General features: G+C 40.6%; 8 protein-coding genes across 28 annotated transcripts in view; 6 read left to right on the forward strand and 2 right to left on the reverse strand.

Moving 5' to 3' along the window:
• Window positions 1-91,684, forward strand: part of LOC140482947 (synaptotagmin-14-like) — a 237,333-nt gene extending 145,649 nt beyond the window's left edge. The window contains exons 5-9 of one of the 2 annotated variants that reach the window (XM_072580721.1): window positions 1,659-1,936; window positions 28,865-29,314; window positions 74,286-74,475; window positions 82,400-82,456; window positions 89,337-91,684. In XM_072580721.1, the coding sequence (XP_072436822.1) occupies window positions 1,659-1,936; window positions 28,865-29,314; window positions 74,286-74,475; window positions 82,400-82,456; window positions 89,337-89,650 (1,289 nt within the window). In that variant the 3' untranslated portion in view covers window positions 89,651-91,684. The remainder of the gene's footprint in view (window positions 1-1,658; window positions 1,937-28,864; window positions 29,315-74,285; window positions 74,476-82,399; window positions 82,457-89,336) is intronic. The other variant, XM_072580722.1, reaches the window with a different exon arrangement.
• A 32,798-nt stretch (window positions 91,685-124,482) lies between these two features.
• Window positions 124,483-137,353, forward strand: sertad4 (SERTA domain containing 4). Of its 6 annotated transcripts, none has more exons than XM_072580726.1 (5): window positions 124,483-124,749; window positions 126,442-126,539; window positions 126,911-127,070; window positions 134,521-134,636; window positions 135,538-137,353. In XM_072580726.1, the coding sequence occupies exons 3-5, from the start codon at window positions 126,926-126,928 to the stop codon at window positions 136,327-136,329; spliced, it is 1,053 nt and encodes a 350-aa protein (XP_072436827.1). In that variant the 5' UTR covers window positions 124,483-124,749; window positions 126,442-126,539; window positions 126,911-126,925; the 3' UTR covers window positions 136,330-137,353. The 6 variants fall into 6 exon arrangements, with proteins under 6 accessions (XP_072436827.1, XP_072436829.1, XP_072436825.1 ...); XM_072580728.1 differs by having other exon boundaries at window positions 124,483-124,745; XM_072580724.1 differs by lacking the exon at window positions 124,483-124,749 and adding an exon at window positions 125,229-125,671 and having other exon boundaries at window positions 126,442-126,544.
• Window positions 137,354-278,698: 141,345 nt separating this feature from the next.
• hhat (hedgehog acyltransferase) lies at window positions 278,699-543,123 on the forward strand. 4 transcript variants are annotated; one of them, XM_072580732.1, is made up of 13 exons: window positions 278,699-278,793; window positions 278,914-279,020; window positions 295,943-296,010; window positions 297,155-297,268; window positions 299,711-299,905; window positions 312,766-312,981; window positions 317,619-317,790; window positions 327,350-327,500; window positions 344,649-344,679; window positions 399,531-399,628; window positions 417,706-417,907; window positions 436,002-436,146; window positions 495,207-499,235. In XM_072580732.1, the coding sequence occupies exons 2-13, from the start codon at window positions 278,918-278,920 to the stop codon at window positions 495,290-495,292; spliced, it is 1,581 nt and encodes a 526-aa protein (XP_072436833.1). In that variant the 5' UTR covers window positions 278,699-278,793; window positions 278,914-278,917; the 3' UTR covers window positions 495,293-499,235. The 4 variants fall into 4 exon arrangements, with proteins under 4 accessions (XP_072436833.1, XP_072436835.1, XP_072436834.1 ...); XM_072580734.1 differs by lacking the exons at window positions 399,531-399,628; window positions 495,207-499,235 and adding an exon at window positions 538,313-543,123 and having other exon boundaries at window positions 344,649-344,684; XM_072580733.1 differs by lacking the exons at window positions 399,531-399,628; window positions 495,207-499,235 and adding an exon at window positions 494,941-495,130 and having other exon boundaries at window positions 344,649-344,684.
• A 2,304-nt stretch (window positions 543,124-545,427) lies between these two features.
• Window positions 545,428-839,053, reverse strand: kcnh1a (potassium voltage-gated channel, subfamily H (eag-related), member 1a). 3 transcript variants are annotated; one of them, XM_072580729.1, is made up of 11 exons: window positions 838,866-839,053; window positions 820,551-820,674; window positions 801,810-801,916; window positions 795,644-795,772; window positions 787,530-787,648; window positions 779,120-779,512; window positions 773,376-773,805; window positions 745,846-746,045; window positions 733,206-733,458; window positions 664,089-664,285; window positions 545,428-547,242 (listed from the first exon to the last, which is right to left on the reverse strand). In XM_072580729.1, the coding sequence occupies exons 1-11, from the start codon at window positions 838,936-838,938 to the stop codon at window positions 546,397-546,399; spliced, it is 2,871 nt and encodes a 956-aa protein (XP_072436830.1). In that variant the 5' UTR covers window positions 838,939-839,053; the 3' UTR covers window positions 545,428-546,396. The 3 variants fall into 3 exon arrangements, with proteins under 3 accessions (XP_072436830.1, XP_072436831.1, XP_072436832.1); XM_072580731.1 differs by lacking the exon at window positions 545,428-547,242 and adding an exon at window positions 597,057-597,138; XM_072580730.1 differs by lacking the exons at window positions 733,206-733,458; window positions 745,846-746,045.
• Window positions 839,054-893,459: 54,406 nt separating this feature from the next.
• Window positions 893,460-958,868, forward strand: rcor3 (REST corepressor 3). 5 transcript variants are annotated; one of them, XM_072580738.1, is made up of 12 exons: window positions 893,460-893,827; window positions 893,996-894,052; window positions 899,551-899,628; window positions 907,322-907,374; window positions 908,966-909,127; window positions 924,531-924,655; window positions 925,884-925,962; window positions 932,294-932,458; window positions 938,637-938,714; window positions 950,393-950,450; window positions 955,182-955,426; window positions 956,704-958,868. In XM_072580738.1, exons 1-12 carry the CDS (start codon window positions 893,698-893,700, stop codon window positions 957,019-957,021), a joined length of 1,548 nt encoding a protein of 515 aa, XP_072436839.1. In that variant the 5' UTR covers window positions 893,460-893,697; the 3' UTR covers window positions 957,022-958,868. The 5 variants fall into 5 exon arrangements, with proteins under 5 accessions (XP_072436839.1, XP_072436841.1, XP_072436837.1 ...); XM_072580736.1 differs by having other exon boundaries at window positions 893,461-893,827; window positions 932,294-932,512; XM_072580737.1 differs by having other exon boundaries at window positions 893,464-893,824; window positions 932,294-932,512.
• A 15,038-nt stretch (window positions 958,869-973,906) lies between these two features.
• Window positions 973,907-1,045,995, forward strand: LOC140482954 (TNF receptor-associated factor 5-like). Of its 3 annotated transcripts, XM_072580743.1 has the most exons (12): window positions 973,907-974,218; window positions 1,005,796-1,005,860; window positions 1,010,278-1,010,528; window positions 1,017,870-1,017,927; window positions 1,021,388-1,021,489; window positions 1,026,059-1,026,220; window positions 1,027,142-1,027,219; window positions 1,033,735-1,033,809; window positions 1,033,890-1,033,982; window positions 1,040,122-1,040,262; window positions 1,043,294-1,043,462; window positions 1,045,264-1,045,995. In XM_072580743.1, the coding sequence occupies exons 3-12, from the start codon at window positions 1,010,299-1,010,301 to the stop codon at window positions 1,045,842-1,045,844; spliced, it is 1,689 nt and encodes a 562-aa protein (XP_072436844.1). In that variant the 5' UTR covers window positions 973,907-974,218; window positions 1,005,796-1,005,860; window positions 1,010,278-1,010,298; the 3' UTR covers window positions 1,045,845-1,045,995. The 3 variants fall into 3 exon arrangements, with proteins under 3 accessions (XP_072436844.1, XP_072436842.1, XP_072436843.1); XM_072580741.1 differs by lacking the exon at window positions 1,005,796-1,005,860; XM_072580742.1 differs by lacking the exons at window positions 973,907-974,218; window positions 1,005,796-1,005,860 and adding an exon at window positions 983,719-983,904.
• A 5,839-nt stretch (window positions 1,045,996-1,051,834) lies between these two features.
• Window positions 1,051,835-1,079,554, forward strand: LOC140482956 (creatine kinase M-type-like). 3 transcript variants are annotated; one of them, XM_072580744.1, is made up of 10 exons: window positions 1,051,835-1,052,064; window positions 1,054,218-1,054,264; window positions 1,059,265-1,059,463; window positions 1,064,465-1,064,619; window positions 1,067,053-1,067,185; window positions 1,070,148-1,070,267; window positions 1,073,440-1,073,611; window positions 1,074,637-1,074,760; window positions 1,076,506-1,076,695; window positions 1,079,052-1,079,554. In XM_072580744.1, the coding sequence occupies exons 1-10, from the start codon at window positions 1,052,049-1,052,051 to the stop codon at window positions 1,079,240-1,079,242; spliced, it is 1,347 nt and encodes a 448-aa protein (XP_072436845.1). In that variant the 5' UTR covers window positions 1,051,835-1,052,048; the 3' UTR covers window positions 1,079,243-1,079,554. The 3 variants fall into 3 exon arrangements, with proteins under 3 accessions (XP_072436845.1, XP_072436846.1, XP_072436847.1); XM_072580745.1 differs by having other exon boundaries at window positions 1,051,835-1,052,008; XM_072580746.1 differs by lacking the exon at window positions 1,070,148-1,070,267 and having other exon boundaries at window positions 1,051,842-1,052,064.
• Window positions 1,079,555-1,080,085: 531 nt separating this feature from the next.
• mrpl57 (mitochondrial ribosomal protein L57) lies at window positions 1,080,086-1,087,922 on the reverse strand. 2 transcript variants are annotated; one of them, XM_072580747.1, is made up of 2 exons: window positions 1,087,823-1,087,922; window positions 1,080,086-1,080,693 (listed from the first exon to the last, which is right to left on the reverse strand). In XM_072580747.1, the coding sequence occupies exon 2, from the start codon at window positions 1,080,675-1,080,677 to the stop codon at window positions 1,080,366-1,080,368; it is 312 nt and encodes a 103-aa protein (XP_072436848.1). In that variant the 5' UTR covers window positions 1,080,678-1,080,693; window positions 1,087,823-1,087,922; the 3' UTR covers window positions 1,080,086-1,080,365. The 2 variants fall into 2 exon arrangements, with proteins under 2 accessions (XP_072436848.1, XP_072436849.1); XM_072580748.1 differs by lacking the exon at window positions 1,087,823-1,087,922 and adding an exon at window positions 1,087,604-1,087,777.
• Between the last annotated feature and the right edge of the window lie 10,022 nt (window positions 1,087,923-1,097,944).

The following is a 1,097,944-nucleotide window of genomic DNA, read 5'->3' on the forward strand; positions in this document are numbered from 1 at the left end:
TGCAGGGATTTAGGGCCCTTGGAGTGGATAAGAAAACAGCAGTAGGGTAGGAAATAATTACACGTTGAGAGTTATGTCGGAGTGCGTAAACTACCAAGTTAGATGTCTCAGAGCTCAACATTGTAGGCTGCTGTTGTTCTTAATTTACATAAAGGTTATGGATTACTTTACACCATGAAATATAGCCAATTTTGCAAACTAAGAAGTTACTGCAATTGCACATAACAGCTTAGATAGTATGGAATGAATTGGACCAATGGGACAAAGTTTTGGATGCTGCCAAGTTTGGGAACAGTGGTGGCCAGGACCTGAAAATATAGGTGCTGACCAATGTGGTGGTTTCTTGATGATGCACATACCCAATTTAGGCTCATTGAAAGCCCTGTTAATGATTGTTAAAAAAGGCTGACTGGGATATTCTAACTACCTTCCAGTTTCTTAGCATAGTGGAACAGTTCAGCTGCCTTGTGCCAGCCTGAGCCTGTAGGCCTTCCTAGCCCACTTAGATATGTGTGCTGGCTGCCAAGTATAGGGATTCTCCCTCCACTAATGGTGGCCTGGCTGCTTTATCTATTCTTTTATTTAAAATCTGATTGGCCTTTCACTTTTACGAACCCACCTACAGTTGTTATTAGTTAGGAAACCTACCTTCATTCCAATTAAGTGGGTGCCCCAGCCAACTAATTATAGAATTGGCAAAAAATCCAATTTGTTCAAGTTTTACCATTGCTGAAATACAGAAGAATAGTTAGAGATTAACTATAACAGATTCAAAATGATTTTGCATTTAAAAAGTCACAAAATAAAATGTTCTGAAGCATTTAGAGTTTTAAGATGATTGAGCACATGGATTAAGGGTGGCGAGGACGAAATTGGGAAAATTATGAGCCACTTTCAATTATTGGCTTCCAGGCTTTCCAAAGGTGGGACAAGAAGCATGTAGGTAATCAATTCCCAGGAGGAAGATTAGCATTTTAAATATGTTAATAGGTCTCACAGCATCAAATTTAACCCGCTGTGCAGTTTAACCTTGGATGACCAGGTTTCACAGGCTTCAGGAAGCTTTACAGCTGGAGCAAGGAGTGGACAGCAACAGGAAGAAGGTGAGTGCCTTCACAGCTCTGCATGTGGGCCAGGAGGAATAGGAGCACTCTCTTTCTAGTTCCCCCCACCTCTCCAAGTTCCTGCCTATCAGATACACCACCCATACACATGCCTCCAGGACCAGAGTTGGTTATTGGACTGTTCATTCCCTCTGCGGTTATGTATGAGACTGTGCCCCTGGGATCTTCCTTAAATGTACTTTCCAACTGACTGGAAGCCAAGCAAACTCACTTTCAGGCAGGAAACCTGCCTGGGCCAGAGGACTCGTGCTTTAAGTTAAAACTCCATAGCATGCATGGAGACCTGAATGGCTGGGCTTCTTCTCTTAAACTCTGTCTCATAAACCCAATCCCCCTTCCCTATCCTGTGCTTCACCAACTCCTGTGCAACTGAAGTTGTTAGTATCCATATCAATATTTCTATAAATTATAATGGGTGTCAACTAATTACTTGGTTAGTAACATCCCATTCTATCAGTTATTATAGCAATGTAAAATATGTAACTTGTAACAGTATTTTTTTCTTATAAATTTATAATGTTATATTCTAACTAGAACACTGTATTCAGAGGATGAGGAGGACACCCCCACTTGATGAACTTCAACCACCCCCCTATCAGGATGACAACGGATCACCACATCTCTCCTACACACCATCAGAACTGGATGACAAGTGTGAACTCTCTCATTCCAGTGCAGATTGCAACAGTCCACGTTGTTCATACAGTAAGTGCCCTAGCGAGGGAAGTGTAGGCCATGAGACAGAGAGCTACCATCACAAAGGATATGAGGAAGATGTTCCCAGCGACAGCACTGCCATCCTTAGTCCAGAGGTAATATAAACGGAGGTATCCTCCTGATTTATTGAATAATGTTTTGCTTCAGGTACCCATCATAACTCCGGGAAATGCAATGATTTGCAAACAGATTTAAAGACCTCATACTGTTTTTTTGCATGTGTTCGTCCATCTTCAAATTAAGCAAATTTTTACATTTCATACCATCTGTAATGTCTTTCTGTCCATTTCTTTATAAATTTAATCTCCTCATGCATTTTCAATTTTTAAAGAGATTTAGCTCAGGTAGCAACCAATACCCTTCACCCACTGATTTAAATAACCAAGCAAGAATTTCACAGAAATGTTCAAAATTATCTTTCGATTGAAATTATGAACAAAATTTTTTTTGAAAATGCTTCTGCTCTGCCATGTTGTTCCACTGTAAATGCAACAGAAATACAAGACTGAATTTTACTGAGAATTGACTGTCAGTTTTGAAAATTTCATGGAAGGTGTCTCTCCATGAGCTGTCGTGGGTTTTATCTCTCAGTTTTCCATGATCACCTCATTGGGTAAACACCAAACTTCTATTGTTTGCTCACCAGTGGTGGACGTATTTGCCACTGCCAGTCTTTCTGGGATTTGTGATGCCAGTGCCATATTTAAAGCTCAGACGTGCACTAGGTCAATCACTGCCAATCACCTAAAAGCACATTGGGATATGAGTGACACTTCATTGGAAATAGAAGGTCACATTTGTAAATCTATTGTCTAACTATATATTACGTGCTCCCTGATCAATTCCCATTGTAGGTGCAGCCAAGAAAATGTAGCAGCAGAGGCTATCTGTCCTTAGCAACACACCATGTTGGAACCTGTCTGAAGGGCTATAGGGCCCAGCATAGCTTAACATCTTGCCATTGTACAATGTGGGAGCATCGCATGTGGTAAAGCCATCAAATCATTGTTAACATTAAATTATATTAAATAACAGGATAAGAGAAGGGGCAACAAACAAAAAAAAATGCATTTGTTACTGGGATTAAACAGGTACTGCTCACCTTTCAAAAACAACAAATTCACAATCAATAAATGATGATTTCACCCAAATCAGATTGGAATGAGGTATCTTTTAAGTCCTGCCTGGCTTGTTGTGTCTGAAAGTGCATATCTTTAACATGTTGTAGGCAATGTTCCTCCCTCTTAATGTCCTCATCTTTCTCCACAGAAGAATAATGTCGCTGTCCCAGCTTTTCAGGATCCATTATCCTGTTTGCCTGCTCTGGATGCGCAGAGCACAGTATTGAAAGATTATGTGGCACACTCGTCTAGAATGTACTGCCAGCCTGCCCTTTCACTCCAGATTCCAAAATGATCCAATCATCACAATCTGATCTTCATAAGAATGATGGTCCTTTCCAAAGGCTGTGGTGGAAGAATTGGCAGTATTGGATCTACACTCTGCCTCAGTCAGTAGGATGTATAACAGAGTTATCTGTCATAAGTTGCAGAGGATAGCTATAATGCTCCACCAGCCATCCTTCTAAAACATCTCGCCCGTTTAAATAAAACAGGAACCTGAGAGTTATCAAATATCTAAGTATCATGACAGATTCCAGGGTAACTGGGCAGGCCTCTAAGACGTGGAGTTGATGATTAAAGATGACTTGTACACTTACCAAGTGGAATCGTTTCCTATAGATGTGTTATGATGTGACATCCTCAGTGTGACTTGTGTACAGTTAAAATTGCTTGCACTTGAGGGAAGTCTATTGCTCAGTCTGTAGCAGTTGCGTCATCACTGGAAATGGGAAGTGGTGCGAGCTTGCACAGTTACATTGGTAACAACCTTGATCTATTTGTAGGTTGAGTACTGAGACACTTGCACAGGTTCTCAATAGATCTTTGGAAGCAGCCAGTTGCATTAAAAAAATGGTGCAGCTATCAACTGATGGCCATTGGGGTAGGATGGCCACCCACCCCTTCAGATCACATGTCCTGTTTCAGCAGATGACGCAGTTCTGTCATGGTGTCCCAGGACATTCTCAATCAGTGGTGGTACTGTACCTCACTCATTTGGAGGAAATACTGCACTATCTCAGCATTCTGTGGGGACTTTCATCTGCAACATTTTCATGTGCAGGCTGTTCAACAGCTGCTGGAGGTTGCTGCTTGTGCTGGGCTTGCTGAAGCATCTATTCTTTGTCTATTTCTTTTCATCTGATAATACCTGCTGTAGCAGTGTTCATTGGTCATCATTCCAGTGAAGCTGTGTGGGGAATATCAAAAACAAAATAGATTCTTAGTGATAGGAGCAATATGCATTCTCATCACACACAAATGACAGCACTTGATACAGTGGGACTTTGAAGTCTATGAATGGGGATGGCAATGGCATGCCTGTAAATGAATCTTTGACATAGTTCTTTTATTCACTCATGGGAATATGGGCCTCACTGGCTGGACAAACATTTGTTGTGTATCCCTACTTGCCCTTGAAAAAGCAGAGTTGAAATGTCTCTTGAGCCAGTGCAATCCACTTGCCATATGTATATCCACAATGCCATTAGGGAGGAAGTTACAAGATGTTGATCCAGCAGCACTGGAGGAATGGTGATATATTTCCAAATCAGAATGATGTGTGATTTGAAGAGAAACTTGCTAGTGATGGTGCTCCCATGTTACATTTGGGCATTGTCTACTTTAGTATCCGTGGAGTCTCAAATGATGCTGAACATTTTGCAGCAAACATCAGCAAACACCCCACTTCTGACCTCATGATAGAGGTAATTTATGAAGTAGCTGGAGGTGGTTGAGCCTCCTGAAGACTACCCTGAAGAACTCCTGCAGAGATGTCCTGGATTTGAGATGAATGACGTCCAACAACAATCATCTTCGTTTGTACCAGATATGAAGTTTGTCCCCTGATTCCCATTGACTCCAGATTTACTAAAGTTCCATGATGTCACACGTGGTCAAATGTGGCCTTGATACCAAGAAAAGTTATTGTCACTACACCTTTGGAATTCAGCTCTGTTGTCCATACTCTGACCAAGGCTGTAATGTGGTCTAGAGCTGAATGGCCCTGGCAATAGCCAAATTGAGCATCAATAAGCAGGTTATTGTGAAGCAAGAGCTGCTTGAAGACATGTTTGATGACACCTTCCATCACTTTACTGATGACCAAGAGTAGACTGATGGGGCAGTAATTGGCCAGATTAGATTTTTCCTACTCCTTCCTTACAGGACATACCTGGGCAATTTTCCACATGGTCAAGTCAATGCCAGGGGAAGTGATGGCCTGGTAGTATTATCTGGGGACCTGAGTTCAAATCCCACCATGGCAGACCTTGGAATTTGAATTGAATTTTTTAAAAATGAAATTTGGAGTCTAATGATGACCATTAATCCATTGTTGATTATTGGCAAATTCATCCGGTTCATTAATGTCCCTAAGGGAGGGAAACTGACATCCTTACCTGGTATGGTGTACATGGAACTGCAGGCTCACAGCAATGTGATTGACTTTTAACTGCCCTCTCAGCAATTAAGGATGGGCAGTAAATGCTGACCTAGCTAGTGACACCCTCATTCTGTGAATGAATCTTTTAAAAAGTGCCATGTTGAAGCTTTACTGGAACAGCTTGGCAAGGATTGTGCCATGTTCCAGAACACAAATCTTCAGTATATTGCCAGAATGTTGTTAGGATCCATAGTGTTTGCAGTATACAGTACCTTCAGCCATTTCTTGGTATCAAACAGAGTCAATCAAATTGGCTGAAGGCTGACCTTTGAAGGAAGCCTAAGTGAATCAAACACTCTGCATGAAGACTTACAAATACTTTAGTCCTATATTTTGCACTGTTGTGCTGGGCCTCCCCATTACTGAGGATGGCGATGTTTGTGGAGAAGCTGCTATAGTGAGTCATTTAATTATGTACCACCATTCAAACCTCGATGTGGCAGAACTGTAGAGCTTAAATCTGATTTGTTGGTATGGAGTCACTTAGATTTGTCTATCACTTACTACTTTTACTGTTTGGCAGCATGTAGACCTGTTTTCTAGTGTCACCAGATCAATACATTGTTTTTTAGATATGCCTGGTGCTACTGCTGGCATGTCCTTCTTCATTCTTCATTGAACTGGGGTTGATCCCCTCACACACTGAACTTGTCAATCGTGGTGACACCCTGGCCTTAATGTTTCTTTTGTCCTTGCAATCTCTGTTAAACGAATCAGATTTGAGTTTTCACACATTCCCTGTGAACTATTTCATGTGAGTCTTTATTTCCCCTCTCTACTTCCTGAACTCCAGATCTACATCATTGTTCTGCCAGCCATTATGATGCTCTACCCCTCCATTGAAGCCAGGCTGATAGTAATCATTGATGCTGTAATTCATAATGTCCAATTCTGTATTAGAATCATAGAGACGTACAGCATGGAAACAGACATTCGATTCAACCAGATATCCTAATTTAATCTATTCGCATTTACCAGCATTTGGCCCATATCCCTTAAATCCTTCCTATTCATATACCTATCTAGATACCCTTTAAATGTTGTAATTGTACAAGCCTCTATCACTTCCTCTAGCAGTTCATTCCATACACGCATCACCCTCTGTGTGAAAAAGATGGCACAAATGTACCTTTTAAATCTTTCCCCTCCCACCTTAAGCCTATGCTGACTAGTTCTGGATTCCCCCACCCCAGGAAAAAGATCTTGACTAGTCACCCTATCCATGCCCTTCATAATTTTATCAACTTGTATAAAATCACTCTTCAACCTCCGACATTCCAGAACAAATAGCCCAAGCCTATTCAGCTTCTCCCTTTAGCTCAAACCCTCCAACCCTGGTAGCAGCCTTTAAATCTTTTCTGAGCCCTTCCAAGTTTCAGAACATCTTTCCTATAGCAGAGAGACCAGAATTGTATACTTAAGAGAGAAATCAGGAGGGCAAAAAGGGACATGAGATAGTTTTGGCAAATAGAGTTAAGGAGATTCCAAAGGGTTTTTACGAATACATTAAGGACAAAAGGGTAATTAGGGAGAGAATAGGGCCCCTCAAAGATCAGCAGGGCGGCCTTTGTGTGGAGCTGCAGGAGATGGAGGACATACTAAACGAGTATTTTGCATCAGTAATTACTGCAGAAAATGACATGGAAGATATAGAATGTAGGGAGATAGATAGTGACATCTTGAAAAATGTCCATATTACAAAGGAGGAAGTGCTGGATGTCTTGAAACGCATAAAAGTGGATAAATCCCCAGGACCTGATCAGATAGTCAACATAGCTTTGTGCATGGGAAATCATGTCTCACAAAATTCATTGAGTTTTTTGAAGAAGTAATAAAGAGGATTGATGAGGGCAGAGTGGTAGATGTGATCTATATGGACTTCAGTAAGGCATACAACAAGGTTCCCCATGGGAGACTGGTTAGCAAGGTTAGATCTTATGGAATACAGGGAGAACTAGCCATTTGGAAACAGAACTGGCTCAAAGGATGGAGCTGGAGGGTTGTTTTTCAGACTGGAGGCCTGTGATCAGTGGAGTGCCACAAGGATTGGTGACTGAGAACTATTCCCTTTATACCTTGAGACATGATCATTTGGTTGAACCACATTCAATTTGTTTACCATGTAAGCTGCTGGCATGTACTACCAAGTTCAACATTCACATAGCATGGTGTCGTGCAGCAACACGGCCATCCCCTTAACCGATTACAACTCGGCAAGCTGCCTGGTTTTGTGTCTGCAGTAAAGGCAAGGTAAAACACAAGTACTGTAAGCCGGTAAGGTATAAAAGATGCAGCCTTGGGCAAAAAGGTAAGGCAAAGATGCTATGAGTGTCTAAGTAGGCATAACGTAAGTGAGAACAAGAGAGCAAACTAAAAGTGCTGTGATGCTCCAGCTGCTGTAATGGGCCAGATTTGTGAGGTAAAAACAATGACTGCAGATGCTGGAAACCAGATTCTGGATTAGTGGTGCTGGAAGAGCACAGCAGTTCAGGCAGCATCCAAGGAGCAGCGAAATCGACGTTTTGGGCAAAATCCCTTCATCAGGAATAAAGGCAGAGAACCTGAAGTGTGGAGAGATAAGCTAGAGAAGGGTGGGGGTGGGGAGAAAGTAGCATAGAGTACAATAGGTGAGTGGGGGAGGGGATGAAGGTGATAGGTCAGGGAGGAGAGGGTGGAGTGGATAGGTGGAAAAGGAGATAGGCAGGTAGGACAAGTCCAGACAAGTCGTGGGGACAGTGCTGAGCTGGAAGTTTGGAACTAGGGTGAGGTGGGGGGAAGGGGAAATGAGGAAACTGTTGAAGTCCACATTGATGCCCTGGGGTTGAAGTGTTCCGAGGCGGAGGGTGAGGCGTTCTTCCTCCAGGCGTCTGGTGGTGAGGGAGCGGCGGTGAAGGAGGCCCAGGACCTCCATGTCCTCGGCAGAGTGGGAGGGGGTGTTGAAATGTTGGGCCACGGGGCGGTGTGATTGATTGGTGTGGGTGTCCCGGAGATGTTCCCTAAAGCGCTCTGCTAGGAGGCGCCCAGTCTCCCCAACGTAGACAAGACCGCATCGGGAGCAATGGATACAATAAATGATATTAGTGGATGTGCAGGTAAAACTTTAATGGATGTGGAAGGCTCCTTTAGGGCCTTGGATAGAGGTGAGGGAGGAGGTGTGGGCGCAGGTTTTACAGTTCCTGCGGTGGCAGGGGAAGATGCCAGGATGGGAGGGTGGGTTGTAGGGGGGCGTGGACCTGACCAGGTAGTCACGGAGGGAACGGTCTTTGCGGAAGGTGGGAAGTGGTGGGGAGGGAAATATATCCCTGGGGTCTTTTTGGAGGTGGTGGAAATGTCGGCGGATGATTTGGTTTATGCAAAGGTTGGTAGGGTGGAAGGTGAGCACCAGGGGCGTTCTGTCCTTGTTACAGTTGGAGGGGTGGGGTCTGAGGGCGGAGGTGCGGGATGTGGACAAGATGCATTGGAGGGCATCTTTAACCACGTGGGAAGGGAAATTGCGGTCTCTAAAGAAGGAGGCCATCTGGTGTGTTCTGTGGTGGAACTGGTCCTTCTGGGAGCAGATATGGCGGAGGCGGAGGAATTGGGAATACGGGATGGCATTTTTGCAAGAGGTAGGGTGGGAAGAGGTGTAATCCAGGTAGCTGTGGGAGTCGGTGGGTTTGTAAAAAATGTCAGTGTTAAGTCGGTCGTCATTAATGGAGATGGAGAGGTCCAGGAAGGGGAGGGAGGTGTCAGAGATGGTCCAGGTAAATTTAAGGTCAGGGTGGAATGTGTTGGTGAAGTTGATGAATTGCTCAACCTCCTCGCGGGAGCACGAAGTGGCGCCAATGCAGTCATCAATGTAGCGGAGGAAGAAGTGGGGAGTGGTGCCGGTGTACGGAAGATTAACTGTTCTACGTAGCCAACAAAGAGACAGGCATAGCTGGGGTTTCAAGCCAGCGGATAAAGGGGGCGCAGTGGTAGTCTGGCGCACTGATCTCTACACCGCTGAAGCCAAACGCCAACTCGAGGACACCTCTTCCTCCTGCCCCCTCGACCATGACCCCACCCCCCATCACCAAACCATCATCTCCCAGACCATACAGAACCTCATCACCTCAGGAGATCTCCCACCCACAGCTTCCAACCTCATAGTCTGGGCACCCCGCACTGCCCGGTTCTACCTCCTTCCCAAGATCCACAAGCCTCACCACCCTGGCTGATTCATTGTCTCAGCATGCTCCTGCCCCACTGAACTCATCTCCACCTACCTCAACACTGTCCTATCCCCCCTAGTCCAGGAACTCCCCACATATGTTCGAGACACCACCTACGCCCTCCACCTCCTCCAAGACTTCCGTTTCCCCGGCCCCCAATGCCTCATCTTCACCATGGATATCCAATCCCTCTACACCTCCATCCGCCATGACCAGGGCCTCCAAGTCCTCCGTTTTTTTCCTCTGTCCCCAACAGTACCCTTCCACCGACACTCTCATTCGTTTGGCTGAATTGGTCCTTACCCTTAACAATTTCTCCTTTGAATCTTCCCACTTCCTCCAGACCAAAGGGGTAGCCATGGGCACACGTATGGGCCCCAGCTATGCCTGTCTCTTTGTTGGCTACATAGAACAGTTGATCTTCCTTAATTACATCGGCACCACTCCCCACCTCTTCCTCCGCTACATTGATGACTGCATTGGCACCACCTTGTGTTCCCGCGAGGTGGTTGAGCAATTCATCAACTTCACCAACACATTCCACCCTGACCTTAAATTTACCTGGACCATCTCTGACACCTCCCTCCCCTTCCTGGACCTCTCCATCTCCATTAATGACAACCGACTTGACACTGACGATTTTTACAAATTCACCGACTCCCACAGCTACCTGGATTACACCTCTTCCCACTCTACCTCTTGCAAAAATGCCATCCCGTATTCCCAATTCCTCCGCCTCCGCTGTATCTGCTCCCAGGAGGACCAGTTCCACCACAGAACACACCAGATGGCCTCCTTCTTTAGAGACCGCAATTTCCCTTCCCACGTGGTTAAAGATACCCTCCAAAGCATCTCGTCCACATCCCGCACCTCCGCCCTCAGACCCCACCCCTCCAACCTTAACAAAGACAGAATGCCCCTGGTGCTCACCTTCCACACTACCAACCTTTGCATAAAGCTGAAAATGTGTTGCTAGAAAAGTGCAGCAGGTCAGGCAGCATCCAAGGAACAGGAGAATCGACGTTTTGGGCATCAGGAAGAAGGGCTGATGTCCGAAACGTCGATTCTCCTGTTCCTTGGATGCTGCCTGACCTACTGCGCTTTTCCAGCAACACATTTTCAGCTCTGATCTCCAGCATCTGTAGTCCTCACTTTCTCCCCCAACCTTTGCATAAACCAAGTCATCCGCCGACATTTCCGCCACCTCCAAAAAGACCCCACCACCAGGAATATATTTCCCTCCCCACCCCTTTCCACCTTCCGCAAAGACCGTTCCCTCCGTGACTATCTGGTCAGGTCCACGCCCCCCTACAACCCACCCTCCCATCCTGGCACCATCCCCTGCCACCGCAGGAACTGTAAAACCTGCGCCCACACCTCCTCCCTCACCTCTATCCAAGGCCCTAAAGGAGCCTTCCACATCCATCAAAGTTTTACCTGCACATCCACTAATATCATTTATTGTATCCATTGCTCCCGATGCAGTCTCGTCTACGTTGGGGAGACTGGGAGCCTCCTAGCAGAGCGCTTTAGGGAACATCTCCGGGACACCCACACCAATCAATCACACCGCCCCGTGGCCCAACATTTCAACACCCCCTCCCACTCTGCCGAGGACATGGAGGTCCTGGGCCTCCTTCACCACCACTCCCTCACCACCAGACGCCTGGAGGAAGATCGCCTCATCCTCCGCCTCGGAACACTTCAACCCCAGGGCATCAATGTGGACTTCAAAAGTTTCCTCATTTCCCCTTCCCCCACCTCACCCTAGTTCCAAACTTCCAGCTCAGCACTGTCCCCATGACTTGTCCTACCTGCCTATCTCCTTTTCCACCTATCCACTCCACCCTCTCCTCCCTGACCTATCACCTTCATCCCCTCCCCCACTCACCTATTGTACTCTATGCTCCTTTCTCCCCACCCCCACCCTCCTATAGCTTATCTCTCCACGCTTCAAGCTCTCTGCTTTTATTCCTGATGAAGGGCTTTTGCCTGAAATGTTGATTTCGCTGCTCCTTGGATGCTGCCTGAACTGCTGTGCTCTTCCAGCACCACTAATCCAGAATGGGCCAGATTTGTGCCTGTCCCTGCATGCAAAGTGGCCTATCAGCATCTTTGCAATGAAAGTTACCATGAATTCCAAAGTGAATAATACGTGAATCAAATGTGTGCTATGATGGTTTTTGTGAAGTTGGTGCATGTCTGATGCCAACATTGGTGCATGGGTGTAAGAAGTTGCTGGCCATGAAGCATGCCCTGAGTTGATGAATAATGCTGACGAAGACTGACTCCACAAGGAGCAAGTCATGAGCTGCAACACCAGGTGTCCGCTCAGACTTTTATGTCAGGAATTGTAGCAGTCTAATTTCTGTACCCTGCCTGAGAAAGTAACATATTGTGCATAAGTAAGGTGAGATGACATAATATTGAGCTGTTAATACAAGCAAATAAATCTGTTGTTGCTCAATTGCTAGATTTTCATTTTCCTATTAAAACCTTAGGTGGAAGTACAACTTTTTTTTCCTCTGTATCAAGAAGCTTATTTTATTCTCACTGTATTTTATTAACTAACTCACCATTCATCCTACCATTCCAAAGCTGGGAAAATTCTGTGCCTTCGTTTTACAGGTGAATGGGTTTCTGCTGCACTTCCACAAAATTTTCAGGGGTGAAGTAAAAGTGTCTCTGAGGAGTTTTCCGTTCACATATTTATTGGTTGCTGAAGCAGTAAGTAGGGGTCATAAGGTTTGTTAAAATTTACTCTTAGGGCGTGGGGATCACTGGCTGGCCACTATTTGCTGCCTGTCTCTAGTTGTCCTTGAAAAGGTGGTGGTCAGCTATGTTCTTGAGCCACTGTGGTCCATGTGCATTAGGTGGATTCACTATGCCCTCCTAATTTGTGCTTTGCTGATGTTGGACATGCTTTGGGAGTGAGGAGTAAGTTATTCGCTGCAGTATTTCTCGCCTCTGACCTACTTTTATAACCACTATATTTATATGGTGAGCCAGGTAAGCTTCTGGTCAATGATAATCCCCAGAATGTTCATAGTGAGGGAGTCTGTGATGGTAGCACCATTGAATGTCAAGGGACATTTCTTAGATTGTCTTTTATTGGAGATGGCCATAGCCTAGCATTTGTGTGGCATGAATGTTACTTGTCATTTGTTAGCCCAAGCCTGGATATTATCCAGCATTATTGCATTTGAACGTGGACTGTTTCAGTATCTAGGAGTTGCAAACATTGTGCAATCATTGGCAAACATTCTCCCTGCAGAAATTACAATATATTTCCAAGTGAAGATGGTGTGTGCTTGGAGTGGAACTTGCTGATGGTGATGTTCCCATTTGTCTGCTGCCCTTGTCTTTCTAAATAGTACTGGTTATGTGTTTGGAAGGTGTTATCTAAAGAGAATTAGAGAATTTCTGCAGTGTATCTTGTCAATGGCACATGTGGTGGTGGAGGGAGTGAATGTTCATGAATGCAGTACCAGTCAAATGGGCTGGTTTGCCCTGGATGGTGTCAAGCTTTTTGCGGGTAGCTGGTGTTCCGTCTCACACACACCTGAATAGTATCTTGTAGATGATGGATAGAAAGCTTTAGGGAGTCAGGTAGTGAGTTATTAGTTTCAAGATTTCTAACCTCTGACCTGCTATAGTAGATACAGTACTTTAAGGCTAGTCCAGTTCAGTTTGCAATTGATGGCAATTGATAGTGGAGGATTCAGTGATTGCGATGTCACTGAGTGCCAAGGGATGATGGTTAGATTTTCTCTTTTTGGAGATGGTTGTTGCCTGGCACATGTGTGGCATGAATGTTACTCGCCACTTGTCAGTCCAAACTTGGATGTTGTCCAGATCTTGCAGCACTATCAATTATAATAAATGACACTTTTAATAATCTTCATCGAGACTGTGGTGCTGGAAAAGCACAGCAGGTCAGGCAGCATCTGAGGAGCAGGAAAATTGACGTTTCTGGCATAAGCCCTTCATCAGGAATGAGACTTGTGGGTTGGGGCTTAGAGATAAATGGGGGAGGTAGCTGGGAAAGTGATAGGTGGATGAAGGTGAGGGAGAAGGTGATAGGTCAGAGGGGGAAATCATGGAGGGGTCCGGAGGGCAGTGCCGGGTTGGAGGCTTGGGACTGGGGTAATGTGGGGGGAGGGGAAATGTGGAAGCTGTTGAAATCCACATTTACCCTGTGTGGTTTCAGGGTCCCAAGGCAGAATATGAGGCGTTCCTCCTCCAGGCATCAGGTGGTAACAGTTTGACGGAGGAGGATACCCAGGACCTGCATGTCCTTGACAGAGTAGGAGAGGGAGTTCGTGTTCAGCCATGGGGTGGTGGGGTTTGTGGGTGCGGATGTCCCAGAGATGTTCTCTGAAACGATCTACAAGAGGGCGTCCTGTCTCCCCAATGTAGAGGAGACTGCACCAGGTGCAACGGATGCAGTAGATGACATTTGTAGAGATACAGGTGAATTCTGATGGATGTGGAAGGATCTTTTAGGGCTGTGGATGGAGGTGAGGGAAGTGGTGTGGGTGCAGGTTTTGTACTTCCTGCGGTGGCAGGGAAAGGTGCCAGGAGTGTGGGGTGTGGAGGGGTGGTGTGGACCTGAAGAGGGAATTGTGGAGGGAATGGTCTTTTCGCAATGCTGATAGGGGTGGTGAGGGAAATATATGTCTGGTGGTGGGGTCCGTTTGGAAATGGCGGAAGTGGCAGAGGATGGTGCATTGTATGCGGAGATTGGTGGGGTGGAAGGTGAGGACCAGAGGGTTCTCCTTGTTGCGTTGGGAGGGCTGTGGCACGTGAAGTGGAGGATATGTGCTGGAAGGCATCATCAACCACGTGGGAAGGGAATTTGCGATCGTGAAAGCAGGAGGCCAACTGGAACTTTCTGAGGTGGAATTGGACACCCTGGGAACAGATGTGGCAGAGGCAGAGGAATTGGGAATAAAGGATGGCGTTTTTACAGGAGGTGGGGTGGGAGGAGGTGTAGTCTAGGTAGCTATGGGAGTCAGTAGGCTTGTGGTATATGTCTGTAGTTAGTCGGTCACCAGAGATAGTGATGGAGAGGTCCAGGAAGGGAAGGGATGTCACTGATGCTGTCCAGGTGAATTTGAGGTCGGGGTGGAAGACGTTGGTAAAGTTGATGAACTGCTCAACCTCCTTGTGGGAGCATGAGGCAGCCACGTGGAGGAACAGGTGGGGAGGTGCCAGTGTATCTGCGGAGAGTCATGGGCACCCGCTATGCCTGCCTGTTTTTCAGATACCCTCTCTCTCTTAATAAACTTCACTAAACTCATGAACTTGCACCTAACTGTCCTATTGCTTCCATCATATATTATATTATTACTGTATCTGGCATATGATCATGTGAGCCTCTATCCAAAGTTACTATTTTCATCATATGGCAGCAGTCTTTTGATTATTTCTGGATATAATTACAGTGAAGCTATTCTCACATCTGTGTTTAGATGTGTAAGGACATGGAAATGTAAAAGAGAGAAACAGAAGCATGCCATTTTGCACTCAGGTTTGCTATGCCACATGAAAAGTTGGTGGCTTGTCTGATTGTTGCCTCAATTCCACTTTTGTGCCCAACTCCCACACCCAATGACAGCCAAAGTCAGCCTAAACCTACCAGACCATAGGGCTCCTAACTGGTAGTGGTTTAACCTGAGGGTCACCACACCTCAGGCAAGGGGACAGGTTGAGAAGAAGTGTTCTTCATGGTAACCTCAGACGTGCAGGCAGTTAACCCACGCTATTGGTCTCACTCTGTGTCGCAAGCAGCTATCCAGCCAAATGAGCTAACGAAACCCTCACCCCAACACTTGACTCCCCTTTAAATCAAAAATCTGTCCAAATGACCTCAATCTCCAATTCTGTCTCTGAAATGAATTATAAAGATTTACAACCTTTGACAGAAGAAATTCCTCAGGTGGAATTCTTTGAAAGCAGGACATAGAACCAGTCATAAACTCATAGCACTTATAGAGTCATAGAGATGTACAGCACAGAAAAAGATCTCCCAAACTAGAAACTCCTCTCGCTGCCCATAATTTGAACTCTGAGTCCATCATCCCTAGTCGGAACCCTAGCATGCCAACTATAGGTGCAAGTGGCGAAGTCTTGGATAAACAACCCTCACTCTGACGTATCGCCTTCCATGCTTTGACTGTACTAATGACAGTGGGGTTCTGGCAATGGTCCATAACTGTCCTCATCTTATCCATGAACAACAGGTTAATAAGAGGGCACTTTGCCTGGAAGCTCTCGATATCCATCCATATTGAGTTTGGATTGTTACCTACCCATTCGCAGATAAAGGAGAGCAGGGAACTCAATTGATACCTCCTGATGTCTGGGAAATCAACTCCTCCCCCTCCATGAGGCAACTGCAATTTAGTAAGTTTGATGAGGGGCCGCCCACAATGCCAAACAAAGGAACCAAACCACCCCATAAGCTTCCACAGTGTTGACCAGGAAGACATTATAGGGAGCATATGCATGGGATAAAGCAAACGAAGAAGAACATTCATCTTAATGAGAGATATTCAGCCCAGCCATGAAATTGGAAAAGCTTCCCATCTCTGGAGATCTTGCCTAATATTGTTGAGCAAGTGAGCAAAGTTAGTCCGAAATAACAGATCAAACTTGGGGGTAATAAAAATGCCTAGGTATCGGAACCCTGCCCGTGACCACTTAAAAGGGAACTTCTGGCACATCCTTAAGGTTCCTCAAAAGCATAGCCTCCGATTTTGCAAAGTTAATCTTATATCCTGAAATAGCCCCAAATGAATTGATACATTGTACCAAATGAGGTACAGAGGTCATCGGGTTCGATAAAACAGAAGGACATCATCCGCATTCAGTGTAATCTTGTGTGCCCTCGAACCCACTTCCAGAGCGGTTATGTGGGCGTTCTGATGAATGGCTTCTGCCAGTGGCTCTATCACCAACGTAAACAACATCGGTGAGAGGGGGCAACCTTGCCAACTACCCCTACCAATCCTAAAATTCCCAGACTTCACCCCGTTGGTGACGACCACGACCAGAGAGTGGCGATATAAAACCTCTACCCACCTAGCAAAGACCCCACCCAACCCAAACTGTTCTAAGACATAAAAACGATACGGCCATTCCACCCAGTCAAATGCTTTCTCTGCATCTAAGGAAATCACCAACCCCTGAAGCGATCGCTGCTGACAACCTTGGGATCATATTCAGCAATCTTCTAATAATATTAGAGGACCGATGGCCCCTTATAAAGCCTGTCTGGTCCTCTTTAATAATATGGGGCAACACCCTTTCCAATCTCAGCGCCAGGATCTTGGACAGAATCTTGAAATCTGAATTTAATAGAGAGATGGGCCTGTATGAGGCACAATCCTCAGGAACCTTCCCCTTCTTAAGAATTAGGCAAATATTAGCTTCTCTCAAAGATGATGGTAGGTATTCATGCATATAGGAGTGATTGTACATCTTCAACATAGGCCCTGACAGAATCCCTATAAACTCCTCATAAAACTCACCTGGAAGACCATCAGGGCCAGATGCTTTCCCACTCTGAAGTTGCCTAGCTGCCTCCTGTATTTCCTGAACTATCAAAGGGGCATTAAGGAGAGAGGCCTGTTCCAAGGTTACCCCTGGGAGGTCCAGGTTCTTAAAAAAGGTCTCCATTTTAGCCCTCCTGTCCTCGCAACCTGCACACCAATACAATTCAGAGTAAAAGCTCTGAAAAGCCTCATTAATCATTTTAGCTTCGTATGTAAGGACCCCGGCGCTGTCTCTGATTGCAGCAATGGATTGGGGAGCACGCTTTTTCCTAGTCAGGTATGCTAAGTACTTCCCTGGCCTAACCCCATATTCGAACAGCCTTTGTCTAGCAAAAACAAATTCTTTCTTTGCGTTTTGTGTCAGTGTTGAATTTAAGGCAGCCCGGAGAGCTATGATCCGCTGTAGCTTAGTCACCGAAGACCATGCAAAATGTGCCGCCTCGGCAGCTTTCAACCGCATCTCAAGTAGATGCTTCTTGAGATGTTCCTCCTTCTGTCATTTCTGGCTAGCCGAATAGGAAATAGCTAATCCCCTAGCAGAGGCCTTAGCAGTCTCCCATAGCATAGATGGACTACTAGTCGTGCCTGAGTCGATAGTCAAGAATTCCTGAAACTCCTTCAAAAGGTATTCCACAAATTTGGAATCCTTAAGGAGAAAAGGGTCCAAACACCAGTGCCGCAAACCTAGTCCCTCACTCTTGGCCTTAGCCTCCAAATACACTGCTGCATGATCAGAGATAGCTATATTCCCAATTTTACAACCCATAATCGAATCCAGAAGGGCTGAGGGAGCCAGAAAGAGGTCAATCCTCGTGTGACATTTATGTGGGTTTGAAAAAAAGGTGAAGCCCCTGCTAGTAGGGTGAAGACATCTCCAAATATCCACCAGCCCCAACTCCTCGCATAAGTCAACCACCTGCTTGGCCTGCGAAGAAATAGTTGGGGACCCACAAGGCATCCTGTCCACTGTCGGATCCAAAAGACAATTAAAATCTCCCCCTATAATAATGTACTGTGTTCCGAGAGCACTTAACTTAGAGAAAGCACTAATCAAAAATTTGACGGGATGCGCCGGAAGACAGTAGACATTTAAAATGCCATATTCCCCCCCTATGTATTAGGGCTTTAAGTATCACAAACCGTCCCTGCTCATCTTTCACCTGCTCTAATAATGTGAACGGAAGATTTTTCTGGATAAGTACCACCACTCCCCTGCTTTTAGTAGTAAAGGATGAAAATAACCCCCCCGTTGTAATTTCATGTGCTCCCCATCATCAAGATGAGTTTCCTGCAACAAAGCGATATTAACCCTTTCCCTGTTAAGGCTAGAAAGCACTTTTTTCCTTTTAACAGGCGAATGACTTCCCTTAATGTTCCAGGTGCACCATTTAGTAAGACACTTAGCCCCTTTCAGAGACCCTTGAACCCCTGGGAGGGAGAACCCTGCTTACAAAGCACCGAGCATAAGTAAATAAAGACTCATAGAGTCAAAGAACTATACATACAAAAACTACTCTATCATAACTATAAACAACTATTGCTATCAAAAAACTACAAAAAAACCAACTATAAAACCTTGAATGGAAGACTCTTCCCCTGGCCCATAGGGGGCACTCACCCTACCCATCCCCCCCTTCACAGCTCCTTAAAACCCAGAGTGTGCCCCAGCCTTAAGCCAGAAAAAAAACGAGATGATCCTTAAATCAACAGAAAAAAGACCAAGTCAGGATGAGAACTCCACCCATCCCCGGCTTCATGTCACCCCTATTTGTGACTAAAAGAGAAACAGAAGAAACAAAGAAAAGGGGAGACACAACAAAGAACATCCACAAAATTTCCCATCAGAAAATTCAGTTATTAAAATAAAGGAACAACTTATTCCAAGGTCTTTTCCCCCCTTTCTAAAAAGGAAAGTATTAGGGAGAAAGAAAGGAATTTTTAAAAAAAGAAGGGAAAACCTGGGGAAAGATAGAAAAAAGAACAAACATTAACCATATTCTTCAGGCCAATCCATCTATTTTAAAGTGTCGACAAAGTTTTTAGCTTTATCTGCTGAGTCAGATTTATAAACTGAGTCCTCGTGGCTGAAACGAAGTACTGTGGGGTATCTCATGGAGTACTGGATGCCCAGGTTCCTCAGCCTCTTTTTAACTTCATCGAAGGACTTCCTCCTACAAATTAAAGCTGCAGAGAAATCCTGGAAAAACATGATTTTTGACCCCTTGCACAGCAGTGCCTGCGGATTTTTTCCCAGGGATCTGGAAGCTTCTATGACTTTTTTCTTGTCCTTACATGAATGGAAGTGCACTAGGACCGAGTGGGGGCACTGCACCAGCCCTGACCTGTGCAGTGTAACCCGATAAGCCCTTTCAATCTGTAGCCTGCTGGACTCGATGTGAAGGCCCAAAAACATCGGCAACCAGTTTTCAAAGAAGCTCACTGGCTGCTCACCTTCAGGGAACCCAACAATTCTGAGATTTATCCTCTGATCTTGATTTTCGAGGTCGTTGATATGGTCTCGCAAGGCCCATACCTCTCGCTCCACCACCTGGATCTGACTGGATGAGGACACCATTTCAGCTTCCGAGGCCTTAGTTCGACCCTCCACCTCCTCCAGCCTCTCCCCGAGGCCCTGGATCTCCTGCTCATGCTTCTGCAGCATGGATGCGATAGGTTGGACCTGGGCACGAATCTCCCCACAGATCTCCTCAATCACAGCCCCAGCTTTCAAGGTAAGTCTCTCCATCGCCGCAACCAATTCCTGTGAGTGTGTCAGGTCCTGGGTGGGGGGGAGGACAGGAGTGGTTGCTGCTGCGACAGTCTCTGGTGTTGTAGGTGCTGCAGGGGAGTGTCCTCCCTGCTGCTGTTTGCTTGTTTCTTTTCCCTTTGGCATCCTTCCCCCCCACTCCCAAAATTAACAAATGTGTTCTGTAAGGTTTTAAACTCATAATTCCGCCACATAAGTTGGCCAAGGATGGCAAAAAATCACCAGTATGCCTTGGCTGTTAGGCAGAGCTGTCGACAGCAGTTCTATAGAATTGCTGCCATCTTGCCGAGTCCCCAAATACCTTTTAAATGTTGTAATTGTACTAGCCTCCACAACTTCATCCAGCAGCTCATTCCACACGTGCACCACCCTCTGTGTGAAAAGGTTGCCCCTTAGGTCTCTTTTATATCTTTCCCCCCTCACCCTAAACCTATGCCCTCTAGATCTGAACTCCTCCACCCCAGGGAAAAGACCTTGTCTATTAACCCTATCCATGCCCTTCATGATTTTATAAACACCTATAAGGTCACCCCTCAGTCTCCGATGCTCCAGGGCAAACAGCCCTTCTTTAAAGAAAGACCAACTGCATGTTGTGCCTCTCAAGCCAGGCAGGCCTTCCCAATACAGGAAACATAATTAACACTATATAAAAATGCAGATGTCAATGAGAAAATGGCGTAGGAATGGAGAGGCAAGTTAATCTTATTCACCTCTCATTGTGACATCATCAAAAATGAGTGTTAGAAACAGAATCTTTTAAGAGAATGGAAGGATGGTATTTGTGGGGAACACTGTGAAGGATGGATATGACTTTGCAATAACATGAACGTGAGTGTCATGGGTGGTTGATCAGTTGTGTTGTGAGGAGGGGAATGCAAGGTTTGTGGTTTGAAGAGTGGTATTCAGAAGGCTGTGGAAGGCAAAGTAAGGGATTTTAATACCAATATCCCCTCTAATTTTTTATTTTGTTAAACGCTGCCTATTCATTGTGCATAGAATGTTTATAATTTGTTTGAAGGGCTGTGCATATGTTAACTAAAAGAGGCTAACTTGTGCTTGATCTATGTAAAGATTTCTGGGATCCTGTGCATTTACACAATTTAAGGGCAACATTGGTTTGTCCTTGAACATGCCATTCCACTTAACGTTTCTGTCATGATTAGGTTGTCAAACTTGCAACACCATATCCAGAAGCTATATGCCATGCTTTATGAAACATCTCTGTTCAGTTTGCAAAAATGACCCTGAGCTACCAAACGCTTCTCATTTGAATTCTCTGTTTTAGTCCCACTTTGATCTTTCTGACTTTGGCTTTCTGCATCGTTCTAATAAGCTTGATAGAAGTTCATGAAATAGCGCTTCATCTTGCATTAGCATTTTTTAACCTAACTACGTTTAGACCATAACCATTGCTCCCATTTTATTTAGAATACTTGTTGTTGGTAATGATTCTCTAGACCCATTTTTGTTTCTTTACTTATCCCATAGTTTTTTACTTTTGCCTTGCATCAACTTCCCTTTCTTATATAGATTTCTCTATCATCATCCTTTCACAGTGTCTGGTCTTGATTAAAACCTGCCATATATCTTTACAAATCCCCATTCTGATGAAACTCAAAACGTTAACCTTTGTTTGTCCATTGATGTGGCTTCACTTGCTGAGTATTTTCACTTTTAAATAATACAGCTCATGACCCTACTGTCACTTCACTCCTTCCTCCAGTTGTGCCTTCTTCTCCTCAAAGATCTCTGTGTCATGTATCAGCATTCTATAACAGAAATGATAGTTAGTTGACTTTGTCATGGTCCTTATTCAAAGTCCCAACTTGCCAGTCAGAAATGAGTAAGAGAGATAAATTTATTCTGCTTTCAATTATTCCCTTCCACTCTTTTATGAACTGCTACATCTTTACTCTGGCTATTTAAATGACCTTTGTTGATGAGAATATGACTTTTGGATATGTGAACACAAATCTGTATTCATCATCTTAGTGTAAAACTGTACCAAAGTACCACATGTCCACATCATTGACATTGTTACTCAGCAATGTTATCCCAACACTACTGCTATTTCTCAGGTTTAGGAATCAAGGAGGTATGTTATGACATATTTATATTCACTAAAAATGTAATCTTATAAGTGTGCCATTAGAAATTCTTCTTTTGATTTTATTAATAACAGTGTCAATAGCATATAATATAGATAAAATATTTCCAAACTAACCTGGTGATACAAAGTTCATTCCAACTTAAACTGGATTGAAAAAAAGCTGATTACTACATATTAGATTTTGTAGTTTTGGACCTGTCTATTTCTGACACTGAATTGGATGCAACAGCTTTTGCCAATGCTGTGGGACAACCATATTTTTGTTTTATTATTCATTCATGGGTCAAGGGCATCACTGGCTGGGGAACATTTTTTTTGCCCATCCCTAATTGCCCAGAGGGCAGTTAAGAGTCAATCACATTGCTGTGAGTCGGGAATTACATGCAGGTTAGACCAAGTTAGGATGGCAGTTTCCTTCCCTAAAGGACTTTAGTGAACCAGATGGGTTTTTCTGGCAATCGACAGTGGATTCATGGTCATCTGGTATCTATCCTAATAACAGATTTTCTCATCTGTTCTTCCTGATTCCTGCTTCTCCCCCACCCTGGCATAATTTTTATTTCACATTCTAATGAAAGGCAATCGACCCGACACATTAACAATGGCAGAATCTTCTAGAGGTCTGAGGGACATGGTCTATGGCAAGATCTGTGGTAGGATTGGACAAGAAGTGTGGTGAGCCCTGTCTCAATACCAGGAGCATCTCGTTGCATCTCTTATATTTTTAATGAGTGGCATCATATGTTTCTTGCTAGGCAGAGACAACTTGCTAGTTAAGGAGTATTATAACTTATTAAACCACTCATTAATGCCACATCTTATGTCATTAATATTTAGTTTCTTATTTTACCAAACACGCCAAACCAACTAGACATTGAGAAATCTCATCATTGAAACCAGTGTGGCTACCAGACAATTTCAGCTCGCTGCTGAGTGTGATGAGCTTTGATGTTGCTCAGCACCAAGCAGCATTAAAGTGCATGATTCATGAGCACCACTAACATACACTCTTTGTCCATTGACTATGGAGTCTGGAATTGGCCAACCCCACATGACCAACACAACACCTCTCTGATCAACTTGCCACGCTGTTGACAAAGCATAGTCTTGCATTACAAAATACAGTAACAACTAGATTTGAAAGGCTACTGCAAGGACACCATGTGCACATGCACACATATCCTGATGGATTAGACCAGTTTGTTTCCCAGGACTGCTTGCCTTCGCTCACTTCAAGCCTACCTGCATGCGAGCAGCATTAACGTCTTATCTTATCTTGTGCTAAATCATCCATCACACAACCAAGCAGCTTGCCTTGCTAGACATAGGTCCTCAGTCAAGGGGTGTACGTCTTGCTGTACTGCAGTTGCTACATCAATCTCAGATCAGCACCATGCGCCAGCAGCTTTGCAGGAAACATCCTGCAAATGTAGCTAGCAGGCACCCATGTCTCAAAGTCTTAGAGGAATAGTCCTCAATGAAGTCCATGGGGGAACGTCTCGGTGAGAGTGCCCTGGAACAGTAAGCCTGGGGAATTGGACATAGTCAAGCATCTGGTCAGGGTGTTCTCGGTCAGTTTCAGTAGTGGGTCATGATTCGTCCTGTGACAGTCTGGAGTAAGGCCAACACAGTTGGGGATGCGTACATCCACCAGTCAGGGGTCTGAGCATTTCAGGGTTGACTACTCAGGTCACTCAAGGGTGTGGGTCAGGGTCAGTCCAGTGGATCCAACCACAGAAACTAAGGTGAAAGGGTGGTAGGGGTATAAGGAGGACTACAGATGTGGAAAGAACAGTCAGGAACCTGTTTTCAGTTAGAAACCAAAAGAACTGCAGATGCTTTAAATCAGAAACAAAAACAGGAGTTGCTGGAAAGGCTCAGTAGGTCTGGCAGCATCTGTGAAGAGAAATCAGAGTTAATGTTTCTGGTCTGGTGAGGAAGGGTCTCCTGGACTCAAAACATGAACTATGATTTCACTTCACAGATACTGCCAGAGCTGCTGAGCCTTTCCACCAATGCTGTTTTTGTACCTATTTTTCAGTATTGGGGCCTCAGACTGCGGGGGGAAGGGGAAATGAAAATTGGGAAGGGGCAGCAAATCTATGTATTTGCAAAGATTATACATTAAAGCATGGATGGGAATGGGGTCACACAGGAGAATGATTTATTCATAGTTAGGAGCACTCGGGCTTCAAGAGGGATGAAATTATATGACCACGCTTGGCTTGGTCACTTCATATGCCAGGGGCTAGGAAGGAAATGTGGACAGGTAAATAGTTGTAAATGGTTGGGTGGGGACCTTGCGGGTTTCATGGGAAGGACCATCAAGAGGGGAATCTTGATCTGTTGCCCAATTCTGCAACATATTTCACCATTGCCCCCGTTGCTCAGATGCCTATAAGATTTGGCCAGATTTACTCAATGGGAGATCCAAGGAACATAGCTAAGTTTCAAACCTCAACCAGTTCAATTGCGTTGGTATAAAGATCCATGAGAGCAAAGTGCAGAATGCAAAGTCCAGACACCTTACAGGAGGCCAACTTCGGTTTATGGTCCAGACCGAACTATCATCTGTCTGGACATGCTACATTGAGTTTTGTTTTAAGACGGATTTTCGCCACAAGGCCCAGCACAATTTTTCATAGATATTCCAAAATGTGCCTCATTAAATACTTGCCTTGCTCCTGTGGTGTCCCTCGCATCCAATTCTTTCCCCATCTTACCACATACCTTTCCTGGAACAACTTGCTTCTTATCAGATGCTTATGGAAAGTGATCGAGTCTTTGAACTCCTTGAGGAGAATTACCTCATGAAACCTTTTGTAAGTGACCTCAATATTAATTGTCCAAACTCACTGGTCAAAAGCAAGCTACTTTAGCCAAATGCTAAAGTAGCATTTTAATGAGGCTATTTTCTGTGGGCAAGGATGCCTATGACACTAACTGATCTGTACTTAAAATAGACCTTTTGTTGACTCATAAGCAGTTACATTCTGCTCAAACAAGATGGAGTAAATTTAATGAGCTTTTCCTGTCTGCAACAACAGTTTCAATTGTTGGACTGGTAACTTTAACTGTTGTACCAACCATTTAAAGAGATAAAGAAGATGATACCTTCTTTATCAAATGTAGGGATTAATTGGACAAATTTGGATGTCTCAGCCTTTGGGTCTGAGTAAAGTGTGGTTTCTTCCACAGAGGTCCATTTAATGGGCACATTGAAATTCTTTCTTTCAGCTCAAACTGTTTCATAGAGTCGTACAATGATACAGTACGGAAACAAATCCTTTGGTCTAACTCATCCATGCTGACCAAGAGTCTCAAACTAAACCAGTCCCACTCGCTGGCATTTGGCCCATATCCCTCTAACTCCTTCTTATTTGTGTACCTATCCAAATGTCTTTTAAATGTTGTAACTGTACTTGCAAATACCACTTCCACTAGCAGTTCATTCCACACACAAACCAACCTCTGTATGAAAAAGGCAAAAGTGAGGACTGCAGATGCTGGGGATTAGAGTTGCGAGTGTGGTGCTGGAAAAGCACAGCAGGTCAGGCAGCATCCGAGGAGCCGGAAAATCAATGTTTCGGGCAAAGCCTTTCATCAGGAATGTTCCCAATTCCTCCGCCTCCACTGCATCTGCTCCCAGGAGGACCAATTCCACCACAGAACACACCAGATGGCCTCCTCCTTTTAAAGATTGCAATTTCCCCTCCCCTGTGGTTGATGATGCCCTCCAGTGCATCTCATCTACTTCCTGCACCTCCGCCCCCAACCCCCACCCCTCCAACCGCAACAAGAACAGACCCCCCCCCCCGATATTCACCTTCCATCCCACCAACCTCTGCATACATTACATCATTCTCCATCATTTCCACCACCTACAATCGGACCCCACCACCAGAGATATATTTCTGTCCCCACTCCTATCCACTTTCCGTAAAGACCGTTCCCTCCGTAACTACCTCGTCACATCCACACCCCCCAACAACTCACCCTCCCCTCCCAGCACCTTCCCCTGCCACCACAGGAATTGCAAAACCTGCACGCCCACTTCCCCCCTCACCTCCTCCGACCTAAAGGAGCCTTCCACATCTATCAAAGTTTCACCTATACTTCCACGCATGTCACTTACCGAATTCATCACTCCCGATGTGATCTCCTTGACATTGGGGAGACAGGATGCCTACTCGCAGAGTGCTTCAGAGAACATCTCCGGGACACCCACAACAACCAACCCCATCACCCTGTGGTTGAACACTTCAACTCTCCCTCCCACACCGCTGAGGACATGCAGGTCCTGGGCCTCCTTCATCGCCACTCCCTTACCACTGATACCTGGAGGAAGAACACCTCATCTTCTGCCTCAGAACCCTCCAACACCATGACAACAATGTGGATTTCACCAGTTTCCTCATTTCCCCCTTCCCTCACCTTATCCCAGTTCCAACCTTCCAGCTTAGCACCACCATCCTGACCTGGTCTACCTGTCCCTTCCCACCTATCCGCTTCAACCTCCCCTCTGACCTATCACCTTTACCCCCACCACCATACACCTATTGCACACTCAGCCACCTTCACCCCCAGCCCCAACCCCCACCCATTTATCTCTCCAACCTCGAGTGTCCCAACCTCATTCCTGATGAAGGACTTTTGCCCAACACGTCGATTTTCCTGCTCCTTGGATGCTGCCTGACCTGCTGTGCTTTTCCAGCACCACACTGTCAACTCTGCATGAAAACATTGCCTCTTAAGACCTTTGATATTCACTTTATCTATGCCCCCATGACCTTATAAACCTCTATAAGGTCACTCTTCAATGTCCTACACTCCAATGAAAAAAGTCCCAGCCTATCCGGCCTCTTCTTGTAACTCCAACTCTCCAGTCCCGGCAACATCCTGGTAAATCATTTCTGAACCCTCTTCAATTTAATAATATCCTTCCTTTAGCAGGGCAACCAAAACTGTACAGTGTACATCCTGTACAACCTCAACATGACATCATGTCCCCAATTCCTATATTCAGTGTTCTTAGCAATGAAGACTAGAATGCTAAACACCTTCTTAACCACCCTGGCTACTGATAATGCAACTTTCAAAGAACAATGCACCTGAACTCCTAGGTCTCTCTGTTCGACAACACTACCCAGAGCCTTACCATTAATTGTATAAGTCCTGCCCTTGTTTGTTTTACCAAAATGCAGTACCTCTCATTTATCCAAATTAAACTCCATCTGCCACTAAATGAAAACCAAAGAACTGTGGATGCTGTAAACCAGAAACAAAAATAAAAGTTGCTGGAAAAGCTCAGCCAGTCTGGCAGCATCTGTGAAGCGAAATCATTGTTAATGTTTTGAGTCTGGCAACCCTTCCTCAGAAATGCAATGTTAAAAAGAGATAGTGCCATATACAAAAGGAAGGTGAAAGGAATATATAGTTTGAAGTCCTTACAGTGGCTTTGAGAAATAAAATTTTAAATTGGGGCCAGTTGTTTAACTAATGTTTAGTATCCTTAACAGTAGCCAATATGTCTGTTTTCCTTGAGTTCTCTGTGTCCTGATGTTTCTTTTTGATCTATTCTGTCACTGGCCATGGAAGCCGAGAAATAGAGCTTTCTTCAGCTCTGGAGTCATAAATCCCTCTTCCCTGCTCTGCCAAAAGCCGTTCCCTGAAATGCAAGTTGGTTTGAGAAATTCCAAATCTGAATTCACTCTTTCAAGCTTGATAATTGCAGGTGATGTCTTTTTACCTTCAATATATGAAACTTAGGCAAATCTAAATAAGAATAGGAGATGAGGACCTTTCCATGCCTAAGTTGAGTAGTTTCAATGTGTTTTGATGAAATATTAATTTCCGTTCTGATGAGTTATTTATTCCATTTTGTTTTTGTGGAGCTTGATGGTCAGCTGATTGCTGTGAAGTCAGTATTTGTCTTTTTGTTTAAACCTTTTCCATCCATGGATGTCTCAGGCATTAAATTCAGATTATGAAATTTAATAATCAATTTATAATTATAATAATTATATTTTGTTATTGTTGTGATATATTGAAAATGAAAAAAGGTGTATGAAATCTTTTATAACATTGGTTATAACATAACTCTAATTGTCTATCTTGTATTAAGAAGTATTCAGTGATTGAAAATATAGTTATTTGCGTTCACAGACATCTTTAATGCATTACTTTTCTTTATAAAATCATAGCATTCCAACAGTGTGGAAGCATGCCATTTGGCACATTGAGTCCACATCAATCCTCCAAAGAACATCCCACCCAGACCAAGCCCCCTACACTGTCCCTGTAGCCCTGCATTTCCCATGGCTGATCCACCTAACCTGCACATTTTTAGTCTGTGGGAGAAAACCAGAGCACCCAGAGGAAGTCCACGCAAACACTGGGGCGTGTACAAATTCCACACAGATAGTTGCCCAAGGGTGGAATAAAACCTGGGTCCCTGGTGCTGTGAAGATGCAGTACCGCCCCGCACAGTGTAATGTACATTACAATGTTCTATCTAATTGTTCACACAAATGTAACTTACTTCACATAGGAAATAGTTCAAACTTAACTGAAGTATATTCTGAAAAGTCATAGTTCTCAGTATTGTTATCACCAAAAAGACTCACACCCACAGGGTTAAATTTTATGAACATTAAACTTTAACTGGAAAGCTGAGTATGGTTCTGTAGTTCACACACAACAGTATAGTATAGTGGTATTGTACTGGAGTAACAATGCTTTTTATTGGAGGGAATACTGGCAATATCTGTGTCAAAAGCAATATTGCTTCATTACAGTTGAAGTTATTTGCTTTTTTTTATGTTCCATAGGACATGTCAGCAAGAGGATCATCTGCACAGCTACCAAAAGCTTACGATCCAGAGCCTGTGTCAAAGTATGGCACATTGGATGTCACTTTTGATTTTGACTCACAAGCACAGAAACTTATGGTAACAGTAACAGCTGTTACAGACATTCCAACACATAACCGAACTGGCAACAGTTCATGGCAAGTACATCTTGTGCTACTTCCCACAAAGAAACAACGATCAAAAACAAGTGTCCAGCGGGGGCCTTGTCCTGTCTTCACAGAGGCGTTTAGGTTCAATCGCATAGAGTCTGAGATGATTGGTAATTATGCAGTGCGATTTAGGCTCTACAGTATACGACGCATGAAAAAGGAAAGGATTGTTGGTGAAAAGGTATTCTATCTTACCAAGCTAAATCTACAAGGCAAGATGTCCGTTCCAATTGTGCTGGAGCCTTGTGGCAGCCTCACTGTAAGTAATTCAAATTAAACTGAAGCAGTTGTAGTAAATGTATATTTACTGTGCTCTGCTATGTTGCTGGTTAATCATTGCAAGAAGGCAAATAGTGCTACTGGATAATAGTTGAGTGTGAAAACCATTGTGTGCTGCCTTCTTATATGTCAACAATAAACATGACATTTTGTTTTGATTTTCTGCAACATCTCCTCAACTTAGGACTTTCAAGGTGACAAGTAACAAACTAAAAAAAAATCCACAAAACTTCTTATGAGTGTTAAAGGATATATTTTTGTGAGTTAATTGCCTGACATAACATAGACGTTCATGAAACCACAAATAAATCTATAATTGATTTCAGTTTACAGTATGCAGTAATGCAGTAATCTCCTCATTTGAACACCCCATACTTGCCCAATCCCATGGAATTGAAAGATGGTTGATGCTGAAATTTAGGGATTCTCAAGTGAGTAGTAAGCTAACTCTACACAGGACAATTAGAAGCTTTTTGTTGCTTATAAGTGAGGATTTATCCTATCTCTTGTGCAATTGGTTTGCAAAGTTAACTGAAATTGGATGAATTCCAGTGTTAATTGCAGGTTTACTCGTCTAGATCTTAGTGAAATAATGTTGACTCAAAGAAATACATAAATGAAGCTGGATTAAGTCACAAGATTTTTTCCATTACCCAGCAATTTTATATTACATATTATGTTTATTCCTCTTTTGCTCATTTCTCATGTCCTGAAGATAAAACCTCACATTGTAATACATTTCTAAAACTGACAGAACCTTCCAGAATTTTACAGCACAAAGATGATTGCCATCATCAATAATCACTCGCTAAAGTCCACCTAGGAAATTCCATGTAACTGCTTATGGGTTCTGTGTGTCCTTGCGGATAAGTTCGATCCTAGAACTGCATCTCCATTCACACATTTGTCAGGTGTTTCCAGAAGGTGGAAATGGCCTTTGGTCTTGAGATCATTGACATTCCTTTCTCTGGTTTATTTTCCATACTTGCTCTTGTCATTGGGTGTTCTCAAAGAATTGTAACCCTTCAAATAGAAGTTTCCTCCAAGTTGATTTCTTCTGAATGTGGATCTTCCATGTGTTGAAATTGATGTTGCACTTCTTGAGGGAAATTTTCAGAGAGTGTTTGAAGTGCTTTCTTTGTTGTCCTATCATTGGTTTGCCTTCCTTGAGCTGGGCTTTGACAGAAAGAACTCAGGCATCCTAAGCATATGGCCAGCCCAACAAATCTGTTTCAGCTGATCATGGCCTTAATCCTGGTGCTGTTAGCTGCTTCAAGGACGCAGATGTTAATATGACTGTCCTCCCAGCTGATGCAGAGAATCCATCTCAAACAGCATCGGCACTTCTGAAGGGTCTTGAGCTGGCATCAATATGAAGTCCAAGTTTGGGAGCCATATAGAAGCGTTGAAAGAATGATTGCCTTGTACACAAGGATCTTGGTATGATCATGGATGTCACAGTCATCGAAGACTCTCTTCCTTATGCGTCTGAAAGTGGTGCTCTCAGAATGGCTGTGATGTTGAATCTCCTCATTGATCTCAGTCTTACCTGAGAGGTAGCTTCTTGGGTAAGGGAAATGCTCCATGTTTGGGAGGATTTCTCTATTTATCTTAATGGAGGGATGGACTGGAACTTGACCTGGGATGGTTTGGTAAAGATTTTGAGTCTTCTTGGGGTTGAGTCTAAGATAATTCTTCAGTATGCTTCTGCAAAGACATTAAACGAGGCTTGAAGATTTTCTTTTGATGAGCGGAGATGAAATTGTCATCCTTATACTGAAGTTCCACAAGTGATATCAGTGTCAGTTTCTTCTTGGATTTCAACCAGTTGAAGTTGAAATGTATTATTCAGTTTACACCTTGTGATCAAGTGTCCAATAATTCATTGGAGGCTCAATTTGGCTGTAAAAGGCTCTTTTCAGGCCTCTTTCAGGCCTCTCAGTATTCTGTAAGTTTCAATCAGATCCTCCCTCATCCTTCTAAACTCAATTGAATACTGACCCAGACAATTTGTCACCTGCATCTGGTAAGAGCATTAGACCATCAGATATAGGAGCAGAATTGAGCCATTTGACCTATTGAGTCTGCTCCGCCATTCAATCATGGCTGGTATGTTTCTCATCCTCATTCTTCTGCCTTATTCCCGTAACCCTTGATCCCCATACTAATCAAGAACCTATGTATCTCTGTTTTAAATACACTCAATGACTTGGCCTCCACAGGCCTCTGTGGCAATGGATTTCACAGATTAAACACCCTCAGGCTGAAGAGATTCTTCCGCAACTCAGTTTTCAAGGTTGTCCCTTCATTCTGAGGCTGTGTCCTCAAGACCTATTCTCTATGACTCGTGGAAACATCTTCTCCTCATCCACTCTTTTCTGCACTCTCAGTATTCTGTAAGTTTCAATGAGATCCTCCATCACCCTTCTAAACTCCATCGAGTACAGACCAAGAGTTCTCAGCTGCTCTTCAAATGACAAGCCCTTCATTTAGAATCATAGAATCATAGAGATGTACAGCACAGAAACAGACCCTTTGGTCCAATCCGTCCATGCCGACCAGATATCCCAACCCAATCTAGTCCCACCTGCCAGCATGCAGCCTAAATCCCTCCAAACCCTTCCTATTCATATACCCATCCAAATGTTGCAATTGTACCAGCCTCCACCACATCCTCTGGCAGCTCATTCCATACATGTACCACCCTCTGTGTGAAAAAGTTGCCCTGTAGGTCTCTTTTATATCTTTTCCCTCTCATCCTAAACCTATGCCCTCTAGTTCTGGATTCCCCCCACCCCAGGGAAAAGACTTTGTCTATTTATCCTATCCATGCCTCTCATAATTTTGTAAACCTCTAAAAGGTCGCCCCTCAGCCTCCGATGCTCCAGAGAAAATAGCCCCAGCCTGTTCAGCCTCTCCCTATAGCTCAAAACCTCCAAACCTGGCAACGTCCTTGTCAATCTTTTCTGAACCCTTTCAAGTTTCACAACATCTTTCCGACAGGAAGGAGACCAGAATTGTACACAATATTCCAACAGTGGCCTAACCAATGTCCTGTACAGCTGCAACATAACCTCCCAACTCCTGTACTCAATACTCTGACCAATAAAGGAATGCATACAAAACGCTTCTTCACTATCCTATCTTCCTGTGACTCCACTTTCAAGGAGCTATGAACTTGCACTTTTTGGTCAGCAACACTCCCCACGACCTTACCATTAAGCGTATAAGTCCTGCTAAGATTTGCTTTCCTCTGGGATCATTCTTGTGAACTTCCTCTGGCCTCCAAGCCAGCACATCCATCCTTCGATATGGGACCCAAAACTGTTCACAGTTTTCCAAATGCAGTGTGACCAGAATCTTATACAGCCTCAGCAGTATGTCACTGCTCTTGTATTCTAGTCCCTTTTGAAATACAGTTATTTCTGATAAAACCCGATTGTTTGTTTCTCGTGGGATCTCGAGTTATAAGAAAATCGCACAATAGCCACGCCTTTTAATATCATGGGGTCGGAATCACATTATAGCCAATACAGGCAAGGAAAGTTCATGTTCTGCAAATAACAGTCTAAATTCTTCAATCACATTAAAGCCAATACGTGTTGAAATGACACACATTATAATAGAACTGACTTTATATTCTAACATTGTATTTGCCTCCCAACTGCCAATTGAATCTGCATGTTAATTTTAAGAAAAACCTGAACTAGGCTGCCAGGTCCCTTTGTGCTACAGATTTCAGAAGCCTTTCCCATTTAGAAAATAGTCTATGCCTCTATTCTTCCTACCAAAATGCATAACCTCACACTTTCCCACATTGTATTCCATCTGCCACTTCCTTGCCCACTCTCCTGGCCTGTCCAAGTGCTTAGCATGTTTCTTTTTCTTTGGAATGAATTTCAGCTTGCCTCCCAAATTACCTCCAAAAACTCCTGCCATTGCTACTCCACCATGTTCCTTGCTTGGCTTCTCCTTCTCTGGCCAGGTCCTGCCTCATGTCTTTGTAGTTACCTTTACTCAGTTACAGTGCCATTACATCTAATTCCAGCCCCTCCCTCTCAAACTGTAGAGTGAATTCAATAGTATTATGGTCACTGCCCTCTAGGGGTCCCTTCACCTTATGCTCCTGATGAAGGGCTTTTGCCCGAAACATCGATTTCGCTGCTCGTTGGATGCTGCCTGAACTGCTGTGCTCTTCCAGCACCACTAATCCAGTATTTGGTTTTCAGCATCTGCAGTCATTGTTTTTACATTGTTTTTACCTCTGTAATCAAGTCTGCCTCACCACTATACACCAAATCCAGAATTAACTGTTCCAGAGAGGGCTCTACCACAAGCTGCTTCAAAATAAAACTATCTCATAGACATTCCACAAAGTCCCTTACATGAGATCCACCACCAACCTGATTTTTTCCAGTCCACCTACTTATTGAAGATCCCCATGATTATTGTAATTATGCCTTTCTTACATGCCTTTTCTGTCTGCTGATTTATTTTCTTACCCATACCCTGACTACTGCTCGGAGGCCTGTACACAAATCCAATCAGGGTCTTTTTTCTTTTGCTGTACCTCAACTCTACCTGCACAGATTCTATAACTTCCAACTCTATCACTTAATGCTTTGATTTAATTTAATTTCTTAGTAACAAGGCAACTCCCACCCCCTCTACCTATCCTTTCAATAGAGGGCTTATGGATATTTCATTTCCAGCCCTTATCCCCTTGCAGCCATGTCTCTGTGATGCCCACAATGTTATACCTGCCAATTTCAATTTGTGCTCCAAGCTCATTTTCCTTTTTTCATATGCCACATGCAGTCAAGTACAATACCCTCAGTCCTATGTTGTCTGCCCCACTTGTTATAGTTGTCCCCTTATCTGCTATGCCTGAAGTTAGATTCCTGACACTTTCTATACTCTCTATCCTTTTAATTACTTTAGAAACTTTAATAATCTATAATAAAAATGGTTGAAATACAATTATTTTTCTATGACTTTGTACTAAAACTGTGAATCCGAATCCCATTGTGGCATTTTGAACATTTTTATTTTGTTTTTAAAAGGTCTGAAAAATAAACAAGTTTGATCTCAATAAAAGGGCCCATAAAACTGAAATGGAATGTAGCAAAAATGCAACTGATTCATTCCTGTCATTTACAGATGGAAACATGCCATGCTTACTTAGTTTGTGACTCCTGTCCCATATCAATGTGGTTGATTCTTAACTGTTCTCTGGAGTGGCAAGCAAGTCACTTAGTTATACTAACTGCTAGAATTCAAGAATCCAGACGACTAAGGGTGGGAAATAACTCATGATCTCACCATTCACATCCTGAACGTGAACTAAAGTGAGAGAATGGCAAAATATTCATGCCATTTAAACAGCAATATGAACAAAATTAATGAGAATATCTTAGGTCGCATATTGAAATATCAATCAAGATCATAATTAATTCCTGTAATGACTTACTGATAGCACAGTTCATTGCCTCAGCATTTATTATAAACTCATCTAATGGGATTCTTTGTCAAGGGAAATTCAGAAAATGTATTAATCGTTTAAATTTATCAAAATACAAAGTTTATAAGAATTTTGGTACAGTCAGTGATGGGCTTAATATCATGGCAGTATTGTACACCATCTTTCAGTGTAGTAGTGATTTCTGTGGTTCATGATAACATGCAGACTATGTGTCCACAACAATATTTTGCAACATCAAGCTTTGACTGAATATAATGTGAGATTCCTATTTGGTTAGTTCAATGATTAAAATATTGCTTTAGCTTGCTACTGAAAGCCCTATTTTTCATATGTCTTTTGCTGTAGCTATGTGGAAGTTATTCAGAAGTGTCATGAAACATGGTTACACTGTGCAGCCCGTAACTGCAATAAGAGTTAAATCTGTTTTGTTGTTTCAAAATCTTACCAGAAATTATTACTTAAAGATTCTGCTTCTAAATGTTATGCCTAGTTCTTAATACTGCCTATGCAGAATGTCTTTCTTGTCCTATCTATGTCGTTGGTATCTACATAGCCAACTGGATTCTCCCCTCCCAAATTCTTTTCCAATCCTTAGCAGAACAAATCCTGACACTGGGCACTTGACACAGCTTCCTGGACTCTCATGTTTTGCTGCAGAGAACAATTTCAATTCCTATTATTCTACAGTCACCTATATCAGTTCGCATTTTTTGGCACCCCTCAACTTGAAGGACTTCTTGTACCATGGTACCTAGGTCAATTAGCTCATTCACCTGCAGCCGTTACTCTCATCCAAACAAGCTGAAAGAACTGCAGACTTGTTGGACAATTGCAAAAGCTGCAGCTCTTGCCCTTTTCATTCCCTTAGCTGTTTCCTTCCAGTCACACTGTCTTGTCCATGATCGCTGACTGAATCAGAGGACACTATGATAAAGGTTTTGATTGCTTCCTGGTATAAATCATTCAGGTAACTATCCCCATGCTGAAGTTTTGCATTATCTGCAGCTCAGCCTCCAATTCCTAAACTCAAAGCTGAAACACCTCGAGCTGTGAATACTTTACTGCAGGTGTATTTGCCCTGGATCACACTAGCATCACGAGTTCCCACATACTGCAGGCATGACATATCATCTGTCCTGACAACCTTAATTTGTTTTAATTAGCTACATAATTGTTTTAATTTAGTTATTTTTCTTATATGTATTATTAACCTTACCATCAATTTCTATACAATTTAAACCTTAAGAATAGTACTTAATTACTTAGAGCAGATACTCACCAAATAGCTTCCTCAATTGTAATGGAATAAGACCCAATTTCGAGAAAAAGCAAAACCAAAGGAGCCTCTCCTTTGCTCCTGATTTCACTAATCAGTGATCACCCAACACTCTATTTAGAGCTCCAGTCAGTGCTAAATTACATTGAGTTGCCTGTTTTTATGTGCTTCTGAAACAAAAGAGATAGTTCATCCCAGTTACAGGAAAAATAGTTTCAACTGCTTTCCTTAATTATCTAACTTCATCTGTTTTTCTTGTAAAACCTTGCTGTAGGCTAGGAAATTTAGAATTGAAACAGTAAATTTCAGTTAAATATGAAAAACAAACAAAATTATATTCTTACAAAAGATTAAAATTCTCTATTCACCATCTGCCAGTGTCTGGATAAAGTATTGGAAGGTCACAGGGTGACTCTCAGCAGTTTCCCCAAAATTTCTGTCCCAATACTGGGCCTCTCAGTCATGCATTGAGTGCATTTTATTGAGAGGCACCCCTACCCCCGCCTGGGCTCTGCTTAGGTTTGCTTGTTGTGCTCCCTGCATGGCAAGCCTCCTGCTCACCACTGGGTCAATACTAAGGACCTTTTCACCATGGACCTTGTTGAGGTGGAAGATAAAGGTGGTCCACATCACCACACACTATCCTCCTCCCTGATTAATTGTCTAACCCCTCTGCCCAAAGAAACTCCTCATGAGGAGGGGACACTAATTTTCACCTCATAAGTGGAATTAAGAAATAGAAAGAGAGAAAGATCTAAGACTATAGTTGGAGTCTCGTGGCAATTGTGGTGTGGGATAATGTAGCAAAGCCAGAGTTTTAATATAAAGTTGCCATAGCCCATGTGGACTATAGGGCTGTTGTCTCATCAGAGAGTGAGAGAGACAATTGGTGTGGTTTAAGTTGATTGGAAGATTTTTAACTTTTTTGTAGAGTAAAATGAACAGATTAGAAATATGATGAGTTTTTTGAGTTTGTCCAGAGTAAATTTTTTTGCAACAATGTATCTTAGAACCAATAGGGGGAACACACGAGATTTATTAACACGTAAATTAATTAACATGTAAAGAGCCAGATTTAGATTAGATTAGATTACTTACAGTGTGGAAACAGGCCCTTCGGCCCAACAAGTCCACACCGACTTGCCGAAGCGCAACCCACCCAGACCCATTCCCCTACATTTACCCCTTCACCTAACACTACGGGCAATTTAGCATGGCCAATTCACCTAACCTGCACATTTTTGGGTAGTGGGAGGAAACCAGAACACCCAGAGGAAAACCACGTAGACACAGAGAGAATGTGCAAACTCCACACAGTCAGTCGCCTGAGGCTGTTAGTTTACAGCCTAACAGTGTATGAGCACCTATCTGATAGTTATCATGATGTGTTTGAGTTCAACATAGTGAAACAACTATGAAGATTCAAGATTTAGATAAAGTTAACATCAATGCAATGGCACAGAGAAAGTCTTCAGTAAACTGGGCAAGTTTACTAATAAGTGAGAAGATAGAAGATCAATAAAAAGTAATTTAACATGAAAGAGAGGCAGTTTACACCCCTAAAGAGTAAGAACTTGCATTTCTAAAAAAAATGAGGTAAGGGGCAACGTAAATTACTAAGAATTACACTAACAATCAATTTTAGATTATCAGTTGGGCTTGCATTGAAGCTCACTTTTTGATGCTGGAAACTACATTCATGTGGAAGGCCTTGTCCTTTGCAAACCAAAAGAACATGAGCCATTTTTGAATAAACAGAAACTTGGAGGGCAACCAATCACTGGCACATTTCGCAAGGTAAAACTTTGATCAATTATACCACACTTGCATGGTTTGAATTTAAATCAAAAGCTTGTCAGTTAAATGCTCTCTGGTGTATTCTCCATGCCATCTACTAGAGTCCATGTGTCAAGCAATCAGCAGTCTCTCCTCATGCAGTATTAACTGTTGTTTCCTTTAAGATTTCGTATTCTTGTGATTCTGTCCTGACTAGTGCAAGACAAAAAGCTTTCACATGATGTCCCTTTCACCCAGCAATACTCAAGTTCTGTACTTTCAAGTGTTCTTGTTTTAATAAGTTGAGTTTAGTGACTACCTGCCCTAGTTTAGACTAAATCTACTTGGGATATCTGGCATATTCCTCTGCTGTTTACGTACTCGAGGTAATTATAGTCATAGAATCATAGAGATGTACAGCATGGAAACAGACCCTTCGGTCCAACCTGTCCACGGCGACCAGATATCCCAACCCAATCTAGTCCCACCTGCCAGCACCCAGCCCATATCCCTCCAAACCCTTCCTATTCATATACCCGTCCAAATGTCTCTTAAATTTTGCAATTGTACCAGCCTCCACCACTTCCTCTGGCAGCTCATTCCATACACGTACCACCCTCTGCATGAAAAAGTTGCCACTTAGGTCTCTTTTATATCTTTCCCCTCTCACCCTAAACCTATGCCGTCTAGTTCTGGACTCCCCGATCTCAGGGAAAAGACTTTATCTATTTATCCTATCCATGCCCCTCATAATTTTGTAAACCTCTATAACCCCTCAGCCTCTGACGCTCCAGAGAAAACAGTCCCAGCCTGTTCAACCTCTCCCTATAGGTGAAATCCTCCAACCCTGGCAACATCCTTGTAAATCTTTTCTGAACCCTTTCAGGTTTCACAACATCTTTCCGATAGGAAGGAGACCAGAATTGCATGCAGTATTCCAACAGTGGCCTAACCAATGTCCTGTACAGCCACAACATGACCTCCCACTTCCTGTACTCAATACTCTGACCAATAAAGGAAAGCATACAAACGCCTTCTTCCCTATCCTATCTTCCTGCGACTCCACTTTCAAGGAGCTATGAACCTGCACTCCAAGGTCTCTTTGTTCACCAACACTCCCTCGGACCTTACCATTAAGTGTATAAGTCCTGCTAAGGTTTGCTTTCCCAAAATGCAGTACCTCACATTTATCTTAATTAAACTCCATCTGCCACTTCTCAGCCCATTGGCCCATCTGGTCCAGTTCCTGTTGTTATCTGAGGTAACTCTCTTCGCTGTCCACTACACCTCCAATTTTGGTGTCGTCTGCAAACTTACTAACTGTACCTCTTATGTTCGCATCCAAATCTTGTTTGTTCTTCAGCAAACAAATGTTTTTCAGGGGTATTCAGCAAAAAGTTTCCTTTCCATCTTTGACTTCATGCTTATAAACATGAAGACTAGAGTTATTGTTGAGGACTCAGGCCCACTCCCTCTCCCAACTGTTTACCACTGTTTCACCATATCTGGTGAGTTTGTCTAGCTGGTGAGACAGGATATTGAGTCATAGAGATGTACAGCATGGAAACAGACCCTTCGGTCCAACCCATCCATGCGGACCAGATATCCCAACCCAATCTAGTCCCACCTGCCAGCACCTGGCCCATATCCCTCCAAACCCTTCCTATTCGTAAACCCATTCAAATGCCTCTTAAATGTTGCAATTGTACCAGCCTCCACCACTTCCTCTGGCAGCTCATTCTATACATGTACATCCTCTGTGTGAAAACGTTGCCCTTTAGGTCTCTTTAATATCTCACACTAAATCTATGCCCTCTAGTTCTGAACTGGCTCAAAGGTAGAAGACAGAGGGTGGTGGTGGAGGGTTGTTTTTAGGACTGGAGGCCTGTGACCAGTGGAGTGCCACATGGATCAGTGCTGGGTCCTCTACTTTTTGTCATTTACATAAATGATTTGGATGCAAGCATAAAAGCTAGAGTTATTAAGTTTGCAGATGACACCAAAATTGGAGGTGTAGGGGACAGTGAAGAAGGTTACCTCAGATTACAACAGGATCTTGACCAGATGGGCCAATGGGCTGAGAGAAGTGGTAGATGAATTTTAATTCAGATAAATGCGATGTGCTGCAATTTGAGAAAGCAAATATTAGCAGGACTTATACACTTAACGGTAAGGTCCTCAGGAGTGTTGCTGAACAAAGAGACCTTGGAGTGCAGGTTCATAGCTCCTTGACAGTGGAGTCGCAGGTAGATAGGATAGTGAAGAAGGCTTTGGTATGCTTTCTTTTAGTGGTCAGAATATTGAGTACAGGAGTTGGGAGGTCATATTACGGCTGTACAGGACATTGGCTAGGCCACTGTTGGAATATTGCATGCAGTTCTGATCTCCTTCCTATCAGAAAGATGTTGTGAAACTTGAAAGGGCTCAGAAAAGATTTGCAAGGATGTTGCCAGGGTTGGAAGATTTGAGCTATAGAGAGAGGCTGAGTAAGCTGGGGCTGTTTTCCCTGGAGCATCAGAGGCTGAGGGGTGACCTTATAGAGGTTTACAAAATTATGAGGGGCATGGGTAGGGTAAATACATAAAGTCTTTTACCTGGGGCAGGGGAGTCCAGAGCTAGAGGACATTGCTTTAGTTGACATTGACAAAGAGCTATAGTTCTGTGACAGTGACTATGTCAGGTTATTGCTTGATTAATCTGTGGGTTAAAGGACTTTGCAGGGTTGATTGAGTGTGACTTTGCTTTGTGAGGTACTGTGGTATATGGGAAGTATTTTTTATTCATTCACAGGATAAGGGCATCACTGGCTATACAGCATTCATTGCCCCTCCACTAGTTGCACAGAGGGCAGTTAAGAGTCAACCACATTACTGTGGATCTGGAGTCACAAGTAGGTCAGACCAGGAAAGGGTAGCAGTTTCCTTCCCTAAAGGATGTTAGTGAACCAGATGACAATCGACGATGGTTTCATAGTCATCATTAGATTCTTATTTAAATTCAATAAATATCTAGAATTTCTACCATCTGCCATGGCAGGATTCAAACCCAAGTCCCCGGAATATTATCTAAGTCTCTGTATAAACAGTCCAGCGATAATACAACTAGGCCATCGCTTCCCCAAAGTGGCCCATTTGAAAAAGTCTGATAGGAACAAAATTACAGCTGTTTGTTTAAACGAATGGCTTCAATTGGGAATATGGGGATGGATTTGATGATGAAGTCATCCTTTTTGGAAATTAAAGGATAAGAGAGGATACTTCTAAAATAGTGAAAAACTGGAAATATTGGAAGTCTAAAGAAATCTAAGGGTCCAGCTCCATGGAATGTAAGCCATATAATGAGAACTCAGGTCAAATGAACAAACGCTTGTTCAAAGTAGTATATTTAAATAAATATTCAAGAGGAAGAAAGCGAGATAGAAAGGTGGAGGGAGGAATTCTAGAGCTTTCCACCGAGGCAACAGCAACCAATACTGGAACAGCTGCAATTGGGAATGCACAAGAGGCCAGAATTAGAGGAACGTAGCAATCTCAGAGTGTTGTGGGGTTAAAGGAAATTATTGAAATCGAGGAGTGCAATATCATGGAGGGTTTTCAAAACAATGATAAGAATTGCCACTTATGTGGGAGTCAGAGCAGCATCAGGCCTGTGATCGAGCAACTTGGAACAGGCAAGTCTAAACAGCAGCTGAGGTTCAAGGCCTACACCATTTACCTGGGAGTTGGAATGGGATCAAACCTGCATGGGAGCAACTCATAGCGAGAGGGTATAAATTGCAGCTGAGACTTAAGACCTGCACCTCTTTACCCTGGGAGTTGGAGTGGGATCAAACCTATGAAAGAGCAACTTGGAATAGGAAAATATAAATCATGGCTGAGGCTTGAGGCCTATATTGTACCTGGGAGTTAGAGCAGAATAATTCCAAACAGCTGAGTTTCACAACAGAAAATCAATAAATTCATTAGTTGGAAAGAAATTGTATCAGGGTCTATGTAAATTAGAAATTTTTTTTAAGAAGTAGTTTAACTAAGAAATACCAGAAATAAATGAAAGTCAGGTAAAAGTAAACTAGAGTAGAGTAAGGGAAGTAAAGTTAATGTAAAGGAAGGAAGTTGGCACGACAGGTCGGTTGAGTGAAATGTGTGACCTGTAATATGTGCTGAGTCATGGACCCTTCCAGGGTCCTAGATGACCACCGGCACACAAAATGTTTTCATGTGTCGAAGCTTAGTCTTCGGTTTTTAGATCTTGAGCAGTGGCTGAAACACTGTGGTATATTCTGCAAAGCTGAGAGTTATGTGGATAACACGCGTAGAGAGGTGTTCACACTGCAGCTTATGGCCCGGAGGCAGGAAGGGAATGGATAACTATCAGGCAATAGAAGAAAATTAGGTCGGAGTCTCTTGGGGTCCTATTTACATATTGGTTTTCAGTATTGGAAGCTGATAAAGGTGCTACCGGTCCTTCAAGGGAGTGGAGTCAAAGCTACATTTGTGGCTGCACAAAAGCAGGAAGAAGAAAGTGGAGCGGTAGTGATAGAGAAATTCCTTAAGGGAACAGACAGGTCTTTCTATCCCAAAGACATGACTTCCAAAATGGTATATTGCCTCCCTGATACCAGGGTCAAGGATGTCACAGAGCAGATATTCTTTAGGGAGATGGTGAGCAGCCAGAGGTTATGGTCCACTGCCCTCAGAAGAAAGAGGAATATGGTCCTGCAATCAGAATTTAGGTAGCTACATATAAAATTAGCAATTAGCAATGTATTAGTCCCCACGTTACTCCAGCGCCAAGTGCAAATAAGTACAGAAATAGGACACTCTGGAAGATAAAAATGTGACTGGAAAGATGGAGCAAGAAGGAGGGTTTTATTTCCTGGGACACTGGGACTGACTGTTGCCAAGTTGGCACCTGTACAAGTTTGACAGTTAGCACCTGAACAGAGCTGGGACTGAGTGCCTTGTGGGTCTTTTTGCTAGGCCTTTGGGAGAGCTTTAACTAGTTTGGTAGGGGTTAGTAGAGAGAAATATCAGAATATAATAGGTGAAGTCAGAGTCAGGCAGAAAGAAATAAAGTGTACAAGTGGGTTACTGTGCATATATATGAATGCACAGAATGTAATAAATAAGATTGGAAAGTTACAACTGCAGATTGTCATGTGGAAATATGATGTTGTGGCAATAACAGAGACATGGCTTGAGGAAGGGTACAAAATGGCTGTTAAATATTCCTGGATACAAGGTATTCAGAAAAGATAGAAAAGGGAGGATAGGAAGTGCGGTGGCAATATTGGTTAAGGAAAACATGGTTGTGCAGGAGAAAAGGGATGCCTCAGAGTGTTCAAGAACAGAATTAATTAGGCTAGAGCTAAGGAACAACAAGGATGCAGTTACATTGCTAGGTATAGTCTGGAAACCACCAATTAATGGGAAGGATGTGGAGGAACAAATCTGTGGGGAAATTACAGAGACACGCCAACATTATATAGTAGTTATCATGAGGGTCTTCAATTATCCTAATACAGATTGGGATACTGGTAGTGTAAGGAACAGGAAGGATTGAATTCAGAAGAGTTTCCTACACTAGCATATGTCCAGTCCAACAAAAAAGGATGCAACTAGTTCACAGAAATGAGTGGGCCCAAGTGGACCAAATGTCAGTGAGGGAACATCTCGGAAATAGTGATCATTGTATTATAAAGTTCGGGTTGATGATGGGGAATGACATTAGACAGTCTAGAGTAAGAAAAATCAATTAGCAACTTAAATAGGGCAAAATCAGCGCTGGGCAGGATAGCATGGAATGAGAAGTTCACGAGTAAAAATGCAACTGAACAATGGATTACCTTCAAAGGGGGAATGGATCGGATACACTCAAGGAACATTCCCTCAAATGGCAAAAGTAAAAATGCAACTGAACAATGGATTACCTTCAAAGGGGGAATGGATCGGATACACTCAAGGAACATTCCCTCAAATGGCAAAAGTAAGAGAAACAATTCTAGAGCTCCCTGGATGACAAAGGAAATAGAAATTAAGACAAAGGAGAAGTGTGCTAATGACAGATATCAGGTAGATAGTACAGCTGAGAACAAAGAAGAATACAGAAGGTTTAGAGGGCAGGTGAAAAGGAAAATTAGAGAAGCAAGAAACAATTATGAGAAAAGACTCTCAGCCAATGTAAGTGAGTGTCCAAAGTCTTCCATAGGCATATAAATAGTACAAGAGTGGTAAAACAAGGAGTTGGGCCAATTAGAGGCCAAAGGATATCTTGACATATAGGCAGGGGCTGAGGTTTTAAATGAATACTTTGCATCTGTCTTTGGCAAAACAGGAGGTGCTACCCAGGCCATTGTGACAAAGGAGGGAAACTCTATCACTAGAAGAATTCAAAATTTATAATGCAGAAGTGTTGAATAGACTGTTGGTTCTGAAATTTGATAAGACACCAGGACCAGATGAGATGATCCAAAGGTATTGAAGGAAGTGATGGTGGAAATTGCAAGGGCACCGACCATAACCTTTAAGTCTTCCCTAGACTCAAGGGAGGTGTCAGAAGACTGAAACATTGCAAACGGTACAGTCTTGTTCAAGAAAGGTTGTAAGGATAAGTCCAAGAATTATAAAACAGCCAGTTTAATTTCAGTAATGGGGAAGCTTCTAGAAACAATTATTCAGAATAGAATTATTCATCATATGGAAAAGCGTGGGTTGAATAGGAAGAGTCAGCATGGATTTGTGAAGGAGAAATCATGCTTAACCAACTTGCTGGAATGTTTTGAGGTGGTAACAAAAAGACTTGAGAGTAATGCTGTTAATGTAGTGTATGTGGACTTCCAGAAGACGTTGGGTACAGTGTCACACAACAGACTTATGAGGCAAGTTATAGGCCATGGAATAATAGAGTCAATAGCAACTTTGATCACAATTGACTGAGTCTAAGGAAACAGAATAATGGTCTATGGAGGAATGCTTCTAGTGGAGTTCCCCAGGGCATGATATTAGGACCCTGGATTTTCTTAATATATGTTCATAATCTATTCAATTTCAAAGTTTTCAGATGACTAGAAACTTGGAAGAATAGCAAACTGTGAGGAGGTTTATTGAGTATAGAAGTTGGGAGGCCATGTTGCAAGCTGCACAGGAGATTGGTTAGGCCACTTTTGGAATGCTACATTCAATTCTGGTCTCCCTGCTGGAGACAAGATATTGTTAAACTTGAAAGGGTTTGAAAAAGATTTACAAGGGTATTGCCAAGGTTGGAGGTTTTGAGCTTATATGAAGAGGCTGAATAGGCTATTTTCAGAGGCAGAGGGGTGACCTTATAGAAGTTTATAAAATCGTGAGGGGCATTGATATGGTGAATAGTCAAGGTCTTTTCCCTAGAGTAGGAGAGTCCAAAATCACAGGGCATAGATCTAAGGTGAGAGAGCAAAGATTTAAAAAGGACCTAACTTCTTCCTGCAGAAGGTGGTGCATGTATGTAAGAGTTGCCAGAGGAAGTTCATAAGATATAGGGGCAGAATTAGACCATTCGACCCATCGAGTCTGCTTCACCATTCGATCACGGCTGTTATGCTCCTCACCTGCATTTTCCTGTCTTCTCCCTTCAACCCATTATTAATTAAAAATCTGTCTAACTCCTCCTTAAATTTACTGACTCAGTGGTAGAGGCTGGTACAATTACTACATTTAAAAGGTATCTGGATGGGTTTATAAATAGGAAGGGTTTAAAAAGATTTGGACCAAGTGCTGGCAAATGGGACTAGATTAATTTAGAGTATCTGGTCAGCATGGACAAATGGTCTGTTTCTGTGCTGTGTGTCTCAATGACTCTCTGACAGTGTTGAACTCCAAAATGACAAAGACAAGTGGTTGAAACAGGTGGCAGCTGAGGTTCAATACAGAGAAGTATGAGATGATGCATTTTGATAGGCAGGAAATTGAAAGACAATGTAAAATAAGGGGTTCAAGTCTAAAGGAGCTACAGAAGCAGAGACACCTAGGTGCGTATGTGCACTGATCATCAAAAGTGTCAGGAGGACAGAGCAGTTAATAAAGCAGATGATATCCTCAGTTTTATTAATTGGGGCAAGGAGTTGAACTTGTATAAACCACCTGCTATATCCCAGTTGAAATATTGTGTACAGTTTTAGATGTCTCATTATAGAAAGAATTTGAATGCATTAGAGTGCAGGAGAAATTTACAACAATTGTTCCTGGTATAAGGAACTTCAGTTATGAGGATCAATTGAAGAAGTTGAGACTGTTTTCTTTGGAGAGAAGAAGGCTAAGAGTAGATTTGATAGAGTTTTTCAAAATCATGAGTGGGCTGGATAAAGTAGATTGGGAGAAATGTTCCCACTAATAACAGGATCATGGATGAGAGAGCATGGATTTAAAATGTTTGCAGAAGGAGCAAATGTGAGGTGAGAAAAACTTTTAGGCAGGTAGTTTGGTATGGAATGCACTGTTTGGAAGTGTGGTGGAGGCAGGTTCAGTTGAGACATTCAAGGGGGCATTGGACAGATGTTTGAATGGAAACAATGTGTAAGGATATAGGAAAAATTTCAATGGAGATTGACACTAGGTAATGATGCTCATTTAAAGTGCTGGTATAGACATGATGGGCCAAATAGCCGCCTCTGTGCCATAACACTTCTGTAACTCTGCGACTTATAACATCAAATGTTGCTTGACTGCAAGTCAGTCTACCTCAACAAGCACGGTGGAGGTGGTTGATAGGGAAGTGGGACTGGGACAAGTTACAACATGGTGAGCAGAATTTTGGATACCCTGATTTTTATAGAGGAGAGAGTGTGTGAGACCAACCAGACATGTATTGGAATAGTCAAAATGAGCAAATCAAGGCATGAGGATTTCAGCAGCACATGAGCTGAGACAGGAGCATAATCAAAGTGTTATGGAAGTGGGTTTAGATGATTGGGATTGCATAGGTATGTCATTGGAATCTTATCTCAGAAGCCAAGGAAAAAGTAGAGTACAAGAGAAAGTCAAAAAATAAAAACTGATGAGAAAAATTTCTTTGGATATTTAAAAATAAAAGTAATTTTCCAAAGTAACTATTGGTTTGATAGAAGAAAACTGAAAGGACTGTGAATGCTGGAAATCTGAAACAAAAACAGAAATCACTAGAAAACAGGTCTGATGACATCTGTGGAGAGAAATCAGCATTTATGTCTTGGGTCTGGTGACTTTCTTCAGAGTGTCACTGGACACAGGACATTAACTCTGATTTGCCTCCACAGATGCTGCCAGACCTGCTGAGATTTTCCAGCAAGTTCTGTTTCCATTGGTCCTATAGAAAATGAGTATGGGGAATTAGTAATGGGGACAAAGAGATGGCAGGCAAGTTAGACAGATATTTTGCATTGTCTTCAATAGAAAGGATACAAGTACCTGTAGTATCCTGGAAATAGCTGTCGGAAAATTACAATTACCAGGGAAGTAATACTGAATAACTAGCTGAAACTGCGAGTTGGGAGGTCCTCAGGTCCTGATGGATTACATCCTCAAATCTTAAAAGGATTAGTCAGTGGGATAGTTGATGCATTAGTTTTGATTTTCCAAATCACATTAGATTCAGAGAATCTTTAAATTGGAAAATAGCTAATATAACTCCTTTATTCAAAAAGGGAAGGAAACAGAAAGCAGAGTGCTACAGTCAAGATAACTTACCATCTATCATAGGAAAAATGTTTGAAACTATTATTAAAGATGTTATTGCAGGGCATTTGGAAAAGTTCAGGTTAATCAGGCAGAGCCAACATAGTTTTGTCAAAGGCAAATCATGTTTAACTAAGTTATGGGAGTTCTCTGAAGAAGTAACTTGTTCTGCAGATAAAGGGGAACTAGGAAATATATTGTATTTAGATTTCCAGAAGGCATTTGATGAGGTGCCACATCAAAGATTATTGCGAGAAATAAAAGTTCATGGTGTAGGGGAGTAATATATTGGCATGGATAGAAGATTGGCTGCTGGCTAAAGAGGCAGAGAGTAGGAATAAATGGGTTTTATCAAGCTGGCAGGATGTCACAAGTGATCTACCATAGGGGTCGTGCTGGGGCTGCAACAGTTCACAATTTACATGAATAATTTCGATGAATAGACCGAAGGCATGGTAGCTACACTTGCTGATGACCCAAAGAGAGAGAGGAAAGTGAGTTGTGAATAAGATAAGGGGCCTACAAAGGGATATAGATAGATTAAGTGAATTGGCAAACATTTGGTATAATGTGGGAAAGTGTGAAATTGTCCATGTTGACAGAAAGAATAAAAAAGAAGCATATTATCTAAATGAGGAGAGATTGCAAAGCTCTGAGTTGCAGTGAGATCTTGATATCCTAGAGCATTAAATGCAGAAGGTTAGTATGCAGGTACAGCAATAAATTAGAAAAGCTAAGAGAGTTCATTCTATTGCATGGGGAATTGATTGCAAAAGTAGAGAGGTTCAGTTTCAATAATACAGGACATTGGTGAGACCACATCTGGAGTACTGTGTACAGTACTGGTCACTGTACTTGTGGAAGGATGCTAATGCATTAGCAGCAGTTCAAAGAAGGTTTATGAGATGAATACCTGGGATGGGTGGATTGCCTTACGAGGAATGGCTAAATAGGCTTAGCCTCGATCCTCTGGAATTTAGAAGAGTCAGAGTGACTTAATTGAAATATGTAAGATCCTGAGGGGATTTGACTGGGTGAATGTTGAAAGGATGTTTCTTCTTCTTGGAGAATCTAGAACTAGGGGTCTCATTTGACCTTGATTTGTAGGACTGTTATATGAAGAGACTGGATAGGTTAGGACCATTTTAGACCATAAAAAATATGAACAGGAGTAAGCTGTTCAGCCTCTTGAATCTGCTCCGCCTTTCAATAGGATCATGACTGATCCGACATTCCCGACGTCCACTTTCTTACAGTTTCCTCATAACCCATGTTCTCTTACTGATCAAGAATCTACTTATCGCATCCTTAAATATATGCAAGGACTTTGTTCGCACTGCTGTCTGTGGCATGGAGTTCTAAAGATTCAGAATTCTCTCAGAGAAGATATTCCTTCTCATCTCAGTCATAAATTGATTCTGAGATTATGCCCTCTAGTCCTAGACTCTGTCATGAGAGAAAACAATCTCTCAGCATTTATCCTGTTGAGAATCCTATATTGCAATATACACTGGAATTTAGAAGAATAAAATGGGATCTCAGAAACATGTAAAATTCTAACAGAGCAAATGCAGGGATGATATTTCAGATGGCTGGGGAATCCAGAACCAGGGTCACAGTGTTAAGATATGGAGTAGGCCTTTTAAAACTGAGCTGAGGAGAAATTTATTTACCCAGAGGGTAGTGAGCCTGTGGAATTCTTTGCCACAGAAAGCATTTGAGGCCAAAAAGCTTGATTGCTTTCAAGAAAGAGATAGATATAGTTCTTAGGAATAAAGGGATCAAAGGGTGTGGGAAAAAAGCAGGAAAAGATTTCTGAATTGGATGATCAGCTATGTTGAATGATGGAGCAGGCTTGAAGGGCTGAATGGCCTACTCCTGCTGTTATTTTCTATGTTTCTACATTTCAAAATAAGGGAATGCCCATTTAAGACAGAGATGAGGAAAAAAATTCTCTGAGTTGACAGTCTTTGGAATTTCTTTCCTCAAAAGGCAGCATATACAGAATCCTTAAGTATTTTTAGGATAGAGGTAGATAATTTTTGATCTATCAGGGGTATGCAAGAATGTAAAGTTGAAGTTAAAGCCAGATTAGCCACAGTCTTATTGAGTGATGGAGCAAGCTCGAAGAGCCCAGTGGCCTACTCTTGTTCCTTGTTCATATGAGCATAATGTGACATCAAGGTTGTGAACATTCTGGCTTAGTGCCAGGATGCTGTTAGGGACAGAGATGGGATTGGTAGCTAGGAATTGTATTTTGGAACAGAAACCAAAATTAATGGCTTCAGTCTTCTCAATATTTAATTATTTGATCAGTCAAACATCAGAAAGGTATAGAAAATAATCAAAATGCTAACGAAATGCTGATTTTAATATCTTAAGGACTCGGTTACAGAAAGGGAAAAATTCTACTTCTTTTGTAAAGGAAGTACCTGGCTAGATCTCTAGCTGGACTAAGTGAACAGTTTTGATCGCATTTTTAAAAAGGATATAATGTCATAAATCCATCATTTTATAGAGATAGAGGAAATTACTAACAAGGATAACTGGATTTCTACATATAATTGCAATGTGTGCTCCAGGTATTGCTGTCACTTCCACAGAGTAATGACATCAAACACAGTTGCATAGTCATTACAACTGAAAAGTTCAGACCAAAATCTCTCTCGCAACACTGCAAATAAGCTGGGGAACTTAATTCTGTCTCTAATTCCACCCATATATTATCAGGAATACATTTCTATATTCCAAAGACAGAATGATGTTGCCTTTAATGCACTGTGTGACGATACCACCTGATGCTTTAAGTTATTATTTTAATCCTGTGGGGATTCTGGGCCTGAAGGACCACAGCCTACTGAAAATGTCTTGCGCAGGTACAACCTCCTTGGCCTGTTGGAAATGGGGTGAAGTGAAGCTGCTGGGCTGCTCTAAGGGTGGTTGAGACAGAAATCCTCATAACATTTAAATAGTATTTAGATGTATACTTGCAATGCAAAAGCATATAAGGCTATGGACCAAGTGTAAATTTCCTGGTCGCTCACCACATGTGATTTACCAACTAACTTGTGTAATATCTCTCTTGCATAGTTAATGAGCTGAGATGCACGTAATTATCAGAGTTAACTCACCCTGAGCATTAACAGTAATGATACCGTCTAGTCTCTTGTCACCATATTTAATTCTAAAATGGAAAATTTTGGTCAGTGTTATTGCATGGCTTTCACTCTCATAGTTCTAGTTTCAATGTAAGCAAAATAGTGAACATTAAGCTTAATTAGGATAGGAAGTATAGCAAACAGTACAACAATGTGTTTCTACATGAATGTACAGAATGTGGTATGCCTGTAATTGATAAAAAAATCTATTTATAATATGAAATCTTTGAATTTTTATTCCAATACTGCGTTGCAGAAATAGTCAAGCATGAACTTAATGCATGGAAACAATTATAGTCTAAAGTATGCAGAGGTTTGGCTCAGTTAAAATTGTAACAAAATGCTAAAGGCAAAGCAGAGAAGACTAAGATATGATTTAGTTTAGAATTTTAAATTTCTGAAAGATTTTGCTGGTGATCAGAGAAAGACTTGTATCAATTGGGAATTTACAACTTAAAATCGTTACTAAAGAAGTTGAGGAGGGAATTAAAAGTAAAATTTGTCATTGTTGGAGCATGGAATGCTTTGCCACAAAGAATATTGGAGGCAGAGCCCAATATAACTTTGAAGGAAAAATTAGATAAATATTTGACACAGAAGAAGATTAAGATCTATGGGGAGAGAGCTGAACAATGAAAAACAGTATAGACATGATGAACTTTTTTCAATAAACTCCAAGGGGTTGAATTTCCCATGGGCATCAGTTTGGAAAATTGTCTTTTGAAGCCTTGGTAAAGTTCAAGGACTGTAATGGAAAGATAATTGATCTCAGATTAGATTGATTGCATTCCTTATTCTGTGACTACGTTTCATAAGTATTTGGATGGATGTAAAACATTTTGGGATGTCTAGAGGTCATTAAAGGTTTTCTGTTAAATAAGTCTTGCTTCCTTTATTTCTGTAAAATTGTCAAAGCAGTCACAGAATTTAGAATATATATACAATACAATACAGCACAGGAGCAAACTCTGTGTCTCACCAATTCGTATTCCTTATTTAGACTCGCTACTTATACCTATACCCAGGTTCCATTCCTCTGTTTACCTTACATTCATGTATCTATCAAGATATGCTTAAAATGTTGTTAACGTGCCTGCTTCCACCACCTTCACTGGCAATGGTTCCAGGCACCCACTACAATGCTCCTAAGGGTTCTGCCATTTATTGTATAATTTTCACCTGAATTTGATCTTACAAAATGCATTCCCTCAGGATTGTCAGAAAGGTTTGTTTTCATAATCGATTTGTTAAAAGAATTTAATCAGTGGAAGTAAAATACTGACATCATCACAGTTACATAACTATTTCATTTAGCTTGGTTCTGAGATTTGCCCACAGTAGATACTGTTATGGACCAGGCCAGACCCCCTCAAAGCATTTCAAAAAAGTGGCCTCGACCATAATTTTGCCAGTTGTTTTGAGTAGGTGTAAAGTTATATTCCAGGAATGATGCAGCTGGCCCAACCACTTACTTTCAAACAATTTGCAAGAATTTATTTGCAAGATTACTGAATAAAACACAAATATAAGAGAACAGGTTAAAGAAGAACTTAACCTATCCGAAAACCCAGCAGATTATTCCAACTTAATGATGCTGCTCCAAATACTTGCAACAATCCCCATAACCATTCCTTAGCAAAACCGGAAAAATCAAACACAGGGTCTTGCAGGAGAGATGTCAGAGAGAAAGATGGCAGAAAGATTCATCATGGAACACCTTCTTCCATGTAGCTATTTCTTTGACCAGCAGCCTCAAAAATGACTGACTACATTCTCTGAACAGCCAGACTGCTTAAAAAAACCCAGACCAAACCAAACCAGAGAAAAGATGAGCTGGGAGAGCTGACCACTCCTCTTTCATTGTACAATTTTTTTTAACTTAAGTTTCTTCATATTGATAAAGCCATACATTTCGGAACCTCTGTCTTGTAAAACACTTTTGAATAAAACCAAGGACAACACAACCTTGTTAAAGGAGCAGCAGCATCACACCCCCCCCACCCCCCCTTTAAAAAAATGAACCATCAATGTCCAAAGATGGCTTCATTTTAAAACCCCTTAATCTTAAATTGTTCGTACATTACTATACCCCATGTATATTGTATTGACAATAATCATGCAAACATGTGTTACTACATTCTGTTTCAGTCTGTTTTACTCCTACTACTGAACGCCTCTGCTTCTCATTCAAGTCTCGACAATGCATTGGCAATCACATTTCCTCGTCCTGCCACATGCACAATTTTCAGATTGAATGTCTGTACCAACAAGGTCCATCTCAACAGGCTGGAATTTTTGTCCTTCAATTGCTCCACAAATTTCAATGGTTTATCTCAGGTTGTCTCAGGTACATAAACGTTGAAACCAACACCAAGCTCAAAGTCTCCTTCTCAACTGTCAAATATTTCTGTTGATGAATGTTCAATTTCCTGGAGAAATACCTGATAGATCTTTCTATCTTCTCGTCGTCCTCCTGCAAGAGCACACCACCAACATCCATGTCACTCACATCGATAGCCACCGATATGTAATTACGCTTTGCGTAATTAGGTGTGGCTAATACTGAGGCAGTGATCAACACAGCTTTCAGGCTATCACATGTCTTCTGACAGTCCACTGTCCACTGAAACTTCTTGCCTTTCTTTAGCAATTCAGTGAGTAGAGCAGCCACACTGCTAAAATTTGGTACAAATTTTCAATAAAATCCACTCAATCCCAAGAATCGTAGGACTGCTCTTTTGTAGATAGTATGGGGAATTCTCCAATTACCTTTGTTTTTTGCATTCCATGGAGCCATTTGTACATGTCCAACAACATGACCTGGGAAGGTGACTTGGGCTTTTGAAAATTCACTTTTGGCCTGGTTTATCATGAAGCCTGCCTCCTGAAGTTGATCAAAAAATTCTGATAAATGATGCAAATATTCCTTACATGTATGACTAAAAGTCACCAGGCCATCGATATAAACTACACAATTGGGTAATCCAGCAATGACCATATTGGTTAGTCTCTGAAATATAGCTGCCGCATTTTTCATACGAAATGGCATGACCTTAAATTGATACAGCCCATTTGGCGTTACGAAAGCCGAAATTGTCTTTGAGCCAATCTAGCTTATCAATACAAGTTGCTTGTCCCATCTTTTCAACACAGTCTTCATAACATGAAATCAGATATGCATCAGTCTTTGTAACCGCATTGATTTTGTGATAGTTCACACATAACCATTGAGTACTAATTGGTTTTGGCTGCATTACTATGGGTGAGCTCCAGTCACTGTAACTCACTTCAATTATGCCATCTTGGTGGATACATTCGATCTCCTTTTGAACCTGTGCCAACTTTAGAGGATTATGCCAATAAGGATATTGCTTAATCGGAACAGCAGCTCCTATATCTACATCCTGCATAATTAGGTTGGTCCTTCCCAACTTATTTCCACATATCTCCCCATGCGATAGTAGTAACTCTTTCAGGTAATTTTGATTTTCCTCTGGGAGGTAACTCAATTATTATCCCAATTTTTGACAACTTCCTCATTGTCCAATTTTAATTTGAGGAATGACTAATTCAGAATACTCTGAATTTGGTTCTTCATTGTGTGTTGTAACTAATAACAATGTCCTTTGGCTTTCCTTCCCTATCAAAATATCTTTTGAGCATATTCACATGACACACACTCTTGAGATTTCTTTCTGTTTGGAGTCCTTATGAAATAGTTCACCTCACTCAATCTTCTTTCAACTTGATTAGTTCCACTAAACCCAGCTTTTAAGCATTCTCATAACACTGGAAATAACACTAACACTTTATCCCCGATACCTAAATTGCGAGTTTTTGATTTCTTGTCTACTTTGTGTTTCATTGTATGCTGTGATACTTTTAAATGCTGTCTAGCTGACTCCCCCAGTCCATTTAATCATTCCCTCGAACTGTTCATATCTCTGTGAGTAGTGCGTATCTAGTGAAAAATTTGAGTAAACTCCTCTACAATCCAATAGCTTCTGGAAATCTAGTGGACACATTCATTATTGTTAACAAATTCTGATTTCCACATTTTGTTTTAGGGAGGGGTCGTACACAATTAATTAAGACTCTTGTAAAAGGTTCCTCAAATGCAACAGCAAGTATTAAAGATGCAAGTTTTATTACTGCCTGTGGTTTTCTAGTTACCTGACGTGTATGACATGTCTACCAGACTTCAACTACATCCTTGTTCAGTCCAGGCCAGTAAAAGTGGTTTTGTATTTTAGTTTGAGTTTTTCTCACCCCTAATTGACCCCCAACTGGTAGTTCATGCACCACCTGCAACGCACCTTTCTATAACCCACTGGCAATACGACTTCATGAACTTCTGCCGATTTCTCATCTGCCTGAATATGTGATGGTCTCCATTTCCTCATTAAAACATCATTTCTAAGATAATACCATTCAGGATGCATTCAGATTCTTTTTCCGTGGATGCCTTTTGATACAATTTGTTTCATTTTTCATCTTTCTGGTGTAATTCAATTAATTTCTCTGAACTAAAGATGTCTGTATTGTCATCTATCTGCTCCTGGTTTGTCTCAACAATTTGATCAAACAGGGTCTCTACTAATTCCACTTTAGTTTTCTCATCTATACTCTTTGATCTCATCTGTTTCAACTGGTGACTTTGTGTCCTGCAATAGTTAAATTGCCTGAGTTTCAATGGCTTTTCACCCACAGTAGGCAGCAGTCTGATCTGTGAACCAGCTATATCATTAGGAAGGATAAATTGTACTGCTGGAGCTGAGAGTTTGTCCAGTACTCCTACCAATACTTCTACACTCTTCACTGGACACTCTAACCTCACTCTGCATTATTGAGCGCTCGTGGCTCACCATGAATTCCCTTTACTAGCACATTTTCTGGCAATAGTCCTTCAGATGTACATATCTCCTCATCTTTCAACATCAAAGATTGAGGGGATCCTGTGTCTCTTAACATTGTAGCCTCTTTATCTGTTGCTCCTGGCTTATACGAATAAACTTTACCTTTGCAGGTATATGGTTTAAGAAAATCTGGCACTTTCTCCTTAACCAACCTCCGACCAGGTTGTACATTCTGGTACAGCTTTTTAGCCACCACTGTGCTTTCCATTACCATTCCAACAAAATTCACTGGTGTATCCTGTTTTCCTGCAACTGGCTTCTCAGTGCTTTCCCTAACCCACCAACACTGTGATTACAGGTGGCCTATTTTATCTCAGTGAAAACACCCGAGCTTTATAAATTCTCTTTCCCCTTCAAAGGTTTCCTTTTTACCCTGTAGGAAGTTATCCTTATGTTCTTCACTGAGATCTACCTTTCACTTTCCACATGAGGATTTCTCTTTTCCCCAATTTCTATTCCTCATGGATTGAAACTGATGTGTAGAAGGCAGACTTAAATTTATAGACCAACTAATAATCATCAGCCACTTCAGCTGCTTATCTTGCTGTTTTAACTGTCTGCTCTTCCACATAAGTTCTCACTACTTCAGGAAGTGAATTTTTGAACTTCTTCAAAATAATCATCTCTCTAAGAGCAGGATAGTTTTGCTCTATTTTTAATGCCCTTATCTAACTATCAAAATTACTTTGTTTGATCCTTTCAAACTCAATTTAGGTTTGACCAAGGCCCCTCCTTAGATTCCTGAAGCATTGTCTATAGGCTTCTGGCACAAGCTCATGTACACTTAAGATGGCTTTTGCCACCTCATCATAAGCCCCAAATACCTCCTGTGGTTATGCAAATACCTCACTAGCTCTACCTACAAGTTTTGTTTGGATCAACAAAACCCACATAGTCACTAGCTACTGCATCTGTTTAGCCACTGTCTTGAAGGAGACAAAAAGGCTTCCACATCCTTCTCATCAAATGCATGAATATATTTGAACAGATCCTCACCAGGCCATTGGCTACCAGGGGTTTGCTCATCTTCACTTTCTTCCTCACTCAGCTTACTTTCAGCCTTTATCTCCATCCTTTTAAAATTATTTTCCTGTTTAAGTGCCAATTTCTGAAGTTCAAACTCCCTCTTTCTCTCTCTTTTCCTTTTTGTACTGCTGAAGCAATTCATTCTTTTTCTTTTTCCTCTGCTTTTAATCATAATTCAAACAGTTTCACTTCTGTTGCCCTTTCCTTGTCTTTTGCCTCGAACTCAAGCTGTTTCATTTTCAATTAAATGTTGGCCACCTTTAAAGATTCCGATGGTGTTTCCAGCAAATTTAAATGGTGAGCTATTGCTGTAATTATTTCTTCTTTTCTCATGGAAGGAGGCAACTCCATCTTCAGATTGTCTGCTAATTCCAGCAGTTTGGCCTTAATCATCTCTTCCAACACCACCAAAGTCTCTTCTTCCATCCCCAGAAAACTCTTGGTGACTGAAAGAGCCATAACTACACCGAGCACTGTCTAAACCAACCAAATTCAACAGCTGGAACAAAAGACACTTACCATTTGCTGCCTTCGAGTCTGGCAACCCTAATCCCAATTTGGAACTATAGAACAAATCCTGCAAAGAGCCCCCAATCTGTTATGGAACAGGCCACTCTGCTTTCATTGTGCAAGTGTTATTTTAAAAAAACTTAAAAGCTTCTTCAAGTAAATCGAGCCAGACATTTCGGAACCTGTTCTCATAAAACACTTTTGAAAAAAAACCAAGGACAACATAACCTTGTTAAAGGAGCAGCATCATCACAATAGTCAGAGTTGGCATGGAATGGGAGAGGTGTTGGTGTGCATGGGTTGGAATGAGTTGGCATTAAGATGACAGAGAACGAATAAGGGTGGTGGGTACAGCTGCACAGATGAGTATATGGAATGTAAAGTCCCAAATTGGTGGGTAAGGTTCATTGGTTGGCTTAGGGTTAGATGGGCCATTGAGAGTTGGTAGAGAAAAGGGTGGCATGGAGATTGAAGTGGTATGTGTTGACATGGGTGGACATAGGATGAGCATGGAGGGGAGGACTGTGGGGGCTGAAGGGACTTTTTTATGCTATCAAGAGCCAGTGCAAGGAGGCAGGCCTGGCATTCACAGCCTGGACCCAAAGGAACCCTGCCACTAAAGTGAAAATTGAACCTTCTGGACCACTTTTTCCCAAGGTTTGGCTTGGAGAGCCATGAAACAAACCATCTCTGTCTCCCTGAACCAGGAACAATAATTGGAGCTAGCCTGATTTTTTTCAAAAAGATTTTTAGCTAACAACTGTCAAGAATAGACAGGTGACAAGTTTTCTTGTAAGTTTAAAAAAAAATTTATTACTCAACACTCAATCATACATACAACTACAACCAGTCTCTCACTCATACGCGCACACAAGAAAAGATTGTAGTTTTGAAGTAAATGCTCTTCTTATTACTTAAGATTTCAAGAATACTTTGTTGCATGTGTCTTTCCTTTGGTTGAAGATTCCGCAGGCCAATAATCGTTTTCTTCTTGGTCTTCAATGGAAACAGCCAGGAGACTTAGGAAAATTAGATTAGATTAGATTAGATTAGATTACTTACAGTGTGGAAACAGGCCCTTCGGCCCAACAAGTCCACACCGCCCCGCCGAAGCGCAACCCACCCATACCCCTACATCTACCCCTTACCTAACACTACGGGCAATTTAGCATGGCCAATTCACCTGACCTGCACATCTTTGGACTGTGGGAGGAAACCGGAGCACCCGGAGGAAACCCACACAGACACGGGGAGAATGTGCAAACTCCACACAGTCAGTCGCCTGAGGCGGGAATTGAACCCGGGTCTCTGGCGCTGTGAGGCAGCAGTGCTAACCACTGTGCCACCGTGCCGCCCATAATGTATTCACCATTTTATGTTTGCTGCAATAGATTCTTTTATTTGCCCACTCCAATTCAGTTGCAATAGAGAAACCTTATTGCAAAGTCCCAGAACAGTTCCTCAGGTAGGGAGGTCAAGATCAACCCAATCCCAGTCTATTGTTTTTTCCTTTGGCAGGGTGCTTTTGCTTTGCAGTTTCATATGTTTCTGACCTATATGCTCCAATAATGCAATTATTAAATCTTAAATTATTAAATAGAGAAAGCTTGGTTTGATCATGTGACCAGAACATTTCTGTCCATTGTCTTCCTAAATAGTTGGAAACTGGATATTTCCCATCCATATGCCATCTTGCAAAAATAGTGCTTTCCACAATCGTTTGCTAGATTTCCAATTTGAAATCTAAGGCCTGAATTTTTGCTTCTGGATTGGAAGTGCAGAGTCTGAACAACTTCCAGCTTTATAATCCCAACCAAGATAGAAGTTGCCCCAGAATTTGGGAAGTTCATCATGGGTAGTGGAGTTGTCCAGAAAGTCAGGATGACTACCTGGAAGAAATGCAAAGACTGGTGGGCATAGAAGTAAGCTAGGTGGAAAGTCTGCCTTGGTGCTTCTGCACTTTATCCAAGATTTTTAAAAACACAATGAAATATGTAACAGTCCCATGGCCTTCAGCCCTAACCCTTATTCACAACATATACCTCGTCCATGCTATCTCATGCCCCCCACACACCTCTGCCAAGCCATTTGTAGCTTCTATGTTAATAGTGCCAAGCCATGTCCACCCCCACCTACCAACATAACATCTCCATGTACCCACTGTGAGCACAAGATAAACTCAGATTAAAAACATAAAATTCTATGTATTTTAGACTTCATTAAAAAACATTTTCTTTCAAAATAACCCATTCACCCCTTTTACAGTCCTTCATCTACATTATCCCCTATAACAGCAAACATTCATTTTAGTCCTTGTAAAACCAAACATTTCATTCCTGGGCTTAATCCCTGATAGAACAGTGAATTGGAATTCATATTATCACTTCAAACTGTCCATATCCACTTGGAGCTGCCAATCAAACTGATAATTAGCAAGAGTCTCGTGATCATGGAAGGCTATAAAATCTGCCAAGCATCTCTAATTCAGTAACAGCAGCCCTCAGGCTATTGTCAAAATCAAAGAGAAACAACAAGGAATTTTTAATTGAAAATCTAAATTGTTTTCTTTTCTAATATTTAAAGGGCAGGAGTTTTGAATATTTTCATAGCTTGGCAGTACTTTTGACTGTTAGTTTTGACAATTTTAACAAATGATCTTTATAGTTCCTTTTGACAGTTGTTTTTAACGTGTGCTTTTTACAGTTCCTTTTGACAATTGTTTGTGGTGCTTTTGACAGTCCTGCTAGCAATTCCAATGAGATTGACAGTTATAGTTGATGCACTTTTTATGCATTTACATGCTACCCTTAATAATCCTCTACCAAAGGTATCCAAGTCAGTTGTATCAAACAGAGAGTGCCTTAGAGCTTTTCAAACTCCACTCTCTCAGCTGTACTGAAGTATTAATCATTTCAGTTCTTACCAGGCCCATTATGGCCTTCCTCCAACACAATGTCAGTGGCCTTTCCACTTATTCAGCTCTCCTAGGAAAACATCTTGAGTCCTGACTCCAACACTTAGCAATCTGATCATTCCTAGAACTTCTTCCTGTGTTCTAGCAGCACAAAGCTATTCAGCTGTCCTTGGCTTCTTAATGAGACCCGAACTACATAGAACCTTTGTAGTTCAACTGCCTTTCTAGCATTACAATTAACTACTATGCTCCGAACATGGAGTCTGCTTCTGTCTCCCTCTTGCATTCGCAATGCCTACAAACTTTGAACTCTGCTTCTATGAGCCCTGAGACTATCCTGAGTGACCAATCAAAACTTTACAATTAACCTCTCCCATATTGCTGGGCTGAATTTAATGTTACCTCCTAGCATGTCTTGGAACCGAGTCTACACTGAAGGTTATATTCTCACAAAATGCTGAACAGCGATTTGAAACACAACTTTTAAACCCAAGAGAAAATGAATTAAATGAAAACAAACCATTTTTAGAATTTCAAGGTCTGGTTTTCATTTAAGTTTTTTTTTAATGTTTGTAAACTTCAGGCTTTCTTCTATGTTATCTTGTGTTTACAGTAAAAAGGTAATTTCTATCAACTGACCAATTTTCATACAGACTGAAACTTTTTCATGCAATGTCTGAAATAATGTGCTCAGGCTTAACAAATCGCTTTTGATTGTGATGCTTCCCTTTGCAGATTTTGTAGTATTCCTGATAAATATTTCCGCTGTCTCCAAATGAAATCATTCATTTAAAGCATTGGAGTAAAACTAAAACCAAAACAAGAATGATAGAAGGCATAGCAAATTATTTGAAATATACAATGTAAAATAATAAAGTTAGAAACAATTTTCGAGTGATAAATATTGTTGTTTTTAGACCATACCTCCAACATAATCAGATAAGCAACAATAAATGAAATAGAAATTTAGATGAAATAGAAACCTAATATTGAACATATTAGGCAAATTTTCAATGTATTTTGTCAACAGGAATATATTAAAAGGCTACAAATGAAATTATATCATTAAATATTTTAGGATGCACATTGCAAGTTTAAATTTAGGTATTTGTGTTTACAACCTCCTGCAGCCATTTATAGGGCTGAGATGGAAATTTTGCTCTTCACAATCAAGAAGCCCTGCCTATGAGTCTCACTGATCATTCAGAGCCTGGTAGCTCTCGAACAGTTTGGAATAAGAGACTTGTGGTGTAGCATCTGTATTTAGGTAAGTAGGTGACTTGTTCAGTACCGAGCTTCATAACAGGGGCAAAAGAGGTAGAGAGGTGTGGAATATGTGAGGCCATGAAGGAGAGTGTGTGGAATATGAGGCCATGATGGAGAGGAAACCCTGGCATTAACATCTGAGAGAGAGGCCTCCAATAGGCTCAAGGGACCCATAAAGCTATGACAGCTCCCTGAACATCACCATTCAAAACATTCTCTTGCCAACGGTTGAATCATAGAGGTGGTGGGATGCAGTCCTTGTGGCATTAATTGCCCAGTTAAGTGACTTATATTATGGACCAGGCCAGGCTCTTTCAAAACATTTCAAGGAGGTAGCCCAGACCATAACTTTTCCAGTTATTTTGAGCAGATGTAGAGTGGATATTCCAGAAGTGATGCAGTTGGTCTAAACCCCTCAGTTTTAAGCAAAACTGAATTTATTTGCAGACTACTGAATGAAACACAAACAAAAGAGAACAGAATGCAGAATAACAACCTATCCGAAAACCCAACAGACTATCCAGACTTAATGATGCTGTTCCAAATTCCTGCAACAATCCCCATAAACACCCCTTACAAAAAAGGTTAAATCAAACGCAGGTTCTTTCAGGAGAGAGAGATGGCAGAGAGATTCAGCATGAAACACCTTCTTCCATATAGCTGTTTCTTTGACCAGCTTAAACTGACTAGCAGCTTTAAAAAGCCAGACTGCTAAAACCCAAATCAAACAAGCTGGGTGAACTTGCCATTCCCCTCTCAATGTATAAGTGCTGTTTTTCAAAAGCTTCTTCAAGTAGACAAACACAGACGAAACGGAACCTCTGTTTTTACAATCCCTCCGAAATAAACAAGGACAATCTGACCTTGTTCCAGGAATAACAGTATCACACTGAGTTTGTCCACTACCAGATAGGCTTCCTGATGCAAGCCTTCACAGCCAATATAATTGTGGTGAGGGCAGGCAATGGGCATGGAGGTGGTCAATAGGATGTCCACTGACTTAATGAGTGTCCCAGTTTCAGTCCCATCAAGTAGAGAGTGTAAAGTCCAAACCAGTTGTTCAAGTTGTTGGGAAGTTGCTGGAATCAGTAACCAAAATAAGGTAACTGAGCACCTTGCAAACTTCCAGCTGGGCAGAGAGCTGTACTTTTTTTTCCATTAGACACAAATATACCAATCATAGGGGAAGAATTGATAAAATGATAATGGGGACTCTTTATCAGATGATAAGCCTATATAAACATAATATTCAGTAGAAGTCTATGAGGCACATCACATTTTGAGTGTTGCTGCTTTAAATTGAGAACACATCATGGGGTTACAATATTATATCCTCTCTCTGATTGATTTTAGTTTAAGATACACAAACTTAAAGATATGTACATCATATCACAACATCTCTCTTTTTAATCTCAAAATGTGCCCTTAAATAATCAAAATATTTACATGACAGCAAAAAAAAAGTGTTGGGCTGAATCTTACATTGTTTTTATCTCACTAAACTCACCTCACTTTCTCCTCACCTCATTAACTACCTACATTCCATGGTGTCTATTATGTCCAATTCCAGACCCAACTTACCTCACATTGTTCCCTGAACAACTTGCCATTCAGTAGATATCCACTGAAGAACCAGCAGCCCTTGAGTGCACTCCATCTTTAAAAGACCACTATGGACCTGGACATGCACTGCCATTCCAAAGCAGCTCTATGTGATCATGGACTAGAAGATTTGGAGAAAGGAAAAATGACTCTGATTTTTCCAACAGGGACTTGGAAGGCCTGGTCAAGAGGCTGGTTTGAAGGAGAGGAATCCTCTTCCTGGAAGACCAGCAGAGGAGGCCACGCCACCAGGCCCTGAAAGTACCCTGGTCTGTGGTTGCCACCCAGATCCCTTGCAGGAGAAGACCACGACCACACCTGCAGGGGTGCTGAAACATTGATATTCAACTAATGAATAAGTACATCTTCATTCTGCTGGAAATCGCACAGCAACTCTGCTGTCATTGTTATTCATTGCACACCATTTCTAATGTCCAGGCCTTCTCTCTCTTATGTCTTGCAGATCTATCAGCATATCCAATACCTCTATGGCAAAATGGCTGGCTCCTGCAGTAGCCAGCCCTTTAACCTCTGAGGGTGTGTACCTAGGCCTGACAGTAAGCATCAGCAAGGTTGTCTCATGCTGCCTCCACCAATTCAGATTCTGATACCTCGGTGGAAATGTTAGGCTTAAACAGTGTGGGCACTGTGCTGCAATAGTTCTGCAGCTTGCTGAGGAAAGAATTCCCCAGGCTGCTGGCACTTGGTGGACTGCTGGAAACCTGGCACTTGCACAGCCGTGGGCAGGAGAGAACCCTATAATGTCTATAATCACAGACTTCATCCTTGTGCACAGGGAGGAATTGGAACAGCAAACAGGAATATGGGATGCAGTGGGCTTTATTGACCAGAAGCTGTAGTAGTGCAGTGAGTCATGTGACCATCTGGCTGCCTCCATGGCAGCTTTTGACTGCCATGGAGAGCCAGGTCCAACACCCTCAAGGTGTGCTAGAGAGGCCTACAGACATACGTTCCAGAGCCCCAGACATTGGTACTGAACATCAAAGGCATGACAACAGGGAGACAGAGTATTACCTCAAGGTAACTAACCAGACAGCCTTTCATGCCAAGAAGATCCACTTCAATCTGGCAAGAAGGCCTTAAGCGTGTATGTTTCATGCAGGCGTGTGTCTCAAAGGACTGGCCAACCAGGCATCCAGGGCCAATGGGCTCCACTGCCGAATAGGCTCCATTCACCCTAGTTAGCTGTGGAAACTGAGACTGCATTAAGACATGGTGAAAGAGAGAGAAAGAAGAAGAAAACTTCTCGAAGATACTTTGGTGGCATGAGTGACAATGCACTGTACATTACCTAGCACCTTTTTATAAATTACACTGCTTTGACCTTTCATCTGGTTGTTTGTCTGTCTTTGTAACCCTGAATGTAACTGTTGCAGCATAAGGCACACATTCATGACTACACAAGATGTACCATGGATCAATATCTGTGGTGAGAACCTGCTGCATCATGTGGAGCAAGAGAAGCAAGATACATCAATGTCAATGAATCCTGCTGACACCATTAGCCTTCACCCTATAGCACCCCTACTCTTTCCTGGTCTCTCTGTCCAAAATTGTTGTTGTGAAGGAGTTGGTCAGGGATGTCTGTGGCAGGGAGTTGTGCAGCAAACAAGGAGGGTGAGGAGCAATGCATTAGAAAGACTAGGGATGAGCGATCCCTCATGTTGGTGCCTTATGCAATGCATGGATGTGTGTGTAATGTTCTTTCCTTTTATATGCACACACATTGGTAGGTCCTGCAGCCTCCCCTTTTCACTGACCAAGGCGTTTACCCTGCCCACCCTGACTGTGCTCTTCCCTATTTTTGTCCTCATGAGAACTGCCAATTTCCAGCATGAAGAAAGGCCACACTGGCTACCAGTTTCTGCCTCTGATAGCCCTTCCCAGGGAACATCACAGCCTTTGTATCTCCCCAGGTCCCCACCCATTCATCTACATGAGCCTGCACCACCCCCTTGCAATAATGACGCCATCCATGCCTTACCATATTCGCCTTGCAGCTCCTGTTTTCTACCCCCACCCATTGTCACCCCCTTCACCCAGCCTGCTGTTCCAGTCCTGAAGAATAACTTGGCGAGTCTCCTTCCCTTGGCAGTGGCCTTCTTGCCACTGTCCACGCCCCCCCCACTCTTCTTAGTTTCTGTAGACAGTCAACATGGACTGACTTTGGACCACCCTCCTTAGCGACAACTGAATAGCCCTGAACTGACTGTAATGGAGCTTCTGGATTGACCCCACTATGGACGGCAGAGGCATAGCTCCCCCCCCCCCCAACTGATTAGACATCTGACCATGGCCAAGTTGTGAGATTGACGTAGCACAATACAATGTTTTGATTCTTGACTGAAATGGTGACTTCTAAATTGCCAATTTGTATGACTTGCGTGCTGCTAGGCACTTATTGTGTGAGCACGAAAAGTGCAAGTGAGCAGCCCTGAGATGCAGCTTGGTCCATCCTGTGAACTAAGTCCCTGTCCATTTGTATAAACTTTACCTGTTGCAGCCTTCCAATACTAGTCCATCCTGCAATCTAAGTCTGTGCTTCATGAGCAACCTGCAAGTGTATTGAACAACTACCATAATAGTCACAAAGGGTCGCAAATGCCAGATGCCAGTGTCCGTGGAAGAGGGGTGCGAGCAGCTGCTGACTTTGAATTCTTTGTGATGCTGTTTGATCCCTATAGATTATGGAAGAACTTTGGAATAGCAGTGAGCTAAAGTTTCTAGGTATCCACTCAGTTTTCCCTTGGCAATGAGCTTGTTGAATCCATTTTGTAAGATGGAAAGCTGAATATTAATGAGATGAGTTGGTCTTATAACATTTTGAACAAATAATAATTTAACAGGCAATAGACCACTGCCTAGTAAGAACCTCATCACACTGCTGGTCAAAAACATAAAAGATGGAGCAAGATGCTCCCACATTGAGATAAGCCTCGCCAGACTTCTCACTTGATTCGGCCATAAATCTCATCATAACCCACCTTGCTCAAACCCCTATATAATACTGCTCATAGTGTCTGAATAATCAGTAATACTGAGCAATAAATTTACAAACTTCTGAAATGTATCAGAGGTTTGCTTATCTGTCCAGTTTTAATTATGATGATCTTGGTGGGAGCCTGTTGTGTGTTTTCTAAAGGCTAGACATGCATACTGTGTTTGTGTTGTATCTTAGATCATGTTCAATTCACAATAAGGATAGTCAGTGTTCCTGGTTGTGGTATTGTTTTGATTTGGCATCTGTCTCCTTGTGTTGTAATGTCAGTTGGGTTTGTTCTTTATACAATCTTTATTCTGGACATATGCTGACAATTTCTGTTGGATTCCTTGTGTGGTCATATGAGCGTTGAACTTGAACATTTTATCCATTGTTCATGTTGGTAATTTGTTGCCAACTTGAAGGCTGTGAGCAACTTCCACTGTATTTCAACAAATGTACTTTGTAATTTTGAAGTATTGACAAATGATGACTGGGAGGTCTGCTTGCACTAGTCTGTTGAATAATAATTCTACAATGGTTCCATAGTTCAATTATGCAAGTTTGGAATGGGAATACTTGTTCAGTTCCAACTGTGCGAAACAGAGTGTCGGTTGATGATCTGCGTTGCATAGTGAGGTGGCCTTTTCCTATTGTAAGCATGGAATTCCCAATTCTGCTCCTTGATAGTTTGTTGTCTTTGTCACTGTGCACTAACATTATCCTTTGATGTTGACAGTGCTGAATGACTTCTAATTTTTTTATATTAATAATGTGGTTATCCTTATTATCTGATCACATGTCTTGACTAGTCATGATATGATTCTTGTTTTAGTATGGGCAATTGGTTGTGTAGAATCCAGTATCCAAAGGCTTCTCATTATATCGCATGTTCTTACAAAGCTTCATTGCCAAGTAGCAACCCAAAAGCTTGCATGCAAGTTGAGCACAAGTTGGCCCCCTCAGGACATCGTGTGCACTCAAAACAAAATTAAGAACCCTTGCACTCAAAGAAAATAATCTGAGCTACAAAACAAAATTATGTGGTACATTGTAATTGTTGAAATTTAGAAGATTAATGGGTTATTTGAGTTAAGTTTTCAAGATATTGAGAAGGACATATAAGGTAAATGAAGAAAAATTAATTCTATTCAGTTGGATATGGTGTAAAAATTAGAAGCAGCTCTCTCAGGAGTGAAAGTTGAAAATAACACTACACACAAAGTTTAGAAGTGCGGAACTGCGCTGGAAATAGTAATTGATGCAAACTAACATTAATTTTAAATCTGCGATTTATATATTGTTTTATTTATTCATGGGATGTAGGCCTCACTGGCCAGGATTTATTGCTCATCCCAGTTGCTGTTGAGAAGGTGGTGGTGGTGCTGCCTTCAGTCCATGTGTTGTAAGTAAACCCACAATGCTTCTAGGGACAGAATTCCAGCATTATGACCCAATGACACTGAAGGAACAGTGATATATATCCACGTCAGGATGGTGAGTGGCTTGGAGAGGTCCTTGCAAATGGTGCTGTTCCCATATATCTGCTATCTTTACTCTTCCAGACTGTAGTAGTCATGACTTTGGAAGTTGCTGGCTAAGCTGAGCTGCACTCACTCAGGCAAATGAGGAGTATTCCATTACACTCTTGATTTCTGCCATGTAGATGGAGAACAGATTCAGGGGAGTCAGATAGTGACTTATTACAATATTTCTAGCCTCTGACCTGCTCTTGTAGCCAGTGATAATCCTTCCACTAATGGCACTGGACCTAACATCCACAACATCCTGCAGCTGGACCCAATACCCCACGCCTCCTTACGACAATACCCAACTTCCGCCCCATACCCCACGACCACTACCACTCAGTTGGGACCAATACCCTTCGTGGACCCAACAAAGCCCATCCCTAGTGGACGCACCAACCCTCACTTACCCTTATTTCTCCACTGCTAGCCTGGTTCAGTTCACACATGCCTGGTACCCTGCCCTCCTGGTACACTAACTTTACACTTACCTTATGTACTTACCTTTCATACAAGCAGTCCAAATGGCTGTCTGTGATGCTAGACATTTAAGTGCTATTGTAGCAAAGGTGGTGTGGTTTGACTTCTCCTGACTATCCTTCACTCTTGGGGCCCATCAGATGTAAGGTACACTCTGCATTTCTGAAGGTGCCCTGATAAGAATCTTCTGGCAGAAATGCAGAATTATTTCTTAATGTAAAAATGCAGACTGTGATTAGCACTCCTCAGAAGGTCTGGCCCAGAATTAATTGACTCTTGGTATATTTAGTCCTGACATCGCCACAGTTGTTTATTCCCTCTCGGTAATAACCATAAGTGGACTGGATCATGCTGCGGAGTTTCCAACATGACAGCATTTTCAGCAATTTAGGTCCTCTGCCACCCACTTTCTTACTTAAAATTCTACACAGAGTGCAGTAAAATGTGGACCTTGAAAATGTTTACAAGTTCTGAAAAACTCTCTAGTTCAACAATTCAGACTAACCAAATCACACGAATGTGACTGTGCATTCAATTTCTCAGTCAATTAATTGCAGGACATTTGTGTTGAGCTACTAGAATATTGTTCAATATGGAACATTATGACTTATGGCTGAAGTGAATAAATAATTAATTAAAATGTATGTTTGGAAATCAATTTAATTGCATAAATTATCCTTTATATTTTAGACTGACATGAGACAATTCAATTTCTACCTGTATTTTCAGTTTTTCAAAGTATTGTATTGAAGGGAGATTTACAAAGTGTAGAATCCACTGATAGTGCTAAAATATGCACCAGCAGGATGTTGGGACAGATACAAATCTGACTCAGAAGGAAGTTTTAAGGAAGTGGGCATAATTTCTCTGGCAAAATAAAAGTTTCCTGTTCGATCTGGTTCCAAAGTTACATTGGCTTGTAACATACATGGCTGATTTCCAACAGTCTCCTGTTGAAAATAGAATACTTTGTTTAGTGTACTAAACAGATTTCAATTCATATGCAAATTTGGATAATCTAACTTTAATTTCTACAGTAAAGCCTGGAGAATGCCACATGTTCCTGGCTCTGATTTACGTTCAATATCTTCTCCAGTTTAATGTGATTGAAGAAAGCATGTATCATAACTTCATACTCAAACCTTGAGGTACAAGCATCATATCAATCATTATTGCAATTCTCTAAACAGGTGTACACTGATTCTTTTCATATCTGCCACTGCCAACTGAAGAAAGCTCATATTTATAATTCCTTTGGTAATGATGGTTGTGAGTGGAAAGATATTCTACCTATTCTTTGCTTATTTTTGGCATCTTTATAATTGAGTGAGGAGGGTTCATCCTTCTCAAATGTCGCTGGGAGTGTGATGCTGGAAAAGCACAGCAGGTCAGGCAGCATCCAAGAAGCAGGAGAATCGATGTTTTGGGCATAAGCCCTTCCTGAGGAATCCTGATGAAGGGCTTATGCCCAAAACATTGATTCTCCTGCTCCTCGGATGCTGCCTGACCTGCTGTGCTTTTCCCACACTACACTCTCTACTCTGATCTCCAGCATCTGCAGTCCTCACTTTCTCCTCATCCATCTCAATACCTTGCTTCTGTGTTTTTGTCTTGTATTTTTCTCACACCCTTGTTTCCTGTCGCTACTTATGTCCTCTAAAATTTCTGTGTCTCATTTCTCATTTACTTCTGTATTGTTCTTTTCTTTACCATTTTTTTACTTAGATTCATAGATTTACAGCATGGAAACAGACCCTTCGGTCCAACCTGTCCATGCCAACCGGCTATCCCAACACAATCTAGTTCTACCAGCCAGCACCTGGCCCATATCCCTCCAAACCTTTCCTATTCATATACCCATCCAGATGCCTTTTAAATGTTGCAATTGTACTAGCTTCCACCACTTCCTCTGGTAGCTCATTCCATACATGTACCACCCTCTGAGTGAAAAAGCTGCCCCTTAAGTGTCTTTTATATCTTTCTCCTCTCACCCAAAACCTATGCCCTCTAGTTCTGGACTTCCCCACCCCAGGGAAAAGACTTTGTCTATTTATCCTATCCATGCCCCTCATGATTTTATAAACCTCTATAAGGTCACCCCTCAGCCTCCAACGCTCCAGGGAAAACAGTGCTAGCCTATTCACCCTCTGCCTACAGCTCAAATCCTCCAACCTTGGCAACATCCTTGTAAATCTTTTCTGAACCCTTTCAAGTTCACAACATTTTTCTGATAGGAATGGGACCAGAATTGCACGCAATATTCCAACAGTGGCCTAACCAATGTCCTGTACAGCCGCAACATGACCTTCCCAACTCCTGTACTCCATATTCTGACCAATAAAGGAAAGCATACCAAACATCTTCTTCACTATCCTATCTACCTGCGACTCCACTTTCAAGGATTTATGAACCTGCACTCCAAGATCTCTTTGTTCAGCAACACTCCCTAGGACCTTATCATTAAGTGTATGAGTCCTGCTATGATTTGCTTTCCCAAAATGCAGCATTTCACATTTATCTAAATTAAACTCCATCTGCCACTTCTCAGCCCATTGGCCCATCTGATCAAGATCCCTTTGTAGTCTGAGGTAACCTTCTTCGCTGTCCACTACACCTCCAATTTTGGTGTCATCAGCAAACTTACTAACTATACCTCTTAGGCTCAGATCCAAATCATTTATATAAAGTAGTGGACCCAGCACCGATCCTTGTGGCATTCCACTGGTCACAGGCCTCCAGTCTGAAAACAACCCTCCACCACCATCCTCTGTCTTCTACCTTTGAGCCAGTTCTGCATTCATATGGTGAGTTCTCCCTGTATTCCATGAGATCTAACCTTGCTAACCAGTTTCCCATGGGGAACCTTGTTGAACCCCTTACTGAAGTCCATACAGATCACGTCAATCTCTCTGCCCTCATCAATCCTCTTTGTTACTTCTTTAAAAAACTCAATCAAGTTTGTGAGAATTTTGGGTAGATAGATGATACTGTACAGGAGAACAACACAACTATAGAAGTGAGCATATCCTACACCATAAATGGAATGAATGCACAAATGAAGAAAGTCAACAATCGCACGACACCAAGTTATAGTCCAACAGGTTTATTTCAAACTGCAAACCTTCAGAGTCTCTGCTGTGCTCCTTCCTCCGGCAGCTAGTGTGAGAGAATACATTGGACAGAATTTATAGGAAAAGATCAAAGGGTCATACAACTTATGCAAATGCAAAAACAAGAAAATAACAGACTGCTAAGAAATGGAACCTCTTTTCTTTAGTACAGATTGAAGTACAAAAGAGGGTGATATTTAACGAAGGGCAGATTGCAAATTAATAATTTTTTTTTAAAAATCATAAACTTAACGAATACATTGGTTGAAAGAAATTGAAATATTCCAAATTGTGACAAGTATAGCATCTGAATGATGTAATTTAAATAAGTGACGAAAAGAATCCTTACTGTTTGTGAGGTTTTTTTGTAAAATGAATGAATAAGAAGATCACACTCACCTCACTGTGGAAGGTTTAAGTGAAATTTATGCTCAGCAAGGATGAGATTCTGTTTTTTGTAGGAAAACAAAGTACATGGTATCACATTGGCCATACATTCCACTTGACTTTAGTTTCCTTTGATTTCACTGGAAAGGGAAACCTGGCTGTGTATGATGAGCATTGTTGTCTGTTCTGCAGCCTTGCTGAATGTGAAATTCATATCCAGCATCACTCAACGGACATACAATAAATGATATGAAAGTCCAGACTATACAGCACACACTGGCTTTGGCTTGAATAATTTATCTAAGGTTTGAAAAATATGCTAATAATCCAATCATCCATGATTTTATTAAATAGTGAAGCAGGCCTGAAGTGCCAAATGCTTACTCCTGCTCCTAAAAACTATGTTTCTATCTTTAATGTCAAACTGAGTTGAGTTTTGGACAATTGGTTTGCCAAATGCCTAGCTTATCTTTGCCTACTACCAATTGATGTTCTGTTCTGATGTATTCCCTGCAAGGTTAATGTGAATCAGAATAACTTTTGCTGATGTCTTTGACCTAAATGGAGTGAAAATCACACATGAATTTCTATGTCTTGCAAAATTAATTTCTCATTGACTCAAAATATTATTTTCTGAAAGAATATTAGGGAAAATTTTGATGTTTGGTGATATTGATTCAAATCCATAGATCTTCCTGGAAGATGAGTGGCTTAATCAGTATCCTGCGCTTTACATTTTCTCACTCAAAACCAATGCGATCCCATTGTGTGGCAAAGACATCCATGCCACTATTGTAGCCATTATAATTATTAGTTTTATTCTATTTAGTTTCAAAATGAAAAGGCCTAAAGTAAAGGATACACATTTTTTAATGTAATTTGGTATGAAAGAACTATAGCTTTTCCTCTTCTGTTTTAGATTATATTATGATGAAGATGCTTCTAATCTGCAGAATCTGTTAAGAGATACAGGTCACATTTAATTTGCTGTGAGTTATTTTACCAGTGACCAATATTTCATGCAACATAGCAAAATTGTTACCTCCTAGATTCCAGGAATGTCTTAAAAAGCATTTTAGCAGCCATAGCTTCAGAAATCATTAGGTGAGGCACGTCTTGTTACTGAAAGACAAATGCTGTGTAATCAGCTCATGCTGATTTGTATCTATAAAACTACCTGTTTATATATGCTACGTTCACATCATATAAATTGTTTTTAGCACAATTATTGTGTAATGTAAGTATACCATGACAACAATGACATTTTATTACAGTGCAAGATCACTTGTTTTACTGGAGATGAAAAATCAAAATTCCATCAGTGTTGTTGATGCATTGCACAATATTCATCTCAACAACAAAGGAAGAGTTTACCTATGCTTTTAATAACCATAGTACGGGTTTATATTTCCTGAACCAGTTAACAGAATTACATTGCATTTGTATGAGTTACTCTGAAAAATATACATATTGTATAATTGTTTTTTGATGCCAATTTTATTGCATCAAAAAAACCTGTTGAATCTTGTACATTGTTATTTAGAAGGAAAATAGTAATTAAAGATGAGCAGAAAAAAAAACAGACATAAATGCTATAAAATTGAAAGAACTATGGATGATGTAAATCAGAAACAAAAACAGAAGTAGCTAGAAAAGCTCAGCAGGTCTAGCTGCATCTGTGAAGAGAAATCAAAGTTAACGTTTCTGGTGTGGTGACCTTTTCTCAGAACTGATGGTAATATATTTGGTTGGTTTCTCTGCAGCAGATAAGGTGGGGGAGGGGATTAGGAGTAAATGTTAGGTAGGCATAGAGCCCAAAGAGAGAGAAGAAAAGCTGGAAAGACAAAGGAGTCCATAACAATCTGGCTGGGAGGGTGAATAGCTGTTAATGGAGACTGTTAGTGGCTAACAATGGGTAGTATGTAATGGCAGACTTCGTGATAACAAAGCTTGGTGTGTGTGGTAGGGGACTGGGACATGGTGGAGTTCAGGCCCTAAAATTATTGAACTCGATATTGAATCCAGAGGGCTGCAGGATCCCCAAGTAGAAAATGAGATGTTTTTTACTTCCAGCTTATGCTGAACTTCGCCGAAACACTGCAGCAAGCCTTAGACAGAGATGTTGGCCAGGGAACCGGGTGGTGTGTTAAAGTAGCAGGCATTGGAAGCTTGGGGTCTTTTTTAAGGGTAGAACGTAGAAGTTCTGTGAAGTGGTCACCCAGTCTATGCTTTGCTTCCTCAGTGTAGAGGAGATCACAATGTGAGCAGCGAATGCAGTAGACTGGATTGTGAGAAGTGCAAGTAAAGTGCTGCTTCACCTGGAAGGTATGTTTGGGCCCTTGAATACTAAGGAGGGAGGAGGCAAATGGGCAGGTGTTACACCTTCAGCAGTTGCAGGGGAAGGTGCCATGTGGCTGTGGGGTTGGTGTTGGAAATGAAGGAAGACTGGACCATGGCATCCCAGAGGGAACGGCCTCTGCAAAAGGCGGACAAGGGAAGGGATAGGTATATGTGTCTGGACATAAACATTAATTGTTCTTGTTTGCCAGAATTCCTCTTGCTTCAGTTTGTAACATTTTTATAAATTTGAGATCGCTGACAGAAATATAAAAAATCTAATAAAAGACAAGCAGAAAATGATGCAGACACAATAATTTTAGTCAGCATCTAATGAGGAAGATAGGCCCAGGTCTTGTAAAAAAAATATATTTTTCAGAAATTATCTATGGGAAGAGTTGAATTCTGGTTAGTTAGTAATGTGAAACAATGAATATTTCAGTGTGTATGCTTGGTGCATATAGATTAAATAATAATATTTTCATACTTTGCTCCTAGGGCTGTGACTCCCAGATGAGCATGTCTGAGATGTCCTGCAGTGAAAGCACTTCTTCCTGCCAGTCTCTGGCACATGGCTCGACACCAGAAATCCTAGTTGGCCTGCTATATAATGCCACCACTGGCAGACTGTCAGTAGAAGTCATAAAAGGAAGCCACTTCAAAAACTTGGCAGTGAACAGACCACCTAGTGAGTACAAGGCTTGACAAGGATCGAAAAACAATGAATGAGTCTTGTGTAGACTAAAAATATATACATTTAAATCTAAAAGAAACTCATTGTAATACTGTGCGTGCTTAGTTGGTCAACAAATGAAGATATTTCATCTCTGTTATTAATTAGAAAGAAATATATAATGTTCTTTGGAAATTGGGTGTTGCTGTAGAGGAATCCTGACTTTTTCATCTACAATAATGCCAATTTAGTAAACCTTAGAAAACATGCACAGGAATAAAGTCAGTGGTCAGACCTTCTCATTTGTACCCAGAAACAATTTGGATCTATGTATCGATTAAATATTATTTGGCGTTCTCATCAATTGCTTTTATTATCTGTAATAATTTTTAAATTATTTCAATTTTTTACCAGTGCCAGAACTGCATACAAAAAGTATTTGTGAAAGGGAGAAACCACTTCATCACTTTTTGAAAATGTCAATTTCAGGATAATATTTTGTTCCACATTCTAACTAATGAGTAGTTGTTTGAGTCATTTTTGAACTTCACCATAGTCAGACCCATAAAATATTAAAATAAGTTTCAGATTACTTGTTGAATTATATTTGATTCATATAAATGTGCCTGGCATAGAATGAATTTATTAACTGTCTTTTTTTTAAAACGGCCCTCTTTTGCTTTTAAGACTTAAGTTTACAATTTAGACTGATGGGATGAAAATTCCTGCTTTATGCTGCATGTTAGTAATCCTAAAATAAACAATTTGCTTAATATGATTTGCAGTTAAATGCAAATCACTGACACACACCATTAGTGACACATCACTAATTGGTATTTTTAGTCCATTAGAATGGTCCAATAGTGGATGCTCTTATGTATTTGCGCTGAAGGTACAATATGGGGGCTGAGTGGAAGGAATATATCTGTAACAAATTGTCTTGTATCTGACCTGTTTGCAGATCTATCTAAAGTGGAGATATATTCCTATATTTAATTTAGCTAATAAAGTAAAAAGTTAAATACTCAATTACATTTGTATATACATACAAATCATCTTTAGGTTGCTACTGGATTTATAATGACACTTTGTGCTTGTGAAGATCTTAATGCAAAATCCATTTGTAAATTAGAACTGGATTTTCTGCAGAATGACAATGATAACCAGGTTGCTATTCCACCCAACTTCTTTTATGTGAAGAAAGGGCTGTGTGTTCTGAATAGTTGATTCCAATCAGGGCTCCTGCAGAAATGTAGAGTAACCTTAAATCGAACTGTGTCCTTGTAGATTAGGCTGCCAGGTAGGTAAGGTGCAAGGTGTGAAGTTGTGATTAAGTGTTCAGGGTGGGTGGAAGTGGTATTAGATTCAGTAGGAATGGGGAATGTCATGTCCTGTAAAGTAGAGGCTGCTGGGTCCTTAATGTGACAGAGAGGAGAAGGGTTGTCGAGTGCAGCAGCAGGGAAGTGGGGAGCTATGAGTTCCAGCAGCAGGGGAGTGTGCAGTATCAGGTTCTGGTGGGGATGGATGGGGAGAAGTAGGGAGAGCTGTCAGATCTGGGCGTGAGTGTTGGGTGTAGCACTGGGAGAGGTCTACAGATGCAGCATCAGTTTTGAGAGGTTCACCATAGTGTTAGGTCCTGGGGAGGGGTGATGTTGAGTCCCACCTATCAGGAGGGTTGCTGTGTCCCAGTGGAGTGGGGAGGAGGTGGTTTCAGAGGATGGAGTCAGGTCCTAGGAGGAATGGGAAGGTGTCAGGTCCATAAATTGTGGGTAAGTATAAGGAGTCAGGGTGAGGTGCAGTTGGGGTATGTGTGGTGGATTATGGTTTCAGTTTAATAGTTACTCAAGGACTTGACTAAGTTTTAAATTTTCTAATTTTTCCTGTGTAACCATTAGCTGCAATGGAATTCTCCAAATTCTCCAGTGCAACTGGATTCTTTCAGAGGGTTCCAGGTGTAGAGAATTGCCCATCAGAATCTTCAATTTCCTGAGCTACTCCCTCAGAGTCTGCCAAGTTGGGGTGTCCACAGGGTCTTGACATACAACTCCTATTAACACTGCAGAAACAACAATCTGGCTGCCAAAAACTCTGGGCTCTAACATTCAGGCTTGTGAAAAATATCCTTTATAGACTAGAAACTACCACTGATGTTACCTAACTTTAAATGACCTATGTTCTATTAAAAGAATGTACAATAGACGTAACACACATCATACTGCATGCATAATGTCATGGACGGCACCATCACCATCCCTAGATATCACCTGACCCACCAGTTGGACAGATGTGGTGGCACAGTGGTGTATTACCAGGAGAGAGTTGCCCTCAGAGTCCTAGTATTAAGTGTAAACTCCATGAAGTCTGATGGCATTAGCTCAATCATGGGCAAGGGACTCCTGTTGATTACTGCGTACTGCCTCCTTTGGCTGATAAACCAGTAACCCTCCATGTTGAATACCACTTGGAGAAAGCACTGAGAATACTTAAGGGTGCAGATTGTATTCTGGGAGGAGAACTTTAATGTCCATCAGCAAGAGTGACGGCAGCATCACAACTGACCTAGTTACTATACTGCATCTGTAGAAGATGTTGAGGCAAAACCATACTTGACCATATCCTTACCCATTTGCCTGCAACAGGTATGTCTGTCCATGATAGTATCAGTAGGAGTCAATCATGCTAAATGGGATCAACTTCAAACATATCTAGCAACTCAAGACTAGGCACCCTTGAAGCAGTGTGGGTCATCAGCAGCAGCATGATTCTACTCAAACATAATCTGCAACTTTATGACCTGGCATACCTTGCATTTCATAATTAACATCAAGCCAGAGTATCAACCCTGATTCAATGGAGAGTGAAAGAGGGCATACCAGGAGCAACAGCAGGCATACCTAAGAATGAGGTAGCCACCTGGTGAAGCTACAAAACAGATTTCTTGCACACCAAACAGCATGCTGCAAGTGATACTCAGTACTAAGCAATTTCACAACCAATAGACCATATCTACACTCTGCAGTCCAGCCACATCCACTCATGAATGATGGACAATTAAACAACTTACTGAAGGAGGAGGTTCCAGAAATATCCCCCTCTTCAATGTTGAAGGAGTCCAACAAATTAATTCAAAAGATAAGTCTGAAGCACTTGCAACAATCTTCATCTAGAAGTACCAAGTAGATGATCCATCTTGGCCTCCTTCAGAGTTCCCTAGCATTATAGATGCCAGTCTTCAACTATTTAATTTACTCCATGTAGTATCCAGAAGGAGCTAGAGCCACTGGATATTGCAAAGGCTATGGGGCCCAACCAGCATTCTCTCTTAATTTCCTTTTTGACTGCCTGGGCCTCCACAGTCCATATGTGCAGTGAATTCCACAGTTGGTGTTCGGTTGATGTGCTGCTCACCATGAGCGGAATCCTGAGCAGCGGCATTTTTGTTCCTGACAGCATTGCAGCAATAATGCTGTAGTTGTATGGTCCAGAACTTCCCATGCCCCTAGTGAAGATTTTCCAGTACAATTACAACATAAGTATCTACTCAGAAATGTGTAAAATTGCCCAGATATATCATGTTCACAAAAACCAGAATAAATTCAACCCAACCATATACCACCCCATAAGTCTACTCTGAATCATCAGTAAAACAATGGAATGTGCCATCAACAGTGTGATCAAGCAGCACTTGCTTAGCAATGACCTGCTTACTGATGGTCAGTTTGGATTCTGCCAGTGCACCCAGCTTTGACAGCCTTGGTTCAAACATGGACATTAATTCCAGAGGTTAGATGAGGGTGATTTCTCTTAAGATCATACCTACATTTGACCAGACACAGCTTCAAGGAGCTTAAGCAAACTTGAGAATCAGGAAAATCTCCACTGGTTGGAGTCATACCTGACAGAAAGGAAGATAGTAGTGGTTGGCGAAGGTCAGTCATTTTAGTTCCAGGATGCTGTACTGGAATTCCTCAGTGTGTGTTCTGGGCCAAACTACCTTCAGCTGCTTTATCAATTATCTCCCCTCCACCTTAAGGTCAGAAGTGGGTACATTCACTAATAATTGCACAATGTTCAGCACCATTTATGACTCTTCATGATTGAAGCAGTGTCCAAAAGCAGCTAGACCTGGACAGTATTTAGGTTTGGGCTGACAAGTGGCAAGTAACATTCACGCCACAATGATCATCTCCAATATTAGAGTATCTAACCATCATCCCTTGACATTCAATAACATTACCATCATGGAATCTCTTACTATCTATATTCTGTGAGTTATCATTGACCAGAAATTAAACTGGACTAATCATATAAATCCTGTGGCTATAACAGCAGGTTAGAGGCTAGGAATCTTATAGCGAGTAGCTCACCCTTCGATTCCCCAGATCCTATCTACCATCTATAAGGTACAAATTGGAAGTGTGATTGAATATTGCCCACTTGCCTGGTTGGGTGCAGCGCCAACAACACCAGAAGCTTAACATCATCTAGGACACAACAGCATATTCTACAAACATTCACTCCCTCCACCACTGATGTTCAGTAGCTTCAATGTGTACCATGTACAAAATGCACCATGGAAATTCACCAAGACTCCTGAGACAACACTTCCAAATGTATGACAGCTGCAAGCTGGAAGGACAAGGGCGACAGATGCATGGGAACACCTCCACCTGCAAGTTCCCCTCCTAGCTGCAAACCATCCTGACTTAGAAATGCATTGCCATATCTTCAGTGTTTCTGGGTCAAAATCCTGAAATTCCTTCCCATGGGCATTTTGGGTCTTTTTAAAGAAAAGGAAAGGGAGCAGCATACCTTGGCCTTCTCAAAGGCAACAGAAATGGGCCATAAATGCTGTCCCAGCCAACAAAACTAACATCTGATGAATGAACAAAATAAAACATATTTAAACATATAAAAACAAAATAAAAATAGATCATCCACTATTGATTCCAACAATAAATTCTAATCTTGTGTGTCAAACAGACTTTGTAGTCCTTATTCATACTACAAACATTACCTGTAGTTATACTTTGATAAAGTTGAACATTATGACCAAATAAACAAAGTAAAATTAAAGGCAAATCTTGGAAAAATATAATTTATGGTCCAAACTTACATTTCTTTCAATAGCATACCAAGCAGTTTACAGTTCAATAGGGTCATACAGTCATACAGCAGGGGAATAGACTCTTCAGTTCAACCAGTCCATGCTGAACATAATCCCAAACTAGGTTAAAAACAATGACTGCAGATGCTGGAAACCAGATTCTGGATTAGTGGTGCTGGAAGAGCACAGCAGTTCAGGCAGCATAATCCCAAACTAAACTAGTCCTGCCTGCTCCTGACCATTATCTCTCCAAACCTTTCCTATTCATGTGCTTATCCAAATGTCTTTCAAACATTGTAATTGCATCCACACCCACCACTTCATCAGGAAGTTCATTCCATGTGCAAGCCACTCTTCGTGTAAAAGATTTGCCCCTTTTAAAATCCCTCTCCTCTCACCTTAAAAATGTGCCCACTAGTCTTGAAATCCCCCATCCTAGGGAAAAGACAAATACTATTAACTCTATCTATGTCTGTCATTATTTTATAGACTTCTATGAGGTCACATCTGAACCTTGTACTAATATTGTATAATTCAGCACAATTTCCGTACTCCCCCCCGACCCCCCCCCCCCCCCCCCCCCTTCCTCCCGATCCCCGGTCAGAGTAGTTTGCCTAAAAGTTGTGTATTTTCATCACTTTCATAACCCACATTATTAAACAGTTCTGGAGAATTTCAATTAAGACTGTTTATACTAAATTACTATTTTTCTTTCAATTCTGTTGCATAATTATTAAAACTAAATTAACTTTGTACAATTTTATTTAGTTGCATAAGCCTTCAAATGCAATTGTTCTTATGATCAACCTACATAGCATTTTTGGATCCTTCACATGCTTTTCAATCTTACATTTAAACATGTGACCTAAACACTTCCACTCAAAACATACTGCAAGCATTTTCTATCAAATTATAAAATATATTATGAAATTTTAAATTCCAAACACAATCACTTGTTTTTGTTTTTCAATAGCTTTGCATTAAATGGAAAACAAAATTGTTTTCCTTTTTGTGCAAATATTTTTCAAGCACTCAAATACTATGGCTGTTGCCACAGTGAAACCTAGTCATTCTTAAACATTCATTGTATCCCTACAGTGTGGAAACATGCCCTTCGGCCCAACAACTCCACACCGACCCTCTGAAGAGCAACCCATCCAGACCCAGTCCCCTACTATTTCTACAGTTACCCCTGACTAATGTACCTAACCTACACTTCCCAGAACACTGTCAGCAATTTGGCATAGCCAATTCACCTAACCTGCAAATCTTTGGATTGTGGGAGGAAACTGGAGCGCCCGGAGGAAACCCACGCAGACGAACTGGAATCGACTGTGGGTCCCTGGTGATCTGAGGCAGCAGTGCTAACCACTGAACCATTTTACCATTATTTTTACCAAAGCTTCATGAAGGTTTGCTGGTAATTATTTGCACTGGTAAATTGGAGCTAATAAAAATGATGGGTGCCCAAATCAATAAAGTGCATGTTTGGCTTGAACTTGAAAAATCAGGCGCACAATCCTGAGGCTACAATAGCATTGTTCACTGTGATTGATTACAAAGTTAGGGCTAGAATCTTGATCACAGTGTTATTTTTAAGCTTATTAAAACACCCAATTTCCATATGACCGAAACATTAATCGCAAAATGTGCTTTGAGTCGCTGAGCAATACCATTTCGGTGACTTGGTATTTGATCTGTATTATTACATCTGTTGATTTTTCATTAATCTTTGCTCTGATCATATAAAAATGGTTTTTGTATCTATAAATTGCCATTTCTTTTGTATGTGATTGGATTTTTCTGCAACAATTCCAGAAATATCAAACAAATTTAAAAATAATAGAGTTTTGGTAAATCAACAGAAGTTTTGAAACTGTTTGCCTTTCACAATAACATTGATTTCACATGGTACTCAGATGAAAAACTGCAAGAATTTGTAATTCTACAGTTACGTGCACTAGACTTTAGGTAATTTTTAAAATCAATTATCACATTTAAAATAGTGGAAGTGCAACAATGTTCTTGCTAATTATGTAACATTTCTCTACAATTGCACATTTGACTTAAATTCGATCAAAATCTGTTACTGCAACAGTTTTATTAGTCATGCGTTTTAAATAACTTTTCTTGAAATCTATTTTGTTGGATTGGTTGTTTTTTTTTAACAGTTTATATTTCATGACCAGAGGTGAAAAAGAAACAAAAATTAGTAATATTTTCTTACTGCTTGTGAGATTTGTAGTTGTTGCACAATTACTTTGACTATAAACAAACTACACTTGGCAAGAAATTCATTCTGAAAATGTATATCTCTTAAAAGGACTTGTTAACCTACTTCAAGTGGCATTTGAAGTCCTACCTTACCTTTTTACAGATAAGATTTTGCTTGCATGTTATATTTTGTTGTATTGCAATTCACAAATTTAGTTGATTTTGTGACAAACTTAATAAATTCCAGACACAGTGGTCAATAAAGTGGGCAATGCAATGTCACTATGCAGTACAAGGGAAACAAGGACCTTTGATTTTCTTGTTCATGAAGAGGGAAGGAATAGTAATATGCTGAAATTGCAAAGTGATTAGTTTTTTAAAAGGATTGTAAATGTGCACTTTTGTGGCATAATAATGAGAAATTGAGTTATTGCATCAGAGACCTAATAATCCTCTCTATTGAGCCTTTTCTTGTTACTAACCTGTTAAAGCTCTTGTACTTTTACCACTGTAATAAACAGTGTTCCTCGTTTTAACTTTTGACCTATGACCCTTTCTCACCCAACTATTGACATCTGGCCATTATTTCTTTTACTGCTTTCCACCCCCTGTTGTCAGATGGACTGTTCTGTTGTCTAAAACACTTGATAGGTGGGCAGGTTTATATAATCCGAGGTGAGTTGCAGTACAGGATTGCTATTAGTGGCTCTTGTCTCTTTCATGTGAAAGAAACTTGCCAGCAGTGAAGCTGTCCACCATTTGTGCTGGCTTTAAGAGACTTTTATCTAATGTTATTTTCTGTGATCAGGATAAATTATACTGCTGGAACTAACCATCTCTCCTTATATGGAACAGGGCTATGGTAAAGATCATTCAGAATAGGTATAACATTCTATCTGTCATTACTGTATGTGGATACTGGAAGTGTTTTATATGAGATGTGAGGTATTGTGAAATTAAAAACAAAAGAGCTACCGAATTCTGATATCTGCTTTACCAAACAATTCAATACTTTGATCGGGGTTTTAATGAATATATGATAAAGATAGTTGACATTTATTCCCTAATTATTACTCAACAAATAATTTAACACTTTAATAGTTGTTCAAACAAAATAGGAATAATTAATGCTGTTACACATATAATCAATACTATTTGAATAATGTACTGCTCATTGTGGGTGATGTTTGACAGTTACAGTCATAGATATATACAACATGGAAACAACTTGGGTCCAACTCATCCATGCCGACTAGATATCCTAACCTAGTCTAGTCCCATTTGCCAGCACTTGGCCCATATCCCTCTAAACCCTTCCTCTTCATATACTCATCCAGATGCCTTTTAAATGTTGTAATTGTACCAGCCTCCACCACTTCCTGTGGCAGCTCATTCCATACACACATCACACTCTGCGTGAAAAAGGTACCCCTTAGGTCCCTTTTAAATTTTTCCCCTGTCACCCTAAACTTATGTCCTCTAGTTTTCTGGACTCCTCCACCCCAGGGAAAAGATCTTGTCTATTTATCCTATCCATGCCCTTCATGATTTTATAAACCTTTGACAGGTCACCCCTCAGCCTCCGACACTCCAGGGAAAACAGCCTATCCCAATAGCTCAAATCCTCCAACCCTAGCAACATCCTTGTAAATCTTTTCTGAACCCTTTCAAATTTCACAACATCCATCCAATAGGAAGGAGACTGAATTGCACGCAATATTCCAACAGCAGCCTAACCAATGTCCTGTACAGCCGCAACATAACAACATGACCTCTCAACTCCTGTACTCAATTGTATGTCCAATAAAGGAAAGCACACCAAACACCTTCTTCACTATCCAATCCAATCTTATTTCATGCTTTGAAAATTCAGAATCAGAAATGTCTCAGGTTTAGATGCAGATTTTGTACTTAAGTATTGGATTCAATTTTACAGTCATTATGATGGCAACATTATCATGTTCACCACAATTATTTTTCTGATAATCTCAGTAATTTCTGGAGTCAGCACAAGCACAGTTAAACACAAAAATCCAGAAGTTACTGGCAGTGAAATTATGATTTTTCATAGGATGTGCTGTTGAAGCATCACAGACTTCAATTAATTAGAGATCACGGAATTGAAGACGACTTGCCTTTTTATGTTTTCAATCTTCCTGCAAAATGTTTGAAAGGATGCATCTGGTGGAATAAGGTGTAACTTTCATTTGATGATATACTAAATTCCTGCTGAAAATGTCTCTGGCTCCGAAAATATTGATTTTACATTTAAGGAATGTCACATTTTGCCATAATGATAAAATGTTCCACATAATAGAAAACATGTAGTTTAAAATTTAATTAAATATTATAGAAAGCATAATAAAGTATTGGAACATACACAAGGGGTTAAGATAGAAAACAAAACATCTGTAAAAACATCTTTTTAACATGTATTTTATAGACCAGGCCAGACCCCCTCAAAACATTTCAAGCAAGTAGCCCAGACCTTAACTTGGCTGGTTATTTTAAGCAGGTGTAATGCAGAGACTTTCAGGAGTGATGCAGCTTGTCAAACCATTTAGTTTGAAACAAAACTGAATTTATTTATAAGATTTCCAAATGAAACACAAAGAAAAGAGAACAGAATACCGAATAACTTAACCTATTTGAAAAACCTACAGATTATCCCAATTTAATGATGCTGTTCCAAATACTTGCAACAGTCCCCATAAACACCGCTCGGCACAAAGGGTAAAATCAAACATAAAGTCTTACAGGAGAGAAGTCAGAGAGAGAGGTTCAGCATGGACCTGCTTCTTTGGGCTCAGCAACTTCACAGCTACCTGACTGCTTTCCGTGATATCCAGACCAAACCAAACCAGAGGAAAGCTGAGCTGGGAGAAGTGGCCACTCCCCTTTCATTGTACAAGTGTTTTTTTTTCAAACTTGAAAACCTTTTCCATGAGGCAGTATCTGTTGACTATCATCAAATTGGTCCTAAAACCCATCCAAGGCCAAACTCTTTGGAAACAGTATTTTTACAACCTTCTGAAACAAAAAACTAGGAGACTATAACCAACTTAAAGGAGCAGCATCATCACATCAATGATAATCATTGTATTTTACTTTTGGTTTGTTGTCTGTAACATTACTTTAATTTGATTGGCTTTTTAACTTTCTGATGACAGCACTTAAATTTGATTGACTACTTACCTTGCTTGATGACAATACTGTTACAGGTTCACTTCACTTGGCATCATATTCACACTTACCTTGACCAAGGGGTAGGTTGTAGATCATGGTGGATTGCTTTCTTTGAGTTAGCTGAACAGTGTGACTTCCTCATTAACTGCAAAATCTGGGCTTAGATCAAGGTTTCATAGAAATAAAGTGATCTGGTTTGTTGTATTTTATGCTTGAATCATGTGGGGTAAATATGATTAACAAATTACCTTTAGTAACAAGTGATATTGCAAATATAAAATTTGGAACTTTAAACAAAATTATCAAAAAATTGGATGAATCAGTTATCACAAAAATTGACAGCAATGGATAATGTTAATGTAATTCACCAGGTGGGAAATATACAGGATCAGTTAGAATTTTGATTTGTATCTACCAGCTCCCCCCACCTAATCTGTGGCTGTGTCAAATGAACACTGCCCACTTTCTGAAAATCAACTTAAGAAGATAGCAAACTCCTTCAAGTCAGACAAACAAAAAGGTTTTCTCTATCAATATAACTGTTGAACTCTCCTGACTTGCAGTAAAACAAATCAACGTAATGTATATATATTGAGAGAAGAAACCTACTTTTTAATTTAGTTGTTATTTATCTTCTAAAAGGTACAGATGAGGATCTATTAAAATTATGAAGAGTTGGGACAATGTAAATATTCATAGTAATTTTGGCATAATACTATGCTTGAGTACTAAAGAAAAAATAAATGTTATTTTTTAAGCAACACACTCGTGTGCATCTTATATTAGCATATCATCTTTTTAATTCTGGGAGTTGTTTTTAAATCCAGTATAGGTTCATTGCTATTAATAGTTCTGCATGAAGTCAATTAAACAGTTTTAGTGTCCTAGTGTTGTAGTGTCCTTCAACGTTCCTTATGCCCGAAACGTCAATTCTCCTGCTCCTCGGATGCTGCGCTTTCCCAGCAACACACTTTCAATGCTGATCTCCAGCATCTGCAGTCCTCACTTTTTCCCGTAATGTATTAGGGCCAACCATCTTCAGTTGTTTCATCAATGATTTTCCCTCGATCATAAGGTCAGAAATGAGGATGTTTGCTGATGATTGCATAATGTTTTTCACCATTTGCGACTCGTCAGATACTGAAACAATCCATGTTCAAATGCAACAAGATCTGAACAATACCCAGGCTTGGTGTGACAAGTGGCAAGTAATATTTAAGCCACAAAAATGCCAGGCAATCTGACCACCACCCCATTTAATGATGTTACCATCACTGGACCCCCCACTGTCAACATTCTGGAGGTTACCCTTGGACAGGGTACCCTTGACAGACTCCCCAAAGCCTATCCAACATCTACAAGGCACAAAAGTGTGATGGAATTTGCCTGGAGGGTGCAGCTCCAACAACATTCAAAGCTTGACATCATCAGGAAAAGCAGCTCACTTGATTGGTATCATATCCACTAACATTCATTCCCTCCACCACCAACACTCAGTAGCAGTAGTGTGTACTATCTTCAAGATGCACTGCAGAAATTCATCAAAGATCTTTAGACAGCACCTTCCAAATCCGCAACTGCTTCCATCTAGAAGGACAAGGGCACCACACCTGCGAGTTCCCCTCCAAGCCACTCACCATCCTGCCTTGGAAATATTTTGCTGTTCCTTCACTAACACTGGGTCAAAATCTTGAGTTCCCTCCCTAACAACATTGTGAGTCAACCTAGAGCACAGGACTGCAGCAGTTAATGAAGGCAGCTCATTAGCACCTCCTGAAGGGCAACTAGGAGCTGGTAATAGATGCTGGCCAGCTAGTGGCTCCCATATCCCATGAATGAATTTTTAAAAAATACAGCATTGGTAATGGACCAGAGCAAATACATGATTTGAAAATCAAGAATGATTGAAGCAATACTGGTTATCTCACTCAGGAATATCTCATAGCTACATCATTATCCATGAATGTGAATTTAGATTTTGCATTTAGACCCTTTTAGTTTGTACATAGGTGGACAGGCAGGTAGTTCTGAGGAGGTGGGGAGGCTGCAGAAAGATTTAGACAGTTTAGGAGAGTGGTCCAAGAAATGGCTGATGAAATTCAACCTGAGCAAATGTGAGGTCTTGAAAAAAGAATACAGGCATGGAATTTTTTCTAAACAGTGAGAAAATTCATAAAGCCAAAGTACGAAGGGATCTGGGAGTGCTAGTTCAGGATTCTCTAAAGGTTGACTTACAGATTGAGTCCGTGGTTAAGACAGCAAATGTAATGTTGTCATGTAAAAGCAGTGATGTGCTACTGAGACTTTATGAAGCTGTAGACTTTATTAAGGTTTATAAATCTATAGTTAGGCCCCAGTTTTAGAATACTGTGTCCAATTTTGGGCCCCACACCTCAGAAAGGACATACTGGCACTGGAACGTGTCCTACATAGATTCACATGGATGATCCCTGGAATGGTAGGCCTAACATACCATAATCGGCTGAGGATCCTGGGATTGTATTCATTAGAGTTTAGAAGGTTGAGGGGAGATTTAATAGAAACTTAAAAGATAATGCATGGCTTAGAAAGGGTGGACGCTGGGAATTTGTTTCCATTAGACGGGGATACTAGGATCTGTGGGCTCAGCCTTAGGATTAGAGGGGGTCAATTTAGAATGGAAATGAGGAGACATTTCTTCAGCCAGAGAATGGTGGGCCTGTGGAATTCATTACCATGGAGGCGCAGGGATTTGTCTTCAAGGCAGAGATTGATAACTTCTTGATCTTGCAAGGAATTAAGGGCTATGGGGAGAGTGCGGGTAAATGGCGTTGAAATGCCCATCAGCCATGATTGAATGGTGGCGTGGACTCCATAGGCCGAATGGGCTTACTTCCATTCCTATGTCTTATGGTCTAATAGTGCAGCTTTAGCCTTAAACAAGATCAAAGGTTAGATTATTACACAACTATTCATGAAAGTTACTAACAAAAATACAGCTTTTAGATAGAATACAAACACAACAATTAAAAGTAGATATGGATGAGAATAAGATCCCTCTGTTATTGTTGTAGACCTTGAAGATTTCTCTTCCCAACGTGAAAGGTTTGAAAACTTGAATTCAGAACTCAACAGCTATTGTGGGAACTGTAGTTGAATATGGATAGAGTTTGTTCACAGAGATGAGTTTAGTAGAGAAAACAGACTTTGAGAGAAAGAAGGCTTTCTGATCCTCACTACTTCCATGGATACAATATTTGAAAATTGCCAGGACTTTTTTCAGCAAAACTATTGTTGATTTATGAAAACCTGTTCCTTGGAAGTCTGTTTGGTTGAACATCTCACTCTGATGGTTTTCTGTTTATGTTCTCCTTGGTGTTCTTTTGTTCTCAGATCTTCTCCAAATCAAAACTTAGGATGTCTACAGTGTTAACTTTGATGAAGCTCTTTCCACAATATAGAGTTAAATATGTTCCTTATAGGGGTCTTCCAGTTTCCTGTTTGTCTCAGAAGCTTTAAATTCTCAGACCTTTAAAGACCCATTGTGTTGTCTGAGGTTAGTCAAGTTCTAAATATCTTCCTTTGAAATTAGTGTTGAGGTATCATACCAGTTTTTCTGCTTTTTGGCTGACAATTAAGTAACAAAGACAGTCATGTGACTTCTGGGCAATATACTCAAAATTATTTTTAAAAGGTCAGATTTGTCTTCTTTTATGAAACATAACATAATAATTACCTGCTCATGAGAAAAGCCATCATAAATGAAAGTTCCACATGATTCTTCTGAAGTTTGGGCTGACCAATATGTTGTTGGACCAGGAAAAGAGAGTTATGTACAGAATAATATAACCTGTGAATAACTAATGATTTACGACTTTTGACCAAAAAAAATTAATAAATCTGAACACTGTCAAACTTCACCTTGGTTAGTACAGAATGAAAAAAATGAAAACAAATTACTGAAAGGAAGGGTTATGGCCCTCACTAAGATTCAAGATTCAAACAGATATTTTCATATAACAAATTCATTTTCTGCATTACTGTTGCTAGTTACTTCAGAATTTAAACAAAAACCAAAATAAAATGGAGAGATTGTTATTCCAGCTGTTGCTATACTTAATGTCCATCCCATTTCAAATTGTTTTGATGGCATTCTTTGTGCTCCCTGTTGATCCTTGTTCCTTATTCATTTCATCACCTCTGCTATCTTTTAGGCATACCTTTTCATTTCTTCTATGTATTGTATACTCTGTTACAGAGATTAGTATGCTTACAAAGTGTTGTGGCTAGTGGAAGCTTGCTAAGTGTTTGACATTGATAGCAAATAGTGATTACAAAAAGAGTATTTTCTAACTTCTGATGCCTCTTTTAAATCATATTGCTTTTCCAGACACATATGTCAAGTTAACACTGCTGAATTCTATGGGTCAGGAGATGTCCAAATGTAAGACGTCCATTCGTCGAGGCCAACCAAATCCTGTGTACAAAGAAACATTCATTTTTCAGGTAGCACTATTTCAACTCTCCGATGTGACACTCATACTGTCTGTGTATAACAAACGGAGCATGAAACGCAAGGAAATGATTGGCTGGATTTCACTTGGCCTCAACAGCTCAGGCGAGGAAGAGCTGAATCATTGGACTGAAATGAAGGAATCGAAAGGACAGCAAGTTTGTCGGTGGCATTCATTATTAGAATCCTAATGAATACGTCGTATATTGCAGTGGGCTTTGGCTCAGGGTTCAAAACAATGTCTTTCAGACTTTCTTAACCAAACTAGTGGTTGCAGAATACGACAATTGCCTCATTTTTGGCTCAGTTCATGATAATGCTGGAAAGTAATGACTTTATGGAAAATGTGAGGGAACACAATTTCCTGTATAATGTGTATCATTTACTATCAGTGCAACACATAAGGTGAGGCATAACAGTTTTTAGAGAATTAGAGAAAAATTATATTGTTTGAAAAGCCCAAACAATATGGTCTGTAATATTTAAGTCATTAGTTGAGGAAATGCAGAAAGATAGTGATTAATAGTCAAAAACCATATTATAACAAATTATTTTGGTGAGGCATGAGCTTGGCAATTTTACTGTTAAAGGGTGTGGTAGTGAATTTCCAAAGTAAGGAATTCTGCTGTTCACTCTTTATTTGTTGAGCCACCACTGTTGGAATCTGTTTTTATATGTTGAAATGAGTTGCTCTTTGATTTCTTGTAGCTGCCTCTTGCATACTTTGTGATAGGAAGCTATTGCATTCAAATCATTACAGCAAACTCCAATCTCACAAGAAGCAAGCACAGGAACAATGTCAAAAGCTCCATGTAAGCCAACTGGCCACAATTATTAATTATAGTGATATAGATTTCTCTATTATTTATTTGATGAATTTAAACAATGCAAAGTAACAACTCACCAGAATAATTAGGTATATGGAGGTGCCTTTAGTACTCACTGGATTGAAAGCTAAAAGATTCTTAGCTGTGCCCTATGGCTGGTGTCTTGATCAGCCTCTTAACTCACGTCTATATAATAGCATTATATTTGGTCACCAAAGCATATAAATTTCTATTTGAGTGCAGGATGGTACATTACTGATGGGGAGCATGAGTATTAATTTCTTCAATATCTCTGATCAGTTTGGCAGATGTGTAAACAGTATGCACTTTCTGTATTAATGATATACAGCTTCTTTATGATACATGAGTACTTACTAATGTCAGCTTTTCCCACAATGTCTATTGACTACTGACCTATAGCTACGCCATTCTGTACATGAACTGGGAGTAGCATAGACTGCCATTACATGACATTGGAGGAAACTAACTTTCCCATCACCAGCATTATTAATTCTATGAGCACAAAGCAATTCATAACACCATATTTCAATGTATATAATTTTAGACATGGGAGGGGGGTTTGAATTCAGATTTAGTTAGATATTTCTGAGAAATTGTTGATTAGGTACCTTTTTTAATATTAGAATTGTAGAAAAATATCAAATAATATTAGTTTTACTCAGCACAGCTGAATTTATTCTTCAATAAGCTGCATTAAAATATGACTCCGATTTTTTATACAGGGTTAATACAATTATCATATCTTACAACCGACATACTTCAATATTTCATATTTCAATAAGATAAGCAGTTACTATCTAACAGCTGTTCTTTTAAAGCACATTGGATAGAGCAACAAAATAATTGCTTAAGATCTAAGTAAATAAGTTTTTGTTTTAGTAAACTGCACCAAAAATGGAGAGAAATATTAAATCAGCACCCACTATTAGGTATCTGGCCAATTATTGACTTATATTGATAGCAACACTGGGAAAGTAGATGCTAGGTATGTGCAAATGATCTGGGTAAAGTATCCTCAATTTGTATTAGTCCTTTCTAAACTAGGAATGACTGCAATATTACATTGTCAGACAATGTTAGAAACGGTTTCTATTATGGACTTATAGAGTTCTAATAGTTTTAGAACATAGAACTGCACTTAGTATTTTGGATTTTTAAAAAAATATTAATTATCCTCACGGTGTATAAGCTGTTTAGGTTTTAGATTCGGCCTTTGAAAACAAAACACCTTTTAGTTGAAAGCAAATCCAGGCACTTTCAGACTGTTGGCCAGTCAATCTAAACCTAACTGAGTAAAGATTTGGAGATGCCGGTGTTGGACTGGTGTGTACAAAGTTTAAAAATCACACAACACCAAGTTATAGTCCAACAGGTTTAATTGGAAGCACTAGCTTTTGGAGCGCTGCTCCTTCATCAGGTGGTTGATGATAAAGGAGCGGTGCTCCGAAAACTAGTGTTTCCAATTAAACCTGTTGGACTATAACCTGGCGTTATGTGATTTTTAACTTGGTTAAATTAGTAAGATATTAAAATCTGTAACCTGCCATCTTATTTTTCATTTTCATCAAATGCCTGATAATCTCCACAACAGGTCATTAGTTTACCATAATGGATAAATATTTAATATTTTGTTGGCTCAACATATATCCATATTGTGATATCTAATCACAGCTAAATTAAATCCCAGTATGGACCCAACTAAAAGCAAAGTGCTCATATAGAAGAAGGTATCATCACTCATCTCAATTGACATCTTCTAATATTTAGTAGCATTGATGCTCATAGGGCACCATGGATAGAGAAAACTGAACAACCTGTCTCATTGTCCTCTCAAGCAGCTAATAGTGAAGGGCATTAGGGCAAAAATTGAAAAATACTGCATGAAAAATTGTAAGATGACCATGTTCACATTATATAGTCTTATATTACTCAGAAATGCTCCTTCAACAAAAAAAAATTAAGGGTAATTATTGCCAATTTGAATCAGCAATAATGATCAGATCTATTTATAATGCAGCTAAAGTTATTTTGAGTATTTTTATAATTGACTACTTTTAAATGTAAATGAATTACAACTTACATTCAGTATCAATTAATAGCATAGATCAATTGTATGATACTGGCTGTCAGTAATTGAAGTACAGCCAACCAATACAATCATGTTACTAGCTAACTTTGCATAGTTTGATCATCCTTTCTCAATTATATTAAATAACCTATAATTCTATATTATGTATTTGAGGTCAGTGAACTACACAATAAAAGAATGTCTAAACATTCTAATGTGGCACTTCATTGGAATGTAATGCAAATAAAGTTAGGAAAAATGTGTTCCAATGTTGTCAAACTGAAGAGAACAACCTCAAACTGAAAAATCTTGTCAATAGTCTGTACACTGGTTTTCAGTCAATTTGCAATGACAGTATCAAATTGGGCCTCACCCTCTGCTCTTTTTATCTAAGTGCCCTCTTCCAAAAATTGCTCTCTTTTCAGCAGTAGCCCAATTTTTGGATTAGCTGTCTAGCTGCAGTTCCTATTTATGCCCCTTTTGTTTTACAATAGAGGTTAGTTAGTTTGAAAAATAAATGGTAAACCTGTATGTGTACCCAATGCTCACAGCTGGGTAGTATGTATATAGATGCAAGAGGAAAAGCAACAATATCAGCATGTTAAGCAGGTACTTAAGAAATAAACAAGGTTGCCTGTTTCATGAAAACACTGATAATGTGATTCCAATATGACATAACAAAATATGAGAAATTATGTTTTCATCCTAGAAGCCAGCAGACCATGGGTTAAAAAGACTGTCAGGTAGCAGCCTAAGACCTAATTTAAAGGGCATTAATTAATCACAGCATTAAGAAATAGTTGTTGGAGGTTACTAGTGATGAAGATAAAACAGTCTAGAAGAAATGCTTATCAGTGGAAATAAATCATGGAAGATTCCAAAAGTAAGAAAAAAAGTTGAATAGAAATGCAATAAAAATGCTAATAGAAAATAAGTTTAAGTAACTGTTAAGGAATAAACAAGGATAAAGGAACAATGTAACATTCTAAAAAGTACAAACAATAAGAGTAACAAACCCAGAGGTAAGAAAGGTAAAGGCAGAGGTTATAGAAATAAAAATGTAGATGAAGTAAATAAAGTGACTGTAATGCAGATGTGTGGAATTACTCTGCCCTCCTTCCAATAAACTAATTGATTATGGGAGTTTGCTGTATATTTCACACACCAGCAGCAACATATTGAATATGAAATAATATAAAACTTCTGAAATTCCTGGAGTTAGAGAGAGCAGAAAGTAAAAATTACTCTCAAGTAGCATCAGGATTTTCAATTTAGAATCATGTTGGGTAGAATTTTATGCCCTCCTCCAAAACCAAGTTGGAGCAGAGTGTAGTATTTACTTGGATGGAAAGATACCAGATTGAAGCCCGGACTTCCTTTACACTGCTACCTTAATTAAGTCCAATGAATACCAATTTAGAGCCTCATCTTGCTGCAACTGATATTCATCTAGCAGTGGACAGGGCAGATGCCTTGCAGGGAGCTTGAGAAACAAATCCTGGTGTGTTTTCATGTTAGCTCCTGGTGGGAGTTGGGGCATTTGAGATTGCTTCATTGTCAGGCACTTGGCGCCTGATTGAGGAACCAAACATTGAGAAGAGAGTAAGTTACTGAAAGTTACCGTCCAACCTTTCTTCCCACAACTGCCCACCCAAGCCTGTGATCCTTCCCCTGTAACTGCATCTCTCCCTCATTCACCTGTGGGCTGGGCCCTTTATTGATCTAGGCTTTGGTAGCTGCATTGCAGGCAGCAGCCACCACCTCAAAGTGGTGATGTCATTGAGTTACACAGCATCCTTCAAACCAACTCATCCATGCCAACCAGATTATCTAGACTGAATTAGTTACATTTGTCAGCATTTGGCCCATATCTCTCTAAACTTTTCCTATCAGTGTACCTGTCCAATGTCTTTTGAACGTTGTAATTATACCTGCCTCTACTACTTCATCTGGCAGCTCGTTCTATATACGCACCACCTTCTGTGTGAAAAAGTTGCTGCACAGATCCCTTCTAAATTTTTCCCCTCTCATATTAAACCTCTGCTGTCTAATTTTGGATTCCCTTACCCTGAGCAAAAGACCTTGGCTGTTTACCCTACCTATGCCCCATATTTTTTTATAAACTTCTATAAGGTCACCCCTCAGCCTCTGATGCTGCAAGGAAAAAGAAGTCCTAGCCTATCCAGCTTCTCCTTGTAACACAAATCTTCCGGTCTCAGTTACATTCTTGTAAATCATGTCACCAATGAGGAGCTGCCAATTTCTGATTAGCTGCTAGCCTTCAGGTGAGAAGTGGGGGATTTCCCTCCTCATGTCTTTTTCCCCAGGGAGGGTCATCCTTGGTTGCTTACATGCCCAACTGAAATGTAATACACCTCTTCCCCAAAAGCGTTTTTGCCAGCTTTCTGCTCAGTGAACATGACCCAATCACCTTGATTAAGTTCCACCCATTCTATCGGGGTTCTATCTCACTTACACTGCTTCTTTAAATTCACCTGGGGGGATGGGTTTGGTTTATTGTAATCCTGGAAATTTGATTCAGTAATTTTTCACACATATAACACCACCCAGGTAAAACTTAATCACATAATATTTGAACATGTGATATTTCCCACAGTCCACAGTAAGTGATAGAATAATAAACCAAATCTAAGTCAATTCACATAAGTTTCAGTGACAATCACACTTCAGACCTGAATTACAGCTTCAGGAAGGTAAGACCCATTCCTCAAAGAAGCACCAGTGCTGGCCCGACTCCTGTCATAAAACATGTTGCACATATAACATATAGGCCATTTAGGCCAACAGATATATCTCCATGTTGCAAGTTTGAACCATTAATGTCTGGTTGAAGCATAGATGGCTCTTACATAATTACTGTTAAATGAACCTCAATATGAATAAAGTTAAAAATCACACAACACCAGGTTATAGTCCAACAGGTTTATTTGGAAGTACTAGCTTTTGGAGTGCCGCTCCTTCACCCAAAACCGCCAGGCAATTTTCATTGACTCGATCCATTATCCTCACAACTAGTGAATTCTAACAAAGAGACAACAAGACACAGATAACTGAGTTTTTTTGCAAGTCATGACAGCTACATTACTTTGAATATGTGCATCACTTATATAGCAGGTTCTCATGAGTTGCCAACAACAGTGGTTCAGAAACCAATTGTCCATTCCAGAAAATTTCCACTGAAAACAGGAGGGGTGGGAACTCTACTTGGGCAGAAGTTAGTCATACTAAACCCCAATCAATTTCCTCAGGTATTTTGCCCGTTAAGTCCATTGTAGTCCAGAAATGAGAATGCAGAAGAGAGAACAGAAAAAGAGAACGAAAAAGACTGGAACAGAAGTAATGATTTCATAATTATTTCTACCTATAATTTCTTTTTCTGAAGAAAGACATACTAGCACAAGCAAGTCTAGAGAAGGTTCACTACGTTGATTCCAGGTATGGAGGGATTTTGTAATGAGGAGAGTTTGAGTAGGTTGCGCTTGTCCTCATTGAAGCTTAAGAATGAGATAACTTTATTAAAACATACAAGATTCTCAGGGCACTGGACATGATCGATGCAGAGAGGCTGCTTCCCAATGTGGGAGATTCCAGGAGGAGAGAGCATAACCTCAAAGTAAGGAGCCACCCATTTAAGACAGATGTAAGGAGGAATTTCTTTTCTCAGAGGGTGGTGAATCTATATAATTCTTTACCACAAATAGCTGTCAAGGCTGTGTTGTGAAGTACATTCAAGGCTAGATAGATAAATCTTTAATCAGTAAGGGGATCAAGAGTTATGGGCACAAAATAGGACAGTGGACTTTATTATAAGACCATAAGAGGTCAGAACAAGAGTAAGCTGTTCAGCTTCTCACGTCTGCTCCACCATTCTCTTTCCCAACTTTTCCCATAACCTTTGATTCCTCTCCTGATCAAGATCCTGTCCATCTCAGACTTAACTATATGCAAGGCCTGTGCTACCACAGTTCTCTGTGGCAAGAAGTTCCAAAGATTCACAACCCTCTGAGAGAAGAAATTCCTCTGCATCTCAGTCTTAAATTGGACTCCCCTCATTCTGAAACCATGTCCGCTAGTCCGAGGCTCTCCCATAGGGAAAACATCCGCTCAGCCTTTAGCCTGTCAGGCCCCTAAAGAATTCTGTATGCTGCAATGGGATTGCCTTTTGTTCTTCTAAACTCCAGTAAATAAACTCCCAACCTGTTTAGCCTTTCCTCATAAAACCATCCCTCCAGTGGTCATCTTAGTGAATCTTTTCTGAACTGCCTCCAATGAAATGATAGCTTTCCTTAAACAAGGGCATGAAACTGCTCACAGTACTCCAGATGCGGTCTCACCAGCACCTTGTACAATTGCAGTAACACTTCCCAACTCTTATACTCCAATCCCCTTGAAATAAGACCCAACATTTCATGAGCCTTCCTGACTACCTGCTGCACCTGTGTGTTAGCTTTTCTGTGTTTCATGCACAATTACCCCCAAGCCTCTTTGTGTTGTGATTTTCTGCAGTTTTTCTCCATTTAAATAACACTGTTCTTTTGTTCTTTCTTTCAAAATGAACAACTTTACATTTTTGCACATGATTTTGTACATTTTTCAACATTTTTTCCCACTGATTTAACATCAATATCTCTCTGTGTGTATCCCTCTCATAACTTGCCTCTCCACGTATTTTTGTGCCGTTTGCAAGTTTGGCTACAGTACTTTCACTTCTTTCCTCCAAGTCACGATTATCAGAACAGTCATGATCTCAGATTTGAGCCAAATGGACCGCTGCTGTTCATACACCTTAAAGTCTTATGGGCCTCTGCAGCACTTACACAAGTTAAGAACAGGCACTATTCTTGCTGAAACCTTTAGAAAGAACCCAAACCTTTACTTCATATGGAATTGTTCCCATTGCTTATACTCAACAAACTTACTCTGAAATTTCTTCCTTAAATCTTGTTGGTCATCCCTGCCACCTTTAAAATCTATATATTTAGACATGTCTTTGCTTATTTCATAAACCTTTCCTGATTCCTCCTTGGTCTTTGGCCACTGAAGCAGTGTAGTATTTCGTTATGTGAGTAGCTTTTAGAAGTATAACTTCTTGTTGACTGAGATGAGAATGTGGAAGAGAGAACAGAACAGGAGGATGAAAAGTGAGTTGAACAGAAGTAACTATTTCATAATTACTTTATCCATAATATTGCATCCATAAGTATATTTAATAACTTTACTGTAGATACTTTAGTAGTATTATCATGTTGATATGTAATATTACATGATTTTTAAGCCTGATAGATATGAATTTTTAAAATGGCAAGCTGAGTGAATACAGATGTCTGTGCAAGTGCAACATTATATACGTTAGGAAATGAAAGATGGGAAAACATATAATAAAAGCAAAAACAGGAGGGGGAAGGTAATAAAATAAAAGGGAAGGAAACATAAAAATAATTTGGAGAATATGAAAGCAAATAAAGAAATGATAGTAGGATAAGAAGCTGAATATCCCAAAACGAGTAAGACACTACAGTAAGGTAACAATGTAAACATGGGTTTTTCTAGGAATGTACTACATTTCTGTGTTATGAATTCGAAACAACTAAGGGAAATTGAAATATAGGGCTCAGGTTTACAGTCCCTATCTATGTAAAAGACAGAGAGAGCTTGTAAAATAAAGTGGGTAATATTCTGTCACTTATTCCCTCATCTCAAACCTTATGATAGGTGGGGAATATATCAGGAAGCCTGTCTGCCCTTAGGCCTGTTGGGGCACTTATGTGGCCAATTAATGGTCATTTAAGACTTTCATTCAACCTCTTCCATTATCTTATGTATGGCAAGGCAAGGTGGAAGCAAGATGGGTAGACCAACAGCTTTCACTGAATAGGCAAAAAGGGGCTTACTTCCTTTAGGGGTTCCCCATGCCCATTGGAAACAACCTACCCAAAAATCAGACCGTACCTTTAACCATCCCCATGACATCTCTAATCCATCAGTCTCATTGCTGAGATCTCCCAGCCAGGCCAACAAAAATACAGGACTTTCCTTTAATCCCGGGGTCCATAACTGTGCCTTCCTCAAGAACACATTGTAGCGGTCACTGATCAATCATGGTGCTGCTGGGACTTTAGATGAGCTACCAGCTCAGTAAGGTAAGCTTCCTTCTGGATTGTAGGGTGGAGAGGGGGGCAAAAGGTCACACTCTGAATCAATTAAGACTGCTTCCAGTATATCATCACTGGGCAAATCAACTTCTGAGTTAACAGGCTCAAGGCAAGCTTCTCCACTGGGGAGAGAACAGGAAGTACATGTTCAGGAAAAAATGGAATCAATCGATACCTGAAGAAATGGGAACAAAAAGGCAATAAACAAAAGAATAGAAGAAAGAACAGAAATGAGTAAAAGTCTTAGAAAACTTCACGCTATACAGGGAAGCCAAGTGAAAATGGGCAAAAAGATCCTTGAAGTTTCAATAGCAGTCCACATCTATGACGTGGTCCAAAATCAGTTCATATTGATGGAATTAAAGTTTTGCCAACCTGGAGGTATAAATATCACACAAAAAATTTACTTTGGTTAGATTCAATCCAGCACCTCATGAGAAAGGGGCCCCAGTACAAAACTGCCATAGTTTTCACTGAATTAGCAATCTCATGTCAAGTCACAGAAAAGTCTGTAATAAATGTTTTTAGCAAATTTAGCAGTATCTTTGGAGAGAGAAACAGAGTTACCATTTCAGGTCGGTGACCAAACCATTAACTTGGAACACTGAGTAAAATTATACACTCCTGGGGTATGGGGTGGCGTAGCAGACAGGAAATGAAACTTGGACTTAATGCTAAAGGTTTCTTTCCTGGCACATATCCATCTATCCCTTCCAACTGCAGTTTTATGGTGGCTGTGGGCAATTAATGCCTGCAAAAGCATCTTCCCACCCTACTACAATTTGTTCCCATGGGTCAGAAGAGTGCCGTAATGAGTGAGAAGCCCTGTAGCTATCACTGTTCAGTCTGCTGACAGGCAAAGATGGAGTAGGAGGGAGACATCTCTGTTACGGGCCCCATGTCTCATTGCAATAATTCTGCCCTGGTTTCCCCTCCCCTATTCTCTGCTTGTTCACCCTTGACTCCAACTTCTTGAAAGGATCTGCTAGCCAGATGTTTGACTGTCTGACCGTGCTCATAAGCAGAAGTATTTTGCTTTTGCTACATGTAAGGTTCTTGTATAAACTACAAAATGATAAAATGATGCATCAGGGATAGTACATTTCTCATATTGAAGCATGTCATTAAGAAATTAATGAGAACTTTAATGTGCACTTATTATTCTGTCTTTGTAAGTATTTGATACTAATAGTGAATTTCAAAATAGGCAGTTTTAATTCTTAGTCTTAATAACAGTCATGTTGGTCAGCAAGAATGTTCACAAAGTCCACAAAAATGTGGGAAAGAAAATAAATAGATTGGAAAAGAACAGCAAAAGAAGCTGCATATAAACTGAAATATACAAGTCAAACTATACGAATAATAATGAAACTGGAACCAAAGACAGAAAAAAAGGGTAATAGCATAATAATCTTCAAGGGAGACAAGAATTTGATGGAAAGAAATAAACGATACTTTGGTGCTAACTGACTTTCCAACTGGTGTACAATGAACTGTATAGTTGCTAATGTCTGACTTTGTATCATTGTGCCTTCTCATTCAAATATGAATCTTTCTGTAATGTGTATATTGATAACTTTGACATTCATAGTTCAAGGACAATAACATTTTTAACATCCAGAAAATATATATACGCTCAACATATTTACATCATATTGGTCCTCTTGTCAGTTAGAATCATATGGGTGCATTGAATAAGATGACATCATACATTATTTGACAAAATGTCAAATAATTAAGCTAAATCCTACTGGTAACATATAAAAATAGCATCTAGGGTTAGGGTTCGAGATTAATTTTAATATTTTGATGTCAGGTTTACTTGTAGTGCCTTTATGCAAACAGCCTGAAAGAGTCTGGATGAATGATGTATTTTAAATCAAAAACAACATGACTTTAACAACCATATTGAAGTAGGAGTTTATCCATAGCCATTATTAACATATAGTGAAATGTAAATTGTACCATGTTGCAGATTCTGATCTTAGTTGATAATTCCAAATTCATTACCTAATGTTCAAATATAGATGCTGATATAGTAAGTAGAATTAAAACAATTTATAATCTCTAGATTAATTTGCTTATTACACAAAAGGTAATCAGAACTGAAATTATAATGCATTAACAAGAAATTCTTAATAGGGAGTAGTTGAGCACAGGGAAAACTTTTATGCCTATCAACCCAGGCTGAAACCAAGAGGATGGACAGTTAAAACCAAGCAGATTAGTTACTTGCTCAAAAGACCCCTCTTATGCCACATACAAATTGAAACTGCAAGGATCAACAGGCACCTTAAGCAGGAAGTGACTTCATGTAGGTATTATTTTAATAGGACACCAATTTATTTATAACCATGACTTTCGATAGGAAGCCAATATGGTTTTCCCGCTAGATAAAAAGGAGCTTGGCAACTGTCAAGATGGACAAAAGACCTTTCAAGGAAAATAAAAGGTTTTCCTGTGAATGGTCAGGAAGAGAAGACCTCACAAAGATGGATGCAGCCTTTTCACTCTTTTCACGCTGAAAATCCTTCCTGCCTTTTTGCCAACAAACACGTGTTTGGTAGCTAAACACTCACCAGCCAATTGCTGCTTTTTGTCTATTATGTGTGGGCAGCTGACCAATAGCATGTAAGTGTGGCCTGGAAATTAAAATATCCCAAGCCTCAAACTTAGTTCAGAGAGTGCATGTTGCTTTCGCAAAATCCCCATGACTGTTTAAAGTTAGCTCTCCAAATTTTAGTAACTCACAAAAGTATTGTGTCAAGTTGTACTCAGGTTCCTACTCCCTATTGAGAAGCTGGTTTAATGTAAATAAATGTAAAATAATGACTGTTTTAAACGAACTTTTTAAAAAATTCCTTATTTTTAAAGATAACTTTTTCCACATCGTATAGAGTGCTGTGCAGTAATGTGCTTTTGGCTTTGCTGTTTGTCCTGCAAGCACATGTTTTAAATAGCTTCAGTAAAAATGGTTGTATATCATATTTTTATAACTTCACCTCTTTTTAGAACTATTGCCACACGCCTTCTACATATGTTATGCTTAATTACCAATTTTGACTCGTGAATGCAATAACTAGGTGACATTGTGACTTGTTGTGGTATCAATGTCAGAAGCACATTTCATGGCACAGTAACACACATGGATAAAATGCTATGTCTGAATTTTATACTGAAGTACAAAGTCACATTATATAATGCCTGTGTTCTCTCACATTTTAATACCCATAAAACACCGATATGATCGGTGCCTTATTTTTATCATAGTGTTAAATAAAACTTTACAAAGGTGTGTGTTAGAAATGTAAATCTAAAGACGTATCTATTTGTAATAGTGTCTTCAGCTCTTAAATTTATTTAATATAAATTTATATAGATTTATTGTAGAATCCAGATGTTTCTAATGGTTACAATTTAATAGGGAAGGATTTGGCATTCTAAACCACATGCATGTTATGTTATGTTCAGTTTACATTGCGAATATTATTTTCAGCTTATACCTGGTTAATTTACAGTTTGCTTCTGAAAAAAATGTGTTGACACTGGTGATGAAGAACAACAGATATATTAAGTTTATCTTCCATTATTCCATCCTTTTGATTGGGCTATTTTGACTGAACAGTGATGTGAACACTGTCTTGTGCAGTTGTGATTGTGTTAATATAGTAAATTTCACTGCGCTTGAAAAATTGATTGTCCAAAAATGATCCAAATGCCATAAGCAACATAACTGCAGATTTTTTTATGAGCGCAGTTGTGAATGTGTTATCGTTGTAAATTTCACCGTACTGCAAAAATTGAGTGTCTAAATAATGATCAAATAGCATAATTGGCTGCATTTGGCAGACGGGATAATTGAATGAAATTATTGCAACACGTTTCTGATGCCAAGACTATTGCTCCCTCATTGGATGAAGAACATTTCTGGACAGGCAACCTCTTGTCAATTGGTTTCTACCAATCTGGTAGGAGGATATTGTCATTGTCAACAGTAAATGTTAGTTATACTCATTTATTCTTCAAAAAATAAACTAAATGTTACATTAAGGGAATTTAAAACAAAAAAATAACCTTTTTACAGAAAATATTGGAAATAATCCTACAGGTCTGGCTGTATTCTGTGGAGAGAGAAACATAAAAGCAGAATTTTATCAGCCCTTTTTTTGAGAAGATTTGTAGCTCGGTTGAGGTTCTGGATGCAGGTTTGCTCACTGAGCTGGAAGGTTCAGTTTCAGACATTTCGTCACCATACTAGGTAACATCTTCAGTGAACCTCCAGATGAAGCACTAGTGGTATGGCCCACTTTTTTATTTATGTGTTTAGGCTTCCTTGGGTTGCTGACATCATTTCCTGTGGTGATGTTGTTTCCTTTTTCTTTCTCAGGAGGTGGTAAATGGGATAAAGTCAGTGTGTTTGTTGATATAGTTCCGGTTGGAATGCCATGCTTCTAGGAATTCTCATGCATGTCTCTGTTTGGCTTGTCCTAGGATGGATGTGTTGTCCCAGTTGAAGTGGCACAGAGGAACTATGAAGAGCAGAGGAAAATCACCTATACAGTGTATTCAAAAAGAATGGGTACCCAATGAACAGTCCATTGATTTCTCAGCAACAAACCCAAACAAGCAGACAAAACACATCCAGAAATCCTAGCCACCCTCCCCTACATCAAAGACATCTCAGAAATGACTGCCAGACTACTCAGGCCTCTTAGCCTACAAACTTACCAACACATTAAAACAGCAGTTAATGACCTCATACAGACAACAAGCAGAACTAATGTAATTTACAAAGTACCTTGCAAGAACTATAACAACTCTACGTTGGACAAGCAGGCAGCAAACTAGCCACCAGTATACATGAACATCAACTAGCCACAAAAAGACATGACCCACTCTCACTAGTATCCTTAAATACAGATGAGGAAGGACACCACTTTGACTGGGACAACACATCCATCCTAAGACAAGCAAAACAGAGACATGCGCGAGAATTCTTCGATTCCATTTACCACCCCCGGGAAAAAGATCAGGAAATGACATCACCACAGGAAATGACATCACCATGGGAAATGACATCACCAACTCAAGGAAACCTAAACATATAAATAAGAAGTAGGCCATACAACCAGTGCTTCATCCAGAGGCTCACAGATAATGTTACCTAGCATGATGACAAAATGTCTGAAACCAAACCGTCCAGCTCAGCGATCAAACCTTTATCAGCCCTATTAAGATGCTCTGGGAGGCTGGAGGCTGCTAAAATAGCAGGTGAAAGCAGTGGGAGGGGAGTCCAACATATAGTTGTCAGCACAGCATGCCAGTAAAGGACACCTTGGATATAATATTGCCTGTTAAGTGGCCAATTGTGCCACCTCTCATTATCTGCGAACAATTTTAAATGGTCATCCCATGAAGTGAACCATGGCAGCACCCAGCAGGTTCTTGGAGTGAGATATCTGCTTTATGGTCATTTCATGGTTCAAACAGGCATTTAAGTGTATCTTTAAAGCGGTGGTCTTGCTTTATCAGCCAGCAACCTATGTCCCAAGTTGTCTAAAGAATTCCTGAGAGGTGGAAAAGCAACCAAGGGATTGGAAAATCGACATTTCGGGCAAAAGCCCTTCATCAGGAACTTCATCATTCCTAATGAAGGGCTTTTGCCTGAAACGTCAATCTTCCTGCTCCTTGGATGCTGCCTGACTTGCTGTGCTTTTCCAGCACCACTCTAATCTAGACTCTGATTTCCAGCACCTGCAGTCCTCACTTTTGCCTAAAGAATTTCTGAATTCACTACTGTCCAGAAGAAGGAATTTTTTTTGCACCTCAGTGTTAAGTGAGTGACTCCTAGTTTGAGTCTCCCTGACTAGTGGAAACATCTTCTCAAAATGTACCCCATCAAGCCCCCTCAGAATCTTAAACAAAAACGGAAATTATTGGAGGAACTCCGCAATTTGCAGCATCTGTGGAGAGTTAATACTGAGTTAATGTTTCAGATCCAATGACTTTTCTTCAGCTGAAGAAGGGTCATTGCACTTGAAACATTAATTCTGCTTTCTCTCCACAGATACTGGTAGACCTGCTGAGCTTCTCCAGCAAATTTGGTTCTTCTTACAAATTCCCAGTATCCACAGTTCTTTGTTTTATTTCTCCTCAGACTCTTGCATCTATCAATATGATCATCTCATTCAATTAAATTCTAATGAATAAAGACCCAATCTATCCAGCTGTTCTTGATAAAGTCAACACCTTCATCACAGAAACCAGCCTACTGAATCTCATTTGAACAGTCTCTAATGCCATAATATCCCTTATGAGATACGGGGACAAAGACTTCACGAATACTTATACAATTGCGACAAACCTTCTCTGCCTTTTAAACCCCCTCCATCAGTAAAGGCCAAAATTCCATTTGTCTTCTCAAATACTTGCTGCACCTGAATACTAACTTTTTGTGTTTCATGCACAGGATTATCCAGATCCCTCTGTACTGTGTTTTTTTTGGAGTTTGTTTCCATTTAAATAATAATCTGCCTTTTGATTCTTCAAACCAATGTGAATGACCTCACATTTTTCTGCATTAAGCTCCATCTGCTAGGTTTTTCACACTCTCATAGTATCTATTTCCCTTTGCCAATTCCTTATGTTAGTCATTTCAACATGCCCTCCCACATATTTTTGAATCATCAGCAAACATTTCACTCTGCCCCTTTCTCCAAATCATTACTATAGACAGTAAGTCTAATGGCACTCCACAAGTTAGATCTTTCCAATATGAAGAAATCCCATTCGTCCTGACTCTCTGTTGCCTGTGTTAACCAATCCTCAATCCTGTTTTGGTGGGAGCTAAGAGTTGAAAATTCCACATAATGTTTCAGGACATGTTTTTCATCAAAATGTCAGAGTTAATTCTGTTCCACTCTCCACTGTTTCTTCCACACCAAATGAGTCTTTCCAGCATTTTCTGTTTTTATTTCAGAACTCCAACTTCTGTGGTAATTTTTCAATGGCTATTTTGGATAATTGTTTCATTGTCTCATTTACATTAAATCATCTTCCATTATATGTATCCTTTTGTGCAAAGCAACAATGTTATGTTTCCTGAGAGGAAAGGATTAAATGCTGATCTGTTCATCCAAGGCCATGATTAATAACGGTAAAATAATAGAACAAAATATAACCGTATAAGAGTAAACAAAACATAAGTGTTAGGTAGCAGATATTTTTATAACTTTGAAATGCACCATTTGTTGCTCTTGTTGCCCAACCAAAAGGAATAAAAGGAAATTGTTCACTTGGTGTTAATAGGAATGAAAAATAGATGGAACTACCGTACAAATAGATTTTTTTTCTCTATTATTGTGACTCGTTTCAGTTTGCTCTCAGTAAAATGTAAGAAGACTGATGAAAGGATAAGAGAAAAACACTTTTTCAGGTTTTGTTACTGAGTATTATGCGTTGGTAAAGATCCATGTTTAAAATATGTTGCTTCTTTGAGCATGGTGTAGTTAAGCGAAAGTTTAGAATTCACATTCAGAACTTAGATTAGTGATATGAAAGGATAAGACTTGCATGTACCATTTCCAAACATGAATTGTATGGAAGATTTTTTCAGTCTAACAGAATAGTTTTATTATGGCAAGAATTGGAGAAATTGACTCTGAGGTGTAGAGTATGAGTGGCTGAGGCAAATGAGGGGCACTGGAACGGGAAAATGCTGTTTGAGGGATAGTATCTGGTCCACAAAGATTTACTTACATATTGAATTATTAATGAATTAATTTAGCATTACTAAACGTCAACTCCACACGCAATCCTTATGCCATAGAATCATTTTCAAGGGACATAACAAGACTAAATAGGTTGCTAAAATTCAATTCCTTCATACACACATTTTAGGAGAAAGCTTGAGGGTAAGAGGCAGTGAGCATTTCTCAATGTGAGTGGTTTTCCCTTGACCCGAAAAGATAACTGATGTAAACATTATATAGAAGAACCATGTTTTCCACTGAAGAAATATTTGGGGTGCTGAAGCAATGCTTCAGATTTTTTGAATTACAATACTCAAAATCTTAGAAAGCCAGAAAATGAAACGAGCATACTGCATGCCATCTAATATTGTGATAAACACAAACTGTGAATTTCATTAAGAAGCAGCAGCAAGCGTTGAAGTCTAGAAAGACAATGTAATACAGAAGTCACCAGTTTCAGACCAGATTTTAGACAGTAAGTTGAGTGTATGGAAAAGTTTCTTTACTCAGTTCTTTCTTCAATTTTAGTAGGGCTACATTTGGTATAATCACAGTGAAACTGACCTTCAGTAAAAGCACCAACCAAATTGTGAACTGGCAATCTGTTATAAACCATTACTGATAGATTTTTCACAAAGAAATAGTGCAAAACAAATTGCTGTGTACTGTGTTGTACTTTCACTGAGGACCAATTTCAATCCCTTTTACTTACAAGTAGTTATATTTCAATGACAAGGTTGCTACTTATCTTTCTTGTATAGTTTTTGCTAAGATCTAAGTATCCTTTGTTTTGCCATTTGACAGTGGACTCTTTGCTGTGCAAAAAAGTGACACTGCATTAAATCTTAAATGTAATAGAATTTTGTCTTTCAATGCATGTGATGTCTAACTACATGTCCTATTTAGGTGCATGTGCTCTAGGGGTTCAGCATATTTTTCTCTGCATTTATTGTTTTTGAATCATATACTGTTTTGTGCCAGTTTTGTTGGTGTTTTATCCTATATGCTTCTAAAACTGATGGAGAAGTAATAGATTTTCCCTGAAACAATTGGCCAGCTGTATGTCATTTGCAACACCTACTGAATTGCTGCAACTTGTTTGGAATGTGCTTATGTGTTTGGAATATGGGCTTAGTGACTCCGGATATGTATTTACTTGCCATTCCTTGTACAGAGTGACATAATTGCCTCAAACTATGACTGACACATGAGCCAACTGGCTGCTCCTGTGCTTCTGCACGCAACCCACTGCTGTTTGGGAGATTTCCCTCAAATAGCCTCTGCCTTGTGCTCTTAGTGAGCATGAATCCTATGAACCCCACCACCCCTCTCATTGTTTCTGTGCATTTCCCAAGTGAGCTAAAGCTGGCTGTGATTGCTTGGGGTAAACTATCCATTTCACTTTTCTCTGGTATGATTTACTGATTGTGTATAGGGACAAGTGACTTTTCAATTATGTGTGTGCTTTAGCATTCTATATGTAGCAGGAGGCCACACAATGTCTAGATATGTGATAATTAAAGAAAGTGAGGCAGCCTGTAAGGCACTTTGCCCTTTGCTCACTTGCCTCTCATCATCTCATAATTCTTCTGTCCCTTCATATTTAGTATTCTTGCTGTTTTTCCTGAACATTGTAACCACCTAAATATCACAAGGTGTTTGGTAAAGGCTATTTGCTAACAGTTGTTGCTGGTCTGACTGTTTGGTGCCGTCAAATGCTGCAAACCACTATTCCATAGCTCTTCAAGGAGAGCAGAGGGAACATTGTGAATGTAAACAAAGTTGTCTATTTGCATCCAGCATTGTCCCTGTCTGAACTGTTAAGCATTAGTGCACAACAATGTTACTGGCACATTGATACAACCTAAGTAGAAAAATCATAGAATATTTGATTATTACAGTGCACAGTTGATCCACAGCCGTCTCAAACTGCAAAGGGCCAGAAGCTTTTAAGAACCTATTTTTCTGTGGATGTTCAATAGCTTTTCTGGGAAGTTCTAATAGACTTTGCAGATTTTTGCCTTCCTTTTGTGTACAACTCTTGCCGTAATAAAGGTGGGAAGTGAGACATGGCAAATTGACAAGTTGAAATTCATTAATTTCTCAGCCAGTTTCAATGGGTTTGTTTTGGGTAGCTAAAAGTCTGAAACAGGAATCCAACCCTCCTCAAACCTCCCTACTTCCAGTTTTAACAGAGGCAGGCCAAGGTAAGGGTGATCAATCTACTTACAGGAGGCCGGTTGATCTTTTAAACATTTTAATGAGTATGCACGCTTTCATTTTAACTGTAAATTTATACTTAATCACATTTGGGGTTCCCTGATCTAGGGAATATGGCAGTGATAGGAGGCAAGAAGGACTGGATCCACAAAGTAAGTGCCTTTATGGCACTGTTTAAGGATCAGGACAGTAGAAATGTTTCCTCCAGGTCCAAGAAACTACACAGTAAACCTCGCTTCAATCTATCTGCCCCCATTCATGATTAGAATTCTGACATTTGGACCCCTTCCACCAATTCAAGGTCACCCCATGATCAGAATCTAAATACAACCTACATTCACAACTTCATCCCAGTCCTGCCTCATCCCCTGCACTCCCAATTAAGCCTACCTATTCTCAGCACATCTCTGCTATAACTTTGTGCCGTAGAATTACCCACTTGACAAGCAGCCAACCTATCAATCAGGCTGGCTGTTGGCTGGTAACCCGCAAGAAACATTTTTATCCTGATCTCAATAAAAGTTTCTGCTCCTACTTCCTCTCTACATTCCACTGAGTCAATTCCATATTTACTGCAGCCTATTGCATCCATCTCAGTGGAGATTATTTGGAATGTACAAATACATTGACCCAGATTGTGTGGTGATAATGACTGGCAGCAACTTTTGGAGTCCATATATATTATTTTCAACACAGAAATTAGAAGTTGCTCTTAGTGATTGCACACATCTCCAGGTCATGCACTGTGGAAGGTCAACCAGATTGTAATCAATTATAAGTAATTGAACAGTTGAAAACCTTCCCTTTTTTGCCATTAACCTCACTATAAAAGGTTACACCTTGTTTGAATAAAGTGTAACTAGGTTTCTAATGGCATACTATGTTCATATTGAAGAACGATTTTATTGTTCTTGCAAAACAAATTTTATATTTGTGGAATGTCTAATTTCTTAATTATGATAACAATAATTCATTACATTTAATGATATCTGATATTGTGCTTCTACCTTAGGTCCATGTGTATGACCCTATAATTAATTTACTTCTCTTTAAAATGTTTAAAAATATGAAAAATTGAGGGCATTTAGCTTCCTCATTTGCTGTCTGTGAGAATGTTTTAATATGATTGGCTGCTTGCTCTGCTTGGTGACATCAGTGTTTCTGGACTGCTGAAGAATCCCTTGATTTGGAATAAGATTCACACTAATGGCAGGAAAGCAGGAATCCATGCCATAGAGGTTGCTAAGTGTCTATGGGCTTTTTTTTCAAGGTCAGTGGTGAGTGCCATCACTTTTCCACTGACCACAAAATTTGGGCCATTAGTATTGCAAAATTAATCAAAAATACAAAGTTTTGCACTAATCTATCCATCAAATCCAAGCATTTCTTTCAATGACATTATATCGTTAAATTATAACCTACATTGAGTTTACTTTCCAGGACACTTTTCTGGAATTTAGTTTACACATTCTGCCTGATTCAGCCAATTTTGACTGTTTAAATTGAACAGATTTGGGATGTATTGCTGTGGTTTTTTTTTATTGTGCAGTGATTAACTGCTGTGCAGCACTAGGACATTTCTTTGTTCTCCAAGAATGGCATTGACCATTGTTTGCATGCCCATTCAGTAAATTAGGCTTTTAAACTTTGATGACTAGTCGTGATGTCAAAGATTTGCCATGTAACGCACATTCTGCAAATGGCTAAATGAAACTTTTAACATTTGTACTAATTAATATGGAGTAAACACTTTCAGCATCCCTGGGGATATTCAAGTATCCTGCCATTGCCCACTGTCAAATCATATTGAATGAATTTGATGACAGGAGAATCCCCATTTTAGTGTGTTTAAATTTAGATAAAACTGACTTTTTTTAACTTAACAAAATATACCCCTAAGGATTTAACTTTGCTTTAATTACAAGAAGTATTTTGCTTTGACCTTTGCAACTTAAAGGGCTGGAAAGCAGTGGATAAGATTAATCTTGTAATACTTACTATTGTAATGGATATGTTTCATGTCCGAGATGTTCTTACCTACTGTAAATGCTGTTTGAAATAAACAGAACAAACTGTTTCAAATTGTTCACTTCCCTTGGTTCTTTTTATCATTAAAGATATAGATACAATTAAACTTTGTAATCAAAGTAACATACTGGAGAAACTGAACAGGTCTGGCAGCTGTGAGAGAAAAACAGTGAAAGTGTTGATTACAGTACGTCTCTTCTGTTGAATTTCTCTAGCTGTTTCTCTTGTTTCTGTTCATAGGAACATAGCAGCCACATTCCCCATGATATAAAAAGGAATATACATTGATTTTAAGGTGCTTTGGGATTACCAATTGTTTGTGAAAGGATGTTACATGAATTCAAGTCCTTTAAAATAAATATTCTACTCTGTAAGTAGGGTCACATGATAAGCCTGGAAACTCTGGGCAAATAAGATTGAATTATATGTTATATAGGGTAAACTCATCAGTCTGTCTTGTCTACATATAAAAATTTTACATCTGGTATTAATCCATCAGACTGAAGATATCACATGCCAAATATTATCCAGCACTATCTATATCACAGGACACATTTTGTTCAACATTACTCTTAAAAGAGACAAAGTTAGTCTTCGACTTCGCTCTTGAAAGTTACAAATGGACTTCATTACTGATGTGAAGATGCAGTCAACTGGATTTTCCTATTTAGAGAAATGGACTTGAAAAAGCAAGTCAAGTTTAAAGGTAAACATTACAACGATGTGCCATACTACAGACTAGCCAAAAATAGTGGGTTAGATTTTAGGTCTGAAATTGGGCACACTGTCTCAGCACTTATGTAAAATTTACCATGATTTCATTTGATTGGCAACTTGATGTCATCACACAAACTTCCAACAATATGGAAGGTGCATTGATGCTGAAATTGTAAGATCTTTTAAAAAAAATTAATTAACTGCAATTGTGCTTGTAAACCGGACAATCGATAGTGAGTTTACCTTGCTCACCCCTTCTTCATTAGGCACACATCAAAAATATTGCAAGTGGGTGAATAAAAAATGAGGAGAGATTGAGACGGAAGTAAGCCTACAGATAGGGATATAATAAACTTTGAGAATTCCACCATACATTCCTCACAGTCTCCATGAGGATTATGCACTGTGAAGAAGGATGTGCCAGTGAGGAGGAGACTTGAGCCTATGCAGTGTCTCAATTTCCTCCTTTTTCTCCTTGTAAAGACAAGTGCAAAATACGCATGTGGTACCTCAGCCCCGCCTTCTTTTTTGGAGTGTTGTCAGCCATTTTGATGTTTTAACACTAAATCCCAATGTCAGAAAGTTCTTGTCAGACAATAATTTTATTGGCAAAAAAGGAAATCATTGATTTTACATTCAAACTAACAAGGTTTATTGGCCAACAAAAATTAACAGTTAACATTCCACTAGTCGAGGCATGGTGTGATACACCGGCTCAATAGAGTTGGTCCCCATAGAAATTTACCTCCATGATTAATGAAAATGTTTTGAAGTGGGAAACCTACTACAATTTTTGCTTTGGGATTTAGGTATAATCCATAGTCACCTCTGGATTTCTGACAGCAGCTTCCCTCAAAACCAATGACATTTACCCATTCACTGACAATATCCCTCCTAAATGCGAACTTCCTATCAAGTCCTCTATTCCTGACTCCCGACTTTCCCTTTGGAAAAGATCTCCCTTAGCAAGTGTTCTCTTAGAAAATATGTCCCCCAACAAGGGCCCTTCAGTTTTCCTGTTTTTATACTCTTTGTAAACATCTTTTGCAACATTCTGTTCAAGATTGTCAATATAACTATAACTTTTACCCAAACATTTGCAATTCTTGTCCAATGGAATGAGTGTTCATAGTTTCCCTGCAATCTTGATTTGTACCCTATTTTTGCAAGCCAAACCCGAGTAATTATTCTAGCTAGCTAGTATCCTAATGTAGGCTTCTGTTAACTGCCAATAGATTCATTGGAGCCCAAAGATAAAATGTAAACTGACTTTAATCTCAATTAGCTTCTTCTTCCCCCCCCCCCCCCACCCCATAAAACGTTATTACAGTATTTGACTGTATTTGTAGAGAAATTTCAACTTAAAGACTTTTTAACATTATCCCAATAAATGTACAATTAAGGCTTTTCATTGACAAAATTAACTACAGTGCAATTTGAAAATTTAAGTCTTATTAAATATAAACATTTCAACAGGGTGAAATCCAAAGCCTAACTCTACTTTTTGTGATGTAAATTGTGTGAGTTATATCTAATTTGATGTCATTTATTTTAGTGTTTTGATTTCGAATTAGTGGCATGTGGGCTTTGGTTGCACATGTTAAGTGTTTAATAATTAACTTGTTAGTATTCCTGGAGCAATGAAACCATTATGAGTAAGACCATAAGATATAGGAGCATCATTAGGAGATTTGGCCCATCCACCATTCGATTATGGTTAATATGTTGCTCAACCCCCATTCTCCTGCCTGTAATGCTCGATCTCGTTACTAATCAAGAACCTATCTATCTCTGTCTTAAATGCACTCGATGACTTGGCCTCCACAACCTGCTGTGGCAATTTGTTCCACAGATTCACCACCCTCTGGCTGAAGAAATTCCTCTTTGTCTCAGTTTTTAAAGGGTCATCCTTTCACTCTGAGGCTGTCCTCTTGGGTTTTAGTCTCTCATAATAATAGATCCATCATCTCCATGTCTGCCCTATCCAGGCTTCTAAGTGTTCTTTAAGTTTAAATGAGAGACCCATTGCCTATCGACTACAAAACCAGAGTCCTCAACTCCTCCTCATATCAAGTCATGGAGGTATACAACATGGAAGAGCCTTTCGTCCCTGGGATCATTCTTGTAACCCTCCTCCAGACTCATTTCAATGCCAGCATCTTTGCTTAGATACAGGGCCCAAAACTGCTTACAATATTCCAAATGTGGTCTGACCAGAGCCTTGTACAGCCTCAGCAATACATCTTTGCTCTTGATTTCTAGCCAACTTGAAATGAATGCTATCATTGCAGAGAGGGTCCCTGAAATAATAATGTGAATTTACATTGTGATTGTTTTACAATTGGACAGAGTAAACTTGAAAAGCATTAGGCTTAGTTTAGCTTTCAAAGAATGAATCATTTGTTTTTTGCTTAGGGGACAGATGGTATGCTTGGAAAGCTTTTTGTTTCAGTTTGCAGAAATGTGCAATTAGAAACATGCCGGTAAAGAAGGATAGAGTCATAGAGATGTATAGCATGGAAACAGACCCTTCGGTCCAACCCGTCCATGCCGACCAGATATCCCAACCCAATCTAGTCCCACCTGCCAGCAGCCAGCCCATATCCCTCCAAACCCTTCCTATTCATATACACATCCAAATGCCTCTTAAATGTTGCAATTGTACCAGCCTCCAACACATCCTTTGGCAGCTCATGCCATACACATACCACCCTCTGCGTGAAAACATTGCCCCTTAGCTCTCTTTTATATCTTTCCCCTCTCATCCTAAACCTATGCCCTCTAGTTCTGGACTCCCCGACCACAGGGAAATGACTTTGTCTATTTATCCTATCCATGCCCCTCATAATTTTGTAAACCTCTGTAAGGTCACCTCTCAGCCTCCGACATTCCAGGGAAAACAGCCCCAGCCTGTTCAGCCTCTCCCTGTAGCTCAAATCCTCCAACCCTGGCAACATCCTTGTAAATCTTTTCTGAACCCTTTCAAGTTTCACAACATCTTTCCGATAGGAAGGAAATCAGAATTGCACGCAATATTCCAACAGTGGCCTAACCAATGTCCTGTTCAGTCGCAACATGACTTCCTAACTCCTGTACTCAATACTCTGACCAATAAAGGAAAGCATACCAAATGGCCTTCTTCACTATCCTATCTACCTGCGACTCCACTTTCAAGCAGCTATGAACCTGCACTCCAAGGTCTCTTTGTTCAGCAACACTCACTAGGACCTTAACATTAAGTGTATAAGTCCTGCTAAGATTTGCTTTCCCAAAATACAGCACCTCACATTTATCTGAATTAAACTCCATCTGCCACCTTTCAACCCATTAGCTCATCTGGTCCAGATCCTGTTGTAATCTGAGGTAACCCTCTTCTCTGTCCACTACACCTCCAAATTTGGTGTCATCTGCAAACTTACTAACCGTACCTCTTATGCTCACATCCAAACCATTTATGTAAATGACAAAAAGTAGAGGACCCAGCACCGATCCTTGTGGTAGTCCACTGGTCACAGGCCTCCAGTTTGAAAAACAATCCTCCACTACCACTCTCTGCTTCTAGCTTTGAGCCAGTTCTGTATCCAAATGGCTAGTTCTCCGTGTATTCCATGAGATCTAACCTTGCTAATCAGTCTCCAATGAGGAAACTTGTCAGACGCCTTACTGAAGTCCATATAGATCACATCTACTGCTCTGCCCTCATCAATCTTCTTTGTTACTTCTTCAAAAAACTCAATCAAGTTTGTGAGACATGATTTCCCACACACAAAGCCATGTTGACTATCCCAAATCAGTCCTTGCCTTTCCAAATATATGTACATCCTGTCCCTCAGGATTCCCTCCAACAACTTGCCCACTACTGAGGTCAGGCTCACCGGTCTATAGTTCCCTGGCTTGCCTTTACCACGCTTCTTACACAGTGGGACCACGTTTGCCAACCTCCAGTCTTCTGGCACCTAACCTGTGACTATCGATGATACAAATATCTCAGCAAGAGGCCCAGCAATCACTTCTCTAGTTTCCCACAGAGTTCTTGGGTACACCTGATCAGGTCCATAAGACCATAAGACATAGGAGTGGAAGTAAGGCCATTCGGCCCATCGAGTCCACTCCGCCATTCAATCATGGCTGATGCGCATTTCAGCTCCACTTGCCAGCGTTCTCCCCGTAGCCCTTAATTCCTCTAGACAACAAGAACCTATCAATCTCGGCCTTGAAGACATTTAGCGTCCCGGCTTCCACTGCACTCCGTGGCAATGAATTCCACAGGCCCACCACTCTCTGGCTGAAGAAATGTCTCCGCATTTCCGTTCTGAAATGACCCCCTCTAATTCTAAGGCTGTGTCCACGGGTCCTAGTCTCCTCGCCTAACAGAAACAATTTTCTAGCATCCACCTTTTCAAAGCCATGTAGTATTTTGTACGTCTCTATTAGATCTCCCCTTAATCTTCTAAACTCCAACGAATACAATCCCAGTATCCTCAGCCGTTCCTCATATGCTAGACCTGTCATTCCAGGGATCATCCGTGTGAATCTCCGCTGGACACGTTCCAGTGCCAGTATGTCCTTCCTGAGGTGTGGGGACCAAAACTGGACACAGTACTCCAAATGGGGCCTAACCAGAGCTTTATAAAGTCTTAGTAGTACATCTCTGCTTTTATATTCCAACCCTCTTGAGATAAGAGACAACATTGCATTCGCTTTCTTAATCACAGACTCAACCTGCATGTTTACCTTTAGAGAATCCTCGACTAGCACTCCCAGATCCCTTTGTGCTTTGGCTTTATTAAGTTTCTCACCATTTAGAAAGTAGTCCATTCCTATATTCTTTTTGCCAAAGTGCAAGACCTCGCACTTGCTCACGTTAAATTCCATCAGCCATTTCCTGGACCACTCTCCCAACCTGTCTAGATCCTTCTGTAGCCTCCCCACTTCCTCAGTACTACCTGCCTGTCTACCTAACTTTGTATCATCGGCAAACTTCGCTAGAATGCCCCCGGTTCCCTCATCCAAATCATTAATATATAATGCGAACAGCTGTGGCCCCAGCACCGAACCCTGCGGGACACCGCTCGTCACCGGCTGCCATTCTGAAAAAGAACCTTTTATCCCAACTCTCTGCCTTCTGTTAGATAGCCAATCCTCAATCCATCCCAGCAGCTCACCTCGAACACCATGGGCCCTCACCTTGCTCAGCAGCCTCCCGTGTGGCACCTTATCAAAGGCCTTTTGAAAGTCCAGATAGACCACATCCACTGGGTTCCCCTGGTCTAACCTACTTGTTACCTCTTCAAAAAATTCCAACAGGTTTGTCAGGCATGACCTCCCTTTACTAAATCCATGTTGACTTGTTCTAATCAGACTCTGCTCTTCCAAGAATTTAGAAACCTCATCCTTAATGATGGATTCTAGAATTTTACCAACAACCGAGGTTAAGCTGATTGGCCTATAATTTTCCATCTTTTGCCTTGATCCTTTCTTGAACAAGGGGGTTACTACAGCCATCTTCCAATCGTCCGGGACCTTTCCTGACTCCAGTGACTCTTGAAAGATCTCAACCAATGCCTCTGCTATTTCCTCAGCAACCTCTCTCAGAACTCTAGGGTGTATCGCATCGGGGCCAGGAGATTTATCAATTTTAAGACTTTTTAACTTTTCTAGCACTATCTCTTTCGTAATGGCAACCATACTCAACTCAGCCCCGTGACACCCTTTAATTTTTGGGATATTACTCCTGTCTTCCACTGTGAAAACTGACGCAAAGTACTTGTTAAGTTCTCCTGCTATTTCCTTATCTCCCATCACTAGGCTCCCTGCATCAGTTTGAAGTGGCCCAATGTCTACTTTTGCCTGTCGTTTGTTTCTTATGTACTGAAAGAAACTTTTACTATTACTTCTAATATTACTGGCTAGCCTACCTTCATATTTGATCCTCTCATTTCTTATTACACTCTTTGTTATCCTCTGTTTGCTTTTGTATCCTTCCCAATCTTCTGATTTCCCACTGTTCTTAGCCACTTTATAGGATCTCTCTTTTTCTTTAATACATTTCCTGACTTCCCCTGAGGTCCTGGGGATTTATCCACCTTTAACCATTTCAAGACATCCAGCACTTCCTCCTCTGTAATCTGAACATTTTGCAAGATGTCACCATCTATTTCCCTACAGTCTATATCTTCCATAACCTTTTCCACAGTAAATACTGATGCAAAATATTCATTTAGTATCTCCCCCATTTTCTGTGGCTCCACTCCCTTGTCAGGTCCACACCCCCCACCAACCCAATCTCCACTCCCGGCACCTTCCCCTGCAACCACAAGAAATACAAAACTTGCGCCCACACCTCCCCCCTTACTTCCCTCCAAGGCCCCAAGGGATCCTTCCATATCTGCCACAAATTCACCTGCACCTCCACACACATCATTTACTGCATCTGCTGCACCCGATGTGGCCTCCTCTATATTGGGGAGACAGGCCGCCTACTTGTGGAACGTTTCAGAGAACACCTCTGGGACACCCGGACCAACCAACCCAACCACCCCATGGCTCAACACTTCAACTCCCCCTCCCACTCCACCAAGGACATGCAGGTCCTTGGACTCCTCCATCGCCAGACCACAGCAACATGACAGCTGGAGGAAGAGCGCCTCACCTTCCGCCTAGGAATCCTCCAAGCACAAGGGATGAACTCAGATTTCTCCAGTTTCCTCATTTCCTCTCCCCCCACCTTGTCTCAGTCCCAACCCTCGAACTCAGCACCACCTTCCTAACCTGCAATCTTCTTCCTGACCTCTCCACCCCCACCCCCACCCCCACTCACCTTAACCTCCTTCCACCTATCGCATTTCCAACGCCCCTCCCCCAAGTCCCTCCTCCCTACCTTTTATCTTAGCCTGCTTGGCACACCCTCCTCATTCCTGAAGAAGGCCTTATGCCCGAAACGTCGATTCTTGGATGCTGCCTGACCTGCTGTGCTTTTCGAGCAACACATTTTCAGCTCAGGCCCTATTCTCGCGCTAGTTACCCTTTTGTCTTTAATATATTTGTAAAAACCCTTTGGATTCTCCTTAATTCTATTTGCCAAAGCTATCTCATGTCCCCTTTTTGCCTTCCTGATTTCCCTCTTAAGTATACTCCTACTTCCTTTATACTCTTTTAAGGAGTCACTCGATCTATCCTGTCTATAACTGACATATGCTTCTTTCTTTTTCTTAACCAAAACCTCAATTTCTTTAGTCATCCAGCATTCTGTATGCCTTTCACTCTGACAGGAATATACTTTCTCTGGATTCTTGCTATCTCATTTCTGAAGGCTTCCCATTTTCCAGCCGTCCCTTTACCTGCAAACATCTGCCTCCAATCAGCTTTCGAAAGTTATTGCCTAATACCGTCAAAATTGGCCTTTCTCCAATTTTGAACTTCAACTTTTAGATCTGATCTATCCTTTTCCATCAATATTTTAAAACAAATAGAATTATGGTCACTGGCCCCAAAGTGCTCCACCACTGACACCTCAGTCACCTGCCCTGCCTTATTTCCCAAGAGTAGGTCAAGTTTTGCACCTTGTCCAGTAGGTACATCCACATACTGAATCAGAAAATTGTCTTGTGCACACTTAAGAAATTCCTCTCCATCTAAACCTTTAACACTATGGCAGTCCCAGTCGATGTTTGAAAAGTTAAAGTGCCCTACCATAACTACCCTATTATTCTTAAAGATAGCTGAGATCTCCTTACAAGTTTGTTTCTCAATTTCCCTGACGATTGGGGGGGGTCTATAATACAATCCCAAGAAGGTGATCATCCCTTTTTTATTTCTTAGTTCTACCCAAATAACGTCCCTGGATGTATTTCCAGGAATGTCCTCCCTCAGCACAGCTGTAATGCTATCCCTTATCAAAAATGCCACTCCCCCTTCTCTCTTGCCTTCCTTTCTATCCTTCCTACAACTTCTGGAACTTCATTGATCTTATTGGTATTATTAGATTTACCTTAGGCTATTTCCCCTGGAGCATCTAAGGCTGAGGGGTGACCTTATCGAAGCTCATAAAATCATTTGGAACGCGGATAGGGTGAAGTGCCCAGGTCTTTTCCCCAGGATAGGGGAGACCAAAACTAGAAGGTATAGATTTAAGGTGAGAGAGGAAAGATGTAAAAGGGACCTACGCAGCAACTTTTTCATGCAGAGGGTGCTGCGTGTATGGAATGAGCTGCCAGAGGAAGTAGTGGAGACTGGTATAATTACAATATTTAAAAGGTATCTGGATGGGTATTTGAATAGGAAGGATTTAGAGGGATATGGGCTAAATGCTGGCAAATGGAACTTGATTAATTTAGGATATTTGGTTGGTATGGATGAGTTGTACCAAAATATCTGTTTCTGTGCTGTACATCTCTATGATTCTTGTACAAGTTGCATCATGAAGATGCAATTCCAGCACCCTGTGCTAATTGTAAACCTTGAGATGCACTCACATAACACTGCTTTCTCTCAAACCAGCAACAGGGACCAGATCTCTTCGAGGTTAATACACATGAGACTAAAGGGAAAAGTCAGGCTACCCATCCAACGGAACAACCTGCAGCAGCTTCTTCTGAAGTATGTTGCTGTGAAAAGAAGGTGTAAGAGCTTCCTAGTCACATAAATCATCCAGCCATCTCACTTACAGTTGCCACTGAAGTAGCACCAAAGGAGAGTGAGACTGGATTGTTTGATCTTTATGAAACATCATAATTTTGGTCCATTTATTTCACTAGAATGAAAATCAGATGGATGGCTCAACGAATGGACAAGTGGCTGTCAGATTAGGGTCTAGGTGTGAGGATAAATTTCTACCCCTGCAATTCACACTCTGGTAATAGTTTCCTCAGCGGGTAGGTGTCATTTGTCTTCAGTGGAGACTTTTCAGACTGGCGCCTCTCCATTTCTCTACCAATTAATTCCAGGAAGCGACAGAATCCCAAGTGTGATACCTATTTTTCACCCTCCATGAAGGCAGCACCACTTTGATGAAAAGCAGATGGTAACTTAGTTGACAGAAGTTAAAAAAGCAAAAGGAAAACTAAAACTGATGAAAAAAAGATCCTGCAAAGTTAAAATTTCTAATTTTGACTGCAGAAGAATTTATACATTTCCCTATGTGCTTACAATTCACAATGACCGGTATGGAGACAGGTAATCACTGATAAATGCACATAAGCGTTCTCTGCTGTGAGAATAGAAAAAGAACTTTTGATGCCACTATTTCATTACTACCTGGCTGAAGCACATATACTTTTTAGGAAAGCTGTTAAAATATCAGCTCTAGACACATATCCTCTCTTACTTACCGCTGATATTAGATTACATTCCCTACAGTATGGAAACAGGCCCTTCGACCCAACAACTCTGAAGAGAACCCACCCAGACCAATTCCCCTACGTTAACCCCTGACTAATGTACCTAGCACTATGGGCAATTTAGCATGTCCAATTCACCTGACCTGCACATCTTTGGAATGTGGGAAGAAACCCACACAGACACAGGGAGAATGTGCAAACTCCACACAGACAGTTGCCTGAGGCGGGAATTGAACCTGGGTCTCTGGTGCTGTGAGGCAGCAGTGTTAACCACTGAGCTACCATGTTTCTTTACTTAATTCATAATTTATGTGCTGATATCAGATAGTTAAGACCTTTGCCTCATTTTCCAGCTCACTCAACTGTCTGGAGTTATAGGAAAATCAGTTGCTTGGGTGTGTTCGTTGGCTCATGGTTCACAAGATGCAGAGAAAGTTAGGTTGTTAGATAAACTTGCATTTATCATTTAAAAATCAGAACTTTGGAGTAGCAAAGTTCATATTTCCACCCACATTACATATTTCTTTTAGAAACTGATCTCAAAGACCTAAAATTGGTATTGATGTAGAAACAGGTTTGGCCTGCCTTGCAGCATCTCTTAAAGTAGGTTTGATGGTAGTCCCTTTCAAAATTTGAATGCTTCAAAAAAACATTCAATGGTCGAATGCGTCTAGTGCTAGTGGAGTAACATTCCTCGGTGCAATTAACCAAGTTTCAGTGGTGTCAGTTACAGTATTCATGGGAAAAGATAATTCTATATTTGTACCCTCTGTGATTTGAATGCCCTCCTGCACCCCAACTTTTTATAAACATTCTTTATCAGCTGTTGCATGTTGCTAAAGGCAGATTCAAAAATATTGCGTAAAGCCTTTTGCTCCTATTTTAAGTTTCATCTGAAAGTGATCCAATTAGCTACCAATGTTTGGATTCCAAATATATTTATTTAATTGACTAGGTCAAAGATAGCAAATGTCACCAATGTTAGGTTAGTTTATTAAATACATTTTTAACAAATTCCTGAATGAATTGTATCTTTAATATGCTGACTTATGCTACATTGTCTAAATCTGAAAACGTTTAGCAATAACCATGTAAAATAGCCTTTAATCTAACAAATTAAGTGTAAAATATGTTTTGGTGAGCCTTGAACTCTTTTGAACCTGCTGACAATTAATTACTTGTATAGATTATGCGAAAACATCTTCTAAACTTTGGTGAGTAAGCATTTTCACAAACTGCCCTCACTTTGGTAACATTTTAACCAAGCATTATTAACTGGCTACTCAACAGCTGAAACCACAGTTACCACTCTCCGACCAGTTCCTGTAGTCCAAATGATTTATAACTATGCCACAAAAGCCAGTTATTTTATTACATAAAATAAAATGGTTTATGGGAGTGTTTGGAATGTACTTACTTTGCTCAATAATCTCAGTGATTTTTTTTTTCTCTAGTGCATATCCTAATAGCTTAGAGACATTGTGACAAGGCTTCCAAATAAAACATGTCAGCAGCTAATGGATAGCCTATTAAAATGGGCATACTGATCGCAATGTGTGATCAACCTGTCCCTAACACTGCCAATGTAGGTAGTATTGTAACTTTGTAAAAACAATGACTGCGGATGCTGAAAACCAAATACTGGATTAGTGGTGCTGGAAGAGCACAGCAGTTCAGGCAGCATCCAACGAGCAGCGAAATCGACGTTTCGGGCAAAAGCCCTTCATCCTGATGAAGGGCTGTACTGAAGAGGGGAATAGGCTGAAGGTGCATTTTAGACTTTCAAGCTTAATTGCAGCTTGTAACTTAGGAGAGTTCATGGAATAGGGGAAAGCAGGATATGAGAAGATGGGTTAGATGGAAACAGACTTGTCCTGTATAGTTTCAGCGCATTGATGCTCAGGATGAAGGGCTTTTGCCCGAAACGTCGATTTCGCTGCTCGTTGGATGCTGCCTGAACTGCTGTGCTCTTCCAGCACCACTAATCCAGTATTATAACTTTGGAGAGCTCAGGTTTATGGAAAACTAGCACCATTTAAAGATAGCCTACATTGCTTAAAGCCTTCATTGCAGCTCTTTAAGACAAGGCGTATTCTAGCTGAGGAAGATGCAGGATACCTTCATGGAAGCAGGAAATAAACTGAACTCTGCTGCAAGAGGGGAGATAGTATGTGTCAAGGTTCTTTGATGATGCATTGGACATGTTAGTTGCAGAGGAGAGAGGTGATCTATCTATAGCCAAAATGTAAGAATACAATGGGATCAGATGGGAATGATGGTCAATTTCACGAGTCAAGGCCTGTAACCCAGGATTCAGGGCCCCTGGAGGTTCAGTGATCTCATGCAAATAGTCAGACATTGACAATGTTGTCGAATGTTACACTCCACCAATTACATCACTGCGTCATATTGTATAATGCACTGCGCCCATCTCTCATCTACTAGTACTCTCTATACGAATCATAACTGATAGCTAACATTCATAACTTCACCAGACCCTCACACATTGCTGTAAGCCTCTCATCCATAACTCACAAACTGGCACTCTGCCAGCTATTCAACCTTGATTCATCATTCAAACATATTGCACCACAATCAGTGGCACACATCCCTTTCTATTGGAGGACAAATTGCTGCATAACTGGAGATAGCAGGAATCAACAAGTAGAGAAGAGACATAGGTTACCTATTTTCAATGAAGTGGAAGAAATGGTGATCACCATTATTGAAGCTACTATCGTTTAGGCACTGAGCATCAATGCGCTGAAACTATACAGGACAAGTCTGTTTCCATCTAACCCATCTTCTCATATCCTGCTTTCCCCTATTCCATGAACTCTCCTAAGTTACAAGCTGCAATTAAGCTTGAAAGTCTAAAATGCACCTTCAGCCTATTCCCCTCTTCAGTACAGCCCGACACTTGTGCCTTGCTCCTTTCTGACAACTAAGAGCTGTCATCTAGCCAAGCAATGGTGAAAGAGCAAGGGGTAGCAAAACATGAAGACAGTGACGAATAAGAAACACCAGCATTCCCTGTTATACTTGCAACTTCATGGATGTGCCTCCTCTAGTTGGGCAGGCCACATTTCTGATACAAGGTTCCCAAACAAGCTCACTAGTGTCAGCTCTGTGACCACAAGCCATAACAAGAAATAACACTTCAAGGATGTTTGTTAAGCTTCTCTGAATAATGAAGGATCCCTACTGACTCGTGGGAATCTCTTGCCCAAACTGGAAAAGGAGCAACCATGAAGATTCCAACCATCCTGCGCCTCTCTCACAAGTGGAAGTCAAGCACAAACAGTGGGAGAACCCAAACATGCCACCAACGTGCCCACCTCTTCAAAGACCACCTGCCCCAGCTGTGGTAGGATGCACAGATCCAGCATCAGACTGTTTAGACACCTCAGAACATACAACACTGGAGTGGAAGAAAATTATTCTTCATCTGCCTAATAAGAGAGAAGGCTAGTGGGGAGTAGGACCATTGACTCTTGCAAAGTTAATAGTTATTGAGCCACCCAGTTACACTGCTGGCATCAATAGTGCTGTACGCCAGCCAAGAGTTAACCTGCCCTGCATATTTACTTTATTTATCCCACCAACATGAAGTCCCACACCATTTGCCCATCAGCCACGTATGCTATGACAGGGGGTATCCAGTGGCACTCATCATACCCCCAAACTGACACAAATTATGTACCAGTTTTCCAGTCAGACTTTTTTTTAATCTACTGAGGTCGTTTGGGGTATCCTGGGTGAAGTTGGGTTCCAAATCTGAAATTTATGTTTTTTTTTTAAAACGGAAATATTCCCGCAGGGCGGATTGTTATACTTGTCGACAGAGAAAGCAGTGATTGTTTCAAGGTCGGGTGACCCTTCCGTCAGAACTTGCCTTTCCAGAGAGAAGAGGGAAAAAAAAACACCTCCCGAAGGCGCTGGAGAGACAAACTGGCCGCCCTCATCCGACTACTTGCCGGAGCATGTGTGGGAGAAACAGAGGGCGAGGTGCGCTCTGTCAGGCTGTTAATTGAACAGGACATTTTTTGGATGTGAAGCAGCGATAAAAGCCCGCTGCACTTCAGGGCTGAAGGAAAGCGGGCGACCATCAGTATTTTTATATCGACACCCGAGGGCGGCCAGGTCGGTGAGTATAGACGGGCGGGCGCTCACTGAAACATGTGCAGCTTCCAGGGCTCATTTCCAGATGTGAGTGAGCCAGTGGATTGTGTGCACACGGGGATCCAGCGTGTGATCCAGCCGGCCAGACCCCCAGCAACAAGGTGTTGGAAACCCGGTGCTGACACACACACAAAAAGCCTCTGCTTTGCCATGTTTCCCTCTCTCCCCGCCCCGCCCCAGAGGGAAGGGGTTTATTTGGCGGGCTCCTTGCGCTCAGGTCTATTGTTAATGTGCATTTGGCCGCGTCAGGATGCAAATCGTGCAGGAATAACCGAATGCAATTTCTCTCTAATTTTTTTTTCGGATTGCGAGACAGAGAGAATCCGGGCAGGGCTAAAAGAAATGAGAAGTTAAAGCTGAGAGGCTTGGAACGGGGGGGAAGTGTTCACACCCACCCTGAGGCTGTGACCAGGGCTGGATCCCTGTCTGTTTAATTTATCCATGTCTGGGGGGCGGGGGGAGTCATACATCCGGAAATCAGATCCCTTAGAAAACAGCAAGGAAGTTTTTTCAAAAAAATTTTAAAAAAAAACTCTGTTGCCACGTCTGGCCGCGTGGTCACAGACGGGTCTGAAAAAAAAATGCTCTATAAAAGGAATCCGAGAGTTTCCTCTCTTGGAGCCCGTTCCAGTGGTTTTGACAATGAAGGGTTTTGGTGCACGGCTCGACTTCTTGGGGGGAGCCAATCCTCGGAGCGGCCACGCCCCATTCCTTGCACAAATACTGGGAGCATTCATTCGTCGGCGTCTCGGCAGTTTTCCTTCTATGGGAAATGGATACTGTAGGTAGGATTCCTGGGGATATGACTGTACGCACTCAGAAATGTTGCAATTAGCTTCCCTGCGTCCCAGACCAGTATCTACCAGCCGAACTGCTGACACAATTAGGTATGTCTTTGGGATTTTTAAATGAATACCTACACGTTCGAAGTAGCCTTGGACACAGAGGGAGAGAGAAAGCTGGCAGATGTTGAACTATTAGGGCGCTGGTTTTGCCCCCGTCTGCTTTTGAGAAGGTGACTTATTTGTGTTCGTTTGCAGTAGAACCGCAGCACAGAAAATAAAGTTTGTTCGCAATTCGTTGACCATTAATGGTTCACCAGCCCTGCGAGGCAGCCCCTCGGTGTGAGCTCGAGAAATATGCACCAGCTTCTTTAAGATCTAATTTAAAAGTTGTTGTTTCTTCCCCTTTATCTCTTGTCAAGCTAAACTCAGAGCAAAATGGATTTACCTTTGTGCCTGTGGTTTGCAATTCCAAACGCATCCTGCAAAAATATTCCGCGCCAGAACGAACCGGATTCCAAAGTACTATTTGGCACCAGTGATTCTTACGGAATGCAAGATGTAATATGTTTTCTGTATAGAATCTGTGTGAAAGTGGCAGCGGAATATGACAAAATAGGGTATCACTGGGGGGGTGGGGGGGGGATATAAAGCAGATTATTTACCATTTTACAGAACGTTTCTGAAAAAAGGACACGGGTGATTCGGTGTGTAATGTTTATCTTCGATTCTAAGGGCTTTTTCCCCCCCAAATACCAATGCTTGTTTAATCTGCATGCTTTTGACGTTGTGCTTGGCTCCTCGGGGACTCGACACACACACACACACACACACACAAAACGAATTCTGAACCAATTCTCCTGTCCCATTCTCAGTGTTGTGAATCCAGGAGTCCGGGATTTGCTGTCGCCTCACGTCCATCGATTTCTCACAAGTTTTATGAACTGCAGCCGAAGTCGACTCTGAATGACAGGTCAGGTGTGAGAGATGCTGTTCTTTGTTTACGTGTTGTTTGGGGAGGGGGTGCGGGGTCCAGAAAAAGGTGACGAGCTGTGTTTTCCATCATCGGCCAGATGCAAAAGAAAACCCTGGAATGCAATTGTGATCTTTCCAAAGCCACACAATCGAATGGTTTTTGGTTGAAAGTTGGTGGAGGGTTTGAAGAGGGTACAGGGAACCGACCGCCGACGTCTTATTGAATCGGAGCTTCAAATGAATTTGGGATCCTTGGAAGGGGGAAGGGAGCTAAAATAATCTGAGACGTTGCAGCAAATTAAGTGCAGATATCCCTGTATATTTCCCCCTTCTCTGAATCAAACCGATTGCCGTTGTTTGTTTCTGCAGTACCTCGGTTGAGAAATGACCTTGGTGATTTCGATGAGCAGATTATGCGATCTTCCTATTGAAGAACCCTCAGATATCCCGCAATACGTCCCCAGCTGGGAAGAATCTTTCAGCAAAACCACAGTGATCTCAGACCAGACTAAATACGGAGAGCCCACAGGTCAGTCTGCAGCAGCTACCAGACAGCTGACTCGGTGATGTTTTTCTTTCGGGTTAAGATCGTATGTATGTGGGTGCGGGTTTATTTACACTCCTAGCTGTGAATTTGCGCCAGTCAACCACAGTTTATAACAGAGGTGAGTGAGAGGGGCGAAATGGGCACAGAATGTGATTTTCAAAAGAGAAAACAGAGTTAGCTTTCTCTGGCATCTTACAATTGCCTATTTAACATTGATGACTTATTATACATGTGAAAGGGTTTTAGCTTCTGAAGTATTAGTCTTCACAAACCTGTGCGCATATTAAAACAAAACGACGACTGGACAACTACCCAATTTCTATTGCATGTTTCTCACTTACAGCACACCAACCTACAAGAATCAATTGCAAATTATTTCTGAATAAAATGGCAGATGTAATGCCTCAATCATTAATATTTCATTTCAAACAGCACCATGCACCAAAAGCAAAAAGGGCAGTAGAAGTTTGTACTGACACTGCCGACCAATCTCATTACAAATGTGATGTGTGAAAAATAAAGTTCACAATAAATGTGTGAAAAAAAGCATCCCCAGTGGGGGCTTTTGATTATTAATATAGTGATGGGATTCAGATCACCTTATGTTTATTAGAAATTTCTGCTGGCATAAAGCATTTTGCACCAGTGCCCACTGGAAAAAAGGGCAATAGTGTTGTTATGGTTGTTTTTTTTCTTGAGCTAGTGAAATCTACTGGAGGGAGAAATCCTATTCAGAATACTATTGTACTCACTTAGTTCGATCGAATAGTTAACTGGTCAGATTGATAACTGAAGACCCATCACAGCACATCACTGTCAGAAAATACCACTAGTGTGAAGTGTTCAACACATCCACATGGAACAGATGCAAAGTTACAGGAAGCAAGGGTAATTTGGATCAGTATCTTTCCCACATTCCAGCTGTCTGGTTACAGATGTGGCTACATTCAGTGCTTTAGCAGTACTCAGTTTGGCATAGTTGAACCTACAAGAACAAAGAGAGGCAGCTTGTGGTACCAAGTAGCAAATGTTGTCGACTGTCAAGATCTACCATTATATAACACCTAAGCCATATCAAACTGTGATTTCCAAAACAGTAATGACAATGGGCTGTAAAGTTTTAGCTTCAGAGGTACACTGTGGCAAAACATGTAAGATCACCATGGCGCTAGAGGCCAGCAAATTCAACTTGGCTCTTTGTTTTTAAGTACTTTGCTCAAACAACTTCCAAATAGTACTGGGAAATTTGCAGTGTTGGCCAATTGGCAAACCTAAAATGCCTCCAGAAAAACATGTTTGCTTTATTCAGTAAATCAGTATGTTTGCTGCTGTTGTTCATTGGCAAAAGTGACAATGTGAGAGGGCAACACTGTTCTGTCAAGCCTTTGGTTTTCTTAGTGTGTTAGGATTAGTGACTGCTGCCTTTTGCCATTCAAGCTCCTGCATATTATACTGTGCATTGTATGACATTCCTAAAGGGACTTCTTTTTGTACTGTATTTCATTGAGAAAATCATATACTGTAGATAACACAGAGTCATTCAGGAAAATGCATGACATGCTCAGGATCCTTTTGTTTCAGTACTACCACTGTCCAGCCCATATTTGACACTAGATGTAGGTTGGCATCAATAAACTCCAACTACATTATACAGTTGTTGCTTATGACACTCATGCACTTAGCCAGATGTGGAAGCAGAAGCTAATGCATAATTATCAAAATGGCTGTTGTTACCTTAAAGCAGATTTTCCTAATTTATTACAAGGCCTTAGTTTACACATCGAAAGCCAAAATGGCAAAACTATAACACATACTCGTGTGAAAACACCTGTGTGAATTTAGTAGCATTATTAGCAATGTCGTCAAAAACACTGACTCACACCTATTTCACAGCTATGACATTTATTAAAGAGGTTAACAATATCCATGAGGAAAAGATCTTTTCAAACATAGTTCTTCAAATTCTATTTGCTTTCACCTTGTGTTATAAGAAATTACATACATTTTCAGCACAATATTCACGTTAATTACAAGTCGTGATTTTTCTCAATTGCATATAAGATGAATGTTGACAGGCTGACTAAACAAGGTGCTGTTTCTTTTAACCGTGTGACACCTACTCTATTTTCCCTCTTAAGTGAATCGTTGTGGAAAAAGGACATTTATTGGCAGTTTGTAAGATTTCAGTGGTTTCCTGTTGGCCTCAACTTCCCTCAATTATATACTTTGAATGCTGTGCATGTGAGTCACCTACATTGGTACTGTGTTGACTCACTCGTGTTCCAAGCTTCAAGTGCACTGGAAAATTCTTCAGTGAACGTCTGTGCTAACTTTCGTTATTTTGCCATCACAGAAGGCAAACAGTCAGGAACTTTAACTTTTAATTACAACTTACAGCTGATTTAGTGATACCTCCTTGACTGATCCACTTTATGGAAGAGACTAATGTAAATTGAAAAGTAATAATATTGTGTGTAAAGCAAAAGGAGTAAATTTTCATCCAAACTTCTAGTAACCTACAGTTCTCCCAAGATTAGACCCAACAATTTCCAGGTAAAAGAATTTATTTTTTGTAATTAAGTCAAAGTATTTATTATTGTGCATTTCAGGCGCTCCCAAATGCCTAAAAATGAAAACAAAATATGATTCACAATATAGTGTTCCAGGAGCTGTTGGAAATCCACGTAAACTTACAATTAGAGTTTTGTGACAATGTAATAGATTGACACCTGAAATTTCTATCGAGTGCTCCAGACTGAGATTGTTAAAAGCCCCAGAGAATAGATATATATGGCTTAAAACAGCTACTTACTCTGCATCTTGGATTTCTCTCCATCTCCTATCATTATTATGATGGGGAAATTGGGGATGTTGAGGACTTGAAAGGCTTGCGAATGCAGGTCAGTTTCATGCATTAGTTCATTCATATGAAAATCCACAACAATTCATTTATTATAAATTTCAAAATTCTTAATAGATAAGCCATTACCTACTTTAATTAGTGGGATATTGTTTAAAATATACATATATATTCTGCATTAAATGAAAATTCTAAATTTGTAAATTGTGTTCTTGCAGTAGATTGTGGGTTTCTGTGTTTTGACTTGGAATGGAAGACTTCTATTGTTATACCCTATATGGACATTACAAACTCACGTTTCATTCCACTCCCTATATAAACTTATCACCAACCCTGCAGCAAGAAGTACAGTGTATACAGAATACACTGAAATATATGATGGTCAGGAGAGAATTAAAGATTTGTGTGATATGCTTCATTCTATGCTATGGTGTCAGCTACACACAAGGTTTGACTAGTCAGAAGATGCGAACTGTGGCAAATGGAATTTAATCCAGAAAAATGTGAATTGATGCACTTTGGGAGGACTAATCAGACAAGGAGGTTGAATGATAAGATTCTGTGCAGTACAAAGAATAAGAGGGCCCTGTTTGCATCTTCACAGATCCATGAAGACAAAAGACAGTTAGATTAGGTGATTAAGAAAGCAGATGGGATATTTGCCTTTCTTAGACAAGACATTGAATATAAATGCAAGGAAGTTATGATGGAGCTGTATATAAAATATTATAGCTTGGACTGGAGTAATTCAGCAATGAAGAGAAACTAGAAAGACTGGAGTTGTTTCCCTCAGAGCAAAGAAAGCTGAAGAGGGGGGTTTGCAGTGTACAGAGGAGCATAGAAGGGCATCGCCTTCATTGAGGGATCAACAACAAGAGGTCACAGAAGTTTACATGATGATGCGCATCTAGAACTCACTATCTAAAACATTGGTAGAGGCAGGAACCATACAACATTTAAGAAATATTTAGATTAGTACTTGAAATGCCATAGCATAGAAGGCTACAGGCTAAGTGCTGGAAAAGAATAGATTTATGCTTCATGATGAGTGTGGACATGATGGGCTGAAGGGCCTCTTCCTGTGCAGTTATAACTCTATGACTTTGAGATCTCAGCAGTTTGCAGTATACCCTGACCATCTACAAATAGCACATATGATTATCTTTGAGAATATTAATAACTCTGCATGATACCACAGAGCCATTACTCCATCAGATTCTCTATCATGTAGCAACTTGAAATAGCATTGACACGAAATGATTAATATAATTTACTATAGACAAACTCACTAACCTGCCTACTCTCAGTGAAGCTAAGGAAGCAATTTCTGTATCCAGAATTTTTAAAACATGTGATAAAATATGCAATCATAAATGCTATTGGCAATAATAAAAACTGTTTGGAATGCAAAGGAAGTCATTTATCTTCTGAAAAAGTTCTACAGACTAATTTTTCAGGTTTATCCAGTTTTGATGTAATATCTCACCTGAATGTTAACTTATTTTATCCATCAGCTTTCACTGAGCTGCTGCGCATTTTCAGAATTTTCTGTTTTTATGAGTAACATAAAGCTGCTTAATCTTTTCTTCTATAGTTTACAAAATGTCCTGAATGCCTTAGTTGGAATTTATAGTTTAATAAGAGGTATCCTTTGTTTTATCATATAATTTCCATTGTCTTTTGTGAGCTTTACTGATGTGTTCAACCATAATACTGTTAATGACTCAAAGTAATGAAACAAAATTAAAATTTCCACGTGTACAAGGCACAATACATTCCACTGTTAAGTGTAGAAATTTATTTACCATGGAATGAAAATATAACTCAACAACAACATAAAATCTTAAAATTTTTGCAAACTAGTACAGTTCAGGACATCGGGATGTATTGAGGAGCAAACAGATCATATGGAACAGTGAGAAATCAAATGCAAACTGCAAAGTTAGCATTTAACAGATATGCAATAATTAGTCGTGTGCTGTTGAGATAGTAAGCTGAACTATCAAACTGTTCTCTGTTATCTTGTGACTTGTGCAAGAGAAGGCACACATCAGTTTGACGTCATAACAAGACTCAGCAATTGCTGCCTTCCAATGTCCAAAGTCAAGAATCGCCCACTGACAATGGGGATGTCATAGTTATGAAGCATGGCTAATTGATGTGGTACTGTTCAAATACGAATCAACAACTTCAGGAAATCAGAAGAAAAGTAGGGAACAGAATTGTGCTTTTTGACTAACAGAGTAGGCTGTTAAACAAATGAGTGGAAATTTTAGTTTTTTAAAGGATGTGCATTGAAGCAAAATGTACAGTGATTTTGATATGCATTCCCCATTTTTGCATTTGGAATCTCCGAATCACCAATACAAATAAACAAGGCCTGCAATTGAAAGATTTGCTCCCAGGATAGAATTGTTACAGGGACTGCTCAAAATAAGTAAAAACTATCAAAACGTGAAGCTCTAATTTTTTTTGTTTTTTTTTAATCGCTGAAAACCTGGGACCACTATGAATCAGGCTAACTGACTGTGAAGCTTAATTTTCTGATCTGTGATCTTGCCAAATAAAATTCTGTGCCAAAAGAGATTTTTATATTATTGGTGTATTAAAATTAATATTGACCAATCACACTAGAGAAACAAGAATGAAGCATTAACTATTCAGTCCTTGCATTCCTTACATCATTCATTTTATGTGTAAAGGGGAATTTTCTGCTATCCATTCTACATTTGCAATTTACTCATTTGAATCTGTGTCTCCTTGTTTTTCTTTTGCATTTTACATAAAACGTTGTGTTTATTGTTCTTTAATTTGTATGAGATGTTAGAATAGGAATTATCATCCTTTTACATGATTGTAATAGGCCCTATGGCATTATGAGAAGAAGAGCAGGGATGTTCTACCTGTGTCCTGGCTGACATATATACCTTAACCAACACCTAGGAAGATGATCTTGGTTTTTATTTTATTGCTCTGTGTGGGAGCGTTCTGTGTGGAAATTGACTACCAGGATATCCCATATCAATTACAATAATGAGTACGCTTCAAAGGTATTTAATCGGTTATGCAGTGTTTTGAAATGTTCTGCAATTATGAAAAGGGCTATATAATTTCAAGTTTTTGCTTTGTTTCTTTAACAAGTATTGAGTGCAGGAGTTGGGAGGTCATGTTGCGGCTGTACAGGACATTGGTTAGGCCACTGTTGGAATATTGCGTGCAATTCTGGTCTCCTTCCTATCGGAAAGATGTTGTGAAACTTGAAAGGGTTCAGAATGTTGCCAGGGTTGGAGGATTTGAGCTACAGGGAGAGGCTGAACAGGCTAGGGCTGTTTTCCCTGGAGTGTCGGAGGCTGAGGGGTGACCTTATAGAGGTTCAAAAAATTATGAGGGGCATGGATGGGGTAAATAGGCGAAGTTTTTTCCCTGGGGTGAGCGAGTCCAGAACTAGAGGGTATAGGTTTAGGGTGAGAGGGGAAAGATATAAAAGAGCCCTAAGGGGCAACTTTTTCACACAGAGGGTGGTACGTGTATGGAATGAGCTGCCAGAGGATGTGGTGGAGGCTAGTACAATTGCAACATTTAAGAGGCATTTGGATGGGTATATGAATAGGAAGGGTTTGGAGGGATATGGACCGGGTGCTGGCAGGTGGGACTAGATTGGGTTGAGATATCTGGTCAGTTTGGACGGGTTAGACCGAAGGGTCTCTGTGACTCTATAAATGCATTCTAAGATACAGAAAGACAGGAGCAAAGTACTGCTTTCTAGTATTTGTATTAACAAATACTATTTCTAACCCTCACTTAACAATTTCAGTGAGTTGAAGGCAATTTTGTCTCCTTTGAATCTTTGATACTTGAATAAGAATAACCAGAAAAGCCTGTCACTAATGCTTTATACGATCCTAGTGATGTTAGTAATGAAAATAAGGATCTCTGTGTCATCTGAAATGCCACTGCCTCTATTAACAAGCATCTCACCGTATGATATATAAAAACAGATCAGAGTTTAACAATATTGGATTCACCCCACGGGCATTAGTAAATAATCTTAAATTGCCCTCACTGACAATAGACATAATCATCAAAGAACTTAGAAATAAAGTGCCTGTGTTTTGTCCCGTCTTAGTCTATGAAACAAAATAATTCAGTAGTGGTTGCGACTTCACATATTCTTTGGAATAATGTTAAACCAAAATATTAAAATTAAAAAGACGATTGCTATTGTTAGCAAGTGGAATGCCTAATAATTACATTTGTACCGAAATGTCACCCTGTTATTTGGCTTTTAAAATGCCAGAAATAATTATGTTTGTTTTTAGCTCTGTAAACATATCACTACTGAAATTTTACATGTAATTTTTCTCTCTAACTGGTATATTAATAGAACATGCAAGTGAAAAATATTCTATAGATATCTGAACTTAATCAGCTGTCTTGGAATGAATCCAAGGAAATATGGGATTAACAGCATTAATTACCAAGTCTTTTTGGATGGAGAGAAATTAAAACTTTTTAATAGATGAGGAAGTATTTAAAACATATGTAATTGCTATATTTGATTTGTTTCTACAGAATCACCTTGCAAAGGAATCTCAAATTTTCTAACAACGTCCAAGATAGCATACTTCAAACGGAAATATGTGGAAGATGAAGATCTTCATCCACCTGCCCACACCTGCTGCCAAAGAGTAAGTTACACAAATTTGTTAGAATTGCCTTTTAACTTAATTTCTGACGGTATTAGTTTAGATCTACCTTCAATTTTCCCTTATTTCCTTCCAACAATGCCCGCTGGAATTTGAGTCTGGACATATGTTGCATTATGCTAAAATATCACACAGTTATCTGCTTTAAAAATAATCAGAGTACATGTGTTTGTTCTTATTATGTATATATCAATATTGAAATTTCATGTGTGCTTTTGTCCCTTCAATCAAGATGTAAGTGGTAAAAAAATCATTGTCATCTGAACATTTCAACATTCTTGGAATTACCCAAGGAAACAGGACATATTTGAGTCCAAATATAATCTATTCAATTTAGCAATTGTCTTCACCACTTCCCTTAGCTCTCCATTTTTTCGGGAAGCCAATCATGTGAGAATAGACCATGATGTGAGAATATACCATTTATTGAAGGAGAGTTTACATGGTTGCTTTCTGTTATGCTTCTTTCTAATGTTCTAAAACCTGATCAGACCCCATTTAGGTCCTCTCAAATGGAAACAGTACTTGAGGTGGGCACAATGATTGCCAAAAGGACGTTGTTTTGGGAAGTGGAGGGATGATTCGGGCCTGATAACCTACCTTATGCTGAAAGCCTATTCACAGAAGCAAAACCAAATGTAACCTTTAACTATATTTTGCAATCTTCCTTTCTACCCACTGTCGTACAAAGATGTTGTATTGTAATTTATTTAGATATCCATAATTGGTTGATGCTGAATTCATGTTTGAATCCAATTAGTGACATAAACTCATCTAATAAGGAAAGACATAGAAGTTAGAATAAACTCAGCCGATTCAGCGCTGATGCATAAGAGAGAAAAATACTTGCAATATTTTTTGCCTAATTTCTTTCTTTGTTTAGGCACGGACCTTGGCTGTTCCTGAGGATCGCGCCCACATACTTCGTTTATCACTGGAAAAGTTAAGGTTTATTGAAGATCCTGAAGTATTTCTGCGGCGTTCCGTGCTGATCAACAATTTACTGAAACGGATTCGAGGGGAAATGCAGAATGACTGGTATTTGTCTGCCTGTTCATTCGGGGAAACACCACCTCATGATTGGTTTGGATCACAGGAATCAACCTATAGGAAGCGACTGCGGATTGCCAAAGAGTATGACAGCAGCCTGCATGATTGTTGTTTTTACCAAGACTGTGGTAATCAATATTCAATGATACCTTTCTCTGTTTATAATGGAGAGGGAGCACCCTCTTCCCTGCCTAGCTGTTCTCGTCAGAGTATGGACTGTTCTGAAGTGTATGGAGCCCATAATGCACATCCCCGGATTGAGGTGGCAACCAGTGCAGTATCTGATGTATATGAGAACATTGGAAAGTTGTATGATAAGGAAATAAATGAGGAAGATCAACAGCAAAAAGAAAGTAGCACAGTGAAACATACTTCCAGTGAAAGGGCTATCCCCCTTGTGTGCAGTGATAAGGTGGTTGATTGTAATGCAACTGGCTTGAAAATTGATGGGATGGTTCCAGCTGAATCTCCATTAGATTCTGACATATTAAAGCAACATGTAGATGATCATAAACTACGTTGTGTAAAGGAAACAAAATTGGAATCATCTTGTTTTGTGATGGCAGGGTCCAACAATTTAACGAGTATAGCAAAAAGCACATGCCGGGTTAGTGACACGTATTAGCATAAGTGCCCATGACAGAAGCTGCAGTTCAATCTTTATCATCATGCTGATGCACTTTATGCTATTATTGAGACAAGATCCTGAAGAAAAAAATAATCGCAGAAGAAAATAAACTTACATATTTTGGGTTTGTTTACTCAGATTGTCTATGACATCATGTTGAGAGTTTATGTAATAGGCTGTTGTCTATACTAAAATTAAGAAAAATATGATCTAAGGTGCCTTAAATTTGTTATGACAGTGTTAAAAAGTTTGCAGGACAATACAAGTCATCTGTTGGGGTAAGCCGTATGGAGTTTTATACTATTTTCTTACATTTTAGCTTGCCACAGAATGTAAAATCCAATCCATTCAAAGCAAACATTTTTGACTTTATTTTAAAATTCACACTTTGATAAATGTTATGTATAATTTAAATCTATTCTGTGGATAATATTCTCCTGTAGTCCAACAATGGAGTGATCGTTCCCAGTAGCAAGCTGCTTGAGTATTTCCATAGCAACAGATAGACTTGCAGAGAATGAATTTTGTAAGGTCTGAGAATTGTTGGCTGACTTTGTTTCAACTACATTCCTTTTAATTGTGATACTCTAGTCAACTTCTGAACTCAGAAATTAATATTTTTTAAAGCTAGTTTCCTGCTATTTGCTGAAAATCCCAATCCATTATAATGACGTAGCCATCAATGACGACAGTAGCATGATGTCTTGGTTGTAGAGATCTTCAGTTGTAACTGGATATTAAAACTGTGGGAGCAATACCTAGTACATCAGAGGAATGGAAAATGCTCTCCATAAAACACTTGCATTCAGAATGATCGTATCCTTCATTTTAAGGCATTTAAGCTTTTTTATTGTGACAGTGGGCAACATTTATGTTTCCAATGCAAATTGTACATGCTTTTTTTAACAATCAAAAAAAAGGGGGTCCTTTTCCACGTGGTATGATAAATTGGTACATATTAGTGTTTTACAGTAAAGTGTGATTTACGTGTAAAATATTTATTAAACATTAGAACATCTTACACAGGCTGATTAGTTTGAAATGAATTGTTCTTGGGGAAAAATGGAATACTAAGTTGGTAGCATACAAGAAAGAATGGAAAATTATTAAGACAATCAGGTTTGCTGTTGGCCAAGTTTATGCATTAAGAAAGAGCACGATTGTTTCTTGGTAACAAATATACTTGAACAAAAGAGGAAGTACTTGCATTTATTCCTGACATAAACATTTTTTAAAAAAATCCCAAAACAACATTCTGGGTGAAAACAATTCAGTAGGACCTGTGACTCTGGGTGGAATCTTACAGGGCCCGGTGAAATTTGTGGCAGAATTGCATAAGACATCCAGCAAGGCCTATCTCAACGTCAACAGCAGCTTGCTGCATCTAATATGAATTTGTTGAGGAGCAAGGCAAATTTCTCACAAGGCAGTGGTGAGTTGCCTATTAAAGGTGATTATAGCTTTTTAAATGCCTCAGTAATGTCTCAACTCACATCATTAATGTTCAAATTCCTATCTTACGAAACAGCTGAACAGTGACAATTCTTAACAGAAATGTCAGAGCAGGTATTTGGCGAATTCAGGTTGCCACTGGCTGTGAGGAACCTCCATGCACCAAGCTGCATCTCCGGGTTCTATCCATGAACACTGACCAGACACACTGCATGTCCAACATTTGCCAGTCCTTCATAGTCCTCAATTCACTTCTTTGTTCCACTTGCAGAATGTTTCGCAAGCACACACCCCAATTGCTTTGAAAGGCTACTGCAAGGACATTAGGACATTGCCTGCAGGGACAAGAACCCAGCTCACTGATTGAACCAGGCAGCACTTGCAGGACTGTTCATTCGCCCTGTGAGCACTCATTCTCTTAGAGTATACTCGCTTGCAGTAGCTGTGCCTTGTCTTGCCTTGCCGTGGCATGCCATTCCTGTTTGGCATTTTTACTCAGACACACAAAGTCTGCTTGTCAGTAGGGAATTGTCCTGGAGGAGTCTTTCTATAAGACACATGGAGATGCCAATATTATAGCTGCAGTGTGTGCCAGCTGCCTGCACACTTATTCAACCAAATGGCTGTGTCAGAAATTTGGAAAGTGGCTGGGGACTAGTCCTCAGTGTACTAAAGGAGAGGGGAGATGTTCTCTGTTAGGCGAACCCAGTACCATCAGTCATGTCCACACAAAGTTCAGGGACGGTCATCCACTCAGGCTGCTCACAGTCAGTGGCACTGTTCAGCTACAGTCTGGGGAATGGACGGTGGTCAGTTCTGTAGGACCATCAGAAATGGGAAATGCGCATTGTCCTTCAGGGAGCTGCAAACACAGGGGCTCGATCAGTTACGTCTTGGAGCTGCTCATCAAACATGTCTGGGGTGGATACAGTCCTGAGGTTTTGGAAGGTTAACAAGGGCAGCCTGTAGAGACAATGCAGGGGGGTGGTCACTGTCAAAGGGGGTGGATAAATCAAGGCTTTGGTTGGGAGAAAATTAGCAGTGGGGACAAGGATGGGGTTGGGGGGCTTTATTGGAGAGACCAGCACAGTGGCCTTCACAGGGAGAGTGTAGAAGAAGTGTTATTAAGTTGTAATATTGGGGTTCAGGGGACATGAAGGATTAATTGGAGGTGAAGGTTAATGTGGGTTTCCACATGAGATTGGGGTGTCTGTGGACAGTCAGGCTAGAGTGAGGTAAAAGGGGACATGAAGGTTCTAGGAGATACCTAATGATAAATGGAGCCTGGTGCTGACAGTGTCCACCATGAACCATGTTTCCTGCCATTATTTACCATTCTTCACTGAAATGTAACTGAAAAGTGGTTGAGACAATGCTCAGGATGGAGAAGTCAGTGTCCCTTTGGACAAATGTACAAGATCTACGTCTGTAAAACTAGAATACTGAGGGGACATATACTTGAGGCATGTATTTGCATATTCCAGCTACACTTCATTTGCAATTATTCTTTCCATTTTCAATGCAGGCAGAGTGAACATGCTTAGGCTTCCAATGCTGGACAGAGGTAGTGGAACCATACCTTCGGTGCTTGCAAATCTCACATTGTCATCTCAGTGGTGCAGAGGTTAGTGGTGACGACTTGAAAGGAAGTGAATGCTGGTGAAAAGTGTCGCATCAGTTGTAAGGTTTTCCAGGATTCAATGAGAGGAGAGGAAGGTTTCTACATCGCCTGCTATCTCAGTGTAACAATGAACTCTATTGAATTGAGTGAGATTCAATGGTTGATGTGGGTCTAGGATGAGAATGGAGTCGGAGCATTGCAGGCACATCCTTGTGGATATAATATGGTGGTTACTCAATTGGCATTACAGCTTAGAGCTTCTGAGATGTGGGTGTTTAAACAGAATGGTGTGGTGGTTAAACAGACACGACGGTGAGAGAATGGGATTTACGTGCAAAGGTGTGAGGCCATGCTAGGTATGTGCTGTGAGTAGCCTGGCTTTGTGGCTGCTGTGCCATTATGCAGCTAGTGATGGGCAATGCCAGATTGTCAAGTTATCTGGGTGCACGGCAGCCTTTCAAAAATGGTGTGAGCACAAAGGATGTTGAACTAGTCTGGGAGAACCCTCCAGTATAGGCTGGATACAGTGTGTTACATGATCCTAGTGTGTTGTGCTGTTGACAATTGGAATAGGCAACAAGGCATGTGCTAGATGCTGAGGAGCTAGGGAAATGGGAGCTGTATTCAGAGGAGGAAGACAAAGACCCTGGGGAGGAGGAAGCTTTCCTTTTACATGAAAGGGCTCAGCTATATTGGGTACCACAAGCCAAAGAGGATCCGATTGACACTCAATTCCAGTAGATGTGAGCTGGTGCAGAAGACCATCATGGACTGTCAAATAGCTGTTGATCATTATGTCATCACATAGTTAGTAGCGTGGAGTAGAACTACAGCTTTTTTCAGTTTCTTTGTGTTTGCTTTTGTTGGCTGTAAGTAAAAGCCCATGCTTGTGGTTGACTGATCGCTTTCCTGGATGTGATGTTTCCCTAGTAGACAATGACAAGTTGTGGGTATCTATTGGGCATTGCAGACAGACTGGAAGTGACTTCAAGAGGGTGTTTAAACAGAATGCAGCTGAGGACAAGAAGACTGTGGTGTGGTGGTTAAACAGACACGACGGTGAGAGAATGGGATTTACGTGCAAAGGTGTGAGGCCATGCTAGGTATGTGCTGTGAGTAGCCTGGCTTTGTGGCTGCTGTGCCATTATGCAGCTAGTGATGGGCAATGCCAGATTGTCAAGTTATCTGGGTGCACGGCAGCCTTTCAAAAATGGTGTGAGCACAAAGGATGTTGATCTTTTGGTGTATAGACACTGGATGGCGAGTTGTTCTGAGAATGGCATATGATGAGATGGAGAAAGTGAGGACTGCAAATGCTGTAGAGTCAGAGTCAAAAGGTGTGGTGCTACAAAAGCACAGCAGGTCAGGCAGCATCCAAGGAGCAGGAGCGTCAACATTTTGAGCATAAGGTCTTCATCAGGAATGGGGGGAGGTAGCTGGGAAGGTGATAGGTGGATACAAGTGGGGGTAATAGCGACAGATCAATGGGGAGGGTGGAGAGGATAGGTGGGAAGGAAGATGGACAGGTAGGACTGTTTGAGAGGGCGGTACTGAGTTGGAAGGTTGGAGCTGGGATGAGGTGGGGCAAGGGGAGATAAGGAAACGGGTGAAGCCAATGTTGGTTTAAGGGTCCCAAGGCAGAAGATGAGGTGTTCATCCTCCAGTTGTTGGGTGATATGGATTTGGCAGTGGAGGAGGCCCAGGACTTGTATGTCCTTGCCAGAGTGGGAGGGAGAGTTGAAGTGGTCAGCCACAGGGCGGTGCAATTGTTTGGTGCATGTGTCCCAGAGATGTTCCCCGAAATGCCCCGCAAGCATCAGACAAAAGAGATGCCATGTCGGCCTGGGAGGTTGTTAACGAGGTGTGTTTCATAAGATACAATGAGAAATTTTGCTAGGCCTTATGGTGAAAAAGCCTCCAAATAATTCAACGCAACTCTTGCTTAGCCAAGAACCGCAAGATACTGCCTCTTGCATAAACACTAATAGGGTGTGCCAGATACAGTGTGGATTTAATTCCAATCATTTTGTCCAGAGAAAAGCAATTTCCAGTGCAGGTCCAGTCTTCTATGAACTTCATACATGCTGTACCTGAGTCATAGGGGTCTATAGTACAGAAAAAGACCCTTTGGGCCATTAAGCGTGCAACAGTTAACTGAGAAACTATGTGCAGCTTGAAATGCTACTCTTATTATTGTGACCAACAAATAAAGAAAACAAGACACCTTCATGAAGTGCGCACTATAATCTCTCCTAGTTTGGAAAGGTGAAAACGTCACAACTTCAAAGTAGACTACATAGGCTAATCACAATTCAGATTTCTTCACAAATAAAATATACAGAATGTACAACATGACAGAATTTTTCAAGGTGAAGTTTACTGCATGAAGCCTTGCAGGGCAGGGGCTTCTTTCAGAGATTGTTTACTTAAAATATGTGACTGAGTCTCCAAACCACATTCCTATCCAGAAAATTATCTTGTAAAATCTATCAAACCTAGAAAGTTACATATTTCCTACTTAATAAGTGAAAGGGCAGTACCTTTTCAATGCAAAATTGTACAAAATTGGTGTGAATAATTTGTTCTTGGAACTTCATGTATTGGCAAAGAAATATGGCTTTGCAGTTGACAAGCAGCCTGATAACACAACAGAATTCAGACACTGGAAGAGGTGCCATATTACTTACTGTCTTTTTTCAAAGTATTTGGTCATCTACCAGAATAGCTAAATTTATCTTTTACCAGACTGTTAACCACCTATTTTAACACTGGAAACAACCAGTTTGAATAATTTATGTGACAATTAATAATCAAGCTATAAATAAAATGTTATTTGTTAATATTATCTTTGAACTGTGGGAGGAAAGTGGAGCACCCAGAGGAAACCCACACAGACAAAGTGCAAACTCCACACAGACAGTTACCAAGGCAGGAATTGAACCCAGGGCCCTAGAGCAGTGAGGTAGTAGTGCTAACCAGTGAGCCACCGTGCTGCACTAAAGGGGAAGCAATCTTGGGTGTAGATAGGGTTAAATCCTAGAAAGTGACATTATGTCAGAAACACAACATGATCCATGCTGCCTCTGAGTTTGCTTCTAGTGGGTTTGCAAGTGATCAGGGAGTCAATGTTTGGTCAATATGCACCCCCTCCCCCCTCCCCACTTCAATGAGAAGATATCCTTTTAAGTGATCTGGTGAGCCATCCTGTTTGTCATCTTTAATTGTCCAGTAAAATCAGAAGCAGCATGCTAGTGACAGTTCTGAGTTGAAGTGTCACAGCGAAACTTCAATGAATTGCAAACGATTCTCCAACCTGCCACCAACATCTCCACTGTGTGAGGATCTATTAGGTTGATGTTCCGATCACCATGTTTCCATTGGAAATCCTAATGGTGTTTCAGGTCATGCTGATATCATCTAAAGATACAGAAAAATATTTTTAAAAACTTGCACTCTTGTATAACTTTTCTCATAGCAGATCCTAAAGCATTTCATAGCTAATTAATTCTTTTTAAAGTGTATTCACTGTAGCTTTGCAGGTAAGCAACATGTTCACCAAGAAGATGCAACAAATAGCAATGAGATGCATAACCAAGTAAGTCTATGTTGGTTCAGGATAAATGTGAGCAAATCTTTCACTGCAGTTTTTCTTTCTCAATTTCTTCCTGAGCAGGCTGATAGGGCCCTTGTTCAATATTTCATCTGACAACGGCACCTCCGATAATACACCTTTGCATTGAAGTGTCACCTTTGATTTGATTATGCGCCAAAGTCCTGGAATGGAGATTATACTGATATTTACGACTGAGTCAAACATGCAGCTACAGATATCTTGTATTTTGACATAACAGCCAGAAAAAAAGGAAGTAGCATCACTGAATCTAACTATGTTTAAAACATCTTGATTTCAGTGATGCAGTTGCATTTAATAATCATGCAAATACTATTTAATGTTGGTTCACCTTTCACAGAAACAGATCGAAATATTTGGATGCTAACGTTTCAGCAATGTCGACATGCATGAAGTATCCAAGACTCAGTTGAGGAAATCTGTCTAGTTCTGATATTTAATTTTACTCGGTGCATCCTCACTCTTTCAAACATAATTTTCACATGTAAGGGAAAGAGTAAAATCTTGCAATTTCCATCTCTTGCTCCTGATTTTCAAAATTCTTGCTGGCATTCAATGTAACAATAGAGCTTGGTATCTTTTACAATTATTCGTTTCCTTCGTGGAAACAACTTGAACTCCTAATTTACATTAGTGTTGATCACTTCTTTGTGCTCTTCATTAAATGTTGTATTCTGGAGGGTTGGTTAGCACAGTGACAGATATACTGTGAATTGGATATTGTAACAGTAGTGGAGAAGCACAGAGCATGCTAATCTGCACACCTCCATCAAAACATGCACTCATATTTCACTGTTACTGTCTTTAGATTAGATTTCCTACAGTGTGAAAACAGGCCCTTCGGCCCAACCAGTCCACACCGACCCTCTGAAGAGTAACCCACCCAGACCCATCTCCCTCATGCACCAGGCAATTTAGCATAGCTAATTCACCTAACCTGTACATCTTTGGACTGTGGGAGGAAACCCACACAGATACGGGGAGGATGTTGAAACTCCACACAGACTGGTACCCAAGGTTGGGAATCAAACCTGGGACCCTGGTACTGTGAGGCTGCAGTGCTAACCACTGAGCCACCATGCTGCCACTGAAGTTTCACTGTTAAAACTATAAGTTCTGTATTTCTGTTCAAACATTTGATCTAGTAAATGGTGCAATTTATAGCTAGATTGCGACATTAATTGTGGAAGAGAGCTTGGCAAGTTTTGGAGAATTTTAAAGGGTCATTACTGCGGTTACTTCATGATTTACTGCAGATACATCTATGTCTGAGAATGGCAAAAGTAAACTCAAGCTGTGAAGTTATTTAAATCTCCAACCCTTTAAAATATTTTTAAAGAGCTGCCTCGGTCAGTGAGAGTTCAAAAAGATCTGTTTTACCAGTCACCTTGGCATTTCCCCAAGAGCTATTGGTATGGCATTAATAATGGTTGAATGCATTCCAGAAGATATCATTATCTCAGTAGGCCATAAGTACACAGTTCAATGGGCATCCCAAAGAGGTTATCAAATGATTAGTTGTCTTTGATGTGGAATCATGAATATGCGTCTGTTTCTATATTATTAAATACTTTAGGGGATTTCAATGTTTTGAAATGCTTTAATGAAATAGGAGTCTTTTCGAACTTGAAATTATTTAATTTCAGCATACCTCCTGAAGCCCACCCACAAAGAATACTATCTGAGTTGGTATAGATGGTGTACAAATAAAAGTTGGTGAATGTGTTCACATGGGGGCTATAAGAAGGCATCAGACTGGGTGCAGAGCAGGTTTGACATAAGATGGCATGGATGAGGGGTAGTTGTAGGGGGAATGAGATGTGGAGAATGAGTTACAAAAGGTTTATTATTTAACAAATTGACTGGGGCAAAATCCTAGAGACCTAAACATTTTTAAAGGCAGACCACAGTCATCAGCAGATCCTGCAGGCACTTCCAATCTGTCCATAGGCAGTGGTCCCAATTCTACCCCTGCCATGGACAAAGGATTTGCGTAAATTGCTCACACGATGGCCACTGTGAGATTTCCTGACTTGTCCAAGTCAGAGATGAATTCTGGGGCATGAGTAAAAAATTGCTTACCTTCCACTTGTATTCAAAATAAAAATATCAGTTCCCTCCTGACATACAAATGCAAAACCATGAGGTCTTTAACCTTTACAAAAGAAAATTACTGAAAGAATTTGAGTCATTTCTCTCTTTTTAAAACAATGAGAAAAATTTATAAATGTGGAAATTCTGTAAAATTTATTTTAAAGGTTATCTTAGGCTAACATAAAATATAGAGAAAAACAATCCAAAAGGTGACTTGATAGACATGTATTACAAATAAGATCTTTTTTACTGATTGTTTATAGCAAAATAATTTTAGAACAAGCCTGGTACTTTTTTACAATTTCCAGTGAAAGTTAAAATATTGCTCACAATATGTATATAAATTGTCAACTCCTAGGAATATTTTTATTATTCTGTTTGCCAAAATTTCAAATTAAATAGTGATTGCTAGTTAATTTTAATTTTTCTATTTGAACTAGAAAATAATCATTGTGAAAACTACTTGTTAGTTCTGATTTAAATTCATATTTTGATTATCATCTGGTCATTTTAAAGTAGATCTTAGTGCTTTTTTTCTAATAAATGTGTAAGAAATTTCATAGAAGTTGAAATCATTTGAAAAAGAGAACATTAATTCTAATTCCTCCATTTGACAGTCGACCTATTAGGACAGCAAGGCAATATAGCTATTAATTGCACTAAATTTCTAAAATTACTTTGTAATAATTAAAAAAAGATCTGGTGTAAGATGGCAGAGCATCTGAATATCAAAAGAAATTATGGGTTCTTTAACCAATAAACTAGCTTGATCACAAGGGATAAAATTTAATTGTTGCAATGATGGGCCAATCTACCAGCTGGAAAACTGATGAAACCGTTCCATTAAACCTCTGCAGCCATTTCCAGGAATCCACATGGGATTAAATCCCAATCAGGCAGTGCGCTGGCTGCCTGTATGGGTCCTAGGTCTTGCACGTGGTATTTTTCTTATCCCAGAGTCAATCAGATGCTCAAGCTCTCCAGCTCCTGCAGCAGGTCTAGATGAAGTAGCCACTGTTGGTACTGCGGAAAGTGTGTTTGCAGAAAATAATACTTTGTGTACTGGCTGGCTTGCTGTAGTCATGTGACCGTTACTTTGTTAATGGTGTAGTGGCATTGTCACTGGACTAGTAATCCAGAGCTCCAGGCTAATGCTCTGTGGACGTGGATTTGAATCTCATTATTGCAAGTAGTGAAATTTGAATTCAACAAAATCTACAGTCAAAGAAAAAGATAATCTAATAATGACCATAGGACCATTTTCAGTCATCATCAAAAAAAACTTTGGTCACAAATGTTTTATAATGAAGGAAATCTGCTGTCCTTACCTGGTCTAGCCTACATGTGATTCTGGCCCACAGAAATGTTCTTGACACTTAACTGCCTTCTAAAATACCAAAAATAGCCAATCAGATCAAGGGCAATGAGGGATGTGCAAAAACTTCCAGCCTTGCTCATGACATTCACATGCTGTATAAGAATAAGGGAAGTGCAGTGGTTATCACATTCACTTTATACACAAAAGAACCCTCGTTCAAAATGAGGCAGAAACATTTGCATCTAAAAAGAATAAAGGAAGTGCAGTCTGAGGCAACCATTGAACACATATCACTTGAAACATTGGCCTGAATTTTCCAATGGGCACATGGTCATTATTACAGCATAGATGGGGGTTGTGCATGGGAATTCTGAGGATTCCATCGTAGCAAACTCCAAAAGAATTGCCAAAGGAATTCAATTTTCTGTTGGGCAATATCTCTACACTTCAAATCTTCTGAATGTATCCATTTAATTCAGAGACTTAAGAAGATTCTGATGAAATTAAATAAAATATTGACTTAGAAAACATTGGATATCGTTTAATACCTCAGTAACTATTAAGCTGACCCCATACTTACCCCATACTGCCCCAGATGCATACAAGCCCCCAGACCCTGACCTGATACAAAACACCCATATCAAAGCTATCTTGATCCAACCCCCTCCCCCCTGCATCTGATCCAACTGCCCACTCCATCCTGCCAGATCTGCCTAAACCGAACCCCCCCAGACCTCATCTGTACCCCACGCTACCCCATTCCCAACCCTCTCCCCCCACTAACTCTGGAGATGACTCAAATTCCGTACCCTTCCCCCTCCCCTCCACCTCATTCCCAGAAGAACTGACTGGCATCACCCTCCACCACTGGACAAGATCCAACTCTTGCTGCTGGTCCTGACCAGTCACCTCCTCCCCTCTGCAGCTAGATCCAAACTGACATGAACTGACCCACCCCACTGCTGTGACTAACTCAATTCCCACCCATCCTCCCACTCTACTAGAGCTGTTCCTAGCCCCTAAGCCCTCACCTACCACTGGACCTGAACCCCATACACCACATCCCAAAACCCAACCTCCATACCCACCGCCAGATCCAATTTTTCCCCACCCCGCCCCAACCCAACCTAAACACTGGCAGCCTGGCAGCTTACCCACTTGGAAGCCCACCTTCATTTCTATGTTACATCCTACCCACCTGGATCCTGAACCCCTACCCACCTGGATCTTGAACCCCTACTCATCTGGATCCCTAACCCCTACCCACCTGGATCCCTAACCCCTACCCAGCTGGCACCCTAGTTAATTGGGACCCTATCCCCTACACATCTGGTGTGCTATCCCTTTCCAGTAGGTCTGCTATTGAACTGTTACCCTACTTACCATGGCAGCCTACCCTCTACCATCTTGTAACCAACCTCTAGCATCCTATCCCCTCCCCTGTTGGTACCCCTTCCCACCTGGAAATCTATTCCCCCCACTACCCTCCCAGTCCTCTTTCAACCACTTACCTTATATGCTCACTGTTTGGCAACAGTTGTCAAAATGGCTGTCAGAACCTTCGAATTTCTGATGTGAAAAGGGAGTACACTTTGCCTTCCTCTGACAGCTCCATGCCACAAAACAACCATCAGAATGGAAGTACGGCTTTGTATTTCCAAGGGAATCCTGAGTGGAATCTCCTGTCAGAAATGCAGATTCCTCCTTCTTTCGTAAAAATCATTGGCCAGAGTCGACTCTCACAAATCTCTCAAAACATCCAACCCGATGCTGTTAGGAATGCTGTAGCTAAAAGAAAGTGGATTTTCAGAGTTGTAAGAGGGCTAGCTACCGAACAAAATAGCAAGCAAGGGTAAAAGAAGCAATCAGCAATTTTGTTTTGGTAGCAGCCTAGTGGCCCAGTGGTTAGCACTGCTGCCTCACAGTGCCAGGGACCCAAGTTTGATCCCACTCTCGGGCAACTGCCTGTGAGGAGTTTGCACATTCTCCTAGTGTCTGTGTGGGTTTTCTCCAGATGCTCCAATTTCCTCCCACAATCCAAAAATGTACAGATTAGGTGGATTAGCCATGCTAAATTGCCCATAGTGTCCAGGAATGTGTGGGCTAAGTGGATTAGTCATGGGAGATGCAGGATTACAGGTATAGGATGGGTAATGGGGGATGGTCTGGGTGGGATGTTCTTCGGAGGGTGAGTGTGGGCTGGATGGTCTGCTTCCACACTGGAGGGATTCTATAGGTGTGTAAAATGGCTGTGTATATTCCATTCCCTACTGCTGTCAATGAAGGGAGAATGAGAGAGAATCGCAGTGATTTTCCCCTCTCAGTGGCAAAATGATTAAAAAGCAACAGAGTTAATTTTGAAAAACCTTAACATTTAAGAGTTGTAACCCTGTCGCAGTGGTGGGGAAAGGTGTTGCAAGCTGTACTACAGCCAATATCCATTGAGGAGCAGAAAAGCTAGACAGGATTTTGAAAGCTTTGAACACACTATGTGAACCTGCTGATATGAATGGTATGTGTTCAACACCAGACACTGGTTGAGAGGGAATCTAGTAGTCATTCTGTAATGCATTGATGCATCACACTGATTCCAATGTGTTTGAACAAATGAAAAATGATTTCATCTGACAAGGGTTTATCTTAGGCATAAGAGATCCTGCCATGAGAATACAAGAGAGGAGACACTTGCTCTCAATATAGTGACTCAGAAAATAGAGCCCTTGGAGGTTGAGGCAATACTCATCCCAAGAGACCAAAGGAAGCTTAGAGCCTGGTGTAATGAGAAGAATGAAGACCTAGAGATCTAGATTGTTTACATTAAGCAAGATATGCTTGTTGTGGTGGTTTAACAGCAATTTTTAATTTGGGTTTAGCATTTACAGTCTTCATTTTACATACATATGCTTTCTGACACACTTGTAGTGTCCACGAAGGTCTGAAGCAAAGTCAGCACGACAGTGTATAGTCTTAATTCTCACATCTTATTATAATGTTTTTTGCAGTTAACTTATCATTGACTACCTTCACACTGACATCATATATTGTTATCAATAAACAGGGCTCTGCACCATGCCTGCTCAATACATGTACCTTTCAGTTTCTCCTTATTCTGTGAAGCATCATTATCACTGTGGGTCTAGGATTCCCTAGGCGTACCATTTTTCTGGTAAAGCTATACGCCTGTTTTGTTAAACACATATAATTCTTCATTTTTTTTTAAAAGCTGGAAAGAAGGGAGCCTGTTGATGATTTTGATCCTCTGGGGGATTGAGGCCTGGAGCCTGCTGAGAGTCCCTTACTTGGACACAAATACCTACTCCTTGGCCTGAGCTGCTTCTGCACTCGGGTTGTTGTGAGAGGAGAGGAGGAGGGGTAGGGCATCTCTGGAGTGAATTGATATGAAGCTCCCTGATTGTTGATCCTTCTCCCTTTGGATACCTCCTGGCACCACCTTGATTCATTGAGGGAAAGGGCATCTAGAGTGAGGTTGAGGTGTTAAATATCTTCTCACCTTGTCATTAATGTCATGCACCCCTGGATACACTGATGGGGTACAGGTCTGACCGTGGGCAGCTGGCAGGTGGCTGCCACTCCTTCCATGGAGGAGTCAATTGCTTGTGTACCAAAGTCATAAGTACAGTCAGTTGTTGGATAGACTCCTCCATCTTACCCTCCAGTCTTTTGAGGACCTTGGTCGATACTGCCTGATATAGTCTGTTTCTACGAGCTGTCCATTCCACTTATGGCTGACTGCAGGGGTATGTCTTCTGCATGTGGATCAGTTGATGTCTTGTTTCTGACAATCCTCTGAGTTTCAGAGGCCTCAGGCACTGCTTTGTCCATTGGCTATGGAGATACATGCGTGCTCATCAGATTTTGGTTTAGAATCCAATCTTTATAGTGTGTCCACTGAGGAAACTGATTCAGAGCTGGTGGAGGGTGCTGCTGAAAGCCTTGCTGGTGCCACCTCTCAGGATTCATAGGCTTCCCCCTCAGAGGGGGTGCTATTGCTGGAAGGCCTTGTATACTTCCTCCTCTCTGTTAGCCCCCAGTACATGTAGAAGGAAGAGAAACAATTAGTTAATGAAGATGCCGATCTCTTTTGTAGATGAATGTGTGAGACGGCTTGTACCTCTGGAAGAGAAGACTGCAATGTTCCTCACTTGCTTCTTGGGACATTGCTATCTCCCTAATGGTGGACCTGACCTGTCAGCTCCAAAGCCTGCTCTTTGAAAGCTGTGATTTTTAAATATTTATTCATTGGATGTAGGTGCACTGACAAAGCTGGCATTTATTGGTCATCTGTATTTGCCCAGAGGACATTTAAGACACAGTCACATTGCTGTATATCTGTAATCACATATTGCTCGACCCAAGTGAGGATGACAGAGGTCCTCCTCTAAAACCACATGGATATTTGCGATATTTGACAGTGGTTACATGCAAGTTACACAGTTACATGGACAGCACTAACTGTTAGGCTAGCTTTTTAAATTTCACATTTTCATTGCATTCAAATTTCTGGTGGGATTCAAACCCATGTCCCCAGACATTAGCGTAAGGTTCTAGCTTTATTTCAGTGATATCAACACTACTCTACCTTGTCCAGAGTAATCAGCTCACCCTCCAATTGTGGGTGATCTTGTCCTGAAGGAAGAGAGTAGAGAAAGATTGAGCGTGATTGCAATTGTGCATGAGCATCTTTTGTGCATGCATTGCTAGGTCGTGACCTCTAAGTTTGAACTTGCTGGAGAAGATGGTGCCATTTACCCTTGCACAGTTCAAGTGATCATTCAGCCTATTTCCGCCCCGGACTCAGCTTTCTTTGTGAGGGCCAATGACATTGACTTGTGCTGGAGACCTCACTCCAGACCATCTAGCTCCAATGGGAGGCCTTCCTGCTGCCTCCCTTTGGGAAGAGGACCACTCTACTCTCCTGTACAGGCTACAGCAGAGCCTCTAGAGGGGCATCGTTAATCTGTAGGGCCAGTTGCTACTCACCCAATGTGGTGTCTGGCATGGGTGGGGGTGTCCAGCACAGGCTCCTCTGATGCTGCTGGCTTGCAGTGAAAACTGACCTATCCAGGTGTCTTTTAGATAGTCAGTCAGATCTGATTATCCCAGAAAGTCCCTGTAGGGGTATGGGGGAGATGAGCTCCCTGTTTGCCCACCCCATATGATCTACTGTCTAACTCACACAACAACTCACTACAATGTATAATGAGCTGAAAGATGATTGATCACATGAGAAAACTCATCCAGCGCAATGGCAGAAGTGACAACTTTTTGCACAGTATATTTTGACTCCAAAGTGGAAAACCCAGCTTATGTTGTGGCACAGTGGTAGTGACCCTATTTCTGAGCTAAGAGGTTCAAGTCCACTTGTCCCAGTGGTGCGTAATAGCATTTCTGAACAGGTTGATGAGGAAAATATCTATGTTTTAGACCATTTAGCATGTAATCGTGCATAAACACTCTACTAAACAGAATTGTTAATATGTTACGCTACAGCAGTGCAGTGTATGCATATATAAAGAATGAGTGAGCAATAAGAATAAAAATAAGTTAATGAGTGAGTTATTTAGAGAGATAAAGAGTAAAAGAAACAGTGAAGATTAATAGGCACTTCGTTCCCCATCCTCTCAACTGACTTGAAGTCCAGGATCTGGTGTATCCTTTCCTCATGAATATTCAGAGATCTTTGCTGAGAAAGTTTCTTTCCTGTAATTACCTTTATGTGTGTGGCCTTTTCATTCAAGAGTGTATGAAATGACAAGTAGGAAGGTTAAAAGGAAATAAATAAAATTCAGATATTTAGCTCATTAAACCTCTATGTAGTATAAAGATAGTTTATGTTAGAAGCATATCTGATATTTCTACCTTGCAAGATATAAGCATATTTATATAGCAAAATTGTAATGTTCCACACAGAAACATGTGCATGCCAGTACCAATCAGAATAATCAGGATACTTGCTGCTGCAAGACTGAGTAGTTTTGTGTGAAGGTGCACCAACCCTACAATGTGTTTGCACATTTACATTGACAATGATTTGGAGACCATTAAATTAGTTGCTCACCTACTTCCACAATTATTGAGCCTCCTTCAGCAAAATCTCTAAAGTTATAGCTATCTGCACAGCTGTCCTTTCATTTTGAGGTGTCATTTTGTTTCTCATATATAATAGAACAGCATTAAAAGTATCCATTAGCCCTTAAAACACCACTGGGTCTGGATGTCCCCCCTCTTGACTCACATGCAACTTCCCACTGCGCTACAAGATATGTATAGAAAAAAAAAATCATAGTTATTGGCCTGACCTCATGCTATGATGCATTGATAATAGAAAAGTAAACTGAACAACTGGATTGTAAGATCGACCAGAAAATTGACTGTAGTATTAGCTCAATCGTAAATTATACCATGGATGAATGTGTATTTGTTTAGACTGTCAGTTTGAAATTTCTTTTTCTTAATCCACTTCTGGGACATGGGTGTTGCTGGCTGCCAAATAGTTATTGTCCATCCCAGGTTGCCCTTGGGAAGGTGCTGGTAAGTTACTTTCTTGAATCACAGCAGTCCACTGTATGTAGACCCACAATGCCATTGGTGAAGGAATTCCAGCATTCTGACTCAACGACAGTGAAAAAATGCAATATATTTCCTGGGCAGGATGGAGAGTGATTTGGAAGGAACTTGCAAGTGGTGATGCTGATGTTTCCATGTATCTGTTGCCCTTATCCTTCTAGATGGAAGTGGTATGGTTTTGAAAGGTGCCACCTAAGGGTTTTGGTAAATGTCTGCAGCGCATCTCATAGATTGTACGCATTGCTGCTACTGAGTGTCAGTAATGGAATGAATGGATATTTGTGGATGTGATACCTATCAAGACGTCTGCTTTATCCTGGCTGGTAGTCAAACTTCTTGAATGTTATTAGAGCTGCAGTCATTCAGGCAAGTGGGGAATACTCCATCACACTCCTGATTTGTGCCTGGTATATGGTGGACAGGCTTTGGGGAGACAGGAGGTGAGTCACTCACTGCAGTATTCCTAGCTTCTGACCTGCTACTTTCCCAAAGAACTTAATGAATATATCTTTAGAATGTCAATGCCTCTAATAAAATAAAGGAGAGTTAACCTTTAGGCAAACACATGAGCATTTTAAAATTAATATGCTGGACTGTCATGAATTATTGTACTACTGACAATTATTTGTTATATTGATCTTAAAAGGAGTCAGAAAACCTTGACCATTACAAATTTCTGCCAATTCAGCACTGAATGATTAATGAATAACAACTTGAGTTGTTACAATGGTTTAATGTTTGCTTACAACTTCCATTTTGCAGACTGAACTATTTCTCCAGTCTAGTTTGAACTAGTTGTCCTTAATTGCAATATTGGAAAAACACCTATCAATGCTCATACTCAAATTAAAACATTTATTTCTGTTAAGGCAACAGCTACAAGTTTTCATATCCAAAATAAAATATTACATCAATTAATATTTACTCTGAAATGTTTAATTCACCTGACCATTCTTACTTTGGTTCCATTCAATCTGTCTTCCTTTTTCTGTGCTTTTCCTGTCTCTCTCTCTCTCTCTCTCTGTCTGGCCCCACATGATTTGGAGCCCTGAGGCATGGTACATTGGTGAGACCAAGCAGATGCTATGGCAACGGATGAATGAACACCACACAACAATCAGATAGGAGTGTTCCCTCCCAGTCAGGGAACACTTCAGCGGTCCGGGACATTCAACTTCAGACCTTCGGATGACCATCCTTCAAGGTGGACTTCGGGACAGGCGACAATGAAAAGTGGCCAAGCAGAGGCTAATAGCCACACTTGGTACCCATGGGGATGCCTCAACTGGGACATTGGTTCATGTCACACTACAGGTGACCCCACTGCACTATACACACATAGACACACATAAACAGACACTCCGACATGCACACACACACACTCTTACACACACATGTGCACACACACTCCTACAGACCCATACACTCATGCAGACCCTCTCTCATACACTCATATACTCCCACACTCACACATGCACTCTCTCACAGACTTATACCCCTTTACTCTCATACTCACACACAAACACACACTGTCTCATAGAACTCATAATCCCCTACACACACACACACACACACACACACACACACACACACATAAATTTGTGAGGTGAATTTGTACTAACAGAATTACATTTTATTTTGCTCAAAAAATGCATGGATCCATGTAAGATTCTGTCAATCTGTTTTTTAGATTAGAATCGATCCGAACATTGTGGCACAGATGGTCTCACACAGGACAGTTCACACCTTCAATGCACTATCTGGGTTGACATGACACCAATTGTTAAAGTTCACTTGAGAATGTAACTTTTAAAAAAGTTCTGCAATTTACATATGAAAGAACTGAAACCAACATGTTCATTCTAAAAGATCAGAGACTTAACAAACAATTCATGTTTTTTTCAATATATAATTTCAATTACATCACACAGTAAACGTACGCTATAAATTCTGTGTCTTACAACTTTATACTCCACAACCACCTGATGAAGGAGCAGCACTCCGAAAGCTAGTGCTTCCAAGTAAAGCTGTTGGACTATAACCTGGTGTTGTGTGATTTTTAACTTTGTGGCCCTACATGGCAATCTTTATAAATATGTGCATTTATTTCTGACTTCCTGTCATTTGTATCGGTCTATACAGTATTTTCTATTATCAGTATCTTAAAAAACTCCTTCCAGTAATGTGGCTGCAATCTGATCTTTCTTTATCTGTACTCACATGAAATTATTTTTGGAAAAATGTCCCAGATTGTGGAAACAATGCTAGAAGCCAAGAGACAATAGTCTGTCATGAACGTACGATTACATCTTGTGTGTAAAACATTATTTCATAAAATGCCCCAAAGCTACAAAATATGTATAAATAGAATATTCTTCCTAGGAACACATGGATATGATTTTGTTAATGATAACATTTTTCTACATAATCTATCCTTCAGATTATTGTTTGTAGCTTATGAAATAAAATGAGTTATTGAATATTTTCTCTTTTTTTTTCCTTTTATAGAAGCTTTTTAGTTCAGTGATTATCACACATTCAGGAAAATTTCACAGCTACTAAAACTGATGGTACAGAAATAAAACAGGTCCTAAAGATTCAAGAAATTTGATTCTGTTCCATACCAATATTTGTAGCATATTAATTCCAAGTAGGTTTTACTTGCAAGCCTTTTGGCCAGTTAACGCAATTTCACCAAAATGAAGCCAACACTTCAACTTAAGCAAATAAAGCATTTAGATGAGACCGACTCTGAGTCTTTGCCTTTGGGATTTCATTGGACTTCCCCTTTTCCTATCAACACACAACCAACTGAAGCTGAATGAACAAAAGTGCTCCTCAGACTGAACCTGCATTACATCTGCATTGTTAATGAAAACCAGTTTCACAGGCAGTTATTAAAAACACAATTTGCAATTACATAGACTTACAAATCCTCAAGGCATTACAATCTGCTCCATAGTCTAAGGATTGTTATTGAAATATTGTGCTATTGTTTGACTGGCAAACCCACCAGTCAAATTCTACACAATAATATTCCCAAAGATTGTAAACTTGGGTTATCTAAATCTCTGCTTTCCATGTCCTAGCTCACAATGTTGTGAGCAAGTGCTCACTGACTGACAATGACTTCTGGTTAAGCAATGCCTTGATTTTAAAATTCACATTTTTGTTTTCAAATCCTTCCCTGCCTCGACCTTCCCTACCTTTGTAGTCTCACCTTCCAAGACAACAGCACTCCTCCAGTTCTGGACTCATGAGCATTCCCCAATTTAATCTCTCCATCATTGGTGTCCAAGCTTTCAAGTACTCGGTGGGTGGCACAGTGGTTAGCACTGCTGCCTCACAGCGCCGGAGACCCGGGTTCAATTCCCGCCTCAGGCGACTGACTGTGTGGAGTTTGCACGTTCTCCCCGTGTCTGCGTGGGTTTCCTCCGGGTGCTCCGGTTTCCTCCCACAGTCCAAAGATGTGCAGGTCAGGTGAATTGGCCATGCTAAATTGCCTGTAGTGTTAGGTAAGGGGTATGGGTGGGTTACGCTTTGGCAGGGTGGTGTGGACTTGTTGGGCCGAAGGGCCTGTTTCCACACTGTAGGTAATCTACTCAGGCCTAAATCTCTAGAATTCCCTTTTTCAATTTAATATGTTGCTTAAAACCCAACTGATTGTCAAAGCTTTTAAATCATTTACCCTGATCTCTCTTTATGTGACTTGGTGTCAACTTTGTTTGAGAATGTTCCTGAGAAACACTTTGGGACAGTTTACTGTATCAAAGGTGCAATAGAAATATGTGTTGTAAATGATCAGTAAATCTGTTTTGGTGATCTTGATTGAAAGTTACACACTAGGCAGGCCTTCCAGAAAACAGTCTTCTTTCCGTAATAAGCTTTTTTATTCACTCATGGGGCATGGATTTCGCTGGTTGAGCTAACATTTATTGCTCGTCCCAGTTGACCTTGGAAAGGTAGTAGTGAGTTGACTTTTTGAACTGCTGCAGTCCACATGCTGTGAGTAGACCCACAATGCCCTTAGGGAGGGAATTCTAGGATTTTGACCCAGCGACGCTGAAGAACCACAATACACTTCCAAATCAGGATTGCAAGTGGCTTGGATGGGAACTTGCAGGTGGTGGTGGTACCATGTGCCGTAAGATTTTTCACACCACTTGAAAAGATAGACAGGACCTCAATTTGGTAGCTCATCTGTAGCACCCCATCAGTGAATTATGTCGTGTCATCCCAGATTTAGTGCCCAATGGAGGGTGAGAGTGTGCTTTCCCATGGAATTATATTAGCAGCATGTCATAGCTCTACAGTATTATCCATTAAAGGCACAGGAATATACAGCTACTTGTCAAATCCACAAAATTCAACACAATCCTGAGCTCAAATTGGCAAGTGAGAGATACAGAAGATAGTAATTGATATACCCAAAGTCAAAGAGAGTGAGCAGAAACAACGAGGAGAAAGATATAAGATTCTGGCAAAAGAAATACAAACCTGTTAAGAAGGGCTTGCTTTCTAAGCACATTGGCAGTTGACCACCTGCAGTGGCAGGGGGCTTGAGAGCCATTGGAATTAGTTGTGAGGGTGAGGCAGGGTGCTGTGGCTGTCTAACTGGGGCATATCATTCATGTTCCCATCCCCATGTCAATGATTTAAAGGGTCACTGGAAAGGGTCAGAAGAGTTGTTGCTTGCATCAGCTCTTTTGATTTCAGGGAAAAGAAAAGGTAAAAGCAATACATAGGCAGGCTGTTGTCTTCCATTTCTGACTCTTCCCTTGAGAGAATGCTGGATGGTGTGAATGTTGTTTCCGGTGCATAAGAAGAAGTGCCCAACTGTTTAAAGCAAGCAGGTGGAGCTGGAAGTACCAGAAACAGTGAGTGACAGGAATGTGAATCCTAAGACCTGGATCTGGATACAAGAGTTTTGATAAATGTATGTGAATCAGGAAAGGTGTCTCACTTGTGCTGTCAGCCCCCACGTCCTCAACATTGTCCTGCACAGCAATCCTTAGACAAACAGAACTTGTAGTTCTATTCAGTCTTTTCCCGTGAGCCACATCGTCACATCCTTATCACTGACATTCACCATCATTTTCATACTATCTCAGACCCATTCCTTGTGGTCATCTTCCACAAAATTTGTTTTTTCATACTCTTCTGCATTCCACAGTCCTTTGCCTTTGTCTCCTAATGGGAGGACAGCACACAACTTCAGCAAGAGATTGTGACCCAGGAGTGTCCCTCTAGTCATAGCTTTGCTGACTATTGAGAAGGAGGAGGACGGGGGGAGGGGACAGAACTATGGTTGCCATTATTGGAGGTTAATCATCTGAGCCCCAGGATGTCTCTGCAGGAGTTCCCTAGGGGAGTGTCCTGGGACCAACCATCTTCAGCTACTTCATCAATAATCTTCCATATTAGATTACCTACGGTGTGGAAACAGGCCCTTTGGCCCAACCAGTCCACACCGACTCTCCGAAGAGTAACCCACCTAGACCCATTTCCCTCTGACTAATGCACTTAGCACTATGGGCAATTTAGCTTGGCCAATTCACCTAACCTGCACATCTTTGGACTATGGGACGAAACTGGAGCAGCCGGAGGAAACCCACGCAGACACTGGGAGAATGTGAAAACTCCACACAGACAGTTGCCCGAGGCTGGAATTGAACCTGGGATCCTGGTGCTGTGAGGCAGCAGTGCTAACCACTGACTCACCATCCCTTCATTGACAGGCACGAATGTATGCTTATAGTTACAGAACATTCAGCACCATTTGTGACTTTTGAGATACTGAAGCAGAGTGTGTCCATATACAGCAAGATATGGACAATATCAAGCCTTGGATGGATAAATGGCCAGTGACATTTGTCCCTAAGATGTGCCAAATAATGACTATCTCCAATGGTTAAACAATTGTCCCTTAATATTTAATAGTATTGCCACCATTGAATTCCCCCACTATCAACATCCTTGGGCTTATGAGTGTCCAGAAAGTGAACTGGAACATCCACTTAAATACTATTGCTACAAGAGCAGGTCAAAGGCTAGAAATTCTCAGGTGAGTAACTCACCTCCTGACTCCCCAAAGCCTGTCCCACCCCCTGCAAGAAACAACTCAGTGATGGAATATTCTCCACTTTCCTGCATAAATGAGATCCACTTCACCATTGATACACTTTGGCAGTGATGTGGGTACCATCAACAAGGTGCACTGCAATGACTCACCAAGGTTTCTTCAACAGTTAAGAGTGGGGTGCTGGAAAAGCACAGCAGGTCAGGCAGCATCTGAGGAACAGGAGAATCAACATTTCAGGCAAGAGCCCTTCATCAGGAATGAGGTTTGTGAGCTGAGGGGGTGGAGAGATAAATGAGGGAGGAAGGGGTGGTAGCAACTGGGGCTGGGGTGAAGGATCAGAGCAGCACGGTGGCTCAGTGGTTGGCACTGCTGCTTCACAATGCCAGGGACCCAGGTTTGATTCCAGCCTCGGGCAACTGTGTGGAGTTTGCATATTCTCCCAGTATCTGCATGGGTTTCCTCTGGTTTCATCCCACAGTCCAAAGATGTGCAGATTAGATGAATTGGCATGCTAAATTGCCCACAGTGTTTAGGGGTGTGTAAGTTAGGTGCATTAGTCAGTGGTAAATGTAAAATAATAGAGTAGGGGAATGGGTCTGGGTGGGATAGTCTTCGGAGGGTCGGTGTGGACTGGTTGGGTCAAATGGCCTGTTTTCTACACTGTAGGGATTCTATGATTCTATGAAAGCACCTTCCAAATTCACAACCTCTAGCACCTGGAAGGGCAGCAGATGCTGGGAACACCACCACCTGCAAATTTCCCTCCAAGTCTCACCCCATCCTATATTGCTATTCTGCCATTGACTATTGGAAACAAGGAACAAAGGAGTTCTGAAATTGCTACTTGGCCAGTCCACAAGCTGAACCTTGAAGGTCAGCGACACAAAGAAAACTCCTGGAGTAGCATTAGGAAGTGTGTAAGTTACAACCGGTATTTCTGGAGGCCCACTACATGCTTGGAGAGAGATTGGAGAAGCCTGTCTCTATTATGGGTGCCAAGATGTCTCTGGCACTTCTGCTGCTTTCTGCCTTCATGGAAAGAAGTGCATCAGGTATCAGATACAGTAAGCAACTCAATGTATGCCGACCTGGTCAGTAGTGTGCACACTCAGTCTGTCATTGCAAGCAAGATAAGGAAAAGCCTGCCCTTTACCACTCACTGAGCAAGGTGCAGTAAAGTGCCCTCCAGCACTTGGCTAGCAGGGACGCCCAGGTGGAATATGATATTGAAGATGGGAAAGGACAGTTGAAAATGGGGACTCTTCTCAAAGTGCTGTCACTTCTCATCCCTAGTGCTATCACTTATACAGAAACAGCCCCGAATGCTACTTGTTGCCCCAATCATGACAGCCCACAGGTGGTTGAGTCTTTGGTGGGCAAATGGTGTCTACCACTGCTGTCCATGGTCTTCTCAGCAGTGAAGGCAAGGAAATGAGCAGACTGCCTGTTGGTAGCCATGGGACAGCATCACATGCTAGAATTAAAAAGTGGAAAAGGAAGACTCCTTGGTGGATCAAAACATTAAATGTATGAATATTTCAATGAACCAAGCATTTCATTTGAAGTGTCTGTTATCATGCAATCTCCATTGTTGGCTCCTGAATTCCAAATGGATATTAGCTGACTGGGGTATGGTATGACTGAAGAGGAGCAAAGAACTGGACTGTGTTAGAGTAATTTTTGTTTGTGCAAATGATATGCATGATGGTAGGATGGGGGCTGGGGTGGGAGTGGGTTTAGTAATTGGCAGGTCGGGGTGGGCGGTGCCATATGGCTTCACATACTCAGGTTGTCTGAAGTATACCTGTCTGGCAGCCAGGTGATCAGCTGCAGACAAAATGGCCAAATCTTCCTCCTTCCCTACAGCATCTTCAATCTTTCACAGCTCCATTTTTTTTTTCTGCAGTGCAACAATGCGCAAGACACAACAAAGCACGAGAATTCTTTGGTGCTGGTGCATGCTGAAGGGTGCCCCTAGATCTGTCCAGATATTCCTTGTGCTGATTGGCTCCTCTCTCACTTTCCCTTGGCATTAGTGATTGGGGTTTAGAAAGACAAGAGGCCTCATTAGGACATAAAACATTCTGAAAGGACTTGATAGAGTAGGCGCTGACCGATTAGATTCCCTGATCAGGGGAAACAAACATAGGATCACTCTTAAGGAGAGGGGCCACTTGATGAGAACTGGGTGAGGATCAATTACTGAAAGGGTTGTGAAAATATGGAATCCACTGTTCCAGAGAATTGTGAATGCTTCATCATTGAATATATTCAAGGCTGGGATAAATAGATTTTTGATCTTTCAGGGAATCAGTGGAACTGGGGAATGTGACAAAAAGATGGAATTAAAGACCAAGATTAGACACAATCACATTAAATGGCAAAGCAGCCTCGATATGACAGTTTACTTCTGCTCCTATTTCTTGCATTCTTTGAGTCTCCTTGGGCACTGAAATGCCAGCAGTTTTAATGCATTTAACTGTCACCATCTTCACATACTTCTCGGCAGTTAAAGTCTTGCCCAGTCTGTAGATGAACTCCTTCAGTAAAGTGCTCTGAGCTTCTGTATCAATAATTTGCCTTGTTATGTTTCAAAACCAAACTGAGATCTACTATTTTGTTAATAAAACCAATCCTTCCTGCTTAATTCCATTATTTACGTTAACTTAGCAACTGAGACAGAAATATAAATCTGATATAAATGCTGCACATTTAATCACTTTTCCCTCAATGCTGGTGATATCAAACAGCATTTAGTTGTTGATGTGCTACCTTGAATAGTTGTGGCAAGTTTTATTTTTCTTTCAAGAGCGCCAGTGTTTGATCTACAACTCAACATGCCTTGAGGCACCATTTTTAATTCTGTGTGGAAATGTGCATGGACACATCCAGTATTTCATCAAATGAATCAACAATTCTCAGCTGTGTATTACCCAGCATTTCCTTATGCAGATGTGTTCATTCCAACCAACCGCCTTCAGATAATTGTGAGGATTAAATGATCTAAGGAAACCAAATCCTAAATGCTGAGAACCTGAGATAGGGATTGTTGAAATATAACTACATCTTTGTCTACACCAGGCAAAATTCCAACTCTCTATGACAATCGCATTACGTACTTAAACACAAACTCTTTCTTTTTATTGTATCTCTCTCTCTCCGTAGACACCAGCTCATATGTTTTCATTGATAACAACCACTTTATTCAGTCTAAGTAGTAACAGTTCATTGAAAGAATGAATGTCACAAGATTGCCTGTGGGACAATCGAGTTCAATTCTGATCTTACTTGATATGCAGACATGCATTTTCCAGTGTTTAGTTAATGATAGTAATCAGGAGCAGAAATGTTAGCATATTTTCCCCTTCTAAGTTGAGGCACTGAGACCAGTTTTACCCTTTTGTTGTTCCAGATGACTTTGAATAATTCAACAGACAGAGAACAAGACTTTGACCTTGGTTTTGGTGTCTTAGTTGCATAGCTGAGCTATACTGTTCACGATGCTTTACTGAATTGTGTTGATTTTAAATAGAAATTCCAAAAATCTATTTAAACCTCCTGCAATGTAAAACCTTAGCAGTCATTCAATTCTTCATCCAAAAATAACATAAAAATTTAAATTCTTAATATTTTGCCTCAGGCCAATGTTGCATATGTTTGTCATGGTGGTCCACTAATAGTATGGAATTCATCCAAAGTTAATCTTCACTTTCAGCAACATCTTGTTTCCTGACAGAATACAGTTCAAAGAATCAGATATAAAACAAAGAATCATAGAAATAGCAACGCTAGTGTGTCATAAGTGCCAGAATGTGGAGAAGTCTAATAGCATACAGGTAAAATCTCAAATTTGCAATAGTCTCTTTCAACAGAACTGACAGTATACTTTATGTATTCAACAGAAATATACCTCTCATTAGACAGTATCATTGTCCAGATTATCTTGTAATCAAAACAAATATTTTGTGAATGATGGTTTTATGGTTTAGTAAGTTACAATAATCACCGATTGAAGGGACATTCTTTGGCCAGACAACAGACAACGGTTACCTCTGTTTCTTTCTATCTAAATTAAGCAACAGCCTGATCGATTACAACAGGCACTGGACTGAATGATAAACTAGTGCAACAAACCATGAAAATCACAAACACTGAAAATATATGATTCGGAGATGCCAGGGTTGGACTGGGGTGTACAAAGTTAAAAATCACACAACACCAGGTTATAGTCCAACAGGTTTAATTGGAAGCACACTAGCTTTCGGAGCGACGCTCCTTCATCAGGTGATTGTGGAGGGCTCGATCGCAACATAGAATTTATAGCAAAAATTTGCAGTGTGATGTAACTGAAATTATACATTGAAGAATTGATTGTCTGTTAAGCCTTTCATCTGTTAGAATACAGTGATAGTTTCACTTCTTTCATGTGTAAATCACAAAACCCGTTTTTTTAAAAAGTTGCATTCTCGGGTTAGCTGTTAACAATGGTGATAACTAGACAATATGTTGAAGGTGTTAGCCCCCTGTGTTCTCTGTCTATGACCTGATGTTTAGATTGATTCCAATCTAAAAAGTGAGATAACAGAGTTTTACATAAATTCATGCAGTTTTTGAGCTCAGAGTTCTACATTAATGTACATAGTTTTTGAGCAAAGTGCAATGTAACTCTGCAAGTACAAAAAAATTCACCACACAAAATATATGTGTGCATGTGGGTTTTTGTCTGTCTGTGTGTGTGTCTGTCTGGGGTGGGGGTTGTGAGTGTGAGAAAGTGTGTGTGTGCGTGTGTAGTGAGTGCAGAGTGTCTTAAGTCAGTGAGGGGGTGCATGTGTGGGAGTGTGTGTGTCTATAAGGGTGTGTGTGGGTGTCTGTGTGCGCGTTTGTGTGTACCTGTGTCCGTGTGTATGTGAGAGTGTGTGTGTATAGGAATATCTGTGTGTGTGTGTGTGTGTAGTGCAATGGTGATCACGTGTAATGTGACATGAACCCAAGGTCCCGGTTGAGGCCCTCCCTATGGGTACCGAACGTAGCTATCAGCCTCTGCTCGGCCACTTTCCTCTGCTGCCTGTCCCGAAGTCCACCTTGGAGAATGGTCACCCAAAGGTCCAAGGCTGAATGTCCTGGACCACTGAAGTGTTCCCCAACTGGGAGGGAACCCTCCTGTCTGTTGATTGTTGTGCGGTGCCCATTCATCCGTTGTCATAGCCTTTGCTCGGTTTCCCCAATGTACCATGCCTCTGGGCATCCTTGCCTGCAACGTATAAGATAGACAATGTTGGCTGAGTCACATGAGTACCTGCCATGTACAAGGTGGGAGGTGTTCCCACGTGTAATGGTGGTATCTATGTCCACAATCTGACACGTCTTGCAGCGTCCACCGTGACAGGGTTGTATGGAGTTGTCCTGAGAGCCGGGCAGTTTGCTACAAACAATGATCTGTTTGAGGTTTGGCGGTTGTCTAAAGGCAAGTAGTGGAGGTATGGGGAAGGTCTTGGTGAGGTGCTCATCCTCATTGATAAAGTGTTGCAGGTCACGAAGAACATGGCGTAATTTTTCAGCCCCTGGGAAGTACTGAACAACGAAGGGTACCCTGTCAGTTGCAGCACGTGTCTGTCTCCTGAGGAGGTCATTACGGTTCCTTGTTGTGGCACGTCGGAACTGGCCATCGATGAGTTGAGCATCGCTCCCCGTTCTTGTGAGGGCATCCTTGAGTACTTCCAGGTGTCTGTCACGTTCCTCCTCATCTGAGCAGATCCGGTGTATGCGTAGGGCTTGTCCACAGGGAATGGCTGTTTTAATATGTTTTGGGTGGAAGCTGGAGAAGTGTAGCATTGTGAGGTTGTCTGTGGGTTTGCGGTAGAGTGTGGTGCTGAGGTGTCTGCCCTTGATGGAGACGCATATGCCCAAGAATGAGACAGACAGTCGAGAGTAGTCCATGGTGAGTTTGATGGTGGGATGAAACTTGTTGATGTCACTGTGTAGTTTTATCAGTGAATCCTCGCCATGGGTCCAGAGGAAGAAAATGTCATCAATGTACCTGGTGTACAACTTCGGTTAGAGATCCTGCATAGAGAAGAAATCTCGTTTGAACCTGTGCATAAAAGTGTTGGCATATTGGGGTGCAAATTTGGTCCCCATGGCTGTTCCACACAGACACCCACACACACCCTTATAGACACACACACTCCCACACATGCACCCCTCACTGACTTAAGACACTCTGCACTCACTACACACACACACACACTTTCTCACACTCACAACCCCTACCCCAGACAGACACACACACAGACAGACAAAGACCCACATGCACACATATATTTTGTATGGTGAATTTTTTTGTACTTGCAGAGTTACATTGCACTTTGCTCAAAAACTATGTACATTCATGTAGAACTCTGAGCTCAAAAACTGCATGAATTTATGTAAAACTCTGTTATCTCACTTTTTAGATTAGAATCAATCTAAACATCAGGTCATAGACAGAGAACACAGGGGGCTAACACCTTCAACATATTGTCTAGTTATCACCATTGTTAACAGCTAACCCGAGAATGCAACTTTTTAAAAAAACGGGTTTTGTGATTTACACATGAAAGAAGTGAAACTATCACTGTATTCTAACAGATGAAAGGCTTAACAGACAATCAATTCTTCAATGTATAATTTCAGTTACATCACACTGCAAATTTTTGCTATAAATTCTATGTTACGATCGAGCCCTCCACAATCACCTGATGAAGGAGCGTCGCTCCGAAAGCTAGTGTGCTTCCAATTAAACCTGTTGGACTATAACCTGGTGTTGTGTGACTTTTAACTGAAAATATAAGCTTTTCTGTTGAGGCAACACACATTTGACAATGGAACAGAGAAGCTGAAAGTGGTATTGTAATTGTTTGAATAGAAGATCTGCACATGAGATTTACAGAAGCAGGGATTACTTATTATTACAGCTGATTTGATGGACATGCAGCATTGACATGGTTTCACATGTAGTAAAGTTCTTTCATTGAAATCTATTGCATGGGACAAAACATGCAGAGCAAGATTATTCAGATCTTGTTCTAACTTACTTTTTGACATCTAAGAATAACAAAATTATGGCATAAAAATTTATGTTGAAATTAGGCTCTGTTTGGACACTTTTTCTTCTTCAGGTGCAGAAACAATGGATTTAGACACTTCTTTTGTAGCCTTAATTCTGAAAAAGAATATATGTTTTGTGAACTATAGTATTGTTATAAACTAAAAATACTGCTTAGAAATAATTGTATAGAATCAGGGAGATGAAAGGATCTTCAGCCAATTAGAATAGACATACAAAAGAAACAAAAAAAGAAAATTGTAAATCATAAACTTTTCACAGAAATTGAAGATGAAATGATGAAAGGGCAAACTAAAACTCAGAAGAGATGACTCACAGATGCAGGAAAGGGAAAACTACCTAACCAAGGGTGGTAGATAATAGGGCCTGAAAGCGTGGAAAACGTAGCAGGAATGGTGACTTAATTAGATGGGCAGTGAAATCCTGGTTTCCCAATCTCTCGATGTCTCGAGAGCTCCCATTTACTGGAAATCTTCTGCACTGATGCAGGGATATCCCCCTGAAGCTTTATCTATTGCAGGCAATGGGGTCAATGGTAAAGGGGATGAGGAGAGGCCACTCACCCTGGGAGCAACCTGACAGAAAGTCCAAGTTGATTGTCATGTGTTGGCCATTGCTGTCTGTGTGTTGGCACCTCCCTGTCTTTTGATGGGAAGGCATTCCAGAGGGAGATATAGGATCCTTTCTTCCTTATTTCTAGCCACTGCTGTGTGAACCTATGGCTGATGAAACAGGATCTAAGGCCAATCGCTTAGTTGATGCTAACCTGTACAGGAGGAAGCCATGGGCTCACGTGCCCGAGACTCAGAGGAACTTAGCTTGCATGAATTATATGGTCACCTTCAAAAAGTCATACAACCCCTCTGGTGTCTTCTCTACATATATTCCCCTAATTTTGTTCCAGCTTCAACAGCCTTCTTGTGGTCCAACCAGAAGCCCATTATCAGAAAGGGCTTAGTCCCCAGCAATCTCCCAAGAGTCAAGGATTTAGTTGTCACAACCTACATTGTTAAAAATCACAGAACACCAGGTTATAGTCCAACAAGTTTATTTGGAAGCACCAGCTTTTGGAGCACTGCTCCTTTATCATCAACCACCTGATGAGGGAGTGGCGTTCCAAAAGCTAGTGCTTCCAAATAAACTTGTTGGACTATAACCTGGTGTTCTGTGATTTTTAACTTTGTCCATGCTAGTCCAACACCAGCACCTCTAAATCATGATATCCTACATTAGCTGCCGGGAGGTATGTGTAATGTGCTTGCTAAATCGTGCTTCCGATTCCAAATGCAAAACCTCTGCAACCTGTATATGTGAAAATACACTAGTAGAGGGTATGGGTGAGACAGCTAGCAGTGCATCCTCTGGATCACTGGGATCATTATTACTGGAGGAATAGTCTCAAGCCCCTCCTATGGTTGTAGTCAGGGCTTAAGATTGCAAAAAAAACAGTAGTGGAGAGAATAAAGAACCACATTAAAGTCCAGCGGCATAAGGCATCATCACATTTCCTAACATTTTCCTGTGTGTCCTTATGTTAGCACCAGGTTGGATACATTCCCACTCTTGTGCCAGCTGTGATTAGTCAGTTGGCCTTCTGTTCTGAATCTGCATTGCCTCTTCCTTTTCAGAGTGAGTAGCTTCATTTTTGGTACTCCACACCAGTCCTTGACTTTGTGGTAGACGAGTGTTCATTGCAATAGAAAAATCCTTCAGTTTATTTTTTAAATTTCAAACAAACATAAAAATCATGTACAATTAAGGGAAACATGTTGTCCATTTAAATATTGGTATAGTCATCTAGAAACCATTCACCTTTTAGTAGCGTTTAGTGCACTTAATTCCTCTCCAACTAATTAGTTTACACTTAAAGATTGCTGTAACACAGGATATGTAAGTTTGAGAAGCAGAACTTACATTGCACATGTGACTTAATAAAGGTTTATGATATATTATACGTTTTGGAAATTTGGATTCTAAAGTAGAGGTAAATAGAGTTTGTTTTTAGTTCTGTGAAGGTGATTTTATTTTTAAAAGATCAGAATGATAATTTTTGAATCTTTAAGAAAACCTGTGACTTAAGCTAAATGGTTACAAAAACCGTCTAGGGAGTTAATTGCTGAATGTTTGTTAAGCTAAGTTCAACGACCTAATTGAAACCAATGTTTGAGACCACTAACAGATACCAACAAAAGAACATTTTTTACAGTTTTATTGAGTTCCATTTTACTTTAGTTTTAATAGAAAGCTTCAGGCTGGAAAGGACACTTTAATTTAAAGAGACATACAAGGAAAGACATTGAGTTTCTCTGAAGGTTCAGGGAGAAAAGGTTAACCTCTAATTTTGTCCCTGGAGGAGACAGAGAACTGTATCTGGTAAATGTGCAGAAAGTCCAAAAGGAAAAGCTTGTAACATTTTTAGTTAAGCAAAAACTTAAAGCATTAAGATGAGTGATACTTCACTGATGGGAAAAAGGATTGAATTTTTATTTTTGCAGTTTAAGAAATGATTTTTCAAATTGTCTTACATACATAGTACTGTGGGTTTTTTTCTTTTCTTTGGTGTAACAAACTTACATTCCTTCACAATAGGTAAAATGGCAGCCTTATGTGAATATGTTTAGTTTTTGACTACCACAGTTACCAAATTGCAAAAAGGATATTTATGATCTATTAAAATAACTTTCACTCTGGAATCTGACTTATTCAGTATTACTATTAGCTGGGCTCATATCAGGGTAATAATTTTAAGAATTAAAATAATCCTCCTCATTCTCCTTGTATGGTGCATATTGCAAATGTCTTGTTATATGTTTACAATTCTTTGCCCCTGACATCTTTGTCCCTGTATTACTTTAACATGTTTATTGTATGTATGTGCAGTGCATGCCTGTCTTAATAGATAAAACGTTTGGCTCCAGTGAACTGTGTTAGAATTTGAGCAAATTGCAGAAAAAAAGTGATGGTTTTTCAGAGTAATTATTCATAAGATCCAGAACTATTTATGTATAAAATCCAAAATAATGAAGTGTTCAAGTTTCTTTACAGAATACTGGGCTACACATGCTTAGAACTTTTCTTTAATCATCATTTGCATTAACCACTTACCATCTTACAAAGAAGAGATTAAAAAATGTTAACCATTTCTTCTCTTTCTTCCCCAAAGTTAGCCTAAAATCAGCTAAATGGCTGTTTAAGCAGTCACATACAAGGTATGAAAATGAGACAGTGAAACTCTTGATTGTGTGTTCCTTTAAATTTTGTTAGAAAAAATAAAGAAGCCACAAGCTACTGGATAATAAGACTCTAAAAAGACGAGAGCAATAAAAGAACCTGAGGTATAGAGACAAAATAGCAGTGGCACATATTAATAAGCCCATTAAAAATACTAGTGTTCAATTCTGGAGGGAAAGAAAGTTATGTTGAGTTCATATAGAAACTTAGTTGGATCACACTTTTAAGTATTGTATAGTTCTAGTCTCCAAGGTTCAAAATGATTACAGAGGCAGTGGAGATAGTGCAAAAATGATCCACAAAGTTGATACCAAACCTAAGGGAATATTCTCTCACTAAAAGATGAATGTGCTGCAGTTCATTTTAATAGATGGAGGTATTTAATATTATGGAAAGGTTTAATAGTCAGGATTTTATTGGGGAGGTGGTGTGCCTGACAATGGATCTAAAAGTCAGGACTAAGCTCACCTTAAATGTTTTAGGGAGCCCTGGCCATAGTTTATCTCTACCAAACCTGCACAGTTGACATCATTTTGTATTGCAAACCAGCTGTCCAGCCAACTGAGCTAATCACGTCAGCTAAGGTTACCATGAAGGTCTAGTGTTTCCAACCTTGCCCCTCACCAGAGATGTGATGATCCTCAGGTTAAAGTCACCACCAGTGCCTCTCTCAGTTGAGAGAGCATCCCTGTAGTCCTCTGGAACTATAGCAAATTTATCTTTATGTTCATCAAGCAGCTCATGAAGCATCTTTGATCCTTATGTCCCAGTAAGGGACAATCTCCAGCCTCTAAGAGCTGCTGGTCAATTGGAGTGTTACTCACTGTCTTTCACTGACAAAATTGTGGTACGAAATTGGCACATATGTCACACAATGCCCGCCCTCCCAAATTTTCATTGCTTTTTCTTCTGTCCCATTCCTGTCAGCCCTGTAAAGCCCAAGCAGAAGTTTCCACTGAATGGTCTCAAAAACCAGCAGTACATTTGGAAGCTAGTTATTAATAAACCTAAAAAGGAATTCAGGAGATAATTCTTCACTGAATTGTTCACTCTGTTAAGAATGTGGAATCAACTACAGCAAGGAAGTAGTAGAGGTGAATATCATAGGTGCGGTTTGGGGGAAGATAGATAAAGGGACAGAGAAAGGAATGGAAGGTTCTGCTGATGGGATTTGATGCAGAAAGGTGGAAAGAGATTTGTGTGCCAGAAATGTCAATGTTAATGGGCTAAATAGTCTGTTTTCTCTTCACCTTCAGCCCTCTGTCTGAAACGCAGGTCTGATCTACAGGACCACAAGCTCGAATATGGGTAGGATAAGGAGGCAGGGTCCTGAATTCATCATGGACTGAACAAGTTGTGAACCCCTGCAGTGTTGGCACAAATTTGAACTACACAGGAATATCAATCAACTGAGCCACTCAGGACTCCCCATAAAGTCTGGGTTGCTGTGGCAACATGCCAGTTTTACATACCTTGTGGTCCTGGAGCTATGGATAATGATGGTAGAGGCTCCAATTTCTTTCCACCACATGCCCACTATTGGTGTATGTTGGAAAGGTTATGAACTCCTTGGCCTCAAGTTCTGGAATGGGACTTGAAACCAGAACTTCTGGATCAGAGGCAGGGATGATACCCACTCTGCCATGACATCACCTGTGGACTCAATGACCCTAATAGTTATTGCATGGGAAAGAAGTTATGGTCAATGCTGCAGAGCTTTACCTTAAGTGGACAAGTGGTGGTAATGCCATTGGATTAGTAAACTAGAACCCCAAACTAAAGCTCTAGAGACATGGTTTCAACTCTCTCCATGGCAACTGATGGAATTTAAACACAATTAAAACAATCTGGGATGGAAAGCCAGTCTCAGTAATGGTGACCCAAGAATGGGGGTTGTTGTAAAATATTATCTGTTTCACTAATGGACTTTAAGGAAAGAAATCTGGTTGATTCTTAAGTGATCCAGCAAGTCATTTAGTTCAAAGATGATGAGGGATTGGCAACAAATAATGGCGTTGCCACTAACTTGCATTTGATGAAAGAATATTTTAAAATGTATACATGTTTTCTTTGTAAACTGTTTCTCCACACAGAAACCAGCCTGACGATCACAGGGATATGACAGAGATTGAGGGAGATTCTTTATAAGAGGCTGTAACTAAGGATGAGGTAAACCTTTGTTGGTCTTGGGGATAGAGATTGCCAAAGTGTGAGTATGGGAAGATATTGTGGTGAAGGGGATGACTGTGAGATTATCAGAAGTAGGAAAGTGAGAGTAGCTGGTCAGAAGGGCTTTGGAAGGAGGTGTATGATCATGGAGGAGACTGGAAGTGAAAAATGGAGGTGAGTATCTCTAGTCATGGAGGGAGTTGATCTTTGGAGGGTTGTTAATGGGTAAAGTATTGATGAATTGTGGACTGGGGACATTACCTCAGATTGCTTTGCCAGGTCTGGTGGAACCACTTCATACCAAAACTGTCCACAGTATTTCAGATGTAGTCTCCTCAGCACCTTCTACAATTGCAGTAAGACTTTCCTACTCCCTTGAAATTAGTGCACCTATTACTCATCCTTTATCGCCTGGAGATGGTGCTTATGAACCTGTTCCTTAGTGCACTTATGGTATGTATATTGCTGCTAGGTAGGAAATTCCAAGGTATTAATGCTACAACAATGAAGGTATTAAGATAAGAATCCAAGTTAGGATGGTGCATGACTTAGACAAGAAGTTGGAGATGATGGTGTTCCCTACATCTTGCAGCTTGATCTTTCCCTGCACCTTCTCTTGCTATAACACTATATTCTGCATTCTGTTCTATTACCCTGATGGCTTTGAGATGTCAGAGGATGAGCCACATGTCACATAATACTAACCCTACATCCCAAAAGGCTACTGAATGGCTAGTCCAGTTCAACCTATCAATGGTGAGCCCAGGATACTTTATTTTTAGATGATTTTTACCTGGCACTTATGTGATGTAAATATTACTAGTTACTTGTCAGTCAAATCTAAATGTTTCCAAGTGATGCTTGGCTTGTTATCTATTCAGTTATGAATGCAGGTGAACACTTAGATCATTGTGGTGATAATTCCTCCTCTTGTACTCCAAACCTGTCTTCAAGTCATTGTGTGGGTGTAGGAAACTGAAAGATGAAAGATACATGATTAACTGTTGACTGATCATGGCCATGTATTAGTATCTGTATATCTATATCAGAGTGGAAACACAATAAAAATAAAAACTTATCATGGGTTATATAGCTATTCCTTGAAGTGGAATTCACCTTACAAACAGATATATGTTAACTGAACTGAAATCTTGTTCTTGGAAGCTCAATTTACAATTCAAATTCTTTTCCTGAAAAAATAAGTACAGCAATTTAAAAGAGGAAATCATCTTTTTACTCATTCAGGAGAATGCAAGCTTCACTGGCTGAGCCAGCATTTATTACCCATCCTAGCTGCCCTGTAGAAAGAGATGTTGAGCTGCCATCTTGAATTGTAACAGTCTTTGGAGAGTGAATAGGTATACCCACAGTGCTGTTCGAGAAGGATTTTGATCCAGAGATAATGAAGGAACCAAATCAGGATGATGAGTGGCTTGGGGATGAACCTGCAGGGACTTGTTCTTCCATGTATCTGCTGCTTTTGTCCTTCTAGATGGGAGTGTTCATGGGTTTTGAAGGTGCTTCATATAAGGCGCCTAGATTAACCTTTGGGGTACAAATTGTAGATGGCACACATTGTTGCTATTATGTGTTGATGGGGAAATGAGTAAATGTTATAGATTTGGTGCTGATCAATTGGGCCGCTTTGTCAAGCTTTTTGAATATTATTGGAACTACACCCATCCAACCAAATAATGAATATTCCTTCACACTCCCGATATACATTATAGATGGGGACAGGCTTTGACTCGAGTGAGTTACTCCAGCAATACTATACACCCATTAACAAACCTGGAATAGACTCCAGCCTTCAACACCAATCAAATGACAAAAATGCTTCAAATGTAAAACTGCATTATCCCTCTAAACTAAAATAATATACTGTTGCAGCAAACTAATCAAAATGTTCATAAAATATAAAATGGAATAAAATATTTACATAACCAATTAATAGTGAGGGAGACAACTGTAGAGGGCAGGGCATTAGTATAACATGTAAGACAGGAAATAAGATAGTGATGGTGTACAGATGATGCAGATCAGATGGAGGACAGAGATACAGTTTTTGGAATGTCATTAAAATCCTTTAAAGGAATCATTAGGAAAATGAGTTGAGCATTGCCACCTTATAGAAAGAAGAGTCATAGTCATGCAGCATAGAAACTGACCCTTCGATCCAAGCAGTCCACGCGGACCATGTTCCCAAACTGAGCTAGTCCCACCTACCTGCTGTTGGCCGATATCCCTCCAAACCTTTCCTAGTCATGAACTTATCCAAATGTCTATTAAACATTGTAACAGTACTTATCCACCACTTTCTCCAGTAGTTCATTCCTCACGAACCATACTCTGTAATGGGAAACATAAAAACATAGCACCAGATGGATTTATTTTTAACATGACCATTGGTATCAAAGACAAAAAGCAAATGTCAACAAATGATTATATCATGTCAAGACTTGCCATAGTCCAACAGAGATTTAACATAAACAAATCATGCCATAATGTAAAGTCACTGGCATCTGTTATAAAGAAAGTAATTCAAAATTATTAAACAAGAGTGAAACTAATAAATCTGACTCAATGTGGTTTTAGTGAAGACAGATCCAATTCTTTGGGGATTTTTTTGATGACGCAGCAGAATTGTACATGATGGTACAGTAATGATGGGAAAATTGTGTTATGCTTTAATTTTCAGAAGATATTTGGCAGATTATCTCACAGATTTATGCCTAATATCAAAATCTCTAGGGATCAAGAAGGGAAAAGTAAATTGGACATTATCGTAAGAACCACATAAAACTGAGAAACATTGGATCAAAACAACAATAGGAATACTAAATATAGAACAACTATGGACAATATTTTATCTATGATTCAGAAAATAAGATTTGATTTTTATGTCCAGCTGGGGCTGCTTTCAGGGTCACCTGACACCACTAAAATAGCTGCACCAGCCTGCCTGCCTGGTCTCCATTCCTGCCATTCCCACATCATTTTGTGGAGGGATGAGGTGACAGCAGAACTACTTATCTACACTTGGAAGGTAGCCATGGAAGACTTAGAATTGGGGGTCTACAGTTAACTACAGTAGGCAGCCAACTATTCATAAGTAATGTCAAATTTAATTTTAAGTAGCTTAAGTATTTTAAGAAGCAAGCGTTTAGATAAAATATGTAAGTAAAATAGTTAGGGAAAGTACACAGCCTGAGACAGTTGAGGGCTTTGCTCTGAAGTCAGATGGGGCATAGAATATGTTGACCTCAATAGAATGTGAAGGGGCATTCTTCTGTCCAACTCGAATGTTACGGACTCTTCCCGAGGCTTCTTCCACCTTGTCTGATCCAGATTCCAATCAAAGATGGCAGCTTCCTGATGAGCACTGGCTCCTAACAGACCGCCCTGATGACAACTTGTTGATGCACTTGAATTCTAGTTTGCATTACATCAATCAGCTATTTGAACCTCTCTAATTAATCAAGACAGGTCAGATCACAAGATATTAGATGGTCCATTCCCTCCTCCAATTCAAGGTCAGCTTTTCCAAATATGTCATACTTACTAAACACTTGGATAGATAAATGGAGACACAGAGTGGGGCCATCCTACCAAATTGGCAATGTCAAAGTGGGGGTCTAAACCAAGAGACCCTGACGTATCCAAGGTTTGTTTGTATACATCTAGAGTCAGAAAGAAATGCCATTATGCTAGACAGGTAATTTTTAAAAAGTATTCTATCCTTATTTCAAAAAGTGTCATTTCATAAAGGTCCAATTTTTTTAGTATGTAATAAATGACAATTAACGTCATTTATTACATACTAAGCTCCATTAAAAGGAACTGACTGGCAACAACCACCCCCATTGCAGCAGCAGTTGTAATCTGCACTTCAGAGGGATCAATCAAGCTCCTCACTGTTCCTTTTCATTCTGCTCCTATTCACATCAGAAATGGTCTCATAATAACATGGACCAGGGACAAAACTGGGTGAGGCATTTGTGCTCTGACTCTCGCAGATGAGGAGACCCTGGTATTGACTGTCCTCTCAGGATGTCTTCAATTGCTGTTGGTGAGACAGGACTGTCAACTCAAGAGATTAATTTTAAAGGGCAGAGGCACAAGGGTGCATCACATGAAGTACTGGACACTTGGAAGTGCACTCCAGACCTGGCAGGGATGGAGAGATATGAAGCCCTAAACCTTGAATGGCTGTGTTCACTCATGCAGGTTTTGGCTTTCCCAAAGAAAATGGCTATAGAGACCAGGAGCCATATGTTTACCTTGAAGGACCAGGAAAGCTCAGCGTGTTCAACTACATCATTCCTCTGCATCATCTGCCAGCCCAGATTCTCTCACATCAGTGGGTACACACTCATAGAGTCATAGATTCACTGAGATGTACAGCACGGAAACAGCTGTGATCCAACTGATCCAGATACTCTAAACTAATTGAGTCCCATTTTCTAGCACTTGGCCCATGTCCTCTTAACCCTTTCTAGTCATATACCCATCTAGATGCACTTTAAATGTTGTAATTGTACCAGCTTCCATCACTTCCTCTGGCAGCTCATTCCATACACGCACACCCTCTGCGTGAAAAGTTGCCCCTTAGGTTCCCCCTTAAAAGTTTTTCCCCTTACACCCTAAACCTTTGCCCTCTAGTTCTGGACTCCCCCACCCCAGGGAAAATGCCCTGCCTATTTATCCTATTCATGCCCCTCATGGTTTTATAAACCTCTATAAGGTCACCCCTCAGCCTCCAATATTCCAGGGAAAACAGCCCCTGCCTGTTCAGCCTCACCCTATAGCTCAAACCTGGCAACATTTTTGTAAATTTTTTCTGAACCCTTTCAAGTTTCACAACATCCTTCTTATAGGAGGGAGATCACAAATGCACGGAATATTCCAAAAGTGACTTAACCGATGTCCTGTACACCCACAACATAACCTCCCAATTCCTATACTCAATGATCTGACCAATAAAGGAAAGCATACCCAACGCTTTCTTCACTATCCTACCTACCTGCGACTCCACTTTCAAGGAACTGTGAACCTGACTCCAAGATCTCTTTGTTCAGCAACACTTCCCAGGACCTTACCATTAAGTGTATAAGCTCTACCCTGATTTGCCTTTCCAAAATGCAGCATCTCACATTTATCTAAAATAAACTCCATCTGCCACCAAAACTAAACTCACCATGGTTAGATTCAGAGTCACGGGTTGGAGGGTGTGACAGGCAAAGTCACTAACTGTGGGAAGCCAGAATCACATTGAGTTCTAGACTGATGACTGGCCTCTACAAACATGACACCTTTTACAGTTTGCTGAATACTTGGGGGGGAATTACTAGATACTATGTACATCCGGGCAATGGTAGATCAGTCAGGCTTCAGTGCTGCCATAACTCTAGCTTGTGCACCTTTTGTTTGCTTCTTGGAAAGGTTGGTAAATATAATGAATCAAATCCAACAGAGCACTCAATGTTTGTTGGATGATGTGCAGACCTGCATGAGCCAGTGATAATACAAGAAGGAAATGAGACACCTGGAGTCTCCACCAGGTCTACTCAGTTATGCCTGAAGAGGGAAGAAGAATGGCTGGTTTCTGCCTTTGGGTCTCTCTGTAGGTCACTTTTAGTGTGGTCAGTGGCACCCCAACCCCTCTGCCAGCAGTGCAGGAGCTTGCTCAGCATATGCTGGTGCTCTCCAGGCCTCAAGCATCCAGGGGGCAGTTGCCAAGGCTGCCATCCTAACAGCCACAGGGCAGCCCAATCAGCAGCCTACCTTCGAGTTAACTGTTCATACAGGGCCAATACCTAGAAGGAGCATCCGCAAACTTTGTTAAGCAGCACACCTCGATGCACTTGGAGTTTATGGATATTTAGACTATGCACATGTTGAAAGTTCATAATGTAGTGCCAAGAACTCAACTTTGATCGACAGCTGTTACGCTTCGATGCATTACTTGCTGACTTATCATGTTATTTAGAGCCTTATTACCCCAATGAGCTGCTGCTGTTGGGGACAGCTGTGTTTAGCCTGTTCCTTAACTTTATCAGAGTTCAGTGTGAACTTGGGTGTTGGACGATGAATTAGAAGATGAATCAGGTAACAACAGGTCTGCATTGAGAAGTTTTAAATCATGCCAACTGACCTCTCTGATAAGAGAGAATCTAACAATCTTCCTTTGACATTGTTATGGACCAGGCCAGACTCCCTCAAAATATTTCAAGAAAGTAGCCCAGGTCCTAACTTTGCTAATTGTTTTGAGCAGGTATAATGCAGATATTCCAGGAGGGATGCATTAGTCAAACTGTGTAGTTTTAAACAAGACAGAATGTATTACAGGATTACCAAACGAAACACAAACAAAAGAGAACAGAATACAAAATAACTTAACCTATCTGAAAACCCAACAGATTATACCCCCCTTAATGATGCTGTTCCCAATACTTGCAACAATCCCCATAAATACACCTTGGCACAACAGGTAAAATCAAACCCAGGGTCTTATAGGAGAGAAATCAGAGAGAGAAAGGACCGGCATGGACCTGCTTCTTTGGGTACAGCAGTTTCAAAATTACCGGATTGCTTTCAGTGAATAGCCAGATTGCCAAAACCAAATAAAGCCAGACGGAAGCTGAGCTGGGAGAACTGGCCACTCCCCTTTCATTGTACAAGTTTTCTTTAAACTTAAAAACCTTTTTCCTGAGGCAGTATCTGTTTACTATAATCAAACTGGCCCTAAAACCTTTCAAACCAAGACTTTTCAGAGTCTGTGTCTTTTAGGACCTCCTGAAAAGAAAACCCAAGAACACCATAACTTTGTTAAAGAAGCAGCATCATCACAGCACTCAATGGCATTATAATTGTTGAATCGTCCATTATCATCAACCTGGGATTAGCAAAGGCCAGAAACTGAACTGGACCAGCTAAATCAATGCGAAGGCTACACGAGCAGTTCAGAGGCTAGGTTTTTTTTACAGCAAGTAACTCACCTCCTTTGTCTACAGAGTCTCATTATAGAGCAAGTAAGGAGTGCAAAGCTCTCCACTTGCTGGATAGATGCAGCTCCTGCAAAATGTTTAGAAGCTCAATACCATCCAGTACAAAACAGCCCCTTGATCCATCACCTTCACACCCTTCATCATGGACACAAAGAGACTGCAGAAACTCACCAAGGCTCTTCTGACAGTATCTTCCAAACTCACCACCTAGAAAGACAAAGACAGTACAGATCCATCAAAACACCATCACCTGCAAGTTCTCCTCCAAGAGTCACATTATCCTGACTTGTAACAATATTGCTGTGTGTTCCCTATTGCTAGGTATTAATCCTGGAACTCCCTACCTAACAGCATTTTTGTTCTCCCTACACCCCAAGAAATACTATGGTTCAAGAACACAGCTTCCAACATCCCCTTGAGGCTAATTAGAGATAAAAATGTGTTGCTGGAAAAGCGCAGCAGGTCAGGCAGCATCCCAGGAACAGGATCCTGTTCCTGGGATGCTGCCTGACCTGCTGCGCTTTTCCAGCAACACATTTTCAGCTCTGATCTCCAGCATCTGCAGCCCTCACTTTCTCCTCGCTAATTAGAGATAGCCAATATTAGTAGCACCCACAGCCCTTGAACAATATGTTTTTAAAAAAATTAATATCTGAGTCAGAAGGTAATAATACAATTATCCTGAGCCTCCATTTTGTGTCTGTCATCTTCCCTTGCCTCTAGTGCAAGAGATTCCTCATGGTGTGCCACCTGCTTAGCTCCCTCCTTCATATCCTCCTTTTTGGATGAGGACTGAAGTCCAACATTATCCTCATTAATCAAGATCTCCCCTGTCCACTGTACTCAATTGTATAGAGTACAGAGCACAAATATGATCCACAAGAAGCCCTCTGGGTCATACTGAAATAATTCATCAGATTGGTCTAGTCACATACATCTCATCTGTTAGAGACTCAATTGCCTGCTTGTTAGTTGCTCAAGTCAACCTGCAATTGGAGACGTGGGGTGATTATTCCCTCTCTGCTGAGGTGTGGATCCTTCACAGGCATGAGGTTCGTCTTGAATGGCAACCCTTGTTCCCAGGAATCTATTCCTGAAGGTGTGCAGCAGATTGAAAATGTTGTGGCAGCTAAAGCTGTCAGCTTTGTATACATTGTGACTGCTCTCCAGGAACTTTGCACACTCCTGTAGTAATCACTTGTGGTGGTGGTAATCAGTTTGTACGTAGGTGGAATGCAAAATCTTCCTGCCAATGAAAACTTTGGCTGGTCCATAGGAACCTTGTGGCCAATATGCATTCAGTCATTGACCTCTTGAACCTGAGACAATCCTATCATGACCCTGAAGCCAAGGGACTGCACCACTTGACTATAAATGTCAGTGCAGTGGCGCACATCGTCACCAGCCCCCTTAGAAGGCCAGTTGTCACCTCCTTAAAGCCACAAATATTTGCTGCCTAGGAGATCCACGCATGTGAATCACTTGAAACTGCTAGAGGCATGGAGATTGAGATTTTCAGGGCCCATGGGTCTCAGTTTAAGTTGAAATATAGCACATCTGCTTAGATAATCCCAGCCTGCTTTGGCACTGCTGCTCAGGCTTCTGGAGATTATTAACATTTGTACTGGAGGCTGCTCATTGGTGTGCCCTTCTGTAACCATCCAGAGGCTGACCCTCCTACTGGTGCTACTGAGGGGTCCACCATTTGCCATCACTCCTCTATATCACCTCTTCTCCAAATTAATTATTTTTTAATGAATTCCAGTCTGTAGAATTTTTTTTGATCTGAAAAGAGCCTCACAAACCTCTGGCAGAGGAGCTATTAGTCACTTCACCTTTGATCAAAACTAATCTGGAGTTAAAATTGGGACTTCTGACTATTGTGTATTTCTGTTCTCTGTTTAGTAGTAATTTTCACTGCTGGCCGTTCTCTCACTTTCCTGTTTATTTCTCTTGCCAATACCCAGCCACCATTTCCCGCCACTTCTAACCAATCTGTGGGGCTATCTTTTACTTCTCCTAAGACAAACCCTCACATACCTGATCTTTCCTTCTTTCTAAATGCACTCTCAGCCCTGTCAGCTTTTGTTTAAGCTCCATCTCTCTTCAGCAGCTCAGAGCCTCATCTATTCCCATTTCCATTGATCACTGTTTCTTTCATTCATTCTGTCAATTTATCTGATTCTGAATGCTCAATCTCCTCTCCACTATCTGTTACTGTACAAAACACGGGCTGTGAGTTTACAAGACGATATTGTTCCAACTGCCTAATATTACATTGACTGTAAAATGCTTTTGGAAAATCTGAGGTTATGAAATGTGATACTTAATTGCAAGCTCTTCTGACTTCAGTTAGCCGAAGGGTATGTGCATTGGGCTCGGCTGCTGGCAGAAGCCTGTCATCAGTGAGGCCAGGCTGAAGCTAAGAGCTGGGGCCTGAGTGGGACTCTGCTAAGTAGAATCGAGCATGAAACATGTTCCTACCAGGAAATCAGCCAAGGGATGGTCCTGTGATTGTCATGTGAGAGTGGGGTCAGCAATGTAAAATGAGAAACCATAATCAACAGCACAACCTGAAAAGCAGGTTTGGGGAGCAGAGGCTGTGAACAAGGTGAGCGAGCATAAAGGTTACCTGCTCATGCTACCAAGAAGAGGTGTAAGTCCAATAACTGTAGCACAATAGGCTCTTCCCCATTATGAATATAAATTTAAAAGTCTTTAATACTTTTCCTCATTTACAATATTTACCTAGCAGTTGCCATGATAAAGCTTGGGATATTAAAAACATGACTCAAAAATCACAAAAATCAGAAGATTTATGAACAGGAAACATGCTCTGCTTGTATGACTTCCATATTATCTAGATAGAGAGGTCAAGAAAAGAGCATTCAGCTATCACTCCTTTTCATTAGTAGACTGTCTGAATGCATATCCCTCCTGAGGTAGGCTCTGTATAAATGAGGATGCTCATTCACCATCAATCTTCTGTGTTTGATCCTGGGATGCTGTCCTCCATCACTTTAGATGAAAATAACAGTTGCATCCAAAACTTTATTTGATTATCCTCATCGCTATCTGTTCCCACAACTTTCAAGTCTGTGTCAACAGGATTTAATGAGGTGGGGTTCTTTCAGAACTGCTTTTTTAATGGGTTGCATCAAAACCTTACCATTCTAAGCTGTTGAACTATTTAAGTCTCCGATCTTATTGTCTGAGCAATATATTTGTTCAGTGGCAAAAGTCACATCATCTGGTTTCTGTCAACCAGGTGGGACAGTCACAACAAATGCCAGATTCCAATGTTTCTTCACGGCACTTACAGCTCCCAAGACAGCACTGAGAAAAGTATTTTGTTAATAATATTACAAAAGGAATAGTGTCATTAGAGGAAATATTACTTTTTACTAATCTTACTATGTAAACTCTAAAGAAATTTCTTCTATTTAGGAATTGTACATTATTGGAGACTGGTGTGGCACACAGCATCTTTTCACACAGTTGTCTTTTAATAGCCTATAAAACATACTGGACAAAGGACAATTTCTAAAGTTTCCAACAACCTAAATCTGTTTTGCTAGGTTTAGCTGCTTGTACTTCTTGCTCATCTGGTTTCCCTTCATGGACTTGTATCTTTTGTCATGACAGCTGAACTTTTGCAAAAAAGTTAATAAGGATAGTAGTGCAAGAGACATGAAAAATAATATGTGGTTGACAAAGGAAAATAAATATTTTCAGTGTAAAACGTTAAACTTCATTAAACTAATCACAGATGAGGTTTGTGGGACAAGGTTCATGTAACACACAATCAGTTCTAAGTTATAATAAACTGGTGGTGATGGTGGGTGAAGCTTTAGATAATTAGAAAAATACATTAAGGTGGAAAAGAGGAATTTACAACCTCCAATGTTGAGTAACACGGAGCTACAGCTTTGAGATTCAACCTTGACTCCTACCATTTGAGCTCCTGACTCTGCAACACCTTGTACCATGCTTGATAATTTCCATGCTTGATGGTATTGTAAAGACCATATTTTCTTATTTTACTTTACTTTTGTCTGTGAACTAAAAAGGGAAAAGTACATTTTTTAAAAAAATCAATGGCTGCACCTTAAAAAACATCAAGTTACTGGAACTCACGTGAGTTGTATTTACACAGTTTCTTTGCATGCCATGGAGGAGGAGACAAAAGATGCCACACCACTAAGAGGTGTGTTCAGAGTAAGATTTGTTCAGCAAACGATTGCTGATTGGTTTGTCCAAGTATGATCAGTTAGGAATGGCTGAAGTCATCAGCCTGACAACACATTTCCGTTTAGGTTTTACATCTTTCTGCAGTAAAAGTAACTGAAATCTAAAGACCACTACCCATTTTCTTCCACCAATTGCCATAAGCTGTTGCGTTTAACCATAATTAGTGTACCAATTTCTCTGTTCTCCTGCAAAGAAATGAAAGAAGCTGGAGAAGGAGATTGGAAAACAGAAAGTTGTGCAAAGCAAAAGGAACATCTCAGCAATCCTGTGGACTGTTGCTATTGAACTGTGTTTTCCTAGTTCATTTTCCCGCCATTCAGAACACAATGTTTTTGTGTTGACTGTGTCTGTCTGCTGTGGGTGCGTAGGGGCTTTTAAAAATGGGATTAAAGTTTCAACTAGTAGATTTGTATGTAATTAGGACCTATTTCAATTATTAAGCATCAGTTTTTGCTAAATAGTTTTCTGTCAACTTGATTCCATCAGACAGAACTCTAATCTAATCTAAGGTTAATTGGGGACTTTGTGTACTTTGATTAAATTATTCATTTTAAAATGACACTGGGAGTAGTGGCTATCAAGAACCAGTGCTCTTTCCTAGTGGGTTGTAAGAATGGTCATAACTTCCTTAAATACTAACTCATTATTACTGTTCTCTAGATGTGGATCTTGTACATTTGAATTAAGTCACCTCTGACTCTTCTAAGCTCCAAAGGATACAGGCCGAAGCTCTCTTGGCTTTCCTCATGAGACAATCAATTCATTCCAGGCATTAGTCAAGTAATCTTCACTGAATTGCTTCCAACACATGAATATCCTTCTGGAAGTATAGTGACCGACATTGTATGCAGTTCTTGAAATATGGTCTCACCATGTATAATTGCAGCATAGCCTTCCCACTCTTGCATTTGATTCCACTCATACTTAACCATAACACTCTATTAGCTTTCCTGTTTACTTGCTGTACCTCAACCTTCTGTGATGTTTAAGAAGGAAATTGGAGGGAAAGTTAGAACAAGGGAAGTCAAGAAAGACAACTGTATCAATGAGGCAGAAAACTCAGAAAGGGATCATGCTGTAAGGTTGAGTGAAATAGGAGTTGATCGGAAGGGTGAAGGCAGTAACAAATTAAAAATACTAAACATGAATGCACGAAGCATTAGAAATAATATGGATGAGCTTGAAGCTCTTTTGGAAATTGGCAGATACGATATTGTGGGGATAACTGAGATGTGGCTTCAAGTGGACAGGGCCTGGGAAATGAATATTCAAGGCTACACGTGCTATCGTAAGGACAGACTGACGGGCAGAGGGGGTGGGGTGGCCATGTTGGTAAGGGATGACATTCAGTCCCTTGCGCGGCGAGACCTAGAATCAGGGGATGTAGAGTCAGTGTGGATAGAGCTGAGAAATACTAAGGGTAAAAAGACTCTCTTAGGAGTTATCTACAGGCCCCCAAACAGTAGTCTGGATGTCGGATGTAAGTTAAATCAGGAGCTGAAATTGGCCTGTTGCAAAGATGTTACTACAGTTGTTATGGGGGATTTCAACATGCAGGTAGACTGGGAGAATCAGGATGGTATTGGACCTCAAGAAAGAGACTTTGTGGAGTGCCTCAGAGATGGATTCTTAGAATAGCTGGTGCTGGAGGCGACCAGGGAGAAGGCAATTCTGGATCTGGTATTGTGCAACGAACCAGAATTGGTCAGGGACCTCGAAGTGAAGGAGCATTAGGAGGTAGTGACCATAATACAATAAGCTTCAATCTGCAATTTGAGAGGGAGAGGGTACAATCGGAAGTGACAATTTTTCAGTTGAATAAAGGGAACTATGGAGCTATGAGGGAGGAGTTGGCCAAAGTTCAATGGTGCAATACCTTAGCAGGGATGACAGTGGAGGAACAATGGCAGATATTTCTGTGTATAATGCAGAAGATGCAGGATCAGTTCATTCCAAAAAGGAAGAAAGATCATAGGAGGAGGCATGGATGGCCGTGGCTGACGAGGGAAGTTAAGAAACATATAAAGTTAAAAGAGAAAAAGTATAACATAGCAAAGATAAGTGGGAAAACGGAGGACTGGGAAGCTTTTAAAGAACAACAGAGGATTACTAAGAAGGAAATACACAGAGAAAAAATGAGGTACAAAGGTAAACTGGCCAATAATATAAAGGAGATTAGTAAAAGTTTTTTTAGATATGTGAAAGGCAAAAAAAATGGTTAAGACTAAAATTGGGCCCTTGAAGACAGAAATAGGGGAATATATTATGGGGAACAAAGAAATGGCAGAAGAATTGAATTGGTACTTCAGATCTGTGTTCACTGGGGAAGACACAAGCAATCTCCCTGAGGTAACAGTGGCTGAAGGACCTGAACTGAAGGGAATTTATATTTGCCAGGAATTGTTGTTGGAGAGACTGTTAGGTCTGAAGGTTGATAAGTCCCTGGGGCCCGATGGTCTACATCCCAGGGTACTGAAGGAGGTGGCTCGAGAAATCGTGGATGCGTTGGTGATTATTTTCCAGAGTTCGATAGATTCGGGATCAGTTCCTGCGGATTGGAGGGTGGCTAATGTTATACCACTTTTTAAGAAAGGTGGGAGAGAGAAAGCAGGAAATTATAGACCAGTTAGTCTGACCTCAGTGGTGGGAAAGATGCTGGAGTCTATTATAAAGGATGAAATTACGACACATATGGATAGTAGTAACAGGATAGGTCAGAGTCAGTATGGATTTATGAAGGGGAAATCATGCTTGATTAATCTTCTGGAATTTTTTGAGGATGTAACTCTGAAGATGGATGAGGGAGATCCAGTAGATGTAGTGTACCTGGACTTTCAGAAAGCTTTTGATAAAGTCCCACATAGGAGGTTAGTGAGCAAAATTAGGGCGCATGGTATTGGGGGCAAAGTACTAACTTGGATTGAAAGTTGGTTGGTTGATAGGAAACAAAGAGTAGTGATAAATGGCTCCAGTGACCAGTGGGGTACCACAGGGATCAGTACTGGGACCGCAGCTTTTTACAATATATGTTAATGATTTGGAAGATGGTATTAGTAATAACATTAGCAAATTTGCTGATGATACTAAGCTGGGTGGCAGGGTGAAATGTGATGAGGATGTTAGGAGATTACAGGGTGACCTGGACAAGTTAGGTGAGTGGTCAGGTGCATGGCAGATGCAGTTTAATGTGGATAAATGTATGGTTATCCACTTTGGTGGCAAGAACAGGAGGGCAGATTACTACCTAAATAGAATCAATTTAGGTAAAGGGGCAGTACAGAGAGATCTGGGTGTTCTTCTACACCAGTCAATGAAGGTAAGCATGCAGGTACAGCAGGTAGTGAAGAAGGCTAATAGCATGCTGGCCTTCATAACAAGAGGGATTGAGCATAGAAGCAAAGAGATTCTTCTGCAGCTGTACAGGGCCCTGGTGAGACCACACCTGGAGTACTGTGTGCAGTTCCGGTCTCCAAATTTGAGGAAAGACATTCTGGCTATTGAGGGAGTGCAGCGTAGGTTCACCAGGTCAATTCCTGGAATGGCAGGATTACCTTACTTTGAAAGACTGGAGTGACTGGGCTTGTATACCCTTGAGTTTAGAAGACTGAGAGGGGATATGATTGAGACATATAAGATTATTAAAGGATTGGACACTCTGGAGGCAGGAAACATGTTTCCGCTGATGGGTGAGTGCCGAACCAGAGGACACAGCTTAAAATTATGGGGTAGACCATTTAAGACAGAGATGAGGAGAAACATCTTCACCCAGAGAGTGGTGGCTGTGTGGAATGCTCTGCCCCATAGGGCAGTGGAGGCCCAGTCTCTGGATTCATTTAAGAAAGAGTTGGATAGAGCTCTCAAGGATTGTGGAATCAAGGGTTATGGAGAGAAGGCAGGAACAGGATACTGATTAAGGATGATCAGCCATGATCATATTGAATGGTGGTGCAGGCTCGAAGGGCAGAATGGCCTACTCCTGCACCTATTGTCTATTGTGATTCATGCATTAGGAGACCCTGATCTCTCTGCACCTTGTAGCTTTACAACGTCTCACCATTTAGATATTTTTTAAAATGCTTTCTACCAAAACAGCTAATTTTACACTTCCTTACGTTGTACTCCATTTCCAGATCTTTGCCCACCCATCTAACCTCTGGATCTCTTTGTACGCTTCTTATGTCCTCTTTACAACTCACAACCCTCCTTATTTCCGTGTTATCAGTATATTTAATTAGCATACATTCAATCCTTTCATCTAAAATCATTTATATAAATTGCAGAATTCAGACATCAGCTCCAATCCTGTGGCACCCCACTTGTAATATCCTGTTAGCCTGAAAAAGACCTATTTATTCCTACTCTTTGCTTCCTGTTTGCTAGCCAATCTTCTATCCACGTCAATATGTTACTTTCTATACTGTGAATTGTCAGTTTCTTGCAACAAACTTTGATGTGGTATATTATCGAAAGCCTTTTGGAAATGTAAATACAATGCATCCACTGTTTCTCCTTTATTTACAGTCCAAATCCCTTTAAAGAGTTCTAATAAATTAGTTAAACATAATTTCCCATGTCAAAACTATGTTGACTCAGCCTGATTACCTTGAACTTACCCAAATGCCCTGTTATAACCCTTCCAACCTTCCAACATTCTCTCTGTATTAAGGGATTGGTCTATAGATTCTTGCATTCTGCCTCACTCCCCTTTTGAATAAAAGAGTTACATTAGCTATTTTTCCAATCTGAAGAAATCTTCCCTGAAAGTAATGAGTTTTGGAAAATTAAAACCAATTCATCAACTGTTTCACTGGTTATTTCTTTTTAGACCCTAGAATGAAATCCATCAAGATCTGAGAACTTATTAATTCACAGTTCCAACAATTTAGTCAGTACCACTTTCCTGGTAATTGTTCCTCTCTCCCTTTGAATTTCTGATTTATAGTTATTTCTGGGAAGTTACTTGTATCATCATTAGTGAAGAGCAAAAAAAATCTGTTCAATTCATCTACCATTTCTTTATCCTCTACTACTAATTTTCAGACTCATTTTTTGTACAAGCAACATTTACTTTGTTAATTATGTTATTTTTTAAATATCTAAATAAAGGTTTTTGTCTGTCTTTACAATTTTAGCTAACTTTCTCATATATTCTAATTTTTCCTTTCTTACTAATCTTTTAGTAACTACTTTTCTAAAAATATTCTGTCCAATCCTCTGACTTGCCAGAATATCTTTCCAGAATTATATGTCTTTTATTTGATGCTATCTATGACTTTTTTTTAACCACAGATAGCAGGCCCATCTCTTAGAACTTTCCTTATTTGTTGGAATGTATATATTCTGTGATTTCTGGAATATCCTCTTAAATGTTTGCCACTTGCATGTCTATTGACCGATCCCTTAACTTAAATTGCCAGATTCAAGAACAGAATTGACTTCCACATCAATATTGGTGACACCATTTGTATCTTTTCTAACAGCCCAGACTATCTTGCCACATTCTCAAAACATTGTTTACTATCAAAATCTAGATGAGCCAAAGCAGCTTGCAACTTAACATTAGTAAAACTGAAAGCCATCTTCTGTACATCCAACATTCACCTCCACAGTTCTGGCCCTGATCCAGTCACTCTCATGGGGTGCATCCAAAAGTAAACCAGAAATGATATAACCTTAGCCCATTGTTCAAATGTGAATTCAATATGTGTATTTCTAACATTTACTGCTTTTGCTGTCTTTAATTTCCCTCTGGTTACTCCATTTTAACCAAGTAAATTAAAAAATTTACAAAAGAAAAAGTGCAAGTCAGAAATGAATATTTTCAGTTTAAAGTTTTCACTGTAATATTGAAATTTCTTTGTCTTTTAAAAGGCATTTATAAAAATTCTATGTTCGACAGTTCATTATTAGTTATCTAGTAGGACACAATCATTTAGTATTTCTCTTAAAGTGACCCTGAACTGGTTTTCACTTGACTGTTCCATTCAATAGTGTTGTCAACTGAATAGCAGCAGAATAAAGAAAAGACCTCATGTAACCCGGGGACTGCACTGTTCAATTCTGTGAGAAAGGTAATAACGTTGTACAGATTTTAGACTTTCAAAGCTTCTGATGCAAAAAAAAGGCTGAATTTTATAATAAAGCTACAGGTCCCAGTGCTGGCAACAGGAACAAGTGACACTTCCTTTCAGGTATTCAACAGCTAGCTGCTGAAAATTACAGGGCATCTGGCCAATTACATTAGTGGAAGCGTTGGTTATGTTCAATTCAAAAACACAGAAAGGAAAGGAGGTTCTAATGGCAGCTTCTGCCCACTCAATATGAGCTGCTGGCCCTGTGTTTTCGGTTTATTGGCTTGAAGGAGTGATGGCTTGACTGACATGAAGAGCCCTTTGCCTACCTGATTGCAGCTGGTATCCAAGGAGCTTAATGGGAACCTGCACTGACCATGGCAGGAAGAAGGCCTCTGAACTCCACAATACAGCAATGACCAATAAATAGACAAAGTCTTTTCCCTATGGCGGGGGGGGGGGGGGGGGGGGTTCAGAAATAGAGGACATAGGTTTAGGGTGAGAAGGGAAAGATATAAAAGGGACCAAAGAGGCAACGACTTCACGCAGAGGGTGGTACGTGTATGGAATGAGCTGCCAGAGGAAGTGGTGGAGGCGAGTACAATTGCAACATTTAAAAGGCATCAGGATGGGTATATGAATCAGAAGGGTTTAGAGGGATATGGGCCAGGTGCTGGCAAATGGGAATGCTTAGGTTGGGATATCTGGTCAGCATGGATGGGTTGGACCGAAGGATCTGTTTCCATGCTGTACAGCTCTATGACTTTATGACTCTCTCTGTAATGCTCTACTCCAGGTTTCAAAGAAAGAGATTCTAGATTAGAGTGATGCTGGAAAAGCACAGCAGTTCAGGCAGCATCTGAGGAGCAGGAAAATCGATGTTTCGGGCAAAAGCCCTTCATCAGGAATAAAGGCAGAGTGCCTGAAGGGTGGAGAGATAAATGAGAGGAGGGTGGGGGTGGGGAGAAAGTAGCATAGAGTACAATAGGTGAGTGGGGGTGGGGGTGAAGGTGATAGGTCAGAGAGGAGGGTGGAGTGGATAGGTGGAAAGGAAGATAGGCAGGTAGGACAAGTCATGGGGACAGTGTTGAGCTGGAAGTTTGGAACTGGGGTGAGGTGGGGGAAGGGGAAATGAGGAAACTCGTGCAGTCCACATTGATGCCCTGGGGTTGAAGTGTTCCGAGGCGGAAGATAAGGCGCACTTCCTCCAGGTGTTGGGTGGTGAGGGAGCAGTGGTGAAGGAGGCCCAGGACCTCCATGTCCTTGGCTGAATGGGAGGGGGAGTTGAAATGTTGGGCCACAGGGCGGTGTGGTTGATTGGTGCGGGTGTCCCAGAGATGTTCCCTAAAGTGCTCTGCTAGGAGACGTCCAGTCTCCCCAATGTAGAGGAGACTGCATTGGGAGCAACGGATACAATAAATGATATTGGTGGATGTGCAGGTAAAACTTTGATGGATGTGGAAGGCTCCTTTGGGGCCTTGGATGGAGGTAAGGGAGGTGGTGTGGGTGCAGGTTTTGCAATTCCTGTGGTGGCAGGGGAAGGTGCCAGGACGGGAGGGTGGGTTAGAGAGGGGGGCGGGGGCGGAGTGGGGAGGGTTAGAGAGGGGGCCGGGGGGGCAGAGTGGGGAGGGTTAGAGAGGGGGGGCGGGGGCGGGGAGGCGGAGTGGGGAGGGTTAGAGAGGGGGCGGGGGCGGGGTGGCGGAGTGGGGAGGGTTAGAGAGGGGGGCGGGGGCGGGGGGCAGAGTGGGGAGGGTTAGAGAGGGGGGCGGGGGCGGAGTGGGGAGGGTTAGAGAGTGGGGCGGGGGCGGAGTGGGGAGGGTTAGAGAGGGGGGCGGGGGCAGAGTGGGGAGGGTGGAATGTGTTGGTGAAGTTGATGAATTGCTCAACCTCCTAGCGGGAGCATGAGGTGGCGCCAATGCAGTCATCAATGTAGTGGAGGAAGAGGTGGGGAGTGGTGCCGGTGTAATTATGGAAGATGGACTGTTCTATATAGCCAACAAAGAGACAGGCATAGCTGGGGCCCGTGGCTACCCCTTTTGTCTGGAGGAAGTGGGAGGATTTGAAGGAGAAATTGTTAAGGGTGAGGACCAGTTCATCCAAATGAATGAGGGTGCCGGTGGAAGGGTACTGTTGGGGACGCTGGGAGAGGAAGCAAAGGAGGGCTTGGAGGCCCTGGTCATGGCGGATGGAGGTGTACAGTGATTGGATATCCATGGTGAAGATGAGGCGTTGGGGGCCGGGGAAACAGAAGTCTTGGAGGAGGTGGAGGGCATGGGTGGTGTCTCGAAAGTATGTGGGGAGTTCCTGGACTAGGGGGGATAGGACAGTGTCAAGGTAGGTAGAGATGAGTTCAGTGGGGCAGGAGCATGCTGAGACAATGGGTTGGCCAGGGTGGTCAGGTTTGTGGATCTTGGGAAGGAGGTAGAACCGGGCAGTGCGGGGTTCCTGATCGATGAGGTTGGAAGCTATGGGTGGGAGATCTCCTGAGGTGATGAGGTTGTGTATGGTCTGGGAGATGATGGTTTGGTGATGGGAGGTGGGGTCATGGTCGAGGGAGCGGTAGGAGGAGGTGTCTTCGAGTTGGCGTCTGGCTTCAGCGGTGTAGAGGTCAGTGTGCCAGACTACCACTGTACCCCCTTTATCCGCTGGCTTGATGGTGAGGTCAGGATTGGAGCACAGGGAGTGGAGGGCAGTGCCTTGTGAGGGTGAGAGGTTGGAGTGGGGGGAGTGGGGTAGACAGGGTGAGGTGGTTAACGTCCTGGCGGAGTTGGAAATAGAGATTGAGGGCGGTAATAGACCAGCACAGGGTGTCCAGGTGGATGCAGTGTGTAGGAGGCAGGCGAAGGGGTCCTCAGAAGGTGGGCGGGAGTCCTGATTGTAAAAGTAAGCTTGGAAGCGGAAGCGGCAGAAGAAGTGCTCGACGTCACGGCGTGTATTAATTTCATTGATGCGTGGGCGGAGGGGGGTGAAGGTGAGTCCTTCGCTGAGGACTGATTGTTCGCCCTCAGTGAGAGGGAGGTCTGGAGGGATGGTGAAAACTCGGCAGGGCTGGGAGCTGGGGCCCCTGGTGCTCACCTTCCACCCTGCCAACGTTCGCATAAACCAAATCATTGGACGACATTTCTGCCACGTCCAAACAGACCCCACCACCAGGGATATATTTCCCTCCCCACCCCTTTCTGCCTTCCGCAAAGACCATTCCCTCCATGACTACCTGGTCAGATCCACGCCTCCCAACAGCCCACCCTCCCGTCCTGGCACTTTCCCCTGCCACTGCAGGAATTGCAAAACCTGCGCCCACACCTCCTCCCTCACCTCCATCCAAGGCCCCAAAGGAGCCTTCCACATCCATCAAAGTTTTACTTGCACATCCACTAATATCATTTATTGTATCCGTTGCTCCCGATGCGGTCTCCTCTATATTGGGGTGACTGGACGCATCCCAGCAGAGTGCTTTAGGGAACATCTCTGGGACACCCGCACCAATCAACCACACCGCCCTGTGGCCCAACATGTCAACTCTCCCTCCCACTCAGCCGAGGACATGGAGGTCCTGGGCTCCTTCATCACCACTCCCTCAACACCCAACGCCTGGAGGAAGAACGCCTCATCTTCCGCCTTGGAACACTTCAACCCCAGAGCATCAATGTGAACTTCACAAGTTTCCTCATTTCCCCTTCCCCCACCTCACCCCAGTTCCAAACTTCCAGCTCAACACTGTCCCCATGACTTGTCCTACCTGCCTATCTTCCTTTCCACCTATCCACTCCACCCTCCTCTCTGACCTATCACCTTCATCCCACCCCTATTCACCTATTGTACTCTTTGCTACCTTCCCCCACCCTCCTCCCTGACCTATCACCTTCACCCCCACCCCCATTCACCTATTGTACTCTATGCTACTTTCTCCCCACCCCCACCCTCCTCTCATTTATCTCTCCACCCTTCAGGCACTCTGCCTTTATTCCTGATGAAGGGCTTTTGCCCGAAACATCAATTTTCCTGCTCCTCAGATGCTGCCTGAACTGCTGTGCTTTTCCAGCACCACTAATCCAGAATCTAGTTTCCAGCATCTGCAGTCATTGTTTTTAAACTTCAAAGAAATGGATGGCAGACCTCATCCAATGAGACAGAAAGTTGGACAACCCAGCTGACCAGGAAAGCCTCGATAGAGACTGTGGAGTATGTCCACTATCGTGGGCTCCTCCCTTAACTTGGGCTCAGTGACGAAAGAACACATCAGAGACCTCCTTTGTTTTGGTGATTCCTTCATTCCACCTTGTCTTCTAGAACTCACATCTGACAGCACAAGAAGGCAGGAAGGGAATGATCAACCAGTTGGTAGCAAGGGAGCTAGAAAACAGCAGATATCAAATGCACAGCTGCATCTCAGCAAAAGGTGCCCATCTGTCATTGGTGATTCCAACAAGATCCCTGAAGAATGCAGTCTAATGAAGGAGGCATTACTTTGACTCCAACCTCCCCGATCATACATTACCCTGAGTGTAGATGTGGTGCTGGACTTTGGTGAAAACTAATTGTGTTCCTCCTTGTACTTGTTGGGGAAGCAGATTTACAGCTACAGGGAAAGGACTGTAAATACAGTGAATAGGTTCAAGACCTAGTTAGTGAGAGTCTGCTGGAGGAGGAGGCATTGGAACTGGCTGGAATTTGAGATGACTGTATAATTGCTGGGAGTGGAACATGAATGTCATCTCATAAGAATGAGTATGGAGCAGGAGGACCTACTGGCATACATAGTACTCATGTGCCAATAGTTAGATGAGGAAATGGGTCACTCTAATCCCTCAATGGTTGTGTTCTTCCCTGCAGCTCAGCATCATCCAAGGAATGTGGAGCTCAACAGGGTCCAGCCAGCTATCTTTAAGTGGGGTGAGGGATCCTTGGAAGGGGTAATGCCACCTCATTCCCTTGCACTCTCCACAGCCACAGATACTCTTATGTTGATGGGTACGTGCTCAGAATTAGGTCCATAGTCACAAGCTGGTGAGCACATCATACATTTCCGCTAGCAGGGCAGCTGAAATCATTTACAGTTGGAGGATTGTGAAAGGCAAGGCCCACACTAAGCTGAAGGTCAGGACCATGTTGAACTCCTGTCCAGGCCCATACTGAGCTCCAGTACAGGTTCACGTTGAACTCCACTCCAGGCCCACATTGAATTCCAGTCCAGATCCATGTTAAACTCCAGTCCAGACCTATGTTAAACTCCAGTCCAGGCCCATGTTAAATTCTAGGTAAAAACAAGGACTGCAGATGCTGGAAGCCCGAGTCTGGATTAGAGTGGTGCTGGAAAAGCACAGCAGGTCAGGCAGCATCAAGGTTCAGGAAAATCGACGCTTTGGGCAAAGGCCCTTCATCAGCCCTAATCCATATTGAACTCCAGTCCAGACCCATGTTGAAGTTCAGTCCGGGCCCATACTGAGGTTCCAGTACAGGCCCATACTGAGCTCCTTGGTAAAAACAATGACTGCAGATGCTGGAAACCAGATTCTGGATTAATAGTGTTGGAAGAGCACAGCAGTTCAGGCAGCATCCAAGGAGCTTCGAAATCGACGTTTCGGGCAAAAGCCCTTCAAGGGCTTTTGTCCGAAACGTCAATTTCGAAGCTCCTTGGATCCATACTAAGCTCCTGTCTGGGCCCATTCTGAGCTCCAAAACACGTCCATGTTGAACTACAGTTCGGGCTCATGTTGAACTCCAGTCCGGCCCATGTTGATCCCCCATCTGGGCCCATGTTGAACTACAGGCCATGCCCATGTTGAACTACAGTCCGGGCCCATACTGAGCTCCAGTATAGGCCTATGCTGTGCTCAAGGCCAAACCCCATGCTGAATTCCAGTCCAGGCCCATGCTGAGTGTACCACTCCTCTTTAAATTAGACTTTACTCTTTCCGGCATTACATCGTATGTCTCATGTAGCACCATTGCATTTCCCTGGCATTTCCCAAGGAGACAGCTGTATGTACTCTCTTTGTGGATGGCATCCTGTGATAAAGGAGAAAGTGAGGACTGCAGATGTTGGAGATCAGAGTCGAAAAGTGTCACACTGGAAAAGCACAGCAGGTCAGGCAGCATCTGAGGAGCAGGAGTGTCGACGCTTCATCAAGAATGTTGGGGACGTAAGGGGGCTGAGAGATAAGTAGGAGGATGGGCTTGAGGCTGGGGGATAGGTAGCTAGGAAGACAATAGGTAGATTCAGGTGGGGGGTGATGGTGATAGGTTGGAGGGGAGGGTGGAGCAGATAGGTGGAAAGGAAGATGGACAGGCAGGAAAGTTCAAGAAGGTGGTGCCAAGTTAGAGGGTTGGATATGGGATATGGTGGGTGAAGGGGAGATGAAGAAACCAACGTTGGTGCTGTGTGGTTGGAGGGTCCCAAGGCAGAAGATGAGAAATTCTTCTTCCAGCCGTTGGGTGGCTTGGATTTAGTGGTGGTAGAGGCCCAGGATTGCGTGTCTTTAGTGGAGTGGGAGAGGGAGTTGAAGTGGTTAGTCACAGATGGTGGGGTTGTTTGGTGCGTGTGTCCCAGAGATGTACCCTGAAATGTTCCATGAGTTGACATCCTGTCTCCCCAATGTAGAGGAGTCCACATCGAGAGCAATGGACACAGTAGATGAGATGTTTGATTGTGCAGGAAAATCTCTGCTGGATGTGGAAGGATCCCTTGGGGCCTTGGACAGAAGTAAGGGGGGGAGCTGTGGGTACAGGTTTTACACCGCGAGTGGAGGCAAGGGATGGTGCTGGGAATGGAGGGTGGATTAGTGGGGGGTGTGGATCTAACGAGGGAGTTGTGGAGGGAATGGTCTCTGCAGAATGCTGTAGGGGTGGGGAGGGAAATATGTCTCTGGTAGTGTGGTCAGATTGTAGATGGCATAGTGGCAGGGGATATCCAGAGATTAGTGGGGTGGAAAGTGAGGAATGGGGATTCGAGCCTTGCTGCAGTTGGAAGGGTGGGGTTCAAGGGTGGAGGTGTGGGAAGTGGAGGAGATGCACTGGAGGGCATAGTTGACCACATGGGAAGAGAAATTGCTTTCCTTGAAATAGGGGGCCCTCTGGGATATCCTGGAATGGAATTGCTCTTCCTGGGAGCAGATACAGTGGAGGCAGAGGAATTGAAAGTAAGGGATAACATTTTTACAGGAGGGGTGCTGGGAGGAGGTGTAGTCTAGGTAGCTGTAGGAGTAAGTGGGTTTGAAGTAGATGCCCATGTTGAGTCAGTCACCAGAGATGAAGACAGAGAGGTCCAGGAAGGGGAGGGAGGTGTCTGAGATGGTCCAGGTGAACTTAGAGTCAGAGAGTCAGAGATGTACAGTACAGAAACAGACACTTCGGTCTAACTTGTCCATATCTCAACCCAATCTAGTCCCACCTGCCAGCACCTGGCCAATATCCCTCCAAACCCTTGCTATTCATATCCCCATCCAGATGCCTTTTAAATGTTGCAATTGTACCAGCCTCCATCATTTCCTCTGGCAGCTCATTCCATACACATACCACTCTCTGTGTGAAAAGGTTGCTGTTCGGTCTCTTTTATATCTTTCCCCTCTCACTCTAAACCTATATCCTCTAGTTCTTGACTCCCCCACCCCAGGGAAAAGACTTTGTCTATTTATCCTATCCATGCCCTTCATGATTTTATAAACCTCTGTAAGGTCACCCCTCAGCCTCCGACGCTCCAGAGAAAACAGCCCTAGCCTATTCAACCTCTCCCTGTAGTTCAAACCCTCCAAGCCTGGCAACATCCTTGTAAATCTTTTCTGAACCCTTTCAAGTTTCACAACATCTTTCTGATAGGAAGGAGACTAGAATTGCATGCAATATTCCAACAGTGACCTAACCAATGTCCTGTACAGCCGCAACATGACCTCCCAACTCCTGTACTCAACACTCTGACCAATAAAGGAAAGCATACAAACGCCTCCTTCACTATCCTATCTACCTGCGACCCTACTTTCAAGGAGCTATGAACCTACACTCCAAGGTCTCTTTGTTCAGCAACACACCCTAGGACCTTACTATTACAGATAACTGAGACCTCCTACAAATTTGTTTCTCAGTTTCCCTCTGACTATTAGGGGGTCTATAATACAATCCCAATAAGGTGATCATCCCATTCTTATTTCTCAGTTCCACCCAAATAACTTCCCTCGATATATTTACAGAAATATCTTCCCTCAGTACAGCTGTAATGCTATCCCTTATCAAAAATGGCACTCCCTCTCCTCTCTTGCCTCCCTTTCTATCCTTCCTGTAACATTTGTATCCTGGAACATTCAGCTGCCAGTCCTGTCCATTCATGAGCCATGTTTCTGTAATTGCTATGATATCCCAGTCCCATGATCCTAACCATGTCCTGATTTCATCTGCCTTCAATGTTAGGCCCTTTCCATTGAAATAAATGCAATTTAATTTAACACTCCTACCTTGTTCTCTGCTTTGTCCCTGTCTGCTCTGACTGTTTGACTCGCCTCTGTTCTCAACTATATCAGTCTCAGATGATACGTTGTTGCATTGTTTTGCAACTTTGGAGAAAAAAAAGTCAAAACCACAGCACTTTTAAAAGGGGGAGGAACAGACAAAGAAAGCACATGGTGAGGTCAATGCAGGAGAGAGAGCGAGAGAGAAAGAAAGAAACCCACATTGCTAACTGACACAGCAGTGAATCTGTATAGTTATTGCCTTTGCTGTTTGAATTCATGTATCGCTGGACATCGGAGTGCATCTGGGAAAATTAACATACAGTAAAATTCACAACTGGTCTTGGAGGAACCTGTTTGGGAGAGGTCACAGCACAGAAACAGATAAGTGAATATTTTAAGTGTGGCCTTACAGTAAGTCTGTAGTAGTGAGAAGAGTGAGATCTTTCTTGATTATATGTTTTAATGAGATATGTTTCTTGATTAAACTTAAAATATAAGCCATCAGTATTAATTTAACCAGGAGCAGTGCTTTGTAGAAGAATAAGACAGTGCTATTTTCTGGGTCTGTAGATTGAAAGAAGCAAAAATGGCCTTTAGTAGAGCGATATGCTCTTCTTGTCGGATGTGGGGGTTGAAGGAGAGTTTACAGATTACTGAGGAATATATCTGCACTAAATGCCATTGGTTGCGAATCCTATCAGATTGAATGGATCGGGTGGAGAGACAGTTAGAGGCAATGAATATGCTGTTTTGGAAAATGTAGGGGGTGATGGATTCTCAGGGGAACCTAGCACTAACAGCCAAGTTTCTGGTATTGAGACTGGCTCTAGTGCAATGATGGGGATGTCAGGTTCCAAGAGATTGATTGTATTAGGGGACTCTCTAGTCTGAGGTACAGACAGACGTTTCTGTGGCCAGCAGCGAAAAATCAGAATGGTGTCTTGCTTCCCTGGTGCCAGGATCAAGGATGTCTCAGAGAGGGTGCAGAATGTTCTCAAGGAGGAGAGGGGCCAGGAGGAGGTCATTGTACACATTGAAAACAACGACATTGGAAGGGAAAAGGTTGAGATTGTGAAGGTAGTTTAAAGAGAGTTAGGCAGGCATTGAAAATGGAGGTCCTCGAGAGTAGTACTATCTGGATTACTCTCTGTGCTATGAGCTGGTGAGGGCAGGAATAGTAGGATAGAGCAGAGGAATGCATGGCTGAGGAACTGATGTATGGGAGAAGGATTCACATTTCTGGATCATTGGAAGATCTGTTGGGGTAGAAGTGACCTGTACAAATGGATGGATTGCACCTAAATTGGAAGGGGACTAATATACTGGCAGGGAGATTTGCTAGAGCTGCTCAGGAGGATTTAAACTAGTAAGGTGGGGGGGGGGGGGAACCCAGCGAGATAGTGAGGAAAGAGATCAATTGAGGTCAGGGTAGAAAGTGTTCATGAAGTTGATAAACTGTTCAACCTTCTTGTGGGAGCACAAGGTGACACCCGATACAGTCATCAAAGTAGCGGACAAAAAGGTGGAGTATGGTGCCAATGTACCTGTGGAAGATGGACTGTTCCATGTACCCAACAAAGAGGCAGGCATAGCTGTAGCCTATTTGGGTCCCCTTTGGTCTGAAAGAAGTGGGAGGATTTGTCAGATAAGTTGTGGAGGGTGAGAATCAGTTCTGCCAATCAAATGAGTGTGTCAGTGGAGAGGTACTGGTTGGTTTGGCAGGACAGGAACAAACAGAGGGCTTGGAGGCCTTCACCATGGCAGATACAAGGACCAAATGTCCATGCCGTAAGAGGTGTAAAACCTGTGCCCACACTTTCCCCCCTCACCTCTGTCAAAGGCGCTAAAAGATCCTTCCACATCTGGCAGAATCTTTCCTGCACATCCAAATTCCTCATCTACTGTGTCCGTTGTTCTCAATGTAGTCTCCTCTACATTGGGGAGACAGGATGCCAACTTCCAGAATTTTTCAGGGAATGTTTCTGGGACACATTCAACCCAGACAACCCATCAGTCTGTGGCGTGACTTCAACTCCCCCTCCCACTCCACCAAGGACATGCAAGTCCTGGGCCTCCTCCAAATCCAAGCCACTCAACCCTGGAGGAAGAACGCCTCATTTTCTACCTTAGGACCCTCCAACCACACGGCATCAACGTTGATTTTACCATTTCCTCATCTCCTCACCCCCACCTTATCCCAGATCCAACCCTCCAACTCGGCACCACCCTCTTGAACTGTCCTACCTGTTCATCTTCCTTCCAACCTATTCACTCCACCCTATCATCATCTCCCCCTAGCTGTATCCACCTATTGCCTTCCCAGCTGCCTTAACCCCAGCCCCACCCCCAACTTCCTATTTATCTCTCAGACTCCTTCTACCCCCACAATCCTGAAGGGCTGATGCATGAAGCGTCAACTCTCCTACTCCTCAGAATCTGCCTGACCTGCTGTCCTTTCCAAGCCTGTGATAAAGCCAACCTGACCTATGATAATGATTTATGCTCATTTTGAGGTTGGAACAATGGATAGAAGTTCAACCTGATTCTACTGCAGTGGTGAATTTGCCCAGAGGGACAACCTGCTATTGTCAATAAGGAATTATACTTTGCCCTTCTTTCTTTTCCATTAAAATTGAATGATTTGCTCACAATGCAAAATTTTCTGGCAGCTAAATCAAATGAAATGCTTCTATGTTTGGAGAAGAATATTTTATATCTCTGTCCATTGTGTACAATCTTCTTTCTGGTGGCTTGCTTACTAAAGGTCAAGTTTAGATATAACTAAGGATTTTTCTCATTGTAGCACTCTGACACATTGGAAAAGGTTCCATTCATTTTCTACAAGCTATAGAAATACCATGTGCCAACCTAAAATTAATTGATTGACATCAAAACATGAATAGAACCTGTCTCTCAGCTTTATTTAGGTGGCGTTTAAATATTTACCGTCAGCATTATGAATCAACATTGGAATCTAACAATTTGTAAAGACGAGAATGTTCCAACATAATCTGGAGGCTGAAACCTTACTCAGCACAGAATTCCAAATCACATTAACCTAGTAACTTTTTTTTAAAAGAGTAACTGTGTCTTTCTCTATTGAAGATATTCCAATCAGTCTGTCTTTCATTCCATTGCAAAGGGATTCCCTAGAATTAGTTTGTGTTTTATCACCTCATGCTTATTCATGCAAACAATGAAATGTCATTTATCATCTCATTTCTGTGCACCTTGCTCTCATGTTGTCTCTGCATATCTTGTATTTCTTGACATGTCTGGCCTCACATGCTCCTATCAACTTTGGCAGAGCACTTGATACATTTAGCTTTTGTCAAACTTTTGAAAGCAATTTTTTGGCAAACAATCCTTTGCAGGAAAAGTCCCCTCAAACATAGCAGAATAGATTGAATGTATCTGTTTTTTATTACATCTTCTAAACTTTCTACATCAGATCAAATTTCCCAGTAGAATTCGCCTCATCTGGGATACATTATCCAGAATAGAGCATGAAAAGCAAGGGGCAGAGGAAAGTTTGCAATCAAGTCTGCTGAAAAATGTTTCCCACCTAACAATCTTAAACTAGGAAACATAAACCTGAAGTATTATGCCAATTCACCACCTGGGAGGCGAGAAGGGTGAATCTCTATAAACTATTGCATACAATTGAATATGTTGGATAAAGACGTTAATTGATGAATGTAGGTTGAAATATACTGGTCCCTAAAGCAGCATTTCTATTTTAGCGATACCGTCAGAGAAAACCTTAACTCCAACAGCACTGCTATAATCTAAACAAGGTGGCACAAATACTTTGGCTGCAACAAACGCACGCTCATAAGATTGCTTCTCCTCATGTGGCTAGACAACTGTCAACACCAGCAGAATTAAATAGTTTTCTCAGGCTGACATTTTGATTTGGCAATGGAAAACACTACAGTGCTGGCTAATAATCCAGACCTTGCATTGCTGAGCTAATCTAGTCTGGGTCTTCTCCAACATTGGAACAGGCTAATGAGCAGAAATCAATATATAATCTGATTCTTATGGAATTTTTTTGGTGTTATTACCAGTATTTGCATGTGTGACTGATATAAATTTAGTAAATTTAAGTCTGCGAACACCAGATTATGAAACTATTTCTATAGTGTAAAATTGATATCAGTAAAGTTGCTCCTCAAGGTCATACTTAACTCACATATCTGCCCATTCCCAAATACATATTATAATGTGTGCAACACAATTAAACTTGCCATAGCTCTGTGCATGACTAATGCAAGTCCACAGTTAGATATATTTGATAGTTATCTACGCAGGATCGTGGACTAGAAATCAGCTCTTCCTTTGTGCCTGTGCCACTCTATTTAATAGAACCAGATGTGTGAAAATGGCTCTAGGCCAGCGGTAAAATAGTAATGCTGAGAAATTAACCCAACTTCACAGAGATCGCCATCTCGATACTGAAAGCATGAAAGCTGGCATATGTCCATTTCACTAACTACTTATATCATCAATAACTGTAGAAAGGCAGGTATTTAATATCATAATAATGGATTTGGTTTGGCTACAACACACTTGTTTAATTCTGTGTTAAATCGCACTATTTTAATATGACTATTATTCTTAAAATGTTACAGCCTGGAGAAAATGGCTGTCCAGGCTCTGGTTCAATGCCAGTTTATAAATTCTGGCATAGATTTAACACTTGTAAATTTCTAGTGGCAGTCACCAGAAAACACAAACTAAATTAACACAAGTTGCAAACTGAGCTGTGGAATTTTCTGCACTGTATGTGCTGTGTAGTTATTGGGTGCTGACTGATGTTAGAAATAAAACAAAGAACAAGCCTAAACCTACACTGGTGAAATCAGTAGAATGGAAGCCAACAGTCATGTATATTAATATTTAATGTCAGTCTGGGGAAAGATTTAAAAGGGACCTGGGGACAACTTTTACACACAGAGGGTGGTGCCTGTTTTGAATGAGCAGGAAGTGGTAGAGGCTGATACACTTAAGCATTTAAAAGGCATCTAGATGGGTATATGAATAGGAAGAGTTTTGAGGGATATGGGATGAGATTAATGTAGAATATCTGGTTGGCATGGACGAGTTGGAGTGAAGGGTTTGTTTACGTGCTGCACATCTCTGTGGCTCAATGAAGAAGAAGCATTATATGTCAATAATGAGAACAAGACTTGGGGAGCATTTCCTCATTCAAAACATAGTGGAAATATGGAATTTTCTTGTGGCTAGGGTAACTAGCCATAGTTTACCAAAGACTTTAGAAATCTGAACACATTAGAGGCTTACAAAAGATTAATAGCTTGAATGGCACCACTCCACATGTGTGGGATCAGGTGAGGATAGAGACCTCCACAACACAGGTAGTATGGCGATTTAAATCACATATTTGGTGTAATTTTACATTACATTCTCGCCATCTAACCAACTGAACAAATTCATCACCCCACCTCTCACATATGGTGGATATAGTGTCGTTTGAAACTTTCAAGACTGAGATTTATAGATTTTTTTACATCAAGGGATATGGAACTCCAGCAAGTAAATCCAGCAGAACATCAAGAATGTTCTGACTGAACGGTGATGTAAGCATGAAAGGCTGACTAGTTTGCATTAGACGTATGTTCCTCAGTCACCTATGGTAGTTTATTTGGTACCAATTGTTTTATCTTAATGTCAAGGACTTTAACTTGTAAGAGGTGTATGATGAGGTTAATTCCTTCTCCAGATATTGAGTGACAAGAAGCTGCAATTACTGAAGTGCACTTTTATCATTTCAAATGAGCTTTCCTTGGCACATTTTATATAACGTAAATTGATTAAATTAATTTCAGAAAATGTTGATAACATGGGGAATAATAATAAAAGGATTTATATGCCAAGATTTCACTTATCTATTAGAAATTCACTTAAATTTGTTTCATTGTCCTTATTGAGTTTGTTGTGTTGCGAAATGACTTGCAGGTCTTTCAGCTCTGTCAATAGAATATCCAGTGTATACATTGACCCAACATAAGCTGTAATATACATGTTTTATCAGTTGACTAGCATCCATGCATCTCCCAAATATACGTACTGGATAAATAACCAATCAACCTGCTCAACTTACCATTTAATATATGTGCTGTACAAATAAGATTAACCTGTTCGAAAGTATGGATTTGGCACATAATTCTGCTCCTAATTGTTGATTGATTTAATTTGGATTTGCCTGGAGGTGCTAAATCAGAACCTGTAGGTTATTCTTCAAATGTTAAAATCACATGACACTAGGTTATAGGCCAACATTTTTGAATTGTAGAAGTATATCCTTGGCACATATTTTCCCTGAGGGTATGGAATAATTACATTGGATATTGGCACCTCATTCACACTGATGTTCTTTAAAACAGCTTACACCAACATTAAAGTTCCTAGTGTACTGATGCCATTACAGTGTCTCCTTTGTGCTTACTGTTGCTTAAGGGTGGGGGGTGGGGGGTCACCTCAGTTAGCTGGATAGCTGGTGCCAACGGTGTGGGCTTAATTCCTGCACTGACTGAGATTACCATGAAGGATTCTCCTTCTCAACCTCTCCCCTCACCTGAGGCATAGTGAACCACAGGTTAAACCACCTCCAGACATCTCTCTGTCTACTGAGAGAATAGGACTATCATGACTTTTAAACATCATAACATTTCTTAACATTGCACATATTTTTCAACTTTCAATGTATTTTTAGTGGCTGTTTATTTTTCAAGATCCCTAATTTATTTTTGGACATTATATTCTCACTGATTACTCAGAGAGGTTTGAAGCTTCTTGATAGATATCAGATCGCTGCTCGTTGGATGCTGCCTGAACTGCTGTGCTCTTCCAGCACCATTAATCCAGTACTCACACCTGTTGGTTCAACCTCTCTCAACTAGGTTTCATGAATTAAAGTCCCAGCGGGGAAACAAAACAACCAGTCTTCAAAAACTGTGAAAATCATACATCATAGTCATTAGAGTTAAAATTCTTTATAGCAAAACTGCTAACATGGTAATGAATTCATGTTCTCTGCACTCAGAAGACAAGTGATTATGGCATGATAGATTAAATAAGGGTAAGTAATGGAAGTAAAGATTTATGAAGTGGATAATGATAAGCTTGATATACATACCTTTTACAAAATTAAGGCATGCTCTGTTATCTAAAATTAGGTTAGTTATATTAGTTTTCACACTGGAGCAGAAGAATCAAGTTTTCAATGCAGAAGAGAGTTTCACTCTAACCAAAGGAATTAGCTTGTGAAGTCTCCAAGCTATGAAAGTGTGTTTAGAAGTTTTAAAAGTTGTCAGACTGAAAAGACATTTAGGTCATCAGAATTGAAAAAGGTTCAGTTCAGCTTACTTGGGAAAAAAAATCTTTTAAAACTGTCACTGCAGCCAAAGAAAAAGAACTGCTGTAAATCTACAATAGTGAATAGAGGGGGGTTCTTTATTGATTATATGTTTTATTGAGATATGTCTTTGAAGTCATAAGCATTAACTTAGCCCGGAGCAGTGTTTTGTAGAGGAATAAGAGGGTGCTATTTTCTGAGTCTGTAGATTGGAAGAAGCAAAAATAGCCTTTAGTAGAGTGATATGCTCTTCTTGTTGGATGTGGGAGTTAAGGGAGAGTTCACGTGTTACTAAGGATGATATCTGCAATGAATGCTGTTGGTTGCAAAATCTATCAGATCGAATGGATCGGTTGGAGAGACAGTTAGAGACAATGAAGAATTCACAAGAGCAAGAGGGAGTGATAGATGGCAAATATAGAAAGGGAGAAAAGCCGCAGATACAATTAAATAGATGTGTTAACTCCAGGGAAGGTAAGAGAGGTAGGCAGGCAGTGCAGGAGTCATCTGTGGCTATCCCCATTTCAAACAAGTATGCTGTTTTGGAAAATGTAGAGGGTGATGGATTCTCAGGGGAATGTAGCATGAACAACCAAATTTCTGGTATCAAGCCAGGAGTCTAAGGTAATGAGGGGGTCATTGGGTTCCAAGTGTTAGGGGACTTTCTAGTCAGAGGCACAGACAGATGTTTCTGTGGTCAGCATTGAAAAATCAGAATGGTGTATTTCCTCCCTGGTGCCAGGATCAATGATGTCTCAGAGAGGGTGCAGAATGTTCTCAAAGGGGAATGGGACCAGTAGGAGGTCATTATACACATTGGAACCAATGACATATGAAGGGAAAAGGATGAGATTCAGAAGGGAGAATGTGGAAAGTTAGGCAGGAATTTAAAAAGGAGGTCCTTAAGGGTAGTAATATCTGGATTAGTCCCAGTGCTACAAGCTAATGAGAGTATGAATGGGAGGATGGAACAGATGAGTAAGTTGCTGAGGAGCTGCTTTATGGGAGAAGGATTCACAGTTTTGGATCATTGGAATCTTTCTGGGTAGAAATGACCTGTACAAGAAGGAAGAATTGCACCTGAATTGGAAGGGGACTAATATGCTGGCAGGGAAATCTGTGAGAGCTACTCGGGAGGATTTAAACAAGTTAGATGGGGAGGTGGGACCCAGGGAGATAGTGAGGAAAGACATCAATCTGAAACTGGTATAGTTGAGAAAAGAAGCGAGTCAAGCAGTCAGGGCAGGCAGGGATAAAGCAGAGAACAAGGTAGGACTGATGAATTAAACTGCATTTATTTCAATGCAAGAGGCCTAACAGGGAAGGCAGATGAACTCAGGGCATGGTTAGGGACATTGGACTGGGATATCATAGCAATAATGGAAATGTGGCTTAGGAATGGACAGGACTGACAGCATAATGCTCCAGGATACAAATGCGACAGGAAGGATCGAAAGGGAGGAAAGAGAGGAGGGGAAGTGGCATTTTTGATAAAGGATAGCATTACAGCTGTATTAGGGAGGATATTCCCAGAAATACATCCCGGGAAGTTATTTGGGTGGAACTGAGAAATAAGAAAGGGATGTCACCTTATTGAGGTTGTATTATAGATCCTCTAATAGTCAGAGGGAAATTGAGAAACAAATTTGTAAGGAGATCTCAGTTATCTGTAAGAATAATAGGGTGGTTATGGTAGGGGATTTTAACTTTACAAACATAGACTGAGACTGCCATAGTATTAAGGGTTTAGATGGAGAGAAATTTGTTAAATGTGTACAAGAAAATTTTCTGATTCAGTATGTGGATGTACCTACAAAACTTGACCCACTCTTGGGAAATAAAGCAAGGCAGGTGACTGAGGAGTCAGTGTGGGAGCACTTTGGGGCCAGCGACTATAATTCTATTAGTTTTAAAATAGTGATGGAAAAGAACAGACTAGATCTAAAAGTTGAATTTCTAAACTGGAGGAAGGCTAATTTTGATGTTATTAGGCAAGAACTATCGAAAGCTGATTGGAGGCAGATGTTCGCAGGTAAAGTGACAGCTGGAAAATGGGAAGCTTTCAGTAATGAGATAACGAGAGTCGAGAGAAAGTATATTCCTGTTAGGTGAAAGGAAAGGTTAGTAGGTTTAGGGAATGCTGGATGAGGAACGAAATTGAGGGTTTGGTTTAGAAAAAGGAATCATATGTCAGGTATAGATAGATCGATTGAAAGCTTAGAAGAGTATAAAAGCAGTAGGTGAATATTTAAGAAGGAAATCAGGAGGGCAAAAAGGGAACGTGAGATAGCTTTGGCAAATAGGGTTAGGGAGAATCCAAAGTGTTTCTACAAATACACTTGTAATTAGAGAATAGTGCCCCTCAAAGATCAGCAAGACAGCCTTTGTGTGGAGCCACAGGAGATGGGGGAGATACTAATCAAGTAATTTTTATCAGTGTTTACTGTGGAGAAGGACATGGAAGATATAGAATGTGGGGAAGATAGATGGTGACATCTTGAAAAATGTACATACTACAGAGGAGGAAGTGCTGGATGTCTTGAAATGCGTAAAGGTGGATAAATCTCCATTACCTGATCAGGTGTGGGAAGTCAGGGAAGTAATTACTGGGCCCCTTGCTGAGATATTTGTATCATTGATAGTCACAGGTGAGGTGCCGGAAGATAGATAGAACATGGTACCATTACTTAAGAAAGATATTAAGGACAAGCCATGGAACTATAGACTGGTGAGCTTGACGTGGTGGTGGGTAGGTTGTTGAAAGGAATCCTCAGGGACAGGATTTACACATATTTGGAAAGACAAGGACTGATTAGGGATACTGGATTAGTGGTGCTGGAAGAGCACAGCAGTTCAGACAGCATCCAACGAGCAGCGAAATCGATGTTTCGGGCAAAAGCCCTTCATCAGGAATGGCCCATCTGGTCCAGATCCTGTTGTAATCTGAGGTAACCCTCTTACTTACTAACTGTATCTCTTATGCTCGCATCCAAATCATTTATGTAAATGACAAAAAGTAGTGGAACCAGCACCAATCCTTGTGGCACTCCACTGGTCACAGGCCTCCAGTCTGAAAAACAATCTTCCACCACCACCCTTTATCATCTAGCTTTGAGCCAGTTCTGTATCCAAATGGCTAGTTCTCCCTATATTCCATGAGATCTAACCTTGCTAATCAGTCTCCCATGGGGAACCTTGTCGAACGCCTTACTGAAGTCCATATAGATCACATCTACTGCTCTGCCCTCATCAATCTTCTTTGTTACTTCTTCAAAAAACTCAATCAAGTTTGTGAGACATGATTTCCCACGCACAAAGCCATGTTGACTATCCCTAATCAGTTCTTGCCTTTCCAAATACATGTACATCCTGTCCCTCAGGATTCCCTCCAACAACTTGCCCACCACTGAGGTCAGGCTCACCGGTCTATAGTTCCCTGGCTTGTCTTTACCGCCCTTCTTAAATAGTGGCACCACGTTTGCCAACCTCCAGTCTTCTGGCACCTCACTTGTGACTATCTATGATACAAATATCTCAGCAAGAGGCCCAGCAATCACTTCTCTAGCTTCCCACAGAGTTCTTGGGTACACCTTATCAGGTCCTGGGGATTTATCCACCTTTAACCATTTCAAGACATCCAGCACTTCCTCCTCTGTAATCTGGACATTTTGCAAGATGTCACCATCTATTTCCCTACAGCCTATATCTTCCATATCCTTTTCTACAGTAAATACTGATGCAAAATATGTATTTAGTATCTCCCCCATTTTCTGCAGCTCCACACAGAGGCCGCCTTGATGATCTTTGAGGGGCCCTATTCTCTCCCTAGTTACCCTTTTGTCCTTAATATATTTGTAAAATTCCTTTGGATTCTCCTTAGCCAACGCTATCTTATGTCCCCTTTTTGCCGTCCTGATTTGCCTCTTAAGTATACTCTTACTTCCTTTATATGCTTCACTCGATCTATCCTTGATTCACTCGATCTATCCTGTCTATACCTGACATTCTCCTTCTTTTTCTTAACCAAACCCTCAATTTCTTTAGTCAAAAGCATTCCCTATACCTACCAGCCCTTCCTTTCACCCTGACAGGAATATATTTTCACTGGATTCTTGCTATCTCATTTCTGAAGGCTTCCCATTTTCCAGTCGTCCCATTACCTGCGAACATCTGCCTCCAATCAGCTTTCGAAAGCTCTTGCCTAAAACCGTCAAAATTGGCCTTTCTCCAATTTAGAACTTCAACTTTTAGATCTGGTCTATCCTTTTCCATCACTATTTTAAAATGAATAGAATTATGGCTGCTGGCCCCAAAGTGCTCCCCCAGTGACACATCAGTCACCTGCCCTGTCTTATTTCCCAAGAGTAGGTCAAGTTTTGCACCTTCTCTAGTAGGTACATCCACATACTGAATCAGAAAATTGTCTTGTACGTACTTAAGAAATTCCTCTCCATCTAAACCTTTAACACTATGGCAGTCCCAGCCGATATTTGGCAAGTTAAAATCCCCTACCATAACTACCTTATTATTCTTACAGATAGCTGAGATCTCCTTACAAGTTTGTTTCTCAATTTCCCTCTGACTATTGAGGGATCTATAATACAATCCCAATAAGGTGATCAGCCCTTTCTTATTTCTCAGTTCCACCCAAATAACTTCTCTGGATGTATTTCCGGGAATATCCTCCCTCAGCACAGCTGTAATGCTATCCCTTATCAAAAATGCCACTCTGGCTCCTCTCTTGCCTCCTTTTCTATCCTTCCTGTAGCATTTGTATCCTGGAACATTAAGCTGCCAGTCCTGCCCATCCCTGAGCCATGTTTCTGCAATTGCCATGATAGCCCAGTCCTATGTTCCTAACCATGCTCTGAGTTAATCTCTTAGGCCCCTTGCATTGAAATAAATGCAGTTTAATTTATTAGTCCTACCTTGTCCCTGCCTGCTCTGACTGTTTGACTCACTTCTGTTCTCAACTGTACCCGTCTCAGATTGATCTCTTTCCTCACTATCTCCCTGGGTCCCCCCTGCACCTCACTAGTTCAAATCCTCCCAAGCAGTTATAGCAAATTTCCCTGCCAGCATATTAGTCCCCTTCCAATTTAGGTGCAATCCATCCTTCTTGTACAGGTCACTTCTACCCCAAAAGAGATTCCAATGAACAAAAAATGTGAATCCTTCTCCCATACACCAGCTCCTCAGCCAAGCATTCATCTGCTCTATCCTCCTATTCCTGCCCTCACAATTCCACAATTCTATTTCCCTGTTCCTCTTCCTTCCCAGTTAATTGGTCTCAGTTTATGGGGATTATAGATCTGTGATCCATGAAGCCATGAGACTTTCTTTTTGTTTTCACAGTTTCTGAAATTTAAAATGATTTCAATAAAGCACTTACTTTGCTTCAATCAAAATAAATAGATGTGCCAAGCATTTTAACTTTCAAAAGAAAGTTTGCACATCCTGTGGATCATTGTGCGTCTTTCACTTATAGACATTAGACAAGAGGTGCAGGAGTAGGCCATCCTCCCTTCGAGCCAGCACCACCATTCATTATGATCATGGCTGATCATCCACAATCAGTATCCTGTTCCTGCCTTATCCCCATAACCCTTGATTCCACTATCCTTAAGAGCTCTATCCAACTCTTTCTTGAAAGACTTGGCCTCCACAGCCTTCTGGGGCAGAGCATTCCATACACCCACCTCTCTGGGTGAAGAAGTTTCTCCTCAACTCTGTTCTAAGTCGCCCTACCCCTTACTTTTAAACTGTGTCCTCTGGTTCGGGACTCACCCAACAGCGGAAACATGCTTCCTGTTTCCAGAGTGTCCAATCCTTTAATAATCTTATACGTCTCAATCAGATCCCCTCTCATCCTTCTAAACTCAAGTGTACACCAACCCAGTCGCTCCAATCTTTCAGCGTAAGATAGACCCGCCATTCTGGGAATTGACCTTGTGAAACCTACGCTGCACTCCCTCAAAAGCCAGAATGTCTTTCCTCAAATTTGGAGACCAAACTGTGCACAATATTCCAGGTGCGGTCTCACCAGGGCCCTGTACAGCTGCAGAAGGACCTCTTTGTTTCTATACTCATTCCTCTTGTTATGAAGGCCAGCATGCTATTAGTTTTCTTCACTGCCTGCTGTACCTGCATGCTTGCTTTCATTGACTGATGTACAAGAACACCTAGATCTCGTTGTACTGTCCCTTTACCAAACTTGACTCCATTTAGGTAGTAATCTGCCTTCCTGTTCTTGCCACCAAAGTGGATAACCACACATTTATCCACATTAAACTGCCATGCATCCATCCACTCAACTAGCTTGTCCAGGTCACCCTGTATTCTCCTAACATCCTCCTCACATTTCACCCTGCCATCCAGCTTTGTGTCATCAGCAAATTTGCTAATATTACTTTTAACACCTTCATCTATATCATTAATATACATTGTAAAAAGCTGCGGTCCCAGCACTGATCCCTGCGGCACACCACTGGTCACTGCCTGCCATTCCGAAAGGGTGCCGTTTATCACTACTCTTTGTTTCCTGGCAGCCAACCAATTTTCAATCCATGTCAGCATTTTGCCCCTAATACTATGTGCCCTAAGTTTGCTCACTAACCTCCTATGTGGGACTTTATCAAAGGCTTTCAGGAAGTCCAGGTATACTACATCCACTGGATCTCCCTCGTCCATCTTCAGAGTTACATCCTCAAAAAATTCCAGAAGATTAGTCAAGCATAATTTCCCCTTCATAAATCCATGCTGACTCTGACCTATCCTGTTACTGCTATCCAGGTGTGTCATAATTTCGTCCTTTATAATTAAGTTCAGCATTTGTCCCATCACTGAGGTCAGACTAACTGGTCTATAATTCTCTGTTTTCTCTCTCCCTCCTTTTTTAAAAAGTGGGACAACATTAGCCACCTTCCAATCCACAGGAACTGATCCTGAATCTATAGAACATTGGAAAATGATCACCAATGCATCCACAATTTCTAAAGCCACCTCCTTCAGTACCCTGTGATACAGACCATCAGGTCCCAGGGACTTATCAGCCTTCAGACCTAACAGTCTCTCCAACACCATTTCCTGCCTAATATAAATTCCCCTCAGTTCAGGTCCTTCAGCCACTATTACATCTGGGAGATTGCTTGTGTCTTCCCTAGTGAAGACAGATCTAAAGTACCAATTCAACTCTTATGCCATTTCTTTGTTCCCCTTAATAAATTCAATCGTTTCTGTCTTCAAGGGCCCAATTTTAGTCTTAACCATTTTTTTCTTTTCACATACCTAAAAAAGCCTTTACTATCCTCCTTTATATTTTTGGCCAGTTTACCTTTGTACCTTATTTTTTCTTTGCGTATTTCCTTTTTAGTTATCCTCTGTTGTTCTTTAAAAGCTTCCCAGTCCTCCGATTTCCCTCTCATCTTTGCTATGTTATACTTTTTCCCTTTTGTCTTTATATGGTCCTTAACTTCCCTGATTGGCCACAGCCACCCATGCCTCCCTTTAGGATCTTTCTTCCTCTTTGGAATGAACTGATCCTGCACCTTCAGCATTATACCCAGAAACACCTGCTATTGTTGTTCCACTGCCATCCCTGCTGGGGTATTGAACCATTGAACTTTGGCCAGCTCCTCCCTTATAGCTCCATAGTTCCCTTATTCGACTGAAATATTGTCACTTCCGATTCTGCCCTCTCCCTTTCAAACTGCAGATTAAAGCTTATTGTATTGTGGTCACTACCTCCTAATGGCTCCTCTACTTCGAGGTCCCTGATCAAATCCGGTTCTTTGCACAACACCAGATCCAGAATTGCTTTCTCCCTGGTATGCTGCAGCACAAGCTGTTCTAAGAATCCATCTCGGAGGCACTCCACAAACTCCCTTTCTTGGGGTCCAGGACCATCCTGATTTTCCCTGTCTACCTGCATGTTGAAATCCCCCATAATAACTGTAGTAATATCTTTGCGACAGGCCAATTTCAGCTCCTTATTCAACTTACACATTACATCCAGGCTACTGTTTGGGGGCCTGTAGATAACTCCCATTAGGGTCTTTCTACCCTTAGAATTTCTCAGCTCTATCCATACTGACGAACATTATATATGATTTGATCTGTAATGTATTTATGTTTCTTCACGAGAATATCAAACAGGAAATGTATGCCTTTGCTGAGTTTGGTAAACTGTTTTTGAGAGCTAAAGTATTCCATTAAATAACTTGTATCCCAACTTCAGTGACTATAATAATTGATTTTAAACAAAGGAATTTTAATCAGAAATATGAACAGATTTGGGTCAGTTTGTGGTGGATGGGATGAAAGTCTTAAAGTCAGAACCCCAAACCAAAATTGCCTCAAATGTGCTTTAACTGAGTTAGGGAAGTCAGAATCCTACAGTAAATGATGAAATTTGAGTTCAGCATAAAGCAGGAATAAAAATCTAGCCTAATGGTGATCATGTAGACATGTTGCCATAAAAACCCATCTTGTTCACTTTTGTCCCTTAGGGAAGGAAATCTTCCATCTGTACCTGGTCAAACATAGATGTGACTCCAGACCAACAACAACATGGTTCACTTGTCACAGCCTTCTGGATAATCAAGGAAGGGCAATAAATGCTGACCTAGCCAACGATACCCACATCCCATGAACAAATGGAAAGGAAGGATGCACTCCAAGGAGATGGGTTGCTATTTTAAATATGAGCCTCCTTGATATTCAGCTTTTTAACTTTGACTGTGGTTGACTAGACTCCTAATGCTCAGCAAACCCTGAGTGAGAACTTTTGGATCCATGGGTTGACTGGATATCTACATGCAGAACCCAGAATGCCTGCTGAAGGCTCTACTACCTTCTGTCCTTCCACATAAAATCTCCAAGACCCTGCTTCTTCCTTCAAACTAGGCCTCCAATTCTGGTTGCAACCCTCTGATCTCCTTCTCCACCTCCAAACCTACCTCTCTTGTGTTTTGAATCTGCATTCCACTGCAGCTAGGCCTCCAGTATCCACCTTAGGCCTCTTGCTTTCTATGGAAGCACCCCAGAATCAAGAGAACTCCCTCCTCCCCATAGTCACCAGCCTCTTCCCTGCTGTTATTGATCTACTTCCCAATGCATCAATCCCCCACTACCTCGAGAGAGAGAAAGAGAGAGAGAGAGAGATATCAACCTCCCATCCTCTAGAATTGAATCCCTGCATCCCTTGGAGATCACAATTTACATCCTGTCTGTCCAGTTGCTTCCATAGTCCTGCTGTCTATCCAACTGAAAACTAAGCGTGTCAATCAGGATGGCTTCTACATAGCCAACAGATCAATGACATTGCATGCAGCATGTGGAGTTTAAACCTCACTGTGCACAAAGAAATCCTTAAAGTCATGTTATTTGCAGCTTTCTGTTACCATTCCTGTCTTTGCCTATATAGGAAGAGGTCAACGTGTATAGACACCTTGGGGAAGTAGAGTGGGGTGACACTTACACGGATGAAAAGTACTGGTTAGACTGAATGGACTGCCTCTTGTGTTGTAAATCCTAAGTTGCAAAAGATCGAATTTGGTTTTGCTTTTGGAAATTTTATCCTATTTATTCTATCCATGCCCCTCATGATTTTATAAACCTCTATAAGGTCACCTCTCAGCCTCCAACCCTCAAGGGAAAACAGCCCTAGCCTATTCAACCTCTCCCTATAGCTCAAACCCTCCAACCCTGGCAACATCCTTGTAAATCTTTTCTGAACCCTTTCAAGTTTCACAACATCTTTCCGATAGGAAGGAGACCAGAATTGCATGCAATATTCCAACAGTGGCCTAACCAATGTCCTGATCAGCCACAACATGACCTCGTAAACTCCTGTACTCAATACTCTGACCAATAAAGAAAAGCATACCAAATGCCTACTTCACTATCCTATCTACCTGCGACAATACTTTCAAGGAGCTATGAACCTGCACTCCAAGGTCTCTTTGTTCAACAACACTCCGTCGGACCTTAACGTTAAGTGTATAAGTCCTGCTAAGATTTGCTTTCTCAAAAATGTAGCACCTCACACTTACCTAAATTAAACTCCATTTTTCCACTTCTCAGCCCATTGGCCTATCTGATCAAGATCCCTTTGTAATCTGAGGTAACCTTCTTTGCTGTACACTACACCTCCAATTTGGATGTTATCTGCAATCTTACTAACTATACCTCTTATGCTCGCATCCACATCATTTATGTAAATGATGAAAAGTAGTGGACCAATACTTACGGCAATCCACTGGTCACACACTTCCAGTTTGAAAAACAACCATCCACCACCTATTGTATTCTACCTTCGAGCCAGTTCTGTATCCAAATGGCTAGTTCTCCCTATATTCCATGAGATCTAACCTTGCTAACCAGTCTTCCATGGGGAGCCTTGTCGAATGACTTACTAAAGTCCATATAGATCACATCTACCACTCTGCCCTCATCAATCCTCTTTGTTATTTCTTCAAAAAACTCAATCAAATTTGTGAGAGATGATTTCCCATGCACAAAGCTATGTTGACTATCCCTAATCAGTCCTTGCCTTTCTAAATACATGTACATCCTGTCCCTCAGGATTCCCTCCAACAACTTGCCCACCACTGAATGTCAGTATCACTGGTCTATAGTTCCCTGGCTTGTCCTTACCACCTTTCTTAAACATTGGCACCACATTAGCCAACCTCCAGTCTTCCGGCACCTCACCTGTGACTATCAATGATACAAATATCTCAGTAAGAGGTCCAGCAGAGTTCTAGGGTACACCTGATCAAGTCTTGAGGATTTATCCACCTTTATGAGTTTCAACACATCCAGCACTTCCTCCTCCATAATATGGATATTTTTTAAGATGTCACCATCTATTTCCCTACATTCTATATCTTCCATATCATTTTCCACAGTAAATACTGATGCAAAATACTCATTTAGTATCTCCCCCATCTCCTGCGGCTCCACACAAAGGCCATCTTGCTGATCTTTGAGGGACACTATTCTCTCCCGAGATACCCTTTTGCCCTTAATGTATTTGTAAAAATTCTTTGGATTCTCCTTAACCCTATTTGCCAAAGCTATCTAATGTCCCTTTTTGCCCTCCTGATTTCCCTCTTAAGTATACTCCTGCTGCCTTTATACGCTCCTAAGGATTCACTCGATCTATCCTGTCTATACCTGACATATGCTTCCTTCCTGTTCTTAACCAAACCCTCAATGTCTTTAGTCATCCAGCATTCCCTATACCGACCAGCCTTCCCTTTCACCCAAACAGGAATATAATGTCTCTGGATTCTTGTTCTCATTTCTGAAGGCTTCTCATTTTCTACCATTCCTTTACCTGAGAACATCTGCCCCCATCAGCTTTTGAAAGTTCTTGCCTAAAACCATCAAAATTGGCCTTTCTCCAATTTAGAACTTCAACTTTTAGATCTGGTCTATCCTTTTCCATCACTATTTTAAAATGAATAGAATTATGGTCGCTGGTGCCAAAGTGCTCCCCCACTGACATCTCATTCACCTGCCCTGCCTTATTTCCCAAGAGTAGGTCAAGTTTTGCACCTTCTCTAGTAGGTACATCCACATACTGAATCAGAAAACTTTCTTGTACACACTTAACAAATTCCTCTCCATCTAAACCCTTAACACTATGGTAGTCCCAGTCTATTTTTGTAAAGTTAAAATCCTCTACCATAACTACCCTATTATTCTTACAGATTACTAAGATCTCCTTACAAATACATTTCTTAATTTCCCTCTGACTATTAGGGGGTCTATAGTATAATTTCTGGGAATATCCTCCCTAATACAGCTGTAATGCTATCCCTTATCAAAAACGTCACTCCCCTTCCTCTCTTGCCTCCTTTCTGTCCTTCCTGTTGCATTTGTATCCTGGAACATTAAGCTCCAATCCTGCCCATCCCTGAGCCATGTTTCCATAATTGCTATGATATCCCAGTCCCATGTTCCTAACCATGCCCTGAGTTCATCTGCCTTCCCTGTTAGGCCTCTTGCATTGAAATAAATGCAGTTTAATTTATCAGTCCTAGTTTGTTCTCTGCTTTGTTCCTGCCTGCTTTGACTGACTCGCCTTTGTTCTCAACTGTATCAGTCTCAGATTGATCTCTTTCCTGCGTGGCTCCACCACCCCCGCCACTAACCTTACTAGTTTAAATCCTCCCGAGCAGCTCTAGCAAATCTCACTGCCAGTATATTAGTCCCCTGCCAATTTAGGTGCGATCCGTTCTTCTTGTACACGTCACTTCTACCCAAAAGAGCTTCTCCCATACACCACCCCCTTAGCCATGCATTAATCTGCTCTATCCTCCTATTCCTGCCCTCACTAGCTTGTAGCACTGGGAGTAATCCAGGATATTACTACTCTCGAGGACTTCTTTTTTAAATTCCTGCCTCTCTGTAATCTCCCTTCACAATATCAACCTTTTCTCTTCCTATGTCATTTGTTCCAATGTGGACAATGAACTCCTACTGCCCCCTTCCCCTCTTGAGAACATTCTGCACCCTCTCTGAGACATCCTTGATCCTGGCACCAGGGAAGCAACACACCATTCTGATTTTTCACTGCTGGCCACAGAAACGTCTGTCTGTACCTCGGACTAGAGAGTCCCCTTACACAATCAATCTCTTGGAACCCGACATCCCCCTCATTGCATTAGAGTCAGTCTCAATACCAGAAACTTGCCTGTTCGTGCTACATTCCCCTGAGAATCCACATTTTCCAAAACAGCATACTTGTTTGAAATGGGGATAGCCTCAGAAGACTCCTGTACTACCTGCCTACCTCTCTTACCTTTTCTGGAGTTAACCCATCTATATGACTGTATCTGCGACTTTTCCCCCTTCCTATGACTGCCACTCAACACATCCCATTGCTCTTGTGAATTTCTCATTGCATCTAACTGTCTCTCCAACCTATCCATTTGATCTGATAGGATTTGCAACCAATGGCACTTATTGCAGATATAATCCTCAGTAGCCAGTAAACTCTCTGTAAACTCCCACATCTGACAAGAAGAGCATATCGCTCTACTAATGGCCATTTTTGCTTCTCTCAATTTACAGACCCAGAAAATAGCACTGCTGGAGTATTTTATTACATATTTCAGGGAAACACAATACATAATACCACTGATCAGACACTTAGTGCAAAAACTCTTTTCTAATTACTCAAATGAGCTGATTTCATGAAAGAACATGAGATGACTCTCCATGCTATTCAATACTCTGCAGGAACGGTGTGATTGCACTGAAGATTTGCAGAGAAGATTCACCTGGGTATTGCCCTGAATGGAGCATTTCACCTATGAAGAGAGGCTAGATAAGCTTGGGTTGTTTTCTTTGGAGTCGAATAGGTTAAGGGAGACCTGACAGAGGTGTATAGGATTATGAAGGGCATGGAAATGGTGGAGGGCCAAGACAAAGAAGTCACACTTTTAAAAGTGAAAGGCAAGACTTTTAGATCAGGTTTGAAGAAAACTGCTTTCACTCAGAGGGTGGGGTGGGGACTGGAATTAACTGCCTAAGAGGGTTAGTTGAAGCAGTTAACCTCATAAACTCTGAAAAGTATTTGGATGAACACTTGAACTGTTATAACATTCCAAACAATGGGCCTAGTACAGGAAAGTGGAACTTGTGGAGGTAATAGTATATTTTTGGCAATACAGACTCGATGGCCCAAAGAGCCCCTTCCATACTATATGGTTCTATGATTGTATTAATTTATGATAATGCTAATTCCACAGCTAAGATATAGTAGCTATTTGAAGGTTTTGTTGATAGAAGTCCAGGGTGACTGCAAAGAGGGACAGTAGTAAAATTATCCCTGCTTCTGGAAGTTTATTCAAGGAAGTGGTATGAAGGAGAGTTGACTGTTTTCAGGTGGAGGCAACATGCAATTAGGGGCACCTTTCAATTTACATGGGAAGATGTTAAATAAACCCATTCAATCTTCTCTGCGCATGGATTGTAAAAGCAAATGAAAAAGTGATTTTCTGGTGATACAGGTTGTGAAAGTCACAACTCATTGTTTGTTTATTTTTAACTTTTATTTTTGATTTAGTAGTCTCTGAGCGATCTTGGTCTTCTTTCATAATTCTCGACAATTTTTATTCCATAAGACAGCTTCATCAACTCACAGTTGCTGTGAAATTTTGCTGGATTCTTGTTTGATTTGACCCACTCAAGAGTGTGTGAACACATTGTGTTGCTGACCATGATGTAACCATTCTGATGATTATCAAGGACTCTTGTCTCATGGTGCATTTGCTCTGAGACACCTTCTTCAGAATGCAATCTTCTTTCTTCCAGTTTTTCATTAACATCAAATTCCTTTGCCACAGCAGTTATTTGATCAGTTGGCAAACATTATGACTTTTAGCTTGAGCCAGCTTCTCAGTTCATTTTGTTTCATTCACAGGATGTCAGTTTCACTGGCTGGACCAATAATTATTGTCAAACTATAATTACAGTTGAGAAGGTGAAGGATCCATTTCTGTTCATTCTTTGTCACATGTATTCTGTTCTGGGTGGGTGTGTCCTAACCTCTCATCTTCTTGGCAATACAACCCACCGACTTTACCCATGAAATGAGGAGGCCAACTCTTAATGCGAGTATTGCATCTCTTTGCAGACAAGAAGTGTCAGCTTAGATACCAAATAAAGACTGAAAAATGACTATTGGCACAGAAAACATAGGTCATCTATTTATGCCACAATCTACAGTACTTAGACTTTTGTGTTAGAATTTTACTATCATTTTTGAAGTTCTATTATAGTGAAATTAAAGGCACAGAATTGCAATGGTGTAATGATACAACAGCCCTAAACTCATAAAATGCCAGCTGAATCACTTCCAAGAAAATAGACCTTGCTTATGACCATTGTCAGGGTGAGGTTCCCCTATTTGTTCAGCTCCAGATAGAATGCACCAAACCATGAAGCACCTTGGTTAGGTGAGGGGGGGGGATTGGGGTGAACTGTTTCCCCTTGGTTTATGCAACACCCCTTCGGTTGGTCACAACAAGGTTCGTTTGAAAAAGATCCCTTTCTCCCAGACCTAAATGAATTTCTATTACAAAAGGAGCCAATTTATCTAGGTTTTGAATGAGAAAAGAGAATGATTTTATTAATTAGTGAATGTGAGAAGAAATAGTAGCACAACACACAACACAGATTAGAAATAAGAGATGAGTTCAATAATGTAAAAGTAAAGAGAAAAGACATATGGATCAGTCTCAGCCTTATTTATGACACGTGGATAATTGAACATTGTGGCCATGGCGGTGAATGTTACCGATATCTTTGATGTTAATAGTTGAGCAGTCAATTTCAAAATTTTTATGATTATTGAAATTCATTTGTTCTGGTTCCTTTCAAAGTTTGGGCTAAAGACTTGGTTGCAGTACGCAGAATTGTTCAACTACCTCACCTGAGGCCAATGTCAACGAATGGATCTTCAAATGACGTATTGTACCTGTTGTTCCACCAGCACCTCATGCTACTCAATGCACCACACCCTGAAACAAAAGGCCTAAGGGCTTACTCCTGCATGCATTACTTATGTTCTTATGTATGACCAAGGTTTGGTTTTTAATCCACCTTTCTTCCTCACCAATTCTCCCCTTCTGTTTTTCTCCTTTCAGGCATCCAAAATTGGCCACTTGGTCAATCAATGGAGCCTTGACTTGAAGGGTAAACTTCTAATAAAGAACCATTATTTGATCTAACACTCATGGCTGCTAGCTCAGAATGATGCTCGGTGTAAGTTGAAGGGTAGTACAGACCAAATGTTGGGAGTTAACTGGCCACCTTCTATTCTGTTCTCAGAGTGTCTCGAGGGTTCCCTATGGAAACATGTTATCATTCCTCCTTTGCCTTTCATCGATAAGACCTCTAGCCCTGCATCTGAAAACCAAAGAATCCTGTCAATGCTCTATACACTATCCTATACTTTGCACCCACTGCTTCTCTCAAACTTGTAGCAGTTGTTGTATCTGAGTGTACCTCTCTATGAGAGGGCAGGTTAACTTTAAGAGGTCCAGGCTGGATGTGTGCTTTGATAATCATGAATAGACTTGGATGCCATGCTGAGCCTTTACTCAGGTAGTAACATTCATGCAGGACCAAGTGGCTGAATGGGCACCACAAGATTTATATCCTTTCTGCCTCTATTTACCACACAGGGTGATCTTACAGTACATTCCCCTGTCTTCAAATTGAGCCGAATCCAATTTTCCTCTTAAAATATTCTACATAATGGCTTATTTAGCCTTTAACTTTAACAATTACAAATGCAATGATTTACTGCATCAATTTGCAGAAGTAGTGCAACACTTATAGACAATCTAATTCAAGTTGCTGATTTATGCTTTATTTAAAGTCAACATGGATGTTTCTATTCCTTGCAAAATAGCTTCTGTTTCTACAGACTTTCCACAAATCTTTGTTAAGTGTTACTCCTTCAATATTCATTCATGTAAAAGACTAAAAATGGAAGCGCAGTAATAAGTTACAGTGTTAAGTAATCCCAGCTGGATGTAGGCATAGGTCAGTGCAACCTTGGCCTTAAAAGGAGAAGACGTTACTCAGATTAGTTTTAAAAACCGGCTATGGAGTTTTCCTGTTTGCTTTACTGTCACTTTTATGTTTATTTTTTAAATGCTCTTTTCTCTGTGAATGCTTGTAGTTTGGGAAATGTTCATGTGCTGAGCCCAAGGTGTTGCTGAGCTAACATCTGCAGACAAACATAACTTTATTCTTTGATATGAAATGAAGCAACAGATTTATCACCAATTGGCAAATTATCAAGGCTGCGTGTAATTTTCACCAGTCCACTAAAATTATTGACTAACATTATGTAGTTTACAACAATCTTCCCATAAACAGCAAAATATCGCATGGGAAAATGTGGACAGAGCAATTGATTCTAAAACACTGCAGAATAATATCTTCAATGAGAATTTTCATTTGCATCATTAGGTAGCAATGCAGATTTTTCCAATATCTGACAGAATACTTGTATGTGGGAGTTATATGAATAAAAACATCTGGAACATATATGGTACAGTAATACAAATCAGATTCCTTTGGCAAAAATTAGTTTAAAAAAATGTGCACTTGTTATAATTTTATAACATCCATGAGGGATTTCTCTGCTGTTGTTAAAATGTCTTTATATGATGTAGAACTGCAAGACATAAGCCAAGCTTTCAAATAGCTGGGAACTCTGAACAAATGTACTTCATTTGATAAATTGCTGAAAAAAAGATTATGGGAAATTCCTCCTCTCCCCAGCCCATCAATTTATTTTAATTCATCTCTGTCATTTACTACTTGGGTTTCAGACAAAATAAAAAAAAATGTAACTATTTTGAATCAAAAGAAGCATAGACAGCTCTTGCTTGTTGCTAAGAAACAAAACATACAGTGGATAGTGTTGAGCTTTTGTGTTCTTTGTTTTGGGCTCAGGTCTAAATGGAAGGAATGTCAATTTGAAATCCTGTCTCACTACAGAAAGTGACACTCTTCAGTGGTCAAGAATGATGTTGTAGTTTATAAGGTTAAAGCGGGGGCTATTTTAATTGAAATATAAAAACCTCTATTCAAATATTATTTTAAATTAATATCTTGAAGATTTCATTAAAACACAAAAGGAAAATGAATTTGTTATTCATGTGAAATTCCTGTCAAAGGGATAAGTAGGATAAGATTTAATTTTGTCCAAAAGTTACTGACCTACTAATCAAATTTCAAAGTTGGAAGTTGATTGTTTGAAAACTGTTCAACCACACAACTTGGTTACTGTATCATCAGTTATGAAGTAGAACAGGTATTATTTTTTGTAAATGTAACAATTTTATACCATGGGTTATTGTGAAACATAAAGATATATCCTGATCTACTGCAGTTCACGTGTTACAACTCATCTGTCTGCACTGCATCTTCCGAGCTATAATTACCAATTGCTGCTGGATGAACCTAAAAGGATAGGCATAACACTCATAATCTTGTGGCAGAATGTAAAATACAGGCATGAACTTGTGGTATTAGCAAGTCTGAAATTGCAATACATTCAGATGTGCCAAAGCACCCTACATGAAATCTGTCCATACTTATTCAAGCACACAAACCTTTTGTCTGATGGGTGACAGATTATAACAACAGAACCTAAATCTACAAAAATGGATGCTACTTCTGAACAGTCTTTTGAACTAAGTACTGGTGAAATACTTACATGACAAACACAATTGTTTTAATTAACAATTTTACATTCACGACTAATTTCTTCTCCCCTTTGGAAATAAAAGTTTATAAGACTATACTATTCTTACTAACTGTTGCCCAAAGGATACGTCTGGTAAAAATCAAAATAGGCTGAAGTTCCTTTTTCAACCAAAACAATTGTACAAAGTTCATGATCTCCCAACGAGTCTGTTTATAGACAACCAGAAATCCAGAATGACTTACATTCTTAACCAACAGCTGTTCAAATGAAGTCAAGACACTGGCCTTGGGGTTCAGTGGATACAGATACATTAACATAGTCTGGTTGTAGCTATGAAACTATTTGAAAGTGTAAGATCACAGCATCATCCCTAAAAATGCAATGTCCAACCAAAGCTATGTGTCGGAGCACTAAGGGCAACAAATTTGTTACATACTTATTACATTCATTGTTAATTGTGTTGTTACATTTGAATTTTGTATAACAATTTGTATTAAATAGCACCTTTAATGTAGTAAAGTGTTCTAAACGCTTCACAGCAGTGCTGGCAGATGAAATTTGATACAGAGTGATAAAAAATTGGCAGATGACCAAAAGATTGGTCAAGCAGGTAGGCTTTTAGGAGTCTGTTAAGGAAGGAAAGAGAGGTAGAAAGGCAGAGAGGTTTACGGAAGGAACTTGGGTGATTGGCAGCTGAATCCAAGGATGAGGCAGCTCATTTTGTGGTAATGTTGGTTTAGAAGGAACTATTCCTCATTCTGTTGCTCCATGGATAGATAGATTCAATGCCAGAGTAAATTCATCAGCATCAATATGAAATATATCCAAAATCATAGGAATAGATTATACAATTTTAGATGTACAATCCTTTCTGCCTGACCAACCCCCACCAACCCACCAAGAACCTTCTTAATATGCACGAATGTCATACACCAACAGCAAAATCTTGGCCAGTAGTTTGTTCTAAACTATAATTTTGTTATCTCTTATCATGCTCTGATTATGAATAGTTTTACATTTTAAACTTCAGCCGTCACAAAATCAATAAGACACAGGATAAAAACGAAGTAGCAATTTTCTAAATGGCACAAGAATCCATCATTACCAAAGCCTAAGTAAAGCCTAATCATGCCAGAGATGCATAACAGAAACAACTCCTCTAAACCATATGATGTGGAGGTGGATGTTCATCTGTAAGTTTTGTTCAGATGTCCTCACTAAGGAGGGTGACATAATCAGCACATTGATGGCATATTCAGCCAAGTTGGCTCTCTTGGGAAAGCCAAAGGACAGGATGTACTTTAAAAGGAAATACACAAGTTGCTATCATTGGACCTGTTTCCAGATAAACAAATAATACTTCAGTACTTGATGTATTGGAAACCGCCTTTCTTAAAGATTAGGCCAATCTTTTGAATCTTTCATCTGGGTTAGAATATGTTTACTCTAATTTTAAAGTGTAAATATAACTGGGGGGGGGGGATGTTCATGTTTTCCCGCTTAACAATGAAAATATGACTCTCAACATATAGGTGGAATCTTATAGGGGTCTGAGTGATATAAGCTATGGCTGGATATGTGACAGAATTGGATGACAAATGCAGTGCAGCCTGTTTTGACGTTCATTAGCCTCACTCTCCCCACCCTTTATACTTCACATAAGCATGTGGCAGGTTTCTCAAACAGCAGTGCTGAGTTGTTAATTGATGGTCAGTTTTGATTGCTAAATGCCTTGTTAACAGCCCAGTTTGACTCAATAATATTCAGCCTCCCATCTTACCAAAGTCCTAAACAAGCTAGACATCAGGAAACACTCAGTTCTGAAGAAGGGCCACTGAACTTAAAACATTGAGCCGGTTTTCTCTTCACAGATGCTGCCAGACCTGCTGAGTTTCTCCCGCATTTTCTGGATTGTTTGTTTCAGACATCAGGAAAACTGGAGAAAGAAACTAGAACATGTAGCTGGTGGATTCAGCTCACTGCTTGCTTTGAACAACCTCCATGTTGCACAGTGGGCACTGAAATCTCACAGCATGCTCCTAGGTACCAGTGACTATCATTGCAATGTTGTGGAAAGGACACTGTGCACATAGGGACAAAAACCCACCTCATGGATTGGACCAGGCTGCACTTCTAGGCTCTCCACTTGCCTTTCAGTGTTCACTCACTCTGAGTCTATTTGGATGTTCACAGAATCCTGCCATGCCTTTTTTGGAGTTTGCCCCCTCTACGAGGCTCATTTTACTTATATCTTGCCTTGCTGTTTAGTGCAGCCACATAACCAGGAATAATTGTTAGCAGACCTCCATCAAGTCAAAGGTGACAGGTTTCGCTCAGCACAGTAAGTCAAAGGCAGCAGCTGAGATTAGTTCAGATCCTGCTCAAGGTGGTCAGAGTCAGGATCCTTTTCACATAAGCGGTAATGAACCACGTGTTGGGCAGCCCATCATGACTCTTTCTGCTTTGTTGTGGACTGTTTTCCTCAGAAATTGAGAGCAAGGCCTGAACACAGAGAGATGAAAGTGGGTGTCACAGCTGGTATGCTTGGCGTTGCTGGTGAGGTGTCCCAGGTTGAGTGAGTAATCAGACAGTGTGGAGAGACATCCAGGGTTAGTGCTGTCGGTGGTTGGGACGGATAGAAGTGACTAAGGGAAGATGTTGCATATATTACTGAGAGTGGCAGACAATGAGCTTTGGTGGGAGGTGGCTACAGTCGCAGAGATGGAGTGAGTGTGAAGTAGTGGAGAGACGATGGTGGCAGAGTGGAGATGAACTTTGACCATCTTCCTGCAGTGCTGGGCACTTCTCCAGATGGCACAGACTACTTTAACCCAGGCAGCAACCTCAGACCAGGCTGGCATGGCCTAGTGCCATTACCTCCAATGCAGGTCCTGAGGAAACAGAAAAGCTTGAATCGACACCACCCTATTCATCAGGACCTTCAGGGCCCTGCCTGCAAACCAGAGCACAGATTTGCCTTGTCTGCCATGCTGCTCTGGACTATTAGTGCTTGTCCGGGTGCAGAGCAGCTTTTCAAAGATGGCACAGCTGCAAGGGATGCCGATCTTTTGGCAGATATTTACTGAGTGACAAATTGTTCCAGGAACTATACAGGCTAAAATAAGGTGGAAATTAGAGAGGCCATAGGGGTGTGGCAGGCAATTTAAGAGGTCAGTTTGGTACTATAGGGTGAGAGAAGTCATTAGGTCTTGTGTGAAAAATGCTCCAAAGAACGTGACACAACGTGGACTTTGTCAAAAAAAGTCAGATTCAACCCAGTGTCAACTTATCGTATGAAGATTGGGAATGTGCCAATGTGTGTGGCCTACTGAACAGATAGGTCATTGAAGGTCTTCCTGCATCACTGCTAAGTCTATGATGTTAGATTTCTGGAATCCATGTATATTTCTGACCATTGCTTATTCAATTCTTATGTAACTAGATTGGGGAGTTAATGAAGTTGGGCGTGTGAGGGCTTCAGCGAATACTATGATCCTGTGGGTGGGAAAAATATCTTCTTCTTCCCAGTCATCTCATCCATCAAGATCCCAATGACACTGTCTGAGAAACACAGGACTCCTGCAAAGCATGTTGTAAATGGTGACTTGCTTGTAACAGCAGGTCACCAATTACAAGATGCATTTCCTCTTTACGTGATGAGGTAAACTTTTAAATTATTGAAGCTTTCAAAGATTTTGCACATCCCCAGCCCCACCCTGACCCCCAGCTGGCAAGTTGCCAATTATAAACCCATGCTGACAGATCACTCCATTTATAGAAATAAGCCACGTACCTAAAGATGGTATGTGCCTTGAGTCATCGGGTTCAGGTAGGTGCCCCACCCACTTCATAATCTTTCGGCTGCAACTTTGAAAACATTTAATAATAAACAATTCTCTCAAATTGGGTTTGATGGACAAGCTGATGTTACTGACTATTCCAACCGTCATTGTAATGGTTAGAATTAAGTGTCTGGCTAGGCAACTTCAAAAGATAGTAAAGAGTCAACCACGTTGGTATAAGACTGAAATCAGACCAAATAATGATGATAGCTTTTCTTTCTTCTTGTATAGTAGTAAAGCACTTGGGTATTTTTTAATAATACAAAGCCTTATGATTACTTTTATTACTATTAGCTTTTCATTTTAAGATTGCCAGTCTGTCAGCATAACCGCCAACTTGCCATCAACTAATCCTTTTTTGGGGATATGCAAGCGCTCTTATGACAGGCTACGAATAAAGTCTTGAATTTCAATGAAACTTGGAATTGAAGATCCCTTAGGAATAGGAAGAAATTTCCAATTCCCAAGATATAGCTATGAAATCTGAGATTTTCCAATTATAGTGACTTTCGGTAACATGACATGAACTGCATATAATTACAACTGTATGTTCACTCCAGGATGAATGTACAAGGCATAGATCTGGCAAGTCCAAATCCCTTTTTACTGTGAGTAAATATGCTACTGCAATAGAATAGCTAATGTCAAATAAAATAAAAATACTAACTACTTTAAGAAATACTTTAGAGTGATATTTATCTTTAAATTCTGAAAAAGTATAGTATTCAAATCCATACACTTTTGCTTCACCTTACTAGAAAACATTTGAAAAAAAATTATCAATGCACAATGCCATTAAAGTCTGAACCGTGATCAAACACCCCACTCCCTCCAAGCAAGATTTCTTTTAATATGAGCAGATGTGACATTTACATAAACACTCCACCTTCTTGTATATTTGGCGGCAGTTCCTAAACAAAAGAGTTACTGTGTAGAGCAAACCGCAGACACACCCCGTGAGGGTTAGTCAGACAGCCAAGCCAGTACCAAAGACACATTCTTTAAAAAAATGCCATAAAGGAAATGCATGGCTTGAAGAAAAAAGCTCCTTTCTGTTTTTACTGGAACTTTTCATCAGCACTGTAATCCCCGAGTGGTTTGGAGTTCTGTGCCAAGCAGTTACTTCACCCCCTGCACTGTTGGTCCTTTTTCCAACCTTTCAGTCAATGTCTGAACTTATAATAAACAAAGGACTGCTGAAAGTTAGTCCACTGTGGGAAAATGGGAGGATACGACAAGATTTGGCCACTATTGTTACTTTGTAACTTAATACCCAGTATTTTATTTCCAAAAAAAGTCTTAGAATTTGTAGTATTTCTTGTATGCCTGTGGGGATCATGCAATGACTTCCAGCAGGATTTTCCAATAAGAAAGGGAAAGTCACTCAAGGCAGAAATAATAGGAGTTACTCTGATAAAAAATTAACTAGAAAGTTTTGCGATTGTAATGAATATAATTTTTATTCTGCAGCATGTAGGCACATTTACTAACAGGTAATGGCCAAAAGATACACTTAATGAATAAAAGATTTGCTGGCATACTGTAAGAATTGTGAAAACTGCAATAAATTAAAAAGACACACAATCATATAATCATAGAGATGTATAGTATGGAAACAGTTCTGGACTCCCCACCCCAGGGAAAAGACCATGTATACTCACCCTATCTGTAAAGCTGATTTCTTCCTTTCTCTCTCTGGATGGTCAGAAGGTCTCTGCCTCTTGCTATGCCAATCTCTTTTTTTTAAATTTCAAAAATATACTTTATTCATAAAATATTTTGATGGTTTGTACAGTTGGTCATGCCATACACACAAACATTCCATTTCTTTGCATTCAGAGATCAGAATTTATCCTTTGTATATCAATCATATACCCATATATTTAGCTGAGGTGTCAGCAGAGCCCAAATGACTGCGTGGGCCTCCTGTTCTTCTTAGGAAGGGAGATGTTACACGGTGGTCTTTCCCCACCACGCCTTGGCAGCAGCTGCCCCAAGCTTCAGCGTGTCCCTCAACACGTAGTCCTAGACCTTGGAATGTGCCAGTCTGCAACACTCAGTCAGGGTCAACTCCTTCAGCTGGAAGATCAACAGGTTTTGGACCGGTACCAGAGAGCGTCCTTCACCGAGTTGATGATCCTCCAGGCACAGTTGATGCTCGTCTTGGTTTGCGTCCCAAGGAACAGACCATAAAGCACGGAGTCCATGTCATAGCGCTGCTCGGGACGAACCTCGACAAACACCACTGCATTCCTCTCCAGACTTCTTCTGCATAGGCACATTCCAGAAGGAGGTGTGTGACAGTCTCGCACCCCCCCCCCCCCCCCCCCCGCCCCGCTCTCAGCAGTGCAGCTGATAGTCCGGGCGTGCATAAAGGATCTCACAGGCAGCAACCCTTCTCACCACCAGCCAAGCCATATCTTGGTGTTTGTTGGAAAGTTCTGGCGATGAGGCATTCTGCCAAATGACTTTGACAGTCTGCTCAGGGAACCACTCGATAGGATACACCCTCTCCTTTTCCCGAAGGGTCTCAAGGACACTACATGCTGACCACTTCCTGATGGACTTGTGGTCAAAGGTGTTTTTCTTCATAAACTTCTCCATGAAGGACAGGTGATATGGAACAGTCCAACTACTCAGAGCGTTCCGCGGTAGCGAGGCCAGGCCCATCCTTCGCAACACCGGGGACAGGTAGAACCTCCGTACGTAGTGACACTTGGTGTTTGCGTACCGGGAATCCATGCACAGCTTGATGCAGCCATACACAAAGGTGGCCATCAGGGTGAGGGTGTCATTGGGTGTGTTTTTTCCCCTGTTGCCCAGATCTTTATACATCGAGTCCCTTCGGACCCGGTCCATTTTTGATCTCCATATAAATTGGAAGATGACCCGGGTGACTGCAGCGGCACAGGTTCTGGGAATAGGCCAGACCTGTGCCACATATAATAGCAATGACAGTGCCTCACACCTGATGACCAGGTTTTTTCCTGCGATGGAGAGCGACCGTTGCTTCCATCTGCCCAGTTTCTGCCTCACTTTGCTGATACGCTGCTCCCAAGACTTGGTGCATGCCCCAGCCCCCCCGAACCAAATACCCAGCACCTTCAGGTGGTCGGTCCTGACGGTGAAGGGGATCAAGGATTGGTCAGCCCAGTTCCCGAAGAGCATAGCCTCGCTCTTGCCTCGGTTTACTTTGGCCCCCGAGGCCTGTTCGAACTGGTCACATATGCAAATGAGTCTGTGCACAGACAGCAGATCTGAGTAGAAAACGGCGGCATCATCCATGTACAGGGAGGCCTTAACCTGCAGGCCCCCGCTGCCAGGAATAGTCACCCCTCTCAGGCTCGCATCCTTCCTGATGGACTCGGCAAATGGCTCTATGCAGCACACAAACAAGGCAGGAGAGAGAGGGCAGCCCTGCCTGACTCCAGATCTGACTGGGAAGCTATCTGATTCCCACCCATTGATTGAGACTGCACTGACAATGTTGGTGTAGAGCAGTCTGATCCAATTGCAGATTCCCTCCCCAAAGCCCATTTTGGAGAGAACATCTCTCATATACGTGTGTGATATCCTGTCAAAGGCTTTCTGCTGGTCCAGGCTGATCAGGCAGGTGTCCAACCCTCTGTCCTGCATGTAGGTGATGGTATCCCTGAGGAGTGCGAGACTCTCAGCGATCTTCCTGCCCGGTACAGCACATGTTTGGTCAGGGTGAATCACCGACCCCAGAGCAGACCTGACCCGGTTGGCGATAACCTTTGACAGAATTTTGTAATCCGCATTCAATAGTGAGATTGGTCTCCAATTTCTGAGTTCCTCCCTCTCCCCCTTCCCCTTCCACTTGTAGATGAGGGTGATGATGCCTTTTCTCATGAATTCACTCATGGCACCTGCCCGAAGCATACTGACATACACCTCCAGCAGGTCCTGGCCAATCAAGTCCCACAGAGCAGAATAGAGCTCGACCGGTAAGCAGTCGCTTCCGGGAGTTTTATTCTTTTCGAAAGACTCGAGGGCCTTGGTCAGCTCATCCAGAGATAGCGGCTGGTCCAACCTCTCCCGTGTTCTGTTGTCTAAGACCTCCGTGATAGAGGACAGGAACGACTGGGAGGTCGTGCTGTTGGTCGGCTTCGCGTCTTACAGACTGGCATAGAAGGATTTGCTGATCCTCATGACGTCAGCCTGAGATGATGTTATTGAGCCATCTTCTTCCTTCAGGCTGCTGAGCACAGAACTCTCTTTGTGCACCTTCTGGAAGAAGAAACGTGAGCACGTCTCGTCCTGCTCCACCAAGCAGACCCAAACCAGAAGATTATCTTGGAGGCCTCCAAGGCAAAGAGCGAGGCTTGCTGGCCCTTCACCTCCTTGAGGTCCTCCATGACATCGACCCCGATCGTCTGCAGCAGGAGCAGGTTCTGCATACTTTCCTAGAGCTGGGACAGTTTTCCCCACCTCTCTCTCGCCTCCTGAACACCTTTGAGGATGAAGAACCTCTTGATGTTCCCTTTTACTGTTTCCCACCAGTCCGCTGGAGACTCAAAGAGGGGCTTCATGGTTCTCCAACCTGCGTAATCCCTCTTGAGCTCTGCAATGTTTCCCGGGGTCAACAGCTTTGTGGTCAGCTTCCACGTTCCCTTACCAGCCCGCTGCTCGTCCTATAGGTGACAGTTGGCCAGCAGGACACAGTGGTCAGAGAAGAACACCGGCTTGACGTCGGTGGATCTGACCAAGAGCGTTCAGGACACAAACAGGTAATCTATCCTTGAGCGGATAGACCTGTCTGGCCGTGACCAGGTGTATCTACGCTGCGTTCTGTCTGCAGGGGTGCTGAAGACGTCGTGCAGCTTGGCATCTTTTACTGTTTCCATCAGGGCTCTGGATGTTGCGTCCAGTTTACTGTCCCCCTGCATCAATGATAAAGTTGAAGTCTCCGGCCAGAATGACCGGCCTGGATACAGCCAGCAACAGTAGAAGCTGCTGCAGGACGGCCAACCGTTCACTCTTACCCACTGGGGAGTACACATTAATCAGTGTCAGGGGAGCATTCCTGTACATGACGTCGGTGATGAGGAGGCGCCTGCCCACCACCTCCTTAACCTCGGAGATGGTGAAGTTGCCTCCTCGCAACAGGATACCCAGGCTGGAGGCACGGCTATCCTGACCAAACTGACGGCCCATGGGCCCACAAGCTCGACCATCTCCTGTAGCTGCTGAGGTGCGGTATCCCACACTCCTGCAAAAACAGGACGTCGGCTTTAACGTTGGCCAGGAAGGCCATCGTAGAAACACATCGCATAGCCGATTTGATGCTACACACATCGATGCTGGCAATTCTTATCCCCATTTTAACAGTTTACTAGGTTACCAGTGTCCATTTGTTGCTGGTCTTGCCTCTCTGGGGTAACTGTGGGCATGCCCGTGGTGACAGCACGGATCCTCCCAGGGCTGAGGTAGCTGTCCGGCTCCACGTTGGGGCCATTTCCCCGCTCTGGTGTCTTCGGGTTGGACCCAGGGTCTGCATAGTCCAGTTCTCTGTCCGACAGTGGAGCTGTCACAGGACCGCTGCGCCCAGTTACCTGGAGCTGTGGGGCTGTGGGTACCTCGTGGTTCTCCCTGGGTGGGGGGAGGTCTTTACCCGTCCCCTCAGAAGGATCATCTTTTCCTGTTTGGGCAGTGCTGCCCTCCTCTTTCCCTATGGCGCTCTATATCTTTCTCTGGCGACGATCCTCCTTGCGCCCGTCCTCACCAGCGGAAGAGCTGCCTGTATCCTCATCGTGTAGGTGTCATTTCCCTCTTTGCTGGGTGGCTTTGGGGGCCTGGTGAGGTTTCCTCTTCCTGCTTTTGACAGTAATCCAATCCTCTGCCTCCTTTGTTCCCTCCTTTTCCATTTCCTCCGTCTGTCTTGAAGGAGCTTGGATTGACTGCTGCACCTCCCCGCTGTCTGCCGTCTGATCTGCTCCAGCCTGCCCTTCCTTCTGGGTACCACCAGACACCGTTTCCATGCTGTTTTGTGGTACCTTGCTGGTCTTATGTGGTTCACGGCTCATGTTGCCACCTCCGGCCATCTGTGCCTAGGTGGCGGCCCCTTGTCTTGGGCAGGCCTTGTATATGTGGCCCGCCTCTCCACACAGATTACAGTTCTTGGCCTGTTTACATTCCTTGGTCAGGTGGCCTTCCTGTTTGCAGTTTTGACAGATGGTCACCTTACAATCCGCCGCCACGTGGCCTGACCTCCCGCAGGTTCGGCACACTTTCGGCTGCACTGCGTATGTCAGATAACCTCTGCTTCCTCCGATTGCAAAGCTGGAGGGTGGGTGGAGGATGTTCCCACTGGCATCTACCCTCAGGGTTACCCTGACCTGCTGCTTGCTGGTCCAGATCCTGAAAGAATCAACCACATCAGTGCTTTCTCCCTGGACTTGGACTTATATTCCCAGAAAGGTCAGGACATTCGCTGCTGGGACGTGGGGGTTGTACATATGGATTGTAACAACTCAACTCCTCTGCGCAGGAAGCACACACAACGGGACCGCCGACAAGATGGAGAACAGAGGTTCTCCTTCCTTCTCCTTGAAGACCTTCAGGAGCTGTTCGCAGTTCTTCATGCTCCTGAAGGTCACGTCAAAATAGCCTGCCCCAGGGAAATCCTGCAGTCAGTACACGTCCGCTGCTTCGAACCCGCAGCACTCCAGCAAGATCTTCTAGACAAACACCGTCCGATCGACCGGTGTCCAATCGACCAGTGTCCGCTCTTCCATCTTCTTCACAGTCACACTGATTGTGTTGCGAATGCCCTGGCCTGGGCTCTGAGGTTGGCTGGTACCTGAATTGGCGTTAGGCCGAAGCCAGCATAAAGATCCACCGAGCAGGTCAGCACAACCAAACAAACCTCCAACATCCTATCACGATCCAGCGATGATCTCCAGCAGCTCCGATGACTCGCAACACGACCCCTGTGGTATCTCCTCTGCCAGTACACATCCACTGCGTTGAACCTGCAGCACCCAAGCAGAATCTCTTCCTATCTCCTCAGAAGGCTACAGACGAGTCCAAGAGCAGTTCCAAGAGGAGGGTCTGCAGGTGAACTCTGTTTTTATACCTTTTAGATAGTTTTCTGGAACTTTCTATCTGGCCAATCAGGAGATACATTTAATAGTTTCAATCATGAGTCAATCATTTAGATGGCATGTTACAGACAGTTTCTTTGTATAGCAGGACCCGGTGCCTTCTTGTCTGGGCTCTCCTTTGTTTAGTGGATAAGGTGTTGGGAGTGAGTGTGCAGAATAAATGTTGCATTTTACATTATGCTAATGTTATTAGCACCTGGAACTGTCTATCTACCCCTGCCTGAGATCTCAAAGCCTGTAGCAGTAAAAGCTGAGAAGGGTGCACCTACATCTTCCAATCCAATAGGGTTGACTATGGCATAGACTTCCTCAACCCCAGCTGGTGAAGTTGGGTATGCACTTAGACATAGTGGAAGAACAAGGAAGACGAAAACTAGGGTGGAGGTGATTACTTAATGGTATTATCACTAGATTTTCATTCCAAAAACTCAGCTAATGCTTGGTTGGCACGGTGGTTAGCACTGTTGCCTCACAGCTCCAGGGACATGAGTTCAGTCCTAACCTTGGACAACTGTTGGTGTGGAGTTTGCATGTCCTTCACGTGTCTATGTGGGTTTTCTCTGGGTGCTCCAGTTTCCCCACCCCACAGTCCAAAGATGGGCAAGTAATGTGGATTGGCCATGTTCAATTAGCCCACAGTGTCCAAGGATGTGCAAGTTAGCTGGATTAGTCACAGTAAGTATGGTGTGTGGTGTCTGTGTGATATGTTCTTCAGAAAATTGGTGCAGATTTGATGGGCAAAGTGGCCTCTATCTGCACTGTAGTGATTCTAAACTGAGTGTACATCTGTGTCTGGTATGCCAAGTCATTATAAACTTTTGTAAATATGTTTTATATACTGTTAAAATGGCTTCGGAGGTATAAACTTTGGATGAAAATACAGTGTAATAGCTGAGCATTGCTCAATTCTCACAAGGAACCAATGTTTGACTGCAAATAGCCACAGATATCAAGAATCCTTGACTTGTGACCTGGAAGACCACAGCCAAGGTATTGCATCTTAATATGGACATCAGAGGCAAAACACAATCAGAAAGGAATGTCTTGGCCTGCACACATTATTCCACACTTACACCCAGACTAAGTCAGAGCATGGGATCAGTGATGATTACATACATCTAGCAAAGAAATATTCATTCTATGTATTAGCTTTCAAAGGAGTGCAATGGGTCAAGATCGGGAGATGTACAAAGGGCAGTCACATGTCCAATCTCCCTATTGGTGCAATAGTCTGCCAAGGAAAGCTGCTCAAAATGCTTTCCATTGCAATGTCTTAGCGAATGCTTGAGCTTTGCAAGGCAGTTTAGCAAATTATGCACACTGAATAATAAAAGGTTACCAATGATGGAAAGATCTGAAGGAGATTCTTCAGGATTCCTATCAATTATGTGGCTATAATATTCAATTTCCCTGTGCAACTTTCAGCTAGTCTTTTCTGACATGTCGTAAAAGCGACCTAACCTTAGATTACTAACATCCCATGATGCTAATTCACTGACTGCTGCTTTATCTATAATGATCATGTAGACTATGCCATTGCAGACATTTTTAAGTATGATTGGCCAAAGATATCAAACACAACCATTTCGATAATGAGACATTTATTTGGCCTCAAAATGTCAAGGACTGCAAAAATAACAAGGTGTCCTCTGCACTGAGCAGAGACTGCTGCTAGATTAGGAACAAAATATTAGATAATTAAATGAAGTTCACACCCAGCTGGGAGGGGTGGTTGTTATGTTCACCCTGGTCTTAGGCTCTGCGGTGAATTGCTCCATAATACGGTCATGGATGGCCCTCCTGGTCAATGTCCTGGTTCTCATCCTCAGAAGATTGCTATTGATCTCCTACTTGTCTGCATTCAGGACAGTTCCTATTTTTCAGCTCCTGATATGAAGGGTACAGTTTGATTAATGTGAGACACTTTGTGGGTTATATGTTTAATTGTCATTCTGCACCAGTTTGAGGGTTTCTTGAAGGTGTCATGAGCTGTGTTAGGAGGGGGTAGATCTTGTCCCTCAGAAGTCATATCCAAGGATCTTCGAAGGAGGCAGGAACCTGTGAGTTCTCTAGTATGGCAAAAGTGAGGACTGCAGATTAGAGTGGTGCTGGAAAGCACTCCAGATCAGGCAACATCTGAGGAGCAGGAAAATCGACATTTCAGGCATTCCTGATGAAGGGCTTTTGCCTGAAATGTCAATTCTCCTGCTCCTTGGATGCTGCCTGACCTGCTGTGCTTTTCCAACAACACTCTAAGCTAGTTCTCCAGTATGCAAGAGTCATAGAAGCCCCCTGGATAACTGGTGCAAACTTTCTGAATTTGCCATCAGTGGTCACATATAAACTTTCTGTTAATACACTAGTTTGGTGATAGGAAGCAATATAGGCCCAATGGATTGTGCCTTGTACCTGTGGAAAGCTGGCAATGGTGGATAATCCCATTAACCATGGGCCAAGGAGTAGCAGATGGAGTTTAATTTAGATACACATGAGGTGCTGCATCTTGGAAAAGCAAATCAGGGCAGGACTTAGCTGTTTATTGGTAAGGTCCTGGGGAGTGTTGCTGAACAAAAAGACTCTAGAGTGCAGGGTCAGTTGTGACCTTGCCAGCCCCAAGATAGGATTGCCACCCAGTTCTTCTGAGTGCAAGTCCTCCTCCAGCAGATCCCAATGTTCAGTGATTATTGGGCAGGACAAACCTAACTAGTACCTGCACCGTCTTCCAGAAAGTTGAAGAAAATAACAGCAAGGTCCATAGATCCACTATTTCATTGTTCACTTCCTCAGTGGTTCTTCATCTGCTCCTCATCCTTCTGGACAATGGATAGCAGCCACTGAAGTTGCTATTCTTGCTGCTGATATTCTCACCATTTCTGCACTGCTTTGAGATGCACCAATACCACAATGACTCCAGTGACAAGGTTCTCCATATGAATATGTAATCTATGGGAAATGTCAGAAAGTTAATGTAATTTTAAAGGAACTATTGAGTCTTTCCATCACAATGAAGCCTCATGTTATGCCCTTACATAGTATGGCATCAAGGTTTCCAAACATAGTCATTGTCATACCTCCAAATTGGGATACATGATTAAATTAGATTGGCCCTTCAACCCAACAAGTCCACACCGACTGTCCAAAGAGGAACACACCTAGATTCATTTCCCTCTGACTAATGCGCCTAATACTATAGGCAATTTAGCACAGCCAATTTACCTAACTTGCATATCTTTTGTATTGTGGGAGGAAATTGGAGCACCCGGAGGAAACCCACGCAGACACAGGGAGAATGTGCAAACTCCACACAGACAGATAGTCACCCAACACTGCAATCAAACCTGGGTCCATGGCACTGTGAGGCAACAGTGCTAACCATTGAGTCAACGTGCCACCCCATGATCCGATCCAATTGTATGTTGCAAAAACCAAAGTTTACAGGCTACAAAGGAACTAAATTCTGCATTAAGCTACAATGATAACATCTCTGAAGTAAAGACAAAATCACTTCTTACTTGCATTTGGTAGAAGAATCTGGCAGCTACAATATGTTCTCTTCCAGTAATTGTTATTGAATATGATTGTGAAATAGAAACTTCAGGGCCTGCTTGAATGTGTCTTTGATTTCATTTGCTTAGCTGATATAACAAGCAAGTAATTGATATGCATAACATAATGGTCAAGATTTGCACGAGGCAATGATTTTAATTCTGCATACTTAGACAATTAATCCTGCTGATTAAGTGTAAATTGAAGACAGATGGATGGCATTGCTAAATCAGTGAAGGCATGATTTGTGCAATTGCTAGAAGGGGCAATTAATTCATCCCTAAAGAGAATAAAAAAGCAGTAATACATTCCATGTGCTTTGCACATAATGGCACCTGTTTTGTGAGGGTTTTATGCAGATAACTTTCAGTCTGGCTTGGTGAGATTCCCAATTTGCGTTTGCATGAGTTACTTGCACAGATTTCCCATCATCCATCATATTTCCTTTAGTGTTGCTATTCGCTTGCTTCTGATGATCTTTTAGCACCTCCCTCCCTCATTTCAGTTGAGCCCCTTTACTCACAATATTAACATGCCCACTTTACCCTGAGAGCTGTGGCTTTGGAAATTCCCATGTTCTTGTTGGTCCAACACCTTCACCATGTTGAGCCCAGAGTTACCATAACCTGTATGAATACCATCCCCACTTCCAAGTCTCCCAATTCCTACCACCTCCCATATTCACCATGAGATCCCACTTTACTAACTATAATTGTCTCCCATGGACAGCTCTCCTTCAGAGACTCAGTGTATTTAAGACCATGCCCAGACTTAAGTTGCTCACTTTCACAGGCCTCCATGGACTACCCAATAAACTCCCTGACATTATTGAACAAGCTCCCACCACAGTCCATGACTCCCCCAAGATTGACTTGACAGGACAGACCTGACTGACCACAGCCCACCATGGGACTGATGTCTCAACAGCAATGTGACAGACCTATCTATAAACCCTGAACTGCTTGCACTTGACTGCAGCACTGTAGATCACAAATTCTAGACTCAAGTCGGACAAAGTGCCTGACTGACAGAGGCCAATTACCGGTGAGTTGGAAAAGGATACTAAGACCAACTCCATGTTTGAAGTTCTGCAGTTAGCTGCACTATTGGGTAGGAAGCCAAACAACACGGATTCTGTGTAGGAAACTCATTGAGGACAGCTCTGTGCTATCAGAAATCAGGAAAAGAATTCCTATGAATTAGTGGGCAGCTATATGCTAAGATCAGTGCTGAGAAGAAGTCTTGGGATGTTGGGTAATTGCAACTGTCACCGGCTCTGTGTTAGGGGAGGCTGTAAGGGGCTTAAACGAAGAATGCGAGCATTAAGCCTTCAGTACAGTTGAGGAAGTAAAGGCCAAAACATTCACAGGTAGATTTACTTGATACAACTGAGAAAGATTGGAGATCTTGAAAAAAACCTTAGAACAGGACTGGCTTGGTAAAGAGAGCTGTTGGTGAAAAGCTGGAACTATGCATGTGTAATTGTGCTGGAATGCAGTTTTGCAGTCCAAGGGAGCATAGATCCAGGAAAGGAGAGAGAAAGACCAGGACAGGAGCAGTCACTGGAACAGACCCACACAGAATGCTGTGATCCCAGTTGGCGGCAATACTGAACAGGACAGATGTTGGAATGAAATCTGACTTGAGAAATCGTATTCTTTCTTCTTACAGTTGGTTAGCCATTGACCTACATGAGACTGCAGATGTTCTTTTTCATAAGTTCCACAAAAGAAGAATAAAAACACCTTTACACATATCATGGTTGGAAAGTTCTTAACACAAACATTAAAACCAAGTTTGAACCTGTTTCCTAATACTATCTTTCCTCAGTTTCTTTTCCTTGAACAGCAGAGACAGTTTCACAATTCCTTTCCTCGTCCATGGGCAGAAACATCTCTCAATTTTGATGGCCTAAGCTTTGCTAGTTTTAACAACTTGGAGACTTATGTACAAGCTTTCTGGACTTGGATACACCAAAAACTGGAAACCACTTCTGCTGAACTGATTTGATTTTCCTGTATGGAGTCATTGCTCTAACTTAACTGAATTCCAGATTCTTCTGAACTAAAAGTTTGAACTTTCTGTTCTGCAGTTTGAATACTAGACTACTTGCCTTAATATGTTTACTCTATCTGTCATAAGCACAACAGTATAAACATCTCATGCATTAACATTACTGAGGTCCCTCAGGCAGTTGATTGAATACATATGCTTATGAGAAGTACTTTTTAAAACAATTACCTTCACAGAACTGACTAAAACTCAAGCTTCAATTAAAAAAAAATCCAAATTCTAACTATGATAATATACAATATATCTTTATCACAGGAGCAAATCTTGAGAGGGAATTTCAAGTTCAAACTGGCAAAAGTAAAGAATTGTGATCTCTTATGAAGATTAATGTGATTTGATGACCTGCTCTTTCATAAACATCTGGAGGGAATTATTGAGAAATCCATGGTTTTCCATCTTGATTGCATTTCTTATTTGATGTGTGCTATGGGGTGTTCGGTCACAGTCTATTATCGATTAACCACGTATTGATTCTGGATGTTACCAATAAATTGTACATGTATTATGGATTTTATTCCTGTTTTAACATTGTGTAGTAAAGTTTATTGTTGTTTATTCAAAACCTTGGAGTCTTGTGGTTTAATTCTTTACTAAGTCTCATGGATCACATATTTTCTCTGCTTTAAAAAAACAAGTTACTGCGCCCAGCCATATTGCAACATATTTTGGCAGTCTGGGGCGAGATCATAACAGCTGTTGAGATGATATAATCAATTTTACACAATTGTATAAAGTCAAAGTCTCTCCCAAAAAGCTCCAACATTATAGGAATGGCTATATCAGGTGTTGCATCTTATAAAAGGCTTTTGCTCACACATCAAAGCGAAGGACCATTGTAAGCCTTATTTCTTTCTTTTTGATCTGAGGTGCTCCCAGTCCAGGCATAAGAAAGGAGGACTGATCACCATTTAGCTGTACAACTGCTTGCAATTCAAGGGACGAGGTGACCAAAAGAATATTTGGTGTCTTCCAGAAGTAAATATGCAAGAGGCTACAGGAAGATTGCCAATTTTGGAATATTCTGCATTTGTCTAAATAAAGTATATGCAATAGTATGCATGATGCATGAAGTTCACTGTCAACCTGGTGTACATTTACCGAGGCAACATGTGAAAGCATTTGAGCAACCTTTTAGTTCTTTCACACTCATGGATGCATTTCATGTAGGGCCGGTTAAGCTTTCCAGATGGCATTGAACTAAATACCTTCTCTCACCAAACAAAAAAACAAATGTTTCAAGCTATACCCACAATGCATGTTTCTAAGAAAACATATGCTGTATGTTTGTTGACTCACACACAAATTGAAACATAGGGTGGATTTTATTGCCTCCTGGGGGAGGGTGTCAGGAGGCCCAACGGCTATGTGCCAATAGAAACTCTTCAGTTTTAAAATAATGGTATTGCTGGGACAAGAGAAATGTCAATTATATGATTGGCTGGCAGCTCTCGGATACAAGGACTTCATTACAAAACCAGGATGGATGGGATTTTGGGGATGGGTAGTGTGGGGGCTGGGCTAGTGAGGGTAGAAACATGAATAGAGTTTCTTATTAAACAATTATGGACTGAGCTGGCCAAGCAGGGGCAGGCTCAACCCTGACATTTACACTAGGGCATGTCTACCCAAAGCTGAACAACAAAAAATCTAACCCACATTATGGGGTATCACTTCATCTTCGCTTCAAATTCCAGTGCCTATTTCCTTTGCGTTTTCTTACAGGGGAAAGTCATACATAATGAGTGTGCCCATAGATGCACCACAAATTTCCCAGCACCCTGTCTGCAAATTACATAAAAGCAATCACATTAGAAATTCTGGTTTGCAGTCCATTGAGATAGCATAGTAGGGTTCGTAGCAGACGTCTTCCCCATTTGAGCTAATACATCCTTTAATTTTTATTCTTTCTGAATCCACTTACTCTGACTGTCATCATGCACCGTCTGCATGAAGAAGTATTTTGCTGCCAGCATTCTAACATATGTTCTTTCTGTTTACATAGGCAGCCAGGAAGGCCCAGAAGCAGATGGTAGTGATGAGACCAACACCTCTCATCATCCTGCGTTACTCATTCCAACTGCTACAACTATCAGCACATGTACATGCAATCTGCGAGATTTAGTCATGGATTTTCAGGATGAACACCAGGTAAAGCATTGACCATGAGTAAGTAGAAGCAAGTAGATTGTAATTAGCTGGATGGACAGAATACAAACTCGTTCCGTAACAAGTGAGATGTTTAAGAACTTGTCTTCTCTCTCTTGATCCTCTCTTCAGAATTGGGGAAATTTAACTGAGACAAAACTATGCAACCGATCAATCCTGATCCCATTGTAAATGACCTGATCCTCACTCCAATAAACCTATGGCCAATTCTTATTTGTCCTTTCTCAGAAATGCCAATCCTCTTATAGTTTTTATTGTTAGTCTACCTGATATCAGGTTATACATACCGGGAATAAAAGCTACAAACTTATTAGTTTGTATTGTTCAATATTTTACTAAGTCACTGCAGAACATACATCATACACAAAAAGACATTGTTGATTGTTGTAACGATTCTTTACCTTTTCAGAACAAATACAGCAATGAGCTCCCCCCCACACACAAGGGTCAAATCTGTTTGTCATTGTAGTAGTGTTGGAGAAAAAAGAATGTACATAGTAGACAATAATTTGTCATGGCAGGCCATCTAATGATGTCTGTTGTTAATTAGTCATGCCCGTGTACATTTAAGTTTTTAAATTTTTTACAACGTATGTTGTTAAAATGCAAAATTGTAATGTCACAGCAAGGCAAATTGGGCATCAAGAACTTGAGCCAAGAAGACAAACAACTACATATTTCAATCATTCAGATTGAAGGATTGTGAAATTAATTGCATTTTAGACTCAAAACACTAACTCTGTTTCTCCCTCTGCAGATGTTACCAGACCTGCTGAGTTTCTTTGGCACTTTCTGTTTTTAAATTCAAAGCCATTTGAGATTCAGAAAGAGAATTATAAACAGTGTTGGGAAGGTGGACTAAGTGAGAGACGAGGAGGCAAAAAAGATAGGTTGAAAAGATATGGAATGCAAAATTTTACATTTTAAGAATAACTATCACTTAAAGGCCAAAGGAATGAGACTTCACACTTTTAACAGTTTATTTTCAGTGACATTGAGATTGATTGCCAGTAATTATCATTTATCATTCTATTGAAGGTGACTTGAACTTGAAATGATTAGGCTTAATTTTCTTAGGTACTTATAAATAATTTCTACAGTGTAAATGTTGTAATTTTATGTCATTCTACATTTTTAAATGATAAGGTAGATAGATATGTTGTTTTCACAAAGATAGACTTTGAGTGGTTCAACTCAAGAAAGCAGATTTTAGATATTTGTGTTTAGCTACACATCACCACCTCACCTGAAGTTGCTGTGCCAATTACTCATAAAGGGTAAGAAAAATCCTTCTACATTGGTTTTATCACAGCAGCATTTACTGTAAAAACTATCTTGACATCTGAGTGAAACTGTAGTTTCTTTCTACATGAACTAAGATCTTAAAATCGTGCATCTTCAGAGAGTGAGGCAGGTTTCGTGTGGTCAATGATAGAGAGACATAGAGATGTGTAGCACGGAAACAGACCCTTCAGTCTAACTTGTCCATGTCAACCAGATATCCCAACCTAATCTAGTCTCACTTGCCAGCACCCAGGCCATATCTCCCCAAACCCTTCCTATTCATAAACCCATCCAGATGCCTTTTAAATTGTACCAGCCTCCACCACTTTCTCTGGCAGCTCATTCCATACACGCACCACCCTCTGTGTGAAACCGTTGCCCCTTAGCTCTCTTTTATATCTTTCCACTCTCACCTTAAACCTATGCCCTCTAGTTCTGGATTCCCCCACCCCAGGGAAAAGATCTTGTTTATTTACCCTATCCATGCCCTTCATGATTTTATAAACCTCTATAAGGTCACCCCTCAGCCTCCAATGCTCCAGGGAAAACAGCCCTAGCCTAATCAACCTCTCCCTACAGCTCAAGTCCCCCAACTTTGGCAACACCCTTGTAAATCTTTTCTGAACCCTTTCAAGTTTCACAACATCTTTCCGATAGGAAGTAGAACAGAATTGCACGCAATATTCCAACAGTGGCCTAACCAATGTCCTGATCAGCCACAACATGAGCTCCCAAATCCTATACTCAATACTCTGACCAATGAAAGAAAGCATGACAAACACCTGCTTCACTATGCAAAAGTGAGGACTGCAGATGCTGGAGATCAGAGTCAAGATTAGAGTGGTGCTGGAAAGGCACAGCAGGACAGGCAGTATCCGAGGAGCAGGAAAATCGACGTTTAGGCAAAGACCCTTCATCAAGAATGAGGCAGGGCGCTTCCGAGGTGGAGAGATAAATGGGAAGGGGGTGGGGATGGGGAGAAGGTTGCTAAGAGTACAATAGGTGGATGGAGGTGGGCATACTTAGCTACCTTCTTCCCAGCCACAGCCCCCTTCCATTTATCTCTCCACCCCGGAGGCTCCTTGCCTCATTCCTGATAAGGTCTTTTGCCCGAATCGTCAATTTTCCTGCATCCTCGGATGCTGCCTCACCTACTTCACTATCCGATCTACTGTGGCTCTACTTTCAAGGAGTTATGAACCTGCACTACAAGGTCACTTTGTTCAGCAACACTCACTAGGACCTCACCATTAAGTGTGTAAGTCCTGCTAAGATTTACTTTCCCAAATGCAATACCTCGCATTTATCTAAATTAAAGTTCATATGTCACTCCTCAGCCTATTGGCCCATCTGATCAAGATCCCATTGTAATATGAGGAAACCTTCTGCACAATCCACTACACATCCAATTTTGGTGTCATCTGCAAACTTACTAACTATACCTCCTTGGTTCACATCTGAATCATTTAGATAAATGACGAAAGGTAGTGGACCCAGCACCGATCCTTGAGGCACTCCACTGGTCACAGGCCTCCAGTCTAAAAAACAACCCTCCACCACTCTCTGTCTTCCACCTTCAAGCCAGTTCTGTATCCAAATGGCTAGTTCTCCCTGTATTCCGTGAGATCTAACCTTGCTAACCAGTCTCCCATGGGGAACCTTGTCCAACGCCTTACTGATGTCCACTTAGGTCACGTCCACTACTCTGCCCTCATCAATCCTCTTTGTTCTTCTTCAAAAAACTCAATCAGGTTTGTGAGACATGATTTCCCACGCACAAAGCCATGTTGACTATCCCTAATCAGTTCTTGCCTTTCTAAATACATGTAAATCATGTCCCTCAGGATCCCCTCCAACAACTTGCCCAACACCAGTGTCAGGCTCACCGATCTATTGTTCCCTGGCTTTTCCTTACCACCTTTCTTAAATAGTGGTACCACATTAGCTAACCTCCAGACTTTCGACAGCTCACCTGTGACTATTGATGATGCAAGTATCTCAGCAAGAGGTCGAGCAATCACTTCCCTAGCTTCTATATTTTCCATGTCCTTCTCCACAATAGACATTGATGCAAAATACTCGTTTAGTATCTCCCCCATCTCCTGCACCTCCACACAAAGGCTGCCTTGTTGATCTTTGAGGGGCCCTATTCTCTTTCTAGTTACCCTTTTGTCCTTAATGTACTTATAAAAAATACTTTTGAATTCTTCTTAACCCTATTTGCCAAAGCTATCTCCGATGTCCAGCGATGCATGAAGTCACACAGCAAAGGCAGTAACTGCGCAGGTGCACTGCTGTATCGGTTAGCAGTGTGGGTCTGTCTATCTGTCTGACTATCTATCTGTCTATCTATCTATCTCTGTCCTGCACTGACCATGTGCTACCTTTATCTGTCATTCTCCCTTTTAAAAGTGCTGTAGTTTTGACATTTTTTTCTCAAAAGTTCCAAAACAATGCAACAGCATATAAAACAGTAATTGGTGCTCCCGGAATTTGAGGAAATCACCTCCAAAACCTAAAATAGCTCAAAAAAGGAACAGCCTGTTACAGCGAGAAATTTTTCCTGTCCTCCATCTTGGATTACCAAGCTAAATAGAGTTAATCGAAAGAGAAAGAAGCTTTTAGATGGGACAGGTATAAGGAATCTCAAAGTTCTAAATTAAGTAATGTGTCATTTCCTCTACGATAGATTTTTCAATTAATTCAAATCACTATACCTAGTCACACACACTTCTGTTAGGCTTTGTGAAGTAATCTCATCACACATTTCACAGAATTCACAGTTCATTGTAATTAGTGGCATTCAAACATTTCAAATTTACACAAATACCATCAAGTGAACCTGATACTTGTATACGCTTATGCTTCTCCCAAATTAACTCTATGGAATATATGTATATTTTCAACTGGAGGGGAAGTGTGAAATTGCCATCAGTTTCAGCATTTTCAAGTTGTCAATCATAAAAAGCATAGAAGCTTACTGACCATTATCATCAGTCCAACAACTAATGACCAAAGTGTTTTTGTGTAGACTCATTATTAGTCTCAATTGTGTAATAATATAGAAAGTAATAATTCCAAAAGGGTTAATGTTGGAGAATGCATTAAGCTTCACCCAGTCTGGTTAGGGGGATCATCATCTCCTAATTATATTAATTATAATTCTGAACTAGCTGATACAATCTGTACCTATTGCTATAATGCAAATAAGCTGCACCATGTTAAGACAAGAAGCTCATCTCATTAGGATACACCAGTGGTTCATCTTCTGTCACCGTTAACCAAACAGGTCCTTAAACACAGTATGGTGAGGAGATGCCTCTCATAATGGCCAAATGGTTAGGAGGATGGCTTTGAAATCCATAGTATTCTGCCCTCATAGCTTCAAATCCTGCCGATTACAGTTATGAGAACCCTTGTGTCCTATCTGGGTTCAAGTTTTGCTTGCTCCAGAGGTTCGGGTAATAATTTCCCTGAATAGGTTGATTATGGGAATATTTAGAAAGGAAGATTGGTGGCAGCAACCTATCCCAACCATTAGGTGATAATGCTTGGTTTGGCAGCACAGAAAACATAAAATCCCTACAGTATGGATGCAGGCCATTTGGCCTATCGAGTCCACCCTGCCCCTCTGAAGAGAATCCCACCCAGACCCACCCACTACCCTATAACCCCAAATTTATGATGGGTAATCTACCCATCCCTGGACAGGTCAATCTACTGAACCTGCACATCTTTGGACAGTAGGAGGATACTGGAGCACCTGGAGGACACCCATGCAGATATGGGGAGAATGTGAAAAGTCTGCACAGGCAGTTGCCCGAGGCTAGAATCAAACCCAGATCCCTGGTCCCGTGAGGCAGCAGCACTGAGCCACTTGTACCACTCCATGTCACATAGTGAACAGTGACATGTATCATTGCTTAAATACCACAATGTAACAATGATATAAAAAAAAATCCACCACATATTGAGGAAACATTTTCAAATGACAGATGAGTTTGCCACTTTAAATATTTTACCACTTTAAGAATATTTACATAATAAGTCAGCAGCTGCACATACTTTAAGAAACATGCAATTTACAGAATGTGTTAAACGAACAAAAGATAGAAAACAGCATTCCAGGTTAAAAGCTTCACTTCAAAGTTAGTAAAGACTTAAAAAAAACTTGTCATATTTTGGGAGTTACAGTATCCTTACAGAAGAAGGGTCTGTAGGGACAGTCCTCATTTGAAGTCTAGCGGGGAAGGGATCATTTTGGTTATAGGGGAGTAAAATTGAAAATCTGTTAGGCAAGGGGAAAAGCTTTAAGTTAGCAGCGCTAAGGATCAGGCTGGGAAAGGTAGGGCAATAAAGCAGTATTTATTGTTCACAATGAGTGTTGCTGCTGTAGCAATCCCACAGAGGAACAGCTACAGCACTGAAGTCAAGGGCCATAGATTTAATTTATGTTGAGGTCAAGGACATTATGGAGTGGTCTTAATGTGACAAAAAAGTAATATAAAAGATAAAGAAGACTGAATCTAACATTCGAGTTTAGTTAGACTCTTAAGACTGTTAGAAATTAGAGGGTTAGAGATAAGAAATGTCAACCATAGTCCTGTGTGGGTGTCTGTGTGCGCGTCTGTGTATATGTGTGTATAGGAGTGCCTGTGTGTGTGTGTAGGAGTATCTGTGTATGTGTGTATAGTGCAATGGTGGTCACCTGTAATTTGACATGTGATATGTGTGATCTTCTTGGACACACATATACACAGACGCGCACACAGACACCCACACACACCCTTACAGACACACACACTCACACATGCACCCCCTCACAGACATAAGACACTCTGCACTCACTGCACACACACACATACACTTTCTCACACTTAAAACCTCCAACCCAGACAGACACACACACACAGACAGATGAACCCACATGCACACATATATTTTGTGGGGTGAACTTGTACTTGCAGGATTACATTGTACTTTGCTCAAAAACTGCATGCATTCATGTAGAACTCTGAGCTCAAAAACTGCATGAATTTATGTAAAACTCCGTTATCTCACTTTTTAGATTAGACTTAATCTAAACATCATGGCATAGACAGAGAACACAGGGGACCAACACCTTCAACATATTGTCTAGCTATCGCCATTGTTAACAGCTAACCTGAGAATCCAACTTTTTAAAAAAAAAAGGTTTTGTGATTTACACATGAAGAAATGAAACTATCACTGTATTCTAACAGATGAAAGGCTTAACAGACAATCAATTTTTCAATGTATAATTTAAATTTTTGCTATAAATTCTGTGTGTTAGGATTGAGCCCTCCACTACCACCTGATGAAGGAGTGTCGCTCCGAAAGCTAGTGTGCTTCCAATTAAACCTGTTGGACTATAACCTGGTGTTGTGTGATTTTTAACTTTGTACACCCCAGTCCAACACCGGCATCTCCAAATCATAGTTCTGGAGGGAAGATTTGTAAAGGTTATAGCCATAAAATGTTATTGGGAAAGCTGTGGAGGGGCATTTTAGCCAGTGAAAGGTGAGAAAATGGTCTATTTAAATGTGGAAAACTCAAATCTTAGCTGCAAAAGAAAGGGAAACTTTCATTTTATTTGAAAGAGATGAGAATTCCTAGTAAGCAGTACAGAGATACAACATTCTTATTTTATAGAATTTGAAACTTTATTAGAAGAAAATATTATAGTACTTCTATGTTGCAAAGCTTAAAAATTTATATAATGAAGAGAATAAACAGAATTTTTTTCTTTTTCTTTTGCAAGCAAATATCTTCTAAATAAGAGATTATACCAGCATTTATTGACTGGAGGATTAAATATTTTAAAGTCAATAATATAGCAGCATTTAAATAGATAGAATTTAAAACTGTTTTGAAAGAAGAAAAAGAATAATTGCACCCAGGAGACATAATATGAGAAACAATAACACCACAGAGATTAAATGAGATTGACCAAATAAACACAGGACTAGACATCTTAAAGAAAACAGTCCTTAAGATACAGAATTGCTTCAAACGTAAATACTAATTCACAAGCTGAATAAAAATCCTGAGGGGAGAAGGATAAACTTAATTCAGGAGAGCAAAGGATCCATTTTATAAGTTATAATCTCTCTGAAGACCTGCTTGACTAGCCAATATAAACTGTAAACAAATAGCAGATACTATGAGTCAATGCTAGCATGTTGGACAAAAATGCTTGCAATCACAGATTTACAGTGATCAGATAGGATACAATAAAGTTACATCAGTAAATCTATATACCACTTTCAGGAGATCAGCAGAACTAAGGTACAGTTTGAGACCAGTAGAAAACAAATATGTATACAGAGCCGTTAATGTGGTAGAAGCACATCTAATAAGACATTTTGGACATTGCTAGGGGAAATTGGTGATCCAATCAACTTGAGTTTGACAGAATGTCGATGGATAACACATTAATTTTATATTTAATCAAGAAGTTAGTGTTGATCAAATATCATTGTTACATAAACAGAAACTACAGCTAACAGAAAGACATGAAACTACATGGTTCAGATGGAATAACTCTCAACATTGAAGGTATGCTACAAGTAACACTACAACATAAATGGTGTCAAATTTAAGAGGTTACGTAATTTACAACCAACACTTCTCCCTTTCAGGCCTTTTGACTTTTAATATTGAATGGTATTACCATCATTGATTTGCTTATTATCAATATTCTGGGTGGGGTGGGGGGAGGTGGGCGGGAGGGATGTGGGTTTATCTGGCCGAAACTGAACTAGTCTAGCCAATATAAATACAAAGGCTATAAAAGCAGGTCAGAGGCTAGGAATTCTGCTGTGAATGGCTGACCTCTTGACTCCAAAAAGCATGTTCCAAGGGTAAAATAGTAAAGTTGTCAATCAACTGGTTAAAAGGCAACTGTAAGTTGTTGTATTAGGCCTTGTAGACTTATGACAGAATCTAAAATAGAGAATGCATTGAGATTACCTATGATGATGTAAAGTTTTATATGGCTGAGAATAATTAATGGCTAGCAAGTCAAAAGTAGCTCAAACAACTTTGACAAGAATTTGGACAGGTACATGAAAAAGAAATACTTAGAGGGCTTTGGGCCAAACAAGAGCAAGTGGGACTAGTTTAGTTTGGGGAAACTTGGTCAGCATGAAAGAGTTGGACCAAAAAGCAATTAAGAACTTGGGAACATGAAAAGTTGCAAGGAATGTTTGCATATGCAAATCCCAGGCAAACAGCATCACTAATAAGAGACAATCTAACCACTGACCCTTGGCATTAAATGGCATTACCATCATTGATTCCCCCACTATCAGTATTTTGGGTGGAGAGGGGGTGGGTTTATCATTGGCCTGAAACTGAACTGATCGAGCCATATAAATACAATGGCTACAAAAGCAGGTTAAAGGCTAGGTATGCTGCTGTGAATGGCTTACCTCTTGACTCCAAAGAGCCTGTTCATCATCACAAGGCACAAGTCAGATGTGCAGTGGAACATTCCCCTCCCCACTTGCCTGGATGAGTGCAGCTCCACTCAAGAAGCTTGACATCATCCAGGACAAAGCAGCCCACTTTATTGACATTGTATCCACAAACATCCACCACTTCTACCACCAGTGATCAACAGCAGTACTATATACTTCTATAAGATACACTGCAAAAATTTTCCAAAGCTTCTAAGACAGAACCTTCCAAACTCATGGCCACTTCCATCTAGAAACACAAGGGCAGCAGAAACATGAGAACCACTTACGTATTCCCTTTCAAATCACCTACCATCTTGATTTAGAAATATATTGCCATTCTTTTAATATCAGTGAGTCAAAATCCTGGAACTCCTTCCTTAACAGCATAGTAGGTCTATCTACAATATGTGGACAGCAATGGTTCAAGAAGGCAGCTCACCATAACCAGCCAATAAATGCTGACCCAGCCGGTGATGCCTACAACCAATCAATGAATTAAAATAAAGTTCACCAGGAAGACATTGACAAAGGTTAAAGGAAGACATTGCAACTACTTAAAAAATGAGGGTAAAGCACTTTTAAGAATTTTAACCCAGATTTATCAGCTGAATAAGAATGAAGATTTTCTTGCACAGAATGAAGATGATCAATATACCCTTCCATGGAAGCCAGGCCAGCATCTATTGATTCAGAACATAGTTCTGAAGAAATTGAACAGCTCAAAACTCCAGGATACTTAAAATTTTAAAAATGGAAGAATTACTTCTATAGAACAGCCATCTTCTATGGTGGGCATTCATGAGATTAAAGATTCCCCTATGATGTTATGGGGTAGCTACCTGAATCAGCAGGGAAGAGCTCCTCTGTAAAGGAAATTCTTGAAATTCAGGGTTCTTCTGATAGACAATTGACAAATTACTAAGTTTAGTAGGAACAATACCCTCTGTGAATTACATTCAAGGAGAGAAAGCACCCCTCCTGCAATAAAATGATTTCCAGACTGATCGAGGTTAAGATTAGAATCATGGTCAAAGACTTACTAATCTTCCAAATTTTCAAGAGGACATTTTTGGGAAGAATTGTGAAACCTCCAGAGTGCTTGAATTGGTGAAATCGGAGACTTTGGGGAAGATGGATTAGTTGTGAATGCAATTGTGGCCTGAATGTATAAGTGTACGCATTGCTAACATGCAATAAACTATATCTTGTGAAGACAAATGCTTATTCTTATTAAGATGTACTCATTAAGCCTCTACCACTGTGAACTTAACAGGTCCTTAGACTCAATATATTAAGGAAAATTTGTGTCTTGTGATACAGTGTTAGATTCTCTGCCTTTGGGCCAGTTAGGGCAGGTTTGAGTCTCACTCTGACTGAACAGGTTAATCTAAACAGTTAGAAAGGAAGATGCTCTGCTTAGATTCTTTAATAAAACGGCTTTTAAATTTTTAGTTGCATTTCAGCCCTACTTTCTTAATCTATTGGCACACCATATGGAAGGGCACAGGGAGGTTGAAGCACCTCCTCATTGATCTGTTCCTGAGTATGGCTAAAGTGACCGTAAACAAGACCAGGCAGTGGGCTATGGATGGAGTTGTCACACCTGACTATTTGCCCTTCTGTGGTAACATTCACGGTCAGATTGTCCATAGGCAGAGGGCACATGGAGTCCACCAGCAAAATAAATACCTTTAGAGACCATGAGGTCCCATAGGGATTGGCATTTTTCATTACCCTGGGAATGATATTTTGCTTTAGATTTGATAAGTTTGTTTTGGTCTTCTAACTTCATGTAAACAATGCTCCAATAGAGGTTATTTAAAAGTAGAAAGGTGAATTCTCCAGTCAGATTTTTTATTAAAGCTGCTTTTAAATCTTTGATTGCATTTGATCTTCACACTCCTGAGCCCGGGCAAGGTGGTCAGCAACAGTTTCACATGGTGGACCATGGTGGGGATCATAGCTGCCCATCTTCCATGGTCATGACAGCACTTGAGTGTCCATGCAGCAGAAGCACATGGAAGTGGAAATGATACCTTTAGGGACTGGTGAACAGGAGATGGGTGCATTGTTACTCTTTACAATGATATTTCAATTGAATGTTGGTAAGTTTCCTTTGTACATTTCCCTTGATGTTTGATCTTTCGTTCCCCTCCAAGGGCTGTCAAATGTGTTCAATGTTTATATAAAAGCACAGAGAGAAAAATAGCTGACAGCACTCTACCCCATAATGGCCTGGATTGATACTTTCTTTTTTACATCTCAAAATCATCATTTGGATGATATATCAATGATCCAACCTGGAACTACCTCTCAGCTTAGTATGAGTTGTTGTCTATTAGAACAGTGAGCTAAACTGAAAAGAGGAGTATTGAAAGAAAAAAACTTCAAAACTTATGATTGAAAGGTTGAAGCACTACGCCTAGCTCGGATACCAGGTTCTCTAGTAGAATGCATCTGAAAAATCTTCTTTGATGTTACAAAGCCTGCTTCAATCATTTACTTGTCTGTTGTCTCTTCAAGTCAATTATTGATGAAAATGTTCTTTCAAAAATGCCTGCTATGTTTAAGACAATTTTATTTACTGAATGACATTCTGCATCTGAACTGTGGCTCTTCTATTATTATTATTTATTAGCATTTTTATTATTGAGAAATCAAATGAGGGTCTATGCCAGCAAAGCACTACAAGACTAGGAAATGAGGAAATAGTAATACCAAACTCAAAACAACTAGAATGCTTAACAGACTCACGATATTATCTGTTTGGGCCTACTCTTCCCTTCATGGCTGGGTAGATAAGTTTTTTTTAAATTAGTAAATAGCACCTTCTAAATAATGTTTTAGTTGGATAAGTCAAATAAGGACAACACTTTTGTCATTCTAAAGTATAAAACGTATGTGGTTTTCCTTGAAGTTTTTTTTTCCATTTACTTCAATGGTTATGTGCACAGTTTACAATAAATAGTAAATTATAGCTTCCCTGTTGTCTCAGTGGGAAAACACATTTAATGATGCAATGTTGAACTACACACACCAGGTTCAATCTAGGGTCTGTGCTATGTTAGCTATTTTCAATCAGTCCTATAGTGGGATACTACAAATATCTATAGTATATATTTATAGTATAGCGTACCCAGGCTAATGAGTGAGGAAGAGAGATTGATCAAAATTTTCTCCCTTGCTAATTTCACGAAGATCTTTGTAGGATCATGTGCATGGACATTGAGGACAGGTCTGTGCTGCCTCCCACTGTCAAAATGATGTTTGAAACTTGTGACTCACAATCATGGACTCATGAGAAGCCTTTCCCATAGGTGGTTCATTATCATAAATTAGGAATCATGCTCTGGTTAATATTTGAAAAAGTTATGAGTAATGTGCACATGAATTTTTGCTTATGTTGCCAATGGACAATGCTCAGGCATGAGCCAGGGCAATAGAAATGAGATGAATGTATTTATCAGCTTTCATGACATCAGAATTTCTTACAGCTCCTAAACTTGGGAAGTGTATTCTTAACTGTAATGTAGGAAGTGCAGCAGTCTGATCCCCCAATCGGCAATTTGATAACCACCACAAAATGTTGACATAATGCAAATTTCAAAGGAATAATGAGAAAGTTTATGTGAAGTATTGATTTGAAAACTACAGTTCTGGCAGTTTTAAAGTCAAGCCTGGCGAATAGCATTTATTTTAAAATACATCTTTTCTAGACTTCTGGCATTCTTGAGAAGTTATGAATTTTGACTTCAACTGAATTTTATTATCTTCTTTGCCACTTGATTGAGACAATGGGTTCAACTTTACCAGAAATAGCTAAGTGTTAATGTCAGTGGGTTCCCCTTCTTGAGCCCTAATGGGTTTTCTCATGCCAGCTTCCCAAACTTGACTCATTATCTATGCTCTGTGCCCTTTTGGTGTGTCATAGTCTCCCACTTGCCATGAAGTGAAGTACTGGGCATCTCTGGGACATCCTGGGATTTTAGGCAGCGGTGCCATATCTAAACTACAGTTACATACCAGATCAAATGCTCAGTCTGGAGCTGCCTTGCCCAGTTCATAACATTTGCTGTAAATGAAGATTGACATCCATCTCCATGGGCAGGAACCTGGGGATCTTGTTGGACATAGAGGTGCAGAGGAGAGCTGTCCTCTTACCCCAAAACTGACAGAAGGGACCACACCCCCAGACTCTGCCAACTTCGTCCAATGATGCCACCAGATCAGTTCTATTTCAATGGTACAGAGGAAAGTCGAGCAGTGCTGCAAGAAGATCAGCAACATTTTCAATTCCATTAGGTTAAGTGCCACCATCTTCTATCTGCTGCATCATAGTGATTCTATCTCTACTCCTCTTCTTACCTCCCACCAGAACTCATGGTCTATAACAACATCTTCACTCATTTTCTCTTACCCACCTAATCTACTTAGACTGCCAATGCTTCATGACCCCTGTGCTGCCTGCTCACTCACTTGGGACATCTCACCACCTTTACATCACTTGCGCCAATACTACCAATGGTGCCACGTATTTTCATCTCAGTTAATCCCGCCCTTTGTCTCATTCTGTGAGAAAATAGTACAATGTAGTGGAAAGAGCCAGGAAGGATGTTGGGGTATCTGACATTTGACCCCTCATCCGCTACAGGGAGAGATCCTGGCCTTGGCTGGTGAGGACTATAACTGTTTTGAAAAGTGATCCTATAATCTCCATGTGCCAGCAACCCAGTAAGAAATATTGTCCATTGCCATGCTACTCTCCCATTACCACCACTGTGAATGTACTCTTAACATGCCTAAACTTCTATTCCTTTCCTTGTGACGCATTCTCTCTTTTGTTTCCTGAAAGCACTTCTGCACGATTTCTGCATTATCTTGGCAACCAAATTAAAGGCCCCCAAAATCATCCCCTCTTCCACGTCTGAGGAAGGAGCCACAGATGACTTAGAGGATACAACAAGACTGCCTCCTGCACCCTCCACTAGCTCAGATACAGATAATACACTGGTTATTTTATCAAGATTAGAGTCAGGAATAGCTGCTGGTGAACACATCACTGCAATGTCTCTGCATCACTCAAGGTGGAAATGCCCCAGGTTGCTGGTACTCAGGAACCTGCTCGACCCCAGGCAAGAGAGGACCCTATGGTGTTGGCAATTCAGAAGTTCATTACAATGTACAAGCTGATACAGGTTGTCATCAATTGGAGGACTCCACAAATGCTGTTTGCACTATGCAGCCTCTGACATGTGAGGGACTTACTGTATCCTTTGACAAGTTGGTGACTATTGTTGAGAGCCAGATTCAACACCACTCGTTGTTTATTTGTTGTACGCATGGTCCTGCACTTCATCACTTTAGCCTTTGGTGCTCAGCACCAATGGCAAGGCAACAAGGGGTTCTTGAAGGATCTTGAGCTCACTTCAGGTACCCATTCCTCACCAGGAGAGACAGCTATGCCAGTTGGCATCCAGCTAGAGGAGGAACCTCTCAGGGCACTCCAGAGTTGGCTATTTCTTCACTCCATTCTTTTCATTCCTCATCCCTGTGGAAGTTCAAGCTGAGAAGGGTGCACCGGTCTCTGGACAGGACAGACTCAGCATGTCTGAACCCTTTAGCCATATTTGCCCTGAGTTGCCTATCTAAAACACCAAGGCTAGAAGTCTCCATGTAGAGTAGGCTCACTCCATCTAATCTATGTGCCCTGGCACTGTACTGAGATGCAATGGTAGTGAAGGGAAAAAAACCTTCTGAGGGCACATAGGTGGTAATGGTCTCACTCCATTGCAAATATTTTCTCACATTTGTAAATATATGTTAATGTTTCATCTTCTGCAATGTGACTGGAATATTTGTCTAGCAGCAGCTACAAGATTGAATGTACAGAGCTAACCATCCTTAGTGCAACATGAGGTTATATGGTCCAACATGTGAAGCGAGGAGTTCCTGCACCACATGCAAACTATGGGAACTTGGGAACTTCTGCGTGAAAGGATCAAGAGAGCTTGGGGCAAGGATTTGCAGGTTAATGCCTAAGGTTCACATACAGCATGGAGTGCTCACAGGTTTCTTACACCTGCACTGAATGGGTGTCAGTGTGTCATGCTGTTGACCTTTGAATGGCCTCATATTGCCTGAAAGTGAAGCCTCCTTCTTCACACGGCGAAACGCTCGCCCATCCAATATTAATCCCTGTGTGGCCATGTGGGTGTGCAGCCACTGGGAGGTTATGACACGCCAATCCATGTGCTGACACAGTGGCTTCCACCTGGGGAAGCTGTAGCTACGCGCACACCTTGGAGGTTCAGCAGACAAAAATATTACAGGGAACGTCACTGTCCTCTCCAGCTGTGATAGCAGCCATTTTCAGATCTATTGCACAATTGCTGTTTGCATCTTGATGGAAGGAAATAGCAATTATACTTCGTGCAGTGAATCTTATTCTCAGTCTGTTACCCTGGCGAACCCTCAAATGTACACATTCCCTTCTTCGTAGAGCTCATTGTCAGCCCCTTGGCTGTGAAGTTCCTTATATACTCAAAAAACTGCCTTTCCATTGGGATTCATTTCCCCATTTTACCCCAAGCCTAAGGAATATTGAGTCACCATGCTCGACATAGTTGTACATTGTCCATGGTAGAGCTGGCTGTTGTCCCTTTCTCTCCTATATTTTATTGACTTCCCCAGCCCCTGTTTTTGTTAAGTTCCCTTCCTTCCTTCCTGTGGCAGTAGCCCCGATAGCCCCCTTTACTCTTTAGTGGATGGACCAAGAGAATGGCCTCCTTGACCAACTTGGACTGACAATCCTGGCTGATCTCTGTGCATCTCGAATCACCAACATTCCACAATTCCTCAGACTGTTGGCCCTGGATCCACAGTAGAGATATAGATCCCTGACCCTGACCAGCCAAATGACTGTGTCCAAGCCTCCAAGCAATATCAGAGGCTGTCCTCGACTAAATGTGCTGAGACCCCTTAGCTGAAGAGTTCTTCCTTGTCTTGAATGAGGACTACTCCCATCAGAATTTCAGACATGACTATTTCGTTGAAGAACATGCAATGTGTTTGTCATGTACATGGCAGGCATATGTTGCAGGTTGAGGTTGATTGTGGTGCTGTATAGCAACATGCCCACCCCCTCTATTTAATCATGCTGGCTACCATGACAAGCTGTCTAGCTTTGTGTCGGCACTACAAAGCATGGCAAGACAAAAGTACTGTGAGCCTGTAAGCTCTGGCTGAGCTGGCAAAGTGCAAAAAGGCAAGGTGAGGCAGGAATATTGTGCTCATCCAAATAGGTCAAACAAACTGCTAAAAGCGGCAGCAAGGATCCCTGAGTCAGACCCTGGCGCAATCCATGGGATAGTCTGTCCTGCGAGCAGAGTGGCCTTTCAAGAGTGTTGTAGTAAATGCCGACATGCTCCAAAGTGCAGAATGGAAGAGCAAAACTCTCTTGGCAAATAGATAAAAGATGTGCCTTGAAGATGCCAATGCTATTCAAGGGAGTCAGGAAGTGAATTTGTGTGCATCGCTGGCCACAGAGTGTGTCCTGAGATGTTGATGACTGGTGTCCAAGTTGGGGGTCTTAAGCAGTAAGCAATATGCTGAAGTCACCAGGTAGCTGCTTGAACTTTCATGTTGCCATTTAACTCTTACTTGGTGGGAGGGAGAATGTAAAACTGCATGTCGACACGAGTACTTATGCTACAGTTGTTAGCATAATTCATTTTCACTTATTGAGCTTTCACCTTTAAAAGTGTAAATTAACTTCAGATGATACATGACCTAAGAGCACAATCCAGGAACTGAAAGACAAGCGTATTAACCGCTAAATTATAAAATGACTTGAACCCACTAACTTGTGACCAAAAAGCAGGAGTCCAAGCATTAAGCCAGGGCTAAATTTAAATGCATTTACCTAGAACCCAGAAGGGAAGGTTGCAGCTCAGCAAGCCACAACAGGACTTAAATCCACAAACTTGTGATCCAAAGATAAGAGAGCTGCCTGCAAAATGACAGTGCTGTGCACTGAAATTAGCAGCTTTCCCCACTTCCCATTAAAGTAAAGCTTTTACCATTCGGAAAATTGTGTAGAGTACCTCAGTAACTGAATTCTTAAAGAGTGAGTTAAATTCAATGTTCCTTCATTTCCACAAGCGTTGTTTGTTTGCAAGGGTTGCAGATCAGTGAAGATTATAACCCTATCTTAGACATATTCTTAAAAGGGTGGGCAAGAGTTCTGAATATTTCTTATTGCCCCAATGTCTCTAAATTTTGATGAGCCTGTTTATCAGATTCCAAACTCCATCCATTCCACTACATTCAGATGTAAAATGTGTGTTATATAATCACAATTGTAAAGAACTAAATATTTGATGATCTGATGTATCTAGCCTTACATAAATTCCATAGACCCTGGATCTTCTAATGGCATATTAAATCCTTTGGGTGTGTAGATAAAACTGAATTTTGAATTTCAAGCTCTAGCATGCTCATGTTTTATATTTCGTTAATTTTTGTGAGTGCATAATATCCCTCGATTTTTCTCAGCAGGCCGTACACCTCCTACGACTCTGCAACCTGCTCTTATCTCTTCCAGTGCTCTGCGGTGGTTGCTAAGAGGCTCAGATTATTGTGCCTGCCCGGCGTCCCTGTGAGGACTCTCTAGACACTATTTGGCAGTTCTTCAAACAATCTTGTTGAAATAAAAAATAGAAATGAAATATTATTCATTTGAAACAATGCTCAATAGCTTGATTATTTGTACTTTGTGTAATTTCATTGAATGTTAGATGTAGTGTTAAAAGCCTCAGTGTGGCCTCTTAGCACCCATAAAAAGAAAAATGTTTTCTTACAATTTCCGCTTGGGAATGTCTCCTTTGGGTGTGGATAGTGTGCTGTCTGACAGGAATGCAACAAGTTGGACACAAAGAAGTGAAAATATTATGCAAGCATATACCTAAAATGCCCATCTCTTCCAAAGCCCTTCCATCTATCAGCTTTCAGTATTCTTGGCCACTAGCAACTGTCTCCCAGTTGTCAATGTTAATATTCATCTCTTCATACTCCATTTTCAATATCCTTGTAGTGGAGAAATGGATACCTAGGAGTTTGAGACTTAGTGATCATTTCACTGGATAGAGGTCTTGTCATCCATCTGGCAAATGTGACCAAGACAATGCAAACTTCCTTGGCTGAGCAATAAGTGTATGGTGATTGAATTAGAATGGAGCTCTGAGTGGGTAACCTTGAGCAGATAAGATACAATGAGGAAGTCTGAGACAGTGAAAGGGAGGAATTAACAGTCTTTTGTCCTGCCTAGTATATGTTGTCCAGGTCTTGCCATTGTAACGGAGTTTTTGGAGAACATGGGCTTGGTAGACCTGTAGTTTAGTTTAGGTTGCTCTTGTTCCACCCTCTCTTACTCAGTGTGAATGTAACTAGTGCAGCTTTTGTGATGTATGTGTTGAGTTTGGCAACAAGTAACAGATTGTTTGTAATTATGAAGCCCAGATATGTGAAGCTATGTCACATTGAAAAATGCTGATCAATCATGGGTGGAAACATCCTGACTATGATGTTTTTCTTCCTTACAGTTACAGTAAACTCTTTGTAAACTCTTTGTAAGTATAGGAGAATCTGTATATTTGCAGCTGAAGACATTTTTTGATACGGAATGATGATGTGGCATCATCAGTGTAGATCAACTTTCTGGGGACTTGGCAGGTCTTTGTCTTGTCTTTCAGATGACCAAGGCTTAACAGCTTTCCATCAGGCGGAAGTGAGGACTGTAGATTTCAGTCGAGAGTGTGGTGCTGGAAAAGAACAGCAGGTCAGGCAGCATCTGAGGAGCAGGAAGATCAACATTTTGGGCAAAAGCCCTTCATCGGGAATGAGGCTGGGAGCCTTTCCACTGCCGAGGCTCCCAGCGTCATTCTTGATTATGGGCTTTTGCCCGAAACGTCGATTTTCCTGCTCCTCAGATGCTGCCTGACCTGCTGTGCTTTTCCATTCCCACACTCTTGACAGCCTTTCATCAGTTCTTTTGCATAAATAGACACCTCAGTAGATGATCTAAAGTGCTGGAAGTATAACAACCTACACTTCATACAATATCTTCTAATGAAGGAATAACTTCTAATGTGCTTCACTAGACAAAGGAAGAAACAGAATCTGGACATATTCATGGGGAGGTTAGCAAAGAATTGAAGGTGGAACAGAAGTCGACATTTGGATCCCTCAAACAAAGAATATGAATATTCTTCATAGTTTAAGACATAAAATGAGAAAAGATAAAGTTTTTTTTAAAATCTCCAGCATTTATAAAATGTAATTATTAACTGAAATACAGATATATCAGAGTGTTAGGTAAAGTTATGACCCCCAGAATTAGTAGTCTTTTGATGACTGCAACAGTATAAAAAGACAAAGGTTGTGTTACTGTGTCAAGGTTTTCCTGTTTCATTTTTCAATAAAACCTGATTCATTTAATGAAGGTGTTTGGCACCTAAATGTTGGATTGAATAAGAAAGCAAATAAGAATTTTCCCGTGTGACAAAAATTAAATACTTCTTATTCATTTTAGTTTGATTTCTTTTGCATATGGGGTTAGTAAACAAAATTAACAATTTATGTGCTATTTTAGCTGCTTATTGAAATTCGAGAATATGTACTATAACCTGCTAAAGGAAAGCAAAACACTCCAAATGCTGAAAATCTTAAAGAACAGAAAATGCCGGCAGCTAGAAGAGCAGCATTTGTGGAGATATGAAACAGGGTCAATGGGAAGAATTTTCAATCTCTGGAGGAGGCAGGAATGAAAGCAGAGTCTAGATTAGAGTGGTGCTGGAAAAGCACAGCAGGTCAGGCAGCATCCGAGGAGCAGGAAAATCGACGTTTCGGGCAAAAGCCCTTCATCAGGAATAGAGGCAGGGTACCTGCAGAGTGGAGAGATAAATGAGAGGGGGGTGGGGGTGGGGAGAAAGTAGCATAGAGTACAATAGGTGAATGGGGGTGGGGATGGAGGTGATAGATCAGAGAGGAGGGTGGGGGAAGGTAGCAAAGAGTACAATGGGTGAATGGGGGTGGGAATGGAGGTGATAGGTCAGAGAGGAGGGTGGGGGAAGGTAGCAAAGAGTACAATGGGTGAATGGGGGTGGGGATGAAGGTGATAGGTCAGAGAGGAGGGTGGAGTGGATAGGTGGAAAGGAAGATAGGCAGGTAGGACAGATCATGGGATGGTGCTGAGCTGGAAGGTTGGAACTGGGGTGAGGTGTGGGAAGGGGAAATGAGGAAACTGGTGAAGTGCCCATTGATGCCCTGGGGTTGAATTGTTCCGAGGCAGAAGATGAGGTGTTCTTCCACCAGGCGTTGGGTGGTGAGGGAGCCCCGGTGGAGGAGGCCGAGGACCTGCATGTCCTCGGCAGAGTGGGAGGGGAAGTTGAAATGTTGGGCCACACGGCAGTGGGGTTGATTGGTGCGGGTGTCCCAGAGATGTTCTCTAAAGCGCTCTGCTAGGAGGTGTCCAGTCTCCCCAATGTAGAGGAGACCGCATCGGGAGCAACGGATATAATAAATGACATTGGTGGATGTGCAGGTAAAACTTTGGATGTGGAAGGCTCCTTAGGGGCCATGGATGGTGGTGAGGGAGGAGGTGTGGGCGCAGGTTTTGCAATTCCTGCGGTGGCAAGGGAGGGTGCCAGGAAGGGAGGGTGGGTTGTTGGGGGGGTGTGGACCTGACCAGGGTAGTCACAGAGGGAATGGTCTTTGCAAAAAGCGGAAATGGGTGGGGAAGGAAATATATCCCTGGTGGTGGCGTCTGTTTGGAGGTGGCAGAAATGTCGTCAGATGATGTGGTTTACGTGAAGGTTGGTAGGGTGGAAGGTCAGCACCAGGGGTGTTCTGTCCTTGTTACGGTTGGAGGGGTGGAGGTTGGAGGGGTGGAGTTTGAGGGTGGAGGTGCGGGATGTGGACGAGATGTGTTGGAGGGCATCTTTAACCACGTGGGAATGGAAATTGCGGTCTCTAAAGAAAGAGGCAATCTGGTGTGTCGAGGAATGAAAGCAGGCATACCCATAAATTTCTGACACTATCAGCATGCTAGTTTGCCAGTATGTTTTGTACCACTACAGAACATGACATTTTTAACATTAGGCTATGGTTACTGACCAACAAGTGGCATTTAGCAAATTAACCATATTAACGGGCCTATTAAAGACATTATCCACAACTGACTGGAACTTTCCATTACACAGATAAAGTCAACACCTTCCACCTCACCGTCCTCCCCAACCCCTGCCTGCCCCCCTGTGGTGATGGGAAGCTAACAGGGAGGTAGCCTCCATCTGGTAGGGCTACTGCCCTCTCAGTGCTGGAAGACCTTCTAGATATTTTCTAAACCACTTCTTCAAAGATGTTATTCCACAACTTGAACCCAGGCGTCCTAGTGCGCCACAAGCTAAAATGCTCAGTAAGACCCTCAGTCATCTAGTTTTAGATATTTTCGAAACAATCTGTTCAGATGTGCTGTCACATCTGCTGGAGCAGGTGGGACTGAAACCTGGGTCTCCTGGCTCAGGGGTAGGGATATTACCACTGCACCACAAGAGCCTTCTGGCATGCTGTCTATGAGTTTTCCTGCCTTAGGGCTCACCTAACCTCCTTCTTCACTGCACCTGAAACATTAACTCTATTTTTCACTCAGCAAAACCTACCAGCCAGACCTGCTGTGTTTTTGCATCACTCTCTATTTTTTGTTTCAGATTTATAGCATCTGCAGTTCTTAATGCTTATTAATTGGTTGGGACTCTGAAATACATCTGATGTCCGGCTGCTCAGCATGGAAAAGAATTCTGCCCAACAGTTCATGCTGTTAGCATTTTGTCATGTGTGCTAGAACTTTGATTATATTCATTGAAGAGATGAATAATTTGTTAATATTGAATAAATTTAGAATCAGTGCTATCAATCTATTGAGATTTGGATTATTACAATAGCAATTCAGGTTAAGGATCAGTGTGCTATGCATTTTTAAAAAATGTTTGAATAGTTAAACATAGATCACTTTGTTCTGCTATGTCTTCAAAAGATCTTGAAACAGTCAAGTTGTCTGGCATCGATCAAGGAATCAGTAAATGCAAAAGTGGTGAGTTTGATTGACCCAGACATTAGAGAGCTAAGTGAATGATGTCTGCAGCTCTGAGGTCAAGGATTTCCAATTGACAAATGGCTGAGTTTGAAATAAATTTCCAGGCAAGCAATCTGGAGCTAACAAAAATCAGAGTTAATTGGACCCCAAGTGAATTTCACTGTCAAAGAACTCAACAACTGATTTCAGAGGAATGACTATGTTGAAAGATAGCCAGGTTTTAGTTTTTTATATAATTTGAAAGGTTTGTTAATTATTATGAACACATTGGACAGATTTTTCACACTCCCTGTCGTGGCATGGGCAATCTCCTGCCTAGGGTTGTGCAGTCCTGTGTACCAGAGACCTTGTGTGTAAATCAATGTACACAAGAGAGACCGAAACCCTAGTCACTTTGAGATTGCTCACCAGCCCGTTTTTTAGTGTTATTGGTATCAGCCCATAGATTGGATGATTTGTCCAACTTTATACCATTCCATTTCTTGAGAGTGAGGTTTGGCACATTTGTTTTATAATAATCTAATCTTGAAAAAGGGAATACAAAATTGTTACACCCAGACCTCAGGTGAGCGATATCTGGAAGCTTAATGAATTGAGGTAAGGAGGGATGTACTGTCTCATTTTCTTTATTTGGTTGCCCTCTTGTTTGGCTATAACAAGGGTAATTTTAAAATTGATCTCTTCCATTGTGGATACAAGGCATCTCACAGGAGGCTGCTGAGTAAGGAGAGGGCGCATAGTGTTTGAGGTGAGCTACTGGCATGGATTGGGGATTGGCTGTCTGACAGAAGGCAGAGAGTTGGAATAAAAAATTCTTTATCAGAATGGGAGCTGGTGACAAGTGGGGTGCTGCAGGGTTCACTGTTGGGGCAACAGCTGTTCACTTTATACATTAATGATCTGGATGAAGGGGTGGGGGATTCTGGCAAAGTTCGCCGATGATACAAAGTTAGGTGGCCAGCAGGTAGTATTGAGGAGGTGGGGAGGCTGAAGAAAGATTTAGACAGTTTAGGAGAGTGGTCCAGGAAATGGCTGATGAAATTCAACATGAGCAAGTGCAAGGTCTTGCACTTTGGAAAGAAGAATACAGGCATGACTATTTTTAAATGGTGAGAAACTTCATAAAGCCCAAGTACAAAGGGATCTGGGAGTGCTACTCTAGGATTCTCTAAAGGTTGATTTGCAGGTTGAGTCCATGATTAAGAAAGCAAATGTAATGCTGTCATTTATCTCAAGACGGTTGGAATATAAAAGCAGCGATGTGCTTCTAAGACTTTATAAAGCTCTAGTTAGGCCCCAATTAGAATACTATGTCCAGCTTTGGGCTCCACACCTCAGGAAGGACATACTGGCACTGGAGCGTGTCCAGCGGAGATTCACATGGATGATCCCTGGAATGGTAGGCCTAACATACGATGATCGGCTGAGGATCCTGGAATTGTATTCATTAGGGTTTAGAAGGTTGAGGGGATATCTAATAGAAACTTAGAAATGGCTTAGAAATGGTGGATGCTGGGAAGTTGTTTCTGTTAGTTGAGGAGAATAGGACCCATGGGCATAGCCTTAAAATCAGAAGGTGTCAATTTAGAATGAAAATGAGGAGCCAGAGAGTGGTGGGCCTTTGGAATTCATTGTCATGGAGCGCAGTGGAGGCCAGGACGTTGGGTGCCTTCAAGGCAGAGATCGATAAATTCTTGATCTCACAAGGAATTAAGGGCTATGGGGAGGGTGCGGGTACGTGGAATTGAAAAGTCCATCAGCCATGATTGAATGGCGGAGTGGACTCAATGGGCTGAATGGCTTTGCTTCCACTTCTAGGACTTAAGGTCTTATGCTCTGATGATACTTTCTCCAAGACACAAATGATCTTAAAAGGACCCATTTAAACAGGCTTTCTTGAATTAACAAAGTGTGAGTTTATTAATTGCTGAGAAAGTTTTTCATACAACAAACATACACATAGGAATAAAAGTTGAGTCTAAAATGATGAAAGAAAACAGATACATGGATCAATTTCTGAATTATTTGTGAAGAGTGGAGAATTACATTTTGTGGTCATAACTATGGAAATTATTGGTAGTACTGATATTGTTAGTTGAACAGTGAGTGAATGTCCTTTTTTGTCCTATTTCCCTTTGTTTGGCTCACTACCTAGCTGGCTGTGAGCATGCAGAGACCCATTACCTCCAAAATGGGATGCCCAGGAGACAGTTTATCGACTGTGGCCTTTACAGAGAAGTGACACTTGAATTCAGGCTAGTGCACACGGGTATCTTAGCATACTATCACACACAAGAGCATTTGGTACACAAGTACACTCTAGTAGTGTTAAAACTGGCTTCATAACACTTCAAACAGCAGAACACAACATGCATCCAGAGTTTGGCATGTAATCCACGAGGAGGAGAATGACTTGCTGCTGAGCAGGGAATTGGCAGCCATTTATTATATTCATAATCACTAGAAATCATTCCCCAGTCTGTTTTGTATTCCCTCTAACTCCTTTGAAAAGTTGTTGTTTGAAGTTCCCTTTGCATCTTTAGGTATGACATTCCGGGGTCTCTCTATTGAGACAGCCACTTACTTTACTTACACAGCAATTTTTGGCTGCATCAGCCCTCTTTTAAAGAACACATTTTGATATTAGAACTTAAAAATGCTTGGAGTACTTTGTAGTTATGACCCATGGTCATGGCAAAGTAGATGAATAAGCGGTTGATTTAAAGAAGAATATTTTGCATGCATATTCTTTTAGGTACCAACTGGGAAAATGGCTGTACAGTGAATTAGAATACTATCCTTTTAATTAGAGCTCTTCGGTTTCAATCCAGCCAGACAGATGGAAGTCTCTTCGCTCTGACAGCTGTTAAGAATTCTAAGTGAAATTAGTTTTGGCAGCCTGAAACTAGTTCCCAGTGAGCAGGAAGCCACAAAACAAAACTGACAATAATTCTGTACTAATTGGTTAATCTTGTCTAAAATAGACCCAAGGATAACTAATGTGTGAAATAGAAATGTCATGGGATTTTTTCCAGTGTTGAGGGAAATATGAATAGGACCCAGGCCAGATAATGACATAATGGATATAGGCATCTTCCTTTGGTTTTGGATTTAGATATAACTGATAACAAAAATAGCCATGATGTGCTTACATTTTTTTGGCACCAAGTGGCACCTACAAGTCAAAGTTGAAAAGCCATCTGTTGTTTTGGTTCTTTACAATTTTGGTTGGATTTAGTGAAAATCAATGTTCAAGTTGCCTTAAGAACATGGTTAAATTTAGTATTATGAAGCTGAGCCTAGTCAGTTTTGAAGCTCAAATCTTCAGAGTTCAACACTGAATAAATTTTGAGTTACGAGGAAACAAGTTGGTAGAGCCACAGTATTTTTTCTAAGTATATTTAGCATGTTTTGCTAGTATGAGATAGTATTATCCAAGCGTTCCAGGAAAGAAAATAATGGATTGCATTGTAATTGAGTGCCTGTGGATCAGTAGTATAGGTGAGTAGATGACAAATGATGTTGCTAACATTGAGATATCGGTTATAAGAGAACGGTGCTATGCTAAATAGTAGCATGAAAACCCCAACATATCATCAATATTGCAGGCAATGTTGCGAATTGGGAGCCTAGGGAATTGGGTCTTGATCTGACAGTGTTTGGTTGAGGTTTGAATTCCAACTGATGTGGGAGAGTGGGTTTTCCTGATGGTTAATAACATTGAGACGAGAAGAGGTGCCTTCATGTGTAGAGCATAAAGGAGGTATCAGGATCCATCAGCATTAGGAGGTAATTCTGAGAACAGCTTTGTGAACAAATGGAAAGGATCTTGGGACCTGGGAACTGAAAATGTCCTAGATTACAGCTGGATTAGGGAGGAGATTTTAGAAGACAAAGTTTAACTGGTTTGCAGGAGAAAGAGACCAGTTTCTAAGTGCAATGGAGTAAAGTATTGCATTTTGAATATTTAATTTGATCCCTCAATAACCCGTCATCATTCTTTTTTACCACTGTAACATATTGACATCAGTTTTTTTGCAAAAGCATGTACATGAAAAAACATGAGAAATAAATTCTCGCCTCTCTTGAACCATCTCGCCCAAACCCATACGATACGTCTGCTCATTAGCCTGCTCCCTGTCCTATAGCATATGTAGACAGCCTAACTTTTCTATTAGGCAAAAGTGAGGACCGTAGATACCGGAAATCAGAGTCTAGATTAGAGTGGCGCTGGAAAAGCACAGCAGGTCAGGCAGCGTCCGAGGAGCAGGAAAATCAACATTTTGGGCAAAAGCTTCCGAAGGACTCTTGTCCGAAACATCGATTTTCCTGCTCCTTGGATGTTGCCTGACCTGCTGTTCTTTTCCAGCACCACTCTAACCTAACTTTCCTATTGTCAATCAGTTTCTGTTTTTATCTAGCTGTCTTAAAACACATAAGCCTGTATTTTGTGCTTCTTTAACCTAATGAATGTTAAATCACATCCTTTAATTTCCTAATATAAGATCTTCACATTCTCAGTACAACAGCAGAAAACATATCTTTTTGGGCACTGTAGTTGGTTCTCTGTCATGCACAACTTTTGATAAATATGTATTTCCATAAATAAAAGAAAATTACCACAAATGTTCAAAAATTGTTTATGCAGTTCCCCGGTTTATATGGTTAAAACACCCCTAAGTCACAAAAATTTTCAGAAAAGACAGACTGTTAGCAAAATAGTCAAAATGGAAAGGCCAATAATGAACATGGAAACTAATTGGTTTTCTTCATTCTCAACCAACAAAGCAAACATAATCTGCTGACTACAATCTTACAGTACTCTTATTGAGCATAATAGAAAGCAACATTTGTTACTAGACTTAAAACGCCAGACATCTATTTAAAAAACTTCAAGAACTCAACCTTGACTTTTTTTTTCAAAGCATTATGTAATGAATAAAGAATCTCTCAAATCCTCATGGATATTTTGACGAATGGAGACACATTTATACTCTTCAACATCACGTAATTCCCAGATTACAATCTGGGAAATTCTGTAAAATGAATTTGAAAATTCTTCAATATTTGTTATGAAGTAAAATGTCAAACAAACGCTAAGTTCGTTGTAGAGGCTGGGGTATGAAAATGTATAATTCAATGGGTAAATGCAGTAGTTTTATTTTGTATAATTGTTTCCATTTTGTTAAAAACCTTTCACTGAAAGAAATCATTTTGAGTGTTTAATTTGGACCTGCAATATGACAAGTTACATTTTTTTTCTTAGTTTTTTTAACATGTTGTTTACATATTTTTTTTCCATCATAAAGGTATAGCACATGAAGTGACATTAATATGAACATGAAATGTATACCATATGCAAGATTTTTGACCTCATATTATTAGCCAGCCTGTGATGTTGTCCATGATCAGTTAATAAATATAAGCTTATTTTCTGGAAAACAGAAATAGCAGAGAGTCTTCAAAAATTTCCACCGGGCAACATAATGGCCAGAGATTGTAACCCATGGATGTAGCAATATTGAATGGGGAATATTCCCATAGATCCATAGTTTCACAATTTTACTGTCAGAAAAATTTGACAACAGAACCAGTCCAGTTTGTAGGCTCTGTGTGCACATTATACGTGGTTTTTATTGATTTTTGTTTTGTTAGTGATTTGGTCTGAATTCCTTACCCTCTGGTTTGTTGCATTATAAATAATACTTGGGTGGTACCTCTGAACCATTCCACATTTAATGAATTAAGCTCGTGCAGTGTACCTTAATTATGTAAACGAAGCACCAAACCTACCAATGGCCTTCAACCCTAGCATTGCTGCTCTTACAAATAATTTCTAAAAAAAACTATTGTAGTATATGCTTCTATTCCTAAATGTTTTGAATCTTCAAAAATGTTACTATGTCTACACACACATATATGTCATCTTTTAAATATAAATACAAATACAAATACTGCATTTAGCAAGATTTGGCAAAACTCAGTAACAGGCTGACCAGTTTTTCCAATTTAATTGATCTGCTTTGATAGTGCACACTGCATGTGCAGTTTGATGAAGAATGTGTCTGGCCTGTTTTTTCTAATACTGTATTTATATAAAGCTCAAAAACATTTTTTCATTCTATGAAAAATAGCCATGGCAAATCTTGCTTGTAATTTAAAAGCTGGGACAAAACAGATGGAACCACTGGCAAGGATGCAGATTACTGTAACATTTGCTAATGCAGCAGGGAAAATTGAATTACATGGCCAAAAATGCAGTCCTTGAACACATTTTAAACTTGATCATGAAAAGTGGATTATGCTGCATTCTTAATGTCCTTCTTAGATTCCTTGGGAACATGAGTCTTCACCTTGAACTACTATAACCCCACTACTGATGATGATCTCACAAAGACATTAGGGAATCGCAAGTATTTGATCTATCAGCAATAAAATAAAGTTCAAGCCAGGATGGTGGTGTGTGTGTGTTGCTGGTGTACTTACTGAGTTACTACAGTGCATCTTGTGATCATTACAGCCAGAGTAGGCGGTGGAATTTTCTCATCCCTGGTGTGGCGTGGGCAATGGTGAAGGAGCGGGGGTAAAAACAACCAGAATGAAAAACATTGGAACCTTGAAGTTAAAAAATTTTCCCTTAGGATTTAAACAGTGACTTCAGAGTCTGGCTTACCTTATGGTGGTGTCTACCTTATTTCATGCATTTGCATCTCATTATTTGCAGAACTCACACTATTTCTATGTGATTTCCAATTCTCCTCTCCCTCACACAGAAATTAGACGATGCCAGTTCCCAACATGAAAATCAAAGAGTGGTTACCTGGCGACTGCATCTCTTCAGCACTTGTCTGGGTTTTCAGCTAACTCTGTTTCCACCATAATATTCTAGTGTGCTCCATGTACTGCCCTCCTCTACCCGTTGCCGATTCTGACCTGCATGGACAATGACCAACCTAAGCAGATCATGAGGTCCAACTCACACACGGCTTCAGTCCTTCACAAGTCAAAACTTTGGAGCTCAGGGACATCTATAACTTGCATGCTTCTGCCAGGTTGCCTTTTGCGCAGTGACATATGTGCATTCCATACATCTAAAGAGGATGCATTTTATGGTTCTTTTCATTTCTTAGTGCTCACTCACTTTGTGGTTACTTGGAGGATGAAAGGCTCGACAGCACACCTTGCTTTTTAGTGCAGAGGGAAAGGCAGGCAGCACTGAACAGACAGGGGAGGTGACATATCACTGTATGGCACCATGTTACATCAATGGCAAACCTACTGCATGTCCCAGCAGCTTACTGAGTCACCATTTCCTTCAAACAAATGGCCATGTATTAAAGTTGTAGGTGAGCAGTTCTTACTGGGGTCAAAGAGGACTATAGCCAGTTAGGAGGTGTTGCCACATCAGTCAAGAAGCTAGCTCGATTGAAGTACAGAGGATTGGCCATGGTCAGACAGGTGCTTAGACCAACTAGAACCTGTGGAACTGTGTCCTTGCAGTTCAAGAATTAGGTCTGGGTCAGTTCTGAAGGTGTTGAGCCTCTTGGATAATGTTGCACGTGTACACAGATGAAATGTCATGAGCTACATCACTTGATGCAGAGCACCTAGCTTTTACACTTGTGGTTAACTTTTTGAAACAGCTGGTCAGGTAAATTTTGTGCAGTTGTAATTTCACAAAGTCTTCATGCAAGAGCGTAAATAGATCCTTTGCTTTGATGTTCCAGCTTTAGGAGGATCTACTTTCATGTGCTGTTTACACTTCTGTTTAAGGAAATAAATTATTTGGTCTCTGTGGACACCTGGTGGACAGTTACTGATAAAGAAACAATTAAAGGGTAGAAATGTAAACTAGAGATGCTATTCTCAGTATAAAGTATTGGACAACGAAGGGTGCATCTAGGTTTGTTCAATATATAATTTCAGCTGCATGACACTGTAATCTTTTGCTATAAATCATGTATTTGATGGACCTGTTTCACAACCACCTGATCAAGAAGCAGCGCTTTGAAAGCTAGTGTTTTCAAAGAAAACTGTTGGACTATACCCTGGTGTTGTGAGATTTTTAACTCTGTCCATCCCAGTCCAACACCGGCTCCTCCAAATCATTCCCAGTATAAACATAATGCATAATGCTTGAGCTTTCAAACTGGGAAAGGATGGATGAATTTTTAATTGCATATTTTATTACAGTAACTTAACATAATAAGGACAATACATAATTGCCAACTTGAAATATTTAATAACCAATTTCATATTGTATTATCCACTTACCAACCTCTGACAAGGAGTGTGTGTGTAATCTAATCTTACCTTAGTTTAGCAGAAATGATATGTGCGATTTGTCTAACATTTTTGGGTTCCTTGTAAGTTGTGCCTGTCTTCCACTTGGGCACTGTCTGATTAGGAACAAAATTATTTGCATATATCTGTGAAAAAATGTACCAAGTGCTACTCAGGAGTTATCAAATATTGATATTGAACCACATGAAGAGATATGATGGAGGTTTCAAAAGCATGTTCAATCAGGTAAGTTTTAAAGAGGACAGACAGAGTTACAAAGAGGATAAGAGACGGAATTTCAGAGCTAAGGATCCAAACTGCTGAAGACATGGCTGCAATGATGGAGCAGATTTTTATTGCAGGAACCTTGACAGCATTAGTTGCGACAATCAATGCAACTCCCAGGGACTTCAAATCAGCAAGAGATCAGACCAGAAATCTGCCTTCAGTGACAGAGGGTAGAATAAGAGAGGAGAGCTGGGGATTGGAAGTCATAGGAAAGGGCAGGACATGGCTCATAAGAGATTCCCTCTCCTTAATGTCAAGGACCTTGTCTGTGTGCAGAGGTACTCAACCTTTTATGACATCACAATTAAAATGGAATTTCATACAAGGAGAACTAGGTTGGCTTATCTGTCATCAACAGCTAGTTTTCCTTACTTAACAAGGTCTTTGTTGTCTTATTAACAGTGAAGGCTTTAATTTTATGGCTGATTTAGTTTTTGTGCTAATTAAAAAGTATGCCCTGATTTTCCTTTGCACAATAACTTATTTTTCACCAACTGTTGAAATAATTGAAGCTCTCTGCTATAAATAAATATCCAATGACCTCATCCTGGAACTGATCATTTCTGCAGTTTCATTCTTGGCCCAATAGCCCAGTGGTAGATTAAGTTGCCTGATACTTGCCTGATTAACATAGGAAGACTAACAGTTAACATTATTACAGTAATACAAAGTGACATCAGTAGGAGCACAAATCAGAAGACTTCAAGATGCGATTCTCCTTCTGTGGTATTTTATCAGTATATTGTATCAGCTTTTCCCCCACTCTTCTTGAAATGCAAATAGGGTATTCCCAATAGAATGTCCATTATGATCTTTAAAAACTGGGTAAAAGTTGCAGAGAACACATGAAAGGAAATGTTGAAGCAATTGTCATTCTGAATAAACAAAACCAAATTAAGAAGTGAACACTTTTTCGCTGTACCTGCTGTGGCCCTTCGATAGTTAGTGACCAATGCTAAATAGCAGCTCTCTACCTCTATCTCTCTATCTTGTCCTGATTAATTTTTTACATTTGTAATCAACCTGTTCAGGCATGTTATGACATGTTTGAGGCAGATAGGACTTGAGTCAAGAGAGTGGTGCTGGAAAAGCACAGCAGGTCAGGCAGCACCCGGGGAGCAGTAGAACTGATGTTTTGGGCAAAAGCCCTTTATCAGGGCTTTTCTGATGAAGAGGTTTTACCCAAAATGTCAATTTTCTTGCTCCTTGGATGCTGCCTTACCTGCTGTGCTTTTCCAACACCATAGAGTCATAGAGATATACAGCACGGAAACAGACCCTTTGGTCCAACCCGTCCATGCTGACAACCCAATCTAGTCCCACCTGCCAGCACCCGGCCCATATCCCTCCAAACCCTTCCTATTCATATACCCATCCAAATGCCTTTTAAATGTTGCAGTTGTACTAGCCTCCACCATTTCCTCTGGCATCTCATTCCATACACGTACCATCCTCTGTGTGAAAGCGTTGCCCCTTAAGTCTCTTTAAAATCTTTCCCCTCTCACCCTAAACCTATGCCCTCTAGTTCTGGTCTCTCCCACTCCAGGGAAAAGACTTTGTCTATTTATCCTATCTATGACGCTCATAATTTTGTAAACCTCTATGAGGTCACCCCTTAGCCTCTGATGTCCCAGGGAAAACAGCCTCAACCTGTTCAGCCTCTCCCTATAGCTCAAATGCTCCGACCCTGGCAACATCCGTGTAAATCTTTTCTGAACCCTTTCAAGTTTCACTACACTCTTGACTCTAGCCTCCAGCATCTGTAGTACTCACTTTTGCCAAGATGGGACTTGAACCAGGACCTTCTAGCACTGAGCCACAATAGTCCCCTGCTTAATTATAGGTTTGATCTTTTGGTCTACCTGCTAACTATCTGTTGTATAATGGCTAAGGTTCCAGATCAGACAAGCCTACATCTTTAATAAAGTTACACAACAACACAATATGTGACATTCCATTACAAAGGCATTCGTTTCATCTTTAGTCACTCTCTTTATGTCATGGAATCATAATAGTGTATTCAGTAAATCAGCTATGTATATGCAATGTACAGTAATATTAGTTTGCACAGAGTCCAGATTATACATATAAGGCTGTGATATTGTGGCAGTGTAAATATTTAATATTGTAAATAAACTTCAACATCTGTCTCAACAAGAAGTTGTGGTATATTTTACTCAGATGGCAGCAATGGTGACAGTACGTGGGCACTAAAAGCTAATTGTGACATCTAGTCAGTGGCAGTAAGTGGATGCTAAAAGCTAAAAAGGTGGTGGCAGTGTTGCAGTTGTGAAAAGTTTTATTCCTAATAGTTATCCATTAAATCTAACCAGATTCAGAACTATAGTGCAGCTATAGCCAAAGCTAATGGCTATGAATCTGTACTGAAGCACTTAGTACTTTACTTGCGCTCTCTATTCCAAAAAGCAGCAATATGCATCACGCTCAGTGCAACTGCAATTTTTTTAAAAAGTGGCCGATTAAAAGGAAATTGCATGGACAGTTCATAGCTACAGAAACCATTTCTGGAACACAAAACAGGAGAAAAAAAACTGAAAATGCAGTATCCTACATTAGAAATGCTTACCTGTTCACAATTGTTAGTTGATTCTGTCATCTTGCCTCTTGGATAAAGTGTGGAAATAAATCTGTTATCACCACTTTTATGGTGTGACTGCCATCTACAGACAAAAACCTATTATTACAGGCCTGAAATTTTAAAAGTGCAGCAAGAAAGAAATAAACCATCTGCTATTTTTAAAACTGGAGCAACAAATAGAAAAATACTTTTAAAGCCAGCAATAGGACATTTAAAAATGCTACACTTCTTTCATTCTGATACTTGAAAGATTTTGTTAGAACCCACACTAATTTTTCTCTATTTTTAATTTATTCTTTTATCAACCTGGTTTCGAGCTGTGAACCGTGAACTACGTTCTAAGTATTACTGCCTTTATCTGAATAAATTTCAAAGGTGACCCTATTTGGTATCTTCAGAAAATTAACCAATAAAGCAGCCTCTATGATTGTGGAACAATGCATTGTGTAAACCATTTAATAATCTGGCCAGCTTTGTTACTTTCTTTTATTCATCCCTTAACTGTGTTTGTTGGTCTATTTGTCTGTCTTGCGTATGAATGAGGCTGAAAACAGAAGTTATAGACCAATTAGATTACTTTGTTGTTTAATTTTACTCTGCTAAAGTTATGATATTGTTAATAATAGCTAGGTCCTTTGTTTAAGACACAAACTGGTGTCTGGAATTGATTATTTGCAAAACCTGGGAATTGGTGATTCAAAAGTCTAGTTAGGAACCATTGGTGTCAATTTAATGAGAGTTCTATAAAGGCTCTTATATCCTTTATAGTAGGCTCTAATATTTTCCCAATGACAGATATTAAGCTAATGAGTAAGTTTTATTTGCCTTCCTCCCTTTTTGAGTAATGATGTTCAATTGACATTGTTTACAATCTTGAAATGTTCCACAGTCTAAGGATGTTTGGAAGATTACTGCCACTCCCTCCACTATCTTTGTAGTTATTTCCTTTAATATCCTGGTATGCAACCCATTAGATCTGGGGGACTTTCTGTACGTAAAATACAGTAACATTTATAAGCACAGAACCTAGACTATGTAAGTCTATGATATTGTAGCCGTTGAAAGCGTTAGCATTGTAAATTAATTTCAAGATATTTATCTGAAAAATTACTTGAGTTGAAATAATTCCACATAGGCTGGTACTCTGTCACCATGTCACCCTTTACTTACACATGCATTGTATTGGACACTGATCCAGCTTCCTCAGAACCAGCTCTCAAAGTGACCAGAATCTCTGACATTCCTGTCTATATCTGTCAGCCAGGACTCCCTCGTAGGACCAGGTTAAAAGCCCCAATCAGGGAACTCATATTCAATAATGGTCACCTAGCTGACCTTGTAATAATCACTACATCCCTCCCACTCTAAGTCTGGGGATGCAGTCCTGTTCTTTTTCTTGTTGCCTCTCCTGGAGCGTTTTCACACCGGGTCCAGTTCCACCAACTCAGCCTTGAACACAGGTGGTGTATATATAGCATCTTAGTGTACGTTTTGCACCCGGAGTCGTTCGGAAGAGAGTAATCCTTCACTTTAGGAGGTACAGGTGTCAAATCTGCGACATCTGTCATGCCCAACTCAGGCTCCGATTTTTCTTCAACACTTTATGGAGTGGAAGGATCCATGTGTTCTGACAGCCTTTTCGGCTGTTCTCAGGGGCCGGGTATGTTTTGATCCTGCCCCGTTTGTGAATTTGCAGCTTTCATCTGGCTCATGTGCTGTCTCACCTATCCCAAATATTATATGTTATGGGTCCTTACCTTGCATCAGCCATGCCTCTTAACAAGGTAAAAACAATGACTGCAGATGCTGAAAACCAAATACTGGATTAGTGGTGCTGGAAGAGCACAGCAGTTCAGGCAGCATCCAACGAGCATCCATTTTTGTGATTTCGGCACCAAACTTCGTCCTCTAAAGTAAACAGTTTTTTTTGCTTAGAGGATTTCTGTGTCCGGCATTGGCGTTCCTGATGTTATTTCACCTTCCCCTCAAGGTTCGTGAAGATGAGAGTTAATCTGTGTCTATTTTGATTGGTTCTGATTTGGATGTTGCTAAACAATTTAACTATTCCAAGCCAGCTGTGGGTGGGCTTTCCAGGGTGTGCAGTTTCTAGAATACCAGCCTATGAGTTCTCTTATTTAATTTCAACCTAGTGGCACTCTTTTGCTGCCTCAAGTCTGCAAACCACCAGCAACTATAATGGCTTGCAGGTCCGGATACTGAAGAAAATGTTAACCGATTGGTCAATGCTTGGCTTTGTTTTGGAGGTTTGTTGTAGGCTGATCTGGAGTCCTTCTGTTCAGAATGTGTCTTGAGAGAGGTTATGCAATTGCCTTTACTCAAGTGATGTTCTCCAAGCTCAGTTGGACTGGTGAGAGTGTTCGCTACCATTGGATTACCCTGCAACTCACATGCTCCACGTATCGCATTTTTTAATGGCAAAGCAGTTGTAGAGCCTGTTTGAAGTCCAGTTGGGCTTCAATTAGGTGCCTTTGCATGGTTACCTCATTAATCCCACATACCAAATGGTCTCACAGAATTTCATTAAGATGACTTAAACCAAAGTCACATGCCACTGCCAGGCATCTTAACATTGTCCAAAATCCCAACACAGATTCCCCTGGTTCTCGAACTGCCAAGTAGAACAGATATCAGGTCATATTATTCAGGTCATATTATTCCTTAACTAAATCCATCAACTCTTAAAGGTTTTAGTACCCACTGCCTCGGGAAACATTATCTCTTAACAACGAAAAAGCTGTGGGCCCACAAGCTGATAGGAGAATTACTCATTGTCTTTCATCTTCCCCAATGTCATTTGCATGGATAGAAGTAACATATTCTTTCCACATAATGGGCCCAGTCTTCAACGGTAAGATCGACTGAGTCAAGCTTCCCAAATAACAGCATGATGCCAGAAATGTTTACCTCAACTCAAAGACGATTGTTGCGAGTGAATTTCTTAAGGAACACTTTTTTTTCTCTCTAATCACCACTAAAGTAACTCCACAGAGGCCTGTATCCTGTCGCCAAGATACCCTTGATTCACATGTACATACTGTACACTATTCTGGCTTTCTCAGAGCCAGCTCTCAGAGTGAACTGAACCTCTGACACTCCTGTTTCTATCTGTCAGCCAGGGCTCCCAGCTTGGACCAAGTTAGCAGCTCCAATCAGGGCACTCATACTGCATGTGGTAAATTTGGCTGACTTGGTTACAATCACTACATTAGCCTCAGTTACACCTGTCACACAAAGTGACATTTAGAAAACCACAAACCACATTACCATTCGTCTGGGAATTCGTAAACTAGTCTTTAAATAATTAGAGTGAACGCCAGGGCCATTCATGCTGCTCCCTGTCTTAGTTGAGAGTGTAGGAAAATTGAAGATTTTCGTCTCTTCAGACAGGACTACAAAGTGGCAAATTTAAAATGTCAGCTTCAACTGGTAATTAAATCATTCTTTGACCCTTTGAAACTTCTTCGTGTCATGTTGTACTTTGCACATTCTTATTAACACCTTTCTGTGACCATGTAATAAAACTCCTGACCATTATGTGGAGTTAGAAAATTTGGGAATGGTGAAGCCCCCCCAGTCCAACCTTGCCTGATCTTTTCTTTCCATCCAGACACTCCTTACATTTAGCTGGAATGTCAAAACTCTTGTCTTTATTTTTTAAAAAAAACCATCCGATTTTATCCTTCAGATGTAGGAGTGTTGAACTCCTACAACTACAGGACACCACCCGAACATTTAACAAAGCTGCGGGTTAACAAACGAGACCTTTCCAGGGGCCGCGACCCAGTTTCCCTCCGGTACTCATTCACCGCCGCAACCACCGGCTTGTGACGGTGCAGCCACGATCGGCTTTCGGAGGGGAAACATCATCCGCCGGGAGCAGCGCGAGTGCTCGGCGGCTCGGGCGGGTCACGGGTTAGTGCGGCTGCTGCAGCTCGGTACCAAACGCTCATGTTTAATGTTGTTGTTGTTGTTGATGCTGCTGTGCACCTCTGTGTTTTTGCAGCTGACTTTTTCCCCCCTGTGTGTTTACAGAGTGATGCCGAGCGCCTGTCTGCCCTCCTGGGAGCTCAGTTTCTACCTCGCCATCACAGTTGGATTTCACTTTTACTCCTTCTATGAAGTGTACCAACTCTCCAGAAGTAAGAGCGCTTCCTTCCCCTGTCCCCCTGCAACACTGGGAGAACCCCTCCCTGCACCTTCTGCGCTGCCGAGAAGTTACTTTTGTTTTTACAATAAATCTTTTTTTTAAAAAAAACATAAAGGTTAAATTCAAAACTAATATCTCAGAGAGTTGCCTGGAAAAGTGGACAGTTTCTGCCTTTTAAGCAGATGCACAGTCTGTAGGATCTAAACATTTTTGAGAGGGAGGGTGATTCATCAGTTATTTGAATGAAAGAGACACTCTATGGCTCTGGTGGTATCGGTGGAGAGAAGCAGAGTCTGAATTGCAATAGTCAGCCTGCTCGATGGTGACCCGTCCACTTAAAAGCTGGCTACCCCGCAGATAGACTATCCAGTAACCCCCCCATCTCTTGAAAATGGCAGGCAGGTTATGGTAGATGGTGAGCTGGACACTCAGATCTTCCAACTCATATCTTTCTGCCAACAACTGCTTCTCCCTCCCACGTTTTCAAACTCTCAACCCGGGAATGTAACACATTGCCAAATATTTCAGGTTGGTGACTTCTGTCACCTAATGCTTCTGAAAGGATTAATGTTGGAGATTGCATTAGGCTGTAACCAGTCTGACTGTGTCACACAATTTTGGCAGTGAATTGAGGAGTTCAACTGTAGATCTTTCAAACATGAATTATCAGTACTGCTAAGTAAGCAGCAGTCCATGTACTGTGACTAAGGATGTGAAAATATCCATTTCAATGTGAAGACAGCCATAAAGGCTGAATGAAGACCTTCAGCCTACTTAAACAATTGAAATAAAGACTTGTTGGGCCTAATGGCCTGTTTCTACACTGTAGGGATTCTGTGTTTTTAAAAAAAATTATATTCAGGCTGACATTTTACCTGGCAGTGGAGAAAAACTAGAAGGTAACATTTCCTGACATTCTCCTGGTGGCTATAACTTGCAGCTGGCACCTCCATGTTGGTTTACACCTTGGCACATGCCATGTGCAGTGACTTGCATCTTTAGTCTAAGGAGGTTGACAACAGAAATGGACCAGTTGCACCATATCATCATGACACGTTTATGGTTCACTTAGAAAATAGCTCAATTTGTCACTTTGGAATTTACCAGACACCTGTTTCATTCATTGGAACATAGTACATCTCAGGCTTTTTGCTTGCTGTCTTTGTGTTCACTCACTTTACACTCACTTGTCGACAAATATTGTGAATAATTGAAATCCAAAGCAAGAGCAAAATTGGCTGGAATAACTCAGTGAATCAGCCAGCATCTGTGGAGAGCAACAGAAAAACTGGCTCAGTTTGTCTGATGAGCAACTATACGACAAGTATATTTGTTGGAGAAATTTCATTTCAATCACGACTGACTGTAGTGGTTATAAGAAAGACCTTTCTGAATTCCTTTGGATGGCTGCTTAAGGGTGTGATATTTTGGCTATATTGTAACAATATATCTGTTTGCTTGAAACTATGTGGAGTAAGATCACAAATCACTGTTCACAGCAGTGTGCATCTTGTCTTTTGTGCATTGCTGCATCATTCAGAGCTTGCAGCCACACTGTACTTCTATTTTGCTTTGCAGTTTTGTGCAGTTACAAAGCCAGATAGCCTATCATGTTTGCCACCAGTGATCAGTCAAGGAGTGGACATGTTGCTGTATGGCACCATATGATGCCAGTGTCACACTTGCAGCATATGCCACAACAAACACACTGCATGTGCTTTAACCAAGTGACCATGTATGAACATCTAAGGGGAATAGCCCCTCAGTAGGGCCTAGGGTACAACACAGTATTCGATATGTGGTCTCACCAATGCTCCATATAACTGAAGCATTTTCAGTTCCTCTTGTAATACATGATGCGTTTCATTAGTCTTCTTAATTACTTGTATTTGCACACTAGCATGTACATGTACTCTTGAACACCAAGATCAGGGATTTCTCAAAGTGGGGTTTGGGACCCAGGTGGGGTTGCATGCCAAAATTGTAGGGTCATGAAATCTAAGGTAGTAATGCAATGGTAGATTGGACCAATTACAGCAGCTGTACCCTGCTCTAACAGACCCTCACTCTAACTGCGCTCATTGATGGGGTCATGATAATTTTCAACTTTCAAAAGTCTGAATAGGAAATGTTTGAGAAGCACCACCCTAGATTCCCACGTACCTTGGAATTTTACAGTTGTTTTCTGTTGTTGTCATCAGCGTTAGCGTTAAGGCTGTCCGGTCCTTGAGTGATTTAATGTGCTCCATAACATTGAGTAACTAAACAGTGTAATTGTGTCAAGTACATGTCCCTGTTGGCGATTTTGAAAACGTTGACGCCCCCCCCCCCCATTCACTCAGGGGTTTCAACACGGTTAAGTGAGCTTCTTGGAAAGCCGGCAAGCCATTTCTTTCACTTGTCGACAAATATTGTGAATAATTGAAATCCAAAGCAAGAGCAAAATTGGCTGGAATAACTCAGTGAATCAGCCAGCATCTGTGGAGAGCAACAGAAAAACTGGCTCGTTTGTCTGATGAGCAACTATACGACAAGTATATTTGTTGGAGAAATTTCATTTCAATCACGACTGACTGTAGTGGTTATAAGAAAGACCTTTCTGAATTCCTTTATTTGGCTGCTTAAGGGTGTGATATTTTGGCTATATTGTAACAATATATCTGTTTGCTTGAAACTATGTGGAGTAAGATTACAAATTAATTAATGGGTTCTGTAGTAACATGATTCAACTCTCAGTTTACCACCTGTCGATTTTATAATCAAGTTAACATATTTAGATTAGATTCCCTACAGTGTGGAAAAAGGCCTTTCAGCCCAACAAGTCCACACTGACCCTCCGAAGGAGTAACCCATTTCTCTCTGACTAATGCACCTAACACTATGGACAATTTAGCGTGGTCGATTCACCTGACCTGCACATCTTTGGATTGTAGGAGGAAACCAGAGCACCCGGAGGAAACCCATGCAGACATTCTTATGTTAAGAAGAGCAATGATGTTTGTATAGGTTGCTAAGAATATTTCTCACGTCGTAATATTTATTTATCAATTTATTGTTTTAAAAAAGTATTAAATTTGTAGACTGAGTCAGAGTGCACATTTTAACACCCTCCAAAGTTGAAATGCTGAAGTACAGTGGCAAGCTTCAGGCATTTGTTACATTTTCTTTGCTTTCAGCAGGTTTGTACACTGGTTTGTAAGGAAGTGACATTCGCTTTTAGGAGCAGTCTGTAAACAAAAGGAGAATATCTAATGTAAAAATACCACCTCTAAGACATTTGGCAATTCCCATCTGAGATAAAGATCTTAGTAATATGTGGATGGACATAGTTTCAGCTGAGGTGCTATGTGCAGGTAAATTGTATTGTATTACATTCTTACTAGTCAGAGTGGTTTGGTACCTGGGTGCATGACAAACATTGACTGAAGAAACTGAACAAGTAATTAATATTTATTAATTGTGTGATCATAATTGTATAACAATCCTGCAGAATGGGTATCAAGTTAAACAAGTCAATATTTTAAACAATATAAAATGAAAGATACATGAGAGCCTATCTTTCTTAAATTCTGTTTTTCCCTCGTATTACACTAGGCACGGTTTTTTAAAAAAATAATTTGGGTTAGGTTTTCTTGTAACAGCGAATGCAAAATAGACAATTTCACATGTACTGCTAAATGTAGAATTCTGGAATTTGAATCAGAGTTGGCATAGTCTTCCACAAATTACATGATGCTAGTGTCTCTCCAAAATACCTGATATTGAAATTTGGAACATTGTGAGATTGGAATTTATTGTTACTTCCCTTGGAAATCGCAATACAAAGTTAAATTGTACTCATCCCAGTGTAAGTATAATCTCAATGATGTTAGAAGTTCTGAGTATTGTAGTATTACCCATCTGAATTGAAAATTAACATAGAGTTTTATTTCTCAGATTTTAATTAATGCTGAAATTTTTAAATAAAGGATCTGCCTCTTTTTACTTTCTCTTAATCCATACTTTCTTCCTTCCCTTATTTTGCACTGCTCATTGAGCATTCTTCAGTTTGTTTGGTTTATTATTTGCCCTGGAGAAAGTGAGGACTGCAGATGCTGGAGATCAGAGCTGAAAATGTGTTGCTGGAAAAGCGCAGCAGGTCAGGCAGCATCCAAGGAACAGGAGAATCGACGTTTCGGGCACCAACCCTTCTTCAGGAATGAGGAAAGTGTGTCCAGCTTTTATCTTAGCCTGCTGGACACACTTTCCTCATTCCTGAAGAAGGGCTGATGCCCGAAACGTCGATTCTCCTGTTCCCTGGATGCTGCCTGACCTGCTGCGCTTTTCCAGCAACACATTTTCAGCGCTTATTATTTGCCCTGTTCACAATGGTTTGTAAACAAGTGCAAAGGGAATGAATGTCTGCAAAATCTATCCTGTTCTGATCTGTTTTGATATTGGGGAAGTCAATTATTTTGTCAGGATAAAGGTGTTACTTGGTAGTTGTTACTTGCAAAATGTTGAGTGAATACTTGATAAAACTCGCCATAATACAGGCATTTGAGCTCATTTAATTCAGACGGATTGAAAGTGCTGCATGTAGTTTCAAACCATTTTTAAATTTAATCTCCTTTAGCGAATTCATACAGATTACATTCTACTAATTTATATCTCTTGGTGTACGAAAGAACATTCTTTTGCTAAATTTTATTTTTAGATCCAACTCCATTTTCTCCATTACCCATATTTTACCTACTGGAAAGTTTTCCTTCATTTCGGGGCTAATCAGTAATAATTGTGAGTGATTTTAACTTTTATGACTGAGCAAAAGAGTAAGATGAATTCTTACCCCTATGATCTGTACTCCTTTTGGACATTTGATTTATTTATCAGCAGAATGGTTTTCTCTAGAATAAAATCTGTCTTTGACAGTAATAAATCTGAACAGTCATCAGCAACTCCAATCTCACACTTATGCATTCTGACTTTAATTTCCAGTGGTTACCTTTTTTTCCCACCAAACTGTGGAGATCAATAATGAAGCTATCTAGAAATTTCCCCCCGGTGCTAAACTCTTCCACAAACTCTTGTTTTTTCAGAAATGTTATTTGTTTTGGGTTGAAGTAAATGTCATAGACTTTCAGAACTTAATTGAAAGTATCAGTTGTTTCTTCTACACTTTGGAGAGCAATTACATGATCAGCTAAATTCCCAACTGTATATGAAAGTGCATTCACTTGTCTCATTTCTAATTTAATATCTAATCTGGAAACGATTCTATATCTTAAAAATTGTTTTCTAGAGGATGTTTAGTTCTATGTTCTATTTGATCCTTTCCAGAAATTAAAACTTCCTGGCTGTGTAATTTCAGCAATCAGGTCTTCCTATTGTGATTTCCTTGCTTCACAAATTTTGAATTTAGTAGTATGGCAGAGCTTTACCATGATCTTTTCCCACATTTTTGTAGCTAAAATGGGAGGATTCCTGCTTTTTTTTTTTTTTGCAGCTTCTCTGGATGAATCCTACAAGTCATGGCCTTAATGTATTGTAGGCAAAAGTGAGGACTGCAGATGCTGGAGATTTAGAGTCGAGAGTGTGGTGCTGAAAAAGCACAGCAGGTCAGGCAGCATCGAGGAGCAGGAGAGTCGATGTCAAAAAGCCCTTCATCAGGAATGGAGGGCTTTTGCCTGAAACCTGAATATATTATTTCCTGTTTCCTTAATAGCTTTACCGAATGAATACTGACATTTGCTGCTTTCGTAACAATATCTGTTTCTTTTAACTGTTTATCTGAATGCATCGTTCTCTGATGCCTTTAAAAAAGGAAACATTTTCTTTAATGGATTTTCCTCGATGATCCTTACTGTCATTGGCTGTAAGTAATAATCCCTTATGTTTTCACTGCTTTTACCTGAATGAATCCTGGTGCATGTTGGTTTAAGTAAATGCGTACCACCTTTTCTGCAACCTCAGTAATCTAACTTTTTCTGTTAAACTTTGTCTGTCTGTGCTCTTAAATTGCCCCTTTATTGCTTTGTTTTATTTTGCTTCTGTGGCCCTTGATTTCTTTGACTGTAGCTGTGCCTCCTATTGCATGTTGCTAAGGTGGCAAAGCTTGACCAGAGTTGCAAGTATGTTGCTTACTTCCAGCTTTCTCTGCCTGTAAATTGTGCCACTTAAAGTTTTCCCCTTACCCACTAGGATTTCAAATTTACTTATGGGACCTCTGCCATTTGCTCTGTGCTGAAGCTCAGCTCAGGACCACTCCTCTAGATCACTGTCATTTGATGGAGTATGTTATTGCTTTGATGGAGTTCCTAGCTCACCTTTGTTGCTGTGTATTTCATAACGCCTGAAATGCTTTTACTATTGTGTGTAGATTCTGCCTTGTTGAATCATGCCATGCGGTTCTCTTCTGAAAGGCTTGTGAATATTTTAACTCTTCTAATATGCTGACTATCTGCAAGAATTCTTAAGACTGCCAGCGTGTTAAAAGAAACGAAACAATTATCAGACCGGCCTATAAGGCTGCTCTCTCTTTAGAGTGAGCTGACTGGTGGTTTAACCTGAGGGTCACTACACCTCAGGTGAGGGGAGATGTTGAGATCAAGTGTTCTGCCCAAGATGTGGGAATTGAACCTGTGCTGTTGGCATCACAGTGCTTTGCAGACCAGCTATCCAGCCAAACAGTTAACCAGTTCCTTGCTAGTATGTGTATAGGACTCTGCTAAATGAAATTCACACCACTTGCCACCATGTTGTAAGATGAATCCTTACCAGTGCTCATTATTATAGAACTAACTGGTAGATTTTCTGCTGCCTTCCCCTTTCCTGTTGGCGATCTACGGGGCCTTCTTGGTCTTGTACTGGAGAGGTAACCACTCATTAGTTTAACAAGAACAAGCTGTTTTCTTAAATATGATATAAGTTATTGTACGATAGCAACTATGTATGCATTACATTAATATTATAGTAGTATAACAAGGTATATGAGCAAGATCCCGATGGTTGATTGAACTCCTTTTGTAACCTGAAGCTCTTCACTTTCTTAAGCCCATCATCATAATGTCATTGTTATGACATCATCATAATGGGTGGTACTTAAGGCAGTCTGCAATATAAATCATTTCAGACTCTCAAGTCCATATAAGGTAGTAGTCAACTCATTACCTCTACTAATTTTAACTTCTAATACTAGGAATATTTGCTGCAAAATATTATGCCATTTTTTGTTCTTGCCTGCTACATTTAGTTTTATTCAGAATGGGTTCAGCTTAGATAATTGACAATATTTTAGTATCAGGATTTAGTGTAAGAACCATTGATAGCACTTCAAGATTTTTAGGAAGTCAACATAATAAGAGTGTACTGTACTTTTGGAAGTTCCTGATTCCCTATAAGGTTTAGGGACTTTTACTGGCCTGGGTTTTACGGGGGGGGGGGGTGGAAGGGGGGGGATATTGAGCGTGGCCTTTCACCATTTGAACTCCCTTTATTTATTATTTCATGGCATGAAGGCATTGCTGGCAAGGCCAGAATTTGTTGCCTGTCCTGAATTGCCCTTGACCTGAGTGGCTTACTGGCCATTTCAGAAGGCAGTTAAAAGTTAAACCACATTCTTGTGGGCCTGAGGTCATGTGTAGACAAGACTGGGCAAGGACGGTAGACTTCCTTCCCTAAAGGGTATTAGTGAACCAGATGGGTCTTTACAACAATTGCTGATAATTGTCATGCTCACCATTACTGAGACTAGCTATTATTTCCAGATTTATTAACAGAATTCAAATTCCAATAGCTGCTCAGGTAGGATTTAGACTATTGTCTTGTGAACATTTTCATGGGCCTCTATATTACTAGACTAATGACAATATCGCAATGTCACCATCTCCCCTAATGGTATATCACTCACAATGTTGCCAGAGATTCTGCTGTTGATCTCCATTAATCAGCAATCATTGAAATCATTTGATCAGTTGAAAACATTCCCTCTCTACAGTCTGATGCCATTAAAAAGTAGCCTCCTTCAGTCAGTTGGAACTGGGGTTTGATATTGTAAGCTGAGTAACTGTTGCTGAACAAAAAATGTCGTAATATGTTGGCTCTTTGGACAGCTTGACATCACTGCAATGCCAATCTGGAAATCCTCCTGGGAAGGCACTACAATCCATTGCATGGTGAGAGAAAGTAAAGTACTTGCCAAGGAGATGACTGGATCACTCTCAAAGGATTTTTCAATGTCAGAGACAAATGTCTTTGCTCTGTTGCTAATCATACTTTGACATTTAAACATTGATTTATGCAATATAACAACAAAGTTATGGAAGAACGCAGCACTTAAAAATCTGTGACAATCAAGTTTTGGTTAAATTATATTGTCCTTCTAAAGGTTTGGTTGACTGTGAGAGTCAGAATTATTTTTTTGACTGAGCAATTAAATGTTTTTAAAAAACAGAGTAATTCACTGAAGGTCATATCTTTATGTAATAGGGGTGTTCCATCTCTAACAAGATCGTTTCTAAATATACTTACCTGCGTATATCATACACTTATCCCAGAATATTTATTGTAAAACTTTACTTTATTTGGAGTGATTCAAGCTAATGGAAACATCTGTGTTTTCTCCAGAACAACCTATATTGGTGTTCTTTTAATGTCTCTTAATTTGGTTAGAAGTCACCTGGTCAGGTGTGGAATTCTATGCTTTGATTTGACAACATATTTGTCCTGTCGACTTCAAGAGCCTGGTGATTAACTGCAATGGCTCAGTAGTTTTGGGTCTACTCTGTCCTTGCTTCATCCTTAACATTTTAAAGAACAAACATTTTAGACCTTTGAACATTTCCAATTCTCTCAAGTGAATATGAAAAGTCCTATGGCCCTGTTTTGAAGAATAAGAGAGGCATGGCTAACAGATGTTCCTCAGCCAACAGCAATACAAAAGTTACCAGGTCATTTGCACATTGCTATTTGTGCTACTATTCTGGGTTCAGTTCCATTCCAAGAATAATTGCACTTCAACATCACTTAGTTACTCGTTTACCCTTTGGGACTTTCTAGGGTAATGAAAGCTGTTTCACCAATGCCTGTTTTATTTTTTTCCTTCTTTATTTTCACTACTGTTATTGGTCTTACTATCAAACTATCTACAAAATAAATCAAATGGAGCCCCAATATGTTGTGCCACAAAATGTTGAAACATATATTTGTGCCTGTGACTTTTACAGAGTGGAGGTAAAAAGCATTTTCCCAGAAAATTGAAGAAAAATTGGATATTAGTCCTTTTTTTATTGTTCAAAATTTGATTTTAAACATACATTGTAATCATTCCTTTTTTAGTTTTAGTCATAGTCGATAGTCAACCTTTCCTGTTTGTTAATTTCAGAAATTAAGGGTTCATTTGCCTTGCATTGCATATGTTAATCCATTAAACTTCAAAAATACAAACCTTTACATTTTTTTTGCATAATAAATCTATAAAGCCTTGCAGAGCTCTGTGCCTACAAATTGTTTGTTAACTATTTGAATGGCAGAAACCTGGTGCTTTACTTGGAGCTTGTGAGGTTTGTATTAGATGATTTACAAAAACAGGAATTACAGTATAAAAATTACATCCCAATTATAACACATCATTACAATGCACAGGAGCATTTAGGAAGATTAGATTTTATGGTTATATGATGTTTTACAGAGCTGTTAGTCTGCTTTTAATTTCTACATTTGTCCAGTGTTTTGCCTTTGCTTGCCAACCAAGCTGTATTTTGCTCGCTATGTTTATTGATATATCTATTACAATGTGTTAATATTTATAATAAATCACCTGCAGACCAACTGTATAATCCTGATTTACATGATAACTAAATCTATTTTCTCTCCACTTTAAAAGCTGTTTTGCAGTTAATCTATTTGCTCAAATGAATTATATTTTTCACAGCAGTTGCATGTTTAAAACCTAAACTATTTAGAAGTAAGCTTGGGAAGAATTGGTTAGGAATTACTGCTCTCTTATTGTACTTCTAGTGCCTTTTCTGCTTAAATGTTACATTGAGGGCTCGCAGAATTCACAGAGGCCAAAAATGAAACATATTCTGGTTCTTGACTTCAGCTGTATGCTCTAAATGTTTTGTTTCCTGAATAAAAAATTAAGGATTTGAAATCAATAGGCTGAATGTGGCTATGGTGAGATGAATGATACAATCAGGCCTAATGTTCTGTTAGCCGCATTTTAAGTTTTTCTCAGGCAGGATACCATCATCACTATTGCTAGGCAGCAGCGTGTTCACAGTTGACATTCAGTATTGCTTGTTAAAACACTTTGCGAGCAGTCCGAATCCCCACAAGTGGTGATCTTACCAAACTCACCATACAAACTAATCATTGAGAAAACTTGATATGAAACCAGAGGGGGTTCTTGGCAGGTTCAACTTGCCACTTGTTTCAAAAGAACTCCATGAGCACCAATGTTTTAGGCATTCTCCATTGGCAGCAGTCACACATCATCTATGGACATTAGCATCTGACATGTGCCAGCCTCTATCTCCTCTCATCCCACATCTCTGGTCCACTTACAAGATGCCTCCTAATTTCAGTGTTGCACCTCTGCCTGCACAGGCAACAATCATTGTAATGCCATTTATGCTCAGGGACATACTGTCAGCTCACAGTCTGCATCAGGCTGCATCTCTGGCTGTTCACTTGCTGTTACAGTACTCACTCACTCTACGCAGCATACCTACCTTTGGTTCTGTGGTACTGTCGAAATTATAACTTAGATTAAAGTTATGACTCCAAACAATTTTGCCTAGCCGTGCCATTGTAATAAAAGGACTTGTCCTGGTGACCATACTTCAGAAAAGGGTTAAATTAGCTCACTTGGTTGGACTGCCAGTTTGCAGTACAGAATGCGTGAGTTCAGTTCCCATACCAGCTGAGTTTACTATGAAGGACTCTCCTTATCAATCTCTCCCCTGACCTGAGCTGAGGTGACCTTGGGTTAAACCACCACAAATTGTCTCTGTCAATGATGGAATGACTGTACGTCACCAGAGAATACATGGAGGATAGACACTGCAAATAGATCCTGACCGAAGGAATGATTGCACAACTGTGCGAAGACTTCTTGAACCGCTGCAGTCCACCTGCTGTGGGTTGGCCCACAATGCCATTGGAGATTTTAAACCAGCAACAGTGAAGGAATAGTGATACATTTCCGAATAAGGATAGTGAGTGGCTTAGAGGGGAACCTAATGGTGGTGGTGTTCCCATGGATCTGCTGCGCTTGTCCTTCTAGATGTAGGGCAGCGCAATGGCTCAGTGGTTAGCACTGCTGCCTCAAGGTTAGCCTTGGGTGACTGTCTTTGTAGAGTTTGCACACAGTTTCTGTGTGGGTTTCATCTGGGTGCTCTGGTTTACTTCCACATTTCCAAAGATGTGCAGGTTAGGTGAATTGGATGTGCTAAATTGCCCATAGTGTTCAGGGATGTGTAGGTTAGGTGCATTTGTTAGGGTAAATATAGGGTAGAGGAATGGGTCTGGGTAGGTTACTCTTCGGAAAGTCATTGTCAACTTGAAGGGCCTGTTTCCACACTGTAGGGATTGTATGATTCTGTGAATGAGAGAGCAGCCAATGGTCTGGTAAGATTATGCTGGATTTACCATGTACTGCAAAAAGCACTTCATTTGACGATAGAGAATTTTGCACACCCATAGTTGTGCTTTGTAAATGAAAGTGTGTTCTTTTAGTTTTTTACTCCAGATTTGCATTTTCTAGACTTGCATTTTTATACATTGCTCTCTCAGCCAGAGATAACAGGCTCATGTTGCTACTGCCTTCCTGCACCATTTAGCACATGCATAAAGCCACAAAACTTGCCACGGTTGTCAGCAGGCCTAAGTCCATTTAAGAGATGTAGCCTTTGCTAAGGGAATTCTGGCCCAGCAAGTTGAGGGCAGCCTTCTTTTCCAGTCCAGGCCCTACTTGGGTGGTCATAGTTAGGACCCCCTCCGCATAAGAGATGAAGAGACAAATGACGGGCAGCGTACTACCTGTCTTGACACTTTTTGCCTTTATTGGGCTGTTTTGCTCCTGGAGTGAGAGAGAAAGATAATACATTCGATGAAAGTGAGTGGCACAGATATTTCTTTTGGTGCAGTTGGGGACATTTCTCAAGCAAATGAGGTAGGATGTGAAAAGGGTGTGTAGCATTAGTGGTGTCACAGGTAAGGATGGGTGAGAGCAAATGGAGAAGCATGTGTTAGTGAGAGTTGTTGAGCATGAGTCTGGATAGGAGGTGGATACAGTAGCATTGAGTGAGTGAGAATTATCAGAGAGAAAATAATGGTATTTATGCTGGCAGAATGGAGAAGGACAAGGATGTCTTCCTGCAGAGCTGGGCATTCTTTTCGATTGCGTGAACAGGGTAGCAACCTCTGAGAAGGTGGGCATGGTCTGTTTGTCCTAGGGGAAGGTGAAATTCCACCCATGCTGTACCCTGTCCAGCAGGACTTCCAGGGCCATGTTTACAAAAGGGACACTGATTTCCTGTCAGCTATGCTTGTGGCAAATGCCAGGGAACCATTCAGGGCAGCTCCAAGCAAACAGTGCTTGTCTGGTTTCACAGAGGCTTTTTACATATGGTGCAGCACCAAAGTTGAGGGTCCATTTCAGGATCTTTGGCGAGTGGTAAATTGCTGTGGGAAAAGTACGTGGTAAGATGGGGCCAAAAATTGGACAAGGAATTTGCCATAACAGCTGAAATGTCCAATTAATGTAACAAGTTTGGAAAAATACGGCAAGAAAACTTGCTTGGCTTTGCAGTGAGGATCACTTCATGAAACTTGATGTGACTTAATCAAAAACCAGAAGGTTCAGCCCAACTTTAGTTGGGTGACTTCAGTGGAGAAGACTGAAATTTAAAAAGCAGTGGTAAATGAGATTTACCAGACTTGCTTACCATTTATTCATTGAACGGTGTGTGGAAAATAGTTTTGAAAATACTGATGAATTTAAGGTAGAAAGAATTGATTGGAAAGTTTGATCTAAATATTGCCTTTACTGTTAATATTTATGTGATTGTCAAAATATTTAACCAGATTCTTTCAGAGCAACAGCAGTGACCAGGAATAGCTGTCTGGCAAACAGCCTGCTGTGTAATTAAGATCCACAAAATTGCACCATCTTCTGTAAAGGTGGTATATAAATGTAAGTTGCTATATTAGTTGGAATCACAGTTCTTGTGAAATTTTAGCATTTGAACTTTGACTTTATTATATGGATAGTTCAGTGGATTTCCTATATTGTTATTAAGTTGTATATTTTGAAACATGTTGTGATAAAACTGATGTGGCATATTATGGAAACCATGGTAATTTTTCTTCAAAGTGTTTTTCTTAATTTGTTTTGAGTTGTCTTTTTGCATATTTCAGTTTACAATGTCAAAAATGACATCATCTTAATTATGGAATAGCTACTATATACTTTACAATTCACATGTGGCTAAATTTGAATCAATCCAATGGCTTAAACTTGGGGTAATTGGCCACATGTGTCCCATTAGACATTGCAGAAAAAGGTTGGGCTGTTACATTTACAAGTAAAATTTTTTCATGCTATAATTGGTTACATCAAACAACCTCTTTGTTCCTTGAATTTAAGTTTGAGTGTGAATTCTCATTCTTTCAGGTTATCTTGGGAAGTTGATTTCTCTGCCTTTTTTTTTCCCTCCTTTTTCTCTTTATCCGTTTTAAAAAAATTCATTCAGGGAATCTGGGCTTTCCTGGTTGGGCTGGCATTTATTACCCATGTATTATTTCCCTAAAGAAGGCACCTCTAACTTCTCCAGGGCAATAATGGAAAGGCAATAATACTAGCCCATCCAGGAAAGCCCATGTTCCTGAATGAATCTTTTTTAAAAAAAGAGACTGCAAAGTGTTTTCTTTTTATGAGTGCACTAAACCACAATGTCTAGAATGGAATACTGCAGAGAGCTGGTGAATAAACAAATATTGCCTGAGCATGCTCACAATACCACAACATTGCGTTGTGCTGACAGCTGTGAATGATGTTCTCAGTGAACTGATGTTACTGTGCTAATCCTTGCAGAGAAGCTGTTTGATGACAATTGAAGGTCAATAAACTGAATATTCACTCAGTAGCGAGGTGAATGTATTTATTGGAGTGATGAAGTTAAGAAGGTCCTGATTGCTCTCGATAGTGATGTAAGCCTTTCATTTATTCAACTGCTGCGTGAGCACCTGGAAAGCAAATTTCCAAAAGATAAATTACGAGAATGGCATGCATTTGATTAGGCTGTAAATATCAAGACAACCAATTATGAATTTGGAAAAGATAGTCTTGTATTCCACTTTTATACTCAGCTATGACAAAAGTTAAGCCACAAAGATACGCTCACACTTGGACTTCAAATTTATGGTTGTAGAAAAAATCAAGATGCGTTCCATTCAGACCTTGTGATTCGGTGGACTGTGCTGTAAAAGATGACCAGTTTCTGGAAATGTCCATTCTTCTGGACATTTGAGCAACATTTCAGCTATTAGGTGCATTTGTGAGCATGGACTTAGCCTCATGAACTTAGAGTCATAGAGATGTACAGCACAAAACCAGGCCCTTAGGTCCAACTTGTTCTTGCTGACTAGATATCCTAAATTAATCTAGTCCCATTTGCCAGCACTTGGCCATGTCGCTGTAAGCCCTTCCTGTTCGTATACTCATCTAGATGCCTTTTAAACGTTACCAGCTTCCACAACTTCCTTTGACAGCTCACTCCATACATTCACCACCTTCTGCGTGAAAACATGGTCCCTTTGAAATTTTTCCTCCTCACCCTAAACTTATGCCATCTAGTTCTGGACACCCCCACCCCAGGGAAGGGACCTTGTCTGTTTATACGTTCCATGCCCCTCATGATTTTATTAACCTCTATAAAGTCACCCCTCAGTCTCCAATCCTCCAGGGAAAACAGTTCCAGCCTATTCAGCTTCTTTCCATAGCTCAAACTCTTCAACCCTGGTAACATCATTGTAAATCTTTTCTGAACCCTTTGATTAAGTGCAGAATCCAGAAAGAGATTAGAAAAACATTACTTGGGCAATTGATGCAAATTAAGTTGTACATTTCATCTGGATAGAATTTCAACTCGAATGCAGCATATAATCATTGAGCAGGAAATAAAGATAGACAAGCTGGCAACAAAGGAGTGAATAATTACATGTGTCCTTTTTTGGACATGTAGTGCATGTGGTTTACATAGCACCAGCATTAAATTGCTCCCCAGACTTCTGAGCCGAGCAAACAATTTTGATTATTTAGCAAGTAGAATGTCTGTAGTTATAAAATAATAATATATTTGCACATTATTTTCACAATTTGATTATTAGCTATTAAAAGTTGCGAAATTATTTCCGCTCAGTGGATGCAAGATGTGCTCAGACTACACTGGGTTCTGCACCAGTGCCAGAAAAATTAGAGGGAACATTGTGGTGGTGATCTGCCTTCTTGAACTACTCAGTACATTTGGTGTAGTTATACACACAATACTGCTAGGGAAGGGTTCCAGGATTTTTAACCCAGTGACAGTGTAAGAATAATGATATATTTCCAAGTCAGGGTAGTGAGTGTCTTTGAGAAGAACTTGCAGATGGAGGTGTTAATATCTATCTGCTAGTCTTGTCCTCTGAGGTGGTGATGGTCATGAAATTGAAAGATGTTGTGTAAGAAACTGTACTGAATTTCTACAGTGCGTCTTCGAATGGTATGTGTTGCTGCAACTGTGTGTTGGTGTAGGGAGTGAATGTTTGTGGATGTGCCGATTGACTGGGCTGCTTTGTTTTGCATGTTGGCAAATTTCTTGAGTATTGTGCATAACAGATGATGGACAGGCTTTGGCAAGTCAGATGGTTAGTTTTCACTGAAGGATCCCTAGCCTCTGACTGTTTCTTGGAGCCACAGTATTTATGTGGCTAGTCCAGTTTAGTTTCTGGTCAGTGGTAACCCCTGTGATGTTGATTTTGAAATATTCAGCAATGGTAATGCCATTGAATGTCTCTTTCACCTTTTTCTTTATTTTGCTTTTGATCCGTGATTTAGATGCAATTCATATTTCCTTCTCTTAGTTCCTGGTTAGACTCTGCAGGCCCAGTTTTAATCTGTTTAAAACCAATGCCTCACTGAGGATTGTTCAATCTGGTTGACCAGCCTTGCTCCTTCTTGCCCTGTTAACACATGCCATGTGTATATTGTAGAGGATGCTGAACTGAAACTATTGCTGGATTAGAACAAGTCTTTACTTAAAAAGCCTGAAAAAAAATGTTGTTTTATGGCTATCAGCAAGTTGAACAGAGAATTCATTCACTGCTGACTGCAAAATGTCTTTGACTTGACTAAACTGACCAAAAGTGAAAATATCTATTAATCTTTGTGCTTCAAACTGAACTTTGCAAATTGAGTGGATATTGAGATTATAAAATATGCATATGAAGGAATATGTGAAATTTTAGTTCTTAAAATATACATTCTTAGAATTTACAGCACAATGGAATGACAGTAGGTTCTGCAGATTTGCACTGGAGATTAGTATTTCTTCAACTGGAGCACCTTAAGCATCTCTTAAATGATCCTTCACCTTCCAAGTGTGCTACATTTGAGGTCACCCCATTGATCTGTTTGTTAATCAGAATTAGATCGAGTACTGTACCCTTAATGATCTAATACTTTATGGGTGAAGTGATATTCTTAATTATTTGATTTTTTGCATTTTAGCAATTCTGACTGTATTGCAATGCCAAACAATGCAGCAGAGCTCTAATCCCAATTTGTTTTTGATTTCAGATTATTAATTGAAATCCCAGTTTAAAAAAAATCAGTTTTTCACAGTTGATCTGAAGTATGTTGCTATATTCTCTGCTTTTCATCTCTGACAGATTATGAAGAAGAACTTGATGCTGAATTTGGATTTGAAAAAGGATTCTTTATTTGGGGTTTTAAGAAGGTAATTTAGTCTTCAGTGATTAATTATGTTGGTTTAATTTTGTAAGTAATACCGAATGCATGATGTAGGTATTATTTTAAGCACTTACTATGATTTTCAATATTCTCATTGCAAAATCTAGAGATTTTTCAAATCCAAATGTTTGGATTTGTTCTTGGTGCTGTGGAAGTGATAGCTTATATTAAAGTTATAATTCCAAACAGATTTTGCCAATCATACCATTCCAAAACAAAAAGAGACTTGCAGTGGTGACTATACTTCAAAAAGATGGTAGGTTGGCTCTCTTGGCTGGAGAGCTGGCTTGCAGTGCTGAGTGTGAGTTCAATTCCTGTACCAGCTCAGATTACCATGAAAAACTCTCCCACCATTTCCCCTTGTCTGAGGAGCTGTGGTAGCCTTAGGTTAAACCACTACCAGGTGTCACTCTCTAATGAGAGAACAGCCCTATGCTCTGGCAGGACTTTGGTAGCTTTACCTTGTACTACAAAAGCACTTCATTGACTATCTAGAGTTTTGACCACTCATAGGTTGTTAATCTTGCTTTGTAAATGAAAGTCTGTTCTTTTAGTTTGTTGCATTTTGGCTTCACTTCAGCTTTGACTCTCCCACCCTTGCCCTCCTCACCTTTCTGATCTAAAGGACTTAGCTAATTTGTCCTATAAGCATGTTAACTTGCATGTGCATGGTGTGGTCCTAGACAGAATGGACTCATGCCAGAGGTAGGACCTCTATTATGAATTTAAATGTTTCAAAATGTTTCTTTTTACTGTGGATAAAGCCTGCATAGGCGTGCAATAGAATAGAACAGGATCTTTAAAAATCACAGATGGCAGATATATAATTGAACAGAGTGCGAACAAAAAACACAGCTTCCGGTGTACAATGTGCAGGTGTATAATTGGTCAGTTGCTCCCTGGCCTGGGAGGTGAAGAAAACAATTGGCTACTTTTTTCATTGTTGGTTTCCTGGAATTCTTGCTGGAAAGTGTATATTTAAATTTGTAAGTTGGATGTGGACAGAATCTGGCTTTGCTTTGATATTAATCCTAATCTATTTGGAATTCCATAGAAGCAAACAGTTCCTTTGGACAGCATTTTATGTTTTGAGTTATTTTTGGATAACTAACCCTTGCAACACTTTTCAGGACCCAACAGACTTTGAATGGAGCTTTTGGACAGAGTGGACAAAGAACTTGCTGGTGTGGACTCTGCTTGGTCATATAATTGTATCACAAGTGACCATAGCCTTTTTTCCAAAGGTTTGTACTTTCTGTTAAAACTATAATCAAAATATATACATTTATTTTACAGAATATCTATGTGGAAGAGGAGGGTCATATTACAAATAACAGAACTTTTTATCCTTTGAAACATAAATCTAATATCTGTTATGTAAATAAGTATAAAACCTTTGTTTCTATTGCTAAATATTTAGTGAATTACAGGTGTGTTTTTCCATGTGGAATATTCTCTGGACAAATGGAAACTAAAAGAGTTTGAACATTGGACTGTCTATGTGGAATTTGCACATTCTCCCCGTCTGCGTGGGTTTCTTCCAGGTGTTCCGATTTGCTCCCAAAGATGTGATGGTTAGGTTGATTGCTCATGCTAAATTGTCCTGGAGGGTGTGGGCTTGGTAAGTTGGCCATGGGAAATGCAGGCACAAGGTAGGGGGATAGATCTTGGTGGGGTGGTCTTCAGAGGGACAGTGTGGACTTGATGAGCTGAATGGTCTGCTTCCTGCACTGTAAGGATTCTATGAAAGGTTTAGGCTAAACAGAAATGAGATCTGTAATGAAAAATGCTCATTAGTAGGGATGGGCATATACTATAAAACATAACAAAAGGGTATGTCACATATTTGCATAGTCGTACCAACATTACCCAATATGATGGTTATGCTATGCTTTTGCATTAAGTTATGCTTTAAATGTGTTCTATGTAATGAGAGGAAATAATGTATTCGAGTGGATGCAGGCACATGCAGAGCATTTCTAGATAGTGCCTGTACAATAGGTAGTATTTGGACGGTGTAGATTAGTGTCATACTGGAAAAGCACAGCAGGTCAGGCAGCATCCAAGGAGCAGGAAGATCGACATTTCGGGCAAAAGCTCTTCATCAGGAATGAAGGCAGGGAGCTTCTGGAGTGGAGAGATAAATGGGAGGGGGGTGGGACTGGGGAGAAAGTAACCAAGAGTACTTTGGAGGTTGATGGAGGTGGGGATGAAGGTGATAGGTCAGAGGGGAGGGTGGAGCGGATAGGTGGGAAGGAAGATTGGCAGGTAGGACAGGTCATGAGGGTGGTGCTGAGCTGGAAGGGTGGAACTGGGCTAAGGTGGAGGGAGGGGAAATGAGGAAACTGGTGAAGTCCAATGATGCCGGTGGCATCATTTTCTCTACGTGCTTTTCTTTCTTCATCTTTGAGAACAATGTCGACAGGGCAGTGGTTGCAGCGTTGGCGGCATGGACCAGGACTCGTGGCAGCGATGGTGGTGCCTGAAAACTGGACTCCTGGTGGCGGTATGCTGGGATCTTGGACTACCATTGCTGGTGGGCTGGGACCTTGGACTCCTGGCGGCTGTAGGCTCAGAGCCTGGACTCTTGGCAGCAGTAGCCCATAGCCTGGACTCTTGACATTGTCGGCAAAATGGTGGCAGCAGCAGAGCCGAGGTCTCCTGAGGCATCAGCATTGTCATCTCTGTTCACGGAGCGGGACTCCTTGAGGACCAGAACACCTTGCAATAGGCCCTAAGCTGTGCTTGAGACCAATTTGAACAGAAGATAAACTCTTATTTAAGTTTTTTTTTATTGTACCTCAAAATGACACCAGATTGTGGCGACAAAACACTTTCCATTGTATCTTTAAGATATATTTGACAATAAATAAATCATTCACTATTCTTTTATTCATTAGCACTTGCTAAACGTATTAGGATGAATGGTCTTTTTGTGTAGATTATGTGGTATTCAGTGTAAAACTGAAAACAATTGCAGAAGAGATTTAGTTCTATGTTGAAAGACTCATTGATAATAACCACATTATAGATCTATCCATGAGAGAACTGTGTTAGAAAACTTAAAACCAGGGAGCACATTGCATCTAGACTATATCCCAATGTGTATCAATTCTTATGAATTTCAAAATGGGTCACATTACATTGAGTAATAACTTAGTGAAATATTTGCAAAAGTGAAGTGGAATGAAACCCTCAAGTTCTTTTTTTATATTCTAGTCTGTTTATTATCCTAAAATTCCAACTAACCTCCTTGTATAATTCAAAAGTAAACTTACCATGCATGCTAAAAATCTAAAACAGAAAATGCTAGCAAGGAGATAATGATTCAGGTCAATTGACCTTTCATTGTAATAGTACTGAGAACAAGTATTTGACTTGGAATGTTAACTTTTCACAGATGCTGATAATTTGGTCATGCTGATGCTCAGCTGACCTAGTGAGCTTTTCCAGTATTTTCTGTTTTTGTTTCTTAAGTAATTCATCATGTTTTACTTTTTTTACTTATTCAGTTCATGCTGTTATATTCAAATAAATCTGAGTATGATAATATCAATGCTAGCCTTCTTTTAGCTGTACGAGAATGAATCTTGTTTGTACCGAGGAACAGATGATCTGCAATACAGAAAATTTAAACTTCATTTTGTTTCTGTTTCACATGGTGACATAAGGATTTTTTTCTTTAGTTTAGGATGTGGTTGCTGATGATGTATGGGATGTTGGCCTGCTTCCTTACAATGGGCTTCAAAGGCCTGCTAGTAATATTATTGCATGTGTTCATCTCCTATGTGGTGGCCCAGCTGCAAGTGCCTGTATTATCCTGGCTATGTTCAATATTACTACTATACAGCTTACAAATGGACTCTCTTGGAAAAATTGAGGTAAGAATGTAATTCCCAAGGTATAGAAGAACTCCAGCCACGACTTTTATAATGATTTCAGAAATGTGCTATAACTTAGAAATCAAGGATAACATGGGAATAATTATTAAAGTACTAATTGAACCTTGTTCTGATAAGCTATATTACTTGTATGAATATGTATAAAATAAATTGTAAAAGCAGCAGACAAACCTGTGAGAGTTGTAGGTTAGCACAAAAAAAAGTGAAATCATACCATATGGTAGAAAACAATTGAATGAATTGGGGTGATTAGTAGGTTGAATACCTGGTTAATTGAATATACTCAGTCCTATCAGTAATAGGTATTCATAATGACATTGAATTATGCTTAAAATATTTATTTTGCAGCCCAGAAAATAGGTATCATTCTTCAAACAAAAAAAAACACAAAAAGTGTGGAATTACGTCTAGTAATGAGATTTGAGTATTGCTGAAAAAAATACATTTTGTCCAAGCTCTTTACAGTGCTTATATTAGGACAATGTGCAAGAAATAGTAAAGGAAAAGACAGCTTTTGTACTGTATGAGTGGAGACTACCGCTTGGTTGCTATATGGAGATCTGACTAGTAGAAACATTGCCATGGAGAATGCAGCAGTTCCATCAACTGACAGTTAATATCAAAAATTTGTTTAAATTTTAAACAAGACAGATTGACTTTGATTGGTTAAGGCATTGTCCTGAGAAGTGAACCAGAGAATGGCTGTCAAGAATTATGAGTTGAAACAGGTGTACTGTGCATATATTTTTATTTTTGTTTTCTAATTATGCGTGAATCATTGACTTTTTTTCCTGAAAATATTAATCACTTTGCCTGTTAGATAAATAATGCAGTGGTTTCTCTTGTTCAGAAAACTAATAGTTATTCATCTATTTGTTACGTTAATACTTGATAAACCTATTGTGTCAAATGAGTTGTTCCTGTGTTATAGGTTATATGACATTCTAAAAGTTGAAAAGAATCTAAGAAATGATCACTGCCGATGTTGAAGGGCTGCCATTTGATAATATCTAGAGTATAGACTGTCTTGCTCATGAGGGAATTGCAACTGTTAAGTGATCCCATTGTTTTCCGTCCCCATTCGGAAGTCATTTTCCCAGCTACTGATTTCATCCCACTCTGCAGTAACAGTCTGAGATTAATTTAATCTGTCTGCAAGCTCTGTGTCACATTTGAGCCTGAGCTGACGTTGTAATTGCATTGATAATAAGACCATTCATTTCACTTCCTTAACATCACTCAGTTTTACCCCTGACTCCTCTCATTTGCTGCTAAAACCCCTAAACCTGCCTATGTTGCCAATGGATCCAATTATTCCAACAGACTGCTGGCTGGTTTCCCACATTCTATCCTTTGTAAACTTGAGGTGATCCACAATTTGCTTGCCTATATCTCAATGCGCAGCAAGTACTGTTACCCCATTGTCCTTGTGCTTGCTGACCTATTTTGGCACCTGGTGAAATACCATCTTGATTTAAAACTCCCATCCTTTTCTCCTCCTCCAAGGTTTTTTCACTGCTCTAATTTTGACCTCTTGTGTAATTTCTATTGTAATTGCTTTAGGAAGGTCCTGGTGCTATTATCATTGGGATATTAATCCAAAGACCCTGGCTAATTTTCTGTGGACATGAATTCAAATCCCACTAGACAGATGGTAAAATTTGAATTCACTAAACGTCTGGAATTAACAGCTAGCCTAAAGTGATCATGTAACCACTATCAATTGTTGCAAAGAAACCTATTTGATTCATTAATGTCTCTTAGAGACGGCAATCTACTATTCTTATTACATGTGATTCCAGATAATGTGATTGGCTCTTTACTGTCCTCTGGGCAATTAGAGATGGGCAATAAATACTAGCCTAGTCAGTGATGCTTACATCTTCTGAATGAATAAAAATAAACAATGTTGACTACCTTCACTGTCCAGGCCCAAAGGTCCGGAGTTCCCCAATCTGATATTCCTCCTCTAAGGCATTTATTAAAACATATCCGGTTAACTACGGTTTAGGTCATCTGACCTAATATTTCCTTATGTAACTCAGTGTCATACTTTGATTTATAATGATCCTGTAGATCTCCCGAGACATTTCATTGCGTTAAAGGTGTTAAATAGAAACATTGTTATTGTATTTGGCTGTATATACTATAAATTTGGACTGCACTGTTGCCAGCCAATATGTTTTGATGTTCTAGATTTTGTGATGGAAACCTTCTCATTTAACTTAGGCAACTAACAATCTATGGACCAACCAGGGAAATGATGGCCTAGTGGTATTATCACTAGACTGTTAATCCAGAGGCCCAGAAAATGTTTTGGGGATCCATGTTTAAATTCTGCGAATGGTATCCAGAAGAATTTGAATTCAGTATAAATCTAGAATTCAGAGTCTAATGCTGACTATGAAACCATAGTTACTTGTTGGAAAAAAAAATCATCTGGTTCACTAATGTCCCTTAGGGATGGAAACTTTTATACTTACCTGGTCTAGCCTATATGTGACTTCAGATCCACAGCAATGTGGTTGACTCTTAATGCCCTTTAGGCAATTAAGACAGGGCAATAAAATGCCAGTGAAGCCTACATCCCATGAATGAATATAAAAAAATGAGTTTCTTGTTTGTTGTCTTCATTGGGTCCACAGCTCATATTTAGCACTTTACATGGTGCCATTTTAAATGCTTGCACCAATTAAGAACAAAAGATCATATTGGCAGTATAGATAAAAGTGTAAGTTGGCAAATACATGATGAAAGATGGAACAGAAAAAGCAAAAAAAAAGAAACATCCTGTGATGAACAGGACATTCACTTGAGCATCTGACATGTAAAATTGGCAAGCAACCAACTTTAGATGGTCTACCATCTATGGTTGAGGGCTGTCAATTCCTGACAAAGGGCTACTTTGTGCAAAGCAAATTAATTGAAATTTATTGACCGCCTCTTCATATCAAAAATGAGCTGTTTGGAAATTGGGGCATATGTAACCCCATTTCCTTTGCCTGTAACAGCTGCTGACAGAGCCTTGGAAATATAATTGAGTCCATGAGTTTGTAGCAATAACTTTCTTCAAAATATCTTCTCTGTCTGTGTTGCAAATTGAAATTCGGTGATATTGAAGGCATTTGACAGGTTTTGCCAATTCTTGTTTATACCAGTAGGTGGAGATAGATCTCTTTCAGGAGTGAACGAATGCACTGAGAAGGAATTGTTCCTCTTGTTTATTGTGTTGTTCAAAACTGGAAAAAAGACATATGGTAACAAAGCTGCAATGATTGGGATTATGAGAAAAGCTTGTGATAATTCAATAGTTTTCATTTGACTTATTATGCAATGAATTTTTGCTTCTTAAACTAAGAAACATACAAAATAGGCAATTTGACTCCTCGCTTGTTCTGCCATTCCATGTGTTTGTGACTGATCCCACCCTCCCTCCTTATTCCTTGATCACTTTAGCCACAGGAGCTTAATCTACCTCCTCCTTGAAAACGCATTGTTTTGGCTTTAGCCACTTTCTGTGGTAGTGAATTCCACAGGGTCTCTGTGTGAAGAAAGGTTATAAAAGCTTTACCCCTTATCCTTAAAATATGACCCCTGGTTCTGGACTATCTCACCATTGAGACTACCCTTCCTATGTCTAAACTGTCTAGTCCTGTTGGAATTTTAGATCCACTCCTCATTCTAAACTCCAGTGAATACAATTCTAACTGACCCTTAGTCTCTCCTCATACTAAGTCCTGTCATCCAGGAATCAGTTTGACATCTTTCACTGCACTCCCTCTATAGCAAGAACATTCTTCCTCAGATAAGGAAATATAGAAGACTGGAGGATAGCAAATGTTGTCCCCTTGTTCAAGAAGAGGAGTAGAGACAACCCTGGTAATTATAGATCAATGAGCCTTACTTTGGTTGTGGGTAAAGTGTTGGAAAAGGTTATAAGAGATAGGATTTATAATCATCTAGAGAGGAATAAGTTGATTAGGGATAGTCAACACGGTTCTGTGAAGGGTAAATTGTGCTTCACAAACCTTATTGAGTTCTTTGAGATGGTGACCAAACAGATGGATGAGGGTAAAGCAGTTGATGTGGTGTATATGAATTCAAGTGGCGTTGATAAGGTTCCCCATGGTAGAAAATTGCACAAAAAAATGGAGACATGGGATTGAGGGTGATTTAGCAGTTTGGATCAGAAATTGATTAGCTGAAAGAAGGTGGTTGATGGGAAATGTTCATCTTGGAGTTCAATTACTATTGGTGTACTGTAAGGATCTGTTTTGGACAAACTGCTGTTTGTCATTTTTATAAATGTCCTAGATGAGGGCATAGGAAGATGGGTTTGTAAATTTGTGGATGACAGTCCGGTCAGTGAATTTGTGGATAATGCTGAAGGATGTTGCAGGTTATAGAGGGACATGGATAAGCTGCAGTGCTGGGCTGAGAAGTGGCAAATGGAGTTTAATGCAGAAAAGTGTGAGGTGATTCACTTTGGAAGGAGAAACAAGAATAAAGAATAGTGGGCTAATAGTAAGACTTTTGGTAGTGTAGATGAGCAGAGAGATCTTTGTGTTCATGTACATAGATCTCTAAATGTTGTCACCCAGGTAGATAGGGTTATTAAGAAGGTATTTGATATGCTGGCTTTTATTGATAGAGGGGTTGAGTTTTGCAGCCATGAGGTCATGCTGTAGCCGCATTTCGGTGTATTGCAAACAGTTCTGGTCACCACATTATAGGTAGGCTGTAGAAACTTTGGAAAGGATTCAAAGGAGATTTATTAGGATGTTGCCTGGAATGGAGGGAAGGTCTTATGAGGAAAGGCTGAGGGACTTAAGGCTGTTTTGTTAGAAGAAGTTTGAGAGGTGATTTAGATTAGATTAGATTAGATTACTTACAGTGTGGAAACAGGCCCTTCGGCCCAACAAGTCCACACCGCCCCGCCGAAGCGTAACCCACCCATACCCCTACATCTACATCTACCCCTTACCTAACACTAGGGGCAATTTAGCATAGCCAATTCACCTGACCTGCACATTTTTGGACTGTGGGAGGAAACCGGAGCACCCGGAGGAAACCCACGCAGACACGGGGAGAACGTGCAAACTCCACACAGTCAGTCGCCTGAGGCGGGAATTGAACCCGGGTCTCCGGCGCTGTGAGGCAGCAGTGCTAACCACTGTGCCACCGTGCCGCCCTTAATTTAATTTAATTAAGACATATAATATAATCAGAGGGTGAGATAGGGTGGGCAGTGAGAGCCTTTTTCCTTGGATGGTATTGGCTAGCACGAGGGGACATAGCTTTAAACTGAGGGGTGATAGATACAGGATAGATGTCAGAGGTAACTTCTTTACGCAGAGTAATAGAGGTGTGGAACGCACTCCCTGCAACAGTTGTAGACTCACCAACTTTAAGGGCAATTAAATGGTCATTGGATAAACATATGGATGAGTAATATCCCAAAAATTAAAGGGTGTCACGGGGCTGAGTTGAGTATGGTTGCCATTACGAAAGAGATAGTGCTAGAAAAGTTAAAAAGTCTTAAAATTGATAAATCTCCTGGCCCCGATGGGATACATCCTAGAGTTCTGAGAGAGGTTGCTGAGGAAATAGCAGAGGCATTGGTTGAGATCTTTCAAGAGTCACTGGAGTCAGGAAAGGTCCCGGATGATTGGAAGATGGCTGTAGTAACCCCCTTGTTCAAGAAAGGATCAAGGCAAAAGATGGAAAATTATAGGCCAATCAGCTTAACCTCGGTTGTTGGTAAAATTCTAGAATCCATCATTAAGGATGAGGTTTCTAAATTCTTGGAAGAGCAGAGTCTGATTAGAACAAGTCAACATGGATTTAGTAAAGGGAGGTCATGCCTGACAAACCTGTTGGAATTTTTTGAAGAGGTAACAAGTAGGTTAGACCAGGGGAACCCAGTGGATGTGGTCTATCTGGACTTTCAAAAGGCCTTTGATAAGGTGCCACACGGGAGACTGCTGAGCAAGGTGAGGGCCCATGGTGTTCGAGGTGAGCTGCTGGGATGGATTGAGGATTGGCTATCTAACAGAAGGCAGAGAGTTGGGATAAAAGGTTCTTTTTCAGAATGGCAGCCGGTGACGAGCAGTGTCCCGCAGGGTTCGGTGCTGGGGCCACAGCTGTTCGCATTATATATTAATGATTTGGATGAGGGAACCGGGGGCATTCTAGCGAAGTTTGCCGATGATACAAAGTTAGGTAGACAGGCAGGTAGTACTGAGGAAGTGGGGAGGCTACAGAAGGATCTAGACAGGTTGGGAGAGTGGTCCAGGAAATGGCTGATGGAATTTAACGTGAGCAAGTGCGAGGTCTTGCACTTTGGCAAAAAGAATATAGGAATGGACTACTTTCTAAATGGTGAGAAACTTAATAAAGCCAAAGCACAAAGGGATCTGGGAGTGCTAGTCGAGGATTCTCTAAAGGTAAACATGCAGGTTGAGTCTGTGATTAAGAAAGCGAATGCAATGTTGTCTCTTATCTCAAGAGGGTTGGAATATAAAAGCAGAGATGTACTACTAAGACTTTATAAAGCTCTGGTTAGGCCCCATTTGGAGTACTGTGTCCAGTTTTGGTCCCCACACCTCAGGAAGGACATACTGGCACTGGAACATGTCCAGCGGAGATTCACACGGATGATCCCTGGAATGACAGGTCTAGCATATGAGGAACGGCTGAGGATACTGGGATTGTATTCGTTGGAGTTTAGAAGATTAAGGGGAGATCTAATAGAGACGTACAAAATACTACATGGCTTTGAAAAGGTGGATGCTAGAAAATTGTTTCTGTTAGGCGAGGAGACTAGGACCCGTGGACACAGCCTTAGAATTAGAGGGGGTCATTTCAGAACGGAAATGCGGAGACATTTCTTCAGCCAGAGAGTGGTGGGCCTGTGGAATTCATTGCCACGGAGTGCAGTGGAAGCCGGGACGCTAAATGTCTTCAAGGCCGAGATTGATAGGTTCTTGTTGTCTAGAGGAATTAAGGGCTACGGGGAGAACGCTGGCAAGTGGAGCTGAAATGCGCATCAGCCATGATTGAATGGCGGAGTGGACTCGATGGGCCGAATGGCCTTACTTCCACTCCTATGTCTTATGGTCTTATGGTCTTATGGATGAAAATGAAATAGTGTCGGATAGATAGGCTTCAGTTTGGTTCCACAGGTTGGTGCAACATCAAGGGCCTGTACTGTGTTGTAATGTTCTATGTTCTGTGAAGCCAAAACTGAACACAGCATTTCAGATATAGGCTCACCAATGCCCAGTATAATTGCAGAAAGACATCCTTGTTTTGTACCTGAATCCTCTTGCTCTGAAGGCCAACGTGTAGTGCTGCATCTGAGTGCATAATTTCAGAGACTTGTGCACAAGGGCACCCAAGTCTCAGTGAAAGTTCCCCTATCTCAATTTATTACCATTAGAAATAATAATCTCTCTTCCTATTTTTGTTACCAAAGTGGATAAACTCTTATTTGCCCACATTATACAGTATTACATCTGCCATGCATTTGCTCACTCACTCAGCCTGTCCAAATCACACTACAACATTTCTGCATTCTCCTCATAGTCACCCTCCCACCCACCTTTGTGTCATCTGCAAATTTGAGATATTACATTTAGTTTCCTCATCTAAATCATTAACATACATTGTGAATAGCTGGGGTCCTAGTACCCATCTGTGCCCTACCCCAGTAGTCACTGTAGGACTTTGTCGAAAGCCTTCTAAAAGTCCAAATAAATCACATCCAGTGGCTTCCTGGTCAACTCTACTAGTTACACCCTTGAAGAATTCCTATAGGTTTGTCAAGCATGATTTAAGTGTTCTGTTTTCCATGATAATGGACACTAGCATCTTTCCCACTACCAATGTTAGCTCACTCATCTATAATTCCCTGTTTTCTGTCTGCCTCCCTTTTTTAAATGGTAAGGTTTCATTACCTATCCTCCAATCTGCAGGAACTATTTCAGAATCTAAAGAATCTTGGATGATGACCACCAATGTCTCCACTATTTCTAGAGCCATTTTCTTAAGTACTCTGGGACATAAATCCCCAGGGCCTGTTAATCTACCAATCTTCAATCCCATCAATTTCTCCAACACCATTTCTCCCCTAATATAGATTCCTCTACCAATACGGAAATCCCGTGTTCCCCATTATTTCTCTTATGTTGTTCATGTCCTCCTTTTGTGAAGGCAGAAGCCAAGCAAACATTTAGTTCATCTGCCATTTCTTAGAAATAGTAAGGCATCTAGATAGAAATTGTCCCAATGGCCAGATGCAGCATGTGTTCATGAAGGGCAGGTCATGTTTAAGTAACCATTTGGAATTCTGTGAAGACATTACGAGCATGGTGGACAACGGGGACCCAGTAGATGTGGTGTACCTGGATTTCCAAAAGGCGTTTAACGAGGTGCTGCACAAGAAGCTGTTACATAAGATAAGGATGCATAGCATTTGGGGTAAAGTATTAGCATGGATAAAGGATTGGTTGACTAACAGGAAGCAAAGAGTGGGGATAAATGAGTGCCATCCAAAATAGCAATCAATAACTAGTGCTGTGGTTTAGGGATCAGTGTTAGGACTGCAAATATTCACAATTTACATAGATGATTTGGAGTTGGGGACGACGTGTAATGTGTCAAAATTCGCAGATGACACTAAGATGAGTAGCAGACCGAAGTGTGCAGAAGACTGTGAAACTTTGCAGAGGAACATAGATACATTAAGTGAGTGGGCAAAGGTCTGGCAGATGGAATACACTGTTAATAAATGTAAAGTATCCATTTTAGTAGGAGTAACGGTAAAAAGGATTACTACTTGAATGGTAAAAAGTTGCAGAATGCTGTTACATAGAGGGACTTGGGTGTCCTTATGCATGAGTGACAGAAGGTTGGTCTTTAGGTACAACAGGTAATTAGGAAGGCAAATGGAATTTTGTCCTTCATTGCTAAAGGGATTGAGTTTAAAAACAGGGTGCTGGTGAGGCCATATTTGAAGTACTGCATGCAGTTTTTGGTCTCCTTCCTTGAGAAAAATGTACTGGAGTGGGTACACTAGGTTGGTTCCAGAATTGAGGGGGTTGGTTTACGAGGAGAGACTGAGTAGACTGTGATGAGAGGTGGGAGGTTAAAGGATCAAAACTGGTATTGAGATTTCCTGTGTATACACGCACACACACACACTCTCCCTTCCTTCCTCTCTGACTGACTCTCTCTGTTGTTCCCTCCCTCTTCCGGTCTGAATCTCTCTCTAACTATCTCTCTCACTCCCTCTCTCTCCCTCTGTCTGACTGACCCTCCTGGAGAGCTCCATACCTGGGGAGTTGTGCTCCAGGTAGAGAAAACTAGGAGCTGACTGGATGAGTTGGGATTTGGGCGGAGATGGGCTTTTGAGTGACAGACTTGAAGATGGCCTATTATTGAGGGGGCTGGCTTATGAGGAGAGACTGACTAGACTAGGATTATATTCATTGGAATTTGAGGGGGGATCTTATAGAAATTTATGAAGGGAATGGATAAGATAGACATAGAGAGGATGTTTCCATTGCAGGTGAAACTAGAATAAGAGGGCATAGCCTCAAAATTAAGGGGAGCAGATTTAGAACTGAATTGAGTAGGAATATCTTCACCCAGAGGGTTGTGAATCTGGAATTCCTTCCCTAGTGAAATTGTTGATGCTACTTAAGTAAATGTTTTTGAAGCTAAGATAGATTTATATTTTGAACAATGAAGCAATTGAGGGTTATTGTGAGAGGGTGGGTAAGTGGAGCTGAGGCCATGAAAAGATCAGCCATGATTTTATTGAATGGCAGAGAAGGCTTGAAGGGCCAGATGGCATACTTCTGCTTCTAGTTCTTCTGTTCTTTGTTTCCCATTATAAATTCCCTTGTTTCTGACCATAAGGGATGTACATTACTTTTCACCAATCATTTTCTCTTTATGTTCCTATAGAAACTTTTACAGTCAGATCTTAAGTTCCAGTAAGCTTATTCTTATGCTCTGTTTTCCTGATTCTTAATCAATCCCTTGGTTCTCCTTTCCTGACTTCAAAACTGTTCCCAATCTTAGGTCTATTGTTTTATTCTTGCCAGTTTGCATACTTTTTTTGCATCTAATTCTGCCTTTAACTTCCTTTATAAGCCATGGTTTGGCCACTGTTTCTTTCCACTCTTGCAATAAACAATTTTTGGGGTTTACCCATTCACTCTTTGAATGTTTGCCATTACCCATCTGCTATCATTCCTTTCACTGCTTTTCCCAATCCATCCTAGCTAACTCACACCTCAAACCAATATAGTTTCCCTTATGAAAATTCAGGGCCCTAGTCTCAGAATCAGTTACCCCACTTTCTATCTTGATGGAGAGTTCAATCATATTATGGATCTAAAACTGTATATGTTTTCTGAACTTTCTCTGAATCCAGGGAAGATCTAGTGATGCCATTTGGTGTTTAGTTTGAAATGTGTGACAAACGTGTATTCAGTTGTGTTGATTTGTGGCTTTCCAATTTGGTTGGTTAATTACTTTACTATAAATGTTATTTAATTAGTACCTAAAACTTTGTAAAGTCAACAGGAGTAAATGATTCTTCCATATGTTTAAAAATCACATCTTTCTTTCCAAATATTACAAACCATTTCAATTTGGAAATTATAATATTGTTGGAAAATTCAACTCGTCCACCGCCTGCATGTTCCACTCAATGCAATTGTAATGAACTTGACATTTACAAAACACATTTCAATTTGGAATGACAAAAATTGCGCTAAATATATTGTTCCCTATGCACCACCTTGCTTGAATCAATCTGGGGATCCATCCAGTATTGTCTAGATAGTGTGGCATACCATTCTATCATGCTATTGAAGAAGGCAATAAGGTGAGGTGCTGGATGCTGAAGAACTGGGAGAGGGGGAGCAGTCTTCCAAGGAGGAGGAAGTCATTGGGAAGGTTGAAATTGTCCTTGTACAAGACAGACAGGACCAGTTTGACACCTGGTTCCAGATGAGAACTGGCTGCAACCAGTTATGGAATGTAAAGTAACAGTTGGTCAAGATGCCAGCATTTGGTTTATATTGTGTGGGTAATCTGCAGCCTCTGTTCCTTTTGTTTGTGTTTATTTTTGCTGGCTGCAAATAATAACTGAATTGTCCAATTGCTTGCCTGTTTGTGATGTTTCTGTTCTGGACAGAGACTAGATATGGATCTACAATGGGCACTGGGGACAAAGTACCAGTGACTTAGTGAGAGTGTATAGATGGAGCATAGCTAAGGATGTGGTGTTTTTAGCAGCAGCTTGGTTGAAGGACTGTTTGGCAGGCCAGCTATGCACTGTGAGTAGGTGTGGCTTCATGGCTGCTGCACCATTATGGTACTGGTGAGGGACAATGCTAGATTTCCAATGTTCATTTGGGTGTACAACAGTCTTTGCTGAATAGGCACATAGGATGCAAGTCATTTGGCTGATATTGGTGATTGATGTGTTGCTCTGAGAACAGAGTGTGGTAGAATAGGTCTAGAGTCAAATGTGAGGTACACCCTGAGGTGAGTATCCAGTTGACGAGGTGAATTTGATAACATACTGTGAGAAATCTTGCTTGGTCTCACATCAAAAACCTCTGCAGAAACCTTGATGCAACTCACAATTAGCCAAAAAAAAGCCGAAGATTCAGCCTTGTTCTTCTGATATTTGTGTAGACAAGTTGGATCCAATTGCCACTTCCCTCCCTAAATCCTATTTTGGAGAGCATATCCATTTTGGAAGTACATAAATTAAATATTTTTTTTTAATAGTGATTTTATGCTAATACCAGTTTTAATACAAAATTTATCTTTCATATCTCACATTGCTGTAATCCTGTCAGCTTGATGATTCTGCCTTACGTTGTTTTTTTGACAGTTTATTAATATTTTGTATGCTTTCTTTTTTTTTTGCTGAATTATATACTTCATAATCAATGGGAAAGCAGAAAGACAAACTATCTCAGTAATGGCATTATATAAATAGAGTCGCCATAGACCCACTGGACCAAAGGGCTGGTATTTCATTAGAGAGAGATGACTGGTGGTAGTTTAACTTGAAGGTCTGCATGCCTCAGGCAAGGGGAGAGGATGGAAAGGATAGTCCTTCATGTTGACTCCAGCTGATGTGGAAATTAAACCCATGCTGTTGGTATCACTGTGCATTGTAAATTAACCATCTGGCTAATTGAGTAAGCATTTATTGTCTGTCCATAATTGGCTTTGAGGAAATGGTGGCAAACTGCCCCAATCTATGTAGTTTGGGTTACATGCACAGGCTTTCTTTCTGTAGTGACTTAATACAACTGAATGGCTTGCTATGCCATTTCACGGGGCATTGAACAGTCTACCACATTAGTATGGTTTTGGAGTCATGTGTAGGCCAATCTAGGTGAAGATGGCAGATTTCCTCCAATGAAAGATGTTTGTAGACTAGTTGGGTCTATAGAACAATCTGGTAGTTTTACAATCCATTTTAATGAGAGTAACATTCCAGATTTATTAATTATATTTAGATCCTCATCCCCAGCCCTTGCTGTTATCATGGGAGTTTGAACTCATGCCTCCAGGATGGTAGCCTGTGACTCTGGATTATTAATGCAATAACTTTACTGTTATACTGCCAACCCTTTGGTGATATTCATTAAAAAATAACATGAAAGTATTTAATGTCAGAATGATTGGTTGAATTCTTTCTTTGTATATTTGTGGAACCTATTTCAGTTCAATCTTAATTTTTAAGACTACATATTTATTTCTTCTCTTGATGTCAAGGTAATACTTCTTATTTATTTTAGAAAAGCTGGTATGAGACAGAGAATGAATACTTCCTGCTTTTATTCTGCTTGGCTCTTTGCAATCTGCGATACACAAGTTTCAGTTTAGAGTACTGCTGGTACTATGATGGACCTCAAAGGCTTGGTGTATCCTTCTGCTGGCTGTTGGCATATATATTCTATTATCCTGTATTTCACAATGGACCCATCATATGCTACGATGACTTCATTAATCAGGTAAATTAATAGATTCACTTTTATTTGAACATACAATATTCCCTTTATAACTTAAACCTGATTTCTAATGACGACACTTTTTTTGTGTTTTGGACTTTATCCTGTAAGTTATTGAATATTTATATTTTAGTGACTAACATGGTAACATTTCAATAATTATTTTGTTCAGAGTTTTATATAAGCAATTTTCAAAGCTTACACCTTTAAAAGTGATGTATTTGGAATTTTTGATGAAACACTGATTTTGTATGATCAATCTGCTCTCTGTCACACTGTTAACATGATTCTGGTTTCTGTAGTTTTCACACAAACTGTTATGGGTCATTTAGCTCATTTATGCTGGGTCTTGCTATATTCATCCTGGCTATTGTGTTACACCAATAGCAAGTTATTGAAACTAAAATGCTTTTAACAAAGGTAATTTTTACAACAGTGGGACTAAAAGAGATATGGCAATATAAAAAACTCTTGACATAGCTGAAGATTTGATGTTGTTTCTACCATTTTAGATATTTTGTTTCTCTTTGGTTGTCTTTAATTTCAAGCCCCTCTGGCCCTTTTAAATGGCTGCTGCCTTTGAACTGCTACACCAAAACGGCATTCCATTCCCTCCAAGGGAATAAAAATGTAGCTCGATCTGGCCCTGTGTATCAAGTTAAATGCCTTCTAGAAAAATGCAGAGATTCTCTGTCAGTGACCCTATCATTCTTCCAGAAGAAGGAAGAAAGGAAAGTCCAACCCCATACTGTCCATTGCTGCCTTCTCACAGCAACATAATTTTCATGTTTACCTGTCATGGATCCCATCATAAAAAGTTCTAACCTGCTCAGTTATGACTGGAGTGAGGAAAGTTCCCTTTTTTTGTAAAATAGAAAGTGAGCAAGTTGAAAATAAAGTGCAATTAATACAAGGTGATTTTTATAAAAATGTCTTCACTTTTCCAAGTGGAAGACTAACTTCAAAAAGATTGAACATTTGTAGAATGTTATTTTTTTTTTATTTGCTAGTTTGATTAAAATAAAACCAAACCAGTTGTAGAGGGGCTAATGATGTGAGGCTTTGATTTAATGGATGAATGATAAACAGCAAGTTATGTTTTTAAGGTACCTACTAACCTAAACCACAACTTTGTTTACACCTTTAAGTATAAAAGATGACTTTCACTTACAGAGGAAATCATCAAATTAATAGAATGGTACTTGTCAGTAAAACCAAAAGGCACACTGGAACTTGAGGATACAGCTTAAAAGTAAGGGGGTTCCCACCGCAGATGGAGGTGACAAGAATGTTTTTCTCAGTGGGTCATTTGTCTGTGGACAAGTACAGAAGTTGCTGGAGACTATTGGATGCTGTTCAACAGCATTGCATGATGCTCGCTCAGGGTTGCACCACTCTGCTGTTCTACTTCATCCTCGGGCTCATTTGCAATGCTAACAAAAAACTTTTTCTTTTCCTTTCAGGCATCAACGCACACAAGATGCAACAACTCGGAGATAGCTGCTGAAAATGTGTTGCTGGAAATGCTCAGCAGGTTAAGCAGCATCCATGGAGCGGGAGAATCGACGTTTTGGGCATGAGCCCTTCTTCAGCCCTTCCTGAAGAAGGGCTCATGCCCGAAATGTCGATTCTCCCGCTCCTTGGATGCTGCCAGATCTGCTGCGCTTTTCCAGCAACACATTTTCAGCTCTGATCTCCAGCATCTGCAGTCCTCACTTTCTCCTACAACTCAGAGATACCCATGGCATTCTGGGACCTTCCATTCCTCTTCCTTCTGACTCCATCCCCTCCCACAACCCCACCTCCTGATGGGTATTCACCAATCCTCCTAATCTTTAGCTCTCCAATGCTGAATGTTTTGCGCTCAGCAAATGTCTCCATTTTATCCCTTTGCATCCCCACCTTATTGAACTTCAGGCATGACATGACGTAGAACTCCTTTTCTGTCATCTTCACCTCCATGCCCATTTCTTTGGACAAGAGTCCTCTCCTCATCCCACAGATTCCTTCGCCCAACTCTCTCCACCTGGACCCCTCCCTCTGGCCTGGTACCTGCACTCGATCTATTCATTGAGAATTGGTTGCCTCAATTTCTCTGATCCCCTTCATCCAAATCAACCTGTCTTCCTCAGAACTGACTGCACTCCATGCGCTCAGATCCAACCCTGACTTTGTTATTAAGCCTGTCGATAAGGTTGGAGCTGCTGTACTGTGGTGGATCGACCTCTGCATTATAAAGGCTGAGCGCCAGCTCTCAGATTCCTACTCCTATATTCCCCTGGACCATGACTCCAGCGTGGAACATCAGGCCATTGTATCAACGACAGTCACTGACCTCATTTAATCTTGTGACCTCCCCCTCCTATTACCTCCAAGCTGAGAGTCATGCAAAAATCCACAAGCAAGCAAGGTTGTCTGAGCAGACCCATTGTTTCTGCCTGCTGCTGCCCCACAGAACTCACCTCTTCCTATCTTGACTTGGTCTTTTCTCCTCTGGTCCTGTTCCTGCCCACTTACATCCATGTTTCCTCTGATGCTTTATGCCAGTTTCAGAATTTCCACTTTGCAGGCTCCAGCCACCACCTCTTTATCATGGATGTACAATCCCTTTACACGTTCATCCCCCACCAGGATGGTCTCAGTGCTCTTTGCTACTTCCTGAAGCAAAAGTCTGAACCGACACCACCACCACCATCCTCCTCTGCCTGGCTGAGGTCATCCTTACCTTATACAACTTCTCTCTTAACTCCTCTCTTTTCTTCAGGTCAGAGAGGTGGCCATGGCCATGGGCATGTGCATTGGGCCACAGTTAAGCCTGTCTCTTCGTGGGATACGTGGAACATTCCTTTTTCCAGTCCTAATCTGGCCCCCATCCACAAATGAACCAAGGATTCCCCAGCACCATTGTCAGCAGGGCCCTCAGCTGAGTCTGACTTATCTCCCACGCTTTCCTCCCACAACAGTGATAGGATTCCCCTTGTCCTCACCTACCATCCTACCAGCATCCATATCCAGAGGATCATCAGTCACCGTTTCCACCACCTCCAACAAGATGCCACCACGGGACACATATTCCCCTCTCCTCCCTTGTTCACCTTCCACAGGGACTGTTACCGCTGGGACATACTGGTTCACTCTTCCTTCACTCCCAGCACCACCACCACAGCCCCAGGGCATCTTCCCCTGCAACCTTCGAAGGTGTAGCACCTACCTCCTACCTTTTCAGTATTATAGGGCCCAACCATATCTCCTGGGTGAAGAAACACTTTACCTGCACTACACACAATCCAGGCAAAAGTGGGTACTGCAGAATGCTGGAGATTAGAGTCAAGATTAGAATAGTGTTGGAAAAGCACAGCAAGTCAGGCAGCATCAAAGCAGCAGGAAAATCAATGTTTCGGACAAAAGCCCTTCAGGCTTCATCAGCCCTCATTCCTGATGAAGGGCTTTTGCTCGAAACATTGATTTTCCTGCTTCTCAGATGCTGCCTGACCTGCTGTGCTTTTCCAGCACTACTCTAATCTTGACTCTACACACAATCTAGTCTACTGCATTCACTGCTTTACATTGTGGTCTCCTCTATACTGGGGAGATAAAGCATAGACTGTGGACTTCTTTGCAAAATATCTACGTCCTGCCTGCAAAAAAAGACCCTGAGCTTCCAATGCCTGTCACTTTAACACACCACCCAGTTCCCTGGCCAACATCTCTGTCTCAGGCTTGCTGCAGTGCTCCAGTGAAGCTCAGTGCAAGCTCATTTTCCACTTGGGGCTCTGCAGCCCTCTGGATTCAGTATTGAGTTCAATAGTTTTAGCGCCTGTACTCCCCCATGTCCTAGCCCCAACCCACACACAGTCCTTGTTATCACATAGTCTGCCATTGCACACTGTTTATTGTTGTCCATTAACAGTCTCCAAAACAGCTAATCGCTCTCCTAGCCTGATTGTTATCCACTTCTTTGTCTGTCCAACTCTTCTCTCTCTTTGGGCTCCAACCCCACCTATTGTTACTCCTTACCTCTCCCCACATCCTATCTTCTGCAGATAAACCAACATTTTTCTAGCTACCATCAGTTCTGAGGAAGGGTCAACGGACCCGAAACATTTATTCTGATTTCTCTTCATGGATGCTGCCAGACGTGCTGAGCTTTTCCAGCAACTTCTGTTTTTGTTTCTGATTTACAGCATCTGCAGTTCTTTAGTTTTTCATTAGTCTGTGGAACTTTTTTCCCTAGAGTAGTGGAAATAGGATCAGTCAATAATTTTAAGACTGACTTCTTGACTGACAAGGGAGTCAAATGGTTTAGGGAATAGACACGGAAGTAGACAGCCTGATCATAATTAGATTACCCATGATCATGTTAAAAGTGGCGTAGACTCATGGGACCAGAAGGCCAACTCCTGCTCCTGATTGTTATATTAATATGCATACTATATGTTGACTTTATATCAGAGAAAAACAATTGGGGATTTAATAAATCTTGTTTGAAACTGGAATAGAATTTCCTTGATTGTCATGATTTTATAATGAATTTTGTTGGTGATTGTAGTAAAAACAAATAAAATGAGACAAGTAAGTACTTCTGTACTTCAAACTAGATTTACTTGCTATTGTTTTCTTTTTACTTCCAAATGAAACAGATGAGAAAACCAAAGGCGTCGGTGCCCAAAAAAGACCTTGCATGTTTGTTGCTGAGTGGAGTGCGCGTTTTGTTCTGGTGGTGTCTGACAGAGTGCATGCTTCAACTCATGTATATTCATGCAATTCAGCAGCAAGAAACAATATTGGAATCTGCCTCTTACTGGACTTTAGGTTTGTGCGATATCTGTCACTTTATAATAAAAGGTACAAATGATCTTGTATTGAAGAATATATTACGAGTTGATAGAATAATAAGATTGGATAGCAGTTCTTTGCTTTCACATGAGTGCCACAAGACACAAATGCACACATAGGCTATTCAGCCCATCGAGTCTGCTCTGCCATTTGATGAGATCATGGATGATCTTAATAGTCGTCATCTGTCTTTCCTCATAAACCTAGAATCCCTTAATGATTAAAGATTTGTGTGTCTCAGTGTTGAATAGACATAATGAGCCTGTCTTTACAGCCTGCTATGTAAAGAATTCCACAGACTACAACCCTGTAAGAGAAGAGAGTCCTCTTCAACTCTGTCTTAAATGGGTGATGCCTTATTCTGAGATAATGCCCTCTGGTTCTAGACTCTCTCAAAAGATGAAACAACCTCTCAGTAGCTACACTGTCGAGTTCCTAAGAAACCTATGTGTTTCAATAAGGTTTCACTCTTCTAGATTCTAGTGATGCCAACCTACTCAACTTCCCATAAGACATTCCCACCATACCTAGGATCAACCTAATGAACCTTCTTTGCACTACCCCCAATGCAATTAAATATTTCCTTCGTTAGGGATCCCAAAGCTGTTAACTGTTCACTTTTCCGACTGTTCTCTGTATCGTTTTAGTGTTACCTCCCTGATTTGATACTCCATTCCCTTTAAAATTAAGGACAACATTTCATTTGCCTTCTTTATTACCAGCTGAACTTTTATGTGAGCATTTTGTGACTTTAGCAAGAGGATTCCTAGATTCTTCTGTGCTGTAGTTTTCTACAGTCCTCTCCATTTAAATTGTATTGAGCTCCTCTATTCTTCTTGCCAAAGTGTTTAGCCTCACAATTTCCCACATAATCCATCTGTCAATTTTTTGCTCACTTGCTTAATATCCCTCTGCAAACTCTTTGTGTCATCCACATCACTTGCCTTCCAGCTATTTTTGTGTTATCTGCAAATTTGGCTATAGTTTATTTACTTTCCTCATCCAATCAGTAATAAATGTTGGAAATAATTGTGGCCCTAGCACTGAACCCTGTTCCACTTCACTAGTTATCATCCTGAAAATGCCCCCCTTTTCATAACTCTCTGTCTTCTGTGAGTCAACTATCTATCCTAGCCAATATACTACCTCTGAATCCTTGAGCTTTTATGCTAAGTAGCCTAAATTATTGTACCTTCTCAACTGTCTTCTTAAAATCCAAATATATTACATGCACTGCTTCCGCTTTATCCATCCTGCTGATGAGCTCTTCAAAGAATTCTAATAAATTTGTTCAGTGTGATTGAATCCCTTACAGGTATTTAAACACATACTTATGCTTAATTCTTAATTAGTTCAAAAATTCTGTAAGCATCGTGGTACTTTTGGCACATAGTTGGGAGTTCATTCAGTTTAGACAACGGACTGAAGCGACTGAAATCAGCAGCACTCCATCACTGATTAAATTCAAATCAACTTGCATACTTAATTTTCTTCTTCTTTCTTGAAGGTCATATGTCTTCTGTATGGAGCTCATATATTACATGGGCCTCACTGTGAGCTAACAAAACGTTATAATTGCTCTTTTCCATTGGCGTGGCAATACCATAGAACAAAGGTAGCCTGTTTGTTTTGAACTGAATCTGTAAGTTGTTTTGAACTGAAAGTTTCTACAGTTTAAGTTGATGAAAGAAAGTACTTGCATGTAAACAGTAGCTGTCACAAACTCAAAATATCCCGAAGTGTTCCACAGCCAGTTAGGTACTTTATGATATATATTTGCAGTGGTTATGTCAGGAAAATTGACAATCAGTGTGCACACAGTGAAACCCTCTGAATGCTGTGAATTAAATGGAGAATCAATATGTAGTGATGCTGGTTGAATGGTAATTATTGGGTTTGGACATATAAAAGCTATGTAAATTATTAGTATGGTCTATTTTACAGTTCTGTTATAGCTTGATAGTTGTAAACAGTGAACAGAATCACAACACCAATCTTGTTTATCAAATGGAAATTCACTTATTTTGATGAGGGAACCACGATTCACCCTTCCTTCCCATGTGCTTTAACTTTATCCCCCTCTCGTCCATCACCTCATTATATTCCAGTTACCCAACTCTCTTACCCACTTCCTTCAGCCTCCCCTTTAGTTTCATTATTCTTCTCTATATAGGACAACAAGCAGTGTCTTATTAAATTTGGTACGTATTGCCATTTTCTGTTGAAAGTTATAAGTCATTATTTTCCTACCTTATATATGACTTAGAATCATAGAGTTCGACAGCATGGAAACAGACCCTTCAGACCAACTTGTGCATGCTGACCAGATATCCTAAACCGACATAACCCCATTTGCCAGCATTTGGCCCATATCCCTCTAAACTCTTCCTATACATGTAATTGTACCAGCCTTCACTTTTAAATCTTTTCTCTCTCACCCTACATCTGTGCCCTCTAGTTTTGGACTTCCCTATCCTGGGAAAAGGATCTTGGCTATTCACCCTATCAATGCCCCTCATGATTTTGTAAATCTCCATTCAGTCATCCCTCAGTCTCTGATGCTCCAGGGAAAACAGCCCTGGTCTCTTCAGCCTCTCCCCATAGCTCAAACTCTCCAGCCTCAGCAACATGCTTGTAAACCTTTTCTGAACTCCTCCAAATTTCACAACATCCTTTCTGTAGCAGGGAGACCAGAATTGAATGCAATTTTCCAAAAGTGGTCTAACCAATATCCTGTACAGCTGCAACATGGCCCTCCCAACTCCTGTACTCAATGCACTGACCAATAAAGGCAAGTGTACTGTCACTATCCTATCTACCTGTGACTCCACTTTCAAGGAACTATGAGCTTGCACCTCAAGATCTCTTTCTTCGGCAACACTCCCCAGGACCCTACTACTAAGTGTATAAGTCCTGCCCTGATTTGCCTCACCAAAATGCAACACCTCACACTCAGCTAGATTAATTACCATCTGCCACTCCTCAGTCCATCAGCCCACCTGACCACGGTCCCATTGTACTCTGAGATAATCTTCTTAGTTGTCCCCTATAACCATCTATTTTGGTGTTATCTGCAAACTTACTAACCATTCCTTCTAAATTCACATTCCAATCACTTTCCAATGTCTTGCTGCAAATGCATATTCTGATGAAATAGAACTGTTGAACAATAACTGTTTACATTTGTATAGTACCCAAAGCTGTTTTTAGCCTGATAAAACTGCTACAAGTGGATCTTGAGTCAAAAATGGAGATGTTGTGAGGGGCAAGCAACAGAATGTTCAAAGAGGTGGATGTCTTTTCACCTGGTCTGAGCTTTCTTTGTATTAAAAGAGGTGAAACCTGTATTTTGATTTTGAATTAATTTTGACAGGGAAAACAAAGTAATGGTTTTATTCAACGGTTTCTTGTATCTACAGCTGCAGCACATGAAGTGTATAGTACGATTATTTATGCAACTGTGGTATATGAGGGTTTGTAGAGATAAAGAAAACCACCAGGGTTATGTTTCAGTGAGGGAAGGAAGAATTGTGTGCTTATAACCTACAGTTGCAGCCGGAAGAGATTGTGGTTTCGGGAGGAGGATTGGGTATGAGGATACTGTCATATTTGATTAATTCATTCCTGCAGTTAACCATAGCCTTTGGATTGATTGCTCCTGTGATGGTGATCACCATCTCCAACCTCAGTGTGAAGGCCTACAGCTGTGCCCATCTCCTGACTCTTAGATACTCTTGTTTCTGGTTCTGCAACACTTTGTCCTGCAAGAGAGAAGGTAGCATGTCAGTGAGTGTGATGCAACATGTTTGGATGATGTGGCTGCCATAATGCACACTGTGAAGCTTGTAGCACTGCTAAGTTTGAGAGGGTGAAGCTGTGAATTTCAGGTAAAATCACGATTGATAGAGATTGTTACTGGTGAAGGATGGTATATAGAGCAGTAAGTGCGATTAGTGACATATTTTGTGAGATATAACATTTGAAGATACTCCCTCCTGCACCAGATGTCTGTCATAACATTGCTGAATAGTTTGATTGGATGCTCCCAGAGTTGCAATGGGCCTCACCGGACACGTTGTTCAGTCCTGCCGTAAATCTCACCACAGCCCTTGTAGCTCAGACCCCTATAAGATTCTGATCATTATATTATCCACATATTCTTTCAGTGTTCTGGGTAATTATGTTTGGGGATTACAAAAGATTGGATTGAGATTTAGATTAACATATATATCCTAGAGTATTTGTGTATCCACCATGCTATTTGTAAAGTGAGCCTGACAATATAGTCATCTAAATGGTAATGAAATCTTGACAAAACAAGTTACAAAATACAGTATTGCATCTAACAATATCAGAAGAAAACTCCTTACTTTGAAGGTTAGTAATAAGTTTAAAAATCAAAGATTTGTTGAATAAAAGATCCATACTTGAGAAAGCAATCATTTTTAAATTGGACTCAATAGTTTTCCTTTAAAAGAAAGGAGACTGAGTGCACAGTACCAGTTTTTTTTTTAGTATTCTAAAATTTAGAGTATAAGACACACTTTAATGCAGTTTTGACACTTCTGAGTAAAAGTGCTGTGCTGTGCTGTGTTGGATGCTAGTTGAGTTGAATGCTGACAACTGAAGAGAAAACTGCTATAATTTAAAAAAATTAAAAGGTGAACTGAAATGTGCAATATCGTGACCAATAGGTGCAATGTACTCACTGCCTGCAAGGAAGTGGAGAAAGTCAGCAGTGAGGAAAGCCACAATACAAACAAACGTACCTGGTTCAGAAGCCTATGCAGAGTGGGAAAGAGCAGAATAGGAATATGTGTAAATAGGTACACTAATTAGAGGAAAGGTCACTGGACGCAAAACATTAACTTTGATTTCTCTTCATGGATGCTGCCAGATTGCTGAGCTTTTCCAGCAACCTCTGTTTTGTCTCTAATTAGAGGGAATGGGAGGATGGATAGTTTGTTGCCTACCTGGGAGTAAGATATATTTTGGGGCAGCTGGAGAGGAACTCGGAAAGAGAAAGCGATAATTGAGTTGTCATTGTACATGTTGGACTCAATACCCTACCTATGAACAGGCAAGCAGGATTGCTGAAAGAGTAGCAAGAGTAAGGCTCTAATTTAAATGCAAGACACTGAAGGTATTTAATTTTCAGATTTGGTTTCTAAGGCTTGAGCAAATTGGCATGGAGCAGATAGATCAAGAGCTACGAGGCCAGAGGGTTGGTGTGGGGGAGAAAAGGGTTCCTCTTTATTTTTGAGATATTGGCTCCTGTTCTAAGATTGGTAAGAATAATTCTGATGTGGCATGCTGAAGAAATGATCAATAGGAAGTGGTAAAGGCTTTAAAATAGTAAGGAGTGTTTTCTCTGGGGATAATACTGACAGAACAGAGCAGGAGGACTTAGGGGCAAAAGGAAGTAAGAGAGGATATTGATGACAAGACAATAAATAGTTATAGAACAAGGGTCTTAAAAAGTTGATTTAAACATAAAGAGAGCACTATTTAAACAAATGGAAGTGTCTGTACAGCAGTAAGCACAGTCAAATAAAACAGAGGAGTTGGAGGCAGTCAAGCACTGGGAGCAATAGGCATTACAGAGATATTAGTCGAGCGTGTGGTGCTGCAAAAGAACAGCAGGGCAGGCAGCATCTGAGGAGCAGAAATCAATGTTTCAGGCAAAAGCCCTTCATCAGGAATGAGGCTGGGAGCCCTCGGGGTGAAGAGATAAATGGGAGGGGAGTGGGGCTGGGGGGAAGGTAGCTGAGAGTGCAATAGGTGGATGGAGATGGTGTAATGGATGTGGATGGGTGGGAAGGAAGATGGACAGGTCATGAGGGCAGTGCTGAACTGGAAGGTTGGAACTGGGGCAAGGTGGGAGGAGGGGAAATGAGGAAACTGGTGAAGTCCACATTGATGCCCTGGGGTTGGAGGGTCCTGAGGCAGAAGATGAGGCATTCTTCCTCCAGGCATCCGGTAGTTGAGGAATGGCGATGGAGGAGGCCTAGGACCTGCATGTCCTCAGTGGAGTGGGAAGGGGAGTTGAAGTGTTCAGCCATGGGGCAGTGGGGTTCAGGGGTGTGGATGTCCCAGAGATGTTCTCTGAAGCACTCTGCAAGTAGGCGTCCTGCCTACCCAATGTAGAAGAGACTGCATCGGGAGCAACAGATACAGTACATGACGTGTGGAAGTGCAGATGAAACTTTGACGGATGTGGAAGGCTCCTTTGGGGCCTTGGACAGAGGTGAAGGGGGAGGTGTGGGCATAGGTTTTGCAGTTCCTTCAGTGACGTGGAAGGTGCCGGGAAGGGAGGGTGGGTTGTTTGGTTGGGGGGGGGGAAGCTGTGTGGACCTGACAAGGTAGTCGTGAAGGAAATGGTCTTTACGGAAAGTGGATAGGAGTGGTGAGGGAAATATACCTCTGGTGGTGGGGTCCATTTGTAGGTGGTGGAAATGGTGGAGGATGATGCAATGTATACGGAGGTTCGTAGGGTGGAAGGATTTGGGGGGGGGTTCTGTCGTTGCGGTTGGAGGGGTGGGGTTCAAGGGTGGAGGTGCAGGAAGTGGATGAGATGCGTTGGAGGGCATCATTAACCATGTGGGAGGGGAAATTGCAGCCTTTAAAGAAGGAGGCCAGCTGGTGTGTTCTGTGGTGGAAATGGTCTTGCTGGGAGCAGATGCGGCGGAGGCGGAGGAATTGGGAATAAGGATAGCATTTTTAGAAAAGGCAGGGTGGGAGGAGTTGTAATCCAGGTAGCTGTGGGAGTCAGGTTTGTAGAAAGTGTCAGTGTTAAATCGGTCACCGTTAATGGAGATGGAGATGGAGAGGTCCAGGAAGGGGAGGGAGGTGTCTGAGATAGTCCAGGTGAATTTAAGGTCTGGGTGGAATGTATTGGTGAAGTTGATGAACTGTTCAACGTCCTCATGGGAGCACAAGGTGGCGCCAATGCAGTCATCAATGTAGCGGAGGAAGAGATGGGGAGTGATGCCGGTATAACTGCGGAAGATGGACTGTTCCACATAGCCGACAAAGAGACAGGCATAGCTGGGGCCCATACGGATGCCTATGGCTACCCCTTTTGTCTGGAGGAAATGGCAGGATTTGAAGGAGAAATTATTGAGGGTGAGGACCAGTTCAGCCAAAAGAATTAGTGTCAATGGAAAGGTATGGTGGGGACGTCTGGAGAAGAAACAACGGAGGGCTTGGAGGCCCTGGTCATGGCGGATGGAGGTATATAGGGATTGGATGTCCATGGTGAAGATTAGGCGTTGTGGACCAGGGAAACGCCTATTGTGGAGGGCATGGCTAAGAAAGATCAGGACTGGGAACAAAACACTGTAGGGTATAGTACATAATAGATGAAAAGATAAAGGGAGAAATTGGAGAGGTGAAGTAGCTGACAATAGAAAAAATAAAGAGTATTGGCGAGTCTAAAATAAAAGCCATATAAATGGAGATAAAAGATGATAAAATATCCATTATACTATTGATGTAATCCACAGATCATCTAATAGATAGAAGAGAAATGGAGGAAGAAATATACAAATGTTCTTCAGAATTAATAAATGTAAGGATAACCATGGTGAATTTCAAAAGCCCTGATGTACATTGGACAGAAACAGTACATAAAGGAGATACAGGAATTGAGTTCTTGTGGTGTTCACAGGACATTTTAAAATAAAATATGTAAAAGCACAACAGCTAAAGGTTCTGGATTTGGTAATAGGGAATGAACCAGAGCAGAAACGTGAAGTAAAAGTTGGGGAATATCTAGGTAATAATGTCAATAATATTTATATTCTTTCAAGTGCAAGTGTGACAAATAAACAAATTAATAGATTGGAGAAAAGGTGATTTTGAGTGGCTGAGAATGAAACTTGCAGGAAACAAAATTGGCAAAATATGTTGGCAAACAGCAATGTAGAATTACAATGGGAAGCACTCATTTAAAAAAAAGTGTTCAACAGAGTGCAGCAAAAATATGTTTCATTAAAAAGAAAGAGCAAATTAAACACATGAGACTCCACGGATGAATAAAAACTTAAGGAAGCAGTTGAGAGATAGCAAGAGGTGTGCAATAATTATATACACCCTGCAGAGGAATGCATAATTAAAGAAGTTTTTAAAGAGATTAGGCAAGAAGTCAGAAGTACAATTGGGGAGGCAAAAAGGAACTATGCAATTAATGTTTTTAAGAACATAAGCGAAAATAGTAAGATATTTTACATACAGGCCAATAAAGAGGGAAGGTTGTGATTAGAATTAAGAGGAAATACCACAGCACATGCTGGAGAGATGGCAGAAATGTAAAGTTGTTATTTTATTTTGTTATTTGCCAGGAAATAGCAAATGTAAAGATGACACTTAATGGTAACTTGAATAATGAGATAAGTACAAATGCCATGCATAAATAATGTTGTACCAATGTGTCTGATCTGAGAAAATTCCAGGCTTAGACAGGCTCGGCCCAGCCAGTCCATACAAATATTTCAGCTTCACTTGAAAGACACCTATTCAATTTGCTTCAACCACTCCCTGTGGTAGTGAATTCTACATTCTCACAACTCTTTCGATAAATAAGCTTTGTTTCAATTTTCTAATATATTTATTGCTGATTTGCAGTGATGGTCTAAAAAATTGCTTTCCTCTCTTCCTCCTCTCCCTCAAATAAGTGAAAAGATTGTTTCTATATTCACTCTTTCAAAACCTTTCATTATTTTCAAATACATTTATTAGGTCACCCCTCAGCTTTCTCTTTTTGATATCTTTTCCAAGAACACTACCCATTTCTTATATCATCCTTTATAAATCTTCTCAGCATCAGCTCCAGTCCTGCAATATCATTTTTGCAATAGCAATCTGAACTGCATGCAGTACTCAGATGGGGACTGAACTAAGGCTTGATACAAGTTTAGCATAACTTCCCTCTTTTTTTCAATTGCAGACAACTGCTTGGTTTGTTTTAGTAAAGGCCTTGTGAACCTGTGGCAGAACTTTGTAGAGTTATATTTATTTCTTTTCCAACAATCCTTTGTTCCCTTACCCCACCTAAATTTACACTTTCCATGTAATGTCACTCTTCTATTCTGTACACATATTTGTGTTGAAATTCATTTGCCAATTATTTATTTCCTTTGTAATTTGTTGCAGTCCTCTTCAGTGTTGACTATCCCTCTCAATTTGATGATCAGCTCCAGAGGTAGAACTTGTGTCCACATCATTAAAACAAATCAGGAACAGTCTTGTCCCAGCAGTAATCAGTGTGAAACATCACTCCCCACCTATTGCTGTTCTGAATAATTACTCTTTAATCTCAAATTGTATTGACCATTACATATAAAATACCGAGTAATAGTTACGTAGTTTATGAGACCATATCTCCTCTATGTTTAACAGATCATGCAAAATATATTATTATTCTATTCATACCACAAGAGGGCACTATTGTTACATCCATAAGTTAAACTAATGTACAGAGAGGTTTTGGGAAGTGAACAGTTCCAATGTAGATGATCATATCTTTCTCTCCTAGGTGGCCTTGGTTTTGCTCATACTTTATTTTTCTATATGAAATATCTGTTGTTTTATGGCATTCCATCAATTATCATGCATTTGGATGGAATTGAACCACCAAGATTGCCAAGGTGTACCAGTAGTTTGTACAGTTTTACAGGAACATGGAGGTAAGTCTTACAGTGTGTATTTTGAAAGTCAAGGTTAAGAACAGAATGAGATCTTGCAAATTCAGCTATACTAATTTCTGACTCATTTACAATAATGTGATTATTATTTCCTCAGTATATTTTGCCTCAGAAATAATTTTACAAGATCGTTTTATACATTTCTTCTGAAGTAGTCACATTGGACTCAATGTTGTTTGCTTTCTCCCAAGACGTTGCCAGACCTATTCAGTTTCTTTAGATTAGATTAGATTACAGTGTGGAAACAGGCCCTTCGGCCCAACAAGTCCACGCCGACCTGCCAAAGTGCAACCCCTACATTTGCCCCTTACCTAACACTACGGTAAATTTAGCATAGCCAATTCACCTGACCTGCACATCTTTGGACTGTGGGAGGAAACCACAGCACCCGGAGGAAACCCATGCAGACTCAGGGAGAACGTGCAAATTCCACACAGTCAGTCGCCTGAGGCGGGAATTGAACCCGGGTCTCTGGCGCTGTAAGGCAGCAGTGCTAACCACTGTGCCACCGTGCCGCCCTTCTCTAGTATTTTCCCTTTTTATTTCATTAATTCAAAGTTTGTGCTTTAAAATAAAGCTGTTTGGGGTCACTTTAAGTTGATGAAACATGATGTTGTGTTGACTAAGCAGATGTGGCCAATGTATTCTTGGCGAAGTGCAGCAAGACCCAGGCCTGTGGCAGTATAAGAGTGGCTCAGCTGTGTAGGAGGACAGGAAGAAGAATGGAAGGACAATACTGATAGGGGACTGTTTATTTAGGGGTCAGGCATTTCTGTGACTGCCAACATGACTCTAGGACAGTTTGTTGCCTCCCTGGTGGTAGGATGAAAAGAATGGCTACGGGACATTTTTCTGGGGCAGGGCAAGCAACCAGAGGTCACGGTTCACATTGGTATCAGTGACCCTGCATGAATGTGAATGCACAGAATGTAGTTAATAAGATTGGGGAGTTACAGGCACAGATTGCCTGATTTGTTTATAATGTTGTGGTTATAATAAGCCCTCACTTAAGGAAGGCTTATCTGGATGTTAAATGTTCCCAGTTACAAGGTGCTCAGAAAATATAGGGAATGGAAAACACAGAGTAGGTAACATTTTTGGTTTAAGGATAGCATAGCAATAATGGAGGAAGAGAATGTTTCAGAGGGTTAAATTAATACTGTTGCTGTGGCTAAAATGAAGGGATAAGGATGCTCAGAATAACATACAGGCCATTAGCTAATGGGTGGGAGGCAGAGAAACAAATCTGCAAGGAAATTACAGAGAGGTGAAAACATCATAGAGTGGTTGTAAAGGGGGAACTTTCATTACCTGTATGTGAATGGGGTTAGTGGTCATGTTAAAGGGCGGTGAGGGAATGAGCATTCATAGATTGTATTCAGGAAAATTTTCTACTGTAGAATGTGTCCAATTCAAAAAGAAAGGAGACCCTGCAAGACCTTGGTCTTAGGAATTGGGTGGCCTAAGTAGATCAAGTATTAGTGAGGGAAAATTTAGTGGACAGTGATCATTTTGTCATCAGGCTTAGGGTGATGGCGGAAAGTGACGTTTGTCAATCCAGAGTAAGAATGATCAAAGCATGGCGAGCAGATTTCAATGGGGCAAGAACTGAATTGGGCCAGACAGACTGGAACTAAAGGTTGGTGGGTAAGTAATAGCTGGATAGTGGGCTACCTTCAAAAACGAAATTGTTTAGTCATAGTCAAAATATATTCCTTTGAATGGGAAATGTAGGACAACAAATCCAGAGCTCCCTGATTAACAAAGGAGACAGAAATTAAGACGACAAATGTGATTATGACAGATGTCATAAGGCAGATAAGAAGCAAAGAGGAAATTAAAAACACAAGCTGACAGCTAACATAAAAGGAAATTCTCTGAAAGCATATCAGTAGTAAAAGATGGTGGAAGGAGTAGTGGGGGGCAGGTTAGAGATCAAAAAGGGGTTTTACAAGCCTAGAGAAATGGTTGAGGTATTGATTAAAAGCCTTACATTTGTGTTTACCTCTGAGGCAGAGGCTGCTCAGATAGTGGTGATAGAGGAGGAAACCCAGTTATGAGAAGAGTTTAAAATTGAGCACAGCCTTGTGAAGAAAGTTATAGATCATGAACAATCTAGAACTTCGAAAGGCATTGCCACATTGGTCAAGTGAGCAGAAAGGTACCAGATGGAGCTCAGTGTGAAAAATTGTGAGGTGACATATTTTGCCAGAAAGAACATGGGGAGACTGTGTGAAATAAAAGATACTATTCTGAAGGGCATACAAGTGCAAAGAGACCTAGGTGTATATGTACGCCAGTTACTAAAGGTGGCATGGCAGTTTAATAAAGCATGCAGCATTCTTGGTTTCATAAATAGGGACATATAAAATACAAGCAGGGAGATTATGATTAATTTACATACGACACTGGTTAGCCCTCAGCAGGAGTACTGTGCACAGTTCAGGACCCCATACTATAGGGGAGAAAGTGAATACATTGATTAAAGTATAGAACAGGTATGTAAGAGTGGTTCCAGATATAAGACATTTCAGTTATCAGGAAAGATTGGAGAAGTTGGGACTGTTTTCCTTTGAGAGAAGAAGGCTGAGAAGAAATTAAAAAGTTTTCAAAACCATGTGGAGTTAGCTAAAAAGGTGAAATTGTTCTCGCTCATAAGCAGATCAAGAGCTTAGGCACAGTTTTGAAGTGCTTCGCAAAAGGAGCAAATGTGAGGTGAGAAAATAAAGTTTATTACAGAGGAATATCAATTATCTGAATATCGGATTATCCAAAGGAGATCTCGAGGTCCCTATAGAAACATTACTTCAAAGGCATGTTTCCAGCGCTGATCATGTCTTTTGTTTACTGTGATTAAAAGTGAACTTGGCTTACTGAAATGCTGCTGAGAACAGTCCTGGACATCGATGGGAGCACAGGCACGGTCTCCAAATGACTGACCTCCCGCCTTCTCTCTCCCTCCCCACACTTTCCCTGGAGTTCTATACATGTGTGTACCCTGAACCTCCCTCCCCCAGATAATCTCTCCAACGTTGTCCTGTACAGGGCAAAGGAGGAACCTGTCCAAGTGTCCTGCAGTAATCTTGTTGGTGTTCAGTCTGGCTGCCCCAGAGAGGGGTTGGTGGTGGACTGGGGGGGGTTGCACAGGTGGTGGGCGGGGGACAGTGTTGGACAGGTTTGGGGAGGCGGGTAGGCGTACAGGTGGGGGCGAGTGGGGATGAACGTGGACAGCGGTTGGCATTGGATGGTTTGGGGCGGGCGTGGGGGCGGTGTTGGACAGAGTTAGGGCCTGGGCAAGGGGGGTGGATGCAGGCGGGGGTGGGGGGGGTGTGTTGTTGGATAGATATGGGGGTGGTATTGGATGGGGTTGGGGGCTGGGTGGGGAGGGCGTGGTGTTGAACAGTGTTGAGGACGGGGTTGAGTGGATGGGGCGGGAGGGGGGCAATGTTGGATGGAATTAGGGGGCAAGTGTGGGGTCAGTGTTGGATGGGGTGTGGGCGGGGTTGGACAGCATTTGGGAGTGTGGGGGCAGTGTTGGATGTGGTTGGGGTGGGGGTGGCGGGAGGTGTTGGACTTGGTTGTGGGGCGCGAGCGGGGGCAGGCGGAGGGGGCGGGGTTGGGGGAGACAGGTGGGGGCGGTTGGGGGCTGGCAGGGTTCGGTATTGGACGGGATTGGGGATGGGGGGATGGGGGGGTGGTGTTGGACGGGGGGGGGGATGAGGAAGGGGCAGGGACGCACGGGATGTAGGGGAGGAGGAGGGGATTGGGGGCTTGCGCGCAGTGTGTTGCTGCCTAGTCTCGTGAACGGGGAACAGACTTCACAGAAAACTCTGAGCCCCAGAGGAAAGGCATTGAATCAATTAACTGAATAATCAATTATCTGAACGTAACAGTGCCCGTCCATCTCGTTCAGATAATCGAGATTCCTCTGTACATAGTGAATAATTAGGATATGGACTGCAATGTCTGGAAGTGTGCTGGAGGGAAGTTCAATTGAGGCATTCAATTGAACTTCCTGAGAGAGATTGGATAATTGTTTTTATTTAAATAATGTGCAGGGCTACAGGGAAAAGATAGGAGAATGATGCTGAGATAACATAATTAGAGACCCCATGCAGGCGCAATACACCAAATGGGCCTTCTACTGCACTGTTCTATTAAAGAATCTGAGTCCAAGTTTGTTTAGAAAATAAACCGATCAACTTGAGGGGAAAAAACCATGCTGATTCATATTTAAATGTTGCAGAGGGGTTGGTGCAAGGTGAATAGGAGCTAAAGTGCTACTGTGCACTGAGTTTTGTTATATATTGTTAGTATGTAGTCTGTAAATGATGTGCTTTTACAAACACGGTAATTGTGTTAAACCAATTTAAGGCACTTTTAAAAAATGTTGCATATGTGAAAAATCTAAAATGAAAACAGAAAACACTTAAGTAAACAGTTCGCCCATCAAGCACTTGCAAAGAGAAGAGACTTTTCATGTATATGTTGTGTTCCTGAAGCAGAAACTCAGGGTACATGAGAATAAAATCAAAGCTCTTGATTATCATTTTTAATTTTCTAGAACTGGCTATTATATCACAGTGTAACTGAGGATTTTCTTTTGACAAAACAGCTTAAATAATTTAACATCTACTCAAATATGGTGGTTTGACATTTTTCAGCTGTTAAAGAAACTCCAAGTTATTTTTTTTTAAATAGTAAGGAATATCCTGAACAGAAATAGTTTAAAAAAAAACTCTCTAAAACAGTTCCCCATTGCAGAGATTCCTGTCAGAAATCTTTTTGTGATGATGCACAAATTAGTTTAAGCAGAAGTTCAATCTGGATTGTTGTTGGCACCCAAAAGAGGTACTCAGCCTGGATCGCTAAATGTTCTGAAGAAGCTGCTTTATGGAATGAACTATCACCTGATGTAGTTGTAGACAAGTAATCTGTTAAATATATAAAAGATCCATTTCAGTGGAGTAACGATCAGGCATTCAGTTTGATGTTAATTGAAATACTGCAAATGCATTTGATGCAATTTGTATTTGCATATTGATTACAGCCAGAGTTTCTCTCACAAACAAACTATATAAACTAAAAGGAGGAATTTGAAAGTTATGACAATCTTGCTTCAGAACTTGAAACTTCTTGTCAAAAAAACCATTGAATACAGAAATGTGCTAACATAAAGAGACAATCTAATCATTGTCAAATGCAGGCAAATATTGGTCTAAATATACAATAGAGAAATAGAAACTCACTAACAATTAAGTAATGCAAAACAGCAATTTGAAGGTCAGGAATGAAAAAGAACTTTGCTTGCAAAGTGCAAGTTTGTCATTGGCTCTTATGCTGATTGAGAAGAACACCCAGTCTACTAATGTGGTGAGCATTTTCCCAGTGAAGTCATTCATTATCAAGGGAACCAGTGTATTTTATTAAGAATGTATGTCACTGAATTAATTACAGACAGTAAGATATATAACAAATGACACCTTTTGATATTTGCAAGCGTGTGTATGTGTGTGTGCACTTATACATTGTGATAGAAAGTATATGATTAAATGTAATTTTGACAGTTTCGATATCAAAATGGTGGCATATTGATGTTGGTTACTTTTGTGAGGGGTCTAAAAACAAAGTCAGAGAGCTGGTAACTACAAGTTTCCTGGAGTGTTAATGGAGTATTGTTTGTTTATACTGTGAGGTTTACAAGCAGTAAGCACTGAAAGGCATTTGCTTGTTTTTTGCTTTAAGGTAATCAGAGATTGGTTTCATCTTAGAAAAACTCAGATTGAATAATTTTAGAAGAGACATGATTCGGGTCAGAAACAAGTATAGTTTTTCTCCTAGGAAAAAGTAAAGGACAGTTCAGGGAAAACACAGTTACCTAATGTAAACATTTACTTTGCAAAACTTCCAGACCAAGACAGTTCAGTTAGAAATCTCCAGATTATCATAAGACTGTGAAAGGCTAAGTTTTCAGTTTCATAAGTATTCATGTGAGATTACTTTACAGTTCACAGTATAACTGGGCAGTCACAGTTAAGTCAAACCGAAAGGTTTGATGCCGAATGATAATTTCTCTTGATTTGAAATGTTATAAAGTAATGGTTTTGTAAAAAGATGAGATTTTATAATGTGTTTTGGGTTTTAAGATCTTTCAAACTGTTTCTTCAAATTTAGATAGCTTAGTTTGTTTTTTTTTCAGTTTGTGTTATGAACTTCAGTTTCATTGTCAAAATCTGAAACCTATATGTTTGTTTTATTGAATGGCCACCTTGTTAATGCATAAGAAGACTGTCGAGCCAGTTTTCATTCTGGGATCTGACATGTCCAGTACTAACATCAGCTGGGATCATAACAATTAGACTTTCACTAGATTTGAGCTCATTGAACTTAAGAGGAATTCTATGTCACTTTTAAAGAAACGGGGTGAATGGAGGCTCTGAAGAAAATGCAGGAGTATTGCTGTGAAGATTAGATTTAAAGATGGCTTTGAGTATTGTAAGAGTTTTCTGTGAATGGATGACATTACATTGAATCAATTGAAATCTTTGCAAACGGCTAGGCTAAGAGAATTAAAAGATAAGTTGAAAGTTAAGTAAAAGCGCAACTTCATAAGGAGCATATGCTTTAAGTGTTTATCCAACATTTAGAATTAGAAAAGTGGAAACCTGAAATTGAGATGCCAAAGCTACAGTTGGCTAAGATATGGTTAGAAATGAAGGGAAAAAAAGGAAAAGGAGATGAAAATAGGAATGGAAAGGAAGTAAGACTAGGAAATAAGAAAGATTGAAATGAAAAGGGAGGAAAGAAAAAACACTAATAGAAAAAGAGATGGAATTAAAGCATGAACTTAAGAGATCAGGCAACTAGCCAACAGGAATTGGCCAGACAATAGCTTAAAGTAAAGAAGTAAAGTAAAGGTAGTATTTGAGAGGATAATTCTGATTCCAGTGAGGGATTTGATTTAACTAAAAATCTGTTTTAGATTTTAAATCTAAATTTACTGAGACTGGAGTCTAAAGATATTGCACCTCATTTGAAAAGGTAGTTGGACAGATGTTTGGACCTCAATGTTAAAGAGTGCTTTGACTTCTACAGCTGTGACCATATGTGCAAGAACAATCAGCAGATTGTGAAACTGGAAAAAAGCAATACTATGAACTTGTCCCCATAGTTCCCGAAATGTCGATTTCGAAGCTACTTGGATGCTGCCTGAACTGCTGTGCTCTTCCAGCACCACTAATCCAGATTCTGGTTTCCAGCATCTGCAGTCATTGCTTTTACCCCATAGTTTAACAATTAGCATTTAGAACGACAAGAAAAAATACACAGTCAGAAATTTGCAGAGTTTGCAAGAGAAAAGAAAATGTTGTAGGATCACTGGTTTCAGTTACTCGAGCTAAAGAAGTGTTTTAAAAATCTAAGGGAAATTATGATTATGGAAAAATTCATCAATAGCATTCTTGAAATCCTAAAAATGCATGTAGATGAGCTCAAGTATCAAAATTCTGAGAAGCAACAGTTCTGGCATGAAATCTAACAGAGATTTTTGTATCAATATGGAAATTAGAGGATTAGAATATCTGAAGGTGGAAGAAGTACTAGTCCTAGAGACCAAATAGGAAGATGCCACAGTATTAAAGGAGAAGAGCTAGAACCAAAAACTAAAGGAACGTAGCAAAAATAACATGCCTCTGTTGTAGTAAAACCAAAGTGCTTGAAGTTAAGTGGGAGCCCAGTTATGGTAGCAGAAAAGTCAAAGGAATCTTTAGAAAAGGGGGTATCAGGAAAGAAAATGGACATTAAAACTGTAGCAGTGGTAGAAATTGAATATGTTCACTTTAAATGGGAGAGAAAAGAAATGATTTCTAGCAGTCAGGAAAATTCTTCATCGAATATTAATAGAGAATCAGACCACAATAGATTCTGAATACTTAATTAAAATGAGAGGTATTTCCTTACTGAGGATTGGTGCTGAGTCAACTGCTTTTAGTCATTTATATAAATGATTTTGATGTGAATATAAGAGGGATGGTTAGTAAGTTTGCAGATGACACTAAAATTGGAGTTGTAGTGGACAGTGAAGAAGATTGCTTCGGAGTACAACAGAATTTTGATCAGATGGGGCAATGGGCCATGGAGTGGCAGATGGAGTTTAATTAATTCAGATAAATGTGAGGTGCTGTGTTTTGGAAAGACAAATTAGGGCAGGACTTATACACTTAATGGTAAGGTCCTGGAGAGTGTTGCTGAACAAAGAGACCTTGGAGTGCAGGTTCATAGCTCTTTGAAAGTGGAATCACAGGTAGATAGGATAGTGAAGAAGGCGTTTGGAATGCTTTCCTTTATTAGTCATGCGTTGAGTATAGGAGTTGAGAAGTCATGTTGTGGCTGTACAGGACATTAGTTAGGCCACTTTTGGAATATTGCATGCATTTCTGGTCTCCCTGCTACAGGAAGGATGTTGTGAAACTTGAAAGAATTCAGAAAAGACTTACAAGGATGGAGGGATCTGAGCTATAGGGAGAGGCTGAGTAGGCTGTAGCTATTTTCTCTGGAGCTGAGGGGTGATCTTACAGAGGTTTATAAGATCATGATGGGTGTGGATAGGATAAATAGACAAGGTCTTTTCCCCAGAGTGGGGAGTCCAAAACTAGAGGGCATAGGTTTAAGGTGAGGGGAAAGGTTTAAAAGAGACCTAAGGAGCATGAATATGAAAGGTTTGGAGGGATATGAGTCAAGTGCTGGCAAATGGGACTACATTTATGTAGGATATTTGGTTAGCATGGTCTAGTTGCACAGAAGGATCTGTCTGTGTGCTGTACATCTATATGACTGTATGATCATGAGATGTGCAATAAACAGTTCCCAAATTAAGTGTTATGTGAATAGCCAACTCAGGAATTAATTCAGAGTCAATACCTGAGTGTGATTACTTTAAATAAGTAGGAAGTGAAACAAAAATATCAGAATAATTGGAATAAACTATAAGAGTAAGGATGTTTTATGTCAATCATTCAGGGCATTGGTGACATCACATCTCAAATACACTGTGCAGTTTTTGTTTCCTAATTTAAGAAAGGACATAAATGCATTTTAGATGGTTCGGAGGAGATTGATACCTAGAATGAGAAGGTTGTCTTATGAAGATAGGCTGGGCTTGGTTTCACTGGAATTTAGGAGAGTGAGGGATAATTTCATTGAGTGTATAAGATCCTAAATAGTTTTGACAAGATGGACGTGGAAAGGATGATTCGTCTTAGTTGAGTCATGAACTAGGGTGCACTACTTTAAAATTAGTAGTGGTTCTTTTAGGACAGACAAGAGAAGGAATTGTTCCCCCTGAGGCTTGTGATTTTCGATCACTTTGCCTTAAAAAGTGATGGAGGCTGGGTCACTGAATATTTTCAAGACAGTTCTGGATAAATTCTTGTTAATCGGGTGTTTTGGACTAGGCCAGACCTCTGAAAACAATTTTAAACAGGTAGCCCAGACTGTAATTTTGCTATTTGTTTAGCTAGATGTATAGTAGATATTCCCATTGTAAATTAGCTGGGTCGACTGCCAAGTTTTAAAAAACAAAATTTATTTATAAGATTCCAGAATGAAACACAAAGAGCAGAAAATTAGAATACCCAATAACTTATCCTGTCCAAACCTGACTTAATGATGTTGTTCCAAAAACACACACAGCCCTTAGCACAAACAGTAAAGAATGGCAGAGGCTTACAGTTTGCAAGGAGAGAGAGCAGTCCAGCAACATGTTTCACACAACCCCTGCCGTAACTAAACTGAAGTTCTGAACTGAACTGCCCAGCTAAAGAGATGGCCACACCCCCTTAACTATATTGTTTCTTTAAGACATGAAAGGCTTAGGCTTGAGGTATCATCTGTTTAGGGGGTAAACAAAAAGGGCCCCAATAAACCATTCATCTCTGCACCAACTCAGCCATTTTGGAGCGTAGGCAGTTTTACAGTCCCACTGGAAAAAAACCAAGGATGCAGTACCTTTTGAGAAAAAGGAACAGCTTTGAGAAAAGGACTAGCTTTGTGTCACGGGGGAACCAAAGCCTAATGGGATAGATGGGATTGTGGAATTCAAACCAAAAAAAATCAATCATGATCTTTTTGAATGGTAGAGCAGGCTTAAGGGACCAAATGGTCGACTTCTGGTTCTATTTAGTATGTTCACATGTTCCAGCAATTAACCAATCAAATCATTGAGGCATATTGTATTCAGCCCACCTGAGAAGAACATTTACAGCAATTTACTAGATTGTTTCATCATTTTAAATATGCATAGAAATTAAAAGGAAAATTAAGGCAGGGTTTAGGAAACCACTGAAAAGAAAAGGGTTATTTCTGAAAAGGTGTGTCTCTGGAAAGAAAGGATTAAGGAAAGTGATGAGAAGGCAATTGGATTGTTTTATTGAGCTTATACATTCTTAATGTTCTTTTTAGGTTACATATTTCGCGCATTCTGCTTAAAGTTGGATTATACATAGCTCGAGCTATCTCTTAGTTTACAAAGAGTACTCATTCACATTTGTGCTCATGTGCGGACAAGTTTCATATCTGGCTGATTTATTCTTGATAATAAGCTAGAAAGCCAGAGACCACCCATTTTAAGTATTTCCTGGACCAATAGCCTCATTTTTAGGGATCAGTTAACTGATTGGATATTTTTGGGATTGCTGTCCATTTAAAGATGTTTCCACTGAAACGCTGTTGTTAGATTAAAGGGCCAGAAATTCATCAGTGCCACTGAACGTGGTGGTTACTGGGGACTGAACCTGGAAGGATTGGCCCTAAGGGTGGATGGATGTTACTGCTGGGAACCCACCTTTATGCAAAGTATGAAAGTTGCACTCACCCACCTCCCCACAAGCCTGCTGAGATGCCAGCAGATTAACCAGGCTGTGCATGTGCTTTCTCAGATAGCGGAGGACCCAATCAGTGCTAAACTGCCTCTGTTCATGGGAACAGACCCTTAACTGGCTCAGTTGATTTCCTGGCAGGAGGATCATCTTGTGCTTTCCGCATCATTGCTTGAATGAAATGGTGGCGGGAAGATGATGAGCTATGCAGCCACCACCCCCCCCCTCATCATTTTTTAGCTGCTCTGCTTACCAGCTTGTCATCTTAACTGTGTAACATCAAAGAACAAATAGAACTAAAACAAAATGAAATACTGCTCTTTCAGAATTACACAGTGTGACTTTTTGAAATGAAAATGAAGTAATCCTGCTTTATTCCAACAGAAATGGAATGCAACTGTAAGAAACTCAGGTATTTTTTTTAGCTTGTTCCAACTAGGAGGAGGTAGTGGTGTAATGATCATGTCACTGAATCTATAAGTCAAAGGCCCAGGCTAATGCTCTAGGGAGTTGGGTTCAAATCCCACCTCAGCAGTTAAAAAATTAAATTAGAAGCATTAAACCACTGTTGTTTGGGTGAAAGCTCACCTAATTCATTAATATCCTTTAGCAAAAGAGATCTCCCAATCCCTACCTGATCTGGCTTATGTGCAAATCCAGACCCAAAGCGATGTGGTCACTTTGAACTGATCTAGAAAAGCACTCTGCATCAAGCCACAACAAAATCTTAAAAGAGGGATGGGTGAGCCTTCAAGAAGGGGGCACACCACCCTTTCTCATGGTTAATTAGTGATGGGCAATAAATGTTAGCTCATCCAGCAACACCCTCCACTTGGGTCCGAGTATACAACAAGTAGCAGGTATTGGGAGAACTTGGGGTACTGAAAATGTGTGACCACAATCGAAACCTTAACATTGTAGTTCTAAACTGAATATGGAGTTTTTCAAGCTGATTGTTAACCATCAATCCATATATCGTCATTAATTTCTTGTTTGCCACTGGACTCCGTACTGAACAAGCAAACTGACAGGCTTGTGGAAACGGTGTTCATACACTTAGATCAAAACTGGCATCTTGATCCGTGTAGTCACTGAGTGTGATGTCAGTAAATTAAAATAGAAATGTGTTACACTTGGTTTACTTTTATTCCATATTTGTTCAACAACATGTTTGTGTTGCATCTTTATGAATACGAAATACTTCACTGTAAATCGGTTGCTTTCAGAAATCATTATATTCCCTCTAATGTGTTACCAGTGCTTACATAACAATAAAGATCCAATTTGTTCAACATAGTTTTTAATGGATTTGCCAATGAGAAAAGGCAGAAATCATTATAGTTGTTCAACTTCATCTTGGAAATTGGCTGAAAGATTTTACATATTTTCATAGGACAAATAGATATTGAATTACATGTATTTTCTACTGTGATATTGATATGGAACACTGAGTTAAGTATTTATTTCAGAGTGGTAAAATAAACAAAGCTGTACTGAGAAAATCAAATATAGTTCTGTAAATTATTAATTTTTCTATGCTTTTTCCCTTCTTCAATCCTGAAAGTGCTAATCTTGCCAAGAAACCCATAACACTCACTCCATTGTTGCCAAATGTCATTTGAAGACAATGCAAAAATGGCACTGTGACAATAAAAACTTCGTAATTCAAAGAAAAAGGTCCTCTATTTTAAGAATGGCAGCGTGTTGGATTAGTACCCACAATATGATGACTTATCAGAAATTTCTTATGAAAAATACTTTAAGACCATATTTACAGCTTGAAACAGTGGAATCTGTTCATCAGAAGAAGTCTAATGACTACAATCACAAACATTTCTACCATGCTCACAAGTACAAAGGAGTCTATTTAAGGTATTTAAATAATGCAGAAATTCAGAGGGATAGAGACCATGGTCTGCACTAAATCAATAATGTGGTGGAAAGATTTTTTTGAAAGCATGTATACATGTTCAGGAACAAATCTAATACCCATGATAAGGTAGCTGAGAGAGTGCTACAAGTTGTAGTACAGAGAGCAGTGAAAAAGTAAGATGGTAGTGAATGACTGAAAAGTACTTTATATAAGATATATTTGGAATCCATAAAATAGGGTGTGCAAGACTGAAATAGGAGTCTGATGAACAGAGATGTGGCAAAATAGATTGTAGTTTGCATGAGAAAATGTTTTGTAGCATTACACTTGATCTGCTATTCAGCAGTAGAAAGTCAGCAATGATAGATAGGTAAAGTCATGATGTATTAAAAGGCAAGACAGACATTGGTGGATGATATAGAAATCAAAGAGTGTCTTGGTGACAGATCAGGTACGAGGGAAGAACTGTAAGTTTAGCATCAACTTTCTAAGGTTTGTTGTACCAGCTGTGACCTTGGTGTCAGTCGGGAAAACATACAGATTATCACCAACAATCTGTTCTGGTCCACCCAAATCGATGTGACAATCAAGAAAACACGTCAATGTCTCTACTTCCTCAGGAGGTTAAGGAAGTTTGAAATGTCTACAAGGACTCTTACCAATTTTATAGATGCACCATAGAAAGCCTCCTATGTGAATACATCACAGTGTGGTATGGCAACTGATCTTCCCAAGACCGAAAGAAACTGCAGAGTCGTGAACACAGACCAGTCCATCATGCAAACCAGCCTTCTATCCATTTGCTTGCATCTGTACTTTGTGCTGTCTCGGGAAAGTAACCAACATAATTAAAACTCCTCTCACTCCAGTTATACTTTTTTTTCCCTCCCTCTTCCGTCAGCTAGAAGATACAGAAGTTTGCATACGTGTACAAATAGATGCAAGAACAGCTTCTCTGCTGTTATCAGACTTTTGAACAGACCTGTTAAATGTTAATTCTGATCTCTCTCTCTCTGCACCTTCTCTGCGACTATAACACTGTATTCTGCTCTCTGTTCTGCTACCCTGGTGCGCTTTGTATGGTATGATCTGCCTGTATGGCATACAAAATAACACTTTTCACTATCTCAGTACATAGGACAACAATCAGTCAATCAATTGATCAGAGATATGTTGATGTTTGCAGAAGCCAGAGAAGATGTAATTTCCAACATTAAAGAGCTTTTGCTCATTTAATTCTTAATATCATGTAGGCTGTTGGAGACTATGGCATCAGCTGGGGAAGAAAGTGGAGAAAAAAAAAGACTGATCATCATTGGATGTGCATGAACCTTCTCCTGGATAACATTGGTGAGGAAAAGTATGTTAATGACAGAAATGAGAAGGAATTCCAAGGAATAGATTGTTTCAGGTTTATTCTTGATTTGGCTATCAGAATTGTGTTGCTGCATTGGTTCGACTGCTGCAGTTTGAATTACATAGACTACTCATTATGTCTTATGAAATGTTTAGCATAGTACTTTAATTTGAAGATTTCAGTTTAGTTACAGGGGTCTATTGAATTTATTTTTTTCATTTCAGCTATTTAGGGAAATGTCTACTAATATGAAAGAGTTAAACATGCATTAAACTCTCTGGTTGTTTATAAAGAAACCAGACAGCACTGTTAGTTGTTAGGTGGCCTGTGGACTCCTTTGATCTTGTTATTGAAACTCCTGTCCTTTCTTGTCTGCTTTGCATTTGTGTACCAACTCGCATCATTAGCTTTGACTGTCAATGGAGAGGGTGAATAGGCAACTGGTTCCTTGACTGCAAAGTGCTGCTCTGTGCTAGCAAGATTAAAAACTCAGGATGTGGAAGATCAATATCTCAAACTGTCCTGTTTGATTGCAAACAGTAGTATAATGCCTTTTCTATCACCCAGCATTTACTTGCCTTTATAGTTTATTTTAGTATTTGGTGAAACACTGAATCCAAATTATATTATTTTCACTATTGCAATTATTTTCAATTAAGCTTGTAGTTTGCAGTTTTTTAAATGTCATGTGTAAACTAACTGAATAGTTGGCTTTTATGAAGCCAACTATTTATGTAGTCTGTAGTTCCTGATAAACCACTTCTGCATCCATCATTTAGATAATCAACTAAATGTAATATCTCCAAGTATGCAGATTATGCAAAGTTGGGGGAGAGATTAAACTATGTTGCAGAGATGCTTCAGTGTGATCTGCTCTAGGCATTAAGGCTGCAGTTCACTGGATGTGGTGTCAAGGAGTTCTGTCAAAACTAGAGTCAATATGAATCACTGGAAAGCTCGCTTGTAGTGGGAGCCATATCTAGCATAAAGGAAGATGGTTGTGGTTGTTGGACGTCAGTCATCTCAGCTGCAGGACATCCTTGCAAGAATTCCTTTGGTGGTCTCCTTGTTCCTATCATCTTCAACTGCTTCATCAATGACCTTCCCTCTATTATAAGCTCAGAAGTGTGCATGTTTGCCAGTGATTGCACAATGTTCAGCACCTTTCGCAACTCCTCAGATAATGAAGCAGTCCATGTCCCAAATGCAGCATGATCTGGATAATATCTAGTCTTGCGGTGACAAGTGGCAAATACATTGCCTGACACTTGTGTGGCATGAATGACCATCTCCAGCAAGAGAAAATCTAACCATTGGCCTTTAGCATTCAATGGTGGTACTGTTACCGAATCCCTACTGTCATCAACCTCAGGGTCATCAACCAGAAGCTGAAGTGAATTAGCCATATAAATACTATAGCTACAAGAGAAAATAAGAGGCCAACAATACTCAAGCAGTTTGCTACCTTCGGACAAAGCAGTTCACTTGATTGGCACCACTTCCATAAACATTTACTTCCTCCATAACCATTCACTCCTTCCACAACCATATCTGAGTGGCACGGTGGTTCAGTGGTTAGCACTGCTGCCTCTCAGTGCCAGGGACCCATGTGCAATTCCCGCCTCAGGCGATTGTCTGTGTGGAGTTTGCACATTCTCCCCGTGTCTGTGCGGGTGCTCCGGTTTCTTCCCACAATCCAAAGATGTGCCGGTTAGGTGAATTGGCCAAGCTAATTTGTCCATAATGTTATGTGTATTAGTCTTTGAGGGAGTGGTGAGGGGAATGGTCTGGGTGGGTTACCCTTCGGAGGGTCAGTGTGGACTTGTTGGACTGAAGGGCCTGTTTCCATACTGTAAGAAGTTTTTAAAAAAATCTACACTGTGTACTGCAGTCATTCAGCAAGTCTCCTTATACAGCATCTTCCCATCTCTAAGGATAAGGGCAGCAAATACATGAGAACACCACCATGTGCCAGTTTCCTCCAGGTCATTCACCATTCTCACTTGTTGCGGATCAAAATCCTTGAAATCCCTCTCCAACGACATTGTGGAGAGTCTATACCAAATGGACTGCAGCTCACCACACCTTCTCAAGGGCAACTGATGGTGGGCAATAAATGTTGGCCCAGCCAGCAATGTAAATGAATAAAAATAATTCCTTTCTCCATCTGAGAGTCTGGATTATGAATTTCTACTGAGTATATCATATTTGAGATTGATTGGTAATATTGGTAGATGATGATTTGGCTTTTAATTGTTCAGAAGGAGGGTTATAGACCTGAAATGTTAACTTTTCTTTCTGTCCACAGATGTTGCCAGACCTGCTGAGCGTTTCCAGCAATTTGTTTCTTTTTCTGATTTCCAGCATCCACAATTCATTGTTTCTTTTTTGGCATTTAATTGTGTTGGAAGACCTGCAATGGCTGTATCATTATAGCTCTAAATCTTCAGCTGTGACTGTTAAGTCTAACCCACAGTGTTTGTGCTAGGTTACAAGAACTTTACTATGTTGAATATATTGACACACAATGTCACAAAATGTCTTTTTTTTTCAAAGAATTAATTCATATTTTGCTGTGAATGTAAAGAGCATTAAACTTGAAATTTTCATTTAGTTGTATTCTGTGGGTTGGGAATTTTGTGTAAAAGGGGAAATTATTTAGTACCTGTGTTTGGATTAAGTTTTTTTTTAAATTGCTGGTAATGAAGACATTGTTCAAAAAGTACAACTTGTGGATTGTTTTAAATAATATTTGTCTAATTTAATTTAATTCCAACAATCAATAATGTCAACATCTTAATTGACTCATTTTGAAAAATAGTCATATTTAGTATCACGAATTCTGATATTTTAATTATTTCAGTGCAAAAATAGCAGGATAAACAGAATTTCACTTTATGAAAAAATATTCCCATGTTTATAATTAATTGTGATTAGCCATTTTACTGTTTACAGTTAGACACTTGAAACTCATGCCCTAGTCTAGACTTTGTTTTAATTAAAACTCTTATTTCCCTCTACTCTAGGGAGTTTGATGTTGGATTGCACCGTTGGTTGGTAAGGTAAAGTTCAGCATTTTAAAATTTATAATTTCCAAGTTGTTAAACCAGGTTTCTGTAACTGCACTTTTTCTTTAGATCCAGAGAATTCTGAATCACTCAGAATTCATTTAAATTTTATCTGACCCTCTATGATGCTGAAGCAACATTGAATATTTGACAGTAATAAATTAGTTCAAAGTTTTCTATCAGTTTGCATGCTAAGTAGCAGATTTGAACCTTTGGGGCATGGTATTGGATGCAATTCTTTACTAAATTAAATGATTATATGCATTAAATGCAGTTTCAGTATTTCTATGATTTTTATGTTTTGAAATGAATATGTATTTTTAAAATTGCAAATTCGGCTTTTCAGGACTTTTTCTCAGTACATGCTTTTAGGTCAGATCAGTGACCATAATTCACACTACACCTCACTTGGATTAAATTGACTTGAGTCCATTGGTTTATGCTGACCTGTTTTGACAGCACATTCCTGCGGGGTTGCATGTTGATACTTTGGCCTGCATTTCAGTACTGATGTTGTCTTTTCCTCTTGAAGTATTTGTCAGCTTATTTCCTGTAATTCCAAAAGATGGGTTTTATTTGAAGTCCTAAATTTGTCCTTGTATGTTGAAGGAACGCAAGGTTTGCAACATTAGAGTTACAATAGTTACGTAAGAAATTCATGTGGAAAAACAAATTATCTTAGCCAGAGTATAGGATTTGAGTATGCAATCTAAAAATATTGACAAGCTTGTACATTATTGAAAATTACATTTGAAGTGTTAGACATTTATTACTTCTCGTGCCAAACTGAATGTTGATGGATCATTTTACTAATATTTTTGAATATATAACTTCTCATGTTAAGATGTTTTCTGCCCCTTCTCCCCATTTCTGTCATGGATTGCATATGCTTTGTGCCTAAGAAGGGAAGTGGGTGAGTGACTGTCAAGTCACTAACAACAATACACTTGAAGAAGCTCCAGGAGGAATTCAAGACTGGCTCCCTGAAGGCTCTTTATCCAGCTTTCTATCATAAATGGAGAATGATAGTGGGAATCCAGCAAAGAGTGCATTTTAGAAACAAATTCAATAGGTGACCATCATATTAAGTTATTTGTGTTGAGCTAAATGAGGTGAGGTGGTGGCTAAATGAGGTGAGCAGTGTTACACAAATTAAAGGAAGTGAAGCTGTTTCATATCATCAAGATCTGATTCATCCTTGAGTTAATAGTTGGAAAGGTTATGAAACCAACTGGAAGAGAGTGCAGTTCAAAATAAGGAAAGAAAAATTAGAGCTTGGAACTCTGCAGTGTATATCTCCTTTGCTGCCCTCTCAATGCCTGCCCACCATCTGCAAGGCACAAGTCAGGAGTGTATTGGAATATTGGGGGAAGTGATTGTATTATTGCTAGATTATTAATCTAGTAATTTGGCTAATAATCTGGGAACCCAGGTTCAAATCAGATGGTGGAATTTGAATTCAATTTTAAAAAAAAGTTTGGAATTAAGCATCACTGACCATGAAACCATTGCTGATTGTCAGAAAAATCAATCTGGTTCATTAATATCCTTCAGGGAAGGAAATGTGCTATCCTCACCTGGTCTGGCCTGCATATGACTCCAGAGCCACAGAAATATGATTCTCTGAAATGACCTAGCAAGCACTCTGTTCAAAGGCAGCTGGGGACAGACAATAAATGCTGGGCAACCAGCGATGTCCACATCCCACCAGTGAATATAAAACCCTTTTTTTTTAATTGAATGCAGCTCCAATGTCACTCAGAAAAATCAACATTTTCCAAGAGAAAACAGCCTACTAAATTGACACCATGCAACACCTTAGACGTTCACTCCCACCATACACTCACTGTAGCATTTGTATGTATCATATATAAGATGCACTGATGCCTTTTTGACAGCGCCTTCTGAACCTGCAGTTCCTACTACCTAGAAGGATAATGGCAACTAATGTATGGAAACACTACTTGTTAGTTCTTCCCAACCATGCAACATCCTCACTTGGAACTATATCACAATTCCTTCACTGTATCAAAATCCTGGGATTCCCTTCCTGACAGCATTGTGAACATAGCAAAACCCTGTGGAGTTCAGCAATTCAAGAAGGCAGCTCATCACCATTTCTCAAGGAACTTGGGGATGATTAGCAAATGCTGGCCTAGCCAGTATTGCTCACATTCTGAGAAAGAATGTTTTGAAACTCCTTGGTAAGTATTGGGGCACAGGGAAACAAATTACTATGCAGAAATGCTGACTTCTTGAAAGAGACCAAGCTGTTTTGGTTACATTACACTGCTCTCTAAAGCGAACAGGTGGCAAAAGAATCTACCTCAGAGTTGTGGGCACATAATCTAGATTGATATTTCGGTGCAGTAATATGAGGATGTGCTGCACTATCAGAAGTTTCAGCATTTGCTGAGGTGTTAAACCAATCCTGCTGACTTTCGCAAGTCAATTTTTGGGCAATATTTTTTAAGATAAGAACACGTTTTGCAGTGTTGTGGCCAAGTTTTATCTCTCAACCCCAGTCATTAAAATAAAGGAAAACACCTTTTTTTAATACTTTGTGCAAATTGGCTACTGTATTTCTTAAATTTAAAACATACTTTTTGTTGACTGTAGTGCACTTTGCAAAGTCTTGAGTCATGAAAGGTACTATATAAATAAAACTATTTTTGGGTATGAGAAAAGAAAACAGTGAGCAATAAGGTTGTTATTACACCCTTGTCATTTTATTTTAAGGAATAAAATAAGTATGTGATGTATCCAACTTGGGTTAACAATTGTTGTCTGGATTAGTGGTGCTGGAAAAGCACAGCAGTTCAGGCAGCATCCGAGGAGCAATAAAATCGACGTTTCGGGCAAAAGCCCTTCATCAGGAGTACAGGCAGCGTGCCTGAAGGGTGGAGAGATAAATGAGAGGAGGGTTGGGGTGGGGAGGAAGTAGCATAGAGTACAATAAGTGAGTGGGGGAGGGGATGAAGATGATAGGTCAGGGAGGAGGGTGGAGCGGATAGGTGGAAAAGAAGATAGGCAGGTAACAATCCTTAACAATCTTTGTACCAGTTTAAAAAAAAATCTACTTCCAGCCCACTGGTGCAATTATCTTTCAGTGTAAATGGTGTCAGAATTTAAAATTTAGGGGAATAGAGCAAACTATTAATCACAAAGTTGGAAAGAACAATGGAAACTTACTTTCGACTATTACTGATGGTGGGCAGTAATGAATAGTACAAGAGTTACAATGGCACTAGTGATAGCACAACAGCCTTTACTCTATAATTTCCTTTTTTCTTTCATGCTGTATAATGATGCACACTTTTTTGAAGATCTGGACAAATTGCATAAATTTTCTTAGTTCACTTTACACTGTGTTGACCTTCCTAAAGTTAAGATCTGCATCGGGCTTTCCTGCAGTTTGTGTTTGTCAACAGTGAAACACTCAATAAATGTAAAACAAGCAAAATGCTTCGCCATCACATAAGTGGGCTGCTGTCTCCCTACATTGAACTTTTTGCCTCTGCTGTGCCTCCTCTTTCATTCTTTACAAAATGAAAGAAATCTTAGCTGCTTCGTCTTTTTGAACATGTTGGGAGGATGTTGGAGAGAACACTGGAATAGATCAAGTGTTATGGAGGCTCTCAGCACTAAGTGAGGTAGAGCATAAAACTGGAATAAAGTATGTGCAAATTTTCTTCCAAAATAAAGCACACAACACAGTCATACCAAGTAGTTGCAGGAAATTTTGGATCATATTTTATTTTTTTAAGCAGTAGCAAGAGTTACTCAACAATCAGTGCATGCATTGTTCAAAACATAGTTCTAAAAATTATTTTTTTAAGTAGTTGATATCATTCATTATTAATGTGCAATTGTTAATGTATTTGCTCTTCTGTGTGGTGACAAACTAAAAATAAATCAGAGAGCAATTATCAAACTTGATTTGAGTTAAAATTACTTCTTAACTTACTTAGTGTAGTGTAGAAGTATGATTTCCTTAAATATCTTCCTTGTAAAGGAATTTAATATTCCTGTTGTATGCAAAGATAAATCAGTCTCACTAATGTACAATTTTATTTATCAAATTTTTCATAACATAATGTTAATGACTGAAGTAAATTAAATGTGTATTTCACTGTTATAAACAGATTTATATTTAATTTCCTCAATCATTTTTGCTGTAATGATCTCCAAAATCCTCTGCCATTTATTTACATAGCTCTACAGCCATGCAAGTTTTGTTTATTTATGACTGTGAAATACTGGCTTATAGCATTATACTCAAATACTTAATGTACAACATTTTCCGAAGTCAACTGATATCAGCATCACAGAAATTTATGGATTTTTTTGTGTAAATAGTGATTTTATTTAGTAGAAAAGTCATGTGGCCATGACTGCCAATGGAAATATTATTTGTGTAATATAGGTGGTCATGATTGAATAATGCATACTATAATGTTAGATGTCTTGATTTTTTTTCTGATGTTTTGAAGAGAAGGTTTATGCAGCATCATACTCTTGAAATTTCTATTAGTGACTCAGTTGACATTGTCCTACTGAACTACAGAGCTGCTCTCTCGCTAGACAGAAATGATCAGTAGTGGTTTAATCTGAAGGTCGCCATGCCTCAGGCGAGTGAAGAGGTGGAGAATGAGTATCTTTCATGGTCCTTCCTTCATAATCAATCTGTGCAAGAATTGAACACACACTGTTGGCATCACTCTGCATTGCAAACTAGTTATTCAGCCAACTGAGAAAACTGACCACCTTACCTTCTGGTAACAAATTTGTTTGGCATCCTACCATCTGGCTGAATTCTAACTGACTGAATTGAAGGATTGTGTAAAATTTCAAAAAGGTATTGACAAGTTGGTGGAGTAGGCAGATAGATGGCAGATTAAGTTCAGTGTGGAGAATGAGAGGTGATATATAATGAAACAGTATAACATAAAGAATGGTTTTCTATAGGGTGTATAGAAGTAGCAAGACCTCAGTGTAAATGTGCACAAGTCATTAAAGATGATCGAATAGGTAGAGAGCTTTTGGGGGGATATAAATGCTTTGGGGAAAGTGCAAAAGAGGTTTATGAGAATGGTTGCAGGGATTAGATCATAGAATCCCTACAGTGTGGAAACAGGTCTTTTGGCCTAGCAAATCCACACCAACACTCTGAAGAATATTCCACCCGGACCCATTCCCCTATTACTCTACATTTACCCCTGACTAATATACCTAATCTACACATCCCTGAACACTATTGGCAATTTAACATGGCCAATTTACCAAACCTGCACATATTTGGACTGAAAAGGGAAAGCGGAGCACCCGAAGGAAACCCATGCAGACATGGGGAGAATGTGCAAACTCCATATAGATAGTTGCCCGAGGCTGGAATTGAACCCGGATCTCTGGCACATAGATACCTCAGTTTTGCGGGTACGTTTGATAGGTTGGAACTGTTTTCCTAGGAAAGGAAAAGGCTGTAGGGAGATTTGTTAAAGTTATTCAAAATTATGAAGGGTTTAAACAGATTTATTTTATTCATTTGTGGGATGTGGGCGTTGCTGGCTGGCCAACATTTAGTGCCTGTCCCTAGTTGCCCTTGAGAAGGTGGTAGTGAGGTGCCTTTTGAACTGCTGCAGTTCACCTGCTGTGGGTTGTCCCACAATGCCATTAGAGAGGGAATTCCAGGATTTTGGCCCAGTGACAGTGAAGGAATGCCAAAATATTTCCAAGTCAGGATGGTGAATGACTCTGATTGGAACTTGAAGGTGATGGTGTTCCCATATATCTGCTACCCTTGTCTTTCTAGGTGCAAGTGATTATGGATTTGGAAGATGCTGTCTGAGGATCTTTGGTGAATTTCTGCAATGCATCTTGTAGATTGTACACACTGCTGTTATTGAGCGTCAGTGGTAGAGGCAATGGATGATTGTGGATGTCGTGCCAATCAAGAGGGCTGCTTTGTCCTGAATGGTGCCAAGCTTCTTGAACGTTATTGGGGCCTGCACTCTTCCAAACAAGTGGGGAGTATTCCATCACACTCCTGACTTGTGCCTTTTTGCTGGTGGACAGGCTTTGAGGAGTCAGGAGGTGAGTTACTCACCACAGTATTCCTAGCTTCTGCCTTGCTCTTGTAGCCACTGTGTTCATGTGGTGAGTGCACATTCGATTAGAGTCTTGATTTGTTAGGGAGAAACTGATGCAGCTTGTGAAAGGATCAAAGACCAGAGGGTGTAGTTTAAAAGCGTTTTGCAAAAAAATTAAATGTAAGGTGAGAAAAGTTCTCATAGAGAATGGTCAAGTTTAAAATGCTGAGCCGATGGAATAACTTTTGGGATTTTATTACTAAGACAATGCCAGCTGCCTTTCTTTATCAGCTACATTCCATAAACACTTATCATTCTTGTTTTTGTGGTATGGTTTAGGGAAGCAAAATTAATCAGGTTAAAAAGAATTTTCTACTATTCAAATAATGATATGAAATCTTAAATATACAGCGAAATAGCAAATATAAGTTAATTTTAGAAGCCCAAATTGTCTCATCTCTGGATCATTAAATACTGGACATATTACCTCAGGCACGTAGCTTTCTGCAGAGGTCCTGAATGCACTAATCTCCGTGGGAATTGTCCAGGAAGTTTAATTTTCTTTGGACAATTCCCTAGTTGCCCAGGATTCTCACAAAAATCTCTGACGCAAAGCTAGACTTGGAGACTTTGGACAGTTCCATTGGACTTATCAGAATAATTACACAGGAGTTGTTTGAGAAAATCTGAAATAAAAACAGAAGTTGCTGGAGAAACTCAGCAGTCTGGAGAGAAAGCAGTGTTAGTGTTTTGGTTTCAATGACCCTTCCAAATCTGCAGACATTTTCCAGCAATTTCTGTTTTGGTTTCTGATTTCCAGCATGCACAGTTCTTTGGGTTTTTTTTGTTCATAGAAAATCTGTTTTAACTTCTGTAGAAGTCCCCGCTGATCAATCACACTGAGCCACCCATCCCACCAGTCTATCTGACCCTAGCCACTGACCCAACCCAACTTCTCCCTCCACCACCTTATGACCCTTCTAATCCCTACCCCGACCTGATACGACTGCCCATGCTAACCTTCATTTACCCACCATCCCCTATTGAATACACCCCTGACCTGACTTCCACCCTGACCCCAACCCCCTCCTACTCACTCTATCCATTTGCCTCCCTCGCCCTCAAGAATGACACTTAACTTTGCAACACTGTCCTGGAACTCTCAGGTTGGTACTGCATTCCACATTTCTGGAGAACCCAGAAGTCCTCTACACAAGACTCCCCAAGAAATGGAGAGGAGTGTCAATGTAAGGAAAGGTTCAAGCAAAGTGATCGTTCTGTGGATGATCTAGGCCACTATTATTTGAAGAAAAATAATTCTGGAAATATACACTAAATGCAGTGTATATTAATTTATTCAATGTAAACCTAAATTTATATGGCTTCTTTAATAGTGCAAAGTCCCCGTTCATCTTATAGGAGAATTGCCAAATGACATTTGACAGTTATTGAAGAGATGCTGGAGAATGATGAAAAGTTAATCAAAAAGATTAATTTAAAAGACCATAGTTTTAAAAAAAATAATGTGCTTAGGAATAAATCCCAGAGCTTTGGATCATGTAGCTGAATGCAAATGATTAAAATTCAGGATGCGGAAGAGGCGAGCCATAATTGAGGGAAACACTGATGTCTTGTAGGGTCTTAAAATTAGAAAGTGTTACAGAGATGGCAAGGAGGTCAGGGTAGTGGGAGACCTGGGACCGATTTGAAAACAGGGATGTAAAAGTGAGATCTGCTTTACCTGGACCCAATATGGAGCCTTGAGCACAGACGTCGTATGGAGTGATGTTGTTGAGGTGGCAATTGGCAGTTTGAGTGATGGCACAGATGTAATTGAAAGCTCATCAAATCAAATGTGGCACCAATATTGCAATCCGGCTGATTGGGATTCACGATTAATGCTCTCAATTCTGGTGTGTAACTAGAATCCACTCCTTCTGATATTCAACCTGTATAATTGGTTACTTAAGTTGAGAATTGCACTAACGTAGCCAAGGAAACGGTTAATTTTACTACAATCCCCATTTGTGGACAATGATTAAAAATGACTAATATGTGAAAACTGCATCTGACAATTTGAGAGCAATAAGTATGTCTATTTCAAGGTAATCTAGAATTTGTCTGTGACTGAATTTTTGTTTGTTCTATTTGCAAATACTATATTGCTGAAATTGCAAAATATATTACTTTGAATGTTATTTAAACCATATATTACTGCCTCAAGAAATGTAAAGGAAATTTTAAATATAAGTACATGCATATTGTATGTAATGGCACAGCATTCCAGTACAGAGAATCATCTTCTATTCAGCTAAAAATAGAAAAAAATGTTGGCCTTGGCAGGATATTGATGTATGCTGCTGATTTAAGCATAAAGGTTTCCCTTGTTCATCTAGTTTGATGATCAGCACAATGTATCGGTTCATTTGCCCTGTTTCTCCAGTAGCGTAGATTCTTATCTTGAAAAGTTATGTGACAGAGTATATTCAGAATTCCAATAAATATGTCAAACAGGATTTCCATTTCATAAATTCATGTTAATTTGTTCAAATCATGTTTTGTTTTTCTAAGTGCATTGTTAAGACTTCAATTAAATATAGATTTCAGCACTTTTCTGATGACTGATGTCAGGCTGACTAGCCTGTGCTTGGCTGGTTTCTCTCTCTCTCTCTCTCTCTTTCTCTCTGTCCTTTTTGAACAGAGGTATTGTGTTTCCTAACATCCAATCTGCTAGCATTCTAGGATCTAGGGAATTTTTGAAAATAATAACCAGTGTAGCTATCCATTTTAGAATACTAGAATGTTGGCTATAATGTCCTGTGGTTTGTTGGATTTTAGTGCCTTGAGTTTTTCCTTTACTATAAAAAGGAAGAGAGAAGCTAAAGTAAGTATTACTCCTTCAGAAGCGCCAGCAGAAAAAGTTATTGTGGAGAATGAGAAATCGCAGAGATGACAAATAGGTCTTCATAGTAGAAGAGTGAGGACATTAATGCAACTCAAATGAACAGAGAAAAAGTACTTGAGAATCTGAAGGGACTAAAATCTGACCCAACTTGGTGTGGTGCCCCTCAGGTAATGTAATGCCCCTCAAATTAATGGAGAGAAATGTCTATGGTCCTTTGTGGATTATGGCTTATTACCTTACAAAATTACCATATTTTTTGCTCATTTAGAGGAACAAAATCCTACAACTGCAAAGCTGCCGTCTCTGACCAGCAACTCCTGAGGGTAGAATTTCTACCCACAGGGTTCTTAATCAGATCGGGTTCGATGCTGTACAGGTATATGCTTGATTACCTGATAATTGCATTGCGCCTCCTGTAGAGAAGAAACACTTGAGTTTGCGCTGGTTCCCCAACTGGCGAGTAAGATACAGCACTCATTAAATTCTGTCCATTGTTACGAAAGGCAAGATTCCTGCATACAAGAATGAATATTAAAAAGTAATTTTTATTTGAATGTAGAGAAATGACAGACAACAAATAAAATCAATGCAAACATTGTCAACTGGTAATAATTGGTAGAATCCAGAAATTTGAGTTTGTGGTTTGTCAGATAATTAATTAATTTATTAATTAAAATATAAAAGTGCTCAAAACACAGACATTTGCACACTATAGCACTCCACTGCTATAGTAGCAACATCTGTGCAATTGAAAATTGTATTGCACTGATGTACTCATTTTCTTAAATATTAAATCCTTAAATGCCTATTAAATGCCTAAATAAAGGCTTTCTGAATCCATTCCAGTCAATTCAGTCTCTGTGTAATGTGCACTATTATCATATTATTCTATGCTATTATATAATATTCTATTACATGGTGTTTTCAAAGTCACTGTGTTAAATATTGCCTATGCTACCACTTTCATTTGCAGTCAAGCTGATAAAATCTCAGCTTTGTCTAATTGTATTGATGGGATATTGCTAAAGACAAAGTACACAGTGGAGAAACATCCTCTGAACTGAAGAAAATAGCATTGCAGGAATCCTTGTCAACTTCTGTTTTTGTCTTGTCTAGTGAATAGAAAATATGGATTAATCCCTTATGCTTTAGCATCTGTTTTCCTCTTGGGGAGTGTGCTAGTTTGCTTGGTTTATCTGTACTTCAGATTACCTTAATACTCATTTCAATGTTGCTAAATATCCACATTTAAGCTGAGATCATAGTTATCTGATATAGGAAACTGTTCTTTATGAATATATTGTCTACATTTTTCATCCACTGATCTTTTATTTCTCCTTTTTATATTAATGAAAATATAGCCTCAAAAGTGTACTCAATGGAAATAAGGGTTGACTGCATAACAGTGACTTTTTGCTGGATGTTGTCCGGGCAAAGATAGGATCTGGATATTGTGTGACTAGAAACTCTCATTCGTGCACATAAAATCGCAGCCCAGGCATTTTTCTCCTGGGATTGCACGTCCATGATGATCACTCTTGTGTTGAGGCAGAAGTCTCATTAGGCATGCATGTAGCATATTAATGAAGCTTGCGAGAAGCCCTATTCTTGTTTCTGATGGCTGAACATAGGTTTTAATTGGCAATATTCTGTCCAACTTAATTATACGTTGGTAAAAGTACTTAGTCTAAATTTGGAAAGACATGTTAGGGTGGAGAGAGGATATTAAGTTCATTTATTGGGTTTATGTTTTCATTTTCAAAGTCATACTATAACTAAAGCTCATCGCTCTTTCTGTTGACTAACATGGCTAGCCAATATCACTGCTCTGATGTATTTTCCTTTAGTTCATTTATGAGAATGAGCATGTCTGTGACTGTGCCTTACTAATTGCACTCGGTGCTAAGGTTGCAGCATTGAAGATATTTCTGGAGGTTTGATCTTATTATTACCCAAGGATACCTGACTATGTATCTGGAAGTATTTTTGCATTTACCATTTAAATTTTACATTCCTGTATTTGAGTATATTTGCCTGTGGAAGATATCACTGTAGATTATTTGAAACCCCGAACTGAAGTTAAATTGAGCGAATTATCAAATAAATTGAAGGCAGTGGTTGTTACAGTTATGATTGGAGAGGTGTACTGTCACTCTAGTCCCACTACTTTGAAGGTTGCAACATTAAATAAACATACTTAATCTAATTAGATTAGATTCTCTACAGTGTAGAAACAGGCCCTTCAGCCTAACAAGTACACATTGACCCTCCAAAGAGTAACCCACCCAGACCCATTTACCTCTGACAAATGCACCTAACACTATGGGCAATTTAGCATGGCCGATCCACCTGATCTGCACACCTTTGGACAGTGGGAGGAAACCAGAGCACCCGGAGGGAACCCACGCAGACACTGGGAGAATGTGTAAACTCCATACAGACAGTTTGCCCGAGGCTGGAATTGAACCTGGGTCCCTGGTGCTGTGAGACAGCTGTGCTAACCACTGAGCCACCATGCCGCCCAGTGATGACCAATTAATTACCTGATTTTTATCAAGTTTTGTACAAATAGATTTTAAGCGATTAGGTTTCTTTCTAAAAACCATTATAATTTTATTATGAAAGTAAAACTTATCAGTTTAGATGCAGTAATTAGTGAACATATGTAGTAATATAAAATTATAAATGTTTATTCTTCTAAATACGCTCAAAACCATATACAAACACCCAACCTTCAGGAAAAGAGATGAAAAATTAGTTTTCTCTTCAGTGATTTATTTTCTGAAAATAAGCACTTTGGCCAATAGGTTGTTTCTGAAGGCAAAATGATAAAGCTGGTTACATTTGGGAGTCTGTTGCTTTCATTTTCTAGCATGTGATCAAGTCACTAGTCATGCACGATTGTCTCACAGGCACAGCTTACTTAGGAAATATAATCTTGAGATGTTCTTTCAACCATTCTTTCAAAAGAAGAAATAGGTATCACCCTAAGCTGTTGTAGAGGGTTTTCTTTTCAGAAATGGAAAAAAAATCAGTTGGGCAACTTGTTCACAGCTTTCTTCCATCTCAGTTTGTTCCTAGCAAGCTTTCCTCCAACTGAACCAGATAAAACAAGAACTTCTCCCAGCCAGCCATTGTTTAAAAGCAGTCCCAGCAGTATCTACAGCAAAGTAAGCAGTTATCACTGGTCCTGTGATTTCTAGCAAACCTTGTTAAATAAAAATCTTCAATGTCCACAATGAACTTTCAGTGACCCATTTAAAGAAACCTCAAATATGTGCACAAAACATTTCTACAATCCTTCAAAACATAGGTCCTCCAAGCAATGTAAATATAAAGAGTCTTCATAATACCTCTACTCCTGAAAAAAAAATGCACAGTTTTAAATGTATTTCATTGGTAAAGTGTGGAAATGATAAAATATGAAAAATATTTAGACACAATTTCATTAGGTCTTCATTGTTTAAATTGTATAAACTACACAATTAACTCTGCCTACAGAATACATTGTAAAACATTCAAAAAAGGCTATATTCTTGACAAAGCAGTGGTCACAAGGAAAAGCAATATTTAAAAGTTCAGGCAGTGTTTTTTTTAACAAAGACTAGGGGTTTAAGACCACATATACCAATATGTCTTGAGAAAAGTTGCTTGTGCCTTTGAAAATGCACTACTGGCAAAGCTTATTACCAAGTGTAATTTCTTAAACAAAGCTTCATGGTATTCTAAATAATCCTTTAAAGTGTCACTGTATACCTGTACATCATCAAGGCAGACTACACAAAAACAAACCGTGGCAACAATATACTTAGTTCATCAGTCTCTGGAAAGATACTGGAGCATTTTTTTTTGCCCAAATGGTATTGCTTTCTATTGCAAAAGGCTAGGAGAAAGTGAGGACTGCAGATGCTGGAGATCAGATTCGAGAGTGTGGTGCTGGAAAAACACAGCAGGTCAGGCAGCATCTGAGGAGCAGGAGAATCAATGTTTCAGGCAAAAGCCTGTTGAAGGCCCAAAACATCGATTCTCCTGCTCCTTGGATACTGCCTGACCTATTGAAAAAGGCTGCCTGGTGTGATGAAGAGTTGAAAGTGAGGAAAATTAGGTTGGAAAAACTGTGTTAAATTGAAAAAAGGTAATTGCATTGGGATGAAAGCTGAAATGGCTGAAATATGCTGGGAAAAGGAGCTAAGCAAAAAAGAAGGTTGATGAACAATGGCAGACACTGTGGAGCATCTACAAAGCTGAGAGAATTGTGGTTAGCATTATAGGGAGGTAGTTTCACCACAGGCCAAAACCTGACGCTGAAAGACAATCTGTGACTACCAGGCAGGGTAAGAACGTTAAGCACATAGTGCAGGAGTCTTCTGTGACCATTTCCCCGAGAAAACAGATATTCTGTTTTGAATACTGTTGAGGGGAATGGTCTTTCAGGGAACAAAATGGCAACAGCCAAATTTGTAGCAGTTGGCTCTGCTAAATAAGGGAGGAGCATGCAGTCATCATCGTGGATTCCATTGTAAGGAAAATAGGCGTTTCTGTGGCAGCAAATGACACTCTAGGATGGTGTGTTGCTTTTCTGATGATAGGATCAAGGTTGTGTGAGTGACTGCAGGACACTTTGAAGGGAGAGGGTGAACAGCCAGTTGTTGTGGTATGCACTTCCTGCACACATGTTGGTCCTGGTCACTGAAAGTGTGCCTGGCTTCCCACATACCACTTGAGGAGCAAACCATGACTTTGAACTTTCCTGCCAAGACTCACTCCTTTAGATTAAACCTTCAAAAGGTTGCTTAATATCAAATAGTATCAACTTATTTAGGGCCATTGTTTCTATAAAATATAGCATTAGAAACTTTTAACCAAACATCAATAGTATAGCTAAATAAAAAATATGCGGTCCTATTAGAATACAAAGAGATAAGAAGCAAGCTGAAAAGTAGGACCACGAAGGGTAGTGATCTCATGATTACTGCAATTGCAACATGCTAGTCAGAATAGAAATAGCAGGATATATTAAATGAACATGTAGCTAAAGAGATGGTGTGAGAGGGCAGGTTCAGATTCTTGGGACATTGGGACCAGTTCTGAGGGAAGTGGGACCAGGATGAACTCACTGGGTTATAGCTGGACCAGACTATGACTGAAGCCCTGTTTGCTAAGACGGTTAGGGACGGCTTAAACTAAATTGGCAGGGGAGTTGGAACCTATGCACAGAGCCAGAGGCAGAGGAATCGAGGACAACAAGAAAAGGCGGAAAGAGGAATAAGAGAAGTAAGAGGCAAAGGAATCAAAGTCTGGATTCAAACAAGGCCATGGTTTTAAAAAAAAGTGCGAATGGGGGCAACATAAAAATATAAGCCTTAAGGTTTTGTGCCTTAGTGCACAGAGCTTTTGAAACAGAATAGATGTAAACAGATATGATATAGTTAGGATTACAGCAACATGGCTGCAGAATGACCAAGGATGGGAATTGAACATGGATATTCAGTATTTAGGAAGAAGAGACAAAAGGGAAAAGGCGGTGGAGTTGCATTACTGGTTTAGGAGGATATAGTATATAATCTTAACGAAAGATATTAGTTCCGTCAATGTATAATCTGTGTGGGTAGAATTGAGAATTACCAAGGGGCAGAATACATTAGTTAGTTGGTCTCTAGACCACCAAGCTGTAGTGGTGATGTTGGGAATAATATTAAACAGGAAGTCAGAAATGTATGCAGGAGGGAAACATCTGTAATTTATGGTGGCTTTAAACTGCACATAGATAGGATGAATCAAATTTGTCACAACAACATAGAGGAGGATTTCCTAGAGTGTATATGAAATGATTTTCAGGACCAATATATTGAGGAACTGGAGAACAGGTCACCTTAGAGTGGTGTTATGCACTGAGAAAGAAATAACTTGTCACACAGTTGTGAGAGACTCCATGAGGGTGAATGACCATAATATTAGAGTTCTTCATCAAGATGGAGAGTGAGGCAGTTGATTCTGAGATGAGCGAAACTACTGTGGTATGAGACATGAGTTTGCTATGGTGAATTGGGAAATGTTTCTGAAAGGAATGACAGAGGATTGGTAATCGTAAGCATCCAAAGAATGAATGGGTGAACTACAAAAATTGTTTTTTACTGTTTGCAAAGAGAGCAGTGACCAATCCATGGCTTATGAGACAAGTTAGAGATCGTATTAGGTGCAGAAAAGAGACACCCAAATTGGCAAGAATGAACAATAAGACATGAGGATTGGGAACATTTTAGAAATCAGCAAATTATTACTACGGGATTGATTAAGAAGAGCAAATTAGAGCACGCGAGTTTGCTTGCAGGAAACATAAGAACTGACTGTAAGAGTTTTGATAGGTATGTAAAGAGAAGATTTGGATACTTGTCAGCTTTAAATACAGCCAACTTATCCATCCAGCTATCCAACCTTCTCATCAACTTTAAAACCTTCTAGAGACTCAATTTTCTCTTTCACCATGGCTTGGGTAGGATCTTTTTCCTGGATAAAGACAGATGTAAAGAATTTGTCAATACCTCAGCCAGTTCTCTACCTCCAAGGGTAAATTCCCTTCTTGGTTAATTGTTCCTATTCCTACCTTCGCCACTGCTTCTTATTATTTATATGTCTGTAGAAGACTTTGTGATTCAATTGTTTTTATTTGTTCGTGGGACGTGGCTGTCACTGGCTGCTAGCGTTGCTGATCTCTGACTGCCCAAAGGCAATTAACAGTCACCCCATAAGTTTGGGGTCACAAATTGGCCAGATCAGGTAAGGATGGCAAATTTCCTTCCCTAAAGGACATCAATGAACCAGGTTTTTATGACAGTCAAAGTTTTTGTGTCAATTGTGTTAGCTATGCAGTCTCTTCAAAATCCCTCTTTGCTTTACTTATTTGCTTTTTAACTATCTCTCTCAATCTTCTTTTGCAGGTTCTTCTTAGCCAGGTTCTCATTACATTTTCTACTTAACATAAGCATACTTTTTCTTTGTTGCAATTTCTACTTCCTTTGCCATCTAGAGAGGCCTGGATTTCTTTTCCCTACCCTTCCCTTTCAAGGGAATAAACTATCTGTGCATGGACCATCTCTTCTTCAAGAGTAGCCCACCATTCAGCTCTTCCTGCCAGTCTTTAACTCCTACTTATTTGTCTGAGATACATTAATAGCCCATTGAAGTTGGCTATCCCAATTAATTATTCTTGATCTATGTCACTTATTACTCTTTTCTACAGTTACTCTAAATGGCAGGCAATGCAATTGTACTTTTCTTGTTTTGACTTTAAAAACATTACCAAGAATTTAATGGAAATACTGCTCATCATTATTTGTTGTCTTCCAGGCCCAAAACAGTTTAACCAAAGTCTCTCTTGATTGCCATATCCTTTTATGTTTTTTCACCACTACCTTTTCTGGCAGCCCATATCTGAATCGGTGCTTATTGTGCTTAGCTTAATTTTGAAGTAAAAGTTGTGTTTCTAAATGTTAAGTATCACTGTAAGTCATGAGAAACTGAAGTTGCTTTAGGCATATTGAATTTTACTTAAAGATTTATTCTGCATATCTGCAAATAACAACCAAAAATAATGGAAGTTTAAGCTGTTTAATTGATCTGGCAATTTTAAGCCCACCCATTGCAGCAACCAGTTCAGTTGGAAGGTGCTGGTATCTTGTGGGAAAAGGGCCAGGAGCTGAGAAGCTGGAGTATAAAATCAATCACAATAATCTACATTCTCCACAAACAGCTACATTCTGACATTTACAAATTAGATTTGTTAAAAGACTGCTAAATTATTTACTGTCCATGAGCTATAGAACTTGACAGGCCTAAGGCAGCTAAGAAATAGAAGAACCTAAACTGTATTAATTTTAAAACTGCTAAGTCAAAAATTTTCCAGAATTTTTACATTGCCTACGTACAAAGCATCAGTGCTGGTTATCAAATAATTAATTTTACAGAATGTTTTTAGAAACTTTTCATGTATGCAGTAAGTGTACCCTGGAGCTGCTACTACTTAAAGTGCTACTGTTCAATGAAGGTAAGGGGAGGAAAATGGCAGAGCGCAGCAATGTTCAGACTTGTCCATCTGTTGATTTGATTTTACTAATATTGGCATTTACTCTGCTATTTACAACTTTCAGTTCATTAGATTTGAAGAAAGTACAATAAATGTCAAGGTCAATCATTAAAATACCTCACGTCTGAAAGTAGTTACTCCTTTGCTGTTTGTGTAAACTAGCATTAAATTTGTATGGCCATCAGCATTCGATTATACATGTGTTATTAATATAATGATGGATGTTGTTGGTTGAGAGCTTCAAATTATACTCTCAGCAACGTTTTTCTGAATTTTCTGTAAGAAGAATGTCCTTAAAATTCATTTTCTTTTGTCAAAGACAGAAGTGGGAAGTTGAGTGTGGACCCTGTGGAGATCGGAGAGGTGCTAAACGAACATTTCTCATCGGTTTTCACTCAGGAAAAGGAGAATATTGTAGAGGAGAAGAACGAGGTACGAGATATTAGACTAGAAAGGATTGAGGTTAGTTATGAACAGGTGTTATCAATTCTAGAAGGAATGAAAGTAGACAAGTCCCCTGGTCGGATGGGATTTATCCGAGGCTTCTCTGGGAAGCTATGGAGGAGATAGCAAAGCCTTTGGCTTTGATATTTGAGTTGTCATTGTCTACAGGTTTGGTACCAGAGGACTGGAGGATTGCAAATGCTGTGCCCTCGTTCAAAAAGGGCAGTAGAGATGACCCAGGTAATTATAGACCAGTGAGCCTTACTTCTGCTGTAGGAAAGGTTTTGGAAAGGATTATAAGAGATAAGATTTATATTCATCTAGCAAGCAACAATTTGATTGCAATAGTCATGGTTTCGTCAAGAGCAGGTCGTGTCTCACAAACCTCACTGAGTTTTTTTAGAAGGTGACCAAGCATGTAGATGAGGGTAGGGCAGTTGACGTGGTATAAATGGACTTCAGTAAAGGTTCCACATGGTAGACTGTTGGAGAAAATGCAGAGGCATGGAATTGAGGGAGATTTAGCAGTTTGGATTAGAAACTGGCTTTCTGAAAGAAGGCAGCGAGTGGTGGTTGACGGAAAACATTCATCCTGGAGTCCGGTTACTAGTGGTCTGTCACAAGGGTCTGCTGTTCGTCATTTTTATAAATTACTTAGACGCAGGCATAGGTGGATGGATTAGTAAATTTGCAGATGACACTAAAGTCGGTGGAGTCGTGGACAGTGTGGAAGAATATTCCAGGTTGCAGGGGGACTTGGATAAACTGCAGAGTTGGGCTGAGAGGTGGCAAATAGAGTTCAATGCAGCTAAATGTGAGGTGATGCACTTTGGGAAGAATAACAGGAAGGCAGAGTACTGGATAAGTGGAAAGATTCTTGATAGTGTGGATGTACAGAGGGATCTTGGAGTCCATGTACATGTTGCCTGGGTGGCAACTTTCAGATCCCTCAAAGTTGCCACCCAGGTGGATAGTGCCGTTAAGAAGGCATACGGTGTGTTAGGTTTCATTCGTAGAGGGATTGAGTTCCGGAGCCACAATATCATGTTGCAACTATACAAAATGATGGTGCGGCCACACTTGGAATATTGTGTACAGTTCTGGTCCCCATACTTCGGGAAGGATGTGGAAGCATTGGAAAAGGTGCAGAGGAGATTTACCAGGATGTTGTCTGGCCTGGAGGGAAGGTCTTATGAAGAAAGGCTGAGAGACTTGAACCTGTTCTCATTGGCAAGGAGAAGGCTAAGTGCGGATTTTATAGAGAAATACAAGATGATCAGAGGATTAGGTAGGATAGGCAGTGAAAGTCTTTTTCCTAGGATGCTGACGTCAGCATGTACGAGGGGGCATAACTACAAATTGAGGGGTGATAGATTTAAGACAGATGTCAGAGGCAAATTCTTTACGTAAGGGCGCGGAATGTCCTACCTGCTAATGTAGTCAACTCAGCCACATTAGGGAGATTTAAACAATCCTTAGATAAGCACATGGAGGATTTTGGGATAGTGTAGAGTGACGAGCTGAGAATAGTTCACAGGTCGGCGCAACACCGAGGGCCGAAGGGCCTGTTCTGCACTGTATTGTTCTATGTTGTATGTTAAAATTGGGATGCCACGTAAACATGATACACTTTTTATTAATGTTTATTCATTTCTCATGTTTGAAACTGTATATAATTTTTTTAAAACTGGCATAACTTCAAGCAAACGTTGAAACCTGAATAGGAGCTATTAATATTTATACTATAGAAGAGGCAATTTGGCACATCATGTCTGTTTGCTTGAGAAAACCAGAAATAATTCCACTACCCTGCAGTTTTTTCCCCCATAGGTTTGTATATTTCTTTGCTTCAGAAATCTATTCATTTTTGTCAGAAATTATATAATGGTCTCTGCCTCAACCAACATTTGTGACAAAGCTGTTCATGCTCGGACAAAGCAACTATGGAATGTTTCTGCCCGTTCCTTTATGACAATTTTAAAACAATAACTTCTGTTGACGGACTCTCCAGCCGGGTGATATAATCTTATCATATTCATTCTACTGAATCCATTCATAATTTAAAAAAAACTCCTAATTTTTTTTTCCTTCTCCAGTCCAGTGATAACAATGCCAGCATCTAGAATTTATCGTTGTTATGATTCAACATCCTGCTGAATTCACATTTTATGCTTTATATGCTTTGATTTTCATATACTTTTAAACTAAATCATTTAATTTGTCATGAACCACTTTGGTCTTGTGTTTTGTGTTCCTACAATACAAAGCACAACACTGTTGTCATGTTTTTTGGGCTTTACCTGCGTATTGACATACTTTGCATGCTATGTATTTGAATGCCAAGGTCCATCTGTTTGTCTACATTCTTCACAAGCCAAATAAACTCTAACAGTATCTGTGGCAGTTGATTTCAACTAATTAAATTTATAAGATCAATAGTAGATTAATATATGGATGATCACATTCCATCGAATGTATACTTCAGTTTCTGGATTTTCCTCCTAAATTGTAAATTCCTTGACTAAAATTGCAAAATATAAAATTATTGTGTTCATCAGTTCTAAAGAAAAATCATATTTGACCAGATGGGCCAGCATTTATTGTCAGTAATTGCTCTCAGAGTGGTGGTGAGCTGGTTTCTTGAATGACTGAATTCCATGTGTATAGGTACAGCCATAGTGTTGATGCCTAGGCCAATCCAGAAATGGTGATGAAGAAAAACCAATACATTCTAAGTCAGGATGGTCTGTGACTTGAAGGAGAGCTTGCAAGTGGTGGGTTGCCACACCTGCTGCTTTTGTTCTCCGAGGTGATAGAGATTTCAGATTTGGAAGAGCATGTCAATATCACCCTGACAAATTATTGCAATACATCGGAACTAAATGAATTGCCATTTTGATAAATATGGGTAAATTAGAGAAAGCCAGCACAGGTTGTTAGACCATAGGATACGGGAGCAGAATTAGGCTGTATGTCCCATCGAGTCTACTCCACCAGGTTGAGGTAAACCCATGTTCAATGATCTTGTTCATTGACTTTAGTCAAGTAGATTCTGTCCTTGATCCCACGGGGACATCTATCTCCCCGGCACTGCAGTGTTCTTCGTCAGTGCTGCATCTATCTCTTTCTTTCTTGAATATAGTGTATTAGGGAATAATTATTACTCAATTCTGCCCTTCCATAAGGCAAGTCTCGGCTATAGCCACAACATCATATTTCCATGTGGCAATCTGCATCTGTAATTCATCAAGTTTAGGTACCATACTCTGCACATTTACATGCATGCAGAGTAACTCTAATTTATAGTTTATTACTTTCCCCCTCACTCTTAATGCACTTAGTAACATACTGTTTCCTCTTCTATTGCTATTCCAGAATTATTTGTATTTTGGTATTCTTTTCTGATGTTCCCTTCTGGTTCCCACACCCTAATCAACTTAGTTCAAACCGTCGTCAGAAGTACTAACAAATCACTCCACAAGGAGATCGAAACTGGCTCTGTTTAGGTACAACCTGTCTGACTTGTATCTTCTCTTCTATACTTCTGGACCCAATATGGGGCGGCACGGTGGCTCAGTGGTTAGCACTGCTGCTGCACAGTGCCAAGGACCCAGGTTTGATTCCAGCCTCAGGTTGTGTGGAGTTTGCACATTCTCCCCGTGTCATGTGGGTTTTTTCCAGGTGCTCCGGTTTCCTCCCACAGTCCAAAGATGTGCAGGTCAGGTGAATTGGCCATGCTAAGTTGCCCATAGTGTTAGGTGCATTAGTCAGAAATGGGTCTGGGTGGGTTAATCTTTAGAGGGTCGGTGTGGACTTGTTGGGCGGAAGGGCCTGTTTCCACACTGTAGGGAATCTAATCTTAAAAAAAAAATTAGTGCTCCCTCCTGCACTATCTTTCCAGGCAACTGGTTTATCCTCCTATTTCTGGGATGGTTTCTTTGATGGATCAAGTTACAAAGGAAGGCTGAGGGGTATACACACTCAAATGGATGATGCATTGAGTTTTCCAGAAAGCCTGCATTCAATATTAAAAAGTATGAAGCAGTATGGAACCATTTTGGTACAGGCCTTTGTACAGAGCCTGGGTGCTATTCTTACTAATTTAGAATGTGTGACTAGTTCCAACAGCACATCTGCATTAGCAGCATCTCATACAGCTTCTCATGGTTGATGCCTCAGCTTCCAATGGAATACTAGCAGCAGTGATGCAATGTCTTGTCTGCTGTAGTGGCTGCCATGTGGTCTCAGGTTGACGGCATGACGCTGGAAACCAGTATTCAAAGGGGCTTCCAGGAGATCACAGCTCTCCAAAGATTGTTTAAATGTCCCAGAGCAGTGGCTTCATGGACGATAATCTGCTGTCATTTCTTCAGGTGATGATGTTTCTGCTCCATCCCTATCTGCCAACTAGTTCAGACTGCCGCGACTGACACCAACATAGTGCAATTTGAATAAGGCAGAGGCCATCTATAGCCTTCTATCAGGTGTGCTAAAGTATTATAAAAATTCTACATGGTTTGAGTGATTGTAATGAGGTCAACCAGGTGGACTTTATAGAATATGAGTTCCCTGATTGTGGCTGTTTATCTGGTCCAATCAGGGAGCCCTGGCTACAGATAAGAACAGGAGTGTCCTTTCAGGGCGCAGGGCGGTCATCGTCCTGCTGCCGAAGAAGGGGGACCTTCGTTCTTTGAAGAACTGGCGTCCGGTCTCCCTCCTCAGCACGGACTACAAAATCTTCGCCAGGGTGTTGTCTTCTCGCCTGGCTTCCGTGCTGGCCCACATGATTCACCCGGACCAGTCCTACACGGTCCCGGGCCGGAGGATACACGACAACGTCCACCTGGTCCGGGACCTGATCCATTTCTGTCGACGGGCTGGTCTGCCGAGCGCCTTCCTGTCCCTCGACCAGGAGAAGGCGTTCGACAGGGTCGATCACGAGTACCTGCTCGGGACTCTGCGGGCGTTCGGGTTCGGGACGCGGTTCGTCGCCCGGATCCGACTTTTGTACGCCGCCGCAGAGTGTCTGGTTAAAGTTAACGGGTCCCTGACGGCGCCCCTTCGCTTCGGGAGAGGAGTGCGTCAAGGCTGCCCCCTGTCCGGCCAGCTGTATTCCCTGTGCGTGGAGCCTTTCCTGCGCCTCTTGCGGAGGAGGTTGTCGGGGCTGGTTCTGCGCGGCGCGGGCACGGGGGTGGTCCTCTCGGCCTACGCCGACGACGTGCTCCTCACTTTCACCGACCCGGCTGACCTGGGGAGGATGCGCGAGTGCCAGGCCGTGTACTCTGCGGCGTCTTCCGCCAGGATCAACTGGGCCAAGTGTTCCGGACTACTGGTCGGCCCGTGGCGGGTGGACTCTCTGCCGGAGGAGTTACGGGGGTTCAGCTGGAGTACCACCCATCTCCTCTACCTGGGGGTCTACCTCAGCCCGGCTGAGGAATCCTGGCCGGCCAACTGGCAGGAGCTGGAGGCCAAAGTCTCGGCTCGCCTAGGCCGCTGGACAGGACTGCTCCGAGTGCTATCTTACAGGAGTCGAGTGCTGGTCATAAACCAGCTGGTGGCCGCCATGCTGTGGTACCGGCTGGTCACTTTGGTCCCTCCTCCTGGCTTTGTCGCTGACATCCAGAGAACGTTGGTCGACTTCTTCTGGGACAAAAAGATGCACTGGGTCGCCGCGCAGGTTCTGAGTCTCCCTATCGAGGAGGGCGGTCAGTCGCTGGTGTGCGTCCGCACCCAGGTCGCGACGTTCCGCCTTCAGACCTTGCGGCGATACCTTTACGTCGAGCCTCCTCCTAGGTGGTGCGCCCTGGCGACGTATTTTTTCCGCCAGGTGCGTAACCTCAACTACGACACGCAGCTCCTGTTCGTCGACCGTGACGGTTTGGAGGTCGCCCTCAAGGTGCTGCCTGTCTTTTACCAGGACCTGATCACTGTCTGGAACATGGTCGAATCGCGTCGCGCCTACCCTCCGGCTGGAGTAGCGGCTGTCGTCAGGGAGCCGTTGCTCAGGAATCCGCACCTCCGTACTCGCGGGTTCGAGTGGCTGTCGGAGGGGAGGGCCGTGGCGGCGAGGGCGACCAGGGTCGGGGACGTGCTGGGTGCCGGGGGCCTGGGCTGGACGCTGCCGCAGGACATAGCGAGCAGGGCAGCGGTAGACGTCCGGTACGTGGCCACCGCCATCCGACGCCTTAAAACGGCGGTGCTCGGACCCGACGTAGTGCACCGGTTGGAGGACGCTCAGGTGTGCGGTGGGATCCCGTCCGCGCTCACCCCGGCCCGGACGGAATTTCACATTGGCCCCAAGGTCCCGTACTTCCCGCGGGAGCCTGTGCCCCACAACCTGAGCCGCCTCCGGAATTTTAATTTTGTCCCTTTCAGGGATATAAAAAGGAAGGCCCTGTATCGACTGCTGCTGCACACCGTCCACCTCTTCTCCCTCATCCACCGTCCGGACACGCCTTGGCGTGCCCATTTGCCACCGGGCGGTGGGGATCCCCAGTGGAGGGCTCTCTACGCGGGAGTCCTCCCCCTTTCTCTCGGGGATCTGGGGTGGAGGGTGCTGCACGCAGCAGTCCCCTGCAACCGCAGGTTGCGGTGGTTCACGGACTCCCAGCCCAACTGCTTGTTCTGTGGCACTGTGGAGTCCGTGGACCATGTATATATTGGGTGTGGGCGCTTGCACTCCCTTTTTGATTTTCTTAAGAACCTTCTCCTCTGTTTCTGGCTGCACTTCAGTCCCACGCTCCTGATCTTCGGGCACCCGGTACGGAGGAGGGAGGGCAGGTCCGAGGACATCCTCGTGGGTCTGCTCCTGGGCCTGGCCAAACTGGCCATCAACAGGTCCAGGCAGCGGGCCGTGGAGGGGGTCGTTAGGGCCGACTGCCTGCCCCTCTTCCGGGGTTACGTTAGAGCCCGGGTGTCCTTGGAGAAGGAGCACGCGGTGTCCACCGACACCCTGGAGTCGTTCAGGGAGAGGTGGGCGCCGCAGGGAGTGGAGTGCATCATTTCTCCCTCCAACTCTATTTTGATTTGATCCCTACCCTCCCCTTCACTGTTTTGCTCACACAGCATTGCCCTGTGGTTTGAAGGGCAGTGCTTGTCACTGGCCACTCGGGTGTCTTTCCTATCTTCCTGGTGGTGGAAATTGAATAAAGATTCGTGCACTTTGTGTCTTTTCACTGTGTCTCACACCTGCACACACACACCATGGGTGCTGGGGAATAAAAATAAGCACTACCGCACTTAGGCGGTAGTGTGGAAAAGAAAAAAAAAAAAAAAAAAAGAACAGGAGTGTCCTTTCTTGGCGCAGGGCGGTCATCGTCCTGCTGCCGAAGAAGGGGGACCTTCGTTCTTTGAAGAACTGGCGTCCGGTCTCCCTCCTCAGCACGGATTACAAAATCTTCGCCAGGGTGTTGTCTTCTCGCCTGGCTTCTGTGCTGGCCCACGTGATTCACCCGGACCAGTCCTACACGGTCCCGGGCCGGAGGATACACGACAACGTCCACCTGGTCCGGGACCTGATCCATTTCTGTCGACGGGCTGGTCTGCCGAGCGCCTTCCTGTCTCTCGACCAGGAGAAGGCGTTCGACAGGGTCGATCACGAGTACCTGCTCGGGACTCTGCGGGCGTTCGGGTTCGGGACGCGGTTCGTCGCCCGGATCCGACTTTTGTACGCCGCCGCAGAGTGTCTGGTTAAAGTTAACGGGTCCCTGACGGCGCCCCTTCGCTTCGGGAGAGGAGTGCGTCAAGGCTGCCCCCTGTCCGGCCAGCTGTATTCCCTGTGCGTGGAGCCTTTCCTGCGCCTCTTGCGGAGGAGGTTGTCGGGGCTGGTTCTGCGCGGCGCGGGCACGGGGGTGGTCCTCTCGGCCTACGCCGACGACGTGCTCCTCACTTTCACCGACCCGGCTGACCTGGGGAGGATGCGCGAGTGCCAGGCCGTGTACTCTGCGGCGTCTTCCGCCAGGATCAACTGGGCCAAGTGTTCCGGACTACTGGTCGGCCCGTGGCGGGTGGACTCTCTGCCGGAGGAGTTACGGGGGTTCAGCTGGAGTACCACCCATCTCCTCTACCTGGGGGTCTACCTCAGCCCGGCTGAGGAATCCTGGCCGGCCAACTGGCAGGAGCTGGAGGCCAAAGTCTCGGCTCGCCTAGGCCGCTGGACAGGACTGCTCCGAGTGCTATCTTACAGGAGTCGAGTGCTGGTCATAAACCAGCTGGTGGCCGCCATGCTGTGGTACCGGCTGGTCACTTTGGTCCCTCCTCCTGGCTTTGTCGCTGACATCCAGAGAACGTTGGTCGACTTCTTCTGGGACAAAAAGATGCACTGGGTCGCCGCGCAGGTTCTGAGTCTCCCTATCGAGGAGGGCGGTCAGTCGCTGGTGTGCGTCCGCACCCAGGTCGCGACGTTCCGCCTTCAGACCTTGCGGCGATACCTTTACGTCGAGCCTCCTCCTAGGTGGTGCGCCCTGGCGACGTATTTTTTCCGCCAGGTGCGAAACCTCAACTACGACACGCAGCTCCTGTTCGTCGACCGCGACGGTTTGGAGGTCGCCCTCAAGGTGCTGCCTGTCTTTTACCAGGACCTGATCACTGTCTGGAACATGGTCGAATCGCGTCGCGCCTACCCTCCGGCTGGAGTAGCGGCTGTCGTCAGGGAGCCGTTGCTCAGGAATCCGCACCTCCGTACTCGCGGGTTCGAGTGGCTGTCGGAGGGGAGGGCCGTGGCGGCGAGGGCGACCAGGGTCGGGGACGTGCTGGGTGCCGGGGGCCTGGGCTGGACGCTGCCGCAGGACATAGCTAGCAGGGCAGCGGTAGACGTCCGGTACGTGGCCACCGCCATCCGACGCCTTAAAACGGCGGTGCTCGGACCCGACGTAGTGCACCAGTTGGAGGACGCTCAGGTGTGCGGTGGGATCCCGTCCGCGCTCACCCCGGCCCGGACGGAATTTCACATTGGCCCCAAGGTCCCGTACTTCCCGCGGGAGCCTGTGCCCCACAACCTGAGCCGCCTCCGGAATTTTAATTTTGTTGCTTTTAGGGACATAAAAAGGAGGGCCCTGTATCGACTGCTGCTGCACACCGTCCACCTCTTCTCCCTCATCCACCGTCCGGACACGCCTTGGCGTGCCCATTTGCCACCGGGCGGTGGGGATCCCCAGTGGAGGGCTCTCTACGCGGGAGTCCTCCCCCTTTCCCTCGGGGATCTGGGGTGGAGGGTGCTGCACGCAGCAGTCCCCTGCAACCGCAGATTGCGGTGGTTCACGGACTCCCCGCCCAACTGCTTGTTCTGTGGCGCTGTGGAGTCCGTGGACCATGTATATATTGGGTGTGGGCGCTTGCACTCCCTTTTTGATTTTCTTAAGAACCTTCTCCTCTGTTTCTGGCTGCACTTCAGTCCCACGCTCCTGATCTTCGGGCACCCGGTACGGAGGAGGGAGGGCAGGTCCGAGGACCTCCTCGTGGGTCTGCTCCTGGGCCTGGCCAAACTGGCCATCAACAGGTCCAGGCAGCGGGCCGTGGAGGGGGTCGTTAGGGCCGACTGCCTGCCCCTCTTCCGGGGTTACGTTAGAGCCCGGGTGTCCTTGGAGAAGGAGCACGCGGTGTCCACCGACACCCTGGAGTCGTTCAGGGAGAGGTGGGCGCCGCAGGGAGTGGAGTGCATCATTTCCCCCTCCAACTCTATTTTGATTTGATCCCTACCCTCCCCTTCACTGTTTTGATCACACAGCATTGCCCTGTGGTTTGAAGGGCAGTGCTTGTCACTGGCCACTCGGGTGTTTTTCCTATCTTCCTGGTGGTGGAAATTGAATAAAGATTCGTGCACTTTGTGTCTTTTCACTGTGTCTCACACCTGCGCACACACACCATGGGTGCTGGGGAATAAAAATAAGCACTACCGCACTTAGGCGGTAGTGTGGGGGTTAAATATATTTAAAAAAAGAAAAATAAACAGGAGTGTTCCCCGGGTGTCCTTGGAGAAGGAGCACGCGGGTGTCCACTGACACCCTGGAGTTGTGACGAAAAAAAAAAAAAGAAGAAAAAAAAAAAAAAGAAAAAAGAACAGGAGTGTCCTTTCTTGGCGCAGGGCGGTCATCGTCCTGCTGCCGAAGAAGGGGGACCTTCGTTCTTTGAAGAACTGGCGTCCGGTCTCCCTCCTCAGCACGGACTACAAAATCTTCGCCAGGGTGTTGTCTTCTCGCCTGGCTTCCGTGCTGGCCCACGTGATTCACCCGGACCAGTCCTACACGGTCCCGGGCCGGAGGATACACGACAACGTCCACCTGGTCCGGGACCTGATCCATTTCTGTCGACGGGCTGGTCTGCCGAGCGCCTTCCTGTCCCTCGACCAGGAGAAGGCGTTCGACAGGGTCGATCACGAGTACCTGCTCGGGACTCTGCGGGCGTTCGGGTTCGGGACGCGGTTCGTCGCCCGGATCCGACTTTTGTACGCCGCCGCAGAGTGTCTGGTTAAAGTTAACGGGTCCCTGACGGCGCCCCTTCGCTTCGGGAGAGGAGTGCGTCAAGGCTGCCCCCTGTCCGGCCAGCTGTATTCCCTGTGCGTGGAGCCTTTCCTGCGCCTCTTGCGGAGGAGGTTGTCGGGGCTGGTTCTGCGCGGCGCGGGCACGGGGGTGGTCGTCTCGGCCTACGCCGACGACGTGCTCCTCACTTTCACCGACCCGGCTGACCTGGGGAGGATGCGCGAGTGCCAGGCCGTGTACTCTGCGGCGTCTTCCGCCAGGATCAACTGGGCCAAGTGTTCCGGACTACTGGTCGGCCCGTGGCGGGTGGACTCTCTGCCGGAGGAGTTACGGGGGTTCAGCTGGAGTACCACCCATCTCCTCTACCTGGGGGTCTACCTCAGCCCGGCTGAGGAATCCTGGCCGGCCAACTGGCAGGAGCTGGAGGCCAAAGTCTCGGCTCGCCTAGGCCGCTGGACAGGACTGCTCCGAGTGCTATCTTACAGGAGTCGAGTGCTGGTCATAAACCAGCTGGTGGCCGCCATGCTGTGGTACCGGCTGGTCACTTTGGTCCCTCCTCCTGGCTTTGTCGCTGACATCCAGAGAACGTTGGTCGACTTCTTCTGGGACAAAAAGATGCACTGGGTCGCCGCGCAGGTTCTGAGTCTCCCTATCGAGGAGGGCGGTCAGTCGCTGGTGTGCGTCCGCACCCAGGTCGCGACGTTCCGCCTTCAGACCTTGCGGCGATACCTTTACGTCGAGCCTCCTCCTAGGTGGTGCGCCCTGGCGACGTATTTTTTCCGCCAGGTGCGTAGCCTCAACTACGACACGCAGCTCCTGTTCGTCGACCGTGACGGTTTGGAGGTCGCCCTCAAGGTGCTGCCTGTCTTTTACCAGGACCTGATCACTGTCTGGAACATGGTCGAATCGCGCCGCGCCTACCCTCCGGCTGGAGTAGCGGCTGTCGTCAGGGAGCCGTTGCTCAGGAATCCGCACCTCCGTACTCGCGGGTTCGAGTGGCTGTCGGAGGGGAGGGCGGTGGCGGCGAGGGCGACCAGGGTCGGGGACGTGCTGGGTGCCGGGGGCCTGGGCTGGACGCTGCCGCAGGACATAGCTAGCAGGGCAGCGGTAGACGTCCGGTACGTGGCCACCGCCATCCGACGCCTTAAAACGGCGGTGCTCGGACCCGACGTAGTGCACCAGTTGGAGGACGCTCAGGTGTGCGGTGGGATCCCGTCCGCGCTCACCCCGGCCCGGACGGAATTTCACATTGGCCCCAAGGTCCCGTACTTCCCGCGGGAGCCTGTGCCCCACAACCTGAGCCGCCTCCGGAATTTTAATTTTGTTGCTTTTAGGGACATAAAAAGGAGGGCCCTGTATCGACTGCTGCTGCACACCGTCCACCTCTTCTCCCTCATCCACCGTCCGGACACGCCTTGGCGTGCCCATTTGCCACCGGGCGGCGGAGATCCCCAGTGGAGGGCTCTCTACGCGGGAGTCCTCCCCCTTTCTCTCTGGGATCTGGGGTGGAGGGTGCTGCACGCAGCAGTCCCCTGCAACCGCAGATTGCGGTGGTTCACGGACTCCCAGCCCAACTGCTTGTTCTGTGGCGCTGTGGAGTCCGTGGACCATGTATATATTGGGTGTGGGCGTTTGCACTCCCTTTTTGATTTTCTTAAGAACCTTCTCCTCTGTTTCTGGCTGCACTTCAGTCCCACGCTCCTGATCTTCGGGCACCCGGTACGGAGGAGGGAGGGCAGGTCTGAGGACCTCCTCGTGGGTCTGCTCCTGGGCCTGGCCAAACTGGCCATCAACAGGTCCAGGCAGCGGGCCGTAGAGGGGGTCGTTAGGGCCGACTGCCTGCCCCTCTTCCGGGGTTACGTTAGGGCCCGGGTGTCCTTGGAGAAGGAGCACGCGGTGTCCACCGACACCCTGGAGTCGTTCAGGGAGAGGTGGGCGCCGCAGGGAGTGGAGTGCATCATTTCTCCCTCCAACTCTATTTTGATTTAGTCCCTACCCTCCCCTTCACTGTTTTGCTCACACAGCATTGCCCTGTGGTTTGAAGGGCAGTGCTTGTCACTGGCCACTCGGGTGTCTTTCCTATCTTCCTGGTGGTGGAAATTGAATAAAGATTCGTGCACTTTGTGTCTTTTCACTGTGTCTCACACCTGCACACACACACCATGGGTGCTGGGGAATACAAATAAGCACTACCGCACTTAGGCGGTAGTGTGGGGGTTAAAAAGAAAAAAAAAAAACAGGAGATTGGAAAAAGAAAAAAAAAAAGAACAGGAGTGTCCTTTCTTGGCGCAGGGCGGTCATCGTCCTGCTGCCGAAGAAGGGGGACCTTCGTTCTTTGAAGAACTGGCGTCCGGTCTCCCTCCTCAGCACGGACTACAAAATCTTCGCCAGGGTGTTGTCTTCTCGCCTGGCTTCCGTGCTGGCCCACGTGATTCACCCGGACCAGTCCTACACGGTCCCGGGCCGGAGGATACACGACAACGTCCACCTGGTCCGGGACCTGATCCATTTCTGTCGACGGGCTGGTCTGCCGAGCGCCTTCCTGTCTCACGACCAGGAGAAGGCGTTCGACAGGGTCGATCACGAGTACCTGCTCGGGACTCTGCGGGCGTTCGGGTTCGGGACGCGGTTCGTCGCCCGGATCCGACTTTTGTACGCCGCCGCAGAGTGTCTGGTTAAAGTTAACGGGTCCCTGACGGCGCCCCTTCGCTTCGGGAGAGGAGTGCGTCAAGGCTGCCCCCTGTCCGGCCAGCTGTATTCCCTGTGCGTGGAGCCTTTCCTGCGCCTCTTGCGGAGGAGGTTGTCGGGGCTGGTTCTGCGCGGCGCGGGCACGGGGGTGGTCGTCTCGGCCTACGCCGACGACGTGCTCCTCACTTTCACCGACCCGGCTGACCTGGGGAGGATGCGCGAGTGCCAGGCCGTGTACTCTGCGGCGTCTTCCGCCAGGATCAACTGGGCCAAGTGTTCCGGACTACTGGTCGGCCCGTGGCGGGTGGACTCTCTGCCGGAGGAGTTACGGGGGTTCAGCTGGAGTACCACCCATCTCCTCTACCTGGGGGTCTACCTCAGCCCGGCTGAGGAATCCTGGCCGGCCAACTGGCAGGAGCTGGAGGCCAAAGTCTCGGCTCGCCTGGGCCGCTGGACAGGACTGCTCCGAGTGCTATCTTACAGGAGTCGAGTGCTGGTCATAAACCAGCTGGTGGCCGCCATGCTGTGGTACCGGCTGGTCACTTTGGTCCCTCCTCCTGGCTTTGTCGCTGACATCCAGAGAACGTTGGTCGACTTCTTCTGGGACAAGAAGATGCACTGGGTCGCCGCGCAGGTTCTGAGTCTCCCTATCGAGGAGGGCGGTCAGTCGCTGGTGTGCGTCCGCACCCAGGTCGCGACGTTCCGCCTTCAGACCTTGCGGCGATACCTTTACGTCGAGCCTCCTCCTAGGTGGTGCGCCCTGGCGACGTATTTTTTCCGCCAGGTGCGTAACCTCAACTACGACACGCAGCTCCTGTTCGTCGACCGTGACGGTTTGGAGATCGCCCTCAAGGTGCTGCCTGTCTTTTACCAGGACCTGATCACTGTCTGGAACATGGTCGAATCGCGTCGCGCCTACCCTCCGGCTGGAGTAGCGGCTGTCGTCAGGGAGCCGTTGCTCAGGAATCCGCACCTCCGTACTCGCGGGTTCGAGTGGCTGTCGGAGGGGAGGGCCGTGGCGGCGAGGGCGACCAGGGTCGGGGACGTGCTGGGTGCCGGGGGCCTGGGCTGGACGCTGCCGCAGGACATAGCTAGCAGGGCAGCGGTAGACGTCCGGTACGTGGCCACCGCCATCCGACGCCTTAAAACGGCGGTGCTCGGACCCGACGTAGTGCACCGGTTGGAGGACGCTCAGGTGTGCGGTGGGATCCCGTCCGCGCTCACCCCGGCCCGGACGGAATTTCACATTGGCCCCAAGGTCCCGTACTTCCCGCGGGAGCCTGTGCCCCACAACCTGAGCCGCCTCCGGAATTTTAATTTTGTTGCTTTTAGGGACATAAAAAGGAGGGCCCTGTATCGACTGCTGCTGCACACCGTCCACCTCTTCTCCCTCATCCACCGTCCGGACACGCCTTGGCGTGCCCATTTGCCACCGGGCGGCGGAGATCCCCAGTGGAGGGCTCTCTACGCGGGAGTCCTCCCCCTTTCTCTCGGGGATCTGGGGTGGAGGGTGCTGCACGCAGCAGTCCCCTGCAACCGCAGATTGCGGTGGTTCACGGACTCCCAGCCCAACTGCTTGTTCTGTGGCGCTGTGGAGTCCGTGGACCATGTATATATTGGTTGTGGGCGTTTGCACTCCCTTTTTGATTTTCTTAAAAAGCTTCTCCTCTGTTTCTGGCTGCACTTCAGTCCCACGCTCCTGATCTTCGGGCACCCGGTACGGAGGAGGGAGGGCAGGTCCGAGGACCTCCTCGTGGGTCTGCTCCTGGGCCTGGCCAAACTGGCCATCAACAGGTCCAGGCAGCGGGCCGTGGAGGGGGTCATTAGGGCCGACTGCCTGCCCCTCTTCCGGGGTTACGTTAGAGCCCGGGTGTCCTTGGAGAAGGAGCACGCGGTGTCCACCGACACCCTGGAGTCGTTCAGGGAGAGGTGGGCGCCGCAGGGAGTGGAGTGCATCATTTCTCCCTCCAACTCTATTTTGATTTGATCCCTACCCTCCCCTTCACTGTTTTGCTCACACAGCATTGCCCTGTGGTTTGAAGGGCAGTGCTTGTCACTGGCCACTCGGGTGTTTTTCCTATCTTCCTGGTGGTGGAAACTGAATAAAGATTCGTGCACTTCGTGTCTTTCACTGTGTCTCACACCTGCACGCACACACCATGGGTGCTGGGGAAAAAATAAGCACTACCGCAGTTAGGCGGTAGTGTGGGGGTTAAAAAAAAGAACAAAAAAAATATAAAAAAAAGAACAAAAAAAACCAAAAAAAAAAGATATAAATATACATGGTTTTGTTCACACAGCAAAAAAAAAATAAAAAAAAAAGAACTGTTCACTCTGAGAGCTGGCTCTGTGGGAATTAGATCAGTGTCAAAGACTCTCCACATGTAAATAAAGGGTGACTTGATGATGGGATACTGGTCTCTGTGGATTTATTTCAATAGGAGCCCTAAGACTGCACGCAGGCAGTCTAGATGAGGCATAATAGAATGCATAAGGGGTTATTTATTTTTATGTGGACGATGGCATGATTTATTTTTAAATCTGGATTTCAATGTGTATTTTATATTGGCTTTTGTATTTGCATCATGAGTAAGAGGCCCAAATGATTGTCAGAAACAGGAAATGTAAGGAATGTAGACTTGTTGAATCGTGATTGGAATTAAGGGTATTGTATTGTTCATTATTTATTGTACGGTTAGGCAGGCCTTTTCTATCTGAGATCTGTGTTGCAGCCTCCCTTCCTCTTTGTCCTCTTCTACCTCCACCTCCTCATGCTCCTTTGCTTCTTGCCTTTGATGTTAAGGGTGAGTTCCTCATGATGGCAAAGTTCAGCAGCATACAGCACACAACATACTGCAACAAATCTCAAGATCTGTTCAGCCATAAACTGCAGAGCTCTTACAGATTAGTCCAAGCAATGGAATTGCTGATTCTGAACACTTTGTTACTACAGCATGGCTTTCTGCAGAAAAAATGAGACATGTTACCAGCAGATAGCTTTTTATTTGCTGTGTTGAAATATAGCTGACATAGAGGGTTACTGCAGAGTTATAATTGCTACGAGAATATCAACCATTGACTTGTGCTATCAATGTTCACACATTTGTTATCCAGGGAAGGAGAAAATTTCCTCTTCAGTACACTGTAGAGTTGACATAAAGTGAGTTGAAACAATATCCATGCAGTTAATGTCAATGAGCTCCATAAGAAAAGTTACTGCCTTTGCAAGCATCTTTACTTTCTCTATCATTTCTCTCTGGAGTAAGGCAGGTGATGAAGTTGTCTCTCCTGGGGTGGAGAGCCTCATTGATCTTTTTGCAGTTATAGCTAATGCTGGAGAAATAAGTGTCATAGAGTTATACAGCTTGGAAATAGAACTCTGTCCAAATCACTCGTGCTGACCAGATATACTAAGCTGATAAGTCCCATTTGCTAGCATTTGGCTCATATTCCTCTAAACCCTTCCTATTCTGAACAGCCATTATCTTTTTGAATGGCAGAGCAGGCTCAAAGAGCCAGATGGCCTACTCCTCTTCCTAGTTCTTATGTTCTAATGTATTCATATATCCATCCAGATGTATTTTTAAGTGCTGTAATGAAACCTGCCTCTACCACATCCTGTGGCAGCTTGTTCCATACATGCACTATCCTTTGTGTGAAAAAGTTCCCCCTCAGGCCCCTTTTTTTAATAAATATTTTTAATGAAAAGAAAAAGGGTTTTGGGTTTTTCTTTTACAAAATTACAAAACTAATACAAAATAGTGTAACCACTTTACAATATAATAACAGCATCAATATAAATTAAGAAAGCTAACTACTAGTCTACTCTACAGACTACCAAAACACAAATAAAATATAAGAAGACTCTATATTATTAAAAGAATTGACAGTATATACATAACTAGCAACAAAAAAGAAAAAATGTAAATAAATAAAAAATAAGCATTCAAAATAAAATTATATCAAGTCGTAACAAGACCTGTGTTTATACGGGATTCTTCCTCCCAGGGGCCCCCAAACCGACAAATATCATCCTCACGGCTAAGCAAAGGCCCTAAACAGTATGGCCGATTACATCTGCATTGGTGTAATTCAAGAAGGGCTGCCATGTTCTATAAAACAATTCTGTTTTTTGATGCACCATATTCGTAAGGATTTCCAGGGGCATATGTCCCATAACTATCCTATGCCAATTCAAAAGTCTTGGGGGACTTTCTGATACCCAGCTTGCTAAAATGTTTTTCCTTGCACAAAAGGATAGGATAGTAAACAGTTTCTTCCCATATGTATCTCGAGAGGGAAGATTTGGCAAGCCCAAAAGAAGAGACACTGGGTCCAACCCACTCTCTGTTTCCTGAATCTTTGCCAAGGCATTCGCTACACTGTCCCAGTATCTATGAATCTTATGGCATGTCCACAAACAATGAGTGAGAGTACCATTTTACATTTAGGGCACATTGGGGATGCTCCTGCCTTAAACTTTGCAAGCTGCTCTGGTGCTATCTGAGCCTTATGAAGTATCTTCAATTGAATAGTTTGAGTCCTATTTCAGATAACTTCCTGGCATTTTCCCAGATATCCTCCACATCTCTAAGGAGATTTCCATCCCTAATTCTTGAGTCCAGTTTTATATAGCTGTTCCATGTCCTTTGATACCGTATTACCTAGCGAGTGATGGAGAGTACTGACCGAGGGTGCACCCATCGACCACAGCACTCTCCTTTCCATGTCTGATTTGTAAGGATTAGTCATCAATATTTTTTGTACAAAGTCCCATACTTGAAAATATCGAAATAGATCCTTGCTAGGCAACCCGAACTTCTGATGCAACTGTTCAAAGGACATCATGATCTCCCCATTAAACAGATCTCCCAAGTAGGGGATTCCTCTGGACTCCCAAATTTTAAATCCAGCGTCAGTCAAGTCTGGCTGAAATCCCATATTATTCTCCAAGCTTTAATTGTATTTAGTACAATTGGGTTTTTACAATGATCCATAATAATTCTCATCTTATCCATAAATAATAGATTGATGAGGGGGCATTTTGCTTGGGAAGCCTCAATTGATTGTGGATCACAAGAGACCCAATCAGCCACATAGGATAGCAGGGAACTCAGGGAAAATCCAGAAAATCTAGACCTCCACTTACTTATGGGATCTGCCACTTATCTAATTTAATAAGGGGCCGTCAATAAATCCAAATAAAAGAACCAAGCCAACCATAATGCTTACGCAGTGCAGCAACATCAAAGGAAGCATTCACATGGGGTATAATAGGCGAGGGAGAATATTCATCTTGACCAAAGCTATTCTTCCCAACCAGGATATTGGGAGATCTTCCCAGCGTTGGAAGTCCTACCTTATTTTCTCTAATAAATGCATATAATTAGCTTTATATGGCTGACCAAATACTGGGGTAATAAAAATACCTAAATAGAGAAAACCTCCCAGTGACCACCGAAAAGGGAAGCGGGATCCATCTGCAAAATTGGATACGCTGGTAAGACCTCCTAGCTGCATGGCCTCTGATTTGGTAAAATTAATTTTGTACCCTGAAAACATACCAAATAAATTAACCACTTGAATTAAGCAGGGCACAGATATCAATGGGTCATTTAAGAAAAGAAGGACATCATCTGCATAAAGAGTAATTTTATGCCTGCCCGATCCTACCTCGGGAGCTGTTATATTGGGTCAGTTCGGATAGCATCTACCAGCGGTTCAGTCACTAGTGTAAATAGTAGTGGCGAGAGAGGGCATCCATGAAGACAACCCCTGCCAATAGTAAAACTATCTGATCTTATGTCATTGGTAATCACTGCTGCTTTCAGGTCGTTATATAACACTGCGACCCATTTGGTAAAAACCTCTCCAATGCCAAACCATTCATAGTATAAAAAAGGTATGGCCATTCCACCCGTTGAATGCTCCCTCTGCATCAAGGGAGACGTAATCCCGGTATCGCTGTTTGCTGGCAGACTTGTACCATATTTAACACTCTTCTAATGTTATTAATAGAACTGTGACCCTTAATAAACCCCATCTGATTCTCTTTTATAATAAATGGTAAAACCCTCTCCAGTCTTAATGCCAGCATTTTTGAGAAAATTTTAAAGTCCACATTCAATAAAGATGTAGGTCAGTATGAAGTACATCTGGGGCTTTCTTTTTCTTAAGAATGAGAGAGATATTTACTTCTCTCAGAGAGGGCGGGAGACGACTATATGAATAGTTATACATATCTGTAAGTGGTCCAGCCAATTCGTCTACAAATTCTTTATGGAACTCAATCTGAAATCCATCTGGCCCAGGTGCTTTACTGCTCTGGAGCAGCCTCACTGCCTCCTGTACTTGCTGAGCTGTCATGGGGACGTTCAAAAGAGACACCTGCCTGGGGTTGGTTATGCCTGAAAAGACCAGATTTTTTTAAAAAATGACTCCATCTTCCTCACTCTGTCCTCACAGCCCTCCGACTGATACAGCTCAAAATAGAACTTTCTAAAAGCTGCATTGATCTTTTTAGGGTAACAAGTCAAGGTACCAGCACCCTCTCTAATAGACGTAATGGATTGTGGAGCCTTTTTCTTTCTGGCAAGGTATGCTATATACCTGCCTGGCTTATTGCCATGCTCAAAAAGTCCTGGCTTCACAAATAGTATCTCCCGCTTTGAATACCACACTTACTCAAACAGCAAAGTAGCCCTGAGGGCTGTAATCCACTGTAATTTAGTAATGGACAGGCTATCAACATATGATGACTCAGTTGCCTTTAGGTGAGCCTCAAACAGATACTGTTGTTCTCCCTTTTATCTTTTCTGAGTCGCAGAATATGAGATAATCACGCCACATGCATATGCCTTAGCAGTCTCCCATATCACCTGAGTTAACGTCCCAGAAAGCTTTAAATTCCTGTAAGAAGTATTCTATGAACTTACTATCCTTCAATAGGAAAGGGTTCATACGCCAATGCCGGAAGCCCAAATTGTCACCACTAGTCTTGACCTCCATATACACTTTGCGTGGTCAGAAATAGCTATATTCCCTGTTTCGCAAGATATTATCTAATTCAGAAAGGTTGAAGGGACAAAAAAAACTATTGATTCTGGTATGACCCTTGTGTGGGTTAGAATAAAAAGTAAAATCTCTACTCTTAGGGCGAAGACACCTCCACACATCTGCCAGTCCCAACTCCCTATTCGGATCGGCCAACTGCCTAGATCTCAGACTTATACCCACAGGGCTCCTAGGTCTTCTGTCCACCTTGGGATCGATAATACAATTAAAATCTCCCTGAGGGGGTGCAATATACGTTCAAAATCCCATACTCCTCTCCATATATTAGAGCTTTAAGTAATATATACCATCCGGACTCCTCTTTTATCTGGCTTAACGTTTGGAATGGAAGATTCTTCTGGATAAGAATGGCCATTCCCCTATTTTTCAGATTGAAAGATGAAAACAACACCTGACCAAATCCTCCCTGCTGCAGCTTCAAAGAGTCATAGAATCATAGAGATGTACAGCATGAAAACAGACCTTTCGGCCCAACCTGTCCATGCTGACCAGATATCCCAACCCAATCTAGTCCCACCTGTCAGCACCCGGCCCATATCCCTCCAAACCCTTCCTATTCCTATACCCATCCAAATGCCTCTTAAATATTGCAATTGTACCAGCCTCCAACACATCTTCTGGTAGCTCATTCCATAGACGTACCACCCTCTGCGTGAAAAAGTTGCCCCTTAGGTCTCTTTTATATCTTTCCCCTCTCACCCTAAACCTATGCTCTCTAGTTCTGGACTCACCCATTCCAGGGAAATGACGTTGTCTATTTATCCTATCCATGCCCCTCATAATTTTGTAAACCTCTATAAGGTCACCCCTCAGCCTCTGACGGTCCAGGGAAAACAGCCCCAGCCTGTTCAGCCTCTCCCTGTAGCTCAGATCCTCCAACTCTGGCAACATCCTTGTAAATCTTTTCTGAACCCTTTCAAGTTTCACAACATCTTTCCGATAGGAAGGAGACCAGAATTGCATGCAATATTCCAACAGTAGCCTAACCAATGTCCTGTACAGCCGCAACATAAACTCCCAACTCCTGCACTCCATACTCTGACCAATAAAGGAAAGCATACCAAATGCCTACTTCACTATCCTATCTACCTGCAATTCCACTTTCAAGGAGCTATGAACCTGCACTCCAAGGTCTCTTTGTTCAGCAACACTCCCTAGGACCTTACCATTAAGTGTATAAGTCCTGCTAAGATTTGCTTTCCCAAAATGCAGCACCTCGCATTTATCTGAATTAAACTCCATCTGCCACTTCTCAGCCTATTGGCCCATCTGGTCCAGATCCTGTTGTAATCTGAGGTAACTCTCTTCGCTGTCCACTACACCTCCAATTTTGGTATCATCTGCAAACTTACTAACTGTACCTCTTATGCTCGCATCCAAATCATTTATGTAAATAACAAAAAAATAGAGGACCCAGCACCGGTCCTTGTGGCACTCCACTGGTCACAGGCCTCCAGTCTGAAAAACAACCCTCCACCACCACCCTCTGTCTTCTACCTTTGGGTCAGTTCTGTATCTAAATGGCTAGTTCTCCCTGTACTCCATGAGATCTAACCTTGCTAGTCAGTCTCCCATGGGGAACCTTGTCGAACACCTTACTGAAGTCCATATAGATCCCATCTACTGCTCTGCCCTCATCAATCTTCTTTGTTACGTCAAAAAACTCAATCAAGTTTGTGAGACATGATTTCCCATGCATAAAGCCATGTTGACTATCCCTAATCAGTCCTTGCCTTTCCAAATACTTGTACATCCTGTCCCTCAAGATTCCCTCCAACAACTTGCCCACCACTGAGGTCAGGTTCACAGGTCTATAGTTCCCTGACTTGTCTTTACCGCCCTTCTTAAACAGTGGCACCACGTTTGCTAACTCCCAGTCTTCCGGTACCTCACTTGTGACCATCGATGATACAAATATCTCAGCAAGAGGCCCAGCAATCACTTCTCTAGCTTCCCACAGAGTTCTCGGGTACACCTGATCAGGTCCTGGGGATTTATCCACCTTTAACCATTTCAAGACATCCAGCACTTCCTCCTCTGTAATCTGGACAGTTTGCAAGATGTCACTATCTATTTCCCTACAGTCTATATCTTCCATATCCTTTTCCACAGTAAATATTGATGCAAAATATTCATTTATTATCTCCCCCGTTTTCTGTGGCTCCACATAAAGGCCGCCTTGCTGATCTTTGAGGGGCCCTATTCTCTCCCTAGTTACCCTTTTGTCCTTAATATATTTGTAAAATCCCTTTGGATTCTCCTTAATTCTATTTGCCAAAGCTATTTGCAAAGGCTCCTCATCAATTAGACATGTCTCCTGCAAAAGGGCTATATCAGCTTTTTTTTTAAAGACTTGATAGTATCTTTTTCCTTTTACTTGGCAAGTGGCTCCCTTTAACATTCTAGGTGCACCATTTAAACAAATGGCTAGCCACGATCATTCAAGAAAGTCCGAGAGCCCCCAGGAGGAAGAACACCACTTAAAAAGCATTGAGTAGAAACCAAAAACAATTTACGTAAATTTAAAAATACAACCTTTGAAACAGCTAAATCAAAACTACTAAGAACTACTCCTAAGAAATGATAATATAAGACATAACTAAAAGGACACTTTCCCCCTTATTTCCAGGGGGCACTCCTACCATCCAATAATCCCACCATTAGTCCTTCCTGCTAGAGCCATGCCCACGGCCCAGACATCACAAAGTAAGATAAACAAATACCAATGTCTTAATACAGAAATTAAAAGTGGGCAACCAACCCTCCATATTATTACCCTGGACATTCTTAACGAAGCAGCAACATGAAATAAAATATATAAAATTACAATCCCAGCAAATATTAAGGGAAAACTCAAAAACATCCCCCTACAACCAGATAAGCCAAGCAAGTTATAAATAAGAGTTAAAAGGAAGACCCCCCCACCCCCCAAGGAAGGATGAAAAAGAGTTTGGGGGGAAAGAGGAGGAAAATAGGAGTAAAATAAAGTAATTATCTATATTGTTCAAGTCCTTCAGTCTATTTGAGAGCATCCAAAAACTCTTTTGCTTTTTCTGGCGATCCAAAGTTATACACAGACCCTCCGTAACTGAAGCTCAGCGTTGCCAGATATCTCATGGAATACTGAATATTTAAATCCCTTAGACGCTTCTTTACTTCATCAACACCTTCCTCTTGCATACCACAACCGGAGAGAGGTCCTGGAACAGCATTATTTTGGATCCCTTGTATACCATAGCTTGGGGATCCTTCCCCAAAACTCTGGAGGTCGCCAGCAACATTTGCTTTGCTGGAGTCGTACTAGGAACGGGCGGGGCGTTCGTCTGACCCGGGCCCGTGAACAGCAACTTGGCGGGTCCACTTGACCCGCACCCGGCCTAACTCAGACTCTGGTTTCAGCAGTTATGGGAGCCATTGCTCCAAAATGTCAACAAGCTGGTCTTCCTCCTCCCGTTCGGGAAGCCCAGCAATTGAATATTCTTCTGACTACCTACCTGTTGTGAACTCTGTGATCCTTTACCTTTAGTCATTTTAGAATGTACCAAACTGCTAAAGTTTGGTGCAAAATGACTATAGCAACTGGGAAAAAAAGCTATTTTTAATAGTTTAAAACTGAGGGGTGGGTAGGTACCCCACTTTGTGACCAGGCAGAGCTCAGCAGACTCAGACCTATTGTGTCGCCGCCATCTTGAATCCTCTCCCCTCAGGTCCCTTTTAAGTCTTTTCCCTCTCACCTTAAACCTATACCCTCTAGTTTTGGATTCCTCTACCCTGGGAAAAAGACCTTGGCTATCCATGTCTTCATGATTTTATAAACCTCTATAAGATCACTCCTCAGCTTTTGATGCTTCAGTAAGAATAGTTCCAGCCTCTTCCTTTAGCTCAAACCCTCTAACCCCAGCAACATTTTGTAAATCTTTTCTGAAACCTTTTCAAGTTTACCAACATCTTTCCTGCAACAGGGAGACCAGAATTGAATGTAGTATTCTAAAAGTGGCCTAACCAATGTGCTGTACAGCTGCAACATGACATCCCACTTCTACACTCAATATACTGACCAATCAAATGCCTCCTTCACCACCCTGCCTACCTGCCACTTTCAAGGAACTATGCACCTGCAGTCCTAGATCTCTTTTTTTCAGCAACACTCCGCAGGGCCCTACCATTAAATGTATAAGTCCTGCCCTGATTTGCCTTTTCAAAATGCAGCACCTCATGTTTATCTAAATTTAACTCCATCTGCCACTTCTTGGCCTATTGACCCATCTGATCAAGGTTCCAATGTATTCTGAGATAACCTTAACCAATCATTTATACAAATAATGAAAAATAGTGGACCCAGCAGCTCTTAAAAGAAGTCAGGTCCTTAGCAGTTAAGAGCTGCAATCACTTGGCGATGTAGTTGGTGCCAAGATGTGAGCTTGGAGTCATGGCTGCAGCAATTGGCAGATTGTGAACAGTTTTTGGTGAAGCATAGATGTCGTAAGGGAATATCATCATTGAATTTTGGGTAGAAAATTTCCTCCTTCGATACTCTGTGTGGAAGTGGACAGCTATGTAGTGACCTTCAGCTCCTGCTCTTCCTTCCATTTATTGCAGCTTATCTTGCTCTGCATGGGCTTTCTTCATTCTCTCAGCGATGCTTATCCCCAGGAAGAAATCTAATGAGCACAGACTCTGTTTGGAGCAATTCGTCCAAACAGAAATCTTTTTAAATCCGTTCCTTGCCGCACAGTTTCCAGCACATCATTAAAACTTGTAACGACACGGAAAAGATTCAGCCCGTGCTGTAATCTGTTACAATTCGAGAGGCAAAGAGCTATCCTAGAGATCACTATTTAAAGTAAAAATTAACAACTTTATTCTTTAAGTCCAACAGAGAATAGTAAAACCAGCAACTATTTACAACTCCTTTCTCTTACCCCTATATTTTACCTCCCACTCTACAATACTAATCTGATAAAGAAAAATCCCAATTAAGATTTACATAATAATTCAACTTTCCAAAACCGTCAGCTGTTGAATCTTCTCTTTGTATCTTCCTCTGCAGATTTTCCTTTGTCGTCTTTTTGATGTTCTGCTGTGCCTTTGAGAAAGCTGTTCTGCCAAGCCACCAACAAGTACAGACTGCCAGTAGTTCTCCCCCTAACTGTATTCAAAATGTCTGATTTTTATACCCCAAAACATCAGATTGCTTCACTGATTTTAATATTATCAAAATACTAAAATCAAGTTTGATTGGATTTTGGCATCTTAAGGCATAATTTAAACTGATTGGCTGAATTTGAAGCCATCTGCTGCTATTTGTTTCAACCAAGCGTTACATTGTTACCTTATTCAGAACTCTCTGAGCCTCTCTAAGGCTGTGCCAGCTTGTAGTGTACTCTTCTATAACTTCATAACAAATTGTAAGCAATCTTGAAAAGCACCGAAATTCGTAGAAGTACAATGCTGTTCAGAAATAAAAGATCAACCAACTTATAGGTAGTTGATCGCTTTAATTTGCATTATTGGGGAATCTAAATGCTGCTCATCATAGTGTTCATTTGTATGAGTGTAAGAATGGGTTGGAATATGCAGCATTGTCATCAAATCAGATTGCACACAAGTGTCATGATCATCTCAACTAGCTCCTGGGATGTTAGACATGAGTATATGCTTTAGCCCCATTCTCAAATATATTGATGGGTGTCTTTCTGTTTGAAATCAAATGTATATTGCTGATTCCATTTTGGTTGCTTGAGCAACCTCATACTGTCCAAAAATGGGCACTAAGGTGCCTTCCTTTGGCTTTCCCTAAAAATTCTGTCAAAAATTGTTATTGGTCAGCAAGTAGCAAACATTTTCAAAGAGGGATGGGAGCTTCTTTCACAGTATTGCACACAATTGAGAACTTGCAGATGTTCAAGTCCATAATCAAAATAAATGTAAACATAACTTGACGACAAACAATCCTGCATTTATTTGTGTTACTTATTTAACACCAGTATTCTACTGTACTTTGAGATGGGAAAATTAGAAAGTGATGATCGCTGATGAATAAAAAGAACTGCAGATGGCGATGAAGCCACATTGCTGTGATCTTTCATGAGCTCAAATGGTCCATAATTGGTGAATATTAAGTGTTTTACCTTCAGTGAATAAAAGAACATTAGAAAATTCCTTTCACCTGAACCTGTGTTATTTAAATTCTCTGATCACTCTATTCTAGGTTTTGAAATCCAAGTATAAAATTTTGCAGCAGTTGCAGAGTTCAGCTGTGCTGTTATGAATGTTTGGAAGGAACTGGAGAGAAACAATATTTCAGTCTTTTAAATTTCAAGCTTGCATAAATTCTGCAGCTTTGTGGGAAACAAAATCTGTGCAGACACCTCACTAACATGATTTAGGTGTTATTTTGTGTGTCTGTCCATGTAGCACCTTCTCTAGGAGTGCAGTTTCCAGAAAAGTGGAAAGACTTTTTTTTATCCCTATAATTGCATCCCAATTTGCAATGGAACTAAGTTGTTTTAAAGCACACATTAATCAGTTTTTAAAAAAAAAAATTACACATAATGCGTGTATGTGTATGGTACACATTGCTGTCACTGTGCATTTCTGGTGAAAGGAGTGACTGTTAAAGGTGCTGGATGGGATCCCAATCAAGCAGGATAGTTTGTCTTTGTTGGTTGTTGGAGCTGCACCATCCAGGCAAACTGAGAGAACTCCATCACATTCATGAGTTGTGCCTTGTGGACAGGCTTTGCGGGGTCAGGAGGACAGTTATTTACCACAAGAGTTCCCAACTTCTGATCTCCTGTAGGATTTACATGGTTGGTTCAATTTCATTTGTTGAAGATGGTCATTGCCTGGCCGTAATTAGCAGAGGTGATGGCCTACTGGTATTATCATTGGACTGTTAATCCAGAGACCCAGATAATATTCTGGGGACAACTGTTCAAATCCCTCCATGGCAGATGGTAGAATTTGAATTCAATAAAAAATCTGGTTTTAAGAATCTAATAGTGACCATGATTGTTGGAAAAGCTCATTTGGTTCACTAATATCCTGCAGGGAAGGAAACTGCCCTCCTTACTTTGTCTGGCATACATGTGACTTCAGACCCTCAGTTGTTGACTCTAAATTCCTAATTGCATAGAGGGTAATTGGCAATAGATTCTGGCCCAGATGATGATGCCCTCATCCTGTGAACGAATTTTAAAAAACTTTCATGCCAGGAATGTTACTTAATACTTATAGGCCTGATCCTGAATGTTGCTCAGGTTTTGCTGCTTATGCATATGGAATGCCCAGTTTGTGAGGAGTCACAGATGGTGGTGAACGCTGTGTGACTAACTGCAAGCAGTTCAAAATCTGATCTTATGATAGAGGGAAGGTCATTGATAAAGCACCCTAAGACACGCTCCTGAGGAACTCCTGCAGTGATGTAGGGAGTGAGTATGATTGGCTTCCAACCACAATATCATCTTCCACATGCTAAGTATGGCTGCAACCAGTGGAGACTCCCACCTGCTGCCCCCTCCATCCCCCAGCCCCATTGTCATTGCTGTCAATTTTAACAAAGGCTCTTTGATGCTGCGTTCATTCAAATGCTGCTTTGATGTCAAGGGCAGTCATTTTGGTCTCATCTCTGAAGATTAACTCTTTTGTACAAGTTGAACTAAAGCTGTAATGAGGTCAGGAGTAGGGAGGCCCAAGTAAAACTCCAACTGAGCATCAGTGAGCAGGATATTTCTCTGAAAGTGCCACTTGATAACACTGTTGATGATACTTCCCATCACTTTGCTATTGTTGAAAGCTGACTGTTGGGGCTAGTAATTGGCTGGGATGGATTTGTCCTGCTTTTGCTGAACAGGGCATAACTGGGCAATAAGAGTGGTTGATGCCAGTATTGTAGCTATAATAGAATTGCTTAGATGGGCACAGCTGGTCGTGGAGCTGAATTTTTCAGTACTACTGCTGGAATGGTGTCATCAGCAGCAGCAGCAGATTAGCATTCAACCACAATGTGTAGTAGTCTTTGCAATATCCAGTGCCTTCGTTCTTTTTGTGGTAACACATAGAGTGAATTGGATTGGCTAGAAATGGGCATTAGTGATGTTGGGAACATCAGGGAGAGGGTAAGCTGGACCAGTACTCTCATTGAGAGCTGCAGCTGAAAATGTTTGTAAATGCTACAGCAATGACTTTTGCAGTGACGTGCTGGGCACCCCAGTTATTGAGTTGTTTGTGCAGTCTTTTCCTGTCATTACTTGTTTAATTATGCACCATCATTCATGACTGGATGTGACAGGTCTACAGAGTTTTGATCTCATTTGTTGTTTACGTGATTGTATGGCTTTGTGACTTGAACGTTGCGTTCTTTGCTTAGCAGTAAGTGTGTTTATGCCCTCACTTGGTTGACACCTTATTTTTAGATATACCTAGTGCTACTTCTGCACTCTGTATTGAACCCAGAGTTGTTCCCATGGTTTGATGGGGATGGTGGTGTGAAAGATAAGCCAAGCTGTGAGGTTACACATTGTGATTGAATACTATTCTGCTGCTGCTGATGGTCCACAGCATCTCATAACTGCCAAGTTTTGAGTTGATAGATCCATTTGAAATCTGTACAGCTTAGCATTGGAGAACGCCGTGAATGATTTCCCTCATATGAATGCAGGACTTTGACTCTGCATAACTTTGTCAGGTTTTTCCCCCTTGTTGATTTTCTCACACCTACCACAGATCCAATTTGTGTCCTTTAGGGTTTGGTCAGAAATGACATTACAGTTTTAGTAATGGACATTGAAGTCCCCTAGCCAGAATGTGTTCTGTGTGTTCTTCACTCGCTGCATTCTAGTGGTCATCAACTTAGACAAGTACTGAATTCACTTTGTATGCCTAGTTCTGTTCAATTACCCTATGCTTTGTATGCCAAAGATACTTTAGTACATGAGACAAGAATAAATCAAATCTACTGAAGGAGAGCAGTATTTGATAAACAGGAGGTTTTCTTGCTCATGTTTGACTTGATGCTGACGACTTCATGGAATTTGGATTCAACGTTGAGGATTCAAAAGGCAACTCCTTCTGAACTGCAGAGCACTGTGCTACCAGCTGTGATGGGTATGTTCTGCTGATTGTGGAGTTGGGACTTTGCCTACATCACTATTTCTGGCTGCTGCTTAAAAAGTCTGTTCAACAGCTCTCCCAATTTTGGCACAAGAAGATGGATGTTAGTCGGGACAACTTTGCGGGTCAAGAGTGTACTGATGTCATTTCCAATGCCCTTGTGCCGGGTGGTCTATATAGCTTCCTTCCTTTTTGACAAAGTAGTGTAAATAGAATGGAAAGAAAAATGGGTAAACACAGACTCATAAATGCTCATTTGTTTACCAATAATATTGTCTTCAAAATAACGAATTAAAATGGTATTAATGCAACCCTGTAATTTAATACTTAAGGTTTATATTTTAATTGTCCAAAGGAAGAAAGATAAGTGTAAGCATGCTAATTTATTGCTCTGTGATGCTCTTGTTTTCCATTGCTATGTATATTTGCAAGTTCAAAGTACACTTTCTCAATGAATTAAATGTTTGAATAGCTAAGTAAGGATATTGGAAACAGCTGGGAGATAATTAATACATATTTGCATGTTAATATGTCATTAATTAACAATTGCTTTTGATATGCATATTTTTCCTGATCTTGTTAGAAAATTCTTCACAAGAACTCATCCACTCACACCTTTTGCATCCCCTCAGTGCCTTCGCAGGTGCCCGCGTAGAGCTGCTGCACAATGCCACCCCGGTGGTCGCAGCGTGGCTGTCCAACCTGGGTCCTCCATGTGTGACCTCACATTCCAAAGACCCAACACCCACTCAGTCCTTGTCCCCCCTCCCCTGTCTACAGGCTACTCGTGCCTCAACATCTCACCACTTGCAGGTCGCTTCTCTGTGAGAGTGTGGCGGTGATTATTTGCCCTCTTCACTGTCACGCTATTACTTGGCCAAGGTAGTAGCTCTTGGATATCTGCAAACATAAAGGGGTGCTGTGGTGAGGGCAGGCAGGAGGATAATAGTGCATACTTAGACCATGTTCATTGTATAAACCAGAAGAGATTGTGGGATGAGATGAAGGTGAGATGTGGGCAGATGCATTACACTCTTACAAAGACATTTTATATTTAACACTACTTGGAGGAATTAAGTTTTGAAGAATTGTGGAAAACTGATTTATTGCAGAATTGATGGAAATACCTGGAGTGATTTTTTTTTAAGGAAGCAGTCTGCACAAGTTCACTGTGGACGTTAGAGTTTCATTTTTAGCAAGGTTTTCTGTGAATCACATGGCTGGTGATAACTGTATGGTTTGGTGTAGACCCCTACTGGGGCTTTTTTTTTATGAACAATGACTGGTTTGGAGAGGTTCTTGCTTTATCTGGTCCATTTGGAGGAAAGCCTTCTAAGAACAAACTATCTACCTGATCTCTTTCCCATTTCTGAAAAGAAAACCCTCTTGATAAAGGCAAATCTTATTTGATATTGGAACGAGTGATTGAAGAAACATCTCAAGATTGAGGTACATAAAATTGAAAGGCCTAGACAGAGTAGATCATCAGAATAGTTTCCCTGTGGCAGAGACCAGAGGGCATACGTTTAAGATGAGGAGTAAGTGGTTTAGAGGAAATCTGAGGAAAAAATATTTCACCCGGAAGGTGATAGAAATATGGAAGAGGGTGATGGAGGCAGATACCCTTGCAACATTTAAGAAATATCGGATGAGCACTTAAAATGCCAGGGCATTGTACGCTATGAACCAAGTGCAGGTAATTGAGATTAAGAATGGCTTGGTGTTTGTTGGGCAGCGTAGTAGTGGTGTGTTGAAGGATCTGTTCACATGCTGTATGACTCTAAGTGTTTCCTTTACCAAATTAAATATAAATAAGGGTGGTGTTTGCTGCATTAAAAGTACGAAAGTAGCACACATTGTTTCAAACCAAGACTTTTGCTGAACAGGCATAGTGTACAGCAGATATTGTGAGTTTCCTGATGAAGGGCTTTTGCCCAAAAAGTCGATTTTCCTGCTCCTCAGATGCTGCCTGACCTCCTGTGCTTTTCCTGCACCACTCTAATTTTGATTCTAATCTCCAGCATCTGCAGTACCCATTTCCGCCTAGCAGCTATTGTGGTCCATCTGGATCTAATAGCGTTCTGTAAGGTACCTATAAAGGTTTACTGTGTTCCAGAGACTCAGCAAAGGGGAAAATCCACATCGCAACTGTATAATTTGGAATAATACTGTTGCAGAAATAAAGCATAATTCATGTGCTTTGAATGTAAATTTCAGTTTCAGGAATATAATGTTTAGATTGGGAATTAAAGTTTTATCAGTTTGGGATCTTTGGGCAGGATTTTGGGTTGGCTAAGGTTCAGACAATAAGCTATAACAATGAACTTCTATTGTACTTGGTAAGAAATAGAATGATTATGTCAATTGTAAAAAATTTTCTGGAGGGGTAAGATTTCCTTCTGACTGATTTGCAGCCAGAGTTCAGTCAATAGAATTAGCAAGAAAATTGAAGTTGGAGTTAATTGCAATTAAAAAGTAACCTATATTTATCTCAAAGCCTGAGTTAAAAGTGCAAAACAATGGACAATCCATTTCAGGTCTGTCTCTCATTAGCTCAATAAAAGGAGCTAAAAGCTACCAGTTTTGATAAGAAAAGCTATTTGATGCATCTGTGCGTCTTTGCTGATAGAAGGCCAGTGAGATATAGGAGCAGAATTAGGTCATTTAGCCCATTGAATCTGCTCCACCATTCGATCATGTCTGATATGTTTCTCAATCCCATTCTCCTGACTTCTCCCTTTTAACCTTGATCCCCTTATTAATCAAGAACCTATCTTTCTCTGTCTTAAATACACCTAATGATTTGGCCTCCAGAGCCTTTTGTGGCAGTGAGTTCCACGGAGTCACCACCATCTGGCTAAATAAATTCCTCCTCCTCTCAGTTCAAAAGGGTTGTCCCTTCACTGTGAGGCTGTGTCCTGAATGTCTACTACCAGTAGAAACATATTCTCCACTTCCACATTCTCACTATTCTGTAAGGCTCAGTTGTGGACTTGGTAAAAGAAAAAGTGGAGGGTCATGTAGTCAACTTTAGTAGAAGATCTTCAATAGGATTTCTGTCTCAGAAGAACATTAATTCTATGGAGAATTGATATGAGTATATATGTAGTCATGTATATAGGAGCCGCACTATGGTGTATCTATGGGTTAGTTGCAGAAAAAGTAAATGAGCTTTCAAAAGTTTTTTAGATTAGGAAAGTCTTAAGAGGTGAGTAAAAGTAGGAATAAGTATTTATAAGCTTTTGTTTTAAACTAATAGCCTTTCTTTTATTTAATGTCAGTTTATGTACAATGATGTTTGTTTCACTTAAATAAAATGAAATCTTGAGTCTGTGAATTGAGCAGTATTTGCATTTCTTCTTTAAAGGTCAGTGGTCCCGAACAGAGCTGCAATAGTAGGAAGCAGTAATTGCTCACTTAGTGCTGTTCACACCATCAGTGGTATTAACGCAAAGTCAAGCAGGGAGCTCACCAGGCAGGAAGAATGATAAGATAATACATCCTTGGTTGCTTACAGGTTCCTGGGAGGAAGGAAGGAGTTGTACCTTGTACAAAGGCACTCAGTGCCTGATCAAAGGACCTGGCATCAGATGCAAGGGGCATGCTGAGAGTAACCCCAAGTCCTTGCTGCTGACTTTTTTTTGCCCTGCACCCCTTCTGCACCACCATTTCTCATGTGTGGCATGGGTTCCAGAAAGATGCTGGGCTTTTGAGTTAGTGTAGTACCAACAGCAGCAACTGTCTTCCTGGTGGTACAGTCATTCACTCAAGTTGGCGGCCTCTTGATCAGAGGGAAGGCCCGTCACTGTCAGTGAGGTGTCCACTTGACACTGAAAACCGTGAGCCTTCCCAAAAAGAGGTGACATTTGGCTCTCATTGGCTGTCCTGCTGGTGTCTGAGACCTCGGCATTTCCATTTAATACTGTTCATAGACTTTCTAGATCAGTCCTTTAAATAATGGATGTAAATATCTTGAAACCTTTCCAACCTATTTTAATGTGCTTGAATTTTCTCATCTAACTTCACTATCTCCCTGACAATGACACAGAATAAACAGAATCACAGACTTGTTGTGATGCAGAAGGTCGTCTTCCGGACCATCATGTCTGTTCCTCTCCAAATGAGCATTATGAGCTAATGTTGTTAGCCTCGCCTTTTCCACATAACCCATGTTATTTCTATTGAAGTAGTCATCTAATTCCCTCTTGAAAATTCCCTGTTGATTCAATCTGCCTCCATCTTTCCTCTTTCCAGATCCCTCGTGATTTGGGAAATTTTTAGCAGCTCTCCTCTTGACCTTCACCTCTCCAGGAGTTATCCAACCTGACATTCCAACTAAAGCTTCTCATTTCTGGAACCATCCTGTGAATCTCATCTATGTCCCTGCAATGCATTTATGTCCCTCCTGAAGTGTGTTGCCTCAAACTATTCACAATACTCCAGCTAAGATCTAAGTGTCTTATACAAGTTCAACATAACCTCCTTGCTCTTGTCCTGTTAATAAAAGTTTAGCATATGCTTTATTGTACTCTCTCAACCTGCTCTGTCACTTTTAATCACGTATGGTCATACATATCATGGTCACTTTGCTTTTGCGCACCCTTTAGAAAAGTATCTTTTAATTTATATTGCCTGTTCATGTTCTTGCTACCAAAATATATCACCATCTACTTCCCTGTCTTGAAGTTCTATCAGCCACTTACCTATCTACTCACACCACTACTCAATGTCCCTTTGAAGTTCTACGTTATCCACCTCAACGCTTACAAGTTTTAGATCATTTGCAGACTTTGCAATTTTCAACTGTATAGTTGAAATTAATTAATGATTAAGAATTAGGATCATTAATATATTTCTGAAAAAGGTTCCAGTACCTACCCCTGGGGATCTCAACTGCAAACCTTTCTCCAGATCTAAAAATATCTATACACCAAAATTCTCTGTTTCTAATCACTCAACCAGTTTTATGTGCACCTTCCAGTATCCCTTTTATTTCATAAGGTCTAACTTTGCTTACAGTTAGGTTTTCTGGTACAAAACAGCTTCTGGAAGTCCAAAAATGCCACATCAGCTGCAATACCTTGTTAAATGTTCAAAAAAATTCCAAGTTAGTTAAACATGATTTTCCTTTAAGAAGTCCATGATAGCTTTCCTTAATTAATGCACATGTTTATGTGATTTGGATATAAACAAACAATCATTGTTTGTTTATAAGAGTTGCCTCGCCACTAACGTTAAACTGACTGGTCTAATTGCTGGTCTTATCCTTATACCATTTTTTGAACAAGAGCATAATATTTTCAAATTTGAAGTCCTTGAGTCTAAGGAAGACTGAAGAGATATGGACAGTGTCTCCACAAATTCGACTCTGACTTCCTTCAGTAGCGCATCCAATCCCAAAGCCTTGTGAACTTTTAAGTACTGACAGTCAATCTAACACTTCCATGTCATCAATTTTAAAACCCTTCGAGTTACTGAATAGTCTCTCCTGTCACAATGGTAAAGATAGCATCCACCTCCTTGTCCAAGGCAGCTGCAGAGTTTTGCATGAATACCATGCCACTGGGTTTTCATGTATCAATCCACTTGGTCCCTAATTGACCCTACTGATTTTTATAACCATTTTACTATTTACAGAGTCATAGAGATGTACAGCATGGAAACAGACCCTTCCATCCAACCTGTCCATAGACCAGATATCGCAACCCATTCTAGTCCCACCTGTCAGCACCCAGCCCATATCCCTCCAAACCCTTCCTATTCATATACCCATCCAGATGCCTTTTTAAATGTTACAATTGTACTAGCTGCCACTAGTTTCTCTGACAGCTTATTCCATACACATACCACCCTCTGCATGAAAAGGTTGTCCCTTAGGTCTCTTTTATATGTTTCCCCTCTCAGCCTGAACCTATGGCCTCTAGTTCTCCCACTCCAGGGAAAATACTTTGTTTATTTATCCTATCCATGCCCCTCATGAATTTATAAACCTCTATACGGTCACCCCTCAGCCTCTGACGCTCCAGGGAAAACAGCCCTCGCATATTCAACCTCTCCCTCAAATCCTCCAACCCTGGCAACATCCTTGTAAATCTTTTCTGAACTCTTTCAAGTTTCACAATATCCTTCCGATAGGAAGGAGACCAGAATTGCAGACAATATTCCTAACCAATGTCCTATACAGCTTCAACATGACCTCCCAACTCCTGTACCCAATACTCTGACCAATAAAGGAAAGCATACCAAACGCCTTCTTCACTATCCTATCTACCTGCGACTCCACTTTCAAGAAGCTATTAACCTGCACTCCAAGGTCTCTTTGTTCAGCAACACTCCCTAGGACCTTACCATTAAGTGTATATGTCCTGCTAAGATTTCCTTTCCCAAAATGCAGCAATTTATCTAAATAAACATTTAGATTTATCACATTTATCTAAATTAAATTCCATCTGTCACTTCTCAGTCCATTGGCCTCTCTGATCAAGGTCACGTTGTAACCTGAGGTAACCTTCTTTGCAGACTAGAACAAGAGTTCATGGGTATAGAGTGGAGAGGAGGTGGGTTCAAAAATGAGATGAAGAGAAACTACTCTGAGGGTTACGAGTCTGAGGGACTCACTGCCCCAGAGTGCAGTGGAGAATGAATCAATCAGCAGATTCAAGAAAGAAGTAGATATGTTTCTCATGAAAAGTGGGATAAAGGTCTATGAGGAGCAGGCAGGAAGTGGAGTTGAAACCATAGCAAGATCAGCCAGGTGGAGTTAGCCCGAAGAACTGAATTGCCTACTGCCACTCCTGATTCCTATGCTTCTATGAGCTCTTTCCTTTCTACATCCCAAGAAGACTTTAAGGTGAATTTCACTGAATTGACTTTACATCAATCCTGCAGATGATATATTGGCTGAAACATAAAGAAATAACTGTGTGAAATATGCAACATATCTTATTTATGGCCTAACAAACTCAAATGTGGCTGCAGAAGATACAATAGGAAGTGAATAGCCTTCACTAATTCCATTACTGTTACCAAATCATGTTTCATAAAATATGTAAATTTGTACATTGTTTTCCTGTATGGAAGAGTAGAGCTCCCATGATAGTTTAATATTTTAATATGATAATCTTGTTTAATAGTACATTAAACTCAGTAACAGCCAGCCTTGGATGCCAGTGGTGACACTCTTGCCTCTGATTCAGAAGGTGTGTCCCAATGCAGGGGCTCGAGCATATAATGTATGCTGTAAATTCAGTGCTGTAGCAAGAGAGTGCACGGATACTTTCTTTAAAATGAGAAATTAAATAAAGGTACCTATCTAACCTAAAGTAAATGGACAAGATCCAGTTGCAATATTCAGAGAAGAGCAGGGAGTTCTCCTCAATGTCCTGCCCAATACTTATTCCTGAAGAAAGGTCATTAAAATACATTATCTGGTCATTATCTGATTGTTATTAGTAGAGTTTTGCTGTGTGCAAATTTCCACACCTTTATCTTGCTGCGTGACTACTCTGCAGAAGTACTTTATTGACAACACAACACTGGAATTGTCATGGTTCTGCAAAGCTGTATAGAAATATAAAGTATTTCTTTTAGCTACTAGTCTCGTTATAAAATTTCATTGTATTCCAAGTAGTTTTTTCAACACCTACACACACTACTGAGAAATTTCAATTGGGAAAACATACAGCCAAATTGAGGTTGTAAGTGTTCTTCCTATTCCCTACTGTAACTTCCATGATGCTCATTAAAAATCTTGGTGAAATAGCAAAAATGTTATTTATAAAATTTCTCCAGCATTTCCATTGATCATCTGTTGGACAATGGGAGAAATTACATCACTGTATTTCATTCCAGCTTCTTACAAGGCAGCAAAAAGAACCTTACATGAAAATCAAAAAAGCACTTGAGGTATTTTTAAATGAGAACAGCTAATGGTAATTTGCCTATCTAACGAGCTTTTCTGAATTATAGGGTATCACTTTTCTAGGATACAACCGAGATTATTCTTCTTCTGTACGTCTCAGCAGGTTGCGACATTATGTCAGAATGAAGCCAGCAATCTTGAAGAGGTTGGAGCTCAATTTAGTCTTAAATTGTCATCTATTGTAACTGATTCTTTTAGAATGTCTACAAGCCATTGAGATTCATTGCTTTCAATTATGCATTTTACGTAAATTAAATCGAATAAGGTAGAAAATTCACAGCAGTTATATAAATGTTCTGATTTGAGAGACAGACTAACATTCATCAGACTTCGGTGCTACACCCAATATGTGAAAATTCCTTTGTCTAGAGCTCTATGACTTTTCAATATTTATTTTATTTTTATTTATGAATTATGGGTTTTGATTTCTTACTTTTAGTCTTATAAATGTCATCTCAGGTTTTTGTATAATTCATGATTGTTTGGCTTGATTTGAGTTTACACAAAGTAAGCTTTATATTTTCTTAATTTCATGTGGGTATGTGTGGTAAAATATAGTAACAGGAACATCATTAATTGATTATTAATACACATCATCTTTTAAAAAATTGTGATATTACTTTTTGAGCTGTTAGGGTGACTATGAAAAGATTTTGTTGCGCAATGGTAGTATTCCTACCTGTGGGCCAGAAGCTTATTTCTCTAGTCAGATTGGTTATCATCCTGTAAATACTTACAATTTACCTGATGACAGTCAGCAGGTGCAGTCTCCTGGTCAGTCAGTCTGCAGAAAGCAGTGGCAAACTATAGCATTGCCCAAATCTTGGAAACGTAAATGGAAGCAAAAACAGGGTGACCATGTTCGTAAATATGCAAAGCACTATAACCATATGTACAAACTAAAATCATTACCAAATAGAGTCTATTGTTGCCTCAGAAAGCAAGGCTTATTGAATTTACATCTAAATGTTTTCACATTCTTCTACTTAATATGTTAATTAATTGAACTCATTGTTAAAATGTAAACTTTCAGATTTGATTGACTTCCACTTCTGCTTACTTGACAGTGGGACCCTGATGTTTAGTTGGAATAAATCTGAATGGAGCAGATTATCTTGCGACTGTAAATGTTTACCTGCATCTTTCTGCTCCTTTATGTTTTTACTCTAAAGTACAAGCTGATAACAGCATGGCAAGAATAATGAAACATCTGAGAGCTTGGTAAACAATGGGACTAACAGACAGTCTGTTAACCAGTGGAATTACAGGAGTGAGAAAGAATCAAAGCAATAGCAGAGGTGAATTAGAATAGGCAAATTGAAGTGAAATCAAGAACAGAAATTTTAAAAAAGAATTGTGACAGTGAATAAGGAAGTTAAAAGCTTCTTTAAAACTTCAAAAAAAAACCTGGTTATAGCCTGTTGTTGTGTGATTTTTTGCGAAAGTGAGGACTGCAGAAGCTGGAGATTAGAGTCAAGAGTGTGGTGCTGGGAAAGCACAGCAGGTCAGGCAGCATCCGAGGAGCAGGAAAAGCCCTTTGTGCTTTTGCCTGAAATGTTGGTTCTCCTGCTCCTTGGATGCTGCCTGATCTGCTGTGCTTTTCAAGCACCACACTCTTGATTTTTAACTTTGTCCACCTCAGTCCAACACCGGCACCTCCACATCAGGAATAAAGAAGGAGGACAGAAAAGAAAGAAAATACATATTTAGCTATCATCTGTTGTTTGTGGGTTTTGTGTACAAATTAGATGCTACATTTCTTATATTAGAATAGTTATATTTAGTAAACACTTCATTGGTTGTAGATTGGGTGTCCCCAAATCTCAAACAATTAAATAAATACTTGTTACATTTTTTTGATCTTTTTTCTTTTGATTATTTTGTTTGGTTACAATACCCTAATTGACATCTTCTCCAGTTTTCCTTTTTGTTGCTCTGATTTTTTTTAACGCTTGAAGATTTTTAAAATGCCAGACTTGAAATATTCAATTAAAAATGAAGGGTGAGACTCTACAATTCAACAGAATCTGCAATTGGTTTAAGCCACACCACTGTTTGGTCTCCACATTATTTTTGAGAAATTGCACAATTAACTTGCCTCAAAGCTTGACATGGTAATTGATATTGTAAGCATAGTTTTAATGATGTGATAATATAGTCCATATTGATATGTCTAATCCAGAAACTGAGCTATTTAAACTGTGGAGTATCACTTCAGGCAGTGAACTGCTTTTAAACTTTACCTTGTCTTAAAGGTAGCCTGCCCCTCTTGGAAGTTGTACAGAATTTCAGGTGGCCACAACTGAATAGTATTGCAGCAATTAGGGGGAGAAGATGTCATAAATGTAATGTCATTAGGCTCGTAGTCAGGAGGCCAAGGATAATGCTCTGGAGGTATTGGTTTAAATCCATTGTATTGGGATTTAAATTCAATTAATAAATCTGAAACTGAAAGCTAGTCTCAGTAACAGTAACATGAAATTGTTAGTGATTGTTATCACAACCCACATTTTATACTATATTTAATTCTAGACTTAGTTATGTGATTGACTCTTAACTGCCCTCTGAAATGGCGTAGCAAACCACTCACTTGGGTGACATGTTATTCTTGCCAATGAAGCGCATGTCCCATTAATGGATAATGTATAGAAGAGGAATTGAGCACCAGGCAGAAAGTGGGGTCCAGGTTGGTGAATGCAGTGGTGAATAGAAGAAGAGAAACCATGATTAAAGAATCATGTTTCCAACACAGAAGGAGGCTATTCAACCCAATCTGTGCACATCAGTCGATAAAATTCTGACCTCACTAATTTTATTTTCCACCTTTTGGCTTATAGCCCTGAGGGCTATGACAACATGGGTGAACATCTAAATTTTGCTTAAGTATTACGAGAGTTTCTGACTTAAGTCACCCTTTCATCTAGGTTCCAGACTTCCAGCACCCTCTGCGTGAAAAACAACTTCTCCTCAACTCCCCTCTGAGCCTTTCTATCTGCACTATTTTTCCCCCTCACAATCTTATGCACCTCTGTCAGGGCCCCTCTCAACCTTCATTGCTCCAAGAAAACAATCTCAGGTTATACAGACTTTCGTAATAGCACAGACCCTCCAATCAGAGTAAGTCTTCGCTGCACCCTCTCTAGTGCAATTACTTAAGTCCTATAATGTGAGCAGACTGCATGTAGTGTTCCAGTTGTGGCCTAACCAATATTTTATATAGTTCCAACATAATTTCACAGCACCTGTATTATGTATCTCAGCTAGAAAAGGGAAGTTTTCCATTTGCCATCTTATCCACCTTCTCAATTGCCTGGCTTCCTTTAGGGATCTGTAGATATACACGCCAAAGTTTCTCTGATCTTCAGTACTTTCCAGGGGTCCGATCATTCATAGTGAATCGCTTTTGTTGTTAGTCCTCCCCAAGTGTGTTAGCTCACATTTTTCAGTGTTGAATTCCATTTACCACTGCTTTGACCATCTCACCAGACCATTGATATCATCCTGTAATTTATGGGTATCGTCTTCACTATATTCTGTTGTACCCATTTTTGTATCATCCATGAATTTCTTAATTGTACCCTTTAAAATCATAGAATCCCTACAATGTGTAAGCAGGCCATTGAGGATGTGGTACTACACTTAGATTTTCATTGCAGTGCTGGAAGACCAGAAGTTAACCAAAAAAGCTGTTCCTGTAGATTGAGACCTTTTCAGGAACATAACAGTGTTATTTGTTCATTTTCAACCATTCTGCTCCCTTATCTTATTTCTGGCATCTGTATTGATTCTAAGAATTCCTTTCTTCAAATGCTGTCAGAGGTCAAAAAAAAACTCTTTGAAGTTCCGGGATATTTCCTGCAAATTGTCAATTTTTGGATCATTCCAAGGGATCTTTGTGACAAAAAAGACTGCCCCTGCTATATTTAATTAATTTCTGTCTGTGTGTGGATGTCTAACCCAGGAAACCTAAGGTATCTGAAAAAATTGCTCTCTTTATGATCAGCTCTTCTTGAAATCCATCCTGAAAGTGTTCTTCTGGTTTCGTTTGTAAAGAAATGTGGCAGCTGAATCCAGAAATATTCTCGTGTCATAGTTTACACATGGACGTTCTATAGTTTACATCTATACAAAAAACGTGAACAATGAGATGGAAGAAGACAGATTGCAATTGTTCTGATTTACGACCACAGCTATTAATAATGTGAATTTTTAAAGAACAAATTAAATTGTATTTTCTGTCTTAAGAACTGACAAACGCCTTTCAAAATGTTTAATTACTGTTAGTGTAAAATAAATTTTTTTAGCTGAAACAAACAGAATAAAATTATCTGCTAGACACTCATTTAAAATTATAAACTGAAAGCTTGTTTTCTGAGCAATAAAATTGCTGGACAGGGATGTTCATTTAACAAGCCGGAGAATATGTATGTGAGATTTGGTGTGCATTTTTAAGAGGATGATTTTCCATGGACCTTGTCCCACTGTGCCACTATAACTTTGTTATAAATTCCATGTACATGAACATGAGCTATAACTCTCAGAAGTACCAGCAGCAGTGCAGAAGAATCTTAAAATTTGTTTATTTTTAAGCCATGTAATTGTGGGTCAATGAGTTAGATATTAATAGAATGTTATCTTGATCTTATTTTTATAAGCTGCATGCAAATAAGTGATATGACAGCCATGATTTTCTATTCCCTGGAGAAGCAAGAATAATGGCAAGTGAGATGAGTTACTTGAGTGAAAATCAAAAAATCAGATTCTCACTGTTATATTTAAGTCTTTCTTCTCTGGATGACAAGATAATGTCTTCACCAGCAAGTCGCAAGAATTTTATCTCCACGCATGTGCTTCTCATTAATCACATGACTCACTAGAACTTACTTCACCTTTCTGATTAACCGCTGCCAAATTAAGATACTTGATGCTTCAGAAACCTGACTGCATAAATCCAGTTCATACCAGGTAACTTTGGTCGTCTGCTCCAATCCGGGTGAGTACATAGCTTTCACTATGTTTACTGATACCTTCACAAGACTGTTTCTCTTCACTTTTGTTGGGAATGTTACAAATGTAACCGATACCTCCTGTTAATTAAAGCAGGGTGTGTTCCTGGACCTTCGCTATGTCCCGTGGGCAATGATAATGCACCAATCTCACTGTCTCAGTTAGTGTTTAACCAATAGGGTCAACCAGCTTTTGTTCTTATTCCAAGGTCCCATCAGCACTTTCATGAACCATTTTACGGAGGTCAAGATTATTAAATTGCATGAGAAGGAGTATTATAATCTTGAAATAATCTTGCAGTAGTAGATGCGTCCAACAATCTTATTGCTTGTGTCCTTCACCAGGTGTGACACAGCCCTCTTTAGCTGTATAACTTGGAGCCTTATAGACAAAGATGTTAGGGGTAAAGGGTCCCATTTAGTCAAGTTGCGTACTTTGTCTTGGTGTTCTCATAGACCTGCGGCAAGTTGAGGAAGCTTAGCAGAAGTCAATTTAGCAGTTCCTCTTGTGCAAAGCAACTATCGCTGCAAAACAACTGCTGCAGAAGATGTGAGAGACAACTCCATCTGCCGCAGGCTGCTGCACTGAGGCTGTATGACAAAGCTGTCTTGGAGGTCAACAGCACTTGTGCAGAACAGGAGCTGTAGGCTTATCTGCAAATGGCTGAGAGCCAGTGCAAAAAATGCACTTACACCCTCACAATGCATGCAGTGCTTTAGCTTGAAATGAGCCCTTGCACTATCTAATGATTTTCACTGATACCGCTTCTACTGATATGGACCAAGAACAGAGCCCAGGACTGTGGGATACATCATGCCTAGGAACTGGAACCCCAGGTCCTTCTCAGCCTGCTGTACCTGGTTGGAAGACAGCTCAGGTTGACTTTGAAGACATTGTGGTCATCCCCTAGACAGCTAGACTATGTGCCTAGAAGGTGCTGAGAGTGTTCTGCACAGACTCACCATCCTCTGCCTAAGCTGTTGGAGGTAATGGTAATGGAGTCACTGCCATGAGAATGGTGGAGGGGCAAGATGCATGTGGAACGTGCTGAGAGGAAGTGCCCAGTGTACCTTTCTGATGCTGCTTCTCCCTGTGGATGCTTTTGACACCATCCTGTTTCCTTAAGAAGTTGGAACATCCAAATTGAGTTTGACATACATTGCCTCTCTCTCAACTTTCCTTTGGCCAAGCATCCATGGCACAGAGAGTTTTTGCCAACCTGGGTCAGCAAAGTAGCTTCTCCCCTTTTCTTGGAGACAGCCAAATGCTCATGCTTTGGAGCCATCACAGCGGGTGAGAATGTGGACAGACTCCATCATTCATTTCAGCATACAGAGAGCCTGTACTGCATCCAGCCTTTCCCTGCCAATCAAGTATTTCAATTATGACCAAGACAGGGGCATGTCTTTCCTGGGGCTGAGCAGGTGCCTAATCTCCAGCAGTCTTCTTTGTGTCAGAGACTTCTGTCTTTCCTTCCTTCATTAGCTGCAGCCAAATGTCAGTAATGTGCTTATCAGGCTGTATCCCTGAATCTACTCTAGCTAAGGTACTAAGGTGACACTGGTGGAAGGTATATGCGAACTACTTGTTTTCACAGTTTTCCTCCGCAGAGGTAGTGCTGATGCAAAGCACCTCATGCTGTGGCCTCTTTCACTGCACAGTGTCCTTGGTGGCGCTACTACCTTCAGAAGAGAAGAGAAAATAATTACTTGCTAAACATACAGATTATGTTATGCAGAACAATGTTTGTCTTCCTGCACCTTTGAGAAGTGGAGAGCGCAATGTGGCCTTTTGTTATCTCCCATCACCACGGGAATAGTTCTGGTCTTCCACAGCTAGCTCAGCAGACCTTTCCTCCAAGGGGGAAGAAGATCTTGATATCTAGCATCCCTCCTCATTGGTCTTGGCCCACTCTACCTGTTTGTGGACCAATTATTCCTGTAGTGAGACAAAGAGAAGGGTTGAACATGATAGAAATGCATGCAGCAGCACTGTGTAAAAATGCATAACAATGCAAAGTGGTCAGGTAGGTAAGTCTGAAGTCCCAGTAGGCAGGACGGGCTAGGGGTTTGAGAGGATAATGGGGTGTGAGCTTTTGACCACATATTACAGATGTGATGCTAAGATTTGCAAGCCTTGAGCTTTTGTGAGATGCCTCTGCAATGACAGAGTTAAACTGAGTCTCCTCGTGAATGTGAGGTAGAGGAGAGAAATGGAGCTACTTGCCATTGCAGGGAGCAGAAGATCATTGGCTTTCCAGTCCTGACCAGTACTGCAATCTCAGCACAGGCTGGTTGGATTTGATGAGATGGCCTCCTGGTGTGGTCACCCTGGAAGAAAATGGACCTTCTCTTGGTGACACAGTAGTGCCTGAAAGATTGTGTTAGCAAACCTGAAAGACAGCTTCAATTTGTTAAAAGGTATTTCTGGTTTCTGAGAGCAGTCACCACAGGCTGAAGGGAAATTCTTGGCTTGTAATGACTGAAATTGTGTTTTGTTGACCTTTAAATATGTTTTTCTTTATGTATTCATTTTGTGGGATGTGGGCGTCGCTGGCTGGGCCAGCATTTATTACAAGTCCCTAGTTCCCCATGAGAAGGTGGTGGTGAGCTGCTTTCTTGAACCGCTGCAGTACATCTCTGTGGTTTGACCCACAATGCCATTTGGGAGGGAATTCCAGGACTTAAACCCAGCAACAGTGAAGGAGCAGCCATATATTTCCAAGTCAGGATGGTGAGTGGCTTGGAGGGGAACTTGCAGGTGGAACTATTCCCATGTAACTGCTGCCCTTATCCTGGCTCATGGGTTTGGAAGGTGCTGTCTGAGGATCTTTGGTGAATTCTGCAGTGCATCTTATAGATAGTGCACACTACTGCTACTGAGCGTTGGTTGTGGAGGGAGTGGATGATTGTGGATGTAGTGCCAGTTAAGTGGGCTGTTTTGTCCTGGATGTTGTCAAGCTTCTTGAGTGTTGTTGGAGCTTCACTCATCCAGGCAAGTGGGGAGTATTTCATCACACTCCTGACTTGTGCCTTTTAGATAGTGGGCAGGCTATGAGGAATCAGGAGGTGAGTTACTCACAACAGTATTCCTGGCCTCTGACCTACCGTTGTAGCTACTGCATTTATGTGGTGAGTCCAGTTGAGTTTCTGATCAATGATAACCCCTGGGATGTTGATAGTGGGGGATTCAGTGATGGTAACACCATTGAATGTCAAGAGACAGTGGTTAGATTGTTTCTTATTGTTAATGGTCATAGCCTGGCATTTGTGTGGTGTGAATGTTACTTGCTACTTGTCAGCCCAAGCCTGGATATTGTCCACATTTGGACATGGACTGCTTCAGTTTCTGAGGAGTCGTGAATGGTGTTGAACATCGTGCAATCATTGGTGAACATTCCCACTTCTGACCTTATGATGGAGGGAAGGTCATTGAAGCAGCAGCTGAAGATGGTTGGGCCTAGGATACTAGCCTGAGGAACTCCTGCAGAGATATCCTGGAACTGAGACGACTGACCTCCAACAACCAAGATCATCTTCCTATGTGTCAGATATGACTCCAACCACTGGAGAGTTTGACCCCGATACTCATTGATTCCAGTTTAACTAGAGCTCCTTGATGCCACACTCAGTCAAGTATAATATTGATCAAAGTTTGTGAGAAGATTTGTAGCTCGGGTGCTCGTTGTTGTGGTTCTGTTCGCTGAGTTGGGAATTTGTGTTGCAGACATTTCGTCCCCTGTCTAGGTGACATCCTCAGTGCTTGGGAACCTCCTGTGAAGAGCTTCTGTGATGTTTCTTCCGGCATTTATAGTGGTTTGTCTCTGCCGCTTCCGGTTGTCAGTTCCAGCTGTCCGCTGCAGTGGCCGGTATATTGGGTCCAGGTCGATGTGTTTGTTGACAGAATCTGTGGATGAGTGCCATGCCTCTAGGAATTCCCTGGCTGTTCTCTGTTTGGCTTGTCCTATAATAGTAGTGTTGTCCCAGTCGAACTCATGTTGCTTGTCATCTGCGTGTGTGCCTACTCAGGATAGCTGGTCGTGTTGTTTCATGGCTAGTTGATGTTCATGGATACGGATCGTTAGCTGTCTTCCTTTGTTTGTCCAATGTAGTGTTTTGTGCAGTCCTTGCATGGGATTTTGTACATTACGTTGGTTTCGCTCATGCTGGGTATCGGGTCCTATGTCCTGGTGAGTTGTTGTCTGAGAGTGGCTGTTGGTTTGTGTGCTGTTATGAGTCCTAGTGGTCGTAGTAGTCTGGCTGTCAGTTCAGAAATGTTCTTGATGTATGGTAACGTGGCTAGTCCTTTGGGTTGTGGCATGTCCTCATTCCGTTGTCTTTCCCTTAGGCATCTGTTGATGAAATTGCAGGGGTATCCATTTTTGGCGAATACATTGTAGAGGTGTTCTTCTTCCTCTTTTTGCAGTTCTGGTGTGCTGCAGTGTGTTGTGGCCCTTTTGAATAGTGTCTTGATGCAACTTCTTTTGTGTGTGTTGGGGTGGTTGCTTATGTAATTCAGGACTTGGTCTGTGTGTGTGGCTTTCCTGTAAACCTTTGTGGTGAATTCTCCGTTCGGTGTTCTCTGTACCATCACGTCTAGGAATGGGAGTTGGTTGTCCTTTTCTTCCTCTCTAGTGAATCGGATTCCTGTGAGTGTGGTGTCGAAGATCCCGTGTGTGTTCTCTATTTCTGTGTTTTTAATTATTACAAAGGTGTCATCAACATATCTGACCCAGAGTTTGGGTTGAATTTGTGGTAAGACTGTAAGTTCTAGTCTTTGCATTATAGCTTCTGTTCTGAGTCCAGGGATGGGTGAGCCCATGGGTGTGCCGTTGATTTGTTCATATATTTGGTTGTTGAATGTGAAGTGTGTTGTGAGGCACAGGCCCAGTAGTTTGAGTATGCCGTCTTTGTTGATAGGTTCCCCGTCCTGTTGTCTGTTCTGTATGTCCAGCAGGTTGGCTATTGTTTCTCTGGCTAGGTTTTTGTCGATAGAGGTGAACAGTGCCATTACATCGAATGAGACCATAGTTTCTTCCTTGTCTATGTGTATATTTCTGATGATGTCCAAGAATTCCTGTGTTGACTGTATCAAGTGTCTGGATCCGATGATCAGGTGTTTCAGTTTCTGTTGTAGTTCTTTAGCCAGTTTGTGTGATGGTGTCCCTGGTCGCGATAAGATGGGTCTGAGTGGGATGTCTGGTTTGCGCACTTTAGGTAGTCCGTAGAATCTGGGGGTGGTGTTGCTTTCAGATTTCATTCTCTGTAGGTCAAACCTGTTTATCTGTCCGTTTTTTTGCAGGTTCCTCAGTGTGTTGTTTATCCTATTGGTGAGCTGTGGGGTGGGGTCAAACTCCCTCTTTTGGTAGGTGTTGGTATCTGCCAGTAGTTGTTGCGCTTTCTAGATGTACTCTGCTTTGTCCAGGATGACCGTCATTCTACCTTTGTCTGCTGGTAGTATGATTATGTTCTTATCATTTCTTAGTGTTTTTAGTGCTTCCCTCTCCTTGGTGTTGAGACTGTGTGTTTGTCTTTTCCTTGTTATAAGGGGTACGATACTTTGTCTCACTGTTTGATGTGTCTCTTCTGTCAGTCCATTGTTTCTGCGTGTGCATTCTAGGGCTGCTAGGAAGTCTGCTGTCTTGGCGTCCCTGTGGTTATAGTTGAGTCCCTTGGCCAGTATTGTTCTTTCTGTGTCTGTGGGAGAGGTTTCTAACCCAGGTATGTGTTGTGGCATGTGTAGAGGCATGGCACTCATCCACAGCTTCTATCAACAAACACATCGACCTGGACCCAATATACCGGCCACTGCAGCGGACAGCTGGAACTGACAACCAGAAGCGGCAGATACAAATCACTATAAATGCCGGAGGAAACAACACAGAAGCGCTTCACAGGAGGCTCCCAAACACTGAGGGTGTCACCTAGACAGGGGAAGAAATGTCTGCAACACAACTTCCCAATTCGGCGAACAGAACCACAATAATATTGATGTCAAGGGCTGTCACTCTCACCTCACCTCTAGAATTCAGCTCTTTGTCCATATTTGAACCAACGATGTAATGAGGTCAGGCGCTGAGTTGCCCTGCGAAACCCAAGCTGGATGTCACTGAGCAGGGTTTTGCTGAGCAGGTACTGCTTGATAGCACTGTTGATGACATCTTCTATCACTTTACTGATAATTGAAACTAGACTGATGGGGTAGTAATTGGCCATGTTGGACTTGTCCTGCTTTTTATGTACAGTACATACTTGGACAATTTTCCACATTGTTGAGGGTAAATGTCAGTGATGTAACTGTACTGGAAGAGCTTGGCTAGGGGCGCAGCAAGTTCTGGAGCACAAGTCTTCAGCACTATTGCCAGAAAGTTGCCAGGGCTCATAGCCTTTGAAGTACCTAGTGCCTCCAAGCATTTCTTGATATCACGTGGAGTGAATTGAATTGACTGAAGACTGGTATTTGTAATGCTGGGAACCAGTGGAGGAAGTGGAGATGGATCATCCACTCAAAACTTCTCGTTGAAGATTGCTGTGAAAGTTTCAGCTTTATCTTTTGCACTGAAGTGCTGGACTCTTCCATCATTGAGGGTGGGGCCTCCTCTAGTGAGTTGTTTAATTATCCAACACCAGTCCTGACTGGATGTGGCTGGACTTCAGGGATTAGATCTCTTCCATTGGTTGTGGGGTTGCTTAGCTCTATCACTTGCTGCTTATGCTGTTGGGCATGCAAGTAGTCCTGTTTGGTGGCTTCATTAGGTTAGCGTCTTATCTTAATGTATATTTAGTGCTGCTCCAGGCGTGCCCTTCTGCACTCTCCATTGAACCGAGTTTGATTGCCTGGCTTGATGGTCATGGTTGAGTTGGAAATATGCCAGGCCATGAGGTTATAGATTGTGCTGGAGTACAATTCTGCTGCCTTTGATGGCCCACAATGCCTCATGGATGCCTAGTCTTGAGCCTGATGGCGTCCTCCAGACCCAAAAAGCTAATGCAGTCAAGTCATTCCATCTTTAGATCTATTCTGCTTTAACTGATCCCCCAATCATGATCTAGAACTTCAATACTTTCACTGCTAATACAACCTCTCTTATGTTTTGATGGCACCTATCTGCTATTGTACCTTGGATTTGTGAAACAGATTTCTCACTCAAAGGCCTATAAAGGAACTCCTGCTCCTGCCTGTGGATAGTTTTACCAACAGAGCTGCTGTTCTTTCTCTTTAAATGTGCTGTATGTTACATTCATCTATCTTCGTGCCACCTTCGCACATTAACTTTAGATGCTGTTAAATTCAGAATGATTTGGAGATGCCGGTGTTGGACTGGGGTGTACACAGTTAAAAATCACACAACACCAGGTTATAGTCCAACAGGTTTAATTGGAAGCACACTAGCTTTCGGAGCGACGCTCCTTCATCACTATCACCTGATGAAGGAGCGTCGCTCCGAAAGCTAGTGTGCTTCCAATTAAAACTGTTGGACTATGACCTGGTGTTGTGTGATTTTTAAATTCAGAATGAGGGGACATAGTTTAAGATTAAGAGGTTTCTTTTGAAAGATGGACATCAGGAGAAATTATTTCTTTGAGGAGAAGCTTTTTTTTATGTTGTGACTCTATGGAAATCACTTCAACAGACAGCAGGAGAGGAGGGTTATTAAATATGTTGATGGCCGAAGTGGATAGATTCTTGATTAACAAAGGAGTGAGGAGTAGGTACGAAAGTGGATTTGAGGACACAGTTGATCAGCAGACATAACCTTATTGAATAGGGGACTAGGCCTGAGGGGTCAAATGGCCTAATCCTAATTAATTTGAAATGTTATATTATAATATTTGGGAAATCAATTCTTTTGATCACATGATGAAGAGTCTTCATCCCTCCAAACCACAAAAGGATTTGGTTAAAATCCAGGTCCACCAGTCAGCCTTGAAGTAATTCACTTACTCCATCCCTTACAGTGATACAGGAGTCAAAAGTAACTTGGCAGGGTTATTTCTTAACATTTTTATCCTAAAAAAAATGGAAAATGCACCAAATAAACCAAATTCTGTATGCATATTTAATGTCTGTTTAGAAAATATTTCTTTCACTTTTATCTAGTAAGTACTGCATCTTCTGAAGTATCTTTGTTTCTGTTTACTCCTGCCGATGAAAGTTGTCTCACGTATTTCAGTATAGTGATTTGTTTTCAAATGGTGTGGTCTTTATTTGAAATGCCAGGTTTTTTGGAGATCTGCAACTTATTTTCTGAAACTTTTCATTATCTTTTCCTTTCTTATAAAATAGGAAAATAGGTGGCAATTTTCTGATCGCAAACTTCTGTTGAGAATCCTGCCTCCCGGGGGCACATATGGTAAAAATTAAAAAAAAAACTTCACAGGCAGAGTTCCTTTGATCTTGCACTATATGCTTCCACAGGGAAGGACCGAACATTCAGAAAATTAGCTCCATTGTCAGCTGTTGAAGAGTCCTCTTTTCCACTGTGAGCTTTTCCATGGTGATAACCCTCTCTAAAGGTCTGCATAGCTCATTGTAATGGTAACTACTTGGCTCTGACAAATAAATCATTTGTAGGAGTCCTTGATCTGGAAAATTATATTTTTGTATTTATCTCCCAAAATCCTTTTGTTTTAATTGAAGAGGGTTGATTTCTTTTCAAGTATTTCCAGATCAGGTATGCCAGATGGAAAGTAAAGTTCCCTCTATTTTGCCTGATGATGTGACTTTGATCCTTTTCCAAGACAGAAGTTTTTTTTATGCATTGGTGTAAATTTTCCCATATCTCTTGCCAATCTTTTTCATGGCTTCCCTAATAGCTCTTATAAAATTGACATTGATATCAAGCATATCATTGAAGGCTTTTTAGTCCGCTATGTTTAGTTAGCCAATGTTACTGAAAGCACCACAATCCTGTTTGGGATGGAATTCTGCTTATTGGCCCTGAAACGAAAGGACTTTTTGCTACCAGTGTGGATGCTGTGCATGAGGACTGACTTTTAAAAAATTACAGAAATTGTATACTTGCTTAAAATTAAGCTCATTTTGCTGCTACATTAAATTGTTTGCTCTAAGTATGTATTGAAATAACATCGAGTTTTTTGGTACGAAGGGAACAGGCATAGAATTGGAAACTGCATTCACTGGAAATTATTCATTAGTACAAATGGATTTTAATTGAATAAGATTACCAAAATGTTAACTAAAAACAGATAAAGTGCCACAAAATGTCAACACTAACTATAGACCAGTGAGTCTGACGTCGGTGGTGGTCAAGTTGTTGGAAGGAATCATGAGGTACAGTATTTACATGTATTTGGAAAGGCAAGGAATGATTATGGATAGTCAATATAGCTTTGTGCGTGGGAAATCATGTCTCACAAACTTCGTTACTTCGTTAAAAATGTAATCAAGAGGATTGATGAGGGCAGAATGGTGGAGGTGATCTATATGGACTTTAGTAAGGCATTTGACAAGGTTCCTCATGGTAGCAAGGTTAGATCACGTGGAATACAGGGAGAACAAGCCGTTTGGATACTAAACTAGCTGGAAGGTAGAAGACAGAGGGTGGTGATGGAGGATTGCTTTTCAGACAGGGAGCCTGTGACCAGTGGAGTACCACAAGGTTTGGTGCTTTAGACACTACCTTTTGTCATTTATATAAATGATTTGGATGTGAGTGTAGGAGGTTTAGTTGGTAAGTTTGCAGATGGCACCAAAATTGGAGGTGTAGTGGACAGCGAAGAAGGTTACCTCAGAGTACAATGGGATCTTGATCAGATGGGCCAATGGGTCAAGGATTGGCAGATGGAGTTTAACTTAGATAAATGTTAGGCGCTGTATTTTGGAAATGCAAATCTTGCAGGACTTATACACTTAATTGTAAAGTCCTAGGGAGCGTTGCTGAAGAAAGAGACCTTGGAGGCAAGTTCATAGTTTCATGAAAGTGGCGTTACAGGTAGATAGGAAAGTGAAGAAGATGTTTAGTGTGCTTTCCTTTATTGGTCAGTGCATTGAGTATAGGAGTTGGGGGGCCATGTTGCAGTTGTCCAGGATGTTGCTTAGGCCACTTTTGGAATATTGTGTGCCATTCTGGTCTCCCTCCTATAGGAAGGATGTTGTGAAACTTGAAAGGGTTCAGAGAAGATTTACAAAGATGTTGCCAGGGTTGGAGGATTTGAGCTGTAGGGAGAGGCTGAACAGGCTGGGGCTGTTTTCGCTGGAGCGTAGGAAGCTGAGAGGTGACCTTATAGAGGTTTACAAAATCATGAGGAGCACAGATAGGGTGAATAGACAAGGTGTTTCCCTGGGTTGGGGGAGTCCAGAAATAGTGGGCATGGGTTAAGGTGAGAGGAGAAAGATTTAAAAGGGACCAAAGGGGCAAAGTGTGGTGTGTGTATGGTATGAGCTGCAAAGGAAGTGGTGGAGGCTGGTACAATTACAACATTTAAAAGACATCTGGATGAGTACATGAATAGGAAAGGTTTAGAGGGAAATGGGGCAAGTGCTGTCAAAGGGACTAGATTAAGCTAGGATATCTGGTCCGCATAGATGAGTTAGACTAAAGGGACTGTTTCCGTGATGCACATCTGTATGACTATAAATCTACATGCACCTGTGGAGTGGAAAAAAGCATTCAAATTTCTGCTGGATGACTGTTCCTGAGTATTTTTATATTTCCTGTTTTTTATTCTGAATCTCTACCATCTTCAGTGTTTTGTTTGGTGGTAGTGTGTAATTTACTGCTGCTTCTCTTTCTGAATGCGCACCTTGAAGTTCTCTTCTGTCTGGAGTGATTTCTGTTTCTCACTTTTACATTGTTTACTTTCATTATTTGAACTTTCCCTTCAAGTGTTTGACCAGGTAGTCACTAATACTCCCTTTCACAGCTGTATCTTCCTCAGCAAGTTGAAGGTAGTGGACTGGGTATCAATCAGACAGGCTGATTTGTCCTGGTGAATGTTAAACTTCTCGAGTTTTACTGGTGGTGCGCTAGACCAAAGGAGATTATTCCATCACACACCATGCTTGTGCTTTGCAGATGATCGTCAGGCTTTGTGATTGGAGTCGAAATGAGAGTAAGCAGAGTTCACAGCTGCTGATATCTTATAACCACAATTTTATAGGGCTGATCCAGTTCACTTTTTGGTCACGGTAATCTGCAGAATGTTGATAGTGGGCAATTCAGTAATGCAAATGCCATTGAATGTCAAGTGGTAATGGTTAGATTCTCTCTTGTTGGAAATGATCATGGCCTGACATGAATGTTACTTGCTACTTATCAGCCCACTGCTGGATATTTTCCAGGTCTTGTGTGTAGACATCATCTGCTTCACTATTTGAGGAGCTGTAAAAGGTGCTGAACATCATGCAATCATCAGCAAACATCCCCACCTCTGACCTTATAATAAAGGGAAAGTTTTTGATGAAACAGCTAAAATGCTTAGGCTGAGGATTCTTACACTGAAATCCTGGGACTAACCTGATTGACTGCCAGCAACCACTATCACCTTTCTTTATGTTGGGTATGACTCCAACTAATGGAGAGCTTTCCTGATTCCCATTGACTTGGCTCTTTGATGCTGCATTCAGTCAAATGTGATCTTGGTGTCCAGGCATGTTACTCTTACCTCACCTCTGGAGTTCAGCTGTTCTGTCCATATTTGAACTAACCATAATGACGTGAGGCATCCTGGTGGAACTCAAACTGAGCAAAAATGAGAAATTGCTGCTCTTCCATTACTTTGCCAGTGATCAAGGGGAGACTGATAAAGCAGTTGTTTTTTTTTAATTCATTCATGTGATCTGGCTGTCACAGTCTGGACAAGAATTTATTGCCCATTTCTGTTGCCTTTGAGAAGATGATAGTGAGCTATCTTCTTGAACTACTGCAGTCGATTGGTGTAGGCACATACTCAATGTCATGGGAAATCAGATTACAGGACTTTGACCCAAATTCTGCTCAATAAGCAAAGTATCAGGAAGATATTCCTTCAATATTCCTCTCTCAGTCTTGATATTTCTCCATCTGAAGAAGACCACAGCCTAATGAGAACTGTTCTTGCCTTTGCACACCCACTAGTATACACTATTCCTCGGGGTTGGTTGTTTACCCTATGTTAATCACTTGTTTAAATCGCTTTAACTAATGATCACAAGGCAAATAGCTAAAGTGTCACCACTCTCCCAACCATCACTTTATCATAAGGTCACCTTTTCATTGACCTCATGCTGTGAGCCATTTGTTAGTCTGCATGAGACATTTGTATAAATAATAGGTTGCAAGATGCCATGCTGTTAACTTAGGAATATCAATATTGCAACCTGAACCAGGAGATCACAATATTTCTAGTGAGTGTTTGTGCTTTTCCAGAGAAAAGAGCAAATTCCTCTGCTAAGTGACTTTATCCTATGACAAAATTCCATAGGAATTCTGTAATTCCAAAAACTACCATTCCAGATGTGTAAACTGCTAACAAGACTGAATCTAGTCTTCTGTGTTGATTTTAAACACAAGTTGACAAAATCAAAAATGGATAAATTCCTTTACATAATATAACCTTTTCCCAGTAGAAGCTGTGGTCTCTATATAAAAAAAAAGCAATTTGGATGTTTATTTGTGAAGTTATCTATTTTCAGAGTTAATTAGGATACATATAAGAAATCTTCTTAATTAGTCCCTAATCACTTAAGTACTTTTCCATTTATGTAAAAGGGTATTGCACTATGGAGCATTCATTTATTTAGAATGTTTTGAATATCTATGTGTGCAGTGAAAATCACACTGCAGAACTTTAATTTTGTAGACTGATAGTAACCTATGATGGGACTGTGGCACACTGGCTGAGGGTTGGGAAAATGGTGGTGTTGGTGATGGAGGAGGGAGCGGTTGTGAGGTCCAGTGTGGGTCAAGACCATTTACCTCCCAAATTTCATTTAAATTAGCGACGCAAGTTCGAAGGGCGAAAATGGTGGAAGCTCAAAGGGGGTCAGGCATATAGCAGTTAGCAGCTGACTATCTATTAATTACCCAGTTTTGCTATTCACAGAAGGCAGGCAGGATTAAAAGTGGAATTGCTTCTCAGATATCAGCAAGGGTGGGGTTTCATTCAGTTTTGTTCCTATGCATGTACTTCCACAGTATTAAATCGAAGAGATATGTTTCAATCTAACCTCCTAATGTTGTGTTCATTATTTTTTGATTTCTTATTTCTGCAGGTATATTTATGTTCCTTTGGGAGGTTCACGGCATGGCATACTACGGATCATGTTCTCTTCTGCCGTGGCCTTTAGCTTTGTCTGCTACTGGCATGGTGGCCATAGCTTCATGCTAAATTGGGCAGCTTTGAATTGGGCTGGAGTAATGGTAGAAAGCATACTGAAGATGATCTGTTCCATTTCACCTGTTCAGGAGATTATTGTAAGTGCCAGTTTTATATATCCTGTTGGAAACCTTTACAGTACTTTGTTTCTCATTGTCAATGAATGCTGAGAGTGGAGGATTGTAGTAGATTACAAAACCAACATCCTTATGTTGCTGGTTCAATTCCATCTTAAAGGACTCTGAATCGTTTACCATCTTGTGTCACAGTGATAGAGTCCCAAGCTCTGGGCTTGACAATTTGTCTTCAAGTTCCACCTGTCCCAGAGGTCTGTCCACATGTCTGAACAGGTTGGATAAAAATTATCATCTTTAAATTATAAATTAAATTGTGAAATGTTTTGAAAGTCCCACATAGGTGCTTCAAGTCCACATCAATATGGAAAAAGATAGCTAATTAATCAATCTTTTTCCATATTAATGGTTTATAAAATGTAATTTATGAAAAGATAATTGTAAGCCACATTGCAAACTGATGATTATTGCTCCTTGCTGTTCAAGCCTGATGCTCATTAAATGAAAGTGGAAGATTTTCTTAGTCTTCAGCTGAGCACTTGAAATTTTAATTTCAAATTTATATATGCAATGAAAATTTAATTTAGCTGAAGTGTATACCTAGTAGGTTTAATTAGTATAACTTGTGAATAGAAATTAAAGAATGATGGGAAACAGATAATGATTTTGTATTTGCATGTACTTTTCTTTTTGTTCTATAAAATATCCTAAGCTAGAGTTGTGCTGTCAAGGTGCCGGTGTTGAAGTGGGGTGGGCAAAGTTAAAAATCACACAACACTAGGATCCTGTTCCGCAGCCACCTGATGAAGGAGCAGTGCTCTGAAAGCTCGTACTTCCAAATAAACCTCTTGGACTATAACCTGGTGTTGTGTGATTTTTAACTAAGCTAGAGCCTACATGTTCCTCTCATTATTAACTGAAAATAACCAAAGCAGTATTGTTTGTTTGGCACATCCTTACTTCGTTACTTTCAAAACAATTCTTTATCATTAAATTCCTAGTTGAAGAGAAAAAAAAGTTGTATTCTGAAGTAATATTTTGAGTTTTTGAGTTCATCCAGGACAAATATATAAAATCTATAAATAAAATGATTGTATATTTATTACCCTAAATCCTGTATCTTCAGATCAAACAAGAAAAGACTTTTTAAAAGGATTTAAAAAAAATAATTTAGGTTTCAATGATTTACTCAAATTCATAGGGTGGAAGTTATAGTATTCAATATTTAAACAGGAAATTGACTTGACTAATTGACTCAGATATGCAGTATTGTTCATTGGAATTTCCTTCCATTGATAAAAATGTAACTGATTAAGTACTTGTCCTTTTAAAATGTACTGCATGGGCTACCACTGATTGTGTATATTTTTCCTATAGTTTGGCTTCACTTGGGAAATTCCAGTACCCTGTCAACATTTGGTACTTTTTTTTTCCAGAATCTCGGTGACTGCTCTTAAATTCTTTGTTTGATTGTATGATTTTCCCTTTTTAATATCATAATTTATATAGCAAACTGGATGTTTAGTTTCTAACCACCATTTATCACCTTTCCAAATTGGCATAAATTACACAATGATCAGCATGCATTTGCTCTAATCCTTCTCAGTGACTCATCAGTTAAAATAGTTAACCCATTTATTTTTTTGTTGTTAAAACATTTACGAATTTTATAAGTGAAACACAATACCAGTCAGTAAATAATACAACTTGAGAGCCACCTGCATGTAACATATTCATAATTTGATCATCTATATGTAATTGATTCAGTTCACTCATTTTAAAAATAAAATGAAAGAAAAATGTATGTGCTATATCCCTACATTTTACATTAGAGATTCAAGTATCCAGTTGTTTCCTATTGTGGGAAAAAGGAAACATAGTTATGACAGTACATTATAAGTGTGCAATTGCCTGTGTTAAATAAACCTGCTGTGGGAACAGGCAGAGGGATACCATTAAATTAAAATAGAACTATGTCAATATTGCTGGAGACAAAAGTTAGTCCTTCTGAGATTTCTTTGGTACTTAATGCAGTATATGAAATAAATTTAATTACCTGTTCATGAATAATATATCTACTGTACTTTTTGATCATTTACCCCGAAAATGCAAGCTTTCATCAGTCAATTTCCAGATTGTCCACTATAACTATTCATTATTCTTGTAATTTGTTTTGTTACTTGGCAGTCTGAATTTCCACGAACAATATAAAGTGACTAACCTGTTTCATAGAATATAGTTTTTATCTGAACGTGTCTCATGAAGTAATGAAAATGCCAGATTTTTGAAAGCAGCTATAGTAATACACTACTGATTCAAATAAAACTGCATACAAACTAGTTCTATCATGTAAACCATACATTGCAGGGCAATAACAACAATTTTTAAATCAAACAGTTGACGTTTATTGTAGTTCTGGGAATTTCAGAAAATCTGATGTGAAATGCAAATTCAACAGGACCAATACTCAATGCAAAGTATCCTCAAACCTGGAGGTTTTGATTTGCCTTTGTCAGGCTGCTTTCATGTCTGTTTTCAGTTGCCATTATGTTCCTTGAATAATAAATTAATTACTGTTGGGCAAGCTAAAGAAATACATATTTCAAAACATCTTCACAATGCTACACAGTGACCCAAAAAAAATCAGAACTGTTTCACAAATGAGTGACCTGGTCTGCTATGCTGTTTTGATCTTGAGGTATTTAATAAGTGGAATGTATAGTTTGCCTTTGTAACATTTTTATAATGTACTGTCACCATCACTTTAGCAATTAATTAAGAAATAGTATTACTTAATGTAATAGGTTTTTTAAAAATTGCAGAGAATACATTAATTGAAGTTTTATTCATTTTATTTTTTATTATATTTTTCACTGATGTCACTGACAAATACCTTCGAAAAAATGAGCATTGTATTCCCTACTCCTGAGGAATCAAGATAAATTTGCAGCAGTGCTGCACACGTAGCCGTGTCCTCCATAATACTGAATCAGGTTTTTGAGTAAACTGGAAAAATAAATACTAGTCTTCTATCAAAATGAAGAATTTGCAGTCTAATTTATAGCAGGAGCCTCCATATATTAGTTTAGCCAATAAGATAGAACATAGAACATAGAAGAATACAGCGCAGTACAGGCCCTTCGGCCCTCGATGTTGCGCCAATCAAAGCCCACCTAACCTACACTAACCCACTATCCTCCATATGCCTATCCAATGCCCGTTTAAATGCCCATAAAGAGGGAGAGTCCACCACTGCTACAGGCAGGGCATTCCATGAACTTACGACTCGCTGAGTGAAGAACCTACCCCTAACATCAGTCCTATATCTACCCCACCTTAATTTAAAGCTATGCCCCCTTGTAATAGCTGACTCCATACGTGGAAAAAGGTTCTCACTGTCAACCCTATCTAACCCCCTAATCATCTTGTACACCTCTATCAAGTCACCCCTAAACCTTCTTTTCTCCAATGAAAACAACCCCAAGTGCCTCAGCCTTTCCTCATAGGATCTTCCTACCATACCAGGCAAACTTCCTGGTAAACCTCCTCTGCACCCGTTCCAGTGCCTCCACATCCTTCCTATAGTATGGCGACCAAAACTGCACACAATATTCCAGATGCGGCCGCACCAGAGTCTTATACAACTGCAGCATGACCTCAGGACTCCGGAACTCAATTCCTCTACCAATAAAAGCCAGTTCGCCATATGCCTTCTTCACTGCACTATTTACCTGGGTGGCAACTTTCAGAGATCTGTGTACATGGACACCAAGATCCCTCTGCTCTTCCACACTACCAAGTATCCGACCATTAGCCCAGTACCCCATCTTTTTGTTACTCTTACCAAAGTGAATCACCTCACACTTAGTTACATTGAACTCCATTTGCCACCTTTCTGCCCAGCTCTGCAGCTTCTCTATATCCCGCTGTAACCTGCCACATCCTTCCTCACTGTCTACAACAACTCCGACTTTCGTATCATCCGCAAACTTGCTCACCCAACCTCTAACCCTTCCTCCAGGTCATTTATAAAAATGACAAACAGCAATGGTCCCAAAACAGATCCTTGCGGAACACCGCTAGTGACGGCACTCCAAGATGAACCTTTGCCATCAACTACTACCCTCTGTCTTCTTCCAGCCAGCCAATTCCTAATCCAAACCTCCAACTCACCCTCAATGCCATATCTCTGTATTTTCTGCAGTAGCCTACCATGGGGGACCTTATCAAACGCCTTACTAAAATCCATATATACCACATCTACCGCTTTCCCCTCATCTACCTCCTTAGTCACCTTCTCAAAGAATTCAATAAGGTTTGTGAGGCACGACCTGCCCTTCAAAAAACCATGCTGACTATCCTTGATCACATTATTCTTATCCAGATGTGCATAAATCCTATCCCTTACAATTCTCTCTAAGACTTTGCCCACAACAGAAGTGAGACTCACTGGCCTATAGTTACTAGGATTATCCCTACGCCCCTTCTTGAACAAGGGAACCACGTTTGCTAGCCTCCAGTCCTCTGGCACTACTCCTGTAGACAAAGAGGACACAAAAATCAAGGCCAACGGCTCTCAATCTCCTCCCTTGCTTCCCAGAGAATCCTAGGATAAATGCCATCAGGCCCAGGGGACTTATCTATTTTCACCCTTGCCAGAATTTCCAACACCTCTTCTCTACATATCTCAAAGCCATCCATTCTACTTATTCGTGCCTCAGTATTCATATCGACAACAATGTCCTGTTCCTGAGTGAATACTGACGAAAAGTATTCATTCAGTGCCTCCCCAATCTCTTCAGCCTCCACGCGCAACTTCCCATTACTATCCTTGATTGGACCTATTCCTACCCTAGTCATTCTTTTATTCCTAACATACCTATAGAAAGCCTTAGGGTTTTCCCTAATCCTACCAACTAAGGACCTTTCGTGTCCCCTCCTTGCTGCTCTTAGCTCTCTCTTCAGGTCCTTCCGGGCTACCTTATAACTCTCAATCGCCCTATTGAACCTTCACGCCTCATCTTTACAAAGGCCGTCCTCTTCCATTTAACAAGGGATTCCAATTCCTTATTAAACCACGGCTCCCTCACACGACCCTTTCCTCCCTGCCTGATAGGTACGTACTTATCAAGGACACTCAATAGTTGCTCCTTGAACAAGTTCCACATATCAATTACGCTCTTGCCTTGGAATCTACTTTTCCAATCCACACATCCTAAGTCATGCCTCACCGCATCATAATTTCCCTGCCCCCAGCTATATCTCTTGCCCTGTAGTACACACTTATCCCTCTCCATCACTAGAGTAAAAATCACTGAATTGTGGTCACTGTCCCCAAAGTGCTCACCTACCTCTAGTTCTAATACCTGGCCTGGTTCGTTACCCAGAACCAAATCCAGTGTGGCCTCACCTCTTGTTGGCTTATCCACATATTGTGTCAGGAAACTCTCTTGCACACATTGGACAAACACTGACCCATCTAACGAACTTGAGCTATAGCTTTCCCAATCAATATCAGGAAAGTTAAAGTCCCCCATAACAACCACCCTATTACTGTCACTCTTCTCCTGAATCATCTTCGCAATCCTTTCTTCAACGATTCTAGGACTATTAGGAGGCCTGTAAAAGACCCCTAACAGGGTGATCTCACCTCTCCTATTCCTAACTTCAACCCAAACTACCTCAGATGGCAAATCTTCGTCCATCTTCCTTTCCACCGCTGTAATACTATCTTTGACAAGCAAAGCCACACCCCCCCCCCTCTTTTACCCCCACCTCTGACCCTACTAAAACATTTAAACCCTGGAACCTGCAACAGCCAATCCTGTCCCTGATCTAGCCATGTCTCCGTAATATCCACAACATCGAAGTCCCAGGTACCAACCCACGCTGCAAGTTCACCTACCTTATTTCGTATACTTCTGGCATTAAAGTATACACACTTCAAGCCACTCTTCTGTTTACAGGCACCCTCCTTTAAGATTGATGCCATATTCTTAACCTCCCTACACTCCAGGTCCTGCACCCTAAAGCTACAGTCTGGGTTCCCATGCCCCTGCAGAGTTAGTTTAAACCCCCCCCAAGTGCACTAGCAAACCTCCCCCCAAGGATACTGGTGCCCCTCAGGTTCAGGTGCAGACCATCCTGTTTATAGAGGTCCCACCTTCCCCAGAAAGAACCCCAGTTATCCAAGTACCGAAATCCCTCCCTCCTGCACCATCCCTGTAGCCACGCATTTAACTGTTCTCTCTCCCTATTCCTCGACTCTCTATCACGTGGCATGGGTAACAAACCAGAGACAACAACTCTGTTCGTTCTAACTCTGAGCTTCCAACCTAGCTCCCTAAAAGCCTGTCTAACATCCTCAGCAATCCTCCTACCTATGTCATTGGTGCCAATATGGACCACAACTTCAGGCTGCTCCCCCTCCCCCTTAAGGACCCGGAAAACACGATCAGAGACATCACGTACCTTTGCACCTGGGAGGCAACATACCAAACGTGAGTCTCTCTCGTTCCCACAAAACCGCCTATCTGTGCCCCGAACTATCGAGTCCCCAATTATTATTGCTCTGCTTTTCTCCACCCTTCCCTTCTGAGTAGTGGGGACAGGCTCCGTGCCAGAGGCCTGAGCCCCGTCACTTACCCCTGGTAAGTCCCCCCCCCCCCCCCCCCCCCCCCACAAGTATCCAAAACGGTATACTTGTTCTTGAGGGGAACGGCCGCAGGGGGTCCCTGCACTGGCTGCTTCCTCCCAGTCCCCCTCACTGTCACCCATCTATCTGCCATCTTTGGAGTTACTACTTCCCTATAGCTCCGATCTATGACCCCCTCTGCCTCCCGAATGATCCGAAGTTCATCCAACTCCAGCTCCAGTTCCCTAACACGGTCTTGGAGGAGCTGGAGATGGGTGCACTTCCTGCAAGTGTAATCAGCAGGGACGTCCATGGCATCCCTCACCTCATACATGTTGCAGGAGGAGGAGGCCTCTCACTGCTGACTAGTGAGAATCTTGTCTAAACATGTGGGACTTAGTTTTAAATTGCAACTTTTTGGTCTGGACATCAAGAAGGACTTTGCTCGACATTTTCCCAAATTCCCTGATTTTCCCAAATTTCTCACCATAGCCCACAATGTTCTGGGTCTACAAATTTCTTTTGAAGGATTTAAATTGCATTAATTTTTTTCCAAATACTGCATGATCATTTTGCAACTTACAATTTATTTCTGTTATATAAGTAGAAAAACATCTACAATGATAGGATCATATAATATAAACTTTCATGTTGTCGCTACATCTGACCAGTGGCTATGTGATGTAGTGGCATATTTTTACTGAATGCTGATCTGTAAACAGCAACTAATGAACTTGAAAGACCCTATACAGGCAACAAACAAAACTAATGTCATTTACAAAATACAGTGCAAGAATTGTTAACAAATACTACATTGGACAAACAGGCAGAAAACTAGACACCAGGATACATGAACATCAACATAAAACGACATGACCCTCTCTCATTAGTATCCTCACATACAGATAAGGAAGGACACCACTTCGACTGGGTCAACACAGCCATCCTAGAACAAGCCAAACAGAGACATGCACGAGAATTCCTAGAAGCATAGCATTCTAACCGGAACTCTATCAACAAACACATCAAGTTAGACCCTGCCTACCACTCCCTGAGAAAAAGGACAGCAAGTGACATCACCACGGGAAATGACATCACCGGAGGCCCACTGAAGATATTACCTAGTAGGGTGATGAAACATCTGGAAATGAACCTTCCAGTTCAGCGAGCAAACCTACATCCTAAACTTCAGATCCAATTTAGTTCTAGCATTTCACATCAATTTATGGGTGTCCAAGCATTCATAAAATCTATTTCAGTGAGTAAGTACTGACATAATCCTGTACAGAGTGTACAAAATTGAAATATAGTATTTTGGGAAAATCTACTAGTTAAGTACAAAGGGTTAAATTGCTTTTCAGTTTTTGGAAAGCGTAAAATTAACCTTTCCTCTTTTTCATCCTTGCTGTCTGTTGTTACTCAGGCAAATATTAAGAAAGTAACATCTATTTAGCATCAATTAATATTCCAATCACTATGTAGCACACTATTCTCTGATTCAAAAACATTGTCACACAAATATCATTCATGATTACAAAATAAACATTGATTAAACATGGGTTACGATCTTATTTTTCTATTTAATGTCATGGCATTATTTATAGAACAGATGCATCTAGTTAGTGTTATTTTAGTGAACAGGTCAATAAAGGCTTTATAAGGAGCATGTGATTGGAATGTTTATTACTGTTTCTTCAACTTTTTTTAGTGAATTACAATTTTATTTTGTCTGCTGCACTTATCTACTTTAAAACATTTTCTCTTCACCCAGAACCAAGTCAGGATATAGTTCCAGGGTGCTGGGCATCCTTTCATGCCTTCTCATCAGGATATTTGACCGCAGGATAGAAAAACATTATCAAAATTTAGTCTGTCCTTATTTCATATATACAAATATACTACATCAGCATCACTGGATAGTGACTAGCAACACTGTTCAATTTTCCTTTTGCATTTTGAACAGTCTGAGACCTAACTGCAGCTCATAAACACTGCTCAGACACCCTGAGACCAACTAAAGTTCATATATATTGTCAAGAGAATCAGGAACATGAGGACACTAAACTAGCTAAAGTAGCTTGTGATAGGGAATTAAAACCGTTGTCCAAGGATATGGGACAAGTGCAGGAAATTGGGATTCGTGCACTTTTACTGGTAGTTATGCCAGTACAGATTCGATGGGCCGAAGGCCCTTTTCTGTGCTGTATGAATCTATGAACATGGCAGTATCATCCCAAACAACCTATTTATCAACTAAGCCATCAAGGGAACCCTCCTGACTAGCATTTCCATGCAATAAGCAAAATGTAATCCTTTCAGAATTATTTCCTCTGAATGAAGTTCAAGTTTCTAATGAACTAAAAAATAAATATATGAAGCATTAATTATTCTTTACTGCATTTACAACATTTACAAAGAACACATCGTTGCAAGGAAAGACATCTTTGCTTGTGTGGCTTTGGCTTTGCTTGTCAAAGATAGTATTACAGCGGTGGAAAGGACGATGGACAATGATTTGCCATCTGAGGTAGTTTGGGTTGAGGTTAGGAATAGGAGAGGTGAGGTCACCCTGTTAGGAGTCTTTTACAGGCCTCCTAATAGTCCTAGAATCATTGAAGAAAGGATTGCGAAGATGATTCAGGAGAAGAGTGACAGTAATAGGGTGGTTGTTATGGGGGACTTTAACTTTCCTGATATTGATTGGGAAAGCTATAGCTCAAGTTCGTTAGATGGGTCAGTGTTTGTCCAATGTGTGCAGGAGAGTTTCCTGACACAATATGTGGATAAGCCAACAAGAGGTGAGGCCACACTGGATTTGGTTCTGGGTAACGAACCAGGCCAGGTATTAGAACTAGAGGTAGGTGAGCACTTTGGGGACAGTGACCACAATTCAGTGATTTTTACTCTAGTGATGGAGAGGGATAAGTGTGTACTACAGGGCAAGAGTTATAGCTGGGGGCAGGGAAATTATGATGCGGTGAGGCATGACTTAGGATGTGTGGATTGGAAAAGTAGATTCCAAGGCAAGAGCGTAATTGATATGTGGAACTTGTTCAAGGAGCAACTATTGAGTGTCCTTGATAAGTACGTACCTATCAGGCAGGGAGGAAAGGGTCGTGTGAGGGAGCCGTGGTTTAATAAGGAATTGGAATCCCTTGTTAAATGGAAGAGGACGGCCTTTGTAAAGATGAGGCGTGAAGGTTCAATAGGGCGATTGAGAGTTATAAGGTAGCCCGGAAGGACCTGAAGAGAGAGCTAAGAGCAGCAAGGAGGGGACATGAAAGATCCTTAGTTGGTAGGATTAGGGAAAACCCTAAGGCTTTCTATAGGTATGTTAGGAATAAAAGAATGACTAGGGTAGGAATAGGTCCAATCAAGGATAGTAATGGGAAGTTGCGTGTGGAGGCTGAAGAGATTGGGGAGTCACTGAATGAATACTTTTCGTCAGTATTCACTCAGGAACAGGACATTGTTGTCGATATGAATACTGAGGCACGAATAAGTAGAATGGATGGCTTTGAGATATGTAGAGAAGAGGTGTTGGAAATTCTGGCAAGGGTGAAAATAGATAAGTCCCCTGGGCCTGATGGCATTTATCCTAGGATTCTCTGGGAAGCAAGGGAGGAGATTGCAGAGCCGTTGGCCTTGATTTTTGTGTCCTCTTTGTCTACAGGAGTAGTGCCAGAGGACTGGAGGCTAGCAAACGTGGTTCCCTTGTTCAAGAAGGGGTGTAGGGATAATCCTAGTAACTATAGGCCAGTGAGTCTCACTTCTATTGTGGGCAAAGTCTTAGAGAGAATTGTAAGGGATAGGATTTATGCACATCTGGATAAGAATAATGTGATCAAGGATAGTCAGCATGGTTTTTTGAAGGGCAGGTCGTGCCTCACAAACCTTATTGAATTCTTTGAGAAGGTGACTAAGGAGGTAGATGAGGGGAAAGCGGTAGATGTGGTATATATGGATTTTAGTAAGGCGTTTGATAAGGTCCCCCATGGTAGGCTACTGTAGAAAATACAGAGATATGGCATTGAGGGTGAGTTGGAGGTTTGGATTAGGAATTGGCTGGCTGGAAGAAGACAGAGGGTAGTAGTTGATGGCAAAGGTTCATCTTGGAGTGCCGTCACTAGCGGTGTTCCGCAAGGATCTGTTTTGGGACCATTGCTGTTTGTCATTTTTATAAATGACCTGGAGGAAGGGTTAGAAGGTTGGGTGAGCAAGTTTGCGGATGATACGAAAGTCGGAGGAGTTGTAGACAGTGAGGAAGGATGTGGCAGGTTACAGCGGGATATAGAGAAGCTGCAGAGCTGGGCAGAAAGGTGGCAAATGGAGTTCAATGTAACTAAGTGTGAGGTGATTCACTTTGGTAAGAGTAACAAAAAGATGGGGTACTGGGCTAATGGTCGGATACTTGGTAGTGTGGAAGAGCAGAGGGATCTTGGTGTCCATGTACACAGATCTCTGAAAGTTGCCACCCAGGTAAATAGTGCAGTGAAGAAGGCATATGGCGAACTGGCTTTTATTGGTAGAGGAATTGAGTTCCGGAGTCCTGAGGTCATGCTGCAGTTGTATAAGACTCTGGTGCGGCCGCATCTGGAATATTGTGTGCAGTTTTGGTCGCCATACTATAGGAAGGATGTGGAGGCACTGGAACGGGTGCAGAGGAGGTTTACCAGGATGTTGCCTGGTATGGTAGGAAGATCCTATGAGGAAAGGCTGAGGCACTTGGGGTTGTTTTCATTGGAGAAAAGAAGGTTTAGGGGTGACTTGATAGAGGTGTACAAGATGATTAGGGGGTTAGATAGGGTTGACAGTGAGAACCTTTTTCCACGTATGGAGTCAGCTATTACAAGGGGGCATAGCTTTAAATTAAGGGGGGGTAGATATAGGACTGATGTTAGGGGTAGGTTCTTCACTCAGCGAGTCGTAAGTTCATGGAATGCCCTGCCAGTAGCAGTGATGGACTCTCCCTCTTTATGGGTATTTAAGCGGGCATTGGATAGGTATATGGAGGATAGTGGGTTAGTGTAGGTTAGGTGGGCTTTGATCGGCGCAACATCGAGGGCCGAAGGGCCTGTACTGCGCTGTATTCTTCTATGTTCTATGTTCTATAAAAGGGATTATCACTCATCATCACCCTCATTACTACCTCATCTCACCTAATTAATATACAGACTCCCATTCTCCCATCCACTGGATGGAAACTAGATGCGGAGAATTCTCGACATGAAAGTCTTAAGTGGGTACTTAGCAATTCCAGCTCACTTCCTCTGGACTTCATCTTGGACCCCATCGCTAATATTTTAAGGCTCATTCCATTGACATCAGCTGCGCACACACCACGTCCAAAGACATTTTTTTTCCAACAATACCAGCCTCATTGCTTCATCATAGTGAATCTACATTCCAGTATGCTGCAATCTGTACCTTGGAGTGTCCTGGAGTTTTCATTGAAATGCTTCTGCAAGGACGTTTTGCACTCGGAAAAAGGAACACAGCTCACAGCCCTAAGGAGCATCTCAGGGCTGATCGATCACTCTCCTAGCACTCATTTATTTTTCCCATACCTGGATGCTTACAGAGTCCATGTCTTGCTGTGCTTTACTTCCTCAACCAGAGCTTAAAGGCTCACAGTATATGTGTCTTTGCTGTCTATTCCGCATAGACAGAAAGCCAAGCAGCTTGCCATGATTATCAGCAGTCATCAGTCAGTGGGATAGATAGTTTGCTGTATGACACCATTTTATTTCAATGCCACATTATAGCATTTGCTAGCAGCCCTTTGTGGCAAGCACATTGCACATGCTTTAACCAAATGGCCATGTCTCAAGGTTGAAGGAGAGTGATCTATTGTCAATTCAACTGAGGAGCTTCTGTCAGTCAGGGATCCCAGTACAGTTGGTCAAGGGCTTCCGCCAATATTGTCCAGGCATGTGGGCACAGTGAGTTGGATGCTTAGGATGGTCATGCTCATGATCTTGTACTTGTAAGGGGTGAGGAGACAAATATTGGGCACCCCAACATCCATCTTGGTTCTTTGTCTAATTCCAGGGGAAACTACCAAAGGAGGGATTGAGAGATGAAAGTGGCTAGCACAGTCGTTAGAGCAAGTACAGTTGAAGGTAGAATTAGTGAGTGAGTAGGAACATAACCCTTAGTGGGCGATGAGTGCAGGAGCAGTGATAGAGTGAATGTGAGGTAGTAGAGAGAAGATGGCACCAGAGTAACAGGCTAGCATCAGACGAGAGGGGTGCATTAGGGATGTGGCACCTAGTGAAAGAAGAGAAGTTTGGTTGGTAGCATGAGGAAACTCATTAGGCCTCGAGGAGAGGAACTCCCATGAATCTTGACAAAAATGGCAATTTTCTCATTTCTGGTATGATTCAACCCATAGTACATATAATCTGTCCTGGCATGTTATGACACATCTCTGCAGCAGGTGGGATTAAGTCACTTGTCACTCCCTGCCACACTGAAAAGGACCAGTTTTTTCAATTCTCTGCTTCCTGTCTGCTGATCAGTTCTCTATCCATCATTTCCGTCTGATACCATAAGCTTTAATTTTCCTTACTAATCTCTTAACATTAGTAAGGAAAATTAAAGCTAATGGTATCGGAGTTAATGTATTGATATGGATAGAAAACTGGTTAGCAGATAGGAAGCAGAGAGTTGGAATAAATGGGTCTTTTTCAGAGTGGCAAGTAGTGACGAGTGGGGTACTACAGGGATCATTGCTGGGACCCCATCTGTTCGCAGTATACATTACCAATTTCAATGAAAGAGTTGAATGCAATATCTCCAAATTTGCAGACGACACTAAGCTGGGTGGCAGTGTGTGCTGTGAGGAGATTGCTAAGAGGCTGTCGCATGACTTGGACAAACTGGTTAAGTGAGCAAATACTTGGCAAATGTAACATGTGAATAAATGTGAGGTTATCCACTTTGGTCACAAAAACAGGAAGGCAGATTGTTATCTGAATAGTGGCAGTTTAGGAAAAGGTAAGGTGCAATGAGATCTGGGTTTCATGGTGGAAAGGTCATTGAAGGTTAGCATGCAAGTGCAGCAGCAAGTGAGGAAAGTTAATTGCATGCTGGCCTTCATAGCGAGGGGTAAGTCATTCAGGACTGAAATAAGGAAGAATGTCTTCATCCACAGCTGTGAACCTGTGGAATTCACTCCCACAGAAAGCTATTGGGGCCAGTTCATTAGATATATTCAAGACGGAGCTTGTGGTGAAAGTGATCAAGAGGTATGGAGCGAAAGCAGGAATGGAGTACAGAAATTGCATGATCAGCTATGATCGTATTGAATGGTGGTGCAGGCTTGAAGTGCTGAATGGCCTACTGTTGCACCTATTTGCAATGTTTTCCATATTTCTGTGAACCTGGGCCTTCAAACCCAGAGATAGGGACCCAAAAGCCCTTTCAGCAAGTACATCAAATCCGTGTTGGATTTGTATCAGCTTCTGCTCAAATAATGCAAAATATTCACTAAAATAGTGTTAGCCATGTACTGTTCTCTATAAATAATGCAGGATTGAAGGACATTAGTGCCCTAAACCCTTATTTTAGCTATTTATCTCTATTTTGAAAATATTTGTGCATTACCTGAGACAGCATTCAGAATGACCTGGAACATACACTGTTGTATAATGACAAAGACATTAAATGGTGCAAAGTGCATTTTTATCGTGAATCTGCTGTACATGCTTTCACAGGTTAAGGTGAAGAGGTCTCCCTTTTGAGGCCTAGATGAGAATTCTTTTCTCTGATGGTTTTTGGTTTGTAGAATTCTTTTACCCAGAAAATGGCAGAGGCTTCTATTGAATTTATTCGGGGTTGAGATTTAAGACTTTTGAGAGAGTTACGTGGGACGGATAGGCAAGTGGAATTGAGGCCCCAACAACGTCAGCCTTGTTCCTGTTGAATGGTGGAACAGATTTGAAGGGCTAAATGGCCTGGTACTGCTTCTAAATCTTATGTTCTTACGCATTGCTCACAAATTTATACAAATTGTTTCTTAATTGTAAAACATAGGTAGGTACATTTTAAAAGTTTCACATGCCAATAAGTGTAAAGGACCACAAGTGTAAAATCATTTAGTAAAAAGAACAAAAATGAGAGAGCTGAGCTGGATAAGGAAGATGTTGGCTTTAAAAGGGTAAATAATGATTGAATAGGAAATACTCATTCAGAATGCATGTGGAATTGCTAGAGAGGACAATGGATGTGACAATTAAGTTGAAGAGAATAAAACAAAAATGTATTATTCAAAGGTGAAATAATTAAAAATATAGTCTGAGATGTGTACAGAGTTAGATGACTAAGCATTTTGTATCCTTAGTTGGTTTATTATATATTCATCATTCTGTAATTTAAAGATATGGCAGTGGATTTAAGTTTGGAAATGCTATGGGTGGAGAATAGTTGTGCTACTCGCCTAAATCCCTACAGTGAGGGTTCTTGCAGTTCAGTGGTAGCGTTTCTATATCTGGGTCAGAAGACCCACCTGCTCCAGGGGTGTATCATAAAATTCTGGGCAAGTAGATTTTAAAAAGAAACACTGAGAAATCTTAAGGATAGGGCCTCATATCTGTTAGCCCAGCAAATGGCAAGTAACATTCATGATGTACAAGTGCTGGAAGATGACCATGTCCAACAAAAGAGAATCTAACCATCTTCCCTTGAAATCCATTGGCATTGCCATCACTGAATGCTTCATCATCAACACCCTGGGGATTACCATTAAACAGAAACTGGACCAGTCACATTGTGGCAACGAAAGCAGATCCAAGGTTAAAAGTTCTGCAGAAAATAACTCTGTCTTTTCAAAGCCTGTCCACCGTCTACAAAGCTCAAGTCAGAATTGTAATGGAATAATTGCCACTGCCTGAATTAGTGCAGCTACAACAACAGTTAAGAAGCTTGACACCATCTAGGAAAAAGCAGCCACTTGTTTGGCATTTCTTCTGCCACTGACATACAGTGGCAGCAATATATCCTATCAACAATCCACTTCAGCCAGATTTTTTCATCAGCATTTTGCAAACCCCATCAGCTCTACAATCTAAAAGGACAATGGTAGTGGATACAAGTGAGCTTGCAGATGGTGGTGTTTCCCTCCAAGCCACACACCATCCTCACTTGGAACTATGTTATTGTTACTTCACTGACGTAGGTTCGAATTTCTGGATCTCACTTCCTAACAACAATGCAGCTGTACCAGATGGACAGTTGCAGTTCAAGAAGGTGGGTCACCACCACCTTGTCAAGGGCATTTAGGACAATCCATGCTGGCCTTGCCAGCGAAGCGCACATCCCATGAAAAAATAAATTACAAAAATGTTGATCCAACAAGCAGCTTGCTGATTTGGTATATAACATCATGCACTACCACCAAGAATGGGTACATTGCCCAGCTGAAACTTCCAAGGACACCATATGTTCTATGTAGATAAGTACAACGTAATCGGTTATACAGAATTGCAAACCACAATTGCAAATTTAAATTTGATGAAATCTGAAATATTCCTTTGTTTTGACTAGTTATCGTAATTAAGTCCTTCAGATAAATATTCATTTAGTTGTTGACCAAAATGGAAAAAAATGCTGGAGAGCATTGATTGAATACAAATATAGTACTAGTGAAATGAAACTAAGAATTGTGGATGCTAGAAATCTGAAAGAGAAACATAAATTACTTGACAACCTCAGCAGATCTGGCAGCATCTTAGGAGAGTAGGCAGAGTTAATATTTTGAGTCCAGTAATCACTCTCCATAACTGATGACAATGGAGGGGGGGAGGCATCCATTGGAGGTGATGGAAGTGGTGACTTATGATCTTTTAGATGTAGATGTTGTGGGGTATTGTGGGAGGGGAGAGTAGTGGTGAGTGCAGATGTGCCCTCTTTGGAAATTTTCACCCTGCTGTCACCTTAATTTGGTTCATCTCTGACTCCCTGCTTTTCTTCCTTGACGTTTACCTGCATCCTCATACCCTCCATTACATTTTCCCAGTTTCTCCATCTCTGTCACATCTGTTCTGAGGATGCCAACTTCCACGGGGTGGGGCCGCAGAAATGTCCACTTTTTCCTCAACTGAGGATTCCCTGCCACCATGTTGACAGGGCCCTTAGCTGTGTTCAGCTCTCCCACACTTCTGCCCTCTCCTCTTCTCTCCTCTTCCAAAATACAAATAGCGTCCCCTGGTCCTTAACCTTTCACCTCATCAATAACCATGTCCAAGGATTATTAGTCACCATTTCCACTACCTCCAATAAAATGCCACCACTAGATACCTAGCCTCATCCCTCCCTTGTCAGCATTTCACAAGGATTGTTCCCACTAGGACGCCCTGGTCCACTCCTCCTGCACTCCCAACACCTCCCCACATCCCCATGGCATCTTCCCGTGCAATTCCAGGAGGCGTAACACCTGCCCATTTATTTCCTCCCTCCTTCCTCACTATCCAAGGCCCCAGACATAACTTATAGGTGAGACAGCAATTTCCCTGCACTTCAGTCAGTCTTGTTTACTGTAATTGCTGCTCTCGATATGGTCCCCACGACACTAAGGAAATGAAATGGAGTGGCCGATAGCTTTGTGGAACACCTATAGTCAGTCTATAAAAATGACCCTGATCTCCCAGTTGCATGTTACTTCAACACTTCACTATGTTCCCTGGACTTGGCCTTGCTACAATGCTCCAGTGAGGCTTAGTGCTAGCTGAAAGAACAGCATCTCATTTTTTGCTTGGAGACCTTGCAGTCTTTAGGCTCAATATCATGTTAAAAAATAATTAGAACGTAAGCACTTACTTCATGTCCTTAACCTTTAACATCACCCCGAACCCATCACCACCACCACCCAGGCCTTGTCATAACATGGCTGCTTTAAGCATGGCCAACCCATTTTCACCTACTATTGATCCCTACTATCAGAGTTTGTTTCTCTGAGGAATACAAATATCCATCCCTTTGTCTGTCTCGCTGTCTTTGTCTCTCTCTGCCTATCCTTTCACTCTCCACCTTCACACACATTCCCCAGTCTTCAGTTCTGAAAAAGGATCACTGGGACTCAAAATATTAAGTCTGCTTACTCTCCATGGATGCTGCCAGACCAGCTAAGTGTCTCCAGCAATTTCAGTTTTTATATCCTGTTAATGACGTGATTTGCTAGAGCAGTGCTGGAATACCAAGGTTTGGATTCCCTCTTCTTCATGCAAAGATGTTCATTTTGATCCAACAGGCCTTTGGTCACAGGATCAAACTGAAACAAGAAAGGGAAGGTTTTAGGGATCCATTGAGAATGCTATCCCCTAGAAGTTGGTTATGAAACAGTGTCAGCCAAATATTTTAAGTATACAGTTTATATAAAATATATGTGATTTGGGGGAAGCAAATGAAGAAAATAAGCATTAAATGTTTTTTTAAAAGTCACTGATTATTACCCTGTGCATTATATCTCCTTTTCTTCATTTCCAGGAACAGTCCTTGTCGGTCAGAATGCAGCGTCGGGCTCATGCTGCTTTAGCGAGTGTTGCCACAACTCTGCTCATTTTATCCAACCTGGTGTTTCTCTGTGGGAATCGAGTAGGATACATCTATTGGAACAGAATGATTTTACAAGGTAGTGTTTCCCCTTTACTTTGGTATTCAGGTAAATGTTCTGGTGAGTGTAAGACAAAAAGCTTAAAGAAAAGTGTCTTTTCTCATCAATACTGAACTATGATTAGTGGATTTTAAAACACATCAATATCAAGCAATGCACACTGAAACTCCAACCAGGCAAGCAGGAATGGACATGACCAACAAGTCAGCAACAGAATGATTCCTCCAATCTAGAAACAGTGCACCAACCTCAGAAAGACACGCTAGTTGAGTAATATAACACTTTCAGATGTCAAGCCTGTTATTCTGACTTTCCAAGCTATCTCCTGCACCCCCCTCTCCCCCTCTCCTCCTCTCCCCATCTGCCCCCCTCTCCCTCTGCCCCTCCCTCCCTCTCTGTCAGTATCCCACGACTCCATCTGAACAGCCAATGTGCACACTCACTCATTCATGTTTCACAATCACCTTTCACAACTTCTGCCATTCTCTTCTCTTCCTATAAACTAAGCATTCACCTCTCCTCTTTCTTAACAAGCAAAAGAAAGCACATAACTAGTCAGGAGGCAGACATTAAGATGGTAGTCTTACCAGTGACAGGTAGTTTGTCTGCTCCTGTAGTTATTGACCCCTCTGTTAATGGAAATTAGTCCTCTGTTTACACAGTATCTAGGTCATAATCTTCTATACCTCAATTGAATCTCCTATTTTCCCCCCTCTGTTCTAAAACTAATCCAATTTTCCCTCATGTCTAATTCTTAATTCCTAACTAAGTCCTTTGTGCCCAACATAATGTGATTACATCATTCCTAAATGCAGTGACCCAAATTTTATACGGATCTCTAGCTATGGTCTCACGAGCATTTTATACCCAGAGTGATGTCTTCTACCTCCACACACACAATTACCTTTTTGCTCTAATTAGCTGTTTTCTTTCTTCAGTTATCTTCTTGTTGTTCTTATATTTATAAAGTATCTGAGTTTCCTTAATTGCTTGCCAGTATTTTTCTATCTACTCTACTTTCCTAATTTGATGCAAATACTGTGTGAAAAGGCACCCCATGTCATTTTGAAATGACAGAAACGCAGCGAGTCTCCAAAAATGGCACTGCTGAAAGCCTGTCAGAAATTCTGTGAGATCCAGGACTCAGTGGCCTGAATCATATCTCTTACTTAGTGTGATTAAAGGGGCTCAGATAATGAGGCCTTGGAAGAAGGCTGCAGTAGTGAAGGCCTGAGCTTCAGCATTGTGTAATGGCCTCCCATGCGCCATCAGGACCCTGGCTGAGGAGGTGGCAAACAGGAGCAACAGGTTGAGGGATGGAATGTGGAGCAACAGGTCTAACTGTGTAGCCTGGCTCCTAGACTCAGCCTTCTGGCTCGAGGAAGGTCTCCTCCTTGGGCAATGCAGCAGCTGGAGAGGGCTGGGAGGCTACAGTTACAACATTTCTAAAGCATTCGGACCAGTACATGAATAGGAAAGATTTAGAGGGATATGGGCCAAAGGCAGGCAAATGGGACTAGTTTAGTTTGGGAAACCTGGTTGGTGTGGACGGAATGGACCAAAGGGTCTGTGCTGTATGAATGTAAGAGAGGGCTGGACAGCACAGTGCAGGAGGCGGTGATGACCTTTGCACATGCACAAATGCTTCCTTTGGCCTGTCATGCACAGCTGATGTCATAAACCATGATTACACATGCCTGGGGCCATTTTGGCATAATGGATAATCAGTCCATTCCTAATATTGTTTTTAATTTCATCTTTGAACTTTTCATATTCTTCTAGGCTTTCTGCTTTTTTGATATCTAACAAAGTTTACATTTTTGTTTTTTCCAACTCTCTGTACTTTCTGACATCTGGTATGGCTTGGAGCAGTTTTCCTATTAACCCTCTTCAGCTTCTCCTTGATGTTGATTTACCTTCAAATAGCTGCTTCCAATCTATTTTTCTAAACCACAACTCAGCTTCATAAAATTGACTTTCTCCTAAATTTGAAATGTCGCTGTTGGACCTTCTTTATCCTTCTCCAAAACTATTTGAAATCTAGATGCATTAGGATTATGACTAAGTTGTTCTCCCACTGATACCCTTTCCACCTGCTAAGTTTCACTCCTGAAATCTAAGTTCAAAATGGTCCTATCTCATGTTGAGCTTGCAATGTTGTTGGCTCTTAAGTTATTTGCAGATTTCAGTGCCTTCTGTACCTTTTACACTGAATTTATCATAGCTAATATTAGGGTAGTTGAAATTCCCTCCGCTATTTTATCTATTTCAGTAACATTTTTACTGCGTACCTCCATAAATGAATGGCAATTCGTTAATAAAGTTCATCTGAGCTCAAGAGATAAGCATCTTTCATCTTATCAAAAGCCTTCTCCACAAGAATTTCGTGATTAAGTATGATGAGCACCTCACACATCAATGACAATTCCAGTTATTCGATGATGTTCTGTATGCTGGGACAGTTTAATTAGTTGGCTAATGTATTTGTTTCAGGGAGAAAATCTGCATGTTCTGCAACAGGCTGCTTTCAGAAATGGACAGAGTAACTATTTCAATGAGGTGTTCAAATGATTTGAAGCAAATGAGAAGTTAATCTGAATATTTAGGGAATTTTAAGCACTTAACCATGTTTTAAAATGATTACGATGTCATATTTTGGGGATCTTGTGAAAGTTGAACAAATCAAGCAGCCAATGAATTGAGTCCAAGGTATTTTAGTTATTTTAGTTAACTTAATTGGATATGTTATGACACACATGCAGTTCAGTTGAGACTTGAACCTGGACTCCAGGCTCAGAGGAAGAGACACTACCACTGCACCACAAAAGCCTTTTCAAAAGTATTCTGTTCAAATCGGATGATATTGAAATCAGCTGCTTTATTGCTTTTTTAAAATCCTGATACCATTTTCAAGTTTGGACATGTCAAGCAATCTAATAAACCCAGGTCAGATCATACTAAAGGAAAATGGTTCAATTTTTTGGTCCTTGTATCACTATGGTTAGAATTTTCTCTAGTTCCAGGTGAAGCTAGTGAACAACTTCAATCTGCTGTAACAACTGTCGTGTTCACTTTAATGGAGTCATTGGTGAGCTTGCATGTGGTCCTTCAAGCTTTTCTGCTGCTGAGAGTCATTTCAATTCATTGAATCAGCTACTGTCAAGTTTTATGTCGTTCATCTGCTGTTGCAGTAATGAGTTTGCAACCTGTTGTTGATGTATCGACTGGAAAAGAGTTTGCCTGGGAGATTTCTATTTAATTTTCATGCAGCTGACTCAGTTAGCTCTGAGATACAGCTTGTATCCATCCATGTGGCATGTTCTTTCAATAACCTCTTACCAATTTCACAAAGTGATTATAGCTCTCAGGTATTGCAGTTATAATTTTAATGGCATCTTTGAGGGGTAGAAAGTTTTCCCAGCCACCAGGTTCAGAAGTCTCTATTATATCAGGGGACAATATCCCAACTCTGATTTACCTGAATTGATCAATTAATGGCCATGGGTGAGATTGCCATCCAGTTATGAACACAATCAGCTTTCAAAGTTGGAAGGCCAGTGGGAAATTCAGGAACACAGGTAAAGCAGCAGAATGCTCTTCTACATACATGCCCCAAGGTGGAAGCACCCGGCCTCTACAATTTTCCAGGTGTTACGAGGTTCTTGCAGATGAGAATGGGCACTGAAGGGAGGATGAGTAAACCAACTAAGGCATCTTAGTACAGGGAACCATCAAGTGAGGAAAGGAAATAGGACTGTAGTTGTGGTAAGGGACAATATATTTAGGGGGATAGATACTATTCTTAGCAGCCATGAGCGACGGTCCCGAACATTGTGTTATCTGCCTAGTGCTGGATTAAAGGACACCTCTTTGAGGCTGGAGAAGAATACAGAAAGGAAGGGGAGAGATCCTATAGTCCTTATCCACATTGGCACCAATGACATTGGTAGAAGAGAAAATATAGGGAGAGAGAGGAAATGTAGGCTTACAAAACAAGAGGGTATGGCAGAATTACAGCATAGCTACTTGAATAATGATACCCAGAGTGGGATGGGAATGGACAGAGTATATAAACATAGAAAAGCAGCAATGAATAGGATCAAACAGGCAAAATAATGGTTAAAAAGGCAAAATTAATGACTCCTCATTTGAATACATGTGGTATTTGGAACAAAATTAATGAATTAACAACACTAATATAGAAGATGGATATGATCTTGCAGCCATTACAGTGACACGACTACATGGAGATAAAAACTGGAAACTAAAGCAATATCAAACTTGACAACAAAAGTCTATTTAAACGTAAAAAGGAAGAGAGAAGCCAATGTACAGGTAGGCCCCTTTGAGAATGATGTGGGGATGCCAGTGTTAGACTGAGGTGGACAAAGTCAGAAGTCACACGACACCAGGTTATAGTCCACCAGGTTTATTTGAAATCACATGCTTTCAGAGCACTGTTTCTTCATCAGGTGACTTCACCTAATGAAGGAGGAATGCTGTGAAAGCTTGTGATTTCAAATAAACCTGTTGGACTATAACCTGCTGTTGTATGACTTGCCCTTTTGGGAACAATGCTGGAGCAATAATAATGGGGAAATAAGAAATGGCAATGGAGTATAGCATCCTAAAGTATCCCAAAATTGCTAAGTGTATAAGGGACAAAAGGAGGTGAGGAAATAAATACCCACTAGAAAAGTGCTAGGAAAACTAATGGAGCTAAAGACCAATAAATCTTCTGGACCTGATGGATGTATCCTCTGGTGTTAGTCAAAGTAGCTACAGAGATAAAGGAGGCACTGATAATAATCTTGCAGGAATCCTTAGTTTCTGTACAAGACCCAGAGGATTGGAAAACTGCCAATTCGACACCTTTATTTGAAAAGGGAAAGTTACAAAAAAAACTACTAACTGTAGGCCAGTTAGCTTAACTTCTATTATTGAGAAAATGGTAGTCTGGTATAAAGGATGTAATATCACAATATTTAGAAATGCAGAGTCAGCATGGCTCCATGAAGGGGACATCATGTCTGACAAATGTGCTAGAATTCTTTGAGGAAGTGACAATCTGGATAGCTTAAATGAGAAGCATTGGATGTAATATATTTCCACTTTTGGAAAATGTTTGATATTGTATCAACTGTTAGGCTGCTTAATAAGGTAAGAGTCTATGGTGTTGAAGATAGTATATTAGTATGGATAGAGGATTGGCTAACTAATAGAAGAGAGTGAATTGGGATGAGGGGACATTTTCAGGATGCAATCTTAACTCATGTTATTCCACAGGGATCAGTACTGGAGGATATATGTATATAGATGAGGAAAGTGAATATACTATAACCATGTTTGTAGATGACAGGAAAATATATGGGAAGGCAATTGGTGAGGATGACATAGATTCTACAAAAGGATAAAGACAAGTTAAAGCAGTGGACAAAAACTTGACAGATGAAGATGAAGGGCATTTGCCCGAAACATTGATTCTCCTGCTCTTCAGATGCTGCTTGATCTGCTGTGCTTTTCCAGCACCACACTCTCGATGAAATACTGGCACCATTCCCCACCTTATCTCTGCTACATCGATGATTGTATCGGTGCCACCTCGCGCTCCCATGAGGAGGCTGAACAGTTCATCAACTTCACCAACACCTTCCATCCTAACCTCAAGTTCACCTGGACCATCTTGAACACCTCCCTCCCCTTCCTGGACCTCTCCATCTCCATTTCTGATGACCGACTCAACACTGACATCTACTACAAACCCACCAACTCCCACAGCTACCTGAACTACACCTCCTCCTCTTGTAGAAATGCTATCCCTTATTACCAATTCCTCCGCCTCTGCTGTGTCTGCTCCCATGAGGACCAGTTCCACCATAGGACATCCCAGGTGGCCTCCTCCTTCAAAGACCGCAATTTCCCCTCCCGCATAGTTGACAATGCCGTCCAGTGCAGCTCCTCTACTTCCCGTACCTTTGCCCTTGAGCGCCACCTCTCCAATCGCAACAAGGCCAGAACCCTCCTGGTCCTTACATTCCACCCCACCAATCTCCGGATACATCGCATCATTCTCCACCTTTCTGCCACCAATAAACATGCCCCCATCACCAGGGATATATTTCCCTCCCCACCTCTATCTGTGTTCCGGAGAGACCATTCCATCTGTGACTCCCTTTTATGTCCCCATTACCCATCAAACCACTCTCCACACCCGGCACCATCCTTTGCCGCCGCAAGAAGTGCAAAACCTGCGCCCATACCTCCCACCTTACCTGTGTCCAAGGCCTCAAAGGATCCTTCCACATCTGACAGAGATTTACCTGTACTTCCACACACGTCATGTACTATGTCCATTGCTCCCGATGTGGTCTCCTTTACATTGGGGAGACAGAACACCAACTTGCAGAATGTTTCAGAGAACATCTGTGGGACACACCTACTAAACAACCCCACCGCGTGGTGGCCAAGCACATTAACTCCCCCTTCCACTCAGTCAAGGAGTACAGCACGGAAACAGGCCATTCTCTCCAACTGTCCACGCTGACCGGATATCCTAACCTAATCTAGTCCCACTTGCCAGCACCTGCCCCATATCCCTCTAAACCCTTTCTATTCACATACACATCCAGATGCCTTTTAAATGTTATAATTGTACCAGCTTCCACCACTTCCTCTGGCAGCTCATTCCATACACGGACCACCCTCTGGGTGAAAATGTTGCCCCTTAGGTCAGTTTTAAATTTTTCCCCTCTCACCCTAAACCTATGCTCTGTAGTTCTGGACTCCCCTACCCCAGGGAAAAGACCTTGTCTATTTACCCTATTCATTCCCCTTATGATTTTATAGACCTCTATAAGATCACCCCTCTGCCTCCGCCTCTCCAACTTATTCAGCCTCTCCTTATAGCTCAAATCCTCCAACCCTGGCAACATCCTTTTAAGTCTTTTCTGAATCCTTTCAAGTTTCACAACATCCTTCCAATAGGAGGGAGACCAGAATTACACGCAATATTCCAAAAGTGGTCTAACCAAGGTCTTGTACAGCTACAACATGACTCCCAATTCCTATACTCAGTGCTCTGACCAATGAAGCAAACGCTTTCTTCACGATCCTATCTACCTGAGAGTCCCCTTTCAAGGAGCTAGGAGCCTGCATTCAATCGACTAGCCTTTCACCATCACTTCCTGCCTCTGAAAAATTACCTCAGAGCAGGATGGTGACAGGAAACATACTGGTGGCATCATTTTATATGCACACTAGCCTTCCTACCAACTTCTATCCCTACCCAAAGTTTCTGCCCTATGTGATTGAGAAGTCTTCCCAAAATTATATAAAACAGAGTAGTCAGCACCTTAACCTTCATTCCAGTATATTGTGTTATACAAAGTCACATGGATAGCAATTCTCTTACATTCTTGTTATGGTAATGCAAACGTTGGCAACTAGAGGTTGAATTCTCATGTCTAGTGACCACAATGAATGTACCGTAGTCCCCCACACCCCAGGGGATACATTCCAGGAAAGACAGAAAACTGAACCGCTCATAGGAGCGAACCCATGCATTTACAGAACAACCTTGATTATCCAAACGAGACGGGCGGGGAGTATTTTGTTCGGATAATCCCAGCATTAAACAAGGTCCCGAACAGCTTCTACAATCACAAGAGCATTTGGCAGTTTCCGCTGAACTCTGTCGCGATAGAAAAACAGAAGCACATGTGACAACTGACTTACTTCTATCACTAGCTTCAACAACTTCATTTGTCTTCGGGGGAATTAAATCTTTATATCAACTGGATAAATCTGATTGGCAAATGTAGCTTGTAGCTGATGAAGTGCATCTGAGTGTTTCATAGGACAATTTTATGGAAGCAAGCAGGGATATGTTATTTTAGATCGTGTTCTGATGGGATTAATTAAAGAATTGTTAATAGGGCACTTAGAAAGTCATAGAATTATAATGACTGTACTAAATTACATGGGGACAATTGTGTTTGAGGCTAATATCAGCAAAAAGGATTGATGAAGTGAACCTACCCAAGGTTTCCCAGATGTTTCCAGTAGAAACCAACATCTACACTACACTGGCAGATCTGACATACAACACAGGAGTCAATAAAGTGAGAGCGAATGCTGACTGTTTGATGAGACTATGTGGAGGTACCTGGAGGCAGGGAAATAAGTGGAACTGTTATGTGTGTTGATCTGAGCATTGTTGTGTAAGAGGATGCTAAGAAAGTCAAACTGTGGTGGATGGTACTTGAGAGTAGGATGCTACTAACCTTTTCAGCTCTTGGAGCATTGCCTCGAGATCTGGAAAACCATACACCTCAACCACTTCCATCTGTGTCTGCTTGGTTTGACAGGCTGGCTGTTTCCTCCTGAATACAGAAAACACCACTCTATTCAGGCAGAGGATTTGAAGGATTGAAGTAGAATATAAGATGAGGGGATAGGCTAGATGGATGGCTAGCATTCCCACATTTCCTTTCCATTGTTTGAAGCTTCAGCAATCAGAATAATGTGGAATTCAGTGACTCTGACCATAACTGGGATCTCCAAGTAGAAATCCTTATCTGTCAGAGTCTGAACTGTCAACAGATCAGGAAGAATGCTGATCATCTGGCTCAGTTAAAGAGCCGTGGCAGTGCCTGCTGTGTTTCTAAAAAAAAAGAGGTCAGTGAGCAACCCTCTCACCTCCCAGCCCTGAATGCTTTTGAGAAGATAGTGCTGAACTGCCTTTTGTGGTGTAGGTACCAAGATTTTGGCCCAGCGACAATGAGGGAACAGCAGCCTAATTCCAAGTTACATTGATGAGTTTCATTTGGATGAAGACCTGCAACTGAGAGTACTCCTGTGTACCAGCTGATTTGTTCTAAGTGGTAGAGGTTGTGGGTTTGGAAATTTCAGTTTAAGGCATCTTAGTGAGTTACTGCACTGCATCTTTCAGATCTTACACATGGATCTCATTGAGTTGGTGGGGCTGCTACTGAATTGGTGGTGGGAGTTAAATGTTTAAGGCAGCGATTGGAGTGCCAGAAAAGTGGGCGGCTTTCTCCTAGGTTATGTTGAGCTTTATCAGTGTTGTTGCAGTTGTGCTCATCCAGGTAAGTGGGGGAGGGGTGGTCTTTCATGCTCCTGACTTTTTCCTTGTTGATGATGGGCAAGCTTCAAGGAGCCAGGAAATCAGCTATTGTCTGTAAAATTCAAGCCTTTGGTTATTATAGATACAGTATTTATATGGTTTGCCGAGTTCAATTTTTTGGTAATGGTAAACCACAGAATGCTGATGGTAGGGGATTCAGAGATACTAATGCCGTTGAATATACACTGCAGGTTCATGAAATTGATTCTTGGGACATTTCATGAGGAGCGATTGAATAGAGCGAGGCTTTTCTGGCTTGAGTTTCAAAGGATGGAAGATGACAACATTGAAAGATAAGAATCTGAGAGAGTTTGACAAAGTAGGAGCTGAGTAGTTGTTACTCCTTGTTGCGAAATCTAAAAATAGAAAACATGGTCTTGGGTTAAAGGCCACCCTTAGGGACTTTTATGATCTCAGCTGATAGTAATACTGGATAAATCAGAACCCAGAGTAAAACCTGACTTGATAACCCACATTTTTTATTTTTGCAAACTGTTTACAGTGGTGATTAACCATTGACCATATTCAGAAGAGGCTGCCAAAACCTTCAATGAAACTGCAATGCTTATTATACAAAAGAAAAAAAAAATCTATTTCACACTATATAGAGAATAATTTGAAAACAGTTACATAAAAATAAAGGTTCTGACCCCTTTACCATCAACAAACTTACAGATACTCAATTTTCAGGGAAGTCATTCTGTTTCCACCTTAAAGTTCCTCAATCAATGGTATGACTATATTTGACTTCTGTATGGCAAGCCTCTGCATTCATGACACCCGTAAACAAACTGCTGAGAGCTCATTTACTCTTTAACATACAAACTCACATCTTCAACAACTTTGTAGAACGTTTTCCTCTGACACTTTAAAGCCATCTGTTTCTGTAACTTTTCTCTTAGTAACTTCCAAGTCATTCAGGACATTTCTGTCTGACCTGTTTTGAAGACTGCTAAACTACACTGCTGATCCTACAGGCCTCTGTCTTTCCAAATAACTTTTATCTCTCCAAAACAAACTTGCAGTTACCTTCTGCATGGTTCAGTCTTTCTAAAAGGAAAGCTTGTTTCTGTCTCTGCCTCCCTCTGTCTTAGAAGACCTTTTTGTGAGAAAACAATCCAGCTTTTTCCTATGTGCACCTTTTCCAAAATTATTCACCTGGATTTTGTTTTGTTAGAAGACCTCATTTAAGTGCAAAGAAACTCCACACAACTTGTCACCACGATCAGAACTCAAAAATGAACTAAAAAGATGTTATCCTTCTTAACACCATATGTAAATATAACTCAAGCTTAAAGCTATGTGTTTTGTCCACCTTAGAATTCAAGTTTCCAATTAATAATAGATCATGAACAATCACAGGTCTGAGTTGAGAAGCTTCTTCACTTGATGTTGTCCATGTTTGTCCATGAAGAGAAATGGAGATGAGAAAGGGGAATCGAGGTCAAGCATCTTATTGAACAACAGAGCAGATTCTAGCAGCTCAATGTCATACACCTGCTCCAACTACTTATGTAGTCAATATCTTTGTTATAGTTCATGGCAGTTAAAGTGAGCAGTTATAATGTGAATTGTGTTCTTGAAGAGCTCAAGTTTGTAAACCAATTTGGTGTTAATTACTTTGATTGCTATTGCATTGAATTCCACAGAAAAAAAATGTTTTATTTCCTTCAATCACTAATGCTTCCTGAAGCCTAGTTCTTTACAGAATAGTGATGTGGTATTGATCATTTTTGTAGGAAGAATAGAAATGTAGTTTTTCTACTGCTAAAAGTCTCCGTCTCTATGGTTCCATTTGATGTGCTACTTGTTGATATTATTGCAAATGGGACATTACTTTGCTCTTTGGTGCAAACACAGCCAATTATATATTTCTGTGTAGTTGAGTCTTGACATCAGTAGAGATCATTATCAGCTAAGGGAGATCTAAATTGCTGACATTGAAGTCTTCCTCCATCTTGAGATTGCTCAGATATCTTCAATTGTGAGATTATTGTGAAATAACAGAGTAAATCTCAGACTGAAATTAGTCTGATACAGTTCTCAGTTTGAACACAATGGCCTCTTATCTCAAAGGTGAAAAGTCCCCATGGACCACCATGCATGCACTGCAATTCACCAGAAATGTTTCTTTAAAGAGATCTATATAGAAATCCATGCAATAAAGTGAACGTTGCAGAAAAGAATGAACTCTCGTAAATTAAATTTAGAATTGGTTGCTTACATTTACTTAAGGACTTCAAAAAAAGATAACTTAGAAACTAACTGGTGTGAGCATAAATCGTAGCAGTGATTTTATGTTTTAATAATTAGAATTAACAAAGTCTATTATTGCACATACAATGCAAAGTAAGTTGCAAATTCTGAAAATCAGAAACAAAAATATAAAAATATTGAAGAAGATAGAAACGTTGCCAAAGTTATGTCTTGTACTGATCAGTGCAAATGCAACAATGCCAATTTTAAGTGATCATAGTTTAGAAGACAGAAGAAAAATGTGCTGAATAGTTGGCAAGTTGATTATGGCCAAAGAACTGTTATGGAAAAAAGAAAATGAAACCATAGGTTGACTAAGGTCCAATCAGATTTTAAAAAAAGGCTATCTGTTGACATATTGATGTTCTGGTTATCTATGTGAAACAATAATTATGGACAGAATCTTCTGAGTTTAGCAGGTACCTGATTTGCTGCCTGCAAAAGCACTGAGACAAAAGTGCTCAATCTGAGAAGGAAGATCTACTGCCCAGCAAGCAATCAATGGACACCAGTGGACCTCCCTCCCAACTGAGCACCCCAGGAAATAACATCCTGGCCACCTAGAACTGTCAGTAAGTGGCTGATAATTCCAAAACTATGGAAGATTGTGTGGCTGCTGCTGATGCAGCACGCCTGAAGTCCCAGGAATGAGGAACAACTCCGGGTCAAAGGTCAGTATTGTTGGAAGGAGTCTTGTAGAATCAGGTTGTAGGAAAAGGAGCCATGCAGGTCAGCAGCAAGGACAATAGGTAGCTCTCTCAGTAGTCACCCATGTAGGAAAGGAATTTATGATGAATACTCTGGGAACCACCGAGAATCAGAGACACGTTAGTGTACATAGCGTACACTTAAGGTAGTGGGATAGGTAGGTAAAGTGGTTAAGAAGGCATATGGGATACTTGCCTTTACTACCCGAGACATAGAGTTTAAGAGTAGGGAATTGATGCTGGAACTGTATAAAACATTGGTTAGGCCTCAGCTAAAGAAATGTGTGCATTTGTGGAGTCTACATTTTTGGAGGGATGTGATTGCATTGGAGAGAGTGCAGAGGAGATTTAGCAAGATGTTGCCTGGTCTGGAGATTTTTAGCTATGAAGGAAGATTGGAAAAACTGATGTTGTTTTCCTCAAGCAGTCTGCAAATGGGGCCAGCTGTCTAAAGAGATGTTTAAAATTATGTGGGCTTGGACAAGGTAGATGGGTAGATTTATGGTAAGGGGCAAAAGGTTAGAGGGGATGTGAGGAAAGAAACCTTTCATTTAGAGGTTGGTGGGAATGTGGAACTCACTCCCTGTAAGGCTGGTAGAAGCAGAAACCCTCATAACATTTAATCAGTATTTAGATGAACACTAATGCCAAGGCATTAGAATAGCCCAGTGGTTGTTTTTGACTGAAATAGACTCAATGTGCCGAAGGGCCTTTTTCTGTGCTGTAAACCTTTGAATCTATGACCTGCTTCAGCCTCATGTCCATACCTTCAAACATGCACAAATTATTACAGATTCAAAATATGCTGGTAACACCAATAGTGTTTAATGGATATTAATGCAGACCTATGAGAATGCGAGTCTTTGGACTCTTTTTAAAAGTTTCTAAAAGCTCCTTAATGAGACAACAGTGCATTAGATCAATTTCTAAAAATTCTTTTGTTTAAATTTGTTACTTCCATATAAATCTCTGAGGTCTGTGTAGCTTTGACGCTTTTTTAAAATCTTAACTCCATCTCAGTTCTATTAATTGGTATTAGATTTTATCAACAAATTTCGAAATGATTGTTTATGTAGTTGAATAGCATTTATTAGGTCTCCTGATAGAGTAAAAGTCTTGGTTTTGGCATCATTATGGGTTTTTCTTTTCAGCATCAAGAGCAAGGAACTGAGAGACTCCTGCTGACTTAGATTCTCACCAGAATCTGTAGAGAACCCCACAGTGGGCTGTCTGTCTGTTGGAGCATGCATGCACAGGGAGGGATATTGAAAGCACCATTGCAGCTGTTTAAGGAGCTCTGGCAATGAGCCGACTGCTTTTTGTTCATGGCTGGCAGACTGCATTCACGATGCCTGTATTTACTCTTCGGAGAATGAAAAATAAAGAAATTCAAGGCAGTCAGTACAATTAAGGTAACCTTGAAATGTTAAATTCAAAGAAGAGTCGGGATTAAATGAAGAAGGTCGGAAGGAATGCCTGTGAAATACAAAAGTAGATATGCACCTGCTGGATTGAATGGCACGAGTCTGTGATGTGGATTGCTTGTGAAGTAAGGATTTGCAAGATTTCTTAACAATATAAAGTTCCAGAATGACTTATAAACCAAAAGAGAAAAGACAAACACGGAGTTCATTTTTTAAAAACCGAGCATTGTGAAAGAGATTGCTACACTTTTTAAAAGCAGGTTACTAATGCCTGTTATAATCGTTGTTTAAACTGTTGCTTGTTCAAGCAGTGGAAGCAGGTTACTGCAGACAGACTGGCAGTAGGGGGGTGTGCACAACATGAAATTCAGTTGGCAACAATAGCACATTTTTCTGTGGTGTTGTAACCAGCCGTTCACTCCATTCAGATAAAACAGTGTCCCCACTGCTTGAGCAAATACTCTTCATTCATGGACCTTGGCATCCAGCATTTGCCAACCCCAGGATTATCACTGCACCTCTCTGATCCACTTGCAGGTGGTTTCAGAGGTGCAGACTTGAACTGCGGAACACACTGGCAATGATCATTGGAATGCTGCTGCAAGGACACTCTGTACCAGGTGCAGGCACCCAGCTCATGGCTTGGTCCAGGCCAGCATCCTAGGGTTGCTTGCCTTCTTAACACTTGCTAACTGAATGTCTGCCTGTGGGCTTGCAGCATCATATGCCTAGCCTTGCCTGTTAGCAGGTTGGCACATTACCCAGAACCAAAAGTTATAAGTAGTGCTCTATTGACAGTACACACAGACTGGCTGTTTGCCTTGCTTGTCAGTAGTGATCTGCTGGTGGGGGGCAGGGATGATGTGGTCTTCTCTGTAAATGACACATCAAGAGTTCAGACTTACACTTGGCATATACCAACTGCCTGCACAATAAACTCCACATTTATTCAACCAAATTGCTATGTTGAAACCTTGTTGGGGCCAGTTCTCGATCCAGTCAAGGGGACTGCTGTCAGTCAGTCTCTGTATCATCAGTCATGGACACAGTCCATACACAGTCCAGGATTTTGACCACGGTGAGTCATCCACATAGGTTGCCGACAGATGGGGATCTGTCCGACTAGAGCCCAGGTTGTGGGCAACTGTCAGTCCTGTAGTGCTAGCTCAAGCAGTTCAAGGGAATCATATATCAACTGCAGAAAGACTGGCATCCCTTGGATCAGCATCATGGAATGGCATGTTGTAAGGTGCGGGTAGACTTTGTTGTGAGGCTGATTACTTGATCTGGTTAGGTAGTTAATGAAACAAGTTTGATAAGATAGGGCAAGAAATCTCCTTCAGCCTTGCAGCAGAAAATCCTCCAGAAAAGTTGATACAATTTGCACTTAAGCAGAAAAGGTAAGATTTAGCCAAAGGTGTCAGTGAGTAAGATCAATGTAATGAATTGGAGTAAAACAATAAAATTAAAGGCTCCTTATCTGAGTGCATGAAGGATTTGCAATAATATAGATAAGCTATTGACACTAATAGAGATAACTGGTTTAAATTATGAGCCATGGTGCCAAGGTGTAGAAATTAAATGTATTTTGGAAAGATAGGCAGAATGGCAAAGGAAGAAGAATAGCTCTGATATTAAAGGGCAGCATAAGGACGTTAGCAAGAAAGGATCAAAAACAGAACATGTTGGAGAGACTCAGCAGGTCTGGCAGCATCTGTGTAGAGAAAAACAGTTAACATTTTGAATCAAAGGAAGAGGGCTCACTTTACTTCAAATGTTAACTCTGTTTTTTTTCTGTACAGATGCTGCCAGTCCTGCTGAGTTTCTCCACCACTTTGTTTTATTTCAGATCTCTAATCTTTGAAGTTCTTCCTTTTGTAGTAAAAAAAAGATCTTGGCCCAGAAGATCAGGAAGTGAAACTATATTGGTGAAGATAAGGGACAGCAAAAGTCAGAAATCGTGTTGGATTTTGTTTATGAATCTAGCTAATTATACTGGCAGACAGAGCATTACGCAAGAAATTATTGGAGCATGAAACAAAGGCAATATTATAATTTATGTGGAGTTTAATCTTTGTGTAGGCTGGACAAATTAAGTTGACAGCGGTAGTTTGTAAAATACTTTCACAACAGCTTCCAGGAATGATGGATTGTAGAGGTAGTTAGAGTTTTAGCTCGTATAGATCTTGCATTGTATAAACAGCCAAGTTTAATCAATTACCTTATGTATGTGATCTGCTTGGCAAAAGTGATCATGTGTAACTGAATTCCATGTTAAGAACAATGTACTCCAGTTCCAAACACGAATATTAAATTCAAACAAAACTACTTATATAGGTTTGAGGAAAGAGCTGGCTAAAGTTGATTATGTATGTAATCAATTAGGAGACAGGAGTAATCAATTATACGTGATCACTTTTCCCAAGCAGATCTTATACAATGCAATGACAAATTCCACAGTATATAAGTGGACTACGATATGTTGGTAAACTGCAATAGAAAGACCTGTATTCTGTCAGGGAATTGTGGGAAGTGGGTGAGAAAATGGATATTGGTGGCTGGATGGTGTACTCTTCCGGAATTTCTTTTATTTTAAAAACAGATTCTAGTAGTGTGACAAATGAGAATTTCCGTGATGGGTGACTGAAAGCATATTTCCCAAGAAAAAGCTGTCAAAACTCCTGATGGAAGAAGGGATACTCATTTATATTTGTGCCACCTCTACTGGGATCCTCCTGCTGAACTCAAATGCATTTGCTGAAAGTCAAAAACACTAAGTTTCTTATACCATGCCAACTCAAGTGTGTCACCCTATTCCATGAATTAGCAATGATGGAATGTATAGTCATTATCAAAAGGCTTACATTAACCACAGTGTATCTGGAGCCAACTATAAATGTTTTAAGGATTGTATGACATTTGTGTGCGGTTTTAAATTAGATCTCCTGGGTTCTGTGGGATGTCTGTAGAAAACAAAGGTAAAACACGAATGTGAGCCAACTGTTCATCAGCTATCATTAACCTCTTCAATGCTGTTCTGTCTAAGAGTTACTTAGCAGGTTTAACCATATTGTCAAGCAAGGATTCTTTCCTATTCAGATCCTTTAACTAACTAAAGAAGCATCTGTTTGTTAATTGTGAAACAATAATAAACATTGAGCTGTATTTGGATTGGCTAAAAAGAACAGGTTTCACATGTTCCATTGTTTTCATCAGTAAAATTCAACAGATCTTAGCTTAACCACAAGTCAATTTCAATCTAAACAGCCCTATTTAAAACTAGAAACTAAAGACAGCAGAGCCAAGGTACAATGTGCTGGGTGGAATTTAATACACTTCCCAGAGGCATATTGGGAAGGAGGGTACAATGTGGGGCCACAGCTACCTTCCCATCTCTACCTCAATTAAATCTGGGCCAGAAATGCTGGTAATGAGACAATTGAAATCCACTTGAGGGCCTTATCCTGCCATTGCTGGTATGCTAGAATAAAAAGCAAGCCTAACTGCAACAATTTTACCACTGTTGATTATTGTAAAAACTCATCTTGTTCACTAATGTCCTTTTGGGAAAGAAATCTTTCATCCTTACCTCTTTTGGCCCAGAGGTTGCTCCAGACCCACAGTAACATGGTTGGCCGTCAACAGCCATCAGAGCAAGTAGGGATTGGCAATAAATGCAGGCCTAACTAATGGTGTCCACATCTCATGAATGAATAAAGAAAAATAAGTCACCACAAAGGAGGACCGGAAAACCAAACCCTGTTCTGTTTGCTTTCAGGCTCCTGTCAGTGGCAGGTAAGGGGAGGTCCTTGTTTACTGACACTTGTGTTTTATTAAGGTACCAGTATTAAGAACGCTGTGGGTGAAAGGGGTCACACTATGAGCCTCACCATTACCCTTGTTGGTTCACCCGTCCTGTTTCCCATATGTCCATGATACATTCACTCCTCTGGCGTGGCTTGCAGGAGCAGATTTTCTCATCTTGTTTCACTTTATTGTATTATAGTCTTATTTATAACAGAGATATATAGGTTCATGATTGGTAAGGGATCAAGGATCATGGGGAGAAGGCAAGAGAATGGGGTTGAGAAATCTATCAACCAAGATCGAATGGTGGAGCAGACTCTGAGCTGAAAGGCCTATTTCTGCTCCTATCGTTATAATGTCCACCAGCCCTTGAGGCCAGGATTTCTGCTCCAAGTCCTCAAAAGGCACTTTATTACCAGTGGATCTTTTCCATAGGGGGCAATGAGGGTCTCTCACTCGGTGAGACTACCTCCACCTGTATTAATTCCTCTTCTTGAATCGCTAATTTTCCAAGGATTATGAGTTTGTTATTTGTGCGCTAAGTTGTGCATGCAGGCAGTTTATAGACCAGAGCAGTGGAAAAGGATGTATGCTTATGAGGTAAAATGCTGGATGAATTTTAACCCCCTCACTCGGCAGAAACCAGGCTGCAAGCTGTTAAAGTTGACGAGGAATTTGTTTACTACTGATACTCTCCACTCCCCCATAGCCCTGTTTTCTCCTTTTCAAATATTCATTTATTTCCAATAGTCACTGCCTGATGTAAAGCATTGAATGCTGCACCACTGTTTGCATAAATGATATCAATGGAGTCAGATGAAATGTAAAATAATCAATCCAGTCCCCTCAGTTTCTTGCTGCAGGTTAGATTAAAATCACTTCTGGGGTTTTGGGCTGGCTTATTGGTAAACAGGATATGTTGTGACTAATGTTTCCAGCATGAATTAATAGACCGTGAGAGAACAATATACTGAGGTCTCTAGGACACCAAGAATTGTGTAGACCTTCACTTTCTTATGATTTGTCAGATGTTTGAATGAATCCTGTTGAGTTCCTCAGTACAGTCTTTTAAGAATGTCCAAAAATTATAATAGCTGTCAAAGTAATTTGTGGCATTGTTACAGAGAAAGGCTAATTACTTTCTGAAGCTGAAGAGAATGGTAATGAGGAAGATGGGAGTGTCCTTCATACCCACAGTAAAAGGTTGTAAACTAGGCAAGTGCAACAAAAAAAATCCATCAATATACTGGTATGTCAATAATAAAATACAGCTTTTCTTAAGAATTAGAAATCCTTCCTTCATTGTTTCTGCTGTCCCACACACTTGACTTCCTCATTAAAACTTATTCGTAAAGAATTCTGTACTTCAAAATCGAATTGTCATATTCTTGCATTTCAAATACTTATTTCATGAAGCTGCATACATCAAGGGAAATAAACTAGTCAAGCATTTTTAATACCTTTTTATACTTTTTAGTATGTTTCCCAAATTATTATAATAACAGTTTCAAGGATTAACTAAACTATATCTTGCAACCATATCTACCTTTCATGCTTTATATCTAACTAGATTTTGCTTCTACCCATCTCTCCTTTATCCTGTCTGTTTTGTGAAAGGTGGCTGAGATATTGTCTTATTGAGTTTTGAGGTGATTCACATTACATTTAAACTTCTGTTGTTGAAGGTACTGAATTTGCTATGCTTGCAAAAGGGTAGTGGCCCAGGTCTGAAGATCCCTGTTTCTTGCGTTGAAGGGGCCACTATTTAGAAAAGGATTTTGATCATTTTCACTTCATGATTGACCACTATATGTAACCTGCTTGTTTGGGCACAGGTTCAGAGGTGTTAGTGATCATTGTGAGAATGGCCAAAGTTGTATTTTTTTAGTCTTTGGAAGTATTGTAATTGTGCCATGTTAAAACTGACCTTGAAACTGTATTGGGGAGCTGCCAATCTTAGTGTTTTGTTATTACATATAACTGGACTGCTAATCACTTTAAGAGCTCCTGCCTCAAGTTACAGGTGTACGTAGTGGACTCACCCAATATTCTATTGTCTCATCTCTTATTCATCGAAAAGTACAAGATCAGAAAATTAAAAAGAGAGATGTTTGGAAACTAGGTGTCATGGTTGTAAACTGAACATAAGTACCCTGCAAAGACTGACCCAATTGTTTTTAATTCTTTCATGGAATGAGAGACCAACATTTTTGTCCATCACTAATCGTCCTTGAGACATTAGTAGTGAACCTTGTATTGAATTGTTGCAAACTGCATGGTGCACACACACACCGCTGTTAGGAAGGGATTTCCATGTTTTTGGCATTACTACACTGAAGGAATGATAAAATGGTTCCACACAAGGATGATATTGGGTTGAATTTGCAGATGGTGTTTTTGTCATATGCGTACTTGTTTTGTCTGTTTTGGTTGTAAAGAAAGCAGATTTGGAAGGTGAGGTGCTGCAATACACCAATATATGTTACACACTGTCGCTGGATGAAGAATTGAATGTTTAACATGGTGAAGCTTCTTAAATATTGTTGGAACTGCAATTAGCTAGCAAGAAATTAATATTCCATCAAACTCCTGACTTGTTCCTAGCTTGGTGAACAGGCTTTGAGAAGTCAGGAGATTAGTTACTAGATGAACCATTCCCAGCTCAGACAGACTGTTGTAGTTTCAGTATTTATATCATTCATCCAGTTACATTTCTGGTCAATGGTAACCCCCCCAGAACATTGAAATCGTGAAGGTCACCATAATCCCCAAAGACACAGGCTGCTCTCTCATTAGAGAGACGACTTGTGGTGAATTTAATCTGACAGTCACCATGTCCTCGGTGAGGGGTGCTGTTGAGAAGGGAGGTCCCTTATGGTTATCTCAGTTGAACCTGCACTATTGATGTCACTCTGCATTGCAAATCAACTGAGTTAACTGACCCCTCACCCAAGATGTTGATGATGAGGAGGTGGAATTCATAATGTTAGGTATTCAGTGATGATAATGTCATTGAATGCCAAGGGCAGATGGTTGGATCAGCATTTATTCTCCAAAGTATAGAAGAGACCCCATCCTGAGCAATGAATATAGTGACAAAAATTTAAAGAACTCAAAGTAAATTACAACTTCACATCAGAGGAGCTTTTGGGGTCTTTGCACAGTGTAAAAAGATTAGGGAAACAGATTGGTGTTATGTGAAAAGGTACATGTGCTATTGGAGATGATAGCAATGTTGTGGAGGGAACAATCCCTTTGCAGTGCAGATAGAGGAGGGAAGTGGAAAATATATTTGGTACTGTAAAAATGATGGAGGCTGAAATGTTAAATGTGTAGTCCCATAGAGTGTAAGGTGAGGGCAATGACGCCATTTTGAAGTTCTGGGAGGGGTGAAAGCAGAACTATATGGAATGGATCAGACATGGTTGACTGCTCTGACAAGCATGGTATAGCTGAGAGTGCATCCTCAGTTCAGGAGAAAGAAAGACAGATCAGAAGCCATCGCAATGAGCTTTTGTGTTGCAACTTGTGCTAATTGAACAGCTCCCAAACCAAAAGGGTGATTGGTTTGGGTTGACATGTGGATGTGAAAAGATGTGAACAGGTTTGCTGAGAGTTCAATTAGGTAAAAACAATGACTGCAGATGCTGAAAATCAAATACTGGATTAGTGGTGCTGGAAGAGCACAGCAGTTCAGGCAGCATCCAACGAGCAGCGAAATCAACGTTTCGGGCAAAAGCCCTTCATCAGGAATAAAGGCAGTGAGCCTGAAGCATGGAGAGATAAGCTTATGTCTCCATGCTTCAGGCTCACTGCCTTTATTCCTGATGAAGGGCTTTTGCCCGAAACGTTGATTTCGCTGCTCGTTGGATGCTGCCTGAACTGCTGTGCTCTTCCAGCACCACTAATCCAGTATGAGAGTTCAATTAGTCAGGCTGACATTGTCAAACTATAGCATCATTTGGTGCTATGGAAAACAGCCTGAAATTACCAAAATTAATTTTTAAATTGGACTGTTGTGGTTGGGGATCCCTATGTAATCCATTTGGGCTAGATTTAAAGCCAGGTCTCAGTAGTCAATGGGCAGTATTGTGATAAAATCCATTTTCTACATTAATTTGTTCTGTCTAATTTGGCTGAACAGATGCTTCACTGTCATGAGGGAAACTGTTGGAGAAAATTCTGAAGGATAAAATTGATCTGTGAGAGGCAAGGTTTGATGAGGGATGGTCAGCATGGCTTTGTCAGAGGAAGGTCATTCCAAACTAACTTGATCAAAGTTTTCAAGGTGATAATCAGTAGGGTAGTTTATATAGATTTGAGCAAAACTTTTGACAAGGTCCCAGATGGCAGACTGATAAAGAAGGTAAAAGTACATGGGATTCAGGGTAACTTGACAAGATGGATCCAAAATTAACTCAGTGGTAGGAGTCGAGGGTGGAAGTAAAAGCAGTTTGTGTGACTGGTGTACCACAGGACCATCAGTGGACCCTGGCTTATTATCCACATTTTGGGAGGTGCTGCACTCAAGACAAAAAAATGTCCCATGCTTTAAGGATGCCTCCCAATGGGTACTCGTGGAGGGTGTCCACAAAAAAAAATGCTGTTTCCCAGGAATGGCAAAAATAAATCATCCCGAGACACCAAGGTGGTCTGGCTGGAGGTGGCTGTGGTGGTCAGCGTCCATGGCAACCAGAGAGTAGACTAGATACAGTGCCATAAGATGGCCACTATCTTCCCAAAGCTTCATTTGAATGTGGGTTAACAGTGTGATCTTGTCACTGCACAAGACTGTTACAAAGAAAATTGGGTGTCAAGCATCTCCATCAGATGCCTCATGTGCAATCAGTGTCTCACCTCATTGCATCTATCCATGTTGTACCACTGGCAGCACAGTGCTTCTGCCTCTCTCCTATCTGCTAAAGTTCATGGCTGAAATTCAAGTTGAACTCCCTTCCATTCCTTTGTACCCAGAACACCTTTCTGTTGACCTTTTTTGTTGATGCCTCTTGTAGGTTGTGCCATTACTTAAACTAATACCCCGTTTTAGGTAGTCCCTGTTTTTCATTTAAGACACACATGCCTGCCCTGGTCAGGCTTGCTTCCTTAAGCAAGTGTAGCTGCCTCAGTTATATAGGATATTGGCCCTGTTCAGCATTCAATCCTAACTCTCTAAGTGTCTGAATGCATGAAACATGACCGCCTATGAATTTTACATCTCATGAGCTGCTGAAAAGTAAGGTTCTTCAACCCCAAACATGGGAAGCATTTGCTCAATGAAAGAACTTGTTACTGAAAAGTCAAGTAATGAATTTGTGCTTTCCTCACCAGAGCTTGGAGCAAGCCAGGTAGATGTCTTGTGTATATTTGGATTTGTGAACATATATGTTTCTGTTCTTGGGAGGAGGGGCAGCAAATTTGTATCCATGAAGATATTACAATGGACTGTATTAGTATTCATGGTGCTAATTATTGCAAAGCAGATTCTCGACAGAGAAGCTAAGTTAACGCATCCTTACCTGAAATGTATTGAGAAGTTAATGTCAAAAATTTAACCCACCATCAGGAATTGTGGATTTTGCCTAATTAAGTTCTCCAACCTGCTTTTCTGAAAGCTCTGGACGGGCCCTGAAAATTCAGCACGAGATACGAGAAAGTAGATAGCTCCACCGAAGCCATTATGGGCTGACTGCTTCTTCCTCTGGAGGGATTCTATAACAGTGTGGAAACAGGCCCTTCGGTCCAACAAGACCACACTGACCCTCTGAAGAGTAACCCACCCAAACCCAATCCCTACCCTATTATCCTATATTTACCCTGACTAATGCACCTAACCTACACATACCCGAACACTATGGGAATTTAGCATGGCCAATTCACCTGACCTGCACATCTTTGGACTGTGGGAGGAAGCTGGAGCACCCGGAGAAAACCCACACAGACACGGGGAGATTGTGCAACTTCCACACAGACAGTCACCCGAGGCTGGAATAGAACTTGGATCCCTGGTGCTGTGAGGCAGCAGTGCTAACCACCGTGCCACCATGCCACCCACTAATTTCTGAAATACTAACACCTACAAACTTTTATTTTAATTTAGCACATTCTTGTCTTAGAATTAATTTTTACATTCCAGTAATTGCAGTGTACAGTAATTACACATAATAGCAGCAATTTAAGTATTCTTTCCAAATACTTATATATTTTCATGAACCAATCATTGTTAACTCGGCAAAATGCAGGTGGCTTGTTTACACTCTCCTTGTATTACTTTAAGACAAAATCACCTGCATCTTAGAAAAAATAAGCCATGCTTGTGTCTGGACTACTGTGTATCAATTGGAAGGAAATAAATTGCTCTTGAAGTTTGTATGTTTAATTTTAATGCTGACAATACTACACAATATAGGAATTTCCGTATATCTATTTAGAAGTATATTTGAATTCCTTGCATTATATCATAAAATTCTACGTAAAGGGAGATAGTGCAGAAACCCAATTGAAGTAATTGCAGTCTGAACATGTTTGATCAAAGTTGAGATATTAAAACAGTTATACTCATGTATTTGCTTCAAGGAAGAAAGTATAATTATGGAAATTAAAAATAATTACAATGAGAATGTAACAAAACTCTGCTGATCGAGTATCATTTGATAAAGTTGATTTTATAAAATTTAATGAATACGTGGGCATGTGATTTTGTTGAGTTGAGGATTAGAAGTGTACAGTTACCAGGAGTCATCATCTAGCTGAGAAGCCAATCAAGGTATGTGTAATGCTAATAACAGAGTTAAAAAATCTCACAACACCACGTTATAATCCAACAGGTTTATTTGGAAGTGTTAGCTTTTGGAGCACTGCTCCTTTGTCAGGTAGCTCTGAAGGCTAGTGCTTCCAAATAAACCTGTTGGACTGTAACCTGGTGTTGTGTGATTTTTTAACTTTGTCCACCCCAGTCCAACACTGGCACCTCCTCATCATGACTAATAACAGAAAAAGCTGGAAGTACTCAGCTGTTTAGGCAGCATCTGAGGAGCGATAAGTAGTTATTAATTCAGGCTTGTGATGTTTCATCAGAACTGTGCTCGTACTTTCAAATTCCATAATACTGTACACCCTCAGTTGGTTTGTTGCTTTAGTTTGATTTTGAAGCTACAGATGCTTATGACTGCATTACGTTATATTAGAACGTTGGAGTGAGCCTGCTGCTCTATTGTTATTGCACAGCAGAAATTAGTTAATGCCTCTAGGCTTAAATTAGTCTGATGCCTAGAACTTGCATTCTGATTGCAGTTATTTTGCTGTATACAGATTTAATGATATTCATTAACAATAAAGAGGACTGAAATTTGTCCCAATAGGAAGCATTCAGTCCTGAGGACAAATTTATCAGCTGCCATTAAAACCTCTTGCACTTTGAGGAGTCATTACAACAACAGCTTGCTTTGTTGGCTAATTTTTCTCAATTGAGGTCAAATTATGTGCATTTTTAGAAAAATAATTTGGGCCCTTTGTCGTTATAGAGGTACTACTGTTTCATTCTTTCCGATGTTTGTTGTTTCTGCTCCTTGGTTAGCCTCGTGGGAATCAATACAGAAAGCTAGGGATACATTCTTTTACATATATATAGTTTTATAGTGTGCTTGAGTATATAGTAAACTTGAGCTTGAATTGTCACATATCAAAGACAGGCTACAAATATGGATGTGCTTAAACTGCAATTTTCATTTGGCATCTCTTTTATAAACAAGCAGACTGTTTTTTTTAACGTAAGCAGTTGATTGAACGTTTATTTCAAAAGCATATAATTAGTTGAATTATTTTTCACAATCCACAATATGTGTTTAGTTATGTCAGAATGTAACAGTTGATACTTTTTCTGATATAAAAATTTTTACTGATCTGTTAAACAACAGAAATCACAGCAATCATTTTTGACAGTAGTGAGGCAGGAAATTTATATACGCAATTTTCTTATCAAAGAATTATCACTTTCCAGCTTATACAACAGTTTTATTTATCATTTGTAAAAAGGGTTATCGATCAGAAGCCTTATTTCCTAAGGTTTTGCAGGTTTTTTTTCATTTTTATGAAGAAAAATGCAGTAAGAAAGTCCTGCATGTAGCTTTGTTTTATTATCATTGTTTCAAACAAACACTTAATGCTTAAGAGTATTTTAAATAGAGTTTAAATTAATCTTGTGCAATTGCTTTTTAATCAATAATTTGGTTTTTCACTTTGATAGAAATAGAAATTTCAGTGCTTATGTGTTAAATTCTAAATGTATTGCATATAATGAAGTTTACTTTTTTTATTACTCTTCATTACCATTCTCTGGGTAATTTCTTCATCTTTATGTACGTGGGATCTGTTAAAGTGGTTTTGTTTTTTGGAAGAGCATGAGAAGACAGAAGTGCAAGGCTCACTTGATAAGGATCGAAAAATGTGGCACTGGAAAAACACAGCAGATCAGGCAACATCTAAGGAGTAGGAGAGTAGACATTTTAGGCATAAGCCCTTCAACAGGAATGTAGTGGGGAAAGGGGACTGAGATAAATAGGAGGGTGGGGTGTGGGGGGAAGGTAGCTGGGAAGGCAATAGGTAGATGCAGGTGGAGTGTGATAGTGATAGTTCAGAGGGGAGAGTGGAGCAAGTAGGTGAAAAGGAAGATGGACAGGTAGGACAGGTCAAGAAGGCGGTGCCATGTTGGAGGGTTGGATCTGAGATGAGGTGGGTGGAGGGGAGATTGGGAAACTAGTGATATCGCTATCACCCCCCAGCTCCATCTACCTATTGCCTTCCCAGCTACCTACCCCCATCCCCACCCACACCCTCCTACTTATCTCTCAGCTCCCCCCCCCCCACCCCCCACCCTCTTTCTGATGAAGGGCTTATGCCCAAAACTTCAGCTGTCCTGCTTCTCAGATGCTGCCTGACCTGCTGTGCCTTTCCAGCGCCAAACGTTTTGACTCTGATTCTCTAGCATCTTCAGTCCTCACTTTCTCTCAATCGATAAGGGTTTAGGTGGTCTCACTATATTGACATCAAGTTACAATCAGACATCTTACTATTACCATAAGGATGGTTTGTGGATGACATTTCCATCTGGACAGCATTCAGGTTTGGACTGACCTACAGCAAATAATCCTGTCAGAATACAAGTACGAAGCAATGACCTCTCTGACAAGAGGAACTCCCATTACCTGCCCTCGATATTCAATCACATTAACATTGCTGAACCACGTACCACCAACATTCTTCGGCCACTGTCGATATGGAACTTAAATGAACTGGTCACACAAACTTTGTAGTCACAAGAAATTCACAGTGGCATATTCCCTGCAAAGAATAATCTGACATCCCACGCCTTTTCCACCCATGTATAAAACACAGTCAACATTATGTTATAATTGACACCGAGGATAATTCAATATACTTAATTGGCACCTCATCAACCTCAAATAATCAACCCTTGAATCACTGAGCACGCAGTACAACTATCTAAGGATATATGACAGACCCAGTCTTCACAACCTGAAAGGGCAGGGGCTAGCAGATACATGGAAATATCACCACCTGCAAATGCCTTTCTGATTTACACCTACCCTGACTTGAAAATATATCCTTGCATCTTCACTGTCACTGGGTCAAAGACCAGGACTCCCTTTCTAGCAGATTGCAGCGGTTTCAGAAAATGGCTTATAATTTTTTTTATCAAGGGCAGGTAGAGATGGGCAATAGATGTTGTCCCTGCTAGTGAAGTCTACATCATATAAGCAAGCAGATATTTAAAACAAAATCGCACTTGGCTCCTTTGGAATCTACTAGTGTTGTCACGAAATTTTGAAAAACAGAGAAGTGGCCTGATATACATCATTTTAATTGTATTTTGTGACAAAAGCTGGAGAAAGAACTTAAGTTTTTGTGGGCTTTTAGGCTGCACAACAAGTGTCTTCTCCCAAGTTATTTACTCTTGTGTTACACAAGAGTTGTGCCTTCATCCAGTATCCAATATGCTAACGCTGCAGTTTCTAGCAAAGTCAGTGATGCACTTCACCAGAAGACTAGTTAATGCCTTCTGTTTGCTATTACTGGAGGTAAATGATATTGTTAATTTTCAGGATTACCAAGATTATGTGCATTTATTAGAAGCAAAATGTTTGATAACTTGGGGAAACATGAAAGTTTGAAGAAATTTACCACAAAAATATTTTCATTTTCACAACACTCTGGCAGACCAAGTTACAATTTAACTTCTCTCTTTTGATATGAATTTCTGCTATCCATTGTTACAATAGAGAAAGAAATATCAATGATAACCTGAAACATTTCATGTAAAATTAAAAATAATCTTGGTTTTTATTGGACTATGAAATATTGTAGAGAACAAAAAAAGATTCAGTACCTATGGAATTTGCTTATGTTTAGTAATTTATAGTTACTGTTGCTGTGCAATATGTTTGTGATTTTCTTGTTGTCATTTGGATTTCTGGACCTTGGAGGGCCAGTATCAATTTTGAAAAGTCTTGACAGCCTCTTTAAAAAAAATTCCCTGGATACTACTCTATGTACATGGATGTCTGGAGATCTGATGCACCGTGCTAATACTTCAAGCATATGTTTGAAACCGAAAAGTATGGACATCTGTGCTCTTCTTCCCTTCAATTAATAATCGGACCAGTATCTGTTCAGAATTAAATGTGCTTTTTTTCATTCTTGCATGATTTAGTTAGTTAACTAATTACATTTATATGCATTTAGAAGAAGAAAATGCATAAGGTGTGACTATTTTCCTTCAAGTTATTCTCTACTTATATTTTTATAATATTGTAAAATCTTGTAGGCCTTGAACATATCCACTTAACAGGAAGTATTTCCTATTTTTAGAAATCCTGATTCGCAGTTGATGCTGACTCAAGTTTGATGTCAGGTTAGTAGGATTTTAACAGCTTTACTATCTGTTTTCTGCCAGATAGGTGGGGTTGACATACCCACTGTTACTATGGAAAGCTTTTCATAAGCAGTGGATATCAATTCCATTAGAAAATTGGCGTAATTTACATCAAACTTCTCTCAGCATCAATTTGTCCCCAAGCCTATCTTATCCTCATCATAATTCACGTTGCTATAATCTAGATTTCTAACTTTGCCTTAGTGTTGTGATATGAAAGGGACATCACGCAGTCAGATGATACGGTGCCCTTGAAGAGAGGTGAACTGGATTGTGGGAAGCCAGTATCAGGCAGGCAGGCCAAATCGGGCAATGTCATTGTTGTGGGTGTGACTGTTGCACCTGGGGAAGCCATGGAGCGGTCATCAAAAGAGCCCCCAGTGCAGAACCAGCTAGGAGACTATCACATGGCAGTGGGATTTTCTGCCACATGCAAAACGCCTGAAAGGTTGGGAAGTGGTCACTTGGTAGTCACTTAAATGTTGCACTAGCTGCTTAGTGAGTGGTGTGCTGCTAAGATTCCGGCCAATGGCATTATACTGTGACATTGGTTTTTTTTTATTATATTACTATCACTGCAGTTACCAAAGGACTAATCTCCGAGGGACTGTGGAAATTTATCCCCATCTGTAAATTCAGCAATCCTCTGCTTTTTGTGGTGACACACAAGGAAATGTTCCTAGTACTGCAGACCATTCAGAGAAGTGCCACAAGGCTGGAACTCAAATTTTGCAAAAATAAGACAAAGGAACATTTTTTAAAATATATATATATTTATCCCTTTTTAATGTTACACTTTCTAATCAACCTGTTCAGAGTTTCTATCACAGACCTCTGAAGCAGGTGGGACTTGAACCCAGGCCTTCTGGTCCAGAGAGAGGGATGTTACACCTATTGCAGGCCTAGTGTCAAACAATTAGATTAGATTCCCTACAGTGTGGCAACAGGGCCTTCGGCCCAACCAGTTCACACTGACCCTCCGAAGAGTAACTCATCCAGACCCATTTCCCTTTGACTAATTGACCTAACACTATGGGGCAATTTAGCATGGTCAATTCACCTGACCTGCTCATCTTTGAACTGTGGGAGGAAACCCACGTAGACACGGGGGAGAATGTGCAAACTCCACACAGACAGTCACCCGAGGCTGGAATCAAACCTGGGACTCTGGTGCTGTGAGGCAGCAGTGCTAACCACTGAGCCACTATAATTCTTCACAAGATAAAAGAATAATACAGCATAAGAATAATGTGCAGCAGTGAAGAAAGAAACCTAAATCCTATCAGAAAAATGCAGATGCTGAAAGGAAATGGAGATTGGTGTTTTGAACTAATTTTTTTTTTGTTCATTGATGGGATGTGGGTATATCTGGCTTGAGCAACATTTATTGTCCATCCCTAACTGAGTTTGAGAAGGTTGATAGTGAACTGCCTTCTTGAATATACCTAGACAGATTTCCATTGTTATGAGTAAATTAAGTTACCTTTAATTCGACCACTTATTAATAAATCTCTCAATTAAATACTGTAACAATTATTTAAACATTTTTGCATGTAGCAACCAAAATAAGACCCCTCAAACCAGCAAGCTAAGCCTCTCAACCCAACTTTAGCTATTACCCGATTAATGGTGGAACTTGGACAGAATTTCACAACAGTGTCTGCCTCTGAAAGTGTCCAGGGTTCAATTCTGGTGTCATGTTCTTTGAAGTTCTGTAAAAAGGAGAGTTCTGGTGTTCAATTGTTATACAGATTTTTGTCCTCTGAGTTTATGTGTGATATTTTGATGACTTTTTAAAAGTTGTTTCATCCAAATCACTGGAAGTCTGCAGCTTGCCTTTTTATCAGAACTAGCTTCTTTGTTCCTTGTCATATTTGCCCTTAACTGTCTGTTTGACGATGCAGCTTTTCTGTGATTAACTCCATCAATTCTTCTACAGGACAATCCTTGTCCTTTGTTGCAATTAAGCATCAGTTTATCAAACAGTGTTAAAGCAGTTCTGTTAATATAATCTCAACTCCCTCCTTTCCAAAACATGGTTAATTGCATTGAGTCTCTACGTAACAACCTGGCTTTGTTCCTTAACAGCTTACTCCAGACAGAGTCATTGCTGCTGCTTTCCACATGTAACAGTTTATCCTTGTTGATTCTATCAATCTATGAACAATTATTAAAGTTCTGAAGTTTTTGATATTACACCATGTTGCTGGGTAGAAGCCACTGTTATAGCTGCACTGATTGTCTATAGTGCAAGTGGTTTTGGAGCACAAGTTTTCATTATAATTGCTGGATCTATAGCTTTTGCAGAATCCAGTGCTTTCAACCATTTCTTGATATCATGGGGACCTCCAAGAAGAGACCGAGATGGATCATCCTTTCAACACTTCTGGGGGGAGATGCATTTTTATTTTTAACCACTCATGGGAGATTAGCATTGCTGGCTGGGCAATAATTTATTGCCTGTCCCTAGTGCCCTTAAAAAGGTGGCAGTGTCGTCTTAAACTGCTGCAGTCAATTTATTGTAGGTAGACGCACAATGCCTTTAAGGAGGAACGTCTAGGATTTGACCCAACTGTTGTTTATGCTTCAACTTTATCTGTTGCACGCTGCTGGGTCCACCATTTGTAAGGATAGAGATACTTGTGAATTCTGTTCTGCTTGGTTGTTTAATTGTCCACCATCATTCACGACTGGATGTGATAGGACTGCAGAGCTTAGATCTGATCCATTGGAATCACTTAACTCTATCGCAAGTTGTCTCTTCCGTTTGGCATACAAGCTATCCTGTATTGTAGCTTCACCAGGTTCCCACCTCATTTTTAGGTGTACCTGGTGCTGCTCTTGGTATGCCCTCCTGCATGCTTTGCTAAAGCTGGGTTAATTTCCTGACTTGGTGGTAATGATGCAGTGGGGTTTTGCTAAGAGATGAAGTTATGGCTGGCTGTCGTTATGTCGTTCAGCCCATTGAGTCCACATAACCCTCAGACCATCCCGCCCAGCCTCAACCCCATACCCTGAATTTCCTATGGCTAATCCACCTAACCTGCTCCTATTTGCCTGGCACCCTAACCTCCAACCATTCTGGCATCCTATCCTCCCAGCATTTTAACTTTGTCCTTACCCTATGTACTTAGCATTTGACCGAAGCTGACAAAGTAGCTGGCTGTGACTCTGGACCTTTAAATACAGCAGATGCCTGCTATAGAAAGGGGCTTTGGCTCGCCTTCCCCTGAACGTTCTGTGCTACAAGAGAACTGTCAAATGGAGGTTCTGTTTTACATTGCTGAAAGAGTGCCAATTGAAATTTCCTGTCCGAAATGTGGAGCTATCTCCTTTCATTAAAAAGAAGGGACAGAGTAGCACCCTGTGAGAGATTGCAGCTCCTTGGAAAATCAGGCTGTAATTTCATGTAAATACAGTTGCTGTTATTACATAGATTATTTATCATCAATCAGTACTTCTGATGTTTAATAGCTTAATAGAAAACAGAGCTGCAAAATTGCACGAGTGGAATATAGGCATATTTTTGAACATAATTTTCATTCCCAGCTCCCAATCCTACTGTCAGGATCAAATCTGGAAAATCCTGCAATGGGACCGTAGGGAACATATGGAGGAAGTACTCAATAAGGGTGATCTGCAGGATCCCTGGAGGCTCTGGGAACCCAGCAGCCCCATTGTAAGAGTTGAACACTGATATTGTAGGTGAAAGGAGAGGGCACCATAAGATGGGGGAGCTTTCAAAATTTCTGAAAGTTTGAAATAAAATGTGGCCCTGAGCGGCTGGGCCATCTTTATAAAAGGAGTGCCTCTGCAGAATGGTCTATGGCTGCAGCTATGCTCCTATGATACCGATATCCCACAGAAATGTGGAATTAAAGAAAGCATCGCCAGCTCCATCCATCTGTCTGGCCTCAGCCTCAGTGTCTCTGGATAGTTTGTGATGAGTTATCTTAATGGCTTCCTGCCTCTGGAAGACATCTCATGAGTAGTCTCAGTGGAAATGAGCTGGTGGTGAGAACATTGGTTACACAAAGATACAGGCATCACTGCCTGGTGCCTTTGCAAAATTAAAATCAAACACATTGAATTGCGTTAATCCTTGGGAAAATGTGAAGAAAAGTGGCAGTATTGTTGAAGGGGAGTTTGCATGCTGAAGAGATGACTGATATGCACAAAAAAGAAGTTCTGGCAGAGGCACTTGACAAAAGTTTAAGAGCAAGCTTTGTTACATTTATAGTTTTGCATGAAAGACCGCCTATTTGTAGGAGGGAAATTGAGCAGGAAGACTATACACGGAGGAGGCAAATGAGTAGGCATAACAAAATCATTGTTCTTGGAAATTTTAATTACACATTCATTGATTGGGTGGAGGAGTCAAAGAAGAAAAGGAATGGAATTGCAAAATTATGTGAGAGATTGTTTCATCATTGAACAATTTTTCATGTTTGTATGAGCAGTTTATTTGCCTATCAGAGCCTTGGGATATTTCATTATATCAAAGGTAAAAAATAACTACCTGTATGCATCTTTGCTCTTGTTGCAGTCTTCGAAGCTGAGAGGTTAGTGATTGAATAGAGACCATGTCATTGTTTAAGCATAAGTTTGATAGGCATTCTAGAGAAAGTTGAGTTCAAAGATATGTATCATCAGAGTTGACAGATAACAGTACATTTCATACATAGAATGAACACAACTTGTTGCTTGATTATCTTTTTTATCTTGTCTTTTTAATGCAAATCGTACTTTTCCCCTGGTCATTTTTCAGTTTCAGGGGTTTGTGTGATTAAAGGAAGTTGGAAGGAAGAATGGTGATTTTTCTGTTGATGAGGCTGTACCATCTCTGCAATGGGCAGGCTTGATGAACCAAATTATTTTTTCAAGTTATTATTTTTATAGGTAACACATTGTTGGAACTAACATGAAGGGGTCACCACTGAATGGTGTTACGTTCCTGTAATTTCATGCTGGCCACAGAAAGTTAGTCTTTATCTGTTTCAGTTGAAGTACCCTTTTAAAAGTGAGTTATTAACAAATTCTGAAAATGAACAATTGCAACTATGAAGTATCTTTTTTTAACATTTAATTGTTGAAGATTTAAACAATTAAAATTAATTTATTTTTAACTTTGTCTTTGTACTTTCTTAATTCAATCTTTTTCCTCTTGTTTTTCTTGCTGTAACTGATTTGACATTGTCTTTATCCATAGTTATTTGTACTTCAGTCTCAGTCCAAACACGATGAATTTCACAATATTTCAACCTGATTAGTTGAGATAATACACAGTAACATGCCCTACTAGTCATTACCAGGGTGCCATTTCAGCAATTTGCCATGCAAAAACTTCTTTAAAAAAGTAAACATGCAAGGAATTATATCTAATACAGATACTGTCAGATATAATCCCACAACAAATCATGGCCCGGTGTTAATATAAAGAGAGTGAAACATGAACAATTCAGTATATATTTTTCATAACTGTGCCAGCTTGCTCATGCTGCCAAAAAAGATTGGAGCTAAGCATAAAAAAAACTAACTACCCTTCCCTCTCTCCCTCCTTTTGCTATTTTAGCAGTGAGGTGAATTGAATGAATTCTGGTTGATTGTTCCTTCACTAACCCAAGGTGAAGACTTATTGTGACATTATTACTGATACCCTGGTGGTAATCAGTTAACGTCAAAGGAAGGAAAGATTAAATGTGAGACACACCTTGATGTATGGCTCAGCTAATCCTGCTGCAACCAACTCAGTCATTAGAGGAAAAGTTCTGCAAATGAAGCATAGTGGCAAGAGTGTGCATAATAAAATATGCATGTGTCCTATTTTCATCTGAATTGGCTTCAGTTTTAGATGTGAAGGTCCTTTGGTTGATTGTGGTTTAAAAAAGTCTGTGTTGTCCGACTGGTAGTCCATGCATTCTAAAATTATAAACACATTTCACTGCTTTACTTTAAATGATTTACCCTTCACTCCCTATGCTATAATGAATAATCACTGAAAGGTTGTCAATTGTGTTGCTTGTAGTAAACACTCTTTCTTTGCTAGGAATTGATTTAACTTTTAATGACCCTGTGATTAGTTAGAAATTCCCTGTCAAATAGCATTTTTACTCATGGCTACAGTTTTTGCATGCTGCAAAAGTACTTGTTCATTACATCACATTTGAATTGCAAGTGTCATGTAGAATAAGAGAACTCAAGCCAGTAGCTGCAATAATACTCTGATAGCTTTCCTATGTTACTTTGCATTATCCACCCAACTATATCCCTCAGTCTCTGGTTCACTTCACATGCTTCCTTCGATTCAGAGGGTCAGTCATTCCTTTAAGGCTGCAACTGTCGGCAGTGTTTCTAAAAGAACCGCATCAATTTTTCATCCCTTGTTAGGGGAATTTTCTACTGTCTCAAAATGTTCTACACAGTAACCCAGTTGAAAGTTAATTGCAGTTCAAGCATTTCAAGCCAACAAACTGCAGTATGTGCAGGTCCTGGTACTGACACTCGCATGTCTAAGTTCTCATGGGACCGTGCCTGCCAGTGCCCTAATGGATGTCTACTGCAGTTTCCTAATTTAGAGCAACATCAATATCAATAATTTCAGCTCCATTAGTCAAAATATTTAATTCGGATAAATTTCTGTTGTTTTGCAAATAGTATCAGAATTCAAAAGGATTAAGGGACTTTTTTGGGGTTTTACATATTCTTACAAAAGATTTGTGTTTAAACTCTTTTGCAACTCTTCAAAGGCTGATTTTTTTTTAAAGGTTCTGAGAGATTTCTGTTCCATTGTCATCTTGCATAGCATTGAAATGTTGTTACTATGGAAACAACTGCAGCTTTTTGAAGTTACTATCGTAATTCCACTTACTTTCCTCCTTCCATGAGACCATGTTCTGAGGTATCATGTGTAGTAGCCTGGCAGGTTTAGAAGGATCTAAATCATACCTATAAGTGCACAATGCTAAAGTCCAGATCTCAGTCTGATTGTTGTGAGGAGGTGGCATTCAATTCTGTATTGAAAATTAGAGGCTCAATCAAACCAGGTCATTTTCTTGTGTGAACATGGTTGAATGGTCTGTTTCAATCTTGTAATTTCTAGGTATTGCCGTCTATTAGATACTTTAAAACAGAGCTAGTAAAATTTCCATGCAAGTCTTTGGTCTGCAGGCTTTCTGGGAAAGAGTATAATGTAGAGAGATTTATTAAGTGGAAAGCAGGAAAATGAAGTCTGTTAATAAATGCATTTTTAAAATCAGCTCATAATTCAATCTTTCATGCAGGAAGAACAAAGAAATTATAATACCGAAATAGTCCAGTTTGTCCAACCAGTACACATTGGTATTTATTCTGTAAGCAAGTAATTAATTCTGTCTAATTCACCAACCATGTTCCCACATTTCTTTATTACCTTTTCATTCATCTATATGTCCAGTTTAATATTGAATATTTAGTTTCTGCCTTAGTTACTGATGCTCACAATGTATTCCACAGCGTTGTAAAAATATGTAGAAATTTTTACAACCTAAATTTTTCAGAGTTAAAAATCACACAACACCAGGTTATAGTCCAACAGGTTTAATTGGAAGCACACTAGCTTTCGGAGTGCCGCTCCTTCTTCAGGTGATTGTGGAGGGCTCGTTCGTAACACAGAATTTATAGCAAAAATTTACAGTGTGATGTAACTGAAATTATACATCGAAAAATACCTTGATTGTCTGTTGAGTCTTTCATCTGTTCGAACACCATGATAGTTCCATTTACACATGAAAAAAGTGAAACTATCATGGTGTTCGAACAGATGAAAGACTCAACAGACAATCAAGGTATTTTTCAATGTATAATTTCAGTTACATCACACTGTAAATTTTTGCTATAAATTCTGTGCCTTAGATTTGTGCCCTCCACAATCACCTGACGAAGGAGCGGTGTTCCGAAAGATTAGATTAGATTAGATTACTTACAGTGTGGAAACAGGCCCTTCGGCCCAACAAGTCCACACCGACCCGCCAAAGCGTAACCCACCCAGACCCATTTCCCCTACACCTAACACTACGGGCAATTTAATACGGCCAATTTGCCTAACCTGCACATTTTTGGATTGTGGGAGGAAACCGGAGCACCCGGAGGAAACCCACGCAGACATGGGGAGAATGTGCAAGCTCCACACAGTCAGTCGCCTGAGGCGGGAATTGAACCCGGGTCTCTGGCGCTGTGAGGCAACAGTGCTAACCACTGTGCCGCCCACAAAAAAAAAGCTAATGTGCTTCCAATTAAACCTGTTGGACTACAACCTGGTGTTGTGTGATTTTTAACTTTGTACACCCCAGACCAACACCAGCAGCTCCAAATCATAAATTTTTCAGAATTAACCTATTATTGGCCTATTGTTCTTAGACTGGGATTAGTCTACTTATAACTTTCATTTTCCCTTTCATAATTTAGAAAATATTTTCCCAAAAGCTGCATTGTGCCAATAAAATAAATTGTTTTCTTATTTGCGTTTCCTTGCAGAAGGCTATTGTCATATCTTATAACATCTCTGCAACTTCCTTGAGAAGAATTGATAATGCCTCCTGTTTTGGTATTATCTACATATTATGTCATCATTGTGTCCAAGGCCATATTCAGATTATTGACATACACAGTAAACAGAAGTGGTCCCAGAACTAAACCTTAAAGGAAAGCATGACGGACATCCAAAATTTGGAAAAAAGATCTCCCATTCAGTTTAGTCATAATTTGTTTTGTCCGCCCTCTGACTGCGCACTTCTTAGTCTTTTCAAGTAGTCTTCCATGAAGTATCATATCAAAGGCTTTCTTAAACCACTACATCCATAGAACTTCCCCTTTTTAACTTGTTCTTTTTGCACAGAATTTTGTGAGGCTTATCAAGCACAGTCATTCCTTTTGAAAGTTGTGTAGGCTGCTTCTGAAAACTTTATCTAGATCTGTATATAATTTTGAGGTTTTATCATCAAAGTAACCGTGTGGCTAATAGTGCTAAATGGCTAATGGCTAAATTCAAACGTTACTGTCTGAGCGTCACTGTTAAATTCATGGGAGTGGCTTTTGTTATTTGTCAACCTTGAAATGCATCAGTTATTGTTAAGTTATTGTACTTGCACAGCAGATACTAGCTGAAGTCACCACTGGAAGCTAAATCTTGTCACTATGAGATTTTAACAGTATCAGAGCTATTAATTACTGACAATCAATTTGAATTGCACAGTAAACAATACAAATTTTGTGTCTTCAGGGATTAATTATTGGTGGAGACTTTTATAATGACAACTATGAATTTTGAAAGTTTTTTTTCTTTCTCTTAATACAGCCTTCATTTATCTTGGAATGTTTCTTTTTGTAGTTGTAGGAGTTCCTGCCTTTTATGAAACTCCTACTTATATTTCTTTCAATTACAACAGAACAGATTGATTTGCCCGAAGGTTTGTTACACTTCATGGGGTAATTTTACTTGTACCCACAATTATCAGGTTTAACATGGGTACGGATTTGAAAAGGTAACAGGAAAATTGTCTTGGTTACAGATTAGTGTTACAGATTTAACAGTTCGAAACAAAAAGAAGAGAAAAGAAAGTAATACAGCCCCTGCTTTGTTGCTTTACTCCCAGCAAATCAACTTTTCGCTGATTTTCAGCACCTGAATACTCAAATATATTACTTCCAGAAAGTAAACCTATGTCCAACTCAAATATGCTATTAACTGTGGTCATACAATTACCAGTTAGTGGCTGGCACTTGTGATTGTAGATTATTGTTCTGATGATAAGTTGGACTCTGTCTGTCTGTCTGTCTGTCTGTCTCTCTCTCTCTCTCTCTCTTTCTCTCAATCTGCTTTTGCAAATTAGCAAGGTCTACTTCCTTTGACTGCAGTGCAGGTATCCAATGTGTTCAAAGGTTCAATAGGGTAGGGGAATATGTCTGGGTGGATTACTCTTCAGAGGGTCAGTGTGGACTTGTTGGGCCAAAGGGCCTGTTTCCACATTGTAGGGATTCTATTCTGTTCTATTCAAACCCTTTTTCAGGCAGTGGGGTTAGTTTATTACATTGGTGAGTCACACTGTCCTCTAGAGCTTTTTTTAAAGATACAAAGTCCAATTATATTCAATTGTTTTTGTTTAAGCCATTATTTGCAACCACATAGACATCTAAATTTCCTTTCCTTTCCCCAGAATCTTTCCATTATATGAAGCCCCTAAAAGTCAGTTTTCCAGATCAAGATATTTTTGCTTTGCTGGAACACTGCACTTCTATTGTGCATGACTCTTTGTTACTAAGGCATTGCTACTTTTGGATGGTTTCTTTCTTTGATAACATTTGATTTTGTCTTTGACTTGGCAAAGCTTACTTCAGACAGTTTATGTTTTCTTCTATTATTTTCCAAAAGGTTGATTATCCCTTTAAAATTCAGATAAGGTTCTTTTTGAGTACTTGTGATTTTAAACTGTGCTTTAATTGTGGAATCCTATGTGCTTTAATATCAGAGACAGAAGTGTTTGCAATTAGTTTAAAAGTAATTTCCAATTCTTTGATTCTCAAAAGATAACATAACAGGTGAGGTGCTGGAAGATTGGAGGTTGGCTAACATGGTGCCGCTATTTAAGAAAGGTGGTAAGGACAATCCAGGGAACTATAGACTGGTGAGTCTGACGTCAGTGGTGGGCACGTTGTTGGAGGGAATCCTGAGGGCCAGGATGTACATATGTTTGGAAAGGCAAGGATTGATAAGGAGTAGTCAACATGGCCATGTGCGTGGGAAATCATGTCTCACAAACTTGATTGAGTTTTGTGAAGAAGTAACGACGAGGATTGATGAGGGCAGAGCAGTAGATGTGATCTAAATGGACTTCAGTAAGGCATTCAACAAGGTTCCCCAGGGAGACTGGTTAGCAAGGTTAGATCTCATGGAATACAGGGAGAACTAGCCATTTGGATACAGAAGGCAGAGAGTGGTGGTGGAGGATTGTTTTGCAGATTGGAGGCCTATGACCAGTGGAGTGCCCACAAGGATTGGTGCTGGGTCCACTACTTTTCATCATTTATATAAATGATTTGGATGTGAGCATAAGAGGTATAGTTAGTAAATTTGCAGATTACACCAAAATTGGAGGTGTAGTGGACAGCTTAGAAGGTTGCCTCAGATTGCAACGGGATCTTGATCAGATGGGCCAATGGAGGAGGAGTGGCAGATGGAGTTTAATTTAGATAAATGTGAGGTGCCGCATTTTGGGGAAAACAAACCTTAGTAGGACTTATGCATTTAATGGTAAGGTCCCATGGCGTATTGGTGAGCAAAGAAACCTTGGAGTGCAGATTCATAGCTCCTTGAAAGTAGAGTCGCAGGTAGATAGGATAGTGAAGAAGGGTTTGGTATGCTTTCCTTTATTGGTCAGACTATTGAGTACAGGAGTTGGGAGGTCATGTTGCAGCTGGACAGGACATTGGTTAGGCCACTTTTAGACTATTGCGTGCAATTCTGGTATGCTTCCTATCGGAAGGATATTGTGAAACTTGAAAGGGTTCAGAAAAGATTTACAAGGATGTTGCCAGGGTTGGAGGATTTGAGCTAAAGGGAGAGGCTGTTTCCCTGGAGTGTCGGAGGCGGAGGGGTGACCTTATAGAGGTTTATAAAATATATGGTGCATGGATAGAACAAATAGACAAAGTCTTTTCCCTGGGGTGGGGGAGTCCAGAACTAGAGGGCATAGGTTTAGGATGAGAGGGGAAAGATATTAAAGAGACCTAAGGGGCAACTTTTTCTTGCAGAGGGTGGTACGTGTATGGAAAGGTCGGTCTGGATGATTTGGACCGAAGGGTCTGTTTCCATGCTGTACGTCTCTATAACTCTGTGACCTGAATGGAGAAGGCAAAGCCTTTAGCCCAAATTGTTTCCATGTCGTACTTTAATTCTCAAAAGAGTTAATAGCAGCAGAAACCGAAGTCAAGCTGTCTGAATAAAATCACAAGCAAGAGATGTCAAAATAGACAGCAGAAGCACTGAAAACTGATGACAAAAGAAAAAAAAAGCAGGTATTTGAAGCCAAATGGATTTTTAAGATGAACAGTGTGAGTTTTGACTTTTTTGGAGACATCTCTTGTGAAATAGTAATTTTTGCAGCATTTTCTAAAACAGTCCTGGATTTTTCTTCTTCACTTTTAACTCCCACAATTTCATGGGACTTGTCTAATGTCACTGGAGACAGAAATGCTTTATCTCCTGCAAGACCATTTCTTAGTGTAAAATCAGAATGAGTACACGACTTCAACACAATTTCCACAGCTGTAATATCAGAAATTAAATCATGTTTTAATTTCACTTTTTGTAATGGAATGATTAATTAGCCTTCATTAATGCCCATAATACATTCTTAACTAGTGTGCCATCTAGAAGAAGTTTCCTTTCACCTACTACTGCCAGCAATTCTTTTCACTCTGTATCTCGAAGAATTATTTTGTTTGCTTGCTCTCCTGACACAGTTGTTACAATTGTATGTGTTCTGGTCTTTTCCAAATGGGGCATCATTTTTACATTATTTCATTAGTATTACTTCTCTGAGATTTTCAAAATCTTGCACAATCTTCTATACTACCTATTAAATATTTCCTTTCACAAAAATCTAATTCTGTATAGCTATGTCTTTCATTTTTGCAATTTGTCCCTCAGTTAGAACTCAAATGTTCAAAGTCCATCTCTGCTGACTTGCATTTTAGTGCAGACACAAAACCAAGCAGCTGTCACGTTTATTATCAGTGATCAGTCAGTCAAGGGAGTGGACGTGTTGCTGTATGTCATTGCGCTTTATCAGTCTCACACCTGCACTATCCATCTCCCACTCATGCTTCACAGAGCCAGAGTTCCGGGTTTGAATCCAACTTTGGATAACTGTCTGTGTGGAATTTTGTACGTCCTACCTTTGTGTGGGTTTTTTCGGAGTGTTCTGGTTTCCTCCCACAGTCCAAAAATGTGCAGGCTAGGTAGATTGGCCCTGAAAAATTGTCTGGTATATGTAGGTAAGGATGTGCAGGCTATTTGGATTAGCCATGGTAAATTGGGGGGGAGGAGGCTAAGGGGATAGGTAGGGATCTGGGTCTCGATGGGGTGCTCTTTGGAGGGCCGGTACCGACCTGGTGGGACAAATGGCCTCTAGCTGCACTGTAGGGTTTCTATGACTGAGTGGTCATGTTTCAAAGTCTAATTGACATAGTCCTCTATCAAGTCAAGGAGAATTGTCATCTGTCAAGCGGTCACAAACACAGTATGTCAAAAACAGCCTTCCGTATCAATCCAGGGGCCTGGCCAGCCCGATGGGGGTGGGGGTGGGGGGGGTGGTCAGGGTTAGGGGTCAGTACTTCTGCAGTCCAGGGCATGGCCCATGGTCAGCCCTTTAGGTCCTGTGCAAAGTCTCAGGAGTCACAGGTGGTCAGTCAGGGGAATGGTCACTAATCATGTGGGGCTGTCTGCCCAAGTGGGTCAAGAGTGTAAGTCAATGTGTCCACTCAGTGTTATCAGGCCACTGCTGTCACAGGAAAGCTGGTGAACTCAATTGTGGCAATTGGAGTTACCTCGCAGGGATAATGAGAGGATAGCGATTCTGAAGGAATGCAACTCAGTATGATGTTGGGAGGTGTTGGAATACTGGAGGAAAAGGGTTGTGTGGGAGGAGTGGCTATTGATTGTCAGCAATACTCTAGCTTTGATGGGGCAGATGGTAAGCTACTGTATCCATCGTATTTGCTCAATGTTGGGGCTGGAGAAGGGTTAAAGTAGGGCGATTAAGATTTAGAATGGCAGAAATTTAGATTGAATGAATGGGAATGTAGGGGTATTCTATGCCCATTGGGTTAATGAGGAGGGCTGCAAAGAAGAGAATGTGTACATTTGGGGACTCATAAAAGGTAGGACACTGACCCTGAGACTCACTGTGTCGGGAGCAACCATTGTTTCCTTCCACTGTACTATAAATAACAAGTGCACAATGGGGCAACCAGTGAAATTGGCTGCAACTAGAGTGAGTATGATATATGTTTTGTTGTGTAAGGAGTTGTCGATGCACTTCACCTTTGAGTGATGTGAGGCCCTTCACAGGGCGATTATATTACATAGGCACCCATACAGTACAGGTGGAAGACACTTATTAGCTGTACATGCTATCTGAACCTTAGATACTAATTTACTGTGTGGACTAGAAATCCTGTCCCCAATCACTCTTGGCATGCAGCACCAGGAATCAGTGTTACCAGTGGTTACGATGATCAAGCTGTGCTTTGCAGCTTGGAAACCTTCACTCTATTTGGCAAAGTTGCAAGCACCTTCCAAGTTTCCATAACATACTCATGGTACAGGAGCTGCTCACTTGACAGTTTGGACCATAAGATAGTGTATAACACTAAGGATGGCTAGGTTCAGCACCTTCAATATTGTAGTTGCAGCTGGACAGACATTTGGGCTGGAAGTTCTGGGATTTACATATTAACCTATATGAAATCTGCAATCCATTCTAAAAGATGAAAGACTTAACAGCAATCAAGGTTTATTCAATATATTGTTTCCGTTGCATGACACTGTACTCTTTTGCTCTAAATTCTGTGTCTCATGATCCTGCTCCACAGCTAACTGATGAAGGACCAGCGTTCCGATAGCTAGTACTTCCAAATAAATGTGTTGGACTATAACCTGGTGTTGTGTGATTTTATAACTTTGTCCACCCCAGTCCAACACTGGCACCTCCACATCTTTGAAATTCAAGGTCAATTTTTCACTTCATTTTTTTTTCCCTCCTTTTCCTCTCTTTCTAATTCAAAGTTTTCCATTTCTTTCTTCTTCAAGTCTCTGCTTTTCGGATTCCGATGTTTCATTTGTAACTGAATTCTAGCTAACTCAACATATATTTTGTGTAGATTATACTTTTTGTCCCTGAAGTTTAGGTCTTGAGCCAATATCTCAACAGACGTTGCCTCCTACGTCTAAATCTATTCTAGTTTTTCCTCCACAATCTTCAAATCGACCTTTTGTTAATTGTTGCAAGTCATTCACAGCCAGGTCATCTGTTCTGAGAAACACTTGAGCAATAGAAGTAGTCATGTTAACCTTTCAATAAATATTTCAGAAATAACTGTGTAATCTTGTTCATTCAAACTCTGGTAAATTCCAGTGTGCTTACTTTCAGCCTTTGGATTCATATCCAGCAAGAGCCCACAGTTCAGTATGATCTGTCTAGGCATCAATAACTCTAATGATATATTTGAGCTTCTGAGGTTCTGTCATGCAATTTCTTTAAGACATTAACTGTAACAAGCAAAATGAAAACAACACCAACTAAACCTTACTTAGTAGACAACATACTCTAAACCACAAAGAACATAGCGCTTTTGAATGTCTGAATGCAATTGATAATCCCATGCTGCATGTATACTTTACAATATGTTTTCCACCGAATACAGTCATGTAGGAAATAATCTAGAATTAGATTTTATTGTCACACATACTGAAGTACAGGAGTACAGTGAAAAGTGTACAATGTCACCATTCCTGGTACTACCTTAGGAACAAAAGTACCTAGATACAAAATCTTAGGTACAAAGTTGAAAAATAAAGAAATAAAGTTAAACATTATAGTCCTTCTTTATTTTTCCACTTAATACTAAATAAAGTTAAAAGTTCAATAGTCTTTCTTAGGTGTTTAGTCATGCTGGGCTCGAACTCCTTATAAGGGTTTGGTCTCCTTCACTTTGGCCCACCCTCCAAGAGACCTCAAGCTGCCTGCTTTCGCCGCCACCAAAGATGCCGAGAGACCTCCCTCACTGCTGCATTGGACTCAATCAAAGCGCCGGTCCAAGCCCCCAGCCGCTGCCATGCATCAGACCTTGAGCCGATCAACAAGGTCATGATTCAGGTCCCCAGCCATTGCTACACTAATGACTGCAACAAGGTGCAGTGCTGCTGACCACCAAAGTCCCTGCTCTGGGCCCTGAGCTGCTGCCACACTCCAGACCTGACAAAGCTGTGATACCATTATCAAAGCTGCCTCCACAATTGAGCTCTCTCCAGAAGGTAAGTAAGTAGAAAAAAACATTTAAGAAAAGAAGAAAAAAAGGCAAAAAAAGAGAAGAAGCAGTGGATGGAGTGGATGAACCTACTCCGCTGCAACCATCTCAAGGCTAAAGTCTAAAATCACTCCAAGCTTCTAATGGATCACTGCTCATTGTTTCATTGAGTTAGAACATACAGCAGCCATTAAAGGCCTCAGACTACTTCATCTGTCTGAGTATTTCCAAAATAACTTTCTGCAGTAAGACCAACTTTGGTGATGTCATTTCTCCGCCTTACTCAGATATATTTTGCAGTGTCTTAAATTTTTGCAGGTTCCTTCTCTTTGACCAGTAGACAAGCCTCCCCTACACTTCTGTTAAGCAACTAAAAGAGATAAAAACCATTTCCTTCCTTCAGACAGCAAGAGCTGCTGTTCTGTATCTGCCAGTCTCTCGCTCTTTGTGTTCCTGTTTAAAATCCTGGGACTGGAAGTCTGCAATATCAAGGACATCTGCCTCTGTTACTGTTTCCAGATATTAAATCACAACTGTGCGTTTCAGTAACGTACAGCCTTGACCCATAATGGCCTCTAAGCCATGCAGGTAGGTTATTGTGCAGAACCTTGTAGGATATCCCATTTCTCTTCACTGCTATTTCTTCCAAAGTTGAAAAGGAAAAAAGAACATAACCATCTTCTAAAACCTTGTACTGTAGCAATGAGGCAAATGGCCTTACAGTACTACTTGTGGCTCAGTTTTGTCTTTCTTTCAAGGTGATAGAACTATGTGCATGATCTAGAGTGTCTGGTAGGGCTCCAGGGTTACGTCAAGACTGCCAAGGCTGATCTGTGCCCAACTGGAAAGATCAGGAACAGCGTCCCGACGCAAGAAGTTATTCTGCAAATCCTTATGCTTTGTTTGATTGATCTCCCATCTCTACGGTCTCTATCTCTGCAAACTCCCCCAGTAGGACCCCTGTGTGATCACATTGCACCATCCATCTTAATTCCCTTAACCATAAGCTCGACACCTCCAAATATTCACCGTTGCAATTCTTACATTCAATCCAACCCTGACTTCTTTCCTACACCGACAACCACGCTTTCCGCAGCCTCGATCCTGTTATCATGATTTCTCCCTAAATACATCTATTCTTCTGGTTTTTTTGGGTTGTAGCACCACCTGCAAGATGAAAAGCATGTGGGAACAACCTTTCTCACTTTATTGTAAGGCATATACCACAGGTTTAGGCTTTACTCCTTCCCTTCCTTACAAAAGTTCAATTATCCTCAGGTAAAATGAGAGGGCAGAGACCTGAAATTATGGATCACTGCTCTCATTCCGACCACCGCGCCTCCCCCCCCCCACCCCCAACTGCACCTGCAACCTAAACGTTTCCCAGAGACAACAAAGTTGAAATTCCATGCCATGTTGACTTTATGACCGTAATGATTTCACTGCACAATAAACTTATTTTACAGTCACCCTAAAGCCAACTGAAAGAAGTGCATTTATCTACATAACCAACCATTTCCCTGCTGAATGAACTGTGTTTAAGTAGTGGTTTTAAAAGCTTAATACAGTTAGCTATTTCTGTGACTTTATTTTATTTAGTTTTTGATTATTTAGTTTTATTCATAGAGTATTTTTAAAGTTTATTTTATAATCTTTAGTTTTGCCTATTCCTAACTGTATAATTAAAAAACATGGAATTTGGTGGAATAGAGTTTAACCATTTGCCTTGCCACTGTTTTAAACTTGTATTCTCAAACTTGAACCACAATATCATCCTTAAATCAGAAATACAGATTTTTGCAGTTCAACATCTTGGCCTCTTGTCTGAAGCAAAGTAAAATGAAAGATTAATTAGATTCCCTTTGGTCCAACAAGTCCACACCGACCCTCCAAAGGGTAACCTACCCAGACCCATTCCCCTACCCTATATTTACCCCTGACTTAACACTATGGGCAATTTAGCATGGCCAATTCACCTGGCCTGCACATCTTTGGATTGTGCAAGGAAACTGGAGCACCCAGAGGAAACCCACGCAGACTCAGGGAGAATGTGCAAAATCCTCACAGAAGTCACCCGAGGCTGGAATCGAACCCAGGTCCCTGGCACTGAGGTAGCAGCGCTAGCCACTGTGCCACCCAAGGATGTAATTATATGGTAGAGGATACAATTGAATTTTAAAAAACTAATAACAGATGTTGGGCAAAATAGGAGCTGCTGTGTAAGGATGAATATTAAGAGCATAATGATTGACCAGATGTACCATGTACATAACTTTGTACTGATGTTTAGGCAACTATAGTATATAAATTGAAGTATAGCCATTAATTTTGCATCCAGAAGCCTGTTCTGACACATCTACGAGACAAGCCACTAGTTTTAATATGAAATGTTGTCAAAAGTATTCAAACTCCTAGTATGCAAGCAACATGACCAGCCTGGAAGCATGGCTAGTAAATGCTTGTTGATCCCTTTATTGATGGTAATGAATTCTGAATTATTGGTGATGCAATTCAACTGTTCAGATTACCTTTATTTCCTCATCTTCAGAATGCGGTTAAAATGCATTCTTTGCTTCTGTGCAGGAGTGAGAAACTTTGAAGCAGAAGAGAGAATGATGGAAGAGAAGTTAGAGATAACAAAAGAGGCAGTAAGAGTGAAACAAACGAAGAGAGGAGAGGGCTGGCCTTGGGTTAATTCAGATTTGAACAGCTTCAACATCCAACTAAACTCTGAGCTTCCAAACTGACATACTCTCTATCACAAAAACTGTTTGCTTTCACTTCCATTACTTTGAATGACTTTGCTCCTGCTTTACTCCATTCATACATATGTCACTTTTAGACTCAACAGGCATAATTTTAATGTAAAACAGGAAGTGCTGGAGAAATTCAGCTGGTCTGCAAATGTCTAAAGAAAGAGAAATAGAGTTAACATTTCAGTTCTTTGGGCAGGAAATGTAATGGTTTTTCTGCTCATAAAGGAGGGGGAGGAGCGAATAGAACAGAGTAAAATGTAAAGTGAATGGTACTGGTAGTAGAGGAGAATTATAAATGAAGTATCTGTGTTAATGGTGGGTGTTAATATCAGAAAATAAGTCTGTTCCATTGTGAACAAATCCATGGAAACAAGGCATTATGGAGGGCAGTAGAAAATGGAGGACAGTTCTCATGCTGTGAACACCCTGAACGCAATGTTGAATCCTGAAGGCTTAATGTGCCTAAGTGGGAAATGAAGTGCTATTTCTTCAGCTTACATTGGGCTTCACTGCAACACAGTTAACAGACATAAGACAGAGCTGTTAATATGAGAGCCAACTGATGTATTGAAATGTCAAGTTACTGTAAGGTTGGGGTCATTCTTGCAGATAGAGTTGAGATGTTTCCAGCATCTCTAGTCAAGCCTCTCTAAACAGGACAATTAAAATCGAACTCAGATTGCATTGAAAGTCACTTTACTGCAGGTTCGATATTCTTTCAGTTTATTTGGTTCCAGTAGGAATTACAATGAAAGTATCAATTCAGTTATTAAATGTAATCCTTATAGTGTGACGAGTGTTCATAATATGTTGTTATTGTTTGGGAGCTTGGGTACTAAAGTGGAAGAACAATGAATAGCTTTAATTTGAAATTATATTTTTATTTGTTTATATTAAGAAGAGTTTTTAGTTTAATTTTAGATTTGCTCTGAGAGTCGTGTGGAGAGTCTGGAGCTTTGTTTTGTTCACGTGTTTCATTGAACTCTTTTAAACCACAGGGGTAAATAATCCAGTACATCACAAAAAAGGCAAAAGAGGAAAAAAAACTTACGTTGCCTTGCGAAAGGAGCCCAGTTAGACAGAAAGTCAGAGCCATACAGAAGAACCAGCATGCAACTGCATTCAGAGAGGAAAGGACTGTAACCATAGGTATGTTGTTAGTTTAACAGTCTTCAAAGCAGTTAGGGCAGAGGAAGTCCTGAGTGCCTTAGAAATCAGTAAGAGGAAAGGTCCAGAAGGTTTTTGTGATGTCAGAAAGGAAGGTTGTTGAAGACAAGAATGGCCGTTGAAGACAAGAATGGCCATTAAAGACATGTTTTTAAGGAAAACATGTTAGGAGTTAGCTTATTAAGGATCTTCAGAAGAGTTATTAATTAAAGAAAATAGCTTTGAATGATTGGAGAAATTTGCTGAACAAAAACTGATTTCTGTTATTATTCACTGGATGTGGATGTTGCTGGTCAACCACATTGCTTTGGAGCTGGAGTCACATGTAGGCCAGACCAGATAAGGATAGCCGTTTCTTTCCCTAAAGGACATAAGATAACCCCATCTGGTTCACTAAGTATCAATAACGGATTCATGTTCAATATTAGTCTCTTAATTCTAGATGTTTTTTCTATTGAATTCAATTTGCAACATCGGCCATGGTAAGATTCGAACACTGGTCCCCAGGACATTACCTGAGTCTTGGGATTGAGAGGTTAAGATCAACTAGGCAAAAGTGAGGAATGCAGATGCTGGAGATTTAGAGTTGAGAGTGTGGTGCTGGAAAAGCACAGCAGGTCAGGCAGCTTCGGAGGAGCAGGAAAATTGACATTTCGGGCAAAAGCCCTTCATCACGAATGAGGCTGGGAGCTTCAGGAGTGAAGAGATAAATGGGAGGGGGTTGGGGCTGGGGGAAGGTAGTTGAGAGTGCATTAGGTGGATGGAGGTGGGGATGGAGAGGATAGGTGGGAAGGAAGATGGACAGGTCAGAAGGGTGGTGCTAAGTTGGGAGGTTGGAACTGAGATATGATGGGGGAGGGGAACAGTTTCCTCGTTTCAGTCACGTTTCCAACTCGTTATTCTAAATTCTGATTTTTTTGTATTCCATTTGGTGATGTGTAAATAAATTGTTTTACTTGAAGCCAACTGTATCACTCCTGGGATATCACTCCTTACATCTGCCTAAAATAACTAGAAAAGTTACGGTTGGGGTTATCTTCCTAAAATATGTTGAGGGGGTTTGACCTGGTCCATAACACCCTCCACTGAGGTTTGAGTGTCTATAAAGTTGTTGTTGTTAGGGGTAAAAGAATTTAGTCTGGCTTTTTAATATTTTTATTGCATTTGTTTCAAATAGATTTTTTTAAAGGGCGGCAAGTTTGTGTTTTCTTTTTGTATAATTAACTTTTATATTTGTAGTGATTGGAACAAAGGCCTGGTAGATCTCATTGAATATAAGATCCTTAATTGGGTCTGTCACCCTGGGCCAATCAGGGAGCCCTGGCTGACGGATATAAACAGGAGACTTTACAGAATCATAAGAAACATTGCAATTCAAGTAACATCTGGAAGCTTAGAATTTGGGTTGAATATGAACACAAATAGACAAAAACAATGGTCATTTGAAGGTAGAAATGGATAGTGCTACAATATGTAGTTATGTTTTTAAATATTCAGGATAAATGATAACAGAAGATGGCAGCTGTGATGTCAATGTGAAGTGAACAATATTAGAGGTAGCCCAGAGTCAATTTTGTGAAGATGAAGAATGTGATAACAGCAATAAATCTCAAGATTGTAACAAGGGAAAAAAACAACTCTGTTCAGTTTAGGTGATAAAGAAACAGCTGAAGATTTTGGATACCTATGAAACTTGACAATATTTTGGCAGAAAACCTGATCTCCAATACTTGCCACCATGAACTAAATTGTTGCCTAGGTATGTCCTGTCCTCAAAAAGCAGGAAAAATCTAAACTAGTCAATTCCTGTCCTATCAATCGACTCCTGATTAGGAACAAAGTGATAGAAAGGGACATTGACAGTGCATTGAAGTGACATTTGTTCAGCAATAACCTAAGAACAACAGAGACTATCAGCCCAGTCACTAGCCACAATCACGTAGCTGTCTGGACAGTGCTGGAAAAAAGAAAGAAAAGAGAAAAAAAAATAAACAGTCATTTTAGGGACTGGCTTTGAGCTGCCTGGTCAGAGTCCATGTACCGTGTACGTGTAAATAAAGGGTGACTGGATATCGACTTCATTTCAACATTGTTTTATTAAGAGAATATTACCAACCCTGGGAAATGGTAGTTCCTTTGGTTTTTTTTGTCATTCTCCTTTGAGAATTAACAAAAAAAGGACTCTTTCACAATTTCAGACAGTTCACATTTCTGATGAATTCCTAATAACAAGCAATAATTTCTTAAATCATCAATTATCTTGTTACTCTTAAGATAACATTGACAGAAATCAATCATGTCATGTCCTGGCAAAAACAACATTTATGTTTAAAGTGTCCCACATCACCAATGTTTCAGAAGGTAGGATCAGCAGGTGGTAGGCCAGGTATATCAGGCCACTAAATTTGACAAGAGGAACCTGCCTGAAGGTCCAAATCATGTTCTGCATTCTTAAAGATGAATTTTAGGCTTAGCTTTTTACATGAAACACAATCTCCTTTCAAAGTTGCACTTCTGTGATGGTAAGTGGAATATAAATGTTGGTGTGGGTGGAGGAAACAAGCAGCCTCCCAGACTTAGTTACTTGTGCTGAACCTTCCAGCTTCTGCTAGATGATGGGCTTCCTCAATGTACCCTGATTAGCTGGACATCTGCCTTTGTCATGCTAATTGAGAGACTTCCCTCTCAGCTGTAAACTTTGGAAAATTCAATGGCACAGGTTCCAGGCAACACACCCAAGGTGCACTTATCCATGTTGATCAATGGATTTTAGATGCCACTTTAACAATGCTAGGCCTGCCCCTTTATTTAGAAGGAAATGGGCAGCCAAACTAATTCACTTTTTTTAAATCACTGAAGTGCAGTATCACCATGAACCTCATTGTTATAAATCTCTACAGGCTGTCGTTTAAAACCTTAAGCTGATTAAACTAAGCTCTATCCAGAAACACACATACAATCCCTATTGTTATTTAACATAGTAAAGTAATAAATTTAAACTTGAGAAGAAAAATGACCTCTTCACATTTTATATTGGAGATACAATAGAGGAAGTAGGTCAGAAAATGTGATTTGTTATTGATGCAAGGAATCTAGGATTCCTTCACTATCAAGGACAATTCTGCAGTAATAGGGGGATTTTGATGTGGAGGAGAGTCCAGACATTGCTCAAGTTAAGCTAATCAGATCTACTGGTAAACTCTCAGGCAAGTCATATGCTTAAGCATACAGTTCTTTGATCTAAGTTATACAACTATAAATTGGATAAGGGAAATGGTACAGATGGAGAAATAAGGGCACTGGAGGCAGGGTCAAGAAGCGGTTAATAGCAGCTGAGTGTCATCGAATTCACAAAGTGAGGAAGTTGTGAGTCTGATCACAAATTTCAACCCATCCCTCACTATTGGACAATTTCAGACTGAGATAGGAAAATATGTTAAGAGTTTAAAGCAATACTGCAAAGTGTCATGGAATAACAATACTGCAGTATGTTGTGCTGTATAGTATTAGGAATATGAAAGAAGCAATCAGACAAGGATTCAGGAATAAAAACTGGATGTCGCCCGCTCTCAGTATGCACAAAGTTTGAGAGTCTTGAGACTATTGGGTAACATGTTGGCTCAGTGGTTAGCACTGCTGCCTCACAGCGCCAGAGACCTGGATTTGATTCAAACCTCAAGTGACTGTGTGGAGTTTGCACATTCTCCCCGTGTTGGCATGGGTTTCCTGTGGATGTTCTGGTTTTCTCCCACAGTCCAAAAATGTGAATGTTAGGGTGATTGGTCATGCTAAATTGTCCAGAGATGTGCAGGCTCGTTGGATTGTGAATGCAGGTTGACAGGGTAGGAGATTGTGTCTGGGTGGGATGCTCTTCAAAAGGTTAGTGTGGACTGATGGGCTGAATGGCCTACTTTCACACTGTAGGGTTTCTATGATTTTCACCTGAAATTTGGATAATGAGGATTCTGTTTGTTTTCAATAGGAGATCATTGGTTATTTCACAACATCCAACAAAATGGCACTGATTCCAATAGGAATTGGGTCATAAGCACTGTGCTGTTATTTTGATGAGGCTACTGCCTGTTTCCACGCAAAGTGAGAGATGAAATTGCCCCGAAATGAGACAAATCTTCTAGCAAGAGCAAGGAAAGTTCATACACACATAGGAAATGCTCTGTCTTAATGCACAGTACATAGCATTGAATATAGAATCCCTACAGTATGGAAACGGACCACTCAGCCCATCCAGTCCACACCAATCCTATGAAGAGCATTCCACCCAGACCCACCACCCTATCCTATCCTTGTACGCTGCATTTACCATGGCTAATGCACCTAACCTACACATCCCTGAACACTGTGTGCAATTTATCATGGCCAATCCATCTCACTTGCACATTTTTGGACTGTGGGAGGAAACGAGCACCCAGCAGAAACCCATGCAGACATGGGGAGAAGGTACAAACACCACACAGTCAGCCAAGGATAGAATTGAACCCATGTCCCTGGCGCTGTGAGACAGCAGTGCTAACTACTGAGCCGCTATGCTGCCTGACAATAGTTCAAGATTACACATATCTACCCACATAACCAACAAGCAAACAAGTCATTAATATTGGCAAAGTCTAGTTTGGCTGAATTGTTTGAAGGGAAAGAGCAGATGGATGGCAGGCTTCTGGGAAGAAAGCTGCATACATTTCATGCATGCCAGCTGACACCTCTGGTTAATCTTTTCATTTAAATCCAGAAGAGAGATAATGATGCCTACACCTAAACAAGGATATTCATTAAACAGGATGAGCGAATGGTAATGTTTACCATTGATGGAAACATCCAAGCATGTCTTTTGTTTGGTATTTGTTTTAGTATTCCCTAAATGCTGTTTTTGAATATGTTTACCTATTGTGCTTAAGACCATGAATTATGATCTGTATCCTTTATGAAACAGCAGAAATAAAACACTATATAGTGTCTTTTATGTCAGTTGAACGCTTCAGAGTCTAAGTGAATGGATGGACTGTTGTGCTCCCAGAGGTGGTGAGATTGGAGGCAGTAAGGGTACTTAATTGGATGTGGATGGTGGCACATATAGCTCCTAACACCTTTCCACGTACACCAGTTCTGGGTGGTGAGGTCCATGGTTAACCTTGCAACCCCAGTGCCAACTGAGGGCCCAAGTGGCTAAGTAAAGGACCATGAAAGTCTCAGCCCACTGCTGCTGAGATTAACCCAGTGGTAAGTAGGCATGTTGCCCTGTGGCATGCCTGATAGGTCAATCTGTGCAAGTAGCCTGACACCACCTGTGATTACTGTGATCTCACAAACGAAGGCAATCACTGTCTGATTGAGGGAATGACCAACTGCAGGGAGGCAGCTGTTGGGAACCACTTCACTACCCTTGCTTCTGAGCCTCCTGCTTTCCTCTACCCATTATGAACCACCCTTGTTTCTCAATATTACTTGAGACCTTGCTGCACAGATACTGCATGCTGCTGAACATGACCTTAAAATAATGACTAACCTTCAAAATTACTATAGCTGTCAGGGTTTTGAGACATCTTTGGTTGTAAAAAGTTTTATATATTGCAAATTATTTATTTCTTAATGGAATTTTGGAAAATTATAAAGTCATAGAATCAGACTTATTATGGCGCCAAAAGAAGCCATTCAGCCCATCTAATTCATACAAGATGAGGACATGCCGAGAAATCTCACTGGGACTTGGAGTGAGATTCTCTCCAAAAACTGGTCAAAAAAACCCTAAGATTCAGCCCATTGTCATAATCAGGGTTGTAGAGAGTTCTAAGTGTTAGGCAGGGCTAATGTTCCTGTGCAGCTAAAAACAATTAATTTTTGAGTTCTTTATAGCTGGAATGTTCAGGTAATTCCTTAGAGCAGTTGAATAATCCTGTATAGCTGGGTTCAAAGAGCCAGAGAAGTAAAATCTATGCAGAAAAGAACTATCAAGTTTATGGTACCAAAACTTCAACAAAATTACAGAGTTTGTGAACCTGGGGACTCGTGTGTGAAGTCAGGAGCAGCTGGTTCTCTGTTATTAGAACTCGTGCCTCTAGAAAATCCTAGAAGCTGTTGGGGCTCAGAAGAAGCCATGTAACCATTAATAGTTCAGTGCAGCATTGAAGAGCAGTACTTGGCTTGTATAATTGAACAAAATTAGAGTTTCAAGAAAGATAATCATGGAAAAGTTAGATTTTATGAAACGTTGGAGTTGTGCTAATAATTAAGTGCTGAAATGCCACTTCCAAGAATCTGAGTGTGTAGACCCAGGAAAGGGAAATGGAGCATCAGAATGTGAGCAGTCATCAAGGAAGTCTATGACAGAGAAGCTCTTGAGGGAGTTTCAAGGCCACATCTCTAGAGTGAAGCTCTATAATCCCTTGCTGTATTTTAACTGGGATTGGGGGTCATTCTTTTATGTAATGTTCAATTATTTGTCTGACATTCATATTGTCCTCACGTTTAGTTTGGGATGTCACAAAATCAATCTTATACGTAGTTTAACCCTCTTCTTTTGTTAATGACTTTTTGTTAATAACCTTGGCATGTTTGTTTAATTCATTTTAGGAGCAAACCATTTATTTGTTGATGTTTATTCTGAACCTGACACAGTCTCAGACTTAGACAATGGCATTATTACCAACCAAATTAAAGAACTTGACTAATGGAGATTGGGACTAGAAAAGAATTGGTGTCCCTTAAACCTAAGTCATAACAAGACTCATCAATCAGGTTTTGTTTTTAAAATGGACAACAAAATTATTGTCTTACTATAACCAAGATTTAGTCAGCAAAGCTGTAAAGCTATGGTAGTTAACACATAGTTTGACAATGTAGATTAAAAAAGATTTTCTCAGCAATATTGACTTTGTAAAAAACAACTTAGTCAATGGCAGTTGGTTCTCAAACTAAAACAGATTAAAGAATGAAATGTTCAAGATGGCTTTCAGTTGGCATCCTGGCATATGTAGCTGGGTGTTGTCTTTGAAGACGCAGTTTGCTCAGGAATTGTTGAAAACTCTTTCAGATGCTTTTCAGGAAACCGATGAAGCAGCACTTTCAATCTCACAGTGAACTCACAACAAAGCTTTCTGAGGAAGTGGGAGGCTGAACTGAATAGCATCTCTCTCTCTCTCTCTCTCTCTCTCCGCAAACTGGGTCTCAAGTGAAACCAAACAATCTACAAACCAAAAATGGCCGTAAAGCCAGGCAGGTGGTTTCTAGCAAATTAACCCAAGCAATTAGCTTAAGTAATGAGATTTTGAAGACGTGTCTTTTTAAATAAGTGTCCCAATGTTTCTTAAGTGCCTTTTCAGTGACTACTTTTTTTAAACAGTCACACTTTCTCCACAAAAGTTCAAATGAACCATTGTCCATAATCCTTAAAATACAAATTCTCAATAGGATTTTAATAATGAAATATCTTCACAACTCTTCTCTGCTTTTGTCCTCAATATTTCTATTTATGAAGCCTAAGATCATATATGCTTTATTAATTTCTTTCTCAATATGTTTTGCTCTCCAAAGATCTGTGAACATGAATGCATAGGTGCCCCTCATCATTCCCCGGGACAAGTCAGATTCCCGAATGAAAACTGGTTTCCACTTCACTATCTCTCACACCTTATAGTATTCAACCTGGATCTTGCTTGAAAATTTCACCAGATATGCAAGATGCACTTTTTTAGCATTTCATCATATTCTGCCTCACTCTCATCATCAAATGAACCTTAGCTTTGGTTCTTCTACATTTTCCGCTTGCTTGAATGTACCTACTCTGCAAGCATCTCTTCCTCAAAGACTAAAGACAGTTCTGTTACAGAATTTTAGTCAGTCTTCTGTCCCATTTTAGATCCCTTCTCTTACCAATTTAAAAGTTACATGTTAGCGTGTTCCTTGTTCTTCTCCATCCAGCAATAATTAGAACCTTAGCATGAGTCTTCAAGCACTTAATTATGCAGTGCCTGCAAATTAATACATTTAAAAAGTGCAGCACTTGGGAGTGAGATTTATATTCATAAATACTAAATGGTACAATGTGATTCTGACTCATAGCAAGAATGTTCATCATAGTTCTACCAGCTTTGTCAGGGAAGCAAAATGCCTGAGCTAATCTCTTGTGGATTTAAACAATTAACCAGAAGAAAGAGCTTGCATTTTCTTGGAGACTTTTGTGCTTCTGAGTGAATTAAATACTTCTGAAATATCACTGTTATAATGTAGGTAAACTTGAGTGCCAGTCTACACACAGCACGGTCATAGAGTCATAGAGATGTACAGCATGGACACAGACCCTTCGGTCCAACCCGTCCATACTGACCAGATATCCCAACCCAATATAGTCCCACCTGTCAGCACCTGGCCCATATCCCTCCAAACCCTTCATATTCATATACCCATCCAAATCCCTCTTGAATGTTGCAATTATACCAGCCTCCACCACTTCCTCTGGCAGCTCATTTCATCCACGTACCACCCTCTGTGTGAAAAGTAGCCCCGTAGGTCTCTTCTATATCTTTCCCCCTCACCCTAAACCTGTGCCCTCTAGTTCTGGACTCCCCAACCCCAGGGAAAAGACTTTGCCTATTTATCCTATCCATGCCCCTCATAATTTTATAAACCTCTATAAGATCACCCCTCAGCCTCCGATGCTCCAGGGAAAACACCCTGGCCTGTAAAGAATGTTCAGGTTACTGACTTTTTCTGGGCTTTCCACAACTGTGCACCAACGTGACGACTCAGTGATAGAAACTTCACAAAAATATCCTCTCAGAATATGAAGGATAAACATTGACTAGGACATCAAAATAAATCACTCACTTTTCTTCATATGATGCCATAGTTTCTCTTATGCCTTTTAAGAGTGGTTTTAGTTTAATAACTCTTCTGAAAAATAACTCTAATGCACCACCTATGTTACACTGCATTGAATAATCAGCTCAAGTCTGTGAAATGGGGGAAAACCCACACCTTTTGATTCAGCGTTAATATTGGTAATATGAGTTAAGATTGATACTTCTGAAGCAACATACCTGTTATGTGACAAGTTTGTATCTGGTCCAACACAAACTAGAGCAGTTGCCCAATCTTTAGAGTGTGATTAGTTATGCTTATTTGGACCTAAACTGAATCGTATCCCTTTGGGGAAAAATATAAACAGAATTAGAAAACCTAATATGGAGAAATGGTTTCATGAAGAAATGCAAGCACACTCAAACACATTGAGCTGACAGACACACAATAAGAAAGCCAGGTAACTATTACAAAAGATGTTTCTTGGTGGAGAAACTCAAAGTGCACATGAATGCTTCAAAAACTTCAAAAGAAAGCAGAAGAAAACTGCGATTTTCTTTCTTCTTCTGACTTTCAGTGATGTTATGTTTGCCAAAAAAGATGCTTAACCCATGGTTTATATGAGCTGTAGAAGTTGACAGTCTTTTTTACAACATGAGCCATTTAATAATTCACAATAAGCACTGTGCACTGAGTAGGACTAAACAGCAAACATGGAACATGAAGGAAATATAGGTGACATTGACTTACTTTGCATATGACCCCAAAGAAAAATATTATTTTGAGAAAATATATAGTAAAAGTAAATTCTACAGAAAAAGATATTAACAACAATTTGCAATGTTTCTATGCCCCCTCAGTGTTTTGTAACCAAAAATAAATCGTAGTTTAACAGGAACTGTTATAATGCAAGCCCATTGTAAGTCATATCCCGAGTGAAATATAGCTAGGTAGACCATAAATTTTAATTTTAATATTTACCATGGTGGTCAGTCACTGAATATATTTTCAAGGTTGGTTTTTAAGGATAGCTATTCAGTATCTCTGCCTGGACGCAAAGTCCATGTGGGTATTGCCATGGTGATGTCTTGAGATGGAATAGATACAGAAGAAGCCATTACTGATATTAGATGACAGATTTTTCTCACCTATCACTGAATACTACAGACCAATTAGTCTGCTAGGGTTTAGGAAAGGAAGAGCAACTGTAGGCAACAAGACACTGCAGTTTACCCATTAGGATACATCTGGGAACTCGCTGTCAGATTTGAAATATCACATTCATGCAGAGTTAAAATGAGGCTTAAAGATTTGTCTAACTTTAGCTAAAGAGAGGAATCTCCAGGAAAACTTGAACTGTGAGAGACACTTCACAGTTAGAAATTATAAAATTGTGAAAGGAAAAGAATAAAAGTAAATTCTCCGGAACAAAGCATCATTTTGGACTGAGTTTGGGAGAATTGAATATCTATTTAAAGGACAGTGTAAAGTATACCTACAAAGTGTGTTTTTCCAGTTGTGTTAAAAATTCCCTTCTGCAGTTTATCACATTGGTTGCCTTCAAAAATAGTGATTATTCAATAGTTGCTTTAGTTTGTCCCAAAAACATCTTAAAACATGAAACGGTATGTCATGAACCTGGGACATTCGAATATAGTTTTAAAAAGTTATTGGTCTATATAGGGATCATGCCACTTGGCCCTAAAGTTTGGCATTTCTTTCCTAGATCTCTTGCTTCTCTTGTCCTTTAAACCTACTTCTTTGACCAAGGTTTTGGTCACCTGTTCTAGTATCTCGTTAAGTAGCTCGATATCGGGGGAGGGATCTAAGATGGCGGCGATCTGAGAAGATCACACTGCAGAGCTTCATATCGCAGCAGGAGCAGGACGGTTCTTTAACCCACCCAACCCAGGTCATCAGGATTTCTTGGGGCGTTGGAAAGATTGTGGAGCCCCAAGAAACATTTAAAAATTGACTTATCTGTATTTTCAGCTGTTCAGAAATGCCTAAAAAGGGAGGAGGAGCATCTGAGGCCGGGCCTGCAGCAGCCTCGGAGCCGATTACCCTCCAGGACCTAGTGAACCAGCTCTCGAAATCTCGTGAGATGTTGGGGAAACAGATTGAAGAGAAGCTGGCTCCAGTCTCTCTCATGTTGCAGAAGCATGAGCAGCAGCTGGGAGACCTAGAGAAGAGGACGAATGAGGTGGAGCACAGGGTCACAGTGGTAGAAGCTGATACCAGTTCATTCAAGGAAGAGATCCAAGCCCTGAACTCGCAGGTTCGTAATTTGTGTGACCAAGTGGATGATCTTGAAAACAGTGGCAGGAGAAAAAACATTCGGATCATCAGTCTGCCCGAGGGTAAGGAAGGTGAGCGGCCTGTGGAATTTGTTGAAGATTGGCTTCCGAAATTCCTTGACTTGGAGACTGACATGAGAGGATTGAAGATAGAGAGGGCTCACTGGGTCGCAGCATGGAGGTAAGGTCTGGGTCAACGCCCTCGTCCTTTCCTGGTGTGGTTCCATCATTACCAGGATAATGAGAGAGTCATGGAGGCTTCCAGACTCCAGGGGAAGGATCCAAAGGCCCTAATTTACAAGGGATCTAAGATCATGTTTTTTCTGGCGGTGATCCAGAAACGAAAATCGTATGATGGTGTCAAGAGAAGATTGAAGGAGCTTGGGATTCAGTACTCCCTGAGATATCCAGCAGTGCTTCGGATCACCTTAGATGGATCCATGCATCTCTTTGACACATCGGAGAACGCAAGAGACTCTGTGGACAAACTAACCTAAGTTAAACAATTGTAGTACGTATAAATATTGTTGCTCGGGTATGCATTTATCATTCTGTAAAAGAAATGGAGGAAATCCGGTTGGAGCTTTGTTTTTCCCCTTTTTTTTCCCTCTATTGGTAATAATTTGGTTCAAACTATGTCTGGCGGTGGTTAAGATGTACATTTTAAATTTCTAAGTTCGGACATACCAAAGGATGGGTGGTGTATTTATTCCCCCTTTTTTTAATGAAAGAATGTTTTTTTATTCATATTGATATTCTATGGGGTGTTTATTCTTTTTAGCTTGTGCTTGCGATGCGGCTGTAGCTGGGAGAAGTCAAGGTGGTTGAGATGCCTATTTATGGGCAGTTCGGGATGGGTAGTTGCCCGCTCTGGGCAGGGAATGAGTTCCCCTACTCAGTGCTATTGGCGCTTTATATGGTGGTTTGTTTTCTGGTTTTTGTTTTTTATTTTTAATAATTTTGTATGTTTGTTAAATGGAGTGGTTTTAGTTTATGTAGTTTTTATATTTGGTGGACCACGCAACACTAAGGCTCAGCAATTTGTGGTTCGGGTTCCTCCTCTCTGGAATTTAAATGTAATTGCAAAAGATTATGGCTAATGATTTGATTAAATGGTGTACCTAGAATATCAAGGGAAGTCGCTCACTAATTAAGAGGAAGAAGGTACTCTAAAGTCTCAGAAAGGAGAAGGTGGATATTGCTTTGTTACAGGAGACACATTTGGATGACAAGGAGCATCTGAAATTACAGCAGAATGGCTTTGACCGAGTTTATTTTTCATCATTTAGTACCAGAAGTAGAGGAGTGGCTATATTGGTAAGGAAAAATCTCTCAATTAAATTGTTGGAATGTGTTAAAAACACATACGGGAGGTTTGTAATTCTTAAAGCCTTGATAAATGGGGAAGAATATGGCATTTTAGATGTTTATTGAACCCCAGCTCATCCTCTTAAATTCTTGGTAGATGCTTTTTCTAAACTGATAAGTCTCAAGTCTCGGCACATTATTATAGGGGGAGATTTTAACTGCCTCATGGACCCCACAGTAGACAGATTGCCTAAAGGTCCCTCGATACGCTCTGCACAAACTAAACAGTTATTGGGTCTGCATGGGGAATTGGGGTTGGTGGACGTCTGGAGGTGTCTCCACCCTACAGGTAGGGATTTCACATTTTTCTCCAATCCGCATAGATGTCACTCGAGGATTGATTTTTTTTCTGACCCCTGCGGTAACCCTGGATCTGGTGGCATCCTGTACGATTGGTAATATTGCCATCTCTGATGATGCTCCAGTGTACCTCATTGTTAAAATTAAGGATGTTACAGTGGATTCAAGGTACTGGCGAATGGACCCCTTTATTCTCATGGACAGCAAGTTTGTGGAGTATTTCTCTACGGAATTTTGAGCATTCCTAACATCAACATAGGCTCGGTTGATAGCTCATCTGTTCTCTGGGAAACTGCTAAAGCTTATGCCAGAGGGTTAGTTATTTCATGTTCCACAAGTAGGAAGCGGCAGAAGGGTGAGCAGCAACGTCTCCTTGAAGCACGGTTGAAGGCAGCCAAGAAGGCCTATTTTGACAGACCCTCGTTGGTCAAACTACAGAGGATTACGGCACTGCGGCCTACATTAAATTCCGTGCTCACACAGACAGCAAAGAAGGAGCTGGCTTTTGCAAAACAAAGGTTATACGAGCATGGTGACAAGCCAGGCAAATACTTAGCATACCTTGCCAGAAAGAGAAGTGCCCCACAAACCATTACAGTGATTAGGAAAGGGTCTGGGAACCTAACGTGTGATTCTAAAAAAATTAATGTGGCGTTCCAGAGAATCTACTCTAAGTTATGTCAGTCTGAGAAATGTGAGGAGGGGCAGGCCAAAATGGAATCCTCTTTTAGAGAGCTGAAGCTCCCGGGTGTGACTCCCGAACAACGGTCCTTTCTCAATGCCCCATTATCAGAGCAAGAAGCGCAGGAAGCTGCGAGGCAGCTTCAGACTAGAAAGACGCCCGGTCCTGATGGACTTCCCAGTGAATTCTATAAGGAATTTATAAGTAGACTGTCAGGCTGGATGCTGAATATGTTTAATGATTCATACAGTCATATTTGTTTCCCATCATCTCTGAGCGAGGCCAATATTTCACTTATCCTTAAAAAAAGGGAAGGATCCGGAAGACTGTGCTTCGTACAGGCCCATCTCACTCTTAAATGTGGACTTTAAGATCCTTTCTAAGGCTCTTGCGTTAAGGCTGGGGACTGTGTTACCCTCTATTATTAAAGAGGATCAGACGGGCTTCATAAAAGGTCGCAGATCCTCCAATAATGTTAGGAGGCTGCTTAACGTAATTCAAGCATGCCGACAGCAGTCAATACAGGGATTGGTGATTTGTTTAGATGACAGAGTTGAGTGGCTGTACCTTTTCTATACTCTAGACCGTTTTGGTCTGGGCGAAGTTTTCATAAAATGGGGAAAGGTTCTCTACAGTGTACCTCTCCCTGCGGTCATTACCAACGGGGTACGATCAAGCAATTTTAATATTTCTAGGGGCAGCCGGCAGGGCTGTCCCCTTTCACCATTATTTTTTACGTTGGTGATTGAACCGTTGGCAGAGGCCATTTGTGGGGATCTCAATATATCAGCTCCAGAAATTAGGTGAAAATTACATAAGATCGTGCTGTATGCAGATGATGTTCTAATTTTCTTGACAAATCCAGCAGTCTCAGTGCCTTGCCTGATACAATACATTCACACGTTTGGCGCTTTTTCAGGGTATAAGATTAATTTTGCTAAATCAGAGGCTATGCCTATGGGTGGTCTTACGAAAGAGTTGACCCTTGAGAGTGACTATGGATTCCCATTTAGGTGGTCACAGGGGGGTTTTGTGTATTTGGGCATATTCATTACTCCAGCTCTGGATTGGCTGTTCAAAGCCAATTTTACTCAACTATTTGAAAAAATTAAACAAGATCTCCAAAGATGGGAGGCACTTCCAGTCTCATGGTTGGGTCGGATAGTGCTTATTAAGATGAATATCCTCCCTCGTTTGCGATAGCCTATACGGATGCTCCCCCCCGATTTTCAATAAACAAACACTCAGGAGACTGAACAGTTGGTTCAGCTCCTTTACCTGGCACCATAAACGGCCCCTCATTAAATTAGCCAAACTGCAGTTGCCTCACAGACTGGGGGGAGTAGACCTTCCGGACATTAAAAATGACGAATTAAGCTCGCTTTTGACCGACTTAAGTGATTGGGTTTGTGGGGACCCTCTTTCAATATGGATAGATATCGAAGTCTCCCAGACAAGGTGCCCCTTACCAGTTTGCTGTTATTGGACAAGGTGAGGACAGTTAGGGAATATTGCCATAACCCAATTGTCATCAATACTGTTAAAGCATGGAGGGCAATTCGGCAGAGGGAAGGTAATATTGGCAAAATATCTTTGTTTACACCTTTAGTGGGTATGCCGAGTTTTCAACCAGGTATGATAGATTCGGGATTTAAACGTTGGGCAGCTAAGGGTATATCTTGCATGGGTGATTTATTTGAGGAAGATATAATGATGTCCTTCGATCAGTTAGTACGGAAGTATGAGTTACCTAATAGAGACCTCTTTCGTTTTTTTTCAAGTTAGGGATTTTATTCAAAAAACGGCCACACCTTTGACTGGTCCCTACAAATCTCGCATAGAAAGAGGGGTACTAAGGGCTAAGAGTACACTCTCTGTCAGTACTCTATATCACCAATTGTGGGGTGCCACCTCAGATGAGTCTGATCGACTCTGCAAGATGTGGGAAAGAGAGCTGGGTGTTGAAGTTTCTTCAGAGGCATGGGAGGATATTTGGGAGAATGCAAGGAAGATATCAATTTGCAATAGGACCCATGCTTTACAGTTGAAGATTCTTCACAGGGTCCACTTAGCCCCAGACTGTTTGTCAAAATTTAAACCAGGGGTATCTTCAGCATGTCCTAAGTGCAAGGTCTGTACGGGTACTCTTACCTATTGTCTTTGGTCTTGTGACAGGCTTCAAACATATTGGGGCACTGTGGTGGGTGCAATGGAGAGGATTTTAGGTGTCGGGGTGGAGAAAGACCCTATTTCGCTCCTTTTAGGCCTACCCATTGTATTTCCTACAGACTCGCATAAGGAAAAACTTTTCAATATTCTTACATTCTGTGCAAGGAAGAATATCTTGCTAGGTTGGATATCACAAAACCCCCCAGGCCTGTCGGGTTGGCGGAAGATTGTTATGGAGCATATTCCCCTGGATTTTCTCACAAATATGGTACACCACAAAACTGAGAATTTTTACAAGACATGGCAACCCTTTTTTGAAATACCTGGACACAGATTTATCTGCCACACTAACAAGGGTTTTTATATAGCCGTAACAATTGTGTTTCATGAGTCCAATATCCAGGGAGGAGGAACTGTGAATGTATGAGTGTTTTGTGTTGGCTGGGCTGAGTTATTACTATTTATTTGTTTGTTGTTAGGTATTTATTTAGTTAGTTAAATAGCTTGTTTAGGTTTTTTAAAAATTTTATACTTCTCTATATATGTTTATACATTTGTATAGGAGGGTGGGTTGGGGAATTTTTTTTATTATTTGGGTTTAGTTTTGTACTGTTTTGAATTGCATTGTTTTGTATTTGTAATATTTAAAAATCTATTTTTTCTTAATAAAAATATATTATTTTTTAAAAAGTAGCTCGATGTCATATTTAATTTGATAATGCTCCTGTGAAGTGCCTTGGGATGTTTTACTGCATTAATTGTAATTGTTGTTCCCACACAACAAGCACTCAGTGGCATTTGACTGGCTTCTGGTCCCCTAGCTATGTATCTCTAAGTAAGATTAGATTACTTACAGTGTGGAAACAGGCCCTTCGGCCCAACAAGTCCACACCGACCTTCTGAAAAGCAACCCACCCAGACCCATTCCCCTACATTTACCCCTTCACCCAACACTATGGGCAATTTAGCATGGCCAGTTCACCTAACCTGCACACCTTTGGACTGTGGGAGGAAACCGGAGCACCCGGAGGAAACCCACGCAGATACAGGGAGAATGTGCAAACTCCACACAGACAGTTGCCTGAGGTGGGAATTGAACCCGGGTCTCTGGCGCTAACCACTGTGCTACCGTGCCACCCACAAACATAAGTTCCAACTGGGCGAACATATATGTATCATTTCTGTAGCTCTGATTTCGTATGTAAATGGTATTATTCAGTATTTGGTTTATATGTTTTTGATGACACCTCTACCTTGACTCTTATTGCATTGATGACTTATCCACTTACGTAATTTTGAAATTCTGATTTTTTTCTGCAATTATTCAGAGGATGTGGGCATCGTTAGCTCTACCAGTATTTATTGCCCATCCCTAGTTGCCCTGCAGGTGGTGGTGGTGAACTGCCCTCTTGAACTGCTGCAGCCTTTTCAGTGTAGGTGCACCCTCAGTGCTAACAGTGAGGGCAGTTGGAGGATGTTGATCGAGTGACAGTGAAGGAAAAGATAATATATTTCAAGTCAGGATGGTGAGTAGCTTGGCAGAGAACTTGCAGATGATGTTTCCATCTGTCTGCTGTCCTTGTCATAAATAGTGGTGGTCATGTATCTGAAAGGTGCTGTCTAACCGAGTCTAAATGAGTTTCTTCAATATACCTTGTAGGTACTGTGCATTAGTAGTAGAGGGAGTGAATGTTTATGAATTGGGGGGGGGCGGGGCGGGGGGAGAGGGGAGTGTGTGTGTGTCAGTCAAGAGGTTGCTTTGTCCTGGATGGTGTCAATCTTCAGATTGTATTATCAGAGTTCCACACACCCAGGCAAGTGGGGAATATTCCATCATACTCCTGATTTGTGCCTTATAGATAGTGGACAGAGTTTGGGAGTCAGGAAAATGACCTAGCTTCTGATCTATTCTTGTAGCCACTGTATTTATATGGCTAGTCCAGTACAGTTTCTAGGCAGTGGTAACCACTAGGCTGATGATAGTGGTGCATTCAGCAGTGGTGATGCCATTGAATGTCAAAGGATGATAGTTATATTTTCTATTTTGGAGATCGTCACTGCGTGGCACTGTGAAACAGAAATGTTACTTGTCAGCCCAAAACTGGATATTGTCCAGGTCATGCTACATTTGGACAGAGACTGCTTCAGTATCTTAAAACCAAAATAACTGCAGATGCTGCAAATCAGAAACAAAAGTGGATGTTGCTGGAAAAGCTCAGCAGGTCTGGCAGCACTTGTGAAGAGAAATCAAAGTTAACGTTTTGCATCCAGTGACCATTCCTCAGAAGACTTTATACTTAGTCAAATGCACTCTTGCTGTTCAGGGCCTTTCCTCTGGAATTCAGTTCTTTTGTTCATTTTTGGACTAAGGCTGTAATAAAGCCAGGAGCTGAGGGGCCTTGGCAAAATCCAAACTGGGCATTTATTGCTAAGCAAGTATTGTTTAATAGCACTCTGGATGACATTCCATCACTTTACTGAGGATTAAGATTAGCTGGTTGGGACTGTAGTTGGCTGTCGTGGATTTTCCTTTTCATTGTATAGGACATATCTAGGCAATTTTCCACACACTTGGGTAGGTGTTAATGCTGCCCTTGTACTGGAAGAGCTTTGCAAGGAGCGCAGCAGATTCTCAAGCACAAATCTTCAGTATTGTTGACAGAATACATCAGGGTCCATAGTCTTTCCAGTATTTATTGCCATCGGCCATTTTTTGTTATCATGTAAATTGAATCAAATTGGCTAAAGACTGGCATTTATGAGGCTGAAATGGATTGTCCACTTGACACATCTGACTTAAGTCTGTTGCAAAATGCTTAAGCCCAGTCTTTTGCATTGATGTGGTGGGCTCATTATCATGGAGGATGGGCATATTTGTGAAGTCTGCTCCTGTCTTGAGAGCGGTGCTTCGAAAGCTAGTGTGCTTCCAATTAAACCTGTTGGACTATAACCTGGTGTGTGATTTTTAACTTTGTCCTCCTGTCTTAATAGTTTAATTCTCCACCACCATTCACAATTGGACGTGGTAGGACTGCAGAGCTTAAATCTTATTTGTTGACATGAGATTGCATAGTCCTGTCTATCACATAATGCTTCCAATATTTGGCATGAAGTAGTCCTTTTTTTTTAGCTTTCCCTGGTGGCATGGTAGCTCAGTGGTTAGCACTGCTGCACCTCAGTGCTAGGGACCTGGGTTCAATTCCAGCCCGTGTCTGTGATGGTTTCTTCCAGGTGCTCTGGTTTCCTCCCACGGTCCAAAGATGTGCAGGTCAGGTGGATTGGTCATGCTAAACTGCTGATCTTAAATGCAGCTATTGTGCAGTGAAAATTGTTGAGATAAAGTAAATTTGTCATTGGATTAATTCGTGAATCTTAAAATAGCCCTATAGACGAACATATAAAGCTGAAGTGTGGCCATGAAATTATACCACTAAAGCTAGTTTGAATCAGCTTACAGTTTTAACATGGCAGACAAAGTACCTTGATGATAAGTGTTTGAAGTTAATTTTCCACTTTGTTACATAAATCTAGCTTATGATCTAATTAATAAATCTAATGAGCAACTCAATGTATGAGTACACCTAGCATATAAAGTACATGGTTCACAGTTGTGACACACAGTATGATTGGACTTATTTGGACTAATTAATTTAGAACAGATCAGTCCTTGTAGTAATTTCTCAGTTTTTAATCTGATTAGTTGAGTTCATTCTTTAAAAAAAACATTATTTATACTATTAAAAGTAAATGACCACATTCTGTACCCATCTCTGTAAAAATAAAATTCCTAATCAAATTTCAGAGTTTCCGCGCTAGAGTAAGAAATCCTGTCTCTAGGATTATGTATCTTGATAAATAAATACAACCATTGAACTGCTCCTAAAAGAGACCTTGTTTTCTCTTTAACACAGAAGTTCATGTAGAATTCAGAATTGATAAGTAACAAAGGATCATCGTTCATCCAGGTCTTCCAGATGCATCCTTATTTCTTGAATGCTGATTCACAGTCCCATTGTTGCATCGTTTTAAATTGAGCGTATATGTGCAAGCTTTTTTATCATAGTTGATTTTTTTTTAAAATTCACTCTTGGGGAATGGGTGTTGCCAGCTAGGCCAGCATTTATTAGCCAGATCTAATTGCCAAGAGAGTAGTTAAGCATCAAGCACATTACTTTGGGTTTGGAATCATAAGTAGGCTAGCTCAGGTGCAGATGGCAGATTTTCTTCCGTAAGGAACATGAGGGAACCAGATGGATTTTTCCTTATGGCAATCAGCAATGGTTACATGGTTGCCATGATGTTAAGTTTAATTTCAGATTTCTATTGAATTCAAATTTCACTATCTGCTTTGATGGCATTTGAGTCCAGGTCCTCAGAACACTAGTCTACGTTTCCTGACTACTAGTGCCATGACATTACCACTACACCACTGCCTCTATGTTTTATTGGTTCAGTACTGGTACTTCTGTAAGAATTGATCCAGGGTCATAGATCAGTAAAAGGAGTCAAGGAGTCACAAGCAATTTATTGAGGAATGATAAAGTAATAATTCACCTGAAAAATACCATCAGAATAAGTACATATATGACCTGTAGCAGCTGAGGACGATTTACCAGTCTCAGATTAGACAGATGAATGAGGCTTAGAAAGCAACATGACAAATGGGAGCATGCACAGACTAAATGAGCCACTGAGCCTGCTATGCCATTTGAACAACTGTGACTGATCTTCACAGCTTGATTTTCCCACCTTCTCTTTATCCCTTGAGCATCCAAGAGTCCATCTGTTTTATCTTAAATATATTCAGTATATTAAATATATTCAATGATGGAGCAGCCACAATTATCTGAGTTTGAAAATTCAAAGGTTCCACAGCACTTTGAGTAAAGAATTCTCTCCTCATCTCTCTCATAAATTGCTGGCTTTTTATCCTCAGACTGTGTCCCTGTAATCTAAATTCTTCAGCCAGGGGAAACAACATCTCTCTGTTCATCCTGTCAACTCACTTCAAAATCTTATGTAAATCAATGAGATCAGCTCTCATTCTTCTGAACTCCAGAAAGCATAGCCCAATTTAATCAGCCTCTCAACAGAGGACAACTACAGACTGATCTCTGTAGCTTGTGGTAACAATACTTTCTTCTTCAATTCCCTCTTGACCTAGATGGAGGTATTACACTGGAGGCAGCAAAGATTCACCTTTAAACTGACCAAGACATTTGACATGAATTGGTTCCAATGTGGCGGCAGGGTTGCATGCCAGCTTTTGTCCGGGGCTTGTCTGCTCTCATCTGCTTTCTTCCTTTTTTCTTTTTACTTCTGCTCTTTTTCCTCCTTTTTTCTTTCTTTTTTGTTTTCTTTGGCAGTTTAGTCAGCGAGAGTAGACCATGTACAGAGTCATGGCAGCCTACCGGTGGTCGTAAGCTTCAGTGGCACCTCCTGGCAGTTGGAGGCAGCGACAGCAAGGGTGTCCGCATTCAGGGGATTGTGGAGGGGAAATGACAGCAGTGACAAAGCTCCTTCAGTGATCGGCAGCGGAGAGTTCAAGATGGCAGAGTCAGCAAGGTTAACATCTCTGAGGAGGGCAGCTGGAGCATGACTTGGCATGGTTGTGGCCTGGCCTGGTAGTAGAGTCAAGAACGACTGGCAGAGGGGAGTCCTGGCATTGGCACAGCAGCAGCAGCGTGGCATGCCTGGAGTGGGTTTCCTGGTATCATTGCAGTGGCAGCAGAGCTACGGACCCCTGGTTGCAGTTGATGTAGGCCCAAAAGGGGACTACTGGTTATTGGTGAGTTGTTGGTGGTAGTCGAGCTGGGGATGTGTGGTTGCAGGGTGAATTGGGTTCGGATGGGACTCGGCGGCGAGGTGAGTCCAACAGCGAAGAGATGGCACCTAAAGAGTGGCGACTGTTACGTTGTTGTGTCCTGTGCAGGCAGTAGTGAGGCGGTGGGGGAAGGCTGGCAGCACAGGTGTCACTGGTGAGCAGGCTTAGAATGGAGACAGTGGAACAAAGATAGACTGTCTTTTAGTTATATCTTTTTACTCTTTTTTTTAAACTATTCAAAATGGCACCAGGCTGTGGCAACAGTTGAAGCTTCTCACTGGATTACTCACTATAACAATACAATGATCCAATGTGATCTTTTCCACCTCAGCTGCTTAGTCATAAAAGTCAACGGTAGACAAGCAGGAGGCTAGAAGAACACCCTTCTTCAGGGTTACACCCAAAATGTTGATTTCTCCACCACCTGTGTTCTTCCAGGCTTCTGCTTGTCTACCTTAGATTCCAGCATCTGCAGTTTTTTTGTCTCTAATCATAGAGGTCTACAGTATGGAAACAGGCCCTTTGACCCAACTTGTGCATGCCACCCTGTTTTCACAATTAAACTGGTCCCACATGCCTGCGTTAGGCCCATTTCCCTCCATGCCTATCCCATCCATGTACCTGTCTAAATGTTTCCTAATGACAAAATTGTACTTGCTTTCACCACTACCTCTGGTGGAAGCCCATTCCAGACACTCACCACCCTCTATGTGAAAAGATTGTCCCTTTGGACCCTTTGTATCTCTCCCCCCTCGCCTTAAACCTATGCTGTCTAGTTTTAGACTTCCCGACAATGAGAAAAAGGAGTTGGCTATCTGCCTTAACTATGCCTCTCATGCTTTGTTTGTATACTTTTCTTTAGGGGGTGGATATCTTAATATTCAATTACATCTTCAATTGCCTAGTCACCATGTTCAGGAAGCGAATGTGTACTGTTCCATTCCAGCTACTCGTAAACAGTGAAATTATCCCCTTGTTTAGCTCTTCTTTGAACATCTTGTTACCTCCATCTATAGTTTGTTGTAGACTGCACTTGTCTCATGTTGCACATGATTCCTTCTCAGGGTCAGAGTGCCTAAACAATACAAGTGCCTGGAATTAGTCCTTCACTGGATAATAGCTCGATGAAAAGATTTTATTCAATAGGTGATATGGGGGATAGTGGAAAAAGAACAAAAGAGCAGATCTGGGATTGGGCAGAAAGTGAGAGACTCTGCATGACAAAAGAGATGTTGGTACAGAGAGATAATGAGATAAGCAAAGAAACAAAAGACAGGCTCAGCTGATGTATGAATCACAGAATATCGAACAGCTGTCAAAAAGCAAAAAGTAGAGTAAAAGAAATGAACGAAGCATTGACACATGGGAAGTAAAGTAACTAATATGGGGGAGCAGAGATTGCAGTGTGAAATTATTGAATTCACTGTTGAGTCCAGAAGGCTGTAGAGGTACTCCTAATTGAAAGATAAAGTACTTCTCTTCAAGCTTGTTTTGAGCTTCATTGGAACATTGCAATGGATCAGAAAGCAGAGACGTCAATGGGAAAGAAGGATGAAGAATTAAAATGACAGGCCACCAGAAGCTTGCCATCATGCATGCAGATACAGCAAGACCAATTCCACAAAGCAGTCACCCAATCTGCATTTGGTCTCAAATGTGTTGCAAAGACTGTATTGTGAGCAGACAGTGCTGTATACTAAAATGTTTCCTTCTGCACAGATGCTGGGAATATTTCCAGTATTTTCCATTTTATTTCAAATTTCTAGCATCTGCAATATTTTGCTTTTGAATGAAAGCATAATCTTGTTTGTGGGAATGTTGGTTGAGAGAAAAATAGCGATGAGAACTCTTGTTCAATTTTGAATGGTATTTTGGGCTTGTATATAACAATAGAGGCAGATTGGCCCTCAGTTTTCCAATAAATAGCACCACAGCGACATTGCATTTCTTCAATACCACATGAATTATCAACTCAGATTATGTACTCAAAACTATTTTTTTCTGGAAACTACAACCTATGACTTAGGTGATATTTTCTTATAGGTCTATGGTCTCTCTCTTCTATTTTAGATTGCTTCCTGTATTTTGATGTGGAGGGACAGGTGTTGAATTGGGGTAGACAAAGTTAAAAATCACACAAAACCCGGTTATAGTCCAACAGGTATATTTGGGACTACTGGCTTTCAGAGCACTGCTCCTTCATCGGGTAGCTTTGGAACAGGATCATACGACGCAGAATTCATAGCAAAACATCACAGTGTCATGCAATGGTAACGATATATTGAACAAACCTAGATCGCTGTTAAGTCTTTTATCTTTTAGAATGGGTTGCAGGTTTCGGTTCATTAATATGTAAACCCCAGAACTTCTTTCAAGTCACGTTCTTGAGGTAACTTAAGTTACAACTTAAGAAATCTGCAATCCATTCTAAAAGATGAAAGATTTAACAATAATCTAGGTTTGTTCAATGTATCATTTCATTTGCATTACATTGTGATCTTTTGCTATAAATTCTGTGTCTTATGATCCTGCTCCATAGCTACCTGATAAAGGAGCAGTGCTCTGAAAGCTAGTACTCCCAGATAAACCTGTTGGACAATAACCTGGTGTTGTGTGATATTTTTAATCTTGTCCTACATTTTGGTAATGGAATTCTAAATTGAGTAGTTTCCTTATTAATAGTTATATATATTCTGCAATTCTAATATATCCTATTTTTTAAAAGCCCTGATTATTAGCTGTATGCTGCTATCACATCTGCCTCAGGCTTTCCCTCTGAGCTTCAGTCCACACCATAAACCTACATTCCCTAGACATTAACTCCATCCCACTTCCTAGCCACAGCCTAATGCTGAAACAGAATATCCACAATCTCACAGTCCTGTTTGGCCCTAAGATAAATCTTCAATCCCATCTCTTTTTCATCTATAATACTGCCTAGTTCCACCTCCATAATAACCATTACAGGTGGTTCTGGGATAACTTGTTTCGGCAGCATGATTTGGCTATAACATTGCTGAAGAATTTGGGAGTGGTATTTTTGAGAACACTGAAGATTCCAGCGGGTATTGGTTCACATGCTTTGTTCTGCGCATGCGCCGATATCGCCACATGGTTCTGCACATGCACCAATGTCCGTGCCATTTTGCCCATTCACAATGTCAGTGCTGGCCTTCTTACTGTTCTGTGCATATGCCAATGTCAGCTGCCAACAGAGCAGCTTTCTGTGAGAGGTGCTGTACAGAGAGCAACTTCTTTGCCTTTTTTAAATGTACCATGTTAAATTTACTTTTGTGTCATTAATAAATATGATTTCCACCTTCATTCCGGCTGTGCTGTATTTTGCATTGGACTTTTGAGCAATCGTGAATGATATTTTTTACTGGACTTCTCCAATTCTACTTTCCCAGAGGCCCAGTTATTTCTATTGAGCCATTTTCTATTCAGCAAGGTGTCGCTGGAACACAACTCTGGCATTATAGGAGAACTATCTGAATCTACTCCTGCCTCCACCCATTTGCTCTGCTCACTCAACTTTAAATAAATTCTGGTAAAAACAATGACTGCAGATGCTGAAAACCAAATACTGGATTAGTGGTGCTGGAAGAGCACAGCAGTTCAGGCAGCATCCAACAAGCAGCAAAATCTGCCTGGACTCCCATCTCTCATCGTTCATAAACTTCAGATTTTCTGAACTTGGGCTATCTTTTCTCACATAAACTCCTTTTCATCCGTCACCCTTGTAGTTTTTAAATCACATCGGCTCTCAGTCCACCACTTTGATTTTAAAATACTTATGCTTGCTTTCAAACCCTTTTCATGATTTAGCTCCATCCTGTGTCTGTAGCCTCCTCAAAATCTTGGTACACCCAAGCTGATATCTGTGTATCAAATTCCATCACCCTGTATTGGCAATTGCACCTTCAGTTGCCGCAGCTCTAAACTCTGAACTACTTCACCCATCACTCTTTAAGACACTCTTTAAATTTTACCTCTTAAAAAAGCTTTTTGGTCATTTATCCTAGTACTTTACTGTGCTGCTCAGTGGCAATTTCCTTTCTTATAACCTTCTCTAGTATGCCTTGGGATGTGCTGCTTTTATTAAAGGCTATAGACACACAATGTATTGTTTAAAGAAGAGTCCAGCACACATTTAGGAATTTAATTCCTTTTCTTCAGTTTATTTTCTTTCAGCCTGGAGCACAATGGAGGATTATAGTCTTTTATTTATATTGTTATACCTTATATATTATACCTTTCCTACTCCTTTATCTATGTTTAGATTCGGTTCCAGGTCCCTCTAACAATTAGGGAATCTGTAAGTCACACTTTTGATAGCAATCTGTTTTAAACATCATTGATCCCTAATGGGTTGTTAGCCTCTATTTTGTAAACTTATGACCTCTCTCCAGCAGTGGTTCTCAAACATTTTTAGTTGTTTTTCAAAATTGATTAGTAATTACTGACTCTCTAGTTAAATCTAATCTTGATGTGAAAAGCTGTATGTAATCAGTATATTAGTGAGGTATTATGTTCTAATATTTTTCTACAAAAGTATTTACTTACGGATACCAATGATATAAGTGTTCTTGCTTCTCATTCTCATGGAGAGTCTGTCTCTCCATGCATACCCCATTTCTAGGTGAACTAACCACCCCAATCTGCATTGCACACATGGCAGCTATTGTCATGTTCTGCCTCCCAGTTCACATTATTCCATGGTAAAACTGTGAACTCCAGTTTGAAAACTATTGCGCTGAGTGTAAAAACCATTCATTCATCTATTTGTCACACCTAGAAATCTGTGTTTTTGTTCATATGTGTTTTCCTGTATGGAACCAAGTCAAAATCCTCATCTGAGTCATCTGTGTCCTCACTGTAGCAAATGAATTATCTTTCCCTGTGGTGTTGTTGCAGCCCACCTGTATCTGGTGACTAATTGTGCACTGGTCCCACAATGTTAGTTGAACAAATGTCTTTCATTGATATCAACTGATGGACCTTCTTCCTCAGAAAATAATTGATGCTTATTCATTTTATTTGAAGATATATTTGCCAGCTAAATTTTGGATATCTGTAAACAAAAATGTAGAAAGGAAAGTTGTGATGAAGGAAGAGCAGTTGGACTGGAATGCACAAAGACAGGAAGCATTCTGTCATTTCTGAGTGTTTCAGCGCTGCCAGGTGCAATAACCTGAGAAACCCCACCCCTGTAATGCAGAACATGTCTCCATTGTATGTACAGGACATGCAATGGACACTCGAGCTTTTCAACACCTCGTATATGTTGCTTTCCTGGGTCAGTTGAATAACTCCACACAACCTACATAGAAGGGATGGCTCAGGGGGATGTGCATCATTTCTCCTGCCATTGATGCAGAAGTCCAGCACTTAATCATCTGTGCATGTTTGCCTCCTTTAAGCTATAGAAATGTCTTTGACAACAGGGACCTTGAGAAGTCACCAAAGTTTGTGTTAAATTAACCACTCATCACTATTGTTGTGAAACCTGCACCATCTACCAATATCATAACAAAGCCCTATTGCTGGAGAGCCATCTCTCCAATAGATAGGCCATTGGGTCCAGCTGCCCAAAAACTAATCCTTCAGCAGTTTCTTTAACCAATGCTGAAAACGGATATATATGGATATGATGAAGTCACCCTAAAGCATAGAGACATTGACACCACATTGACTGAAAGAAGAAAGTTTCCAGCTGCTCAGCACAGCACCTCATAATCCATCAAAGTGCAAGGTACTTCAAGGCTCACTGACTTGGCTGTGAAGTGGAATGGTGGTGGTAGAAGAAGGAGAAGAAAGACAACCTAGAGCTGTGAATTCCATTTCACTATCTAATAACATGCCGTCATTGTGGATTCCAAGTTGGGCTCCCTAGCTAGACTGACAAATGTCATCCTCAATTCCAAGGGACAGCTGATGACATACAGTACATTCACCATAATAAGCAGGCATATTTGCATCCCATATGCCAATGAGACCACGCACTGGAAAACCGTGCTTTTTCAACACAGGCACACATGCATGTGCGCGCACGCACACACACAGACCCCACCATAAGCCATCGTCTGGGATGAATGTGTACAACGCAAGTGGGTGGCATGACATATTAGGTCTGGTACATGTGGGGGAAAGGTGTTACGGTGTTCCAAGGAAGTGAGGAGATGGCACACATGGCATGAAGGGTAAGTAATGTTGGAAGCTGGGGGGTAATGAGAACAAGTGAGAAAAGGTTTCACCTGCAACAAAAGGTGACAGAACATGAGTTTGGCAATGGCTGGGTGCAGTGAGTTGGCAGAGAGTAGATTATTGCACTGACATTGGTGGAGCAGGGAAGGCCATTCACCTTTCTGCACTGCTGCACTTTTCCCCCCTCACCCTGAAGATGGTGCTGACCAGGGTGGCGATCTCTCAAGGTTGTTCAAGTCTGCTGGTGTTGAGGATCTAAAATTTGAATTTAGGCTGTTGTCAGAAGCAACAAGTATATGTAGATTTTTATTAATTACAAAATGACTTTTAAATTTAAAATAACACAACAAAATGGCTGCAAGTAATGATTTGACTGTGTGAACTTGAACTGATGCTTTGCTAAGTTGGTTGTATTTAGAGATAAGAGAGAACAATGGATTTTTCATAATATGAATCATAAGATAGTGATTTAGTATTCAAACTAACCTTGAACTGCTTGCATGGGATGGTGCTCCACGTAAATTAAGAACCCTTTCCTGGGGAATATCATTGGGTTAACCTGCTGTAAATTATGTCACCTTATTATATGTGATTGGTCTTTTCTTATAATTAAGGCTGTACTATCTCTTAAAAAACATATAAATAATGTGTAAATTTTTAATGTAATTGCGCCATTTCTGCATGGCACACAGAAGCTTTTAACCTCTATGTTGCTGGACAAATTTGTGCCAGGCTGCCTTATTTTAATTAAACTGGTAACCTTGCTTTAAACAGACTGTACTCCTAGTGATTCTTTTGACCGATCTCGAACCAAGAGGCCCCTTTGGAGGGGTCTAGATCTTCAGTGTGACCTCTTCTGGTCCTCCATGTATAGTGCTCCTTATCTCTCAACCATTCCATCCACAAGGACCTCTAGGTCCCTCCCTGAGAACTATTGTACCAGCCTCTGCTTCTCTGCCATCTCTCCTGATTCCTTCACGCCTGAACAGGGCAGCTGCCAGGTTTGCAGTAGGCTGTGAAAGATGGCAAGGGCGCTAGTCAGAGCGCATGTCCAGTCAGTGGTCAGTTGCTCTGAGAACAGTGTATAGTAAGATGAGACAGAAATCGAATTGATATTTGCCATAATGGTAATAATGCCAGTTAATGCGGTAAGTTTGATGAGATACGGTATGAAACCTTGCTTGGCCTCACAGTGAGAACCACTCCATCAAACTCAACGTGATGCGCACGTAATCAAAAGAACATAAAATTCAGCCCAAAATGGATGTGACAAGAACCAGTTGCATTACATTATCCGTCAGGATTCATTTTGGCTGAATGCACTAGAGAATGTAAGGAAGAGGCATTTGTGTAGAATAGAGAGAAGCAAATTTAGGCTGATTCTAAAGAATATTTTTCACAGAATAAGACTTGAAAGTACCTTAAGATTGGATGAAGGGAGGAAATACCATACATGGAAAGTACACTGCATTAATGGGAGGCAATGATCTGTTTTCCTACTTGGTTTGATCTAGTTTGATCATTGAATGCTTTCTTGCATTCCTTCCAGATGTGTAAGTTATGGAGGAAGCATTTTCACTCTTGATGACCTCCTCCCATTCCGTTGGACTGTCTTGTGAGCTTGTAGTTCTCTTCACAAAAGCTTAAAGTTTGTAATTTAATATAAAAACAGATATGCCTTCTTAGATTTCTACAAGACTTTAAATCCTGCAGCAGCAGTACTAGACTTTCTGCATGACAATGTGTTTGGAGCTCAGTTGTGTTAGGAATATGTATTTGTATTTATGGCCTATGTGAAAAATGGAAGATTCGAAACTGTTTTGACACTTTCTGGATTAAAAATTGTTTTTGTCATGTGATCTTTTGGAAAATGAGGGCAGCAGTTTACTAAATGCTGTAGCCTACCTGATGTCCGCAGAAAGCCAAATGCCTTTGGAGAAAAAGAGAAATGAAGATTTTTGGAGTTATGAAATCAGGCTTATGGCTCTTAATTGTTTGAAAAAAACCAGCTTCAATAAGGACTCTGGACTATCTGTGATTATAGTTGTGTCGTAACTCTGGATTTGATTTTCTTTTCGCAGACCAAGTGGTAAATAAGGAAAGAAACCTTATTAGTACAATTCTCTCCCTTCTTCTCTCAGTAAAAGATCTTGGAACTTTGGTCAACTTTCCAAATATCAGTATTTCTGACTATTGTACAAAAATGAAAAGCTGAACTGTGGCCACTTTCTAAAGACTCAGGTCCAGCTTCAATCCAGATCTTCCTTCAGTCTATGGCTGTCAGCAATCTGATTCATTGACAAGAAACCTGGCGACGTAATCATCAAATTCTATCCTGTGTTTTCAGACACTTGGTCAACAGGGGTCTGTTTGCTTTGCTTTTAAAAAAAAGTCTTTGCAGCATCTACTGTCCATTTATATTGTCTAAGTGTGTCTGTGTTTGGGATTAAGAGGATCTACTTCTAATTCTGGATTCTATTTTAAGAAGTTTTGTGTTACTTTTTTGAGTTTGTTGAAGAAGTCTGGTAAAAGTTTATTTTATTCTGGCAGTAATACAAAAAGGAATCAATTGACCTTTTTTGGACATTGAATCAAAACACTTATTCTACTGGTGCAACTGGTGGAATAGTAGGATTTGATTAACTGTGCATTCTACCCATCGCTTGTAATCTTGAAATTAGGATCTCTGGAACACTGTGGGTGAGTTAGGCATAATTTGGATTCTATCCCAATTCAGCTCAGCTCGTGCCCAAATGGAAAATCTCTGCAACTTTCTTCACATTTTCTGCAAAGATCAACAGGCAATGTATGAAAAATAAGATTGATAGCACTCTCAGTAGCCCCCTCACAGCTGGAGAAAGCTCTTTGATGCATAGACTAGATTCATCTTCACATTGTAAACTCATTTCCATGAGTTATGTTCTGTAAACAGTTTGCTGCAGACAGATTAGCTTAATTGCAGACACCACATGCACAGGAAGTATTAAAGACCATCCTTTGTTTTGCAGTGATTGAAATAAAACTGTCAAACTCCAAAGATAATTGAATTGGGAATTGTACTGTTACAGCTCTGTTTCTCAGAGTTTAAGCTTGTCTCTAAAAACAGCTGTATGTCATGTTCTTATAGATCTAATTCATTGTAAACATTTCAATAAAGTGTATCTAGAGAGTCATTGTGCTCCGGTTTCCTCCCACAATCTAAAGGTGTGCAGGTTAGGTGAATTGGCCATGCTAAATTGTCCGTAGTGTTAGGTGAAGGGGTAAATGTAGGGAATGGGTCTGGGTGGGTTGCCCTTTGGAGGGTCGGTGTGGATTTATTGGGCCGAAGGGCCTGTTTCCACACTGTAAGTAATCTAATCTAATCTAATCTAATCTAATCATCCTCACCTGTTACCTTTGGTTTTACCAATTAAAGGGTCAGTACCGTCACTATGGGAAATGGTTGTGTGACAAGTTTTATTTGTGGTAGATGTCTGTTCTGAAATTAGACTTGAGACAAACTTGCAGTGGCTTACACAGGATCCTCCTGCCTGACTCCACCAGGGTTTGTTGAGTTATTTGGAGACACCTATTCTGGAAGTAAAATATCTCACCTGTCCAATGTGGTCAGAACGTTAACTATCCAACACTGAGGAAGTGTCAACAAGCTGACGACTCCCAGATCCTCAATCCTATTTTTATAAAGGCTTAGAAAAGAAATTCATTCTTTTATTTAGCGATCCTATAAATTGATTCAGCAGCAGTGAGACATACTTTTGCCCATCTGGAGGAGAGTGCACCTCAAATCAATATTTTTAACTAATCCAGGTGTAAACTTGAGTCCTGACTGAGCCAGTCTACCAGGAAGTTCTGCTATAAAGAGTCCTCAACTCATTAGAAAAAAGGAGATTGAGATGGGACCTGATTGAGGTTTACAAAATCATGAAGGGTATATAAAGTTAAAATCACACAACACCAGGTTATATTCCAACAGGTTTAATTGGAAGCTCACTAGCTTTTGCTCCTTCGTCGGGTGCTTGTGGAGGGCACAATTGTCAGACACAGAATTTATAGTAAAAGTTTACAGTGTGATGTAACTGAAATTATACATTGAATAATACCTTAATTGTTTGTTGAGGCTTTCATCTGTTAGAATACTATGATCGTTTCACTTCTTTCATGTGTAAATCATAAAACCTTTTTTGTAAAGGTTGCGTCCTCAGGTTAACTGTAACAATTGGTGTTAGCTAGACAATATGTTGAAGGTGTTAGCCCCTGTGTTCTCTGTCTTTGCCATGATGTTTAGACTGATTGTAAACTAAAAAGTGAGATAACAGAGTCTTACACGAATTCATGCAGTTTTTTAGCAAAGTACAATACAACTCTGCAAGTCCAAATTCACCCCACAAACGTGTATATAATATATATATGTATATGTGTGCATGTGGGTCTGTGTGTGTGTCTGTCTGTCTGTGTTGGGGACAGACAGACAGACAGACACACACACACACACACACACACACACACACACACACACACACACACACACACATGCATACATATATATATATATACGTTTGTGGGGTGAATTTGGACTTGCAGAGTTACATTGTACTTTGCTCAAAAACTGCATGAATTCATGTAAGACTCTGTTATCTCACTTTTTAGTTTACAATCAGTCTAAACATCATGGCAAAGACAGAGAACACAGGGGCTAACACCTTCAACATATTATCTAGCTAACACCAATTGTTACAGTTAACCAGAGAATGCAACTTTTAAAGAAAAGGGTTTTGTGATTTACATATGAAAGAAGTGAAACTATCATGGTATTCTAACAGATGAAAGCCTCAACAAACAATTAAGGTATTATTCAATGTATAATTTCAGTTACATCACACTGTAAACTTTTGCTATAAATTCTGTGTCTGACAGTTGTGCCCTCTACAACCACCTGATGAAGGAGCGTCGTTCCGAAAGCTAGTGCTTCCAATTAAATCCATTGGACTGTAACCTGCTGTTGTGTGATTTTTAACTTTGCGCACCCCAGTCCAACACCGGCATCTCCAAATCATGAAGGATATAGACCGGTGAAGGATTCAATAACGAGAGGTCATGCTTTTAAGGTGAGAGGTGAAAAGTTTAAGGGGGATACACGCGGCAAGTACTTCACACAAAGGGTGGTGGGTGTCTGGAACGCGTTGCCAGCAGAGGTGGTAGCGGCAGGCACGGGAGATTCATTTAAGATGAGTCTGGACAGATGCATCAGTAGGTGGGGAGCAGAGGGATACAGATGCTTAGGAATTGACCGACAGGTTTAGACAGTACATTTGAATCAGTTCAGGCTTGAAGGGCCAAAGGGTCTGTTTGGGGGCTATAAATTTTCATTGTTCTTTGTTCTCCCTTCAGCAACTTCCAACCAGTGTGTTTCAAACTCTACTACTATTGAGGAAAGTTTTTCCTCAATTTGTATTTGTTTCTTTTGCAAAATCAATTTAAATCAGGATTTGGAGATGCCGGTGTTGGACTGGGGTGTACAAAGTTAAGAATCACACAACACCAGGTTATAGTCCAACAGGTTTAATTGGAAGCACACTTCCAATTAAACCTGTTGGACTATTACCTGGTGTTGTGTGATTTTTAAATTTAAATCAGTGTCTTCTAGTTCTCAATCATTTTACACGTGGGAGCTGTTTCAGACCTTAATGACTTGGAAAAGTTCTCTTAACCTTCTCCTGTCCAAGGAAAGCAGTCCCAACTTCTCCAGTTTTTCCTCATAACTGAAGTGTCTCATCCCTGAAACCATTTTCATAAAACATTCCTGCACTCTGTCCAGCTTATTCTCATCTTTTGTATATGGTATCCAGAACTGTACATAGTAGCCCAGCTGGGGTCTAACCAGTGCTCTATATAAGTTCATCAGAACTTCCTAGCTATTGTATTCAATGTCATTATTAATGAAGTCTAGAATACTCTCTGCATCATCTTTACCTGTCCTGACATTTTTAATCACTTATGTACATTATAGAATTAGGTCTGTCTGTTTCTGCCTGCTCTTTAGAAGAGTACCCTTTGTTTTATGTTTTCCCTCCAAGTTCGTTATACTGAACAATATCACTTCACACTTCTTCTTGAACTTCATTAACCACCTAACCAGCAACTTGTCAATGTACTTTTGAAGTTCTACACTATCCAACTCACCATTTGCAATTCTCCTAAGATTGATGTAATATGTAAACTTTGAAATTATCCTCTGAAAACCAGATATAGATCATGTGTATGTCTCATTAAAAAGCAAAGGTCAGAATATCCACCCCTGGGGAACCCTACTACAAACATTCCTCCACATTGATGTGGTCAAATGACCAAGGTCCCAAAATTGAACATTCTAAATTGACCACAACAGAAGTTAGCCTGACAGAAAATTCACCAAACTAAATCAAACAGCAACCAGCAGTTATCAGCTGTAGGGAACAGTGGAAACCACGATGAAAGAGGTTACAAAATGAGAAACCAGTTACAGACAACCTGAGGGTTGTGTATTGGAAAAGTATCAATCAGACATTCTGGCATCTTGACTGCCTGAATAAATGTGCTTTACACCTTCCAATGTGGCAATAGTGAAAGGTGTTGGCACGATCCCTGTTGAACCCAGCTCATGATCCCATTGGCCGAAGTGCATAGAACACTCTGGAAGGTTGGAGCTCCAAACTGAGCCAGGTGAAGTCTTTGCCAAGTTTTCACTGAGTCACTTTGACTACGAGAGAGAGTGTTTGTGAGAATCTGCCCTGATCTGCCAGATCCACCTTCAGTCTGAGACGTCAGCGAAGGCATTCTAATGACCAAACTCTCATATGTGGATCGTTGCGAGTAATGTACTTTCTCAGAAAGATAGACTTGGATAGAAAGTAAACACAATGGGAATTTGGGAAATGCTCATGTGATGTTTTTAATAAGGATTTTTTTAAAATATTGAATTGAACTGCAAACCAAATTCAGAGTCCCCTTGTCCACCTCACTGATGATGATTAAGTGCTTTTAATATATAAACTAGTTGAAGTATCTAAAGTGCGGACAACTGAACATATTAGCTATTACTCTGTTTCCAATCCCTCAGCTTCTCTTGCATCAGTGGTGCTATCAACATTCCTTGTAGTTTTTTCTTGCTCGTACATGGACCTTGGAGCGGAGTGTATGGAACTTACCAGCGCTTGCAAAATTTAAAGGGAGTGTTAGTTGCTACTGTCCCTTTTATTCCATGACCTATAATTTTCCTCAGAAGTCTGTTGTGTGGCACTGTATCAAACATGTTGTGGTAGTCCAATACACCACATCAACAGGAGAAAGTGAGGACTGCAGATGCAGGAGATCAGAGTTAAAAAATGATGAAGGGCTTATGCCCAAAACATTATTTCTCCTGCTCCTCAGATGCTGCCTGACCTGCTGTGCTTTTCCAGCACCACACATTTTGACACCACATCAACAGTTTTGCCCTCAACAATCTTCTTTGTAACCTCTTCAAAACAAAATCTCGAGCAAGGTTGATAGGATTTTCCCTTATGAAATCCACACTGAGTTTTTAGAATCATCCTACACTTTCCAATGTTGTACAATTTTGTTCAGTCACAATCACATTTAATGGTAGACACTGTATTGCAAACTTTGCAAATGCTGGCTGGTTGGCTCAATTTAGTACTTTGCTTGTTGTGAACACCCAAAGGAATATGTAGTATTGACACTCTCCACTCACATAGTATAGATTTTGGCTTGCACCCGGATTGGTATTCTTGGGTGATGACCTGATGAACATATGGTGAAAAATTTGGACATTTTTTTCATAAAGGTTCCAACTCTGTATAACCAAATGACAATTAGTAAAAAAAAACGTGGTACTGAGGAAATTAATGAGATTGTAAATGAATAAATCTTTGATCCTGATGATCAACAGAGTGTGAAAAAAGTGGTTGTAAACATTGTGGATGCATTGATGGTCATCTTCCAATATTCTATAGAATCTGGAATAGTTCCAATAGATTGAAAGGTAGTAAATATAATCCTACTATTTAAGTAGGAAAGAGAGGAAAAAAACAGGGAAAATAACCAGTAAAGAAAATACTTGAATATATTACAAATGATGAGAGAACTGAATACTTAACACAGGGATTTATGAAGGAAAAATCATGTTTAACCAAATCTATTAATTTTTTTTGTGGGTGTGACTTGCTGTAAATAAGGGGATATTAATGATGTAGTGTAAATGAATTTTCAGAAGGCTTTCGATAAGGTTCCGCACAAGAGACTAGTGAACAAAATTAGAACACACAGTATTGGGGTAATATATGACATTGGTTGAGAATTATTTACAAATGAAAGGTTCAGATCTGAAATGTGGACTCCCTTGCACTGATGCTTCTTGACCTGCTGTGCACCTTCCAGCTCCACACTTTATCGATTCTGACTTTCCAACATCTGCAGTCCTCACTTTCTCCAATTGTGTACAAATAGAAAACCAGAGTGTAGGAGTAAATGAATCATTCCTGGTTGGCTTGACTAGTAGGTTATCACAAGGACCTGGCTATTCATAATCTCTATTAATGGTTTAAATGTGGAAACCAAATGTTTCTAAGCTTGTTGATGACACAAAATTATGTAAGAATATGAGCAGTGAGGAAGCCTCAAGGGTGTTTTGATAGGCTAAATATGCAGGAAAGAACATGGCAATTGGAATATAATGTGGAAAAAATAAGTGAAATTATCCATCTTGATTGGAGAAACAGAAAGAAGAGTTTTTCTGATATAGTGAGAGATTGGGAAATGTTCGTATCCAAAATCACCTGGGTGTCTTTGTTTCGAATCATTGAAAGAAGGTGCAACAAGCCATTAGGAAGGCAAATCATATGTTGGCCTTTATTGCAAGAGGATTTGAGTACAGGAGCAATTGTTTAGAGCATTGGTGACATCCTACTGAGAGTATTGTGAATACTTGTCTCCTTGCCTAAGGTAGAACATTCTTGCTGTAGAAGAAGTTTACCAAAGCCTCACCAATTGATCACTGAGATGGCAGGAGTGTCTTTTGAGGAGAGATTGAAGAGACTGGGCATATCTTCTCCGGAAGTTAGAAGATTGAGAGGTATTCACATAGAAACATGCACAATCATTACAAGGCCTGACAGGGTCACTGCTGGAAAGATATTCCCCGTAGAACAACAATCTCAGAAAAGGGGAGACCATTTTGAACTGAGAGGAGGAATTTCTTCATTCAGATTGGGGAATGTTGAGAATTCTGTATCCCTGAGGGTTATGGCAGCTTTGTCATGAACATACAAAATAACTGATTCATTGGTTTCTAGATATTAAAAACGTCAAGGGATAAGGGGAAAATGATGTGAAAGTAGTAGATCAGTCATGATCAAGTTGAATATCCAAGCAGGCCTGAGAGGCTGAATGGCCTACTCCTACTCCTATTTCCTATTAAGCTATAAATTCCATCCCAAATAATTGTTTATAGAAATTTCCCCACCACCAAGTTAACTTGTCCAGTCTGTAATTATTGGATTGACCTTTACAGGGTTTTTGAAAGAAAACGGTAATGTTGGCACTTCTCCAATCCTCTAGCATGACTCTGAATCCAGGGAAGATTAAAAGATTATTGCTAATGCCTCAGTTTTCACACTCGCTTTCAATATATTTGCATCAGTTGTATCACCCTTTCATCTTTTACTTATAAGTTTTGTGTCCAATATATCCTCTCTCACTAGCACCTGAAGAAGGAGCGAGGTTCCAAAAGCTTTCTTTTCAAATAAACCTAATGGGCTATAATCCGTTGTCGTGTGATTTTTGACTTTATCCATCCCAGTTCAACACCAATACCTCCACATCATCTTCAATATCTCTGTATGCATATTATCCAGTCCCAGTCCAATGTCAACTTTAAGTACTGACAGCTTATCCACTGCCTCCTTTCTGGTGCTGCATTTCTTCCCCTGTCAATATGACTTGGGATTCAGGTGAATTTGTGCTGGAAGTCCCAAGAAATAGTTTGTAAAAATTAGACTCGGTCTGAATATGGCATCAAAGATACATTTGAAGTTGAACTGGTTTGATTATGCTTTAGGCTTTTACTTACACAAATATTGTGTAGGCATAAATGTACAATCTTCCACAAAGCAGTGCAACAGACTAAGAAATAGAATATAATTGTTTTTATTTCCATTAAATGAATTCCTTGACTTATTTAACCTAATGTACTATTATTACAGCTGCAGTGGGCTTATTATTAATACAGTTGCAGTAAGCTCATTAAAAATGCTTATTTTTTTCTTACAATGGTGTCTACTTGTTCAGTTGTCTGAATAACCTTACATAAAATTACTAAAAATGAATCTATGAATCTGTACCGAACCATGTAATAGTTTCTGAAGTGTGCGTCAGTTTCTTAATATATTGCATATTTTGGGCTGTATAAGGACATTTAAAATATGCAACTTGTGCACATGGATCTAAGAAAGTGAATGCAATTGGAAGAACCTTCCGGAAATATTGCAAAGGGCACAAGTAAAAGTATGAATGTTATGTGCACCTTTGAGTGTGAGATGGATTGCGAAACAGAGACTATTCATTAGCTATCTATATGACAGAGAATTGAAACTTCAGACTCCATGTTAAGAGAGGAATACTACCTTATATCATGGACATGGAACACATATTGACAGTAATCAGCCACATTGATAGTACTGCCATTATAAAACTGGATTAATGACCGGAAAAAATGTGAAACCTTATTTATTATAAATAATAACAGTTGGAAGGAATGATTTCAAGGCAACAGTTTAAGCTCTAAGCTTTGATGATCGTCAGAAATGATTGGTCTCCTTGCTCCCACTTACACTGACAGCTGAGTTCCTCAATTCCATTTTGAACTTATAATAACTCCAGGTATCTGACATACTGTATATCATTGCTGTGATCCTGCTCCTACTATCAATCCAATTACACAGGGTTCTCTCATTGGGTGTTTTAACGTTCTGAAGACCTGTATGGTGAGATGAAAAATCATGATGGTACAGTTGAAAAATTTCTGCTGATGAATGTTGTTTGCCTTTTAATCATGTTATCTCTGCCATATAAAATCTTGCCAATAATATTTTACAGGTGACATGATTGTTGTATTATTATGATTGAAATATTTGAAATGGAAAAACTGACATTTTCATTGCAATACAATTAGTTGTTCTTGTTGTGTAATGTTTATCATTATGAAATACAAGAGAATTTGTTTCAGTTGATCAAACTGGTGAATACTAACTGTTTAGAGCATAGATTTACTGTTGTTTCACAGTAAGTTGAAAAGCAATAAATGAACCCAAGGTGTGATATTATAAATTTTCTGAAGTTATTAATTAGACTGATTCCTGGAATGAGAATTGTCCTACAAGGAGAGATCATGTAGTCTTGGACCAAATAATGAAAGATTATCTCATTAAAGCACATAAAAATCTTAAGTGGCTTGTCAGCTAGATGCTCAGACTTTGATTCCTCTGGCTGGGAAATTAGGCATTGCAGTTTCAGAATAAGAAGTCAGCCAGTTAGGACTGGGATGTGAGAGAATTTCTTCACTCAGAGGCGTGAAGACAGCTGACGATGCTCAGTCTTGAATATACTAATTAAGGAGCATAAGGATGGTGAAGTTGATGTAGGCGATCAGCCTTGATCTTTTTGAACAGTGGAGCAGGCAGGAAGTGCCTATTTTCTTGTAAGGGGCATCCGTGGTAATAAACTTGTATCTATGGTAGATCTTCATTAAATAACAGATAAGCATTTCATAGGATCTAGGCCCCAATTTTAGTTAGCATTAGACTATTAATCTAGAAGCATAGCTAATGTTATGAGGACCTGGGTTCAATTCATGCCATGTCAGATTTAGGAATTTGAATCCTATAAAGAATCTTGAATTCAATGAGGACTCCAATTAAGGGTCATGATGATGACTAAATCTGTTGTCAGTTGTTGGAAAAACCCATCTGGTTCACTAATGTCCTTTAGGAAAGTAAACTGTCATCCTTACCTGGTCTGGCCTACGTATGACTCCACAGTAATGTGGTTGACCGTTAATTGCCCTCTGAGCAATGCTGGCCTAACCAGAGCCATGCGCATCCTGTCATTGAATAAAACACCATTTTTACCATGATGGAGAGTATTTCTGTGGCAGTGCTGGAAGAAGTCTGGGACTCCAATTGGGAGTCTGGGACTACTGTTTGTTTGGATCAGCAGCAAACTGGTTTGGGGAACTGGGGTGCCATGATATGGTCCGAGTTCTCAGGGGACGTGGAATGGGGTGTTGTGTAACCATTTGGAGCAAGGGGTTGCTTAGGTATTTTGAGACTGTGATGAAGATTGTTTGAATAAGATGCATAAACCCCTTGGAACCATCCTACATGTCAAGATGCATCTAGAAGTGTCAGCAAGCATCAACAAGTGTCAAACTGTTAAGAATTGTCAGCAAGTGTCAAAATGTATTTTTATGAATGATAGTGCCTTTCTCAATAGAGAATCTACAAACTGAACTTTAAGCAATATAGTTATATCTTTCTCCTATATAGTGGAGGATACTCACTGAGTTGGCAAGAAGCGGGAAAGAGAGCCATGAGAGGTGGTAGAGGGGCATATGGTATCATGGGAGATATGAGGGCCTGCATTGCACTGTATTGTTCTATGAGGGTTTCTGGATATGGGTAGAAGATAGGTTGCATGTGTTAGCATGAGTAGGACATAAGGAGTATATCAGGATGAAGGGGAGTGAATAGGAGGTGTGGAGGAGGTAAAGCAACCTTTGGGATTGTAAAAGGGCATGTTGTGCATAAAAAGTGCATAAACACAATAATATTGCCAAAGTTTTGAAGGAACTGCCTTAAAAGAAATATGTGAATTAAAATAACACCATGATAGGCATTTTAATGCCTGTCAGTATAGCTATTATAGGATTTGAGCTAATTTACTGATCTCCCAACATTTTCACAATAGGGCATCTGTTAAGTGAGAATTTTAATGGAAGCTCAATTATTGAATGGAAATGTTTGTTAACATAGGAGATTGCGTTCTTAAAAGTTAAGCACTTAAATTAAATGTTTGTTTTCATAAGGGGTTAGTTGAAGAATTTTATGCATCCAACCCGGGAATGAAAATCAAGGTTAGTGTTTAGCTATAGCTTATAAATGCAAGACATATGGAGGGTGAGGTAGATGGCCCAATCTTGCTCCTATTTCCTTTGTTCAAACAAAATAAACAAGTCTCTTTAGTCAGTCATATTTCAAAAGATCAGAAATCTCACATTTTAGAAACCATTAATGAATTTCTGAGAAAGTAGATTAAGTTGGAGTAGAATTTAATGACTTTTAATAATGGCTTTAATTGCCGTTTGACTCTGTCATCTAAAGTTATAATATAAACTGAATAAGCTCATCAGTAAAGGAAAAATGATTGCGAATCTTTGTTGCTTCTAGTTGATTAACTGATTAATTTATTTTCTGACTGCAGCCCAACAGCAGCGTGAATTGTTCACAATAGCAGTTCTATAATAGTTGTCTTTTAGATCCAAGTAATATGTAAATAAAAATTCTGAAACAGGCATATGCGGAAGTGAGTAAAATACATTTCTCTGAATGTTTTCATAGTTATGTAAATGATTCAAATTGAATATCATGTCAACAGCTTACATTTAGTGCCCAGAATAAAAACCTTGACATACTTTGTTGATAGTCTGAGGCTCTGAACCTGATGAGATGAGGTTATTGCCTTCTTCCACAGGAATGCTTTACTTAATAGACTGCTGGTAGGTTGTTGTGGATTTAAATTACCACTTAAAAGCACAAATGATGTGACTGCATGGATAAGAAGGTGAAGGTAGTGTCAAGTATGAAATGGGTATTGTGTTCATTCATATATAGACTTGCAGCAAATAACTTTACACTTTTGAAGCAGTGTTATTATAGTGCAGAAGAAAGCCATCGCCCAATCTGAAAGGATGCATATCTGTGATCATGGTAAGCTGCATGACCTGGTAATGCCTGGGGGCATTGGGATGCTCTTTGGAGGGTCGGTGCAGACCCGATGGGCTGAATGGCCTCCATCTGCACTATAGGGACTTTGTGACTGTGGTATACCTAATAATTTTTCAATCAAGACCGACATAAATAAAAGCTGGGAGGACAGCACCTCTATTCCAGGAGCATCATTTTGAGGAGTGACATGACACAGGAGGGTTTGACAGAAATAAAAAAAAGTATAGATCCAAATAATTTTATTAAGAAACATGACCAATGACTTAACTGATATTTACCATTACATTTCTCCCTGATCATCTCAAACGATCTCTCGTCTACATAGAACTGTGCATATCTCCATTTATAAAAATGTTTTCATAAGCATGTTTTCAAGAAAAAAATCTTTCTTGGGCTGTGGGCATCACTGTCATGGCCAGCTTTCTTGCTCATCCCTAATTGCCTTTGAGAAGTGTTGGTGAGCCACCTTCTTGCAGTCCATGTGATATAGATATAGGCTCTACAGGCAATAGAGTTTCAAATCAGGATGATGTGTGGCTCAGAGAGAATCTTGCAGTTGGAGTTGTTTCCATGTGCCTGCTGCCCTTGTGTTTCTAGGTGGCAGAGGTCACAGGGTTAGAAGTTGTTTTAAAAGGAACTTTGGCAAGTTGTTACAGAGAATCTTGAAGATGGTACACACTATTGTCATTGTGAACTGGACGTAGAGAAGGTGATTGTTTAAGGTGGTGGATAAAGTGCTGATTGATCAGGCTACATTTTCCTGTATTGTGTTGATTGTGTGTGGCTGGAGTCACACTCATCTGAGCAACTGAAGAGAATTCCATAACATTCTTGCTTTGTGCCTCTGGATCATGGACAAGTACCTGGAGAGTTAGAAGATAGATACATATAACAGAATTCCCAATCTCTAACCTGCTGCTATATTATTTATGTGGTTAGTCCAGATCAGTTCCTGGCCAATGGTGAACCTCCAAGACATTGATAGTAGGGAAGTCAGTGATGGTAATGTCATTGAATGTCAAGAGGAGGTATGAGATAGTTAAATTGCAACATTAGGAGCAACTCCCTGCATCATTCATGCATTTGCCAAAAGGCAAGGTGAGTTTCTAACTAGGCAGCAGCAAGTTGCCAATTAGCTTGTTAATTGCCTAATTAATGCTGTCTCTCACTTCATTAATATCTTACCAAATGTGCCAAACAAGCTAGGTGTTGAGAATTCTCAAAATGGAAATCAGAGTGGAAGGAGTTGAATAAATACTTTGCGTCAGTTTTCACACTAGAAGACACTAATAGCATTCCAAAAATTCTAATTAATCAGGTGCAAATGAAGAGGAAATAAGTGCATTAATTATCACGAGAGCAAAGGATTGAGTAAACTGAAAGAGAGTGACATGGCTGTGATTGCTGATGCTGGTAGCAGAGAAGTGATAAGGTGACCTGAGTGAGTAAGTAGGCAGTGCAGAGATGATACAGAGTTAATGGTGAAGGAGATAGGAGGGTTGAGAATAAATTTAGAGGGATGATGTTGAAGGCAATTGGTAAACGGCAGAACATGAGCCATGATGGACGGTGGGAGTGGCAGCAGAGATTGAGTGAGTATGGGATGGCAGAGAGAACATTACGGCACTTACCCTGGTGGAGCAGAAGAAGGTAATTGAGCTTCTTTATGGCACTCTAGCCATTCCTTCACACCATGAGAACATACTGACCCAATAAGCTACCTCAGACTGGACTGTCCGGGTCTGGTGGTGTGGCCTTTTCTGCCAGTTTTGCATAAAGAAGAGCCCCTCGTTTACATCACCCCAACAGCAGGACCTCCAGGTCCCTCTTGGGAAATCATGGTACAACTTGACACTTGTCAAGGTTCTGACACTGTCTTTGCACTGTCACAGTCACTGAGCAGGGCAGCTTCGGAATGCCAGTGCTCACCTGGGTGTACAGCAGTCTTTCAAAGATGGTGCAGGCAGCAAAGATGCTGGTTTTCCAATGGATATCTGCAGCATGGTGAGTTCTTCTAGGAATGATACATGATAAGATCAGGATGGAATCAGACATAAGCAATGTCATAGGAGTCGGGTAGGCAGCAAATGAAATGAATTTGGTGTGATAGGGCAATAAATCTTGTTAAGCCTCATGGCAAGAAACCATCCAAAAAACTCAATGCTGCTTGCACTTGGGCAACAGAATATAAAATGCAGCCTTATATAGTGGTGGCCTAGACCCATCACAATTGTGTGGATAAAAGATGTCCACTTCAACAGCTGTACCATAATGGTCTTTAGATATTGGTAACCTATTTACTAACATGCAACTCTAAGAACCAATTAAAATCTGCACCAGATCACTAGATTATTACAGTCTAAATGCCAGAACTGGGTCAGTCATCTCTCAGTTGAAAAGTGTGACATGGAAAGCACAGCAAGTCAGACAACATCCGAGTAACAGGAGAGTTGACGTTTTGGGCATAAGTACTTCATCATGAATGTGGGGGGGGGGGAGCGGGTGGAGTGGGGCAGGCTGAGACATAAATGGGGCTGGGGGGAATGTAGCTGGGAAGGCATTTAGTAGACAATTGTGGGTCAGTATGCACTTCAGTACTAATAAAGCCCACGAAAATTTGGTGTCACGACATTGAACATACAGCCAGAATTGCATCTGAGTTGTGCTAGTTACTATATCATCTCAGGGCACTTTTAATTTTCCAAGGAGCCAACTGTAAATAGGCATTAGACTCCTTAAATATGTAAATATTTCAAAATGAGTAAAATTCGGAAGCTAACTCCACTTATGCCTAGTTTTGAAAATATGTTGCTGGAAAAGCGCAGCAGATCAAGCAGCATCCAAGGAGCAGGAGAATCGATGTTTCGTTCATAATTTTGCCAGGTATTAAGCAATCTAGCCAGTAATCCTTAAAGACGAATAAAAGAGATTCGGCAAATGATTTAATCTCTGGGGCAGGAAGAATCAGGAGTAAATACAGATATCCAGAGAGAAAACAATTCTGTTTTTCAGTAAGGTAGGCTTGACAGTTATTTCTATTGTCACTATTCTTTTGTCCAAACTGCTGAAGCATTTACTATATCCTTATTTCATTTTGTTAGTTATTTCACCAGTAAACCTTTTACTTTCAAGTCAGATTATTGTAATAATATTTGGGCAGTAATCAAAGGATAATGGTAGCCCTTGGCATTAAAGTTGCATTGCTTTGCCTAAAATAAGTATATTATTAATGCTGGCATTAAATTAAACTTGGTGAACAAATGCTGGAATTATACAAACAAATCCATATACAACTGAAAATGAGTCATTTAATGTTTGCTAGTGACTCTGGGTCTACTAAGGCTGATATAAAAACAGATACAAAATGCCAGCACAGGGAAGCTAGAGCACCAGTTGTGACCAGCCAGATCTGGTGGGATGGGAATAGACTGGCAGCTATCTCGAGCTGAATGTTAGGCACAGCCTGGGAAAGAATGTGGTAAGTGAATGATTGTGAACAGGGCCTTCAAAAAGCTGGCAGTTCCCAAAGTCATATTGATGAACCTAAGAGGAACACTCCTTTTCCCTCTCACTTCACTAAAGTGCGATGGTTAGTTCCTGGGTATTGGTGGACAGCAGTTTCACTAATCTCTGTGAAGTGTTTTGCAGTGGCCTACTGTGAAGCCTTTGCTGTATTCAAGTCACCTTTATGATATGGAAGAGTAAACTTATGAACAATTACAACAGGGAATTACAAATTTTAACTATTTGTGAAAGAATTTAATGGCATTCAACAGGCATTACCAATTGTTCAATATCACAGATTGATAGCAAATTTGCATTGAGTGGCTTTTTGAAGAGCAATAACATGGTAGTTTTAAAACCAATACCTACACCAGTTTTGCAAAAGGTATAATTCTGTACAGCCTGGTGATCTGTTATTCTTTACTTAAATTATGGGTGTCAGTGAAGCTTACCATATTCCTCTATTCATTGTTGTGAGATCTTCCATTGACTGGTAGTTTGTTGTGAACCTTTTTCTACTCGCATTAGAGATCTCTGTGACTACCTGGTCAGGTCCACGCCCCCCAACAACCCACCCTCCCGCCCTGGCACCTTCCCCTGCCACCACAGGAATTGCAAAACCTGCGCCCACACCACCTCCCTCACCTCCATCCAAGGCCCCAAAGGAGCCTTCCACATCCATCAAAGCTTTACCTGCACATCCATCAATATCATTTATTGTATCCGTTGCTCCCGATACAGTCTCCTCTACATTGGGGAGACTGGACACCTCCTAGCAGAGCGCTTTAGGGAACATCTCTGGGACACCCGCACCAATCAACCACACCGCCCTGTGGCCCAACATTTCAACTTCCCCTCCCACTCAGCCAAGGACATGCATTTCCTGGGCCTCCTCCACCACCGCTCCCTCACCACCCAATGCCTGGAGGAAGAACGCCTCATCTTCCGCCTCGGAACACTTCAACCCCAGGGCATCAATGCGGACTTCACCAGTTTCCTCATTTCCCCTTCCCCCACCTCACCCCAGTTCCAAACTTCCAGCTCAACACTGTTCCCATGACCTGTCCTACCTGCCTATACTCCTTTCCACTTAACCACTCCACCCTCCTCTCTGACCTATCACCTTCATCTCACCCCCATTCACCCATTGTACCCTTTGCTACCTTCCCCCACCCTCCTCCCTGACAAATCACCTTCATCTCCACCCCCATTCACCTATTGTACTCTATGCTACTTTCTTCCCACCCCCACCCTACCCCCCTCTCATTTATCTCTCCACCCTTCAGGCACTCTGCCTGTATTCCTGATGAAGGGCTTTTGCCCGAAACATTGATTTTCCTGCTCCTTGGATGTTGCCTGACCTGCTGTGCTTTTCCAGCACCACTCTAATCTAGATTGTGAATTTGACTTAGCTTCATTATGTTAATTATTGATTCCTTTATTTTCAGCCTGTTTGGTGGACAAATGTCTTTCTAGTTACTGCTACTGATGGTCTTTGTTAGCTGGTTTGAAAAAGCATTATTCATATGTTTCTAAATTCCCTTGTTACAGCAGCAATTTAAATTCTTATAATTCCTTTAATGTAATACAACTTCACAACAGCATTATCAAGTGAACTATCATATTGAGCCTCCTAAAGAGATATCAGAGCAGACAACTCATAATGTAGTTGAAGATGGAAGTGTTAAGAAGCCTCTTAAAGTTGGATAGTGGGATATCTCTCTGTACTGCAGCATTCTGCTATGTTTCTCTCCATTTGTGCAGTATACTGCTTACTTTTCCTCTTGCAAAAAAACACAACCTCAAATTCCTCATCATCCTGGTACCAAAGAAAACACATGCAACGTGCTTCAATAACTACTGCCCTGTGGCTCTGACCTCCATAATCATGAAGTGCTTCGAGAGGCTAGTCATGTCCCACATTAACTCCAGCCTCCCATGATCCCTTGTTATTTGCCTAGCGGCAGAACAAGTCCATGGCTGATGCCATTGCTCTAGACCTACACTCATCCCTGGAACATCTAGATAATAAGAATACCTACGTCAGGCTTCTACTTATTGACTACAATACAGCCTCCAACACTATAATCCCTACCAAACTAATCTCCAAACTCCAAGACCTATGTCTCGGCTTTGCCCTCTGCAATTGGATCCTCAGCTTCCTAATTAACAGCAATCAGTGAAGAGAGACAACTGCACCTCCTCCACGATAATCCTCAACACTAGTACCCCGCAAGGAAGTGTACTCAGCCCCATTCTGTACTCCCTGATGACTGTGTGGCCAAATCTCGTCCAAACACCATCTATGAGTTTGCTGTCAAACAACAATAAGACCGAATACAGGAAGGAGATAGAGTCATGGTGCAACAATAACAATCTCTCCCTCAATGTCAGCAAAACTAAAGAGCTGATCATCGACTTCAGGAAGAAAGGAGGAGGACACGCCCCTATCTGCATCAATGAAGCCGAGGTGGAGAGGGCTGAGAGCATTTAGTTCCTGGGAGTAACTATGCTTAACAGTTTGTCCAGGACCACCCATTGTAGGTGTGATGGTCAAGACAGCACAATAATGTCTCCTCCTCTTCAGGAGACTAAGGGAACTTGGCATGTTCATTAAGACCCTCACCAACCTTTGCAGATGAACCATAGAAAGCATTCTAGCTGGATGCATCATGGCTTGGCACTGCAACTGTTCTGCCCAGGACAGTAAAAAAACTATGGAAAGTTGTGAACACAGCCCAGATTATCACGCAAGCCCACCTCCCATCCATTGACTCCATCTACACTTCTCATTGCTGCGGAAAAGCAGCCAACATCGTCAAAGACCCCTCCAACCCCAATTATAATCTCTTTCAACCTTTCCCATCAGGCAGAAGATACAAAAGCTTAAAGACATGAACCAATAGATTGAAGAACAGCTTCTTCCCCCCGTTATTAGACTGCTGAATAGACCTCTTTAATTTTGAGAGGTTTCTACATATCCTTCTATATTATGATCTTCCTGTACGACATGCAAAATAAAATTTTACTGTACTTAGGTACATATGACAACAATAAATCAAATCAAAACAAATTTGCCCACATGATCCTGCATCTGGCAATTTTTTTCCCATTCATGTAATCTGTCTGGTGTTTTTCAGACTCTTTGTATCCTCCTCACAACTTGCACTCTTGCCAGTCATTGTATTGATAGAAAATTTGGCTGCAGTACTGTCAGTCCTTTCATCTAAATCATTAATATAGATTGTAAACAGTGAGGAACAGCACCAAACTCTATGGCACTCCATTCAATTTGAAAATGATAGATGATAGGTTAAGTGACTTAAAATTTCCTGCTTTCTGTCTCCCTGCTTTCTTGCATAATGCAGGTAAATCTTGCAATTTTTCAGTTAACTATGACATTTCCAGAATCTAAGAAATTTTGAAATCTAACATCCAACTAATCCAGTATCTCTACAACTTTTTCTTTCCTGTGTTTGTGATGCAAATAATCAGGTCTTTCGTCTAATTTGCTCTATTTTTCTCTAGTGATAGGAATTGTTTTACTTTCCTCTTTCCCTTTTGGTTTTGATTTTCTTCCAGTCTTGGAATGTTTCTGGTGTTTTCTCCTTTGAAGATAGATTCAAAGTCTCTGCTATTTACTTGCTTCCCATTATTAAATCCACAGTCTCACCCTCCAAAGAACAAGTGCTCATTTTTGTTAGTTGTTTCCTATTTATGTACTTATAGATGAATTCACTGTTTGTATATTTCATGATGGATTTCTGTCATCCCATCTAACCTTCTTTTGTCATTCTTTCCTGGCCATCCATAACTTCCTTAGTTAGCCACAGATGTGCAATCTCCTTGTAGACTTCTTTCTCAATGAAACATATTGTTGATGACAATTAAGATATATCTCCTTAACTATTTGCCATTCCTTCCCTAACATCTTATTTTGTAACCCATTTTTACATTCCACTTTAGCCAACTCTGTCTTCTTAACCTTATGTTTGAGACTCTAGTACCAAACCCACATTTCTCACCATTAAACTGAAATTCTATCATGTGATCACTTTTGCCAGGTGAATCCTTTACTATGAGGTCATTAATTAAACCTGGCTAATTAATGTAAAAGCATGGTATCATTTTATTTTCTGAATTTTAGAGTGGGGTTAATATGGAAAAATTGAAGTTTTAAAATAAAGAAGTTTGTAAGGAATTTCTGAAATTACTGAAGTTCATTATGTGTGATATTTACACTGCTGCTTTGTTTAAACAATGTGAGACTTGGCTGGTAACATGTAGTTTATTGGTTTGTGCAATTTTGACCAGACATGAATACAAAGGTTATCAGCCTGCTTACAATTCTCTGATTGGTTCCTGGGCAGATGAACAGTTTTTTTTAGGTATGAGCAATTCAGTGAGAAGCCCTTGAACTGTTGGAAGGGCAGGTGATTTGACTGTTTCTCTCTCTGTAGTAGAACACCTGAAGCCTGAAAAAAGCCAGATTTTCTCCCACCAGTTGCTGTAAGCTGTTGGTTTAGCCAGAAACTAAGAGACTTTTTAGTTAGTATACCAATCACCCAGTGCCTCCTGCAAAAAAGTGAAAGAAGCCAGCAAAAGGAGATTGAAGAACAGAAAGTCTTGGCAACCAAAATTATTGTCCCAGTGAATTCTGTGGACTGGTGCTATTGAATTCTGCTTTCCAATTTTTTTCTGTCCACTCATAAATACTACTTTAATTGTTTGTGTTTTTATTTTTGGGATTTTGTTTTAAAAGAGACTTAGATTTGTTTAACAAGTAGAGCCATACATTGATCATTCATAGCTGTTTATTTATGATTAGAATTTACTTAATAGTAATTTCTGTTTGTTACAAATAAATACAGGAACCAGATCAGTGTTTTCTGTGAACTCGATTCAAGCGAACAGGTAAACTAGGGACTTCACATACTTTGATTAAATCCTTAATTTTTTAGCAACCCAGGAGTAGCAGGACTTGAGAATTAGTTCACTTTGCTGAACAGATCTTAACATTCTTTATTCTAGTCAAAAATAAGTTGTTGCTTGGTATATTGTTCTCAGAAGTTGTTCCAAATGTAATTTATGATTTCATCCTCTGGTCTGTGTTTTCCAATTTGATTCATCCAATTTATTTCAGATTAAAATTCCTCATAATTATTTCAATTCCTTTTTTACAAGCCCACGTTATTACTTTGTTTACACTCTATCCTGCAATATCGTTATTACACTGAGGACCTATAATGTACCTAGACAAGTGCTTTAATTCCTTTTCTTATCATTGGTTTTTATTTCTTATCTAAGCTGATTCTATATCTTGATCCTCTGAATGAAGATCATTTCACATTGCTCTACTGAATGTCCTTTATTAACTGAGCTTTCCCTCCCTTTTTCCCAGACATTTCAAAATGCCCAATACTGTTAAGGTTTTAGGTCTCAACCATGGTCATTTGCAGCCATGTCTCTGTGATGGCTATCATATCATCATCATTTACTTCTACTTGTGCAATCAACATTTCCAAATTGTAACAAAGACCATGTGCTTACAGATACAGAGCCTTAATTCTGTCGTCTTACAATATTTCCCTGTCCAGACCTCATTTTCTGAGGCATTGTTATGTTTGAATACTCTGTCCCTTCTTCTACCCTGCACTATTGTCTTGTCGTTTAACTTTCCAAATGTTCCCTTAATTTTTCCCCTTCCCCTCTCCACACAAAAAAGGGTTGCTTTAAAAAACAGTTCACTAGGACGCTGATCTCAGCATGGTTCACTGCAGGCCACCCCTATTGTATTAGTCCCTCTTTCTCAATACTCATGTCAGTGCCCCATGAATCAGACCTATTTCTCCCATACCAATGTTTTAAGACACTCATTCAACTTTCTGATATTGTCTACCCTATACCAGTTTGACTCAGGTAGTAATTCAAATATTATTACCTCTGTGGTTCTGATTTTATTTAAATTTAGCCCATAGTTGCTGATACTCCCTTAGTAGATCCTCTTTTTAGTCTTACCTGTGTCATTGGTACCCACATGACCATTACAACTGGATAGTTTGCCTCTCACTTCCACGTTCTCTCCAGCTCTGAGGTGATCTTTTACCTGGCAGCAGGCAGGCAACATAGCCTTTCACACTCAGCTCATGTTGCAGAGAACTGTATGTTTCCCAACCATGCTGTCCCCTATTATAACTATATTCCAACCACTTGACTCCACTGTGGTGTGTGGACAATTTACTCATCTTCTTTGCAATCCCTGCTGTCATCCAAACAAGCTGAAAGATCATCAAAGATGTTGGTCCATTGCAGTTATGGGGATCCTTCATTGTGAATTTCTGGATCCCCATAACTGCCTCTCTTACAGTTTCACCCATGTCCCTGAACACAAACCAAATCTGAAGAGCTAGCCAAAGGGGTATGATTATCTTCTGGAACAGGTTGCCCAGATAAGTTTACAATTATAGATTGGACTCCAGCTCATCAACTCTAGTCACAGGTTCCTGAAGCTGCAGACCCTGAGTTGTAAATGATTCAGTTCTGGAGTCTATTCACAAACTGAGTTGCAGCCAAGTCAGAATTCAATGCACAACAATGTAAAGCAACTCTTTGTAAGTACAGGAAATTTTCGTACATTGAGTCTTTAAAATTACACCCCTGTATGAGATTGCATTTGTAAGCATGAATGTTCATAAGTGGTAAGTGAGGGACCCCCTTTACTGAGATATGGTTGCCATGGATCACAGATTTCCACCAGTATCTGCATGCTGCAGCTGCACCACATTATCTGACCTGCTCTTAGTTTGTTTTATTCAACTAGCTAGATCTCATATTTACAAATATTATTCAACTGATATCCAAAGTTATGTGTTTATCTAGTTACATTATAAATCTAGTAGTGCTAAAGGGAATCAAAGCCATAATGCCCTTCAGCCAGTGAACTCTGAGCCTGCCTGTGGTGTGACAGTTTGGTTTCCTTCTCTTTTTTTTCAAACACTTGCACACCCAGTTTGCTTCTGCTTTCTATGAAATCGTCATTCATTCCCCAACTGTTTCTCTCTTTTATCTTCACTACTGCTGCAAATCCTTACCCTTCACTGTGCTCGCTCGCTCTCTCTACCCCCCTCACCCTGCCGCACCCCCCCCCCCCAAAAAACCCTCCAATCCCACCCCCTTAATTCTCCACTGCTGCTGCTGTCTCCAATCAAGTCCTTATTTTTTCTTCTCTGGTCTAGGTGCTGTTCCAACAGTGGCCAATACTCCTGATGGTGCTGCTTGGACTAAGGAATTACAAGCAAACTGATTGCACAGTAGCTCCTAGAAATTGGATATTTCCTTTATAAGGGAAGATGATCTGACTGCAGCTCACCAGTGACTTAATTGCCACATCTGGTCAGGGCTTGCGGAAGTGGCCACTGCAGTATTGTCCCAAAGTTTTCTGACTTGTTCAGGGCCTCCATGACCCCAATTGAATTTGGTTCTCTTATCACTGTGAAGGCAACAATATGCAAATGTCGTGTTCATGTCACAGAGTCATAGAGATGTACAGCAAGATGTACAGTCATAGAGAAACAGACCCTTTGGTCCAACCAAACGATGCCGACCAGATATCCCAACCCAATCTTGTCTCACCTGCCAGCACCTGGCCCATATCCCTCCAAACCTTTCCTATTCATATACCCATCCAAATGCCTTTTAAATGTTGCAATTGTATCAGCCTCCACCACATCCTCTGGTGCCCATTCTACACACTCACCACCCTCTGTGTGAAAATGTTGCCCCTTAGATATCTTTTATATCTTTCCCCTCTCACTCTAAACCTCTGCCCTCTAGTTCTGGACTCCCCCACCCCAGGGAAAAGACCTTGTCTATTTATCCTATCCATACCCATTATGATTTTATAAACCTCTATAAGGTCACCTCTCAGCCTCCAACGCTCCAGGGAAAGCAGCCCTAGCTAATTCAACCTCTCTGTATAGCTCAAATCTTCCAACCCTGGCAACATACTTGTAAATCTTTTCTTAACCATTTCAAATTTCACAACATCCTTCAGATAGGAAGAAGATCAGAATTTCACGCAATATTCCAAAAGTGGCCTAACCAATGTCCTGTACAGCCGTAACATGATCTCCCAACTCCTGTACTCAATACTCTGACCAATAAAGAAAAGCATACCAAACGCCTTCTTCACTATCCTATCTACTTGTGACTCCACTTTCAAGGATGAATGAACCTGCACTCCAAGATCTCTTTGTACAGCAACACTCCCTAGGACCTTACCATGAAGTGTAGAAGTCCTGCTAAGATTTGCTTTCCTAAAATGCAGCACCTCGCATTTACCTAGGGCTTAGCTCTTCAAAATAAAAACAGCTTCCCTAATGTTTCTCTGCTTTTGTTCAAGACAATGCCATGGCATCCTTTACATCTACTTAAGTGCAGACTATCTCATCTGAAAATCAGCATATCTGACAATGTAGCACTCCATTAACATTATACTTTGCGCTTATAGAATGGATCTTGGAGCCAAGACCTGCTGACTCAGAAGCAAAAGTGATTTTAGAGGCACAATGCAATTGGTGACTGAATTCAATATACAATCTAATTAAGCATGCCAAATAAAATTTATATTACCACAACTGTGAACAGTATCTAAGGATAGGAGATCCATGTATACCTTGTAATTAGCACTGCTTATTATTTTTGTTTTGCAGGTTGGCCATGGATACCTGTAACAGTCCTGGCATATTTCTACTGCTATGCCCAAGTAGGAATTGAATATGACCGAGTCAAAAATTAAATCTTCTGTTAACCGAGCTATATTTTACTACTCGTATAATATTGATCGTGTTTTAAAAAGAGGCATGCTGTCAAAGCTTTTCATCAACACTCAAGACAAAATTACAAGAATAACACCTCTCAAAGGCAACAGTTTATTACCTCAACCAATCAGTCCACTTGCCAGCAACTCTGCATCGCATGAGATATAAATTGTTGATCCATTTTATGGCATTAATCAAGTTCTGTACTGTCAAACAACGAATAATACTAAACTTGAAAAAAATCTTGTTATTGTTTTATATTTAAAATGCAAAACTTAATTTGGATACCTTTTGGCTGCATTTTCATCTTCAAATTTGCTGTACTATTTGGGTAAACTTAACATGTGCCTCTGCTATGCATAGTGTTTGGGGAGAGAACTGCACCAGAAGTGGAGCTGCATCGATTTCCTTGGGGGAAGGAGAGTTTGCAGTGCATACATCCGTGACGTTCTTTCATGATAATAAGAGAGAATGCTGTCAAGTTTGTGGCATTGCTTGCTTCCACACAATCAGGTAATCTGTGCAGCACTTTTGTGCAAATAAATGATTCCTTGGTGTGTGTGTAAGTTGTGTTAATATAAATACAGAGGAACCTCGATTATCTGAATATTGGATTGTCCAAAGATCTCTAGGTCCCGATAAAAACATTACATCAAAGAGGTGTTACCAACACTGATCGTGTCTTTTGTTTACAATGATTAAAAGTGAATTTGGCTTACAAATAACAGACGCCAAGAAAATCCTGGACATTGATCGGAGCCCAGGCACCATCACCAGATGACTGACCTCCTGTCCCCCTCTCTCCCCCCATAATTTCCCTGGAGTTCTACAGGGGGGTGTATCCTATACACACTTTCGCCAGATAATCTCTCCAACATTGTCTTGTACAGGGCAGAGTGTGAACTTGTCAAAAAGTTGTGTGTGTGGCTGTGTGCATGTGTGTGTGCTATTTTGAGACTCACCCCTGCCCCCCAAAGGCAGCAGCAGTCTTGCTGTTGTTGTCCAATCCGGCTGCTGTCTCTACTCTGTTACTTCATTTTGTTCTGGAGTCCCATTTGGGGAGAAGCGATAAGAGGCATCTGACTGCTTCATCCGCTGACTGGAACCGTGGAAAGTTGAAAGCACGCAGCAGGGTGGGGGTTTGTGTGGTGTGCTGCTGCCTAGTCTCCTGAACGGGGAGCAGACTCAGCAAGCGCTCGGTCTGGCAATCCCATTGAAGTGAAGCAGCGGCAGGGAGAGGCTTCAGCAATGCTGCTGGTCCCTTACACACAAGTGTGTATCTGCTCAGAAACAAACCCTGAGACAGAAAGAGGGAGCAAGGCAGGCACAGCGAGGAAAAAGGAAACTTAAGGAAACTCCGAGTCCCAGAGGAGAGGCATTGAATCGGTTTTCCGAATAATCAATCATCCAAACGAAATACTGCCTGCCAATCTCGTTTGGATAATCGAGATTCTTCTGTAGTGGGTTCGGTTAGCTCTGTTGGCTGGATGGTTGATTTGCAAGGCAGAGTAACACCAACAGTGTGGGTTCAATTGCCACGCCATCTGAGGTTACTATGAGGTCATCTTTCTCAGCCTCTCCCTTGCCTGTGGTGTGGTGACCCTCAGATTAAACCACTACCAGTTGTCTCTCTGTAGTAAAGCAGCCCTGTGATCCAGTAGGAGTATGGTGACTTTATTAGCACTTATTGACATAACTATTTTTCAAAAACACATTATATTACCTGTTATTTAAATTCTTATTTTGGTGTCAATTAGTGAAATTAATGCAAATATATGAAATTCCCCCTACCTAATATTTTGGTGAAATCTTGTAACCCTATTAAATTAGTGAACAAAAGGAAGGCAGACTTACACATATATAATCAAGTGTGATTCTAAACAAACAATTTGTTGTATTTGCTACATGTCACAGGCTAATTTACAGAATTCAGTTAGGATTCCGAGCCTGTTTTATTAAATGAGATTAATGCAGATTAGCTGATAAATTATATCTGGTTACCTAATCCCAAAGAAGATTTAAGGGGTCATATTCAATTAAAAAAACACTTTATCTGTAGGAATTAACCTGAACTAGATTGTGATGCAAAGCTTAAACATTGCATTATCAGTGATAGCAGGTCAAAGAGTGCATTGGCTAGACATTTGCCAGTAGTTTATCTTCTTCCATATCGGTGCTTACATTCGAGTGCTTATATTGAGTGCTTATGGGGTGGCACGATGGCTCAGTGCTTAGCACTGCTGCCTCACAGTGCCAGGGACCCAGGTTCAAATCTGGCGACTGTGTGGAGTTTGCATATTCTCCTAGGTCTGCGTGGGTTTCCTCTGGGTGCTCCGGCTTCCTCCCACAATCAGATGATGTGCAGGTTAGGTGAATTGGTCAAGCTAAATTGCCCATAGTGTTCAGGTATGTGTACGTTAGGTGCATTAGTCAGGGGTAAATATAGGGTAGTAGGACAGGGGAATGGGTCTGGGTGGGTTACTCTTTAGAGGGTCATTGTGCACTTGTTGGGCTGAAGGGCCTGTTTCCACATGGTGGGGGCTCTATGATTCTATGATCACATCAGAAAACTCATATATTCATATGAACCAAATTTAACTGAGTCATGGCAGGCTGTGCATTGCAATTGATTATATAAGAATAGTTTCTACCAAAAGGTAAATTTATATCAGCAAGAAAATAAGATCTTCATTGTACTTGCTTCTTCTTTGTTTCACTAACCTCTAGCTTTACATTCTCTGTTCCCTGCTCACTGAAGTTGCATATATGTAATCCACACATGGTCAAACATTAGACACATTTTTCTGTCTTGAGTGTGGGTAACCAAGTCCTTGTCATCCACACCATGGTCCTTCAGAGTATTTACTCCAGTCTTCAGCCTAGTGGGCTTGCCTTTACTTGATTTGACTCCTACTGAACTAAACGTAACCAAATCAAATTAGCATTGGAACATTCCACTGCACCTCACCATTAGATTTGGAGTCATCAAGGACCACACCCTTGAGGTCAACTTCCACTCATGACACCCAGCTCCATCTCCATCTCCACAATGCCTCCACTTTTTCTGTGTAGTTCTTGTCCAGCAACCCAGTCTTACACACAGTTTCCATCGACTAAATCTTGAAAAGGTTGAAGGCTTGTCCTCTGCCACTGCTACAGAATTATAACCATGACATTATTTTTTCTTAGGTTGAATCAGATTGCTCACAACCTTGTAGTCCTATTTCAACTTGCATTGGATGACCACCCCAAAGCTTTTCTGTGCCAAAGGACACCTATTTTTATTTCTAATACTGAGCAGGAATTTTCAGATGGTGTAATTTCCCACACTGCCATTCAGAGTCAGTGAGGAACGCAGCCAGAATTCAATCCTCTGAGGAGGTTCATTGACGAGAAGCAGGACTACATAGCTTACATAAGATGGATATGGTCCAGAGACAGCCCCACCAATAAACCTGCCAGCAGGGTCACTAATATTCTGCCCATTGTCCACCTCAAACCATTTGTTACTGGGACCCTTATCTTTGCCTTGAATCTCATAACAAAAGCACAGTGAGAAATGTAAACAAATTGATAATATTGCAGACAGGAAATGCAAAAAAAAAAGGAGGCATGCTGGGAATAAAATGAAGGAATTTACCAACTCATAACTGAGGGCAGACCAAGGAATAGGAAGGGGAATTGTCATCTGGAGAATGGTCTGGGAACATAGAATTTAAAAAAGCACAAAAGTCATAGTTAAATATATTTATGTTAAAGAGAACGTATGACTGACAAATATTATTCCTTGAAATCAGGTGCTCTGCATGTGTATTTCCTCTCTTGATCCCTCTACTTGTCTGTACTCTCTTTTAGCGTTGATTTCATCCAGAATTAAAGTTCTAAACAAATTTTGTCATTTTAATTTAACAATAAATGTAATAGTGTTTCTTATTGGTTGTTTAGAAATCTTTTTTTCAGCAGCGTTTTAGACTGCCTGAACAATTTCTGCACGAAAAAGTGTAAATCCTCTTTGTGCGTACAGAGTAAATATTGTTCTGCCAGTAATGATTACTAGTTTGCATTGGTCCATTGGATAGCTATGGCTTTAAATAATTCTGAATGTTATCCTTTTCATTATTCTTAGTCATTTCCCATATTCATTTGACTTTTTGTTGTATTCATACTTTTTTAAAAGAATATAGTTTTAATAGTCTAATTAAGGTTGAGCCATCATTAGATGCTGTAAGCTTTATTTTGCATATAACCTGTCACAATTTATCTTATCTCAAACATTAAAAAAACTCATTCATTTTCATTAAATTGTGACATTATAATTTTCTACATAGGTCCTATTATGATCATTCTCAGTTAGATCAGCTGATTTGTGCGGAACTTTCATTAGTTGTATTGTGTCCTTGCAACTGCCGAGAAATTGACTGTCAAACAATACTTGCTGTTGTAGATTTTTTAATTACTTCAGAATGATGTTTCTATCTTTTTAGTGAATAAGTGAGGTTCCCAAGGTGAATGGAATATTTTTATATGTCAGTGTTAACTAATGAATAACATGAAGATGATATTATGCAGCACATTGTTTCAAAAATTAAATTTTAAAATGAAAGGGCAGCATGTGACTGTTTAATAAGCCGACGATCACAGATCTCATTGATTTATACACAAATCCAAAAGCTTACGTATAAAATACTCTTTATTGTTATAAATAAAGTTTACATATCTTTACAAATCAAATAATTTGTGCTTCATGTTTCTTTTTTTGTTACTGTAATATATATGATGTGCATAAATTATATGTAATTGATTTTCAGTAAATGTTGCAAAACCGGTACATATGCCACTACTGGCAGCTTTTCTTGCTGACCACAAAAATAGTTCAGTACTTTTGCCATGCTCACAGGAGTATGTGCATAATTACACTAGTGATAAAATTAAAAGTAGTAGTCTTGAATCAATATCGTAGGTTATCTGGTGCTTCTTTGATTTGGGAAGAAAATAAGTGAAGCACATTCCTACAGGACCCTATTGAATGCAGTTTGCAGGTTCATGCAAAAAGCCCCTATAAATAAAGAAATTCAGAACGTTTTTCTTTAATATCAGAATTTTCACCAGTCATAACAATCTAATGAATCTGTTTTCATCTTTAAATTGGTATTTTCCCCGAAGTTTAGGAGGTTTCACTCTTTAAGGAGAAGATTTGTTCAGCAATCTAATTCACAACTTGTGACTACTGTACACAGTATTAATCAGCCTCTGAGAGGTTAACTCAAATACCCTATACATCAAATTTCTTTTAAGTACATCTGTCCATTGCAAGTTGCTAATCTGAATATACGTAGCATTTTTTGTTTAACTTGTGTCAGTATTCAGAATGGATTACCAGCAGCAAGGTTAATGCACAATTAGAAAAGTCTTATCAATTCATTTCACTGTCTAACTTGTTTTAAGAAATTAGTCATTTATTGTTCTTTGGAAATCACAGCTTTTATATGATTTCAGCTAGCTGAAGCAATTTGAACTGAATTGTAAAAAATACACATTAGAAATGATTTTAAACTTATTAAAAAATTAAAGCATTTCTTCTAAGTACCTCTTATGCAGACCACATATATTGCTTGGTAACATCAGCTAATTCATTCTAGATTAATTAACAAAGGCTACTGTAGAAAAAATACATGGAAATAATTGTCGATATTTGACAAAGACTTCAGAATTATTTCAGTTACTGGTTAATGACAATGAATTAAACCACTCATTTTAACTGAGCAATGTAAACATCATTCCCGGTTTAAAACTGAATTCTTACAGCCTGTCGAGTGTAGCCTTTCAGTATTCAACTTGTACAATATTATTAACTGTGGTTCCCCGGAAAGAATTATATTTTGGGCAAACAACTTTATATAACAGCACTAGTAGAAACTTTTACATCATTAAACCATTTACCCAAACTGAAACTGATATTTAAATTGTTGCTTATAACATTCAGAAAAGCTGACATTACAAATTTGTATTGTTCCCATCTGTTTTTAAAGTAAGCTTCCTCTGTGTTGAGATGCATTACAATGTTGTTTTTATTAAAATGTTGTCTTTATTAAAATGTTGTCTTTGAGCTGATAACTCAGCGGATGCTCTGTTGGTCTTGAACTGTTTAAGTCTCTTCTGCCTGCACATAATAAATCGGCACTGATTATGTTGCACTAGATCCTTTGGATTACAAAAGTCTGTCTATGCTACTACTGAATGAATTCTCCAAGTGTTTTTTTGCTGTAGAACAGCTACTGTTTACATTCACTTTTATAGTGGAATAAAATGCTTACCAATTCTATCCCATTTCACTTTTATCTTGTGTGACCAGTGGAATCATGCAGAGCGATCTTCAGAAAATACATAGATCCTCTGGCATATTTTAAATATATGTGCACGCAGCCACGTTTAAGCTGCTTTTATTACTGTCTATTAAGTTTGGATTCTAGGAAAGTGCGTCAATAAGTTGAGTACTGGCATTTGTACTGTTGGATAAAAACTAGTTGTGTCAGTGATGTCCAAATACCAAGAATGAATTGAAAATAAAAATCTGCCTCTTTTAGCTCAACAGTAGATTTCTGGATAAACAAGAAAAAAACACTGGCGACTTGAATGTGTCATTAGAAGAAGGGAGTCTGATTTAGTGACATGAATATAAAATTTGGCCTACAGGTGTAAGTCTTTCAGAATTCAGCTTGGAAATTGATTAAGTATTCCAAGCTGTTGTAGCACACCTACAACTAAATGGAAGAAATAATCCAGAAAGTCCACTTATGATCAATGACCGCAACGCAAAGGGCAAGATATAGGATGAAATGCAGAACGCATAGAGTCATACAGCATAGAAACAGAACCTTCGGTCCAACCCGTCCAAACCGACTATAATCTCAAACTCAAGTAGGCCCACCTGCCTGCACTTGGTCCATATCTCTCCGCCCCTCACTCCCCCCACCCTCCCCTCCCCCCCTCCCCGAAATCATCACCACCACCATCAAACATCTCTTATTCGTGTACTTATCTAAATGTCTTTTAAATGTTGTAACTGTACCCACATCCAACACTTTTTCTGGAAGTAGCACAATGACATGGCATAATTTTGTGCCTTTAGAAGTGGGAATGAGCAATTTTTTTAAAAAAACACAGCCAAGGTATGAGAAGACTGCAGGCAGAAACAACAGGAAAGGGAACATAAACAACTGACAACCCCTTCTATGTTCTAAAATTACAAATTATTTTTACTTTTTAAATTTCTGCCCATAAAACCTTTTTTTTTAAAAAAAGTGTACTGTTTGATTTGAATTGCTTCAACAAAGCAAAGGTTACTATCAACAAGAAGCAGATCCAAATCCAAAGCTGCAAAGCAGCAACATTGATGTTGGTCTTCAGCTGTAACTTTTAATAATAAATAATCAAAAATATATCGATGTCCTGGGAAAAAATAAAGCTACATGGAGCATAAAGAAGTGATATGTTTTGTGTATAATCTAGAAAAAAAGTGATAAATATTTAATCTGAAGAAACACAGTACAGATCTGTAAAATCTCCATAAGTTCCTTTGGTTATCCCAATTAAATAGAGGAGCTACGCGGACATTATGCTACAAAATAAGGAATCTTAAATTATCAATATTTTTTCAGCAAGTATTTCCATGAAATGTCATAATAAGCCGCATGCAAAGATATTTATAGAATAACTGTTCGTAATTTTATGTCCTTAAAATTAATCAAAATATGCAATGTAGAAAATCAGTAAAAACAAAAGTAGTTTTCTTCAGCTGTCATTCTGTCAATGAGGTGCACAAGTGTTTGTGCATTCCTCCCAGAAATCAGAAAACAAGCACAATAAAGTCCCATCATTTCAGCACTCTGGACAGCTCATCTTCAAACTGGATAATGTTTAGCAAATGACACCTGAATTTTCCCATGTTTGATTTTTGTCACTTAAAGGCTCTTCATCTAGAACTGTTGGTCTTCCTTATCAGATTCTGGGGTTGTTGGTCTTGATATTTCAAATATTTCTTGTGGTGAATTTGAGGATCTTGCATTTAATATTCTCAGTATTTCTGAAAGTTGTTTTTCAATATTGGTGATCTTGTTATTCAGGGACTTTATGTCCTGTTTCAGCTCACATTTTACTTCCAAAATGGTTGCTTGAAGGGTTTGTTCAGGAATTGGATAAAAAGTGTGCTTTGCCTCCGTCTGCACAGGGCTTCGGTCCTGGGGGCTCCTTGTTTCTCCTGCGTTGTCTAATCTCAGATCGCTCTTTGTGATACCACTATCACATGAATCTGTTTTTCTCAAAGACATCTCCTCATGTGTTTTAGTTCTTTCTGGTAAAGTCTCCATCGATTCTGCCTTTGACACTTTATTCCAGTCTTCTGCTTTAGAAGCAGAATCTTTAAATTTTGACCAGCCCTTTCGCTTACAGGATTCACCAGATTGTCTAGCAGCTGCAAATTGCTCAGATGTTGGGGCCTGCAGTTTATCCTGATCTGATGTCTCTGATGTCGAGGCTCTAACCACTTGTGAAGGGACTGGAGTTGCTGGACTTTCAGTTACTGTAACTACACTGGTTGTTGCTGCAGCATTTGCTACATGGCCATCTAACTGTGCAATGCCTTTCTCGATATCATTAGCATCCTTCAATCTTTCTGCTGCTAAACGAGCCTCCTTCTGTTGTCTAAACCTTTGAAAAAGTCTGCGTACAGGATGGTCGGGAGGCAGGTTTAATGGAGCCTCATTCTTTCTCCTCATTCTTTCTTCTTCTTCACGCTTCACATCACTGATCTTCCTGAACACAATCTACATGAATGAAAGAATTAAAAATTAGAGATTAATGATTCAGTCATGATATGTTACTTATGCACGTTTCTTCGACCACATGGTCAGTGGTTAAATCTGTATTAGTTCTGCCAAACAACTATAAAGGAAGTTAGGAGAAAATGAGGACTGCAGATGCTGGAGATCAGAGTCAAAAAGTGTAGTGGAAAAGCACAGCCGGTCAGGCAGTATCCGAGGAGTGACATAAGGTCATAGCACTATACATTACAATACTTCATTGTGATGTAATTATCACCCATGATTCTTGCTTATGCACCTATAAAACAGAACTTGACCTTCAATCGGAAACAGATAGAACTCAAAACTTTCCAAATAAAACCCTGCTTTATGTGTAAAAGGTTACTTCCTAATTCATATGCAATCAAAAATGTTGAACTGTGGTTCAAGGCCACAAAGTTATTTTGCTTAAGTATTTAAGAGCCTATATCTATTTTCAAAAGGTTATGTTTCAGTGTGAATAATTCTTTAAAAATTACTGTGCTAATTGTTAGATTAATAGTGTCTGATTTTAGACAAAAGTTCAAAAAGACAATCAGTACATTGAAAGTAACTTCTGGTTGTGCACTAAGATCAATCAAACAATTGGATGTTTTTTAAAAAAACTAAATGATTTTCTTTAAGGTTCTGGAGTCTCCTCATAATTAGCAAGAGTTTATTTGTTACTGCATATAATTTCTTAATAATTTTATAAGCTAAATGATACAAGCCTAAAGATGAGCAGGAAAAGAAAGGCCTGGGTTCTCATACATCTTTCGACAGTGGCTAGACAAAGTGATAACGCTGTTAAAAAGCTCACAGGTCCTATTGCTATTTCTGATATTCAGTCTGGATTTGGGGGTAAACCTATCAAAGTATTCACATACACAATACTATTTACAATAAATCAGCCTGGCATATATAAACAATTGCAGAGGCCAGGTGACTGTTGCATCACACACAAACTAAATAAATACATAAATGAGTTATTATACCTTTAACATGAATCCAAAACTATCAAATCAATTGTCTGATCATTGAACTATAAAATAAAATCGTACCATCCAACCATACAGGTACCATATACACAATCCACTGATTACTTAGGCCTCAGTCTTATGATCTTTTACAATATTTATTTTTATCAATCTGCCCTTCCTTACCGTGTCCATGTATCAAACATTCCTCTGTTGCAAGTAAAAATAGGCACTTCTCAGAGGCTGTAAATGCTATCATACAGTTCCTCAGGAAATAGTGACACTTTCCTTCTGGATTTAACACATCCCAAGATTCACTTCACTGCTACCGGCTGTGTGTCTAATTTTTATCTTTCTCTGGCTAGTGGGGTCCTATTAAATCATCCCTAATATAATTACCTAATACCATACACTTATCTTTATAGCTTAGCTTGACCCATTTTATATGTACCAACACCTTCAGGTTTATAAACAGGCACAGGGCAGAATCCTTTGTTCTCGGTCCTGGGCACTGACTCTGAAGAAATTTCTGCGGGAAATTGACAATGCCAGGGAGCACATTCATCATCCAATTAAGACGATTCAATAATAACTTTCAAAATATATTTGAATAAGGACTAAGTAGAAGAATCAGGAAATGAAACTAATTGGAGAGTTGCTTCAATGAGTCAGCACAGGCATGATAAACCAAACATCTTTATATTGAATCAACCAGCAGTTTTAAAGAAATTATATTGCAGTGTTCAGCTGAAGACAAACTTATTTTGATTTGTATTATGGGATAATAATTTGCTATGCTTCATTCAAATAATGATACTCAAAATGCTCAGTTAATGAAGTACCAACACCTTGAAATCAATTCATCAGGTTCCTTAGAACATCTGGCAAAAACTATTCATCTAGATAAGCTTCAGACATATTTATATCTGACTAAATTGCAATTTCAGTTGCAATTAAACATTTTCAATGCCTAGAGCTGACAGCAGACATTGATGAGGTACATATTTAACTCCCACTAGCTTCCTATGACTAATAAGGAATGAGAAAGTTTGACCCATGCAAACCTTCTTCTCTTCCTGTTAATTAAAGTACCTTGTAAAAACGACAAACATTTAAAATAAATACTTTCATTTTTATTATCAACGTATGAGGCTGAGGAAGTATATTTAGAGTAATACATTACAGCAACAAATATCCTGTGCTGTAGGACTGGATGAGGAAAGCCACACTTAAGCCACAGGCACATCAATCGACTGGAATTCCAAAACCCACATTAGAAATGGTAATGACGCCTACATACGATGAATGACAGTGCACGTTTTAAGCTAACAATGGGGACTTGGCTGAGTGGGCTTTATTACTTGGAATTTTACAATTCAGATAGAAGCATCAGTCATTTGAAAGACACCATAAATACAATCATCTTCCTCGCTTTATGTCCCAATCAAAATGCACCAAATTATATTCCCTAAGTAGAATACTTCTTAAACAAATATTTTATAGCAAAATAATATAAATTCAGTGCTCAAAAGTTAAACGGCAATATAAAAACAAAAATAGGTGCTTCCTTTTTTTTATATTGACTTGTCACAAAAGTAGAAATCGATCAAATATGATCATAAATAAGTGGAATGCAAATAAAGAGAGCTGAGAGTTACTTCTGATATATTTCAATATCAGGAGAACTTAATTACCAGATCCATAATTTTCACAGAGCCAGTCACTGAATTAATGCACACGAGGCTTTAAAACATATTTTAAGTTGCTCGGACAAAATATGCTCCTGGTCTTATTAAGTCAAGTCAACTTTTCTTTTAATTCTCTCATCTTAAATTGGAATCACTGGTGAGGCGAGCATTTGTTGCCTATTCCTAATTGCTTTGAACTGAGTAGCTTGTTGGCCACTTCAGAGGGCAGGTAGGAGTCTATGGCATTGCTGTGAATCATATACAAGACTGGGTCGAGATGGCAGACTTCCTTCTCTCAAGAGGATTGGTGAACCAGATGGTTTTTATTTACAATTGTTGACAATATGGAAACCATATCTAAGTCTAGTTTCAATTCCAGATTTTGCTAATTGAATTAAAATTCCACCAACTGTCAAGGCAGGATTTTAACTTCTGTCCCTAGTGTTTTAGTGAGGACTTCTGGATTACCTCAGTGACGTTATCACAACGCCACAATCTTCCCAGACAGTTGTTGTTCATATAAGCTAAATTCTACTTAATCTAGAATACTGTTCATTAATGTAATTATTTTATTCACTCATGAGACAAGGAATCACTGGCTAGGCCAGCAATTATTGCTTCTCCCCAGTTTCCCAGAGGGCACTTCAGAGTCAACTACATTCCTGATGATGGACTCACATGTTGGCCAGATCATTACATCTAATATAAATCAACAATTGCTTTATTGCAGTTCTGCTCTTGCAGGAGTGCAGTTCAGTTCAAATTCTGTATGAAAATAATTCAGATAGAGAGAGAGAGAGAGAGGCCTTTGTTACAGTTTCTGGATCAAGGTCTTGTTTTCACTTTAAGATCCATCAATGTGCACTTATGAAATAGTGATAATAGCATGACTTACTATCTCTCCTGACATTAACTCAATTTTCTACTCATGTTATTATAACCGATTTTGTACAGACCTTTCCTAATACACAGGAGAACTCTTTGCTGCTGTAAAGATACAACCTACAACGTGCCAGAGGGAAAGTGGGAGAAAGAGGCAGAAAAAGAACAAAAGAAAGAATAAGAAATAAAAGAGAAAAAATAAGAAAGTATAGTGAAAGGTTTATGTGGTGAAATAGAATCAAGTTAGGCCTTGTGCCTTAGGCTTCGCCGCATTACACTCACAATGCCCTGAAATTATACATAGTCGTGACAGCTTTGTTTGTTAATTGACTCTCCAAGTTTCTATTACAACAAATCTTGTTCCACATGCCAGCTGACTACAAAGAAAAATACTTAGCATTAAGGAGGCATTCTAAATTTTAAAAAAGCCCATTCAAACAGCACAATTCAAACAGGCAAAATATCTAAGTCATACATGCATATACTAAAGTCGAGAGTCTGGTGCTGGAAAAGCACAGCAGGTCAGGCAGCAGCCGAGGAGTAGGAGAATCGACATTTCGGGCATAAGTCCTTCATCAGGAATGGGTGATGAAGGGCTTATGCCCGAAACATCGATTCTACTGCTCAGATGCTGCCTGACCTGCTGTGCTTTTCCAGCACCGCACTCTTCAACCCTGATCTCCAACATCAGCAGCCCTCAGTTTCTCCTAACATATACTAAAGTATCTGGATTATGCTTTTTTCCACTCAACGTCATGTGAAAGCCCAGTGCCCACTCTTGATTTCCCTGGTGCCAGTTTTTGTTCCCAGATTGGGTACATGGAGTGGGAGAAATCACAGCTCCATTAACAAGCCTATAAAAATGGCTACCTACGCTCCCAATTTCAGCCTGCAGATAGAGTGGTTTGGAAGTTAAAACCAACAAAATGAGATGAGATTGCTGGTTACAAGGTAGGCCAGATGAAAAGCCTGCCTCAAGATTTCAATATTGTTCCAAAACTAAACTAAAAAAAATTCCATCAGACCTTAGACTTCATATGCACACCACTCCCCGCCACCCCCATATCCCATCCATGCCAATCATTCAACTAAAAGTCCTCTACCCATCTCCAATTGCTCTCCAAATACATTATGTCACCCTATGCCTCTCTACCCCTCTACTGACCCTCATGTCCATTTTCAATACTAAGCTCCCTACACCCTTGGCCTTCCATAGCCTTTATGCCAAATTATTGCCTATCTGCAAGTACCCTTGCACAAAAGAGAACAACATAATTATTAATACTTAAAAAATCTAAATTGCAGCCAACACTATTATGAAAAGCACCGTCATTCATGAAAGTACATTCTGACAGAGTTTTGACAGATTTTCATTCTTGAAAAGTCTTGACAGGTCTTCGAACTTCCTGACAGTTTGACACTTGAGACACTTCTTGACAGCTGACACACCTTGATATGACTTTTCATAATGTATCTGTTCTTGATACTTCTTGACACTTTACACACAATTATCTGCATAGTAAATAATTCTGAACAGCACATGACAGCACCCCCATATCCAAAGGATATACAAATCCTCTCTCCAAAAAGTTGCTGATTCCCACCCACAAGGGTTCAGAGATTGAAAAGTCTAAATTCTATGTCTTCCATAACTTTTGCCGCAACAAACAAACAGGCTCTCCATTGCAGCAAAATGCTGGGTTTTATCTCCATTGTATTTCCTTTGACGACTCTATTTTCCAGTCAGAACATCTAAAAGGTATTCCTGTTTCTTCACACTGCTAGAGTGGATATATAACTATGTTCACACTATTTATAGATTCATAGAGTCATGTAGCACGGAAATAGACCCTTCAGTCCATGCCGAACATAATCCCAAACTAGTCCCACCTGCCTGCTCCTGGCCCATATCCCGCTGACCTTTCCTATTCATGTACTGATCCAAATGACTTTTAAATGTTGTAATTGTACCCATATTCACCACTTCCTCAGGAAATTTCTTCCACATGCGAACCACCCTCTGTCGAAAACAATTGCTATTCATGTATTTTTTTGAAATCCCTCTCCTCTCACTTTAAACATGTCCCCCAAATGTTGAAATGCCCCATCCTAGGGAAAAGACAACTACCATTAACGATCTATGCCCCTCATTACTTTATAAATTTTTATCAGGTCGCTTCTCAAACTCCTATACTCCAGTGAAAAATATCCCAGCCTATCCAGCCTTTCTTTATAACTCAAATTTTCCACACCCAGCAACATCCTGGTAAATCTCTTCTGATCCCTCTCCAGCTTAATAATATCCTTCCTATAACTGGGTGACCAGAACTGGACACAGTACTCTAGAAGAGGCCTCATCAACGTTCCGGACAGTCTCAATATGACTTCCCAACTCCTATACTCAAAGGACTGAGCAATAAAGGCAAATGCCTTTTTAACCATCCTGTCTATATGTGACAGAAACTTCAAAGAAATATGCACCTGAACCCCTAGGTCCCTCTGTTCTACAACACCAAGGTCCTACCGTGAATTGTATAAGCCCTGCCCTTTTTGTTGGACCAAAATGCAATACCTTGCACTTACCCAGATTGAACTCCATGTGCTATTTTTCAGCCCATTGACCCATTTGACCAAGATCCCTTTGTAATCTTAGAAAACCTTTTTCACTGTCTACTCTGCCACCAACATTGGTGTCGTTCGCAAACTTACTAATCATATGTTCCATATTCTCATTCAAATCATTTATGTAAATGATGAACATAAGAGGACTCAGAACCAATCCCTGTGAAACACCACTGGTGACAGGCTTCCAGTCTGAAAAGCAACCCTCCACCACCACACTCTGTCTCCTGCAGGTAAGCCGATTATATATCCAATTGGCAAACTCACCCTGAATTCTATGTGACCTAGCTTTATTAATTAGTCTACCATGCAGTATCATGTTTATTATGTTTCTGCTATAATTTCCATTCATGGTGTCAGAATCACTCTCTACTCAATGTTCAGTCCTTCAGCCACTGTGCTCAATCAATCCACTGCCACTTACAATGATACATCAACATATTCACCTTTCTTTCCACCTCTTCTCTGCTGTCCCTCACGATCCATTTTTTCATTCTTCTGCTGATGCCTTTTGCAACTCCCTTTGCGGCAAAAGTAGCATCCATTCCTTTGACCCTTTCCCCATCATTATCCAAGGTCCCAAAAGTTACTTCCATGTGAAACAGTCATGTCACAGTACTATCTCTAACCAAGGAAACTTTTCACAACTACTTACAACTACTTACAGCTCAAATGTCCCCAAACTCAAAAGAGCAAATGTGGTTCAGGTGAGTACTTTACAAATGCTGTCCTGTATGCAACTGTGAACCTGATCCCTTTACAATTTTCTACCTCAACAGCCTTCCCATCCCCATTCTGATCTCTCCTAACTTTCACCTCCAACATCACTTACCAAGTAATAGTTAGCTTTTTTATTCATGGGAACACTATGCACTAAATGCTGACTTTAGTAAATTCAGCTATTTATCCCCATTTTATTTGCATTAAGGACTGAGGATGCATGAATCCCTCAGTGTTTAGGGGATACAGAAGAGGTGGTGTAACCAAAACTCCAATAGAGTTGCTTTTGTTTTTAACTGTTCCTAAGCAAATGCAAACTGTGATTATAATGAATCCTAATGGTCTTGTTATGTTTAATGCAAGACTGTCAACTGGCATTGTGTAATATTTGCATGAATCCTACTGAATGAAGAGAAGTAAGCCAATTTACACCCCGACCCTTAAACATTTTAGAATACCAACAAAGGTTTTTATTTTAATCTATAAAAAATACTGTTACTGGCTGCCAAGAAGTGAAGGAGCAGGATTGATTATATTTTCCAGAACTGCATCTAGTAGGAACACAACGTCTCTCTCCACCAAGGAATAATTATGATATTTTTAATATAGAACTCTATAATTCACAATGTGCGTAAGTAGAACATTGGCGTATTCTTCTCATAGGAATACGTGTGATTGCCTCTTAGCTCTTACAGAAAAGGATGAATAATTGAAACTATAAATAATGACCAATTTTAGCAATATTACATAGCTAAGTATAATCAAAATTAGAGCTTTCGTAAATTCTTGTTTCCAAATGAATTACACATTCATTTGTTACCTATTGGTTACTATAAATGAAGTTTATGTCTAATTCATTTTAAAGCCTATACTTATTGGTATTTTTGTTATCACAAAGAAGTCCCAACATCTCCTTTCTGACTACCGGTACTTCATTAATTGTTTCAAATATTTTTCATACAATTTGGTGGTCAGATTCCTCACACGAACATGCGTATCAGCAAGTTTTCAAGTGAGATTTCTGATAATATCAGTATGCACAACTGCAGAAAATATTCAAGTAACATATGAACAATTCTCTGCATGATGGTGCTTCTCTAAACATCCACTTCAACTCCAGAAGAGGGGAAGAATGTTTCAATGATTTTTTTTAAGATGACCTGTTTTGAACAGTTTAGTATCCTAAATAAACATAATAATTTGCATGTACAATAATGCCGGTCATGACATCAGGGTGTCACAAAGTGGTTAAAGGATCAGCTGCCATTTTCGTTTTCAGCACTATAGATTTAAGCTGACTTGCCCTTTCAGAAAATATTGAGGTTGCAACACAATAGAGTTGATCAGAGATCCTGCAACAAGTTTACAGTACATCTTCATTTCAATTACTCCCAGATTACAATTTGTTTATAATAGGGTTTTAAACTTTTTCTAATAATAATGGAACAGCCTTATAGAGAAATTAAACTGAAGGATGTAATTTAATGAACAAGGAATAGAACAATGAATTAAGTCAGAAATAACGTTTAGGTACTCAGTGTATGTTTTAAAAGATTAGAGATTATGCAGTGGATTTCCAGGAGGTCAGGGAAACTCTGTGGAAGTGTGAAAAGGGTGACCAGGATTCACAGATCCCGAACCCCATTCTCAGGATTTCACATTTTCACCAAGGCCTTTTAAGGGTATGGGCTAGATTGGGTCATGAGGTAGTATTCTGCAGATTCTGACCTGTTTGGCTCGATCGTGAGGATAAGATTTTCCTACTCCATTGTAATTTTCAGGGAGTTAGGCCACCTTTTAGAGAATTCATGGTTCATGGGATCTCAAATATAGAACCTTCTGAACGTTTCCCCATCCAGACTCTTTACCGTTGACCCCCCGCTGCCCCTGTAAACTATGGCACATCTGTGCCCATACTATATCAAACTATGACAATAAGCCTCAGAATGCATTTCTTGCAGAAATCCATTCGGGTGTTGAAATAGTTGTACCCCAGAAAACAAAACATTGTTTGCTTGATAGCACTCTGATCTGTGCTGTCAATTGTATAATGTTTCTTGAGACAGGTTTCAAGGGCTTCCAGGTTCTGCTAATTATATTTTAAAGATCTGGTCCAGAGTAAAAGAAGTTTTTTTTTGAAAATTATGAATGAATGATTCTTTAAAATTAAAAAAAAATGCTATTTTTACTCTCGCATCCATTGGTTCTATACATTGGATGAATGAACATGGATGTGCTGTGGCTAACAATGGAGTGCATCAGGCCATGGGGGGGGGGCATATGCCTTACGAGGGCACATGGGAGTTGGCTACATGGGCATGGCTTGGCATGAGGGTATGAGGAGCCACAGGTTGAACAGTGGGATATGTAGAGCATAAGAGGCCATGACAGATGGATGATAAAGTATGATTTGTATCTGCTAGGTAAAAGGCAATATGACAGTATGGAGGGAGAATGATGATTGTGTGGGTGGCAGGGGCTGTGAGGGGTAAGGGCTAGAGGGCCTTAATGTTGTTATTACAGCCTGGACTAAGTCCCAAAGCATTACGGAGGGGCATTTAAACAACCTGCCTCATCAGCCAGCCATATGACTGCCTCCAAATTCTTTCCTGGATGGACTGGCCCAATGACAGGCCACAGCCACAATGCTCTCCCTCCCAGTGACAATGAGAAGCACATCTCTGGAGAATTTGCTCATGCATATGGAATTGGGAATTGTCCAGACACCTATTTCCTATAGTACGTGGTGGGTCCATGTGACACACAGAGTCTGGCCATTACTGAGGCATGATGTTTAGCCAAACAATGGCATGCTAAAGAAGGGAAGTGGCCTGGGTTTTGATGGAGATGGGGGGACGGTGCAGTTGTAGAAGTGCCAGGCAGTTGTCCATAAGAAACGCCAATTTCCCTGTCTAAATATGTGTTTTTTTAACATATTGAACTCCTTCAGTTCAAGATCACCAAACTGACCTGGAATTCTAGGCGGATCCACTTCCATTAGCAATTTGGTTTACCTTGTCTCACCAGGCGTCATTGAACTTGCTCAGATAGTCATGAAATCCAGGGACACAGGAAGTCCACATTCCTCCCTCCATGAACTTCCGAAACTGCTGGCATTACATGAGAAAAGGCGGTGTTCCTTAAAACACTCTGCAGGATTTTTCATGCAAGGCCATGAACCAGTATATACTCCAACTCTAGTGCAGAAAGTCGGTCTGTATTTTCAATATTTATACTTTCCAGTACCCTTTGTTTAGTTTCATCCAAAATAGAATTTCATATAATTTACAGCAGAGGAACAGGCTATTCATTCCTACTTGTCTATGTTGGTTTCTAAATTCCACTGAGCTGCTCCTCAATCTATAAACACAATTTCACCTTATCAATACATCCTTTGATTTCTTTCTCCCACAGCTTATTCAGATTAAATATTGAAAGCACTTATCACAGTAAAACAGGTAAGTAATCTGTTGCCTTCAAGTTGAAGTAAATTGAAGCCATTAACTTTCTTGTTTATGGAAGTACAGTTGGCAATGTTTAATAGATGTTAGGTCTCTGACAATTACCTCCTATAAAAATATCGTGCACCAAATAAATCCTTCTCATTTGGTGGGATAACATGTTGATTGAGAAAGATCTACATTTGACCCTCAATTATTTGCTAAGAAGAGCAAGCAACTAATCCACTAAGATCAGGAAGGTCACAATTCTATGCCCAGGAGAAAGTGAGGACTGCAGATACTGGAGATCAGAGTCAAGAGTGTGGTGCTGGGAAAGCACAGCAGGTCAGGCAACATCCAAGGAGCAGGAGTACCGACAGTTCGGGCATAAGACCTTCATTCGGATTCTGCCTGACCTGCTGTGCTTTCCCAGCAACGCACTCTCGATTTACAATTCTATGCCCAGGTTGCAATGATCAGAGAGGATTCAGATTCAAAGAAAGTAAATGGCCAAGGTTGCAGTCTTAATTGCTATCCACTAACCCTTCTGAAAGTGGATAAGTGGTCGACTTTGGGTGAGGATGGGATGAACCGGGATGTGATGCCCCTCCAAGGTGAACAGCATTTTGCCGTTCCATAACCTGTCGAATTATGATTTGTCAAAGTACTGGAGGGTGACTGGCACTTAGCAAACAATGGAGTTGATTGTGCAGTCTTTTAAATCTTACCTATTTATATCAGTAAGGAGTCAATTACTTTAGAAGCGAGGGGAAGAGCAGATAATCAGCAAAAATCAGAAAGATTTAACTTACTAACTAAAGCATTGTAGTGATGTTTTGTGTAAATTTAAGTGCAGAACTGCAGTACTGTCCTATTTTCATAGAACCATAGAATACCTACAGTGTTGGAGCAGACTATTCGACCCTTCAAGTCCATACCAACCATCTGCTTTCCCTACATTGTTTGTATTATTGAGAAACCTGATTTTAATTATTAAAAGTACATTTAATGCAGTGATACTCCTAACAACACAATAGTTGTGCCATTTTCTCTCACTCAGGTTGGGCTTAAGTTTTTTAAATAATTAAAACATTGTTGCTAATTAATCACTTATTTACCTTTATAGTTAAAGTAAAAAGAGATCATGCATTTTCTCTATAATTAACATACTCCTCTGAACATTGTAAATTTTAAAATCAATGACACTTTTCCTTCTGTTTCTATACATAACTTCACTGTAAAGGCAATGTAAATTAGATAATAATTATATGATACAAGGAATTCTCCTGGATCAATTGTTGTTGAGATATCATAGTGACTGTCCTCATATTGCTCATTATCAAGTCAGTTCAAGTACCTCCAAGGATTCAGCTAATTTTATGAAATCGATTGCTTCACTGTTTTTCTGATATCGTTAATCCTGGCTATCAAAAGGAAACAGGAAAATCCTCACCATTAGGGAAACAATATGCAATTGAAACTGTGACTATAGATGCCAAGAGTCAAGGAAGCTAATGTTATTTTGTCCAATAAAGTGCTGTTTACCACATTTGTAATCAAATAGAGTCACAGAGCATGGAAACAAACCCTTCGGTCCAACTAGTTCATGCCGGGCATGTTCCCAAACTAAACTAGTCCCACCAGCCTGCACTTGGCCCATGTCCCTCCAAACCTTTCCTGTTCATGTACTTATCCAAATATCTTTTAAATGTTGTAACTGTACCTGCATCCACTACTCCTCTCGCAGTTCATTCCACACAGGACCCATCCCCTGTGTAAAAACGTTGCTCCTCGTCCTTTTCAAAACGTTCTCCTCTCACCTTAAAGATATGCCACTTCATTTTCAATTCCTGCGACCCTAAGGAAAAGATCCTTGCTATTCACTGTACCAATGCCCCTAATGATTTTATAAACCTCTATAAGGCCACTCCTCAACCTCCTATGCTCTGATGACAGAAGTCCCAGTCTATTCATCCTACTTGCTTTTATCTAAAACCCTCTATTCCCGGCAACAACCGATAAATCTTTTCTGAACCCTCTCCACTTTATCCTTCCTATAGTAGGGCAACCAGAACTGCACACAGCACTGCAGAAGAGGACTCACCAATGTTCTGTACAACCTCAACATGGCATCACAACTCCTATACTCAAAGCAATGAAGGCAAGCACGCTAATTGCCTCCTTACATATATTTATTAGCAAAAAAAACATTTTTTTGACATTACAAAAATATAAAGTTATAGAAAATATAACAAATACCAGTATAATTTTTAAAAATGCAAATTACAACTACCGTCTACCAACTACTAACCTATCCTATAAAACAAAACAAAACCAAACACTGTGCAAAACAACACCAATAAATAAGTGACTAAAAAGAACACACATGTCCCAGGGCTCAGCAAACCTAACCATCCTAGTTAAATGAATGTCCTGGTTAAGATAGCTGACAAAGCTGTATCCAAGTAACTCAAAGAGGGCTGCCATGTATTATTAAAAAATGGTCTGTTTGTGAAAAATCCAAGGGAATGTGCTCTATAATTAACTTTCACCATCCCAGCAAGCCTGTTGGGTTCTCAGACCCCAATTCACCAGAATATTCTTCCGTGCACAGTAAGAATATTGAACAGCTTCTTCTCAAAAGATGGTAAATTATTATCTAAAGATGATAAATTTGGTAGACCTAGAAAGAGAGGTGTCGGGTCTACTTTAATGTTGGTCCTTAATACCCTCCCTATCGCTGCCACCACATCACTCCAATAAACAGGGAGCCTGTGGCATGTCCAGAAGCAAAGAGTGAGAGTACTGACGTTTATTTTACATTTGAGGCACATTGGAGATGCCCCTTTTTTAAACTTTACCAGACGTTCCGGTGCCAAGTGACCCCTGTGCAGAACTTTTAACTGCATAGCCTACGTCCTATTACAGATTGAGATCTTTCGCCTATATGTCCTCCCATGTTTCCGAAGAGATCTCCACCTCTAGCTCTTGCTCCCAGACTTCACAGAGCCGGTTAATATCCTGCCAGGCCCTACCACCCAGTAGGTGATAGAGGGCACTAACCGAAAGGGTGCTTGTGGCACTTGGCAACAACCTCTCTGTATCGGGCTAAGAGGGTTTAGTGAGAAGCATAGTCTTCTTCTGGATGAAATCCCTAATCTGAAAGAAAAGGAAAAGATCTCTACTGGACAGCCCATATTTGCGGCTCAATTGCTCGGAAGACATCATAACCTCCCCCTCAAACAAGTCTCCCAAACTAGAAACTCCTCTCGCTGCCCATAGTTTAAACCCTGAGTCCATCATCCTTGGTCGGAACCCTGGCATGCCAAATATGGGGGTGAGGGGCGAAGTCTTGGATAAACAACCCTCACTCTGATGCATTGCCCTCCAGGCCTTGACTGGACTAATCACAATGGGGTTCCAGCAATGGTCCATAACTATTCTTATCTTATCCATGAACAACAGGTTAATAAGAGGGCACTTTGCCTTGGAGGCCTTTATATCCACCCATATTGAGCCTGGATCATTACCTACCCAATCACAGGCAAAGGACAGCAGGGAACTCAATTGATACCTCCTGATGTCTGGGAAATCAACTCCTCCTCCTCCTTGAGGCAATTGCAATTTAGTAAGTTTAGATTAGATTAGATTACTTACAGTGTGGAAACAGACCCTTCGGCCCAACAAGTCCACACCGCCCTGCCGAAGCGCAACCCACCCATACCCCTACATTTACCCCTTACCTAACACTACGGGCAATTTAGCATGGCCAATTCACCTGACCTGCACATCTATGGACTGTGGGAGGAAACCGGAGCACCCGGAGGAAACCCACGCAGACACGAGGAGAACGTGCAAACTCCACACAGTCAGTCGCCTGACGAGGAACCGCCCACAATGCCAAACGAAAGAATTAAACCAACCCACAAGCTTCTGCAATGTTGACCTGGGAAACATTATAGGGAGCATACACATGGGATAAAGCAAACGAGGAAGGACATTCATCTTAATAAGGGCTATTCGTCCCAAGCACAAAATTGGAAGAGCATCCCATCTCTGGAGAGCCCACCTAATATTGTCGAGCAGGTGAATGAAGTTAGTCCGAAATAACCAATCAAACATGGGTAATAAAAATATCTAGGTATTGGAAACCCATCCTTGACCACTCAAAGGGGAACCTAGGGTCACTTTCAACCTCTAGCACTTCCTTAAGGTCCCCCAAAGGCATAGCCTCTGACTTTGAAAATTCATCTTATATCCTGAAAAAGCTCCAAATTGTATCAGATGGGGTACAGAAGTCATCATGTCCAATAAAAACAGAAGGACATCATCGGCATATAGTGTATTCTGTGTACCCTCAATCCCACTTCTGGAGCAGTTATGTGGACATTCTGACGAATGGCTTCTGCCAGCGGCTCTATCACCAACGTAAACAACAGCAGTGAGAGGGGGCAACCTTGACGACTACCCCTGTCAATCCTAAAGTTCCCAGACTTCACCCCGTTGGTGATGACCACAGCCTGAGGTTGGCGACATAAAGCCTCCACCAAACTAGCAAAGACCCCACCCAACCCAAACCGATCAAAGACATAAAAGAGATAGGGCCATTCCACCTGGTCAAATGCTTTCTCTACATCTAAGGAAATCACTAACCTCTGAATCAATCATTGCTGACAAGATTGGACCATATTCAGCAACCTTCTAATATTATTAGAGGACCTATGGCCCCTTAAAAAACCGGTTTGGTCCTCTTTGACAATATTGGGCAACACCTTCTCCAAGCTCAGTGCCAAAATCTTAGACAGAATCTTAAAATCTGAACTTAATAGAGAGATGGGCCTGTATGAGGTACAATCCTCAGGAACCTTCCACTTCTTAAGAATTAAGAAAATATTAGCTTCTCTCAAAGACAGTGGTGGGCATTCATGCATATAGGAGTGATTGTACATTTCTAGCATTGACCCTGACAGAATCCCTATAAATTCCTTATAAAACTCACCCAGGAAACCATCAGGGTTAGGCGCTATCCCACTTTGAAGTTGCCTAACTGCCTCCTGTATTTGCTGAACTATCAGGGGAGCATTGAGGAGAGAGGCCTGTTCCAAGGTTATCCCCAGGAGGTCCCAGCCCTTAAAAAAGATTTCCATCTTGACCCATCCATCCTAGCAACCTTCAGACCAATACCATTCAGAGTAAAAACTCTGAAAAGCCTCATTAATCCTTTTGGCATTGCATGTAAGGACCCCTGGCGCTATCTCTAACTGCAGTAATGGATTGGGGAGAACGCTTTTTCCTTGTCAGATACACTAACTACTTCCCTGGCCTATCCTCACACTCAAACAACATTTGTCTAGCAAAAGCAAGTTCTTTCTTTGCGGTTTGTGTAAGTACTGAATTCAGAGCAGCCCGGAGGGCCGTGATCCTCTGTAGCTTGGTCACCGAAGGCCTCGCAAAATGTGCCGCCTCAGTGGCTGTCGAGTAGATGCTGCTGTTCCTCCTTCTGTCGTCTCCGGCTAGCCGAATAGGAAATAGCAAGGGCCTTAGCGGTCTCCCATAGCATAGACAGACTTCTAGATGTGCATGAGTTGATAGTCAACAGAAACTCCCTCAGAAAGTATTCCACATATTTGGAATCCTTGAGGAGAAAAGGATCCTAACCCTCACTCTTGGCCTTAACCTCTAAATAGACCACCGCATGATAGAGATAGCTATATTCCCAATTTTACAACCCAGTATCGAATCCAGAAGGGTCGAGGGAGCCAGAAAAAGATCAATCCTCGTGTGATATTTATGCAGCTTTGAAAAAAAGGTGAAGTCCCTGCCGGTAGGGTGAAGACACCTCCTAATGTCCACCAGCCCCAACTCCTCGCATAAGTCAGTCACCTGCTTGGCCTGCGAAGAAATAGTTGGGGGCCCACTAGGCATCCTGTCCACTGTCAGATCCAAAAGGCAAGTGAAATCCCCCCATCACAATGTGCCATATTCTAAACGCACTCAGCTTAGAGAAGGCACTAATCAAAAATTTGAGGGGATGTGCCGGGGGACAGTAGACATTTAAGATGCCTTCCCATGTATCAGGGCCTTAAGTATCACAAACTGCATTTGCTCATCTTTTACCTGCTCTAATAATGTAAATGGAAGATTTTTCTGGATCAGTATAGCCATTCTCCTACTTATCGGAGTAAAGGATGAAAAGAATATCTGGTCATAAGCCCCCCGTTGTAACTTCAGGTGTTTCCCATCATCAAAATAGGTTTCCTGCAACAGGGCGATATCAACTCCTTCCCTCTTAAGGTTACAAAGCACTTTTTGCCTTTTAACAGGTGAATGACTTCCCTCCATGTTCCAGGTGCACTGTTTAACAAGACACTTAGCCATATCCCCTTTCAGAGACTCTTGAACCCCCAGGAGGGAAAACCCTGCTTGCAATGCAAAGAGCATAAGGAAATGGAGACTCAGACTTGTACAATTGTGTATACAAAAACTACTCTAACATAACTACAAACAATTATTGCTACCAAAAAAACTACAAAGAAAACCAAATGTAAAACCTTGAACGGGACACTCTCCCCTCTGTTGATAGGGTGCACTCACCCTACCCATCTCCCCCTTCACAGCTCCCTTAAGCCCAGACTGTGCCCAAGACTTAGACAAAAATAAATAAATTAACAAGGAGATCATTCTTAAATCAACAAGAGAAGACAAAGTCAGGATAACCATTCTGCCCATCCCTGGCTAAATGTCAACCCCAAGTGTGACTAAAAGAGAAAAAGAACAAAACAAAAGAGGAGAACAGCAAAGGGCATCCCATAAAATTTCCCAGTTATAAAAATATAATAGGAACAACATATTCCTAGATTTTTTTTATGAAAAAGAAAATTATTAGGGAGAGGAAAAAGGGAAAAGGGAAAACACAGGAAAAGAAGGAAAAAGGACAAGCATTAACCATAGTCTTCAGACCAATCAGACTATTTTCAAGTGTCCACAAAGTCCTTGGCTTTATCCGCCAAGTCAAACGTATAAGCTGGATCCTCATGGCTGAAACGGAGCACTGTCAGGTACCTCATGGAGAACTGGATGCCGAGGTTCCTCAGCCACTGGTGAACTTCAGCGAAGGACTTCCTCTTTCGAATTACAGATGCCGAAAAAAATCCAAAAATACATAACTTTTGACCTCTTGTGCAGCAGTGCCTTTCCCCAGTGATCTGGAGGCTTCTATCACTCTTTGCTTGTCCCTGTATGTGTGGAAGTGCACTAGGACCAGGTGGGGGCACTGTACTGGCCCAGACCTGCATACTGCCACCTGATAGGCCCTTCCAATCTGCAGCCAGCCAAACTCGATTTGAAGGCCCAGGAATTGTGGCAGCCAGCATTCCAAGCAGCTGACTGGCTAACCATCTTCTTCACCTTCCAGGAGCCTGACAATCCATAGATTCGTCCTTTGACCTCGATTTTCGAGGTCATCAACCTGATCTTGAAAGGCCCGTGCTTGCTGTTCCAGCACCTGGATCTGTCTGGATGAGGACTCCATCTCCGCTTCCAAGATCGTGGTTTGACCTCTATCTCCTCTATCCATGCCCTGAGGCTCTGGAGATCCCGTTCATGCTTTTGCAGTATGGGTTGGATCTGGGCACAGATCTCCTCAATCGCAGCCTCAACCTTCACAGTCAGTCTCACCATCGCTGCCGCCAATTCCTGCGGATCAGTTACATCCCTCGGGGGTTCAGGAGAGGCCGCTACTGCGTGCCCTGCTGCTGTTTGCTCACTCCCTTTCCCATTCGCATCCTTGCCACTCCTAAATATTAACAAATATGTGTTCCCAAGGCTTCAAATGAATAACTCTCTCGTAGAATGGCAAGGGAATGGCAAAAAAAACACCAACATGCCTTGGCTGTTAGGCAGAGCCATCCACAGCAGTTCTACAGAATCACTGCCATCTTGCGGAGTCCACTAATCGTCTTCTTAATCACTCTGTCTACCTGTGACAAAATTAAGCCCCAGGTCTCTCTCTATTTGACAACACTACCCAGTATAATGGTATAAGTCTGTAGAAATGACTGCATTTTGTGAAGTGCAAATGTACTTTATAAATAAAAAATGAAGCCCCTGAATAAATAGAGCATTTTTTGATGTTCTTTTTCCAATAAGGATAAACAAATTCATTTGCTATGTACCGAACATATGTAAAACCTCAACCTTTGTTGTGCAATTACCATTTAACATCCGTATCATTGTTTAGATAAAAATACTTGAAATCTCAGCAATAACAAACATTGCTAGAACTATAGATAAACTGATATTCAAAGAAGAAAATCAGGTTACTATATTGGTTTACATCTGGCATTTAAGTCCAGCTAAGACACTAACCTATTTATCTAATGTGAGGTGTTCATTTTTAGCTTTTTCAGTTATAAGCAGCACTCAGCGATTAGAGTTTTTCTGAAAGAATACTGTGGTCCTGGAAAGCAACAAACATTAACTCTCTACTGAAACAGGCTACTATTTACAGCTAATACGCAGAAATTGTTGGAAATATTCAACTGGTAAGGCACTGACACTTAAGAGAAAAGCAAAGCAGTGTGAATAGGCCTGAATGATGTGGGCAATGGCAGGTCAGTTGGTAAAATATAGCGAGATGAGATCCTCAACTGTCTAATTTTCCACTCAAGCTTTTAACGGCAAGACAGGAATCTCACTCAAAAGCGAAGTGAGGACTATTTGCATGCACCTACACTTCACTGTTATCTAATCTCACCTCATTTATGTGCAATTTACTATTCTCCCACATGTTGGAAAGAAACTAGACTGCAACAATTCCCAACACTTTGCTGGGCCTTCATTTCCTAACATGACAGAACTTGGGTAGCCACCAACTGTAATGTTAAAGAGGTTGCCATTGGAAAAACTGCCTTAAAACATCCTCATGGCACATCTCCAACTCACTTTGAAAGGTGTGTTGCCACTCCAAGGTACAGTATGAAAATGGCAAACTATTATTAAGTGAGTTGGACATATCTATGAAGATGTGGTGAATCCATGACAAAGTCAATGTCAACCTCCATTCCCTTAGTGCTTATTCAGTTTGTGCTTACTTGAATGCTCCCAACATCTTTGTCTTGACTTTTTACTCTTTGCCAACTCATTCAAAACTTACAACCTCACAGAACTTCTGTCTGTGCCTTTCAGCAAAGACATAAAGCCAGGTAGCTTACCTTCCACTGTTAACTTACCACTGGTAATGTGCTTACATCAATATTTGGATAGACTTCAAAAGTGCAGGAATTTGATTCGAATATTCAAACAGGAGTCAACTGCTACCAGGTTACACTACTGCATCCCCTGGTCATCCCTTCTCAATCAGTGTTGACACTGCCACTTCCTCAACAGATGCAAATTACAAGCAATATAGTAGTCGTATTTAAAAAGATCAATAGTTACATCAAGTGAAAGTTGTAATAGGGACTGTACTCAAACTTTTTTCATGTCTTTTTCTTTAAGATTCTTTTAATTCCTTTTTTGCTCTGCTGAGCAATGTCAATAAACTTAAATGGCATTAGAATTTGTTAAATGGGAATGATGCAGGCAATTGTGAAAAGGAGGTGAACAGTGCCTGATGAGAGGCAATCTAATTCCAGAGACATGGGACAGATTTACATGAAGTTCGGAAGAATCTGTGGACCCTTAAAAATGGCAAGATGGATGGAGATGTGGAAGTTCTGTCCTCAGTTCTGAGAGATCCCATTTTTGGGGGGGCAGGAGGGAGAGAATTGCATCATACTGACTGGAACCTGAAATGAGGAAGGCCATTTGAATCAAGCAAGAATAGAAATTGCTGAAGGAACTCAAAAAAGGGTCACTGGATTCGAAACGTTAATTTTGTTTTCTCTCCACAGATGTTGCCAGACCTGCTGAGTTTCTCCAGTAATTCCTATATTTATTTGTTTTAGATCATCAGCACCTACAGATCTTTATTTTGTTTTAGGGCCATTTGAAATGTGTGCTGAGCTCAAATCTCACATTGGTCTTAACATGCTCTGTGAAAGTCATAAATTTGATAGGGTAAACTTAAACACAGTTGAAGGCTGTTAAACTCTTTATAAGGATCATCACCTTAAGTTTTAAACATCCCCAACCCTTTAAATATGGAAAAATGGCAGAAACTGCTAGGTAAACCTAAACAATACACTGTGCTGGGTGGCTTTGATTAACAGGCCATCTGCCTTAGGCTAGGAAAGAAATATTACCATCCCTTCCTGCGGTTACAATAGAGTTTTTTGATCACATTTTCCATTAGCTGGTATTACAGCTGGGGTCATTAGGACTTGAGAAGGTTTCATAAGCTAAAAAGCAGTTATCTTAGCAATGGTGGTGGTGGTGGGGGTGACTGTTGAGTTCACAGTTGAAATAAGCTATTAGAGGATTATCCATATTTTAAGTGGTTACTGAATAGGGCTTGTTTATATAACAGATTGAATAGCCCAAGGGATTCAGAATCTTTGACTGGATGAGATAATGGAAATTTTTCAGTATAAATTGTGAATGACTGAGTCCTGCATTCCTTCAATAGAATTTTCCTTCTCATCTCCACATGGCTCCCGGGGTCTTTTCATGGTGTTTACGAGATTAAGTATCATCACTGTGGGTGTACCTGCACCAACGACTGCAGCTGTTCATAAAGGCAGCTCAACATCCCCTTCTCAGTGGTGACAAGACACAGGTAATAAAAAGCTAATTTAACCAGTGACACTGACATCCCATGAATGAATATAAACAATGTAGCTATGTAGGCAGGATGGGGTTAAGAGGCTGTACAGTGTGGATCAGTGTGGGTGGGAGAGCAACGAGTTAGCACAGAAGGGTCATGGGATGTGGATACAGTACAAGGGAGTTGAGAGACTGATAGCCCAATAGCTCTTTTAAGAACTGAAGGATGACGCTCAAGAATTGAAGTGAGCCCTCTAACAAGCCGAGCTTCGCACTCTCCCATCTTCATGGCTGCTTACGATTTACTTACGGAGCTAACAGACTCGATTTATACTGTCCTCACTTCTCTAAAGAAAGAATTGTGGGCTCTTTAAACTAAGAAGGAACAGCTAAATTGGAAAGTTTCCTGACTCAAGCTATTTGCTGCCATAGTGAGAATCCTTCCTGTAGGTCATGTAAAAAAGAGATAGTGCCTGCATCTATAGAGATGCATATCTAAAGTCCAAGTGTGATTGGACAATAGCAGTGTCCCTCTGAGAGCAACAGTAGCAGGGTGGCTTGAACAAAGATTAAGGGTTCTGATGGCCTTCATTGCACGATATGTTCTTAACAGGTGAAAGGCCCAAAACTTATCAGAGGTGCATCGAGTTAGTTACATATGATACTCTGGGAAAGTGAACATGGCACTGCCCAGAACTGTTTTCAGGATCTAAAAGAGGCAGTAGTACTGTCTACTGGTAGGAATTTAATAGACTATAGATTTGGTAGATCCATAATCTGGGCAGATTGCAATTCCATTCTCAGGAATTTTTTAAACATTATACTTTAAATATTTGTACTCCAGTTTCTGTCCTTTCATTTCACCCATTCTCTCCTGTCACCTATTGCTTTCAATTCTAGAAGTCCTGAACTGGAAGAGTGAGCAGAATGACATTCCTAATGCTAATTGTAAAACATTTATGACAAGGAAGAGTGGATACAGATGAGCATTTTCCATGGTTGAGAATTTTCTTTTCCTTCCTTATAAGTGCTGTACCAAAACTCAACAAAGTTTATTACATGCTGACAAGTAGAACAACTGACTTGGCCCATAAGTACCAGCACCAGTGCTATATAAAACTATTCCAGTTTATTCAAATCTGGAAGTTTTAAAATATCATGGATATTTCTGAATTATCTCCGGATCTCCTCCATATTCTGTTTTCATCATGTGTTACAGGTGGAGAAGGGTACATTTTCGTCGCAGATGTAAAGAACAAGTACATTATGTCAACTGTGTAACATGGAGATGCAAATTTACTTGCACAGACTTAAAAATAATTGAAATGTACTCATATTACTTGGTGAGATTATTAATTATTATTATTAACTAAAGTTATCACTAAAATGTTTCCACAATTAAGTAAAATAAAGCATATCCTAATGAACAATTTGATTGATTCCATTATTTTCAAATGGTGTTCTAAGCATTTACTGAGGCCCATTAGCGGAGAATAAATGTTAGAAAACTACACCTATTTATACAATATATAACACAATAAGACATTTGATGCAAATTTTGGATGCAATGATTATGGACAATGTGATACTTGCAGGACTGGAAGTCTGCATAGAAATAAAACAAAAGATATGTTCCATACTAACTCAAAAGCAAGATGTATTTCAAAAGGGGTTTTCCAGTTTAGGTTGTAGAAATTGTTCTACAAATGATATATTAAATCCAAATCAAGATTAAGATTTACAATGCTTTTTAGTTTAAATTGCAGTTTCTGAACTAATTTTCAGGAGAAGGTATTATTGGTAAGGCTTCAGTGAAAAACCCATGGATCTCATCTTTAAAAATACAAGGCACTAATTTCATTTCAAGACCAATACCCTCAGGTCAGGTGTAATTCCAGGTTCCAGCTACATATAGTCTGATGCCTGACACAATTTTTAACAAGCTGACAAATTAGAAATAAGGGCATTTCGATGAGGGGTGGCAGAAGTGGGGAGTAGGCAGTGTACAGCAGTAAGACAATCGTGATTTAAAGGTGAACCAGCAGCCATTATTGTGGTTGCACATTAGTGGGGAACAGGAGGAGAAGGAGAATAGTTGGTCAAAGGGATAAAGACACTTTAAAGGGCAGCCTGGTGATTCAGTGATGCTTTTCTTGAGGCTCTTTTGGAGGCAGTGACATGCCATTCTATTCCCGGAGAGCATTTAGAGAAAACAAACTGGCCATACCTGGCAGATCTAACTGGAGGCAATGAGTGGCGGCAATATAATGAGAAGGACCAGGAAAATGCATTGTTACTGTTTCGCTAACCTTCTGTGGACTGACAAGATGAGTGCAGGCTCTCAGGTCTGCAGTCATATGCTTACACATGAGATAAGCAGCCTGAGGGTGTATAATGCCATAGACCAGTCATGCATTAAGAGCATTAGAGAGCCGTCAGTGAATCTCTCTCACATCAGGAGGAGAAGTGTAGGGGGCAAAATATCACGTGTCAGTATAGCTGTGAACAGTGAAGGTGGGCATTATGATCCTAAATTTCTCCATCCTGACCTTGGAAATGAAAAGAGTACAGGATGTACGAGAAAGAGCTCAGGAGTGCCAAACCTCACCAAGCTGACAGCCATGGAGAGGCCTCTCCTTAATGTGGTCAGGATGAAAGCTGAGAGAAAATGAGTGATGGGAAAATAAGAATTTGTGCAAAAAAGTTTGAAAAATCCTAAAAATATCAGGAGTTGGGAATGGAGCTCCCTCTTCTCTCGTTTCTTTCAAATAAAGCATTGGTTCCAATGACTTGCTTCAGCTCTGCAGGACCAGATGCTGACAGATTTGATCATTTTATTCATTTCCACCTCCTTATGACTCCACAGGGATAGATGTGGAGTGGGAGTGAAGGCATGCCAGGGAACATCTTTACTGACATCTGAAGAGAAGGAATATGCAATTAATGGCACTATAAGACATAGGAGCATAAGTAGGCCACTTTGCTCATCAAGTCTGCTCTGCCATTCAATGAGATCATGCTTATCTGATCATCCTCAACCCCACCTTCCCACCTTGCTCCCCATTTGAAACTCCTACTGATTTTAAATCTGTCTATTGCAGCCTTGAATATCCTTAACAACCCAGCCTCAACAGCTCTCTGAAGTAAAATATTCCACAGATTCACTACCCTCTGAGGGGAAGATTTCCTCCTCAATTCTGTCTTAAATGGGTGACCCTTGACTTTGAGATTATGCCCTCTCGTCCTCGATTCTCCTACAAGGGGAAACAACTATTGACAAGCCCGTAGGAATCCTATATGTTTGAATAAGATCTTCGCTCATTCTTCTAAATGCCAATTAAAACAAGCCCCACTCAACCTCTCCTCATTCGGAAATCTGTCTGTACCCAAAATCAACATAGGTGAATCTTCTCTAGACTTCCTCCAATGCCGGTACATTGTTCCTTAGATAACAGGGCGAAAACTGCATAGCATTCCAGCTGTGGTCTGAGTAGTGCCTTGTATAGGTATGGTAAGACCTTTTCATGTTTGTACTCCATTTCTTTTAAAGTAAAGGCCAACATTACATTTGCCTTCCCTATTATCTGCTGAACTTGGATGCTAGCTTTTTTATAATTCATGTATTAGGACCCCTAGATCACTCTGTGCTGTAGCTTTCTACAGTCTTTTCCTATTAAATAATATTCAGCTCCTCTATTATTTCCACCAAAACATGTAACCTCTCATTTTCCCACATTATATTCCATCTGCCAATATTTTTTGCCCACTCACTCAACCTATGACTATTCCTCTTCAGACTAATTGCATCATCATTACCACTTGCCTCTCATCCTATTTTTTGTGTCATCTGCAAACTTGCCAAAAGTACATTCATCTTCCCCATCCAAACCTTTAATATGTATTGTAATTAGCTAGCACTGAGTCCTGTAGTACTCCACTACTTAACGGGTGCCATCCTGGAAGTTAGCCCTTTATTCCAGTGCAGACACACAGACATCAGTGGCGCCTCATATGAAATTCGAATGGACAGCAGGGTGAACAATGAGGGAGGAAAAGACAGAGAGAGCAGCGGGAAGACTCATGGTCAGGCAGGCCCAGGTGCACATTCTCAGGAGTCTCTCTCTCTCACACACAAACACACACAGATCTTGACCAATGGCAGGAAACTTATGCCAACACATGGCAGAGTTCTCTGAGGCAGTGTGGCGTCGTGGACAGAGAATGCTAGGGTGTATTCATAGTAAATATGATGTGAAGCTGGAAAAGCACTGCAGGTCAGACAGAATCCGGGGAGCAGGAAAGTCAACGTTTCAGGCTGAAACCCTTCCTGCTCCTCAGATGCTGTTTGACCTGCTGTGCTTTTCTAGCTTCACATCTATTGACTCTGGCTTCCAGCATCTGCAGTCCTTACTGTCTCTAAAGTCTATCCATAGTGTGTGCACTGTTCCACCTCAGGATGTTGAGCTTGTGACGTCCTTCATGCAAGATAGACTGGGATGACACTGACCCAAGCTGTTCCTTCTCAGTCCAGAACTTCAGTTCTGAGGAAGAATCTCTTCAGACTTGCAAATACAGCCAGGCCTGCTGAGTTTCTCTAGCATTTGTTTCAGATTTACAGCATCCACAGTATACACAGTAATGCACTACCTAAGGGATAGGTCAGGGTACTTTCTAGATGGTATTAAATTAAGTATAGTTGATGTCAAAGAGACTTGAGGATTCAGATGCCTAATTCAAATGCCATGAGGAGGTGCAAAAAATAATCAAGAAGGCTAATGGAATGCTGTTCTTTGCAGCTAGAGGACTGCAGCATAAGGAAGCTGAAGTTATGTACAGCAATACAAAGGCCTGTTTAGGCCCCACTCAGAGTACTGAGAGTAGATCTGGGCACCACCTCAAAAAGGATATACTGGCCTTGGAAGGAGTACAAGGTTTAAATGAATAATATCTAGACTTCAGGGGTTAAGTTATGAGGAGAGATTATACAAAGTCAGCCTTGTTTCTCTAGAATTTAGAAAATTAAGAGGTGATCTGATCACAGTCTTCAAGATATTAACAGGAAAAAACAGGGTAGATAAAAATAAACTATTTCAATTGGTTGGTGATTCTAGATCTAGGGAGGTAGTCTGAAAAAATAGAGCCAGACTGTTCAGGAGAGATGTAAGGAAGCACTTCTACATACAAAGGGTGGTAGAGGTTTGGAACTCTCTTTCACAAATGGCAGTTGATGCGAATCAGTTGTTAACTTTAAATCTGAGATAGGTAATGTTTTACTACATGAATTACAAACTCATTGTAATTAGACATCTTTCATTGAACAGTGTGTTTTGCAGAAAATGTATTTTTTCAGATTTTAGGCGTGAATTCACAACAATGTCAAGTATTGAAGCAGGTGATAGTGGTATTAAACTAGTATCTTGCATTTCATGGTCAATACAATGGTTTGCCTTTCAATTTCAAACTGCTTACAATAGGTCTCTCTGAAGCCTGCGAACACCTTGCCCCATGACCACTAAATAACAACATAGCCATGGGCACCCATATGGGCCCCAGCTATGCCTGTCGCTTTGTTGGCTACGTAGAACAGTCCACCTTTTGTAGTTACACCGGCACCACTCCCCACCTCTTCCTCCGCTACATTGATGACTGCATTAGCGCCACCTCGTGCTCCTGCGAGGAGGTTGAGCAGTTCATCAACTTCACCAACACATTCCACCCTGACCTTAAATTAGCTGGACCATCTCTGACACCTCCCTCCCCTTCCTGAACCTCTCCATCTCCATTAATGACGACCGACTTGACACTAACATTTTTCACAAACCCACCGACTCCCACAGCTACCTGGATTACACCTCTTCCCACCCTACCTCCTGCAAAAATGTCATCCCGTATTCCCAATTCCTCTACCTCTGCCGTATCTGCTCCCAGGAGGACTAGTTCCACCACAGAACACACCAGATGGCCTCCTTCTTTAGAGATCGCAATTTCCCTTTCCATGTGGTTGAAGATGCCCTCCAATGCATCTAATCCACATCCCGCACCTCCGCCCTCAGACCCCACCCCTCCAACCGTAACAAGGACAGAACACCCCTGGTGCTCACCTTCCACCCTACCAACCTTCGCATTAACCGCATCATCCGCCGACATTTCCGCCACCTCCAAATAGACTCCACCACCAGACCCCACACTTTTCCGCTTTCCGCAATGACCGCTCCCTCTGTGACTACCTGGTCAGGTCCACACCCCCGAACAAACCACCCTCCCGTCCTGGCACCCTCCCTTGCAAAACCTGTGCCCACACCACCTCCCTCACCACCATCCAAGGCCCCAAAGGAGCCTTCCACATCCAGAAATCAATGTCATTTATTAAATCTGTTGCTCCTGATACGGTCTCCTCTATATTGGGGAGACTGGATGCCTCCTTGCAGAGCTCTTTAGGGAACATCTCCGGGATACCCGCACCAATCAACCCCACCGCCCCATGGCCCAATATTTCAACTCCTCCTCCCACTCTGCCGAGGACATGCAGGTCCTGGGCCTCCTCCACTGCCACTCCCTCACCACTCAACGCCTGGAGGAAGAACGTCTCATCTTCCGTCTCGGAACACTTCAACCCCAGGGCATCAGTGTGGATTTCACCAGTTTCCTCATTTCCCCTCCCCCCACCTTACCTCAGTTCCAACCTTCCAGCTCAGCATTGTCCTCATGACCTGTCCTACCTGCCAATCTCCCTTCCCACCTATCTGCTCCATCCTCCCCCTGACCTATCACCTTCATCCCCACACCCATTCACCTACTGTACTCTTTGCTACCTTCCCCCACCCTCCTCTCTGGCCTATCACCTCCATCCCCACCCCCATTCATCTATTGTACTCTTTGCTACCTTCTCCCCAGCCCCACCCCAGTTATCTCTCCACCCTGGAGGCGTCCTGCTTCTATTCCTGATGAAGAGCTTTTGCCCAAAATGTTGATTTTCCTGGTCCTTGGATGCTGCCTGACCTGCTGTGCTTTTCCAGCACCACTCTGATCTAAACTTTTGCCTAACTATTCAATTCTGTCATTTCTACAGTGATACTATGAAATCTTCTCACTCGTTCATCTCACTTGCAGTCTACCTGCAGTGCAATGTTCATTTTTCAGAAGAATATACCAACGAGATACGTAAATAAACCCTTATACTTATCGATGCACCTCCAAACAGTGTTACATGGACACAAATCGTCCTTTCTTTTGGAAATTTCTAACTTCTGAACACATTCCAATTATTTTGCTAATCATGGTGAATGCACAAAAAATTGTTTTTAATCATCTTCGCGACCATTAATTTTATCAATCAGAAAGCAAAAGCTGTGATGATTAATTGAGGAAAATATTAATATGAGGTACAAATCAAACTTCATTTAGCTACATTTAGAACAAAGAACAAATGACGAACAAAGGAATAGCAACAGGCCCTGCAGCCCACCAAGCCTGCACACGACACAGGATGCGTTTCTAAACTGAAAACCTTTTCAGCACAATCCAGGTATTTTCTACCCTCAGTGTAAAAAAACTTGCCTTTCAACCATGTTAATCCATTTGGAATTCATGACAGAAAACTCTCCTGTGAGGTTATATTTAAAATATTTATTTATGTTTCCTTCTTCCTAAATTTTTATTGTTTAAAAAGATTGGGTAATTGGTTGAAGTACTACAATATAATTTTCAGGCTGCAATTTGATAAGGCCAGATATGTCAATCTCTTCCTGTGTCATAATTAACATTGAGCTCTATTGTGCAATTTGATTGTAAAACATTTAATTCTTTCAAATAAGACAGGTATGAAATATGCAACATGCTACATCCGTTTTTTTTACGACAATTTTAAATCATTACATAATGTTATGACCTAAAGGCACTAGCATGAGAGTGTGGTGCCCACAACCTATAACAATAACAAGGAAACTTCACACTGTTGTGCCATCAGCATTTCCTCATTCAAAATCCTCATGCGCTGTGTACAAGTAGCATAAATCATCACTTTCTGAAGAGTACTTTCTGTAACTGGATTGCATTAAATGTGCATTTTTTTCCCCTTGATGAAGAACAGTACGATGCACACAATGTTTTTTAATTATAGGACATTGAACATTAAAAATATCGCTTAAAAAGGATAGTGCATGTCTTGAGTTGATTAATTATTTACGTCCATACTGTCACAGAAATCTGTGGCTTATATCAAAGGCATTCAGCAAATAAGAGAATGCCAAAAATAAATTCTATTAACTTTCACATTCCAGATCTCCCAGTGGTGTTGCTCACAGTGAATGGAAGGGGATGTTATTTTATGCTGTATAACATATAATGTATCAGGCCATTGATCCTGATATTGAGCTGAGAAGCTGGAGGATAAAATTGATCAATGGAAAAGAAAATCAGAGAGGGAGTGCCAGTTTATTGTTGCCTGTTTTGTGCTACTGCTGAAGACAAATTTTACTCCTCCCTATTTCTGGTAGTACTTTGCCATTGTGCCAGAAGACTGTGTGTTCAAGCTCCACTATGAACCCAAGCATTTAATCCATATTGACACTCCAGTGCAGAACTGATTGAGTGCTGCACTCTCAGACATGACATCTATCAGAAAAGACATTAAACTGTGTGTGAGCTCAGGTGGATGCAAAAGATCTCATGATGCTGTTTTTAAAAAAGCAGGAAACTCTCCCAATGCTCTTCTTCCAATAAAGTCCAGCTAAACCACATTTTCCATTCAGTCATTAATTTGCTGTTTGTGAATCTTGCAATACATAGATTGATTGTCTCATTTTCCTACAAAACAGCTGTGACTGCAGATCATTTTCTGGATTAGAGGTGCTGGAAGAGCACAGCAGTTCAGGCAGCATCCGAGGAGTTCATTGGAAAGGATTTTAAGATGTCATAAAGTGTGATTCAAATACAAGTTCTTCAGCTGTGTTACTAAATTAGACTGTAATGGGCTTCTGTTCCTGTAATGGGCCCACTGAGCTGAATCTTACAATTTTTGGCGAAGTGTCAGTTTTGTCGAGTTTCACTGAGGGTTTCTTGACAGAAAGCCTAGCAGGATTTCTCACCACATCTCACCAAGCTCTCCTCACTGATTACCTACCCTGCCCTTTTGGTGCCCCCTTGCCCAGTTCTAGCCCCATTATACCACCCGACATTCCCAGAAAAATTTGACACTGACTGCTATCCACTGAAGGATTGGCATTCAGAGCTTCTTTAAAAGGTCTCTGTGCATCCGGAAAAACACTGGCACTCTGAAGTTGCCCGAACCATCAAGGAACAATCATTCCGAAAATGTCACAGGTGAGGGCAGTGGCATCACAATTCTGTGATATTGATGTGGAGGTCCTGGTGGATGGGGTAGTGGAGTACCTACTCTGATGTCATCACTGCAACTTGCACAGTAACCTCACTAGTGTCATTCATTACACACCAAACCTGACACTCACTTCTGATGCCCCTTCCTCACTGACTGACAGGGCAGAGGAAAAACTATAGACAAGCTCCTCAGACATCTCCTCTCAGGGCACTTCAGAGGTGTCTGGATTCTCCTCCTCCTCCGCCCTACCTACCCTCCTCTGACATGTGGAGATTCCGGAGAAGACCTCCGGCCAGGGCACCCTCAGAATGCCTGCTCCACCCAGAAACCAACTCGCAAAAGTCACCCAAACAACTCTCTGAGGTCAAGGGAGTTCATGCCAAATAGGTTCATCCTTCCCAGCTGCAGAATGAGAGGCAACACAGAGATGCAGTGCAGGGAAATGAGATGTACCATGGATTAGAGTTATAGAGTCATAGAGATGTACAGCACAGAAACATTCCCTTCGGTCCAACTCATCCATGTTGATGTCGATGTTAAGAGCCTGTTGTAATATATGGAGGCAAGAGAAACAAGTTAGACAAAGGGTGATGGATTCTGCTGGCAGCATTGCCTGTCATGGTCACTGACGTTATATCCTTTCCCTGGTCTCTGCATTGGTGTTGAGTGGAGTGGTCGCCATTGTCTGGGACAGGGAGGTGTACAGCACACAGAGGGCCAATCTATTTGAGTCACTAGGGTGTAGACAGCCTACAGGTGCATGGGTGGAATCTTCATAGAGGTTTGAGCAACATGGGCTATGGAAGGATTTGTAGCAAAATTGGGCATGAAATCTGGTGATGCCAACCTTGAGATCAGGAGTGTCTCACTCCATCTTTTCTGTTTTTGAAAAGTGGTGCTGCAGGTTTCTTGCTAGGCAGCAATGAGTTGTCTACTGAGTGGGATTACAGCTGGTTAAATGCCCTGTTGACAACCCAACTCACCTCATTAATATTCCTATCTTACCAATGCAGCAAACACGTTAGGCATTGAGAAAGCACGACATGGAAACCAGAGTGAATACCTGGCGAATTTAGCTCACCGCTTGTTCCAAAGAAGCTCCATGTTGGACACTCGGCACCAATATCTCCAATACTGGGCCTGCTCCAAGGATACTGGCTACACACACACCACCAAGTCTACAGATAGTGGCATCTGATATGTGCCAGCTTCTAACACCCTCATGGAACATTACCAACCAACCAACTTACAGAACTCTTTCACACTTCAGACTGTGCCTGCAAGTATTGCAATGCTGCAGCAAGGCCATCATATGCTCAGCAACATGTACCCAGCTCATGGGCTGGACCAGCCTGCATCTCTGGCCTTTCTGTAGTAGCATTCACTCATTCTGGACCTACATGGATGCTCCCAGCAACACTGCCTTGCATGAATTATCACTGGACGGAACAGAGTAGGAGAAGGTAAAACATGCAAGCTGAGGAGATGTCAGTAAACATCAGCTGAAGGCATACTGAGAGCGCCACGGACCATATCTGGTAGACAGTCTGATCCACACTGTGGACTGGATATCTATTCCTGTGTGGCAACTGTACCCGATTAAACCACGTACTATTGTGCTGGTATCCCCTGCTCGACAGGTCAAGGCTTGCACACTGTCATGCACTGCAAAGATGCCACTGGAGGGTGCTGCACTTCAAGTTGGATGCCAGTGGCTGTGGGAGAAGATACAAGTGAATGCCAACCATGCCATTCTCTGCAGTTTTGCTGTGGGCAACATGGAGGTGGCTCGAAGGAGGCAGTGAGATGAACCTGCCAAACACTCGCTCTGGATTTCATGTCAGGTGGGACTAACTGCTGGATTGTTTGGTGACTTTGATAAGATTGAAACTGAAATAATAATGAGGCAAGTTAGATGTCAACAAGGAGCGTAAGAAACATTAATCCCATCAATTGGCTCATCGCTGCCTGGCCAGAATCTCACTACATGTGAAAACCATAGGGCGAGATGATCTGGGCCTCACTTAATGTCTCATCTGATTCTGACACATATCACACCATAGCCCATGTCACTCTGACCCTTATAAGGTTTTGTTCTGACTATTTATTGATTGAGAAATGAAGTGTCTGTTTATTTGAGATGGTATCACTGGGTTAAGCAACTGACAACACTGTTAAGCACTAACAAACTGCTTTCTAAATAATGTCATCCTCATTCTGTTTTAAAGCTAACAAGAGACATAGTTGTGACGTGAAGTTTTGTACCATTTCCTAATAACCTATAAGGCAATAAAACAAACCCACTGTAGTTCCAGTCATGATTCTAATCTTATGTAATGAAGACTATTTTCAAAGATCCCAGCAGGGTGGAATTTATAAGATAAATGTCTCTGAATTGTGAGGGTGGCTAAGAAAGGAAGCATATGAAGCCTAAGTATAGGCGGGGGACGAGTACAGTGCAATCATCCTTTATTATTAGGTTCTGACAGAAGGAGCAAAGTAGAAATTGTTGAGTTCTAAACTAAGGTTAATTTTTACATTTTACGATTACAAAACAATGTTAAACAACAACATTTCAAAGCATTTCAGTCTTGTGAGGTGATAGCTGAGGGGCTTGTCTATCTGTCTATACAATCCTCAATATCAAGACGTGAATATAATGTTGTGAGAACTGCTGAAGTGGATGTTATGATGGAAGACGCCATAGCATTGTGCAGGAGTGGGTGACTCGGAATCCTGACAGTGAAACTAAGGGCTTAGTGTGAGGATGGTGGCAAGGTGGGAAAAACTGCACACAAATGTTGCAGGAAGCCAATTAAAATTCTTCAGAAAGCAATTAAGAGAGATTTTGCCGAACGTTATTCAATTCATATGGGAGTAAGTGAGTGGTGAATGGGGATCACAGGCTTACAGGTCCCAGGCCAATGAAAGCTGGTTCTCTGAGGTGCATGGTCAGCCAGTTTATGCTGTCTTCCACAGAAGGACGTCAGGATTTCCAGGGTTGCAAGCTGACCGCCAGAGGTCAGAAGGGGAAGGTTTCACTGTACAGACTTGAGATGCAAAGACTGCAGGAGGAGGGCTTGATGGTACAGGCTGAAGGGTATAAAGTGATACTTTAAATCCAAGACAACAGCCAATGCAACAGCTAAAATCAGACCCATGGTAAACACAAGCCCAATACTGTTGGTTGGATGAGTGGTGAAGGAGCAGTGCAGAGGGAGGCATCAGAAGGTACAGAGACACCATTATTAGACATGCAAGAATGGCAAAGGGCCCATCACAACACTTGATGGGTTCGCAGATCACTTCCCCTAACTGACTAGCTGCTGCATGATCATGGGATAAGCAAGAATTAAATTCTGCCTCTCTGAGTGTACTGTCTACCTAAGAAATGTTGTGGACCTGGATCGGGAGGCCTGCGCTCAAGTCCCACCTACTCCTGAGTTGTGTAATAATAACTCTAAACAGGTTGATTAGAAAGTATCTATACTTTCTTTCTGCACTTATGATTTCCTCCATTAATTTTATTACATTTTATTAACTATTTTCCACTCTAAATCCCTGAGCTCCCCAAGCTGACTGCTCAATTTGCTCACAGCCTGAGCAAGTGTCTCACAGCTCTCTCAAAATGCACACATTTACCCCTAAGTAATACAATGCTAATATCCAAAGTAAACTGCTATGTAAAACAAAAGTACATTTCTCATGATGACAAAAGGAAATCACAGCAAGGTCCCATAACATCACTGCAAAAATTATCACTAATGTTTGCAGTAATGTTAGTTAAAAAAAATGTTGGGGTTCTTGAAGTAGTGACCCTACTTCTAAGCCAGGAGGCCTGGCTTGAGACCCACCTGCTCCAGAGGTATGTCACAATATACCTGAACAGTTTGATTTAAAAGAAATAAAGATTACATGTTAAACAGGACACTGCTGACTATAGCTTTGTGGAATCCTATACATTCATCTAACTGAGGAAAAAAAAACAGATGTCGGCCACACTTCCAGCAATGCAGACTTTCCTCAAACCCCAAACTCAGTCCAGGCAAGGACAACTGATCCACCAATACTTTTCGTCAGTATTCACTCAGGAACAGGACATTGTTGTCGATATGAATACTGAGGCACGAATAAGTAGAATGGATGGCTTTGAGATATGTATAGAAGAGGTGTTGGAAATTCTGGCAAGGGTGAAAATAGATAAGTCCCCTGGGCCTGATGGCATTTATCCTAGGATTCTCTGGGAAGCAAGGGAGGAGATTGCAGAGCCATTGGCCTTGATTTTTGTGTCCTCTTTGTCGACAGGAGTAGTGCCAGAGGACTGGAGGCTAGCAAACGTGGTTCCCTTGTTCAAGAAGGGGAGTAGGGATAATCCTAGTAACTATAGGCCAGTGAGTCTCACTTCTGTTGTGGGCAAAGTCTTAGAGAGAATTGTAAGGGATAGGATTTATGCACATCTGGATAAGAATGATGTGATCAAGGATAGTCAGCATGGTTTTGTGAAGGGCAGGTCGTGCCTCACAAACCTTATTGAATTCTTTGAGAAGGTGACTAAGGAGGTAGATGAGGGGAAAGCGGTAGATGTGGTATATATGGATTTTAGTAAGGCGTTTGATAAGGTCCCCCATGGTAGGCTACTGCAGAAAATACAGAGATATGGCATAGAGGGTGAGTTGGAGGTTTGGATTAGGAATTGGCTCTCTGGAAGAAGACAGAGGGTAGTAGTTGATGGCAAAGGTTCATCTTGGAGTGCCGTCACTAGCGGTGTTCCGCAAGGATCTGTTTTGGGACCATTGCTGTTTGTCATTTTTATAAATGACCTGGAGGAAGGGTTAGAAGGTTGGGTGAGCAAGTTTGCGGATGATACGAAAGTCGGAGGAGTTGTAGACAGTGAGGAAGGATATGGCAGGTTACAGCGGGATATAGAGAAGCTGCAGAGCTGGGCAGAAAGGTGGCAAATGGAGTTCAATGTAGCTAAGTGTGAAGTGATTCACTTTGGTAAGAGTAATAAAAAGATGGATTACTGGGCTAATGGTAGACTACTTGGTAGTGTGGAAGAGCAGAGGGATCTTTGTGTCCATGTACACAGATCTCTGAAAGTTGCCACCCAGGTAAATAGTGCAGTGAAGAAGGCATATGGCGTACTGGCTTTTATTGGTAGAGGAATTGAGTTCCGGAGTCCTGAGGTCATGCTGCAGTTGTATAAGACTCTGGTGCGGCCGCATCTGGAATATTGTGTGCAGTTTTGGTCGCCATACTATAGGAAGGATGTGGAGGCACTGGAACGGGTGCAGAGGAAGTTTACCAGGATGTTGCCTGGTATGGTAGGAAAATCCTATGAGGAAAGGCTGAGGCACTTGGGGTTGTTTTCATTGGAGAAAAGAAGGTTTAGGGGTGATTTGATAGAGGTGTACAAGATGATTAGGGGGTTAGATAGGGTTGACAGTGAGAACCTTTTTCCACGTATGGAGTCAGCTATTACAAGGGGGCATAGCTTTAAATTAAGGGGGGGTAGATATAGGACTGATGTTAGGGGTAGGTTCTTCACTCAGCGAGTCGTTAGTTCATGGAATGCCCTGCCAGTAGCAGTAGTGGACTCTCCCTCTTTATGGGTATTTAAGCGGGCATTGGATAGGTATATGGAGGATAGTGGGTTAGTGTAGGTTAGGTGGGCTTTGATCGGCGCAACATCGAGGGCTGAAGGGCCTGTTACTGCGCTGTATTCTTCTATGTTCTATGTTCTATGTTCCCTGGGCAGAAACTTTCCATCAAAGCTTCTGGGCTATATACTGGACACAGGTCTCTCTCGCTGGTCATTTAATCAGAACAAGGCCACTAACTGAAACTCAGTTGCCCACTTAAGATATCTTATTGCCTCAACTGGGCCACAGGTGGGTGGCCCACTCAACTCCTCGCCCATTGACTGTAAAATCTAGGTAGCGGCAAGAGATGGAGCACCTTAATCCACCTGGTGTGTAAAGGTCAGGCCTGTGAATCAGTCACATTGCATCAGCCCCTCATTGTAAGGGGTCTCCTTACTTCAGCAGACAGCCAGAAATCACCAATCTTTCCACTATCTTCACTTCCCAAATCAAAGAGAAACAAAATTTAAGTCATCAAACCACAGAAAGGAACATTGAACTATGAGAAAATATAAGGTCAAGGTCAAACAATGTATGTGTCAGACTGGATGTAAGCATAATATAGAGTGGGTCATTTGGAATAGAACTTACAAACTCGATTGTGAGGGATTTTTTTTGGATTTTTGTCTGTGTGTTTTAGGTGTGAAACTATTGTGGGTTAGCACCTGTGCAAGTGACCTTTGTTTGACTGGAGACTGTAACATTTAAGAATGTACCAAGGGTGGATATAAGGACCCTAACTAAGAACAGAATTGAGTCTCTTTAGGAGATTTGCAAAAGTCAGAAATAAGTTCAAGGGTAGAGTGAACAGCAGTCCACGGGGAATGAACAGAAAGGAGGGTCGGCAGTCTACAATTAGCTCTGTGTTGCTGAGGAAGCTGTGGCTCAGAGAACCCAGTCTGAGTCAGAGGCACATCAGAAATCTGCCAACTCCAGGTAGTTGAAATGTTGTGTTTAGCTGCTTTCCATCAGAAGGCCTGGGAACAGAAATTTCTCAGTAGAACTGGGCAGACTGGGGCTCACAGAGGTCAAAGAGCTGTAATTACTCAGCGCAACTAGGAAGACTGAGATTCAGAGAGGCAGGAGCAGTAATCGCTTGGCGCAGCTGGGGTGACTATGGGTCAGAGGAGCCAGGAAGTCACCTGAGTATAGGTGGCATTTGGGGCAAAGGAAAACCTCTGACCAATGGAATTCTGCTCAGAGCAGCTAGAGATCATTCTGATAACTACATATCATTTGCAGGATCACGAATACAGTGTGAATCAGTCTCAGGAGAACAGCCACTGGAAGTCAAACAATCACTGAGGCAGTCTGACTTGGAAAAGCAGCTGAGGTTAATCAGAAGCTCTAGACTGAACTGAGAGCAGGAAAAATCCTTCGTGAGGAAATGTGAGTTTTTCAACATCTTGTGACTCACAGTGATCACTAACACCTCGGTAGATCACTGAAAAATCTGAGGACCTGTCTTGTGTCTGTCATTTAACACATAGTTTGTGTTATGTTTAACCACAGTTTCCCTGTTAATTCATGCCAATCACATTAATTCTGTATGTTAGAGCATAACTTAGATAGTATTGACTGTTTGCTTTGTTCACTCTTGTATAAAAAAAGTCTTATGAAATCCAACCAAGTTAGGTTTGTCAGTTGAGCTTGCAGTGTAATGCACTGCATATACTGGGAACTTTGCACATTAATTCACAGACCCAGTTCTTTGCAAATGGAAAGAATATATATATATGTATTGCACCTGTTCCAGCACAACAAAATTAGTGACAGCCATTCAGTGCTTTGTTTTTCAGGCAAATGCTCTGACTAATCAGAACCAAACCTGCCTGGTTTAAAATTTAAACAAGCCTGGCTGTTAACTGTCAATCATCATTGATTGGTGAATTCTCCATGAGAATAGTTCTATAATTCAGAGTCCATTTGCCAGTCAGCACTCTCCTCTCGTGCAGTGTAAATACTGGTTTTCTTCCTGAATCGGTATTCATGCAAATTCCCCCGATGTGTGCAAGATGAAAGGCTTCAACAAAATGTGTCTTGTTTCTTTCCAGAAATATTCAAGTTCTGTACTACAAAACAATTATTTTCATAGTAACTTTCCACCTTGCCGCTCCAATGGTCTGAAATAAACTCTGATCTAAGTCAAGCTTTGTACAAATGCTAAAAGTAAATTTTGACTGGCCAACATCAAGAACAATGAGTTGGTGGAAATCAAAGACTATTAGATTACACTAACAATTTTCCAATCTGAATTGTTTAATCTCAGCACTGAAGTGATGCTAAGTGAAGGCACAAATTTCTCTACTGGAAATGAATAATATTAGCAACTCACCAAGAGTCTTTAGATACTACTTTCCAAACCCATAATTTCACCATCTAGAAGAATACAAGTATCAGATGCAAGGGAAGACCATCCACAAGTTCCCCTCCAACTTGCACAAGTCTGACTTGGTACTAAGTCACAATTCCTTCACCATCACTGGATCAAAATCTGGAACTCCTTTCCTTACAGCACTGTCCAATCCATAGGACGACAGCTCGCCACCACAGTCTCCAGGCAAGTGATGGACATGAAATAATTACCTTAAATAACTACCTGAGGTTTTCCTTGCTAACCTTCTCTTAGTGCCAGTAGCGAAAAGGTTGGCAAAGTTATAGGTGGAGTAGAAGTCAGGATACAGGAAATTATTAGTGATGAAAATAAACCATAAATTTAAAAACACTTAAATAAATAAAAGCTGAACTATGTAACAAAAATGCAAGCAAATATTTACAAATAGGTAACCATTTGATAGCTGTGAACAGCCTTGAAATGACTAGGATTGAAAACCAACTTAAAATTATTGTAAATTATCTTAAATATACAGCTGTTATCCTAAATTTGCCTTCAGTAGAATTAAACTCTATTTAAACAAGTTACAAAAATGAAATGCACACCTGAAACATTTGGAATAGTTTACATCATGCTTGTAAGATTGCATTTACAGAAGAAATTAATTCATAGATTGATGGAGTAAAATACTTTCATTCATTTGATAAAGTATTGACTACAGGTCATGGAAATATTTAATAACAAATAGGTTAGCATCTTCTCATCCATCACTCATGGTGATATAAATAGCAATAGAGACAGTTCATTGATATGCAACCCTCTTCTCCAGTACGTCAGATGAATCAGTTTTTGTCCAATGTGTACAGAAGGGTTTCCTGACACAGTATGTCGAAGGGCTGACAAGAGGGAAGGCCACACTAAATCTGATGCTTGGTCATGAACCAGACCAGATGTTTGATTTAGTTGTAGGTGAGAGTTGGAGAGAGTGATCATAATTCAGTTACGTTTAGTTTAGTGATGGAAAGGAATAGGTACATGCCACAGGTCAAGAGTTATCAATGGAGCAAGGGCAATTATAATGCAATTAGGCAAGAATTAGGATGCACAGAATGGGGTAGCAAAATGCAGGGGATGCAGACAATGGAAATGTGGAGCTGGTTTAAGGAACAGAAATTGCGTGTCCTTGATAGGTATATCCCTGTCAGGCAGGGAGGAAGGGATAAGGTAAGGTAAGGGAACCGTGGTTTACTACAGAAATTGCATCTCTTGTTATGAAGAAGAAGGAGGCTTATGTGTCGATGAGGCAAGATGGCTCAGATGAGGCAATGGAGAGTTACAGATCAGCTAGGAAGGATTGAAAGAGAGAGTTAATAAGAGCAAAGAGAGGATACGAGCAGTCTTTAGCAAATAGAATAAAGGAGAATCCTAAAGCGTTCTATAGGTGTGTGAGGATGATTAGGATAGGAATAGGGCCAATCAAAGACAGAAGTGGGAAGTTGAGTGTGGACCCTGTGGAGTTCGGAGAGGTGCTAAACGAACATTTCTCATCGGTTTTCACTCAGGAAAAGAAGAATATTGTTGAGGAGAAGAATGAGGTACGAGATATTAGACTAGAAAGGATCAAGGTTAGTTACAAACAGTGTTATCAATTCTAGAAGGAGTGAAAGTAGACAAGTTTCCTGTGCCAGATGGGATTCATCCGAGGATTCTCTGGGAAGCTAGGGAGGAGATAGCAAAGCCTTTGGCTTTGATATTTGAGTTGTCATTGTCTACAGGTTTGGTACCAGAGGACTGGAGGATTGCAAATGTTGTGCCCTTGTTCAAGAAGGGCAGTAGAGATGACCCAGGTAATTATAGACCAGTGAGCCTTACTTCTGTTGTAGGAAAGGTATTGGAAAGGATTATAAGAGATAAGATTTATAATCATCTAGCAAGCAACAATTTGATTTCAGATAGTCAACATGGTTTCGTCAAGGGCAGGTCGTATCTCACAAACCTCATTGAGTTTTTTGAGATGGTGACCAAGCATGTAGATGATGGTAGGGCAGTTAACGTGGTATACACGGATTTCAGTAAAGCCTTTGATAAGGTTCCACATGGCAGGCTGTTGGAGAAAATGCAGAGGCATGGAATTGAGGGTGATTTAGCAGTTTGGATTAGAAACTGGCTTTCTAAAAGAAGGCAGCAAGTGATGGTCGATGGAAAATATTCAGCCTGGAGTCCGGTTACTAGTGGTGTTCCACAAGGATCTGTTTTGGGACCACTGTTGTTTGTCATTTTTATAAATGACTTAGAAGCAGGCATAGGTGGATGGATTAGTAAATTTGCAGACGACACTAAAGTCGGTGGAGTAGTGGACAATGTGGAGGAATGTTACAGGTTGCAGGGGGACTTGGATAAACTGCAGAATTGGGCTGAGAGGTGGCAAATGGAGTTCAATGCAGCTAAATGTGAGGTGATGCACTTTGGGAAGAATAACAAGAAGGCAGAGTACTGGGTCAATGGAAAGATTCTTGGTAGTGTGGATGTGCAGAGGGATCTTGGAATCCATGTACATAGATCCCTGAAAGTTGCCACCCAGGTGAATAGTGCTGTGAAGGAGGCATATGGTGTGTTAGGTTTCATTCATAAAGGGATTGAGTTCCAGAGCTGCAATATCATGCTGCAACTATACAAAATGCTGGTGCGGCCACACTTGGAATATTGTGTACAGTTCTGGTCCCCATATTTCGGGAAGGACGTGGAAGCATTGGAAAAGGTGCAGAGGAGATTTACCAGGATGTTGCCTGGTCTGGAGGGAAGGTCTTATGAGGAAAGGCTGAGAGACTTGAACCTGTTCTCATTGGCAAGAAGAAGGCTAAGAGGGAATTTGATACAGACATACAAGATGATGCAAACTCCACACAGAGAGTCTCCCAAGGCTGGAATTAAACCTGGCCCCATTGGCACTATGAGGCAGCAGTGCTAACCACTGAGCCGCCATGCTGTCCAACATATTTGAATTGATATATATTTCAGGGTAAACCTCATTAAGTGTATAGTTCTCTAAGTGGCAGCAGTTAAACGACTTTTTCATGTATGAGTTCAAATATTGAGATCCAATATGTTATATTACAGCTGAGCTCTGGCCTGTCCTGACCCAATGTCCCTTACTATTATCTAGAGAGGGCCATGAAGTAGTAATATAGAACAGAAATCATTTGCCTCAAAAGCAGACAGGACAGAAGACAAACTGTAGTACCAATGCTGCTGCCATGGTTCAGATCAGCTCACTCAGTGGACACCAAAGATTACACTGGAAATCTTTTGGACTATATAGCTGAGTGTTGCACAATAATTTACAGTTAATTTGACACCCAGAGAGTTATGCTTCTGGAGAAATGAATGCTTATCACTGAGGGTTCCAGTTCAAAGAAATTGAGGAACCAAGGTTTTAAGCCAGTATGATAGTAACCATTCTTGCTATTAAATGTCGCAAAGTCAATAATGACAGGGGCCCATATACTTATTCATTACCCATATTGGGTGCTTCCAGAAAATGCAGCCCTCGGAGAGAGGCTAACTACAGTTCCCCTTTAACAACATACCCATTTTCTATCCAGTGAAGTTAACTCCCTTGGGCTGTTTCTCCTCATAAACGTATTAACACTTTAAACTCAAAGACTGGTGGAATGAGTTTAGGATGAAGGAACTGGTTTATTAGGTTAATGGTCTTTCTGGTACTAGCATATGATTTTGTAGTGGGACATGAATCTGTGTTCAAATTGAGTCCACTGCAATATCCCAATGGATAAAGTGAGGACTGCAGATGCTGGAGATCAGAGTCAAAAAGTGTGGCATTGGAAAAGCACAGCAGGTCAGGCAGCATCTGAGGAGCAGGAGAGTCAACATTTCAGGCATAAGCCCTTCATCAGGAAGGTGGAGGTGGGAAGGGAGCTGAGAGATAAATAGGAGGGTGGGGATGAGGTAGCTGGGAAGGGCGATGGGTAGATGCAGGTGGGAGGTGAAGGTGATAGGTTGGAGAGGAGGGTAGAGCTGATAGGTGGGAAAGAAGGTGACAGGTAGGACAGTTCAAGTGGGCAGTTCTGAGTTGGATGGTTGGACCTTGAATGAGGTGGGACAAGGGGAGATGAGGAAACTGGTGAAGCTGACATTGATGCTGTGTGGTTGGAGGGTCCCAAGCGGAAGATGAGGTGTTCTTCCTCCAGGCATCAGGTACCTTGGATTTGGCGGCGGAGGAGGCCAAGGACTTGCATGTCCTTGGCGGAGTGGGAGCGGGAGTTGAAGTGGTTGGCCACAGGGCAGTGGAGTTGTTAGGTGTGTGTCCCAGAGATGTCCCCTGAAACATTCCATGAGTTGGTGTCCTGTCTCCCCAATGCAGCGACTATATTGACAGCAATGGACTCAGTAAATGAGGTGTTTGGATGCGCAGGAAAATCTCTGCCGGATATGGAAGGATCTTTTGGGGTCTTGGACGGAGGTGACAGGCTGGTGTTGGCACAGGTTTTACACCTCTTGCAGTGGCAAGGAAAAGTGCCGGGAGTGGAGGGCTGTTTGCTGGGTGGCATGGACCTAACAAGGGAATGGTCTCTGCAGAATGCTGATATATGTGGGGAGGGATAACAAGTCTCTGGTGGTGGAGTCTGATTATAGGTGGCAGAAATGGCAGAGGATAATGCACTCTCCCTCCCAGTCTGCAAAGGACATGCAAGCCCTGGGCATCCTCCACCGCCAAATCCAAGCCACCTGACACCTGGAGGAAGAATGCCTCATTTTCTGTCTTGGGACCCATCAATGTCGACTTCACCAGTTTCCTCATCTCTCCTCCACCCACCTCATCCCAGATGAACCCTCCAACTCAACACTACCCTCTTGAACTGTCCTACCTGCCCATCTTTTTTTAGATTAGATTAGATTAGATTAATTACAGTGTGGAAACAGGCCTTTCGGCCCAACAAGTCCACACCGACCCGCTGAAGCGTATACCACCCAAACCCATACTCCTACATTTACCCCTTCACCTAACACTACGGGCAATTTAGCATGGCCAATTCACCTAACCTGCACATTTTTGGATTGTGGGAGGAAACCGGAGCACCCAGAGGAAACCCACGCAGACACGGGGAGAATGTGCAAACTCCACACAGAGAGTCGCCTGAGGCGGGAAATGAACCCGGGTCTCAGGCGCTGTGAGGCTGCAGTGCTAACCACTGTGCCACCGAGCCGCCCATAATCTTCCTTCCCACCTACCAGTTCCACCCTCCCCTCAGACCTACCCCATCAACCCCCACCTGCTCTACCGATTGCCTTCCCAGCTACCTCATCCTCACCCTCCTATTTATCTCTCAGCCCCCTTCCCTCCCATCACATTCCTGATGAAGGGCTTATGCCCGAAACGTCGATTCTCCTGCTCCTCGGATGCTGCCTGACCTGCTGTGCTTTTCCAGTGCCATGCATTTTGACTGCAATATCCCAATATTGACCTCAGTATCAGGGGAGGAACTTGAAGGAGGACTCTGTGAGGCATCAGTCAGCATCTCGGCAGAAATCAATTCAAGATGACAAATTAGTCTGCAAATCCACCGAGTGCAGTGGCTGCTAGAGTTTACTGGTGCAATAACATGTCAGAAACATAAAAGGCTAACCTTTTACACATTATAGGCCAACAGCTGTTAAAAGCAGCTTATAAACAGACTCATGACAATGCTGGCATCAGAACACATTAACTGGCACAGCTCACTGACCCATGGGTCTGTAATATGCCTATTTGTTAGCCCTCATATTGCCTGGCAACTGTTACACGTGTGTTATTCACCTTTCAAGACACAGGAGCCCCAAAGGGGGCAGGTAACTGCCTGATTGCCATTCAATCTTGTTGAAGCAAATGGAAATATCTGCAGTGGGATTGCCAACAACTTTATGACCCATTCTGGGGCAACTGTAGTGGCTTTAAATTCAGCTCCATTACCCTGGAACAGTGGACCACTGAAGCTCTGCTGGGAATTGGAATGATACGGTTAGTGTGCTCCCACACAATATATTGTCCATTAAAATTAATATGCATTCCAGGCACACAAGCTTTGCTTCATGTTCATTAATTCTGAAATCCAACCGTGATCTGTACTTGTTTCTTTCCTCATGTTCTGCGATGTTCTTAAACTGCTTGCTACCATCCATCTCACGGGAATTCCTTTTGTGAACTCTTCTTGGATACTTGTGTGAGATAAGGAAAACTCAAATCCCAGAGGATTATATTAAGCTCCACTGGGTTATATCAAAAGCATATAAAAATGATTATTACTACATGGAGGTAGAAAGGATTTGCATTCCACTGAGTATTCTCTTTTAGCTTTGGTAGTAAGAAACATATCGAGATCCATTAAGATCAAGCAACATGAAACAGAAATTTGTTTTCCTTTGGAAAATAACAAATAATCTCTCCCGCACTCCTGCATTCTGTCTATGTCAATCAACCAAGCAATTTGCTCATTCAAATCAATACACACATACACACAGATGGAAGAAAGTACTTAAAATAAAATCTGAACAGCTGTAAGACATTTTACATCAGCGAGTGGAAAAACCGATGTATAACAATATTTCTTAAGACTCAGGTCAATACAAAAGCTGAGTAATGTAATCGTTTCACATGCTTCAATAAAGAATTTGAACCAAATATTTAAATATCCAAAATATGTTTTATAAAAGTATTTCAAAGGGATCAAGCTAAGCTTCTCATTGGGAAACCTGGTGGGCAGTGATTTTCATTGTCGTTATCTAATGTTAATGGGTCCATAACATTGTTGTGACTACTCCATCATAATGTGATATGGTCAAAGCACCTGCCTAATTCTGGTGGTAGACTTCATTTGATATGGAAACTGTGGTACTACAACATTAATAGGCTGTCATTTGTCATCAAAACAGGTTGAAACCTGTGCGGTTAATGCTCTAATCAGTTACACAGGCAACGCAAACAAAAAGGCCTTTGAAAGCATGTCTGGGAATTAATTTTGTGGGCATCAGAGGATCTTGGCTACTGGGGCTCCAAGATCACCCCCACCTCACCACCTACAAATCATTAAACGTAACCAACCGCTAACAATCCTCCACAAATCTTGAAGCCATTAAATTGATAAACTTAAATGAAAACACGAGGTCAGTACTGAAGAATCCTTTGCACCACAGGTCATGACCAACACTCTCAAAGGAAGGAATCTTAAAGTGGTCTGAGTGATGCAATGGAGAGATTTGTAGCAGAATCATGTGAAACGTCCAGCAATGCCAAACTTGATGTCAGGAGCATCTCACTCCATCTCAAATACATTTTCTCTGCATTTTTCTTGCCAATTAAACAGGATTATAGTTTGCTATGCACTTTATTAACACTGTAACTCCCCTCATTATTATTAAGCTTCCTAGCTAACAATCAAGAATGCTCGCCACGGAAGTCAGAGGGTGTACCTGGCAATTTCAGCTTGCTTTTGGCTGTAAAAGCTTCCATTTTGCTCAGACAAAACAGCATCTCACTGCACAACGCACGGGCACCAGCCAAATGCAATTGGATAACACTCAGCTAACATATTGGACCGGGCTGCATCTCAGCGCTGCTCGTTTACTCTTCTAGCACACATTTACTTAGCACCTACCTGCAGGCTCGCAGCATCCTTGCCTTGCCTCACCTCACCAAGTCTGTTAGCCTTTGGCACTGGCTGAAGTGCCAACACACTATCAGTACTGCCAAATTGACATGTTCTTTTCCATAGATAGGCTCCCTGACATTCTTGTCAGTAGGAATCTGTTCAGGAGGATCACCTCATTGTAGGCCACACTGAGATGCCAATTCTACAACTAGATGATATAACAACAGTGATCTTTCTCAACACCTCTCTGCCTGCCTAGAGTGTGTAAGGAAGCCACATACAAACTTCTAGAATTTAATTACTATTAGAGTGACAGACAGAGAATCATCAGTCACCTACAAATAATGTGGATGAGGTTCTCCACCAAGTGTTTGGAAAATCAATTTCAGCAGCGATACCTTGGCCACAAGAAACTGAAATGTGAAATTTCCTTTGTAAACATACTAAAACAAAGTGGGTGCAAAGGCATTGCATATCCTGGTAGGCATTGCTTATGAGAAACTCAGGCACAACAACATAATGTGAAAGCAGATTTTTATAAATGGTTCAAATAAAGTCCTTTCTGAGCTCTATTGCACAGGAAATGCATTTTTGTTTATTTAACATTGGGCCAGAATGCATTCACATAAAGAAAAGGTTCCAGGTTAAGAACAGTAATATTACTCGGCATTTATGTGCATGTGAATTTATATGCAAATGTTAGTATCAATGAAATGAACAAAGTGGTATCGTTACCCTGGATAAAAAGGATGCTATGATGTTTTTTAAAACAACCAATGAACACAATTAATAGTTGCATTAATTATTTTTGTGTAATCATTTGAGATTGCCCTCATTAAGCATATATACCTGTACTTACTTTTCTTATAACAGTTAGTTTCCTCCCTAATCCTCTTTCTTTTACTTTTATAAAGACTGCTTAAATTTGCAAGCATTTCTCCTGCATTTAGCATTCCTATTCACCTGGGTTAACCTATTCAGCAGACACTCATTTTCAGTTTGGGATTACTACACGTGCTCTATGGCACGGTGCCATAGACCAACAAATGGAAGACTGAATGCTCACTTAAAACTATGATGGCATATATTTAACATATATTCAACGACTGGGCTTTAAAAATGAAGCTAGCTTTTGTAAAACTGGACTGTCTCGTTAAAATACTGGATAGTTCACTTTTGTAAATTGAAACTGGTACTGGAAAGAGTTGGAAATGATGAAGACAGTAAAAAAAATCTGAAAACCAAAGTTGAAGGACCTATACAATGAGTTCCCTTATCATAAATAAACCTTAATTAATCTCATTGGAGTAGGATCAGATGATCGCACCCAGTTCCCAAAGAAACAATAATCTTGGAAGTGGCTGCTTGCCAAGGGCTAATGGATTAAACATGCAGTTTTTCTAAGAGTTGAGAGTCAATGTCATGGCAGATCGGCTAATACAGATTTTGGTCTGCTGTCTTTACTCGTCATTAAATATGCCAATCTTTATTTACAATCCTGTTCTGCTGCTTTAAGTAATGGAATTGCTGCAGTGCAAATCAGATGCAGGTGAGAGAAAAGGAGACACCTACAATAATGAGTACATCACTACAGTCTGACTTCACTAGAACAATGCACTTACAGAGTACTGAAGTGTATTATCTAAATCTTAAGAAAGTGACCTCTATTTCACAAGAACATTCATGCCTTGCATACAGTCAATAACACAAAACTAAAATAATGAACTTACTAAAACTAACTTGGAAGTCCAATTTATTCTGGAGATACTCGCTTTTGATTGCTTCCTAGTTTTGATTGTCTCTGTAAACTGAAAAGTCTCACAGTATATTCTCAAAAGCTTCAGAACCGTGATGTCAGGATGCATTTGCCTACAGAAGGCCAGCAGTTCTGAAATCTCGGCAGCACCACTGGGCAAGGTCAGTGCAGCTGAGACAGGTCAGGGATTGAGAGGGCATCTCCAAGTAACATTTAAAATAAAATTTCAGAGGGGACAACTGTTTTGTTTTATAAAAATAAAATTTATTTGTAAAATCCATAAAAATGTATTGCATCAGATTTCAAAGTTGACTTCTAACGAGATTGATGTTTTCCAATACAGTATGCGGATCCCTTTAGTTGTCTCAATGCACTTACAATATTCACTCCATGTCAATTATATAGCTTAAATGGTTTTACAGCTTCCAATCCCCAAGTGTTCAAAGATGGGCAGTTTAAACAGCTGCCATTCCCTATTGTGCTTTTGTGACAGCTTCCCTGAGTTTTATTGCAGCCTTCAGCATAGAGTCCTAGATCTTGAACTGTGCTCGTTGCAACTCTCTGTACTGGGAAGCCAGGACATTTTGGATAGACCAAAGGTAGTATTTCACTGAGTTGATGGTTCTCCACCATCAGTTGATGCTTATGTCAATTTGCATCTCTGGGACCAGAGCTGGGACCTCATGTTGCAGCTGTACAAGACATTGACAAGGCCACTTATGGAATACTGCATACAGTTCTGGTCACCTTGTTATGGGAAGGATGTTCTTACTCTTGAAAGGGTGCAGGAAATATTTGTAAAGATGTTGCCGAGTTTGGAGGGCTTGAGTTACAAGGAGAGGCTGAATAGGCTGGGACTTTTTTCCCTTGAGCATCAGAGGCTGAGGGGTGACTTTATGGAGATTTATATAATCATGAGGGGCAAAGATAAGATGGATAGCCATGGTCTTTTTTTAATGGTAGGGAAGTCCAATACTAGAGGGCAGTGGTTTAAGGTGAGAGGGGAAAAATTTAAAAGGAATCTAGGGGTTAACTTTTTCACACCGAGGGTGGTGCACATATGAAATGAGTTGACAGAGGAAGTAGTAGAGGTGGGTACAATTACAAGATTCAAAAGATATTTGGACAGTTGCATGAATAGAAAAGGTTTAGAGGGCCATGGACCAAATGCAGACAAATGAGACTAGTTAGTCTGTGATACCTAGTCAGCATGGACAAGTTGGGCCAAACGGTCTGTTTCCATGCTGCATGACTCAAACACCAGCCTTTAGAGTCAGTCCTGCATTTCAAAGCAACTTGCTGTGAAACAGGACAAAAGAAATTGCATCTTTTCCCAGAATTGTTTTGTAAAGGCACATTCCAGATGGAGTTGGATGACAGTTTCTTCTCCACTGCAGCCATCTCAAGCGCAGAAGGTGTGAGACTTCACATGAGCAGGAAGGATCTGATGGAACAGCAGCATAACACCAGGTAAGCTACATTTTGTACTTGTTTGAATGTTCTGGTAATGAGGCATTCTGCCAAACGTCTTTGACAATCTGCTCAGGAAATCCTCTGACAGGATCCACCATCTCCTTTTCCCACAGGTTTTGAGAATGTTACATGCAGATCACTGATTGATGAACTTCTGGTAGAAACTGTTTTTCTACATAAACCTTTCAATAAGGACAGTTGATACAGTTCAACTGAATAGAGTGTTCCATAACAATGTGATCAGATCTATCCTTCACAGTCCCAGAGACAGATGGAACCACAGCATGAAGTGACACTTGGTGTTTGCTTCTGACAGTCCACACGCTGCATGATGCAGCTGCACACAAAAGTGACTGAATATCAGGAAGAGGACGACACTGGGTACTTTCTATCCCCTTTATCAAGAGATTTATATAGCGTGCTCCAGCAGACACAATTGATTTTCAATCTGCAGACAAAATGGCAGATGGCTCAGGAGTCTGCCACAGTGCAGGAGCTGTATAGGTGAGTACCTCATAATAACTGACCAGATTTACACCTGCAATGCAGGTGCAGCATTGTTCCTCTATTCTTGTTTTACCAGGGCTACACGCTCCTTCCAATTTTCAGCACATATTCTCGTCCCTTAAAAGCACATCATTGGCACCCTCAGGCAGCCGGACCTGATGGTGAAAAGGGCAAAGGATCAGCTGGTTATTTGGCAAGGAATATTGCTTTGCTCTTGCCATGATTTACCTTGTTCTTGAAGCCAGTTCATACAGGTTGCAGATAATTATCAGCCTGCGACCCAACAGCAGATCTTAGCAGAAGGCAGATAGGTCCCTTCAGCTAGAAAGAAATCTCCTCCAAATGATACAATGGGGCTCTGACTGTGGCTCTCCAGCCGAGATGCCCCTGTTTGGGGGAACAAAGCTTCTATTTCTGGGTGTCCTGTAGCACTGTCTGTCCCTGGGAATTCACTGTAAGTCTGCAAGTGGCTCTGCAAATGCAAACCTCTCCCCTGGGGAATGAAAATTTGAGTAGTGTGATGGAGATAAGATCCCTGGAATTATTTACGAGGCAGTTGGATGCGACAGTATGGGGCATATTTGATAATTCTGGATGGATAAAGTAAGCTGGACCCAGTGGCATTCCACGTTCTCACAAAAGTAGAAAACAGCAGTACAGTAAGCCATTCAGTCCATCAAGCCCATTCCATCATTCAACATGATTCTGGCTGATCTTCTTTTTCAATACTGAGCTCCTGCTCTTTCCACATATGCTTTGATAGCGTTAGCCTCTTGAAATATATCTATTTCTTTCTTAAATATATTCAGTGATATGGCCTCCACAGTCTTCTGTGGCATGGAACGTCACCCTCTGGGTGAAGGAAACTCTCATTTCAGTCCAAAATGGCTTACCACATGTCTTCAAACAATGATCGCTGTTCCCCACCATCATCCCTGTATCCAGCCTGTCTAGCTCTTCATTTACCTTCTCTACACAGTCAGCAATGAACATGTGTTACTTAGTGGTATTAATGACAGTGAATAATATTATAGTTAATGAATAGATTCCCAAGGAATGTGATTTTCTGCAACATTTTTGGTAAATCAACCACCAGATAATTTGATGAAAATATTCTGTTGGAAGTTTATTTGCAGCAATTGAAATATTTCCCACTAAAATGGGTTTCCACATGGTTTTAAGAGATTCAAATTGACATAATGATGACACTGTATGGCACTGGACTTGTGGAAAAGCTTAATGCTTTCATCTGAAATTCCATTTTGTGCTTCCTTAGCAGAAGTCCTAATCCATTAACATTAAGGGGTTGGTACACTTACTTAAAAAGACAAAAGAAGAGTTTGTCTTACTCACCAAATGTGACAGCATCACGTAATGAACAACAACATGCAATTAAGGATGTTATCAGGTTTACCAAGTGCACCTCAGGCCTCACTATTTAGCTGCAGTTTCTTGTGGTTGCTACTTATTCTCCAAGCCCCACACCCTACCTCCCGAATCCAAACATAGTGCATTGAATTTTCTAGGCTACCCACTTTTTCAATTGAATACATGACAGAAATTAACTGGCATTACTCTATTGAAGGACTGCAATGACTCCACAGGACTGCAAGCCTTCCTAAAACTTCAGGTAAAATACCCACAGAGACAGAACGGGTCATTCAGTTGGACACTTAGGCAACCATTCTACAACCTTTCCCCCTGCTGGCATATTAGCTTGGCCCTTGCAAGATGTCTTACACACATACAAACCCTAACACCTTCCTACACCATTTTGTCAGCTTCTCACCTCCCAGTCTGTCACAATAAATTGGTAAAATTCCAACTTAACTGTCCAGGGTGTCATAAACACCGCATGACAAAAGATTCTGATTTGTTTGCTGAAAAAGGTAATGGATAGGAGAGTTAATCTGAGACAAACTGAAGCTCCGCCACTCTGCTATTTAATGCAGCCACCGAATGGAGCCACCTCTGGGAATTCCTCTGGGAATTGTCTAGGGCAGATGTAGGCAGTTGTAGTTAGAGATAGTCATGTCTTCTGTTACATCAGTATAATACAGCCTGTGAATAGTTACTAATGTGTAATAAACTTTATCTTGTTACCTAAGTGCCTCACTTGTTATGACTTATTCATGGTATATCCTTCACCACAAACATTTAGAAAGTCCCTAGATCAGTATAGGAAAAAAGGAGTTTTATTTATTCATTCATTTGTGGGATGTGGGCATCACTGGCCAGCTTTATTGCCCATCACTAATTGCCCTTGAGAAGGTGGTGGTGAGCTGCAGTCCACCTGCTGTGGGTTGAATCACAATGCCCTTAGAGAGGGAGTCCTAGGATTTTGACCCAGCAACAGTGAAGGAATGACAATATATTTCCAGGTCAGGATGGTGAGTGGCTTGGAGGGGACTTTGAAGGTGGTAGTATTCCCATGTGTCTGATGCCCTTGTTCTTCTAGATGGGAGTGGTTGTGGGTTTGAAGGTGCTGTCTGAGGATCTTTGATGAATTCCTGCACTGCATCTTACAAATACAGATAGTTCTGGGATAAAGTGCATTTCAACAGTGTGATTTGACTATAATGTCACTGAAGAATTAGGGAACAGTATTTTGGAGAACGCTTACCTCCACTGGCAATAGTGTGATTCTGACTGGGATTGGTTCTTGTGCTTTGTTCTGCGCATGCACCAATGTCTGTGCCAAATTCTCTGCACCACTCTGCGCATATGCCAGTGTTCACACTATACTGCACATGGCTGACATTGGTGCCAATCTTTGAGCCGATGTCAACTGCCGACAGACCAGCTTTCTTTGAAAGGTACTGTACAGAGAGCAACTTTCTTACATTTTTTAAATGTATTGTGTAAAATTTACTTTTGTTTCATTAATAAATATGATTTCAACCTTCATTCAGGCTGTATTATATTTTGTGTTAGGCTTTTGGGTGATTTTTGAGTGATCCTGAGTGAAAGTTTTTGCTGGTCTGGCCCTAACCCCACTTTTTCCACAGGCCCCATTATTTATATTAAGTGGTTTTCTATTAACTGAGGTTTTGCTGGAAGGGAACTACAGCATTATAGGAGAACTCCCTGTAGTACACACTGCTGCTGCTGAGCGTTGGTGGTGGAAGGCGTGGATACTTGTGACATAGTGCCAATCAAGCGGGCTGCTTCAGGCAGCATTCTACCTAAGGTACCCAGATCTTATCCTCACTGTTATAGCATATGGTTCAGAGAATGACATTGCACAGCAAGAAGCTCTCCAGTCCATGTTTCTTATAGCTGTACCAAGACTTTGGAAGATCTACTCAATCAATCTCTTCCTTCTTTGTGCAGTTGTCCCTGTAATGTTGTCTGTATTCAAATATTTACTCAATTCCCTTTTGAAAGTTTTTTTTGAACCTGCTTCCAGTCCATTCCAGATAACAAGTCAGGGTGTGGAACAGGGTCGCAACAGTCTTTTGACTCTTTTGCCAATTATCTTCAAATCTCTGTCATCTGGATAACAAACCACCTGTACTGTCTTTCAACAGTTAATTCTTACTCTTCAAAAATTATCATTTTGAAGACATCCATTTAACCTACCTTTAAACTTCTCTGCTCAAAATGGACCAACCAATTATAATTTTTAACACATAAATGAAATTATTTATACTGGTTTAGTTTTAGTAAGTCTTCTCTACATCCTCTCCAAAAGCTTGTTCTCCTTCCCAAAATGTGGAGCCTTGACAGGGTTTAAACCCAATCGATGATTTCTAATGGTGTGGTCTACCATTCTTACTTTTGTACTCTGTGTCTCTATTTACAAATCCATGTTTTTTTTGACAGGATTATCAATCTGTCCAGCCAACAAAGATTAATGCATATGAATCTCACTCTTCCTGAAACCTTACTTAAATTTGCACCATTTAAAAATCATTTTGAAATTATTTTTAGTGGTTATCCTATTAATACATTATTGCATCCATATAAGGCCAGAATTCCAGAACCTTGGAAAATCACTATTTTAACTGAAACAATTATTTAACACATCTTACTGTACAACTTTAACTTACTTCCAATATCCTGCTGTGTCTTTTTGAGATTTTGCAAAAAATAAGATTGAAACAGACTGGAATAACTCCTTCCTTTCCTAATGGATTTGTGGTAGAGATAAATCCAGGGCAATTTTCACCTCAGTCATTAACAGTTTACCTTTCCTGAATAAATATCATCTGTACCTTTTGGTCTTGAGGGTTTTTTTCCCACTCAAAGCCTTTAACTGAAATGCACATGGGTCCTAGAAATAAAACGCAAGTGTTCATGCAGATCGTTTTGGAAAATATTTTGAGGTACAAAAGATATCCTCCCTATAGATTTTTCATTTTTTTTCTAATGAAATAATTTCAGAAATTACTGAGGCTTTACTGGACGAGGGATTAAGCACGAGTACTCTGTGGATGCACAGTAGGACAGCCATCAAAACTGCAGTTTCCCCAGTGGAACCATTTTTCTGACTGCATACACTGACCCGTGGAACAATACGTCGGTAAACTGGCCGCTCTTCTGTGATTGATCCAGGAATGGAAACAGAATTTCTGGATCAAATTACCAGGATTGTACGCCACTGCGGATGTGTACTTCTTTACAGATGAACTTTTTAAAATTTATATTATAAAATGATATAACAAAGAAGAGACTATTCAGGTCAACAAACTTTAAAGAGTTTTCATCTTTCATCTTCGAAAGAGCTATCTGATTAGTTCCCCTTCCCTACTTCAAATTCTTGTAAAGTACTTGTTTCCCCATCAAATATTTGTACTGTTCCCTTCACAGTTATTATTTCTTGTATCCTCACCACTCTTCCAGCCAGTGCATTCTTAATCATAAAATCTTGCTCTCTACAAAATAAATTCCCCTTTCATCTCTAGTTCTTTTTGCCAATTGCCTTAAATCTGTGTCCTCTGGTTACTGACCTTTCTGCCACCAAAACAGTTTATTTTTATTTTCACTCTTACAAGCACCCGTAGGTTTGAAAATCTCAATCAAATTTTCCTTATCATCCTTTACTCAAAGGAAAACGATGTTAACTTCTCCAGTCTCTGCATCTAGTTGAAATCCCTCCAACAAACAAAAAAAGAAATTGCTAGAAAAAACTCAGCAGGTCTGGCAGCATCTGAGCAGAGAAAATAGAGTGAACGTTTAGAGTCCAGTAACCCTTGTTCAGAAGCAGCTGAATTCTTCACTCGTGAACTGAGGGCTAAGGTCACTCATCACAATTTCAGGCAAGTCATAATGTCTGATGTGGTCTTTCAGATTTCCTCCAGTCTCCCACCAGTATCTGTTGTAAGTCAGCTGGTACATTTCCCAGTAGTAAGAATAGTAGTCTATGCTGACAAGGTAATCAGTTGCCGTGAGAGTGAAGAGGTCACGCCCAGCTTCGTCTATGGCCTCTCTGGGATGTCATGTGTCATCAACGACTTTTTAACTTGCTCAGCTTGGGAGTTAGAGTTCTTAGATTTCATTGCTTATGGCTGACGATTGCCAGCGAACATTTATCTCGCCTTCCTCAAACTTGATTCAATTTGTAGGTGGCTTGCACAGATGCAAGAATTTCTTCTCTCATTTCCCCAGAAAGAACTACACTACTCGCTTTGACCAACAGACTTTGAGTTAACAATCTGCCATAGTCATAATTAATGGCAGAACAGGCTCGAAGGGCCAAATGGCCTATTAATTTTTTAATATTTCTAACATTATATATCAATTGAGGAAGAGTACCAGGTCATTTCCCTTATTTATGAATATTTTCATCAACATCTACTTCAAAGAAACAAGTGACAGCCCAGTCAAGTGGCAGGGTGTTTGAGTGCTACTCCAGTTTCCTCTTACAATCCAAAAATGTACAGATTAGGTGGATTAGCCATGGGAAATGCAGGGTGATAGGGATATGTTGCGGGGGGGGGGGGGGGGGGGGAGATCTGGGTGGGATGCACTTCAGAAGGTTAGTGTGGACTCAATGGGCCAAATGGCCTGCTTCCACACTGTAGAGATTCTATGATTCTATGAAACTGTCATCTTGCGTTGTCAATCCATCTCAGTATACACAATACTCCTTTTTGTACTTATCCACTCAGGCATTGGTGTCGCTAGCTGGGTCAGCAATTATTGCCTATCCCTAGTTGCCCTCAAGAAGGTAGTGGTGAGCTGCCTTCTTGAACCACTGCTGTCCACGTGTTGTAGGTAGACCCACAATGCCATTAGGGCAGGAGGCCACTGCAACAAGGTTACTCTACATGCTTTTGAGCCATCTTTTCATCACTACTTGCAACAGGTGGAAAATTGTATCTTGTTGCTGGATAGTTTGGTTGATTCGAGCAAGGTGCGAGATTCGTCTGCTAGATACAATGTTTCCGCTGAGTTGATGACTTCCAGATCATGTTGAGCAGCTGCTTCACATTGGATCTGAAAGATGTCACATTCTGTTTTTATCACTTTTATCTTCTTTATTGGGAGTGTTGCTCTTTACATGTCACAGAAAAATATCTGCTTTCTTTCCTTGCACATCACATCCAGATGGTGTGTCTGTAACTGGAGTAACATCCTCTGCTAACTCTTTTGAGCAAAGAGTAGCAGCTTGAGAAAAAAAATGCTTTGACCAGACTTATGTTTGGTTCGGCTGTCACTTGTTTCTTTGAAGTAGATGTTGATGAAAATGTTCAGAAATAAGGGAAATGACCTAGTGCTCTTTTTCAATCTTAAGACCGTTTGGTCTTTGCTTATATCCTTTGATCCCTTTAGCCCCACATGGTTAATTAAACATCTTCTTGAAATCATACAATGTTTTGGCTTTGACTGTTTTCTGTGATAGCAAATTCCACAGGCTTACCACTCTCTGGGTGAAGAAATCTCTCATCTCAGCCCTAATTGATTTATCCAATATCCTTAGACATGACCCTTGTTATTGGGAACATCCTTCCTGCATCTACCTTGCCAATTGGAACTCCAGTGAATACAATTCTAATCGATTCAACTTCTCCTCATTATTGACTCCCAACATACCAGGAATCAGTCTGGTAAACCATCACTGCACTCCCTCGAGAACAAGAACATCCTTCCTCAGATAAGGAGACAAAAACTGCACACTACATTCCAGGTCTGGTCTGTATAACTACAGTAAGTCATCCCTGTTCCTGTACTCGAATCCTCTCTTGCTACAAAGCCAACATACCATTTGGATTCTTTACTACCTGTTGCACCTGCATGCTTTGCTTCAGTGATTGATGGATGAGGACACCCAGGTCGCCTTGCACATTCCCCTCTCTCAATTTATAACTATTCAAATAATAATCTGATTTCCTGCTTTTGTTACCAAGGTGTATAACCTCATATTTCTCCACATTACATTCCGTCCGCCATGCATTTGCCCACTCATTCAGCCTGTACAACACACTGAAGCATCTCTGCATCTTCTCACAGCTCTTCTTCCCACTCAGCTTTGAATCATCTGCAAATTTGGAGACAGTACATTTAGTTCCCTCATCTAAATCACAAATATATTGTGAATAAATGAAGTTCTAGCACTGAGTTCTAGTGCGGTACCCCACTTATCATTGCCTTTCACAAAAAGACTCAGTTATTTCTACTCTTTGATTTCTGTCTGCCAACCAGTTTGCTATCCATCTCAATGCAGTATCCTTACTCCCATGTGCTTTAACTTTACATGTTAAACTCTTATGTGGGGCTTTGTTGAAGGCCTTCTGACAGTCCAAACAAACCACATCCACTGGCTCCCCCTCATCAGCTCTACTAGTTATACCCTCGTAGATTTGTCAAGCATGTAAGCCTTTTTGTAAGCCCAATCCTTCCACTGTTTCCAAGTGGTCTGCTATTAACCTTTTATAATGGATTCTTGCATTTTCCACACAACCAACATCAAGATGACTGGTCTATAATTCCCAGTTTTCTCTACCTCCTTTATAAAATAGAGGGATTATGTTATCTACCCTCTGATCTGTAGGAAACATTCTAGATTCCAGAAAATCTTGGAAGATGACCACCAATGAATCCACTATTTCTAGTGGCACTTCCTTAAGTACTCTGAGATGTAGATCACCGGCTTTCTGTCCCATAAATTTCCCCAGCATCATTTTCCTAATACTGATTTCCTTCAGTCCTTCCCTCTCACTAAACCCAGTGTTCCCTGACATTTCTGGTATGTTATCTGTATCCTCCTTTGTGAAGACAGAAATGAAATATGAATTTAGCTCATCAGCCATTTCTTTATTCCCCACTATAAATCCCCCTGATTCTGACTGGAAGGGGCATACATTAGTTTTCAAGAATCTTTTTCTCGCTACATCTCGAAGCTTTTACAGTCAGTTCTTAAATTTCCTGCAAGATTACACCTGCAATGTATTTTCCTTTTCTTAATTAATCCCTTTGTCCTCCTTTGCTGAATTCTAAGCTGCTCCCACTCCACATGTCTGTTTTCTTTCTGGCCAATTTATGTGCAGCTTCTTTGGATGTAATGTTATCTCTAATTTACCTTGTGACACATGGTTTGGCCACCTTTCCCATTTTACTTATGCACCTGATAGGAATGCAAATTGTTGCAGTTAACCCATGCACTTTTTGAATGTTTGCCATTGCCTTTTCATTATCATCCCTTTATTTTATGCTCCCCAACCGATGATAGCCAACTTGTGCCTCATACCATAATAGTTTCCTCTATTTAGGTTCGGAACCTTAAATCACAGATTCAACTAGATCACTCTCCATCTTGATAAAGAATTCTATCACAGTACAGTCACTCTTCTCCAAGAGGCTTCACACAACTAAATTGCAATTATTCTTTTCACATTACAGGAAAATAGGATGGCCTATTTTCTAATTGATTCTTCAGTGTATTGGCCCAGAAAACCATCTTGTGTACACTCCAGGAATTCCTCCTCCATAGTGTTGTTGCTGATTTGATTCGCCCAATCTATAGACAGATTAAAGTCACCCATAATTTCTGATGTTCCTTCACTGCATGCATCACTAATTTTCTGTTCAATGCCATTCCCAATATCGTCCATCATCAGTTTGGGGAGTATGTACAACCCTCAATAATATTTTTTGCTCCTTGGTGTTTCTTAGCTCTATACAGATTCTATATTGTTGGAGCTAAAATCCTTCCTCACTATTGCATTAATTTCCTCTTTGAATACAATGCAACTCCATCACCTTTTCCATTTTCCTTGTCCTTCCTAAATGCTGAACACCACCAGATATTCAGTTCCCATCCTTGATCACTTAGCAGTCAAGTCTTTGTAATCCCAGCTATATCATACTTGTTTTAATTTATTTATGTATTCATTATATGCCCGGTTTTCCAAAAATTGATTAGGTAAGGGAGTTTGTGGTTGAGAAAAGAAAACCATTTCTTTGTTTTCTTTCAAATGTATTTGATAAGAATGACAAGTTGTCATGCCATTTTTTTTCACAACAAAGGCGAGAGTCTGGTGCTGGAAAAATACAGCAGGTTAGGCAGCATCTGAGGAGCAGGAGAATCGACGTTTCAGGCATAAGCCCTTCATCAGGAAGGGCTTATGCCTGAAACGTCGATTCTCCTGCTCCTCAAATGCTGCCAGACTTGCTGTGCTTTTCCAGCACCACACTCTCAATTCTGATCTCCAGCATTTGCAGCCCTCACTTTCTCCTCTTTCACAACAAATTCATGATAATACCAAGAACAGTGTACAAGTAGGAAGACTAAACTATTGTATTGTGCTAATTCTAAATTGCAATTATGCACAATGTGCCAAGCAGTTTGGAAGATTTTCCTGATTTGATACTTATAACTGTCAAAAGATACGCTGCAATTGTTCAACAAGACCTCAGTATCGGGCTTTTAAAATTTGTTGCTTTCCCTATTATACAAGCAAATGTGAGCTAACCCTTTTGTCAAATGTTTGAAACAAAGATTTCAAAATATTGCACTATGATTGAACTGGCCCTTTTTATAAAAAAAATCATTCACAGAATGTCACTGGCTAGATCAGCATTTACTTTCAATCCTAATTGCCCTTGAACTGACTGCTTTCTTGGCCATTTCATGGGGTGGTTATGAGTCAACCACCTTGCTGTGCATCTGGAGTCACATACAGACCAGGTCAGGTAAGGATGGTAGGTTTCTTTCTCAATGATACCAGATGGGTTTTTATGACAAGTGACGTGGTTCTCCAGTCGTCATCAAGTAATTTAATTCCAGATATTTAATGGAGTTACATGTCACCATCTGCCATTATTTAATAATGATTAGATTAATTCACAATAAACTAAGATGCTGACACACACAGGATCCTGATTTAACTTTATGCCTATTGATTAGTGTGTGCAGGAAGAGATCCAAAGAAGGCACGGCTAAGAAAATTTGTTTAGGGGCCAGGATAGCAGTGGTGTGGTCAACAGTTTAGTTATAATCCACAGTAGTAAATTATCTGCTAAAGTCATGATTATATATCTTTATGGTTTGATTTTGAAGGCAGCTGTTTATGTAAGATCCTGCAAATCAATGTGTCTTTTCAGAGTTTCAAATTTGCAATCCTACTTTTAAAGAAGTCTGCACCAGAACCCTTACATCATATCGAGTACCTGCACTCGATAAGAATTTGCCCATCTAGGTTGATTCTTCCATTCTTTTTCCTACATGTTCAACACCACTTATAGCTTGAACTCCACTTGCTGCATATCTGCACCATTCCACAATCTATGTCGTGATTCAGTCGCCTGCAATCATACATGCAACTTGCCATGCCCTCTAATTTTGCATTATCAGTGAAATTTGACACCTGGCTTTCTGTGCCTGTATCCAAGTTGCTTTAATGAATTGAAAATAAGAATTGGATACAAATTCCTGGGTGTATTACTAGCTACATGTTGCCATTTGGAGAAAAATCCAGTTACTTCTGTTCTCTACATTCCACAAGTCTGCCATCCTTATTTATTCATGCTTGTAGTATGGTGTCAGTCCCATAGGACTTATCACGACGGGTGCACTGTATAGAAATAATTTTCAATTTTAAATACATTATATTTATTCCATTTCTTTTGGCAATGTGTTCAATAATTTCCTCAGAAAAGGGCACAATTTGATCTTTATAAATCTACACTGACTCTGACTTCAACTGAGAAAGGTGTAAAATCTTGCTGAGCTGTTCATTTAAGTTTGTGGGGCAGCCATGAAACAAGATACTTCAAGAGCAGAAGGGTGTAACAAAATCACTTGGCTCCACGCAGAAAACAATGCCAACATTTACTACACAGCTTGCTGCTGTTTTACAGCATATGCTTTCAGCTTTGCAGATTGTCATTCAGTGAGCAACATCAATGGCATGTTCTTAGGGGAATCCTCAAGTACAGCACTGCAATGTACGTTTCTAATATCTCTCATTACTGTTCTTACTGCTGCTGTTGTTAAATAAACAATCCAAATGCCAAGTTTCATCAACACCTGGTTTCAATGTTTATGGAAATACACAGAGCCAACAGAGACTGAATACAAATGGAATGCTCTCTACACAAAAACAAAGTTGATTTGAGAATTTGTCAGCAGTGCAGGCATATGACATGAAGAAAAGGAACATGTGGATCACCCTTAAGTCACACCAGTATCCTTCTCGTAACTGTTTATGAACAAATGGGAGGGAGCACAGTGGCTCAGTAGCTAGCACTGCTGTCTCACAGCATCAGGGATGCAGGTTCTCTCCATTTCTGCCTGGTGTTTGGGTTTCCTTCCATGGTTCAAAGCTGTACAGGTTAGCTGGATTGGCCATGCAAAATTGTCCATGGATCCATCATGGTAAATGTGCAGTTATGGGGATAGCATAGGGGCTGGGTCCGCACTATAGGGATAATATGATTCCATGAAAAGTTCCAAAAAGACATACAATTCCTCCAAATGCAAACATCTGAATTGACCATTTGTTGGAATAAGCTGCCAACTGAATCAAAACTACCTATCAGGAAGACACCATACCATTCTTCCTGTAATATATCATATTATTAAATGCAATAATACACCTAATAGTGGTTAGCACATTGCCACAGGATGTCAGATACAATTACATTATCATTCAGAGAGAGAACGTAGCACCTTAAACATTGCAATCAAAACTATTTTCAAAATGCATGGTTTCCATGGAACCATGTATTTTTGATGAATGGGTTTCCATAAAGAAACACTGAGGGGTAACTGTAACTGAATCAGAACAGCAGGAACAGGATGGGCGTTACCACTGAATAATTATCACATCACTCTATGACACAGCATTCCTATTCTGATGTCCTTCAGACACCGGGATGGATCCACGAACTTACAAAAATCAAGACTTCATGATTATTTAGATTTAGATTGAGACTTGATTATTACTCTAGGTTTGATGTTATTTTAGCATGAAATCACTGTGATTCCATCCAGTAGACCTCTTCTGACTCTTTTTGGGTGCCTAATCCTATCAGGCTTCTGGGTAATCCAAGATGGAAGACTGGAAAAATTTCTGTCTGTAACAGGTTGCTCCTGTTTGAGGTATTTTAGGTGTTGGAGATGATTTCCTTGAATTCCAGGAGCAGCAATTACTGTTTTACATCCTGTTGCAATTGTTTTGGAACTTTGAATAAAAGTCAAAACAACGGCACTTTTAAAAGGGAGTAACACAGACAAAGGCAGCAAGCACATGGTCTGTAAGGGAGAAGCAGAAAGAAGCCTACAATGCTAACTGACACAGCAGTGAATTTGTGCAGTTACTGCCTTTGCTGTTTGAATTCATTTATCGCTGGACATCGGAGTGCGTCATGGAAAACCTAAACAGCAAAATTCACAACTGATCTTAGAACATAGAAAAATACAGCGCAGTACAGGCCCTTCGGCCCTCAATGTTGCGCCGACCGAAGCCTACCTAACCTACACTAGCCCAATAACCTCCATATGCTTGTCCAATGCCCGCTTGGAGGAACCTGTTTGGGAGAGGTCACAACACAGAAACAGATAGGTAAATAGTTTTAAATTCAGCCTTGCGATAAATCTACAGTTCTTTCTTGATTATATGTTTTCATTGGGATTTGTCTTTTGATTAAATTTAAAAATATAAGCCGTAAGTATTAAGTTAGCCTGGAGCAGCATTTTGTCGAGCAATAAGACAGTGCTATTTTCTGGGTCTGTAGACTAGAAGGAGCAAAATGGCCTTTAGTAGAGTGATATGCTCTTCTTGTTGGATGTAGGAGTTTTGGGAGAGCATAAGGGTTACTGAGATTTTATCTGCAATAAATGTTGTTGGTTGCAAATCCTGTCAGATCTAATGGATCAATTGAAGCAACAGTTAGAGGAAATAAGGAATTTACAAGAGCTAGGGGGTGTGTTGGATGGCAGTTATAGGAAGGGAGAAAAGCCACAGAAACAGTCAGGTAGTTAGGTTAACTCCAAGAAAGGTAGGAGAGGTAGGCAGGTAGTACAGGAGTCTTCTGTGGCTATCCCCATTTCAAACAAGCATACTGTTTTGGAAAATGTAGGGGGTGATGGACTTTCGGGGGAATGTAGCACAAACATCTGAGTTTCTGGTATCAAGACAGGCTCTAATTTAATGAGGGTACATTGGGTTCCAAGCGATCAATTGTGTTAGGGGACTCTCTAGTCAGCGGCACAGACAAACATTTCTGTGGCCAGCAGCGAAAAATAAGAATGGTGTGTTGTCTCCCTGGTGCCAGGATCAAGGATGTCTCAGGGAGGGTGTGGAATATTCTCAAAGGGGAGAGGGGCCAGCAGGAGGTTGTTGTACACATTGGAAAAGTAAGACATAGGAAGGGGAAAGGATGAGATTCTGAAGGGAGAATATAGAAAGTCAGGCAGGAATTTAAAAAGGAGGACCTTGATGGTAGTAATATCTGGATTATTCAAGGTGCTATGAGCTAGTGAGGGTAGGAATAGGAGGATAGACTAGATGAATGTGTGGCTGAAGAGCTGGTGTATGGGAGAAGGATTCACATTTTTGGATCATTGGAATCTCTGGTGGGGTAGAAGTGACCTTTATCAGAAGGATGTATGCACCTGAATTGACAGGGGACTAATAAACTGGCAGGGAGATTTGCTAGAGCCATTCGGGAGGATTTAAACTAGTAAGGAGTTGGGGTGTAGGACCCAGGGAGATACTAAAGAAAGAGATCAATCTGAGACTGGTACAGTTGAGAAAAGAAGCAAGCCAATCAGTCAGGGCAGGCAGGAACAAAGCTAAGAACAAGGTAGGACTGATAAATTAAACTACATTTATTTCAATGCAAGGGGCCTAACAGTGAAGGCAGATGAACTCAAAACATGGTTAAGAACATGGGACTGGGATATCATAGCAAATACGGAAACATGGCTCAGGGATGGACAGGACTGGCAGCTTAATGTTCCAGGATACAAATGTTACAGAAAGGGTAGAAAGGGAGGCAAGGGGGGAGGGGGAGTAGCATTTTTGATAAGGGATAGCATTACAGCTGTACTTAGAGAGGATATTCCCAGAAATACATCCAGTGAAGTTATTTGGGTGGAACTGAGAAATAAGAAAGGGATGATTACTTTTTTGGATTGGTATTATAGACCCCCTAATAGTCAGAGGGAAATTGAGAAATAAATATGTAAGGAGATTTCAGTTATCGGTAAGAATAATAAGGTGATTATGGTAGGGGATTTTAGCTTTCCAAACATAGACGAGGACTGCCATAGTGTTAAGGGTTTAGATGGAGAGGAATTTGTTAAGTGTGTACAAGAAGATTTTCTGAGACTGTATATGGATGTACCTACTAGAGAAGGTGCAAAACTTGACCTACCCTTGGGAAATAAGGCAGAGTAGATGACTGAGGTGTCTGTGGGGGAGCACTTTGAGGCCAGTGACCATAATTCTAATACTTTTAAAATGGTGATGGAAAAGGATAGACTAGATCTAATGGTTGAAGTTTTAAATTGGAGAAAGGCCAATTTTGACAGTATTAGGCAAGAACTTTCAAAAGCTGACTGGGGGCAGATGTTCACATGGCTGGAAAATGGGAAGCCTTCAGACATGAGATAATGCGAGATAAGAGACAGTATATTCCTGTTAGGGTGAAAGGGAAGGCTGGTAGGTAAAGGGAATGCTGGATGACTAAAGAAATTAAGGGTTTGGTTAAGAAAAAGAAGGAAGCATATGTCAGGCATAGACATTGAGTGAATCGTTAGAAGAGTATAAAGGCAGTAGGAATATACTTAAGAGAGAAATCAGGAGGGCAAAAAGGGGACATAAGATAACTTTGGCAAATACGGTTAAGGAGAATGCAAAGGGTCTTTACAAATACACTAAGGACAAGGCAAATAGGGCCCCTCAAAGATCAGCAAGGCAGCCTCTGTGTGGAGCCGCAGGAGATGGGGGAGATACTAAATGAGTGTTTTGCATCAGTGTTTACTGTGGAGAAGGTCATGGAAGATATAGAATGTGGGGAAATAGACGGTGAGACCTTGAAAAATGTTCATATTACAGAGGAGGGAGTGCTGGATGTCTTGAAACGCATAAAGGTGGATAATTCCCCAGGACCTGATCAGGTGTAACTCTAGAACTCTGTGGGAAGCTACAGAAGTGATTGCTCGGCCTCTTGCTGAGATATTTGTATCATCGATAGCCGCAGGTGAGGTGCCAGAAAATTGGAGGTTGGCAAACGTGGTACCATTATTTAAGAAAAGCAGTAAGGACAAGCCAGGGAACTATAGACCAGTGAGCCTGATGTCAGTGGTGGGCAAATTGTTGGAGGGAATCCTGAGGGACAGGAAGTATATGTATTTGGAAAGGCAAGGACTGATTAGGGATAGTCAACACGGCTGTGTGCATGGGAAATCATGACTCACGAACTTGACTGAGTTTTTTGAAGAAGTAACAAAGAGGATTGATGAAGGCAGAGCAGTAGATGTGATCTATATGGACTTCAGTAAAGCTTTCAACAAGATTCCCCATGGGAGACTGATTAGCAAGGTTACATCACATGGAATACAGGGAGAACTAGCCATTTGGATATAGAACTGGCTTGAAGGTAGAAGACAGAGTATAGTGGTGGAGGGTTGTTTTTCAGATTGGAGGCCTGTGACCAGTGGAGTGCCATAAAGATCGGTGCTGGGTCCACTACATTTCATCATTTATATAAATTATTTGGAAATGAACATAGGAGGTATAGTTAATAAGTTTGCAGATGACAACAAAATTGGAGGTGTAGTGGACAGCGAAGAAGGTTACCTCAGAATACAACGGGATTTTGATCAGATGGGCCAATGGGCTGAGAAGTGGCAAATGGAGGTTAATTTAGATAAATGCGGGGTGCTGCATTTTGGGAAAGCAAATCTTAGCAGGACTTATACACTTAATGGTAAGGTTCTAGGGAGTGTTGCTGAACAAAGAGACCTTTGAATGCAGGTTCATAGCTCCTTGAAAGTGGAGTTGCAGGTAGATAGGATAGTGAAGAAGGTGTATGGTATGCTTTCCTTTATTGGTCTGAGTGTTGGTCAGGAGTTGGGAGATCATGTAGCAGCTGTACAGGACATTAGTTAGGCCACTTTTGGGATTTTGCATCCAGTTCTTCTCTCCTTCGTATTGGAAAGGTGTTGTGAAATTTGAAAGGCTTCAGAAAAGATTTACGAGGATGTTGCCAGGGTTGGAGGATGTGAGCTATAGGGAGAGGCTGAACAGGCTAGGGCTGTTTTCCCTGGAGCTTTGGAAGCTGAGGGGTGACCTTATAGAGGTTTATAAAATCATGACAGGCTGGATAGGATCAATAGACAAAGTATTTTCCCGGGGGTGGGGGAGTCCAGAACTAGAGGCCATAGATTTAGGGTGAAGGGTCAAGATATAAAAGGGACCTAAGGGGCAACGTTTTCACACAGAGGGTGGAGCATACGTGGAATGAGCTGCCAGAGGAAGTGGTGGAGGCTGTAAAACTGCAACATTTAAAAGGCATCTGGATGGGTTTATGAATAGGAAGGGTTTGGAGGGATATGGACCAAGTGCTGGCAAATGGGACTAGATTAGGTTGGGAAACCTGATCGGCATAGATAAATTGGACCAAAGGGTCTGTTTCCGTGCTATACATCTCTACAACTCCATGGTGCGTGGGACAGCTTCAACACAGAAAACTCGCACCCTGATAGAACATGGTCCAAGCCATTTCCCAGCACTAATGGGACAAATTAGGTTATGTGCCTGCACATACCTGTGACTAATTCCAAAAGCCCATGTTTGATACTGCAGGAAGATATCTAGAGATGAATGTTTGTAAGCATTTTGAGCATACAAACATTCTTTACCAGCCTGAACCAAAACTTTAACTATCACCATAAATAAAATTACATGAAATAAATGAAATAATTTACATAAACTAGTCTGTAAATGTGTTCAGAAGCTTAGATGATAATTACAGAAGAATAGAGTTTTCTTAATTATCCATCCAGACTAAACCTAAAACAGAATACTGGATTAGTGGTGCTGGAAGAGCACAGCAGTTCAGGCAGCATCCAACGAGTAGCGAAATCAACGTTTCGGGCAAAAGCCCTTCAAACAGCCCAATTCAACATCCAGTTGATTGCAACAAGAATGCAGTTTTTTCAATTGTTTTCTTTTTGAGAGTCTGTTCAGAACTGAAATGCTGCACCAATGTACTTCCTGATTTGTTATAATCACATGACCTCCATGATGCAGCACTGGCTGAGTTGCCATGTTACAGCCAATTTCAATAAAGTCACAGCACAGACATGACTGTTCTCTGAGAGCTCATCTAATTCATATTTTGAAAACTCTTTGTGTGCAGCTCAGTTCTTAATATTGGTCTTATGTTCATCTTTAAAATGCTATATCTACAAGCATGGTCTAGAGGGCCTTTTATTTTAAGAAAGGACTGCAAGAGAGGGAAATGGAGATATGGATAGGTCTAAGCAAGGAATCAATAGGCAGATGGAGAGGCAGATGGGTTGATGGAGCTTGAGACCATGCAGCCAAAATATGTCAAACTATAATGGGATGAGAGGGCAATTTATAAATTTAGCAATGATAATGGTTATAGTCCTTGTTGAGTACTTGTCAGAATTGAACAGTTATTTTGTGGAATTGCGGGAAACTTGATGCCATATTTCTGGTTCAAACAGAATACACAATGATGACAGGAGACTTGTACCTAGAGAGTTAAATGCTGGATATCTTGAAGAATCAAGGGTTAACAGTTGAACTTTTTATCATGGAACAATTTGACTTTCCAAGATAAACAGGATGGATCTGAAGTGAGATGAGAGGAAAACCTGGTTTGTCTCATGACTTTAATGTCCAAATATTGTGTATGAGGAATACATGTGTAAGGCAAAAAGCACCAGCAATGATGTCAGCCATGATTAAGGTGTAGATTGAGTGGATACAGTAAGCATAAACAGAGGGATACTTCACAGAAAGATAACATTCAATCATGCTGTTCTTCAAAGTGGTTAAAACCAGTTTGACCAGGAAGTCTTGTTTCAGCATAGTAGTTTTGGAGTAAGCAACTTCAACTTTTACTTGAATGGACTTGCCTTCAAAAGGATTTGGAATATATTTACATATTGATGTTTTATGTATGACTTGTAGCTTTGATGTTGGCAAAGTCTAATGAAGCTTGGTTTTTATCAGGTTTCAGTAAGATTGCATGACACCAAAACCAAAAAGCTCTCCAAATCCAGTTCAGCCAGATACTCCAACTGGACATCAATACATTTTCTAATCCATTTACATCATTGAGTGTCCCACACAATTAATTTAAACATATAGGGCTGAATCGTACAGTACTTTGGCTAAATGTCATTTCATGGAGGGTTGCTCCCCAGAAGGTCTAGTGGGTTTTCTCACGTTATTGACCCAAATTTGTTTCAGTAAGTATCTACTCTGAAACTATGGCACTCCTCTTGTCCAATGCTAGTCCAATTCTTCCTTTTGCAGTGGCCGGAGGAACACACCGCTGACTTGGTATCCTGGAATGGACTGATATCTCTGTCTCCAATGCCACCTTTGAAAGGCTGTTGTGCACTCGAACAGGCACTGTCAGTCTTGAGCTACACTGCACAGTTTGTGACATTTGAGGCAACTTTGGTGTGCAAGGACATGGTGGTTCTTGTGGATGGAGAGTGGAGAGGAGGGATGTTCTCTTCCCCCAGGTTTAGCACGGGAAGCTACGACCCAGACACTGCCAGCCTGCCACCCAGGTCAGTACAGTCTCAGCCATCTGGAGAATACCCAACAGTGTAGGAAGAAGATCAATAAAGTTCTCTGACCTGACAAAATAAGTGCCACCACCTGCTCTCTACTACTTCACACTCACTCCATTCTGCAATACACCCACTTCCCACTGAGGGTCATGCTCTTCCATTCTCATTACTGCTTGCAATATCTTCCCTCACTTGCTCTTATTCAACCAGTTTGCCCAGATACCTCACCACCTTTCTCCAACTGGCACCAACACCATCTTCTGTGCCATCCACTTTCATCTCCCTTGATACCTACATTTCTCTCAATCCACGAACAAACAGCCCACCATAGGCCAGAAAAAGCCAACATGGATGGTGGACTAACTGATATCCTCTCCCTTACAAGAGCATCCTGATCCAGATCCTGAGGGGCTGTCTGTGTTGAAACCCCTAGGTTGGTAATGGACAATGCTCTTGATTTACTGTGCCTCGACTCCCTGACCAAACGCTGTCTCCTCTGACTTGACTGAAGTCTGCTCACCATCATGAGAAGTTTCCTAGCTTTGTGTGCGCTAAACAGCAAGGCAATATGGCAATATTGTGAGCTTCGTAGTTCTGGATGAGGGAGCAAAGTGCAAAAATGCAGGGATACTGTGAGCATTCAGGTAGGAGTGAGGGAATGCTAAAAGAGCACGTAAGTCACCCTTAGATCCAGCCAGGTCTAGGCCATTGAATTAGGTGTGTGCTAACAAACTATCCTTACAGTATCATTCATACCTCCTGGTAAAGCATTAAAGTAAGAAGTGTACTAGAAGTGGATGAGGCATGTATCATGATGACATGGTGAGGCTGCCAGTGGGATGCCAGTGTCCGTGTATGTGGTTATGCAACTGCTTTCCATGAGGATTGCCCTGAGATATTGGCGCTGCATGTCAAAGTTAGAGATCCAGAGGAGCAAGCAATGAGCTAGATTTGCCCTGGCTTTCAAGTCGGGAATTCTCAGCATCTAGTTTCCTCACAGCACTTGGTAGGATAGGAAGCTGCATATTAATGAGGTGCTGTTAATGAGGGTGATAACAAATAATAATCCTTAATGATAAGCAGCTTGCCATCTCCAAGCAAGAATCCTACCTCAACATCTAGAACCCTACTGGAAAATGCAACTCATTGTTCCCGACATCAAGAAAGGCCTTGTTCGACTGTCCACATGATTTTCCCAGATTTCTCAACATAGCTGACATTATCTAACACTTTAGTAAAAAGCAATTAAAATTTTGAATGAACAATGCGGACTTGTGCTGGTCAGCAAGTAGGCACAGTGCGGACTTCTGCTGGTCAGCAAGTAGGCACAGTGCGGACTCATGGTGGTCAGTTAGTAGGCACAGTGCGGAAACATGGTGATCAGTAAGCAGGCACAGTGCAGACTCATGGTGGTCAGCAAGTAGGCACAGTGTGGATGTGGGCTGGCCAACAGATAGGCACAGTGTGGACACATGGTGGTCAGCAAGAAGGCACAGTGCAGATTCATGGCGGTCAGCAAGTAGGCTCAGTGCAGACTCATGGTGGTCAGTAAGTAGGCACAGTGAGGACTCATGGTAGACAGAAAATAGGCACAGTGCGGACACATGGTGGTCAGCAAGTAGGCACAATACGGACACATGGTGGTCAGCAAGGAGGCACAGTGCGGGCTCATGGTGGTCAGCAAGAAGGCACAGTGCAGACACATGGTGGTCAGCAAGTAGGCACAGGGCGGACTCGTGGTGGTCAGCAAGTAGGCACAGTGCAGACTTCGGCTGGTCAACAAATACACACAGTGCAGACTCATGGCAGTCAGCAAGTAGGCACACTGCAGACTCATTGTGGTCTGCAAGTAGGCATAGTGTGGACAAATGGTGGTCAGCAAGTAGGCACAGTGCGGATCTGGGATGGTCAACAAATAGGCACAGTGGGGACACGTAGTGGTCAGCAAGTAGGCACAGTGCAGACGTGGTTTGGTCAACAAATAGGCACAGTGTGGACACATGGTGGCCAGCAAGTAGGCACAGTGCGGACTTGCGCTGGTCAACAAATAGGCACAGTGCAGACTCATGGTGGTCAGCAAGTCGGCACAGTGCGGACTCATGGTGGTCACCAAGTAGGCACAGTGCGGACTCATGGTGGTCAGCAAGTAGGCACAGTGCGGACTTGCACTGGTCAACAAACAGGCAGTGCAGACTCCTGGTGATTAGCAAGTACGCACAGTGCGGACTTGTGCTGGTCAACAAATAGGCACAGTGTAGATTCATAGCAGTCGGCAAGTAGGCAGAGTGCAGACTCATGGCTGTCAGCAAGTAGGGACAGTGCAGTCTCATGGTGGTCAGCAAGTTGGCATAATGCAGACTCATGGTGGTCAGCAAATAGACACAGTGTAGTCTCATCGTCATCTGCAAGTAGGCACAATGCTGACTTGCGCTGGTCAACAAATAGGCACAGTGCAGATTCATGGCAGTCGGCAAGTTGGCACAGTGCAGACTCATGGTGATTAGCAAGTAGGCACAGTGCGGACTCATGGTGGTCAGCAAGCAGGTACAGTGAAGTCGCATGGTAGTCAGCAAGTAGGCACCGTGTGGACTCATGGTGGTCAGCAAGTCGGCACAGTGCGGACTTGCGCTGGTCAACAAATTGCCACAGTGCAGACTCATGGCAGTCGTCAAGTAGGCACAGTGCGGACTCATGGTGGTCAGCAAGTAGGCACAGTGCGGACTCATGGTGGTCAGCAAGTAGGCACAGTGTGGACGTATGGTGGTCAGCAAATAGGCACAGTGCAGTTTCATGATGGTCAGCAAGTAGACACAATGCACACTCATGGTGGCCAGCAAGTAGGTACAGTGCAGTCGCATAGTAGTCAGCAAGTAGGCATAGTGCAGACTCATGGTGGTCAGCAAATAGGCACAGTGTAGTCTCATCGTCATCAGCAAGTAGGCACAGTGCTGACTTGCGCTGGTCAACAAATAGGCACAGTGCAGATTCATGTCAGTCAGCAAGTTGGCACAGTGCAGACTCATGGTGATTAGCAAGTAGGCACAGTGCGGACTCATGGTGGTCAGCAAGTTGGCACAGTACGGACTTGCGCTGGTCAACAAATTGCCACAGTGCAGACTCATGGCAGCCGTCAAGTAGGCACAGTGCAAACTCATGGTGGTCAGCAAGTAGGCACAGTGCGGACTCATGGTGGTCAGCAAGTAGGAACAGTGTGGACCTATGGTGGTCAGCAAATAGGCATGGTGAGGACTCATGGTGGTCAGCAAGTAGGAACAGTGTGGACATATGGTGTTCAGCAAATAGGCATGGTGCGGTCTCATGGTGGTCAGCTAGTAGGTACAGTGTGGACATATGATGGTCAGCAAGTACAGCACAGTGCTGTCTCATGGTGGTCAGCAAGCAGGTACAGTGCAGTCAAATGGTAGTCAGCAAGCAGGTACAGTGCAGTCAAATGGTAGTCAGCAAGAAGGCACAGTGCAGTCTCACGGTGGTGAGCAAGTAGGCACAGTGCGGACCCGTGGTGGTCAGCAAGTAGGCACAGTGTGGACACATGGTGGATAGCAAGTATGCACAGTGCAGTCTCATGGTAGTAAGCAAGTAGGCACAGTGCAGACTCAGGGTGACCAGTAAGTAGGCACAGTGCGGACTTGCACTGATCAACAAATAGGCACAGTGCAGACTCATGGCAGATGGCAAGTTGGCACAGTGCAGACTCATGGTGATTAGCAAGTAGGCATAGTGCGGACTCATGGTGGTCAGCAAGTAGGCACTGTGCGGACTTATGGTGGTCAGCAAGTAGGCACAGTGCAGATTCATGGTGGATAGCAAGTAGGCACAGTGCGGACTCATGGTGGTCACCAAGTATGCTCAGTGTGGACTCATGGTGGTCAGCAAGTAGGTACAGTGCGTACTCACGGTGGTCAGTCAGTAGGCACAGTGCGGGCTCATGGCAGTCAGCAAGCTTGCGCAGTGCACACTCATTGTAGTCAGCAAGTAGGCCCAGTATGGACAAATGGTCAGCAACTAGGCACAGTGAAGACTCATGGTGGTCAGCTAGCAAGCACAGTGCAGACATATGGTGGTCAGAAAGCTGGCACAGTGCAGTCTCATGGTGGTCAGCAAGTAGTCACAGTGCAGACTCATGGTGGTCAGCTAGTAAGCACAGTGCAGACTCATGGTGGTCGGCAAGTAGGCACATTGCAGACTCATAGCAGTTGGCAAGTCGGCACAGTGCGGACACATAGTGATTAGCAAGTACGCACAGTGCGGACTTATGCTGGTCAACAAATAGGCACAGTGAGGACTAATGGTGGTCAGCAAGTAGGCACAGTGCGTACTCATGGTGGTCACCAAGTAGGCTCAATGCGGATTCATGGTGGTCAGCAAGTAGGCACAGTGTGCCTCATGGTGGTCAGCAAGTAGGCACAGTGCAGACTCATTGTGGTCAGCAAGTAGGCACAGTGCAGACTCATGGTAGTCAGCTAGTAACCACAGTGCGGACATATGGTGGCCAGAAGGTAGGCACAGTGCAGTCTCATGGTGGTCAGCAAGTAGGCACAGTGCGGATTCATGTGGTCAGCAAGTAGGCACAGTGCGGACTCACGGTGGTAAGCAAATAGGCACAGTGCGAACATGTGCTGGTCAACAAATAGGCACAGTGAGTACTCATAGCAGTCAGCAAGTAGGCACAGTGCGGTCTAATGGCGGTCAGCAAGAAGGCACAGTGCAGACTCATGGTGGTCAGTAGGTAGGCACAGTGCGTACTCATGGTGGTCACCAGGTAGGCACAGTGCAGACTTACGGTGGTAAGCAAGTAGGCACAGTGCAGACATATGGTGGTCAGTAAGTAGGCACAGTGCAGTCTCATGGTGGTCAGCAAGTAGGCACAGTGCGGACACATGGTGGTCAGCAAGTAGGCACAGTGCGGGCTCATGGCAGTCGGCAAGTAGGCACAGTGTGAACTCCTGGTGGTCAGCAAGTAGGCACAGTGCGGACTCCTGGTGGTCAGCAAGTAGGCACAGTGTAAGCTCATGGTGGTCAGCAAGTAGGCACAGTGCAGTCTCATGGTGGTCAGCAAGTAGGCACAGTGCAGTCTCATGGTGGTCAGCAAGTAGGCACAATGCAGACTCATGGCAGTCGGCAAGTAGGCACAGTGCAGACTCATGGTGGTCGGCAAGTAGGCACAGTGCGGACTTGCACTGGTCAAAAAATAGGCACAGTACAGATTCATGGCAGTCGGCAAGTTGGCACAGTGCAGACTCATGGTGATTAGCAAGTAGGCACAGTGCAGACTCATGGTGGTCAGCAAGTAGGCACAGTGCAGTCTCATGGTGGTCAGCAAGTAGGCACAATGCAGACTCATGGCAGTCGGCAAGTAGGCACAGTGCAGACTCATGGTGGTCGGCAAGTAGGCACAGTGCGGACTTGCACTGGTCAAAAAATAGGCACAGTACAGATTCATGGCAGTCGGCAAGTTGGCACAGTGCAGACTCATGGTGATTAGCAAGTAGGCACAGTGCAGACTCATGGTGGTCAGCAAGTACGCACAGTGCAGTCTCATGGTGGTCAGCAAGTAGGCACAATGCAGACTCATGGCAGTCGGCAAGTAGGCACAGTGCAGACTCATGGTGGTCGGCAAGTAGGCACAGTGCGGACTTGCACTGGTCAAAAAATAGGCACAGTACAGATACATGGCAGTCGGCAAGTTGGCACAGTGCAGACTCATGGTGATTAGCAAGTAGGCACAGTGCAGACTCATGGTGGTCAGCAAGTAGGCACAGTGCAGACTCATAGCAGTCGGCAATTTGGCACAGTGCAGACTCATGGTGATTAGCAAGTAGGCACAGTGCAGACTCATGGTGGTCAGCAAGTAGGCACAGTGCAGACTCATAGCAGTCGGCAAGTTGGCACAGTGCAGACTCATGGTGATTAGCAAGTAGGTATACTTGGATTCATGGTGATCAGCAAGTAGGCACAGTGCGCAAGTGGGCTGGTCAACAAATAGGCACAGTGTGGACAAATAGTGATCAGCAAGTAGGCACATTTGGACAAATGGCGGTTAGCAAGTAGGCACTGTGTGGGCTCATGGTGGTCAGCAAGTAGGCACAGTGTGGGCTCATGGTGATCAGCAAGTAGGCACAGTGCAGAGTCGTGGTGGTCAGAAAGTTGACACAGTGCGGGTTTATGGTGGTCAGCAAGTAGGCACAGGGTGGACTTGCGATGGTCAACAAATAGGCACAGTGCAGACTCCTGGTGATTAGCAAGTACGCACAGTGCGGACTTGTGCTGGTCAACAAATAGGCACGGTGAGTACTCATAGCAGTCAGCAAGTAGGCACAGTGCAGACTCATGGTAGTCAGTAAGTAGGCTTAGTGCGGACTCATGGTGGTCAGCAAGTAGATACAGTGCGTACTCATGGTGGTCAGCAAGTAGGCTTAGTGCGGACTCATGGTGGTCAGCAAGTAGATACAGTGCAGACTCATGGTGGTCAGCAAGTAGACACAGTGCAGACTCGTGGTGGTCAGCAAGTAGGCACAGTGTGGGCAAGTGGTGGTCAGCAAGTAGGCACAGTTCAGACTTGCGCTGATCAACAAATAGGCACAGTGCAGACTCATGGCAGATGGCAAGTTGGCACAGTGCAGACTCATGGTGATTAGCAAGTAGGCATAGTGCGGACTCATGGTGGTCAGCAAGTAGGCACTGTGCGGACTTATGGTGGTCAGCAAGTATGCTCAGTGTGGACTCATGGTGGTCAGCAAGTAGGTACAGTGCGTACTCATGGTGGTCAGCCAGTAGGCACAGTGCGGGCACATGGCAGTCAGCAAGCTGGCGCAGTGCACACTCATTGTAGTCAGCAAGTAGGCCCAGTATGGACAAATGGTCAGCAAGTAAGCACAGTGCAGACTCATGGTGGTCAGCAAGTAGGCACAGTGCAGACTCATGGTGGTCAGCTAGCAAGCACAGTGCAGACATATGGTGGTCAGAAAGCTGGCACAGTGCAGTCTCATGGTGGTCAGCAAGTAGGCACAGTGGAGACTCGTGCTGGTCAGCAAGTAGGCACAGTGCGGACAAATGGTTGTCAGCAAGTAGGCATAGAGCGGACTTGAGATAGTCAACAAATAGGCACAGAGCAACTTCATGGCTGTCAGCAAGTAGGCACAGTGTGGACATATGGTGGTCAGCAAATAAGCACAGTGTGGACTCAAGATGGTCAGCAAGTAGGCACAGTGCGGACCCATGGTGGTCAGCAAGTAGGCACAGTGCGGACCCATGGTGGTCAGCAAGTAGGCACAGTGCAGACTCGTGGTGGTCAGCAAATAGGCACAGTGCGGACCCGTGGTGGTCAGCAAGTAGGCACAGTGCAGACTCATGGTGGTGAGCAAGTAGGCACAGTGCGGACCCATGGTGTTCAGCAAGTAAGCACAGTGTGGTCATATGGTGGTCAGCAAGTAGGCACAGTGCCGACTCATGGTGGACCGCAAGTAGGCACAGTGCAGTCTCATAGTGGTCAGCAAGTAGGCACAGTGCAGACTCATGGTGGACAGCAATTAGGCACAGTGCAGACTCATAACAGTCAGCAAGTAGGCACAGTGCAGACTCGTGCTGGTCAGCAAGTAGGCACAGTGCGGACCTGCGCTGGTCAACAAATAGGCACAGTGCAGACTCATGGCAGTCGGTAAGTTGGCACAGTGCAGACTCATGGTGATTAGCAAGACGGCAGAGTGCGGACTCAGAGTGCGGCAGAGTGGTAGTCAGCAATTAGGCACAGTGCGGACTCATGGCGGTCAGCAAGTAGGCACAGAGCGGACACATGGTGGTCAATAAGTAGGCACAGAGCGGACACATGGTGGTCAGCAAGCAGACACAGTGAGGACTCATGGTGGTCAGCAAGTAGGCACATTGCAGACACATGGTGGTCAGCAAGTAGCCACAGCGCAGACTCATGGCGGTCAGCAAGTAGGCACAGTGCAGACCCGTGGTGGTCAGCAAGCAGGCACAATGCAGACGTGGGCTGGTCAACAAATAGTCACAGTGTGGACACATGGTGGTCAGCAAGTAGGCACCGTGCAGACTCATGGTGGTCAGCAGGTAGGCAGTGCGGACATACGGTGGTCAGCAAGTAGGCACAATGCAGACTCACGGTTGTAAGCAGGTAGGCACAGTGCAGACATAGGGTGGTCAGTAAGTAGGCACAGTGCAGTCTCATGGTGGTCAGCAAGTAGGCACAGTGCGGACTCATGGTGGTCAGCAAGTAGCCACAGTGCAGACTCAAAGCCGTGCGGACGCATGGTGGTCAGCAAGTAGGCACAGTGTGGGCTCATGGTGATCAGCAAGTAGGCACAGTGTGGGCTCGTGGCAGTCGGCAAGTAGGCACAGTGAGAACTCCTGATGGTCAGCAAGTAGGCACAGTGCAGTCTCATGGCAGGTGGCAAGTTTGCACAGTGCAGACTCATGGTGATTAGCAAGTAGGCATAGTGCGGACTCGTGGTGGTCAGCAAGTAGGCATAGTGCGGACTCAGGGTGGTCAGCAAGTAGGCAAAGTGCAGACCCTTGGTGGTTAGCATGTAGGCACAATGCAGACGTGGGCTGGTCAACAAATAGGCACAGTGTGGACACATGGTGGTCCACAAATAGGCACAGTGCAGACTCATAGTGGTCAGCAAGTATGCACAGTGCAGACTCATGGCAGTCAGCAGGTAGGCACAGTGAAGACTCATGGCAGTAAGTAGGCACAGTGCGGGCTCATGGTGGTCAGCAAGTAGGTACAGTGCAGACTCATGGCAGTCAGCAGGTAGGCACAGTGCAGACTGATGGTGATCAGCAAGTAGGCAAAGTGCGGACGCATGGGGGTCAGTAAGTAGGCAGAGAGCGGACACATGGTGGTCAGCAAGCAGACAGTGCGGGCTCATGGCAGTCGGCAAGTAGGCACAGTGCAGACTCATGGTGGTCAGTAAGTAGAAACAGTGCAGTCTCATCGTGGTCAGCAAGTAGCCACAGTGCAGACTCAAAGCAGTGCAGACTCATGCTGGTCAGCAAGTAGGCACAGTGCGGGCTCATGGCAGTCGGCAAGTAGGCACATTGCGAACTCCTGGTGGTCAGCAAGTAGGCACAGTGCGGACTCATGGTGGTCAGCAAGTAGGCACTGTGTGGACATATGGTGGTCAGCAAGTAGCCACAGTGCAGACTCATTGTGGTCAGCAAGTAGCCACAGTGTGGACAAATGGTTGTCAGCAAGTAGACACAGAGCGGACTTGCGATAGTCAACAAATAGGCACAAAGCAACCTCATGGCTGTCAGCAAGTAGGCACAGTATGGACATCTGGTGGTCAGCAAATAGGCACAGTGCGGACTCATGATGGTCAGCAAGAAGGCACAGTGCAGACTCATGGTGGTCAGCAAGCAGGGTACAGTGCAGTCGCATGGTAGTCAGCAAGTAGGCGCAGTGCAGACTCATGGTGGTCAGCAAGTAGGCACAGTGCGGACTCATGGTGTTCAGCAAGTAAGCACAGTGTGGTCATATAGTGATCAGCTAGTAGGCAGAGTGCAGTCTCATGGTGGACAGCAAGTAGGCACAGTGCAGTCTCATGGTGGACAGCAAGTAGGCACAGTGCAGTCTCATGGCAGGTGGCAAGTTGGCACAGTGCAGACTCATGGTGATTAGCAAGACGGCAGAGTGCGGACTCGTGATGGTCAGCAAGTAGGCATAGTGCGAACTCATGGTGGTCAGCAAGTAGGCACAGTGAGAACTCATGGTGGTCAGCAAGTAGGCACAATGCAGACGTGGGCTGGTCAACAAATAGGCATAGTGTGGACACATGGTGGTCAGCACGTGGGCACAGTGCAGACTCATGGTGGTCAGCAAGTCGGCACAGTGCAGACTCATGGTGATCAGCAAGTAGGCAAAGTGTGGACACATGGTGGTCAGCAAGTAGGTACAGTGCAGACTCGTGGCAGTCAGCAAGTAGGCACAGAGCGGACACATGGTGGTCAGCAAGTAGGCACAGAGCGGACACATGGTGGTCAGCAAGTAGGCACAGTGTGGACTTTAGATGGCAAACAAATGTGCACAGTGTGGACAAATGGAGGTCAGCAAGTAGGCATAATGCAGACTCATGGTGGTCGGCAAATAGCCACAGAGCGGACTTGCGCTGGTCAACAAATAGGCACAGTGCAGATTCATGGCAGTCGGCAAGTTGGCACAGTGCAGACTCATGGTGATTAGCAAGTAGGCACAGTGCAGACTTGTGGTGGTCAGCAACTAGGCACAGTGCAGATTCATGGTGGTCAGCAAGTAGGCACAGTTGGATTCATGGTGATCAGCAAGTAGGCACAGTGCGGACTTGGGCTGGTCAAGAAATAAGCACAGTGTGGACAAATGGTGATCAGTAAGTAGGCACAATTTAGACAAATGGTGGTTAGCAAGTAGGCACAGTGCAGACTCATGGTGGTCAGCAAGTAGGCACAGTGCAGACACATGGTGGTCAGCAAGTAGGCACAGTGTGGACACATGGTGGTCAGCAAGGAGGCACAGTGTGGACTCATGGTGATCAGCAAGTAGGCACAGTGCAGACTCGTGGTGGTCAGCAAGTAGGCACAGTGTGGACTTGTGCTGGTCAACAAATAGGCACAGTGCAGACTCATAGCAGTTGGCAAGTAGGCTCAGTGTGGACTCATGGTGGTCAGCAAGTAGGCACAGTATGGGTCCATGGTGGTCAGCAAGTAGGCACAGTGCGGGCCCATGGTGGTCAGCATGTAGGCACAGTGCAGACACATGGTGGTCAGCAAGTAGGCACAGTTCGGACTCATGGTGGTAAGTAGGCTCAGTGCAGACTCATGGTGGCCAGCTAGTAGGCACAGTGCAGACACATGGTGGTCAGCAAGTCAGCACACTGCGGACACATGGTGCTCAGCAAGTAGGCACACTGCGGGCTCATGGTAGACAGCAAGTTGGCACAGTGTGGACTTGCGCTGGTCAATAATAGGCACAGTGCAGACTCATGGCAGATGACAGGTAGGCACAGTGCAAACTCATGGTGAAAATGTGTTGCTGGAAAAGCGCAGCAGGCCCGGCAGCATCCAAGGAGCAGGAGAATTGACGTTTTGGGCATGGGCCCTTCTTCGGGCTCATGCCCGAAATGTCGATTCTCCTGCTCCTTGGATGCTGCGTGACCTGCTGCGCTTTTCCAGCAACACATTTTCAGGTCTGATCTCCGGCATCTGCAGTCCTCACTTTCTCCTAGCAAACTCATGGTGGTCAGCAAGTACGCACAGTGCGGACTCATGGTGGTCAGCAAGTAGGCACAATGCGGACTCATGGTGGTCAGCAAGTAGGCACAGTGCAGACTCATGGTGGTCAGCAAGTAGACATAATGCGGACCCATGGTGGTCAGCAAGTAGGCACAGTGCGGATTCATGGTGGTCAGCAAGTAGACACGGTGCGGATTCATGGTGGTTAGAAAGTAGGCACATTCGGGCACATGGCAGTCAGCAGGTAGGCACAGTGTGGTGTCATAGCAGTGCTGTCAAAGAGAGTTTGGGTGCATCGACGAGGCGGTCCTATCACCAACTCGGCTGCTGTGGTGAAGGTGAGTTTGTGATTCCAGTGGCATTTCCGTGCAGCACAGGCTCACAGCGGAGGCGGGTTTGGGCCCAGTATGAGACCCTACAACATCTGCATCGAATGCATCGGTGCAGTGGGCCTGAAGCAGTCTCATGGAGGCTGTGGCATCGATTTTGAGCCAGCGCGGTACCTTGCATTGGTGGTGCCTGCATTGGCGAGGTCTAGCAAGGACTCACTGTGGCGAGGAAATTGGTGCAGACAAAGTGGCACTGAAGAATAGAGACTTTCATTCCAGCAGTGGATGCATGGCGAAGGGAGCTTGTGCCTAGCTACTAGGCCCATGGCCCGTCATGGAGCAATTAACAAGAAGGATTGTAAAGATGAACACTTTTTTATTTATGTCTATATTCTTCTGCCTTTATATTCTATATTTTGGCTTATTTCTCTGTTTTTTAAGATGGCACTGGAGAGTGGCGAGACTATACAATACTTTTTAACTGTACTTTGTAACAAAATACACATGACAACAAATAAATCAAATCAAATCAAATCAAATCAAGGCTGGAATTGGGAAGGAATGAAGTATTCAACAGCAGATGGGAGGAGGTATGACAGATGCAGACAATGATACAAAGGTGGAAGTAGGCAGTCTTCATATAATGAATATATGGATACACAAAAGTTTGCTTGGGGTTGAATGAGAGATGAAATTAATGCAGGAGAGAGTAAAATATTCCACAAGAAGCCAAATTACCATATTCCATGAATTATGACAGAATCTCTAGGAATTAGGTAGAAAAGGAGATCTTGACTGCAGTGTGTAACATCCCTGCCTCTGAACCAGATATTCTGTGTCCAAGTCCCACTCCAGTTCAAACTGAGTTATTATTCAGGAATGGATTGTTTTAACTTAATTATGAAAGGGTGGATTAAATTATATTCTGTCTAACTGTGGTTAGTTGTTAAACATTTTCTGTAGGGAAGGAGCCATATACCAGGACAACAATAATGCTATTGGTTTATAGCTTTATGACTGCTGTTATATGGTTCAGGCTAATGTATCTTAGGCTGAGAAATGCGAAAATGCTTTTGAAATGTGCAACCCACAATCCTACCCCAAAACTTGATGACTACTGAACACATATCACAACCAAACAGATTAATTACGGGTCCGCAAATCTTTCCAATAGGCCTATTGCAGACAGAAAGGGCTGGGCAGTAAACTGAGCAAGTATCCCAGAGGCAGAGTAAATATAGCTTTTGACGTAAGGCTAGCAATATATTCCTGAAGAATCATGCTACAGAAACAGATGTAAGTGTAACTGGAACGAAAAAGCTGGTGAGAACCAAAACTCTTAAGAAATCATGGGCTTCAGTAAATTCAGTGCTCAATATGTCTAATGTAAACCTGCCATCAACAAAGACAATGCAACCTTGAACTACACAACTAAAGCAGTAGCATGTAAATGTTGGGAAATTTTGATCATTCTATGAATATTGTGGATAAACCACACATTAAACACTCTGTCCATTCCTAGTTGCTGAGGGGAATAAAGGGAATCATTAAAATATTAAAAGCAGAGCAGAGAACAACCATAAGATTCTATTGTCAGGGGTCTAAATAATGAGAAATTCTGGAGAGTACTGGAAAGGAGATATCTAGGATGTAACCTTGGACAAATGTATGTGATTGTATATGATATGGTCAGAAATGGTTAATCCATATACTACTTTACATTAACCAGTGAGAGTATGACAAGGGGATGCAGTTTTGAAACAGAACAAGATCTTTTTAGAGCTGAAATCAGGAATTGCCTCTTCACAACAATTGAGATAGAGTCTCATATATGATGAAGACAAAAATTCCTGAATCTATTAACAAACAATTGTTTAAGATAGCAATGGGGGCAGAGGTTCCTTCTGAGTGAGTAAAATAAGAAGGGCTGAACAGTTTTCCTTATCTGCAGGAACATTTTAATCTTGTGTTGCAATAATTTCTCTGGTGAAATGATGGATTCTTCATCAACATGCCTGAGTAAAGTCCCTGATTATATGTTTTAACTTGGCTAACCTTTTAAGTGAAAATAATAATGGTTCTGTCAAATAGTCAGATGGAGTGCCCTGCTACAGTACAAAGAGGCATATTCAATGGTAGAAAGATTGATAGGAATGGCTATTCTCTCCTACAAAGCCAATAGCACTGTTTAACTGGCGACACAGAGATCTCTATGGAAGCACTAACTAATGGCAAAAGGTTAGAAAGCAATAAACTGACATATTGCTTTTAAGATTTGATTTAGAACAAAACACCCCAGCTTTATTGAAAAGAGTCCTTGGCAGGTGGAGGAAAACAAAAAGGGGCACTTGAGCGTAGAATTTTAGGCAGCAACTAGCTTAGTAATTATTAAATCTGATCAGAACTATGGACAGATAGCAAAACAGCATTAAATATTACTGTTAATTTCACACAAACAAGCAGCAAAGTCTGTGTCACGCTTTTCTACGCTCTCCAGAAATGACCATCATGTAATGAATTCCAGCTTTAACAGTCATCATGAAAATTACACAAACTATTATAGATAGAAAAAGTAACAAAGTTAATTTGTCTACCATAAAAATTATTTTGAAATCATCCAACATGACTTGAAAGTTACAAAATAGTGAAGAATAAAACCACTAATAGTCGCATTCAAGCAGTGAGTCATTGTCAGTGAGTCAAGGACAAGATCTTGTATTTGCAAGTGTTCAGGGATTGCTGAGGCTCTGGGGGTTAGGTAAATCTCTATATTAGCATCAGTCACTAGCTTTTTGACTCCACTTAACAGTAACCTGACTGCATTTTAAGTCTTTGTCTTTTGTGTTTACAATTAACCATGAGAATGGTCTCCTCGCCTTTATGTTCCAGAAAGAAAATCACAATAGAAAATCTAAAGTGTTTACACTTCCCATGATGGTTTGTGCTTACAGCTGACCATTTTGCACATCCACATTAATTCAAGTAATGGATGATCTTGGCACTAGTGTCTTTTGAACTACTCACAAGTTCAGGTTCCTGAGCACATTCAAGTTTGCTGAAAGCATTTCTTGTGTACCAGACAGTGAAGCAACATTTATGTAAACACTATGTACCTCATGTCTCATTTCTGATTTTTATCTGAGCAGTTAGCAGATCTGGAATACATTAGAATAGATTCCCTACAATGTGGAAACAGATCCTTCGGCCCAACAAGTCCACACCGACCCTCCAAAGAGCAACCCACCCTGACCCATTCCACTACATTCACCCCTGACTAATGTACCTAACACTACGGGCAATTTAGCATGGCCAATTCACCCAACATGCACATCTTTGGACTGTGGGAGGAAACCGGAGCACCTGGAGGAAACCCACGCAGACACAGGGAGAATGTGCAAACTCCACACAGACAGTTGCCCGAGGCATGAATTGAACTCGGGTCTCTGGCATGGTGAGGCAGCAGTGCTAACCACTGAGCCACCGTGCCGCCCATATTGTGTAAACAACTTGAAAATACAAGAAAAAAGCAGTAAGTGTTCATGATGTGTCTTAAGCACCAATGCCAGAGGATGAAACAAATCTGTGGGGCACTGGGGAGTAAGTTTAAGAAGCAGGTCCACAAGAGCCATATTCACCCAGTGATATACTTATGGTCATGTCCCACTCATTTCTGCTTATTCTTATATCTGCTTTGGGTTTTTTTCCATGGTGACCAAGTCGGGTGCCTCTCTCAGCTAGGAGTCTATTTATTATACACAAATGGGTATCCAGAGAAATATCTATTTCTCCAGTGTAATTCTGAAGTGATCATGGACACAGCACACATTGTGCATGTGGTGCTCCTTGGCACCAAGCACTGAGTGGACCAACCTGTAGTTCTTACAGCCATCAAGGAATTTTAGAAAGATGTAACTTGCAAAGAGAGACATAGAGTCATAGTTATATCTAGCACAGAAACAGATCCTTCAGTCCAACTCGTCTATGCCAACCAGACATCCTAAATTAATCTAGTCCCATTTGCCAGCATTTGGCCCATATCCCTCTAAACCCTTCCTCTTCATATACTCATCCAGATGTCTTTTAAATTTTGTAATTGTACCAGCCTCCTTCACTTCCTTTGGCAGCTCATACCATGCACACACCTCCCTCTGTATGAAAAAGTTACCTCTTGGTCCCTTTTATATCTTTCTCCTCTCACCCTTAAACTTATGCCCTCAAGTTTTGGATTCCCCCACTTCAGGTAAAAGACCTTGGCTATTCACCCTATCCAAGTTCCTCATGATTTTATAAATGTCTATAAGGTCATCTCTCAGCTTCCGATGCTCTAGGGAAAATAGCCCCAGTCTCTCACTATAGTTCAAGTCCTCCAACCTTGGCAACACCCTTGTAAATCTTTTCTAAATCTTTTCAAGTTTCACAACATCCCTCCTTTAGAAGGGAGACCAGAATTGCATGCAGTATTCCAAAAGTAGCCTAACCAATGTCCTGTACAGCTGCAACATGACCTCACAACTCCTATACTCAATGCACTGACCAATAAACACAAGCATATCAAATGCCTTCTTTAAAAATCAGATTCTGTTTTATGTTGGAACCATGAAAAATTCTTCCTCTCTCAACTAGCAACCTCACTGTGGACATTGGTTCTGGGTCATCAAAATGGCTCACACCTCATGACAAGGTCATCAAGCAGGCTTCCTTGTACTGCCTGAAGTGCACTGAAACTCAAAATCACTCCCCTATGTGAAACTTAAAGCTTCTTAACATATTTTACATTTGCAAATGCAATGGTCAAGACCTGAAATGTAGAAGCTTTTTAGTGAAGCTAATTTTATCATTTTTTATTCACTTAGAGCTTGCTTCTTCAAACTCAAATGTTGGGAGCACCACAAATATACAATAAAAGTCTCCTGTCCAGATGTCAACAAGCAATATCTCCGGAAAAGGAGACAGTCAATTAGCCATTCCTTGTGAGTTTAACTAGCTGACTTCTTCCTGAGGTAAGAGTCAGGGCTTACAAAGAGCAGTACATTGAAACAACCTTCCAACATAAATATTAATTATTTTATTATTGATCTTAATCACAGCATGGCTGGTGAGCCTCAAAAAGTAGTTCTTCTTTTCCACTGCCTGTGGAAACATCATTGGCTAGCACATACCTTCTACTTCTGGTACACCTCTTAACCATCACTAAATTTAGCAGCTTGTCACCCCTTCTTCCCACCATTTTATAAACATCTTCATAAGAACAGCCTGCTTCTTCCCACACAACTGCCCAGCCTACTGTAATCTGGCACTGGCAGCATATTTTCAGTTAACTGAGGTTTTATTTATATATGGTGGGTGGACTTCCAATATTGACATTATCCCACCCTCTGTATTTAGGGGTGAGCTGAGGGATGGGAAGGTCAGTGGTGCTCTAGCTTCCTGGCGTCTAACATGTGCCCACGTGCCAATAAATATACCTGGTGGGGGCAAGTGACAACCAGACCTTTCCCTCAAACCTAAATCTCAACTGCTTAGCCCAGGGCTCTGAGACATGATATGACTCTTTAAAAGCTTGTTTGTAACTTCCAATATTTTCAGATTCAATTGCATTAGAATGAAAAAAGAAGCCTAAAACTCAAATAAGGCCAAGAAAAGTAGGAGTCATGTTTTACTGTGGAGACCAAAGGCTAAATAGTTTCCTGCTCTGTACAGTTTCAAATAACCTATTTAAATAAAAAACGTCATCATGGTCTAAATAAACTTGCTTGAGTGATATAGCAACACCATAGTTTTCAATTATATCGGTGATTCTAGGAATAGATTTTATGACTGCAACCATTATTGTTTCTAGCATAGCTGAGATGATAAATTATTCAGAATGCGTTATTTGTAAATTATTTTTAAAAATCAATAGCTGAAAACTTATTGTCTTAATTCCATACATCCTAATTAAATTTGACTTTACTGACAAAATGGTAGCAAAAGAAATTATTAAAAATGCAATCGGTCAGTTCACAGTTAGGTCTATTTTAATTTACATTTTTACATGAATTCAATACACCTTGTTTATTATATATGCAATTCTGCATTCAGCCAGAAGTGCATGGCAATTTGCCAAACATTTGATTGAGAAATGCCAATCTTTTCTCTCTTCTACTTTGGGCAAAATGTTTCGGAAGGTTCTTCAGGTGGCAAATTGTTGCTAACTCTTGGTCCAGCCTTTGTCCTGTGTTTGTCATAATCCTTCTGCAATCTGCTTGAGCTTTCCTTTCCTTTTGGTGCCTTATGCACAGAATTCTTTTACTCACAATCATCTTTGTTCATATCCCAGTATGGCACCCTCTGTTTCTTTAAGTCTAAAGGGTCAGACTTAGAAATTTGTGTACTGGCACACAACCAATTTTGGCCCTCATCATCAAATCGGGCGCTACAAGACTATGCTTCCCTCTGTGAAAACCAAATCTGACTCTGGGATGATTCTCGTCCCCAAACTTTCTCCACTTCTTTTCTACCTCATCTTTTTACACCACTGTCTACCATTTACTTCAAGAGCCAACACAAAGAGTTCATGGATTTTTATATTAAAGTTTGGAGCAGTGACGTCTACCACTGTCAGTCAGTAGAGATAGAACTGCAGAATCTGATCCCATGATGCTCTGAAAGCAGGCTGTACAGAAGTGCAACTAGAGGTATGGGTATTTCTGGATAAATTAAGTGCCTTCCAAAAATTTGTCAATCACTCGTAAATCAGTGATAGCACTCCTTACAGTACAGCAGCCACTGTCTGAACACCCATGGCTGGTTCTCTTTGGTGTACCTGATAAAGACCTTCCCAGCTCGTCCATTTTGCTGGAAGTTCTTCCCAGTATGCATTTGTCTTCACCAACCAATTGGTTTGGAGTCAGGGCATGAAACTCCTCCACTATTGGGAAAGAGAGAATCCATACGCAAACCCCCTCTTAATTAAGCATTTCAAGTGCCTTCCAGTTTCAGCCATGGGGATTTCCAACTTCAGTACTTACCTTCCCTTGGAAAGAAAAGACAGCAATGCTTTGGGATACCAGCCAATATTGTTTTGCATACCTGTCCTTCCCTGTCCCTGAACCTGCCCCTCCCAATCTGAAAAGTATTGCATCCCAATCTTCCAGCTGTCTCTCCTGCTTCTTTCCTTTGCCACAAACCCAAACACTTCTGAATCAACATTTTTGACAAATTAATCTCACCTATCTCTTATTCTCTCCAAGTTCATGAGACATCCCCTCTAGCTCCTTGTTCCCATTGCCACGAATCTGATTATTCAATTTCCCTTCCTGACTCCGACATTAGAAAGTATTCCCTTTCCTTTGGTACAATATCCTTCATCTAATAAATCATCATCATTACTCCATCCCAAAAAACTGAACCTCAAAAGCCCTATCTGTCCTGATTAAAAATTCTTTATGTTGGCTATCCTTCCCTGCAAAAGAACTTAGTCAAAAACATAAGAGGCATGCTCAGCGACCGCAACAGTCGATTGTGATTTCAACACAGTCAGCCACACAATCCTCCTCCAATACTGTTCCTCCATCTAGATGATACTGCCCTCGGTCAGTCTTTCCCTTACATAACCAATCATAATCAAATCACTGCAGCAGTGAACTCTTTTCCCAGATCAGCATCAATGGCTCTGTAGAATCAATCTGTAGAATTATTGCATGGTCACCTTCTCCTTTTCATTAGCACGCCGTTGCTTAGGTGACATTACCAGCAAGGATGGAATTAAGTTACCACGGGTACACTGATTAATCCACCTCTCCCTTACCACCATCTCCCTTGAACCATTCAATATCACTTGAGTGTCAGGCTGCTTGACTTTAATGAGTCACAAATTTCTCCAGTCAAATAATGAGAATCCAAATCTAATGTCTTTAACCATTAACACAAACTCCATATTTTCACTGTTGATTCTACCCTTCCAGTTTCCCTCTGGCTCAGGATTACCCAGCTTGTTTATATTATCCAAAATTCTGTGACCTGTATCACATTCCACATAAATTTCACTCATTTATGACCCATGTCCTCATTGGACTGCATTGGTCCCATTGCAATCTGTCAAATTCAAAATTCTCATCCTTGTGCTTAACTTCCTTCATGGCCTTGCCATTTCCAATCCTTGCAACTTTAACCCCCACAAGTTAAATTCTCTGGTCATTTGCATGGAGATCCCAGTGCATCCCCATTCTTTTTTCCTTAACATTGCTGTCGTGTCTTCAACCATATTGTCTGAAATTACTTCCTTTCACTGTTTCACCTTCCTCTCCTTAAAATCTACTTCTGTGGCCACTGTATTTCTAAACACTTCTGTGTCTCAGCATCCATTTTTATCCATGTATGCTTCAGAAATGTTCAATTAGTGTTTATCTACTTGGATGAGTATATATTATAGTAGCACAATGGTAATGAATTAGTATCTGAGAAGCCCGAACTAATGATTCAGAGTTCTGTTTAAATCCCACCACAGCAGCTGGGAAATTTAAAAATTTAGTAAATTAAATAAATGTGGAATGACTTTTTAAAAAGTGTCAATGATATTGCAAGGAGTGACCAAATTATCGTAAACAAAATCCCCAGTCATCTTTAGGGAAGGAAATCTGCAATCCCTTTGTGATTTGACCCAAATATGATTCTAGACCCACCACAATGTAGTTGATTCTTAATTTCCTTTGAAACCACCCAGCAGGCTATTCAGTGAGCAAAACTGGGAAGTACATCCATGACTAAATAATTTTTAAAGAGCTGTTACTTTACTTTACTGTATTTTCATGTGATTTCAGATTGCCTAACAAAATAGTTCTCTGACATAGTTCTCACCATAAAGTTGTAAAGTCAAAGCCAAGTCATAACAGCACCCAGCTAAATGAATGGTTGTTCTGCATTTGACATAGTAAGATCACCTCCTCCATACAACCATTTTGGGAAGGGGTAATAGTCAGTGTTAATTTGAGTAAATCATCTCTGTCTCTCTTCCTATTTTCAGTACAACTCTTCAATTACTTCTATTTTGTCAAATTTATAACGCAGCCTTAAGAAAACTGGACAGATGTCAACCTTTATGAACTTTGCCTATACAGCAAGCTGATGAATTACTGCTCCTCGGATGCTGCCTGAACTGCTGTACTTTTCCAGTACCACTCTAATCTAGAGACTGAAGAATATTGCTGCCTTTAGTGCCTTATCAAACATTATAACTGAATATCGTTTGCAGTATTGGCAATACCAATTTTGATTTTTGTCTCACATGGTTTGGGAATGCTGTGCACAGAAGAGAAATGTTACATATTTAATTAATTTGGTACCTAACTGGTCAACTCAACTAAATAAAGTCTATTCTTGTACACTATTCAGTTATGCTGTTGTTCAATAAACACCACATACACTGGCTGCTTATATTAGATGATTCCAAACAAGGAACATTTTCTCTATATTTTAGTTAGTCAAACAGCATTGAGCTCACACGGCAGACTCACTGTTTAGATTTATGTAATCAATGTGAGGCAATGCTATTACATTAAGAAGCAAGTGAAATGCAAACTGTAATAACTCCTTAGGATTAATATCAGTTATTTTAGCTCCCAGAATTTAACAGTTCAAGGGAGCTGTGAGGTTGTCAAAGAGATGCTAAGTAAGTACAGCTTTTGAACTTTAGCGCCTCTGATGCTTTTTAAATAGCTATTGAAGTTAAAATCCTAACTTAATATTATATGGTCTAAAATATTGAATGAGCACAACCAAATGTGACTTCTCACAGAATAAATGCAAATTGTTGCAAAGAATATACACCAAAAGGCAATGAGTCCCGACAGCATTCCTGCAGTAATAGTGAAGACTTGGGAAGAATATTTGAAGAAACCATTTGCATCTCTAGTCAGCACTGGCAGTATGTTCTTTCCACAAAAATCAGGACTAATACAAACTAGCCATATACTGCCCCATCAGTCTACTCTTGATCATCAGCAAAGAGAGAGAAGTTTTTGTTGACAGTGCTGTCCAACAGCACTTACAATGGCCTGCTCACTGATGTTCAAACTGGGTTCAACCAGAGCTACTCAGCTCCTGACCTCATCACTCTCTTAGTCCAAACATAGAAAAAAGATTGAACTCAAAGAGTCATGTGAGAGTGACTGTCCTTGACATCAAGGGAGCATCTGACTGGGTGTAGCACCAAGGAGCTCTAGCAAAACAGGCATCATAAGAAAAGTTCTCCACTGGTCATGCTTAACACAAAGAAAGATGACTAACGTTGTTGGAGGTCAATCATCTCTACTTTTACTGCCGGAGTTCCTCAGGGTGAGTGTCCTTGACCCAATTATCTGCTTCCTCGCTAACCTTCATCATAAGATCAGAAGAGAAACAATTCAAACACCTTGTTCAGTATTGTTTGTGAATTCTCGGATACGAAAGCAATTCATGTCCATATGCAACAAGACCTGAAAAACTTTTAGGCTTGAGTTGCTAAGAGGGAAGTAACAATCCACTGCACCGTGCCCAGCAATGATTACCTCCAGCAAGAATGAATCACACCATCTCCCATGATATTCAATGATATTACCATTGGTAAGTACTCCAACTTTAACATCCTGAGGCTAGACACTTAATGCTCCAACAGTCCAGCATATTAGTGTACCAACATGCCAAATCATGAACAAAGTATGTGTGACATTTTAGTTTGGTCATCAGGGAGCAATGCCAACAGCTTCCTCAAATAAAGCAAGTAAAATAGATCAGAAGTAAGCAAGCTTGATTGCTCTCATGCTACTCCCAGTGGCCTGCCACACAGTGGCAAAAACAACACTAAGGCTGGAGATTGCCTGCTTGTTTTTCAATTGGACAATATTGGAATCTGAAAAGATAGAAAAATAATCTAAAATGGAAAAGGCTAATGGGATAAATAAAGGAAAATAAGCATATAAATATCTATGTTTTCAAATTGCAGAAAGTTTGCAGAATATTAACTGAAACATAGTACCTCAATACAGTTTCATAAGTAAAATACTAATTTATTTAAAATAGCAATCCTTCTTTTACAATGAATTTATTTCAATGAAACAGCCCTCTGGGGATGTGCATCTCAGGCATTACCAACAAATTTATGTACCAATGGTGCATGAACAAAAATGAATTCAAATAATGTAGCTGTGTAATTAAATGCAGACAACATGGGTATTGGATACAGTGCTATTTGTATATTTTTGTGGAGGATAAGGATTATAGTAGTGTCTCAAGGATTTTCATTAATGCTGTACAGGTATTATATCAAAAAGTAATCCTACTTTAAAGCAATGTTTCTTGTCCTATTATGTGAAAAATATAATTTAAAAATTGCTTTATTCTAATCCAAAATCAAAGAAGAAAAATATAATCTTGACAAGTCATTACAAATTACATTAGTCTGACTAAAAATAAACCATGTAGATCGTTTCCATAGATTCTGACAATTAACATCATTCCAACCTTAGAACATAGAACATAGAACAATACAGCACAGAACAGACCCTTCGGCCCTCGATGTTGTGCCGACCTGTGAACTATTCTCAGCTCGCCCCCCTACAAAATCATCCATATGCTTATCTAAGGATTGTTTAAATCTCCCTAATGTGGCTGAGTTGACTACATTAGCAGGTAGGGCATTCCATGCCCTTACCACTCTCTGTCTTTAGAACCTGCCTCTGACATCTGTCTTAAATCTATCACCCCTCAATTCGTAGTCATGCCCCCTTGTACACACTGACGTCATCATCCTAGGAAAAAGACTTTCACTGTCTACCCTATCTAATCTTCTGATCATCTTGTATGTCCCTATCAAATCCCCTCTTAGCTTTCTTCATGCCAATGAGAACAGGTTCAAATCTCTCAGCATTTCCTCATAAGACCTTCCCTCCAGACCAGGCAATATCCTGGTAAATCTCCTCTGCACCTTTTCCAATGCTTCCACATCCTTCCTGAAATATGGGGACCAGAACTGTACACAATATTCCAAGTGTGGCCACACCAGCATTTTCTATAGTTGCAGCATGATATTGCGGCTTTGGAACTCAATCCCTTTATGAATGAAACCTAACACACCGTATGCTTTCTTCACAGCATTATCCACCTGGGTGGGCAACTTTCAGGGATCTATGTACATGGACACCAAGATCCCTCTGCACATTCACACTACCAAGAATATTTCCATTGAAACAGTACTCTGCCTTCCCAAAGTGCATCACCTCACATTTAGCTGCATTAAACTCCATTTGCCACCTCTCAGCCCAATTCTGCAGTTTATCCAAGTCCCCCTGCAACCTGTAACATTTTTCCACACTGTCTACTACTCCACCGACTTTAGTGTCATCTGCAAATTTACTAATCCATCCACCTACGCCTGCATTTAAGTCATTTATAAAAATGTCAAATAGCAGTGGTCCCAAAATGGATCCTTGTGGCACACCACTAGTAACTGGGTAAGAATGTTCTTAGTTGCTGCACCATCAAGCTTCTGTTTTCAAGATCCAATATAGCTCTTTAATCTTCATTTCATACATTCTTTTAAGATCACAAAATTGTTGAAATCATTATCATCTTTAGTCTTACATTTCTTCTAGTCTTCAGACCTTTGAAACCCAAGTTTAATGTCATCTAATCATTACTTTTTGTTTGAATACCCTAACTATTTCAGCTTTTCAATATCCTCCAACTAAGCTTCTACAATACAAATTGATTTCCAACAATAATAAAACTGAGGCAAATATAGCACACTTCCTTTATTCAGCTCCCACTTGACAGTGAAAACATGGTGAACTTCTTGTATTCACTATCACAGTGAATTTAAACAGAAAAATATACAACTAAACAACACCTAATAAGCTTCAACAACTATCGGGTGGGAACATATCTGGTGGAAACAACTAATAGTCCCTTAACTCTTTTTTTTCTCTTCTCTCACAATGTCACATCTCTAGTTGTATTCCCACAATTCTGAGCAGCCCAGTCTCACATAAAAGGTGATGCTATCTTTACTCTGTGGGATACAATCAACGACCGATTGCTTCCAATAGAGATCCCCCCTTGGAGGGATTGCAGTTTAGAAGTAGGACTACAGCACATTGATCTTTTTTTTAATTACAAGGAACTAGGACAAACCAGCCAAGTAAAGTGAAGGCCTAATTGGAGATGTGCAAAAAATTGACCTCTCAATCTGTACTCATGAAGGTGAAGTGAAAAAGAAAGATTGGCCATTGTGTCCATGTTCTTTGGCTGTCAATCAACATTCCAAAATTATCGGAGAGCTTAAACAGCGGATCAGTAACAATTTTCACGGTTTATTTACCTTTACCAAATATACTTTGGTCAGTTATCTCCAAATTTCAAAGTGTCACAACCAACACAAAGGTTACGCGGTCTGGATGCAAAAAGGGAGATATCATGTTTCTTTTTAAATGTAGTTTTAATGTTTGCAGAGCTGAGAGTATAGTTATTCCTCTGTATCCCTGAGGGTTCTGTTCCTGAGGAAGCTCATGAATTTCATTATTCGCAGCAAGATCCAAGAACAGCAAATGACCAGTAATACTATTTTGCCATTTTGATTGAAGAGAGTGCATTTATTCAAAACAGTCATAGTGTTGTGAAGATGTGGGTGTACTGTACCTTTAAGAGAGTTAAAAGCTGGTAGAGCTACCTGACAGCACCAAGTGTTCTCAATAAGGTAACAATTAATACTTGGTCGAAACCTAAATTAGCTGGTTGCCAGGAGACGACAAAAAAGATTTGAATTAGGCCAATCAGTTGAAATTAAACCCCCCCAAAAAAAACCAAATTCCAATCAAGTTTGAAGCGAGTATATTGACAATCTTAAAAGCCAATGACACAATCCGATGTTTTGGGAGTATAAGACTGAGGAAAATTGAACAGTTCAGAGAAGAACTGCCCATTTACCAGTCTGTTAAAAAAAACTTAGCTGAACAGTCACTCTCTTAAAAGGTACCTTTATTGGCCAGTAACCTGTGAAGCAGAAATTCCCAAGAAGATTGGAGTTCAGAGAAAATGAAAGTTGCCTGGTTTTGAGATAAGAAATTTTGTTTTGTAAATTGTATTCAGGAGTTTTATTATAGAAGGGAAGGTAAAAGATAGGTTAGAGAAAGGAATTTTAAATAGTTGTTAGTTTAATTATTCTCTGTTATACTTTAAGAAATAATGTTGTTAATTTTTACTTTAACTAGTTCTTGGCCTATTGAATTTTCACCAATTACTGCATGGGATAAATCTTTTCTGTGTTGCTGATTTTAAATTAAGCAGGGGAGTTTACCCCATGTCGTCATAATAATAGTGTCAGAGAGATCGACAGCATAGAAACAGGCCCTTTGGTAATCATGTCCACGGTGATCAAAAACAACCAGCTAACTGTTCCAATCCCATTTTCCAGCACTTGGCCTATAGCCTTGCATACCTTGGTATCACAAATACACATCTGAATATGTCTTAAATGTTATGAGGTTTCTGCCTCTATGACCCTTACAGGCAACGGGTTGCAGATTCCCACCATCCACTGGATGAAAAAGGTTTTCCTTACATCTCCTCTAAACCTCCCTCCCCTTACCTTAAATCTATACCTCTGGTCACTGGGGAAAAATTTCTTAGTGTCTACCCTGACCATGTCCCTCAATTTTAAACATCTCCATCATGCCCTCTCTCAATCTCCTCTGCTTTATGGATAACAATCCGATCTCTCCATGAGTGAAACTCTCCAGCTCATTAAACATCCTGGCAAATTTCCTGTGCACCCTCTCCAGTGCAAACACATCTCTTTTATAATGTGAATGCCTTGGGATCAAACATGAGGGGCAGACAGGGCTGAGAATTGGCAGTTCATACAACAGATGGCAGCCCAGCTGTGTAGTATTTCCTCAATATTGAACTGGAGTCGATCTGGATTTGGTGTTCAGATCTCTGGAGTGGAACTCTGAATCCAATACCCATTGACACAGGGTGAGACTGGAGTGAGTAAACTCCAGCTAAAACTGAGTCTGACCAGTACTGTCAATTGGACAATTTATCCTACACTTTCAAACTTGACTTATATCTATTTTCAATCTGATAATTTGAGTATTTTGTGACTTGTATCAATTATCAAAAATATTTTTTAATTTTGTAGATTATTGAAGATTATTGGTGAAATATTCTGAACCATTAGAGATCAGAGGGAACGACCAGCTTAAAAAAAGTTGGAAATGAACATGCTGGTCGTACTGGAGCATTGTTGTGAGATATACAAAACCAGTCAGACTAGGATGTCTCATTCACAGGTTTAACTGTATCTCTGGTTTTGCCATTTTATGGCATTAAATTTGTTTTTCAATGTTAGGCTCGGGTTGCAATAAAGGGCAGGGGGTGGGACTGCAACCTCTCCACCCTGATTTACAAAGTTAGTTGCAAACTGGTCTGCATGAACAAGGTTACTATGGGATTTCTGCCTATCAGTGGGAGGAAGTCCTATCCTCCAGAGCTGGAGAAAGTGAGGACTGCAGATGCTGGAGATCAGAGCTGAAAATGTGTTGCTGGAAAAGCGCAGCAGGTCAGACAGCATCCAAGGAGCAGGAGAATCGACACTTCGGGCATGAGCCCTTCTTCAGGAATGGCTCCTCGATTCCTGAAGAAGGGCTCATGCCTGAAACGTCGATTCTCCCGCTCCTTGGATGCTGCCTGACCTGCTGTGCTTTTCCAGCATCACATTTTCAGCTCCTATCCTTCAGAGCTGCCAGCCAAACCTGATTGCAATGGAGATGAGGAGGAAGGAAGAGGAACTACAATCTGTGGGGTGCATGTCAAGCACCCTCTAAAAATAGTACCTGTCCTTTGTGATGCTGCTCCTTAAACAAGGATATGTTGGCCTTGGGTTTTTTCTTCAGGAGGTCATAAAGACACAGGTTCCAAAATGCCTGTAGTTGATTTACTTGCAGAAGCTTTTAGGTTTTAAAAAACAAAACACCTGTACAATGAAAGGGGAGTTGCCTGTTCTCCAGCTCACCTTCACCCTGGTTTGGTTTAGTTTTAGCAGGCAGTCAGTTGAGAAGCTGCTGGACCCAAAGAAGCAGGTCCATGCTGATCCTCCCTCTCTCTGGCATCTCTCCTGTAAGAACCTGTTAGATTTTTCCTTTTTATTTTTGCAAAGGGGTGTTAATGGGGATTGTTGCAAGTATTTAGAACAGCATCATTAATTTGGGATCATCTGTTGGGTTTTTGGATACATTTAGTTATTCTGTATTCTGTTGCATTTGGTAATCTTGCAAATAAATTCTGTTTTGTTTGAAATTAAGTGGTTGGGCCAGCTGCATCACTCCTCAATTATCTACCATATATCTGCTTAAAACAACGAGCAGCGTTAGAGTCTGGCCTATTTTCTTAATGTTTTGAGTGGGCGTAACAACAGCTTGGGAGCTCATTGTGGGATTTGTTCCCTAGTTCTGATTGGGATTAGGGTTGCTGGATCCAAAGGCAGCGAGCGATGTATGTTAGTGTCTTTTTTTTGTTTTGGCTGTTGATTTTTTTGGTTGGTGTAAACGGCGCTCGAGATAGTGACTGAAAGAGTGATTGCTAAGAATTTTGAGGGTGGAAGAAGTGACGTTGGGGTTTTACAAAAGATGAATAAGGCCAAGCTGGGGTTGGAGCTGCCTCCTTCCATGAGGAGAGGAGAGATAATTACAGCAATAGCTCAGCATTTAAACTTGCTGGGAACGCTATCAGAATATTTAGAAGGCTAAAATTCAATTGAAAATGAAGCAGCTTGATTTAGAGGCAACAGAAATGAAACAGTTTGAATTATGATTAAAAGCAAAGGAAAAAATCTAACCGGTTCTTACAGGAGAAATCTGAGGGAGGATCAGCATGGACCTGCTTCTATGGTTGCAGCAGCTTCACAACTGCCTGCCTGCTCAAACCAAACCTAAACAGAGTAAAGCTGAGCTGGGAGAACTGGCCACTCCCCTTTCATTGTACAAATGTTTTTTTCAACCCAAAAGCTGCTTCAAGTAGATAAACCCCAGACATTTTGGAACCTGTGTCTTTATGTCCTCCTAAAGAAAAAAAAACCAAGGAAACATAACCTAGTTAAAGGCACAGCATCATCACACCTTCCTTCTTGCTACTTTAAAAATACTATTTAACACCAGGGTTGACCACTCCTGCCTGCCCACACCAACTATATTACGGAATGCAGAGGGTAATAGTGGGGTCAATCAAGCTTTCAGTCAACTCAGTTGACGTTTAATTATTCATAGTACTTAATGTTTTGTGGGCAGGCTGTCAATTTCTAAAATCAGATCTTCTCTGCCCAGACTTGCCTGACATCTGTGTAGCCATCCAGAGTTTCTTTGCCCTGAAAGTTAGCCGTCTTCCACCAGCTGTGTTGTTATCACTGGGCTAGAACTGAATAGGAGCACTAGAAAGGCGAAGCCCATCCCCCTTACCTGCCCCTCCATGACAGGCACTGAATGAACACAGATGAATAGTTGGTATTTGTATGCAATGTGACAGATTTGAGTTCTAAGTTTTTTATTTGGAATGCTTATTTTATGTTGGCCTGTATTCTTGTATTATGGCCAAAAGTGATGGACATTAACAGCCAAGGTAAGATATGGGATTATTAGTGAAGTTACAACTGAATTTAAATGTACCAGTACTGCATCACTAATTTCTACTCTTCCCTTTCTTAAATGAGTGAACCCTTACTCTGAGAATATACTCTCTAGATTCTTCCACAAGGGAAAACCATGTATCTACTCTGTCAAGTCCCTCAAGAATTTTTTATATTTTAATAAGGTCTCCTTTTATTCTGCTACTGACTCAGCCTACTCTATCTCTCATCATTAGAAATTTTCTTTATATGTGGGGTCAACCTTCCTTGGACTGCCTCCAATATCAGCATATCTCCCCTTCAATCAGGGGACCAGAACTGTTCACAATATTCAAGGTGTAGGCTAACTAATAGCACATATAGTTTTACCATTATTTCCCTCCTTTTCTATTCCATTACCTTTGAAATAAGAGCCAATATTCCATACAAGCTGAACTTGTTTGTTCGTTTGTGATTCATTCACAAATTCCTTTTGTGTTGAAGCTGTCTTCAGTCTTTCCCATTTAAATAATATCTAGCTCCTCTATTTGTTCTAACAAAGTGTGTAACCTCATTTTCCCACATAACATTCCCTCTGCCAAGTTTTGCCCACTCACTTAACATGCCTATAGCCATCTGTAACTCAGCATTATCAACACCACTTGCCTTCCCACCTACTTTTGTCATCCAAAACTTGGCTATTGTACATTCACTTCCCTCATCCAAGTCATTAAATTCCACTGCCTCCTCCCATTCTTCAGCAGCTCATATCTGTGTTGTGAGGTTACTCTAGAGAGAGACAGACAGTGGAAGCAATGTTTTAGCACTCCATGGTGTGCTCTCTTATTCTGTAGAAGGAAAAGAAGCCGAGGCATGTAGCAACCTATTCATTCATTTTCCCAACAAGACCCTCAGGACCCTGTCCTCTGAACAAACAGATTCCCTCCTGAGAGTCGACAAGCAGAGCTGTGTACACTTCTGCTGTACATCTAAAGTCACAGATTACCTACCTCCATGAGAAAAATGATCCTGTGGCTAGGATTTGGGAAGGGGGACGGCAAAAGCAAAAAAAGCATTAATAAGCTTAGTTCTTCATTCTGAATCTTTTCTTGTGTTTGAGTTCACTTTGTTTAAAGTCCACACTCTTAAAGTGAAAGGTAGGAGGTTTGGAGGATATTTGAGTAAACGTCTTTTCCATCCTGGGAGGGGTAGGGGTCTGGAATGTGATGCTAGTTGAGTGGGTCATCTCCCTATCTTTGAAAAGTACTTGGATGAACACTTGAATTGTCATTACAATCAAGGCCATCAGTGTAGTGCAGGAAAGTAGGACTGTGGCAGTTGGAGTCTATTTTTGGTGGCACAGACTTGATGGGCTGAAAGGCCTCTTCTGTATGATATTATTCTATGCTGCAATTGTGAGATATACTTCTACATTAGATATTATTTGATATATTTCAGATTTCATCATTATGCATATTTTTCACTTGTTATGGACTATATCCAGTTTAAAAGTTCCTTGTATAATAACAATTAATGTAGTCAATTGTTGTTGACTAAATAATTCACTGAATTAGCCCCTGCAGCACTGGAAAGGAAAAACAAATGCTAGCTTTTCGAAGAAGCTGTGCTGCTGGCCAGGGAATAAGCTGATCAGAATATAGTTTTGGAAAAACAGTTTGGAGCATAGACACCTATCTGCAGTGCAGGTTCAGAGATTGCATGATCCTTAACTGAGTTGTTATTGGACTACTACTGTCAAGACAGTGCGATTCCAGTCTGAGGAATGTAGATTCAGTTTTTTTTGTGTGACCAAATGGATATAGAGATTCAAAATAGAATACATTTACATCAGAGTAACAAAAGCATGACATAAGGAAACAGGTTCAGAAGGCATGTTTAGAATCTTACAGCAATATTAATTAGTATTATATCATTTGAGCTCTCCTTTTTAGATAAGTAAATTAGTCTTTCACTCACCATGATCAATTTCAGGTAAGATTTATCATATTTTTGACAATTCTGTATGGCATTGGTAAAGGCACAAACTCAGTCTAGGCTATTTTACAATAGGAAAAACATTCAGCATCAATTAATATTAAAATGAAGATTTCAAGCTGATGCCAATTTTGTTTGTTATTCAACACCAGCTTGCAAACTGAACCACCGTACAACAGCAGATGACTCTTGCGAGCCAGTATAGCAGATTCAAAGATTTCTGTCGGAGTCAAATCACTTGCTCTTTCCACAAACAGACTGGCCTGCTGTGTATTTCCAGTATTTTCTCAGCTCTAAAATATTTCAGTTCAGCTGTCCCAAGAACACAGCTTAAGAGGAAAAACTACCTGAAGAAGAAATAATTACAATCTAATATGCACATTACTAGATGTTTTTCTTTTAATAAAGCATTAATAATGCTTTGGTATATATTTCTAAGGGATCACATTTACTGGGTGGGACTTTCAGCTTGACAATTCAGTGTCAGAAGGTTGTGACTTAAAGTAATCTTCCAAAATCTTGAACACCTCATCCAGCTTTCTTGCAATACTGTGGTGATCTCACTTTTAGAGAAGATATCAAGGTTCTGTTGGCCTTCTCAGTTAAGTATAAAAGACCCTGGCCAAAATCACTTGATCTCCATATCAGGATGCAGTGGAAGTCATGATGTGTGGACTAATATGGGAATTGCCTGGGAAAATTAAACCACACATGTGCAATTCCCTGCTGCTTAATATACTGTGCAAACAGCTCCAACTCTGAGTCAGAGTTGAAGACTCCAGTCAGTTCCATCATATTTTATCTGACTACCCCAACACATGACCACAAGCCCTGAACAGACCAAACTATCCCCCCTTACCATTTGACCCCTGAACTGACCCATTCCTTGGACTACCCTCCTGAAGAAGGGCTTATGCCCAAAATGTCTATTCTCCTGTTCCTTTGCTGCCTGACCTGCTGCGCTTTTCCAGCAACACATTTTTCAGCACTACCCTCCTGAGCCAACCAAAATATCAGACCACCCAGACTCCCTCACATACAAACTTGAGTAGCATTTGACAAGCTGATTACCCTAATCCAAACTGACTACTCCTGACCAATTGACTATCAATTTACTTACCTCCCCCAACTCACCTACCACACCCATCTCTTCGCCTAGACACCTACTCACCCAACTACACACACTCATCTCACCCCATCCTCCGCTTCACTTCACATCCCTGCTCATCCATCTACCCATCCATTCACTAATCCACACTCAAAGACTCTAACTTTAGAGTTACCAGACAGAATATAGTAATTAGGGCTGTAAAATCCATGCCTTCTCCTGACTCTGCTCCCCAGTGTTTGCTAAGGAACGCCATGCTTACATTTCTGTATCAGCTAGGATTTGAAGATCCTGGAAGAAATGTGCTGTTGGGTTGGGAGAAAGTACCTCTGTGTGGGACAATGCTCTGTCATGTCCCTGCAGAACTATTCAAAAAAACAGTAAGAAAGTTCTGCTAGTCTTCTGCTACTCACCTCACCCAAGATGAGGAAGGTTTTCTGATTGTTTAGTTTGCTGAGTATAAAGTCAGCTGCTATATTTCCTGACATTACAACAGCAAATACACCAGGTTGTAATTCACCATGAAATGTGTGAAGTCATGAAAAGCATTCTATTAATTCATGTTCTTTCTTATATTTAGAATTCATTAAATGCAAAAGTACACAAATGCATTAAATATGAAGTGAGAATGTATTGGGCACTTGTGCTATCAAACTAATTTGTATCAAATTAATTCCATACTAATTAAGTTATAATAAAGCAATTAAAAATGATTTTCATTATTGGATAAATTATCCCCCATCAAAAACATTTACAGCACAATTGCTACAAAAATAGCACACTTTAGAAACCTACCATGACAGTTGGATCAAAGGATTTATTACTTTTACTCATAGGATACTTTAATCATTTTTCTTGTGGAAATACATTACATCAGATGTCAGTAAAATATCTTAGGAGTTAGCTAGGAGTTCAGTAATTTTGACAATAATTTCCTCCATTTTAAAATCGATATCCTTAAATAGGCACTGGCTATTGCTTGGAACCACATTGTTTATGTAGACCACAAACCATGAATGAAAATAAATCAAGCAAACAACAGTAACACATTATCTACAAAAGCCAGATGATGCAACTGCACAAACAGCAGTCAAGGTCTATTGTTGTTACAATGATTTTATTTCATAATCCAGCAAAAGAGGCACAGTCTTCAAGAAAATTTAATCTCAGTAAAGGCAATAATAAATTAAGGGAGGGTCATAGTCTGTAAACTGACAGCAGCATGTCATTTCTCCAATCTGCAGAATCTGTACAGGAGCAGTAAAGATAAAAGGGATAAAGCAAAGAAGCTTTAGTGAGCTAGCTGACCTATGATAACGAGGTAGCTACAATTCTCCTTATACTAGGGAGGTTTCTAAAAAAGTAAGAGCTTTGATTTCTGATTGTTGGACAGTAATTCCTGCTGTGAATGGTGCTCAGCTGCAATTCCTTGACATCAAGCTGCATGCTATTGTTTTTCTCATGAAAGTAAACATGAAAAATTATAAATGTGAAGTACTATGATGCTGATGGCACCTGTTGCAGTTTATGTTCACAAGAGTTAATGAGAGAAATTACTCCATGTTAATTAGTTTAAGCACATCGGGCAGTGGAGAATGAATTTTAGGTCATGATACACTTGCAGGAAGATTGAGTACAAGTTATCAAATGCCAAATTGGTACTGACTTTCTTCCAAGCGTTGAGTTCTGTTGAAAGATAATTGATTAACTCTATTTCTCTCCACAGATGCTGCCTGACCTGTTATGTATCTCCACCATTTTCTGTTTTCTTATTTTAGATTTTCTGCATTTTACATGTATACAAGTGTTGAGGTTATCTGACAACTTGGAGTCAGCAGGTGAAAATTTGAATGTTTAAATTTTGACCTAATCCTAGTTTTAAGATTCTGATCAATATATCCCAAACTCGCGTGTCACCTTGTCGTCAAGGTAATTAAACTTCTTTTAAATATTTCAACCATTCACTTAGATGAATCGCATTCTGTCAGGTTTCGAGTGAGTTAGGAAGGCTATCACAACCTCCAAGAAGCCATCAAGTTTCTATTTATCTTTGAATACTCATTGAATTTCAAAAGCTGACTTGTATGTATCTCGGGAAGAAATCAGTGTGATTCCATCAACAACTGAATCCACAAAGATAGACATGTGTCTTGTGGAAGCAAAAGGAGAACCCAGAGACTTTATGCACTAGTTAGAGTGCAAGGAGCACTGACAGACAGTCAGCATGACTTCGAGCAAGTGAGAAGAGGACCCAGAGGCAATCAGTATCAGTTAGAGAGAACAAAAGGAGAAAATAGGTAGCATTGTTCGGTGAACAGATATTAATCTAGCATCACTGGCTTCAGCGGTCTTGCAGGAAATGTTCAGCGATGTTTTGTGCTGGGAGGTGTACAAGAGACAATGAGGCTTGAGGGCCAAGAGTGCGGTGCTGGAAAAGCGGAGCAGGTCAGGCAGCATCTGAGGAGCAGGAGAATCAACGTTTCAGGCATAACTGCTTGAGGGTCATCAGGGATTGACAGCCTGAAGATTATATGGACAGTGAATGGGTCAATACGGAGATGTTGTCATCTCTTGAAGGACCTCACATTGCTGGATTTTGCAGTCCCGTTCCTTATAGATCAAGTCACTTCTCCCACCCACTTTGGTGTGGTATCAGGTATTTTCTTTGCCTTTGCATAGTTGCAATTTCTGGGAAGACAGACAGTGAGAGCAAACGTGTCTCTGAGTAATTTCCAGCCTCTGCCTTTTTGCCTCAGTGAGGCCCCAAACATCCAAGTTCCCTTTCTTGCAGTCATTGGAAGGAAGTAGATACTGACTACATGAGTGTCTGCAAGTAGGGCACTACACAAATAGAGCATCGCTGAATGTGACAGCTCCTACTTTGATATATATGATGTTGGAGACCTTAACACTGGAGACTGGCAAGAGGAGAGAGGACATGCTTTGGTGGGAGAAGGGGTATCAAGGGGCTGTCTCTGAAAGGAATGGCAGGGTGGTTCAGGGGTTTAATTCAATGCTGGAGTCTGACTCCACAGCAGAACTGATAGCAGTTACTGAGGAACACCACCTTCTTTGGAGGCTAACCCTTTAAACAGCACCAATGAGGGATCTTGCACCTGATGCATGTTCACGTTTGATAAAAGAAACAAACGTTTTCAGTGTCTTGGCATCTGCACTAGCGGCAGCCCAGAATCCAATGTTTGCTCTTATTAACACATCATATTCACCTTATGCCATTTTATTTTACACTTTAAATGCTTGTTTCAAATAATAAACTTGTATCAAGAAACTGAACTAGAATGATAAGATGTCTGGCAAGAGAGTCCATTCAGATATCTGTTCCCAACCTTCCCATATTGAATAAGGGGAAGATTGAAAAGAATTATTAAGTATAAAAAGGTCTTCACATAGTAGTGAATATAATAGCTGCATTTATGTGGTCATACAGATTAATGCACTTTTCTCTTTCTTCTCCATTCCCTGCCAATCACATGTTGTAACTTACAACATTTTTATATACTTGCTACTTTTTTGTGCAAAGGATCATCTTTAGGTCTTCTGAGCATTAATTATTCAAACTAACACATTTCAACATGCCAGTTTTAATAACCAGTTTATATATTTCACTTGTTCATAATCAGGTAACACTTATTAATATCTTCATAATTTACAGAAGCTGATTCAGCATCGCTGTGTAAGATATGCTAAATTACTAATTTCATTCTTTTTATTAAATGACAAGCCTTCTGTGGAAATTCATTTCTAGAACCCTTATGACAAGCTATAGTGTCCAGATTTGTTATAGATTCATTTTAAGATTAATCATTTTAGAAGGTGAGAATCTTGTTTAAGCAGAATATGCCAATGATGGAGTGTGACATTTCAACACCTGACAGTGGAAGTGCCAAGGAATGGTGCATAGTCAACTGAAGTGACATGATCATTGCAAGCATCTATGGATGTTAATGAACATCTCTTGAGTCAGTAGGCGTGGTAAACTATCAGCCAGAAAGATATCATTAAAACTGTATTTCAACAGTAATCTTAGCAAATGTAATGAAATACAAAAACATGTGATAATCTTATCCTTTTACAGTTTATTTTAAAAACCATTGTTCTGTTGGTGACATGGATGTAAAACAATATCAATGATAAACATGAGGTGTCACTTGTAGCTTAATGGTAGCACTGAGTCAGGAAGTTATGTGCTTTGGGCGGCACAGTGGTTAGCACTGCTGCCTCAGTGCCAGAGACCAGGTTTCAATTCCTGCCTCAGGCAACTGTCTGTGTGGAGTTTGCACATTCTCCCTGTGTCTGCGTGGGTTTCCTCCGGGTGCTCCGGTTTCCTCCATGTCCAAAAATGTGCAGGTTAGGTGAATGGACCATGCTAAATTGCCCATAGTGTTGGGTGAAGGGGTAAATGTAGGGGAATGGGTCTGGGCGGTTCACTCTTCAGAGGATCGGTGTGGACTTGTTGGGCTGATGGGTCTGTTTCCATACTGTGTAATCTAATCCTTGAGGGGCTGTGGCTTCAGTGTATTTCTGTCAAAAGTACTGCTGCCTGAGACATTTAATTGAGGCTCAACTTAACCTTGTAGATGAACATGAAAGATCCTGTAGGTCTTTTTTTTAAAAGAAAAAACCAAATAAGTTCTCCCTGTTGGCCTGGCCAATATCAACCAACAACTTCAAAACTCCATGAATTTCTTGATCTTTGTTTCCAGGGATAAGCTATTCCTCAATATCCAACACAAGCTCACTGTCTCCTACAACTGTCTGACTCTATTCTATTTCATCATTTTTTGGTCTCCATCACATCAGTTCTGACAATGCCACCTTCTATATCATTGTGATTGATATGACTTCCTTTTTCCTCAACTGAAAATTGACTGTGATTGGCAGGTCCTGAAGAAGGGCTTATGCCCAAAACATCGATTCTCCTGCTCCTTGGATGCTGCCTAGCCTGCTGCTTTTCCAGCACCACATTTTTCAACTGTGATTGGCAGGGCCCTTGATTATGCTCTCTGTTTCATACACTCGGCTCTAACCCTTTCTTCACTAATCTCTACATCCAGTAAATCGTGTTTTGCTAATTGCACCAAGTGCAGCATGGTGCCTCCAGCAAAAATATCTTGTGATCTCTTTTCAACCTTGTGAAGGGACAATTCATTTCATGATACCCTGATCCACTCTTCAATGATCCTCAACATCCAATCTCTCCCTTCCCATTCCAGCATAAGAAATGTAATATCTGCACTTAATTCTATCCTTTTCACTGTTGCGGTTCCAAATGTTCCTTCCAAATGAATTAACAAAAGTACTTGTAGCTCTTTATCCTCCGTATACTGTATTTATAGTCATACAGCACTGAAACAGACCCTTCAGTCCATGCTGACCATAATCCCAAACTAAACTAGTCCCATCTGCCTGTGCTTGACCCATATCCCTCCAAACATTCTTATTCCTGTACTATCCAAATGTCTTTTTAAACATTGTAACTGTATCTGCATCCACCACCTGCTCTAGAAATTCATTCAGCACTTTTTAAAAAAAAAATGCCCCTCATGTCTTTAAGATCCTTTCTCCTCTCTCCTTTCTTTAAATGTATTACTAACAATGAATCCTCCCCCTTACTGGACAAACCAAATGCAAATAGGGTGAGTTCCTGTGTGAACATCTAAGTACACCAGCATCATTCCCAAGCCATTTGAAATTCCTTTTTGCTCCCTGTCCTTGGCCTCCTGCTCTATTCCTAGGAAGTTTAATATAAGCTGTTCTATTTTTTATCTTTATCTATTTAATCAAGTTTGAAGCTGTTAATTTAACTTTTAAAATGCATTCTTTCATAGGATGAGTGTGTCACTGGCAAACTGTCTGAGACTAAGCCAGCCTGAACACAATGATGTCATACCTGACCCCAAATGTGCTTCCCATCACATATTTATAGCATCACTAAAACTGCCTATTTCCACCTTGATATTTGTCCTGCCTCAGCTTATCAGCTGTTGAAACCCTCATCCCTGCATCATTACCTCGAGGCTTGACTATTTCAAGGTGCTCCTGGCTGGTCTCCAACATTCTATCCTTCATAAAAGGCAGTTTTGGATCACCTCCTGATGTCTGAACTCACCAAGTCCCATTTACCTGTCTACTGTATTTGCTTATCTGTGTTAGCTTGCAAGCAAGTAACATCAGAACACTTTGAAAACTTAAATTTTTAAACTGTCTTTCAAATGGCTTTGGGAACTTACCTCTCCCTTTACCTGTAATCCCCTCCAGCCCTGCAAACCTCAGATGTTTGTGTTAATCTAATTCTGGCCTGTCAAACATTCCTGACTTTAATTGCCTCACCATTAGTGGCAATGCCTTCAGTTGTCTAGGATGTAAGCTCTAAAATTCCCTCTACACCTTTCCACTTATGTTTTCTCCTTTTTAAGAGATTCCTCAAAACCTTTTTTAAGCAAAACTTTGACACACTGACCTAATATCTTTTGTTTCCTACTTTGTTTTATAATGCTCTACAAAGCAGCTTGGGATTTTATTATTACACTAATGGTGCTACACAAATATAATTTATTGTTGTTATTCTGGGGAGAAAACACTTCAGCAAATTTCCTGTTCAGAGAAATAGGAAAGAATTTACGGCTTTAGGTTCTGGCCTTCTACATCAGGTCATCCTTCCTGCTGGGCCACATCTGCCAAACCAGACAGCTCCAATCTTTCCAATTCCTTTTTTCCGCTCAAACCCTTCAGTCTGAAAATTCAAAGCTAAGCAAAGGGAAGGTGTTCCATGTTCGCATTCTCGCATCATCATAGTGACTTAATGGACCTTCGAAGGTTGATGGTTGGAATCTAGATATGGACTTCCTGCTATCATTTCTGATCCCATTCCAATAGTGGAAAAGAGGTGGGTGTTACTCACAAATGAGGAAAATCCGAAGCAGGCCAATTGAACTCAGTGCTGAATTCAAACAGAATATATTTTTGCTGGATCAAGGGCCTTAGCCTGCAGTATAGCAGTCATGAATCTTTAGGATAAGGTCAGTAGAACAGTCATGCTATGAAGTTATTTAAATTTCTAACCATTTAAATAAAGTCTGGATGCCCAAGCCAGTGAAAGTTTAAAAAAACCTTCTGTTCCAAGAATTACAATTGGTATTTGCCATTATTTTTGCAAAAGCTAACATGATATTTTTAAGAATGCTTGGCTAAATTCCCCAAGTTATAATTACCTCTGTAGAGAAGCCCTAAAATCAGTTTGATCTTTATTAAAGGATTGTTATTAATTATTAAGTTGAGTTCTGGAGTCACGTGTAGGTCAGACCAGGTAAGAATGAAAGTCCCTTTCTCTAAGGGACAAAAGTGAACTAGATGGGGTTTTTTCCTGAAAATTGAAAATTATGAGACTTTTTATTCCAAACTTCTTTTAAAAATTGCATGCAAATTTCACCCTCTGCCATGGTGGGCTTTGAATCAATGTCCCAACGCTACCTGGGCCACTGGATTAACAGTTTAGTGATAATACCAGCAGGCCATCATCTCTCTAAGATGATACTGTATCTGGAAATCTCCAAGCAGGTTACAGCTAATGAACAATTTTTGAAGAGATGGAAAACAACAGTTTTAAATTTAGGAGCTGATGCTGAACATTGAGCACTGAAATACACTAACTACCCAGAAAATCGGGTGCACTGAAAATGCACTTCAGCTCTCAGCATTGCCTCCGTGTTGGTGGGGAAGTCAAAAGGCAATAAGCAATCAGTGTATAAGATGGAATAGGAGTCCTCCAAATACTGTTCACATTAATGCTGACCCCATTACCTAACTGGAATGGCTGAGGTAGAGATTCAGCTCTACAACCCCTTTTAAATAGTTAAATAAGACCCTTCTATCATTTTGCCCCAACTTCGTTGTTGCCTTGTGCCCTGCCTGAAATCTTATGCCTTGGGCTCAGTATCTACCTGTTCCATGCCAAGAAGACACCTGATACACAACAGGCAGCTAGCATTCAATGAGCAGATCTCTCACCATCACAACGTCAGCGCTTCCATACACAGCTGTGAGAAGCACCTGAATAGCAGTGGCACTAGCTGAACTGCCTAACACACTCATCATCATCCTCCCTTTTTTTAAACTGTCAAGGACATTTTTTTTCCCAATAAAGGCATTAAGCCGGAAGTTTGAATTTAAAAAATGATTCCCAATGGACTTCTCTTAGTCTTTAAGAACTATCACTGTGTCCTGATAAAAATAAAAGTGATGTAATTCAGCATAAATTGGGCACAGGAGAAAGCTCTATTCAGTCATTAGGAAGATAGCTAATTATCTCAAACCGTAATCATGATCTCTACGATTACGATTACTATACTAATTGGATGTAGGCAGACATACGCATTGCACACAATCAGATTCCATTCCTGTCCATTTGGACGGCTGCTGCAGCAGAGCCGAGTTGGGGCAGAGAAGCCAGTTAGTGTCAGGCTCAGAACATGCAAGGTCAGGACCAGTGGGCGATGACAGTGACTCAGCTTTCACTTGTGTCCCATTCAGTCCCTCACTGTTAACATATTGTCAGGAATATAGAGTTGTCACATCCTATGGAAAATGAAAACAGCTGATTTGGAAACTTGTGCCTTATTTTTCTCCATTGCATTAATTTAGTGTTAAAATGTAAAAAAAAGAGAAAATCCTGCCCTATACATTAGAATGATGAAAAATTGATAGAGTTGTGAATATTAGCACAAAACGGCCTGGCATAAAGATGCTGCAGGGAAGAACTATGAAAAACTAGAAAGTAGAGTGCAGCTACTTTGTCACACATTTACAGACATTTAATAAGTCTCTGCAGGCACACACGCTGAGTTAGTTTGGGACATGAACTGTACATTTAATTCAAGACAATGCATTTTTAATCCTCCTCTATATAAATCAGCAGGTTTTCAGAAAATAGGTGATTTATTCCCCGAGAGAGATGGTTGAAAAATTGTTGCAGCGCAGCCCCTTAATAATCCTCCCAATGCCAATCCTGGCTGCAGCTACTATATTGATTTACAGTGAGACCAAAAATTTTCTTGGACCATTCAGCCAGTTCTTACTCAAAGCAGTGGCAGCGGGTAGGAATTATAACCAGTACCAACAGTGGGAGTATCACAGAGGACAGGAACTGGCCTGGTGTACTGAACAAGGCGAGGCTATTCCAAGGAAAGAATGTGTCTGTGAACTGGGGCATACAGATTATCTCTGTGAAACAGAGAGAGGGGAAAAAAATAACTTTAATTCTTTTGTCAGTACAGGCCCTTGTTTAAATGAAAACTGCTATTGTTAAAGATTCAATAATCCACACCACTGCACTGCAGGAGAGAAGAAAGATTTATAGAGTAGCAACCCCATAAGTAGTAAATGCAATCAAAGCATCACCGTTTCAGGATTGCATCCACTGCTCATTTTTTATTAGCTGGCAACTAAATGGCTCCCTTGGTATTTGCTGCTTGCAGAAATTGTGACTTTTTTTTAAACTGAGTGCAGGCTAACTGAACTCATAAAAGGGAGATGCTTCAAATGTAAGTGTCTTTCATTGCAAAAGGATTTCACTTCTCTGCAGTTATTACTTAAATGGTAATAATTATATAACTAGGTATTGTTTTCATAGGCAACACTAGGGCAAGCTAAAAAGAGGGCATTTTTCACAATTCTTCTATTAAAAGCCATTGACAATATACATTTGATCAAAGGTACAATTTCAGTATAATTTCAGAATTCTTTTCCTAGACAGCTTCTTTACTGACAATTATTTCCAGATGAATAGTGCATTGGCTTTGGCATCTTATGCAATGAGTGAATTTCTAATGACGTGTATGTATTAAAATTAAAGAAATGTAACACAGCAGAATAAACATATCACCATAAATTACAAACAGAGTGTGTTCCCAATGTGTGTCACCATTAAAGAGAGCCACTGAGAGCTAGTTGTGCATGTGCCACTGTAGGTGAACACAAGTAATAATACTTCAGCTGGGGTCTGATTAGTAATTCAAAAAAAAATTGCAATTTCTACCCAGTTATTGTATTGCAGTCAGATTTCTGTTAGCTCTGAATTTTAAAGACAGCAGACCAAATATTGCTGACCAACAAAGTGCTCAGTGATGGGACGCTGTGATACTCAGAAAGGAGTTAATCTCATTACCAGAGACTGCTGATCAAATGCTTGAAGGACAATGAGTTCATTGGAATCAATACAAAGATGTGGTATTTCCTGCAGTACTGTATTGTTACAGCACACCGAACTTAGTTAATTTGGAAAGTTCTGAAGAACAGTCACTGAACCCAAAACATTGACTGCGCTTTCTCTCCACAAATGCTGCCAGACAGGCTGAGGTTTTCCAGCAAATTCTGTTTTCTTTCAAATTTCCAGCATCTGCAGTACGTTGGGGTTTTTTTTGCCAAGTTTGGAACCAGAGAGACTCCATCAAGAAATGGACCTGTTGTGTCCTATTGTGAAGAATAGGACAAGAGATAATAGGGACTAATTCCAGTGGCTGGGAAGAAAAGAAGTTAAAAGAAGACTTATGACCATTCAAAGCAGGACAACCCACAAAGAGAGAGAGAGAGACTGGACATACACTCCAGAAGATGGTCCAAAAATGAGACTTTGCAAAGGAGTACCTCTCTGCCAGGGCTGATCAACCTGAGGACAGACAGGTGATATGCAAATGCACACACACAACACACACACACAAGAATAGTTTAGTTTAACTATAGTATTTCATTAGTTCTCCCAAACTTTATAATAAAATTCAAAGTTGCTTTTAGTGCAATAAAGCATTGTGATTGTTCAAACGGAAACTTGTGTCCTGGAATTGTTGCTTGAGATCACTAGCAAGCATGTAGGACAGAGGTCAACAGTTTGTACCTGCACTGATCATGGGATAATTCAACTTGCACAATTCTTCAACTTCTGACCCTGAAGCACATTTCATTCTAACGAGTGCTCTCATTCTGCATGTACGTCTGTAGTGCTCCATCTAATGTCATCCTTAAATGCAGCCAATTACAAATATAGTTTGCTGTTTTCACAAATGACTTAGTAATTACAGTTACTTTCTAATTCCAGCAATTGTATACTTACACTAATTGTTTCAATAAACCATGCATGTTGTAGATTAAGAGGTTACACATAGACCATGATATTATCAGTCTCTATCAACATAGCTCTGCTGCTGCATGCCGGCCACTGCCTGCTCATATATCAAGCCTGTTCAGCTCCTTTTAAACATTGTGCGCTCTATTCCAAACAGTCCATGTGGTTGAAAGCCTGTGACCTGCAATGCCCTAAACTCATTAATGGCCTGGAGAAAAATGCAAATGTTAGCCAAACTCCTTCAGACAGTCAGAACGCATTTACAGCATTTCAAACATTCATAGAAAACAAGTAATGAGGCTCTTGTGGGGCTCTGCTAGAGGCCCAACCTCTGATGCAGGAGGGCTCGGTTCAAGTCCCACTGCTCCAGAGGTGTGTAATAACAACTTGGAGCAGATAGATTGAAAATATTAGGACAAATAATGCAAGTGGGCTTTTGCAATTCATAGCCGGCCTTTGCTTTTAAGTTTGTTGCTGTCTTCAGAACTTTTGTAGTTGCTAGCAATTATTGCATGCAATTATTTGCTCTCTCTCTATTCAAGGAAAAAATAAATTCCTATAAAATTGTTATAACTGTATCAATTCTGCTACCTGTGCTTCATGAAGTAGACCAGCAGCATTATAGAGTCATAGAGATGTACAGCACAGAAACAGACCCTTCAGTCCAACTCGCCCATGTCGACCAGATATCCCAACCTAATCTAGTCCCACTTGCCAGCACCTGGCCCATATCCTTCCAAACCCCCCCCTATTTATATATCCACCCAGATGCCTTTTGAATGTTGCAACTGCACCAGCCTCCACCACTTCCTCTGGCAGCTTCCATACACTCACCACTCTCTGCATGAAAATGTTGCCCTTTAGGTCTCTTTTATAACTCTCCCCTCTCAACCTAAACCTACGCCCTTAGATCTGGAGTACCCCACCCCAGGGAAAAGACCTTATCTATGTACCCTATCCATGCCCTTCATGATTTTATAAATCTCTATAAAGTCACCCCTCAGCCTCCAATGCTCCAGGGAAAACAGCCCTCACCTATTCCGCCTTCCCCTATAGCTCAAACCCGCCAGCCCTGGAAATATCCTTGTAAATCTTTTCTGAACCTTTTCAGGTTTCACAACATCCTGCCGATAGGAAGGATACTAGAATTGCATGCAACATTCCAACAGTGGCCTAACCAATGTCCTGTACAGCCCTAGCATGACCTCCCAACTCCTGTACTCAATACTCTGACCGATAAAGGAAAGCATACCAAATGCCTTCTTCACTATCCTATCTACCTGTGACTCCACTTTCAAGAAGCCATGAATCTGCACTCCAAGGTCTCTTTGTTCAGCAACACTCCCTGGGACCTTACCAATAAGTGTATAAAGTTCTACTAAGATTTGCTTTCCCAAAATGCAGCACCTCACATTTGTCTAAATTAAACTCTTTCTGCCACTCCTCAGTCCATTGGCCCATCTGGTCCAGATCCCATTGTAATCTGAGGTAACCTTCTTCGCTGTCTACTACACCTCCAATTTTGGTGTCATCTGCAAACTTACTAACTATACCTCCTATGTTCACATCCAAATCATTTATATAAATGATGAAAAGTAGTGGACACAGCACTGATCCTTGTGGCACTCAACTGGTCACAAGCCTCCAAACTGAAAAACAACCCTCCACCACCACCCTCTGTCTTCTACCTTCGAGCCAGTTCTGTATCCAAATGGCTAGTTCTCCCTGTATTCTACGAGAAGTAACCTTAATAACCAGTTTCCCATGGGGAACCTTGTTGAACGCCTTACTGAAGTCCATACAGATCACCTCTACCGCACCTCCCTCATCAATCCTCTTTGTTACTTGTTAAAAAAAACTAAGCAAAGGCTCAGATAATAGATTGCTCAGAGGAATATTCCACTACCTGCCAACCAAGGTGTTCAAAAGGACTGAAATAAAATGAAGAACCACAGATGCTGGAAATCTGAAACAAAAACTGAAATTACTGGAGAAACCCATTAGGTGTGGCAGCATCCATGGAGAGAACGCGGAGTTACTGTTTCAAGTCCAGTGACCCTTTTCAAAATATTAACTTTGCCTACTCTCCACAGATGCAGCCACACCTAATGAGTTTCTCTAGCAATGTGTGTTTTTGTGAAAAAAGACTTATGTCTATATCTAACATAACCTTGGCCAACAACAAATGTTCCCATGATGCAACCTGAAAAACACAAGCACCATCAACCAATGGTCCAAGGCAACTCCAACTAACTGCGAAAATATCTGTCTGCAAATGAATGATCAAGTGTATGAATTCCAGACTGTAAAACCCAAACTGTTACAATTCAGAAGGTTCTTCCTTAGAACCATCTCTCAGTGTGAACAGGATGTCTGACACTCACGTTTATATATGTCAGCTAGGGCTCCCTGATTGAGCCTGATAGACAGTCCCAATCAGGGAACTCATATTCTATAAAGTCCCCCTGGTTGATCTTGCTACAATCAATACAAATACATAAATGTCAACAATAGCATTTTAAGATCGTCAACTGAAGGTTGGTTGTCAAAAATATAGTGATGGTAGTAATGGCATAATGGTTATTCTGCTAATATAGCATATTACATGCAATTACTAAACACTGAAACTGGTATTGTTAATGAAATCAGATCTAATATAAATGAAAAGCCTCCATTCAAAATAAACATTTTATTTAAAAAACAATAGGACATCAGGTTGGCGTTTCAAGGCTACTATATAATAATGGTTAAAACATCACCCTAACATTTCAAACACAAAAACAAAATCGGAAAATGCTGATGGACGGGTTGGACCGAAGAATCTGTTTCCATGCTGTATATCTGTATGAATCTATAATTTGTCAGGTCCAGTGACCCTTCATCAGAACAGTTCTAAGGAAGGGTCACTGGACCCAAAACATTAACTGATTTCTCTCTACAGATATTATCAGACCAGCTGAGTTTTGCTAAGATTTTGTTTTCTGATTTTCAGCATCAGCAGTTCTTTCATTTCTTTTATTTAGTTTCCCCAAAATTTAATGCGTGTTTTTCTGAGATACATGGGGTATGTTTTTGAGATACATACAATACTCAAGAAAAATTTCAGTCTTCTACTTCTACATTGCAATGTAATTTGTAGCACAATTTTTTTCTGTAACTTACATTTTTTTGTCTTATTCTGTTCACACTAAATTCCCATAAACACTACAGTAATGACACTTATGTGAAATGAGCTAATGAGTGTTTAAATTTAATACACACTGGAACATAGTATGGTTGTATTAAGTGCTCATACTCAGGCACTTAATCAGAATATATACCCTGATGCATGCAAATAATCCTCCTAAATGGTAATAATATCTGAAAATAGTAGCAATAAACAGATGTTCCATCAGAAGAGTGATTGGCACTCTGCTGTTGAGTGTTTTAAAAATGAAATGAAACAGATCATTGGACCCGTCAACTCTTTGTGTTTTTCTTCATACTCTGCCTAATCTAATCTGTGGAAGAATCATTCCATGAAATATTAATCTGGCTTTTTTGTTGGGTGTTGATAGTCCTCTAATACCTGTCTAATATTTATTTTAGTTAATTCAAGTCTTGAAAATTTGCAACATGTTGCACCTCAAAACCAATAAACTGAGAAAGCAAATTCAAATTTCATCTGTTACAACCTTAAATTATGCAGCTCTGCTTAAAAAATGTATTACATACTTTATATATTTTTTTAAAGAATTTTCTTGCTAAATAAACTGAACACCGGTTTAGAGGCAGCACAGTGGCTCAGTGGTTAACACTGCCGACTTACAGCACCAGGGACCCAGGTTCAGTTCTAGCATTAGGTGACTATCTGTGTGGAGTTTGCACATTCTCCCTGTGACAGCATGAGGTTCTTCCCATACTTCATGGAAGTGCAAGTTTGGTGGACTGATTGTGCTAAATTACCCACAGAGTCCAGGATTGTGCAGGCTAGGTGGATTAGCTACAGGGAATGCAGGGTTACGCAGATGGTCTAGGTCTGGGTGTGATGCTCTTCTGAGGGTCAGTGTAGACTCTGTCGGCTAAATGGCCTGCTTCCACACTGTAGGGATTCTATGACCCAGAGGACATTAACTATATTATGGTAACTAGTACCACTGAAATAAAATTATTTCTCTCAACTCAGCAAAACAACGAACCTATATATTTGTTAGGTATATAATTGAATTTTGGACACTGCATACTATTCAGCAAATGTTAATATTATTGGAACTGTGTATTGAAACCACTGACAAAACACAATTACAACCCACAGTGCAACAAAACTGTTGCACCATAAACATAAAAGCATCAACCAAGATGGATCAGGATGAATGGAAGGTACTTTTACTTTCTAAAGTGTACATATTACAATATTTATTCATTGAGACAATACAATCACATATTGAAAAAAAAACAGACTTACCCTTTTTCTAAGATTATATGTTAGGATAAGGTTTCTTGAAAAGGAGTTTGCAAAGGCTGTATAAAATTCCAGTACTTTCTGCAAGGCATCTCTTTTGATAACATGAAGGTCACAATAAGTCAGGGCTCTAACATTGACGCATGACTGCGCAAGGGTATTTTCCTTCCAGAAAACATCTCCAAATACATCTCCCTTCCCTGGGCAAGATTTAAAAGAAAACAAATGAGTTACAGAGTTGTGACATTTTTGCACCATGAGAATTTTTTGATCATTTACTTTCAACACTGGTATTCTATAACAGATAATATTCCAAAGATCATGTCAAATGTTAACACGATCAGATAAAATGCTGCTGTTTACCATTTTACAAGAGCAATTTATTTTATGTCAAATTACTTCAATTAAGAACGACATACATTGGAATACCATGTATTAAGCATACATCACACAACTTCATTATTTTGAAATTGAGCAGGTAACCATATCGTGTTAAGGGTATTTGATGGCTAAACAATCAGACTTCATGATGAAATGTATGTATGATATAATTATTGCATATACTAAAATGTACTTCAAAATTGTTTGTAAATAAGAAGCATCTTTCCCCAGAAATTATGCATTACTGTCACTCTGTAACAAAAATGGTAGGACAATTGCAGCATTTTATTGTATGTATCCTCATTAACAGTACAGCAATTGTTAACACATTGGGACTTGAACAATGGTAAGGGCTTGATATTGGAAAGTTTGAAACGATAGTAAATGGCATATGCTATGTTGTATAAATTCATTCCACAGGATGAAGGCATCTAGACCAGCATTTATTGTCCATTCCTAATTGTCCAGAGGCAGTTAAAAGACAACAACATTGCTGTGGGTCCGGAGTCACATGTAGGCCAGAGCAGGTAAGGATGGCTGTTTTTTATCCCTCCTCCCTAAAGGAAACCTACCATGGTGGGATTTGAACCCAGATCCCTGGAACATTAGCTGGGTGTCTGGATTAACAGCCCAGTGATCATACCACAAAGCCATCATCTCCCCTTGTGCTGTACTAAATGTATGGAAACAACACGTGTTCCCCATGCAGAACAAATCACCATGCTACTGAAAACGTCCACGTGGAATTCTTAGCCCAAAGCTAAGAACTATAGTTAAAAACTGGTCCCACAGCATGATAAGTAAGTAACAATATGCAGAAGAACCTTCACTCCTTTTAGTGTTGTCGACCTTACAAAACCTTGAGCCCAAAAAGAGCTATTTTCTCCCTCTGTAATATACTGGTTGTGCTCCAAATTCATGTTTGGGGCACTTCTGAAAGATGCGATAAGGCATTAAACCATTATTTTCCGCCACGTTCTCCTGGCTGTCTGTTTCTTTCATCAAGAAAACTGACACACACCACCAGCATTTATAAATTGAGGTGAGGTGGAGATGTAATGGTTGACAGCCTTAAATGTGTCACAAGTGGGAACATTGCAGAGAGCAAAGTTGTGGGAGCAGCAGTGATGCAATGTAAGTGTTTTCATTATTAGACAGGAAAGGCTGTCACTAGATCAGGCCCGCACTAATAGAAGAAACAGCCTACAGGAAATACTCATTCAATAGCAAGGCTATGACATGGGAATACATCAGCCTTGATATTTTCCACCTGTAAAAACTAAAAATCCTTCAAAATGTTTAGCTCCAACCGCGCAGCTTCCTCCTCTAGATTGGCAGGGTGCTGACGTAGCAGGGGCTCCTACACAAAGAAGCCGACTTGCTGTGCAAAAACCACTGTTAAACCTATTAAGCTTCCCACCATAGTCACACAGGTTGGCATGAATGGGCACAGCTGCCTATAGGAAAAAAACAGCAGTGGGCAGAAACATGTTAGCAATCCAGATCAACACAGTTCTTAGAAAATTTTCTGGGTTTCTTCTTCTGAGCCGAACCCACCTCCATGAGTAGGAAGATGTTTCCCAGTGTTTCCCACTGCAAAATCAAATACAGGCAGCAGCTGTCTTCAACAAATCTAATGACTCAACAAACAAAAAGTGTTCCTGGACTAAAAAAAGTACACACTAAAAACACAAAAGTATAAATGCATAATATGAGAACAAAAGGACAGCACTGAGCATGACAGATGTCACCTGACAGGTGCACAATATACCAACGTCTTAAGCAATAGTTTGGAACATAGCTTATGATATTATGTAAACACTGATACACTGTACAGGACAGACACATTTATTAGCCTTGGGATAGCCCTGTGATGAGGAGGAAATGCCACATTGAAGGGTCTGATAGTACTTGCAGTGGATTGAAATATCTGTTCCCAGGAAACATTTGAGAGGATATTTTTGGACACTAAAGCAGGTAATAAGATTTGAGAGCCAGAGATTTAGATCACTCAAGACAGAGCTGTCAGTGCCTGAGGCTGGTGGACTAATTTTGAAATCAAAGAAATGGTTTAAGCATGCTGAGCTTTCTGAGGTGTTTCAGGGTTTTGCAATGGCAGAAAAAGTATCAGGATGAGGAATGAGCTTTACATCACTCGGAAAGCTGCAGCTCAGCAGGGTAGGAGGTATTTAGGATTTAGCAGGATTGAAGATGTGAGGGATGATTATCTTGAGGGGCTGACAGATTAAGATCCAAATTGCCTTCAACCAAGTCATCAGGCCCCACCTTCGCACTACATTCTCACACAAAACCCCTTCCACTACGATGCCACCTCATCTCAAAAAGCAAAGTGTTAAACTCACCTGACAAGGCCTCTGCTCAGTGTGCAGTTGGTTTTACAGATTGTGATGTTCGCTCACAGTCTATTAAAATTTATCACAGTCCTTCTAAAAATACACTACCCTAACTTTACCTAAAAAAGCAGCAGGTATTAAATTGCCACAATGGGAAAAGAACATTAACTGTATCATTATGATTTTTACTCCCATTTCTCCAAGATTCTGCTCAGCTCAGGTGTTTTCTAACAACAGAAACATTATATGTTATAAAAAGCCATGTTATCAAAGACATCCTGTGTAATCACAGATGTCATTGTTTGAAGATCAAATCTGAACATTAACTGTTTCTTTATTTTATTCAAAACACTTAAATATACATGTGAATTTTTACAGTATCATCTAAAATTTTAAAAACTTCCAACAGGAAGATATGCCTATATTGGTAGAAATAGTAATCTGTGTAATATAGCTATTACAAACCTACATCGGCATTCACTTCCTATCCAAATTCATGTGTTATTATTAAAAGTGTCTGTCTATGGAAGTTTCCATGGTGTAATTACACCCCTTCAGCTTCTTAAGCTTAAATAAACCAATTATGTCAATATGAGAGATGAGCTGGCTAAGATAGATTGAAAATATATTAAGTAGTATTACCGTTGACAAGCTATTAAGCGCATTTAAGAAAATATTTTATAATCTTCAATGAATACAAATTCCACAAAGAAATAAAAGCCCACAAGAAAAATGAAACATCAGTGGCTAAATAAAGAGGTTAAGACTAGCATTTTATTACAGCTTGAAAATGTTTCCCTGAAGATAGTTAGCCTAAACTGTGTGGAGTTTGCACATTTTCCCCGTGTCTGCGTGGGTTTCCTCCGGCTGCTCCGGTTTCCTCCCACAGTCCAAAGATGTGCAGGTTAGGTGAATTAGCCATGCTAAATTTCCCGTAGTGTTCGGTAAGGGGTAAATATAGGGGTATGGGTGGGTTGCGCTTCGGCGGGTCGGTGTGGACTTGTTGGGCCAAAGGGCCTGTTTCCACACTGTAACGTAATCTAAAGTAATCTAATCTAAAGATTGGTAAGGTGTTAGAAACCAGGAAAGAATGATCCAAAGGAACAAAAATAATGAGAAGAAACCAGCAAACAATATAAAAATAGTATGTAAAAGCTTCGATAGGTATGTAAAAAGGAAGAGATTAGTGAAAGTATTTAAATGTCCTTTGGAAACTTACAGAGTAGAAGTTATAATGAAAATAAGGAAAAGACTCAGGTTGTTGAAATCACTACTTTCTATCCATTTCTACAGCACGTTTTAACTCCAGAGTTTGCCTGTCGTGTCATAGACTGGAAACAGATTTTTTTTAAATGACTGTCATTGTGAAATGCTTTCTTACCTGGGCAATTTAGGTACCCTTGTACACAAAACACAAGTTCAACACTCAGGTCCAGTAATCACTTAGGAAAACAAATTAAATGTTGGCTTTTTTATCCATTGATCGGAGTACAGAGAAAGGAAGTCCTGCTGCTTTGGTACAGAGTTTTAGTATGATTACACCTGGAGTACTCTATACAATAGAAGGATACATTTGCCTCATATGTGGTGTGACAAAAGCTTACTAGATTAATTCTTGAGGGGCTTACTTTATGAAGGTTGAACAGGTTAGGCTATATCAATTGGAGTTAAGAGATTGGGAGATGAATATATTGAAACATATAAGATCCAAGAGGATTGGATACAATGGGTAGCTGGTGGATGTTTCCTCATGTAGGGGAGACTAAAATCAGTTTTGGAATAAGCAATTTTCTCTCATAAGACAGAGTCATAGAATCATAGAGATGTACAGCACGGAAACAAACCCTTCGGTCCAACTCGTTCATGCAGACCAGATATCCTCACTTAATCTAGTTCCATTTGCCAACATTTGGCCCATATCCCTCTAAATCCCTCTTATTCACATACCCATCCAGATGTCTTTTAAATGGTACAATTGTACCAGCCTCCACCACTTCCTCTGGCAGCTTACTCCAGACATGCACCACCCTCTGCATGAAAAGGTTGCCCCTTAGGTCTCTTTTATATATTTGTCCTCTCACCCTAAGCCTATGCCCTCTACTTCTGGATTCCCCCACCAGAGTAAAGGCCTTGTTCCCCCTCATGATTTTATAAACCTTTATAAGGTTGTCCATCAACCTCCGATGCTCCAGGAAAAATTGTCCCAGCCTATTAAGCCTCTCCCCACAGCTTAAATCCTCCAACCCTGGCAACATCCTTGTAAATCTTTTCTGAACCCTTTCAAGTTTCACAACATCCTTCCGATAGGAAGGAAACCAGAATTGCATGCAATATTCCAAAAGTGATCTAACCAACATCCTGTACAGCCGCAACATGACCTCCCAACTCCTGTACTCTATACTCTGACCAATAAAGGAAAGCATATCAAACGCCTTCTTCACTATCCTATCTACCTGTGATTCTACTCTCAAGGAACTATGAATCTGCACTCCGAGGTCTCTTTGTTCAGCAACACTTCCCAGGACCTTACCATTAAGTGTAGAAGTCCTGCTAAGATTTACTTTCCCAAAATGCAGCACCTCACATTCATCTAAATTAAACTCCATCTGCCTCTCTTCGGCCCATTGGCCCATCTGATCAAGATCCCATTGTAACCTGAAGTAACCTTCTTTGCTGTCCACTACACTGCCAATTTTGGTGTAATCTTTGGTGCAAACTTACCAAACATACCTCCCATGTTCACATCCAAATCATTTATATAAATAATGAAAAGTAGTGGAGCCAGCAGCGATCTTTGCGGCACTCCACTGGTCATAAGCCTCCAGTCTGAAAAGCAACCCTCCACCACCACCATTATTATTGTCTTCTACCTTTGAGCCAGTTCTATATCCAAATGGCTAGTTCTCTCTGTATTCCATTAGATCTAACCTTGCAAACCAGTCTCTCATGGGGAACCTTGTCAAATGCCTTATTGAAGTCCATATAGATCACATTCACCGCTCTTCCCTCATCAATCCTCTTTGTTATGTCTTCAAAAAACTCAATCAAGTTCATGAGACATGATTTCCCATGCACAAAGTCATTCTGACTATCCCTAATCAGTCTTTATCTTTCTAAATACATCTAAATCCTGTCCCTCAGGATTCCCTCCAACAATTTGCCCACCACCAACATCAGGCTCACCAGAGTAGAGGAAAATTTTATCTCTCAGGGAGTTGTTAATGCATGGAATTCTCTTCCCCAAAAGCAATGGAGGCTGGGTCATTGCATTTGTTGAAGGTTGAGTTAGATGGAGTTTTAATGGACAAGGGAGTCATGCATTTGAGGGGGGCAGAAAGGAGGGTAGAGTTGGGAACACAACCCCATCAGTCAAGATCTTAATGAATGGCAAAGAAGGCTGAAAAGATCTATCCTACACCTAGTCTGTGTTTCCTTGGATGAAGAATCTGGAACTAGATGACATTTATTTTATAAACAAAACTAATGCAAAATGTAGCTTCTCAGTAAAGAATCAGTCTGGAAAAGACAAACATGTAGAAAGCATGTAGCATGCCTTCAATGACCTCAGGATTTTACAAAGCACTTTATGTACTTTTGGAGAGTATAGTTTTTTATTATTGTGTTGGGAATATTCACACAGAGTGACACAGCAAACAGCAATGTGCCAATGACTAGATTTATTTCAATGATATCGACTGAAGAATAAGTACAGACCCTGAAAACCACCTCCACTCTCCAAATAAAATGGAATCTTTTCAATCCACCTGAGACATCAGACAGCGCCTCAGTTCAAAGGTTTATTAAACAGTTCCAAAAGACTGTCCTTGTGACAGTCCTATAATTGTTCTGATTTTTTTAATTGTTCACTATCTTGCAGAAGCTATTCCACAGTAAAAATGTGCAGTATAGGAACATTTTTAAACTCATCATCATTGGGTCTAAAGAGGCCATGAGGTCTTGTTGATTGTGCCACAGATACGACCTGATGAGATTTAGAATGTGACAGCTACAGACTTGCACAGGTCTTCCCAGGATAGTGCTACATTTCTTAACTTATAGATTAATTTATTTATGTAGTAAGGTAATAATTACGCTCAGTTTTAAAGTACAAATATTATGCATCTTAGGGTGTAAACAATGCTTTATACATTTGGGTTGGCACAGTAGCTCAGCAGTTAGCACTACTGACTCATAGCACCAGGGGCCTGGGTTCAATTCCAGTATCAGGGAACTGTCTGTGTGGAGTTTGCACATTCCCCCTGTGTCTGTGTGGGCTTCCTCCCACAGCCCAAAGATGTGCAGGCTAGGTGAATTGGCTGTGCTAAGTTGCCTGCAGTGTTCCAGGATGTGTAGGTGAGGTGCCTTAGTCAGGGGAAATATAGGGTAGGAGAATGGGTCTGGGTGGGTTACTCTTTAGAGAGTCAGTGTTGAGCCAAAGGGCCTGTTTCCACAGTGTAGGGATACTAATCAACAGCCATAAGCAGCACGATTACCTCTTACTTTATAAATGTTAACTGACCTTTAGAGAATTTTTGTACATTCCATGCAACAAAATATTGTATCTAGTACTTCGTAACAAATAGTGACAATTTTCTCTGTTCAATCTTTAAAATATTCAGGGTTACTTGAAATTAAGTATTTGAAATTCCTTACCAGGAGGTAGTATCATCAATGGTTTAGAGTGACCACAACTTGTTTCAGTCAAACAAATAGCATTCACACTTTTTATTGTTTCCAATATAAGGTGCATCTGGGTTAAACATTCTGGGCTGAATCTTATTGGGGTCTGAGTGACATGAGTGATAGTAAAGTTAGTGGGAGAATTGGACAAGACGTCTAGTGAAACTGATCTCGATCTCAGGAGCAACTCATTGCATCCTTAATGGCTTTTAGAGCAGTAAGGCAGGTTTCTCATGAGGCAACGATGAGTTGCCAATTAAGAAGGATTAGAGCTTGTATAAATGCCTATTGGTGACCCAATCCATCTCATTAATATTCAGCTTTCTATCTTATCAAACTCATCAAACAAGCTAGGCATCAAGCAATCTTAACATAGAAACTACACTTACTCCCAACAATCCCTACATTGGATACTGGGCACCAAAATCTCAGGGCAAGCTCCTTGGGCACTGGCCACATGTACTCCACGTCCATGGACATTGGTATCCACCATCTGCCAGCCTCTGAGAATGCTCACTTCTGCACTTCAATGCTGCACCTCAGGTTGCACCAGGAACTATCACTGTAATACTGTAGCAAGGACTCCGTGCACTCAGGGATATGCACTCAGCTCATCAACTTGATCAGGCTCTTCACTCACTGTCATAGCACACACACTCTGAGCATACCTGGATGCTGATAGCATCTCTGCCTAGCATTGCTTGCATTGCCTTTAAGCACTCTACACCCTCAGCCAGAGATACCAGGCTCATATTATTTCTATTTTGCCTTTCAGGACAAAGGTCAGAAACAATGCAGGCAGGTTCAGACTGATAGTGCTTGTCTGGGTGTACAATGACCTTTTAGAGATGGCAAAGCACCAGAGATACCCAAGGAACTCAAGGATATCTGCTGAGCAGTGAGATGTTTAGCACAGACACAAAGGATGGAAGTTTGTCATGGTTGCCAGCAGTCCTCAGTCAGTTAGCCATTGGTCAGGAGGTCCTGGAATGGTAAGTCCAGAGGTCATGCGTGGTTAATGTTGTCAGGAATTTTAGGTGGGTGAGAGTGAGGGAGGAAAGATGGTGAGGGGAAGAGAGAGAGTGCTGGAGTCTGATCCTTGGTGGGAGCTGGATACAGCAGCAGAGATAGTGAGTGTAAGGTATCAAAAAGAAGATGGTGGCACATACCCTTCCTCCTACACTGCTGGGCATTCTTTCAGATGGCTGAAACTGCTTCAACCAGGTGGCAATCTCGCACCAGGCTGGATTGGTGTGGTATTATGGCCTTCACTGCTCATCCTCAAGGGAACAGCAAGTTCCAGGGTTGCATCAGCCTGTCCAGTAGTACATCCTGTGTACATAATGGGTGCCAATTTTCTCTGGCTGTCACTTTCAGGACAAATGTCAGGAACCATGGAGGCAGCTCCAGCCTGATAGTGCTTGTCTGGGTGTACAATGGCCTTTTAGAGATGGCAAAGCACCAGAGATGCCCAAGGAACTTGAGGATATCTGCTGAGCAGCGAGTTGCTCTGGGAATGAATCACATGTGATGGACATCATAGGGACGTGGCATGTAGTTAATGAGGTGAGTTAATCAGACACAGCGAGAAACTTCACTCAGCCTTGTGGCAGAATATTCAAAACTTTGAGGCAACTCCAACTTAACCAAATCCGAATCAGCCCCCTGTCTTTGTATAACAACTCTGGATCCAGCTCTGAGGTTCATGTAATGCATTCAGAAAGAATAATTCTATGATCCATAAAATGCTTTGATTGCTTCTATCATGCAATTGGAGATTTCTTGATATTTTAATGTCTAATTAGAAATTCAATCCAGCCCTGCTGGTGATTGAGTTGTTCTCAGAGATCATTGTGTTCTCTCTAAACAGTAGTCAGAATAATTACTGATTATTCTGCCCTAATTTATCATATTAAATTAGAATTAACATGCTCTCTATACAACATTTTAATCCATTTGAGACATTCAATTACAGATTAAAAAACTGAATTCCATTTCAACATTACACTAAACATAATTGCATATGTGAAAGACAGACTTGTATTTATATACAACTTGCCATATTATCGGTACTACCCAAACCATTCAACAGCTAAAGTATTTTTAATGTGTTAATTGTTTTTTAAATTGTTCCCAACACAGCAATAAGGCACCATCATTAAACATGGCCATCATAGCCCATTTGGGGCTGCACAGATACACCCACAATGCAGCTCCAACAAGTGACAGGTACAGGAAGTTTTCAACAGACATTTTGAATGCAAAACTCGAGTTATGTCTTAGAATACATTCTCTAGGGAAAGTGTGGTCAATTTATTTTTATTTTATACATTCAACTGAACTCCCTTTTTTTGGCTGAATGCATTTGCAATGAGTTTTTGTTTGAGAGATCTCCACCACAAGGGATTTCTTGACTATTGCTGATTTCCGTGCTGAGATTTCATGACATCTAACTTGTTTAGCAAGTTTGGTAAGATAGAAACCTGAAAGGTGATGCAGCAAGTTGGGCTGTTAACGACCATTTAAGGCATTTAACGATCAATAATCTCCCCTTTTTTGGAAACTTGCCATTGCCTTGAGAAATTTGCCAGTTTGCTTATGAAGAATATATAGGCTGCAGTGAGGGGCTTTTGGAGTGCAATGGTAATGCTGCTACCTTTGGATCAAGATGCCTGGGTTCAAGTCCCACCTGCTCTGAAGATGTGAAATAATATCTCTGAACAGACTGATTAGAAAATGCATCAAGAAACTGATGTCAAGATGGGCTTTGCCTAACTTTGCAAGTGGCTCTGTCATTTCACCATGATCTATGTTACTTAGATCCCTATAAAATTCCACCTATTGTTTTCTGTTCTGCTAATCAAAAGAACTGCATTTTGGATATCAGTGTTTTAATACTTGGTGGCAGCTCATGTTGTCAAAAATAGTTACCATGGATGACACCGATAGACTTTTCTCTATGGATCTTTATCAGGAATGAACAGCATTGCAAATTTCAAAACGACGTTCCAATTTTATGCATGATCGCATCTTGCTCCACCCAGCAATGGTGTTAGCCACAATCTCTGTCTTCTGAAATGTTTTCAAAAGTTGTTCTAGTGAACAGAAACCTCTGATAAAGCATTAATAACCAAAGTATGAAATTTATAAAGAGTTTGCTGTTGTACTGCAATAATTTCTTAAATTAGACTGCATGCCTGAATTATCTACATAAACTAGATTTATATTATTCAATTACCTAAAATATGAATCGTGAACAGGACACACTTGAATGGAGTGCAAAATTAAATAGGCTTAACATTTAATTTAATTTCACCTGGAATAATCAATTTATTCATAAAAGTAATAAGATATTTATAATTAAGATATATTACTCCTAATCATTAGATTAAATGAATCCTATTTATTAGTTTATCAATCAATTCACAGACAGCTGTACCCACCACTCCTACTTGTGCCTTGTGTATAGTGGACAGGCTTCACATAAAGTCATAGAGATGTACAGCACGGAAACTGACCCTTCGGTCCAACTCGTCCATGCCAACCAGATATCCTAATCTAGTCCCATTTGCCAGCACTTGGCCCATATTCTTTTAAACACTTCCTCTTCACATACCCATCCAGGTGCCTTTTAAATGTTGTAATTGTACCAGCCTTCACCAATTCCTCAGGCAGCTCATTCCATACACGCACCATCCCTTGCATGAAAATGTTGCCCCTTAGGTCCCTTTTAAATTTTCCCCTCTCACCATAAACCTATGCCCTCTAGTTCTGGACTCTCCCACCCCAGGAAAAAGATCTTCTCTATTTCGCCTATCCATGCCCCTCTGATTTTATAAATCTCTATAAGGTCACCCCTCAGTCTCCAACGCTCCAGGAAAAATAGCCCCAGCCTATTCAGCCTCTCTATATATCTCAAACCCTCCAAACCTGGCAACATCCTTGTAAATATTTTCTGAACCCTTTCAAGTTTCACAGCATCCTTCCTACAGTAGGGAGACCAGAATTTCACACAATATTCCAAAAGTAGCCTAATCAATGTCCTGTACAGCCACAACATGACCTCCCAACTCCTATACTCACTCAATGCTATGACCAATAAAGGAAAGCATACCAAATGCCTCTCTTCATTTGCAAACATGAGTCTCTTATATCACCTCGATGTCCTACTGTTTGTGTGGCTGGACTATGAGAGTTTCTGGTCAATGATGTTTGCAAGGTCTCGCTATCAAAAGATTTGGCAGTAGCAATACCATTAGTAGCTGCCTGGATGCTCTAATTAGAGATAGTCATTACTTGACACTTTTTTGCCATGTAACATTTGTGCCATTTACCAGTCCAAGTCTGAATATTGTTTCGATGATACAGCATTCATTATCTGAGGAACAACACATTCTGACACGTCATCAGCACACAGTCCACCTCTGGCATGAATGGAAGAAAGATAATGGAGGAACAAATAAATGTAGTGCTGCCTCTGATGCTTCCCTGAAGAATATGTACAGCACTGTGCTATAATTTAAGTCATTAGCTTCCAGTGTACCCAATCATGATCCTTTGTGCCAGTTACTGTAGAAGTTTCTGTCTGACTTCTATTGATTATGTATTTTGTTAACTAGGTGCCTTAGTGACATAAAGCTTTATGAGGGCAGAGTGGTAGACATTGTCTACATGGATTTCAGTAAAGCCTTTGACAAGGTTCCGTTTGGCAGACTAAGTAGTAAAGTAGATCACATGGGATTCAGGGACAGTTTGTCAATTGGATACAAAATTGGCTTGATGTTACAAGACAGGGGCGGAGTTTCAGACTGGAGGCCTGTGACCAGCATTGTTCCACAGGGATCAGTGTTGGGTCCACTTTTGTTTGTCATTTATGTAACGATCTGGATGAGAACTTAGGAAGCATGGTTAGTAAGTTTGCAGATGACATGAAAATCGGTGGCATAGTGGACAGTGAAGAATTTACCTAAGATTACAAAGGGATCTTGATAATTTGAGCAGATGGGCTGAGGAATGACAATTGGAGTTTAATTTAGATAAATGTGAAAATTGTATTTTGGTAAAACAAACAACGGCAGGGTTTACACAATTAATGGTAGAGCCCTGGATAGTGTTGTCGAACAGAAAGACCCAGGGGTTCAGCTACATGGTTCTTTGAAACTTGCATCACAGGTAGACAGGGTGGTTAAGAAGGCGTTTAGCACGCTTGCCTTCATTGACAGACAATTGAGTTGGGACTTCATACTGAGGTTGTACAGGATGTTGGTGAGGCCACTTTTGGAGTTCTGCAAACGATTCTAGTCATCCTGTTTTTGGAAGGCTATTATCAAATTGGAGAGGGTTCAGAAATGATTCACCAGGATGCTGCCAGGACTGGAGTTTGAGTTATAAAGACAGGTTGAATAGGCTGGGAAGTTTTTTCACTGGAGTGTAGGAGGTTGAAAGGTGTCTTTATGGAGGTTCATAAAATCATGAGGGGCACAGATATGGTGTATTGCTACCATCTTTTTTGTAGGTGGTATATATTAAAGGTGAGAGGGAAAAAATGTAACAGAGAGAGTGGTTCGTGTGTGGAATGAACTACCAGAGGAAGCGGTAGGTGCAGGTACAATTACAACATTTGAAAGCCACTTGGACAGGTACCTGAATAGCAAAGCTTTAGAAGAATATGGGGCAAATACAGGCAATTGGGACTTGTTTAGTTTGGGAAACTTGGTCAGCATGGACAGGTTGGACCAAAGAATCTGTCTCTGTGACTCTGTGATTGATATAATCTTCACAGACTTGGAAACAAGATGAACACTGACACTATGTAGTATCAAACAGTTGCAGAAAATACTTATAAATCTAACTGATAACCAGTGCAGCTGACATCCTTCTTGTTGCTGCTACCTGAGGCATGGTGACCCTCAGGTTAAACCACCAGTGGTTGTCTCATTCTGATGAGAAAGCAGCCCTGCGTATACCTAGCACTTATTTCTAGCTCAGCTGAAGTTCTTTTTTGGGCATTTTTGAAATATGCTATATTACTAGAATGGTGTCTTCTGTAGCACCATAAGACATAGCATCAAAAGTAGACGATTCAACCCATCAAGGCTGCTCTGCCATTCAATGAGACCGTGGTTGATCTGATAATCTTCAGTTCCATTTTCCTATGCTTTCCCTATTAACCTTGATTTCCTTGCTGATTAAAAATCTCTCTCAGCCTTGAATGTACTTAATGACCTAGCCCCTGCGATAAAGAAGTCCGCACCTCGATCTTAAATTGACAACCCCTCACTCAGAGATTATGGAGTCTGGTCTTATAGTTTCCCACAAGAGGGAACATTTTTCTGCATCAATCCTGTCCACCCATTTAAAATCTAAGTTTCAGTAAGTCTTCTCTGATTCTTCTAAACTTCAATAAGTACAGCCCAACCTACGAAACTTCACCTCATAATAATATCCCTCGTATCCTGGATCAACTTAGTGAAGTTTCTGTAGTCTGCCACTAATGTCAGTATATCTTTCCTCAGATAACAGAACCAAAACTGTTCCCTGTAATCTAGATGTGATCTAACTGATGCCTTGTATAGTTTTAATCTAGAATTCCTACTTTTATACTCCATTCCATCTGAAATAAAGACCAACATTCTACTTGCCTTCCCTAATCCCTGTTGAACTTTATCCCAGCTTTTTGTGATTTATGTACAAGAACCCCCAAACCATATTTTCTGCAACTCTCTATAGTCTTTCATCATTTAAATAATATTTCCCCTGCCAGCTAGCACAAACTCACATCTTCCCACATTATATTCAATCTGCCAAGGGTTTTCCTTCTCACTTAAGTTGTCTATATCCCTCTGCAGAGTCTTTGTGTCATCCTCAACACTTGCATTCCCATCTAATTTTGCATCATCTGCAAATCTGGCGATGATATACTCACTTCCACCATTCAAGTCATTACTGTGGCCCCTGTAATCATTGCTATGGCACTCCATTAGATTAGATTACTTACAGTGTGGAAACAGGCCCTTCGGCCCAACAAGTCCATACCAACCCTCCAAAGAGAAACCCACCCAGACCCATTCCCCTACATTTACCCCTTCACCTAACATTATGGGCAATTTAGCAGGGCCAACTCACCTTACCTGCACATCTTTGGACTGTGGGAGGAAGCCAGAGCACCTGGAGGAAACCCACGCAGACACTGGGAGAATGTGCAAACTCCACACAGACAGTTGCCTGAGGTGGGAATTGAACCGAGGTCTCTGGCGCTGTGAGGCAGCAGTGCTAACCACTGTACCACCATGCCGCCCATAGTTACAGGTTCACATCCTGAAAATTACTGCCTTATCCCAACTCTCTTACATTAGCATTGATAGAGGATGGCTATATAATGTACGGCACGCAACATCATGGGCTCCTATATTATTAAGTAGCCTTTCATAGAGTCAGAGAGTCATAGATTCATACAGTAAGGCAACAAACCCTTCAATCCAGCCTATTTGCATCGGCCAGACATCCCAAACTGACCTAATCCCATTTGCCAGCATTTGGCCCTTATCCCTCTAAACCCTTCCTATTTTTCCCATCCTGGTGTCTTTTAAAAGTTGTCATTGTACCAGTCTCCACCACTTCTTCTGGCAGCTCATTCCATATACACACCACCCTCTGTGTGAAAATGTTATTCCTCAGCTCACTCTTAAATCTTTCTCCTCTCACATTAAATCTATGCCCTCTAGTTTTCCTCCACCCTAGGATAAAGAACTTGGCTATTCACTCTATGCATACCCTCATGATTTTATAAACCTCTATAAGATCATCCCTCCTCCTCTGATGCTCCAGGTAAAATAACCGCAAGCCTATTTAGCCTCTCCCTATAGCTCAAACCCTCCAGTCCTGGCAACATCCTTGTAAATCTTTTCTGTAGCCTCTCAAAATTAACAACATACTTCCTATACAAGGGCAACCAGAACTGTATACGGCATTCCAAAAGTGGCCTCACCAATCTCCTATGCAGCTGTAACATGATACCCCAACTCCTGTATTCAATTTTCTGACCAATGAAGGTAAGCATGCCAAATGCCTACTTCATCACCCTGTCTACCTGTGACTCCCCTTTCAAGGAACTATGCACCTGCACCCCTAGGTTTCTTTGTTTGTCAACATTTCACAGGGTCGGAAAGTATGGCGCTGGAAAAGCACAGCAGGTCAGGCAGCATCCAAGGAGCGGGAGAGTCGACATTTCGGGCATAAGCCTTTCATCAACACTCCATAGGACTCTACCACTAACTGGTCCTGCCCTGGTTTACCTTACCAAAATGCAACACCTCACATTTATCTAAATTAAGCTCCAATGACACCGTCTGATTAAGGTCCCACTGTACTCTGAGATGATCTTCTTTTTCTTATATAAATGACAAAAAGGATTGGGATGTGAATATAGGAGACATGGTTAGCAAGTTTGCAGATAACACCAAAATAGAAGTGGTGCAGTATTTTATCAAATGCCTTTTGAAAATTAGTAAATTGCATCTACTGGATTCCTCCTTACTATCTCCTCAAAGAATTCCAGTGATTTTTTTCAAGCAGGATTTCTTCTTCATGAAGCCATACTGACGTTTTTCATTATATTCTGTGTTTCTAAATGCTCTGGGATTACACCCTCTAAAACAAAGTGTAACATTTTTTCAATGACATATGTTAACCTCACTGGCCTATAGTTAATGGATTTTTGTCTTGCACTCCGCGAAGTAAGTGCTATACTGGCAGTTTCCCAATTTTCTGGGACTTTTCCAAAATCTAAAGATTCTTAAAAGATTTCTACGAGTGTATCCAAAATCTCTGTAGCTGCTTTCTTTAATATCCAAGAACACAAGTCATCAGGTTCAGGGTCAATCGGCCTTCATCCCTTTTAGACCAAAAGACATAGGAGCAGAAAGTAGGCCACTCAGCCCATCAAGTATGCTCCAGCAGTCAATCATGGCTGATAAGTTTCTCAATCCCATTCTGCCACTTTCTCCCTGTAATACTTGATCCCCTTCATGCTGAAGAACCTATCTTTCTCAGTCTTAAATATACTCAATGACCTGGCCTCCACAGCCTTTTCTGGCACTGAATTCCATAGATTCAACACTGTCTGTTTGAAAAAGTTTATCCTTATCTCTGTTCTAAAAGGTCTTCCCTTTACTCTAAGGCCGTGCCCTTAGGTCCTAGTCTTTCTTACCAAGGGAAACATCTTCACAACATCCACTCTGTCCAGGCCATTCAGTATTCTGCAAGTTTCAATTAGATCTCCCTCATCCTTCTAAACTCCATTGAGTATAGACCCAGAGTCCTCAAACATTCCTCATATATTAAACATTCCGTCCCTGGGACCATTCTCGCGAACTTCCTCTGAACACTCTCCAGGGCCAATATATCCTTCCTGAGATATGGGACTCAAAACTGCGAACAATATTCCAGAATTTCAGAAATACATACCGGCTTTTATATTCAAATTCTCTCAAAATAAATGCCATCATTGCATTTGCCTTCCTAAGTACTGACTCAACCTGCAAGTTTACCTTGAAAGAAACCTGGACTAAAACTCCCAAGTCTCTTTGCACTTCAGACTTCTAAATTTTCTCCCCATTTAGAAAATAGCCCATGTCTCTATTCTTCCTTTCAAAATGCATGACCTCACACTTTCCCATGCTGTACTCCATCTGCCACTTCTTTGCCCAATCTCTTAATCTGTCCAAATCCTTCCGCAGCCTCCCTACCTCCTCAATGCTACCTGTCCCTCTACCTATCTTTGTATCATCTGCAAACTTAGCCAGAAAGCCCTCAGTTCCCTCATCTAGATCATTTATGTATAAAGTGAAAAGTTGTGGTCCCAACACTAAGCCTTGTGGAACACAACTTGTCACTGGCTGCCACCCTGAGAAGGATCCTTTTATTCCCACTTTCTGCTTTTTGCCAGTACTTCATTAGTACTTCTTCTCTAGTGATATTTATTGTATTTACTTCCTCTACTACATTTGCCCAAGATTACTTAGTACTTTTAGAATACTATCAGTGTCTTCTATAGTGAAGATGGATGCAAGTTTATTTAACTCTTTATGTTTCCTTTTCCTATTGTTATTTATTTGTCCTCATTCTCCTTTCCTTTCTGTATTTTTAAAGAAGCTCTTAACATTTTAATATTACTTGTTTACTCTCAACGTTTACTTTCTCCCTCTCTTGTTTTTTTGGTCATTTTTTGTCAATTTTTAAAACTTTCCCAATCCTCCGGCTTACCACTACTTTTTGCCACGTTGTAAATTCATTGTCTCTTCGTGAAACAATTTGATTTTGTCTTGGAACTAGTTGACACTTGATTGAGCTTAACAGGAAAGGTGCAGCAGTTTCCTCACTTTCACCCCATTTAACATTGTATCCGGGTCCTATCGAACAATCAGGCCTCAATTCATGAGGCATCCAACAAAGGCCTCTAGTTACATCAAAGACAAACAGATTTGAATGAGAAGTTATCTGTTCAATTCTAACAACCATACAGCCTGACTTCCATTTGCTGGGAAGAGCTAAAATTAACTTGCATTAGTCCAGTTAAGAATGAGTGATTGTAACAAGGTCAGCCAGCTCGACCTCATAAAATGAGTGCCTCAATTAGGCTGATAGATAAAAAGAGGAGTCAGAAATTCTGAAACTTTGGGTTCTAGCTCTGATGTGGTAGTGTCAGAATCAGGGGCTTACCATGTGTAAATGTAGGGCAGCTTGGTGATGGGATATTGGCCTCTTGGGAGGTATTTCAGAGACATTTGTGATACATGGATATTAATTGATACTGAGTAGTTGGGGTTGATGCTATACATTAAAGGTCAGGTGATTATCACTTGTTTCATAGCCTGCTTCAGATTGTTATTTGTAGATTTCCACCAGTAATTATTGTCACCAGCAAATGACAATAAGGCCATGTGAAAGGTTTGAAATTTAGTCTGTGGGCTAATTTGTATGGCAATCACAGTTGAAAAATGGACATAGTGAATGCAATGCAATAAGTCCAATTGTTTGTTTCATTTGTATAAGTACATGAATGGTGGTGCTGGTGTGGATCTTTCTACATTGGTCAATGAACTGGTCAAGATAATTAATGTTATTTTGACTTTTAGAGGAGCAACTGATGGAAGCTGCCAAAACATATGCCTTGTATCCTTTGCCAAATGATAATTCTAAATTTGGTTGTTCCTTTGGCTAGATGGTTGTGATCAAATCACTGTATATACATGAGTTAGGTATAAAAGTGTCCAACTAGCGATAATAGCTATCACATTTCAATCCACCACTTTCTTTTATTCATTGACAGAATGAGACTATCACTGGCTAGACCAGCATTTATTGCCTATCCCTAACTGCCCAGAGGACAGTTAAGAGTCAACTGTGGGTCTGGAGTAACATGTAGGTGCGATCAAGTAAGGATGACAGTTTCTTTCCCGAAAGGACATTAGTGAACCAGATTTTTATTGAATATAAATTCCACCACCTGCCCCGGGTCCTCAGAACATTACCTGAGTCTCTGGATTAACAGTCCAGCGATAATGTCACTAGGCCATCACCTCCCCTGAAATATCTTTGAGTAGTTATGTGATCAAAACACCTTTATGAAAAATTCAAACTTAGGAAGTGTCATGATCAGATGAGTTGAAACAAGAATATAGTTAGTAAGAAATCTTGACAACTATTGAACTGTACCGTACGTACTCTCATTAAAGTCATGTAAAGGTTGATCCCTTATTTTTGGCCAAAAAATCTGGAATTTTCCACATATCTCGCATAAAAGTCAATTCTCGTTCCGCACAGATAATAGATCAAAACGTGTGTGTCAAGATATTATCTTGTACATAAATGTTATGATGAGGAAATTATTTCCTTTTGCGCTATTATATGTTTTGATGTACAATTCACAACATTAGATTAGATTTCTTACAGTGTGGAAACAGGCCCTTTGGGCCAACAAGTCCACACCAACCCGCAATCCACCCATTCCCCTACACCTAAAACTAAGGGCAATTTAGCATGGCCAATTCACCTGGCCTGCACATCTTTGGACTGTGGGAGGAAACCCACACAGACACAGGGAGAATGTGCAAACTCCACACAGTCAGTCGCCTGAGTTGGGAATGGAACCTGGGTCTCTGGAGCTGTGAGGCAGCAGTGCTAACCACTGTGCCACCGTGCCGCCCAAAGCACATAACTAGACATTAGGCTAGAGATTTCTTAGGCTAGAGATATCCAATCCCTCTACACCTCCATCCGCCATGACCAGGGCCTCCAAGCCCTCCATTTTTTCCTCTCCAGACGTCCCCAACAGTACCCTTCCACCGACACATTCGTCTGGCCGAACTGGTCCTCACCCTTAACAATTTCTCTTTTGAATCTTCCCACTTCTTCCAGACCAAAGGGGTAGCCATGGGCACATGTATGGGCCCCAGCTACGCCTGTCACTTTGTTGGCTATGTAGAACAGTTGATCTTCCGTAATTACACCGGCACCACTCCCCACCTCTTCCTCCGCTACACTGATGACTGCATTGGCGCCACCTCGTGCTCCCGCGAGGAGGTTGAGCAATTCATCAACTTCACCAACACATTCCACCCTCACCTTAAATTTACCTGGACCATCTCTGACACCTCCCTCCCCTTCCTGGACCTCTCCATCTCCATTAACGATGACCGACTTGACACTGACATTTTTTACAAACTCACCGATTCCCACAGCTCCCTGGATTACACCTCTTCCCACCCTACCTCTTGCAAGAACGCCATTCCATATTCCCAATTCCTCCGCCTCTGCCATGTCTTCTCCCAGGAGGACCAGTTCCACCACAGAACACACCAGATGGCCTCCTTCGTTAGAGACCGCAATTTCCCTTCCCACGTGGTTAAAGATGCCCTCCAACGCATCTCGTCCACATCCTGCACCTCCGCCCTCAGACCCCACCCCTCCAACCGTAACAAAGACAGAACACCCCTGGTGCTCACCTTCCACCCTACCAACCTTTGCATAAACCAAATCATCCACTGACATTTCCGCCACCTCCAAAAAGACCCCACCACCAAGGGTATATTTCCCTCCCCGCCCCGTTCCGCCTTCCGCAAAGACCGTTCCCTCCGTGACTACCTGGTCAGGTCCACGCCCCCCTATAACCCACCCTCCCATCCTGGCAACTTCCCCTGCCACCGCAGGAACTGTAAAACCTGCGCCCACACCTCTTCCCTCACCTCTATCCAAGGCCCTAAAGGAGCCTTCCACATCCATTAAAGTTTTACCTGCACATCCACTAATATCATTTATTGTATCCGTTGCTCCCGATGCGGTCTCCTCTACATTGGGGAGACTGGGCGCCTTCTAGCAGAGTGCTTTAGGGAACATCTCCGGGACACCCACACCAATCAACCACACCGCCCCGTGGCCCAACATTTCAACTCCCCCTCCCACTCTGCCGAGGACGTAGAGGTCCTGGGCCTCCTTCACTGCCGCTCCCTCAACACCAGACGCCTGGAGGAAGAACGCCTCATCTTCCGCCTCAGAACCTTTCAACCCCAGGGCATCAATGTGGACTTCAACAGTTTCCTCATTTCCCCTTCCCCCACCTCACCCTAGTTCCAAACCTCCAGCTCAGCACTGTCCCCATGACTTGTCTGGATTTGTCCTACCTGCCTATCTCCTTTTCCACCTATCCACTCCACCCTCTCCTCCCTGACCTATCACCTTCATCCCCTCTCCCACTCACCTAATGTACTCTATGCTACTTTCTCCCCACCCCCACCCTTCTCTGGCTTATCTCTCCACGCTTCAGGCTCTCTGCCTTTATTCCTGCTGAAGGGCTTTTGCCCGGAACATCGATTTCGCTGCTCCTTGGATGCTGCCTGAACTGCTGTGCTCTTCCAGCACCACTAATCCAGAATCTGGTTTCCAGCATCTGCAGTCATTGTTTTTACCTTAGAGATTTCTTAGGTTCACTATTGAAAATTTATCACACCATCATTTTCTATACAAGATAGGCCTTTATGCATTTACTTCACTATAATTACCAAATCCCTGATCTACCCCTGATCTTCCTTCCTTCATGCAGGATTTGATTGGAATTGCGGCTGTTGACAATTTCTCATGGCTAAATTTTAGTCCCTCAAAAGTAGTATCCTTGTAACAGTCGATCCCATAAATTTAACCTTAAAAATAGTCTAAAAAATTCAACTTTTACATGAGTATATACTTTATAAAGATTCATTGTTGGCAAAAATCAAGTTATTTGCATCGGAAAGCCTCACTGGCGACAGGAAGATATTTTTGAGATCAGTGAGACAGCCAAAACTATCAACTAAAATAATCTTGTATTTGTAACTGGATTCAAAGTCCAGACAATTGTTGAACAGAACAAATCAAAATAATACTTTTCAACAGCATTAGAAATTAAAAATAAAATATTTCACCCCCTTGAGCCTGCTCCACCATTCATTAAGATCATGGCTGACCTTCTATCTCAACCACATCTTCCAGCATCATTCCCATTTCATTTGATTCCTTTTGTATCCAACAATCTATCAAACTCTGTCCAGAATATCCTTAACGGCTGACCATCTTTAACTCCATGGGGTACAGAATTCCAAATATTCACAACACATTGGATGGCGAAATTTCCTAGACTCCTAGTCAGGGGCCAAATATGATCTTACAATTAGGCCAACTCTCAGTCGTCGAAATGTGAATGAATTTTCTCAGACATTATTCAATCTCTACTCAGGACTATCCCCTCATCCTAGGAGTCAGTCAAGAAGGGAAATGTTTGCCTTGCGTAATGAATACACAGTATTTTGGGTACACCCAAAATCTTACGAAGATCCTAGATAATTCAGTATGACTGTTAGGAAGGGAAATTTGGTTGAGGTGCAAAAATGAGTAGTGACAAAGTGAATTGCTTAATTAACCTAATCTTTCTAAGGAGGCAGCAGGCAAGTGTCATGCAATCTGTGAATTGAAATACTAAAAGCATACAGCTAAAGGTGTTGTTGAGTTTCTGCATGCATCAGCATGGGCCAAGGTTTAGAATTACTCAACAGTAGCCTGCACTACCTAAAGGTTGCACCTTTTAGCAGTCTGGCTGCAGCATGTGCTGGAACACCGTTAAGAGATTTTGAACAGGGAGAAGAGTAACAATGATGTAGTAGAATACTTGTGGTGTTGGTACACAGCAGAGAATGGCCTACTCCTCTACTGGCAGAGGGCTTGGTGACCTCTAAACAGGTTCTGAGAAGGCTTGGAGTATTCAGTCATCATTATCTATGTCAGCAATCCTGCTTTGTGTACCTGGATGCAATGAGGGAAGAAGTTTAACCATAAGAAAAGAAATAGGAGCAGGAGTAGACCATCTGGCCTTTTGAGCCCACTCCGCCATTCAGTATAATCATGGCTGATCTTCTTGTGGCCTCAGTTCCACTTACACGGCCTCTCCCCATAACCCTTAATTCCTTTACTGTTCAAAACTTATCCATCTTAGCTTTACTAGCATTCAATGAGGAAGCTTCAACTACTTCACTGGGCAGGGAATTCCATAAATTCACAACTCTCTGGGTGAAAACATTCCTTCTCAATTCTCAGTCCTAAATCTGCTCCCCCTAATTTTGAGGCTATTCCCTCTTGTCCTAGTTTCACCCACAAGTGGAAACATTATCTTTACTTCTATCTTATCTATTCCCTTCATAATTTTACATGTTTCTATAAGATCCCCCCTCATTCTTCTAAATTCCAATGAATATAATCCCAGTTAATATCACCTAACACAAGTGGCCAAAAATCACTGAATATATCTTCCAATGGTGTATCCTTATGTTTGAACTCGCAGACTCATATACTGTCCATTCACCAATCCCCACATCTCCTTCACTCAATCTACTATCATTTTCTGTGAAGCAACACTCACATCCAGCATTTAAAATTTGACCTCAACCATTATAGGCCTTGTATACAAATCAAACAGCTTGCACGCACTGCCTCTTATTCATGGCAGGTTTTTAGGACTAAAGAGACCAAATGAATAGGGAGAGAGTGGAAAGAGGGTAATGAGTTGAATGATCAGCCATGATTGTATTGAATGGCAGAGCAGACTCAAATGGCTAAATGACCTACTCCTCTTGCTATTTTCAGTGGACCTCACCCTGACATATTGCATTCAATGACATATTCCAATAATCAGAGAACACATTGTATTTACCTTTCCTGTATAAAGACTGAATAACTCTAATAGGACTAAACACGTTAGATGCAGGAGGAATGTTCCAGATGATTGGGGGGGTCTTCACAACCAGCGGTCATAGCTTGGTGATAAAGTATAAACCTTTTAGGACTGACACGAGGAGAAATGTCAGTGGTAAGTCTGTGGAATTCACTACCATAGAAAATGGTTGAGGCCAAAACATCATGTGCTTTCAAGAAGGAGATAAATATAGCTCTGTGGCTAAACTTATCAAGGGATATGGGGGTGAGGGTGAGATTAAGATATTGAGTTCAATGATGAGACATATTGAATGGTGGAGCAGGTGAGCATGGCCTACTTCTCCTCCTATCTTCTACATTTCTTTTTATCTTCCAACTTTTCAGCATTTTTGATTGTGAGCTGAAATGGGAGAGGACTGTTTCAGAGAAAAAAAAAACAGGATTTGTGGAAGGGATTGTTGGACTTTTTAAAAGCAGGTTACCAACACTTTGGTAAGTGGTGTTTCATGGCTGCTTGTTCAACCAGTGGGGTAAACAGGTAAACTGACACTAGGGGATGTGTACAATGCGAGATTCAGGCAGCAACAAGCCACTGATTGGTCTGTGGAGTGGTGATCAATTGTTCATAACCACAGCCTTTCCTTACCACAGAGTTTCTACATTGAGATGGATTGAATAGAAATCAGCCAGAAACTAATCTGATTGGAGTTCATTATCCCTTCAAATAATGCTGGGAGGAGGGATCTCTTCCTTATTTATTCTCTGTTGGAAAGGGTAGGTCATGGACGAGGTCTGCTTTTGTGGCCCATAAATTGCCTTTAAAGTGGGGTAGCTTTGAAGAGTCAACCAGCGATCTGGAGCCACATATGGGCAGGGTTGGGAAAGGGTGGCAGATTTCATTTCCTAAAGGTCATGAATGAACCTGATGGGTTTTATAACAATTGGTGGAAATTTCATGGTCACCATTTCTAAGGCTAGTTTTCAATTCCAGATTTGTGTAATGTTTCTCATTCTTGTAGCTCCCTACATTCCCACTAGTGTCATAATGGTTTTATCTTTTCTATCGAAGTATTTGTACATTGACCCTATCATTTCCTATTCCCCTCTGTAATTTCTCCTAGCTTAACTTCTAAGGGAGTCATACTCACTTCTGTTAATCTTTTCCTTTTTACAGACCCAAAGCGTTTACTAACGGATTTGATCTGTCTTGATAGTTTATTCTCATATTCTATTTAATCTGTGATTTGTAAAGAAGAAATCAGTGTACGTTGTTGACAAATCCAGTGGATCTATTGGCTAACATCCTAGAATTTTAAAAGAAGTGACTTCAGATATATTGCTTTTCTAATATTCCCTATATTCTAGACTGACCCCTGTGGATTACTATTCAAGAAAGGGGGGAGAGAGAGAACACTGAGGAAACTATAGGCAAACTTATCAATCACTTGGTTGTCCTTTGCTGAAGTCTAAAATACACCAATGCTCAGAATTTTACTCTTTGAGAAAATCACAACTCTTTTCCTTTAATCTAATAACATTTCAGCCCTAAGGAGCACAAATATCCAATACTATTGTTGGCTATGGCCTAACACAATACTTTCCCTGGGATTAAGCATGAATAGGAAATAACTGGAGTAGGGGTCCCTTCTGCATTCAAAAACTAATTGTTTTCTGTTGTTAATTGTGAAGATTTGAAAAAAACTCCATCCAATGTTTTGAGTAATGTGATTGATCTACCTTCAATTCTTACTGAGTTTGAACACTGAACAATATTACGACAGCTGAGACTCTTGTACCCTCAGCCAATTAATCAGCTCCATAACTTTGATCCAATTTTGTCTGGATGCTTGATTGCAAAACAGCTAATCTGATCACACATTACAGCAGAAGGTCTGTAGATTCTACATTAAGCAAATTGTCAAAGTGTTCCAACAATGTTTTTGACTGGCCATGAATTATTACTTTTCATGAAAGTACAGGTTGACATTGGTTGCCCTGCATTTTAATTGCCTCGTGCAACAATGCCTTTTCTGCTGTTGTGCTTGAAGGGCTTATTCCAAGGCAAACACAATCATTTATCTATTGGTTCCAACTCAACGTTCCTTTGCATTAACTAGATATGTATCAATTGTTATTTCTATTTCCCAAAAATGATTTTCTCTAATCATTACAGCATCAGATTGCCAACAAACAATTTAAAAGCAATACTATTTGGCACTGATTAAATTTATGAAGATTTTTCATATATAAATAAGGGAAAAGTGTTTCCACTGACAGGAGGATCATTAATTAAATGAGACAAATCCAAATGAGGAGCATGGAAGAGCATACCAGAAGCAGCACTAGATATATGTAAAACTATGGTGCCAGTTAAGCTACAATACAGGGAAACATGCAAACCAAATAGCAGAAGCAGTGGACCAAATTCAGAGCTACGTGAGTCTGCAACACCAAGATTAGAAAAAATTGTGCAGTCCTGCCATATACAGTCTTAGACTGTGGTGGACTATTGAACAACTAACAACAAGAAGAGGTATTATGAACATGTACATACACAATGATGGCAACTCTGCGTTTTTGTGTAAAAGTCAAGGCTGAAGTATTTGCATCAGTTTCAGCCAGACGCACTGACTGGGCAATTCATCCAGAAGAACAAAACCAAGTCTTCAATCAATTCAATTCACTGCACTTACATCAAGAAGTTTAGTGCAGTGGTTGTAGTAAAGGCTAGGAATTTTCCGAGCATCCCAGTCTTAACAGAAGACATTCTGACAGGAATCAGAAGTTGGGAATTTTTTCTGATGTCTGATGTAGTGATCCTGTCTCCAGTCTGGCAATATTGGCTCCAGGATTTTCATCTGGGGAGTTGGGCATGGCCTGGCACTGGGCATGCTGTCATAATAGGCTGAGATAGCCAGATTAAAAGCCTACCTCTATTCTCAGAAACATGGGCCTGATTTCACAGGTCAGTGTAAAGCCACATAACACAGTAAACCTCTGTACTTCCTCTTAGCCCCAGTCACCAACCCTTGTTCCCTGCTCTCAACTACCCTCTCAACCCCAAGCCATGTGTTCACTATTCATTATAAACAAAACTCACAAACCATGCAATAACACTTTAAAGTTATTAAATCTGTAAAAACAAACATTATCTGATTAGGCACATAAACTGTTATCTTTTTCAGATATTTTTAGAAATTAATATATCTATCGAACATAAAGAAGCTGACATTCCCTTAGAATACCTTCCTAAACAAAGCCTGATGCACAGAATTTTACATTAGTCCAAAAAGCAGCTAAGTAACGTTCTCCTAAATAACAATGTCAACAAACCCTGCAGTGCAGAATCCGTGAAGATAGCGAAATGCTCAGACATTACCCAAATATATGGTTCAGCACATATGTAAAGAATGAAAACTCATACATCTGTCAAACAGCCAAACTAATGACTCAGCTGGTCTGATAAGAATTAACAAAAGCCATGGGGAGAGTTTAACAAAGTTATTCTAAATCTTAAACTAGATCAGCTTTTCAACATTATACAATGCAGAACAGCACTTTATCCGGTTGATGATATATTCTAACACACTTTAAAAATGCTGTTCTTTCACTTGATACATTACGAATTGTCAACAATAACAATTTGGCAACTCATTATTTAATGGTCACCTACATTTCCAATCACAACAATGTTACAATGCACTTTAGTAGTTACAAATTTAACTCAGGCTATAGTATTTCATGAACTATGCAGGCGGCAACATCATTTTTAATTACCTTTCAAACACCTCCAACCACCAGGTATAATTTAAAAAGGCTTTCAAAACCCAGTTGCTTTGTTTAAAATCGTTCAAGTTCTGAAATTCCCTCTCCTAGAATGGAGCGTGTAATTTCTAAGCAACATCATGTGAAGTTACCAAGCCTCTACTCTTTCCTCCTCCAATAACAACGGGGGCTGGACTTCCAGATTTGGTCTCTGGGTACCAATTCTTCTCCTACCTGAGTCCATACAGAATCAGAATCATAAGATCTAGCTCCTCCATTCCAAAATTAGCTGAACCTCTTATATTGTGTCCTACCTATTTACATGCGTAAAATGGATACCTAGGTTTTCAATGTGGTGAGCCATACTTTCTTCACCAGAAACATGCTATCGTCCATAATACCAAATGTTGTTGTGTAGGCACCTGTCAAAAATAGTCTTTACCTAATACTGGCTTTTGACCTAATCATATAAAACTAGAATATCTAATACATCTGCCCTCTACATTAAAGGTTTGGAACCTCTTCTGTACTTCAATACTGCACCGGCATATTTCTTCGCTTGATTGTTTCAAAGAAGTAGGTTTACTCCTTACAGTTGTAATTCACAATAACTTGTCTCTTATAACAGGCTCAACCAGAAATTGAAAACTAAGCATCGAAGGTGTGAAAAAAAGAAATAGCAAAAGCCTAATTTCAAGATCTTAAGTATACTAATGAAATAACAATCTCTAAAACACAGTAAGCACACCTTCAGTGTTGTATTAAATTATTTATAGCACATACCATATAATAGATTTAAACATTTGACCTTCTAACTCTCAGGCATTGAGTGAAGGTGACCATACTAATTTCTCATGCCACTGCTAACATAATGGGCAGTTACAGTGATCATACATTTCAATCTGCTGGATTTATGTCCCAGATAACACTATGGCCTTTTAAAAATGATTTATACACGTTAACCTCTGTATCTCGCTATTATCACAAAAACAGGCAAGCCTTCAATGAGTCAATGCATTTTTAGCAGGTCATGCAACCAAATGTATCATCAGTCTAATCACTATGCAATTCTGTTTACAAAAGTGGAAACAGTATATATAGTACCAGTATCACCATGTTCTGTGACAAATTATCATAAATCTAGGATAAATCAGGTTAAACAATACTAAGGTTGTTTTGCTTTCAATATAAATTTCATCTATTAATTGAAGAATCATAATGAAATTTTTCAGGATGCCAACATTTAATTTGTTGTCAATTCTCATTAGAATGCATTGCCTATAGTATTCCACACAAGATTCATTATAAAGGTCAACATTCCACTTTCCTAATGGCATGTGGTGAACAGAAAGAAAAAGGATATCATAAGACATTTATTTGCTGTGCATAATTCTGTGAAATTTGTGTCACAGATAGGCAGGGTGGTTAAGAAGGCATTTAGCATGCTTGCCTTCATTGTACAGACTTTTGAGTATAAGTGTTGAGACATCATGTTGAGGTTGTACAAGACATTGGTGAGGCCTCTTCTTGGGTACTGTATGCAGTTCTGGTCACCCTGTTACAGGAAATATGTTATTAAACTGCAGAGGGTTCAGAAAAAATTTACAAGAATGTTGTCAGGAATGGAGTGTTTGAGACGTAAAAGACACTGGAATGACTGGGACTTTTTACACTGAAGCGCAGGAGATTGGGGTATGATCATATTGAGGTTTTACAAAATCATGAGGAGCATTGATAAGGTGAATGATCGGGTCTTTTCTCTAGCGTGGGGGAGTTGAAAACTGGAGGGCATTTTTTAAGGTATCAGGAGAAAGATTTAAAAAGGACATGAGGAGAAATGTTTTTACACAGAGAGTAGTTCGTGTGTGGAATGAACTGCCAGAGGAAGTGGTGGACGCAGGTACAGTTACAACATTTAAAAGACATTGGATTAAGTTCATAAATAAGAAAGGTTTGGAGTGATATGGGCCAAGTGCAGGCAGGTGGGACTGGTTTAATTTGGGAACATGGTCGATGTGGACTGATTTGAATAAAGAGTCTGTTTTCGTGCTGTATGACTCTGACTAAATATCATACAGCTGTTAATTTTGCATGCCATATCCATGATATCCACATGGAAATGTTCATATGTGTGGATTCTAGTGATGCAGTGGAAATGTCCCTACCTTGATGCAGGAGGTCTGGCTTCAAGTCCCACTTGCTCCAGAGGTATGTCATAACATCTCTGAATAGGTTATTTAGAAAGATAGGTACTGTACTAACAGCAATATAAAGTGCTGCCTGTACTGTTTCACAGCCTTTCACATCTGTGAACACATTAAAAAAAGGCAATTTGGCCAACATGCCAACATAAATCCAAAGCCTCTCCAACAGAGATCTTGCCAGGGTCAACATCTCCAGCACAGGATATGGAACAAGCGACATAAAATTGGTAAGACATGGTAGAAAGAGAAAGCTTTAATAAATATTTTTTTTAAATGAAAAGTTACAGGTAAGTGATGACTTGAGGAGAAAGGTTTCTTCTACATGATGTATAGAAAATAAAACTTTAATAAATGAAGAAGTTTTGCAAATAAAGGAATATACACAAATGTCTAAGATAATATTTTGCATGCCTTACCATCTTGGATGGACTAAATGATATCTGAACAGGATCCAACTTCCAGTGGCCAAGGCAGCTATATGCAGGGTTCAGCATTACACCATCACCACTCAGTTGACAAATTGAACTGCTCTGTCCCTTATGTAACACTTCAAACAAGTAAGCTAATGTCATTGAGATATGGCATGTTACAGAACATTCAACACAATAAACAGATGTAAAAAAACTCAAAATGAAAATCTATTGCTGCCAGGATTTGTAAAAAACCAAATCAAAAACCCTGTTAGAACTGTGAATCTTCTGTAATTGCTTTTAAAATCGATTTACAACTTCCAAGAATTTAATCAAGCCAGTTTCCATGACAAAAAAAAACAACATATGACAGTCCTATATACAACACTACGCTTTCTTTAAAAATTGTTATTATATGCAATGATTTTCACATCTTCTTTCTGTTAACATTTATTTTATGAATTAAACAAAGATTGTAAGATAAAAAGAAGGCCTGACGTTCTATTTTGATTTACTAGTGGCCAAACAGAAAACCATTTTCCAAAACCTCTCCATACTATCTTACTAGAGTGGCTGATGGTGGGTGTTTCCAACTTATTTAATAGCAAATGGTTATTCCCAATAAGAACAGAAAATCCTGGAAATACTCAGCAGATCTGGCAACATCAGGGGAGACAGGTCATTAAAATTTAAGCAAAGTTTGACAACTAAATATGCAACTAAAGGATAGGGAGAAGAAAAATGATGGTAGAGTGAAGGCAGGTGAGAATAAAAGCAAGAAGAATGATGGTGATTGGCAGAAGGGTTTGGTAAAGGGAGAAATAAATAAAGGAGAGGTGGTTTGAGAGTAGATGTAAATAGGGAATAGCTGAACCATTATGATTAGTTGTTGTCTGAAAAAATGTGGACAGTGATTATGATCTGAAATTGTTGAACTCAATGCTAAGTTCAGAATGCTCTGTACCTAATTTAAAAGGAGAGGTGATGTTCCTTGAGCATTCATGAGTAGAGGCATCAGAGTGGGAGACTGAGCAGAACTTGGTGACCAAAAGCTTAGATCACCTCATTAACTGTGCGAGGGTGTTCTGTTAAGTGATCTCCCATCAGTGTTTGGTTTCCACATTTGAGCAAAAACCATAATGTAGGAAGCTAAAAGAAATATAAGAAACTTGCTGGTTCACCTAGAAAGAGTGTTCATCTTTTGGGTTCTTTTCAGGGAGGATCTCCTTGTTGCTCAAACAGGCAAGTGTTCCATTGCAATACCCACAGGACCTATAATCTCATGAATCCCATTTATGGAAAATAACTGTCCTGTTGAAACAGGCAATTTCTTTTCTGCAGAATCCCAAATCGCTGAAGCGGGCAATCTCTTGACTGTATCCTGGATCTCCAGGCAGAAGTTGCCCCTTCTCAGGGGTGGCATCCAGATGTACTACGCCCCCAACCTGTATCACTCTCAATCTGCTGGTAAATCTGTGTTGAAATTTTCTACTCTTTACTTTAAACTTGTTAACTTGGATACTTTCATTCAGCTTCAGTGAATGCGGTATTGGTGAAACTACAATGTTCACTTCATTATTTGTACCATTTGAGAATTGTTTCTTTCTTGGCAAGATCTCTGTCACTATTCCTGAGGATCATTCTTAGCAAGATAAGGAAATGAAATGCTCTGTTTGAACATGCATCTTCTGAATCACTTCAGCATCTGACTTAAATCTGTCATAACTATTCATTCACCAAGCTGTTTTCCAATCTGTGTTACTTTCGTTACAGATGATTGAATAAGTTCAAGTGGGGTATGCTGCTCATTGGCTAGGTGGCTGCCAGCGTTTACTCACAAACATTGCTGATCCTGGCAGTCAACTCTCTTTGGTGCCAATAGCAGTGAAAAACATCTCAGCCAATTCACTATAGTCACAGGTTTCCATCTTGCCTACAATACAAAATAAACTTCTTGTGCCAGCACAGATAACCTAAATTGATTCAAATTTGTTTTTGGGTTCTAGCATGAATCTAGGCAGCCCCATGAAATTATCTACCAGTTGAATTTTGACCAGTTATTCTATGATCCACTTTTCCAAACTGAATGTTCCATCATTGGCTGATCCCAGAGGGCAAGACATGCATTCATCTTCAAGAACGAGCAATTTTGATGGTGAAATCAAACCCAGTGTTTGATTGTTGCTGTGGTATCCATTCAATTTTAAGTAGCATACCACTTGAACCATGCAGTTGCGCTGTTTTGACTGTGGACAGTGTGTTTCAAACTACAGTTTGATATCTGAAAGCATAATCACAATCACAATCACTCTTGTATCATGTTTAACTTAATGAAATTTTCATGTTTGTCTGTTAACATTTGTATCCCAAGAATGGATTATGTTGATCTCCTGTGATGACATTTTTTTTGGATTGATTTACTCTGCTTCCAGACTTCTGCTTCGCTCATCACCTGTACAGCTTTGTCTGCAGTCAAATCTTTTCTTTAGTCTAATAAGGCTGTCAAACACTCAACAGAATTCCAACAATAATTCTGCTTCCCGTGAACTTTAGCTTTAAATCACTATCGTCACATTTTCCACTAACGTATCTGAATTATTAATGAAATTGTCTATTGATTCCCTTAAATTATGACCTCTTCTGTTAAACCTTGCTCTTTCTAAAATTTGTTTTGGTTTGAGGTTAAACTAATTGTCAAAGGCTTTCAGAATTTATCCAAAAGCATCAGTTGCTTAACTAACACCTTGTTGAATTATAACACCATCAACTACATCCCATTTGAATATAAAAGTGTCTTAACTTGTTCAGCTTTTTATTTAGTAGCTAATTTAGCAGTTAATCTGTACCTTATGAACCCTTCTTTGAGATGTCCCACTCTGTGTTTTATGTGGCATATCACCGTAATTTAATCTTCCTGGAAATATTATTTCTGATTTTATATCTTCCTCATGTGATCATTTATTTGCCTTGCTTTTATATTTGCAGCAATTGTGCTGCTACTACAGTGTGCTGTAACTGGAGGATTTTCTTGAAATTTTGTGGTCAAAATGGAGAATTTCTGCTTTTCACAGATAAAATAGAAAATTCACACATTTTTATGACATTTCCAAATGAATTTCCCTATTTGTAGCCTAAAGAAATTATTTATATTTCCTTAACTGCTTTATTAAATAAATTCTGATTCCTGTGGCTTTAATTATAATGCATGATTTAAGCATGTTGGTTTTCTGACTGATCCCTGCTACATACAGCATTAATAAATGCATCTATCACAGTTTTAATAAAAGATATCCCAGCTTTTTTGCAATCTTAATGAAGTTTCCTTTTTCTTCCATTAGACCTTGTCCACTTAGATTCTAAATAAGCTTCTTTATCACTTTAATTCTGGTTTCATGACATCCCTGGTTCTATAACCAGTTTGAACTACTTCTGGTGCCTTTGATTTCCCATATTGTAGCCATGCGCCATGTTGCCAACTGCTCCAGTGGCAATGCTTGGTCAGAGCTACTGGTATTTCCTTTCCTTCAGCTTTCCCATTCTGAAAGTCTCTTAAAGGTTTCCCCGCTCAGCAAAAGCGTATAGCTTTATTCATTGAGTCTTCGATATCCATTTGCTTTCTAGTTGAACCCTGACTCAGAACATCTCCTATAGGTCTCTGGCACATGATGCAATTTGTCATAGCCTTGGAAGGACTAATATTCTAGTTTCAGGGAGCTTGTAACTCTCCTGCTAAAGCATTCCTCTTTCCAGGTCAAAATGCTTTCATTTTTGTCGAGAGATCCTTCCTTGTTAAGTCTTGCTAGGAGGTTGTCTTCTTTTGGGTTCTTGAATGTTCAGCTCATTGTAGTCAGTCTGCAGGAGCTAGGTTCTTAAATTACTGTATGAAGTGACAAAATGGAATCCACACCACTGCTTACAATGTTGTGTGGACAATCCTCATCACTGACTACCTTGTTGCATGAGGCAGTCTGCACTATCACTCACCATATGATAAGCTTGCTGCCAATATCTGTTTTTAGTGTAGAGATTGATAGGGCCCACTTGGTCTGACAATGGTACAGAAACATAGCTAGTCTAACTAGACAATGCACTTGGCTTAAACAAGATGTAGTTTATTTCATTTTAACAATTATGTACAAGTTTCTCTGATATAATAGACATTGTTATGGAGACTGTGTGTGGTACTCCTTTGAAATCCAAAGCTCTTCTCCCACCAAGTGCATTTAACATTACTATCAGCATTCACCCTTGCAGACCCACACACCCTTATACAACAGTACTAACAACGTCAAGGAGTGAGCATTTAACGGAGGTGGCGATGGTCTCACCCTCTGGCTGGACAGTCAAAAAGGGCACCACAGCACCTCTTTGCAGGAATGCCCAATGAATTAACTGGGCAGAAGTGGGTCTTCACCAGGCCAAAGACCACAGGAGCCAAAGTCTCACTTGCTAAGAGCTGCTGGCCAACCATGTCTAGCAGCTCTTCACTGCTTGGTAGCATCACTTGGGTCTCTGTGGTTGCAGCCACTGTGGGCGGCACGGTGGCACAGTGGTTAGCACTGCTGCCTCACAGCGCCTGAGACCCGGGTTCAATTCCCGCCTCAGGCGACTGACTGTGTGGAGTTTGCACGTTCTCCCCGTGTCTGCGTGGGTTTCCTCCGGGTGCTCCGGTTTCCTCCCACACTCCAAAGATGTGCAGGCCAGGTGAATTGGCCATGCTAAATTGCCCATAGTGTTAGGTAAGGGGCAAATGTAGATGTAGGGTAAATGTAGGGGTATGGGTGGGTTACGCTTCGGCGGGGCGGTGTGGACTTGTTGGGCCGAAGGGCCTGTTTCCACACTGTAAGTAATCTAATCTAAGTAATCTAATCTAAGTAATCTAATCTAATCTAATCTAAACCCATCAAGGTCCAACATTGCCAAGAATGGGTCACTTAATGAGAGCTACAACTTTATTGAAGCAAGCAACATTGAAAAAGTTCCTTTTCAACGTCCATCATAGTTGCTACCCTCCTTGCAACTTGGTAAATATCAGCGGCAATAATTGCCCGCGTAAAGGCCTCAATTGAAGATAGGACAGAATGGCTTAAAAAATGACTCTTCCTATCATAGTCTTAAATAGGGCAGAGGGGGGAATGAAACAGGGTCCAAATGCATTACCTTCTTATCTAATTAAACACCTTCCACCACCAAACTCACAATGGGAGAAACAATGAAATTCCATTCTTGTTGTGCCATAATGCAAACAGCATTAGACTGAACATTTTCAGATAGTTTAAATTTTTTTTGTTATAAATCAAAATAAAAACACTATTTTGAATTAGAAAGTATTTAATTAATAAAATATTTCTTAATTCAAACAGTCCTGTATCTCAAGACTTTTGCTTTGAAAATCAAACATTATTACTGTCATCACTTTTTTTATGTACAAATTCAGGTGTACAAATGTTACTCTGGAAGTAACAATGAGTGGAGAACATGGATTCTGTCCTCTTGCTACTCTTATATTAACAGTATACAGAGCCATGGGACAGGATCACAAGCAAAAAAGTCAAATGACTCATCACGGACAAGAGGTATAAAATTGAACTGTAGCTCTTGTGCATCTTTGGCTTCCACAGAGTCCTCAGGAACAAGTTGGATAATGAGTCCTGTCCATATGCACAGCTCTACTAATGAACTCCTATTAGCTAAGTTAAGTATAAATCGTGCAAAAGGCCCAAAACGTTTATCAAAACTTAATAGTCTAGTCCCCAAACTGCATGTGAGTATTTAGATCCAGTCAATGTTCCATAGACTATACTTGTTCAAATGGTGAGTACAGCCATGGTTTTAGGGGAATTGACAATTTGTAAAGAATTTAATGGAAAGTAATTATAAAAGATACCCTCCACATGGCTCAAATCTCTTTGGCCACCAGATGTATACCACCTGATGCAGATACCAACTTTTTAATAGCCCTGAAGGTCAGAGACAGAAATTTCCAAAATGCATATCTCAGCACTAAAACTAAGCTGTGCCATATTGGAGACTTGTGGGGTCCAATCATCTTGTTTGGATAACCTGATATTTTATAGAAATGAGGACAACATGGGAAATACAGGAATAAAATGGTCATCTTTGTAATGTTAAAAAATGGAAAATCCAACTGCTATATATATTTTCTAAACAACCTGTTCCACAATGTTATCACACACTACCTGAGTTCACTGGGCTTGAACCCAGGCCTCCCGACTCAGAGGTAGGGACACAACCACTGCACTACAGAGCCCTCATCACCACTATTATACAATTAATGTTTAAAAGGTTCAGTATGTAGATACACTAATTACGCTAGAATTGTCACTTAATTTCAAGGCAGTCTTCAATAAGGTTTCTCATTCCATGTTGATTCAGGTTCAGAGGGTATTGGGAGTTCAAGGCACTATTCTGAAAGTGGAACAGAAAGAAACATAGCAGTGCTAGTCAGGGAGTGATGTCAGGCTTGGTTAATACCAAGTGGAGTACCATCAGGGTCAATGCTATGACCACGAATGATCTGAATCTATACAAACCCTCTCTAAAGGGGTGTAGTCAGGGACATCACTACCTATTATTTAGAGCAAAAGTTGCAATTCATTCCTTATAACAAAGATATTTGAATTTTCCCCACGGACTCAGAAACCTAATGCAAATTAATTAAATTAACAGATTGTATGGAAATACAGAATGCAACTGTGGCTGAGAAAGTAGTCTGGGACCTACCAAAGAAATTTGTCCATCAACAGACAGAAGACATTTAATATATTTGGTACTCCTCACCAAAAAAATGTGGCTTTTGTGTATATGTATTGATGAAACAGGATTAATACTGGATGCAATGCTTAGCATGTCAAATTGATATAAAGCAAGAAAATCAACAAGATTACAACAGTGTTAAATATGAATTAAATGATGCCTTGATAAAACTCTACAACACAAGTAATTTCAGGCCTTCAGGAATTTGATAGTCCGAGTTTACAAGATTCAGGAAAAACACTCAGAGCATAGGGATGGTAGAGGAATGTCAAGATGTTGAATATTGTTGACAAGGGGCTAAATTCTGAACAAAGATTGAAAGCTGTGAGTTGTTTATACTTGAAAGGAAGCAGCTAAGGGTACCCATTTAAATATAGCCCAGAATGTGACTTCAAAATAATCCAGAACTACACAACATGGCACACGGATTAGAAGCAGCTTAAAGTTTATCCAGGGTGGACGTCAATAACAGCTTCTTCACATGGGGATTCCAACTATGGGCTCGGTTGTGCAACCTGCTGGCAATGCTACACATGTCTGAAATCTCATAAAAGGACAGTCAATCACTGCCAGCACATCCTGAACAACACGCTGTGTTTTGAAGGTTGCTGGCATGGCTGTGGCACGAGTGCACAAAAGAATGCAGAATGGGGACATTATGCGTTAGTCACCATTAATACTGAGTTGGTAACCAAACTCACAAGTTGAGTGTTGCAGATCTTGTGAACATTCTCTCTTTAATATGCTCAGTTTACCATGCATTCAGTTTCAGAAATAGACCTCGAGACCTGAAATTCAGCTAACGTTCTGGGGACCCAGTTATGGTGGCTCAGCAGTTAGCACTGTTGCCTTACAGCACCAGGGACCTCGGTTCAATTTATCCTCGAGTGACTGTCTGTGTGGAGATTGCACATTCTCCCTGTGTGTGAGAGAGTTTCCTCTGGGCTTTTCGGTTTCTTCCCACAGTCCAAAGATGTGCAAGTTAGGTGGATTGGCCAGGCTAAATTAGTCTGACCTGTCCAGGGAAGTGCACTTTAGGTGGATTAGTCACGGTAAATTCACGATTACAGGGATACGATGGGGTCTGTGTATGTTTCTGAGTCTGTGCCTGAGTGGAATACCCTTTAGAGAGTCGAATGGCCTCTTTCTGAACTGTAGGGATTCAATGACCCAGGTCCAAATCTCACCAGGGTAGATGGTGAAACGTGAATTCAATAAAAATCTGTAATTAAGACTAATTCAGAAAAGCCGATCTAGTTCAGTAATGTCCCTTAGGGAAGGAAGATACCATCACTACCCCATCTGGCCCATGTGTGACTCGACCCACCCCGCAATGTGGACCACTCTTGACTGCCGTGTGATCAATTCAGGGGGATAATAATTGCTGGCCTGGCCAGAGAGGCCTTTATACAATGAACGAAAGAAACTTTCTTTCCTCGCTAGAGAGTCAGTATTTTGTACTGTGTTGTTGGATAAGTGATGAAAAGTTTTTTGGGAGTTAGAAGGCAACAGAATCTGACATTCCCAAGAGGTTAGCACCGCAGAAAAGTTACTGCACAGACAAGAGGCATTCAGCCCATCTATCTGTTCCAACTGAAAAGTATCCAGCCACCCATGCGAAGACCACCTTCTGGCACTTTGGCCCTGCTACTACAGTATTTCAGATACAGATGTAGGGACTTACTAAATGAATAGAGGGTTTTTACCTCCACCACCAAACCAAGCAGTGACATCCAAACACACACCACTCTATAGGTTACAAAAAAAATTTTGATCATGTTCCTGCTAATCCTTTTACCATTCCATCACTATAAATCTGTGCCCCTTCACTCCCTCCCCTCCAACTGATCACTGCATTATTGGAAAGCGAGTTTTCCTGTCTACTTTAGCTAAGCCCATCATCATTTTGTGCATTTCAGACTCTGACTCCTCTGTTCTGAAAAAAAATCTTAGCTTAAATCTTTCATTCTAGCTGCAATTTTCAAGCCCAGACAACATTTTTGTAAATCTCCTCTGTACTCTCACCCATCCTCTCACTACTAACTACAGTACAGTCAATTTTTGTGTCATCTGCAAATTTTCCAATCATGCCTTGCTTATTAAAGTCCAAGTCATTAATATATGCAAGCAGCAAGAGACTCAATAACGTCCCATGGAATGCCCATTGAAAACCATTTGTCATTCACAAAAATGTCTATTGATTATTATCTTTATTTCCTGTCACTGAGCCAATTTTGAATGTGATGAGGAAACTGAAATCTTTTCCTAGATGTAAGAGTTAATCTGGTCCAAGTGGATTCCATTTTATCAATTTATCTTGTGATCAGATCTTTTCATTCCTGTTAGTGAAAATATTGCATCATTGGTACTAAACTGTGCTGCTAATTACACTCCAAACATTCACTTTCATCAGCTATTCAGAAATATGCCCACTTTCTGAAATGCAACATCAGTCTTTTTTAATTGCTCATGGGACATGAGTGTTGTTGGCTGAGCCAACATTTTTGTCCGTCCCTAGTTGCCCATGTGAAAATGGTGGTGGCCTGCCTTCTCAAACCACTACAGTCCATGTGCTGTGGGTAGACCCACAATGCTGCTAGGGAGAGAAATCCAGGATTTTGACCCAGTGACACTGAAGGAATGACGATATATTTCCATGGTGAGTGACTTGGAGGGGAACTTGCAGGCGGTTGTGTTCCATGTATCTGCTGCTCCTGTCCTTCTAGATGATAGTGATCATGGGTTTGGAAGGTGTTGTTTAAGTAGCCTTGGTGAATTTCTGCAGTGCATCTGATAGACAGTACACATTGCTGATATTGTGGTGGACGGAATGAATGTTTGTGGATCTGGAGCCAAACAAGTAAGCTGCTTTGTGCTAGATGACGTCAAGCTTCTTGAGTGTTCTTAGAGCTGCACTCATCCAGTCAAGTGAGGAGTATTCCATCACAATCCTGATTTGTGCCTTGTAGATGGTGAACGGGCTTTGGGAAGTCAGGAGGGGAGATACTCGCTGCAGGATTCCTAGTCTCTGATCTGCTCTAGTAGCCACTGTATTTATATGGTGAATCTCATTCAGTTTTGGACAATGACAACCCCCAGTATGTTGATAGTAGGGGATTTAGTGATGGTAATGTCATTGAATGTCAAGGGATGGTGGCTAGATTGTCTAATATTAGAGATCGCCATTTCCTGGTATTTGTGTGGTACAAATATTACTTGCTACTTCTCGGGCCAGGCCTGGATATTGTCCAGGTCTTGTTGCATTTGAGCATGGACCACTTCAGTACCTTAGGGGTCATGAATGGTGCTGAATATTGTGCAATCATCAGCAAATATTTACACTCTGAACTTATGATGGACAGAAGATCATTGGTTAGGCAGCTGAAGACAGTTGGGCCTAGGACAATACCATGAGGAACTCCAGTAGAGCTGTCCTGGAGCTGAGTTGACTCACTGCCAATAATCACAACCATCTTCCTATGTGTCAGATATAATTATGGCTAGTATCTGGTTCTATTACATTAAGTTTGATTCTAATTACAATGATATGTAAAGATTTGCTTTCTCTCATATCTGTAAGGGTCGTAAATTTACACAAATTGAAATTAGGCTGAATAATCCCATAGTGTACTCAAAAACTACATATTTACAGCTGAAATAAACTTCTTATTTTGTGCTAATCAGCACTAAATTGACAATCACAATTCAGAGATCACATGCATTGGTGCAGGAAATGATCATATATTGAAGCAGAAGGCAGTACATTAGTAGGAATACATATTAAAGGATATTGTTAAAACTGAATAGAGATAGTTTTACACTATTTTAATTTAATTGCTCATTCACCACATTTAACATATGCAAGTATACTGGAACTATATTTGGATGAGAATATAGAAGGTAAAGTTATTAAGTTTGTGGATGACACCAAAACTGGAACAGTGACAAAAGTTATGTAAGAGTAAGATTAAATGGGCCAACCGGCTGAAAAGTGGCAGATTAAGTTTAATTTACATAAATGTCAGGTGTTGCATTTTGGTATAGTAAACCAGGACAGGATTTACACAGTTAATGGTAAGGCCCTGGGCAGTGTAGTTGAACAAGAGGGAGCTAGGGTGCAGACTCAAAGAGTTCCTTGGAAGTGGCATCGCAGGTAGACAAGGTGGTGAAGAGAACATTTGGCACGGTTTCCTTCATCGATCAGAGCATTGAGTATACAAGTGGGACATCATGTTGTGACTTTACAAGGTGCTGGTGAGGCCACTTTTGGAATACTGTGTACAATTCTGATCACCCTGCTATAGGAAAGATGTTATTCAACTAGAAAGGGTGTACAAATAATTTACGAGGATGTTGCCAAGACAAGAAGGTTTCAGTTATAAGGAGAGACTGGATAGGCTGGGTCTTTTTTTCCAAGAGCATCAGAGCTAAGGGGTGACCTTAGAGAAGAATCATCACAGAATCTCTATGTGTGGAAACAGGCCATTTGGCCCAACAAGTCCACACCAACTCTCCGAAGAGTAGCCCATCCAGACCCATTCCACTTCCTTATTACTCTACATTTCCCCGAACTAATGCACGTGACCTACACATCTCTGAACACTATGGGCAATTTGGCATGGTCAATTCACCTAACCTGCACATCTTTGGACTGTGAGACGAAACCAAAATGCCCGGAGTAAACCCACGCAAACATGGGGAGAAAGTGCAAACTCCACACAGATTCCACAGGCTGGAACCGAACCCAAGTCCCTGGCGCTGTGAAGCAGCAGTGCTAACCACTAAGCCACCATATGAGGGTCATAGATAGGTGAATAGCCAAGGTCTTTCTTCAAGGCAAGGGGAGTCCAGAATTAGAGGCCATAGGTTTAAGGTTTTGAGGAAAAAACTATTAAAGTGACCTGAGGGGCAACTTTTTCAAACAGAGGGTGGTGCGTGTATGGAATGAGCTGCCAGAGGAAGTGGTAGAGGCGTATACACGGGCAGCACGGTGGCACAGTGGTTAGCACTGCTGCCTCACAGCGCCAGAGACCCGGGTTCAATTCCCGTCTCAGGCGACTGACTGTGTGGAGTTTGCACATTCTCCCCGTGTCTGCATGGGTTTCCTCCGGGTGCTCCGGTTTCCTCCCACACTCCAAAGATGTGCAGGTCAGGTGAATTGGCCATGCTAAATTGCCCATGGTGTTAGGTAAGGGGTAAATGTAGGGGTATGGGTGGGTTACACTTCGGCGGGTCAGTGTGGACTTGTTGGGCTGAAGGGCCTGTTTCCACACTGAAATGTAATCTAATCTAATCATACAATTGCAACATTTAAAAGACATTTGGACAGGTGCATGAACAGGAAAGGTTTAGTGGGATATGGACCAAATGCAGGCAAATGGGACTAGTTCAGTCTGTGATACCTGGTCAGCATGAATGGTCTGTTTCCATGCTGTACGACTCTATGACTTTGTTATTAGCTACTTTATAAAATGTGTTTGCATATAATTCTTTAAATGTACTTTAAAGGCAAAAACAACTAATGTATTTTTACATGAACCTTTACTGTCAAGTGTTTACCTTTAATTTATAGCCCTCAGCCCTACCCTGGAAACCCACATGAAACCATCAGGGGTTAACTGGTAGTCTTCCTACATGGTAAAGGATTCTCCCCAGCTGTTAGTAAAATGGCAGTGGAGGGAGGAAGAGCACCTATTGGCCACTTAAGTGATTCAACTGGACTCCTGGGAGAGTTAGCCATCTGTTACCTTCTCCTGTTGTAAAAATGATACAGCAGTAAGAACATAAACAGCACATAACCAAACACCTTTCTGAACCAGTTTCTACCCTTCCCATCTCCATCCCATTCAAAGAAAAAGCCCTTAATCGGCCCTTATTTCAGTGGTGTTAATGGTAAATATCTAACAAAAATACTTCTGAATTCATTCAGCAAAGCAGAGACGAAAGGTCAAACAGAAATCTAAAATGAGATTCAAAGTTTGGGAGAAGATTTGTAGTTCGGGTGCTCGTTGTTGTGGTTCTGTTCGCCGAGCTGGGAATTTGTCTTGCAAACGTTTCGTCCCCTGTCTAGGTGACATCCTCAGTGCTTGGGAGCCTCCTGTGAAGCGCTTCTGTGCTGTTTCCTCCGGCATTTATAGTGGCCTGTCTCTGCCGCTTCCGGTTGTCAGTTCGAGCTGTCCGCTGTAGTGGTCGGTATATTGGGTCCAGGTCGATGTGTTTGTTGATAGAGTCTGTGTTATGGCACTCATCCACAGACTCTATCAACAAACACATCGACCTGGACTCAACATTCCAGCCACTACAGTGGACAGCTTGAACTGACAACCGGAAGCGGCAGAGACAGGCCACTATAAATGCCAGAAGAAACAGCACAGAAGCGCTTCACAGGAGGCTCCCAAGCACTGAGGATGTCACCTAGACAGGGGACGAAACGTTTGCAAGACAAATTCCCAGCTCAACGAACAGAACCACAACTAAAATGAGATCTTACAAGCTTCAGTAAAATGTTCATCTTTTTAGGAAATAATATTACTCTGCAATGATTGAAGGTAAGGGACAGTTAGAATTGAGAAAGAAACTTACCAGTGTTGATCTAAAACAATGTATTTTTTAACCATTAGATCAATAATAACTGCATCCATGAAGCAATTTATCAGCTTCAGGGAGATTAGCATTGGCTAAGTTGTGATTTGGTCAGACAGTACAAATAACGACTAAAAGCAAGTGTGAAATAAACTTTATGGCGCTTACCAATTAAGGACACACTGAAGGCTGAGATTTGGTTTGCTCATTCCAAATTGAGTCATGTTGAGCAGGCAGATATTGATTCTCCCAACAAAGAAGTGAAATAATTAGAGAATGGAAGCATTGACAAATAATGGTAGGGGGTGGGGGGTGGAAATCAACCCATGGTCTAGAATGGCATCATATTTCTACTCTCTGCAAGCAAGATGCCAAGTGAGCAAAGGCGAACACAAAAAGGTCAAAAGAACAAATAAAGACTAAAAAACATACTCAGAGAATACCTCCTTTATAAAAGAATTAAAATCATTCAATTACATGTACACCTGATTTAATCTCAGAAACATATTATGCTGGTTTGGAGGAGATGAGGGTTAGTGTGAACACAAGAAAAGAGAGGGAAAGAAAGATTATAAGACCATAAGAAATAGGAGCAGAAATTAGGCCATTCAGCCCATCGAGTCTGCTCTACTATTCAATCATGGCTGATAGGTTTCTCATATCCCCATTCTCTCACCTTCCCCACGTAACACTTGATCCCCTTGACAATCAAGAACCTATCTATCTCAGTCTTAAATACACTCAATGACCTTGCCTCGGCAGCCTTCTGTGGCAGTGAATTACATAGATTCATCACTCTCTGGCTGAACAAATGTTATATTTGTATAAATAAGCAATATACATTAGGGGTATTTTTGAGTTTGCAATACAGTTGCAGGCGGACTGCAGCGGTTCAAGAAGACAGCTCACCACTATCTTCTCAAGGGCAACTAGGGACAGGCAATGAGTGTTGGCCAGCCAGTGACACCCACATCCCACAAAAAAAAGATTAAGTAAAAGAAAAATAGCAAGTCAGCACTCTGCTTTACATTTCTTTTGATTTCTAAATCCATTGAAGCATTAGTCTGGTCGCTGCCTGTATTCTAACAAGGAGCACATTTACAATTATTCACAGCAAAGTATTTTATACCTCTACAACACTGTTAGCATTTTAGTCAGGCAATTCTCATTGCGCAATGATGACTAAGTAAGCAGTATGGCATTCTGGAAATTGCAAATGCTAGTAAGTACCAGTACAAAATCTGTACTGCAGGAACAGGCATCTTCTACCATAACTACAGCAGGAGATCATTGAAACCTTGGAGAAACAGCATGATCAAGCCACAGTCAACACTTCACAAAGGGTTTTTATGATTTCTCATTGCGAAAATTTATTTCATTTTTCATTAATTCTACATGGTTCCAATTTAGAAGTGACATTTAGTCAACAAACCTTGGGAATTAAGTACATGACAGCACCAACTCAAAAGCATGGAACCCAATTGATGAATTTATGAAGAACACAATGATTTCTTTCCTATTGTCTATCTTCTCAAATGACACATCATGTGGTATTTTCCCAGATAACCATTCCTGATACCTTGTGGGACTTGCCACCTCAGGCAGTATGTTGTACTGGGTGACATTGTTTTAACCAACAGTTATCTGTCTTTGCTTTGTCTTGGGCCTATCTATCGATTAGTGATAAAGGATGCATCACAATACAGTATTTACAGAAGCTGCAATCTTCTTGGACAGCAAGATAATTTACTGCAATTGCAATAAATACAACCAGGTTAGATATAATTACAAGGAACCTAGGGAGCCAGTACACATAAATCTGTTATTCATAAAGCTATCTCCACACTGACTATGTGACAGCAGTAAAATGATGAAGCCAATGAAACATTAAAACCGCTTCTGAGCCATTATGTTAAGTAACATCTCATTCCAAGCTTTTTTTTACCCCAATAGTTAAACCATTCTACAATCATGTATATAATTATGCAACATTTACTAACATACCAACAACCTCAAGTCTCTGACCTCACAAATGTCCTGAATTTCATTCCTGGAAGACAGCTGCTCCACTGAACTAAGTATTTGCTTTCTTATGATGTTCTGGAATAGGCAGTTGTTTTCTAATTGAAATAGGTAGTAGTAGTGGCTCTTTGTTTTGCAGTTTCTTGGATGCATCTACCAGGCTTTTCTTGATCATGTCTTGGATCAGTGGATGTTGGTCTGGCTCCCTTGGAGTTTATATCTCCCTAAAGTTGTTGATCATACTAGATGCCTTCAATCACCCATTGTCGTCATTGCTTGAGCAGTGAAGGAAACCTTTCCATACTTTCAATCATGTTAATGAAAGATTGCTACTCTCTCAACACTATCCCAGTCACTGGCTTTGAATGTCTCATTTTAGAAGACAAAGAACTGAACTCTTCCTCCATTCCTGTGAAATCTATGCCTTCCTCCTTTTTGCTAATATTAAACAGCTCTCTATGCCAACATTAGCAATCTCACTTAATTCTTTCTTCAGTTTGGTTTCTATTATGAATCTGGGAAGTCCAGTGAAGTCTTTTGCTGGTTACTTTTGACTGACTGGTCAATATCAGTCTGTTCATGGACCAGTGTTTGAACAGCTGTTTACTTCTGGGCCAGATGTTCTCTAGGAGGTTCCCGACTCCTTTAGCTCTTTAGATTAAGCTCAGGTTGAGACATGTGAGCAGACTCAAAAGTGATATCGGTTATGTGAAAATCTTAAAAATTCTCACCTCTTATTAACATTGTTATTGTAATATAACTTGTTGCAGTCCAATGCTTCTGTCACTTATTTCACCAGGTAGTCCTATGAGGAAAGGCTGCAACTCTGCTTCTTTAGTCACAGTTACTGGTTTGATAGAATAGGAACATTTGCTCCTGTACCAACAGCATATCCAGTGGTAGAAACAAAAACAAAAATTGCTGGAAAAATTCAGCAGGTCTAGCAGTGTTTGTAGACAGAAAGCAGAGTTAACATTTCAGGTCCAGTGACCCTTCTTTATTTTTTGTCCAATGGCAGAAACAACTTCTGGCTCTTCTGGCTTGTCTAGTTTAGCTATTTCTCCTGGGAATGCCTGAGGAATCTTTTCCAATGGAGGTATTTTGTCAAATCTAGCTATAGTTTACAATGAGGATGAGCATTCTACTGAATAGACCTTTTTATCACTCGTGTGTGATCACAAGTACTTCCACTATTCTGAAACTTATGTCTAATCTTCTGCATATCATCTGGAAGTGACCTACAACTTAAAAAATATTAATTCCCTCAGTGACAATTGGATATCATCAATGTCTATGAGTCCTATTGCACACAGTAGTTACACTGCATTTTTGCAACTGGTTGATATCTGTGTACAGAAGGTTACATGCATCTTTAAAGTATCCATTCCTTTATAAAAGTAAGATGCTATGTTATCAGCTTTAGGTAATGTTGTTCTTCTCATTTCAGGATCTGTCCATGTCTTCCTGGCTTCTGCTTTCATCACAATTTGAATAGCTTTCTTCGAAGTCAAATCTGCTTTGGATTGTTAAAAGATCTGACAAAGTTTTACCAAAAGTTTGAACAACAGTTCTGTCAGTTAGGAATTCTGTTATAACGGCTCTAGATTCAATTTTCCAGTAATTTGAGGAGATCATTAATGACTACATTCATATAGCTCCATAAGTCAAACTTTTCTCCTAAATCTTGCTCATCTGAAAATGTTCTTAAATTGAAGTAATTACCAAAAGCTCCAAGAACTTCTTCAAAAGTGTCTATACTCTCCTCGATGTTTTTCTCTGTTAATAACACCATCCATAATTGAACCCACTGAATATAATAATGGATTCACTTGCTCAGTTTCAGTTTTACTGTTTAAGTTTAAAGCAATATGTATCTTAAGAATTGTTCTTCCATGGAGTTCAATCAATATGCTGACCTCTGATCTTGAATGTACTGGCCAGTATGATATATTTTTCCTTTTCCCCTCAAGGTGATGATTCTTTTTATTACTGAAAAGGTATTTCAAATGTGAACAATTTCAATATTGATTTAAATCTACTTATTGTTTAAGACATGATGCTTGTTTTAAATTGAATGATAATAGAGTTTGCTAAACTCCACATCACAGCAGTGCTGCAGTATTCCCTTTATATGCCAGTCTCGTTAACGCTTTTACTATATTGAATTCTTCAATAAATCTTCAAATTGTATTATGGGTTGTTCTGTCGCAATTAATTGCTTTCAAGCTTTTCAAATTTGATTTTTTTTTGTAATATGTCTAGCTTTACTACTTACCAAATTTTTTCACCATTTTCAGGGTTTTATCAAAATGGCAGCTACCCACTTCTCAGGTTTCCTTGCCTCTTGCAGTCAGGTTTTCCTACTTCTTCTCACCTTTCACATCCTAAATAACCAATCCTAAACTACATAAAGAAAGCTTTCTGGCTGCGACCTTTATAAATCTTTCTGCCAACAAGCTTGCTTTTAAACTTAAATAAATTCCAAAGCTTTCCTAATTCTGTGCCCTTGATATTCCCTTTCGCTTAGGGATCTCTACCATTACCTCCTATAGTTTTCAAATGCAGCCTGTGGATGTTCTTTCGCTAAAGTCTCTGTATTTTTTAAATGTGGCTGGCATTCCTCTCATTTTCTAGTGCACATTCTTGCCCCAGCTCTTCTTGCCAGCTTCTAAATGGAGTTTTACCTTTAAAGTGCTGAGTTTCCCTTTTTGCGACTTGCACGGCTGCTGCTGTCTCTCTTTACCAGTAATCACGTTTTTTCAGTTGTCTGGCTGTTGTCTGTGCTTTCTTAATGTAGTAATACTCTTAAAGTGGCAAAGTAACTTGAATCAATCATTTTCCTTATTTCTAAGCCTTCTGGACTTCCTCTCCTTGTGGTGGTTGTTAGATCCATACCACTGCAACAATGTGATGTTTTTCTATGTGACAACTCTTGGTGTCTTGAGAAAATTCCCACTTCTAACAGTATGTGATACTTGTAAGAGTTGTGTAAAGTCATTTGCTACTACCAATACTCCTCTGTCTTTGTGTGTCTTGGATCTATTATTGATTGGAGGTAGAGGGTACACTATCATAAAAATCCAGGAAAGAATCACAGTAGTTCAAAAAGATGGCTGCATGATAGCAGAAGTAAAACTATATTTAGTTAAATAAAATCTCTGGGATCTTGGGGAGCTGTACATATGGATCTGGCCCCTCTGAAAGCTGGAGTAGAACTCTCGTTTTCCACCCACAAACCATATGCGACATCAGTAGCATAGGTGGAGCCAATGATTATGAACATTTACTCTTCATAACTATTACCTTTGCAACATATCACAGGGCGCTCTATCCTGTCAATTGTGAAGCCACACAATTAGGAGAAAGTGAGGACTGCAGATGCTGGAGATCAGAGCTGAAAATGTGTTGCTGGAAAAGCGCAGCAGGTCAGGCAGCATCCAAGGAGCAGGAGAATTTACATTTTAGGCATGAACCCTTCTTCATTACTGAAGAAGGGCTCATGCCCAAAACACCGATTCTCCTGCTCCTTGGATGCTGCCTGACCTGCTGCGCTTTTCCAGCAACATAATTTCAAGCCACACAATTAGCTTCACAATCATTGTAAAAGTGTTGATCCATACTGAAGTGCAAAGAAAATTGATGCAATTGTTTAAAAAAGGTACTTTTTTTGTGCAGTTGGCCACTGAGTGTTTCAAACATAATTACAGCAGTTTAAATCTACAATTAACACAATAAACTGAACATGTAATAGACGCTTTGGCTCTATGACTTCTAAGACTGCAACCAGCTGCTCCTTTCCCATCTATCAAATACGATTAACAGAGGAGATTAGGCAGAGCATGGATAGTTGACCAGTAGCTCTCCTATCTGTCTCTTTTCTTTTGCTTCTTAGCTGGTTTCATATCTCTTCAAATGGTAGGGGACACCAACAGAAGTCTCTTCACACTTCATCTTAACGTTGCAAAGCCTGTTGGCAATGTGGCTTTCATCAAACAAAAACCCTACAAGATGAATGGCTCCCAAGCCGAAAAAATAGATCAGAGTTACAGTGGCTTGACAGTGTTGGGAGCAAAGTCTAACCATGTTGTTCCCCTGATAAGAGTACAAATTACTCAACCTCTTCACAGTATTCTAGACGTGGTATGACTAGCGCCTTGTATAGTTTCAGCAAAACCTCCCTATTTTTATACCGTCCAGGTCGTTCTGCTATACATGCATTTTCTTAATGCAGATTTGCGATAACACAATTGACAAATTGGGGACACAGTTTCTCTTGCATGAACTTTTAACACGTGTGTTGGTTATAATGCAATTCTGGCCCCATTATTTTAAACGGTGCTGCTATTACACGATTTTCTTATAACACGAGATTGCACGAGAACGGAATTACCATCTTACAACAGAACTTCACTTGAAATAAAGGCAAACATCCCATTTGCTTTCCTTATTACCCAATGAGATTGGATATTAGCTTCTTGTGACTCTTAGACAAGGACTCCCAAATTCCTCTCTTCCAATAGTTTTCTGCAGGTTTTTCTCCATTTAAATAATATTTAGCTCCTCTGTCCTTTGTGCCAAACTGCATAACCTCACATTTTCACAAATTATAATCTGCCATGCCTTTGCCCACTCGCTTAAATTGTAAATTGGTTGTTTGTACAGCTATTAGCACAAGGGGAGGTGATGGCCTAGTGATTCTATTGCTGGACTGTTAATCTAGAGATCCAGGTAATGTTCTTGTGACTGAGGTTCGAATCCCACCACAGCAAGTAGTGGAATTTGAATTCAATAAAATCTGGAATTAAGAGTTACTGATAACCATGAAACCATTGTCGATGGTCAGAAAAATCCATCTGGTTCACTAATGCACTTTAGGAAAGGAAACTGCCATCTTTACCTGTTTGGCCTACATGACTCCAGACTCTTAGCAATGACCCAACAGACTCTTAACTGCCCTTTGGGACAGGCAATAAATGCTGGCCTATCCAGCGATGCCCCCATCCCATGAATGAATAAAAATATATTCAGGGTTGTTCTGGAAATGCTGCTCAATCTCAGATTTACACCCAACAAATGGACTGACAAAATACTCTCGTGTTACAAAGAACTGAAGGAGCATGCAAATTGTAATTGTTCAGAAGAGTACAGTTAGAATGACAAATCAAATGTCACCATTGAATTAAAGAAAATTAATATTTCATACAGTTAGAATATTAGAACCAAATGGTTGGTTTGAACAGAATACTAAAGATATTAGGGAATAACAGCTGTAACTGAATAACAGTTATACGGGAAGCACACTGGGTATGGACTCACTGTGACAGAATGCAAGTGAACCCAGTTTGTAACAGCTACTTGTTAATGTGACAGCTCACCCTCCAGGCAGTGAGATAACTTTAACTGCTCATTATTTCTTTGTGGTACTGTTTCTCTTCCCTGTGCATCATTTTTTCCATGCATCTAAGCTGGCTACATTGATTTCCTTAATCATTCATATCAGTCATTAATCTACTGTATTTTGATCACCAACAATTAACCATGTATTCTTTTTTAAGGAAAAGAACATTTTTATTTTAAGAAATATTGTACCACGAGAAGGGTTTTCCCAGCACTGGGATGTCAGGTTGTGATAGCAGGAAGATAGGAAAATAGCAGAGGAAGTGGGAAGCATGCAGATCAATTGCATGCTGATACTGAAATGAGCACGAATACAGGTAATTAAGGTGCCAAATGGGGCACATCTTCCTGCCTATCAGCATTTTGTCTACTTTATCTAAATGCTGCCAGCTTTGGCTCCCAGAGCTTCCTTACATCAAAGAGGGCTCCATGATGAGGCAACACTATACTTGCAGCCCCAGTAATCCACTGGAGGAGGTTCCTCCAATTGGAACCCGTCCAGTCAGCCTGGTCTGAGTATTAATTTTTAAATTATCTCTCTATGGGTGCTGCCACATAAAGGTGCCAAATTCCAATTAACCTCAGCAGTGCTTGTCTCTGCTGATGGGGCTGCTAAGCCTCTAGAGCTGCCAGCCTTCTATGCATATTGGGCACCTACTCACCATCTTAAATAGATGGCAAAAATGGAAGCAGACCATTAAGAGGCCCCTAAAGTTTAATAGGTCCTCCGGTCTGACTGTCAGTAAGTTTGGGTCTTCCATTTGTCTCCACTGTCAAGGTCTGAAAACCAGTGGGAAATATTGAGGTACACGAGTCAGAATGTCAGACATAAAACACATGGGTCAATTCATTGATCTGATAATCAATTCTTGCGCAACAGTGCAAATCTGATGTAATTACATACAAAGTCAGTAGATACCTGGATATGCCACCACCTGCAAGTCCCATTCCAAGCCATACACTACTCTGACTTGGAATTAGGTGTGGTTCAAGAAGGCTGCTCACCTTCATTTTCAATAAGCTAAAACTAATTACTGATGGACGAGACCATGTACTAATTTATTGTTTCAACAATCTGGAGGAGTCTATCACTAGCCAATTATGGGATAATGTCCAGGGCATTAGGGATGGGCAATAAATGCTGGACCAGTCAGCGATGCCCACAACCTGTGAAATAAAACAACAAATTAAACTTAACTCATATGAATGTCCAAACATGAATGAGGTAAGGAGCAACATTAAAACACAGCAACATAGCTAATTAAAATACAACATTGGATAATGTTTTTGTTCATATTTTCAACAGGCAGTACTACATTTCAGACAATCAGAACAATTCAGAAAATAGCAAAAGGGCAGATCTTTCATTTTGCACTTCACCATGCTCTTTAATGAGTGGTACTGCATAGGGGATATCAGACAAAGGTCATTCCAGTGCCCTGCAGAGACAGAGATAATGAGATGGTAGTACCATCCTCAGGACTTGCATGGTTTATGAGTGGACAGAGTAGCAGGACAACTTGCCTTCAAGCGAAACTTCATTTGCTTATTCAACAGTAAACGTGGCTTCAAGATATAGTTGGAGAGAAAATTAAAGTACATGTTCTTCAATGATAAAAGGCTTCATTATAAATAAACAATTTCTGTAATTATGTTTGTGAACCTGTGTAAAAAATGAATTCTGCTTAAATCAGTGGAATAAAATTTGGACATGTGCTATAATTGGCTAGTGATTGGATCCTCAAGTATAAATTGAAACTATAAATTAGTTCATGGTCTCGTGCATCAGTAATTAGTTTTAGCTTAAAGAAAATGATTTTAAAAATTGCAGGATGACTAAACTATCAAATAGGGAACAGAATATAGTTGTTCTTGATGATCATGGTATATGTCATTGATTTAGACTTGTGTGGGGGGCCTAAGAGAGATGTTTGCAGATCAAACAAAAATTGGTTATATCATTGATAGTGAGGGAAAAAACATTTAATTGTTGGAAGATATCAATGAAGCTATGTGGCTGAAAACAGAAAACTGGAATTCAATCCAAAGACATGCCAGGTAATGCTTTGGAGGAGATCAAACAAGGAAGGGCATACACAATGACGTAAATATGGTAAATGGTCAGACGCTGATATATATATACACAGCAGCAGATTATCTTATGTCTGCTACCTTCCTCTGAAAGTAACAGAACAGCTTAGTAAGATGGTTACAATAACATATGGAATACTTATCAGCTGAAACATTAGAGTTACCCGGGAGCTATATAAAGCACTAGTTAATCCATAGCTAGAATGCCGTGTACCATTCTGGTCACCACTTTACAGGAAGGATGCGATCACATTATAAAAGATACAGGGAAAAGTTAAGTTCAATGTTGATACACAAATAGAAGTGGTGGAACTTAATCTGGAATAGAAAGCTAATGACAATGATGGTGACCACGACAAATATCAATGATTACCGTAAAAACAAAAATGTTTACAAATATTCTTTAGGGAAGAAAATTTGCCATCTTTACTTGGTCTGACTTACATGTGACCCCAGAGCAATGTGTACGATTCTTAACCATTCCCTGAAATGGTCTAGCTAGCCATTCTGCTCAGGAGCAATTAGGAAAGGGCATCAAGTGTTGCACTGACCAGTGATATTCACAGTCCATGAAAGGATATTATGATTGTTATCTTTGCAACAAATGAACCTGATGGAAAATTTAACTGAGATGTATCAAATTATGAATGGCCAGACTTCTGAGTGGATCAAAAAGACTTATTTCAAGAAGTCAATAACCGGGAGACATAGATTGAAAGAGCTTGGTCCAAGAAGTATAGTTAGTAAGTTTGCAGATGACACCAAAATTGGAGGTGTAGTGGACAGCAAAGAAGGTTACCTCAGATTACAACAGGATCTTGATCAGATGGGCCAATGGGCTAAGGAGTAGCAGATGGAGTTTAGTTTAGATAAATGTGAGTTGCTGCATTTTGGGAAAGCAAATCGGAGCAGGACTTATACACTTAATGGTAAGGTCCTAGAGAGTATTGTTGAATAAAGGGACCTTGGAGTGCAGGTTCATAGCTCATTGAAAGTGGAGTCGCAGGTAGATAGTGAAGGTGGCGTTTGGTATGCTTTCATCTATTGGTCAGAGTATTGGGTACAGGAGTTGGGAGGTCATGCTGTGGCTGTACAGGACATTGGTTAGGAATATTGTACACAACTCTGGTCTCCTTCCTATTGGAAAGATGTTTTGAAACTTGAAAGGGTTCAGAAAAGATTTATAAGGATGTTGCCAGGGTTGGAGGATTTGGGCTATAGGGAGAGGTTGAATACGCTAGGGCTATTTTCCTGGGAGCATCGGAGGCTGAGGGGTGACCTTATAGATGTTTATAAAATCATAACGGGCATGGATAGGATAAATTGACAAAGTCTCTTCCCTGGGGTGGGGGAGTCCAGAACTAGAGGGCACAGGTTTAGGGTGAGAGGGGAAAGATATAAAAGAGACTTCGGGGGCAACGTTTTCACGCAGAGGTGGTACATGAATGGAATGAGCTGCCAGAGGAAATGGTGGAGACTAGTACAATTGCAACATTTAAAAGGCATCTGGATGGGTAATATGAATAGGAAGGGTTTTGATGGATATGGGCCAGGTGCTGCCAGGTGGGACTAGATTGGGTTGGGATATCTGGTCGGCATGGATGAGTTGGACTGAAGGGTCTATTTCCTGCTGTACATCTCTATGACTCTAAGTAGAAAAAGTTGAGGAAAGTTGATTTTTTACCCAGAATACATTGAGAATCCAGAACACTGTTTGAAAGCCTCATGGTAGTTTTAAAAAACTAAAATAAGCTGGGCGAGATGAAGTCCCATTGTCTACAAAGGTACTGACAAGTCGTGCAAAGTGGAATTAGGTTTGGAAGTATTTTCCTGGATGACACAGACAAATATCCTCCTCCTGCGCTGATACCATGCAATTAACAGAACAGGAGGCCATTTGGCCGATCTTAACTATGCCAGCCAAAAAAATACTTTCCAACTTAATTCCACTTTCCGGCTCTTAACTATCCCCTTGAAGGTAAAACACTTCAAGTGCAGGATGAATCTGAACTTGCCAGTTATAGCCCCATCAATCTACTTTGAATCATCAACTAGGTCATGGACAATGTCCTTGACAGTTCAATTGAGCAGCACTTACTCAGCAACAGACTGTTCACTGATGCTTTGTTTGGGTTCTGCAAGGGGTGATTCAAATCAAGATATTAATCAGTACTTGGAATAAACACAGACAAAAGAGCTAAATTCCAGAGATGAGGTAAGAGAAAATGTCCTTAACGTGAAAGGAGTATGAGAGTGGGTGTGGTATCTAGGAGTCCTCGCACAAATGAAAATGGGGGAATGTGCTCCACTGAGTGGAGGCATACATTTTTAGATTAGGTTAGATTCCCTACAGCGTGGAAACAGGCCCTTTGGCCCAACCAGTCCACACCGACCCTCCGAAGAGCAACCCACCCAAACCCATTTCCCTCTGGCTAATGCACCTAACACTCTGGGCAATTTAGCATGGTCAATTCACCTAACCTGCACATCTTTGGATTGTGGGAGGAAACCCACACAGACACGGGGAGAATGTGCAAACTCCACACAGTCGTCCGAGGCTGGAATTGAACCTGCTGCGTTGTGAGGCAGCAGTACTAACCACTGAGCCATCGTGCTGCCCCAATAACACTAAAGAAGATAGCTGAGGTTGCTGGGATCAAACATCATAGTTCCAGGACATCACTTCAGGAGTTTCTAAAGGTTTCATCGGAGGCTAGTTCACCTTCAGCTGTTTCAGCAATAGCCATCCTCCATTAATGTCAGATGTGTGGAAATTGAAACAAATACTGAAGCCATCTATGCTCACATGCACCAAGACCTAGAAAGGATTCAGACTATGACTGACAAGTGGCAAGTAACATTTGTTAAGTGTCAGGCAAAGGCAATTTCCAACATGATAGAATCTATAAATTCAATGTCATTATCATTGCTTAATACTCCATCATCAACATTATGAGAGTTACTATTGACAAGCAGCTGAATTGGACCAATCAGAGAAATACCACTTCGACAAGAGCAGGTCAGAGGCTGGCAATTCTGTGGCAAGTAGTTTTCTTCCTAACTCTCCAAAGTCTGTGCACCATCTACGAGCCACAAGTCAGCAAAGTGGTGGCATACTCCCTGCTTGCCAGCAATGCACACATCAACAACACCCAAGAAGTGCAACACCATCCAGAAAGCAGCCTGTTTGATTAGTACTCTTTGCATCATCTTAAACATTCACTTTTTCACCATCAGTATGCAGTGACAATAGTATATACCATCTACATGATGCATGCAGCAACTTGCCAACCCTCCTTTGATAGCATCTTCCAAACTCTCGACTTCTACAACTTAGGACAAAAGCAATAAACACATGGAAGCATTACCATCCATAAGATCATCTCTAAGTAGCAATCCATCCTGACTGGATTTCTTCACTGTCACTAGCTCAAAATTCTGAAGCTACTTCCCGAACTGCATTAAGGATATACCCACATCACATAACTGCAATGGCTGAACAAAGCATTTCACCATCTTACTCCCAGGGGCAATTTAATGTGGATAAGAAATGCTGGCCTGCACAAAGATGTTCATATCATAAGACTATATGAAGCAAAAAAGGACTGTTCTATGAAGCAATCATTTTTGGCTGTTCCTGTTCCATTAAATTTATTTAGTCTCATCTCAATGCTAATTACTTTCCTCCATGCACGACCTTTGCCAATCTACAGATGAAACTCTTCTGAGACACACTGTCACTTTAACAAATTCCAGTTTTCTTGGTCTTAATCACTTCGTTTTAATCATGACTAAAAAATCCCTCTGCACAACCATATCCTCTCAGGATAGTTTTTAGGCCTTCTGCTTTATCCATAAAAAGCAGACCAAATAATTCCCAGATCTCAGCTCCCTCTTCTGCCTTGCTGAACAACTTCTCGCATTGAGCATTTTATCCTTCATTTCATTTTTCCTTAAGTATGTTTCTACTATATTAATATTATTTCTGCCATCTCTTGTTCAATTCTTCAAAGGCCACTTTTTTTATTTTCCTAGTTGGTTATGTATTGACATTTCCCCCTCCCCTTGTTTTATACCTTTTCAAAATCTATTCACTTGTGATGCCATACACTTACGATGAAGAGCCGAGAACATTTTTATTCTCTTCTCTGCATAGAATCTGACTGACCTTTCTGTTGTTGCAGGTTACTACGATACTGTTAAGAACAATATATAACTTTATGTTTAATTTAGAGCTTGTATTGCATGTGTTAAGGAGAGGAAGACATGGTTTCATTTTGTAGAGTTATTTTGGGCTTCATACAAGGACTCCAAAGGCCTTCTTGTTTACATGCATTTTACACCCTTGAGCTTTGAGCATTAAAAATAACCATGGAGAGGAAAAATAACTGTGTTATTACCTAGCAACAGGGGTCCAGGGTCTCAGAGGGAGAACAATCCAGGAAGTCAGTCAGGGGTGTGTGGCAGAGAAAAGACTGCTGGAAGCTAATATTAGGAAAATTGCATCTTTGCTTTGAAATATCAAGTGACATTGAGTTTGTGAATTTTGAGAAGATTTGTAGCTCAGGTTGAGGTTCTGGATGTAAGTTTGCTCACTGAGCTGGAAGATTTAGTGAGTTTAGCTTGCAGTTTGTTTTAGGTGTCAGAGAGACAATAAGTTTTAAAAAAGCATCTACAATACACTTCAAAAGGAAAATGGTTATAGCCATACCAGTCTGGACTTGAGCAAGAAACCCTAAAGATGGTGGTGACTCTTCAGTAAGGTGTGGGTGCTTTTAAGAATATTACTAGGATAAAAAAGAATAATATGAATGTTTTTTTTTTCAAGGGTATGTGCAATGAAATGTATCTAACCCTTTTGTCTCATGTGAATATAATTCATGTTATTTTTGTTTATTAAACATTTTATTATTTCTGTTATAAGTACACTGGCAGACTCTTGTTAAATAACTGACCACCATATTCAATCCCATCTATCTATCTCCGAGAAAAAGAACAGGAAATAACATCACGGAGACAGAAAATCTCACCCAAGGAAATCTAAACGCATAAATAGCAAGCAAGACATAACACCAGTGCTTTACTACAGGTTCACTTATGTTACTTAGTATGGTGATGATTGTCTGAAAACAAACTTTCCAGCTCAGTGAGCAAACTTACATCCAGAACCTCAACCTGAGCTACAAATCTTCTCAAAACTCATTGACCACCACAGTTTAAACAAAGTACAAAATTTGGCCTTTCAAGCTAAGTTTCATTCAGGGATCTGACTTAGCCAGAATTAAAGCATTACATTTTGAAAGATAATTAATAAAACTTGTGTAATAGGTGGAAAATATAAATTAACATTTTTAGTTTAGCATATATTGATTGTTGTTTAATCACATTGTTGTTTATTTCCCCATTCATCAAGACAGACCAGTACAGTTCATACATGGGAACACCACAACCTGCAAGCCACACACCATTTTGACTTGTAATTATATTGCATGTCCTTCACTATCTCTGGGTCAAAATCCTGGAACTCCTTTCCTAACCACACTGTGGGCGTTCCTCCACACCAAGGACTGCACTGATTCAAAAATGCAGCTCCCAACTATCTATTCCAGGGCAATTAGGGATGGGCAATGAATGCTGACTTCCTCGTGACCTCACATCCCATGAATATTTTTTAAAAACTTAATAGCAAATGCCTAACATTCATTATATTTCCCACAGAATGTATCCGCAAGATCCATTTCCTACAGAATTTAAATGAATGAGAAAAAGAATTTCAAACCAAATTCTGTTGTTCTATATTAAGTACCACTGCATCACTGAGGGCTAAAATTGACCATGGACACCACTTGAAGCAGATTTGCATGAATTTGAACATACTGGAGAGTTTGAATATCCACTCTGACATATCTAGCAGACTCTACGGCAAAAACATTGACTTAGTCAATTATTACACCACCTCGTGATCACACTAATTATAGAAACATTCGAATGAGAATAGTCCATTTAGACTCTCAAGCTTGTTCTGTCATTTTATGAGGTCATGGCAGACTTGCAATCAGAATTCTATGTAACCACCTTGCTCCAAAACTCTTACTATATTTGGTTAACAAATATCTATTAATCTCAGATTTAAAATTAATACATGATCGAGCATCAGTTGTACTTTAAGAGAATTCCAAACTTCTACCATCAGTCGTGTTCAGATGTTTTCCTAATTTCATTCCTTAAAATGTCGAACTCTGATTTTAATACCATTCCCTCCAGTTCTAGTCTACCCAATGAAGAGAAACAATTTATATCAACCATAACCTTTCAACTTAATATCTTGAGAATTTCAATCAAATCACCTCCTGACCTTCTAAATGCCAGGGATTGCAATCATTTTCCAAATTAAACTTGAGGAATCTTCTGGTAAATGTAAACAGTACTACCTCCTAAGATGTTGTCCCCAGGCCTACTAACAAATCTCCAGGCATGGTCTAACAAAAGGTTTGTTTAGCTGAAGCATGACTTGTACATCCTTGAATCAGAGTCCTCTACATATAAAGGCCTTCATTCTATTAGTTATTTTGATTACCTTGTATACCTGCATGACATTTTAATGAAAATGTACGTTAACATCCCACACTCTCATATCTTTGCATTTCCATTCTTTCAGCTTTTCATGATGAGTACACTATTCTATCCTTGTTCTCATCCTTTGAGAAGATAATGAGTAATGCCAGAAACAGCAGGAAATAATCTATTAACAGAAAGTGATATAGTCAAATTCATGCTGAGCTAGGGAATGCACAGCACAAACTCAGTTGCAAAACCAATAAAAGGTAACTTAAGCATTTAAGCTTATTCAACTGGGACTGTATATTTCCACTAACACAAGCAAATGCAAATCTAAACTCTTGGTACATTGTACTCCTTATACGTAGAGCTTAAAGTTTCTAGATTTCTACCAATCTCCTTGTAACTCTAATCAACAGAAAACCTGTGAAATCTTTTTGGAAACTGTAAAAATGCTTCATAGACAGCCTGTGCAATTTAAGCCCTAATATTTATATCATAACTATAAAAAGAAGCCCTCGGTAGACAAAGGATCCCTACATTACAGACTATAACAAAGGCATCAGCCTTGACAAACTCATTTGGATAAACCTATATCTATGTAATGAAGTTTGTGGTTTCAGTCCTACTCCAGTGATATGACAAATAATTTAGAAAAAAAAAATTAGTACAATAATGAGAGGTATGACATTGCAACAAAACATTTATTCATTCATTGGATGCAAGTGTCACTGGTTCGGCCAGCATTTATTACTGATTCCTAGTTGTCCTTGAGAAGGTGATGGTAAGCTGCCTTCTTGAATCACCCAATCTATTTGATGCAGGTAGATAAACAGTGGTGTTAGGGATGGAGGTTATGGCTATAGTACCAATCAAATGGATGCTTTATCCTGAATGGTGTCAACTTCTTGAGTGGATTTGGAGCTGCACTAATCTAGGCAGATAGAGACTTTTTATTCCACTCTTGATTTGTGCCTTGTAGATGACGGACAGGCTTTGGGGAGTCAGGAGGTGAGTTACTCATTGCAAGTTTTTTATTTGCTCTTGAAGCCACTGTATTTATGTGGCTGTTCAAGTTCAATTTCTGGTCAATGGTACCCCTCAAGATGTTGGTAACAGTGTAGTGATAGTAACACAACTGAATGTCTCGAGGCGATGATTAGATTCTGTCTTGTTGATCAATATGTTTGGCTTTAAAGTACACATGAAAAATTGCTGAATCTGCACTACTAATTGGTCTCTTGAAACCAGTGCCTACTTTTCCTCTTCCCATTCTATCTTTTAATTCAAAGTCTTTCAAACCTCTCCTATGTTTCCTCTTGAGTATGCCTGCTATTATCTCTGGAACATCAGTCATATGTGAAATTCCTCTATTTATGTAGATTCTGCTGTCATTAACACATTGATATAGAGGTATCATAAATGTTTAATTCAAGACAACTTATTGTCTTCATACTGCTCTTGCATCAATTTTCAAGTTCACTAAGACTTTGCACATGACGCATGAATTTTATGTACTGAATTTGTTACATATAAAACCACTCAAACATATGAAAGATAAAATTGCAATATTGTCCAATGCTACTAAATATTAGTATGACATGCATAGTAAAATAATTTTCCAAATTTCATCAGATATTAAAAATGTGACCTGAATCCTACCATTTTTACTGCAGCAGAAGACAGCCTCACTGACAGCCAAAATTCACAATGTGCAGAACATGCAGTTTGACTTAATTGGATCTACCCTCACAGCCTACAGCAAGTGACTCAATTGATGCTCAGCATAAAATATTTACCACCAAAGTAGCCATAGTACTTCAACTCCCAGTTTCTGAAGGATGGTGAAAACATTAACAGTTTTAAACATTTGTTTGTCATCTATAATAAACAATTTTAAAATATTTGATAAAAACTGAAAGAATTTTGGAAGCTGCAACTCAGAAACAAAAACAGAAGTTGCTGGAAAAGCTCTGCAAGTCTGGCAGCATCTGTGCAGAGAAATCAGAATTAACTTTTCGGGTCTGGTGACCCTTCCTCACTTCTGAGGAAGGGTCACCTGACCTGAAATGTTAACTTTGATCACTCTTCACAACTGCTGCCATACCTGTTGAGCTTTTCCAACAACTTGTTTTTGATTAAAATGTTTGAACTAGTTTAAATATAAGACAAAACTGGAACATACCTTCCACATAAATCTTGTCTTGCCTCCGATTAAACAAGAAGCCGTCTCTTAACTATAATAATTTCATCTTTTACTAGCAAAAATGGTGCCCTATTTATTCCAATTTCTGCATGGCCTCTGATTACTAAACCATACTTCTTTCTATTATCCACATGGGTACATCAATATAAAATAAGAAGAATAATTCTAGCAAGTAATTCCCTTCTGACAACTCCAACATAACCATGATATTTCATTAGTTTAATTACATCTCAAAAATCAATAATGATTTTAGTTCTAGCCAAGCACAAATAACGTCTTTTCACTTTGTAGATGCAACATAATTTTACAATTCTGAATTTGTAAATGGATACTTTGCTGATCACCTTGTATCTCACAAGTACTACCACAGATTATTGCACGAACAAAAAAAAATTATTTGTTTCCTGTACTGACCAATTCAAACTTTTTAATCTTATTATTTATTTTAATTGTCCTAAAACTCAGTATCTCTATTTTAGTGGCTCAAGTACTCATCGATTCATCAGTTCCAGCCCGTACTTACTCATCTGAATAAAAACTCGTGCCTGATTTAAATCAACTAATAAGAAAGAAAAGTGTTATTGATTAAAGCATGTCATTCTAAACACATCATTAAACGTTGTTTCCATCTGGATCAGGCCACCTTTCAATTCAGTGAATGTTGAGCAGCTTAAATGTGCCATATTTTACATTAGCTTGGATGGAACAACACTACTTCTTTCAAATTTTAATTTCGTTGGTGGGTTAGTTGCAACTGATAGATCAAGTACACAGGATTTAAAATTTCCTGGACTGGCCACATTACTTAGCAGGTCTTTGACTTTAATCAATAAGATAATGACAGCAAAATCTCAGAGAGGGGCTCATTAATTGTTGCTGCAGCAGCTAGTACAATAATATGTATGCAATTCCTGTATAGACATTGACACTAAGAGGAACTGACATTGGCCATTCCTAAGACACATAAGAAGATCTGGTATAACTGTAAGGCCAGTAACATCAGAATTAAGATGACTATTGGCTTTGTGAGTCCATAGGCAGTGGGGACAGCTGTACTCATTGACTCTTTGGGGGGTTAGAACTGAATTTAAACTAGGCCATGGGGATCTTGTCCTCCAGCTGGACAGCAGGCAAAATCCCTGTGTCACCTCCGTTGGGAAGGCCCACCATATTAAATGTCTATCAGGCACTTAAATGACCACCATCTAGCCTTTCCCAGAACTAAAGACCCAAGGAGATGGAAATGTTGCCTGCCAACAGTTGCTGGAGATTCAAGGCCACTGCAGGAGTGGTGGCAGGCACCTACCACAGGCCCAGGATTAACTAGGTACCCAAGGCCAAGCTGAGGGAGGGTAGGATGGGCAGGTAAGTGCCCCCCCCCCCTCAATTCAACCAGATTTCAGGTCCATCAATAAGGCATCAAGTGCCTTTGATCAAAGGGCCTCCCCCCAGTCCCCACAAGTAAACGTAAGACCATCTCTACTGCTCATTCAATGCCAATAGCGATGGGATAAGATGCTTAAGGGCTTAATTAGGTGGTGATGAAATGACAGAGGGATCCCCACCCTGCACACTCCTAACTTTTTAAATGTCATCCTACCTCTAAATGTGCCACTGGGAAAGGGCCATTAAAATCTGTCCCTTTTCTCTGGCTCTTAATTGAATGGGTTCCTTGTAAATTGTCTGGGGTGGATGATCTAGTTAGGCAATAGCTGTTAAATGATTGCTGTTAGGTCTTAAATGGGAGGGTAATTTTTAATGGGTAAAATAAGTTAAAATCTCTAGTGGCAAAAGATACGAACTTGAGGAGAAATGACAACGAAACACCCCTTTCATAATGAACCGCTGGTGGAGCTGCTCAGAGAGAGGCAGCAAAGAAAAATAGCTTATTTGAAGAGGACGATCATTCTGTGAAAGTCACGATACATGGTGATACATTGAGTTAATGCAACAAGTATAACTGAGGATTAAGTTTCTTGTATCAGAGGAATTTCATGTAAATTTCAGTTAGACCCAATTGTGTACGACACAAACCAAAGTTGTGAACGAGAGAGCTCTCAGGGAGTTGGCATTTAAACAAAAGCAGATCATCATTCCCCTTTTGTATACAATCTTCAGTGCAACCAAACTGCACCAAACACTTCTAATTGGGCACAAAAATAGCTTTCTCTGTCTGACCTAACTGCATTGCCACCAGAACCAATATGCATGAACACAAATTTGTATATGATGGAACATGGACTAGTCAGGTGAGCAATTGTCTAGATATTCAAGCAGTTTGTAATATCTGGATATCTTTCTTATATTTCCTGAAGGCTGTCTACAACTACAAGAAATGTACACTTGCTAGTGGAAGAACATGTTTGCTGACGGAATTCATTTCCTGTGAGGAGAGAGTATCTTGAGATTGGAGAACATGAAGATAAGTGATGAAGGCAGGATATTGCATGTCTATTTGGATTGCTTGTATTTTTAAGGCATACCTTAAAAGAGGAGAGAGAGATAGTGAAGTGGGAGAGGTTTAAGGAGTGAATTTCAGAGCTCAGGGCCTCGGTAGCTGAAGGAACAGTCACAACTGATGGAGTAATTAAAATTAGAGATGATAATGCCGTCTGAAATATATAAGTCCAATAGCCTCTTTCCATGCAACAAACTTCTATTGTTCCAAATATTGAAGGTGTTAAGACAAGAATTCATATGAGATCCTTTCCATGAGATCCATAGCATTTCAGTCCTGTCTTCTTATTTCCACGGTTCCAGGTTATGCAAGTCAATAAATGAAAATGAGGTGGCACGGTCACAGTGGTTAGCACTGCTGCCTCACAGCGCCAGAGACCCGGGTTTAATTCCCATCTTGGGCAACTGTCTGTGTGGAGTTTGCACATTCCCCCCATGCCTGCGTGTTTTTCCTTCGGGTGCTCCGGTTTTCTCCCACAGTCCAAAGATGTGCTGGTTAGGTGAATTGGCCATGCTAAATTGCCCATATTGTTAGGTAAAGGGGTATGGGTGGGTTGCGCTTCAGCGGGTCGGTGTGGACTTGTTGGGCCAAAGGGCCTGTTTCCACACTGTAAGTAATCTAATCTAGTTATAGGTTTCATTGAATGACATTCATAACACCCAGTCTGCCTTGGCTCACACATCATTCCATTCTTCACTTCACTTGTTATGCTTTTTGGCACCTTTCTCAGGGAATCAAAGTAGCTAAAGGTGATAGTTTGCTGGGCAAGATTGATAAGATAGGAAGCTATGTATTAATGAGGTAAGATGTGCACTTAATAACTCCCTTTGACACCTAGCATTTGCACAAAAGTGCAACAGGTTGTTTCTCAACATTGAGATTGGTCTTGTCAGAACTTGCATGGGATTCTGCCACATTTCTTGGCATAACCCATGTCATTCAGGTCCCCATAGATATCTACGCATCATGCCAACGCATGGTCATAAGTACAATGTGAACTTTGCAAGTCTATTGTGTACAAGCCCTAAGTACAAACTCAAGAGTTCACACAATCATTAGGACATCCAAAGATAACAATTCATGTGGAAAATGTGGCCTTCAAATTCCCAGCTCTGAAAGAACTTTGTAAGGCATGTGGGTGAAAAAGCCACTAGCAGAGGGAATGAACTGCAGCAAAGGCTCATACAACTACAGTGAACTGTGCACTGACCCAAACAGACCATACACAAGGTGCACCTCCAAGCTACCATCTACTATCACACCAGAAGTGTATATACTAAATGATCAACAAACCATAATGTTCATGATGAGACAAAGACTAGTGAATATATTGCACATTGTCAATCTCATACAAAATATCAATGGCATCACACCATCCAAAGTGTTTGCACAAATTTAAATAATTATCTTCAGTATTGTTTAAAAGTGCCTTGGGGAAAACACCAATATAGTACCCCTTCAAAATACATGCCCCATATACATGGGAAGCGATTACAAAACTTACTAACACAAAACTGTGAGTGTGTGTCAGTTCACCAATTCCAAGTGCAGGATCAATGGTGCTGCGGTGCAAACACAATTACTCCATTTAGGTGTCACCAGCAGATATACCAGCACTAGTCACAACCCAGTCAGATGTCAGAAACACCACAGAAAAAGCAGTAGACTATTCAATAAACACCTACAGAACTGAATTTGCAAAAAGAATGGGACACCACTGTTCTGAATTAATGGATTAAAATTTCAGCTCTCTTACTGTAGGCAAGGATTAAGAGGAAAATGCTGAACAACTAGCTCAGAACAAAGCCAAAATTTAGAATACCATATTTTGAGATGAAGAAATGTTTAGGAAGTGGGTGATTTTTGCCAGCTCACAAAGATGAATAATGAGTTGAAAGAGTAAGAAAAAGAGGCAAGATGAGTTACAAGCTCTGCATTATCACTTCAATGAAAAGACTGCCAGATTACAGGAAAACAGACCAAGCTGAGCCAGAGCAGCTGCAGAAACTTTAGCTTGAGCTCTCAAAGTATTGCTGAAGAAAACGGCAGACCTGCAAATAAAGTTGGAGATCCACAGGAGACACAACAAGGCACTGCAGATCACTCAGGAGCCAGTCCTTCCAAATGTAAATACTCTAGTGAAACAGTTCAAGCAGGATAGAAAGGAAACCAAACAAACATTGAAGTAGCAAATGGATGAGGTCCAGGCTTCAAAGGGCATTCATCAGGAATTAACAAACTATTATTTTGTTTAAAACAATAAAACACATTACTAGTTATGAAGCAGGCATTACAGAAAGCCAACTGATATTTGGATGTATGAAGTTTGCATGGTTTACACCAGACTACCAACCAGGCAGAGTTCAATACTGTATATACAACACATGGAGTCTTTAAATGTGAGCTCTCTTAAAGACAAGATATACACACAACATCCCCTCTTTTCTTCTGAAAGAAACATTAACTATTTACGATATTGTGAGCCTACGAGTCTGTCCATAACATATACATGATTTGCTGAGGTTGTGAGGTGACTGTCTGGAAGTGCCATTGATTGTCATGGTCATGAGTAATATTGTATATCATTATGATTAGATTAGATTCCCTACAGTGTGGAAACAGGCCCTTCGGCCCAACAAGTCCACACCGACCCTCCAAAGAGTAACCCACCCAGACCCATTCCCCTACATTCACCCCTGACTAATGCACCTAACACTATGGGCAATTTAGCATGGCCAGTTCACCTAACCTGCACATCTTTGGACTGTGGGAGGAAACTGGAGCACCCAGAGGAAACCCACGCAGACACGGGGAGAATGTGGGAAAGTCTCAGCCATATCTAAATAATCATAAAGCTCCTTTTTGCCATTGATGCTAAGCTTGACGCCAAAACATTTGCCATAAATTAAGAATAGAATCCACATATGATATTTACTTTCTATTCCTCACAATAAGAAGGAAAATAGTCTGCCATTTGCTGCACACAATACATCCTTATGAGGACCTCTGATTTATAGTACATAATTGAAAATGTGAAGTCTTAGAGTCGTTTGCTGAGTTGGTGTAGTTTTTCTGCAGACTTTTGTCGCCTCACTAGGTGACATTGTCAGTGTGCCTTTGATATGGTGTTGGTGGTCTGTTCCACCTGGTATTTACGTGTCTCCATTTTTTTGGTACTTCTGGTTCTGTATCGGAGTGGTTTGTATATGGGGTCCAGTTCAATGTGTTTATTGATTATTGAGTTCCAGGCTTCAAGGAATTCTCTCCCGTGTCCCTGTTTCGCCTGTGCTAAGATGGTTAAATTGTCCCAGTTGAATTTGTGTCCTTCTTTGTGTGGTTCAAAATGAGGGGGGACTGGTCACATCTGGCAGTAGCGAGTTGATGTCGTACACTTGTATGGTCAGTTTGCTTCCTGTTTGTCCTATGTAGTGTTTCTTGTAGATGATTGTCCTGTTGGATGTGGGTGTCTCGTCTTTAACCTTTGTGAGGAGCTGGTGAAAGGTGCCTAATGGTTTGTGGGCCACTAAGATTCCTAGGTGGTCGGGTAGTCATTTCAGATTTGTTGCATAGGTATTGGAGGATAGTGCTCTTGGGTTACCCATTTCATTTAAATCCCTTGAATCGGTGTTCCTGTTCTGCCTTCTGGAGTTCTGGATTGCTGTTGTCTGTTCTTGCTCATTTAAGTATTGTATTTTGAAAATGCATTTATTTTGCAAAGTTATCAAAAGTTAACAAAAATAACCGGTGCAGAATATCCCTGCAATCCATAAAGCATTTGATTGTCTGTAAAGTACCAAGAAACATTCCCATTTCCAATGCTTGCTTTTTCTTTCTTTAATATTAAAGTTTGTAACACACCTACCTTCACATACATTCCATATTTGGACTTCACATCTTCATAACATTCTGTTTACTTTCTATCTGCAAATCTACTTTTCATCAAGATAAAATCATTGACATATACATATGGTTCACCAATAATTTGTTTAGTTAGCAATGATTGCTAATTTTATAAATATTGAGATAATTTTGTAAAATATCTACATTTTTATAAAGAAAAGGAATTCAACTTTGAAAAGGTTGTAATTCAACTACTTAATCGTAAACACATTCAACTGCCAAGTTCCTTCTGTTGCTATTCTCTAAACTAATCTTAATTCTAGCCTGATAATGTCCTGTCAATTGAGCCTATCCATACTATCTTTGTTGTGAAATAACCCATTTTTTCCCCAAAAGACATATTACATGTAACTCAAATAGCAAAATCACTTTGAAGGAATTTTAATACTAAAATCTAACAAAATCTAAGAGTTTAAAAATGAAGTACTGAGGCTATGTCTGTCATCTAAGGTGGACTTAAAGGCCACTAAAACATCATTCAAAGTGCAAGGAAGTTCTCTCATTCTTTAGCACAAATTTTAACCAAACGTTAAAACAAATAATTGGTCAGTATTTCATTTCCGTTTTAAGAGCTTCAGTGCACAAATTAGCTGGCATGTTTCCTATAATTCTAGTGTCTGCACTTCAAAGGTATTTAATTGCCTATGAAGCAAGCTAAGACATTTTAACGTGATGAGAAGTATTGCATAAAAGCTATTTTTTCTGACTAATGTATGATTCTCACCTATCAAACTTACCCAATTAAGATCACTCATGTTATCCATAGTCATCTATTGTACGATCTACATAATTTTATTAGATCAATATCATTTAAGCTCCTAAGCAAAATAACAATGGTGAGCTATGATACTATTAGCAAATTTTTCAGTTCAATGCAAATTTAATTGGTACACTCCACAGTATGTTGTCATACTGCCTATCTAGCCAACTAGGAATATACTTTCAGATATTTTTAGATACATATAGTTTCCATAATGCATAGTATTATGAATGTTTGAAAGCATATGAGTTACTACTGTCTGACCTCTAAATAGCCTAAATGTCAGTATAACATCCACAAAAGTAACCAGAATCAATACAGCATGTTTTTAAGTTTTACCTAGGATTGCAACAACTTCGTCATCTTGAATTACTTCCAAGGACCCGGAAACCACAAAACAAAGGTTGTCCACGCTTTCGCCTGCATGGTAAATTAAATCTCCTGGAGCACTATGTATGGTTTGAAACTCTATTGCCAGAGCCCGGAGACAGCCATCGCTTGCAAGTCTAAATGCTGGGTGCTCCTTGAACACTTTGCGGTTTAAGTGGACACAAATGTCTGCTCGCATATCCTTTGGGCAAATTTCTAGAACCTATAGAGAAATATGCAAATAAAATCAATTTTTGCCTCACAAATTTAGAAATAGCACACTATACTAATTTGTCACACACTGCACATAGAACATCTTGCATTCAAACCAGATGGAACACATTTTCAACAAGTAAATATATCTGCACAGAGCAAACCATTCATTTTTGATATTACTCAATACTAATTAACCTGTGAAAATAAACATCATTAGCAAAATCACATCAATTCTTTCATGATTTTGCCACACAATTGCAAAAAAAACTTTCAATATGTCAGGGAAATGCTAAGAATCATATAACAACGATACAATCATTTCAACAATGCTGTATATGAAATACAAGTTACGAGAAATCATTGTAGCTTGTTAAAAAAAGGTTTCAGGGATTCAGAAATGCAATATGTAATTAAGTAACATATTATTCAAGTTTCATACATATAATATGCATAAATATGCATTTGGTAATACAGATCTTGAGTACTGCTGAAAAAGATACATTTTGTCAAAGCTCTTCATCTTTCACTCATTAAAACAACTGGCAAGAAATACAGATGTAAAGAAAATCCAATATTTATCACTGTTTAAGAAGACAGTCCTGCTTGTGTGGCAAGTGAACTCTGACTGGTGAGGGGTTGCCATGAACATTGAAAATAGAACAATACAGCGCAGAACAGGCCCTCGATTTACGCTGACCTGTGAACTAATCTAAGCCCATCCCCCGACATAATCCCATCGTCATTCATATGCTTATCCAAGGACTATTTAATGCCCCTAACGTGGCTGAGTTAACTACATTAGCAGGTAGGGCATTCCATGCCCTTACCACTCTCTAAGTAAAGAACCTTCCTCTAACATCTTTCTTAAACCTATCACCCCTCAATTTGCAGCTATACCCCCTGATACACGCCGACGTAATCATCTTAGAAAAAAGATTCTCACTGTCCACCCTATCTAATTCTCTGATCATCTTGTTCGTCTCTATTAAATCCCCCCTTAGCCTTCTTCTCTCCAATGAGAACAGGTTCAAGTCTCTCAGTCTTTCCTCATAGGACCTTTGCTCCAGACCAGACAACATCTTGGTAAATCTCCTCTGCACCTTTTCCAATGCTTCCAAATCCTTCCTGTAATGGGACGACCAGAACTGTACACCATATTCCAAGTGAGGCCGCACAAGGCATTTTGAACAGTTGCAGCATGACATCACGGCTCCAAAACACAATCTCTTTACCAATAAAACCTTACACACTGTATGCCTTCTTAACAGCACTATAAACCTGGGTGGCAACTTTCAGGGATCTATGCACATGGACACCAAGATCCCTCTGCACATCCACACTACTAAGGATCTTTCCATTGACCCAGTATTCTGCCTCCCTGTTATTCTTACCAAAGTGAATCACCTCACAATTATCTGCATTGAACTCCATTTGCCACTTCTCAGCCCAATTCTGCAGATTATCCAAATCCCCCTGCAACCTGCAACATTCTTCCACACTGTCTACCACTCCACCAACTTTAGTATCATCTGCAAACTTACTAACCCACCCACCTCTGCCTACAACCAAGTCATTTATAAAAATGACAAACAGCAGTGGTCCCAAAACAGATCCTTGTGGCACACCACTAGTAACTGGACTCTAGGTTGAATATTTTTCATCATCCACCACTCATTGCTTCTTACAGAATGCCATTTTCTAATCCAAACTGCTAAATCATCCTCAATACTATGCCTCCACATTTTCTCCAATAGCCTACCATGTGGAACCTTATCAAAGGCTTTACTGAAGTCCATGTATACCATGTCAACTGCCCTACCCTCATCCACATGCTTGGTCACCTTCTCAAAAAACTCAATGAGGTTTGTGAGACACGACCTGCCCTTGATGAAACCAGGTTGACTATTTCCAATCAAATTATTGCTTGCCAGATGAATATAAATCCTCTCTCTTATAATCCTTCCCAAAACTTTTCCTACAACAGACCAACAAGCACCAGTTAGATAAAGACTGACAGTGAACTGCTAAACAGGCCTAAAGTCAACAGTTTGATCCTGAAAAGTGTCCACTATTTTGGATTATACTGGAAGGGTAAGGTATCTCCAAGGTTGAACTAAGTGAAGCTACAATGCAGCAGTAACATGAGTAGCATTTGCCATTAACAAAATGCTACCATTAAGCCAAAAAGGCTTTCAGACTATCACACAAATGAGCAATGTCAGTGACAATGTATTGTTAGGTTTTTGGGCTGGACAGATCCCTCTGTCAAACTGTTCCCTTCACCTGTTCACAACAAAAAAGGTACTGACCCTACACAAACCAGCCTGTATGAAAAAAATTCAGAACAATGTGTCCAAACTTAAATGCAATTCAGCAATTAGACAACATTTGCTAATTCACGCAGAGTGGGCTAAGAATAATGCTTACAACCAATTTATGACTGTCAGTCAAGCTCGCGGTGACATGTGCATACTGGAAGCCACATGGTGCATGGTAGTATCCCTACCCCTGAACATAGAGACCTGGGTTCGAGTCCCACCTGCTCCAGAAGTGTGTAATAGCATCCCTGACCAAGTTTATTAGAAATAAATAGGTTGAATTAAAAATAATTAAAACACAGGGTCCTTTGCAGACAAAAATAACATGTACACACATTGTGCCTGTTTCAATACAATGAAATAGATGAAATTCATCCTTGCATTCATTCTCAGTTTTGATCAGAGTCAATCCAATTGGTTTAAAATTAAACAAAAATTGGCAGTTTACCATCACTCATCAACTAACTGGCACATTTTCCACGGCAATGCTCCTACCAATGAGTCCACTTGCCAACCTTTAGCACTCTTTTCTCATACAGTATAAAGTGTTGTTTACCTTTACACTGATACTTTTGTGCATTGTCCTGATCTGTTGAGGACAAAAAGCTTCAATAAAATGTGTATTTTTCAGCAATATATATTTTATTGGTCTGTAGGGAGAATCAGCTTCAATATGCAGCTGAGAATTTACCACTAATTTGTGCTCTCTTAGTATTGTTTCAGCAAAAAGGTTCTGTTAATCATAACAATGCTGTCTGTATCACAGCATACTTGAACAATACAACATAAAGTCATGCAAGATATGAAAAGAAATACTATATTTCCACAATAACAAAGCACTGAAAATAAATTCTGAATGTTGTCCGAGGACTTCAAATACAAAATGGTGGAATGGGACGCTGATACTAAAATGAAAAGGAAAACACTTCCAGCTTCTGTTCAGCTTTGCTTAATACATTCACAAATGATTTGGAGATGCCGGTGTTGGACTATCACCTGATGAAGGAGCGTCACTCCGAAAGCTAGTGTGCTTCCAATTAAACCTGTTGGACTATAGCCTGGTGTTGTGTGATTTTTAACTACATTCACAAAAGTAGCCAGCAATTTAGATGCAAGACGTTTTGATTTATTCAGGATGTACATTCTAGAAATGAGTTACAACTAAAGAAAAATCAATAGTTACAAGTGAAACCTGTGCAATGTTGGAACCACACTTCAACTATGTAGATTGTAACAGCATATACAACATCATATTTGGTTTGAGACTTCAGTGTGTTTCCATGAAATACTAAGCCATCCTCGCTGAATATCCAGAGTTCCTACTTGCCTTGATATAAAATGGACATCTAAATGCATCTTAGGAGAGAAATAATTGGAAGGGTCAGGAATTCTTTAGTCCAGTAATTATAGATCCTAAGGCTTAATGCATGGGAAGAAAAACATGAGTTATTGTGGTGCCTATAAGGGCTGAATGTCAGGGTAAGGATATTTTTGCAAGATTGCACTGGCTTGAGTAATTTCACTTGAGTAATCAAACGGATGAATGCATGGCTCAAAGACTGGTGTGTGAGAACTGGATTTTGATTCACATGGCACTGGCAGCAGTACTGAGGATAGTAGTTTCTGCATCATAGAGTCTTAGAGTCATACAGCACGGAAACAGATCCTTTGGCCCAACTTGTCCATGTCGACCAAGTTTCCTAAATTTAACTAGTCCCACTTTCCTGCATTTGGTACATAGGCCCCTAAACCTTTCCTATCCATGTAACTGTCCAAATGTCTTTTCAAAGTTGTAGGGATGGGCACAGGAGTATCTGGTATTCCGAGCTAGCTTGATGGAGCATCGATACGATGAGACCTTCCCCAGATAGCCAGAAAGTTCTGCTGAGGAGGAGGAAAACAAGACAATTTGGTTGCTGCTCATGGTCAGGGACAGGAGGGTATGGCTACAAATGAGGCAGGTATTGGGACCAGAAAGATAGAAATGGAGAGTCTCAGCTCTTGAAATTGTCCAACAATTTTGTGGTTCTTGCAGTTTGAGTGTATGAGAATGGGGCCTGTAAGATGTACGAGTGAACTGACCATGACACCATGTTCAAATGGGGAGAGCAAATAGGAATATTGTGCTCACAGGAAAGAGTATGGTCAGTGACATAGATAGTTCTCTGCAGCTGATAACATGAATCCAGACTGTGTTACCTGCCTAGTGCCAATGTTCAGGATGTCAGCTGGAGGTACTTACAATGGGAGGAAGAGGATATAGTTGGCATGGGTACCAATACAAGTAGGATTGAGATTCTGTTTAGGGATTATGAGCAGCTACAGGCTAATTTAGAAAATTGAACTTCAAAGGTAATAATCCCTGGATTATTCTAGAAGGGTCCCTGCAGATTAAAAAATAGCTAGTATAACATGTTTATTTTTTTTAAAAAAGGAAGGTAAAAGGCAGGAAATTCTAGGTCAAGCAGCTTTATATCTACCATAGGGAAATTATTATAATCCATTATGAACATTCTATAGCAAGATGCTTAGAAAATCATAATGTGATCAGAGTCAACATGGCTTTTGTTAAATGGATGCTCAGTTTCCTAATTATTAGTTTTCTTTTAGGAAGGAGCAAATAATCTCCGGATTATTACCTCAATCACAAGCAAAGTAAATAAGATCAGAGGAATGAACGCATGGCTCAAAGACTGGTGTGTGACAACTAGATTTTGACTCACATGGCACTGGCAGCAGTACTGAGGATAGCAGTTTCTGCATCATGGAGTCTTAGAGTCATACAGCATGGAAATACTAGGCAAAAGTGAGGACTGCAGATGCTGGAAATCAGAGTCTAGATTAGAGTGGTGCTGGAAAAGCACTGCAGGTCAGGCAGCATCCAAGGAGTAGGAAAATCGATGTTTCGGGCAAAAGCCCTTCACCCGGACTGAAGACAGTCCTGACGAAGCTCTTTTGCCCGCAATGTCGATTTTCCTACTTCTTGGATGCTGCCTGACCTGCTGTGCTTTTCCAACACCACTCTAACCCAGCATAGAAATACGTCCTTTAACCCAGCTTGTTCACGTCGACCAAGTTTCCTAAACTGAATTAGTCCCATCTTCCTACATTTGGCCCACATCCCTCTAAACCTTTCCTATCCATGTACCTATACAAATGTCTTATCAAAGTTGTAAGTGTATTCACCTCCATCACTTACTTTGGCAGCTCATTCCATATATCCACAGCCTCTGTGTGAAAAAATTGCCCCTCAGGCTCCTTTTAAACCTTACACCTCTCACTGGGATGGGCCAAGTATTCTGATAAGTCATAAAACCAGGATTGCAGAAATCATTTTAAAATAAATAGTGGGGGAAAGGGATTGCATGAGAGGTCCTGGTAACGAAAAACCCAAGACAGGATTCATCAATAACTTCTTGGTAAAGGAGCACTGGGTGACAGTATCATAACAGGATAGAACTTTATGTTCAGTTTGAAGGGAGAAGTAATAGTTGAGGACTAGTGTTTTAAATCTCAAAAAAGAATTATAAGGCATGAAGGTGAAGTTAGTTAAACTGAACTGGGAAATTATGTTAAATGGTAGGACAGTTGTGATGCACACTTTTAAGGAGATACTTAATACCTCTCAGCAAAGATTAATCCCAGTGAGAAAGATAGACTCTTTAAGAAAGATGTATTATCAGTGTTGAAATAAGAAAGTTAACAGTAGTATCAAATTCAAAGAAACACTGTAAACATCAGCAAAGAATTTTGGCAACAGTCAGAAGATTGATCAGATTTTAAGAGCCAGCAAAGAACAACTAAAAACCAAATAGAGGGACAAAGTAGAGTATGAGAGAAATCAAGTTCATAACATGAAAACAATAGTTATTGCAACAATTACTTAGTTTAACAGTTATTTAATTTGAAAAAGGGTAAGTCAAGCTCGTATTGTCCTCTAGAGGGAGACACTTGGGAATTGATCATGGAAACAAGGAAGGAATAGAGGCACTCAACAGTTATTTATGTCTGATTTAATTGTAAAAGATTAGATTTAGATTTAGATTAGATTTAGATTACTTACAGTGTGGAAACAGGCCCTTCGGCCCAACAAGTCCACACCGACCTGCCGAAGCGTAACCCACCCAGACCCATTCCCCTACATTTATCCCTTCACCTAACACTACGGGCAATTTAGCATGGCCAATTCACCTAACCTGCACATTTTTTTTTGGATTATGGGAGGAAACCGGAGCACCCGGAGAAAACCCATGCAGACACGGGGAGAGCGTGCAAACTCCACAGAGAGAGTCGCCTGAGGCGGGATGTAGAAAACGTCCCCATTTTATTTGCAGATCAGGAGGGAAACAGGAAGGAGAAACATAAAACAATCACCATGACCAGGTAAAGGTGCTGGGAAATCTTTTAGAACCAAAGGCTGACAAATCCCCAGACCCAAATGGTCTGCATCCTAGAATATTGAAAAAGTGGATTTAGAGGTAATAGGTGGAATTATTATAAATTTACAAATTTCCTGAGATTCCAGAAGTGTCTCAGATGATTAGAAAATAGCTAATATAACAACAGAAAGCTGGAAGTCAAGCATCTTTATATCTATCATAGGGAAGTTGCTATAGTCCATTATGAACATTATATAGCAAGATGCTTAAAAAAATCGTGATGCGATCAAAGTCAATATGACTGTTAAATTGAAAGCGAGTTTCCCTAATTAGTAGTTTTCTTTTAGGAGGGAACATGTAAGGTGAGTAAAGGAGAACTTGTTGATTGAAAAAGCATTTGAAAAGCTGGCACATAAGATGCTATTATTTAAAAGCACATCCTGTAGTAATATATTAGCTGATAATTAATTGGTTGGCCAACAGGAACATTACGTATAAATTAGTCTTTTTTGGCTTGTCAAGCTCTATCCAGTGGAGTATCACAGTCATGTATTTACAATCTACATCAAAGGCTTGGATAAAACTATGGAACGTATGACAGCTAAACTTACAGATAACACCAAGATAGAAAAGAAAGTTTATTGTTGATAGGCGGTACAGAGTCTGCAAAGAGATTTAGACAGGTTAAGCAGAGTGGGCAAAAAATTGGCAGGTGGAATATAATATGCAAAAATGCCAACTTGTTCAATTTGGCAGCAAGAATAGAAAGGCTGTATAATATTTAAATGGGAGAGAAATAGTAGATTCAGTGTAACAAAGTGATCTGAGTATCTTTGTACATGAATCACAAGAAGGCAGCTGCCAGGAACAGCCAGTGATTAGGAAGGCAAATCGAATGTTGTTTATTGTAATAGGAATGGAATAAAAAAAGTCAGGTTCTACTGCAGCTGCACAGCACTTATTGAGACACATTTGGAATACTGTGGTCAGTTTTGGACTCCTTAACAGAAATTAGATACGAATAGCATCGAACCAGTTTGGCCAAGGTTCATTTACTCATTCCAAAGATGAAGACTTTCGTGGTTGCAGGGAAAGAATCAACAAATGTCAGGGTTCCAGGGAAAGAATCACCAAATGCTGCTACTATCTGAATGGCCAATCAATGGCTGTCTTACTTAGCAGGTTGTATTGCGAGCTTCACCTGTGTGGTTCCACCTGTGGCTTCCACACTTACGGATACCTATCCTTTCAAGGGAAATCCATTGCCCCAAGAATGCATCCAGGCATTTTGAGGGTTGGAATGAAGGTCAGAGGCACCCTGGAATGTCAAAGGATGGAGCAGCCATGGTAACTACAAAAGAAGTGGGTACACACCTGGAGTCTGTGATGTGGCGACAGAACAGTTTGATATTGAGGGAATGGAGGCCTTTCCTACACATGGATCTCACTGGCCAGTCACGAGGTGCCTTGATAGGTGCAAATCATGAATGTGGGTAATCCAATGATGAAGGTGAAATGAAATGCCTTTGGCCTGATAACATTGCATCTGGCCTCAGTGACCAACAAGTACAATGGTGACCGTTTGCAAGATGCCACCAAGGTCTGCAGCTCATGCTCAGAAGGAACCAGAAGCAAAGCAGCTCAAGGTCATAATGACTTTGATAGCCTCTGGCAGGTTAGCTGAGGACACAGATCTCTCCATGACCATTTGTTTAAGGGATCACAGTCTTCTGGAGCACTGGTTCTGAGTCAGCTATAGGTAGCTTATCTTCAGCTGCATTCAAGGTTTGGTCTTAGCTACTTTCTAACCTCTGTTTCCTCTCCCCTGCCTTCCTGATGTTTAGGTTTCTGCTCTTCATGCAGAAGGTGTTGCCATCTTAACATCACAGAATCCAATCTCTGACAGTCATACTCCCTAGTGCTAAGCACAGCCTTTTTTTCCTGAGCACATAGCCTCATATTGATCCAATGTCAGTGATGTGATGACTCCATTCAAAGTATGGGCGCTGAATGCCCGCTCTTCCTATCACCTATCCTATCAATGCCAAGACACTCCCTCACCAAGTACCAGTTCCTCTTTGTCCCACTGACCTTCTGTTGAGTGTGGAGACATGCTGTGGGGGAGCTTCAGTTAGCTCTCACTCTTTACCCACCTCCCTTCAAATGATCAATTTCTCAAGCTGTGGAAGCCTGTATGGCCTTTTAAACATTTAAACTATCGCATTGAAAACATTTTAACAGTTTTGTTTGGCCATTATTGGAGGAGAATAAAATTCCTGTCCTGCTCTCCAGTATTACCAACACCCAGCCTGACCATGATGATTAAAACGAGCATCAAACTGACATGTTATAGCGCCGGCTTGTTTGACAAGCCACTACACTATTTCTGGCCTTGATTTCAGAATAATGTTGGGGAGATTTTGCTACAAAGGCATAAAATTGCTCTATCTATAGGTTTCAACTTGAATTTGAATCTAAATTCACTATTCCTTTGTGAACTGCTCCAATTTTTAAAAACAAACTCAATAACTAACATTTATGGGACTTCATATTGTGCATGTTTGTTGTTCAGGTCAAACTGAAAACTTACATTGCACTGATGTTAGCCCCAAATATAACTGGAATGTACATGGTAAAGGAAACTTAAAAGGAAGGTATTGAAAGAAGAACATGACTTCACAATGTTATTCCCGACATCCAAAGGCTTAAAATGAACTAGAATTTTAATCACTGAACTACAACACCTATTTTCTGCTATGCTGACAGTTAATGAGCACAGAGCAGAAACTTGAAGAGGCAATATTCACAGTTCAACTTTGCACTTGAAAGGGAGTATTCAAATCTCTATTAAGCAACTACAAAGGAGCAGCTGTTCTTTTACGCAGTCACACTTCATTATAAGAGCCAAAAACCACCAAACTGAATCAAAATCAACTCTCAAAACATTAACCATAAATTATTACAAGCCAGTCAAGATTGGACAGGAAACTAACATATTATTCTTTCACATTTAACCATTATCTAACAAGAGTGGTATAATGTATCATTCAATTATTTTTATGGCATGTTGTGCAATCCATTTTGAGTAATCTGTGTAAGCAGCATAAAATTTGTATTGCTTACTTACTGCATCTGGAACAAATTTGCAAAGTAGAATTTTCAATGGAATATTCATCATGTCAGACTTAGACATGGTACTTTGAGGTGTTCAATTAGAGAAGGAACATAAATCTTTACAAAGTAACAATCAGATCTTCCACTAATGGCACTGCCACAGGATGGCAGACCTTAAGCTGTCTTGTAGCAAGTCCAGCTTCTCTTGTACTAGAAACTGACTCTTCCTTCTTACTCTCACATGTTCTTTCACTACATATTCAAAGCTATCTCCTTTTTTTCAAAAATACAAGATAGTAAGCAATATATAGCTGAGAAAGACTTCTGGCATCTAGAGGAATGTGGACTTGGAATTCCGATTGGCAGGCAATGAGTTGCATGAACCAGGTGAAAGCAAGAGGATGAGGCCTGGGAGAGTGCTGAGCAAGAGCTGATGACTGATGTAATGTGAAGTACATCTGAACACCAATGGAATGGAGCTTGGGAAACAAAAATCACGAGCTCAGCTTCAACCCATAGCTCAAGGAGGATTATCAAGTGAAAAAGTTTATTGGTGTAGGAGGAGTAATTTTACAGTTACGTTTAGTTTTTGCTAGGGATTGAAGTATTAATGCTAAATGTTTTTATGTGTTTACTCCCTGTTTGTTTCTAAATAGGGCCATCAGATCTTTTACATCTACCTTAATAGATGATCACTTTATTTAACAATACATGTCAAATGCAGAACTTTTATACATGAGTTATTTTTAAATAATTAACCATTTTGACTTAATGAAATAAGTGACGAATAAATTTATACCTGTATTCTGTTTGAGTGTACTTAAGTGTCAATACTTTCTGTCAGGAATCAAGCCAAATGGCCGAGGCCTAAGCTAAGTTTTATGGTCTTATAGTTGCTATTATAGCTCAAGCTAATATACACTTGGGCTAACACGTGAGAATATTTTGAGGTATAAAGCTTTTACTCAAAGTCACATATATGTTTTAAGAAGTTTCATTTTGTAACTTAAAGCATGTAACACACCTATATGTATGGTTATCTTTCACTGTAATTTAATTTTTTTCCAAGCATTCACAGCTGTTGTGGAGTCATACATCTTCTTGTCATTAAAAGATATTGATAAGTTTTGGAAAATATTCAGATGCATTGGTTGGGATACTTGAGGTGATAGTTAATCACTAGGAGGTGACACTCGTGCAGATGCAAAAATTGTTCACTGGTGCCACCTTAACTTGGTAAAGTTTAGTTGGTCAAGTTGGTAAGTAATGAGGGGAGAGCTGTTATAAAAGGGATAGTCTTATCAAGTAATTGGCATGTCAAAGCATGAAACTAAAAACAGTAGGAAATGTTATTCAGCAAGATGACCATTCCTCTGAATGAAATCAATCAGGAGTCAGCCAGACACCACCTAGCTAATCCAAAATTGATCATGAACAGAACGTGCAAGCTCATGCGTTAATAAACCAATTAGAACTCAGGCTGTGTCTGATTATGAACAAAGGTAGTGGCTAGCCACGGTTAATAAATGATGATTCTTAATGGTTTTGCACACAAAAAGGAAGACCAAAGGAAGAAGGAGAACTTTAGTCAACAGACAAGAACAAGGAACCTGTGCCCAATCAACCTTTGTAGCAAAGTGGCATTCCAGAGGAAACCTTTCATATTTATTATGATAAACACTATAAATTCTGCAGGATTTGTGAAAACATTTGTACCTGGAATGGATCTTCTAAATAATCAAGACTGGGAAATATTTAGACTTGTTCTCTCAAATTCAGTCTATGTCTGTCCATGACTTTACAAACGTATGAAATAGGAGCAGAAGTAGATAGTTTGCCCCCTCAAGCCTGCTCCACTATTCATTAAGATCACGCTGATCTATTTGAGTTTCCAATTCCACATTCCCATCTACCCTCAATAACCTTTGCTTCCACTGCCTAACAAACATCTATCAACCTCTGCCTTATAAATATTCAATGACCCCCATCTCCACCTCTTTTTGAGGCACAAAGCTCCAAAGGTGCATAATCCTCTGAAAGAAAACATTTCTCCCCAACTTTGTCCTAAAGATTAACCTCTGATTTTGAAAAAGTGCCTCCTAATTCTTGACTCACCCGCAAGAGGAAACGTCCTATTCATGTTCACCTTGTCAAGACTTTTCAGGACCTTAAGCACTTCATTTGAACCACCTCTTCTCACTCTTCTAAACTCCAGTGAAAACAAACTAAGCCTGTCCAACTTTTCCTCATTAGACTACCAACTCTCTGCAGGTATCATGATAGTGAATCGCCTCTGAACTGCTTCCAATGTATTTACTTACATTCTTCCATGCACAAGGAGAACAAAACCACATACAATTTTGCAATTAAACTTAAAGTGAACCCTAAATTCTCACACTTAAACAATACAGTTCTCCCTGAGTACACCACCAGAATGGCAAAATGCATTACATACTCAAGTCCTAGAGTGGTGTTTGAACCTATCTAAAGATCAGAACCCCACCAAGAGAAGATTGAATTATGTCAAAAGATTCTAAAGAACCACTAGAAAAGATCAGTGTGTGTTCTTTTCAGTTTCTGTACCTTTTCTGTATCAATTCCTTTCGACATTGACCAAGTAGAAACAATGTAGTCCATGACACGCTCACTGAGGCCTTTGGGCACCTGATAAAGCTTCAAAAAATCTCGGACACAGTTCAACATCTCATGATATCTGTTGCTATTCGCGTACATTTGCTGGAAGATCGTCGTCACATTACCAAAGATGGTTGCATACAGGAGAGCTGCAAACAAGAAAAGAACAGAGCAGATGTTATCTCCACATTAACAGCTACAAAATGAATGTAAAGCCAGTGTTGAAGAAAGAGCAACGGGTGCAATTTTTTTCCATTTTCAGTGAAAGTGTTTTGTCGATTGAGATTTATGGCTCCTGTTCCACCACTGCTCAGAACTACATTTCTCACAAAATCTTCACTCTTCACCCTATTAGTTATACAACTGGGCTATTTAAAACTTTAATTATAATTGACTCAGGCCTTACAAAACATATAATATAGGTACAGAAGTTGACCATTTGGTCCCTTGACCCTGCTCCAATAAGATCATTGCTGACATGTTTGTGTTGAATTCCACATTCCCACCTACCCCTGAAAACTTCTGATTTTCCTGTCTAACAAGAATCTGCCTACTGCTGCCTTTCTCAGGGCATCACGTGGCTGGAGATATGGAAGTCCTCGCCATCATTGGAACCTTATGTCATTCATGCTACTGGCACTATGCTTAAAGCCCAGCTGCAAACTATTTCAAATGTTGCAAGTCAAGGACTGGCCCTCATGCTATAGTACTTGACCATGATCCCCGAGGACATGGCCCAGAGGAAAGGAGATCTCACTCCCTGCCTCATGGACAGGGAGCTGGAGCTCTTGGTGGTTGGGTGATGGAGAAAAGGGCAATTTTTCTTTCAGCTGCAGATAGCCACTGGAAGCCACACCCTTAGACCAAGTCAGCCTAAAGTCAGTGCCAAAGTCAATGAGTACAGTATAGGGTAAACCAGCAATGTGAAGTAAACAGAGGCGGACTGCCTCCAAAACAGTGCAAAGTGACTGAATACTAAGAAAGCAAGCTAAGAGCTGTAAAAATTATGGTGTACAAATAGATGAGATGTGTGCGTGTGTGTGTCTGTCTGTACACAAAAGGACTTGGCAGATTCATGCAAATCATAGGTGTCCCTGAGCTCCAAAGTAAAATGTTGAAGGGCTGAAGTGGTTTGTGAATTGTCCTGAGTGCAGGCATGATAATGAGGTGAGGCTGGTAGTTTGTCAATGCCAATTTGCATGGATGATAGGTCAATGGGGTTGGTAGCCATGGAGCATACAGGGTCATTGATGTGAAGAAACAGTTGGATGATGACTGGGACAAACACGCTAGTGATTTCCACTGTCCTTCATGGGAAAGGAAAGCTTCCGAACATTATATGTAAACAGCCAAACTACAAATTTAATGCTCTTGTTCTGGATCTTTCAAACTAGGTTTCTAGGTAATCGAAGATGGAGAATGGGAAAAAATTGTGGCTGTTGGCACTGCTCCTTTTTTTGAGGTATTTTAGATGTTGAAGGAGATTGCCTCAAATTCCAGGAGTGGTAATTACTGTTTTACATGGTATTGCATTGTTTTGGATCTTTGGGGAAAAAAGATCAGAACAACGGCACTTTTAAAAGGAGGAAGACAGACAAAAGGCAGTGACCACATGGTCAGTGAAGGAGAGAGAGATAAAAAACCCTACACTGCTAACTGACGCAGCAGTGAGTCTGCACAGTTACTGCATTTGCTGTTTGAGTTCATGTATCTCTGGACATGGAAGTGTCTCTAAAAAAAACAGCAACATTCACAGCTGACTTTGGAGGAACCAGTGTGGGAGAGCTCACAGCACAGGAACAGGTAAGTGCATAGTTTTTAACATGTAACCCTGCTGTAAGTCAACAGTAGTGAGTAGAGTGGGTTCTTTCTTGATTATATGTTTTATTGAGATCTGTCTCTTTATTAAATTTTAAAAATATAAACCATAATTACTAAGTTAGCCTGCAGCACTGGTTTTTAGAGCTAAAAGACAGTGCTATTTTCAGGGTCTGCAGATTGTGAAGGAGCAAAGATGGCACTTAGTAGAGTGATATGCTCTTCCTGACAGATGTGGGAATTTAGAGAGAGCTTCCATGATTATATCTGCAGGAAGTGTCTTTGGTTATGAATCTTGTCAGATCGTATGGATCAATTGGAGCAGCAGTTAGAGGCAATCAGGAGTTTACAAGAGCTAGGGGGTGTGATGGATGGCAGTTATAGGAAGGGAGAAAAACCACAGATACAGTCAGGTAGATGGGTTAACTCCAGGCAGGGAGGAGGGGTAGGCAGGTAGTGCAGGAGTATCCGGTGGCTATCCCCATTTCAAACGAGCATGCTGTTTTGGAAAAAGTAGGGAGTGATGAACTCTCAGGGGAATGCAATGAAGGGCTTATGCCTTCTCCTGCTCCTCGGATGCTGTGCGTTCCCACCACCACACTCTTCACCTCTGATCTCCAGCATCTGCAGTCCTCACTTTCTCCTAATGTAGCGTAGTCAGCCACGTTTGTGGAATTGAGACTGGCTCTAATGTAATGAGAGGTACATCAAGTTCTAAGCGATCAATTGTTTTAGGGGACTGTCTAGTCAGAGGCACAGATAAATGTTTCTGCAGCGAGCAGTGAAAAATCAGACTGATGTGTTGCCTCCCTGGTGCCAAGATCAGGGATGTATCAGAGATAGTGCAAAATGTTCTCAAGGGGGAAGAGGACCCAGCAGGAGGTCAATGTACACATTGGAAATGACGACATAGGAAGGGAAAAGGATGAGATTCTGAAGGGAGAATATGGAAAGTTAGGCGAGAATTTAAAAAGAGACCCTCGAGGGTAGTAATATCTGCATTACTCCCGGTGCCATGAGCTAGTGAGGGTAGAAATAGGAGGATAGAGGAGATAAATGCATGGCAGAGGAGCTAGTGCAGTGGAGAAGAATTCACATTTTTGGAACATTGGAATCTCTTCTGTGGTAGAAGTGACTTGTACAAGAAGGATGGATTCCACCTGAATTGGTAGGGGACTAATATACTGGCAGGGAGATTCACTAAACTTGCTCAGGACGGTGGGGAGGACCCAGGGAATTTGTGAGGAAAGAAATCAATCTGAGACAGGTACAGTTGGGAAAAGGAGTGAGTCAAACAGTCAGGGCAGGCAGGAACAAAGCAGAGAATAAGGTAGGACTGATGCATTGAAATGAATGCAGTTTAATTTAAGAGGCCTAACAGGGAAGACAGATGAACTCAGGGCATGGTTAGGAACATGGGACTGGGATATCATAGCAATTACAGAAACATGGCTCAGGTATGGACAGGACTGGCAACTTAATGTTCCAGGATACAAATGCTTTGTGAAGGATAGAAAGTGAGGCAAGAGAGGAGGGGGTATGGCACTTTAGATAAGGGATAGCATTACTGCTGTACTTAGGAAGGATATTCCTGGGAATACATTTAGGGAAGTTATTTGGGTGGAACTGAGAAATAAGAAAGGGATGATCCCCTGATTGGGATTGTATTATAGACCCATAATAGTCAGCAGGAAATCGAGAAACAAATTTGCAAGGCCTCACTAACCTTATTGAGTTCTTCAAGAAGGTGACAAAACAGGTGCATGAGGGTAAGGTGGTTCATGTGGCTTACATGGACTTCAATAAGGTGTTTGATAAGGTTCCACATAGTAGACTATTGCACAAAATAAGGGTTTTCAGGATTGAAGGTGATTTAGTGTTTTGGATCAGAAATTGGCAAGCTGAAAGAAGACAGAGGGTGATGGTTGATGGGAAATGTTCATCCTGGAGTTCCGTTATCAGTGGTGTGCTGCAAGGATCCGTTTTGGAGCCACGGCTGTTTGCCATTTTTATAAATGATCAGGAGGTGGGCGTACAAGGATGGGTTAATAAATTTGCAGATGACACTAAGGTAGGCAGAGTTGGAGATAGTGCCGAAGGATGTTGTTGGTTACAGAGGGAGATAGATAAGCTGCAGAGCTGGGCTGAAGTGGCAAATGGAGTTTAATGCGGAAAGGTGTGAGGTAGTTCACTTCAGAAGTAGTATTAGGAATGCAGAGTACTGGGCTAATGGTAAAATTCTTGGCAGTGTAGATGAACAGAGAGATCTCGGTGTCCTGGTGCCCAAATCCCTGAAAGTTGCCACTCAGGTTATTAGGGTTGTTAAGAAGGCATAGAGTGTGTTGACGTTTATTGATAAGGGGATTGAGTTTTGGAGCCACGAGGTCATGCTTCAGCTGTACAAGATACTGGTAAGGCTGTACCTGGAATATCGCGTACAGTTCTGGTCATCGCATTATGGGAAAGATGTGGAAGCATTAGAAAGGGTTTAGAAGAGATTTACTAGGATGTTGCCTGGTTTGGAAGGAAGGTCTTACGGAAGGCTGAGGGAACTGAGGCTGTTTTCATTGGAGAGATGAAGGTTGAGAGGTGACTTAATCAAGACGTATAAGATAACCAGAGGGTTAGATAGGGTGGACAGTGGGAGCCTTTTTCCTCAGATGGTGACGGCTAACACAAGGGGATATAGCTTTAAATTCAGGGGTGGTAGTTTTAGGACAGTTATTCATTACTCAGAGAGTAGTAGGGGCATGGAACAGCCTGCCTGCAAGAGTAGTAGACTCGACAACATTAGGGCATTTAAACGGGCATTGGATTTACATATGAATAATAATGAAATGGTGTAGGTTAGATGGGCATCAGATTAATTTCACAGGTCGGCGCAACATCAAGGGCTGGAGGTCCTGTACTGTGCTGTAACATTCTATGTTCTATGTTCGGTTTCAGTTATCTGTAAGAATAATAAGGTGGCTATGGTATGGGATTTTAACTTTCCAAACATAGACTGGGACTGCCATAGTGCTTAGGGTTTAAATGGAGAAGAAAGTGTTAAGTGTGTACAAGAACATTTTCTGATTCACTATGTGGATGTACCTAAGAGAGAAGGTGCAAAACTTGACCTACTCTTGGGAAATAAGGCAGGGCAGATGACTGAGGTATCAGTGGGGGGAGCATTTTGGGGCAAGCGACCATAATTCTATTAGTTTTAAAATAGTAATCAGAAGACCAAAACTTGTTATTTAACCATTTATTATTTTACATCTCTACTGAGGATAGACCAGATCTAAAAGTTGAAGTTCTAATGTGGAGGAAGGCTAACTTTGACAGTATTAGGCAAGAATTTTCAAAAGTTGATTGGGGGCAGATGTTCACAGGTAAAGGGACAGCTGGAAAATGGGAAGTCTTCAGAAATGAGATAATGAGGGTCCAGCGAAAGTATATTCCTGTTCAGGTGAAAGGAAAGGTGGTAGGTGTAGGGAATGCTGGATGGCTACAGAAATTGAGGTTTTGGTTAAGAAAAAAAAGAAGCATATGTCAGGTATAGACAGGAGAGATTGAGTGAATCGTTAGAAGAATATAAAGGCAGTAACAAGTATACTTAAGAGGGAAATCAGGAGGGCAAAAAACGGACATGAGATTGCTTTTGCAAATAGGATTAAGGAGAATCCAAAGGGTTTTTATAAATACATTAAAGACAAATGGGTAACTAGGGAGAGAATAGAGCCCCTCAAAGGTCAGCAAGTCAGCCTCTGTATGGAACCGCAGGAGATGGGGGAGATACTGAAAGAGTATTTTGCATCAGTGTTAACTGTGGAGAAGGACATGTAAGATATAGAATGTGGAAAAATAGATGGTAATATTTTGAAAAACGTCTATATTACAGCAGAGGAAGTGCTGGATGTCTTGAAATGCATAAAAGGTAGATAAATTTGCAGGACCTGATCAGGTGTACCCTAGAATTCTGTGGAAAGCTAGGGAAGTGATTACTGGGCCCCTTGCTGAGATATTTGTATCATCGATAGTCACAGGTGAGGTGCTGGAAGACTGGAGGTTGGCTAACGTGGTGCCACTGTTTAAGAAAGGTGGTAAAGGCAAGCCAGGGAACTATAGACCAGTGAGCCTGACGTCAATGGTGGGCAAGTTGTTGGAGGGAATCCTGAGGGACAGAATTTATATGTATTCGGAAAGGCAAGGACTGATTAGGGATAGTCACCATGGCTTTGTGCAGAGAAAATCATGTCTCACAAACTTGACTGAGTTTTTTGAAGAAGTAACAAAAAGGATTGATGAGTGCAGTGCAGTAGATGTGAACTATATTTACTTCAGTAAGGCATCTGACAAGGTTCCTCAAGGGAGATTGGTTAGCAAGGTTAGACCTCATAGAATGGAAGGAGAACTAGCCATTTGGATACAGAACTGACTTAAAGGTAGACGACGGAAGGTGGTGGTGGAGGGTTGCTTTCCAGACTGGAGGTCTGTGACCAGTGGTATGCCACAAGGATTAGCGCTGGGTCCACCACTTTTCATCATTTATATAAATGATCTGGATGTGAACATAGGGGGTATTGTTAGTAAGTTTGCAGATAACACCAAAATTGGAGGTGTACTGGATAGCAAAAAAGGTTACCTCAGAGTACAACGGGATCTTGATCAGATGGGCCAATGGGCCGAAGAATGGCAGATAGAGTTTAATTCAGATAAATGCGGTGTGCTGCATTTTGGAATGGCAAATCAGGGCAGGACTTATACACTTAATGGTAAGGTCCTTGGGAGTGTTGCTGAACAAAGAGATCTTGGATTGCAGGTTCATAGTTCCTTGAAAGTAGAGTTGTGAGTAGATAGGATAGTGAAGAAGGCGATGGGTATGCTTGCCTTTGTTGGTCAGTGCATTGAGTATAAGAGTTGAGAGGTCATGTTGCGGCTGTACAAGACATTGCTTAGGCCACTGTTGGAATATTGCATGCAATTCAGGTCTCCTTCTCATTGGAAGGATGCTGTGAAACTTGAAAGGGTTCAGAAAAAATGTTCAAGGATGTTTCCAGGTTTAGAGGATCTGAACTATAGGGAGAGCCTGAATAGGTGGGGGCTGTTTTCCCTGGAGTGTCGGAGGCCAAGGGGTGACCTTATAGAGGTTTATAAAATCATGAGGGGCATAGATAGGATAAATAGACAAGGTCTTTTCTTTGGGGGTGGGGCAGTCTAGAACTAGAAGGCACAGGTTTAGGGTGAGAGGAGAAAGATATAACAGAGACCTAAGGGGCAACTTTTTCACGCAGAGGGTGGTATGTGCATGGAATGAGCTGCCAGAAGACATGGTGGAGGCTGGTACAATTACAGCATTTAAAAGGCATTTGGATGGGTATATGAATAGGAAGGATTTAGAGGGATATGGGCCAAGTGCTAGTAAATGAGACTAAATTAGGTTAGGATTTCTGGTTGGCATGGACAAGTTGGACCCGAGGACCTGTTTCCGTGCTGTATATTTCTATGACTCTAGATTAAAGACTTTCTATCAAACAAATCTCTCAGTCAAACAACTATATCAGTTCAATTAATCCTTAATTTTCTGTGCTCAAATGTTGTTAGCCAACCTAAATCTGCATCGCACCCTCTCTGAGACCAGTAAATTTTATTTGAGATGCAGAGCCCTGAAATAAATGCAGCACTCCAGATGTAGTCAACCAAATATGAATCCAGAGCATAACTTCCTTCCCTTTAAATTCCCTTCACAAAAAGTCTAAAATTCCATGAGCTTTTGGGCATTTTTGTACTTGCGTAGTGTCATTTAGAGCCTTCTGTGTACCTAATTCATACTGCTCCTGAATTGTCTTAGCTCCATAAAAAATAATATTGCATTTTTCTGGATTAAACATTACCAGCTATAATTTTATCCATTTGCTTAATCTATCACTGTCCATTTACAACTGCTATTCTCTCCATCACCCCTCCTTCTCATTTCCGCTCTCCTTCCCCCAACTTCCCCTTTAGCCCTCCCTTTCTCTTTTACCCTCACTCTACCCAACTACCCCTGCTCCGTTCTATTCCCATTGCTCTGCCTGCCCTTTTTCCTTCCCATTCCCTTCACCTTGTTCCTCTACACTTGTTGTTCCCCTGCTTCCTCCCAACGCTCTCATGTTCTCGCCCCTGCCTTCGTCCCTTCTTGCCTTCTGTCCCTTCACCCACATTCATGTCCTGACTTGTGCCCTCACCATCTCGCCTTTCCCTCTCTTTCTCTCTCAATTGCTTTCCCCTTCTCCCTCTCTCATGCCCCTCCCCACCCCGACAAACGACCACCCACCCCCCGTCTCTTACTGTTCCCTCCTTCTCACACACTCCCCTCCCTTGCCCTCTCGGCCATCACCCTCCTGTCCCTCTCGCCCTCTTTCTTCTCTTATCCTTATCGCTCCCTTCCCTCCTGTTCCCATACTCCTTTCCCTCTCTCCTTTCTCATCTGCGTACTTTCACTCCCTTCTCCCTCCTCCTCTAATTTGTGATTAAAACAAACATACTAAACAGGAACAGAGGAACATGGTCAATAAGATCATGGCTGACCTGATTAGGTTCCAAACTGCACACATATTCGATATGTGGTCTCACCACTTCAGAACTGAGGCATAACGTCTCTTGTTTTATTTTCAATTCCTTTCATAAAAAGCACAATAACCCATTAGCCTTCTTGAATATATGCTGTACCTGCATACTAATGTTTGGTAAATCATGCAGCTGGTATTCCGTAGCTGTTCGCTATTTAAATTACAATCTACTCTTTCATTCTTCTTGCCAAAGTGAACAATTTCACATTTTCCTATCTTAAGCTCCACCTGCCATATTTTTGCCCATTCTCTCCATTTTATTCTGCAAATTCCCTCCATCTTCTTCACAACATCCTTCCCTCATCCAAGTCATTCTTGCAAATTGTAGTCAGTGAGCCCCAGCAGAGAGCCCTGTGGGCTTCACTAACAAATCCTGCCAGTCAGACAAAGACCCATTTCTGCGTACTCTGTTTTCTGCAAGTAAGCCAAACTACTAAGCATTCTAATATATTACACCAGACTCCATTGGCTTTTATTTTCCACAATAAACTTTGACTGGCATGTTGTTATATACCTTCTGGATCCCCAAGTACACTGCAGCTACAGATTCCTTTTATCACAGCACATATTACTCCTTCAAAGAAATATAATGAATTGGTGAAATGTGACTTCCCTTCCAAAATATCAGGCTGACTCTTCTCGGTAACCTTGTGTTTTACTTCTTCTTCATGGGACATAGGCACTGTCAGTAAGGCCAACATGTGTTGCCTACCCTAGCTTGTGAGGCCATTTCAGATGATATTTTAGACACAATCACTGTGTTAATGTGTATTTGCAGTCACATGAAGACCAGACCAGGTAAAGACAATTATATTCTTTTTTCCTTAAATTTGATGCTTTCCCCAACTTCTTTACTTAACCATAAATGGCTGATCCTCCTTTTAGAATTTTTAAAAATGTATATTTAAGGACCTCAATTGGCCCAAGGGCAGGTAAGCTGATGGTAAAATACTCATGGAGACAGGTAGGTAATGGGCATGATGCTGCAGCCACAGCAGTTTAGTTTACATCTTAATATCCACTGTGGAGGAGCCATAAAATTCCACTGTACTCAACTTTGTCCTTGCCCAAAGTCCGCTTACAACAGGGGTCTGTGGATACCAGGAACACAATCCTAAAATGGCTTTAGCTCAGGGCACCAATATAATAACCATAACAAATATTTCAGGAATTTTTGTGTTTGAGCTATCTAAAACTTTGTTGCCACTGTGCTATAAGTCACAGTTAAGTTCCATTAAATCTTTATATTTGTGCTCAGAGACGTACACTGACTCCCTGTTAAACAACACATCATTGTTAAAATTCTAGTCATTGTGTTCAAACCCGTCATGTGATCATCTCTCCCAAACATTGTTATCTCCTGCAGCCCCATAATCCTCCAAGGCATCTGTCCTCCACCAATTCTAGCAGCTTGAACATTTACATTTTTACTGACTTCAATATTTGTGGCCATTTCTTCAGCACCCATTATCTTTAGAATTCTCTTTCTAAAGCTCTGTACCCCTCTCTCTCCCTCTCTCTCTTGTATGCTTTAAAACACTCCCGAAACCTTAATACTTTGACCAAGCATTTGGGCATTCCCCCAATAATTCTTGGTGTGACTCGGTGTCAATTTTTTTTTATCATGCTCCTTTGACAAGTTGTTAGAATTTAGCTCAATTTTTCTTTGGAAAAGCAAAATGCAACAGTTGCTTGAAAGCTGAAGTAGGAAGAATAAAAACTGGACAAAACCTGGGAGGTAAGGCTGCATCATCAGGTCAATGACCTTTCTCAGAACTGAAGAATAGAAATTGAAGAGATTTAAATGTTCATAGCGGGATGGGGAATGAAGAACAAAGGAAAAGCTATGTGATGGGGTGGAGTCTGGGGTAGATTAAATCTCAAAAGATTTCATAATGGATGAGACAAACAGAAAGGTAATGGCCAAATGAAGTAAAAATTTGAATGCAATATGATGGGATTAAAAAAAAGACAAAGGCCAACCCAACAAAATAAAACAAGGGGAAGAAAACAGCACATCAAACAAGATGAAGAGAGAGGATATGAACTAAAGTTGCTGAATTTGGTGTTGAGCCCAGGACGCTACAGGGTGACAAATCAAAACATGAGGTGTTGTTCCTCAAGCTTGCATCGAGTTTGAGTGGAACACAGTCACATTCTCCATTGTGAAGAAGACCACATTGTGAGGAGCAAATAGAATCACAGGGTCATAGTCATAGGGATTTATAGCACAGAAAAAGGCCCTTCACCCCATCAGTCTGTGCTGGTCAAAAACAAGCAATAAACCATTCTAATCCCACTTTGCAGCACTTCGCCCATTGCCTTGCATGCCTTGGCACCATATGTGCACATCTAAATTCCTCTTAAATGTTAGGAATGTTTCTACATCCATGTCTAATACCTTTTATTTGGAGAAAGTGTGTGGTGGATTTGGAAGGATAGTTGTCAGAGTGAAGACAAGCTCAGCCAGGCAGAGGATGGTGTTGGTGGATGGGGATTGGTTGGGCCTTTGTTTGGGGAAATAACAGAGTTCTGAAACTGTCCTGATGGGGAATGGAGGTCTGCAGAGAGTGGATGTCTACAGCAAAGAAGAAGCAGTTAGTTACTGTTGAAATGCTATAGGACATCAGAAGAGTTTGGACATACATCCAAAGAAACTGCTTACAGGTTATTTTTTAGTCTGTATGTCAGAATTAGATAATGTCTCAGAGAAGCAACATTATCTTTCAATATAATAAACAATGCAAAAAGAACACTGCATGTGGTTGAACTCTCCAGAAATATAGAAAGCAACTTAAGAATTAGAAGGTATGATGAAGCCACTTGTCACCCTTTCATCAATGCTGCAAAAGCTGGGTTGTTGTTATTGTTGTTACATCGAATGTACTGTATGGTGATCTGAAACCTAAAATGAACCTTAGCTTTAACAGCAAAGGATTATGTCATGGAGTAATCTATTTCTAAACCTTGCAAAAGTGCATTATGTCATGACTAACTTAATAAAATAGTCACAAATTAAATTAATGTATTAATCAGAAAATACAGCATATTGTATTACCCCCTCCAGCTTCTATAACAAAAAAAACCATTTCAGGCTGATGGACTTTGATTTTTATTATATGGCCTGATTTCTGCTAAATGGGTGCGCAGCTAAAAATGAACAGGTTATTTGCACAGTCAGATCCAAACCATATCCAGTAGTTTCTCAGGCAAGCTAAAACAGATGGGCATCACCTAAACTTAGTATATCAGTTTGCATTTCCAGACATTAGCCAGTGCCTAAGCAGCCGGTCACAATAGTTCCACCTAACAACATCAAGATGGAAAAGGCACTATTAGGTTTAACACTAAACTTTCCCATAATGGAGGTTGTGATCTCTCCTGTTCCCAGATTCCAATCCATCCCAGATCATAGGAACCTTCTCAAAATCCCTCCTGCCATTTACTCAGAAATCAGACAGCTGCCATGAGTATTTTGAATTCGCAAATTAGGGAGTTAAAATCAACAATTTTATTCAACAATTTCCAGCTCTAGATACTATAATTTTAACACACAAAACCAGTGCTTCAACAGTTACTCATCTCTGCCCAGTACTTTAAATTCAATTGGTGGAATTTCCAGGCCCTCCCAGAGCTTTTAGAATGGCAAGCTGGGGAAATTAATTGGGTTGGAGGCAAAAATCACGTATCTCACTGGCAGGTTTAAGTTTTTCTATTATTGCTGAAATACATTACATTTTGTCAAAGCTTTTCAACTTGCACTCATCAGGGCAATCCACAAGAATACCAGGTCAGGAGGACAATGTTTGAGAGGAAGAGTATTGATTGGTTGGCAAGTGGACAACTTGAGCTACCCATGACCACTGGGTTCACCAGCTACCACTGCCAAGGCTGCCTTTGTCAGTCAGAATGGCCTCTGATTGTTAATCACAGTGAAGCATGTTCTTGTCTTCTGGAGAAGCTTCAGATGAGCCTCTCGGGAAGCACTAAAGCATGACACTGTTCTTTGCCAGGTCTCTAATATCTCCCAGGGGTGATGCAGGTGACGAGCAGAGGCTGAGTGATGCTCCTAGGTTTCAGAAAATGGACATTTGGATAATGGGACACAGAAGGTCCCAGTGCTCTTCAGAACTTCTTGCCCATAAAATTTGGTGTTTTACCCATGCATGTGTTTACAGCTGAGAAAAACATAATTGCACAAAAAAAAGCCTGACCAAATCCCTGAATAGAAGACCCTCCCACTTTCATGAACACCTCAATCAAGCAGGCTGTTTTCTCTCGATGGTGCTTCTTCAGTGTGGAGCTACAATCATCCACACAAATTGAGTTATTCCATTAAACTCCCATCACATGCCTTTTAGATATTACAACAGGATGGGGAGGTTGATAATAGGTGAGTTACCCTTGCAAAATTCCTCTGACCTGCTCTTGTATCCACAATATTCTATGGTACATTATTCTATGATTCTAATGTAGCTTGTGCTCAAATGTTTGCAAAATCCTTTCAACCCATCTAACATGTTATACTCTTTGAATTTATTGTGCTAGTTCTTATGGCCAGTATGCCATACCATGGCTGTATGATCAGAGCATGTAGGTATCTCATAATCCATTTTACCTCAAACCATTTGAAGCATGACACTCTACTGGAAGCATGCTCCCCCACTGTAATATAATAGCTGAATATTAGCCCAGACACTTATGTACCCAATGAATGTAATGTTTGCACATAATAGTTAGTTGCAATAAATGTCTATTGGATTCTTCAGTACCATGTTATCCAGAATTAGTTCCTTATGTTAATGAAACAACATTGTCACATCAGTTAACAACTCCTATTGGTGGGAAACTTACAACATAGTAGCAGCATTGAAAGTCTATCAAAGACTCTAATAGCTTGGTCACAAATATTTGTAAAGTTGAAAATCAACTGAACAGCAGCTTTGGATAACAGAATATTCAAACAGATGGGTGCATTCTCACTCTTAAGCAACTTAGTTTCTGTGAACAGACAGCTGTACATATCTGTAAATAGGGCATTAACCTAAGTTAAATGGTTTGATCTGAGTGCAAGTCTTTCAAGAGAAAATTAATTTCTAAAGTTAACTTAATTAAATAATAAATAAAGTTAAAAAGGTGAAGTGCACACAAAAAGGCAAAGCTAGGACAGGAAGCAAGTCTAGGGTAGTGCAGAAAGCTGGAAGATTATAATGGTCTGTTCCTGCTTTTGATATTTAAATAATATCTTTCATCAGTACAGCTGAGTGTTTTGTTACGAAGGAATGAACAGTTTTAATTTACACAGACTCAAAGTCAATACCCACAGTTCTACAACTTTTGTATGCCATCTATGACACATGATCAAGAAATTACGGACCTGAACTTTAATTTTATAAATAGTTAATTAATAATTAGTAGTGATAAGTCAATAAAGATATTTTCTTCCCAAAGGAGGGACTGTTAGAAATTGGGGTCCCTCTAAAACTGAATTTTTCTAGTATTTACCGTGTATCATGAGGTTTTAACTAGCAATGCTTTATTCAACTGACAACAATGACATATCTGCTGCCCATTGTACTCTGTTATCAAAGTATGAGCAACTTTAAGAACATAATATTTTATTCTAAGTAAGTACTGTAAACTAACCCTCAGACAGAGTCATAGAGTTGTACAGCATGGAAACAGACGCTTCAGTCCAACTCATTAATGCTGACCAGATACCTAAATTAATCTGGTCCCATTTGTCAGTATTTGGTCCATATCTCCCTAAACCTTTCTTATTCATGTACCCATCCAAATGCCTTTTAAAAGGTTGTAATTGTACCACCTCCGCCAGGTTAACAAGCCACCATCTTTTTGGGAGGAGGTGAGGAGTTTCCTGACATTGGTCCATGGGAACAACTATGACTGCTACCATTAAAGACTATCTCAAAGCATCAGGTATTAACTTCCCACAACTCTCAATCATAAGAGTCCATCACATCTGTTTATTCTATTCTGCAGAATGGCAATGAGATTAGAAAGCAATCTCATCTGTCACAGGTTATATATTGCTTCTGTTAGTATAATTAAATAATGCCTCACATCTGAACTGCTGCTTATCAAACTAAATAAACTATCTGAAAACTGCTTACAAATTGTCAGTTGCCACACAAATAAACCCCCCCCACTCCACCCTAGTACATGAGAGGATCCTGAATGTATCAACCCCAGCGATGGAGGGAACCTCCATCCAATGTTCGACATACTGCTTGGACAAAATGGGAAGCAAGTCTATTCATTGTGTATAGGGAAGACTGCATCCTTGTGACAGATTACTTCTTGAAATGTTCCATTCCTCAACAATGTAACATACCATGCATGACTGACCCTGTCTTGATTAGTTAGACAGTCCTAATTGAAAAAAAAGACAGTCTTAATTGAATACAACACACTAGTAAACCACTTTAAGATATGTGGCATTAAAGAAGAAATGACCCATATCACTTCATCATCCTACTGTCCATGTTCAAATTGTCGAACAGAATGTGTAGGACGCACTATTAAGTCAATAATCATTAAGTGACAACCAACAAAGCAAAGCTTTTCATGCAACACCAATGAAGTAGGAATTACCATCCCCCAGTATGTTCAAAGAGCAATGCAAATGATCTTACCCGGCAACAAATTATTTCGCCATCCTGAGGCACAGGGCATTCTTCTTCAAAGTCAGATAAGAATGAAAGAGGTACACAACAAGTGAGCAAGCAGAGAACAATCACAGCTATGCACTGGGCAGAGTGCAAGTTAGAAATCCAAATACTTGGACAGCAGCAAAGCAACCAACCTAGATCATACAAAGCTTTTCCTGATCATCCTATTACACTACAAAGGAACAGAAGCCAATTCAGACCGACGTGCAACATACCCCAAACATGGGTGAAGAGAGTGAGAAAGAACAGTCCAATGCTGATGATTATGTGATGATGTTGAGTGACAGTAATCAGTGACAAGACAAACAAGCTGTCAAACAGGTGCAACAGACAACAACATGTTCCTTTCAAGATGAATAAACAATCATCATATCAGGATGAGCTCTCAAACCACAGAAGTGTTACCTTGAAGTTTAAAATATTAGTCATGCAAATGTGTTTAACCTGTTTGTATTCATATCAAATTCACAACATTTGCCAATGCACAGCCATGTATATTACTTTAGTGTAAGATTTTAATTTTTGAGGAAAGGAAAATGTGTTCTGTCTCACAGTCATATGTCAATATGCCTCAAAGTGACCTGCTCATTATATTATCAACGTATCATAGCATGTGACAAAAGATCTAAAGATCTCATGCTTCATCTTACCAATAATTACTTGAAGCATGATACTCCACTGGACACATGCTCCTTTGGTGTAATTTTATGGCTGAATATTAGCCCAGACTGAGTAATGTCTGTACATAATAGTTGAAATAAATTTCTGTTAGATTCTTTAACACCACAATATCCATGCCTGGTTTATTGTGATTTGGGAGACTACATAAACTGGAGCATCAGTTAAGCAATCTGTTCACATCAGAATTAAAATTAATTGTTTATGGTTTGCTTACTAATAGAGAAATCAAATATATTTCCAGCTTCAGCTGCCATTATACAAGTTATAATCTATAATGTTATATCACTTTCCTTCACAGCAGTGTATTAGAAACCTAATAGAGAACATATTAGTTTAGGTTAGTTTCTTTCTGGAATAACTGATTTCCAGCAATAGATGGAAGCAGCAAAATCAAGTTAAATTGCATTATGCACATAATGGAAAGGCATTTTTTGGAGATTATTGGAAGTTGTAGGCAACTAAGAGCCTAATTTGAATTTAAAGGGCTACAGCAATAATCTAGGCATGAGAATAAAGACAAGTACAGTTAAACTACAAACATTGAACTTAACTTTTCTTTGATCTGTAAACTTTGGTTTGGTAATGGTTAGAGTTAGGGTTAGGGTTCAGTTGAGACAATAAAACAAATCTGGATTTTCAGACTATGCAATGAACATTATTGCACAAAAGGTTTCACTGCAATACATTTTGACAGTTAACTGTAAAAGTGGCAAGATACAAATGTTCATAGAGGACATTCCTTTGCAGTAAGTTTTTGGAAGTTTGAATTAATAATGGAGATAAAACACATTTTAAAATAAACGCTTCAAGTTAAGCTTAACATTTTATTTTGATTGTACCTCTAATGACAGTTTGTGCATCATAATTAAGTGATAGAGTTGCCAATTAACTACTCTGCAAAATTTTAATGTATTCTAGGCAACAGCCTTCGGTAGGATTTCCAGTGAATTTTTGAGTAACCTCTGCTATATAAAAGCTTCTGATTGAACTGGCTATTAAAAGGAAATATCTCTGAACCATGAACCTGGTTAAATGACATACAGCAGAGCTTTCTGTACATGAGTGAGGTGGGTTATTTCTTCATCTAAAAAAAGACCATCCTGAGGGAATTTGGAAAAGAACTAACAGTATACTAAATAAGAAAACTTGACTGAACTCATCTCTGGAAACTTGGTGCTATTTGGCTGTTTCAAGCCTCAGTATTTACTACAGATATTCCTCTTCTCCAGGTAGCATCCTCAATTATTCAAGGGCCTCCAAACCATGGTTTATGCCATGATTTTTAAAACGAACCAGACAGTGGAGACAAGTTCCAGGTCTACCTCACCAGGCAATGGGGATCAAAACTGATGCGATTGGTGTTACCATGAACCACACACTAGCTATTTAGACAACTAATTAACCAGCCCCCTTCCCACGGATAACGGAATACTTATCAGAGAAATCATTTATGGCACAAATGTCTAACATTCATATTTATTACTTCTGTTTAGTAATTGCCTTTTAACAATACTATTATTTACTCAGATACATACAAGCAACAACAACTTGCATATATAATGCCTTTAACACAATAAATGCCCAAGGCATTTAACAGGATTATTATAAAGCAAGATTTAAGACTTAATCAAAAAATACAATATTACAGCTAGTGACCAAAAGCCTGGTAAGAGACAGGTTTTAAGGAATTTTCTAAAAGAGCAAAGAAAGGTAGAAAATCAAAGAGGTTTGGTTTGGGTTGGGATGGGGAGACAATCAACACTCATCCTGAGATAAGTGACCACTCAGCAGTCTTGAATGAGCATTACATAAAGCATCACTGTGCCAAAACAGAGCAAGGTAAGTGCTGCAGTGGGAAACTCTCAATGTTGATGCCTTCAAGCCAAGCTGCACAGATGGCAAAACAGCTTTTCAACAACTCTCCTCAGAACATCTCAGTGTGCAAGAACTGGACAGGGCTCACCAAATGTGTAAATCTTATAAATCTGCACATTTCTTACAAAATTTCTTCTGGAAAAAGGAGTACTCCATGGTTTACAGTCTATTTCAAAAAGAAAGGCCGAAGAAGGACAAATAACACTCAGTGTAAACAGCCTTGGTGAAACAATGATCTTTCCAAGAAACAAGAAGTTTGGATTAAGTTTGAACAGTGTCAAACTGCGATCAACAGGGAGGTTTAATGTGCCAACTGTAAATATGAAATTGAACTGGCCAGGACAGAAAATTCCAGGAAGTTCTACAGGAGCATTATACCAAAAGGGATAACACTGAAATACACATAGGTTCTTACTGCATGACCGGGAAAGGGCTGAAGCTCTTGAGCTGACAGTTTCAGAGCACTTTCAAGGAAGAAAACAGAGTGCCTTCGGGGGAGTCTAGTATGAGAGCAAGCTTACAAGAATATGCTTGATGTTACAATTACATCAAAAAAATTGAGAAACTCCTTCATAACAACAATCTCTCCAAAGCTTGTGGTCCTGATAACTTTGCAAACCAAACACATACAACTGCAGCACGTGAGTTTGCATCATAGTCACAGCATATTTTTCAACAATCCATGAAAGCAGGACTGTCACCCTGCCGCAAGATAATACCTCTCCAACTTTCAGGACAGAACTGCTCCAACAAACAACTGTCCTATTTCACTTGCTAGTGTTTCCTGTAACTAGAACACATCAATTATAGTCAGCTGATGAGATGTTTTGAAGGACAGAATATCCTTATTGTTGAGTTAGTATGCCTTTCATAAATCAACAGAATCACAACATATCTTTATGATCTGACTTAAAACCTTGACAACTGCATCATCATAGGTGTAGATATTTTAGATTTTTCCAATGCTATTGATCACGTACCACACATGAAACTACTAGATAATCTAAATCATTATGGAGCCTGAGGAGATAGTAGACCATGATTAAGAATATTGTTTTAACCAAATGGCAACAAAGAGTCGCAGTGAATGGTAAAGTCTTAAAGTTGAAACCAATCTCCAATGGAATGCATCAAGTTATTGCTCTGGGCTCACACTTGTTTTTTCTCCTGAAAATTACATCCAGATGGAATAGCAAGTGAGGTCAATCTCTTTGTAGATGACTCCCAATCTGTATAGCCAAGACTGAAGCTGCAGATGAATTTTGCCTTCAAAATAATCTAAATAACTTGTCAATGGGCTAATATATGGAGAATAAAAATTCAATGTTGAGAAATGCAATATCAGACAAATAAGCAATACTTAACATCAATCAGCACTCAAATACACACTACATATTTCCCACGTGAAGTTACAAAATAATGACATTACTTAGGAATCCACACCCAATGTAATTTAAAACGTAATGTACAAAAACAGCAACAGTAGCCTGCAACGCATCAAAAATGCTTGGATTCATGAAATAGAACATTCATCACTGTTCAGCTACAGCGAAGTAAATGCTAACCCAGACATCATTTAGACCACATCTAGATGGTTGGGACATAGATATTTGGGAATAATATTCTGCTTTAAGAATAACGTCTTTGAGAAGGTTAAATGCTTAGAGCTCCTTTTGTTAGAAACAATTATTCATGAGCGAATAGTGTCTCTTATTTGGTCATGACATTAGGTTGGCAGAGCCTCTGGAACTAAAGAAAGGCCCACAGATTGACATATCACTATAACATTTTGAATGGACAATTAAATATCTGTAAACAGTACATCAGACCAAAAAGTGGCTGAGCCTGAAGAGCTCATAACTGACAGCTCCATCTGTAAACAAACCAATGTGCTTCCTTTGCCAACTCCTTATATCTCTAGAACAATTAATAACTGGAACAATCTTCCACAAACATCAATCTTCAACCTCTGAGCATTCTAAAATTTGTTGAACTTTATTAATTAATATGACCATTGTTGATGTAAATATTGTTTAAAAAGGTATTTGTGTAAATGATTAAGATTACATCAGGTTACCCTTTAAAACTTAAGTTATGTTTAATAACAATTAAATATTTTCATATTTATTTAATCTCTACAATCCAGATTGATTTAATGGTACAGGAATAGTATATCGGGCTTTCATTCAGAAGACATGGGTTTGATCCTGGCCAACCAATCCTATCTGGGTTTTAACAGAATTGAAATCTGTATCACAAGTAGTTGCACAAAAGTGTTTTTAGGGCGTAATGTCTAGCAGCTGCGTAATTGAATATTTGCACTCATGGGCATTGAAGACAAAACTAGAAATGCCATGGAGAAGCTTATGCTGCTAGCAGCAGACAGATGTAAAGTACAATTCTCCTATTAACTGCTTGCAAAGATTATACCAGTGGATGACTGTGAAGTGGGTGAAGTTTAGTGCCCTCAGAAAGGGTAACAGTTGCATTTGGAACTCCCAGGTTGAATGGATACAATAGGCAAAAACCCATCCAACATGTTGGTTCCAAAGAGTAAATCTGGCCAAGCATGTACATTAAAAAAAGACTCCTTTTTGATTGTTCTGTTCTTCCATCAGGCAGAAAATACAAAGCAGACACATGTATCAATAAGTTCAAGAACAGTTTCTTCCCTGCTTTTAGACTACTGAACAGACTTCACTAACTTCAAATCTAATGTTGACCTTGCTTTTGTTCCCTTGTGCAGATGCAACTTTGTATGCCTCACTCTGTCTAAATGATCTGTTATGTCTTTGATCTGCCTGTATTGCTTGCAAAACAAAATTTTTCACTGTATTTAGGTACATGTGACAACAATAAATCAAATCAAATCAGAGCACAGATGTACTCCTATTGTGAGGACAACTTTCAAAATTGTGAGTGCCTACATGATGGTAGTAGTACTGCATTTTACAATGTGGTATTATAATATCATAATTATTTTATTCACCTTTTCTAAATATTAACCACAATACATTAATCAGAAGACCAACACTTGTTATTTAACCATTTATTATTTTACATCTCTACTGAGGATGGACCAGATCTAAAAGTTGAAGTTCTAAATTGGAGGAAGGCTAATTTTGATGGTATTAGGCAAGAACTTTCAAAAGCTGATTGGGGGCAGATGTTCGCAGGTAGAGGGACGGCTGGAAAATGGGAAGCCTCCAGAAATGAGATAACAAGAATCCAGAGAAAATATATTCCTGTTAGGGTGGAAGGAAAGGCTGGTACGTGTAGGGAACATTGGATGTCTAAAGAAATTGAGGGTTTGGTTAAGAAAAAGAAGGAAGCATATGTCAGGTGTAGACAAGATAGATCAAATGAATCCTTAGAAAAGAGTATAAAGGCAGTAGGAGAATACTTAAGAGGGAAATCAGGAGGGCAAAAAGGGGACATAAAGTGGTTTTGGCAAATAGGGTTAAGGAGAATCCAAAGGGCTTTTACACATATATTAAGGACAAAAGGGCAACTAGGGAGAGAATAGGGCCCCTCAAAGATCAGCAAGGTGGCCTTTGTGTGGAGCCACAGGAGATGGAGGAGATACTAAATGAGTATTTTGCATCTGTGTTTACTATGGAGAAGGACATAGAAAACATAGAATGTGGGGAAATAGATGGTGACATCTTGAAAAATGCCCATTTAACAGAGGAGGAAGTGCTGGATGTCTTGAAACACATAAAGGTGGATAAATCCCCAGGATCTGATCAGGTGTACCTGAGAACTCTGTAGGAAGCTAGAGAAGTGATTGCTGGACCCCTTGCTGAGATATTTGCATCATCGATAGTCACAGGTGAGGTACCGGAAGACTGGAGGTTGGCTAATGTTTAAGAAAGGTGGTAAGGACAAGCCAGGGAACTACAGGCCTGTGAGTCTGAGGTTGATAGTGGGCAAGTTGTTGGAGGGAATCCTGAAGGACAGGATTGGAAAGGCAAGAACTGATTAGGGATAGTCAACAAGGCTTTGTGCATGGGAAATCATGTCTCACAAACTTGATTGAGATTTTTGAAAAAGTAACGAAGAGGATTAATGAGGGCAGAGCGATTGACATGATCAATATGGACTTCAGTAAGGCATTCGACAAAATTCCCCATGGGAGACTGGTTAGCAAGGTTAGATATCATGGAATACAGGGAGAACTAGCCATTTGGATACAGAACTGGCTCAAAGGTAGAAGACAGAGGGTGGCATTGGAGGGTTGTTTTTCAGACTGGAGGCCTGTGACCAGTGGAGTGCTACAAGGATCGGTGCTGGTTCCTCTACTTTTTGTCATTTACATAAATGATTTGGATATGAACGTTGGAGGTATGTTAGTAAGTTTGCAGATGACACCAAAATTGGAGGTGTAGTGGACAGCGAAGAAGGTTACCTTAAAATTCAATGGGATGTTGATCAGATAGGCCAATGGGCTGAGGAGTGGCAGATGGAGTTTAATTTAGATAAATGTGAGGTGCTGAATTTTGGGAAAGTAAATCTTAGCACGACTTATACACTTAATAGTAAGGTCCAAGGAAGTGTTGCTGAACAAAGAGACCTTGAAGTGCAGGTTTATAGCTCCTTGAAAGTAGAGTCACAGGTAAAAAGTGAAGAAGGCGTTTAGTATGCTTTCCTTTATTGGTCTGAGTATTGAGTACAGAAGTTGGGAGGTCACGTTGCAGCTCTGCAGGACGTTGATTAGACCACTTTTGGAATATTGCATGCAATTCTGGTCTCCTTCCTATCGGAAGGATGTTGTGAAACTTGAAAGGATTCAGAAAAGATTTACAAGGATGTTGTCAGGATTGGAGGATTTGAGCTATAAGGAGAGGTTGAATAAGCTGGGGCTGTTTTCCCTGGAGCATCAAAGGCTGAGGGGTGACCTTATAGAAGTTTATAAAACCATGAAGGACATGGATAGGATAAATAGACAAATTCATTTCCCTGGGGTGGGGGAGTCCAGAACTAGAGGGCATTGGTTTAGGGTGAGAGGGGAAAGATATAAAAGGGACCTAAGGGGCAACTTTTTCATGCAGAGGGTGGTACATGTATGGAATAAGCTGCCAGAGGAAGTAGTAGAGGCTAGTAAAATTGCATTATTTAAAAGGCATCTGGATGGGTCTACAAATAGGAAGGGTTTGGAGGGATATGGGCCAGGTGTTGGCAAGTGGGACCAGATTGGGTTGGGATATCTGGGTCGGCATGGACGCGTTGGACCAAAGGGTCTGTTTCCATGCTGTACATCTCTATGACTCTCTGACTCTATGATTACTGAGCATCTTCTATGACAATTCCCTTGCGGAAGACTCTGGATGGAATTTTTTTCATGTACCGAGTAACAATAACTAAGTGCTGAGGAATTAGCCTGGAAACAGTCTTCCAGTCACAAAAACATGCATCAACCACACTTTGCTCCTAGTTACTGAGCAAATCTTGGATCCAACTTGCCAGTTATTCCCCTGGATCCTGTGAATTTTTAAATTTCTGATCAGCCTATAATGTAGGGCACATAGAAATATCTGCAGATGACAAATATATCTTCCCTTCCTCTTGTCAAAGATCTAGCAACAATGACTGCTCCCTCAAAAGACCAGGTTATCAGCACACAGCAGAACAGCACACTTCAGAGACATGCTCCAGTAACTAGAGACATGGACTATTTTCTAAATGGGGAGAAAATTCAGAAGTCTGAAGTGCAAAGAGACTTGGGAGTTCCAGTTCAGGATTCTCTCAAGGTAAACTTGCAGATTGAGTCAGTACTTAGGAAGGTAAAATGCAGTGATGGCATTTATTTTGAGAAGACTTGAATGTAAAAGCAGGGATATACTTCTGAGGCTCTATAAGGCTCTGGTCAGGCCACATTTGGAGTATTGTGTGCAGTTTTGGGCCCCATATCTCAGGAACGATGAACTGGCCCTGGAAACATTTTCAGAGTAGATTCACAAGAATGGTCCCAGGAATGAAAAGTTTAACATATGAGGAAAGTTTGAGGACTCAAGGTCTATACTCCGTGGAGTTTAGAAGGATGAGAGGGGATCTCCCTGCAAGTGGGCTGAATAGCTGAACCAATTTTTGAACACAGGTGAGTTTCTCCTGGTGGTAGCGTGGGTCATAAATGCCAATTGTCCGTGTATGTTAACATGATTTAGATCATAAGATATTGGAGTAGAAATTAGGCCATTCAGCCCATCAGGTCTGTTCCACCATTCAATCACGGCTGACAAGTTTCTCATCCCCACTCTCCCACTTTCTTCCCATAACCCTTGATCCCCTCGACAAGCAAGAACCTACTTATTTCAGTTTTAAATAGACTCAATTACTGGCCTTTTGTGGCAGTGAATTCCATAGATTCACCACGCTCTGGCTAAAGAATTTTTTCCTTATTTCCATTCTAAAAGGTCTTCCCTTTACCCTTGGGTCCTAGTCTCTCCTACCAATGGAAACATCTTCCCAACATCAACTCTGTCCAGGCCATTCAGTATTCTGTAATTTTCAATTAGATCTCCTCTCATCCTTCTAAACTCCATCGGGTATAGAACAAGAGTCCTTACAGTCCACTCTGACCCTCCAAACAGTATCCCATCCAGACCTATGCCCCAACCTATCCCTGTAACCCTACACTCTCCATGGCTAATCCACCTAGCCTGCAAATTCCTCGACACCATGTGCAATTGATCATTGTCAATCCACCTAACCTGAGTGGAAACTGTAGCACCTGGAGTAAACTCATGGAGATACGGGGAAGAATGTGCAAACTCTACACAGACAATCACCCAAGGGTGGAATCAAACCCAGCTTCCTGGCACTGTGAGGCAGCAGTGTTAACTACTGAGCCATCATGCCACCCATTTTGGAGAATTCCAGCCTCAGACAATTGTCTATGTAAAGCCTGAACTCAATGGGCAATTCCCACAGCGTCAGTGCCTCAAAAGGTACCAATGTGTATCTTTCAGGGTATGTCCAGTGTCCAACTATCTGGGGACCAAAGATGTGTGCCCAAATTCTTCATCTTTTATGGATTGTTACCTTATCATTCCAGGTCCAACCTTGTACAGCAATTGCAAAGCCAATACTAGTATGTGGATATATATTTTAAAAGCCATCTCTGATTATTGCCCTGGCATCCTTTTACTTATAAGCACGGCACCTGAATCTTTGTTCATTTTTTACACCCTTCCCATCCTATTTTAGCTATGATTGCATAAGAGAATCCTAGCCTTATTATCTATTTCAATCACATACCTTTTCTGTGCATTTAGCCATCCATTCCTTCCCTTGACTTGCATCATTTCCATGGCTTAGTGAGGTTATGATTTTAATTGCTTAAAAAGTTCACGCTTCTTTGTGATGCAGGTTGCAAGTCATTCAACCTGTTATCATCCTCTCCCCGTGTCGCATTTAGTGACCTCTTCCATTCTCCTTTTCTCTTCCAGCCAAGAAATTCTGACTATTCTCTAGTGCTAGGTTATTCCAAATACAACATGCACCAACAAAAGACATTTTTCTCCAAAAGAACACTACTGGTATATCTTCATCTTTATTCAAACTGACCAAAAGAATGGATCAGTAGCAGAGTTAAGTACACATTAGAATCTCTTTGTTATTTCTGTCCAGTTATGGTAGCTGCAGTTTTGAACTATGATCTTATTTCTCAAAACTCATAATAGTAAATGATTTTTCTATTCAAATAATGCAGGTGAATAACTGAAAATGAAAATCATATGTAGACCATTGCATTGTAATCACTGTGTTGATGCCACATGTATGATGCAGAATTATAAGGACCAGTATCTCAATGTGTATACAGCTGATTACAGCCTGCACTTTTGAAAATGCACTTAGTGTATAGAAATCCTATTGCCTTGACAAGTGTATGAAACGTAAAGAATATGCTATAGTAACTTGACAATCTTCCCGAGTCTGTTTTACACACTAGCAATACAAGCCTAAAATATGCCAAGAGCTTCATGATTAAATCAAAAAATAAAAATTCGATTTTTCTGCTTTCGTTTATTCAATAGCAGTAAAAAATTATAGAAATATTTCCCACAATTTAACTAATCAATATGTCTCCCTAATGACGTAGCTGTTTAATGAAAACCTCCTCACATACTCCAGCTCAGAACGACAAAGATAATTAGTTCGTGATCTATCAGTATTTTTACCAGAATGAAATTTCAGACTCATTTCCTCCATCTTTCAAGTTACTCTACCTTAGGGAGATGAATGCCTGAAACAACCCTAATGAAAGGAATTTTCTGAAATGGCAAAAAAAAATTCTTGCTGTTTGTCTTCTGGAATTGAATTTTTAGCTCTTACCTGATGGAAGGTTGTCTCCTTGTTGGCAAATCATTTTACACTCTTAATAGCACAGACACCTGCATTTGTGAGTAAATTACTGATTTAACTTAAGACAGACTTTCTAACAATCTGTTCCAGTAGAATGAAACAGCCATACAAGATGCTAGAAATTAGGCATTTTACCTAATTTCAGCTTGAACTCTGTTTGCAGTAGTTTCTTGCTCGCTTTTGATGACTGAAGCATTCTAGTTTTTATTGGAAGTGGGGGATAATAAGTAATAATGACCATCACTTTGGGCCTTTCAGGAAAGAAATGCTTCATAATATATTTCTGATGGCTACAATATAATTCTGAATACCAGAATTAATCTTTTGGTGTTTTTTGAGTATTTTCAGAAGATGAGGAATCAAGTGAAAGGGTGAGAGAGAGAGAGAGAATTCAAAGTTGGATGTCCTCTATCCATGAAGCAGTGTACATAGACCTATACTCACCTATATATCATAGGACAAGTCCCTTCCCAGATTCTGTTTTTGTAGGAGACTGGGAATTATGTTCAGGAATCAAACCAGTAGATATCAGCTGCAAATCAGTAGAACAATGAACTTTGCTGCCTCTAGGTCTTTTCAAACTATCATAGGGAAGGTGAACAACATTAGTGAATTTATAGGACAGAGTGCAGAAAACGTATTATTACGTGGGGCAAACTTTGCCCGCAGCAAAGCAAGACTGCACATTTTCAGCAAAATGGGGATCCCTAAAGGGCAAGACATTACTCATTACACCATGTAGCCTTCTGGATCTCCAGTAATGGTTTTTAAGAACCACAAACACTTCCACTGTGTCAAAGAGCAGGTGATCAGCAACCAACACAAGATAGTGTAGGTCAGTATTGGCTTCCCTCACAAATACCATCATTCCTTTATTTCATGTTTTGGATAGAATAGGAAAGTAGAAAGGAGTAGAGTGAGCAATTGGAAACCTTTACATACCCATGGTGCAAATTAATGGCAAATAATAACTTAAAGGTAGATACAACTTCCAGGAGAGCAATACATAAATTTTATAATCTGAGATCTCCACCTAAGTGCCTTGGGAGTGTGTCCATGCTTGAACATGCAGAATGGCAATTTAAAAGATGCCTATCTGATACAGATGACCAGATTTGTTTGGGAATCATCCATTAGCAAATTAACCAAACTATATAACTTCAATTCCTCATGCTTCAATCATTTTCTGATGCTATCGATTAATTTGGCTTCTCCTTTGTTTCGACCTGTAAACAAATTCTTATGCAACTTAGTGCCAAATATTTCACATTGTGTCTATAGAAGATTAGAACTTCGATTTTTACACACAGCAAGTTACATTGGTCCAGAAAGCACTGCATCTAAATGTTTCTTACTGCATAATATTCATATAAACCAACAAACTTGCAACATCTGACTATAAAAGTTAGAGATGGAATGCAGTCAATATTGAATATGAAGTCTTTTATATACTTACAGCCAATCATCATCATAGCCACAGCAAAAATCTTCTCGCCATCGGTTGTTGGAGCAATATTACCAAAGCCAATACTGGTGAGGCTGGTCATTGTAAAGTAGAGTGAGGCAATGTACACTGAGTCTTTACTTGGTCCACCTTCCCATTTTTCCGTCCCACTTGTATTAAAGTGATATGGCATTCCTATGGTTTCTCCTAATTGGTAGAGCCAGCTATCTGTTCTGATCCTGTTTAATTCTTCATCGATCACTTCATAATCCCCAATGCTGTACCAGATACAAGCCAGCCAATGTGCTGCAAGCCCAAAAACACACACAAGCAATACCAATACAGCCGCTCCATATTCAATGTAATGGTCCAACTTCCGAGCTACTCGGCCCAAGCGAAGAAGCCTAACAACTTTGAGGGAGCTGAAGAGACTGCTGATGCCCTGCAAAATGACATAATACATATCAGTGAATATATATGTACTTCAAAATTAAAGTTAAAATTACAAAGCATTTTAATATTTCCAAAGCTATACAGCAGAGCTTTTTAGTCCTCTGATATTTAATAGACAATTTTAAAAATAAGAGATTGGAATGGAGAAAAAAGGTCATTAAGGAGATAGGAAGAGAGAGAGAGAAATATTGGGGCTTATTGGAGAGTGGAGTGTAGGGAGATCACCATGGGATAGAGCAAGAGATCTTGGTAGGACAGAGATGCCAGCACAGACATGAGGGTGAGTGAGAGATCAGGCTTAGGTGGACGGTGATTGCAATCAGCAGCAGGGAAAGTTAGATACAGAATTCCTGCACCTCTTGGCCCATAAGAAGCATTATAAAAGTAATTTAACCTTGGTTCCTGATTCCCTTTTCCTGAAGGTTTCCTGAGTCCTTGGAAAACCATATGGCAACTGTTCAATTTAAATCTGACTCCCAATTACATTGTGGAAGCCTGAAATAAATATTGTGAAGTGTTCCACAAACTTCCAAATTTGCCACTGCAAAAACGATGTACCCAGTAGATTGAGCTGCAGTCCAAAATATTTAGTTTTTAATCACTACACCACCTCCCACCCTCTACTGGACATTTTGGTGTGTGTTCATAACAAACCTTATGCCTTTTTGCATGGAAGAAACATTTATCACAGTTACCCATCACCAGCTTAGTATGACAGCAAAAATGTGAAAAATTAGTTGCCTGATTAGATATGCAAATTAGAATCTTGCAACAGGCTAGTTTGAATTTTTATTGGAAAATTCAACTATTAACGGATATAAAACAAAGTACCTGTATCATAAAAAGTGCAAGGATAAGAGGCAATATCTGAATATTAGTGAGTTACGACTGCACTGTCCTTAAGGTAGAACAGCAACCAAGAACTAGTCACAGTACTCTATGTGACTTGTGAAAATATCTTCTAGGACTCAAAGTCACCCACAGATTGAGGTGCATCTTATTCACATTTTGCATGTATTTCAAGAAATTCAAAAATATCATACACTATTTCATTTTGCAAGTGTGAACTACCATTTCTAATTATCACACCAGGTGACAGGTCAATTACGTAGCATTTATCTGATCACATCAATACAATTAATAAAGGTTACATGGGCGTTTCTTATGCAACACTGTAAAATAAGTCATGCAGTGTTTATGTTGTCATCAGCCACACACTGTCCATACACAGATTTACAAATGGTCAAAAAACCTTAAAATTATACAAAATATCATTAAATATGACACACTGGCTATCCTAGAAACAACCTTTGTACATTTTTTATTTTGAGTGTAAGTAAATGGTTCAATCTGATTGCAAGTAATCAAAATGAGTATTTTATTAATGTCCTACGCTCAGGGCAAATTTGCAGATGATATGTAAATTCAGAAGTGCATGTTAGTGAAAAGGGGAGATGAAATTCAATATAGACAATTGAGAAGTGATTAATTTTGATAGGAAGAACATGGAAAGACAATATAAAAGAAAGGGTACAACTCTAAAGATGGTGCAGGAAACTGTCATCTGTCTCTGTGGCGCAATTGGTCAGCGTGTTCGGCTGTTAACCGAAAGATTGGTGGTTTGAAACTACCCAGGGACAGGGTGTTTTCTGTTCTCACTCCTAACGCTTTCTTGGTTGCGAACGTGTGCGTTTTTTGTGGACATCATGGTTGCTCAGTGGTTAGCACTGCTGCCTCACAGCACCAGGGTCCCAGGTTCAATTCCAGCCTCGGGCAACTGTCTGCGTGGAGTTTGCACATTCTCCCCATGTCTGCGTGGGTTTCCTCTGGGTGCTCCGGTTTCCTCCCAAAGTCACAAAGATGTGCAGGTCAGGTGAATTGGCCATGCTAAATTGCCCGTAGTGTTAGGTGTATTAGTCAGAGGGAAATGGGTCTGGGTGGGTTACTGTTCAGAGGGTCGGGGTGAACTGGTTGGGCCGAAGGGCCTGTTTCCACACTGTAGGGAATCTAATCTAAACCAGGAGCCTGGGTGTACCTCTGCATAAGTCATTAAAGGTTGTGGAACAGATTGAGAGAGCAATTAACAAAACATACAACATTCTAGGCTTTATTAATAGATGCAGAGAGTGAAAGAGGAAAGAGGGTATGTTAAACTTGTATAAAAGACTCGGTTAGACTCAACTGGTATACTACATCCAATTCTAGGAGCCACACTTTGGGAAAGATATGATGGCATTAGAGACAGTGAGGAAAGATTTGCAAGAATGATTTCAGTGAAGAAGAACTTCAGTTATATAATTAGATTAGAAAAGTTGGGAGTAATTTCATTGGAGGAGGAGGTTGAGAGGAGATTTGACAAAGATATTCAACATCTTGAGTGATCTGGACATAGTAGATAAGGAAAAATTGTTCCTACCTCATGAAGGATCAAGAAGACAATGGCACAAATTCAATGTAATTGGCAAAAAAACAATGGAAACAAAACGGGAAACCTTTTCATGCAACAAATGGCTAAGGTCTGGAATGTACTGCCTGACAACATAATGGAGGCAGGTTCAATCAAAGCATTCAACAAGCAACTGGATTATTTTCTGAAAGTGTAGAATGTTCAGGGTTATAGTAAAACAGTTTTGTAGAGCTTTTGCTGATAATGAGCAAAACAGACACCTCTGTGCTGTAATAGTTCAGTGATTTTCTGTCTCTCTGAGGTTAGCTAGAAACACTGTGTTACATAGAATAGCGCAGAATCTTTCTCCAACCTTCTCCACTGCACAAGTTAATAGAGCATAAATATAAAGAGGCTACAGTACAAATGTCAATATGAAGCAACACAAGGAGAGCATTTTGAAAAAGTGCAGCTCTTCATTACGTTCAAGCACTTTAGAGAAAACACATTAAACATAACTTATGAAATAGAAAGCCTACTTTGGTTACAGCATGATGATTGCAGTCCTTCAAACCCCAAAACATAGTCAGAAGAGGATCAAGCCACAGAAATAAAGAAGCATGCAAATGGAAAAAGTAGAAAGCAAGAAGAAAATAAAGTGTAAAAACATGTTAAGGCTAGTGCAAATGTTGTGAACTATTGTAAATCAAATACAGTACTTTATTTTACTCATTGTAAATTAATAGAAAAACAGGAAACATACAATTAGCTACAACACCTTTTTGTATTCTGCATGTATCCAAGAAACTCTATCATAATGCAGCATATAAATGCTGTTTAATGCACACAATGAAAATAGCATTTCAAACCTTCCTTTGGCACTATTCTCAATGGAAAAGCATTATATATACACAAGAAAACGGGGAAACAGGGTGTGAACAAAGATTTCTTCTTAGTTCAGAAAACCACTCATTGCCATTTTTTGTTTCACAGAAGAATATGCTTAGTGACATGGATAAGGCCATTTGATGAATTAATAGGGATAATATAATTCCCACAGGGAGTTTAAACTAAGCAACCACACCATCAGGATCACTGAGCACAACTGAGCAGAGGGCCAAAATGCTACTTGTGCCTTTGCATTCTATTCCCTAGATTAACATTACAGTATTGAAAAACTTGTTCAGAATTCCTCCTTGACAAGCTATCATCTTGACAGCATTGACAGAGAGGTGTACAAAAGTAAATACTCTTCCAACACTGCATAATTTCAAATGATGCTGCACAATAAAACTCATTTTAATGCTATTAAGTTGGGGGAATAATCAATAACTTTATTAGTGGATAACGAATAAAATATCAGACCTTCCTCAGTGCTAGGTAATTACCATCTTAAAAAAAGAGAAATTCTAGCCATCTCTCATTGCACCACCATCTCTATGCCCCAAATTATCAATATCCTGGTTCTTTCAAGTTAGTTGCTGAGTTCTATGTGATTCATTTCCTCTAAAGTCCTCCACCTTCTATAAAGCTGAAATTGGGAATGAAATCGAATATTCACCACAGATCCGTATGAGCATACTGCAACATAGGAACTTAATGCTATCCAGGTCAAAACAGTGTGTACGAACCCAGGGCTACTGGAGTCAATATTGAACTGTCCACCATCTGATCTTGCTGGATTGATTGCAGTACTGTAGGAGAGTAGCAAAATCTGAAAATGTGTTACTGGAAAAGTGCAGCAGGTCAGGCAGCATCCAAGGAGCAGGAGAATCGACATTTCGGGCATGAGCCCATTCCTGAAGAAGGGCTCATGCCCGAAACATCGATTCTCCTGCTCCTTGGATGCTGCCTGACCTACTGCACTTTTCCAGCAACACATTTTAAGCTCTGATCTCCAGCATCTGTAGTCCTCATTTTCTCCGAGAGTAGCAAAATAACTAATTTCCTAAACTTTACTTTCTCATTCCTTGACATCACTTAAATGTGATGATGGAAGGAATAGGTGGGCAACTGAAATACTGCTCAAGTGACAAGAAACTTTAGGAATGCATTTTGGTGGTCAGCACTGTCGCGATTGTAATGAGATCAATCAGGCAAACCTCATAGAATAGGAGTTCCCTGATTGGGGCTGTTAACCCTGGCTGACAGACATAAACAGGAGTGTCAGACATCCTATTCATTCTGACTGCTGGCTCTGAGGAAGCTCGATCAGTGTTAAGTTCTATGCACATGTAAATAAAGGGCAACTTGGTGACAGGATACTGGCCTCTGTGAAGTTATTTCAGGCACCCCATCCCATTTTCCCGGCTTCACCGCTCCCATACTGCTTGGTAATAGAAACTTTTCTAGCCAAAATCTGGTTTAAATATCATCACTTGGAAATACTGAAAACTGGCCAGTCAATTACAATATTAGCATTGAGTGAATCTAATTGAAACAAAATGTATTTTAATGGTTCGTCTTGTTCATTTTACATACTTAAACATGCTGAGGAATCACCCAAATTAATTTAGGAAACATAATAAATATTGAAGCAGATTTTCATCTTTAATTGTGGGTCTAGGATCTGCCTGTTTTACAATTCATTGATTTCTATCAAAGGAAGATGCCTCATTCCACCAGATTGGCACATAAACAATGAATATGAAAGTCAACATCACTAATTCATTAATACACTAAGGTTCCAGTAAATTTCCAATTTTCTTCCTTCCTGTAGGCATGAGATATCACAGCTATGCCTCAATTGACATCCACACAGAAGCACATTCTAGCAATAGCTGGATATTCTTAGCTGGATAACACTATGAATAAAAAGTCTTGACTTATTTTATCCATTGATAGTCCAGAGTAGGAAAAAGTTACAGTAGCTATTTTAGTATCCATAGATTACAAAACAAAATGATCAGATACCAACCTCATCTACATTTTCAAATGCGTTGATGACATCATACGGCAGACAGGAGAGGAGATCTATTACAAACCAAGTTTTCAAATAATTCATACGGATGAGCTTCGGGTCTGAAATGACCTCTCCTGCTGGTCCAACGAAGGTGGTATGAAAATTGAGGACAATGTCTACTAAGAAGATTACATCAACTATGCTGTCAACAACCAACCAAGTCACATTGTTCTGCTTAGTCTTGAAAGAGACATTGTATGGAACCATGATTGCAGTGTAGAAGGTCAGAATCAGGATGATCCAATCCCAGGAAGTTTTGAATGCGCAGTAATGCAAGATTATATGTGGTGGAGTCTTTGGTGCCTCTTGCTTGTACTGTGGAAGGATCTCAGACCCAAGCTGTAATACCTGCACAGCAAAGACAAATTATGATTATTAACAAAACATTGAAGTTAATAATGGCTAATACCCAGTAGTACACCTCTGAGATGTTACAACCTGATGGGATTAGCTATATTTGCTGAGAAATCAATGATCCTGGGTTACAGCATGATCTAAATCAAAGAACCTAGAACGAATTCTGCAAGATCTAAAGCTATGACTTTTAAGACCATAAGACCATAAGACATAGGAGTGGAAGTAAGGCCATTCGGCCCATCGAGTCCACTCCGCCATTCAATCATGGCTGATGCGCATTTCAGCTCCACTTGCCAGCGTTCTCCCCGTAGCCCTTAATTCCTCTAGACAACAAGAACCTATCAATCTCGGCCTTGAAGACATTTAGCGTCCCGGCTTCCACTGCACTCAGTGGCAATGAATTCCACAGGCCCACCACTCTCTGGCTGAAGAAATGTCTCCGCATTTCCGTTCTGAAATGACCCCCTCTAATTCTAAGGCTGTGTCCACGGGTCCTAGTCTCCTCGCCTAACAGAAACAATTTTCTAGCATCCACCTTTTCAAAGCCATGTATTATTTTGTACGTCTCTATTAGATCTCCCCTTAATCTTCACAAAACTCTACCATCCAAAAGGATAATGGCTAATCTGTTTGAGCTTCAAATTCCATGTTACCATCTATTCCCAATAACCTTTGATCCCTTAGCCTAACAAGAATAGATCTACCTCTGCCTTAAAACAATCAACAACTCTGGTTCCACCACCGTCTGGGGCAGAAAGCTGCTCCTCATCTCAGTCCTAAAGAGCTTTCCCTAATTTTTAAGATTGTAGCTCATACAAATGCCACCTCTAGGTGGTGCAAGGAGCACAGAAACGCTAAACAAAGAGTTGGCTTCATTCGTAAGCAATGATAGCAGCTAGCAATTTGAGGTCAACCCAGGGAAGCAGCTTCTTCTTCAGGGCCTGAACTCACCACCTCATGTTTCTGAGGCACACTACTGCCTCTAATACCTTCCTATAATTGGCTATCTTTCACAGATTGTGCAGTCAAAATGATGCATTGCTGTAACTACAGCATCACATTGAACATGAGCTAGTCATGCTCTCAATAAAAAATGTCCCATTCATAAGCTGCCATTCCGCTTGCACAAGCAGCCCGTGTAATAAGGATAGGGCACTTTTTGTCCCATCATGAGTCCTGGGTAAGAGCCCTCCATTGAAAGGCCAAGGGAGAAAGGTGGATTGGTCATCATTTGATTTTAAAAAAACTAATTAATGTGAAATAAAAAATTGTCAGTCTGTGTACATATGTTATAACCTATGCTTAATTGCCTGGAAAATGTGGTGGTGAGCTTTCTTTTTGAACCGCATGCTGTCTTTGCAATATGGGGATCCCCAAGATGCTGTTAGGGAAGGAGTTCAGGATTTTGACTCGGTGACAGTGAAGGAACAGCAACATATTGTCAAGTCAGAATGATGAATGGCTTGGAGCGGAATATGCAGGTGTTGTTGTTCCAGGGGCGGGGCTGCCCTTGTTATTCCAGATGGTTTGAAAGGTGATGTCACAGGAGCCTTGGTGAGTGACTGCTGTGCATCTTGTAGATGGTACACACTGCTGCTGCTGAGTATAAGTGGTGAAGGGAAGCAAGTAGATTTTATTCCATCTCCCTCGTGACTTGTGCCTTATAGATGGCATCAGACAGGCGGTGATCTATTCAATCCAGGACAAAATCTTATACAAGATTTCAGAAGTCTTCATTCAGTTCTTCAGAAGGCAGGCATCATCTCCTAAGAATCAACTGCTGAAGCTATGGGGAGAATGGAAAACTTGGAGGATACATGCTTCCCAAGAATGAATGAATAATAGCAGTTACCAGGAAATCAAGTACAGACGTACAAGATCCAGTGATTACAATCTAACTGGACACTGAAGGAGTAGAATCACTTGCAATTGATTCCCCTTTTCTTGATGTTACTTAATCTGGTACCAAGTCAAGAGATCACCAGGAGCCCAGCAATAATGTCATCAAGCACATTAAGCAGATAATTACTGGAAGTATTCTCACAGACAGTAAACTCAGGTGTAAAGTCCACTTTGTTTATATATTTGATTAAAACTTCACAGAGTGAAGTAAATGATTGGCTCATACATGCAGCACGATGAAGCTTCATTATCAACATTCTTAGAAAGTTATTTTATCATGATGGAGAATGTGATCTATATGTTTTTTTCAGGAACAGTGAGGCTGTTCAGGAGTAAATGTGAACACTGAAGACCATTAAGGTTATACCCATTCAACAAGTTGCAATTTGTAGTAAAATTTTACTTGATTAAGCCAGAGATCCAGGTTAATGCTCCGGGACAGGTGTTTGAAATCCACTACAATAGATGATGAAATTTAAGTTCAATAAATAAATCAAATTTAAATAGAATCTAGTCAAATGGTGATCATGAAACCATTGTCAACTGTAGTAAAAACCCATCCAGTTCAATAATGTCCTTTAGGATAGGGAAAAAGCTGTCCTTACCTTGTCTAGCCTACTTGACTCTTGACTCAACTGCCCTCTGATAAGGACCAGCAAACAACTCAGTTGTAGTAAACTGCTATGTCAAAGAAAAAAGATTGAAATTCGACAAGACCAGCTGTGACCTTGGCACTAGAAATAGCAGTGGCAAACCCAGACCTGCAAAATCCTATGCCAAAATTGGGAGCAGTACCACAAATGTCTATTCAAGCAATAGCCCATTTCTGATACCACTATCCCTGTGTATGTCTTATCTTACCAGAAGGACAGACCAAGCAAAGGTGGTAGCACAGTGGTACACAGTCAGGAGAGAGTCGTCCTGGAGGTACTCAACATTGACTACAAACAACATGAAGCCCACAGTATCAGCTCAAACATGGGCAAAGAAACTTCCTTCTGATCACCACCTACTGCGGCCATTCCACCTCTCTATCCGCAACCCCACTCCTCAACTCCCCTGGATGAACCGGTACTTCACCATGCTGTACACCAACTGGAAGTAGTACTGGGGTGGTAAGGGCATAGAATGTACAGTATTGATCAGAGTGACCACTGCACAGTCCTTATGGAGACAAAGTCTTATCTTTCCACTGAGGAAAGTCTCTATTATGTGTGTGATACCACCATTGTGCTACATTTACAAATTCGCTGATGACACCACATAATCGGTCAAACCTCAAATAGCGACATAACAGACAACTGACGAGAGATGGAAAACCTGGAAAAATGGTGCACTGAGAACAACTTAGCTCTCAGTGCCGGCAAAACCAAGGAATTCATTTTGACTGTCAGTGGGATGTTACTCATGTCCCCCATACATTAACAGCACAGAGATGGAATGTGTGGAGAGTGTCAAGCTCCTGGGAGGGTCATCAACAACAATGTCTCTTGGACTGTTCATGTGGACGCATTGGTTACAAAGGCCCAACAACGTCGCTTCTTCCTCAGGCAGCTGAGGAAATTTGGCAGGATGACAAATACCCTTGCCAACTTTTGTAGGTGCGCCATCGAAAGAATTCTGTCTGGATGCATCACGACCTGGTATGACAACTGTACTATTCAAAATCGGGTACGGTTACAGAGAGTGATGAACTCAGCATGGACAATCACAAAGGCCAACCTCCCATCTATAGAATCCATCTACCAGGCCCGCTGTCAAGGAAAGGCCACCAGCATTCTCAAAGATCCATCCAACCCTGGCAACTTCTACCATCAGGGAGAAAGTACAGAAGCCTGAACATACGCACCAGCCGTTTTCGAAACAATTTCTACCCTACTGTTGTTAGAATACTGAATGGACTCACAAACTCTTAGCATTCGCCTATACCTGTGTTTTGGTTTTTGCCACTGTTTACCTATTATTTAGTTATCTATGCTATTTAATTATGTGATCTACCTGTATTGCTCGCAAGACAAAGCTTTTCACTGTGCCTCAGTACACATGACAATAAATTCAATACAATCAACTCAATTCAATTAGGATGGATCTTGCCCCAAAACTGTACATCCATGATGCACTGTGGACCATCAGCAGCACTGATACACAATCTGTCACCTCACAGCCTGACTTAACTTCACTCTACCATGATAATCAAGTTGAGGGACCAATCCTAATTCAGTGAAGACTGCAGGAGGACATACCAGGAGCAGCAGCAAACATACCTGAAAAAGAGATGTCAACCTGGTGAAGTTACAGAACAGGACTATTTCCATACAAAACAAAGCAAAATGTGATGGAGAGGTCTAAGCGACCCAACAAGCAACAGATCAGATTTAAGTTCCATAGTCCTGCTACGTCCAGTTGTGATGCTTGTGGACAATTAAATTGCTGACACATCTCCACATCCAAATTCATAAGGGTCAGAATTTTTGTTGTACAGACTACACTTCGCTAGTTATAGATGCGTCAATGTCTATTTATAAAACTTGCTCTACACTACAAACACATTGCCCCACTGATGGCATTCAGGTGAGAGAACACTTCAACATTAACCCCCCACAATCATGCTCTCAAATGGTTTTGCATTTATGGTGGTCACAGCAATCCCTCCCATTCAAACCTACTCAATAATATGATCAACCTCAATTGAAAACCTTGGCTGAGAATGCACAAAACTGAAGGTAGTGGACTTGAGGAAGAGTTGATATTTTACAACTGAGATGCTGACCACATTTCCAAGTAAAAATTCAATTTTACCATTTCTGCTGAGTAAGGATCAGCATCAAGACACACATATTACAAACGCATGAGGAACAAATAATAATCATGCTTCTCATTCCTATCCTGTCTTGCTTGTAGCTAATCTTGCCATGAGGTCTGCATCTCATTAAGAAGATTCAAATGCTTTAAGTTAATACTACACAAGCATTTAAAAGATACTAGGGGCATTAAACCTTCAATAATTCAAGGCTATTAGAACACTTTAAATTAGAAATGTAAAAGAGAAAAATTCCTTTCAGTGGAAGCATAGTTCACATTGCAACAACTCATCTTGATGACAAAGGTACATGCTGATTCATTTCAGATAGCTGGTAATTGCTAACCCCAGCATCATAACCAAGACTTCAAAGCACTCAGAATTTGAAGAGGATGGCAGTTTTGAAGTCTTAGCAGGATTTTTACCATGGAAACCAATTACAAGCATTACCTCAGAATCATATCAGTAAGTCAAAAGGACCAAACATCACTTGATAAGCATTTAATAGTAATTAATGTCAAACACCAGACCTTTTCTATTTTTGTATAATTGTTGTCTTTCAATGGTACACATAGCAAAATGTACATTATGTGCAGTATTAAGCGTTCTGTGATTAATGATCAATAGAATTTATATTACTCAGTTTCTTTGCACATGGATGGAGAGCTGTCATTTCAGTTATTTTCAATTTTCATTGCAGGATTCATATAGGATAGTGTCAATCCTATATGACATATACCGTTTGGTAAAGGAGCATTCAATCCTATTTTAACTATTGACTACAAAAAATTTGCAGAACATCAAAAATGAGAAATACAATATTATACAAACATAACTTTATATATTAATAATAGCTTTATATTGTTTAATTAAGTTTATATTAATTATTTTAAAAATAGAAAGAAATTCACATACAGCAATTTATATCTAGAAAAAATGACCATTGCTTTATGGGCAAACATGTCAGTCATTTCATCACACTGCTTTAAACAGACAACAAAAAAAAATGAATAGGTTATCTGCTCCTAATTGCATTTCAACACCTCACTGCTAAAAGGTGACCTTTAGTTGATCATCAAATTTCACAGCCAGAAGTATGGACATAAGCGAGGATTTAACATTATGTATAAAAATTATAATGGTGAATAATTTAATGAAAACTTCATTAGTATGAGAAAAAAAAAGAACAAATGGTGCACATTTCTAATGGATCTAGTGATTTCAATCGACCTGTAACAACGCACCTCTGTGGTTGGTGAGACTTAAACACCTCTTTGAATACTGACTCAGGTCAGTCTATTGAATATACATTTCTTTTCAATTGGTTTGCACTTAGAACTTCCATTATTAATACAGTTTGTGAATCAGAGATTGTGAATTCAAGCTACACTGAAGACTTGTGCAGAAAATCTAGCAGAACGTTGCAGTGCATCACAGAGGGAGCCCTGCACCATCATCTGGAAGAGTCACTAAACCAATGCCCCATTAGCCCTTTCAGGCCATGTAACAGATCCTGTGGCACTGTTTTGAAGTGAAACAAGGAAATTCTTTCTGGTGTCCTGGTCAACGGACAGGGATGCTCTCCTCCAAACATCTATGACACACTTAATGGAAAGCAAAATGACTTAATTGGAAAAAATTGGGAAAAAAAGGCCAGATTTAGTCCTCAAACCTTAGATAGCGAATTCAGAATCTCACCCTCGAGTGACAACAAGATATACATTTGCACTTCATTAATACCACAGCTCACTGGATTAAACATCACACTTCCAATTTTCCTCTCCGCCATCAAGAAACTAGACAGTGCAAAACTTGGCAGGTAATACAGGGCGCGGCTTGCAGTATGGTTATGCCAAGCTCTAAACTCTCTTTACATAGAATTGCTTCTCCTACACACGAACCCTGCATGGTCAATGGCTGCAATCCTCTCCAGCCCTTAATCGACACAGCTTAGCATCACAACATCATGCCAGCACTTGGACCAATGAGCCACCATTTCTGGTCCTTGGACATCTAATTTGGAGCTGAGGTGCATCTAGGATTTACATACATGGCCAGGTTGCTTTACACTCAAGGGCAGCCAGATATCTAATCTATTTATACAGATTTTTCAGCTGCGGGCTTTTAGATAATTCTTAACACACAAGGCCTTGAGCATGCACTTAGAGGCAAGCAGCCTCTGGGATGTAACCTGCTTTTCAGTGCAGAATGACAGGCAGGCAGCTTGTGGCAGTGGGAAGCATTGAGGAATAAATCCATCAGTCAGAGAAGAGGTGGTCAGATGCTGCGTCAATATCAAGGCTGCAGCATTAACCAGCAGTGTACATGGTAAACATACTGCATGTGCTTGAAGTACATGGTGATAGGCAAAAGTCAAAAGGGTTGAGTGCTTTGTGCGGTGAAGGGGTCTGCAGTCAGTTGGTAGGGGGAGGGATGCAGCCAGTATAGGAGCTGATTCAATTACAATCCAGAAGATCAGTCACAGTCGATGGTCACAGCCAATGAGCCAGTGCAATCAAAGAGGATGGCAGCTCAGTGGTTCGCACTGCTGCCTCAGAGCACCAGGCTCCCACAGTCCAAAGATGTGCAGGTTAGGAGGATTGACCATGTTAAATTGCCCTAGTGTTCAGGGATGTGGAGGCTAAGCAGATTAGCCATGGGAAATGTGAGCTAGGGTAGGGGACTGAGTCAGGTTGGGATGCTCTTCAGAGGGTCAGTACTGACTTGATGAGCATCTTTCTGCTCTGTAGGGATTCAATGATTCTAGTGGGTTGCTTGTGAGAGATGAATGATGCTTGGCAACTGCAATTTCTTACACCCTAGGGATGTATGAAGAAGCTTCTCATCCTGGGAAGGTGCACCAAGAATCAGGCCAAGATCTCTCACCCCCTCTCACCTCCCGATTGATGCTGAGCATCGTTAGTTAAAATGATGATGTGCAGGTTTGAATGTATATCCAGCAGTCACTGCTGCACCTGGGTCCCAAAGGTGACTGCCACTGTTTCCATGGAGACAACCTGGTGCTCGGGTGTCGGAGACACCTCAGCAGGGAGAACCTTAGAGGACTCTGCTACACTTCGCTCCAGCCTCTGGCACACCATCATGATTTTCCTGTGCCTGTCTCTGCAGATTGAGCAAGTCATTTGTAGCAGAGAGCAGGGGCATGACTTCTGCCTGGGGCTGAGAAGGTACCAGGTCTCCAGCAATTCTCTGAGTGCCAAAGACAGCAGCATTTCTTCATTTACATATGTGAAAACACTGACTTATCTGAATTAATTTCACATCTTAATTGTGTCTTATTCTTACCTCAGCCAGCCGTGAATGTTTATGAACACTTTCCCCTTTATGTACAGTTGGAGCAAGCTGCTGTAGAACACCTCTGCTACTTGTAAGGGCTCTTGTCAAACGGGCAAATTTACCCCAGCCTGTAAACACATCAAGCAATTTGAAAACTTATATTATCCAAACAAAAACTCTCCTTTAATCTTCAGGTATCAACATATTCAATTGTATTCGCCAACCTGTTTAAAAACACATGAAAAAATGGAACAAAGAAAGCAGCATTTGGGAAAATATATCCAGTTTATCACACATTTATCAGGTAATCATTCCTATTATCCCTGAAAGTCAGAATAGATATTATTTTTATGATATTTTAACTGCTATAGATTAAACAAGAAATGATAAAATCATATTAAAAATTCCAAAAATTACTAATTGTGTCCTGGCATTTTTCAACACTTTCTTTCTTTTGAAAGATTAATGAAACCAGATTTGAAAGTGTTTTTTTTTATCTTAATTATATTTATTTTAATTTAACCTATTTTTCTAATGCAGGGATGTTATTACACACCTCTGGAGCAGGTGGGAATTGAACCTGGGCCTCCAGGTCCAGGAGTAAGGATACTACCACAATGCCACAAGAGGGTCCCCATATGAATTCTCAAACAGCCTAAAACAGTTTTGATACAATTTACAGCTGTTCATAATTTACCTAGATGATTTAGAGTTGGGGACCAAGTGTAGTGTGCCAAAGGTTCGCACATGACAGTAAGATGAGTGATAGAGCAAAGTGTACAGAAGACACTGAAAATCTGCAAAGGGACACAGATAGGTTAAGTGAATGGGCAAGGGTCTGGCAGATGGAGTACAATTTTGGTAAATGTGAAGTCATCCATTTTAGTAGGAATGACAGCAAAACAGACTATTACTTAAACGGTGAAAAACAGCAACATGCTGCGGTGCAAAGGGACCTGGCTGTCCTTCTGCATGAACCACAAGGAGTTGGTTTGCAGGTGCAACAGGCAATTAAGAAGATAAATGGAATATTATTCTTTATTGCTAGATAGATGGAGGTTATGCTGCAGCTGTGTAGGGTGCTGGTGAGGCCATACCTGGAGCATTGTGTATAGTTTTGGTCTCCTCTGGACAGGGTGCAGAGGAGATTTCAGAGATTTTGCTGGGTTTTCTTATGAAGAGAGATTGTGTAGACTGGGATTACACTCAGTGGAATTGAGGGGGATCTTACAGAAACATATAAAATTACGAAGGCAATAGATAAGATGGAAACAGGGAGATTGTTTCCACTGAAACAAGAACTAGGGGTGGGCATAGCCTCAAACTAAGAGGCAGCAGAGTTAGGACTGAATTGAGGAGGAATTTTTCTACTGAAAGGGTTGTGAAACAGTGGAATTCCCTGCCCAGTGAAGCAGCTGAGAATATCTCATTGAATGTTTTAAGGCAAAGATAGACAGATTTATGAACAAAAAGGAAATTAACAGTTCTGGTGAGCAGGTGGCTAAGTGGAGTTAAGTCCATGAAACGATCAGCCATGATCTTACTGAATGGCAGAGCAGGCTACATGGGCCAGATGGCCTCCACCTGCTCCTATTTCTTATATTCTCTTCTGTTCTTATGTTGCATCGAAGGCTGAGGGGTGACCTCATAGAGGTTTATAAAATCATGAAGGGCATGGATAGACAAAGGCTTTTCCCTGGGGTGGGGGAGTCCAGAACTAGAGGGCATAGATTTAGGGTGAGAGGGGAAAGATATAAAAGGGACCTAAGAGGCAACTTTTTCACACAGAGGGTGGTGCATGTATGGAATAAGCTGCCAGAGGAAGTGGCAGAGGCTGGTATAATTGCATTATTTAAAAGGCATCTCGATGGGTATATGAATAGAAAGGGCTTAGAGGGAAATGAGTTAAGTGCTGGCAAATGGGACTAGATTAGTCTGGGATATCTGGTCGGCATGGACGAATTGGACCAAAAGGTCTGTTTCCATGCTGCACATCTCTATGATTCTATAACCTCTGGGTCTGGGCCCAGCCCGCTGCCACTGCACTATGTGATGACATCAGGACAGGAAGCCAATGAAGTGATTTTGAAATCAATAGCTTGTACTGTTGCAGAAAATAATGGCAGTCAACTTGAGAACAGCAAATTTCCACAAGAAGCAATGTGGCAATGACCAATCTGTTTTTGTGATGCCGATTATGTGATGGGCCATGTGAAAAAAGCCTTACTCTTTATGTTGGAGTGAAGGTTTGGCACATTTGCCTTCATTGGTCACAGAATTGAGTATAGGACTTGGGGTGTCATGTTGCATCTATTCAAGACATTGGTGAGGCCACTTTTGGAGTACTGCCTACAATTCAGGTTGCCCTGGTATAGGAAGGATGTTATTAAACTAAAAGGGATGCAGAAAAGATTTTATAAAGATGTTACTGAAACTGGAAGATTTGAGTTATAAGAAAAGGCTGGATAGGCTGGAACTTTCTTCCCTGGAGCATAGGAGGCTGAGCGGTGACCTTACGGTGACCTTATATAAGTTTATGAAATCATGAGGGGAATAGATAAGATGAATTGTTAAGGTATTTTCCCCTGGGTAGGGGAGTCCAAAGCTAGAGGGCATAGATTTAAGGTGAGAGGGGAAGATTTAATAGAGACCTGAGAGGTAACCTTTTCACACAGAAAGTCGCGCAAATATGGAACGAACTGCCAGAGGAAGTGGTAGAGGTGAATACAATCACAAAATTTAAAAGACATTTGGACAATAAGGTTTAGAGGGATGTGGGCCAAACGCAGGAAAACTAGTTGGCATGGACAGTTTGGATCAAAGGGTCTGTTTCCACGCTACATGATTCTTCAAATAGGTTACTTTGGAATGAATGACTTGTTGAGTAAAACAAACTTGTTTTAGAATTGGAAATACGAAAAATGACAGGCAGAGAATTCAAGCCAAAGTACTAAATAATGCAATCAGAACTAGAAAAGTTGAAAAGACAAGATTTAAGCCTTGTGTCTTAATGCCCTGAGCATCCACAATAATTATAGAGGAAGAATTAAACATGCAAATAGATATAAACGACTATAATATGTTTGGGGTTATGGAGATGTGGCTGTAGGATGGGAACTAAATATACAGGGGTATTTAGTTTTTAAGAAGGACAGGCAAAGAGGAAGAGGAGGTGAGTAGCAGTACTGGGTGAAAGATGAAATGAACCCAATAGTGAGGAAAGATATTAGCTCTGGTGAAGTGGAACCGGTATGGGTACAGCTAAGAAACACCAAGGAGCATGAAAAGATAATGGGGATTGTATATAGACCCTCTGACAGTAATGGTAATGTTGAGGAATATATTAAACAGGAAATTACAGCTACAAGCAATACATCTGTACAGCTGTAATTATGGATATCTTTAATCGGCATATAGATTGGGACAACCAAATCAGTAACAATAGCACATAAGAGGAATTCCTGGATGGTATACGAAATGGTTTTCTGGATCAATATGGTGAATAACTAACCAAAGGACAAGCCATCCTCGACTGGACACTGCATAATGAGAAAGGAATAACTGGCAATCCAGCTGTGCGAGACTCTGTGGGGAACAGTGACCATAATACGATAGAATTCTTCAGTAAGCTGTAGAGGGACACAGTGATTCTCCGACTAGGGTCCTGATTCTAAATAAAGGAAACTATGATGGTATGAGGCATCAGCTGGCCATGATAAATTGGGGAACGCTACTTAAAGGGATGATGGCGGGAAGGCAATGACAAATATTTAATGAGTGCATGGAGAAACTGTAACAATTGTCCATTTCAATCTGACACAAAAATACAATGGGAAAGACAACCTGGCCATGGCTATCAAGGGAAATCGGGGACAGCGTGAGGTCAGAGGAAAGGGCATAAAAATTGGAAAGATTAGTGAAGGTCCCTTACAATCAGGAATAGGGGAGGTTACAATGAGAAATAAAGCGGTGGCAGACCAATTAAGCACATATTTTGATTCTATGTTTACAAAGAAGGACACAAATAAAGTCCTAAAAAATGTTGGGGAACACATGGTAAGGAAAGGAACGGAGATAAATCAGTATCAGTAGGGAAATGGTGCTAGTGCATTTGGTGGGAGTAAAGGTCAACAAATCTCCAACGGCCAATAATCTACATCCCAATGCTTAAGGAAATGGCCCTCGAAATAGTGGGCACATGGATAGCAATCTTTCAAGATTCTTCAGACTCTGGAACAGTTCTGACAGATTGGGGAGTAACTAATGTAATACTGCTATTTAAATAAAAGGAGGTTCAGAGAAAACAGGGAATTATGTTCCAATTAGCCTTTCATCAACAGTGGGGAAAAGGTTGGTGTCCAGTATAAAAGCTTTAAGAGCTTTAAACACAATGACAGATATCAGCAGGAATTTATGAAAGGGAAATCATGCTGAACAAACCTATTGGAAATTTTCAAGGATGAGCCAGTAAAGTTTATTAGGGGGAGCCAGTGGAGTTAATTTAGTTGGACTTTCATAAGGCTTTCGATTATGTCCCACATAAAAGATTAGCATGTAAAATTGAAGCACATGAGATTGGGGTGTAGTATGCAAACTTGGGTAAAGAACTGATTAGCAGATAGAAAACTAAGAGGAGGAATAAGTGGATAATTTTCTAAGTGGCAGCCAGTGACCAGCATAGTACCACAGAGATAAGAACTTGGACCCCAGCCATTTACAATGTATATTAATGACAGAACTAAATGTAATACTTCCAGGTTGGGAAACGATACAAAGCTGGGTGGGATGGTGCACTACAAGGAGGATATACAGATGCATCTGTGTGATTTGCACAAGTTGAGTATGTAGGCAAATGCATGACAGAAGAATAATAATGTGGATAAATGTGAAGTTATGCACTTTGGCAGCAAAAGCAGGAAGGCAGGTTATTATTTGAAAGGCAATTGGTTCGGGAAAGGGGAGGAGCAGTAAAACCTGGATGTCCTTTTCCACCAATTGCTGAAAGTAAGCTGACAGGTGCAGCAGATTGCATAGCGAGAGGATTTGTGTAGAGGAGCAAAGAATCTTGCTAACTGATGTATGAAGCTAGACTGGATCAGTTAGAACTATATTCACGGGACTTTGGATGAGCTAACAGGCCTAGATAGGGTAAACACAGGAAGGATGTTACCAATGTCCAGAGAACCCAGTACCAGGGGTCACAGTGAAAGGTTACGGATATTTCAGACTGTGATGAGGAGAAACTTGTTCACCCAGACAGTAGTGAACCTGTGGAATTTCCTGTCACAGAAAGGGGTGGAGTCCAAAACATTGAATGTTTTAAAGAAGGAAACATAGCTCTTGTAGCTGTAGGGATTAAAGGGTACGGGCAAAAGGGGGAACACGGCACTGAGTATGATGATCAGCCATGATTGTGTTGAATGACATGGCAGGCTTGAAAGACCGAATTGTCGACTCCTGCTCCTATTTTCTATGTTTTGGTATTTGCTTCCAATAGCTGATTAAGTAAACAAACTGTTTAGGAAATAACAAATAGGAAGAAAAGAATTCAAAAATAATTTAATTATAGGGGGAGTAGATTGGGTATCTTTTCTTTTCAAGCAGTTTGTTTTTTTTTTCAGTTCAGAGCACATTGGATAGAGGAAGCATATCTCTCAAGTCAGACTCAGTGAAAATTTTGTATGCTGGCAAGAAGGGTTTAAAAGGACTAAGGGACTTAAAAAACAGTGAGTTAAAATTCAGCGATAGCTAATTTCATGAGGCACAGTGTTAGTTCATAGATGCAGGATGCCAGAGTAAAAGAACATATAGACCCAGGAAAGTCACAATTCAAGGTGGCTACTAATAAGATGCCAGCCAATCCTGTTTCCTATATTGAGCTGCTGGCCTAAACCATGAGAAATTGGAGCACCATTGAAGGGATAGCCTTGCTGGAAGTAAGTAGAAAATCTAAGAAACCTCAAACCTTACATGAACATTTGAAACAGTACTCAGACCAAGTGACCAATCTTTCAATTTCTGAAAAATATCTGATGTAAGTCTTTTGGTTGTGTAAACTAACCAGCTATAGAAGAAAATCTGAGCTTTTAAATTTGGTGTATGGTGTAAGTAACAATGTTCATTGTATTTTTAATATCTTTAATGGAACTGACGAGTTAGGGTGGAAGTGTAGTTGTTAGCACGGCAATGTTCTTTGATTTCTGTGAGTAAGATTATATATTTTTTAAACTATGAACCTTGTGGCTTCATTCTTTTAGTAAACACTTGGGTTATCATATTTCTGAAAAAAGCTTTGTCTCTAATGAGATCATATTGAATGAAAGATAAGGTGCCCTTTTCTTCTGCCTCTTTCCCTATTCTGTATTGGGGCAATTTTATAAATGCTTGCTCCTGGCATAGAAGAAGGAAGATACAAGAGTCAGTGTTAAATTAGTTCTGATATTCAACTGGATCATGGCTGAATTTGCAGTTTAATTGCTTTTGGTCCATATCCCTCTAGAACGTTATTTATCAAAAATCTCTTAACCTCTGTCTTGAAAATTAAAATTGACCCAACATTCTCAGTGTCTGAGAGGAAGGAGTTCTATAGCTCATATCCTTTATGAGAAAACACTCTTCATAATTTTAATGCTAAATAATGTCACTTTAATTTTAAGATGATGCCACAAAATAATCTGGTCATTATCACATTGCTGTTTGTGGGAACTTGCTGCTCGCAATTAACTGCCTCATCTCTTACTTCATGATAAACTGCACTTAAAAGGTACTTCATTAGCAACAAATTGCTTTGAGATGTCTGATGGTTATGAAAGGTGCAATATAAGTACAAGGCTTCCTAACCATATTTCAAAGATATAGATGAACATAAATTCATCTTGGGAATGTAGTGCAAATTGAGAGATAATGAATCAAAAGTCTTACTTTTGGTGTAATAAAGGCTGCTGATTCATCGCTGCCCTTTTTACCCAAATAATTGTAAAACAGGCTGCTTACTACCCATGTCATATCACCATCCAAGATATATTTCTGCTTTACTTAATCCCATTTGATACCTACGTTCACAATAATTAGCTCAAAAGGAACACATATCTGAGCTATCATACTGTAATCCCTATTTTCTGCTGGGCGTAAAAGAGATGCAATTAACCTTAGAACTGGATTTATCAGGAAAGTGTGGGCTAGGTGGTCTCAAATAAGTCAATGCTTGAAAAGCCTGCCCTGCAGCATATATACACTGAGGTCTGCAGATCAAACTTTCACCCCTCCACTGACATGAAGTCAAATCGTTGTGAGCTGACAGCCAGTCTGCTTGACCAGCAGCTAAGAAATGATCACTGCTGGAACTACAAGGAGATGTCAGGAGAAAAGACACAGATATCTGTCAGGGAGGTATCAGAGGGCCTTGAGGGGGAAGCATCAGAGACAGGTCAGGTATTAAAAAGCAGGCTGGGGGAATTGACAGATGGGGAGGGCGTTGACATCTTTTGGGTAAAGGCTGTGGATGTACAGGGTCCTCCCTATAGATGTAAGCACGCCAGCCATTCCTGTCTGAAGGATCTCTTTCAAAAACTGCCTTCACAACCTGGCCCACGCCATTATTTTATGGCAGCAGAGAAAGATTGAGACACTTACTTGCCAATTATTGGGCACTTAAGACCTAAGGGCAGACAGCCTAGTACGTGCCTTAGGCATACCCCATATTAGGGAAACCAGTCTGAAATTGGCAGGAAGGATATGGGCTGGACAGCCAATATATTTTATGTCACCACCTCCACCAAAAAACACACTGACCATGGGACCATAAAATGCAGCTTTCATTGCTTTATTGAAGTAACTATGTCTAAGCTTTATCCATTTAAGGGAAAGATTTTTTTATCCAACATCAGTTATGTTATGTTAGCATATTAAATTAAACATTTTCTTCAAGAACATTAAAAGTGATTCCTAATTTAGTTACTGGAATTTACCTATTGGAATAGGTTGCTACAATCTTTACTCTTATTGCATATCAATATAATGATAGAACATACAGACATGAATTTATTTATTATCAGAGTACACTTTAATGTGATGCTAAACTGAATTAAAGTATATTACAAAGCAAGAAAGGCCAGAAGAGTTACCTTTAGATGACTCATCTTCAATGGGTTGTTTGAATGCTGTGATATCACTGAATGTGCAAAGAAATAGTACCACCTTGTCTTGCTCATTTCGAATTGGAGCAATTTTCACAAAGAACCACACTGGTGTCCCTTACACAAAGAAAACAATACTTATTTTAAAGATGTCAAGTAGACTTCCCATTTGTGCATTGCACTATTTAATTATCACAATCTTTAACAAGCTAACTTAAATCTAATTATGCCAATCACACCATACCCTCAAAAACGTAGAACATAGTGCTGTAAAACAAAAATGCATTCTTTAGTAAGAGAGTAATCTAAAATACATCTATGACTGCTTGAAGTGCATTGGCACCAGCAGGTGGACATATACTCCTTGACATTCAACATAATTTCCTTCACATGCTTCTTTTGCCACTCTGGTTTTCCTTGAAATTCCTCTCTGTGCTGCTTGATGTAGTTATTAACAAATTTATTTTAATTGAGCTAACAACTGTGTCAAAGGAAATTAATTACCACAGATGGTGTGCAAATCTAAGCACAACCTTCTGAGTTCTAATCGACATCAACAATTTTCATTAACTATGAACAAAAGAAAACCAGCTTGATAAAGTAGTAGAAGTCTCATGTAATATCAAGCTAGAAGAAAGCAACACCAGAGTCAAGGAAGACAAAGTCACTAGAAGGAAATACAAGTTAACTAAATGGAAGTTTTGATGAAGATTTCTACATTTGATCATTATTAATTTTTGCATTGTCTTCTTGTAATTCAGTCTTGCAAAATTTTATTTAAATTAAACATGTGAATGAAAAATAATAGTTAATTAAAGTGTTACAAATTAAAGTTGTTGGAATATTGTGTTGAATAAAACTTTTGAATTGAATTAAGAGCATTTGGAATCCTCTGCCGCAGAACGCAAGTGAGGCCAAAATATTGAATGTTTTCATGAAGGAGTTAAGATACAGATCTTTGGGCCATAAGGATCAAAAGGTATGGTGTGAAAGCCAGTCCAGGACACTGAATTGGATGATTAGCCATGATCATATCAAATGGTGGAGCAGTCTCGAAGGGCTGAATGGCCTACACTTACTCCTATTTTCTATGTTTCTATGTTTACTTTGCTACACAATTATGTATCTCAGGAAATAGATTAGCCACATGATTTGTCATATACAACCAATCAGATCTAGTTCTAAAGTGTAACCTTATTTTTGTTAGAAGCATGCAGAACATAGATACTAAACAGTAAAGGTACTTTTCAAGTCAATTGTGAATCAGAGACATCTATTCATGTTTTCAACAGTGCTAAAGTACAGCTGTGAGAGCATCAGTTTCAATGGTATATTCTAAGTTAGTTCTAGACAGTTTAAAGACAGGAGTGAACTTAAAAAGGTGCAACGTTTCATGAATTGTTATCATAAAATATTTGAAAATATTAAAATGCCATGAAATCAGACCAGCAGTACTTTGGAAAATCTCCGAAAATTATGGACAAAATTCTAATTAGTGCTTTCCACAATATACAACAAAACTTTCAAAACTAATGCACTCCTATCGTCTTTGCTTTACTTTTTTAATATTCAATGTAAATTATCTTTGCAAAATTGCCCTATGGCATGAGATTGATTTGATTTGAGACTCCTTTAATTATTTAGCAAAAACACACATTATGGTGCCTGAACTAAAATGTCTAAGCTACTGGTGTACAATTTTGAATACACTGGCTATTCTCAGTGCGTGAACGGTCTAAGGCACAAAGATTGTAGACACGAAGCACATACATGTTTTTGGCCAGAAACATACCACCTGCTATTTTATGTAGCAACAGGACTACATGAAACGTAGTCAATCGCAGCTTGTTAGCAGCATGAGAAATCAAGTCTGAAAGAAAATTTGGTTTGGTTCTCAGGTTGGTATAGGCCAACAAGTGAAATTGTTAAATTCCTGAAGAAGGGCTCATGCCCGAAACGTCGATTCTCCTGCTCCTTGGATGCTGCCTGACCTGCTGCGCTTTTCCAGCAACACATTTTCAGCTCTATTTGTTAAAGTGCTTAATTTGTTTTAACTTTGGTGCACAACAAGTTTTTTGGCCAGGGACTTATAATGACAAAAGGCTGATATAAAAATATTGTGCCAAAATGTGGCCTGCCCACACTAGTTAACATGCAGACAGGCATTAGTCAATGTTGATGCTTCTTGTATTATAAATGGTTAGCATTTATTGCACTACTGACTGGCTGCACCATTGAGGACAGATAAAAGTAAATCCACCTAAAAGCAGAAATGTCCCATAAAGAAAGGTGCTTTCTGGCTACAGGCATTTAGGATGAAGTTGATGAACCATGCCTAAGGGTATGAGTACACAAATACGGAGGTTCTCTGTTGCTACCATGGAAGTTTTGGTGCAGGCAGTAGATGTATTCCAGATATATTCTTTGTCAGCAATAGCAAGAAATTGCTGAACTTGACAATGCTAGGAGCACTATTTAATAACCTGACACAGAGAAGTACACCACTGAAAGCCTCACTGATTATATCATCAATAAGACACACTGGACACCCTTTCCTGCAATATCTTGCCAAGTCATGGCAAACAAAATGAATTTAAGGATAATATTAGATCAACGAGGAGTCATATAAAGTTGCAAGAAGACCGAGGACTGGGAGCAATTTAAAATTCAGTAGAGGAAGACTAAGAGCTTGATTAACAGGGGAAAGTAGAATATGACAGTAAAATTGTGTGCAACATAAAACTGGACTGTAAGAATTCGACCCGGGTTCAATTCCAGCCTCGGGCGACTGTCTGTGTGGAGTTTGCTGCGTGTGTTTGCTCTGGCTGCTCCGGTTTCCTCCCACAATCCAAAGATGTGCAGGTTTCGTGAACTGGCCATGTTAAATTGCCCATAGTGTTCAGGGATGTGTGGGTTGGGAGCATTAGTCATGGGTGAATGTAGAATAATAGGCTAGGGAAATGGGTCCAGGTGGAATACTCTTTGGAGGGTCAGTGTGGACTTGTTGGGCTGAAGGACCTGTTTCCACACTGTAGGGATTCTATGTTTCTATGATAAATATATAAAAATGAAAAATGGTAGAGAGATAAATGGGAGAATTGATAGCAGAAAACAATGATATGGCATAGCTATTAAACAAGTATCTTAGTTCGTTTTCACAGGAGACCTACTGGAGTTTTTTTTTTGAGCAAAATAGTTGAGAGAGAACCAATGGATGTGGTGAATTTTGATATTCCGAATTTAGTGTTCAAAATCAAAGCATACAGAATTGGTGGTAATAACTAGCATAGATTGAGAATTGGTTAGCAGACAGAAATAGTGTAGGAATAAATTAATCAATTTCAGAGGGGAAGATGGGAACAAGTGAGGTAACTGGACATCAATTATTCACAACACGTATCGATAATTTTGATAATGTCATTATTTCAAGCTTGTTGATGACATAAAATTATATAGGATTGTAGATGGTGAGGAGTATTTAAAAAAAACTTCAAGGCATTTAGTCAGATTGAGTGAGTGGGCAATGGGGATCTCATTGAAACATATACAACTCTGAAATGGTTAGCTAGACTGCATGCAGAGATGGTGCATCCCCTGTCCAGGAAATCTGATACAAGGAGGAGGCAGATTATGTGGTAGGCCATTTCAGACTAAGATGAAGAGAAAATTCTTCACTCAGAGGTTGGTGAATCGGTGAAATTCTTTGCCACAGAAGGCTGTGAAAGCCAAGTCGCTGAATATATTTTTAAAAAATATATCTCTAGAGACCAAAGACCTGGAGGTACAGGCACACAATCCTTTATATGAAATTCTGAAATCCGCAAAGCTCCGAAGTCCAAAGATTTTTTTGTGAAGTTGTTTCTGTACAACAAGGTTGTTTGACATGCAAACAGGTGACCCAACTCCACACCCACTCATCCACGTTACTCGGATGTGACATAGTGGTATGGCCCAGCACTGGCAGGCATCAGTTGTGTCTCAGCGCTCGTACAGTTAAACATGGGTCTGCTGTTCAGTACTTTTTTTTATTTCATTGTGAAAATGTGATTTATTCTGAAATTCGAAAAGTTCCAAAATCTGAAAAACAACTGGCCCCAAAGACACTGGGTAGACTGTAGTGTTCAGATAGACTATCAGCCGTGATTATGTCAAATGATGGAGCTGGCTTAATGGACCTATTCCTGAACCTATTTTCTATATTTCTATACATATGTTGGCCATACTCTAAACTAGATTTAACTACAAATCAGAAATCAATTTCTGTTAAAATGGAACTCTCTAAAACCTAAGCCTATCAATTTACTTGAATAATAATCAAAATTGAATAATCGTTATTTATAATTTTATGAATCTTGCTACTACTTGGTAATCTTTGTTCATCATTCTGGTCAACTGCATGAAATAAAGGTTCCCTATGCCCCAGATATTATTCATTTTAAGTTTTTGCTAAAATAATACTCATTTAACTTTTGGGGTAGAATTATTTTATTTGTTATTTATTGTCATTATTTGTTGTCAATCACCTGGGCACAAATAGCACCACAATTACTATTACAGTAATGACTATAATCTTTGTGGCGCTTGCAATAACAAGAATAATAATAATACACAAGGTACTTGACAATGCTATACAAATGGAGTACTTTGCCTCATGAGGAAAGGCTAGATAGACTAGGCCTCTATCCTCTGGAGTTTTGAAGAGTTAGTGGTCTTCATTGAAATAGACCCTGAGGGACTCACCTGGGTGGACATGGAAAGGATGGTTCCACTTGTGGGAGAATCTAAAACTTGGAATCATAGTTTAAAAATAAGGGGGTTGCCCATTTAAAACAGAGATGAGGGTTGTGAATGTTTACATTTCCCTTCTTCAAATGGCAGTGGATGCAGGATCTTTAACTATTTTAAGACAAAGGTAGATAGATTCTTGATTACCAAGGGAATGAAAGATTATTGAGATATACTGGAATGCAGAATTGAGGTTTTAAGATCAGATCAGGCCCAATCTTATTGAATGGCAGAGCAGGCTCCAAGGCCCAGTGGCTTATCCTTGTTCTTTGTTCATGCGTTCGTAAATATGACATTAAAATTGAAAACTTTTATGCATTGCAAACTTTAAAACCCTCATATCATTTTCTACTTGAGCTCTCTGCCCTTTGGTGACTATTTGCCAAACTACTGCAAAATGCCATAATTTTGTCTAATATTGGGAAGACTTGGAGGCAATCCCACGCTGTCTCTGCAAGAAAGGAGATCAAACCTTGTGCTTCAGGCGTTCTCACACTTCATATTCCACCTCAACCTCTGGTGTCCTACCCCTTTTAAGTTTATTGAATACTGAATGATCACACATCAATCAACAATGGCACATTGGTATCACATTACTCATCTGGGAATAGCAATTATCCAGAGTTCAAAGCAAAGATTGCGAGACTATCATTATTTCAAATAACGATATTTATGACTCATATGTGGCACAAACCCCTCTGGCAGAAGCTTTCTAATGTTAGGGCAGTTGGCAGAGTCAGCCTCTTACAAGGTTTAAAAAGGCTTAAAACCCAAGTTAATTAATATGAAAATTCACTGTGGCAAGGCTACAAATTAATCAGAAGTGGTTTAATCTTTCTTCCATTATTTTCTTTCCATGTAATTTGCATTTTACACCTCAAAATATTAAACTTGACTTCAGCGTGCTCAAGGCTTGTTTGCCAAGTTACTCTTGCTTTTACATATGTATCTAGAATTGCTTTCTACTGATGCAAATCTAGCTTAAACTATTCGAGGTATTTTCTAATCAGCCTGTTCAGAAATGTAAATACACACTTGCAGAGCAAGTGGGATTTGAATCTCAGCCTCCTGGCTCAAAGGTAGGAACATTACCATGGCACTATAGGAGTCCTGCTTAGGCTATTATATGACCTTTCACAAACCAAATCAATGAATCATGAGTAAATTAGGTCACACTGTACCTTGGCAACAACATATAAAACAAGGCATCCGCAAATTATTTTTAATGAAAGAAATGCATATTCAATATGAAACCTAACAAACTATTTTAAATGACTCTGTCAAGACAATATCTATATTTACACTGCAACCAAATCTAAATAACAATCTTTGTGTTACACAGAATTCTGAACAAGATATTTTTACTTACTGTTCTTTTTATACATAAGGATTTCAAATGAGTTTATCTCGTAGTTTTCAAACGTCTGCTGTACTTTTTCAATTGTTTCTTTATCTGTTAACTCTCCAAACATGAAACTGCAAACAGAAATCAATATGACAATTATTGGTGTAAATTTTCAGTCTTTGTTTCAGATCACTGTAAACTGAATTTTACTTACAGCATTCTGATTTTGCAGCTTAATTTAGAACTCCTTGTTAATTTTTTTCCAATGTCAATATTAAACACTCCATACATTATAATAATGAGCTGCATAATACAGGATTGAATTTAACTAATGCTTGTGCTGATTCTACTAACCTCTTCTGTAGTGCTGTGGGAGCGCCAGCACTTGCCAGTACCTGACCCAGGGTAAAATGCTATGCAGGACCTCTCCTGCCAAAAAAAAAGGCCATTGGGAAGAATTCTTCAGCATATTGGTGAGGACAGTATCAGGCTCAATTCTGATATCTGCAGGGTTCAAGAACCTACCAGTATTTACATAAAGAATTATTATTATTCAGCTACATATAACTTATTGAACTTAAATTCTCCAGCTAAGAAAAACAGAATACTGATCACGATTCTATCTTCCTTGAGTTTACTAGAAATAGTTACTCCAAACTCCTCATGGAAATTCCAGGCCCAAATAACTTACTCCAAAATTCCTAGATTCCATTCCCTTGTAAATTCCATTCCTGCATTCAAGAACTAATAACCTGTAAAGATTCAGCAACAATCATGTTTTCAATTTCTTCTCAGCCTTTCAAGCCAATAAATGAAAATTGCCACTTTAATAGTATGCTGCTAACAATATTAACATTGATTCAGTTCATTCTTGTTATCAGTGCTCTAACGAAGTCTTCAGTACGTTTTTCAAAGATCAATAGTATTGGAACAAACAAAATGCTAATAGTTCATTTGCAAAAGGCTTCAGGGCAATAGGTTAAATCATGAATTTTTCCCACAAAGGGCATACCTTTAAATAAATCCATTTTAATGATTCCAAACAATTGATGAATATTAGTCTTTTGGGTTTAAAGCTATCCATTCCACACTTACTGGCAGCACTGTGGATCATTTTGTTTCACATCTATGGGTGCATCAACTGCTCAAAAAGGCACCTTTCACACTGAACAATGTTTTCTGTGTAGCTGCCTCATATACCATTTTCCAATGAGAGCTACCCAGTTTTCCAACTTCTGTCTGTTGCCAGAAGATATAACCATTAAATGTATGGACAATACAAGTGAGGTATGCGGTGATTTTTATAAAACTTGAGAAAAGAAATTATAAACTTGCTGGATAATATATGTTACAAATGATTACTGAGAACAGTAGTTATGGCCAACCGATGGAAGATGGCCATAGCCACAAGATCTCACACGGAGTGGTCAGTGATGGCAGTCACTCTCATGGCCACAAATGAGGCCACAGCACTGTCTGGTCTGAAAGCACACACAGTAATAATATGTTCCTTCCAAAACCACTTTGTCACAACACATATCCCCCTCATCTCACAACTTCTGATTTACAATCTGCAAATGGTTGAAGTATACACCTCTTGCTTTAACTCCTTTCCTCACCCACATCTTTATGCATTTATCTATTCAGAAACCCACACACTGCGACATGATCAACAGCTGGTGTGCTGAAGTAACAAGCTCAGTTCTTGACACATCATGTACTTTTGAGGATAGCAAGATCAGCACATGTCGAGTCAATGGACATTAATTGGCAACAGAAAACACTTGTGGACCCAACCAAGATGCAGTGTCTGATGACTGATATTTCAGCTTCCATTGCAGCACAAACTGAAGCCATCACTGTCTGACTGCTGCTGTTTGAGTTAAAACTGTTGCCAAGGAGGCTCAGACGGTTGCCATCACAGTTGTGGATAGCAACGCAAAAACAAACTTTCAGGGTCTCACTGCAGTCAGCAATCTGGGTTCCAGCAGATGACTGTGATTGTTGAAGCATTTCTGTGGGTGGTGCCAATTGCTCTGCAGTACCCAAACTGAATATCCTCTCCCAGCATCACTGAATTTGACCCTTAGCCCCTGCTGTTGCCTATCAGCCTGTCAGCCCAGACTGATGTCACCTATGCTGGGATGGTGTCCTGAAACAGGGTCTTCTGGGCCCAAAGATGCTCACAGTTATCCTGTTGGGTCATCTATAGTCTCCCCTGTTAAAAGTCAACAGCTTTCCACCAACCACTCTGCAGCCACAGGGATATCTCTGCACAGGGGCACGAAGACAGGAAAAGGCACCTGAAGGACAGGTACTAAGAGAATGCACAAGGATAACTAGTTATCTTCCACTGACCTTATTTCAGTATTGTGACTACAAGAGAACTCTGATCTGTAGAAGGGCAAATGGTAAGGCACAGAGGACAGTTGTACAATGGGAATTTGTGCTTGTGTTTATGGAAATCATAGTTAAGTAACAGAATCAGAACGGTCTGGGCAGAGATGTTCTGGCTGCCTCACCTTCTCCGCCATCCTCCAGCTGTTCCTCCTATTCCTGCCTCACCGAGGCAAGCACGGTGCTATCACAATGGCCAGGGTCGGAAGGATTATTCAGGAGCAGTCAAGACAGCAGAACCATTGTTTCAACACCTCCATGCTCTATAATACTTAGTGTGACAGCATGGCTCCATTGTCTTTGTGCTGGCTTCACATTTGAGCTGCAGATTGGAATCATGAGTCAGATATCAACTAGACTGCCCCTTTTGGTCGGTAGCCATCCTCTGGCAGTGGATGCATGAGGGAACCCAGTCTACCAGAGAATGAATGTACTACAGAAAATGCCAGGACAATAGACATTGACCACCATATGTGGTGAGCATGGTCACACAGAACCTATATATTCAGCATTCAGTAACTTTCACAGTTGCAGTGCCTCTGTGGTGAAACGCAGCATGCACACGCGCACACATACACACAAAATTAATCCCACTGTCCCGCAAAGTCACACACTGCTTACTTCTCCCTAAGTATTCAGAAAAATCTACTCTCCTTGCACAAACAGCCGTTATCACCCCTTTGATATGGTGAATGTCAAAATGAGAAATGTTCCAGACATCACCTGTTCTAGCCAACAAGGATCTCACTGCAAAAAGAAGAGGAAGTGCTAAAGCTCTTAGAAAACATAAAGGTAGATAAATCCCAGGTCCAGATCAAATGTATCCTAGGATATTGTAGGACGTTAGGGAGGAAATTGCCGGGCTCTTAGCAGAAATATCTGTAAACAGAAGCGAAGTACTGGAAGACTGGAGGGTTGTTAATGTTGTGACATTGTTTAAGAAAGTTAAAACTCACAACACCAGATTATAGTCCAACAGGTTTATTTGGAAGCACTAGCTTTCGGAGTGCTTGACAACCGCCTGATGAAGGAGCTGCGCTCCAAAAGCCAGTGCTTTCAAATAAACCTGTTGGACTATAACTTAGTGTTGTGTGATTTTTAACATTGTACGTTCAGTCCAACACCGGCACTTTCAAATTTTGTTTAAGAAAAGTTGTAAGGAGAAGCCTGGAAATTACAGACCTGTGAAGTTGTCAGAGATGATTCTGAAAGATAGGATTTACATGCATTTGGAGAGGCAAGGAATGTTTAGGGATAGTCAGCATGGTTTTGCGAAAGGAAAATCATGTCTCTCAAACTTGATTTGAGTTTTATGATGAAGTAATCAAAAAGATTGATGAGGACTGAGCTGTAGTCAGTATTTACTTTAATAAAGACTTTGACAAGGTTCCACATGGTAGACTAATTAGTAAAGTTAGATCACATGGGATTCAGTGTAAGCAAAATTGGCTTTATGATAGGAGACAGAGGATGGTGGTGGTGGAGGGTTGCTTTTCAGACTAGAGGTCTGTGACCAGCAGTGTTCCACAGGGATCGTTGCTGAGTCCATTGCTTTTCATAATTTATATAAATGATCTTAATGTGAATATAGGAGGTATGGTTAGTAAGTTTGCAGATGACACCAAAATTGGAGGTTTAGTGGACAGAGATGGTAATTACTCAAAAGAAAACAGGGTCTTGATCAGATGGACCAATGGGCTGAGGAGTGGCAGGTGGAGTTTAATTTAGATAAATGTGAGGTGCTGCATTTTGGAAAGGCAAATCAGAGCAGGACTTACACACTTAATGGTAAGGCCCTGGGGAGTGTTGCTGATCAAAGGATTCATAATTCATTGAAGGTGGAGTTGCAGGTAGATAGGATAGTATGCTTGTCTTTATTGATCAGTGCTTTCAGTATAGGAGTTGGGAGGTCATGTTGCAGCTGTAGAAGACATTGGTTAGGCCACTATTGGTATACTGCATGCAATTCTGGTCTCCTTGCTATAAGAAGGATGTTGTGAAACCTGAAAGGGTTCTGAAAAGGTTTACAAGTAAGTTGCCAGAGATGGAGGATTTGAGCTATAGGGAGAGGCTGGGGCTATTTTCCATGGCATATCCAAGGATGAGGGGCGGCTTTGTAGATGTTCATAAAATCATGAGGAGCATGGATAGGATAAATAGACAAGGTATTTTCTCTGGATTGGGAGAGGCTATAACTTAGAGGACGTAGGTTTAAGGTGAGAGGGGAAAAACTTAAAAGGGAGCTAAGGGGCAATTCCTTCACGCAGAGGGTGGTGCGTGTATGGAATGAGCTGCCAGAGGAAGTGGTGGAGACTGGTACAATTCCAATATTTAAAAAGCACCTGGGTGGGAATATGGGCCAAACGCTGGCAAATGTGATGAGATTTATTTAGGATATCTGGTCGGCATCAACAAGTTGTGCCAAGGTATCTGTTTCCATGCTGTATATCTCTGACTCTAATTGGGTCAACGGGCTTTGGAGTAGTAGATGGAGTGTGTGAATTATTGCAGTTAAGTAAAACAAACAAGGACAGGACTTATACAATTAATAGTAGGGCTGTGGGTAGTGTTGCAAAACAGAGAGGCCTAGTGGTTCAGGTACATAATGCTTTGAAATTTACGTCACAGGTAAACTGGGTGGCAAAGAAGGCAGCTAGCATGCTTCCCTTCATTGTTCAGACCTTTGAGCAAAGAAGTTGGAATGTCATGTTGAGAGTGTACAGGATGTTGCTGAGGCCTCTTCTGGAGGATTGTGTGCAGTTCTGGTCATCTTGATATAGGAAGGATATTGTTAAACTGGAAACAGTTCAGAAAAAAATGACCAGGAATGATGTTTTGAGATATAAAAAATAGACTGGATAGGCTGGGAATGTAGGAGATTGAGGGCTGATCTTATTGATGTTTATGAAATCTTGAGGGGTATAGATAAGGTGATTGACAAGGATCTTTTCCCTAGAGGGAAGGAGTTCAAAACTAGCGGGCATATTTTTAAGGTGAGAGGAGAACAATTTAAAAAGGACATGAGGTGCAACGTTTTTATACAAAGCGTGGTTTGTATGTGGAATGAACTGCCAGAGAAAGTGGGGAATGTGGTTACAGTTCGAACCTAGAAAAGACATTTGGATAAGTCCATAAAAAGGAAAGATTTGGAATGATATGGGCCAAGTACAGGCATGTGAGGCTAGTTTAGTTTGGAGCATGATTGGCATGGACTGATTGGACCAAAGGGTCTGTTTCCATGCTATGTTTCTCTATGCAAAGAAATTCAGGGTCACAGTCACTAACACTGGATTGTGCTCTCTCTCTCTCTCTACTCGGATTCTGCAGGTCTGATTGCAAGGGGTGACAGAGTTCTGGGAGCACTTCCCACTGAAAGCATAAATGATACATACACTGCTCATGGTTTAATTAGGGATAGAAGAAGTGATCCCAGAAGACCGTGAGTATATCAGGCAGTTGTCAAATCCTGTCTCTCCCTCCTCCTGCTTTTCAAGTGTCCGAAAGCAACATGCATTCTTCCCTCCTGTCTCTGCTCCATCTCCCTATCACAGAGGCATAGAGATGTACAGCATGGAAACAGACCCTTCGGTCAAACCCATCCATGCCGACCAGATATCCCAACCCAATCTAGTCCCACCTGCCAGCACCCAGCCCATATCCCTCCAAACCTTTCCTATTCATATACCCATCCAGATGCCTTTTAAATGTTGCAATTGTACTAGCCTCCACCACTTCTTCTGGCAGCTCATTCCATACACGCACTTCCCTCTGTGTGAAAACATTGCCCCTTAGGTCTCTTTTATAGCTTTCCCCTCTCACCCTAAACCTATGCCCTCTAGTTCTGGACTCCCTGACACCAGGGAAAACACTTTGTCTATTTATCCTATCCATGCCCCTCATGATTTTATAAACCTCTATAAGGTCACCCCTCAGCCTCCGACGCTCCAGGGGAAAGAGCCCCAGCCTGTTCAGCCTCTCCCTTTGGCTCAAATCCTCCAACCCTGGCAACATCCTTATAAATCTTTTCTGAACCCTTTCAAGTTTCACAACATCTTTCCGATAGGAAGGAGACCAGAACTGCACGCAATATTCCAACAGTGGCCTAACCAATGTCCTGTACAACCGCAACATGACCTCCCAACTCCTGTACTCAATACTCTGACCAATAAAGGAAAGCATACTAAACGCCTTCTTCACTATCCTATCTACCTGCGACTCCACTTTCAAGGAGCTATGAACCTGCACTCCAAGGTCTCAAGGTGAATTCAACAGTAGCATTCACGGTTGAGAACAAATGGCCTGGGCAATACATTTGCAGTCACAACTAAGGACCTCCCCACCAGCAACACCAATTTCTGCTGACTTCATTAATGTTATGCATCTACGCCAAACACAGTTCACTTCCCAAAACTCAGAGAGACCTATGAGATGTTGGCAGCAAATAGCCTGCAAGTAGTTGAGGATCCTTTTTTTAGCCCCACTGACCCCCCCTTCTGCCTCATGGTTGGTTCAGCTTTGCATATTTAAAAGAGAATGTTAGCTGAAGCAACAAAGTTAAAAATGTTTAAGTGTTAAATCAGTGTTACAGACTAAACAATGTCACAATCTGTTGCTCTAATTACTTTCACTGCACATTTCTAAGGCCTTCATTACGGCATTCAGTATTCACCACAAAGGAGGCTTCCTCTCACTGACAAGTCTAGAACTATGGGTTACAGTTGCTAGATAAGGGATCAGTCATTTAGAACATAAATAAGGAGAAATTCTTCACTTAAAGGCTTCTAAATCTTTGAAATTCTCAATTCACAGAGCTGTGAATCCTCAGTCATTGAGTATATTCAAGACAGAGACTGATAGATTTTTGGATATTATGGAAACCAAGGGATATGGATGTAGTGTGGGAAGATACAAGATCAGCTATCATCATTTTGAAAGGCCATTCAAGCTTAAAGATGCATCTAGCCTTGCTCTGACCTCTAATGTTATGTTCTTGTGATTCACGATTTCCAATTTAAAAATAAATAAGGGATACAATGTTTTTTGAGGCTGAAGACAACGCATAGGGGGAGAAAGATAACATACAATAGGAGAGGTTAACATCAGACTTTTCTAAAGTCCAGGTGAAAGAGCTGAAAATGTGTTGAAGTATTGGACCAGTGAATACTTAGTAAAACTCCTCCACATTTCATGAATGAGAAGTCCTTAGGGGAAAACATGGTGCCCATGAATCTGCCCAAGTGTAATTTAAATCATTGAGTCACAATTCACTAAAATCTGCTCTTAAAGTAAAATCTAGTGAAAGTTAGGAGAGAATAGGTGAGAAGTTAATTCATAGCTTTCTCTTGGAGACATTTGGTTTCTTGTTTGTACTGATAGGAAACATAGGCAAAAGTGAGGACTGCAGATGCTGGAAACTAGAGTTTAGATCAGAGTAGTGTTGGAAAAGCACAGCAGGTCAGGCAGCATCTGAGGAGCAGGAAAATCGACATTTCAGGCAAAAGCCCTTCATCAGGAATAGAGGCAGGAAGCACAAAGCGCTTCAGGGAACATCTCTGGGACACTCGCACCAATCAACCTCACCGCCCCATGGCCCAACATTTCAACTCCCCTTCCACTCTGCCATGGACATGCAGGTCCTGGGCCTCCTCCACCACCACTCCCTCACCACCCGACGCCTGGAGGAAGAACGCCTCATCTTCCGCCTCAGAACACTTCAACCCCAGGGCATCAATGTGGACTTTACCAGTTTCCACATTTCCTCTCCCCCCACCTTACCCCAGTTCCAACCTTCCAGCTCAGCAGTATTCTCATGACCTGTCCCACCTGCCAATCTCCCTTCCCACCTACCCGATCCACCCTCCCCTCTGACCTATCACCTCCATCTCCACCCACATTCACCCATTGTACTCTTTGTTATCTTCCCCCACCCTTCTCTCTGACCTATCACCTCCATCTCCACCCACATTCACCTATTGCACTCTTTGCTACCTTCTCCCCAGCCCCATCCCCTCCATTTATCTCTCCACCTTGGAGGCTTCCTGCCTCTATTCTTGATGAAGGGCTTTTGCCCGAAACTTTGATTTTCCTGCTCCTCTGATGCTGCCTGACCTGCTGTGCTTTTCCAGAACCACTCTGATCTGATCTATAGGAAAACTGAGTATTACCTGAGAGATCAAGAAGTTAAGCAATGAGCCCCTTAGTCTTTTGACGAAGATGACATGAAAGCCAAGAATGGTTAAAATTCAATGTTACTTCTGACATGATGTTGGAGGGTGCCAATGTCTGTAAATACATTGGCCTGAAACTTCTATGTGCTGACAATGATAAGCAATAGCTTCTGCATTCAAAAATTCTCTGAATTAATGCTGTTGCATATTACTTTCAGTGACTACTGATCCTGACTTTCACAGTAACGCACAGCACAGAGTCCCTCAGGAAACTCCATCAGATCAGAGTAAAGTCAGAGTAAGTAAGGACACACATCCTTTTTAAAGCAGCAGCTGCTTTATTGTAAGCTCAAAGATTCAGACTTTCAATACTAGTGAATGTTAGTGAATTGGTGAGTAAGTAAATGGGTAGGTGAGTGAGCAGTAGGTGCATAGAGCAGGAAAGTGGCCAGGAGAATAGTGTGAGTTAGGTAGGTAAAGTGAGTGGGTGGAAGATTAAGATGGTGGGGTCAGGAGGGTAATCAGGTGGTCAGGTGGCATAGTTCGGTTATGGGGTAGTCAAGTCTGGTCAGAGGTATAGTCAGTTGGTCAAAACAGTATCCACATGATCGGAAGGGTAGTCAGATGGGGGGGTAGTAGTGAGGTCAGTTTGGATCAAGGGAACATTCCAATGGTTGGGAGGATAGTTGGATTGGATTGAGAGGAGGGGTGGTCAAGTGCAATGCAAGGGTAGTCAGATCGAGTTGTTCTGAGGGCTGGTCAGGTAGTGGGTAGGGTAATCGAGTTGGTTTGAGAGTTTGATATGAGATGTGTTTTACCTGTTCCACCAGTGGGTGTAGATCAAATCTCATGAACATGAGATACTGAGATTTTGCATACTGATAATCCAGCCACCTTTGAACTATAGGTATCTACTAGGTAGAAGATTTCAGGAAATCAGGATGAGCTTGTGGTTTGGCACTACAATGTGACTGTGCCAAAGTATGGAACTGGCCATCCATTACATGCTTTGAGAGGATTTCTCATTGGCTATGCCATACTGCGTCACTTTCTTATGTACATGGCTTCCAGGATGCATAGCTGTACTACGTTGGCAGTAGCTCTTACGTTGTTGTTAGCTTTTAGGATGTGCTGACCTGGCATTTAACGATATGATGTTGTGTGTAATTGAACAACGTGAAACTGGTGATTATCATCCGAAATTTTGAACCTCATGGATGTGATTACATTTATGTACTTGCTTAACACTCAACTTGCAATCTCTTTAAGAAAGTTATCTTGAGAATGATAGCCTTGTACAAAAACTGTTGGCTTGTAGTGGCACGTTTCAGCCACTAGATAGCATTGACACCAAGTAAGGAATGAAGACAGCACAGGAGCTTCCCTTTACTTTAGTGCCAATTCAGAGCAGCAAAATGGTGAAACCAGCTGACCTTTAGACAGAGGTAAAGATTTTCTAACTGTATAAAATAATATTTTTGTGGTTGTATATCCATTCAGGAAAGCTTTGTGGCTCTACAATGAGACTGAGATCTTTCTCCCCTTAGGTCACATTTTATGATACAGTGATGCTGCGAACATGTCAGTTAAAGGTATACTGATGAAAAATAACATAGAAAGGGAGGGGAGGGGTCCAATAATCATCACCCATGTTGGTACCAGTGACACTGGTAGAATTAGAAAGGAGAATTTGTTGAAAGACTGGACAGTTAGGAGCTAAATGAAAAAGCTGAACCTCCAAGGTAATAATCTCTGAATTACTTCCTCAGCCACAGGCAAACTGAAGTTAAATGCATGACTCAAAGATTGTGGGCTGAATGGGTTTCAGGTCATGGGGCACTAGCACGTGTACTGGAGTAGAAGGGAGTTGTTCTGGTAGGACAGGCTTCACTTTGAACTGTGCTGGAACCAGCATCGCAGTGAACCAAATAACTAGGGCTATAGAGAGGGCTTTAAATTAATTAGAAGGATGGAGGGTGTGGGAGAGGAGAAATGAAAGCTTACTGTGACGATGCTGCTCCTTTAACAAGATTATGTTGTCCTTGGTTTTTTTCAAAAGGGGTTGGAAAAGGCAAAGATTCTGTTTTGTCTGAGGTAGTCCACTTTGATTATGGCTAACAGATGCTGCCTAAGGCAACAATCAGGGAAAAGGCTTTTAGTTTTTTTAAAAATAAACACTAGTACAATGAAAGGGGAGTGGCCTCTTCTCCCAGTTCAGGGATTTTTTTTCTAGTTTGGTTTTAGTTTTAGCTGGGGACCGAGAGAAATAACTGCTGGAGGGAAAAGAGGCTCCATTCAGCAAATGATCCCTAGCTGACTCTCTCTGCCATCTCTCTCTCTCCTGAAAGAACCTGTGTTTGAATTTACCTTTTTGCCAAGGGGTATGTTTATGGGATGTTGCAGAAAATCAGAACAGCTCTTTGTTAAGTTGCGGGGGATATCGTGTTGGTCGAGTTTTAAAATAGTTGTTTTTCTAAATTCTGTTTTCTTTTGCGCGTGTTTCATTTGGTAGTCTTTAAATAAATTATGTTTTGTTTTAAACTGAGCGGCTTAACCAACTGCATCACTCTTGGAATAGCCACCTTACATCTGCTTAAATCAACTAGAAAAGTTACGGTCTGGGCTGTCCTCTTGAAATGTTTTGAGGGGGTCTGGGCCTGGTCCATAACATTACAAAGCAAAGGATACAGCAGTATTACTGTATGGTAACGATACCAGAGTTAGGAGTGGAATATATAAACACAGAAAAACAGCAGCAAATATTATCAAAAGGGGAAACAACAGTGAAAGGGATAACACAACCATGGTTGACCAGTGAAGTTAAGAATAGCATCAGATTGAAATGAAAAACATAACGTTTGCAAAATAATATGTACCACACTAGAGGATTAAGAAAGTTTTAAAACAACCAACAAAGGAAAACCAAAGTTTGAGGGAGAAATAAACTTTTAGGGTAAACTTGCAGGTAATATCAAGACTAACAGCAAAAGCCTCTTTAAATATATAAAAAAAAGCAGAGGGAAGCCAAAGTGAGCAAACCTCCCTTAGAAAAAGAGGCTGGAAAATAATAATGGGGAACCAGGAAATGACAAATGAGCTGAAATAAATACCTGGAAACAGTCTTCACAGTAGAAGACCCTAACAGCATTCCAAAAATATTAAATATTCAAGGGACAAAAGGAGGGGAGGAAATAAAGACAATCACTAGAGAAAAGGTGCTAGGGAAATCAATGGTGCTAAAGACCAGTACATCCCTTGGACCAGGTGGAATGATATTACAGTGACAAGTGACTGATAGTAATCTTTCAAGAATCCTTAGAATCTGGAAAAGTTCCAAAAGATTGGAAAATTGACAATGTTATTTTAAAAAGGAGGGACAAAAAAGACAGGTAACTGTAGGTTAATTAGCTTGATGTCTATTATTGGGAAAATGTTAGAGTTTATTATAAAGGATGTAATGGCAGAGTATTTAAAGCGGCAGAATATGATCAAACAGAGTCAGTATATGGCTCCATGAAGGGGAAATCATGCCTTACAAAATTATTCAAATTCTTTGAGGAGGTAACCATTTGTATCGATAAAGGGAAGCAGCAGATGTAACATATTTGGATTTTCAGAAAATGCTTGATAAGGTACCACACATTAAGCTATTTAATAAGAGCCCTTAGTGTTGGAGATAGCATTTTAGCATGGATAGAGGATTGGCTAAATAATAGAAGACAGAAAGTTGGGATAAGAGGGGAATTTTCAAGATGGAAACCTGTAACTAGTGGAGTGCCACAGGGATCAGTGCTGGGGCTACAATTATTCACAATATAAATAAATGATATGGATAATGAAAGTGAATGCACTAAAACCAAGTTTGCGCCTAACACAAAAATAGGTAGAAAGGCAAATGGTGAGGATGATACAAAGACTCCACAGAGGAATATAGACAGATTAAGCAAGTGGGCAGAAACTTGGAAAAAAGAATACAATGTAGGTTGACAGTAGGTGCAAAGGGACTGCTTTATGAGGAGAGGATAAGTAGATTGGGCTTGTACTCATTGGAATATAGAAAACTGAAAGGCAACGTTATTGAAAAATACAAGATCTTAGGGGACTAGACAGAATGGATGGAGAAAAGTTGTTTCCCTTGTGAGAGAGTCTACGGTAAGTGTGCATAATCTCAGAATAAGGGTTCACACATGAGACAGAGCTGAGGAGGCATTTCTTCTCATAGAAGGTCGTGAAACTGTGGAATTCTTTACTACAGAAGGCTTTTGAGACTAGGTCATTAAGCATATTCAAGGCTGAGGTAGACAGATTTTTAATTTGTGAGGGAAGCAAGGATTATAGGGTAAAGGTAGAAAAGTGAAATTGAGGCTTATCAAGTTAGCCATGATCGTATTAAAGGTGGAGCAGACTAGCTTGGCTGAATGGCCTACTCCCGCTCCTATACCATATGGTCTTATTACATACTGACTGCGAGACGTAACACAACAATTAGGGAGGCAGTGTGGAGTTACCCAAATGTAATTGGCCTATTATTTCCTTGGAAGCTACCACCTAGGAGCGGCATGGTGGCACAATAGTTAGCACTGCTGCCTCACAGCACCATGGTCCCAGGTTCAATTCCAGCCTCAGGCGACTGTCTGTGTGGGTTTCCTTTGGGTGGTCTGGTTTCCTCCCACATTCCAAAGATATGAAGGTCAGGTGAATTGGCCATGCTAAATTGCCCCTAGTGTTAGGTGCATTAGTCAGAGGAAAATGGGACTGGGTGGGTTACTCTTCAGAGGGTCGGTGTGGACTTGTTGGGTCGAAGGGCCTGTTTCCACACTGTAGAGAATGGAATCTAATCTAATCACAGTACTGTATGAAGTCTTCAATTTAGCTCCAGGCATTCAGTTAGGGTCTGCGGAGGTGCAAAATTGCTCAGTGAGAGTTGAATTATCTTGGATGGTTTCCACATATGTGTGCTTGTCTACATCTCCTCAGAATCCAAGGTACATTTTCAATACATGCCTGGTCTCCAGCGATGTGGCCGATTAAGTGAGGGCATTTTTGTATTCAGTTAAATTCTCTGGTGATTCTTGGATTCACAGATTATATTTCAATGATCAGCATCCAGGTTGGCGTGTTAGTTCTCGTGTCCCAATGCTGACTGCACCAGGTATTTCCAGGTACTCTCCCATCAAAGCACTAATAAGACCAGAATCTGCTGATCTTCTGGGATTAGATGAGTTCAACTATTTTCAAATGTACATGGCCATAGGCAAAATCTTTTTAATGCCTTTAGTAAATACTTCTTTGAATCGCTTTAATGTGTCAAACAGGAATTCAGTCAGAGTCTCCCATGTGGCAGGCAGGAACTCTACTGCTGAACTAGTGATGCTCCAATGCCACCTGGAAACACACTGATAAAAGGTTAACAAAAAAGCTTTTATTAAGCTACACAGGTACACAGCCATGCAGCTGGCTGGAAGGTATCACACACAGCCTGTATTCCAGGATAATAATGTATGTGCGCAGCAGCATAAAAAAAACATTTAAAGGATTGCATACTATGACAATAAGACATTCATAGCAACTAAATTTGAAAGGGAACATTTGTCACAGTATCTGATCTATTTGGCAAAAGCAGAACATGACATCGTTAATATAACATGGGAATGTGAGAGAATATGAAGGTGCTTTTTAGTTAAAAATCCAACTGGGGGAATTAAGGGCCAAATAAACCTTAAAATTGTGTGAGAATTATCTAGAAGATAGATAAAGGTAAAAACATTTGGTGAACCTTTCTTAATCCATAATTGTTTGGTAGCTGGCACACTGCAGCTGTCTCTTTTTGTTGCTATGATTTTCTTTGCCTGTATTATGGTGTATAGAATAGGTCAAATAAGGCTTAGAATAAAGGAACTTCTATAATATCTTTCACAGCTACCAAACATCAAAAAGCCAATATTTAAGACTACTGTGATGTCTGAAACACAGCAGCCAATCTGCACAGCAAGCTTCCAATAACAGCAATGTGACAACAAACAGATCATTTTTTAAAAATTGATTGAATTTGAACATTGATCCTTACATCATGCATTGCTCACCTGCTCTTCCTCAAAACAGTGCCAGTATTCATCGGAGAGGCCAATGGGGTGCTGGTTTAAGTTAAGGCTCCAGTAGTACAGCACGCCCTCGGTACAGCACTGGAATGTCAACCTTGATCTATGTGCTCAAGTTCTGGAGTCAGCTTTGAATCCATAATCTTCTAACTCGAGACAAAAATTCACTGTCAGCTAAGCGACAGCTACCAGACCAAAGCAAATGGTTTGCAAAAGGTATGCCACGCTTAAAAGACGATGGCCTTTGGTAAGGCTATCTGAGGTCACCGCCCAGCTCAGTACCATCTCCATGATGCGGAGGAACGACCAGCAGTGCAATTAAAAGGTCAGTAACCTCCTCTTCTGTACCGTCAAATACCTGCCTTCCCACACTCACTCTGTTACTGCACACATCTCCCAGAAAGGTTCATGTCCCAATAATGCACACAATATCTTCTCTCTCTTACTCTACTCTTCAGTATCTCAGACCACTAACCTTAAAAGACATCTGTGCTACCTCCCCAATCCTCCACTACATTTTATCACCTGTTCTCCACCTGTGCCAATCGCTGTATTCACAATCATTACTCTCCTTATTCTCACTGTCAGAGAAGATAGCCCATATCAGGGCAGAGAGATGCCACTTGGGTTAAGTGGTATCTGACATCAGGTTACTTCCCCATTGTGAGGAAGTTTAGCCCCTCGCAGGAGAAGGCCTGGATCACTCCTGCAGTGATGCTGAAATATCTACTTCGCACCAAACCAGTAAATAAACAGTTCATGCCACTGCTTCTCTTCCATTAATCCTTTTATCCCTCACAATCATTGGACACCGCTTCTAATCACTGGCTGTAACACCTTCTCTCTCTTTTATTTTTCTTGCAAATGCTACTAGACTACCCTCGACCTCAATGTTGAAATGCCTAGCTCCACCAGAAGCCCTGTTCTCGATCACTGAGGTTGAGAGTACAGAGGCCTCAGAAGAGGTATTGGCAAGGCCACTTCCAGCATCTCCCATCAAACCAGATCCTGACACCTTGGTGGAAATCGTCACAACAGAGTACACAACCTGGTGAGCATCTCACTGCGATAGCTCCACAGCTAGCCAAAGGAGAAATAGCCCAGACAGCTAGCACTCAGAGGACTGTCAAAGACCAGCTACCTGCTGAGACCCAAGCAGGAGAGCACGCTGTGGAGGTGGATGTTAAGTGAATGAACACTAATAATAGAGTAGATAAGCATCCCTGAGCTGCAGACTAGTCCAGTTTGTGGGCTGGGTGTATGTCCCTGTGCACTAAGTACCTTTTGCAGCCATTGAACATAAATGGCTGATGCATTCTGCAATGCAGGTCTGCTCTCCCAGATCACTCTGCTTGTGCATAGTTGAAGTGGTCATTGTGGACATTAATACTGACATTGTCAGAGGACAAGTGAAAGTGGCTGTTGCCCACGTATCTCATCCTGAGCTGTGTTGGTTGCAGACAATACGGAGGTGGTTCAGAGCAAACACCGATCTGAATTTGTCAGGTACTCGCTCTGGTTTTCTTGTTGCATTTGGTATAAATGGAAATCTGAATACTAACGAGGCAAGTGATGGTGAGCTCACCACTACCTAGCATAAAGTCATGCTATCCTTTTTGTGAAAAGCATTAAAGATGCAGCGAAATAATGTCAACATTGAGATGGACCTCACTCCACTTCTCAACTGATTCTGCCACATATCATCCCAAAGCCCATAGCATTGAATAGGCATATGGAGGATAGTGGGCTAGTGTAGGTTAGGTGGGCTTGGATCGGCGCAACATCGAGGGTCAAAGGGCCTGTACTGCGCTGTATGGTTCTATGTTCTATCACTTAGACCTCTGTAAGATTCCACCCAATGTTTCTACAGATTGACTTTGAATTCACTCCCTTATCATATCCTCTGCTTCTACTATTCTGCATGAACAGTGTTTTGATGTCAGACCCTCACTGACCTTGTACAAATTTAGCTGAATCTTAAAACTGTGGCAAGATTAGACTATCACATGTGCAAATATTTCCCAAATGGGAAATACATATTTATATCAGTTCACCTTTGTAGGAAATATTCATCAGTTTTGCTTTTGGTATCACAGCACTCCCTATTAAAATATGCTTTTGGATGTAGGTTTGCTCGCTGAGCTGGGAGGTTCATTTCCAGACGTTTCATCACCCTACTAGGTAACATCTTCAGTGGGCCTCACGCGAAGCAGTGTATATGATTCCTGCTTTCTATTTATATGTTTGGGTTTCTTTGGATTGGTGATATCATTTCCTGTTCTTTTTCTCAGGGGATGGTAGATGGGGTCTAACTTGATGTGTTTATTGATAGAGTTCTGGTTGGAATGCCATGCTTCTAGGAATTCTCGTGTGTGTCTCTGTTTGGTTTGTCCTAAAATGGATGCGTTGTCCCAGTTCAAGTGGTGTCCTTCCTTATCCGTATATAAGGATACTAGGAAGAGAGGGTCATGTTGTTTTGTGGCTAGTTGGTGTTCATGTATCCTGGTGGCTAGTTTTCTGCCTATTTGTCCAATGTAGTATTTGTTGCAGTCCTTGCACGGTATTTTGTAAATGACATTAGTTTTGCTTGTTGTCTGTATAGGGTCTTTCAAGTTTATTAGCTGCTGTTTTAGTGTGTTGGTGGGTTTGTGGGCTACTATGATGCCAAGGGGCCTGAATAGTCTGGCAGTCATTTCCAAGATGTCAGACCTCTTGGCATCATGATAGCCCTCAAACCTACCGACACACCAAAACAGCAGCTAATGAAAGACCCTATACAGACAACAAGCAAAACTAATGCCATTTACAAAATACCGTGCAAGAACGGTCACAAACATTACATTGGACAAACAGGCAGAAAACTAGCCACCAAGATACGTGAACACCAACTAGCCAGGCATGATCCTCTCTCACTAGTATCCTAACATACAGGTAAGGAAGGACCACTTCAACTGGGACAACACATCCATTTTAGGACAAAACAAACAGACACATGCACGAGAATTCCTAGAAGCATGGCATTCCAACCAAAACTCTATCAACAAACACATCGAGTTAGACCTCATCTACCACTCCCTGAGAAAAAGAACAGGAAATGACATCACCAACCCAAAGAAACCCAAACACATTAATAGAAAGCAGGAATCATGTACACTGCTTCGCCCGAGGCCCACTAAAGATGTTACCTAGTAGGGTGACAAAACGTCTGGAAATGAACCTTCCAGCTCAGTGAGCAAACCTACAACCAGAACCTCAACCTGAACTACAAATCTTCTCAAAACTCGATAAAATATGCTTTTTTCATAATCATGAGAAGATGCTCACAAAAGGTTGTTGATAAATGTTTTAATATGCTATTAGGTGATTTTTTTTAGAAGACTATTCTTCACAAAGAAATGAGTTATAGTTGAAACTAGCAACCTTTATACCAAAACCATGCTGAAGTTTGGATTTTGCCAGATTTTCAGTCCAGCATTTGGAGTGCTGAATAAAGCAGTATACAAAACAACCTGGTCAATAAACAGCCTGGAGCTACATTGTGCATTCCTGTCTGAATTAGTCAGACAAGATTTTATTTTAATTTTCTTCAATTAAAATTGATACAAAGTTCTGGTTTTTAGGTAATTCCAGTTTCTGTAACCAGCTGTCCCTGCATCTATAAATGTGATCATGTTAGTGAATCATTTCAAGTTTTTGAAAGCCAAGGTTTAAATTCATTAGAGGTCAATACCCTTAACGTATAACTGAAAATATGATATGAATCACTTATTATAAAATGCAAGAAAGCAACAGTAATTTAAAATTTATTTACACAACCGCACAGAAAATTATTTTCCAGGTATCTCTACAAATAGCATTTTTGATCTTTAAAAGTCACTGGAAATTTCTACTGGGTATCGTTAGAAGCTGACAAGTGAAGAACATGCATGCCTTCTTTCAAACCAGCCACGTGTTACTAATAAATTATGAGTGATATTAAAATATGTTCAAGTTCGTAAGAGTATTCCTTATATTTGTAACCTTTATAGCATACAGAATAATAGTGTCCCAGCACACATTTTATTATGAACATAAAGTAAAAATGCTGTCACATCTTTTAATACCTGCAAGTACTGCTTTTTTGCATAACCTCTGCTCGATGGTATCCAGACAGTTTGCAGAACCCATCATTACTGTATACAATAGGCCAGTCCACTATTTGGGCATTCCCAAGCACAAAATTTGTATCTGCAGAAAAAGAAAATAGATTTATAAATATCTCATTTTCACAGGATATTATTAGATTACTTACAGTATGGAAACAGGCCCTTCAGCCCAACAAGTCCACATCAACCCTCTGAAGAGCAACCCATCCAGAGCACCCTATTCCCCTACATTTACCCCTTCACCTAACACTGCGGGCAATTTAGCATGGCCAATTCACCTAACTTGCACATTTTTGGACTGTGGGAGGAAACTGGAGCACCCGGAGGAAACCCACGCAGAATTTGCAAACTCCACACAGACAGTCGCATGAGGTGGGTATTGAACCCAGGTCTCTGGTGCTGTGAGGCAGCAATGTTTAACACTGTGCTACCATGCCACCCATTATGTTTGTCCAATACCTTGAAGGGTGCAGAGAGCAATGTATACACACATAGCACCAACTCACCAAGGATCCTTTGGCAGCAGCTTCCAAATGCTTGACATCTACCATCTAACTTAACAAGGGAAACAACAGCATGGGAAGACCAGCCCCTATGATTTGTTCTCCAGCTACACACCATCCTGACTTGGACCTACATTGCCATTCCATGACTGCCATTGGGTCACGTGGACATATGAGCTACGAGCAGGAATAGGCCAACTGGTCTCTCAAGCTTGCTCCACCATTTGATAATATCATGTCATCTCAACTTCACTTTCCTGGCTTATTTCTGTACCCTTTGACTCTCTCATTAGTCAAGAATCTATCTACCTCTCCCTTCAAAATATTCAAAGACCTTGCTTCCACCATACTATGTTGAAGAGAATTCCACAGACCTTCATCTCTCAGAGAGGGAAATCATTCTCATCTCTGATTTAACTGCATGACCACTTATTTTTGAACAACGTCTCCTAGTTCTTATCTCTCCCTCCAATTGGAAACATCCTTCCAGCATCTTCCCTGTCAAGTCTCCTTAAATTCCCACATATTACAATAAAATCAAGTCAATTTGCCAAGCTCCAGTGAATACAGGCCAAGCCATCCAACCTATTTGCATAAGGTAATGCTTTCATCCCAGGAATCAGTCAAGTGAACATTTTCTGAGTTGCCTGACCACAATCTCAAGGCACAAGGTATATATGGAAATAAATGGGAACATCATACCTGCAAGTTGTCCTGTAAGTCCCTTACTGTTCTGAATTGGAAATATATCACCATACTTTCAGTGTCACTGGGTCAAAATCCAGGAACTCCTTCCCTAACAGCACAGTAGCAGTGTGCACACCAATTGGACTGTAGCAGCTCAGCACCACCTTCTCACGAGCAACTAGCTAGAGATGGGAAATAAATGCTGACCCAAGAATGGCTTCCTATCTATGGTTACATGGTCTGATCACTCATCTACCATGCACCACTTGCTTTTATCCACACCCACTGCAATGGCTGAAGATGTTCCATTTCCTGATTACCTGTCTCACTCACAATCAGAATTACCTGTTCCTTATCATGCATAAAACTAGATGACCCTAACCGAAGAGTTAGGTGCCATCTGAGACAAACTATCCAGGTACTTTTCCCCTCCTTGATGCACCACAACATTTGTACTTCAGTCTCCAGTTCAATAACTCTGAGCCAATGTTCTTTAAGCATCAGATGCTTACTGCTGACATAGTTTTCTTGGATCACAGTGCAGATCCACCAGATCCCACGTATTACAGCTGCAAAACATCACTGCCCTGTCAATTTATTTTGTTCATTTACTTATTTTAAAAATTATTTTATAATGAATAAATAAATACAATTAGTATTGTGAATAAATACTACAATCATGATTAGTAAACAATGGTACAAATTAAAACCTACAATTAGGAACAATTAACCAATAAACTACCTCTTTAACTCCCTTTCAAACAGCACTATGTGTGTACCTACACCACGTGAACTGTAACAGTTTACATGGGGAGGTCACTATCGCCTTTGCAAAAGCAATTAATAATGGGCGATAAATGCTGGCCTAGCCAACAATGGCCACATCCCATGAAAGAATAAAAGCAAATACGTCTAATAATCAAGTACATCAAGCAACCAGTTTCACCTTTAATTTCCCAGTACAACTAACTTTAAAATAGATTAAGTTTCAATCACTGATTGCAATGGTTGAACAAATGTATTAGGTTTAGAATACTTATAAGGCAATTTTGACTTCTATTAATTTAAATGGAAATCAAAAGAAATGCTGATATTTTTAATCAACCTGCTTTGGCCTCTTATTGACAAGTCTTTGAAAAGGTGAGACTGAAACCTAGGCCTTCTAGCCCAAAGGTAGGGACCATACAATCTTAGCACAAGAGCCCTAACCTTCGAGTGAAACGTATCTATTCTAATCAACCTGTTCAAACACACACCTGGGATGGACTTAAACCCAGGCCTCCTGGTAAGGACACTGTTACTGTGCTACAAGACCAGTCTCAAAAGCTAGATATATTTTCCATACTTTTCTAATCTACCTGTTCACCTATACATCTCTGTAGCAAGTGGCACTTGAACCCAGGACTCCTGGTTCACAGAAGAGATACTACCACTGCATTACCAGAGCCCCTAACAGAAATGTATAACAGGTACTGAATCAGTGTCACCTGCTTTCTGATATCACCCAAAGTCAAAATTACACCTTTTTTCTTTAAGCTTTAGGTCACAATGTTTCAATCTAACCCAACTGTTGAAATAAAAAATTAACGCATTTCTATGCGATGAATGTTACTTACAGAAGAATTATACAGAACCAAGGAAAAATAAATAACTAATCCAATTTGAAAACAAATGAGGAAATATATTTCTGCTGCATACTCTTGACTTTGATTTTAAACAACTAAGGAAGTCAGAAAAGAAAAGGCAGAAACTCTTCCCACAATGTTTCAAACATTCTTACAGACCGAAGTTGTGCAGAGAAATGAAGGGAAGAAAGAAGAAAACCAAAGATAAATATGTCAGATACTGAAAATCAAGAGAAAAACTGAACTGGGACCACAGTGAACAGGACATCTTATTAGCCAATACAATTTAATTTTCAGGAACTAACCAATGGAAATGAGAGGAAAATAAAACATTAAAAAAACACTTTGATCTCATTAAACAATTCAAACCTGAATGAATGAAACCCCACTGTTATCATAGTATTCAATGTCAGAGAGGTTGATTGGCAGTCATGAACACATGAAAAGATACTTGCACCTAGAGTGAACCTGGCCTATAAGCAATAGTATGAACAGTTAAATCAGGAAGCCTGTGGTCAGCCACAGTGAAAATTAATTTAAATTATCTTGCCACAGTGGTTAGCCATGAGTAGTTACTTCAATGTAGCACATTCAGAACTTCCAAAAGCTGCAAGTTACTCTTAAACAATTTGAAATAACGGATCCTGTTTCTTTTCAAGAAGCATTAAATCTACATTTAATAGGAATGAAGTGCTTTTATTGTTACTTAAGGTTCAAGAACACTATTTATATTGGCATGGTGACAGAGATGGAAGGAACCACTATGCCCCAATAAATACTGCATCACACTAACAGTTGAGGAGTTCTGGTGTAGTTTCTAAAATGGTAATATTTCATAACGCTGATAAACAAAGAGATCAAGCCCTTAACTTGACATGCTCAGTGTAATACTATATATACACTTTTTCATTTAAAACAAACATTATAAGTACATATCTTCTTACAACTACATACCTCAACTTACCCTTTATTTTATCTCCTTTTTACTTGTATAAAAATGTAACTGATCCCAACTAGTCTGGTTATTTACAAGCTTAATTCCACTTTTCCATCTTCTCATTAATAAGACTTGCCTCTACTTGTTTAATTTTCATGAAGCTTTGACAGAATTTCATTGAAGTAAAACAAGGAAATAGTAATATACCCTGTTTCGGAAATTCTTGTGTGAACAAGAAAACCGATTGCGTGTCTGCTAAAACAATCAAACTGAGTATGTCAAACAAGCTTTACACAGGCTAAACCAGGAAGTGTGTAAAGTGTGACAATACTGTGCCTTTAAGAGATGTATTGTGTCCTGTTTCTCCTACAAAGGAATATTGTCACAGTGGTGTAGAGATGTCTCCTTCAGACAGGCAGTTGGTTAAACAGCTCGAGTTCTCCCTGGGTTTCTTTTCTTTTTGAGACAAAAATGTCATGAGTGGTGGGGTCAGGGCTCCCATGAGCCAGGAAGGCTTTTAGTTTTGCTTTCAGTCAGTTGAAGGTTTCTGCTAGCTGTTAGAGTGACATCTTAGACAGCGACGCTTCCTCTTAAAAAAATCAAATGGAGCAGACTGTTTCTTTCTTCTGGATTGGACAGAGATAGCATGTGACTATCATAACTGTTTTGCTGCATAGCATTTTTTGCCAAAGGGTGTGTTTATGGGATGCAGCCTGTATTGGAACAATTGATGATCAATCATTAAATAATACATTATCTTGTTAGGTATTTCAATTGAGTAAAGTTATGCCAATTTTTTTTTGCATTCTAACTGTGTTATAATAATAAAATGTGTCTTGACCAAAGCCTAGTGGTGGACCAATCAAATCACATTTGGTACACAGCATTTTACATTTGCCTTTAAATAAATATTAAAGTTAGGGTCGAGGTTATCTCCTTATAATACTTTGGCAGAACTTGAGGGTGGAGGGAAAAGGATGATGGCCTGGTCTGTAAGTGGGCTTGTCTAGTGTGATGTGGTCCATAAGTAAACCAAGGAATGTAAACTACAATGTCAAATCAGGTAGGGAAAGAAAAATAACAAGAGATAGAAATATAGACTGAATCAGAAAGGTGATGATAAAGGTTTATTTTAAATCCTTAGAAACAATTTAAACCTGAAGGAATGAGATGTCCCCGAGGGTAAACCACGTTTTAAAAATACAATAATACTTAGAAATGAAGGTACTGATCATATTAAACATTTTTTCTAAGTATGCAAGATAAAGCAGGCCAGTAATCTTTTGCAAGTTTTCCTGTTTGTAAACTTCTGTGTTTAAATTTGTAATAGTCCATATTCAGTGCCAGAGAGACTATTTAGTAGCAATAAACTTTTCAGTCCATTGAAAGAAGACTTAAACTGAAATGGACAAGTCATAGCTATCTGAGGTGAATTTAGTTTGTATTTGCTATGCAAACACAGAAATGCCATTGCACATTCAATCACTAAATGAATCAGAGAATCCCTACAATGTGGAAGCAGGCCATTTGGTCCATCGAGTCCACACTGATCATCCGAAGACCATCTACCCAGACCGACACCCCTACCCTATTCCTGTAACCCCACGTATTCTATAGCTAATCAACCTAGTTTGCACATCACTGAATACTATAGGCAATTGAGCATGGCCAATTCACCTAATCTACACATCTTTGGACTGATCTGTTCATCTTTAACTCCATTTTGCTACTTTTTTCCCCATAACCTTTTATTTCTTCACTGAATTAAAATCTGTCAATTTTAGCCTTAATTATATTTAATGACACAGCCTCAACAACCCTTTTCATTCAAGATTTCCACAGTCATTATCCTCAGAGAAGCAATTCCTCCTCATCCCTGTTGTAAATGTGCAATCCCTTATTCTGAGATTATGGCCTCTATTCCTAGTCTAGACTCATCCATAAAATGAACAATTTTTCTGCATCGACCTCGTCAATTCCCCTAAAAATCTTACACCTCCTATATAAGATCACCTCTCATTCTTCTATATTCCAATGAATAGAGCCCGTTTCCTCCTTACCTGGTATCAGTCGAGTGACCCTTCGCTCAACTATCTCCAACGCCAGTACATCTTTCCTTAATTAAGGGGCACAAAACTATTTACACTATTCTAGCTGTGGTTTGACAAGTACCTCCCTATTATTATGTTAACATTGTATGTGCCTTCTTTATTGCTGCTAAACTTGTATAATAGCTTTTTGTGATCCATGGACAAGGACTCTCAAATTCCTCTCTTCTGTAGCCTTTTGCAGGTTTTCGTCATTTAAATAATAATCAGTTCCACTCTTCTTCTTGCTGAAGTGCATAACTTCACATTTTCCCACATAATAATCCATCTGCCAAATTTTTGCCCACTTGCTTAAGCTGTTTATATCTCTCTGTAGAGTCTTTGTATCATCTCCACCAATTGCCTTTATATCTACTTTTGTGTCAACCACAGACTTGGCTACAGAATATTCACTTTCCTCCTCAAAGTCACTAACATATATTGTTAATAGTCATAGAGATGTACAGCACAGAAACAGACCCTTCAGTCCAACCCGTCCATGCCAACCAGATATCCCAACCCAATCCGGTCCCACCTGCCAGCACCTGGCCCATATCCCTCCAAACACTTCCTAATCATATACCCATCCAAATGCCTTTTAAATGTTGCAATTATACTAGCCTCCACCACTTCCTGTAGTAGCTCATTCCATACACGTACCTGTTTCCTGTGGCATTCCACTGGCTACAAATTATCATCCTGATATGCCCCCACCCTTTAACCCAATTCTCTGTGTTTTATTAATCAGCAAATCCTTTATCCACACTAATACTTTATTAAATAGCTTAATGTGTGATGCCTCATGAAATACCTTCTGAAAATCCAAACATATTACATCCACACTTCCCTTTTATCTACACTATTTGCTACCTCTGCAAAGAATTCAAATACATTTGCCACATATGATTTCCCCTATATGAAGCCATGCTGACTCAACTTCATCATTTTATGCATTTCTAAATGTTCTGTAATGATATCCTTTATAACAGACTCAAATATTTTCTCAAATAATAGGTGTTGAATTAACTGACCTGCAGCTACTGTTTTTTTCTTTCTCTTTTTAAATAAAAGTGTTACACGGGCAGTTTTCCAATTCTCTGGGATATTTTGGGTGGCATGGTGACTCAGTGGTTAGCACTGCTGCCTCACAGTGCCAAAGACCCAGGTTTGATTCCAGTCGCTGGCATCTGTCTGTGTGGATTGTGCACACTCTCCCTGTGTTTGCATGGGTTTCCTCCAGGTGCTTAAAAATGCGTTGCTGGAAAAGCGCAGCAACGTCGATTCTCCTTCTCCTTTGATGCTGCCTGACCTGCTGCGTTTTTCCAGCAGCACATTTTTAAGCTCTGATCTCCAGCATCTGAAGTCCTCACTATTTCCTCCAGGTGCTCCGGTTTCCTCCGCAGTCCAAAGATGTGCAGGTTAGGTGAACTGGATATGATAAATTGCCCCATAGTGTCCAGGGATGTGGAGGCTAGGTGGATTTGCCATGGGAAATGCAGGGTTACAGGAATAGGGTAGGGGGATGTGTCTGGATGAGAGGGTAAGTGTAGACTTGATGGGCTGAATGCTCTTCTTTCACACTGTAGGATTCTATGATTTCCAGAATCTAACATCAGACAGGCAGCAGAGTTAAACAGTTTCTTTTAAGAAATGCTCATTAGATGAGACAATAATTCACTACAGTTTTGTATTTGAAATTAGAGACATCACACTACCACATTTGGTACTTTGGTCTAAACTATTTTTGATTATAACTTCCCATTCTGCATTGACACTGAGAGGGATAGTGGATTTTTTTTTTCAATGCAGAATAAAGGGACTGGTGAAGGGGAGAACAAGGATATGGGACTGAATACAGTAGTTCACCAAAAGACCACTGCTCTATTTACTGCCCTCTGACTCCCCAGCTGGAAGGTGTTTGGCTGGCCACATACTTTATGTTGTCCTGGTAGCCCCAGAGCTTTGTTAGTGAGAGATGTCATCAGTAAGATATCAAGGAATCAGCCCCTGTCCTACAACAGCCATCGTCTTCTGTTTCTGGATCAATAAAAAGTGGAAAGGTCAGTGCAAGTCACATAATAATGGTGTTGTGGCAGCTGCCAACACAATTGGCACAAACTTCCATTATCCTTCTGCAGCGATCACATCAATGGAGCAAAAATCCTTATTGCTCACATGAGCTGGTAGTTCATCTTCTGATGCACTTTTGACCTCGTGAACACTGCATATTATTCTCTGGAGATGAAGAGAGATGGCCATTGTTAAAAAATGCATAGATCTCTCATTCCTGCTTTGATATCCACTGTCAAGAAAATGAAGAAACAGAAATATGAAAGGTCTGACCTTCATTCATTTAGTAAAATGAAGAATTAAAATTACCTGATGGAAGCTTTTAAAATTATGAATGGGTCTAGGAAGGGTGAAACCTTCTGCCCTTGTTCGTGGCAAACCTGGAGGTGGAAAGGGCATTACTTAGAGGAATGGTGTCACTGACTTACACCTCGCCATTTTCCTGCATCCACAAAAATAAATGCTGGCCAACCATCCTATCCTGTCACTGAATGAGACTACACAAGGACCACTTAAGCGTCTCATCACCTGCTGCTGCAAATAATCCAGCCGCAAGCAGGCCTGTAACCATTCAGTGTGGCCAGCAGTCAAACATCACAGACATCCATGCCACCTGCCCCCTCTAGGTGTAGTGAGGGATCCTCAATCAAACACAAAGGCAATCAATGTCTGACCAAGGGACTGGACAGGAGGAAAGGTGGGGACTGAAGAGAGCTACCTCCTACCCTTCCTTCTTTCCTTCCAACCTCTCAACCCCTCTCCCCACTGAGCATCCAACTGCATTCCAGATTGAGAACAGAGATGTGTCTCCTGTGTTTCAACAGTTGAAGCAATAATTAACAAAGCCACAAGTATTGTTTGTGACTGCTGGACAAAACCTAGAAGCTGCAAGATGACAGTAGAATTCCCTTATGATTATATTGTGAAATCACCCTTCCATACTTTATTTGTGTGTATCCTGGGTCCTAGTCCTCCACAATCCTAGGACTCCAGACGCAGCGAAATGGGGCTAATTTACTTTGGGAAACTTGGTCAACATGTATGATGTGTGTGTGTGTGTGTGTGTGTGTGTGTGTGTGTGTGTGCGCGCGCGCCATGATCTCATTGAATGGCAGTGTAGTTTTCATGGGCTAAATGGTCTAGTTCTGCTCCTATGTCTAATGGACCACCTGGCAGTAGCAGATACAATGGGAGGAGGCTCATTCAGAATATAGCTGAAAATGTGTTGCTGGAAAAGTGCAGCAGGTCAGGCAGCATCCAAGGAGCAGGAGAATCGATGTTTCAGGCATGAGCCCTTCTTCAGGAATCAGGTAATTTTAATTCTTCATTTTACTAAATGAATGAAGGTCAGACCTTTCATATTTCTGTTTCTTCGTCTTCTTGACAGTGGATATGAAAGTAGGAATTCCTCATTCAGAATATAAACAATTGCACACACTGGTAATGCTGAATGGTCTGTTTCAGTGTTGTAAATTCAGGAAGTTCTCTGTAACAAATGCCAGATGTGACGGATAGTAAGCTCTTAAGTTGGGATAATGCTGACTGGGCCAGCAATTATAGCCCATTTCTATCTACCATCAAGAAGACGCTGATGACCTGACTTCTTCAACTTCTATAATCCATTTGGTGCAGGTAGACCTACGTTAGGGAGGGAGTTCCAGGATTTTTACCCAGTGACACTGAAGGAATGACAATATTTTTCCAAGTCAGGATGGTGAGTGGGTTGGAGGGGAATTTGCCGGTTGTGGTATTCTTATGTATTAGTTGCTGTTATCCTTCTAGATGATAATGGTTGTGGCTATGAAAGGTGCTTTCTAAAGAGTCTTGGTGAAATTCTACAGTGCATCTTGTCGGTGGTACATATTGTAGTTACTGAACTTTGGTTATGAAGGGAGTGTATGTTTATGAATGAAGTGCTAATCAAGTAACTGCTTTGTTCTGAATGGTATCACGCTTCTCAGGTCTGATGTCCTCTTCGTATTCCTCCAGCAGATAAGGGGACCTTGAGAAAGATGTTGATGGCCAAGCATCCTATTTCACCCTATTTCCTATAAAAAGGTACAGCACTCACATCCAGAAAATTTATAAAATAAACATTGAGAGTGACAGTGAAGTTTTGACAAACTGTTCCAGAAAATCTCCCAATGTATTTCAAAAGAACTTTATCAAATCTCTGATTAAATATGGTCCACAAAGGAAGTTCAAGAATAATACAAGAGATTTCTAATCTTGCCATATAGTATACCTAAGGATTGGGAGTGTTTTAGAATTCTGTAAAGGAGGGCCAAAGAACTCAATAGACTACGAACGTTAAATAGCATGTAACATAAAAATGCACTGTGACTATGGAAGCTTCTATAAATATATATAAAGGAAAAAATATCAAAAACAATGTGGGTCAATTGCAGACAGAGTCGGGAAAGTTTATAATGGGAGAAAGGAAATGGCAGAGAAGTTAAATAATTGCTTCATATCTGTCTTAAGAACAAAAGAACAAGGAGGAGAAGGCAAATCATCCCTTCAAGCCTGCTCCACTATTTCAGGCCATCAATGGTGATCGCATCTCATTCTCAACTCCACTCTCCTGCCCACTCTCCATAACCTTTCAACCCATTACTAATTAAAAATCTGTCTACAGTCTCCTTAAATTTAATCAATATCTGAATATCCACCACACCCTGGGGAAGTGAATTCCACAGATTCATGGCTCTTTGACAGAAGTAATTTCTCATCTCTGTTTTAAATCTGCCACTGCTCAAGCTGTTTGTCCTGGATCCCTTGCCCATTTACCACAGTTTTCTTAAATTGAGAACTTAAGATATGGACCTTTTGATCCTCTGTTTCCAAACCAATTGAATTCACAACGGAGATCCCTGTGTTCAATGATATGGCAACATCATTAACTTGACTGTGTTTCCTTCAAATATTTACCAAACTTGAAAGGGCTCAGAAAAGATGTACAAGGATGTTGCCAGGGTTGGAGGGTTTGAGCTATCGGAGAAGTTGAATTGACTAGGGCAGTTTTCCCTGGAGCGTCGGAAGTTGAGGGGAGACTTTATAGAGGTTTATAAAATCATGAAGGGCATGAATAGGATAAATAGATAAAGTTTTTTTTTCCTGGGGTGGCATAGGTTTAGGGTGAGAGGGGAAAGATATAAAAGAGACCTAAGGGGCAACTTTTTCACGCAGAGGGTGGTACATGTATGGAATGAGCTGGAGGTGGAGGGTAGTATAATTGCAACATTCAAAAGGCATCTGGATGGGTATATGAATAGGAAGGGTCGGAGGGATTTGGGCCAGGTGCTGGCAGATGGGACTAGATTGGGTTGGGAAAGCTGGTCGGCATGGACGAGTTGGACCAAAGGGTCTGTTTCTGTGCTGTACATCTCTATGACTCTAATTATCACCATGCTTTACTTCTCATTTTATCATTTTACTAAATTATCAAAAATGTTAAGGGACATGAATGAGTAATTATAACACATGTCCAATAGTGGCTACCACCCATTATCTATCTATGAGTAAAAATGTAATTAGCGACATCTAAATTCCAAATTAGTCACAAGTAACTAGTAGCTACAGTAATGATGTAATGAACAACAACTGTTAAAGAATTGCAAAAGATTAAACAAAATTAATTGCATGGTCAATCTTTTTGATAAATTGACCTATTTATTTAAAAAAAACAGAAACAAAGCTGTCTTCCACTCAGGCTGAACAAACCTGAAACTAAACTCAGTTAAAACCAACACATGAGCTTTATGAGCCACAGATATTGACACTGGGCCAGTATTATCTTGTGAATGATGTTTCAAGGCAGTGCACAACTGCCAGAAATGTGTTTGAGATATTGTCAGATGGCCCTCTTAAAAATACATAGCAGAACTTGAACAATCCTTAGAGTTGTCTGGTGAAATTGTTATTATACCAGGTCAGATTCTGCCATTGCAGGATACCTAACAGCAAATTAAACTTGTTCCTGAACCTTTAGCTCAAAATATTTTTGTTCACTAAGCTGCAGAAAGCACAAATTGATAACAGTGCAACAACCAGAATTTGGGTCTTGAATAAACTGGGAAAGAATCAGGTATCTCCTTGACTAATGAGATTTAAAGATTCCTACATTAAACAGCAATAACATAATCACAATACTTCACGGGTTGTAAAGAACTTTGGCAGTAAAAATCACGATGTAAATGCAAGTTAATGTTTCGGGTTGAATGACCCTTCCTCATAATGAGGAAGGGTCACTCAACCCAAACTTTAACTCTGATTTCTCTCCACAGATGCTGTCAGATCTGCCGAGCTTTCCCAGCAATTTCTGTTTTGTTTATGATTTACAGAATCCACAGTTCTTTCGGTTTTTATTTCAATATAAGTCATTCTATTGGGATGTGAAAAAAGAGAGACGAAAAAAGGGAGTGAATTCAATGCCAAATCAGGTACAAGTGGAAAGAGAAAAAGAGAAAAAAAAGTTTGAGAGAGAAAGAAAAATGGAAGAACCAGGATAAACAAAAAGTTTAGTATGTGACATTTTCAAAATCTTCTAAAACAATTTATAGTCCAAAGAATGAAATACCATTTTTACAACAGGTAAATTTTGGTCTCCACAGAGGTTGCTTGACATTAATATTTAGCACATTGTTAATGGGATACTTAAAGGCTAACAAAGGCTTACAATTACATGTCTGAAAAAACTGCAGTGGTTTAGTTTGCAACAATGACATTAATACAGCAAAGTGACAGCTCCAATGGTAAGGCAGTCAGTGAAATGCTGATTTTGCAAAGCTAATGGTGTAGCAGCATAATTTGGACAGTGCTTTTCTTGGATATTTGCTGTACTTTTTACATACAAATTAATAAGTGACATTAACCTTAATTTTATTTTTAGCAGCAAAATCAAGCACATTGATTTCCAAAGAAAATTATATTTTATCGTCATTTAAACCTTGTACTGTAATTTTGTTAATAATGGTTGGAGGATTAGCACTGCACCGAATGGTAAGTTGGGGTTGACAACAACAGATATCATTTTAATTTTGTGTTGATAGTGTAAAGATCATCAATGAATCAGCATTCTCGTTACATCTCTCCGAATTTTTATTACCATTGACTTCAAAGAACCATTGCGGCAATCTGTTGAGTATCAGAGAAACTTTATTTTCAATTATTTTATGTTGATGTTAGAGAAAGGAGACACTCTCCACAATTACCAAGAAACTGCAGGAGAAACTTTGAAATTACGCGTTTGGATGCATTTACAAGTTCCCTTGTAAATGACATAACTTCAACAGCAAACTTATTTCTATCCACTCTTATTGTTTTTCATCGATGACATAATAAGGAATACAAAAAAATAAAGTCTGCAATAAGAAGGTAAACATTATGTTTTAATCCAATCACATTGTGCCCATTGCTGAGTATCTGAATTCCTTGGGAACATGTTATCCTCATTCATTTATCTTATTGAACAAAGATGCATAACACTACCTATGGAGCTGTGTAAATATAACTCAGCGGAAAGCAAAGAGAGGAGGGAGAAAATAGAACTTCTATTGTTCTCCCCATGGACAGAAAGGATAGTAGGTCAAAAAAATTCAGGAAGGGAAAAACTGTTAAGAAAAACTGGCAGAAGACAAAACCATAATTAAAGAGATGGACCTTCAGAAGGATTTATTAATAGTGACCGAGTGATACAGGTGGCATCACTGGGCAGGAACACTATGACTGTAAATCATTTATGAATATTAATTTACTGAGAACTATTTGGGTACAGGGAACGCTACCTGAAAGAGAACAGTTGCCCCTTAAATCCAAATCAAACTGGGCCTTGGGTCTTACTTTATCAAGTCCAGGGATTGGTGGATGCCAACTACTGAGGGTAGTTCTCCAGTGACACAGAGGTAAACGGCAGGTCGCTATGATGTTAAAAATAGCATCAGACAGGGTCAAAATGAATGGAAAAGTAACTCACAAAGGGTGTTTCCTGACTCCACATTAAGACACTGTATGGTTTCAAAAGGTTACTAAACAAAAATTTACCTTCTCTTGATTAGACATCGGCAGAATTGTGCTTCCACAGTGGAAGCACTGCCTATTTATTTTTATAAGTTTTGTTAAGTGATTCTGAAGTGTGTATAAAAACCTAAATATGAATATTCAAGGAGCCTAATGGCCTGACACTAAGACCATCTTTCAAACACATGAACCAAAATGGCAAGGCATTTCTGTACCACGTCAAAGGTTGAATCTCCCCGCTTCATCTTCTGCCTCTAGAAAGGGCACAACAAAGTCAAAATTCACACCCTTTGTGACTGAAGGAGCAGCTATCAGCTGTATGGAGTGGGAACCAAGAATACATATGGGGGACATACTGGAAAATATTATGGAAATAGATCGGTCAAGGCCAAACTGTTAATTTTCCCAAGTATGGGGTTAGTAAACCAATCAGAACAAGAATGTGAGCCATTTTGAAGATATCAACATAGGTTCTGGCATTTGGGTTGAATTGTAATTTGTGATCCAGCTAGGAAATATGACAATGTCCATACTGAGAAGTTAAACCTCACGGTACAAAGATGTAGATAAAACAGAAGAAATGTTTGCAGTTGAATCCAATTAGTGTAGAGGTAAGTGAAAACATTCTATCTATTTATCATCCATAAAAATTTACTTTGAGATCTGTCTATGGAACTAAATCTAAATCTCTTCCCTTTGATTAAAACTGATGGAATATCAAGAAGTATTAACACAAAATTTAAATGTTAATATTTTTGTTATTAACTGTTATATTGAAGAGGTCCCTCTGACTACATTTAGAAAGGCTATAATTATGACATGGGCATTAACAATTCTTTACTTAGCTGATAAACCTATAAACCCTTTAAATCACTGAACTCAATACAGTGACATGAGTACTTTGTCAAACAAGTGAAATGATAGACCTCATCAACTCCAGGCAGCTTCTACAGAATTGGTTTCATCATTGTTCAACTTAAAATTGCTACCGTAAGCTTCACAAACTGTGGGATGTACTCTAATTCCTATTTATTGTTCTACCTTCTATCACTGTGTCTGTCTCTTTCAATACTGTTGAATGTTTGCAAATCACCAACTTTCCATTCTTAAACAAATTACTTTTTCTGCCTAAGTGAGACAGCCATAACTTATAAAGACTGCCCATTACTAAACAGTAAGTCAATATGCAATTATCTGAAATGACATTAACGTGAATTTTGTAGATTTGTTATTGTTGAAAAGACAATATTCTTGTTTATGTTTCATCAAGGAAAACCGATTAGAGAAGTTATATTTAGAGATACAAACTGCCATTCATTTATCACTTTTTTCTATAAAAATGTTAATAAAATTCAATTTTTAGATTTTGTTAAACAATCTGTACAAATCATAAACAAAGTCTGATTGGGTACTACTTAATTTAGGTCAACACATTTGCAGTTTTGGTTATAACAGATATTTTGTTGTGCTGCGTATTAGAGATGGAGAGCTGAATAAAGCGTGGGATCCAACTAAGTTCTTTAATCAGCTCAAAGCTTCCAGTCTAATATCAACCATGTCGGCATTCACATTACAACAATCAGTCAGCAAGGTAAAATCCAATAGACCCCACAGAGTTTGTTTAAGTACTTAGGTTTTACTGTTTATAGTCTGCTAGGGATGTGATTTATCATTCATTGATAATCATTTGGTCAATCAGTTTGAATTTATGTGATCTGCCTACAATCTCTTGATACAGGTTTATGGAATCAAAAATAATTTTTTCCCATTCACAAAAAAAAACAGAAAAGTAATAACTAGAACATTAAGCATCTCATTAATTAGCATCACAAAAAATTGGGGGGGAAAATGATTTATCTAAAATAAAATGTAAGTGTTGCCAAGTTAAATTATCTACTGATAGCTACATAGAATGGTCCTGCACATTTTCTGCTGCTATAGGTATTTGCAGGTAAGAAAAAAAGTTTGATTCCATTCTCATCTTTTGCTTCTATCCTTGCTTTTTCAGGATAAAACCAGTTATAATCATGCAGTAATTTTGTTTTTTTTTAAATCATAATTTGCAAAATTATACCAGGATGTTGCCTAGGATGGCAAGTTTTAGTTACGAAGAAAGATTGGATAAACTGTAGTTGTTTTCCTTGGAGTACAGGAGACTGAGCGGGACAGGATTGATATGTATAAAATTATGAGGGGCATTGACAGGGAAGACAGAAAGAGACATTTCCCTTTGTCAGAAGGATCAATCACCAAGGGCATAGATTTAATGTAAGATACTGAAGGTTTAGAGGAGATGGGAGAAAATATTTTTTTCAACCAAAGGATGGTAGGAATCTAGACTGACTTAAGGATGGTAGAGGCAGAAACTCTCATAACATTTAAGAAATATTTAGATGGACATTTAGGTTGACATGGCATACATGGCTGTGGGCCAAATGCTGGAAAATGGGATTAGATTAACTAGGTGTTTTTGACTGGCATAGACTTGATGGGCCGAAAGGCTTTTTCTGTACTGTAGATCTCTATAAGTCTATAACTCAAAACTATTCACAACACATTTCAATAATTATACTCGCAGGCAGATCTAAAAAGAACACAATTGGTAAACAATTTGGGATAAAAATGTCACGTTTCCTTAATCAACCCTTTTTGGTTTTATTGGTTACCGTACATCTATATTTGATCTTTCAATGGGCTCAAGAGTGACACTGATCTTACATTTCCTCAAGATCACAAAAGCTCAGTGCCCACAAGCCATGAGTCAAGGAGAACAGAATCACAGCTGAAGAGCCTTGGTCAATATAGCATCAAAGGGGTTTCCCAATCATTTGGGAATACCAGACAGATTTATTCCATGCAGATTGGTTTTACATGGGTCAAAGACAATCTACACACTTTAGAACTACACAATTTGCATGATTTCCCTGGGAAATAAAGTTTGTAAAACATATCCTAAACCCCAGAAAGCTAGTGCTGAAGAGTTAAGTTCCTTTTTAAAAGTGGTTCAAATAACTCCTTTCAAAAAGTGGTTTTGAAATGCGGACTGTAGAGTTGAATATGGTGTTGCCATAATAGAATATAAAAGGGTTGCAAAACTACACATCTAAATCAAATTTGTATTATGGTCTCGGAATATTTCACGTCAAATTTTCATTTCCAAACAGGTCCAAGTTGGAACTGGGTTGCGTGGGTGTTTGTAGAATTGTTTGATTTTTTTTATTTGTTAATTTCAAACTATCTGATGATTCCTTTCCAGACACGGAGGCAAGTAACCCCCTGGAATTAAAATAAACGCACGAAATCGAAAAGACTACCACCTTAAAAACACTACATCCCTTTGATCTTGTAGTGTCGCTGTCTACTGTACGTATTTCTATAGTATTGCTATCTTAAAGCAATTACTCTATAAGCACACTAACACTATCACCGTTATAAAGATTCTTTCGTTCAACCTCGGTTCAATATTCTCAATTATGAAATCTGCTGACTCTAGTGAAATACAAGTGATATAACTGGGGAGATTCGCTGCTTATCTCTCACGGCACTGTTTTGTTCAGTGCGGAATAAATAACAAGAAGAAAATCAACCTTGTGCTGCCAGAATTACTGCGAATTGTCTTTGAGCACTGGATTTTGGAAAAAGAAACCCTTTTTTTGTAAACTGACTCAACTGGAGCTTGATTATTATTCAGCAAAATGCTCAAATCTTTCTAAGAATATGATTGTTTCACACATCCAAATTCATAGCTGCTGCATTCCTTCCTCCATCCCGGAGAGAGTTTACATCTTTTGACTGCAAAAAACTTGCAGCGTTTGCAGGCTATCTGCCTGCTGCATTGAATGTGCACCGCTGTTCCACACTGCAGGATGCACAATTCCCACTCGCATTTTAAAAGCTCTTGTGGTTTTCGTGATTCCCGGAGACGAGGGGGTGGTGGATGCCACAAAGGTGGTAGTGGTGGTGGTGAGGAGGTGGGACGGCGGGAGAAAAACAATTCAGGTCAAGGCATGCAATCTAGTTGCTGCACTCGCACTGTCTGTTATCCAAGTATTAGGCGTAAAAGCAGCCCCAAATACTCCAGGCGCTGCTGTGTCCACACTGTACTAACAACATCAACATGAACATGAACATTTATATTTCACTAACAGCAGTAATGAGACTTTGGCTGGGGGGGGGGGGGGGTACTTGTTAATCAATTGAAAAAGGAGCGAGAAACCCCACATATAACCCATTCAGTAGCAGCACTGTCAAAAGAGATAGAAAAAAAACATGCACTTTCTGATCTTTCTCCTGCAAAAATAAAACTAACTTTTACGAGCACCGAGAGGGAGCCTCTTCCTGCTTACCATTGGAACGTCTGACAATATTTTCCAAAAAAGTGTTCTGAGGGGCAACAAGTCCTTTCCTTCCCCCCGCCATGCTGTGTCCTCAGTAGCTGTGGTGCTGCAGTGCTGAAGCTGGGGAGACAGGCTGCAGCTCTCGCTGCTCATGGTACCGGCGCAGAGTGTGCGTGGTGCTCCGAGCTCGGCCAAGCCTTTCCTCTCCTCCCCCTCCCCTCCCCTCCGGTCAGCTCTCCTCCCCTCCCCTCCCCGCCTCCGCGTTCCGCTGCACTCAGCCCCCCTCCCTTCCCCCCGCCTCCCTTACTACTCCGCGGGGACAAAGCCGAGGGAGCGCGCGCAGGCCCCGGGGGCGAGCCTAGGCTCGAGTGCGCGCACCATCAGTCCCCTCCTCCCTAGCTCCCAATAAATGCAGCAGTGTCTGGATCGATCGCTTTCTGTGCACCGACAGCCCCGTGTGCAGGCAACGAGCCGAGCGCGGCTCGGAGCATCAACAAAAGCAGCATCTTCGACCAAAGCGTTGACTTCTTTCAAGATGTCACTGCCTCTCATTGTATCTCATGAGATGCATGAGTTCCCAGTCGGATTGCAAACTTCGACCTTGCTGACAGTTTTCTCCTTCCCAAACGTGGCCGAATATAGGCGGGCAGAGGTCAGGGCTCAGTCTCAGCCACAGTAACAAGGCGAGTGAGACCGTACCCCTTCATCCAGCGCCGCAGAGCCTGCGGTCAAGATTGGGGAGATGTTACCTGTGGGACAAGTTACTGGTCAGGGTTAACAAGGCAGATTCCAGATACTGAGACTCTAGAGTTTTGCTCAGTTTTTCCCTGAGCTAGGGAGGAAAAGAATCGAAGTTCTGTCGAATATATACCGTTAACTGTGCACGCAGTCCATTGGAAAAAAAAGTGTTAATGGATAAATGTTTTCTATTTCACAGTTCTGTAACTGTGTTGTATGTACTACGTCTCATGAGTCAATTTTATCAGCGTGTGCTCAGGTGTAGGACGAGCAATTAAAATCCAGATGTATAGATACTACTTTTAATGCGGTAATGAACGGCCAGCAATTTATAGACACTACTTTCCGGGAATTAACCGAGATTAGCCAGTGACTAACAAAATCAAACATCATCACTGCGCTCTTTGAGTAGCGCATATACTAACACCGACTCCCAGCAACTGCAGTTATTTGACCGGGAAACATGCCTGAGATATGTGGATAAACAGCAAACACTAATGAACAACGAGTGTAATCTATTCCTCCTAGAATGAATTTTATGGTAATATTCTCCTTTTCGATTTATCTTTAGGTGATTTTATTTGATTCCTGTCAATGTTTCAAGGTTTGTTTCCTTGAAGAGCAACGCATCATAAACAAATCATACATGACCGGAAAACTCACTATGATTTTTCCGTATTTGCAACAATTTGTTGATAATATTTTGTTATTAATAAAAGTTCTAAGCATTCTTGCGCCCAAACTGCTGTATCCTACAAGGCTGGATCTTTTTGGCCGACGCCGATAAGGCCGAATGGCCTCCTTTTGTTCTTTTCAGTGGTTCTGTAGTTCTGTGTCAAAGACTACTAACCTGTGTTACAAACTTCAGATCACTGCACCAACAGTAATCTATATAATTGCACTTATACTCTGCCTTTGTAATACAGAGCATTCAACAGGCTCATTGTCATGTCCTCTCATGAGGAGCCGAAGGATCAGATAAATCTTTCAAACTGCCCTATTTGGAATTTTTAAAAAAAAAACACCCACAAGAAATGCACAAAATGTAGTTTTAACAGATTTTTATTGTTTTAAATCTTTAACCCCATGAGAAGATTTTTTTTCTCAACAATATCCTTTCTTCCATTCCTCTTGCAATGCTATTGAGTAAATAGTGACATGCAGTTTCACAGGCATTGAGCGCCCTTGCCTACTGTACCCAAATTTAGATTAGATTACATATGTAGATTAGATTACTTACAGTGTGGAAACAGGCCCTTCAGGCCAACAAGTCCACACCGACCCTCCGAAGAGTAACCCACCCAGACCCATTCCCCTACATTTACCCCTTCACCTAACACTACGGGCAATTTAGCATGGCCAATTCACCTAACCTGCGCATTTTTAGACTGTGGGAGGAAACCGGAGCACCCGGAGGAAACCCACGCAGACACAGTGAGAATGTGCAAACTCCACACAGACAGTTGCCTGAGGCGGAGAATTGAACCCGGGTCTCTGGCGCTGTGAGGCAGCAGTGCTAACCACTGTGCCACTGTGCTGCCCATAAATGATCATTATTAGTTGGCAAGTCACAATCAACAACACTCAATACTATTGTAATCTAATTCCAGTGAGGTAGATTTCAGTGGGAATCAAAGAATAGCATCTAAAAGTGGAAACTTTGCTACACTTTCCTTACCTGTCCTAGGGCACTAATACCAGCTGAAACACCCTCATGCCATCCTTACTGTTCTAATTTTGTCATGATAGAGTGCCATTGATGGTGAATGTGCATTCCAGCCATGGACAGCCCTGATTATGCACAAAAACAATAGAACAAATCCAATCTTTTTTCTTTTGCAATCCTTTAATAAATTGCCACCTACTCTTTGGCCTATCAAATTAACAGAACATATTCCATTTAATAGCATACTTATGCTGTGATACAATTTAGCACAATACCCAAGTACATTGACTCGCAAAATTAGCTTTGTGTCAATTTTGAGCAAAGGTGTTGTAGCTAGATTTGCAGGAAACACAAATATAGGCAGAAAAGTATATTGTTAAGAAAACAGAAAAGATTTGAAGAAAGGTTTTGATAATTTGAGTGAGTGGGCAAAAACAAGTCAGTTGGAGTTTCATGTGAGAAAATGTGAAGTTGTTCAGTTTGATAGAAAGAATGAGAAAACAGGGTATTAGTTAAACAGAGAAAGATTACAGAATTCCAAGGTCCAGAGAGATGTAGATGTTCTAGTGGATAAACCATAAATGGTTAAAATTCAGGTACAGAACATAATCAAGAAGGCCAATGGCATCCTTTATTATGCATAGAATTTAAAAGCGAGGATATTTTGCATCACTTGTGTAGGCTTTGGTGAGAATACATATCTCAATATTGTACGCTGTTTTAAAGAATGATGTAAATTAATTGAGGTAATTCAGAGGAGGTTTATGAGATTGATACCTAGAATGAGTGAGATGTTATAAGATGATAGATTGGACAGGCTGGGTTTGTTTTCATTGGAATTTCAAAGAGTGAAGGCTGATTTAATTGAAGTGTATAAAATCTTGAATGGTCTTGATAAGGTGAATATGGAAAGGATATTTCTTTTTATGGATCAGTCCAGCACTAGAGAGCCCTGTTTGAAATTAGGGATCACCCTTTTTCATCTGAGATTGGGATTTTTTTTCTCAGTTAGTTATGGAGCTTTGCAACTCTCTGCCTCAGAAGGCAGTAGAATTTTTAAGGAAGAATTTGTTAGATTCTTGTTAGGCAAGAGAATCAAAGGTTATTGGGGTGAGATGGGAATATGGAAGTTGAAGCTCAATCTTATTTAATAGCAGCGCAGGTTTGAGATGTTGAAGAGGCTATTTGTGCTCCTATTTCTACATTCATATGTCCCAGGTCTGCTCCTATATTGGCACCAATTTTCTGGCTCACTCCTCACACAAAGAACAGATGATAAATAGATTCCTCTCATATTTGCAGGCAAAAGCATATCATAATTTTAATTCATTGTAGTATCTTGATGCTGCATGTACACAGAAGTGGGCATCTTTTCAAAGTCGGCTTCTAACAAGCATCTCCCACAAGGGCAAACAACTGTTTAGCATCAATCCTGTCAAGGATTTTATATGTTTCACGAAGGTCTCCTCACATTCTTCTAAGCTCCATTGCCTTCAAGCCCAATTTACTCAACCTCTCCTCATAAGAAAATTTCCCCATGACCAGAATGAACCTTGTGATCTTTATCTGGTCTGCTTCCAATGCCAATATATCTTTCCCTAGAAATGGGGACCAAAAATGTTCACAATATTCTAGGCATCATTTATTGTAGTGTCTTATATAACTTTAACAACACTTCCCCGTTTTTATACTCCAGTTCCTTTGAAAAAAAGGTCAAAGTTTCATTTATATTGCTTATGACCTGCTTAATTTGCATGGTTTTGTTTTGTACTTTATACACGGCAAATCCCAAATCCCTCTACTGCAGCTTTTTGCAGTGTTTCCCCCATTTAAATCATTTCAGCTCCTCCACTCTTTCTGCCAAAATGCATAACTTTACATTTTCCCACATTGCATTCCATCTTCCAAAGTTTTGCCTACTAAATAAATATAAGCCAGAATGCACAGTAGTTATTTTAGTGCCACTCTTTTAACTTCTGGGATTTGTTGAAAATGTGCATAAGATCTGCTAATGCAAAAAAAACAGAAGCCATTATGGTAAGTCTTTTATTTATCTGATGTAAATACTGTTTGAATAAACTCACTAAACTGTCAGGCAAGCTTACTGAAGAAGTTTTTATATACAGTATACTGTAACCAATGTATTTTAATAAGCATCTGAGTTTCTTGTCATTATTTTCAATGTATGAAATCACTGCTCTTTCTATTCCACAACTTGAATCACTGGAGCAGAACTGCTTTTCTGACTGATGAGAATGATCAATGCATAGCGTACACCAACAATACTTTACTGACAGCATTTAAACCACAAGCATTTCCATTATCCTATTTGAAAAGGAAGTGGCACTGCATGCAGCTGTTGTCCTGCTGGCCATAGCAAAGATATTCGCTTTGGTTCTATGCATGATTGACAACCTCCATTTTTTTTTGTTTCACCTTCTTTGCAAGGAAGTGTAGAATGTAAGTTTAGCCCAAACATTGAATTCCCATTTGTCAACCTTCATTCAGTTCTGACGGTATAAAATATGAACATAAATAAAGCTGTCATTTTGTTGAAGGCCAAGTGTGCATTTTATCTCGCATTTAAAGATATTTTTAAAAGTTGACATTATTGTGTAAAGTACATATTTTCAGGTGGTGATTAGATAGCATAATTATGCATTCTGTGGAGTGGTGCATATTTCCCAATTAGTTACCATTGTTCACACTTTGTAGAAATCCTGATTCACATCTACTATTTTACACCATGCTTACTAGCATTTATTACAGGATGCAATTCAAAACCATAACTTTAAAACAAGTCATTTAGTAACTAATGACATTAATATCATGACAAATAAGAAGCATAATCCAAGCCTTACCCCCAAACATTTTCCCTGCATTTTCATTTGTAATTATCAGTAGTAAACATCATTTGTCAATCATTAGCTAATCTACCAAATTGCTCTGAACATCTTTGAATAATTCCTACCTGGGTATTTTATTCTGCCACACAGATCTATTCAATAAAAGTCCAATTTCCAACCTTCTATTGCGCATTGGCTTCCTACTTTGGCCGATCCTGTAAACAACATTTGCTGTTAAAAAAATACTACTAGTTTTGCCCGAATCATTCTTTTATGTCTATAAGCTTACATATACTTCTATAGCAAAGCAAATAAAAGATTTCCACCCAGGCATTGTGTATTCATAGCACATGTAGTACTGGAGGAATAACTCTTCTTAGTAACAATAGAATGAAAAATATTGGACTAGACTCTTCCTTCACAATTCCACTTGTGATATGCAAATTGCAGAGAATGAAGGAAAATTCCAGTAATAAGACCTGCCATCACCTCACTGCCCTCACTTATATTTCCCTCCCTTCTTTTTAATGCAGACCATTGCTGACTGCTGTTTCCTCACACATTGTGTGAAAATTGTGGCAGGGCTATAAAACCCTGGCCTCAAACAGATTTTCTTGACATCCTGCAGTTACTACTGCTTTCTGGGAAAACAATGGTGTAACAATGCAATGCAATGTCAGTTGAAGAGGAGATTCAACTCTTACTCATCTCCAATGTGAGCTTCAATGTCTGTCAAGAGTCCAGTTTTCAGAGAGATCCACATTGCACTGAGATTTTGTAGCTGGGCACTGGTGGGCTCACTTCCAGTGACTGCCATCTGATTGAAGTCACAGTGATTTAAAAAAATGACCCCCAACCAATGGAATTGGAACTGGATTGGGGCAGATTTGATGCAGCAGGTGGAAGTTCCACCTCATCAGAACTGCAATGCAACAAAGGAAATTCAGCCCCTATTTAGCAGGGAATGAGATTAGTCCATTCGCAGTCGATTGCAACTAGAAGCCAAAACTTCTCATGGGCAACATCTTTCATAGCAAATCCTACAAAAGGCCTCACTCTTACTGAAGCCTTTTAGACGACATTACTGTATTCCAGCATGAAATAAGTTTAAATTAAATATTATAATTGTGGTTAATAAAATGGGAATGAGTCAAAGTGATTTTGACTAATATGTCATCAAAGTACACTACTGGCTCTAATCCAATCAACAGTTTACTGAGACATGCTATGTGCATTTTGTCCTAATACTATTAACTTTTTCAAACACATGTTTGGTGTAATATAAATCATGTACCCTAATTGTACTAATTCCAATATCCACATCACACATGTGCCACCATTCAGGTTGACAGTTGCATTTCATATCTTGACAAGCTTTTAATTGTTGATAAAACTTCCCATTTTTCTTCAGCTCTATTACATATTTGCTAGCTGTTTAGATTATGATTGAGTTCTTGATTCTGATTACAATTGGAAATTATTTTAAAACATTATACAAATTCTATTTTACTTTGTCTTTCTAATTTTAGTTTAGATTGTTAAATTCCTAAATGAGAAATCTTTTTCTTTCAGTCTGATTTTTCACTTAGGCAATCCACAATAGAATAAATATAGTATTTCAATTTAAGTGTGGTAGACATTCTGAAATGCATTAAGCACTAAAATGAATAGAACCAAAAAAAATTAGAAAAAGACTCAATACATGTAATCCACTTTGAGCAGTTGCAATTTATACACACAATTGGGTAAACCAGGCAAAACTTGATTTCCCAAACAATGCAATACAAATTCGATTGGTTGTAATGGGAAAAAGTATCAGTTTGACTAGACAAATAAATGCAGACTCTTGAAATCATGAATTCTGGACTGGCCTGATCCTGCAAGCATTTTTAAATTGCCAATAGGACTGTTATATAGTTGCATTAGATGTAAAATTCTGAATGTTAAATCATACCTGTCACAAGGACAGAAAATAGAAAAGACTGCTGTCTCTACTTAGCTGCTGAAAAATGACAGTAACAAAGAAAGAAAAGCTTGTTGTAGGGAAAGTTGCCAACCCATGCTGCTTTTGAGAACCATAACATCTGTCACATATGATGCACAAAGGCTGCATTGTTTGATTTATTTTATATTCACTGAAGGTCCCTTCCAGTTAGAATGGATATCAGCCATAATGGACAAATCAAGTTAACAATGTGTTTCTGAAGAAGATTATTTCCATGTGAAGCAAACCTTAAAGTCAATGCTAACTTTGAGCCAGAATCTCGTTACTTTTATTAAACTGAAGTATAAAATAAACATGCAATCTCAATGCCTTGAGTTGTCAATTTCTTCTAAATTGTCTGCACATGCCTCAAGTAAGTCATAAAAAAATACAACTACTGTCTGTACTGGCCATAAGCAGTCAATGGGTGCTTATCCTAAATTGCTGTTTCAGGTGTCAGTGATAATACTGTAGTGCTCCAGCTACACTGTGTTCAAGCACCCTCTGCTGTCTTCATTTGAAGCAGCCTGTATTAGATGTAAATGTGAGCAAAGAAAATACCACATTGTTGTATATGCAGAGGTCTGTTGCACCTTTTTTTCTGTTTTATTTCAAACTGAATCAGACAGTTAATTCCTGGTGAGCCTGTGTGTTTGTGGTGTACAAAACCTTTTATACTACTATAAGCTTCACTGAGATGGCCAACATGCACGCCCCACACATAAGACCATAAGACCATAAGACATAGGAGTGGAAGTAAGGCCATTCGGCCCATCGAGTCCACTCCGCCATTCAATCATGGCTGATGCGCATTTCAGCTCCACTTGCCAGCGTTCTCCCCGTAGCCCTTAATTCCTCTAGACAACAAGAACCTATCAATCTCGGCCTTGAAGACATTTAGCGTCCCGGCTTCCACTGCACTCCGTGGCAATGAATTCCACAGGCCCACCACTCTCTGGCTGAAGAAATGTCTCCGCATTTCCGTTCTGAAATGACCCCCTCTAATTCTAAGGCTGTGTCCACGGGTCCTAGTCTCCTCGCCTAACAGAAACAATTTTCTAGCATCCACCTTTTCAAAGCCATGTATTATTTTGTACGTCTCTATTAGATCTCCCCTTAATCTTCTAAACTCCAACGAATACAACCCCAGTATCCTCAGCCGTTCCTCATATGCTAGACCTGTCATTCCAGGGATCATCCGTGTGAATCTCCGCTGGACATGTTCCAGTGCCAGTATGTCCTTCCTGAGGTGTGGGGACCAAAACTGGACACAGTACTCCAAATGGGGCCTAACCAGAGCTTTATAAAGTCTTAGTAGTACATCTCTGCTTTTATATTCCAACCCTCTTGAGATAAGAGACAACATTGCATTCGCTTTCTTAATCACAGACTCAACCTGCATGTTTACCTTTACATGAGCAACCCTAATTTGTGATGAAGCAAAATGGAGTTGATTCATTCAGGAAGGCTCCAAATATATCAAGAAAATTCATTTAGAAAGCACAGGAGCCAAATTGAGGCATTAGAGGCAGAACACAAACTTCAAACAACCTTTCTAACCAACTGTTAAGATTCCCCAAAGGTGGCAGAGTCTGAAGATTGTACATTGAACTTATGAGCCAAATCAGAACTCAGTGTACCAGAATGGAAAGAAGTCATCTTTGACCCAAGAGACTGGAGATACAAATCTTGAGGTACATCCTCATTGTTACATGCTGTTTAACTCAGGCCCAAGCACTATACTTAACTACTTCTAAATAGTGCATTGGGTAAGATGTCTCTGGTACTGCTGTATTCAGTGCAGTATCAGCCAATATGGTAAGAATATCCAAAAGATGGCATGGATGAGATTTGGTAAAATAGAATATGTTAAGCAATACATAGATACCTTTGCTGGCAAACTGTTGACCCCTGATCTTTTAAATTATGTTTGTGTGCATTTTTCTTTAAAACTGAAAGTGAACTTTAAAATTGAAAGTGAATTACAGATGTGAAATATACTTAGGTTTTCAGTATAGTTACAAGTCTCAGTAATTGTTGACATTGCAAGCTGCACTAACAATTCACGTAAATTTGAAGTTGCCCAGTAGAAATGGGTAGAAAATCAATCAAAACCCAATAATGCCAGATCACAACTTCGATATTTATAAATTCTTTTCACCCTTTCTCTCATTTCTACAGCCCAGGATCATCAACAGCATGTAATTATATCACTTTGTGTCCAAAGCCCCATGGAAACGATGCTGATCTAAGCAATAAATAAGTGATAAATATAATCTGATTTTGGCTTAAGTAACTTATTATTTCATCTTTCTCATTCACTTCAGTGATGGCAACCTACAAGATCACCTCACTGAATCCAGGTTCTCATCTTTCCCATTTGATCCAAATTAATTTTCATAGTTCCATGCTAATATTTCTTATTACTTTTAACCAGTTTGTGTCTGAGTAAATCAAAATAATAAATTTATTGATCCTGTGCTACCAGTGGTGTGGCCAATCTGAGATACTACTCTGGAGCCTAGACTTTTCAGCCTGTGCATTCAGTAAATTGTCCCGATGTTTCATGTTGGATATATCTGAGGCATCCTTTTGCTTGAATGAACATTGAGCAGGTACCGGGACACAACAAGCCTACCACCTGCCTGAAGTAAGAAACTGGAACCAGTTTTGTGATTGGTCTTCATTCAGATTCTTTAAGTAACCTGCTAGAACTGAAATGAATATTGAGAAATAACTTGTTAATCTGAGCAGGACAGGATATATAGCACTGCATTACCCTGCTGTACATCTCTATGACTATAACAGAAAATGTTAGACATACTTGGCAACATCGTTGGAGAGAGAAACTTACTGAATTGTCTGAATTTAATAGAAGGGAAGAATCCCCATATCCAGATCTAATTGGTGTCATATGGCCCATGTGGGAGGGCAATGGAGCAGGAAATGAGATTTTGACATCAGTATCCACTTAACAGCCAGCAGTCTTGGAAGCCAGCTAATAATAAATGAAATGGGGAGGAAGCCCAGCAGCTGAAGTGAAGGTGCCACATTTAAAAGGATGACAGTACTCAGATCAAATATTGAGATGACTGCATGGTTGGCTGCATAACAACTTGCTGCATCTCAAAGAACTGTAGTTCCCAGGTTTAATGATGCCTCTTAGGAGATGATTTCCAGGTAACAACTGCACATAGAGAGGTATTCTTCCCAGTCAATGGGAGAAAGAGGTCAACAAGCCTCCTCAAGAAAACATGATTGGAGATCAGAGGAAATTGACAGTCAGGAGCCGGGGAGATTACTAGCTCCTTTATAAATGTCTTGCTGATAATTGCTAATATTGAACATTGGCAGAAGAAATCTTAAGAGAATGAATGGTAATGGAAGGTGTTGGACAAAAATTTAGCAGCATCTTTACAGTCCAAAAAGGATCTTACATCAGCAGAATAAAGGCATAGATTGCTGTGCTGAACTTTTCAAGGAAAACAGGATTTTTATCTTAGGGAACACTGCCTGATCCATCAATCAAAGTCGCTGTCTAGTAGAAGGCAATGGACACAATGGGGAGTGAGTACAGTTGATGTGAACGTGTCTCAGCAGGCTTTCCATCTTCCACCTTTATAAATTCAAATTCATTCAAAGTTCTTTTGCCTGATCCTGTGTTTTCACCCCATGTTCGCTGGCCTTGACTTCTGAATGAGAAAAGCCCTGTTTTTAAAATTCTCATCCTTGAATGCAGTCCTTCCATGGCCTCTCACAATTCCTGAACTTCCTCCAACTCTACAATACTCTGAAATATCAGTGGTCTTCTAATTCTAGCCTCTCAAAAATCCCAATTTTCATTACTCCATCATTGATGGCCAAACCTTCACATGTGAAAGAATTAATCTCTGTAATTTCCTGTCTCTACATCTCTTCATTTCTTTCAAATATGCATTAACTCTACTCTTTAGACCAAGCTATAGGTCATCTTTCCCAACATTTCCTTATCTGACTCAATGTTAAATTTGGTTGACACTGTTGGTGTGAGCTTTGGTACAATATTAAAGTTGTTACATAATTGTCAGTTGTTGTTTTTGAACACATACAGTATATTTCCTCATTCTGTTCTCGTAGGTTAAGCCTACTTCCGAACAAAAAAAGAAAATCTGAAGTAATCAGGATATTCAATAATAATAATCAATACGTAAAACAGAATACACACTTCAGGATCATGAAAAAATGCAGACTGTAAAGCCATTCTGTAATGTGCTGCATAGATTGGTTCAATTGTTCATGCATCAACATAACAGATAGTCATTTACAACTTGAAGCAAAATTTGTACTCTCAGTTTGTCTTCTGTGTTTTTTGCGCTCTATAGAAATTATTGAATACCCAGACAGCCTTATGTTTATTTCTTCATTTGGAAATAACCATTGTCAGTATGACTCAGCAGGCCATGCTCCCCTATCATTGTCTTTGAATGTGAATGCACTGGGTGGAGTAAGATGGAAATTTACTGCAATGGTTGATTCCTGGACAAAGTTAAAAATCACACAACACCAGGTTATAGTCCAACAGGTTTAGTTGGAAGCACACTAGCTTTCGGAGCGACGCTCCTTCATCAGGTGATTGTGGAGGGCTCGATCGTAACACAGAATTATAGCAAAAATTTGCAGTGTGATGTAACTGAAATTATACATTGAAAAATTGATTGTCTATTAAGCTTTGTTAAGTCTGTTAAAGCTTATCAGACAATCAATTTTTCAATGTATAATTTCAGTTACATCACACTGCAAATTTTTGCTATAATTCTGTGTTACGATCGAGCCCTCCACAATCACCTGATGAAGGAGCGTCGCTCCGAAAGCTAGTGTGCTTCCAATTAAACCTGTTGGACTATAACCTGGTGTTGTGTGATTTTTTAACTTTGTACACCCCAGTCCAACACCAGCATCTCCAAATCATGATTCCTGGACAGCAGCAAAGACTGGTCAAGGAAAATCTGATGGAAGAAGCAAGTTTAGTTGGGAGTGTATGATGGGCATGCTCCAATCAGCAGATTATTATATGCCATCTCCAGGCTTTCAATTTTTGTAGTTGTCTCTTTGCTTCTTCTCCACTCCATATTTTTTCCAAAAAAAATTCATAAGGCAGAAGAAAAGATTCTCACACCTAATTAGACAGTTCCAGAATGCACTTGATATAATCACTAATATCATCATTGAATCTGACATACATACATGATGGACTTCTTCTAGTTTCCAATCATAAATTTTGCATGTTCACCTTCCTATTATGTTTTATGTTTACATTGGTTCAATACTCCTACTTCAGCATATTTTTCCACAACACATTAAATCATCAAACTCTATAACTCCATTAGGTTTCTGTTCTTCCTATGAATCCAAAAGCTTTTAAAACCCAAACTTGGCAGCACATATTCCTCCTTGATTTATCTTGATTTCTTTCCTACATTGTTGAAACTTTCTGGTACCCTATGTTATGGGTTTGATCATTCATCTTAGTTTATGAATCATGAAATCCACATTAAGTTTATCACATTATATAAAACTGTAGCTAGGAATAGCCTTTCACAATATTTACTATAAATCATTGTAGATTGACAAAAGATGTGGAATTTGCTTTTAGGTAATTTTTATGGCCTAAGACATCCTAAAGCGTTTGACAACCAATGATATTTGAAGTTAGCAGCCAATTTGCATACTTCAGCATTTCCTAAATAGCAGTGAGTTGGAGACTAACTAATTTGTATTACTAATGTTGTTTGAAGGATAACTTTTTTGGGACACGTAATAATCATAGTTTATCATTAAGTTATAATTTTGTTTTACTTCTTACTTCTACATTTATTTGTTGTCATTAGTTTATTCAAACTTATGCAAAATTGTAATTGACCTCCATTTACAGAAACAACAATACCTATTTTCTGATCAATCTGTTCAGGAATACTATTACTATCACTGAAAGCCCGTATGACTTGAACCTTGGTGTTTCGTCATGGTTCTTGTGCTAATGTGCCATCTGCTGGCTGCTTGAAATGATAGAAAAAGGGAGAAATACCTAACGTTGACGTTAGGCATATTAAATATTGCCACCTAGTGGGTTATAGCTAAATTGCACTTAATATGCATAACTAGCTCCAAAAACATACAACACGGCCAACTATTTATGCTTGCATTTTGGATATACAGTAGTTCCCTTTTTAGTGGTGCTCAAAGTTTTTGAAAAAGCCAAAGAGTTCAATATTTCAGGCTGCATAGTTTGGTGTTTTTAATATTTCTGTTATTATATTGGTTTGAGCAAGTGCCGAGGTAAACCATGTTAGCCTTAACAAGTTTATTTTTTTGCAAAGTTAACTCTAAGGTTTGTCCTTTTCAGATCCTGGAACACTGCCTCTGGGTGGTCTAAATGGTCATTCCAAGGGTTACAATAAACTATTAAATTATCCAGGTACTCTGCAAATTGCTGAGTCCAGTTTTATCTGTACTTGTCATTCGTGGATAGGTTGCTGGGGCCTTTTTAAAGCCAAAGGACATGACCTAACATTGGCATGGGTCATCCATGATAAGAAAGCCTGAGATTTCTCTCATTTTGGGGGTCAAGGGGACTTGCTAGTTCTTGTGTCTGGAGTTGAATTTGCTGAGATAAGCCAAGAGACCCATTTTGTCTACAAAATCCTCAGTACATAGAATTGGATGGAAATTTTTCTAGTCACTGGATTTAGCTTTCATTAACAAAGGTGGAGACATCTTAATTCATCTGCTTCAGGATCAGTACAATGGCGGAGTCCAGTTCTGTCTCGGCTCAATATACTGATGCCCAGCACGTGCTGTTTCCTGCCTAACTTGGACCAGTTTGTCAGGGCTCAGCTGGTAGGGATTTAGACATATCAGCAGGGGTTCTCTTACGTTCACATCATGGAATTTTAGTGGAGTACACCCAGATGATTTCTGCGGCTTTCTTTAGATTTCTTGAGCAGGATGGCCACAATTTCACATTATTCTTTGGTCAGGGGTGTTAGCTGGGCATTTGAGTCTTTCACAATTCCAATGTTTGCGTGTTGGGTGGTAAACTGGAAGATCCTCCAATCTCTACTTCTAAATTGACTCCTCCTGGCTGTCCTTAGGCAAGTCCATGCTCTGGCAAATACACACTAATTGACTGGGCTTTGTGTTTAATTCCATGTCATTTATACCTGAACTCCACTTGTACCAATTACAGATGCAATGAAACTTAAGGGATATTGAGTTTCCATGTTCTGTTACTTTGGGTGAGATTGATATCCTATCTGTCCATATCTGTAGGAACATACTGCACGCAGATGGTAGTGTGGTTTCTGCAGACTGTCCTGTTGCTGGTTAGATTGATATCCTACCTGTCCAGGTCTGTAGGAACACTACTGTACACAGATAGTGGTGCAGCTTCTGCGGACTGCCCTGTTGCCGTTCAGCAGGCCAAGAAATTGCTCTCACTATCTGCATGTCTATCTGGGAACTTCCCTGGTCTCCCTTTAAATTCAGAAAGGTGGCACTGGCTATCCTGACCTCCTTGCTCATCCAAAGAAGTACAAACTTGTTTTGTTTTAAAGTTTCCTGCTAAGCCTTGGATGCTTCTATATGGCTTCTTTATCCTGGAAAGAAGCATTCTGTTGGCCACATTAAGGTTGTGCCTCTTTCACTTCTCCTACTTCTATTTCAACTGCTTTCTGGCTCTTTCTTGTAATTGTGCAGATTGGTTTTCAACACCTGGGAAGTATTAGCAGCACTTGAACTTTGGGGTTGGTTAGCTCAGTTGACTGGATGGTTGGTTTGGTCTCAATTTGCACAACAGCTGAGATAGCCATGAAGGTCCCATCTTCTCAACCTTGCCTCTCGCCTGAGGCATGGTAATCCTCAAGTTAAACCACAACCTCTCTAATGACAGAGTAACACTATGGCCCTCTGGAACTATGATGTCATTACTTTACTTGTTTAAGAGGTAACAATTACTATAGGAATGGTCAGCACCATTCTGTCCCATGTACTGTATTATGGGACACCCTGGCTCAGAGTTTGCTGACTGGCTCACTAGCTCCTGCCACTCAACTTTGTGGCTGTTTGGTTTTGACAGGTGTCATAATCACTAACTATGCATCTGCATCTGTCCTGATCTCCATCTAATTCAGTCAGAAATGTGTTTACCAATTCTATTAGTGGTTCACTCCCTGCATCTGTTTTAAACTCTGTATGAGGTTAATGATGCCTTTATGATCTCTTTAATTTTGCTGACCTGATCGCAGCCCTTTTAAACCCAAGCGTCTTCCTCTGAACTACCTCAACCTTCACAGGTATTTCTGCCCCATGAGGACCTACTGAAATCCTGCAAAGATTCGTTGAAATTGTTCATCCTACACAGCCCCTTGTCGCTGATGTAAATTTAAAACTGATAAAGAGCCAACACAAGTCTCTTACTCCACTGTTTACATTTTCTGTTGTTATTCATTCAGTTTTTGTGAAGCATAATTGATAGGCCTTTTGATCCCTATTTAATCTTCTTGCAGTAAAATGGAACCCACACCAATGATATTGACCCCTAATTTGAACAGCACCTCATAATTTGGTGCTGTTAAAAGCAGTGTAGTAGGTCGCACAGCTTGCAAGTTATCAAAGACACTGTGATATTCCTTTTGTCTATTCAAATTTTTGCCTCATTTTAACAAACTTGTCAAAGGGGACACAACGTTCTGAACTTCAGACCAAAACTCTGATAAAACTCTCTTATATCAATGTATTGCATGGTATTGCATTTTGTCCTAAGTACTAGAAAATCCAAACTAGCCCTTATTTCCCTTCCGTAAATGTTCCTTGGCCTTGTCCCACAGTGTAGCCTAAATAATCACTTTTGTTTTGGAAAATTCACCTCCTATTTGTAACCAAATTGACTTTTTGTAACCAATCAAACAACTAAGTAAAGTAGTGTTGATGTCCTTCCCAGGTTTGGCTGGATATAACTAAGTCATTGGGAGAAACCATAGTTAGATAGTTCCTTAATTATTTTATTGCTTGATTGTTAGGACTTTGCCAATGAAACGTTTTCATTCCAAAAGGCCTAAATTTGTATTGATAAAATCCGTCCACTGTTACACAAGCTAATATTTCTCTGGATCTATCAGTCAATGGAACTTGCCAATACCTGTTCAGCAAGTCAATTTTGGTGATGAATTGTGAGCATCCAATCTTACAACATGGTTTTCCAAAACTGAAATGGACTATGCATCCACTTTGGTTACTGCTTTGATTTTGTGATAACCAGTACAGAATTTGTAACGATCAGTTTCAATGCCATCATGAGAGATGAGCTCTGGCTACTATAACTCAGTTCAATATCATTGTCCATATTAAACACAATCTCTTTCCTCATTTGAACTAATTTCTCTGGATTGAGCCTGCAAAGTTGTTCCTTTATCAGGAACACATGACCAAAATTATTAGCATTAATATCCAAAGAAGTTTTTTTTCCTGCCCTAGTATTCAAAGTGATGGATGAGTCCGAATTAGCCTTTGTAAGTCACTTCTGTAGCCTCCTCAATGATAAAATGTCATGCTATCGGACATTTTAAGCACTTCTGTATTTTCTAACCTAGTTTCTCAATGTTTAAATTTTCAATTTCTGACTCATTCACTAATTGTATTGATATTTTCATTTCACTCGCTATTTCTTTCTCAGCTGCAAATACACTTTTCTCCTGACTATGTCCCAACCACAATATCTCTTTATCATATTGACTCATTGATTTTCCCTGCTGTGTGGAGTACTCACAACATATGTTATATCATTGAATTTCTTTTTGATTTGATATGGTCCGGTGGACCTTGCTTTTCCAGAGACAGGTAATAATATTTTTGGCCTTTTTGGCCAACTTTCGCTTTTTAATCTGTTCTAATTTTCATTGTTTATTGAGCACTCTCTGAATGTTTTTTCAACAATCCACATGCTTTAGTTTGTTCCTCTTAAAAATATGAAACATAAGCTGAAAGCATAGTCTCTGAGTTTGTGATTATGAATTTTTCATAATCAATTTAACTGGTCCTTTCATGTCAAATCCATATATCAGTTCAAAAGGACTGAATCTGTGGGATGTTCCCAATGGCAATCAGTAACAAGGAATTCCTTTATCCCAAACATCAGGACATTCTTGACAACAAGCTCTAATCATGTTCTTCAAAGTTTGTGGCCATCTTTCTAATGCACCTTGAGAATGTGGGCAATTGTCCCTCTGTTTTGTTTTTGGTGTACAGATCTCTGAAACCAGAGTCAATATTTTGGCACACCAAATCATCATGCATGGAATGTCGAAGTTGTTATGCAGCCACATAGCCACACAGCTTAGAGGGAACGTGTTGTGGGCAATAAATCGAAAATATAAATTGCTTTATTCCTAAACTATTCATCATATCTTTGAGTATTTATGACATAAAATTTGAGACTGGATCTGATTTTATTTCTTTAGATAATTCATACCTTGTAAAAAAACTGAATTTACGTTTCCAGTATAACTTTTCCTGCAGGTACTGCTTCAGGAAATCATGTTGAAACATCAAATTTGTTAAAAGATATTGATTCCAATTTCCAAACACAATCTAAGACCCTGCTACATAGTTTATTTCAGAATTCAAGGTGCAGGTTTATTTGTTGACTGGGATTTCTGGCAAAATGTAACTACATCTCTGGGCAACCCAGGCCAATAAAATGTTTTTGTATTTTAACCTAGGTTTTTCTAGTATTGAAGAGGTTGCCAATGGAAATTCATTTGCCAATGGGATATCATTAGCCTATCATAAAACATTTTCACAATACTAAGGTGCAACTATCACATGACATACTACTATTCATTTCTCATTGGTTGGTATTTGAGATAGTCTCTATTTCTTCATCAATACCTTGTCTTTCAAGTAATAGCATACAGATATGGGTTCCAATTCAATTTCTGAGTAGACTGTTTAAAAGTACAACTTTTTCAGAAGAATCCATTTGTTGCTTTTCTATTAAAAATGGTCTAGTTTTGTCAACCACATTTCCTTTGTCTCCAGTCTTTTCTGTATTTTTTTAAGGCTTGTAAGCAATAACTGAATTTCCAAATACAGCTTCCTTCTCTTTTTCCTCACTAATTTCATGGGTCTCAGTTCTAACTACAACACAGTCAGGAACCAATCCAGGATGCTCCTCTTTTCGCATCTCAGTTTCTCTTATCTCTACTGATTGTTCCACCACTCTCAGTGAAGCAAATATTTTTGCACCAGCTGGGTCATTTCCCAAGAAAAAATTCATTCCTTCCATCGCAATTTGTTTCACTGTTCAAACTGCAAATTCTCTATCTGTTATTCAATTCTTTATAATGGGGCTGGTTTGTAATCTCCATGTTTATCTCCATTAATGTTTCCATTTTCAGTATACCTTCTGCAAGACAAATAGTATCATCAGCCAACGTTAGTGATTAACTTGCTGCGGTGTCTATCAGTATCTTTATTGCGTATCTTTACTGTCAATCATCTTTTCATGATTGAAGCATAAGGAAATACCTGCCCTCTTGAAATGCTCAGAACCTCCAGTGGTCAGAATCTTTTTATCAACATTCAAAGAAGAATTTTTATGGCTCTCCCTTCTTAGTACATTCTAAAGAAACAAGAGTTATTTGTATTATGCTATAGTCTTAATACCTATTTCTTTTGCTTACAGCCATTTTCCTGATTATTTATTAAATGTTTTTATTGCTGCAATCAATCTCCCATTTAAGGAATGGTTTTTGGTATGTCCAATCTTATTACAATAGAAGCATGTTATTTTCTTTACATCAGTTTTGGTTGTTGCCTTTATTACTTTGAAATCTTTCTGTTTGATCTCGATACCTAGTTCTTGTTGCATTTGCAGATATTTATTCCTTAAATTTCTGCTAACTTCTAACCGTCCAAGGGAAATATCAGAATTGCTGTTTCTCTGATCTATGATCCTTGATGGTCTTTTAAATAAGAATATAGGTTTACAGGAATGCTGTTTTGAATTCTTCCATGATCATAATTCTCAAAAACTTACTTTAATTTCAGTGATCGAAACCATGGATTCCACCACATTTCTTTTTCTCTCGCAAATTCCACAAAGGTCCAATAACATTTCTTTCTTGTCATTCTAAATTTTAATTAATAAGCTTCAAGGACAATCCAATTAGCATTGAGTGTTTGTTTTTTTTTAACAGTTTCATGACCTGAAGATTGTTCTTCTGATAAATGTATCATAGTTATACCTGCCAAAACACTATGCAACAAAAAGGTCCAAACATCTTTGAGCAACTGTGTTACTTTTTGAATGATATAAATTTTTTTCAATTCCATCCTCATAAAATTTAGGCATTAACATAAATTTTTCTTTAAATTAAATCCCTCATTGGAATCAGAATCTTCCTCCGAGCTACTGCCATTTTTTGTCCTTCTTTACCCAAGGCTTTTCTCTGGTCAATTCCTGTTGCCTAATTTCTCTATCTCATTTGAGTTCAAGCTTCTTCAAATTTATTTCCTTTTCTATTACTCTCCATTTTTCTCTTTCCTCCCCTGTCTATTTCAAGCTTTCTTTTTTGTAATTCTCTCTCATTTTTTCCTTTTCCTCTTCAATTTCCTTTTCTCTCTATTTATTCTCTAACCCAAATTTCTTTTTTAAATTCTTAACTGTATCATCTCAATTTCATTTTTCCCTACTCTTAATTCTAAATGTTAGATTATCATTTACTGTATCTATTCCTTACAAGTCCCTACATTTATTTCTATTTTCAATTTACCTGCGAAAAATCTCAAATTTGTCTGAGTCAAAAGTTTCAAGTCAGTCACTTTTATGTCCTCTACTCCCAGAAAAATCTTCAGACATTGTGAAGACTCCACCACAACATTCCTATGATATTTCCAACACCTACATGTGCCTATTTTTAAAGAAAACAGATACATAACCCACTTAAATCCCGGTCAAAAGATCACACTCTTTATGGTCCCTGAGAATGATACAACTGGATAATTAAGAGCCCACAATGAAATCTGAATTGACAGATAAATTTTTTGAAATTTTACTTAGTGTGGCTATTCACTGAAACATAGTCACATAAGACTGAAAGTTTTCCCTAATAGCAGAACAAACATTTATTACGCCATAAGACAAAAATGCTGTCTAGATATAGAACACAGTTGGAAAGATGTTCTGCAAATCAAAGTCTCAACTTATTCACCAAAGGCATCACCTTATAGTGATTTCAATCCAGCGAAATTACACCTCTATATCAAATCTTTAGGTCAATAGATGCCTCTGCACCAATTCTATGATGTCTTCTTACATGAATGGTCAAAAATTGAGAGCTTAGAATTTCTCCCAGTAGCATAGGTAATTCCTCTCTGTTTCATTTTGCTCTGATTCTGAGATATTAATTTAACTTCTCGCATCTCTTGCTGCACATTCTCTTTCATTCTTCCAGTCTTTTTTCTTTCCCTTTCTCTCTCCTGAAGTTCCAGTCATATTTTTGAAATTTACCAGCTCTTTGGTAATTTATAGAGTCATAGAGATGTACAGCACAGAAACAGACCCTTTGGTCCAACTCATCCATGCCAACCAGATATGCAAACTAATCTAGTTCTACCTGCCAGCACCCGGTCCATATCCCTCCAAACCTTTCCTATTCATATATCCATCCAGATGCCTTTTAAATGTTGCAATCATACTAGCCTCCACCAGTTCCTCTGGCAGCTCATTACATACATGTACCACCCTCTGCATGAAAATGTTGCCCTTATGTCTCTTTTATGTCTTTCCCCTCTCACCCTAAAACCTATGCCCTCCAGTTCTGGACTCCCCACCCCAGGGAAGAGACTTTGTCTATTTGTCCTATCCATGTCCCTCATGATTTTATAGCCCTCTCAGCCTCTGACATTCCAGGGAAACAGCCCTAGCCTATCCAACCTCTCCCTATAGCTCAAATCCTCCAACCCTAGCAACATCCTTGTAAATCTTTTCTGAACCCTTTCAAGTTTCATAACATCCTTCCAATAGGAAGACCAGAATTGCACAAAATATTCAAACAGTGGCCTAACCAATGTCCTATACAGCCGCAACATGACCTCCCAACTCCTTTACTCAATACTCAGTAAAGGAAAAGATACCAAATGCCTTCTTCACTATCCTATCTACTTGCGACTCCACTTTCAAGGAGCTATGAACCTGCACTCCAAGGTCTCTTTGTTCAGCAACACTCCCTAGGACCTTACCATTAAGTGTATAAATCCTGCTAAGATTTGCTTTCCCAAAATGCAGCACCTCACATTTATCTAAATTAACTCCATTTGCCACTTCTCAGCCCATTGGCCCATCTGATCAAGATCCTGTTGTAAACTGAGATAACCTTCTTCTCTGTCCACTACACCTCCAATTTTGTTGTCATCAGCAAACTTACGAACTATACCTCTTGTGCTCACATCCAAATCATTTCAGGTTCTAAACCTCCATCTACCTGTTTTGGAGGAAGGCCCAAATGTTCAATCAACACCTTCAGTATCTCTGTTCATTTTTTAACCTCACTGGATATTTTTAATTTGGGATCACTGGCTACAGTTTTCAACTGTTCTATGTTTAAGGATGTTAATGTTTTGCTCATCTCCTTTCTTTATAAATACCCTACATCAAAATTTTCCAACTTTGTAGTGTTAGATTAAGGAAATATGTTGCAGTTATTCATTTGTTGTAAGGTTGGTTTCAACTCCTTCTCTACTTCCAATTGGCTTCTTTTAGTATCCAATTCAGATCATTTATTTTGTTTTAGGCTGTTTGGTTAAATTTGATTCATTTATATATATTCAATCATGGACTTGAGGCCCCAGTTGCTGTTGCATGCAGGGGAGAAAAAGACAGACTGAACTAATTTATTCTCTTCACCTTCTATCGAGAAGCAGAGTGATTTAGTTTCAAATCGGCTGTGATGGATTTCAAGCTCCTTTTTTGGTAACATCAGTTTAAAATGAACATACGGCAAACTTTTACATTTAAATCAGGAGTATTATTCATTCCAACAATTTAATCCAAGTTGGTCTTCACACTTGATAAACATACACTAAAGAGATGGGAAAGAACAGTTTCACAACTAAGCATTGATCAAACCTAAAAGTGTAGATATTAAGTCACATGAATCAGAGACCAGTGAATGTTTCTTCAGTCAGGAAGTAAATTTCAGATGTTTCAGACTGAAGGAATGTGAAAGTCCCTGCAAAATGTTATCCATTGATTTTTGAAGAACTTCACACCATAGATCAACTTTGTGCATGAGGATAATCTTGAGGTCCAAAGTTAACTCTTTCAAATCCCACTGAATCATATATATGTGTGAGACAACTCCAACTCTCCATGAATATCTTGGACCCTGCTACCTCCTCAAAAAAAATCTTGTGATGTTGATCATGGTTAATGCGTATCACCCGCTACTCAATGATTATGACTTTGCAGTCCCTACTTGGTTGTATAGTTTTGTCTGACTTGAGTACTAAAAGGAACAAAAACACTAATTGCTGGGAAAACTCAATAGATTTGGCAGCATCTGTGGAGAGAAAGCTGAGTTAATGTTGCAGGTCCAGTGACGTTTTTTCAGAACACTACAAGTTAAAGTCATCATAACCTTTTCAGACCATAGGGCTGCCTCTCTGGTGGCAGTTTAACCTGAGGGCCACCACACCTCAGACAAGGGGAGAGGTTGAGAAAGAGAGTTCTTCGTGGCAACATTGATCAGTGCAGACGTTGAACCCATCCTATTTACAGTACTCCACACTGCAAGCCAGCCATCAAGCTAACTGACCCCACTTGAGCATTGGGGTTGCTCAATCACTGTAATCAATTTTCATTAGCACACAATTTCTCTTACTTCTTTAGTTCTTTATAACCTGGGTTTTGAATTCATAAGGAACTTGTGTAGTCTTGAATTCAGTAAGTTCTCACTTAAAATAGGCTTAGTTGATGTGTTTTGCTTTAACATCATTAGTAAAACATGAACATGGTATATTGATTTATGTTTCTTTCAGTTTAACACTGGTTGCCACAGACTTTTGTGTCTTGGCCTGCCTGTGCTCAAGAATTCATCCCACAATTCTGCTCCCACACTCAGTCCTGAAGTTCCTTTGTTCTTCCAACAGTTCCTGCCCTGCCCCCAGTCCCTCTTTAACAATCACCTCAAGTCCTGCTTCTGTTCTTCACTTTAAAGTTTCTGAAATCTGCTTCTAACTGTACTCCGGTCTGAACTTGCACTGATATCCTAGGCTCCAATTAGTGTCTGACTTGGCCAGCTCTTCCTGCACAAACCAACATCTGCCACTAGATGGGACCTGGTCAATAAAAGTAAAATTTCATTAGGTAAGTTTAAGTTTAACAAGTATTTACAGTTCATACTTTTATATTTTGGAGGTGCTGGTGTTGGACTGGGGTGTACAAAGTTAAAAATCACACACCAGGTTATAGTCCAACAGGTTTATTTGGAAGGACTAGCTTTCAGAGCACTGCTCCTTCATCAGGTTAAAAATCACACCTTCATCAGGTGGTTGTGGAGTATAAGAGCATAAAATGTTTTGCTATAAATTCTGTGTCTTATGATCTTATACTCCACAACCAGCTGATGAAGGAGCAGCACTCTGAAAGCTAGTGCTTCCAATTAAACGTGTTGGACTATAACCTGGAGCTGTGTGATTTTTAACTTTACTTTTATATTGTATTCTTGTAAAAGAATGTACCTAGAAGGGAATACCAACACCACACACATGGCAAAAATTGGGTTAGTACTGAGCAAAGACAACAAGAAGTATAAACAATAGTTTAATCACTAAAAAGAAGGCCTGGAAAGATACATGGAAATATAACACCTTGGCATGAAAGTAAATTGTTATTTATAGGTGGGATATTGGAACCATTCAACTGATAAGAATAACAAAGATCCATATCACATGAATACCATTAGTAACTAGGGTAAGGCAACGCTGATAAAGACAGGGAAGTTAAACATCTCTACTGATAAACCTATAACATAGGAATATTTTAAGAATGAAAGAATAAGAGAGATGAAAGGAATATTCAAATATGAAAATGAAACATATTTATTGAAAAGCCTTTATCGAAGGATTATTTTCAGGTTGAAAGATTGAGGAAAAGAAAGGATATCCAGAAATGAGCATAAAGATCATAAATAAATTGACTGATAAAAGTTCACACCCTCATAAAGAAATCTTCACGGAATAATTAAGGAATAATGTTAAATTATACAGCATCACATGAAGATGGGAGAAACCAAACAGAGGGTTAACACCCACATTTTCAAAGGACATGTCCAAATAACACAAGAATAAGACCCATTCCCTGAAATTTCAGAGTACTGTTGTGGGGATCTTCAGGTAATAATTGTCCAAAGATATTTTCTCCAGCCAGCAGAAGATATCTTGCTTGCTCAGGGCTTTAAGGTGAAACTTTATTTTAAATGTTGATGGATATTCCATTGTTAGACATTGTTAGATATTTTGTTCTTAGTTATTAATGAATATTCTTAGATATGCTTGATAAGGTATTAGTGACATGAAGTTTGATTCCATTAGATTTGGCATTACATCTTTTGATAGTTTTTGGCACAGCAGAATACATATACATAAAATGCATTGCTTGTTAATTTTTGTAAAATTAACAACTAAAATAAAATTAAAACTGTAAAATTGGTAAATCAAAATAAAAACAAAGAACTATGGATGCTGTAAATCAGAAGAAGGATCACTGGACCTGAAACGTTAACCTGCTTTCTATCCACAGATGCTGCCAGACCTGCTGAATTTCTCAGCAATTTCTGTTTTTGTTTCAGATTAGGAAATCATCTCATTTATTTTTTGTTTGTTACAAACCTGATATCTTAAATGGGAAAGTTCATTGTCTGAAGAGAGATATCTCAGACCCTTAAAATATTGGGCATGTTTATAGCATAGCTATATTAAAATTAAATAGGCTATTTAAAGGAAGGTAGCATTCTCAGGCAGCTTATTCTCTCTTGGGATAGCTATCTAAGTCCTACAAACCCAAAACCAAGTGATTGTGGAATTGACTAGCTTGAATTCAACTGACAGAAGTTTTCAATGAATTATCTTGATCAAAGTTACCTCTAAATAAGAGTTGGAAGCTATAAATCAGTTCATTATGAGTGAGAGAATGGAATCAGTAGAGAAAGCTTCATTCTATATATTATGATTTGTAGATGCCGATGTTGGGTGTACAAAGTTAAAAATCACACAACACCAGGTTATAGTCCAACAGGTTTAATTGATTTTTAATTTTCTATATATTAACTCTTCAAGACTGGGAGATGTACAATGGGTAGCTCACATGTCCACTCTTCCTCAAAGTAAATGTTCTGCCAAGAAAAGCTGAAAAAAATGTGCTGACTCTCAAGTTCAATGCTCTGCTCAAGAATACTAGGACATTTTGAGGTGACTTGGCTGTCTACATGGACTCTGAAATATTAAGGGATTACTAATGACAGATGAGTCAAAAAGAAACTTGTTAGAAACTTGTCAATCTGGTCGCTATCATGAGAGATTTCACTACACAACATATGGATATCGCATCAAGGTAGCTGCGTTAAGACTTACCTAACTTTAGCACCATTTAAAACTGGTGAGCTGTCGTTTTCCTTAATGGTCATGAAGGACATATATATATAGATATACACATTATATATATATACATACATATATGTAGATACTTGAAAGTGTATTCAGCCAAAGATGGGTATAATCATTTCAGCCAACTGGACTACATAAGCTTCACAGATTCCTAGCTCCTCCATTTACACAGCCAATTCAGACCCAATTAACTCTGAACTGATATATCTACAATTTGCTCCTGCATCTCATTAGGTCTCAGTATTTCTTCAGACCATGTTAAATGATAATATTAGAAACATCCCTACTTGCTAGGGATGAGACAATGGTATGAGTCACCCTTTCTGGACTGTAGTATAAGATCCTGTTACAGTCTAGGAATTGAAACCTCAAGTTCAGAAGACCTATGACTTGTTCCTGTATGGTGCTGATCAAGGTGCGAGCAGTTTTGTATATTCACTCTGCGTCAGTCTAAAGGTTTTTTAAAGGTATCTTGAGAGCCATGTTTGGAGGGGGTACCCCCTGTTTCCCAGGAACCATCCCTGTATGGCCTAAAGACTTTGGAAAGAGCTAGGAACCTCTGATGTCTCAGTATGTAATAGTCATAGCAACTCCCAGGATCTCTTGCTCCAATCTCCATAAATTTGCATCCATATAATATATAATTGAATATTATGGACTGGAAGCCTTTTCTGTTGACAAACCGTACACATTTTTAATAACATCATGGAGGCAATAGCACCCTTCAGCTGGAGGAAGCCAGTGATGGTGAAAAGTCCCAGTGCCCTAGTTGATGGGCCATGGACCATGGAGTGGCTGATTGGGTTTAATTTAGTTAAATGTGAGGTACTGCATTTTGGAAAGTCAAATCAGGACAGGACTTATGCATTTAATGGTAAGGTCCTGGAGAGTGTTGCTGAACAAAGCGACCTTGGATTGCTGGTTCATAGTTCCTTGAAAGTGGACTCTCAGAATAGTGAAGAAGTCGTTTGGTATGCTTGACTTTATTGGTCAGAGCATTGAGTATTGGAGTTGGGAGGAGATGTTGTGGCTGTACAGGAGCCACTTGTGGAATATTGTGTGCAATTCTGGTCTCCCTCGTATAGGAAAGATGTTGTGAAACTTGAAAGGGTTCAGAAAAGATTTACAAGAATGTTGCCAGGTTTGGAAGGTTTGAGCTATAGGGAGAAGCTGAATAGGCTGGGGCTGTTTTCTCTGGAGCATCAGAGATTGAGGGGAGACCTTATAGAGGTTTATAAAGTCATGAGGGACATGGATAGCATAAATAGAGATGGTCTTTTCCCTGGGGTGGCGGAGTCCAAAACTAGAGGGTATAGATTTAGGATGAGAGGGGAAAGATTTAAAAGGGACCTAAAAGGCAACTTTTTCACACAAAGGGCGGTGCATGTATGGAATGAGCTGCCAGAGGAAGTGGTGGAGGTTGGTACAATTACAATATTTAAAAGGTATTTGGGTGGGTGTGTGAATAGGAAGGGTTTGGATGGATATGGACCAGGTTCTGGCAAATGAGACTAGATTCGTTTAGGATATCTGGTCGGCATGGATGAGTTGGACCGAAGGGTCTATTTCCGTGCTGTACTTCTCTATGACTCGATAACTTTCATTATCACTGGAGAATGATTTAAAAAGATGTGCTCTGGGAAAAATGTCATGCTTATGAATCAAAGATTGGGAGTTACCACACAAGGCCCCAGTTGCTCCTTGAAAAAAATCACTGGCACAAAATTTCAGGGCAGCAGTGACCTTGATGGCCACTCTGGAGGGGAATGCCAAAACCGTCCCTCTGAGTACAAGTCCTCTTCCAAAATGTGATGGAGTGGGACATTCTTAATTGATGCCTGCACTATCTTTGCAACAGTTGAAGAGAATGACAACAAAGCTTTTCGATCCAAGGTCTCATCATTCATTTTTACTGCTTCTTCTTCTGGAAGTATAGCAACTGCTAGAACATGGTGTTCTAGAAGCACTGACGATGTTCTAAATGCTGTTTCCTTCTGGACTGTATTTGGAGGTGCAATGAGACCACAAGGACTCCAATGGTAATGTTTTCCATGTGAACTCAATGAACAGAGATTCTGTAGAAAATGTCGGAAAGATAACACAGATTTATTGAAGGAACAGCTGACCCCTCACATTCATCACAATAAAACTTCATGTTATGTCCTCATAAGTGCAACATGAAATCTTCCCAAGGAAATCATTAACATGCCTCTCTAAAGAACTCTGAGGCATGTCTGTGAACTTATGTAATTATGTGTCACAAAACCAAATTGTTCATACCACATTGGAATTAGAATTGTGCTAGTAAATCATCATACTCTCCCCCTCCAACAAAGCTGCCTTCAACATCCCAGGTGATGTGCTTGCATACTTACATTTCAGTTTGAGAATTTAGTAGCTGTGAAGTTAAGATAGCATCTTTAAGATGTATTTATGGAATTCTGGAATTTTGCCTTATGAAAAATAACTTACATTCATGTTCTTAAGTGGCTGATGAGCCTAATCTTACCGTCACATCTTCAACCACACATTTGGCAGGTGTTTCCGGGAGGGGGGCAGGGTGGAATAGGCCCTTGGCCTTGATAATGTTGGCACATCTTACCCTTGCTCCTTTACTTCCTCTTGCTGACAGATGTTTTCAAAGATTTGCATCCCTTCATATAGGAGTTTCCTCCAAGTCGATTTCTTTTGAACAAGATGTATATTGGCATCTATGTTGCATTTCTTGAGGGAAACCTTCAAGTTTTCTTTATACTCCTCTCATTTGAGTGCCTTTCTTGAGCTGGATGAAGATGATTTGCTTTGGTAATTGGAACTCAAGCATCCTAAGCATATGGCCAGGCCAGTGGAGTTGATTTTGAATGGTTATGGCCTCAATGCTTGTGCTGTTAGCTGCTTCAAGCACACTCATGTTAGTACAACTGTGCTCTCAAATGATGTGGAGAATCTGTCTCAAACACCACTGAAGATACGTTCATAGAATTCATAGATTCCCTACAGTGTGGAACTAGGCTATTCAGCTCAACAAGTCCACACTGACTCTCTGAAGAACATTCCACCCATACCCATCCCCCTACCCTAACCCTGTAACCTTACATTTCCCCTCATGGCTAATCCACCTAATGTACATATGCCTGAACACTTTGGAAAATTTAGCATGGCCAATCCATCTAATCCCAACATGTATGGACTGTGGAAGGAAACCAGAGCACTTGGAGGAAACCCACGCAGACATGGGCAGAATGTGCAAACTCCACACAGTCACCTGAGACTGGAATTGAGCCCAGCTCCCTGGCACTATGAGGCAGCAGTGCTAACCACTGAGTCACCCTGCCACCCCCATACTTCTCAAGGGTATTGAGGTGGCTCAGAGCCATAAGGAATATCAGGTAGTTGGTTTGCTTGCTGAGCTGTTGGGTTTGTTCTCAGACTGTTTGACACCATCATCAGCGAGTCTCCGGTGAAGCTTTGAAGAATGATGCCAATAAAGACATAGAAAAGGATTGGGGCAATGACACATCCATGCTTGGCGTCTGCCTTCACTTCAAAGGATTCTGTCATATTGGCATCCATAAGGACTGTTGCTGACATCTTGTTGTGGAGGAGATAGAGGACATTGATAAATTTCACTGGACAGCCAGTCTTTGTCAGGGTCTGCCGTAACACTTCCTGATTGACTTAGTCAAAAGTCTTGGTTAGGTCAGTGATTGCTATGTGGAGTGATTGATGCTGTTCCTGACAATTCTCTGACAATCATGTCCTTGGTTCCACGGTTTGGCTGGAAGCCACACTGGCTTTCAGGAAGGATGTTCTTAGAGACTGGGAGAAGGCACCTAGTGAGGATTCTTGTGATGATCATCCCAGCAATGGAGAGCAGGGAGATTGCTCAGTAGATCCCACAGCCCATTCTTTCTTTTTTCTTGAAGATGGTGGTGATAGCAGCATCCCTGAGATCAGCAGGGATTTCCTCTTTGTGCCAATTTTTCAGGAACAGTTGATGAAAATGTCGGGTAAGCTCTGCTCCTCCCAAGTTTGAAAATCTCACTGGAATCCAGTCTACTTCTGTGGCTTTTCCGTTCTTCATGTGTCTAATGGCAATTTCACTTTCTACCAAACAACGTAGGCGTTCAAGATCATGTTTAATGGGGAATTGGGAGACTTCCTCAAACACATCCTTGTCGATGATTAGATTACAGTTTAGGATTTCTTTGAAGTGTTCTCTCTATCAGAGGCTAACGTTTTTTCTGTCTCCATGACAATTCATACATTTCAGGTTCCAAGATTGAGCTTGACTTTGATTTTCAGATCAGAGCTGGATGAGTCCACTGGATGTGGTTTTCCAGCCAGGTTGGTGACAGAACAAACTATTTTCAGGCTCATTTTCTAAACCATCCCCCATGCAGGGTGAGCAGAGTGATCTTGTAAAGAGCTGCTCAGTCAGGAAGAAAACTTCCAAAATGCTCTCCTGTTCCTATTCCAAGAGTGAAATGACTGTGTCAAACTTCGCCACCAACATGCTGGTCCAAGTAAAGAATTTTCTGATCTCACACTCTAATCCCAGACAGCTCTCACCAATCACCAGATGGTTTCTATTGTGGATGGGGTCGTTTGAACTCCTCTGGGTAGATGACTTGTGTGGGACATTTTTTAACATAGGAATGGCAGCATTCATCCACTGTTGCAGCCGTTGATAGCACACAAATATCTTCCAGCAGGATCACTGTTGAGGACTTGTTTTGTATTGTTCTTTGTCTGGTTCCTCCCCTCTGACCTTACCATCATGGTCGGCCCTTCCAGGATTCAAAACTTCTGACAGCATCACTCTCGTGGTCAACAGAGAACTCAAGTCTCTGCACTGCAGCAAAGTGGCAATCACAGAAAGATAGTTTAAAGAAATTCAATATGAAACACAAGAAAAGCAATTGTATAAATTAGTTTCCTTTTACAAATTTCTTAAAACATAGAACAAAAATGGAACTTCACTGTGTGACAGAAGGTGGTTCGCATGAGGGAGTGGTGGATGTGGGCACAATTACAATATTTAAAAGACACTTAGATACGTACATGAATTGGAAAGGTTTGGAGGGATATGGGCCAAAAGCAGGCAGAAGGGACAAATTTTGTTTGGGATTATGTTCGGCATGGACTGGTTAGACCAAAAGGTCTGTTTCCATGCTGTGTGATTCTATGAATCTATCACATTGAGCAGCAGAGTTATTTGGAGTCATGACTCTCAGGTGTGCATTAAGCTAGTACCGAGCAATGCCAAAAGCCTGGGAATGATTTGTCACCCTTCCCTGCCATATGGAGATGGCCATCGTAAGTTTTCAAACATGAAAAGAGAAACAGCAGCTAGTCAGCTAGTTATATCATGAATATTCATTAATGGCAATAATTAACTCTGGAGCTAAAAACAAAGCAAGTGGAAGTTACCGACAATAAGGAGCATCATTAATGATGATTCCCAAAGGATTAAAATCAAAACTAATTGTGTTAATTAGTAACAAGTGACAAAGAAGAAGCTTTGTTTAAAAAAAACATATTTTTGTTCTGACTGGCCTTGCTCTCCCTTCCCCAGTTCATCATCTATGACAACTAATTACTTCTTTGCCATGGATAAAGCTACGTATGTGAGCAGACCACAGAGCAACAACAAGGCTGGTGAAACCCTATTTTGTAACTGTCTTAATCTAGTTATCAAATATGCTAAATCCAAGCAAGCTAGACCCCAGTCTCTTGTATTTGGAAGTGTCTTGCCTAATCTTCAGAGGTGCAATGTGACAGGAGAATATGAGGCTATCTAACTGCCAAGCATAAACATAATCCAGTATTCTTTTGCATTCAAATTAGGTATCATTCCAAATTTCTCAATTTAAATTGAGGCTCTGCCACATTGCATCAGAAATCTAAGGGCTAGGCTGTCTCAAGGTTTTTCAAAGATAAGTTAAAGTTGCGCAGCTAAATTCTGCTGTATTTTGCCAGGCAGTCTAACTCTCTTTTTTTAATATTTCCTACTCAAAGTCACCATTAGGGACAAATAACTGGTAGCAGTGATTTACCCTGAGGATCACCACACCTCAGGTGAGAGAAGAAGTTGAGAAGGAGAACCCTTCCTGATAACCTCAACTAGTGTCGGAATTGAACCTAAGTTGTTGGCATCACTCTGTATCACAGACCAGCCATCCAAGCTATTACTCAAGAATGTCATTCAAAATAATACTAGAAAGTACTGATGATAGGCATTCCTTTGGCAGCTGCAATCATACTGCATGATTTAGATAAAGAGGTTTATGTCAGGGAATAAAAAATATAAATACAACTAAAGCTAAAATGTTTGCTTCCCTTCCTATTAAAATGCATATTGTGTCAGGAGATCCCTCTCTTCATTTTAGGAGAGACATACCTGCTTTTTAAAGGTAACTACTAATACTCAAACAGAAATGGTGCTTTTCATAGGAGGTGAAAATGTGTACAGAATTTGGATTTGATATCACTACATCCTTCCAATTCTTTACAAGGGACTTCCACAAAATCAGAAAATATGCCTTCTATGTCTATTCAAGAAAATGATAAAAAAAATCTGTTTGAAGGTGCAATACTATTACCACATGATTTGTGAAAGGGAGCTATTATGTGTTACACTCAGGCTGCAGGTGAGATTCCCCAATTTAACATCATTCAAGATGGGATACTGCAAAACATTAAACTCCTGGCTAAGTATTAAAGAATTGACTCTCTTCTTCATTTTCCTGCCCTCTTGTTCGTCACGACGAGGATAATTCAAAACCTGATCCCTTCCCTTGTGGATACCCTTCTCGTAGACTCAAATGAATTTTTGTTTCAAAAGAAGTTAGTTTAACTAGAGTTTCTTGAGTTAACGAAGTATAAGTTTATTAATTACTAAATACAATTAATAACATTACATATAACACACAGATTAAAAATAGACAAAAAGATAAACTTTTAAAAAGCAGACATACAGACCATTCTCTGAGTTAAAAATCACACAACACCTGGTTATAGTCCAATAGGTTTAATTGGAAGCACACTAGCTTTCGGAGCAACGCTTCTTCATCACCTGATGAAGGAGCATCTCTCCGAAAGCTAGTGTGCCTTCCAATTAAACCTGTTGGACTATAACCTGGTGTTGTGAGATTTTTAACTTTGTTCACCCCAGTCCAACACTAGCATCTCCAAATCATTCTCTGAGTTGCTTGCAAAGAATGGATGGACAAATGTTGCACCCATTGCTTTGAAGATTACTGGTAGCATTGATCTTGGGAGGTGAATAGTCGATTCTAAAGTTCTTACTTTTGCAAATTAGTTGAGATTCTGTTCTTGTCATTTCTTTTGACTGTGACTGAATTCGAGTATTCAGGGCATGAGACAGTGCTTTTGTTGCCCTATTTCTTTTTGTCTTGTGTGGTAGCTAACTGACTTCTATCAGAGTCTCCTTATACCTGCAATATAAGAGTGACTAGGGGATAATGTTTTCACTCGGACCTTCGTAGTGCACTGATGTTCAAATGCAGGCTAATACACACCATTCTCATAGTTTGCCACCACATACAAGTGTGTTCAGTTCCACTAGCAGAATCCAGTAGAATTGAAACCGGTTTTTGAACCCTGTCCTTGTGTATTCTCCAAAGTAAAAAACATAAAATGCGATTGCAGTTTGGGACATTATCTGGGGGGGAGTGTTGTCAGCCTTTTGTTATCTATGCATCACAAGAAATAACAATTTAGTCTGTTTTGACTTAGTTGCCCCTTTTAAGGGTTGTTGTTTAAAATTCACTTAACATCTTTAGGTATGACATTCCATGGATCACTCTAAGACTCCAGACAACCACGTAATATATCCACAGCCATTTTTACTCTCTCTTGGAAACACATTTTGGAAAGAGAAGTTCAAAATGTTCCTAGCACTGGAGCTCTGATCCATGATCATGACACATAAAGTAAAGGTATTGCTAGGAGACAACAATATCAGAAATTCAGGGTACATTAGATGGCACTAATCAGTGCTTCATGTTGTTAAGTGGCAGATTCTTATTTTCTGAGTCAAAAATTATGGGTTTAAGTCTCAGTCCACAAACTAAAACATATAACACAAGCTGGGACTTTATTGCAGTCTTGAGGGAGTTCTACACCACTGGACTTACTGTCTTTCTGATGAGATGGCAAAGTGCAGTTTCACCTTTCCTGGCAGACATTTTAAAATTCCCATGATATTAATTGAAGAAGAGCTGGGAAGAGTTATTCCTGATGAAGGGCTTTTGCCCGAAATGTCGATTTCGAAGCTCCTTGGATGCTGCCTGAACTGCTGTGCTCCTCCAGCACCACTAATTCAGAGTCCTTTACAATATCCTGACCATCATTTTAACATTCCCCTAAAGTATAAAAAAGACTACATTTCAAAAGTGATTCCTTTGCTATGAAGCATTTTGCAAATTCCTGAGGTTAGAAAAGGCACTGAAGAAGTTCAATTTCTTTCTTTCTTTAACATGACCCGAAATATTAAAATGGACACATGGATATTTGGCACACAAGCATTGGTTCAAAGCAAACTTCTTAGATGTTTGTACACTTTTATAAAAAGTGTCTCTAAACTGGGTGAGAGACTTATGGTGTACATGAGGATGGTTCAGGGATGAAGGAAGAGGCCTCATGCAGTCTTGAATATGGCACTGGAGATGCTGGTGGCAGAGATACAGAGATTCTGTTTCTGGAGATGGAAGGAGGTTTCTGAGGCAAATAATATGGTGATGTGGGAGGAGATCATGAAGAACAACACAATCAGCAGCCATGCATCCAGAACAGCACTCCAGTGCTGCAAGAAATAATCAATTTAACATGGAAAATCAAAGGAAGATCTCAACTTATAAACAGACTTTCCAATAACTCACTACAATCAGCATCACTGTTATGATGGCACCTTGCCTTTAAAAGAGATCATCTTTAATGCGCTGCGTGCAAAGGTGGATTTAACTCATTTGAGAAAAGCAAGTGATCAATTAATTTGGAAGACCAGTATGGAATTGTTTGGGACAATTATGGTTAACCAGCTAGATTTTTTCATTCGCAATGACAGAAAGAGTTGATATGGGTAATATTGTTGACGTGGTACATATAAACTTTAAAGGGCATTAATAAAGCACAATATAACAGACGTGTAAGCAAAGTTAAAGCTTGTGGAATAAAAGGGACAAAAGAAGCATGAATATGAAATTGTCTGAAGGACAGGAAATATTTTTCTGACTGGATGGAATAGTGTTGTAGTCCTGCTTGTCCTGATCTGTATCCTGGGAAGAATATTTAACAGCACTCTTCTGCAAAATGGTGGAACACCTGCAATTCTTTAGTTCTTTGGTATCATCCCTGAATTTAAGGAAGATAGGGTGCCAAGTGGACAGGGTTAGTGTGGCTTGATAGGGTGCCAGGCAAGAAAGGGTGCCAAGTGAGTTGGATGCTAGATGGGTAGATTCCCAGACTGAAAGAGGCAAAGAGATCATATGTGACACTAAACTGGGTGGTAGTATGTGCTGTGAAGAGGATGCTAATAGGGTGACTTGGGCAGACTGGCCGAGTGGCTAAATACTTGGCAAATGCAATATAATGTGGATAAATGTGAGGATATCCAGTTTTGTCACAAAAACAAGAAGGCAGATTATTATTTGAATGGCTGTGGTTTAGGAAAAGGTGACGTGCAACAAGACCTGGGTATTATGGTGGAACAGTCGCTGAAGTTTGGCAGCAGGTAGTGAGGAAACCTAATGGCCTGCTGACCTTCATAATGAGAGGTTTTGAGTATCAGAGTAAGGATGTCTTGCTGCAGTTATACAGGGCCTTGGTGAGGCTACACCTTGAGCATTGTGTGCATTTGGTCTCCTAGTCTGAGGAAGGACACTCTTGCTTGAGGCAGTCCAGCAAAGGTTCATCAGTATAATTCCCAGGATGGCAGGACTGACATATGAGGATAGACTGGTTCAACTGAGCTTGTATTTGCTGAAATTTAGAAGAGTGAAGGGGGATCTCATAGAAACATACAAAATCCTGACAGACTGCACAGGTTAGATGTGGAAAGAATGTTCCCGGTATTGGGGAATTCCAGAACTAGGGGTAATAGTCTAAGAATAAGGATTAAGCTTATGAGGAAGAATTTCTTCCCTCAGAGAGCTGTAGAATTCTCTCCCACAGGAAGCTGTTAGGACCAGTTCATTAAATATATTCAAGAGAGAGCTGTACATGGCCCTTGCATTTAAAGGAATCAAGGAGTATGGGGACAGGACAGAAATGGGATACTGAGATTGCATGATCAGCCATGATCGTATTGAATGGTGGTGCAGTCTTGAAGGGCCAAATTGCCTCCTCCAGTACCTATCTTCTATGTTTCTATATGATACAATATATTGGATGTCAGGGTGGGCGGGGGAATTGGGTCTATCAGGGCAAGGTTAGCAGTTGGTGTCGGGGGCTAGCAAATGGGGGTGGTGGGACAGGGGAGACAACCACGTCCAGATTGGAGGCTAGGTTATGACTCAGTGGCGGGGGTGAAGATCATGTCCATATTATGAGAAAGGGGAGCAGATCCAGAGCAAAGGGGAGTAATGAATGTGGACCAGTGCAAGGGTGTTGGGTCTTGGGAGGAGAAAAGGGAATATCAGATCAGGATCTGGGATGTTGGGTAGATATTGGGGGGGTGTGAGGTAGGTATTATGTCATGTATGTATAGAATAGGCTCAGATTATGTATTTAATAGTCAGATTATATATTTAATAATTCTAACTTTTTCTGAGTAATCATTTACTTATTTTTACTGGAACTCTCCAAACCCTCTGGTTTAAATGGATACACAGAGAGTGGTAAGGGCGTGGAATGCCCTACCTGCTAAGGTAGTCAACTCAGCCACATTAGGGAGATTTAAACAATCCTTAGGTAAACTCATGGATGATTTTGGGATAGTGTAGGGGGACAAGCTGAGAAAAGTCCACAGGTCGGCGCAACATCAAGGGCCAAAAGGACTGTTCTGCACTGTATTGTTCTATTCTATCTATCTACTTTTGTGTGTAGAGGAATTGCCCAGCAGGATCTTTAATTTTCCAGAGCAATTCTTTCAGAGTCTGTTGAGATGCGGATTCCATAGGGTCCTCATGCACAACTCCTATCTCCACTGGAATAATGACTGTCTGGCCATTGGAAAATCCAAGTTGATACCTGCAGCTTTTGTGTTGCTTGTGTAGATTTCAGCATCAGTAGAAGATTGATGGTGATTCTAGACTGTAGATATATGAAAAATCAACAACTAATAAGACCAACTAATATAAAGGTCCAAGGTCCAGGAGCACAGACCTTCAGTTTTGTGAGAAAATCATCACAAGTCTGATTCAGTATGTGGATGTACCTATTGGAGAAGGTGCTAATCTTGACTTACTCCTGGAAAATAAGGCAGGGCAGGTGACTGAGGTATCAGTGAGGGAGCACTTTGGGACCAGCGACCATAATTCTTTTAGATTTAAAATAATGATGGAAAAGGATAGACCAGATCTAAAAGTTGAAGTTCTAAATTGGAGAAAGGCCAATTTTGACGATATTAGGCAAGAACTTTCGAAAGCTGATTGGGGCAGTTTTCGCAGGTAAAGGGACGGCTGGAAAATAGCAAGCCTTCAGAAATGATATAACGAGAATCCAGAGAAAGTATATTCCTGTTAGGGTGAAAGGAAAGGCTGGTAGGTATAGGGAATGCTGGATGACTAAAGAAATTGAGGGTTTGCTTAAGAAAAAGAAGGAAGCATATGAAAGGTATAGACAGGATAGATCGAGTGAATCCTCAGAAGAGTATAAAGGAAATAGTAGTGTACTTAACAGGGAAATCAGGAGGGCAAAAATGGGACATGGGATAGCTTTAGCAAATAGAACTAAGGAGAATCCAAAGAGTTTTTACAAATACATTAAGGACAAAAGGGTAACTAGGGAGAGAATAGGCCCCCTCAAAGATCAGCAAGGCAGACTTTGTGTGGAGCCGCAGAAAATGGGGGAGATATTAAATGAGTATTTTGCATCAGTATTTACTGTGGAAAAGGATATGGAAAATATAGACTGTAGGGAAATAGATGGTGACATCTTGCAAAATGTCCATATTACAGCGGAGGAAGTGCTCAATCAGGTGTACCCCAGAACTCTGTGGGAAGCTAGAGAAGTGGTTGCTGGGCCTCTTAATGAGATATTTGTGTAATTGATAGTCACACATGAGGTGCTGGAAGACTGGAGGTTGGCAAACATGGTGCCACTGTTTAAGAAAGGTGGTAAGGACAAGCCAGGGACCTATAGACCAGTGAGCCTGACGTCAGTGGTGGGCAATTTGTTGGAGGGAATCCTGAGGGACAGGATGTACATGTATTTGGAAAGGCAACTGCTGATTAGGGATAGTCAACATGGCTTTGTGTGTGGGAAATCATGTCTCACAAACTTAATTGAGTTTTTTGCGTAAGTAACAAAGAGAATTGATGAGGGCAAAGCGGTAGATGTGATCTATATGGACTTCAGTAAGGCATTCGACAAGGTTCCCCATGGGAGACTGATTAGCAAGGCTGGATCTCACGGAATACAGGAGAACTAGCAATTTGGATACAGAACTGGCTTAAAGGTAGAAGACTGAGGGTGGTGGTGGAGGGTTATTTTTCAGACTGGAGGCCTGTGACCAGTGGAGGGCCACAAGGATTGGTGCTGGGTCCTCTACTTTTTGTCATTTACATAAATGATTCAGATGCGAGCATAAGAGGTACAGTTGGTAAGTTTGCAGATGACACCAAAATTGGAGGTGTAGTGGACAGCAAAGAGGGTTACCTTAGATTACAACAGGATCTTGACCAGATGGGCCAATGGGCTGAGAAGTGGCAGATGGAGTTTAATACAGATAAATGTGAGGTGCTGCGTTTTGGGAAAGCAAATTTTAGCAGGACTTATACACTTAATGGTAAGGTCCGAGGGAGTGTTGCTGAACAAAGAGACCTTGGAGTGCAGGTTCATAGCTCCTTGAAAGTGGAGTCGCAGGTAGATAGGATAGTGAAGAAGGCATTTGGTATGCTTTCCTTTATTGGTCAGAGTATTGAGTAGAGTCAGAGTTGGTCAGAGTTGGGAGGTCATGTTGCGGCTGTATAGGACATTGGTTAGGCCACTGTTGGAATATTGCGTGCAATTCTGGTCTCCGTTGAAAGATGTTGTGAAACTTGAAAGGGTTCAGAAAAGATTTACAAGGATGTTGCCAGGGTTGGAGGATTTGAGCGATAGGGAGAGGCTGAACAGGCTGGGGCTGTTTTCCCTGGAGCATCAGAGGCTGAGAGGTGACCTTATAGAGGTTTACAAAATTATGAGGGGCATGGATAGGGTAAATGGGTAAAGTGTTTTCCCTGGGGTCGGGAGTCCAGAACTAGAGGGCATAGGTTGAGGGTGAGAGGGGAAATATATAAAAGGGGCAACCTTTTCACACAGAGGGTGGTACGTGTATGGAATGAGCTGCCAGAAGAAGTGGTGGAGGCTGGTACAATTGCAACATTTAAGAGGCATTTGGATGGGTATATGAATAGGAAGGGTTTGGAGGGATACGGGCCAGGTGCTGGCAGGTGGTACATCTCTATGACTCTAAGTCACAGAGGATAAAATGTCAATGAGAACACTATTTATACTGAAGAATCACAATACCTCCTTTTTGAGCAGAAGTGCATGTATTTATGTAGTTTTCTTAAACAGAATACAGTATTTCAGGATGAAGATTGGAGAAAATTTCAGCAAGACGTTGCAGAAGGTATTCAAAGGTATAGGTAAACTAAAGCAGGAGTATCACAGTACTAAATCTATTTGCTTGTACATTTCTAAAGAGATAAAAATTCTCATTCTTTGATGGAAAAAATAAAACCTCACTGAGACAGCATGATTGAAAGCAGGGTCATTTCGCGAGGAACAAACTGATGGAATGATGTTCAAGGCTACTAACTGTTCCCAAGCCAAACGGGGATCTAAGATTCTGTGTAGATGTCACTCAGTTAAGCAAAGAAGTTAGAAGAGAAATCTGTCCTTTTTTATCTGTGAACAATAGTTGGCAAAATTGGCCACAGACATGTTTTTCACAGATATGGATACCACCAGTGGAATCTGGCAGATACTCTTGGACCAAGAATCAAGACAGCTAATGATGCTTATTGTCAATATTTATTGCACTTTTTAGATGGTATTGCTTCAACGTTTTATCATTTGAGATCTTCACAGATTTTTCAAAGAACAATGTTGAGAAACCTGAAAGGGAAGCAGAGAACCATCTGCCTTATGAATGATATCCTAGTGTGCTGAAAAATGAAGAAGGAAAATGACCAGAGCATCAGGGGTATGTTAAAGGTGATGCAGAACATAAACTGTACTCTAAGTGTGAAATGCCAGTTCTCCAATGTCCAGGCTGCATTAGCCAAGAACAAGGCATCATGGTGGACTGATGGAAGATAACGGTCTTCAGTGAACTTCTGGTCCTAAAATGCTGAAATGATATAGCATGGTTCTTAAGCATGGTGAATCATAGGATGAAGTCTATCTCCAACTTAGTCATTATTACTCAACCCATATGTTAGCATTTGAAAAAAGAGCAGCAGTGGTATTAAAGAGTTAGGAATGCTAATGCAGCTTTTGAATTGATTAAAGAGAAGCTACTTTCTACTTGTTTTAACACATTACAATCCAGGCTTTTTAATGAAAGTAATCATAAATGTCCACAAGACTAGGAGTAATATTCATACAAGTGCTAACTGACAGGACATGAAAGCTTGTCTGCTTTATGTTGAGAACTTTGACACTGAGCAGAATTATGCAACCACAGAGAAGGAAGCATTTGCAATTGGAAAGGTCACAGATTGCCTCATGCGACTCTAATTTCAGGTTGAGATAGACTATAAATCTTTGATAATGTTATTGGAATCAAAAAGTATTTTAAAGATGCCTCTATGAATTCAATGTTTTGGCTTAGTCTGATGAGATGCGATAGAGAACAGACTGTTCCAGCCCAGACGAGCAGAAAAATAAGTCTCGTTCTATAGTAGGAATCAACACTTACTGTGGGAAAATTCAGACACACCTGTGCACCTCAAACATCTGACAAGAAGTGCAGAGCTGTCAAACAAAGGTCAGACAACTGTCTACAAGACCATTAAAATAAAGTGCTGAGTGAGTATTATGCGCACAAGCAGTGTTTGCCAGTGGTGGAAGATTTACTCACAAACTAAAACAGAAGCTGCTGGAAAAACTCAGCAGGTGTGGCAGCAGTGAAGAGAAATCAAAGTTAATGTTTTGGGTCCAGTGACTCTTCCTCAGATCAAGACTGCAAACGTTACCTTTGATTTCTCTTCACGGATGCTGCCAGACCTGCTGAGCTTTTCCAGCAACTTCCATATTTGTTTCTGATTTACAGCATCCGCAGTTCTTTTGGTGGAAGATTTGTTGCTTTTTGAGCATTGAAAAGTTCTTTCAACTCCTGAGAAGAGTAATCCTACAGAAACTCCATGTGGGAGAGATCAGTGTCACAAAGTACAAGGCAAGAGCACAACAATCAGTGTGCTGGCTAGGAATCTCAAAAATAGTTCCAAGTTAACCATCTTTTTCATATCAAATGAATACCGTACACAATCAAGTACCAACAAAACCAATTACTTTGTCAAGATTTTCAGAAAGACCATGGGAAAACCTAATGTCAGATTTGTTTAATTTTTAAAGAAAAATGTATTTAGTCCTAATTGACTATTATTCAAAATAGATTGAAAGAAATGTCAAAACTTTATTGAACCATAGCAGACTCAGTAATTAGAACACTGAAATTAATCTACAAGACCATTAAAATAGAGTGCTGAGTGAGTATTATGCGCACAAGCAGTGTTTGCCAGTGGTGGAAGATTTACTCACAAACTAAAACAGAAGCTGCTGGAAAAACTCAGCAGGTGTGGCAGCAGTGAAGAGAAATCAAAGTTAATGTTTTGGGTCCAAGGTTTCCTGAAAGAATACAAGGTTTCCTGAAAGAATTAGTGTCAAGAAATGGAGCTCAATTTGTGACCAAAGATTTTCAGAAGATCATAGTGGAGACAGCAATCAACGATGTGACAAGTTCTCCATTCAATCCTCAGTGAAATAAAGATGTGAAAAGAACAGTCAAGACTGTGAAGTCGCTGATGCGTAAGAATCCAAACTGGGAATTAGCTCTACGCAGTTACAGAGCAATGCCATTGAATAATGGGCTCTCGCCAGCGAATTGTTAATGGGAAGGAGGTCAAAAATAGATTTACCAGCATTAGACCACAATCTCAGGCCAAACATAACCTCTCAAGACCATGAGAAGGTAAAACAACTGGAGAAATGCCTTTGGGAAAGAGCAGCAGAAGTGGTGCAACTCCAGACACCAAACAAAAACTCTTTTGACTTTAAAGCCTGGACAGAAAGACTGATAATAACAGAAAATCAGAAGCCATGATCATCAGACAAAGAGGTCAACTGAGATCCTATATTGTCAGAACACCTGAGAACATTTAGAAGAGACAGGAAGGCATTTACCTTCATCCAACTAAGAAGTGAGACTGAGTATTATTTTATCAGTGGACTTGGGATGTCTATAGTTATAATTATCACTGAAAGTTTGTGTAATTTCAAATAAACCAGTTGGATTATGACCTTGTGTCATGTGACTTCTGTATCAGACAGAGCAAGATGTGATATAACTATTCCAGGTACAGCTTAATACTATGACCCTCGTGTTGAATTCAAACTAATCAGATTGGAATGCCCAGAGTTCAAGGTCATCTCAACCTGTGAGATTCAGACTTTGTAGGAGTGGGAGGAGATGCTAATAATGGTGAAAATAATGATAATGGTGATAATGAGGTTACTGTTTACAAAGACAAGTAAGAAAAGTAAACTACTGGAACATCATGGTCTAAGTAAAGAGAAACTTGGAGGGGGGAGACATGGTACAATGAGATTTATGTCAGTCATGATGATGTAACTGAGGACATATCTCTGTCATCAGTATGACAAAAGACATCAGTTTAGAATAAGTATGGGAAAAGAGAAGTCTATAACACTGCACTAGAGAGCTGTATTGGAGAACCTTCTATGAACTGATGAAAATAAAGGTGTTTTACAGTACATAAAGAGTTGAAGAGCCTGAGCAAGAAGTATCAGGGAAGTGTATCTGCAGATATACAGCCCATAGACTGGAATATCAATATCCAGGTAGCAGTATTGGCTTAAAGTACAAGGAAAAGCAGCAGAGGCTGTCCATTTGTTGCTGAAGATGTTCCTTGTATGCTGTTGTAGATAATCAGCAGAGAGCAACCCCCATTGAGAATTCAGTGTACATTTGTCTCAGATCACAAGTGAAAAAGACTGAACAGCTTTCAGTCAGTTTGGGAAGTAATTAAACATCTCTGTAAATGACCTGAAGGTACATGACAGCAGAAAAGCGACGAATATGGAAAATGGTGCTGGTGTCAGAACACAACCCTGTTTAATTCCTCTGTGAATCACAATTGGCTCCAATGTTGCCCTATCACAGCTATCTTTATTCATCATGTTGTCATGGAAAGAGGACAACATATTGATCATTTCCAGTGGTCAGTCGTTGTTAAACTGATGGTCTCTGCCCTCAAAGTTAAATGCCTAGATGAAACCAATAGAGACAATGTATCACAATCTTCTTTGTTGACAGCTTTTCTCATGTAGCTGCTGGACTCAGAAAGTCATGTTGATTATCCAGGTCTAAAACTATGCTAGGAATTTGTTTACATATGGGCAGAAGTGGGTACTGCACATGCTGGTGATAAGAGTCAACATTAGAGTAGTGCTGGAAAAGCACAGCAGGACAGGAAGCATCTGAGGAGCAGGAAAATTGACATTTCAGGGAAAAGTCATAATAGACAGGCCTTCCATGGCACTTGAAACTTTCTTGGTGACAACGCTCTCCTTAGTGTGAAATTTAAGGTAGTGTTCCACCCATCTCTCCAACTGCTTACTACAGTTGGTGATGGTCTCTTCTGCCTTTGTTTACACATATTCAGTCAGGATCTTTAAACTGACAAGGACAACATAGGCAAATATGATTCCCACCATGTTTAGCGGGGAAATACTTCAACAGTTGTTGCAATTACTGTGGTTGTCCTTGTTCTTGCAAAAGCTCACAATCTTTACATCTTGTGTATCAAGGGATATTGCCTTCTGCCAGATTTCCATTTTCCCGTGCTTGACAAATTCAGGTGATATAGTTTCAGCATCTGCAGCTTTGTCCACATCAAGCAAATCAGTAGCTTTTCCCTCATTTATTGTGTGTTGGATACCAGCTTTTCCATGACAGACAGGCGCACTATGCCACTTGAAACTTTCTCGGTGACAGCTTTCTCCTTAGTGTGTAACTCAAGGTAGTGTTCCACCCATCTCTCCAACTGCTTACTACAGTTGGTGATGATCTGTTGCTTATGTTGCAATCTATTTCAGAATGAAAATAGGCCCAGACTGATTTCTGCCCCTATTGTTTACTATCTAACTTCAGTGGTGAAGAATTGTTTGTTAGAGTATTGGAAGAGGGCTGCTCCTGTGGGATTGGTATTGCAACATCATTACTTTCGGTGGAGGAAGGATTAGAGGGGTATATCTGAGGAAAAGTTAAATGCTAAAAACATTTTATGTACCAGCTGGCAGTCTAAGGGGGTGGGGTTTCTGGTCCCTAGAGTCTGACTTAGGTCTGCTTGCAGCTCATTGATAAGTATTTGCCTGATTTCTACAGTAACCTTTTGGGAAATTTATAGGTATTTACCTGTCTGGTGTGTCTGCTTCATCCAATGAGCCCATGGATAGGGAACAAGACTCAGTTTTTGATACATTAATGAGAACGTCTGCAAATCCCCTATTTGGTGGTGCCTATAGGCAAGGAAGACTTCATTGTCTGCAGCAGGTCTCTGGTGATTTAAATTTAATCTCTCTCGGTTCTCTCTAGATTTATCATGGTGGACAGTCATATTTATTCTTACGTGATCTAAAGAGACTGAATGAGTTTGAGTCTTTGGATTCTGTGTCTGGTTTAGATAATATTCAAATTGTTAGCTAAAAAACATGAATTTTAAGCAGAATTACAAATTCTATTATTTCAAATTTCAGATTTTATTGAATTACAATGAAAACACAAGTATTATTGAAACAAACATATTTAACTTTTATTATCATCATCCAATAAATAATTTGATTCACTTTCAACCAGTGGATAATGTCAGGATATGCTTTAGAATTTAAACAGACACAACAGGAAGGCAAAATTTGAAAAAATGGCAAATGTAAATATTGTAACAAATTTGTGTTTAGCACTTAAATTTTGAAGATGATATATCTATAATAGCAAACTATATTATAACATATATGGAGAGGCTGAATAGGCTGGGGCTATTTTCCCTGGAGTGTCAGAGGCTGAGGGGTGACCTTTATAGAGGTTTTTAAAATAATGAGGGGGATGGATAGGGTAAATCGACAAAGTATTTACCCTGGGGTGGGGGAGTCCAGAGCTACAGGGCATAGGTTTAGGGTGAGAGGGGATTATCTGGTTGGCATGGACAAGTTGGACTGAAGGGTTTGTTACTGTGCTGTACATCTCTATGACTCTATGAACAGAGAATGAGAGGCAATATATTCTCTATGGGTTGGGACATCAAATGGATCCTAATGAATCAGCAACTCACTTACATTGGGCTAAATCTTATGGTTGGTTGAATTTCAAGGAGGGTTTCTCTCTGATAGGCCTACCAATATCTCTTGTCACATTTAATCAAACTTACCTCATCAACAACCTTTGGCACTCTTGTCTGATCTAGCCGAATCCTAACTACCCGCTAATCCCAGAAGAACTCACCATTCACCAGATATTTGCTGAATGACTAGCATCTTGGTGTCTATGCCATTTGTAAAAGGCCTTATGCACCCAGACAAACATTATCATTCCAAAGCTGCCCCGCTTGTTAAGGACAGTCTTTGCTGTCTGAGCTGTGTGAGAAGGGGAAAATGGATTTGTGATACTCCAACATGAAACCAGATGTCATTGTGTGGTTCAGAGATTGGGTGTCCTCTTTCTGGGAGGCTGGTAGAAGATACTGACCCACCAAATCCTGACAGCCTCGTCAGAGGGCGCCAGCAGTGGGTCAATGCTGTATCTATAGAAATGGCTGGAAGTGCCTTAATAAGGTCAATGACCTCTGATCCACCAGGGTGAGTGCTCATACTCCCTCTATCTCCACTACCTCACTCACCTCCAAACAAGGCACATGCTCCACCATGCTCATTATTGCATGAAAGTGTTGGCAATCAGTAACTTCAGCCAAACACACAAGGAGGAATAGGAGCAGCAGGCAATGGGTGGCAATGAGCCTCATTGTCCAATGGTTACAGGCATGCAGCTACATTTTGGGGACCAGCTACCTCAAGCTTGTTTGGCGGCATCTTGGAGAACCAGGTCAAACACTCTCAGGGTCTCCTGGAGATGCACTCCATAACTCCACAGCCATTGGTCAACATGACCAAACACAAAGCAAAAGGGAGCATAGGAAACCTGATGCTCAATCCCTATGTCCCTTCCTCTCAAAAAGATATGATGGTGCCAGGAGGCACTCAGCCAGAACAGCCACACGCAACCCTCAGAAGTCTTTTCTCAGGGAATACTAGAGGTGGTCATTCCCTCTTAGCTCCATCCTACCTGTCCTTCTCAACCTTTAGAAGTTCAATCTGAGGTGGTTGAACTTGTCTCTGACAAGGAGACCCTCAGCATTTCTGTGCCCTCTAGACACAAACACCCTGGCATTACCAGATGAAATGGGATCCACTGTTGAGCAGGCTCACTTTCACTTCACTGCAGATGTGGAACCTGGGGCAATACTACGAGAATCAGTCCTAAGATGGAATCTAAAATTAATTCACAAGTTAGGTGCCTATCCCTGCATGCAAAGTTTCCTTGCAGCAGCTTTTCCAAGTCTGTGCCTTGCAATGCAGGGCCATATGTTCTAAGGATCCTGCAAGTGGCCTGGAGAGGTGCTGTGATGATCTTGAGGGATTGGCAATTATATACAATGTGTTCTATGTGGAGTTCTGGAGAAGAGTCAATGGACTTGAAACTCAGATTTCCAACATCCACAGTTCTTTGTTTTATTAAAATCATACAGTTTGTTAATTTATAAGAGCAGAAGCTGGCCATTGTGATGAAGAAAGATCCTAGATTGCTGCCATAGTACTATTGCGTGTTGCCTCACTGAGCTTGAAAATTGGTGAAGTGAATTGGGGTTGAGCTCACTGAGGGTATAGGCAAAAGAAAATTTGCTTTGTCTCTGAAACTCCAACAAGGTCCTCTTCAACTTTCTCTTTCTTGTCCTTGAAAGTCATATTGAAGGAATGTCTTTCATAAACATATCACCTTACACAGTCACGTTCCAAAGCCATTGACTTTTTGTAGTATAGTCTCTTATAATTTAGTATATGCAAGACCAATCTCTGCATAGCAAGCTCCCACAAACAGCAATGTAATAATGACAATGTTTTTTTGTAATGAGGTTTGAGGAATAAATTTTGGCCAGGCCCCTGGAGATAACCCCACTTCTCTTCTTTGAAATAAGACTTAGGGCTTTTTACATACACCTGGGAGAGCACTCAGATTGGCATCTCAACTGAAAATTAGCACCTTTCAAAGTATAGCATTCCCTCAGTTCAGTACTGGAGTGTCAGAATCTTGAACTCACAACAATCTGACTCAGAGACAAGATGACTACCAACTGAACCATAGATGGCATACCATTAGTTTCACTGCTATGTACAGATGAATTTATTGTATACCTTATGTCAACACTTATTCTTCTTTTTCTTTTCTGTATGATCAGGTCCATGTCCAACAGCATGTGCAAGGATCTGGGATATCATGCATGAACCCTGACCTTGAGCACAAGCTCCTATACATCTATATCAACAGACACTGAAGGAGGAGTTAGGACATTTGGCTTAGTGAAGAACCCAGTGCAAGTGAGAAGGAGAAGGCTGGAAAGAAATAACGACAAAGGAAAGGAAGGCAACTGGCAGATCTGGATCAATTTCAATTTTCAAACAGATATGTACACTACTTAGCATGCAAAGCAGAAATTCTTGGTTATGAAAAATACTTTATTCAATGTTTTAGGAATCTTAAAGAGTTTCCAACATGGAGTCACAGAAATTTTTCAGGAAAACAGTTTTGACACCTATGCAAGCTTGCAAAAATGTTTCACAAACCTGCAGTGCTACCTTTACAGCCATTGGTAGAAGAGTCCCCAAGAAGAGTTCCAAAGCTGGTAAGTTATCTTGCTCACTAAGGTTGTGAGTTGGGGCAACATAGACCTGAGAGCTCCAGTTTACAGACAGCTCTCATCTTTAGCTTTAATCCCTAATTTTGTAGTGCTCAAAAATATATGATGTAAATTATATCCAATGGCATTCTAAAAATGATATTATGATAATACTAATAAGGTCTCAAACAAATTGCATTTTAATGCGAATTGGAACCTTCGGTCCTCTAATGCAGCACTCTGCGGACAAAAGCACTTTCATAGCTAACAGCTAATTCCCATCTGTGATCAGCGCAAGGTTGTCTTGAACTATGATTCAAGACCAGACCACATACAAAGAGCAAGGGGAGATCTAACCCTTTTCTAGCTTGTCTTACCAGAAGAATTTATAGCTGCATATTCAATTTATAATTAATATGTAAATACGGCTTTTCTCAAGCCACTAAAATTTTGCTCATTATAATTGCTTGCTAAGTTTCTGTCGAAGGACAGTCACTAAATAAAGGCTTGCTTGCCACAAGATGTATTATTCTGATTAGTCAATAAATGATTGAATTAGTGCATGTGAATATCAGAAGGAGGAAAGGTGTGCCCGTAATTCCCTCATTGTCTTCAGCACTGTTGCTATAACAATGCAGTTATTGGGCTGAAAATACTGAGACAATTTGTATTTTAACTTAATTACACTGTTATTGTCTTAAACACAAATTTTCTAAAATTATTTTAACAGAGCAGCTCTTATATAACTCAAAACCCATATGGTTGAGCACAAAATTAATGTTGTAATGAGCTTTAGGGCTTTCTCTGTGCTAAATCATGACTGTAAATAATACTCCCCCAGATAGCATGAGAGTGGTAGCTTGTGAAGCATATTGCACTAAAGATAGTCCTCCTAAGGCATAGCCAAGTAGATGTGCCTAGATTTGAATATGGATTCCAAGCCAAACCAGTTGGTGGCCAAATTCTTGAGGTGCCTTTGATATGTTTTTTTTAGCATATTCTTTCTCTAAATCCATAATAGTCCTTAGAAAGTTCAATATTAGTAATGGTATTGTCATCACAAGACTGTGGAAGAAAAACAATCATGTCATGCAAAAATGTACAGCAATAGTAGAAGAAGGACTTACTTGTTATGAGTGAATAATGCAGTGAGTGAAAGACAGATCACAAAGCGGGCGTGGATAAATATGAGTTATAAAACTATAGGGTGTAAAAAGACCCTAGCAAACTCCATACAGTATTTCCAAAACATTGTCTCATGATTCAGCCTTAGAAGCGCTCTGTAGCCCTTAACAATAAATTGTTTCTGTGGCAGTTAAGAAACCACAGATTTCATTCATGTCAGCGAAATGTTAAATTTCCTTTGACTTGTCTGCCCACCACCTGTTTTCATGTCACGAGTGGTCTTCTGTACTCAGCCTTTGCTTGTTGGAGAGTCAATTTCTTTTGTTTTGTGTTGGGTAATTCCACCAAGCATAGAAAGTTTTTTGCTTGCAATCAATAAATTTGTTAACATTCTTATAATTTTCATCAAATCAAACCTGATGTTTCCTGACAGAGTATCCAAATAACTTTTAGAAGGCATTGGCAATATTGAACCTAAGGACGTCCAAAGTGCTGTGAACACTTCTTCTGTTCTTGATTGAACTGTGAAAGTTTTTCTCTAAGGAATTGTTTCAATTGGTTTCTTTTGATTGGATCCTTCAGAATTTTGTCATTGATCTATTTTTGGACATCTCTTCTGGTGCATCCATCATTTGGGAGTCAGTTTGATGGACGTGATTGAATGAATTAGTCAGCGATTGCTTCAGCAATCACCATCAGTCACTGTTCTGGTATAATGGACTTCTTTATGATTCTGAGCATAAATGATAATGCAATCAATGAGGTGTAAGTGTTTGAACCTTGGATGTTGCCATGATGTTTTGTACTCGTTCTTTGGTGGTAAGGGGTACTGGTGATTATGAGCCCATGGTCTGCTCATTTGATGAGGAGATGAATGCTGTCAGAATTGACATTTCTAATTCCTTCCCTGACAATAGCTGTGTTCCAGAGTTTGAAATCTCTTCCAAGCAGAATACGTTTGCCCTCCTTTGGACAATTTGGTTAGGTTTGGCAAGACCTTCCTTAATTTCATCAGTGGTTTTTGCAGTTGGGCATATGAAGAGATCACATTAGTGCAAGGGCTTTGCTTTGTCAGTTTGAGTCATTAGGCATGTATTACTTCCAAGAGGGAACTCATGAAACTAGTTGACAAATTCATTTTCGATGGCAAATCAGTTTCATGGATTCTGAATTCTTCTTTTGATTTTCCCTTTGAGAAGAATGCGTAAATATTGCATAGTCGTTGAGCTGTCCCGCTTCAGCTTGCTGGGTCTCACTCAGAGCAGCAATGCTGACCTCATATCGCTAGTGTTTCCAGGTCATAAATGCAGTGTGATGTTCTGGGCATTCACTTGTGGATTTGTCCATGAAGATTCTATTATTCCAGGCTGAAACTTTATTACATGTATTTTGTGTGTCTCCACTGCAGAAGGTGATCCATCTAGATTTGGCTATTCAGTTGGGATAGGAAAGATAGAATATGTTCAGGGCACCTTTTCTAGCCGCCTCCCCAACAAGAAGTAGAGTGGGTCCTAAAGAGTTGTTCAGTTGCAGTTAACTCTACAGAAAAGCATCCTAACTGCTACTTGATCATCTTGTAACTGTCACCTCTACACCTAATCATAATCCAAAACTTCCAGACAACACAATCCTGCTCCCATTACCACTGGCTAATCACTGTAGGGTTTGGAGGATCTGCTTAAAAGGAAATTGCCTGTAAGAAGACAGTACACCAGCTTCCTGTGAGTCTACATAAAATATAATCTTTGAACAGCAAGGAAACCAAGGTGATTTGTAAGGGAAATGGGAGATTGTTTTCCTGCATCCTTGATCACCCAACACAGCCGTAGTGATAGTCCAGATGGCACATGTTCCTCTCCCTGTTCTATAATGGAAAGCTTGTTTGCAATGCCTCGTCTGCTGAGTACTTAAAGTGTGCTAAATATGTGTTCACAATTACTAAAGCAATATAGGTATAAAGAACCCCTTCTAAGTCTAATTATCTAGCCCCCTCCCCCTCTCACTTACCTTTGATGGTCTGCATTGCCCTTATCGGGCTTTGGATAGAAATTGGAGAACACGGGTGACTTACTGGAGGTGGTTAATAGATGAAAAAATACCATGTGTGATTTGGAGATGGGGAAAAAAAATGGTTGTGTGTAAGAGCACTTCTCCATTTGAAAAAACAGAGTTCCACCATAGTTCACCTTATTTTGATCAATCATATTTCACTCATTGCTCAGGCTCCAAGGCGCAGATGAAGGGGTTGACTTTGAAAGGCACAGACAGAACACACAAATAATAATGAGACATATGACCAGGTAATCTCATAAATTCAGCTTTGAAGGAAAGTTTTCTGAACCTGACCAGAGAAAATTCCTGTTGGAAATCTTTCTTTTGTTTATTAATACATACGGTAAAGTGGGCTACTTGCAAGGTCAGCATTTATTGCTCATTCCAAACTGCACTCAAAAAAGTGAACTGCTTCTTGAACTGCAGCAGTCCATTTGGAGAAAACACTTACATAATACAACTTCCAGAATTTTGATCTGCGATGATTAATGAATAGGGATGTGTTTTCATGCCAGGATGTTGTGCAGCTTGGACAGTAAACTGGAGTTGGTGGTGTTCCCATGAATCAGCTGCCCTGGTCCTTCTGAGTATTTTAGTTTGCAGATTATAGAAACAGTGTAGAAATTTTCATTGAGTTGGTGCACTACAGTGTCAAATTGGGGAATTGAGTTGGGTTAACAAACTACAGAGATCAATGTACTTCTGAGGGGGATTTGAATCTCCCATTGTTCACAGTAAAAGAATCTTCTGTTTCTGTTGTAAGTCTTAATCATATTAGTTTTGTACTTTCATCTTATTTTTCAGTCCCTAATACTCACTCTGGGAGACAAAATTGTAGTGTAGCATTTTCTAGGCTTGTGTTACCCCATCCAACAAACAGATCTTCAATGGAAAATGAATTAGCAAGCTATTTTGATTGTCACAATATTTCTATTGCTGCAATGAATTTGATGATGAGATATGGTGATTTTGCCCTCACTTAACTGGTGTAAAAATGTGAAAATGTTAGCTATCTAATATTTGCTATGCTTTGGTTGAGAAAAGCAATTTGGAGACACATTTACTGTTTAAGGACAGGGTTAACAAAAACGAAGAACTGTGGATGCTAAAAATCTGAAAGTAAAACAAATTTTTTTGGAGAAACTCAGCATCTGTGGTAACATCTGTGGACAGAAAGCAGAAGAAATATTTTGAGTCCAGTGAATCTTCTTCAGAATTAATTGTATCCAGAAAATTGTAGTTATACTGTATATGCTAAAGGTGGGGTGTGTGGAAAAGGAGTGAATGATAGGTAGAGATGGAACTCAGAGAGAGGGAACAGCCATAAAGAATGGATAATTGCGATCGAGGACAAAGAAAAGCTGACAATAGGGACCATTAGTGGGTGAAAGTGGGTTGGTTGTGATGAAAACAGCCCATGTGATGACAGGACCTGGAGTGTGGGGGTGGATTAAGGACATGGAAGATGATGTTCAGGCTTTAAATTATTTGATATTGAGTCCTGAAGGCCTCAGGGTCCCCAAGAAGAAAATGCTGTTCTTCTACTGAACTTCACTGAAGTACTACAGCATACCCAAGACAGAAACATTGGCTAGGGAGCACAGTAATGTGTGAAGACAACAGGATGCTCTGGGTCATTTTTACAGACAGATCGTTGATGTTCTGCAAAGCAGTTGTCCAGCCTGCATTTCGTCTCCCCAGCTTACATGACACCACATTGTGAGGAGCAAATGCAGCAGACTAGAGTGGTACAGGTAAGTCACAGCTACACCTGGAAGGTGTGTCTGGAGCCTTGGATATTGAAGAGGGGGAAGTAAACAGACAGATATTACACCTTCTGAGATTACATAGTGAGGTGCTGTGGAGGTGTGAGAGTGGTAGTCTTGCAAGTGGACCGGGGTATCCTGGAGAGAACAGTCCCTGCAGAATGTAAGTCATGCATCTACACAAGGGAATACCATTTTCCATTGAGATTGAATCCTTGAGATTTTTTTCAGGCAATTGGTACAATTTAGTTGTAATTGACAAGAATAGCATGGTGGCTCAGTGTTCAGCACTTACTGGATTAGTGGTGCTGGAAGAGCACAGCAGTTCAGGCAGCATCCAATGAGCAGCGAAATCGACATTTCGGGCAAAAGCCCTTCATCAGGAAGGGCTTTTGCCCGAAACGTTGATTTCGCTGCTCGTTGGATGCTGCCTGAACTGCTGTGCTCTTCCAGCACCACTAATCCAGTATTTGCTTTCCAGCATCTGCAGTCATTGTTTTTAACCTCAGTGTTCAGCACTGCTGTCTCACAGACTTGGGTTTGATTACAGCCTTGGGTGATTGCATCTGTGTAGATTCCAGCTGGGTACAGTGGGTTCCTCCCACACACCAAAGATTTTAAGGTTAAGTGAATTTGGACGTGCAGGCTAGGTTTGGAGATGGGGTGGCAGTCTGGGTGGGATGGTCCCTGGAGAGTTCTGCAAACTCAATTGGCTGTAAGGTCTCTTCCTACACGGTTGGGATTCTATGAAATGTGTATAATGCAATTTTTTTGTTTTGGTAAAATAGATCAACATAAACTATGGTTGTCAAATTCCTGCAAAAGTGTTTTGTTTATGGATATCCCAATTGTTTCCAAACAACTCGAAATATTCGAATTCACTCAATTCCAATGCACTAATACGCTTGTAAATTATTATTCTGCAACTTCTTCCAAGCTAAATTGGAAACGACAGAACAACTTCGTCAAAAGAGCACCACATTAATATAGCATACAGTTGAATTAAAAACTCAATATTAGCTATCTCTTTGTGTGTATGTGTGTGTAGTGGCTCTGGTTTTTTTAAACGGCCGCTTCACCGCTGACGGGTTGCATCGACAGCTCGACCTTCCGCGGTCGGGTGCAGAGTAGGTGGGGGCGGAGAGAGAAAAGAGTGCGAAGGGAGAGTTAGGCGCGGTGAGGGATTCGCCGCCGCGCGCGTGCGCTGCAAATCTCCAGTTGGCGGTTTATTTCGGGTGGGGGAGAGAGAGAGAGAGAAGGGAAATGGGTCCTTGCAGCAGGCGTGCAGTCTGGGGGTCAAAGGTCAACCCTGGTGGTTGGGGAGGGGAAGAAGAAGAAGAGGGGCGGGAGGCTGCGTTGCTACCTCACCCGACCCGCCCCCAAAACACCCGCGGTGCTCAGGCCACCCGCTGCTTGTTGTCGGGCGGTGATCCGCCGCTCCGCCTGTCAATCCTCCGCGCCAAAGAAGTTTCGCTGCCGTCCTCACTCCCTCCTTGCAGCTCCACCCACAACCCCACATCGGCCTCCTTCCATTGTTTCCAACTCACATCGAGTTGCAGTAGTCTGCTTGTATATTATAACTTCTGCAATCAGACGCTTTTGCAATGCCCGGAATGATGGAGAAAGGGTCGGAATACCTGGGGAAAGGCCGATCCAACGGCACCAAGAGCCCGGCTGGAGCCTCTTCCAATGGACACTATTCTGAAGAGAGTGGCAGCGACGACGAGCACGGTGGTAGCCTCGAACGCTATGCGAAAAATTAAAATCAAACTTCATTCGCAGCTGTTGAATTCTTTAAAATCTGAAATCTTTCGGTGTCGGTAGCAGGACGCTGTTTATTATTTTTTCCTCAGTTTGCATATCCTAATGTTTTATTTTTTTCCTTCCTTTTTATTGTTACAGATGTCGGAATGCGAGTGGGCTCTGACTATCAGGCGTCCATTCCAGAATTTAACCCCGGTAAAGAATCAATCTCAGACTGATGATACTATTAATAAAGTGACTCTTTAGTGATGTGACCCGAGATTGTTCTGGAACTGATCGTGAGGGTTGTTAGCCTCGGCTCCGGTTGTACGTGACCCCCCTCTTCCCTGAGGGGGGTGTAGGGAAGGTCTTCGCCGTTCAAACTTTCGGCTGGCTATTCCTGCGCGAGGGGGATGAACTGAACAGCTGTTTGCTGTCACTGCGAAGGGCTTGATTTTGTTTGTTTATTTTTGTGTGGAGGGGGTTTTAATGACTGCGAGCGGCAGAGAACCGAAGCCACCCCGGGCAGGAAACCGGCTCTTTAAATAGGCTGGGAGGTACCTGAGCATGCGCACTGCGGCCGGTTGCTGTCGAGCGTGCGCACTGCCACCTGATTTAGAATGAGGCTGTTCAAATCCATTCTGGGACTCTCGAGCTAGTGGCGGTGCTTGCCTGTTGGGGATGTACTGCATGTTGTCTATCTTACCATTGAACCTTTTTATTTGGTTAATTATTTCCCTCAGTTATCAACTGTTTATCCTCTGCAATTTTAGCTAAACTGGTTATTTGTTTTTGCATTGGTATTTTGCGTTAGAATGTATTTTCCCCCTCTTTACCTCTTGAGCACAGTTGCCAAAAATAGTCTGAGACCAGCAATGCCACCTACATTTATGTATTTCTTTAAAGTATTAAAACACGAGCCATTAAACAACTTTTGAAAAGTGTGGTGCTGGAAAAGCGCAGCAGGCCAGGCAACATCCGAGGAGCAGGAGAATCGACATTTCGGACATAAGCCCTTCTTCAGGAATAAGGCTGGTGTGCCAAGCGGGCTGAGATATAAGGAGGGGAGGAGGGGGGGGGGAATTGGGCCCGGGGTGGCTTTGGTTCTCTGCCGCTTGCAGTCATTGAACACCCCTTCCACACACACACACAAACAAACAAAATCAAGCCCTTCGCAGTGACAGCAATTTCTCCCACCCACCACCTTTTATCTTAGTCCGTTTAACACACCAACCTCATTCCTGAAGAAGGGTTATGCCCAAAATGTCGATTCTCCTGCTCCTCGGATGCTGCCTGGCCTGCTGCGCTTTTCCAGCACCACACATTTCAACTCTGGTCTCCAGCATCTGCAGTCCTCACTTTCTCCCATTAAACAACTTGCTAAACTTGTAAATGTGAGAGCATATTTCAAAATGAAAAATATAATACTTGGTGTGAACTTGAATACAGAATTTATTGTTAGTGACATTGCCTACAGGCAAGATCATTTGGGTTAAATCTTGAAGCAGCTGTGACTGTCACAATTATATCAAGTCATATAAGATATTCAGCACAGGCATAGGCTATTTGGTGATCTACATCTATCATGGTACCCCTCAAATGCCTCTTCTATCAATTCATCTAAAATATTCAACCACTCCTTGTGGTTACATTTTCACCACTCTGTAACTTTTTAAATACAAAATTGCCAATTAATTTTCTTGGGGACTATTTCCTCTGGCATAATTCTTCTTCATTCATGGAACGTCAGCTTCATTGGCTGGGCCACTTTTTATTGCTTGTATCCAGTTGCTCTTGGTGGTGAGTTGCTGTTTTGAACTGCTGCAGACTATTTGATATGGGTATATTCACAATGTTGTTAGGAAAAGTCTTCCAGGATTTTAACCCAGTGACAGTAAAGGAACAATGATTTATTCTAAGCCAGGATGATGTCTGGCTTGGAAGGGAACTTGCAAGTAGTGGTGTTCAAATGTATCTGCTGCCCTCCTCCTTCTAAATGGTACTGGATATGATTTGGAGGGTGCTATCTTAAGAATCTTAGAAAATTTCAATAGTGTATCTTGTAGATGATGACCACAAGATAGTGACCATGCAACCTTGTGTGATATGAATTAGTGGTAAAAGGGAATGATGGTTTATGGATGTGGTGCCAATCAGAAGGGCTATATTGTCGTGGATGGTGCCACTCTTCTTGAATGTTCTTGGAGTTGCAGTCATCCAAGCAAGTGGAGAATGTTCCAACATACTCCTGACTGGTGCCTGCTGGACAGGCAGTTAGGAGGTGAGTTATTCGTTGCAAGTTTCCAAACCTCTGATCAGTAGTTATATGGTAAGTCCAGTTCCTTTGTGCTTTTGCTCTTTTCTATAAGGAGAAACATTTATTCACTTAATCAAAACTTTTGATAATTCAAAGACCTCTGATAGATCACCCCTCAGTTGCTGTCCATGAAATATGTATGCATACATTCCTATTATTATCCCTGTAAACCTTCTCTCCAAGTGCATCAGTATGCTGTCATATAATCTGGTGGCCAGAACTGCACACTTGAATGTAGTTTAATCGATGTTCAACGTATGTCGAGCAAACCTTCCTTACATTTCAGTTTTATCCCTCAAGTCATAAAGCTTAGATCATTTTTATGATCTTATTAACCTGTTGTGCAACATTTTAGTAGTTGATGTATTTGTACTCTTGAGAGCCCTTTGTTTCTTCTCCCGACCAAGATTTCCACTTTCTAAGTAATAAATGACCTCCTTATTCGTCTTCCATAATGCACCATCCACATTTATCTGTGTTGAACTTCAAGTCCCAACTTATTTGCCCATTTTTATGCACTTTATTAATATTTTCCTGTGATCTCATGTCTCACAAACTTGATTGAGTTTTTTATAAATGTAACAAAGAGGATTGATGAAGGTAGAGCGGTTGATGTGATCCATGTGGACTTCAGTAAGGTGTTCGACAAGGTCCCCCATGGGACGCTGATTAGCAATGTTCGATATCATGGTATACAGGGAGAACTAGCCATTTGGATACAGAACTAGCTCGAAGGTAGAAGACAGAGGGTGGTGGTGGAGGGTTGTTTTCAGACTGTAGGCCTGTGTCCAGTGGAGTACCACAAGGTTCGATGCTGAGTCCACTACTTTTCATTTGTGTAAATGATTTGGATGTGAGCATCAGAGGTGTAGTTGATAAGTTTGCAGATGACACCAAAATTGGTGGTGTAGTGTACAGCAAAGAAGGTTACTCTGATTACAGCAGGAGCTTGATCAGATGGGCCAATGGGCTGAGGTGTGGCAGATGGAGTTTAATTCAGATAAATATGAGGTGCTGCATTTTAGGGAAAGCAAATCTTAGCAGGACTTATACAGTTAATGGTACGGTCCTAGGGAATGTTGCTCAACAGAGGGACCTTGGAGTGCAGGTTCATAGCTCCTTGAAAGTAGAGTTGCAGGTAGATAGGATAGTGAAGAAGGCGTTAGGTATGCTTTCCTTTACTGGTCAGAGTATTGAATATAGGAGTTGGGAGGTCATGTTCCAGCTGTACAGGATATTGGTTAGGCCTTTGTTGGAATATTGCGTGCAGTTCTGGTCTCCCTCCTATCAGAAGGATGTTGTGAAACTTGAAAGGGTTCAGAGAAGATGTACAAGGACGTTGCCAAGGTTGGAGGATTTGAGCTATAGGGAGAGGTCGAATATGCTGTAGCTCTTTTCCCGGGAACGTGGAAGGCTGAGGGGTGTCCTCATAGAGGCTTATAAAATCATGAGGGGCATAGATAGGATAAATAGACAAGGTCTTTTCCCTAGGGTGTGGGAGTCTAGAACTAGAGGGCATAAGTTCAGGGTGAGAGGGAGAGATATAAAAGAGACCTAAGGGGCAACCTTTTCACACAGAAGGTGGTGCGTGTATGGAATGATCTGCCAGAGGAAGTGGTGGAAGCTGGTACAATCGCATTATTTAAAAGGCATCTGGATGGGTAAATAAAAAGGGTTTAGAGGGACATATGTCAAGTGCTGGCAAATGGGACTAAATTAGGTTGGGATACCTAATTAGAATGCATGAGTTGGAGGGAAGTCTGTTTCCATGTTGTACATCTCTGTGACACTATGACTCTTTGTGGCAATCCTGAGTATTGACTTTCCCAGTTTGTTGTAATCTGCAAATTTTGAAGCCGTAGTCTGGGTTGCAGCTAGGAAAATCTGAAACATAGCTTTTCATTTTCTTTCACTGTAAATATTCCTTTACTCCACTCTCCTGCTCTCTTCTTCCATTCTATAACAATCCATTCTATAATGGTTATGGACTCCACATATTTAAACATATATTCATTAGGTTGTTTTGGAGTGCCTTATCAAAGGCCTGTTGAAAATTTAGTTAAGCTACATGTAATAAATTTCATCAACAGAATTGCACTGCTTTTTCCTTTTCTATGTCATATAGCATATATTAATATTTTTCCAGATTTAGCATGAGCACTTGGAGATTCTTCATTTGATCATTAGTTTATTCTGTCAGTTCATTTCATTCCAGATATTAGTCGTTCACAGTTAACCTCATTAGGCTTGAATTTGGGCTTTGGGTTAAACAGACACAGTTAAGGGTCAAATAAAAGCAAAATACTACAGATGTTGGAATCTGAAATAAAAACAACATGCGGGAGAAACTCAGGATGTTTGGCACTGTCTGTGGAGGGAGAAACAGAGTTAATGTTTCAAGTCACAGACAACTTCTCTGTTCCAGTGAACTCAAAAATTTTGGACTCAGAATGTTAACTCAGTTGCTTTCCTCATAGATGCTGCCAGACTTCTGATTTTATTTGAATGAGGCTCAAATTTGAAGACTAATACCATGTGCATCAAAAATGACATTAAAATGCAGATCTCTAAAATGAATGCACTGCTGTTCAGGTGTCCCTTGGGCCTCTAAAACAGGAGCTTTAGGTCCGTTGGTTATTTAAAAGATGCTCAGTACATGTTATAGGTGTCTTTGCTGAAATTAGTGTACAATGAGGAGGGCTATCATAGAGTCATAGAGATGTACAGCATGGAAACAGACCCCTCAGTCCAACCTGTCACCACTAAAGATTAAACAGTTGTTGCAGTACATGAAATACTGCCAACAGAAGGTGAGTTTTTATTTAAAATTTAACCACTGTCTGGGCCAGAAGTACAAGAAAAGAAGCCTTTTTGTTGTTATCCTTGACCCCTTCCTTCATTGTAGTCATAGAGTTGCAAAGCATGGCAACAGATCAGTGGTCTTGAACTCTTCAAAGGGGATGCAATTGTTTAGTATTTCCAAAACACACACCAATACAGAGGTAGTGTATTGGAGGAAATTCGGGGTTTTTTCTGGTCTTTACAAGTGGAACCTCCACCCTTGTAAGAGGTGCCTGTATGCTTTACACCACATTCATCTGAGCCTGCCAAAAATGCCACATGAAAGTAGTGTGGAGACAAGAAGCAAAGGAAGGTTGTTTTCCCATCAAAAAAGAATCAGCATTTTGGAACCCAGTTTGCATTTCCTTTGGGAGATGAATATCTGGCCCACTATATTTATTTATATGTCAACAAATAAAAGGTCCATCTTGATTGAACTGAGACATTAGTCCCCAATGGCAATAGTTGTACATAGACTATGGAAGTCATAGTCTTGATGTCTGAAAACTATTTCTTGTAATCTTAATATCAAAGCAATTTATCAATTTTCTTTCAGGTGCTACGAAATATAACGATAAAGAAATTGGTGGCATGTTGGTTTGGTCCCCTTATCACGTCATTCCAGATGTGAAATGTAAGTAAATTAATCATCTTTTATTCTCCTTTCTTAGATGTTATTTCTTCAAATCTTATTTTTCAGTATAATGAAATTACTCTTCAAAATGTATGATAATTTTCAGGAAATGAAAATTTAATTGAGCTAAAATCTGGTACCTTTTGGAAACTTTAGGCCAGATTCTGAAATCTGTTGCACAGTCTCAGGGTTTGGTAAACATAACGATACTTGGTTTCTGCCATATTACTGGAAATTTAAACAGAACAGTAGATAGGGGAGCACTACAGAAACATTAATTTAATTGACATAAGAACTGTGGAGGCATTCCATGTTATCGCCACTTTGAACTTGAAAAAACAGACTGGTAGATTCCAGTGCACAAATTACAATAACTTTTATTTACTTAGAATTATTATGCTTACATAGATTACATTTATATTTTAAAATATCCACTTTCTGCTATAAAGTACCTAAAAATTAAATCTTGACCTTTGATGAATTCAATATTTTTGCATCTTAATTATGTACAATTTTGTATATTTGCCAGTGCAATGCTCAAAGTAAGCTAAATGTTTAGCAAGGCATGTGTGTTACTTAATAAGATGCACAACTTAGAAGTCAGAGAATTATGCCTCTTTAAGACAACAAAATTTAATTAAGTGTACATAGGCTCGTTGTGACCCTTATAGCGCGGTGGAAGTGTGTCTACTTTTGGTCAGAAGATCGGGGTTCACAGCCCATCTTTGTCACAACAAATCTCAACAAATTGGTTTAAAAATATCAAGGTAGGCTCCGTTATTAATACCAATTATGTAGTTATGGATCTTGGCATATTTGATTGCATTTGCCACTTTCAGGTTGCAGTGCAGAAAGATCTTGTAGTTGAATGCAAAAATAATCTTGGCCTCAAACATGTATCTGTGTGCATTAGGTTTATATGATTTAGTACATTGCAACACAGTCTCTAAAATACCCGCCGACCAGGCTAATTCTCTGCGACCATCTATATTAGACAAATGACAATAACTAGGCGAAAGTGAGAACTGCAGATGCTGGAGATCAGTCAAGATTAGAGTGATATTGGAAAAGCACAGCAGGTCAGGCAGCATCCGAGGACCAGGACAATCGATGTTTCAGGCAGGAGCCCTTCATCAGGAATGAACAACTGATTGGCTGTGCTTTTACAGCACCACACTCACGAGTATGTTCCTCTGCCTAACTAATTGAGACTCCCTGAAATTTGCACATTTTGACTGCTAAATTTGCTAACTGTGTAAGAAGCTGATTGTTTGAGATTTACTGATATAAATAAATGGTCATTTGCTTTGAGATTGAGTTAATATACTGCAGTGGATCCACCAATTTTAACCAGATTAGCAAGTCTAAGATCTTTACTCCTTCAAAATCATAAGTGTTACTAAGTGCAATAGGTTTAGCCACCATCATGTACAGTGAGTGAATTTGTCTTGCAAGAACATGCTGTGAGATGTTGTGGTAAACAATATATTTTAATAGCAGTTTGATGTCCATTTCCTGTTCCTAACAGCTTGAAGTTGCATTGAACTATCTATTTATTTTATTTCAAAAAATGTAAATGAAGAAATGACCTAAGTGAGTTACTAAAGCACTGTTGTCCAGTGGTTTAGTCACTAGCTACACACAGTTATAGACTCAGAGATGTACAGCACAGAAACAGGCCCTTCGGTCCAACTCGTCCATGCCGACGATATATCCCAAACCATTCTAGTCCCACCTGCCAGCACCTGGCCCATATCCCTCCAAACCCTTCCTATTCATATATCCATCTAGATGTCTTTTAAATGTTGCAATTGTACTAGCCTCCACCACTTCCTCTGGCAGCTCATTCCATACATGCATCATTCTCTAAGTGAAAAAGTTGCCCCTGAGGTCTATTTTATATCTTTACCTTCTCACCCTAAACCTATGCCCTTTAGTTCTGGACTTCCCCCACCCCAGGGAAAATACTTTGTCTGTTTATCCTATCCATGCCCTTCATGATTTTATAAATCTCTGTGAAGTCACCCATCAGCCTTCAATGCTCCAGGGAAAACAGCCCTTACCTTTTCAGCCTCTCCCTATAGCTCAAATCCTCCAACCCAGACAACATCCTTGTGAACTGTGTGTTATCAATCACACCATTTTGGCAGATTGATTACATATTCTGATAATTCTGCTGAGTAGTATAACAGAAAATCAAATCAATTACAGTATAGTGTACATTTGCTATCACATGAACTTCTGCAATGAGGCACTTTATTGGTGATTCAAATGAAGACAACAGCCAAACTGAAATTGTACTGTAGTAAATGTCCAAATCAGAAATGAGTAAAACCATGACTGATCAGATAATCCTCAACACCATTTTACTGCCCTTTCACCACATCCTTTAATTTCCTTTATTGTTCAAAAATCTGCCCATCTCAGCCTTGAATGTACTTAATGCTACAGTGTCTATAGTCCTCTGATAAAGAATTCCACAGATTCACTACTTTCTGAGAGAGGAATTTCTTCTTCACCTCTGTCCTAATTGAGTGACCCCCCTTACTCTGGGAAGTACCCTCTGGAGCTAGACTCTCCCTCAAGAGGAAGAATCTCTCAGCATCTATGCTGTCTAACCCCTGAAGAATCTTGTGTCTTTCAATAAATTCACCTCTCATTCTTCTAAACTCCACTAATTACATGCCCGGCATACTCAACCTCTCCTCATAAGAACATTTTTCCATACCCAGGATCAATCTAGTGAACCCTTCATGGACTGTCTCCCATGACAGAATGAGATGAGGTAACCAAAACTGTTCATGGTATTCTAAATGTGGTGTAGCTAGTGCCTTGTATAGTTTTAACAAGACTTCCTTATTTTTATACTCCCACTTTGTTTGCTGTTTTCTTGTGATTTATGCATGAGGACTCCACAATTTCAGTTCTCTGCAGTCCTTCTCCATTTAAATAATATTCAGATCCTTTCCTACATCTGCCAAGTTTTTGCAACTCACTTAACCTGTCTATGTGCCTGTTTAGACACTCGTGTCATCCAATTGTCTTTCCCACCTATTTTTGTATCATCAGTAAACTTGGCAATAGTACATTCACTTTGCTCATCTGAGTCATTAATGCATGTTGTAAATGTGGCCCCAAAAATGAACCCCGTGGCACCCAGCTTGCAATTCTAAACATCCTCTCTTTATCCCATGTCTCTGTCTTCTATTAATTAGCCAATAGTCAATCCATGTTAAAATGTTTTACCCTTAATACCCCAGTCTCTTATCTTATTAAGGTACCTTTATCAAATGTCTGGAAATTTGAAGACAGTAAATTATATGTACTCTTATCCCTTTATTTAGCTTTCTTTTAAACACCATAAAGGAAGTCTTCTTATAAATCTCTCAGGCATAATGTGCTGCTTCTGCTTGATTATATTATCTATTTCTAAATGGTTGGCATAATGGACTCAAACATTTTCCCAATGATCATAAGGCATAGGAGTGGAAGTAAGACCATTTGGCCCATCGAATCCACTCCGCCATTCAATCATGGCTGATGGGCATTTCAGTGCCACTTAACCGCATTCTCCCCTTATCCCTTAATTCTTTGCGAGATTAAGAATTTATCAATCTCTGCCTTGAGGACATTTAGCGTCCTGGCCTCCACTGCGCTCCATGGTAATGAATTCTGCAGGCCCACCACTCTCTGGTTGAAGGAATGTCTCCTCGTTTCCATTTTAAATTGACCCTCTCTAACTCATGGGTCCTAGTATGCCCGCCTGATGGAAACAAATTCCCAACATCCACCCTTTCTAAGCCATGACAGATAATAAGGTCCTTGGTTTTTTGTTACCTGTTTTTTTGTCATCGTCTTGCTTTCATTATGGTGTTACATTGGCAGTTTTCAAAGCCTCTGGGATATTTCCAGAATCCAAGCAATCTTGGAGGATTGCTACCCATATGTCCACTGTCACTGTTGCTACTTCCTTTAATATCAGTTGATGCAAACCATCAAGTTTAGGGAACATTTCCACATGTAGCCCCTTTGGTTTCCTTAGTACATTTTCTCTAGTGATAACTATTGTTTTTATTTCCCCTCCCCTTTTGCTCCTTGATTGTTAAGTGCTTTTGGAATGCCAGTAATGTTGTCTTCTACTGTGAAGACGAGGGTAACGTTTTTATTCAATGCCCTGCTATTTTCAGGTTTCTCATTATCATTTCCCCTGGCTCATCCTTCAATGGCCTATGTTCACTTTGGCCTCTCTCTCGTTCTCTCTCTCGCGCGCACTCTCTCTCTCTCTCTCTCTCTTTTCATATATATGAAGGAGCTCGTACTGTCCATTTTGATATTACTTCCTAAGTTTACCTTCAAATTTATTTTCGACCCCTTTTCTTTGGGCATCTTACGTTGGTTTTTTGAAACTTTCCCAATTCATTGTTTATCACTAATCTTTGCAATGTTGTGTGTTTTTGCTTTCAATTTGTTACCATCTTTAACTACATTAGGCAATAAATGACAGCCTGGACAACAATGCCTACATCCCTTGAATTAGTTTAAAAAAGAAATTGGTAAATTGAAGATTCTGCTGAGTGATTCTTCTATATCTGCAACCCTTTGAAAGTCTCCATTTCAATCAGAATTTGGAGGGTTCTGATGAAATCAAGTAAAAATTACTCCATAAAAGTTAGGCTGTTAAATACATAGTCTTAACTCCTGAGTAACTATTCAACGACCCAATGCTTACCTTGCACACTACCAAATGCACCTCCTCCAGCCTCTGACTTGAAATCTGTGAAGCAGATCGTTCTCCACCCACGCCAAACCTGAACCCCACTCAAAATCCAACTGTCCCTGCCCCTGCTGGATCTTATTTCTCGCACTTATTGTAACCTACACTAAACACTTCAAAACTTACCTTGGCACCGCCTTGCCATCTGGCACTCAACTTACCAAGCAGCAGCTCACCTATTCTCCCAGTACTCTTAACTTCATAGTTAGCTTTTACTATTGTTTGACCACAGCTGTGATTTAAATTTAAGAATAAGGTAGCTGACCCCTGTGAAAAGAGGACATGGTTTGTCTTCTCCAACCATTCTGTGCTACGAGAGAACTATCAGAAGTATAGCTCCATATTTCTGAAGGAGCGCTGATCAGCCTCTCAGAAATGTGGAACTGTCTCCTTTCGTTTTAAAAAAAAGGACAGGTTGCCACTCCTCAGAAAATCTCACCTGTTACGCTTGGAATGCTACAAATCTAATCCAAGTGCAAAAGAAATGTATTTCATATTACATTGCTTATGATAAGTGAATGCTGTACTTGTTTAAGATCTGCAAAATCCATTTTGATGTTAGCACTAACAAAGTCATAAATTATTTTCATATAATCTTATAATAAAGGAAGCAATCCAGTTGAATTAAATGGGATACCTGAACTGATTAAAAACCAAAAGAACTGCGGATGCTATAAATCCGAAACAAAAACCAAAGTTGCTAGAAAAACACAGTAGGTCTGTCAGCATCTGAAGAGCAATTAGAGTTAATGTTTTTGGTCCAGTGACTCAAAGCTGAAGGGTTAAGTCTGACTTCTCTCCTCAAATGCTGCTAAACCTACTGAGCTTTTCCAGCAACTTTGGTTTTTGCGCCTAAACTGATGTTTGCTCTTTATCTGCATTATTCTGCTTATTGACAGGGAAGGGAATTGAGGATTTTTATGACTATTAAACATTGAGTGCCACCATTTGTAGAGATGCCTCGTGGGCACTCTTGATGTTCGTAGATTTCGTCAATTTTGCATTTTCTATTTGAAATTGCAATTCATGTGCATCAAATGAATTAAGCAACATGGATCTATGTATTTAAATCTGAAAGAAAACCTGACTTCTATACCTTAATGATAAGGTCCTGGGGGGTGTTACTGAACAAAGAGACCTTGGAGTGCAGGGTCATAGTTCCTTGAAAGTGGAGTTGCAGGTAGATAGGATAGTGAAGAAGGTGTTTGGTATGCTTTCCTTTATTGGTCAGAGCATTGAGTCTATGAGTTGGACGGTCATTTTACAGTTGTACAGGACATTGGTTAGGTCACTTTTGGAATATTGTGTCACCCTCCAATGAGACGGATGTTGTGAAACTTGGAAGGGTTCAGAAAAGATTTTCAAGCAAGTTGCCAGGGTTGGGCTATAGAGAGAGGCTGAAAAGGCTGGGGATGTTTTCCCTGCAATGTGTGACCTCCTAGAGGTTTGTAAAATCATGGGGGGGATGGATAAGGTAAATAGACAAGGTATTTTCCCTGGGTGGGGAGGCCAGAACTAGAGGGCATAGGTTTAGGGTGAGAGGGTGCTATGTGTATGGGATGAGCTGCCAGAGGAAGTTGTGGAAGCTGGGACAATTAACAACATTTAAAATGCATCTGGATGGGTGTGTGAATAGGAAGGATTTAGCAAGATATGGGCCAAGTGATGGCTAATGGGACTGGATTAATTTTGGATATCTGGTTGGAATGTACAAGTTGGACTGAGAGGTCTATTTCCATGCTGTACATCTCTATGACTAAAATTCTAGCAATAAACATCAGGTCTATTCGCATCTGAAAAAAATGAGGAGAGTGCGCTAACTTTCTGAGCCAACCTTCTTCAGAAGTAGCAATATTGAAAATTGATATTTTCTTTCCTCAGATACTGTTGGATGTACTGTACTTTTAATGCATTTGTTTTATTTCAAGATGTTCTGTTACATTTTATAGAAGGGGTAATAATTATTGATTACTTCTTTAAGATGTTCTATTGGTTGATTGATGTGAGGGATCGATGGACCATTTTTTAAAAATTCGGCATCCATTACTAGTATCAAGTGTGCCAAGATCTGGTATAACATCAGATAGGTGCAACCTAAAACTTCCTTTCCTCAACAAAGCACTGTAACTTTAGCAACTACTATTTTCATTTCCCCGACAAGAGGATTTTAACTATAGAAATCTCCTTTTTAGAAAATAATTTATACTTGCTATTATTTATTCTTCCAGCTAATTAATAATAAATCTTAGTTGAGGCTGTATTTGAAAGCAAACCATAATCCTTAGTCAGACTATTGAATTTGTTGTAAGTCGTGACTTTTAGCATTGCACAGATGTTAGCAGAGCACCAATGCTTTCACAAAATGTTGCTGTAATGTATTCTACAGAAAATCATTTGGAAAATAATTGCATACCTAATACAGATTTGGCCAAAGCAAATTTAAAGGAGATGTAAAATAACCATTTTGATTAAAAGTAAACATGATACATTTAGCAAGCAGATTACACCAATTTGGAAAGCACTGATCACTTCGCATTTTTAAAGTATATCCCCTCTACATTGCAAATTATAAATCACTAAAACACATGATGTTTTCTGTTCAACTTGACACCACTTTATAAATTTCATTAGGCCCTCTTCGCTTGAAATTTATATCGTCCTCTCGCACATTGAGAGTTTTGTAGACAGATTTTTATTTCATCAGTAGTTTGTAACAACAGTAGACTTCTTTCCTCTGCTAGTTTTTAATATTGCAGACTGGCATGAATGTGACTGGAATTGTTGTCTTGCTGCACTGTGGATGGAGGTTAGTTTTCCTTTTAAGCGTAACTGATGCTGACGTTAGCATGATGATTTTCAACAAAAGTCTGTATTGTGTAATACTTGTTAAAAATTTTGTATTTTTGTTTGTTTTTATAGTAGATGAGTATATTGCAGTAGCAAAGGAGAAGCATGGCTATAATGTGGAACAGGTTTGTGAAAAAACTATTCCAATCTTAGAAGGCAGATTGCACACTTCAAATTTAGAATCCAAAACTTTGGTTTCTTGTTGTTTTAAGGTTTTTTATAATGTTTAACCACATTAAACAGAAAGGATTTATTTCATTGAGACATTTAAATCACTTAAATAAACCATGTATTTTTAGTTGTCAGATCGTATTTGGCTGCCTGAATTCCATCAATGAAACTATTTTCTCATCAGATATACATTTTATACTAAGAATTTAATGTTGGTGCAAAGTGTTTACATTTTATGCCAGCAATAAACACATGTTTTAAATCCCAAATTAGCGCCTGATCTGACTTTATTGCAAAGTAGGCAGTCTTGTTTTATTATGAGAGATTATCATTATGAAAGGGTGAGGTTGGGCATAAATTATGTCATTTTGCACTGAGTTGTATCTGTACCACATGTTTATTGTATAAATGTAATTAATGAATAAATTCATTATGTGATGTCATATCATCTGACTGAAAAATTTTAGCTTCCATTCTGATTTGAGTAGTTAGGCAAATAAACCAAACAGACTGTTATGTTGATTAAAATTTCTCTAGAACCTTTTGAGTTACGGAGAAAACTCTTAAAATTGTCCATTCTACCTGCTTCCTCATGACCCTTTTTGGGTGAGGATGAGTTTGGGATCAGCTGCTTCATGCACTGTTGAATAGACAATATGGTGACAATATTTGGAGTTACTTATGACAACTAGTAAGTGGAGAAATCTTAACAAATTTAATAGCAGGATCGCATTTGAAATATTTACCTCCATTTGCTAGATAACTACCAATCAAACCAAAAGACTGATCAGCTGATGATTGGGAAGACCTAGTGGGATGAACTGTCGCAGTACCAGTTGCAAGGAGAGGGTCTTGCACCAGATTGGCTTGAGTTCTGATGACACACAGCAATACTGGAAAAGCAGTTAACTGCTAGGTCTGGCAGATCTTCACTCCTTTAGTGACTAGATTTCCCAAATCCTGGAAACCTGGCTTTCAACCAGATGTCATTAAATACATGTGCTACTAAACTGTGAGGTGCAGACCTTCAATAGTATGTTTTTTAATTACTATCCAGCCTCTTGAGGGTAAGCTACTTGCCTGAGTCCTGTCCTACCCCAGTTAAACTGGAAGTTAGCAAATTCATTGCAGATTGAAGTTGAGTTTCAGACTTTTACATTGTTTAACCCTCTTCCAGGGGGGAAAAAAAGGATTGTAGGCGGGTGGATAAAATCCGTTTTACAATATTATTGCAGGAAAGTTGGCATTTCAGGTGAAGGGAAAAAAAGCAAAGGGGGAATGGAGGAGAAAGTCATCAGCTGTGCAAAGACAAATTCTGTTAATCAAGGGACAGAATTGTGAGAAAAACCATGAACTTCCTGAGAACCCTCTAATGTGTCTTTATGGGTTGAATGGTCAGTGCCTCACTTTTGTCTGGCGAAATGTGGGAAAATCCAGTAGCTCTTTGGGAGAAAAAGTTTGCCCTTAAGTTGTTACTTGCTTTGACAAATATTGTCTAAATTTGTGGTTTTCTAATACTTGTTACTTAATGTGTACCTCAAATAGGCTTTGGGGATGTTATTCTGGCACAAACACAACATAGAGAAGTCATTGGCCGACTTGCCAAACTTCACCCCTTTTCCAGATGAATGGACAGTAGAAGACAAGGTTCTGTTTGAACAGGCCTTCAGTTTCCATGGAAAGAGCTTTCACAGAATTCAGCAAATGGTAATTACCTTTTGTAGTTTATTTCCTCAATTTTACTGTAACCTCCTTTGACACTGAATTCAGGTTGTATTCTGCTGAAAAAGATGAATGGTGAATATATTAATATAGAAGCAAAATACTATAGACTCTGGAAATGAGAAATATCAAAAAAAATTGCTGTAAATTTTCAGGTTTAGTACCAATTGTTGAGAGAAAAAAATGTAAGATTACTGGCTTTTCATCACTTTAGATCAAGCAAAACTCTTGCTTTTAATAAGGTTAATTCTTTTGATTTTGAGAAATCTTTTAAATAGGTTTTAATTCATTAATCTATCCCACCTGGCAGAAACCATGGGGGTGAGAAGGTAGGGGACAGTTGCTTAGCAGTGATGTTACTGGACTAGTATATCCAGAGACCCAGGCCAATGCTCTGGGTAATAAACCTGATACCCACGCTAATGTTACAGGAACACATTCAAATACCACTACAGTATCTGATATTTTAATTTAGCTAATCTGGAATTAAAATTTAGTATCAAGGGTAATCTTGTAAATTGAATCGTCAATCACAAATGGTTCACTGTTATCCTTTAGTGAACTAAATCTGCTGGCCTTGCCTGGTATGGCGTACATGTGACTTCAATGCGGTTGCCCCATAAATACCTTTGAAATGGTCTCAATTGTATCAGACCTCAAAAGAAATAAAACTAGATGGATCACTGGCATTGACCTAAGCATGAGAAATGACAACAGCACCACCCTATCTAGTTGAGTCTGAAAAATCCCCTCTAGGAGCTTGATCCAAACTTGGGTGAGCTAGTCAAGCAGTAGCCTGACATTGGCCATAAAGTATATGATTTGTGGAGTATGACAATGTTCTAAACATAATCATCATCATTCCTGGATATGTCCTGTCCCACCAACAGGGCAGACCCACTATAGTTGGGCAGCACAGAGGTATTCAGTTGGGAGAGAGTTGACTTGGAAGTCCTAAACATTGACTCCAGACTCCTTGAAATCACATAGCAACACGTCAAACGTGGGCAAGGAAACTACCTGTTGGTTGTCAATTATCACCTTCCCTCAGTAGATGAATCAGTACTCTTCCATGTTGAACATCAATTGGAAGAAGCAGTGAATGTACCCTGAGTGGGGGTTTTAACATCCATCATTAAGAGTGACCATTACTAGCTGACCTTGCTGATCCATGAAGGGCATAGCTACTGGACTGTGTTTGCAGTGGTTGTTGAGGGTAAAACCTATTAGACCTTGTCCTCGTCAGTCTACTTGTTGTGAATGCATCTGTTCATAACAGTATAGGTAAGATTAACATCACACAATCTTTGTAAGGAGCAAGTCACGTCTTCACATGAGAGAGCCTCCACTGTGTTATGTGACAAAACCACAGTACTATTTAGGATAAACTCAACCTGTGTGTTCATTAGGTGCTGTGATTCATCAGCAGCAGCACAATTATATCCAATCACAATCTACAACCTTATTAATCTGACATATCCCTCATTCTACCATTATGCTAACAACCAACCCTAGTACAATGAGAATTGCAAAAAAGCATGCCACGAGCAACACCAGACATCTATGCACCCTGTCACTTTTACTGCAGTGTGCAGACCTCTGAGGTCTGTACATAACAGCAGCTTCTGCTACTGGTTGTCAATGTGCTTTCATGTTAATTGGCATGCACAGAACCTCCGAACAGCATGGGCACCTAGCCTAGAAGCTGCATTGCCAGAAGTTACATTTTTATATATAAAAATAAGGTGCCAAACCATTGAAACTACATTGCAACACTACATGTTGTGAAATGGTGTAAGACAGAGCTGAATAGTGCCATAAGCCAGAGGATCAGTTAAAGCTCTTCAAGGCTTCCCCATATCTGGTCAGTATTGATAGCGGATAATTTAAGAAATGACTGCAGGTAGAGCCTTCACTGATATCTCCATCTTCAATACTGGTGGAGCCTACAACATTAGTACAAGTGATAAGACTGAAGCATTTGCAAACATCTTCAGCAAGAATGTCAAGTGGATGATCCATCTTGACCTCCTCTTGAGATGCCTGGAATTTTAAATTGGTCTTCATCCAATTTGACTGTGATAATCTAGCCAAGTTGTTCCAGAATGGTTACAGTACTGACAGCTGTTTGATGGTGTGGAAATTTGCCCATGCCATGTCCTGTCACAGAAAGAAAGATAAATCCAATCCAACTAATTATCAACCCTCAAGCCCAATCTTGATCATCAACGTAGTGTCAAAGGTGTTACTGACAGTGCTATCTATATCAAGCAGCACTTACACGCCAATAACTTGATCACAGAAGTTCCACTTGGATTTGCAGGGCTATTCAGCTCCTAACCTCATTACAGCCTTAGTCCCAGCATGACCTGAGAGGTGAAGTGAGAATAATTTGCTTGACATCAAGACAGTACTTGACTGAATGTGGCATCAAAAGTGAACCTGCAAATCTCTCCACTTGTTGGAATCATGCTAGCACAAAGGAAGACTTCTGATTGTTGGAGGCCAATCATATCAGCCCCAATATATTACTGCATGGTTTCTTCAAGACCATATCCTTGGTCCAACCATCTTTATCTGCTTCGTCAATAAACTTGCATCTATCCTAGGATCAGAAATGAGGGTGTTTACTGATATTTGGACAGTTTTCAGTACATTCACCATTCCTTAGATATTTCAGAAGTCCATGGGCCATATGCCAAAAGACCTGGATAGCATTCATCTTCAGCTGATAGTATGATTCTGTATGCATGTGTAAACCAAATGACACGCCAAATGAAAACAATTACTGATAAAAGTCTTACTTTTTTCTTTTGGCTTTTATTTCAATACAAACTAGAATCAACTTTAAGAAAAAAAATTAGCAGGCAAATTATACTTAGTACTAACAGTAAATTGCATTTGTAATAACATAGAACAAAGATCAGTAAAGCACAGGAACAGGCCCTTCAGTCCACCACATCTGTGCTGACTGTGATGCCATTCTAAATTAATCTTATTCTGCCTGCACATGGTCCATATACTTCTATTCTCTGCCTGTTCATGTGTCTGTCTAAGTGCCTGTTAAACATTGCAATGTACTCTGCTTTTACAACCTTCCCTGAGATCGTGTTCTAGGCACCTACTACTCTTGGTGTTTTCTTAAAAAATAAAAAAGGTTCTTTGCAAATCTCCTTTAAATTTTGCCCCTGTCACCTTAAACCTATGCAACCTAATTTGATATTTCCACCCTATTTCCTGGGAAAAAGGCTGAAAATGCACTCTATCCATGCTTGTCATAATTTTATATACTTCTATAAGATCACTTCTCAGCCTCATGTTGTCTTTGCTCGAACATCAAAGTTTGAACAACCTTTCCTTATAGCTATTACATTTCAAACCTGGGCAACATCTTGATGAACAATTTTTTGCACCATCTCCAAAGCCTCCACTTCCAATAGTGTGGCAGCTAAAGTTTTATATAGCTGCAACATGACTCGCTAACTTTTATACTCAGTGCTCCAATCAGTGTAGGCAAGCATGCCGTATGTCTTTACCACTTTATCCACTTGTGTTGCTACTTTCAGGGAGCAATGCGCTTGTACCCCAAGATTCCTCTGTATAGCAGTACTTCTAAGAGTCTTGCCATTTTTGTAGACTTTCCTCTTGCGTTTGACCTCCCAAAATGCCGCTGTGAGGCGGCACGGTGGCACAGTGGTTAGCACTGCTGCCTCACAGCGCCAGAGATCCGGGTTCAATTCCCGCCTCAGGCGACTAACTGTGTGGAGTTTGCACGTTCTCCCCGTGTCTGCGTGGGTTTCCTCCGGGTGCTCCGTTTTCCTCCCACAGTCCAAAGATGTGCAGGTCAGGTGAATTGGCCATGCTAAATTGCCCGTAGTGTTAGGTAAGGGGTAAAGGTAGGGGTATGGGTGGGTTGCGCTTCGGCGGGGCGGTGTGGACTTGTTGCCCGAAGGGCCTGTTTCCACACTGTAAGTAATCTAATCTAATCTAATCTAATCTAAATCCTATCCAATTTTTTTACCACTGATATAAGGCTCACCAGCCTATAATTTCTTGGATTATCCCTGTTCCCTTAAACAAAGGAACAGCATTGGCTTTCTCCAGTCTTCTGGAACCTCACTTGTAGCTAAAAAGGAAAGAAAGATCTCAGATCTATGTCAATACCCCAGTAATCTCCTCCTTTGCCACCTTCAATATCCTGTGGTACATCCCCACAGGCCCTGGAGTCTTGTCAACCTTAATGTTTTTCAAGACACCCATCACCACCTCTTTCTTAATGTTGACATGCCCAACATACCCCTCCCTAACCTTCCCATCATCTATATCCTTCCAGGTGAATACAAATGTGAAATATTCATAAAGGACATTACCTATTTACTTTGGTTCCGTGAACAAATTCCCTCCTTTATTGTTGATTGGACCCAACTTTTCCCTCACTACCCTCTTGTTCCTAAAATACTTATAAAATTCCTTGGGATTCTATTTAATCCTGTGTGCTAATGCCATTTCATGATCCCTTTTAGCCCTCCTAATTTCTTGTTTAAGTTTCTTTTTGGCTTCATTTGTACTCAAGGGTCTTATTTGATTTTATTTTCCTAAACCTCACATATGCGTCCTGTTGATTTTTGACTAAGCTTTCAATATCTTGTCATCCAAGGTCCCCAAATCTTATTATAGAGTCATAAAGGTGTACAGCACAGAAACAGACCCATTGGTCCAAATCGTCCATGCTGACCAGATATCCCAACCCAATCTAGTCCCACCTGCCAGCACTTGGCCCATATCCCTTCCTATTCATATACCCATCCAGAAGCCTTTTAAATATTGCAATTGTACTAGCCTCCACCCCTCTGGCAGCTCATTCCATACATGTACTACCCTCTGTGTGAAAACGCTGCCCCTTAGGTTTTTTTTGATATATCTTTCCCCACTTACCCTAAACCTATGCCCTCTAGTTCTGGACTCCCCCACCCCAGGGAAAAGACCTTGTCTATTTATCCTATCAATGCCCCTCATGATTTATAAACCTCTATAAGGTCACCCTGTAACTCAAATCCTCCAACCCTGGCAACAGCCTTGTACGTCTTTTCTGAACCCTTTCAAATTTCACAACATTCTTCCGATAGGAAGGAGACCAGAATTGCATGCAATATTCCAACAATGGCCTAACCAATGACCTGTACAGCCATAACATGACCTCCCAACTCCTGTACTCAATTCTCTGACCAATAAAGGAAAGCACACCAAACGCCTTCTTTACTCTCCTATCTACCTGCGACTCCATTTTCAAGGAGTTATGAACCTGCACTCCAAGGTCTCTTTGTTCAGCAATACTACCTATGACCTTACCATTAAGTGTATAAGTCCTGCTAAGATTTGCTTTCCCAAAATGCAGCACCTCACATTTATCTAAATTAAACTCCATCTGCCACTTCTCAGCCCATTGGCCCATTTGATTATCATCTTTACCTTTTATCCTCACAGGAACAATCTGGTCCTGAACTCTGATCAACTTGCCTTTAGAAGACTCCCACATGTCAGATGTGGATTGACCCTCAAACAGCCACCCCAATCTGATTTCTCCAGTTCCTGCCTAACACTGTTGTAATTAGCCATTCTATAGTTTAACACTTTCACTTGAGGATCTTATCCAGACTATCTCAAAACTTAAAGAATTATGATCACTGTTCCCAAAATGCTACCCCACTGAAACTTTGATCACCTGGCTAGACTCATTCCACAATTTAGGGTCTAGTATGGCCCCTTTCCTAGTTGAACTCCACATATTTCAAGAAGCCTCCCAGATGCACCTAACAAATTCTGCCTCATCTAAGCCCCTGGCACTTCTGGAGTCCCAGTCAATACTAGGGATGGGCAAATCACCCACTACAACAACTTTGCTTTCACATCTTTCCATGATCTGCTTGTATGTCTATTCCTGTATCTTGCACTGGCCATTGGGAAGCTGATCTTAACCCCATTATAGTGATTGCACTTTTCTTACTCCCCAAGGTCTATTAATATGGCCTTGCTGGATGACCCCTCCAAAATGTCCTCTTTTAGTGCAGGTGTGGCATTCTCCTTAATCAGTCATGCAACTCCTGAACCCTTTTTACATCACTCTATATCTCACCTGAAACATCAAAACCCTGGAGTATTGAGCTGCATGATTGTTCCATGTACTAATCCAGACTCTAAAATCATCTGCTTTGCCTCTTATATTCCTTACGTTAAAAAATAAACATCAGACCACCAGTCCCTACATGTTCGTTAATCTGGCTCTGCCACTTCTCCCTTATTAGACTGACTGACTTTTTCCTCAATCATTCCACATGCTGACTTACTGCTGTTTCCCCAAACCCCTGCCACACTAATTTAAACCCTTGCTGGTTGTTCTAGCAGACCTCCCTGCAAAGATATCAGTGCCCCTCCAGTTTAGGTTCAACCTGTCCTCTTTGTACAGATCCTTCCTGCTTTGGAGGAAATCGCAATATATCTGAAGTCCTCCTTCCTACACCAGATCTTTAGCTATGCATTCAAATGTGTTACCTTCCTATTTCTGGCCTCCGTAACAGGGACAGGGACCAACCTAGAGATCCTGCATTTCAACTTCTTACTTAACTCCTTAATTCTCCTTTGCAGGACCTCATCTCTCTTAATGCTTATCTGTTATTACCAATATGATCACGATCTCTGTGTGCTTACCCTTCCCTTTCAGAATATCTTGTGTCTGCTCTGAAGCATCTTTGACCCTGGCCCCAGGGAAGCAGTGCACTATCCTGGAGCCTCACTTGCATCCACAGAAGTGTCTATCTGTGCCCTGACTATAGAGTCCCCTAACTTACACATGGATCCTTCTTGCTGTACAACAGGGCCAATTGTGGTACCACTGATCTCGCTGTTGCTTTCCCTTGAGAGGCCATACCTCCACAATAGTGTTCAAAACAATATGTGTGTTTGAGAGGGGAATAACTACAGGGTACTCCTGCACTGCATGTCCATACTAAGTAGCATTCCTCATGGTCTCCCAACACTTCTGTCTGAGTAGCTCTTACTTGGGATCAAATATGAAGGTAGGCTAGCCAGTAATATTAGAAATGATAGTAAAAGTTTCTTTCAATACATAAGAACTAAATGACAGGCAAAAGTAGACATTGGGCCACTTCAAACTGCTGGAAGGCTAGTGATGGGAGACAAGGAAATAGCTGGAGAACCTAATAAGTACTTTGCATCAGTCTTCATAGTGGAAGACATGAGTAATATCCCAACAATTAAAGGGAGTCAGGGGGCTTAGTTGAGTATGGTTGCCATTACAAAAGAGAAAGTGCTGGAAAAGCTAAAAGGTCTTAAAATTGATAAATCTCCTGGCCCCAATGGGCTACATCCTAGAGTTCTGAGGGAGGTGGCTGAGGAAATAGCGGAGGCGTTGGTTGAGATCTTTCAAAAGTCATTGGAGTCAGGGAAAGTCCCGGATGATTGGAAGCTCGCTGTTGTAACCCCCTTGTTCAAGAAAGGATCAAGACAAAAGATGGAAATTTATAGGCCAATTAGCCTAACCTCTGTTGTTGGTAAAATTCTAGAATCCATCATTAAGAATGAGGTTTCTAAATTCTTGGAAGAGCAGGGCCGGGTTAGAACAAGTCAACATGGATTTAGTAAGGGGAGGTCGTGCCTGACAAACCTGTTGGAATTCTTTGAAGAGGTGACAAGTAGGTTAGACCAGGGAAACCCAGTGGATGTGGTCTATCTAGACTTCCAAAAGGCCTTTGATAAGGTGCCACACGGGAGGCTGCTGAGCAAGGTGAGGGCCCATGCTATTTGAGGTGAGCTACTGGTATGGATTGAGGATTGGCTGTCTGATAGAAGGCAGAGAGTTGGGATAAAAGGTTCTTTTTCGGAATGGCAGCGGTGACAAGCAGTGTCCCACAGGGTTCAGTGTTGGGGCCGCAGCTGTTCGGTATATATTAATGATCTGGACGAAGGGACTGGGGGCATTCTAGCGAAGTTTGCCAATGCTACGAAGTTAGGTGGACTGGCAGGTAGTACTGAGGAAGTGGAGAGGCTGCAGAAAGATCTAGACAGTTTGGGAGAGTGGTCCAGGAAATGGCTGATGGAATTCAATGTGAGCAAATGAGAGGTCTTGCACTTTGGAAAAAAGAATACAAGCATGGACTACTTTCTAAACGGTGAGAAAATTCATAAAGCCAAAGTACAAAGGGATCTGGTAGTGCTAGTCGAGGATTCTCAAAAGGTAAACATGCAGGTTGAGTCCGTGATTAAGAAAGCGAATGCAATGTTGTCATTTATCTCAAGAGGGTTGGAATATAAAAGCACCGTTGTGCTACTGAGACTTTATAAAGCTCTGGTTAGGCCCCATTTGGAGTACTGTGTCCAGGTTTGGTCCCCACACCTCAGGAAAGACATACTGGCACTGAAGCGTGTCCAGCTGAGATTCACACGGATGATCCCTGGAATGATAGGTCTAACATACGAGGAACGGCTGATGATCCTGGGATTGTATTCATTGGAGTTTAGAAGATTAATGGGAGATCTAATAGAAACTTACAAGATAATACATGGCTTGGAAAGGATGGACACTAGGAAATTGTTTCCGTTAGGCGAGGAGACTAGAACCCGTGAACACAGCCTTAGAATTAAAGGGGGTAAATTCAGAACAGAAATGCGGAGACATTTCTTCAGCCAGAGAGTGGTGGGCCTGTGGAATTCATTGCCACAGAATGCAGTGGAGGCCAGGACGCTAAATGTCTTCAAGGCAGAGATTGATAAATTCTTGATGTCACAAGGAATTAAGGGCTACGGGGAGAATGCGGGTAAGTGGAGTTGAAATGCCCATTAGCCATGATTGAATGGCGGAGTGGACTCGATGGGCCAAATGGCCTCACTTCCACTCCTATGTCTTATGGTGATATGACCAGCTTGCTAAATGTGCATTGACAATGTTCTCTGCCTCATGGATGCTCCATAGTGAGTCCATTCACAGCTCCAGTGCAGCAGATGAGGAGCTGCAGCTGAACACCATTCCTGCATATGTGGTCACCATGAACAGTGGAAGTGCCTTTGATTTCCCACAGGAAAAACATTCTGAGGCAGAGTTCTCCTGCCATTGTGAGCCTTAGCAACTATTGACAATAAACCAATTACACAATCTTACCCACTACTCACCAAACTCAGGTTTCTCAGTTTCTATTTCTATTCTTAACAAGTTACACCCATAAAATTACAAACTTTATACTCTGTTTCCCTCCCGAGTACAACACTCTCCATCTTTAGACTTGGTTCTCACAGCTTTTCCAAGTTAAGCATTCTGCTGTTTGGCATCAGTTTCTGCCATTAAATTCTTCCCAGTTCAGATTTTCCTCAGCCATAATTCCTTCCCTTTGTGAACTTTGTCAATTCTTCGTGGGTTGGAGCTTTCACCCAACCAGCTCTCTGTCTTTTTCACAATGGCAGTCTTCTTTCCAGAATTTCTCAGTCCTCTGCTCCTCTTGGTTATCGAACTACCTTCACCATTACACAGAATGGCTAATTTCTGGACATTTATTCACTTTGAAGTGAAAGAATCAGCTGAATCAATCCTGAATATGCCTTCTGATTGTTTGGAACTCCAGCTTGCTGACCACTACTTCTTTTCAAATCTTTATGCTCCTCTTCATCTATCTGCCACGAGGTCATTGTGTTTTAACTTGCTTTCTATTAGTTGGGGATTCCTGGAAGCTATACAATTACTGCTTTTGACTCAAAAGCTATCACACTGATAAGTTGCAAGTAACATTTATTCCAGGCAAAAGCCAGGCAATGACCATGTTATTTCTGAAAACATCTAACCGTTTCTGCTTGACATTCTGCAGCATTGTTTTTATCTTACTCTTGTATAGATTTGGTTGTCACTAACGAGGCTTGCATTTATTGTCCACTCCTAGTCGCATCTGAACTGAGTTTGGGGTGCAGTTAAGCACAAAACACATTGATATGGGTCTGGAGTCACATATAGACTAGAGTGTTAAAGACAACAGATTTCCTTTCCTAAAGGACATTGGTAAATAAAGTGGGTTTTTACAACAATCAGCTAATTATATGGTCACTTCTAGTGAGCCTTCAATTCCAGATTTTTAAAAATGTAATTTAAATTTCGCTATTTGCAATAATTGAATTCAAGCCCTGTCATTAGCATAGGGCTCTAGATTACTAGTCTGGTTACATAAGCCACCATTTCCCCATATCATCAATTCCCCTACCATCAACATTCCAAGGGTTGTTATTGACAGTAAACTTAATGGGACTAGCCATATGAATTCTGTGGCTAAAAGGGAACCTCAGAGGGTTGGAGTTCTGCAGTGAATAAGTGCTCCCTGACTTCCCAAAAGATGTGTGCTATGTTTAGGACACAGGACAGAATTGTAATGGAATATTCAACACTTGCTCAATGAGTGCTGCTTCAAGAACACTTGAAGCATTTTTTATTGGCACCTTATCCACCAGATTAAATATTTACTTTCTCCCTCACTGATAGACAGTGGTATCAGTGTGTACCATATGCAAGATGCACTGCAGAAAGCTGTCAAGCTACCTGCAGCGGTAGGATCCAAACTTAAAAATTCAACCATCCCTGCTTATCCTGAATGTGCCCTCCATCCCATAATTCTAGCCTACTGTAGGTAAAGTAAACTGCAATTTCTGCTACTGATGCATTTGGAGAACAATTAGGTGATGTAAAACATAAGAATTAAGAATTGGGGGCCCATTAATTGGGGGGATGTGATGGCCTAGTGATATTATTGCTCGACTATTAATTCAGAAACTCAGCTAATGCTCTGGGACCCTGGGTTCAAATTCTGCTATAGCAGATGGTGGAATTTGCATTGAATAAAAAAATCTGGAATTAACAGTCTACCAATGAACATGAAACTATTGTTGATTGTCAGAAATACTCATCTGGTTTACTAAGGTCCTTCAGAGAAGAGAATATTCCATCCTCATTTGGTCTTGCCTACTTGTGACTCGATCCACAGCAATGTGGTTGATTACCACTGAAATGGCCTAGCGAGCCATGCAGTTATACCAATTGCTTAGAAGTCTCGAAGAAATGAAACCGGACAGATCACCTGGCATCAATTATAGGCATCAGAAAAGTCAATAGAAGAAACAGCCCTGTTGACCCTGAAAAGTCTTTATTGGGAGCTTGTGCAAACAGTTGGAGAGCTGTCTCACAGACCAGTCGAGCAACAGCCTGACGTAGTCATACCGATGTCTCGAAGGTATGATTTCAATGTCCCAGATGCTACCATCACCATCTCTAGATGTGTCCTATCCTACTAGCAGGACAGAACCAGCAGAGGTCGCGGCACAGTGATATACAGTTGGAAAGGAGTCCTCAAAATTGACTCCGGACCTCATGAAGTCTTGTGGCTTCAGATGAAACATATGCAAGGAACCCTCCTGCTGATTACCACATACTGTCCTCCCTCAGTTGATAATATCAGTATTCCTCCATGTTGAACAACATTGGGAGGAAACACTGAGGATGTCAAGGACACAAAATGTAGTTTGGGTGGGGATTTCAGTGTCCATCACCAAGAGTGGCTCAGCAGCAGTACTACTGGTCGAGTTGGTCAGCAAAACTAGGTCTGTGGCAGTTGGTGAGGGAACCAGCAAAAGGGAAAAACATACTTGATCTCATGCTTATCGATATGCCAGCTGCAGGTGTCTGTCCATGACAGTATTGGTAAGAGTGACCACCACTGCAATCCTTGTGGAGATGAAGTCCCACCTTCACATTGCGAATGAGCTCCATCGTGTTGTGTGGCACTATTGCCTTACTAAATGAGACAGACTTTGAACAGATTTAGCAACTCAAGGCTGATCATCCATGAGGTGCTATGGGCCATCAACTGCAGTAGAATTGTGCTAGAGGACAATCTCTAACCTCATGATGCGACGTATCCCCCACTCAATCATTGCCATCAAGCTAGTGGGTCAACCCTGGCTCAATGGAGAGTGCATGAGGGTATACCAGGAGCAGCTCTGGGCATACTGAAGATGAGATGTCAACTTGGTGAAGCTACCAAACAGGATACTTACGTCAAACAACATAAATAGCAAGTGATGAGCTAAGCAATCCCACAACCAACAGATCAGATCTGAGCTCTGTGGTCCTGCACACCAGTTGTGAATGGTGGTAGACAGTTAAACAACTCACTGGAGGTGGAGACTCCAGAAATATACCCATCCTTGATGGAAAAGTCCAGCATATCAGTGGAAAAGATAAAGCTCAAGTTTTCACAGCAAACTTCAGCCAGAAGTGCCAAGTGGGTAATGCATCTCTGCCTCCTCCAGTGGTCTCCCAGCATTACAGATACCAGTCTTCAGCCAATTTGAATAACTCCACATGACCTCAGAAACGATTGGAGACGCTGGATATTGCAAAATTTATAGATCCTAACAACATTCCAGCAATAGTGCTGAAGACTTGTGCTCCAGAACTTGCCACTGATCTAACCAAGATCTTCCAATACAGTTTCAACACTGGCATCTACCCAATAATGTGGAAAATTGCCCAGGTATGTCCTATACATAACAAGCAGGACAAATCTAACCCAACTATTTACTGCTGCTTCAGACTACTCTCAATTATCAGTAAAGTGTTTGAAGGTGTCATCAACAGTGCTATCAAGCAACACCTGCTCAGTGGTGCCCAGTTTGGGCTCTGCCAGGGCCACTCAGCTCCTGACCTCATATAGCCATGTTCAACCATGGACGAAAAAGCCAAATTCCAGAGGGAAGGTGAGAGTAACAGCCCTTGACATCAAGGCTGCATTCAATCAAGTGTGGCATCGAGCTCTAGCAAAACTGGAGTCAATGGATAACGAGGCAAACTCTTTGCTGGTTGGAGTCATACCTTGCAGATAGGAAGATGGTTGTGGTTGTTGGAGGTCAGTCATCTCAGTTCCAGGACATCTCTGCAGGGGTTCTTCAGGTAATGTTGTAGGCCCAACCATTCTCAGCTGCTTCATCAATGACATACCCTCCGTCATAAGGTCAGAAGTAGGAATATTAGTTCAACATCATTTACAACTCCTCAGATACCGAAGCAGTCTATGTTCATGTGCAACAAGATCTGGACAGTATCCAGGCTTGGGCTGACAAGTGGCAAGTAACATTTGTGCCTCACAAATGCAAGGCTATGGCCATCACCAGTAAAAGACAATTGAACCACTGTCCCAAACTGTAAACCTCCTGGGGGGTTATCATTGCCCAGAAACTCAATTGGACTCGTTAGGTAAACACAGCGCCTACAAGAACTGGTCAGAGGCTATGAATACTGCAGCGAGTAACTCACCAGCTGATTCCCCAAAGCTTATCCATCATCTACAGTGTACAATTCAGGAGTGTGATGGAATACTCCCCACTTGCCTGGATGAGTGCAGCCTTAACAACAATCAAGAAGCTTGACATCATCCAGGGTAAAGCAGCCCGCTTGATTGGCGCTACATCCTCAAGCATCCACTCTCTATGCCACCAACACTCAGTAGCAACAGTATGTACTATCTACAGGAAGTACTGCAAAAATATACCTAAGATCCTCAGACAGCACCTTTCAAACCCACGACCACTTTCATCTTAGAAGGCCTAGAACAGCAGATCTGTGGAACACTACCACTTCAAGATCCCCTCCAAGCCACTCACCATCCTGACTTGGAAGTATATCGCTGTTCCTTCACTGTCGCTGAGTCATAATCCTGGAATTCTCTCCCTAGTGGCATTGTGGGTCAACCTACATCATGCAGACAGCAGCGGTTCAAGAAGGCAGCTCATCGGCACCACCACAACTAGGGTTGGGCAATAAATGTTGGCCAGCCAGTGATGCCCCCATCCCACAAGGGAATTAAAAAAAGGATCAGGCATTTAGCTGTTGCAGCTTGCTGTACCTTTCAGTAAGATCTGAAAATGACTTATTATTCCTACTTTATGTTCTTATTCACGAGCCAATTCTAGTACCATATATTATCCACAGTGCTGTAAGTTATAAGTAAGTGTCTTAATGTTCTATGGCACCTTATTGAAGGTATTTTTAAAAAGCAGGTTGCACTACAGCAGTTCATTCTTCCTTATCTATATTAACAGTAACACTTAAAAAAGAAACTTAGTTGTCAAACGCTATTTCCCTTTCATAAATTCATGTTGACTATTATAGTTCTCGAAGTCTCTTGATCTTATGTACCTAGTAAAAGGTTCTAACATTTCCCGTACTGATTTCACCCTGACTGGTGTATAGATCCCTTTTTTAAACTCTACTTTCTTGAATAATGGAGTAATATTTTGTGAATCTCTGAATTGTTGAAAGTAAAGATTGCATTGATTCTATGAGAGACTTGAATCTCCTGGATTAATGTATTGAACATGAAATGAGTTCTAAGTACGATCCCATAAAACTTTCTATGTGGGTGTATGTAGATCTTTGATTCTTTGACATAAACAAATTATTCAAATAATCATTTTTCCCTGTAGGCAAAGCTGTCCTAAGTTTCCTTGTCTTCTGTTTCTTTCCACAGGATAGTGGTGGTTAATTAGTGGTGTGGCACTAAAATTCATACCTCTGAGCAGTATTTACCTCTTTTCTTTTTTCATTCATTTCTTTCATGTTCCCCATTAACCTTTCTCAATTGACCTAGTTTTTATCAATTCCTAGCTCGCAAGTTGAAACTCAGTTGAAAATATTGCTGAGAATATTTAAACTACCTTATACCACTGGAAATTTAAGCAAACTAATCATTGGTATGCTACAGTTGATGTCCAGGCTTGGATTTTTGTGGTGAGATAACTTAATATTTGAAAACAATATTCGCAGATGAAAAACATAATAATTTTCATAGGTATCTAATATTTGCTGAATGACCATTTGACATGGCCATCAGTCCTGAAACTGCTGCCATCAAGGATACAGTGATATAAATCACTGTTTTAAACTAAATTATTGTGAAAGCCATTTAAAAAATTAAATGAAGCATCCGTTTTTAGTTAAAGATTTTTGAGGAATTATTAATTTAGAATATGACGTTTTCTCTCTCTCTTTTCTGTCTGCCTCTCTCCTCCCCCTCTCTCCCCTTCTCTCTCTCTCTCTCCTTCCTTCCTTCTCTCTCTCTCTCTCTCTCTCTCTCTCTCTCTCTCTCTCTCTCTCTCTCTCTCTCTCTCTCTCTCTCTCTCTCTCTCTCTCTCTCTCTCTTTCCCCCCCCTTCTCTCTCTCCGTCCTCACCCTCCCAACTCTACATTCGTTGCCTCCAGTTCTCTATCCTGTTTTGGTGATTGTTTTTATGCAACCATCAATATTATGCAGGGTTTTAATTGGTGGTTTCTTATATCATTGCCTCAGCTACCAGATAAGTCAATTGCAAGTCTAGTGAAGTATTATTACTCCTGGAAGAAAACTCGATCCCGAACAAGTTTGATGGATCGGCAAGCTCGAAAATTAGCAAGTAGAAACAATCAAGATGAAAGGTGAGGGAAGTCAGATGGTTATTTCCTTGGCATTCATGTTTACTAGTAGCAGAAACAATTATACTGTGTACACTAAATTATGTTTCATACCAAGATCGGGCAAGAAAATTGTAGTCCATCCGGTCTTGGATCCATCAAATTCTGCTTTGCAATTGGTACTCTGAGTAAATTTTTCATCAGGTATTTATACATCTCTCTTGATTTTACTTATGGAATCAGTCACTGCTGCCTACTTTTTATCCTCTTCCTCCTAGGTTCTAGTTTTACACCCTCTATTAAGATATATGTTCAATATTTTAATTAATTTGTCTGTATTCTTTAGGATCCTGAATATATTTCAATAAAATGATACTTAAATTTTAAAACATGTTTTATAGCATTAGGCCTTCAGCATTTAGCTCAAGGTTTTGGTGTGGTCATTGTTGACTGGAAAAGAGGTTTGCATAAGCCCTTGACCTTTGAAATGTACCTCTTCAGACAATAGTTCTAGGTAGAGTATCCCTACAGTGGCTTTTAAAAGAGTAGGCCGGTTAATAGCTAAACATATTACATGATATAACCATAATAAGGAATACCTGATCCTGAGAAGTAGAGACCCGTATGTCCTCAAAGCCTCCCTGAAAAGGTGAAACAAGCTCAATCCATCTCCCCAACCCTCTTGTCCCTCCTGTCCTGCTTGTGACTGAATCTGCGCATTACACGTTTGAATTATTGGTCATTCTAGAAGCTACTGATCTGGAGTGAAATCAAGTTATCCACAATTCCAAGGGACTGCCTAATAAAGAATGGCTTTGTCTGACCCAAGTTGAGAGGACAGGTGACCAACTCAATCCCAGGAGTCAGGGCAGATATATTTGTGCCTTCAATTTAATTCTGGTTTATTCTTTTATCTGCTGAGGCCATGCTCAGGAGTGATTGGAGGAAAAAGGAGTTAGACTTTTGGACAGGTTCATGAATAGAAAAGGTTTTATGGGCGAACACCGGTAAGTGGGCCTAGTTTAGTTTGGGAAACTTGTTTGGCAGAGACAAGTTGGACAGAAGGGTCTCTTCCTATGCTTTATGACTCCATGATTGTGGGTAATAAGTATTCTTTTAATAAAGTTAGACTCTAATCAACAGTATTCATTGTATTGGATCATTTTATAGTTTCCTAACTCTTTTATGTTTCTAGATACAAAAAGTATATGCATGTCCTTTATAATATTTAAACTGGATTCTTGATTTTTAGTGATGATGGGATGGAGGAAGGAGCTGCAAACGATGTTGCTGACAGTGATTATGATCCCACTAAAGAAACTAAGAAAGAGGTGAGAAATTGTTGGGAAGTAAGAGGCAATGGCCTCCTGGTTTTATTGCTGGACTGTTAATCCAGAGACCAGGTAATGTTCTGGGGTTCCCGGATTCGAATCCTGCCACAGTGGCATTTGAATTCAATAAATATCTGAAATTAAGAGTCTAATGATGACCATGAATCCATTGCTAATTGTCAGAAAAACCCATCTAGTTGAGGGAAGGAAACTGTCATTGTTACCTGATGTGACCTACGTGTGACTTCAGACCTACAGCAACGTGGTTGACTCATAACTGCCCTTTTGGCAGTTAAGGATGGGCAATAAATGCTGGCCTAGCCAGCGACGCCCTCCTCCCATGAATGAATAAAGTATTATTGCTCTGTTGTTCATCCAGAGACGCAGGTAATGTTCTGGGGACTGGGTTCGAATCCTGCCATGGCATTGGTTGAACTTGAAGTCAGTTAAATTAAATCTGAAGTTAATAGTCTAATGATGACCACGAAACCATTGTTGATGATCAGGAAAATCCATCTGGTTCATAAATGTCACCTGGTCTGGCTCCTGACCCACAGCAATTAGAGATGGCCTAGCCAGTGATGCCCTTGTCCCTTGAATGAATATAAGAAACAAAGCCAAGTTTCCAGCTGAAGATTCAGTCACTGAACTGTGAAAGTTCATAATTTCTACATGTGCCATTTGATTAAAAGTTAAGATTGTGAAAGCCAAGGTTTGCTGCAATTAGATTTTCAACATTATGAAACCTTAATGCTTTTAAGGTTCCACAATGACCTCATATCATTTACATTCTTCTTTAGATTTAAAGATGTGTATACAAATGGGCATTCCCTGGGCAGAAATTCTGGCTGATCAGAGACTGACAGCACTTCATTGTTTGGCAGCAAAAGCAAGCAGGATGATGACTGCTCTGCTGATAACGGACTTAAACGAATGTTTAAGGTTGCTGCAGGACTCAAGCCACAAGAAATGGCAGGAGGGGTGTTGCGCTCTGTTGGCTCCCTTCTTTCTGATTATGTGTCATTTGATCAGGCAATAAATGTCTTTGAATGACACCCACCTGAAAGGCCTCAAGTAACTCCAGTGAAATTCTTCAGGTTTCCTACATGGTAAGTCTCCTTCATAATGGTGGATGAACATCATTGGATGTGGATTGAGACCCTCAAGTGGGCATTAATTGCTTCCGAAGGGCTGCAGGCCTTCCAGACCTAATCAGTGAAAAGCTGAGTCTTGCCAATAAAGTGCCCACCTCCTCCAAAATTGCCATGAAGGCAGGTATTAAATTTTAATTCTAGAGCCTTCAGTATAGCTTGCAAAAGAGTATTATTTTCATAAACCCATTGTATATAAACACAGATTAAAAATGCATTTTGTCCATTATGCTCATCCTTTCGTATATATAAAAGCATGTGGAGAGTTAGCAAATGGAATGTCTACTATGTGAATTGGTGATTTGTTTTGGAGGCCTTTAAATATGATGATGACTTTCTACATGTGCCAGAGACCTAGTTGACCAAAGAGAAGGAAATGAGTATTTCCTGTTTAGCAAATGAAGCATCTAAGTGGAAACTTGGAAGAGGAAAGGAACATTAATACTTCCCTCCCTCTGATTGTCATCTACTGGTCTCAGCTGGGAATGTACTTGCAGAGATTGCATGGGACAGAGCAACGTGGTTGTGATATCTTTCACATTGCAGTAGCTGGGAGATGCACCTTGCCCAACTTCACATGAGGAGTAAACACTAGTGCAAGGTACTGTAGGGCTGTTTAAGCGCAAGTCATCACCTTAAGTAGAGAGAGGTAATCAGAGAAAACTGGTAATGCAAATATTTGATTGGCTGATAAATGTTCGTGTATATGTTGTATTGAATTACTTATTTCTTTTTCCAGATTGTATGATTTGCGCAAGAAAAGGATTAGATGAAAATGATTTTGTTGCAAAGATGGTTTGCTATAGCAAGTGATAGTGAAGTGATTGTATAAAGTAGCATTGTGCACAGATACCTTGTTTCTACTGATTCTTATTCCTACAACTCAACACTTTTTTTGAGTGTATGCAGATTGACTGAAACAAAGTAGAACTTCCCCATAGCTATTGGATATCTGTGTGATCCATGTATTCTGCATCTTGATTTTAAAAGCATACTGTCTAACTTAGAGCAAATATGGTGATGCTCCAATGCTCCATTGCTTCATTGACTTATGGGCTGCCTCCTGAACCTAGAAATCACTTTTAAAAATCTACTTCTCCCAGAAATAAGCAGGTTCCCATTCTTTGGATGTGATAAAACTGGATAATAGTATTAAACAAAAAGAGGAGGGTGGAAATGTGCCACCACTCAAAATTATTTCTTGGAAGTTAAGCAAACAGGAGAGGTTGCTTTTACATAAGGAATGAAGTGAGGAAAATATTAACTGGAATGTTGGATACAAAATACCAAGTACTTAAAGAAAAATCTGCAGAAGGATAAAAGCAATTAGTTACATTGCTGAGAATGTGATGGATAACAGCAGTTGTTTTAGAATTGGCTTTTATGACAAAAGAACAGATTCTGCAGCAGATTACAACTCGCTATCTGTTCTAGAGTTTTTAAATGATCCTGCTAAGAAATCCATATGCCTGACATTTCAGTCTGCCAAACATGAACTGGATGCTTGTACATTAGGATCTGTTTGACCACAGGAATTTGACATTGTTTAAAAAGATTCAAGAGTTGAGGCTCCTTACCGCAACAAAAACCAAAGTAATGCTGGAGTTCAAATAACTATAAAACATGCAAGTTTCCAACAGGTGGCATGATTTTTTTTTTGCTTTTGTACCATCCAGGATCACCTTAACATGCAGTGCATTGGCTTTCAGGAATATCTGGAGTTGGTGGGAAGGATTCCAATCCCAGTGACAGTACTTGAGGTCACCTGTTTTAATGAAATCAATCATCGGATGCGAGTATTGTGATTCAGCCTGTCTTCAGAATCAGATCTTTATGTTAATTAGGAGTATCCATTTGTTTTCTGTCCCTGTTGCTGGATGTGGCACTTAAGCCAACTTGTCCCGAAAGAGAAACTGCTCAAAAGCAAAATATTTACCGTGTTGAGAATCATGAATTGGGACTTTTCCCAATATCGCAATTCCTCCCCCTGTGTGGCAGTCCTTATCATACTATTTTCAGATGTGGGGTGGTAGTGACAGACTGGAATTGGTGTATCACTGTATTCTGAAGCAAGGCAGAGTGAATGGATGCTGAGGTAAACAGTTTAGAAGATTTGTCTCCACTCAGAACACTAGCCCAAATCAAAAGCTAAGTGTAAGGCCCCGAAATCCTCACCCTTCCACTCCTTCAACAACTTCTCACCTCATGAAGCCCTTTCTCCTCCACACCTACATAGTTCCTCAGTCCATTCTATATCTTTTCAATCACCTCCTTAGTCCTTCACTCCCATGCCCATGCATCCACCCCAATTTCCTTCACTCCTTCTTTCTGTTGCCCATTCACCAATACACACCAGTGCATCCAATACACACACACACAGCCCCTAAATTCTATAATGATTTTGGGAAATGTCTGATGTACTTCTGAAGCTGAAACGGTTGTGAAACCTTTACAATAAATGAACTTGCAATCCCCTTGACATCTGTTACCATTGTGCCATTATGTGCAGTTGTCAACATCTTTTTGTATTTACTTGTCAGAAGGTTCCTGAAAACAAAATAGGATTTTCCTGTTGTTTGCAACTTGGCTGAACTACAATGAATAACATGTCCTACTAAAATGGATCTGACTCCATGGACTGGATTTTATGGCTCAACACATTCCCCATTGCCCATTACCATTATCATCAATAGGAAAGTCAGTATTGAACCCACCAAAATCGATCTGTTACACAGTGATAATATGCTGGGAAGAACAACAGTTGATTCATTATGTTCCCGTCTGGGAGGATATCCCATACTAAGGAGTTGGCAGCTCTTTAGTCCCAGCAGAACCAGGATTGAGCAGTGGCCACTGCTGGGACTACAGCCAGTCCCTGAGGAAGAAGATTTGTGAGGTCAGGATCAGAAAGTAGTCCTGGAAGTCCACAGCACAGAAGAAAAAACCCTTCAGCCTAAATTGTCCACACCAGTCAAAAACTAACCACTTTTCTAATTGCATTTTGCAGCACTTGGTCCATAGCCTGTATGCCTTGGCAGTGAAAGTGCATATCTAAATGCTTTTTAAATGTTACATGGATGTCTGCCTCTACAGGAAGTGAGTTCCACATTCTCCACTGCCCTTTGGGTAGAAAAGCTTTTCCTCACATCTCCTGTAAACCTTCTGCCCCTTCCTTAATCTACCCTGGTCATTGATCCTGCTATCAAGGGGAAACATTTCTTCCTGGCTCCCCCATCTATAACCTCAATTTTATACGTCCCCTCTCAATCTCCCCTGCTCTAAGGGAAACATCTAGTCTGTCCAATCTCTCTTTTCATAACTGAAACTCTCCAAGTGAATTAACATCCTGGTAAATCTCCAGTACATCTTTGATTTTATGTCCCCAAAGTCTACAGGCATAGTTTATAGTCCTAACTGGAAGATCCCCATCATCGGGAAGATGATAGGATGGGATGTTGAGTTAGAAAAGCCAGGTTAGGTTAAACTAGGAGGTGCTGAGAGAGGGCTATGGAGGCATCTGATGTTCGGGGAGGTTGCCTCTGATAGGCACATGAGAGCCTCTAAATATGGTACCTCCTTTCTTGCCCCAATGTAACCTGTAAAGGTTAGCAGCTTTTTTGTGTCTTCTCTTGACACATTTAAAATAATAACAAGCAGAATGGGGCCCTTATTGACACTTGACTCTCAGGGTTGACGGGCTGCTTGACACATGCCCTGCTGACAACAATGTAGGAAACAGGTCCAGGCTGGGCAGCAAAGGGACGAGAAGGCTATTTGTTTACTTTACAATCCTCCGCCTTTAAATTAGCAAGTGGGGTCTATAACATTCAGCACATGAAAATAGTGGGGTCTTTAAAGTGTTCAACTTGCAAGTGAAACTTGTCACGTTGGGAGTACTTTGTACAGGTATGCTACCTGTACGCTTATCTCACTCCCTCAAAATATATCTGAACTCCGACTTACTTTCCTATCCACAAACTGGATGATCATTACTAGTTCTAGAAAATAAAGTACATGCAGTCCCCAGGTTGCAAACAGGTTCTGTTCTGGAGTCCATTCACAAGTCAAAACATAATGCAGGACAGTGGAAAAGCAGGTGTTCGTAAGTACAGAAAATACTGGTATGTCAGATCTTTAAACATTAAAACCATATATGGGATCGTGTTCGTTAAGTACAAGTATTTGTAAAATGGGGAACCCCATAAGTCTGCATGATGCAGTTCAATGTATGAAAATAAGTTGTGTTAGTTACAAACAGGTACTATAACTCCATTTGTTTTAAATATGCCAATGAGGAAGCAAAACCATACCTGAAAATGTGAACTTAAGTTTTGCTTGCCTTAAGAATGCATTAGTAATCTTCTGTCTTAGCATCATAACTATTGTAAGAAAATTTAAAAAGTTCAATTCTTCTAAATGGCAGCTCAGTATTTGTTTTGTGATTCACTGACCAAGAGTTGTGTGTTTTCAGGGTTTTGTACTAATCACGTGCTGAGTACTATCGCAACAGCTGACTTATGGTGAGTGTAGGGGAAACATTAAAATTAAGTTCAAACATATGATCACTGGATTTCTGAAAGTCCTATAGTGCTGTCACTGGCATGAATGTGCTACCCAGAAGTTCAGAAATTCTGTTAATTGGCCTTAATCAATACTTTGGCTACTCCAGATTATAAAAACCTCCTATCAAAAGTAGAGAAAGCTTGGATTCTCAGATGATTACATTTTTCTGGCCCTTCTGAATTCAGTGTTAAAGAAGAGATCTGACTGTTTAGATCTTGTTTAAAGTTTGAAGTGGTACAGGCAGTGGTTATCATTCACACTTAATTTTTAACATTTGTTTTAGAACCAAGTTAACTGATTAAAACAATGAATTTGAAGTATTTTGGGCTAAATGTTATGTCATTTTTGATGAACTCACATTTTAGTAATTCCTGTAACTTAGTTTTGCATTGTGTTTGAGTATATTGCTGTCTTAAAGCACCTTACACGATAATTTTGAAGTGTTGTTTATTATCTATTATCTAGGCTGATTCGCCGGTGATGTCTTCAAAATTCATTGCTGCTGACATCACCTGGACATTTATTGAACAACTAAAATTATTTACTTGTTGACTTTTTTTTCCTTCTCCTAAAGTACGTGTAACATCAGCCTGTATTCTTGTTCTTTTTTCTGTTAGGGTAATCCTGATCCACCCGTGCTGGTCAGCAGAGTTGGTTCAGTCAGGCGTGAGCTTCCAAGTTTGCAGCATCGTCACCACCCTCTTCGATCCAAATGCCGACCGCCAAAAGGAATGTATCTTAGCCAAGAAGATGTTGGAGCCATGTCCTGCAGCCCAAATGCAGCAAGTACCATTCTTAGACAGCTTGATATGGAACTAATCTCATTGAAGCGCCAGGTATTTGGATACCTGTAGTGTAGTTTTAAAACTCCCCAGACGTAAATTTTGTTTCTTGTGTACCGTGTATAAAGTAATGAGTTTCATAACAAAAGCTATAATCTTCTCACTGCTAAATAAAGATGGACTTCATACAATTAATCTAGCAAGTGTTAATTCATACTTGAACAAATGTTTAAAGCTTCAGCACCAGGCTTTTATTTGATTTGCATGTTCAGTATCTTTGCTTTCTAATCCAGTAATGTCAAGTGTCAACCTGGCTAATGTGTGGCATCCTTGACGATCATGGGTTGAAGCCCCACTCTCGGGACTTGAGCACATAATCTAGGCTCACTCGTCAGTGCAGTTCTGAAGGATGCAGTAGAAATTAGGTCACCATATATCTGGTGAGGGTTATAGCAAGGCTACATAACTTGTTCAGATGGCTTTTTTAAAAATCCCATGGCACTGCTCAAAATAGAGATCTCCCGGTGTTTTGGCCACAATTTATTCTTCAAACAACACCATTAGACTAACTCAACATTTATCCATGTCCATGCTGTTTGTGAGATCCTGCTGTGTATAAATTGCCTGCTTGTTTGCCTATATAGCAACAATAACTGCATTCAAATGTAGTTAATTGGCTATGAAGCAACTTTTGATCTTGAGGTCAGGAAGGTTTGTTTCTTTCAACTAGAATACCTCCATTTAGTGAATGTAAATGAGAAGGAAATTGTTTTTGCATTGTGCCTTTCACATTTTTGGAGTTCCTTTCTCAAGCAGTATGTCAGTACACCTAGAAAGGTGAATTAGTAGCTAGATCTAGTTAGGAATAATTAAATACATCGAATGGGGTGAGCCTTTTGCAACGAGTGATCACAATATGATTTGGTTTAAGATCCAACTTGAAAGTGAAAATGGTCAGTAAAAAAGCTAAAATTCCAGATTGGTTTGGGAAAAATCTTAGATAAAGAGCATGTTAGAGTGAAATTAGTATATAAGAATGTACAACAACTGGAGATGCACTTGATAAAGAAATTGAATAATTCAATTTAAAAAAACAACTTCGAGTAGATCTTTGATGCCTTGGATAAATAGAGGCGAGAAATCAATTAATGTTGAAGAAACTGGTGTATGAGAGTTATAAAACCATTAAGGACAGAAATATATATAGATTAAAGGTGTGTTAGAAGGAAAGCCAAGAACAGATGTGGTAGAGCAATTTCAGAGAATGCCAAATGTTATGGTGCAATATTTTACAAATATATACATTTAGGGAATGGAAGACTACACCTGAGGGATTGAGGATGCAGTGAAAACAACAAAGGAACTTGATGTAATTTGGATTAAGTTTTACAAAAGAGGATAGACTGGAAGATGTTGCAATTCCATAGAGTACTCAAACCTTTTAAATAGTGCATTTGTTTGTAATCTGCACTATTATATTATAGGAGTAATAACGAAATAGTTGCAAAGCCATTTTTGAATCAAAGTTTTGGAGTGAAGTTTATGCAACTGATGTACATCTGTTTTTGACAAATTTTGGTTTTTCAAAATTAAACCTTAAAAGTTGGAGGTTATATGTAACTTCAATCAAACAATTTCCTGTGATGTGATGTATGAGGAGCAGGCTATTCAATCAGTTGTTGCAGTCCTTTATTGTAAGGAACCATGCTTTTGTTGACTGTTTGTAGTTTCTTATGCAATATGAAAGGATGTAATAACTGCAAACTGCACTCTTTAGCCTCAATAAGCGATTTTAATATTGCTTGGGTTAATGTGATTAAACTAAAATTACCATCTGTACATCATAGTTTTGTACCATTCTCTGCAACATCTTGATGTATTCCTTATATAATGGAGGAGACGAAGCTGGAAGCAGCGATGCAGACTGTCAAATTGGCTGTGTTGTTGGAGTTGAAAAAGATTTAAGAAAACATTAAATCTTTACTTCAGACATTTTGGTTAAAATGTTTATCCTTTATTTTTTCAGTCTTGTTCCATCTGGCCCCACATTTTAAAAAAAAAATCCACTAGACTTTCTGACTTGGTTGCTGTTTCTGTTAGCTTGGCTGTTTGAGCATACCATGATGGCATTCCTGTGTGGTACAGACAGTTGAGGCCCCAACAGTGCCATCTTAGTCTGATTTAAATCATTAAAGAATCATCTGACTGGTGTACCTCTTGTGTGCTTAGAAGCACAGGTTATGATCACAGACAATGGGGAGGCAGCTTGACCAGTGTATATAAGTTGCATTGTTCATTTTACCTCATTACCTGCTTGGTTTATGCCAGGTTGGCAAGGTTAAAATTAGCACGTTAGTTCTTCGTCATAGCAGTTTTGCAGTAGAATGAGATCATTAGGTTCATTGTGCCTGTGAAATTACTGGTTGCACTTAGAGCTAGGTATATCTAATCTGTTTTCCTGCCCTTTCCGCATATTCATTTAATATTTGTTCTTCCTCTTCAAATTTATCCAAAAGGTGAGGGATATATTAAGCAAGGTCTCCTTCAAATAAATGTGGCTTTGAGGTGGTATACTCAATGTTAGAAATCCAGATTAATATCAAGCCTGCATAGCAAACTAAGCCATCTGATGCCTTAACCATGCATGTCTGTGCATCATCATGCAAATTTGGATGATTAATGGGCTAATCTGGCTCATAAATGGAACCTGGAAAGAAGCTTGGATTTTTCCCACTTCCCTCTAAGTAACATTGAAAATCAATTCCCCTGTGAACAAGTAGCAGATAACTTGCCAGTGGTCTGTCCTGGAAGTTAAATGGCAAAACATTTACACTTGTATGTTTAACATAAAAATGCCCCAAGATAATTGAAAAGATGTGAAGAAAATGAACACTACGTCAAAAAGAAGACATTAAAGCCAAGACAAAAAAAAATTGTCAAAGAAGTAGAATTTAAGGAGGAGGAGATGATGGAGAGGCAGGAGTCCCACAGTGAGCCAGGTAAAAATACAGCCATCAGGGAAGTGGGCACATACACACTTGCTGTCAATGAAAATGTGTTCCAAGTTGTTGATCTGAACAATGGTAGTGGATGTTGTGGGGCTGGAGGAGATTAAAAATAAAACTGAGGCCACATGACATTTTGAAGACAACTGTAAGAATTTTAACTTGATGCCATTAGACAAATGAGAACCAAGGTAGCCTACACATGCTTGGTGGATGCGATGAACTTGGTGTGAAACTGGATGCAAGAAGCAGGATTTTGGCTGAGCTGAGGTGCAGTAATCTAGTTTGCAGGGAGAAAATACGCATATTATAGTTTTAGAGGCAGATAGAAAGCAATAGACAATGCTTTGGAGGTTTTGTGATAAAGTATAGCTTTAAAAACTCATCTCACGGTTGAGTTGTATGTTAAGGTTGCAAAGAAGCTGATTTGGCCTGTGTTGATGACCATGGGAAGACATGGCAAGATATTAAATATTGTAATGAGGATGAAGGCCATGAATTTGGTTCTAAACTGCAGCAAGCATCTTTCATCACCTTTGGGATCCTTGAGGCTTGGTTCTGCCAATCTCTCATCATCGTTTCAAAACTTGCATAACTTGACTACTGGGGCATGTACATGTACATAATTTAAAAAAACAAATCTTACATGTGTTGGATTTTGGTAGTTTAATTCAGAGACTGTTAATATTTCCACTGCTCTCAAATACCTGAATGTCTTCCCTCCTAAGTTGCTGGCACTCATTAGACATTTGGAGTAATGTATTCCATTTTTTGTTATTATTGAAATAAAAAATTTCTTCCAATATACCTTGCGTGCCTTTGGTACTAATCCTAAATTTGTGCTCTGAAACCATTTCAGTGGTTAATGCAAATAATCATTTACCCTCCCTAATCCTGCAAAATTTCTAGCACTTCTGTTAGATTCCCTCCTACTTCCTCAGCTCTAGTGATTATTGTCATAACTCCCTAAAATGATGTGGGATAATATCACGTGAAAACTTGGTTCTTTTGTCCAAAGTTCCTGTTTTCCTACTGATTTTTGCTGATGCATTAACTCTCTTATTTTAAATGAATTAAAACTTCAACTAAAATAACAGAACATTTCCAGAAGAGTATATTAAGCAATCATGCATATCAGATGGTGTAATTTCAGGTTTGCAGCTTTTCAAATGTCTCATCACAACTATAATCCTCTGATCTGTGGTACCATCCTCATAAATCAACATTACAGCTTTTCCATGGCTATAGGAGTTTTCTAAAAACTGAACAAAATAGTGCAAAGTCTTGTCTCTATATTTTTTCAATGATCTATATATACAGTTGAACCTTTTATGACTCTTTCCTCTGCCCCAACCCAACTTTAAACATACACTATCTGTACACCTTCCATTTCTTTCTTTTTCAGCTCCCTTCTTTGCAACGGTTCTTAGATTTTTTTTTATATAGGAAGTACTAATTACCAAGATCCCTTTGGAAGTTTACCCAAAAGTTTGAGGAGTGAGGCTGAGATTATGTGATGAGGATCTGTATTTACTACAATTTGAACTCCTCTCCAGCAGATATCTGTATTTTTCATACCTCTCAACCATGTTCTACCCAATTGAGGTAAGAAGTGGGGGAAGGTAAATTGACAAGGGAGCCTCTGGTCTTCCACTCCTCAGATGTGGACCTAACTGTTTTTCTATTTTGCCAAAGGATTTCTAATACCAACGTACAACTAAACTAAGATTCACACATTTGTGGCAATTTCAGTTATCTAAGGTTAGTATTTTTATAGACAAAATGTTCAAATAGCATCTTCTGAGCCTTCAGTTTTCTTCTCCCTTAACACACATGGAGTGAAATAATTGGTAAGCGTGCAAGCAACAAGTGATAGTATTCTTCTCACTAACAATAGAGTAATGGATGTTGCACTAAAGCAGTAACAATGTAATTAGTGAATTAAGGATTGAGAATATTTTTTTAAACAAAACTTCGCAAATTGAAGAATCCATTATAAAAATATTTCATGTCTTCTAAATGTGCTATCATAACAAGTCACTGGGCCCACTGTATCTTACTTTGGCTAGATATCCAACTTTGAGACTCCTAATCTTGATTCCATGAGGAGAACTCTCCACTTTGGATCAGGATCCAGACTTTGGGTCCTGACATTACACTGTTGGAATCAATTGCTCAACATGTTCTTTCTCTTGATTGACCAGCTAGCAGTCAAAGGCCAATCACTATCCAATTAAGGATGGCAGGTGGCAGTTTCTTGGTGGGTGGGGGGGGATAGGCTTACCTGAAACACAACGTGTTACAGTCTGCCATTGCACATGGAGACTACGGCTTTAAGAATGTGAAATTACCAAGTGTCCTAGTTGTCCAGCCACGGTAGACAATGGGGAAATTCCCCCTAAAGAATGATGTTGTAGCTGTAGCTAAAACCAAAGAGATAAATTCAGAGTGTGGGGAATGCAGAAGGATAAGGGGAACTTAGTTTCTCTGAAACACTGGTGTCCCCAGTTTGCTCCCAGGTGACTGACTTCAGAAAGATACCATTCTCTCGATTCAGCAGGTGACCTACAAGCAATTGGAAAATTAGAAAATTTTATAAGATCTCTGTTACATAATTGATTTTGTTTTAAACTAACAATTGGCCTTTTAGTGACTTAATTTTATAACCTACAGCTGTGGCTGACCCACCCTCCCCAAACTGGTTCACCTGTAGATTGATGCTTATGAGCCCATACTCAATTCAACAATATGGAATTATGGGACATCAATCCTTCCCCACTTGGTGATTTGATGAGTAAATTTTGGGACAGCCTTAATGTCTCTGTTTTAATTCAGTTGCCGCCCTGCTTTTAAAAAAAAGTGCTTGCATTTTGCAAACAGTCATATCGTTCTGAGCATAAATGAAACTACTGCTTGTCACCTCACTCCTATGTCAATAATTATTACAGATTTTCTCAGAAGTAAAAGCTTCTACTTCGCCTCTTCCCGCAACTGTTTTTTGATCCTATGTCTTAATTTTGCAAAATTAAAATCTGGTTATAGCAATATTTTATAAATTGCTTAAATTAATTTTAATCAATAGAGAAAAATTATGCTGCCTAAAGGAGCAATGTTAATTTCAAAATTGATTATAAAACGATAGGTAAAAGTCTAATTTTGAAATGGTTTCCCAGGTACAAAATGCCAAGCAAGTTAACAGTGCACTGAAGCTGAAATTAGAAGGAGGCATAGAAGAATTCAGACCATCTGAGGTAAATAATATGGTGCTTATAATTTCACAACCAATGTAATTCTCTTGTGTTGTTTTGTGTACAGTTTTAGATCTGTAGTTTTATACGTTATATGAAAGTATTCCTTTGTTCATTGACTACGTCTAAAACTAGATGGATCTAGAGATCTGTGGCAAAAGTGGAATTCTGTATCAAGAAATTACTCTATCACGTGGCATAAATAATAACATGAATGCATCCACATTGAATGCAGTGGCATTCCAAATGTGCAATGACCTTTCTTGATCTTCTGTACATGTGCTGGTGCAATGCACATCTGTGTTCATACCTGAGGTACATCTGCTTTTGCAGCTAGACAAATTTATGGGGCAGTTCTCATTTTATTATTTTTGGGAATAAAGTGTGTGCAATTTAGACCTGGGGAAACCAGAACAAATGTTTCAAAAATTAGACAAAAAGTAAATAGTTTCTGTGTCCTTTACAGATGGGAAAAATCAATAGCCCAATAGCTATTTTAGTTGAATATGGATTCTCTCTTTCTGGGGTATCTTTTTACACACAGTTGTTAATAATTGGACAAGCACTGTGTGGAAATCTGTGTGTATCAGGCTTGAAGTGGAAGATTTTATTTTGCTACAAATGTAGGTTCTAGTGTGCCTGAAATTATAGAGGGGACGTGTTTTTCAAACCTTTGAGAAAGGGACTTGGAAATTTTACAGAAATTTAGAAAAAAAATTTTATAGGGAGTATGTAAAATAAACGTTTTGTTGGAAACCAATATAATATGTTGAAAGAGTAAACCTAGTCTGTCTTGTCTTAAGTCATTGTTTTGTTACTGAAAACATTTGACCAAATAACAAAGTAAAAAGATTAGGAATTACATCATTTACCTGACAAATTGCTTAGAAATACTGGTAAGTATTATCAAGCAACTTGACTTTTAGATTAAATTCTTTCTTTTTTGCAATAAAATATTCATCTGCAGAATTTGCAAATTGACAATGAGAGAATTATAAGAATGGTCAAAGATGTTTACAATATTAAGTCAACTCTGCTGCTGTAAGGTGTAAATCTTGACCTGATTGTGATTCCAATAGTACTCCATTTTCTAAGAGCAGGCATTTGAAAAAAAATTTATAAGATCATGATAACAAATGATGAGACAGCCGACATTTTCATCTCGGAGCATTTATCCATAAAGCTTCTAAAATTCCCTCTTTGTAACATTGAGTTAGATCTTTAAGAAATCTATTCTGGGGTATTGATCACCTATTTAATGTTAAGGCGTACTTAACCAATATTAGTTCTGGATTTGCATTAGAGTAGTAACCAGCAACTCCTTATCCATAAGTAATTTTTGCAAATATACCATTATCCATACTGTTTATAATCTTGTACATTTCTACAGTAGACCTCCCAGGCATGTCATGGCAGGATCAAAAAAGGCCCAAGTCATCTTAGTCTAGGAAACACCTGCAAGTCTGGGGAACAGGTTTAAGGCTTTTTTCTGCATAAGTCCATTGGATGAATGTTTCCCTTGTGTTTCATTGACCAGAACTTGGCAAGGTCACCAGGCATGTTTTAGACTGACCAGAGCATAGTATATTTTTATCATGACTTATACTGATTTAGCTTACTGATTGCTATACCTATGACATTTTGAGTTCTAAATCTGTTAACACTTCCAAATCTTTTTTCAATTAAAATACTGTTCATGGCAGTCATATGTTGTCCAGTTTCCTTTGTGTTTGTATTTGTCTCTTTCAGACTTCATCTGCCATTTCCTTACCTACTTTTAAATTTCGTCCATTTACTTCTATAATTGTTGATCTGCTTCATAAGATTTTACTGGCTTCCCTGTCATGTCTAATTTTAATTTGCATTGAATTTCTGAGTTCAAGTAATTAATATAAATTAGAGATTGTGTTTGTCTCATCATTGATTCCTGAGGCACCACACTCAGTACTCTCCCCACATCAACCAAAGATCACATTTTTACTAACGACCTCATAATTTGTAACCTCAAGCTAAGAATTTAATTATGTTAACATCTATCCTGAATTAGATTTGAGCTTGATACTTAGCTTAATTTTGTCAGATACCGAAAATGTGTTGCTGGAAAAGCGCAGCAGGTCAGGCAGCATCCAAGGAGCAGGAGAATTGACGTTTCGGGCATGAGCCCTTCTTCTGGAATCATGAGCATGAGCCCTTCTTTCAGGCTCATGCCCGAAACGTCGATTCTCCTGCTCCTTGGATGCTGCCTGATCAGCTGAGCTTTTCCAGCAACACATTTTCAGCTCTGATCTCCAGCATCTGCAGTCCTCACTTTCTTCTTTTGTCAGATACCATCTAGAAATAATACACTTTAGGGATTCTCATAGTTGACCAGAAATGCTACTTTCTCAAAGATATCATTGACATTGGTCAGGCAGTGGTCTTGCTCTTCTGAATCTATGTTCACTGCTGTTAATGAAATTATTGTGACACAGATAATCTTTAAGTTTGTAGACATAATTGACATTTTTTTTGGTATATTCTTTCATTGGTATAGAAGTAATTCTGATGTGGTTGTCCTTAATTATTTTGATGCACCTTGTGAATATGGGAACAATATTGACAAGTTCCTAATCTTCTGGCATCTCCAAGCATTCAGTGAAACCCTCATAATGATTGTTAGTACCTTGGAGTTCTCCTCTCTACAATGACAACAACTTAACTTGAGAAATTTTCAGTAACATAGTAAGACATTACAAGGCACTTCATAGGAATGATTATCAAATACAAACTTGTGCACTGTGCCAGAGGAGTATCAAGACAAGTGTGTAAAATCCTGGTTAAAGAAGCAGGTTTTGACGAACATTTTAGGGGAGAAGAGGGGATTGGAAACAAAGTGTTAAGGAAAAGGTTTCCAGAACTGGGATTCCAGACAGTTGAAGGCACAGCCAAAGGTAAAGCAAAAAAAAAACTGGGGTTGTGCAAGCGGCCAGAAATCGAGAAGTACTGAAATATAGGGCTACTCTTTACAGACCTTTGCATTTATGGGGTATTTGCCGTCCTCATGCCCACACTGATCTGTCTGCAATTTTGTGTAGGCTAGGGTTGCTATATGCCCCAGTGTCAATTCTTGAGCATGACAAGAGGAGTTAATGGGTGGGGCAGAAATTTGATCATTTACCACCCTCTGGTTTTGGGCATGAAGTAGAAGAATAACCTACACTGCACATGTTTCAACTCTATGAAGTAGGTAACAGACATTCACTAATTTATTTCTGAGGGTGATGTCCTGAACAATCAGTCAACCTGCCTGATTTGAAATTTAAACAGTGTGGCAGTTAACTACCAATCATATATTTTTGCTAATTACTCTGATGAGCACAATACAAACATGTTTAACTGCAGCAAGAAACTAACAAAGAGTCAGCTCTGTTTTGTCTGAGCCTTTAACTATTTTTTTACAATTTTCTCCCTGATGTATAACATCCACTCCAATTTTATATTAGTGGGAGTTATTTCTAAGTAAAATAGTATACTTGAAGTTAACTGTGAAGGGATAGTTAATGTTCCAGCAGGAATTTGTTAATTTCTTGTTTTACCTGAATTGCTGTGACTGAAGCAATGTTAGCATTTATTGTGGCCTGATTATATCAGTTTGTACAAATTGTATGAGACTGTTAAGAGACTTGTCCTTTTCTTAACAATTCAACTTTTGATCAAATGTCTCTTCTTTTAATACTTGCTGAGTACAGACCCTCTTGTGATAGTACAGGGTTTAAATATCCTGACCGTATAAAGATAACTGATCTTGGTAGACAGCAATTAGTAGCCCTGGGTTTGGAAATAAGAGAGTAGACCTGGTTAGGTTTTGAAGAAAATGATCTTGCCATGAAAGACTGTGGTCCAGATTTTCCTCCTGGACTCGTGAAATATGAGTCAGCCCTTTTTGTTGCTTCCAAAAAGCACATCTGACACATGACTTTCTTCAGGACTTTTTTTTTTCATACAGTTTGCAGTTTCCATTTGCAGTTTTGGGAGAAGTGTGGATACCACAATAGGCTAATTGGAACACTCATCTTGGTTCTCTGGGACAACAGGGCAGAATCTTGTATCGTTCTTATGCAGCCAAACCACCCCTTTATCCTGCTGCAACCTCCCAATATACCACTTGCATCCTCCATTGCTTCTCACCCAGTATCCATGTAAAAACAGTCCCCAATCCACGTAAAAACAGTGGATAGCTGGAGAAAATAAGTTGTCTTTGAAAAAAAGTTGGTTATTCCCATAAGTGACCATTGAGTTGTGTGACTCAAAACAACCATCAGTTTGAGTATCAATCAAATCATGACTATCTCATAATAATCTCTTCTAACTGTTATTCACATCCCTGAGCAGCTGTATCAACACTGTAGCCTTACATTTTTGGGGCTTGGTCAAGTATTCATAATGGCAAAAGCTATCAAAACAAACAGATGGTGTTTGTTCCATATCAAAAGAAGATTACCGTCAATCAATGGCATGGAGCTGGTAGTTAGATTTTCTTAACGTTTAACAGCAGGGCAATTTTCTTCAAAGTTCAAAAATGTTTGTACATTTAAGCTTCAGTCCAAAACGTGAAGGTGGATGTTCACCATCACATTCTCCTACAATTTTGAACGCATTATGGCATTTCATCCATGCGAAAGAGAAAAGTTCCTTAACACCTCACAGCATTTTCGCAATGCTAATCCATGTAATGGTTGATTTACCTGTACAGGACAGAGTCCTATGATCAGTTATTCATTTAAAACACATCTGCATTACATGACATCTAATAGTGACATTTGAAGGTGTTTAAACATCTAACACATTGCTGAAGAATCAGAAACATTCTGACAGCTATCTTTCTTGACTGGTCATGACCTCTCAAGTATTTTTTAGCTTCCAGTGCATGAAAAAATAGCAGAGAAGGAAATTGAATTTTCCATTGTCCACATGATGGCAACCCCTACCTCAGTAAGAGTTCATGTGTGTTTCCAATCCGTGCAAAGGTCAGATGAAAAGAAGGAAGAGGAATTTAGTTTTACAGTTTACACAAATTCAGTTTTCGGTTTCCCATCCTTATTGGTAGCCAGAACTCTAGTCATGAAAATACTGACTTTGCCTACGGACAGGATTAGACTGAAATTTCTGTGCTGCAATAAAATACTGTGGTCCATATGAGGGATACGAGCTTTGGCAGAAGTACCAGAGACCGGTGATGCCCTTAGGAAGGAAAAGGAACCAGAGAACCTACTTGTCACAAAAATTGCTATCCTTAGCTCTCCATTTTTGTTTTATTAGTTTAACTAACTTAAAGCGTCTCATTGAGTAAGTTGAAATTTAGACATACAATTTGAATTGTGACAATTTATTCAGAGAAGCTAAGCACAATTTATTATGTAACTGAAAGGTATAAACACCTTTAAAATAATCTGTCAATCTTCAGGTAGAGTATCTTGATTTGTATTTCTGCAAATTAATCTGAGGCGGCAGATGACGTGACTGAATAACTAAATGAGTACTTTTCATCTGTCTTTATGAACGAACTATCAGGTGTCTGAGTCCTACTCTAAGAGATGTTCATTGAGGTACTATATGAAAAATTGATAGACTGTATTAGAAAGTCTGGCTGTCCTTAAAAATTGGTAAGTTACCAGGACTGGATGTTATGCATTTGAGAATTCTAAGAGAATGGAGGGAATTAGAGGCAATGGCCATATTCTTCCAATCTTCCTTAGATACAGGATGGCATAACAATGAATTCCCAATGAAATAGAGAAACACCAATTTTACAACCTTAATCAAAAAGATGCAAGGATAACTCCAATCTTTACAGACCCATCAGTTTAATCTTGGTGGTGGAAAGCTTTCAGAAATGATAATCTGGCACATATTAAAGTCACTTAGGTAAAGCTGGATTAATTAGTGCAAGTCAGGGAGATTTGTTAAAGGTAAGTTGTGGTTAACTAAGTATTTAAATGTTTTGATGAAATAACTGAGATGATTGTTATGGGTAAGTGGCTGGCATGGTGCTTGTGGATCTTCAAATAACACTTGATAAATTGTCACATAATAGATTTCTCAGCAGGATTGAAGCCTATGAAATAAAAGGGAAAGTGACACCCAACCAACTTTTCATCCAGGCTGTCAGGAAAGTGTGAATCATGGGGAATAGTTGTTCTTAGACTAAATGAAGGTATCCATTGGGGTTCCTGAAGCATTCATTATAAGACCACTATTTTTCATGATATATATTAATGACTGAGTTTTGCGTGTTTAGGGCACAATTTCAAAATTTGGAAATTTTGCGAGCTGTTGGATGACTGTGATAAACCTCACGAGGACTTAGGCTGTTGGAATGGGCAGATCTGGCGTAGAGTTGTGAAGTGGTACGTTTTTGATAGGAAGAATGAAGAAAAGCAATTGAAAATAAGGGAGGCAAATCTAAACATGAAACAGAAACAGACAGATTTATTTTATTGTGCATAAATTGGATGGCAAGGCAGGTTGAGGAACTGTTTAAAAAGCGTGCTGGATTATGGTCTTTATAAACAGAATCATAAAGAACAAAAACAAGGACAGTATAATTAAGTTTTATAGAATTCCAGATTTACCTTAGTTGAACTACTGTGTCTAATTCTGGCAGCCATGGTATTAGAAGGATGTGAAGGTTTTAGAGAGGGGTGCAGAAAAGAGTTACAAAAATGTAAAGGTTCCATAGATGAGGGATAAAATAGAAATTGTTGAGAAGACATTAACAGGTTTGGCAGCATCTGTGGAGAGAAAGCAGAGTTAATGTTTTGCGTCCATGACCGTGTTTCAGAACTGTTCAGTTCAGTTCAGTTCTGAAGTAGGGTCACTGGACTACTTCCCCTCCACAAATGCAACTCCAGCTGCTGAATTTTCCTAGCAGTTTCTGTTTTAGTTTCTGATTTCCACATTCTGCATTTCTTTGTGCTTTTTGCCCAGAGATGAGGGACTTCAGTTCATTGGTAAATTAGAGGAACTAATTGTTTTCCTTTGGAGAAGAGATTTGATAAGTATTCAAAAATTATGAAATCAGGACAAGAATAGATCGAGGAAAATTGTTGCCGTTGGTAGAAGGGTGAAGTGCCAGATTTAAGATGATTGTTAAAAAAGCTATCTGTGCCATGAGGAATAAGATTTTTACATACCAAGTGTTTAGAGTCTAGAATGCACTCCAGTGACAGAAGATGCAAACAGTACTTTCAAAACAGAAATGCAGATAAACCTGAGCAGAAAATGTTTGCAAGGTTGTGGGGAAGGGCAAGAGAATAGAACAAGATAAGTTGTTTTGCACAGAGCTGGCACATATAGATGAGCCAATGTTCTTCTACGCTGTAAGCTTTCTATGATTCTATATCACTGGATTCTTTATTGTGCAAAGCACACAACAAGCACAATGGGTTCACAATACAATTTCCAGTTGCCACTGCTGTAGGACAAACATTTAATTGATTGGATCTTCCCAAAAATGGCATTGATTGTCAGATTGCCATGCTGCTTACAAATACTCCATTTCTGCAGGATCATCAGATATCAGCTATCAAAGATTTGCACTGTGCAATGTCCCTTGGAACTCCGTTGGGACTTGGAGGGATGGGGAGGAGACAGGACACATCTCTTTTAATGGCACTAGCTGCCATGTGGTAAGTTTAAAGGTACAGTTTAACTGTTAAAGTGAATGGGTAGGTGAAATAGTACATCAGGAGTAGTCATTTATTGTGTAATTAGATGTGTTGGTGGGGGGGTGCAGTCAGCTGATCATTAGTAGTAGTGGAGTCAGGGTGGGAGTGGGTCCGGGAAGCAATCACATTGGGTCCTGGTCAAGTATTCTGTGCGGTGGTGTCTGGGCTTAGTCAGGTCCTCAAGTATGATTGAGGGAGTGTTCAATGATCAGGAAGTAGTTTGGGCCATGGAGTGCATGGAGGCCTGAGGGATTGACTGGGGTCTCAAGTGTCATTACCAAAATGTTATTCTAGGTTTTAATCTGTCAAACATCTTCTGGCCAGCTACCCAGGTAGGTACTGCAGAACTGTCCAAAGTCTCCACTTCATGGAGGGTCAGGGAAACAGAAAGCAGAGAGCTTAAACAACTTGGGAAATTTCCACATATATCCACACATCAAGATTTCCACAAATGCCCAAATGGCATCTTCAGTTTTGCATCTGAATTCCAACGATCCAGAGACTGAAAGATATCACTCATTGTATTTGTGCTAAATTATTTTGCATGCTCCTGAAATACAGCTGTAAGTAGTAAACCAAGTACAAATGTTCTAAGTATTTTGTATGAGAACTGGATTAGTCAAAAAATGCACAATATTGCTCTCAGTAAAGAAATTTGATGCCAGAGGTAAATGCAATTCCCCTATTGATCAGACTTAGCTTGTCTCAATTATGATGTAAATAAGGTACAGAATATTAGGTGATTTGACTTAATAAATTATTCCAAGCAGATTTCAGCAGCATTATTGTTGAGCATTGTGCAAGCATTATTTACTGCATAGAGCAAGTGCCAGTATTTTGTTAAGGTGTTATACAGTTTGGTTAAGGAAGGAAATGGGAAGTACTCCAGAAGCTTGTTTGTGAGGTTTATTAGTATTTGTCTGTATGTTAGCTGCTTGCGTATTTTCATTAAATCATTTTTTAAAAAAACAACCTTATAGGCTGTCTGTATTGATTTCTGTATCTTGACTGCTTGTTGTTGAATTGAAGGGGGTGAATAAAGAGAAGGGCATCAATTTCTGTCTTGGAAAATATTTTTATTTCTAACATTGTTCTGCCAGAATTGGGATGTGTAATCGAAAAGGCTATTTCAGGAGGCAAAAATCTCTGTTTCCAATGGGAGAATTTGATTAATAAGCTACTATTTTTAAAGATACACTTTCTGGACAGATTCTCAACAATATTCCTATACTTGAATTATTATTCAAATTTAAGGATTTTTTCAAAACTGTCTTAAAAGCCTAGAATGAAGTGTATGGATAACGTGAAGATACATGAAGATACATTAATAATTTAAACAAAGATTTTGATCATGTGCTTACTAATACAGATAGATTTTGATTATTAGTTCTGTTAAAGAGGCAGCCAGGCAGTCAGCTTCCAAAAATTAATATTTTCACTGAGATTCTTTTTAGTTTTGTTTTATCTATATTGTTAATCCTAAATTCTGTTTCAGATATCTTAGCTGATAGTATACCTTCTAGCATTTTCTATACTGTATTGGTTTCCAACAGTCACCCAGTGTGTATTTCAGATTTCAACATTCACTCTAGCACATGGCTGGGAAATGTCTTTTGACATTATGCAGTAAACCTCAACAAGTATTCACTCCAATTTTTTTATGAGTAATGCACTTTGCTGCCCAGGTACTGCCACTCAAGTCAACCGACAACACAGACTACATTTTAAATATCAAACAGATATCAATGCTGAGGTGGGGGGTATCATGGAATCGACAATTGCAACACATTTGTAGAGTACAAACATGTTGACTGTTGACTTATGATAGAATGGATTTTACATTGTTATTATGAAATAATTATTAATTTATTATCTAATTTTTATGTAAATCATTACATGAAAAATATTGGTTTTACATTAGTGTGTGTAAATGAAACTTTTCTGGAAAAATGAGTTAAAATGCCCATAATACACTAATAGAGCAATACATTCCATTGGCAAGTTTTATTGACTTTTGATCATTCTGCAGTATATTTATCAAATCTCATGAAGTCCAAGTTTTATGTAATTTCAAATAAATGAAATATGTTGACACCCATCTAGATAGTGACCAGCTTAAAAATTAATTCACAAAGGAGGTACAATAGACCAAGCAAAATCTGGTATGTAACTATAGCATGCAAATAAAAACATTTCATTCCTGAAAATTTGCAGAACCTATACAGGGAATTTGCCCTAACTAATTTATTCCAATGGTTATCTTACACATCAGCTTCCTCCCATTGAACCTCAACAATGTATATGCTTATGTTCCTTTCTCCTTTGTAACTACCAAGCTTTCACTTAAATACGTTGATGCTTTTATATCAATTATTCTTTCTGGTAGCAAATCCCATTTTTAATAACTCTCTTCTGAATTCCTTATTGGATTTATAAATCACTTTCGTACAATATGGCAACTAAAAAGTTTGTTGAAGTACATGATGAATAAATAAGTTTGTCTGCAGGATGATGATATTGGTGCAGAATTTTCTATGCTCTGTTTTTATTCTAAGTGAATGCATGTTCTTGTCTTGTTTTGAATGTTGCTGGGAACTTACCTTCATTGTATTTATTGATATGTCTATGGCTTTTTCTTCCACTGGTGTAAGGACTTTGTGAAACGCCTTTAGGCCACTCCATATTTTATTTGATTGCTCATCCCCTACCTAAGCCGAGATACTGGCCAAGTTTAACTCTGCCTGGCATAAACTAGACATTTAAAATCACCCAGGAAAGTTATTTGACAATGTCCCTCCTGTTTCAATGAGTAGCAAGTGAGAAGACACCTGCTGAAAATCAGTGGGGTCATGCTTTAAATTAACATAACAGCCTGCAATGACCTAATCGTATCCAACATTGTATTTAACTTCATGGCCAAAACAGGGAAGCAGTTGTGGCTATCCTGGCTGGGTGAATATGATAGGGGAAAGAGCTACAGTCAGAAAAAACTAAAACAGATAATTTTGCTTTAGCCTTATTTTAATTTCCTTATGGGGCAGGGGAGTAAAAATATCCCATGAAGAACAGTTAGGTATCCATTATCCAAGACCTCTCAACCGTCACTCACAACACCATTGCCATAACACACCAGGTCCCAGAGACTGTTGAGTTTAGGATAATTCAGTATTCAGCTCATCCTATTCCATCTTGTTTCGTTAAGATTCAAGACTTGAGTATCAAGTGTGGATTACTTCTCAATTCAGCCCAGTTGTTTTGACAACCAATAGGTCTTAATCTGTAGTAATTGGGTCATAACTCTGCCTAATTTTTTTTTCTCACCTTTATTTCATTAATCCCAATCCCCAATCTCGTGTTTCCTTAACTGGAGACTTTGGCACAGTTATGGTTTCTGTGCTGAAATGAGTTCTCTTAGCAAACAGTGAAGATCAAACTTGTGACTGCTGTAGAGAACTGCAGAACGCCGGATTTTAATGCTACCCGAGTTCCTTGATTTTTTTTTTTCTTTTTTGAGGAAATGATTGATTTGAGATTTATTTAACAATACTGTTCGTTGTACCAATATTAATAAAGAGCAGGTCATTGTTTGAAGGAAGTCTGTATTGTCTTTAAATGTAGATACTTTTCTTCAAACAGAACATTGGTGTAAAAATTGACTGGGCCAGTAAGAGATTGAATCTGTTTTGATGCCCTTGGGGAGAAAATGCCATGCTGTTGAATGCTTTTGAGCCTTTTTGTGCATCTGAAGAAGGAATGTAGTGGGGTCCATTTCCTTCCTCGTTTTATTCAATTTATTTGATGATTCCAGATCTTGATTACCTTTATTAACAAGAAAATACACTCCAATTTTTCTGAATTTCTCACGTGATCAACAGACTTTTGACAAATAAGTAATTTCAGACATATTAAAGTTTGTTGATTTGTGGAGCTTAATGCCAGACAATTGACTTTTATTTCCCCATGTTCAATTTGCAGACCACTCAGAAAATCAATGCACGCTGGACAACGGAGGAGCAGCTGCTTGCAGTACAAGGTGAGCTTCATCTGAATCTGGGATTTCACAAATGTTCCTATTCCTTTGGCATCTTATGGGTATTAATGAAGTAATCAAACAAAAAACCCAAGGCCTCTTAAACGTGGTGGATTTTACATTACACTTAGCTGCTTCTACATGTTCTTTAGCCAACAGCACTCTTCGGATAAAAATGAGAATATTTTTCTGGAATTCAGAACTTGTTTATTTTATAATCAGTACTACTTTATTTGCTTTTTAAATTAACCTCGGCTCACATATGAACTTCTGCTGATATGTCAAGTATTCATTACAACGGGGAACACAATTACAATTAAGCTTGTAGAAGCACTGGAAGTAGGTGCATGAGCAGGCCACCCAGCCTGTTGAGCCTCCTCCATCACCTGGGCAGATCAAGGCCAGTTGTCTACCTTTACTATGTTTTTCCCACTATCCCTGATCCCTCAGTGAAGTTTTAAATCAAAAAAAGCAGGAATTCATTAAACATTATTTTCTGCGTGTCTTTCTAGTGAGCAAAATTTATGCAAATTATCAGAATCTTGCAACATCCATAATTGTTTTTGACAGGAATTTGGAGGGTTTTTTTTAACTAAAACATTAGTTTGGCACTGAAATTGGTCTCAAATTGGAGCTGGATTCAAGCACTTTAAATTTTGCTTCATTTGCCAATGCTAGAAAATCACTCCAGACATCTACACTGACAGCTGAATCAGGTGCACCCGTGACCCATTTAAAGATAACCCGTGTAGACTAACACATGGGTTTTTGTGCTTAACTTTGACATCAGAAGTTCACAATCTACAGTACTTTATTGATATTTTTCTGTTTCCCACAGAGCTATGCTGAGGCCTCCAAGATAAGATTTTCAATTGCTGAGTTATGAGCATGTCTGAGCTAGGGAGCCCTCTTCCCATTCCATTCTGGATTAAGATTGTACCACATTCATTATTTTGTTGCAGCCCTGAGCCAGCAGAGACCAATTCCAATTTCTGTAAACTGCTTCCACCAGCTCGTGTGAATGAATTTGAACCAAGAGTTAAAAGCCAGAGTCCAACTTGCAGTTTTCCAACGCTACTTAATTTTTTTTTTCAAAGAAATGGCCATTTATAAGAGTGTGTTCTATTTCTTTAATTTTTGGAAATTTTATTTTTAATCTTAAGTTTCTTAAACTTTTATTATCTTTCTGAGTTACAATTTTTGCGGTCAGCTTTATAACAGAGATTTGGAGACACAGCAATTTTGAATTTAAGAGGTTGATTTAGCATTTATAGACCTAATCATAAACTGTTCAAGAAATACTCTGTTATAAAATTTTAACACTCAGTCCAATTGCAGTAGTCAAGAGGTGTCTTTTATTCTGCTTGCTGGGAGCCAACACTGGTTAGTCCAAATGCTTCTTCAGCAAGATTCAAGTGAGCACAGTTTACATACGTTTTCATTATTAGTTACAACTCCGTGGTATTTAGGCAAAAGCCACAGAATAATGGCCGCTAGTGGGCTGATAATTGTGTTCCAGTACAATAATTGCAGCGCAGAGGTATTATCTTTACAGAAACAGTAAAGAATGTGCGTGTATTCTGCATAAAAGGTTTACAGTGGTGAATTGATGTGGTTTGCAACTACCAGACAATGTGACAATTGCCTTCCCCATTAAGTTATTCTGTGCATTGTTTGTATGCTTTTCATTTCTTAATCAGGTCATCCTGCATCACTATTTGTGTATGCTCCTGATCCTGACTGGCACATCATCATAAAACCAAAGTTTGCATCTTTAGTCCAGAAATGCTTTTAATTAAATTAGGTGTGCTAATTTAGCTCCCTTAAACTTTATGGCTGAGTAACTCCTCCAAAACACTTTAGCCAGTGTTTTTGATTCTTGAACTTGTTGCAAAAATTTGAAACCTAAAGTTATAAGTAAAATATTAGCATTAATTAGTTATAGAGATGTACAGCATGGAAACAGACCCTTCGGTCTAACTCGTCCATGTCGACCTGTTATCTTAACCTAATCCAGTCCCATTTGCCAGCACTTGGCCCATATCCCTCTAAACCCTTCCTATTCATATACACATCCAGATGCCTTTTAAATACTATAATTTCACCAGCCTTCACCACTTCCTCTGGCAGCTCATTCCATACACGCACCACCATCTGTGTAAAAAAAGCCCCTAAGGTCCCTTTTATATCTTTCCCCTCTCACCCTAAATCTCTAGTTCTAGACTCCCCCACCCCAGAGAAAATTCTTTGTCTATTTATCCTATCCATGCCCCTCATGATTTTATTAACCTCTATAAGGCTGCCCTCAGCCTCCGACACTCCAGGGAGAACACCCCAGTATGTTCAGCTTTTCCCTATAGCTCAAAACTCCATCCCTGGCAGCATCCTTGTAAATGTTTTCTGAACTTTCAAGTTTCACAACATCCTTCCAATAGGAAGGAGACCAGAATTGCATGCCATATTCTAAAGGTGGCCAAACCAATGTCCTGTACAGCCGTAATATGACCTTCAAACTCCTTTACTCAAGCTGTGACCAATAAAGGAAAGCATACTAAACGCCGCCTTCACTATCCTATCTACCTGCCAGTCTACTTTCAAGGAACTATGAACCTGCACTCCAAGGTCTCTTTGTTCAACTCCCAGGACCTTACCATTAAGTGTATAAATCCTGCTCTGATTTGGTTTTCCAAAATGTAGCACCTCGCATATATCTAAATTAAACTCCATCTGCCACTACTCAGCCCATTGGCCCATCTGACCAAGATCCTGTTGTAATCTGAGATAACCTTCTTCACTCTCCGCTACACCTCCAATTTTGGTGTCATCAGCAAACTTACTAACTATTCCTCCTCTTTTCACATCCAGAAAACCAGTAGACCCAGCAGCAATCATTATGACAGATGAAGTCCAAATGGATCACGTTTACCGCTCTGCCCTCATCAATCCTCTTTGTTACTTCTTCAAAAAACTCAGTCAAGTCCATGAGACGTGATTTCTCACACACAAAGCCACGTTGACTATCTCTAATCAGTCCTTGCTTTTCCAAATACATGTAAATCCTGACTCTCCGGATTCTCTCCAGCAACTTGCCCACCACTGATGTCAGGTTCACCGATCTATATTTCCCTGACTTTTCCTTACCACCACGTTAGCCAACCTCCAGTCTTCCGGCACCTCAACTGTGACTATCGATAATATAATATCTCAGAATGGTGCCCAACAATCACTTCCCTAACTTTCCACAGAGTTCTAGGGTACACCTGATCAGGTCCTGGGGATTTATGTACTTTTATGCGTTTCAAGACATCCAGCACCACCACCTCTGTAATATGGATGTTTTTCAAGATGTCACCATTTATTTCCCCATATTCTATATCTTCCATGTCCTTCTCCATAGTAAGCACTGATGCAAAGTATTCGTTTAGTATCTCCCCTATCTCCTATGGCTCCACACGTGGGCTCCCTTGCTGATCTTTGAGGGGCCCTATTCTCTCCCTACTTACCCTTTTGTTTTTAGTGTATTTGTAAAAGCCCTTTGGATTCTCCTTAACTCTGTTTGCCAAAGCTATCTCATGTCCCCTTTTAGCCCTCCTGATTTCCCTATTAAGTATACTCCTACTGCCTTTGTACTATTCTAAGGATTCGCTCGATTTCTTCTGTCTTTTTCTTAATCAAACCCTCAATTTCTCTAGTTATCCAGCATTCCCTATACCTACCAGCCTTTCCTTTCACCCCAACAGGAATATACTGTATCTGGACTCTCATTATCTCATTTTTGAAGGCTTCCCATTTTCCAACATCTGTCCCCAGTCAGCTTTTGAAAGTCCTTGCCTAATACTGTGAAAATTAGCCATCCTCCTCTTCGTAACTGACTTCTATATACTGTATATTATTCACAATGCACAAGAAATTATTAACACTAAATATCCAACCTGTATTGGCACAGGAAAATTAGAGCATCTTTAAAACTATGGATTCTTATTTCACTGACATTGGATGATTTAAAAATAGGTAAAATAGTCACGTGCTGAAATGTTCCAACACTAGAATGCCCTGTACACTTAAACGTAGAGTGCTGCAACATACACTTAAAGATTTGTACATTAATAAGGCAATTTACCCAACTTTCAGGACTGCAAGTATATGGATTTCAAACTTTGTAATCTCAGTGATAAAGATTACTGAGACTATTGTGTTAGTTCGGCTGAGCCAATCTACATCCTTTTTAGACAAATAGACCTTTCCATTAGCAACGCTGAGGTTTTACTGTTTTTGACATGTATGATTTATCTCTGCAACAGAAATTAAATGCGATTCATTTAAAATAGGGATCCTTGATACATTGAAGAAAACTTTTTGTACTTGTTATCCAATTACCAATGTGAAGGATTACAGGTCCAGGAGATTATTCATGTGAATTTACTTCGTAAACTGTACACCCAGCACAATGTGCACACAGCACAACCTTCCACCTATGTCTTTCTGTTCACCCCTCCATATGTCAAATATATTACAGGGAGAAGGCAGGGGTATGAGGTTGAGGAACATATTGACCATGATCAAATGGCAGAGCAGACTCACTGACCTGAATGGTCAAATTCTGCTCCTATATCTTATGGCCTTATATTTACTATTTTTCTAATTTTGTGTTTCGATGTTCAGAGATATTTCCCTCTTACTGCTTCACTATCAGGAGGTGAAGTCATAATCTAAAAATGTCTTGTGTGACTGCAGGTGTCCGTAAATATGGAAAGGACTTTCAAGCCATCGCAGACGTGATTGGAAACAAGACTGTTGGACAAGTGAAGAACTTTTTTGTTAACTACAGACGTCGTTTTAATCTTGAAGAAGTCCTACAGGAATGGGAGGCAGAACAAGGAACACAAGAATCTAATGGAGTGTCTCCCACATCGGGGGATGAAGGAAAGCCCACCTTGATTTCTGTTCCAGCAAAAAGTCCAGATGTAGAGGAGGACGTAGTAAGTTTTTCATCCCATCCTTTGTTTCTATTATAAGTGTACTTTAGCATTTAAAAAGAAATATTGAGGGCTGGGTTTTGATTACCAAGGCAGCTGGTAGAACTTCTTTATTGAATGTGCCCCATCAGGCCAAATGTTTGCTCTAGCCTCGCAGGATATGTGAGATAAAGTCAGGTTCGCTGTCCAAGAATCAGATCAGGATTGGTCACCATGGCAGCTGAATGCCAACGCAGGCTGTTTAAAAGACCTGTTTTGATTCTCTGGAAATTTGTTTCACTTATTTCTTTATTTTGTTCAGGCTCTCTTACCTCATCTCTTACACCCTGATCCTTCCCTATGCTAATTACATGCCCTCCTATCCAAACCCCAAAAGACCCTCATACCCTCCATGTCAGCTCAAAACAATTCCATGCCTATTTACCCAGTGTATAGTCTGTTGAAACAGTGGTCTGTGAGGAACTACTTAAAAAGCACTTATTTATAATTTTATTTATAAAATAAAAATCTGCATCTACAAACATATAAAAGTGTCAACTAGACATTTTAAAGACCAGGTAATAGTAGGCATTTGATACTAATTTAACTTGTCCAAATAAACATTCAGCCTTTGCAGAAGAGATCACAGACAAAAATATAGCTTTATAATATTTTAATAAGCTGTCAATCAGGCAGAATTTTCCTTTCTTCTCAGCTGTGCCACAGAGATAATCCTTTTCTGGGAGTCTGAGCTACCCTTATCAATATATAATGGAATCATTTAACTTCACCTGAAAAGGCAGGTGGCCTTGATTTGACATCTCATTTAAATAAAAGTCATCTAACAAATGGAGCTGTCCCTATCTCTGTACTAGAATGTCAGCTTTAATTTTTTGCTCAAGTGGAACTTGAACCAACAACCTTTTGACTCCGAGATGAAACTGTTACCAGTTAAGCTATGACTGACACTCTTCCAAGTTTCAGAAGATGAACTAAGAATTTTTTTACTGGTTACACTTCAACAATGTAAAAGTTAAAACACTGCAAAAGTTCTCATCGGGTCTCTAATTTGAAAATAGAGATTTCTAGAAAACAATAGAAAAAAAACTGTGGACCTTGATATAATTTTTATGAATAAAAATATATTAGTTTCTTAATACAGTTACATCTGAACATTTCATGTGCTGTATACTAATGGCATATTTCCAAGTTGTAGGCACAAGTTATTCTAATTTAGATATCTAAAGGCTACTTGTTTTCATGTGAGTTATGGCTAGTTTTTCTCCTTATTTCTTTTACAGGTTCAACCTCCTCCAGCTTCTGGCCCAGCACCTCCAACTCCAGTTACTGTAGCTGTTACATGCGTTGCTACTTTAAACCAGCCTCCACCATTGCTTCGACCAGTGCTTCCTGCAGCTCCTGCTCTTCATCGTCAGCCACCTCCTCTCCAGCAACAGACTCGTTTTTTACAGCCAAGACCAACTCTTAACCAACCTCCACCCCCACTAATACGCCCAAGTAACCCTATTCCACCCCGCTTGAACCCTAGGCCAGTACTGCAGCAGCCTCCATCGCTGATTGGAATTCAATCAGAATCACAGCCTTCATCTTTACATTGACTTAATTTTTCTTTGTTTTTGACGTAACTAAAACAGAAAAGTTTGCTTGTGTGGCTTTGTTTAATTAAAGATGTTTCAACATGTCCCAAAATTCACCAACTAAGATGAATGTTTAACACTAGCTAATTGTGTCTTGACATACTGCATCTCTGCGAGTTCTTTATTTTGGGTGAATTGAAATCCTGACAACACAATATTTTAAATTAGATTACTTATTGTCTGTCCATGTCTTTTTGTACAGAAAATGAAAATCAATAAGATTGACACCTGAGGAACTTAAGAAAAATGTTTTTTGCAGTTGTTTTTGCAAGCTAGTGCACCACAATCCTTGTTTTATTGCCCTGTACTAATTTATTATATTTGAAATTACAGTATTCAGTTAATAAAGATTAAAACATCAGGAAACATAAAAGATTGTGTTGTATAAAATACAGTCTTTTGAAATTGTATTTTTTATGGTTAAAACTTTTTGGATTTGACAGCATCAACTCCTCATTGTACAAGTCAAAAACCTGGTCGCAAGGAAGTGCACTTAATTCAGTTGAATTCCAAAATAAATCTTTTGATTTGAAACATCCAGTCAGACAGAAATTAATTTTAATTTATTAGATGTTTTCAATTTATTGCATATAATTTGAATTTTGTAAAATATAACATAGCTGAAAGTGAGATAGTTACTGCATTTTATTGGTTTTCATACCAAAGAGGTGCACTTGGTTTAGGATAACTCCAGATAATCTTCCTGTTGATCAAAATTACAATAAATTTAAATATCTGATCTCAGCTAATCAAAATCTGTCATTATGCCTACATTTTAAAAAATGTATTTATAAAATGATTAATAGTTACTAAGATGTGGCAATTGCTGTATTTTTGTAGCAAACATATTTTAACCTCATAATAATGCAATTCTTTTAAATTAAAATAATTACCTCCTAGGGTACAAGAAGTGAGTCCTGTTCACAGGGAAATGAACATCACTAAGGGTACATTCATCACATTATCAAATCCATGTTATTAAGATTATTGAAATTGATGGCCAAGAATAGGTCCTTGAACAGTTATTCGCAAGCCAAGAGATCATGAGTCTGAGTTGTAAAGGTGTCCATAACTGGATACTACTGTACACCTTTGAGTATGAACTTTTATTAGTTTTCAGTCTAGCCAGTAGATTGAATAGTTGAATATGATAGAATACTTACTGTGAGGGGAAAGTGGCCAGGGTAGCCCAGGCACAATTGCCTTACTTTAGAAATGTGCCTCCAGTTGGCTGCTGGCAGAAGGCCATTAACCATGATCATGTATTAGAAGTCAGTCTGCAGAATCATTCTCTCCCAGAAAAAGGCAAATGTAGATTGTGCCCTGTAGGGAAATAGAGGGAGTGGGTGTGGGAATTTTTCAAATAGTTAATTTTTAGTAAAAACGGCTTGAGAAATGGCTTCATCCGGAGGCTCACTTATGATGTTACCTTGTATGGTGACGAAAATGAACCTTCCAGCTCAACGAGCAAACCTACATCCAGAATGGCTTGAGACTGTATTGATATGCATTAATTCTTTTTCAGTGTAAGATGTTTAAAAATACTAAAATGAAATTATACTGTAATTTGTAGAAGATAGCACAAAGAAGAACCTATAAAACCTCAAAGTAGTTTACTGTATATAATGTCATGAATTTTGTCTTATTTTAGTTTTAGTTTATAGGATATGTAACAACTGCGCATGTACAGTCAGATTCCTTATTTATCTGTTAAATCAGACCTTCTGCATGTACTTTTAAGCAATATTTTTAGTGTGAGAAATTGTGTGCTTGCTCCTTTGCTGTATTAAACTTTTATCTGGAAATGATTTTTTTGTGTTTAATAAGGTTTTTAAAAGGTTTGCAGTTAACACATTGTTATAAATAGACTTTACTGCTTTATATTGGGACCTCTTATGCTCCATAAAAAGTTAATTCTGCAACTGAAAATTTGCAACTGAATATTGCACGGCAAAATGTTTTCTAATTTCTGTAATTTTGCTTTAGTCTGTCTAATTTGGTACTTGGAGTGACGAACCTTTATGCAAGAGCAAGGTGCAAGAAGGACAGAAATTAAGGCCTCCAAAATAGGAGCAGGAGTAAGCTTTTGGACCAACATTACATTGAACATAGTAGTGGTTGATTCTCTATCTCAATGCTATACTACTCTCTTGACACTTCTAGTCTTTAGATATCTTACCTGTTTCTCAGATATATTCAGGGACGTGGCCTCCATAGCCTAGTGTAATAGAGAAATCCACATTTTCACCACCCTGTGAAGAAATTTCTCCTCATTCCAGTCCAAAATAGCCTTTCATATATCCTGAGACCATATATTCTGGACCCCTGACCAGGGAATACGTGCATCAAAGTTTTATGTTTCAATGAGATTCCCTCTTGCTCTTTTAAACTATAATTAATACAATATGACGGAAAACCTTTTCTTGTATGACCAACTTGTTATTTCAGATTTGGGAAAATTGGAAAGTTTCTCCATCTGGACATTGTCAATTATGCTTGATTTGTGTGAATGGGGAGATATATATTGATATGGGTTTGCAGTATGTTTTCTGCCCATATAAAGTTCAGACACTTTCTGATAATTAGGAAAATACTTGGGTGTAGCATGTAAATTTGACACAAACTAATCACTTAAAAGACTGCAAAATTTTGAATATTGGTAAACGGGACTAGATTAGGTTAGGATATCTGGTCAGCATTAACAAGTTGGACCAAAGGATCTGTTTCCATGCTGTACATCTCTATGGCTCTTAATTACATATTCAATGACAATGTGACCCAGGTGCTCTTGACTTTTTAAACTTTATATTCATAATTGACCTTTCCAAACAAATTTCTATTTGCAGCCCTCAACTCTCAAATGGAAGCACTATCCCATTGACAGATTAATTTTTGAATGCATTTGTATAGGAAAATAATTATAACATTTAAAATTGGAAAGCTTTTCCATTTGGAGGCTGTCAGTCATGCTATACCTGATTTGCATGAATGAGGGAGACTATTATATTTCAATTTGGCATTACATTGTTTTCTGGTTGTTCAGGCTGATTTATGCCCAAATTCGGAGATTAGGAAGATACTTGGGTGTAATTTGATGTCTACAAATTGGCTGCAATTTTCAATATAATTTCTGAGTTACATCCAAGAAGGAAATTTCAGGTATGGATTGTATTAACAAAAAAAATCAAAGCAATGTTACACAGATGTCAGGATACATTACAAAATCCAAGAAAACATAGTTAAGAATAGCAAGGATGAGACCACAATAAAGCATGTGAATAGAAATATACATAAATAATTTTTAATAGAGCAGCAGCTGAATATTTTGGTAATGTATAACCTGGCAATTAGCACTTGTTAAATGAATGGTGACTATGAGATAGATGCATCACTGCAATCTGGATTAAGATGACAATCGTGGATGAATGAAGGGAAGTTCATGAAATACATAGAAAATAAGTGTTGATGAGATGGATTGAACTGGCAAGAATCACCACATGTACTCACAAAAACTCTTATGTGGTTAAATCACTGAATTGCTTCTTTCATTGTATTCAGGAACAGGCACAAACTTACTACCCTACGCCTCACTACATGTAATCATATTTTCAATGGTAACCAGAGGTTTCTTCTCATTTCTGGGGAATGTATATCCTTGCTGCTCCTGACTGTATGCAGCAGTAATTTTGGTCATGCATCCTTGTACCTAGGTGCTATCCTTGTTTGACAAGCTCTAATTTCCATTGGTACATTCTTCCTTGCTTGAGATTGCCTACCATGAATCTTGGAAATGGAAAACCTAAAAGGCAAAATTGTTAGTCCTGATCGCCTATTGAAATTCATTGAGTTGACACCTGGGCTTCACCAACACAGTTCTCCACTCCTCTCAGAAATCACTGAATGGGAGTCATAGGTACTGGTGTTTAGAGCTTAGTTGCAACATGGCCAAGACTGACCATCCAGAATAGGAATGGAAGAGAAAGTTAAAGCAATGAGTTACAAGCAACATGACAACACTGCTTTTAAAAAAAACTCCTGAATATTCTGTGTTCCTATCTTTTTGAAATACATTTTCTTCCATGAGAGGGATAAAAGTAAGCCATCTCAATGAGCTTGCCCTGAATGATATACCAGTCTCATTTTACACTTTGGTAAATTGAGAAGTCATAGTTGGAAAAGTGAAACAGATTCATGTTGAATAAATTGACTTTACTTTGGGAAATTAACAGGCAGTTTCAAGAATATTGACCTTGCTAAGAGCAGTGAAACAACCAATGGAGGAAAAAGAAATGAAATGTTACAGCAGCAACATCCTGGATTGTTTCTTGACTGGGTTGCAACTAGATCTCAGACCCTTAGGCATTAGACTGGAAGAAAAGGAGTATAGGGAACGATTTGGAAAATTCAATTATCAGATATAATTTTCAAAAATGTAGCTAAAACAGATGAAAGAGAATGTTAAGCTCACCTTCTTTAATAGAAATTCTACAGATTCCAAACTGAAAGAGATATCAGCAACCTATTGAGAAATTGAATCAGAAACAATACCTGAATGCTAATATTTGAAAAACAAAGTACTAATGAGGAAGTAGAGACACCTTAATTATCATTTAATGATGAGCAGGTATCTATTAGGGGATAGTTGCATTAGAGTATTGTAACAAATTCTTATGAGTGGATCTCTAAATTCCAATGGCAGGTCACTTAACTATTAGGAAAACACAGGTTAAAATATTAGAACATTTTTATTGGCCAGGATTACCTAAATATGTACTCACATTTTGCCAGATAGGCCATTCATGTCAGGTAGTGGGGAAACACCATCAATTAAACCAGCACCTTTAATTCTGATGCCAACTTTGAAAAATAGATTGCATAGGATTGCCACTAAAGTCAGGAATGGAAATTAGTATCTTTTAACAATTATGGATATTTCCACAAGATTTCATGAAGCAGTGCCTTTAAGAAAAAACAACTGCAAAACCTCTCGTGGAAAAGGAGTAAGTAATTTTGTTTTACAACATTTGGATTACCCAAAGAAATACAATCATATCAAGATTCAAGTTTTAGTTTGCAAATATTCAAAACATAATGGCTAATTTTGGAATAAAACAATTATTTCTCTGCTTATCACTCACAAGCTCAATGTGCATTGGAAAGATGGCATGATTAAAGTTTGTTGTCAAGACTGACCTGATGATTGGGATTTTAAAAATTTCATTATGACTATTTGCCATTAGGAATGTTTCAAATGAGTCTGCAGGATTTGATCCTTTTGAAATAATATATGGACATGAGGTGAGAGGGCCACTTAAATTAATTAATGACAAATTGATAAATCCAAATTCAGAGATTTCAGTTCCAGCCAGAAGTTTCTACAGAAAGAAACTGACCAAACATGTGAGTTGGTTAAACCGCATTTGAAAAGTGTGAAAAAAAACAATGAAAACTAAAATTCAAAATTTTGGTGCTGATGTCTAAGTGTTAGTGTTGTTACCTGCCTCTGTGGAATCATTAAAATAAAGGTTCATTGGACCTTATCAAATCAAAAATAAACTCGATGTGAATTATATAGTGAGTATTCCAGAACAAGAGAAAAAATCAGTGAGTGTGTCATTAAAATATTAAGTTAAAGAGGTATTATCTTATAGAAGATAGCTGGGGAAAATATACTTTCAGTAGTGAAAGAAGTAGCAAGAGAAATATCAAAACATTTGAAGAATGAGTCAGAAATTCTAAATTCAAAAATTGGCCTTCAAGTAATAGTTTAGATACAGATGTGTTTAAAAGGTTAAAGTGTATCATTTGTATCTTTCAGAAAACTATCAAAATGACTTTTAAAGCAATTACAGAATAATCAATAAATTTTGTTTTGGCTGATTACGAGATTAATGTGGGGGCATTACCTGTGAAACAACATCCTTACAGATTCAATTCAGAGAGGCTGACTCAAGGAAAGGAAGAGATTAAGTTGTGGATGAACAACAACATTTTTCAATTGAGTCATGGCAGTTGGAGTTTACCTAAGTGATGATGCCAAAACTGGATGGGGCACAAAGATCATTATCAATTCCTGCAAAGTCAAAGTGGTAACAAAGGCAGGCTACTCCAAGAAGAAAAGAAATGTGTTGTTCTGCATTTTGGAGGAAGAATAAAAAAGCTGAATATTATTTGGTCAGAGGGAAATAGATCAGGGCAGGCAACTCTTTTGGAGGGTGAGTGTGGACTCGTTGGGCCAAATTGCCTGTTTCTACACTGTAGGGAATCTAATCTAATCTGATCTATTTAAATGAAGAGAAGCTACAGAAAGCTCCAGCACAGAATTACTTAGGGGTCTGCATGCATGAATCCCAAGTTCATTGAGTAATAGGAAAGGCAAGTATAGTTTTGCCATTTATTTCAAATGGAATGGAGTGTGAAAATAGGGAGGTCTTGCTAAAACTATGCCTATAAGGTTCAACTTTTTCAAACAGAGTATGGTTCATATGTGGAATGAACTGCCAGATGAAATAGTAGACACAGATACAATTATTTAAAGATATTTGGACTGGTATATAAATAGGAAAGGTTTAGAAGGATATGGGCCAAACACAGGCAAGTGGGATTAGTCTAGTTTGGGAAACTTGGCTGGCATGGACGAGTTGGACAAAAGGTCTGTTTCCATGCTGTATGACTCTATGACTCTATAAACTCAGCCGATTTGGCACAAACCATGAATAGAAAGCAAAGTCAATGTTTTGGGTTCAGTGATTATACTAGGAAAAGGTGTAATTTGTGCTAAAGACAGAGGGCAGGAGGACAATGTGGTCAAGGAGTGAATGATAGATGGAGATGGAACACAAAGAGAGAGAACAGAAGTTAGGCAGATAAAGGGTGGGTAATAATGAGGGGAGGAGAAAGAAAAGCTGCTTATGGAGATCATTAGTGGGTGAAAATGGGTTGGCTGTGATGAAAGCTGCCCATGTTTTGACAGAGTTAGGGGTGTGAGGGTTGGTAAGAACTTGGAAGAAGGCACTCAGAACCAAAGATTATTGAACTCAATATTGAGACTGGAAGGCTGCAAGGTTCACAAAGAGGAAATTAGATGCTTTTCTTACAGCTTATATTGAGCTTTGCAGGAGCAGCGCAGCATGCCCGAGGCAGAAATGTTGGCCGGGGAACAGTGGTAAGTTGAAATAGCGGTGTGTTGAAATAGTGGGCAACAGGAAATTCAGGGTCTTTTTATGGATAGAATATAGGTGTTTCATGAAACAGTTACCCCATCTATGTTTTGTCTCCCCACATTTTGTTCCTGAGATCTTTCTATAATGGCCTTGCTGGAAGAGCCCTCCAAGGTGTCCTCTGAGTGCAGCTATGATATTTTTCTTAATGAGTAATGCCATCTTTTGCAAACTTATTTTACTGTATGCTAAGAAAATTGATTCTAGCTGCAATATGGATTCACAGATACTAATGGTTCTTAATTACTCATTGAGGATATGTTGCTGAACAAAGAGACCTTGGAGTGCAGGTTCATAGTGCCTTGAAAGTAGAATCACAGGTAGATAGGATAGTGAAGAAGGCATTTGGTATGCTTTCCTTTATTGGTCAGAACATTGAGTACAGGAGTTGGGAGGTTATACTGTAGCTGTACAGGACATTGGTCAGGCCACTTTTGGAATATTGCATGCAATTCTGGTCTCCTTCCTATCGGAGGTTGTAAAACTTGAAAGGGTTCAGAAAAGTTTACAAGGATGTTGCCGGGGTTGGAGGATTGAGCAATAGGGAGAGGATGAATAGACTGGGGCTGTTTTCCCTGGAGCGTTGGAGGCTGAGGAGTGACCTTAGAGGTTTGTAAAAACCTGAGGGGCATGGATAGGGTAAATAGACAAGGTCTTTTCCCTTGGGTGGGGGAGTCCAGAACCAGAGGATATACATTTAAGGTGAGAGGGTAAAGATACAAGAAACCTAAGGGACAACTTTTTCACGCAGAGAGTGGTATGCGTATGGACTGAGCTGCCAGAGGAAGTGGTGGAGGTTAGTACAATTGCAACATTTTAAAAGGCATCTGGATGGGTTTATGAATAGGAAGGGTTTGGAGGGATATGGGCCAGGTGCTGGCAAGTAGGACTAGATTGTGTTGGAATATGATCGGCATGGACGATTTGGACCGAACAGTCTTTTTCTGTGCTGTACATCTGACTCTATGACTTGTGAACGGGGGTGTGCCCTATCTACAACCCATGACCCACACGTGGGCTGCCACAGCAATTCACATGACTCAATGTCTGGCTTCATTTGAAATTTGGTTACTCATTTTGCAGAGGGCTGCTCCTCCAGTCAGAGGTAGTTTTCTCTCCCATGTGTGCTGTTGCAGGATTACTGGTTAGTTGTCAGCAGCAAATCAGAGGGAGTACTGGTCTGAGAGTGGAAGATCAGCCTGAGGCCGGGAACATGATGAAGTCTGTAATGGGTTCTGGGAACAGACAGTTTTTGCTTTCATTTCAAATCTCCAGCAACTGCAGTACTTCACAGAAACTAACTGAGGTTCAGCTTCTTGTTGGGGGCAGTCTGGACCGCGAATGCAATCAGAGCTGAAAGGGAGTTCAGGGACTGGATAAGCTTGATAACCTGTGTGGGTCACCCCTTCTGCCACTGAAAGCACAGTTGCTGCTTATCTGAGAGTTTCAGGCCAACCTGTCTGCACTCAGTCAAAGGGTGACAGCTTTTGGTGGATTGCTTCAGAAGAAATAGTCAACATGGTTTCGTCAAGGGCAGGTTGTGTCTCACAAACCTCACTGAGTATTTTGAGAAGGTGACCAAGCATGTAGATGAGGGTAGGGCAGTTGATGTGGTATACTTCAGTAAAGCCTTTGATAAGTTTCCACACAGTAGGCTGATGGAGAAAATGCAGAGGCATGGATTTGAGGGTGATTTAGCAGTTTGGATTAGAAACTGGCTTTCTGGAAGAAGGCAGCGAGTGGTGGTTGATGGAAAATATTCAGCCTGGAGTCCAGTTACTAGTGTGGTGCTGGAAAAACACAGCAAGCCAGGCAGCATCCGAGAAGCAGGAGAATCAACGTTTCAGGCATAAGCCCTTCTTCAGGAATGCCCATTCCTGAAGAAGGGCTTATGCCCGAAACGTCGATTCTCCTGCTCCTGCTCCTCGGATGCTGCATAGCCTGCTGTGTTTTTCCAGCACCACATTTTTCAACTCTGGTCTCCAGCATCTGCAGTCCTCACTTTTTCCAGTTACTAGTGGTGTGCCACAAGGATCTGTTTTTGGACCACTGCTGTTTGTCATTTTTATAAATGACTTAGACACAGGCATAGGTGGATGGATTAGTAAATTTGCAGACAACAATAAAGTCGGTGGAGTAGTGGACAGTTTGGAAGAATGTTACAGGTTGCAGGGGGACTTGGATAGGTGGCATATGGAGTTCAATGCAGCTAAATGTGAGGTGATGCACTTTGGGAAGAATAATAGGAAGGCAGAGTACTGGGTCAGTGGAAAGATCCTTGGTAGGTTTCATTGGTAGAGGGATTGAGTCCCGGAACCGCAATATCATGCTGCAACTATACAAAATGCTGGTGCGGCCACACTTGGAATATTGTGTACAGTTCTGGTTCCCATATTTTGGGAAGGATGTGGAAGCATTGGAAAAGGTGCAGAGGAGATTTACCAGGATGTTGCCTGGTCTGGAGGGAAGGTCTTATGAGAAAATGCTGAGAGACTTGGGTCTGTTCTCGTTGGAAAGAAGAAGGCTAAGGGGGGATTTGATAGAGACATAGAGGATGATCAGAGGATAAGATCATGTAGACAGTGAAATACTTTTTCCTAGGATGATGATGTCAGCTTGTATGAGAGGGCATAACTACAAATTGAGGGGTGATAGATTTAAGATGGATGTCAGAGGAAGGCTCTTTACACAGAGTGGTAAGGGTGTGGAATGCCCTACCTGCTAATATAGTCAACTCAGCCACATTAGGGAGATTTAAACAATCCTTGGATAAGCATATGGATGATTTTAGGATATTGTAGGGGGACAAGCTAAGAATAGTTCACAGGTTGGCGCAACATAGAGGGCCGAAGGGCCTGTTCTGTGCTGTATTTTTCTATGTTCTATGTACAGGAGACCATATTGTGAGTAGCAAATGCAGTAGACTAGATTCAGTGAAGTGCACGTAAAGTGCTGCTTCACGTGGAAAGTGTGTCTGGAATCATGGATAGTGAGAAAGGAGGAAATTAACAGGCAGTTATTGCACCTTCTGCGATTGCACGGGAGTGCCTTGAGCTTGGAAATGTTAGGAGTGGAGGAAGAGTGGGTCAGAATATCCCAAAGGGAACAGTCCCTGCAGAAGGCTGACAGGAGGAAAGGGGAAATATGTCTGATGATAACAACCAGCTGGAGGTGGCAGAAATGGTGGCTAATGATCCTTTGGATGTGGATGCTGGTGGAGTGGATAATAAGTACAAGGGGTCCCTATTGCTTTTCTAGGAGGGAATAGAAGGGGTGAAGGCAGAAGTGCAAGAAAAGGGTTAGACATGGTTGAAGGCCTTGTCAACCACAGTGGTGGGGAAACCTTGGTTGAAGAAGGTGGTGGACATTTCAGAAGCTGACATCATCAGAACAGATGCAATAGAGACAGCGAAACTAAGAGAATGGAACAGAGTCTTTACAGGAAGCAGAGTTTGAGGATATAAAATTAATGTAACTGTGTGAGTCAGTGAGTTTAAATTGGATATTGGTTTGTACTTAATGGATTTTAGGAGTGTGGGGAAAGTCTCATTGAAAATTACAGAATGCCAAGAAAGCTGGATAGAGTTTTTTCATTCATTTGTGGAATGTGAGATTCACTCACTGGTTAGCATTTATGGCTGATCCCAAGTTGCCTTTCAGTAGATGGTGGTGAGCTGCCTTCTTGAACCGCTGCTATAGGCTGACCCATTAGGAAGAGAATTCCAGGATTTTGACCCAGCGATAGTGAAGGAACAGCAATATATTTCCAAATCAGGATGGTGAGTGGCTTGGAGGAGAAATTGAAGGTGGCGGTATTCCCATATATCTGCTGCCCTTCTCCTAGATGGAAGAGGTTGTGGGTTTGGAAGGTGCTGTCTGAGGATCTTTGGTGATTTTCTGCATGCATCTTGTAGATAGTATGTACTGCTGCTACTGAGCATCAGTGGTGGAGGGAGTGGATGCTTGGGGATGTAGTGACAATCAGGAGGGCTACTTTGTCCTGGATGATGTCAAGCTTCTTGACCATTACTGGAGCTGCAATCATCTAAGCAAGTGGGGAGTACTTCATTACACTCCTGACTTGTGCCTTGTAGGTGATGGGCAGGCTTTGGGGAGTCATGAGGTGTGTTATTGGCTGCAGCATTCCTAGCCTCTGACCTACTCTTGTAGCCACTGTGTTTATATGGTGAGTTCAGCTGAATTTCAAGTCAATGGTAACTCCCAGGATGTTGATAGTGGGGAATTCAGTGATGATAACATCAAGGGACAGCAGTTGGATAGTCTCTTGATAATGGTCATAGTCTGGCATTTGTGTGGCACAAATGTCAGCCGAAGCCCGGATATTGTCTACATTTTGTTGCATTTGGACATCTTCCCTGGTGGGACGGAGGGTAAGGGGTTATAGAGGTTTATAAAATCATGAGGGGCATGGATAGGGTCAATAGACAAGGTATTTTCCTTGGGGCAGGGAAGTCCAGAAGTAGAGGGCATAGGTTTAGGGTGACAGGGGAAAGATTTAATAGGGATCTAAAGGGCAATTTTTTTCACACAGAGAGTGGTGAATGTAGAACATAGAACATTACAGCGCAGTACAGGCCTTTCGGCCCTCGATGTTGCACCATCCTGTGAAACCAATCTGAAATCCATCTAACCTACTCTATAGTATTGTCATCCATATGTTTGTCCAATGACCACTTAAATGCCTTTAAAGGTAGCGAGTCTCCTACTGTTGTGGGCAGAGCATTCCATGCCCCTACTACTCTCTGCGTAAAGAAACTACCTTTGACATCTTTCCTATATCTATCACCCCTCAATTTAAAGCTATGTCCCCTCATGCTAGCCATCACCATTTGAAGAAAAAGGCTCTCACTGTCCACCCTATCTAACACTCTGATTATCTTATATATCTCAACGAAGTCCCCTCTCAACCTTCTTCTCTCTAACAAAAACAGCCTCAAGTCCCTCAGCCTGTCCTCATAAGAACTGTCCTCCATACCAGGCAACATCCTAGTAAATCTCTTCTGAACCCTTTCCAAAGCTTCCACATCCTTCCTAGAATGCGGTGAACAGAACTGTACACAATACTCAAATGAGCAGTCAGAGGAAGTGGTGGAGGCTGGTTCAATTACAACATTTAAAAGGTATCTGGGTGAGTATATGAATAGCAAGGGTTTAGAGGGATATGGGCCAAGTGCTGGCAAATGGGACTAGATTAATTAAGGATATCTGGTCGGCATGGATGAGTTGGACTGAAGGGTTTGTTTCTGTGCTGTACATCTCTATGACTGTTTCAGTGTCTGAGGAACTGTGAATAGTGCTGTACATTGTGCAATCATCGGTGAACACTCCACTCCTGATCTTGTGATGGAGGGAAGGTCATTGACGAAGCAGCTGAAGATGTTTGGGACTAGGACAATACCCTGAGGAACTCCTCCAGAGATGTCCTGGAGCTGAGACGATTGACCTTCAACAGTCACAGTCATCTTTCTATGTGTCAGATATGATTCTAACTACTGGAGAGTTTCTCCCAGATACCCATTGATTCCAGTTTTGATGCTCCTTGATGCCACACTCAGTCAAATGCAGCCTTGAGGTCAAAGGCTGTAACTCTTACTCACCTCTGCCATTCATCACTTCTGTCCATGTTTGAACAAAGGATGTAATAAGGTCAGGAGCTGAGCGGCATTGGCAGAACTCGAATTGGGCACCACTAAGTAGGTTATTGCTGAGGTGCTGCTTGATAGCACTGTTGACACCTTCCATTTATTTATTGATGATTGAGAGTAGACTGATGGGATGGTAATTGGCTGGGTTGGATTTGTTCTGTTTTTTTATGTACAGGACATAATTGGGCAATTTTCCACATTGTTGGGTAGGTGCCAGTATTGTAACTGTACTGGAAGAGCTGGCTGGGGGAACAGCAAGTTCTGGAGTATAAGTCTTCAGTACTTTTGCCAGAATGTTGTCCGGGCCCGTAGCCTTTGCAGCATCAAGAGCTTCAACCATATCTTGATGTCACTTAAAGTGAATCAAATTGGCTGAAGACTGGTATCTGTAATGCTGGGGATCATTGGAAGAAGCTGAGATGGATCACCCATTTGGCACTTGTGCCTGAAGACTGCTGTAAAAGCTTTAGCCTTATCTTTCATACTGAAGTCTGTGAGAGGGTGTGTGTGGGAGTGTATGTGTGAGCATATGAAAGAGGGTCTGCGCGGGCGTGTGTGTCAGTCTGTCTGTGTGTGTGTATAGTGCAATGGGGTCACCTGTAGTGTGACATGAACCCAAGGTCCCGGTTGAGGCATCCCCATGGGTACCAAACGTGGCTGTTAGCCTCTGTTCGCCCACTTCTTGTTGCCTGTCCCGAAGTCCGCCTTGGAGGACGGTCACCCAAAGGTCCAATGTCGAATGTCCCGGACCGCTGAAGTGTTCTCTGACTGGGAGGGAACATTCCTGTTTGTTGATTGTTGTGCAGTGTCCATTCATCTGTTGCTGTAGCCTCTGCTTGTCTTGCCAATGTACCATGCCTCAGGGCATCCTTGCCTGAAGCGTATGAGATAGACAACGTTGGCTGAGTCGCATGAGTACCTGCCACGTACATGGTGAGAGGTGCCCCACATGTAATGGTGGTATCCATGTCGATATTCTGACACGTCTTGCAGCGTCTACTGTGATAAGGTTGTATGCTATTGTCCTGAAAGCCGGGCAGTTTGCTACAAACAATGATCTGTTTGAGATTTGGTGGTTTTTTAAAGGTGAGAAGTGGAGGTGTGGGGAAGGTCTTGGCAAGGTGCTCATCTTCATTGATAATTGGTTGCAGGCTGCAAAGAACATGGAGTAGTTTTCGGTCCTGGGAAATACTGGACAAGGAAGGTGAAGGGCTCCTGCCCAAAACATTGATTTTCCTGCTCCTCGGATGCTGCCTGACCTGCTGTGCTTTTCCAGCACCACTCTAAATCTTGTCAACGAAGGGTACCTTGTCGGTTGCAAGTCGTGTCTGTCTCCTGAGGAGGTCATTACGGTTCTCGCTGTGGTACATTGGAACTGGCGGTCAATGAGTTGAGCATCATTCCCTGTTCTTATGAGGGCAAGCCTGAGTACTTCCAAGTGCCCGTCACATTCCTCTTCATCTTAACAGATCCTGTGTATTCATAGGGCTTGTCCATAGGGGATGGCTGTTTTAATATGTTTCGGGTGGAAGCTGGAAAAGTGTAGCATCATGAGGTTATCCGTGGGTTTGCGGTAGAATGAGGTGTTGAGGTGCCCATCCTTGATGGAGATGCGCACACATTCCACATACTTTTCACGTAGGCAATTTCTCCTGCCTTCCGAAGATACACAAAGCCAATACACCTGCATGTCCTATCATATCAGGCAATGGGACTCAGGGTGAGAACCACTCTGGCTATGTCAAAGGCATCTTGAAACCCATTGTACAGGGGACCCTCATCTTCTGTTGCAACACTACAGATTTCTTACAGAAACTCATCACCCACGGATCAGTCGAACTGGGAACATTCCTCGTCACAATGGACATTTCAGCACTCTACACCAGCACCCCCCATAATGATGGTATCGTGACAACAGCCTCAGTACTCAACACCAACAACTGCCAATCTCCGAGCACCATTCTACAACTCATCCTTTGACAACCAGTTCTTCATCCAGACACATGGAACAGCCATGGGGGCCAAATTTGCACCCCAATATGCCAACATTCTCATGAACAGATTTGAACAAGACTTCTTCTCTATGCAGGACCTCCAACCAACATTATACACCAAGTATATTGACAATATTTTCTTCCTCTTGACCTATGGAGAGTAGTCACTGAAAAAAACTACACAGTTATATCAACAAGTTTCATCCTACCATCAAACTCACCATGGACTACTCTCTACTATCTGTCTCATTCTTGGACGCATGAATCTTTATTAAGGATGGGCATCTCAGCACCTAATCCTATCGCAAACCTACAAATAACCTCTTGATGCTATACTTCTCCAGCTTCCACCCGAAACATATAAAAATAGCCATCCCCTATGGACAAGCCCTGCACATACACAGGATCTATTCAGATGAGGAGGAATGTGACATGCACTTGGAAGTACTCAAGGATGTCCTCATAAGAACGGGATACGATGCTCAACTCATTGACCACCAGTTCTGATGTGCCACAGCAAGGAACCGTAATGACCTCCTCAGAAGACAGACACGTGCTGCAACCGACAGGGTACCCTTCATTGTCCAGTACTTCCCAGGAGCTGTAATCTACACCACGTTTTTTGTGGCCTGCAACACATTATCAATGAGGATGAGCACCTCGCCAAGACCTTCCCCATACCTCCACTTCTCACCTTTAAACAACCACCAACCCTCAAACAGATCATTATTCGTAGCAAACTGCCTGGCTTTCAGGACAATACCATACAACCTTGTCACGGTGGACGCTGAAAAATGTGTCAACACGGATACCACTATTACGCGTGGGGACACCTCCTAACATGTACATGGCAGGTACACCTCCTAACATGTACATGGCAGGTACACCTCCTAACATGTACATGCAGGTACTCATGTGACTCAGCCAATGTTGTCTATCTCATATGCTGCAGGCAAGGATGCCCGGAGGCATGGTACATTGGTAAGAGCAAGCAGAGGCTACAGCAATGGATGAATGGACTCTGTACAACAATCAACAAACAGGAGTCCCTCCCAGTCAGAGAACACTTCAGCGTTCGACCTCGGACCTTCAGGTGATCGTCCTCCAAGGCGGACTTCGGGACAGACAACAACGAGAAGTGGGCGAACGGAGGCTGACAGCCACATTCGGTACCCATGGGGATGTCTCAACCGGGACCCTGGGTTCATGTCACACTGCAGGTGACCCCATTGCACTATACACACACACACTCTCTCATATGCTCATACATACACTCCCACACACACCCTCTCACAGACTTATATCCCTTTACACTCACACACATACACACACTCTCTCACACTCATTACCATCCCCCACACAAACGCACACCCACAAGCACACATACATATATAAGTTTGTGGGGTGAATTTGTACTGCAGAATTACATTTTACTTTGCTCAAAACTGCATGAAACCATGTTACATTCTATAAATCAATTTCTTAACATTAGAATCAGTCTGACCATTGTGGCACAGACAGCCGCACACAGGGAAGCTAACACCTTCAATGATTATCTGGGCCAACATGACACCAATTGTTAAAGTTCACTTGAGAATGTAACTTTTAAAAAAAGCTTTGTGATTTACATATGAAAGAACTTAAAGCAACATCGTGATTCAAAAATATTACAGACTTAACAAACAATCCAGATCTTTCTTAATACATAATTTCAGTTACGACACACTGTAAACTTTTGCTATAAATTCCGTGTCTTACAGTCTTATTCTCCATAACCACCTGAGAAAAGAGCAGCGCTCCGAAAGCTAGTGCTTGCAATTAAACGTGTTGGACTATAACTTGGTGTTGTGCGATTTTTAACTTTGTACACCCCAGTCCAGCACCAGCGACTCCACATCACGTCCACTGAGGTGGGAATGGAATTAGAGCGACAAGTTTCGATTTTGAATGTGGTGAGCTCATTGTGCCAATAGTTGTCAGTAAAAGCAAGTGGAGATGAAAGAAAAAAAAACACACACACAAAGAGGTGGGTGGTTGAGTTATGGTGATTACGAATGGTTACAACTCGGAATGGCTGAGAGTGGAAAGGGCTAAGTTGAAATCCAGGCGCTGACTGTACGTGGGTGACTGCTGCCGCGTTTCCCTTTACAGTCAGTTTCGATTTTAGATGTTGCCACTTCCTGAAAGTGTCTGGCTGACAGTGCGCTGCGAGTGGAGAGCGCATCACCGACTGTAATGCGACGGTTTCCCCCGAGTCCAGCTTCAGCAGCTCCGGGAGGTAAGGCAGCTTTGACCGTGATTTATCTGGCACCTTGTTGGTGACCTGTCAGAAATCTCAGTCCCCTCATATTCATGGACTGACTTTCAGGGATAAACGTACGCTGGTTGCTTCGAGAACTTCTTTCTCTGTAACGCGCGGTTGTAATCACTAACCCGCTATGAGTGAAATTCGGGCGTTTTCCTATCTGAGGGCGAAAAGGAGAGTTCCTGTCGCCTTTAAAATGGCGCTGAGGTGTGCGATCCTAACATTGCTTGTCTTCTCTGTTCATTCCCAACATTAACTGCTCGACACACTTTGGTTTATTATTGTTGTTATGGGCCGGGCAGCTGCTACTGCCGCCGAGTCCCTGGAGTTGACCCTGCATCCTGCCCCTGAGCCAAGCACTGCACTATTGACATTGACAGGAGGAAACAGCAAAATGTAAGGCTCTGTAAATCTCTCGGTCATGTGAGTTTCTTGTGCGAGAGAATCGTGTTATTTCTCTATTGCTTTCTACAGTTTCCTCAGTAAATTTAACTTAACAATTCCTAACGGCACCAGAGAAGGGTTTATTGTGTCTCTTAATATTGCAATGTTCACCTAGAAATGACTGCTGGTGATGTCAGTGGATAAAAGCTCACCACGTTTACAGGACATTCCTTTAATTTCTATTAATAAAGCCATGGATTACCTGGATTAAAACAATGTTTGCAAGAATAGGGTATTCCTTTATTTTCTATTTATACAGGCCATGGATTAGCTGGATTAAAATAGTGGATGCAGGAATACCACACAAATGCATAAATAATTCTGCCAATGGTGACCATTGAGTTCTGGTAGATAAACAAAGAACGACTACAGATTAGTCAATGCATTTAACTAGTGAGGAGCTGGTATAATTTATCACCCCTGCATTGATGTCTCTTACCCCCATCTGTACCATCTCCAGATTTAATTCAAAAAGCTTTGAAATCTGGAAACAAACACCAGAAAATATCTCAGGTTGGAGTATAGTTTCACCTAATACATAGAGTCACAGAAATGTACAGCGCAGAAACAGTCCCTTCAGTCCAACTCATCCATGCCAACTGCTATCCTAAATTTATCTAGTCCCATTTGCCAGCACTTGGCCCACATCCCTCCAAACCCTTCCTATTCACATACTCATCCGGATGCCTTTTATATGTTGTAATTGTACAGCGTCCACCACTTCTTCTGGCAGCTCATTCCATACACACACCACCCTCTGTGTGAAAATGTTGCCCCTTAGGTCCTTTTAAATCTTTCCCCTCTCACCCTAAACCTATGCCCTCCAGTCTAGACTCCCCCACCCCAGGGAAAAGACTTTGTGTCTATTTATGTTTCATAAAAAAATGATTCATAATTACCATTGTAATCTTTGATGATATAATCAAGTTTGTAGTTGAAGACTTTAATTAAGCACCCACTGCATATTGCACTCATGGCAGATATTTGAAGCATTAGCAATTGCAAAATTATTAGAATTATATTACCACCAGAATACTTTAAAACTATTTCCTTTGAGTGGTGCAGTGGTAGTGTCCTGACCTCTACATCCAGAAACCTAGGTTTAAGTCCCACCTGCTTCAGAGGTGAGTAATAACATCTCTGAATAGATTGATTAGAAAAATAGGTTAAATTGTTAAAAATTTCAGTTGGTCACGATTTTTTAAGTCCTACTATTATAAAAAGTTGGACCTATTAAGTCACTGTCAAATAAAAATGTTTCTATTGTAATCCTTCAATGACAAGAATATTATAATGCAAAATAAAATTTAGTTTACAAAACTTGCTTCACTATAATCCAGATATTTTAAAACATTGTCTTTTTCCCAGGGTGGGGGAGTCTAAAGTTGAGGGCATGGATTTAAGGTGGGAGGGGAAAGATTTAAAAGGGACGTAAGAGGCAACTTATTCATGCAGAGGGTGAAATGAGCTGTCAAAGGAAGTGGTTGAGGTTTGTACAATTACAACATTTAAAATGCACATGGATGGGTATATGAACAGGAAGGGTTTAGAGGAATATGGGCTAATGATTAATTTAGGATATCTGATCAGCGTGGATGAGTTGGACCGAAGGATCAGTTTCTATGCTGTATATCTCTGTGACTCTATTTTGTGTATTGATCGCATTTGCTATGCACAGTGTTATCTATAATGGTTTATAATTGTTTAAAAAATGTAAAACATTTTATAATACCAAAATCCTATCTCATCATACCAATGTTTATAACAGAAACATTGGCCTAGGAAGTGATTTACACCCCAATTCAGGCGTAAGCTCAGTGGTGCCAATGATGCTGACAGCAAATGGATACATACACTGGGTCTCCTTGCATCATCAAGCTGTGACAGTCTGTCAGGAGAACTGGTGGTACCCCAAGAGCTAAATGTAGTGATCCTGATGAAGAGAAGCATCAGTGAGCTGTACACCAGACCTTCAGTAAGTCTGGATAGAGGGAGTGCAAATGAAAGGGAGGGCAAATATTACCAACAGCAGCCCACAGTAAAAGGGCAGATCCAGAAGAATCCCTGCTCCTCGTTCAGATGAGTAAAAATATTGTTAGCAGTTCCTTAAGTGCCTCTAGTTTGGTTCGAGTTAATTGTTAGCATGAAGGTCATGATGCAGTCAGTCACAATCTAAAGTACTTTTGCAGTACTCATCTGCTCCATCTGCAGAATTGTCAATGGGCCTCCAATTGTTCTATTTGCAAAACTAATCTTTATTCATAAATGATCTGCAAGTACATTACAAAACAATTCTAGTTGGACATTACACAATGAAAAGTTACATTTCTCAGTTAAGCACTTTACACTCTTGAATGCCTCAAACCAAATGCAAAACTGAAACATTTACTAAATGTGGACCAGAAACTATGCACATTTCAATGTTAGCCACAAAGTGTTCAATATGTTGTCAGCCCCTCGGTATATTATAGCAGACAGGCCTTGGATGGTGACCTTTTCCTACAGTGCTTTGGCAGTGGATTCCCCAAACTTTAGTTTGTCCCTCAGTCCTACACCTTAGAATGTGTCAGTCTTTAAAACTCAGTTGAGAACAACTCTTTGCACTGGAGGACAAACAAGTTTCAGACAGACCAAAGAGCATCTTTGATCAAGTTGCTGGATCTCCAGGCGCAGTTGATGTTTGTCTTGATGTGTGTCCCAGAACAGAGTCTATAGAGCACAGAGTCCTGCGTTACAGATTTCCCTGGGATGAACCTCGACAAAAACCTCTGCATCTCACTTCAGGGATTCTTTGCAAAGACACATTCCAGAATGAAATGTGTGCCAGTTTATTCACCAGTACTACTGTTTTGAAGGTGCAGAGAGTCCAGGCCTACATTAAAAATCTGACAGGTAGTGCCCTTCTCACCACCAGCCACACTACATCTCCGTGCTTGTTGGAAAATTCTGCCAGTGAGACATTCTGCCAAATTATTTTGATGGTTCCGCTCAGACAACCATCTAACAGATCAAACATCATCTTTCCCTGTGATGATTTTATGTACTGACTGCTGCATATGGATTTGTGGGTCAAAGATGCTTGCAAGTATAAATTTTTCCATGAGGGATAGCTGGTGCAATGTGGTCCAACTACTTTGAGTGCTCCCCTGCAACATGGCCAGACCCACCCTTCACAGGTAGAATCTCAGCATGTGGTGACACTAAATGATTGCACACTGACGGTCTAGGCACAGCTTGATGCAGCTACATACAAATGTGACCGTCGTAGTGAGGTTGACATTAGCACATTCTTTCACACTCTATCCAGAGACTTTGGTATGGTAACTCTACCCACCCGATCCACCTTTGGCTTCCAGATAAAGTAGAAGACGGGTTGCATGACGGCTGTGGTGCAGGATCAGGGAATGGGTTAGAGCTGTGCCACAAGCATGAACAAGAGCAGCTCATACCCAGTGACAAGGTTTTTATGCAATTTGGAGAGGGATCTGCACTCGCAAGTGCCCAGTTTCTGCCTCACCTTGGTGATATGCTCCTCCCCATTTTTAGCCTGCCCCTCTGAACCAGGTTATTAGCATTTTCAAGTAATCTGACATGATGGTGCAGAAGATAAAAGATTGGTCAACTAGCTCCCTAAGAATTTGGTCTCACCATTGCCTTGATTTGCCAAGGCTCCTGAGGTCAGATTGAACTCGTTACAGATGCTTATCAAGTCTGCACACTGACAGTGGATCTGAGCAGAAAGCAGCAATGTATCCATGTACAGGAAGCCTTGACCTGCAGGCCCCTGCTGCCCACAATTGTAATTCTGCTAAAGCCTGCATTCATCTTGGTGGACTCAGTGAAAGGCTCACCCGTCATAGTGAGGTTGACATTAGCACATTCTTTCACACTCTATCCAGAGACTTTGATATGGTAACTCTACCCACCTGATCCACCTTTGGCTTCCAGATAAAGTAGAAGACGGGTTGCATGACGGCAGTGGTGCAGGATCAGGGAATGGGGCAGAGCTGTGCCACATGCATGAACAAGAGCAGCTCATACACAAACAAGGCAAGAGAGAGGACAACCCTGCCTGACTCCAGATCTGATTCAGAAGCTTTCTGATTCCTACCCATTGATTGAAACTCCTTTTGTGTACAGCAGTCAGATCCAATTGCAGATTCCCTCCCAAAGTACATCTATCAGATAGGTGTGCAATATTCTGCCTAAAAAATGTTTCCTTGCCCAGGCAGATGAAACAAGTGTCCACTCTGTTGCCATGCACATAAGTGACCACAGTAACAGAGGTGAATCGCCAACCTTCAAACAGACTTGACCTTATTGACCAACACACTAGACAGAACCTCATCGTCTACATTCAGCAGTCAGATTGGTTGGCAACTCCAAATTTCCTGCCAATTGTTATTTCAGGTGTAAAGTCTCTTTTAATGCGGCAATTTTAATCTGGATTTGGAGTGCATCTAGTCAATCTGGCATAGGTGACTGTGCATGTCAAATCAGTTAGGTTGTCCAGGGTCATTCAGGCAATCTGCCTGGTCACAGATGTCAGTAGCACAGAAAGTCTCCGTGCTGCTGACAGAGTCACAGAGGTCTGCAGCACAGATAAACATGCTTCAGCAGTGAAAGGGATGGATGGCAGACCAATGGCAGTATCAGATGGGAACAGGAGGGGTGGACTCACCCATCCCCGGGCACATGGGTCCAGCTCAGACATGGCGGTCACAGGAATGGTGGCAACAGAGGAACTGAGACCCAAGAGTCCGGTACAGACATTCAGTAGCCTATTTCAGAGACTCTGGCTCATGTCAAACAGTGACTGGAGGAGCAACAGAGGAGGAACAAGAAGAGAGAAAAGTAAACTCTATTGCAGTAAAATCTTGCATTATGTTCCATATTTCAAGATGCCACTGGAGCGTGCAACACTTTACATATAACACATGAAAAAACACTTTTCATGGTATTCTTATATACAGGTGACAATCTAAGTTTTCTATGAGCTTATACTGGAAACCACGTGTAATATTTACCATCAGATTTTATAATGGATCATTCAAATTTATCTTGTTTTTTTAAAAGATGCAATTGAAATTTAGAAGTCCAAATTAAGTTTTTAACCAAATATGAAATTCAAAAGCTTACACTTCACAATAATGTTCTTAAATTTGTCTACTAAATTAAGTTTGATGCGTCTTAATGCATTCATGTGACAAGTTTTGAGGACCTGCAGTATTGTGGCCAATTGTGATTCCCTTACTTGAAAGAGTTGTCATTGTATTGGAGGCAAATGGGACTAGATAACTAGATTGACTCCAGAGATGAGGGATATGTCTTATGAAGGTAGATTGTGCAGGTTAGGCCTATCCTGTTTGGAGTTTAGAAGAATGAAAAAAGATCTATTTAATAAGATGCTAAAGGGCATTGACAATGTAGACATAGAAAGGAGGTTTCCTTGTGGGGAAATCTGGAAAAAGAGGTCATGGTTTTAAGGATAGCAGATTTCAAATGGAGATGAAGAGAAATTACTTCTCTCAAAGGGTCATGAATCAGTGGTATTCAATAGTGTATGGTAGATCATGGGTTGTTGAGTAAATTTAAGGAGAAGATAGATGGATTTTTATTTTGTATTGGTTGAAGGATTATGGGGAATGGGTAGGAAAGTGGAGTTGAGATGAGATCAGCTCGTGATCAGATTAAATGGTGGAGCAGGCTCAAGGGGCTGAATTGCCGATTCTAGTTCTTATGTTCTTATGATTCCTGATACCAGATTACCATTTGCAACATTCTCCATTTGTTATACTTGATACCAGATCAAAACCAGATACAAACAACATTTTTAAACAATGGATGTGCAGAGAAACAAAACAATACGATTGTGTTTCCTTCCTCGGGTATAGACAAAATCCAGTCATTGTTTGTCTTTTCTAATCCTGGCTCTTTTGTACAAATTGTTGAAGAAAAACTCACAAAATTACATCCTCTTCTCATAGAGTCATAGAGTAACACAACACGTAAACCAACCTTTCGGTCCAACCAGTTAATTCAACCATAATCCCAAACTAAACTAGCCCCACCTGCCTGTGCTAGGCCCATATCCCTCCAAACACTTCTTATTCATGTACTTATCCAAATGTCTTTTAAACATTGCAACTGTATCGCATCCACCACTTCCTCTGGAAGTTCATTCTACAGTCTAACCACACTCCATGTAAAAAAGGTTGTTCCTCATGTCTTTTTTAAATCTTTCTCCTCTCATCTTAAAAATATGCCCCCTAACAAATATTATTGTGAAAAAGAGTCCGAGGAAGAAAGTATTTCCTGCAAACCTGAAGGTACCAATTTGGTTCTTATCCTATCTTTACTGTTCCATTTTCTCATCTCAAAACAACCTTAGCTAAGTGTTTCCTAACATGACCATGGAAATATAGAAATCATACACCCTATAGTTTCAGCAAACAATTAAAGCACTGTGTCAGCTAAAATTGAACCTCGGAGAAACCAGAAATGAATAACTTTGAGCCATTACATTTCTTCTAGTTTCAATAGAAATTTATGAAAACTTTACATACTATCAAATTAAATCTTCATCTCACATTGCTTACTTTGGTACATTATCCACTGCAACATATTGGAGCCCAGTTCAACAGCTCATAAACTTTAAAAATTCTCATTCTTATAATTAATTCCCTCCATGCCCACTCTATTCATTGTAATTTCCTCCAGCCCGACAAACCTTACATGATCTTTGCACTTCATCAATTCTAGCCTCTTCTACATCCCTGCTTTTAATGGCGTTACTTTTGATGCCTGTGCTTTCATCTGCTGAGGCTGTAATCTCTGAAACTTCATTCCTAAACCTGTCCACCTTTGCTTGTTTCAGATGCTCCTTAATATTTACTTCTGTCTATGCTTTTGGTCATCTGTCCTATTACCTCATTACATGCTTTGGTGTCTCATTTTGTCTGTTGTTGGATTTGTGAACAGCCTTGAGATTTCCTATATTTGAGGTGCAATATAAATATAACTTTCTGATTGTTATACACTTGAAAGTTTCACCTTCACCCAAAGACCCAGTCTTGGACTTAACAGTTGATTTAGATGCCTTCACATGGTATTAATAGATGGTAAAAGGCTCAAAATGAGGTTGGCGGTTGACTGCCTCATTAACACTGGCAAGGTGTTTGTCCCTATTTTGAAAGTTGCAACCTCCACTTCAATATGGAAATTGGTTGTCATGTGATACATACAGGACTGCAAATGTTATTTTTTGTTGGGCCTTGATTGAGTCTGCACCATGCAATCTATGCTCAGCTTCGTGGGCAAATGAAACTGAAAAGGCCCACCAAAATGAAAATGTTGAATTATTCTGTGAGCTGCTGAGGTGCAGGTTTGTTTTTCTGGTGCTACCACCCAGAAACCCACCCTCCACGTTTATAATCCCCTCCTGCAATTTACATTTTATCAACTTCTCAAAACCTGATTCTAAGGCCTCAGTCAAGCAGGCTGAGTACTAGGGCCTCAAAATGATAGGGTTCTGAACCTTTTGGTCTATTGATAGTTGCTCAAAATGATTTACCTGACTTAGCTGCAGCCCAACAATTTCTTGCAATGCATCAGTAGTATTTAGGTACCCAGACAATTAAACGCCATTCTTCGGTGTCTATATTAAATCTGTGTCCTTCACAAATACATAATTTGAAGAAGTGCTAGGCTCAAGCTGTTACTATCACTCAGTAATTTCACATCATGTGTAATATCAATCAGTCACTTTAAAAATCATTGCTGCTTGCTAACTGACAAGAAAATATATACAGCAATCACAAACTTTATACTTGCACCGCCTTCTTCTTAAATTTGAAATTGTCCACTTAGTAAGATTTGTGGCGACAACTTTAAATACATCAAAAAAGTTGAAACTACTATTTTCAATGGTGAAATATGCCCCAGTGGATTACTTTTAAAAATGATCCAATTATTTGTTTAAGTGTACAATGGGGAATTTTGGTAGAATCATGATGTATCAAAGTCTCATTCTAAATAATGCAAATGTGACTGGTCTGACATCACAATAGCCTCTTTAATAATCAAATGGCAACACATGATATCAAAACAATGATAACTTTGCAAGATTGATTCTGTGGAAAAAAAGCTCTTGCAGTTATTTCATTTCATCCTTCTGGAATATTAATCATTTTTAACTACTCCAACGTGTTACTGCACTCTCTTCTGTACGAACTCACACTCACAAGGCACTGACACACTCGTCATCCATTTCTACAGCAGGAAAATATCATAAATCTCATAGTCTTCGTGTATGTTTGTGAATACCACTTTTAATTCAGCAGTAACAAATTATCCTAACAATATTCTAATCAACAAAATCCTCTCGCATATCCTCTATTTTTGAAAAAAAATGATAGCTTTAATTTAAGGTGTTGTACTATCACAGTTACTTTTTAATGTGGTACCCAGAAATTAAACCATGGGACATGCTGTTTTCAGTCTGAAGAGTTCAAATGAGGGGTTACAGTCTTATTATAAGGGATCAATCAAATTCTTTGGAAATGCCGATGCTAAAAACTATAATACTCCATCGTTGAACTTATTCAGATCAAAAATGATAAATTTTTGGAATCGAAGTGAGTCAAGGAACATGGGCGACAGTAGGAAGGTAAAATTGAGGTAGAAGAGCAGCGATTTTCATAGAAATGGATGAATAGGATCAAAGAGACAAATAACCTACTCACGTTCCAGGTTAAGTCTGATAAGATTTGAGAGAGCTGCTATCATGAGTGGCACACGTTTTGTTCATTTGTCTTAATAAATGTGTATCCATGAACTGTTTTTCTTTCCATATCCCATACTGGAATATAGATAAAATATATATTTTTAAAATTCACGTGCAATGTTGCCTATTAGTTTGCCCGATGTTGCTAAATCTGGTTCGTGTGTGTGTTTGGCTCCGTGCAATGAATGCTCGGTTTGGGGCGAGAGCATCTGCTGACGCTGGCGGACGGATGTGGTAGTGCTGCTGCTGCTGCCGCTGGCAGTGCTGCTCCTCTCTGGGAGCCAGCGGAAAGCGCGGGGATTTCCAATCATCTACCATTAGCGTCAGTCTGCGGCAGGCAAGAAAGAACTTTCTTATTTCCTCGCTGCCTTCTGTGGATCTGAGCTCGTTTCATTTCGGTCTGGCTTTCAAAATGAACATTTTTTCCTAGGTGAGAACAAACGATATCGAAAATAATGAAAGTTCTGTTTAGTTAAGTCTGGTGACAAATACATTCAAAGCTTTCATACCGCCTTAAACCGAAATTCACAAGCGACAGCATATTTCTCTCTCTAAATAATGGTGCAACGGCGGAAATCAAGAATATGCAAATTTGTTTACAGCCGTTGCAATGTTTCACTAGTCAATAAAGTAGGACCATAGGGTAGCCTAAAGCACTTTACAATCATTTAAGTACTTTATGTGAGTTGTGATTGTCGTTGCAACTTGGGAAACTTGCTGCAAATCAGATAACTTTTTTTCAGCAGCAATGCAACAATGATCCTGATATTGTCCGGAGGGATTACAAACTGGCTCGGACATTCTGTGGATAACCCACTTCCTCATTTTCAGGTTACGAAATCTTTTGCATCTACCTGAAAAGGAAGTTAGGCCTTAATTTAGCCTCTCAACCAAAAGAAAAGTCACCCTCCACCAGCAGAGCACTCCTTTCCTCAATACTGCAGTGGAGTATCAGCCTTCAGCTTTGTGCTCAAGCCCTCCAGCAGGATTTGAACTCGTGACCTGTTGACTCTCAACCATATACCGAACCACAGTGGTCAGGGTGGGGGAAACAATGTGTGAGAGAAAGATGTTTAATTTAATTCGTTTACAACTTTGTTCCAGTGATCTGAGATAGACGGGTTTTTTCTGTAATAATTCTACGCATTTAGCAGGATGCAGCAAAAGCCCTTTAACATGTCCCTCATTTTATTGTAAAATGTGTTTGTTTATATATAAATGACTGATGTCGACTCTCTTGCAGTAGGAGGCTGTTGGTAAAATGGGCTCAAAATGAGCAGCCACTCTACAGGTTCCAACAACACGAAGCTATGCCGAGGTTTCTGTGCAAAGTAAACTTGAGTGTAAGCCACCTCCCATCAATTGTAATCAGTTTGTAACTGGACAACCACATATGGCAACTGGGATTGTCACTAAATGAAGCATTCTTCAACTTTTAAAACGAATTGGTCGAGAGAACAGCAGGGCAGGTCATTTGACCAATTTTGTATTCTTAGGTTTCATTTGTTTGACTTCAGTCACCTACTGGTCAGGTGGTTATGGGCATGTTTTCAAATCAGGAGTAAGCCACTTGCTATACCACTCAATAAGATCAAGCCTGGCCCCTGATTTTTAAACTGTGACCCCTAGTTCTAGATTTTCCTGTAAGAAGGAACATTGTCTTTACATTTTTACATCCGTCGAGATTCCTCAGGATCAAGTTGCTTTCAATCAAGTTTGCTTCAGTCAACTTGACTCTAATTCTTCCAGTGGATGTAACTGTACCCTGTCCAACTTATTCTCCTAAGGCAACCTGCCCATTCAGGATATTGGACTAGTAAACCCCCCTGAATTGCTTCCAACATATTTACCCCTGTCCTTAATTAAAGAGGCCACTACTGTTCACAGTACCCCAGATGTGGTATCATAATGTTCAGTAGTTAATTTAATCAACCTGTTTGGACATGTTATGACATACCTCCAGTGCAAGTGGGACTTCAACCTAGATGTTGGGATGCTACCATTGTGCCATAAGACCCCTACCAATGCCCTCCACAATCAAGGCATAACATCTCTGCTTTTTTCAATTCTCTTCACAATTAACAGTAAACTTCTATTAGCTTTCCTACATAAAGTCACTAAAGCCCTAGCAAGTTGTAGGGCTGATCACTTAGAGAGAGGTAGCTGGTGGTGAGTTTAACCTGAGGGTCACTAAACCTTAGGTAAGGGGTGAGGTTGCAAGGTAGGACCTTCATGGTAACCTCAGCCAGAGCAGTGGTGTTGCTTTGCATAACAAATCAGCTGTCCAGCTAACTGAGCAAACTGGCATTAACGGTAGACAAGATACATCATTATCCCATGAGAAATGTTTGCTAAGTCTTTCTATATGATTGTAGTCTGTAGAGCTGACTAATTTAGAACTAATGTAGAATATCTGACTAACTCCTCGCACACAGCCACTTATTTATCAGTGTGCAAAGCTTTTGAGTGAACCCTTTCAGGCCAATGTCTTATACAATAATATCTGCAACAACTTACTTTTCTATCTACCTTTGTGCCTTCAGCAAACTTAACAAGTAAACTTGTGGTCCCTTCTTATTTGGGGGGAAATCATGCAAACATTCCAGCCTGTGAACAAAATAAGTAAAATATATTCTAGATGTATAAAATGGAAATTAATGCAACATCAAGAAAATACAGAAAATAAAATGATAGAAAATAGTGTTGTACTTGAAGGTTTGTAATCGTGTTGTGCAAAGAGTGATGAAGGACAACCTAGAAATTAGAAAGCAATTAAGATTGCTAGTAGAAACTTCATAATAACTTTCACAGGATCTGTCTGTGTTCAACTTGGCCTCAAATTGACTTAGATGCTTTATCAAAAATAATGAGGAAAGATAATTAGTGAATCTATGTACTTTGACTTTAAGGAACATTTTGACTTTTCATTTAAGGTCCACCAAGTTCAAAATACTACCATGTATTTCCTTTAAAGGTGTGACTGTTTAATTAATTAGTTGTTAGTCTTTTTCTAAAAAAAATTACCAACAAAATTAAGTTAGAGGAAAGCTCAGGAGGGAACCAGTATTTTCAACATAATGGAGAAACTAGCAAAATTTTACAGAAAGGGCAACTGTGTTATGGCCAACTCAACCAATCAGAACGACTGTTCCATGCCAACAGGAAAAGTAAACCTAATAATAGCAGCAATGGGTGTGGGATTATCTGAAATTGACTGAACATTCTCAGCAATCACTCTGATGAAGTCAAAGTTTTACTTACAACTTCTAGACAAAAGATATCTTCAGATGTGGCCTGTCTTTTGAATTGATGCTGGAATTCCAAACCTTGATGAAAGACTACCAAGTTTCTCACTGGCTATGGTTGTTCTTTAGTAAATATACACATGAAGCACTTTTACTTACTTTTATTCCTAGTTTAGTTTTACTTCTTACATAATGCAAGGTTAAGATAGTATTTGGTTATCGTCCATAGAAATAAAGAAAGTAGGAGCAGAGGTACTCCATTTGGCCCTTCAAGCCTGCTCACCACTCAATATTATCATGGCTGATCACATAACACTGTACCTTGTTCCCACTTTCTCTCTGTGCCCAATGTTCCCTTTAGCTCTAAGAACTATGTCTAATTCCTTCTTGAAAGCATTCAATGTTTTGGCGTCAACCACTTGCAGTGGCAAGAGAATTCCACAGCTTCACTACTGTCTGCATGAAGAAGTTTCTTCTCATCTCAGTCCTACCCCATATCCTTAAACTGTGATCCTGGGTTCTGAACTGACTGGTCATTGGGAATACCCTTCCTGCATTTACTCTGTCCGGTCCAGTTAGAATTTTATTGGCTTCTGAGCTATCCCCTCATTCTTCTAAACTCCAGTGAATGTAGACCTTACCAAGCCAGTCCTTTCAAATGATATTCCTGCCATCCCAGGAATCAGTCCTGTAAACTTTTGTCGCTGTTTGTCCATAGCCAGAGCATCTTTCTTCAGATAAGGAAACCAAAAGTGTGTATAATACTCCAGGTGTGGTCTCAACAAGACACTACACAATTGCAGCAAGACATCCATACTCCTAGGCCCGAATCTTCTTGCTATGAAAGATAAAATACCATTTGTCTTCTTCAATGCCTGCTGCATCTGCCTGGTTACGTTCATTGTGGACATGAGGACACCCAGGTCTCATTGCACTTCACCCCTTGCCGAAACTATTGCCATTCAGATAATAATCTACTGCCTTGTATTTGTTATCAAAATAGATAATTTCACATTTTCTGAGGAAGGGTCACTGGACCTGAAAAGTTACATTGCTAATTATTCCTTTCTGATTATACATTACCCAGCCTGGGATGCTGGGATGGGATGTTTTCTAGTCAATTCTTCAATGTGTTTATCCATAAAACCAACCCGAACACACTACACCTATCTATTAATTTGGTACACTGTTAGATTTGTTTGATAATACTCCTAGAAAGGGCTTTCAGCCATTACAGCACATTAAAGACTTTATAGATGCAAGGTGTTGTCATTGAGGATTTGTCCCATCTAAATTGATTTTTAGAACAAGTAAACTAAAATTTAACCCAAGGTAAAATATAATTTTGAACTGTAACATTCCCATAATATAAATATCAGTTAAATCCAACATATTTGGCCAAATCCCAAGAAGGAGAGGGCAATCAGCCTAACGGAAGTATAAAATTTGTGAGCAAACATAGTGCACCAGGACTTTAGTACACTCGTCACATGCAGCAGGGATTTAAATCCAGATTTTGCTCCAGACGTGGGAAGATTTGGGCCATTGTCTTTCAGATCAGGTGTTAATCAAAAAGTCCATCTGTCCAGCTGCACATAAATTTTCCACAATATTAATTGAAAAAGAATGCAGAGCCCTTTAGTTTCCTAACTAACATTTATCTCTGAAACATCTCCACCCAAGCTAAATTATTTGATCGTCGATTGATTTACTGTTTGTAGATTTTGGATCTATAAAAATTACTGCTATCTTTAGCAGAAGTGACTGCACTTCAGAAAGAGGGCAATAGATTATATAGTGCTTTAGGAAAGGCATTGAATGTGATCAAAGCTACATGAGTGCACATTCTTAATATATAATTGAACTTTGTCGTCTGTTGGGTGCCAGGGTCAAAGATGTCACAGTATGGCTGCAAGGCCTTCTGAAGGGGAGGGTGTACAGCCAATGGTTGTGGTTCATGTTTGGACCCATGATAGAGAAAGAAACAGAAATGAAATCCTGCAAGCAGATATTACAGAGTTATGTAAGAAATTTAAAATCAGGGGGTTTCAAAGGTGATAATCTCCAGATTATTTTTGGTGCTAAGCAGTAGAGAGTATAGGAATAGAAGTGTAGAACAGATAAAAACGTGGCCAGAGGGGTGATGCTGGAGAGAGTGCTTTAGATTCCAAAAGCACTGGATTCATTTCTGGGGGAGGTGGGACTTGTAAAAGTTGGACAGGTTACATCTGAACAGGAATGTGACTGATACTCTGGTGCGGAGGCTTGCCATTGTGTGGCTGTTGTGCTGTATTTAAATTAGATTGACAGGGGTTGGGATCCTGACAAGTAATTTAGAGGGGAGAGAGCAGAGTTGGAATTAGAAGTTAAAATGCCGAAAGACAGAGGAAATATAGGCTAGGTAAGAAACAAGTGAGTTTTGCAAAGATAAATGGGATATATTTTAATGCAAAGTACTGAAGGAATAAGACAAACAAGCTGAGGCTACAGTTGCCATATGGGAGTATGATATCATAGTTATGACTGAGATCGGCTGTCAGATGGAGGGTTTTGGCAGAAAGAATTCCGAGGGATAGGATATACCTGCACTTGGAGAGACATGGATCAATCAGGAATAGTCAAAATTGATTTGTTAAGGGAAGATTATGTTTGAAAGATTTGATTGAATATTTTGAGAAGGTATACAGGAAAATTGATGAGCGTAAAGCATTTAGTATGATCTACATGGACTATACTAAAGGGTTTTGAGAAGGCCCCTCATGGTAGACTGGACAAAAAAAAAATCAGAGGTCAGGAATTCAAACCAAAATGGCATGTTAGATCTGAAATTGACTGAAAGGCATGGAACGGGGTTGGTAGTAGAGGGATGTTTCTGTGACTGGAAGTCTGTTTTTAGTGGGATTCCACAGGAGTTGGTGTGAGGGTCCTTGCTGTTGTGGTATACTAATCATTTGGACAGAAATGTAGGGGGTGTGATCAAGAAGTTTGCAGAGAACATAAAATTGCTAGGGTGATAAATAGTGATGAGGGTAGTCATAAACTGCAGAAGTATATCAACAGACTGGTCAGGTGGACAAAGTGAAATGCAACCTTGAAAAGTGTGAGGTAATTTATTTAGGAATGTTAACAAGGTAAGGATTACACTGTGAATCATAAGGCACTGGAAATTACTGAAGATCAGAGGGGCCTTGGTGTGAATATCCATAAGTTCTTGAAGGTAGCAGAGTGGGTGGAAACAATGGTTAGGAAGACATGTGGGGTTCTAGCTCTTGTTTGTTGAGGCATAAAATACAGGAACAGGGAGGTTATGTTGGAACTGTATTAACTGCTTGTTACATCACAACTGCAGTATTGTGTGCAGTTCTGGTCACCACATTATAGGAAAGATGTGATTGCACTGGAGAAGATGCAGAGGAAATTTAATGGAATGTTCCTGGGCTGGAAGGTCTGAGCGATGAGGAAAGATTGAATAACCTGGAGTTATTTTTTTTGGAGTAGTGATGGTTGAAAGGAGCCCTGATTGAGGTAGATAAGACTATGAGGGACATTGATATGGTGGGTAGGAACGCACTTCTTCCATTTGTAAATGGGCCAGTAACCAGAGCATAGATTTATGGTAAGAAATAGAGGGCTAAGTGGGGATTTAAGGAGAAATTCCTCCACCCAAAGGTTGGGGGTGAGTCTGAAACTCACTGCCTGAAAAAAAAAGGTTGAGTCGGAAACTCTCATAACATTGAAGCATCATTTAAATATTCACTTGCGTCACCATTGCCTCCAGGGCTGTGGGCCAGGAGCTGGTAAATTGGACTGTTGTAGTCAGATCTTTGTTCACTGGCATGGACATGATGGGCTGAATGGATTCCTTCTATGCTGGAAATATGTATAGTCTGTGAATTGAACAAAGATGATTAATACTATAGGATGTTATTTAATTGACCTAAAATTATGTTCTCAGGGCTTAACATTAGGAAGCATATTTGACTTAAATTATTCATGTAATGGTCCTCAGAGTTCCTCTGTTTGAAGCTCAATGATATGATGTTTATTTGAAACCCTATGATGTTAGACTTTTATTTTAAAAGTATGAGGGAAGTATCATGAGCAGAACAATAAAAAAAATGAAATGGTCAGTGAGACTCATGATTCTGTTGCAACAGTGAAGGTCTAGCTATCGAAGTGTTGGGCAGAAGCTTGTCAATTTTGAAACTCTATCCTCCTGACAACTTCCCAATCCCCATTTCCTTCTCTCTGCCTCATTCACACACACAACATAATAGCTGATAGAAACTGAGTAAATGGACAGGAAGAATTAATTTATCCCTTTTATGTTTCAAAGACTGGAATGAAAGAGTTGGGGTAAAAGTAACGGAATGCATGATTTTATGATTGCTAATATCACTATGTTTTTATTGGAGATGACAATCACTGAATAACTTCTTATTTGTACCTTTAGATTGGGTAATTCCCAAGTTTTAACAAGAACTCAACAGATACTGAGTTTGTTTCTTACTCAGTCATTTCCGTTAAATGCATGTGTGTGGAATTATGCATGACATGTTCTTTTGAGAACTATGTTGCACAGTACAAAATTAATATGTTGGAGTCATAATAACAAAACTAAAACTTATTGGAGATCTTGGATTGTTTTCTTCCTGCAGATTTCAGGAGAACTTGCGTTTTGAGGTACCTTAGACAATAAAGTATAGGAGCAGAATTAGACCATTCAGTCCATTGAATGGCGGAGCAGACTCAATCGTGGCTGATATGTTTCTCAAACCCAAGAACTTTTGGTCCCCTTACCAATCAAGAATCTATCTATCTCTGTTTTAAATACATTCAATGATTTGGTCTCCACAGTCTTCTGCGACAATGTGTTCCACAGATTTACAACCCTCTGGCTGAAGAAATTCCTCATCATCTCAGTTTTAATAGGTCAACCCATCGCTCTGGGGTTGTGCCCTCAGTTCCTAGGGTAGAAACATCTTTCTCATGTCTAATCTATCCAGGCCTCTCAGTATTCTGTAAGATCCAATGTGGACTCTTCCCCCACCCCCCACCAATATCCTTCTAAACCCCATCAAGTACAGACCCAACAGACCCAAAGTCCTCATCCGCTCCTCATGTGACAAGCCCTTCATCCCCTGGATCATTGTTGTAAACCTCTTCTGGATCCCTCAGAGGCCAACACATCCTTCCTTTTGATATGGGGCCCAAAACTGCTAACAATATTTCAAAAACAGTCTGATCAGAGCCTTCTACAGCCTCAGTAATACATCCCAGTTCTTGTATTCTAGCCTCTTCAAACGAATACTAACATTGCGTTAGCCTTCCAAACTGTAACACCTACGTGCTAACCTTAGAGAATCCTGAACCAGGTCTTCTAAGTCCGTTTGTGTTTCAGATTTCCAAAACCTTTCCCCATTTAGAAAATAATTTACACCTCTTTTCGTTCTATATAATACATAACGTCTCACTTTACCACATTGCATTCCATCAGCCACTTCTTTGTCCACTCTCCAAGCCTCTCCTTTTGCGGCCTCTCTGTCTTCTCAACACTCCCAGCCCCTCCATCTATTTTTGTGTCATCTGTAAACTTAGCAACAATACTTTGAGATCCTTCGTCCAGATCATTGATGTATAATATGAACAGTTGTGGTCCTAGCACTGACACATGCGGAGCTCCACAAGTCACCAGCTGCCATCCTGAGAAAGACCTCTTTATACCACTTTCTGCCTTCTGCCAGTCAGCGAATCCTGTATCAATGCCAGCACCATGCCCCTAACACCATGGCCACTTATTTTGTCTCACAACCTTCCGTGAAGCAGCTAGTCAGAGGCCTTTGGGAAATCCATAATTGATCATGTCCCCTGGGTCTCCTTTGTCAAATTTGCTTGTTCGTTACCTCCTCACAGAATTCTAACAGATTTGTCAGGCACGACCTCCCTTGATGAAGCAATGCTGATTCAGCCCTATTTATCATTCACATCCAAGTACTCCGTAATCTCCCGTTCAATCAAAGGATCTTAAAACAGGGTCTGTCATGGATGAATATTCTGTTCAATCCCAAATTCTAACCAAGTAACATTACATTCTTGAAAAATTAGTGCCAACCAAATGCTATTAGAAAGAAAATTGCTATTTGGAGCATTAGAAATAAGGACAGATGTTGGCCATTCAGCCCTCCGGTCTGCTGTTCTATTCAACGAGATCATGGATAATCTGCCCCAGCCTTAACTCTTCTTTTGTGCCAACTTATTAACGTCCCAATAATTCAAAAAACCTCACAACTTCTTTTTTAAGTATTTTCAGTGATGTCGCTTCCACAACTCACTGGAGGAAAGAATTCCAAACATTCACTACCCTCTGGATAGTGTCCTTTGCACTCAGTTAAAACTGAGTATCCCCTTTATTCTCTAAGTATATCCCCGGATCAAGATTCCCCCACTAGCAGAAACATCTTCTCAACACCTACCCTGTCAAATCCCCTCAGAATCTTGTATGTTTCAAGAAGATCCCCCACCTTTCATTTTTAGATTAGATTAGATTACTTAGTGTGGAAACAGGCCCTTCGGCCCAACAAGTCCACACCAACCCGCCGAAGCGTAACCCACCCAGACCCATTCTCCTACATTTACCCCTTCACCTAACACTACGGGCAATTTAGCATGGCCAATTCACCTAACCTGCACATTTTTGGATTGTGGGAGGAAACCGGAGCACCCGGAGGGCTGAATGGCCACCCGGAGGAAACCCACGTAGACACGGGGAGAACGTGCAAACTCCACAGAGAGTCGCCTGAGGCAGGAATTGAACCCAGGTCTCTGGCGCTGTGAAGCAGCAGTGCTAACCACTGTGCCACCGTGCCGCCCACAATGTTAATGTTAATGAATAAAGCCCTAAAACTTGGAGCTATTTTTGATAAGTCAACCCTTCATTCCAGGAATCAATCTAATCAATCTCTTTGGAATGTCTCCAATGCCAATATAGTGTTTCTTAAATATGGAGAATAAAACCACACAGTCCTTTCTCAGATGCGACCTCACCAACACCCTGTGCAATTGTACAAAGACTTTACTATTTTTAAAACTCCAGCCCCTAACAATAAAGTCCATTTGCCTCTTTGTTTCATGCTTCTTTTCTGTTTTATGCATATGAACATCCAGATCTCGCTGTATTGCATGCTTGGAGTCTCTTTCCATTTATATAATAGTCTGCCTTTTGATTCTTCCTACCAAACTGCATGACCTCACACGCTCCTGCATTAAACTCCACCTGTCAAGATTTTCCCCTCACTCAGCCAAGCTGTATCCCTTTGCAGATTCCTTAATTCTTCATCACAATATGCCATCCTATCTACTTTTTGGATTGTCAGAAAGTTTGGCTACATTACGCTTTCTCCCCTCCTCCAAGTCATTAATATCCTTGGCCACCCAACTAGTTACTTCTTTCCAACCTGAAAAATTAATCCTAACTCTGTTCTCTGTATGTTAAGCAATCCTCAATCCATGCCCTTAATGTCATGAGCTCCTATCTTTCATATGATACCTTATTTGAATGCTTTCTGAAAATCCAAATGCTTTCTGAAAATCCAAATGCACTATATATATATATATATATATATAGTTCCCCTTTTTCAATTCTTCTTGATATATCTTCAAAGAATTGTAGCAAATTTATCAAACATGACCTTCCTTTCACAAAACCATGTTGACTGTTGATTTGTTCAGCTTTTCTAACTGTCCTGCTATTTCTTCCAAAATAATGTACTCTAGCATTTCACAATGACAGTTATTAGACTAACTGGCCAATTGTTTCCTACTTTCTGTCTCCCTTCTTGAAATAGGGATGTCACATTAGCGATTTTCCAATCTTCTGGAACCCTCCTGGAATCTACTCAGTTCTGGAATATTTTGACCAGTGCCTATTTCTGCAGTCAGTTCCTTTAAAATCCTTGGATGCAGACCATCAGGTCCTGGTGATTTATCTGCTTTTAGTCCCACTAGTTTTTCAAATGCTTTGTCCCTCACAATAATGGCAAGGTCACTTTTGTGAGCTTGAGAGGCATAATATTGTTTTTCTGGAAGAGACAGCTGCTAATTTAAGCTTTATTTTGTTGTGTGGTAGTTTAAAAATGAAATCAGTGCCTGCCTCCGTAACCAACTCATCCCACATGGACTCCGGACCACCTTTAAACCAGCAGAGTTCAGACCCGAACAGGACAAACAGTACAGACTACAGATTCAAAAACACCAGCAACAGTTCTCCTTCAAGATCCTCCACTCCATGCTTGCAGCAATGCGCCAGCACCTAACCTCTCTCCAGTCAGCCCTGCCTCAGCTGAGGGCCACACTCTCTCAGAATTGCAAAGGACCCACTCTGTACTACATTCTCAGGAGAATTCATACTCTCAACAAACAGTATTTCAATTCCATCTCAAACATCAAAAACTGTAAGTACAACAAACTTTTATCCACCCACCTCCATAACCAGCGCTCCTCAAACATTCCAGAAGATTCCCCTGGCCTTGGAACCTATTCCACCATTAGCAATGCGGCTGATGCAACTGCCACCCCGACACTGATTGATGATGTCACTTCCGCCCCCATCATGGCCACTCCCACAACCACTTCCACCCCTCTCAATTCCTCATGCATCACACCTGACATCACTTCTCCCCTTCACATCATCGCTGATGCCACATGCTCAGTGACTTCCGCCACCCCTACTGCCATGGTCACCACCAGCGCCACTCACCTGCATTCTGCTGACATGCCCCCCACAGACCCCACTGTCACTATCCCCACACCCCAGAACCTCAAGGGGAACATTACCCCTGCTCATGACTCCACCCCCATTCCCCCCACCATCACACCCACTCCAGTTACTGGTTCCACCCCCACTCCCAGCTCTACACCCACACCAGATCCCAGCTCCCAGCCCTGCCGAGTTTTCACCATCCCCCCGGACCTCCCCCTCACTGAGGACGAACGATCAGTCCTCAGCAAAGGACTCACCTTCATCCCCCTCCGTCCACGCATCAATGAATTTAATACACACCATGATGTCGAACAATTCTTCCGTCGCCTCCGCCTCAGAGCTTACTTTCACAATCAGGACTCCCGCCCACCTTCCGAGGACCCCTTCGCCCAACTCCAACACACTGCATCCGCCTGGACACCCCGCGCTGGCCTATTACCTGCCCTCGACCCCTTCATTTCCAACTGCCGCCGGGACATTAACCGCCTCAACCTGTCTACCTCCCTCCCCCACTCCAACCTCTCACCCTCACAACGCGCAGCGCTCCAATCCCTCTGCTCTAATCCCAACCTCACCATCAAGTTAGCGGATAAAGGGGGCGCAGTGGTAGTCTGGCGCACTGACCTCTACACCGCTGAAGCCAAACATCAACTCGAGGACACTTCTTCCTACTGCCCCCTCGACCATGACCCCACCCCCCATCACCAAACCATCATCTCCCAGACCATACAGAACCTCATCACCTCAGGAGATCTCCCACCCACAGCTTCCAACTTCATAGTCCGGGAACCCCGCACTGCCCGGTTCTACCTCCTTCCCAAGATCCACAAGCCTGACCACCCTAGCCGACCCATTGTCTCAGCATGCTCCTGCCCCACTGAACTCATCTCTACCTACCTTGACACTGTCCTATCCCCCCTAGTCCAGGAACTCCCCACATACGTTCAAGACACCACCCACGCCCTCCACCTCCTCCAAGATTTCCGTTTCCCTGGTCCCCAATACCTCATCTTCACAATGGATATCCAATCCCTCTACACCTCCATCCGCCATGACCAGGGCCTCCAAGCCCTCCGTTTTTTCCTCTCCAGACATCCCCAACAGTACCCTTCCACCGACACTCTCATTCGTTTGGCCGAACTGGTCCTCACCCTTAACAATTTCTCCTTTGAATCCTCCCACTTCCTCCAGACCAAAGGGGTAGCCATGGGCGCACGTATGGGCCCCAGCTATGCCTGTCTCTTTGTTGGCTACGTAGAGCAGTTGATCTTCCATAATTACACCGGCACCACTCCCCACCTCTTCCTCCGCTACATTGATGACTGCATTGGCGCCACCTCATGCTCCCGCGAGGAGGTTGAGCAATTCATCAACTTCACCAACACATTCCACCCTGACCTTAAATTTACCTGGACCATCTCTGACACCTCCCTCCCCTTCCTGGACCTCTCCATCTCCATTAATGACGACTGACTTGACACTGATATTTTTAGAAACCCACCGACTCTCACAGCTACCTGGATTACACCTCTTCCCACCCTACCTCTTGCAAAAATGCCATCCCGTATTCCCAATTCCTCCGCCTCCGCCGGATCTGCTCCCAGGAGGACCAGTTCCACCACAGAACACACCAGATGGCCTCCTTCTTTAGAGACCGTAATTTCCCTTCCCACATGGTTAAGGATGCCCTCCAATGCATCTCGTCTACATCCCGCACATCCACCCTCAGACCCCACCCCTCCAACTGTAACAAAGACAGAATGCCCCTGGTGCTCACCTTCCACCCTACCAACCTTCGCATAAACCAAATCATCCGCCGACATTTCCGCCACCTCCAAACAGACCCCACTACCAGGGATATATTTCCCTCCCCACCCCTTTCTGCCTTCCGCAAAGACCGTTCCCTCCGCAACTATCTGGTCAGGTCCACGCCCCCAAACAACCCACCCTCCAATCCTGGCACTTTCCCCTGCCACCGCAGGAACTGTAAAACCTGCGCCCACACCTCCTCCCTCACCTCTATCCAAGGCCCTAAAGGAGCCTTCCACATCCATCAAAGTTTTACTTGCACATCCACTAATATCATTTATTGTATCCGTTGCTCCCGATGTGGTCTCCTCTACATTGGGGAGACTGGGCGCCTCCTAGCAGAGCACTTTAGGGAACATCTCCGGGACACCCGCACCAATCAACCACACCGCCCCGTGGCCCAGCATTTCAACTTCCCCTCCCACTCTGCCGAGGACATGGAGATCCTGGGCATCCTTCACCGCCGCTCCCTCACCACCAGACAGCTGGAGGAAGAACGCCTCATCTTCTGCCTCGGAACACTTCAACCCCAGGGCATCAATGTGGACTTCAACAGTTTCCTCATTTCCCCTTCCCCCACTCACCCTAGTTCTAAACTTCCAGCTCAGTAACTGTCCCCATAACTTGTCCGGACTTGTCCTACCTGCCTATCTCCTTTTCCACCTATCCACTCCACCGTCTCCTCCTTGACCTATCACCATCATCCCCTCCCCCACTCACCCATTGTATTCTATGCTACTTTCTCCCCACCCCCACCCTCCTCTAGCTTATCTCTCCACGCTTCAGGCTCACTGCCTTTATTCCTGATGAAGGGCTTTTGCCCGAAATGTCGATTTTGAAGCTACTTGGTTGCTGCCTGAACTGCTGTGCTCTTCCAGCACCACTAATCCTAAAACTGAAATCTGTCAGCCCTGTAAATGTTTTAGCTAATTCATAAGAACAAGTCATAACAACCAACATTTTACTAAAAAAAATCATTTTGAAAGTATTTGAACAACTTAAAGCACATGGTTTAAAATGGAGATAAATTTAGTTTCTAGAATCATTTGATTAAAGACGTAGACCTCCTTCAAACTTTGACCAATTGTGGATTCTGAGTTTTTTTTAAGATTGTTTACGGCAAAATTATTTCAATAAAATAGTGTGAGGGAAATTAATACCTGGAAAATCACTAAGACCTTTATTTACCTTGAAGCATTGAAATATTCTTTCAGTTGGATATTATAATAAGAAACAATAAAATGTACAAGCAGAATAGTTACTGTACCATCACATTTGAGCCTCAAAACAATAGTGCTAAAGTGCGACTAAGTAATTCAGCACTTTTAATTCTGTTTCTAGCTTTTGAATATCAACTTATATTTGTCAGGATTTTCTTGTATTAAAAAAAAGTGTGTGGCCAGTGGTACTCTGTTACTCAGATGTTAATGAAATTGTGTTTTCAGGAGCAAAAAGTTGCTGTCCAAGTCGTATAGCTCTGTCATTTGCTCCATGTAGTTGACATCTCACCATCCAGTTTGCTACTAAATTGCATCAAATGGTGTCAAGTTTTATTGTTCAAACCTCTATTGCATATACCTTACCTTTCAACAAATCCCATTCACCCGTCACATCTGTGCTAGCTGACCCACATTTGCTGCTTGACTGATAACACCATCCTTATTCTCAAATTTTTCCATGACCTCATCTATCCACATCTCTGTAACCTTGTCCAATCTGAGCCCCTTGGAATCTATCGTGATCTCTGCATCCGTACAATTCTAATGTCTTGTCGATTATCAATTTTCTTTCCTCTATCATTGATGGCTGTACCCTCAATTGTTTCATCCTGAAGCTCAGGTACTCCTTCCTTGAAATTTCTGTGCACCTATCTCTTGCTCCTTTACGTTGGCCCTGGTATCTACAAACTTTTGGTTGCCTATCCTAGTCTTTCTTTGTGTGGCTTGATATCACACTTCGTTTGATAATCTGAAATCCATTTGCTACATTAAAAGCAGCATATAAGTGTATGCTTTTGTTGTATTTGTCTAGTGGATATAAACTAAACTCATCATAGGATATAAAATTGCGTCTATTTCAGTCTTAAATATGTTTTTAAGACTTGATAAGTGTTAATTACTTATACAACCTCATCAGCACTGAAAATAATTATTATAAGTGTAGAGTCTCATTCTTTTAGGTTTTAATTGCTGGAGATTTTTTTTAAAAATGAAAAATTCCATTTACAAAACAAGGTTCATGATCTTTCTGTTCCTTTCTGGATCAATTTTTTTCTTTCTCTGTCTTTATCTTTCTACATCTGATCTGACATTGAAATCAGCCACCCGAATTTACACTTCCTTTCTGGTGTTGTTAATCTGAGAAGTCTTCAGTCTGATGAACAGTTGCTTGCCTTGTTCATTAAGGTGCCAGCTGTTTTGTTTCTCCTTCTGCAGAGTAATGCTACCAGCTCACACTTAACTATCTAAACCTGCAAGGGCTAAATTAACTAATCGTAGGCATTGTCACATGCCCTGCCGCAACAAAGTATGTGTAATGTGTGAGCTTAACCAGGGTTGATTCTATGGTTTAAGAGTTTCTAATACTTAGGTGCTACAAGAGCATACTGTTGAGAAGTTATATGGTGGTTTTGAAGAATGTATCATTGTACAATTGTTCTGGAAGAGGCTTGATATTTTGTTGGATAGACCCATATTCTGAAGTTGTTTGCTACATCATGAATAATCAATAACTGCAGTAATAAATATGCTCCTCCTTGATGCACCAGAAACGATTTTATCAGGAAATAATTACGTAGCAACCTATGAGTTAATAGCAGGAGTAGGCTACTTCGCCCCTCAAGCCTGCTCCATCATTTAATAAGGTCATGCCTGATCTCATTGTAACCGCGATTACACATATCTGCCAACCTCTGGTAATCTTTCACCTGCTTGCACACTAAGAATCTATCTCCATCTCCCTTAAAAAAAATTGAACAATAATTTCCTTGAAACTGGTTTCATTCCAATCAAGGATTTCAAGTATCAGGTTGATTTTCTAAAATTGCTTGTTTCACTTAAATTTTGGAAAAGCACATTTTTGTTTCTCATTCTTGTGCTTTTGGATACCTTAAATATTTATCAAAATGTGATAAATAGTATTTAACAGAATGGACAACATCAGCAATGGCAACAGAGTTGCTGTTGAAGATTTCATTTTCTGGCACTAAGGCAGTGCCTGTGCCCTTTCTCTTGAATGGAATACATGAATATACAACTCAAAGGAAGACTCAATTGGTCCATCAGGCCCGGTGTATTTTGTCATAATCTGATTTATACATGCATTGAGTCACATTATTTCCTTCAAGAAACATAAAGTGACCAAAATTATTTTGGGGAAATTTGTTTCCAAAGTTTAAAGGCCACTATACAAGTTCTAGGTGTTGTATGGCGGTGGAAATGGTTTGAGGCTCTTAATTGCCACTTACTCTGTCAGTTAAAGGCCTCAATAGGCCTATGGATAGGTGGCCTGTTATTTGCCTTACCCACTCTACCATCCCCATGTTATGGTGAAAGTGTCTGCGGTGAGTGGGAAGGCATTGTCACTCAACATACGTTGAACGCCCAATAATTCTGTGAAGGTTATAAAAAACCTCCCACTCAGTCTTCTCTATATCTTTCTCAGGGGTTGCTTATCAACGCATCATGTAAGGAGACCCAAATTGGATATATCATCTAAATAATGCTTAATTGTACTGTTCTCTTTACCTGACATGCACATTAATAACAATCATATCCAGGAACAGGCCCAGCAATCATTGATCCATCAGATCAGACTATTCTTTATCCAACCCACTTTCTCCACACTAATCCCCCAGCAACCCTCAATCCTGTTAAGTAGCAAGTACTTCACCCGATGGAGCAGAAATGTTTTTGGGAAATGGTGTCACGTTGAGGAAGTTAATCTTGAGAGACATTTGAGACAAGTTGACATTTTACAAGAAAGCAAGTCTACCTGATATGTTTTAAAATAACTGAAAGAAGACATTTTCTGTTGGATATAGAGCTAAAATAAGAATGGTTATTGGATATCATTAAAGGAGAGTAAGTCGCATTTTTGGGTGGCTCTGTCATTGCCAATTAAGCTGATTTGCTTGAAAGGGAAACAATTGTTTCTAATTCTGTACCAACTCATGCAGCTTCCTGTTGATGTACATTAATGGTGATAGTGAATACTTAAGTGGTCATATGTTTACAAGACAGAATTAAGATCAGATCAGTGTTGCTATTGAGAAGCATGTAGTCTTAGATGTGACATTTGCCACAGAGAATGCGGGAAGGTGTCAGAGGCCACTATACAAGTTCTAGGCCTTGTATGGCAGTGGAAATGGATTGAGGCTCTTAATTGTCATTTACTCTGTCAGTTAAAGGCCTCAATAGACCTATGGATAGTTCTTAGTGTAAATGGATCAGTGTAAATAACATGATAACATTTGTTCACTTGTGGAGTGTGTGGCAGTACTTCCTTCTCACTCGAGAGGCTGGAGGCACGCACACTTCACAGTAGGGTGTCTGATAACTAACTTGCTGGTTTATATCAAAGACTCTTAACAAAACTAATACTTAATAGGAAAAGAACTTGTAATTTAATAAGCTGAGTGGAATATGCACATAATAGAACAATCGTGCTATATTTTCATGTATACCACACTGAGCAGATTTGAATTTATGAAGCTCAGTTCCCTTATCCTGACTGTGCTGGAATGTGAATGTCTCATTACCCTCGCAGGCTAGGAAAAAACTGACATAGTAAGGAAGTTGGAAGATGTTTATGTGAGAGTGAGTGAGAGAGAAGACATTCTTCTGTAAATTTACATTCACTGATTGAAGGGCTCAAGGGACAGAGAGAGAGAGAGGACAGAAGCTGGTGGAAAGATTAACCCTTTATGGTCTGATTTGAGGGAACACTGGCTTGTCATGGATTGATGGTTTGTGTGTTGTTCCCTGGATCCCGAGATCCAGGAATGTTATGAATTTAGTTTGCATTCTGGGAATCTAAGATGGTTTTAAAAGAAAAAGCCGTTTTGTAGGACAATTATACTAGATATTATTGCATTTTAGCAATATTTGGGAACTGTGAGCAAATATTTGAAACAACATAAAGCCTTTATAATTCAGCATTTAAAATATTTTGTTTGAGAACAAAAATGGACTCTCTTGCTTTGAAATTACCCTGCTTATAAATATCAACGAGGTACCACGCCCCCAAACAACCCACCCTCCAATCCTGGCACTTTCCCCTGCCACCGCAGGAACTGTAAAACCTGCGCCCACACGTCCTCCCTCACCTCTATCCAAGGCCCTAAAGGAGCCTTCCACATCCATCAAAGTTTTACTTGCACATCCACTAATATCATTTATTGTATCCGTTGCTCCCGATGCGGTCTCCTCTACATTGGGGAGACTGGGCGCCTCCTAGCAGAGCGCTTTAGGGAACATCTCCGGGACACCCGCACCAATCAACCACACCGCCCCGTGGCCCAACATTTCAACTCCCGCTCCCACTCTGCCGAGGACATTGAGATCCTGGGCCTCCTTCACCGCCGCTCCCTCACCACCAGATGCCTGGAGGAAGAACGCCTCATCTTCCGCCTCGGAACACTTCAACCCCAGGGCATCAATGTGGACTTCAACACTTTCTTCATTTCCCCTTCCCCCACCTCACCCTAGTTCTAAACTTCCAGCTCAGTAACTGTCCCCATGACTTGTCCGGACTTGTCCTACCTGCCTATCTTCTTTTCCACCTATCCACTCCACCCTCTCCTCCTTGACCTATCACCTTCATCCCCTCCCCCACTCACCCATTGTACTCTATGCTACTTTCTCCCCACCCCCACCCTCCTCTAGCTTATCTCTCCACGCTTCAGGCTCACTGCCTTTATTCCTGATGAAGGGCTTTTGCCTGAAACGTCGATTTCGAAGCTACTTGGATGCTGCCTGAACTGCTGTGCTCTTCCAGCACCACTAATCCAGAATCTGCTTATAAATATGTTTTAATAGAGTTGTCCACTATTTTAATGGACATGTAAATGTTTACCTAAATACTCACTTATTGCACAGTTATGTATGCAGTGCTTGCGTACAACATTAATTTGAGATTATTGGTGTGCTATACATTTACAAAGAACAACACATGTTTAATGTCTGAATCAACTCTTCAGGAGCTAGATTAATCTTCACAATTTCATTCTCCACCACCATAGCAGAATCCTACCCCCCCGACTCCTTGACAATTGAGAGGCAAATATTTATAATCAGGGAGTAAGTGAGGACTGCAGATGCTAGAGAGTCAGAGTTGAATTTCTGGTGAAAGGCTTATGCCGAAACATCAACTCTCCAGCTCCCCGGATGCTGTCTGACCTGCTGTGCTTTTCTAGCACCACACTTTTTGATAAAGATTTATAACTAGTTATGTTTAATATGTTACCCAGTATCACACGATCTACAACATGTCACAAGGTCGTATCACATTGCATTACATTAGTGGGAACTCATTTGAACTTTTATTCTCATGGTGTAAGAAAATAGTTCACCCCTTTACTGTCTTGTGAAATACAGTAGAGTACCAAATTTGAAATTAGTAACAATACCCTGTCATTTATTTTTGATATAATGAAACAAAAAAAAATCTTGTTTACATTTCCCTGAAACGTCTTGGCCTGATCAATGGAAAAAGAAAATTGTGAAATCCTCATCAACATGTCTAACATTGTAGTGCAAACAGACTAGCTTGTTGATAAGTCTCTTAGGCTGGAGCCGTACTGCAGCTGCTCCTGAGACCAGTAATTGTGGCTTGCAGTGTGATTCAGATCAAACTGAAATGATCTGGAGAGAGTCTTGCAGTATTTGCTTTGCTGAGCACAGAAATCACATCAATATCTGACTGCTGAACTATGTTACCACTTTTTGCATAGCAATAAATCTTAATGGCTTGTTGTCACACAAACACATCAATCAGTACATGCTATCCCCTCCACCTTAGTTATCACTATCTTGATTACTTCGCCATAACATTTTACAGGAAGAACATCTTTTGACAAATGTCTGAAAAAACACAAAGTTTGTCAATGAATCAAATGACTAATTTCTTACATTTGTTGATGCTGCAATGTTTTTGGCTACAAGTTTAACAATTAATTTATCAACATGATAATTGCTTCTGAGTTTATTTTCCAAATCTTAAAGAAGTTATTTGGTTACTGAATGATGCATGTGGGTGACAGGTGAGCAGAGGATTAAAATACCCACATTGAAATCACCTACTAAAGCTCGAATTCAATTTATTTTATAAATGGATTAGTTCAATTTTAATAAGTGATCCGAAAAGCCACCAAATGTTTGGAGTCACAATTATGAGAAAATACCACAGAGAGTGGTTGAGTTTCAGTGGGTTGGGTAGAAATGTCAGTTTGGAATTTTTCTAAATCTTTAGTTGTTACCTGATTGCCAGGAACATCTGACTAATTTCAATTCACAGGTTACGAAAGAGACGTGTTTATTGTTCAGTGCATTTCACTTAACTGTTAGTTTTACTATTTGTTCTTGCCAAATTGCTCTCCACCCCTCTTGAATCTGTTGTCTCCTTGATAGTGCATAGTTCCACTGGTTCTGTCTGCCCACCAATGTTTAGTCCAAGTGCACGTTATTCATGTGTAAGCCTTGAATTCGAGCTTTAGTAGGTGATTTCAATGTGGGTATTTTAATCCTCTGCTCACCTGTCACCCACATGCATATTTCTGTCAGATGTTTGCTGGGCTGCGATCATGACTGTGATTTCCTCGTCAAATATTTATATCCTGGCAGCAATGCCACCAATTATTGTAACTGGACAAGCATGTAAATGGTGTCCACAAGAGCAGCTCAAAAGCTGGGAACTCTGCATCGAGTAACTAATCTGACTTCCTAAAGCCTGTCCTTCTTTTACAAGCCACAAATCAAGCGTGGCAGAGTACTCGTACTTGCCAGGATAAATGCAGCTCCAACAACACGCAAGAGGGTTGATACTGTCTAGGCCAAAGAAGCCTACTTGATTGATGCTCTATCCACCACCTCCAACATTCACACCCTACACCATGATGCTTGCCTTCATGAGCACAAGCACAGAATAGGACTAAGTAAGTCGTGTTACAACTTTTTAAACATTGGTTAGGCCACAGATAGAAAACTATGTACAATTCTGGTCACCACATTATTGGAAGGATGTAATTGCATTGGAGAGCCTTTAGGGATTCACCAGCATGTTGCATGGGATGAAAAATCTCAGTTAGGACGAGAGACTGGGCAAGCTAGGTTTCTTTCCTATGGAGCAGAGGAGGCTGAGGGAGTATTGGATTGAAGTATAGACAGAGTAGATCACGAGAATCTCTTCCCCCCCCCCCAGGCATACGTGGTTAAGACCACAGGGCATAAATGCAAGGTGAGGAGCAAGTGGTTTTGAGAAGAAATGAGACTGAATTTTTTTTTTCACCTAGAGGGTGGTGATGTATGGAATGTGCTGCCTGAGAGGGTACTCTTGCAACATTTAAGAAGCTTTTGGGTAAGTATTTTAATTGCCAAGCCATAGGTAGATTATGGACTGAGTGCAGTTAAGTGACATGGGTGTAGACTACAGTATGGAAACAGGCCATTCGGTCCCACAAGTCCACACCGACCTCCAAAGAGTAACCCACCCAGATCCATTCCCCTTGCCTATATTTACCCCTGAGTAATGCACCTAACACCATGGACAATTGGGCATGGCCAATTCACCTGACCTGCACATCTTTGGATTGTGGGAGGAAACCAGAGTAGCTGGAGGAAACCCACGGGGAGAATGTGCAAACTCCACACAGACAGTCGCCTAAGGTGGGAATCGAATCCGGATCCATAACCACTGAGCCACCATGCCGCCAAGTGTAGTTTGGTTTTTGCTGGTTGGCATAGACATGGTGGGGCGAAGGGCCTATTTCAAAATTATATGAGTCTAATTAGAGATGTGCAATAAGTGCTAGACATGCCGGCCATACTTACATTCCACAAAAGAATTTTTAAAATTGTACCTATGTTGTCATGCTGACTGAAATCAGACCAAATTGGAGCTAGAAGCCTTTTTGATCTGTTTGCTGCAGCTACTTGTTTTTATTTTGATTGTCAGGTTGAGAGGCAAATGCCTTCATAATGAATGCCTTCATAGTAATTTTAGAGATAAAGGTGTTCTGATGAAGCATTCTCTCCTAAAATTACAATTGCCAATTTTAATTTGGATACTGGCAGATCTGCTGTGCCTTTCATTCATTTTCTGTCTTCATTTCTTAATAATTGAATTAGTTCTTCTTTACATTGTTCAGTCGATCAAAACTGACATGGCTAACGAAACAGCTCTATGAAATAAAGGTTGTGAATTGTCAGTAGGCCCTTGAGGTAGCAATCAACAGTTGTATTGTCTGTGAAATGAAGAACATAAAGAAGACAATTTTAATCATTTAATATTGACATGGTTTTTTTTGTGACATAAGCCAAAAATAAAGTAGAATATTAAATTGGACTGCAATGAATTGAGTTTTAGATGGACAAGGGCACAATTTGAAAATAAGGGTATCCCATTTAATACAGAGAGAACGGAAGAATTTCTTCTCTGAGATAATGTTTGGAATTCTCTTCCCCAGTGAACAGTGGTGAGTGGGTCATTGACTGACTATGTTCAAGCCTGGGTTACACAAATTGGCTTACACCTATTCTGTTCTCTGTGTTCTTACTTGAGCATTTTTTTTTGTCCCTTTGTGATAAGTATGGATAAATGGAGAAATAACACCGGTGTTACAATGCAAACATGTAAAATAAAAGCACTGGAAAATGCAGAACTGAAAATTATATTTAGCCAGTAACTGCTAAGAACAACTGTTTTAATACTGTCACATCTCCCACTATATAGGTTTTTTTTAGACCTATTTGTTGTTCGGCATCAAAGGTGCTGCTTTTAAATCAGCAGAAAGATTAAGAACATCAAAAGCTTTAATCTTTCTGTGATGTGCGTTTGTCATTAAATGAAAAGTGGTTCAGTACCTTCCCCTCCTGAAACTGTTGACCTTTTATTAGCCTCTCAGCTGCCAGGTTGGGAAGCACCTTATAGGAACCAGACTAGGTGAGAGATCACTTAAAACAGACAGTAATGGGTAAAGGTCCACCTTCTGCCCTGACTGAGATCAATCAAACTTCGCAGACTGTGACTTCGATCAAGGGTCTGACTCAACTGAGTGACTTAGTTCAGTGCATTTTAAACTCTTGAAATGAATCCGGCACCAACAGTCCCTGATCCAGAATGTAACACATTATACTCAGCCACAAAGTACTGCATGAAGATAATGTTTTAATAATAGTGAAGAAATTGTTATCAATTTATTGATAGATAGCAGCAAGGTGAGTTGGCAAAATCTTCCCAGCCCCTGAATGACTGGGTGTTGGCAGGAAAGTTGGGAAATTCACTTGAGATCAGGAGTGAGGAGCTTCCATTTCGGTACTGAGAGCATAAGTCCCATATTGGAACCAACTGTTGAATGACAAAATCAGATTCTTGCTAGTGAGCAGTGCAACACCTATTTACATATGTTAGCATTGTCATGACATGGAGACAAGCAACTGAACCAAATCCACCTTTCTACCTCTGTATTAGGAACAGAATAAAATGAAAACCTTCAAAAAACATCAAAGTTGACCCCAATGGTTTCTAACCAGACTTTTTGAATAACCAATCCCAGACTTTATGAATAAACAATTCTCAACACTGCATTGTAGCTTAAACAAAAGACCTGGCAATTTACTAACACTATAATAACTTTGGTAGGGCAAAATTAAATAACAAAGTGATGTAATTAGTCTATGTTTTAAACCCAAAACCTTTGTTTTCAGCTCCATTCACACAAAGGACAGACAGTGAAGCAAACAGTTATGCGATAAATAAAAGAAAATACAGTCAGGTTCAGGGTTTTCTTCTGGGGTCTATTTGCCAGTGATATGTTTGAAAGTCAGGACACAATTCAAGACAATGGAAAGTAGCCATTCATAAGTCTAGGAAGTATTCATTGGTTGTGCCTTTAAAACTTATGATCACATTCATAAACGTGAGCATTTATAATTCAAAATGTTTGCAAATCGGGAATCCCTCTAACAAAAGTGGGCAGGTTACTTAAGTGGTTTTCATTATGCTTTGTTCTACAGATGTTGGTTTCTTGGTCAGTTTTCTGAAGATGTTGCTAAAGACCACCTTTACAGATCACTCAGATTAAGGCCTTAATGCTTCTAACATGATTCTCTATTCTCTGAGCTTCCAAGAGCTGATCAGGAAGCTGTCAAATCTTCATGCTGGATCACCAACAGCCAGATTCCTTCTCACAGAAAATAGTCCAAAACCCAACTCTGACGACTTCCTGACCATCTCCTCCACAAGGTCACAGTTATTTTTCAACATCTGCCCTCTGCTTGACCTTACAGGCTTTTGCAGACTTGCTGGAACCAAATTCTCAGCTACTGACCTTGTTAATGGCCAACTTCATCTATCTGTATAAACACAATGCTCATCCCTGCTGACAAAACATCTACAGAACTTTTTGACCAGGAACCAACCTGCAATTAACTTCCAGGCCGGGCCTCATGAATAAACAAAAAATTGTTTGGTCTGTTTTCCTATTAACATGAGCTGACTACCACAGTCCAAAAGTTATCTTTAGCTCCCAGCTCCCAGATCAGACCCCAAATCAAAATTGATAAAAGATTTAAAAGAAGAAAAATCAGTGAGGGCTCTAACAGCATGCAATAGCATTCCTCATGTCTTACCTCATTGATATGCAGTTTCCCACCCACTGCATGGCAACTAGATTGCAAAAATTCCATGCGGTCAGAGCAGTAACCTGGCCACTTCAGTTTGCCACTCGCTTCTCCAGTTCTCCATTAGTCACCAACATCTCAGGGCACATGGGGAAAGTGAGGACTGCCAATGCTGGAGAGTTAGAGTTTAAACGTGTGGCGCTGGAAAAGCACAGCAGGTCACTCAGCATCCAAGGAGCAGGAGAGTCGATGTTTCGGGCATAAGTCCCACATTAGGGCGGCACGGTGGCTCAGTGGTTAGCACTGCTGCCTCACAGCGCCAGGGTCCCAGGTTGGATTCCAGCCTTGGGTGACTGTCTGTGTGGAGTTTGCACATTCTCCCTGTGTCTGCATGGGTTTCCTAAAGATGTGCAGGTCAGGTGGATTGGCCATTCTAAATTACCCATAGCGTTAGATGCATTAAGGAATCTAATCTAATCTAAAAGTTCCTGATGGAAGGCTTACTCATAGGTTACTCTTTGAAGGGTCGGTGTGGACTTGCCTAAGGACCTGTTTCCAGACTGTAGGGAATCTGATCTAATCTGATCTAATCTAGAAGCATCTATGGAGGGAATTCAGAGTTAACGTTTTGGGTCCAGTGACCCTTCCTCACAACTTTGTTCCTCAGGTCTTTCAGACCTATCGAGCTTTTCCAGCAATTTCTGTGTTTGTGTCTGATTTCCAGCATCTGTAGTTCTTTCGGTTTTGCTTAATTACTTATCCTTGCTCTGGGTAATCACCTGGCTTTCCCACCAATAAGGCAGGTACTATGTTGCAAATCCTGAAAGATGTCCATGGACCCTAGTTTGAGACTTACTACTTTCCCCAATTACTGGATCAGTTACTGTGACATAAATTAGAGTATTCCTTCTGAAGATTCATTCCCACCATCAGTTAATAATAATTCTGAAATTGAAAAACAAAAATTCTTATGGAACAAGTATCAAAATACAGGTAGAAGCCCATTCATGGAGAAATACCATAATTAATCATCTTAATTCATGAAAATAAAAATAATATTTCACATGTTAATAATAATTGCATAACGCAATTGACAAGTCAAAAGCAGATCGTGTTTAATTTCAACTAACAATTGATCTTTAAATAATCATTAGGTTTGTCGAGCAACATAACTGATGGCATCCGAAGATAGCTGTGGAGTCAAATCAGGTGTATTCATTCGTCAAGATAGTTCCAGCACATCACTCTCTCTAGGGTTTGACCCATATCAGGCTGGATTAAATCTTCAATTTGTTGAACCATTAGAAGATAGGTACAAATGTGTCACTTGTTCATTTGTTCTTTGCAATCCATACCAGACTGGATGTGGGCATCGGTTTTGTGAAAATTGCATTGCAGAATTAACGTAAGTAATAATTTCTAATATTCACTTTCAAAGTTGTTCAATTTTAAATTGTGGATTGGTAGTGAAAGTGAACATCCCAATAAATGTCGTTGGTTGCAAATCCTATCCGATCTAATGGATCATTTGGAGAGGCAGTTAGAGGCAATGAGGAATTTGCAAGAGCAAGGGGGTGTGATGGATGACAATTATAGGAAGGGGGGGGGAGGGGATGTCTCAGATACAGTCACAGATGGGTTAGCTCCAGGAAAGATAAGAGATAAAGGCAGGTAGTGCAGGAGTCTTCTGATTCTGGATTAGTGGTGCTGGAAGAGCACAGCAGTTCAGGCAGCATCCAAGAAGCTACTTGGATGTTGCCTGAACTGCTGTGCTCTTCCAGCACCACTAATCCAGAATCTGGTTTTCAGCATCTGCAGTCATTGTTTTTACTAGGAGACTTCTGAGGCTATCCCCATTTCAAACAAGTATGCTGTTTTGGAAAATGTAGGGGGTGATAGATTCTTAAGGAAACATAGCACGAACAGCCAAATTTCTGGTATTGAGACTGGCTGTAATGCAATGAGAGGTATGTCAAGTTGCAAGCCATCGATTATCTTGGGGGACTCCCTAGTCCAAGGTACAGACAGACTGGTTTCTGTGGTCAGCAGCGAAAAATCAGAATAGGGTGTTGCTTCCCTGGTGCCAGGATCAAGGATGTCTCTGAGAGGGTGCAGAATATTCTCACGGGGGAGAGGGTCCAGCAGGAGGTCATTGTACACATTGGAACCAATGACATAGGAAAGGAAGAGGTTGAGATTCTAAAGGGACATTACAGAGAGTTAGGCAGGAATTTAAAAAGGAGGTCCTCGAGGGTAATAATATCTGGATTACTCCCGGTGCTACGAGCTAGTGAGGGCAGGAATAGGAGGATAGAGCAGATGAATGCATGGTTGAGGAGCTGGTGTATGGGAGAAGGATTCACATTTTTGGATCATTGGAAGCTCTTTTGGGGTAGAAGTGACCTGTACAAGAAGGACAGATTGCACCTAAATGGGAAGGGGACTAATATACTGTCAGGGAGATTTGCTAGAGCTGCTCGGGAGGATTTAAACTCGTAATGTCGGGTTGGGGGTGTAGGACCCAGGGAAATAGAGAGGAAAGATTTCAATCTGAGACTGGTACAGTTGAGAAAAAGGCGAGCTATCAGTCAGGGCAGGCAGGGACAAAGCAGAGAACACGGTAGGACTGATGAATTAAACTGCATTTATTTCAATGTAAGGGGCCTAACAGGGAAGGCAGATGAACTCAGGACATGGTTAGGAACATGGGACTGCGATATCATAGCAATTACAGAAGCATTGCTCAGGGATGGGCAAGACTGGCAGCTTAATGTTCCAGGATACAAATGCAACAGGAAGGATAGAAAGGGAGGCAAGAAAGGAGGGGGAATGGTGTTTTTAATAAGGGATAGCATTACAGTTGTACTGAGGGAGGATATTCCCAGAAATACATCCAGGGATGTTATTTAGGTGGAACTGAGAAATAAGAAAGGCATGATCAACTTATTGGGATTGTGATGCATTATAGACCCCGAATAGTCAGAGGGAAATTGAGAAACAAATTCATAAGGAGAGCTCAGTTATCTGTAAGAATAATAGGGTGGATATGGGAGAGAATTTTAACTTTCCAAACATAGACTGGGACTGCCATAGTTAAGGGTTTAGATGCAGAGGAATTTGTTTAGTGTGTACAAGAAAATATTCTGATTCAGTATGTGGATGTACCTACTAGAGAAGGTGCAAAACCTGACCTACTCTTGGGAAATAAGGCAGGGCAGGTGACTGAGGTGTCAGTGGGGGGAGCACTTTGGAGCCAGCGACCATAATTCTATTAGTTTTAAAATAGTGAAGGAAAAGGATGGACCAGATCTAAAAGTTGACGTTCTAAATTGGAGGAAGGCCAATTTTGATGGTATTAGCAAGAACTTTCAAAAGCTGATTGGGCGCAGATGTTCGCAGGTAAAGGGACAGCTGGAAAATGGGAAGCCTTCAGAAATGGGATAACGAGGGTCCAGAGCAAGTATATTCCTGTTCAGGTGAAAGGAAAGTCTGGTAGGTATAGAGAATGCTGGATGACTAAAGAAATTGAAGGTTTGGTTAAGAAAAAGAAGGAAGCATATGTCAGGCATAGACAGGATAGATCGAGTGAATGCTAAGAAGAGTATAAAGACAGTAGGAATATACTTGAGAGAAATTAGGAGTGCAAAAAGGGGACATGAAATTGCTTTGGCAAATAGTGTTAAGGAGAATCCAAAGGGTTTTCACAAATACATTAAGGACAAAAGGGTAACTAGGGAGAGAATAGAACCCCTCAAAGATCAGCAAGGCGGCCTTTGTGTGGAGCCACAGGAGATGGGGGAGATACTAAATACATATTTTGCTCAGTATTTACTGAGGAAAAGGATATGGCAGACATAGAATGTAGGGAAATAGATGGTGACATCTTGAAAAATATCCAAATTACAGAGGAGGAAGTGCTGGACGCCTTGAGATGCATAAAGGTGGATGAATCTCCAGGATCTAATAAGGTGTACCTTAGAACTCTGTGGAAAGCTAGAGAAGTGATTGCTGGGCCTCTTGCTGAGATATTTGTATCATCGATAGTCACAGGCGAGGTGCCGGAAGACTGGAGGTTGGCTAACATGTTGCCACTGTTTAAGAAGGGTGGTAAGAACAAACCAGGGAAGTATAGACCGGTGAGCCTGATGTCGATGGTGGGCAAGTTGTTGGAGGGAATCCTGAGGGACAGGATGACATGTATTTGGAAAGGCAAGGACTGATTTAGGGATAGTCAACATGGCTTTGTGCGTGGGAAATCATGTCTCTCAAACTTAATTGAGTGTTATGAAGAAGTAACAAAGAGGATTGAAGAGGGTAGAACAGTAGACATCATCTATATGAACTTTAGTAAGGCATTCAACAAGGTTCCCCATGGGAGACTGGTTAACAAGGTTAGATCTCATGGAAATCAAGCCATTTGTATACAGAACTGGCTCAAAGGTAGAAAACATAAGGTAGTGGTGGAGGGTTGTTTTTCAGACTGGAGGCCTGTGACCAGTGGAATGCCACAAAGATCGGTGCTGCATCCACTACTTTTCATCATTTTATATAAATGATTTGGATGTGAGCATAAGAGGTATAAGTTAGTAAGTTTGCAGATGACCCCAAAATTGGAAAGTTAGTGGATAGCGAAGAAGATTATCTCGGATTACAACAGGATCTTGATCAGATGGGCCAATGGGCTGAGAAATAGCAGATGGAGTTTAATTTGAGGTGCTGCATTTTGGGAAAGCGAATCTTAGCAGGACTTATATATTTAATGGTAAGGTCCTAGGCAGTGTTGCTGAACAAAGAGACCTTGGAGTGCAGGTTCATAGCTCCTTGAAAGTGGAGTTGCAGGTAGATAGGATAGTGAAGAAAGCGTTTGGTATGCTTTCCTTTATTGGTCAGAGTACTGAGTACAGGATTTGGGAGATTATATTGCGGCTGTACAAAACATTGGTTAGGCCACTGTTGACATATTGCGTGCATTTCTGGTCTCCTTCCTATCGGAAAGATGTTATGAAATTTGAAAGGGTTCAGAAAAGATTTACAAGAATGTTGCTAGGGTTGGAGGATCTGAGCTATAGGGAGAGATTGAATAAGCCATGGCTGTTTTCCCTTGAGTGTCGGATGCTTAAGGGGTGACCTTATAGAGGTTTACAAAATTATGAGGGGCATGGATAGGATAAATAGACAAAGTATTTTCCTTGGGGTGGGGAAGTCCAGAACTAGAGGGCATAGGTTTAGGGTGAGAGGGGAAAGATATAAAAGGGACCTAAGGGGCAACTTTGTCACACAGAGGGTAGTACATGTATGGAATGAGCTGCCAGAGGAAGTGGTGGAGGCTGGTACAACAGCAACATTTAAAAGGCATCTGGTGGGTATATGAATAGGAAGGGTTTAGAGGGATATGGGCCACGTGCTGACAGGTAGGACTAGATTGGGTTGGGATATCCGTTCAGCATGGACGAGTTAGACCAAAGCGTCTGTTTCCATGCTGTACATCTCTGACTCTAAAAGTTGGTTTGTTGTCAGTTTCTTGGATTAGTGGTGCTGGAAGAGCACAGCAGTTCAGGCAGCATCCAACAAGCAGCGAAATCAACGTTTCGGGCAAAAGCCCTTCATCAGGAATAAAGGCAGTGAGCCTGCAGCATGGAGAGATAAGCTAGAGGAGGGTGGGGGTGGGGAGAGAGTAGCATAGAGTACAATGGGTGAGTGGGGGAGGAGAAGGAAGGTGATACGTCAAAGAGAAGAGGGTGGAGTGGATAGGTGGAAAAGAAGATAGGCAGGTCGGACAAGTCAAGGAGACAGTAAGTGAGCTGGAAGTTTGAAACTAGGATGAGGTGGGGGAAGGGGAAATGAGGAAGCTGTTGAAGTCCACATTGATGCCCTGGGGTTGAAGTGTTCCGAGGCGGAAGATGAGGCGTTCTTCCTCCAGGCGTCTGGTGGTGAGGGAGCGGTGGTGAAGGAGGCCCAGGACCTCCATGTCCTCGGCAGAGTGGGAGGGGGAGTTGAAATGTTGGGCCACGGGGCGGTGTGGTTGATTGGTGCGGGTGTCTCGGAGATGTTCCCTAAAGCGCTCTGCTAGGAGGCGCCCAGTCTCCCCAATGTAGAGGAGACCACATCGGGAGCAACGGATACAATAAATGATATTGGTGGATGTGCAGGTGAAACTTTGATGGATGTGGAAGGCTCCTTTAGGGCCTTGGATAGAGGTGAGGGAGGAGGTGTGGGCACAGGTTTTACAGTTCCTGCGGTGGCAGGGGAAAGTGCCAGAATGGGAGGGTGGGTCGTAGGGGGGTGTGGACCTGACCAGGTAGTCACGGAGGGAACGGTCTTTGCGGAAGGCGGAAAGGGGTGGGGAGGGAAATATATCCCTGGTGGTGGGGTCTTTTTGGAGGTGGCGGAAATGGCGGTGGATGATTTGGTTGATGCGAAGGTTTGTAGGGTGGAAGGTGAGCACCAGGGGCGTTCTGTCCTTGTTACGGTTGGAGGGGTGGGGTCTGAGGGCGGAGGTGCGGGATGTGGATGAGATGCGTTGGAGGGCATCTTTAACCACATGGGAAGGGAAATTGCGGTCTCTAAAGAAGGAGGCCATCTGGTGTGTCCTATGGTGGAACTGGTCCTCCTGGGAGCAGATACGGCGGAGGCGGAGAAATTGGGAATACGGGATGGCATTTTTGCAAGAGATAGGGTGGGAAGAGGTGTAATCCAGGTAGCTATGGGAGTCAGTGGGTTTGTAAAAAATGTCAGTGTCAAGTCGGTCGTCACTAATGGAGATGGAGAGGTCCAGGAAGGGGAGCGAGGTGTCAGAGATAGTCCAAGTAAATTTAAGGTCAGGGTGGAATGTGTTGGTGAAGTTGATGAATTGCTCAACCTCCTCGCGGGAGCACGAGGTGGCGCCAATGCAGTCATCAATGTAGCAGAGGAAGAGGTGGGGAGTGGTGCCGGTGTAATTACGGAAGATCAACTGTTCTACATAGCCAACAAAGAGACAGGCATAGCTGGGGCCCATACGTGTGCCCATGGCTACGCCTTTGGTCTGGAGGAAGTGGGAGGATTCAAAGGAGAAATTGTTAAGGGTGAGGACCAGTTCGGCCAAACGAATGAGAGTGTCAGTGGAAGGGTACTGTTGGGGACGTTTGGAGAGGAAAAAACAGAGGGCTTGGAGGCCCTGGTCATGGCGAATGGAGGTGTAGAGGGATTGGATATCCATGGTGAAGATAAGACGTTGGGGGCCGGGGAAACGGAAGTCTTGGAGGAGGTGGAGGGCGTGGGTGGTGTCTCGAACGTATGTGGGGAGTTCCTGGACTAGGGGGGATAGGACAGTGTCAAGGTAGGTAGAGATGAGTTCAGTGGGGCAGGAGCATGCTGAGACAATGGGTCGGCCAGGGTGGTCAGGCTTGTGGATCTTGGGAAGGAGGTAGAACCGGGCAGTGCGGGGTTCCCGGACTATGAGGTTGGAAGCTGTGGGTGGGAGATCTCCTGAGGTGATGAGGTTCTGTATGGTCTGGGAGATGATGGTTTGGTGATGGGGGGTGGGGTCATGGTCGAGGGAGCAGTAGGAAGAGGTGTCCTCGAGTTGGCGTTTGGCTTCAGCGGTGTAGAGGTCAGTGCGCCAGATTACCACTGCGCCCCCTTTATCCGCTGGCTTGATGGTGAGGTTGGGATTGGAGCAGAGGGATTGGAGGGCTGCGCGTTGTGAGGGTGAGAGGTTGGAGTGGGGGAGGGGGGACGACAGGTTGAGGCGGTTAATGTCCCGGCGGTAGTTGGAAATGAAGAGGTCGAGGGCAGGTAATAGGCCAGCGCGGGGTGTCCAGGTGGATGCAGTGTGTTGGAGGTGGGCGAAGGGGTCCTCGGAAGGTGGGCGGGAGTCCTGATTGTGAAAGTAAGCTCGGAGGCGGAGGCGACGGAAGAATTGTTCGATGTCACGTCGTGTATTAAATTCATTGATGCGTGGACGGACGGGGATGAAGGTGAGTCCTTTGCTGAGGACTGATCGTTCGTCCTCAGTGAGGGGAAGGTCTGGGGGGATGGTGAAAACTCGGCAGGGCCGGGAGCTGGGATCTGGTGTGGGTGTGGAGCTGGGAGTGGGGTCGGAGCCAGTACCTGGAGTGGGTGTGATGGTGGGGGGAATGGGGGTGGAGGCATGAGCTGGGGTGATGTTGCCCTCGGGGTTCTGGGGTGTGGGGATAGTGACAGTGGGGTCTGTGGGGGGCGTGTCAGCAGATCTTGCACATGCCTATTTTATTAAAGAATTGTAACCATCTGTTAAGCTGACTATCCCTTACTTATTTGATTTGTAGTTAGTATGATACTGCATGACCTTTGGAGGGAAGGGACTGTTACTCTTAAGTTGACCTAATGTTTTGCAGGTAATTCGTAAATGAATGTTATGACTTTTTCTCTCCTCCAACTCAAGTTTGCAAGTAAAATATTGATTGAACACATTCCTTTGTGTACTCCTCGTCAGTTAACATGCTTAACATAGCAGATCTGTCTAGGAATGCTGATCTTTGATTCATTTGTGAATGTCCAGATAATCAATATGAATTGTCTTGTAAATTATCTTTGAATTGGGTTTTCAGTAAATCATGGCAATTTTATTTGCAGAAAGCATAATATGAGATTATTCTAATTGAAGGGAGTATGCAGTAGAATTTTGAATATGATTTGCAAGGATGATTTTCAGTATTCTGAACAATTGAAACTATTTTAAATCTTTTACCTAATTCTTCTTTTCTGTTTTTAAAATGCTTTCTAGAGAGACTAAACCTATTGCTGTTTGTCCCATTGATCATGAAAGGATTATTACAAATTGGGTAAGACAACATTATATGTCTAATATATATTAGACAAAGATATAATGGTAAATAGAAAAAAAACTGTGAAATTCCTCTTAATGAAAAGCAGTAGTTTCATATTTTCTCCATAATTATCTTCTAAAGAAACAACATTTGTGAAGATTGTACAATTCAAAGTTGTCCATTGTCACAATTTGATCAGCAGTTTGTTAATTGTGAAGAAAGGTAAAAATGAAACTTTTTTTAAATTAAAAAACACAAGTATTCCTTAAAATGCAGCAAAATGCTTTTAAGAAAACATGAGTTGGATGAAGTGATTTTGTATATGTCAGCTAATTATTGTGTGCTTACAATGACATATCATACCAAGAAGTGGAGAGCCACTTGGCTTTTACATTTCCTTTTGTGAGTTCCTGATCTCAATAGCTTGGCTAGCATACAGGCAGCACGGTGGCTCAGTGATTAGCACTACTGTCTCACAGCACCAGGGACCCAGGTTCGATTCCCGACCCAGGCGACTGTCTGTGTGGAGTTTGCTCATTCTGTGGGTTTCTTCCGGCTGCTCCGGTTTCCTCCCACAGTCCAAAGATGTGCAGGTTAGGTAGATTGACTGTGATAAATTGCCCATACTGTTAGATGCATTAGTCAGGGGTAAATGTAAGAGAATGGGTCTGAGTGGGTTACTCTTCAGCGAGTCAGTGTGGACATTTTGGGTCGAATGGCCTGTTTTCACACTGTAAGGAATCTAATCATAGTTATACATTTGGAACCCAGAAGGGAGGATGGTGCTGCATACTTTCTTTATGATGCTGTATATTGAAAGGATTTCAAATTAACTTCATTAAATATAAGCTAAAAATGTGTTGCTGGAAAAGTGCAGCAGGTCAGGCAGCATCCAAGGAGCAGGAGAATCGACGTTTCGGCATGAGCCCTTCTTCAGGAATGATTCCTGAAGAAGGCCTCATGCCCGAAACGTCGATTCTCCTGCTCCTTGGATGCTGCCTGACCTGCTGCGCTTTTCCAGCAACACATTTTCAGCTCTGATCTCCAGCATCTGCAGTCCTCACTTTCTCCTTCATTAAAAATATAATCCAACTTATGCTGCCAACCCCTGCCTTGAGCAATAAAATTCCAATGCTTACAAGAAACTGCCATGTTCAATATGTGTGCCATGTTGAACACAGTGACATTGACTTAACAGTACAGAAAGAAAATTAAGTCCTTTGAAAGTGCAATCCCTGTTATAAAATAGGAAATTATGAAGAAAATTGTGCCTGGACATGAAAATGGCCTGGGCTTGACAAAGGTTCAGATTCTGCTAGTGATTGGAGTGCTTTCAAGGCACATTATGACATATTTAACATGCCTAATTACATAATCACAAGGGGATCAATTCACGTGCAGATCCTTGATATCAAATTCATGTTGATGTGGATTTGACCTTAAATCTATGCTGTGACAGTATTTGAAAGCACACACAAGGAAGAACTGAATTAGAGAGACACAACAATATAGAAAAAAGGCTTAAATATTGTTTTACTAAAGCCTCAAAGAAATTGGAAAAATTTTTTTTATATTCTATTAAACAATCTCATGAGAGCTTGACTGACTGTCCCTTGTTTAAACTCGGTCCCAGAGCTGCAGAGTATTGCTATTTTATTGTGTTCTATTTGTATTCAATTAGATAACAATGAACATATTGCAGAGTAATGGTAAATGACCCCACACCCAGTATGTGCCTTTTAACAAGAGGATTATCACAGTTTAATATCGTTCCTCTATAAATTTTCTTGCCTTGTTCTAGATAGCAAAAGTCTAACATATCTCTCAGAGCATTTCACATTAAATGAATTCCTTTGAAGTGCAGTATCTTTGCACTCAGAAATGAAAGGCATATGTTCGGGTGCAGGGTCAAGTAGCCCCCTGGAACTGAACTATTCATTGTGTTGATTAAACTTTGTTATTGGACCCAGACTTCCTTGTCCCCTCCCATCACTTTTGTGCCCACACGTATATGGGTGCATTAATTCGAATGATGGAACATGCCCTCTACTATGTTTCTCACAATTTGAATTGTTTGAATTGTTGGCAGGGCTGCCTGTTCGGCTGTCATGTCTAGCATTCAATGTTTAGAAGGCTTCAGGCAGAGTGACCTCAGGTAGTTGCTCTCAAAAAATGGATGGACACTCCGAAGAACAAGTGAGATGGAATTACTGAGAATTTACAGTATAGAAACAGGCCATTCAGCCCCACCATTTTGTGCCTGTGTTTACGCTCCTCACAAAAAAGGTAAAATGTATCACAAATTTGCCCATTTTGGTACACATTTAGCATCTACACATAGGTTCTGGATAGCAATATCAGCAGCCAGTCTTACTGATTAGTTTGTGTGCTTGCCTCACTGAAGGCACCCAAGTTAATTTTATACTGACACCTTCAAATGCATTAGCTCAATCAGCATGCACCAGAACTGAAGAAGGAACCTTCTTGGCTTATTATTGCTCAGTATGATTCATCTATTCACTGAGACATCAAGAGCCTATCAACATCAGTGTTGTAACAAATTCCTACTGGGATACTAAAAGAAACAGCCAGCTTTTTCTATTTTAGACAGACTAAAGAATGAACAATGTCCCATAGAAAGCTTATTTTAAACTCCACTTGTGACACAACAAGACAGGTTAAAGCCTGCATCACATATGTGAAGATTTTTTTAAAAAACCATGACTGATCGAAAACTGAAAGTAAAACAGAAAATATGTAAAATATGAAACAAAAACAGAAGTTGCTGGAAAAACTCAGCAGGACTGTCAGCACTTGTGGAGAGAAAGTACAGTCAATGTTTCAGGTCCCGTGACCCTTCTTCAGAACTAATTGTAGCTAGGAAAAGGTGGTATTTGTGCTGAAGTCAAAGGGTGGGAGTGAGAAATAGACAGCAGTGGAACCCAGAGAAGCAAAACGACACTTCAGGAGACAAAGGGAGTGAGAATAGTATGCTCAGGAGAAAGGAAAGCTGATAAGGTGACCATAAGTAGTTGAAAATGGGTTGGCCATGCTGAAAGCAGCCCATGTCACAACAGGGCCTGGGGTGTGCAGGTTGGTAAAGGACATAGATGAAGGTGTTCAAGTTCTAGAATACTTGAACTTAATATTCACTCCTGAAGGCCACAGGGTCCCCCAGGCCAAAAACGTGATGCTTTGTTTCAGATTTCCAGCATCACAGTTCATTATTTTATTTCTGTATTGGAAACACTGAGCTGGCCAGTTAAATTCTGAAGAGTAAGGTGTATCGTAGTTCTGAGTGCAATCCTTCATTTGAATTCAGGGTTAACCAGCACTACTTAGTCTGACTGTGGACTGAATGACTGTACTTTGTACTTTGTAAAGTTCGTATTTTTGTAGAGACTATTTGAGAAGAAAAGTTAGGCATTTCTACGTTAAGAAAATAATAATATTTAATATGTGCATTTTTTTAAAGCTATTTAGAGATAATTGTTGCAAGAGGGAAGTATGGAATTTGATGGTGTACTGTAAAAATTCACCAGCCTGCAATGTAAAAACATCATTCGGACGTTTAGGGGTGAGTACTGTAGAAATGTTTATACAATATATAAGAAAGTCGTGATGATTTCCCTCTTACTCAATATTTATGGACATCTTTGTAACATTTGTTCCGATTGGATTTCACATTGCAAAGAACATAATTATATTCATCTTTCTTCATATGAAAACTATTTATACAAATATGTGAATACTAGCATGGTTCTGCGTTTCTGCTGTAATTTTATAGTTTCTCAATATTTTGCAAAATTTAGGAAAGCAGTTTACGATGATGTTACTATGTCCTTAATAGTCAACTGAAATTGCTTTTTGGTACTGGATCTTCCAATCACTGTGTGACTGTAATAATGCAGAATAACCATGCTATCCTCTTTTACTTTACTCTGCTGTACATTTCTCATTACGTTATTGACGGTTCAGTGTTTCACTCTTTAGCAAATTCCATTTATCCGGTTCAACATCAATTCCTTCTTCACTATCTTCATTGCTGGGACGGTGTTGCAAAATTTGGACTAACAGCTGCTTCAGTTCTTGTGATATTCAACTTTCAACCCTAATTTGTGATTTTTAGCACAATGTTTGACCCGTGACCCATGCTGATTAGGCAGACCTTGACACCAATCAGCATGTAATAGTGATTTGACTCTAGTACTGCTATTTTTGGAGTTTAACACTCCAGATAATGCTTACTTCTAACCGTGCTTGCCTGAACATAGGTTCAGTAGCAGGAATGACCCATCATGACTCAATCCCCTATTTAAAATGATCATTAACTATTTTTGGCTTAGTTGCTGCTTGTTTTTTCTGCCTGTCACTGGTACTTTCTGAAGTTTGTTAAAATTTCTAAAGTCTGCATCATGGTGATGGCTGAAAGAGTTTGTCATGACACACAAAGGCTTTTGCATACCAGGTTGCTCCCAAACTCATGTGCAGTAGTAGGCATTTGTCATGGAATACAGCATGACTGAGAGAATGAACAGAGCTCACACCAAGTAAAGAAATACTAGAAGGAGGAGGGGGAATGTGAAAGGAGGCGGGCTCTCATCAAGAAGTTATGTCTGCCCTTGACATTCAGGAAGCAATTTTCTTACCTGTGTCAATTCTTTACCAGACTCCTCCATGCAAAACTCTTTTTCTCTCTCAGGTTAACTATGTTATATTTGAACTTTCATTCCTCAATAAACCATTTGTGACTCCTCAACTTCTCTGAGTCATCTGTAACCTTTGACCAAATTTTACACACATTCTAACCACCCGCTGTGTAAAGAGAAATTTTCAATCTTTCTTTTAATTTGTTCTGTAATTTTTAAATGTTTTTGCTTGTTTCTTACTAACCATTGAAAACAATCCATAATTATTTATCTTAGCTTAACTCTTTTTGTATTTGAATGTTATCTAACCAAACACCTTAAATTAAACTTTTAAATGCACTTAAGCTTCTTTGGACAATTGCAATGCCTGCTATCAACCAAACAAATTCACACTTTATCTTTTCAATTGCATTTAGATCCTTTTCTGTAATAGATGTTTACAACTGGATATAATATTGCTACGAGGAGAAAGTGAGGACTGCAGATGCTGGAGATCAGAGCTGAAAATGTGTTGCTGGAAAAGTGCAGCAGGTCAGGCAGCATCCAAGGAGCAGGAGAATCGACGTTTTGCACATAAGCCCTTCTTCAGGGCTTCCTGAAGAAGGGCTTATGCCCGAAACGTCGATTCTTCTCCTGTTCCTTGGATGCTGCCTGACCTGCTGTGCTTTTCCAGCAACACATTTCAGCTATATTACTGCTACTGCTATCTAACTAAAACCTCATACAGGTTTAGCATTACCTTTTCATTTATGGTTTGTTTTCTGTTTTCCTTTTGTAGGGCATATCTACTTGTGCTGCCATCTGTAGTAACCTTTTGAGACTGCACCAACTTCCTTCGTCTCCCTAACCCACTTAAAATCTTACCTTTTAAAGTGTATTCATTTTCTACATTCTTGCTTCCAGAATATGCTATTTCACATTTTTATATTTTGAACTATATCTAACAGCCATTTTCTGACTTTGGCAGCCTATCTCCATCCTTCTGCCCTTCATAGTTCTCACCATCATTTATTATGCACCTAATTTGGTGTCATGGTCAAATTTCAACTCTTTTTTTTCCTCAATTGTTAAGTCTAAATTTGTTTATGTACACTGTAAATAAGAGCAACTCCAGCACAAGCCCTGGTGAAACACTATACATTACTTTGGTCAAATCTCAAAAATCTTCCTTTTCCACATGTTGTGTGTTTTCTCTCCTCCAATTAAGCTGTATCAATTCTAGCCACAGTTCCTCCGTTTCTTGTGCCTTGTCTTTGCCATAAATCTAATTGGTAGTTGATTTTCAAGTAACCGTATGTTTTTTAGATTAGATTACTTACAGTGCGGAAAATGCTACATTTATTCTTCTGCCTGAATAGAACAAATGTATCTACTCACTAGCTGAAATTATTCTGTACTGATCTCGCCTTGATTAGTGAATCTTTGCAACTAGATTTTTTGCTTGCTTGTTCACAGGATGTGGGTATTAGTAGATAAGTGAACATTTATTACCGATCTGTAACTATGCTGGAGAAGGTGCGGGTGAGCTGCCTTCTTGAACAAATGGCAGTCTGTGCAGAGTGGGTGCACCCTTAGTGCTGTTAGGAAGGGAATACCAGGATCTTGACAAAGCGACAGTATATGAAAGATGACATATTTCCAAGTTGGGTTGCTGTGTAACTTCGAGGGGAACTTTGAAGCGGATGTGTTACCATGTATTTGATACCCTTGCCCTATTAGGTGGTAGAGATTGAGAGTTTGGAAGGAGCTGTCAAAGAGACCTAGGTGAATTGCTGCAGTGCATCTTGTAGCTATGTTGCACTGCCACTGTGAGTCGGGATTGAAGAGGAAGAATGTTTAAGGTAGTGAACAGGCTGCCAATTAAGTGGCCTGCTTTGTCTTGGATGGTGTCAAATCTCTTGAATGTTCTTGGAGCTGCACCCAATCTAGACAAATGGAGAGTATTCCATCACAATCTTGATTCCTCTAGATGGTGGACAGGCTTTGGGAGCCAGGAGGTGAGTTACTGGGGTATTAACTTTGATTCTCAAAATAGAAAAGTCTAAAATACAGATAAAAAAGTTACGAGATTACGAGATGAAGGAAAATTATCTGGAAGAGGTGATCTAATTTTATTTCTCTTTGCATCAGTCAGCCTAACTGTCTGATGCAAAGACAAAATAAATGTGAAGAAATTAATTAACTTAGAAAAATTAACAAACTGCAGACTTCTCCTATTAATTTTCTACAAGGTGCACTATCAAGGTTTCCCCACCAATATTACATTTATTGCAGAAAGATGCTGATTTGAAATCCTTCGAGCTTCTGTTTGAGGGCGTCTTGCTGCACACCTATGATCTTGCACAGCAGGGTAGCATGGTGGCTCAGTGGTTCGCACAGCTGCCTCACAGTGCTAGGGACCTGGGTTCGATTCCAGCCTTGGGTGACTGTCTGTGTGGGGTTTGCACATTCTCCCTGTGTCTGTGTGGGTTTCCTCCGGGTGCTCCAGTTTCCTCCCACAGTCCAAAGATGTGCAGATTGGGTGAATTGGCCATGCTAATTTGCCCATAGTATTCAGGGATGTGTATGTTGGGTACATTAGTCAAGGGTAAGTATAGGATAATAGGGTAGGGGAATGGGTCTGGGTGGGTTACACATCGGAGAGTCGGTGTGGACTTGTTGGGCAGAAGGGCCTGTTTCCATACTGTAGGGATTCTATTCCATAAGTTTTGAGTGGACACATTAACATTTACAAAGCTGCTCAAATGCTCTAATGTAGCAAGACAGTGCACAGAGAGGAATATCCAAATATCTAGTATATTACACTCATAACTCGGTCTCTTCAATACTTCAATGTTTTCCTCCTCGCTCTCTACAGAAATCACATTTTTTTAAATATATCGTAGTTTGTCACTTTGCTATTCTATCTACCTTAGTAGAAATATTTAAGATGGAAAGGGGGAAACTATGGAATGCAGTGACTTAATGTCTAAGTTGAAGTACAGTTCACAATGCGAACTGGTATGATTTGCACATTATCAAACTATTCCTTTATAGCGTAGGTTCTCATTTGTACTGTAGAGCCGATGGGAATCTGGCTGATTGCACAAATTAAAGGGTAAAATTCTGAATTGAGTGCTCTGGAAACAGGTTTTCACCTTTTTGGAGCCTATACCAGGAAATTGTCCAGATGCAGCCAATGAATTTCCAATCGGAACTAGTAAATTTCTCCTTTGAATTTGCATTCACACTCTGGTCATTCAAAAAAAAAGGAAGAAGTCAACCTGGTGCAGTAGGTGCTACTCTTCTAAGCTAGGAGCTAAGACAAGCTTTTCAAAGCAGAGCAGAAAGTACTAAATACAGTTTGGGCTGCTGGTGTTTTATACAGACTTTTTTTTGGTGTCAAAAGTGAAAAGGATGTTATTCACTTACATGACAGCATTTTTCTTGATGAAGATAAATACTGACCAAGTCAAAATCTATGACTTACTGATAATTATTTTTCTCTATTCTTTTAGGATCACCTTAAAAAATGCGAGTTTGAACATGTAGCATGTATCAATGGTTGTGATGCTATCTTACATAGAAAAGATTTAATGGATCATTTGCAAACAGTGTGTGAATATAGAGAAGAAGCCTGCCAATATTGCAAAGTGAAACTGATCTTTAAAAACATTAAGGTAATAGCATATTTGGTGGTTAATCAATTATTTTGTTAGCCAGTTCATGATTGCTACATAATTTTGTGCTATTGAGGGTAAAAAGGTACTTAATGCTTTGGTGTTCTGGAAAATCAGGCTTTGTTTTCATGTGCTGTTCCTGATTTCTGCTGCCTACACAAGAGGCTATTTTGTGACTTTCGACTCATTATCACCATAACCTCAGAGGCAAAAACTCCTGGATTCTAAGATTTGAACATGTAGTGTTGGGCGACATTACAGTGTTGTACTGAGGGAGTGTTACATGCATTGTCCTTTCAAAGAGAGTTTAATACCAAGGCCTCAATCTGGCCCCTCCGATTTATTGTAGAGATTCCATGGCACAGCTTGAGAATCATAGAATCGCTACAATGTGGAGGCAGGCCCTTCGGCCCAACAAGTCCACACCAGCCCTCCGAAGAGTAATCCACCCTGATCCATTCCCCTATCCTACTATCCTACATTTGCCCTTGACCATTGCACATCCCTGAACACCATGGGCAATTTAGAATAGCAAATTCACCTAACCTGCACATCTTCTGACTGTGGGAGGAAACTTGAGCACCCAGAGGAAACCCACACAGACACTGGAAGAATGTGCAACATCCATATAGACAGTCGCCCGAGGCTGGAATTGAACCCAGGTCCCTGGCGCTGAGAGGCAGCAGTGCTAACCACTCAGCCAGCATGCCGACCATGTTCATTCTTGCATTCATCCCTAATTTTGGGAGGACATTCCAAAGGTAAATTAGATTATTTTTCTTTCATACTGGAAAGATCAAAGTGGTGCTAATCATATGATGAACCCCAATCAATGATCAGTTAGTATAATTAATATACCTGACTGTTTGTGATGCATCTAATTTGGTATTACTTACAGATTTTGTATTTTTCTTTTACAAGGAGCATGAAGCAGTTGCATGTCCAAATTTTCCGATCCAATGTACATACAATTGTGGTAAAAGTTTATTAAGAAGTGAGGTGAGCAATACTTAAGTAATAAAATTGCAATATTTACATAAAGCTGCATTAATTATCAGTAATAATATTTGATTTTAAAAATTTTATTCGCATTTTTCTCCACCTGTCTCAGTCTATCTCACCACCTGACACTATGATATAGGACTGAATCTTAACAGAAATTACTACATGTTATTTTTGTAGTGCTTCATGGGGGGGTTTATCTTGCAACGCCTAGCGAGTTTTCTTATGCAAAGGTCCCAACCTCACCTCTTTAACCAGGTGACAAATGCCCCGTGTACAATACCAGCCTGGTTCTCTGACTGACCATAGGTGGAAGTCCCCTCATCCCCCAGTTGATGGGATACCCCAGAATCCTTGACAGCCAAGTCATCTTAGAGCCACAACCCTATACATGGACAAATGTTGGCAGTCTAGTTTACCTTTCACAGTGTATTTATTGGGACATCACCCACAAACCAATGCTACTCCTGGCAGATAGGGTGGCACATCTGACACTTCCTTACACATACATCTGCCCATCCCTCTCCCTGTTGCTCCCTGTTCCTTAGCCACATCCCATTTTACAATCCTGCTACTGTTTCCCTACTGCCTATCGTAACCCAGCATCTTGCCATTCTTCAAACAGGAAAGCCTTCAATCACTTCAAAACGCTCATTTTTATTCACCAACACCAAAAACAAACAGAATTCAAACAAACAGAAACTGCATTTGCCTCTTGAAACAGCGATTGACTTTCCAGTGCCAATGATTTTACAATAAATAAGAGAACACTGCATCCAGCACATCTGCTGGAAGTGGTTGTCAATGTTCCTCCTATTCAAAGCTTCCCCTTCCTCCTCAGAAGACAGCTCTCCAAGCTCATCGGCCTCCATCACATCCCCTCTGTTCCTCCTTCATTTGGACAGAGCACAGCATACCGGGATTATGCAGCACACTCGGTCCAGAGTATACTGCAAGGCACCGACAGACCAATCTAAGCAGTATAACCTCATCTTCTGAAAGCCTGTTGTCTGCTTCACAGTGGCTCTGGTCAAAGAATGGGCTACATTGTAAGTGTTCTCCGCCTCAATCAAGGTGCTGCATCATGCAGTCATTCATCATGGTTGAAAAGGAGAGCCCTTGTCTGTCTTTGAAAAGCATTTGGCTCTTGAAACTCAGTAGAATCATGAGAGTCCTTGGTGTACCCCACAGTGCTACAGAATGGTACCAATGATCACAAGTGTATGTTGATAGAATGGCACCCTTTCCCATCAATGAACTCAGCCATGTTATAAAATTGTCCTCTCAGTGCAACGTGAGTACAGTCTGTGCTCTGCACAGGAGGAAAGCCAGCTTTGTTGTTGAAGGTTACTGCTCGGGATGCAGCACTGACCCGATCATGAGGAAATTAGGTGAATCTGTGTGCCCTGGCACAAATGGATGATTTGGATGAAAATATTTGAGGCATGGTTGGTAAGTTTGTGGGTGACACCAAAATTGGTGGAAGTGGACAGTGAAAATGTTTATCTAAGATTACAACAGGATCTTGATTAACTGTGCCAGTGGACCAAAGAATGGCAGATGGAATTTAATGTAGATAAATGCAAGGTGCTGCATTTTGGTAAGACAAACCAGGGCAGGACTTACACAGTTAATGGTAGGGACCTGGGAGAGAGACCTAAGGATGTAGATACATACTTGTCTTGAAAGTAGAGTCACAGGTAGACAGGATGGTAAAGGTATTTTGCATGCTTAGCTTCATCAGTCATGGCATTGAGTACAGGAACTAGGACATCATGTTATGGCCGTACAAGACATTGGTAAGACCACATTTGGAGTAGTGCATACAATTCTTGTCATCCTGCAAATGGAAGGATGTTATTAAACTGGAAAGAGTGCAAAAAAGATTTACAAGAATTTTATCAAAACTGGAAAGTTTGAGTTATAAGGATAGGCTGGGACATTTTCCCTAGAACGTAGGAAGCTGAGGGGTGATATTATAGACGTTAATAAAGTAATGAGGGACATAGGTAAGGTGAATAAGCAAGGTCTTTTCCGCAGGGTAAGGGAATCCAAAACTAGAGAACATCGGTTTAAGGTGAGAGGGGAAAAGAGACCTGAGGGGCAACTTTTTCACTCAGAAGGTGGTCTGTATATGGAACGAGCTGCCGGGGAAGTGATAGAGATGAGTACAATTATAACATTTTAGAGACATTTGCACAGGTATATGGATAGGAAATGTTTAGAGGGATATGGCCAAATGTAGGCAAATGAGACTCGTTCAGATTTGCAAGCCTGGTTATCATGGACAAGTTGGGCCAAAGGGTCTGTATCCATGCTGTTTGACTCTGACTGTCTGACTTGTGGATTGTATCCAACAGCATGCCCCTTCAGTCATTTGCAATGGGCAGAGAGATGATTCTACTCATCCAACTTGTACTTGCAGAACTCCGAACATGTTGTCCATCATTAGGTATGGTTCCACGATTGGACAACACTTCTCAAATCCTCCAATCCTGGCAACATCCTTGTAAATCTTTTCTGAACCTGTTCTCAAGTTTTACATCTTTCCTATAGTAGGGAGATGCAGTAACCTAACCACTGTCCTGTTGAGCTGCACCATGACCTCTGTACAAACTGGATTTAGCTAGTTCTGCATTGTACAAATAACATTTTGAATGTTGGTGGAAAAATAGACGGCATTGTATCTGCACTCCGACTCATTCATGAGATTGAGTGAGAGTCATAGCCATGCTTAAAGGACAGGGCAGCCCTGGTCACACAGTAACCATCATTGTAAGGAAGCAGAAATCTGAAAGTTCTCAAAAATATAGGCATCATGCCAACTTCCAGAGTGGTGCAAACTTCTAGGCTCTGAGGTGATCACAGATAAACTTTTATCTGTTCATGGAATGGAATCGATGAAAACTGCTGCATTATGATATGGTGTTCTCAATGTAACCTGTGCACAGTTTATAGTGCAGTGAACCTGGGAAGCCAGCAATGTTGCAAATCCTACTGCTTCCACTGCAGCACTGTCCTTGTCATGGAGAATCAAATTGAAGCCATGTGATCTGACACAAATTGCCTCGGTAATAGCCTCCATGCATTTGTGGGTTGTGGATTGAAAAAACCCACACAGGTCCCAAATGGATCCTTGGAAGCAGTTAGTTTCATAAATATTTAGTGCAGTTGTTGCCTTGATGATCACTGGAATAGAGTGACCATCGTGGAAATGGCATCGAGGATGGTAGACTCCGGACCTCTTGTACCACCTCCTCCTTTCTGAGAGAACCTTCAGCTGTAACTCCTTCATGTGGAGACTATTTGGTAGCCACTGGAGGTTATTGGTGGTCCTGGGTTTGCTGGTGTATTTGTTCCTCTGCGTAGAATCATAGCAACAATGACAGTAACCATTGTTGTGTCTTGTTACATTGATCATAGTTCCACTGAATTTGTGGGGGACATATCAGAAACAGAACAGGTCAGTAGTAATGTGAGTAGTCAGCATTCACATCTTACACAAATGACAATTTAGCATCATCCTGATACAGTGGGACATGGTGGACTTTGACAAGGATGGCTCTGGAATATCTTGTCAGGGATCTTTGACATAATGGACCTTATTCCAATGTATGCAGCACAAGATATGCCACACAAATACAGTAAGAGATTGTAAATACAGTAGGATTACTGAAAACCTGACACCCCACCCCACCCTGCATCCTTAGAAAGGGTTTTGAAGAGTATGTTGGCAGATGCCTACAGTTCAAGGTGAGAGGAAATTACCTTCTTATCCTCGTGCAGTCTGAGACCTTGGATTGTCTTTGGAAGAATGGTGGCCCTGCCATGCCATTTTTGATGTTGCTTGTGATAACTGTGATCAATCTGCCGTTACCAATGACATGGTCAAGGTTGCTTGTGACCAAGATTTGTAACCCCCACAATTGGACATATGCAGAGTTCTATGACAACAAATGTCTTTATCCTGTACTGTGTAATGTTTGATTAATGCTATTGCCATGTACAGCCTGCTGTTCAGATAGAAAGAAACACTTACTCCATCTACTCCAGCTGTAGTCAAAGCCCCCTCCATTTCCAATGAGAATCTGTGATTCAGATGAAGGTGGAAGGCAACACAGGTCACACTTCACACAGTGAGTCACATGTTCAGCCTGTTCACCTTACCCCCTCCCTCCACCCCCCAACAAAGCTTCATGTTCCTTTTCCTTGCACTCCCTGGCACCACCTCTATTCTTAGCTTCCACATGATCTCATACAGCTCCTTGAAATACAATTTCATCTTCCAACATTACTCCCGGTTTCAGTCCTCCAAGATTAGCTAAGATATAAGTGTGGTGATGCACTGGCTCGCCCATCAAAGCCGGGATGGTGATAACCGCGAATGATTGCACCCTCCAATCCCACTGTACCCAAGTCCTCTAATGCACCATCTTCTCCCCCAATCCACACTAGTGACTTCAACTTCCCTACCACAGCAGTGGCCCCGACAAAGCCCTTGACTCTGAGTTGGCAGGCCCCCAGGACTGACAGTAGACCACCCCCTGACCAGTTTGGATGAACAGCCCAATTAATGGATGACCAGAGACTGACTGACATGAGGTGCACCAACATATTCATCTCTGATTGACTACTGCTGACAAGCTGCCTGGCTTTGTGTCTCCACTAAATGACAAGGCGAGACAGAAGAACTTAGCTTTCACATTCTAAGGTAACACAGTGCAAAAAAGGCAAGGCAAGGCAGAGATGGTTTGAGCAGGCACATCTTAGGTGAGAACTAAGATAGCAAGCCTAGATCTGTGAAATTCACCCTGCACCAATGCATGAGATGGGTGCCTGCCCCTTCACTCAAAGCAGTTTGGTTGCAACATTCCAATACAAGATGTTGGTCTGAAATATGCCATGATGATGTGAGGCTGGTACATGACCAGTACCAGCCTTCATGGACAGGGGGTGCAGACAGTCACTGCCCCTTGATGTTGGGCACTGTTGGCCAAAATGGAGGCCCAGACTTGCAAACTGTGATTTGGAGCCACCATTACTGACTCTGCCCCTCATGTCAGGAGTTGTCACTGTCTAGATTCTCTAGTGAGAGAACAGCAAACTCTATATAAATGAGATGGATTAGGCATTTATGAAATGTAAATGCATAAAAATAGGCCTCTTGTCACTCACTGGCATGACTCTATCTCACCATTGGGGGGAAAGTTGAACTTATTTTCTTCACATTGTGACTGTCATTTTTCTGACCTTATCATTTTTCCCAATTGACTCAGCATTGCATACGTTTTTCTGGGGCTGGGAAAATTCAGCTCCATGTTACTTTTTTGATCTTCATAATAGTGTTCAGCCTATTTATAAGTTTGGGTTGAAAAAATTAAATAACTATGTATTGCCTTAGAAGAAGTAGGTACAAAAAAGGTTAATACTGCTGTATACAACATTATCTATTTTAATGTATTTTCTAGAATTCTTTGGTATTTGCTTTCAGTGTGAAAAATAATTCAGCAGAGTTTATCTCCCAGACACAAAAACATCATTAATTTTAATAATAGAAGATTGTGGTATGATGTACACTTCCTTCAGTACTATGGGAATGAGAAACCCTTCATTAATATGAATAATCATGGCTTGATGCTAACCTTCAAGTAAATGAGTCAACAATTCAACAGCAACAATTTTGTTAAATTGCAGAGGGACTTCTGTTCTTTCACTTCTGGGTCCAGACTGATGAGGTGATAGTCAGCAAACTTTTGATTAAATAAATGTGCATTTAAGGGGTTACTATCCATGGTGCATCTCTTTTACATGAAACTGGTTTTAATACAATTAGGGAATAAATTCATTCTTGTCACAGCATGTGAATGGCTGCTTTGAGAAATAGAACTCACAAATTCAAATGACAAGAAAGGGCTCTTCAAAATGGGATTGAGTGAGAACGAAGGGAGCTTTTGTCTATTACATCTTAACATGCTGAAATGTGCCCTGGAGTGTTTCAAAATGGATTAGATTAGATTCCCTACAGTGCGGAAACAGACCCTCCGGCCCAACAAGTCCACACCGACCCTCCAAAGAGTAACCCACCCAGATCCATTCCCCTACTCCCTACTAATGCACCTATCACTACGGGCAATTTAGCATGGCCAATTCACCTGAGTTGCACATCTTTGTACTGTGGGAGGGAACTGGAGGAAACCCACACGGATACAGGGAGAATATGCAAACTCCACGCAGTCACCCGAGGCTGGAATCGAACCTGGGTCCCTGGCGCTGCGAGGCAGCAGTGCTAACCACTGAGCCACTGGAACACACTATAGTTAAGATTTTATCTGTCAACTTGATTCGCGCAAAAAGACCCAAACCACACTTTTTCCCCTCTTAGTTGGAAGGGCCCAGCTTTGGATCCACAGTTAATTTTATCAAGGAGTTCCAATCACACATTCAGATAATGACAGCTATTATCATTCTCTCCACTGAGTTGGTGTTACAAAATATTTATGGTTTCTTTGTAGCTTGACTCACACTTGATGGAATGTCCAGAAGCTGAAGTGGAATGTAGCTACAAAAAATATGGTTGCCATGTCAAGGTAAGCAACAATATTAACTTTCATATCACCAATTATTTAAAATCATAAAACAATGCATAATTATGACATTATTTTTACAGGAAAAGCGGTGGATGATAAGGGAACATGAACATTCTTATTTAAATGAACATTTGTTGCTCGTTGTTACAATCAATACTAAATTAGAAGAACAGGTAATGCTTTCTGTAAAGCACTTGCATATTATTTGTTGCCAATTTGACTTGATACCTGTAATCTCTGATATTGTCATGCTTCTAGGCTCCCTCCTCAATCCTTCCAGACTTTAGGCTTCCTAGAGTTTCCTAAGCACCTATGACACTTGGGTCTCAAGACTATGTTTCACTGCCTTTTATACATCAGAAAACATCCTCAATGTTTACAATTGCAGGAATCCTCCATTCAGAGCTCTCTGATCTCAGACCAGCCATTGCTTTGCTCAAATACAGGGAAATTCCTTTGAAATGAATCCATTTTTCACAGACCCTGCTTGTCCCTGCTGTAAAATTTGATCATTTCGCAGATTATCCAAAAGGATTGAGGGATTGCAAGCAATTTTATTGAAGAACTACAGCTTAAATACAGTATATAATTAGACCAGACACAGCCCGATGTGTAACCTCTGACCCATGAGAACGGTTTACCAGCCCAGAATGAGAGGGACTGTGGAAAGGCAGCAGAATTTGATCTTGCTGCCTGCTGTAATATTTTCTTCGTCTTCGTGAGCAGGGTGAGATATTAAACTGAAAGGTAGCATGGATCCAACTCAAGGCTGAGCTGAGCAAGGTGTTGAACTGAAGCCAACATGGACAAATCTCGGGGAACTCTCCTGCACTTCTTTCTCAAAAAGCTCTTGTGAGGAAAATATCATCCATTAACTTTATTGTGTGTCAGCTCAAGCAGCTGCTGAGGAATTGCCCTCAACTAAGTTACAATTCTGTAAGCACTATTATTTTTACATTACATTTCCAGAAAACCTTTTTGTAGTCATTCCCAGCGCTCACGATCATCTGGTGATCTCAGACACCAGTCTCTTCAAAGTATTCTTCTTTTCTCTGTGTCAATGACACATGGAACATTTTCTGCAATTTGTTTCACCTGGAACAGATAAGCCAGAAGCTATAACATGAAAGGGCACCACTCCACATCTAGCAAGGCTGACCAGCAGAATCTGCTGCTCTTAGTGTCTTCCATAGAGAGAATTTACACATTGAAAATTAACTTGTTTGACCATGTTATGAAATGTATCTTCTGTGCCCATCAGGTTCTGGCGTGAAACCTGAACAAGGAGCTTTTGGCTCAGAAATAGAACACTACTCACTGCACCTCAAAACCTCCCCTGAAAGTGTTCCCAGATCCCCATTTCAGTACTGCCATGATATAAACCGCTTTCCTTATGCTTCCAGAACTTAGGGCCAACATGAATGCTAATAAATTAATAACCCACCTAATAATACTTGGTAAAGTGAAGAGTTCAACCTCATATAGTCTCTGATTAACTGTAAGTAGCAGTGTTAAGTACCAGTTGTTAAATATGGGTGCACATTTGGGTGCATGGTGCTCATCTTCTAGGCACCACCCTTGGTGGTCTAAAATGGCAATCACAGCATGGGCACACATCTGGAGTAAGTCAAGCCAGACACCATATTGGTAAATGTGTTAGTGTTTGTGCACAAAGCTCCCATCAGAAGCATGCAGGGTGGGCCACTCACATGATCAGTCAGCTTGTAACAGTGATTTGACATCGGCACTGCCATTTTGAAGTTCAGTAATCCAGCTATTGCCTTTTCTTAGTCTTGCACAGATATGCAAGCAGCAGCAGGAAGAAAACTCTGCCTAACTAGCAGTGCTGTTTTAAGGCATTGTCAACTACTTACAGCATAGTTGCTGGTTTATTTCTATTGGCTGTTGTGATTATGCAAGTGTCAGATACTTTCTAGCATTCTTTAAAGCTGCTAAAGTCTACAGGGACCTCTGTGGCAGGTGGTGTCTGTAAAGTTTTGTCAGTTTTTCTGGCTGTAAAAATTCTAAACCACAAACCACTTACTCCCACACATGGGTGAACTAGTAGTCATCTGCCTTGGAGAATAAACTGAGGGCTTGCAGATCAGAACAGGCTGCAATAAGAAGCAGGGGGAGGGAGAGAAAGACTCCTGCACAACATTCAGGATGTTCAGGAAGCAACTTGTCTGAATCTCAGCAAGAAACCATACACTACCTGAAATATTAACAATTGAGTGAGGACATTCTCACTGAAATCTAGCAATGGCTGTCTCCACAACTGCAGCCTCAGAGCAGAGTAAGGGTTGCATTGTCATGGTGAGGGGGACAGTATTTTTGCTCTGGGGTCCTTGCAAATATCAGGTACCTTCATTCTCTGGCAGCCCACTGTTTATTTGTCATCACAACCAACCTACTAGCTATTAGACAAAGAAGGCTATTCTATAACAACATTGCTCATGATTTAAGTGTGCAATCCATGCACTTTTGCAGTGTAGTAATCGTAAAAGCTTTGCTATTGTACAAAATGAGATGAAGCAGACCATTAGCCTGCTGAAACAGCGAGTGGGACTTGGTGCAACTGATGTGCATTGAACCGACCATTTGAAGAACCAGTTGCAAACCTGCATTGTTCCTGAGCAGGAAGCCCAACTGAATTTAAATGCCTTTCAGGAATTTAGCTGGCCAATGTCCAACCATCCCAGGCATCAGGACATTGAAAGCAGAAATCACACCCATTGTGAGCTGCTGGTCAATCTGAGAAGCGTCCTGGGGGACGTCCACAGTATTCTCCTGATGAAGAGCTTATGCCCAAAATGTCAATTCTCCTGCTCCTCGGATGCTGCCTGACCTGCTGTGCTTTTCCAGCACCACACTCTCGACTCTGATCTCCAGCATTTGCAGTCCTCACTTTCTCCAGAGTGTGTGCCAGATTCCATGATGGTCTTTTGTGTGTTAGTGTCACACCATCATGAGGGCACAGTCCTTCCTGCTAACTAAACAGAGTAGCTGAGGACCAGAGGACAGAGTGGAGAAAGATGGAGGAAGTAAACTGGACAACCTCCGTTTACCCAGGTTCTGTATGAACAACCCACCTGACTGTGAACCCTGTAACCCTAACTTTAGTCCCTCATTCTCTGAGCTCACCTTCCCTCTGTCAATCCCACTGCAGTGTTCACAATGTGAAACAATAAATCCAACAAGAAATATACATTCCAAACCAAATTTAGAAATCAAACCATGTCAAATGGCATACAAACACCAATCAGTCATCCTAATGCATTCCCTTAGGCTTTATCATCAGGGTCCATTTTCCTGCCCTCTAGCTCCTATTCAATACAAATCCAATGGCCGTAGCATGGTGGCTGGGAGCTGCTGAATTTCAATGGGAGACACTGCAGAGAGAAGATGACCAACTCTGAGCCCACAAAGCCTGGTTTCAGACAGCACTGTTTTAACATAGTCAGGTTGGCTGACCGACAGGCCAAGGCTCTGGCAGAACATTGAATACTGCCATCATGAGAGAAGACAGCAAGTCTTTACAGAGACATTGCTAGTCCCTAGTATAACCTCAGCCATTCTGGCATTGTGTTGAAGGACAAATTTCTGGACTGTAGCTGAAATATTCTCGACACTACAATCCACAGTCACGCTGACAGCTGTCCGAACGTGTATGGCAGCAAGCAAATCTTTAGCTTTAGTTAACACAGATACTGGGGGGCTGCTTCTTCAGCTGCAGTGAAAGGTGATGTATCAGTTACTGGACATTCTATCATTGTTGGATCCAGAGGTGTGCTAGTGAGTTTGCCACCAGTTTCATGCTAAAAGAATTAGGTTACAAGCTCTGTGCAGACCCTTTTGCAAATTTGATGCTGGATCCCTCTGTGCTTTTTTTTTGTATCCAGAGCAGGCTTTCTGACAGGCCTGACAAAGCACCAAGCGTTATATTGTGCACTTGATTTAACCTCCTCTGTAGCCCGCCCCATCAAAATGTTCACCTGAGGTCTCTGTGGTAGACATCAGGAGAGCCCACCCACTGGTGAGCTGACAGCTATGCAACACTTACCCTGGCCAATACAGACCACTTGTGCTCAGTGCATCTTCAGAAATTTACACTGCATCGATGCTATCCTCCACTTTACAGGCAGTACCAGTCTCTGCCCTAGTGGTAACAAATTGTAAATGAAGTTCTGATGTTTTTTCATCATTAGTGTTTTCATCTTCCACCTATCATTCTGGTGGCTGCAGTTCCTGAGTATTTGGAAAGAAATTAAGTAGAGGGGTAAAGTTGTGGTGAGAGGCAATATTGGAGAAAATAAGAGATGCATACTCGCACAGTCTGCAGCTTATAAATCAGAAGCGAGTGTAGGATGGGAGAGGACACTGCCTGGGGAGGTAGGATGTGAGAAAGAGGATTAGGTATGGTTATACTGTCATCTTCTATAGTTTCACCTCCACCCACTCCAGTGATGGTGATCTCCTGCCTGGCAGTAAGGACAGGCCTCTTCCCCACACTGTAAGTTTGCTTTGTTACCAGTTGTGCAACGTCTTTTCCTGAGAGAGAGGCAGAGGATTGTCAGTGAGTGTGGTGTAGTCTGCCTGTATGATGTGGCTGTCAGTAGAATAGCTGTGCAGATGTGGGTGTGAAGCTTACAGCAGTGTTCAGTGTTTGATGGTGAGGGAAACTGTGATTGTTAAGTAACAGTTCTGTTGTCACAGACTGTTAGGAGATGAGCAGCATCTGAGATTGTGGTCTACTTGATTGGACATGGCGTTTGAAGACAAATTTGCTGGTTTTCACCACTCGTGAGGTCATTGAACTTTATGCAGCTCTGTTCAGGTACTTGGGCTTGACTCCTGGCATTGTCCAGCAGAGCTGACTGGCCCCACTGTCTTCCAAACATTTGGAGGGCCTCCTGGCTTCCCATACATACATACTTTCCTGCTTTGCATCTTCACCACTAAGATCTCGAGTGCAGTATCTGAGAATCTTGAAGCAGGCTCTTTCCTATGTTATGCCATTATTCAGTGCATTTTTAATGTCAGAGTGCCTTATACAAAACAATTCAGCACTTGTGCTTCAGTATAAGGCACGTCCTCATCAAGAGAAACAGACCAATTTTACTTACTGTAGGCTAACTTCAACCTAGCCCCTCTCAATTTTGGTTCCCTCTATTGAGGTGTAAAGCAGCTCAATGGTGAATTTAGTTTTAGCTGCACACTACAATCTTAGTACCAAACAGCCAACACAGATTCTGTATGTTGGCAATCTCACATTGACAGCATGAAAGACAATGGTGCATTGTGAGTCCCATGTCATGGGTTTTCCAATTTAGCGTGCATGCTATTATGAAAGTGCTTTATAAAGAAAGAACTTGCATTTGTAAAACATCTTTCAAGTTCTTGGAAAGCTCCAAAGAACTTAAAGCTGATAAATTACTTTTGGAGTGTAGTTATTGTTATTATGAGGAGAGGCTGTGTAGATTGGGATTATATTCATTGGAATTCAGAAAGATGAGGAGGGATCTTATAGAAACATATAAAGTTATGAATAGAATCGATAAAATAGAAATAGATAAGATGTTTCCACTGGTAGGTGAAACTAGAACAAGAGGTCATGGCCTCAAGATTAGAGGAAGCAGGTTTACAATTAAACTGAGAAGGAACTTCTTCACTCAGAGGGTTGTTAATCTACGGAATTCCTTGCCCAGGCAAGTAATTGACGTTACTTTCAGTAATGTTTTTGAAAAATAAAGGAATTAACGGATATGGTGAGAGTGTGGGTAAGTGGAGCTGAGTTCACAAAAAGATTAGCCATGATCCTACTGAGTGGCAGAGCAGGCTCGAAGGGCTGGCCGGCCTACTCCTGCTCCTAGTTCTTACAAAGGCAAATTTCACTCAATAATCTAAAGTATTTAGCCTTAATATTGTTACTTTGGTAGTGTCATTTTTATTCATCTAATTTAATCCATCAGTAACATTGTTTGGAAACATTACTACATCTGCAGAGGTATTCCAGAGACGTGGGTAGCTGAGGGGATTCACACAGATCACAATGACCTTTCATTTTGGGCAATTTACAGAAACGTTTTACACAATGCTCTTATTTGCTGAGTTGAAGAAAATACTGTAAAATTTGTTGCAGACAAACTGCACATACAATTAAAATTGAAATATAGGTGACCACACGAGGTGTATGAATGTTTACAAGGGGTTGAAAAGAATTGTTTCTCAGTTTTACTGTTGGTCTACTTGCAGTAATTCCTAATATTGTTAAGTTTTATTCAAACTTCTCTTTAATTTCTTAATTTCTAGATTTTAGATTTAAAAAACACTTTATGTGAAAGGAATCAAGCCATTATTCAATTAGAAGAACAGATCAGCAAACTTGACATGGAAATGAGGCGATTAAATGGGCACATTTCCAAAAATGATGATGAAGTTGCAAGAACACAGGTAAGAAATTTCTCTGATGTTGGATTTTCATAGATCACCATCTTTGTAAATAGTTCTGTGCACCCTAAATTGGTAGCTAAATACCTCTGCTTTGGCCATTTGTGACTGGTAAGGCCTCAGCTTAGGCAATAGAGACGTGGAGCAGATTTCCTGCTCTTTTGATCAGAGGAGATACGTGGAACCACTAACTTAGAGTCATTGAGATGTACAGCATGGAAACAGACCCTTCGGTCCAACCTGTCCATGCCGACCAGATATCCCAACCCAATCTAGTCCCACCTGCCAGCACCCGGCCCATATCCTCCAAACCCTTCCTATTCATATACCCATCCAAATGCCTCTTAAATGTTGCAATTGTACCAGCCTCCACCACATCCTCTGGCAGATCATTCCATACACGTACCACCCTCTGTGTGAAAAAGTTGCCCCATAGGTCTCTTTTATATCTTTCCCCTCTCACCCTAAACCTATGCCCTCTATATCTGGACTCCCCGACCCCAAGGAAAAGACTTTGTCTATTTATCCTATCCATGCCCCTCATAATTTTGTAAACCTCTACAAGGTCACCCCTCAGCCTCCGACGCTCCAGGGAAAACAGCCACAGCCTGTTCAGCATCTCCCTATAGCTCAAATCCTCCAACCCTGGCAACTCCCAGTATTCCATGAGATCTAACCTTGCTAACCAGTCTCCCATGGGGAACCTTGTCGAACGCCTTACTGAAGTCCATATAGATCACATCTACCGCTCTACCCTCAGCAATCCTCTTTGTTACTTCTTCAAAAACCTCAATCAAGTTTGTGAGACATGATTTTCCATGCACAAAGCAATGTTGACTACCCCTAATCAGTCCTTGCCTTTCCAAATACATGTACTTTCTGTCCCTCAGGATTCCCTCCAACACCTTGCCCACCACCAACCTCAGGCTCACCGGTCTATAGTTCCCTGGCTTGTCCTTACCACCCTTCTTAAACGGTGGCACCATGTTAGCCAGCCTGCTGGCACCTCACCTGTGACTATCGATGATACAAGTATCTCAGCAAGAGGCCCAGCAATCACTTCTCTGTTTTCCCATAGAGTTCTAGGGTACACCTGATCAGGTCCTGGGGATTTATCCACCTTTATGCATTTTAAGACATCCAGCACTTCCTCCTCTGTAATATGGCCATTTTGCAAGGTGTCCCCATCTATTTCCCTACATTCTGTATCTTCCATATCCTTTTCCACAGTAAAAGCTGATGCAAAATACTCGTTTAGTATCTCCCCCAATATCTGTGGCTCCACACAAAGGCTGCCTTGCTGATTGATCTTTGAGGGGCCATATTCTCTCCCTAGTTACCCTTTTGTCCTTTAATGTATTTGTAAAAACCCTTTGGATTCTCCTTAGTTCTATTTGCCAACGCTATCTCATGTCCCCTTTTTGCTTTCCTGATTTTCCTCTTAAGTACACTTGTACTGCCTTTAAACTCTTCTGAGGATTCACTCGATCTATCCTGACTATATCTTACATATGCTTCCTTCTTTTTCTTAACCAAACCCTCAATTTCTTTAGTCATCCAGCATTCCCTATACCTATCAGCCTTTCCTTTCACCCTGACAGGAATATACTTTCTCTGGATTCTCGTTATCTCATTCATGAAGGCTTCCCATTTTCCAGCCATCCCTCTACCTGCGAACATCTGCCCCCAGCTTTTGACAATTCTTGCCTAATACCGTCAAAATGAGCCTTTCTCCAATTTAGAAGTTCAACTTTTAGATCTGGTCTATCCTTTTCCATCACTATTTTAAAACTAATAGAATTATGGTCGCTGGCCCCAAAGTGCTCAGTCACCTGCCCTGCCTTATTTCCCAAGAGTAGGTCAAGTTTTGCACCTTCTCTTGTAGGTACATCCACATACTGAATCAGAATATTTTCTTGTACACACTTAACAAATTCCTCTCCATCTAAACCCTTAATACTATGGCAGTCCCAGTCTAAGTTTGGAAAGTTAAAATCCCCTACCATAACCACCCTATTATTCTTACAGATAGCTGAGATCTCCTCACAAACTTGTGGAAAATAAACAAAATTCCAGAAGGATCCCAGGCTAAAACCAGCAGAATGTTCTTTTCCATACCCAATCTTAAAAGTGCTTACTTCTATAATTCAAACAGAACATTGAAAATAGTCAATCATTTTAAAAAATCCTCCAATTATTTATTTGCCCTTTTTACTTGTTGTAATTTAAAAGAATTGGCTCTCTGCAAAAGAGGAAAACATGCTATTGTTTTTGTTTTATTTTGTAATAGAGAAGTACAGTTCTTTTGAATTGAAATTGTTCAACTAGGGATGAAACAATAATCATTCACAATGGCCTAGATTTTCCATGGCCTGACATTGGTTATTCCAGTGTAGATGAGGGTTACAAAGAATTGTCGGAGAAATTGAAGATTCTGCTAGACAATCTCCATATGCCTGGAAAATCTTTATTTAGATCAGACAATTCAGAGAGTTTCAATGAAATTATGTAAACACTTCCTCAGGAAATATTAGACTATTAAATCCGTAGTCTAACTGGTGAGTAACTATTCAACTGACCCCAACCTTATCTCAAATGCCCTCAACTACACCTCTAATAGACCTCTTACAAGACCATGGTCTGACCACCACCCCTTTCCCACTTTGCCCCAGTCTCACTTCCCAGCTGCTCAACTCCTACTGTCGCTGCTCCATACCCAACCACAACCCCCTCCACCTCCCCTGGCAGGACCCAATACCCTATTTTGCCTTCCACTGCAGATCTGCTCTCTCTTATCTCACTCTGAACCTAACCACACTTTCACTGCTCTGGACCCAGTGGGACTGATCCCCAAATTGATCACCCGTTCTGCACCCAACTCCCCTTTCATTCCTATTCCCTTGTTGTGGCACCTACCCTTTGTATGGTATTACTTGGCTACTGTAAAGTTGTAATACTTCTCTGCCAATTTTCTACCCTTTTTTGATCTATTTTATTCTCATTGTTATGTCAACATACTGTTGCTTTAAAACAGAAAATGCTAGCTGGGCATACTGACAAAATAATAAAGATTGAGCAGCAATCACAACAACTTTGTAGAAGATTTGATGAAGAAGGGAGAAGTGAAATCTCAGCCCTGAAGGAAATCATCAGTGTGTTAAAGGAAAAAGTGGATCGTGCTGAAAATAGCATTGCATCACTAGGTCTGTGTTACTTCCAACGTTCTTTCTCAACAGCAATGGTACATTTTGTATTTTAATTTATTGTGAATTTGGCAAAGTTTAATCAATTTTAAGCAGAGCTGAACTACTGTATTCAGAATTCACTTAAATTGACATTGAGTGGACAATTAAGCCCACAATCCAAGGGGTAGACCGTAATGACACAGGAGCATGTTTCACACAGAACATTGGCTTTTTGGCTCTCACCAAAAAGCGGTTCAAGAGCGTAAAATGTAGCAACAATAGGTGATTGAGGGTAGATGCTAATTCTAAGTCCAAAGCAATTAAGTAGAATATGTTACAACAAAAACAAATTGCTGGAGAAATTTAACAAGTCTGTTAGCATCCATGGAGAAAGTAACAGAGTTCATGTTGAGAGTCCAGTGACCTTTCTTCAGAGCATGGAATCATAGAGTCGTACAGCACAGAAACAGACCCGTTGGGCCAACTCGACCATGCCAACCAAGTTTCCACAACTAAACTAGTCCCATTTGCCTGTGTTTGCCCCACATCTCTCTAAACCTTTCCTATTCACGTATCTGTCCAAATGTCTTTTAAATGTTGTAATTGTACCTACATCCCGCATTGCCTCTGGCAGTTCATTCCACATGCAAACTACCCTCTCTGTGAAAAAGTTACCCCTCAGGTCCCCTTTAAATCTTACTCCTCTCACCCTAAAATTATGCCTCTCGGTAAAAGACTTTTTCTACTCACTTATCTATGTCCCTCATGACTTAATAAACCTGTATAAGGTTACCTCTCAACCTCCTACAGTCTACTGAAAAAGTACCATATTAAATCGCAGAGCAAGCTTGAAGGAACATCATTGGACTTGAACTGTTGACTCTGCTTTCTCTCCACAGATACTGACAATTCTGTTGAGTTTCTCCAGCAATTTCTGTTTTTGTATCGGTTTCCAGCATTCACAATTCTTTTGTTTTATTTAAGTAGAATGTGGTTCCTCTTTACCTCAAAGATTACAGCACATGGATTGATTAATGATAAACATGAGAACTGAAAGTGAACTTGTGGTGTTTGAAATTTCACAGATCCAAACAAAACATACATTGTCTGGCATTCCTGGGCTGTTGTGAAATTTTGATCCTGAAAAGTTTAGTTTTTGAAAGGCCCAGAGTTCCCTGTGACTGCTTGGGTGTGTAGGAACAGCCCATTCTGCCATTGCATTAGTCGTGCCTAATCTGTATTCCTACTTTGGTTCCATATCTCTTGATATTCTTATGTAACAAAATCTATCAATCGTTCTCAGTCTTGAAATTTTCAATTATGCTAGCTTCCAGCCTTTTGGAGGAGATAGTTAAGATTCTTATTTGTGGGGAAAAGATATTTCCTGATTATACTCCTGAATGCTCTATCTTTAAATTTAAGATTGAACTCTCTAGTTCTGGATCTCTCCATGTGAGAAAGTGGTTTATCTGTGTTTACCCTTTCAGATTCCTTAATCATTTAAATACTGTGATTCAGGGTCTTTTGACCCTCCCGACTCTCTCGTTCTTTCACTCAAGTAAACTCTATCAATATACCTGCTTTCACACTTTCTCAGTCCTGCAGGATTGCTAATATATCACCACTTTTGTAATGTATCACAGGAACTGAAGCAGCTTGTATCAGAACCTATATTGTTTTACTTTTGAAATTCAGAATATAATTTAATCGTTACTAATAATCAAAGTATATATAGTATTGCAGCTAACAATACTTTGAAAGTTGGCAACATTTTAAGGGCATGAGTTGGATTGTATTATGCTTTTTTTTTTCACTTTAGCCACTTTTGAGCCCTGCCTGAAGCAACATGAATCACTACTAAATGCTCATAAGAAACTTCTGGAGAAGAATGATGAAAGATTTCGAGTTATTGAAGCTACTGGCTACAATGGTAAACTGATTTGGAAGATCAACAACTACAGAGCACGAAAGCAGGAAGCAGCAGAGGGACGTGCACCTTCTCTTTTCAGCCAGCCCTTTTACACCAGTCGCTGTGGATATAGGTTATGTGCTAGGGCATACTTGTACGGAGATGGCACAGGCAAAGGAACACACCTATCTTTGTTTTTTGTGGTTATGAAAGGTGATTATGACTCTCTCTTGGCATGGCCATTCAAGCAAAAGGTCACCCTTTTACTGCTCGACCAGAGTCCGAAGAAAAACCATATTGTAGAGTTCTTTAAGGCTGATGCCAGCAGCACTAGCTTTCAACGGCCAGTTTCTGAAATGAATATCGCATCCGGATGTCCAAAGTTTGTATCTCACACTGTGCTTGAAAGTGGGAAAACTGCAACGTTTATCAAAGATGATACATTATTTATCAAAGTTATTGTAGATTTATCTGATCTTGAAGATCTATAAAAGAATTTCCAAACTTTTATAGCTATTTATGTAATTCAGGGAAGACATTTGCACATGAATTAAAGGAATTAATCGACATTGTTGACTATTGAGAACTATGAATGATTAGAAGTTTATATTTGTAATCTTTGTGAATATTTCTATTTTTATATTAAACACTCCTTCATATAAAGAGTTATTTTTTGAATAGTGATCAATGCATTATTTTGTTTGCATGATGATTCAGTTCGGTATTACCACTGGAGCCACACAGCACAACTCCAACCCTGTGGATGGGGAATTCAGTGCTTCCAACCATTAACAGTGCGATCTGTGTACTACTGTTTCCTGTGAAGATGTGTCATGTATGTCCCACAGGAATTGTCAACTTGACAGACTATAACATTGAACAGCCGTACAGTTGGCTGCGTGTGCAGTTTACAGACTCAAACCGTGCTGCTCCACTCAACATACTGGCTTGTCATTCAGCGCGTAACATACGTAAAGCTACAGGAAGGTAACACCCAGAGCTGCCCATAGGAGTTTGCAGGGCCAGCGAAAGGTAGACTGTGTCAAGACCCCTGCCCTGGGACAAACGAAATATACATTCCATTCCACCCAGCGGTTCTCTGGATGTTCCTTCCATTCCATGAATGAAGGTCTCTAAGTCTGCATGTTTAACTTTGCAAAAGAAATGATCACATGGTGCTCGTCTCAACTTTTCAAAGGTCATCCCCTCCCTTGTTTCCTGATCCTCCCATCAGCTTTTGGGGTCCCATGTGCACAAGACCCAGGGTGATCATATAAATTGCCCTAATCAAGGATTGGTTCTGGTCACACTATTTAAAAGGCCAACAATCCAACTAGCAGGTAAGATGAATTAGTCTAAGCTCTGTCTTAACCAAGTTTTTGGAAATATTGTGAGGTGGATATGGTATTGTAATGAGATGCTGAATTTGGCAGAGAATGTTGCTGCATCCACATTAGATCAGAAGATTTGGTGACCTCTCAAAATGGCAAGATATTAGGTTGCAGTTTATTGCCTTATGTCAGCCATATCACAAGGAAATGGACTAGAAACTGGGTAGAGAAGGGAGGGAGGACAGTAGGAGGCATCCACACTGCTTTTCTTTGGAAGGCTACTTACATGCATCTGCGCTTATTCTAGTTTCTATAGGCAGGCATCTCTTCACTCAAGAATTGCTTTACTAAACACCATCTTGTTCATTTACAATTGCCTATTACAGCAACCTCTTGGCCAGAATCCTGCAAAAAAAGTGCTCCATATCAACCTTGTTGTAACACCTTTATTAATCAACATATGCAATGATATAAACAAAAAAGGTCTATTCATTCATGTGCAATTCATGAGTGCTTGTCTTGTAGGTGCTGTTGCCTGTACTAGTGCCCCTATACAGTACTAACCCAGTGTTTCAGCTTGGCTGGTGGAAGGCTTTTGGGGGAGACTACAGGGAGCCTCAATCTGGGCCTTGAATTACACCAATGTGGCCTGGGTGGCTGCAGCCTGGAAAAGCTGGCTGAGAGATAGTGGAATTGGGAGTGTGATGATGGTGGTATCATCTTGAGAGAGGTTAGATATTTGTGCTGCACAATGCCATTGCTCCAGCCATGGAGGAATGCCTCAATGATTTTAGTAATTTGCTAGAGCACAGATCATGGGGCAGTCACAAAAAACCTGTCTGCCCCTTTGAACACAGAGTTCTACAGCCCCAATGTTTACAGTCTAATGCAGTCCTGCATGGCAGCAAGGACGGAGCTCATTGCTGCTGTATGAACCTCCACTGCAACACTGAGCATTCAAGGAACTTCAAGCTCCAGTGACTCCAGTGTTTACTCACGCCCAGTGACTCACCATGTGCAGATTCCAACCATGTGCTGGCCTTGATGGTGTTCTCAATGTCAAGATCTGAATTAGTAGCTGAAGTGTTCACTCAGTGGCATGGTGCTGCTGTCACCTGCTGGGCGTGCTGTCGAAGGGATGGTTGGAATGAATGAGGGGAAAGAGCAGGTGCAAAGTAAGAGGTTCATGGTCACACAATTTCTAGCATGCTCGTCATACCAGAACGCAGGAGGTGAGTCAAGGGAAATTTTAGAAGAAGCATATGGTAGTAACAATGCATCATCTGGAATATTCTCTATGACATGGTCTTGATTGCAGAGGCCTCCATAATGTAGCTTACCATTTGTTCCCTCAGGCTCAATATGAAAGAAACCTGGCCTCAGCTGCAACTGACAGTGGTTAAAGTCAGTTTATCCTAACACAGAGAGAGGGGAAGGCTAGTGACTGCAGCACAAATGTATTTTGCTGATGTGCTTCCCATAACTGAATAGGTATTTGGTAGCAGAAAGAGCTGAGTGTGAGGCTGGTTTCATGGTGGGATTAGGGGTTTGCTGATGCAGTAAGTAAATGTCCTTTGAAGATTGATTCTCATTCTGCGTGAGGATTTTGAACATCAACACCACGGATGAAATACAAACATAATGTATTGGAGAAATTCAGCAAATCTGGCAGTGTCTGTGAAAAGACAGAGTCTGATATGTCTGCTTCAGAACAGAAGGGAGCTAGACAAATGATTGACTCCCCTCTGGGTAAAGACTTCCCTGGTTAACAGTTCCCATTCCTTTCTGAAGATTAGCCCTGAGGGATTTCCTGACCAACACCCACCCCTAGAGCACATATAACTGCTTGCCTCTATCCACCTTCACTAGTCTGTCTTTCAGTACCCCTGTTCCCCCTGCAGCTGTCCCTTCTTAGGTGTTCCTACTTCCAGCCATTTTCCATTTTGTAATGGTTACTAAGGATTGAATGGATAATCTCAGGAATGTGGATTATTTATGACCACTTAGAGGAATGCTTGCATGTCCTGCTCACGGGGATAGTCAGCATATTAAAATAGTACATGAGGCAGATCTGCTGCACTGTGTGCCTGGACACCTGTCCTGATTCTCACAGATCCTTGACTTTGTCAGTGCACCACACCCTCCCCATGCTTTCCCCCCTCCCCCCACCCCACCTGCCTGCCCATGAATCCTTGAATATGTCTTTTCCTGTGGAGATATAAATGGTTACATTTCAAAATGTCTTGAGATGTTTAGCACAGTAAAGGCCATCAGGATCATTGTACTGTTTGCTAGAATTTATGGCTAGAACTGAGATAAAATGGTGCACATTGAAGCAAAATTCTTTTGGTGATGATAAAAAGTTTGCAGATGACACCAAAATTGAAAGTGAATGGTGGACCGCAAAAAAGGTTACCTCAGAGTATAATGGGATCTTGATCAGATATGCCAGTGGGCTGAGGAGTGGCAGATAGAGTTTAATTTAGATAGATGTGAGGTGCTGCATTTTGGAAAGGCAAACCTTAGCAGGACTTCTACACTTAATGGTCAGGTCCTGGGGAATGTTGGTGAATAGAGACCTTGGAGTGCAGGTTCATAGTTCCTTGAAATTGGAGTCACAGGTAAATAGGATAGTGAAGATGGTGTTTGGTATGCTTTCCTTTATTGGTCAGTGCATTGAATATAGGAGGTCATGTTGCAGGTGTACAGTACATTAGTTTGGTCACTTTTAGAGTATTGTGTGCAATTCTGGTCTCCTTGCTATAGGAAGGATGTTATGAAACTTGAAAGGGTTCAGAAAAGATTTACAAGGACTTTGCCAGGGTTGGAGGGGTTGAACTGTAGTGAGGCTGAATAGGCTGGGACTGTTTTCCCTGGAGCATTGGATACTGAGGGGTGGCCTAAGAGATGTTTATAAAATCATGAGTGGCATGGATAGGGTAAATAGACAAGATTTTTTCCCTAGGGTGGGGGAGTCCAGAACTAGAGGGCATAGGTTTACAGTGAGAGGGGAAAGATATAAAAGGGACATAAGGGGCAACTTTGTCACACAGAGGGTGGTGTGTGTATGGAATGAGCTGCTGGAGAAGATGGTGAGGATGGTATGATTGCAACATTTAAAAGCCATCTGGTCCAAATGCTGATAAATGGGATTAGATTTACATAGGCTATCTGGTCAGCATGGACGAGTTGGACCAAAAGGTGCTTTTCCATGCTGTATATCTGTATGATTCAAATTACACACTAGTGTTCATCATAAATACGAGAGTAACATGAGCCTCAATGCACTTAAGGCAAGGCACAGGAGCAGATCCAGGCCATTCCGCCCATCCAGTCTACTCCACCATTCAATAAGACAATGTTTGATCTGATCTCTTCAGCTCTACAAAAGAGTATTGGATAAAGATGGTTGAAACAGTTTGATCTGAAAAGGATTGTGATCAGAAGGTAGACACCGAGAATACTGGAGAAACTCAGCAGCTCTGGCAGCACATGTGGAGAGAGAAACAGGGTTAACGTTTTGGGTCTCCTATGACTCTTCCTCAGTCTGAACAGTTCACAGGGCACGTCTCTCCATGGCTCCGGGATAATGATCGCTGTCACCCGGAAACTTCCCAAAACCGGAAAACAAGAACATTCAACTTGATTAAAACAACGAGCTTGATTTACTTCTTTAACATAGAACCGGGGGAAATCTGGCGAGAGAGAGAGAATGGCAGGATCGTCTGTAAAAAACTGAATTCCCATAAATTGACCTCAACATTTGCAATGCAAATGTTAGGCGTCAGAAATGTCAGTGATGTTGATGGTACTACGTAAACTAGGAAATTGTCTGAACTTTGATGAATTTCTTTTGTAATGATCAGAATGGAAATGTTATTAAGAGAGTGAGCAGACACAATGGTTTAAAGGGGATGTACAGGAACAGTGAGGAACTCAGACTGACTTGTAGTCAATCCTAGGAACACACATTCCATCGGACACCACCAGCTATCAGAACCAAGTTGCATTTTGTGACTATGTATAGTGTTAGAGATGTACAGCATGGAAACAGATTTTTCTGTCTAACTCATCCATGCTGACCAGATATCCTAAATCAATCTAGTCCCATTTGCCAGCACTTGGCCCGTATTCCTCTAAACCCTCCCTATTCATATACCCATCCTGATGCCTGTTAAATCTTGTAACTACCAGCCTCCACCACTTCCTCTGGCAACTCATTCTACACACACACACACCCACCTTCTGCGTGAAAGAAGATTCCCCCAGGACCCTTTTCAATCTTTCCCCTCTCACCCTAAACCTATGCCCCCTAGTTCTGGACTCCCCCACCCCAGAAAAAAAGACCTTGTCCATACACAACGATTTTTAAAACGGACAATGTATATTTTTGAAATAAAAGAAACCCTAGCTATGACAATGTTGAGCCGGTCTTCCACCTTGACAGATCTTTGTGACACATCCATGTCTCATTTCGGGGGTTTCTCCACGAGCTCTGTTTTAAAGGGCAAATAGTTTTCATAGTTCCCGTTTCCCGGTATTGGGAAGTTCTCACAGTTACAGTTTCGGGGGAGAGTGAGAGACACAGAGTCGTGCCCTGTGAACTGTTCAGACTGAAGAAGAGTCATACCAGACTCAAAATCTCCACGTGTGCAGCCAGAGCTGCTGAGTTTCTCCAGTATTCTGGGTGTTTGTTTCAGATGCAGTAAGGCTCACTGCAGATAAAGGCAAAATGCCATGGATGCTAGACATTTGAAACAGACAGAGGGGTGAACGAAACCTCCCTGGTCTCTGCTTCTTTTTCCTCTCCAGACAGTCTGCAGTCTATGCTTCCATTTATAAAGTGACTGATGGTCAGTGCAAACATTTCCACTGAATTCTTCTCGGTCAGCTGCAGACTAATGTGGAGATTGCTGTTCCCCTTCAGTCATGCTGTCAGTCCTGCAGCCGTGTTATCCTGGAGGGAGAGAGTGTGTGCAGGAGGAGAATATGTCTATGGCTGCTGCCGGGGGTTTTGCCGGACAGTGATCCCAGGCCTGTCCAGTTGCTGCTCTCACCCAGTCCTCCTTGTCCCCTCCAACCACGTCCCCCTGTGGCTGAGACAGAAGCGACAGCACAGAGCTCTCTCTCTTTCCCCCCCCCCCCCCCCGCCCCCGCTGGAGCTCCCACTCTGTTAAAGAGCCCCCACTCCAACAACAATCCAGTTGGAAGCTGTGAATTCCCAGCTGCCGAACCATCAAGGTCACATTTGAAGTGAAATGAGTTCGAACTGACTGACTTGCTCCAAGTGCAGATGGAAATACAGTGAGCCGCCTCTACCACCAGTAAGTGTTTCATAAACCCCCCTGCCCAAACGCTGCAGCCATGTGGAAACTCAAACGTAAGTTGTTCTTCATTTCATTGCGGTCTTTACGAGTTGTTGATTGAGAATCCACCCCCCCCCCCCCCCCCGAAATAATTTGACAGAGCAGACAAGGAGAAATCTTTTTGCCATCTGGAAAAGGATCGAGAGCTAGAGGGCATGGGTTTAACATGGTTTGGGAAGAATGAAACTTGGAGGTGTGGGTTTGGAATGCACTGTCTGGGTAGGGTGAACAGAGGATAAAATCAGGACGGATGTTCCCAATGGCTGGGGAGACCATTACCAGAGGGTTACTGTCTAAGGAGGTCATTTAGGAGCTGAGATGAGGAGAAACATCCTCACCCAGACAGTGGGCGAAAGTGAGGACTGCAGATGCTGGAGATCAGAGTCTAGATTAGAGGGGCAGGTCAGCCAGCATCTGAGGAGCAGGAAAATCGACGTTTCAGGCAAAAAGTCCTTCATCAGGAATGAGGCAGGGATCCTCCAGGGTGGACAGGTAAATGGGAGGAGGTTGGGGCTGGGTAGAAGGTAGCTCAGCGTACAATAGGTGGGTGGAAGTGGGGATGAAAGTGCTAGGTCGGAGAGGAGAGTGAGTGGATAGATGGGAAGGAAGATTGGCAGGTAGGACAGGTATGAGGATGGTGCTGAGCTGGCAGGTTGGAACTGGGTTAAGGTTGGGGGAGGGGAAATGAGGAAACTGGTGAAGTCCACATTGATGCCCTGGGGTTGAAGTGTTCACTGAGATAGTGTTGAGCCTGTGGATTTTTCTGCCACAGAAAACAGTTGATGCCAAAAGATTCTTTCTGAGGTCTAAAAGGATCAAAGGGTATGGGGAGAAAGTGGGGACTGAGTTGAAGCCATGATCATACTGAGTGTGGAACAGGCATCAAGGGCTTAGTGACCTATTCCTGCTCCTATTTTCGATGGAAGTGTGGAGAAGGTAAATTCAATTGAAGTATTCAAGAGTACATAGGAACTTATTTAAATAGAAATAATTGTATGAGGAAACAGCAGGAAATTGGCACCAGGTCAAAATGTTTGGGGAACTACAGTGGGCCAAATAGCCTCCTGAACAATATATGGGTTTTGTGACGTTGGCTAACCAGTAGCTGCTTATTCATAGGGATAATGAGATTACTGGTTGAAAAAGACTGGGTCAGTTTAATTCACGTTTCACTGGTGACACAAAGTGAGGATAATGGAGTTAACTAATCATGGCTATTGATCTATTAATTCAGCTATAGCAGGCATAGGTACTTCCCATTTTTATTATGACCAATTCATTGATTTATAGAGTTAGACAGCATGGAAACAGGCCCTTTGGTCTAACTCATCCATGCCGACCAAGTTTCCCAAACTAAATTAGTCCGTTTGTCTGCACTTGGCCCATATCCTTCTAATTCTTTCCTATTCACATACCTATCCAAATGTCTCTTGAATGTTGTAACTATACCTGCATCTACCATTTCCTCTAGCAGTTCTTCTCACATATGAACAATCTCTGTGTAAAAAGTTGTCCCTCAAGTCCCTTTTAAATCATTTTCTTCTGACCCTCTTGCTTTGAACTCCCCAATCCTAGGAAAAGGACCTTTGCTAGTCAGCCTGTCTATGTCCGTCATGACTTTATAAACCTCTATAAAGTCACTCCTCAACTTCTATGCTTCAGTGAAAAAAATTACCAGCTTATTCAGCATGTAATAACTTATAACTCAAACCTTCCAATCGCAGTAACATCCTGTAAATCTTTTCTGAATCCTCTCCAATTTAATAATAATAGCAGGGCGACTAGAAATGTACACAGTACACCAAAATTGGTCTCACCAATATACTGTATAACTGCAACATGATGTCCCAAATCCTAAACTCAATGGTCTGAGCAATGATGTCAAGTGTTCCAAATGCCTTCTTTACCACTCTGTCTACCTGTGATGCAATTTTCAATGAATTATGTACCTGAACCTCCAGGTCTCTCTGCTCTACAACACACCCAGGGCCTTATCATTTTCTATGTAAGTCCTGCCCTTGTTCTACTTACCAAAATGCAAAATTTGTTGTTACTGAGTTTTCTTTATGTCTTTGTTTTGCTGAAAGAGCTGACTATTTTGTTGACTTCATGTTCTTATGTCACATTTCTGCACATGTCACATCTTGTCCCATGTTGTTTCTAACAGCCCCACTGGAAATGCCGCTCAGTCTCAAGTACAAGCACATTTTGGAGGTTTGTATTCTGGAATAAAACAACATTTAAACTGTCATAACATTGCAGACATGGAAGGGGTATGCATCAGAAATGTATATGTATTTGGCCACTAGCAATAAACAGTAGCATAATTAGTTGAGCTTTTTTTTTTGCTTTTTTTTTCCCTGTTAGGATTGCTGGCAAGTATTTGCCCATTTCTAATTGTTCTTACACTGAGTGGCTTGCTCAGCCATTTCAAAAGGAAATCACATTGTGTGGATCTGGAGTCACATATAAGGCAGATAAAGGAAGGATGGTAGATTTCCTTCGTTAGATGGTATCAATGAATGAGATACAATATTTAACAACAATAAAAAATGATAGTCATGGTCACTATTACTGAGACTAACTTCGATTCCAGATTTTTTTAAACGCCTTGAATGTAAATTCAATCTATAGTGATGAGATTTGAACCTATGCACCCTTGAGTCTGGGCCTACAGGTTACTAGTTCAGTGACATTAACATTACACTATATCTCCCCATAACACTATGTAATTTATTTTGCATTTTAAAACTTTACATTGTGAGCACAGTTTGTTTTTTTGTTAGTCGATGCTGCCTGCAATAAGGTATCTTTTGAATCTTCAGCAGAAAGTCCCACGGTGAGCTTTGCACAATAAGAAAGTAATCCGTTATATAATGGGCCAGTAATTTCCTGAGCCGTTTCCTGATGCCATAAAGCCTCTGGGTTTAAAGTATAATTCAAAACCAGTGGAAAATATATAAAACAATATTAATTAAAATGTCATATAATTTGTTATTGACAACAAATCCTTACTAAACTCCTCTTATTGAGAGGTTTCATTGCCATTTTCATGACTTTGTGTTTGCACACTAAACTATGGATGTTGGAAATTTGAAATTTAAAAATTGCGAAATGTTGGATCTGGCAGTACCTGTGACAAGAGAAACAGTCATCAATATTTTGAGTCAAATCTCTTCTACGGTACTGAGGGAGGTAGAAATGTGATGTGTTTTATATAGTTGACAGGGGGAAAGGTGAGACAACAAATGGGGTAGTCTAGGATGAATTAAATGACAAAGATATCATGGTATAAAATGCAAAAAGACTGATGTTGTAGTTAAGAAAAATAAAGCATTTATCCAGACCGAGTGTAAATGGCAAACTAGAATAAGATCTCACATGGCAAAAATATAATCAAAATGGGAGAGAAAGTTTGTGGTCTGAGACTGTTGAATCCAGCAGGATGTACCATGCTAAACCTTATGATTAGAGTTTTACTGAAACACTGCAGCAGGCCATAAACAGTACAGAGAGCATGAGAGCAAGACAATGAATTTAAATGGAAAGCTACTGGATGCTCAGGGTCATGCTTTGGGACTGAGTGACAGGTTTCTCAAAGCAATCATCATCCAGTCTGAATTTGTTTCCCCAAATGTAGAGGAGATTGCATTATCAACAATAAATACAAATGTGATAAATGGAAAGAAATACATTACTTTACCTGGAAGAATTTGTTGAGGCACTGAACAATGTGGAGACAGGAGCTAAAAGGGCAAATATTACATTGTCTGCAATTGCACTGGCAAGGACAGATGCCATAAGAAGGGGACAGAGGGCTGTGATGATTGAGGCGTGAGCCAAGGGCATGAGATATATCGGACATGGAGAAAGAATGTGAAATGGTTGGTGTGGGAAGAGTGATGGACTTCAGGATTTAAGTTTCTGACATTCATCACATTCCTGATGAAGGGCTTATGCCCGAAACATCAGTTTTCCTACTCCTCGGATGCTGCCTGACCTGCTGTTCTTTTCCAGCACCACACTCTTGACATTCATCATTACAACTATGCCAATGCCCCAGTGAAATGGAGATGTGTTATCCAACCTGCCAACCTTATCATCACCCTATTACCATTGCCACTTCAGGCCCATCTCCCCAATACAAAAACATGATTTTTTTTTGGGACTCCTTAGTGGAGATGGGTGTGGAATTGGGGAATTCTTGATACCAATAGTCATTTCCTCATGAACATCTGTTGTGGGAGCCAGGAATTTCCATTTGTGTTTTACCACCTAATTGCAGTTGGAGGCATGCTCAATGACCACTGACTTTGCACACCACCCCCTGCCCCCAAACAAGAAAGCTTGCTGGATCAGCTTGCTAAGTGCTTTGCAGTGAATCACAGGCCTTGATGTTGAAGTCCCACGTCAAAAGAAGCTGCTGGCCATCAGAAGTAGTTAGCTTCTGGGTCCTAAATATTGCAGTTGGAGACTTAGTCTTAAAGGTAACTAACAATGGTGAATTAAATCTTTTTGTTTGGGTCTTGCAGGGTTAGGTTTGTAAAGCTGGTTGTGGGGTTGGGAGTTGTCAGACACGAGGTCTGGTGGTGTCTTTTTGAGACCCACCCTTGATCTCCATCCCTGTTTATTGATTGGCTCCAGATTGGGGCAAGTGAGGCCTGAAGACAGTCCAAGTTGAGAAAACAGCCACTTTTTTCATTTGCTTGGGGAGGTGGATAAATTGGGCCGCAGGCTGTTAAATTGTTAGCTGTTACATAAGGCCTTGAGTGATGGAGAATTGAGAAGATCCCCAATGATCATCATTTGATTGCTGAAGTGGCAAAGGAACAGGCAAATTCCAAATGATCCAATTGTCCTTCTTATCACTTCCTGGCCCCCTCCAGAGATGGGAAATTTGTGCCCTTAGAATCTAAACCAAACAAAATCATTTACATCAAATAATTAAGTGAAAGTTACAAGGTATAAAGCAGTAAATGATAGACTCTACAATTCTTTCATGCTCACATAATAAAAGCACCAATTACTTTTTTTTAACTAAATATAGCCTTTAGGGCAAGGTTTTCTCACATTAGCTTCATTCTGTTCTTTGTTGTAGATAGGAATCCGGGAACTCATCTACTGCTGGTTCACAGCTGAAACTGGTACACTCTTGTAAAACTGGTTCATACAGAAATATAATAACAATCCCATTGAATTATATAAAAACAAAAAGCAGCTGACATTTGAGACTGATAACTGAGGTAGATTGGCAGCCATCCACATATGGCCATATGACTCTTGACAATTGTGAACAAACTTTTGATTATGCTGTAGTTCAAACAATTAACCACTTAGACACATTGATTTGACTTCTTGAGCAACTAAAGCTTTGCAAAACTTGCTGCAGCTGATGTGCTTGGTCCCATTAGATTACTTAATAGGATAAGAACCCTTGGTGCAGGATGTGGTACATTAGCATGGATTTAGGATTGGTTAATGCGTAAGGACAGTGAATTGGGGGGGGGAGCATTTTCAGATGCAACCTATAACTAGTGGAGTACCAAAGTGTAGTCATTACAATTATTTGCAACATATATTAATGACTTTGAAGAGGAAAATGTTACTAAGTTTATAGATGACACAAAAATAAATAAGTGATGGAATACAGGTAGTGTGAATAACACAAAGTGTCTGCAGAGCAATATAGGTAGCTTAAGTGAGTGGATGAAAATATAATCTGGGAAAATATGGTTTGACAGTAAGAATAGAGAATCTGAATATTGTTTAAATGGAGAAAAGCCGCAGAACGCTATAGACCAGAGAGATTGGGGAGTCTCCATGCATAAAGCACAAACAGCTATCAGCCAAGTTCTGTGGTCAGTAGGGAAGACAAATTAAATGTTGGCCTTTATTTCAAAGGGAATGCAGTATTTAACGAGGGAGGTATTGCTAAAACTATACAAAGCATGACTCAGAACATGCTGAACAGTTTGAGCCCCTTGCCTAATATAAGATTCAGTCGCCAGAGACCTTTCCCCAGGGCAGGATCGACTGGTACGAGAAATCATAGTTTGAAGATATTAGGAGGAAGGTATAAAGGAGACATCAGAGGTAGGTTCTTTACGCAGAGTTGTGAATGCCTGGAATGTGTTGCCAGCTGAGATGGTGGAAGTGAAGTCATTGGGGACATTTAAGCGACTGCTGGACATGCACATGAATAGCAGTGAGTTGAGGGGTGCATAGATTAAGTTACTATATTTTACATTAGGATAAAGTCTCGGCACAATATCGTGGGCCAAAGGGCCTGTTCTGTGTTGTACTTTTCTATTTACTGGCATTGGACTTTGGAAACAGTCCAGAGAAAGTTCATGAGGCTGATCCTGAGTACTGTGGGACTGTCTATGAGGAGAGGTTGAGTAGATTGGGCCTATATTTATTGGACTGTAGAAGTATGAAAAGCAACCTTATTGAAACACACAAGATTCTCAGGAAAGTTGACAAGGTGGATGCTGAAAGGTTGTTTCCTCATAAAGGAGAGTATTGGACCAAAAAGCATTATCTCAGAATAAGGGATCACACTTTTAAGGCAGAAATGAGGAGGGACTTCTTTCACAGAAAATAGTGAATCTGTGGAATTCTTTACGAGAGGACGATTTAGACCGGATCATTCAATATATTTAAGGCTGAGTTAGATTTTTAATCAGTAAGGGCAGCAGAGTTATGGGAGAAGGTAGGAAAGAGGAGTTCAGGATTATCAGACCAGCTATGATTTCTTTGAATGGTGAAGCAGAATCAATGGGCTAAATGGCCTTCTTCTGCACCTACATTTTATGTTCTTTGCAAATGACTTCTATGCAAGAAAGATTTCTTGTAATGATGGGTTTTAAACACATTGCAGTGTTATTATCAAAACAAAATACAGGTAAAAGCTCATTACAAACAATCATCCACTTTTATTATAACCACATGCTGTTAAATATGTGCTGTCTGACATTCAGTATGTGTCATATTGCATTCCTCATCTATTTATTTTTGATTGCGATCTCACAGTGTAGGTTATCTCAGTAGTTTGGATCTAATGATTTTACAAAGCAATGATGTACAAATGAGCAGTACAGTTATGTACAATTGTGCACAGACTTAATTTTCACTTCATGTTTCTTGTTTCAAATTAAAGGAATTGTGATTTAAATCCATCAAAGTGATGCTGACACGATTGTTTATAATTTTAGCAATTAATGCCAAGTGATCCTACAATTTCACCTAATCTTAAAAAATTGTCGGCTGAAGAAGAATTTCCAAACTTGGCCAGAAATCAGACTTATATGGCAAAGGTTCTTACAATTCAAATGTACAAGAGACTGAGGGCCAGAGCAACTCAAAGTGGCTTCACACTGGATGATATCATCCAACCTGGTGTTGATAAATCTGGTAAGTCTCAGTTTAATTTAAAAAAATACTCCTTTAGTTTTCATTTAAAAGCTAATAATGTCACATTTTACAGCAACATAAATTAAAACATTTGTAAATGATACCATTATGCTACTGTAAATGATACGGCATTAAAATGCTGTATGAAATATGAGCCATCCATCTTTTCAATAACTTGGGGCATTTCAGTTTTGCAAAGATTTGTTTGACTTATTCCTGGAATTTGTTAAGATGACATTTGATCATATGATATTTTGTCTACTGTTTACAACTGTTCCATTTTCCCTGGTTGGGTGTTTTACAGTCATCAAGCCCTGATTGACATTTTGTTTCACAGTGAGATAAATCATGGAATTTATAAAGAAAGAAACTAAAAGAAGAGAAAGATTTAAGGATGCGTAATACTTAAATAAAAATGATTTACATGATGTTTCTACAGCATTGGCCCCGATGGGAAATGCAAAAATAAAACCATTGATTCAATCAAATTCATTGAGCAAAGTGAATACTAACCAATATGTTCATAAATTTTACAATTTGTAGCAATGTATAACAAATTATAAATCAAACAAAAATGACACCTCATTGAATTCAGTGACTCCAATACCTCGGCGCAAAAGCACAATTTCAAGGAGCTAAAGCTCAGTCCCCAGGAAGCACTGAAGTTGCCCAGCTTTCATCATGAAACAAAGTACTGTATACTGTATAACAATGCCACAGGCCGACTGCGATCTCCTTCCCTTCCCTTACATTTATCTTTACCCTCTGTCTTGAAAGATGAAAGTAAAGAGTTTTCACACCTTTAAATGTCACTGATAGGTGCTGTTATGTAATGTAAATCTGGATTTAATGTAGTTATTCAATGGATTTTCAATGGATGAAGTACCATAATTTAAGAAAAATTAATTGAAATGTTCTGTTACTTTTTGCTGTCAATTCTCTATGATGGCTGATTTAAAACACATGGAGGAGCTGGTGTTGGACTGGGGTGAACAAAGTTAAAAGAAGATACCTGGTTTTCACACTTGAAAAAAATTAACTATTTACTTTTAAAAAAACCCTGAAAGAACTGCAGATGCTGTAAATCAGAAACAGAAACAGTTAAATTGCTGGGATACCTGAGTTTCCTCAGTTCTGAGGAAGGGTCACCGAACCTGAAATGTTAACTCTGATTTCTCTGCACAGATGCTGCCAGAGCTGCTGAGCTTTTCCAACAATTTCTGATTTTTGTTTCTAACTATCTACTTCCTTAAATTGATTGACAGCCAATCTGATTTGAAATTGAAACACGTTATCTGCTTTTTGTCCTTGCTGGACAGCAGCCTGTTGTTTGTACATTAGTGGCCATTATCAATGTTTGGCTAAATTTCAAGTGCTAATGAGTGTCAGCTTAGTAGCTGTTCCATTCACCTGAGAATGACTGTATGTTTCATACTTTTGTACTTAAAGCTATGAACATCTAAACTCTGGTGTATAATAGCTTCAAGTAGAATGTACCAGTAGTTCCAGTTTATAAATTAAAGTCACAAGTGAGTTAAAAAGATTTTTAGGTCATAGAGACAGGAATTCTAGTAAGAGTTTGTATTTTATTTAATTTCTCAAGATTCCATTGGTAATAAGATAAGCAGCCCCGCTTTGTGGACATGTGAATTTTGTTATTTTTGCAATCCTTGATTTTTTTCTGTTCCCGATTAAATGTGTAGTGACATATATGGATATACACATACATTATATACATTATATTTCCTACTGACTATTAGGGAAAAAGCAGCAGAGTGGGTGAACTGATATGACATAGCCCTATGATTCACACTGCCATCAGAATGTCATATCTGAGTGCTGTGCAGTGAAGTCTCTCATGATAGCCTGCAGGTTGTGAGGAGCATGCTTTTAGAAGGTTGACTCATAAGCAATCCTTCAATGTTTCAGATTGCCCATAGATTTGAAACATTACCTGAAATGCTTGAGTATCATGTTGACGGCATTAAAACATTGCTCTCTGCAAATCTGACAGTTTTTCTCAGTAGACCACTGAGCAATGATTAGATTAGATTACTTACAGTGTGGAAACAGGCCCAACAAGTCCACACCAACCCTCCGAAGAGAAACCCACCCAGACCCATTCCTCTACATTTACCCCTTCACCTAACACTATGGGCAATTTACCATGGCCAATTCACCCAACCTGCACATTTTGGGACTGTGGGAGGAAACCAGAAAACCCAGAGGAAACTCATGCAGACACAGGGAGAATGTGCAAACTCCACACAGACAGTTGCCTGAGACAGGAATTGAACCCGGGTCTCTGGCACTGTGAGGCAGCAGTGCTAACCACTGTGCCACCGTGCCGCCCAGAGAATGGGCACATGAACTGCCCATTGTACATGTCCCAGCATTAGCAGGCAATGTGCACCCTTGAAAAGCTGATTGATAGAATTAACCTTTCCCTCCAGAGCTGTATCGAATCATCTCTGATTCACACTATCACTGACAAGATGGGTGTAAGTGTGGGATATGTATGCTTGCCAGGCCCCAGCACACTCTCTGAACATTGGATTTCAGCTCAGTGCTATGGGGTTTGGTTAGCTCAGTTAGCTGGACAACTGGTTTGCAATGCAGATGATAGCAGGATTAATTTCCTACACTGGATGAGATTACCATGAAGGACTCTCCTTCTAAACCTCTTTTCTTGCCTGAGGTGTGGTGACCATCAGGATAAACCACTACCAGTTGTCTCTCTCCAATGAGAGAACAGTCCTATAGTCTGGTAGGACTAAGCTGACTTTACCTTTATGTGTCCACATTAAAGTGCAAGACCTTGCTTGCAATCATCAACATGGCAGCTCAAGGATCTGTCAGGTCTGAGGCTACCTGTGGTCAAGGAGCTGGTTGACTGAAAGAGATGAGTAATGCTCTGTCATGACAAGTTTACACATCCTTAGAATGTCCAAAAGGCAGCTCATCTCTCACATGGGTATGATTTCATTTGGCCCGACAGTGAAAATAGTACTAAAGTTTAAGAATGCAAGTAAGGATATTTTTACAAAAGTGAAGATTATGAACAATTATGTGTCACCAATGTGCCCTCAGAACATTATTTTTCTTCTCTTCCTCCCACTATGTCTAGGTTCAGTCCTGGTTTCCACAGTGGGGTTGGTGAGAGTCTGCTCTATCATTGACCCTGTTGGCTGATCAACCCCTTTTTTGGGGGGGTGGGGGGGTCTGCTTGGGCCTAATTCTGCTGAGAGGATCCTAAATGCAGGTTCATTTTTTTGAGCTTGAACCTCTGTTAGCTTTGGCATCATAGGCAATGGGCTTGGTGAATTGGGTGATAGGGGTCATAAGGAGGGGCTGGGCTCCTCAGGACAGTCCTGAGAAGAAGCTTCTGAGTAGCCTGTGTGTGTAGTTCCTCCTCTGTCAGAGGGCCTGCTAGCGCCATCTTGTCTCCCTGAGAGGAAGGGGCACTTGAAGTGAAGTTGATGTCTCCCATCCCACTTTACCTTATAGCTGTTGAGGTCCGTGCACATATCTGACAGAGACTGTGTACTGGACCTGTCTTTTCAGGGCAGTGGCTAAAGTCTCCATGGAGACAGTCAGGTGCATGCAAGCTACAGCCAGCATGGCACTGATAATGTTTATGGACTCCTCCATTCTTTAATCCAGTTCACCGACTGCCTCAGACTAACTTGCCTACTGTTCCTATGCCTATTTGAGCATTTTGACGGCCATTACTAGCTGACACCATGGAATCCTCTTCTGCCTGGGGCTGTAAAGGTACCTTGTCTCGAGCAGTCCCAGGAGTGGCGGAGATCTGGGGAGTTCTTTCCTTGACCAGATGCAGAGACATGTCAGTGATGTGCTCCTTGGGTTGTGCTCCTGAGTTTAATCTATCTTCAAACCCACCAAGGCAAATGTTTCTGAGACCCAGGTGTGCGAGTGAAAACCTTGCCATTGCACCCTCTGATAGTTCGGAATTTCCTCAGAGGTGGAAGTCAGGCTGAGGGCTGCCTGTGCTGGATCTTCCAGTGTGGAGGTTTGCTGGGTGCTGCGACTGCCTGTGTAAGAGACGGATTTAGTTGTGCAAGAGTTTGCACAGATTCAGAATGAGTTAGTGTGGTGTGCCAGCACAGCACTGTGAAGCTCATGGGTTGGTTTTCCGTGGAATTCACCCAGACCCCACCTGAGCAACCCTACGTTGAATTAAAAGGAGTGAGGAAACTGATGTTCACCAGCAACACCACCCCAAGGCCGGCTTGGCTGAGGTGTAAGCTGATCTCTCCTGCAATGAGCCAAACAGAGTTCATGAGTGTCAGTGAGATGCATATACAATTTCAGAGTTAGTTACTTGTGAGTGTGAGGTGGCAGAGAAGGATCGTGGCACTTAACCTTCTAGAGCACAAAAGATCATTTATTTTCTTCCTATGCTGTTGTGCTTTCTGTCTAACCTGGGACACAGCACTGACTTGGGCCATTAGCTATGTCCACGCTGACTGTGTCTGGTAACATGGCTTCCTTTGGTGATCTGAAGTGTAAAGGATGGTCCTCCTCTCCACCAGCATTTCCAGGTCCCTTGCCCAAAGTGGAAAGCTAACACACTTTTCTGGACCATTTCCTTGGAGATAATGATACAGGGCCACAGTCTGTGGCCTAGTTCGTGACTTGCAGAATTTGAAGAACCAACAGGGCTTTAAATATGGTATCCTTGCTGTCTGCACTGGAAGGTGCTGGCAGTGGGAGCACTTAAGTCTCTCTTGCCACTTGATTCGACAGGAAGGCTGTCGGATAGCCCAGTGACAACCAATAAGGTGACCAGCAGAGCATTGCATGCAAAGATTCACTCAGCAATGGAGCAAATGAGCCAAGTACCACAAGTCTCACTCAATAAAGCTTGATAACTGAAAATGAGACAATTCAACCCAATGTTACTCATTTAAAACATTGGTATGGAACCACAGATATAATTGTCATTACTTTACTTTATTTGCTTGCTTGCCCATATAGAATATTCTTCCACCAGAACTGCGGGTTGTGTGGCTGGAGATGCAGAATCATATACTGTGTTCATGGAGTTCTTTGATCCTCTTATTGAACTTTATCATCGTGATTATCAACTAAACAGAATGCACAGGAGCAACTTGAATCCAGAAAACCTAAAGGTAGCTTTATAAAGTTTGTTTTGTAATTTCTACATGTTACATTTGGAAAGAATAATATATCGAACAAGACCATTTCGGCCTGTTCCAGAAACAAGTTTGCAAAGTTCCTTATTAATGTTTCCAACTTACCTTTCGATTTTGGGTGTAGCCACACGTAAACACTTCAAACTCAGAGAAGCAATAAAGCAAAGGTTACCAATTCATATCAACATGTGTCTATATAATCCAAATTTAGCAAATGTTGTCTATAGATCATATGCTTCCTGGCATAGCCAACCTCACTATACCACTACACACCCTCCACTCTCACCACACCCTGCCAGATATGAGTGGCAAAAAGACCAATGTCTCCTGATGTACTTAGGCTATATTTTTCCTTATGGTCTTTAATCCATTCAAAATCAGAATTTTGTGAAAAAAAGTACTGTTTTAACTACATTCACTGGAAGTCTCCTCCACATATTTTGAGACTGTGTTAAAATAAAATTTTTACTGATTTCAAGCCTTACAAAATCAGGAAATAAACTTGGAAAAGACAGGCTACTTCATTATCCCACTGTACATTGGTTGCAAAGTTTTCATTTTCAAATCCCCCCATCACTATGCAACCTTCCTCTAGGAACACTTTCCCCTCCTCCTTTCTCTTCCAGCTTTGATAAACAGCACAATTCCCTCTTCCACCCATTCCACTACTGTAGGGAAACCCTTAAACTATCAGGCCCCAACAGTTCAAAATTTCTTTCATAAACCCTCCATCCTGCCTCATTTGCAAAAACCTTAAAAGTACCAGTGTCTCCATCAACTCCCCTTGTTTACTTCCTACTTCTGAGCCCTGACTGTGAAGTTGCCTGTGACACTTTGCTACATTAAATGCAGATTTACTGTAGCATCTTTGTTCCAGTAAAAAAATGCAATTTAAGTTTCTAGTGACATTTTCAAAAACTATTCATTAACTGTTCTAACAGTCCTTTTTCACTTAATAAAACTTTATTTATTACTTAATCCGTTCTCTATTAATCTATTTTCAAACATTAAAATCTATCTAATGTTTTTAGAGAATATTTTATCATTTATGTTATAAGTATTGTATAGACTATGTTATTTTTAGTTTTTAATAATGATTTCTAATGGAAATATAGAAGTTCTATTTTGCTCATGGTGTTGTGGCAATGCATATATAATTTGACATGCACCCACCAGCGCTGATTTACTTCCAACACTATTTGCTGTTCTATATTTCATGAAGTCAACAGTTTCTGCTCACATTTAAAAGGTTAGAATATTAAATCATTATTTTCCAGAAAGTCCAATTTCTAACTTTGCTTCTCGCTGGTCCTGTCATCAGTGCACAGGGAAATTCTGATGGAACTGCATTTCTTCTCTAAATGGCTTCACACCCAAATTTGTATCACATACCTGGCATAAATGCAAGTCAGAATGGGGTCTAGTCAAAATAAAATTTGTACTGTTACAATCCAAGCTAACGTTATTACTAGACAAGTCAGATTCCATACTGCAACCTAGCATGATAGATGATGTTTCGTTTTCTTTTGATTTTAACAGTTTTCACTTGCTGAACTATTAGCACATGATGCTGTAGATTTTAAAAACAAAACAGAAGTTTATTAACAAAAGAAATAAAGATAAAATAGGATAAACAAACTGTCTACTATTCAAATATTTTTAAATAGACAGTAGAAGTGCAATGTAATTAATCCCAAAACATTCATTTATAAATTGAAAAGAGAAACAACAGTTTTTGTAAAACATCCAAAACACAGTCCAGGTACAGTCTCCGAAAACACACCTTGTATAGTCCCCCAAAACATAACTCATACCAGCTTTGAGTAACCTCCTCTGCATTTTATCCCAATTCTTTAGCTCTGGGAGTATCACTATCTTTGCTTTCACTGAATCTTCCCATTCTCGGGAGCACTAGTCAAAACAAGCATCTACATTCATAGGACTTCACAGGAAGTCAAAGTGAAAATAGAAAAAATCTCTTTCTAAATTTACAAAGCCCTTCCTGATATTCTAAACTGGAGTTGTTTATCTTGTGCAGTTGTAAAACCCTACCAATGTGTATTAAAAAATTAAAGCTTATAAATTATATAGTCTCAAAAATTCTTTTGAAATAAATCACAACAGGTAAGAAAAAAACTAAAGTTAGTTATGATCTTCAGACACACAGAAAGCCCATGTTATTAATAAAAAAAACTTATAAAAAATTATAGTAAAGTCATACAGTCTACACTACATTAACTAACCATACAATTGGGCTGGCAGTGTACAATCACAGGAGCTCCACAAACCTTGTACTGAGTCTATGGATTAAAATCCTTATGTTTACACTACTTGTATCCATTAATTAATAACAATTGAATGGCTGGTTAATAAAAGGCCTGAAATTATTTATTACCCTTCTCCCTGCAGGGTGGAGCTGATTTAGATGAACTTTATGTGTTGATCTGTCAAGTGAGCACAGGACGTAATGTGGATGATTTTTGTTTCCCACCTCACTGCAGCCGTGGAGAGAGACGTGCACTGGAAAAACTTGCCAAAGAAGGTGATTTATTTTGTTTGTTCATTATTGAAGAAATTAGAAATAACAGAACATTTACATAAAGCTCCAACATTATCCATATTTGAATCCTGCCAATGATACGAGAGGTCACATGAAATCAACTTTACAAATGACTTCTGATATGCTTGTGACAAAAGCAACCTTCTTTGTTTGTCTCAATGTATGCAGTCTTTGACAAGGTTGACCACAGCATTCTCCTTTGAGACCTCTCCCTGTTGTCCAGTGCATGAGACCATTCCCCTTCCGCCTCCACCCTCATCTCCCTAACATTCCCTGACATTTCACTTGTCTCAGATCATCTGTTGTTTAAACCCTCATTTGTGGCTTTTTAAAAGAAAATCTCTAGTGTGGACTATTCCAACGCATTCCTCTTGGTCTGCCACATTTCTCATTCAAGATCATCTAGCACTCTAATGCTTAAATCAATTAAGCTTCATTCACTTGTCCTACATTGACTCTGGTAAAGCAGAATTTTAAAATTCTCTTGCTCATTTTTAAATCCTTCTCTGATTTTTGTTCTCCTTAATGCTATCATCTCCTACTATGCCCACAACCCTCCAAGGTATAGAGTCATTGCGTCTTACAGCACAGGAACAGACCCTTTGGTCTAACCAGTCCATGCCAACCATAATCCCAAACTAAACTAGTGTCACCTGCCTGACCCTGGCCTATATCCCTCCAAACATTTCTTGTTCATGTAACTGTACCCACATCCACCACTTCCTCTGGAAGTTCATTCCACACACAAACCACTGTGTAAAATAAATTGCCCATCATATCTTTGTAAAATCTTTCTCCTCTGACTTTAAAGATATGCTCTCTAATTTTGAAATCCCCCACAGGGGAAAAAAAACACCTGCCATTCACCTTTTCTACATTCCATGACTTTATAAACCTCTTTAAGGTCACCCCTCAACCTCCTATAGTCCAGTGAAAAAGGTCCAAGCCTATCCAGCCTCTCCTTATAACTCACCCTTCCATTCTTGGCAACATCCTGGTAAATCTCTTTTGAACCCTCTCCAACTTGATAATATCCTTCCTCTAACAGGGCTGATATCTGTGCTCACAGCTTGAGCATTACTGAGTTTAATCATTCCACCATGGTTGACTGTGCTCTGGGCTCTGGAATTCTTTTGTAAACATCTGATCTCTACTCACTGTCCTTTCCCTTTGATCACCTGACTGCATATATTCTTATGTCACGTCATTGTTTATTTCTTGATGCTCCTTTGATGTGTTGGGATGTTTTATTAAGTTAAAGGTGCTATATAAATGCCATAAATCCCATTTCTCTGGCTCAATAATACGTTTGTTGCATATATTTGACATTAATGTCAACCCACCTTTTCAGCCATGACGTTACTCACATTACCAGCCAGTCTCAATTTTGCTCCCATCAAAGTTATGTTTTATTTACTGATACCTTATGACTGGTCGCAAGGGATTTAGTAGGTAATATGAGCTCTGTTGTGAATATGCATGGTGTTGAAAACACATCGACGTTTTGCATTGGATGCTTACAAAATTTCAAAACAACACACCCACTCTTACTTTGATATTTGGTGCATAAGTCAACAATGGTTTTTAGAGGGATTTTTTCAATGTTTTAAATGTTGATTCAGACACCAATGTCTACGGTATAATTTGGTGTTTCGTTTCAGCTTTAGCATTCGCTAAACCATTGAGTGAATTGAGTTTTATCACCATCTAGTGGTAATCTAGTGATAAAACATTAGGTAAAAACAATAACTGGAGATGCTGGAAACCAGATTCTGGATTAGTGGTGCTGGAAGAGCAAAGCAGTTCAGGCAGCGTTCGAGGAGCAGTAAAAATTCCTGATGAAGGGCTTTTGCCCGAAACGTCGATTTTACTGCTCCTCGGATGCTGCCTGAACTGCTGTGCTCTTCCAGCACCACTAATCCAGAATAGTGATAAAACACTACAACTGTTGTTCATGTCATCAGACAGAATAAGCAGCTATCGATGATCCATCAACAGTAGCATCCGAAAATAACATACTGCTTTATGCTATTTTTATCATCTTCCATTCAAAGAATATTTAGGATGCTAATGAAGCATTCAGCCCCACTTCTTTGTCTATTTGTCTGTCTATGATCCCACATAACCATACAGTTTTAGATAAATGTAGACTACTGTACACATAATTTGATCACTGTTCATTTAAAATAAAAATTTCCAACATTTTTGCATTGCAATAGAAGAGAAATGTGGAGCTTTTAAACAAGATGATCCTCAGATAAAACCTCTTATTTTAAGTTTACACCTCTCTAAACCCATCAGCTAATATTCCATAGAAATCTGTTTTTGGGCTGACATTGCACTATGCTGAAATTTTCCATGTTTTATGATTTAATAATTACCCCACCATTGAACCTAGCTCACATATCCCCACAATTTGTTAACTTCATTTGATATAATATAATTTAACTCATGAGTAATATTTGTTAAATTTGTAGTACATGCAAATACTTTGTTAGAATCCATACAATGTCAGATTAATTTGAGATGATTCATTGCAACCATATTCTTAATTTGTCATGTATGAAACTCCATCTTTATAAGTTCTATTTAAATACATGAAAAGCCTCTTGGTAACATTCAGCCATAGTGATAATTTTCTTGTTTGTTACAAAGAGTCCTTTGGTCAAACAATGTCTGCCAATTGGAGATAAAATGTTCTATGATTCAATTTAATACAAAAAGAAGAGAATTCTCTCTTTATCCCAGACAGCATTCTTCCTCAACTAAAAAGACCAAACCTATGTGGAAACTTCATGCAGACAATTTGACTGCCAAGTTGTACATATATATCAACTGTGACTACAGAACTAACTGATTGGCTGTGGTTCGTTTGATACGTGGTGATGTAAGGTGTTTTGTAATCATTAATTTACTCTTTTCTTCCTCTGCTTATTCACTTTAGAGACCCGGGTTCAATTCCCGCCTCAGGTGACTGACTGTGTGGAGTTTGCACGTTCTCCCCGTGTCTGCGTGGGTTTCCTCCGGGTGCTCCGGTTTCCTCCCACACTCCAAAGATGTGCAGGTCAGGTGAATTGGCCATGCTAAATTGCCCGTAGTGTTAGGTAAGGGGTAGATGTAGAGGTAGGGGTATGGGTGGGTTACGCTTCGGCGGGGCGGTGTGGACTTGTTGGGCCGAAGGGCCTGTTTCCACACTGTAAGTAATCTAATCTAATCTAATCTAAAATAGGTCATGGTCTTAAGATTGCTTGCCTCGATATTTTTGAATTGTAGCTTTCTTTTTACTCAATTTCCTCCTCGTTTCTCACACTAGCTGCCCATCCAACTCGATTACATTTCCTGATACCATTCAAGGAGCCCTATATATTGTTTTGAACTTCAGGTCACACCCTAAGCCATACCTTTCTATTCCATTAATTGACCTTTCTCCACAATTACTTGTCATCAACACTCACTTGTTACCAGGTCGTGAATGCTTCAATGTTTTGTGATTAATATGATTTCAATGGGTCTTCTTTGTTTCCTCAGAAAATGTCTCCAGAAACTGAGCCTCGATCGGCCACCTTACATCCTAAATCAGAGAAGGATATTTACCTGGCTCCTTTCCCCTTTGTTTTAGTTCAGGCCTTCCCCCCCCTCACCTTTGTCCATAAATAGGATCAATGTATGTGTTGAAACTATAATATAGAATCAGTTCATTTGCCTGACCCATTTAGGCTGGTGTTCGTTCTTTTCACAAGCAGTAATCCTAATCCCTTATTGTCAACTTTGTCTCCATTTTCCCTTATCCTTCTTTTCTTCAATCTAGCAAATGAGTAAGTTCAAAATTTGGGAGAAGATTTGTAGCTCAGGTGCTCGTTGTTGTGGTTCTGTTCGCCGAGCTGGGAATTTGTCTTGCAAACGTTTCTTCCCTAGTCCAGGTGACATCCTCAGTGCTTGGGAGCCTCCTGTGAAGCACTTCTGTGCTGTTTCCTCCGGCATTTATAGTGGCCTGTCTCTGCCGCTTCCGGTTGTCAGTTCGAGCTGTCCGCTGTAGTGGCCGGTATATTGGGTCCAGGTCGATGTGTTTGTTGAATCTTTCCTGAAGAAGGGCTCATGCCCGAAACGTCGATTCGCCTGTTCCTTGGATGCTGCCTGACCTGCTGTGCTTTTCCAGCAACACATTTTCAGCTCTGATCTCCAGCATCTGCAGTCCTCACTTTCTCCTATATCTAGAAACATTCTGGTTACTCTGTGTTGCACCATTTCTATTATCCCAATATGCTTCCTATAGAAAGGAACCTAAAATGGGATACTCTACTGTACCTGCGGTCTTACTACTGGTTTTATGCAGATTCACCACTACACCCTCAGATATGCCACTCTAAATGATGTTTCTAAAAAGATAATGTTGTTACAGTCTGTTCCTACCTCACTCCATTACAAACTCATTTCACGTATGCTTTCTGCTCAAACTGTCCAGAATACCTATCTGACAGTCCATCTTTTATGGCAGAATGCCAAATTAGACCAAGTAGATTTATGGGAAAACAGTATACAGTAATGGATGGATGCATGTTTGAAAGGAGATAACTAAGCATGAGGCCATTTCCATTGAAGAATGCAACAGTTGTTCAAGTGCATCAATAAACTTGCTATCTTTTATTCCTGATTGTGATATGGATATCTACTCTTATTGCCATCAATTATGTAAATGGCTGCTTTGAATCAAATTTTATTGTCTGCTGTGATGTTTTACAGTGCAGCCTTTCTTAATGTCATAACTTCTGGTTTTGTCAAGAGATTGGCACCACTAACAACTAACTAAGGTGCTGTCACTTAAGAATGTCTAATTTTAGCAGATTTCCCCCCAAAAATACTAATTACAAAATGCTATTTAAAATTGCATCTTTTATTATTCTTTTCCTGTTTTTATTTTTACTTTTAACACTTTGAAAAAAAAATTGTTGTGAGTGAACAGTTTTCATTTCCACAGCAGTTCAGGCAGCATCCAAGGAGCTTCAAAATCAACGTTTCGGGCAAAGGCCCTTCATCAGGATGAAGGGCTTTTGCCCGATACGTCGATTTTGAAGCTCCTTGGATGCTGCCTGAACTGCTGTGCTCTTCCAGCACCACTAATCCAGAATCTGGTTTCCAGCATCTGCAGTCATTGTTTTTACCTCGTTTTCATTTCCATACCACTGCTGATATTTTTGTCCACTTCTTTTGGTCTCTTTGTGATTTGCCCAAAGAGACTTCTGAAAATTTGTTTAAGAAAGGAACAACCTGGAAACTGGCCAGTTTCCCTGTCATGCATAGAACATACACTGACAGCTGAATAGTGGCAGCAAGCATTCCTACAATAAAGACTGGTATTTGCTGTGGCTGCTAAGTTAACATCAGCATTGCTGCACACCATGGATTGAATGCAGTAGAGCTATAATAGACTCTTTGGTTTTTCAACAACTAAGCAGTTAGTTTACACTTTTTGGTGACCTGGATTGAGGGGAATGATCTATGGTGCATTTTGTATTGCATTGCTGATATGTTATATGAGCGTATCCTAAATAATGCTAATATATTTTAATCAAAATGATTACATTGTAGAGCTATGGAGTATAATATTTTCCCCAAAAGTAATTAGACATATTCAATTGCACAGATTGCAAATTTTAAAAAAAACTAAAGGAAGACTTGCATTTATATAGTGTCTTTCATATTTGCCTTTTACAAGTATGGGCCAAACCAAGGCAGGTGTTACTGGTTTAGTTTGGGAACATGGTTGGCATGGATTAGTTGGACCAAAGAACCATACAGCATCCAAACAGGCTCTATGATTCTGTAAATGCATTGTAACCAACAAAGTGTTTTTGAAGTGTAATGTTGTAATATTAGAACCACAAAAGCTATTTGCACACAGCACTCTCCCACAAACAGCAATGTAATAATGACCATATAATTTGTATTCTTCTAACTTTAAGGGATAAATATTGGCCAGGATATGGGGAATGCCCAGATGAACATGTAAATGGGACTTCAGTTTACTATCTCCTCTGAAAGATGCATTTCTACATGCACAGTATTCCGTCAGTACTGCACCTAGTGGCAACCTTCATTTTTGTGCTGGTTTGGAAGTAATAAAAACTTTTTTTTAAAATGATGTTTTTAAGAAGCTAAAAGTTCATCATCTATAGTCTATGCAGGTATTAACCATAAGTGTTTTCATTTACTTTCCCCTGACAAATTATAAACTACAGCCCTCAATGCATTAGATGGTGAATTTAAGGGAACATATCATTCGCTGAAGAACTTAAGTGAGGAGAAACTTCAGAAGCTGACTGCTGCTGGAATCCTTACTGATAACCTTATTTCTCCAGTAATGCTTTCATCTGGTATGGCCAGAGATTGGCCAGATTCACGGGGAGTCTGGTAAGTTTTCGTTTTAATCTAAAATGTTTATCAAAGGCAATGGAACTGCATATTGCAACCAAGATTGATGAATCCTGGGCTTGCTTTTTCCATGTTATTGACTTTCTGATCTTGGTTGTTCTGAAGCACTGGAATCTTATGCCAATCACAAGTGGACTTAGGCCACCTTGTTTCTCCTACTGGAAATCCAAAGTAGCATCAAGAGACTGCTGAGCATTTGGTGAGCAAAATAGCTGGTTACAAAATATCTATAGGCTGGAGATAGGTGTATCACAAAAGAAGAAAGAATGGAATCAAATGGAGGTCCTGCCTCAGATTGGTTTCATCCATCCATTAGGGTGACATTGGAGAACCTATGAGAAATTTGTTTGGCCATAGCAGGAGAGAATGGGAACTTACATTTATTAAAAAAACATTGACATAAGGTGGTTTGTACAAACTGGATCTTCCTGAGAATCTGAATGCATTTGTAAAAATGTTATATCTTCAAGAACATTTTTAAAAATTATCTTGTTTTTCAAATTCAACCTTATTGCTTTATGATACTTAACAAAGTAGGTGGAAACTTCTGACTTTCTCAAAACTTAATTCTCTCAAAACAATAGTTGTGCATTAAATGAAAATTAAATGCTAAAAATAGTTAAGATAGTCACGTGCAGAGAAAGAGCTAATGAACAGAATTTAATTGCCGCACTAGGGGTGGGTGGTGGGAAAGAGCTGGAAAACTGGTCAAACCACTGTGGCCATTTTTAGGAGGTCCTAAGGGATTAAGTCCAAATCTGGCACATACCTGCTCATTGTCGGTCTTCCTGGTTTTCTGGGGGAAATTCCACCAATTCACAGACTTCCTGCTGCTGTGCAGAGAACTGTTGGCTGATGTAAGGTACTGCAACAGTATTGCAGAGTGACCTACATCAGAGATTGATGATGGAGCCCAAGAAAAAAGGTGGAGCAGGTCTATCAGGGCCTGCAAGAGGAATTAAATTTCAAAGAAATTTACGTGATCATAAATTTACCTTCTGCAGGCACAATGATATGATGAATTTTATTGTCTGGGTCAATAAAGAAGACCATCTTCGCATTACTTCCATTCAAGATGGTGGAAATATGAACCAAGTTTTTACACGCTATTGTTTGGGTCTTAAAAAGGTATGCAATTGCTTTCATTTTCTCATTCATTTCATCTTTTTGAAATGAATGTAATGTAAAATTAAAGCGAATTACAGCAGATGCTGAAAAACTGAAATAAAATTGAATGTTCATAATTTGTCAACATTAGGATACAAGAAATTTCCTAAGATGTTTCCAACTTCATTTTTTTCTATCTGGCAGAAATGTCTGCGAAGTCATAAGTTTATTCTGTGGAATGGTAAGGCAAATTGCATCAGTGTACTCTTCTGCACTTTCCACGAATTGGCTAGATACTTTCTAGATGAAGTTTCAGTATTCTCCATTTGGATTAGTGTGTGTGGCATGAAAAAGGCTAAAATCAAAATAAAATTAAAAATGGTAATTGAGGGGAGATACAAATTAGTTACGTTGCTTTATTCCCTTCTTAGCATAGTGCTTAGCATATTGTTTGGTATTTCCCAGTAGAAAGCAAGGGAGACTCTTTGCCGGGCTGTAGTTTCTATTGAGAAGCAGCTAATGCGTGTGATGTTGGTAGAAGTTGGGAAGCCAGTCTCACCAGAAAGGAAGGATTAGTGGTGAAAAGATTGGAAAATGATATTCCTTCAAAAATGACATGTACAAGAGTGCCTATATTTATGATGATGTACAGCTCAACTGCTATTAGCTGGAATTAAGAGTTAGTCTGATAGTGGGTTTGGAGAAGATTTGTAGCTCAGGTTGAAGTTCTGGATGTAGGTTTGCTCGCTGAGCTGGAAGGTTCATTTTCAGATGTTTTGTCACAATCCTAGGTAACATCATCAGTGAGCCTCTAGTAAAGCACTACTGTCACGTCCTGCTTTCGATTTGTGTTTAGGTTTCCTTGGGTTGGTGAAACAATCTTCCCAACACCCACAAATGAAGCTGCATTAGAACATTATCTCAACGAGCCACCACACATTGCAGCACAGGGGAACGATGAGGAGCAGAGGAAAATCACCTATAGAAAAAGAATGGGTACCCAATGAACACAGTCTGTCAGTTTCTCAGCAACAAACCCAAACAAGCAGATAAACATGCCCAGAAACACTCTCCTCTACATCAAAGACATCTTGGAAATGACTGCCAGACTACTCAGACCTATTGGAATCACGGTAGCCCACAAACCCACCAACACACTAAAACAGCGGCTAATGAGCTTAAAAGACCCTATACAGACAAGCAAAATGAACATCATTTACAAAATACCTTGCAAGAACTGTAACAAATATTATATTGGACAGACAGAAAACTAACCACCAGGATACATGAACATGAGCTCATCACAAAAAGACATCACTAGTATCCTTACATACAGATGAGGAAGGACACCACTTTGACTGGGACAACCTGTCCATCCTAGGACAAGCCAAACAGAGACATGCAGGAGAATTCCTAGAAGCATGGCATTCCAACCGGAACTCTATCAACAAACACATTGATTTGGTTCACATCTACTACCCTCTTGAGAAAAAGAACAGGAAATGACATCACTAACCTAAGGAAACCCAAGCACATAAATAGAAAATAGGACAGAACACCTGCGCTTTACTCGAGGCTCACTGATATGGTGACAAAACATCTGAAAACGAACCTTCCACCTCAGTGAGCAAACTTACATCCAGAATTAGCCTGGTACTTGAAGAGAAGACTGTTGGTGGAGAGTGTGTCTTTTTCTATTTGTTGATGACTAGCATTGAGCCATACACCTTTGGAAGTTGAAGAACTTACTCTTGTTCTTGATTTAGCTTGAAGAAATATACCAGCAGAAAAAACACCCCTTCATCTGGAAGGACAATTTAGGATATGTGTTAACCTGTCCTTCAGATCTTGGCACTGGTATGCGGGCAAGTGTCCTTGTTAGACTGAAGTACATCAGTAAACATCAGAAGTTCGGTGAGATCTTGCAGAGATTACGGCTAGAAAAGAAGCCTACTGGTACTGTATTATAAGAAAACACTTCTCACTAATGTAAATAACCAATGAAATAGAAAAAAAGGAGTATGTGGTAACCAAAGTCTGAATAAACTGACAATAACAAACATATGATAACATCTAACACTTCGGCACCTCATGCTACATCATCATAACATACTAACTTCTGACTTGATTTTATTTCAAGAAAATGCACTGAAAGTGTTTACATTTCTGAGGCGGATATCTGGTTTGAATACCTTTTTTGCTTGTTCAATATCCTAACATATACATTTGCATATTGGGCTTATCCATGCACATATTCAAAGCTGGGATATACATATTTTATTATCCAAGTAAATTGTTTTGTTTCTCCAGTATAGCAATTTTACTGAACTATATAATTTGGCAAATACTTTTATCTTTTAGAATCACCCGTTGAGAGACAGTTACATCAGTGTGATTAAGTCTTGCACCCATCCCCATAACTGCATTTCAATCTATATCAGCATTCTTTCCTTGCAAAAACATTAACTAACCCCTCAAAGTCACAAATAACATCCAGGAAATATATTTCCTATACCTCTCCAAGCTAAAATTTTCAGAGTCATAGAGATGTACAGCAAAGAAGCAGACCCTTCGGTCCAACTCGTCCATGCCGACCAGATATCCCAATTTGCTAGCACTTGGCCCATATCCCTCTAAACCCTTCCTATTCATATACCCATCCAGATGCCTTTTAAATAATGCTATTGTACCAGCCTCCACCACTTCCTCATGCTCATATTTGAATCAGTTCATGGCCAACTTCTATCTCTGTAACTTCTAAGCCCAGAAATTTAATTTTGGTTCAACTCTGGTGTTTTAAGACACCCCTATTGCCTTTGCCTCACCATTACTGCTTCTATCCTACCCTAAGTTCTGAACTGTGTTCACTAAACTGCCCTCCAACTTTAAATGTAAGCATTCTTTAGTCGAGACTTTAGTCATCCCTTCATAATATTTTTTCCTTAATTTATAAAAACTTCTGTATTTAATTATAGTTGCACTTCGTCAGGTTATACAAGGTGGCATCAGTTGCTTACAACTAGCCTACAGTCCACTCTTCTAATATTTACCCCATCTTCAGCCATCAATGTCTTCCAGTGTCCACTGATGTGCCAGTCCTACAGCAGGCCATTCCAACTGGGATATTAAACTATTAAAATTGCTTTCCAGACTCTGACCCTAAATGTGATAGCTCCACCCCCACCAGACAGGTTGCTTTAAATTCTCCTAATCGGTTTCCATTCACATACCCACTTTGAATTCTGCTCTTGTACTTCAGGATTAAGCAACAACTCTAAGTGCTTTCATGCTGCTCCCCAACAAATCTTTTAACTGTAATCCTGGGCATCAACTATGAACAGCACAGTACTTTTAATGTACTGAAATATTTACAATACATTTTCCAGAAATAGTATACTATAGGAATCTGAGCTCATTTCATTTTGGATTCATTATTGTTTATCTTTTGTTTCACAACAGTGCATTTTTTGGTCTGCTAAATTCTTAGAAACTCTTAACTCCATAAGCTCCTTTAATGAAACATAAGTTCATTGACCAATTCTTCTAATAGCTATTGATTTACAGCAAAAACTGATTAAATGATAACAGGGCTATAATTTGCTGCAGTAAAACAACACATTTGATCACAACATTATAGGCCACACATTGCTGGAAGTGCTAGCAAATAATGGCACTGAGGTAAATGAGGCAACTGGGATCAGAGTGAAAAGAGCAAGCAATTGGATACTTTCTAAACTAATTAGATTGAAGAATTGTGATATGAACACTGAGGACTGCAAAGAAAGTTTGAATTAGAACGGGCAAACAACACCAAATCAGTACAGCAAGACCACATTGAGAGAGAATGAAAGTACATAATGGCAAAGTAAAAAAAATTAAATCCCCAAAAAAACAACTTGTAGTTATGACGGTGTCAGAGAGGTTCATTACCAGTAATTAACAATACATACTCTTTTTTAAAAACATTTTATAGATAGACAGAATTTTGATTGGCGTACTTTGTATCTACTGCATAAGTAAGGCAACTTAATCTAGATAAGTGTTGAGACAGTGAGATGTCATTTTCATTAAGTTAATGGTGGAATGGAACAAGAACTTCTTAATTTTTGCATTAAAATGTACATCTGCTTCTCACCTGAAGTTGCTGTAAAATTTGGCATAAGTTGAGTTCAATTAGCCTCATGATTTCTAATTATTACACCAATATTTGCAGGATCCTTTTCAACATCCTGTTCACTTTTATAGACTCTATTACAATCACTGAAACTATAGTTATATTTATTAACTGATCCTGAATCACTGTATCCTGTAGGTGCTGTGAATGCTTCTGCTGAGGTCTGGGACATTTCCAATGCAGATCGAATTGGTTTCTCAGAAGTGCAATTGATGCAGTTGCTAGTTGATGGCATTAAGCTGCTGATCAACATGGATAAATATATTGAACAAGGAAGACCTATTGAAGATCTTTTTCCCACTCAGAAGCAGATGGACATACATGAATAATTATTTACAGCATAGAGATAGAAATTAATATTTCAGAGGAAGGATTCCTGCAAAACATAACCTATTGATACAAAAAAATGCTTCTGAAATAAAACTTTACAAATGAGAACTGTTACATATTAATTATACATTTTTAAGATTTCAATACTTTTGAATGTAATTTTCTGTACAAAGATCAATATCCAGGAATAAGAAATGTGATTCATACACTACTGTCTGCAAATCGTAGTGAGCTAGAGGCTCACAGGAATAAACTGAGACATAATGATAAAATTTAGCTTTGGGTATCTAAAGTGATCTCCAACAAATCAATACATGGTTTCTAGTGTGATTTTTTTTTCCCCCAAATTACTTTTGAAAGAAATAACATCTTGCTAAAGGTACAATTCCATGGATCCCAACTGCTCTTAAGAACCCCAGCATTATTCATTTCTGCCTTGACAATTAAATCCATCAAGTTGTTCTCTGCCAAATGGGTAGACTGCAGAAGTTTCTGCATATTCATCCAAAGCAGATACTCCGGCCATTGTGTCTCCGGAATAGACACACTGAAGGCATTTGTCTAAGCACATCTTAGCACAGACTGCAAATTCAAACAGATATTCTTCATTTGTAGGAATTCAATGAATTGCAAGTGAGAATTTAAAATATCTTAATGCATTCTTGGGTGGATTGAGGAACAGGAAGAGATCTTCAAATCTTCTTGTCTTTGTCATTTTAACAAGTGCTTAAAGAATAACTACCAGCAAGCACTGTACTTGAAATGCAAGTCAAAAGCTGAACTCCTGCCTTTTCCAGTAAATGAGTGTATGAAAGTACGAACCAGAAAAATAAAGGTGAAACTTTTAGAATTAATCTTATTCTTTAATAAAAGTTTCCTGACATTTTTAAATAAAGTGGTCATGCATAGACATACATAGAAGATAAGTAAAATAGAAATGTAAATCTCCATCATCAATTATCAGGTCTTAAAATTACCCAAATGCTCTGAACACAACAGGTAATTTCCATAACGTTCAACTTTACTACTAGTTGGAGTTCACAATAATTTGCAGGAGGCACTTTTTAAACCTCTTCAGTATATCTGGCAACGTAATTAAGAAGGATTCTTGTGCCAAATTTTTCACATGCCCCACTTTTTGGTTACGTTTAGGTGATTTAAATGTTCTTCAATATATTTGAATTTCGGGAAGTTTGCAGATTTGGCATTCTTGAAAGCCTCCCAACGTTCAGCTCTGCGTTGTGCTGCATGACCTCGTTCCTGCTCCACAGTCATCCAGGGCCGGCTCAGCCAGTACTCTGTCTCCCTTTCGATTTCCAGTCTTTTAATTAAATTACGCTTCATTTGCCAGGTAATTTGCCTAGGGCGTCTGTACTTTCCTATCCACTGTTTGCCTGGAATTCCTTTCCGAAGCAGAAATGCCGTAAGAAACATTCTGCCACAGTTTTACCTTGAAAAAATAGCAACTGTCAAAATTGGAATATAACTTTCAGCAAAACATTAAAAATTAACATGATTCTTGCACACAAGGGAGTTTTAAAATTATTTTTAAAAACTGAAAATGACAATTGAGGTTCAGCAGTGAACCTGTCCAAAAACAGTCAACTTGTCAAATCTGAACAGCTGGAAAAATAACTTGCAGACGAGCTAAGTGCCACAAAGAAAGATGAATCTCGCAATCAAATTGTGCCTTTCCCATTTCCAGGATCTCTCAAAGTATTTTGCAACACAACTCATTATTTTTGATAACAAGGTTAGATCACATGGAATACAAACAGAACTAGCCATTTGGTTACAAAATTGGCTTGAAGACAGGAAATAGAGGATGGTAATGGAGGATTGGTTTTTCAGACTGGAGCCCTGTAACCAGTGGTATGCCGCAAGGATCGGTGCTGGGTCCATTGTTTTTTGTCACTGTGACCCGATTGAGTCACAGTGCTGTACAGCATGAAACAGACCCTTTGGTGCAACTCGTCCATGTCAACCAGATATCCTAAATTAATCTAGTCAAAGTTTGCCAGCATTTGACCCATATCCCTCTAAACTGTTCCTATTCTTTTTCCCATCCAGATACCTTTTAAATGTTGTAATTGTACCAGCCTCCACCACATTCTCTGACAGCTCATTCCATACACGCACCACCCTTTGCATGAAAAACCTATGCCCTCTAAGTTTGGACTCCCCCCACTGCAGGGAAAAGACCTTGTCTATTTACCCTATCCATATCCCTCATGGTTTTATAAACTTCTATTATAAGGTCACCCGTCAGCCTCCGACATGCTCGGAAAAATACGCCCAGCCAATTTCAGCGGCTCTTTACAGCTCAAACTCTCCAACCCTGGCAACATTCTTGTAAATCTATAAATGATGTGGATGTGAATAGAGGAGGTATGGGTATTAAGTTTGCAGATGACACCAAAATTGGTGGTGGAGTGGACAGCAAAGAAGATTTCCTCAGAGTACAGCGGGACCTTGATCAGATGGACAAATGGGCTGAGGAGTGGCAGATGGAGTTTAATTTAGATAGAGGTGAGGTGCTGCATTTTGACAGGACAAATCAGAGCAGAAACTGTACACTAAGTGGTTAGGTCCTGGGCAATGTTGCCAAACAAAGAGATACTGGAGGTGCAGGTTCATAGTTCCTTGAAAGCAGAATTACAGGGAGACAAGGTAGTGAAGGCAGTGTTTAGCATGCTTTCCTTTATTGGTCAGTACATTTTGTATGGGAGTTGGGAGGTCATGTTGCAGCTGTACAGGACATTGATTAGGCCACTTTTGGAATACTGTATGCAATTCTGGTCTCCCTACTATAGGAGAGATGTTGTGAAACTTGAAAGGGTTCTGAAAAGATTTACAAGGATGTTGCCAGGGTTGGAGGGTTTGAGCTGTAGTGAGAGGCTGAATAGGCTGGCGCTGTTTTCTTGGAGTATCGGAAGCTGAGGGGTGACCTTATAGAGGTTTATAAAATCACAAGGGACATGGATAGGGTGAATAGTCAAGGTCTTTTCCCCAGAGTAGCAAAGTCCACATCTAGAGGGCACACGTTCAAGGTGAGAGGGAAAGATTGAAAAGGGACCTAAGGGGCAACCTTTTCACACAGAGTGGAGCATTTATGGAAACAGCTGCCAGAGGTGATGGTGGTGGTGGAGACTGATACAATTAAAAGGATTTAGAGGGATATGGGCCAAATGCTGGCAAAGGGGACTAGATTACTTTAGGATATCTGGTTGGCATTGACAAATTGGATTGAGGGGCCTGTTTTTGTGCTGTACATCTTTATGACTCTAAAGGCAGTTTTGCAACTTTAGTTGTAAAGTGGCAACTAATATTCATGCTACACAAGCTTCAGGTAATGATCATCTTCAGTAAAGGAGAATCCAATCATTACTCCTTAATATTTAATGGCATTTTGCTGAATCCTCCAGTATTGGCATTCTGGTGGGTTACCACTGACCAGAAATCAAAATATTGTGGCTATAATAGCATGTCAGTGCCTAGTAATTCTATGACAAGTAACTCATCTCCTGATTCTGCAGAGTCTGTCATCTACAAGGCACAAATCAGTGGTGGGTAGGAATACTGTCCACTTACCTACACGAGTGCAGATCCAATATCACACAAAAAGCTCAACACCATTGAGGACAAAGCACTCTATCTAACACATTCAACACGAATTCCCTCCACCATCAATGCCGTGGCAGCAGCATGTAACCACCTACAAGACGTACTGTAACAGCTTATCTAGACTCTTGAAGGCAACACCTTCCAAATGCTACCTCCACCAACTAAAAGAACCAGAGCAGCAAATATGTAAGAACACCATCATTTACAATGTCCCCTCCAAGCCACACACCACTCTAATTTGGAACTGTATCACCATTCCTTCACTGTCGCTGGGTCAAAGTGTTAGAACTCTCTCCCTACAGCACTGCAAGCACATCTACACTCTAAGGATTGCAGTGGTTCAAGAAGGCAGTTCATGACCACTTTCTTTACATTAATTATGGATAGCCAATAAATGTTAGCCTAGCCAGCGATGCCCACATCTTGTGACCGAATTCAAAAAAGTAGGAAAATGTGAGTCAATTTCCACTCAAGGTTCTATAAACAGCAATGACAAAAGATGGTAATCAGATTCTGATTTTGAAAATATTAATGAAGAACGAAATGTTTCTTGACGCTGGAAAAACACCACTTTCCTTGGGAACTTTTACATCCACTCATTTCTTACTAACAATGCAACCCTGTTCCCTCCACCTATCATTTTAATACAATGTGCATACTTAGATATTCAGTTGCTATCCTAGTAATTTAATTGCTCATCTTTGTGACAACTCATGATAATGAGACTTGATTTCTAGCACACTCATCCCAGCAGAGTGGTGACAATTTATTAGTGACCGACACATACATCATGGCTTCTAGCCTTGCAAAGGACTTCAGTCCTCTTTGTACACAACTTGTACTGATTCCATCCTCAGGTTAAGTCCAAGAATAGCCTCTTCACTTCAAGCTCACTTTTTTGGGGTTCTTCTTTGGAATGCAAGAGGATACAGGAAAATTTAATTGAGATACAACACTCTGAAAAGCCGGGACGAAGAAAGGAAGAATCTAATTCCATTGACAGATGTTAATTCCCTTTTTTGTTGGGGGGAGGTGGGGGTGGGGGGGGAATTAAGAAATTGGCAGAAAAGTGAAAGAGAAGTAGAAATGCTCATTGTACTTAAGTTACTTGGACATGCAGTTGAGGCTCCATAGTCTACAGGACCACAGACCAAGAGCTGCAAAACTGGATTTGGCTGAATCGCTCTCGATTGACAGACATTAATATGCTTGGCTGAATGGCCTCCTTCTGTGCATTATATTTTTGTTTTCTAGATCTCTTTTAATTAAGTATTTGAATAAAGATTCCATTGCCTTTCCTACCTTCAGTATTAAACTGACCCATGGCTTCTCACACTTGCTCCAACTTCATTTTAAAATATAAAAACTTTAGTTGGTTCTAATTCTCTGGCAATAATTGCTTTTCTAATAAAGATATTATAATAAGAAGTGCCTTTTCCTTAACTTACTTTGCAATCTATCTGGGATGGGAGTTTTAATCCAAGTTTGATTAGGTTTATGAAGTTTCTTGTCCTTTTTCAATTTAAATATCATATTACATTTTTAATCTCTTCTAATTCATCCACTCTATTAGTCTCATTGGTCCAAAAAAGAGAAAAGTTGGTAATGCAATATTTCTGCCATTTCCAAGTATATTTTGTACATTTCTTTTGACCTTCTCAATTTTCTCATTATCAATGTGCCCGTGGAATGTTTTATATATCACTTTCTGGCGCTGCTGGCCAATCCAATGGTCAGAAGCTCAAGCAGCACTAAATCTCAGGATGAAGGACCCAGTGAATCCTGGATCCAGATGAGTCAGGAGCATTAAGCCACCAATCTGGAGCATCTTTCAGGTGGGAGGTTTGAAGTCTAGGAAGGGAGGAAGGATTTACTGTCTTTTGGGGAGTGCTCCCAATATGTAAAGGACAACCCCCAGAACAGAATTTCATTTCCTTCCCACTCAAACAAACTTAAAGATAGGCTGAGGAGAAAGTGAGGACTGCAGATGCTAGAGATCAGAGCTGAAAATGTGTTGCTGGAAAAGCGCTGCAGGTCAGGCAGCATCCAAGGAACAGGAGAATCGACGTTACGGGCATCAGCCCTTCTTCAGGAATGAGGAAAGTGTGTCCAGCAGGCTAAGATAAAAGATAGGGAGGAGGGACTTGGGGGAGGGGCGTTGGGAATGCGATAGGTGGAGGGAGGTCAAGGTGAGGGTGTTAGGCCGGAGTGGGGTGGGGGCGGAGAGGTCAGGAAGAAGATTGCAGGTTAGGAAGGCGATGCTGAGTTCGAGGGATTTGACTGAGACAAGGTGGGGGGGGAGGGGAAATGAGGAAACTGGAGAAATCTGAGTTCATCCCTTGTGGTTGGACGGTTCCCAGGCGGAAGTTAAAGATAGGCTGCCCAAACCAACTGTTAACCAAGTTCAATTGATTCAATCTTTCAGTGCCTGTCAACACCCCATCTTCCCCTTCCATATTACAGGGGAAAGATAGATGATGGGTAGTAAGCTGGAGACCTGGGAATCAACGTTTCGGGCATGAACCCTTCTTCAGGAATGGCTCATGCCCGAAACGTCGATTCTCCTGCTCCTTGGATGCTGCCTGACCTGCTGCGCTTTTCCAGCAACACATTTTCAGCTCTGACCTCCAGCATCTGCAGTCCTCACTTTCTCCTAGACCTGGGAATCAACGCAATATTATGTGCTCCCAACACACTGAAAACATATGAAGAACAAATTCTTTCCTTTATCTGTCCTGTTCTTTTTTTCCCAAACATTCCTGTGTTGGAAATTTGATTCTGTTCTTATATCGTCAATCTTTGCCTGGCACCCTACTATCAAAAGAAAGCCTCTGTATTATCATTATACTTCTCATTATGTTAATCCCTATTTTTCTGAATTGCTTATTTTTCTGAATTATTTCCTATACAATACAATCAATCCTGTCATCTGCACAGGTCAGCCTTTAACCAAGGGTGTACTGTACATGGAACACCTACACTAGAAATGCACAAAAACCAGGATAAGGTAAGGCAGCAGCAGCAGGGTCCGGTGTACGCAGAGTGGGTGACATACAGGAACAACAGGTGGTCAGTTAGCTCCTCAAGTCTGTTAAATTTTGGGGCAGCATGGTGGCTCAATAGTTAGCACTGCTGCTTAACAGCACTCGGGACCCAGATTTGAATCCAGCCTTGGGTGACTGTCTGTGTGGATACAGAACTGGCTCAAAAGGTAGAAGACAGAAAGTGGTGGTGGAGGGTTGTTTTTCAGACTCGAGGCCTGTGACCAGTGGAGTGCCACAAGGATCGCTGCTGGGTCCTCTACTTTTTGTCATTTACATAAATGATTTGGATGCAAGCATAAGAGGTACAGTTAGTAAGTTTGCAGATGACACCAAAATTGGAGATGGTAGTGGACAGCAAAGAGGGTTACCTCAGGTTACAGCAGGATCTTGATCAGATGGGCCAATGGGCTGAGAAGTGGCAGATGGAGTTTAATTCAGATAAATGCGAGGTGCTGCATTTTGGGAAAGCAAATCTTAGCAGGACTTATACACTTCATGGTAAGGACCTAGGGAGTGTTGCTGAACAAAGAGACCTTGGAGTGCAGGTTCATAGCTCCAAGTGGAGTCACAGGTAGATAGGATAGTGAAGGTGGCGTTTGGTATGCTTTCTTTTATTGGTCAGCGTATTGAATACAGGAGTTGGGAGGTCATTGTTGCGGCTGTACAGGACATTGGTTATGCAACAGTTGGAATATTGTGTGCAATTCTGGTCTACTTCCTATCAGAAAGACATTGTGAAACTTGAAAGGATTCAGAAAAGATTTACAAGGTTGTTGCCAGGGTTTGAGGTTTTGAGCTATAGGGAGAGGCTGAACAGGCTGGGGCTGTTTTCTCTGGAGCATCAGAGGCTGAGGGGTGACCTTATAGAGGCTTATAAAATAATGAGGGGCATGGATAGGATAAATAGGCAAAGTCTTTTCCCTGGGGTTGGGGAGTCCAGAGCTAGAGGGCACAGGTTTAGTGTGACAGGGGAAAGATATAGAAGAGACCTATGGGGCAACTTTTTCACACAGAGGGTGGTACGTGTATGGAATGAGTTGGCAGAGGAAGTGGTGGAGGCTGGTACAATTACAACATTTAAGAGGCATTTGGATGGGTAAATGAATAGGAAGGGTTTGGAGGAATATGGGCTGGGTGCTGGCAGGTGGGACTAGATTGGGTTGGGATATCTGGTCGGCATGGACGGGTTGGACTGAAGGGTCTATTTCCATGCTGTACTATGACTATGTCTGTGTGAGTTTCCTCCAACAGTCCAAAGATGTGCACGCCAGGTGAACTGGTTAAGCTAAATTGCCCAGTATTCAGGGATGTGTAGGTGAGGTGCATTAGTCATGGGTAAATGTACAGTAATAGGTAGCATGGGTCAGGGTGGATTACCCTTCAGAGGGTCACTGTGGATTTGTTGGGCCAAAAGGGCCTGTTCCCACACTGTAGGTATTCTATGATTTAATGTAATCATGGATGATTTAGCACCTGATTTCATATTTCTGTCCTTTGGCCACATCCCTTAATAGCTTCAATTAACAACTAATTTAAAATTAACAACTGATCCACTGCCGTTTGTCAAAGTGAGTGCACAACATCCACCATCCCTTGTGTGTAGAAATGCTTCTTAACGTCTCTCCCAGCCTTACTTCTCAGATTAAACCCCTTAGTTCTAAAACCCTCAACCAGTGAGAAGTTTATCTTTACCTCTCCTGTCTTTTCCAGTTAATATCTTGAAGACTTCAATGAGATCACCCCTTAACCTTCTAAATTCTACAGAAAACAGGCCTAAATTGTACAATGTCTCCTCATCACTTAACAGTTTATAACAGTCCCTAATTCTGTAAAATGAATCACAGAGTTCTTTTGGCCTCTTTCCACACACATGGAGACATCCTCGGTTGCTGACCCCGCTTCCTCACTTACCGACTTTCCGCTCCAGCCACTTCTCAAAGCCACACCGAGCGCAACTCGGAATAACCCACCATCCCATTGGCCTACGCCTTCGGGGACCAAACCAGCAAACGGAAATATAATTGGCTGCCGCTGGCGGCCTTAGTAATGAGCGTTCCGATTGGTGACCCGGTGCGATTGGGTTGCTATGGGATACGCCGAAATGGCGAGGGCTGCTTGGAAATAGGAACGGACAGAAATAGTCGTCCAGCCAAGGAGCAAGTCAGTCCTGGATGGTGGTACTGAGAGATGATAGTTGTTGATCCTCAGTCGCCGCAATGTCCAGGGAGGATCAGCAACAGTGTCTGCCTGGTTCCTGCCGAACTGCCTCGCCATGAAACTCCGAAATACACTCATACCTCCGCCAACACCCAGCCGTTGTCCCTCCCCCCCCGCCCGATGAAGGAGCAACCCTCCGAAAGTTAGTGTGCTTCCAATTTAACCTGTTGGACCTGGTGTTGTCATTTTTCTCTTTTGACATAATGTGTTGGTCGCTAAACTAGCGAGGCTCATTCACCAAGTTGGTGCTGAAGCTGAAGGAATAAGGGAGACATGGCAAGATGTTGGTTGTTGTAGTTTCCTTTATAAGGTAGCAAAAGTGACTTCACCAGTTTCCTCATTTCCCATCCCCCCACCTTACCCCAGTTCCATCCTCATGACCTTTCCTACCTGCCAATCTTTTTCGCCTATCTGCTCCACCTTCCTCTGACCTTCCCCCACCCTCCTTCTGACCTATCACCTTCATCCACCTACTGTACTCTTTGCTACCTTCTCCCCAGCCCCACCTCCACCCCCTTCCCATTTATCTCTCCACGCCGGAGACTGTCTGCCTTCAGTCTTGATGAAGGGCTTTTGTCAGAAACATCGATTTTCCTGCTCCTCAGATGCTACCTGACCCGCTGTGCTTTTCCAGCACCACTCTAATCTAATCTCTGATTTCCAGCATCTGCAGTACTCACTTTTGCCAAGGTGTAGAGTCAGTCCAGGCTCTATATGTTCCATCATGGTGTCCTGGGATAATGTCAGTTGGTAGAAAAGAACCTGAGGGCTGCAGGAATGGAAAGCCATCTTCTCCGAATATTTGTGAAAGTGAAAGCTGTTTTGACCTTTTGTGCTGTTGGCATTTTCCAAGGAGGAATAGATAACCCACGTAGAATCTCTGTCATGAGGATAATGACTATGCCATCTTGCAATATCACACCAGATCATTTCATTCCCAATGTCAAGGTCACATCATATCACAATGTTGCTGAATTTATCACTAGGAAGTGGTTCCATTCCCTTAATGATTAGTGATCTGTGATCATGGTTATTACTTTCAGGTGTGCGTCTGCAACCCTGACTATGACTCCCACGTTGTGGAGCAGGCCTTGTGTACCTTGTGCATTGATGGTCCAGGTGCTTCACAAGACTACCCACTGCGTGACAAGGGCTACCCACTATGATCCTACTTCATGACACTATTGTGCAATCTGTTGCCTATACTTTGACTTGAATTGTGGTCGAGTAAGTGATAGGGCTACTGAAGATATGATTCTGCTGCTTTGATTGATTTGGGGTTCCTTCATTATAGGCTGGATAGAATGTGCTACATCATCCTGGCATACCGTGCTTTTCATAATTTGAGCACACAACTAGATGATGTGGTGGATAATGAAGAACTGGGGGAATGGGAACAATTTTTCAAGGAGCAGGATAAGGACACTGAAGAGGAGGTACTTCATGCCAGATATGACCAGTTCAATACCCAGCTCCAGATAAGATCTAGGTACAGCTGACCATCATGGCATGTTTAATTTGATTTGCATTATGGGGTCAACTGCAGCTTCCATTCCCTTTATGTTCACTTTCATTGAATGCAAATAAAAGCTCATGTTTGGACTGCTTGCTGGCGTGTGATGTACCCTGAATGGACAATGAAATCTATAGTTTATGTAACATATTTGTTTAAAATAAACCCTGTCTAAGGCTGGCAAAGATTTCCACTCAAAAAACAGCTAATTTATGAACCAGCTGAAACTCTTAACTTTGGCATTCCAGTGCAAGTCAAACTAAGTGAAGGGATTTAGGGAATTAAAAGGAAGAAGGGAAAGAGATGTTCTATTGCTTGTGCTTTTCCTAAACCTAGAGAGGCAGGAATTTCTGTGCTACTGAAGAAGCTGGTTATTTGGCAAGTTTCTGTTTAGTGATTACAGTCCATTCTCTAAATTTTAAAATAATATAGCAACTGGTGGTAACATTAAAATATTTACATTTGTATACATTTTATTAACCAGGTTTATATTTAGTTGTTCCTTAAAGCAAATTAAGGTTGGAGGATAGGTGATATATGACAGTTACAGCATATGGAAGTTCTTGGATAGCAATTTGGTCCAGAGCAAAGATCGACAGGAGTTATTTAAAACTCAGATCTGTACTCCTTGGCCTTATGAACTCAAATCTAAACTACAAACATTGTGATGCATTAGGAAAGGAGGAAAGCTATGTGGATTCTTTGAACTACTAAGCAGTCACTTCTCTGAGGGTTGGATCATCAGATTTTGGTCAAAGGTCAGGGACAGGAGAGTTAACTGAACATGATTCCATGCTACAGGAAGTCATTCAAGAGGGGGAAGGAAAGAGTAATGTAATAGTAATAGGTGACAATAAAATGAGGGAATTGACACCATTCTCTGCAGCAAAGGGAGTCCTGATAGCTGTGTTGCCTGCCTGGTGCTAGGAGGCGGGGCATCTGGTCAAGCTTGGAGAGGAACTTGCAGTGAGAGGGAAAGGATCCAATTGTCATGGTCTATGTAGGTACCAATGACATTGGCCAGAGGAAGAGTTCCGAACCATCAGTATGAGGAACTGGGTGTCAAATTAAGCAGCAGAACCTCCTATGTCATAATCACTGAATTACTTACTGGGCCATGCACAAATCAGAGTGATGATTGCATGGCTTAAAGTGTGGTGTGGGTGAAGGGGGTTCTAGTTCATAGGGCACTGACACCAACACAGGGGAAAGTGGATGCGTACCAATGAGACAGTCTCTACCTGAATGGTGCTGGGTCAGTATTCTTAGTGGGTTTTAATCTAGTCGGGGCAAAGGATCAAATTTGAGAATATGTAATAAATAAATTAGAGTCAATGCCAAAATGTGTTAATAAATGAAAGTATACAGACAAAAGAAGGAATCTCAGAGTCGACCAACAGATAAGACAGGATAGAGGATGAAATTGAAAGTTCTCAAGATGAATACATTGAAAACAAATATGAACATGTTCATGAGAATGCAAATGGAAATGAGAGAGTACAATCTGATACCCATTACAGAAACATATCTATAGGATCATGTGGAATGGGACTGACAGAAAACTATGAAAAGGGTGTTGGTGGCTCTGTTAATTGATTAGGATATTAGAACAGAGAGGAATGATCCAAGTTCAGGAAACCAAGATGGGGAAACAATTTGGGAGAAAGAAGGAAAGCAAGACACTTGTGGGAGTGATGTACAGGCCCCCCAACAGTAATTACACAGTTGGGTAGGGCACAAAGGAAGAAATGATTAGTGCTTCTGAGAAAGGCACAATGAAGATCAGGATACATTTTAGTGTAAATAGAGTTTACAGAAGTCACGTGGACAAAGATAACTTAGAGTAGGCGTTCATAATGTTTTTAGGATAGTTTCTTAGAACTGTATGTTCTGCAAGTGACAAGAAAGAAGGATATTCTCAACCTGATATTGTGCATGGAGATGTGGTGAATTTTACATGAATTTGAATGAGAAAGGAGTGGGATGAAACGGTTTTTAAAAATGTAAATGAGAGCATGAAGGCAAAGCTGACTAATGTGAATTGGTAAATGGGGTTGCAGGTTAGTTGAAGAGAAATGCTTTGGCAGATATATAAGAGGATACTTCAGAAAACACAGGTTAGATCCATTCCAACAAGAAAGGAAAATTCAAAGGATTGGAAGCGCCATATGTGGTTAACTAGAGATGTTAGAAATACCATCAAAATAAAGAGAAAGAACATAATTGTGCAAAGGCATGGCAGGTAAGAACATAAAACACAACAATCATCGAAAATTGAGAGAGAAAAATTCAAGGGAAAGCTAGGGAGAAATGTAAAAATATATGTTAATAGTTTCTACAAATACTTAAAAGAAAACAATTAACGAAGTGAGCATTTGTCCGATAGAAAGGGAGACTGGAGCATTACTGATACAAAATAAGGAATTGGCGATGAATTGGGCAGGTATTTTGCATCAGTCTTCACTACAGAGGTTACAATCAACATCTCAGAAGGAGCAGTCCATCAGGGAATGAAAGGGAAGGATACATTCAAAGTTCTCAATCACCAAACTATTGCTACTAAGTTATTTATTGGAGCCGCAGGCTGATCAGTGCCTCAGGGTCAGACCCATTAGTTTGGAAGATTGTGAATGTAACTCCCTTCATTTAGGGAGGGAGACTGCAACATGAAAGTACAGGCCAGTTATCCATCATAGGGCAAGTTTTAGCAGGTATTATTAAAGAAGTTACAGCAAGGCATTTGGATAAGTTTAAGGTAACCAGGCAGAGTCACCATGATCTTGTGAAATGAAAATCATAACATCATAAGACACAGGATCAGAATTAGGCGAGTCCGCCCATCAAGTAGTTCTGCCATTCGATCACAGCTGATGTTTCTCAACCCCATTCTCCTGCTTTCACTCTGAAGTTCTTTGATGAAGTAACGTGGAGAAAGCAGAACTAATGGATGAACTGTATTTAGAATTTCCAGAAGGCATGTGATAATGTGTCACATCAAAGGTTATTGCACTAAAAGCTCATGGTGTAGGGGATAACATATTGGGTAGACAATTGGCTGGCTAACAGGAAGTAGAGAGTAGACATAAATGGGTCTTTTTCAGGTTGCCAAGATGTAAGAGTGCTGCACCATAGGGATCAGTGCTGGGACTCAACTGTTTTCAATTAATGTAAACAATGTACATGAAAGAATGAATTGCATAGTTTCCAAATTTGATGATGACAAAGATAGGCAGGAAATAAATTGTGAAAAGAGTACAATGGGGCTACAAAAATATGGAGACAGGTTGAGTGAGTGAGCAAAAATATGGCAAATGTAATATATTGCAGGAAAATGTGAAATCCTCTTTGACAGGAAGAATAAAAAAAGCTAATTACTTAAGTTGTGAGAGATTGCCTAGCTCTAAGGTGTGGGGAGATGAGAGCGTTTTCATACACAAATTACAAAAGGTTAGTATATAGGTACATCAGTAATTATGAAAGCCAATAGAATGTTAAAATTTATTGAGAGGGGAATTGAATACAAAAGTAGAGTGGTTATGCTTCAGTTATACAAGACACAGTTCAAACAGCATACAGGTACTGTGCGCAGTATTGGTCATCTTATTTAATGTGTTGGAGGCAGTTCAGCAAAGGTAGGACAGGCTCAGCTTATACCTGCTGGAGTTGTTTTGAAGATTAAGAGGTGACCTAATTGAAATATACAAAATCTTGCGAGGTCTTCACAGGGGAGGATGTTTCTTCTTACTGGAGGATGCAAAATTAGGGGTTACTGGACAACTGCTGTTGGTAACAATTCTGCTATTCTCAGTTACACTTCTATGAGGCTCTTCTTTTGTTCTTTTAGTTATCCCATTAATTCCTTGTACCATTACATCTTCAAATCATATAATCTCTCTCATCTTGCAACCCATCTTAAACCGTCCCTATCATTCTTTGTGCCCCAGCTCTGTACTTGTTTTACCTTGTTCAGTTCAATAACATAACGTGTAACACTGACTTAGAGCATTTCCAACATTTTCTGTTTATATTAAATTTGAAATTCTTCACCTAGTCTATTATAATCTCTGGATCCTTACAGGTCAACTTGGTATATCTAGTAGTGTCATAGAGTGGTACAGAATGGAAACAGAATCTTCAGTCTAATTCATCCATGATGATCAGATACCCTAAACTAAACCAGTTCCATTTGCTAGCATTTAACCCATATCCCTCTAAACCCTTCCTATTCATATACCCATCCAGATGACTTTTAAATGTTGTAATTTTACCTGCCTATACCACCTACTCCAGCAGCTCATTCCATGCATACACCACTCTCTGCGTAAAAAAGTTGCCCCTTCAGTCCCTTCTAAATCTTTCCCCCCTCGCCTTAAACCTATGCCCTCTAGTTCTGGACTCCCCTACCCTGGGAAAAAGATCTTGTTTACTCACTCTCTCTATGCCCCTCATGATTTTATAAATCTCTATAAGGTCACTCCTCAGCCTCCAATGCTCCAGGACAAATAGCTCCAGTCTATTCAGCCTGTCTCTATAGTGTAAACCCTCCAGTCCCAGAAACACTCTTGTAAATCTTTGGTGAACCCTTTCAAGTTTCACAAAATTTTTCCTGTAGCAGGGAGACCAGAATTGAACACAGTATTCCAAAAGTGGCCTAATCAATGTCCTGGAAGAAAGTGAGGACTGCAGATGCTGGAGATCAGAGCTGAAAATGTGTTGCTGGAAAAGTGCAGCAGGTCAGGCAGCATCCAAGGAACAGGAGAATCGACGTTTCGGGCATGAGCCCTTCTTCAGGAATCTTGAAAAATGACTTCCCAGCTCATATAGTTGGTAGACACAAGCAAAGTACTGCAGATACTGGACATCTGAAATAAAAAATGCTGAAAAAAACTCAGCGAGTAAACAAACTCAGTTGGTATTTGTGTAGAGAAAGAGTTAGGATTTTTAGGTCAATAATCTTGTTCAGAACTGAAAAAAGATAGAAATGTTGAGCCAGTGGAAGAGAAAGGGAGCAGGAAGAACAATAAGGAAAGCTTGTGATAGGTTGAAGGGTAGTCAAGATTACATAACAAAAGGTCTCATGTACAAAAGCCAAAGAAAGATGTATTGGATATGATAAAGAAGCAAAAAAGATGTAGCCAGATGAGATTACATAGTAGCTGAGTGCATGTGAAGGGCCCAAATCAGCAAAATGCAGAACACAATGAATGCAGGGCTTATGATATAAAACTGTTGAATTCAATGTTGAATCCAGAAGACTGTGGAGTGCCGACTCAAAAGATGAGGTGCTGTTCCCAAGACTTCCCATTCCTGAAGAAGGGCTTATGCCCGAAAGGTCGATTCTCCTGCTCCTTGGATGCTGCCTGACCTGCGGCGCTTTTCCAGCAACACATTTTCACCCAAGACTTGTATCCAGCTTGATTGGAACATTGGAGGTGGTCATGGACAGAAAGCTCAGAGTGAGTGGAAGGCAGAAATAAAATGACAAACAATAGGAAGCTGTGGACTGAACAGAAGTGTTCCACAAATGATTCACCCCGTATGTTTTGTCTTCTCAATGATGTGAAGATAACCACATGAACAAATAAAGTAAATACTAAATTGGAAGTGATACGAGTAAATTACTGCTTCACTGGGATGGAGAGTTTGAGGCCTTGACATTTGTGAGGGAAAGAGAAAGGGGATGTGGGGGGTTACTGAGGAATGATAAACAACTAGAATTCATTGAATGATTTTACAGTGAAGTCACCCTAGGTTTCAACAATCATAATGATTCAATTTTAATTTAGTTCCAGGGAGAGAGAAGTGGGTTCAGGACTAACACTTTCAACTTAAACTTCTGTAGGAAAGCAGAATTTGCTAAAATGACTGGCAAATTGGATTGAAGGACAGGTTCATACAAACAGTTTAGGGGTATCTCAGATACACAGAATCAAATCCACAGGCAAGGGATAGTCTAAGCATACAGAATAGGCCATTTCAGACTGTGATGAGGAGAAATTTCTTCACCAATAGAGTGGTGAACCTGTGGAATTCTCTGTCATAGAAAGCAGTTGAGACCAAAATACTGAATGTTTTCAAGGAGTTAGATGTAGTCTTTAGGGCAAAAGGGCTCAAAGGATACAGGAGGAAAGAAGGAATAGGACACTGAGCTGGATGAACAAATTGAATGCCTCAGCAGGTTCAAAGGGTGGAATGGCCTACTCCTACTCCTTTTTTCTATGTTTCTATAGATCGATTCCAACAAGGAAGAAAAATTCCAAAGGGTGAAACAACAAAATGTTAAAGATGATATCAAACATAAATAAAAGGCACACAATTGCACAAAGAAGGGAGCAAGAAAGAAGATTAAACAGAATATGTTAAAAAACAAATAACATTAGGTAATGTTAATGCTATGAAGCAAAGAATGACATGAGGCAATGATATTCATTTCAAGATCCATATTCTGCACAATGACAATTTTGGAGAGTAAAAAGGCAAAATGTAAAGCATGAGTGAAAGCTCGCCAGAAATGTAAAAATTGAGAGTAAAAGTTTTTATTGATGATTAAAAAGGAAAAGAGCTAACAAAATGAACACCCCTTGTAGAAAGGGAGTCTGCCGCATTAGTAATGGAAATAAGGAGATGGATGATGAATTGAACAGATATTCTACATCACTTTAGAGGATACAAGTAACACCCCAAAAATAGCTGTTATTCAAGAGCTGGGTGGGAGGCAGAAACTAAAGAAAACTACAATCATCAGGGAAATGGTACTGACCAAATTGTTAGAGCTGTGGGCTGACCAGTGCCTGGATCCTAATGGACTTTATTCGAGGATCTTGAAACAAGTGGCTAGTGAGATAGCTGACGCATTTGTTCTAATTTTGCAGATTTCCCTAGATTCTGTCAGGTTCCATTGGGTAGGAAGATAGTGAATGTAATTTCTTTAAAGAGAGAGTGAGACAGAAAGCAGAAAACTACAGCACCATTAGCATACCATCTGTCACAGAAGAAAAATTTCAAGTTTTTATCAAAGACATTATAGTAGGGCACTTGGAAAAAAAAATCAGGGTAACCATGGAGAGTCAACATGGTTTTTTGAAAGGGAAATCATGTTTAAACCAGTTTTTTTGGTTCTTTGAATTAGTAGTGTGTTATGGATAAAGATGAACTGGTACATAAACGGTTCTCAGATATCTAGAAGGCATTTGATAAGATGCCATGTGAAAGATTACAGGAGAAACAGAGATTCATGGCGTAATATGTAACATTGGAAAATGAGAATATTCATTAGCCAACGGAGAAGGAGAGTAGGCATAAATAGGTCTTTTTCTGGTTGGAAATATGTACTGAATACTGAACAACATGTATCAGTACTGGGGCCTCAACTCTTTATAACTTATCCAAATGACTTGGATAAAGCGGCTAAAGTTATACCTGCTAAATTTGCTGATGACACAAAGAAAGGTAGAAAAGTAAGTTATTAAGATGACATAGGGAAACTATAACAAATACAGATAGGTTACATAAACAGACAAAGATCTGGCAAATGGAATGTTGTGGGAAAATGTGAAATTTTGGCAGTAGAATAAAATAGCATATTATATGAATTGTGAAATACTGCAATGCTCTGAGCTGCAGAGGGATCTGGGTGTCCTAGTTTATGAATTGCAAAAGGCTGGTATGAAGGTACAGCAACTAATTAGCAAAGTTAGTAGAATGTTATAATTTATTGCAAGGGCAATTGAATTCAAAAGTAGGGATATCACACTCCAGAGCAATAGGGAGACTACATCAAGAGTACTTCTATTTAAGGAAGATGTAAATGAGTAGCAGTCCAAAGACGTTCTATTTGATTAATACCTGGAATGGTAGTTTTTTCCTTATGAGAAAAGATTAGACAGGCTATTTGCTGGAGTTTAGAAAAGGAAGAGGCAACTTGGTTCAAATTTCTAAGATCCTGAGGGGACACGACATGTGGATGAAAAGAGGTTTTCTTTTGTGGGAGAATCTGTTTACTGTTTTAAAAGTAAAAGGCCATCCGTTTAAGAAAGAATTGAGAAGAAATATTTTCTCTCCAAGGGATGCTTTTGGTACACTTTTTCTTAAAAGGCATTGGAAGCAGAGGTGGATAGACTCTTAGTAAGTAAGGTGGTGGTAGGTTATCTGGAATAGACAGGAATGTTGAGTTAAGGTTAAAATCAGACACGATCTTGTGAAGTAGTGGAGCAGGCTCCAAGGGCCAATTGGGCTCCTGCTCTTAAGCTGTGTGTTCAGGTCAAGAAGGAAGTATAGCCTTTGGAATACTGAAAAGGGAGGGA

Source organism: Chiloscyllium punctatum, chromosome 11, assembly GCF_047496795.1.
Source record: "Chiloscyllium punctatum isolate Juve2018m chromosome 11, sChiPun1.3, whole genome shotgun sequence".
Lineage (NCBI taxonomy): Eukaryota > Metazoa > Chordata > Chondrichthyes > Orectolobiformes > Hemiscylliidae > Chiloscyllium > Chiloscyllium punctatum.

Excerpts from the sequence above, each read along its gene's own strand:
- mrpl57 (XM_072580747.1), bottom strand. The coding sequence starts at position 1,080,677 with ATGTTTCTTACGGCATTTCTGCTTCGGAAAGGAATTCCAGGCAAACAG.
- kcnh1a (XM_072580729.1), bottom strand. The coding sequence starts at position 838,938 with ATGGCGGGGGGAAGGAAAGGACTTGTTGCCCCTCAGAACACTTTTTTG. Across the intron at positions 795,773-801,809 it reads CCTTATGTATAAAAAGAACA|GGACACCAGTGTGGTTCTTT; the intron begins GTAAGTAAAAAT and ends TCTTTGTGTAAG. Across the intron at positions 733,459-745,845 it reads AAGGAATTGATACAGAAAAG|GTTCTAGAAATTTGCCCAAA; the intron begins GTACAGAAACTG and ends ATTTCTCTATAG.
- sertad4 (XM_072580726.1), top strand. The coding sequence starts at position 126,926 with ATGACCTTGGTGATTTCGATGAGCAGATTATGCGATCTTCCTATTGAA. Across the intron at positions 127,071-134,520 it reads TAAATACGGAGAGCCCACAG|AATCACCTTGCAAAGGAATC; the intron begins GTCAGTCTGCAG and ends TTGTTTCTACAG. Across the intron at positions 134,637-135,537 it reads CCCACACCTGCTGCCAAAGA|GCACGGACCTTGGCTGTTCC; the intron begins GTAAGTTACACA and ends TTCTTTGTTTAG.
- LOC140482956 (XM_072580744.1), top strand. Across the intron at positions 1,067,186-1,070,147 it reads GGAAAAACTTGCCAAAGAAG|AGACCCGGGTTCAATTCCCG; the intron begins GTGATTTATTTT and ends TATTCACTTTAG. Across the intron at positions 1,073,612-1,074,636 it reads CCAGATTCACGGGGAGTCTG|GCACAATGATATGATGAATT; the intron begins GTAAGTTTTCGT and ends TACCTTCTGCAG.
- rcor3 (XM_072580736.1), top strand. The coding sequence starts at position 893,698 with ATGCCCGGAATGATGGAGAAAGGGTCGGAATACCTGGGGAAAGGCCGA. Across the intron at positions 909,128-924,530 it reads TTCACAGAATTCAGCAAATG|CTACCAGATAAGTCAATTGC; the intron begins GTAATTACCTTT and ends TCATTGCCTCAG. Across the intron at positions 955,427-956,703 it reads CAGATGTAGAGGAGGACGTA|GTTCAACCTCCTCCAGCTTC; the intron begins GTAAGTTTTTCA and ends TTTCTTTTACAG.
- LOC140482954 (XM_072580743.1), top strand. The coding sequence starts at position 1,010,299 with ATGGCATCCGAAGATAGCTGTGGAGTCAAATCAGGTGTATTCATTCGT. Across the intron at positions 1,017,928-1,021,387 it reads AAAGGATTATTACAAATTGG|CTATTTAGAGATAATTGTTG; the intron begins GTAAGACAACAT and ends ATTTTTTTAAAG. Across the intron at positions 1,033,810-1,033,889 it reads AATATGGTTGCCATGTCAAG|GAAAAGCGGTGGATGATAAG; the intron begins GTAAGCAACAAT and ends TTATTTTTACAG.
- hhat (XM_072580732.1), top strand. The coding sequence starts at position 278,918 with ATGCCGAGCGCCTGTCTGCCCTCCTGGGAGCTCAGTTTCTACCTCGCC. Across the intron at positions 279,021-295,942 it reads AGTGTACCAACTCTCCAGAA|ATTATGAAGAAGAACTTGAT; the intron begins GTAAGAGCGCTT and ends CATCTCTGACAG. Across the intron at positions 327,501-344,648 it reads AGTTTTACAGGAACATGGAG|GGAGTTTGATGTTGGATTGC; the intron begins GTAAGTCTTACA and ends CCTCTACTCTAG.